This window comes from Rhyacophila brunnea, unplaced genomic scaffold, assembly GCF_057557595.1.
Source record: "Rhyacophila brunnea isolate RB1 unplaced genomic scaffold, BYU_Rbru_1.0 scaffold_18, whole genome shotgun sequence".
NCBI classification, from domain to species: domain Eukaryota; kingdom Metazoa; phylum Arthropoda; class Insecta; order Trichoptera; family Rhyacophilidae; genus Rhyacophila; species Rhyacophila brunnea.
The window spans coordinates 4,411,507-5,564,939 of record NW_028232837.1 but is presented as its reverse complement, the minus strand read 5'-3'; the positions used below and the strand labels follow the sequence as shown (position 1 = coordinate 5,564,939).

Sequence of the window (1,153,433 nt, the reverse complement as noted above, 5' to 3'; positions counted from 1 at the left end):
AAATCTCACCCCGCTACATCGTAGACTTCGTCATTATCATCATCCTCTACCTACACATCGAACACCACACACACGAGTGACCCCAACAAATGTTGCTCAAGCCATTCTCATTTGGATAGCGGGCACTCGTTTCAAAATTTCATTCCACGTAATATGCACCCCTAGGTACTTGAAGCTGTTGTTTTATATGTGGTAGCGCTTTTAGCAGTGGACTGTAATTTTAAGGTGATGATGGATAGTGGATTACGGATCTAGAGAGGGGGGGGTTACACAGGATGCCAGACACTGACCTTTTTGTTGAGAGGGCTGGCGCGCGCTGGGACCAGTTCGGCGTTCACGCATTCACGCACTCGTAAACGGACGGTACACTTTCGATGGATGACATAATATTATTAGGTTGATGAATGATGATGATAGGTGCAGGATGGATGATATAGACGCGACATTCACTCAAACCGTAACAGAGTTAGTGCAACGAAGGTCAAACAGATTTATTTTGTATGAATCACTCTGTAGTTAACACGGCCTTGTTCGTATCGTATCAGATATAGCTCGATAGATTTAGCAAGCCTACGCGTTTGGCTGTCTTGGAGTAACTCATCTTAACTTTCATTACGGTCAATCATGACCCGTGACTGGTGGTCTTGTGGCGATAATAAATAAGGATTCGAGGGAGGTGGGATGAAAGGAATGAGGGCCACTAAAATCGGCCCAACCAATATTAATAAACATGAAACTGAAGGACACAAGATTGACTTTATTTGTACGGCGAAGGGTTTTTATATGATATTTTTTTTGATAAAATTATAATTTAAAAATCAATATTATACAAATACTGGAAATCAATAAACACATTACAAGCAATTACCAACATGAATAATAACCAACATTTAAATACCTAATTGCTAACGCCAATTTTATTATACCATAGATACCGTTCCTACAACGAATTACCTCCATTTCTACCCCTAATCAGAAAGTATTAACAAGAATAAAATTATAACAATACACAAACTCTTATTTTAAAAACCTCAACAAGTAAGCGAAACACCTGTTATAGAAACAATATATATTTATGTGGGAGCCATGGATGGTGGAGATGAGGTGGTTGCTCCGATGGATGGTGCGAGTTTTATTTTCTCTTTCTCTTCTCTTTGTAACAATCAGCACAAGAGTATGTTGCAGTAGTTATGTTACAATACTTATGATATTGTTCCGAGGTCCGAGCATCGTTAAAATGAGATGTTGTGCAGAGCAATAAGAGACTGAGATACTAACAGACTGGGAACTTATATTCGAGTGACTTGTCCAATGAATTATGATCCGATATTTATTGACGTAGTTACTAACAATCAAAATAATATCTTGAAAAGAATATTTAGGAAATAATTATTATAATTGAGTGGGCTACTATAATGCAGTTTGCGTCATCGGATATAGCTGACTATGTGGAAAAATTGATATCGCGGAAATAATAATAATTTCAGTATGCTATTTACTGAATTTGCCATAATTGGACACTGCGGGAAACGGATGTTAATGAATTTGTAATTGCGGTAATGTATTTAATATCGCCGATCAATATGCTGACACGGATTGAGTTGTTTATCCCCATTTAAATATATATTGTGGTAAATACCAAGTAATAACACTTTTTATAAATATTTTTTTCAAATTCTATCCGCATCAATGAGTTGGGCAATTGGTTAACAACTATTCATCGAAAAAGTACAATGATATTTATCCGTTTTGACAGGAGGTCGCGTCGCATTAGTGTCGAGGCTGTTTGCGCAGAAGAGACTTGCAACATTACGGGGGTTATGATTTATGATAATATTGGTGTTAAGTCAAATTTCAGTATGCATTGCGTATAATGTTTGCATAAACGCCATTTCCATGACAACTGGGATTTCTCGATCCTTTTATATAGCGGAGAGATGTGTCATCGCACTTTATGGAATCTGTATGCGCCTGTTTCACATTCTCATTTTGCATTAAACGTCAATACCATGTATATAAGCTCATTCACTATCCAACATTATAAATATTCGTAATATGCGAGTAGTATTAAGCTTCTACATATTTGATCAGTCGTAAAAAATACAACTAAATAAAGCTCGCATTCTTGAGTTCCACATATTATTATACTGTGATTTTACAAAGCTTTCGAATTTAAAAGCTTTTAGTATAATTTGAACTTTACTTCTGGATTCTGCTGCAATTTAATGTCCTTGAAAAAAGGTTTCCTTGGGTTTATTTCAAATGGAAATGTGGATTTTCAGTGACTTGATTTATTTAATGGACTTTCTAGTTCAGATAATAATTTATCGTTAAAAAACAAAATAACTCACAGACAGTCCTCAATACGAAGGAATTTGCTAACGTTTTAAAGATTTCACATAGTTCTGGCTTCCATTTGATTAAAATACTTTGAAAAGTATATTTTTTCATGTTATCTTGAGTGAAGTATAATATTATATAATCAAAAATAATACTTGAATTTGTATTTCAAACTGTTTTATAATGCCTCTTATATTATAACTCTTCTGTGCCCAGTATTAACGTATGAATCAAAACACTCAACAAACAGAATGAGAGGAGTATGGATATTATCTTTGAGAGGAGAGTTTCGGGAAAAATCTTTTGGGGTTATTGAAGAAGGAAGTTAAGGTATAAGTAGGAGCTGTACACACTTTTGGGAGTGAACAGATCACGTCGCATATGAAAATATATAGAGACTGCACTAGATTAGCTACTCACATAGAATACCGAAAGATATACTAGCAAGGCGGGCTTTGTACGCAACCGCGATAACAATAGAAGACCTGGATGGCTGAAATTAAGATGGCTGGAGTCTTAAGAATGCTCGTTAAAGCAACTGAAGATTGTCGACGCTGGATCGTCCAGGATGGAAAAAGTTTTTTAAGGAAGCCAATACCCGTCAAGGATTGTAGTGACATAAATTATGGCAATGATTATAATGCCGAGAAGAATAATACTTTGGTTATATAATACAATAGTACTTTACTGTATCAACTTGTATATTAAAAACAAAACTTTTATTTAATTCTTTCATACAAAAATAATAAAGACTTCAGTGATACTATTATTAAAAATATTAGTAAAACTACACCATAAAACCATGAAAACATTTAAATAATGACATCATGAGAGAATGACGTAAAGTCAAAACCGCTACCTAAAATCAACAGTGGGATAAGTCAAAAATACTAGTTTCGAGATAATTGAATTTTAATGTTTGTTTCATACAAATCAAATCGTTAACTATATTTTGTTTATTTCGTTTTTACTGCGGTTTATAATTAATATATGATAATGGTACGATTTTTGTATATCATTATTGACAGTGGGTTATTTCACCTATTCCACTGTTACTTTGAAGTTACATGACATTTTTTAATAAGTGCAACATTTGTATTTTTATTTTAAATGGTGTACCTATCCTTTTTTGAAGTCTTAGTGATTTCCAAACTCTATGTTACTACGCCTCCCTTTTAAAAAAATCTAATCTTGGCGCCTCCCCCCCTTTATTTCATTAAATAATAAAGACACTTTTTCAAATTGTCAACAATGTACTTCAATACAAAAATGAAAAAATATATAAAAATAAACAAGTTTATACTATTTATATTATATATTTTTAAATGGATTTGTTTTTCTTGCGAAGAATATGCTTGTTTATTAACACAATCAATTTTAATAGTAGTCAATCCAAATTCATCATCGTTTATTGACAAATGGATTCTATCATGGGCCCCACACCCTGAAGCGGGCCTCCAGACCAAGATCTTACAACCACATATCTTAAATATTCAATAGTTCTGAAACAAAGCAGCGCCGCAGGCGTCTTTTTTTACTATTAATAAAATAATATGAAAAGTGCATTAGCAAACTAACAAAGAACTCAAGAAATAGATTTTGTTTGCTTCAATATATCTGGCGTAGATCATTTAAAAGTGAAGACATGGCGAACTTTTTTTTTGCAATTTTGATTTCCACAGCTTCAATTTTTTATGAATGCCTTCACTTTGTCTTTTTAAATCAGTGAATGCATTAGTGGTCCTTGCATTGATTTATTCAGTTTTTTTTATTTCAACCAAATAGACAAGTTTAACAACAAAATTATCGTTCCTAAACAAATTTGCCTCAAATTTCAACATAATGATTTAACCTTTTTATTTCATTTTTTTCACGAGATAGCCAGCGTACGTTACAATAGTATAGAAGTGAGGTATTTTAAAACAAGTCTCCATATTTTCAGACAGGTATGAAAACAGCCTTTTATAGGACTGTTTTTTGTGTAGTTTATAACTAGCGGCCATTTTATAAACTATGCACTTGCAAACTGCAAACTTGTGGCTACATTAATTGTGTTAAACTTTTTGCGCCTCTCAGTTTGGAAATCGCTGATGTATACGCCCATAATAGTCGCACGGCGTATGCGTCGGACTATAACGTACCAAGTTCGAATCCTGTGTCCGACAAATACACTTAATATTATTTTTCAATTTGAGTCAGAGTATGGTCCTAATAGGTTGAGCAAGTAGCTAACATCAATTTCTTATTAAAAAAAACTGTTAATACAAACGTCCACACTGCCTATATGATTATATTAGGATCTGACATAGTCATGGATTTATTATGTAGGTAATCGATTGGTATAATCTCAAATTCGACTTTTCTTCATTTTATCTCATTGTTGCTTTCAGGTAGCGATAATATTGTCGGAAAAAATTCCCATGGGCAATTTTAATTAACACAAGCGCTGCATACCTTTTAATTAATTTTTAATTACCGCATTTAAATAACATGCTAATTGGATCGATCAGCCGCTTAACGGGGACATGGCAGCCGTGTCATCCGCGTCGAATGAGTTTAAATTAAGTAACTTTAAAGCTCACTTGAGAGCGTAGCGACTTCTGTTTTAAGCCGGATACTCATTGGCAAGCCGTAACTGTGACCGTTGCAGATACTGTAACCAACGTCAATGATTTCCATGTAACCGATGGCAAGTCGTTGTATCCACCGTGTTTATTTTGAGCTGAAAATATCAGAGTAATTTTTGTCTTTTGGATCCCATAGCACTGTATTATTTTTTTTAAACATCAATTAAAAATATTCATGCTCACGTAATGCTCACGTAAAAATATATACAAAAACACTATCAAAGTATTCTCACCGTTTGCGGCGAGCAACGGGTATCACATTCAACGTCCACTAGCGACTGCAAGCCTTCCTTTAATTCGCGGCAAAAACCGACAAACAATCGATCGCTGCAAGCGCGCCTAATTATTTGGCGTCCATACTGGTTACTGTATCTGCAACGGTCACAGTTACGGCTCGCTAATGAGTACCCCGCTTTAGGTATCTGCTCCTGATACATTACTAGGCAAAAACAACTACTGCTGTTTTACATTGAAACGCAGGGCCTCGTTAAGCGTCAATTACATTGAGCTTTTTTATGAGCTGATTATTGGCAAATTTAAAAGCGGGCGGTTCAGCTACTGCGATTTCATGATTACACACAAAATTTTCCATTCGCTGATAAGCCACAAGCCAGCGAGCGATTTTGACGGAACGTAGTTCGTTTTTTTGCCGGGAGGTCGCTACGCTCCATAATAATGTTTCCATTAAACGTCAAAAAGGTAAATTTCAAAATGAGTAGTTCGTTTTTCCACCACCACGCTCTACTGCGCAGACGCGATACGCCCACAAGCCGGCGTGTAGCTTATAAAGTTGACCGGCTTTCAACTTTTCTCGGTGGAGTGTTTACAACCTGCTTATTAGCTTGTTCGATGATTACACTGGGCGAATTTACAGGCAGATTATAAATTTGCCAATAATCAGCTCGTAAAAAAGCTCAATGTAATTGACGCTTTAGGCTCGATTAAAACAGAGTATGGTGCATTGCGGTTTGGTTTGAAGGAGTCAATGTTTGAGCTGTCTATTAAAAGTGATTTTGTGAGTGACTGTTTTAATTAGTGAACTTAATAATTTTATTCATTATATATTTTTATTTATATTAATCATTCAATTTATTGCATAAAATCAAACAAAACCACCGGGCATACTAGTAATAAACCAAAAAGTTTGCCTCTGGTTACCGTCACATTTCGTAACAAAAATCCGCATTTTTTTCCAGCCGGGAGTTTTCCGCCTCCCTCTATAAAATAGAGTTAAGGGGCTTCCAAGGTGGATAGGATTACCATATGTACCAATTTAAATGGGACCTCCCCGAGTTTTCAGCATCTTGGTGCATTATAAAACAAAGTATGGTATTATAAAATATGTCGTAACAAAAGCTGGTAGATTAACTACATATGAAACTCGGCTGGTCTGAACATATGGTACAGTTTTTCAGAGATAATAAAACGCTTAGAGAATTAAAAAAATATTTTTGTTTTATTTAAAGAATGAAAAATTAAAATAGATTCTTAAAAAAGACTTCTGACCCGTCGGATGTCGTATTTTTTCTTTCAAAGATTTTTTCTAGTGGGTATATTATGTAGGGCAGTGGTACCCAATCCCCGGTCCGCGGACCGGTGTCGGTCCGTGAATCAAATGGTACCGGGCCGCTCAAGGAACATTAAATTATTTCCATGGTTTTGAATATCGGTGGAAGATGAATGTCCATCTTTAAGCTGTAAAGCTATAAATTTATTAATGTAAAGCAAAGATGCAACAGCAGGTTTCGCATTAGTTTGTTAAAAAACAACCATTGTTTTTGTTAAATTTTAATTGTATCAGACTGTTACATGTATATTTGTTAGTTATAGTTATTTCCATCTGTCACAATATAATATTTAAAAAAATATTACGTAAAACACCATTTTTATTTCAGTATTAGTGGTCCGCGAAAAATTTTTCATTTTTTTACCGGTCCGCAGATGTAAAAAGGTTGCGAAACACTGATGTAGAGAATGCAATACCGTTATTTTGGTATTTCATATACCGGTAGGTAAATTTTTTTTTCTCGTAGTCATAAACTTTTCGGCTCGACATAACAAATTCCATCATAAACCAAAGTAGAGACCTTTTTATCAAGGTCTTCGCTATTTTAATACCGGTTTTTAAAACCGGTATTTCGATTTGAAGAATACCGGTATTGCAATCCCTAAGTATATGCATGAGATGTTTTCAAATCATTTATGTTTAATATATAGATTGTTATTGGGAATTTTTAGTTGAATGTGGTTTATGGAGATAATCTATTATCAATATTTTCTTATATATATACTATTTTACATGTGCACTCTATTATGTTTTATGTTTTAAGTTAGATGCCTTTTTTCTATCTAAAAAATATTAAAACCATGCCTTAGAGGTAAAGGTTTCGAAGAAAAGAGGCAAACTGAGCAATTTATTGTCGTCAACAAAAAGTCTGAGAATCTTTCTGCACGGACAACTTTCCAAATTGATTTTGTACAAAGGAATGTTGTTTTCCCTTTACAAATCGTGCGTATGATATGCTACATGCTATTTTTCATGTCTTTGCAACAGGGAAAATGATCGTACAATATTGCCGTGTCCCGTGGAAGTGGGGACCGTGACACATCAAGAAAGCACGAGACGATATAGAGAATCTTAAGGCGGACTTATCCGACGAAACCGCAGTATCATCATAATCTCATCCTACAAAAACGCACTATTTAAAAATAAAAATCGGTGCGTCTACTTATTTACGCGCGTTAGAAGTTATACTTCCTTATCATAACAAAACAAAAAGAAAACAAATAATAATTGAAGAAAGATATTAAAACTTTGGACGCTGAAGACGCACATGCGCGTAATGACCAGGCGGCCGATCGATGTAATTAACGTGCATTTTAAAGGTGTTAATTAAAAGCTCATTATATAGTCAGCAGCGAATGAGTTAATACAATTGTAGCTGTCAGTATATTATTGATCATTATATCTATTTTTAATGTATCAAATTATTCGACCGCGATAATAAATTCCCAAGGAACTCATATACCGGTAAACAACTGTTTACTTGCGTCAGCAGATTGATTGGCGATATTAAATACGGTATCACAATGTAAAATTACTCTACTATCCATTCCCATAGTATCATATTATATTATGACTGTAATAATAAATAAAATTCACAGCTACTCGTATTTAAACCGCTGACTCGTTCAATATAATTATATACTAGAATAAAATGTTTAGGTATTACTTTCGACTGTATAAATTACGAATAATAATTTATCAAAATGTCACTCGAATATACATTTCCAGTCTGTTATTATCGCAGTCTCTATATCGCTTTGCCCAACATCTGATTGTACCGAGATGCAGACGTCGGATCCGTACCTATCATAAGTTTAGTATTGTAACATAACTGCTGTAACATACTATTGTACCAACCGTTACGCCTAATATAACTCGCTCCTGCATACATCTTCGACTTCTTCATCATCATCCTCAACACCATAACCTACGACACATCGACGACCCCCAAGTCATAACACACACACATCGAACACTAAACAATGAATAAAGTTTTGATTAAGAAACATAATCAAATTAATTACACAATAATTAAACAGAATAAATAACAAAACAACAAAAAATTAACATCAAATACTTAAAAATACTTTTAAAATTTATTTATTATTTACACAAGTTTTGTCACTGATAAATTTTTCACTACACAATGTGGGAAAAATTAATTAATAATATATACATATAATATGCGTAAGTATATAGATAGTTATTAACAATAATTAATAAAATTTAATACATGAAGTGCTTCACTATGGATTTTAACAATAACCACGTGTTATGCTGAGTAGGTACCTTGCGTTTGAACATGGTTGATCTGACTTATAATAACTGAAATAAAATAAAATACTTACATCGATGACTGCCGATAATTTTTCCAACAGGAATCCACAGTAAACTTTCAATATAATAAATGTAAAATTTTGTCTGGCAAAAGGTGGGAACTATGACCGTTTCTTAATAAAATTACCTTTTATCTATAATTTTTAGATTATGCAGCCTATTAATTAGCATACTGTGTCGAGTGAATCGTGACGATAGTAGTATGTCCCGTGACGGATTCGATTGGTGAGTGAGGATTCATGCATTTTTCTTCAAATTTATACAAATACAGTACACAAGGTATACCTATTGTCGCAATTAACAAATCATAACATACCATATTGATCTAGTTATGATTGAGGAAATGCTGACGATTATTATTGCTCTATTGTTTTGTTTTGACAACAGAACATACATAAAAATGTGTCTCACTCATTTAATACTTAGTAATATATGATTACTACACATGTTTTTGGGACTTACAAATGTTTAGCAGTAACCCGACGATATAATATACAATCGCATCATATATCAGCATACGCGGACAATTTTAACATCATACGCCGTGACGAAAATACTGTCAGAAAAGTATTTCTTGACTTTGGAGAAAACACCAACACTTTACGTCTCATTATTAATGTGAATAAAACCAATTAATAATTATACGGTTGTATAAAAAAGGCCTTTGAGAGAGTCAAGAATTTCATTTACCCATGATCCTCTATTAATAGTGAGAGTAGCCTATAAATCAAAATTAAAAAAATAATTGTGCTAGGTGACAATATCACTTTAGTCTAATGAAGATCCTGCAATCCAAGGCATTGAACCGACACTTGAAATACCTACATCTTGTAATAAACACTATAAGAGTAGTTGTCAAGTTTGGATCAGAGATCTGTTGGATGACTGGGAATTGTAGGGCTCATTTGAGTGGGGCGTGCTGCGTGGTATCTTCGGACTCATCAATGATGCACGGTTGGGTTTGGAGACGAAGATATAATTACCTCATGTATGCTTTGAACAGGTACCCGCATATTATATTATAGTCTGTCAAATTTACCCGCTTTAAATGGCTGTACCATGAATACAGGATAGACGGACATAATAAATAAACTAACTTTTTTGAAGCCGGAAGACAAACTATGAGCTGGTCGACTGTATACAATATAGAGAGATAGTGTCGAGTTTAATTTAAAGAATGGATGAACACCCACATACGATTGTAGTGCTATGAAGAAGTGTTATAGCACGGTTTGCCCAGGCTACTATAATTAGTCCAAAATTAGTAATTAACTATGTGATCTTATTAAAATACTTTTAAAACAATTATATAAACAGGTATTTAACAAACATAAGTTGACAGTATGCGATCTGATACAACAGTACCGTTATATTGGCTAGGTGGTCAGTATATTGGTTGGTAATTCAATAGACATTAATCTGTTGTACTTGCGATATATTCACACGGTCAATGCTTAGGGGAGCGTAACTATCGACCCTATGATATATCTTCATCAAAATTTATTATAACTTCTCCCAACATTGTGGTAGGTATGTACTCTTTTAAATTACACAATAATTCTTACATATCGACTTTGTTTATGAAAAAGGGCGTAACCCTCAATTTTTTGAAAAGTGCTTTTATTAGATATTAAATACTACTAAATACACGTTCTGTAAAAAGAAAGTAAGCCGCAAATGCCAAATTATTATCTAAATTATGGTTTCAATTGAGCTTTAATTAAGTTTTAGTTTAAGGAAAAAAGCATTTACACTCAATTTTAATATATTTTCTGTAATAACTTCTTTAATTATTGTTAGATCAAAAAGATATTACACCAAATCATCAATCATCATGCACCCAATGTATGTGACTATTTTTTTTTAAATATTAAACCAAAATCATTCAAAAAACGTTTTTTGCCCCTCTTGTAAAATTTGTTCTGTGAGGGTTACGCCCTGTTTCCTAAACACGGTCGCTATAATCGGTACTTTCTTTTCCCTCCACCACCCACCACGTCATCCGTTATGCAGGCATAAACAGTGGCATAACGGACGTTAGGCGCTCTTCAAATTGGTGCCGAAAGTGACTCAGGAGCAAATTCCAAAGACCTTGGTTGGCGCGCACTACAGTGTGTGTGTGATCCCTAGTTTGATATTATAATGTATTACGGTCAATTCTCGATGAGAAAAGACCTTCTCGCTCGTCGTAAAATGCCGTAAACTTTTTAAAAACTGAGAAATTTCTCCTCGTAGATACCAAGTCGCAATGGCCGACCGGTCCAACTGAGGGTTGGACCAACTTAAGAAGCTCTTCCCTTTCAACCGACATATGGGGACACTCCCAGAGGATGTGATCGGTATCCTGCAATTCACCACATAAGCAAGTCGGAGATTCTATTAGGCCAAGGTGACAGAACTTGGAGGCAAAACCGCTGTGTCCGATTAAGAACCGAGAAGTCCAATGGTCTGGAGTCAATCTGGTTATTTACATGCGCCACGTTATATTAGGAAAAAACAAATGTTATAAGTATACAATTGTATAATCGGTATTTAATCTAAGAGGTATCTTATATTTCTTAATAGAAATACATCCATTGCAATATAAAATATAACTGTGGGAATTTGGTCAGTAAAGTTATTGACTTACAGTCAATTATATTATTATATAATTATATTGATTCACATCACTTATATTTAATTATATTTTATAATAGAAGAAGAAGAGAATATACGAAAAGTTCCTATCATTAGTCACTCAAAAACGTTGCATTTTTAAATGAAAAATATAAGAAAACTGTAAAATGTGCGGTAATATTTTTGCACACAACGGAAAGAGATAAAAACATTTTCTGATAATATATTTACATAGCATGGAAATACGGAATTGGCATAACGCTATGAAATTCTTGCCAGCGACCTATAAGCCGTAAAAATTGAAAATGTTAAAGGAAGAAACGAGATCGTATACGAAACATATTGCATCTGCGAACAGACGAATAGAATCGCTACACATTTTATGTTTCATATTATTTCAATATTGTGTTTGATATCACGTATGGAAATAAAATTCATTCTTATACTCGAATCATATTAATTACGACTAAAATACTTCTTCATCATTTTGAAAAACACTTAGACTGTAGAAAGGAAAAAGGGTGTAACCCTCAGTTTTTTTCAAAATATGTTTTATTGCATAATAACGTTTTACACAACTAAATACACGTTGAGTCCAAAGGATGTTACCTGCTGTTGGGTCACTACTGTGGTGTTCGATGTGTAGATTGAGGATGATGATAATGAAGTCTACGATGTAGCAGGGTGAGATTTATTAGCAGCGTATCGGTACAATAGTATATTATACATGATAGTTACGAGCTAGGTACTTGGATTCGAGTGACCTCTAGATAAATTATTTTTCGTTATTTATACAATAAAAAGTAACACATTAACATTAAATTCTGGTACATAATCATATTGGACTAATTATAGAATCAGCGTTTTAAATCGAGTAGCCAAATGAAATATTATTTGTTATTACAGTTGTAAGACAAAATGATACTATGAAAAATGATTATTCAGCTAATACACCGTAATGGTATAATGTGCTGTGATATGATGTAATAATACACCGTCTCTAATTTCGCCAATCGACTTGTTTACTGGAAATGGATTCGCTGGGAATATATTACTGCAGAGTAATTTGATATCTTAAACAATAGATATTTGATCGCTATTATTCTGCAGCTACACTGCAAATGCTGATTACTATTATCTTAATTATTTAACAATAAAAAAAAAAAATACGTGGGAAAAACGACTTAGCCATAATTTTTGTTGGGTTTTTTAAATTAATCCAATAATTTATATAAAATTAAGTACCTATATAAAAACCAAATTTATAATTATCATGCACTTCAAGGTAATATTTTTTTTGTAGTTTTGACTATTATTTATATTTTTTGTAAAATTTGAATTGTGTGGATTATGCCCTTTTCCTTTTCACAGTCGACTTGATATTAGGTATATATTTTAGGCCTTGCATCAATTGTACAGCATTGTAGTGGAGATGCTTCTAAATAGTTTTCAAGACTTATTTTATTTAATGCTGTATGGATATTATCCTAGACTTCATTTGGCCGACTTTCTATTAGTTATAGATACTTACTGTAGTCTTAAACTTAGAAGACATCTTTATATATATTTTTTTCGACTTACATGTGTGTGTGAATTCATACCTTAGAAATCGGAAGCATCGGTTGTTTATTCTTCCAAAACTCAGAATTTACCTTGTTTTGATACTGGCAATTCGGTGGGCAATAACTACTGTGTTAAAGGGGTACATTAAAATTAGGAGTATATACGTTACAGACACTTGAGTTCGTGAGTTGACATGGCAGCCCCCTGTGATTGGAAGTAATCACGAAGAAACGTTTCACGTGGTTGGGGCATGTGTTCCGGATGCCAGCTTGTGGCACAAATGTAATGATTCCGTCGCTGTGGCCGGCCTATCTCACCCTACAGCGGTGCTACAAAAAGGATCTACGCGCTACAGGAGGCGCGAAAGCCATATTTTGTTTTTAATAATTAAATAACTACCCCGACGATGGCCGCGAGGCGTAAGCGTCGGCCTTGACGTCGTGGGTCCCAAGTTTGAATCCTGGGTCTGGTAAGTACACATATTGTTTTTCAACTTCTGTATGAGTAATAGTATGGACCTAATAGGTTGAGCAAGCGGCTGACGTCCATTTCTCGTAAAAACAAATCTGGTACTACAAACCTCCACTCTGTGTAGGCCCATATTATGATCTTATTAGTTCGGATATGGTCGGAAAAAAATTACAAACTTAACAAAGAAAATGTTAATTAAAAAGTCATTGAACCATTGAAAAGTACTTTTGAAATAAAAATAACGTGCTTTATTATAGTAGTATGTACTTAAATAACATCGACCTAGTTAACGATCTAAAAATATCTATTTCTATATTATGAAATTATTTCTTTCCCGTAGAGGATTATATGAGAACATTTTTTTCCTATTAGTCTTGAGTGAATTTATTATGTAGGTACCCACCTAATACAATCGCAATACAATAGTTTCGCCTTGTTTCCAAATATAATAATGTATTATTTTATTTTGTGTGTAACTAAAATTAAATCATAATACAATTTATTCTTATAAACGTTAATACGTAAGAATTTATATTATTTATTTTATTATTAGGTAGAAAATATTGTGATGATTATTTATAGCTTTAATTATAATATTCCATAATACAACGTCACAATGGCGAAGTCGTAGGTAGGGTTTTTGCTGCTCTTGGAAAATTGCGCCTTTGATGTTTCTTTCGTGTCCGGAAATTTGGACCTATGCAGTTCGCCATATCACACTTTACCGTGAAATGTCGTATCGGAAATATATGGTCATATATTAAAGGCCGTCTAACCTCTTTAGGTCGTATTAGTACTAGAGATAAAACTCATGTCTAAATAAAACACGGTTCTTGTCGGTTTACAGGAAGCCACGGCAAAAAAAAATTTAAAATAGCCGATATACTAAATTATTTGTTAGGTAAGGTTTGAATTCTTGAATTCATGAATTTTACCAAAATCGGAGATGACCAAATAGTATACGGTCATCTCTTCTGATAAGAAAGCTCACGGCAGACTGTGTTACGGTGAAATTTAATAGGTACAATTTACATGTAACCGTATTTTTAGGTAAGATGCAAATCATAAAAAAGTTATGTATTATAATAACTATTATAAATAAATAAAATGAATAAATGTACAGGGCACATACGATAAAAGTATAGGTCTTTGCTATGAGTGCTTGCATGGCAAATATTTATGATGATTTTCAATACAACATTATAACGTCATATTTTAAATAAATTTTACGTTACCTAACTCAACCTGTTAGATCTATAACCTGATCCAGCGCTAACCGCTAAAAAACATAATAATATGTCAATACAACCTGCCATTAGTGTTGCCAATTGTGATGGCATTCCGTTACATTCCTAGAAGGTTAGATTTATGACTGTGTAGCAGATTAAACGAGCTTAGATGTGAGAGCCGGCTAACAATCACCATATATAATAATTATTATGAAAATGTTTTAAATAGCTACAAATAGATGAAGAATATCGACAAAACGAGTGACCGGCATAATGCTCTCACTCATTAAACGCCCTGAGCATTTGCACGAGTTGCCTATTATATCACGATGGATCTGAGTAAAGGGAATACATTGTGGAGCAAACATCTTTGAAAATTTACATAGATAATCTAACAGATTACTTAGTACGTGACGATGACGGCTTCTATAAAGGTGGTACAGGACAAAATTTAGAAGTAAGGTAGGTAGTCTACAATAACGATGTCGTTTTGAAAACTTATTGAGAGTGACAGTAGGACAATAGCAATTATATTCACCACGAATACCATCTACAGCAATATTTTGTAAACCGGTATATTACAACTTTTTTATACATGCGTACCGCTAACTTAGATATAAATATATTGCAAGATATAAAGAACTTTTTATATACAACGTTTTTAAATTTTTTGTTGAATCATATAAACTTGACTTGACTAGCTTAAACGATCAAAAAAAATTGTACTTGATAGAAATAATACTGAAATGTCATAATGATTTTCATAGTAACGCACGTATATATTAATAATTTAGTAGCTAGGACCCCAGACCCCTAGCAACCAATAATAGTGAATTGGATTACAGATTTCTTCCGAAATAACTTTTCATACAAAACAGAATTAACTGAAAATAAAATTCAATTCTACTTAAAGTTGGCTAAAACTATTAAAAAATGCATTGGCATCGTGTTCTGATATATTCTAAAAGTTTCAATTAATGTCTAGCTAGTTGGTAAGATAGTTAAAAATCGATTGCAAGATTTGTATTGGTTAAACAACTACCAGACAAATTAATAAGAATACGACCTAATAAAATATTATTTTACTATTTTTTCTTTTTTTGTGATTTTACCGAGGCTTTGACTGCGACTCGCTGTCATATCGTCTCTTCTCTTCCAGAAGAGGATCCGTTGGTCAGGTCCTCACTCCTATTCTGTTAAATAACTTTACAATTTTGCCTAGCTCTTCCGTCTTACCCACCGCCAGGACACCCTTCAATTCGTCGACATTCTCATAGATATCCGCAATTCGCAGCTGTACTCTGTGAATTTCATATTTGGGGCATTGCAATGCTATATGTACAATGTCCTCTAAAACATGACATTCATCGCAGAGCTGCAATTCGCTTCTTCCCATGAGGACATCAAATCTTTTGCCCATGGTGTGCCCTGTTCTTAGCCTCGGTATTAACTTAAGCTCATTCCTCGTCAAAGAAGACTCTACAAACCAGGGCACCTCTCGTGGTGATGGTAGAATAGACTTACTCCATTTCCCCTTTTCTAATGATGCCCTATGGTAAAAATCTATCCACATACTATGGCACATTTTCTTTATAGCCTCATTCCAGTCCAGGTTTTCTGGTATCCACTGATATGGTACCCCTGAATGGCCGGCTTCCTTTGCCAGATCATCTGCCCTTTCATTGCCCTCAATGCCCATGTGCGATGGAATCCATTGAAGGCATAGATCTCCTCCTCTATTTTTCTTGGCGTCGATCTGGTCAAGGATGTGGTATGCTATGGTTTTACTGTTATGTGAGCGAGTTGCTGCGGCAAGATGTTGTAAAGTGCTTTTGTAGTCTGTTAAAATGACAGCGGATTGCGCTGAGAAATCATCGCTTAAAGTGTATTTAATTGCTTCGTTTATCGCGATGAGCTCCGCCGTCATTATTGGTATTGCTGGGTTTAGCTTCCTACTTCTGGTATCACAAGAGCTACTCCTGCTCTATTCTCATCTTTGAATTCATCTGTATAAAGGTGGATCCATCCCGCGTACCTCTCTGTCAGCATTTTTTCGACGCGCTCTCTTGCTTTATCGGATACTATGCTCCATTTTGGTTTGTCTATTCCTTTGACTTCTAGTTTGATAACAGAGCTGAGGTCGTAGGTACCAACTGGCCTCCTCAGCGAATATATACCTGGGCATTTTGTATTTAATACCTCCCAACTTTCTGTGGCTTTAAGGATTCCTACCAGTAGTAGGAGCTTTCGTTTCTCATAGTATGTATTGCTTTCCACGAGATCGTATAGGAGTTTCACCTTTGCCAATATGGGGTTATCTATTATAGATTTCCACTTCATCCATGTTTTGGTAGCCAGTGCCTATCTCCTGACATTCAGTGGAGGTACGCTGAGTTCCGCTTGTAGCACGTGAATGGGCGTTGTCCTGATAAATCCTCCACATATTCTTAATGCTTTCGACTGGATGCGGTCTAGCCTCTCCGAATTAGTTTCGGCAGCGGAGTGGTAAAACATGCTCCCGTAATCTAATCGGCTTCTAATGAGTGTCGTGTATAACCATCTCATATGAATGGGGTGTACGCCCCACCCACCTCCCGCCAGTACTTTAAGTATGTTCAGAGGTTGTGTCAGGCTGTTCGCGCAATGACTAATATGATGCTTTGACGTTAGTCTATAGTCCACGTTCATACCTAAAAAATTATAAGTATCTTGTCTTTCTATTATAGTGCCGTCGATTTTTAAATTAAGCTGGTTTTATCTCTTGCCTCTGGCAAAAAATACCACCTTAGTTTTGTTGGGAGCTACTTTGAGGCCTCGAGTTTCCAATAATTATTTCATTTCGTCAAGACTTCTCTGCATTAACCATTGACATTCATCTAATCTTTTTCCCGAACAAAAAAGTGCAAAATCATCTGCATATACTTATTACAATGTTGACCCTTGTTATAACTTTAATATTATGTCAGTTGTAAGAATGTTGAATAGATTATTTTATTATTATACACCACGTTCAATCCTAAAAACATTATGACGTGGATATCCACAATAGTTTTTTTTACGAGAAGTGGATGTTAGCTACTTGCTCAATCTATTAGATCCATACTCTGGGTCCAAATACATATTTAAAAACAGTGTAGTCGCAATGACTGAGGCTCTTGGTGTACTTAATTTAAAATCTTGTATTATTGTACCCACAAAACAGATAATTAATAGAATACCGATAGGCTATATTCAATACGCTGCATCTTGATTAAGGGTTTTGAATGTGTGAGTGTCCTACGCATTATGCACGTGCAATAGTGTGTGTAATACACCAACATTAAATGAGCGTAAATTCATAAACCGAGGGCAGTTTTCAGTATTCGACGTAAAACGTATTCTTGACACGTGTGTAAGTTTAACCCAGATTCTTCCTTACTCGAGTCGGTTACCTGCTATCGTCTTACCCGTTATGTATTTCAGTTTCCATTATTTCTGAGTCCCCTGATTGTACCTATACTCTAAAACAGTTGATAATGCAGATTTAAAGCGGATAAAACCGGTCCTGTGGGTCTATTCTATACTTATCAACTGCTAAAGTGATAAAGATAAAGCAGCAAGAGAGGTGCTGTTAAAATATAGTACTTATTGCACCAATTAAAACCAACTTATTGTAATCGTTACAATAAGTGCTAATATTTTGATACAAACCTACCCTATGTTTGATAATATTTATCACTTTTGAACTTGCAAACAATTTTCATTAAACTATTTCTTTTATTCAACGAATAATTCACAAAATTTGAGAATGTCATATTCCATAATATATTGAATATACATAACTAAAAACGCCTACTAGAAAAAATCACATTAAAAAAAACACAAAAACCGATAGTCGATAATAGTAAGTTATGTATGTTCAATATATATTTATGTAATGCTACATTCTCAAATCTTGATATACATAAATTATCATGTGGGAAATTATTTTTCAAGATAATATTATTTGGTCAATACTTATATTATAATAAAATTGTTTAATTGTATTGTAAGAAAACTATTCTTGATTTAACGGCCCACATGCTCAGCGTACGTCAAAATGGAGCTTTTATGCTATTTTCAAAGCATGATCCTGGACATTCCTTAAACGTTGTAGATAATCTATTTACACAATTTTGAATCCTTATTATCCTTTATATCTATTTTAAACATTTGATGACTGCATAAACTATTTTTATTACATAAAATAGTATGCTTTTAAACCTCTCGCTTTAATGTTTTAGAATGTAGTCATATTTCAGTACGTCCATGTGAACTGGTGTTAAGATTTTTTATATTTATTATTTTTTAAAAGCATTTATAAAACCATTAGTAAAATTCATGTCGAAATTATCATAGTGAAATATTTACAATAAAAAAATATATTTTATAATCTCTGTGATCCCAAATTTGACAAGAATTAGGCATTTTATTATTCAAAGAATGGGCAAAATTTACACATTTAAAGATAATTTTAAAGATACTGATTATAAGCTATGTCTTTGAACATTCAAATGTGATAAACATTCTATGAATAATGTTTGCTTTATAATAATTATTGACCTAAGAATAAGGTTGTATTTTTTTTAAATACGCCATTTCTATTGGCATTTCCCAGTGGCTAAGCTACAACATTCGGCCGTAGCCAAAAATAACCAACGACAAATGAAGTAGGGAGTAAGATCACGTTAACGCGCGTGTTTAAGAGACATAATAAAATAAGATATTATGATTTTTACCAGATACAAGAATCAAAGCTGCATGCACATTTTAAGATACAGACAAATATGAATTAGTAACAATAGTATTAATAGGTAGGTATAATGCATTATTTTATTTCTAAAACGTCTTATATCTCAGATAATATTCACACTACAACTACTACTAATTCTACAAACGTCCAAAATACAAGCTGTAAATAAATTAGTACAAAAAACATACATTTCAAGTCAAGCAAGGCCTATCAAGATTCCGTATTAATCAGGAAATAGATAGGTAGGTACATAGATTAAAGGCACGTTCAAACAAAACATACTATTTTATCTATCAACACTGGGGAGAGATGCGTGTTTTCTAATTTTGTACAAATTGCCCGATTGTGAGTTGAAAAGTCGAATAAATAATAATATATTTGGCCATTTTTCAGAAAATATTTGACAATATTGTATTGTATTAATTAATAGTACTATACGGAGTCGAGTCGTGGACCCTGAAGGCAAGAGAACGGAAGGCAATTGATGCCTTTGAGATGTGGTGTTGGCACCGAATGTTTCGCATTTCTTAGACGGAGCACAGGACGAACCAGTCAATCATCCAGAGACTGAAGATAAAGAAACGGCTCTCGACGATATGTCTGAGAAGAATTCAGCAGTTTTTTGAACATATTGTCAGGTGCGGACCGGACAACCTGGAGAGACTGGTAGTTTTGGGTAGCCTCCAGGGAAGGCGTAGCAGAGGAACAGCGTCTGTGCGATAGAGCGACCAAGTGAAAGAACTGACTGGGGGCACCATCTATTCTGCCCTGAGAAAAGCGGAAGATCGATAAGGATGGAAAGTCTTGCTCGCTCAAAGGATGGCGAAATTTAATTGTGGTCACGATCCAGCCATGAGTGCACGACCAAGAATAGAGAAATTAATAGTAGAAATAATTTAGTTATTGGAGACGACCAATATTTTTTTTATTGGTTTGCGATGCTACTGTGGTATCTTACCTTATAAATCAGTTTAATCGTCAGGTTCGGCAGCTCTTTTGACTGAGTCTAACAAAACTGTCTGCTTTGAAAGCGGTGGCTAAGATCGGTCGTCATATGACTGATAAAACAGGTAAGTGCCGTTCAACTGAGTACATTAGACAGCAAATAAGCATATAAATCCAAAACGGTAATGCAGTCGCTGTTTTAGGTACTCTTGAGGTATCCACGGGACTAGAGAACTGATTTCTCCTGTGTTCTGTAAATGAAATACGAAGCATTCTGCGCCAACACCACATCAGCTCAAAGGCATCAATTCCCTTCCGCTCCCTTGCCTTCAGGGTCCATGACTTGACTCCGTATAAAAATATAGAGAACAATAATGTTTGCATATTTTGCACATCATTTTTGTGGCAATCGAAATTCCCCGATCCTTCCATATTATATGGTGGTTAGACGTGTCATCGCATTTTTGGCAATCTGTGTGTGACTTCTCTGTATAATTCAGCAAAAAAATAGTCATAAAATCGAATAACCCTTTCTGAGATTAATCATTAATTCAGTTATATATTAAAATTTCTGGGTTAATTCCTTAATAAACTGTAAAATTTCATTGTGCATTGCTAGATTTTATTAAACTAATTATAAAAAACATATATTTTCCTCAAAATCAAGGACTTTTCTGAAAAAAAATCAAACGCCATTCTCTTGAAACAAGAGTTTTTCAGTTGTTTCTCTACTGTAATATGGTATCGATATATTACTAGATAATTTCATTTCATCGTAACTTATTAGATAAGACTCACGTGGCTCAATTTGTAAAGCACGTTGGCGTGAATCCAGTTAATGCGGAAACGTGTCGTATTTCTTTCACACAAAAGAAAAAAAATATCTGCGCATCTATTCTATACACAAGACTACTTTCGGCCGCTACAACAGGTATCTAGGGTAGGAAAGTATCGAATTAGTATTAGCACTTATTGTAATAATTACAATACGTTAGCTGTAATAATTGTTTCAATAAGTTAGTGTTTTAATAGCACCTCTCTTGGCTATGATTCATTTCAGAGCGAGATAGTCAGTTTTGACTATTTAGACGGTTAACTTAGTGTAAAAGCAGTCTTGTGTATAGAAAACATGCGCTGAGGTGCTTTCAAATTATTATTGTAAAATATATCTCTGTGTGTTGTGCAACATATTTGCTCATTTCGCACTCCTCTTACGGTATAGTTGCCTGGTGAAATAAACCCCGTTCCCAGGACCCTGGCGACGACCTGCCTAATTATTCATTCGGCTTGGCACTTCCATTTGGTCTCGCTTAGCGCTTACTGTTGCCGATATATATTTGCGTTGACTCACCAATTAACCCCCTGGAGCAGATTTTGGAACGCTCCGCGGGTGGGTACCTTCGATTTGCGATTCCCAACTTGTCGGGGGCTAGTCATGCAAAACATTTTGTATATTAAATTACTATTCACTGACAATGTTATTCTATATTTGAATATTACTAGTATTTGAATCTTAAATAGATTTTTTTATCTAACTGTATAAATTCTAATTCGGATACGGATATGTCAGTGCTGTGATAGGTGAACATTTAATAATTTACGGTCAAGGACGATCGTAATAATTTTTTGGATTTGACCCCGCCGTCCCATATTATTTTTAAACACATTTAATAAAAAAATATTCTACATAATTATCTACAAGAAAAAATCTCTAAAAAAACACGATGCCTGACAGGACCAGTAACCAATGGATTCGCGCCACTGTGCATAACTCAACTAGTGCGTTGCCCATAAGGTGGACATTAGATATAATTAGAATGTTATTTAAATGTCGTAAGTAAATATTAATTAAAAGGTCCGAAGCGAATGGGGCTCCGGGCGTTATATCTAATTACGACGAAATTTACTACTACTTTTTACTTAAAATGCGTATCAAATAGCGTTAATTTTTGCTCTCGGTTTTATGCTTTAAGTATCTATTAATAACCCACGCCTGGATCACTCAAAATTTTAGTTATACGTATTTGCACGCGATAATATTTTAATATTATTATATTATTATTGATTTTTGGCGGCTCTTGTGCTGCAGTGCGTAAGTCGCTGGCCTTCTATCCTGGAGTTTTGGATTTGATTTCCGCTGAGGTCAAAATATATTTACATAATCTAATATGTGAATCCCTCAAGCCTGGGAGTTTTATCACTATTATTGGGCTTCACGGCCTGTTGTAGTGTTTAATAAAGAAACAATAATAAAATTTAAAAAAAATGTTTCTTTTATTCAAGATTTGAAAATATAACGTTCTTTGTAATATTGAACATACATAATTTGAAAACTACTCAAATATATACCATCTTTTTGGTATTAGGTATGTTTAAAGTATATCATAAAGTTGTTTTAATTTAATAAAAAGCAATACTTGAAAATGTCCCTCTGAGGCGGACGAAACCGGTCCTTATTTATTGATTAAACGTGGAATAAGTACTACAAAAAATTGCTTTTTATTAAATTAAAACAACAATACAATGCAGTTCTACCATGAATTGACAGTTAACAAAATAAAAGAAATTATATCATAAAGACTTGTATTTCGCTATTTTACCACGATTTCAAAAGATAACAGTATGTATACAATATATTAAATAATTTAAAACAATCGACCAGAGCTACTATAATAAGACGTGATAATTACAGCGTGCATACACGCTCATGACCGGTCTTGCGCGCACGGAATTCTAGAGCGCATAAACGCGCTCGTAATATGGAGGTTTCGGGACGTGATGAATAACACACGGAGATGGTATTTTCATGGTTTTATATTATGGTAATAAATTTATTATAAGCTCGGCACAAAGTAAATAATGACTGTCACATTTATATTGGTTGATTTAAGTAGATTTAATTTTGAATTTCAAAGGATACGCGGACGAGCGGGGCGTATCGACCACATCGTATCTAAACCGGAAGACAACTACTGTTTGATTATCATTGCGTTGTTATGTATTTTCTATCAATGACCACAGACAACAATATGACAGTTTGTAGAGTTATACGAAACTTTTACAGAGAGTCTCCTTCCATTAGGAAAAAAAATGATAGACGATTTTTGTGAGCGGAAAGTTTTACCTTATTTTGATTATCGTTGCGTAGTTATCTGTAGTCTATCAATGACCACAGACAACAACATGATGACAGATTGTAGAGTTATACGAAACCTCTACAGGTCCAAGTTCGTCGGGTGTCGTATTTTACCACGTTTTTCTTAGCTCGTATTCTTGTTTGTCCGGTGGTTGTTTATCCAGTAAAAATCTTGCGATCGATTTTTAACTAACTTCCCGACTAGCTAAACATTTGAAACTCTTAGAATATACTATCAGAACACGACGAAAATGCATTCTTTTAATACTTTTGGCCATCTTTATGAAGAATTGAATTCATTTTCAGTTATTCTGTTTTGTATGTTTCGGAAAAAATTCATTAAAAGTAATATTTACTACTCACTATTATTGGTTGCTAAGTGGGTCCTAGCAACTAAATTATTAATATATACGTGCGTTACTATGGAAATCAATATGATATGTAAAAATGACATTGTATTCTATAATATTTATTCAGTATTTCTATCAAGTACTAATACATAGAATTGTCAAGTTTATATGATTTAACAGAAAATTTATAAACGTGGTACATAAAAAGTTCTTTTTATCTCGTAAATATTTATATTTTTTTTTCTACAAAAAGTTTTTTTCTAGTGTATATTATGCATAAGATGTTTTCAACTTATATATGCTAGATATTCCATACCTATTCGAATCGCTGGAAATTGAATGACACAAGTTTGCTTAACACTACTACCCAACAAAGGTTTTTAATTTCCTCATAAATTCCACATTCGCTGTACTATCTAAAAGATCTACGGCAGTGCGAGCATTTACGCCAGCAGGAAATTGGATAGTCCCATCCGCCGAATTGCATCGCTGGTAATTGTTGTGTGCGCGAGGAGCCACTGCACCACACTTTCCCCTTGAAATACGCCCCGATTGTTTGACTAGTGGATTTAGCGGAAACTACCCGCGAACGAAACACATTCTTGGCTACTTTGGCTTACAAAGATCTGTCGAACTTTTTATATCGGAAACTTTAATTAATTTAATATAAACTACATTAATAATTGCAACCAAATATTTTGAATTCTTTATACTTAAGAGTCTTACACACATTTTGTATTAATATTTTTGAAGGCCATTCGATTTTCAAATAATTTTTTTTGAAGTTATACTTTTTTAGGCGCGTTTGTAAAATCAGATCAGATTGTATTTTTGGTGTGTGACATGTAACCCATAATTTATTTTATCACAAAAAACGCACTCTTTGAACCACCGATTGTTCGGTTATCAGCCGAACGCATTACCTTTACGCGACAATATGATACTACAATCGTGATGATTATACAGTATCATAATATTATAGCTTAGAATTGTTCCGTTACCTAGGCAGCAAGTTTATTATTGTCGGCCATTTATAATTCCTTACGTAAAAAAACTATTAAACGTCAGAGTGACATTTGGTACTTTAAAAATAAAAACAGCGAGAAACCATTATATAATTTAGTAACATAAGTTAAAGTGTATAGAAATAAACCAACGGCGCTTCAATAAGCGGCCCGTTTTCTTACGTGTGTAATTTAACAAGATAATTAAGAGCTAGTCGAAGAGTCTAGGCTATCACAAATTTTGTTTTTGTTTTGCTACGCCAAAGAAGTATAACTTCTAATGCGCGTACATAAGTACACACACCAATTTTTTTATTATACATGAGGTTGTATTGATACCAACAGCTGCAAAGGGTGGATATAGGCAATTAAGATCCTACAAAAATAATGCACGATAAGCTTTGTCGTATAAATAATAAATATATTTTGTTTTCACCGAACTAAGACTACAATAATATAAATATAGTTTTTGTTATTTTTTAAAATATAATTAAACCTTGCTACTGCAAACCATAATAGATAGTAATCAATACATATTTGTTTACCTATAACATAAAAATTATGTCATTAAACCATACATCATTTAAGATATTTTATAGATAGAAGAATTTTTTTATTGACTATGGGTTGGTTAGGGAGTAGGGAATCCAATCCCGAGCCAAAATTCTGATCCCGGGATTTCGGGATTACAATTTGACAATCCCGGGATCCCGGGACTGGTCCCGGGATTGGGATTTTTTTCCATTGTTAATATAAAATTTTTATATTTACAAATAACATTGATAAAATCGGTCAAAAATAAATCTAGTATAATTTATACTATTTAAGACATTTATTGTTAATATTGTATACGTTAAATCATGGAAATACACAAGTTTAATGGAGTAAATAATATTGTAATATAAATAATAATGTGAATTTAATATGAGATTGCTATTTCTGATAGTAAAGACATAATGAATAGATCAGCGAGATTTAAAATAGTAAAGCAAATAATCATGGCGTACTTATGGCCTTTCCGCTTCATAAATCTAATTAGTCAGCCAAATATGAAACTGCCGTAAAACGTATGATATCATGGTGGAATTACTTTGTTAAAAGTGCGAAGCACTGTTTTTTTACCAATCTTTCTCATTTTTAATAATCTATGTGAAAAAATAAAATGAATCGGCAACCTACACATCAAACTTCATTCAAACTCAGTTTATTTCTAATGTAGTTATTTTGTATTAAAAGTATTTTTTCTGTTATATTTTCCATAAAAATTGATAAAAAAATCAATCCCGAAATCCCGGAATTATGTTTATCAATCTCGGGATTCATAGGTATCAAAAATAGCTCGGGATCCCGGGATTGGATTCCCTATTAGGGAGGATAATTAAAAAAAAACTAGGCAACACCATCTGTAATAATAATGTTATGTATTTTTTCTTAATTCAACGAACATAAATAGGAATAACTAAAAAAGTGTGCACTATTTTTGTCGGATCGCCCATATCATACCAAAACTGTTATGGTTTATGTTTAAGCAGGGTTTAATTTAATTTCAAATTTGCAAAAAACCATTTGCAAATTGTATTCTCAGATCAATGAAAACAAATAAGTATGACGGACAAAGTTTAGTATGCACTATGTATGTCGAATCTTAACAGTCTACATTCACAACAAGTAACAAGTTCATTATTTTATTCGGTACTGTCAATATAAGAATAAAAGGTATAGTTCGGTTATGAGGAATACAGCGGAAAACGTATTTTGAAAATAGCCGATATACTGAATTATTTGTTAGGTTAATCTAACCAAAGCTTACCTAACCTAACCTTACCCAACCTAACCTAACCTAAACTAACCCAAACTAACAAATAATCCAGTATATCAGGTATTTTCAAAATGTGTTTTCCGCTGTATTTCTCATAACCGAACTATACCTTTTATTCTTATATTAGCAGTACCTAAAAACAAAATAGCACATAATTTGTTTAATTACATAGGTAGCCTAGGTATTTGTTGATTTTTTTGGTAATTATTAATTATATATAAAACAATGCTTAATGTATTAATTTTACCTGCCTATTTAAAATCGACGAATTGAATCTTTCCATGTGTATTTATGGATCAATTTTGTCTACTTTGTATGGCAATATTGTATGCGATATCATATGGAACTATAATTTAACTGTATACTATCCATCCTATAAATTTAATTGTCCTATCGTAATAAAATCATATGGGCCTCCACGGAGGGAAGGTTTGTGTTCAAGGATTTTTGTTTTCACGATAAAAGGATGTTAGCCACTTGCTCAGCCTATTAGGTTCATCCTCTGCCTCAAAAACAAATCAAAAAATATGTGTATTATTTTTCTGACCCAGGATTTGTACCTAGGACCCATGACATTATATATCGGTCATCAATTTAATTTTGTTTTAAGTGAATTTAGTCTTATTTGTCCAATATCCGCACATAGAGTCTTATGTTATCTTATTGGGAAAATTTAAAATTATATCATAAAGTCATGGCCCCCACAAGGGGGGGGGCTGACAGGGCTCTAGCCTGGGGGCCGGACTCAGGAGGAGCCCGGCGTGGCGACTCGACCAGATAATTGAGATAAACACACATCACAAATTTGCTCTCATAGTAAAGAAAGTCACCTGCGGCGCTATTTTATTTCAATAATGTTATCATTTAAAATTATGTGCTTGTACGATACAAATTTCAATTGTGTATCGATACTCGGCAACTCCACTGAACTCAATTCAAATGAATGTATTAAAAGATCAAAACAACACTAAATATATACATTAATTCTACCGCGTACACCATTTGGAAAACGCTACTGTAGAGCATCACAGTGCCTTTATTCTTAGCGATAGGTAGGGGGGCCCACCTAATATCCTTACCTGGGGGCCCGCTTCATGATGTGGGGGGCATGCATAAAGTCACTTGCAGTTAACTTAATCAGTAGACCATAATATGTCTTTTTTGCTTCAATTTAGGCTCCATTTCTATAGTATGGAAGAAGGTTTAAACATTTTTGATTGAAACTTTGTTTAGAATGTAATGAGTATATTCATAAAATAAGCCAAAGTATGTGGATAGATTCCCGCCGTAGCTTATCATTTAAGACTAGGAATAATGTAGTAATTGTATATTATCTTCTCAATGCTCGGTACCTTGGTTTGTCTATTCGCGACTGAGAAGAAAATGATCTGCTAGGTGGTGATGTTCTCACGTTGAGAAGGGATTTGCAGCTCTACGATAAATATGATGCTCACGTGGATATTTCACACGTACTGGTACAATGCTTTAAATTTAACGCCACACAGTAAAGTTGCAACTTACAGATTTCTTTGAAAACTTTTAATATGTTCTGGCATTGAGACAGATGGAAAAGCTTGATATAATTATTGTAAAGTGAATTGAAGATAGTGCCGGAACTATCACCATTTTATCGTCTCAAACAAGAGTTGGGTGATGCATAAGATATTGTGTCAATGATGGAAGAATCAGACTTCATAATATGCTATACTTCAATAAACCGGAAGCGAAATGGATGTGGGGGGGGAGGTTTAGGGATGATGATCACGTCAGAGTCACTACTGAAGGGATAAATGAGGTGTGGAGAGAGAAGGTAGTGGTTGCTTGGGGGTTTGGAGGAGAGCATTGATTTATCGATGCAATACCATTAAATTCAATGATAAAGATGATAAAGTAACGTTATAATTGCGGGTACGAATGTACTGATGATATTGACTATTATATTGAATTGATTGGCAATGTACCAAGGTGTAAATATAACCGAAAGACTAGACTCGAGTGGAATGACGGTTGACTGTGTTGAGTGACCGGACTCGAGATAAGTAGTGAGCCGAGTGATCGACTAAAGGTAAGTGGCGAGTTATGGATCATCCTTACTATTTATACAAATGCAGTCCAAGAGACATTGTCGCAATTAAACAATTTGTAATATACGCTGGTTGAGCTCTTCGCAAGTGGACTGTATCATTGGAAGGATGATAAAGATGTCCGGATCTAGGGGTGGGGGCGATTGAACAGAATGCCAGACACTGACCTTTATGATGGCTCCGTGGTCTGGTTTCACCGTCACTCGCGCGGTATTGTTTGTTTTGGGTCACCCTGTTCGCGGCACTTGGTACACAGTTTATGAATGATAATGATAAATGATAATGACTGCCGGCTTTCGTGGTGCAGTGGGTAAGGCGCTGGCCTTCCACCCGAGAGTTCTGGGTTCGATTCCCGGTCATGACAAAAACATTTATGTGTTTTTCTCAAAGCCTGAGTGTTGGTGATTGCTCAAACTTACTAACAACCACCTTGTACGAAAAAGCAAGGACATGGTTATTAATAATTCTATATATAAAAAAAATGATAATGATTTGTATGTACGAATGTCTTGAGTAATGATTGACGCGCCATGGCTGACTTGAAGTTACTCCTGGCTTTGTCTGTATTTTCAATTGAATTACCAGCGACGGCAGCTATCAGAATCCCGCTCATGTCCACTATGTAGATGTAACTAAATGTTCTTTGCAACACGGTCTCTCATGACCCGTAATTGCTTATCGTTTGTTCTTGTAACAATACCAAGGAATTAGGAGGTGGGTGGGGAAATAAGGATGACAATCGCTCACAATCGGCGCAACCATACACTATTGATCTAGATTATGATCGAGGAAATGCTGACTATCGCTTCCGTCACTTTGTTTTGTTTTGACAACCAAACATACATATTAAAGTGTGTTATTCATATAATGCTGAGTGGTATGATTGCTACAGGTGTAAAGGCTTTGGTGGTTAGATTTTATAGTAAGAAAAACAACATCGCCGTTTATAAGGCAGTGAAGAAAGAGACATTTTTTTTAAACGGTCAATACACGCATAAAGTCATAATTAGGGATTGCAATACCGAATGAAAATATCAATACCGGTTTTTCGGTATTCGGTATTTCTTATTGAATACCGGTATTCTTTAAAAAAAAAAAAAAAAAAAAACAACAACAGAAGTAAATACTATAAAATCTATAATATATGTAAGCAACATATTAAAATCTCTTTAAAACATTATTTTACAGAAAAACCTACCTACCTACCTCATTTATTATATTGACATTTAAAAATATGTAGTGATCGTAATATTGTAGAACTGGTAATTTTTACAAATAATTTGAATATAGGTATTGATAATTTTATCTAAAGCCCCCAAAAAGGCTAGTCCATTGAGTGCAAATATGTGCGACTGCAGGAAAAGCTTCTTCAAAATTTAACGTTTAATTTTATTGTCACGGATGTTTTCTGTTTCAAAATAATATTATGTTAATTTATCGCGACAATTTTGTAAATATGTACATTTGATGCAGTTTGTTTTATTATTAGGTATTTCACTTCTGTTGAATTGAGTCAATATATTTGCACTTTAGCACCACATAACTTATACACTCAATTTAATAGGCGATACAGTACAAAGTAATGAAAATATAACATTAAATTCATCTTAAAAAAACGTTAACGAGTGTGATTTCTTAATACCGAAAATTCCAGTATTTTGGATTTTTAAAACCGGTATTTTGGTATTGATAAATACTGGAATACCAGTTTCGAAATACCGGTATTGCAATCCCTATTTATAGTGTCAATATAAAAGTTAACAAAAATGGTTTACTATTTAGAACTTTAACAAGAAAATGTAAGTTAACTCAACACATAGTACAAATACTGCAAAAAATATTATTAAGAAATAAAATCAAAATCTAATTTATATTCCATAGATTTTTTATCGAAATTTTAAATGACTACTAAATAAATTGTAGAAAATACAAAAAAAAAACCCGCAATAAAAAAAACAAACAATTTTTAAATATTTCCCCATTGACCATAAGTCACGTGAAGAGGGAGGTAATATTTACGGAAGGAAAGGGGAAATTGGGAAAAAATTATACAATTTCCTGCTTCTCCTTTAGCATCTTGTTGATTCAATATACGAGTATATAGGTATAGAAGTATTTGCGAATTTTTCTACGTTTACAATTTATTTTTATTTTTACAAACGTTTCTTAAGGAAATTTCTGTTACTTATCTGTCACGATAAATAAACACCCAATATGTCGTTATAGCGATACATATATATTTTTTATATAATATTTTATTTTATTCAACGGGACATTTAATTTTATTTTCAACAGAATTTTATTTTATTATTCCAATATAAAAAGAAAAGAATTTCCCATTTTCTTACAACCCTATGATGAGTAGTTGGAGCCTGTAGCAAAAGGTGGAGGTAGGCTGTTAAGATCCGCCATAAACTTTGCATATTAAACTTTGCTGGTTATACGTATTAATTGTGTTTATTCAATTAAGATTACAATTTACAGATGGTGTTGGTTAATTTTTAAAATCCAATTAAACCTTGCCTAAGCCAAACCATAATAGTTTTCGTATATTTTGGGCAATACGACAAAATTGTGCACACTTTTTCATTCATTATTATTTTTTTTATATTGTCAACTGTCAATTCATGGTGGAACTACATTGTATTGTTGTTTAATTTGATAAAACGCATTTTTTTTGTAGTACTTAATCCACTTTTAATCAATAAATTAGGACCGGTTTCGTCCGCCTCAGAGGGACATTTTCAACTGAATACATTTTTTTATAATACAAGGCGGACGAAACCGGTTCTAATTTATTGATTAAAAGTGGAATAAATACTACAAAAAATGCGTTTTATTAAATAAAACAACAATCATAATTATTTGTTTTCGTTGGATTAAGACACTCATATTGTTAGTTAATTTTTTTAAATTCATAAGCGCTGTCTAAATCAAACTAAAATAGATAACAAATATTATTATTCATCTATAAAATATAAAAAGTTATGTAAGATTTAATTGCATAATTTAAAATATTTTATAGATAAAGGAGTATTTTTTAAGATTATTTATTACGGTTTGATTTTCGTAGTGTTTAATTGAATAATTGTAGTCTTATTTCAATGAAAATAAATACATAATATGACTGAAAAGGTTTAATGTGCACTATTTATGTCGGATCTTAACAGTCTTCCTCCACCCTTCACCAGTCATGTAGCCATAGATGTCGGTTCAAAGATCGTTGGGTAAATTTTATATTACATTTTTTTTTATATTTACAAAATCTAATAAATATGTATGATACAATATAAAATTATTCTTTTACTTTGGTTAAGTATCTGTGAGAAAATAATATTTCCAAAATAATCAAAAAGTTTTTGACAAAAACAAGTTTTCTAGGATTTTATCTTTATAAGTATTGAGGCATCATGTAGACAAAAAAACTTTTCATAAGTTTTCCACGTAACTCAGAAGTTTTTTTTTGTAATATTATCACGAAAACATCACATAAACATTATGTACCAGAGTCACGTAGAATTTCCTATATTTCTAACAATCAAAGTAGATATGACAAGAATTTTAAAAATAGAAATCAAAATAATATTTCTTTTTTTTTAATTAGTTATTATGATGTAATAAATAATAATATGAGGTATGTATTTGATCGTAATTTCGTTTTTAAGTTAGGTACAGCTTCTAATTTAAAATTTTATATATTATGTACACATATTTTATTAAAATCTAATAAAACCTTTATTGTTTTACTGGTGGTGATCGACTGCATTATAATTTATATAATTTGACATATAGGTACTCATATATTGTACAAATTTCAATAATTATTAACACACATATTATATATGTTGAACATACGTATTTTTGAAAAACACTTCTGAGAAAATATATTATAACCAATAAAAAAAATCTTTTTGAAAAAAGTAGTAGGTACTGTTTTCAAAAAGATTTTTTCTATAAATATATTTTCTCAGAAGTATTTTTCAAAAATACGTATGTTCAATAATTAGATTGGTACATTCTTAAATCTTGTGAATTATTCGTTGAATAAGAGAAACAGTTAATTAAAAATATTACATATACATTTTATAAAAATGTTAATTATTCAATACCTATTATGTTATTATTTTTCTCATGTAATTTTTTTTATATGTTATGTTATTTTTACTTGACTTCTGACTCGTAAGGCTTTTCTATATCATAATTTATATGTTATATAAACTTTGCTGGTCGAAAATTCTTTTCTCTAATCATTTTTTCTATATATCTACTTGTAATTAATGAAATCGTTGATTTTCCCTAATAAACAAAACTTGTCACAGCATGACTTCCAAAAGAGACCCACAAATGCTAATTGACTGGATGTTGCAAGCATTATGTAGACGGATTAGGATTTAACCATATATTAAATCCGTAATTTTTACTCGCAATAACACAGCCTCAGTTTAGTCTTATTAGCTTTGACACGTTTGATCATACATGTCTTCTATTTTAAAGCACTAAGCACCTCACATTATCGAGATTCGTTTCTAGTGTTAAGTATGGTTGTCTAGTTATCAAATGCGATACCTACCTGAACTGAACCAATTCTTTGGCAAGTTCATTTGGTTATTGGTTCGAGCAAGCAATCTTATCTTGGTAATCCATTTTCGTGTACTGTTTGAAGTATTCTCTCTTATTGTTGATTAATCTTTGAAAAGTGTTTCTATTTTATTAATAAACTTTCTTATAAAATAAAATAAAATAAATACCACATCTACATTATTATATAACAAATATATAATTCAAGTCAATTGTAATAATATGTTAATAATCGTAGTTTTTTTTTAATATTGCATATTATTTAATGTGATAATCCATATATAGATACTTATAATATAAGTAATAATGATCGTTTGAACTAAAGCAAAATGTTTTAATAAAGTGATTTAAAATGTTTTAAAATGCCATTAAAGCCCAATTTAAAAATGCCTACACTAAACCAACCCAATTCCGATCAAAATTGATTGTTCCAATTTATATCCGGAATAGAAATAAGAAATTCCGCGAAAGTTTAAGCTAAAAGAGTTGGAGATCGATTGAGGAAAAAAAATAATGCTTTACCGAAGACTCGCTTTTAAAAGAAACTTAAAAGTTTCATGGTCACACGTAACATTTTAAGTTTACCCATTTTTCTCATTCTTTAGAAGTGGTTACGTAATACTTATTCTGAGCCGAAAAGTGTAATAGAAAAATACTCAATGATTTACGATCATATATTTTAAATGGATGTATGATAATATTCATAATAAATTATTGTCATTTATTTTTAAGATAAGATATAAGATTCTACAGCCTCAAAATATCTACGTTATTATATTATAATATTTGTATTAATATTCTATCGGTCTGTCTGTAACGCATTCTACCATACACATAGATAGAGTTGGGTATTTCCCGAGAAAATCTCAATTTCGAGTTTCAGGATTTTCCGAAATGACGAAATTTTGAATTCTCTAGATTTGGGATTTCCAGAAAATATTTCTCGAGATATCGAGAAAATTTAAAATCCTAAAATCTGTGTAAAAACAAAGTCCAAAAAAATATTTTTTTTTATTTAGGTAAGTAGACAAACAAATAGAAGTAGGAAAACAAAAATAATGCAAAACATTGCTTATTAAAATAGAATTTCAAAAAACACATACTGTCAATGGCTGCGTCTGACAATCGCGTACACTTTTAAGGAATTGCGCTCATTTTGTGTCAACGTTGGCCTAAGGCTATACTTTAGTTGGGGCACGGTCTAAAACGATCGTGACTACGCGACGCGAAGATTATGCAAACGACGCCTGTAGAACAAAACATGATTTGTCATAAAAATTCAACATGCGTCCATTTACTGTTCTGTTTATTGGTCTATTAGTAACAATAATAATATATTCATAATTAACTATTTCTTTTATTCAACGAATAATTCACAAGATTTAAGAATATTTCATTCTGATTATTGAACATATATTATTTTGAAAAAAAACACTTTCTGATAGAGTATAACCAATAGAAAAAATCTTTTTTTTGAAAAAAGTAAGTCACCCCAATCGGGAATCAAACCCTGTATCTCCCGAGTATACGCCTCATCCGTCGCATTAAGCCATTATGCTACGGCGTGACATACTAATAGCGAACAAATTTTAACTATTGGTCAATTTCTATACCTACCCATCAGCGTTCCTTCCAAATCAGCTACTTTGGCAATCGATTTCAAAGTAGCTGATTTGGAAGGAACGCTGATGGGTAGGTATAGAAATTGACCAATAGTTAAAATTTGTTCGCTATTAGTATGTCACGCCGTAGCATAATGGCTTAATGCGACGGATGAGGCGTATACTCGGGAGATACAGGGTTCGATTCCCCGTCGGGGTGACTTACTTTTTTCAAAAAAAAGATTTTTCCTATTGGTTATTATATACTCTATCAGAAAGTGTTTTTTTCAAAATAATATATTATGTTCAATAATATATTCATTGACATGTTTTCTTTTTCAAGTAAATGGTAACGTTTTTTAGTCATCTTTACACGGTTTGAGAATTAATACCTCCGTCGCCATCACGAAACAAATTGACATGTTCACAGCTCGACTTTCGCTCTCCGATTGCCAGCGAGTCCAAAATTTCTTCGCACCTATGGTTGAAAATTATTTGCCGTTTCACTGAAGTATGATCTTAATAATAATATTGTGTTAAATGCCCCGATCAGTCTTTGAATGTTTTGCGTTTTCTGTCCACTTTTTTCATATACATTTAGTAAAATGTGTCGTTGTTGCCGAGTAAGAAAAATCGTAATCGTATATTTATTGAAAGAACTAAAATCACACGATCGCACACTCGTACACACTCAAACTCATTTTTTTTTAAATTTATTTCAATTTAAACAAAATCGTTTTTTCAATTCATATTTGATATTAAAGAAATCCCAAATCTAGAGAAAATATTCTCGAGATTCGGGATGGAAAATCTCGAAAATTTCTCGAAAATTCCCGTCGGGAAATTCGAAACCCAACTCTACATATAGACACAGAAATATACATTATTATTTGTACTAGAGCAGTCGCATTGCATTGCATAGTAATAATGATGGCGTAACCGGGCCCACATGCTATTTCTCTCATGCGGACCACAGCTGCTTGTTGCAATTTTACCGTCTCACCTCCCGATAATAAGCTTTCTTATATAACATAAATACTCTATCGACACCATAAGGTTCCGTGGGAAAGAGAGAGAAAAGGGTAATTAGTTATGAAACTGTACGGGAGACAGCAAGAGATAGGAAACGTAGACGTATTGAGAAAATTTGTTGACAGGTGGCACTAGCATTTGGTAATTTGTTTGTATTATAATAGTAAAAATGTGTCAAAAAGGGCAATACCGGCATTTACCGATTTTAAGTGAAACTTTTTCCGACGGTATGCCGCGAAAAATATTTAATTTAAAATCAAACAGGACGCGTTCTGGACAAATTATTTTAATCATAATAACACATTTATTTACAAGCTTAACTGAAATGATGTAGAATTATGATGATAGAATGGTGTCAGATTCTTTTGAAAGTGTACGCAAGTCATTTAGGTGTTGGTATCGTTATTTTAAAATGACACTAACACCGTTGCAAAATGATTTTGTAGTGGCCGCAGTACCAAAAGAATATATCCTTTCCCTACATATTATAGTAACATACATAGCTATAGTGAGAAAATAAAACCAACTGTTTCAGTCGATAATAAAAGTCACTAAAACAGTTGATATAAGCCGACATAGCCCATTCGCAAGGATGAAAAACTAACAAAATTCATTTTGGTTTGGCCAATCCCTCCTACCTATAATCCAAATTATTGTCGCTAGTCCAGATAGCAACCGTGTGACCGTTATTAACCGATATTTTAATTTGAGTCTCATTAAGAACTCAGTCATTTAGATCATCTATCAAGCCGTGTTACCGTCACAGGGTGTATTATAAAAACTTGTCAACATCATTCATATTTTGATATTTGATATTTGAGTGATAACCATAACCATTCTTCTACTAGTGCGAGAGTGCATGATCCGGGCTCTGCTTCAACACATCAATCCGAACAACATCAAGGTCAAACGCCCTCCCCCAGCATTCACATCCACAATCAACCCATATTACAGTCCTCTTAAAAACCGCCGCTACATTTCATTATACATATATTATATTATAAAATTAAATACCTTCCTAATCTAAGAAAGAACATAAAAATAAAATAACAAAACTTGTGATAAACTAGATTCTTTGACTAGCTCTTAATTATCTTGTTAAATTACAAACTCAAGAAAAAGGACCGCTTATTAGAACGCCGTTGGTTTATTTCTATATACTTTAACTTATATATTACTAAATTATGCAATGGTTTTTCGTTGTTTTTATTTTTAAAGTACCAACTGTCACTCTGACGTTTAATCGTTTGTTTACGTAAGGAATTGCAAATGGCCGACAATAATAAATTCGCTGCCTAGGCAACGGAACGATTCTAAACTATTATTTACACTGTATAATCGTCACGATTGCAGTATCATACTGTGGCGTAAAGGTAGTGCGTTCGGCAGATAACCAAACAATCGGTGGTTTGAATCCGATCGAGTGCGTTTTTTTCGTGTGAAAAAATAAATTCTGTGTTACATGTCACACGCCAAAAATTCACTCTGATCTGATTTCCCAAACGCGCCAAAAAAGTACAATTTCAATAAAGATTAGAGAGAAAAGATATACATTTATTCGAATAGTGTCAATTATACAATATTTTGGAGGCCAATTAGTAATGGAGTTTCATTTAAAATTAGAGTCACTACGACTGATATGGTAGAAAGCTTGGTTTCGCGTACCTAGATATTAATGAGAAATAGAAACTCACCATTTGGAGTAAGTTTAGCAAGTCAACAAAACCATTGATAATTTTGAAAAGAAAATACAGGTCAGATAGAGAACGTCGAATTTCTAAAGATGGTACCTACTATGAAAGATGCAATGGTCGAAATAGAATTTGCTTTGCTGTTTCTGTTATTATATAAATCATAATAGTAAGTTATAAAATTATAATGCTTTAGAAATCTATTTTGTCGACTTCGAGACAGTTTATGTATGTAACGTACTGTGGATTCCACACGACAGAAACGAACTCAATTATTCACCGAATATATGAAAAATAAAGTTCGTTTAAAACACCATAGATTTTTAATACCATTAAAATTGTCTATTATTTGATGATATTCTTTCAATTTTTTAAGACAATATCGAATAAACCCCTCGACCTAAAATCTCTGAATAGGTAAAAAACATCTGATATTGTGTTATTCATTTTAGTTTTTTTTAATTCAATAAAATTCTACCCAGATAAAACTATAATAGTAGAGGTAAGCTGTTATAGAGAACCGAAAAAAGTAATACACACTTTGTCAGTCTTATTAAACTAATATAAAAATAGAAAACAAATTTTGTTTTCATTGAACTGATAATACAAATTGTAGATGGCATTGGCTAGTTTTTAAAATTCAATTTAATCCTGTTTAACAGCTAATCAATGATATTATGCAATTTGTATTCTTAAATCAACGAACACAAATAATATTAATACTATCGACTAAAGGTACTTGATGGAATTTGAATTTAAATTATAATGAATTGTCAACTGACTGTCAGTGTGTATTTACATTTGGTGAGTGTATACGGCGCCTGAAGATGCCGAAAGGCGAAACCCGGGTCGCAAAAAAACGACTTAAATGAAATAGTACAGAGCTTGCATCCATTAGAACACAAATAAATAGTACTGAAAAGTTTAGTGTGCACTATTTATGTCGAATCTTCATAGTCTACCCCCCCCCCCACTATTCGTCACTGCTATGCATAGGTCTCTTAATCTTTTTGTAAATACTTACTGACAGTAATTTTATTTGAGGGGCTGGTTTTAATAAATGATTATGATTAATGAAAACATTATTAATTTATGGTAAAAATAATCGTTTTACAAATTTCCATATTTGAATATAAAGCTTGTTAATTACTACAATACGTTTAAATAAATATTCTTCACTTAAGTAAAATGAAATTAACTCGAACTTAAAGGCGCGACATAAAATACGATTCATATTCATTAGAGGGAGACGGCGAAATAGTCGAAATAATTCAAACGTAATCATTTAATCGTTTATGTGGCCCATTATGGATGCAAAACATTCGTGAAAAACCCCACACCAGCCCGACGATACGACTCAAATCTCAATTTGAATATTCCGAGTCGGGTCCCAGTGGAAAGTGAGCTTAGTCTAAATTATTACCAATGGGAGATGCCAAGACACCCCCATCTGGTAACAGAAAACCCAAACTGGTACTGGGCGAAGTTTTCATCTAGTTGCGCTACGGTTTATGACATACGCGCAAATAGCGTAACCAGTTTGGTAAGAGTTAAACTTTGGTATACAAAGTAGAATAGTATGTATGTTTTTAATAACTGAATAATATCAATAGTTCGTTATGGAGAATATTTAACCTGTATTGCTTGAAAGTCAACATCCTCGCCTTTTGTATAAAATAAAAATATACACGACGCCTGATTGATACAATTTTGGCTAATTATATCGTGGGTCTCATCCCTGATCGGGCGAATTCACATATTGTTTTTCAATATATGCTTTGACCTAAAGTTATTCGTATCCGGAAATTTGTACGTAAATAGTTCACCGCAGGACACTTATTCGTGCGCCGCAGTACGTGAAACATGAGTTCGTTCTTCATTGAACATTTCACCGTGGAATATATTTGTACGTATGCTACATGTGGCGAATTTTATGAGATGTCTTTACTAGGTTAGGTTAGGTTAGGGTTAATCTAATTGGAACAGTACTATTTGCAAACTATCGCCGCATTTTGTAAGATACGTACAAATGTATTCCACTGTGAAATGTTCAACGAAGAACTCGTCATTTGATAAAAAGTTATACGAACTCATTTTTCACGTACTGCGGCGCATGAATAAGTGTCCCACAATGAACTGCATACGTACAACTTACATGTAACCAAAGTTATTGACTTAAAAGTGTTGATTCAGTGGCTAATATATATTTCACAAGATCCTCTCAGGAGATAACTAACTTAACTTAAATAATAAATAATTGTCACAAACATTGTTTATAATTTAATGACTTAATCTTATCCAAATTTGGCATGTTGTAGTCTACAACAGTTGGCAACATTGTGTTCAACACGCATCTCTCTATAACGAATTATTGATATTATGCAGTTATTAAAAACATACATAGTATTCTACTTTGTACACCAAAGTTTAACTCTTACCAAACTGGTTACGCTATTTGCGCGTATGTCATAAACCGTAGTGCAACTAGACGAAAACTTCGCCCAGTACCAGTTCGGGTTTTCTGTTACCAGATGGGGATGTTTTGGCATCTCCCATTGGTAATAATTTAGACTAAGCTCACTTTCCACTGGCACCCGACTCGGAATATTTAAAAACATACTTATAAAGATTTTTACGTTATTTAATATACTGCAACCGATAGCCAACATTATAACGCAATTCGATTAGCATTTCATGTAACAACTAATACTAGTTTCAATCGTCGTAATTTAGTAAGATGCCCGTAGCTTATTGGAAAATAAAACTGGCGCAAATCCAGCAGATACAGGTTCAAGTCCCGTCGGGTGTCGTATTTTTTATACAGAATATTTTTTCTAGTGTGTATATGCACGAGATGTTTGCAAATTATGTATGTTCAATTATTTTGGTGTTACATTTTTAAATCTTGTGTCTTATTCGTTGAATAAAAGAAATAGTTATAACGCTATAAATATGTCTACTCAAAATGTTACCCAAGAGATATTTTTTTTTAGAATTATTAATAGCCATGTCCTTGCTTTTTCGCACAAGGTGGTTGTTAGTAATTTTGAACAATCACCCAGGCTTTGAGAAAAGCACATAAATATTGTGTGTTCTGAATCGAGCCCAGGAACTCTCGGGTGGAAGCGCCTTACGCACTGCACCACGAGAGCAGCACCCAAGAGATATTATGGATCTATAATATGTATTTATATTTTTTTTTTAATAATGCAATATGTAGTTAAGACTTGTTTATGAGACGTCCAAGTCAAGCGTAATGCCAAATTGATCAGTTCGCGATTGTTACATATTGTGATTAAAAGTGATATGGGATAAAAAAAAAATAATTGTTTTTCATCTGGAAAATTTACAATGACAGGTCAATGGTGAGTTAACTTATGATTTATTAAAGATTGATATAAGATATTTTCAATATATATATATATATAATATTTTAATCGAGAAACAACTCAAAAAACCTTGTTCCAAGATAATGGCGTTTTTTTGCAGAAATTCTCATTTTAATTGTAATGCCTTGATTTTGAAGAAAGTGTGTTTTTTATTTAGTTTAGTGGAATTCACCAATGCACAATGAAATTTATATTTTAATAAGGAATTTACTCAGAACTATCAGTACATAATTGAATTAATGATTAATGTAAATAAAGGTTAAGTATTCGATTTTATAATACATTGAAGACATTTTTGACTCTTTTTTTGTTGAATTAAAAAGAAAAAAATTTCTACATCGAATGGCATTATTAACTAATAATTTAAAAATTTTGTATTGTTTCTTTATAGAAATAATATGGTTTCGATATATTATTATAACAATAGTAAGCATTCGTGGTCCGGTGAGTAAGGCACTGGACTTTTACCTGGAGTCTCCGGGCTTCATTTTCGGTAAAATTGCTATATATGTATGATGTTTTATCAAACCATGTATGTTTATGTGATCTATTAGATACTACAACACTGCTGTAACTGTTTCATTACACTGCTGTAATTAGGTTTCATTGCCTGTTATAGTGTTAAAAATAAAACCCTTTATCCATGTAAAATATTTTTGTATTATTAGGAACTTTATGAAATGTGCGCATTGAACAAATAGTATAGAGCAAGTGGGTAGTTGTACTTAGCGGGAGGGTTTTCCCGCAAGACTTTAGTTTGGTGCCAATTTATTTCATTCGATTCGTTTGTACGACTGTGAATAAAAGACTCTGTAAGTATTATCAGTTTGACATTGAATCAATGATAAGTGTAAGAAGAATTTATATATTTTTAAATAAATAAAAAAAACACTGTTTTAAGATAAATCTACTGAGCCACTAATCGAAATTTACGACGATAAATCCATGTTGTCACTAAGACGCTTTTAGTTTAAAAGATAAACTTTTAACTTTATATTTAGGATTGATAAGTTAGGTACTCTAAATCGAATTATCCATATCTAAAAATAATATCTTCGATCTTCGGTTAAAGCTACATACTTAAGTTGATTTTTGTCACAAATTTGCTTCACAATAAGTTGATTTAGTAACAGTTTTATATATTTTTTAGTTGCCTTATCATTAAATCACCTGAAAAGAAATAATCTGAAACCAAAATTTGGAACAAAATATATCACCTTGTTATTATGACTAATAATATTTTAATTGATTAATAATGTCAAGAAATAACCAAAGCACTCAAACATTGTACTTTCAATAAATTTTGATATCCATTAAAAATCCACTTAGGATTTTCAAAGACTGATATTACACAGTCATAATAATGTTGGAACGAATAAGAAAATGTATTCTGCCTCTATCTATACATATAATATTTAAGCAAAGGCAAACGGCCTATCTGAATAGTCTTGATAATGGTGTCACAACCGAAATAACTATCGACAAAACCATTTAAAAAAAAAACCTGTAGAATTTAATATTATTTATATTTTCATTTCTTGTAAAATATAATTCTACCAAGTAAATGCTTACTCAATTAATAATGTGAGAAGGTGTGCAATAATATGAGATAAAATAACTCTAAACATAAAAACAGTGATTTTAAATAGGTGTTATTAAATATTTAAATCATGTTCAACGTATGAATTAAAATACACGACATGATCATAGTATGGGTCGTGTATAAATATACAAAATATATTATATTATTAAGTGTGAAAAAAAGACAATTATTTTTCTAGTCCTAAAATACAAAATATTTTTTAATGATGTTCTATAAGTTATGTCTTGGTATATTTGACTAAAATGTTTTTTTAAGAAATAATATTTATTTATTTATTTAAAATAATAAAACAATGTGGACATAATAAGTCAAAAATCCGGACGTTCACAACATGAGATCTACATTATAACAATTAATATTAGTCTCACAAGAAAAAAGAAGAAGATAAAAATAATAATATTATGACAATACATATTTTATTGCCTAGGTGACGTCATCTTCGTGGTTATAACACATTGTATAATTATTCTTTTGTTAATAATTTTTATTTTTTGCTAAATGATAATTCATAATAATAAATATACCTCGTCAATTATATTCGATGAACTTTCCATCAGAGTTTGCAATTGGCTAGTAATTTTTGAAAATTTGTAACATTTCACGTTGAAATTATTTTCTTTGACCATATTGGATCCTAATAATATCATATGGGCCTTCACATGGTGGATTTTTGTATTAACATATTTTTGTTTTTACGAGAAATGGATGTTAGCCATTTGCTCAATCTATTATAAGGTCAATACCAAAATATACCAAATAATATTTGAACCTGAGATCAACGATATTATGCTGACGCGTAAGCCGATCGGCCACCGTGGGTAAAATGAACATTTTACGTTGAAATTAATTGTATTATATTATAGGTACTTTTATAAAGGTTTAAAATAGTATTATTCTCATTAAATAAATGCTAAATTATATTAAAAAAACAGAAAAAATCGTTGAAAAATGTTTTTATGTACGCGCGTTCTTTGGCGTAACAAAACAATTAATTATTGTATTGGACCAAAACTCATCTTTGCCATACAGCGGTTATAATCGATTCAGAAGTGCCCATGATGAATTAATAAAAAATCTAATTTTATTGGCGTGTTATTATGATTATATTCATTTTGGTCTCAAGGGTATTTTATCGATATAGGTACCGTCAGCAATAATATTATATAATTATGCGAATAAAAAATATTATTGTAGAACACCTACTTTGGAATAAAAAAGTCTCAAAACCTGTGTTTGAAAAATTTAGCAAACCGCTATTTCGACCATCTTTGCTTAAACATAATATGACTGTAAAACTATTTTCGTTAGGTAATAATAATAATTTATTACACATCAAAAGTAAAACAAAGCTAATTTAATGGTTTAACTGAAACGTGATATTGGCTTTTGTGATGAAACATAATAATTATTATTGTCTTCAATTATTATAAACCGCTAATAAATAAATTGACATGGGTAAAAATATGTACTTTTGTGTATGAAGTATCTAAATATTGTAAATTCACAACATACCATTGTTCGAATTATTTACCAACTCAACATTCACAAAATTTATTTATTTATTGATATATAATTTTACTCATAAATAATACTTATATAAATATAGCCTCAAATCTTGATACACAATATTTACTATGAAAAATAAATATACACTACAATATAAATAAAGTTTTATGAATATAAATAAACAGTGTAGAATGTTATAACAGTAATAATAATGAATAATCATAATAATAAATTGTGTTGCAATTTTCGTCACTCGCCAAATGCGTTACATCGGTGTCACACGCCGAATGCGTTACATCGGCGCGCGCAACTTTATCACACGCCAAAAATACACTCTGATCTGATTTCCCAAACGCGCCAAAAGAAGTATAACTTCAAAAACTTAGAACATTAATGAAATTACATAATATATCATTTATGTGATAAAACAGTTATCTGTCACTTTAAAATACTCCAGCCAGCCTGAATTCTGCAAGCAAGGAGTCGCCCACCTCAAACTTTCAAAGTAGTGCCTCCCATTTATAAACTTGCTTCATTACTCCATCATGGAAAGCTGTGCTGACGAAACCCGGAGTTGAATTCAGTCTTGACTCGGAGACCACTTGACGTGTATACCAACTCTTGTAGTCTCAGCCTGAAATGATACAGTAATGGTTATTTGTATTTTGACGAAAATATAATATTACTATTAAAGACGTAGCACATAAAGTTCAAAAAAGATGAATTTACTTTTGCTGAAATAATACGAAGGTTTTCAATAAAAAGATATATATGTCAATAATTATAATACTCTATCTTTTCTCATCGTATAAACTATCACGTACCAACAATATATATATTATTATTGATAATGAATACAATATAATATGCTGCTATCTAGGTACATAAAATGTCCATCGTTATAAATACCTTTTTTCCACATTACGTGTATTATATACACACACATATATTGTGATTCGATCGTTATTAGTACACCATTTCTTTTATTCAACGAATATGACACAAGATTTGAGAATATAACATTCTATATACTGAATAGGTATACATAATTTTAAAATATTTCATTCATATACACATTAGAAAAAATCATTTTTAAGAATTACACTCGACGGGAGTTGAACCTGTATCTGCTGGATTCACGCCAGTATGCTTTAATAATTTAATATTACTTAATATACATTTAATAATAATTAATTAATATTAAAATGTTATTAAACGTATGATAAAGGGGTAACGTACCTATTGCGCAAAGTTATTTAAAGTAAATATTGTAAAAAAAAAAACAATATTATTTATTATGTTGTGAATTCAATATTAAATTCTATTATCGATATGCTGTAAATTAAATATAAACCCAGCTCAGAAGCTTCCCTGGATTTAGGCATCGTAAGGTATTTCAATTAGTTCAGGTGGTTAATAAACAAACTTTTGGAAGTTTCGGGTACACTGCACTTTCAATGAAATTATTAATAATACTCAATGACGCATCCCTAATTACAATTTAATAAAGCTCTCGATGAGCTTTAATTTATCATTCGACTTTGGTTTAACTCTACTTAAACTCTACTCAATGCTAGTAGGTATTACAAATAGCTAGGAAATCATACTGATTATTAGTTAATTAAGTTCGCATTTACTTTGTAGAATTCCATTGTCAAAATTCAGTGACGTCCCGTGGGGTTAGGCAGATTGAGCGTCGCTTGGGGGCGGCAGTTATTCAAAGGGCGGCAAATCGAGGAGAATCATTATATATATACCTAAGTAGGAATAGGTACCTACACTTAGTAATAAATAAAAAGATCAGCTCACTGGTTGTAAACAAATTGTATTAATTAACATAAAAAGTTTAACAGGACTATATTTTTTGTCGGATTCACGATGTCTAGCTTACTTCCGTTGTCCTTGGACGTCACGTCCTTGATAACCAGCAATGACACGTGCAGATTTGCGAATTATATTTGAATTATAGGTAGGTACATACTTACCTAATTAATTTATCCAAATATTTTTGCCAGTGATTCTTGAATTTTGAAAGTTATCAGGTGTATTTTTAAATGTGTCACAATATTGTCTATTGACGTAGAGATGGCATTCAAATTAGATTTTGTGGTATATATTTTGTTAGTAATGTATCCATACAACACATTTCTTAGATATTGGAGTCATGAAATGATGATAAAAAATACTGTATAAAAAATAGGATGGCGTTTTGGCGCTGCCTAGGGGCGGGATTTTGTATAGGGACGTCGCTGAGAAAATTATAATATTAATTGTTTTATTCAATTATATTGTATTTAAAATTTGATTAGACATGCAAGATTATCTTTATTAATAATAAACTGCGGTTATTTTTTACTAATGAAGTTGGTGTTTTGCGTTATAATAGAGACACGTGGATATAGTCCAGGCACTAACCATGGTGGTCGAACTGCTGGGTGTCTGGAGTGCTATAGCTGGTCCACGGGTCACTCACTTGCACATTTGGTTTTATTTTTGGAATAATTGTTAATTACTTTACTATTTTAGCTATCGTGAGTATAACAAAAAAATACAAGTATTAGGAAAAAGACTAAGAAAAATTGATCATAGTAGGATTAGAACTAACATTTGTTTGAGTGTGTGCTCTTTTCCATTTAGCGAGTGATTCATATCTGATTCTTTAGAATAATAATTCTAAATAGTTTCACTAGCTAAAGTAAAAAGTAACTGAAATAGAACTAACCATCTTAGTCGATATTAAACCTTTCAATCAAGCGGTTCACAAATAATATCTCGGTTAAAGAATCGCTCCTCGCATACTGTGTTTGTCCGCAGTAGACATAAAACTACCAAAATAATTGTGTTAATTGGTCCAATATATATCCACAGAAAAATAACTAAAATTAGTAGTTGGAGCTAACAGCAAATTAAAATATAATTGAAATATCGAACATAGATGTTTTAAATTCCACTGAGAAAGTGGTCATAGAATCATTAAATTCCACCAAGGAGAAAAAACCTTTCCTGAATATTGACAATATTGAACATTCAAATAACTTTCAATGGTGTAATATTAGTTATAGTGTGTATAAAGTAGAACAATGTCAAACTGGAGGGTATAAAATACCCTTTCCGATACTAATTATAATATAAATTTACCTCGGCGACCTGCCTTCTCATAATATTACGAAATTAATACTACCCAAAAACCGCTGCCAAATTACTGAAACCATAAGTAACATCTTCGCTATTATAATAAATAATTGAATCAATTATAAAAATATTGTAGCTTCGTCGAAAACGATATCAAACAACAAACAACTCTTTGGTTACCTACTGATAATATTTTTTAAATATCATATGAGTATTAATTAGCTATATTATGTTATACATTATTATTGATTAATTTAATAAAACGCATTTTTTTGTACTTATTCCACTTTTTTATTTAATTAATTTGTACCGGTTTCGTCCGCCTCAAACGGACATTTTTAACTGAGCAATAAAACAGATATTTACCAAAACAAAATCATAAAAGCGTCATTAATAATCTACTTATACATAGCATTATCCATCCAATAGTATTTTGTCACTAACAATGAAATTAAAAATAATGAGATTGGATATTATTATTCTAATAATTCAGCTGTTTTGTGTTAAACGCGACATCTCCAAAATGTTGTATAATGGACATTGATCGAAATTTAAATGTTATGTTGTTTGTCCTTTCTTATTATTACTTTTTTTCTGTTCTATCTTAGATCACCCATATTACGTGTAAATTTCAATAATTATTCTTAACACACACATAATACAGATAGCATCATCATCATCATCAGCCTGAATCTATCCCATGCTGGATGAAGGCCTCTTCAAGTTGCTTCCACTTCTCTCGGTCCTGTGCATTGCGTTGCCACGTACTTCCGCAGAACTTTATCATTTCATCGATCCAGCGGCCTCCAGGTCTACCTTGTGGACGTTTTGTACTTCTTGGATACCACTGGATGACTAGATTTGTCCAACGATTGTCTCTTCTTCGAGCTATGTATACAGCCCATCTCTATTTAAGGATTTTAATAAACTCTATTACACCGCAAACCCTTGTCTGCTTCCTTATCCACTCATTCCTCTTTTTGTCCTTTCGCGTTATGCCCAGCATGCACCTCTCCATACCACGTTGTGCTACTCTGAGTTTCTGGATCTCTCTTTTACTTAGGGTCCATGTTTCACACGCATATGTCATCACGGGAAGCACACACTGGTTGAACACTTTGCGCTTTAGGCACAGTGGAAGGTCACTTTTGAAGATATTATTCAGGCGGCCAAAAGCACTCCAGCCTAGCTTTACTCTGCGAACAATTTCATAAAATATATATCCATCTATAGACACGTCTTGTTGTCCCAGATAGATGTAGCTTTTCACCTGTTCGAGCTGAGTGCCATTGATGAGGATCTCTTTTTGGCCTGCAAAGCAGTTGAACATGACTTTCGTCTTTGTCACATTTATTTTCAAACCTACTTTGTTGCTTACTTCAGCGAGTTCCTGCATTCACAGATATATATATATATATATATATAAGTACTTATATATTTTTAAACAAATGGTACTTTTGTCTATAATTATTCATTTTTCTTCCTCATTTTTCTTATGTAATTTATTTATATTTATATACTTCTTACTTTCTATATTGTTAGGCTTAACTATATTATAATTTATATATGGAAACTTTGCTGCTTGCAATAACTTTTCACTATTCTATTTTTAAACATATTTTTGTAATCAAAATGTAACTATACAATAAAAAAAAAGCATTTCTCATGGTGAGGGAGGGTTGGCAGTGGTGACAGAATCATTGCTGCTGTATGGTGATGACTTGTCACACTCTTTAGCGTCATTCAGAACACGTCATGTCCGAGCCAGGTAAAGCGTGTCTTCGTGATTAGATTATATCAGTCACTAAGAACAGACGTCTTACATTACTAACTCGAGTGATTTTAATACGGTCGTGATAGCGTACTCTTAAAAATTGGCGGAAACATCGATTTTAAAAGCTCAAAAGTTGAGATAGTTGGCTATTGATAAGATGGGATTCTTTTCCACTAAAGAAAATGTTTGATATATTTGTCTAAAAACATTATAAAATAAACTCTACTTGAACTATCATTGTGACATTTATTTTGATACACAGATTCTTTTTTACAACTTTATTCTAAACTTTAACTAGCTTCGTAAAACAGTAACTGATTTAAATTATTTATAAACCGTTTACGCCTACACATAAAAAGCTTTAATAAACACAGTGCCTTTAAAAGCAAAAAATGCCTATACTTAGAATTTATAAATAAATTAGAATCAACTGAGTTCTTCCAAACTTAATTAGTTTGGATGTTCCATAATGTAATAGGTACTATCAGGATTCTTAACTGTGACAGGAATTAAACTCCACCCCTCAAAGTCACCTAAAGAGTAGAATAAAATATTTCCGGGGGTGGAGTAAAAAATAATATTATTTAAATTGGTAGGTATAGTATAATATATTTCTATGCGGTTATGTTAAGTAAGGTTATAAAATATATAAAATCTATAGTCATTAATTATTGCCCTAATTACTAACTGACGCCCGGATCTCTCCAAAAAGAATTTATCTAGTATCTTTTCAAATTATATTTAGTATACAGAATGTTATATTCTCAAATCTTGTGAATTGGTTTTGGTGGCGCTTTTCGCAGTGGACTGTATAATTTGAAGGATGATGAGGAGTCCGGATCTACGGGTGGGGGAGATTTAACTGAATCCCAGACACTGATCTCTTTGTTGAAATGATGGCTTAAATTCTTTGATCTGGCACACGTAAGGGTTATGGTAAGTGGCCGCGCATCGACGTGGTTGCATATACATAACGGGTGCAGAGGTAAATTTTGGATAATCATTGTCAACTCCACTTGCGTTTATAGGTATAGTTATGACTTATTTAAAAAATATCTGTAGTATCCAATCTATAATACGTATACGTATTCTTGAAAATGGCGTTGAAAGGATGGACTTCATCCATAACGCAAACTGAATCGTCCGGCTTCACCAAGGAATATCCGCCTTTAACAACGCCAGCATCTCTGACTTATTGTTGAGATTTTACATATCCAATGTAACCTTATTTTACTCCGTAAGTATAGGTCACTTGTAAATTGTAAAATATTTCACCGTGGGATCGGAAAGAGATGACCGTATACCTTACGGTCTCCAATTTTATTAGATTTAATATGAACATTAATTCAATTTTCATAGCTGATTTTGGCAAAATTCATGAATTCAAGAATGAAAATTGAACCTAACCTAAAATAATTACAAGATAAAAAGAACTTTTTATGCACAACGTTTTTATTTTTTTGGTTGAATCATATAAACTTAACTTGACTAGCTTAAACGATCAAAAAAATTTGTACTCGATAGAAATAATACTGAAATGTCATTTTGACATTCATATTGATTTTCATAGTAACGCACGTATATATTAATAATTAAGTTGCTAGGACCCCAGATCCCTAGCAACCAACAATAGTGGATTGGATTACGGATTGCTTCCGAAATAACTTTTCATACAAAACAAAATTAACTGAAAATGAATTCAATTTTACTTAAAGATGGCTAAAAGTATTAAAAAATGTATTGGCATCGTGTTCTGATATATTTTAAAAGTTTCAAATATCTAGCTAGTCGGGAAAATAGTTGAAAATCGATTGCAATATTTGTACCGGATAAACAACCACCGGAGAAATAAGAATACGACCTAATAAAAACGTTGTAAAATAGTCTAGTATATCGGCTATTTTCAAAATTTGTTTGCTGCTGGCATCATGTAAAGTGTAAACCGACAAGAACCGTGTTTTATGTAGACATGAATTTTATGTCAGCACTATACGACCCAAAGAGGTTGGACGGTCTTTAATATACGGCCATATATTTCCGATACAAACATTTCACGGTGAAGTATGATACGGCGAACTGCATACATACAAGTTTCTGGACACGGTAACTATATGCATACTTTTGATGAGGTAGAATATCTTCCAAAAAACCTTCCTTTCAATAATTTTCATGCCTGAAACATCAAAATATATAAGTACCTAATAATATATACGTATAAGTTAACTAATATGAAGATAATTATTCTTCACTGGATATAGTTGATATTATAAACTGATAATAAACATAAATTTGAATGCCTCAAAAATACATAATATTTTTGAAAAAATATCCGATCCTGCGTTCAATAGATTCCGGAAAACATGCTTTGCCAATTAAGCCATTAATTGCATACCTGAGTACGAGGTAATAAACAAATAGAAATTATGAAACCGAAGCATTATGGGTTCATCACTTCGAGCCAATACTTTTTCAAAAATATTTGTTTCTGATGTAGTATTATTAGTAGAAAGTTCCTATTGCATAACAATGAATAACATTTCACCTGCTACGTCAACTATTTTATATTCCATTCGATATTTAACCGGATGAATGCGCTTTGTATTAATTATAGTGGACTGTAATTGATTGTGATGGTAGATGTGGATGCTGGGGGGGAGCGATTACACGGGAGTTAGTCCAGGCTTTAACCTTATTGATGTTCAATAGTCTGGCTGAAATTGGTCTCTGGTGCATACCCACACGTAGGCACTCGCACGGTACACTTTTGATGAATGATAAATGGATAAATGAGAAGACCATCTACCGGTACAAAGAGCAAAGGTGGTTTTATTAACGGAGTTTGCATGAAGATTCGGACGGAATTATGGTTGCCACGACGGTTACACTTGTTACGCTTGTGGTCTGCACTTAACTTTTGAATCAGTCTGTATGTGCTTTGAATTACTCGCGACTAGGGAATCCAATCCCGAGCCAAAATTCTGATCCCGGGATTTCGGGATTACAATTTGACAATCCCGGGATCCCGGGACTGGTCCCGGGATTGGGATTTTTTTCCATTGTTAATATAAAATTTTTATATTTACAAATAACATTGATGAAATCGGTCAAAAATAGATCTAGTTTAATTTATACTATTTAAGACATTTATTGTTAATATTGTATACGTTAAATCTTGGAAATACACAAGTTTAATGGAGTAAATAATATTTTAATATAAATAATAATGTGAATTTAATATGAGATTGCTATTTCTGATAGTAAAGACATAATGAATAGATCAGCGAGATTTAAAATAGTAAAGCAAATAATCATGGCGTACTTATGGCTTTTCCGCTTCATAAATGTAATTAGTCAGCCAAATATGAAACTGCCGTAAAACGTGTGATATCATGGTGGAATTACTTTGTTAAAAGTGCGAAGCATTGTTTTTTTACCAATCTTTCTCATTTTTAATAATCTATGTGAAAAAATAAAATGAATCGGCAACCTACACATCAAACCTCATTCAAACTCAGTTTATTTCTAATGTAGTTATTTTGTATTAAAAGTATTTTTTCTGTTACATTTTCCATAAAACTTGATAAAAAAATCAATCCCGAAATCCCGGGATTATGTTTATCAATCCCGGGATTCATAGGTATCGAAAATAGCTCGGGATCCCGGGATTGGATTCCCTACTCGCGACGGTCTATCTGTAACAAACCTAGGCACGGCTGTTAGTTGTCTTGAGGTAATTTGAGGTAACTAAATGTTATTCAATCAAGGTTGACTGATAACACGTAACTGCTGGTCACCTGTGCTTGCGACAATAACTGGGAATTTAAGGTAGGATTATGATCCAAACACCGGAATATGTACTAGATTAGAGCATTTTTATGGAAACATAATTGGTAGCGCTTTTCGCAGTGGACGTTATAATTTGACGGATGATGAGGGTTCCGGATCTAAGGGTAGAGGCGATTTTACAAAATGCCAGACACTGACCTTTATGCTGATTTTGACGTGGTCTGGTAACACTTGTCACTCGTGCGGTACACGGTATGGATGAAATTATATGGGGATGATGAATGAGGATGATTGGTGATTGATTTTATGAGTCACGAGAGCCGGTATTACGGCTAGGCAGGTATTCATAAGTATCCGACGGTCCCACTAGATCAAGCTTACGAACTACTTCTGAATCAGTCTGTATTAATGAGTCAATCACTAAGCGACGAAAAGCTATTAGAAACCCGCACGCGTCCGCTGTGTCGATCTTACTCAATGTCTCTTGCCTTTAGCCGGCTCGCACATCATAACTCGCCTTGTGTGCCTGACGGCCATAAATCAAAACTTCCGAGACCGCCAGCGAATGTTGCATGTTACAACTTCGCACATCTGCCTAGCGACATCGACATTAGCGCGTAATCTCCCGAAACGACAAAATATACTCTAGCTAGACGACGCCATTGCGCAAATATGTCACCAGACGCGGAAACAGCGATTATTATGTATTGATACCGGATACATTTAAGGAGAAGTCTCTCGTCTGCCATTTTTATTGTGTTGATTGTCTGAACAAACGTCAAACGCGGTGACCAGCGATGAGCGAGCAATGACAGTGTAGACAGAAACAGAAATGGCCGATTGTGCGGCTGTGCGCATGCGCGGAGTCGACATTTGTCAATATCGACATACAGGCTCTAGCGAACGCAATTTGTCGCATGCAGGAGCATCGCAGCGTCGCAGTTGCATCGGCCAATCTCCGAAACTCCATTTGATAACGTTTGTTTCTTGGTTTACGATGACGTCACATCGACGAATTCGTCGTAAGACGCATGCGGCGAGTTCTGATGTGCGAGCCCTCTTACGCTCGAATTATTATGACCGTAACTCCGCACTTACCTCGTCTTGTGACAATACCAAGGGATTTGGTGGTGAGTGAGGAAATAAGGAATAAATGCAAATAAGAATGGCTCAACCAATAATATAATATATTTTTACGATAATATTCTATGATATTTTAGTTATATCGAATATATTTAAAAAAATATATTTATGATAAAATAATAATATTAATAGGTATGTAGATTATGTAGTGTGAATGAAACATCTTTCCTCATGAGTCCCTTTAAAAGGTTTGAGAAACACCTCGCAAATACTAATATGTTTATCTCAAACAAGGGTGATCACAAGAGAGTGGAGTGTGAAGGAGATATCAGAGAGCATTGTGGTTTAATTTGACACCCCTGCGTGTCTCGACGTCGCGATCTATTTAATCATTTTACTGAAGATTTACCTGGAAAACAAAGGTTGGCTCTAACTCGCAGGTATTTATAAATTATATTTATACTTAGATAAGGATAATAATTGTTGTCGCTTTTTTGACAAAACGTGTCGACATAATGACTCATTGTTTACATGGGAAAGTTTCCAAACGTACCATATAAATTAATATTATTAGACATTATTCAGTCCGTGGATTATTTATTTATTTATTTTAAAAAGATACACCGAGCACATAACAAATTATTAGTTCAAAACGTTCACAACATGACATTTAAAATAAAAAAGTACAGGGAAATCAAATAAGTAAAGAAAAAAAACCAAACAATTATTAAGATAAATACAAATTAAGCAATAAAATAGAATTTTAAAAATAAAATACATAGCATATTACTAAATATGTCTAGGGAGTGCATTGACCAGCCGCAAAGCCCTAGCTATTAGTGCGTGGTGAGCCTGACATTTTATTATGACCACGTAAGAGCAGGAAAAAATGCTTTAATTGACCTGCGAGCAAGAGAATGAAAGATGAGCATGCTGTGAAGAAAGTTAGTCGGAAAATACTCGTTTAAGTCAAACTGTCAAAAGGAAAATATTTATGTAATACATTAAAATAAAGCCATGGAAGAAATTTATTCTGAACACGTTCTAAAACAAGCTTAAAGGAAACCTCATATTATGAAGGACTCCAGATAATGGACCCATATTCAAGAATACTCCGTAATAACGACACATTGAGTGTACCTATCTAGAACATTTGAATTCTTCAATAGCTTGAATTGTCTCATGACGAATCGTAGAAGCTTACTCGCACGCAATAATTATGGTAACCACGGATTTTTATGGTTAAGTTGTGTCTATATTTTTTCGAAAACGGCATTAAATACTAATTTAATAAAATTATAATAACAACATACATATCGACGACATCTAATAAAAACGTTATATTATATGTCTGAAAATTTGTTTTTTACCTTTTTATTTTTTTTTGTACATATCTTGTAAAACGTTTGTATTTGTAACAGTATAATTGACTTAGCTCTTTTTTGATAATGATGCAGTAATTTACTACCAGATTCGTGTACAGAAAAATATTAGAAAAATAGATTGAAATTAGATTAAAATAAAGTAACGCATAATCTACGGTCTACTATGCAAACCTTATAATATGTCTTTTTTATGTAAATTGTGATATTATTATATAAAAAGGGTGAATTTTAAAATAATACCTATTCTAGAAAAAAAAAAAATTATGTTTAAAAGAAATGTATTAAATAATACGTTTTAACTCTCTGCTGAACATTTACATAAAACAGACTAATGGTTCAAATAGACTATATGACGATCGGGCACATATATTCTACGAGCGTTTTAGTGTCTATGATCAAATCTATGCCATTGTGACATTTATACATACATATTGTATGACAGCTATGACTTCGTATTTACACTCTATGACACTCTGTGACACAGGACGCCAACATAAGAAACGGGTTTTTCGACATATATATGACCGATCGTCATAGAGTGTATTTGAAGCATTAGAAGGTTTGCAACTGACGTAGTGTACTATTTAGACAAAATGTTTTAAATTTATGTATCACCATACTAAAACAAAATTGTGTATATTTAAAAAATGTGGATAATTCAGTGCGTTTCAGAATATATATATGTAAAGTAATAGTATGTAAACTGTCTAAAAGTATCATAGTTCACTATTTACAAGTATTTTGACATTTTCTTCAACATATTGTATTTATAAGCTTGATTCAAAGATACATAATTATTGAATCATCAATATATGGTACAAAAGATCAAAACTTTAAAAATCTGCGTGCGTATATTATTTTTAAATTTTCAAATAATTATTAACTGTGTATAAAATAATAATACCTACTAGACTACGAGACGCCACTGAGTGAAGTATGATCTAACCAAATTATATCTCGAATAACGTTATGGGTAGTGTCATTGAAACATTGAAAATGTCTTAGAAAACAATGTTCAGACGTCTTTTCTATTATAATAATGTATTATTCTATTTCGTTTTTCTTATTTGATAATTTCTAAGAATAAAAAATGAAATTTCACGTAATATAGCTCCAAAGCTCTCAGAATTAATTCACGTAAGTATGTAAATTACAAAAAATATAACTGACTGCGACAACTGTAATAATATATTATGCTCTTGTTACAATTGATTCTGTAAAGCTTTTTTTTTCATGTTTTGATCAAAAATTTAGTTACGTAATTTGGTGTAATAAATTATAGTGAAATTTCCATAATAAAACACTTCTCAAGAGTATTTTAGTAATCTTATAAATTAGTTATTTAAAATTTTCAGGTGTATTTTAACAAAACTAAAAATAACTTTCCAATTCTCAAGATACGACACTCCGTGATATTTTGATAATAATATTAAAATTTGGAATGCCACTGGATTTTTGCTCTATAATAATACATAATCCATTTGCAAAACTCATATTCAAGATATAATATAATTTATAATTGCATGGTGATACAATATAAATACAACAGTGGAAAAAGATTAACATGAGATAACTGTTTTCGGCATTTAAATATCTAAAAATGAATATTTGTTATTATGAAACATTTTTGTCACCACCATCGACCAGAGTCCATTGACTGCTGAATGATGACCTCATCTAGCTTCATCCAATCCTATCTAGACTTAAGTTTTAGGGTGACTCTGAAGCGGATTTGTTTGTCTTGGTAACAACTATTTTACAACGTTTTTCTTAGCTCGTATTCTTATTTTTCCAGTGGTTCTTTGTCCGGTACAAATCTTGCATTCGATTTTTAACTAATTTCCCGACTAGCTGGACATTTGAAACCAATATACCAGAACACGATGCCAATGCATTCTTTTAATACTTTTAGCCATCTTTAAGTAGAATTGAATTCATTTTCAGTTAATTCTGTTTTGTATGAAAAGTTATTTCGGAAGAAATCCGTAATCCAATCCACTATTATTGGTTGCTAGGGGTCTGGGGTCCTAGCAACTAAATTATTAATATATACGTGCATTACTATGGAAATTGATATGACTGTCAAAATGACATTTCAGTATTATTTCTATCAAATACAATTTTTTTTGATCGTTTAAGCTAGTCAAGTCAAGGTTATATGATTCAACAGAAAATTTAAAAACGTTGTATTTAAAAAGTTCTTTTTATCTTGTAATTATTTTATCTAATGACCTTTTGACCTAACCAAACTCTAACACATTGCCATTTCATTAGTTTATCAGCATCTATCAAATTGCGTATCCCCGTCTGTCTTTTCCGCTACGTAATTATAACATAAATAATGAAGATTATATTACTAAAACATATCTTTTTCGGGAGTGTATTTCCATTCACCCAACCCTTGGAGTTCTTACACTGAATGAGAGATCGAACCCACACCCACAAACTTCAAATACGGGCGCTTTACGAACTATCTACCAGTATCATATTTCAATATTTTTTTTCAAATTTTTAGAAGAATAAAAGAAAATCATAATTTATAAAAACTTACACAATCCCTCGAGGCCGTTAAATTTTAAGTAAGAAATTTTTCTTATTGTGCTAGCTGGAATTCTAAAATTTTCTTTATTTTCTTAGCCTATTCAGTGATTTTCAGCCTTTAAGACATTTAAAAAAAATATGTAGAACCCGTAATTGACTGTCCAGGTTACCAAATGGTCGTAGCAGTAGTGCTATATGTACCTAAACAGAGTGTCGACCATAAGCAAACTATAAATGCCATCCTTACATTATATTTAAGTCTCAAAATATACTAAATACAATAGGCACTACAATGTATGTTGTTATCTTAAATAGATACGGGGCCGTCCACATATCGTTGCTATATGATTGGTTTGTCGAATATCCGATTTTGTCGGAATCGAACGTTTAATACAGAATATTTTTTTTTATCTAAATGGACCATAACCATCCTTTTCTTTAAATTATTTTATAATGAATACAGCATTCATATACCTACTGTAAAAACAACAATTTAAATAATTCCATGTATTTAAATATAGGATAATGAAATTTATTTTGCGTCTCCTGAATATTTGCATTTGGTCTATTCGACACACCAATCCTACAACGACTATAATAACGTTACACGATTTTGGCTATTTTTAACCCTTTGATTTTCATTAGGTACTGACAATTAACCCATAGCTTACGGGCCGCACAAAATTTTGTTTTTGCTAATTACTTTTCAAATGCAAATTAACACGTTAATTACAAAATTAATTAAAAGGGCCCGTAAGCATTGTATTAATAGGGGTTGGTTGGGCCAATATTCGCATTCATCCATTCTTTCCACCAACCTCAAATCCCCAATTATTATTACAAAACCACCAGTCATGGATCATGATCGACCGTGATCAAAAATAAGTTTAGTTACTCCAAGACAGCCGACGCGCCTATGCTTGCTAAAGCTATCGTGTTCTATCTGATACGATACGAACGAGGACGCGTTAACTACAGAGTGATTCATCCAAAACGTATAAATGTTTGACCTTCGTTGCACTAAATCTGTTACGGTTTGAGTGAACGTAACCCACTAACTAGCATCACTCTTAAATTACAATCTACTGCTAAAAGCACCACGAGGTGTTATACATTAAGAATTATCGTTAATAATTGATGAATAAAAGATAGACAAAGGCATGGCTTGATTCTATTAGTACTTAAATCTTGCTTTACCATGTTAGGTTACATCATTGAAGCATAGGACAACCACAAGATTGCGACACTACTCTTGGTGCATTGCTACGTATTGCATCTCCTTATATGTGAGTTAAGCACTGCGTATATTTCTTTTATAGCAAGATAAAGAAGTATTACCTCGAGGAGTCACAAGTCAAATGAAGTCCGTTCAGAAGCTCGTGTGTTTGTAAAGCGTTCGTACAATGTAACATTTAAATTGATATTGCTTCGCAAAGCTCACAAGTCGAGTTGAGCTTATCAGTACATCTGACATTAAATTCTGTTACGTATACGAGTTCGAATTTACTTGATTTATTGCCTAAGTTTTCGATTTCAATTTCATGTGTATTATTATCATTATTATATGACTTAATCGAAAATACCAGAGATGTAAGTAGAAGCTTTTATTCCGAAGTGACATCGCGTGACTAAGGAAAATGAATCATCAAATTTATGACAAATTTATGAAAATTTACTATTTGCTAGTACTGTCGCGATGTGGGTTTTCCAAAACATTCATGTTACACTGGCATAGTTTTTATAGGCACTATTCAGTTGTCTATATTACATAGCATGCTCTGTATCGCACAAATCAAGCGCATACGAGACATGTGGACGTTGCGATCAACTGAATCTAGCGTAACGTGCCCGGAGCTTACCTCTGTTAAGCTTGTATTCTTTCAAGGATTTCCCACTTTCTATAACATTCCCTTTACAATGCTAATAATTTCCGTCCGTTCCGGTGATGTCACCTTGGGTTACTAATATACTCGTTATTAAGACTGTCAAAGAGAGGGATCCGGAATACGAAAACAGACCTTAAACATAATGGCGATAGTAGTACCTTTGACCAACTCACCTGAAGATAGCCAAATTATAATTGTCCGCATAGAAAGAAAACTAGTATAGCTTTTGGGTGTCTTTAAAACCAAAAGAATTTCTACAGCATGGAAAAATATAAATAAACTGAAGTCTATGAAAAGATGCAACCGTAATCATGTGGTTAAATGAGGGTTCTCTAACGACCAAGCCTGCAAGTGCGGTCAAAAGCAAATCATGTGTTTAATGCAAGCCTTATATAATTAAATGCAATTTCAGCGAGAACTTATAATTTGTAAAATATGGTTTTAACTTCTGAATAGACTAACTTAATAAACTTAAGTCTTAATGTCACCGGATATATTGCGCAATATGCAATATTGCTAGCCAACTAACATTGACAGTCCAAGAAAGTGGGTGGTGGACAAAAACACGGTCGGACAGTTTAACACAGTATTTATTTGACTGCAATAAAGTACATAAAATACATATAAGTCACAGGCAACCCATGAGAATAGTCAAGGCAAAAAGTCAAAAAAAAAATGATAGCCACACAAACTGTATGAGAATACCTCTCCCTGACACTGAAGTTATACTAACGGTAACTGACCGTGTTATAAAGAGAAGCACTGATTCTAACTGGCAAGAAAATGGTCAACGGCAATGGTTTCTTGCTTGCTACGCTGGTTACCCTCAAGGGGGAGTCAACCAGACTTCCTAGGCGAGTGCTACTTGCCAAGCCGGACACCTTCGTAAGGTGATAACCGTGGCAAGACTGACTATTTGATGTGGACTACTAGCGTAGGCTGATCTGCACTCTTCTTTGATCTCTAAAGTAGACTCATCTGCACTCTAGAATGGGCTGAACTGCACTCACATCTGATCTCTAAAGTTAAGTTTGTTGCAAAGACTATGCAATTGACTGGAGTTCTAACCGAACAAACGTTCAATGACAAAATGACCTAACTTAATAGGATTTCCTGCAAATTGCATTAAAATTAAATTTATATTAGCAGTAGTCCGATCCTAATAAGATCATAATATGGGCTTTCACATAGTGGAGGTTTTTTTTAACAGAATTTGTTTTTACGAGTAATGTATGTCAGCCACTTGCTCAACCTATTAGGTCTATACTCTGACTCATACAAGAATTAAAAAACAATATGTGTACTTGCCAGATCCAGGATTCGAATCTGGGACCCACAACGCTATATGTCGCAGTAGCGAAGGGTGGAGGTAGGCTGTCCATAAATAATGCACATTAAACTTTGTTAGTCATATGTATTTGATTTTATTGAACTAAGACTACAATTTACAGATGGTGTTGGTTAGTTTTTAAAAATCAATTAAACCCTGCCTAAAGCAAACCATAATAGTTTTAGTATACTTTGGATGATAGGACAAAGTTTTGCACACTTCTTCATTCATGCTTATTTGTTTTCGTTAGATTAAAAACACATATTACACATGTTGTTGGTTCATATTTTTAAATTCATTAAGTCCTGCCTAAACCAAACTATAATAATATATAAGAAATATTATTCTATCTATAAAATATCCAAAGTTATGTATGATTTAATTGCAATATTTTAGATATTTTATAAATAGTCGAGCATTTTTTTTGACATATATTTTTATTATGGCTTGGTTTTCGCAGGGTTTAATTGAATTTTAAAAATTAACCAACACTATCTGTAAATTTCAGTCTTATTTCAATGAGAACAAATATGACATGACTGACAAAGTTTGGTGTGCACTATTTATGGTAGATCTTAACAGCCTACCTCCACCCTTCGCCACTGATATGCCGTGAGTGTAATAATAATATATTATTTTGTAATAATATATTAAAAAATTTGGTACTGTTCGGTTATCAGGAATACAGAGGAAAACACATTTTGAAAATACCCGATAAACTGGATTATTTGTTAGTTTGGGTTAGTTTAGGTTGGGTTAGGTTAAGTTAGGTTAGGTTCGGTTAGGTTAACCTAACAAATAATCCAGTTTATCGGCTATTTTCAAACTGTGTTTTCCGCTGTATGCCTGATAACCGTACAGTAGCAAAAATTTATTGCCTAAGAACTGGATTTGGGTTGGCCCGTTTAATACACCCGGAATACACACAAAGTGGATTATGAAGTATTTTTGACTCAACCGTGATAAAAAAATTATACGGTTATTAATTATTAAGTATTTGATAGGTGACGTGCTATAATTAGGTATTAGCAGAAGCGATTTTCATTTCATCTAATATATGGAAAGCTCGTAAATATTTTTTGGCCCACCGTTTGTAATATAAATGGGTTAGTGAAATTTATTACCAATCTGCTCTACTTTACTCTGTGTATTATTTTCATATTATATTTCGCAGAAAATGAGTAAAATATAAGTGTTAATAAATCTATCAAAATATATCACGATTTTCATGGCTCGGTTTAAAAGTGCATAATAACACCGAGAGATGCAAGAGGAATGGCGTGAGTAGACATTTTTCATTCATCGGAAATCTTGTCCGTCGCGCACCGTCTTTTGCAACTTATCTAGTTAGAACGTTTTGTTTTTTTTTTTTTTAATCAAAAAGTAGATACGGATGCTTCATTAAAAAATCACATGCTTAACTATTGTTTTATTGTAATACATAGTATTATAATGGCGGTTTATAGCAAAATTTTCATAAGGGTACCTCCATAAAGACCTCCACTTACCAAAAACTACCACTGTTATGGGTAGATTTCTTGAAAATGCTCCAATAATCAAGAAATGGTGTAAATGTAAATTTAAAGATTTTTTGCGTATTGGTCTGTTGAAGGTGGCTGAAAATAAATAATATTATGTAAGTGGATACCAATGACATTATCAATGGACAATGCACTCAATACAGTAGCTAGCAAGTAAATTCGCGCATAGCGACATTCGCACATGGATAGGTAGACGTCACGCAATTTCCATTACGCGACATCACGCATCGTGAATTTATAGCAATATGACCTTTATTGTCATGGCGTTATAACAGTGTTTCTTGTATCAATGTTCATTTGAGCGAACCCGTTCGAAACGAACCATTCGGCAGACTCGACAAAAAGCATCGGGAATTTATAGCAATATCACATTTATTATAACGGCGTTAGAACAAATTATGCCATTCGGCATACCCGACAAAAAAGTGAGTGTCATTTTTTTTCCAGATGCTTCGTCCCAGCGCTCGAAATGGAAAAGTTTACGAACCGGAGTGCTCGACATTTTTCTGAAGATATTTACATATTTATCAAATTTTATATGTATTTCATAAAAATAAGTGTGTTTGATTTTCTAATTATATGGATTATCTAGTTCAGACGGTCAAATTATTTTGTCCACGAGACGGAGCGATAGTCTTACCGATTTCACGAACAGGAACGGCGCTCCGGTGCGCTCTGGTCCATTTCGAGCCCTGCTTCGTCCATATTAATGTCATTATAATTGGTGGATACCGATCGGATTTGCAGACAATCTGAAACTAAAAATAAATGGAGATGATATTCTAAGTCTGCTTAAAGACGTCACTGCTTCTATATTATATAAATAGAGCATATATAAGTAAAGTAAAGATGAAAAAGAGGTAACTCAAAATGGTCAGTATACCTATTATTAGCCGTAATAATGTGTAATTGCAGTTACATTTTTGTCCAATATGCACAGTGTTATGGCCGGTATCTGTCATTCACCACAAGAACATAATTTTAGATTTTTGTTATTTATTTAATAATAAATCTTCCTAAAAAAAATATTTAGGTACCTACCTTTCAGAATATGAAGGCACTTAATATCCAACCTAATATAATATTATTCGAAGATAAAAAATATATTTAAGTACTTATATAGTTTTGGTGTTACTAAAATAGTATCTTCATTCGAAACTGTGTTTAGAATTTTTCAATAATTTATTGATAATTTGTAGAATCAAAACAAGCAATCTACAGTAAGATTGATGATGAATTTTCAGTTTTTGATTTTATCAGAATCAATTGAAACTGTCCTTTTGATGCCTTTGTTGAGTGCTGCAACTTTACTACCGCAATATCGTATAATATGTATTTTTATCGTGAATTGAGCGCTGCATAAAAATGATTAATTATTATTTGGTGGTTAGCCTAGTTTGTAGAGCGACCATCTTTTATATCGTGGGTCGCGGGATCAAACTTTCAAAAAAATCATGTTGATTTTTTTGAATGTATACCTATTTTGATTTAGTGCATGACCCAATATTTTCAGATAAAAAATAAAGACTTTTCCCCACAAACATCCTATTATTATAACTTCCACCCTGTGGAGGCCCATATTCTTCAATTAGATCGAGCATAATAATATTATGTTCTTGTTGAATATATTATATTCAAGGTAAATATACAAGGGAGCGGAAGGCAATCGATGACTTCGAAATGTGAAAAACTTCGTATTTCTTGGACTGAATACAGGACGAACCAGTCAATTATCCAGATACATCAGATAAAGGAACGGCTCTCAATAATATGTTTGAGACGCATTCTGCAATTTTTGGCACAGACCTGATAACCTGGAGAGACTGGTTTTAGGTAGCTTCCAAGAACAACCAACTGATGGAGCTGACTGGGGGCATCATTCACTCTGCTCTGAAAGAAGCAGAAGATTGAGAGGGGTGGAAAGCCTTGGTCACTCAAAAGATGACATAATTTTAAGGTGGTCATGATCCTCAGCCATAAGCAGCCATGAGGGAAGGACTGAGATGAAAAAAATGAATAAAGGAAATACAATAATTGTCAATTTATTTATAACTACTATATCAGAATATTATTTGACAATGACTATTTCGTTTTATTATTGATCAATTATTGCATAATTCTGGGTCTATTTTATATTGGGAATAAATTTGCGTATATTTTTCCCATTTACAACGATTCTTTTCACGCAGATGATTGCAATAAATTGTTATAATAGAAAATTTACATAAACATGACTAGATTATAGTCTAAGCTGACATTAAAAAAAAGGATTCCAATGAATGTTATCTATCCTAAAATGAAAATATTTAATAAAGATCGATTTAAGAAATCATTTACCAAGGAAGAATTACTATGACTTCACCACTATTGCACCCATTTAAGGAGATTCAAATAAGTATTACGTTATTTTTTTAATTACTTATGACGATTTCTATTTTTTTGTCATTATTATTACTCTATCGTGTAAAATTACCATTATGTTCAAAAAATATAATATCTTAAGTTATATCGCATATTTTTATGTGCCATTGTGTCAAATTTTATTCTTCCACGCATAATACATCTTATCAATTAAAAAAATATTGATAGTTATATCTATGGCACCCACAGTAGCGCTCAATATTTGGAGAATAACTTTTTTCGAGACAAAAGTAAAATTCTTTCTCGCTTCTGAAGGATTTTACGAGTTTGCAATAAAAGCCACTGACAAAACAAGCAATAAATATGAATAAAGTATCTGAAAACTGTTTTTTAAGCATACTTTAGTGTGGCTGGTGTAAAAATCTAGATTTTACTGCCAGTTTTGTAGAAAAAGTTTATGTTTTATGTGTATCTTCGTGTATTTTTACACTCAAAATCGTGCCATCAAAACAACCATACTTCATAAAAAATCTTGATGTCTAAATACAGAATAAAATTCCACTGATTTAGAAGTACATAAGTTCCTACGTTACATATATCAGAATAAAAGTTAGGGAACATTATTTAATGATAGTGTTTGTAAACTTATAAATTATTTAAACAAAATAGGTAAATTATAATTGTATATACCTGATTTTTTTTTTGGATCACCAGTGTTATATAATAAATATTTTTCTTTCTAGCTTTCGTGCTCTTTTCTATTGAAATTTTCCAGTCCTCCACATATCCTGATGCAGCCCCCCTATTTATCACGGAGGTTAATAGCAGTGTGTGCTCTACAGCAGCGTATCCTAAATGATAGTCTGTGGAACTCAATTAATAGTTTCGAGATGTATAATTAAGGGTATTCTGTGTATTTATGTGTTATCGGGGGTTATCGAAGATGCTGATGTAGCCCCGATGTTAAAATTATCTTAATAATAAGGTTGCGTTGATTGTGCGTGATATGGTAATATTCGGGTAGTGAGGAATAATAAACAGTGGTGGTATTTTCTTGGGTTTATATTGTAGATAATAATGTTGGATAAACACGGCACTTATACAGGGCAGAGGGTTATACATTACCTAGTTTTTATGTTGAGTTTGAAGGTTTATATTATTATGATTTGAATTTCGGTTGAACGTTACGCGAAGCTGCGTGCGTAAATTGACTACACCGATGAAAAGCCGAAATGCAACTGGTTTTATCGACTGACATTTAATGTTCGTATTATTGTCTATGCTTTATAAATGACCATAGACAATAAAACCTTCGTTATAGAGTTGAGTAAACCTCTACAGTGTAGTAGTTTTTTTTTATATTTAAATAAATCCACTTGAATTATTGAGTTGTTGGCATTCGGCATTATATGAAGCACTGATTGCGACCTCCTTTTGTAGTAACCTATTAACCCGTTTTCATATCGAATAAAAATAGTCATTTTTATTAGTCAGGTAACACACTACAAATACGAGTAATTATAAAATGAAGTATATCAATCATCATAATATTACATCAAATTACATCGTACAACCACATATTTTAAATTTGTTTAACTCACTTAGCTGGTTGAACCGCCATGTCACCTCAACCGTTCGCCTACCAAGCGATTAGCACAATCCGCCGTTCACATAGCTGACAATATTGAGAGTTCCGTACCATCCTTCATTTGATTTAACCATATTGTAGCGACCTTCTTTCTCGTTGACCCTCAATGAGCATTCCCAACAAACTCATGAAGGCTGTCGTCAATCAACTCCTTCATTCAGTCGCTTCGTCTTTTCTGGAGGCTACCCAAAACCACCAGTTTTTCCAGGTTATACAAGACGAACCGAATAATATGTCCAAAAAACTGCAGAATGCATCTTAAACATATATATTAGGGAAAAATAGAATAAATGTCACTGCATATTTCTCTAGCAGGTCTTCTACAAATGTTAGTAGGCACTCGAAAATGGGAATACATTGAGACTAGAGATTCCAATCCCGGGCTATTTTTGATACCTATGAATCCCGGGATTGATAAGCATAATCCCGAAATATCCGGATTGATTTTTTTATCAATTTTTATGGAAAATAAAATAAAAACGAAAATATAACAGAAAAAATACTTTTAATAACAAATAACTACATTAGAAATAAATTGAATTTGAATGAAGTTTGATTTATACCCATGTGTAAGTTGCCGATTCATTTTATTTTTTCACATAAATTAATAAAAATGAGAAAGATTGGAAAAAAACAATTCTTCGCACTATTAGCAAAGTAATTCCACCATGATCTCACACGTTTCACGGCAGTTTCATATTGACTGACTAATTAGATTTATGAAACGGAAAGGCCATAAGTACACCATGATTTGCTTTACTATTTTAAATCTCGCTAACGCATTCATTAAGTCTTTACTATCAGAAACAGCAATCTCATATTAAATTCACATTATTATTTATATTACAATATTATTAAATTTACTCCATTAAACTTATGTATTTCTAAGATTGAACGTATACAATATTAACAATAAATGTCTTAAATAGTATAAATTATACTAGATTTATTTTTGACCAATTTTATCAATGTTATTTGTTAATATGAACATTTTATATTAACAATAGAAAAAGATGCCGATCCCGGGATTGTCAAATTGTAATCCCGAAATCCAGTGATCAGAATTTTGGTTCGGGAGTGGATTCCCTAATTGAGACCGATGGTGACCAACTGGTGAAAGAGAGAGAAAGCTTTGTTTAGATATCCTGGAGGATAGTCAGCCATGTAGCTGAATGGTATGTACAGCCAGCTTAAGTATGTAAGTAAACTAAGGAACATAAGAATGTGCACTTACATAGTTACAGACGACAGTTATTATTATGAAACAATTGATAATAGACACATGTAAAAATAAAACTTAATAATAATGTTAATATTACCATAGGGAAGTTTAAAATTGAAATACTGGAGTCTTGATGTCATTACTAAACACGTGACAAACTTTAAACTAAAAATGAGCATAATACTTTTACCGAGTCGCTTTTCCTTAGACGTCTTGCAAGCTTTTTCGTCTAGAATGAAAACGTTCCGCGAGCTTTCTAAGCTTTCTTTGTAGCGGAAGAAATACTACTCACACAGGTGTACAATGTCTCGAAGCTTTTGTACCTGCCCAACAGGGCGGGATTTGTGAGTATAGATGAGATATTTGCAAGCATTGAGGATCTGAGTTATAAAAATAATTTAAATTCTAATAGATTTCATTTTTGTACTAATTTGCGAAACGGGTTTCGTCTTTCGGCATCTTCAGGTAAATACACACTGACAACGAATACATTTAATTTTAACTTTTTATAATAAATTCATACAATAAAGTAGACAATAATTTTATCGCCTACCTATTATGTCAAGGATCACAATAAAAATATAACAAATCAATCAAGTGTCTGTAAAAAACCTTATCACTAATAATAGAATCAATAGGCGTATACATCGTCAAAACCCTAATAATAGATCATTTGATAATAATCAAATCCACTACATTCAAGAGGTGTGAAATCGTCAATACTGGAAACAAACAATGGAAACATATTATTGGGAATTTAATGCAGTTAATTAATAAGATATATCAATAATATCAGTCTATCAAAAGTCATATTAGATAAACAATTATATTTTTACATGCTACTTAAAAAAATATTATTTTTAATAATATTATAAGTCAACAAACATACCCACATTATTATTAATAATTTATAATAATATTATAAAATAATAAGTAATTAATGGTTTATGGTGGTTAGATTCCTTTTTACTTACCTACCAAAAATCCCAGTTATTGTCGCAAAACCAGGCGATAAGCAGTCATGAGTCATGAGATATACTTTTTATTTTATTTTTCATTTTTGAATAATGCAGCAACTATACAGTAAACATACAAATAGTACAAAAAAAAATCTTTGTGTGTACTTATGTAGGCGCGTTAGAAGTTATATTTCTTTGGGGTAACAAAACAAAAACAAAACTTGTGATAACCTAGATTCTTCGACTATCTGTTAATTATCTTGTTAAATTACACACTCAAGAAAAAGGGCCGCTTATTGGAGCATCATTGGTTTATTTCTATATACTTTAACTTATATTACTAAATTATATAATGGTTTCTAGTTGTTTTTATTTTTAAAGTTAACGGAACAATTATTTATTATTCTACTATCAAACTTGCGTTTGTATACAGCTGACTGATTTGCAGCTAACGTCATAATGTCGCGCACTTTTATAACGGTGTTCGCGCGCAGCTCTCAATTTCACTCTCTACCAAATGCCTCAAAAGAAGTATAACTTAAAAAACAGAAATAATTGATAATATTCGTCTACGGTTAATAATTACTGTCAAAAGAGGTACATTTTCCATGAACCCCATAATTAGTTATGTACCTGTTTTCTGGGTCTATCCGACTCTGCTGGGCAAGTTCACGCAAACAAATAGCGAAGCATGTACTTGAGCATACAATGAGAACACAAGACATATCGTTTCCAGGCGACGCCATCTGCCTAGCTATGTGTCTAACCCTTTGACTCTAAACTTTTATATCCATTTTGTGCAAAGTGAATGGCCGCATGTAAGCGCTGCCTGGCCTTAATTGGACAGCTCTCTTGAATAGGATATTTGCGAGCGATTTGTGAATAATGTCACTCAGGGATACATTGTTATTTGTTACTTGTTTAGTATTAAACTACTTCAGAAGAAATGTTAGACGCAAGTCGTCTGGTATACACCCATTTACAGAAAGATACTATTTTATGTTCGTGATAAAGATGAGTGTATAGCCGAAAATTTTTCTCAATATAGTAATTATTACAAATATCGTAGGATTAACCAAAAAAATGTTTTTTAAACTACTGTAATTTATTATTCATTCATTCATTCGACCTTATCCTCTCCTAATAGGATCATGGAGTGGAGGTATGTGTAAACAGATTTTGTTTTTACGAGAAATGGATGTCAGCCATTTGCCCAACCTATTAGGTCCATACTCTGACTCAAACAAAAATTGAAAAACAATTACGCTATAGCCCGATGCCTAACCCGCGCGGCCATCGTGTATGTCACGTTATGTTATATAATTTTTATGCCCACGATGGTCGAGCAGGTAACGCGTCAGCTTATGATGTCATGGATCCCGGTCTCAATTCCTGAACCTGGAAAACATGCACACGATGTTCATACATTATGATACATTTATATAACATATTCTTAAGGCGAATTCTTCACTGAGCCTTTTTTAAAGAGGCACCTAGCGGAAAAATACGAAGCTTGCAATTTGAGACATTTTTTTGATAATTTACAATTTCAACTGTATTAATGAATAAATATGTATCTGAAAACATTAAAAATAAAAATATTTTTTATTTTAAGTCAAAGACAAACTTACAATTGTAAAAAATCTAATAAAATGTGAATTTGTTCTATCGGTCCGCACCCTATTATTACATATATTTTATGGTCATATTTATTATTAAAATTTAGTTCATTAAGTTTTCTAAGCATCACCTAAGCGATTTTTGACTAATTCATAGTTTTAATATTTTTAATATCTATTTTAAAAAACATCGATTTTTATAAAAAATATAAATGTGTATAAAAAAAATGTAAATTATCAAAAAAATGTCTCAAATTGCAAGCTTCGTATTTTTCCGCTAGGTGCCTCTTTAAAAAAGGCTCAGTGAAGAATTCGCCTTAAGGCTATACCTCAGCTGGGGCACGGTCTAAAACGATCGTGACTGCGCGACGCGAAGATTGTACAAACGACGCGTGCAAAACAAAACATAATCTGTCATAAAAATTCAACATGCGTCCATTTAATGTTATGTTTATTGTTCTATTTGTAATAATAACAATATATTCATTGACATGTTTTATTTTTCAAGTAAATGGGTAACGTTTTTTAGTCATCTTTACACGATTTAAGAATTTATTCCCCCGACGCCATCACAAAACAAATTGATGTTTTCGCTCGACTTTCGCTCTCCGATTGGCAGCCAGTCCGAAATTTCGTCGCACCTATAGTTGAAAATTATTTGCCGTTTCACTGAAGTATGCTCTTAACACTACAAAAGGCCGTGGGGCCTAATGACAGAAGTGATGTAAAACAGTAGTGCAATAATTAGTAATAGAAGAGAAAGAATCACAAACACCCAGGCTTTGAGAATATCATATAAATATATTATTGTGACCTCACTGAGAATCGAACCCAAAGCTCTGTATGAAAGGTCAACGCCTTACGCACTGTTCTACGAAGGCCGTAAATGTGTGTTTGGTGTGAGAGAATGCAACCTATAAACATACCACATAAACGTGAAATTTGATGGTTTTAACATATAATGTGACGTACCCGACTCGCACACCAAAATTCGTCCCGTCTGCAAAGTATCGAATACGTCAATGTGACGTCATCGTTATTCACAAAACACACGTTGCCAAATGGAGCCCCGTACATTGGACGAATGCGACTTTTTAGTTAGGAAAAATATCTAGTCCTGCTAGCAACAAATCGCATGTGTCTCGGGCTACGAGTCGAAAACGCCAGAACGCATACGCACATCTATGAATCGGTCATTCCTATACCGGACATACATGCTTCGAGAGGTTACGTGCGACTAGGTAGATGTGCGTGGTCTTCATATTATGCAACATCGAAGCAACGCTTGATTTATGGCTGTGCGGTAGACGGGCGAGTTTAGATGTGAGAGCCGGCGTAGTTAGACCAACGTTGAGCGAGAGAAAATTATGCAATAAGCTTCACATAAGAGCAGTTGGATATAATAATGTTAACAATACCTAATTAAATTACCTAAATGCAATTGATGCGCAGTAGAAGAAAATTAGCAATCTGCGCAATTTCAAGGTTCAGCTGTTCCACTATAACATCCGTTTCTTATAAAAATGAAAATCTGTTAATACAACCTTTACTCTGTGGAGGTCTCAGTAGCGAAGGGTGAAGGTAGGTTGTTAAGATCCGACGTAAACACAGTGCACATTAAACTTTGTCAGTCTAACGTATTTGTGATCATTGAATTAAGAATAATGTAGATATAGTTTGTAAATTTTTAAAATTCAATTAAACCATACCTAATCGAAGCCATATTAGATAATAGCAAAAAAATATTCGTTTATCTATAAAATATCTAAAATTATGCTCTTAAACTATACATCATTTAAGATATTTTTTCTCGATTATGGTTTGGTTTATGCAGGGCTTAATGAAATAATAAAACTAACCAACACCATTTGTAACGATATTTATGAATTCCTAACTGGACGAAAACAGATAAGTATGACTAAAAGGTAAGCACTTTTTTTTGTCGGATCGCTCATATCATACTTAAACTATTATGGTTTGGATTAGGCAGGGTTTAATTGATTTTTAAAAACTGACCAATACCATCTGAAAATTGTAGTTTTGGTTCAATAAAAACAAATACATATGGTTGAAAAAGTTAAATGTGCACTATTTATGTCGGATCTTAACAGCCTACCTCCACCCTCCACCTGGGAGGTCCATATGATCTTCTTAGGATAGAACATGGTTCAAACAATGCGCAAAATAACAATATAATTATATAACACTCAAGTGTAGAATCATAATATTATTTTACAAAGCTTTTTTTATAGTTAACTATTTTCAACTAAAAATATTAATAATATTATAAACAAAACAATCTCAAAATAAATTCAATTTAAATTTTACCTAAAGCTTTACCTAAGCAATATTAACTCAAAAATGAGGCCGAAAAGATAATTCTCAGCCCGGCTCGATTTATAAAAACATTTATTCAAATACCGAGTCAGAGACGGCGAACATCTGGACCGAGGGCGACAAAAGTTAAATTATGTTAATCGTTCGGGAAGACTTCGGCATCTGAGCCGGGCATTTATCTTGCATCCTGTGGCGGATCCCACCTCATCTGCATAATCACCAGTGGAACCGTGCACCCCATTTTTATTTTCTCCGCAAGGTGTTGAGGGTTGAACGCCCCTGCACGCGGTTAGCCTATTAGTGAAGTTAGATCTTCAAGGGGTGTATTAAGAGGTTTAAGCTATTTTATTTTAAGTGAAGTTATCTTTTTCGATACTTTGACAAAACCCATAATATTATGGAGTTCTTCTCTTTCGTTTCCAAACGTTCTGGCAGAGATCATTCTGAAAAAAACATTGAAAAAAAACACAACGATGTGACACAACCCAAATGACTTTAAAAAAAATTATAGGAAGCTAAAAAACTGAATATTTTTATTAATATAATATTTCTTCTTTGCTTATTATTTTAATGAATACTTTAAAATGTTTAAATAATTCGTTTTATTGAACATTCATAATTTTTTGAAAAAAGTAAGACACCCAGCAGGAATCGAACCTGCATCTCTCGGGTTTCGCGCCCATGCACATATACCACTATGCTATAGGCATCATACTTAATTGCGATAAATTTTAACTAATGGATCTTAATACTGTCAGTGCATTTATTCTATACACAAGACTGCTTTCGGTAGCTATCTAGGGTAGATTTGTATCGAAGTATTAGTACTTATTGTAACAATTATAATTAGTTGTACATACGTAAAGTTTTTTAGTCATCTTTACACGATTTAAGAATATTTTCATCCGACACCATGGCAAAACGAATCGACGTGCAGACGCCTTGACTATCGCTCTCCGAATGACAACGCGGCCGTAATTTCGTTCTACATATAGTTGAAAATTATTTGCCGTTTCACTTATGTGCGCTCTTAAGCCCGGTTTTACATTGAAAATCGTCTCGGCTGTGCTATAAATAGTCATAAATAAAAACTGGCCGCAGCGCTGTAATTTTTTCCCGTGCGCTTAGCCAATACCACGCATGGACAGTGACAGTCGTCCGGCTAGCCGAAACGAAAGAATAAGCCGCTAATGCAACATTTTAAATATATATTGCGACCCATGTTAAGTGAAATTTGTTGCTTGCAACACCAGCTGTTTTTTTTTTAACTAAAATTTCGTATTCGAGTTTAGTGCGGAGATACAAACATTAAATAGCATATTGTTTTTTGTGAATACAAACAACGACACATTTTAACACAAATTACAGTTGAGACAAGTTAAAATATACGCCGGCTCGCACATCACAACTCGCCTCGTGTGCCTGACCGCCATAAATCAAAACTTCCGAGAACGAGCAGCCGGTGTTCCATGATACAACCTCGCACGTCTGATTAGCGATATCGACATTCGTCACATCGCGGCTGCTCCGAACGCGGCGACAGTCTGGAGAGAAATGGCCAATTGTGCGGCTGTGCGCATGCGCGGAGTCGATATTAGCCGATGTCAACATGCAGGCTCTGGCCAACGCAACTCGACGCATGAGGCAGCTTCGCAGTTGCATCGGCCAATCTGCGAAGTTCCATTTGATAACGTTTGTTTCTTGGTTTACGATGACATCACATCGACGAATTCGTCGTAAGACGCATGCGGCGAGTTCTGATGTGCGAGCCCTCTACAACTCGTCTAAGAGTGGTAGTTTCTTTAAGTAGGAAAGGAGTGTGATATATTTCACAGTGTGATTATTATGTCATAAGGGTACAGTTGTTAAAAATACTATAAAATAGATATTGTTACCTCTATATGATAGTTTTCAAAGCTGTCGGATGGATGTAAATGGAATCTGATACAACTGTTTTTAAAACATGCAAATTTACTTTCTTCGCAGTATTTCTTCATGTTTTACCAACTACAGAGTGTGCGAGAATAATAGAATTCAAAGAATATTAAGTATATTTAAAAAATATTATATCAATAATTGTACCTATTATTTTTGGTACCGTCAAATTTTATGATTTTTCTACCAGGCAGTCTTTATCATAGTTTGACTTCACCCTTCTCAGCCTTTAATAAACAAAAAGATTTTTCAAAACTCAAATCCATAGAAAGATACACCCACCCTCAAACCTTGTAACTAGACTACTACAAATTAATGTCAATTGGACTGCACCAAAAATTATCAATTATATATAATCAGGTAAAACCGAAATAAATTGGACCTGATCCGACCACATGAATGTAATTTTTCAATTATGTAGTTATTATTATTTATAAAAGTGTTTAACTGCTGATTTTACAATATATGGCCAGGGAAAGGTTTGTAATTACACTTAACAATATCTTTAGGTTTAAGTGTTGAATATTTAATGGATATCTGTACAGCAAAAGGTTTGTAAGACCGGTTACGGTATTTTTATAATATATTATTATGATACTTGGTGTAAAAATATAGCATTCTAATTCAAAGATGGTCTACCAATTTTTTTTAAATAGTGTTTCATGTAATGAATGCTCTTTTTTCATCTCTGGATGACATAAATTACCAGTTTCGTTATTGTGGATAAATTAAAGCATTTTAAGATGGTAGATTTCACTTTTCATGAATAACTGAAATAACTATACGTACAGATAACGTGGCTACAAAAATAATACACCATCTTCAGATCCTGATTTTGAAAAACGTAAACTAACTATTTGTAACTCAAATGATTACTAGTATTGCGTTAAGTAAGATTATTTCCTTCATATAACGTTATATACTTGGTTATTGAATTACTGAGTTTTTTAATACTAATTTTTATACGCGTAATAAAAAATACTATTTCATTTGGCTCACCCTGCATGGACATGGACTCAATTTGCATACCGCTGAGATTTTCACTAGCAAAGGGATATCTCGATCCAATAAATATCTCAAGTTCTTAATCTTCGCATTGACTATACGAACAAAATGTATTGATTCATTTCTTTAAAATATTCGTAAGCTTTTCCCAAGTAATCCTCACCAGATTATCTCCCATTCTTGCCAGACATCTTTATCTTTGCTAGAGGAAACGCAAAGAAAACAAGACCTTAAAAATAAATATAGCTACTAACCAAAGAATTTACAATAGTGCCTAAGGAATTCGTTGTTAACGATTCCTTTCATATGTCTAAAATGAAACTAGTAGAAGCAAGTATAACAAAGTCCATGACTATTGAAACTAAGTTTTCGACTATTTTAGATAGTTTTTTGTTATTTTATTAGTTTTATGGTAAACCTTTTTTTTTTTTTTTTTTTTTTTTTTTCGACCATGTCCGATCCTAATAGGATCATATGGGCCTCCACAGAGTAGAGGTTTTGTATTAACAGATTTTTTTTACGAGAAATGGATGTCAGCCACTTGCTCAACCTATTAGGTCCATACCCTGACTCACACACATATTGAAAAACAATATGTGTACTTGCCAGACCCAGGATTCGAACCTGGGACCCACGGCATGATAGTCCAACGCTTATGCCGCGCGGCCACCGTGGGTGTGACCTTATTACTGCCAGCCAATTTTATTGTTACTAGGTGGACACTTGTATGGCAGCTATTTTAGGAAGAAAATACATGCCTTAAAATATGAAATATGAACAGAATGATAAATATTTGTGAAAACTTACCCAATCAACATATTTTTCAAGTTGACCGTGAATATTTTCACACTAAAATGATAAATATTGTTTAGAAAATAGACACAAACAGTTTATTCAGAAATTATGACATTTACAAGAACGCACGAGTTAACTCGTCCATGGCCTGACATGACATACACGTTACCTAAAGTTACGGTAGATTATAGCACCATATTCCTATTAATAACACACTAATTTACTCAATACTCGTATCACTTAATATGCTATTACCGCGCTGTTAGCATCTGTCAAACTATTTTGAGGATATCGTTTGTTTTCTTTCACGACCCGATTAAAATAAACGATTTCTTTGATTTTTCAAATTTGTAATATACGTAAGTATATAAATGTATAAAATTTCTTCTCCCTGTCTCACTCTTTCTTCCATATTATCATGTTTTTTTCTCATACGTTACAGATAATCGAAAACAAAATAGATCATACTCGTATCTATGGTAATTCATATTTTAAAAGAAAAATATAATTTTCAACTAAAAAAATAGACATAATTTATCAACAGAAAAAGTTTCAGCGACTTGTTAGCATACCAACTAATTTATCGATTCTAGTTTGATAATTGAATAAAAAATGGGTAACATAACACAATATTAACATTATGTTGAGGGCTCTCGTGGTGCAGTGGGTAAGGCGCTGGCCTTCCACCCGAGAGTTCTGGGTTCGATTCCCGGTCATGACAAAACATTTATGTGTTTTTCTCAAAGCCTGGGTGTTTGTGATTGTTCAAAATTACTAACAACCACCTTGTACGAAAAAGCAAGGACATGGTTATTAATAATTATATAAAAAAAAAACATTATGTTGAGAGATCACGGATCCGCATAAAATGCCTGCCGAAACATAGTTATCGAGACATATTTTCCCCATCCTTCACTCCGACCTTAATGATCTGACCAACTTAGACCCGGTGTTTACCGTTAGATGTACCGTCTCCATGTTAATTTTTTATAAGTTATAAGAAATTTTAAGTACATTTTCTACGTCAAAATAAAGATTAAGAAATGAGATTAAGAAAATAAAAAAGAGAACGTTTTATTGTACTTGATAGAAATACTGAATAAATATAGAATAATGACATGTCATTTTGACATTTCATATTGATTTCCATAGTAACGCATGTACATATTATTAATAATTTAGTTGCTAGGACCCCCTTAGCAACAACTTTCAACTTTCCATACAAAACAGAATTAACTGAAAATGCATAATTCAATTCTGCTTAAAAATGGCTAAACGTATTAAAAGAATGCATTGTCGTTGTGTTCTGATATATTCTAAAAGTTTCAAATGTTTAGGTAGTCGGGAAGTTAGTTAAAAATCTTCAATCGTCCAATATAAATCTTGTACAAACAAGAAAAAATATGTACTGGACACACAAGAAAAAATTAGTACTGGACAAACAGGAATACGAGCTAATAAAAACGTGGTAATAAATAATTAGAATACTTGTAGATAATTTTAATGAGTGAATTTAATTTAAAGTTAGTAGGTACTAAATAAATAAGTACATATATCATTTGATTTCATTTAAACCTGATTAAAACGTTACATATACCAGATGCGATGACATGACGTGCATTATATGAGTATCTTTTACAAACAAACAACAAATAATTTTCATTGTGACTAGGTTATATTATAAATTATACAAAGCTTATAAGAAGCATCAATGTCACAATAAATAATATCTCATGATATTTTTATAAAGATTTTCCAAATTTATTTTTATTTAAAAAAAATATACTTACGAGCCCACATGCTCAGCGTAGGTCAAAATGGAGCTTTTATGGTATTTTCAGAGCATAATCCTGGACATTCTTTAAACGTTGTAGATAATCTATTTATATAATTTTGAAGCCTTATTATCCTATATATTTATTTTAAACATTTGATGACTGCATAAAGTATTTTTATTACATAAAATAGTATTCTTTTAAACCTCTCGCTCTAATGTTTTAGAAAATAGTCATATTTCGGTACATTGCATGTGGTGTTAAAATTTTTTACATTTATTAATTTTTAAATGCATTTATAAAACTATTAGTATAATTTATGATGAGATAATTTTAGTAAAATATTTCCGATAAAAAATTATATTGATAATCTCTGTGATCCCAAATTTGACAAGAATTAGGCATTTTATTATTAAAAAAATGGGCAAGATTAACACATTTGAAGATAATTCTAAAGATACTCATTATAAGCTAAGTCTTTGACCATTCAAGTGTGATAAACATCCTTTGAATAATGATTATTTTATAATAATTATTGAACTAAGAATAAGGTGGTGTTTTTTTGAAATACGCCATTTCTTTTGGCATTCCCCAGTGGTTAAGCTACAACATACGGCCGTAGCCATAAATTGACACAAACTAAAATTGAAGTAGGGAGTAAGATCATGCTAACGTGCGTGTTTGAACATGTACCTAACCGAAAAAAAATCTTTTATTTTTAAACGGTACATGTTCAAACCCGCGCGTTAACATCATTTAAATTAAACCCGTATAGCCACTGGTATCGCGCCGAATGTGCATTAACCAATTATGCTATGAGCCTCGTATCTAATTACGATAATATAAACTAGCAGGTCATAATGTACATGAAATGCTTATCGAATTGCGTTATTATTGACTATCGGTTTTTGTGTATTAAATCTAGGAATATTAATTACCTTAGTTTTATTAACTAACCGGTGCCCGGCTCTCGCCAATTTTTTAGTTATAACGTGTACTTGAATTTGCTAACAATTTTCAAATATTTTTTTCTAGAGGGTTATATGTGTTTTCAAGTTGTGTATGTTCAATATATAGAATGTTACATTTTCAAAATCTTGTGAATTATTCGTTGAATAAAAGAAATGGTATATTACAAATATATAGTTTGGACTTTTGTTGTTAGGTATCCATAATGTTAATTATTTAATATATTATCTTGTTTATGTCATAATAAAGTAACTAACACTTTTAACTTGTGTTATTTTTTAAGCTGTTTATTATGATATTTGTTAGCCTTAAAAAAAAACATTAGGTATATTGAAAAATGCAGCATTTGTTTTTTTATTAAAATTACATATATTCTTGAAAAAATTGCCAAAATATAAGTACTTATTACGAATATTCGAAATGTGACAATGCTGTTTTACGGTAGTGAATCTTTACGAAGTCTCGTGGAAACTCTATATTGAAGTTTGATATTAGATGTGCTGTAACGAGGAGATGAAAAACGGAACTTCAGCCTCTCATATCGTAGAGAATATGAAAGTAACTGGACCTCGCTCATACCACTATTTATTTCATTATATCTCAAGAGAACTAAATTACGGCATCATAGAGGGCTGCTAAACGCCATCTAAAGGAAGAGTGTATACATCGAAGCAACGAGAAGCTACCGTAACATGCAAAAAGGCGAGCAAAATGAATGCTTGGAAGCGCCGTGTGGTGTTCATATTATGCTCTATATGAGGAGCGAATATGATAAAAAAAGAAGAAGATAAAGATTCAAACACAGTAACATAGTAGTTAAATAATGCAAAGTCAATTCATTTTCGATTACCATAAAATGTGTTTTTCTAATTGATAAATAATTACTGAAGACATTATTTCAAAATTATTTCTTCACTACTATAATATATTAATAATACGGCCCACGGTGGCCGCGCGGCTTTAGCGTTAGACTATCACGCCGTGGGTCCCAGGTTCGAATTCTGGGTCTGGCAAGTACAAATATTATTTTTCAATTTGTGTTTGAGTCAGGGTATGGACCTAATAGGTTGAGCAAGCGGCTGACATGCATTTATCGTAAAAACAAAATCTGTTAATACAAACCTTTACTCTGTGGAGGCCTTTACGATCCTATTAGGATCGGACATGGTCGGGAAAAAAAATAATAATAATAATATTATTATCAAAATAGTCCTGACTTTGTTTATATTTCTCATCAGCCCCTCACATACCTTTGTATATCTCCGGCAGTTAGAAAGTTGAGATGGTATATTCCAGACTTGAGATTCTGCCACGGCATTATTGTGACTTCGGCCGGGGAACAAAATAGAAGTTTCCTGCTTTTATAGCTATTATGATAATAAAAACAAGGTGTGTTTGTTAAATTATTCTAAGCGTGAAGACTTCTCGCCGGCTTCGAGTGAAATTAAACAAAAAATATTTAAACTTTCTTCGAAACAAAGCAACAATGGCGGATGGAAATAAACGTGAATCGCAACTGAATTAAAAATCAGGTTATTTATTAATATTAGACGTTGCTTAGAAATAAAGAATTATAAATTATTTTCACGTATTTAAAGTTAGACAATTTAAAACTGACAACTATTTTTCTGATAATTTAACTTTACATGCCATAAATAATTTAAATTATCTCTAAGATCTCATGGTTTAACTAATGATTCAAGATTCCTGGTAACAATTTGTTTAAAACTAATGGTATACTTACTTTCCAACCTATTGTTAGGAAATTGGCAAGGACAAGGTCACGCCACTTGCCTCGGTCCACGGTCTTGCAGCGCGTAGGTCGTTTTTGTAGCATTGTTTCAGATTGAAGGATGGTTGGTTTCGTCAACGGAACCCTTGAGGTTGTGCCACAAGCGTACGGAGTGTCACACTATCTGACAGTATGCGAAACATATCGACTGCCTCATGGAATAGTACACTAACTCAAAAATGTCAACTATGCAGGAGAGCAAAAAAAAACATTCGAAAAATTGTGTAGCAAAAACCGTTTATATTAAATGATATTTTAATTATAGGTTACTTCTTTAAATTACAAATCAAATAAGAAGGTATATACTCATGTTTATCGTAATATTAATAATTTAGAAAATAATAAACAAAATGTGTTTTTCACGTTATATTTGAGTACTAAAATAAAACGTCTAGATTTGGTATGATTTTTTCTGTTTTTATTTTTTCATAATTATTATGGTATAAGTGTCTATAATTAGTGTGTTGTTCCACGTAAGTATAGTTTTTCAATGAAAAAGTACTATATAACATGACATTCTATTTCACAGTAATTTGAAAATAACAAGTAATAATAATTGATGAAGATAATAAAATATCCAGATTGATTACGAGGGATAGTAATTTTTCAATGCAGATAAGTTTGATGTTGAAAAATTCCATTGTAAAATTTCAATTAACGGCCCACATACTCAGCGTTCGTCGAAATAGAGCTTTTATGCTATTTTCAAAGCATGATCCTGGACATTCCTTAAATGTTGTAGTTAATCTATTTACACAATTTTGAAGCCTTATTATCTTTTATATTTATTTTAAACATTTGACGACTGCATAAAGTATTTTTATTGCATAAAATAGTATTCTTTTAAATCTCTCGCTCTAATGTTTTAGAATATAATCATATATTATTTCAGTTCATCCATGTGAAGTGTTGTTAAGATTTTTTATATTTATTAATTATTTTTAAAAGCATTTATAAAACCATTAGTAAAATTTATGTCGACATTATTAAAGTGAAATATTTACAATTAAAAATTATATTGATAATCTCTGTGATCTCAAATTTGACAAGAATTAGCCATTTTATTATTCAAAAAATGGGCAATATTTACACATTTAAAGATAATTCTAAAGATATTAATTATAAGCTATGTCTTTGACCATTCAAATGTGATAAACATTCTACGAATAATGTTTGCTTTATAATAATTATTGACCTAAGAATAAAGTAGTATTTTTTGAAATACGCCATTTCAATTTGCATGCCCCAGTGGTTAAGTTACAAAATACGGCCGTAGCCATAAATTGACAAACGATAAATGAAGTAGGGACTAAGATCATGGTAGCGCGCATGTTTGAAAATAGCATAAAATCTCCATTTTGACGTACGCTGAGCATGTCCCCCCTTGAAACAATACACTTAAATAATTTGTGTACGGAGTATGTATATCTTTTACATTTACACCGACTCGACATAATTTGAAAATTCAGAAGTATCGCATAAAAATATAATCTGACACTAACTAGACATGAGTTTGCATTCCATGCAATTTATCATATTACATTAGAACGTAATATAATCATAACTCTACTTATAGTACTAATTAAAAGGGTATTTCGCGTATTATTTTATAAAATAATAGGTCAAAAAGTAGGTAACACATTATTTTTTACAATAATATTTAAAGGCAGTCGACATGTCCGTACCGCGTGAAGCATTTCTTCGTGATTATTTCAATCACTGGGGGGGGGGGGCTGTCGGGTCCGCTCGCGAGCTCGAGTGTTCGTAACGCGGTCATACCAATGTATCCTAAAATTCTGCAGAGACATCGACTCTCAAAGCTCAAAAGTCAAGACCTTTGAGAAACTTGGTAAGATGCCATGCCTCACAGCCATACAAGAGCATAAGTAGCACGCACGCGTTGAACAAATCATATTTTATTCACATAGAATACAGCCTTAACCTCCATGCGACTCCAAGATTACTGAATGCAGATCCTGTCACACCCATGAGGATACCAATTTAACTGGAAAGACTACGATTGTCGGCAACTGTGGTACTTAAGTATTTGTACCCGGTATTTGTTAAGGCTATACCTCAGTTGAGGCATGGTATAAAAAGATCGTGGGTAGGCGATACGCGGATTGCGGGTCGCGGGTGCAAATGATGCATGCCGACCGAAATATAATTTGTCATATAAATCCAACATGCGTCCATTTAATAGTATGTTTATGACGCGCACTCGTGACTTCTGCTGATCTCGCTTACCAAAGCCTACCGCACAACTTCTACTGACGCGCTTGCCGTACTCGCGGGGGTGCTACCCCTCGATCTGCATGTCCAAGTCAGAGGATCGATCACCCTCCTCTTGAGGGGGATCAGCACTATACTCGCCGGTGTCCATCTGACACCACCGCAGAGATCCAAAGACGTTCCTTACAGGAAGACTGTAAGTGACATTGTGTACAAGACCGCATTTGCGGCATGGCAGGCGAGGTGGACCGCCTCCCCCAAAGGCGGCACACTTACCGTTTTTTTTCCAGACGTATTCTGCAGGCACCAAACTAGAAGACTCCAACCTTCGCACTGGATTAGCCAGTTCCTCACCGGCCATGGCAACTTCGCCGCCAGACTCCACGAGTTTGGCTTGATAGTAGATGGGCCGGGTTGTACCTACGGGCATGACCACCAAGATGTTGAACACATCCTCTGGGATTGCCCGCTTATGGAATTCGAACAAGCGGAGCTGTTTGCCAGGGTCCGTCCTCACACAGGCCCAATTGGTCATGGAGATCTGGTAGCAACCGAGGCCAACTTTGCGGCATTTGAGAAATTTGCTACGTCGTATGGGGAGCGGGATAGTCTCGACTCTTCTGTAAACTCATCCATTTCAATTCGTGACACTCAGTATGCGGGTACACAAAGCGCTTAACGTCAGCGGACAGCAGAGCCAGTTCAAAAACAAACATTTTCTTTCTTAACTTTCTTCTTTAAGCACTACGGTGCATGGTTACAGCATCAGTCCCATGCGGCTCCGTCTCGGGACGGAATGAGCACTTAAAATCACTTCTTACAGACACTTTTAAAGCGTCATAGAAAGCGGCCGGTTGTGCATATATGACGGGTGGTGGTGGGCACTTTAACGTATGTTCTATTAGTAACAATAATAATATATTAATTGACATGTTTTCTTCGTAAATGGGTAACGTTTTTAATCATCTTTACACGATTTAAGAATTATTACTCCCGTCGCGATCACGAAACAAATTGACGTATTCACACCTCGACGTTCGCTCTCAGACTGCCAACGAGTCCAAAATTTTGTGGCGCCTATAGTTGAAAATTATTTGTCGTTTCACTGAAGTATCGCCTTAACCTAGTTTTGAATCATTCTAAATTGGACATAGTTATGCAGAAAGAAGCCAGTCCACAAAAAATAAAAAAATGAGATATGATATAGATCAGTGGGTCTATTCTATGCTTATCGACCGCTAAAGTGATAAAGTGAAAAATATTATCAAACTTAGGGTAGGTTTGTATCAAAATATTAGCACTTATTGTAACAATTACACGAAGCCGGTTTTTATTGTTGCAATAAGTGCTATATTTTAACAGCACCTATCTTGCTGCTGTTAAAATATCGCACTTATTGCAACAATAAAAACCGGCTTCGTGTAATTGTTACAATAAGTGCTAATTTGATACAAACCTACCCTAAGTTTGATACTATTTATCAATTTAGTGTTCGATAAGTATAGAATAGACCCACTGATGCGAGAAGGTTCTCTACATTATGCTAAAAATAGCCAAGCCGTAAAAAAATATTCTTAAAATAAAATACTATTTATAATTTTACATTTTTAATAATCATGTTGTTACATTACATTATTGTGGACTGGCTACATTCTGCATAACTACGTTCAATTTATATAAATAAATAAATATTATATGACTGCTATTAATTATCGTACCTAATTATTTTTTTTCTGTATTTTTAAGTATTTTATCTCACGGTCAACTGCATATTATGTACAATTTTCCGGACATGCTATTTTTGAATTCATTCTATTTTTCCCGCCCAAAAGTCAATCTTATTTTTGGAGAAAGATCATTACTATATTGCTAGAGACCCGAGCGTGGTTAGACTCGTGAGTCAAAAAGCCACAATTCCGGAATAGTTACCGTTGTACTTGAATAACGGTGCAAATGTACTTCTACCCTTCGATCTAATCAAACAAAGTAAACTCCCCAACCCTGTCTTTTGTGTTATCCCCTTTATTAGTAGTCTTCAACATTTTTGAAACAAAAAAAGACATACATGCAACACAATAATATTGAGAGAAAATAATCGAATCAGATGTACCCGTTTGTTTACACATGCATGGATTTACTGGTTTTAGCACGTATTGACATGAACATAATAATAAAATGAAAATGTAAAAACATATTATAGTGCAAATTGCAATACCGCATGCATGGATCAAAAAAGTTCAGCGAAGTCTGAATTTCCACGCAATATTTGCACCTTGAAGGTCATATGCGCATGTGCATATAATATGCAGAGCATTTTGAAGTTTAACAATTTTATTTTTGAAACCTGTCAAATATAGCAGCACACAATGAAAAAAAACGCGTTCGCGCTTGAATAATGAAATTGGCGAGACAGTCAGCACTTTCGTATGTAAACAGTAAAGTCAGTGTCGCGATAGATAAATTTACACGCTATTGTTGCCAATAAATCCATCCACGTACACAATTAGTGCTATTATAATATCAGTACATCACTAGTGAAGTGTTTTCGTATGAATACATCGTAGGTAGCTAAAAATATTTCATTTTTCAATTCAAATAATATGAACTTCAACACAAAAAAAAATGTTATTATGTAATATACTTTCGTTGCACGAGTTTATTGCATTATTCTATAAATAGATCGGAAACAATTAAATCATACATATAACATTTTTTTTAAATGCGACACCCGATGGGACTTTAACCAGCATTCACTGGATTCCTGTAAATTTGCTTTACCAATTAATTACCATGAGATTATTGTAAAGTTTCATTAATTTTTGGTTATCGACTTTGATGTTTGAGATCAAGGTATCAATTAATTAATCGAATTACTAACTGACACCCGGATTACTCCAAATTTTAGTTACAGCGTACTTGCACTTGCCTATAAATAATTTAATACACTATTAATTATGTTATCCAACGAATAATAAATACACGTGATGTGTGTATTGAACATAAATTTTACTTGATAAGTATTTCAATATATAACAATTACTATTTATCCTGTCATAATTAGATATGACGCATTTGGCTTAGTTGTTGAAGCACATTTTCCCAAATCCAGTAGATAAGGATGCAATTCGCGTCGAGGGTCGTATTTTTATTAAAGATTTTTTTTTGTTTTTAAAAGTGTTTTCAAATTATGTATGCTTTAATTTTTTTTCAAATTAAACACACCTACAAGATCAAAAGTTCTTTCACTCCTGCTAAACATAATCCAATCGAGCATGACCTTCGGGATCTTTTTACGATTGACCTTTTGGGATTTTATGCTCCTATTATATAGAGAGCAAATATTTCGTGCCACCCTGTGCTGTATTATAGATTTCTATGCGAGCCAAGACAATGTGCCGAGAATACAAACTACCCCATGATCACCACCGCTGTGTTTGATTCCATATTGTACTTAGACGAAATCCGAAAACTTAGTAATTCCCTTCAAAATAACGGACTTTTGTCCAACATAACATCCAAATACATTTAAATGAGAAACCAAATTTTATTTCGATGTAAAATCGAAGTGGATTTTAATAATGGAGGTTGAGGAGTGTAATAAGTATAGGGTTATCAAACAAGATATATATTATATTATACTGAACTATTTTCTCAAAATTGTGTCATGATCTGTATGGCATGTTGCACCACCTTGTTGAAACTACATGTCGGCCAGATCATAATCATCTAATAAGTTATGCTAGAAAAAATCAGTAATCATGTTTCTGTAGCGTTCTCCATTGACAATAACCTTGACTGTTCATTTTTGTAGGTGTAAAAGAGTTTCAAGAATAGCATCTGGATTTTTATTAGGTACTCCAAATGCGAGAATTATGCTTATGTACGAACTTATTTAACCAAAAATGATTTACTTATATTTCAAGTTGCTGTCAAGCCTATTCAGTAAAATTCCGACGCACAAAATTGTCATTTTTTGGTTTAAGTTCTTGTAATAACTGTATTTTAAATGTAAATCTTTTTAAAGAATATTCCTTGTAGCGTAGAAGTTTTTGGACATTATGTGTAATTGATTGTTCTGGATTTGCATTCATACTTTGATTCACAACATCGATATTTTCAGCAGTACGTTAACGTTTTTGACGAGTTCAATTTTTTATATCACAAACATTACCATTTTACTCGAATTTTCCAATTAAATTACGAAGCTTTATAGGTCTATTATTTTGACTACAATTTTAACGTAGTGTCCAAAACGTAGCTCTAATAGATTCATTATTGTTGTAATAAATTTAATTTTTTTTTAAAAGCTATAAGTAATAATTTTACAACTCTATTATTAGAGGTGGATAATTCAGAATATAATACAAATGTGTTACCCTTTATTATAATATTGTAATATAATATAGTATTCAACATCACATATCGATACCATATTTCAATAGAGAAACAACTCAAAAAACCTTATTCCAAGATAATAATTTAACTTGATTTTGAAGAAAATGGATTTTTTTATATTTTATTCTATGGAATTCAGCAATGTACAAGAAAATTAACCCAGAAATTCCAGTATATAACTGAATTAATGACTAATCTCAGAAAGGGATTGAAGAAATTGTTGACTCTTTTTTTTGCTTAATTTTAAAGAGAAGACCTTTCTACATCGAATGGCTTTATTAACTGAAAACCTTAAAATTTTGAGTTGTTTCCTTATTGAAATGTGGTATCAATATACATATCGTCACTGTTCTGACAGAAGCCATTAATTCGAAAAATGACATATTGAGTTAGTTATACCAAATTGTTCCTTATTTCAAACTTTACCGTCTGGAAACCTTCTAAATAAACAGTCTTTATTTTAAAGTCATCCTTTTTACGATTATTAATAAACTCACATGATAGAGCATTTCAAACATTTTAACAACTTCAAAGTCAAATTACTCAAAACAGTATTCTCCAGTTAGTGTGTTCTGCCAGAGCAGAGACGATATATGATTTTATAATACAAATGATTAATATTATGTAATATATTACCTATATTTTTTTCAAACAACGTCAATATAATAATTTATAGCTGCATGTAATTTGCAATAGCATTTATTTACTTATAATGATCACCCTTGTTTTTTTTCGTACAAGGGTTCTGCTGTCACATACAGATTTTGGAAGAAGGTATTTGAAATATATTTTGTATATCATGTAAATACCTAATTTAATAAATAAAAATTTAATAGATACAGAATGTCTTACATTCTGACAATCCTATTTGATTTGCAACAATATCTTAATTCATTTTTAATTCACTGTTGTACATAAATATTATTTCTATAGAAAGCCAATTCTAAACTGCATAGAAAAACTTCATTTTAATACGTTATTTTGTTGCTGGTGTTTGCGTAGATAATCGAAACTCAATAAATTTGGATTTTGTAATAATAAATTATTAACATACGTCTTTAGTTTGACAGCTGTCACTTCAATTTTCAAATTTTGAAGTCAGCTATATAACGTCACTTATTTACATATTAAGTATGACTAAAAATTAGGGGTGAAGCCATTTAATTTATTATAATCAACATACCGCATATAACCAAAAAAAAATACAAAAAACACATTAACGCATGCTTCCAAGTTCAACAATCACCCGCACTCTTTGGGATGATAAATGATAGTGCGGCCATGATTAATATTTCAAATTGACGGTACACGACTCGCACGAATTTAGAGCGGGAAACTGAAAAACTGCGTGGTCACCGTGATTCTTTATTCCCGCCTTCAGAACCGGGTGGATTTTTTTCGCGCCAATTAACTGGCGGAAAAAATCAAATTAATCATACTTTTCAGGCGGCAGAGAAGCTTTTTAGACAGAATTTGTATTCACAGCAAATAAGGATTGATAATGACTCTCGGTTTATTGCATGGATGCGCTTATATCTAAACTTGTCTTCTAATTATAGACTACAATAATTATATTATATTCCTGATAAACTACTCAATTAAACGTCAAAATATTCTATCTTTTTTTTAAAACTCTTTTATTCCACCAGTTTTATAAAATTGTACCTACTTGCAATAATATAAGCATTTTTAAACATACATCATTTTGGAAACACTTATGAGAAAATATATTATAACCAACAGAAAAAATCTTGTCTGAAAAAAGTAAGACTCCCCGCAGGAATCGAACCTGCATCTCTCGGGTTTTACACCCATGCACATAGACTACTATGCTAAAGGCGCCATACTTAATTGCGACAAATTTTGACTAATGGCTCTTAATACCCTCTGCGGGTCTATTCTTTGCTTATTGACCGCTAAAGTGATAAATTGATAAATATTATCAAACTTAGGGTAGGTTTGTATCGAAGTATTAGTATTACAACCAACTTATTGTAATTGTTACAATAAGTGCTTATACTTTCATAAAACCTACCCTAGTTGGCCGTCGTATTTATCACTTTAGCGGTCGATGAGTATAGATTAGTATATAGTAGGTATAACTTTAATTACTAACCGACGTCACAAATCTCTCCAAGATTTTTTGTCGTAACTTACTTGAACTTGTTAGTAATTTTTAATTAACTATTTTTTTTATTCAACGAATAATTCACAAGACTTAGGAATGTAACATTATCATTATGTTCAATAATTTTTATTTTACTATTTTTGTTTACCAGTTCGCGAGTGCGTAAACAAAGAATCGGTACCAGCGCACGCCAGCCCTCTCAACATAAAGATCAGTGTCTGGCATCCTATGTAACCCCCCCCCCCCCCCCGCCCTAGATCCGTAATCCGCCAATCCGACATTACCTAAACCTAACAAATTACAGTCCAATGCTAAAAGCGCCACCAATGGTCTTTAAAATCAATTTTATAGATACATATTTTTGAAATAAATATATTATATTATGTTTTTAACGAATAAAAAGATCATTTTTTTAATTAAATAAGAAAAAAAAATTCTTAAGTCAACATAAAACTTTAAACCGTATTATTTCAGTTTTGTGAAAACGTAGCTTTATCTATAATCGTATAACGCCGGTCATAATATGAGAATTTTACGAAGCAAAGCCACACGGAAGATTTACCATCTAAAGTAAGTTCCATCGATAGAATTTTCCCCATAAAAATAACGATTTCTACATTTTGCCCCTGTACTTAAATTCTTAAAATTCACCTATTACAATATATTAGAACATAATATTTCTGGAGTCTATAAATTCTCGAGCGATTGGAGGCAATTTCGCTAAATCGATTTTCATTTTAAAAATTTCACCCTCGTCTCACTCAAGTTGCACCCCCATCCAAACAAACGACCCAATAAGTTCGCTTCTACTACTATTCATAAATCGGTAATATTTTCAAATTATATAAAGGAGGCTTTTAATTAATGAGGCCATTTTCCTGCCCATTGCCCTCAGACAATCGAAAAATGCAAAAATTTTCCACGAAGACAATGAATATGAAATCGCTTCGAGTGTAGCGAAATGAGGTTTGACTAATTTATACGTTTTCAAAAGAATTTTTCAAGAGACCATTTGGTTTTAAATTTAAAATGCAGTTTTTTACTAACATTCAGACGTATCTGCAATTTAATACCCACGTAAAATAATCGCTTTTTCAAAAAGATTTTTTTAAATACTTAGGTTGAATTATCCGGGGGATGAACGTAGTCTTGTTCTTACCCCTGATGTTATGTTTAATCGACGAAGGTTGCTTGATGTGTGTGTGACATGGTAATTTTGGGCAGTGATGAATAATACACGGAGTTAGTATTTTCTTGGTTTTATATTGTAGTAATACAGTTCGAATAAGCACGGCACAAAGAAATGACTATCACATTGATTTTAGTTTGAGTTGAAAAGTTTACAATAATTTAGAATTTACATACGATGCGAGACACAAAACAGTGGGCGTGTCGAATACATTGTAGGAAGGCTGAAAGACAACTTACTATTACATATCCGTTTGCGTTCTTGTCTATGGTCTATAAATGACCACCTCTCTGGTCTGATCTCTAGACAACTGTCATTTCCGACTCGCTATTGTCTATACTCTAAACATGGGCATAGACAATAACGTGTCAGCTGTAGAGTTAGGTAAAACCTATACACTTATGTAAGGACGACTCATCATAAAAACACATAACATGACAATTATTACCGATGGAAACTCAGATTAATGCTATATAACAGCGCTGTCCAACTGGCGGCCCGCGAAGCTGTACAGCAAATTTTTCATCAAACATTGAGGAGAGAATTACTCATCATACATGAAAATATGAAAACATTTCATTATAATACTAATTGTTAAAAATACATAATCTCAAAATATAGAATCAGCTTGAAGAACTCTACGCTTGAAAATATAATTAGACTTGCCACAACAAATGTTGATATTGACATAAAAGAAATTGTTGCTTGACAACTAAGGCCATAATGCTCCCATTAAATAACTTATAAGTACGTATAATTAGTATAATCTTTGTTTTGTAAACGTAATTAATTTATGATGAATAAAATTTTTACAAAAAAAAAACTTAATATTATTGTTTTTATTATTTCTAGTTACCTACTTATGTTATTTTTTATTTATTTTTTTGTATAAAAAAATAACTTTTGAATTAATATTAACTGACTTTTCATTTACCATCCTCTTTGGCCCCGAAATGTTTGCTTAAAAAAATGGCCCGCGGCCTAAAATAAGTTGGACAGCGCTGCTATAAAATATTATGTGTTATGAATATTCGACCACTTCAAACATTTAGACCCAATATTGAAAGTGTGATGAAGCCTGACGAACATTATCCCAATTTAAAATTTATTTCATTTACAATTCGTGCCACAGATGGTACGCTTGCCATAGATTGGACACCACTTCTTAGACCTTACCTAAAAGTTACTTAGTGAAAAGCGCCTACTTAATGTATCTTGTAAAAAATTTCTCTTGCTAGAATGGAAATATGTCTTCAGAAGTTTAATAATATAATATTTCATTTAAAAATTCTCGTATTATAGTATAAATCGTAAAAAAATAATTGCTTGGCAATCCTGTATGCATGACGAAAATTTGTAATGGAACATTTTTGGTTCAATGGCTTTAATTCAAACAGCATCTTTTTTTACAGTATATGATGAACACAGAAAAATGAAATTTCGAATACGTTTTTTTTAAGCCGCATAGGCAATTTTTACCGTTAGCTAAAGAATACAATTTTTTACTTCATATTTTCTTTGAAGGCAACACAAACCCAACGCACGTATAAATTAAAGTACACGCATGCTTGAGGAAAATTCTATAAGAGAATATTTTTCTTTGTACAATTTAAACTAATTGAATTTTCCTTCGGCACTCTCACAGATTGCGACTTTTGCCCCGGGCTTTTCAGATTTCGGAATTACTCTTAAATGCAAATTTTCCCATCGGAAAATTACAAACATGTTTTCGTATGCTTTGATTCTCATACGTTGATATTTCACAAAGAAGAAATTAATGGAAACTGATATATTTTACTTAGATGTTATTATTATTTTAATAGCTTTATGTTATCTAGACATGTAATATTAAAGAAAATATTGAAGTAATTAAAATTTAAATTGCAAAATTAATTTCAAAGTATTACTTTATAATATCATTACTTTTGTCAAAATTAATTATTTTTTGTTCTTGTCACACATACATAGGTACAGTAAAAACAAAACAATGATTCGGTTCGTGGATTGTATCCGTATGAATACGTACAAATGCGTGCTCTTCGGCTGCCAGGTATTTAGTACGGCTCCCCATCCGCACGCACACCATCGACCAATCAAATCATTGTCTTATTTTTACAGTACTAATATTGTTAATAATAAAGTCAACTTATTTATTTTTTATTCTTCTAAACCTCTTTCTCAATCAATCTAGTATAATATGGAATTCTATGAATAGAATATATATTTGTGGCGGTCAACAACCCCGGGCCATGTCAGCGCAATTGCGACAATGCGCTGATCAGCGAGTTCCACAAATGTGGTACTTCACCTCAGTTACGGTTGGCACATTCTGCAAGGAACTATTAAACGTCCAATTACATATAATGCTGCAAAGTAAATAAAAACAATACATCTCGCACTGTAGTATAACGTAACTTGCTCCGCTAGTCGACGGCTGCGATATCGATGTCAGACGTGATGAATTTCGACTTCCATGCGCGACTTTCAGCTGGTCCATGTACACTCAGTTTTGTTCAGCTTCACATTTAATCTTTTCTGAATTCTTATATACTCAACTACCTCTTTTAGCGCATTTTGCTGACTGCGTAAGTATTTTGCTCCGATTTTTCTAATGCAGGTACATATTTGAAATTTTAACAGGTTTTCGTAAATTTGGTAGGTAATTTATACTCATAGTATTACTACAAAACGAGACATTTTTCTGTATTATCCTACCCTGTACTGCCCCATACCGTAGCGCTGCTCCAATGTCACTTAGATAGCCAGTTCTGCTGTGTTTCCCTTCAAAGGAATTTAGATGTTGTGATGAAGGACAATAATATGTAATTAACTATTTCTTTTATTCAACGAATAATTGACAAGATTTTAAGAATGTATCATTCTAATTATTGGAAATACATTATTTTGAAAAACACTCTCTGAGAGAGTATAATATAACCAATAGAAAAAATCTTTTTTTGAAAAAAGTAAGCCACCCTGACGGGAAATCGAACCATGTATCTCTTAGGTTTATTGCCACAGTAGCATCGGGATTGCCAAAGTAGATTGATTTGGAAGATCGCTGATGAGTAGGTATTAAAATTGACCAATAGTTAAAATTTGTCGCAATTAGTATGTCACTCCGTAGCATATTGGTAAATGATTCCCTGTCGGGGTGGCTTACTTTTTTCAAAAAAATATTTTTTCTATTGGTTATAATATACTCTCTCAGAAAGTGTTTTTCAAAATTATGTATTTTCGACAAAAATATCCTCTAAGTATTTTAGGAAGCGAGTCATGACACCTTATTGAACCATAACACTGAACTTTGAAAATCAAAGCTTGCGGCAGATATTGGGTATGCAAGACGTAAGATCAAAAAGAGTGAACCATGTAGCCATACCTGATACTGAGAGTGAAAAAACGAAGTTGGATGACTATATACTCGAGCCAATTGTATTCTGGGATCCCGGAAGGCTTTTAAATAACATTCCAGCAAAACTACTAACATAACCTGGAATAATGTCAAATAAATTGAGAGCGACAGGGATTCTTAAAGGTACAAGGAATAGAAAAAGAAGAAACGTTTCAAATTCAACACCTTTTGGGACATCCAAAATTCCGTTCATATCCCCTCATTCAGTCTTGGCAAAGGACTTAGTTAATAAAAATTTAATTAAAGCAACTTTTAAATTGTTTAATTAAAAGCTCAATAGTGGTATTTCTTTCATTGGCTTTTTCATAAAGTTATCCTTTTTTGTATGTGCGAGCCAATATAAGGCCGTTTCTTATTAGGTCCGTCCAGTGACAGTGGAATTAACTCTGAAAGAAATAAACGTCAAACTGGCAAAAGGTACATTACGACCTAATAAAGAGGTTTAACCTTTTTGATCCCAATATTGCCCCGGCGGTACTCTTTGCCCTTGCGGAGGGATGCAAAACTTTGGGACAACATGGGTTTATTGCAAAGGGGAGAGATTTGAAGGTTTAATCATTTTTCTATATACTAAGTAAAGTTCAGTGTATTTTATATCTACAAGAAATTATATTTAATGAAATATTTTCTTTAATATATGTATATATATTATATAATATATTATATTAAAACAAAGTTAACAAACCCCAAAATGACATAATCATAATATTTGGCACTATTAATTAAATAGGCATTTACCTGGTTGACCTATATTATAAAAGTCATTGGTTAATTCTAAATAAGGCTATCTATATACCATTTGAGGAAACACCTAATTTTTGAACGACAGTAAGTAAAATAGTTAGGTACCTATCTATTTTTTATTCAACGAATACGTAATTGAATTTATTGAACATCAGTAAGTACATAATTTTGAAAACACTTCTGAGAAAATATAATATATAACGAATAGAAAAAATCTTTTTTTTTTTTTAAATACGACACCAAGAAGGAATCGAACCTGCATCTCTCGGGATTTGCGCCCACGCACATCGACCACAATGATATAGGTATTCTATCTAATTGCGATAATTTTGAACTTTTGTATTTTAAATTGAGGCTTTTGTATTTTAAATTAAAGTAGGTATTAATTACTTGAATTACTAACCGACGTGACGGATTGCGAATCACGTAAAACGCAAGTTCGATCCTGCTGGGTGTCGTATTTTTTCAAAATTATGTACCTATGTTACGCAATACAATAATTTTCAAAAACGAAAACGGAGCACGACAGAAAGAGCAAGCGCAATGTGTCTCTCTTTTTTTTTCGCAGTTTCATTAATTTATTATGTTTTGTATTTTATTATTATTTATTTCGCTATTAAGATTTATTTGTACGGACAAACATCTTTAGCTAACGGTTACCTAGATAATGTTTTTTGTTCCGCATTCCAGTGATGATACTTTTTATTGCTTTGGCAGAGAATATTGTCAAATCTATAAGTCTTCTCTTGTCCTCAGGAAATGCGTAGTAAACCCACCTGCTGGTAGTTTCTCCGGTTCTGTACGTGGCTGAATTGAAGTATTCCTAATCCCTTTCTTTTCGGTTATTTTATTTTAAGTACAATGTAGTTTGGCCAAATTCTAAATTTTATATTATTTAAAATACTGCCAAAAGTTAGTAAATCTCGAAATCATGCTATGGAGTAATTGGAATTTGAAAGTTTGACATGCCTTATAAAATCAGACATATTGCTAATTTCTTTGTGATTTATGTGCATGTGCCATGTTCTATATTATCAGATGGTCTTTTTTCCTAGCATACATATTTATATAAGTATAGACATATTATGATCCGTTGATAACTCTAAATACCTAAATCATAGAATTTTATACTACTTAATGATTTTTTTGTTAACTTTACCAGTTAACCACTAACTTTATTAAATTTAATTAAACAAACTTAAAATATTATCTACTTATTAATTGTTTTACCAGATTTCAACAACGTGGAATTAATTTATAAATAACTATATTTTTATTCAACGAATAATTAATTCACAAGATTTGAGAATGTAACATTCTGATTATTGAACATACATAATTTTGAAAACACTTCTAAGAAAATATTATATTACAACCAATAGAAAAGAGTAAGACAGGAATCGAACCTGCATCTCTCGGTTATCGCGCCCATGCACATAGACCACTATGCTAAAGGCGTCATACTTAATTGCGACAAATTTTAACTAATGGTTTTTAATACTCTCTGCGGGTCTCTTCTATACACAAGGCCGCGAAAGTGATAAAGTGATCTATTACATACATTATGTATTGAGGTATTTATAATTGTTACAATAAGTAAGCCGTCTCATCAGTCAAAACTGTCTCTTTCTCGCTCTTGCTCTAAATTTTATTATAATCGAGACACGCATTGTTAAAATATAGCACTTATTGCAACAATACCAACCAACTTATTGTAATTGTTACAATAAGTGCTAATAACTCCATACAAACCTGCCCTAGTTAGCCCTAAATACTATCATTTTATCACTTTAGCAGCCTTGCGTATTGAATAGAGCCGCTAAAGCGCTTTCCAAATTAAGATTTTCCAGATGCAGGCTCGATTTCTGCGGGGTCTTACTTTTTTCAAAAAGATTTTTGCTTTTGATTATAATATATTTTCTCAGAAGTGTTTTCAAAAGTATGTATAGAATTAATTTGTCAAAAATGTCACTAATTTTACAACGTTTTTATTAGGTCGTATTCTTATTTTTCCGGTGGTTGTTTATCCAGTACAAATCTTCCAATCGATTTTTAACTAACTTCCCGACTAGCTAGACATTTGAAACTTTTAGAATATATCAGAACACGATGCCAATGCATTTTTTTAATAATTTTAGCCATCTTTAAGTGGAATTGAATTCATTTTCAGTTAATTCTGTATTGTATGAAAAGTTATTTCGGAAGAAATCCGTAATCCAATCCACTATTATTGGTTGCTAGGGTTCTGTCATCATAGCAACTAAATTATTAATATATACGTGCGTTACTATGGAAATCAATATTAACACAATGCTTACGGGCCCTTTTAAATAATTTTGTAATTAACGTGTTAATTTGCATTTGAAAAGTAATTAGCAAATCACAATTTTGTGCGGCCCGTGAGCTATGGGTTAGTGTGAAAATAACATTTCAGTATTATTTCTATCAAGTACAAATTTTTTTGATCGTTTAAGCCAATGACATTGTTTAAGCTAGTCAAGTCAAGTTTATATGATTCAACAGAAAATTTAAAAACGTTGTATATAAAAAGTTTTTTTTTATCTTGTAATTATTCTAAATTTACATACGACGCCATAAAAAAATAATTCACTTTATTTAATTGAAAAATACATGTAGCATATAAATTTCCTAAAGTAAACCGGAACCGTAAAAAACCGTCGAATCGCCTCGAAAATAAATTTTAAACTCAAAAACTGTATAATGACAGATTTATCTAAGGAGAAACTTTTATACTTCAATTCGAGTTAATATTATTATCTAATAGAATTTCACGCCCAGAGTAACTTTTCGCGCACTGCGAGAGGCGCTTTTCCCGGCGAAGGCTTTGAGGGGACTTTATTAGAGGCTGCGAGGGGAAAATTACTTTCCATTAGAGTAATTCATCATTCGAAGAGCGGCGTTTCATGACCGACCCGTCGCCTCGGTTTTGATCTTTGATACAGCGTCTACTACAGGCTGTTTGTGTCAATTACTTTTTCAACATTATTAAATTTCATTCACTGTCAACGGAAAAGCAATAATCAAAATAACTTATACTTATTATTATTAAACTATTTTTAATTTTAAAAAAATTACAGTTTAATTTATTATCAAGTACAAGTATATATTTTTAATATACTTAATAATATAAAAAAAAAATTCGGAAACCATCTATAAATAAAGTTAATACTTATTCTAATGGATTAAGGTTTTATACTATTCCATTTAAGTAATTTTTTGCGACCCGGGTTTCGCCTTTCGGCATCTTCAGGCGCCGTGTACACTAACCAAAGGCAAACACACCCTGACAACGAACACTCTTAACTCTATCTTATATAATAAAGCAATACAATAAAGTAGGTAAAAACTTCATTACCTACCTATCAAGTCAAAGGTCAGAAAAAATTCGGTCGATAGTATTAAGACTGTGCTTCAGTGAAACGGTAAATAATTTTAACTATAGGTGCGACGAAATTTCTGACTGGCTGGCAATCGGAGAGCGAAAGTCGAGCTGTGAACACGTCAATTTATTAAATTCTTACATCGTGTAATGATGACTAAAAACGTTACCCATTTAGTTGAAAAAGAAAACATGTCAATGAATATATTATTATTATTAGTAATAGAACAATAAACATAACATTAAATGGACGCATGTTGACTTTTTATGACAAATTATGTTTTGTTCTGCACGCGTCATTTGTATAATCTTCGCGTCGCGTAGTCACGATCGTTTTAGACTGTGCCCCAGCTGAAATAGAGCCTTTATATTATTAATACTTATTATTAACCTTCCAATTACGATCCTAATAACATCTGCTTATTCCGGGGATGTAACCTTGGATTACCGTATAAATAAAAAGGAAATGAAATTTTGGTAACAGAACGTCTTATAAAGTACCATCATCATTAGGTATCTGCTATTTGCTTTATCCATAAAATGATCAAACACGCATAAAAACTTAATTATAAGAGATAATTTCTATACATTCTTAAAGCCGACAAGTTATAATACTATCCTGATCTCACCCATTACTTTCACATAATATCTTTCTCACAATAATTAAGTATGTTTCCCTCTGTCGCATATACTTTTAGACTTTTTTTCTTTTAATTGTAATATAATGCGACACATTTTACCACGTTTTTCTCAGCTTGTATTCTTATTTGTCCGGTGGTTGTTTATCAATTTATTGGTTAGTTGTCCATTTTAGAAACTTTTAGAATATATCAGAACACGATGCCAATGCATTCTTTTAATACTTTTAGCCATCTTTAAGTAGAATTGAATTCATTTTCAGTTAATTCTGTTTTGTATGAAAAGTTATTTCGGAAGAAGTCCGTAATCCGATCAACTATTATTGGTTGCTAAGGGGGTGGTCCTAGCGACTAAATTATTAATATATACCTGCGTTACTATGGAAATCAAAATGTCAAAAAAATCAAAATTAAATTTAAAAACGTGGTATATAAAAAGTTCTTTTTATCTTGTAAGTATTTAAGTTATGACAGGTAAAAGAAATCAGACTGATTTATAATAAATTATATGTATTTTTACTGGATAATGCTATTGCAACGATTATAATAGGTACTTCAATATATAAATATGATAAACTACCCTCGATAACCACCGATAGCAGTCGTGTGTATAGAATAGATGCACTGATACATTCCCAGGCGTAAAACTAGTGATACGTCCCAACCAAACGCAGGCCCTCGTGATCGCTCAACTAAGACCGAGTGCGGTGCGGGACGAGCTAGTTTGGAAAGATGTATTATGTTTGTGGTGGCTTTCTTAAGTCTATGCTTCAGCTGGGGCACGGTCTAAAAGTGACTATGCGACGCGAAGATTGTGCAAATGCGTGCAGAACAAAACATAATTTGTCATAAAAATTCAGCATGCGTCCATTTAATGTTATGTTTATTATTCTATTAGCAATAATAATAATATATTTATTGACATATTTTCTCTTGCAAGTAAATGGGAAACGTTTTTTAGTCATCTTTACACGATTTGAGAATTAATTCCCCCGACGCCATCACAAAACAAATTGACGTGTTCACAGCTCGACTATCGCTCTCCGATTGGCAGTGAGTCCGAAATTTCGTCGCACCTATAGTTGAAAATTTATTCTTTGCCGTTTCACTGAAGTATGCTCTTGCTATTTCACCCAGAGTTAGTTAACTCTTCCACTGAAGTATTTTTATTCTGAGTTATGGAATTAACTATTTAAGTAAATCTTAAATTAAAATTAAAATCTTGCAGTTTCAGAAAAAAGAGAAGTTTAGAAGAAACTGATTCGCAAAAATAAATAAATTAAAAAAGATCATCATTCAACTTTTATAAATTAAATTTAGTCTATGTCTAGCAAAGAAGATTTTTTAATTAATTCCAAACACCCTGTGATGTTAAATAAAGTTCACTGCCTTAACGCAATAATCGTTTTATTATAAACCGACTATAATAGTAAGTGATATCATTTTAGTGACTTTCCATAAATAAATCCCAGGTCTCTTGAACCTTTATCTGTCCCCTCTCCCTCACCACATATTTCACGATTGGTAAGGGACAATGGTAAAACTAGCTTGATTTATGTATGCCTGTCTGGGAATGCGCATTTTTTGCCAACATAAAAGACCAAACACTTTATTATTTTTAAATAAATCATTGTTATCTTATCAGACTCTATAAAAAAAACATAGTTTACATCAATTTTACATTTGCTTGAAAAATTTCGTGCCCAGCAGATATGCTACACATTACAGACATTTTTAAAAATCACAGATATATTAAATTCTAGAAAAATCCCAATTGTAACATTCAGTTATGGGAAATAATGACAAAATATTGGTAATTTAATGGAGTTAATTAATGTGAAATATCATCATTACGTCGCTATATATTGGTTTGTCGAATATCCGTTTTTATCGAAATCGACCTGTTAATGCAGAATGATTTTTTGTATCTAAATGGACCAAAATCATCCATTTCTTTAAATTGCTTTATAATCAATACAACATTCATATTATGCTGTAAAAACACCAATTTAAATACCTCTATGTATTTAAAAATGGGATAATGAAATTTGTTTTTCGTCTCCTGAACATTAATTGACATTTGGTCTATTCTATAAACCAATCCTACAACGACGATTACCTATCAGTTTTTAAAAGTTATATTAGTTAAAAAAATATATCCTAACATGCTACTTTTTATTAACAAATAAGCACAAATACATGTATGTGTACAACAGTATTGACGATTTTACACCTCTTGAATATAGTATTTATTGATTATTATTTTTTAATGATAATTATATTATTAGGGTTTGACGATGTATACGGCTATTGATTGTATGATAAGTATTAAAATATAGCAAATCTCACACCACATGACATTATTTCGCTTGCATAATGAGTTGTTCCGGGCAGCTGGTATGGATTTATTTTATTGAGTTAGCTTTCCGTTTGACGTGACATAATAAAGCTTTCAATTTTAAATAATGAATAAATTATTAAGCTACGCTGCCCCACGTAAGAAAAAGAAGAAATGAGAATAATATATATTATACTTTGGGGTCATAATAATATATTTATATATTTATGTAAGTAGGTAGGTACATATACCTAATATATGTCATAAAAAGAAGAAAAATAGATCACACTAATTATAAGTGCTGGTAAGGTCTATAATTAAATATAAACATTTAAAATGTATGAACCTATAATAGATGCAATTTTCAGTTTGGCAAAAACTTCATTTGTTTGCAGAAGCATAAAGCTAAATTAATGACCACCGCGATGAACCAGTGGTAAAGTGTCTGCTTGACGTAGTTGTTTTGAGATTCGTCTACCTTGGATGATAATATACAATTGTTTTAAAACATGGTTATTTTTGATAATTTCACTTAACAATATAAATAACCTTATTTCAAAACCATTATAATGAATGGTACACCACACGTACATGCCAATTCAATTAATTAATTATCTAAATGTTTATATAAGAACTTTTAAATCGAATGATTGCACTGTTTACCTAATTTTCTTCAATTCCTAAGTACTTTCTCATTAAAAAAAAACCGTACATCATTTTACTTCACGATGTTTCTTATTATATTAGGTAATTAGTAAACCAGTCCTATGCTTTTGGCGAGTTTTCTCGCACTGTGAGGCCGTGACCGACAGGCCGCACATACAAATTTCGCGAGTTATCTCGTCCGACTTTAAACTCAAATTACTAGCCACTGTCGATTGATTTACATAATCCAAAAAATTAAACACACAGTGATATCTTTTTGAATAATTATGTAATATTAAGCCACAAATTACAGGTATTACAGCGATTTTAGTCATAGCTTTGCTCTACATTCGACGTCTGTCGTTAAAAATCTGCGGCTTGTCAGATACTGCCATAGTAATATCGTGAGGTATAGAAAAGATTGATACGTGATAACCTATTTAATGCTACCGATAAATTGCCAGGAAACATGCATTTTCTTAAAACCAATCTGCCTGAATTGCCTGTGCTGAACTTTGTAGTGTTTTAGTCACATATTATGCAAAAAGGACTACGATCTGGAAAAATATGTAGTATTTGATCAGGCTAAGGTCTAATAGGATAAAAAGACTCATGTTGATGGATCTCAAATCAAGACTCCATCGTCCTAGCGTTCTCTAGGTATTATAGGCCGCTGGATCGATGAAATTGTTAATTTCTTCGGAAGTACGTGGCAACGCAACGCACAGAACCAATAAACATAGAATTAGCTTGAAAAGGCTTTCATCTAGCAGTAGGTAGTCTCAGGCTGATGATGATAAACTTGAAGTACCACAAAAATAATATGTATGAAAAGACGACGGAAATTTAAATGTATATCATAAATAGAAAGCTTATAAAAGCTTCAATTTAAGAGAGAATTATTGCCTTTCAATCATCGTTTAGTGACAGTTATATTTTGTTCCTTTAGATACATTTTCAGTAATATATCATGCAGCGAAAAATCATGATATTATTACTATACAATGCTCGTGTAATAAATCGTAACATTATGAAACTAAATGTCATGTCTCGTGTCTTGGCCAAGCCAGGCTGCGAGGCCTAACAAAAACTGAGAAAACATTAATCAAGCCAAACAATAAAGAGATCGGATGACAGTGAAAACGTTGCTATTATATTGTTTGAAGTATACAATATCACGTATCACGTTTATTAAAATTTTCCTCTACGATATTTTCCTTGAATTGTTTTTGATATTTTTTTTCTTCGAAGTTAATAAACTCTAGCAAAAATTATTCAATTCGATTTTGGTTTCATTTAATATTATAAGCTCTAATGTCTTATTACAACCATCGTATCTATTGATGATAACTATTTACTTACAACTTATTTTATAATAACGCCTACGGTGTCCGCGCGGCTTGAGCATTGGACTAGCACGCCGTGGGTCCCAGGTTTGAATCCTGGATCTGGCAAGTACACATATTGTTTTTCAATTTGTGTGTGAGTCAGGGTATGGACCTAATAGTGGCTGACATCCATTTCTCGTATAAAACAAAATCTGTTAATACAAACCTCTACTCTGTGGAGAACCATAATGATCCTATTAGGATCGGACATTGTCTTCTCTCTATTTTATAATGTCTTATTTTATTGATTCTTAAATAAATTATGAAATCTCCATGCAAAAGAAAATGTAAAGTATATCAGTGATAAAAAGCAAAATGAGATATAAAATTTCATAAAATAGTAAATGTCACACCAAATTTATAACAATTCACAAAATAGCATGTGTTTACATTATCGTAGCAAAATTTAAATTTAATTATAAACGTATGTAACCATGAGATGGGTTTCTTTAATGGACTCAAATGTTATCATGTATTTGTCTTTTTAGTGGTTTTAATTATTGGTTTTAATATGGTTTAATTAATTTCTGAGCATTCGTTATTATAATATAAATACTATAATTAATAATTACTAGCCTTAATTACTATCCGACGTGACGCAGAACTACGTATTTTTCTTTTATTCAACGAATGAGACAAGAGAATGTAACATTCTATATAACGACTGAATATATTCCATAATTATCTCTAAATTCATTATAAAAACCAAATAATGGAGTGATGCGCAACATCAGTTAGTAATAAAGGAATTAATTGATACCTACCATAATTTAATATACTGAAACCTATAGCCCACATTATAATGCAATTCGATAAGCATTTCATCTAACTACTACTAATTTTAAATCATCGTAGTTCAATTTAGATACCCGTAGCTTAATTGAAAATTCATACTGGCGCGAATCTAGCAGATACAGGTTAGAGTCCTGTCAGATGTCTTTGGCGGGGTTTTCTACAAAATGATTTTTTCTAGTGGGTATATAATAATAATATAGCACCCACGGTGACCGCGCGGCTTAAGCGTTGGACTATCACGTCGTGGGTCTCAGGTTCGAATCCTGGGTCTGGCAAGTACACATATTGTTTTTCAATTTGTGCGTGAGTCAGGGAATGGACCTAATAGGTTGAGCAAGTGGCTGACATCCATTTCTCGTAAAAAAAAAACAAAAATCTATCAGTACAAACCTCTACTCTGTGGAGGCCCATATGATCATATTAGGATCGGAATCGAAAGAATATAATATTATGCATGCGATGTTTTCAAATTATGGATATTCAGTATATTGAATGTTACATTTTCAAATCTTGTGTCTTATTCGTTGCATAAAAGAAATAGTTTATTAAACACTAGGTGTTTAGAATTTCCATCAGTTATATTTTTTTTTTCGACCATGTCCGATCCTGATAGGATCATATGGGCCTCCACAGAGTGGAGGTTTGTTTTGACAGATTTTTGTTTTTTTACGAGAAATGGATGTCAGCCACTTGCTCAACCTATTAGGTCTATACCCTGACACACACAAATTGAAAAACAATATGTGTACTTGCCAGACCCAGGATTCGTACCTGGGACCCACGGCTTTATAGTCCATCGCTTATGCCGCGCGGCTACGCCACGGTTATAATTAGGGCCCAGATTTATATGCTAGTGCATGTTTTGTTAGGGTGTATGCACAGCTATGAGAATTGCACGTAAATCCATTATGAAAGACACAGAATCCAAAAATAAAATTTTATTTTGCATATAAATGCATATTTGAGACATTAGAGCATATTTGAGACATTATTGGATATTTCATAAATAAATGCATATTTTAGAGCTTTTGAATTTATAATTTTAGTTTTTTTTTTATTATTTTATTGAGTTAACTAAGTTAGGATGCTAGATAGTTTAGATGCAATTGCATTTTTAATGCCATCTCTGAGCTGTGGATTTATCAGAAAAAGTCAACTCAGGCATTTTTATATAAAGTTTGCCCAATCACGTCTGTGGACGTTGAGAAGTCGTTTTCTGCATATAAACAAAATACTGACAAATACATATGCGGAAAAATTTAATGCCAGAGTAATATTGAAAAAAATATTGTAATTTTTTTTAGGCAAAAAACAGAAAATAGTACTTATCTACCTATTTAGGAATAGTTAAGAGTGTCGTTTTTGTTTTTTTAAGTTATGTTTGGTTTACATTGCATTTATTATACAATTATTTGTACTTGTAAAAAAACTATTTTTAAAATTGTAATTGATTCATTGTTTGTGTTTTTTTGTTCTACTATCGTACTATATGTTAAAAAAATATTAAATAGTTATTCGATTTTTTTATCAGTTGGGTAAAGTGGGTATTTCCAATTTTTTCACACAAAAAATGGAAATTTTTAACTACATATTTCTTCGGTTTTAGTGCATATTTTTTTTGATTTTAAGTGCATACGTGCATGCATATAGGTAATCATGTTTTTTGTTGCATTTAAATCCGTTCCCTAGTTATAAATAATTGACCAGTGTAGTGGCTTTCTTCCCGTCTCTCTACTTTATCTTAATTTTTTCTGCCTACTTTCCTGCAAGAATGGAAAAGTATCTTGGTTATATTTCGTTTTGTGACATATTTTTTGTTAATATTGAATTGATAAAAAAATATAATAAAATAATATTGTCTTATAAAGACACTTAGTAAATGTGTCCACTATCCAAATAACACATTTAGTGCCATTGTACTCCCTGAAACGGGTTTGTCGAACAAACGTAAAAGTTTACAGCATTATTCCACTGAAACGGGGATGGCGATCGGCTTAAGTAAATTCGGCGAATTTATTTTTATCGAGGGTTCAATTTAACAGTGGTCCGGTACTAATCTTACGATAGGCTTCTATGATGTCTATACCCCTAGCCTTAGGCATAGTCCAATCGAGTAGTCCTGTCATATCATAATTTTTACCTTCACCTTACCGGCAATAATCTTCTTAATTTGAAAAAATCTCATGCATTTATATACACTAGAAAAAATCGTTTTGTAGAAAAATCATTACAAGATAAAAAGAACTTTTTATATACAACGTTTTTAAATTTTCTGTTGAATTATTACGCTCAACATGCTCAAAGTTGTACTTGATATGAAGTAAATAAAAAACTAACAAAATATAGAATGCTGAAATGTCATTTTGACATTTCATTTTGATTTCCATAGTAACGCACGTATATATTAATAATTTAATTGCCAGGACCACCTTCTTAGCAAGCAATAATAGTCTTTTACTTTTTACGGATTTTTCTAAAATGACTTTCTATAAAAAAACAGAATTAACTGAAAATAAATTCAATTCTGCTTAAAGATGGCTAAAAGTATTAAAAGAATGCATTTGCATCGTGTTCTAATATATTCTAATAGTTTAAAATATCTAACTGGTCGGGAAGTTAGTTAAAAATCGATTGCAAGATTTGTACTGGACAAACAAGAATACGAGCTAATAAAAATGATGTGATGTAAAAATACGACACCCGACGGGACTTGAAACCGTATCTGCTGTATTTACGTCAGTATGATTTACCAATTAAACTACGGGCGTCTTAGATAATTATGACGATTTTAACTGGTAGTTGTTACCTAAAATGCTTATCGAATGTTACATTATGAAATCCTGTGTCTTATTCGTTGAATAGAAGAAATAGTTTATTAAAATAATCTTCTTCTTTTGAGTCTAATGCTATGGAACATAATATCCAATAACTTTCGTGGATATTCGTAGATACAATTTAAAAGTAAGGTTACCAACGATCATAGAATTCCTTTTTAATGTAGAAGTCCTTTTTCATGATTCCGGTTGAATTCAACAAATGTGAACAAATATCACACTAATCCTAAAAAGTTTTATTTTCCTTCACATTCAACTCTTTATATTCCTTCTACTTAAGTGTTCGTCTATATGCAGCTTAAATTATTGTTTTCCTTTATGGTGTTGACGCCCACGATGATCGAGCGACAGGTGCAAATCCTGGGTCCGGCAAATAAATGCACAAATTGTTTTTCAATTTGTGTTTGGAGTCAGAGTATGGACCTAATAGGTTGAACAAGTGGCTAAAAACCATTTCTCGTGAAAATAAAAATTTGTTAATACAAACATCTACCTTGTGGAGGTCCATATGATCCTGTCAAGATCGGACATGGTCAAAAGAAGAAAAAATGGTGTTGATTGTAAATTTTTGGTGAAAATACTTTTTCTTGGTCGTGCACTCATGGCTGAGGATCGTGACCACATTTAAATTTCGCCATCCTTTGAGCGACCAAGACTTTCCATCCTTCTCGATCTTCCGCTTCTCTCAGGGTAGAATGGATGGTGCCCCCAGTCAGCTCTTTCACTTGGTCGCTCTATCGCGCAGACGCTTTTCCTCTGCTTCAAATACATTTTATTAATAAAATAAAACACAACATGCAGTTAGTACTGGTTTTACTTAGTTTATTCTTAGCCAAGACTTGCTTTTTCCGCCTCAAAAGGTCATTGTCAATTGTTTGACAATAATTACCCCTTTGAATCAGACTAAACTGATCATGACCAATATTAAAATACATAGAATTAGTACTAATATCTACATTAAAGTTTTCATTTGACACCGTATTTCAGTTTTAAAGACGTTGCAATATTATTTTACTTTCAATGTTTTTGTTAGTTCTGTCACAAGTCAAATAGCTTGCGTATTCTAAAGAATTGCCAGTTTAATATACCAAAAGCGGCTATAAATAATAATTCACAGTACTATAGTGTGACAATGATCATATTATTATCATGTTTCTATTGATGCAAATTCAACCTTACCAAATTCATTGTAGAATTAGCATCAAGAGACGTAATGTTAAATGTTATATGACTGTATTTACTAGTATATCAAAATATTAAAAAAAAAAAAGCTACACGTATAATTAAAATTTAAAAATAACTCGTGCCTAAGTGTTTTAGATATACTATACTTCTATTTGTGTCGTGGAATTCTCTGTAAAGTCTATAATATTAACTAAAACTGTTGACCCTCCAAGTAATTGTGTTACAAAATATACTAGAGCTCTTCATTGGGATTATATCAAGTTACTGAAATTACTTGGAGTCATTCAAATGTAAGGTTACCAAATTGAATTAAATATGAAATCATTAATAATAACATCTGAAGTGTTTTGTTTTCGATATAACATTTATTTGGTCTCACATTATTCCCTTCTTTATATTATAAAGTTTAATTCATATCTACTATGGAATACAATACTGAATGAAAACATTAAAACCGGTATTTTGGTAAGTATATCTTATTAAATACCAGTATTTAATTGAGGCCTCCCCCTAAATAATGATCTATGTTACATAATCAACTAAAACAATTTTGTTGAGAAGAAATTATTTATAATTAAAAAAAATATTTATGATAAAATTCGTTAAATCACGTTTAAATCGCCAATTTAATATTTAATAGGTATTTCTTTAGGCCAATTATAATGGTCGCCCTCATTGAAATATTTACCTCCTACCCACAATCCTAGTAATAATTGTCACAAGTCCAGGCGCTCAACGCAATCACGGGTCATCAGTCCGCCGTGATTGATAAAGTTGGTTATTCGCAGACCACGACCGTGTCAACTAGCTACCGTGTGACAGTCGTCCAAGATATAATTTATACAAATCTCGCTATGAACTCAATCAATTAGATAACTTATCCAGCCGTGTTACCGGCACAGGTGTCTCCTACAAACGTGTCATCATCATCTACATTCCTTAGTTTAACCGTGATACCGGTTATTATAAATTAACAACCGTAAACGCATACAGGTTGACTCATTAAACGAGTATCCTCTTGATTATCAGCATTAACCTCAAAACCACAGTGTAGAGTAGGTATATTATGTTTTATAACTTTGCACTTTTTTTGCACTTTTTACTACACTGATTCGCCTCTTTGCCTAATTACCATACATAAAATTAGATCAAATAATATTCACTTTTATTAATAAATGAAGCAATAAGAAAATAAATAGATATTTTTTTTAAAAAAATATTTTTAGTATTAGGTATATTACATCATTTTCATCCTAGATTCAGGAGTGCAAAGTTATGAAAAAGCAACTCGTAAAGTAGAGTTGTAAACATAACCATTTTCATACTATTTCGAGGGTGCATGACCCAAGACCTGTTCCAACCAGATATCCGAGCAACATCAAGGTTAGTGCCTGGATCAACTCCCGTTTAAACCACCCTCCCCCAGTATCTATATCCACAATCATCCCAAATTACAGTCTACAAAAGCGCAAACAGTATTTTATTATTTATAAGAATTCAAAAAAAAAATTACAGTAGGTACTCGCCATGGTAATAATGCCATTCACCCCATGTTTAAAAGACTGAAAGAAAAACTGAGATACTTAAATATAGGTATTTTAAAAAAATAATAATTTATTTTATTTAATTTACTTGTGAAACTAAAAAAGAAACAGAAGAGAAATAATAATATGACGACAGACGAAACATGAAATAAGAGGGAAAATTTTAATTATAAAAACGTGTTTTCAGTAGAATTAAAATTTCCACTGAAATTTTCTCAGTGGGTTACTCACTTTTCATTTTTTATTCGTACTATTTTCCGGGTGCAATATGACCATTATTAATTTACAAGTGCTTGAAACAATATGACGTATAATATTTACATATATTTTTAATAAGTATATGAGATTTAAAATAAATCATTACATCATCTCAGTTACTAACTCTCGATCCACTTCTAGATTTGGTTAGATCTATAATTACTATCTCCATTCTTCTTGGTCTTTACCATGCACCTACTTGCTGCTAAACTTGAATATTAATTGCATCAATAAAGTGGACTCAAAGCTGCTCTCATGGTGCAGTGCGTAAAGCGCTGGCCTTACAACTGTGAAGGCACAATATTTACAAGATTTTCTCAAAGCCTGGGTATTTGCAGTGGCGAAGGGTGACTTTTGGAAAGAGGTAGGCTGTGGAGTAACCACGCTTGTTATATATATCTACGGGAAATAAGAAGATAACCCAATATTACTACTGATGAATAGGTACACTAAATCGATGGAATTTCAGAAGCTCAATAAGTTTGATAGAATTAGTTTATAAAAATAAGGAATTGGTTTGAATTATGTATTTTCCTAAACATTTATAAACGTAACATACGCTCAAAATATATTACCTATCATCTTTGAAAATATCCGTTGTTGTTTATAATATTATGTTCTATGACAATTTATCATTTAACGCGTAAAACTAGACATTTTAAAGTACTTCTATATTTAAAACATAGACTTAGGTATAAATAACTGTAAATAAAAATAGCGAGATAAATTATTTTATATTTTTAACAACAATCAATATGTGATTGAATCCCATAGAAATTATTTTTTTAAATTATCTTTTTTTTAATAATTATTTTGAATAAATGTGCTCTAGCGGATGTAATCGGTAACTAAACAGCTTATGATTTCGGAATAAAAAGCCAGACAGTGATCGGCGCCACGAGACTGAAGTCATACAAAATAGATCTGGAAAAGGGATCAAAATAATTCATAATATAGTTGAATTCAGACGGCGCTAGTTATGGTTATTGGTAAATAACATTACTAAATAAAATAAAACTTCTAAATTCTGACGATAGATGACTCTCAATTGGCTTGGGTTTTTGGTGTATTTTTTTATTTTAAATTAAATTATTAACTTGAAGATCTATTTTTCTAAGAAGGTAGGCTTTAAATAATCGCCTACTATGGAGCCTTACCTCAAAATTACTAAAACAACCACATTGTACGAAAAAGCAAGGACATGGTTATTAATAATTCTAAAACAAAAACAATGGATAATAAAATTTATCTGTTTTTTAAACAATGTGACATTCCCATCTCATCAAGACATTCTCATAATATTATAAAGCGTAGAACACGAGTCGATTATTGCGACCCGGGTTTTGCCTTTCGGCATCTTCAGGCACTCTATGCACTCACCTATTAGTTTGCTATATAAAAGAGAATTAACTGTATTCGTTGTCAGTGTACATTTGCCATGGGTGAATACGCATAGTGCATGAAGATGCCAATAAACAAAACTTGGTGATTAACTATTTCTTTTATTCAACGAATAATTCACAAGATTTAAGAATATATCATTCTGATTATTGAGCATATATAATTTTGAAAAACACTTTCTGAGAGAATATATTATTATAAACAATAGTAAATATATCTTGATTTGGAAGAGCACTAATGAGTAGGTATTAAAATTGACCAATAGTTAAAATTTGTCGCAATTAGTATTTCACCTCGTAGCATAGTGGTAATGCACGGATCAGGGCGTAAACCTGGAAGATACGGGGTTCTATTCCCCGTCGGGTTAGCTTACTTTTTTTCAAAAAAGATTTTTTTTATTGGTTATAATATATTCTCTCAAAAAGTGTTTTTCAAAATTTATATAATATGTTCAAAACTTGGTGAGTTTTTAGTTTAGTTTAGTGTCATTGGTCGTTTTATGCCCTCTCGATATCACCGTAAGACTGCATCTGTTTATCTTCGTAGCGACTCTTATCACATTGCGTACCTGTATCTGCAAGAGCCATGTCCATGCAAGGGCTAGGCACTTAGATATAGGGTAGGAATATTCTCAAAAAAATTATGACGATAGGGAAGGGGTCTTGCATGTCTTGTTATGAAAAAACTTGTTTTCGTATTACAATTTACCGGACATTTAAATAAGATAATAAGATAATATTTTTCATGCATTGTTATCGGAAAATTAGTCATAATAATATAGCAAATAAACAGTTATCTTGCATCTAAAATTCAAATCTATCTTTCATAATAATTACGAGTAACATGACATGAGTATACAAATTCTATGCGTTCTCAACATGACATAAAAAAGAAAAAAAAATGTTTTTTTCTGCAAAATATTTTAATTTTCTAATTTCTATTGAAATTTTGCAATCATATTTCATCATTGAATTTATATTCCACTAACTACTCTTTAAAAATGATTGTAGGTGTGTCATAAAATATTTAACTCTTAGCCGGCTCGCACATCAAAACTCGTCTCGTCTGCATCGTGTCAAATACGTTGATGAGACGTAATCGTTATTCACAAAATACACGTTATCACATGGACCTCCGCACACTGCTGGAATAAAACATTTGAATAAATTACTTTTTTATTCAACAAATAATTGACAAAATTTTAAGAATGTAACATTTTAATTATTGAAAATATATATAGTTTTCAAAACACTTCTGAGAGTATTATAAGAGCCATAAGGCATGTACTTAAATTTTGTCGTAATTATGTGTGGTATAGTGGTCTATGTGCGTGGGCGCGAAACCCGAGAGATGCAGGTTCGATTCCTGCGGGGTATCTTACTTTTTTCAAAAAAGATTTTTTCTCTTGGTTATAACATCCACGGTGGCCGCGCGGCTTAAGCGTTGGACTATAACGCCGTGGGTCCTAGGTTCGAATCCTAGGTCTGGCAAGTAAACATATTGTTTTTCAATTTGTGTCTGTCAGGGAATGGACCTAATAGGTTGAGCAAGTGGCTGACATCCATTTCTCGTAAAAAACAAAAAATCTTTTAATACAAACTTCTACTACCTATGTGGAAGCCCATATATTATGATCCTATTAGGATCGGACATGGTCGAAAGAAGAAAGAATAATAAAGTGTTTTAAAAATATTATTGTTTAAAAAAAAACATCTGGAGTAGCATGCAAACCCGACATGCAGCGCAGGTAAAATCCCGAAATTTGCACATCGTCATTCATTTTGGGTTGCTATGTGACGTCACTGTCCTCGCATGGCCTTGCCTATAGACACCGATAAGAACTTTACATGTTGCGCTAGTTTTGATTTATGACTATTATCCCAGTCGAGACGATTTTCAATGTGTGACTAGGCTTACTGACACACTTTTGTGACACTGAAGACGACATTTTAAATAATAATCTATCCCAATAAATAACAAAAAATTACCACAACCCTTTTTTGGCTTCACACCCTCATTATAAAACATTTTTTCTCGTTATTACTCAAATTATACCTATAGTATTTTTGAAATTATTAAAACATACATAATTGATCGCTCCATTGTCTTATTATATTGATTAAAATATTAACATTCAGGTAAACTGTAAACGTGAATTCCTCATTTTATAGTTCACACCGAAAGCTTTTCAGACATAACCTCTACAAAAGCCTTCGTTTATAGAGGTAATAGAAAACAAAAACCTTTTTTTATACGCAGCGACAAAAGTTGCGTGCCAGGTTTCAAGAAAAACTTTCATTTGATGCCAAACGTGACACGAGTTTCTAAAGACTACTAATCTGACCACAACATTTCAGTTTTTTTTTCTTTGTCACATTTATGTACTTGCTTATTTCGGTGAAAAAACTTTCAGTTTTGTTGGAACTTTGATCTAGGCCTTAAAGCTTTAGATAATACTTTGCGAGTTGAGCTTGTTTTACTTTTGCACATAATAGCAATAATACTGCTATTCGGCTTAGAACGATTATACTTAATATAACACTGTGGTATGTGCTATCAGATCGAGTTTACTAAAACAAGAGGGTATAACATATATTTTGGCATAATTCTAGTTATTCATATAGATTTATTAAAACAGTAATTCACAAAAGCTTGCGAATTTTTCAAAAGAGAATTTATTTTTATAACTAGAAGGAATGAAGGATAAAACATTGAAGATTTGAGTTGTATCAAGGGTACGGAGTAGATTTATTTGTCTATCTTTTATTATTGTATTGATAAATCATGGGTAGCGTATTTAGTATTTTAATTCGTTATGATATGATTCAACTGCTAAGTTTAATTTTATATGGATACATAATTGATTAAGAAATACAGAACTGTTTTAATGGTTGTTTATTGTATGCCCTTGTACACTGTATTACATTTTGATGATGTATACATTTAGATAATATTTATTTAATATTTAACAATTTTACTCCATTCTCTTATAGTAAACACAGTAGGTGACAAACGATTATTCAATTAAGAGAATAATAATTATCAGCCGCTTGATTGAAAGGTTTGATATCGACTAATCATTATATCTAATGTAATAATATGATAAATTCGAGTGAAAAATGCTTAATTATCGTTTGATATAGTTAGTTCTATTTTATGTTGATATATTATGTTACTATAGAGCACAGAATAATTTGAACTGCGAATTTTAACATGTAGATACCCAGTTCAATCGACTAGTTTGTTTAATTTTTATAAGGAGACTGAATACAGCGTATCCGTTTTCAGAGATTAATCAATGTTAATGTGCTGAACTAGGCGAGCTAGATAATATACTGAGCCGAACTCAATGATAATTGAAGGTCAAATAGTACTTTAGCTGAGTTATTCTCTGCCTCCTGCTTGATGACATTACTGTGCTTAGTGAATGTCACCTGGGCGATGTTGTATGGACATTGTGACTTGTGTTTGAAAAAACATTTGAATGCCCATGTGCTGATTTATAGTTGTCAATAATGAGCGTCGTAGCCTACTACGCACTGTTCCTTTTTATGAGTAAATGTGCACGTAAACATTATAGTTGAGCACAGTATCAATTTATTGTTAATCTATGTATCGTTCAAATTGTTTTATTATTTCACCTGTTAGCGACAAAGAAAAGAAGATAAACAAATAAAAAAGCGTTTAGGAATAGATTAATTAGTAGAGATTGTTCATTTGCAGTTCTGGTAACTGTGATCAAGTACGTACCTATATTACAAGCTTTCTATTATGGATCTATTAAAGATAACAATGCAGTATGTGCATTTATATCAAAATTCTGATAAATATAATATATCGTCTTTATTCTGGCAGAACACACTAACTGGAGAATACTAGTTTTGAGTAATTTGACTTTGAAGTTGTTAAAATGTTTGAAATGGTCTATCATGTGAGTTTATTGAGTAGGTATCATAAAAAGGATGACTTTAAAATAAAGACTGTTTATTTATTAAGAAGGTTTCTAGACGGTAAAGTTTGAAATAAGGAACATTTTGGTATAACTAACTCAATGTCATTTTTTCGAATTAGTGTTTTCTGCCAGAACAGTGACGAATTATAAAACTACGAATTCTCTGAGATTTAATGAAATTCTCCAGGGTTCTTCTAAATAAATAAGGGTTGAAATCACTGGGTAAGAACGTAAGAACATTATCTTCGTTACCAAAAAGTGTGTCAGCAAATTTTATCACAAATATTCTTCAGTAGAAAAATATACTATGATAACTGTTTTTTTATATGTAACTGTCAGTATATTAGCGATCAAATATATATATTTTTTAATGTATCAAATTATTCGATCGTAATAATTATTTCTCAGCAACAAATTTAGTGTTTAGCTGGATCAGCAGATTGATTGACGATATGAAATACGGTATCGCAATGGAAAATTAGTCGAATAATCCTTTACCATAGTATCATATTATATTATGACTGTAATAATAAATAAAATTCACAAGCTACTCGATTTAAACCGCTGACTCGTTCAATATAATTATGTACTAGAATATAATGTTTATGTATTACTTCTGACTGTATAAATTACGAATACTGATTTATCGAAATGTCACTCGAATCTAAGTACCTGGCTCGTAACTATCTCAGTAGATACTGTCATTGTATTTATACTATTGTACCGATCGTTACGCTGCAAATAAAACTCGCTCCTGCATACATCTTCAACTTCTTCATTATCATCCTCAACACCATAACCCACACATCGAACACCACAGTGGTGACACCAACAGTAGAGACCCAACAAATAATTTTATTGTTCTCATATAAAAAAAACAAAAGTATTACTTACTCCCTTTTGGTATATCAGTTCGATTTTATCAAAATGCTTTCTTGAAAAGCTAAGTCGCAAACTAAAATAAATACATTCTAGATACTTAGAAATTTTAATAATCTTTTTAATTTCCTGACGGCCCGCGTGAAAAACCGGTCTAAAACATTTTAACAAAGTATCATGCTAGAAAAATCCTATGAACCTTTCATGCTTTCACATAATATTATTCAAATAAATTACCTTAATTTAAATTATAAAATTAGTCATTATATCTCAGTTATTTGAAATATCTCAAATAAAGTTATCATTGGCAATTTTATTAAAAGGAAATAATACAATTATGTTGGTACTACAACGTTTTGTTAGGAGATGAAATAGGGAACCGGAGGGTAGGTTTGTTTGACTCCAATAATAAGAAGATTGATGCGTGAATAAAATGAACCCTGGTTTTATTATCTCCTTCCAAATAAATATCAATTTAATTATTACAGATAAGTTTACCGATTATAATTTAGTAGAATGAAAACAGTTTATGCGTTATGAGAAATTGCTAAGTCGATCGGGCAGAATTGAACGATAACCTTACGGTTAGATCTTTGATAACTGACTGACCATTTGATGTCATGTAATTGAGTGTTTTATACAGATTCGATACAATAGAAAATGCTGATCATTATTTGGATATTTTAATAATCATGCTTTGTTGTGCAATGCATAGCTTGTTTGTAAATTATAAATAATTGATTTTAATTTTTAGGCAATTAAGCAGTTTTAATTATTAGGCACGATTGATTTTCATATAAACAATTTTATGCATATAATGTTGTTTTGTAATTTATAAATAATTGATTAATATAATTATTTTGCTAAATTAGCTTTCTGTTAAAAACTGATTGATTCACATAAATCGCTTGTTCCACTATTTCAACATTGCTATGTTGCAAGGTACATTGTAATTATAAATTAACTCATGCAGATGGTAGGGTAATGACCCCTACAAACGTAACAATAGAATAATTATAGTTATGTGTCAGCACATCTATTATAATATACACAACGCTGCTATCGGCGCCTGTCGAGGGTAGTTTATCATATTTATGTGATGAGTAGGGAATCCAATCCCGGGATCCCGAATCCCGGGATCCCGGGATCCCGAGCTATTTTCGATACCTATGAATCCCGGGATTGATAAACATAATCCCGGGATTTCGGGATTGATTTTTTTTATCAATTTTTATGGAAAATATAACAGAAAAAATACTTTTAATACAAAATAACTACATTATAAATAAACTGAGTTTGAATGAAGTTTGATGTGTAGGTTGCCGATTCATTTTATTTTTTCACATAGATTATTAAAAATGAGAAAGATTGGTAAAAAAACAATGCTTCGCCCTTTTAACAAAGTAATTCCACCATGATATCATACGTTTTACGGCAGTTTCATATTTGGCTGACTAATTAGATTTATGAAGCGGAAAAGCCATAAGTACGCCATGATTATTTGCTTTACTATTTTAAATCTCGCTGATCTATTCATTATGTCTTTACTATCAGAAATAGCAATCTCATATTAAATTCACATTATTATTTATATTATAATATTATTTACTCCATTAAACTTGTGTATTTCCAAGATTTAACGTATACAATATTAACAATAAATGTCTTAAATAGTATAAATTATACTAGATTTATTTTTGACCGATTTTATCAATGTTATTTGTAAATATAAAAATTTTATATTAACAATGGAAAAAAATCCCAATCCCGGGACTAGTCCCGGGATCCCGGGATTGTCAAATTGTAATCCCAAAATCCCGGGATCAGAATTTTGGCTCGGGATTGGATTCCCTAGTGATGAGGTATTATGATTGTTACAATAAATTATTATAATTATTGCCTGGTGTATCGGTTTCACAAATTGAAAAGTGTACATTTAAGTACTAACTTATACCTACAGCTTATGCAAGAAATAATTACAAGATAAAAAGAACTTTTTATATACAACGTTATTAAATTCTGTTGAACCATATAAACTTGACTTGAGTTGCGTAAACGATCAAAAAATATTGTACTTGACATGTCATATTGATTTCCATAGTAACGCACGTATATATTAATATTTTAGTTGCTAGGACTCTAGACCCATAGCAACCAATAATGGTGTCGAAATAACTTTTAATACAAAACAGAATTAACTGAAAATGATTTCAATTCTACTTAAAGATGGCTAAAAGTAATAAAAAATGCATTGGCATCGTGTTCTGATATATTATTAAAGTTTCAAATGTCTAGCTAGTCGGAAAGTTAGTTAAAAATCGATTGCAAGATTTGTACCGGACAAAGAACCACCGGACAAAAAACCACCGGAAAAATAAGAATACTAGCTAAGAAAAACATTGTTAAATACACGTATCGAATTTAAGGTGACCATAGTTCAATATTATATAAGTATGGACAAAAGGCGAAGGGTGTGCATCAAGCTTTAATCTGTCTGAAACCATCGTTATTATAAATGTGCATAATACTATAAAAGTTGTACAAGCCCTAAAACCATGTGCAAGAATTTATAGAATTTAAATTCACCACTTGAGTATATTCGTAAAATTAAACTGAAATTACGAGTACTAATATATAAACGAAAATCAAGCGGCTGAAAAAATGTTAATTTTCATTTTTCTTAAAGTGTTTTTTTAACAATGATACACTACTTCAGTGGTCGGCAACCCAAATTCATTGGCGTGCAACAAAACAGGTAATTCAAAGTTCTAGACAGTCAGCGTGCATCTAAAATAAAACTAGTAAATCTATTGTAAGACAATTTCATTTGACCATAATAACACAGGCTCCATAAGATTACAATATTTAAACATTAATGACTCCCTTGAGGTTCAATTTTGGAAGCAAACACCTCAATATTTAGTTCATAGTTTGAAGTTTATAATTTTATGCACATTTCCGAATTTTCTTCAGTTAAACGATTTCGATACGGGTTTATAATATTTTTCATAACTGAAAATGTTTGCTCACAGTAAAATATGTTGTACTAAAAACACTTAAAATAGCAAATGCTACTTTTTTCATGTAATTAAATTTATCTGAGAGTTCATTCCATGCTTTGGTTATCATGTCAAGAAAATTGTCTTCATTTTTCATAATTTCATCTCTTTGAAATTTCAGAATTGTTTAATTCGATTATCTATAAATCAATATACTCAATGTTCAAAAGTGTATCATCACATAATATTACGGTACAGTTTTTAAAGTACCGAAAATTTTAATAAATCGTCATTTTCGAGGCGTGCCACCAAAAATCCTTTCGCGTGTCACCTAGTAGCGCGCGCGGCATAGGTTGCCGGGCGCTGCACTACTTGATCTTCGCCGGAGTTGTGCATAATATTATGAATATTCTTCCATTATATTATCATATAGCATCTATGAATTATGTCAGTTTAATTTTGGCATTTGAAATATATGAAAACCGGTACTCATAGAGCTGCTACACCCGGTAGAAGAAAAGAGTCGAAAATACGGCATCCTTATTAATAGAAATAAGACCAGGTTAATGGTTGTCGATCAGGCAAAAATTCTACCGGCAGCAAGTTGCTCCAAAATCTAGAAACAGTGGATGAGTATATTGGTCATTAGTGGAAAACGCATATGAAATAAAGATAAGATGGCGCAAACAGATTTCGAAAAATGTGATGACACGTCTTACCAATATGTGGAAGAATCGAGGTATTTCAATTGGAATGAAAATTAAGCTTGTACAAATATTAGTGTTCTCCATATTTTTATACGGTGTCGAGTCATGGACTCTAAGGATGATATGGTGTTGGCGCCGAATGTTTCGTATTTCTTGGACAGAGCACAGTACAGAACCAGTTTGATCACCCAGAAACTACAAATGAAGGAACGGCTGTCGACATGATTTGAGTTGCCCCATATTCACCCACCATGTATTCGCAGCCACGGTTTGTGCACGGCCCTCTTCCATGACGCTATAAACGTGTCAGAATAAAAAGATTTTAGTGCCACACTTCCTTGTTTCCAAGCGATGCTGCACAGGATTGATGTAGCAACTATGCACCTTAGTTCTTAAAGAAAGCGTTTTTGAAAATAAAAAGAATCTTGACTTGCTCTGCCGCTATTTATCTTTAATGATAATATGAAGTGTTATATGTGCCCGTGTACAGAAATTTTACCGAAACAGAGGAGTCAGGAGTTGAAAGTAATGAATCTAAGAAGGGATTGTAATTATTCCGTACTCCATATGTCGCATATGTTTGAGACGCATTCTGCAGTATATTCTACAGACATATTGTTTGACGACGACTGGATAATCTGGAGAAACTGGTGGTTTTGAGTAGCCTCCAAGGAAGGAAAAGCAGAGAAAGAGTTGACTGGGGGTAACCTTCACTATGCCTTGAGAGCATCAGAGGATCTAGAGGGGTAAAAAGTCTTGTTCACTTAATAGAATCATGATAAAGTTTTAAGATGGTTACGATCCTTAGCTACAAAGGAACGACCAAGAAGAAAAAGTCTGTAACTACTGTTGTATTTGATTACTGTGGGAGTGATGGTGTGATAGATGAGAAGTGGTCGTCAGAAGGTGAGATGTGAAGTCGAAATTTAGTGGTTGCTACGATGGATGGAGGAGCGAGTTTTATTTGCAGTGTAAACAGTCGGTACAAGAATGTATTACAGTAGTTATGTTACAATACTTATGATATGGTTCCGAGGTCCGAATCTCGGTAGAATGAGATGTTGTGTGGAGCGATACAGAGACTGAGATCCTAACACACCGGGAGCTTATATTCGAGTGATATGTCCGATGAATTATTATTCGCTATTTATACAATCAAAATAATATCTACCCATTATAATTTAGGAAATAACTATATTAATCGAGTCAGCTACTTACTGCCATTTGCGTCAATGGAAATACGAGTAGCTGACTATTGTATAAAATATAGATATCGCGGAAATAACCTTTGCCGTAAGCTATTTACTTATTGTAATGTAATTTGATACTACGGAAATGCATATTAAAGAATTTGTAATTGCGTTACAGTATTTAATATCGGTTTTCAATCTGCTGACACAGGTAATGAATTGTTTATCGCCATATACTTTCTTCCTTTAGGCAGTCACTGCCTAGTCACCCTAGAATTATATAAATATTAGAATACGGCAATATAAAAACGCGCCAGCGATAAGTCACAATCTCGCACATAACTTCCATGTCATAAAACAAAAGTTTATACTATAATAGAAAATCACTGGTTCGACTTTGTCACGTCTGATTTTTATTCAATCCTCGACGCGAAGGCGTACTTTGCAACATGTGCTGGCGACTATATTTTCCGCTCGGTTAACGAATGGTAGTCATGTATTGTCTCTTCTTTTCCTCAGTTTTTGAACTAGTGTCAAATGCACTTGTTCGCAGCTTTCGTGATGCTTTGGGGACGTGTCTCAATTTTGAAAGCTCTGGGGAGAGGAGGTCGGGCGCGCGAAAGCTTTCGGATACACGTGTACATAGAAAATAACTTTGCAAGTTTGTATGTGATAAATTTCTACGATGTATACTGTATAGCAATACTATGGAGTTTTCTTGTGAGATAACCAGCTCAAAAGTACCTGTAAATATCTGATGTATAAAAATATTCAATATTATTTTTAAAATAACTTTACAATATTATTAAATGTATTATACATTGGTTAAGATCCCAAGTTTATCATTTAATTCTAATTTACATAATATATTAACCACGTGCATAAATATACTTGCACCAATAGTGTGTATTTTAAAATATCGCGATAATAACTGTTTACACGTAAAAGTGCTGACTCTCATTCTTCAAGTGTAAGCGGGACATGATGTTGTCATGTTATGGTACTATTTGAGAATCGCGAAAATCGGTTAATCTCAAAATGAGTCTCTGCATGGTGTAGTTCGTTTTTTTTCTGGCAGGCTCGCCATTATCGTTCTACTACGCAGGCGCATATATCGAACAAATCTGTCATATGAAAATTCATAAGCTTTTTTGATTTATGCATGCAATTTTGCAACTTGCGGGATACCTAGTACCTAGTAGTTATGACCACGATAATTTTACGTTTTGTCAGCAGTAAATTCATGCATGTGTGAACGGGTATTAAACATAGATTTAATGGTTATAATGATTATAATTAATATATAAGTTGTTACATATTATGATTTTGAAAAAAATATATAATAGGTACAAAGCAGTAGCGTGCGGAGCATAAATGCTCTGGATGCAGCGTTTGCATTAATAAATACAAGATATTCATTTGACAATACCAATAAGTAAGTGTCCATACAACCAATAATCACATTTAATGGGATGATAATTACCCGGTACTACACCCTATGGGAGAAAATGTGTTCTGGGGTAGAACTTTGCTATTTAGTTATCCTTTATTATACATTATTTTAAGACGGCATCTTGAAAGTATAGTTTATTAGGAACTCTCAGTACATAGTATCACTACATTCATTCATTTTGAAAATCCGTCATCGAGTGTTTAGTAAAAATACTGTATTATAAAATTGGATTATCCGTATTGTCAAAAAACATCAGATTTTTTTTTTATAATAAACTTTTGAAAAGCGTGCCCGATCTCAAAAGACACCGCACAATGCAAAATGGTTTTTATTAAAAATAAACACTATGTATCTTATGTTTATTAATATTTTTAGTGTTTAACATTTGTACACCATAATCATGTGACATAATCCAAAGATACAAATAAAATTCTGTTTCACACATAAATAGGTATGTGATATTGTTAAAACTGCTTCCAAAGTTGTGATCAAAATTGAGATGCATGTCACGTCACCGTCACGCTGTCACGGAAACAAATTATATGGTTTCGTCATTTTGTAGAATATTTTGAACGATCACCACTTCTACAAATTCAATTATAGAGAGTGCCAACTCTAGTGTATTGGTATTTTGCATCATTATAATTAATTATTCATGCAAATTTCAATTAATTTCAACAGTTTCTACGTATACGTACGTTAAAATTAGTTGCAATATTATATACATAGATAATATTTTTAACAGAACCCAACCTACAGACCATAGATAATATACAATATTCTTATAGAAAATACATAGAGCCAACCATTAAAAACAAAAAACGTGATTTTGACATGATTCAAAAAAAGTGTAGACATCTAGAAAACGATAAATACGTTCAAAACGCCGTGCAAGTGTCGATGCAATCCGGTTCAACGTGAGGTGACCTCATTGTTGTTTTAGTGATTAACTAACAATGTTCGTTTATAGGTTCAAAATGTGCTATGCTATGTGATACGCACCATATTATATTCACGCTTAAAACGCCAAATATATTATGACGCACATAATTTACTATCACGTGACGTCAAAGTAAGCTGCCTCTACGGGAGAAAAGTGTGTAATATCATTTTTCTTGGTGTTTAAAATGTTATCAGACGAATGCTCCCATCCTGTAGGACATTTAAACGTAAATTGTCAGTTAGTAAAATCTGCCAAAATCACCAAAACAAGAATGAGGTCACCTCATGCGTACCGCACTGCATCGACACCCGCATGACTAAATGAACGTTTATTTATCAGTTTCTACATGCGTATACATTTTTGAGTCATGTCAAAATCATGTGTTTTTTGTTTTTAGCGGTTGGCACTATGTATGTTCTATAAGATGTTGTTTTTTATCGATGGTCTGCTGGTTGGGTTCTGTTCAAAATATTATCTATGGATGTAATTAAGCAAGTAATTTTAACCTACGCACACGTAGAAACTGTTAAAATCAATAGAAATTAGCATAAATAATGACTAATAATTCAAAATACTAATACATTAGAGTTGGCACTCTCTATAATTGAATTTATAGAGATGGTGATTGTTTCAAATATTCTGTAAAATAATGACGAAACCATAGATTAAATTTGTCGCCGTGACAGTACGTGACGTACATCTCAATATAATCACAACTTAAATAGGTTATTTTAAAATTATTTCTTAGTTGTACTAGTTTAATCAAAAGTACCTCGTATTGTTTCCAGAATTTTTTATTCGTATTGTCTGTAGTTACATCCAATTAAAACAATAGTTATACATAATAATATTGTAATAATTATATTTATGTGTAAAACGTATCTCTTTAAATTGAAAAAATAGCGCATAACGATATATTTTTTTATCATGGTGACTGAAGCGTTTAAGTAAACACGATTCGATATTCAAAAAACAACGTAAACTTAAAAATACTATAAAACAATGTATAAACTTTTCCGTATTTTGAGAGGGTAGATTCGGTTAAAGTACAAAACTACTCCCATGAGAATCGAGCACAATGCGTTTATTGAAACGTAGAAATACTAAAATGATCCCATTACACCCGAGGTGCCCACAATAAGGGTCGGGAATCTATACAATCTCTACACTGAAAATGAAAGTGCAAACAAAAAGAGTATGTAGATGTTTCTGCACATATATACATGTGTACGGTTGCGTACATATACGACAGTCACTATATTTCCTATACCTTACGTATAGATTGATCCAATATTGGTAGAACATAGCTTGAAGGTTATCTCGAGTTCTTGTGAAAGTTAGTTATCAATAAAACATAATAATATAATATATTGATTTCCATCAAATATAAGGGGGGACATGCTCGTCGTAGGTCAAAATTGAGTTTTTATTGTATTTTCAAACCATGATCCTGGACACTCCTTAAACGTTGTAGATAATCTATTTATATAATTTTAAAGCCTTATTAACTTTTATGTTTATTTTAAATATTTGATGACAGCATAAAGTATTTTTGTTACATAAAATAGTATTCTTTTAAACCTCTCGCTCTAATGTTTTAGAATATAGTCATATTTCGGTACATGAATGTGCAGTGGTGTTAAGATTTTTTACATTTATTAATTTTTAAACGCATTTATTAAACCATTAATATAATTTATGACGAGATAATTTAAGTAAAAAATTCACGATAAAAAATTATATTGATAATCTCTGTGGTCCCAAATTTGACAAGAATTAGGCATTTTATTATTCAAAAAATCGGCAAGATTAACACATTTGAAGATAATTCTAAAGATATTTATTATAAGTTATGTTTTTGACCATTTAATTCTGATAAACATCTTACGAATAATGATTGCTTTATAATAATTATTGACCTAGGAATAAGGAAGTGTTTTTTTGAAATACGCCATTTCTTTTGGCATTCCCCAGTGGTTAAGCTACAACATACGGCCGTAGCCATAAATTGACAAACTATAATTATAGTAGGGAGTAAAATTATGTTAACGTGCGTGTGTGAACATGTATCTAACCGAATTTTTTTTAAATTTTTTTTTTAAACGGTAAATGTTCAAACACGCGCGTCAATATCATTTTACTCCCTACTTCAATTATGGTTTGTCAATTTATGGCTACGGCCGTATGTTGTAGCTTTACTACTGGGGAATGCCAAAAGAAATGGCGTATTTCAAAAAAACACTACCTTATTCCTAGGTCAATAATTATTATAAAGCAATCATTATTCGTAGGATGTTTATCAGAATTAAATGGTCAAAGACATGGCTTATAATAAGTATCTTTAGAATTATCTTCAAATGTTTTAATCTTGCCGATTTTTTGAATAATAAAATGCCTAATTCTTGTCAAATTTGGGACCACAGAGATTATCAATATATCTTTTTATCGTGAATTTTTCTACTGGGGAACTACTGGGGAATGTCAAAAGAAATGGCGTATTTCAAAAAAACACTACCTTATTCTTAGGTCAATAAATATTATAAAGCAATCATTATTCATAAGCTGTTTATCACACTTGAATGGTCAACGACATAGCTTATAATATGTATCTTTAGAATCATTTTCAAATGTGTTAATCTTGCCGATTTTTCGAATAAAAAAATGCCTAATTCTTGTCAAATTTGGTATCACAGAGATTATCAATATAATCTTTTATCGTGAATATTTTACTAAAATTATCTCATCATTAATTATACTTATGGTTTTATAAATTCGTTTAAAAATTAATAAATGTAAAAAATATTAAAACCACTGCACATTCATGTACCGAAATATGACTATATTCTAAAACATTAGAGCGAGAGGTTTAAAAGAATACTATTTTATGTAACAAAAATACTTTATGCAGTCATCAAATGTTTAAAATAAACATCAAAGATAATAAGGCTTCAAAATTATATAAATAGATTATCTACAACGTTTAAGGAGTGTCCAGGATCATGGTTTGAAAATACAATAAAAACTCAATTTTGACCTACGACGAGCATGTGGGCCGTTAACCAATGCATTTTTTTTCAATTCATAAACAAACTTGGAGCTTAGCCATAGTTTTTATATACTAAATAATTTTGAGTTGGAATCAAACGATTGGACGTGTGATTTTTGTATTGGTAAGAATATGTTTATTATTTTTATTTTTACCACGTTTTTCTTATCTCGTATTCTTGTTTGTCCGGTGGTTGTTTATCCAGTACAAATCTTGCAATCGATTTTAACTAACTTCCTGACTAGTTAGACTTTTGAAACTTTTAGAATATATCAAAACACGATGCCAACGCATTCTTTTAATACTTTTAGCCATCTTGAAGTAGAATCGAATTCATTTCCAGTTAATTCTGTTTTGTATGAAAAGTTAGTATGGAATAAATTCGTAATCCAACCCACTATTATTGGTTGCTAAGGGGGTGGTCCTAGCAACAAAATTATTAATATATACGTGCGTTACTATGGAAATCAAAAAGACATTTCAGTATTCTATATTTGTTTGTTGCAAAATAGCAAAAAAAATATTTGTTGACAATTGCCTTATTTGTCTTTAATTATTAATACATAGAATTGTTAAGTTTATATGATTCAACAGAAAATTTAAAAACGTGGTGTATAAAAAGTCCTTGTAAGTATTTATTATTGCATAAGCAGTTCCAAAAATAAAATATCATCTCGCGTTCTGGTTTAAAGTATTTTGCTTTGTTTACATAACATACTCGTACGTACGCATTTCTTTGTGTTTAACGTGATTATTCATGTTTTTAATAATGACCAATATTTATTACCTTTACCTGTCTATATTTTATTTTTATTTATTTATTTAAGAATACAAAACATTGTGGACATAACAAATGCTAAATTAAAAACATTGCTAAGATAGTAATGCCCGAGGAAAGTTTAGGAGCAAACTTTATCTCAAAATATCTTCTTTGATACAGTAATAACATGTGAAATTTGTCAAATTTAAGTAGAATACATTTATACACTATCCAGTTCTTTGAATTTAAGTAACAATTAAAGGTTGATTTTGACAATATATATATACAGCATATTATACAATATTATGTAGATAATAATATGTAACTAACTATTTGGTGAATCTAAAATTATAGTGGAATATCACAGTAAAAGTGTGGAGTTATTTTATAATAAACCTGCAAATTCTAATGGATTTAAGTTTTGTACTATTCCATTTGAGTCGTTTTTTGCGATCCGAATTTTGCCTTTCGGCATCTTCAGGTACTATGTGCACTCACCAAAACCCGGGTCGCCAAAAACCAATCAACTGGAATAGTACAAAACTTAAATCCATTAGAATTTAAATTCAAATTACATCAAGTACCTTCAGTCGATAGTATTAATATTATAAACCAGCAATGCAAATACAACGTATAGCTAACTAAATCAGTTGAGATAATTATTGTTATGCATAAATTTCATACATTTAGACAATATCTTTATAGAACTAGATTTTTTGCCGCCAACACGCGCATTAACATGATCATACTCCCTACTTCATTTATCGTTTGTCAATGTATAGCTACAGCCGTATGTTGTAGCTTAGCCACTGGGAAATGCCAATAGAAATGGCGTATTTCAAAAAAATACTACCTTATTCTTAGGTCAATAATTATTATAAAGCAAATATAATTCATAAAATGTGATTTGAATGGTCAAAAGCATAGCTTATAATCAGTATCTTTAAATGTGTAAATCTTGCCCATTTTTTGAATAATAAAATGCCCAATTCTTGTCAAATTTGGGATCACAGAGATTATCAATATAATTTGTTATTGTAAATATTTCACTATAATAATGTCAATATAAATTTTACTAATGATTTCATAAATTCTTTTAAAAATGAATAAATATAAAAAATCTTAACACCACTTCACATGGACGTACTGAAATATGACTATATTCTAAAACATTAGAGCGAGAGGTTTAAAAGAATACTGTTTTATGTGATAAAAATACTTTTTGCAGTCATTAAATGTTTAAAATAAATATAAAAGATAATAAGGCTTCAAAATTTTGTAAATAGATTAACTGCAATGTTTCAGGAATGTCCAGAATCATGCTTTGAAAATAGCATAAAAGCTCTATTTTGATGTACGCTGAGCATGTGGGCCGTTAATGGTTACTGGTTTCCAGAAAATACTGATATATTAACGAAAAACAATATTAATTTCCATTTGATATAATCAGTATGTATAATACATAATAATTTAGGGATTAGAAGATATCGTCGGTGTTTTGTAAAAAGGGCGAATCAACCATTTTGGCGAAATCGAGATTATAATGAAAATACAATATGTACCCCACTAGTTTTGTTGTGTAAAAACGGCGAATTTTTATCTCCACAGGAAAGTACTTAAAAACGATAATCGACTAAAATTAAATTAATTAAAATTACGAAATAAAAAGCAAATGTGACATATTAGGCCTTTTAAAATATTATATAATAATACCTATTATAATGACAGTATTCTTTCTAAGCTTTATTATCATCATCATCATCATCAGCCTGAATCTATCCACTGCTGGATGAAGGCCTCTTTAAGTTGCTTCCACTTCTCTCGGTCCTGTGCATTGCGTTGCCACGTACTTCCGCAGAACTTTATCATTTCATCGATCCAGCGGCCTCTAGGTCTACCTTGTGGACGTTTTGTACTTCTTGGATATCACTGGATGACTAGATTTGTCCAACGATTGTCTCTTCTTCGAGCTACGAGTATATTTATAATCATCTACAGGTAAAAAACAAATAAATGTCAAAAGTTGAAAACCCTCCTCCTGTAAAGTAGCATTTTGGTTAATTCACCCTTTTTACAAAACACCGACGATATACAAAATTTTCTTTTAAATTCTTTTGAACAACAGCATTGCGGATTAGCCATGGAATCGTCAATTTCACCAGTATCGACACCTAAAACAATTTCATAGTTCATTTTAAATTATAAAAAGCTAAAACTGGAAGTAGTTAGTTTTAACTTAGTCTGCTGAGTTTTTAAAGCACTCACTTGAATGTTGAACTTGTTATATTAATATGTTTTTTATTTCTTTTTACATAATGGCCATTAAATATACATAGCTGCATTTTGCGACCATCCCGATTTATTTAGACACACGTTATTCCTGCGTGTCGCTCTGTTGAGTATAATCTGTAAAAAAAAATCATATAAGTACTTCTGTAAATATGTACTTTCAGTAAAAAGGTAACTTTTATTAACAAGTAGGTACATTTCGTAAACAAATTTATTATGTAAACGTAGATAAATACATTCTCCAAACAAATAAATTATGTTAATAATTACATTCTATAAAAAATACATTGTGTTAACAAGTATGTACCTACATTCTGTAAATAAGTGCGTTGCATTTTTAAACATTGTCGAGTGTGCATAGGCAAACCCGGGTCGCAAAAAATGCCTCAAATGGAATTGTACAGATATTAAATCAATGAAAATTTAATTGAGTACATTCTTTTAATAAGTACATTTCTTAAACAAATACCATTAGTGAACAAGCAATGGTCGGTAGAAAAAAACCATTGGGATTATTGTTTCTCAAACACAAATAAACCACACACCGTATTTTTCTATAGAACTGGTACTGTTATTATTTAATACTAAAATGAATAAAAATATTATATGATTTCTAATACGATTTTTTTCCGTTGGATTTGTAAATATCGTAAAATACTTTTCTCTCAGCAGAATTAATTAATTACTTACTTACCTACTTCACCCTGTTACGCCTCAATGTTTCGGCATAGGCCAAGCACAAGTCTATCACCAAATCTCTAGTCTCACACCATGAGAGATACACATCACGTAGATCGCTTTTGTAACACCGCTTCAGGGCGAGGGAGGGCCGACCACGGCGACAAATCTTGGTTGCGCCACAATGGTATGGAGCTTCGCACTCCCTGGTGACATTCCAGCTACGTGAAGCGTCTCTTTATGATTACTTCAATCACCGAGGGCTACCGTGTCTTCTCATAAGCTCTAGTGTTTACGCGGTCGTATCAATATACCCTAAAGATTCGGTGCAAACATCAATTCTCAAAGCTCAAAAAGCTCAAAATACAATATTAACTATTGAAATATATATTACAAAGTGTTATTATCTGACATCGGTAACTTACTTATTAAGTTGGTTATTTTATTTTGATTGTATGTTATTTTTATCTTTATTTAATAAAAATAATTATAGTCTACACGAGCTACAGATTTAGTGTCGCCTCTGTGCCTCTTCTTAAAATCTATCATAGTTTTAATTAAATTAAAATTTCAAAAATATCATAATCCACCTCTATTAATCCACGTCATTCGCTTGCCAGGTGAAAGCTTTACAAAATAAACTTACAGGCTGGAGTCAGTTTATCGGCTTTTTTACGCTTTATAATAATATATAAAACTTAAATTTTAATAGCCACCACCCCTTTCAATTTAAGTCAAAATGAAAAACTCGTTTTAACCAATTTTATATAATAGGTATGTGTAATCTATCTCCCCGCGTAAACGACGTCAGTGGCTCGTAACACGAATCTCTACTCAGTCACCTGAATAAAACATACCAGGGTAGCAAAAGCGCATATATATGTGAGCCAGCTAGATGCACTTCACACGAGAGCACCTCTACAAAACGTGAGCTTTTTGCGATATTAGATTTCAAGTTCTGCCACCCTGGTAATCAGGATATTTTAATTATAACACTTCTCACTGGAAAACATACAACAAAGTTACACCAGTAGTTTCCGGTTATTTTTGAAGAGGCTAGATTGGATATGGAGATGATAATTGAAAGATGTCAGGCTCGGTCTACTTGTGTAATGTTTTGCTTATGTTTTAAATTATATGTTAAGTAAAAAGTGCAATTACGTTAAAACTAAAAGTCATATAGAATATTTCTAAAAGTACAGGCTATACTTTTGAAATTTGGTGCTGAAGGCGGATGTATGCTAAAAATCGCGTGGATGACTAAGTGCTTCTATAATTAGCAAACTCCAGATTTTGATTATGATAATCTGGAAAAACTCGTGGTATATGAGCAGATTTAAGATTGAAAAAGATGAGCTCCATATTATTATAGAGTGCTCCTAAATACCAAATGGGATGGAGTTAAATCCAAAAAATGGGATGGAGCTAAATCCAAAAAAATGGAGAAAAAATTAACGGAATTTGAGATAGCACCTTGGATATTGGTGGCGCTTTTAGCAGTAGACTGTAATTTGAAGACGCTGGTTGGTAGATTACGGATCTAGAAGGGGGTTTATACAGGATTCCAGACACTGGCCTTTTTATGTTGAGAGGGCTGTCACCCGCTGGAGCCGGTTTGATATTCACGCACTGGTAAACAAACGGTTCGGAATGTCACTCTCATGATTTCACTTGATCAGATAGAGCGCGATAGCTTTAACAAGCCTACGCGCGTCGGCTGTCTTGAAGTAACCCGAACTAACTAAATTTGATTCGCAATCACGGTCTACCCGTAACTGCTGATCACTCTGGTCTTCCACAATAATAAATAAGGATGTGAGGTAGGTGAAGAAATAAGGAATGACGTCCACCGTACTTGGCCCAACCAGGCATATTATACGCTAGTTAATTTTGACATTGATTGGTATTTTACAGGTTACATCAGGGGGGGGGAAAACTGCGGCCCGCGGGCCGCATGTGGCCCGCCGGGTATTTTTTTGCGGCCCGCCATCATTAATTGTACTTCTGATTACGAATAACTTTTTTATATATATATTTTTTTTAAATATTGACAATAGATTAAAGTTTGAAGAATTTGTTGTTTCGTAAATGTATTATCTCAGTAGGTATGTCTTCCTTGCGTCTCGTCTCACACTATGTAACCTATATTTTCTACGTTGAACATCGTGATACATTTAAATACTTTTAACTCCGCGTTGCAAGGGAAAAAAAATATGCAAATGGTATGGTAAAAAGTTTGAATGGATTACAATTAAAACTCAAGTTTTTCCTTCGACAAATATCAAATAACAACGTGGACCACTTTCCAACGTTAAAGTTGCTGAATATAAATTTGAAGAATACGGTAAAATTATTAAAGCTCTGAATGACGATTTTTCACAAAGATTTTGTGACTTCCGAAAAATTGAGATAAGTTTAGCAATAGTACGCGATCCATTTTCAATAGATATTGATAGTGTACCGACAGAGCTACAACTTGAAATTATTGATCTGCAGTGTGACACTGATTTAAGAGAATTGCATCGTCGTGAAGAAATCTCCAAATTTTACAATGTCCTTAATTCAGACAAATTCGACCAACTTAAAGATTATGAAAGAAAAATGTTCATTATTTTTGGATCAATCTATATATGTGAACAAACATTTTCGATCATGAACCTCAATAAAAATTCTTTACGATCAAATATCTCCGATGCCCATTTAGAAGTAGTTTTGAGAATATCAACTACAAAATTAACACCTGGATTTTAAAAAAATGTACAACAGTTTCTTTCTTATCATTAATTTTTTTGTAATGTTTAGTTTTCGTGATAATTAATAGTGTATATCTAAAAATGGTATTTGACTTGCGGCCCGCCGCTCATTTTGAATTTTTGAATTTGGCCCTCCTTTCAAAAAGTTTGCCCCCCTCTGGGTTACATAATGGATAAATCATATTTATGAGACACCTATTCCAAATTATGTATGTTCAATAAATGATTTAGCTATATTCCACAGATGTATTACGAATTAACATAAATAAGTTTTTCAGAATGTTTAAAAAGTCGAAGCTTAAAAATAACATGTCTAATTGAATTAACAGATACAATTATTAAGATGTTAAAATAAGTAAAGATTATAGTGGCATGACTTCGTAAAGAGACCCATAGATTGCGCGGCTCATTGACTAGACGCCGCATGCACTGTGTAGACAGATTAGGATTTAACTCTATGTTTAACAGCGTGACTTTGAAAAGAGACCCATAGATTGCGCTGCCCATTGACTGGACGCCGCAAACACTATGAAGGCGGATGATGATTTAACTCTATGTTGACTCCGTAATTTATATCTCTCACAGTTCTCTCACAGTCTTACAGCCAGTCGGTTTAGTCTGATTAAATCTAAGCCTGTTGATCATACAGGTCCTTTTTTTTGAGACTAAGCACCTTACACTATAAAAATTTATTTCTAGTGATAAGTGTGGTTTCTAGTTATCAAATGTGATACCTACCTGAACTGAATTAACCCTTTCGCAAGTTCGTCTGGTTATTTAGTCAAGCGAGTCATCTTATTTAGTTAATCTGTTTTCGTGTACCGTTTAAAGTGTTTTTTTATTATTATTGATTAAATCTCTGTGAACTTTGAATAAATACTAAAACCGGAAGTGTTTCTATTTTATAAATACTGTTATTATAATATACTATAACTGGCGACCGACGTGGGTCTAAAGTGTTTCTATGTTATAAAGAAATAAAACCATCCTACATGATATATTTTTAAAGGATTAATTATTCAAAACACATTACATTATATTATGTATAAATAATGACGATAATATTCTTTGTCTCGATCTACCTCAATAGGTCATTCTTGACTGATGGGAGTGTCGTTTCGAAATATAATACTAATGGTTAAATTTTACACAACATGAATATTATTGATTTGGCCGTTGTACCTATATACTTACTGTGAAGTATCCGTACGATAGAACAAGATAAAAGGTATATTCATTTATTCAATTATTCATGAAATAAAATCAATAACCCATTCATACATACTTAACCTCGTATCCTCTGCGATCCAGTTAACGCCTGCGGGCTGTTAGGAGAGATCAGGGCGCCAGAACCAGGTGGGAAGGAAGCATTTTCTTTGATCGTATTGCATTCCGTGAAAGTTTTTAGCCAGGTACGTACAACTTTCAACAAATCTGTGATCCTGGGATTCAAAGTGAAAGAGATTTTCAAATTGGTTTTGGATTGTCGTACATTTGTGACTGGGGAAATTCGTTTTCTTTTTTTTCTGCTTGGATATTATAATATAAATCTAGTTTTTGTTTTTCTGCACAAGTGATGCGTCCATGCTATGAATGAGAGTATTTTATTATTATTTGATTATTATCCAAATCAATGATTTCAAAACGAATCTTACCTTTTACAAAGTAATCCTCTTCAGATTATCTCCCATTCTTTCCAGACATCTTTATCTTTGGTAGAGGAAACGCAAAGAAAACAAGATCTTAAAAATAAAACTAAATATAGCTACTAATCAATAGTTACCAAGCACAATAGTACCTAAGGAATTCATTAATAACGATTTCTTTCATACATCATCTAAAATGAAACTAGTAGAAGCAAATACAACAAAGTCCATGATTATTGAAACTAAGTTTTCGAATGTTTTAGATATTTCTTTGTCTTTTTCATTATTACTGCCAGCCAATTTCTACTAGGTGGACACTTATTATAGGCCAGCTATTTTTGAAATAAAATAAATCACTATAAAAAGATGAAATAGGAACAGAATGATAAATATTTGTGAAAACTTACCAAATCAACATGTTTCTCGATATTATCATAAATATTTTCACACTGAAATAACGATAAATATTGTTTATAAAATATACACAACTAGTTTATTCAGAAATTATGACGTTAACAAGAACGCACGAGTTAACTCGTTCATGGCTTGACGCGACATGCATGCTTTGGTGAGTTAACACGACTCAGGCAGTAATCAGGTTAAATGGACTTTGCAAAAAAAAGTAAAATATTAGTACAAATTGTAAATATAATATTTTTTTAATTTAATTATGTTTTATTGTCAATAATTGATTTAAGAATATAGAATTATTTTTAATAAATAATATGGATAATTTTTAAAAGCCTTAGAAGATTGTATTACGTATTGGAAAAAATATTTAGGCCGAATGTGAATCAAACATTTATAATATACTAGCTGAAGTACCCAGCTTCGCACAGGGTCGCTTCGTGGTTATGTTTATCTTAGATATTTAAAAAATAATAAGAGGTAATTATTTTTTTATATTAAAATATCTGTGTAATACAATATGACAATATGAAAATAATTCTAATATGAGCGTGCGCACAACAACTGGTTAAAATTTCATCGCAATCGGATGAATGGTATAAGAACGCATTCAAATAGAAGAAGATAGAATAGAAGAAAAAGATGAAGAAAATAGTTCTATCAATTCTGAAACCTTTGCGGATATTACCACAACAACTGACGAAGGTTTCATCGTAATCGGATGAATGGTATAGGAACTATACGAATAAAAAAAATAGAACGAAGATGAAGAAGATGATGATTTTTCTAATTCAGAAGCCTTCGCGGGTATGCATACAACCACTTACCAAAATTTCATCGCAATCGGATGAATGGTATAGGAACGCATACGGGACAGACAGACATACAGACATTCATTTTTATATATAAGATATAGCCTATACTCTTCGCGTAAGTACAAACAATAACTTTACAAAGTTTTATCGCAATCGGATGAACAGTATGGCAGCGCATATAATACGAACAAACAAACAAATATTTTTTTTATATATTAGATGTTACATTTTACGTGTGAATGCTCTAAACTAATTAGGCCATCGAGTAAATTGTCCTACTTTTGAATATAAATAAATTATAATATTACATAGAATCATAATAATATGGCAATAGCAAGATATTATAACACTTAAACATGGAAAAAATATACACCATTACACAAAGAACTAGTTTCATAAAAAAATAGATAAAAATCGTATCTTTCAACCAAAAAATAACGATAAACACTATAATAACATGTTATTTGGTCAAGATATGTCAAAATAATAAGTTATAATAGTTATTTGTTTGTTTCTCAATGCCTTCGCCTTGGTTCCCATATTATTGTGCAGTATTTACTCTTACTTATGTGCATATAACTTATACCGTACTTGTAGCACTGGTGCTCTAAAAAACCTGCCTAGTAGTATCAAAAAGTAAAAATTATATTTATACTATCAAACTGTTCTTAAAAAATTGGTTTTAAACTGAAATGCCACAAAAATACTTCTTTTACAAACCCATGTAATTAATTCCCATGAGATTAGTTCCAATTTTAGAAGAAAAAATAACTTCAAATAATTTAAAAATGACATTTCTAAAACAAAAATACGTAAAGTCATCATCGAAATCAATTTAATGTAACACGTTTTTAACAAATGCTTTTTAAAATTTGTCGAATGAGTCGACTACGTGTCATTTGTCCAATAATTGTTAATGCATATTATGTTCATCGTCGTATTGCTGAGAATCGAGTTATACCTTCATCTTCTAAGCAACAAAGACTTGTAGCCCCTCCCGGTCATCTGCTTCTTCACTTGGTTCCTCCAGTTTGCCGGCGCTCTTCCTCGGCTTTTTCTTTCCTGAAGGCTATCCAAAACCAACCAGTCTCTCCAGACTGTCCAGTCTAGTGCAGGACGAATGTTTTTTTAGTTGGATCATTAACTGCAATGACTGTTTTGTCCTCTCGTCTATCTATAAAATATGAAGCATTCGGTGCCAAATAATACATTTCAATTACCTTCCACTCCCTTGCCTTAGTAGTCAATGTCTCGACACCGATCAAAAATATTGAGACCACTAATGTTCGCTCAAGCACAATTTTCATAGCAATTGAAATTCTCTGATTCTTACATCCTTCCTGTGTGCGCCTACTTATTTCTGCTACACATCCGCCTTGTCCACTAATGGTCAATCCCAGATATACAAAACTTATCCACAGTTTCTAGGTTTTGGAGTATAATTATCTACCTACTACTGGTAAATAACATTAGCTATGTCGATAACCATAAACTTGGTATTATTTCTATTAATACGAAGGACGTATTTGCGACTCTCTTCCTCTACCGGCTACCCGGTGTAGCAGCTCTGTGAATTCTTTTTCATTAACAGCAAAATTATATTGAAAATACATAACTTTAAAACACTTCAGATATATACCCACTAGAAAAAAAATATTTAGAAAAAATACGAAACTCGACGTGATTTGAACCCATATAACCATTGGTGTCGCGCGAATCTGTGCATTAACCAATTATTATGCTACGAGCCTCCTATCTAATTACGACAATTTAAACTAGTAGGTCATAGATGAAATGCTTATAAAATTGCGTAATTATTGACCATCGGTTTTTGTGTATTAAATCAAGGAATATTAATTACCTCAATTACTAACCGACACCCGGCTCTCGCCAAATACTTTTAGTTATTACGTCTACTTGAACTTCCAAACAATTTTTAATAAACGATTTCTTTAATTCAAATGAATAATTCACAAGATTCTGAGAATGTAACATTCCATATATTGAACATACATGACTTGAAAACACCTCAGATATATTTATATCAAGTAGATTAAAGTAGGATTATCCTACTAGGATTAAATCCCGTCGAGTTTCGTATTTTTTTCAAATATAATTTTTTCATATATCTGAAGTGTTTTCAAGTTATGTATATTCAAATATTCAATATATTATGGAATGGTACATTCTCAAATTCTTGTGAATTATTCATTTGAATAAAAAAAATGGTTTAGCAAAATTATATATTATACAGACCCAATATTTTTCAGGGTGTCGAAATATATATATTTTTGACCGTATATTTTTAAAATGGATCAAATTTAGAAAATGAGCCATTATTAAAAAAAATGTTGTATCGAAACGCCGTATAATGAGGTAAAATTGTACTAAATAAAATATTTTTTATTTATTTATTGTATTCTTGATTATTTATAGTATAAGCCCATCCTTATAAATAAAGCGATACCGCTCCAAGGTACCAACTGCTAAGACTAAAACAGTTATATAGGTGTTCGGGAAATCTCTTTTAAAAAATATAGAATTATTCCGGAAAAAAGTTTTCCAATTCCTGTATCCCTAAAGCTTACGTAGGTACCACCAAAAGCCTATTTTATGATTCTGTCATATCCGAAACGGGTCCTTTGCGAGTGGACATTTTTTTAAATTTCCCCAGTGATCGGCCTGTGTTTACCCTAGGCCAAAAGATATCGAAAATGGATAAAACATGTTTGCATAGTGGAAAAATTAATGAATTCTGTTAGGACGTCTGCCATTTTTCTATGATTTCTGAGAATTCAGCGATTGAGTAAACATTTTTTCTGAGACATCCAATTACTTTTTAATACTTAAATATTGTTATATTTTTAATCAATATAAATGTATACTGTGGGATAACAGTTTATTTCTGACCATAAGCTACCCATTATACCAAACACAATATCATGTACATACGTAAAGAAAGACAGGTTAATTGAAAACAAAAAACCGTAAATCATATTTTTATATTATACGTAATAAATCTTCTTTGTTGAGAATCATGACTTTATTCAAGAGGTTTCAAATGAGATCGAATACTTATAATATTTCCCGGTTTTGGCAGTAAAAACAGTAACATTAAGTATTATTTTAATAAACAAATACGAGACTCACACTCTAGGCTGAGCTGTTCTGAATTTGTGTGACAATATTTCTGATTCTTTTGTCGTTTACAAATTGTCCTCATTTGAATATATTTTAATATAATATTTATGTATACAGATATATGAATATTGGCGTCATTCTACGTACCACAATCGAGTTACGGGTTCGTTACGAGTTACGGTTTGACCAACGCCGCGTCAATAAACCGTAATTCATAAACAATCATTAACTCATTACCCACCTATCTTCCATAAGTACAGTGTCACCGTGAGAGTAATAGTAGCAGTTGTATTAGTACGTGAATACGAAATCAACTCCAACGCCCCAGCTATCTCAACATCAAAAGTTAGTGCCTGAACTGAATTCCTGTGTAACCGCCTTCTCCCTGCATCCAAACCCCCTTCATATAAGTCCACTAAAAACCGTCACCAGTATAGGTACCTACATACACAGAAAAGATTAATAAATAGAATTCTGATAGAGTATATCCCAATACACTACATTTTGACGCAGGGTTTTGAATGTAAGAGTATCCTACGAAAATGAACCACACATAATAGACGTACGTCTTCCAACCAATATTGATTGCATCATTTGTCAGAAAGAAATACAAGCGTATTCTTCGCATGTGTATGAGTTTGTCCCATATTCTTCCACATTCGAGACCGGTTGCATGTTTCTACATACCCGTTAGGTATTTCAGTAACCATGATTTCTGAGTTCCCTGGGTATATATTTTAATAATAGATATACATAGTATATTATTGCTTATATATACATAATATATATTCAAAAGCCTCCCCCTAATCTCCGGAAATCTCTGTATTTAGTCATCCACATGACTGTCGGTTTCAAGATGATCAGAAATAGAGAATAGAAAAATTCGCCAAGTAATTATAAGAATAAAATAATATATAACAACACTTCATCATACACTATAAATAATTTACATAAAATTATATCAACATTATGTCTTACGCTATCAAATAACTCAACCACGTGATTAAGAGCATCATTAAATACTATGTATTTTCTTGGAGACTGTATAGTGACAAAAGACGTGGGCGGAAATGAAAAGCGTTTTAATTTACTAATTTTAGAATTTTAATTGAATCCAAACAAAATTTATCTTATAAATAAATATACACTTAATGTGTTGGAACAATTAGCATAAAAATAATAAGTTTACCTAAGTATAATTGGTGATAGAGGTTTTTTCGTCGGCCTACTATGTAAACCTCCTATGTCTGTTTTATTTAAATGTTCTGGAGAGAGTTAAAACGTATTATTTGATACATTTATATATATAAAAGTTTTTTTTAGTTAACTCTTTTTTTTATTTTTCATTAATTTAAAACTTTTTTATTTATAAAAATAAAATACGTTTTAACCAAGGCCTGAACAAAAACGATGCATAAGTGCGAGTGAGAAAGTATTCGGCACCCTTATAATCTCTGCGACACGTGCTAGAGTAAGATAAAAGGTTTACAGATGTGTGAGATGTTTTGCAATGGTGTCGCCGCCAAATCTTAGTGTGTTGCTTAAACTAACCGTCGATAACCTGCGAGCGCGTGTTGCTAAAATTGATATTTTTGTGTAAACATAAAGTCAGTGGTAAATATTTTTAGATAATTAACTAGAAAAGGTTATATGTGTTGTATTAAAATGCGGTAGCCATACTGATAAGCAAGAAGATAGTATTACGTTTCATAGGTAAGTTGATACATGTTCGTGATAATTTATTTATATGTTATTATATATTTTAATATCAAGTGACCTAGTGTTTCTTTAAAATAACTTAAATTGTGGATATTTTTACCTAATGATTGCATTTTGACCGCTTAAAAATACTATATAATGTAAAAAATAGAAAATTATATTTTAATTCTGAGCGTCTAGTGCGAGCACTAGCGAAATGGTCTATGGTCTCAAAAATTTGTATACGAATGCGTTCGCTCGCCCACAAACCAAACACACGGCAGAAAACTTCATTTAGCAATGCAATGGGTGGCGTATAGATGTATCTATAGTCTAAGGTTTTAACTCTCTCCTGAACATTCACATAAAACAGACATAGAATGTTTGCATAGTAGGCCGACGATTTTGGTTAATGGATGGAATCTCTATCTCAAGCTTGCTCTATCCAATCAGTCACAATCAGCTATCTTGCATCCTTCTTGATCTGTCCACAAATTACTTCCAGATTTTGAGTAGGGGCCGAGAGTATTCCTTCATAAACCATATTTATGGTTAATTTCAGATAAATTGCACTTGGCATTCCCATTTACTTTCAATAATAAAATAAATAATGTATCAACTAAAAATAATATTATCTACCTATCCTGGACCAGTGCATTATGAGCATTATGACTAGTAAATTGTACTTCTCAATGCAAAAAATATGACCAAAGTATGTATAAGTCTTTATGAGTTGCCTAGAGTCATAACTCACATATTCCGAAAATCAAGTTTAGAGATAATGGAAAAAAAACCATGAGAGCACTGTTTTTTGTAATTAGAAGAAAACATTTGAATTCCCTTGAATATTGTGAGTGAGTAGCTCACATTATTCATTTAAAAATGTGAGTTATGATACCAATGATTTTCACATGGTTTAAAGTGACTTTTGATAGCCAACTATTTTTCGTTATATATAAGTATTAATGATTTTAGGATCACTTGGTATATCTAACTCAAAAATGACAAAATTACATGTGGGTTATGACTCTAGACAACTCTTATACTGCCCTTCTAAGGAAGAATGCAGTAACTGACTCTCACACACTTTCGAGTTAAATGACATAATGTGTTTTTTTCTCTAACTTTAGTACTGTCAATTAATAAAAAAAACGATGGTAATTTTTATTTGTAGGATGTTAAAATAAAACCAAAGTAATAATAAACAAGCAGTAACTGCAGTGAATAGGTGCAATTTACTGCCTTTTTGCAAAAAAAATGTATTATTTTAGATGTCTATTTTTTCACTAAGGATTTTAACGGTATATTAGTGATAATACTGATTTTAAAGTGAACAGAATATATAGTTTTCAAAATGACCTAACGGATTGTATTCATAACTCAATTTCACAAATTTTGCGAGTTACTCCCTTCTTCCTTAGAAGGGCAGTATATGTCTTGTCTTAAAATCTTCTTATTGGTAATGTGGTCAGCCCAGGATATCTTCATGGTGTGTCGATACTGCCACATCTAGAAAGCCTCCAGTCTTTTTACTGTCCGTTCCTTTAATTTCCAATTAATTTACCAAATCCAAATTAATATAAGTCACTTTAGATGAAATTCAGTGAATTTTCACTCGATAATATTGTTAGTAACGCAATTTATTTGAGTGCAAAGTTGCGGGGGCAGAAGCCGGAAAAGTTTATATTTTATTAAGGTCCACCACGTTTTAGGGTTACGTTAAATAGAAAATAAGTAAAGTCACCGAAACGTGACGTCTCTGCAGCCTCGCGTTTCTTTTGATGTCATAAAAGATTTCCCGGCGAATAGAAAATTACTGGAAAACAAGGTCAAAGAGCAATTTGTACCTCATTCAAATGTATGACAAAAGCGGTTAACGACATTTTCTTTACCTTTAAAGAAGGAAATATTTAATCAATATTTAATTTTATATTAATTACCTTGGAAGATTAATTGAAATTTACAGTCTATTTTAGAATATATTTGTTTATCATAAACAGTGGGGTTTTATTTTAATAATTAATTTACTTATTTCTTCCTCCACTGTCTCACGCGTAAAAATTCCAGCATAGACCAAGTACATTTCCCAGTATCCATCACCACGTTTCATGCAGTTTGGCATGTCTATACTTAGATTGCTCTTGGAAAAACTCTACTTCATGAATAATAGTTACTCATGACATGCATGATACCCTAACTACATAATATGTGTATAAATTTTCTTTAACAAAACGCACTACTAAAGAACGTCACATAATTGTGATGCAGTTACTCTAAGGAATGTGACAACTGGACACCAGGATAATTAGGCGCCGTACTATTGAATGAAATTTTATACAGAAAGTAGACGAAGAATTTTAATCGGTTTCTATCTACTACTTAATAGTTTTAATTCATTTTGCTATTAACACAACGGTTTTTATTGCGGATTGAGAGTTATCATGCTTGAGGCTTTATATAAAAATAAAATAACTCTCCTCTCATTGGAACTTAAACATAATGCACAATTAAATCATTATTTACGTCTGCGTATTTAAACTCTCTCCAAGAATTAAATATTGATATAATAATTATTCAAATATAAATAAAAATAATAATAATAAATATATATTTAAAAAGCACCTAAGCGTTGGACTATCACGCCGTGGGTCTCAGGTTCGAATCCTGGGTCTGGCAAGTACACATATTGTTTTTCATTTGTGTCTGTCAGGGTATGGACCTAATAGGTTGAGCACGTGGCTGACATCCATTTCTCGTAAAAAAACAAAATCTGTTAATACAAACCTCTACTCTGTGGAGGCCCATATGATACTATTAGGATCGGACATGGTCGAAAAAAAATCTCTATTTTAGACTATTTATTTTCGAATTTCATTCGATTACTTAGTGCTCAGTTGTCCTGGCGCCGAATTGCCCTAGACCTGTAAAAAATAATAATTATTCAATTCTTAATGACATAAAATTTAATTATAAATTAAAAGTTTCCCTAATAGTGTCCTTGAACATGTTGTATAACATACTAATTTCTTACCTTAATGTTAATTTATTAATTTTTTAACATATTTACACATTGCCGAAATATTTTCAAATTAAACTAAGCAAATTTTTTAGCAGTTTGATACTTTCAGAGATACCAAATGTTAAAAATCGTGACTCGTATGTTTCCGCCGACCTGTCATAAATTCGTTGAAATATCGTTTCATTGGCGTACAACAAATTTTAATCTTTAAAAAGTGCATAATAAATTGCACTTATTGATATATCATCATCAGCCGGGGTCAATCCACTGCTAGATGAAGGCCTCCCCAATCTTCTTCCAACTCTCTTGGTACTGTGTCGTTCGCTGCCACGTATTTCCGCCGAACTTTACCAGTTCGTCAATCCAGCGGCTTTTAGGGCTACCCTGTGGCCGTTTCGTGCCCCCTGGGTACACTGGATGACGGCATTTGTCCAGCGGCCGTCCTTTCGGCGAGCAATGTGCCCCGCCCATCTCTATTTCAGCTGTTTGGCAACGTCTATCACATCGCGTACTTCTATCTGCTTCCTAACCCATTCGTTTCTCTTACGGTCCTTTCGCGTGATGCCCAACATACACCTTTCCATGCCTCGCTGTGCGACTCTTAGCCTTTGGACATCTCTCGTGTTGAGGGTCCACGTCTCGCAGCCATACGTGAGCTCGGGTAGCACACATTGGTCGAACACCCTACGCTTAAGACACAATGATAGGTTACTCTTGAAGATACTATTCAGACGACTGAAAGCACTCCATCCCAGCTTTGTTCTTTGAGCAATTTCATCGTGCATGCTTCCGTCTATGGACAGTCCTGTCCATAGGACTGTCCGAGATAGACGTAGCTGCTGACTTGCTCAAGTTGGGTGCCATTAATACGGATAATCGCAGGGTCCGAAAAACAGTTCCTCATCACTTTTGTCTTTGAGACGTTTATCTTTAGGCCGACCCGTTGACTGACATCCGCGAGTTCTTGCATTCTACCTTGGAGGTCTTTCGGTTAGTGTATGTATGTTCGGTATTGATATATATTTGTGATAATTCATTTTACCATACTGTAATTATCTGTCAGATTATAATGTCAGATTAATATATCAGTCCAATTATTTTCTGACAAGGTTAGCAGAACACTAGTTCACTGCGTTGCGATTTTCAGTGCGTATCATTATAACTAAGTAGATTTATTTCATAATTTTTATTTTTAAATCCACCACTATTAGGTTATGACACCAAGCTGGATACAATCTAGCGAGACAGCTGGCCCATACCAGCTAGATCTACTAGTATTTATTAATAATCTTATGTTACAATTTATATCGAAAATGCATGTATTATGAGTTCTCCATTTATCATAGCAGTAGGTACTTTTTGTTAATATTCTATATTTTATTATTATTGAATACAAGGAGACTACGACTAAAATTATATTATACATACCTACTGTCAAATTTGATTACTGCAATGGTTTTCAAACTATCTGGTCTCACGGCGCCCTGAAAGGGTAGCTTCTCAATAGCAAATTTTAAAAAATCTTCAAATTCGGAAGCTTTTTTTTAACTTTTATGAGTTACCATTTAAAAAAATTTTCTTCAAAATCAATAATTTAACAAAAATAACGTATATATCGACTATTTAATCTGCAAATCGGCTAACTCCATTTTAGCAAATTGTTCAGGAAGGATAAAAAAAATTATAATAATTTAACTATCGAGCGGAATTTAACAATTCAAAAAACGCACTTGGAATTGTTTTTACAAATAAGCTGCACTATAAAATTAATACACTATTTTACCTTCCCTTTTATATTATATAAAGAGCAAAGTTGTTCCATTGACGATATTGGATATTTGGCACCTGCAGTTTACTGTTCTGTGTGAAGAACGAGCAAGCTTTATAAGAAAATGCAATGAAAATCTTTTTTGATCAAAAGTGCAGTTAGCTAACTTTCAACGCTTCCAGATTAAGCAACATATTATATTAAATTTATAAACAACTAAAAACTTCAATCATAGAGTTTTGAATAAAAAAAACGACAATGGAGCTTTATTACACATGACGTTATAGCTTCAAGAAAACAGCTAGCTACTAAATCATACAAAATCCATCAGCAAATTGAATTCAGCTTTGTAAATATTATTTTTTTTGAAAAGTCTGCGTCACTCTTTGAACACCACTGGATTATTGGATTGAGCTTATTTATATAACTAAAAATATTTGACAGTTATATTAAATGAAATATTATGCTTTTCAATGGAATTGTACGAGGGTGGGTCAATAAGTCCTTAGAAAAGCCGACAGGTGGCGCGACTAGTACTGTAAGCGGTTTGTTTTCATGCAGCGGCACTACCGATTCAGTATGCTGCGAAGTTTCAATCAGATTGGTCGGGTTGTTGTTTTTTATTTTCGTACATTTAAAAAAAAATTTGCTTGTTTACAAAAATGGAGAAAATTGAGTTTAGAGCTGTTATTAAACATTTTAATATAAAAGGGTTAACAGCAAAGGAAATAAAAAAATGAGTTGGATTTAGTTCACGGCATATCTGCTCCTTCACTTGCAACTATTTATAACTGGTTAAATGAATTTAAACGTGGTCGTACATCAACAAAGGATGAACCACGCTCAGAACGTCCTGTAGAGGTGACTACACCAGAAATGATCAATAAAATCCACGATATGGTGTTAAGTGACCAAAGATTAAAGTTGAGTGAGATAATTGAGGTTACAGGGATCTCAAAAGGTAGCGTCATTTCTATTTTACATGACAAATTGGGCATGAAAAAAGTTTCTGCAAGATGGGTGCCGCGTTTGCTCACAGTCGACAATAAACGAAATTGGGTGGTGGCCTCTAAAGCCCTGTTGTCGCTCATGCAACGCAATCCGGATGAATTTTTTCGTCGCTTTGTGACTGTAGATGAAACATGGATACACAACTATACTCCCGAGACGAAAGAACAGTCAAAGCAGTGGATTGCGAAAGGCGAACCATGTCCAAAGAAGGCGAAAACCATAAAATCAGCTGGTAAGGTTATGGCTACTGTATTTTGGGATGCACGTGGAATTATTTTCGTTGACTATTTGGAAAAAGGAAAAACAATAACAGGGGATTATTATGCATTTTTATTGGACCAGCTAAAAAACGAAATTGAAGAAAAACGGCCTCATTTAAACAGGAAAAAAATCCTCTTTCATCAGGACAATGCCCGTGTTCACACATGTTTACGATCAATGGCTAAAATTGAAGAATTGAAGTTCGAATTGGTCGACCACCCACCGTATTCGCCAGATTTAGCCCCCAGTGACTTTTTCCTTTTCCCAAACTTAAAAAAATGGCTAAGTGGACAACGTTTTTTTTCAAATGAAGAAGTCATCGATCGGACAAATGCTTATTTTGAGGACCTTCCGAAAACTTATTTTTCTGACGGTTTAAAAAAAATGAGAAACGTCTAACCAAGTGTATTGAGCTCCAAGGAGATTATGTTGAGAAATAAAAAAAAAATACAAAAATAAAAACTGTTTTAATGCTTTTTTCTAAGGAATTATTGACCCACCCTCGTAATAATGTTTGGCTTACTTTGAAAATACAATCCATTAATCTTACAAGATTGGCGCCAAAATAGTGCAATATCCCGCCAGACTTAAAATACGCGCTTGAAATCTCGTTGATAGATGGACACCACGCAAAGAATCCAACCCTCGTCTTATTACATCTGTCCGGTAAAATCGCATCGCACATCGCACGTGTCAGCACATGTTCCCACGTGCGACTGGTCACCTCTCCTGTCGCCTGTCACTGATGCCACGTGTAACACTGCATGGTCAGAGGGTGACGAAACGATTTCCTAGCGCCTCATTTTAGGCATTTTCCACTCTGCTAAACTTAACGTGTATTTTACAACGTTTTTATTAGCTCGTATTCTTGTTTATCCGGTGGTTGTTGTCCAGTACAAATCTTGCAATCGATTTTTAACTAACTTCCCGACTAGCTAGACATTCGAAACTTTTAGAATATATCAGAACACAGTGCCAATGCATTCTTTTAATACTTTTAGCCATCTTTAAACAGAATTGAATTCATTTTCAGTTAATTCTGTTTTGTATGGAAAGTTATTTTAGAAAAATCCGTAAAAAGTAAAAGACTATTATTGGTTGCTATGGGGATGGTCATAGCAACTAAATTATTAATATATACATGCGTTACTATGGAAATCAAAATGAATTTTCAGTATTCTATATGTTTTTGTTTTTATTTACTTCATATCAAGTACAAGTTTGAGCATATTGAGCATAATAAATCAACAGAAAATTTAAAAACGCATATAAAAAATTCTTTTTATCTTGTAATTATTACTAACTTAACTAAGTAGAAATAAAACCTCTTTAGCATAAAATCGACTGAATGAAAGAAACGTGACATCAATTTTCATCACAAAATATCATAAAGTATCTTTATGAGGAGATCGTTATCATCAGCCGGGTTTGGTCCACTGCTGGATGAAGACCTCCATTCACTCATCTCAGTCCTTAGTTCATCGCTGCCACGTAGGTACATCCAACGATTTTTCTGAGATCGTCTATCCAGCAGGTTTTAAGGCGTCCCTGTGGGCGTTTAGTATTCGTGTGGTTCCAATGTATGTAGGTATTTGTAAAGAGAAAATATTAGTCATAAAAATTCTATTTACATTAAATGGGTAAGTTTAAAAATATTTTTTTCATACATTTTACTACTCGTCACTGCCATGTAAATCATTTTTCTACTACATTAGTCACTATTCCAGAAAATTTTAAATAATCTGTAATTCGTTTATTTAATTATTAGGCAGTGTTGTTTTATTTATTTAATTTGTGAAAATAAAATGCACTGTTTAATAGGTAGATACTTATCTCACATAGTTTAATAATATAGAACTACTTACGTTTGCATTAATAGAAAGAACATTGTCATATAAAATATTATACAATCTTACATTACTATTTATCGTAATACTAATTATTTTAAATGAACATTATGTTATTGCCTGTATGAAAAATAATATTTTTGATTCAAAAAATAATAGTATAATATTGTATCATTCGACAATGTATCACTGAAGCGAGTGAATTAATAAGCTCAAAATAGAGCTTTTATAATATTTTCAAAGCATTAGCCTGAACATTCCTTAAACGTTGTAGATAATATATTTATATAATTTTGAAGCCTTATTATCCTCTATATTTATTTTAAACATTTTATGACTGTATAAAAAAGTTTTATTTCATAAAATATTATTCTTTTAAACCTCTCGATCTAATCTCCATGAGTTGATTTTTTAGATTTTTTAATTTTTAAACGCATTTATAAAACCACTAGTAAAATTTATGTTGCAATTTTATAGTGAAATTTTTACGATAAAAAATTATATTTATAATCTCTGTGATCCCAAATTTGACAAGAATTAGGCATTTTAATATTCAAAAAATGGGCAAGATTACCACATTTGAAAATAATTCTAAAGATACTGATTATAAGTTATGTATTTTACCATTCAAATGTGATAAAACATCATACGAATAATGATTGACCTAAGAATAAGGTAGTATTTTTTTGAAATACGCCATTTCTATTGGCATTTCCCAGTGGTTAGGCTACAATAGGGACATACATTAAATTTAATATTAGGTATATTACAATATTATAGTAATTATAAAGCAATGACCAAAAAAAACAATAAATTTATTTTCGAAAAACATAAACGTGTATACTTTCTTAATACCGGTATATTGGATTTTTGAAACCGGTATTTCGGTATCGATAAATAATTGAATGCCGGTTTTGAAATACCGTATTGCAATACCTAGCCAATAGCTATACGTATTTGTTTTCATTGAAATAATACTACTATTTACGATGGTGTTGGTTAGTTTTTAAAACTCAATTAAATCCTGTGAAAACCTAGCCAAAACAATATAGGTATAAACTTGTAACTCAATTACGATTAAATTAATATAAATACATTTAAATAATATACTACTTATATTATATTGTATGTTTATTCTTGCAGCTGAATTGTGTATCAACAGTTTTGTCGTAGTCTAGTTTACACGGAAAAATAGGTAAAGTCACATTTAAATGTTAATAGGAATTTATCACATCAGAGTTTTAGATGATGTCACAGAGAGATAAGGCTTTTGAAATGTGGAATTCCTTGGACTGAATGGGTGGCATTTGAAACTGCAAAGCAGAGGTAATGTTCGCGCATACGTAGATGTAGCTTTTGGCATTTGAACGTCCATACGAATAATTATTTACTGCTATTAGAATATGAATAAATAGAGTCCCAACCTAAATATATTTATTTTTATTTCTATTTTGTTTAAGTATTTAAAATAAATCTCAATAAACCTTGGATAGTTGTAATTATTTTCATTGTTAGAAAGTAATTCTGTAAATAAGCATATCGTATAATATATGTAATGTATAAGTCTATATAATATATCAATGGCGAAGGGTCGTTATTAAGGTCCAACATAAATAGTGCACACTAAACTTTATCAGTCAAACGTATTTTTTTTTCATTGAACTAATTCTACAGTGTGTGGATAGTGTTTGTTAGTTTTTTAATTTCTATTAAACCCTGCCTAATTCAAGCCTTTCTGATAACAAGATGCAACCGGGTGACAAAGTGTTGATATTCTCAATCGAATTCAAAAGGACCGATAAAATCTGCGTAGTATCAGAATCAGAAAACTACAGTACTTCGGCCACATTATGACGGAACAAAAGTATATCATTTACCAATTTGACATTTGGAAGGATGATCGGTTAGCGTTTCAGAAGACGACGCCGCATTTCGTGTGATACTGACATGACCTGGAATAACACAAGAAGATCGGCGTGCGACACGAATTCCTGGAGAACCCGTGTGATGACCATAAAATTATTATGCCCCAAGGAGCGGATATGGTTAAAAAAGAAGAATAATTAGATTATATCAATGGCGTAGCTCTTAACAAGTCATATTTTAAATATATATGATACAAACGAATGCAAACGAACCCAACCAGGTGGAAAAAATACAAATTATGTGGGTAAACAGTCAGGATCTCATGACTGAGGATCGTGACCCGGGTGATTTTACTATAGAATAGCCCTCTTAGTATTCTAAGATACGCAAGGCTTATTATGGCCACTGGAAGACCAATATTTACTTTAATATTTTGATGCAGCATGTCTAAAAGAATAGATAAGACGCAAACGAACACTAACGATCCTAATAATTACTATGACCGTTAAGTCGCGCGCATTTGATAACCACTTGCGAATCCGACAGCTCGCAATAACTCGCGAGTAAACACAAAGTGCGGAGTGCTTAAATATGAAGAATGTATTCGGAAAAGTACGCTATTCCGCGGTTTGTCTGGTGAAGCTATAAGTAGTTGATAGTGTAAATGTGAAAGTTAGTGGTAGGTACATGCTATATTTTGTTATCCACGCCCCTTCCCACCGCCTTATTATTCGTATCCGGAAATTTGTACGTAAACAGTTCACCGCATGACACTTATTCGTGCGCCGCAGTATGTGAAACATGAGTTCGTGTAACATTTAATCAAATAAATGACGAGTTCTTCATTGAATATTTCACCGTGGAGTATATTTGTACGTATGGTACAACATGTGGAGATGTCTTTACTAGGTTAGGTTAGGTAAGTTTAAATTAGGTTAGGGTAAATCTAATTGGAATAGTACTATTTGCAAACTATCGCCGCATTTTGTAAGATACGTACAAATGTATTCCACGGTGAAATGTTCAACGAAGAACTCGTCATTTGATAAAATGTTATACGAACTCATGTTTCACGTACTGCGGCGCACGAATAAGTGTCCCACGATTAACTGCATAAGTACAACTTACATGTAACCCTTATTAGTATTATGAATATTTTTTTCAAAATGCACTTCCCCCCCCCCCCCCCAAACTATTTGAAACTTGAAACCAGCTAATGGCAATTAAACTTTTCACTTACAACAGTTACGCTCACGTCGAGATAATATGTGACTTAGGCCTTATTCCCACCAGCCACATCGTTTATTGCTTTCTATACTAAAACGTCGACCGTTTTGATTAATTCCTTAAAAGCTATTATTTTTATCCGTCTCGGCATGTGTGCATTTGACATGCGGCGATAAGGTCCATTGTGGCGTGACCGCTTTAAACCGGCGCACTGCATTGGTGGTACGCCTCAATCGACTGAGAACACTAACGATTATGAACTTTAATGACGTAACGTAAAGCTTTTGCACCACCGTATTGCGAAACTTTTTCAATCCGGTTTGTTAGTAATAACAAAACGGTCTAGTACTAAATTTACTTATAATAATTACAAGATAAAAAGAACTTTTTATATACCACGTTTTTAAATTTTCTGTTGGATCATATAAACTTGACAATTCTATGTTTTAATAAAAACGTTGTATTGTACTTGATAGAAATACCTACTGAATAAATATTATAGAATACAGAAATGTCATTTTGACATTATATATTGATTTCCATAGTAACGCACGTATATCCTATTAATAATTTAGTTGCTAGGACCCACTTAGCAACCAATAATAGTGAGTAGTAAATATTAATTTTAACGAATTTTTTCCGAAACATACAAAAAAGAATTAACTGAAAATGAATTTTATTCAATTCTGCTTAAAGTTGGCCAAAAGTATTAAAAGAATGCATTGTCGCCGTGTTCTGATATATTCTAAAAGTTTCAAATGTCTAGCTAGTCGGAAAGTTAGTTAAAAATCGATTGCAAAATTTGTACTGGATAAACAACCACCGGACAAACAAGAATGCGAGCTAATAAAAACGTTGTAAAATACACGTTAAGTTTAGCGGAGTGGAAAATGCCTAAAATGAGGCGCTAGGAAATCGTTGTCAAACAAGAAAAAATTTGCACTGCACTAGAAAAAATCTGTACCGGACAAACAAGAATACGAGCTAATAAAAACGTGGTAAAAATGAAAGGCAGCAGTCAAAATCGATGTATAGATATTTCGATTTTTTAGCGCGCACGCCGACGATTACGACATTCCGCCCATCGAGTGAGTGACATTTTTTATATATTATGTAGGTTCTAGTTATGTTATAAAAAGTAGAAAGATAAATTATTGTAGACGCAAAATAATAAACTATAAATTTATAAAAGTAGGTATCTTTTTATGTTATTATTTATAGAAGGCAGTATAAAATTTTTAGTTAGATAAATACATTATAATAATTACATTGCATCGGTTTATTGAAAAATAGAATAATATAGAAGACAATTAGGCATTTTATTTCTAAGTAAAATACCAATTTTAAAATTTAAAATTTCAAAAAAATATATCCAATTTACTTTGGGTAGTATTTATTTTATAATCGACATTTCCGAGAATGGTGAGAAACAATATCACTTATGACGGTTTTGCTTGTGACAGACTTATAGTTTTTTTTTTGTGTTTTTATTATTTTTAATAAAATATTCTTGTGTATGTGAATCTTGCATATTCGCTTCATGTATATGTATATAATTTAATTGAAATTCAGAACTTAGTATACTTACTGTCATGGAGTCATATTCGTTAGCAGACTGTTACAAAGTAGGTAGTTATTGATTAAAATAAATTTTAATAGTTCCCAAAGTCATTTGCCGAATACATAACGAGCGCTTCCCAAATTATAGCATCGCACTCTGTTAGAATCTTGAGACAAATTGATTTGGGTAAATTTAATAGGCCGACAGCCTTCAGACACGACTGCGACTGAACTAAACTTGGCAAAAGCTCTCAAAAGTAGGCTTGCATTTGGCACCCGGCCGAGACTGAAGCCCACTCTGCACTGTGTTATATTCAATTCGCCACTCAGCCGACCCTGTAAATTGTCTGTTTGCGCAGGTTGCAATGCATACAGTAATATTACTTTAAAAACATGTTGAGTGTCAAACGATAATACTATATTACGACCACATTACAAAACAACATTGTAGAAGACAACTAAGTTCAAAATAACTTTAATAATTACCTAAATCTTTTTTTTCAATTTAAACTATTAGGTATTCATCCCATAAAACGAAAATTATTCGAGACCAAAACTTGTCACGAAATAGCATAAAGTATCAAGGAGTCATAACTAGCAAGGAGGTATTCGAATTCGAATCGGTGTTTCGACGGTTTCGATGGGAGCTTGTCACAAAAAATACTCTTTCATTTGAGGCAGTTGAGATGTATTTCCTTCAATTTTCTGGTAAAATGCAGCTAAATTTTTTATCAGTTTGATCAATAAAGACCTACCTTCCGAAGCTAGATTTTTTTGTAACTATCAAAATAAATAGCATCGAAATATATCAAAATACTGTACCAGAAAATATATAATATCAATTTTCTGACCACATTAATAGTTCTCCCTGTCGAGCATCAGTCAAGGTTAGCAGTTGTTATTCGATATAGCTTATCATGGGATTTGAATATTACAATTATACATAAATTTTACCTTAAAAGACATAAGCCTAATAATTTGTACACCAAATTTTAATCAGAACTGAAAGACGGTTATAAATTCAATAAGCAGGTGAAAATACATTTATGATCAAAGATGAATAAAAATAATTAGCACATTTTTCGTCCACAACGGGTTTTTTTTATTTTTTCGTTATTCAAATTTGAAATTTTTTATACTTATTCTTAACGGTTTTCACTTTAGCACGTTTCCGTTATTTTCATTGGTCCACACAAGAAAGGCATTCTATATACATAACAGTTATCGATGGTTATCTCCAATTCATAATACGGCGAAAATTTAGGTTAGCAGACATATGACCGAGCACAAAAATTTTGTATTGACACGTCAGATCTACAATTTTATTATTCTTGTCATTGCGATTTCAAAATATCTAATATAATATATTATGTAAAATTGAAGTACTCTGTCTCGTTCTTAAAGTTAACATGGGCAAGAGAGGGGCTGTTAAAAGATAGCACATTTTAACACTTCAAACAGTTAACTTATTTACATAATTAACTGTCAGAATACGTAAAGTGATAAATGTGATATATTTATCACAATTAGCTCTTTTTGGATGGTAAATGATATGTTAGAATAGTCCTGTATGACGTATCAATCCATTATATGATTTCTTTTTTTGATTTTTATATCACTTTTTATTGATTTATTTTGTGGACTGTAATTTTAGTTTGAAGGTTGTTTTGGGATTTTTGTGCTTGGTGACGATTTACACGAGAATACCAGGCACTGACTTTTGATGTTGAGAGGACTGGCGCGCACTGGAACTCGTCCCGGGTCATGCACTCACGCACTAGTAGGTAAATAGTTGTGGAATGTCACTATCACTGTTGAACTTGGGTTAATATGGATGATGATGACGTTTATATGAATGATCAGACACCGTGTGCCGGTAAAACGACTTGTATAGATGTTCTGATTTACTGAGCTCGTACGGAGTCTCGTATTGAGTTCTTGCTTAAACGACGGCCACACCGTAGCAAGTTGACTCTTTTGCTGTCTACTCAAAATTGACTGTCATTAAATCACTGTCAAACTGATGACCCGTGATTTTTAAGTGCCTGGATGACAATAATAATAAGGATAGTAGGTATGCAATGACATTAATATGGTCGAAGCATCTGGAAAAAAATTGACACTCACTTTTTTGTCGGGTTTGCCGAATGGCATAATCTGTTCTAACGCCATTTACAATAAAGGTGATATTGCTATAAATTCCCGATGCTTTTTGTCGGGTCTGCCAAATGGCTCGGTACGAATGGGTTCGCTCAAATGAACATTGACACTAGAAACACTGTTCTAACGCCATTACAATAAAGGTGATATTGCTATACTTTCCCGATGCGTGATATTGCATAATGGAAATTGCGTGACGTCTACCTATACATGCGTGAATGTCGCTATGCGCGAATTTACTTGCTAGCTACTGTACTGAGTGCGTTGTCCATTAATAATGTCATTGTAGGTGTGACATATTTTTGCGGGTTTAGGGATGCGATTGGGATTATAATCGGCCCAACTAAGAATATTTTTCAAATTTTAGTTCTTCTTCCACGGCGCTACATCCCGGGGTGGGATTTGGCCTCCTCCACAACCGCTCTCCACTCACTCCGGTCTTTCGCCACACTTCTCCAGTTACCGGGTCTTCCTATATGAAGCCAGTCCACTTCTACGGCGTCAGCCCATCTCCTTCTTGGACGGCCTCTGGGTCTCTTCCGTTGGGGTAGCCACTTCGTCATGATCCTTGGCTCTCTAACTTCAGGCATTCTCTCCACATGTCCCGCCCATCGTAGTCTTTGGGACTTACAGTATCTTATGATTGTTTGCTGTTCAATTAGCTCTTCCAACTCGTGGTTATTTTTTTTTCTGTAGTTCAAATTAGTAAAATAGTTTCAAATTTTAGTATTTATACTTTTTACGTGAAAATATAATTTAAACTTATATTCCGTAATTTTCCCTACGTTTACCGAATTTCTCCCCGTGTCAAAAAAGACGAAAATAGATAGATACTATTACCTAAAATGAAGATTAATTTTATTCTTTGTGGCTTAGGTCGGCATTTTTAATGCATCTCCGTTATTATTATAAATATGGCGGGCTATGGCTGGATTAAGACATTCTTTTGATGGTAACGTTTTAAAAGGCTCGCTTTCTTGGAAAAACTCTTGCAATGAAGCCTTTTAACGACATGTCTTTAAAATTACTGCCTTTGATGTAAATATTCCGTAACCTCGTCTGGCGCGTAATATTCCCTCGCAAAAATGTTCTCGTGAGCTTTTATTATAGAAAACATACTTTGGGACTCTTAGCCGCAGATTATTAACGTTTATTATGTCTGAGATTTTAAAACAATATGTTATTGATTTCATATTCTATCATAAATTTAGTATTTTAAACGATTTTTTTATCAATAAAAACAGTTTTATTGTTTTCAAAATATTCTCCACGATAATTTATACACTTTTCCATGCGTTTGAACCAATCTGAAAAGCATGTTTGCCACTTTACAGAAGGTAACTCAAAACATGGTTTTTAAATGCATCAACCACCTCTTCTGGTGTAGAAAATCGTTGACCACGCAATCTATCTTTGACTGTCGGGAATAAAAAGAAATTATTTGGTGCCAAGTCGAAGCTGTACGGCGGATGACCTATAAATTTGATGTTTTGAGTACTCAAATAGGTGCTTGTTTGAGTCGATGTGTGAGAGTTCGTATTGTCTTGATGAAGGATGATTTGACGCCGTCGGTTGCTTTTCCTTATTTCACCAAAAACTTCTGGCAAACAAATAGTTCTGTACCATTCAGAATTGACTGTTCTACGATTTTCTTAAGGCATAGTTGCGGCATGGTCCGTTTTTCCGAAAACAACAGGCGACCATTTGCTTCGAAGTGCTTGAGGGCGAGCAACTTTTGTTGGTTTAAGCTCATTTTGGAAGACCCATACGGTCGACTGCTGTTTACTTTCGGTCTCATACGTATAGACCCAAGATTCGTCACCTGTAACAATCTTATAAACGTTTTTTGAAGCACCTCGATCGTATTTTTTTGATCATTTCATTGCATTAATCGACACGCGCCTTTTTTGTGCGATTGTCAAATCATGCGGGATCGATCGCGAACATAGCTTCTTCACGCCTAAATGTTCATGCAAGATCGTATACACGCTGGTGTTATTAATGCCCAGAGATGCCTCAATCTCACAGTATGTCACATGACGATCTTGCATTGTCAGTTCACGCACAGCATTGATGTTTTCTGGAGAAACAACCGATTTTGGATGACCTTCACGCGGTTCGTCTGTGAGCAAACGACGACCACGATAAAATTTGCTGAACCAGTGATATACCGTAGTTTTTGATGGTGCTTCGTCACCATATAAACCACTAGGTTCAGTAATGCACTGTTTCCATGATAATCCACGTCGAAAGTTGTGAAAAATAATCGCACGAAAATTTTTACGTGTTAATTCCATTTTTGGCCGAGATAAATTTTTCAAATGACTTTAAAAAAAATAAAAGGCGTCTGTTTGTTAAAACGTTCTAAGTACTTTTGCCGTTAAAAATGTCATACTTCAAAATACAGAAGTCAAATTGCACCTAGCAACACCAGTGTTGCCAATTCCCGAAATATAAACGGCAACCTATGTATTAACAGTAGTCGCGTCCACTTATGAAGCCGTGGGATTTATATTCGGCTCATGAATATATTATCAAATTCACAATATTGCTTTAAAATGGTAAGATTCTAATAATTATGACTAAGGAACTAATTCCATATTGAATATCTCTCATGTGCAATTTCATTTCATAGAATATATTGACGTATGTGCAAAAAATATGGAAAATTATTTTTTTCTACTTACTTATAATCATAAGTATTAATAAAAGTTATATCATTAGTAAAATCATAAATAAATCTATCAAATTAAAATATACAGTTTGAAAATTGCTACCTATTTCGTTATTTTTTTTTTTTTGATTATCTCGGAAAGTATTTATCAGATAGGACCAATGACATTATTAATAGACAATGCACTCAATATAGTAGCTAGCAAGTAAATTCACGCATAGCGACATTCTCACATGTATAGGTAGACGTCACGCAATTTCCATTATGCGATATCACGCATCGGGATTTTATAACAATATGACCTTTATTGTAATGGCGTTAGAGCAGTGTTTCTAATGTCAATGTTCATTTGAGCAAACCCGTTCGAACCCAACCATTTGGCAGACCCGACAAAAAGCATCGGGAATTTATAGCAATATCACCTTTACTGTAATGGCGTTAGAACAGATTATGCCATTCAGCAGACCCGATAAAAAAGTGAGTGTCATTTTTTTCCCAGATGCTACGTCCATATTAATGTCATTGGATGGGACATATTATTAAATGTGCAACGACGATATGTCGTTTTTCTCAATTACAAGAAAAGACGTATAATATTACCAAATTTGCCGTCTGTGGCTTGGATGGCATCTATTGGTAATTTTTAACCTTGTTCTATGAGGGAGGGGTTATTTTTAGAATTAAACACGATATGACCTACTCGACAATTAAATTCATTTGTTTTATGGTAGTTCTTCGTGTTTTTCTCTCACATGGCATTTTTTATTAAGACGATACTTCAGTGAAACGGCAAATAATTTTCAACTATTTATAGGCGCGACGAAATTTTGGACTCGCTGGGAATCGGAGAGCGAACGTCGAGGTGTGAATACGTCAATTTGTTTCGTGATGGCGACGGGCGTATTAACTCTTAAATCGTGTAAAGATGACTAAAAACGTTACCCATTTACTTGAAAAAGAAAACATGTCGATGAATATATTTTTATTGTTACTAATAGAACAAAAAAAGTGCCCACCACCACCCGTCATATATGCACTTTCTATGATGCGTTAAACGTGTCTGAAAGAAGTGATTTTAAGTGCTCATTCCGTCCCGAGACGGAGCCGCACGGGACTGACGCTGCAACCATGCACCGTAGTGCTTAAAGAAGAAAGTCAAGAAAGATTTTTTTTGTTTTTTGGACTGGCTCTGCTGTCCGCTGACGTTAAGCGCTTTGTGTACCCGCATATTGAGTGTCACGAATTGAAATGGATGAGTCTACAAAAGAGTCGGGACTATCCTGCTCCCCATACGACGCTGAAAATTTCTCGAATGCCACAAAGTTGGCCTCGGTTGCTACTAGATCTCCATGACCAATTGGGCCCGTGTGAGAACAGACCCTGGCAATTAGCTCCGCTCGTTCGAGTTCCATAAGCGGGCAATCCCAGAGGATGTGTTCAACATCTTGGTGGTCATGCCCGCAGATACAACCCGGCCCATCTACTATCAAGCCAAACTCGTGGAGTCTGGCGGCGAAGTTGCCATGGCCGGTGAGGAACTGGCTAATCCAGTGCGAAGGTTGGAGTCTTCTAGTTTGGTGCCTGCAGAATACGTCTGGAAAAAAACGGTAAGTGTGCCGCCCCTTGGGGGAGGCGGTCCACCTCGCCTGCCATGCCGCAAATGCGGTCTTGCACACAATGTAACTTACAGTCTTCCTGTAAGGAACGTCCTCGGATCTCTGCGGTGGTGTCAGATGGACACCGGCGAGTGTTGTGCTGATCCCCTTCAAAAGGAGGGTGATCGATCCTCTGACTTGGACGTACAGATCGAGGGCTAGCACCCCCGCGAGTACGGCAAACGCGTCAGTAGAAGTTGTGCGGTAGGCTTTGGTGAGCGAGATCAGCGCAAGTCGCTGCCCGCTTAATAGTGCGCGTCACACGAGAGTTAAAGAGTTTACTCGGGAATGCCAAATACTGGAGGGGTAACCGGCAATTCCCATGAAAATTGTGCCGTATGCAACCTTAAGGGCTCTAGGCTTAAGTCCCCAATTGTTGCCTGCCATTCGGGCCATTCTCTGATAGAGATCCTTAGAGACGGCCGTCTTGGCGTGGTTAACGAAAGACAGCTTGTCATCAAGAATTACTCCCAAATACGTAACCCTTTCGGAGAAACGCACTGAGGTCTGGCCAAAATGAACCGTGGGCGGCCATCGAGTTATGTTGACCCGAGAACTACCCCTGAGGAGGACAGTTTCCGTCTTGCTCTGGGCAAAGGTCAGCTTGTTCAGCAACCCCCAATTAAGGATTCTGCCCAAGGCGTCCGTGGCTGCACGCTCAAGTGCCGGTTGGCTCGTCGCCCTAACAAGCAGGAGCAAGTCTTCGGCATACGCAACGAGCGTGCAGCCCGGAGGCAGTGGCAGGGACAGAACGTCGTCAAACAGTATGTTCCACAAAAGGGGTCCCAAGACGGAGCCCTGGGGACACCCCATGGTGGTCCTCCTGTGAATCAGGCTGGGGCCGGAGTCGTAGGTTATCTCCCTATTGCTGAAGTAGCTTTGAACAAAGGCAAAGAGGTCCCCGGGATCGGTCTCAGCCGAAGCTTTGCCAGAACCAAGGGCCACCACGCAGTATCAAACTCACCCGCGATGTCGAGAAAAATCCCGGCAATGAGGTCCTTGCCAGAGCTCTCCACAGAATCGATCACAAGCCGAATCGCATCCTCGGTGGACTTTCCGGGTCTAAACCCAAATTGTCTTTGCGAGATTGGACAGTTTTCTGACAGATGGGACTCAATCCTGCTGTTTATTCATCAAACAGAACATTAAATGGACGCATGTTGGATTTATATGACAAATTATATTTCATTCGGCATGCGTCATTTGCACCCGTGACCCGCAATCCGCGCATCGCCTAGCCACGATCTTTTTAGACCTTGCCTCAACTGAGGTATAGCCTTAATTGGATCTGTAAACTCAGTTAAAGCTCACTTGAAAGCGTGGTGATCTCAGCTTTTGGATATCTGCAGCTGAGACATGCTTTGTAAAAAGCTGCTGATGCTTCAAATCAAATGTAGAACCTCGTGATATGCTCATTTAAGACCGTGTGTAGTGCGGGGTGGGTGGTTTGGAAGGGTCATTATTTAGACTCGACATTTTATAATATAAGGCTATAAAAACGACAGTTTACCAAATTAGTGGATCATACTTGCAGTTTTTTTTATTATTAAAAAGATACATCTAAGATGAAAAGAGACCCATAGATGACGCTGCCCATTGACTGGACGCCGCAAGCGCTATGTAGACGGATGACAGAAACATAATATTACTCTGACGGATTGGTTTCATTATTTCTGATATGCAAAACCCTTTTTAAGCTTGTACTTCTGACACTTAAATCGAGGATTTTGAGACTATACTTTTTGCAATTTAACATCATGCTGGTTCTAAATCATTTTAGTGTGTAATAATTTGTAGCAATAAAACAATAACCGTAGTGGCGTGACTTCGAAAAGAGACCCATAGATGGCGCTGCCCATTGACTGGACGCTGCAAGCGCTATGTAGACGGATGAGGATTTAACTCCGTAATTTTCAGTCACAGTATTCCAGCCAGTCAGCTTAGTCTGATTAGCTCTGACCCTTTTGATCAAACAGGTCCTCTATTTTGAAACTAAGTACCTTATACTATCGAAATTCTTTTCTAGTGGTAAGTGTGGTTTCTAGTTGTCAAATGTGATTCCTACCTGAACTGAACTAATTCTTTGTTAAGTTCATGTGAATATTTGGTCGAACGAGTCATCTTGTCTTGTTAATCTATTTTCGTGTACCGTTTGAAGTATTTTCTGTTATTATTGATTTATTCTCTGAATAAATACTAAACCCAAAGTGTTTCTATGTTATACATAAATTAATAAAACCATCTTATAGTTTAAATTAAATCGTCGACTTTACTCTAAGTTTGTGTTATATGTAAAACGGTGGAAAGTTTTACTATCCATCAAATTAATATTAACAATATTTTGTGAATTTAATCCTAGTTAAAGTTTGGCTTCAGGCCCTAAATCATCTCACGTTGCAAGTTTTCTCTTTAATATAACTATTACCATAGTTACAACAGTATGGGATGCACTTACGTGGGGTGAAAGACTTGTAGACATTTGCGGAGTGCTAAGTACTCAATATTATTAATGATAGGTAGGTGAATCAAATAATGACGATAGTGATGGTTTAGATTCAGAAAATATATTATATTTTAACTTAAATTAATTTAATGGTATAGAACCCATTTTACCGAAAGCCAAAACTCTGGAAGTTAAAATCCCGAATGACCAATATCCTGAATGATTAACAAAAAAATCGGTACAGTTCGGTTATACGGAATACAGCGGCAAACACATTTTAAAAATACCCGATATACTGGATTATTTGTTAGGTTAACCTAACCAAACCTAACCTAACCCAAACTAACAAATAATCCAATATACTCGTATCGAGTATTTTCAAAATGTGTTGGCTGCTGTATTCCGTATAACCGAACAGTCCCAAAAAATCGTTTGTATATTTATATAGTAAAAATTTTTTTTTATTTTGAATCAACAAAACGCTGTATAAACAAATACAGTCATGAGTAGGGAATCCAATATCGAGCCAAAATTTTGATCTGGGGTTGGCGTTTTTTTCGATAGTTATTATTATATATTTTTTATTTATACAAATAGCATTGATAATCGGTCAAAAATGTCTAGTATAATAATTTATGCTATTAAAGATACTTAATGTTATTATTGTGTTCGTTCAATCTTGGAAATACATGGGTTAATGTAGTAAATAATATTGTAAATACTGTGAAAGTACTTTTTCTTATTTAATACTTTGGACGCTGAAGACGCACCTAGCGCGTACTGGCCAGCGGCCGATCGATGTAATTAACGTGCATTTTAAACGTGGTAATTATCTAGTCAGCAGCGAATGAGTTAGAAAAGATAACATTTATTAAATTCGGCGTAGAAACAAGTGCCTGCCTGCACCTCCGTGGCACTGGCGTATAGACGCCGTTCACGTGCCAGAACGTCATTGGCGTCTAGCTGGTTAAATGAGCCAATTTATTATTTCTCTGATGTTCTTACGATTGCGTATGACAACAAAAAATGGTTATTTTTTATCCGTGAGCATCCGACGAATACCCCTATGATATGTGCAGGTACATACACTTCACTAACATATTTTTTTACGCATACTAATTGATTGTGATTCATAAAAAAATCAATCCCGAAGGTTTCGGGATTATGTTTACTAATCCCGGGATTCATAGCTATCGAAAATTGTCCGGGACCCCGGATTGGATTCCTTAGTCATGAGTAGGCTTAGGATTCTTAGGTATTTAAATATTTTTTTTGAGTGACCCCACAACAAAATATCAAAACTATCTATCTGTTTCAGACAATTTTGAAACATTTAAGCCCTATTTGTTAGCACCTATTTTTAAATATTTTTGGATAATTACATATTTTAGGTTTAAGTACATATTTTCACATAAAAACAAAATTAATTAACACAATAACACTAGTAACCACAATTGAAATGTTAGAATCATCTACAAAGTCACTAAGTAGTGGAGCAAATTATTATTTTAAACAATACTGCTGCTAAAATAAGAAAATATTCCTGGACCAATTAGAATTAAAAATAAGTACAAAATTAAATAGTGTTTTAAATAAAAAATTTGGACTTCAAACGCTGCAGAATATTAAAGCTGTTTTGGAAAATCCATCAGATGCCTCAGATGTTTAACAACTTTTTCTACTTCAGATATAGTTTTATTTATATGTGCAATAATAACATCTGTAGAACCAAGTGGTGGAAAGAAGTTTTTCCGTATATAAAAATTTGCTAGGATCGAAACGTCAAAGATTCACTTTCGAAAATTTTAAGTATTATTTAATAATTTATTGTAATAAAGCGTTTTCTATTTGTGAATAAATAATAAATTAAACTGTTGAAATATATATGATTTATTGTAATACTTGCTTAAATTTTTAGCACATAATTATGAAATTTTAATAACATATTTTCCAATTATATCTACATATTTTAGGTACCTATTATTCATTTTTTAGCACCTAAAAATCCCAAACCTAGTCATGAGCAATACATTCCTTAACAAAACGACAAGGCTTAATTTAATTTGTAGTTAGTTGGAGTTATTTATTTTAAAAGAGTAGTGTATTTAATGTTACTTTCTAAATAGTAATTTTGTAATAAAATATTGCAAGAGAAACATTTTCAATAAGTTTAGCGATTATACTCGTATGGAATTAATTCTGTTTGCAGCAAACTTTCGAAAATTGCAAGCTTTTATTGGAAACTATTTTATAACCAAGATGCAACAGTAATAGCCAACGTCTCGCCACAAAAAAAGAAAAAAGAAAACTCATCGATTTTCTATTTCACACTTGCTTGGCGTAGTTGGCAGAAGGAGAGGATAAATCTTGCAGGTGAGGATGTGGCACTGATTAATTAGTCTTACCTGCATGTTTCTGTTCGGTGTGCTATCCTGTCTGGCAGGGTGGATGAGCTGTAATTTTGTACATTTGCTCTACTATCAATGAAGCAAAATCTGAAAAATGCCACTACGTTTTTTAAGTTATACTTCTTTTGGGGCGTTTGGTAGAGAGTGAAATAATTGAGAGCTGCGCGTGCACACCGTTAGGCTTCGGCCACATAGGCAGGTGCCTTGCTTGGTGGCTACGTGCTAGGTGACATAATATCCTAGTGAACAAACGCACACTATTCTATCGTAATGGCCACACTGCGCGCTTCGCGCCTCGCTGCATGATTATGAGTCACCCAGCGAACAAACGTGTTGGTTATTTTTTATTGTGTCACCTAGTGATTTTGCCATTTTCTATGGATTTTGCAAGGTGGTGTATGTTTCTTCAGTATGACGAAGGTCAAACATATTTTGAGGCTATGATTAATGACGCATGTGATGAATAATTGACAGTACGCACGCAACAAGTTCGAATTTGAGACTTTCAAAATTTTAAGCTTGAATTCTCTGTGAGAAGTAGCTTTCTGGTTAGTTTTGAGAGTGACATATCGTTGTTGACTTGAGCGCTCCCAAAGTCAAGTGAATTTATACTTAAGCACGTAGCGTGCAATGTGGCAGTAGTGTTTTTAGTAGACAAGCATAACTTCTAGCTCAGGACTAGCGAAGCACCTGCCTATGTGGCCGAAGCCTTACGAAAGTGCGCGACAATATGAAGTTAGCTGCAAATCAGTCAGCTGTATACAAACGCAAGTTTGATAGTATAATTGTTCTGTTGCCTAGGCAACGAACATATTATTGTCGGCCATTTCCATTGTCTTACGTAAACAAACGATTAAACGTCAGAGTGACAGTTGTTACTTTAAAAATAAAAACAAAGAAAAATAATTATTTTATAATTTAGCTATATAAGTTAAAGTGTTTAGAAATAAACCACCAGCGCTCCAATAAGCGGCCCTTTTTCTTGAGTGTGTAATTTAACAAGATAATTAAGAGCTAGTTGACGGACTATCTAGGTTATCACAAGTGTTGTTTGTTTTGTTACGCCAAAGAAGTAAAACTTCTAACGCGCGTACATAAGTACACACACCGATTTTTTATATTCAGCTATCAATAACAAATTAAATTGTTTTTTATAATTGGCAGACGTGCACTTTTATACAAACTATAATATTATATTCAATATAAAAATATCGTGTCCAGTAAATTGTACGTAGAGTTGGGTTTCGGGAATTCTCGAGAAATTTTGGAGATTTTCAATCCCGAATCTCGAGAATTGAAATTTTTAACATTTCAGGAAATCCCGGATCTCGAGATTGAGATTTTCTCGGGAAATACCCAACTCTAATTGTACGTATAACACCGTAAACTTTTGTACCAGTAACACATGGCAATAAAGAATTGAAACTGAATAGTTATTTTCGAATGAGGGCTTATTTTTTTGAGACCAAGTAATATTAAAATTAATTAGGCTTAAGAACCTCCGTGATTGGTACGAGTGCAGCTCCACTGAACTGTTCGGGGTAGCAGACGACAAAGATAAGATCGCCTTGATGGTGGCCGACCTCCGCTAGGGGATGGCACAATAAGAAGAAGAAGAATATTAAAATTTACTTGAAATTAAATAATTTGATATTAATTAATAACAAATGTTTTATACTAATTATGGAAGGTAATAACGAGTATCTACTTACTTTTTTTTCTTCGGGTACTTACATTTTAATTTATATATTTTGTGGGGTTGCTGCGAAATGTTGGTGAGTCGATAATTTAGGTATTTAGAGTTAACAGCAGATTTTATGTTTAAATATAAATATTTATACTAGAAAACAAATTCAAGGTTATCCGATACATAGAACATGCACATAAAGTGCAAAAAAATAGCATTACGCCTGATTTAGAGGGCATGTCAAACTTTTTCAATTACTCCATAGCATGATTTGAGATTTGAGATTTGGCAGTATCCCACGATCTATTACGATTTTGTGGTATTCCTTAGGTACATGCACATCTACATTAATTCTGTCTTATAAGTCGTAACTACTTAACTTAACGTAACTACTTACTGTAGGATAGGATGCAAAAATTTGCAAATGAAAGCCGTTAGGTAGGTTGTAATAATTACAAAATAAAAAGAACTTTTATATACCATATTTTTAAATTTTCTGTTGAATCATATAAACTTGACAATCCTATGTATTAATAAATACTTTTTTTTGTACTTGATAGAAATAGGTACTGAATAAATATTATAGAATACTGAAATGTCATTTTGACATTTCATATTGATTTCCATAGTAATGCACGTATATATTAATAATTTAGTGGCTAGGACCATCCGTTTAGCAACCAATAATAGTATTTTACTTTTTACGGATTTCTTCCGAAATAAATTTTCATACAATATATAATTAACTGAAAATGAATTCAATTCTACTGAAAGATGGCTAAAAGAATGCATTGGCATCGTGTTCTGATATATTCTAAAAGTTTCAAATGTCTAGCTAGTCGGGAAGTTAGTTAAAAATCGATTGCAAGATTTGTACTGGATAAACAATCACCGGACAAACAAGAATACGAGCTAAGAAAAACGTGGTAAAATACACGTATTGAAGACAATAGTAATGATAAACTGCTTTACTATCCCTAAAGCTATTTTAATCAATGAAATTCAACAAAAGAGGGTCAACAACTACATACCTATATCTGAGACAACAAATGGCTAGTACAGATAATTATAAAACTAAAATTTCGAGAAATCGTCTGGAGATTGCGACTTTTAACTTTTCACCAGTGATTTTACATTATAAATATAAATTTAACACACCGACAATATAATGTCGACAGACTATGTTAAGTTCAAAGAGGTTTTTAAAATATTTAATTATTAGTAATTCGACTAATCCGTTGCACAATTTATCTGACTCAAACGCAGTTTCAACCGGCATTTACGGATTTTATACAGGGATATTTATACAGCGCTTTGCCGATGACATAGTAATTTTCTCGCAAGATTCAGATGACCTCCAAAGCAGAATGCAGGAACTCGCTGAAGTAAGCAACAAAGTAGGTTTGAAAATAAATGTAACAAAGACGAAAGTCATGTTCAACTGCGTTGCGTGCCAAAAAGAGATCCTCACCAATGGCACTCAGCTCGAACAGGTGAAAAGCTACATCTGTCTGGGACAACAATTGTTTTCAGAGTAAAGTTAAACTGGAGTGCTTTTGGTCGCCTGAATAATGTCTTCAAAAGTGACCTTCCACTGTGCTTAAAGCGCAAAGTGTTCAACCAATGTGTGCTTCCCGTGATCATATATGCGTATGAAACATGGACCCTAAGTAAAAGAGAGATCCAGAAACTTAGAGTAGCACAACGTGGTATGGAGAGGTGCATGCTGGGTATAACGCCAAACGACAAAAAGAGGAATGAGTGGATAAGGAAGCAGGCAAGGGTTTGCGATGTAATAGATTTCATTAAAAGCCATAAATGGAGATGGGTTGTACACATAGCTCTAAGAAGAGACAATCGTTGGACAAATCTAGTCATCCAGTGGTATCTAAGAAGTAAAAAACGTCCGCAAGGTAGACCTAGAGGCCGCTGGATTGATGAAATGATAAAGTTCTGCGGAAGTACGTGACAATGCAATGGACAGTACCGAGAGAAGTGGAAGCTGCTTGAAGAGGCCTTCATTCAGCAGTGGATAGTTTCAGGCTGATGATGATGATACAGGGTACTTTGGCACTACAGCATCGTGAGGCATAAATAATTTCTCCTTAATGCGTACTCACTTCTTAGGAGAATATTTGTATACATAGACCTTAGATTATAGAAAAATATAGATAGAGCTATTGCAAGTGTTTGTCTCTCAAAACATGATGAGCTTTTTCACGCACTTGCCTCGCCCCCCTTCACGCTTCCTCTGCGACCCTTTCCTGGGTTATTCGAAAATATGTGTTACTGTGTGCGTGTCGTAGTGTTGCCAGATATCGAATATAAAATCAGCTCATGCGGAGGGCTTGATATAGACATTACTATCTTCAAGCACCCTTACCACATAATCGATCCTGATCTAACGTTAGATTTGTGACGAGATTTTGCATGGTCCACTTTCGTATTTTATTGCTACTTTTAATGAACCGAATATCTGTCGCAGTACGCTTCTTAATAAGTACAAATATAAATATAATTTTAAATTCATCATTTTTGAAACTAAATAGGTTATGTCAAATTTAATATATTAATAATTGCCCCTTCGAACGTGTACAGCAATAAATTACTTCACGAATCTCGACCAAAACCGCTTAATGACCAAAAATACAGAAACAACCCATTATCAATAATTAAAAATCATACGGGGCATGATTCGTACTAACCCACATCGGCCGAACAATAATTTAAAATGCAAATACGACCAGCCCACACTCACGATTTTATTCAGGCAGTGTTTGCTCGACACTTTTTTTGTAATTACAAACGACAACATCCGGCGCGCCGGGTACATTCCGGAGAGCTTTAATTATGGAAAAAAAAGCTCGTGGCTCGAAGCTTTGACAAACATAATGCAGAGTGTTTCACTGTTGTCTTCACTTAAACAAGCGCTTTCACACGTGATAGAGTAATTAAAGGGTGCCTCGTTCGAATGGTTTGGAATATGTTTGACGGATCGATACGTTATTTTTTTTGTTTTACTCTGTGTCAATTAACTAACATTTTTGCATAAATATTTACTTAGAAACATAACGTTAAATTGTTATTTCTGGCCCTCCAGGAACGTTAATTGTGTCAATGTTTACTTTGATAATTACGAGTGGTTGTATGATCGTTTCAATTCTTATTTACCTTTATAGATTATAATTAGAAAAGCAAGTGGTATTTTGTAATAAAAGGTAAAGTTGGCATCACAAATATTAGTTGACTTTTAAATGAAATGAAGCATATAATAATATAATGTAGTAATCAATAAAAATATACTGTAATTATTTATAGACCTTAAGAAAAACTCCATTAAATTACTGCCTACTCAGTTTTAATGTGGAAAAAGTAAATAAATACCTTTGGAGGAGAAAGAAGGTCGTTATTGCGTGGATGTTTGGAGGAGAGTTGCAAGAATACACTGAATAGAGTGATCACGTGAGATTATAATCTTGGGTAATAATGTACTGGTGAGATCGATTTGATCAAAAGATTTATTATATTAGAACTGTAGCTGCAGAATAATAAGCGATCAAATATATATTGTTAAAGATATCAAATTACTCTGCAGTAATATATTCCCAGCGAATCCATTTCCAGTAAACAACTTAGCTAGACCAGCAAGTCGATTGGCGAAATTAGAGACGGTGTATTATTACATCATATCACAGCACATTATACCATTACGGTGTATTAGCCGAATAATCATTTTTCATAGTATTATATTTTCTTACGACTATAATAACAAATAATATTTCACAAACTACTCGATTTAAAACGCTGACTCTATAATTAGTTTAATATGATTATGTACCAGAATTTAATGTTAATGTGTTACTTTTTATTGTATAAATAACGAAGAATAATTTATCTCAATGTCACTCAAATCCAATTACCTAGCTCGTAACTATCATGTATAATATACTATTGTACCGATACGCTGCTAATAAATCTCACCCTGCTACATCGAAGACTTCATTATCATCATCCTCTACCTACACATCGAACACCACACTAGTGACCCAACAGAACTAAGAGACTTAATTCGAGTGACGAGTGAAGAATTCGTGATAGTAATGCGTCTCATGATGGACTCGATGAGTCGAGTGAGGATTCATGCAATATCTTTCTAATTTATACAATTTCCGTACATAATAATATATTACAAGAGATATTTTTGCAATTAACAAATCAAAACAGACCCAACTGATCTATTTATGATTGAGGAAATGCCGACAATATTATCGCTCTATTGATCTGTTTTGACAAAAAACATATATATTTAAGTGTGTCGCTCAATTAATGCTGGGTGGTATGATTGTTACATACCTATATAAGGCTATTAATTAGTTTGAAAGTCTGAAACCCCTATTTTTATTTTTTTGATATTATTCTGATTCTATAAGTAGGTTATTTTCCATCGTATTTATAAAATATAAAATTAAGCTGTTTTCTCAGTTAAATAAAATTAAACCTGAGGTAAATTACAAAGTCGTTTATATTCATCAGTCACCATTTACTTTATTTAACGATTTATTTATTAGTTTTAATAACGTTAGGACATTTTATTTTGCTATTCTAAAAGTAAACTATTCTCTTTCCAGTCCTAAATTTAATATGCTTGGTGTTTTTTACGATTATCTCAAAATGGCGAAATATGACATTAAAAGTGCTAAGTACATGCCAATACATTTAATCACAGATTGAAATTCATTTATTTATTAACACTAATATAGCCCACTATAGCTCAAATAACTAGTGCATATTGAGAGTAGTTTTACATTTTTTGTATCGAAGTATTACCACTTATTGTAACAGTTACAATAAGTTAGTTGTAATAATTGTTACAATAAGTGCTATGTATTAACAGCACCTCTCTTGGCTGTGTTAAATTTTAGAGCGAGATAGACAGTTTTTACTGTTTATATGGCTGGCTAACTTGTTACAATAAGTGCTAATACAAAAAATTAAAAAAAACTACCCTCGATAGCGGCCTATAGTAGTTTTGTATATAGAATAGATGCGCAGTCACTGTGAAAGAATGCTACAGAGCAAGGCGCGGCTAGAGAGTGCGCTGGTCCGAGGCACAACAATAGAGTATATTTCGATGACTACGGCTCTGTTCCACCAACCACGACTCGCTATTATTGATGTAGATCACAATTGAATAATATACTGACCGTCGCATAACTGCAACTTTGTGGCGTTTAGATGACAATACCTGGGATTGTCAACCGTCACCAAAGTATGTCACACCTAAGTAATCCACAATGTACTGATAGTAGGTAAGGTGATACTTGTGTAAGTTGCTGATTACCGTGTTGTTGCAATCACGGGAACAAAACCCGGGGCTGTCGACCGACACAAACTTGAATGGAGGTGTAGTTGTTTATTACTTTAAGGGGTTACTATTTTTAGTTGTTCAACTACTAAGCTTAATTTTTGGATAAGTATATAATTGATTGACAAACAGAATTGTCTATAATGGTTGTTTATTTTATGCACTTGTACACTGTATTAGATTTTGATGATGAATATACTAACATAATATTGATTTAGTTATACTTACATGTCAATTTAGTTTTAAATAGTTTTATGTCATATTAACACAATGTATGCGTGGCACAACTATTTAATTGAGAGATTAATTTTGAACTGCTTACTTGAAAGGTTTGATATCGGATGATTAATATGATGCTCGATTTATGATTGAGACAAGTAAAGCTCCACCTAACGGTGCTGGGTAGCAGATGACAAAGTAAAAATCACTCTGGTAGTGATCGACTTCTGATAGAGAATAGCATTAAAAGAAGAAGACTTATATTTGCTACCATAATATAAAATACAAATTAATAATCGTTTATATATGGTCGAATAAAATGAAAGAATAAACATGACGTGATAGTTCCTAAACTATTTTGCAATTTCGTGCGTAAAATTATTATCAATAATATTATATTTTTTTATGAAATGGATTCCACGAAAATAAAAAAAAAATCTGTTACGTTTTATAAACAAAAAAAATACGCGGTCAAATAAAATTCCAATTTTTTTGTTATTTATTTTCATGTAGGTCTCGTTTAAAAATTTAAGAGAATTATTGAACATTGGAAAAATGTTAAGCTTTTAATAATAGTTGAAAAATTTCAATTTCACAAATATTTATTGAAATATTTTGTTTCACGGGACGTGTTACTTATAAATAAATCCTGCTTTTTTTGCCGATTTTCAAAAAGTTTAGTGTTAGGTATAAAGTTTTTAAACTAGTTAACATTGTTGGTTTTAATCTGATGTAACGCAATAATAATTATATGTAGGTACATTGATTATAAAAACCTTGTAAGAAGGTATTTTTTACCACGTTTTTATTAGCTCGTATTCTTTTTTGTCCGGTACAGATTTTATCTTGTGAGTAAAATTTTTTTCTTGTTTGTCCAAGATTTTTAACTAACTTTCCGACTTGCTAGACATTTAAAACTTTTAGAATATATCATAACACGACGACAGTGGATTCATTTAATACTTTTGGCCATCTTTAAGCAGAATTGAATTCATTTTTAGTTAATTCCGTTTTGTATGTTTCGGAAAAAATCGTTAAAAGTAATATTTACTACTCACTATTATTGGTTGCTAAGTGAGTCCTAGCAACTAAATTATTACGTGTGTTACTATGGAAATTAATATGAAATGTCAAAATGACATTTCTGTATTCTATAATTCAGTATTTCTATCAAGTTCAATAAAAAGTATTTATTAATACATAGAATTGTCAAGTTCATATGATTCAACAGAAAATTTAAAAACGTGGTATATAAAAAGTTCTTTTAGTTATATAGGATATTTAAAATTTGAAATACAAATTATTATTAGAATCATACATTTATTATATATTAAAAAATATACCTACATGAGAATTGATACGTTTACTTTTTTTCTTTGGATAAGTAGGAAAATTCTATACTTTTGCCCTGTCGTAATGTGACCGAGGTACTGTAGTATTCTGGTTTTGATACTGCGCATAACTTCTTGGTCATTTCCCATTCGTCCCATTACAAAATAATTTTGACGAAGTTTGACATCTCCTGGTTTAGAGTACATACACCCATGCCATATAAATTGATTGGAAATACATAACAGCCAATCATACGCATTACCTATTGGTTGCGTTTTTCATAGTGGACGGTAATTTTGTGACGGTGGATGTTATGTTAGGATGCCAGGCACTAACCTTATTGCTGCTGCACTAGCACTTGCGCGTAGAGTTGGGTATTTCCCGAGAATTAAAAAAAAAACTGTAAAAATCCTAAAATCAGTGTAAAAACAGACAAACTCCAAACAATATGATTTTTTTTTATTTATGTAAGACAAACAAAATTGAAATAGGAAAACAAAAATAATTCAAAACTTTGAGAATTTGCTAGTTAATTTGCTAGCTAATTTGAGAAAAAAACTTTTGAAAAAGAATTTCAAAAAATACAGACTTTCAATTACTGCGTCCGACAATCACGTACGTTTTTAAGACACAAAATTCCCTGATGTTGGAAAAAATGCGCTCATTTTGATCTAAATGCCCTGATCAGTCTTTGAACGTTTTGTGTTTCCTGTTCACTTTTTTCGTATAGAAAATCGTTTTTTCAATAATTAATATTTGATAATAAAGAAATCCAGAATCCCGATATATTGATTCTCGAGATCCGGGATTTCCCGAATTGTTAGAAATTTCAATTCTCGAGATTCGAGATGGAAAATCTCGAAAATTTCTCGAAAATTCCCGTTGGGAAATTCCCGAAACCCAACTCTACTCGCGCGGTATTATTTGTTCGTCACCCGTTGCGCGGAACTTGACGGTACACTTTTGATGATTGAGGTTGAAGAATGACAAGCGCTGGTATCACAGCTACCCAGGTATGCAAAAGTATCAATTGGACGACAGTCACACTGTATCAAGCTGACTCGGCTGTAAAAAAAACCTACACGCACACGTTGTATCGAGGTTACTCAAGCTAACTGAATGTTATTTAATCACGGTCGACACGTGACTGCTAGTGACAATAACTGAGATTTGAAAAAGGTGGGAAAAAAGGAGTGAGGGCCACCATAATTGGCCCAACCATCTGTTTTGAGTAAGGTCTCAATTGCTATGGAGGTTTCTCATTTTATGAAGGCACCAGTAAAGTTGCTATCTCAATTCTTATTTTTTTTTCTGAGACTGAACAAATTCTACATTGACGCAACCCAGTTCAAGAAAATTAAACCTAAACTACTCGCGTAGATGAAATAAGAATGTTACATTCAGAATCTTGTTAATTATTTGCCTATTAAATTATTAGCAAACGCGAGCACATTAAGATTAAAATAATTTAGAAAGAAGACATATTAATTATTATGGTCGATAGTAACGGCGTTCGGTGTTTTTTTTTTAAATCGGACATGCTCTTCTAAAGCATATACCTATAAAGGAGTATTTCCCGATAAACATAACATTGCTTTTAAGCCGGACATTCCTATTTTGAAATACATCGTTTCCATTGAGTAGTCTACGATAGTGTAGTCTACGAAAAAAAATAATGCAGTATTTTTATAATTAGTTTGAATTGTATTCTTACTTAAATAATTATGATGAACGGTGGAAATGGGTAATTATACAATATGTTACTCAATGTATTCATTGGTTTTATGAATACTTATACTGTAATATCAGAAGAATAAATAAAGCATGTGCCGCATTCACATTATCTATGAACCATACGCCACTGGTAGGTTGGTAGTTTTTTTTTACATTCAATATTTTTCTGTATTCGGAATTTTATTGAGAAGAGTTTAAGACTATGCGCATCTATCGTACGAATATGACAGAGCTTTTTACACTTATATTGCTAGTTGAGATCGATAGAGAATTTTCCCTTGTTGAGTTGGGTTGTCACTGAAAAAAAAATGTGCGCGTGTGCGTGCGCACACCTCCCAAAATGTTTCCGCACACATGTTTTCATCCCCTCACAGTCCTCACACAAAAATATTTGATTTGCCAGATTTTAGTTTTGCTTAAATGCACGAAACAATCACATGCACAATTCTTCGACCCATTTTTGGAAGGCGAAGGTCAAGTATGTCTAACGCGAGCATGCAAGTAAAACTATATCCATAAAATGTAAAGTCATATTTTTGTCGAGACAAACATGTTGTACCTATTTGAAATTATCTAAAAAAATGGTTGACTGGCTGGACTCCGGCGCAATTGGGTAATAATATTATCTATACATATAAAAATCTCGTGTCACGGTGTTTGTGGTCGCACTCCTCCGAAACGGCTCGACCGATTTTTATGATTTTTTTTATGTATATTTTTTAGGTATGAGAATAGGTCGTAAAGTATATTTTATATCGCTAGGTGATTAGGGTGTCCCTATCCAGAAAAAAATTCTATTTTTTTGACAATTTTGTTGGTTGTCGAACGAATAAAGCAACACACATACAAAATAGAAGGGCAGAAAAAACAGACGAAGAAATCCAACAAAATAACTAAAATTTCCGTGTGAGCATGTCACAATTGCATGCATCTCAATCACAAGAGGCACGAGCTGAACGAAAACAGCAACGACAATTGTAACGGAGATAAGCCTGCCAGTTCAAAGTTAACACACGCAGAGCAAACGACCGACAACGCCAACAAGTATATCGAGCATTTACATCCGCTTCGTTCCTACGTCTCGCATTCGAGTGCGAGCCAGATATTTAATATTCCGCTCATCCGAAAATGCTGATTGGTGCTATGGACAAAGAATATTCCCATTGTCATGAGCTCAAATTCAAACATGAGTCAGCCGGGATGTGTTGCGCATCAGGAAAAGTGCAACCACCAGAACCATTGAACGGCTTGCTCACGGCACGGATCCAGATTCAAACCTGTTCCTGAAGTCCATTCGCACATTCAATTCATGCTTCTAAATGACTTCGTTCGAAGCAATAGAAAAAGTTCACAATACTGCGGCAAATGGTCAACAATTTTAAAAGATCAAACAAAATGTCCGTTACTTTAATGAAACATATTGAATTGAGAAAATGAATGGTTGGTGTTTTTTTTTGTTTTTATTGGCGGTCATTGTCTACAGCGCTTCATTCATCTTTCTGTCATAGATCCCATCCCCACACACTTACAATGCATTCGTTATTTTTTTATTTAACAACCAAAATATTCACTAGAAATAGTTTATATGGCAGAACAACGTCAGCTAGTTAAGTATATAATCTTCATAAAATTAATTACTTTCTAGTGTTTTCACTTTGCTTGGTGCGTTGAATCACCAAGGACTGATCCTGAGTATATTATTATATTGTATAAAAAAGGAGGTAAGTAATAATATATAGATGTAATATAAATATTAAAAAAACGTTCTGCAAGTTTAGTATTTAATATATTTTATTAACGAATACTTTATTTTCTATTTTTTTTTTAGTTAATTCAAAAATTATCGTTGTTAGTATTATTATTATATAAAATCACTGAAATTAATAAATAAGTTATGGTGTTTGTGTGCTTGTGGGGTAGGGGTGTAAATTTACCACTCCGGATGAAACCAACCCTAGTTACGCCACTGCTCAGATGCGTTGATGATCCGCACACACAATAGAAAAATTAGAGGGATAGTTGGCGGTGAGTCTAAAAAGGTTTAGGAAACTTTGGTTTAAATTATTAATTACTTACCCTAACGTCTAGGCTGATAGCATATCTCAGTTAAAATAATATAATATTCGACAACGCTTCGTTCCCTCCCTAATTTGAACGGTTTCCATATCAAACTGGTAAACCGTAAAACATTGCCTGAAATGATAACCGATGCCATTAAGCTAATGAAGATCATGTTTCACCAAGCACCTTTAGCCAGGGCTATCAAATTTACATACCACAGCATTATGTCGAACATAATTCAGCCTAACACCCTTAATCCACCCATCAATTACTCAAACAAGCTATTGATTTTTCATCAATACGTCGTCTGAATTCCAAGCAATATATTAATCATGACCCTCTCGTATTAATGCTAAACTTCTGTCGGATCTATACGCGTACGTATCTCCAGCGAAATGGCAAATTTACAAGCACAGTGCCTTTAGATAAATGTAATTTATTATAAATACATAATGTAGTACCTACAGCCTTCGAAACAAACATAATATATTAAAAAATCTTAAATCAAGGTTTTATTGGTATTAAAAAATATTTTTTTATACAATATTTGGAACAACTTAAAAACATACCTACCCATTATAATTAATTTAAAAACAACAAAATAATGGGAATCCAGATAAACCCAGGAGATACAGGGTTCGATTCCCTGCCGGGGTGGGGTGTCTTACTTTTTCCAAAAAGATTTTTTCTTTTGGTTATAATATATCGTCTCTGTTCTAGCAGAACACACTAACTGGAGAATACTAGTTTTGAGTAATTTGACTTTGAAGTTGTTAGAATGTTTGAAATGGTCTATCATGTGAGTTTATTAAGTAATCGTAAAAAGGATGACTTTAAAATAAAGACTATTTATTTATTAAGAAGGTTTCCAGACGGTAAAGTTTGAAAAAAGGAACATTTTGGTATAACTAACTCAATATGTAATTTTTTCGAATTCGTGTCTTCTGCCAGAACAGTAACTATATTTTCTCAGAAGTGTCAAAAATTATGTATGTTCAATAATTAGAATGCTACATTCTTAAATCTTGTGAATTATTCGTTGAATAAAAGAAATAGTTAATAATTATAAAAGATTTTGACATTGATATTACTATACAAGTATTCGTTATCTATTGAATAAGTGAATCCTTTTATACATATCAAAGCCTTTGTAAAAAAGTTCAAAATATAAGAAAAGATAAAGAGATTGATAGCTTAAAGATATTGAACTACTTTACTTGATCGATTTTGAATAGATGTTTGAAAATGTGTATATCAATTTTTCATAGTTTCTTAATCAAAATTGACTAGAATAAATAATAAGACAGCTTTCTTGCATGGATTACAAATTATACGTCTAGCAAACAAAGGGACTTATAGAGAGTATTGGAACTTGAAAATTACTAAGACTTCAGAGAATTACGAAACTACAAGTTGCAAAGTAGGTACACAGTTATTAAGTCGTGCTTCGAAATTGGCTAAGTAAATTATTCCTTTTCAGTATGTAAGTAAGTACCTACTTAAATCGGAATTTATTTTTGCATTGTCATTTTAATAAAACAAGCTTTTAAAATGCCTTTCAGAAGCATTGCACTAACTAACTCAATACTCGGAGGTCATCGACTTACAATTATTAAATTAAAGTGTATTAAAAATAAAAGTTACCTTCTAAAGCATAAAGCTCATAAAGCAAAACGTTACTTTGATATATTGTAAAGTGGTTTTAACAGTTTGTCATTTTGTATATTAATTTAATTATTTAGATTGTGTCTAGAATTTTCCTTTGATAATACATATATTTTGAAAAACATCCTAACCATACAAATTAGAAAAATCAAAGTAAAAGTCCATAGTCTGGATGGAATTCGAATACACATATTATTTGCCAGATAAAAGCTTTAAGCACAAAGCCACTGACATAAATTCCAACCTTGCATAGCGGGTGTATAACTCAGGAGTATTTTTAATTTATATATACATAATTTTACTAAGATACATAAAATCTCGCATATCGTAGATCAGGGGCCGGCAACCTTTTTGACACGAAGAGCGCAGTACAAATTTAAAACCAGGTGCGCATAATATATACATAATTATATACTTTTCTTTAAAGCTGATAACTATTAAAAATCTTAATAGAACTTAAAATCTTAGTTTAATCCCGAAAATCACATAAATGTGCATTACTTATTTATAATATGGAGTTCTAAAAATCAGACACCATATTAATCAGTCAATATGTATGAGAACATACATACATATCGACATAAATAAACATAAAAAATATACTTAGCTAATATTTTAAGCTTTAAAATAAAAAATACCAATACATACTAAAAAGGGTAAACAATAAACTCGGATTCAAATTTTCAACATTATTATAAATTTAAATTGTTAATATGTATTTTAAAATGGGTGTTCTTATATTTAAATATACATACATATATTTATATACTAATATAATATGCTATGCAAAAAAATCAATGCGACACACTTGGTACTGTAAATTTTCAGCTAACTTATTATAATCAGGTACATAATTTGAATTACTTGTACATATATAATTTAGAAAAACACTTTCTGAGAGAGTATATTATAACAAATAGAAAAAATCTTTTTTAAAAAAGTAAGCCACCCCGGCCGGGAATCGAACCCTGCATCTCCACGGGTTTACGCCCCATTCCTTCGCATTTAACCTATATGCTACGGCGTGACATACTAATTGCGACAAATTTAAACTATTGGTCACTTTTAATACCTACTCATCAGCGCTCTTCCAAATCAAGCTACTTTGGCAATCGATTTTTGTTTCTTAAATCAAAGTAGGTAACTATTTACTATTACTTTGATTACTAACCGACGTCGTGGAATTTCTCCAATATTTTTTTAGATGTAACTACTTGCACTTGTTAATAATTTATAATTAACAATTTTTTTTTTATTCAATGAATAATTCACAAGATTTAAGAATATATCATTCTTATTAAAGTGACCAATAGTTAAAATTTGTCGCAATTAGTATGTCACGCCGTAGCATATAGGTTAAATGCGACGGAATGGGGCATAAACCCGTGGAGATACAGGTTTCGATTCCCGACCAGGGTGGCTTACTTTGTTCAAAAAGGTTTTTTCTATTTGTTATAATATACTCTCTCAGAAAGTTTTTTTCTAAATTATTATGTTCAATAATAATAATGATATATTCTAAAATCTTGTGAATTATTCATTGAATAAAAGAAATAGTTAATTAGAATTACTTGTCCTTAAGCAATTTTTCTTAAGTGAGGGTCTGTAAGCCTTGATCGATATTTTTATTTTAAGTATTTCATGAGAGATTCATTTCATTTCAAAACAGAGACTCGTAAGAATATGTCGTAGCACAGTATCAAGATATGTTTAATCCCCCCCCCCCCCCCCCGACCATGTCCGATCCTAATAGGATCATATGGACCTCCACAGAGTAGAGGTTTGTATTAACAGATTTTGTTTTTTACGAGAAATGGATGTCAGCCACTTGCTCAACCTATTAGGTCCATACCCTGACTCACACACAAATCACGACCCGAGAACTACATGGTTCTAAGTGAACAACTGCAGCAAAAAAGTTATGGGCTGTTGAAGATTTGAACGCTTGTATTTTGTTAATTGTGAATGTTTTCAATTATTTTTTTGATTGAATATATCAATGATGGTACTGCTATATTGTAACTATCAATAAAACTACGTTAAAACTAGTTTTTAATGGTTAATTTTATATATCATAAATTCAGTTAGAACTTTGTCCACCTGAAACTCAAACATATCGCCTTTACTACAAGGTTCTAACTGAAATTTGTATGGAAATCCTGGTGATCCAAGACACATAGTTTCACTTTTCATGTTAAAGTAAATAAAATTCTTGAATGTTGTCTAATATAATATTTTTTTCCGGAGAAAATGTATGGAAATTGTTGTGAAAATGGGAAATTCGGAAAAACCTAAATATTTTTTTGTAATTTTTGTTTAATACCATTTTAAAATGAAAATTATGTTGAAAATAGAATTTAATAAAAATACAAAACTATTGTTGATGCAACAAGCCCAATGTTTATTGTTCAATTTCAGCTGTCTTATTGACTTCATATACATCAGATACATTTACTATAAGTGTGTATACAAGATTGTTGTTACTAATGGCTGAGGGAATGTTGTGTAAAAATTCTTCTATTAAATTATTTGCCTCAGTTTTGGAATAAACTTCAAGCCAGCAAGAGGCATATCTTTCGGATCCATCATAACATCATAATGATATTGTATAATTAATATACTAAATCTCTATAGTGTGGGAGTTCTCAGGAATAGGGGTTTTAGAATACAACATAACCATTTTTTCACCTCATCTACTGAGATTTGAAACATCTCAAACATTTATATTACTTCCAGGAAGACTTTTAAACCTAAAACACTAAATCAATGAATGAAATAGCCTTAAAATACTCTCAATATTTAGACATATTATTGACAAAAGGTTAAAGAATAAAGTGTACAATGTTCGTTCGACATTCACATTATTAAAATAATCAATTATGTGGGTATTGAAATTAACGGTTCGTGAATATGTAACTGTAACGTCGTTTGTAACAAAATTTTAAAAAATAACGATATTATAATTAAACCTTATTTACGTTTCATAATATTATAATTCATCTATTAGTGAGTTCACAATTTACTGTTGATATCAAATATCACGAAACATTTTTTTGAGGTTATGTATCTCGAATTTATAGTAGTTTATGTAAATACTCGTGGTCTCTAGTTAAGTAAACTGCATGAAGTTCTAATAATAAATTTAAAATACAAGACAACAGGATTTTACTCCTCATATTGCAATTAAAACCATTGTAACAACTTTAAATGTATTCATAACCACGAAATGTCAAAGCACATAGAACTTTGTAGAACTACGGATTTTTTTAGATTATGGTAGAACTCTGTAGTACCACAGATATTCTGTAAAATGCACATAGAACTCGGTAGTATTGGGGTTTAATGAAAAAATATAAGAAATATCGACCTCATATTGATATAGTATGTAGATAATGTAACTTGGAAGACTGCCTCATTATTACTTTAGTTTGGCCAAAAATCGACACTTAGAACCTTGTAGTTCTCGGGTCGCGAAATTGAAAAACAATATGTGTACTTGCCAGACCCAGGATTCGAACCTGAGACCCACGGCGTGATAGTCTAACGCTCAAGCCGCGCGGCCACGGTTTTCACGGTGTTTAATCCACATTGTCCTAAATTAGGATAACTATTCTCTTCGACTAAATTCTTAGACATTGTATCATTATAATGTGCTTTTAATAATCTTTCATTATTATTATCCTACAGCTTTGCCCGTTTTTGCGAGCGATTGTGTGCCTTATTCGTCACGTCCGATGGGTTAAAACGCCAAACACACTTATGGAATGTTCGAAATTCAAATAGGTCATATAGAGTATGAAAGGAAGGGTTTTCCGAATTTAAGCTATCTTGCGATATAATATTGATGTTTCTCTAAAGCTTTCCGGCACATACGTCACATTATTGACAATATGGGAATTTATTTTTTCACAATGTTTGCAACACTCGAACCGACTAAACAAAGATGGCCGCTTTAAATTTAAAATGCGTTTTAACCGATATATACAATCAATTTTCACAAACTAATCATAATAAGATTGATCGATAAACATATTAGAACTGATTTATTTAAATTTTTATGAATTAAGTTCTCTGTTTAAGTTAAGTTTCTACACCTCTAACGGAAATCAAGTCTTTTGACACTATAAATTTATTACGCTATGTATACTAACATACGGTATTTCAATTGACTGACCACATATTTACTTATGAGATGCATTCGAGTGACTGTAAGTTGAAGTGAGCACAATTTTATATAACTTAACACAGTCACAAAAAAATCACTTTTAAAAACAAGGTAACATCTGTCATTATTTGTTGTTTATGTAAAAAACGACAGGTGATATTATTTACGTCTCCTAATGATTTAAAAATGCACAGCACTATATAATAACTCACATTTATAACAAGCACCCATAGATAACTATAAATATTCAAATAAACAATAACATTTATACGAATTCCGATTAAAACTGATCATTTCATTGAAACGCGGGCGTACGACATATCGGCGTTTTACGATACCAAGGAAAATTTAAAAATATGATGTCACTTTTTTTTTTTTTTTGTAAGGCTGTTGAATCAATTTTTATTTTGAACCAATGAAACTTATATACATTTAATTAGCTCATTAAAACCCAAAATTTTTTAAAAGGTATCAACCAGTGTTGCCAACTATCATTTTCAAAGTTCAGTGGATTTTTTGATTTTTTCTTCAAAATACCATTGATTGACAAAAATGTATGAAATTCAACGATTGTGTTTGGTGAAAGCGTGCATATTGACATAATCTCACAAGTGTCTTTTAAAAAATCATGTAAAAAGTGACTTTTGTTCATCACAAATATCATAATTTCTTCTTTTCCTGACAAAAATTTCAGTAGATCTAATGAAATTCCAGTAGACATGGCAACACTGACTATGCGATCAACCCAGTGTTGCCAAGTCAAAATTTAAAAATTCAGTAGATAGACATGGCAACACTGACTATGCGATCAACCCAGCAGTGTTGCCATGTCTACTGAAATTTGCCAATATACTGAATTTTTGATTTTTTTTCGAAATTCAAGAAATCTACTGATATTTGTGTTTCTCCATAATTGTAAATTAACTGATGATTCTTTCAATAATAAACTTGAAATGATTTACGCATGACCTTTATTGATGTTATACACTTCTAAATTGACATAAAAAGCATTGTAACTCTACCCAAGAGCGCCATTTTACCCATTAATATCATCATTGTTTACAGTAAATTAATATTATTAGTTATTGTTATTCTTATTAGTTTATATCATATCTAATAAACCACATTTTTCAAAATCTTCTGAAATTTTAAATTTTGACTTGGCAACACTGGGTTGCAGTGTTGCCAAGTCAAAATTTAAAAATTCAGTAGATAGACATGGCAACACTGACTAATGCGATCAACCCAGTGTTGCCAAGTCAAAATTTAAAAAAAAAAATCAGTAGATAGACATGGCAACACTGACTATGCGATCAACCCAGTGTTGCCAAGCCAAAATTTAATAAAATCAGTAGATAGACATGGCGACACTGACTATGCGATCAACCCAGTGTTGCCAAGTCAAAATTTAAAATTTCAGTAGATTTTGACAAAAAATTCAGTAGATTTCATAAAATATCAGTAGATTTTGAAAAATGTGGTTTATTAGATATGATTTAAAACTAATAAGAATAACAATAACTAATAATGTTAATTTACTGTAAACAATGATGATATTAATGGGTAAAATGGCGCTCTTGGGTAGAGTTACAATGCTTTTTAAGTAAATTTAGAAGTGTATAACATCAAAAAAGGTCATGCGTAAATCATTTCAAGTTTATTATTGAAAGAATCATCAGTTAATTTACAATTGTGGAGAAAGATTTCTTGAATTTCGAAAAAAAATCAAAAATTCAGTATATTGGCAAAATATATCAGTTGATCTACTGAAATTTCAGTAGACATGGCAATACTGGATCAACCATAGAATATTATTTCAAAATTTAATAAAGTAACATTTTTTTATGGCTGTTAAATGATAATTTTTTTAAACCAATGAAACTTATATACATTCAATTGGCTCATATAACCCAAAAATATTTAAAAGGTATTCAACAATAATTGGTGTTATACATATTATTTAAATCATTATCAACCAGGATCAATCCACTGCTATAGCAGGCCTAGCAGCCTGAAGTGGTGTCAGGTGATATTGTGAAGGCCTGACTCCAGAATAGACTACGCATATGACTCCAAATTTGTATTGGCAGTGACGAGATGCAAATTGTAAAACTGACAAATCAGCGAAATGTCAAAATGTCTGACGTAAATGAAAATCCATCCCAAAGGGAAAACTATGGCGCCGTTTATGCATACTTCACAATTATATTAATATACAATACCGCCAAGCCGTCTGCAAGACCTAGCGAGACAGACTGGCGAGAGCCAGCTGGCTCAGCTAGTATAATATCATTTTGTAATGTATTTTCAAAATATCTTCAAATCATACTGGGTATATCATTTTCAGTAATATTAAATGGATTTATAAAAAATCTCATTACTGGTTCTAATAACACGAATTCCTCAACTCTAGAAGAAAATTCTTCTATAAGAGTGTCGATAATCTTTATATATAATGTACAAATAGAGTTTTTTTCACCCAAATTCTCAATAATATGTTTAAGATTTGGGAAATGAATTTTTTTATAGATGATCTTGAGGGCGCATCAATTATTTATTTTCGTTGAAGAAGCTGTCATTAGATAATTTACTGTATGGTACATAAAGTCGAACGCCGCTCTAAGTGTACGAAGAAAGTTATATTTAGTTAAAGTTCCGGAAGCCTTGGCGCTTTTAACTCATTTATATATATATATATATATATATTAAGTGTTATTTAAATATGGTAATTAAAAGGTTAGCAGTGATTGTGTTAACGTACCCCATTGTCCTACTTGATATTGTCAGGTTTGCTATTGATATTAAAAGCCTACTTTAATAACCATGAAAAATGTCCCATTTCCGACTCAATAGCTTCGTCTTAAAATCAAATGTATGCCCACATTCCATATTGAAAATATTAATATAGATAAATTTCCTTTCGTTAAATATAAAAATAAGTATAAAAAAATTAGGTCAGATTTGGTCTACAGTGCCACCAAAAGATCAAAAATCGATATAATATACTTAAATAAATACAGAAAACTAATTTAATATTCTGTATAAGAATAAAATTTTGTAAGTATTTTAAAAGCTTTCTATCTTTAGCACAGAACATAAAAAATAATGTCTCGATAGTCAAGCATAATAAAGCTCCACTCTGACATTCTGAAAAGGCCTCGGGCGAAAGCTCTCACTCGTTCTCATATTATAATATGCTGCAATCATATCTCAGAGTCAACATAGATATTGACTCTAGCGGCGTTGCATTTCTAACATGTGGCCGTAGCCAGTGGCGTAACCAAGGAATGTAAAAGTGAGTTACAAATCTCAGTTATCGGAAAATTCAAATTAATACTATGTAGAATAGTAGTACCTGGTCCCACCATGGTCCCACGATTTGATGTAATCTACTTTTGGGAGATGGGTTGTGTAATCATACAAGCGATAACATCTAGTTGAAGTCATTTTGATTCGTTTCGTGGCTGCAGCTTTCAACGTCAATCACCTTGGTGATGCAATGTTATTGTTAGCGCGATAAACTACCTTTCTGTTCCTGTCTATAAAGTTAAAATTTAATGTTCTGTAGCAGTGAGTGGCACTTTTTTACATTCCAAAGAGTTTATTCTTTATTGTTTCTGAACGTGATTGTATTCATGTCACATGTAGGCCGACATTGTCAAAAAATTCCAGCTTCAGCCATCAGCCAACTATAATATAGATTTAAATACATTTTTAAGTTTCATACACGTACGTGTTAGTTAGACATTGTCAAGACTCATTACTTGTTTTACTACGTGATATTATGCTATATTACATAGCAGTGGCGAAGACTCCATACTAGGCGATTATTTAAAGCCTACCTTCTTAAGAAAAATATTTTTTAATTGTATATTGACATATTTATATACTTAATCACTTCATTATTTTATGTTATATAAAAATAATTTATTTTGCCAACGAGAGATGTCGTATATGTAGGAATGTATTACAGTATTATAAAGTTTACAAAACAACTGCAAATGTATTAAAAAATATACCACAGCGCGCCGTAAATAAATAATTAACGCCGCGACGTCTCGACGTAAATAAATCTCCGATTATGTGTGAAATAATTCAGTAGCTTAAATCAAACACTTGTACTGAATATGACTAATATTTTTCTCATTTTACGTGAAAGTTTTTATATTTTGCGCTATCTATCAGCATAATATGACCCATGCGTATTTATTCTAATAACGACTTTACAACGTATTTTAAACTTTCCCACGGTAAAACACCAGATTTTGATGAAATCAAGGTAAATAACAATAATTACAAATAAATTTAATAATTATCAATTAAATTATTATCCTTTTTATATTATAATTTTATTACTAGCAATTTAAGACACTTGAAGAAGGGAATAATTTGAATTCTAATGGATTTAAGTTTTGTACTACTCCATTTGAGTCATTTTTTACGACCCGTGTTTTACCTTTCGACATCTTCAGGCACTATGTATACTCACCAAAAGGCAACTAAACACTGACAACGAATAAAATTAGCTCTTACTTATATAGCAAATTAATTAAATAAAGTAAGTAAAGACTTTATCACCTACCTGTTAAGTCAAGGATCAAAATACAAAATATAACAAACAAATCATGAATAGTTGAAGTGTTTTTAAAAAACCCCTACCTTATCACTAATAATACACTCGATAAGCGTATAAATTGTATACTATTATTATGTAGTACGTAACAAAATCGTCCATTCTGGGAACAATGGTAACGTATTGGGAATTTAATGGAGTTAACTAATGAGATAGATCTATGATATCACTATTTAAAAAGTTATTAGTTAAACAATTAATTAATATTCAGAATATACTTACATGATACCTATTTTTTTATTTTTTCCTTTAGAACCTTAAAAGCATGTCTACTAGACGTTCTTGTGATTACTCTTATTCACAGAGCGTTAAGAGCGAGTATCAACAAAATAGCATCACAAAGAAATATTCACTGGAACTACACACACCTATCAAGTATGTATGGATATCAAATAGCTAGATACGCCTATGCAACGAGCTTTCATACGCGAGTATTTGTGCAAAAGCTCGCCCCATTGATTTATTCAAATATTCATCTTTCTCGCATGGTGGCGCTGGCTACTATCGCGTTTATGACTGGTTCATTTCTCCACTAAAATCAATGACGAGAGATTTGAATATTGAGTTAAAATTCTCGGAAATATCCAAGATGTTATGAATAATATTTTAGTATCGCATATGTAGTTGGTTATAGTGCTTTCGGAATGCAATAAATACGTTTTCAGATAGTATATACTCGTAAAAGCAAGGCCTGAACAAAAACGATGCATGAGTGCGAGTGAGAAAGTATTCGGCACCCTTATAATCTCTGCGACACGCGCTAGAGTAAGATAAAAGGTCTACATATGTTTTCGTTAGTTTCCAAATATATCGCCGACAAATCGTGGTGAATCGCTTCAGGTAGCATCGTAGCTCGTGTTGCTAAATTGCTATTTTTTTGTGTTAAACATAAAGTCAGTGGTAAATATTTTTAGTTAATTAAGTAGGAAAGATGGTTCTGTGTGTTGTATTAAAATATGGTAGCCGTACTGATAAGCAAGAAGATGGTATTACGTTTCATAGGTAAGTTGATACATGTTCGTGATAATTTATTTGTATATTATTATATATTTTAATATCAGTGACCTAGTGTTTCTTTAAAATAACTTAAAGTATGGATATCTTTACCTAATGGTTGCATTTTGACCGCTTGAAAATACTATATAACGTAAAAAAATAGAAAATTATATTTCAATTCTGAGCGTCTAGTGCGAGCACTTTGGGCGAGCACTACCAAAATGTTCTATGGTCTCGAACATTTGTAGACGAATGCGTTCGCTCGCTCACAAACCAAACGCATGGCACGCAGCTTCATTTAGCAATGCAAGGGGTGGCGTCTAGATGTATCTATAGTCTATGCGTAAAAGCTTTTAATAGAAGTCACCTAAAATATGTAGCATATTTATTTTAATATAATATTACCTGTGATATCATCATGATGAATTTGTGATATCATTCTCATCAGCCGAGGTCAATCCACTGCTAGATGAAGGCATCCACTAGCCCCTTCCCTTCTGCTCTGTCCCGTAGTTCTTCACTACAACGTACCTCCACCGTACTTTATGAATTTGTTTATCCACCGGGTTTTCGAGCGTTCCTGTGGGCGTTTAGTGCACAGAACAGATAATAAATAGAATTCCGATAGGCTTTATACCAATACAGTAAAGTTTGATGCAGGCTTTCGAATGTGTGAGTGTCATACGAAATTAAACACGCATTATAGACGTGCAATAGTGTGTGTAATACACCAATATTAATTGAGCGGCAATGCATAAGCCGAGAGCAGTGATCAATATCCAACGTATGAGGTATTCTTGACACGTGTTTAAATTTATCCCGTATTCTTTCTTACTCGAGATCGGTAGCCTGCTTCTCATTACCCGTTAGGTATTTCAGTTCCCATTATTTCTGAATTCCCTGGGTACCAGTGCATGACGGCATGTGTCCAGCGGAAGTCTACTAGCCGAGTGATATGTCCAGTCTATTAGCATTTCGTCTGCTTAACGACTTCTATCACATTGCGTACTTTTTTCTGCTTCATTATCCATTGGTTTATATTGTGATCTTTATGCGTTATGCCCAAGATGAACCTTTCCATGCCACGTTGCGCTAGCTATCATTTTTAGATTTATCTTACAATAAAAGTCCATGTTTCACGTGCATTCGTAAGCGTTGATACGTATACCTTCTATATACTTAGTATTTATTTAGTGTATCTTATAAACCACGTATATCCACTGCTTTTCATTAACTATATTACATCAAAATAGTATCACTAGACGAACCTATCGATCGCAACAGAAAAAAGGCGTCGAACGTAATTTCCTAATCCAAGCCAAACGATCTAAAAAAACTGGTGAGAATTCTTGATTTCCAGAATCACGATAATTCTTGAAAAGTTAAAAAACCGTTTTCGAATTCTCGGGAAAACAAATAATTTTGATTTCGAGAAATCTCGAATCCCTGATAAATAAAAAATCTCTAGACTATGAATAGGTATTAAAATCATCAAATTAATATAATATTTTATAGGCATTTAACCCATTTCACTATCTTTATATTACAACGTTTCTCTTAGCTCATATTTTTATTTGTCCGGTACAAATCTTGTAAGCGATTTTTAAATAACTTCCCGACTAGCTAGACATTTGAAACTTTTATAATATACCAGAACACGATGCCAATGCATTTTTTTAATACATTTAGCCATCTTCAAGTAGAATTGAATTCATTTTCAGTTAATTCTTTTTTGTATGAAAAGTTATTTCGACAACATTATTGGTTCCTAGTCTGGGGTCTTAGCAACTAAATTAATAATATATACGTGCGTTACTATGGAAATCAATATGACATTAGAGATGACACAAGAGAGATTCAGTATTATTTCTATCAATTACATTTTTTTTTGATCGTTTAAGCTAGTCAAGTCAAGTTTATATGATTCAACAGAAAATTTAAAAAAACGTTGTATATATATCTTCTAAATCTTCTAATTATTTCAACTTAATATTACGAGTATATAAATTTCTATCCGAAATTAGATTTTAATGAAACAATTTTTATTAATAACCGTTTTCACCACTACGAAAATACGCGGATATCTTTGGGCTGTGAAGGGTCGATCAACTATATAAATGAAACTCCTCTCATTGTTAATATGAAAATCGTTTTTGATGGAACAAAAATTACTATTTTATCAAGTCAGTGAGGCAAAAATTGAACGGCGAACAAACAATTGTATTTCCGCAAAGCGGTTTATTTCATCTAGATAGGAATTTTGGCGCAGGGCCGAACACAACACACATTATCAGCCTGTTTACGGGCGTGTACGCAATATAAATAGGGCTGTACCATTATCACCATTTTTTGTAAATTAATAAAAAAAAAAATATGATGCCAATTACGTGTTTAATATGCAACTATTTTTTCTTTGTTTACCCCTACCTTATCAATTATAATACACTCGATAAGCGTATAATAAATCGTCAAAACCTAATAATAGAACATTAGTAATTATTATGGGTTTTTTTTACAAACACTTCAACTACTTATTCATATTTTTTTTGATATATATTTTATTTATCCTTGACTTAATAAGTAGGTGATAAAGTTTTACTACTTTATTGTATTGATTTGTTATATAAGTTCGAGTTAATAGTATTCGTTGTCAGTGTATATTTGCCTTTTGGTTAGTGTACACAAAGCCTGAAGATGCCTAAAGGCGAAACCCGGGTCACAAAAAACGACTCAAATGGAGTAGGTAGTACAAAAATTAAATAAATTCGAATTAAAATTTAAATTCCATCACATGCCTTCGGTGGGTAGTATTAATACTATATTTTAATTTGATAGTATGCCCATCTACTTAGATTAGTTTATTTTTATATGGAGACATATTGACACATTGATTAATGGACAAAAAACTGTTTTTATTGTTTCATGTCTATTTTAATATTACATTATAGTATGGCTATATTAATTTGATAGTTTAATGTATATCGCAAACACAGTATGCGAGGAACGATTATTCAGTTGTTAACTGCTCGATAGATCCTTATAGCTCATTCTCCATAATAATCTATACAATATTAAAAGTTTGGTTAACGTCAATTTATGTCAACTGTTTTTGTGATGAGTACTTTATTATCGACTGAGATCGTCAATACTATTTTATATTGATATATATATTACTATTATCTTCAAGCCAACCGGTTTTAGAACCAATCAAGCTTTAAGCAGTCAAGTTCACCCCAATATAATATCGCTAAATACCAACCACAGAGTGTAATACGGTGAAGTAACGAGATTCTAACATGACCTGGGAATATGCAAGAACACTGTCTAGTGAGAAAGATTCTTGGAGGCTTCCATATTTTTCTCCAGCTAAGGAGCGTAGACCCTAAGTAAAAGAGAGATCCAGAAACTTAGAGTAGCACAACATGGTATGGAGAGGTGCATGCTGGACATAACACAAAAGGACAAAAACAGTAATGAGTGGATGAGGGAACACACAAGGGTTTGCGAAGTAATAAAGTTTGCTAAAAAACCTCAAATAGAAATGGGCTGGACACATAACCCAAAAAAAGCAATCTTTGGGCAAGTTTAGTTATCCAGTGGTATCCAACAGGTACAAAATGTCTGCAATGTAGACCTAGAGACCGCTGGATCGATGAAATGATGTTTTTTTTCGGAAGTGCGTGGCAACGCAACACACAGGACCGAGAGAAGTGGAATCAGTTTGGAGAGACCTTCATCCAGCAGTGGATAAATTCAGGCTGATGATGATGATGATGATGAAGGAGCGGATATGGTCGAAAAAACTTACCTTGATTCCTAGCCAGACTCGGGATCACACTGAATTTTAGTCTTAACATACAGAATTTCACTTGCTAATGATTTTATAATTTCTTGTTAATGCTGTACTTACTAAATAGTTATCTAGATTAACTATTATTTTAATTGTTAGCTAAAAATTAGTAATTACATTATTCAAATTACTTTATCTGCCATCCCTGCGCGTGACGCAGTGACTCGTTCACCAGACAAGCGCCACGCGTTGCGGCGCTGCTAGCCCGCTCGTAGCGTAGCGTAGCACCTAGCGAGCGTTGTAGCATCGCGCTTCGCCGAGCATTCGCGCTTTATTGAAAGCCAATGTTGCCTGGCTTTATCGTGCGGAAACGCATTGCGGCCAGCGCGCGTATGGATGAACCTTTACCTGCCTTTACAATAGGTACTACATTACCTACATCCACTGATGTGTTATAGCTTTATATTTAATTTATTTCTAACAGGAAGGTCTGTGCATAGAGAAAGATAAAATAATAGATTAGAAGTTTTGGGTCTTTATATTACAATGAAATAAAACTAAGTTTTATTAGGCAGACGAAAACAGCGACCCTTTCTACGTTGATTTATTTTTTTAAAACCAACGTCTCCGTTTACTCTTAGATACTAAGGATTCATTATTTTTTAAATAGCTCTTCTTTAAATAATTCCGTTCAGGCACTCAACTATCACATTTGTTTCTGTCTACCTACTAACTCTTAATTATACTTATTGATATGCTGCTTTTATATAATTGCACTCTTTTATTATTTCAAATTTAACGATCATGCTGTTGTTGTATAAACCATACCTCATTGTATTATTATAATATTATCTGTTTTGCCGTTGTATTTTATATATTATTTTCTTTCATATGAACAAGCGCCATTTATAAATAAATATAATATAATATTATGGTTGGGCCAAATAATTTTGTAAGCCGTCATCCTGTCTTCCCCTATATATTCCTTATTTATTATTGTCACAAAACCACCAGTCACGGATCATGATTGACCTTAGTGAAAGTTAAGTAGAGTTAGCTCAAGACAACGAACGGGTGCATGTTGCCGTACCGCGTTGACTACTGAGTGACTCAAAACGTATTTGTCCGTCCTTCATTTCACTAAGGTTGTTACGGCTTAAGTGAACGTCGCGTCCATCATTTATACAATCTATCATCATCATTCATCAACCTCATATAATATCATCCATCAAAAGTGAACCGTCCGTTTACTAGTGCGTGAACGCCGAACCGGCCCCATCGCGCGCCAGCCCGCTCAACATAAAAGCCAGTCTCTGGCATCCTCTATAACCCCCCCCCCCCCTGGATCAGTATCCAACAGTCCACTACTAAAAGCGCGACCATATTATATTATATAATATACGGCCGAGTTGAAGTATGGCCTTATGGTAGAGAGGGTTCAGAAGAAATTCTTGAGACTCGTTTATTTGAGGTTGTACGGATACTATCCGTGGCTTTATCCGACTGACTTTCTCTTAGGCATGCTTACATACTGCAGTTTGCAATTTAGAAGAAATCTTTATTTGGCTACGTATTTTTTTCGACTTATACGAGGTATAAATGAGAACTCTGCAATTCTGGGTAGTGTTGACCTGTGTGTCCCTGATAACTATCTTAGAAATAGAGAACATCAGTTGTTTATTCTCCGAAGGTGCAGAACCAACCTGCCACTGGTGATGCCAATTGGGAGGGCGATAACTATGTTCATCGAAATTGCTTCGGGTGTTGATATATTCCACCTACATGAGGATGAGTATAGGTGGACGTTGTTTTATAAATTCTTAAAATAAGGTCTGCTTAACTCATCCAGTGTACTTCCTTGTAGGTACCTATCTAATTAATATTTTTGTATGTACATATTTCTACGGTTTAAAAACATACGTAACACTTACTGTTTTAAGTATACTTCTTTGTTTCTATATATCATGTTGTGAACGTCTTAAACTTATAATTTGTAATGTCCACAATATGCTAAAAAAAATAAATTGAAAACTTTTAAGAATAGCTATATATAAAACCTTACAAAGACTCCAAGAAACCATATATGCTGAGCTTCAATATGGGCTGGGTCAGTTGTGACTATTCCAACGATAGATATTATACAATCTATTTCTTTTATTCAACGAATAATTTACAAGATTTTTAAATTTAACATTCTTTACATTGAATACACATATATTGAAAACACCTCATATACCTATACATATTATCCCCACTAGAAATAATCTTTTTTTGAAAACATACTACTCCCGACGGGACTTGAACCTGTAACCAGTGGACTCACTCCAATATGCTTTACCAATCAAGGGATGATATTTTAATTATGACGAAAATAACTAGTAGTTATCAAGAAATGCTTTATTAGGCGGAAAAATATTTAGAATTTATTTAGTATAATTATTCAATCTTCAAATTGTAATAATTTTAAATACATAATTTTACATAGCCTCAACAATTTACCTATTAGAGAAATCTTTTAAAAATCTTAAACTGAGTGGGATTTGAGTCCACGAATATCGCATGTCAGGTGAGTATTTTATCAATTAACTTGTTCCAGTACCTACCTTAATACATCATGAGGAATGTTAGTATTTTTATGATAATATCTAGCGCACCCATATAGTTATATAAATTTGTTTCATTTGACCTAATAAGGCTTAGTTGACCTAAATTTAATATTATAAAAGCTGCACCTAAAAATTATTTCATCTGACTTGAATGTGTGTATCTATATCATTTTTATACAAAGAGACGAAACTTAGTTTAAATTGCGCCAAATTATATCCCTTTCATCCATTCAATAGCAATCTGCATCGGAATGAAAGAAATACATTCAACAATAGACCCACTACTCTACAGACTAAGTTCTCGATTACCCAATTTGTCTCCATTTCGACTGCTGCAAAAGTTTCTTCGAGATACGTCATACAAATGAAGCAGTGACGTACCTTAATAATATGAACTAATGCACTGCCTAAAAGGGGTGCAATTTATGGTAAATAAAATTACGGAAGGATGCACACAGTCAAAAGCAGTCGCGAGGGGTGGCGCTGTTAAGAGACAACATAAATAGTGCACACTAACTGGCGTATGCATATAACAGCAAACTGCATTCAAGCTATTTAATGCAAATTTGCATGCATAAACCTAAATAGAGTCCGATGAATAGTGACGTCACGTCGCTAATACGCGTCATGCCGTGACTAATGTTACCAACTTTTAAATTTTGATTCCCCGATAATAAATTTAAAATTTTGAAATTGTAAATAGGTGTAAAAATGTGCAAACGGTAAGTACCATATAAATGTAATAATTATAAATGAATAATTATCATGAACTTTAAATAATTTATTTGTTATAATATCATATTTATTTTATACTTATTAATGCACAAAAGGATAAAGTATACCCAGTAAACATTTCCATAATATGGTAATACAGCTTCGCGGGCTCATTGACAATATTGACATTTCCATCGATTTTCGATATCTGTATACATTTTTACAATTTTAGCATTTTTACCATCATGAATCCATCTATAGCCCAACGACGACGGGCAGTTAACTTCAATCAAGACGAACTAAACCTACTAAATGCTTGTTGTGATGAACTCATTTTAGACGTATATTAAAGTGACACTGACAGATCGCGCAGAGCGTCGCCATTTTAAGTTTGGTGCGTATTCTTGTACGCATTTTTTTATACTTTTCTTATTCGGCCGATAAACCACTGCGTTGAGTGCAGTTCGAGACTGTATGAATACGGCTGTAAGCCGGCTTTCACATAAAAAACTTGTCTCGTGTGCCGAACAAACCTTTCGAGAACTGAGATCCAGTATTGCTTGTGAATACCGCGTCTCCCTAGCGACAGTCGACCGTAGCCTTTGAAACGTATAGATATTTGAATGCGGTAATCGGTGAGCTGGTATAGGAATGACCAATTCGTAGGTGCTTGCATGTGACTTCAGCCCTTCAACTCGGAGCCCGAGAAGGATGTAACTTGTCGATTGCAACAGCCAGATTTTTTTCAAACGAAACAGTCGCATTCAACCAACGTGTGTTTTGTTATTTGTGTTGAATAATGATGACGTCACATCGACGTATTCGACACGTTTTATGGCAAGACGAGTTTTGATGTGAGAGCCGGCTAAACTTTCTCAATCATACCTATTTGTTGTCATTGAACTAATAATACAATAAATTTGCAGGTGGTGCTGGTAAGTTATTAAAATTCAATTTATTAAACCCTGCCTACCCAAACCATAATAGTTTAGTTATGCAATGTGGGCGATCAGACAAAAATAATGCATAGTGTAGGTTATTTTTTTTAATTCATTAAGCTCTTCCAAAACCAAACCATAATCGATTATATTTTTTCTGTTATGTATAAAATAGTATCTTAAGTTATTTATGATTTAATGGCATAATTTTAGATATTTTATAGATAAACGATTATTATTATTATTATCTACTATGGCTTGGATTTGACAGTGTTTAATTGAATTTAAAAAACAAACAAATACTATCAACACATCGAAAATTATCATTGTGCCTTATCGAACATGTCAAACATTCTAATCGCAATTACTCCGGAACATGATTTCGAGACTTGCCAACTTTTGGCAGTAACCAACGTTATATTCAAACATACTATTATCATAATCTTAGTAAGTTATTATTAATAAATATATTATATTGTTATCCGATGGTTTCATATTTGGCCGATAGTATCTACCGCACAGTTTCTGTAAAGTATCTAGAAGAGTTTGCACTATTTTTTCTGGACGCCACTGCAAAAAGGGAAGTGACTAATCAAAACTTCCACCGTATGACGTCACAATGAGGCTTTACAATCACCATTCAAAAAAGTTTCTGCAAAAAAGATGATGTGCATTTTGAGTAAATGAATAGTCATTGTTGATAGCAACAATTCAATGGAGGATAATAATAACTTATAAATCATATCACTGGCAATATGACGATTAAAGCTTATTTAATATTATAACAAGTTATAAAATAGATTTTTTTTTACAAATTGGTTAGGCCAATAATTATGGTTGCTTTCATCTATACATTCCCCACCTACCTCAAATCCCCAGTTATTGTCACAAGTCCAGGTACAAGTCAGTTACAAGTCATCAGTCGCCCGTTATTGAATAACAGGCAGTTACCTCAAGACAGCTGGCGCGCCTAGGCTTGTTAAAGCTAAGCCGTTGTCTAACAAGTAATTTTATTATACAGACATTCAGAAAGTTAAGTGCATACCACGACCGTCCGAGTCTCCGTACAAACTCCGTTAATCAAACTACCAGTGTCCATGCTACCGGCAAAGGGTGTCTCTTCATTTATTAATCAATAGTGTACCGTACGAGTGCCTACTAGAACGTGAGGGCATAACCCAGGGACCAGCTTCGGCCAGACCACAGAGCATCATAAAAGGTAAGTGCCTGGTATCATACGTGTAAACTCCCACCCCTCCCCCCAGCATCCACATCCACCTTTACAATCATTCAACCAAACAATTACAATCCGCTATGAAAAGCGCAACCACAAATAAATATTATTTTATATTGTTTCTGAAAGTCCAAAGCTTTCTAAAATAAGATAAATATTTTAATCATTGAGTTAACTGTTAACTGATTCGATTGTGATTTTAGAGTACCAATTAGAATTTTAAACACCTCGAATAATTGCAATAAGCAACAATTCGCATGAATCATACGCAAGTCTATGGGTCTAACCTATCAAAACCTTTTCATATAATTGAGTGGGTTGCGAAACATTTTCAACAATAACATTTTTTTAAGATAATAAATAGGTAGCTTACAATCCACGTAATCGTTTAGACGAAAAAATGACAGGACGAGCTTAAAAAGAGCTTTTGACTTTGATTCTGGACGGAATTTTTCAATTTAGGTGGAAAAACGTTTTGATTTATCATTTTTTATATTTTTAAAAAATTGTTTTATTACTACTTCTCAGTATATTATAGTACTTATGTGTGTACAAGTGTGTGTAAAAAACACATATATTTTTTTCTTAGTTAATTTTCCACTCCTAACTTGGACCATAATATGGACCATGTCGCCATGTTGCTCACCAGTCTTTTCTTATCTTCCCAGATTATCCAAGCATCCCGTATTACACATAGTGAATGCCATCTAGCCGGAGTTCAGGGATGCTGGAATTAGTGACGTCTCATGGGGGTAGGCAGGTCATGCATTGCTTACGGTCGACAAATTATAAAGGGCGTTAAATGAAAGAACGAATATGAGCATTGCAACTTTTAAAAGCAGTTGTAAACATGCTCTATAACTAAGTATCCTCCGCAATCACCTGTTTTCCAACTTCACTAAACGGTCCTAAATAAAGTGTCATGACTCACTGCCGTAAATCACCATAATTCTAATATAATTGGTGCCATTAACAGGTGTAAATTCCGGATGAATCATCGCATCAAATAGCATTTTCATATTATGTTCCCGTATAACAGGGTTGGCGAATCTTTTTACGTACAAAAATTACGCCAAAATGTCCCAAATATTATTTTTTGACTGTCTGACGTGCCAAGCAGTTTTTCGAAAAGTTCGAAAGGGAAAAAATTAAAAATTAAACACAAGAATTCTATTAAAAAAAGTTATAAGTAATTGAATTCTTTAGTATTACTATAATACCTACTTAGTTTGGTTATTTACGCACAAATTGACGCCAAAATTTCTCGGACCAGATGAGGCATCCTCTCCGCGATGTAACTTCCCCCGCTCCTGATAACGTCAGTGCTATAATATCATTATACCTATATTATGTGTGACGCATGAAACTAAACGACCGATCTATGCAATTTAAATTAATGATAATGGTTATTCTTGAAGAGTATCTGCCTGTTATTTTTATACCATGCGATCTGTCCTTTTATGCATGAATTTCGTCGTTTCCGTTTGCGCATCGATTGATAATTAATACCTATTATTGATAAAAATATTATTCAAAACTGAAGAAAATACGCATTTTTAATATTATATAATATAAGTGTTTCCTAAACTCTTTTGTAGTATTTTTTTAAATATCTATTTTTTCTCTCCAATATAAAACCGCGTCAACATTATCATTTAAATAATAGTTTTAAAATACCAAACTGGAACGATCAGAGGCTTCAAACACTGCGGCTGCACCGTGCTCCATTAACAGAATCAAAAAGCCCAGTTGCTTGTTCCACACCTCGCGACGTCCGTTGCGGCCGAAAATTCTATCAGCGACATCTGTCAAATCGCGTACGCTCCATCGACGTGACCATAGATAATCGTCGGGGTTGCCAACGGTATGAAAGTTAGTTATATTCATTTTGAACATAACAACGTACACAACATGAGACTTACATTATAAATCAAATATTACCCACACAAGAGAGAAGAAGAGAATATAGTAAAAAAAATGCATAATAACAATACTTATAGTAATAATAACAAAAAAAAAAAAAATCAAAACATACATAAGTACAATTTAATACAGAAAAATACAGTTTCAAAAACAAAATGCAAAGTACATCATTGAAAATTTCTATGTCTTTAGGGAGCGCATGCATTAATCTTGTACCCCTCGCTAATGGTGCCCGATAGGTTTGACACGAGGAAACGGTTCCGATCCAGAATAAATCATGGCTACGACCACGTAGGTAATTGACAGGTGCATGTAAATTCAAATTCATTAGGACACCAGGTTTGGAAACCATCCCTCCTGATAATGTATTTTACTACACTACTTACAGACTATCCCCCGTTTTAAACGGGACACCGGTGTCGCGCTAGTATATAATAAGGAGGCCTTTGTATTCGAATAAAGGGGCCTTTGTATAATGTTTATGAACGCCCAGAGCTAAGTCGTTTTTTTGCGACCCGGGTTTCGCCTTTCGGCATCTTCGGACTCTATATGCACTCATAAAAAGGCAAATACACACTGACAACGAATACAGTTAACACTAACTTAAACACTGTCGTAAACACAGTACGGAAGTATGATCTAAAATATTTACTCATCAAAAATTGCAACGATTAGACTTTAACATACCTACATTTACACGTAGTCTGTTCAAAACAGTATTCGGCGTCCGCAGTGTGGGCAGAACCTCAGCCGCAGGTGTGTAGACGGACCAATGAGCAATTTGATATCGTTAGGGAGTCCCAAGCTATGTATTAAATTACAGCTCGCGGATACAGCAGAGACTGAAGTTTAGAGGAATTGAGTGGGCAAGACATGTTGGTCTAGTTAAAGCAAGAAATTTGTATTTATGTAAACATATTATTTATAGTTATCATCAATCTTTAATATCGTCACTGTTCTGGCAGAAGACACTAATTCGAAAAAATTACATATTGAATTAGTTATACCAAAATTTTCGTTATTTCAAACTTTACCGTCTGGAAACCTTCTTAATAAATAAACAGTCTTTATTTTAAAGTCATCCTTTTTACGATTACTTAACAAACTCACGTGATAGACCATTTCAAACATTTTAACAACTTAAAAGTCAAATTACTCAAAACTAGCATTCTCCAGTTAGTGTGTTCTACCAGAACAGAGACGATATTATAATACAATACCCAACTGTTTTACTTACACTCTAAGTTCCGTTATTACGGAGTATTCTTGAGTATGCGTACATTATCTGGAGTCCTTATGAGATTTCCTATAAGTCTTCCTATATCTTCGATATCTTTATTTTAAAGTTTATAATTATTTTCCTTTTGACAGCTTCTCAAACAAGTATTTTCCGACTAACTTTCTTCAAGGCATGCTCGCTTTTCATTCTCTTGAAGCTCGTAGGTCAGTTCTGCTCTTAAAGCAATCTTCCCTGCTCTCACGTGGTACAGTTTCCAATCCCGAATTTTATGCACCCGTCAAATCACATGCGTGGTCGCAGCCATGACCTATTCTGGGTGAAAGCTGTTTCCTCACGTCAGGCTCACCAGGCACCAATAACGAGGGCTATGCGGATGGTCAATGCACTCCCTAGAGATGTAGACATTTTTAGCGATGCATTATGCATTCTATTTTTTAAATTCTATTTTATTGTTTAATTTGTATTTATTTTTTTGAATTATTGTTCTTTTATTTTACTTATTTCTTTTCTATAAATTTTTTTTTTGCTTTGTTTTTTTTTCTCTTCCTTGTTTTTTATCTAATTTATTTACTTGTACTTTTATTCTAAATGTTATGCTGTGAACATCCTGAATTGATAATTTGTAATGCACTCAACGTGTATTTAAAAAAAAATATATATATTATAAAATATAGAACAAACCTGTCTTCAACAATAACTATTGCAAAAACTGTAATAATTATATGTGAAAACATTTTGTGCGTAATTATTTTTTTTAATAATACATTAAATTTAATTTATTATCAAGGTGTTAATTACATTTTTATTATGTTATACATTGGTACTGAAAATATACTGTTACGATTAAATATCGATTTTGGTTTTAATTTTATTTGAACAGTCAATAATCCTGCACAGAAACATTTTCAATTTAAAATTTTATTCTTGTCCTAAAACAATAAGATTTTAAACCCTTCACATTAAATGTCAATAGGTAGGTAATCAACATACACTGGAGGATTAATATTTGAAAATAACATTTACCAAGTAAATAAAGGTCATAACCCACAGTAGAATAGTGGCACAGTGATCGTTTTTGAAATATAGCATTTCTATTGCAAAAAATACTCAAAGAACAAACTACGAGTACATACCTAACGGTGTTATATTGTTCTCCTTTTTATTTTTTATACGTATTGTTTAATTAATACTTTGATTCAAAAATACAAAAGCCGACTGCCAAAAAAAGAATCGCAATTTATAAATCGCTTCAGCGCATCTATTTTATGCACAAGACTGCTATAGGCCGCTATCGGCAGCTATCGAGGCTAGTTTTTCATTTTTTGTATCGAAGTATTAGCATTTATTGTAACAATTACAATAAGTTAGCCGTCTAAACAGTCAAAACTGTCTATCTCGCTCTTAAATTTATCACAGCCAAGAGAGGTGCTGTTAAAACAATTACAACTAAATTAATATAATTTTTACAATAAGTGCTAGAACTTCGAGACAAAAAATCAAAACTACCCTCGATAGCTGCCGATTGCGGCCTATAACAATCTTGTGTATAGAATAGATGCGCAGAGAGTACTGTTAAAATTACTATTACTACTAATAATACTACTAATAATATTCGCAATTAGATAGGACGCATATGGATATGTTGGTAGAACAAATATAATGGACGTGAATTCCAGGGATGCAGGTTTGAATCTTACTGGACGTCATATTTTTTCAAAAAGATCTTTTCTGGATGTTATATATTTTTCTGAGGTATTCAAATTATACATGTTCAATAAGGTAACGTTCTTAAATTTTGTGAATTATTCGTTGAATAATAAAAAAAAGTTTAGTATATACCAGTGGCGAAGGGTGGAGGTAAGAAGACTAAGAAGTTTAAGACCCGACATATAAATAGTGCATATTAATCTTTGTCGGTCAAACGTATTTGTTTTCATTGAATTAAGACTATAATATGCAGATAGTCTTCGTTTTTAAATTCAATTAAACCCTGCCATTAAATGATTAAACCATCATACATCATTTTAGATATTTTATGGATAAAAAATATTTTTTATTAACTAGTTTAGTTTAGTTTGTTTTTTTTTTTTAAATAAGCCACAACTGATAAAAGACCTTCAACATACACACACTTCCCTCTAAGTTACGCAATACAAAAACTAAATGAAGACACAATAGAGATATGGAACCGCAGATACACAACATCCGACACAGGATCAATAATGCAGAAATTTATTCCAAACATTAACTCTGCCATCACTCTTGCCAGGAACATAAAAATATCACACGAACTCACACAGATACTAACAGGCCACGGAGCGGTGCGACGTTATCTAAATATATTTAAATTTAGGGATAATGACTGTTCTCCATGTAACGGCAACACATCTCAAATTGTGTGACATGTCATCAACGACTGCCCTATACTAGACAGGGAGCAATGGACTCTAAGAACTCGATTTAGGCAGCATAATCATGAAATTGACCTCCAAAAGCCTCACGAAGTACTAAGCAATAGAACAACACAAGAACACTACACAAAATATTTAATCCTGGCCATAAAGAAAATTAAAGATATAAATGGAGGAACCTTATTAGCCCCACATCAATGCAACTAACCCACCCAATCACCTTGTACGAAAAAGCAAGGGCATGGTTATTAATATTTAAAAAAATATATATATATGGTTTAGTTAGGCAGGGTTTAATGAGTTTTAAAAAACTAATTAATACCATATGTAATATATATTCTTTACTTAACTAAAACAAATAAGTATGACTAAAAAAGTGTGTACTATTTTTTTCGAATTACCCATAACTATTATGGTTTGGTTTAATTGAATTTAAAACTTAATCAGCACTATCTGCAAATTGTATTCGAAATTCAATGAGAAGTAATTAATAAAGGTGAAATAGTTTAGTTTTGCACTATTTATGTCAAATCTTAACAGCCTACCTCCACCGCTCGCCACTAGTATATACCTACATTAATTGTATTTCCATAATATTGCTTCAATAGACAATAGTTAAATTGAGTTAAAAAAATGTCTTACGTTTCGCTTTTGATTAATATTATTTAGAAAATTTATGATACAATAGTTATTTTCGAATGTCTGTATTTGAATCGATATACAAACCTCTTAAAAATCCACCAGTTTGTTGTGAAGGTATTGAGGTCAACCCTTGGGAAGGCTCTGAGGGCTGCTTATACTTGGGGGTATAACATGTAGGCAGCTACTTGTGGCTTATGAGAGAAAAAGGTCCAAGCGCGGGAGTGTAATTTATGCCTCAAAATGACTGTTACTTGGCAGTGCCTACTTACGTTTTTTATAACCGAATGAATATCCGCATTCAAAATGTACCACAAGGAATATAGGGATAGATTTTTAATAGTGTGCGATGATATAAAATTACCCAATTGGCTTGGGTCTGTTTAATTCCATAGAAAAATTAAATAAGTTTAATTCAGATATTTGCCAAATTAATTCTCTCCTATCTTTCCATCTTTTGGCAGGTCTCCTGGGAGGACGACGCAAATTTTCCATGCATTACGATATGTAGGTTTCTTGTTTGTTTTTTCGACCATGTCCTATCCTAATAAGATCATAATTTTCCTCCACAGAACGGAGGTTTGTAACAGATTTTGTTTTTACGAGAAATAGATGTCAGCTACTTGCTCAACCTATAAAGTCCATACTCTGACTCATACACAAATTGAAAAACAATATGTGTACTTGCCAGACCCAGAATTCGAACCTGCGATCCACGACTCCATAGGCCGACGCTTAAGCCGCGCTGCCATCGTTGTTTGGCCATCCTAAATATTTATTCTTTGCCTAGCCATTTTTGATGACAGATGGAACGATTCGGCACTGCTTATTGGACGCTGGGAGTGCTGGGACAAGATATTTGATTGAAATCATCATTGAAATTATAGTATAATATATCATAATATATAACATATACAAAAAAATCACAAAAATTCCTTGCCAGACAGTCTCAACTTTTGCAACCTTCCCAGAGCTATGGAAATGTATTCACCATTTCACTACGTTCCCAGAAATTATCTTTATATTATCCTTATTTATTGAATTTAATCATTTTTTATAATGTGACTATTTTCCTGTATCCCTCTAGAGTTCCAACCTCATGAATTTCCACCCTCAGAGGTATCGCCAGTTATTTTTAAATTTTGAGGAAAGGTAACATTTTCCTACACTTTTTCTGCAAAATATCATAGAATTTTATTTCATTATAATACATAGTTTTGACACAAATTATTTATTTCTACTTTAATTGAGTCATTTACGATAGCACTTGTTTTGGAAACAGTCAACTATTTTCCGAAGATGAGTTTATAGCCCAAAACAGCTGTCAACGTCAACTCAATAAAAGTAGAATTAACAAAAATAACTACTACGTAAACGCCATTTCAATTAATAATAATTCTTGCTTAGTATATTCTTTGTTTTATCTTTTCGTATTTTGAGGTTTGTTTAATATTAATATTGAAACAACACTATCAATGTAATTTTTTTCAATATTGTAGAAATAACAAAAACTGCAACTGTAAGTGTTTGTGGATTGCGTTTTTGTTCTTAAAATAGATTAATGATTTTATTTGATGAAATCAACTGCGATCAGAAGTTATTGTCTTCTTCGGCCATATCCGCCCATTAGTTGAAGCATATGGACATCACGAGACGCCTCCAAGAATCGTTGTCGCTTGCCAGTCTTCTTGCAACGTTCCAGGCCATAGCTCAGCCGTATATACTTTATAGATAGTATATAGCGACCTTCTACGATGCCGCAATTTGGCTGGCTTGAAGAACAGGCAAGCCAGGTTGAGGTTCTCTTCTGGCATCTGCAGCACGTGGCCGAGCCAGGTTCAACGTCACCTCTTCACTCGCAGCGTGATGAGAGGCTGCTTGGTGCGTTCTCTTCTCTCATCCTTGCTCCTAGTCATACCACCGCAAACCCACTATCCATCGCAAACATCTGTTCTGGAAACTCAGAACCTGAGCTTTGACGTTTTTTTTTTTAGAATTATTAGAACCATGTCCTTTCTTTTTCGGAGAAGGTTTGGTTGTTACTAATTTTGAACAATCACAAGCACCCAAGCTTTAAGAAAAACGTATAAATATTGTATTCTGACCGGGAATCGAACCCAGAACTCTCGGGTAGAAGGTAAACGCCTTACGCACTGCACCACGAGAGCCGCCGAGAGCTTTGACGCTATTATACATTACTATATAAATAAAAAAAATATTTCTGTGTGAGCGATCGACAAAATGTTTCTACCATTTACAGTATTCCGCAGGTTTAAAAAGGTTGTCAGTTAGCAACATCTGCTGAAATCATCAGAACAACAATTAGGTCACCTCACGCGTACCTCACTGCATCGACACCCGTATGACTCAATTAACGTTTTTTATCATTTTCTACATGCCTACTCATTTTTGACTCGTCAAAATTGCGTGTTTTTTTTTGTTTTTAGGGGTTGGCACTGTGTATTTTACATAAGAATGTTGTCTATTATCTATGGTCTGCAGGTCGGGTTTTGTTCAAAATAATATCTATGGATGTCATGTTGCAAGTAATTTTAACGTACACGCACGTATAAACTGTTAAAATTAATTGATTAGCTTGAATCATTCATAATACTAATACATTATAGTTGGCATTCTCCATCATTAAATTTACAGAAATGCTGATCGTTTAAAATATTCTGCAAAACGACGAAACCGTAGAACCGTAAACTAAATAGACTCTGGAGTCTTATCTGTCTCCCCAAAAGTTTATTATTGACCGTAAGCTATGTTAAAAAGTTAAAAAGTTAACTATACAATCAAATATGATCAGTAGAAAATTAGGAAGTTTTCTCTATTTCAGTAACGTGTTCATATTAAATTTCTAGCTATCATCATTTCTTCTATAATATGAATGCCTTTATTATCTCTTTTTTGTAGTCTTTCCCTTCAAACGCCTTGGCATTATTGTTGTTAAAAACATGCCACATCAATCTATTAAGTGTGTACCGTGGACAATGATTGGTTATGCGTGAACAGTTCAAAGCTGGACCCTTTTAGCATACAGACTTCGACAACAATGGCACAATGCTAGGTCCCAGCAGCAAGGAACTAACAATAGGGAAGGCATTGGCTGGCATTTGTCCCCTCCTCTGGGGATCTTACTTGTTGGCTACAAAAACCTCGTAGCACTGCTTCACAATTCTGTCAAAGAAAAATATTTACATGAGACCTGAGAATTTCAATTCAATGGACTGAAAGTAGTGACGTACACAATAAGAGGGTATAAAAAATATCAAATTATTCTCCTTTAATGTTTAAAATTTGAATTTGGAAAAAAGTCTATTTATTTATTCAAAAAAAGACACGTTGAGCACGTAACAAATTATTAATTCAAGACGTTCACAACCTGTCATTTAGAATGAAAAGTTCTAGAGAAAAAAAAACAAAGCTAAAAAATAATAATATAGAAAAGAAATAAAAAAACAACAATAATTTAAAAAAAATACAAATGAAACAATAAAATAGAATTTTAAAAACAGAATGCATAATGCATCGCTAAAAATATCTACATCTCTAGAGAGTGTATTGGCCGCACAGCACTCGCTATTGGTGCTTGGTGAGCCTGACATGATGAAACAGCTTTCACCCATAGCCGATTTTGGCAAAATTCATAAATACAAGAATGATAACCTAACCAAACTTAATCCAGTAAAGCGGCTATTTTCAAAATTTGTTTACCGCTGGATTCCACTAAACAGACAAGAACCTTAAATTCTTATTTATAAATTGATCTAGTTACCTAATATTTATATGATATGATTTTTTTAAAGGATATGTAATAATAAATTAGGTAATACATTTGCTTTACTTCGATAATATTTTTAATCTTCAAACCATTAGAGTTATTATGGCGATGTTCTTTGACGCAGATAATGCAATCAATTCTTCAAACAAATAAAAAGGGGCCTTGAAACAGTGAAAACCAGTCATTCAATTACTAAATTATAATGTTTTTCGAATATGTAATAAAATTACTAACAATCCTAAGCGAGATTTTTATTTTTTGTCTATTTTGAGCATTCTAGCGCCTTCTTCACTTGAGACTCTTAGCATTCCCAATAGTCTATTGCATAATGCATTGGATTCTTATTTGGGGGCTCCGGGTTCAATTTCCGGTGAAGTTACTGTACATTTATATGTTTTTCTCAAATCTTAGTTATTTGTTATAGTTTCATTTCATGTCCTGTGATAGTGTTAACAATAATAGGTGTATAATTTGTATGTACGTATTAAATATTTATAATAAATGTAAAAAATATAAGGCCTACTATAGAAATTACTAATCTAGTAATAATAATTAAAACCAATAATAAACATATGAGCAGGGCTATTCTAACATCGTCTATCTCTTAAATTAATAAAAAGGTGATAAATCATTATAATATATCCTATTCTGGCAGTTAATTATCCGGGGAAGTTATAATTGATATTTTTAACACGGCCGCCCATGACTGCGTTAACTACGTCTGTCAGATGTCGTTTAGTAACATAGTTAGCACGCATTTCCTTAGAATCTTAAATTGGAAGCATTTGAGATACATTTGATACGTGTTAAATATGATAAATTATTATTTTACTTTAATATCTACATAAGCACAATATACTTTATTTTTGTTATATTGGTTGTTAATTGTAATTAAGTCATTTTTATAATGTGTATGTATTATGGCGCATTGGCCAATCGCTGTAGTGCCATAATACTCTTTTCTAAATAAATGAAATAAAAATAAATAAATTTGCTGCGCTAACAATTATTTTAGATAACTACCCCCTCCCCTTATTTATGGAATTGATTCGACTCATATCCGTGATATTTTTGAGCAACGTGTTACCGTATTAACCAATACGAAAAACCCTGCAGGGGACGAACTATTATTATAAGACTGATATATTCAAATTACACCAAATTAATCAACTTTCTGTAGTCATGTTTTTCCCCTCTCACGGAAATTCCAAAGTGAGTCACTCGTGCCAGACCTCTGAAAATGAACGGGGCCTCAGTGAATGGAGCTTTCAGTTTTCGCTCAGAATACATTGCATTGCTTAGTTGTATTGAATGAGCGGCCTGAAAGCCTTTTGAGGCGCAAAAAATAAACAAAATGCTTTTTACACACTTTGTTTGGGGGTATTTTTTACGATTTTTTTTCGTTTTTTGACGAAAACCCCTTTATACGTGATGTATCAGTAAGTTTGAATTTCTCATCTGGGAAAAGCGCATAAACGAACGCCTCCGTCCGGTTTTATTTGCTTGCATTCATTTTGTATAAGCTCTCCGAAAACCCCCGGAAACCTTAAAAGTTTAAATAAGTTCATGAAAAATTTCACTTTCTAAGAGAGAATTAAATTTATCATCACAACATTGAATTAAAAAAAAATAACAAAATCAAGTGATAGACTTAACCGGTTTTAAATATTTATAGAATATATGTAGAAAAAAAACAAAATTAATGATAAACTGATTTTCTGAACCAAAAACAATCATCATCAATTGCACTAAAATCGAACGGTCAACAACTACGTTTATCTTAGCAACAAAGTAAAAATTTTACTTGGGGCCGTATTGTATAAGATTACCAAATTCTTTATAAGCTATTTAACCGATGTTCCACCATATAGCGTATAGCACTGTTTGTGACGTAAGCAATCTGACGTCACACGTCATTCAAAATGGCTGCTTCTGTCACTTTCAAATGTCATTTTAATAATGCATTCATTACAACAAAACTTTGCTTGAGGCCCTCGTTCATGTTTTAGACTCTGTAAAACATTTGCGAACTTTAAAAACAGTTCCTAGTCGTGCTGTTTACAAAATACGTATAATTTCGATCCATAGTCTCATAGACTTATATACTTTTCATAGTCTATAATCTAGATAGTAGGTAACTGATACAATGCCTCCTATTTCACTTAAAAAATGCAATATTATTACACTGGTAACATAAATAGTGTCATACGGCGATTGGTATAAATGATAATATTATAGAGAAATCATTACATATTATTATCTACATCCATTTGCATTTCTGTCATTTATTCTTATTTCATTTTGACATCTCTTAATAGAAGTGATTGAAGTGAAGTTAGTCATAATATGTATGTATTGCCACCAAATGGAAATGTTTACTGGTAATACTCTATCCTTTCATACAGTAGAATTATAAAATAAATCTGATAAAATAACTGATAAATTATTTAAAGTTTTAATAATTATTCATGTATAATTATTAAATTTATATGGTGCCGTTCGCACACTTTCAGACACATTTACAATTTCAAAATTTTTATTTAATGATCGGGGAATGAAATTTTATAAGTTTGCCATTATTCGGACGCTATGACACATTATGACGTTACATCGTGACGTCGCTAAACAACGAATTACATTTGCACTCATGCATACAAATGAACAGTATATAGCCTAAAAAGTATTTGTGAATCTCATGCATACGACCCTTAGCTTAGATTGGATACTGATTTTTCATTTTTGATAAAAATAGTTTTGCTTTAATAAAATAATATATATATTATGCTCGTTCCAATTTTTTTCGTCTCTATTAAATAAAAGCTAATCATGTGGGACGCGATGAAATTAGATAGTAAATTGAGCACAAAGGTGCGGTATGGGATCAAATACTGATGACTTCTTAAGCAATTTGGGAGACACAGTAACCTACCCCCGCACAAAAACACCTCATTAATACGCCAGACGTGAATATTATTTTTCTGCCAACAAAGTGGCATTTTTTTATAACTCTTAGTCAGTATTAAATTCGAGCTCACGCTTATACAATGGTTTTCAATCATTTTAGTGGAGAATAATATTTATTTTTTATTATTTAATTATTCTGTTTTATTATCACATATTCATTTTACCTCTGCTTTGGAGCATAGAACACACATAAATTCGCCCCATTTTCTTTAGCCCAATGCTGCTAAGTAGACATTGAGAAAACTAGATAGAAATTATAACAAATGAATCTCATAACAACTGTTATTATTGCATTGTTTAGAGAAGCGTCATCAATAATATTTACATAGAATTTAAAATTAAAAATCGCAATGTATAAAACACTGGTTGGGCCAATTATGGTGGCCCTCATTCTTTTCTTCCCACTTACCTCAAATCTCCAATTATTGTCGCAAGACCAGGCGACTAGCCTCTCAACATCAAAGATTAGTGCCTGTTTAAACTGTAATACTGTTTAAACTCACCCCCCTTCTAGAGCCGTAATCCGTTAACATATTCTTCTCAATAATTATTGTCTACTGCAAAAAGTGGAACCAAACACTAAACATAAAATAACTAAATTAAAAAATATTAACTTATTCAATTAAAATACTCAATAATTATTGTATTCCGTATATCTTTTAAATTAATCCAATAAGGGACGTATTTCTTTATCCCTATAAACCACTCAAACCGATATATCAATGAAAAATTGAAACAACTACGACAATTATTCTAGAATAATACCTCCCCTCCAACTATTTTTAATATAGTCTGATTAGTGTATCTACGAGTATTTACTCCATATTAGACATACCTCCTCCTACTTACCTACTGTATAAAACTCTTCACCTTCATAAAACTCCATAGGCTGAACTGGGCAGGCCATGTCCAGCGCAAGCTTGAGTCACGGATACCAAAGAAGATCCTTGAAGGAAATCCAGGGGGGAAAGGCCAGTGGGAAAGTCACGCACACGATGGGGTGACAACATTACAAAAGATGCCAACCAGCTGCTAAAAATCATGAAATGGAAAAAACGTGCGGAGGACCGTTCCGGCTGGGGACGGTGGTGGAGGAGGCCAGGACTCGACTTGAGCTGTAGCGCCATCAAAGAAGAAGATTAGACTTACCTACCTTCGTATTTACTGGAGTCTACTTAATTTGTAACATACCTACATGCACTTATTCTTAGATGTCCTTCGTCCAGATTTCTCACGGTCCAGTTATTCTGGCGCCCAGTTGGTATCATTCAATTGTCGACGTAAAATCATCGTAGACCTTACCGCGCTTTTCTCCATGTAAAGTTTGCTGTGCTATGATAGCTTTTCTAGCATTATCGGAGATATAATATAATTATGATAGTCACTTCAATGTTACGAAAAGATACGATGAAGTGTAGCGTATACGTCACAACAATGGAGTCTATGAGGAATTTAAAGAACTCAAACCATCAAAGCTTCTGAACTAAAATCACTTATAGTTATCGCGCTGACTGCTTGTATGACACAAGTACTTACCTGTTTTTTTAATGGCTTTGAAGACACTAGTATTATTTTGTGTTTTGACTGATGGTAGAACACTGATTTTAGCCCTGCACTGTTAAGCCGCATTTATACTAAGCGAGCGAATGTTTTTTCTTCCCCCACTCCAGCGAAATTCTCTTGACGCAAACGCGTTTTGTTGAGCAAGCATTAGAATTTCATTGGAGTGGAGGAAGAACAAACATTGGCTCGCTTGGTCTAAATACAGCTTTAGATGTCACTTCTCAGTGTTATTCTTGTATGGCCGGAAAAAAAGTTTGGCCTTGGGAATTAGCAAAAGGTAATAATATTTTAAAACATAATTACCTACTTATTATATTTCGCAAATAAAATTTTACTCTAGCCAGTATAATATTGTATATTATTTATATTCTGAGTGTTTACATCTTTACAACATTGGTAAATGATTCATTTCACTAAAGCAACTGTGCGTGTGTTTTTTATTTGATAGACTTTCCTTACGATTTTAATTATATGTCATTTTTACGGACACATCTTTAGCAGGATTCTAATTAAAGTAAAGATAACATTTATTCAGGGACTTCAGACATAACTATGAAAAACTCCTTCAGAATGCAAAACATGCAAGCGCTTTTATCAACAGTTTGGGGAGCTTTTATCTAGGACGTGACGTCGCGGCGTCTTTAATCTTCCAGACGTCTCCAGTCAGGACCTTTGAACGACGCTAATTGTCACAAATAGAATGAGTTTCAGCTGAAAGGTACTCACAAAAGATGATGAAAGGGACGTAACCACTTCAAGATCTTGGCTTTCTTGATTATTATTATCATTTACTTGCCATTACTAAAATAAAAGTAATAATATTATAATGAAGACTGTTGATGGAAGTTAGATAAAAATTCTAATTTATAAGTATGTCATACTACAGTCACAGAGTTAACTCGGATTACTACCAAGGATCTGTATGGAAATTTGAAAACTCATATAAATTATTAAACAATCCGGAAGGTTTTGTAATTCTTTGGCTGATTATTTAGAAGGGAAAATATAATCTTCCCTAAACTATGGTCCGACCAAGTGAAGTGCGGTACGGTTCTATATGACTGGATCCCATCTTTAAACCTGCACAAATACATCATACTTACTATCCTCATGTATTGTTGTCATCCAGGCGCTTAACTATTTAATGATTCATCAGTCGCCCATGATGGATACAAAGGCAGTTATTTGTAGACCACGACCATGTCAACTTGCTATAGTGTGACCGTCGTCCAGGCAATAATTCAATTCGAGTCTCATTACGAATTCCTTAAACCAAACACCTGGCTAGCCGTGATTTCGGCTCTTGTGATTTAATAACAATCATAAACGCATACAGAGTGACTTGTCAACCAAGTATCTTTTCGAGTGTCATCATTAACCACACAACCCTAGTGTACCGTGCGAGTGATATAAATAACTATTTGCATACTAGTGCGTGAGTGCATTACCTGGGACATGCTCTAACCATAAAATCGAACAACACCAAGGTTACTGCTTGGATTAACTCTCATTTAAGCCACCCTCTCCCATCATCCATATCCACAATCATTCTTAATTACAGTCCACAAACGTGCAGCCATTTTCACTAAAATGATTATCGTCGAACAAGATGGGTCTGTTACTAGATGAATACCTATTAAATCTAGTTCTAGTGCCCTTATTTATTATATTTCAAGGTCCATTTAAAAGACTGGGTCAAAACTATACACATATAAATATTGTTGGCTATCGGTTTTAGTATATTAAATTACGTTAGATATCAATTAATTCCATAATTACTAACCGACGTCGTCGATCACTCCATTATTTATTTTTCATAACGCAGACTTATAAACCCAATTATAATGCAATTCTATAAACATTTCATGTAACCATTACTAGTTAAAATCGTCGTATTTAAGTAGGATGCCCGTAGATTAAATAGAAAAGTGCACTGGCACGAATCCATCAGATTTTCTACATTTTTTTTCTAGTGTATATACGCATGAGATGTTTTCAAAATATGTATGTCAAATTTAGTATGTACCTAATAATATTTGATTAGCTGTAGAATGATAACAAACCTTTACCCAATGTTCGGCCAGTGAGCCATTCTAAAAAGGTCGTACCGCATTAGTAACTGACGGCTTTAGGTTTATTTTAACAACCATAACTTGAAAACACCTTCGATGTATATCCACTAGAAAAAATCATATTTGAAAAAACGAGCCTCCTATCTAATAACGACAATTTAAACTACTAGTTCATACAAGAAATGCTTATCAAATTGCGTTATTATTGACTATTGGTTTTTGTGTATTAAATCTTAATTCGTATTTTCGTATAATTCGTATATTGTCGTAATTAGGTAGAGGGATCGTAGCATAATTGGACAATGCACAGATTGGCGCGACATCAATGGTTATATGCGTTCAAATCCCGTCGCGTTTAGTATTTTTTTTTAAATATGATCTAGTGGGTATATTATAATATCTGAGGTATTTCCAAGTTATGTACGTTCGATATATGGAATGTTACATTCTCAAAATCTTGTGAATTATTCATTGAATAAAAGAAATGTTTTATTAAATATTATATTTTAACATATTCTTGTCACTTACCGTTTACCTAGGCAAATATTTATCCTCATCAAATGCTTGTTTATTAGATCACTACCCCATCCATAACAATGTATACATAGTAAAATAGTACTGTTAACAAACGATCGAATTTAAAATAACGTATCATCAATGTCCAATTATTTCCTCGGAAAATCTCATTTTTCTAAATAAACCGTCCATATCTCATCGCTTGAACCATCAATTATATTGAACATGGCCGTAATGAGAGCTTATATATATATATATATATATATATATATATATATAACTATGTGCAGGAAAGCTTCCAGCTTATCAATTAATTTCACGTTGCAGTAAAGCGCTTTTGTATTTTTTTATTGTTTGTACTGAAAATGACAATGTACAAGCACTCTATTTTGGTTTTTGATATATTATTTTAGTAGTTGTAAAATATTTTATATTGCTATCCAGTTGTATTGCGAAACTCTGTTACATTGTAAATATATAGTGCTTTTATTAATTTATAATAGTAATTTTATGTGTAAGGATTAATTGCATTTTAATCCGACAATTCAATGAATATTAACAAATTCCTTTTTAATTTTAACAAAAAAGTGAATTACTTCAGTTTGATTCAACGAATAATTGAGGAGTCTAATTCCAAAAATCGATAAGTCCACATTTGGTCAAAATCGAGAAAAAAATTATTACAAAAAGCGCCAAGTCCGTGTTTCATATTATTTAAAGCTTGGTTGATTTCGCGCGTGTTTAAGTCAAACATTCAATATTGAAAAGAGCGTCTCCCATGCTGTAGCATCTAGTTAACTCATGACAGTGCCATGGAAATATGTGCATAAATTAAAAAGTGAGGTACAAGCAGCGCTACGCCCAATTTTATTTTGCCTTATTTATTACATTTAAGAGTTTATCGGCTGAAATAAATTGCTATTTAGTTCTAATTTCGACATAGAATACAACGGAAAAAATAATCTCACATTAAAAATTGAAGCTTGAAACATAAAAACGTTGTTTCCCAAAAATATTGAATTGTGGACTTGTCGCTTTTTGTAATTAGACGCCTCAATTTACAGGTACCTATATAGTCTTCAAAACACCTCAAAAATATGCCTAGTAGGAAAAATCTTTAAAAAAAAAATAAAACGCTTGACGACATCGTCCATTAACCAATTTGGTTTCGGTACCAATTGAGAGCTACCTGCGTCATACGTAATTACGACAAAATTAACTAGTAGTCATACAACAGAATCGATTTTCAAATTACGTTAAGATTGATGAGGTAGTTTTCGCCAGATTTTAGTCGTAACGTACTTGCACTTACTAAATGATATTTTTTATATAGGGGCGACTGAGATGGGTTGACACAAAGGTGAGTTGACATAACGACGATATCTCATAATGTATTACCGTTATGAATATAGCAATATTGCAGTTTAAACTCTTTTAAAACAAGTGCAACGACCTGTTGGTACATGTCAAGGCTGTGTGACAAGCGGTTATGATGATATAACCTGATGTGCTGCAAAATCAACTTACAGTAAATTTTCGGCCACTTTTTTGATGAACTTTATTTATTATTCTATAAAGTATTTATATTTTTGTAGCATAATTATTTCAGTTTTATAATTAAACTTCATTTAATCATCACAAATAACAATATTTTTAAGGATATAATTTGATTTGAATTATGTTATTTTTTATAACCAAGGTGAGTTGAAATACTTTGTTTCACTAATAAATAATTATGTGCTACTAACTGTACTGCTTTTAAATGCCAGTAAAGAATGCGCGGCTTAAGCATTGAACTATAATGCCGTGGGTCCCAGGTTCGAATACTGGGTCTGGCAAGTACACATATTGTTTTTCAATTTGCGTCTGTCAGGGTATGGACCTAATAGGTTGAGCAAGTGGCTGACATCCATTTCTCGTAAAAAATAAAAATCTGTTAATACAAACCTCTACTCTGTGGAAAAGGATGAAATAATATGCTATCCATAAAGTACATTTTCATAGCTTAGTAAAACTGAGCGTATTTAGAAAAATGTAAAAATTGTGTCAACCCACCTCGGTCTCCCCTACTATTTTTTTATTCAAGGAATATTTCACTAATATACATATTATTAAGCACATTAGCGGGAATCAGATGGATGCGAGTTGGAGTCCCGTCCAACATAGTATTTTTTAAAACATTATTCTAGTAGGCATGTTTTTGAGGTATTTTGAAATGAGTTATATATTTTTAAAATGAAGATACTAAAAACGTATTATATTTAATGTCGTACACTAATTAACATTGTGATGTTTCTAGTAATAATTATTTGTGTATTAAATCAAAAGTAAAAATCCTTTTTTATCATCACTTTCGTGCTGGTATTACACTACGTATTGCAGTGGTGGTGAACCTATGACACGCGAGATGATTTTGCATGACACGCGAATGTTTTATTTTCAAGAGATAAAATATACTTATAATAATAATAAATGACAGATCGAATTGTATAGAAAATAGCAGGCAAATAATCTTCAAGAATAAGCATTACGTTTAATGTAAATATATAATTGCATACTTAGATCGGTCCTTATGGTTTATGCGTCATAAATAATATTATCGCACTAACCTCATCAAGAGGCGGGGGAAGCCACGCCGCGAACCTCTGATTTTGATCGATTTACAAAGCTTGAGACCACTGTAGTGAGAGAATACCTCATCAGTATTAGTCGACAGTTTCAAAATTGGTGGACCATAATGTATGACGTAATTGAAAAAAGTGATCAAGCTATAATATGTATGCTATGTTTTGCGAGTAGTATCTAGACTAGAACATGCTCATTTTTAATAGAATTCCATAAAAACTATTTTCTCCGTGAAAAACTGCTCGGCACGTCAGATAGTCGAAAAATGATAAATTTAGGAAATTTTAGCACGCGTAGGCCAACCCTGACGTATTGTATTAATTTATTTTTTGAGTTCAAGCACAGATTTTTTAGTATGTTTCGTAGGCTGATAATAAGTACTATGAACACTGTAGTTACTTACGATAGAATTAATCATTTACTGAAATTAGCATATTGCTCAACGGTTAACTCTAAAACTTTACCCTTTGAATATACAGAGTGCATCCCTGACATACCGTCTCGTTATAATGTTTGAATATTCTTACTAAATCAAACATAACTTATGGAGGTGCATTCGATTCATTTACATATTATGGCGGCTGTGCATACAAGTAGTCGTTCTTAGAAATTTATAAGTATCATATTATTATAGTCGATATAATAATATAATAGTTATAAATTTCTAAGAACGACTACTTGTATGCACTGAATAATGTCTTCAAAAGTGACCTTCCACTGTGCATAAAGTGCAAAGTGTTCAACCAGTGTGTGCTTCCCGTGATCACATATGCGTGTGAAACATGAACTCTAAGTAAAAGAGAGATCCAAAAACTTAGAGTAGCACAACGTGGTATGGAGAGGTGCATGCTGGGCATAACGCGAAAGGACAAAAAGAGGAATGAGTGGATAAGGAAGCAGACAAGGGTTTGCGATGTAATAGAGTTTATTAAAAGCCTTAAATGGAGATGGGTTGGACACATAGCTCGAAGAAGAGACAATTGTTGGACAAATCTAGTCATCCAGTGGTATCCAAGAAGGACAAAACGTCCGCAAGGTAGACCTAGACGCCGCTGGATCGATGAAATGATAAAGTTCTGCGGAAATACGTGGCAACGCAATGCACAGGACCGAGAGAAGTGGAAGCAGCTTGAAGAGGCCTTCATCCATCGGTGGATAGATTCAGGCTGGTGATGATAATATTATTATAATTTGAATTTAACTTGATACTATTAACTTACCTATATTTCTAATAAATGGAAAGATACATTTCTTTTATTCAACGATTACTTATTCACAATGATTTATAATGCACCTAACATTATTTATTGAACATACATTAATATTAATGTTAATACTCTCGACCGAGGATACTTGATCGAATTTGAATTTAAATTCTAATGGATTAAGGTTTTGTACTATTCTATTTGATTCGTTTTTTGTGACCCGGTTTCGCCTTTCGGCATCTTCAGGTACTGTGTGCATTAAACAAGAGTGTAATCTCTATATATATAAAAATCTCGTGTCACGGTGTTTGTGGGCGCACTCCTCCGAAATTGCTCGACCGATTTTTATGATTTTTTTAATATATATTTTTTAGGTATGAGAATAGGTCAACAAGTATATTTCATACCGCTTTATTATGGTATCTCTGTCCAGAAAAATTGTTCTTTTATTTTTTTGACAATTTTTTTTTGTATTTTTTTTATTATTTGGCATCAAAAAATTCCTATAACCCAAAATTTCAACCTCCTACCCTCACCCTCCTACCCTCACCCTCCCATTTTTTATCGCGATTTTATTATTTTTGTATGAACAAATTTAACCGTCGTTCGTATTTCAAACAGAACGAAATTATTTATGTTGTTGAATGACAGATGGCGCTACGTCCGAGAAGAATTCAAGAGAATCGTCGCTCATTTTCACATTTTGACAATTCATCACAACGCAGTGCGTGCAAAATTTTGTACGATTTATTTTAATTTATCTATTTTTGTGTGCGTATATTACAATGCACAATGCCAGCAAGATGCAAGGAGGGCCATTTGGGCCGTCAAACGAATAAAGCAACAAACATGCGAAATAGTAGAGCAGAAAGAACAGACGAACAAATCCAACAAAATAACAAAAACGTGCATGTGAGCATGTCGCAATTGCGTGCATCACAATCACAAGAGGCACGAGCTGAACGAAATCAACAACGACAATTGGAACGAAGCCAAGCGCGCTAGTTCGTAGTTAACACACGCATAGCAAATGACCGACAACGCCAACAAGTACATCGAGCATTTACACCTGCTTCGTTCCTTCGCCTCGCATTCGAGTACGAGCCAGATATTGACTATTCCGCTCATTTAACAATCAAAATATTCACTAGAAATAATTTATATGGCAGAACAACGTTTGCCGGGTCAGCTAGTAATATTATATAAGTTAGCATAATTAACTGTATTCATTGTCAGTAGGGAATCCAACACCAAGCCAAAATTCTGATCTCGGGATTACAATTTGACAATCCCGGGATTGGCATTTTTTTTGCATTGTTAATATAATTTTTTTATATTTACAAATAACATTGATAAAATCGGTATAATATAAGACATTTATTGTTAATAATGTATACGTTCCATCTTGGACATACATAAGTTTAATGGAGTAAATAATATTATAATATAAATAATAATGTGAATTTAATATGAGATTTCTGTTTCTGATAGTAAAGACTTAATGAATGGGTTAGCGAGATTCAAAATAGTAAAGCAAATCATGGTGGTGTACTTATGGCCTTTCCGCTTCATAAATCAAATTAGTCAGCCAAATATGAAACTTCCGTAAAACGTATGAGATCATGGTGGAATTACTCTGTTAATAGTGCTAAGCATTGTTTCTTTCCAATCTTTCTCTTTTTATTAATTTATGTGAAAAAATAAAATGAATCGGCAACTTACACATTGGTATAAATCAAACTTCATTAAAACTCAGTTTATTTCTAATGTAGTTATTTGTTATTACAAGTATTTTTTCTGTAATATTTTCGTTTTTATTTGATTTTCCATAAAAATTGATAAAAAAATCAATCCCGAAAAATTCGGGATTATGTTTATCAATCCCGGGATTCATAGGTATCGAAAATAGCTCAGGATCCCTAATTGACAGTGTGTATTTAGCCACGGGCTTGTATATATCATAATTACGACAGAATTAAATAGTAGTTTTTACATATTGAAATTTGTATCAAATTGTGTTAATTGTTCGCTTTCGCCTTTTGTGCTTTATAATATTAAGGTATCGATTGAATGTCCTAATTACTAACGATAGGTTTCTCAGGTGTTTTAAAGTTATGTATGTTGTTACTTAAGGTGATGTCTCTGGGTAAATCTGTTATCGAAAAATAGCTACAAAAGTTTATAAATCGATAAATCCATATTTAAAAAAATGGGAGAAAAAAAAGTTATACTTAACGCATTTGCTGCTGAGTAGATAATGATTTTTTAATAAGCACATTTAAAATGCACGTTAATTACATCGATCGGCTGCCTGGTCATTACGCGCATGTGCGTCTTCAGCGTCCAAAGTATTAATGGAGTTCAGAATTCCAAAAATACTAGTAAAATTCGGTACATTTTGTGCATCCCCACAAATGAATGACGCAAGTTTTATTATCTAAATTACGATAAAAATGTACCTAAATCTATAAACTATCAATGTTTTTCGCCCAAATTGGAATTAATTATATACTTATATATTTTTTTTCAAATTTAAGAAACATCGATTTACAAGCTACAAAGTATCTAAGTAAAATCGAAAAAAACTCGGTTTGTACGTAATAAATATTAAAAAAGCCATATACATCGAGCAGAAATATATTTTATTATTTTTTAGGATAGTTATATGAATTTTATCTTATATTTGTGTTGAATGGGAACTGCATGAAAGTAAAAATGATAATTATTCAAATAGAGTCTGGTAGGTGCTGCCCGCGTGGAATTTATTTGAACTACCAACACGGACGGCTTTTGAACGGCTCAAATTTTAATCTGTAAATTTCACTATACTATGTAATAAAATAATTTAAAAAAACGCAGTACCAACTAAACGCAGTAGAGTGAAACGGTACACTATGTCCACTAGTTGATGTATATTAGCTAATGAAAAGACATTTATCAGAAGTGTGACATACTGGCAATATTGATACTCATAGGAAAATGATATATTATCAAACAAAATAGAATTTTCCGATCGAGTGCTTCAGATTTCAAAAGCCACCTCGAAAACACATTAATTTCGTTGTTTCTTTGAACAATTACATTAGTACGTAAGCTCACCTCCTTGCCTAAAACAATATAAATCATCAGCAAAAGTCAAAAAAGGATTGCCATCTACAAAGACATTATGAATTATTAATGTTTTTAATACATTTTAAGCAGCGGTCTCATTGATATGCAAAGCTCCTTTACTAATAATATCGAGCGACTTTGTTACGACGATCAAAATGTTTTGCGAGCTTTTCAGTGTTCGGAATGGAAACTTTTTGAAAGTTGACTCAGAAAATTAACTAAATTAAAATCACTAAAGTGATGAATATTAAACAAGTGACAACAATTGGAAAAATGAGAGAAGCAACTTGCACATCACCTCATACATAATGTCATCGTCATCATCAGCATGAATCTATCTACTGCTGTATGAAGGCCTCTCCAATCTGAATCCACTTCTATAGATCTACCTTGCGGACGTTTTGTACCTCTTGGGTGCCACTGAATTACTAGATTTATCCAACGATTTTCCTTCCTTTGAGCTATGTGTCCAGCTAATTTCCATTTCTTTTTTCTTAGCAAACTATATTACAACGCAAACCCTTGTCTGTTTTTTTATCCACTATTTTTTTTTTTACTTATACCTATATTATATGAGATATGAATCAGCATTCAAGAATAAAATTGAACTACTTTGTATGAAAAATATAACCACTCTATACCCTATAGAGTATTTATCCCATGGATATGATGTAAAAAATGTCAGTATTATTTCCATAGTAACCGTATAGAATTTTAATGTCTTGTCTTGACTAATATTGTAATCAGTCAAACGCTAAAAACATTAATTTATAGACTTTAAACATATCAATATCACGGAATAACAATAAAGAATAGTTTGAGAACGATAACTCATTTACAGAAAATAGTTATCTATGATTTACAATCGCATATTTTTCTTTGAAGTAAATTTACCCAACATGGCCATTCGTGCACTCGCTTTAATCTTCAGTAGATACCTTCATTATTATATAAATCTATTCAATTTTGGTTTATTGTTAATTTTTTCGTTGAGTATTTTTTTATGGAAAATAGTCGTACCCATTTGCTCAATGCATTCGGCCAATCCTATAGATTCAGACACACATTGGAAAAATAGTCTGTGAATTTTTCAAATACTTGATTCTAACCAACAACTCTTGGATTCAGAACAGGACAACTTACTTCTCTATTATGGTTGGTGCCGGCTAGACAACATGTTGACTTAAACCCAATACCATGACATACATATTATTGACAAGCATTATCACCAATACAACACTGCAGCCTTATCATATTAGAAAATATTATTACCTCAGTGAAATTTCATTGTACAAAATTGACAGGTTGGAAAATTATCTTCTTTTGGGATAATATTTCGGTGTAATCTAGACTTTTACAAACCTATGGTGTTAATAAGAAGTACCTAGGTTAGGTCCAGGATAAATACATATTATTGACTTTTCCAATGCGTATTTAAATTAGTTATTTTTGACATTTTCACTTAAGAAATAATTATAAATATTGAACTAGGTCTAAATCTAAGATAAACCCAATTTTTATTATTATCATAAATAGCTAAAAACTAATATATTTATAAAAAAAATGGGCAAAAAACTATTTTTAATGGGTAGTACAGCCCGGAATAGATCCTCAATGTTTCTGTGATTTGCCTCCACTATTTTCGCTGCATCTCTCTGAAACAAAATTTGGACACACCGATAGTCTAGATGTCTTTTTTTTACTCCAGCTAGCAACTGAAGTCGTTATTTCCAACTAAAATGAATAGTATAACTAAATATTAGTAACGCACTCATTCTGGAATAAAATATAATTTTACAAACCTGTTCAATTCCATTCCGGTGGACCCACCTACAACCCGAGCTCTGTCGCTTTCTCACCGAAGACTATCTTTGTTAAAACATTATAATGGTGAACTCTGTTGTATTTTATACTTAACAAAAAGAAATATTTGGGAATAAGCTTTTCTTATAAAATATTCATTTAAAATTATATTAACATTATCGTTAAAGTACATAAGCTGTATGGTATTTTATGTGAAGACTATATTAATATTCCGGCTCATTGTTATATTGTGGCTAGTACTGGATTCTAGTGACATAAAACCTTGGGTTTGAATCTGTGATGGTTGATTTTTAACTAAATTATTTTTTAACTGACACCATCAACATCTTGACCACTCTCAATTTAAGGCTCAAATTCACTCATAATTTTCTCGGTTGTCACTTTTATATTACTACATACTTTTGTAAGAATTGTTTAATGCATGGATTCAGAGGTTTCTTCAACTGCATTTCGTGATCACTAGTGGCAAATAATTAGATCTTATATCACGGGGGCCTTTGAATGCTTGAATCGCTTAGAGTCATAACTCACATATTCGCAATAAACTACAAGAGCACTATTTTTTGTTATTGGAAGAAATCTATTGAACTCCATTGAATATTAATGAGTGAGTGAGTCGATTTACATTATTTTAAAAAAATTATGTATAATACTCCTAACGCTGCAGACATACATCATACTATGAGAAATAGAGCTCCCTGATTGGTTAGAAAAGCCTTGGTGACAAAACTCACATTATTTTTTGAAATATGTGAGTTATTACACCAATAGTGAACATTGTCAACGATTTTCACATGGTTTAAAGTAACTTTTGATACCCAACGATTTTCCTGTACTTATATAAATAAATGCATTTAGTATCACTTGGCACATTATTTAACTCAAAAACGACAATATTGCAGAATGTGAGCTATGACTCCAAGCGACTCACTTTCTCTTTTACTCATTCGGACGTCGCATATAGCAACGCTCGAGAGCCCCCACTATCGCGCGCTCCCACCACAGCGCGCAGCAAACGTTATCACATAGATGGTAGAGAAGGGATCGCTTATTTAACTATATAAGGCGATACTTGACCTTCAGTTATCAGGCACTAATAATACTTGAACCCCTACAGTCAAATACCTAGATCAAACTTTAGACGAACATCTAACATAGAATAAACATTTGGACATCAAAAAGCGCCAAGCTCATGTCACGAACGTCAGAATATGCCCTGTGGTAGGTAGAAAAAGCAAGCTCGCCCTTAGAAGCAAACTTCTTTTCTATACTGCCACATCACTTGTCCCATTATGACATATGCTGCCCCCGTATGGGACTATGCTAATCCTACAAAACATTTTAAAATGCTACAGACTATCCAAAACAAATCTCTTAACAATCACAGATACCCCATGGTTTGTACGCAATACCACTCTTCATAAATACTTGAACGTAGAAACCATTTACGACCACGTCTTGAAACTTTCTAAAAAAAATAACAGTTCCATGACAGCAGGCTTCCCAAACCAGTCGATCAAAGATCTAAACAATTACGATCCAGCCATCCCCACCAAATTTTTGAGACCACGAGAAATACTGCTCTTAAAGTATCCTTAGTTTATATTTTTTTCCCTACAATACGAGACAAAAAACAGGCCATTTAGTAGCTTCCTCATCTACATAGATATAAAAAAAATACTCCGCAGCGCTAACTCAGTCAATTTGAAGGAGAAACCACTGTATACCCCCTATTTTTCCAGCTCTTTTTCTTTTTACCACGTTTTTCTTAGCTCGTCTTCTTGTTTGTCCGGTGGTTGTTTATCCAGTACAAATCTTGCAATCAATTTTTAACTAACTTCCTAACGAGCTAAACATTTGAAACTTTTAGAATATATCAGAAAACGATGCCAATGCATTCTTTTAATACTTTTAAGCATCTTTAAGTAGAATTGAATTCATTTTCAGTTTCTCTGTTTTGTATGAAAAGTTATTTCGGAAGAAATCCGTAACCAAATCCACTATTATTGGTTGCTAAGGGGGTGGTCCTAGCAACTAAATTATTCATATATACGTGCGTTACTATGGAAGTCAAAATGACATTTCAGTATTCTATATTTGTTTGTTGCGAAATAGCAAATAAATGATTTGTTGACAATTGCCTTATTTGTCCTAAATTATGCATAGAATTGTCAAGTTTATATGATTCAACAGAAAATTTAAAAACGTGGTATATAAAAAGTTCTTTTCATCTTGTAATTATTCATTTTTTTTCCTTCAGACCCACGACGAAGAGCCATGAGCTCTTCGATAATAGGTAAACAAATCCGAATACTTCAGATAACAAGGATAAAAGGCCGTTTGGCCTTGGTGCCTCATACTATACCTATATATAATATAATTCAGTTATCAATTAGAAATGAGTCGAGCTTGGCTTCGTCAAGAGATCTAATTCACTTAGTTCATTACAGTAGTTTTACTTGCACTCTAAAAACAGGCAAATGCGGTTAGCTGTAAGCTCTATCAGAGTCAAGTGAGGTATTCGATTAAACGTATGTGGTCTGACTATACAGTAATTCTACCATTTCAAATTACCCCGCAAACTTATTATAATTGCTTTGTATCAAATTATTGTACTGTTACCGTCTTCTTCTTTGGGTGAGACGGTCAGAGGTATGGTTGTCACCATAAAGCTTCTTCTAGATGTTAGCCTTGTTTTGAATATTTGATACCCATGCATGACGTGTCGCGGGTCCCGCTCTTGGGCTGCCTTTTAAACTCGGGCTGCAGTTTTGCGTCGGATTGGAGGAGGGGTGATTCCTGAAAGCACGCAAACTTTAGTGACAAGCGTGGGTTTCAAGCACCCCGTCACGATCTGGCAGGTTTCGTTAAGCGCAGACTGAGCACCATAGTAGGGCGCACTCTTGACAACATGGTGAAGCAGGGGTTCTTCGATGACCAAACATGTGAGTGCGGTGAAATACAAAGCATGGAGCACATTTTTTCATACAAGGCTGGCTCAGTAAGCTGCAATTTTGACAAGATCCTACAAGCCGAGGAAAATTGTGTTGCCTTCGCCAACTTCTGGAGCGACACATTGTAGCTATTGAAGACCAGACACGACAAAGAATACTGTTATTGTAAAAGATAAAATATACCACATTATGCACTTCGATCAACTCACGACTTATAATAATTTATAAATAAGAGGGAAGGAAGGAAGAGAGAATTCCACCCCTTACAAACTTAAATATTTTTTTCATCTATATTTACGGTGACTTTTTAGTTGTTGGAGTATTTTGGATGCCACAGTATTTCTTAATTATTTTAAATACATTAAAACTTTAAAGAATGGGATACGATTTTTTAAAAAGAAAATGCCTCAATTTATTGAAATAAATCAATTTAAATCCGTACACAAATTTTGCGTGTGCAGTACGTTATTATTAATTCAAAGCTCTCGGGAAACTTTTTTACGAAACAATTAACGAAAAGTTTTTTACATTGTTTCGCTTTTATTGTAACCTGCGTTTTGTTTAACGCTTTTGTAAATCTTGTTTTTTGTACATTTTATGATCATTTTGTGACTGTTTTAAGTGTTCTTACCTGTATAAAAAAAAGTTGTAAAACTGACTGTAGTACTTATAATAAAATTATGACGACAGACGTTTTATTTGAGTTTGGGTAAGAAAATAAAAATAAGTTTACATTTCTTCATTGTTATTTAAATTAAAATTTATATATTTTACAAATTCACAAATTATAAATTCAAGATTTGACATAAAATAGGTATTTTTTCTAAGTATATTGTAAAATAAAAGGTTGGTCCAGGACTGGAAACGGTAGACTTTAGTACTCGTTAGTGTAATATCTGGGTAAGTATAAGTGTATAAGTATATGTGTAGTACAATATGGCAATTTGAAAATAATTCTAATATGAGTAAAGGTCAAACAAAAGAACACTAAATTAAAATTGAATCCAAAATATGCAAACGCATATTAAAAGTATTAATATGTAGTAAAAAAATTCAAAATTAGATGAAACAAACAAATATAATACTAATTTAGAAACCTTTGCGGGTGTGCGCACAACAACTGACAAAAGTTTCATCGCAATCGGATTAATGGTATAGGAACGCATACGAATAGAAGAACAAGATGGTTTTTTCTAATTCAGGAACCTTTGCGGGCGTGCGCACAACAACTCACCAAAGTTTCATTGCAATCGGATGAATTTTAAAGGAACGCAAGCGAATAGAAGAAGAAGAAGAATAAGATGGTTGTACTAATTCAGAAACCTTCGCGGGTATTGGCACAACAACTGACGAAAGTTTAATTGCAATCGGATGAATGGAATAGGAACCTTACGAATAAAAGAATATAGAAGAATGTAGAAGAAGATGGTTGTTCTAATTCATAAACCTTTGCGGGTGTGCAAACAACAACTCACCAAAGTTTCATTGTAATCGGATGAATGTAATAGGAACGCATACGGGATAGACAGATATTCATTTTTATATATAATATAGCCTATAACCTTCACGCAAGTGCAAGCAATAAGTTGACAAAGTTTTAACGCAATCGGATGAACGGTATGGCAGCGCATAAAATACGAACAAACAAAAAACAAATATTGATTTTTATATATTAGATTTACCGGTTAAAATTAGGATCAACCAAGAAAATTGAAACAAATTTGTGATTTAATTCATCAGATTTGAAGTTTCCAAAACATTATCATTTACTGAAGATACAATGGAATTAAATATATTATGAATTGATTAATTTTTATATAGGTACCTAGATAATACATTTTTTATTTTTTTAATAATCGATGAACTTGGTAACGGTACAAATTTTTAGAATTTTATATTTTCCAAAATTTTGAAGCTTGAGATGCACTCAAAAAACATTCTTTCCAAGACAAATACTGACATGAAAAATGTAAAAAACAAACGAAAATAGCGTCGCTGTCATTATTATTATACACTGAAAAATATTTAGTAACTAAATTATAGGTTCTCAGGTACTAATTTAAATGGCCCTCACCTGTTTCATCAGTGAAGCGACGACCGATCTCAGCGCAGATGTTTCCCAGAGTACAAATGTTTCGAAACCCAAGAGACAGACGATATAATGTATTAAATCCTAATATACTAAATCATATGAATATTTTTATTCGTTTTAACACATTAAGCCCAGTGATAAAATACGCTAAGTCCTTCATTAATCATACATAAGTGTTTTAGCACAATTGGTCAATTTGAAATACATACGCGGATATACCCGAAAGTACGACCTCAGTAAGAACAGGTAGGCCGTACATTGTAGGGGATGCTCCAAGAAAAGGGTTGATTTATAGCGAAGGCCGTATTTTCCAACCCCGGCGGTTAGATTGCTTTATTCCAGGGGATGCTAACTAATTGTGTAACAAATTTAAATTATGAATCATCACAATACTAAATAATATAATAATAACACTAATATAAATATAAGCGTATTTTCATCTGTGAACATCATAGCCAGCTGCAAATGTCGTATTGTAGTCATCTCAGAAAAGTGTGATGTCGGGTTATCGCGTGGAGACGTCATTCAAATGCTCGAGTAAAAGCGCCTTTTCACGCTGTCACTAAAAATATTATGTTGGCGCTATCTTTACTTTACTCACCATATTACTTATGAATATCCACTAAATTGACCCCTTATCAAAAATTAGGTCGAAACTGGCTTCCGACAATCTTATAACAAGGAGGGTTGTGAGTAGGACAAATATCTATATCCCTTTACTGCATAGTGTCGCAAATTTGCGACATTTCAAACTATTTCGATATAGCCAATGCCATCTGTGTAAATTATCAAATAATATCCTTTTTCGATGCCTAGAAAACTGTTTTACCATAAACATCCTACTTTACCGATTTTGTCTCGACATTTCAAGAAATAAAGCATTTCTGCATTATAGTCTCTGCATTTCTGCTTTGACAGTTGACGAATTCGTATGTACGCGAAAATCCGCATTTGTAAATAAATAAAAAAAAATATACAGAAGATTGAAATTGGTTGAATAAAAATATCTACACATCAAATAAGGTGTGTACATTAGTTTTTTATAATTGTTTTTATTTGGTTTTGTATTTTGACAAACTGAAATGTAAGATTCCCAAATGTCGTAAATCTGCGACACCACGCAGTAACATACAAAATTTAATGAAATTTTCGAAAAATATTTTTTTTATTATTTTTCCTTCATTTACAAGGCATTTTGACACCAAGAAAAAATAAAAATTTTCAAAAAAAAAAAATCATGCAGTAAAGGGATATTATATTTATTATCATTTAAATATTTTTTTATAAATGTGCAAAATTAGACATAAGATTGTATCGAACCTTATACCTGAATGCTCTGTTAATGAGCCATTCCAAAGAAGTTCGCACCAGCGCTTGGTACTCGGAGGGAACGACGATTCGATTGTATCGTCACCTGCTGTTATCTAAGAATATAACAGGTAATGGCAATTGGGAGCTTGCCTTTTGCATTGCTGTATTCTCAACTAAAAGAATTATATTATAATAACTCATCATCGTCAGGGGCGCGACAATCCGGTGTGGGTCTTGGTCTCCTCCAACAGCTACCTCCACCTGTCCCTATCCAGTGTGGCCGCTTTCCAATTCGGTACCCCCAGAATACGGCAGTCACTGGCAGCTCCGTCCAACCAGTGAATCTTTGGCCTGCATTTTTTTCTACGCCCTATTGGATTGCTGGACATCACTATCTTTACCAGTTCATTGTCATTCATACGATGCACATGACCTAGCCATCGCAGTCTCCCAATCTTAATTGATTGAACTGCGTTTCAATCTTCGTACAGCCCGTAGAGCTCAGCATTATATCTTCTCCTCCAATTGGTGCCGTCCCTGATCGGTCCATATATACGGCGGAGAATTTATTTTTCCAAAATGTTCAGGGATCGTTCATTTCGCAGAGTTGATGTCCAGGTTTTCGATGCGTAAGTGAGCACTGGCTTTACAAGTGGCTTATAAAGAGTGCTTTTAGTTCAATATTTCAAGTTAATACAATAATAGCTATAATGTAGTTATTTAATTTTTTAAATAAAAAATAGCCAATATATATCAACTACTATATAAAGTCTCTACGTCACAGTGCTATATCCACTGACACTGTTGTGTCACGTGGTTTTTGGGCACAGATACTATTACGTTATGTCATAGCAGACATTTTATCTCTGACTATATTGAGAGAAATTTAACCCTTATTCTCTTTGTCATAATACTTCTACATTCTGAATAATGTTTTTCATCTGCTTCCGCAAAAGCTCGGGCATTAAGGCGATATCATACTGAAGTATAATATTATGAATGTAGAGTCTATCTTCTATAAGCTGGCGTTCACGTCACGTTTTTCACGGACGGAGAGCATTGTGCCATCGCGTTTGACTGTTGCAAGTTTTCAATGGGAGGGAACGAGAAGGAATGCAATGCTGAATGCTGAAGTGAGGGGAGGGGAAACCACACGCCAACTTATAAAAGACAGACTCTAGTAGCAGGCAAGTAAATACGGGAGAAGGATTTTAGTTCCACAAACAACCGTCGTGACGTAGAACACTTAATATAGAAATCGCACAGTAGTTACATCAAAGAGAACGAGAAACTAGAAGAAATAAAAGCCCGAATAACTGCTGCAAATAAATCGTACTTCTCATTGCTGCCCATATTCAAATCCAGAAATGTCCACAGAAAAACTTAGACCTGGCTCTATAAAACCATCATACGCACAGTCGTTGCATACGGGTGCGAGTCATGGACGCTAAATATGAAAGCAGCTGAAATGGTGGACTGCTTTGAGAGAAAGATCCTGAGGCGGATATACGGACCCATGAATGATGGTGGGGAGTGGAGAATTAGGTACAACACGGAACTATACCGCTTATACCAAGATTCAAAACTCTCTACCTTCATAACACTCCAGAGGCTAAACTGGGCAGGCCATGTCCAGCGCATGCTTGAGTCACGGATACCGAAGAAGATCCTCGAAGGAAACCCAAGGGGGAAAAGACTAGTGGAAAAGCCACGCACATGATGGGGTGATAACATTATAAAAGATGCCAACCAGCTGCTGAAAATCAGGAACTGGAAAAGACTGGTGTTCCAGCTGGAGGACGGCGGTGGAGGAGGCCAGGGCTCGACTTGAGCTGTAGCACCATCGAAGAAGAAGAAGTAACATCATTACTTTATTAAAAATATTTTGGGTACTGTTCGGTTATTCGGAATACAGCGGAAAACGCATTTTTAAAATAGCCGATAAACTGGATTATTTGTTAGGTTAACCTAACCAAACCAAACCTAACCTAACCTAACCTGACCTAACCCAACCTAACCTAACCTAAACTAACCCAAACTAACAAATAATTCAGTTTATCGGCTATTTTCAAAATGCGTTTTCCGCTGTATTCCGTATAACCGAACAGTACCATATTTTGTTATATTTCTAATGTGTTTGAAATTATATTATATATCATGTTCAAAAAAAATTTGAATTGGAATACTCGAAGTTGAGTTCAGAACTCCTGATTTATTTTATTGAGATGATAAGGTCGCAGTGTTTCGCAGTAGGATTGTTCAAATTATAACGGTCCACTACCTTTCTCCATAACGTTAGCACTCACGTTATGCCAGAAACTGTGCGTTCCTATACATATACATATAGAGGAATTTTGCCTAGAAATTACGTAACCAATACCTACCAACATACCTATCAATTCGTGTATGTTCAATATACCGAGAAAGCTTACATTTTGTTTGGTCGGCTGTAATGTTTGTAATTATGTAGATAGCCACTAAGTAACTTAGATTCAAAATAATATTTTCTGTGAAATGCAGAATGGGTTAATTTTATATATTGTATATAATCGTAATTAATTAGAAATGGATTTTCTCAATATGTATATTTCAATCGGGTTTAATTAGGAAACGTCTACAATGGCCGAGCGGTTATACGTCAGGCCTATAATATCGAGAGTCCCGTGCTCGAATCAAAGGTCTGGAAAATTCACATATTATTTTTCAATGTGTATTTCGACCCATATTATGGACGTAATAGATTTAACAAGTGACTTACATCCATTTCTCGGGAATGGGACAACTGGACGCTAGGACAATTGGACGCCGCACGGTCGTAGACATGTAAACAAAATGTAGACGAGAAATTTTAATCAGTTTCTATCTACTACTTAGTAGTTTTAATTCATTTTACTATTAACATAATGTTTTTTATTGCGGATTGAGAATAACCATTCCTAAGGCTTTATATAAAAATAAAAAACTCTTTTTTCGTTGGAACTTAAACATATCCACGATTAAATCATTATTTACGCGTGCATATTTAAATTCTCACCAACTATTAAATCATAATATAATAATTTAAATATAAATAATCATATAAAATATTTTTTTTAAAGTACCTATAAGTACCCAACGTCTATTTATTTTAGAATTGCGTGGCGTCCAGTTTCCCCAGCGCCAAATCGTTCTACACTCCCATATTATTATCTTATTAGGATCAGACATGGATAAAAAGCATTATAGAACACAAAATTAATGGGAACTCTCTTATCTTAGTCAGTGTAGTATTTCTTATAACAATTCTTGTCTATTGTATAGAGCTATCGACGCTAATCCAATATATGTCAAGGGTAGTTAAGGCTTTTGATATTTCGCAGTATAGACGCACCCTCAAAATTTCCTGGACTGACCGAATGACAAATGTTTAAATTCTCAATCGAATAGGTAAGGACCAAAAACTTATGCGTAGTATCAAAACCAGAAAACTACACTACCTCGGCCGCATTATGAGAGGACAAAAGTACCACAGCATTCGCCAACTTGTCATCCAAGGAAAGATCAGCGGTCAACGCAGCAGAGGACGACACCGCATTTAGCGAATTAAGAACATCTGTGATTGGTACAAGTGCAGCTCCATTAAACTGTTCCAGGTAGCATATGATAAGACAAAGATCGTATATAATATAAGGTATATGAAAGAGGGTATGGTATAACTGGGTGCAGATCTCGCGTGTGGAAAAATATGGCATAAACTTAAACACGTGTTAAATAATATGTTATTATTATTATTTCATAATAATATACATTAAAATTAAGAGTCGGCATGCTTTGAGTGCTTTTTTTTATGGCCTAAAATTATCAAGCGAGCTTTTTTCCAAAGCTGCTAATAAATATGCCCGGTAGAGTGAGCCAATTCCCATTAATTTTGTGTTCCCTGGTTTTAATATTATGTTCATAATCAGAAATAGTTAGAAGTGCTACGAAATTCTAGCATAATCAAAGAAGACACCAGGACACTGGCGAGCGATTGGGCGCGCTACGTAGTACCCACAATATACTCCAACTGAGAAGAAGGCATGGAAGGAAGTAAAATAGAAGAACAAGTCATGGGGTGAAATCCTCAAGTCTCTGGGCATCCAATTTAACAGAAATAAAATAAAATAAGCGTTTAAAATGAAGAAAAAAATTCTTAAAGTTGTAAAATATGGTAGGTAAAATATTGTAGGTAAAATATTGTAGGTAAAATATCATATAAAAGGTTTTTGGTGTCAAAGCAACTTTTGGTGCTATTTTTAGGGTTCATTTAAATGGGCATGATTTTTAGTTTTATAAGTTTTTAGTGTAGGCGTGAAATAAATTTGGGGTTTAGAAAAAAGCAATGTTATATTTTAAAATTCTAAATGTACAATTTTATAAAGCTTTGCAGATTTTTACATCTAAAAATATGAAAGACCTATCTTGTTCTTATATTATATACGTTGGTACTATTATTGGTTGGTGTATAACTTATGTCCATTATAAAATATGATAGTTTGACAGCTAAAAAATGGCGACAAATTTAAAATTGCTGTTCTCTTTAAGCCACATATAATTAAACTCGAGGTTATCTAATACTCGAACCTTTAAGTACTGCAAATGGACAGCATATAGGTACGATAATAGAATTACAAATCTTACAAGCTGAGGAAAATGGTATTGCCTTTTCTGATTTCTCGAGTGACACCCTGCATCCATTTAACGATGAATTGATCACATTGAATTTTAATTTCTAAGCATTTTTTTTCAACCATTTTCGATCGTAATAGGATCACAATATGATCGTAATATGGGCCTCCACAGAGTAGAGGTTTGTATTTATAGATTTTGTTTTTTTTTACGAGAAATGGATGTCAGCCACTTCCTCAATCTATTAGATTCATACCCTGACAGACACAAATTGAAAACAATATGTATACTTGCCAGACCCAGGATTCGAACCTAGGACCCACGGCGTTATAGTCCAACACTTAAGCCGCGAGGCCACCGTGGGCGCCTAAGCGTTTATAGTTGCATTAAATGGTTCTTTTTTCTTTCAATTTTGTACTTACTTTCAGCTCAATCCCATGGATTCCCATATAGTCACGATCTTTTCCTTGCATTACTATTAACTTAAAAGAAAAGTCTGCCCACTGCAACATTACCATGGTAAATGTTGCTCGATGTAGCTCTGGATGTATCCACAATTCAGCGCAACCAGCTGTCGGATCCATTGGGCCATCAAACCTAGTCGGAGCTGATTTTAACTTTAATTTACATAATATCTTTATTTTTGTTAATTTTCAGTGCACATGAGTGTGCAGTAACCTCAGTCTTGAGTAACTGCTTTTGAAACATACCAAAGCGTCAAAAAACTGCTGATGACTTAGGTACATCAAACGTAGGACCTCGATAACTATACTCGATTAAGTCAAATGTGGTTTGGAGAGGATTGGTTTAGAGGCCCCATATTTGTGTTGGGCTTCAGTGAATAGGGCTGCTTCATGTCTCGTAGTCCAGTGAGTAACGCGCTGTTCTTCCATCTGAGCTCCCGGTTTGATTCCCAGTGAGGTAACAATAAATATTTAAGTGCTTTTTTAAATTATTAGATGTTTGTGATTGTTTCATTTATATTCCTATACTAGCAACTCTCGTTAATGTAGTGCTAAAATATATATGGTGTGGTAAGGCCAAGTAAATTAATTTTATTCGGAAAACCATTGATATAATATTATTATATAGCATCTTAGTTTATGTGTTGTTTTATAGTAGGTATAAAAATTTTGAGTACTATCTATTGAATTGATGAGTTAATCTTAATCGTAAATATACAATGCGTACTGTTTGTGATATCTTATATATGTGTAAATAATTCTCTATAGCTTGAATTTTAAATTTTCTCATGACGCTTGATTTATAGTGTTTAATCATTCTATTAATATTTAAACCAAATTATGCATGTGAACTTAACGTATAATAGCATACAGTGGCAAGGGTTGGAGATAGGCTGTTACGATCCGAGATAAATAGTGAACACTAAACTTTGTCAGTCAAAGGTATTTGTTTTTATTTAACTAACACTAGAATGTGTAGATAGTATTAATTGATAGTTTTTAAAATTCAATTAAACTCTACCTAATCCAAGCCAGAGTGGAAAAATTGTAAAAAAATATTTATTTATCTATAAAATATTTAAAATTATGTCTTTAAATCATACATAAGTTTAGATATTTTATAGATAGAAGAATATTTTTTTATAATGGTTCGGTAAACTAACCAACACCACCTGTAATAATATTATTATGTATTCTTAATTCAACAAAAACCAAATAAGTATGACTGAAAAGTGAGCACTATTTTTATCGGGTCACCCATAATAGCATACCTTAACTATTATGGTTTGGTTTAAGCAGGATTTAATTGCATTTTAAAAACTAACTATCACCATCTGCAAATTGTATTATTAGTTCAATGAAAACAAATAAGTATGACTAACAAAGATTAGTGTGCACTCGTGTCGAATAACAGCCTATCCCCAACCCTCGCTACTGATAGCATATATATATTATAAATATATGTGTGTTTTAGAATAATGAATTTACTATAAATTGGAATACCTACGATAAATCCAAGTGTAGAGTTACTTCATTTTCATGAGTGCTATAAAATCGATGATTAGAGGCAATCACTTTATATTATGAATTAATTTTATTGACATTTGATTCAATTTGAGGGGTTTAATAAAACAACCAATGTTATGGTAAACCTTTTTTTATTAATCAATTTCTTTGTCGAGCACACATTGCCAGATTACAATAGTTGGCATCCAAAGTTACTATTAGTTATTTTAACTATTGGCAATATAAAAGCATCTAGATTTTCTCTTTTATAATTATTATATTATACTTATAATAATAGTTTAGCAGTCTTCAAAACTTCAAACTCTGGGTTGATCTCCCATATTATTTAACACAGTTTGCCAATATATTTAATATTTACAATCTTATTATAAATAAATAAATTTACACCTTAACAGCATAATAAATCATAACAAATTTAGGAGGATAAGAGCACATTGGGAATAATTATAATCATAATTGACGGGTTGAAAGTCTATAGGGTCAAAGTGCCAAAAATCTGAAATTGAGATATAACAAAAAAAAAGAATAAAACTATAAATATATGAAAACTTACATTTTTATTTTTACAAAGTTACAGAACATCATTATAATATGATAAGTTTAAATAATTCTTAAGATAAAATAAATAAAGGCAGAATAAAATATTTAAACATGGACATTATTGAAAGGTGCTATGTAGAGGGCTATGTAGGGGCACATAGTCCCCGCCGATATTACAATGTATTTTTGTGACAAAAATGGTAGAATTAGGAACTTAGACCCTTCAGAATATCATTAGGCTTGGCATATAGATTGTATGGAAGTAAAAAACTCGTTATAGAATTTTTTGGCATTTAGACCCTATAGACTTTTAACCCTTCAATTATTATGGGGAAACAAATATAATCCGACCTGTCATATAGTATGTACCTAATCTTTTTTTTTAATTATGACTTCACTACACATTAAAATTACTTTACGACACGTTTCGACCTTTATCAAGAAGCTATTTTCATTTTTTATTAAGGTACAAAGTCTCAACTGAGGCTTATTTAGCTGTACATTTAGCAAGGCTTGAAATGTACCCGAGCGCACCGGAATGCCGTTACGGTTCGTGAAATCGGTAAAATTATCGCTCCGTCTCGTAGAAAAAATAATTTGACCGTTTGAGCTAGATAGGTCATATCACAAAAAAATCTAACACACTTATTTTTATAATATACACATGAAATTCTATAGGTAAGTGTGTTAATATCTTCAGAAAATTGTCGAGCGCTCCGGTTCGTTATCTTTTCCATTTCGAGCGCTGATATTTATACACTTTTATTACATTATTATTACTTGTATTACATGTGATTAACGATTATAAAAACAAACACAAAACATATTAATAACGAGTGGGTACATTTAATGGTGAAATGGCGATGTGCTGGACATGTCGCTCGGCGAGTGGACAACCCCTGGATAAATGCCGTCATACAGTGGTAGCCAAAAGGCACTAAACGCCCGAAGATCCGCAAGATACAAGAAATCAGAAAAATCGGTGAATATACTACCTCCAACCACTAGTGACCGAGAAGACTGGAGGGAGCTATGGGAAAGCCTTAATCTAGAAGCAAATCGACCCTAGCTGATAATGATAGTGATATAATAATATTACATTTAAGATTCAACCGTGTGATATTATAGTTTATACTTGCAGGTTACATTTTCTCAAAAACGTTTGGATACACAAAAACGCTTTGATGTTTGGCTGACCTATAAACAGCGCTCAAAATGGATAAGTTTACGAACCGGAGCACTCGACAATTTTTCTGAAGATATTTACATAGTTATCAAATCTTATGTGTATTTTATAAAAATAAGTGTGTCAGATTTTCTATTCTATGGCCTATCTAGCTCAGACGGTCAACATATTTTTTCCACGAGACGGAGCGATAATTTTACAAATATCACGAGCCGGAAAGACGCTCCGGTGTGTTCCGTTCCATTTCGAGCCCTGCCTATAAACACTTCAAGATTAAGTGGTTTTTGATCATTTTGACTTCTTAAATTTTGAAGGAACTTTCGTCTTTGCCCACCATAAAGCGGACATTGCACTACAACGTGATCAAGTATAAGTACCGATATTTACGTTTGAGTTTATGTAATCTTATGATTATTATCGGCATATGTAATAGAAAAAATGTTCTCAAATAGCACGACATAATTGACTTTTTAATAACAGTGGTAATAATTTTGAATCGTCATAAAATATTTATATGCCTAGGTATATTTAGGAAAAAGAAAACGAGCCTTCAATAATAAAGTGAGATGTCATATTATATGCATATAAGTGATAATTTTCCAAAACCACCAAAACTAATCAAAGATTTTGAATTGTGTACCATATCCTTGATTTTTATATTATTATTTTTGATAAATGGTAATTAATTGATAAAAAAATATTTACAGAAATAACAAATTTATGTACAGAATTTCAAACTTCAATATGCAAAATACGTGTCGTAAAGCAATCCCGATAATATTTAATGAATACAAAGTATTTCAATTTAATATTATATTTGCAATATAAATATAATGCTCTCATTCCTTGAACTACTATTATTTTAAATACACAAACTGTTTTAATATAATTTAATTAATTTTAAAGCAATTAAAAAAGAAATTAAACATATTGAGGCCGTGTGCGCAGTATAATACTTAACACCATTTTTACTTAAATGGTAGAATACTTAATATAAATAAAATCACTATGGTAATCTCATATAAAATAACAAAAAATTATTTTACATTTCAACATAAGCGTTACACAATTATTATTATATAATTTAAAATATAATATCACGAAGACACATATTAATTTACAGGTTAATGATTTTTACATTATATATATATATTATGTTTCATAATAATATTGGGTATATTGTTATAATTAGTTTTTTTGTTATATTGATTATATTAATATGTATTGATATTTGTTTATATTAGAAGTTTTTTTTTTACAAAACTGATTTTGTAATCTATGTATTTCTAATATTGATGCAAAATTAAGCTATAATATTAAAAATATATTAACAATAAATTAAATTAAATTTTTTATTATTTAAGGTTTTTTTCAATTATAAATAAAGTTGTAATGTTTTAGATTTTTCGTAACATGAATTATTGTGGGCAATAATTTTGTTCTTGGAAATGACCTGTAATCAATTGTTCTGGATTTTCATCTACACTTTGATTCACAACATCGATATTTTCAGCAGTACGTTTAAATTTTTGACGAATTGGATTCTTAATATCATAAACATTACAATTTGACTCGAATTGTACAATTAAATTACGAATAGTAAGCTCTGTAAGATCAATTATTTTGAGCATAAATTTCACGTCATGCCCGAAGGGTAGCTCAAATAGACTCATTATTATTGTAATTCATTTTAACAATTTGCATACATTTGTTGCGTTTGATGTGGGTCACCAATGTGAAGTTCGATTTGAGTTACCACTGTGGAAGTCATCGACTTGTCGTAGGTCATGGTGTTGAAGATGATGATGAAGAAGTCGAAGATGAATGCAGGAGCAATTTTTATTTGTGGCGTAACAGTCGGTACAATAGTATGTTACAGTTACAGTAGTTATGTTACAATACTTATCATAATGTTCTGAGGTCCGAATCTCGGTACAATGATATGTTGTGCGGAACGATATGGAGATTGAGATAGTAACAGGCCGGAAACGTATATTCGAGTGACATTTTTGATGAATTATTATTCGCTATTTATACAATCAAAATAATATCTAAACAATATAATTTAGTAAATAATTATATTGATAGAGTCGGTGACTAAATGGCATTTGCGTCAATGGACATATGAGTAGCTAGGAATTTATTATTGCGGTCATAAAATTTGATACTACGGAAATGGATATTAAAATAATTTGTAATTGCGGTGCAATATTAAATAACGCCGATCAATTTGCTGATACAGGTAATGAGTTGTTTATCGCCATACATTGTACAACTGTGTATCTCGCCATGATAATTTACCAAACAATACTCAACAAAAATGTAAAATTTGATGGGAAAAATGGCTGCTCTGACGTTTTAAAAATCTATACTACTAATTTGATATCAAAGATAGTAAACACACTTTGTTAAAATTATAGTGAAGTTATTTTGTACCGAATCACAGTTTCATGCAAAATTTCATTCGGTGGTTTATTACAATGTTATCAATGGAGTCATAAACGTGAAAGCATATTCATGTTCCGGTCAAATCATGTGTTATTTATCCTACGTATAACTTTCATCAACTTTTTAGGTCGGCCGTTCCAACTAAACTTCTTTCAGCTATTATTTACAACACATCAAAAAGGGTATTCTAGTTAAATGAATCGCCGATTTTAACTGTGGAACCGTATTATTTTAGTTTAGTGGGTAATCTCGGATAACAAACATCAACAATTAACATAATGTACGAGATTGTTCACAGAACCACACTGGTATGGAGCATATTTTGGGCACCTGAATAGTATCTTCCAAAGTGACCTCCTATTTTGTCTTAAGTGTAAAGTATTCAATCAATATGTGGTGTCAATTATTATTCTCACGTATTCGTGTCAAACATGTACTCTTAATGTAAAATATATTAAAAAATAATGACATTTTGGGTAGGTATAACGCAGAAAGACTACAAAAAAAACCAATGGATAAGGAAGCAGACAAGGATACATACGTGATATGAGCGTGTTCAGAAAATATATCTTCGACATCTTGATTTTAATGTACGTATGTAATTATTTTCGTTTCTTAAACGAGAATTTTCCGACTAACTTTCTTCAAGGCATGCTCGCCTTTCATTCTCTTGAAGCTCGTAAGTCACTGCTGTTATTAAAGCAGATTTCCCTGCTCTCACGTGATATAGTTTCCAATCCCGATATTCTGGAAAATTTGAATTTGTATGCACCCGTCAATTACAGGCGTGGTCGCAGCGCAGTCATGATCTATTTTGGGTGAAAGCTGTTTCCTCATTTCAGGCTCACCAGGCACTAATAGCGTGGGCTGTGCGGCTGGTCAGTGCACTCTCTAGAGATTTAGACATTTTTAGCCATGCATTATGTATTCGGTTTTTAAAATTTTATTTAATTGTTTAATTTGCATTTTTTATTTTATTTCTTTTCTTTAAAATTATTATATCATGTTATGAACGTCTTGAATTAATAATTTGTTATGTGCTCATTGTGTCTTTTTTAAATAAATATGTCATATGGGTCAATATGTCAACAGGTCACCAAGCAGATAAAATATCAATTGATTAGACATGTCGCTCGGTAAGTGGACAACTGCTGGACAAATTCTGTCATACACTGTAGTTACTGTAGTATATAAGGGATAGACGAACTCATAAATTTTCGGTGGATGTACGTAGCAGCGAAGAACTAGCGATATATGGCGGGACTTAGGGGGGGCCTTCATTCAGCAGTGGATTGATCCCAGCTGATGGTTTTGACTATGAGTGTCTGTTAGAGCAAGGTAAGTAATATGTAACCAAAAATAACAGTGCACACTTCCTCTTGTTATGTCATGTCCATTCGAGTGATGCTCTTAAATTACATCTTACGTATGCCTGTCAATAACCTACGCGGTCACAGCCTTGATCTATTCTGGGTCGAAACCATTTCCTCGTATCACGCCTATCAGGTACCATTAGCAATGGATGCAAGACTAGTCAATGCGCTATTCGAAATATATTTTTTCTGTATAAAATTGTATTTTTTTTGTATAGCTATATTTTCTTCTTATTTTTTATGAGGGTAATATTTATTATAATGTAAATCTCATGTTGTGAACGTCTTGAATTTAGATATGTTATATCCACATCTCTTTTATTTTGTTAACTGTCAATTCATGGTGGAACTGCATTGTATTGTTGTTGTTGTCGTGAGGCGGACGAAACCGGTCCTTATATATTAATTAAAGTGGAATAAGTACTATAAAAAAAATGCGTTTTATTAAATAAAAACAACAATATCCACATCTCTTAAATAAATAAATAAATTCTTTCCAACTATGCCATGCCTACCATAGTGGCAATGTCATTTTAAACATACCATCTATGGTGCAGCTGGACTATCACGAGTTACGCAGTTTTTTGCCACCAAGTGTTTTAATATTTAACAACAATTTGCTTTATAGAGTCAGGCTGTTTCGATAATAAGGTCCTCATTTCTAATAATATTTACAACCATCAATAAGACGTGGAATATCATTGAATTTATTTTATTAAATTTTATTATCGATTCAGCATTATATAGCCGAGTTATAAAAACTCCATCTGGCCCGAATGATTTTCTGTTATTAATTAATCGGTCAGATGCTTTCGGCAAAATTTCATTCGCACAAATGTTTTCGTGCAAATGACGTCATACTGTAACAATTTAAATCATAAATTTCTTCATCATGCATCCCGATTGTTTTAGCTTCGTTTGTGAGATGGCTTAATAACAGCGAAATATTACTTAATTTATATACAGAATAACAGTCTGACCATACTATCCATTCTTCTCGGGTCTCGGCTGATCCTCTTTTGCGTTTGTAATAAATAATTTTATGCCCCACCTGTGTGCGCACAAATTTAATAAACCTTGTTATGGCAATCAGGAAAGCTTTGTTAATTAATGCATAGCGGCAACAGAGAAAAGTTTATATGAAACAACTGTGTTTATATCGTCGGGCATTCGTAAGCCTTTTGTCAGAAATATGTTTCTACAAAAACACATTCGAGATAGAACATATATAATATTATACTAGAAAAATTATTTAATTTTAAATATTTATTGTTTCACAAAATTTTAATGCCATGGTCATCGTCTTCTTATAAATTGTGCCATCCCTTAGCGGAGGTCGGCCACCATCAAGGCGATCTTCGTTTTTCAAACCATGCAGTGGAGCTGCACTCGTACCATTCACAGAGCTTCTTAAGCCACAAAATACGACGCCATCCTCTGCTATACTTAATTGAATGACCAAGTTGGGGAATGCTGTATTTTTGTCCTTTCATAATGTGGCCGAGGTACTGTAGTTTCCTGGTTTTGATACTACGCAAAACTTTTCGGTCCTTTCCCATTCGATTGAGAATAGCATTTGTCACCTTTGTCCAAGGAATTTTGAGGATGCGTCTATACAGTAATATCTCGAAAGCTTCAAGTCTTCGTGACATCTGTTGCTTTAGCGTCCATACTTCCATACCATAGAGAAGAATAATTGAGAGAACATAACAACGCACCATACGTAGTTTCAGACATAACTTAAGGTCTCGATTCCTAAGGAGGCATTTCATTTCATCCAGATGCCTAGATATCAATGGTCATCATCAGCCTATTTTAACTCACAGTTAGATGAATGCCTCCCCAAACTGTCTCCATACCTCATGGTTTCTTCTTATCTGTTTTTACGTAATTTTGTCTATTTTTACTATAATTGGGATGACCTTTTAGTTATCTTATTTCCCTAGGGTATTTATTATATTATATTGGTGGAAACTGGAAAGACATGATATTAAAACACTACAAAATAATTTTGTAGTGTTTTTATTTTAAAAAATGTACCATTTCCACATTTTTTTTCAAGCGTTATTCATATGTATAGTTTATTATTATTTAGTGTGCCCTGTTTTAATGTTGTATTATATAATGTTCTTTCATATTATGTGCGTGCCCCGTTTATAATTAAATAGATAAATAAACTATTGAATTGCATCTTTCGTCACGTGGTTCTGTCAAAAAAAAAATCCAGGATTTTTTTTAAATCGGTAAGTTTTTCAAATTTATATATTGCCAATAATAAAGAATTTAACATTTTAAAATCTTTCGTATATTAAGTAGTGAATAAATAAAATATTAAATAATTCAAATATGTAGTATTATGTTATATTCTAATTGAAATTTGACAAGTAAGTAATCAATATTACATAGACTGAACTAAATAAACAGGAAGAATACATAAATAAATAATTTAAAAAAATAAGTACGTTAAATTTAATATAATCCATCATGTTTTGATTTCCAATATGTATTTAAGCCATAATAGTTTTATGATTAAACCTTATTCCAATATTTTCACGAGTAAAGTTTTTCTCCTCAAAATAATATTACGATGAAAAATATTTTCCGAGAAAAGCTATTACTTATGCGAATTTATGATATCGAAGTTTAGCCCACTATCAATTATTATCGATATATATATACAATTTCATTTTTGTTATATTATGCTTAGAATATTTTTAGGCCTAATTGATTTAATGATTATATAATTACATAATACATATATATTAATAATATAAGTCATTCGTACAATATCAAACAAAACAAAAAAGTGGCCAAAGATATTTTTCTGTGGGAAAGGAAAAAGGTGATAAGTCTAAAATCACTTGTTTCCACCAATATTATGGATCAATTATATGACTTCTTTATGTGTGAAATTTAGTTGCTCGAAATGCATAATTATTTTACTCATTTTACATTTTTTTCAGACCTATCTCCTTTTTCCTTTCGCAAACACTTTTTTATATAAGAGTTTCTTTTCTCATTAATAAACGCATTTTATTTTCCATTGTTCTTAAAAAAGGACATAAAAACTTAGCTTGTTGGTACATATTGTAAATACTAATTTATTTATTGGGGGTATTAGTTGCAAAACCGATCACATACCTTCACTAATTTATATAAACATATTTTTTATAATTATGTAATTTAAGCATATGAGACCTCCCCTGCAACAACACGATATATCGATTTTGGGTAGTTCTGAATTATGACGCTCAAAAGACTTTGAATGATATACAGTGTTTTTGCAGGGAAGGCAACCTAGAAATTGTTTTCAATTCTTGTATATGACTGTTCAATACACCATTCGATGCCCAAGGAGATGTACAACATTGGGACATTTATAACTAAACTTTCTTTTTCTTGTTGGAAAGTCATATTAAGTTAATTATGTAACTAGCTACTAAATCCAACTCATTCCCCGTAAAACTGGTTTAAAATCATAAATCAGTAACAAAATCTATAATGCCCATCGGGAGATATGGACATATAACAAAATATGACTGTTATATGATTAAGATATGTTCCAAATAATCTATTGTGTTTTTACTTGTTCATTTTTATTTTGAATATTTGATGTGCAAATACTGTTTAAAGATAGTTGAGTTTGCAACTAGTACCCACAATCATCTGTCGCAGAAGTAGTTAGATGTTTTTTTCTGATGAACCAAGATATATGTTTTATAAATTTTTAAGGCTAGACAGTTCGGTTTTTTTGTATTTATATTCAATAGATTTGATAATATTATGACAGTATTCACGCACTGTTTATTATATTACAATGTAATTTTGTATACGCAATTAAAACATTAATTGCATATTCAAATGTTTTATCTCTTGGAACTTCTGGTTGCATTTATTACAAATTTTGATATGAAATATTGTTATAATTATTATTCATTCGCTCGCCCTACTGTGAGTTTGTTTCGTTTTGTAAACTTCTTGAATTTATAATTTACAATATACATTATATGTTAAACATAAGTAAATTATTAATAAATACATCCACCAACTTCTACCATTGGAGAAGTAATATGGCTAGAACACTGAAAGAGGCGCTGGACCGAAAAAAGTGGAGCTCGTTGTACTTGTCTTTTGGTCTGAAGCTAAATTATACTCCATTTACACATGCATGGGTTTACTACTGACAGTACGTATTATCGCGACCATAATGCACGTGTAAACATGCATTTCAAGATTGCGTGCATGAATCAGAAAAATATGGAAGCTTCTGAATTTTCACGGGACAGTTGGATTTGTTCGATATCTGCGACTGCGCAGTAGAACGATAGTGGCGAACTTGCCGGAAATAAAACAAACCACACCACGCAGAGATTAATTTTGAGGTTAACCGAATTTTACGACTGTCAAATAATAGTAAGTAGGCACTTACCATAAACTGATAACATCACGTTTCGTTTAATCTTGAAGAAAGGGGTTGGCGAAACAGTCAACACTTTTAAGTGTAAACAGTTAATATTGAGATAGTTTGAAATACACACTATTGGTGCAAGTAAATCCATGCACGTGTACAGGCATTATTTAAATTATTTCATTGTCGTAATTAATATAATTGCAACTAAATAAGTGAAGTTTACAAATATATGAGGGTAGTGGTTGCAAATCCTACTTCTACATAATATATTGATAAACTTAATTTTATTCCAAGATATTCACAAAAAACCCCTGTCTGTAAATATAATATATGTTTTGACTAAATGATAGTGTTCTCAGGCTTAAACATGTCGTTATACAATAGTATAAAATACTTGTGATTGGTAAGACACAATGACCTACAATACACTCTGATTATTATAAAACAATATTTACTATTGACAGCCTTCAGACACTGATTGAAGCTAGTACCATAAGTAAGACATACAAACTGCTAAAATCAGTTGTATGGTCGTCAGTAAATGAAAAGTCGAAGATCTCCACGTGTAAATAGAGAACAGGCCAGTAAAAAGGGTGGAGCATTTAAATTCCATCGGTTTCCGTGTAGCGACACAAAGACAGAACTCTAAACCATGAGATGGCAGCTAAAGCTTCTCTTCAATCGAAACATAGGTCTAATCACTCGATGGTGGGCGATAAGATACTAAATTATACATGTACTGGTTCGCAGAGCCAAAACCGGATGTTAAAGTAACGGATTATAAAAAGACTTTTTCTTTTAGATCTGGACTGGATAGCTGGACTAATCACGTTACCAATGAGAAGATTTTATTACGAGTCAATAAGCCAAAAGAACTTAAAGCTATCATAAAGCTCAGAAAAGCTGTATACTTCAGTCATATTTTCTGTGATGTGAAGTATGATTTACTTGAACTCATAATGCAGAAAAGATTAGAGGACAGCATAAAGCTTAAATAGAAAGAGATTTTCTTGACTATGCAATCTCTGTAAGAAACTCAATAATCAAAACGTTGGGAATCTCATATGAAGATGATGGTGACAAAATAAAGTCACCCACATTTACTTTGTCGTATTCTTTGGTTTAGGCGGAGGATACGTATTGCAGATGGAAGACGGTAGTAGTTGTTCGTGATGATCTAAGAGGCGAGAATTTATTTACTGTTTCAAATAACTACAAGGGTACAATCGATGCAATATAATAAATATAACGGTGATGTGTCTTTAACGGAAACTTGTAATCGAGTGAGATGTCCAATCGATTCTGACCCTCTATTTATACATATTTACACTATGAAATAATATGTTGAAATTAATATGAAATAAGTAACATTAAATCTTAATATTGAAATTGCAGATCCGCTATCTCATAACATTACGAAATCATATTATTATATATAGGTACTGTTTGATTGTACGTGAAAAATTAATATTAATTTAATAAATAACATTATAATTATTTAGATCTGGGTTACAGAAATCCGATGACAGCCACAACTTAAATATTATAATATGATGTACCAAACGAATTTGCAATAAATACCCTCATAATAAAATTGCATGTTGTTTTGTTTTTTATATTATTGATAAGCTAATTAAATTTTATGTGATAAGTTCAATATTTTGATACAGAATATAATACACAATATTTTTTCAAGCATAGTTGTATGTTATATAAAAAGATAATTCTTACATTGGCAAATATGATAACATTCGATTTCAGACCTGATCCGCAACGCTTTTCTGGATATTTTGTTCACGATTCGATATAGATAATATATTATAAATACTATTATATAAATTTATATAGGATGATTAAATCTCTCGGTTTTAGATGGATATACAATTATTTATTATACCACACAGTGTAAACAAAAACACGACAAAAAGACATCAAGGTAGGTGTGATTTTTTTGTGTGCTTCGTGTCATGAATTTTTCGTGGCATTACCAAACTGGCGCCATATGAATGAATCAACAATATAATATTATTCATAAATTTAATACTGAATTATATTTTGTTAATAAATGTAATAGTAATATTTTATATTGTCTGGTATTTCTTTTAAAAACATATAAAGATAAATTTAAAAAATATTAAATCATATTAAACACTTCCAGTAAAATTAATGGTTGTCAACAAACCCCTCTATAGTCAGACCATGTCATAAAATAGTGATCGTAGTTAAGTATTTCGCGCAATTTTTTGACGTTTGGATTATTTTTTCTCAAATTTTAAATATTGTAGACTGTAGTAATATTATGTTATACAAATCTACTTTTGCTAACATAATCTTATAAAACTTCACTAAATATATAAAATAATAACATCAATAGCTACCTTGGTTTGTTTATCTGTCTGTCTGTAACGCATAAAATAAATCATATGTAAATGTATAGGAGAAAAGGTGACAGGTAGAATACGTATTAAAAAGAGTATGGTGAGAGAAAACGAATACGTAGATGCTAACTCTGAATTTGAAAAATTAGCTGACACAAATAAAAGGAACGTACATTTTAATAGGATTATGAAATAACATTCTCATAATAGTATGGCAGCATAGTATATTGAAGAAAGAATTAAACGATATTACTGTTATTGACCATATATAATTTTGAAAACACTTTCTGAGAGAGTATATTATAACCAATAGAAAAAATCTTTTTTAGTAAGTCACCCCGACGGGGAATCGAACCCTGTATCTCCCGAGTTAACGCCTCATCCGTCGCATTTATCCATTATGCTACGGCGTGACATACTAATAGCGACAAATTCTAACTGTTGGTCAATTTTAATACCTACTCATCAGCGTTCTTCCAAATAAAGCTACTCTGGCAATCGATTTTTGTTTCTTAAATCAAAGTAGGTATATTACTATTACTTTGATTACGAACCGACGTCGTGGAATTTCTCCAATATTTTTTAGATGTAACTATTTGCACTTGCTAATAATTTATAATTAACTATTTCTTTTATTCAACGAATAATTCACAAGATTTAAGAATATATCATTCATTACAGTTATTAATTTATGATAGTTTGACGGAAAGATATAAAAAAGTTCCTATAGTGTCGGATAGGAAACACGATTTTTAAGATGATGTATTTCTGAAAATGTTAATCTCTATAAGAATAGTGGATAAATCGAAGTAAAAGTGTTAAAAAATCAACAAAGTGGCTATTATATAAGAAATTAGTATGCTATCCAATACACATTCAAAAATAGATATATTATGGACGAGGTAGAACTATCAACGACGATCGGACATGGATAAAAACAAAAGCTTTCATGGTATGGTATTAAATAGTATTCATGGATTTATCACCGATATAAAGCCGATCTATAATATCTTGCAGTCAGAATCTTTAATAAAATTATTGTATTAGTTTATGTTGATGTATTACTGAGATTTTTCTCGTACCATGGCCTGACTATATAGAGATTTGTATTGTTAATTAAGTAACAGTAAAAAATAATATTTGTTAATTATTTTAGAGCATAATAATACTGTACAGTGATTTATAATCCTCAACTCAATCGTACTGCTAATATTAATTGTAATTCTATTAAAACAAAACACATTGCTATAAGTATAAGGTAACTAGGTGCTACAAAGCTATGTCCAGATGATCCAAAACCCCAGAATATTGTCCCTGCAGAACTCAGGGTGTATTCACTCTCTGTTAATATTTAATACCATTAGGACTTTGCATAATATTTTTGTGTGTGTAGGGTATAAGGGTATTCGCAAATTACGATGGCTAGACGCAACGATAAATTTGAGGAAGTAATATTGAAATGAATGACCTAACCTAACCACAGTTACTCCGCACCATGTTAGATCGTAATCAGGTGTATCACAGAATCTTACGTTTATTGTAAAGCATTAGTATTTTTTATGACTGGAAATGTCTCAAGAGCAGTTTCCCAAGTCGCCATGCACTCAAATGTGCTTTAACCGATTATATGCCTTCAGCAAGTATTCTCGCTGTATGATACCGTGATTGACATGCCGCACATACAAATTTCGCGAGTTATCTCGTCGACTCTAAACTCAAATTACTAGCCACTATCGATTAATTTGCATAATATAAAAAATTAAACACAAAGTGACATCTGTTTGAATAATTATGAAATACTAAGCCACTAATAGTAGTAAATAGTAATAACTTCGTTTTATATTCAACGTGTGTCGTTAAAAATCTGCGGCTTATTGATAACTGCTATAGTAATATCGTGATAAACTGAATTTACATGACTTTAAGTTAAAAATACTCATCGGAAAGAGAAGCACATATAACCAGTGGCGGCTCGTCCATATGCACTGCGGAACTGCAGCACCCCCAAGCAAATTGAGAAAAATGTAATATTATAATATTCATAAATTTATGTATATTATATGAAAATATCAATATTATTTAAGCGTGTTAAGCTTGCCCACGCACCGATACATCCAATAATTATTATCGTAATCGCGATGAAAGTGATGCATCGCGTGATTTCATGCAGTACCATTTTTTCGATAGATATGCTCGAATTGGTTACGGGGGAGCGCGGGGAGCGGGGCTCGCCACTCAGAGCTTAGTCTGGTACTGTTGCTTATACAGTACTAATACAAAAATACTATTTTCGTGTTGCAAACGTTGTCGGGACAAAAACTCTAAGCTAATAGCGACGCGCGCCGCGCGTCGCGGCAGATGTCGAGACCAACTAAAAGGTGATTGACCTTCTTTCAAGGAAAAAAAGACATAAGAATCAATTTCATAATTAAATAAAAATACTTGTAATATTTAATTTTAATAATTTTGACGTTAATAGTAATATATAATCATTTATTTTTATATTTAATCAATCGCAGCACCCCCAGATATAATATCCACGAGCAGCCACTGCATATAATCAAAATTACAAATTATAGTAAATAACAAAGGCTAATACAAAATTGCCAAATACCCTAAGTGAAGAAAGTTGATAGTAATAATTAGCAGGAAGTAGCAAACTAAATGTACATTTCATGAGACAGTTAAGACGTCCTCGTACGCCTATATTATCTCGTGTCTAGTGACAGTCCTTTTGATCGTGCTGCAGATTCATTAGCGTGCGACACCTCTACACACCTGCATAATATCACCATGTTTCAACCGTCCGCAAAATGTACACTTAAGAGGAATTATATAGACTGAAACCGGTCTCAAACCATGTGCAATACTCAGCCTATGTTTTTTGTTCATGGAAATATAATGTTTACTAAGTATATAAGCGTTTTAAGAGCGAACCAAATTGAGGTGCATGTCACGGACTATCACGTGACGTCACAGTAAGCTACCGCTATGGGGAAAGTGTATAATGTCGTTTTTCTTGGTGTTTAAAATGTTATCAGACTGATGCTCCCATCCCGTAGCACATTTTGAACATTTAAACTAACATTGTCAGTAGGCAAAATCTTCCGAAATCACCAGAACAACAATGAGATCACCTCACGTTGAACTGCACTGCATCGACACCTTCATGAATCAATGAACGTTTTTACCATCTTCTACATGCCTACACTTTCCGAATATCATGTCAAAATCATGTTTATGTTTTTAGTGGTTAGCACTTTGTATTTTCTATAAGAATGTTGTCTATTATCTATGGTCTGCAGGTTGGGTTGTGTTCAAAATATTATCTATGATGTCATTTCAAAAACAATTTTAACGCACGCACACGTAAAAACTGTTAAAATTAATTGAAATTAGCATGAATAATTAATAATAATTCAAATTACTAATACATTATAGTTAGCACTCTTCATTAGTGTCATTTTTCAGTGAATTTACAGAGATTGTGCTCATTCAAAATATTTTGCAAAATAACGAAACCATAGACTAAATTTGTCGCCGCGATGGCGTGACAATTGGCAACATGCACCTCAATTTAGTTCGCGCTTTATCGTATCCGTTTATAAACGTTATAAATGTACGCTCATATACTTAGTGGAAATATAACTCCATTAACAAAAATCATAAGTTTAAAATGGCACACGACTTAAAACCACATGCGGTGTCAGTCTATGGATAGCCTCCGAGACTGCTACCTCCTGAAAATTGTGTTTGCGCCTAACCATCGTAATGTGCGACGAGTATATTAGTAATAATTGTATTTCTGCTAAAACTAAAAAAAAATGATATTTTTTTAATGCAATTCTGAAACGTATTTTACTTCACAACATAACGAGGGCTTAGTGTCAAACAACACTATCTACAAAAGTGCAACTTTACAGGAGAGCCAAAAATCGTTATTTTAGATTCTTGTTACTCAACAAGGGAAATGTTTATTTAAAACCTAATGTTAATATTTAATAATTTATTGTGTATTGTACATTTATCTTGCTTATGAAAATGTTAAAATTTATAGGGATAGTTTAAAAAAAATATGAAAACAAGGGTTACTTATGTAGTTAGCGTTAAACTTTACTGACGATTTAATAAGAAATTAGAAAAAAATGACATAACGTTGTTTGACTATCATGTAGCCGTAAATGTAAAATAACGTTATCTTAAAAAAAAAAAAAAACACTTTTTGTAGATAACGTTGTCTGACTTTAAGCACTCGATAAGACAGTGATAAATCGTTGTTTTTTTTTTCTTGACCATGTCCGATCCTAATAGGATCATATGGGCCTCCACAGGGTAGAAGTTTGTATTAACAGATTTTGTTTTTTTACGAGAAATGGATGTCAGCCACTTGCTCAACCTATTAAGTGCATACCCTGACTCACACACAAATTGAAAAACAATATGTGTACTTGCCAGACCCAGGATTCGAACCTGAGACCCACGGCGTGATAGTCCAACGCTTAAGTCACGCGGCCACCGTGGGTGTCATCGTTAATGTTATTAATTTTGTTTAAATAAATTTAATAACATTAAAAACAGCAATTGAAGCTTACCCCTCAATAATGATATCAATGTTACATTTTGGCAATTTGAGATAATCAAATAAAACTATTTTGTTTGAGAAAAAAATATTTGTTAGAGGCTTGAATTTTTTAATCCCTTATTTTTATTACTCTTCCAATTTTCTCTGTGAAGTGTTTTTGCATCCGCAGGGTTAACAAAAACTTTCGTGTCATCCTCCATTTTGACAGATGCATAGATCATTATTGTAGGGAGGCCAACATAACGGATCAAAAACAAGTAACTTAATGTTGCTAGATGAAAAAAAAATATGCCAAAACAAAGGCAATGTGACGTAGATATAGATCATTGTTGCATATTTAGTTTAAAAATGTAACATAGATCATTATTGAGAGGAGGCTTCAATTAATAACAACAAAGCTTTCTGTCGACAATTTAATATAATATTTTGAATAATGAAACCTTTAGTAAGTTTGTGTGTAATTAAATATTTGTATGTAATAATTTGATTTTGAAACTATAAGAAGTAAAAAAATAAATACATTGTATAACACATATCAGTGGTGAAGGGTGGAGGTAGGCTGTTAATATATAAATAGTGCACACTTAACTTTGTCAGTCATACGTATTTGTTTTCATTGTAATAATTATTTGCAATTACATTGCTATTAAATCATACATAGCTTTGGATATTTTATAGATAGAACATTATTATTGTAACTATTATAGTTTGGTTTGGGCAGGGCTTAATGAATAAAAAAAAATAACCAACAATATGTGTAATATGTATTCTTAATCCAACGAAAACAAATAAGTATGAATGAAAAAGTGTGCACAATGTTGTCGTATCGCTCAAAATATACCAAAACTATTATTAGGCAAGGCCATAGAGGTGTTAAATAAAAAGAAGGGCAAAGAATCGGCTTTCTCATACAACTGAATGAAGCAGGCCAACAATAGCTGATAACCTACGAGAAATAGCGACGCGAAAAAAAAATTAAGGGCATCACGGACGATTGACTTTGGTCATTATAACGTACCCATATAATATAATGTTAACATGGAAATATTGCCGCAAATTTATTACCAGCCTGCCTCACCATACTTGCCTGCTTCACAATACTTTCATATAACCTGCCGCCCCTAGGGCAGGGCTTTAAAAACTAACCAACACCATCTTTAAATTGTAGACTTAGTTCAATGAAAACAAATACGCATGGCTGACAAAGTTTGTTGTGGACTATTTTTGTCGCCCACCCTTCGCCACTGACACATATTCAGTATTGCTTATTCTATCGTCAAAGTTTACACAGTATTTTTTTATGTTTGATTTAATATTGCACATTTCGACACAAAGCTCAAATTAAATTCAATAATTGAAAATAGTAATACAATTTAACTTTATTCAATTACTCATAAATTAAGTTTGAAACTGTGAAATAAGTCATGACACGAAACTTCAGTTCAATTCAAATAAGTTCTACATAAAAAATGGCATGACCAAAATAATACTTTTGAAACAAACGATCACTCACCTGAGTTTTTCCATTCCTTTGTTTCGTAGTCACTCACAACTTTGTTTTCCACTGACATTTGCTTCCAGTTCTTATTACGGTGGTGTTCTATAAAAAAACCAAAAGTATTTATAGATAACATATTAGCCAAATATTTACCTGTTTAATAAAATTGTGCTCATATGTTATAACTGTTGTAAATGTTATGTTAATAATATATAAAACAATTGATATAAAAATATACATTCTCGATTCCTCTACCGCGCACCCAAATATTATACTTTTTAAACATACATAACTTGAAAACATCTCAGATATATTATACCCACTAGAAAAAATCATATTTGAAAAGCATACAATGCTCGACGAGATTTGAACCCGAATAACCACTAGAGGTGGGAAAACTGGTCGATTTTGAAGACTAAGTATACTTACTACCAGTATAAAAAAATACTTAGTATCGAAACTTGTTTCAAAATACTTACTAGTATTTAAAATACTATATAGAGCGTTTGGCATGCGTATGCGACAAAAGTCTCATACTCAACTGGAACTAAAACCAACTCCATATTAGTATTTTTGAAATACGTATCGGCTCAGGGAACTCAGACTGTGTATCGGCTTCAATAGGATCGCTAAAAATACGCAGAGCTCCGCTTTTCGAAATGTCCTATTTATTATAAAATTTTAAACACATTTTAAATTTATGAGTTGTTTTTTTTGTTAACAAAAATGAATAACAGTCATTTTTTTATTTTAAACATGTTTTGAAAGGTCATAATTATAACAAGCCAAAGCCTGTGCGTCATCTCACCACTGCGCTGCGATACATAATTTATGGCCTATTGTTTATACATTCGAATGCAATAAATTAAAATATATCTATATTCAAGTGGTATATCGTTCGCGCGGATTTAATGTCATTTGTGTTGAAAGTCTACCAACTGGCGAGCGCACAGAACAGCGACTAGCGATGATATCATTACAAGTTTTTTGGAATAAGTTTATTGGGCCACACATACTGAGTATGGGTAGTTTCATCCAAGACTTGAGTACACAAACTTGTGACAGTATTTCCAACACACCTCTAATAACCACTGGTATCGCGCCAACTGTGCATTAACGAATTATGTTTCGAGCCTCCTATCTAATTGCGACAATTTAAACTAATAGGTCATACATAATATGCTCATTTAATTGCGTTATTATTGACTATCAGTTTTTGTGCACAAAGCGCGATACCCAAGAGACACAGGTTCGATCCTGCCGGGTGTTTTACTTTTATCAAAAAAGATTTTTTCTATTGGCTATATTTTCTCATGAGTGTTTTCAAAATTATGTATGTTCAATAATTAGAATGGTACATTCTTAAAATCTTGTGAATTATTCGTTGAATAAAAGAAATATTTAATTAAGATAATGATATTAATACTTAATGATATTTTGATCTTACAAAAAAAATCTTATAGGTTTACTACGGCGATTTTTTTATATAAAAGTTTTAAAAAACTTCTGTAACGTAACATGACATCACTGAACATGCAAGGTTAAAAAATAAATACAGTAATGATTGGAGATAATTTGCTTTCAAAGTGTGTACCAATTCAAAATTATTCTACCTGCATTTCACATTTCTACTAGATTCTATTGATAATAATATATTGAATTTATAACATTCGAGTGATTCGTTATAACACGGGTATACTTGGGTATAATTGATTCAAATTGATACCCACTCACTCTGGATTCTCTTTTGTCGATAATACATTACCGTGAATATCCCAAGCAGTATACAATACATACAATCTGTATACAACAAGTCCCATTTTCTATACAACGCTTGTAGCATAAAATACACGCTATAGATGTTCGAAGTGGGGATATTTATTGCCGCCTTTATTGAGATGATAGAATTATTCAAATGAACTGACCTTTTTTCTTGGCCGCTATGGGATGCTCCAGTGGCGTCGTAGAGGGGGGAGTAGTTGTTGACGGCGCTGGTATTTCTAAATATAAAAAAAGAATGCACATAATTTTATTTTAAACCACAAAATTCACGAAACCCCATTTCATTTGACTTGCGATTGTAACATAATTATTTCTGCCCATGAACTATCTCAGGGTTTCCCAAACTATGTTCCGCGTAACACTAGTGTTTCGCCGAACCTGAATAGGTGTTCCGCGACAATTTGGAAAGAATATTTCAGTATATAAATGTACAGTGGTGTAAAGATTTTTAATATTTATTAATTTTTAAACGCATTTATAACACAATCAGTATAATTTATATCGACATTATTATAGTGAAATATTTACGATAAAAAATTATATTGATAATCTCTGTGATCCCAAATTTGACAAGAATTAGGCATTTTATTATTCAAAAAATGGGCAAGATTAACACATTTGAAGATAATTCTAAAGATACTTATTATAAGCTATGTTATTGACCATTGAAGTGTGATAAACACCCTACAAATAATGATTGCTTTATAATAATTATTGACGTAAGAATAAGGTAGTGTTTTTTTGAAGTACGCCATTTCTTTTGGCATTCCCCAGTGGTTAAGCTAACTGATTAACCTAACCGATTTTTTTGTAAACGGTACATGTTCAAACACGCGCGTTAACATCATTTTACTCCCTACTTCAATTATAGTTTGTCAATTTATGGCTACGGCCGTATGTTGTAGCTTAACCACTAGGGAATGCCAAAAGAAATGGCGTATTTCAAAAAAACACTACCTTATTCTTAGGTCAATAATTATTATAAAGCAATCACTATTCATAAGATGTTTATCACACTTGAATGGTCAAAAACATAGCTTATAATAAGTATCTTTAGAATCATCTTCAAATGTGTTAATCTTGCCCATTTTTGAATATTAAAATGCCTAATTCTTGTCAAATTTGGGATCACAGAAATTATCAATATAATTTTTTATCGTAAATATTTCACTATAATAATGTCAATATAAATTATACTGATGGTTTTTTAAATGCGTTTAAAAATTAATACATGTAAAAAATCTTAACACCACTGCACATTTAATTACTGAAATATGACTTTATTCTAAAACATTAGAGCGAGAGGTTTAAAAGAATACTATTTTATGTAATAAAAATACTTTATGCAGTCATCAAATGTTTAAAATAAATATAAAAGATAATACGGCTTCAAAATTATATAAGTAGATTATCTACAACGTTTCAGGTATGTCCAGGATCTTGCTTTGAAAATAGAAAAAAGCCTAATTTTGACCCATGTTGAGCACGTCCGCCCTTTGAATTTACAAAATTAAAATTAATAATCCATTTAAAACAATAAATGAATACATCAAATATAGAGTGATTCTACACCATTATTTAGATGTCAGTTCCATTGGACGACTGCCAACTCAACGTCAGTGTAGGTTTTCAAAATGCTTCATTGTTTGAAAAAAAAATCTTATAATACCACCCCCTATCGAAAGTCGGTCACCCGGAATAATTCGATGGATCTGCACTCGTACCAAAATCATGAAAGCCCTTAAATCATGAAATTCAACGTCGTTGGCGTTGTTTGATAATTGTACAATATTTTTGTTCTATTACCGAAATGGTTCAAAGTTTACTTTTTTTGCTAGTTTTTGCGAATTTTCTTTGACATCCTGATATAGGGTGTAGAGCCCCAGCATCCCTCGTAACCCCAATTCGGAATCACTGTTCTAGCTAGTTGATCAACATTTTTTTTAAATGGCGACTAAAAGGTTGGTATGACTTCAGTGGGGTATGCCTTGATGCCAGATCAGGTGTGCTTCCATTTGAAATGCTGAGTATGTCGACTATCCATGATAGCTCTGCCAACAAATCCTACCTCTAACCTCTCCGTGGGGGTCCCTAGGCAATGCAGCATGCTGTAGCAGATAGAGGAGGGTGCAAGGCGAATCACCAGCGCCTAAAAACTGGTACATTCTGGCTACGGGAAGGAAAACCCCTACAGAAAACCAGGGCATGTTCACGGGCCCTAAGGTGGCAGCCCCACCAGTGAACTCGGGTGCTGTGGGATGATCACCTGCACACCCTAAAACAACAGATTAATCCAAGCACAGGGAAGCCTCGGACCCCCGTTTCCATCTTGACGACCTCGCCTGAATTCGGTAAACGATTTTATTTTGGAACCTACAATATCCGTACTCTAAATGTCCCTGGAAAGGCCGAGCATCTAACAGAAATACTTTCTCAATACAAGTTAGATGTTCTCGGGATCAGTGAGTGTCGACTCACTGGCATTGGCGAGAAGTTTATTCGTGGGTTTCGTCTATTGTACTCCGGACACGCCACATTGCGACGTAGTGGAGTCGGATTGCTGATGTCCAAGGAAGCTTGCAAGTGCCTCACCAGCTGGGAACCTATCTCCGAACGTCTACTCCGCGCTACTTTCAAGACCAAGTCGGGCTCCATCACTTTTCTGCAGTGCTATGCTCCCACAGAGGCTGCTAGCGATGCAGATAAGGATACATTCTACGAAAGTTTGGCGGAAGCCGCTGGAAATATCCCCAGCTGTGATCATGCAGTTATCCTTGGTGATCTTAATGCCAAAGTAGGATCTGACCCCTCGCGTGGACCCTTTGTGCTGGGAAAACATGGCCTTGGCCAAATGAACGATAATGGTTCCCGTCTGGTAGATTTTGCCTCAATGAATGGTCTTGTGATTGGTGGTAGTCTTTTCCCTCATAAGACCATCCACAAATATACATGGACATCGCCAGACGGTAATACAAGAAACCAGATCGACCACATTTTGGTCAAAGCGAAATACCGGCATGAACTGCTAGACGTGCGGACATATAGAGGTGCAGACATCCACAGTGACCACGAACTCTTGGTCGGGAAATCCCGTATAGACCTCAAACGAGTCCCAAAACCCAAAAGGACGGTCAGACTCGATGTGGAAAAACTGAAAAGTACCCGTGTGCGTGCAACCTATGAGCTGGAGCTGCAGAAGCGCTTATATGATGCTAGAACTCTCACGTCTTCCATCGACTCGGATCCCTTGGAAGGAAAATGGATATTATTCCGGGATGCTATAATGAGCTCCGCAACTACTGCATTAGGAGAGCGGCATACGCACAGGCCGGACTGGATGTCACCCCATACATGGGAGATGATTGAGAAGAGGAAGCTCCTGAAAGAATTGCGAGACAATGGTACATACGACCCACAGCGCAGCGCGGAATACCAGACAATGGACCGCGTGGTAAAGCGTTCTGCCCGCCGCGATAAGCGCCGACGCCTGGATGACCTCATTCGGGATGCGGAATCTGCTGCCTGCAAGAATAATCCAAGTGCTCTCTTCCGCATCACCAGAGCAATTTGCGGTAAAAAACGTCCAGTGGTCACTGCATTACGCAACTCTGACGGAGTGACAGTCACCGAACCTGCAAAGGTCCAGGAGCTATGGCGCCAACATTTCAGTGATGTCCTGAATCGCCCACCTCCATTGCATCCCTTCGATATTCCGTCGGAGATCACCGCCCTCAGAATCACTACTGCATCGGGATTCTGCGAAGATCCTCCGACAACTGCTGAAGTTAAAGAGGCTGTCAAAAGATTGAAGCGCAGGAAAGCTCCTGGAGATGATGGCATCCATGCAGAATTTCTGCTCTGCGGACTGAGCGCTGTATTGCCGTCCTTGTGTGACCTTCTGCACGAGGTGTGGGAAAGGGAGCAGTGCCCTAAAGCCTGGAGGGATGGTACCGTTGTTACTCTGCACAAAAAGGGTAACCCACAAGACTGTAATAATTACAGAGGAATCACTCTCCTCAGCGTTCCCGGGAAGGTGTTGGCGCAGATTCTCCTGTACAGGATTAGAAGTCCCATGCTGGACGTTTTGCGTGCGCAGCAGAGTGGATTTGTCCCGGGGAAGTCCTGCTCAGAGCATATTTCAACTCTCCGAAGCCTTCTGCAACAGTACCAAGAGATGAATATACCTGTCGCCTGCTGCTTCGTGGACTATGAAAAGGCATTTGACAGTCCTCATCGTGAATCTCTGTGGCAAATTCTGCTAGGATATGGTGTCCCACGGAAACTGGTCGCCGTGATAAGTGCTCTCTACACCAATACAGAGTGTCGCGTGAGAGCAGCCGGAACATCCTCTGACCTCTTTGAAATCACGTCAGGAGTCAAGCAAGGATGTGTACTTGCGCCCTTTCTTTTTATCATCATGATGGATTTCATAATGCGTAAGACGGTTTGCCCCGACAGTGGGATACGCCTACATCATGATGACACAAGCGATCTATGCGAAGAAAGACTGTGCGACTTGGAGTATGCAGACGACGCAGTCGTGTTTGACTCGACGATCGAGAGGTTGGAGGTGACCGTGAACAGGCTAGCCGCGAACTCGATGCGTGTGGGTCTTCATCTGAATGCCGCTAAGACCAAATCCATGTGCAGTGCTGCTTGCATCGACGCCGACACTCCTCTGCGGGTTTCTGGTCTGCCCGTCGAGCTGGTGTCCAGATTCAAGTACTTGGGTGCCACGGTTGCCGATGATGGTGGTATTTCTAGTGAGCTTGGAATCCGCATGGGTGTGGCGGGCTCTGCGTTCAACCAACTTGGAGTCGCATGGAGGTCAAGGCTGTATTCTGTGAGGACCAAATGTCGTTTGTTTAACGCGTGCGTGCTACCTGTGCTCCTGTATGGCTGTGAGACATGGCATCTTACTAAGCTTCAAGAGTCTCGGCTTTTGAGCTTTGAGAATCGATGTCTCCGCAGAATCTTAGGGGTACATTGGTACGACCGCGTTACAAATATCCGAGTTCGTGAGCAGACACAACAGCCTTCGGTGATTGAAGTTATCACGAAGAGACGATTCACGTGGCTGGGACATGTATTCCGGATGCCGCCAAATAGTGCAGCACTTCGTACCCTTGTGGCACAGCCTCAAGGGTTCCGTCGCCGTGGCCGGCCCTCCCTCACCCTGCAGCGATGCTACAAAAGCGACCTACGTGCTGCAGGTCTGACATGGCGGGAGGCACAGGAGTTAGCGATGGACCGAGGGAAGTGGCGCCAACTTGTGCTTGCCCTATGCCCCAATGTTGGGACGTGACAGGGTGAAAGAAGAAGAAGAAATACAAATGTTTTCTTTAGTTACATAAAAAATACTCGAACAAAATCAAGTATGTAGTAAATAAACGTTTACTTAAAATAGGGTGAATTTGTATGTAAAATGGATACATTTATAAATATTCCACAAAATCCAAAGAAAACATCTATTTACGTCATAATACTGTTAGATTCAATGGAAATTCAATAACGCACGCAATGAATGGCCATTCGTTATCAATAGAAACCAAATTTTGAACCATTGCCAATGTTTAAGCCGGTATCAGTTACTAACACGGTAAATAATGGTTTAACGTCATTTATGCTATGAATAATGGAATTAATACTGTATACTAAAATGTAGTTTATTCATAAGTAATTCAGGTATTTATTTTTAAATAAGAAAACAATATCTTTTTATATCTGTGTAGCAATCATAATAACTCAGCATTTAATAAGTGACACACTTTAATGTATATTTTATTGTCAAAACAATATAATTGAACGATAATGATTATCAGCATCTCCTCAATCATTACTAGATCAGTAAGGAATAATATGATTTGTTAATTGTGACAACATCTCTTGTAATATATGTACTGCATTTGTATAAATTTTAAGGACAATCCTTGAATCCTTACTCACTCATCGAGTCCGTCACGCGACGCACTACTATCGTCTTCACTCGACATAGCTAACCGTCGTTCCATTAGAATCAAGTCTCTCAGTTTATTAATATAATCGATCTCATGATCACGTCGATTCACCAGTACATCATTACCCGGGATTAGTATTATTATTCTTTTTATCGATCAATATACTCTTCTCATAACAACCAAGTAACCCCGACCTTCTCTTTTATCCACATCATCATTACGCCAAATGTATATCTACTTAGGCACTAGTAAGTGTACTCTTTACTTTGAATACTTTTAATATTAGAATATAGGTATTGATTCAATACACTGTTTTACTTTTACGACGTTTATTGTGGTATTATCTTATACGATGTCAATGGTGGAATAAAAGATGCTATGTCTTTTGAGTCCTACAAATTTTAACTAAAATGCTGAGTCGAGAGGGCCAGATCTGCTTTTACTTGACTAAGGGGATTAAAACTGTGTATCCACTACCTAAACTTGGGACTCAGAATAAGAATTGTAAGTTAATGTCTTGTGGTTCTACTATAAATACGAAATAAAGGTGTAGATACTCACAAAAATAGAGCTCAAAAAACTTAAAGCTTTTAAAATTTTGGTGTACAGATGCATACGATGATGAAAAAAACTGAAGAAATAATCAGATAATTAAAAATCTGAAAGTTGGTATCTTTAGCCACGTCATGCGGCATCCCATCTTATAATTCAATTGAATATCTCCTGTGCTCAAGAACATCAGAATCTGGTTTGAGTTTACCACTCCACTCGTATTTAGAGTATGAATAGACACGGAAAAATAGCCGAAATTATCGCTTACGTCCTATTGAGGATATGACACAATAAGAAACATAATCGTGTACCATGTTGATTATAAAATGACATGCACTGGTTAAATGTGATATATTTTCATTTACCTACAGCCGAAGATATGACCACTTAAAACACACAATATGACACATACCTAATTTAAATGCGTCATATTGTGTTCTTTAACATGCATAAAACCTCATGACTTCAAATGACAAATGACAATGCTATTATTTATTCAGATTCAAAACGTAAGACATCGATTTGTATTACATACATATATATATTCCTTTTAAGTAGTAAGTGATCAATGCTGCCCCCTTATCTTTCAAGGTCACCCGTGAGTCTTCTAGCATCCCCAAGGGGGCAGTTTGGGATTTATTGGTCTTGATCGTTATTAAATTATGTTGATTAAGTATATACTTAGGGGAACAAACAAGGGTATGCGATGTTATGTGGGCTGGACACAGCTCAAAATATGGACAATCATTTGATAATTAATATAGTTTTCTAGAGGTACCTAAGAGACAGAACATAATATGCTAATAATTGTAAACTTTGAGGCCGCTTGATCGCTGAAATAGTTTCTGAAGAAATGTATCCCTACATGACAACGCAATGCATAAAATCAACAGAAGTCGAATAATCTCAGAGAGGTGTTCATTCAGCAGTGGATGAAGATAATGCTAATGAAGTAGAGTATATGCTTAATAACTTTGCACTCCGGCTCTAGGATGAAAATAATGTAATATATTTTTTTACATTTCGTCACCTTACTATTAAGACCTCGTAAGTCCGATATTATGGAAAAATGAAGTTTGTTCGACAAAGTTTAAACAAAAAAACATTTTGAATCATATCAAAACCTGTCTCTAGACTAGTATGCTGTCCATCTGTCGAAAAATTTTAAAAACTCGTATGTCACATGGTTTCAAATATGGAATTAAAACCTCGTATTTCACAACCAGTGTTAGCAGATGCATCGGTTAGAGAGGTGTTTAAAATATCGTTTTTATTACGTTTTTTCATTCCCCACAACATTATTCTCAAAGAGACTTGCGAGGTTTTAATAGTAAGGTGACAATATAATATTTTCTATTTATTTAATTATTACTACATAAATATTAATACAAGTGAATATCGTGTGATCTAATTTTATGCGAGGTAATTAGGCAAAGAGGCGTATCAGTGTAGTAAAAAGTGGATAGTTATAAAACGTATACTCTGGTTATTATATTGTTTTGCATTATTTTTTTAGATTGATAATAATGTTTTTACCAACTCTTTATAGTTAAAAAAGTATTTATTATCTCACCATCTAATCTGATGACTCCATCAGTTTCTCCAAGGGAGTTCTTGGCGACGCATTTGTATGAACCGAAGTCTCTTTCAGAGACGCTCCGTATCTTCAGCATCATGTAGCGATTATATGCATTGTCCATCGACACCGTTTCATACTTATCACCTGAAAATTCTGATACATTATTCACAATTATTGGTATTTGGTATGTAAGATTTTCATAAATTTAATGATTTATAATCATACATAATATAAGAGTTTAATATAAGTACACATATATATATATCGTCACCTCAATACTACAACTAGATAACTTTGATTTGGTCATTGTTGGGAAAATGAAATTTAAACTTTACTTGGTTAACATAAATCTAGGCTATAATTATTATTAAAAAGAAATGGAAAACTGTGCTTGTCTAATTGGGAACAATTTAATAATAATGAATAAATGAATTAAATAAAAAATAATGTAGATATATTATTTTATTTATTTAATGCAATTATGGTTTTTTAATTATCTAATATTTTCAAACACAAAATTAATACAGTTCCAATTAACTTCTGACTCACCTAGTTTTACCATTTTGTAGAAAAGGAAAATGTAGAATCATATTATTCAATAGCTATACCTATATCTCAACAGTGAAAATCAAGTTATCTAGTTATAATATGTGTTGAGGTGATGATATAATATATTATATTTACATATAGTTATGTTATTTTAAAGTATACATAGCGGTATCATTGTACAAACGAATATGTTCTTCTTTCAATTATTTTAGTGGTGGACAAACAAGTTATTAATAAATACTTCATATTAATTTCCTTTTATTATTGCCTCAATTTATTTACTCTCTTTAGATATACATTTTCATAATTTAGATTACTCTAAGATGTATTTAGGAGTATTTATAGTAAAGAAAAAAGGTAGATATTGTATATGAAAAATAATATGATATGCAGAAGGCCGAAATCCCGAATTTTGAAATCTCAACTGCCAAAATCCCAAAAAAAATATAGTATCTAAGGGTAAGTACACCTATTTACGTTCGAGATTTCTACCCAAACTCATAAAATATCTCGCAGTTATATAAATAAACATGGTGATCGTACTCGGGGTCACAGCCATTGAGGTTTGTCATAGACGTCTGCTAAGAATCGGGGTGTATGGCTGGAGTAGTGAATGGTAATTATTACAATAATATCGAAATTGAATATGAATGCTTTATTTCGAAAACATTACATGTCACATTTTAAAAAGAGTGACATAAGTTGAATAATCTTCATATTATCTAAATATACAAAATGTAAGGCAACTTTTTTTTGAGTTTTTTGAAGACAACAGTTCACTTACTATAAAATAATATATTTTACATACAACTATTTTATTTTTATATGGTAAGAGATCGTTTTCATTGTTTTAACTAAAACACAATTATTGTGACTTGTAACGTTTTCGAAATACAGCATTTATTTATTTTCATCCGTTTTGTATATCGATGGCCATAGTAATGTAATGTCGTTGTTAGCGCGAGCTGCCTCCTTTTTTTCTATAAAATCTAAAACTTTTTGCAGCGGTAGGTATAATAGTTTTACATTTTGCTTATTCCAGTCTCACTATTTTCTGTAACTTTCAAACATTTTTGTTATATTATGTACGTTCAGATAGAACATGTCATGACAAATCGTTTGAAACATCACTTGTTTTTCTGCGATACGCGGTGATTGTTGGGCGACTGACGACATTTACGTTCTCTACATTTGTCATATAAGTATTATAATTAAGCCATTCATTTGGTAAAAAGGTATGCTACAAATAAATAAAAGAATAATGAGGGAAAAAATCAAACTTACACATCTCAAGTAATCGTTCACTTCTGATAACAACACCGCGAATTCTTACAGCAAGTGAAGGTATTATAAGATATAAAATTTTATCAAAAATAACCTTTAAATGTGTTTAATTAATTTATTTAATTAAAACACAATTAAATTTTAAAATATTATTTTTAATTCAAATATACACTTGCAATTTAAAAATAAATGTAAAACAATTTATTACGGCTCATTGAACTGTCGCGTTGTTCGGTTATTATTGTATTTTTTCGTTTTTTTTAATTATTTTTAATCTTCTTAACGTAATTTAATAATGAAAGTGTATTTTTAATCATGATAATATTTTTTTTTAAATTTAAAAACCGTCTTTTCAAGGAATATTTTTTTAATTTAAATTCATTTATATATATATATAATTATCTAATCAAACTGTTCTATTTCAATTTCTATTTATCTATTTCCATTTCTATTTATCTAACTGACAATATATTTTTTTTATATTAATAAATCATAAATAGAAAAGTATGTGCTATTAACAAAAGTTCTAACTGATAAACAGCTATTCTAATAATTATAAATGTATGAAATAACTAATAAATTACCATCTACCGGCGATACTCGAAGTTCCAGGCACGTTTCAGAAGCTATACTTAAAATATAATCTATAATGTATTGCAGAATACTGTTATAATATGTATGAATGCAAACGCCACTCTAGGTGTGCCGATAATAACCTTTATTTTCCAAAGAAAGTTATAGTGTTTCCCTTTGGTTATATCAGTGGCGAAGACTCCATACTAAGCGAATATTTAAAACCTAAATTCCTAAGAAAAATATTTTCTAAATGAATATTAGCGTATTTATATAATCACTAGATTATTTTATATTCTATAAAAATAATTTTATTTGCCAACTACATACCTATGTCGTATAGTAGGAATGTATTACACAGTTTATAAAACAATCTGCAAAAGTTTAAAAAATATAATATATACCACAGCGCGCCATAATAATATGTCTTAACGGAAATAAATGTCGGATTATTCGTCAAGGAATGGTGATATTTTTTCGTATGGATTTTACGTCACGTGACCTCAGTCAGTCTATCGCATTTTATTTAATATGGTAGGCTCCTATTGTCAAGACTAAAACCTTTACGCATATTGTTGTCAATACTGCACTTTATCCATAACAAATAATAATTAGATAATTTAAAAAAATAATTTCTAATGCATTGTTTACTCACATAAGTATAAATAAATAATGATTGTTTATGATTTTTGATGTGTATAAATATTTAGAAAAATACGCAAATTAAACTCATCGCTCAATTTCATGACGTCGGTGAGTTTTTGAAATTTTATCGATTTTGTGTGTCGTTGTGTGTACCTATTCATTAATAGTAATATCGTATTAAGTATCTTCTTATTTCCCGTACGTATTCCTGACAAATGTGGTCTTTATCTTAGATCTCTACAGCCTACCTCTTTCCGAAAGTCACCTTCGCCACTGAACATGACAACAATAGTATGCGCAAAGGTTGTAGGCTCTGAGACAGGAGCCTACCATATTTAATACAATTCGATGGACTGGCCGAAGTTACGTGATGTATGTCCATACGAAAAAAATATCACAATTCCTTGATAAATAATCCGACATTTATTTACGTCAAACATATGGCGCGGTTTTTTTAAACCTTTGCAGATTGTTTTGTAATCTGCATAATACATTCCAACATAGTATACGATATACGACATCTGTCGTTGGTAAATTATTTAATTTGTATTTATATAAAATAATCAAGTGATCATACAAATATGTCAATATGCAATTAAAAATATGTTTCTTAAGGTGATTCATCAGTGAAACGGCAAATAATTTTCAACCATAGGCGCGACAAAATTTTGCACTCGCTCCCATTCGGAGAGAGAATGTAGAGCTGAAAACACGTCATTTAGCTTCGTGATGGCGACGGCCGTAATAATTCTTAAATCGTGTTAAGATGACTTAAAACGTTACCCATTTACTTTAAAAAGAAAACATGTCAATGAATATATTTTACTGATAAAACAATAAACAGAACATTAAATGGACACATGTTGGATTTATAAGACAAATTATATTTGGTTTGACATGTCTCATTTGCACCCGCGACCCGCGATCCGCGCATCGCCTAGCGACGATCTTTTTAGACCGTGTCTCAACTAAGGTATGGCCTTAAGAAGGCAGGCTTTAAATAATCGCCTAGTATAGAGTCGTCGCCACTGATATAACCTATCACCTTAACAACACAACTAATTTCACTCAAATCAATGATAACAAACACATTATTGTAATTAGTTTTACCTGAAATAATCATGTCTCCTCGTTCGGTCGTCCAGTAATTGATTGAAGCCGGATAGGCTTCAGTATGACATTCTAGTGCTACGTCTTGACCCATGTATGCCCCCTCCAGTTGATTTGGTATTGAGAGCATGGGAGGAACTAAAATGAGACATAATATTGTACGAAATCGATACTCTTGACTGGGAAGGCCTGGAATAAATATTCAAAAATATCTTCCGATAGGCATTATATACATAATATTATCTTTTATCCACGTTTTTTAAATATAAGACGTCACAGTTCACAGTAAATTAACCGCAGTGGACAATTTTGACCGCAAAACAATCATCGGGTTCATTATATTACATTTTAATTTCAGATTTTAACATGTATTCGTTTACCTTATTGTTTCTGCAGTACGTATACATGAATTTCTGACCATGTCCGATCCTATTAGGATCATATGGGCCTCCACAGTGTAGAGATTTGTATTAACAGATGTTGTTTTTTACGAGAAATGGATGTCAGCCACTTGCTCAATCTATTAGGTCCATATCCTGACTCACACACAAATTAGAAAACAATATGTGTACTTGCCAGATCCGGGATTCGAACCTGGGACCCACGGCGTCATAGTCCAACGCTTAAGCCGCGCTGCCACCATGGGTGTTTAATGAATAAATGAATTGATATCGATAATTCGTTAAATGATTGTTTTCCGAATGATTTTCTACAAGGCATGCTTACTTTTCACTCTCTTGAATCTCGTAGGTATCTTCTGCATTTGAAACACTTTTGCCTGTTATCGCGATTGATGGTTTCCCTCGGAGGGGTGCAAGACTAGTCAATGCGCTCCCCAAAAACGTAGACATTTTCGGTGACGTGATATGTATTTTGTATTCGAAATTTTATTTTTCTGTTTAAAATTGCATGTTTTCTGTTTTCGAAAGTTTATTTCTCTGTATAAAATTGTAGTAAGTATGTTTTTATTTTTATTTATTATTATTATTATTTTATATGTTCTCTTATTCTCTCTTGTGAGGCTAATATTTGTTATGTACGTCTTATGTTGTGTACGTCTTGAATTTAGTTTTGTTATGTCCAAAATGTTTTGTTTTCTTAAATAAATTATGAGGCTATTAATAAATTGTAAAGACAATAATCTCTATTTTAACATTTTTACATTTTTTTTTTTGCTCTGATTCTAGTATTTTTCCATAGTATTTATGTTTTTTCATAAAATTGTAGATACAGTTCTGTTTGATAGTTAAATAAAATAAAACTGGAAAAGGCGTTTATATTCATTTATACCATTTTCCCATATTTTACGAGTAACATTAAACTTGATTTTTTATTAATTTTAATGACATGGACATTTTTCTTCTTACTTTTTTAATTGTTTAATAATCTATTTTCAAAACTAAAATATTAAATTTTCAGTCCTACAAAATATGCTTAACGGTTACAAAATACAAATCTGGCATAAGGTGGTAAATTTACCACTTATTGAAGCTTATTATTACGCTCGTTTTAATTGACAGATGCATAAATGAATTAAATTTGTATACGAAAATAATAATCTATAAAATAATAAAATAATAATCTATAAAACTTTTGCTATCACAAAAATAAGTTGCATTTAGTCACTTAAAAACCCGTAATAAACATAGTTACTATTCGATAATGAACTGGCAATTACATGTTTCATATTATAACATTATTATAAGGTAATTAACATACATTGGACCATTAGCATGACTCGTTTGCTGATGGATGGTGGAACGCCATTGGATGCGATGCAAAGATAGGCTCCCATGTGCAGACGAGAAACTTTCGTGATTGATAACACCTCTCCATCCACAACGTTCACTAAAATTGTGATTAATCATTTAGTAGTAGTAGTAATGTAACATTATATTTATTAAATAAAAATAGTTGCATGTATTTTGCACGAATATAATTATTGTACGAAGGAAAATTATCCGACACACCAAACCGAATCACAAAAGGGGGACAACCATTTAAACCGAATCGAACTATTTTTATCAATCAGCTATTTGCGGAATTTATTTAACTTAGAATAAATTAAAATTCTAATGGATTCAAGCTCTGTATTATTCAATTTAAGTCGTTTTTTGCGACCCGGGTTTCACCTTTCGGCATCCTTATGCGCCGTGTACACTCACCAAAGGTAAACACACACTGACAACGAACACTCATAACTCTAGCTTATATAATAAATCAATACAATAAAGTAGGTAAAAACTTCATTACCTACATATCAAGTCAAAGGTCATAAAAAATACAATAAACAAATTTCAACTATTCATAAAGGCGAAACCCGGGTCGCCAAAAACGACTTAAATGGAATAGTACAGAGCTTGAATCCATTAGAGTTTAAATTCAAATTCCATCAAGTACCTTCAGTCGATAGTATTAATATTAGAATAAATTAGTTAATAATTATGATTTTTAATACTAAACAAATATATAATAATAATTGTACATACTGTATACTTTATTAACATTTTCAAAATAAGGTTGCATTTTTTGACGGCTGGACGAAAACCTTTCAAAACTGACTCCACCCCTCTTGGTTCTATATTTGCCGCGTAAGTACATCTGCAGAACGTAACTATTTTGTCGATACATTCACCTGTAAGTCTATAATTTAAACCTACAGGTCTACCTCCTGAGTCCAACTGGATGACTTTATTAACCCTTTACTGCATAGTGTCGCAAATTTGCGACATTTCAAACTATTTCGATATAGCCAATGCCATCTGTGTAAATTATCAAATACTATCCTTTTTCGATGCCTAGAAAACTGTTTTACCATAAACATCCTACTTTACCGATTTTGTTTGGACATTTCAAGAAATAAAGCATTTCTGCATTATAGTCCCTGCATTTCTGGTTTGACAGTTGACGAATTAGTATGTACGCAAAAATCCGTATTTGTAAATAAATAAAAAAAAATATACAGAAGATTGAAATTGGTTGAATAAAAATATCTACACATCAAATAAGGTGTGTACATTAGTTTTTTATAATTGTTTTCATTTGGTTTTGTATTTTGTCATACTAAAATGTAAGATTTCCAAATGTCGTAAATCTGCGACACCACGCAGTAACATACAAAATTTAATGAAATTTTCGAAAAATATTTTTTTCATTATTTTTCCTTCATTCACAAGGCATTTTAACACCAATAAAAAATAAAATTTTTCAAAAAAAAAAAAATGCAGTAAAGGGTTAATTATCAATTATTTTTGCTTCGAGCTGTATTTCCAGCCCATTAACATTTGAGGTTTTTAGTAAACTGTATTACGGCGCATACCCTTGCATGTTCCCTTATCTTTACCTTATGTGTTATGGCCAACATATAACCAGCAAGTTTCCTGTTCTCTCATTTACTGTGGGTCTATATTTTGCACCCATATGTGATTACGAAACGTGTACAATGGTTTAACACTCAGTTTTTAGGTGGTCACTTTTGATTACATTATTCAGGCAGCACAGTTTTGTTTTTTCGTAGTTTCAGGTAGTTGTAGTTTTACAACCATTCAATTTTCTGAGTAAATTGAATAATGAAAATCAAACGCTTTTTTTTAAATAACTGTGAAATTTTAATGATCTAAGCTTAAAATAAAGCAGCAGTTTGTAAATAATACAGTTTTTAAATAAATAAGACGTATTTTTAAAACTCTAACAGATTACTGTACTGGCAAAAAAATTTAAATTCGATTCGGTTTAAATTTATTACTCGCTTTACTGCATTTAGGAATTTGGCCTAACGGTTTTGACTATATTTCCTTCGAACAAACGTCTATTATTTAGTTGTAATTATTGATAATACCATAACTAAATTAATTTCTTAAAATTGTAGTTGTGTCATTCTTGTACTTAATAATACTTATTCATTTTAATCCACCGTATCAAAAGTAAGTATGTAAAACAAAGTATAAAAATTAGTAATATTTCAAGTATAAGTACGATAGAATATAAATTTCATCTATTTATAACTTACCATTATCTCCATTATAATTAATATCCTCTCCGTCTTCTCTCCTCCACATTACATAAGGTTCTGGGTACCCTGATGCTTTGCATACCAAAGTAACATTACTCGACTCTCGAACCACTAGGTCCGTAGACGTTTTATTATCGATTATCGCAGGGGGAACTGTAAAAAATATTTATTTCAAAGTCTCAATACATAATATAATACAATTGTTTAATTTGTTTCTTTGTTAAATCACTTCATTTATTACAACAATATGTAAGTAGGTATGTAAGTAGTCAATAATTTTGTAGCAAAATCAAATTGTGACGTAAATATGATTTCAACATTCGACATGGGCGGCACGTGGATTGATGTTTGTAGATGTAGATGTTTTTATTATTTATTTTGCAAAGTGAGTAAATCATATTAGTCTCATGGTGATTGATACTGACCTATATTTATTAGAATTTATATTAACAATAACAATATGAAATACATTTCTTAACTCTTGTCTACTTTTCAATTAGTTCGTACTTGTACATATTACCTACATTATAATATAATATTTGTTTTAATTTAATCTGCCTGTAACGCAGCGCACACAACACACACATACACACTCTATCTTTCTGTTAAATGTATGTACAGCTAAAAATGAGCTAACTCTCTCTCTCTCTGGCGCATTTAATTAATTTATATTCGAAAGAGTTTGCGTTTTTCTTGCGCGATACCTACGTTGCATTCCTCCCATGCGCGCTGCACCTAATTGCTTAAAACCCATTCGCTGCATCCAACCCAACTGCGTTACCCATCAGGTGGCCATTAGATATAATTAGCATGTTATTTAAATGTGGTAATTAAATATTAATTAAAAGGTCAGCAATGAATGGTTTAATGATATAAAATAATTGGAATTATTGTTAGTTAAAATGTATTATTGACGGCATCGCCAAGAATGTTGACGGGTGAGATTGCTACCCAGTAATTATTTCTGGTTAATTTTATACTCAGTGAATTATGTAAGTAAATAAATTGGTTGCATTGGTATGTCCTGACTCAATAATAAAAACACTGCTTCCGTACCAGTATAGGTGAATATATCGATCAAACTGTTTTTTTCAATCAATGTTTTGATCAAATTTAAAATAATCATAATATGAATAAAAGAATAAGTAGCTCAGTACAAATTTGTAAGACGCTTTTGTGTAGCTTTTTGTTATCAAAAATAATAGTTATAAACTGAAAAATTATATACAATAAAATGTAATTAAAATAACTGATAATACTGACTATTTATATCGGCCAATGTGTAGCCATATAAAGCAAATTCTATCGGATAACAAATATTATGTTGGTGTTATTGACCGTCTTAAATATTAAATTCACCTCTACTACTCGTATAACCATACATGTTAGTTTATGTATTTTTTTAATAATATTTCCACGCTATTGTAGAAACCATAATATAATAATGTACAAGTGATAACCAATTTTATAAATTATCATGAATTTCCACCAAGTACGTAATGCTGAAACTTTTCAAGGATAATTATGCCTAATTAAAAATTACGTAGATACTACAATACTTCCGAGTTATTACCATTTTAAAATATTTGGTTATTGTGACGTATTGAGTGATACTCAACAACTCCATAATTCGATGTGTTAAAAAATCGCTAAATTACACTAAATTTTATTTGACCTCGAACACCATTTCCATCATCCAACACTGGAAAGCGTCAGACTGCCTATAACCATAGCGATAGGTAGGGGGGCCCGCCCAAGATCCTGACCTGGGGGCCCGCTTCAAGATGTGGGGGCCATGACATACAAAGTATCTACTGAGGAATACAGCATATTTACAAAACCGACTCTCAAACAGCGGTTGTTTTAGATACGTGGAAGTCTAAGGCTCTGACATTTTTGGAGGCCCCCTAGTATTTTTTTAATGCGATGGCATCATCTGCTTCGTGTAAAACCACCACTGCTTTCAAAAGTTGTAATAATCGTATTCGTTTCTTCACTTGCTGCCCCTAAGCAACGCACAACCTGTCTACCTCCACAGAAAGTCATTAATTTTTACTTTATAGCTGGATCAACTTTTAACGATATTTTGAAAATCCACTTCTTACCTACAACTTGCAAGAAGCCCTGCCTCGATCTCATAGGATCCGTGTTCACTTGGCACATGTACCACCCTCTGTCATTTTCTTGTACACTCTTGATGTGGAGATACCAGGAGCGGTGGTCATTGTAGGATAGGCTGATGCGAGGGTTCTGGGAGATGATGTTGTGGTGTATGCTGAGGATTGTCTGCGTGTCCACCTTCACCCACGCCACCTGGTAAAAACTCGCCCTCTGTTTATGGGATATATGAATGGGGAAGATACAAAGATAAAGATTTCTTTCTATATACATTTTCGTATCACCATAACTGTCATCTTGTATCTCGTATTATAATTTTCGAAAGTATTGTAAAATCTATTTTCAAATAATTATAATAAATTATAAGACACCAATAATTGCGAGTTTAATAAGTTATTTATAATTTTTTTGACATGAAACTATGCCACATTTTAACAATAATATTCTTACAAAACATATATTATTCTCACTCATGTTATAACTCTATTCTAACATAACACTTATCTCAAAAATTAATAAAAATGCTATAACACATTTCAAGAGCTAACTAACTCGAGGTATGAACTGTAAAAATAACGTCTTTAGCGGTAGCTGCGCTAATTAGTTAGAGAGAGGTAGAAAATAAAAATTGATAAGTTGAGTTGCGACGTTTTGAAAAATTTATACACACAATGTGATACTAATTATAATTTTCGTCTGATACGTACACAAGAAAAATGAATATCATTGATTATGTACTTTTGTATAAACGTATAACATAGTAATATGTGCGAAGAAAACCTGACATTATATTATAAACGAGATGTTAAAATACAGCAATCATTATTTACCGAAATATTGTGTACATAATTATCAATAATTCCAATTCGACAACATCTCTTTTGGTTAACCAAACGTCAAAGTGATAAAATAAGAAATTTTATGTAGTGTATTAATTAAATAACCGCCTTGTATAGAGAATTGATGCAGAAGGTATCGGAGTTATCTCGCATTAGATAAATAATTAACGAAAAGATGTTATGGAGTTAACTAATTGGAATAGAGCTACTTTTCTAGAGTTATAAACATGTAATTAAATGCTATTTACCGTAATATTATTTTCTATTATGTTTAATTACTGAATTCATATTATTTTTGGTGTCATCTAAGGAATAATTATTAATATTCATGTTTTGGCGAAACTGTGTTAAGAGTTGATTATATTGTTTCTTAAAGTTATTTACATTTTTCAATTATTGTTTTTAATTACACGCGTCCTAAGTATATCACTTGACATAATATATTAACAGCTATTCTATTTCGTCACCATATACAGTATCAGTACATATTATTATAATTTCACGAAACAATTTTACAAAGATAATAAAATAGATTTTGATCTTACCTTAAAACTCCTCAAGTTGTCAACGACACACGCCAGTAAAGCATCTCTCCCCACAGATACCGTCACGTTTGGTATCGCCTCGGCAAAACGGGGAAAGAGCGATTCTGCAAAAAAAAAAAAATATTATAAGAAATTTTCGAATAAAAAAATCCACAAAATTTATCGCTGAAATGGCTTAGTTTTGGTGACCCTGCTCATATTAGTTTCGCTTGAATTTTTATTCATATTATTACATTTCGCAGTGTTAAGGTAGCAAAAGTACTAGACCTTTTTTAAATCCCGAGTATAATACTTCTCATGAACTATCCATCCAATTGCAAAAAATACTACTTATGAAAAATAAAACGCAACTAAAACATATTTTGATAATATATTATGTCTTATTACAACGTTTTTATTAGCTCGTATTCTTATTTGTCCGGTAGTTGTTTATCCAGTACAAATCTTGCAATCGATTTTTAACTAACTTCCCGACTAGCTGGACATCTGAAACTTTTATAATAAATCAGAACACGATTCCAATGCATTCTTTTAATACTTTTAGCCATTTCTAAGTAGAATTGAATTCGTTTTCAGTTAATTCTGTTTTGTATGAAAAGTTATTTCGGAAGAAATCCGTAATCCAATCCACTATTATTGGTTGCTAATGGATGGTCCTAGCAACTAAATTATTAATATATACGTGCGTTACTATGGAAATCAAAATTTTATTATTTTCAGTATTCTATATTTGATTGTTTGTTTGTTTTTTATTTACTTCATATAAAGTACAAGTTTGAGCATATTGAGCATAATAATTCAACAGAAAATTTTAAAACGTTGTGTATAAAAAAATCTTTTTATCTTGTAATTATTGTTCTGTTGTCAAAAAGGATAATAAAATTAACCTCTAGGGTAAAGATATTGTTACCGTGTGCGTCAATATGTCAATTTTACAGAAGACGAAAAACAAAAGTGTGTAACTGAATGAGACTTCCTATGAACACAAAGTGTGGAATCGGGATTCAGAATTGAGATAAAAGTAAATTATTAAAAATGTAAGTACTAAAGTTAGCTAATTAAACCATGTTTACAATACAAGAAGAAGATTCAATTCCTCTTTAGCGATTTTATCAATGTAGGTCCATTTATTTTTAAGTTGTAACCGAATAAACCAGTGATTATTAAAGTGGACGGTATCGCCTCCCTGGGGGGTTCTGAAGTGATTCAGAGTGGCTGCAATAGCCTCAGATGCAATTGGGGGTCGGTGGAAGCAAAAATACAGCAGATTTTTTTTTTAAACTATTCGTACATGTTTCATGTGTTGTGTAAATTACAGTTAGGTAATTCGTAGGGATTTCTATATTTTCCAAATAAATACACAAAATCATAACTGGTTAAGCCAATTATTATGAATGCATTTATCCCTATATTTCTCTCCTACCTCAAATCCCCAGTTATCGTAGTATGTCCAGGCGTACTCAGTTACAGGTCATCAGTCGACCGTGATTGAAAAACATTTAGTTACTCGTTGACCACGGTCGGGTCAACTTGATATTGTGTGACCGTCATCCAAGCGATAATTTTGAATACCTGATAAGTCGTAATACCGGCTCTTGTGCGCTCATGAACACTTACAACCCAAACTATTTCTGACCGTCAAGTGCCGCGCACCGGGTAACCCAACAAACAATACCGCGTGAGTGATAGTGCAACCAGACCACAGAACCAACCTCAACGGCATAAAAATTCAGTGCCTGGCATCCTAACATAACCCCCTCCCCCAGCAACCACCATCACAATCATTTCATCAAAATCAATTACAGTCCACTATAAAAAGCGCAACCAATAACATTGATAATAATAATATGTTTCATTGAATGACAGATTGTTCGGAAAACTGTGTATTGATAATGGTGAAGAATTCAATTGCTTGCTACTTCACACAGAAGTTTGTTGGTTATCAAAAATTTTTTATTTTGCCGGCCATGTGCGATCCTAATAGGATCATATGGCATCCACAGAGTAAAGGTTTGTTAGCAGATTAGCAGATTTTGTTTTATACGATAAATGGATGTCAGCCACTGGCTCAACCCATTAGGTCCATACCCTGACAGACACAAATTGAAAAACAGTATGTGTACTTGCCAGACCCAGGATTCGAACCTGAGACCCACAGCGTTATAGTCCAACGCTTAAACCACCGTGGGTGTTTATCTGGATCGGTTTTATAAACTCTTTTACTCGGTGCTCAAGTTCTTAGAAAACAATGACGATGTTTTACGGTTTAACTTGATTGGTTCCAAAAAATATAACATTATGTTTTTGGTGGACTTGTTTTGCAAATATAATAAATCAAATATTAAATATACAATTCCATGGTGATCAGCTAAATTCAATTAAAAGAAAAACCATAATTTCTGCAATTATTACAAAATTTGATGCTGATGACAAAAATAGAGGCGAACATATAAATTGTTGGCAGTACACCATGAAAATAAATATATTTCAATATAGGTATCATCTCATTTATTATTAGGGATTCCAATCCCGGGATCCCGAATCCCGGGATCCCGAGTTATTTTCGATACCTATGAATCCCGGGATTGATAAACATAATCCCGGGATTTCGGGATTGATTTTTTTATCCATTTTTATGGAAAATAAAATAAAAGCGAAAATATAACAAAAAAAATACTTTTAATAAAAAATAACTACACTAGAAATAAACTGAGTTTGAATGAAGTTTGATTTATACCCATCCCATGTGTAGGTTGCCGATTCATTTTATTTATTCACATAAATTATTAAAAATTGAAAGATTGAAAAAAAAAACAATGCTTCGCACTATTAACAAAGTTATTCCACTATGATATCATACGTTTTACGGCAGTTTCAGATTTGGATGACTAATTAGATTTATGAAGCGGAAAGGCCATAAGTACGCCATGATTATTTGCTATACTATTTTAAATCTCGCTAATCCATTCATTACGTCTTTACTATCAGAAACAGCAATCTCCTATTAAATTCACATTATTATTTATATTACAATATTATTTACTCCGTTAAACTTGTGTATTTCCAAGATTGAACGTATACAATATTAACAATAAATGTCTTAAATAGTATAAATTATACTAGATTTATTTTTGACCGATTTTATCAATGTTATTTGTAAATATAAAAATTTTCTATAAACAATGGAAAAAATGCCAATCCCGGGACCAGTCCCGGGATCCCGGGATTGTCAAATTGTAATCCCGAAATCCCGGGATCAGAATTTTGGCTCGGGATTGGATTCCCTATTTATTATCACCATCTTCTTTTACTTATATGCATATTCCGTAGGTAAAATATATATATTTATGTACTTATACAAAGGAGCACAAATTTGCTGCAGCATCTTTCTGTTTTTTTTTTTTTTAATTAAAGAGGATAGATTTCCATGTGGGCGTTGAGTTTTTTTTCTGAAAAGGGGGCAGTAGGTTAAATAAGTTTGGGAATCTATAAAATGAATGGTTGAAGGTTGTGTTAGGCATAAAAAGCTTTTCATATTACCAAGTTGAAATTGATGTAATGACCAACGAAACAATGCTTAACTATTGCAAATATCGTGAGGCATCTGTCCGATAAATTTATCATTTTGTTAACCTATAAAATTTACCCTTATGACCTTAATCGTTATTTAATTATGACATGATATGTCGTTAAAACAAACAACACACGATTATTAGTCTTTGTTTATATTTTAACATAACTTGTTGACGTGTTATTTTTACATTCAACCATTGCAAATAGATGCTCCATTTTCTTTTGAAATGTGTATTAATTATTTTTATTACGAGGTGGGTCAATAAGTCCTTAGAAAAGCCGACAGGTGGCACGACTAGTACTGTAAGCGGTTTGTTTTCATGCAGCGGCACTACCGATTCAGTATGCTGCGAAGTTTCAATCAGATTGGTCGGGTTGTTGTGTGTTTCTCGTACATTTAAAAAAAAATTGCTTGTTTACAAAAATGGAGAAAATTGAGTTTAGAGCTGTTATTAAACATTTTAATATAAAAGGGTTTACAGCAAAAGAAATAAAAAATGAGTTGGATTTAGTTCACGGCATATCTGCTCCTTCACTTGCAACTATTTATAACTGGTTAAATGAATTTAAACGTGGTCGTACATCAACAAAGGATGAACCACGCTCAGGACGTCCTGTAGAGGTGACTACACCAGAAATGATCAATAAAATCCACGATATGGTGTTAAGTGACCAAAGATTAAAGTTGAGTGAGATAATTGAGGTTACAGGGATCTCAAAAGGTAGCGTCATTTCTATTTTACATGACAAATTGGGCATGAAAAAAATTTCTGCAAGATGGGTGCCGCGTTTGCTCACAGTCGACAATAAACGCAATAGGGTGGTGGCCTCTAAAGCCCTGTTGTCGCTCATGCAACGCGATCCGGATGAATTTTTTCGTCGCTTTGTGACTGTAGATAAAACATGGATACACCACTATACTCCCGAGACGAAAGAACAGTCAAAGCAGTGGATTGCGAAAGGCGAACCATGTCCAAAGAAGGCGAAAACCGTAAAATCAGCTGGTAAGGTTATGGCTACTGTATTTTGGGATGCACGTGGAATTATTTTCGTTGACTATTTGGAAAAAGGAAAAACAATAACAAGGGATTATTATGCATCTTTATTGGACCAGCTAAAAAACAAAATTGAAGAAAAACGGCCTCATTTAAACAGGAAAAAAATCCTCTTTCATCAGGACAATGCCCGTGTTCACACATGTTTACGATCAATGGCTAAAATTGAAGAATTGAAGTTCGAATTGGTCGACCACCCACCGTATTCGCCAGATTTAGCCCCCAGTGACTTTTTCCTTTTCCCAAACTTAAAAAAATGGCTAAGTGGACAACGTTTTTTTTCAAATGAAGAAGTCATCGATCGGACAAATGCTTATTTTGAGGACCTTCCGAAAACTTATTTTTCTGACGGCTTAAAAAAAATTGAGAAACGTCTAACCAAGTGTATTGAGCTCCAAGAAGATTATGTTGAGAAATAAAAAAAAATACAAAGATAAAAACTGTTTTAATGCTTTTTTCTAAGGAATTATTGACCCACCCTCTATATTGAAAACATTGTCACAATAAATTCGAATAATATCATGTTATTGAGTTTAAAGTTGATTGAACAGGTCACCAAGATAATAATTTCAATATTATAATATAGTAACTGTTATGTATCCATAACTCCTATCTTTATGATATCTCCCCTATGACAATAAACTGTCTTTTACTTAATTCATCGACACCCTAAGTTAACAATTATGTACCATTGCTAAAAATATTAGATTTTTGCGATTTCGACTATTTCAATGTATCTACTCAATATTATAATATTGATCATCCCCAATTTATCCACCCTACCTAGCTATGTTACTACACATATAATATATGTCATATATAAACCTTTGTACATAAACTAGGCGTCACTAAATTAGTGATTAGTAATATTAAATATTAATTACATACTATTTCATATTTATACTACTGTAAATGTTTCTAATATCATTCAACTCGGACTATTCAACTTGTTCAAACTTAACTCAGGTCTAACCTTTGAGTTGTTTCACTTCGGATGGGTAACTGTACTTTGAGACCATGACAAAGAAAGATAACTCAATAATTACATGCACTGTGTCTTATTACACGTTCAACTGGACCACGTGAAAGATTGGGGCTCATTGGTATGGATTTCCTTTGCCGAAAATATAACATAACTAGCATATATTATTATCACTAGATAGCCCACTCTCTCATACGTGTATGTGTATATTCTGTCTCGCTGTCCTTATTCTGGTACTTCATAGTCAATTATTTGTTTGTGAGCGGCTACACTTTGTAGTCCCCTAGTTTTGTCAAGCACGCCATCACTGAACTCGTTCATTTGTCAAACGGTTATAGTTAGCTGGTAAATTTTCCTCATCCATAATATTTATATATACAGCAGATTACATTAGATTACAACACTCTATCCCTATATTAATTACCGTCAAATCTCTTGCACAACACACTAATTTCTTATTTAAACACGTTTGCTTCGATTTATTCACCTTCAAATATCTTCAATTTTAATCGAGTATTCTTATATAAATTAGCAAGATGTTATATCAGTTTCAAAATAATGTTTCCTATCCAACTTGTTTATAATTTTACGTCAATCTGGCACAAATTAATTGTTATACTGATCAATACTTTATAATTTATATATACTCAATAAACTAGTACTGCACTGTAAGCATCTATTAAATTAATAATATATCAGTGCAATTTGTTTTTTTTCACGACCCGATTAAAATAATCAATTTTTTTATTCCAATATTTTTCAAAATTTTAATTTGCGCTTACGTATGTGTTAAACACGTCTTCCTGTCTCGCTTCTTTTTACACATCGACTGCGTTTATGAAAAAGGGCGTAACCCTCGATTTTTCAAAAAGTGCTTTTATTAAATATTAACAATGTATACGACTAAATACACATTCTGTAAAAAGGAAGTAAGCCTCAAATGCCAAATTATTATCTAAATTCAGATTTTAATTGAGCTTCAATTAAGTTTTAATTTAAAGAAAAAAGCATTTACCCTCAATTTTAATGATTTTTTCTGTAATTACTTCTTTAATTATGGTTAGATCGAAAACATATTACACCAAATTATCAATCATCATGCACCTAATGTATGTGCTTATTTTTTTTTTAAATATTGACCCAACATCATTAAAAAAACGTTTTTTGCCTCTCCTGTAAAATTTGCTCTGTGAGGGTTACGCCCTTTTTCCTAAACACAGTCGACATGTTTATATGTTTATATGTTTTCTCTTATGCGGTATAGATAATTAAAGACAAATACATATATATTATAAAGTAACGATTATTTAAATGATTTTTAGTCTATTCACAAGTTGGTTTACTGTTAGAGTAACGGTAAAAAAGTTGGATGAGATTTGACCCCCGGGAATACGGTCCTTGGAGTTTTGACTGAATATGAATCTTATATATATATACATATATATTAGACATTGTTGAATTGAACTGCGTAAATATTTTATAACCTTCAAAATTACATCAAATTGATTTACATTTTGTTCAATTAGTGCTGTAACAATATTACGTTCTCAGATCTAGATTAACACATTGACTGCTGACTAGATAATTACTTTTTATTAATTACCACATTTAAATAGCATGCTAATTATATCGAATGGTTGCCTTATCGTTACGCACTGGGCGCGTCTTTAGCGTCCACTTGCTAAGAAGGCGTCTCGATTGCTAAGAAGGCGTCTCATTTTGACAAAGGCACTCCTTGGTTTTTCAACTTTTGTTTATATTTCCTGAGACTGTTCCCATTTTTCATTGACTGGGCTAAATGCTAAAAATATCATGACTACCATTAATTATTATTTATGATAAGCTCGTTAAAAATATGTAAGTATGTTATTTAAGTGTATTTCACTATAATATAACTTTTTTTCTGCTATTATGTTTAATAATGTTTATAAAATTACACGGAAAGTAGGGGCGTCAATTTAACAACAAATTGTATGTATACTGCCAGTGTATTCATTTAATAACAAATAATAATGGTTGTCATCAAAAGGAAATCTGAAATTGCCTTCTTTTCTTAAGGGGCCTCGTGAATGAAAGCCTTCGTGCCGCGGCTCGCGTGGCTCGCGTGCTTAGGGCAATTTATCTCCCCGTAGTATCGTGCCGTTGCGACTACACTGCGGCTTAATAGTTCGCTATACACAACAGGTTCTGGTAACGGTGTGCGGGATTTCCCGGATTAAGAACCTACGTGATTGCTATAGTAACATAATATACAATGTAGAGAATCGTTTAAAACAACGATGCCAACAAAATGAATAATATAATATAAAATAATTGGCTTTAATTAAACATAAAAAAATATTTAATATGGCACAAGTTTAATTCGCATAATAAGGTTTATTTTCATTAAAGCTATACTTTAGTTGAGGCATGGTCTAAAAAGATCGTGGCTAGGCGATGCGCGGATTGTGCAAATGACGCGTGCCGAACGAAATATAATTTGTCATAAACAACAACTCGTATATCTACTTGTACTCTATATAATGTAATTGTTATTGGTAAGTCACACAATAATACGTCAATTGGTTATGCAACTTACGCTGGCTGGACTTACAAGCCTGTATTATTATGTACCTATAATCTATTATGTTTATATCAACTCATATTTCATCAATTATTTTGTTCATTTGAGTTTTACTCATTATGATACCCTTTTCCATCGTATTATTATATAAGAATACGAATATGAATATATAATATAAATAATAAAGTACTATGTTTCGGATCATTTTGATTCTATATTGTACGAAAAATATATAAGATTGTGTCGATAGTTAGTATTTTAAAACACTATAAGTTAACATGTTTTATAGGTTTATGCATTGATAGAGCAACATGCGTCCATTTAATGTTATGTTTATTGTTATATTACTAATAATAATAATAGTATATTCATTGACATGTTTTCTTTTTCAAGTACATACGCAAAGTTTTTTAGTCATCTTTACACGATTTAAGAATATTTTCATCCGATGCCATGACAAAACAAATCGACGTGTGGACACCTCGACGGTCAGTCTCCGATTGGCGACTAGTGAGAAATTTCATCGTACCTACTGCTGAAAATTATTTGCCGTTTCACTGAAGTAGGTACGCTCTTAAAATTCAAATTTATTTATTTTACAATATACCTAATATACTAAACATGATAAATTACAAATTCAAAATGTTCACAACACAGCTTATCTAAATAAAAATTAAGGTAATATGTTAAAAAAAGTTATATAAATATATATATAAAAAAGTTACTCCGACGCAAGTATTTTAAATCCAACTAGACACTATCCTTCAATCTTGTACGAGGGCGACCAGGTCATTGTTTACCTTTCAGCATCCCGAATGTCATTATTTGTCATGCGCGACTCTTTTATCATGTGTACATAGCCTGATTATCTAAGACGGCCCAATTGCATGGACTGTACGATGTAATCGAGCGTATCATGAAGCCTTACGTTTGGCTGTGAAGCATTAGCTGTTTTTACGCCTGGAAATGTCTGAAGAGCAAATACCCAAGACCAAAGTCGCCACGTACTTAAGTGTGTTTGAGTTTAAAGACTTTCTATAAAAGTGCCCATGGGAGAGAGGAGCATAATGAACTAACAAATACAAATTATTTTAATTTATAAATATAGTAAAAAAAAAAACAAAAACCAAGCTAAAATAATACGGATAATATACAAAACTGTGGGAATAAATATTCACGTCCGCAATAAGACGTCGCATTTTTCAAGCACAATAAAACTGGTGGACCAAGTCAGACAACCTGATGGACATAACAGCTCGTTGGACCGGCCTGAGCATCTATCTCTTCCCTTTCGAAGCACAAAGCATACAGCTCGTAATAATTGTATCTTTATCTCTACCCTAACCGTATGTTGCTATTGAAGGATCTAAAGATACTACTTTGCTTGCTTAGGATAATGGCTTAAAATTATGGGGCGCCAGGTAGTCATACTTATCCCCGTTATATGAAGTAAGTGTCTGTAGGATAGCCTTTTAGGGTTTTTTATTCTCCTCTTTTTTTGTTTATTGGGCCTTGGTGGCTTCGCGACTGACCCGAGGCCCAATTTACGATCTGGATTGGTGTATCTCTGGGTTAAAAAAGCTTAGAACATTCTCATTCCGTCCGTCGATTCCGGTCTACCTCCGCTTCTGCAGTCAGTGGCAGCCTTCAAACATCTTCCGCCCTCTTATCCATGTGTTCGTCTGGTAGATTCAGGAGATGCTTGGTGAGGTTGATTCCGTCATTTTTCTGAGATTGTCGTACTCTGTTCTTCTGATCGTCGTACTCCGCTGTGTGCAGAACATGAGTTCGTTCATGAGATTGTATGATTGATGCAGTTCCCTCGAGTAGCAATTTATCTTTTTTGCTTTGCCCTTGGTCTTTGGATACTACGCAGCACGCACCGCTTAAATGAGCCCAACACCCTTTCCAAACTTTTAGTCATGCACCGGGTCTCCGAGCCATACGTCACGAGAACTAGTATTTTGTTATGATGCATTACAACTTAGTGTAGGTTCACCATTCATCAGTTATAATTTATTAACTATAGTAGCCAATTCTTTTTGACTCCCATCGTATACTCTCTTCCAACAACTACTCTTCACCATTGGGAGACGTAGTGAATAATATTATTAGCAAGTTCAAGTAAGTTGCAACAGAAAATATTGGAGTGATTCGTGACGTGGGTTAATAATTAAAGTATTAAATACTTTAATTTAGAACACAGCAACCGATCGCCTACCGTAACTTAATTTGGAGAGCGCTTGTGAGCAGATATTAAAAAAGCCAATTGAAGCGCATAGTTTCAAAAGCCCCTAAAACGGTTTTTGAAAATTTTTGAGTTAGATATGTAGTTAGATGGATATTTTTGTGACCTATATGATGGCCAAAGATTGAACTTTAAAAACGCTAAAATTCGTCAATACGTATGATGAAAAATTAGGGTAAATTTCAAAACTCGCTAAAATGGTTGGGTGTTCTTTTCAAATACCGCTAAAATGGAAAGCTAAAATACTCTTTAGAATGTCGCAAATTAAAAAATAAATACATAAAGCTCACAGATTTAATAGATATGATTTTTTCGCATTTTTCTCAAAACTACCTAAAATCGTTTTTCTCATTTTTCTCAGAACTATCTTAAATCGTTTTAGGGACTTTTGAAACTAGGCGCTTCAATTGTTTAAATTTGTCGCAATTAAGCATGGCACTCATAGCATAGTGGTAATGCACAGGGCACGAAACCCAAAGAGATGCAGGTTCGATTCCTGCCGGGTGTCTTACTTAAAAAAAAGATTTTTTCTGTAATTCTGTATTGTAATATATTTTCTCAGAAGTGTTTTCAAAATTATGTATGTTCAATAAAAAGAATGTTGAATTTGGCAGGAAATGGGATATTCTCAAACCTCCAGTTTATGGCAGATTAATGATCGGTTTGCTAATTTTAAGAGGGTATGTAACTTCGGCTTCGCTCTCTCTAATTGGTTGATTGTAGCTGGTGGCGGAAATAGAGAATTTGTTAACACTGTGGCAAAAAAATACTTACCTATTAAGATTTACGTTACGATTTTGCGTTTTCTTTTCATTCGCTCTAATGACGTAACCTAGATCTAATTTTTAATTTTACTTAATTAAGACTTTATAGCAGGGATTAACAACCTTTTTAGATTTATATGCCACATTCACGTTTTAGTTTGAGAATATAGTGATATATCAACTAATGTAATAAAAGTCCCCCATCAATAATCTTGTAATTGAGAGAATTTAGAATAAAAGCATTATATTATCTAACCCATATGTTGTTAATAGCAGACGGTTATAACTGCAGTTTTTTAGGGTTTCTTCCAAAATATTGTACAATCTTTAATGTGTCAAAATATTAGAGCTGCAACTTTATTGGTCACAAAATAATATTAAAATATATCTGAGTTGCCTAGAGTCATAACAATTCCAAAAATATAGTTTTGAGATAATCGTAAAAAACCACCAGAGCTCTGTTTTTTATAATTAGAAGAAAATTATTGAACTCCCTTGAATATATCATTATTTTTTAAATATTTATAATACGCTCATAAGGTTACAGACACACAGCACACTGGTCTGCGCACTCGCCAGTCGTAGACTTTCAACGCTATTGACATTAAATGCGCCCGAACGAGAACGAGACGAGCACTTGCATATAGGTATATTTTAATTTATTATTCCATTGCGTTCGAATTTATGAATAATATATCATAAATTTTGTGTCGGAGCATAGTGGTGTGATGACGCAAAGGCTTAGGCTTGTTATATGACCGCTCAAAACATGTTTAAAATTAAAAAAAATCACTCTTATTCATTTTTGTTAAAAATAATATTGTAACTTAACAGAAAAACAACTCATAAATTTAAAATGTGTTTAAAATTTTATAATAAATGGGATTTTTCGACAAGCGGAGCTCAGCATATTTTTAGCGATTCTAATAAAGCAGATACACAGTCTGAGTTCCTGAGCCGATACGTATTTCAAAAACTAATCTGGAGTTGGTTTTAGTTTCAGTTGAGTATGAAACTTTTTCAATACTGCAACGTTGAAACGCCAAACGCTCTATATAGTATTGCAAATACTAGTAAGTATTTTGGAACAAGTTTACATACCAAATATTTTTTTTATACTGGTAGTAAGTATACTTAGTCTTCAAAATCGGCCAGTTTTCCCATTTCTAGTAGGTAGTCGTAAACCAGTACTTAACCGTCGCTCTGATGCGTCCAAATAAAAAAAAACGCCACCTTTTTTGCGCCAAATATTGATAATAATTGTTACTTCAATCAATATCTATGTCTGGTATCTTGTGTGTAAATCAAAATATACTTAATATTTAATTTCCATGAATTAACAGTTTAATTAAAGTGGAAACGAACCGTTTTACATAACCCCATTCATATTAATAAAATGCGTAAAAATAATTTGTTATTAGATATTTTATTCTTTTCCATTTCCAGAGTTCCAAATTAGAATTCAATCTTGCAGATATTTATCAGTCAGTCAAGAATAAAATATATATTTTCTAAAACTCATTGTAGAAAACACTTTTTGCAAACTGTATGTGCTTCCACAAGTGACTATCACCTTCTTCGCAAAACTGATTTATCTTACATTTTTTTTTGTTAACATCGATAAAATATTTTCCAACCATAGTAAATATGCCTTGGTTGTCTCATAATGGTATTTTTATCTAACCAGCACTTTTATTCACTATTAAATTCTTGTTTAGAACTAATAATTAGTTCAAAACAAATTTGTGAAGATATCTACTTGAAATAACTATCTGCCATATAAAATACGAGTTAGTATGGGTAAAAAGGAAGTACGTATTTCACGTATTAGAAGTAGTGTTGAAGTACTTATGTCATCTCTATAAAATTTAACAAGAAACTTTGCAGCTGTGCGATATAAGTTTAGATTAAATTCATAAAAATATAATTAGGTTTTCAACTCGTTAAGTAACTTGGAATGTACGAAGTTGTCTTGTAAATAAGTTCAAAAGTTAATATCACCTGCATGATATTTTAATTTTAATGTTTTGACATGTCATGTCACGTTATTTGTGAGAGGCTTTTTCTTCACACAAACATAATATATAAAAAAACAGACTTTGTATTATAACTGGATGGATTCCTTTGAACTTTTTATATTACTCATTTATTCATTATGTGGTGGCAGGGTGTATGTTACAATATAGTACAGGGTGGATGTAGGTCAGCGATTTCCAAACTGTGGGGCGCGCCTCCCTTAACTTCGAACGCGTGGACATAAGTACACATATCGATTTTTTTTTATAATATATTATATACTGTTCAAATACCATGTCTTTATTTTTAAATACCATGTCGTGAACATTTAAAATCAATGGAACGTGTAGCAGAGGACGGCGCCGCATTTTGTGGCTTAAGAACCTCCGTGATTGGTACGAGTGCAGCTCCACTGAACTGTTCCGGGTAGCAGACGACAAATCTAAGATCGCCTTGATGGTGGCCGACCTCCGCTAGGTGATGGCAAAATAATAAGGAGAAAGTTCACCATGTAATAATTACAAGATAAAAAGAATTTTTTATATACAACGTATTTAAATTTTCTGTTGAATCATATAAACTCGACTAGCTTAAACGATCAAAAAAAATTGTACTTGATAGAAATACTGAATAATAAAATGTCATTTCATATTGATTTCCATAGTAACGCACGTATATATTAATAATTTAGTTGCTAAGACCCCCTAGCAAACAATAATGGTATCAAAATAACTTTTCATACAAAACAAAATTAACTGAAAATGAATTAAATTCTACTTAAAGATGGCTAAAAGTAACTTGACTTGACTAGCTTAAACGATCAAAATATTTTGTATTTGATAGAAATAATACTGAAATGTCATTTTGACACTCATGTTGATTTCCATAGTAATGCACGTATATATTAATGATTTAGTTGTTAGGATCCTAGCAACCAATAATAGTGGATTGGACGACGGATTTCTTCCGAAATAACTTTTCATACAAAACATAATTAACTGAAAATTAATTCAATTCTGCTTAAAACTGGCTAAAAGTATTAAAAAATGCATTGGCATCGATGACATTCACAATTCATTTGTAACAAATTGACGAAAAGGTATAAAAGATCATGGTGTTGGATAGGAAACACAATTTTAAATAATTACAAGATAAAAAGAACTTTTTATATACAACGTTTTTAAATTTTCTGTTGAATCATATAAACTTGACTTGCTAGCTTAAACAATCAAAAAAAATTGTACTTGATAGAAATAATACTGAAATGTCATTTTGATTTCCATAGTAACGTACGTATATATTAATAATTTAGTTGCTAGGACCCCAGACCTTTAGCAACCAACAATAGTGGATTGGATTACAGATTTCTTCCGAAATAACTTTTCATACAAAACAGAATTAACTAAAAATGAATTCAATTCTGCTTAAAAATTGTTAAAAGTATTAAAAGAATGCATTGGCATCGTGTTCTGATATATTCTAAAAGTTTAAAATGTCTAGTTAGTCAGGAAGTGAGCTAAAAATCGATTTCAAGATTTGTACCAGACAAATAAGAATACGAGCTAAGAAAAACGTTGTAAAATAAATAAAACTTTAAAAAAAAAATACGCCAATGTTTCTAGCTACGCCACTGCCTCAGGGTTGGCAAAACAATAAGTTTTTAGGATGCAACCCTCACCCGGGAAATATTCTTTTTCATTGCCTTGTGCTGTTACCAGTTTACTCGCATGAATGTTTGGATTATTCACGAATGATTAATCGATGTTGTTGAACGCGCGCCATCTCCACTTTCGAGGCATTATTTATTCAGAGACCACAAAAACTGTTTTTCCCGCCATCGTGGAGCAAGTGATAAAAAAGACGCCATGTTATTCCGCCCGAAGCCCGAAGACCAACTAAAAAGATGCTCTGAATATGTTATTAGAAATATAAAACAATGTCTGGCTATTATGTCAAAGTATGACGGGGCACGGTGCAATGTTGTGCGGAATTAAGTGGAGTCGTTTTGAAAATAATTTAAGTAGGCTGTAACAAAAATACGCTCTTCTCTTTGCGTATATGGCGAATACAATATACTTTACTCCAGTGTCAGTACTGTGCAACCTTTTCTGATACACGGCACACCCAAAGTCACAAAGTTAATGTGAACTGGTTTACTCTATCAGGTGTATTATAACATGGTACAGATCAGATGAAATTGCTCGAAGAACAAAGCTGAGATGGAGTGCTTTCGGACGTCTGAACAGTATCTTCAAGAGTGACCTACCATTGTGTCTTAAGCGTAGGGTGTTCGACCAATGTGTTCTACCCGTGCTCACGTATGGCTGCGAGATGTGGACCCTCAACACGAGAGATGACCAAAGGCTAAGAGTCGCACAGCGAGGCATGGTGAGGTGTATGTTGGGCATCACGCGAAATGACCGTAAGAGAAACGAATGGGTTAGAAAGCCGACAGGAGTACGCGATATAATAGACATTGCCAAACAGCTGAAATGGAGATGGGCGGGGCACATTACTCGCCGAAAGGATGGCCGCTGGATAAATGCCGTCATCCAGTGGTACCCAAGGGGCACAAAATAGCCACAGGGTCACCCTAAAAGCCTCTGGATTGACGAACTGGTAAAGTTCGGCAGAAATACGTGGCAACAAACGACACAGAGTTGGAAGAAGCTTGGAGAGGCTTTCATCCAGCAGTGGATTGACCCCGGCTGATGATGATGACAGATCTCAAATTTGTAAAAATATGGGATACATTAAACACGTGTTAAAGAATATTTATTTATTTAAGAAAACAATACATTGTGGACATAAAAATCTAAAATTAAGATAACAAAATATTTCTCTCACAAGAGAGAGGAATAAAATATAATATATAAAAAAATAACGTAAACATAACGCGATTTAATATTTTCGGTCCATCTGTTTGCTTTATGTCCCTTTCTTTTATAATATTAAAGTAATAAAATGGGCCCTGCTTCAAAATTGCTACCACATTCAGTAGGTAAGGAAAGCAAGTTTGCATTAATGTTATGTTTACCGGTCTTTACAGAATGCTGGGGTAGACTGCAAGTATTTTTTTAATGAAAACAAAAAATGCATTTCTCCTAATTGAACATACCTACATAATTTTGAAACACTTTCTGAGCAAATATATTATAACCAAAAGAAAAAATCCTTTTTGAAAAAAGTAAGCCACCCCGGCAGGGAATCGTACCCTGCATCTCCCGGTTTTACGCCCTGTCCGTCGCATTTACCAATATGCTACGCAGTGACATACTAATTGCGATAAATTTTAACTATATGCTTTTTCAATACCCACTCATCAGCGTTCTTACCAGGGTTCGATTCCCTGCCGGGGCGGCTTATTTTTTTCAAAAAGGATTTTTTCTATTGGTTATAATATATTTTCTCAGAAAGTGTTTTTCAAAATTATGTATGTTCAATTAGAAGAATGGTACATTCTTGAATCTTGTGAATTATTCGTTGAATAGACGGAATAGTTAATTATAAATTATTAGCAAGTTCAAGTAAGTTACATCATAAAAAATATTGGAGAAATCCGCGACGTCGGTTAGTAATTAAAGTAATAGGTATCTACTTTGATTAATAAAAACAAAAACCGATTGCCAAAGTAGCTTGATTTGGAAGAACGCTGATGAGTGGGTATTGAAAAGGCCAATAGTTAAAATTTATCGCAAATACTAATTGCGAAAAATACAGAGTGGGGTGTTTCTGATTGTTTGAATAATGTCTTAAAAAGTGAACTCCCACTATGCTTAACACGTAAAGTCTCGAAAAGTATTTAACTACTATGTACTTGTGAAACGTATGACGCTTCATTAAAAGGTCGGTTAGCACAACGTGGTATCGCGAGATATATAACAACGAGTAAGGGAAAAACACTTCAGAACTCGGATCAAACGGGTCAGAGCAACTTGTATACTGAGAGTGAAGTTAAAGGTACACCATTAAACTATACACCTCGTACAGTGATCCCCATATCATCTCATGTCAAGCGTAGCGACTACGTTAGGCAGGCCATGTCTCAAGGATGGAAAAAACTTTTCTTTTATATACTAAAAAGGTTATGTAGAATACGTAGAAAAAAATATAAAAGCCCGCAGTGAAGTGAGCTTGCAACCGACAGAAAGGAATGGAGACGTCTCCTGTAGTGTCAATGATTAGAATTGCTTGTAAAATTTCAATTCTATTACTACGTAAAAATAGAATGAAAAGAGACAGTTATTAAGCAATTGTGGTGATCCCTAGACGCACAATATCTCATTGAACAGACACGTATTTATATTTTTCATTTCTTGGACGCATTGTGTGAAGGCACACCGAGCGTAATATTATTTCACACTGGTTGTGAACCACTGTTATATTTAAGAGGATACTGCCATTCACTTACAAAAACAACCCGTCTCCTATTTCAGCCAGACAAAATGTCGTTATTTTCAAAGCATGCTACGAGTATCAAATTCTTATATTGTATAAAACATTTTAAAATGACTTAAGAAGTGGTTAATAAATTTTTATTCAAACCTAATCTATCGACATGCTCGATTCAGCATTCGAACTTGTGTATAGTAACTATTTATACCTAGCAATTTTCCATTCATTTACTTTAATATTATGCACGATACTGCATACTATTAAATTATTGAAGAAATACATTATTATACTGAGAAAATTAGTTTTTGTCGCTTAATATTCTGTTTGATGTGTACTAACTTAAACTTCAAATGCTCAAAACGAATTACCTTTGGGTGACGTTCTCTCCATAGCGACTAGAGATGTTAGTATGATCTGACCACTACCCGGTCTATACGTGTTTTGTTAAGGGCAGACCAGAGGCATCTAGCGGGCAATACGAAGCGTTAGATTAAATTTGAAACAATTATTTATAATACATTTATATAATATTTAAAGTCAAAAATAAATTTACAACTATAAAAAAAACGTTATAAAACATATTTTTCTAAGTCTTCTAATAGATTTAAGTTTTGCACTATTCCATTTGAGTCGTTTTTTTCGTCCCAGGTTTCGCCTTTCGGCATCTTCAGGCACTGTGTACACTCGCCAAATGGCAAATAAACAGTTTCGCAAAAAACGACTCAAATGGAATAGTACAAAGCTTAAATCCATTAGAATTTTATTTAAAATTCCATTAAGTACCTTCGGTTGATAGTACCTATCAATATTATATATTTTTTTAAATTAGGTATGCTTTAAAACGTAACGAAATTATTTTCGAATAAGTTATAGTTTTAATATATTTAATATTAATTTTCAAAAACTTAAAAAAGTGTAGATATATCATAAAATCCATTTTTTAAAACCATGCCTAATTTTAAAAAAGGTCATATGGGCCTCCACAGTGAGGAGGTTTGTATAAACATGTTTTTGTTTTTACGAAAAATGGATGTTATCCACATGCTCATCCTATTAGGTCCATACTCTGACTACAAACACACATTGAAAAACAATATATATATTTCCAGACCCAGGATTTTAACTTGGGAATCACGATATTATAAGCCGACGCGTAAGCCATTCAAACGTAGTGGGCTTTTTTATTGCTTTCAATTAATTATTATTTACGGCGCAGGTGTCTAACTTTATAAAGCACATTGGCTAGAATCCGAAAGAGTAAGCTATGAATCCCGCCAGGCACCACCATAATATACGCTGTTATGAAATTGATTTTTTTACATATTTTGGCATTAAACATTAAAATTGGCAATTAATTTTGAAAAAAATGTATATTCGCATTTGCATGAGTGGCGGCCAACTAGTATTACCATCTTTTTTATTACAGCAAAAACGTATAAAATTATACTTAATATTAAAATTTTTCTTCTTGAATTCTTCAAAATTATAGTATTTTCTACTAATCTTTTTCAATATATCCCAAACAATGTGAGAAAATACGATGTCATTTGTTTTTACCACAATGAGCGCGGGTCTTGGTAAAAACGCGGCAATTTCAAATAAAACCAAACCGGCTCTGGTTTGATCAATCGATAACAACTATAATAAAACATCGATTCACGCGTATCATTGATCTATTATTACGACGCTAACAACAGTTATTTTAAAGGTTAATTAAATTGGATATCTCTCACTTCTTCATAAATCTACTAAATTTTATTGTACACTATCAGAAAAATTTTAATCTCCGTAGATAAATGAACTGAATAATCTTTTCAAATTACTATATTTATACGGTACACTGACGTAAAATTATAGTACAATTCGACTGTGTAAGCGTAACCCTCGATTTTTCGAAAAGTGCTTTTATTAGATATTAACAATGTATACAACTAAATACACGTTCTGAAAAAAGCAAGTAAGCCGCAAATGCCGATTTATTATCTAAATTCAGATTTTTGTTGAGCTTTAATTAAGTTATAATTTAAGGAAAAAAGCATTTACCCTCAATTTTAAGGTTTTTTTTTCTGTAATAACATCGTTAATTATGAGTAGATCAAAAAGATATTACATCAAATCATCAATCATCAAGCACCCAATTTATGTGCCTTTTTTTATTGATATTGAACCAAAATCATTCAAAAAAGGTTTTTTGCCTCTCCTGTAAAATGTGTACTGTGTGGGTTACGCCCTTTTTCCTAAACACGGTCGATTTATTATTATAAGGTCACATACAATATACGTAGGTAACGAAAATTATTATTTTATCTGTTTGTTTCATTCCAATCTCTGCAAACAGAGCGAAAAAAGCTCTCAATCGAATTTGGAACAAAAAAAGCTTGTTTAAAGTATGTACCTATATTATATGTATTTTAAAAATAAAAGAAGAGTGGTTTACTGTATCAAATTAATGTTATGTTAATATTTGTGGTATGTATTTGTATTTACAATATACATGTTTGACAACGATATTAATAGAATATTTAATAAACATTTTTTATAGAAATGATATAAACTTAGGCACTATATTTAATTAAAATTTTACAAATCAAACTCCGATAGACTATTCCTTTAACCAAAGTCTGCTTTCTGAAAATAGATGACCTTAACGCTGTTTGAGGTGATTAGAAGATAAATATCTCTAAAGTTTTTGGCGTAAATTGTAGTCCAGTTCATAAAGCGCTGGCCTTGCATCCGTGGACTTCGGATGGATTGAATTTCTCATCTAATATTATTTGATAATTCACTTTCTTTTTCTTCTTCCTTCTCCGCCCGTTAGTTGGAGTATATGAACACCATGCGGCGCCTCTAAGAATCCCTGTCGCTTGCCAGCCTTCTTGCTTCGTTTTAGGTCAAACCAGCATCCCGTAGCTCCGCCATATACACTCTATAGATACTATTTAGCGGACTTCCCGTACGCTGGAATCCGGTCGACTTGAAGAACGGGCAAGCTAGGTTTAGGTTATCTTCTGGCATCGGCAGCACGTGGCCGAGCCAGGTCCAACGTCGCCTTTTCACTCTCAGTCTGACGAGAGGCTGCATGGTGCGTTCTCTTATCTTCTCGTTGCTCATAAAGTCTGCATCCGGAAATCTGTACGTAAACAGTTCACCGCAGGGCACTTATTCGTGCGCTGCAGTACGTGAAACATGAGTTCGTGTAACATTTAATCAAATGATGAGTTCTTCGTTGAACATTTCACCGTGGAGTATATTTGTACGTATGCTACAACATGTGGAGATGTCTTTACTAGGTTAGGTTAGGTTAGGTTAGGGTTAATCTAATTGGAACACTACTATTTGCAAACTATCGCCGCATTTTGTAAGATACAACGAAGAACTCGTCATTTGATAAAATGTTATACGAACTCATGTTTCACGTACTGCGGCGTACGAATAAGTGTCCTACGATGAATTGTACACGTACAAGTTACATGAAACCTTGGTTTTAACCGAGTGGAATCGTGAGTCCCAGACATTCCGTATCGAGTTGAATGTTGCTCCAGTCATTCCCATTCGGATAGCGAGCTCTTTCTGTGATGTGTGCCCCCAGGTACTTGAAGCTGACGACGCTCTCGACGTTTTGTCCGTCGCTAATCAGAGGGAAATCTGGATCAGGACAGGTGCTATTATACAAAACGTTGGTTTTCTTCGCGTTAATGGGGGACATGCTCAGCGTAGGTCAAAATAGAGCTTTTGTTCTATTTTCAAAGCATGATCCTGGACATACTTTTAACGTTGTGGATAATCTATTTATATAATTTTGAAGCCTTATTTTCTTTTATATTTATTTTAAATATTTTATGACTCCATAAAGTATTTTTATTACATAAAATAGTATTATTTTAAACCTCTCGCTCTATTGTTTAGAATATAGTCATATTTCAGTACATAAATGTGCAGTGGTGTTAAGATTTTTTACATTTATTAATTTTTAAACGCATTTATAAAACCATCAGTATAATTTATATCGACATTATAATAGTGAAATATTTACGATAAAAAATTATATTGATAATCTCTGTGATCCCAAATTTGACAAGAATTGGGCATTTTATTATTCCAAAAATGGGTAAGATTAACACATTTGAAGATAATTCTAAAGATACTCATTATAAGTTATGTCTTTGACCATTCAAGTGTAATAAACATCCTACGAATAATGATTGCTTTATAATAATTATTGACCTAAGAGTAAGGTAGTGTTTTTTTTAAATACGCCATTTCTTTTGGCATTCCCCAGTGGTTAAGCTACAACATACGGCCGTAGCCATAAATTGACAAACTATAATTGAAGTAGGGAGTAAAATGATGTTAACGCGCGTGTTTGAACATGTACCTAACCGATTTTTTTTAACGGTACATGGTCATTCACTTTATTAAATATTTATATTAAAATAAAATATTTATCAATTAAATAACTGCTCGATGTATAATATTTAATAGTCAAAGCATAAATAATCATTATCAGTTAATAATAGTCCCTTCTTAACGAAACAAGTCATGATCTTAATAAATAAAATATTCTAAGAGTATACCAGGTTTTAATTTAATTAAAAAAAATGTAACGGTGTTCCCCCGCGACGCGATTATATGAAAACATTAATTACACGAAATTTTAAATGCGAAGGATTATTTATCTTTCAATGACGACCGTTAAATACCAAAAGGGAGAGATCAGTACTTGGCAAGCTGTACTTATTAGGCCTGCAAAAATTAAGTTTATAAAATAATTGGGAACAAACTTTCTGTCTCAAGTTTGACTTAAATGTCTGAAAGTCTAGACAAGAATCGCAGAATACTTAGTCAGTTCTCATCACCCATCCGTTTCTCAGTAAGATTAGTCACCCTTTCTATGTATTGTTATGTTAACACCGCATCTACATAATATCACTGGACTATTTTAATCTGATGACTGTTGTTTGTTCTTTAATCTGTTCCGAAAATTAAATAAATTATCTTTATTATTCAACGAATTTTTACCACGTTTTTTTTCGCTCGTTTTCTTGTTTGTCCGGTGGTTGTTTATTCAGTACAAATTTTGCAATTGGTTTTTAACTAACTTCCCGACTAGCTAGACATTTGAAACTTTTAGAATATATCAGAATACGATCCCAATCCATTCTTTTAATACTTTTAGCCATCTTTAAGTAGAATTGAATTCATTTTCAGTTAATTCTGTTTTGTATGAAAAGTTATTTCGGAAGAAACCCGTAATCCAATCCACTATTATTGTTTGCTAAACGAGTGGTCCTAGCAACTAAAATATTAATATATACGTGCGTTACTATGGAAATCAAAATTACATTTCAGTATTCTATATTTGTTTGTTGCAAAATAGCAAAAAAAATATTTGTTGACAATTGCCTTATTTGTCCTAAATTATTAATAGGTACATAGAATTGTCAAGTTTATATGATTCAACAGAAAATTTAAAAGACGTGGTATATAAAAAGTTCTTTTTATCTTGTATTTTTTATTATTACTTTTTTATTGAACATTCATAATTAAATCATAATTAAAAATAAATGTGTATAACTTAAAATCCTTTTTATTTATAGCAAATCGAGCTTCAAAACTGGGACCATACCTAAATAAGATTTCATATAAATAAAAAAGACTTTTAGTTCAAAAGATTCCCGGTGAGGTCTAAGTACACCTAAGCAGTGATGCCAACCGTACTATAATTATAGTACAATACTATAATTTTAATTCTGCGAAAAATGTAAAATACTATAGTTTTACGCCAAATATACCAAAATACTATAATTTTAAAGGATTCAAGGCAAAAAATATCCCTGTACTATATATTTTTCAGAAATACTATAATTTTTATGCTTTTGTACTATAATCAGCATAGAAAAAGATGGCAACACTGCACCTAAGTAATAATTGTTGTGTATCTGTGATTATTTTACTGGTACTACCATATACTAATATTTCATTATTACTATTCTACTGTGGTTGGACCTCGTGGCGTATTAAAAAATAATATAATATTTCAAAACGTCTTTTTGTAAACTAACAATTATTATTTAAAATTCTTAGGTCATTATCATGCAATTAATTATACCAACATCAAATTACAATGTAATACTTATTACTTTATTAAATATTATCAAAGCCGCGTAATTAGCTTAATTTTGTCTCCACTTTTATATTATTGAAATACCTGACTCTATATATAATTTAAATTGAGAAATATACAGGTAAAATTAATTAAGTAGTCACAGGTCACAGGTGAAACTGGATAATTACGACGGTGCGCCGTCCCGAACTAAAGTATTACTTTGCCGGAATGGTCAATAGATAGTTTTAATAATGGCTGGCTCTACATTATGAGAATGCATAATTTCTCAATTATTAATAATTATCAAAAGGTAATATTAATCTGTTGGAAAATTTCTCAATTAATTTATAAGTACCTGAGTACTTAATATTTTGAAATAGGTGTTTCTTTAGTCAGTTATACATAGTATTAATTTTCTTTATTGTTGACAAGATAAATAAAAGAAATATTCAAATAATTATGTTTATAAATGATAGAACTTAATTATATTTGTTTTAAGAGCATACATAAGTGAAACGGCAAATAATTTTCAACAGTAGGTCGAACGAAATTTCGCAGTCATCGCCAGTCGGAGAACAATAGTCGACCTGTTTGCACGTCAATTTGTTTAGTGACGGCGTCGGAGGAATATATTCTTAAATCGTGTAAAGATGACTAAAAAACATTCCGCATGTACTTGAAAAAGAAAACATGTCAATAAATATACTATTATTATTACGGTTATAATAATAAACATATCATTAAAAGGACGCATGTTGAATTTTTATGACAAATTATATTTTGTTCAGCTCGCGTCATTTGCACAATCCGAGCATCGCCTAGTCATGATCTTTTTAGACCATGCCTCAGCTGAAGCCTTAAACCAAAGTTTTTTTTTGTAAATTCTACGATATTTAATATAATATTTGTGTTGACTATTGTTTTAGACTATGAACCCATATTTATAACGGCACTTAGCAATGATACAAAAATATAGTTAGCTTAGTATCATTCTGAAGACGGTGACTAGCCCGAAACAGCTGCCAACATAAATAATACAATTATTATCGAAGAATAAAAAAAACTTTTTTTAAACAATAATTATCTTATCTATATTGATTAAATACTATGGCCGATTTCTTTTTGCCATATTATCGAATACCAATACAAAAATTCATACATAAACAAAACGGTTGGGCCATATATTATTATATTCTTCACTAAATACAATGGCGGAAATGATGTGTCGTTTAGTATGAAAAAAACTGATGAGTGTCGTTTGGTTGAGTATCACAAGCAGCATATTAGTGTAGAAAATACCAATGTAAAAAAAATGATAAAGCAGCTCTTTTGGGTGATATAAATGATGCAAAGGGGTTGGAGGAGGGGTATTCTACTTATTGGACTGGAATGAATTGGCATGGTGGTACCCGACGTGCCACGAATTTATATGAATATATAAAACCAAATAAATACATTTTTTTGATATTGTCATAAAAACTTGTATTTCGGTTCTATGATTCCAAGAAATGGCAGTGTGTGTACAAAACATTAAATTAATTAAAACAATCAACCGGGGTAGTAGAACGAGTGTAAATTACAGCGTGTATACACGCTCATTTTCTATGGCCGGCCTTATACGCATAGAATTATATAGCTTGTAAATGCGCTTGTGGCATATACGCAATTAATAAAAATATTATAACAATACAATACAAGTATATGAAAAATATTGTTATTTGCTTGGTGAAATTTTATATTTAAATTAAGAATTATGTTTTTAAATATTTATTAATACTAAATATTATATTCATAATTATATAATACACGTGTTTCACTACAAGTTTTTAATTTATTTATATTTGCACAGAGTGAGAACTTTACTAATTATATAATATGTATTATGATACGAAATAAATTATGGAAAAAATCATGGTATTAACAATGGGTACGTACGTATACAAAAATAGAGTAATAATTATTAGAATAGTAAACAGAAACATATAAAAAGTACATGGATATACATCGAATGATCATACATATTTTAGATACATACTATATTTTTTAAATTTATAAAACAACGCCCACTTAAACCCATTCTCACGCAAGTGGAAGATATCAATAATACAACACACATTAAACAACTTACTATTTCATTGTGTTATCATTACAGTAATCAACAGTAATTTAATAATTTATTTTTACACCAACTACGTAGATTCTTAAACCAAAAAATGACCAGTTATCCTCTGCTACATAAACCGTTGACATATCATTGGATGATAAATAATTGGTTAATGATGTATTTTGTCCTCTCCTAGTGTGGCGAATGTACTCTAGCTTTGTAGTTTTAATACTACTTTTGAGGACGTCAATATTTGGTAATTAATTATTAGTCACTCTGTCAATTCGACAGTTTGTGAATATACATTTATTAATATTTAATTAACTTAGTTTGTAAACAACATATACAGTTTTATAATAAAATCACGTATGCCACTAACGATGAAAACAAAATGTATTGCAGTACGCTTCTGTTTCCTGGATTGTAGGTTAAAATCCTGTAATAGTATTCGTGAATTTATAGATCTAACTTTGTGATATGTATATTTCGCTACCTGAAAGCAATAGTGATATAAGTCACAAATAGTAGTTTTGAGATAATTGAAGTTTAATGTTTATGTCATCAAATTGTTAACTACATGTTTATTTTGGTTTTTTTTTTCTGCGGTATATAATAGACAATAATGTTAGGGTGTGTAAACTGTTATTAACAGTGGGTTATTTCAGTTATTTCATTGTTGCTTTGAAGTTCCAGGACAATTTTAATAAATGCAACAGTGGTATTTTTTCTTTAAAATGAGGTAGGTATTGTATTTTTTTTTAAATTTCAGTGATTCATTATGTAGATGTTGCTTTCAGGTAGATATTTGTTATACCTACCATATAAACGTAAAAAAAACGTGTTTCAAAATGTGACATAACTGAGCATTAAATGAGGAAATAAAAATATAAAAAAAAACAACTAAAACAACATTCTCGGTAGCAAAATTAAATTAACCGTGGAGCGGTATTTAAATCCCATGTCTGATAAAAAATACAAGTGTACTGTTTAATAATAGGCTTGATACATAGCAAGGAGATAATCAATGAATTGAATGGACGTCTAATAATTAAAGTATGACAAGAGTGTATACACATACGTACGTTTATAATTAAAAATAGTAAATTACTTTACATTTTTAAATCATTATTTCTGCAGTAAAATTAAACATGTAAATGCCCCATTGTTAAAATGTTTCTTATAATATTATAATATCCAAACCGTACCAACAACTAGTCATTATATGTACACGTTGAGGCCAAACGCTGTTTATAAACAAACAGATTGATTGAAAAAAAAATGTGGAGTTCAACCCCACTACTCACAATAAGTTATAATTTATGTATGACAATTAATGGTTCAAGATTCTACACCGTCCATTGCACTGATACTAAGCCCACTAATTAAACACATTAATATTGACTGAATTAGAATAAATATATATATATATTATAAACAATCATCTGTATAATATGTTTTAACTTACCGTCTGCATTGGATATGACAACAAGTCCCATGAACAAGACGAACCACCTCGTAGCCCATGGCTCCCAAACAGTCATCACCATCTTGAAGATCAGCGACACACTTTAAGAAACACTTCTCGTGTCATCACGCCTAATACCGTTCTCAAGTTCTGTCTTTTTCATACTTAATAAGGCTATCGTCCAAACAATTATACCTTACTAGATAAAAGTGTATTCAAATTATATGAATATGTGTACTTAATTTAAATACAAAACGGTTTAACTGATTTTAAGTATCGGTAATATAGATAACTGCATTATGACGTTCATAATAAATGCATACTTTGTATTTTAACTACATGCATTGTAGAATTCATAAATATATTTGTACATACTAAATAGATTGTATTTTATCTAGATGTCTTAATAATAATATGCACGTATGAATAAATAATTAATTGCGTATTTTACTGCAAAGAATATTCCTTATTTAAATAATTAGTAAAATAATTGGTTTATTTCACTTCACTGTAACAATATTATTAAATGAATGTATTTATTTTACTGTGGTAACTTTAGTGCATATTACGGTTACTTTATGTATGTGTTTTCTGATTGTCTTTAGCTGCGAGGGCATATAAACACAGTTTGATATTTACGAGAGCACAATTTTCCCGAAGCGAAGAAAAACCGCGTGCATTTTCACGAAAAGCAGGCTTCAGACTGGAAAGCTGTCACTCGTTTGGGAGTATTTTGAAAATGAGCTTTTGCGCATGCCTTTCGAAGCGAAAGCTCCGCCTATAGCATCCATTTCATGTGCAATGGTGCAAATAAAACAGGTAATTAAAATTTATTATCATCATCTGATCATTGGAAAACAATCATCATTACACATGTCATTATTTTTTTATTAATCTTAATATTATGCACATCATTTTACTTCCATAATGCCATCATGCAATTATGGATTATTTATTTTAATAGCTCGGGTAACTAATGTAAAAACAACGATATCAATAACGTCACAATGACACTACCGTACCTGCCAATACCATTAAATATCAGCTTTCGAACAAAGCTCAGGTAGTGTACACAGCGATTTTAAGAGCTTAAAAGATATCGATGTTAAGGCACCATCAACTTTTTAAATTGAATAAAAATAATTGCATCACATTATGCTATTCCTATCCCCCGTAAAGCTCAGTTCAGATTATGCTATTATTTTAGTCTAGTGGCGAGTAATTTATAAACTACGTGTGTGAACAAACGAGTTATTTAGTAAAGTCATTAAAATATTGACTAAATCCATTTTCTTGCGCCTCCCTTCCCATAATTTCTCACTAAATGCCAAATAATCAGCCACAAGGCAAGTCTGCACATCTATTATATACACAAGACTACTATCGACGGTTATCGGAAGTAGTTTATCATATTTATGTATTGAGGGGGTTAATTATTACAATAAGTTAACCGTCTGAACTAATACACCCTCTACCACTCGCCGTATCTGTACAGCCGTGGATTATGCACGGCCGCCTTCCACAGCGCTGTATTGCCACATAATGAATATTTATTTGCTCACATTTCGTCCCGAACGGAGCCGCACGGGACCGATTATTTGCAACCATGCACCTCGGTGCTTAAGACTGACTCTGGAAGAAAGTGAGGTCCAGCTCTGCTGGCCACCGGCGTGATGCCCCATGTGTACCCGCGTACTGATGCACAAGATTTAATCTGATTCTACGGAGGAGTCAAGGTTATCCCGCTCCCCATACGACGCTGCAAATTTTTCAAATGCTGCAAAATTGGCCTCTGTTGCAATCAGGTCTGCGTGGCCAATTAGGCCCGTGTGAGGACTGACCCTGGCAAACAGCTCCGCTCGTTCGGATTCCATAAACGGGTAATCCCAGAGTACTTATTCAGCGTCTTGTTGGTCATGCCCGTAGGTACAACCCGGCCCATCTTCGATTAAGCGAAATCCATGAAGCTTGGCGGTGAAATTGCCATGGCCGGTGAGGAACTGGATAGTCCAGTGCGACGGTTGAAGTCTCCGCGTTTGGTGCCTGCAGAATACGTCTGGAAAAAAACGATAAGTGTGCCGCCCCTTGGGGGTAGCCGTCCACCTCGCTGCCATGTCGCAAATGCGGTCTTGTAGACTAACTCGCTTACAGTTTCGCCTGAACTGTCAAAAATGTCAATATTTTAGCAGCACCCCTCTTGGCTGTGTTAACTTTTAGAGCGAGATAGACAGTTTTCACAGTTTAAACGGCTGTTTTATTGTAACAATTATAATAAATCAATATATAAATATGATAAATTACCCTTGAAAGCCGCCGATAGCAGCCTTGTGTATAAAATAGATTCGCTGAACACGTCATCGTTAGGTGCATTAGTGTTGTTTAGTTGTAGCGAAGATACAACGTTTAAATGTATGTCTGAATATTTAATTTTAAATCATGAGTCCCTTTGGATGTTTACATCTCCACTTCATAAAAATAAAGAAGCTCCTAGTGCATACGTTTTAAATTTAATTTTTATATTAATTTGTTGTTAAATAACTGTGGCGGATTATATATAGGTACGAACATTTACATAATATACAACAAACATAAATGTACCGCTGCACACTGCATGATGAACATTTTAGTTTTTTTTTTTTTTAAAACTGGTATCGCATGCAACAAATTTCACGCGACATGTGTCGCAGGTATAATCGCAAAATGTCGCTCTTCGTCATTCATTTTGGCTAACTGCATGACGTTAGTGTCCCGACATGGTCACGCCTATGTGCATACATAATATATTTGGGGATCTCGTTTTAAGGAGACGAGACCGCTTTGGGAGTGACCGGAGTTGAGATGAAAGTCAGATTGGAGTTTTCTCCGATGAATGGATTGGTGACAGAATGGTAGAAGTGTTATGTTACTGGTCCGAGTCTCGATGGAAGATATGCTCTGCGGAGTGATACTGAGACAGATCTGAGTGACACGAAGATTACTGATCGGACTGACCTTAATATTGATACTATGAATAATCCATCAACTATGACTAGCTATTTATATATTATACATGAATATTCGTTAAATTGCAAATCATTGTTGATGTAGTTTGCAATTGGGAAATCTGCTGGCATTATTACGACTTCGATCATTCGATGACCAAACCCAAGGTAGTCGAACCACATCGAAGAATGTCACACATGTAGAATATGCTGACTGTAGATGGGACGATTATGCGATAGTTAAATGACTCGCAGCCTATAACACGCGTATCAGAAAATGACGACAAAGATTCTGATACATAACCTCAATCGACTGTATAACAACACTGCCTTGCTAAGTAAAAAGACAGTGTTTATGATTTTAGTGAAATGATATAATAATATGTACAATTAATGGGTTTTTTTCACATAATCTCTTAATAAGATATATACAATTTAGAGATTATGTCAAAACAATCCAATATTTTTTTTATAATGTAAAAGGTAGCTTATAACTTAGGTTCTCATTTCACTAAAACAAAATCTCTTTTTACTTAGCAGGGCAGACTACTGTTATATTATGGGGAAAAAACTTTACAATATACGTTATTATGAGTAGTATATAACAGTCTTCTTTAAATGAGATTGAAAAAATACATTAGTATTTTTAAATATTCCTGTGGGTCTATTCTATACTTATCGACCGCTAAAGTGATAAAGTGATAAATATTATCAAACTTAGGGTAGGTTTGTATCAAAATATTAGCACTTATTGTAACAATTACACGAAGCTGGTTTTTATTGTTGCAATTAGTGCTATATTTTAACAGCACCTATCTTGCTGCTGTTAAAATATCGCACTTATTGCAACAATAAAAACCGGCTTCGTGTAATTGTTACAATAAGTGCTAATATTTTGATACAAACCTACCCTAAGTTTGATACTATTTATCAATTTAGTGTTCGATAAGTATAGAATAGACCCACTGGTCTGAATGATAACTTGATTAATTATTAAGATTTGATGAAAAGATGCCTTTTTATAAATTGAAAAGTTTTCCGACTCTGCCAATTATCGTCAGTTTCTTATCATCTCCCTAACTTAACTCGTTCGTAAATAAATAAATAAGCAAGCAAGGTTCGCTTTATATTTTCAACGGCATGCTAAATTATGAAAAGTTTTCTCGGAAACAATTTATTTCCCCCCTCTCTTCACAACTCGAAAATGTTTGACTGTAAATAATCTTTATGAATTCTTTAAGTCATAAGCCGAATGGGAATTGAATACCTACTGCCATGAACTCGAAATTACTACGAGAAATTTTCATAAGGAAAAATAATTTTCCCATCGACACAGTTTTTTTTTACTTTGGTTTTAACGGAGGAAATACTACTTTTTTCGATTTAAATCTTTTATTACTTAACAAATATTAACCTATATAAATTTACTAATAAAAATCCTTTTTATATTAAATACATTTTATTAATACCATCGTGCAGGCCCGGTGCCATAGTTACTGAGCGATTGGGGCGTAAAAATAAAAACAATAAAAATTACCAGTAAATTAGGTAAATTTGATATTTTTGTATATTTTGAGTAGGTACCTATTGAAACCAAATCTACTCTACCCTATAGAATATTTTAATTCACCATAAAAATATATTATATCAAAATATATATTTGTGAATGTAAACATAAATGACTAGCAGCCGTGGAGCATGAGCATGAGTGGATAAGGAAACAGACAAGGGTTTGCGATGTAATAGAGTTCGATAAAAACATAAAATGGAAATGGGATGGACACATTGCTCGAAGAAGCTATTTGCTAGACAAATCTAGTCATCCACTTGTACCCAGTAAGTACAAAACGTCCGCAAGGTAGACCTGGAGGCCGCTGGAATGAAATGGTTCTGCAGAATAACGTGGCAACGCAACGCAGAGGACCGAGAGAAGTGAAATCAACTTGAAGAGGCCTTCGTCCAGCAGTGGATAAATTAAGGCTGATGATGGTGATGAAACGTAAATAGCCTAGCAGCTTCAGTCAGATACCTGAGCCGTTCACCCCCGAGTGTCTGTAGAGCGTTGACAAACGAGCCTTGTAATGCGGCGAGCAAAATCGTAACGGTAACTGATATGAAACTATAAAAAATGTTATGAAGAAAATTTTATAAAATATTTTATAGAGTAAATGCTGATATTTTATAAAATATCTCTAAGTATTTTCAAGCAAATCATGTAGATTCACTCAAATTCTTGTTGGTAAACTTGGTAAATTTTTACAACGTTTTTATTATGTCGTATTCTTATTTGTCCGGTGGTTGTTTATCCAGTACAAATCTTGCAATCGATTTTTAATTAACTTCTCGACTAGCTAGACATTTGACACTTTTAAAATATATCAGAACACGATGCCAATGCATACTTTTAATACTTTTAGCCATCTTTAAGTAGAATTGAATTCATTTTCAGTTAATTCTGTTTTGTATGAAAAGTTATTTCGACATCATTATTGGTTGCTAGGGGTCTGGGGTCCTAGCAACTAAATTATTAATATATACGTGCGTTACTATGGAAATCAATATGACATGTCAGGTACAAATTTTTTGATCGTTTAAGCTAGTCAAGTCAAGTTTATATGGTTCAACAGAATTTAAAAACGTTGTATTTAAAAAGTTCTTTTTATCTTGTAATTATTTAACATTACCTAACACAAAATACTTTAAGCTGTGTTACAATGCCCTCTTTTGTTCTGCTCTAAAAATATGATAAAATATCCTCAATGCCGGAATAACGGTTAAAACAAAATAGTTATTTCAAGTAAACTATTCACATTGATACGCAACCCCGTCCCCACAACCGTTTTTAGGGGAAATAATATACTTTTCATGCACATTTTCTAATCGGGCCTTGCTTTTACTAGAAACGGCTCTGTTATTGTGTATATATGATGGAGATTTTGTACTGTTCAATAGGAATCATTTTAGCTACTTGGATTCCGCATTCGAAATTCAAATTTATTTATTTTTACACGAAAGAAACAAACAAAAATATTATTATGAATCGTAGTTTAAAACAGAGAAGGGAACCTGTAGCCTTGTGAGTCATAAAGTAGGGACTGTTTAATTTATCCACATTTTGCATTTTTTTAAGTTAATACGTATATAGTTATATTTTTAAAATACATTTTACATACCAGCGTACACAAAATTTATAATGTTTGTCTCAATGAAGTCGTCTATATTTTTTTTAATTTCATCGATATTGGAAAAACCAGTAGTTCCTTATATTCATAATCGAACAACGAGCAGACAGGCAGACACTCCGATTTTGTTATTTTAGTAAAAATCATTTTTCATAACACTATGCAGTAGTGAAGCGTGCCTATAGGAGGGAGATAAATGATGGGCAACCGAAAATAATAGTGCACATTTTGACAGTCATAGTTACTGGTCATAAATAGATAATAATACATTATTAGTATTAATATACTGAAGATATAAAATTGAGTAATGGATTTATTGTGTATCTTTTAAAAACTAAGTAATTAATTTTAATTTAAATATAGAACAGGATATGTCCTTGCTTGACAAGTAATTCATAGTTGCTGCAAATCAATTTTGTGTTATTTTAAATTTCTATTAAGGGCCAAAGTGCTGAGTGAAGGCCGAAATGAAGAATTAATAATCATACTTTCAAAAGACGAAATCATATCAAACACGTAATGTTAATGTGGCAATTTCTCCGAAATTACGAATCAATTGAAAACTCCATTGATGGTTGAAAATTGATAGTATAGTATAGTATAGTATAGTAAAGTATAGTATAGTATAGTATAGTATAGTATAGTATAGTATAGTATAGTATAGTATAGTATAGTATAGTATAGTATAGTATAGTATAGTATAGTATAGTATAGTATAGTATAGTATAGTATAGTATAGTATAGTATAGTATAGTATAGTATAATATAGTATAGTATAGTATAGTGTAGTATAGTGTAGTGTAGTGTAGTGTAGTGTAGTGTAGTGTAGTGTAGTGTAGTGTAGTGTAGTGTAGTGTAGTGTAGTGTAGTGTAGTGTAGTGTAGTGTAGTGTAGTGTAGTGTAGTGTAGTGTAGTGTAGTGTAGTGTAGTGTAGTGTAGTGTAGTGTAGTGTAGTGTAGTGTAGTGTAGTGTAGTGTAGTGTAGTGTAGTGTAGTGTAGTGTAGTGTAGTGTAGTGTAGTGTAGTGTAGTGTAGTGTAGTGTAGTGTAGTGTAGTGTAGTGTAGTGTAGTGTAGTGTAGTGTAGTGTAGTGTAGTGTAGTGTAGTGTAGTGTAGTGTAGTGTAGTGTAGTGTAGTGTAGTATAGTGTAGTATAGTATAGTATAGTATAGTATAGTATAGTATAGTATAGTATAGTATAGTATAGTATAGTATAGTATAGTATAGTATAGTATAGTATAGTATAGTATAGTATAGTATAGTATAGTATAGTATAGTATAGTATAGTATAGTATAGTATAGTATAGTATAGTATAGTATAGTATAGTATAGTATAGTATAGTATAGTATAGTATAGTATAGTATAGTATAGTATAGTATAGTATAGTATAGTATAGTATAGTATAGTATAGTATATAACACAACACAACACAACACAACACAACACAACACAACACAACACAACACAACACAACACAATATAAGATAATATAATATAATATAATATAATATAATATAATATAATATAATATAATATAATATAATATAATATAATATAATATAATATAATATAATATAATATAATATAATATAATATAATATAATATAATATAATATAATATAATATAATATAATATAATATAATATAATATAATATAATATAATATAATATAATATAATATAATATAATATAATATAATATAATATAATATAATATAATATAATATAATATAATATAATATAATATAATATAATATAATATAATATAATATAATATAATATAATATAATATAATATAATATAATATAATATAATATAATATAATATAATATAATATAATATAATATAATATTAGATTTATATAATGTAATATATACATATATATTGTATTCTGAGACTCTTAAAAAAATACTAATTTGAACCGTACATCTAATATACTAAATATTGCTTTGTTCTCAATGCGCCCTATCTGATACGATACGAATGAGGCCGCGTTAACTACAGAGTGATTCATACAAAATGCACCTGTTTGATCTTCGTTGCGCTAAATCTGATACGGTTTGAGCGAACGTCGCGTCTATTATCCATCCTGAACTTATAATCATCATTCATCAACCTCATATATCATCCATCAACCTCATATAGCCCCAGTACGCACATGTCCACTCAACATAAAGGTCAGTATCTGTCATTCTGTCTAACTCCCTCCCCCCCTAGATCCGTAATCCGGAAACCAGCATCACCTTCAAATTACAGTTAACTGCAAAAGCGCCACCAGTGCATATGCTTTGTCTTAACGTAGAGTAACTTAAAATAAGCGAGTGTCCTGAAATATATCCAAATGGTTTAAACTAAATCACCTTTAAATATTATTTGTTTAGATACCTAAATAGAAAAATAAAAAGAAAAACCGAAATACATGAAGGCTTTTGTCAACACGGCAGACGAAACCGTATTGAGATGCCGTGGAATCTTTTAAGGCTAATATTTACCTTTTCGGTTTGAACCGGGACTTACCGCAATTCGGAAAATGCCTTGCGGATTCCTCGGATTTTTAGCGTAGCTCTATGGGAAATTCTGCGTCGGGTAAGACGGCGATTGGGGACACTGCAATGCATTTCGCCATGAGTAATTTGATATCATAGCATATTAAAACAACCCATATCATCATCGTAAATAGGGTTGATTCACTGGTGGATGAAAGCCTTCAATACCTCCTTCAAGTCTTAGCCTAAGCACGCATGGACGATTAATTAAATGGACGATCGTACTCAGCCGAGAGTACCTAGGTTCCCACCACCACACGTCATGTATGTATAGCCGTGGATATGCTTAACGCTATCAACGTGTTTAAAAGAAGTGATTTTAAGTGCTCATTCCGTCCCAAGAGGGAGCCTCATGGGACTGATGCTGCATCCATGCACCGTAGTGCTTAAAGAAGGAAGTTAAGAAGGAAAGAAAAAATTTGGACTGGCTCTGATAATTAAAACGATTAAAATGATACGGATATTTGCGGTGAAACGGCAAATAATTTTCAACTATAGGTGCGATGAAATTTCGGACTGGCTACCAATCGGACAGCGAAAGTCGAACTGTGAACACGTTAATTTGTTTTGTGATGGCGTCGGGGGAATTAATTCTTAAATCGTGTGAAGATGATTAAAAACCGTTACCCATTTACTTGAAAAAGAAAACATGTGAATGAATGTATTATTATTATTACTAATAGAACAATAAACATAACATTAAATGGACGCATGTTGAATTTTTACGACAAATTATGTTTTGTTCTGCACGCGTCGTTCACACAATCTTCGCGTCGCGTAGTCACGATCGTTTTAGACCGTGCCCCAGCTGAAGTATAGCCTTAAACATACCACACAAGCTCGAAGTTCGATTGTTTTGACAGAAAATATGACATAGTTGGGGAGAGAGAAAACAATTCAATAGGCTTCATGTAAGAGTAGTCGGAAAGAATAACAGTAGCAATAATTAAATCCCCCATTTGTAATTCTAACGCACTAGAATAAATTGCAATCTGCACAAGTCCAAGGTTTAATTATTGTTTCATTATAAAACATCATTTTTTTCATGACTGCCAATACACATACTTACCTACTAGTTTTTTAAATACATCAACCTGATGTTCAAACACGCGCGTCAATATCATTTTACTCCCTACTTCAATTATAGTTTGTCAATTTATGACTACGGCCGTATGTTGTAGCTTAACCACTGGGGAATGACAAAAGAAATGGCATATTTCAAAAAAACACTACCTTATTCTTAGGTCAATAATTATTACAAAGCAATCATTATTCGTAATATGTTTATCACACTTGAATGGTCAAAGACATAGCTTATAATAAGTATCTTTAGAATCATCTTCAAATGTGTTAATCTTGCCGATTTTTTGAATAATAAAATGTCTAATTCTTGTCAAATTTGGGATCACAGAGATTATCAATATAATTTTTTATCGTGAATATTTTACTAAAATTATCTCGTCACAAATTATACTAATGGTTTTATAAATGCGTTTAAAAATTAATAAATGTAAAAAATTTCAACACCACTGCACATTCATGTACCGAAATATGACTATATTCTAAAACATTAGAGCGAGAGGTTTAAAAGAATACTATTTTATGTAACAAAAATACTTTATGCAGTCATTAAATGTTTAAAATAAATATAAAGAATAATAAGGCTTCAAAATTATATAAATAGATTATCTACAACGTTTAAGGAGTGTCCAGGATCATGGTTTGAAAATACAATAAAAACTCAATTTTGACCTACGCTGAGTATGTGGGCCGTTAAGTACATCATTTTCATCCTAGAGCCGGAGTGTAAAGTTATGAAGCATATTATAATCTACTGTAGTAGAGACATGCTTTTCCCTCCACCACCGATATGCAGGCGTATATCGTGGCGTAACAAACGTTAGTTCGTTAGTTCAAATTAGTGCCGAAAGTGTCCCAGGACCCACTTCCCAAGATATTGGTTGGCGTGCACTAGAGTGTGCGTGATATTCTTTACTACTACACTACTGCCATTACACCTCATTGTCTATCATAGTATTGAAAAATTTGTATCGTCTTCTTTTTAGTGGTACCTTCAAGGCTGAGCATCGTCACCAACTTAAAATTCAGTAAACTTCTGAGCGACAAAGACTCTCGACTCCTCTTAATCTTCTGCCTCTTTTAGGACAAAGTGAAGGCTGCCTTCAGTAAGCTCCTTCAATAATTGTCGCTCGGCTCTTCTTCTGTTTCGCCTTTATATTTTCGTTTATGTCTGATGTGTTTGTCACTAAGTAAACAAGAGGATGAGAATGATTTCTCCACATATATATAGAATGCTATTTACTTTCTCGTATCTCAAAAATATTTTATTTCCTGACTGTTTAGACCCAAGTTTTTTTTTTGAATAACCGATATTGAACATATTTCGAAATTCGAAAGCTTTCTTCTAAGTAGTAACCATCGCACAGCGCCGCTAAAGCAAGGCACTGTTTATGTCTGGGGGTAGTTCACCTCGCTCCAGATAAGGCCAAGGGAGGGAGGAGGGTAAAAAAAGATTGCGCCCGGAGACAAAGGAAGGAAAATGGTTTATAGGCAGTCACGGGCTTGCGCGAGGGGTCATTACGTCAACCCAAGAGAAAATATTATCGCGTCGTCTGCTAGCGGGACCCGTAATGTGCCAAACGATAGAGATGCTGTACTAAACATCAAAATAACGGGGTATGAGAATATTTTTTTTATCTTATGTGACACATGTGAGATAAAAAAAATCTTTTCGTGTTTTTTATATAATCTACAGCCGTGTTTTCTCCCCAGGTGGAGCATATAGACACCACGTGGCATTTCGAATAATCTTTATCGCTTGCCAATTTTTCCAGGTCAGATCACTTTTTCTCATTGTGTTTGCATTTATTTTATGGATTGCTGTTATATTCTGTTGTGTTTTTAATATTATATTTTACGTTTTTTTGAAATTCACACATTTTTACTTGTGTTACAGAATAAATTCAGTTGTAGAATCAATAATTGACTTCTTTGGCGTAACAAAACAAAAAAAATCTTCTTTATAATATTATCTATATCATATTTATTAGAAGTTTTATTAATAATTATAACTTTATTTTATAAATTGTAATTTTATTTACGATGAAGGTTTTATTTATCTTGCGTGTTCCAGTGCCGCTGGTTAAAAATTATCTTGTTGCTTCATTCCGTATTTATTAATATTATTTATTATTACTATTTTAATTATCTTGTTAAATTACACACTCAAGAAAAAGGGCCGCTTATTGGAGTGCCGCTGGTTTATTTCTATACACTTAATATATTAATAAATTATATATGTAACTATTTCTATTTGTTTTTATTGTTAAAGAAACAACTGTCACTCTGACGTTTAATCCTTTGTTTACGTAAGGAATTGCAAATGGTCGACAAAAGTAAATTCGTTCCCTAGGCAACGGAACAATAATTCTACTATCAATGTGAAGTTTGCGACGCAGTCGGCCGCTGTGACAGCTGACTGATTCCCACATGCACGTTGGGTGTACCCTTACACTTCCGTAACAGTGTGCGCGCGCAGCTCTCAATTTTACTCTCTACCAAACGCGTCAAAAGAAGTATAACTTCAAAAATAATCCAGAAATTAAAAAAAAAACGCTCATGGTAGGGCACGGTTAGTTTCAAGCCTTCAACCTTCCTGTTAATAGCCCAGTGCGTTACCAATAATTGCTTCGTCCATGGTAAATGTAAAAAAAATAGGAACACGTAACTACTTTTCAATATGAATAAAGGTGTACGAGGTGAATTATTTTGATTTCTAGTCAGCCGGCTAACCGCGTAAATTGCTCATTACTCACGCAGCTATAGAAATGTCGATAATGACCAAGTATAAATCTACGATTGATACCTACTTAAATTTAGTGCAAATTGAAGTGAAATCGAAGCATCAATGATGAGCTGCCTACTATAATCTTTAATATCAGGTGTAGCATCTTACCTTAGGAAAGGATTCATAATCCACTCGTACATTAATATGATAATCAAGTTATGTAAGATAGTTAGATGCGGCACACCTGGAAACTCTCGCGGCACACAGTTTCGCAGTCACTGCTTTAGATGCAAGGAGATTGTTGGCAACACCTATGATTTTTCAGTTATGACCATCCTCATTACAAAGAAAGTATCTGAAGAATTCCTCCCAATTCTTATATACTTTCTTAACCACCAATATAAAATCACTGTTTTTTCTCTGATATATACTGAGTAACGACATTTATCTGGCTTTAATATTTCAATGACACTGTGAATTTAAGCCGCATCCGTATTGATGGAAGTAAATTTAACTTTTTTGGCATTAAAATTCTGAGTATGTAGGTGTAAAATTTAATATCAATGTGCATTTCGCCTAATATATTATTTATATTGCAACGATCCGCTCTCTTTTATTCATCAATCTGATATAATGCATCCAAATTAATATATAATTACAAGATAAAAAGAACTTTTTATATACAACGTTTTTAAATTTTCGGTTCAATTATTATGCACAATATGCTCAAACTTGTACTTGATATGAAGTAAATAAAAAACAAACAAATATAGAATACTGAAATGTCATTTTGATTTTCATAGTAACGCTTCTTCTTCTTTGGCCATATCCGCCCCTTAACTGGAGCATATGGACACCACGCAGCGCCTCCAAGAATCCCTGTCGCTCGCCAGTCTTCTCGCTCCATTCCAGGTCAAACCAGCATCCCGTAGCTTCGCCATATACACTCTGTAGATTGTATTTAGCGGCCTTCCAGGACGCGGGAATCCGGTTGGCTTGAAGAACAGGCAAGCCAGGTTGAAGTTCTCTTCTGGCATCCGCAGCACGTGGCCGAGCCAGGTCCAACATCGCCTCTTCAGTTTCAGCGTGATGAGAGGCTGCTTGGTGCGTTCTCTTATATCATCGTTGCTCCTAAAGTCATACCACTGCACACCCAGTATTCGTCGCAAACATCTGTTTTCGAAGCTCAGTATACGGTTGCTCTGAGACTTCGTAAGGTGCCATGATTCGCTACTGTAAAGCAGCACCGTCAGAATGCAAGCGTCGAATAGGTGACATAGTAACGCACGTATATAATAATAATTTAGTTGCTAGGACTACCCACTTAGCAACCAATAATAGTGGATTGGATTACGGACTTCTTCCGAAATAACTTTTCATACAAAACAGAATTAACTGAAAATGAATTCAATTCTACTTACAGATGGCTAACAGTATAAAAAAAATGCATTGGCATCTTGTTCTGATATATTCTAAAAGTTTCAAATGTCTAGCTAGTCGGGAAGCTAGTTAAAAATCGATCGCAAGATTTGTACCGGATAAACAACCACCGGATAAATAGGTATACGACCTAATAAAAACGTTGTAAAAAGAGCCAACTTTTTACCATATTTATTATTTCTTATGTTACATACACAAAAGTTGCCTTATTTTAAAACAAATAAAATATTTTAAAACACTACCCGTTCTTTGTGTTTTTACTGTCTGTTATTTTTGTTTTACTCATACGTAATTTGAATAAATTTTAATGATGCAAAATTGTATTCATATTTGATTTCTAGAAAATATTTTCGCAAGATGCTTATTTTTCCATATTTCATTATACTTTTTAGCTTAAAGCAATGTGTACTGGATATTTTTAAATCAGCAAAAAGGCGAATATTGCTAACATTGACTAATGAAAATTTCCAGGAAATCCGTATAAAGATAAAATTTTGTTACATTGTTTATATTTTAACAGAAGCGTATATTGTTTATAATACATCAAAGTGCATGACAGGTATAGAGAATCTTAATATTTATTAGCAGAAATTCATTACTAAAGTATAAATAAAGATTTTATAGGTATAGAGATTACAGAGATACCGACAATATTATACAATGTATGATAGCTCTAGGCAGAGTGACAGATACATTAGCATGTTACTTAAATGTGGTAATTAAATATTAATTAAAAGGTAAATTTCTCAAAGCATCTCGATACTTTTGAATCATATTATGTATTTATTTTATTCCACCTTACTCGTAAGGTTCAAAATTGGATCTACAAAAATATCAACTATAGTATGGTAATAATATGGTTAGCACTAGCGAATCCAATCCCGAGCCAAAATCTTGATCCCGGGATTGGCATTTTTTTCAATAGTTAATATAAAATTTCTATATATATATACAAATAACGTTGATAAAATCGGTCGAAAATAATTTTAGTATAGTTTATACCAGGGTTAGCGAATTTTTTTGCATACGCGTGCCAACATGTACTTGATATGAAGTACTTACTTAAATATTTTTTGACTGTCTGACGTACCTAAGAGTCGACTCGTTTTTTTAGGAAAATATTATTTTCGCCGCGGGCCGCAGGTTGCACAATTTTCTCAAATGTCCTCATTATTTTTTTATATGTAGGTAAGTTTAATATTCATTTGTATACCTTTTTGAAATTTTTATATTGGTTTTCGTTCGCGTGCCGTGCAAATTCATCTTCATCTTCTCAGGTTTATCCGCCATAGGTTCGCCACCCCTGGTTTATACTATTTAAGACATTTATTGTTAATTGTGTGTACGTTTAATCTTTGGAAATACATAGTTTTAATGGATTAAATAATATTGTAATATGTATAAATAATAATGTGGAAGTAATATAGTTTTATTTATTTATGAAAAGATAACAAATACAAGTTCAATTAAAATTAAAATAAATGACGAATGCATTAAAAAACATGATGGAATCACTTTTTTAAAAGTGCGAATCATTGTTTTTTCCAATCTTTCTCATTTTTATTAATGTATGTGAAAAAATAAAATGAATTGGCAACACATGGGTAATAAATCAAACTTCATTCAAACTCAATTTATTTCTAATGTATTCTTATGTTATTAAAAGTATTTTTTCTGTTATATTTTCGTTTTTATTTTATTTTTCATAAAAATTGATAAAAAAACTCAATTCCGAAAGTTTCGGGATTATGTTTACCAATCCCGGGATTCATAGGTATCGAAAATAGTTCGGTATCCCGGGATTGGAATCCCTAGTTAGCACCATTTACGGTAAAACCACTTAAATATATAAATTTGAGAAAATACAAGATATGCAACGGAATATAAAATGCATTTATTTAATGGCCATCTGGAAATAATTTGTATCCGCAAACTATAATTAATTGTAACTATACAATTATCTTTTTTTATTCTATATTCAACGGAAAATCTCATAAGGATTATAATATTATCCATCCCTATTTATATGGGAATATCTAATTCAAGCGTATTCAAGAATATTCTGAAAAAGGCTACCGTTGCCCAAATAAATAAATATTATTAATATGATATTGATAGATAGATTACAATACAATTTTTTCAAACAGCTAAATTTGTGTTTTTTTATGTCTACATAATTTTTAAACTCATTATTTCGTTTTACCTAGTCACCAAATCATTTTGAACATATTAGATTGATTAAGACGAGATATACCTAAGCTTGCCGGCAAAGTTCCATTTGTTTGAGGCTTTTCAGCGATTAGGAATGCAGACATTATTTAATTTGATTTTTTACGGCGTATTGAAAATCTGTGCTATTTAAAATCTATCAACATAATAGACACGACAATTTCAATATTAAATGTTATATTTTTCCTGAAAGGTTCTATTTATCGCTGTTCTGTTTTATCGTGGAACCGAAACAGACAAGCTTGGATTTGATTGTTATTAAATTATCTAGAATAACTATTATAGATTTGTTTTACTTTAATTATTAAACGTGTAATCTCAGTTGAATCCTTTCTTTAATTCGTACCTGTTATCTTATCGACAAATATCTGATCTATGAAAACTCTATTCTATTTAAATGCTTTTACGCTATTTGTAAATGAGACTACAATATGGTTTCGACCAAATTTCCTTCGTATAAATACTTTCGTGTAAATTATATTCGAACCACGTTGTTGTGACCCTTAGTGGGCCACAAAAACTCTTGACTGTATCCTCAGTAATAATCTCCCGCGAGAACGTGTTAAAATCGGTTCAAATAAAACAATACAAAATGTTTCATTTGAATTTAATTTCATAGAATTTTAAAGTCTTTTGTTTATTAACGTAAGTAGTAAAAATACTTTATTACTAAAAAGTTAGGTGTCAAAGTCGGAACACAACAGTTTCCACAATTGAAGTCTTTACTACTTGCATAATCAAAGGGTGTTTTAATATTGTTTCCAAATTCCAAAGTTTTGTGTGTTTTTAATGTCTACGTTTATCAAACACTTACATAAACACATTAGCAAGCTAATTAATTCACTCATAGAAATGAAACGCAATGATAATACCTATATCATGATTGACTAGCGATCGCTCACGGCTTATTGCGCGTAAAATATTGAAACAAAATACGGAAAAATACTGATTCGTATTATAAATTATTCAATTTCTGCCCTCACTATATTATTTTTCAAGTGCGTTAATTTCCTTAAGTTTCTTTTTTTTTTTTTTTTTTTTTTTTTTTTTTCCGACCATGTCCGATCCTGATAGGATCATATGGGCCTCCACAGAGTGGAGGTTTGTATTGACAGATTTTGTTTTTTACGAGAAATGGATGTCAGCCACTTGCTCAACCTATTAGGTCCATACCCTGACACACACAAATTGAAAAACAATTTTTGTACTTGCCAGACCCAGGATTCGAACCTGGGACCCACGGCTTTGTAGTCCAACGCTTATGCCGCGCGGCCACCGTGGGCGATATCGAAAATCGTGTAAGGGGAAAAAGCAGTGGTCATATTGTTTTCTATTGTATACGTTTGGGTTGGTTTCAATAAATAGCCCTAGGTGCCATCGCGAAGTGAGATTGAAGATATTAATCACGTTGTTTGGCAATGTCCTCTGTATGATACCCAGAGACAGACGCTTCTTGAAGAATTAAGCAAACAAAAGTACCAATTGCCACTGATTCTTGCAATATTTTTGGCTCGGCCGAATATCAAGGCAAGAATACCAGTATCATCACCAGAACATCGAAGCGATTCCTGCGCGTGCCAGCCTTCTCAACATAAAGGTCAGTGTCTGGCATCCTGTTTAAGCCAACCCCCACTAGATCCGTAATCCACAAGCATCTCTCCACCGATATATTTATTAATCTGTTCTTGTAGTAGAGGACCATAATATGATCCTCTTAGGATCGAACATTGTGATGTAATTATTATCATATTATTTAACACTGACGTGAGTAGCGATACGATATTATCGTAACATAATTAAGCTTAAACAAATAAAGTTCTCTATTTCTTTTGTTTATATTAATTAACTCGAATATCCTAAAACAGTTTGAGTGGCACATGAGTGGCGTTTTGATGTAGCGTTGATGATTTAAACGAAATTTTGCTATTTTAATCAAAATTCTAAACAAAACCTTCAGTGCTATATACTCCTTAATAAATTTAATTATTATTTCATGTAGTTATATTACAATAAGTAGATATTATAATACCTATATTATATTATGAAATAAGTTTATGCTGCGGAATTGCGGTAATATATTATTATAGTAAAATATATACCTACTTTATAATTAATATGTAATTGTATAACGTATAAACTAAATAGTTTAGGTTTAGACTATACTAAAGACGCCCACGATGGCTGAGCGACTTAAGGCGTAAAACCCACTAAACGGAGCGAGTGGGGCTTTCGCGCAAAATTTCACAAGTGGCGTGTAAATCATCGAAAATACAACGTAATCGAATACGCCAGCGCACACTGGTTTTGATGACACATTGTGCCCGCCTGCCCCATGAGTCACCATTGTGTGGCTTTTCAGCCGGACGAATTAACGAAAATACAACGTAGTCCACTCATTAAACACGGCGAGCAAAATCACGCTCTGGAAACGTCGTCGATAGATGGGCGAGAAGCCATTATTTAATAACAGTGAACTCTTTGTTTAGTTATTGCGTAATTATAAGCCCCGAGAAATAATATAATATTTTTATTGCTTTGTTATGAGAGACGCTGATAATAATAATTATTTTGTGCTTCTTGGGCCCCTTATTACATATGTGAAGGGAATGCGCGGGTGGGAGGGGGGCTACTCAGTAGTGAGCGCACCGAACGCTTTTTTGGTGGGCTTTCTGCCTAAACGTCGGCCTATAACGTCGTGGGTCCCAAGTTAGAATCCTGGATCTGGCAAGTACACAATATATTGTTTTTAAATTTGTATTTGAGTCAGAGTGTGGACCTAATAGGTTGAGCAAGTGGCTAACATCCATTTCTCATAAAAAAAACAATATCTGTTAATACAATCTCCACCCTGTGGAGGACCATATTATGATCCTCTTAGGATCGAACAAATGTGTCTTCACCATTCAAAATATTCACCACTTTTACGTAGATAAATGAACCCATTAATTAATTGAGTCATTTTTTATAATAAGTATAATTTCATTTTACAAAATGATAATTTAAATTATATTAAATTTTATATGATGTTTGTGAATTGATAGCTATTTCGGTTGCAACTCCATTGTCAAGACTACAAAAATTAAAAAAAAACTTGTCTACGCCTAAGTTTAAAATTCATAAAATGAGACGAGATATCTCTTTCTCATTCTGGGACTCAATTCGTCAATTTATTATGCTTTAAAGAGAAGTATGTATCTAACAAGGAAGTATAGAATATTGTACGGCAAAAATGCTATACCTAATGTAATGGGAAAAAAACTACGATTATATGTATTAAAATACTATATTTTTTAGTAAATATTATTTAAATTACGTTAATGGTTACACTGTTTTTTTCTCCCATTTTTACTTTTAACAGAATAAAAACCATAAATTTCATAAAATCAACTCCGTTACGAGATTTCCATTACTGACAACTTTGTGGGGAAAATATAGCCCCTACTGTTGTAGTTGCATACAAAGGTTCGTTAGTTATCGAATTTGATTTCGTTGCGCTATTGCACTTTTTTACAGTATTATATCATTAATATTGTGAGTGATAAACAATTCGGAAAAGAAATAGCTGGTGCTAAGTGCGATATCTTTTTAACTGTGAGCTATATTTAAAAAAAACATTGTTTATTAAATGGTCAGTAAAGGGCTAAAAAGTTTAATCTCACAATACGTAGTTCATAAAATAATGTCTATTTTTTATGTTTTCGCAGCACAGAAAAATATTAAATTCCAAGGGGGGCCACAGATCAAAAATGTTGAGAAACACCGGTATAGAAGATGATGAGTGTAGTTGTTTGTAGTTTTATGTCTCAGTCACTTTACTTTGTAAGTTACTACACACAAATACTAACTTTAATTTTAGATGGGCATATATTTTTATTAAAACAGGGAACATATCTTTTTATATCGATTTTATTGTTTACTTGCTGTTGTAGACGAAATTACCATATATATATGTTGAAGTGTAATTTTATAAAAATTAAATAAAATTAATTTTGTTAGTTTTATATGTTTGCGGTTGGACAACGTCTGCGTGTATCAACTGAACGAGTGACTTTTATTATCGATATAAACTTTTAGTTTCAATAGATAGAATCAATTCAATTCAATTCTAATTTTTTTTTTTTTTTTTTTTTACATATAGTGAACATTACAAATTATGAATTTAAGACGTTCACAACATGACATTTAGAAACAAAGAAATATTATTAAAAGAGTATTAATTATCTGTAAGTTATTAAACAGTAAAAAAGTGTAAATACAAATATATATATAAATTAGATACAAGAAAGTACACAGAATGAGCTATGCAGGCCCTATTTTAATAATATATAAAACAATGCCCACCTATACTCAGTCTCACGCAAGTGGAATATATTAGTATCCGAAGTGATTTAGTTGAATAGACTTATTGCCCTCCCAATTGGCATTACCAATGTCAGGTTAGTTCTGCATCTTGGAAGGGCAAACAACTGATGCTTCCAATTTCTAAGATCGCTATCAGGGACATACAGGTCAATACTACCAAGACTGCAAAAATCTCATTTTCACCAAGTGAAAGTGGGAAAAAAATCCTAACCAAGTACTGTTATCTTCTAGTATTTAAACTACAGTATGTAAGCATACCTAATAGAAAGCCAGTTGAATAAAGCTACGGATAGTATCCATATAACCTCAAATAGAGAAGTCTCAAAAAAATCTTTTGAACTCGCTCCACCATAAGGTCATATTTCAACTGATGCGGGGCCTAAACAATCGACCCACTCTCAAGCCAGCTTCTAACTAATTATAAAGGATTTTTAATACAGAAAAAAAATACGTGGCCAAATATAAATAACGTCTAGTGTTTAAGCTATAGTATGTAAGATGTTACTAATAGTATAGAAGTTTTGCACTTTTCAGTATGTATATCTCTCTCTTCAAGGTTGTACACTCATGGCCAGTAGCAAAGGGTGGGGGTAGGCTATTAATATCTGCCATGGATAGTGCACATTAAACTTTGTTAATCATATGTATTTGTTTTTATTGCACTAATACTACAATTTATAGATGGTATTGGTTAGTTTTAAAAAAATAAATTGAACCCTGCATAAACCAAACCATAATAGTTGTGGTATATTTGGGGCGATACAAAAATTTTTTTCACACTTTTTCATTCATACTTATTTGTTTTCGTTAGATTAAGAATACATATTACACATATTGTTGGCTAATTTTTTTCAAATTCAAAACCCTGCCTAACCAACCTATAATAGATACAAAATAATATTCTATCTATAAAATATTCAAAGTTCTATATGATTTAAATGCATAATATTAAAGATATTTTATAGATAGATGAGTATTTTTGACTATATTATCTATTATGGCTTGATTTTCGCAGGGTTTAATTGAATTTTAAAAACTAATCAACACCATCAGTAAATTATAGTCTTATTTCAATGAAAACAAATACGTATGACTGACAAAGTTTAGTATGCACTATTTATGGTGGATCTTAACAGCCTACCTCCACCCTTCGCCACTGCTCATGGCTGAGGATCGCGACCACTTTTTAATTTTGCCATCCTTTGAGCGACCAAGACTTTCCATCCTACATAAACCATTTTCATAAGTCAAAATTGACTATTATAATAAAATTCTTCATGTATTGTCAGTTTTAAATCAAAATATTTTGGGGACACTGCCAACACACAGAAATAATGAAGGGGGCAGAATTTATTTCGCCCCACCGAGCGTGTAATAAAAGTTTGTTTTCTTCTCCAGTTACTCTCAACATTCGCGAAATAATTACGGTGGCTGGGAAAAGTTACAGTTTATGATGATTTTATTGCCCCGCTTGATAATTCAGTGCTGAGCGCGTTGACTGCTTTCGTTGCTTAACGATCCCGCAGTGTGTTGTTTACAAAGCTACGGGGCCCATCAAGTTAAATCTCAACATGAATATATATGTACTGTACTTAAGATGCATATATGTACATATATTATATGTGAAATATAATGTTGTCGCATATTAGGCTACGCAATTTGTCTAGGTTTAATCGTCCAAGTTTCAGCTGTAACCTTATGCATCCTACAAAATATGCATAGATAGATGTTCGTGCTTGACATACTTTGTCGGCATAGTGATAACTTGACAGATTTTTAAAAGTAGGTATATGTTTTGCATTCACCTACTTATTAGAGCAGTAACTGTGTTCAGTCACTTAGTAGTAAGTGATCTTTGGTAAAGTCAATGGAAACAGGTTTTGAAGAAGTGTACCTTCCGTAAAGGACAACATCATCAAGAATGCGACTGAATTATAACTGAAAAAACAAAATCAGCGGTGAATCGCTCTAGATAGAAGAATATTTTTGGCAACGCCTGTAATTTCAATGATTATTATCCTAAGTAATGAGCCAAATGCTTTGAAGATAAAACTGTTTTCAACCAAATCACTTCGTATACTGATATATTCCACTAGCGTGAGAATGATTTTAGCTAGATATTGTTTTAAAAATCTTCAACAAAGGTCTAATTAGCTCATTCGGTCCATTTCAGTGTACTTTTAATGGTATTTTTCTTGGTTTTTTTTTGGTACAGTTCGGTTATGAGGAATACAGCGGAAAACACATTTTGAAAATACCCTATATACTGGATTATTTGTTAGTTTGGGTTAGTTTAGGTTAGGTTAGGTTGGGTTAGGTTTGGTTAGGTTAACCTAATAAATAATCCAGTATATCGGCTATTTTCAAAATGTGTTTGCCACTGTATTCTTCATAACCGAACTCTACCGTTTTTTCTCATTTCATGTTGAACGTCTAAAATTTATAATTTATAAAAATAAATTAAATCAAATATGAATTCGGTAAAAAAGCAGTTAGTAGCTTAAGTAGATAGCCAATCATTCTGGAATGATTTCAAAAAAGGTATTACACTTGAATCGCTAATAATTTTTAAACAAATAAACATAGCGAAACAAAAATTATACCAATATGTCGACTTTCTAATGCTAGTGAACCAGTGATTTTTTTACAATGCTCAGATTTTATTTTCTCTTCCTGAATCCAGATCCGGGATTGAAATATGTAAGTATACAATTTTCAACCTCACACTATAACTAAATGCGTGAATAAATGTCGTATCAAAAACACATCTACGTCATATCAGGTATTTATTAATTGATTATTGTTGTTTTTGCGATCAAGTTTGGTAGTTTCTTGATTTTGAAGTAATTTCTTTTTATCTTCTTCTTCGTTGAGACTTTATGACTGAGGATCGTGACCCAAATAATTTGACCACCTAGCAGCTTTTTTCAAAGCTTTACTATTCATTTAGCAATAGGCAGAACCATTGTCAATGTGAAAACTGTGGCACTCTTGATTTGATCTGTTCATCTAGAAGGAGCTTTTCCTCACTCCTTCCCACCTTCAACCGTTTAACCCTATCCATCACGTATCTATCGGATTCTGATCTATGTTCTTTACTTATAAAGCTACATAATAATTACAAAATTAACTAACTAATAGTCATACAATTGAAGAGTTCAACAAATTTTGCTGATATTGACAGCTGGGTTTTGTGGTTTTGAAGGTACAAATAATAGATAATTAGCGTCAGGAATTTCTCAAAATTTTAGTTTTAACGTACTTGTACATGCTTATAATTTCATAAAATTTTCACGAATAATTCACAAACACAAATATTAAAGGGTAGACTTAAAATATTTAGAAATCTCTGATCTACGGTACCGTGAAGTATGGAACCAGTCGTTTGGACAAAAAATGACAGTCAACCAATCATCTTTTTTTAAATCTGTTAATACGATTATAATATCCTCCACCTTGTAGAGATTTATATACTCCACTTAAGAACAAAGATGGTGATTCACTTATCTAATATAATAATGTATAATATTGGTAAAAGTGGTAAGTATTATAAACAGTTCTGTAGAATAAATTTCAATTGTATTTTACAAGTAAGTTTTTTTTTAAATTTATTTCACAGCTGTTTCCACCAGACTATTGGAAATCGTTAAGTAAAATTATTATTTTCAACTATTAAGTATTGCTTTTTGTGGAAGTTTTATATATTATTAGGCTTTATAATATAACGTAATTATTGCTGGCACTTTTCAATTATTATTAAAGAAATAAATCAGTAAAAATTCACATATATTATTATCGTCACCTCAATACTACAACTAGATAACTCTGATTTGGTAATTATTGGAAAAATAAAATTTAAATTTCATTTTTTCAAAATCCAAATTAAAATTATCTTCAAATGTGTTAATCTTGCCCATTTTTTGAATAATAAAATGCCTAATTCGTGTCAAATGTGGGATCACAGAAATTATCAATATAATTTTTTATCGTAAATATTTCACTATAATAATGTCGACATAAATTATACTGATGGTTTTATAAATGCGTTTAAAAATTAATAAATGTAAAAAATCCTAACACCACTGCACATTTATGTACTGAAATATGACTATATTCTAAAACATTAGAGCGAGAGGTTTAAAAGAATACTATTTTATGTAATAAAAATACTTAATGCAGTCATCAAATGTTTAAAATAAATATAAATGATAATAAGGCTTCAAAATTATATAAATAGATTATCTACAACGTTTAAGGAATGTCCAGGATCATGCTTTGAAAATAGAATAAAAGCTCCATTTTGACCCACGCTGAGCACGTCCGCCCTTAACAATAATTAAACTTATTTATCAACGATATTATAATACTTAAAAACATATATTATGAAAACTAGCAAATATTACCTGGTGGCAGTACCTTCTGTCAACATTCTAATTTTGAGTGTTTACAGGTTACATAATACTGTTTGATGAATACTCCCTATCTCACTCTCTCTTGCATATTTTCATATTTTTCTCTCGTGTCAATATAAATATATATAATATTATAAGGTACCTAATATTATTTCCAAAAATATATTATTATACGTATAGTTGAAAAGGGCAATGTCCATGAATTTACTAAGGGACGTTTGTAGGTACCTATCTCAATATGTTTATAAATAATATCCAATACATAACACTATCAGGGCGAAGAAAATCTGGAAATTCTTGACAAAAAACATCTGCAATCTTGTTACACGGAGTATTCATAGAAAACGAATTTTCTAACAAATTTATCAAATTTTCCGGCAATACCTTTTCTGGTTTGCGCCCCCGCCTCCGGGATTAGGCGGGCGATCCCCGCGTGCGCACCCACCGTCACTTGAAGGGGGGCCAAATAAAGGACCAGCCTTTAGCATCAAACTAATCCTTTCAGAAGGACTCTAATAAATGGCGAAAGTAATAATATCTGTTATAGAGGTAGAACATCGGAGTGTCCAGTACTTACTTAAACAAATATTATGTAAATTCCAATGGATTTAAGTTTTGTACTATTCCATTTAAGTCGTTTTTTGCGACCCGGGTTTCGCCTTTCGACACGGTGCCTGAAGATGCCGAAAGGCGAAACCCGGCTCGCAAAAAACGACTTAAATGGAATAGTACTAAACTTAAATCCATTAGAATTTCAATTCAAATTTCATCAAGTACCTTCAGTCGATAGTATTAATATTATAAATATTATGTAGTAACTGTTTATATAAAATGAGAGTAAAGCCATCGCCATAGACCAAGGTTTTGAAGCAGGGTACTTTATGATGGCCAATCCATAAAACCTAAGTAAAATGTAAGATAGCGCGTCACAGTGGACTGTAAATTGTGACTGAATATTTTGGATGCTGGGGGAAGGGTTATGTTAAGGATGCCAGGCACTGACCTTTTATGCTGTTGACGTTAACGTTCGTATTTTACCCGTGGTATTGTTTATTGGGTCACCCGTTACGCGTCACTTGACAGTAAAAAATGGTTTATAAACGCACGGTTGATGAGTAATCACCATGTCAGATGCTCATGATTGTATCAGGGCCGCTCTAATTGGCCTAACCAACTATTACAGACATAACCATTGAAAATAACATATTGTTATTCATTTCGTGTGCAACACGTGTAAAATTGTATACTATATTTTTCCATACTCGAGATCCGTAGCATATAGATCACACCAAGTAGGGTAAGCCAGTTCCAATTCATTCTTTGTTCCTTGGTGGAAACCCACCCTTATATATCATTAACTTGCACATAATAATATTATCTTTTAAATTAATAAATTGTGTATAAAAGACTACTTAAAACAATATTACAAAGTCACATCACACAATAGTAGATATACAATATTTTGTCTAATTGACTTATGTATGGCACTATATTGTGGTTCATAGAGAGTTTGGCAAATAAGATAATATTTTTCTCTAAAATTGGACATAAATAATAAACATATCGGACCACAACAAAAAGATTGCAGATCATATTATAATGTCAAATATTTAATCTCTTTCAGTCGATATGATTAAATAAATCCAAAGCATGTTCTCTTAATTTTAATTAATAACAATATAGAAAGGATTTAAGGTGTTATGGATTTAATTTAACTTTAAAAACACTTGTGACAAATGGTTGTTTCCAGTGATTAAGATATAATAGATGGTAATACAGTGAATTTCAATGTTTGCAAAAAATAAGTTATCAAGTTGTTCCTATACGTCTTGTTGGATATAAACCAACACCCTAAAACCACTTGTCCCACGCGAAAATCGGATGGAACGGACACAAACTATGACAGGATCGGTTTTACCTGTACGATAAAAAAAACATATATAATACTTATATGTATATTTTATATACACAATAACGTATATATTCTTTTACTCTTTACTGTACTTTTAATATATTCAAAAAAAAAATCGCCACAACATAATCAACATTATTAACATCTATCTATATATATTGACACCCACGGTGGCCGAGCGGCTTAAGCGTTGGACTATCACGTCGTGGGTCTCAGGTTCGAATTTTGAGTCTGGCAAGTACACACATTGTTTTTCAATTTTTGTGTGAGTCAGGGTACGGACCTGATAGGTTGAGCAAGTGGCTGACATTCATTTCTCGTAAAAAACAAAATCTGTTAATACAAACCTCTACCCTGCGGAGGCCCATATGATCCTGTTAGGATCGGACATGGTCGAACATGGTTCACATTCTTTTCTATTACTGGCCACTGTATTCTGCCCAATTAGTACTGTAGTAATTGTGAAACAGCTGTATTTATTATAGTTGTAGCAACACCAACACAGACCCCTCCAAACCAAGCGCTCCGCACTACATTCGGTCTTAATCTAGCGTATTACGAGACCGTTTATTTGGGTGTGAAGCATCGCCAATTGTATGGGAATGTGTCAGGTGCAGTTATCTAATACTGTGATTGCCATAAGTGTGCTTTTATTGAGTTCATATAAGTGGGTATTGCTTCATCATTTTTAGATAAAGTAATAAACCGAACATGATTCCCAACCATAGCAGGAGCTACATCAGTCCCTACCGATACTAGTTTATAAATAGGAAATCGATTACGATTAATATACAATTTAAATGCATTCAATATATCTCCTCCTCTGGTTCGTTCCTTCGGTGGTAAAACTATTAATAATTCTGAAGCAGTCATATCTTCAAAAACCAATCGAATAAAAACGCATAGTTGTGCAATATCCGTGTAATCTACAGACTCGTCCAGTTGCGAAGATAGAAATTTACATTTATTAGTTTTCCAGTAGAATTTCTTGGAAGTTTAAGCTCATCACTTGTGTTATTCGCATGACTGTATTTCTTTATAATGATATGTCATTGACTGAAGACATTATTTCAGTTTAGTTTAATAGTACAATATATTATAATTATTATCTCCGCAATCTACCAAAAATACCTTCCCGATCGACGCACTCGTCATCCCTGGACTATAAATGAACTGGACGCCGCAATTTAGAATCTTAAGAAAAGCTTTCTATGATCACTTCGAAGATCTGGGAGCCGCCGGCAGTGGAAGTAATAATAAAGTGGAACCCAATGGGTTTGGTAATTTGACTAACAAGCATTCTTTGTAAAAAATCTTTTCATCCATTATGCAGAGAATAATATGCTCTACCTACACAGTAACTAAAATAGTACTTTTGCTTTTATTTACTTACATAGGTAATACTATTATTATGTCATTCTTAGTACGAAAGAATCTTCTTCTTATTGTGCCATCCGCTAGCGGAGGTCGGTCACTATCAAGGCGATCTTGGATTTGTCGTCTGCTACCCGGAACAGTTCAGTGGAGCTGCACTCGTACCAAACACGGAGGTTCTTAATACATTGGACGCTAAAGACGCGCTCAGTGCGTAACGATTAGATAACCATTCGATATAATTAGCATGCTATTTAAATGGTGTAATTAAAAAGTAATTATCTAGTCAGCAGTCAATGTGTTAAGCGACGTAATGCGGCGCCGTTCTCTGCTACGTTTACCATTGATTTTTCCTTGAAAGCTTCAAGTGACCGTGACATCTCTTACGAAAGAATATATAATTAAAATTTGCTAACGATGGTCGAGTGGCTTACACGTCGGCTTATAATGTCGTGTGTCCCAGGTATGAATCCTGAATCTGGCAATTACACAATAAATATTGTTTTTCAAGTTGCGTTTGGAGTCAGAGTATTTACTTAATAGGTTGAGCTAGTGGCTGATATCCATTTTCCGTAAAAACAAAAAATCTGTTGATACAAACCTCCACTCTGTGAAGACCCATCTGACCGTATTAGAATCGGACATGGTCAAAAGAAAAAAGAAATAATTTTAATATAATAATGATGTCTATCATACGATTAACGTTTTTAATTGTATAGTACCGTAGAGATTAAAGTATTTTTTTCTAATAATTTAATAACATAATATTCTGATTCAACACTGTGTAACAGGAGAAGAAAATCACCAAATATCGCAGGGGTGGATATATCACCAGGTTTAGTTGTTGTCTCACACTGTTAAGATCACGGGGGTCAACATTCATACACTACTTTTAGTTAGGTTTCTTTTCTGTATTATCAAAGATATTATTACGAACTAATAAAATTCTCAGATAATGTACCGTAATCTATGGATTTTTTTATATAATTAAAAAAAAACCTTAGAAATATACATATTATTAGAAAAAAATCCTAGATTTTTTTTCGTGTAAGTGATTTTATCAATGAAACTACCAATCCATATATAATCATCATCAGCCGGGGTAGATTCACTGATGGATGAAGGCATCTCTTAGCTCCCTCCACTTTTCGCGGTACTTAGATCTTCATTGCTACGTACATCCACCGAATTTTATGAGTTCATCCATCTAGCAGAATTAAAAGAGTCCCTCTGATCGTTTAGTGTCCCTTAGGTACTACTATATGACGGAATTTATCCAGCGGCTGTCCACTCGCCGAGCAACATGTCATGCCTCTTGCCATTTCATCTGCTATCCGTACCTATATGATTCTTTTTTTCATTTTTATTTTATTTATTTAAAAAAAGACGTTGACCACATAACAAATTATTAATTCAGGAAGTTCAAAAACATGACATTTAGAATAAAAAGTACAAGTAAATCAATTAGAGAAAAAATAAGGTAGAGAAAAAAACAAAGCAAAAAGTAATTTTATAGAAAAGAAATAAAATAAAAATACAATAATAATTCAAAAACAAAATACAAATTAAACTCTAATTAATTCTATCAAATACATTCGCCGTGGTGTTTTTAAATTCCGCTAAAGAAAGACTAATCGACTGTAAATTAATCAAGTTAATGATATTACTATAGCCAATAGTAGAACAATTGAACAATTTAACCTTGAATCTGCGCAGATTCAATTTCTTTTGGTGCGCATGAATTACGTGGGCTGAATTTTATTATTGTTACAATTTACATTCTAGACTTCACCTACGTCTAGACTCTAGTCGATTGTAGCGCTTTCACTCGCTTGGCCAATGACTCATTTTCTATCAAAACTACATAACTTCACGCTAATGTGGTATGTTTATAACAAACTTATACTGCCCTTCCAAGGAAAAGGGCAGTAACTCGCAAAATTTGTGAATTTGAGTTATGAATTCTAATGCTATTTATTCATATATATATTAGAAAGCTACATATTCTGTTCACTTTAAAATCAGTATTATCACTAAAATACCGTTAAAATCCTTAGTGAAAAAATAGACATCTCCTAATAATACATTTTTTGCAGTTTGCAGTTACTGCTTGTTTATTGTTACTTTGTTTGTATTTTAACATCCTACTAATAAAAATTACCACCGTTTTTTTTATTAATTCACAGTACTAAAGTTTGAGAAAAAACACATTTTGTCATATAACTCGAAAGTGTGTGAGAGTCAGTTACTGCCTTCTTCCTTAGAAGGGCAGTATATGTTGCAACCGCTGTTAGCCAAGTTTATTAACGACGTCAATTAATTATTAAATTATTATTTTTAATTAATAATGAACTAGTAAACAATATTTTAAAATGTTAAATTCGTCTTAACGAAAATCAGTATAATAAAAAAAGTTCGGACTGATTTTTTTCTATACTATTAATGAATATAAAAATAATTGTTCTATAGAAATAATCTTGGTAAATACCATTAACCCACTAGTAAATGCCGAATATCAGTGGCGAGAGTGGAGGTAGGCTGTTAAGATCCGAAATAAATAGTGCACACTAAACTATATCAGTCATACCTTTTTATTTTTATGAAATTAAGACTCCTATAATTTATTTAAAGATAGTGTTTCACTTTCAAAAAATCAATTTAATCCTGCCTAAACCAAACGATAATAGTTTTGGTATGCTATTATGGGCGATCCGACAAAATAGTGCATACTTTTTCATTCATACTTATTTCTGTTCATTGAATTAAGAATACATAATATTACATAATTATATTATATTATAATGTTGGTTGGTTTTTTTTTTAATTAATTAAGCCCTGCCCCAACCAAACCCAAATAGATAAAATATATTATGTTACCTATAACATATCCTATGTTATGTATGATTTAATTGCAAAATTTTAGGTATTTTATAGATAGATAGAGTATTTTTGACTATTGTTAAGTATTGGTTTTCGGAGGGTTTAATTGAATTTTAACAACTAACCAACACCATCTTGTAAATTACAGTCTTCGTTTAGCGTGCAGTATTTATACAGCCTACCTCCACTCTTCGTCACTGCCTAATATACATATTTATTTTCATGTGTGATTGGTATGAGTGCAGCTCCGCCGAACTGTACTGAGTAATTAATTAATGATAGATTTATCTGATAGTGGCTGATCTCCGAAGAAGATGGTTAGTATAGCAAAAATATTTAATTACTTATCATAAAACGAAAATATTGATAAGAAACTGTGATTAGTTTTGATTTAGTTTAAAAAATCATTTCGGATATCTGAGTAGCTTGGTATCAAAGTGGGACATAAATCACTTAAAAAAATTACAGGAGACTCACAAACATGGGTGTAAAGTGCCCGTTTTTCATATAACATACCAACTTTAAACTCAATAATATGTGGCTAGATTTCAAAATCAGCCAAGTCCACCTTTAGGTATTTTTGACTCTTTTGTGAATTACTGAAGAACTACTGCTTTCTAACATTTCTGCATTATCGAAATGTGGAACTTATTAATTTGAAATATTCTATAATCGAAATAATATAATCTTTCAACCCAGTGAGTGTGTACTTGAGAAAACAAAAAAGCTGTTTTTCTCCTATTCATCCATCTAGCGACATTAATTCCATAATCAATAATTAAAACAAGAATTTAGTGGAAGGTGGCGTTTGTCCCACTTTGATACCAAACTACTCATTTGTATTTATGCGGTGGAGAGCTGCATATTTTGCCAGTATCGGACAGAGAAGAAGTATATCGCCAACATCTGATTTATGGACAAGACGCCAAAAGAAGAAGAATAAGCCAGTGACCCGAATTGAGGTGAGATGTCGATAAATCAATAACATATTACTCCGCGCTTCCACCATAAATAATAGGCGCATGTTCTATTTCGATATTAATTCAAAAGTTGGATCGCCTTACGCCGCGCATAAATAATATCGAATGCCTTATTCCCGATATGAGAGTGGAAGAAAAAAGGAATCGACGCCATCTTTTATCGCGCGGGAACAATTTGCATGGGCCATAAATCTGTCAGTCGCATCAGCCCGCAAAGGCGAACGTGCGAAATGCTTTAAAATGCGGAAACAAAGGGAAGCTATCTTATTAGATTTTTTGCTTGTATGCTCGGCGCACAGGTGTCGCGTGAAATATTGTTTCGATGAATACAAGTGTCGTCAGGTATTGTAAAATATACGCGGCGAGGGTAGTTGTTAGTTTTAAAAAGCTATTATTGACTGCTTTAAAGATATCTTCAAAACTAGCCAAATGCTAGCACTCATCCTTTCTTCCCACCTACTTCCAAATCTCTTATTTATTATTGTCGCCAGATCAGGGCGACCGGCAATTACGGGTAATGAGTAGACCGTGATTGCAATTTACATTCAGTTACCTCAAGATAACTAGTGCGTGTAGGCCTGTTACCGCTAAACCACAGTTTATTGATTAATTCAATTAAACGGACTGCTTCAAAAGTTAGCTTGAGTGACATCAAGAAAGCGGTCGCGTTGCGGGCATGTGATGGCTTAGCCGTCGTTAACAACCAAGTGACTCAAAACGCATATGTTTGACCTTCGTTGCGCTAAATCGGATACGGTTTCAGTGAAAGTCGCGTCTATCATCCATCCTGAACTTATCATCATCATTCATCAACCTCATATATTATCATCCATCAATATTACATTGAGTTACTTCAAGACAGCCGTCGAGGGCAGTTAGCTCAAGACAACGACCGGGTGCGTATTGCCTCACCACGTTAACTACCAAGTGCTTCAAAACATATGTGTTTGACCTTCGTTTCACTAAGTTTATTACGGTTTGAGTGAACGTCGCGTTCATCATTCATACAACTTACCACCATCATTCATCAACCTCATAATATATTATCTATCCAAAGTATACCGTTCTTTTACCAGTGCATGAGTGCGTGAACACCGAACCGGCCCCAGTGCGCACCGGCCCTCTCAACATCTGGTTAAACCACTTCCCCTCCTAGATTCATAATCCACTAGCATCCATGTTGTATGTTCAATAATTAGAATCTAACATTCTTAAATCTTGTGAATTATTAATTGAATAAAAAAAGTAATTAAAGGAATGTAATATATATGCTATATATATTTAACTTATATATCTTTAACTATCTTTAACTTATCTATCAATATTTGAAAAATAGATAATAAAAAAATAATAAGTAAGTCAATAAATTCAAATTTATATGTATTCCTGTCCAATGGTAAACTTACTATTCAACGTATACTACTCTCCCCCAATCTGACTAATCAAAAATATATTTCCACCACAATACAGATATACCTATAGCATTAAACCAAAACCGATCGGTCACCGTGACCTCACAGACCGTTAAGCTCAAAGAAAAAGAGATAAAAATAATTCCACGAACATTTTCCCTCTAATACCGAATACACCATCGATCTTGGAATCCCCTGAATAAATGCAACTTTGCCCTGAGTTATTCGGAGAGAGGTTTTATTGCATACCGGTTTGATCTACGGCGTAGAGGGTGTACGTAAAGGGACTTGGGAAGGCCTTTACTATTACAGTATGATTAGAGGATTTTTCCAAGTGCCTTGAAATAAATGGTCGTTGGGTGTAATTCTGAATCTTTGTAAGATTTTCGTTATCGACAGCGGTATTTATTTAACTCTACAAAGCTCCTTTTTTTCTTTAACACTCCCATTACTGTAATATCATGTTAGATTACGCAGCAAAATAAACTACAAATATTTCAATTAATATATAATTCGCCATCTTCATATTTCGGCTATTCCTAGAATCATCAATATTATATATAATTAAAATGTTATTGAACATACATAATTTTGGAAACACTTCTGAGAAAATATATTATAACCAATAGAAAAAACCTTTTTGAAAAAAGTAAGACACCCCACATGAATCGACCCTGCATCTCTCGGGTATCACGCCCACGCACATATACGACTATGCTAAAGGAGTCAGCTTAATTGCGAAACAATTTAACTGATAGCTTTTAATACTCACTGAAGCGCTTTCCAAATTGAGCTACTATTGGCGATCGGCTTCTGTATTTTAAATCAAAGTAGGTAAGTATTACTTTAATTACTAACCAACGTCATGGATTACTCCAAGATATTTTGTTGTAACTTACTTGAACTTGCTAATAATTTTTCATTAAATATGTTTTTTATTTAGCGAATAATTCACAAGATTTAAAAATGTAACATTCTATTTATTGAACATACATAATTTTGCGCTAAAAGCGCTTCAGTGAGTATTAATGCGTTTAGAATGAGTGATTTTAGAATGTTACATTCTTAAATCTAGTGAATTATCTGTTGAATAAAAAAAATAGTTAATCAAAATGTTATTATTTTCAAAATCAATCGCATTATCCGGTAAATACGTTTTTTTCAACCATGTCCGATCCTAATAAGATCATAATATGGCCCTCTACAAAGTGGAGGTTTGTATTAACAGATTTTTGTTTTATGAGAAATGGATGTCAGCCACTTTCTCAACCTATTAGGTCCATACTCCGACTCATACACACATTTAAAAACAATATGTCTATTTGCCAGATCCAGAATTCAAACCAGGGACCCACGACATTATAGGAATACGCTTAAGCTGCGCGGTTATCGTGATTCGTGGGTGTATATAGATAATTGATAGATATTCGTCAGATTTTATTAACCTGTCATAAATAATTATAAATACACATTCCAAACAGAACGACGCATTCCATTACGAACATATGAGATAGATCAAAAAGTGTAAGTGACTGGTTGGGCCATTTATAGTCATATTCCACTCCTTATCTCTTCACCCACCTCCTAATCCTCAGTGTTATTGTTACAAGACATTCAATAAGCAATTAGGGGTCATGAGAGACGGTGTTATAAAGAACATTCAGTTGCATCTCGACAGCGGACGCGTGCGGGCTTCTAATAGCTTTCCGTCACTTAAGTGATTGACTTAATAGATACAGTCTCATTCATAAAATATCATCATCATTCATACACCCTCACATATAATCCATAAAACTGTGTCACAAAATGCGGGAGTGTACAAACCGGGTGACTCAAAACAACGATACAAGTGACAGTAATGAAACCAGACCACGGAGCCATCAAACGTCATCACAAAGGTCAGTGTCTGCAACTCTGCTCCATCGCCCCCACCACTAGATCCGACTTCCTTATCTTCCCTAAAAATAACTACAGTCCACTTAAAAAGCTCAATCAGTGACAAAAAGAGACATATTCAATTGTTAGAAAGAGATATGAAAGTAAGGGATTATATCAATGTAGTATTATGTCTTTTGACTGTAAGAATGTAAAGAAATACTTATTTGATTATAATTAAGTTTTCGTCCATGTTTTAAAATATTATGGATGAAACAATTAGCAAATAATGATGATGAAACGTTATTAGACTTATTTATGTTTCTAAAATATGCATTTTTCTTTTACGTACTGTAACATTGTCAATCTCGTATGGTAACTCAAGTTGATATTACCGGCACGGACGGAATTTATTAGTATCTTAAAGGGAAGGTTAATAGTGTTTTCTTTGAATTCTCGGTGGAAATTTTATCAATTAAAATAAACCACAATATCGATGGTCTAACATTGACATTTCATATCTGACATTCAATATTTTTGATAAGCGATAGTTAAAATGGTATAAATACAATAAAAATAAAAATACGCTTAGTGCAAAAATTATTTAGTTCATTTTTAATATAACGGTTTTTTTGTTTTTATTTAATAATATCATTTAACAGTTTTTGTATAACATTTTAACTACCCCCTATAAAAAATATTGAATGTCAGAAATTAGTTGTCAATTTTGGACCATCGATATGTAATATTTATTCCGCATAATTTAATAATAATAATCAGTACTGCTTTCATACGCTTCAATACAACATTGTCAACTGAGATGAAAATTACCCAGGTGATATCCATGAAATAATAACTATAAGTGGTTATTTAATGCAAAACTTTTTGCCCGGAATTTTTATTGTAAAATAATTGAAATTTCTTTTATCAAGAGGACAAAAATGTGAAAGTCTTTTTGTATTTTAAAGAAAACAAAAATGTATAAATTTTCACAACTGGAAGAAAAGCACACGTTGTTTTCTAATTTGCTCTTTGCTCCAGAGCATGAATCAAATGGGTCCGTTGAGTAGATAAAAACTGCTACTCGTATAATAAAAAAAGTAAACAGTCAACATTGGTCAAAAAGTAACTAATATCTGCAAAAGATAGTAGAAGCAATGATTTTCAATTGATTTAAATAAATTATTATCTAAAATAAAATGAAATGAAATGAAATAGGTAATTTACTTTTGGCATAGTAGGTACGATATTTATAAAATGGGGTGGGGCTTCAATAGAATTGATAGTCACCTAAGTAATTGAACATACATACTTCGAAAACATCTCAGATATATACTCACTTGAAAGACTAATAATTTTATCTTCATTAGATAGGATGAAGACGGCTCAATTAGTAAAGTACATCAAGTGGATCTGGAGTCCTGCTCAGCGCCATATTTTTTCTAGTCAGTATATTATATTTGAGGTATCTATGTTCGATAGACTATAGAGAATATAATTACGTTCTCAAATCTTGGGAATTATTCATTGAATAAAAAGAATAGTTTAATAAAGTCATTATTTTCTTTTATTTTGTTAACTGTCAATTCATGGTGGAACTGAATTGTATTGTTGTTTTAATTGAATAAAACGCATTTTTGTAGTACTTATTCCACTTTTAATCAATAAATTAGGACCGGTTGAAAATTTCCCTTTGATGCGGACGAAACCGGTCCTAATTTATTGATTAAAAGTGGAATAAGTACTACAAAAAAATGCGTTTTATTAAATTAAAACAACAATAAAAGTCATTATTGAACAAAATTTCATATAAGTGTATTTAATATCTACTATGAAATAATAACATAAAAACAGTTTTCATTTTTATTCAATTCTGAATCCACCACAACTGGAAAAAATACACAACAATATTCTGGTAGAAAATACAATTATAGCTTTCATATATAGCATAAGGGTTGAAAACATGTCATATACTAGGAAGTTTCTAGTAACTATGTTATATATATGTGAGAGACAATGGGTAATGGTGGGAACAGCAGGGCAGGTGCTCTTGACAGTTGGTTAAAAATCTGGGAAATGAATAGACACGACATGACGCGACGCCTGCAACCGGCGAAGGGGCGTTGGGGTAAATATACACCAAGGGTTATTACAGTATTTTTATTAAATCAATAATTCTTAATAAAATGTGCTTTGCCAATTTAGCGACCAACGCCCTATATAATTACGACGAAATAAACTAATAATTAAAAAAATATTGAAAACGATACTGTGTCGAAGAAACCGCATCTTAAAAATCAAAATGAATAGTAGATAATGATAAAAAAAAATGTGGATTGAATGAGATTTGAACTCACGTCTTTTACTTTCCGGGTGAGTAGGTACGTTCGCATCTAAGATATTGAAACGTCTATGAGTAATGAGAATTATTTTCTATAGTAAAGTTTTAACTGACGTACTTCAAATTTCACCAATCAGTAGCAATCTGCTTTATAATCAATGATGGTAATGATATTATTAATTTAATCATAACAGACGTCTGTGTTTTAGAATAATGTTGTTATTGTATTTACATATTATTATGTTTCTGAGGTTTTTCAAAATGGATTTGTTAATGTCATAATACTCTCTGATCGAAATTCAAATTTAACAATGTTTGTTCTCTTTCCTTAGTAAAGGTAATTTTTTTCTTTTCTCTGTTCTGTATTACATTAATATAATAATACTTATCATTGAGTTAAGTATAGAATGATAAGTAAGGCCTGTGAACATTTTAATGTATCGAAAAGGTTTATCTTTCACTCCTATATGGTGTTGTAAGGTTTTGAAAACTGCTTAATCTAAGAACGACGATAAGCAGAACAAAGATGTTAGTGGTGTGTGGTTATCACCTAATTAAATGAACTCTTCTAACTAAATTAAATATAGACAGAAAAGAGAAAATTCTACGAAGTATATGTTTATGGCGATAAACAACTCATTACCTGTGTCAGCATATTGATCGGCGATATTAATTACAAAATCTTTAATATGCATTTCCATAGTGTCAAATTATAGTAGGTACAATAGGTATTTCCGCGATATCTATATTGTATACAATAGTCAGCTACTCGGATGTCCATTGTCGCAAATGACAGTAAGTAGCTGACTCGATGAATATACCTAGTTATTTCCTAAATTATAATGGGTAGATATTATTTTTATGTATAAAAAGCGAATAATAATTCATCGGAGATGTCACTCGAATATACGTTTTCCAGCCTGTTACTATATCAATCTCCGTATCCTGTCCTGCCAATTGGGAGGACAGTAACCATGTTTAATGAAATCGCTTTGGATATTGATATATTTCACTTACGTGAGGTGAATTTAGGTGGACGTTGTTTTATAAGTTTTTAAGATAGGGTCTATCAAAGTTCACTCTGTGTGCTTCCATCTACTTTTATTTTGTTACTAATTTTATTTATTTTCTTATTTTATTACTTATTCTCTGTATTTTTATTTTTAAAAATTATTAACACTTATTTTATGTCATGTCGTGAACGTTTTGAATTTATAATTTGTTATGTTCATTATTTGTAAAATAAATAAATTTGATTTGATTTGAATATAATATTTTCTCAGAAAGTGTTTTTCAAAATTATGTATGTTATTGATTAAACGTTTTTCTTCATTCCCAAAATTTATTTAAATGTGCCCCCTATCGTTGTTCCGGGGGTGTCTCATATTTTTAATAACAAATACAATATTATTATAAGTTTATGATAAAAACATCATTAATCAATTTATATTTCTATCAAACGAACGATGCTACCATGCCCAGTCTCCTCTCCTTTTTGAGCAACTACCCCGAAAGAGTAAGCGCGGAATAAACGTGTCGAAGAGTTGGGACGTGATTTCGTGGAAAATGGATATTTTATGGTGTCAAATTCACCGGCTACCGGAACATCTAGAACTAGAAGAGAGAGAAAACACTTCGACTATTAATAAACCGGTGCGTGGTAAGAATACATCCAGTAGTTGCATAAGGCGCGAGTAAAAATAATATTACTTAGGTTTGAACACCTAATTCTAGAATAACTCATAATATCGTGTTATTAAACTCTTTTTTTATTCAACATACATAATTTGAAAGGTTTAACCCACCAGAAAAATCTTCTTTTTTTTTGTTTAAGGCGATGTCTTTACCTACCAGTGGGTCTATTCTATACTTATCGACCACTAAAGTGATAAAGTGATAAATATTATCAAACTTAGGGTAGGTTTTTATCAACGTAGTAGCACTTATTGTAACAGTTACAATAAGTCGGTTGTAATAATTGTTGCAATAAGTGCTATATTGTAACAGCAGCAAGAGAGGTGCTATTAAAATATAGCACTTATTGCAACAATTTCAACCAACTTATTGTAGTTGTTACAATAAGTGCTAATACTTTGATATAAACCTACCCTAAGTTTGATAATATTTATCACTTTATTACTTTAGCGGTCGATAAGTATAGAAAGACTCACAGAGGCACATAGCGGAAAAATACGAAGCTTGCAATTTGAGACATTTTTTTGATAATTTACAATTTCAACTCTGTTAATCAATAAATATGTATCTGAAAACATTAAATAGAAAAATATTTTTTATTTTAAATCAAAGATAAACTTACAATTATTGTTAAAAATGTAATGAAATGTGAATTTGATATGATATTACGAATATGACATATATTATTATATTAATACTATCGACCGAAGGTACTTGATGGAATTTGAATTTAAATTCTAATGGAATTAAGTTTTGGACTATTTCATTTGAGTCGTTTTTTGCGACCCGGGTTTCGCCTTTCGCCATCTTCAGTCATCTACACTCACCGAAAGGCAATTACACACTGACAATGAATACTATTAACTCTAACTTATATAACAATTCAAAACAATAAAGTAGGTAAAAACTTTATCACCTACCTATTAAGTCAAGGATCACAATAAAAAAATTATAACAAACAAATTATGAATAGTTGAAGTGTTTGTAAAAAAACCCTACCTTATCAATAATATTGCACTCGATAAGCGTATAATAAATCGTCAAAACCTAATAATAGATCATTAGTAATTATTATAAACAATAAAAATAGTACAATCAATAATTGTAAAATCGTCCGTTCTGGGAACAATGGTAACGTATTGGGAACTAATGGAGTTAACTAATGAAATATATCTATGATATCAGTCGTTATTAGTTAAATAATATGAATAATATACTGTACTGTTACTGATATAATTAAAATAGCTGCATTCGCCGATTAAACAAATCAATTAATTCGGAAAGCATTCAGAATTCAGATATCTTTAAATATACATTCAATGTATTTCTATACGTGTCGATAGTATTATTTTAAGAGTAAAAGGTATGTAGGGGAATTCAGTATAATATCTGACTGTGGATAAGCAAACGCAGTAGACTTCAGGATAATGCTAAGTGTGTAAAGGATTCCGATTTTTTGTATGCGTAACACAAGGAGTCTGTTTAAAATGCTGTGGATGTCAGCAAATATCACTATTTTTTTATCTATCGCATCTGAAAACGCTGGCTATATCAATTTAACCCAATCTAAACGCTCCCGAATGTACCCCCGTTTAATGCCATCACGTATTAGGATATCAGAACGGCGAAGGGAAAATCAAAATGTGTTTGGATCTTTACAGTCGTTGAGGGGAGTGCGTTATATACTTCTTCACGCCTTTTGACAGCCTGATAACTACCCTAAATTTATTAAATACAATTCTATCAAGAAAAAAAATGTTATAGCTGACTTGATTCAATTTATTTCAAATGTAAGCATTAATTTATCTATTCAAATGATTGAACATCACAAATTACAAGTTTAAGGTGAATATACCAACTAACAGGGACACTTATACGTAGCATGCAATAATTTGAAACATTTTACCACGTTTTTATTAGCTCGTATTCTTGTTTGTCCAGTACAATTTTTTTTTTACAATTTGTCCAAGATTTATATTGGACGATTGAAGATTTTTTAACTAACTTCCCGACTAGCTAGACATTTGAAACTTTTAGAATATATCAGAACATGATTATAATGCATTATTTTAATACTTTAGCAATCTTTAAGCAGAATTGAATTCATTTTCAGTTAATTCTGTTTGTATGTATCGGAATAAATTCGTTAAAACTAATATTTACTACTCACTATTATTGGTTGCTAAGTGGGTCCTATCAACTAAATTATTAATATATACGTGCGTTACTATGGAAATCAATATGAAATGTCAAAATGACATTTCAGTATTCTATAATATGTATTCAGTATTTTTGTCAAGTACAATAAAAGTATTTATTAATACAAATAATTGTCAAGTTTATATGATTCAACAGAAAATTTAAAAACATGGTAGGTATATAAAAAGTTCTTTTTATCTTGTAATTATGTATGTTAATTTACGTAATTATTAAATCTTCTTCTTGGTCGCTCCCTTATGGCTGAGGATCGTGTCATGTTTGTCATCCTTTGAGCGACCAAGACTTTCCACCCCTCATGATCCTCAGCTTCTCTCAGGGCAGAGTGAATACTGTCCCCAGTTAGCTCTTTCATTTGGTCGTTCCAGCGCGCTAACGATCTTCCTCTGCTTCGCCCTCCATGGAGGTTACTCAAAACTACCAGTCTCTCCAGGTTATCTGTACCGCGCCTTAAAATATGTCCTAAAAAACTGCAGAATGCGTCTCAAACATTAATTATTGAGTAACATAGTTTGAAGAGGTTGTTGTATTGAAATTGACACTTAAATTTTATGGTACCATCTTTAGAAAGTCAACGTTCTATATCTGATCAATATTTTCTTTTTAAAATTATTAATGGTTTTGTTGACTCGCCAAACCTACTCGAAAGGGTGGGTTTCCATTGTCCATCAAGATTTACGCGAAACCAAACTTTGTACCATATCAGTCGTAGCGGTTCTAATTATGCACAGAAGTCTTTTACTCGGCGCTCTTGTTTAAATTATAATACGTATTTCTCTACCGTTGATCCTTTTAATAATTCACCTGTTTCATTTAAACGCGTTATCTCCAAATTTGTACATAAATAGATATATATTATACTTATATATAAAAAAAAATGTTACTTTTTTGTGTATACATTAATTATTCATTATTCTTCCTCATTTTTCTCATGTAATTTTCTTATGTAATTTCATTATATTTATTTTATTTTTACTCTCTATCTTGTAAGGCTTAACTATATTATAATGTATACATGGAAACTTTGCTGGTTGCAGTAACTTTTCATTATTATATTTTAAATGTTTGTAATCAATATGTAAGTGTTTGTTTCATTAATAAATAAAATTTAAAAAAAAAAAAAACCAAAGGCAAACCATATAGGGTTCTATCTGGAAGAAGAATCAACATTATTGACATTTATATTATAATCAATTCATTGATCTGTCTGAAAAATTCATTTGGTAATGTTACCATCGTAATAATAGATTGATGATACGTGTGAGTCGATGTATTATTGTAGATGTGATCGATTACCCAAAGTAGAACCGGTTTGATTTTATTTGAAATTGTAGCATTTTTATCACGACGCACGCTCATTGTGGCAAAAATTAATAACATAGTCTTCAATTTTCGATATCATTTGAGATATGTGCAAAAAGGTCAGTTGACCGTCACCCTTGCGACTGCGAGTATGCATTCCATTAAAAATGTAACTTTTCTAAGTTTTTTTTTAGGACAAGAGAATGTATTATCTCGAACCCCTTTCAATAAAAAAAAATCGATGTGTGTACTTATGTACGCGCGTTAGAAGTTATACATCTTTGGCGTAACAAAACAAAAATCAAATCTTGTGATAAACTAGATTCTTTGACTAGCTCCTAATTTAATTATCTTGTTAAATTACACACTCAAGAAAAGGGACCGCTTATTGGAACGCCGTGGGCTTATTTCTATGCACTTTAACTTAAATTACTAAATTTTACAATGGTTTCTCGTTGTTTTTATTTTTAAAGTACCAACTGTCACTCGTTGAAACTGACGTTTAATCGTTTGTTTACGTAAGGAATTGCAAATGACCGACAATAATAAATTCGCTGCCTAGGCAACGGAACAATTCCTAACTTTAATATTATACTGTATAATCGTCACGATTGCAGTGTCATACTGTGGCGTAAAGTTAGTGCGTTCGGCTGATAACTGAACAGTCGATGCTTCGAATCTTCGAATGCTTCGAATCGAATCGAGTGCGTTTTTTTTCTATGAAAAATTAATTATGTGTTACACGTCACATGCCAAAAATACACTCTGATAGGATTTTCCAAACGCGCCAAAAGAAGTATAACTTCAAAAATAAAAATAAATAGTTTATCATACAAATATGCTTTGTCAAATAAAGTTTAATTAATTGGTACCGTAATAAATGTGTTTGAAAATAAAGTTCGGTTATCAATTACTTACCCCTCGATTCAAGATTGTGTCCAGTTTCCTGCCATTCTCCCACAAAACAGCGTACACCCAATTATCATAGTAGATACTTACATAATGTTCTATATTTGAAATTTGTCTTTATTTATTTCCGGTTCGTAAACTGCAAACTTGATCACTTCCTCGTATTTTCTGCCAGCCTGATACTTTATGATATTTGGTGACGAATTATAGTCTCAAATTCATTTTCTTCAAGTAATTTTACGCTACCGCACCTAAATAAGTTTTACGTAAACAAAAACAGTGTGAATTTATTTCTACCCCTAAACCACTGTGCAATTTCTAGAACAGTAAAGTATTTTTCAGCCCCATCTTTCGACGTAAAGGTTTCATAGGACCATTACGACACTTCGCGCCGAAAGAACGTAAGCTCACGTGCCAAAAGCTTCCTACGTTCAAAATAACAATGGCGTGTGTTACGAGACGCGGGGCATACGCACTACTATTTGATTAACATATTTTGGAAATATGAAGGCGGAGGAAAAGTATTTCTCTGCACGGGGTCCCAATGCGTATGGGTTAAAAACTGTTCGCTTATAAAAGTCGTCTGTTAAAAACGGAGAGCTTTTTTATACTTACCGCAAAAATATTGTTACGTAGCTTTTAAGTGAAAGTTCAACGAAAATAAATACGAGTTTATTTTGAAATTGACGTTTAATTAGTTAAGTGTTAATATTTTAAACTTATTTATTTTAAACACTTAAGCTCCTTACTGGGTGTTACTCGTATCTTTAGATTTTATTTGATTGGATAATTGGTCAAGTTTTGTTTGCGTGTTAATAATTAATTATCAATACAAGAATATATTATAAAGTTGTATGAGTAAATAAACGTGTTATAAAAATGTAAACTTATTGTTTGTTTGTTATGATGAAACCCAGTGACGTCTCGTGAGGGTATTCAGGTCATGCGTTGCTTAGGGGCGTCATATTATAGAGGGTGGTGAATGAAGGAATGAATACAAATATTACAACTTTTCAGAACAGTTGCGGTTTTCCGCGAAGCGGGAAAGGCGGTCGCTTCAAATAACAGATTATTCCATCGCCATGGACTAAGTTTTTGAAGTAGGGTACTTTATGATGGTTAGGCTGTAAACTTAAATATAATATAGCGTAACGACTACCTTCAGTATTGAATGCACAATACTTTTTACACATTATTGTAATACAGATGTCGTAACTATTGAAAATAATATATTATTTAACACGTGTTTAAGTTTGTACCATATTTTTCCACACTCGATATCTGTACCCTGTTATACCATGCTTGTATATAACATGCGTGTTTAACTTAAAATCCTTTTTATTTCTTATTTAGGTAATAGTATGGTCCTAATATCGAAGCTCGATTTGATATAAATAAAAACGATTTCAAGTTATACACAGTTATCTCTATATATATAAAAATCTCGTGTCACGATGTTTGTGGTCGCACTCCTCCGAAATGGCTCGACCGATTTTTATGATTTTTTTATGTATATTTTTTAGGTATGAGAATAGGTCAACAAGTATATTTCATATCGCTAGGTGATTAGGGTATCTCTATCCAGAATTTTTTTTTTTGTATTTTTATTTATTATTTGGCATCAAAAAATACCTATATCCCCAAATTTTCACCCTCCTACCCCAACCCTCCCATTTTTTAATCGCGATTTTATTATTTTTGTATGAACAAATTTAACCGTCGTTCGTATTTCAAACAGAACGAAATTATTTATGTTGTTGAATGACAGATGGCGCTACGTCCGAGAAGAATTCAAGAGAAGCGTCGCGTCATTTTGACATTTCATTCGGCATATCACAACGAAGTGCGTGCAAAATTTTGTACGATTTATTTTAATTTATCTATTTTTGTGTGCGTGTATTACAGTGCTCAATGCAAGACGCAAGGGGGGCCATTTGGGCCGTCGAACTAATAAAGCAACAAACATGCAAAATAGTAGAGCAGAAATAACAGACGAAAAAATCCAACAAGATAACAAAAATGTGCGTGTGAGCATGTCGCAATTACGTGCATCTCAATCACAAGAGGCACGAGCTGAAGGAAATCAACAAGGACAATTAGAACGTAGCCAAGCGCGCCGGTTCGTAGTTAACACACGCAGAGAAAATGACTGACAACGCCAACAAGTACATCGAGCATTTACAACCGCTTCGTTCCTTCGTCTCGCATTCGAGTACGAGCCAGATATTGAATATTCCGCTCATCCGAAAGTGCTGATTGGTGCTATGGACAAATAATGTCCCCATTCTCATGCGCTCAAATTCAAACATGAGTCAGCCGGGATGTGTTGCGTATCAGGAAAAGTGCAACTACTAGAAATTGAGATACCACCAGAACCATTGAACGGCTTGCTCATCGGCACGGTTCCAGATTCAAACCTGTTCCTGAAGTCCATTCGCACATTCAATTCATGCTTCCAAATGACTTCGTTTGGAGCAACAGAAATAGTTCACAATACTGCGGCAAATGGTCAACAATTCCATTCTACGTTCAAAATCAAAGGCCAAGTATACCACAAAGTAGGCTCATAGCTGCCAATGCCAAACGAACCACATATTTTTTTACAAATCTACTTTATGGGCGGTGAGGACATCAATCGTGCGGATGCACGTTGCGGCTACAATAACCTCAATTCGCCTAATGCCAGGCGCATCGTCGGCGAACTGGACGCCCTATTGAATGAGCACAATGAATTATTGAAATTCTTTAAAGCACACATGCACGAATTGCAAAGTGACAATCACGCTATTGTCATCAATCCTGATAAAACACCAGCTGGAGAGCACGTGCTTCGATTCAATGCGCCTGTTGTTGACGACATTGCTGGAATCATGGTTGGCGACCGCACATCGACGCGAGAAATCGTGATTCGAAGAAGAAACAATAATCTGGAGTTCATCGCTGACACACACCGTTCATACGACGCTCTCAAATATTCGCTAATTTTCTGAAAGGGACAAGACGGATATTGCATAAACATTAAACAACGAGATACTGTCACAGTTAATTCATTCATTATGAACATCATTACTCATTTTGAATTGAGAAAATGAATGGTTGGTGTTTTTTTGTTTTTATCGGCGGTCATCGTCTACAGCGCTCCATTCCTCTTTCTGTCATAGATCCCATCCCCACGCACTTACGATAAATTCGTTATTTTTTATTTAACAACCAAAATATTCACTCTAAATAATTTATATGGCAGAACAACGTTTGCCGGGTCAGCTAGTATTTTTATAAAATTCGATATAAAAAATATTAAAACTATTAGTCAAAAATCTCCTACAACAAAGAAAACTTAATAAACTAAATTTTAATAGTTGATATGACCATAAAATAATCCCTTTAAGAGTTACTTTAATCTTGCTACTTACACTGCGTAATATATTTACCACAAATAATTATGCGTTCAAAGGCTGTAATAAAATAAAAATAATAATAATAAATTATTTTTATATTATATAATATGACGCGCAGATTGTTAAAATATTTTTTTTATTACTAGTCTTCAAGTAAATAATTACAATGCCATTAAATCATAATTATTTTATATATATTTTAAAAATAAAAAAGATTTTTTTATCTTTTTTTTTGTGATTATACCGAGGCTTTGACTGCGACTCGCTGTCATATCGCCTCTTCTCTTCTAGAAGAGGATCCGTCGATCAGGTCCTCACTCCTATTCTGTTAAATAACTTTACAATTTTGCCTAGCTCTTACGTCTTACCCATCGCTAGGACACCCTTCAATTCGTCGACATTCTCATATATAGCCGCAATTCACAGCTGTACTCTGTGAATTTCATATTTGGGGCATTGCAGTGCTATATGTACAATGTCCTCTAAAACATGACAGTCATCGCAGAGCTGCGATTTGCTTCTTCTAATGAGGACATCAAATCTTTTGCCCATGGTGTGCCCTGTTCTTAGCCTCAGTATTAACTTAAGCTCATTCCTCGTCAAAGAAGACTCTACAAACCAGGGCACTTCTCGTGGTGATGGTAGAATAGACTTACTCCATTTCCCCTCTTCTAATGATGCCCTATGGTGAAAATCTATTCACATACTATGGCACATTTTCTTTATAGCCTCATTCCAGTCCAGGTTTTCTGGTATCCACTGATATGGTACCCCTGAATGGCCGGCTTCCTTTGCCAGATCATCTGCCCTTTCATTGCCTTCAATGCCCATGTGCGATGGGATCCATTGAAGGCATAGATCTCCTCCTCTATTTTCCTTGGCGTCGATCTGGTCAAGGATGTGGTATGCTATGGTTTTACTGTTATGTGAGCGAGTTGCTGCGGCAAGATGTTGCAAAGCGCTTTTGGAGTCTGTTAAAATGATAGCGGATTGCGCCGAGAAATCATCGCTTAAAGTGTATTTAATTGCTTCGTTTATCGCGATGAGTTCCGCCGTCATTATTGGTATTGCTGGGTTTAACTTCCAGCTCTTGTTTATACCTACTTCTGGTATCACAAGAGCTACTCCTGCTCTATTCTGATCTTTGGATCCATCTGTATAAAGGTGGCTCCATCCTGCGTACCTCTCTGTCAGCATTTTTTCGACGCGCTCTCTTGCTTTATCGGATACTATGCTCCGTTTTGGTTTGTCTATTCCTTTGACCTCTAGTTTGATAACAAAGCTGAGGTCGTAGGTACCAACTGGCCTCCTCAGCGAATACATACCTAGGCATTTTGTATTTAATACCTCCCAACTTTCTGTGGCTTTACGGATTCCTACCAGTAGTGGGAGCTTTCTTTTCTCATAGTATGTATTGCTTTCCACGAGCTCGTATAGGAGTTCCACCTTTGCCAATATGGGGTTATCTATTATAGATTTCCACTTCATCCATGTCTTGTTAGCCAGTGCCCATCTCCTGACATTCAGTAGAGGTACGCTGAGTTCCGCTTGTAGCACGTGAATGGGCGTTGTCCTGATAAATCCTCCACATATTCTTAATGCTTTGGACTGGATGCGGTCTAGCCTCTCCGAATTAGTTTCGGCAGTGGAGTGGTAAAACTTGCTCCCGTAATCTAATCGGCTTCTAATGAGTGCCGTGTATAACCTTCTCATATGAATGGGGTGTACGCCCCACCCACCTCCCGCCAGTACTTTGAGTATGTTCAGAGGTTGTGTCAGGCTATTCGCGCAATGACTAATATGATGCTTCCACGTTAGTGTATAGTCCAGGTTCATACCTAAAAATTTATTAGTGTCTACTCTTTCTATTATAGTGCCGTCGATTTTTAAATTAAGCTGGTTTTGTCTCTTGCCTCTGGCAAAAAGTACCACCTTAGTTTTGTTGGGAGCTACTTTGAGGCCTCGAGTTTCCAATAATTATTTCATTTCATCAAGACTTCTCTGCATTAACTTTTGACATTCATCTACTCTTTTTCCCGAACAAAAAAGTGCGAAATCATCTGCATATTGTACAATGTTGACTCTTGTTATTAACTTTAATATATCAGTTGTAAGAATGTTGAATAGTAATGGGGATAGGCGGTCTCCTTGCGGAAGGCATCTTGAGCATACCGTACTCTTCTTTTCATTATTAATGCAAATGGTGATTTTTCTTTCATTTAAATACTGCCTAAGATATTTAACGATCTTTTTTTTTATCTATTACAAGAGATTTAATGGCACATTCATCATTTTGTAACATGGAACAGTAGAAATACATCATAGCTAAGGAAAACCCTCTGAATGAAAACCATTTTGACAGAAAATAAGAGAACACACATTTTAATTTAAATAATATTACAAACTTTATCTCAAAACACAACAACACAGTCGGTAAAGTCTCATTTGGCAAGCAAAAGATATCTGATCGAATGCCACTTAGTCTAAATGAGTCAGATCCATTCCACGGTCGATTTCCAGTTATTTATATGATTTGTTCATTGCTACTATTAATTACATTTATTTTTCTCTGCTACTTCCTTACTGCAATAGGGACGCGCAGCCTGTTGTTAAAAATTAGAGAAAAATATTTTATTTTGTAAGATGTTTCCATGTATTATATATGTGTCTGAGGCTGTTCAAGTTGTATATTTCAATAAAATATAACATATTTATTTTTATAAATCAGTTTTGTAAAAAATGCTCCAATCATTTTCCTATAATCAAAGCTTATCATTCCTTGACAATAAATTCCTTTGGGAGGGTCAAAAAATATTGAAATATCAGGCTCGGCCATATAGAGCTATCAAATATAGATCTAATAAGGATGAGGCATTACACCCCCCTATCCCTGCCCCAACCCTTTTGGCGCAAATGAAATATGCCGAAGGAGATTGTACGTTTACTATAAGAAAAATTTGCGAGAGATTCAATATGAAAGAAATATCACTTTCCACCCTTTGGATCAAGTTATTGCCAACCATTAAGAAAAAAAATAAAATGCCACAAATTATTTTTCTAACAAAACTTTATTATTTTTTTTATAAAAAATATATTATTAAATGTATCATTCTGAAGATTTTTTATATTATTAAGTATGTAATTTTACGTAGGTACACGACTTAGAACACCATCAAAAACATATTTTTAACCGAGCGGGTTAGTACTCTTAGAAAATAGTTTCTATTAACTGCTATCTGAGATATTTGAAATTCCGTCAAAAAATGGTTATTACATTACTAACATTAAAAATTATAGAGAGCGTCAGATGTACTCAAAATTTTAATATCGACTTGTTTACACTTACATAATATAGTTGAATTAAAATTATTTTTATAATTTTAAACAAGTGAAGTATAATTTAAATCATTCCTTTATTCTATTATAAGTAATATATATGACACTATTTGCTTAATTGGTCATTCTAATTGCATATTGTGTTTAATAATGCTCGTAATTTTATTAAATGATGTCTTGAAAAATCTAAATAAACTTTAAAATATTATTGTTTAGTATGTATTCACCACTGGGGAACACATACCTGTAGTTGAATACAACTGTCTTGAGGGTTTACTGGTAACAAGTTTAGATCTGCAAAGGCTTCCTTTATATCAATAAGTCACTTGGTGGCAGATGCTTCAGATGTTGATAAAAATCTCAAAAGCATGAGATTTTTTAAAAGTTATACTCCGTTGGTTATGGCCGCGAGAATTGTTTGAAAAAGCCTGGTATTAATCATGGCATGAAATTTATTTCTGTGCGATTTTTTAAATTTCTTCTCGCGAAATGAAAACAAAATAATTTTCAAATAACATTTTGAAAAATGTCAAACTCTAAAAAAACATTTACATTTTTTGTCATTTAAAAAAAAAATATTCCAAACTAGCTGGTTGGGTCAAATATGGTAGCCGTCATTCCTTATTTTCCCACCTACCTCACATCCTTATTTATTATTGTCACAAGATCAATCAAGCAGCAATTACGCGTCATGAGACGACCGTGATTGTAAATAACATTCAGTTAGCTCGAGTGACATCAAGAAATCGGTCGTGTGCGGGCTTGTTATACCTTAGCCGTCGTTAACCACAGTGACTCAAAATGCATATGTTTGACCTTCGTTGCGCAAAACCTGATACGGTTTGAGCGAACGTCGCGTCTATCATCCATCCTGAACTAGTCATCATCATTCATCATCAAAAACCAAGTGAAACCGTGAGAGTGATATTCCGAACCGTCCGTTTACCAGTGTGTGAGTGCGTGAACACCGAACCGGCTTCAGCGCACCCCAGCCCTCTCAACATGAAAGTCAGTGTTTTGGCATCTTGTATAAACTCCCTCCCCCCCCCCCCCCCCCATGATCCGTGATCCACCATCACCTTCAAATTACAGTACACTGGTAAAAGCGTCACCACTAGCATTTTAAAGTTCAAAAAGTACACTTATAATAATTTTAATATTTAAAAAATTGAGATAGTTTGGAAAACTATGAAAGCTATGATCTTAAATCTGTCTATAAAATATTAGTAAACATCTTGGATCAAAAAAATCTAAGTTTTCGCTTCCAAAACGTCTTCGTTTTCCGGATGACCTTAACCAATTTATTGACTAACCTGAGTGTATTTCTTACGAATAGTTACTAATAACTACGCTATCAACGGTGTTTTAAATTATATTTAGAGATTACTAACGTCTGTGTAATTCAAATATAGTTTGGTATCTATTTATATTTGATAAAGCTTGTTGTGTCGTAAAATAATTATTGATGTGTGTACATTTTATAAATTACTGAAAACTATTTACTATGTAAAATAGTTTTTTCGCTTGGTAGCATGCTTCATAAGAGATATATATACATACACCCACGATGGCCGCGCAGCTTAAGCATCGGCCTATAGTGTCGTGAGTCTCAGGTTCGAATCCTGGGTTTGGCAAGTACACATATTGTTTTTCAATTTGTGTACGAGTCGGAGTATGGACCTAATAGGTTGATCAAGTGACTGACATTCATTTCTCGTAAAAACAAAATCTGTTAACACAAACCTCCACTATGTGGAGGATCATATTATGGTCTTATTAGGATTGGACATGGTCTGAAAAAAAAGCATCGTTCATAATTATTATAGCACCATCTACTTACCTCGTATATATAGGTAAATATATTATATGTACGTTTTCTTGTTTAGGTTGTCTACGGTTATTGCCGTAGCTTCCAACGTCATCATCTACCAGAATCTTCGCTGAACGGAAACAAATTGAACGTTTGCGAGCAGAGGACTTGTAATGGTTATTGATTGCTTTTATCAGTGTTTTCCCGCTCAAATTGCGGCAGTTAACGGCGCCATCTGTGGGCAAACCAAGTGAGAAACAGGTCGCGGAAAAACTCAGTTATGGGTACTAACCATGACTACGACTGTTATTTGTTTCGATATGAATCTATGATTTAACACCTGAGATGTTTGAACTTTTTTGTTTGTGGAAGTGTCTTGATTACTTGTAAAAAATATACTACAGTGAAAAAATAAATTAACGCTAAGTTACAATAATTATTATTATAGGTACTATTTTATTATTACAACGTTTTTCTTAGCTCGTATTCTTATTTGTCTGGTGGTTGTTTGTCCGGTACAAATCTTGCAATCGATTTTTAACTAACTTCCCGACTCGCTAGACATTTGAAACTTTTAGAATATATCAGAACACGGTGCCAATGCATTCTTTTAATACTTTTAGCCATCTTTAAGTAGAATTGAATTGATTTTCAGTTAATTCTATTTTGTATGAAAAGTTATTACGGAAGAAATCCGTAAAAAGTAAAACTATTATTGGTTGCTAAGTGGGTCCTAGTAACTAAATTATTAATATTAATATATACGTGCGTTACTATGGAAATCAATATGACATTTCAGTATTATTTCTATCAAGTAAAAAAATTTTTGGTCGTTTAAGCTAGTCAAGTAGAGTTTATATGACTCAACAGAAAATTTAAAAACGTTATACATAAAAAGTTCTTTTTATCTTGTAATTATATATATTGAACTGTGAAAACCTAAGATTTTTACAGAAGAGACGAAAACTGCTCAATACGAAAGAAAAAAGGGCGTAACCCTCAGTTTTTTCAAAATAAGTTTTATTGCATAATAACTTTTTACATGACTAAATACACGTTGTGGTTAAAGGATGTGCGCTGAAAATGACAATTTATTATCTAAATTTAGCTAGCAATTATAAAAAGAAAGAAAGACTTGAAATAGGAAAGACGACTTAACCATTATTTTTGTTGGTTTATTTTCAATTTAGTTAATAGCAGATTATGGATGTAAAAACCAAAATATTAATTATCATGCACTTCGAGGTTATGTGTAGCATACGGTGAATTTTCAAATATTAATGCTCTTTAAAATTTGTCGTTAAAAATAGGTAGGTGTATCAGCCACATATTATATTAAATTTATAAAGAATGCGACTTTTATATGGAAAGTAGATATTTAAAAAACTATGCACATTTTACATTATTGTCAATGCAACAATCGCAACAATATGGGTAATATTTCAGTTTATTTGCCAAAGTTTTTATGTACTGCCAAGCTATAAGCGAAGTGACGTCCCGTGGGGGTAGGCAGATTGAGCGTCGCTTGGGGGCGGCAGTTACTCGAAGGGCGGCAAATCGACGAGAATCATTTGGTATACATAGAAATAGCTACGTAAACTTAGTAATAACGAAAATATCTTTCCATTAGAAGAAAAAAAATCCCCACTTTTGGGGAAAATTATTTATAAATTTAATTTTGTAAGTTTTAGTGGTAGGTTTATAGTTGGTAGTAATGTATCCATACACCACATTTCTTAGATATTGGAAACATGAAAGGATGATAAAAAAATACTGTATAAAAATGGAGCGACATTTTGGCGTTGCCTGGGGGCGGCATTTTGGCTAGGGACGTCACTGCATAAGCGAATAATTAACACGCGAGATCTTTTCGACATTATGTATAACAAGATTAGTAGTAGTAGTTCATGTATATTTTCAAATCAAAATTTATTATTTCAGTGTGAAAATATTGACTAGAAAATAGAGAAACGTGTCAATTTTAATATTTTTCATCGTTCTACGGATATTTCATATATCTCAGGTGATTAATTTTATTCCGAATATATCTGGCCTAGAGGTATAGTTGCCGCTTCTAACTTTACACTCCAGCTCTAAGATGACAATGATGTAATATACTATAAAAATAATTTTATTACATGTATTATCTATGTATTTATTTATTACTACATATTATATTAATATAAGTGAATATCATTTTGTTCTAATAATTGTATGCGAGGTAATCAGGCATATTATATTATGTGTGTCAGTGTAGTAAAAAGTGCAAAAAAGTGCAAAGATATAAAACATATACTCTATCCAATATCCATCTAGTAAAATTTGGTTAGCAGTGAAAAGCCTTTTATGTAATAATAATATTAATATTCCATGACTTTAAATAAAATGATTTATTTATAAATTTATTGGGTATTTGAATTATTATATTGGAATATTTTAGGAGTGCGCTGCATCCACAGCATCTATATACCGTACGCCACTGCTTAGGGTCTATGCTGCGAACGACCAAAATCCATCCAACGAATGAAGCATTCGACATGCCTGTTGTATAGCATACTTGAGATTGTAACGTTTTGCTGTTGAACAATTTCGGGATATTTTTATATACGAGAATGGTAATCAGAAGGATTCTTTTGCTCTCTGAAGACCATCAGTTGTATTTATGTAGGTTTCGGAATATGTGCCAAGCGTTCGGGCAATAAAACTAAATTTATTCGAAATATTTTTGATAACGCTGCAACATTGCAAAATTTCATTTGGAATAATACTTTTGCCAGGTAATGCTATAACAATATATTAAAGATGTTATTTTTTACTATTATTACTTCAATAAATTGTAGATTATTAGAAATAACACACATGTCTTCTTTTTCGTCGGCTTTTGTAGACTGTATGAAGGAGGGGTGGTAAGTCGACCAGATTTTTTGCTCCAATAGTAAAATAAATGTCGCTTATTTTAAAATATGTGACTGTGGAATACAATTTTTGATTATTGCGTGTCAATATTACACAACTCCATAAATGGATTGTATTCAAAAATACAAAAAATCGCTAAAATGACACTGAACCTCGAACACTATTTGGAAAACGCTACTGTAGAGCATCGCACTGTTTTTAACCTTAGCGATAGATAGGGGGGCCGCCAAAGATCTTGGCCCAGTGGGCCACTTCAGAATATGGGGCCATGGGTGAGGGACAACGGAAGCAGGGGTGTGTTCAAGCACTGTCCTTTGATGTTATTCTGTCCCGGACTGCTGTCTCTTGGAGTGCTTTTCTGACTCCCGGGTCCTGTAAGCACACAATTATTGCTGATCGTTATGTATAACACTCTTACTTTCACATGAATCAACCGGAGATTTCTTTATATGGATGATTACACTTAATGGGTAATGAATTTATGATTGGGTACTTGACGCAGCGGTCGAATCTTGACTCGTGACTGAATGATTGCTGTGGTGACGCGTGGCGGTCTTTATGCAACACGGTTGAACCGTCACTTATGAATTGCCCTGTATGGAGTTCGTAATGAGACTCGTGAATTGAATTACGGCGCGCACGACGGTCAAACTGTATCGAGTCTTGACGAAATCGTGGTCTTGATGTAAGTAACTGTTTATCAATCACGGTTGACTGATGACACCGGCCTGGACGGTGACAATAATAAATGGATTATAGGTAGGAGAGAAATACTGGAATGAGGGCCACCATAATTGAACCAACCAGTGAGATATATTTTTTTCTTAAAAATACATAATTTTTAAATGCCTACGTCAGAAAATATACAAATTAGAAAAAATCTATTATAATATTATAAGTAGTGCATTTTAGTATGGAAATGTACATACATCACAAAATTACTAAGTATAAGGAAGCAGGCATGGGTAAGCGACATGATAGAGCTCACTAAGTAGATGAAATGGTAATGGACTGGACATGTCGTTCGGCGAGTGGACAATCACTGAACAAATACCGTCATACATTGGTACCCAAGAGACACTAAGCATCCACTGGAATGCCTTAAAACCCACTAGATAGGCTTACTCATAATGTTCGGTGGATGTACGAGGCAGTGAATAACTAAGGATTGAGAAGAGTAGAGGGAGCTAGAGGAGGCTTTCATCCAACAGTGGATCGACTCCGGCTGACAATATAGATCACACGAGATAGCAGACAATAAAATAATAATTAAAGCAGTATGTAGGTTATATACTGAAAAGAAATTTACATTAGGGAAGCTGGAAGGCAAACAAAGACCTGGTCGACCTCGTACAAGATAGAGCGATAGCCTCGAGTTAGATTAAAGACCTTGGGCGTCTTGAACGGAAGGAAACAGACCTGGATAGAGGCAGATGCTGGAGGTGCCAAGACCCACATAGGTTTGCAGCGCCAGGAAGACGAATATAGCTCTGACGTATTTCCAAATTTTATGTTCTAAGTTTCGTCAATATCGATGATAATATTTTGTGTGTAATTATATATTACACACGCTTTCGGACGTCTGAATAGTATCTTCAAGAATGACCTACCATTATGTCTTAAGCCTAAGGTGTTCAACCAATGTGTGCTACCTGTGCTCTTGTATGGCTGCGAGACGTGGACCCTCAACACGAAAGATCTCCAAAAGCTAAGAGGCATGGAGAGATGTATGTTGGGCATCACGCGAAAGGACCGTAAGATAAATGAATGGGTTAGGAAGCAGACAGGAGTACGCGATGTAATAGACGTTGCCAAACAGCTGAAATGGAGATGGGCGGGGCATATTGCTCGTCGAAAGGACGGCCGCTGGACAAATGTCATTCAGTGGTACCCAAGGGACGCCACAGGGTCGCCTTAAAAGCCGCTGGATTGATGAACTGGTAAAGTTCGGCGGAAATATGTGGCAGCGAACGACACAGGACCGAGAGAGTTGAAAGAAGCTTGGGGAGGCCTTCACCCAGCAGTGGATTGATGATGATATATTATGCATATAATATATTCAAAAAAGAATGCTACATTCTTAAATTTTGTGTTTTATTACTTATTATATTTTTTTTTTACAGAGTCAATACATTTTTCAGCACCCTAAAAATTGCCTCATGTGCCATGAATTGCGACCCGGTAATTTCAGATATTAATTAATATGTATATCAATAATAAATAGTCAAACTATTTTTTTAATAATAACGTATTTTCTAAAAGAATTAACTGTTTTTAACCCCATCGAAGTGAAACTAAACACAATTGATATCACCAACTTTCGCTTATGCCTTGAGAAAGCCCCCACACCCAAGCATACGGGCAACATTACCCTGATGTATCTATTATCATACATTTTGCACGAAAAATACATTAATCCGTGATATATATAAGCCGGAGCACTGCTTCCGGCCGGGCTATCAATACCGTTTATTTAAATTCGGCGAACAATCTCCTCAGGTTCAAGTAATAAATCATAATGCCAGATGTTAACATGGAGAAAGCTTAGCGCCTTCATATTTTCCCGTAGAAATAATAATATTGAAATTTCACAAAGTATTTTTGCTAGACCCGTGAGAGAGAGAGGGTGGAAAATGGGGGGGGGTGCTAGTGGGTAGTATGATTTTTCTTTTTATTTTTCTATCTAATATTGTCGGAGATGGTTGATAGCTTACTTTGTGAAAGCGATTTCTTAAAACTGTTTGCTCGAGCGTTTGTTTTTCATACTTGTAAGTATAAAATACTTTGCAAATATTTAAGATTTTCATCGTAAAATTACAATATGTAAAATAAATATTGTTTTCGTCTGTACATATTTAGTTTATCGAAAACGACAGCGCTATCATAATTAGGGTGTGCAATCCTAAAATTCCGACATTTAAAATCCTGCAATTCCGAGGTTAGTTTTATTTTTTTACAAACATTTCTTATTTTGTATAATGTGACAGTTCTAGAAAAAAATGTGCATAACCTCCATGAACATTTGAATTAAAAGGTAACAATGAATTCTAATTGATTTAAAATTTGTACTATTCCATTTGAGTCGTTTTTGGCGAGATGGGTTTCGCCTTTCGGCATCTTCGGGCATTGTGTACACTTACCAAACGGTAAATAAACACTGACCACTCTAACTTATATAACCAATCAATACAATAAAGTAGGTAATAACTCCATTACCTACCTATCAAGTCAAGGGTCACAATAAAAAATAATAAACGAATGATGAATAGTTGAAGTGTTAGTAACCCCCTATCTTATTTTATTATTAATAATACACTCGATAAGCATATTATAATAAATCGTCAAAACCTAATAATAGATCATTAGTACTTACTTATAAACAACAAAAATACTACACTCAAAAGGCGTAAAATCGTCCATTCCAGGAACAATGGTAACGTATTGGAAATTAATGGAGTTAACTAATTAGATTATCTATGATATCAGTCTTTAAAAGTTATTAGTTTTAACAATTAATATTCAATAATATTCTTACATGATATACTTTTTTATTTTTTATGTTGTTTTTTAAATATAACAAATCCACAAATAAACCTACCTAATATATATTTATATACACACGTATACATACCTACATAAACAAATTGAAAAACAACATTTGGTGTACTTTCCAGACCCAGGATTCGAACTTGAGACCCACGGCGATATTTATAGGCCGATGCTTATTAAAATATTAAACGACATTACATATTATTGATATATTATGACAGATTGACGGAGAGGTATAAACAAGTACAGTAGGTACTAGGTAGTACATAGATCATATGATACGTTATAAGACTGCAGAACTAAGCCACATTCAAGATTGTTGATAAATAAATGGCACTGCTGCAAAATAATGTTGACTTTATTATACTTTTAATACAAAATTGGTTTAGATAAAGGGGACTTGATTTTTTTGCGGGATGGCTCATAATTTTAAATTCTGCTACTGGTGCATACGAATATCCGGTAAAAACCGTTTTTGGATAAACGTGTTTCTATTAAACCGATTAAACCATATTAATCCCGGTATCCTGGCTTTTACTTGACATTGGCTTTTAACTTTTTAACTTTTTATTGACGTATTGGCATAAGGGATTGTAATAACGGTATTTCAGGATTTATCGATACCAAAATACCGGTTTTAAATATCAAAAATACTGGTAGGTATATTCGTTAATAAGAATCATGTTTACTTTTTGGAAAACGAATTTAATGTTTACAATCATCATCAGGGGCGCGACAACCCGGTGTGGGTCCTGGCCTCCTCCAACAGCTCCCTCCACCTGTGCCTATCCAGTGTGGCCGCTTTCCAATTTGGTACCCCCAGAATACGACAGTCACTGGCAGTTAATGTTTGCAATGCATTAGTAAAAATCAACAGTTCCATAACTTATTATAGGTAAATCATTCTACAGTGGCACCATAGGCAATTCGCGCGTGTATTGAATTGCTTGCGACAATGCCTGTTTCAATGCTAGCAAACAATACCACTACAACTGCAAGCCGCATTTGCCGTACCCATGGTGCCACTGTAAAACGATTTACCTATACCTTTACTTACATATTTTTAAACCTCAATAGAATTTTATGACGGTACTCAGATACATTTTCCATAAAAATATTATCTAATATCAATATTTTAAAACAAATGTATAGCTGTATTTAATTTATTGATAGATACTTCCATTTTTCTATGTTTTAAAAAATACCGGTATTCACTAAGAAATACCGAAATACCGGTATTGATATTTTCATTCAGTATTGCAATCCCTAATTGGAATCCCTAATCTTAATATTATATAAATTCCAAGCAATTTGTAAACTGATATTCAGCATATTATGTATATATATTTTCATAAACCCAACGTGGCAGACATGTAACACTTCATAAACTACACATTGTTATAGAATATTTTTTAAAATAATTGACTAGAAAGGGTGGGTTTTTTTATTGTGAAAACAGTGAGAAGTAAAGTGTAATTTATGATTAGAGCTTAAAGCTTAAAATGTTAAATGTATGACGACATTGCTCGCAGTATCTAGCATCTAGCGCTTTTAAGCATCTAAATATTATCTTCAAAAGAGACCTCTCATTGTGTCATAAGCGTGAAGTCTTCAACCAATGTGTGCTACCAGTGCTCACGTATGCATGTGAAACACGGACCTTTAATGTCAGAGAATTCCAAATATGTGGTATAGAAAGGCGTGTCCAAAATGTGTACTCATGCAGCTGACCGTATAACATTTCATCGTGATCGGTGGCCAAACGGCCATTGAAAATAGATGGCCGTATAGTATTGACATAAAATTAATTTCTGAATAAAACACTTCAAAATACGTAAGAAAACCCACCAAGTAAATTAAATATACATACATATCGTATATAATTACAAAAAATCTGGTAGGTACTCGTAAGCATCAAGTCGTGCCTATCGAACTATATTGTTCTTATTGAATCTAATAAAATTTGAACTTTATTAACAATTATTGTCTGCAATGCTCCATGAATAATGCTATATTTTACCACGTTTTTCTTAGCTCGTATTCTTGTTTGTCCGGTGGTTGTTTATCCAGTACAAATCTTGCAGTTGATTTTTAACTAACTTCCCGACTAGCTAGACATTTGAAACTTTTAGAATATATCATAACACGATGCCAGTGCATTCTTTTAATACTTTTAGCCATTTTTAAGTAGAATTTAATTAATTTTCAGTTAATTCTGTTTTAAATGAAAAGCTATTTCGGAAGAAATCCGTAAAAAGTAAAATACTATTATTGGTTGCTAAGGGGGTGGTTCTAGCAACTAAATTATTAATATATACGTGCGTTACAATAGAAATCAATATGAAATGTCAAAATGACATTTCAGTATTCTATAATATTTATTCAGTACCTATTTCTATCAAGTACAAAAAAAGTATTTATTAATACATAGAATTGTCAAGTTTATACGATTCAACAGAAAATTTAAAAACTTGGTTTATAAAATGTTCTTTTTATCTTGTAATTATTTTTAAATCTCGATGCTATACAATAATCTCTTTCTGGTAATACAGTTCATGGTGAACTATGCTATGGCGAATTGTTATACGTGCAATTTCATGTAGCCATGGAAGGGTGCATGTAGGTCATAACGCGGAAAGACTACAAAAGAAACTAATGGATAAGCAAACACACAAGAGTACGCGATGTGATAGAGGTGACTGAGCAAATGAAATGGCAATGGGCTGAATATGTCCCCGCTTGTTAGACGAATTCATAATTCTCGGTGTATGTACGTGACAACGTTGAATTAGGGACCTACAATAATGAAAGGAGCTAAAGAAGGCCTTCATTCAGTAGTGGATCAACCCCGGCTGACGATGATATATTTAATTAATGTATAATTTTGGTATTTTACATTGCATTACTCTTTTTCAATCCTACCACACAGTATTGACTATTATTATAACTTTAGACAAACTTCATCATAACTTTTTACAGGTACTCATACCTGATAAATCTCACCGTGTAAACAAAGCACGTCTACATTCTATAAATTTAACATTACGGTCAAGAAAATTCAGAATTACAAAATGGTTACATTTAATATTTATATTGTATATGATATTATAAAATTCATTTTTCATTCTTTTGACATTTGACTTTTGACTTTCAACAGAGAAATAAAATATCTAGCATAGTTCCGTTAGACGGGATTTTCAATTTATGACTTGATTATTCTTATATTAATTTGTTAATGCATTCATTGGCAGTATTAAATACAAAAGCAAGCAAATGTTTTTTTTAATATACACAAAATTCGAATATAGATATTTGAAATTGAATTACAGAGAAAATTCATTATCGCTTCATGGACATTTTAACAATTTAATGATAAGTCGATTTTTCAGTAACACTGATTGATTTTTTATCGCTCCAAATATATTCATAAATATATTTGAAAGTGACAGAGTATGGATAATAAAACAACAAAAAATATCGGTGTGTGTACTTATGTACGCGCGTTAGAAGTTATGCTTCTTTGGCGTAACAAAACTAAAACAAAACTTGTGATAAACTAGATTCTTTGACTAGCTCTTAATTATATTGTTTAATTACACACTTAGGAAAAAAGTAATCTTTTGTTTACGTAAGGAATTGCAAATGACCGACAATAATAAATTCGCTGCCTAGGAAACGGAACAATTCTAAACTATAATATTATACTGTATAATCGTCACGATTGCAGGACCATACCGTGGCGTAAAGATAGTGCGTTCGGCTGATAATTGAACAAACGGGGGTTCGAATCCAATCGAGTGCGTTTTTTTTTCATGTGAGAAAATAAATTAAGTGTTACATGTCACACGCCAAAAATACACTCTGATCTGATTTCCCAAACGCGCTAAAAGAAGTATAACTTCAATAAATATACCAATAAAACATTTACAAAAAGACTCAATGAAGAAAAATTTTGTGGGAAAAATGCATTGCGGCTTATATATTTATATTACAAAATATATATATAAATATCACCAAACAATAAATTTGTCATACTAGGCCTCCGCGAGAGAAAAATGGTGACAAATAAATTTAAAATAAATACAAAAAAAAACACAACAATTTGTTCGGAAATAGCAGCACGGAATACCAAACCGATAATGGGTGAAAATTTATCAAATAAAGTATATTTTAAGCCTACTAAATTCGCGAATTTCCGGCTGTTGCCCTATTTAATGGATTGAATATGAAATCAACAAATAATCCATTTGGGAAATTTCCAGCAAAGTATTTTAGCATAATTGCTTTGTGATTTTTTTGCGCGCGGGAACATTTTTTTGGCAAAGCTTAATATGATCAGATAGGTTTTTCATTCCATACATCAATACTGCTTACACTTCATGTTAATAGTTTTATTATGACGTAAAAAATAAACTCTACATATGAATACGTGTATTAATTAAGGCTCTAAGTACCTACCAAAAAGTAGTATTGCCTGTAGTTACAAAATACCGAGTCATTGCAGTAAAATTTCATGAAACAGACCTTTTGAAAAATGTGGTTTTACAGTGTGAAGCAATCACGGCAGCTTCTATAATTTCGCAAGTGTCAACACACCATCGTCAGCCATTTTATATTGAATGAGGTTGACCACTGTAGTGCTATTTACACCATTATTAATAAAAACAGGCCAGCGGACTTACAACGTCGACAGGTTTAAATATTTTGCTGTATTTTTTTGACTTGCTTGAGGCACTTAGACCATAGCTGAAGTTATTGGCGTTAGTATGTAGAACACTTTTCTATAAAAATGTCAGTTTTTTTTGTTTTTAGTACATAGCGCCTTAATTAATACACGTATTCAATGTCAGTGGCGAGGGGTGGAAGTGGGCTGTTAAGATTTGACATAACCTAACCTACAAACCGGCTAACTTTATTTGGGCAAATTGTTCATGAAGGAGAAAAAACCTTAGAATATAGATAATACAAAAGGAAAAAACATAATAATTTAACAATTGAGCGGAATTTAACAATTTCAAAAATACACTTGGATTTTTTTTACGAATAAGCTACACTATTTCAGCTTCCCGTTTATATATAAACAAAAAATATGTAAAGAGCAGAGTTGTTCCATTTACGATATTGGAAATTTGGCACCTGTAGTTGGTTATTTTATGTGAAGAACGATAACACATTTAGTTATAGTTTTATTAGTTTGAAATTTCATGTGAGCATAGAAAATATGTTTTATAATAGAATTCCATCATAATATCTCATTTTTGGTCAAAAGTGCAGTTGGCTGGTTTGCAGATTGCAGTCGATAAATAGCGCACACTAAACTTTGTCAGTCATACCAATTTGTTTTCATTGAACTAATAATACAATCTGCAGATGGTGCTGGTTAGTTTTTAAAATGTAATTAAACCCTACCTAAGGCAAACCATAATAGTTTAGGTAAGCTTTGAGCGATCCGACCAAATAGTGCACACCTTTTCAGTCATACTTATTTGTTTTTCGTTGAATTGGGAATAGGTACCGTAGGTACATATTCCCAATTCATTATTACATATGCAATTCCTCGCATGTCATCTAGTCGAGTCTGCTTTTGTACGAGGGTTATCCAAAAATTAAAGATATTTATTATTTAAAGAATCAGGAAAATTTTATTTTTATTAAAAAAGCATACGAAATGTTGAGTACATATTATTAATTATCCTCACTATTTTTCGAAGTACGTTAAGTAAGTTACAATCGATGTACTTGGTGAGCCGTGGCACTAGGTCTTTGATTCCCTTGTCGTAGAACTCTGTCGCCGCCGTCCTCAAAAGTATTGTTATCACCTCTTCCTCCATATCCTCGTCGGTCTCGAAGCATTTTCCGGCCAAATGATGCTTCAGGTGAAGATAAAGATGGAAATAACTCGGCGCCAGGTCGGGGATATGTGCAGGATGATGGAGGACATCCCATTTGAATGAGTCCAAAAGGTTCAAAAACACCTAAGCGCTTTTCACTTGATTTTGTTTGTGAGCTTCCGTTTGCATTTTGGGCACCCAATGAGCACACCTTTACATACCCCAATTTTTCTATCAAAATCGTTCTTATGGTAGACTTATGGTAGAGCTCACGGACTGTCAGACGGCGATCTTCTCGAACTGTATCATTGATTTTCTTCAACAAAACGTCACTAATTGAGGACTTCCTTCCTCGCCCCTCCTCATCATGAATACTCGTTTTACCACTTGAAAACTCAGTACACCACTTTCTGACATTCCGCTGGTTCATCACATTACCATAATTGGATGTGAGACGACGATGGGTTTTAACAGGGTGGACTCCTTTCTGGTTGAGAAACCGAATGATTGAACGCACCTCGCAGGCGGCGGGATTCGACAGCGGAGCGTCCATCTCAAATGGACGCAAAGGTCACATTGAAGCAGCTACCTAGCCGGCTCACCACTCGTTCTGGAGAGGGAAGTTTACGCTACACGCCAGTGCTGCTTTGTTTGAGAAATAACATCAGCGTCGCCAAAAATGAATAAAGGTCTTTAATTCTTGGACAACCTCGTAATAAGAGCATTTATATACAATGTATATGTTATGTTGAGAGGAAACCTAATCATCCTTGTTGATTTTATGACTTCAAGACTTGTATTTTCTTATTTGAAACCCGTAATCTGTGACCTGATTTTTCCGCCCGGTGACTATTACGTAATAATATATGTGAATCTGAAATCGCTAAGGATTTGGGTTCACAAAGGAAGTTAAACTTTCTGCTCGCGGGCATGTCCTGCAAAACTGTTTGCAAACATTTTGTATGAATATGACTAAATGGCTTTTGTTGTTCTTTCCCTTTGACCTTTGGCTTTGAATACTTTTGTGCCGTGTTTATTGAATGTCTTTGCATCGAAAGAAAAGTCGCTTTGAAGGAGATTTTATCATTTCAAAAGTAATATTACATTCTACATTGTTGAAGTATGAACATATTAATTGAATTTTAATTACGTAGGTACGCTTATTCAATTAAATTAAATAATATCAAAATAAACCGTAACCTTAGGCATTAAATGGAAGAGGGTCATTCGAGATTTTAATGTGGGAGTTTTGTGTATTTAAAAACGGAAGTATCTACCCACGTGATCATAATATTTTTTTATTTAAACAAAAAATTATTTACATTCGAAATTAAATAACTCGAATACGATTTGACATATGGGTGGTTCAAAGTAATTATGGATCAAGTCCATCAAAATGGATCCTGAGATATTTGGACATAAAGATAAAACTCCTTTTGTATAATTCAGGAATGTTTTCACTGTAATAATACTTACCATATTTTGATAGTACATAGATCAATTAAAATAAACAGTCGAAACATAAAGTGAATACGTGTATTAAATAAGGCTCTAAGTACCAAAAAGGAGTATTGCCTGTAGTTACAAAATACCGAGTCATTGCAGTAAAATTTCATGAAGCAGACCTTTTGAAAATTGTAGTTTTACAGTGTGAAGCAATCACGGCAGCTTCTATAATTTTAAGTATTAAGAACTCGCAAGTGTCAACACACCATCGTCAGCTAGTTTATATGGAATGCCGTTGACCACTGCAGTGCTACATACACCATTATAAATAAAACACGCCAACGGACTTACAACGTTGACAGGTTTAATTATTTTGCTGTATTTTTTTGACTTGCTTGAGGCACTTAGACCATAGTTGAAGTTATTGGCGTTGGTATGTAGAACATTTTTCTATAAAAATGTCAGTTTTTATGTTTTTGGTACTTAGCGCCTTAATTAATACACGTATTCAAGTATATTCAGGCTTTATCAATATTAGCAAATTAATGTTGGCAAATACCTCTTTATAGTGCTGAAGGAACTGTCAAAATGGACATGATTCACATTCAATTTGATTTCTTATTAATACTAGTATTGCCATTTATGCGGAAAATTGTAAAGCTACGATTGTGATATTAACACAAAATATAGAAATCTGTTTTATCTAGCCACTGAAACAAAAAAAAAATCGAATTGTATGAAAATTGGACTTAATCCATAATTATTGTGAACCACCCATATATTAGGCATTAGTATTTGGTATAAGACATCAAGACCCCTGTAGAAAAAATAATGTTTTGTCACCTACATTTACTAAACAAAATGTGTATTCTAGTTTTGTTAAGTGGTTGCGTTTTTCATAGTAGACTGTAATTTTGTGATGGAATGATGGTAATGGTGGATGTGGATGCTAGGGGGAGTTATGTTTGGATGCCAGGCACTAACATTATTGCTGTTGAGGCTGGCTCCGTAGTCTGGTTGCCCTATAACTTGCGCGGTATGTTTGTAGGTACACTTTTTATGAATGATAAATGAGGTTGATGAATGATAAGACCCGGTATCACGGCTTGAAAAAATATATTCAGAAGTATCGCTTGGACGGCGGTCACACTATGTCAAGCCGCCCCGGCAATGGTCCATGAGTTACTTCTGAATCAGTCTGTATAATCGAATTATTAATCATTAAATGACTGCTGACCAGATAATTACTAATTAAATACAACATTTAAATAGCATGCTAATTACATCTAATGGTCATCTGATCGTTACGCGCCTAGCGCGTCTTTAGCGCTGAAAGACTTAACAAGCCTATGCGCGTTCGCCGTCTTGAGGTAACTCAAGATAACTAGCCTTATTTTATCTCGGTCGACTGATGACCCGTAACTGCTGGTTGAAAAAAAATTTTGATTAAAAATCATCATAAAATTTGATGATATCCAGTCATAATACATTTTACAAAATGCCTGTAATACAAAATTTGTAAATATTGTTCTAATTTTAAAACACTATTTAAAAATTGACAGTCGTTCCAAAACATTGATCGATCAATTTTTATTTTGTTCATTTGTTTTGAATTCTCTTTTCAATGCAAAATATCCCGGCCTATTCGTTTGAAGCGTTCCACTTGTAATCAGATTAACATGGAACATCGTGTTTTACAGACTTCCAATGAATGAATCAATTTACAAATCGTTTTAAAATATTTCCCGCGTTTTTATAATGAAACCATGTTTAAATACAATATATAAATTACCTAATATTATAATACCGTAAATTTATTGAATTTTGTAGCGTATAAATGAAGATTAATGTAAGAGTAACAGGAATCATTACGTGAATCAGTCTTTACTGGATACGACCAATAGCTAAATCCGACAGTGCATTGGAAAACCGGCTTATGTCCTACAAAACATGCTAAATTCGTCTGGTGTACAGCCCACAACGCACCATACAAAATGTTCTTGTAATAAACATGACTTTACGGGGTGGAATAGTTGGTGGAGCGCCTGTTTTTGAGCCCGTGGCTGCGGGTTTAAGTCCTGCATCTGGAAAAAGTACGTACGTACTGATTTTTGTAGTTATACTTCTTTTGGGGCGTTTGGTAGAGAGTGAAATTGAGAGCTGCGCACACACCGTTACGAAAGTATGCGACAGTATGAAGTTAGCTGCGAATCAGTCAGCTGTATACAAACGCAAGTTTGATAGTAGAATTGTTCTGTTGCCTAGGCAACGAATTTATTATTGTCGGCCATTCGCAATTCCTTACGTAAACAAACGATTAAACGTCAGAGTGACAGTTGTTACTTTAAAAATAAAAACAACGATAAATAATTATATAATTTAGTATATTAGTTAATGTGTATAGAAATAAATTCACGGCACTCCAATAAGCTGCCCTTTTTCTTGAGTGTGTAATTTAAAAAGATAATTAAGACCTAGTCGAAGAATCTAGGTTATCACATCAAGTTTTGTTTTTGTTTTGTTCCGCCAAAGAAGTATATACTTCTAACGCACGTACATAAGTACACACACCGATTTTTTTTTATTATATGGTTGATGTAAAATTCCTAGCACCAACCTTTCCCGGGTACGTTCCTCATACATAGATACTCCAATGTTTGATACCTGAATTGAGGCTGATACCTGAATGACTTTTTTCTCGAGAATTCGACATTGATTCGACTTCTCGAGAAATATCTTTAATCCGGCTCAATTTTTCTGCTGGTTGAATCCATTTTCGTTTGAGTTTCCAAATTCCGGTAAATTCTGGTTGCGGTCGACAGTTTTCTTTTCCCGTTACAACTTTCCTCTGTTATTTTGTTTAGTAACGATTTCTCGAATTTTAATTGATTTTAATTCTTGAAATATCGGTAAATTAATTTCTTGAGATTCGAAATTCAAGATTCCCCTTTTATGATTATTTCTTGAGAGTTCTCGAGGCAATATTTCTCGACCACAATCTTTACTTGGATGCCGCATAAAGGCGCGACCTACAATAATTATTACCCAGGGTTATGATCTTCAGTCGCGAGAATGAATAAAAAGTAACAGTTAAGTAGTAATAATCGATCGATCGAAGGTATGTACTTGATGGAATTTGAATTTAAATTATAATGGATTTAAATTTTGTACCTACTCAAGTGGAACAGTTCAAAACTTAAATCCATTTGAAGATAAGTAGTATTTCGTTCACAAAATAATTGTTATTTATTTCGTTCCTTTGAATGGTCCGGACTTGAGGACTCCTGTGTACGCGCCCGAATGGTTAAAAATGGATTGAAATACATACACGTTTCTCACAAATAAAATAATTGTTGAAACTCATTTTCTATATCAATGTCATAAAAAATAATAAAGCTTTTTATCTAAAATTCAATGGTCAATAATTACTAGTTGTTATTCTGTGATGTATATTCAAATTACCATGCACTTAGCACATAATGTGTTGTTTGAAAACCCAACTGTTTACTAGTCAGTTTTAGGAATGTTCGGTTTTAGTGACTCTTCGCCAGGTAGTAGTAAAACGCGTTACCTGTCGTTCAGTTTAGTTTTGGAGGGAACAAAACAAAACTGGACATGACATGACAGAGTGGGAACAAACAAAGTGTTTCCGCTCCCGCCTTTTTGCCGTTAGTTTCAACACTCGATCATAGATGACGTTGTCATGTTGGTAGAGCGTAATGTTCTTAATTTAATTAAACAATGCATGAAACTAACATTATGTAGGTACATAATTCAATCAACATTAATAATTTGGTGGCTCACAATAACTATGGATCAAGTCCAATTTTCATAAAATTTCATTTCGTCCGGCACCCAGTAACTAAGTAGTTTATCAATCAAACTACTGAAACATTTATACTTAGCAGATAACTTACTTAATATTTTGTTTGTAATTTCATACTATCTTAAAATACGCATTTATGCATAATAATATACATGTTTAAGCTTTATTATAATATTAAGTCGATAAAACGCTGAAATATTATGTAATTTTCATTCTAACATCTAACATTATTTTTAATATTATTTGTTGTAAATATAAATAAGTACCCACGTATAGACAATAAATTAATTGATTATGCACATCCTTAAGTTTTAGCGAGGGAAGAATTATTTTCTTTTAATAAACATCATAAGGCATAATCATTTTTCTCAATCTATATTAAAAATGTGTCAAGCGCGAAATGTATAAGGTACAACTACTGAGAAGATAGAAGCATACCGACTTGCTTATTTACTCCAACAAATCGTAACGTACGTCTATTCCTTTGCGCATTTAATTCAACTGTGCGGCGTCCAATCCTCCCGGAGGCCAATTGGGTCGGCGTCGAATTAGATCGGCGTCCAATTGGGCCGGCGTCCGATTGTACCGGCGGCCAATTACCGGAGGCCAATCGGCGGAGGCCAGTTCGCGGTGCCAAATCGTCCTAGACCCAATATAATGATGTCCCGCATTGACTACACTCACGCAGTGGTCTATAGAATTTAGCGCAGTACACGTCATGATATTTAATATCAACATTCATGACATCCACATCCTGAAGCGGATCCCAGGCTACGATCTTTTCCAAGCACCCCTACCCATCACTAAAAGTTTAATGCATTGTGGTGCCCTACAGCAGCGTTTCCCAAATGATTTTCCACGGAGCTCCAGGGTTCCACGAGGTAAACATTACATTTATAAGTAAATAAACGTACATTATTGAGTTGTTGGCACTCGGCGTTATTATTTATGAAGCACTAATCGCGACACCATTTTGTGGTAGTCAAGTAACATGTGACCCTTCGCCACATTGAATAAATATGTAGCTATTGTTATTAGAGTCCGGAAACACAATAATCATAAATATAAAATGAAATTCTCTCAATTATTATCATATCACATGAAATTATATCACATAACAGCATATTTTTTTATTTTTGATGTAAAATAGCGCCGCAGGCGACTTTATTTATATAACAGAGAAAATATGTAATGTGTGTGTGTATCACTTAGCTGGTCAACCTACCACGCTGTCCCATTAACCCGGCCTCCCCTTAAGCCCAAGTATTAGCCCTTATGAGGCCCATGTCAATATTAATAAAATTATGAATGCGCTGTAACTATGTTAATCACACTCTGCATGTAAGTACTCTAAATTGATGAACATTTTTAAAGTTCAATGCAGACTAAAATATTCAATACGACACGTCATAATGTTGAATTGATTAACGGGCCATAGTTTCGTGTCATCCAATATGCATAGATTTGATGAACAGTACAGTGTAGAACATTTTTATTCGGAGTCTGTCAGATAACGGCCCTAGTGAATCATTCAACTATTTACTATGAATGTACTTGTTGGGTCACTAGTGTGGTGTCGATGTGTAGGTAGAGGATGATGATAATGAAGTCTTCGATGTAGCATGGTGAGATTTATTAGCAGCGTATCGGTACAATAGTATATTATACAATGATAGTTACGAGCTAAGTACTTTGATTCGAGTGACATCTAGATAAATTATTCTTCGTTATTTATACACTAAAAAGTAATACATTAACATTAAATTCTGTTACATAATCATATTAAACTAAATATAGAGTCAGCGTTTTAAATTGAGTAGCGAAATGAAATATTATTTGTTATTACAGTTGTACGAAAATATGATACTATAAAAAATGATAGTTCAGCTAATACACCGTAATGATTTATAATGTGCTGTGATATGTAATAATATACCGTATTTAATGTCGCCAAACAACTTGCTGATTTAGCTAAGATTTTTTGCTGGAAATGGATTCGCTGGGAATATATTACTGCAGAGTAATTTGATATAATAGATATTTGATCGCTTATTATTCTGCAGCTACATACTAATGGCCCCGATTTTTCAATCGATTGATTTTTTTTCAAATTATTTAACCTTCAATCAACAGCGTGAATAGATAAACTGTTGATTTTATTTTTTTCAGTGAATTATACACAACAACATTCGTTATTTAAAATACTTAATTTAAAACAAAATCAGACCTGTTAAAAAATCGCTCACCGCCTATATTGGTAATGTCCCATTCTGTACAAATCTTTTTCCTATTTTTTGTTCTTTGATTCACATAGATAATAATATCACGTTCAATATGTTTGCTAACGACCTTCAAATTAAGGGGCTTAACTCATCCTTAACTATACTAATGTATCACCGCAAACATTTTTTTAAATAAAAATATATCATCAATCTACCATACCAAAACTTTTTAAAAAGGCTTTTATTTCATGCCAATTTCTTACTGCTAAATGTCACAACTGCGATAGTTTTAGAAGCGTCCTGTTACACAACGACATCTTCTTGATTGTTTTCTCTTTTGTAAACAATGTGGATAAGTATGCATTAATTGAGTGGACATTTAAATGGTATTTAATAATTATTCATGTTGACAACAGTTCTAAGCAATGAACCCATGTTCCGAACAACAATAAGATAACATAACTAAGCCAAAGCTATTTTAATATTTTTTACAACGGTTTTCTTAGCTCGTATTCTTATTTTTCCGGTGGTTCTTTGTCCGGTACAAATCTTGCAATCGATTTTTAATTAACTTCCCAACTAGCTAGACATTTGAAACTTTTAGAATATATCAGAACACGATGCCAATGCATTTTTAATACTTTTAGCCATCTTTAAGTAGAATTGAATTCATTTTCAGTTAATTCTATTTTGTATGAAAAGTTATTTCGACACCATTATTGGTTGCTAGGGGTCTGGGGTCCTAGCAACTAAATTATTAATATATACGTGCGTTAGTATGGAAATCAATATGACATGTCAAAGTGACATTTCAGTATTATTTCTATCAAGTACAATTTTTTTTGATCGTTTAAGCTAGTCAAGTCAAGTTTATATGATTCAACAGAAAATTTAAAAACGTTGTATATAAAAAGTTCTTTTTATTTTGTAATCATTTCTCTTACATTGACTACTATAGATCTACCATCATAAATTGGCATTTCAGCGAGGGCGCTAGTATGACATTGAGAATATTACCATAACTAACAAAAAAATGGTAATTTATAATTTTTTATTGGTAGTAGATTTCTGTACAAATATTATGCAATCCATAATTCGAGAAACATGTTGTAAAATTAAATGGCATTTGTAACAAATTTATCCTCGATAGACAATTTTAGTTTCAAATTCGACCGGCTGCCAACTTACGATGGTAGATCTTTAGCGTAGTTGTATTTACTTTAAGTTTGTTGATATTTATTTTACCAAAAATATTTATTTCCTGTAGAATACATTTTTGTTTTTATTATTTTTTAATTAAATATATGCCTATAATAATATATTCTTTTTAGCACTACAATAGGCCATTCGATCCAATGACAGTATTGTAGTGAAACAGTAGTATATTTGTGTCGCTAGATTTCAAAATCAAAATTGAAACAATCATAAATACCCAGGCTTTGATAAAATCTCATAAATAATATTATATTGTGACCTCACTGAGAATCGAACTCGGGGCCACCGGATGAAGCTGACCTACGCATTGGACTACGAGGGCCACTGTAGCCGAACGACGTCAGCAGGTCTATTCTAAATAGTTAACAGGGTATCACGTTTCCGTTATTTGTATTGCTCCAAAATAACACGGATATCACATGAATCAATTCCATAAGCAAGACCGTTATCTTGACAGTCAGTTGTTAGCACAGTTAAGGCCATTGGACCCGTTTTTTCCTGTCTTCTCAGAATCGCGGAAATGATAAGCATGTTTAAAACGAATTGATACACAATAAACTCTTTATTTATTTAAAATCTAATAAATAGTATTCAACTAAAACGTTCTGTGTCATTAAAATTTTTCGAATCGCTTTACTTTTTAAAATAAATGACAAATAGTCAGTCCTGTTTTCGAAATTGGTCAAAACGACTGTCACGCCACAATGAATGTTGAACTTAATAATAGTTTTGCAGGTATATATTGTATGAAAGAAATGGGTAAAACAATACATGTCATTGATTAACCCACGTATTAGATCGATCTTAAGTGGTTTATGTCACAAATAGTAAATTGGTAGAAAATTTGGTACTGTTCGGTTAAAGCGGATACAGCGGAAAACGCATTTTGAAAATAGCCGATAAACTGGATTATTTGTTAGTTTGGGTTAGTTTAGGTTAGGTTAGGTTGGGTTAGGTTGGGTTAGGTTAGGTTAGGTTAGGTTAGGTTAACCTAACAAATAATCCAGTTTATCGGCTATTTTCAAAATGCGTTTTCCGCTGTATCCGCTTTAACCGAACAGTACCGAAAATTTAAAGTAAAATACATTTTCGAATGCTGTCATCGTAATGGCCACTGAAACATCTGTCATAATTTTCCTAATGGTCAAAATAATAATAATAAAAGTCTTTTGAGGCACAAAATCACGTATATGTTTTATAATATATGTATTTTTCAGATGGTTTATGGTAAAATCTTTTTTTTCATACTGCCACAATTCAACTATTCATAATTAATTGTTTGTTATATTTTTCATTGTGATCTTTGACTTAATAGGTAGGTGATAAAGTTTTTACCTTACTTTATTGTATTAATTTATTGTTAAGTGAGAATTAGCTGCTTTCGTTGTCAGTGTGTATTTGATGAGTGCGCATAGTGCCTGACGATGCCGAAAGGCGAAACCAAGATCGCATAAAACGACTCAAATGAAATAGTACAAAACTTAAATCCATTAGAATTTAATATATTTAATGCCGAGTTGAATTGAATGGAATCACCAGGCATTTATTAGTAATAATTAAACTTAAGTAAAAAATACATTGAGGTAAGAACCTAGTTCATTGAATACTAAAAACAATATTGCTCATCACATTACAACTGACAAGATTTATATGAATTGTGTATTGCCTGAACTCGTTGATCCTAGACTAACACGGTCGATGGATATAAGAAACCCTCAATATAATATATTAGATGCTATCAATAGAAAAGAAAATTAAATTATAAAAAAAAAATTTATAATAGTTATTCTAATAAATTACATACCGTCAAGCCTATACACTAATTATTAAGGAACCAATTGTTAATTTTCTATATACTAATGTTCCGAAATCCTCCGCGGCGACCAAAACGTACTGCCGTCAAATGCACGTTATTATAAGAATGGTTTCTTAAATCTTAATTGTTGTTTGTGTGCCTCGACAAATATTCATTGAATTGCTTTCTTTTTTGAGTCATGTTTTTATAACTTAATAAAAACGCAATAAATAACAGAAATCTTTCATGCCATCTTGTGAATGTTTTAAACTTATAATTTGTAATGTTAGCTCATGAAAATTAATAAAATTATATTTGTGTACACTTTCGTATTTTTTGTATTCATACACATCGATATATAATATACAAATTTGGAACACCTCAGAAACATACATAAGTATTGGATTTTTTTTGAAAAATATTTGCACTGAATTTGAACCTGAGGTTCAAGAAAAGGTGTCACTTCACAAATTCAGCATATCAATAATATGAGGTTCTTATTTGGAGGTCTACTATTTTTATTCGTATAATTTATTCTACCTACTACAAAAATGTTTATAAAATTTGTTAGGAAAAAAATATTATTAATTCAACACTTTTAAAACCTCTGATTACGTATAAAACTGCGAGACAGACGCGGGCGGCGAGGCGATGTGATTTTTTACTTTGATATGCGCTTCGCCTATGCTTATTTTTTGTGGCGCTTACGTCAAATTTGATTCTTGCAAATGAATCCATACGCCTTAACACGCATTCCTTAATTCATCCCATTAAAATCTCCTTAGATAAAAAATAGGTATTCTAATTTGATGCATTTGGGATCAAGTAATACGTATTAACTGTGTTACTCAAGGATATTTGGCAGCTCACGGTTAACACGGTCGTGTTAAAAATTATCATGCCGAACCCTTGACTTCCCGGGATAATTAACTGCTTGAATACGACATAACATATTTATCATTTTTATAGATTTTGGAGTTAAGTGATATGTTAGAATAGCTTTGCTAGCCACGTTATTTAAAACATCAGAAGATCAAGTGGGATTTTAAGAGAGGAATGAAGTATTTAAAAACTCAATTTAGCACGAAGTCACAATTTTCTTTTTTATTATTTAAATGTAATATTTGTATTTTAACATTTTAAGGGAGAACTATTAATTAGGTTCACATCTAAATTAATTATGTAATCTTTGGACTTTGTGACTTCTGTTTAATTACTTATCTCAATCATTTTGATGTGGCAATCACGTAGCATCAGGTTGCAATACTATTTTGTCATAATATTATGTAATCGAACAAAATGGTTACAGCTGTAATGTATACGTACAAATTACGTCATGTAACCATTAAAATTATGGCGTTTTAAGAGGTTACCAACATTTTCTGAAACTTCACCTATGAAAGTTATAGATTTATAAAATGTATCTGTCGGGGCTAACTCAATTACTGTCTAGAAAATTAATAATAGTATCCAACCTAAGTAAATTAACCCTCAGTAAAATACTGGACAGTGAACGTGACAATACTATTCTGCCATATTGTTATTTTAATAAATGTTTACGGTTGTAATGTATAACATATAACTATTTTTTTTACATATAATAACCATGCCCTTGCTTTTTCGTACAAGGTGGTTGGGTGGGTTAGTTGCATTGATGTGGGGCTAATTAGGTTCCTCCATTTATATCTTTAATTTTCTTTATGACCAAGATTAAATATTTTGTGTAGTGTTCTTGTGTTGTTCTATTGCTTAGTATTTCGTGCGGCTTTTGGAGGTCAATTTCATGATTATGCTGTCTACATCGACTCCTGAGAGTCCATCGCTGCCTTTCTAGTATAGAACAGTCGTTGATGACATGCCATACAGTTTGAGATGTGTTGCCGTCACATGGACAACAGTCATCATCCCTCAATGTAAATCTTTTTATAGAAGCTCGCACCGCTCCTGAACATTTTCTGAAACTTCACCGGTGAAAATTATATATATTTGGCGGTAGATGAGGTGGAAGAAATAGAATGTCGGTTGTTTGGAGAGAGCTTTTTAATCGTTACAAGAATACACTGAATACTATAATGATGATGATAATGTGAGATTATAATCGCGGGTAATGACGTACTAGTGAGATCTATGTAAATAAGAGATTTATTATATTAATGAATTGAGAGACTTGATTCGAGTAGAGTGATGGTTAACTACGTCGAATGAAGAACTTGTGACAATAGTAGTGCGTCTCGTGACGGACTCGATGAGTTGAGTGAGGATTCATGCACTGTCCTTCCAATTTATTCAAATGCAGTTAAAAAAATAAGTGGTATGATTGCTACATATTTTTTTTAATATATCTGTCAGTAATTCGAAGCTTAAATATATGGGGTAAGAATAAGGACGAGGATAGGTAAGGTTGAAATGAGAAGATTCAGATAGGATGCCCTTAAATATAAATATTATTACAAAAATGAAATTCATTATGAACTACGGCTGCGAATCAAATTACAATAAATAACAGAAATATGACAGTCGTAGTAAATTAAACAGATTCTATTTTACTATGAAAATATGACGATGAGTAACGTTATAGATGTCACGCGATGTTGTTAATACAAATGCTCGTAAGAAAGTGGATGTGAGTCTCTGAGTGTCTATTTGTATATCATATTAAATTTACTGACTGAAAAACTGCATCATGTTATAATTTTGAAATGCATGTTTGATTCTTAATTGCTTGCTCAGATGTGTGTTTTTGTTTCGTAAATTGTAAATAAATAATTAATATCACGTCTTTATTAGCTCGTTTTCTTGTTTGTCCAGTACAAATTTTTTCTTGTTTTTCCAAGATTTCTATTGAACGATTGAAGATTTTTAACTAACTTCCCGACTAGCTAGACATTTGAAACTTTTAGAATATATCAGAACACGACGACAATGCATTCTTTTAGTCATCTTTAAGCAGAATTGAATTCATTTTCAGTTAATTCTATTTTTAATGGAAAGTTATTTCGGAAAAAAATCGTAAAAAGTAAAACACTATTATTGGTTGCTATGGGGGTCCTAGCAACTAAATTATTAATATATACGTGCGTTACTATGGAAATCAATATGAAATGTCAAAATGACATTTCAGTATTCTATAGTTATTCAGTATTTCTATCAAGTACAAAAAAAATGTATTTATTAATACATAGCATTGTCAAGTTTATATACTGACTAAAAAACTGCATCATGTTATAATTTTGAAATGCATGTTTGATTCTTAATTGCTTGCTCAGATGTATGTTTTTGTTTCGTAAATTGTAAATAAATAATTAATATCACGTCTTTATTAGCTCGTTTTCTTGTTTGTCCAGTACAAATTTTTTCTTGTTTTCCAAGATTTGTATTGAACGATTGAAGATTTTTAACTAACTTCCCGACTAGCTAGACATTTAAAACTTTTAGAATATATCAGAACACGACGACGAAGTAATGGTTCTCTGCCAAGTCATGGTAGGTAGGATGTCCAACTTCAACAGATATTATTTTGTTTGTCGATAAATCTCTCATATTAATAAGAAGACTACGTGACGTGTACCATTTATAATTTCATATCTTCCTACAAACTGGCAATGGCTTTATATTAATACAATAACAATCTCCATGACATTTAGAAAGGTAAACTAAGTGAGTCGTTAATTACGTTTTGTGTTTCATATATGGAGATCGCTTCAACTGAACATGGGTACTGCATTAAGCGCAATGTACCTGTACTCTGCATCTATCCAGTATCCAACGATATAGCCATACACGGAGATTTTCACATGAGGCAACATTTGAAGCTACTGCTTTCCGAGGTCCGTTTTCTAGTGTGTCACCAGAGATGGCAACACCGGCGACAGGCGGAAATAAGAGAACAGGAAACATAGCAACCAAAAACAATATAATATTAAATGAAGGAAAAACACCGGCATTCTTCGCCAGATAGTTTACTCATTATTACTATTATTACTATATATAAAACATTAAACTGATATCTATCATTTTAAGCTAGTATTAAACTTAAAGTTCAGCAATCACCCGTCATTTTTACAACGGAGGAGAGATGAGTAGTCGAGATTTGGTGGAGGTTACTCCGATGGACGCAGGAGCAAGTTTTATTTGCACCGTAAACCGTTGGTACAAGAGTATGTTACAAGAGCGTTATGTCACAATACTTATGATACCTATTGTGCCGAGGTCCGAACTCGTGGGACAGGAGCGACTTACACGAAGCTTACTTATCAGACGGAGATTATGATTGATATTAATAAGTTTTTAGACTGAGCCACTAATCAACTATGACCCGCTAATTATATACATGAATATTCGATAAATTGCGAGTCATTGTTGATGAAGTTTGCTATTGAGAAATCTGCTGGCCTCTGCATTATTGCACTTCGATACCATGCGTGTAGAATATGCGACGATTGTGCGATAGTTTAAATCAGTCTTTCTCAAAGTGGGCGATAACGCCCTCTTGTGAGCGCTGGAGTCTTTCGGGGGGCAGTAGAAGGCTAAAAGCAAATTAGGGGGCGTTAAGGGGGGACATGCTCGTCGAAGGTCAAAATTGAGTTTTTATTGTATTTTCAAACCATGATCCTGGACACTCTTTAAACGTTGTAGATAATCTATTTATATAATTTTGAAGCCTTATTATCTTTTATAGTTATTTTAAACATTTGATGACTGCATAAAGTATTTTTGTTATATAAAATAGTATTCTTTTAAACCCCTCGCTCTAATGTTTTAGAAAATAGTCATATTTCGGTACATAACTGTGCAGTAGTGTTAAGATTTTTTACATTTATTATTTTTTAACGCATTTATAAAACCATTAGTATAATTTATTATAAGATAATTTTTGTAAAATATTCACGATAAAAAATTATATTGATAATCTCTGTGATCCCAAATTTGACAAGAATTAGGCATTTTATTATTCAAAAAATCGGCAAGATTAACACATTTGAAGATGATTCTAAAGATACTTATTATAAGCTATGTCTTTGACCATTCAAGTGTGATAAACATCTTATGAATAATGATTGCTTTATAATAATTATTGACCTAAGAATAAGGTAGTGTTTTTTTCAAATACACCATTTCTTTTGTCATTCCCCAGTAGTTAAGCTACAACATACGGCCGTAGCCATAAATTGACAAACTATAATTAAAGTAGGGAGTAAAATGATATTAACGCGCGTGTTCGTCCAATGATTTCTGATAGCATTCCCATCGTCGTATTTGTGTGAACGTGGATTTAGTGCTGTAGTGATGTTGCTAACTGGAAAGAGAAATCGGCTGCAAGTTACTGAACGCGGCTTTTTTTAAGTGAATTCGAGCCTGATATTAACAAACTCGTCAAAATGCATCAGATTCATCCTTCACATTAGATAAGCTTTAATTCAAAGCCTTCTTTTAATGTTAATAAAAATATTTATTTTATTCTATATAATATGAGTTTTATTTTCTCTCATTGAAACATTCTTTGATCTCAGAAATAGGATATGGGTCACACCCTATCTATCCTATCCATATAATAATGCTTGTTGAAAAAATATATTTGCAATTGTTTTTAAGATACGCAACAGATGGTAATGTAAAAAAATGAGTTAAAAATATGGGGGGCACTAGATTTTTTTTAAATCTCAAAGTGGGCGGTGGTCGAAATAAATTTGAGAACCTGTGGTTAAAATTATTTGCTAATCCTAACATTGTCAAAATAATGCTGAAAAGGCACGAAGTCATTGACCACTATAAAACTAATAGATTCATTTGTTTGAGACGTGACGGCTGGTGTAGGGAAATCAAGTAACCCTTGGTTAATTTAACGTAGACACCTCTAATCTGACCCTAATGTAGGCGCTATATTGAAGAGTAAGTCAGATACCATTGTAAAGCGCAATTTGTTGCACCCAACATGCGGAAAGGGTTGCTGACTTCTCCTCTATATTATGCTATCATAATGACCTAGTCTGGTTGCTATGTTGCATTGCTCTGAAACCTTTTATTTAAATTGGTGTTATCTTAAATCGTAACACTTGCCAATGGAGCGGCTGCATAAGACTTTCTATTTTATACTAAAACAGGTCACGAGGCCTAATGATATTAGTGTAATTGGTAATAGAAAAGAAACAAACACCAGGGCTTTAACAGAAACAGAAAACCACATAAATACTGTGACGTCATCGAGAACGAACCCGGAGCTCCCAGATAAAAAAAAACAGCGCTGGACTACCAGGGCCGTATAATATACGTATTTTATTTTTATATTTTCCTCAAAACCATCTTTACTGAACGTCGTAGACTTGACGCAGATGATAATGACATCAGTAGCGGAACATAAACTCAATTTTGATGTAAAATCTTTCATTGTGTGTTCATTCAACCATTGGTTCTATTATTGTATTGTGTTTTGCTACAACCGACAGATAATAGGCACTTAATTCTATTTTATTTGGTGAAATAATGGGTAAGTATAATATATGATCCCAATTCGAGCTGAATTTTATTTATCATCATCATTCGTGACGCAAAAACCGGGGTTGGGCCCTAGCCTCTTCAAATCATCATCTCTAGTCAAGACTATCGTCCACAATCATCCCCCAATCTGAGATTCCAATCGGTCATGCACTAAGAACCACGTCATCCAACCACTACAAGTTGTCTTTTCTGGCTGGTCGTTTTATTTTAGTTGGAAAATTTTGATGTTTTGGATTATGTTGGGTTCCTTCTTGACTCCGCAGTTGTGACGTACGCGCCACACTTAATCTTCATTATTTGCTCCAAATATCGCTCTCAGGATCGTTCGTTCAAATTTTTTTAGAGTTACTGCTGATAACCCAATATTCTGATCCATATGTGAAAACTAGCCTCAGCAGTTTTGTATATTAGTTGTGGATTAGTACAAAAAATAAATTAAGTGATAGAATCTATAGTTTATTTTAAGTATGTATGTACATATGTATCTGGTGGCGCTTTTTAGCAATGGACTGTAATCTGAAGGATGCTAGTGGATAATAAATCTAAGGGGAGTGGTTTAACCAGGATGATAGATACTGACCTTTTGTGTTGAGAAGGCTGGCGTGCGTTGGAGCAGGTTCGGTGTTTACACACTCACGCACTAGTAAACGGACGATTCGAAATGTCACTCTCACGGTTTCACTTGTGTTTTTTATGATAAATGATGATGATAAGTTCAAGATGGATAATAGACGTGATGTTCGCTCAAACTATATCAGATTTAGCTCAACGAAGGTCGAACATATGTTTTGAGCCACTCGGTAGTTAACGACGGCTAAGCTATAACATGCCCTACACGACCACTTTCTTGACGTCACTCGAGCTAACTTTTGAATCAGTCTGTATAAATGAATTAATCAAAAAACGGTGGCTAAGCGGTAACAGACTTATACGCACCCGTTGGATTGAGCTATCTCCATGTTATTTGCAATCACGGTCATCTCATGGCCCGTAATTGCTGGTTGCCTGATCTTGTGACAATTATAAATAAGAATATGAGATAGGTGGGGGAAAATAAGGAATGATGGCTACCATATTTGGCCCAAACAGCATCATAATAATTAACGTAGAATACGTAATTTGGCAACGGAGAGGTTGTTTGGACGTGTTCCGTCCACTTTTGGCTAGATGAAGTTGACTCGTGACCTCTTATTCGTCGACGACCCTATGTACCTAATAAAATGTAATCAATAGACATAGACGTTTAACTTTTTTATGCTTCATACTTGTTATGCAAATCAATCGACAGTGGCTAGTAATTTGAGTTTAAAGTCGGACAAAATAACTCGTAAAATTTGTATGTGCGGCCTGTCGATCACGGCTTCGTAAAGCGAAAAAACTCGTTGAAGGTTTTGAACCTGTTAATATCGGTATTATATTTATATATTATTTATTAATATTCTTTAGCACGTGTTTAAGTGTATTCAATATTTCTCTATATTCAAGAATCGTACTGTCTCTAAAATATAGGCACCCACTAAACCTTTTTCCACAAAACAAAAATACACTTTTAACCATCGCTTGGCTTTGTTTTTTTGACACAATAGTAATATAAAGTAATCCTGTAGAATCATTTCTAGGGAATTTTCTCATAACCTCTTCACGCCTGTCGCACCTTTACATCCCCCACCCAGCAAGTTAATCCAACTGTAAAGTGAAAAAAATAACTGTGCGTCAAAGTGTCAAAAGGGGTGGTCGACTTAACAAAGCTTTCAGGGGGGAGGCTTCCTTAAAAACAGCTTCATATTTTTTCTTGTCAACCCTTGTACAACTTCAGCTTAAAAAAAGTATTCAACATTGCTTAGTATAATATATTACTAAGAAAAATGTTTATTTATGTCATTCATATTTGAAAACACCACAGATATTATAATATATACCCACTCGAAAAAGTCTTACGAAAGTCGAAAAAATAATACGACGCCTGGTAGGATCCGAACGCGCATCAATTATATTGACACCATGTCCCCCACATCCGGAAGCGGGCCCCCAGACCAGTATGTTTGGTGCCCCCCCCCCCCCCCCCCCCTTTCGTGTATTTTCAGTGATTTTTGTATTTTTGAATAAGCCCAGTTGATTTATTGAGTTGTCGACATTCAGCATCATATTAATATGAAGTACTTATCGCGACCCTCTTAGTGGTGGCCATGATTGACACTGTTGTGTTTTACCAATTGAGCTAAGTGCGTCCTATCCAATTACAACGAAATTAACTTATAGTATTTCCATCTTGAAGCGCTTAATAAATGAAGCGCTAGTTTCAAAAGCCCCTAAAACGACTTTATGTAGTTCTGATAAAAATGAGAAAAACGATTTTAGGTAGTTTTGAGAAAAATAAGAAAAAATCATTTCTATTAAATTTGTAAATTTTATGTATTTATTTTAAACATTTATTTGTTACATTCTAAAGAGTATTTTGGCTATCCATTTTAGGGGTATTTGAAAAGCACACCTAACCATTTTAGCGGGTTTTGAAAAGAACCCTAATTTTTGATTATACGTATTGACGGTTTTGGCGTTTTTCAAGCTCAATGTTTAGCCATCATATAGGTAATAAAAATATCCATTTAATTACATATCCAACACAAAAATTTTCAAAAACCGTTTTAGGGGTTTTTGAAACTAGGCGCTTCAAATTGCGTTTATTTTTTCAATCGGTTATTTTGGCTTAAATCAAAGTATCAATTTCCTTAATTACTAGCCGACGTCAGGATCTCTGTTGATTATAACGCACTTCACTCACTAATAATAAAAAATTATAAAGTACACATTTTAATATGTATTTAAATAACTTATGATTAATTAATCCAATAACATAAGATTAATTCACCGAACATAACAATCACTTAATATTCTGTTTTCTGCCTAACATGACATACCTATACAGATTCCCCCATCATTTTTGTGTACGTCTTCCCATCATCATGTTTTCTCTACAAACCTTGGCGGATCTTGAAACCCTTCAGAAATGTTATCCATTGCAGATAACCTGTGATTGTTCACCACTTTTCGTCTGTATCACCATTTGTAGTTTTTTTGGTATGTCTAATTTTATATGTATACATATTTGATTAATAAATACAGAACTGTTTTATGATTGTTTTAAATGCCTTTCAAACCTGTCAGGTCTGGTCTCCACGTATCTAGTTAAATCTTCCACTGCAGTAACTGCAGAACATTCTTCATGAAAAAAACTTGATTTCATAATCTGAGTAGGTACGGAAGTGGATACTTTTGGCCATTTCGGGGTTAATTTCTCGTCAGCAACCGTGACGTCTCAGTGATAAATGGCCCTAAACAGATTCGCCGACATATTTCACCGCATAAATGAAAATATACCTTTCGCCTCGGCTCGTTTGCCCAAGTATGAGATGTTCTTGAAGGATTTATCTAAATGTGACAAAAGGATTTTTTTTTCTTTTCCTGACTTGGGAATTTCATCCTTTCATTTAATAAAGGTAGCGTAATCTTACTGAGTGAGCACGTAACAACGTCAAAATAGACTATGTGACTATTTTCGATAAATAACTCTATGAACATTCATTATAAGAAAAGGGTACACTTTAAAATATATACTTATTAGTTAATTAATTATTTTTTATTTGTTATATTTTAAAAAGGTTTATTGAACATACATAATTTTGAAAACACTTAAAAATAATACCTAATAACCAATAGAAAAAATTGTTTTTTAAAAAAAGTAGACACTCAGCAGGAATCAAACCTGCATCTCTTGGGTTTCGCGCCCATGCACATCTATTAAAGTTTCATTTGATTGATTTAAATGATGGGGTCAAGTTTACCCGGTGTTACTATCACACACCCAAGAATGATCCACTTCACCTTGTTCATCCACTTGACCCACTTCACCCACTTGGTCCTCTTCACATGCTTCACACACTTCACACACTTCACCCACTACATCCACTTAACCCACTTCCTCCACTTAATTGAATTGGCTCACTTTATTCACTTAATCCATTTCACTCACTTCATCTACTTAATGTACTTGACCCACTTCATCCACTCAGGCCACTTCATTCACTTAAACCACTTCACCCACTTCACGTACTTCACCCACTTCATCTACTTCATATACTAGATTCATTTGACCGATTTCACCCACTTCGTCCACTTGATCCACTTGACCCACTTCATATACCCCATCCACATAATCCTCTTCCCCCATGGGTGAAGTGGGTAAGCAATCAATATCGAACATTGTTTAACTCTATCTCAGCGGTCGATACTAACGCTTGAAGATTGTTACCATCATGTCGTCGTCTTTATCTGAAAACTCCTGAAGGATCCACTGTAAACCCGTATTCACCTACGATTATACCTACAGCACTCTACAAACATAATCTCCTCATCATGGATAAATATTGGAGATTGTCCAGGTTTAGTCACACGATTAGCTTTTTTATGGTACTTCGCGGTATAATATACATTTCAGCCGCTTTTCTCTGTCAATTCACCATTTTAATTACTTTTATACATTACTGAAGCCTTTTGTTCGTGTACTCTGCATACGTACGTTCTCCCTCGGATTGAATATAATTTTAAGAGATTTCAACTTCAAAATTGAAGGATACATGGCAATTATTATTAGGAGTAATCAATATTATATTTATCAGTTAAGTATTATACTTGAGAAATGCCTATTTTCAGATAATGTGACGGCTGTTCAGAAAATTAAAACATTTTAGACCCGAATCAGGATACTTTAGGCTGAGCAAAAGTTGGGTCAAAAAATCCTCATTTTTTCAAAGAACATACTCTATTGCAGTGCTGGTGAACCTATGGCATGGCACGCGATTGAAGAAAAAAAATACCTGTAATAATAAATAACTGATCGCATTGCATAAAAAAAAGCAAATACTCTTCAAGAATAAGCATTACGTTTAATGTAAATATATAATTGCATAGGTCAATCGGTCCCTACGCTTTATACGTCATATATAATACTATCGCATTAACCTGATAAGGCGGCAAGGGATGCCGCGCCGCGAAACTCTGATTTCGATCGATTTACAATACTTGAGACGACTGTAGCAAGAGAATGCCTCGTCTGATCGAAACAATTCTGGTGTCAATATATGCGTAAAGAACTACACTAATTAATACAATAATAAACAATTTCATTTCTATCCACAACAATGGCTACACCAAATAAGAAATAAAAACTTGGTGGAGCTATAGATCTGCCATCATAAATTGGCATTTCAGCGAGGGCGCTAGTATGACATTGAGAATATTACCATAACTAACAAAAAAATGGTAATTTATATTTTTTTATTGGTAGTAAATTTCTGTACAAATATTATGCAATCCATAATTCGAGAAACATGTTGTAAAATTAAATGGCATTTGTAACAAATTTATCCTCGATAGACAATTTTAGTTTCAAATTCGACCGGCTGCCAACTTACGATGGTAGATTTTAGTAGTAGTAATTCTGGCAGACAGTTTCAAAATTGTGTGGACCGAAATGTATGGCGTTATTGAAAAAAAAGATTAAGCTATATGTGTGGTATGTTCTGTGAATGGTGGTCTGGAATATCATCATTTTTAATAGGATTCTTAAAACAGATCGAGACACCTCGTGGTTTGGTTATGACGTACATTTATCGATGTCCGATTATTATACACGATTATAAGATAATTGCATGTGATATACACAGAATAAAATGTTAAACGATGACTAAACAGTATTTGCGTATTACGTGAACAGGCTCGCCGCGAACTCGAAACGTGTGGGTCTTGATCTGAATGCGGCTAAGACCAAATCCATGTGCAGTGCTGCATGCATCGACCCCGACACTCCTCTGCGGGTTTCCGGTCTGCCCGTCAAGCTGGTGTCCAGGTTCAAATACTTGGGTCCCACGGTTGCCGATGATGGTGGTATTTCTAGTAAGCTTGGAATCCGCATTGGTACATTGGTACAACCGCGTTACAAGCACCCGAGTTCATAAGCAGACACAACAGCCTTCGGTGATTGAAGTTATCACGAAGAGACGCTTTACGTGGCTGGTACACGTATTCCGGATGCCGCACAAGGAGTGCGGCACTTCGTACCCTTGTGGCACAGTCTCAAGGGTTCCGTCGCCGTGGCCGGTCCTCCCTCACCCTGCAGCGGTGCTACAAGAGCGACCTACGTGCTGCAGGTCTGACATGGCGGGCAAGAGTTGGCGATGGACCGAGGGAAATGGCGCCAACTTGTGCTTGCCCTATGCCCCAATGTTGGGACGTGACAGGGTGCAAGAAGAAGAAACAGTATTTAAAAACATACTTTACCTTTTGAAGCAATCAATTAGCTTTTTAGCCTTAAAATTCAAACTTCTAAACGGAACACTGAGTGGACTGAATGGGAACGGGCGTAATTTTTTACCATGGTAAGGAAAAGGTTAAAAACTTTTTTCCCCACACAAAATAATATTTGGGAAATTTTGGCACGCGTACGTAAAAAGGTTCGCCAACCCTGCTCCATTGTGTTTAAAGTAATCGTAAAATTGTATGTGTCACTTTTTAACAAAAATATTTCATGATATCATATCTTGTATATATTCTAGGAGTAGAAACGTTTAACGTACCTACCTGTTTATTACTTGAGACTTTTTATCAATATGTATACGTACCAAACTTGATGTGACAGTATGAATCAGCCGTGGAAGCCATGGAATCCGATGATGATGGCATATTTTAAATCAATAATGCAATGTTTTATCTACAATAATTATCTCGTGTTTTTCTGTGTATCCAGTCACCCTATCATTGCTTCGCTAACTCTGGTCAAACAGTGTTCTGTTTTACCTTTATTTGGCTGTAATGGAGCCATGAATTTCGCCAAGAAACAAGTGTTATAAATTTTAAAGTCGGAACTCCGAAACAACAAGACATTTTGCCGCTTCCAAACGAAAGTTTTCATCCGAATTGTTCATTATTGTTTATTAATCTCCTTCGCTGTAAGATAGTCCCTATTTTAATGCAAACAAGTATTTAATTTAGTTTTAATATAAAATAATACAAAAAGATAAAACTCTGTATTGATAATAAACATAAAACTTTTTAATCTCAATTTCTATATACATAATAATAATAATATATACAATCAGGGACTTTTAGAGAAAATACGATGCCTGGGGCAACTAGTGTCGAGGCCATCTTTAAAATTATTATAACTATGGGAAGATAATATTGAAAAAAATATGGTAGCTAGCGATGTCTTTACCTACCAGAGACACGTAGCGGAAAAATACGAAGCTTGCAATTTGAGACATTTTTTTGATAATTTACAAACTAATAAATTTAATATGTAACTGAAAACATTAAAAAGAAAAATATTTTTTCCAATTATTGTAAAAAAATGTTATAAAATGTGAATTTGTCACAGGACCCCATCTTATTATTACATACATTTTATGGTCATTTTTATTATTATAATTTAGTTTATTAAGTATTTTTTATATTTATTTTAAAAAACATCGATTTCTATAAAAATATAAATGTGTATAACTTGAAATCCTTCTTATTTATATCTTATTCAGTCGGTTGTTTTTATTCCCACCCAGCGGTCAAAATGGAAAAGTTTACAAACAGCAGCGCTCGACAATTTTCTGAAGATATTTACATAGTTAACAAATTGTATCTGTATTTTATAAAAATAAGTATGTTAGATTTTCTATTATATGGCCTATCTAGCTCAGACGGTTAAAATATTTTTCCACGAGACGGAGCGATAATTGTACCGATTTCACGAACCGGAACGGCGCTCCAGCCCATTTCGAGCCCTGTTCCCATCACCAAATTTATTTTTCTCCTTATAGTCTTATGCTATACAAATTATCACATGGTTATATTCGATTACGTTATGAATAATGTAACTCCAGCTATGTAGCTATCCATTAAGATGGAGTTGTTTATTCATTTAAGGGACTATGATGCTTGTAATTCTTCAACTACTAAATTTAATTGTTGATAAGTGGAGACATAACTGTTTTAATTGATGTTTATTGTATGTACCTGTGCAATGTACATATTACATTTTGAGGATGTATATATTTTATTTAAATACTATTAATTTAGTTATCTATATGAATTTAGTATTAATGTAATAGTTTTACGTCATTCTCGGACAAACAGAGTATGCGTGGAACGACTATTGTATTTGATTGAGAGATTATTTATTGTGAACTGCTTGATTGAAAGGTTTGATATCGACTGAATATTATAATCAAATAATTAATATTATATTATGATCATACATGTTACTATAAAGCATTTTTTCTTAAAACGCCATTGTTATAGCAGATTGGATTTTCATGACACGTTGATATTTGAATAAATTTATTGCCATTTTAGAGACAAATAAAATATTAAATTCATTTTGGGTATCTATATTGCCACACTAATAATTAGTTGACTTAACAGTAGAATGTTTTGAACCAGTTTGGTTTCAAATGCTAGAACAAACCTAAACTGTCTTAATATCATAAAATAATTTCAGCTTATGATATAGGGGAAATCGTATTTTTCTTCTCAGGGGTAGAATTCAAAGCCCTACCAATTGAGGGCTAGTATAAAATTAAAAACACTGTTTGATTCTACACGCACCACACACGTGTCGACGAATTTCAAGAATTGCCAAATATCATAGTTCTATTTCTATACGTTCGTATAAATAATGTGTTTTGTTATTATCAGTGTTTTTACTCGTTGAATGAATTCAAATAATGAAATCGCACCAATGTCAATCTATTCTGCCAGCCAGCTGAAATTCGGCCGGAAAATATATATTATTATCCGGGAAAATTCCTCACGCGTGGATTTTCACAAAGAAAATTCTTCTCTGCGATCTGTTATCTATGTCTATGCCGTATTTTAGAAATACGGTAGCAAAGCGGCGCTTGAAAATATTGACGAGCAGGGGCCGAGATGAAACATACAGGTGGAGAAAAGACAGATTCTTCTGGCTTTGTGGCCACGACGAAATTACATTGAAATGGTGATTGTGTCATTTTAACACAAAAATAAGTCGCCTGCAATAACGAAAGAATTTGACATCATTATACCAAAGCAATAAACAAAAAAATCATTATCCGTAGATATGAATAGCATTCAGAAACCACGTAGCTCACCCAATAATCCGCAATGCTCGTTATACTGCGATTACATTATGACCACGCCACGTGCGGTCACATGCTGGTACGCCGACAAATTTAGTCTACGGTTTCGTCATTTCGCAGAATATTTTCAACGATCAGTATCTCCGTAAATTCATTATGGAAACTGCCAAATCTAATTTATTACCTAGTATTTTGAATTATTATTCATTATGCATCGTAATTTGAATTATTTTTTTCTACATGTGTGTGCGTTAAAATAACTTACGATATTGCACCCATAAATAATATTATAATCCAACCAAAGCAAGATAACACCAGACATAGATAATAATTTAATTGAAAATCCATAGAGAAAAAAATAAAAACAAAGAACGCGCGTTTTGATATGAGTCGAACATGTGTAGGAATGTAAAAAATAATAGAAAACGTTCATTAAGACATGTTGTTGCCGATGTAGCGCGGTAAGCGTGAGGTGACCTCATTGTTGTTCTGGCGATTTTGGCAGATTTTGATAACTTACTGGCACGGCAGTGTTCGTTTAAAGTTTCAAAATGTGCAATGGGATGGGAGCATCAGTCTAATAAGATAATACCGATACATTCGATATTGAAAGTGGAAACAAAATGTATTAATTAACGTAAAAGGAACGTTACGTTAACATGAATGCATTTTTGTCTACTTCCGTTAGTTTGTTTGTTCCGATGTTTGGTTAACAGCGGTTTTGACATGACGATCGAATTTTAATATATTATTATCTAGTTCAACGCCGATATAGGTGCCTTTTTGGATACCTTAATGTTGGTAACTCCCATGCAGACTACATAGATAATAGTAATTATGATGATAATTTGTTATCACAGTACGAAGCCATAAATTTATTCTGAATAATAGCACTCCCCAAAGATAATTCACGGCCTGCCACTGTCGTGTAACCTTTTTCCAAGACACCGGATGTCTTTTTATTCAATACCCCAAGTCTGTTAATTTCGTACAAAGTAAACTACAACATCTCGACGCTTCTTTATTGCCTTTTTCCGAACGAGGGGCACATTGTCTCCATTCAGCCGTTGGTACTGGCCTTTATTTGAAAGAATGAGCTGGTCTTGCGGCAGACAGGCAATCTCTTAATTGGCATTGTTTCTGTGAGACGAACAGTCCATGGCCGCTGTTAGTTGTCTCACGGATGTATAGACAATCGGGATAATAAAAGTTACAACGGAAGCTGTTTTATGTAGCATGTGCCATGTGCCGCACCTGACTGACTAAGGTACCTATTAGGTATCTTATCTACTCAACCCTATATACGGACTCGTATCGGCAATGGGTCAGAGTTATATTAAAATTTAAAAACACATTTTCATTGAAAATATCCCTTTGAGGCGGACGAAACCGGTCCAAGTTTATTAAATAAAAAGTGGAATACTTAAGGGCTCACATGCTCAGCGTAGGTCAAAATGGAGCTTTTATGGTTTTTTCAGAGCATAACGCTGGACATTCCTTAAACGTTGTAGATAATATATTTATATAATTTTGAAGCCTTATTATCCTTTATATTTATTTTAAACATTTAATGACTGCATAAAGTATTTTTATTACATACAATAGTATTCTTTTAAACCTCTCACTCTAATGTTTTAGAATATAGTCATATTTCTGTACATCCATGTGCAGTGGTGTTAAGATTTTTTAGATTTATTAATTTTTAAACGCATTTACAAAACCATTTGTAAAATTTTATTTTATAATCTTTGTGATCCCAAATTTAACAAGAATTAGGCATTTTACTATTCTAAAAATGGGCACGATTAACACATTTCAAGATAATTCTAAAGATACTGATTATAAGCGATGTCTTTGACCAATCAAATGTGATAAATATCCTACGAATAATGATTGCTTTAGAATAATTATTGACCTAAGAATAAGGTAGTATTTTTTTGAAATTCGATATTTCTATTGGCATTTCCCAGTGGTTAAGCTACAACATACGGCCGTAGCCATAAATTGACAAACGATAAATAAAGTAGGGAACATGTACCGTTTTTAAAAAAATATTTTTTTCGGTTAGGTTAGGTTAGGTACTTACAAAAAAAATTGCGTTATCAATAACAATCAATAATACATTGCAGTTCCACCATCTATCTATTGACAGTGAAAGAAATTAGTAGTTATTACATGAAATGCTTATTGAATTGCGTAATAATGCTGGCTGTCGGTTTTAGTACAAGTCCCGTCGGGTGTCGTATGTTTTCTACAAAATATTTTTTTCTAGTGTGTATATGCATGAGATGTTTTCAAATTATGTATATTCAATATATGGAATATTACATTCTCAAAATCTTCTATCTTACTCGTTGAATAAAAAAAACAGTTCTTTAAAAATATCTTCAATATTTACGTCTGTATATGGCGTAAAGTTTGTCACGCAAACGTAACGCTATGCACATTAGCGTCAGTATACTGGCAGAAAACGTTAAGTCAAAATTTAGCTGTTTTGACCTAATAATGCAACTTGATAGATTTTAACACGCTCTATCGTCTGGAAAAACAAGCTCATTCATATTCCATTTATTGTTTTCGTAATTTAAAGATGTCAATACGAATTAAGTTGATTATGTTCGCATTTCTTACTGGAAAATAACTATAAGTACACTTAAAGTTTTATGACTGTAGAGATTTAATATTTCTATAGCTGCACAAAAACGTCAACGTGACTTATATCTTTTTGGCTGTACACATTTATGCGACTACTAGGCTATTTGTACTAACTTAACTTAATTGCGTACGTCACCCCCTTATTCTACTCATCGGTTGACAGTTGATTTTATATGCATCAGGCAGTTTTGAGCGCAAATAAGATTTTATTTTGGGAAATATTGACAGCAATGCACCAAAGATACGGAGGCTTCGAATTGCTGAAGGTAGAACGCGTGTCATTCGTAATTATGTATTTCTAAGAAGAAATAAAGATTTGTTGGCCATGTGTCGTAGTACCTAACATTATACCTCCAGAACTACATCCGTGGTGTGAAAATTTGCCTACTTCAACTTCATTGGATAGGACGTCATTACCTGAGCCATCGGAATTTGATTCTGATGTGGAAAAGGAATAACTCTTATGTAATTTATCTTAATGTATGTAAAATTAAATGTGGCTAACATAATTAACTATTACTTATATGTTTTTTTTATAAAATAGATCATAGGTAGGTAGGTACTTAACTCTTGTGTCAATATTTTTGGAAACAAATTAATAAACAAAATACTATGTAATTCCCATTTTTATTTTTATCCTTCCCTAAATACACGTAATTGACATAATTAATTAGGTATTGATTGTATGAAATAAATTATAAAGACTATTTTAATTTGAAATTAAAATACCAATGATACACAAAAAAAGTCATCAAAGTAGATATTTTTTCATAATAATGTCAAACAGAAGTACCTCTATTTCTGTGTAAATTTCTAATTTATATAAAATTGCAAGTAAAAAAATCCATTTCTATAATAATTAGGAGTCTTGTATATTACTAGCCAACTACCTATAACATTTAGCCTATTGCCACTCCATTGACTCCAATAGTGTACTGGTAGAAAACGATAAGTCACCATTTTATTTACAAATTCAAAAAATCAACAATAATTATTACAAAAAATACTTGCTTATACTTGAATTGAATTCTTACATGATTAATGCATTTCATAGAGTGGTTGGTTTAATAAATTCTTGATTTTAGAAAAAGTCGATTTTCTCAAAACAAGGATTTTTGACTTATAGCTTTCTGCCAGTATACCGACGAATATTGGTTATATTATGAGGATATTCTGTAGGCTTTGTATTTATTGGATTTGTGGCTTGCCCCTCATTAAGTCAAAAATCAAAACCGCCGTCAAAGTCTTTGTCTAAGGTGACTGGCTATAGCATTTTTTTTAGTCTGTTCCGTGTGGATACCGTCTTTAAGAATCATTGTCGCTCGGCAGTCATCAGTCTTTTTATATCTTCCCAGATATGAATTGGCTTCAGGAGCTTCGCCATATTATAACTTATCATGTGGATGGAAAGTATTTTGTAACTATCAGCGCTGGATTAACCGTAAAATAAACCCGTGCGTAGGCACTGACGTCCCGTGGGGGTAGGCAGATTGAGCGTCGCTTGGGGGCGGCAGTTACCAGAAGGGCGGCAAGTCGAGGAGAATCGTTATTAATTAGAAATAGCTACCTACCTAGAACTTAGTAATAACGGAAATATACTTTTATTAAAAAAATCAGCTCACTTTTTGGAAACAAACTGTATAAAATTAACACACAAGGTTTAACAGGACTGTATTTTTTTATCGGGTTCGCGATATCTAGTTTACTTCCGTTGTCTTTGGAGGTCACGTCCTTGATTACCAGCAGTGACACGTAAGATTTTCGAATTATAGGTAGGTACATACTTACCTAATAAAATGTATCCAAATATTTTTGCCAGTCACTTGCGAGTTTTGGAAGTTGTGTGTATTTTTAAATTTACCTACCTATCTGAAATCGTAGACTCGCGCAATATTGTCTATTGAAGCAGATATGGTATTTAAATTAGATTTAGTGGTATATATCGTGTTAGTAATGTATCCATACAACACATTTCTTAGATATTTGAGTCATGAAAGGATGATAAAAAGTACTGTAATTATAAAAAAAATGTGACGGCATTTTGGCACTGCCATGGGGCGGCATTTTGTCTAGGGACATCACTGTGCGTAGGGCATAACGAGAAAGAGGGAACCACAGAATTTTTTGAAATTTTTAATTTATATTTTATTTATATTGTACATTTATTTTGCTAAAATATAAAATAAATGTAGGTCCTTATAGTGTTTTTCATTTATAAACCAATAATGTATAAGTAAAAAAAATAAACTTTCTTCCATCTCAATGTAAGTTTTATTTCATTTCGAAAAATATATTTTTTACGCTTTTTTATTAGATGTATGGGGGCACCAAAATTCCAAGTTCTTAGGCTCCTGAGGGTATTAATCCGTCCCTCTGGCCATCCATAGCACGTGTCCAGGCCACGTATGTATTACCAAACCCTACTTATCACACAGCCAGGCAGCTGGGTTGTCGTGGTACACATCGATGTAACTTTTAGCAATTTCAACTGCGTTTACCAGTGGTCGCGAACCTTTTTACTTGCGCGTGCCAAATATATTCTTAAATATTATTATTAAATTTATCGACTGTCTGCCGTGCCGAGCAGTTTTTGCTGGGAAAAAATGAAAAAAAATCGCTGTGTGTACTTATGTACGCGCGTTAGAAGTTATGGGTACTTCTTTGGCGTAACAAAACAAAAACAAAACTTGTGATAAACTAGATTAACTAGATAAGTAAGTAAATGAGTCCGGAAATCACATTATGCATATAAATGAATGTTAGTTGTTGAATTGTGTCAGCTAAATTTTCGTACATATTATTATCACCTCTGGCATGCGCGCCCTAGGTTCGTGAACCCCGCTCTACACCATACAGAGGCATGTGTGCAACAACTCCGCTGCCAGGGTTTGGTTCCATTGTTTTTGTTGCTCCAAAATAACACGGATATCACTCGGACCAATTCCATAAACAAGACGTCATCTACAATTATTGTTAGCACAGTTAACACGTCTTACTGGATTCCAAATATATCTAATGGGATAAATTCGTAATAAAGTAAGACCTGTTAACTGTGTTACTCAACAACATTGTTAATGGACAGCCGTGTTAAAAAAATATCACGTCTGACAGTAAAGTTAACTTACCGGGATAATTATGAAGTGACTGAATAAGTCATAATATCACATGTATCATTTTTTTATTGCTTTTGGAATTAAGTGATATGTTAGAATAGCCAGCCACAATATCTTAACTTAAAAATTAAGGTAGGACATGGCTCCATTAAAAAAAATAGCACATTTTCATCTTGAATAAAAAAACGAGAAATATTCCTTCAAAAATTATTAAGATTTGTACCAACGGACACAAAAAAGCTACATTTAAAACAGAATTAAAATTTATTTTACCTATTCTAAGAATCAAAGTGAGAGATTTTTTCGCGAGCGGAGTATTATTTTATGATAAATATTGAATTTCACTAATTTTTAAATGTACATATCTATTAAAAAAATATGTAAACGCATATCGATCCTGTGTGTGTTTTTTTTCGTATTGATAGGTCGAACGATCTACAAAAACAGAAAATCCTCGAATCTCTAGAATTCTCAAGAATCCAAAGAATACAATATCTGGATTTCTCTAGTTCAAGATATCATGAGAAAATCGAGTTCTCGCATCTCAAGAATAGAAAAAAATCACAACGCATAAAAATGCAACAGTGTAGCGTGATTCGATGAAAATAGTACGTATACATTTTAATGTAAAGTATTGTATTAATTTATTTCTTTTTATATTATTGAACATTGAAACAGAATCCAAACAAAACATTAAAACCAATTTTTTCATTATTCGAAGATTTTATTATCGAACTCTGTGAAATTTTGATTGCACTAACAAGCAAAATGCTGTGCGGTAAAGCAGTTTCCTACTAGTTAATAATTGTACGTTGTAAAAATAGTAAATAAAAATTATGACAATTATTGTATAGATAGCACTACTAGAAGTATTTAAATATCATAGAGATGGGCATCACAGCGTTATAGTATTATTTAGGTAGCATAAATTATAAAAAGTAGGTACTTCCCTCTATAATAATATTATTCGTTATAACTGGTAATAACATTCTATGAACACGTTGCTATCAGTTTATATACATGCATAATTAACCACTTATTAATAAATACTAAGAATGTAAGAGTCATCGGACACGAATAAAAATATTATGGTCGGTAGATAGTTAGGTATTAACTTTATCTCAGGTAAATAATTACATTTATTATAGAATATTAATTACCAACGTAAAATTGATAATAATATTATATCAATAATAATTGTACGAACAATATAATAATATTATATTATGCGAAATCAATTTATGCTCATATAATATTATGCTAAAATATCATAGACGTGCATAAATATTTCATATTTATTTTATTAGTTACAATATTATGTACCTAGTAAAACAAAATAAGAAAACTACCTATGTCATTGTCAAAATTCAAATTTAATACTCGTATATTAGTTACATTTTTGCATAATAATTAATATTAATTATTATAGGTATGTATTGCTATTGCACTACCTACCAACAATTTAATATTGAGTGCTTTCTGATTCATTTTTCTATGCAGTGGCGCACCCAAGGGGGGGGCAAGGGGCGCTGGCATCCCCAAACATGAAAATTATCAGAATGATTTTAAACATTGAAATTGAAAGCCAATAAACTATGCCTTGGGCTTAGACAAATAAAAACACGGCAAAAAATGATTTGTAATTGAAGCGTCTAGTTTCAAAAGCCCCTTAAACGATTTTTGACAGTTCTGAGAAAAATGAGAAAAAGTCATATCTATTGAATGCGTGAACTTTATGTATTTATTATTTGATTTATACACTATAAAGAGTATAATATTTAGTATCCTGTACTCACTGTCTGCATATTTTACTGAGAGAATATATTAAAAATCAAATGATTTTCATTTTAGAGGACTTTGAAACTCAACTACCGTTTTAGGGGCCTTTTGAAATTTACATGTATGATTTTAGGGGTTTATAAAACTTACATTATAGCAATGGTGCATGAGGAAATTGTAAAAGGCGTCCTGTGGTTATATTTCTTGGAGAAAAAATAAATATGTTTTGTACAAATTAAAAAAATATTTATTCGAAGCAGGTAACTAAAATTAACAACATAAATTATGTTAACGATATAGAATTTACTATTCTATACATACATTTATAATATAATTAAAAATATTACAAATAATAATGAAATAGAACAGTAGTCTATACTTATATATAAAAATGGATGTTTGTTTGTCCCACATGCGTTCCTATACCATTTATCCAATTGCGATGAAACTTTCGTCGGTGTTTGTGCGCACACCCGCGAAGGTTTTTTAATTAGAAAATTTATCATCACCTTCTTCTTCTTCATTTCTTCTTCTTCACTTCTTCTTCTTCTAATCGTATGCGTTCTTATACCGTTCATCCGATTGCGATAAAACTTTCGTCAGTTGGTATGCGCACACCCGCGAAGGTTTCTAAATTAGTACAACATCTTCTTCTTCTTATATTCTATCTTTTTGTATGCGTGTGCGTTCCTATACCATTCATCCGATTGCGACGAAATTTTCATCAGTTGCTGTGCGCACACCCGCGAAGGTTTCTGAATTAGTACAACCATCTTCTTCTTCATCTATTCTATCGTTTAGTATGCGTGTGCGTTCATATACCATTCATCCTATTGCGATGAAACTTTCGTCAGTTGCTGTGCGCACACCCACGAAGGTTTCTGAATTAGTACAACTATCTTCTTTTTCTTCTTCTTCTTTTATTCTATCTTCTACTATTTCTATGCGTTCCTATACCATTCATCCGATTTCAGTGAAACTTTGGTGACTTGTTGTGCGGAGCCCGCAAAGGTTTCTGAATTAGTACAACCATCAATCAGAAACCTTTGCGGGTGTGAGCACAGCAACTGACGAAAGTTTCATCGCAATCGGATGAATGGTATAGCAATGCATACGAATAGAAAAAGATAGAATAAAAGAAGAAGAAGATAGTTGTACTAATTCATAAACCTTCGCGGGTGTGAGCACAGCAACTGACGAAAGTTTCATCGCAATCGGAAGAATGGTTTAGCAATGCATACGAATATAAAAAGATGGTATAAAAGAAGAAGAAGAAGATGGTTGTACTAAATCAAAAATCTTTGCGGGTGTGCGCACAACAACTGACGAAAGTTTCATCGCAATCGGATGAAAGGTATAGGAACCATACGAATAAAAGAAAATGAAATGAAGCAGAAGAAGATGCTTTTTCTAATTCAGAAACCTTGGCAGATGTACACAGAATAACTCACCAAAGTTTTATCGTATTCGAAGAATGGTATAGCTATAGTGTACATATAATTAATTATATTCTAGTTAGTGGCTGTCCCTACTTTATATTTTGTTATTATGCATTTATAAATATTTGTATAGAAAATAATAAGTTGGTAAAACCGGTCCTCATAATTAATAAAATATGTGAAAAAAGTATTAAGTCAATAGGTACATATTTAACGTTTTCAATGGTAAACTGATTATTTTAAATCAAGTAATTTTATAATCAACAATAGGGACAGTATGACGAGACACCACTGTATTATTGGACAAATAACACGCAGAAATTGTCAATATTCACTTAACGTTTTTGGCGTTCAATATTGACTTTCCATATTTATTTTCTTTCTAAACGCTTCCTTGACTCATTGGGCTGACGTTTCAACACATTAATCAGTTCAACATTCATTGTAATTATTGAAAAATACTATTTACCTACAGAGCGATCAACACAAAGTCACTTTAATTTTGTTCAGGCAGACATATTGAAATCCGTATCACATGACCATCAGAGTAGCCGCTGATTGGCTTATTCATTTTAGGGGGTTTTGAAATTCACACGACAACTGTTTTAGGGGCTTTTGAAATTAAGCCTAATTTTTGATAATAAATATTGACGGTTTTACACCTTTTTTGAAACTATAACTTTGTCCAACATATAGTGGACAAAACATATCTCTAAATATATATCTAACTCAAAATTTTATGGCATCCGTTTTAGGGGCTTTTGAAACTAGGCGCTTCATTTATTCTCCAGCAGCCTTTTCAGAAAAAAATATTAGATTTTTTTTTTGTGAATTTACCGAGGCTTTGACTGCGACTCGCTGTCATATCGCCTCTTCTCTTCTGGAAAGGGATCCGTCGATCAGGTCCTCACTCCTATTCTGTTAAATAGCTTTATAATTATTTTGCCTAGCTCTTCCGTCTTTCTTTCTTTCTTCTTTAGACGCCTGTGTTTTATGCACCAGAATCGCTCTCCTCCGTATCCATCCCCTATGTATTTTTGATGCATCATGTAGTCATTGAGTTTCAGATAGTCTAATTCAGACCTCAGCCAAGTCTCTGAGATTAATTCTATTGTTATTTTTTGACTTATTGAGTAAAGTTCTATATCATTCTTTTTTTTGCTTCATATTTCTGTCATTTCATTGTAAAATCCTAATTTGTTTTTTACTATCCATTTTGTCGCAGAACCTCCCCTAGAATTTCTCCTAAATGTCCTTCTTTGAAGTTTTTGCATACCCAGTCCACTGCTTTAATTATGAGTTGTTTAATGATCTGCTGCCAGTCTACCCCTTTCAGCAAGACTTTCATAATTTCTCCCATCGCATTAACCTCTGTCTTCGCCTTTGATTTTTCCTTATTTTTTATAGGCTTTACGCTACTACCTGTAGTTGTTATTGTTGAACTTGAAGTTTCTACCACCACTTCTTCTTTTTTTTGTTTTAATAAGTCAGCATAGCTGTTACTTAACATATTTATTTTTGCTTCCTTGAAAGGTATGTTCATTTTTAACATTGCTTCTTTGCAATTCTTTTCTTCTTGCCACTTTGGGCATTTTTGGCTGTTTGCCGCGTGGTAACCTTTGCAATTGATGCACGTAATTTTCTCATTTTTTTCGCAAGTTTTATGGTTTTCACCGCACTTGGGGCACGTTTCTACTTTACTGCCGCAATTGTTCGCAATGTGCCCATATCGCCAGCATTTCTAGCATTGCATTACCCTGAATACATACGGTTCTACAGCAAAAGAGACGCCATATATGTGAATAATTATTCTCGGCAATATTTTCTCCCCAAATTTAATACTGACTGACGAGGTCTTCGTAAGCTCTCCTGTGTCACTTTTTCTTGTCAACCTCTTAAGGTTGGTCACTTTTGCATCACTTTTGATTTCCATTTGCAGTTCTTGGAGGTCCATATCAATGTCGACTCTTTTTATTACTCCATAAGAGTAGGAGTTATTCTCTTTAATCACAAAACCGAGATCTTTGAGTTGTCCTGCTTGTTTCACTTTATCTGCTTCTTTTTTGTCTTCTACTTGGATGTACGTTTTTAAATTGTTGTTGTAAATTTTCTGTACTTTAACTCCTGCCTTATGGAGCATCTGCGCTATTTTCAACTTTAATGGTATTATACTTCCCGTCGCTATCATGACTATGTTTTCGTTTCTCTTTGAAGCGACCCCAGAGTCTCTTCTGGGTTTTTTTCCAGAGGTTACAGTCTGCCATTCTTCTTCTTTTTCTCGAATCACTTCCTCTTCATCATCGTTTCTTTGCTTCTTCGTTTTTTTGGTTTCATTCACATCCACAGTAGTGTTAACCATTTTAATATTTTTGCCTTTCACGCGGACTTTGAAATTGCGTAACAGTGTGAACAAATAACAGTGTGGTCAACCACTCGCATCACCACGTTGGCGCACTATTTGCTCCCGTGCAACAATAATAATTATTATTCACTCTTGCTCTCTATTAATATTAATAATATATTAATTTGTGCAGTATGTACACACTAAATAATACACTGTAAATCTCGGCTGTCTGTTTTCACCTTATATTCTTTCTGTCAGACTTCACTTATTTACATTAAATTCTGGTAACAACAATTTTACTTTCTATTCGACACGGGCGTTCTACTCAAATGCTCAAGTTCAACTGTAGATTTTAATTTCTAACACAATTTGAAAAACAATAATGTAGTGTTTCACACTGCCTTTAATCTTAGCGGTAGGTAGGGGGCCCACGAAACATCCTAGCCTGAGGGCCCGTTTCAGGATGTAGGGGCCATGGTCTAGGTACACCGAGTGCAATAGACAAAAGACAATAAACTAGAAATTAGGCTGTGTTGTGTTGAGTAGGTTTGTGTATAAGTTAAATGCAATAATACTTTTTGTTGTCCATTTTCAATTAATATTTTGGAGACTCAATAAAAAAAACAAAAATCGACGATAATCATTCGGCGACAAGAACGACCACACCCACACACACAGTTGGTGGTGGTGTAAATGAAAAGTACATTTTTTTTCCAGTGGAATTCGGCATAAATATTGTAGCTCTCTAGACCAAGCGGGTAGCACAGCCGATATTATTTGAGTAATGTTTTAGCATACTAGGCGCACATGTCCAGCATGGTCGTTGTTAGTCACTTCCAATCCACCAGTCGCTGATGACACGCTTAACGGTTGCCGCCACTGTGCCTCCAATTTAATAAAAACTAGGAGAAACTGTAAAAATATACCGCCGTGTATTGTGAAAATATATAAAAATAATTATACGAAGAAGTAGAGCCTATGGGACTAATTTATATTCTCCTCCTTGCCCCTCCCCCCCCAATATTAAATCCTGAGTGCGCCACAACTTCTATGTAAGCCTTTTTCACCCTTTTCTATTCGGTTACATTTTTATTTAACAATTTGTTTCATAGGTGCATGCGCAGTTTGTAAAATAAAATAAGCAAATTAATTTGGTGATGTTATAATAAATTCAAAAGAGGGCTCGAAGTTAGCCCAGGCGTGCACAAGTGACTTTTTTGTCACTGTGACAGTTTAGTCGCGGTCACTGCCTTCTAATCGACCGCGCGCACGGGTGACTAAACTTTCACCCGTCACGCTTTCATTCTAGCAATGGATTTCGAAGACGCAGCAGTGATTTGTGCTCTTATAATCAGACATAGAAAAAATTCACGAAAGGGACGTTATTGGGTACATCCCATTAGTAATGAGAGGCTACTCAATGGAATGTTTCACACTTTATACGAGGACCTCCGAGCCTATCCTGTCTTTTTATTAAACAAAACATAAAAGAATGGTGAAACCTACTATCATTTTTTTCATTTATGTATATTAAAGGCGAATTATATTATTAGCAATAAAAAACAACTGTAACAGTAGGTAGGTACCTACTGAGTTCGTACATCGAATGATGACAAATTTTCACTTTGTAACAAATAAACGGTACTTAACGAAGTAAGTAAAAAAAGTTTAACCACAAAGTTAATGCTTTAAATATGAATAAAATGTTCAATTCAATAAAATGCCAGTTACCTACAAAAAAAACAAATAATAATATTATTTATACTTAGAATAAAGTGCAAAACCCAATGACAAAACCAAGGTAAAAAAAGCTGGAAAAAATATTATAAAACACAAAAATCTTGTTGGCAAATATGTAAGTACTGCATAATAGTTATTTTTTATATTATTATTATTACCCATGTCTTTGCTGTTTTACATGACAAGGTGGTTGTTGTAAGTTTGAATAATCATAAACACCCAGGCTTTGAGAAAAACACATAAATACTGTGTCCTCACCGGGAATCGAGCCCAAAACTCTCAGGTAGAAGGCTAGCGCATTATGCACTGCGCCACGAGAATCGCCTACTGCATAATATTATTAAAAACACCTAGTTCAATCAAATGCCAGTTACACAACCAACAGATAAATTTGTATTTCAAAATGAAGAGCAAGACAAAACTAAAAGATTCAGACAAATATATTTTAAAACAAAAATCAATAAGCTAATAGGTAGGTACCTACTGCTATTATTAATTGTGTCGCTGAGTTTCAAAATCCGCTATAACACTTTTTCATTATGTTGATAAAATCAACAAAAACTTTTTGAACTAAAAAGGTTTTTGAATGTTTCAGTAGTGTTATTTATAGAGTATTTGATGGACACATTGATTTTGTTTCATAAATGACAGTTAATCGTAGCGGCTTTTGAAAGAGGCGATAAAATTTTCATGTAGAGATTTTAATAACGAATCCAACGATATAAAATATATATATATTAATTATTTCAAAAAAGTGTTATAGCGGTTATTGAAACTCAGCGACACAATTATGGTATTTTCTAAGTATATTTGACTGTTTTAGGTAATATTATGTTAAAAAGGAAAAGTTGTAGCATTGTACGGTGTTAGGAACTTTAAAGGAGGAGTTGGGATATTATCAGATCATATTATGCATTGGTCTCCGATTCATCAGTGTTACTGATGCTATTTGTATGTCCTCCCGTCGCAGCGTCGCGCGTGTGTTCGTGCACGTCGCTGAGCGACAATTTGTCGCCCGTGCGCGGGCTCCCATATAAAAGTACAGACGCGGTTACAGTTTCGTCACTCAAAACTCGCCGGCTGGAGGAACTAAAAAGTCACCCAACTTTGTGTACATGTAATGCTCGTTTCCCGCTAATTATTGAAGTTATCCAAATTGGTCTGTGTCACAACGTCGCTATAGGATTTGTTTCCCGAATATCCATTTTTGTCGAAATCGACATTTTAATGCAGTTCAATTTCTTTTAACGAACTCTACCGAAATCATTTATAAAAACAATATATTTTTATCTAGGAACAGAGATATTTTTTTAAAAAACCCGAATACGCCATGTTAAGTTACAATTACTCCGTGGTTTTCTCCCGAATGTCCAACTATTCGTACCTGAATATCCAAGTTAATTTCGGTCGAAATATATCTCTGGCTGAGTGTTTATTTCCCGAATATGACTTTAGCCAATCAAACCGCGCTCACGCCGTGCATCTCGCTCCCACATTCATGCTGTCTAGCTCTAAAATAATCACGCCCACTTTCATATTTTTCCGCCGTCTGGAGACTTCTTTCAAATTTCGTCTTATTGATATTGTTTTTAACGTTACTATTGTTTTAATAGTGAATTCATCAAATCATTTATAGCTGATACATCACCAGTTCGCCCTGAACTTACAATAGAGTTGTGGAAGTGAGTATTTCAACCTAAATAACTGCATTTTGTTTTGATAAATGACACAAAATCCCAACGTTTATATGAATTCTACAGTATGACCCGGCAACTACTATGACGTAAAAAATAATTATTATTTCAAATTATTATTAATCAAACATTGTTTGTCTTTATTTTACTTTTAATCTAGGTATTTCTATGAAAATAAAGGCGATGCTATTATTTATTTTTGAATGCGCTGATAATTAATATTTTAATTTAATATGTATGTTAGTAACTATTTATTTGGTGGATATTATATACTTAGGATATTGGTACCTACCTAATATTAGCAGCCAATGGTAATTAATTTATACATGCTATTATTTTGTGTTGTTGTTCCTTACAATAGTAAATATATAATATTTATTTGGTGGTTTGTAATAAGTTTAATTGTCAATTATAGAAATATATATATATATATATATAATAATATACAGATATATATAAATAGATTTTTTTTTTTTGGAAAAAGTATTAATATAAAATTGTTAGCAAGTACGAGTAAGTACCATCATAAAATATTGGAGAAATGACCGTGACGTCGGTTAGTAATTGAAGTAGTAGATAACTTATAATATATTTTCTCAGAAGTGATTTAAAAAAAATATGTAAGTATGTTCAATTATTAGAATGGTACATTCTTAAATCTTGTGAAATATTCGTTCAATAAAAAAATAGTTAATTACTTAAAAACTATTTTATTACTTAATCCGAAAAAAAACCTAAAAAAGCGATTGCCGCGTGTTATTATTACATACGAACTTGGGTAATTACGATCATTAAGTATTTAAATAGAAGAGGTAATTATTAACAATTATCGTGTAAATAAATATAACATTTGAGGCGCGTACTTTTTGACCACTCAGTAATCTGTGGGCCGTGCAGCAATACGCTACGGTCTTAAATCCCGAACGTCCATGTTTTGTCCCGAATATCCATTATTCTGAGAGAGCGCTAAAAATTTCCCGAATATCCACAGTGAGTACTTGTAAATAAAACGCATTTTCTGTTCATTTAATGATTTATACCAGTATATTATTCTTGGAATCTATTCTTAGATAATGTTGCAATCATACAGTATAGAAAGAATGATTGTTACATCTACTGATATTAAAATATACGACAGTGAAATTTGTTGTTCGTCTCCTGTAAAATTGACATTTGGTCTATTCGGGAAACAAATCCTATAGCGACGACAAACCAATAGTAGGCTAGCGAACTGTCACTTTGCTTTGTGCGCGCACCTCCATATACTGCAATCATTGATATACTACTAGATGAGGAGTTCCCATACAAGTGTCATTTTAAAAATGTACCACAAAAGAAGATATTACGAAATCGTCTTATAATATTTCCTTGTAGGTATAATGCGTAAAGACCGTTAACATGGATTCCCGAATTTCACCTGTATTGCCCTGGCTATAAAACTAAATTTGCGTTCTTGGAATAGTGATTCTAAGGGGGCTGCAACCCAAAGCTTGCAAGCTACCAAAAATTCATGTCTGAGCAGACAGAGCAAGTCGTCATGCGCTGACTATTAGTAAGGGTAAGATGCAAGCTAAATCGGGCTTACTCATAATTATTGCCAGGTCGTTTTCGAGATAAATATTAAGTGAGCTTATATTGAGTTAAGTCCGCTGATATTAAAACAGTAAGTTTTAACACTGGCCGAGTCGCTGAAAATTGGGCGTCATTTTAAGAAGCATATGATTCATCCAGTTGTATATCAATGACTGCAATGTATTTTGACACTGCGACGAAACTGTCACCGTGATAAAAGCCACCCGTGCGCGGTAGGGCTAATTAGTGGCTTAAAGTCACCTTGTTTTAAAGTTCAAGTTATTTTCCCTCTGTCAACATTCTATACGAAAAATTTGCCCCATCTCTATTACAAAGTCAGGATATTTTGAGTTTCGCCTTCAATTTTTGTGCCCGTACTACTGTCAAGACGGAATTGTCGTTAAATGTCAAAAAAACATATGTCATTTTATGATATACAAAACAAGGATAACTGAAATAGTTAACACGGTAGCAGTGATCTAATAAAAATAAAACATACGTAAACAATCAATGCGTAAGCATATTGAACAATGACATTTGATAGCTATTCGTATGACAGTGAAAATGTTCAATGTTATTATTGATGTATAATAATAAAGAAACCTTGACGTGAACCAATAACCATGGCAGCCGAAGACGTTGGATGGAGGAAATCTATTCTCAAGCAGTTGAATGATCGGAATAATTTAGAAACACGGTGTTTTCAAGATCTCATCACTCTACGTAAGATTTTCATAACCTAAAAACTTTTGTTTTGATTCTTTACATACGAATATATTAGGCTTTGTTATGCAGATACTGCTTATACAATGATGCAGATTGATGTATAATATTAGTATACGTTTATATAACATAATATTTAACCTTAATGACGAATAATAGCTCAATTTAAGTGTTTTAAAAGTATTATGTAAAACTGTTTTTCTTTGTTTTTATTGCTAGAATTACAATATGGTATCAAAAATATGAAAGTATTATGAAATAATGGATCGCATTTGTGTTTCAGATAATCGTCTTTTTGATAATGCCAATACACTGAGAGGTGAAAATCTTCAACTGTCAATTCAAAATGAGAAATTACGTGTTTCTAATTCAACTGGGAATTATAGCGGTGGTAAGTCTATTGAATAAAAATCTTTCCACCTTTTTGGTTTTCACCATTCTGTGGTTCTTGGCTTCTTCTAGCGTTTGTCTCCATCAACATTTGCACAAAGCCACCTCCCATCAATTAAGTATAAAATTAGAATATTTAGGCCCTACTATAATAACTTTTTAGTAAATAGAAATGTTTTTATATGACTACTAGCAATTTTTATAATACAAGCTTGAAGCTACTATGGTACTATGAGCAATTTCATTACATATACCTCTGTCTATAGACTTATTGTCGCTTGTTGAACCATTAAAATTTAGGTAACGTTAATATGACAATTACTTTTGTCTTTACTTTGCAAAGCAGTATTTCTTCAATAGCCACGATAGTCGGAACAGTAACACATCAGGCTTATAATGTCATGGGTCCCAGGTTCAAAAAACCGGGTCTGGCAAAAATCACATGTTGTTTTTCATGTGTGTTTGGACACAGAGTATGGAACTAATACGTTGAGCAAGTGGCAAATGTCCATTTCTCATAAAAACAAAAAAATTGTTAATACAACCTCCGCCGTGTGGAGTCCCACATTATGATCTTCTTAAGATTAAATATAATAATAAGACAATAATAAAAAATACAATCAGCTGATGAATAACACCAAGTCTCGATGGTGATGTAAAAAAAACTCTTTATTGTATGAAGCTGATATTGCTATAAATTCCCGATGCGTGATATCTCATATTGGAAATTGCGTTACGTCTACCTATACATGTGCGAATGTCACTATGCGCGAATTTAGTTGCTAGCTACTGTATTGAGTGCGTTGTCCATTAATAATGTCATTGGGTCAGGCGCACATATTTGTTTTTTCCTGATGCTCTGCTGACTGGAGATACTAACACTATCTCCCAACCAATCATTATTTATTGGAAATAGTGACATCGCTTGCAAGCTCCGTGAGCTTGGACTTACTACCCAGCCTACATGTCCATATGATGGGGAAGTACAGAATGCAAACCACACCCCCTGGGAATGTTATAAAATGTGTACAGAAAAGAAGTGTTACTTGGGTCGATATCACCAACCAGTTTAAAATATAAAATTTTTAATATTGAAATTAAAACAATTTTACAAAAACAGTTTTAAATTGAATATTAAATAGTTTAAAATATTAAATTGTTTGGCAGTTTTGTATTAATTTTTTATTTTACCTATCTGTGCTTTTCTCTACAGCGGGCACTTGTAGTTGTAATTCAGTTAAGAACACTTTAGTATATGGCAACTTCAGTCTTCTTATAAGATGGCTCACATCAAAACTGACTACATCGTTGTGTTATGTCCGATTAAGACCAGCGCATCTATTCAATACACAATATAGACCGCTATCGGCTATCATGGGTAGTTTTTCATTTTTGTATCGAAGTTTTAGCACTTATTGTAATAATCACAATAAGTTAACCGTCAAAACTGTCTATCTCGCTCTAAAATTTAACACAGCCAAGAGAGGTGCTGTTAAAACATTGCACTTATTGTAATAATTACAACTAACGTGTTGTAATTGTTACAATAAGTGCTAATACTTTGATACAAAAAATAAAGAAATAAGAAATACTACCCTCGATAGCTGCCGATAGCGGCCTATAGCAGTCGTGTGTATATAATAGATGCGCATAGTAGATGTGTATAGATTTGTGGAACCATTCGGTTACGACTCAAAAAAACAGAATCTATTCTAAAAACTGAATATTTAAAATAATAATTTTGAGTCAATATTTCTTATGTATTCAGCTGGCTCGTCTAACGCATCTTCGGAGCGAATCTCACTGCTGGAGCAGAGACTCCTCACTCAGCAAGAAGAATTAACCAATCTTCACCGGAGCCGCGGGGAAAACGGCCAGCAGATCATTGATCTTGGTAAAAGCCTTCGCGAGGCCCAGGCGGCATTGGCCCTGAAGGATGAGAGGCAAGCAACTCTATATATAATTTTTATTTACAATGGAGAGTGTATACGCATAAGAGAGAAAAAGATGTTTTAAAACTATCATAAATGGGCAGCCCATGTCGTCCAATGAGTAAGAGACTGCCATCACATACAGTGGGTTCTGGCTTCGTTCTCAGTGAGGTCACAATATATATATATTACAGTCGAACTTGGTTATTACCATTGCGGAAATAGCGAGATCTCGGATGTAATGAGGAAACATTCGTTGACATTTTAGTTTATGGTTTTCTCCATATATTTATTCACTTTTATCACGAGCTACTTCTCGGGTATACTGAGCAAAACTGTTAATGTGTCGATCGTTTAAAAACAACATTTTCGACCCTAAGCAATAAAAACCGACCGGGAAGTTAACTATACCAATGCCACCAGGATCGGATTACGTTTATGACACTAGTTAAGTTAAGTACCTAATTGCATGTAAAAAATCCAAGCTTTGTGAAGTAAGTAGGTACCTACCAGCGCTGGCCTCTTGTAGTTTATGAATGCCATGCTTGTTTCGGGGATTTTTACGATGGTTTTCAGATTTTTTTGGTTCTATGCTTAAATAGAACGTGGCGCGAAAAATGTTATATAATGATATAACGAGTAATGCTTATAATGAGCAAATTCAGTCAGTCCCATCTTCCTCGTAATAACCAAGTTCGACTGTATATGGTTTTTTAAAGCCTGAGTATTTCTGTAATGTGTTTTATTAGGCAGGTCCTGTAATTAGATGAAATACTTTCATATAACCTTGTCTGTTCATGTCCCTGCATATAACCAGATTGGTCGAACTCTTATATTTTTAAAATATTAGGTTTTAGGCTCAGTTTCAATAAATTAATCTGTTTTATCAAAATGTTATTTGGAATCCAAGTTCTGGGATTCGGTTCCACTTCTTCAAATAAATCTGATCTGATTCGAATCTTGTTTCATCAGAGGAAGATTTGAACAGGGCTTCGAACCGGAACTGAAGCTACAACCGTTATATTTTTTCGTTCCGGTTCAAATAAAAAAATATGGTTTTCGGAACTGAATAATTTGGAAAGACTATAAAATAAACTAATGAATTAGGCGACAGACAAGAGTATGTCATATGATAGTACTAATCATCAAGCTGATAAAATGACAATAGGCTGGATTAGTTGCTTTCTAAGTGAATAACCGGTGGACACATGCAACCATACAAGGGGCATTACACAGCCCTAAGACCCGCTGTGAAGAACTAATGGAAGGAGCTATGGATGGCATTCATCCGGCAATATACTGATGACAACAGATGACGATGATGATTATTTCGTAATGTGGTAAAAAACCTGCATTTACAATACATGCGTATGTAGAAGGATGACTGCAAAATATCACTATAAAATTATTTCAAGGCTAACAACAAATTTTTTTTATTTTCATGCTGTCTTATAAATTTTAAATATTCAAATAATATTATGTAGGTAATAGGTAGGTAATTCTATATAATATATTGAAAATATTGGTACCTGCATATGATATTGAAGGTACACTGTGGAGATCCGACATAAATAGTACACACTAAACTTTGTCAGTAATACTTATGTGTTTGGTTTCATGTGTTAAAATTCAATTAAACCCTGCCTAAATCAAACTATAATAGATAAAATTTCTTCAATCTACAAAATAGATATCTAAAATTAAGCCATTAACATTAAATCATACATAATTTTAAATGTTTTATGGATGGAAGAATATTTTTTATCTATTATGGTTTGGCACAAGTAACCAATACTATTTGCAATTTGTATTCTTACTTCAATGAATATAAATGACTGGCTAAGTTTAGTGTGTATTCTTTATGTTGGATCCCCACAGCCTACCTCCACCCGTGCAACTAGTGGTATCACTGTTAAGGTAATGTGTACAGATACCATTTCTTTCTGTGTGCAAGAAGTAGACAGTGCCAATTTGTATCTAACAGGGTTCCAATCGAAGTGGGCTAGATGTTTTTTGGTGGGTCAACAATCACTCATTCGGCCAACGTATTTTACCAATTTACCCTCTTGTCTCTACTGAGTTTTCAATGAAATTCACTAAATGCCTAATTAGACCAGTCAACTTGCAGACCCAACCAGATTTAGTCAGTAATCGTCAACTTTAATTAGCGATTACACCAAACGATTCAGCGATTTGATTGGTTCATAATATACGCTCAGTTGCTTGTGTAAACCTTTATAAGTAAACCGAAAAGTGAAATTTAGACAAGTAATGAGTTGCTGATTGTATTTACTAGGGTAGATACTGAGATTAATAATATATACAGAGCGCCTATTTTTCGGGAAAATGAAGCCGTGTTTCTTGCGTATGACGCACAGTAGAACTTTAATTTTATTATTATGAAACGTTATTATATATATATATATATGCCTTGTGTTGCTTCTCAGTATGGCTACCAAATTTAAACACAACATAGTTAATCATATGCTCTACCAAAATAACTAAAAATAATTACCACTAACTTTATATAAATTTCTGCAACACATGCTCCCAGTTTTTAAATGAATGTAAGTATCAGTCAAATCCATATATTATTTACTGGTGACGTTTACAAAAATATTTAATTCAGCCGTAGAAATTCTGTCTTACTCTAACGCATATATGCGGAGATATAAGCGTGCCGAATGCTTACTCACTCGCACTTATGGTTCATTTTTGTTCAGGTGTTGGGTAGATATTATTTCTGTTTTGTATTATTATTGTCTTAAAATAATGAAAAAGTCAGGCATCGTTCATTATGTAAACGTCAAATTTATGTTGTTATGTCAAACGTAAGACAGGACACACTCGTGCAGCCACTCATGGAAGCTCCCGGTTAATTCGGATAATGTTCTCGGTAATCTTCACCGTGATTGTAATCAAAAAATAGGAATTGTTTTAATTCGCTTACAACTGCAGGGAACTACTCAAAAGTGACTTCACGATTGGGGGCCAAACGGTTGGACTGAGAATCTGCCAATAAAATTTGAGCTTACTGTCCGATAACAACGAATTGTCTAGAACAGGAAGTTGCTATAGTCGCATGTAGAGGTCTTCTCAGTGTCATGGCGGCAATGCATGCTAGAGGCGTGCTTAAATATGTATGGATTCTCCTTTAGATGCGACTTCTTTTCTTCTTCGTAATAAACCAAAAGTTTACTAATAATCATTCTAACACCACTCTTCATCGTTTTAGACATACTTTTATTATAGAAAGCTTCAAAATACGTAAATTAATAGACTTGTACACCACGGGAGTGTAAAATCAAATAAGAAATTTGGGGGCGTTTCTCATTTGAAAACGGAAGTGCATATAACTGCACTGGAGGGGATAGTTAGTTCATAGTTTTAACACGTAGACAAGAAGTTCTTATTTGACAATAATAATCATTGAGGCTTGACAAATTTCTTTAATATTCGCGACTGGCTTTTATGGTTTGAATCAAGCAGTAGCGAAGGGTGGAGGTAGGCTGTTATGATCTCTTATAAATAGTGCACATTAAACTTTGTTAGTCATACGTATTGGTTTGTATTGAACTAAGACTACAATTTACAGAATATGGTGATGGTTAGTTGTTACAAATCAATTAAACCCTGCCTACGCTTTTTTATCCATCCTTATTTATTTTCTTTGGATTAAGAATACATAATTAGACATATTGTTTGTTCATTTTTTTTTAAATTCATTACGCCCTGCCTAACCAAACTATAATAGATATAAAATATTTTTCTATCTATAAAATATCCAAAGTTATGTATTGCATAATTGTAGATATTTTAAATATAGTCCGAGTATCTTTTGACTATTATTTATTATTGCTTGGTTTCGCAGGGTTAAATTGAATTTTAAAAACTAACCAACACCATCTGTAAATTGTAGTTTTATTTCAACGAAAACAAATACCTATGACTAACAAACTTTCATCATCATCATCAGGGGCGCGACAACCCGGTGTGGGTCCTGCCCTCCTCCAACAGCTCCCTCCACCTGTCCCTATCCAGTGTGGCCGCTTTCCAATTTGGTACCCCCAGAATACGGCAGTCACTGGCAGCTCCATCTAACCAGCGAATCTTTGGCCTCCCTCTTCTTCTACGTCCTATTGGATTGCTGGACATCACTCTCTTTGCCGGTTCATTGTCATTCATACGGTGCACATGACCTAGCCATCGCAGTCTCCCAATCTTAATTGATTGAACTGCGCTGCAATCTTCGTACAGAAACACATTAACAAACTTTAGTGTGCACTATTAATAGCTGATATTAACAGCCTACCTCTACCCTTCGCCGCTTGAATCGAGATATCAAGATAGAAAAGTAAAGATTAATTCTAACAAATATTTTAAGATCATTGTGTTGCCATGTTATGCTGTTAATCTGACAGGATAAACGTAGCCTATAGAGTTTTTTTGTGCACCAAACAAGTTAATGTCGATGATTCAAAATTATAGTTTTAATGGAACAGGATTCTATCATTGATAATGTGGTATCACTTTCATATTTTTAGTATACTAAAATGATAGGGTTTTATAACATAACACACTATGTACAGCTGTGTATCAGTTTACTGATAAGTGACTCAATATTGAATATATAAAATTTAATTCAAAATACTTAATGATTGTAGTGACTAATTCATTAACTACACACATTTTTTATACTACCAATAAATTGAGTTGATTTATTTGATAAAGAAAATCCAACATAATCCATTCATTAAATCAACATTTTTTAAGTCGAGTGTAAAGAAATTTTACTGTTAATTGAAGGCAGAGTACGCCAGGGGCGAGGGGTGGAGGTAGGCTGTTACTAAACTCACATGATAGACCATTTCAAAAATTTTAACAACTTCAAAGTCAAATTACTCAAAACAAGTATTCTCCAGTTAGTGTGTTCTGCCAGAACAGAGACGAAATAGTGCAGAACTGAACTTTATTAGTCATAGTTATTTGTTTTCATTGAACTCTACTTTGCAGATGGTGCTGGTTCGTTTTAAAAATTCAATTAAACCCTGCCTAACCAAACCATATTAGTTTAGGTGTGCTATCGGCGATCTGACAAATATAATGCATACTTTTATAATCATACTTATTTGTTTTCGTTGAATTAAGAATACATAGATTACAGGTGGGTTAGTTAAAATATTCTTCTATTTATAAAATATATAAAATTATGTATGGTTTAATTGCCAACATTTTAGATATTTTATAGATATGTGAATATTTTTGACTATCATCATTCTATCATGGCTTGGTTTACACAGGGTTTAATTGAATGTTAAAAACTGAAAAACACTATCTACACATTGTAGGCTTAGTTCAATGAAAACGAATACATACATATATATGACTGACAAAGTTCAGTGAGCACTATTTATGATGGATCTTAACAGCCTACCTCCATCCTTCGCCACTGGTACATACAGTAATGAGCCCCAAATATTCCGCATCTAGTTAAATGTTTGTCTAGCCTTTTCCATTCCCATTATCATAATATAATAACAATAAATATCTTCTGGCTTTGTAAAACCAAATTAATTGCCTTGATAGATATCTGTGGTAATGCTAATATTTTGACACTCTTTCGGATGTTTTATTTGCACACAATTTTAAAGATAACAACATTTTGAAAGCCCCATGTAATTTTATCTCGAATTGCATTGAGAAAAAGATTACAGGCCTTTTTAATAATTGATAATGGCGACATTTTATATTTATTACAGCCTAATTATAGGCTCAGAACAGTTACATTTTGTTTCTTTTACCTGATTTTACTGCTTTTTTTTGTAAATATTCTGATATTTTCTTATCTGGCAAATATTTACAAGTTGAGGGGGGCCCAGGCAGTGTTTTTTTGTGAATACTACGTAATCGGTTCGTTCTTTATCATAATTAGACAGCTTTATGCATTGGTAGATCAAGTGACATATTATAAAACTTTTAAAATATAGAATTAGGTAGGTACCCAATATATCTTTACGCTTTACGGTCAAGATACAAAATATCGACCATAAACAAAAATATCCCGCCTTTGTTGTTTCCATGGAAACAGATTAATCTCGAGAAGTCTCTTCCATTTTGGCAAGTAAAGTTGTGATTATATTAAGATGCATGTCGTGTACCATCACGGTGACAAATTTAGTCTATGATTTCGTCATTTTGCAGAATATTTTGAACGAACACAATCTATGCAAATTCAATGATGGAGTAACCTAGTAAATTCAATAATATTTTGAACAGAACCCAATAGATAGACCCAGACCATAGATAGTAGACAATATTCTTATAGAAAATACATAGTGCCAACCGCAAAAAACAAAAAACACGCGATTTTGACATGATTCGAAAATGTGTAGGCATGTAGAAAATGATAAAAAACATTCATTGAGTCGTGCAGGTGTTGATGCAGTGCAGTACAATGCACGTTTGCACGCGACAATTGTAGGCAACATTTGCGCCTGCGCAGTAGAACGAAAATAGCTAACCTGTTGGTAAAAAAATGAACTACAACGAGCGGAGACTCATTTTGAAGTTAACTGATTTTCACGACCTGTAAAATAGTACCACACAATGATAACATTGCGTCTCGCTTATTCTTGAAGAATGAGATTGGCGAGACAGTCAGCACTTTTACTTGTAAACAGTTATTATCGCGATTGTTTAAAATACACACTATTGGTGCAAGTAAATTCATGCACGTGTACAGGCGCTATAATGTTATAATCCTAATAATACATCAAGACGTAGATTAAGTAAATACACTGTAAACCATTTAGGTTCTAAGCTGATTGAATTGGTCACTTCAAATTATTCATATTAAAAAAATATTGGATTATTTCGGCTAAGTCCTAAACTACATACTTAAGTACAGTAATTTATTTATGGATTAACTTTACTGATAAAAACATAATCATTGATAATGTTTCTATTTCACCTGTCAAAGATAAATTTTTTAAATTATTTATATATTAAAATAGCACCTTATATAAGTAGCGATTGCAATACCAAATGAAAATACTAATACCGGTATTTCAGCATTTCCTATAGAATACCGGTATTCGTGAAATATATGAAAAAAACAAAAGTATCTACCAATAAATATTAATATAGATATAAATCTATAAAAAGTAATATTTTAAAGCACATACCTTTGCTGGTCTTCAAGGGCGGGGAAGGGCAACAAAAGTTAACCAGACACCGCGTAATCCAACTAAGAATACAATCATATTCAACCTTCTACGTTAATTCGGTCGTTAAAACCAATCGGTTCGTCCATCCTTTGTTAATAATTTATAAGTTGTGGGTTGATCAAAGTATTTATATATCGTTGTGCAATGAGATTTTTGAGTATAGTGTGTCGATACTCAACAACTCTATAATTCAAGTAGATGTGGGTATTAAAACTCAGATGATGGTTACTTAAACCCTGTCGGCTAAAATTATTAAACATGGAAAATGCTTTGCCTACTGATTTTCTGAATGCTGGTTGTCCAAATTCGAAAGAAAATTTATTTGTCAAAGTAACCGAATCCAAAGGATTCAAACAATTTTACTTTTCTGAAAATTATGTAATTACAATAATAAAAGTAAAGAAGTAATAATAACAGACGAACAATACGTCGCACAGAATGTAGGCTGCTGAACGTAAAATGAAAATAATCGGCGCGCATGCTGCGGGCGAACGGGCGTCTATAGTAATTATGTCATGATCATGAGTAAAACATGTTCCATGGTAAAAAACAAACAATTGCTAAAAATACACTGAATACATACCCGAACACCACTTGAAAAAAGCATTACACTGCCTTTAACCTTAGCAGTAGGTATGGCGGCCCGCCAAAGATTCTGGCCTGGGGCTCCGCTTCAGGATGTGGGGTCCATGCAGTCTATGGTATACTGGAATCATTCTACTGTGGCACCGTGGGCGATTCGTGGGTGTATTGGCATTGTTTGCTACAATGCTAAATTCTATACAAAGATCATCTATATTAAGAATTAACTGTAATATAAAACTTTGCATCATTGAATTGTAGTTGTTAACCCCATAGTAAATACTTTGCGATCCATGGCGGGTATTATATATACGGGGAGTATAATATTATTCACCTGGATCTAAAAAATCATGGTTGAAGTGGATGGTAAATCAAGTATGTCTTAAGTTGATTGGCTCAATTGCTGTTCCGATTACCTGTCCTTTAATGATTTTCTAATTGGGGTTTTGATGATTGATTTGGATTATGCATGTCATCCATAATAATTAGTCTCTATTGTGACAAGGTCGTATCATGTCAAGTTATATTTAATTTATATAATAAAATACATTTATATGTAGTATTTTAATTATAGCTTAACTGATAAAAAGAGAATTATTCATAAATCTTGGAATTATGTTACAATGATAAACACCTGACAGATATTTAAATTTTTTATAGTAAATATAAATTTATATTGATGAAATGATATTTCAATTTTTTTCAATGTCACGCTTTAATCTAATATGTCGGTCAAATGTTTTCAACACAATTTTGGATTCATTCAATCGGTCAATTCCGTCAATTATTGGCAAGATAAACCCTGAAGTTTGAATGTATTATGAATGGAATATGAATCAATATTATTTCAATGAATAATCGTGTAAAATATCAGTAACTAATATGTAAGTAAACAGTGAAAAAGGGGCAATACTAAATTTATTTTCTTTCTTTCTTTCGACCATGTCCGATCCTAATAGGATCATATGGGCCTCCACAGAGTAGAGGTTTGTATTAACAGATTTTGTTTTTTACGAGAAATGGATGTCAGCGACTTGCTCAACCTATTAGGTCCATACCCTGACCGACACAAATTGAAAAACAATATGTGTACTTGCCAGACCCAGGATTCGAACCTGGGACCCACGGCCCTATAGTCCAACGCTTAAGCCGCGCGGCCACCGTGGGTGTGAAATTTATTTGCCACGGTTAAATTAAACTGAGATAAAAACGCATTAATCATTTAGGTAACAATGGTAAAACCTTTTTGTCTCCACCTGGGATACTCACCAGGTTTATCGTTCATCATGCATGCAAAAAAAGACAATTGAATACACATTTTCCTACAGTTCGAAAAGCATTCGGAGTCATTCATTGGTTTGCATATTGGTATTAAATGGTGTGCATTGGTGTGCAAATCGACTAATTAGTATGGAGTGGTTTTCAGTTAATGAGATTTTATATTGGTTTTGCCCACACTGATGGTGGGCAATGTACGGTTCTCGTTTGTAAGAATTTCTCCATTAGCGCACCGAAAAATCAAACCTCATTGGTTAAACTGATTGGTAGTACAGTATGACCTCGATATAACGAACTTCGGATATAACGGACAAAATATCCGGTCAAATGTGAAAATTGTCAAAACATCCTGTTAATGTTATACATGTTTAAATCCAAGTATCACCACTTCGCGAGTGGAGAACTACATGGTTCTAAGTGTTTGTCCTTGGAGAAACAAAAGTAACAATGAGGCAGCTTAGAATACTACTTCATTGTTGGGTTTGTTTTTTCAAGGACGAACACTTGGAACCTTGTAGTATTAGGCTCGCGACTTGTAAACAATGTTCTGCGTATGATAATCACGTCATACACGATAATGCCGTCCTGTTCATAGACTGAACGTAGAACTAACGTTTACAACGCTGGCCGCTAATTCACACAGCTGCACAGCAATTGCTTTTTGTTTACTCAGCGTGAATTGATAATTATTACTCCATTCAATAAGTTTACAATGGTTAGAAGTAGATGAGGGTGACTCTGTCTATCACATTATGACTGAAAGCGTAATAGCGGATGATGTTATGATCTTGGAAGATGAGGATGTGAAGATAGCGAGGAAGAAGAAACAGAAACACGCCCGAAAGCAAAGTTATCGGTAATAAGATCGCATCTCGACGATCTAATAACATTTCTTGACTGTTCGTCATATAATAATGAAATTCAACTATATTACACGCAATTCCATAATTTTAGAGAGTTGATTATAAAATAATAACAAGATAAAAAGACCTTTTTATATACAACGTTTTTAAATTTTCTGTTGAATCATATAAACTTTACTTGACTAGCTTAAACGATCAAAAAAATTTGTACTTAATAGAAATAATACTGAAATGTCATACTGATTTCCATAGTAACGCACGTATATATTAATATTAATAATTTAGTTGCTAGGACCCACTTAGCAACCAATAATAGTCTTACTTTTTACGGATTTCTTCCGAAATAACTTTTCATACAAAACAGAATTAACTGAAAAAAGAAATCAATTCTACATATAGATGGCTAAAAGTATTAAAAAAATTCATTAGCATCGTGTTCTGATAAATTCTAAAAGTTTAAAATGTATAGCTAGTCGGGAAGTTAGTTCAAAATCGATTGCAAGATTTGTGCCGGACAAACAACCACCGGACTAGCAGACTTAAAAAGTGCAAACAAAACTGTATTCTTTTTCAGCGCAGTATTACAGAAAGCAAGCGTGTTAACATGAAACATTATCATTACTCCATAACGGGTGTGTCTGGATATATCATCGGAAGACGAATCAATAGAATTTTGTTTGTGTTTTTTTATATAACAGACTTTCGGCTTTAATGGACACGCCGTCACCCGCATTAATCAGTTATATCGAGATTCTACTATACAAAATTAAATTAATTTAATATTATTTATTTTGTCTTGTTGCAAGTTTCTTGCTAAGATATAATATAGAATATTGACCTATGTTAGTGATAGTGAAGTCAAGTGAATACTGTTGTTGTTTTTATTATTATTTAATTATTTGTAAACATTTATATAACTTTTGTACTAAGAGTTATTAGATTGCAATATCTTGCATAATTAATTATTTTTAAATGATTTGATGACATTGACAGTGAATATATAACTAAAGCAGCGGCTCTAAACCTTTACTGAAACCTTGTTCATTGAAAATATATACTATTTCTTTTATTCAACGAATAAGATACAAGATGTAACATTTTATATATTGAACATACATAATTTGAAAATATCTCATGCATAATATAGGTACCCACTAGAAAAAAATACGTTGATTAGTAATTGAGCGTAGTTATGCAGAAAGCAGACAGTCCACACAAACCAAAAACTGAGATATAAGGACTTGTATGTAACATGAGATTATTAAATTTAATTCTACACAATTTGAAAGGACTATTTTTTGTATTTGAATGATACATATAATATATACCTATGATTTTATAGTACTTTCAAGGATATAAAATGAATTATTTAAGAAATATTCGTATTTAAATGGCTGGCTGCTTTCTACAAAATATGAAAATTCAATGATCTTCATTTTGCAGAAAGCAGCCATGTCTCCATGTTTTTATGTAATTATTTAAAAATTGCTTCCTTCATAATAAACAAGTTCAATTATTGATCCCAACCATGTCCGATCCTAGTAAGATCATATGGACCTCCTCAGAATGGAGGTTTGTATTAACAGGTTTTTGTTTTTACGAGAAATGGATGTCAGCCACTTGCTCAATCTATTAGATCGATACTTTGACTCATACACAAATTGAAAAACAATATGTGTACATACTTGCCAGACCCAGGATTCGAATCTGGGACCCACGACGCTTAAGCCGTGCGACAGTATGATACCTACATTAATTTAATATATTAAAATCGAGAGCCAACATTATAATGCAATTTGATAAGCATTTCATGTAATAACTACTAATTAAAATCAACGTAATTAGGTAGGATAGTCGTAGCTTAATTGGAAAAGTACACAGGCGCGAATCCAGCGTTTACGTGTTCAAGTCCTGTCGGGTGTCATATTTTTTTCTAGTGGGTGTATACATAAGATGTTTTCAAATATTGTCTATGAAAATATGTAACTTTAAGCATGCATACCAGGGGGGGAGAGGTTTAATTTCGTGTGATAATTTGGCCATCGAACAGCCTTCTTAACGGGTTGGCCCCTGGGATGATATCGAAGAAAAAAACAAAAAATCAATCGATATTTTATAGGCATAACTAAAAAATTAAGATTCAATTTATATTAACTTTGTGGTGTCATTAAAATTTATTGAAATCATACTACTTGAAAGTTACCATTTTGCAGTTACGACCAGATACGTAGAAGGCAAGGCCTGAATAAAAACGATGCATGAGTGCGAGTGAGAAAGTATTCGGCACCCTTATAATCTCTGCGACACGCGCTAGAGTAAGATAAAAGGTCTACATATGTGTGAGCTAGTTTCCAAAAGTATCGCTAGCAAATCATGGCGAATCGCTTCACGTAGCGTCGATAACCTGCGAGCCCGTGTTGCTAAAATTGCTATTTTTTGTGTTTAACATAAAGTCAGTGGTAAATATTTTTAGTTAATTAAGTAGGAAAGATGGTTCTGTGTGTTGTATTAAAATATGGTAGCCGTACTGATAAGCACGAAGATGGTATTACGTTTCATAGGTAAGTTGATACATGTTCGTGATAATTTATTTGTATGCAACGGGTGGCGTCTAGATGTATCTATAGTCTATGGTAGAAGGTGTCATAATGGTTATTTTATTATCTATCTGACTTTCACCTCGGAAGTCAACTAAAATCATTTGAAATGAAACCATCTGAAATCTGCAGGAATGCGTCGATTGAATGTTTATTTTTGATGTTTCAGCATTTCACAATTGGAAACTGCAATAAGAAGTCTGCAATCAGACACGACCCGTCTCCACACCAGCCTAAAAGAACTTAAGATATTAGAACAGCATCTGAGAGATGAGCACCAGGCTTTGCAGATCACCTGTGCCGCCTTGGAGGAGAAACTTCGGAAAGCGCAAGTAAGAATAAGAAACCATCTTATCATTCTTCTTATAGTTGACTAACAATGACCTGCAATTTCGTCTGCGTGTTCTATGTCAATAAAAAGTGCATAAAAAAAGAGTACACTTAGAATGAAGAAATATGCCACAAATAGACACTTTAATTGTATTATTAGTATAGATAACGTGACTGTTTTGAAAGTTTATTATAACATTAAGACTTAAAAATTGATTTACTCAATTTTCTGACGTTTATTGCGTTATTTTATGACCGAGGAGTGACCGTTTCTGCATGATGGTTTAATAAAATACATTTAATCGGCATGCGTACATGAAACTCAGCAATGGCCGAGTGCCAAGGGGTAAAATTTATGCAATCAGACCACTGAATTTAATTACAGCAACTAGGAAATGATTTATATCGCATTTCTCAGGATAAACCACCCGCAGATTGCAGTCGATGTCCCCATCAACAAATTGCACATGACTTGCACTACAGGTCGCTCTCCGCCAGTGTTGCAGTTACGCTTCGCAAACTGTTATGAATCGGTCACTTAGCGATCTATATAGATCTGTTTAAAATATTAATAACTTATAGCATGTGCCATTCGCAAAAAGCGTTGAAAGGGAACAGAAGTAAACTAGACATCGCGTAACCCGATAAAAAATACACTCGTGTTAAACCAATTATGTCATTAATACATTTTGTTTCCATTTTCAATGTTGAATATATGATTTTTAAAGCCGCTATTTCGGTATTGAAAAATACTGGGATACCGGTTTTGAAATACCGGTATTGCAATCCCTAAGATGAGCGCACCAATATTTAGTTTGTCCAAGAGATTAAAATATAATCAGACATGCATATAATATGAAGACTACTTCAGAGGACTTCTGCGCTTAAAACATAATATGCGCTGTTTCGGCGGCCAGCTAAGCAACATGAATGCGACATTCCTGCAAAGTTTGATTTACGGTGTGTTGCAGACGAGGCGAGTTTAAATGTGCAAGCCGGCTAAGAATCAAAATTTAATGATCACATTAAAATTGTATTAATTTAAATTTACACCTTATACAGTCCAAGGTTTTACTTTAATAGGCACTTAACACTTTGATCATTATTTACCATGAAGAAACTATATAAATCCTTATTTGTGTTTCTATAAATAAATACTGATGATTAAACAGTTACTTAGTCATTTTTTTTTCATTTTGTTTGTTGAATTTATATACCTTTCGGTACTGAGGTATGCATGTCTTCTGGGATACCATGTAGTCTGTTTATTTCCTTTTAATGTATTTCAGTTAACGCGAATCTCTCTCTTCAGAAGTAATCATATTTCCAGTATTCAGTTGAAAAGCAAACATTATATATCCATATTTATATTTAACTTTTTATTAATTTAAATATTATTTAGTGCAATAATACACTACTTATCTATGGTTCATCTTAAAGTGTAGTTACTGTATAACTATGGATTAAATTATCAAATACTAAATTGAAGATTAAACGAATTAAACAATTTTTAAATAATAATATTTTAACAGTTTCTTATACGGAGAATGTCATCAAAATTTATTAAGGTATTTTTTTTGCAAAATATTTAGTGAACATACATAATTTCAAAACCACTTCGAATCTGCACCCCCCTTCATTTTCGCCCATGTGCATTGACTACTATGCTATACGTGTCCTATCTAATTGCAATAAAGTTAACTAATGTTTTTTCAATACTCTGAAGCGTTTTCTAAATTGCGTTACTTATTGGCAATTGGATTTTGTATTTCGAATCAAAGTATTAAATTACCTTATAAATCACTAACCGGTTTCAGAATCATTCCAAATTTTTGTTATAAAAAACTTGCACTTGATAATAATTTAATAAACTATTTTTTTGATGATATATATTCCATAGTTTAGAATGTTTTTGTCTACCTAATTTAGAATTTATTAAATAAGATCGAATGTATCTTGAGATATTAATAATATATTAAACCGCCATTAAAAAATATACACCATGGCAATAATAAGAATGTAACATATTGCAATTTTTTCATCGATATGTATCAGTGGCGAAGGCAGACTGTTAAGATCCAATGTAAATAGTGCACACTAAACTTTATCAGTCATACTTATTTGTTTTCATTGAACTAAGACTACAAATTGCAGTCAGTGTTGGTTAGTTTTTTTAAATTTAATTAAACCCTGCGTAAATCAAGCCATATTAGATAATAGTCAGAAAATATTCATCTATCTATAAAATATCTCAAATTCTGCCATTAAATCATAAATAATTGTAGATATTTTATAGATAAAAGAATATTTGGTACAGTTCGGTTATGAAGAATACAGCGGCAAACACATTTTGAAAATACCCGATATACTGGATTATTTGTTAGTTTAACCTAACCAAACATAACCTAACCTAAACTCACCAAAACTAACAAATAATCCAGTATATCGGGTATTTTCAAAATGTGTTTTCCGCTGTATTTCTCATAACCGAACTGTACTGAATATTTTATAAAACTTATGGATTTTTATAAATAGAAGAATATTTATTTTTAACTAACCAACACCATCTGTAATATGTATTCTTAATTGAACGAAAATAAATAAATATGACTGAAAAAGTGTGCATTTATTTTTGTAGGATTGCCGATAACATACCTAAACTATTATGGTTTTGTTTAGGGTTTAACTGAATTTTAAAAACTAATCAGCACCATCTGCAATTTGTATTATTAGTTCAAGGAAAACAAATAAATATGACTTATAAAATTCAGTGTTCACCATTAATTATGTCGGATCTTAACAGCCTACCTCCACCCTTCACTACTAATAGCTTGAGTAGTAACTTATAAAATTACTTTATGTATCTTGGGATGGAATTATTTTTTTTTTTTTTCCTAGTCCATATCCGATCCTAATAGGATCATATGGGCCTCCACAGAGTAGAGGTTTGTATTAACAGATTTTGTTATTTTACGAGAAATGGATTTCAGCCACTTGCTCAACCTATTAGGTCCATACCCTGACTCGAACACAAATTGAAAACAATATGTGTACTTGCCAGACCCAGGATTCGAACCTGAGACCCACGGCGTGATACTCCAACGCTTAAGCCGTGCGGCCACCGTGGGTGTCATTATTTATTATACTGGTTTAAAAAAAATTTTAATTGTGTTTTTAATATTAAATCTAACAATAGTTTTTATTGTCTTGAAATTAGTGGCCAGTACAAATAAATCAGTTTGGCTTCAATTAAACTTGTGGGATTTCACAATCAATTTACCGTGCCGCCACCAACTTTCAATCATTCTTAATCAATCGTGTTATGGACATTCTGTCTAGTCGTTGTTCTATTCATTAGTGCATCGTTACGTGACTCATGTGAAATTATTATAAGACAATATATGTGACTGATTTAAAATAGGTAATAAATTGAGCATAATTATGTAGAAAGCGGCCAGTTCACACAGAACAGAAACAGAGAAATAGGTACCTTTGTGGAAAAATTAATTATTTTAATTATAAATATCATATACTTACCTACATCTTGAGTGTGAATAACTCTTACGGAAATAAAATGGAATATTTATTGTCCGATATACAGCAATATGTCCATAGTTATTCTTTGGTTCGGCGGAGGATAGATATTGAAGATGAAAGACGTTAGTACTTGTTCGTGATGATGGAGGAGGCAAGAATTTATTTACTGTTTCAAATAACTACAAGGGTACAATCGGTGCAATATAATAAATATAACGGCAATTCGGTGCGATGTGTCTTTAACGGAAACTTGTAATCGAGTGAGATGTCCAATCGATTCTGACCCGCTATTTATTGATCGGTGCACTATGAAATAATATGTTGAAATTATTATGAAATAATATTAATTCGTAATGTTACGAAATTATTGCAGATCCGCTGTCTCATAACATTAAGAAATCATATTATATATAGGTACTGACAGATTGCACGTGAAAAATGAATATTTAATAAATAATATTATAATTGAAATCTGTCTGGGTTACAGGAATCCGATGAAAGCCACATATCGTAACCCACCAATTTGGATAAATTGATGTATTTGTTGATTCGGGCAAGGAATTTTACTATAATACACATCTGTAAAATATCAGAAAGTTTTCTTTAAAATTAAATAAAAACAAAATGTCATATTATTCGATATAAGATCAAAAAATATTTGTAATATGTCATATTATGCCTTCCAAGCGAAATATAGAACATTTTGCTCATTAGATTTTTACTTGGTCTGCGTCGTATGCTTTAAAAATGTACATAATAAACTATTTACAGTTTATTGTATATACAGTTTTTTGTGCCTCCCGTAAAATTTGTGAATTGCGATGACTTATTGCAGTTTGTCGAGCGTTATGTTATTTTGTGTAGTGTGAAGTTTTGGAAATCGAAAGTGGTATATTATTCTGCGATCAGTGAAATTTTCTTTATGGATTTGTAGCACATTTTGTGGTTCGAAGGAAACCTGTATGATTTATGCAGAACGTAGCAAGAACATTTTACATTGTGTTAATTTTTACTCAAATGTGAACTGGCTACCTTCTGCATAATTACAAAGAATTTGGATTATTCCTAGCAGTAGTGAAGACTTCAAAGTAGTTCACATTCTTCTTCTTTTACGGTACACGCCATTGTTGTCAGTAAATCCATGCACGTTGTCATCTCTGAAAGTGAAAGGGTGACTATAGAATTCACTCCGTCTCGTAATCGACCCTGCTCGTATCCGCCCGATAATGCTTCTGGCTTCATAGACTTGGATCCTCTGGGGGTGAACTGCTTTGGGCGGTATCGACATATACAGGCGTTAATACTGATTATGTGCAACAGCAATTATCTATTCATGAAGGACTCTCTAAGCATACTGCCGTACTAAGCACAGAGGCCGTATCTGCATTTTAGGCAAGTGGGAAATCTGAGCTTTCATATTATTTTACTTTTCCTGCTAATACTGGGGAACTTTTTATTTATTTTATTTGCCTATAATAGTTAATTTTGGTTTAAGATTTGTTTACATACCTTGAAAATTTGATTTATGTTATTATTATTATTATTATGTATTGATATTAGCCATATATATGTCAAATACGGCTAATATGCCTTAGTAAATGATAGTTACAACCAAATCGCTTAGTATTTATCGAGTTTATTTCTCAAACTCCGTAGATACGGCTATTAAAACCCTTGATTTCTCCGTAACTATAGCAGTTACGGCTTGGATTTATTCACCGATCTTATACAAAAACTCTGCAGAATCCAAATATCTAAAAACATGAAAATACCTAAATACGTCAGTTACGGCCTCTGTGCTTAGTACTGCAGCATAGTAGTTCATGCATAATGAAATTTTTCTTTTTGACATTTCAGGATGAGAATCGGCAGCTGGTCGAACGATTGATCAAATATAAAGCAAAAGATGCCGACAAAATGAATGAAGAAAATGAAAACTTTCTCAAGTAAGTATTCTTCCATGCCATCTCACTAATGCTTATTTCTTTAAAATTGTTTATTTCGATTTTGTAACCATTTTTATTTTGATTAATTGCGAAACATTTATATTATAATGATTTTGTATTTAATTAGCTGAAGATTTTGCACAGTATTTTTTATTATTTTTATTTTTTTGCAAGCTTCTGTATTAGTTACTTGAGAAATATTTTAAAGATATTAATTATAAGTCACTGTTAAATTAAACTGAAATATGATAATTTTACACTATTCAATGCCTACAATAAAGGCATAAAAATACTTGTGACATTTAAAAGAAATTATCTCCAACTAATAAAAATTATATTACTTCATACAACATATTTTTCATGTTTTAATTACCTATTACTAATTGCAACGTTGCAGAATTCCTTCAGTTAACCGCTGTATTGATTCATCATTATATAAGGCGTAATGTAGGGTTACCATATCGTCTCTGTTCTGGCAGAACACACTAACTGGAGAATACTAGTTTTGAGTAATTTGACTTTGAAGCTTTTAAAATGTTTGAAATGGTCTATCATGTGAGTTTATTAAGTAATTGTAAAAAGGATGACTTTAAAATAAAGACTGTTTACGTATTAAGAAGGTTTCCAGACGGTAAAGTTTGAAATAAGGAACATTTTGGTATAATTAACTCAATATGTCATTTTTTCGAATTAGTGTCTTCTGCCAGAACAGTGACGATATTTTGGTCATTAGAAAAGAGACACCTAACATTCAAATTTTTCAATATATAGTGAACATATAGTGAACATTACAAATTATTAATTCAAGACGTTCACAATATGACATTTAGAAGCAAAGAAATATTAATAAAACAGTATTATTTATACATAAAAAAAGCAATAGATCAGCATTAAACAGTAGAAAAGTTTAAAGACAAAAAATATTAATTAGATACAAGGAAGTACACCGAATGAGCTAAGCAGACCCTATATTAAGAATTTATAAAACAATGCCCACTTATACTCACCCTGATGCAGGTGGAATATGTCAATATCCGAAATGATTTGGTTATTGCCCTCCCAATTGGCATTACCAATGGCAGGTTGGTTCTGCACTTTGGGAGAACAAACAACGGATGCCCTCGATTCCTAAGATAATTATCAGAGACACAAGCCAATACCACCAAGAATGGCGCGAAATTTACGCCACGTATATGTCGGAAGAAATATGTAGATTAATAAACATCCCTTCATGTTCCTGGTTAGGAAATTTTATTGCAAGTAACAAATAGCTTGCTAAGATAAATGAATTAATGGATACTTTTCCAGAAAATCGACTGTACTTATACGTAATATCACCAATTTAGCTCGGTTTACCCTACTTCCAACGTGTGTATTTGAACTACGTAAAGAAAATAATATTAATCTCTGTAGGTATATTTATTTAAAAATTCTTAGTTTACTCTCCTGGTAGTGATGTTTCATGTGGGTAGGCAGGTTATGCGTTGCTTAGGAGTACACATTCTACGGTGGCGGTAAATTAAGGAAGGATTGTAAATAATACAAATTTTGAGACTACATTCTGTGGACAAAATAATTTTATCACCTGAGGTGCTAACGGTCAATATTAAATATTAAAAAGATTAAAATTCTAATATACCTACACATCAACAAAATTTTTTCTTTGCTTCAAAATAAGGACATGCCTGGGAAAAAGATGATATGTGTCTCTAGATTTCAAAATCAGCCAAGTCCATAATAGATGAATAGGAGAAAAACAGCTTTTTGTTTTCTCAGTTACACAGTCACAAGGGTGAACGTTTTTATTATTTCGTGTATAGAATATTTAAAATGAATAAATTCCACATTTTGATAATGCAAAAATATTAGAAAGGAGTAGTTCTTCAGCAATTCACAAAAAAATAAAAAATACCTAAAGGTGGACTTGGCTGATTTTGAAATGTAGCGACACATATATGGCAACCCTACGTAATACCTAGTTTAATAATATATAAAGGTTTTTGTTTTATCTCACACTATTATAATGAAAAAAATTCAGGAAAGCATCAATTATAATATGTTCTGTCTGTCTTTGACATTTTTAATATAATAGTATAGCCAAACAGTGTTTAAATGAAGGAATTTCGTAAAACCCTTTTAAAAATAAGTTTTGATATAATATAATTTAGTAAAATCTCAGAAAAACACCTTTTTTAATTATTATTATTATTATCAACCACATTATGTATGTTAAATAAAGAATGTAGCATTCTTAAATCTTGAACACGAAGTTTTAAGATTAAAATTAATAACTCTGCATGCTTTTAACTTTCTCAAGTCGCAGTGTTTATTTATTTTTTTACTATTGTTTTCGAGCTTTTTAAAAAGATTTGGTATGTGTAGTTTGTTTGTAAACCTGGACACAAACACGTGAACAAATTTGGTTTTTGTGGAATAACAGTTTTTTTTCTATTATTTATGTATTTATTTATTTTATTTTATAGAATATAAATTAATATGCTGAATGAGATACGAGTAATACAAAATAATGGTAGAATGGATATCTTTTATATTAATTAAAACAAAATTAAAACTTATAATTATTATAGAATAGAAAATGACTAATTCTATTGCTTTCTACTTAATCAGTATAAAAAACTACAGCATTCTTTAATTGTTATTAGAGGAAGGGAAAAATAAACAATTTGACTGGCAATACTGAAATCGAATTATGAATTATCAAACATAATTCTTGAATTTCGAATTGACAAATTTATACAGAAATCGAATTATGAATTATCAAACATAATTTATGAATTTCGAAATAACAAATTTATACAGAAATCGAATTATGAACTATCAAACATAATATATGAATTTTAAAATACAGTTAACAAGCATATTTATACAATATATACAAAAAGAAATTATGTTGATTAAAAAAAAATACTTTTTAGAATGCTAATTAAAAATAATACAGAAATCAAACCTTTCAACATGTGTAAATAAGTACAAAATCTTGTGATACACTTATATATACAATAGATACTTATTTTGGTGTTTGTGTAAAATAATATTAAGTTTATTTTGATTGAATTACTGGAAAGGTTGTATTGTGTTCGAGAAATTGTTTATGTTATAAAAGACTTTATTTATAGCGGACACTGATTATGGTATATGTGTTTTGAATCTACATAGACTTTGCACACACACCTGTACATTATGCCTAATGTTTGAAAGTGTTCAAATTAGCTGATATCATATGACATACAACTTCTGGTTTTAACAATTCGAAAATTAATTCTTTTTTTAAATCATATTACATATTCATGTTTTTTTATTTAGCAAAAATATCACAATTACTGAAACTAATTCTGTATTAGTTGTCGTACTAAACCATCTCCCTTTCGAACACCTAACCAGCAATGAAGGCGGAAAGTAGTTTTATAGGTTACTACTCAAGCTATACAACATACCGTCCGTCGGCTCTGGGATAGGGTCGGAACTCCTTCTCTTATTGAGCTTAAGCAATGAATTACACTAGATTTAAGTAATGTTCTATACAGTGAAACGCTGATTTTACATTTTTAAGGGACTGATAAAAAAGCGTAAATTGAGGGTAATTTTTTAATAAAAAATCATACAAATAAGTTTGGAGCATAATATGTCAGTGTGTTCTTATACCTTTTCAAGAATATTATTTTCTTTCGAACTGACAATATTGTTCTTTGTTGAGATATTGTTTCAATTGGCGTAAACAAAAATAATATCACAAAACTTATATTATCCCGATCACCAGTTGAGGCAGGTTCTCTAAGAAGACAACTTCATATTATATAAATACTGTCCAATATGCAGGAGAAGTTAGTCGGGTTCGATTCCCGTTGACTTGTTAAAATTCATACATCATTTTTCTATTGATATTTGGATTTGGAACTGCACCAAAAGGGTTGAATGAACGAAGGGCTAATTTAAAGGTCCTCGTAATAAATTGGTTCTCCACACTCTACAGATCCGTAAACTGTGTCATGGAATCCTGATTTATGGTGCTTGACAACAGATATTATCAATCATTTAAAACTCACTTCAGAACATCGCCTTTTTAATATAACGTCAAGGCAGTGCTAAAAGACATGCCCTAATCCTCTTAAAAATCATTTCATTGACCATAAAAATTCATTCATACAAAATTTAACATTGTCACATGAAAAACCATCATATTTGTGACCTCTTAATATCATGATATTTCATTTCTATTGTCTATGTTAAGAAAAGTCAGATGTTGTATTTCATACGATTATTTGTGGTTTTCTTCTTTTGGTTTTTTTGTGTATTTACTTTCAGCGGGAGTAGCAAGCCAACTGCATTTCTCTTGCAGACCTTCAGTAGGGTCAGCCTCGGGTGAGTTCCTAAGAGACTTTCCAACAGCCAATGGTCATTAGGAACTACTGCGTATCTCTTTACACACCATTTTTCTCTCTTTCGTCATGTTTATTTCTCTTCTTTTTACTATTTGCCTTTCATTTTGGACCGTTGTACGTATTTCTTATCGGAGATGGATAACACTATATCTCAAATAATATAGGTGTATTTAAAAAAATGATTTAAAATTTAACCATAATTTTTTAATGAAGTTTTGTTAATTCTGCAGTGTATAACTTCTGAAGATCCCTTATCTGATAATTGTAGCATTGACAAAAGTTTTTCACCATTTAAGTACCTAATTTACATTGTATTACCAAATTTCGTCAATGTTTTGATGAACTTTTCTGTGGCTTATTGTTTATATAATCAGAGGTTTATTAAACATCAATAAAATATCATTAATTCGAAATTCGTTAAAATAAAATTTCGAATTGTTTGTGTTTTAGAAAAATATACAGATTTTAACCTATGTATAGTATTCTAAAATTAAAGTTTAATTCCAAGAAAACAGTTATTTTAAATCAGCCGCAATAATTTCTAATTACTACTGTTTACCGGAGTCGAAACAATCCAATCAAAAGCTATTTTGATAAACAGTTTCTATTAACCGGTTCTATGCCTTCAGCAAATTATCTCGCTCTATAAAGCCGTGATCGACAGGCCGTTCATGCAAATTTTTGTAAGTTATCTCGCCTGACATTAAACTCGAATTACTAGCCACTGTCGATTGATTTGCATAATCTAAAAAATTAAACACACACTGACATCTATTTGAATAATTATGAAATACTAAGCCACAAATTATCGGTATTACAGTGATTGTAGTAAGAGCTTCGTTCTACATTCAACGTGTGTCGTTAAAAATCTGCGGCCTGTCAGATACTGCCATAGTAATATCGTGAATTTCGAATTATGTTTTATTTCAGTTATTCCATCTCTGATACTTTTAACACAATGCATAGCTTCTCAATGTTCTAGTCCTTATGTCTCATTCATTCCTTTTACAGGAAATTTACTCTATGGTATTATTATTTATTAAAAATAATATACCTCTATGAAATAGTAAATGGATAAATCCTTATTCTGAATTGACTGATTGTTTTATATTTCTTCTGTGATCAACGTCTTATTTTAAATTTGAATTATTTATTATAACTGCCAAAAGCTATCCAACATTTAAATCAAAATCACACAAGGCGATATAAAATTCTTAAACGATTGTACACTATTACACAAGGCATTTAAAACAAGATATTTCATTGGTTATCGTTATCGTAATCTCATAAACACATCAACCAATAACAGTAAAGCTTTCATTATTACCATACAGTAAATACATTTTTTTGATCAAATCTTCTACTCAATGGTTTAGATTTTTTCAGAGCTTTATGTTATCAAATTATTAACACAATAATGTGAATAAAATATTCGTAGGGTATCACAATATATTAATCCAATTAATAAAAATGACATACATTACGATAAAAGAGCGCAATTATCTGAAAACTTGGAGGACCACAGCGTAACTAATTAATTTTAATTGTATTCAGCTTTGAAATAATTTTTTTCTGTACTTATAGTAAACATTTTATTAAGTTTAATTTGCATACGGTACTTAGTGCTTTAAATGCATGATTAATGTCATAAACAATTGTGTTCCTGATTAATTTTGTCGCTTTATTTTCATTTGTAATTCAGCAGGGAGGGGGACAATCGCAAAGATTGACAACCACTGCATTCATTTATAATAAACATGTGCTCCATTTAACATGTCATATTAAAACAATTTTTGGATAGGAATTACATGTATTTCCATAAACATTCTTCATGCATTGGTTTTTCTACATATTATAAAAAACTGTACTTAGACCTATATGGTTTTGAGCTTAAAATTTTGTCCAATACACGTTACAGTATTATAATTTTCATTTGCTAGGATTTATTATACATATATTAGCTATTATTATTCCTAATGACCATTGGTTAGTACCGCATCGACAAAAAATTGCATGATAATGTTACAATTCTTATGTTTATTAATTTTGTCAGGCTAATGGTGGTGATTATGTGTTTGCCCTTTTTTGTTTTGAATTTGGCTTGCTTTTGGTGGTTGTCGTAATAACTATTGCATGAATAAATTATTTTTATGTGGGTCATGGATTTTTTATAATGAATACCTATATTATTTGTTTTATGTAATATATAAATTACCCTGAGATTTTTACATAAAATACAATTTAATTTAAGTTACTATAGCGTCATTACTACGGAAATCGTTTCCACGAAATACCTGACAACAACCAGGAATTTCCGGTTGAAATACCTGTTGATTAAATATTAGTAAGGTAATTATTGTAAAAATTATAGTAATTTATCTCAATGTGGTATATTCCGCGAAATACCCGACAACAACCGTAAATGTCCGGTTGAAATAACTGTTAGTTTAAACCTTTGAAAAAAAATCTCTTTCTTTTCATATTATTATTTATTATGTGTTTATTTATTTCTCAAATAGTCAAATTTTCAATAATGTTATGCTGTCTATGTAAATAATGTATTGATAATTTACCCTTTAAATCCCAGGAGGTATTAATTAGATGGTGGTACCCGGCGGGCCACGAATTTCTATAAAAAAATAAAACCTTGGACACATCATCATTTAGAAATATATTAAAAATAATATCATCAAGACTTCTATATCGGTTCACCATGATCACAAGGAGATGGCAGTATATTGTGTACAATGTATTAATTTATTTAAAACAACCGACCGGAGTGAGTGTAGTGAGTGTAAAGTACAGTGTGTACACATGCTCATTTTCTATTGCCGGCCTTGCATGCACGTATTTGTACAGCGCGTAAACGTGCTTGTGGCATACATCTGGTTAAAATGAGGATTAATTATTCTACTCTTTATTTCATGAAGTGTTGGTATCAAAAAGTGATGGGTTGTACTTCCAAGAAGCGATTGAAATGTCTTAACTCAACTAATGAAAATTGAGTTTGTAAATATTTTTACTTCTTTAGATTGGTAATTGAATTAATCATTATCATATTGCCATCCTGCAAAATATGAAAGAAATCAACAAATAAAGGTATTTGTATAGATCGATTATCAAGCATTTTTCAATTTGATTCAGAATTATTTAAACATACTCTGCGTATGTACGTAGTTGTAGGTAATTTGCGGGTTTGATATCTTTTTGATATTGTCAAATAAAATAATGTACATATACTTGATAAATGACAGATTGGCTCACTCACTCGTATTTCAGTGGAAACAAAATATTGTATTCAGTTATCATGTTTATCATTTTATTTGTTGCCTGTTTATTACCTTGAGTCGGAAACCGGTAGTGGTCTTCGTTCCATAGACGAACGGTAGAGGTTGGCTGTGGAGATTCGACATCAAGAGAGTACACTACACTTTCGTCAGTCATATACTTATTTGTTTTCATTGAACAAGGAATACTAATTACAGATGGAATTGGTTAGTTTTTAAAATTCATCTATACCCTGGACCAAATCATAATAGTAGACAATTAATAGTAATATAAAAGCCAATAGTAACTCTATTTGGAAAGCGCTCCAGAGGGTATTAAGAGCCATTTGTTAAAATTTTTCGGAATTAAGTATGGCGCCTATAGCATAGTGGTCTATGTGCATGGGCGCGTAACCCGAGAGATGCAGGTTCGATCCTGCTGGGTGTCTTACTTTTTTCAAAAAAGATTTTTTCTGTTGGTTATAATGTATTATTTTCTCAGAAGTGTTTTCAAAATTATGTATGTTCATAATAGTAGAGATTGGGTGTGGAGATCCAACTAAAATAATACACACTTTTTATGTCAAGCTTATTTGTTTTCATTAAACTAAGAAAAAAATTTGCAGATGGTTTTTAAAACTCAATTAAACCATGCCTAACCAAACCATAATAGATAAAATATATTCTTCTATCTATCAAATATCTAAAGTCATGTATAATTTAATGGCATAGTTATGGTTTTCATTAGGTGTTAATTAAATTATACTAATCAATATTTATTATTAGTATTTTTAGTTCAATGAAAACAAATAAGTTAGACTGATAATGTTTAGTGTGCAGTATTTATGTTTGATCTCGACAGCCTACCTCACCCTTCGCTACTGCTCCGTTTCTATTTGATGTTAGTCCAAGTATAATGAGTATTTACTGGGGGAAACTATTTCAACTATACTAAATTTCAAATTGATACAATAATCATGAATGCCATAACGTAAGAAGGCACATAGTCATGCAATCCAAGCGATGACTGAATACTCTCATCTACTCAATATTTTTAAAATTGAAGGTTGAAATTTGTGTATGATAATATCACAAAAAATACCTTATCTGTTATCTTACATAGTAAAACGTTTAAAAAATGTATTCTATGTAATCATAAAGCTTATAATAGTACTTCAGGAAAGCTTTTAGATTAGATTATTATCTGTTGTAATATGACTTTGAATATTCCTATAAGGATTCTATAATAATAGTGTATCAGTTTTATTTTATACTTTCAGTATTAGTGAGACTGTGCCATACAGTTGAAGCTTTAAAGCTTATTTCAATGATTATTTAAAGTGATAAATAGTACTTAAAGTCAATATACAATGTTCTAATATTAGTTCAGTGTTGTCTTATATATGATAATAACTATTCCATGTACAGTTCGGTTACATGTAAATTGTACGTAAGACATTTCACCGTGGCACAGTTCGCCGTGAGCTTTCTATCGGAAAGAGATGACCGTAAACTATACGGTCTCCAATTTTATTAAATTCAATATAAACATTAATATAATTTTCATAGCTGATTTGGCAAAATTGATGAATTCAAGAATGAAAACCTAATATAACCTAACCTAACAAATAATCCAGTATATCGGCTATTTTCAAAAATTGTTTTCTACTGGCTTCCTGTGTAAACTGGCAAAAACCGTGTTTTATTTAGACATGATTTTATGTCAGTAGTATACGACCCAAAGAGGTCCGACGGTCTTTTATATACGGCCATATATTTCTGATACAACATTTCATGGTGAAGTGTGATACGGCGAACTGTATAATGTACAAGTTTCCAGGCACGGTACAATTCTGAAACTATGTCGATACCCAAAATCGAAAATTCTGTGTGTATAAAAGTCTCTTCCATTTTCATGAAAATCACAGATATATATTTCATACTACATACATAAATGCATGATATATTATATTATTTAATGTGTTATTATAATTTAGTGCCCTTTACATATTATTATTTTGTTACAGTTAGCAGTTTTTTTTTTCTGATTAGTCAAATTCTAAAAACAACTAACAGAAAATTTTACTTTAAAATCAGACAGACTAGACTTTATTATATCGTAGTGTGTACATGCGATCTCTGTCGAATTGGATATTATGAAGAACATATGTTTTGAATTTGGAACACGTTTTTGCCACAATTTCCATCAATCCATCATCTTCTGCAGTGTCAAGGAAAAGGGAGATAAATCAAATCAAAGTGAAATTGAGTTATACCTACCCCATTTACACGTGCATGGATTTACTGTGATAGTACGTATTATCGCGGCCATAACAAGAAAATGCATAGGTAAACATGTATTATCATGCAAGTTGCAAGATTGCATGCATGAATCAAAAAAGTTCGGAAGCTTTTGAATTGTCACGCGACAGTTGGGATTTGCTCTATATCTGCGCTTGCCGGTAAAAAAATGAATTACACCGTGCAGACTTATTTTGAGGTTTACCGATTTTCACGACCTGTCAAATAAAATAAAAATAAAATGACAACATCCTGTCTCGCTTACTCTTGAATAATGAGATTGGCGAGACGTCAGCTTTTTTACCTGCAAGCAGTTTAAAATACACAATATGGTGCAAGTAAATCTATGCACGTGTACAGGCGCTATAATGTTAGTAAATAATTCGAAAAAGCGAATAGTGAAATAAAATGTCCGCAACGTCTTTAAAATTAGTAAAGATGGTCGAAAAATATAAAACATGGCGGTTAATTTGACTACAAACGACTCCCAGTTTAATACAATTTTACTAATATACAGAGCTGGATTTGATACCTATTTTATGAATATACATAGGATGAAAAACTACTTTGGTAGGTATAGCTACTCTCAGAAGCAAAGAAACGCTGCATACTTTGGTCGTATTTTCTCTAACTCATAATGCAGGGAATGGTAGAAGGCAGCATAAGCGTAGGTAGAAGAAGATTGTCTTAATTATGCAACTTCCGTAAGTGGTGCCGTCCATGTTCAAGGCGTTGTGGATCCAATGTGGTGTACTGGAAGTTGGTCGCCAACCTTCGATAAAAGAAGGTACCGAAAGAAGAAGAAAAAGTACTTAAAGAATCGGAATTAAGAAAAATATCAAATAATGTAAAAAAAGAGGTACCTAACTGATTTTGAAACCAATAACTTCATTTGTCTGCTTTTTCCTTGAGACCGTAAAGTTAGTTGTATATCTAGTGTTATATATCTCACCTTGGAAATAGCTGTTTAGAATATAAGTTCGAATCACCGACATTTTAGTTACATTTCGAAAATCCAAAACAGTCTTCTGTTATATATACTTCTATTTATCATACTTGTATAATAAATATTCACTCACAGTCGCTTGCTAATAGACAATATTAATAAGAGTTAAATGCCATAAACAATTGTTGTCTTTTAGATTACGCGGTGAAAAGATGCGAAGAGAACTGGAGGACGCGGCTAGAGAAGGGCCGAGCGGGGAAGAGCGGTCGTCACCGACTGCGATAGACTTACTCTGTGTCGCCCCCCTGTCTCCGTTCCATACCGGAGAATTGCCTTCAAAAGTTACTCTGAAATTCGTAAGTGACTCATTGAGAATTAACTAAAACGCTAGTGATAGACGATTGGACTGCTTCTGAAATAGTAGATCACGGGCTTAAATTCCGTGTCTATTTTCTCACTCTGTATTTGGATCGAGAGCATGGACCTACTAGGTTGAGCAAATGGCTGACAATTCTTCTTCGACCACATCCGAACCTAATAGAATCATATGGGACTCCACAGAGTAGAGGTTTGTATTAACATTTTGTATTTACGAGTAATGGATATCAGCCACTTGCTCAACCTATTAGGTCCATACTCCGACTCATACACTAATTGAAAAACAATATGTGTACTTGCCAGACATAGGGTTCGAACCTGGGACCCATGACGTTATAGGCCGACGCTTATGCCGCTGACAATTGTTCCTCTAATAAAAGTCTGTTGTAAATTGTAAAATCTTCTCGGGAGGATTGATTGTAGAGGCAATGATAACATAATGAGGATTATACAATATATATTTTACGTATAGTGAACTTTACAAATTATAGGGTTCAAGACATTCACAACATATCAATACCTCCTACGTAATAAGCCGTAACTGCGTTTTTGGCTATTTTGACGTGATTGCCTTTTATTAAATATTTTAAAGATAATACAACAATGATAATCGAAAAAAAAAACAAAATTGGAAGCTCATGAAATAAATACCTACCGAGATAACGATTTTTTTAATCGGCTGTGCAAAGAATCAAAAAAGGATTTCGAATATAATTTGTCATCAAAAGCTGGTAACATCTTTAGGTGAGACGAGTAATCGGCTTAGGTAAGTAAATTAAAATTTTCTTATTATTTTTTTTAGCATATTATGTTTGTATTTTCCTCAGGATGCTCATGATGGAGAGGTGAACGCCGTAAAGTGGTCACCGACTGATAGACTTGTAGCCACGGGAGGTGCAGATAGGAAAATTAAATTGTGGGATGTGTCTAAAGGTAAGAATGCCCAACAATTAATTTTAATTTTAAATTACATAATAGAACGTTCATAATTATAGCATTTTACACCAGAATTGCAGACAGGTACAATTTTTTAAATATTGAATTAGGTATATATATTGATGGATGGCCGAGTGGCTTACGCGTCGACTTATATTGTCGTGGGTCCCAGGTTCGAATCCTGGGTCTGGCAAGTACACATATTGTTTTTCAATTTGTGTGTGTCAGGGTATGGACCTAATAGGTTGAGCAAGTGGCTGACATCCATTTCTCGTAAAAAACAAAATCTGTCAATACAAACCTCCACTCTGTGGAGGCCCATATGATCCTATCAGGATCGGACATGGTCGAAAGAATTATCGGTATTACAGCGATTGTAGTAAGAGCTTCGCTTTATATTCAACGTGTGTCGTTAAAAATCTGCGGCCTGTCAGATGCTGCCATAGTAATATCGTGAGGCATAAAAAAGGTTAATACATACAAACCTCTACTCTGTGGAGGCACATATAGGATATTATTAGGATCGGATATGGTCAAATGAAAAAGAATATTTATTATACTATCTTTAGATGATTCGTACAGGTAGTGAAAACTGCCTGTTGGACAGAGATACATTATTATTGTAATCGAAAATAATAACGATACACACTTTGACTTTAATTGATTTAACCTACTACTTATTCCATTTAAATTAAAATTTAATTGAATATTTAATTTAAAAGTATTTGCAGTTTTTTAATTGTAATTGGTGTTGACAAAAAATGTCATTTTGCGTGAAATTTTATGAAAAAATTTCATTTAAAATTTGTGAATTGAGAGATCTCCGTATTACAATGTTTTTCTTAGCTCGTATTCTTATTTGTCCGGTGGTTCTTTGTCCGGTACAAATCTAGCAATCAATTTTTAACTAATGTCCTGACTAGCTAGACATTTGAAACTTTTAGAATATATCAGAACACGATGCCAATGCATTTTTTTATTACTTTTAGCCATCTTTAAGTAGAATTGAATTCATTTTCAGTTAATTCTGTTTTGTATGAAAGGTAATTTCGACACCATTATTGTTTGCTAGGGGTCTGGGGTCCTAGCAACAAAATTATTAATATATACGTGCGTTACTATGGAAATCAATATGACATGTCAAGTACAAATTTTTTTGATCGTTTAAGCTAGTCAAGTCAAGTTTAAATATTCAACAGAAAATTTAAAAACGTTGTATATAAAAAGTTCCTTTTATCTTGTAATTATTATTTCTATCAGGTGAAATCAAGAACAAAGGTGTGCTAGTGGGATCAAATGCTGGCGTAATGTCAGTGGACTTTGACTCCACCGGAACCCTCATCCTCGGAGCCTCCAATGACTTCGCCAGCCGGGTGTGGACTGTCTCCGACATGAGAGTTAAGGTAAGTCATTTACTGCTTTAAATAATATTGTCTTTTCATGAATCGCATTATTATACAAACACTTATCTACATGAGATCTTTTAGGATGTCACATTGTTGGAAAGTAATTATCTCGTAGTCGTTTTTGTGTGTTAATATTGTGTTAATCGATATTAGTGAAAAAATTGCAAAATTGAAACTGGAGACAGCTGCCCCCGCCATGCGTCTGATATGGCCTGCCTATGCTTATGCTAGTAAGAAGTTACGTATCTAAGTTATCTCATATTTTGCAGACTTTTCAGTGATATTTGCAGTTAACCTTTCTATAATTACTGTACTAATAAATCCCATTACGTTCCGTGCCGTAACGTTGTGTTACTGTACTAATATCAGAGACAGTATTTTAAAATGGAAATATGTTTTGTTTTTAACAATGTTAAATTTATAATTAATATTTCTTATATAATTATTATTTGGTATTTGTTTTATTGATAATCCTAGCAAAAGCTAAAATATCAAGTAGGATGAATGAAGTGTATATTAAGGTGAATCCTTTATAAGTATTTATGACGAAATGTGACTTTTAATGCCATCTATCATAAATACAGAAATTTTCATTAGGTACCAAAAACTTTCGTCAATCTTGACCAGGTGGCAGTAAAAATATAAACAAAATGATTTATTTTATAATTATTGGGTTAGCTGATTGATTATAATCATAGATTCAATCCAATCTTAATGATTATAGTCTACTAATAAAATAGGCGAATTAGTAATCAAGATGTCAAAAAATCAACATTTAAATTTGAACGCTTGATTTTGTGAAAAAGTGATGGAGCAAATTATTAAGTGTGTTGTGTAACGTGACTTGTCATCGCAGAATGAGCAAAGTTAACGCTGCAGAAATATTTAAATTGTTAAGGTCACATTTATGTTATGTGTTAATTACATATTGGAAATAGATAATTATTTAAAATTAACTTAAATAATACTGTGTGAATAAACAAATATTATTATGATTTACATTTACATCTAAATCCTAAATTATACCCATTCAATTGTTTTATTAAAATCACTATGAAGTTATGTAACTACATTGGTTTTTAAATGAGGAGCTGTATTCGACGGTCGGATATAGAAGGGATTGATAAAATAAATCCTTTGTCAGGTAGTGTTTAGAATGTGGCGAAGCCGTAAGCTGGTTATAAATGTAAATTTATCGTGTATTCACAGATGTCGTTGCTTGAATAAAATTTACAATTAATATAATAATAGTTAAATTTTGATCATTTCTATAGAATATATTGGATCAAATATAACAATTAAACACAAGAGTAGAGCTAAGTTATCTTTTTTATTTTTTATTATGATATTTAATTGTGTTTATTGTATATCTTTTCAGTTATGTTTTCGGTGTACTGTCAGTCTAACTCCGTACGTTTTCTGATATCTCGCGTAATGAAAGACAGAAGAAAGAGGTTATTTATAAAAAATATTAAATTGAATTCATTAATGTATATGGATCTATCTATAGTTATATTTCTTTTTGTATTAAATATGATCATTAGCTCACAGCTATATTTTATGGTTGTGTTATCTTAATATATGGCAATATCGATAAAGAATTTTGAAGATATATATTATTAAGTTTATTATTGATAAATTATTATGGAATATTGCTATGAATAGGATATTTAAATTTTATTTTATTTAAATTATTATTTATATAGCATCTTGTAATTTAAATCAAATATCGTGGAGATGCTGCCAAATGTCGATATATTATAAATATTGATGTTAGAAAAAAAAATCAAGGTCATCTAATGTAAAGAACATGCACATTGAAATTAGCATTATGCCTGTTTTTAGAGGGCATGTCAAATTTCTAAGTGTAATTTACTCCATAACATGATTTCGAGACTTACCATCTTTTGGCAGTAACCCATGAAATCCATGAACCCATGAAAACCCATGAAATTGAATACTTCCTTAAATTCACCTTAATACTAAATAAGAATAAGAACTAAACATATGTAATTAATTAAAAGCAAAAAATCAGAAAACTATTAAATAAAAGTATTTATTACTTATGTATTTTAATTAAACGTTGAAAAAAAAATTATAACTAGGGGCAGTCTGGGTGAAGGGAACCTCGTTAAAAATACGCTAATAAAAAATCAGATAGCATTCCAATCAATGAGTCACTAAATTGTATTTGTTCTTATGATTTGTAACAAAATATAACAGTCAAATTTAATCATTAAAACTTAGTTAGTAGCTATTATCGACTCACAAACTTCGTACGAAGGGAATAATACGTGAAGTCAGCACTTGCATTGATTTTAGTCTTCAGAATCAAGTTGTTCTGAAAAACATGTAACCTTCCCATCAAACTGGGCATATCTATCATTTTTGTTTTCCGTCTTTAATTTCTCTGCTTTGCCAAAACCAGCTTTGCTCAAATCATTATTTTTCCCAACCACCATAATTTTGAGCAAACCTGGAAAACAAAATGAATGGGAACTGGATTAACCTCCTGGGTGTGGTATCAGTGTTGAAGCAGAGTTTGCTTTGTTTTTTTTGCCATAAAACCAAGGGACAGAAAGCGAAATGACTATTCTCAAATATAAAATGGGCGTTATATGGATGTGGCAAGTGTTTAAGTTTATCCTGTAATTTTCCACACTTACGATCCATACCATGTTATAACACCTGGTACTATAAGCCAGTTCACATTAACTTTGTCTTCTCTGACAGTGGCGAAGGGTGGAGGTAGGCTGTTAAGATTCGACATAACTAGTGCACACTAAACTTTGTCAGTCATACTTATTTGTTTTCGTTGAATAAAAATACATATTATAGATGGTATTGGTTAGTTTTTTCTAAATTAATTAAGCCCTGCCTAACCAAACCGTAATCGATAAAAAATAATTTACTATTTATAAAATATCTAAAATAACTTATGATTTAATGGCATAATTTTAGATACGAACTAATACTTAGATAGTCTAATATTTTTTGACTATTAACTACTATGGCTTGGATTAGGCAGGGTTTAATTGAATTTTAAAACTAACAAATACTATCTACACATTGTAGTCTTACTTCAATGAAAACTAACACGTTTGACTGACAAAGCTTAGTGTGCACTAGTTATGTTAAATCTTAACAGCCTATCTCCACCCTTCGCCGCTGTTCTCTGGAGCAACGAATTCATCAACTGGGGTAAACAGATGCCCCATTTTACCCAGTCTCTTTTTCTTTAAGTTTTTTTCTAGATCAATTATTAAAATCAAAATATGCCAATCGCCATGGTTCAGTTTGCCCTGACTTCCCCTAGACTTAATAATAAAACAAAGCTATAATTTACATGTTTTATATGCCTCAATGATTATTTCTGTTATCACTCCAGTGCACTTCTTAACAAGACATTTTTTTAAATTAAAATTCTTACAAATTATTTTAATTAATTCATTAAGCCCTATATGCAAATGTATGTAATTATATACTTAATAATGGGATAGTTGACTAATAATTGACCATGCATTATTTTTTTAATTGCTAATAATGAAAGATAGGTGCCAAGAGGATATGTTAATTAATATAATTAAATTTGTATCGTTTTTGTTCAGGCAAAAGTCACCATCTAGAGAAACGGTAGGTATAAGATAAATATCCCGATGGATATATAATCTTTAACGGCCCGCATGCGCCACGTAGGTCAAAATAGAGATTTTATGGTATTTTCAGAGCATGGAATGTCCAGGCTTGTTATTGGCAATAATTATTATAAAACAATCATTATTCGTAGGATGTTTTATCACATTTGAATGGTCAAAAATATAGTTTAAAATCAGTATCTTTATAATTATCTTCAAATGTGTTAATCGTGCCACTTTTTTTGAATAATAAAATCCCTAATTCTTGTCAAATTTGGGATCACAGAGATTATCAATATAATTTTTTATCGTAAATATTTCACTATAATAATGTCAACATAAATTTTACTAATGGTTTTATAAATGCGTTTAAAAATTAATAAATGTAAAAAATCTTAACACCACTGCACATGGATGTACTAAAATATGACTATATTCTAAAATATTAGATCGATAGATAGGTTTAAAAGAATACTATTTTATGTAATAAAAATACTTTATGCAGTCATCAAATGTTTAAAATAAATATAAAGGATAATAAAGCTTCCAAATTATATAAATAGATTAGCTACAACGTTTAAGGAATATCCAGGCTTATGCTCTGAAAATACCATAAAATCTCCATTTTGACCTACGTGGCGCATGTGGGCCCTTAAACAGGCCAAGATCTGTGAATATGGCAAACACTAAACAAATGAAAAAGCAAACTTGGTTAAATTTAAACCTTTGAGTATTATTTAAAAACAATGTTTCTGCAAATAGTGACTTTTACCTGTATATCATCAAATATGAAACTGTTTCTGTGCATCCTTGATAATAATATATTGTGAGTAGTTATATAATAGATTAGATACCAACTGTGTATCAGACCTACACTAAAAAAATATATTCATAAAAAATACATTCTCATATATTTTCATCACTATCATTGTTTCATTTCATAACATTTTTAAAACCTCTATAATGTGAATCAAAACATATAAAAAGTATGGTCAAATAATTCCCGGAATTAAATATTGGAATTCAAATACTTTGGTATGTACCTCGGCTGAAATCATTCTTACTGGTCTGCTCAATTGATTTAGGTACTCTTGAAATAAGAGTTGCATATCAATGTGTAATATAGAAAATTTTGGTAAAAACACACTTTTTAGAAGTGCCCACTTCGGATTTGGTTATTTCTTCATTTGAATGTTCGCGACATCAGATATTATATTGTAAACAGAACTCATGAGCGAAATTAATAGTACGCATGTACGCAAAAAAATACTGTTGACATATTATCATTGACTAAGGAAATATGTTTTTCGTATGTAGTTGAGTAGAATGCATTTTATAGTTTTAGTACCGTGTATATTTTGTACATGCTAGTTACAGCCCACGATAGCCGAGCGGTTACGTATCATGCTTATGATGTCGTGGGTCCCGGGTCTGGCGAAAATTCACTTGTTATTTGTCAAATTATACATTTCTCGTAAAAATCTGTTAAGAAACTTCTTCGTGAGGCGGCCCAGATCCACAAAAGATTGTAGAGTCGATATAGAATAAATACTAACACAAAATAGTACTTTTAATAAAAATCGATAATTTATTGGTTTGCATCACTTGTGGTGCAGTGCGTAAGGCGCACGGCTTTCACCCTGGATCTCCGGCAGTGACGTACCTAGATAAAATGCCATAAAATGACACCCCTAGGCAGCATCAAAATGTCGCCCCATTTGTATACAGTATTTACATTACTAAAACTAAATATATCTACCACTAAATAATCTAATTTAAATGCCATCTCTACGTCAATAGACAATGTTGCGAGTCCACGGTTTCAGATACATTTAAAAATACACCTGACAACTTTCAAAACTCGCTAGTGACTGGCAAAAATATTTGGATAAACTAATTAATTACCTATAATTCAAATACAGTTCGCAAATCTGCACGTGTCATTGCTGGTCATCAAAAATGTGATGTCCAAGAACAACGGAAGTAAACTAGACATTGCGAGCCCGACAAAAAATACAGTCCTATTAAACCTTTTATGTTTATTAATACATTTTATTTCCAACAAGTAAGCTGATTTTTTTAATGGAAAGATATTTTCGTTATTACTAAGTTTAGGTACCTATTTCTATATGTGCCTACCTAATGATTCCCCTCGATTTGCCGCCCTTCGAGTAACTGCCGTTCTCAAGCGACGCTCAATCTGCCTACCTCCACGGGACGTCACTGATCTCCGGGTTCGACTGTGAGGACACAATTATGTGATTTTCTCGAAGCCTGGGTATTTGTGATTGTTTCACTTCTATTAATAATTCATTGGGCCTCTAAACCTGTTGTAGTGATTAAAAATATTTTTTTTTCCTTCTATATGTATAGATCAACATTCAAATCCCCGAAATGGTGGAATTCTGCGCGGCTAACATCAATTTATTGTTAAAAAAATCTCACTCTCACAACAATGTTAAAAAAATACGGTATAGGTACTGGGCTAGTAAAAGAAACCTTTCATTCAATTAATTTTTACAATTAAATTCCGAAAACTTTTTAGCTGGATCATCATTTAAAAAAAAATCTACTATAACTAGTAAAATAAATTGTCAGTTCGTTAGTGTTGAATAATTATTATAATATAGAAATAACCTGCCATGCCAAACATAAAAACATTTAATAGCATCTAAATGAAAACACAATCAAAATAAAATTGATATATTGGATTTATAGCAGCCATAAACAAGGGTTTTCGTGATTAATGGTCTAACACGATGTTGCCCGACCAAGGCTGTGCTTATATTTCTGCACGAGATAAATAATGTTTCAAAACTCGTCAGTTACGGGAGAAAAAATCTCCAGTCACATCAATACGGTAACAATTCCTAAAGTAAAAGTATACCTTCTCACATTCAATTTCAGCCAGATACAATAGTAATTACTAATTAGTTAGTAATACAATAGTTTAATGCAGTGGCGAAGGGTGGAGGTAGGCTGTTAAGATCCGACATAAAAATTGCACACTAAACTTTGTCAGTCATACGTATATTATTATATTTTCATTGTAAGACCAGGGAACTCATAAATAAAGGCTAACTGAAATACACAACGGGTAAGGCGATAGCAGGTAACCGACTCGAGTAAGGAAGAATCCGGGTTAAACTTACACACGTGTTAAGAATACGTTTTACGTCGAATACTAAAAACTGCTCTCGGTTTATGCATTTACGCTCATTTAATGTTGGCGTATTACACACTATTGCACGTGCATAATGCGTGCTTCATTTTCGTAGGACACTCACACATTCAAAAGCCTGCTTCACCATGCGGCGTATTGAATATTGCCTATCGGTATTCTATTTATTATCTGTTCTGTGACTAAGACTATAAAAAATTGTAGGTAGTGTTGGTTAGTTTTTAAAATTCAATTAAACCCTGCGTAAACCAAACCATAATAGATCATAAATAGTCAAAAAATATTCCTCTATTTGTAAAATAGGTATCTAAAATTATGCCACTAAATTACTCTGTCTCGCTCTACAATTTAACACAGCCAAAAGAGAGGCTGTTAAAAGATATCACTTTTTGACAGTTCAGACGGTTAACTTATTTGCATAATTAACCGCCTGAATACGTAAAGTGATAAATGTGATATATTTATCACAATTAGCTGTTTTTGGATGTTAAGTGATATGTTATAATACTGCTGGTCCTTCAAAATTAACTGCCAACGTAATGTGCGTCCGAGGTATTCTCAAATTTTATATTTAGTGATTAGTATTGTATCAAAAGTATACTGATGATGTGATCATAGCATTCTGCAAACACATAATATCCTAGGCTTAGACTATAAACAATTATTTCCTCTGAGTTCCAACACTCTACCACTTTGTTCAGTGCAATCTGTAACATTTTAACTTTTAGCGCTGCGCCACGGCATTATCAATCCAATGGCAGATAATTAGTAACAAATTAGTTGTTCACGTGCAAGGCGTTAATTGCTTGGTATCCAGTAGCAGCTAGGTTCTATATCTGTTGTACGCTGTCGGTCTACACGCAGAGTTTCTCAAACCTTTTCCTTTTACACTTCCTCCTCCCTTTTTAGAGTGTAGGCATATTTCGTGTAACCTAGCTCGAGTTCTTCTTCCGACCACGTCCGATCCTAATAAGATCATATGGGCCTCCTCAGAGTGGAAGTTTGTTTTAACAGATTTGGTTTTTACGAGATATGGATGTCAGCCACTTGCTCAACCTATTAGGTCCATACTCTGACTCGTGCACAAATTAAAAAACAATATGTGTACTTGCAGACCCAGGATTTGAACCCCAGTAGTTCCAGTTAGGTACCTACCCCTTTAAATAATAATAATAATAATAATATAGTTTCATGCATAGATTACTTTATTTATTACAAATATTTTGGTTTGCGTGTGTCCTAGTATGAAGACATATTTTTTGTTGTACCCAAAACTACGCATTTGGTCTAGAGGCAGAGCGCACGATTTCGTCTTGGCAATAATTCTGTGAGCTCATTTTCGACACCCAGAATATAATAGAATAGATATTTAACAAAAATGTGACACTTTCGCGTTACGGTCTTCCGTGATAGTTCCTAACAATAAACGTACCTATTATATTGGTTGATTGTTCATATTTCACAAGAAGAACGTAATATTATTAATACACGTATTTTGACTCTAAGGTACTCGTGGTATTAATTCATATTATATTATCTTCGAGTGGTTTGAATACTTAAAAACAAATAAAATGACACATTCTTGATAAACCCTGATATTTAAATTCGATATTATCGTATACTTATACGTCTTAAACAAATATGTTTATCAGCCCTTGGTGGTTGTGTTCCACCGCTCCTCCCAACACCTCAGCGTGACGTCGTACGCCACTGTGTCAAGCATTGGATTTTTATCAACAACACTATAATTTTCATACATTTCTTAAAATAGAGCATTTATGATGAAAATTTTACGTTTGAGAAGCACTGCGCAAGTGCATTCCTTTTGTTCCTGCAAAATCGACACATTTCCGATTGGAAAAGCATCGCTTTCCCATTTCTTCCCGTACATTCTCATGCGATAGACGTAGATAGCAATACAGGTGTTTCCAGTGTTCTTCAATATTATAGGGCATAAGATTTATAACCGTCACGTACGATTTTTAAATTTTCCTTACTGGAACCTCCCGTGTATTAAGAAATATTAATATTATGGCGGTAGGCTAGACAATTTTAATTGCAGTATTAATTATTAATTTATTTAACAGCGTTGCAAATTAAATAACTGCTTTGGTTAAACACACTGGAAAATAATTACCACTTCCATTTTTCCAATGCATTAACTCATTAAGTTACAATAAAGGTATTCATTTAAACACAGGTCCGGCCTGGAACAACGATATTTTAGCGCCCCTCATCCCTAAAAAAACTACGAATTTATTTAATTTCATATTTGCCGCCGTAAAACGAATAAACTGCTTATATACCCACTTATATATAGTGATACCTCTCTGCCCGGCACTCCTGAGAGAGGACCGAGCAACAGTACCTACCCCCTTGCCGAGAGGCCTGGCTAAGGTACATTTTTTTGGGAGATATATGATTATCAGGGAGTGAAAATTCGGAAGTTAGCTGGGTAGTTCCTATTTTTACAACGTTTTTATTAGGTCGTACCTATTCTTATTTGTCCGGTGGTTGTTTATCCAGTACAAATCTTGCAATCAATTTTTGACTAACTTCCTAGCTAGACATTTGATACTTTTAGAATATATCAGAACACGATGCCAATGCATTCTTTTAGACATCTTTAAGTAGAATTGAATTCATTTTCAGTTAATTCTGTTTTGTATGAAAAGTTATTTCGGAAGAAATCCGTTAAAAGTAAAACACTATTATTAGTTGCTAGGGTCTGGGGTCCTAGCAACTAAATTATTAATATATATACGTGCGTTACTATGGAAATCAATATGACATGTCAAAATAACATTTCAGTATTCTATATTTATTCAGTATTTCTATCAAGTACAAATTTTTTTGATCGTTTAAGCTAGCCAAGTCAAGTTTATATGATTCAACAGAAAATTTAAAATCGTTGTAAGTATATAAAAAGTTATTTTTATCTTGTAATTATTTTGTACATATTGTTATATAAATTGAAACGTTGCAAATATTTTAAATATGTTTTGTTGGTCCGGCCATCTGACTTTATGGCTTTATTAGAATCCCTCAAAAAACCATGTACAAACATTAATATAGTATGTATTAGAACTTTAATAGACAGCGACGTGTGTATATCCCCACATGTGACGATATGAAAGCTTTAAAAAATCAGGTAGCATTTTACGTAAAGCTCGTGAAACTTATGTTATTAGTAACTCTAAACTGGATTAAGTAAACATTTCACAGCGGCTTAACCTTGATTTTTTCATCTGGTGACAGTAGCTATACATACATTTATAGCGATACATAACCTTATACCGGGTCAGCATGAATTTCGACAACGTAAAATCAACCAGTCATTTAACTATCAATTCCTTCATCTAGCATCAGCGTTTTTATTACAGGCAATGACATAGCAATCGGCTATCTCATTCTTGCTCATCAAAATACCTCGTAGTCGTTTGACATTGCAGTCAGCTGATTTCTTAATATTAACCTCGATAATCGGTGGCTCTTGTAAGGTATTAATTGCTTTTATATAAATAGCGAATGACGATCGATAAAAACCACTACACCCGAGTCCGTCACTCGACACAATCAACTCTCACTTCTCACTCAACACCTCGTCGCTGTTGGTTTGGTTTGTCGAATAGGTGATGATGATCACCACCGGATCGCGGCTCGGTCTGAGCACCTAGCTCACTGCGATATTCTGTACCGTTATCTTAAATAAACATCTACGTACAGCACAAAAATAAATTATCACTTCCACCACTGCATCGGAAATAATGAAATATATAAAATGTTGTATTTATATAAGTATAATCTAATACTATATATTTTTAAAATGGGTTGTTATGTATTTAGATTTATTATAACAAAGCACATAATTATTGGTTTTAAATAAACTATATTAAGAGTCCCACGGGGCATAAGAGGTAGCCGTTCTAGCCCCTATTTCACTGTGAACGCAAATAAAACCATATAAACTTCATACTAGTCATCACACATTTGGTGTCGTGTATAAGTGAAACATATGCACAAATAATAATAACCACATAAAGAAATTTATAACGCACGTAAGTTTGACTAGGTGCCATTGCCATTTTCTATAAAAATACAATGTTTTATTTTGTAATATGGAAGGTGAGATAGACTGAATGTGAAGTGATACTCTTTGATACTAAGCCTTCACAAATAAACGATATACGATCGAACGGACATTTGATAATAGCTTTAGTTGCGTACACATGCTCTTTGATAGCTAATAAATTGTATCAGATGAGAATGAGATTTGTAGATTAATTCAAAAGACACGATCGCCTATTATACTATAGACAAAACGACAAGTCTTAAAAAAACTACTGCTTATTTGTACGTAGCTCGTCGGAAATACTTTCCAGACTTATAAACATTCCAAAAATCGAAAATAGACATCAAAGACCGCGGCGGGATCGATCCATAGATCTTTTGATTATCAAGCACACACCCTGCCGATTACGCCATTCTGGGCAATTGGGGAGTGACAATTTTATCAATCTAAATATAGAATAAACCCTATTGTAGAATCAAACCAATAGATTATCAATTTTTATTAAAAGTACTCATGTATAAGTATTAACTGATGGCAATATATATTGGAAACTATGGGCGTAGGTAATTCTGAACTACAAGATATACGTCTAACTTACGATGTCGAAATCGGCGACTTAGTTTGAGTGAGAAGAACATATTTTATTCTTATAAGAACGCTTTAGTGGAAGTAAGAAAGAATATGCGACGTATCTGTTATTTTTTCTACTTGTGCTTTTAAGTATATTTCTGCGTTACGCTCCGCCACTTTATATATTATATTATTACGAATATACGATTTTGACAGTACAAAAAACATGTAAAAATTGATCCCGAATTTGAGATTTTAGGAATCCGGAATTGTAAGCCCCATTAGTAAGGATGAATAGACACGTAGGGATTAGGAATAGTTCAAAGTAAATTATCCCAGCTTTCCAGTAAGGTATATACCTCCACAAATACATATTATTATGTTATGTTTTCGGCAACGGAAATCCTTACCAACGGGCCCCGATCCTTCACGTGGTCCAGTGGAAGGTGTATGTCAGTAATGAGATTCGATAGAGATGTTTATTCGTCAATTCTCAATTTACAATTACATGGTGTGTAAATAAAAGGGAAAGAATGAGAGTTCGATCTGCAGTGAAACAACTTGGTGAGCACAGCTGAATTAAGTTTGAACAAGTTGAATGGTCCGAGTTGAATGATATCAGAATCAATTACAGTAATATAAATATGAAATAGTAAGTAAGTAATTTAGTGACGCTTAGTTCATGTACAAGGGTTTATATGTGTGTAGTAACACAGCTAGATAGGGTGGATATATTGGGGTTGATCAATAATATAATATTGAGTAGGTACATTGCAGTAGTCGAAATCACACCGATCGAATATTCTTAACAACGGTACATGATTAGTAACTTAGGGTATCGTTGAATCAAGCAAAAGACAATTTATTATCATTGGGGATATATCATAGAGAGGGGAGTTACAGATCCATGTAAGACTATTATTTGATGGACCTTCTTCCTCTCGATAGATCTACGGCGTTTGGTTGAGCTACATATATTTCTTGTTTACCCCCTTGTACCCTCGGGGAATTGATACTGGTGCTTGTCGTTCCTTTAATGAAGTGAACGCAAGAAGCCTGTTCTTCTGAGGATCAATAATAACTTCGTTTTTGCCATTGTGTACCACTTCTTTTTGTTATTGTGTATTATTACTTTGAAGCTGGAGGACACTGTCCTAACCGATGTTGCAATGTTATGGCAGTCGCAGGGTGTTTAAATGGAATTTTTATTACTGTATCTGAATTGACGGTTTTTTTTTTTTTTTTTTTTTTTAATAATAATAAGAATTTAAAACTACTTCTTAGAGTTAAACGAAAGTAAATGCTTGTAATAAAATAAAAGAAGAGCAACACACACACAATGTTCAATGTGTTATTTATTATAAGATATACCTACCTATCATACCTGCAGTGCTATTCTAACATATTACTTAACTACAAAATCAATGAAAAAAGTGATAAATGGGTGGTTCAAAATAATTATGGATCAAGTCCATCAAAATGGATCCTGAGATGTTTGGACCGAGAGTTAAAACACTTTTTGTAAAATTCAAGAATGTTTTCACTGTAATATACTTACCATATTTTTATATCCATGGGATCCATGGATCAATTTAAATAAATAGTCGAAACATAAAGTATATTCAGGCTTTATCAATATTATTAAATTAATGTTGGCAAATACCTCATTATACTGCTGAAGCAACTGTCAAAATAGACATGATTCACATTCAATTTGATGTCTTATCAATACTAGTATTGCCATTTATGCGGAAAATTGAAGAGCTAGGATTGTGTTATTAACACGCATATAGAAATCTGTTTTTATCTAGCCACTGAAACAAGAAAATCGAATTTTATGATAATTGGACTTGATCCATAATTATTGTGAACCACCCAAATATGACAGTTAAAATATCTCGTGAAGTTAATTGTCAAGCGTGATATTGACCCATGACCGCGTTAACCGTGAACTGTCAGATATCTTTGAGTAGTTATTGAGACGAATTACTTGATTCCAAATGCATCCCATTAGAATCAAGTAAGACGTTTTAACTGTGCTAACAAGACGTCTTCAGGGCATTTAATATTTAATTATTGAGTACCAAAAATGTTTCCCAAATATTACAAAACAACGTTTTTAATGTAGGTTAGACAATTATTGATTTTATTGAAAAATCACATTTCTATGATAATATTTTATCTGAAAGAATAGGAAAATATAATATTTCATTCAAATTATTCGAACTTGTAAAGTATTTGTGTGTAAGTACTTATTGTTAACGCCCATAATGGCCGAGCGATAACGCGTCAGTCTTATAATGTTGTGGGTCCGGGTTCGAATACCGTGTCTGGGAAATTCACATTCTTTTCAATGTGTGTTTGGTCCTAGAGTATATACCTAATTGAGCAAGAGGCTAACATCCATTTCATGTAACAATAAAAATCTATTTATAAAAAATTCTCCGTGGTGGCCCATATCAACTTCGAACACGGTACAAAAAGTATTGTTCCTTAAAACTCTCTTTCGATGGGTTTTTGTTTAGGTTTTCATCTTTTGGATTCATTATATCGAATTGTTTGCTGTACACTGCGTATACACGTCATAAAAACACTTGTTGAGTGATAACAGTCAATTGTAAAATTTTAATAAATATAGACATGGAAGCTTTATATCGTCATAGATGTACCACGAAACGAATGATTAAAAAAGCTGCATCGAGAGTTTTTTAAGCTGCAGCTAGTAGCCGCGAGAAGCTTTTAATGTCTCTATTACATTATTTGTTGTTGAGACGTGATTTTTCACAGGCGCTCACGATTCAGGATCTCGTTGTTGATTTGACGCAATAAATAACAATGTTGCTTTGTTGTTTTCGAGTTAAATGTTAATAAAAAGGGAAATAAATGAAACAGTGCGGAGTTTAATCTCAATGAGTGATGATGGGAAATACAACGTTTCAAAAGACATGATATTATGGAAGGATAGTTTTGTAATGGAAATCATTGTATAGTAATAAATAAAATAAAACATTTCAGATATATACACACCAGACAAAATCACATTTGAAAAAATATACGATGCTCGTTGGGATTTGAACTTTAACCAATTATTAAGCTGCGAGTCTCCTACCTAATTGCGATAATTTAAACTAATGATTAGCATTTCATGTGGGACCTACTAGTTTAATTTATCGCAATTAGGTAAGAGGCTCGTATCTTAATTGGTTAAAGCATATTGGCGCGTCGAGCATCGTATTTTTTTTTTCAAATGTGATTTTTTAGTGGGTATATATATCTGAGGTGTTTTCAGGTTATGTTATGTAGGTATCGATTCATTTTAATCCGTTTGAAAATTTTGTTACACGTTTAAATACAGTACGGCATCGAAAAACCTCATGCAACGCCTTATTTATATATAATGAAATATTTCGGAAGCTTTTAGTATCGCCGTTAATATTAATTTATGAACCATCTCATTCTTGTGTTTACAACCAAGTACATTTAACAACATTGTTCTATGGAAATATGTACAAATTAACTCGCACGAAGAATATAAATAAATTAAACGATGCAACTTTTGTTGATTACAATCAATAAATCATGCGCGTTTCAAAGCTTTATTGAAATATGAGCTTTAACCTCCACTTAGCAATATGAAATTATTTAACTAATTGCGCACAATCTTAGTGAAGTATTACTGCAAAAAATGGTATGAACCATTTGCTGTATCTAATACACTCCGTTTAATCAGCACACACGCCTTCTTACTGGTTTGATTTATCTCGTCTAAATAGTGGCTGGGTAATGCAGCTTCCTGCATTTCTATACGGCCGGTTAAATACATCTTAAGAGATTCGATACATTCGATTCCAGCTGCGATCAGAGTTATTGACATCGAGTTACTATTTGATTTATTTTACAGGTGCCGAGGGTACTTGGGTCCAAGAACTGTGCTCGCTCGGTTTACGGGGGTTTCGTTGTTAACTGTTTTTATATATAAAAAAAATGTTTTTGGATATTCTGTCCTGGTTAAATGATTTTTTAACATTGCGGCTTCTTCTGACAACAGTTTGGAGATTAATTAGCACAACTAAACGATTGTATAACTCACACTTCATCATGTGTCAATTGTCAATGCTTATAATGCCGTAATGATTCAATGTACCTACTAACATATAAAATATTAATTGTCTGCGGTTAAAAGTTCTTTCCAGGGCTGCGAGAAATGTTTATTTTCTTTAAAGGTTCGGTTCTGAGTTGGGTTCCAATGAATACAACTAAAGATGTTTTAAATGATTTTATTTATCTTTTTCTTTCTTCTTCCGACATGTTCGCCCATTAGTTGGACGATACGTAGCCTCCAAGAATCTCTGTCGCTAGCCAGTCTTCTTGCGTCGTTCCAGTAGTATCCCGTAGCTCCGCCGTATACACTTTATAGATAGTATTTAGCGACCTTTCAGGATGCAGGAATTGTTGGCTTGAAGAACAGTCAAGCCAGGATGTGATTCTCACCTGGCATCTGCAGTTCGTAGCCGAGCCAGATCCAATGTCGCTTTTTCACTCTCTGCTTGATGAGAGGCTCTGAGCCATCGTAAGGTTCCATGATTCGCTACCGTAAAGCCTAGTTGTCGGTGGCCATGTTGCCAGTGTTGCAAATTAGTATTAAATTACAAAATTTCAATTTCAATTTATATTTTAACATATTGTGGACATTACAAATTATAAGTTTAAGACGTTATTATAACATTATGACATGAAACATTATTATAAAGAAAAATAGTAATAAAAACGATAAAAATGAAAATATAAAAAGAGAACATAATATAAACATACAAAAGCAGTGAAAATACAATTATACATCTATAAAAGTTCAAAGAAGTACACCGAGTTTGATACGGAGACCCTATTTTAAGAATTTATAAAATAGCGTCCACCTAAACTCACCCTCACGCAAGTGGAATGTATAAACACCCAAAGCAATTTGGTTGAACATAGTTATCGCCCTCCCAATTGGCATTACAAGTGGCAGGTTGGTTCTGCACCTTGGGAGAATAAACAACTGATGCTTTATATTTCTAAGATAGTTATCGCTGCATTTCAAAGCAGTTAACGCGTTCATAAATTTAAAAAAATCACGCCTGACAGCTCACATCCCGGGATAATTAACTCTCGCAATACATATAGCATATTTGAGGCTACTATTTTCAAACCCGGCTCATTCCAATATTGTCGAAAAATGAACCTTGAATGTCATTTTGTTTAAAAAAAATACATTTTAAAAGAATTTCTATGTAGCAACTTCAAACCCAGCTTCTTTACATACAAAATATCATTCTAAAATGACGTGAAACATTCAAACATGGCTTATTCCACAATCATTTAGTTTCAAAGTCGGATCGTTTCACGTTAGCCAATGGGAACTCAGCTTTGGGGTCACATGGTTAAAAGCATCATGTACGATTTGTATGACAGTCGTGTTGTGACCGCTCCTCATATAATTCAATTTTAAGGTTTTTTTGATTAATGAAAGCAGTTATTTATATAAAATAAATATAATGGACATTACTGTTTCATGTGTGATATCAAAAGTATCAAAATCTAGAAAAGGAGAAAGGGAATCAGAAAAATAGCAAAGAAATGAAGTCAAAAATCTTCTGTGTTTACCTACATATTACAGTTAGTATCATCAAAATTTTAATTTTATTTTGTTGTCTGATTAAAATGAGAGTATTGAATAATTGAAAATTGTCATAATTGCTAGCCTGTAACATTTCAGTGGTACCTATGTCATTTGGTTACATACTTTCATAGGCGGATTAATCCAAATTGTTAATTTCCAAACTCGGATCATTCCAACTGTCACTTTCAAACTCGGCTTGATACAAACTTTAAATGTAAATAGATTCTTTATTAATATATAAATAAATAAGTTTCCCTTTGTTTTCTATTTTAAATGTGCTACTTTACAAATAAATAACATACAAATCACACAACTTAGTCTTATATTTAACTGTATAACAGTTTATTGCATTTTTCCGGAAAATATGTTTTTGGGAATGAGCTAAATTATTAAATTTTATCACATTTAAAAAATTGATTTTGTAGTTAAGTGATATGTTAGAATTAATAGCCCTGCAGCTCCAGTTTGTTGTTTATGTAATATGGTTCCGTCTTCTCGTGTCACTGTCACTTCTATTGTATGCCGTAAACTTCAATCCTATTAACATAACTCGTCCAATAGCCATCGTGCTGCACTCAGTAATAAACAATGCAGCGGAATTGAAATCAATCTAACACGCATTGCAACTTGTTACAATTTCGCCCCGGGGCGAGTGACGTCACTGTATCTTTACTATGATCTTTGTAATCTCGCGCGGACTCGAACCCGCGTCATTCATTACTCAAGTTGAGATACCGGCAAGCTGTAAGTCAGTGGTTATTTGTATTAGTGACTGTACAGTATATTAAGTTATTTATATTAATGGGGGGCGTCTCGTTGACAAAATAAGAATAAAGCACTGTGGTAAAAATACTAAAGCTCACATAGTACATAGAGCAGGGTTGACTAACCTTTTTACGTAGATACGCGTGTCAAAATTTCCCAAATACTATTTTTCAACTGTGACGTGCCGAGCAGTTATGGGGTAAAATAGATTAAAAAAATTCTATTAAAAACTGATGGTGTTCTAGATATCGCTCACAGAACATAGCACACATATAGCTTTATCACTTTTTGCGATTACGCCATTCATTTCAGTCCACCAATTTTAAAACTGACTGCCAGAATTACTACTACTAGCTTCACCAAGTTTTGGTTTCTTATTATTAATTATAATTAATAATAATACCTAATATATACATTTTTTGTTAGTGTATTAATTAGTTTGGTCATTTACGCACAAATTGACACCAGAATTGCTCCGAACAGAAGAGGCATTCTTTCGCTTCAGTGGTCTCAAGTATTGTAAATCGATCAAAATTAGAGGTTCGCGGCGCGGCATTCCCCGCCGCCTGATGAGGTTAGTGCGATAATATTATATGTGGCTAAAATGTAAGGACCGACCTATGCAATTATATATTTAAATTAATCGTAATACTTATTCTTGAAGGGTATTTGCCTACTATTTTTTATACAATGCGATCCGTCATTTATTATTGTTACTATAATAAATGTATATTTTTCTCTTCAAACGCGTGGTATGCAAACTCATATCGGGTGCTATAGGTTCGCCGCCACTGACACAGAGTATCGACGCTACATTTAATATAAATTCAACTATTGATCCTTTTTTGCATTTACACACACTGGTAAAAGTATGAAACTGGACAATATAAATTGAGCACTTATTAATCTAAATAAGTAGTTAATTGAACAAATGGACGCATCATGGATAAAATATACCAACACCATTTTCTCATTCGTATATTTTTTATTGACATGGCAATGAAGTTAATACTTAATTAAGATGGCGTCTGTTTACATAAAAAAAATCAGTGTCGACAGCTCCCCTTCTATAGTGTCACCTCACCGACGGTAAAATGCCCCTTTTTTACACCCTTCATATTAAAACGATGCGCTTCATCGCTACCCCAAGATGTTGTATTATTTAGAATATTTTACAGGTATGATATCGATTATTACAAGGGTTACCTGTTGGTACTCAATTGTATCATTGATCAGCCCTAACGTATCCACCCTATTTCGCAGTATTTTTACATAAATATACAACTCTAGTACACGAAGTAAGCTGCACTGATGTTACTTACTAACTATTTTATATTTATACTATTATAAATCATTGTAATAGCATTCAACTAGATTCAATATAATTCAGTTTTACTATCTGATTTGATTCAGTGCGGATTGAACTCTCCTGAGTTATTTCTGATTTAAAGAATTGTACCATTAGATTTGACAAATGAGTCAACGTAAGATAAACACCCAACGAGTCAGTCTTATTACTGATTATCATCACCTACCGTTGGACCATGTGAATGACTTACGTTGCTGAACATGTAACAATATTAATTAACTGTTATTTTATTCAACGAATAATTCACAAGATTTAATAATGTAACATTCTAATTATTGAACATAAATAATTTTGAAAACACTTCTGAGAAAATATATTATAACCAATAAAAAATCTTTTTTGAAAAAAATACGATACCCAGCAGGAATCGAACCTCCATCTCTCGGGTTTCGCGCCCATGTACAAATTATACCACTATGCTATAGGCATCATACTTAATTGCGACATTTTTTTTGTTGTAACTTACTTGAACTTGCTAATAATTGTATTTAACTATTTTTTTTATTCAATGATGAAAATACAATAATTTCCGAGTACCTGTTAAGAGCCATTATTTAAAATTTGTTGCAATGAAGTAGAATGATGCCTATAGCATTGTGGTCTATGTGCATGGGCGCGAAACCCGACAGATGCAGGCTCAATTCCTGCTGGGTGTTTTCTATTGTTTTAGTTGTTTGTTTAGTTTTTCTATTGGTTATAATTAGGCTTAGGATTTTTAGATGCTAAGGTAGGTACTTATAATATGTATCTAGATATAACTGGAAAATAATATGTTATTAAAATTTCATAATTATGTGCTAAAAACCAAAAACATGTATAACAATATTATAGGCCCGCCCGGTGGGATATACAATAATAACGCTCCAAGTTTCGCATATTTATAATATGATATTAAAATGTTGGATTTGCTGTTTTAATACAGACTCTGTTGATATGTTAAAGAGCAACCTCTGACCTCGTAAATGACGACTTGCCCCCGAGAAATGAATTATTTTAGTAGTAAGGTAACATGGAATAATTACTATCGACCTTCCGCATTGCTTTATTGTCTTATGATGTTGATTTCACTTCGACATAAATTATGTTAAGTGAATTCCAGAGTTTCATAATATTCCCTCACGAACTTAGGACAAAATTGTCTATTTGTAGTAGGATCAATGTTATTTATTATTATTGTTAATCAATATTGAAAAACCTCCACTCTGTGGAGGCCCATATGATCCTATTAGGATCGGAGATGGTAGAAAGAAAGAAACATTTTTTTTTCGACCATGTCCGATCCTGATAGGATCATATGGGCCTCCACAGAGTGGAAGTTTGTATTGACAGATTTTGTTTTTTTTATGAGAAATGGATGTCAGCCACTTGCTCAACCTATTAGGTCCATACCCTGACACACACAAATTGAAAAACAATATGTGTACTTGCCAGACCCAGGATTCGAACCTGGGACCCACGGCTTTATAGTCCAACGCTTATGCCGCGCGGCCACCGTGGGCGTCAATATTGCGTATATTATATAATGTGTAAGAATGTCAGATTCTTTAGTATAGAAAATACGCTGTTTTTAAAAACCTCAGTATAACATACATAATTATTAGAAAAAATCTAGAACGCCGATAATCAAATTTGACTATTGTCAGATGTCTGTTACGAGTTAGTAATGTTATTTACCTTAATTGATCGTAAATCAGATTGCCTCCTGATTGGTGGAGTTTGATTTACCTCAGGCTAATAAAAATAAATCGAATGAATGATGGCATGGAGGTAAATTCACTCACCCAGAAAGTGAAAGACGTGAGCTTGAGTCCCACTTGGTTCAACTTTTTTTCTATTTTTTTTTTGTTTAAGTAGATACCTATATGTTTCCGACATTTTTCAAAATTGTGTTTTTCCATTTTTGGAATTCCGATAGGCTATACTCCAATACACTACATTTTGACGTAGGGTTTTGAATGTGTGAGCTACCTACGAAAATGAAGCATGTACGAGTAACAAATAATTCGATTTGTACAGAAATGATTTATTCTTCTAATGATATGACATGCTTATCTCCACAATCGAGATTTGAAGTGTCTTTTGTTGGTTCTTTCAATAATTTATTTATTTTTCAAAACCATTAGGCATTGCAATACCGAATGAAAATATCAATACCCGTTTATCGGTATTTCTCAGTAAATATAGCTATCTTTTTAAAACATTATTTTATAGCAAAAACATACATACATTTATAATGTTGACATTTAAAAATATATATTGATCATAATATTGTAGAATTGGTAATTTTCACAAGTAATTTCAATATATTGATAATTTTAACTAAAGCCCTCAAAAAAGCTTGTTCAAAGTGCGGATGCAGGAAAAGTTTAGTCAATTCAACGCTTGTGCACTCATTAATAATTACATTATAGAATGATTGAAAATTTGTCACGGATGTCTTCTATTTCGAAATAACATTATGTTAATTTATCTCGACAATTTTATAAATAGGTATATTTCATGGATTTTGTTTTGATATTATTTCACCTCTGTTGGATTCAGTCAATAAATTTTTATTTTAGCAGCACATAACTTATACACTCAATTTAATAGGCAATACAGTACAAAGTAATGACAAAAACTTAAACGAGCGTGGTTTCTTAATACCGAAAATTCCGGTATTTTGGATTTTTAAAACCGATTGATAAATACTGGAATACCGGTTTTCTAATAGCGGTATTACAATCCCTAAAAACCATGCACATTATATTATATAATTTTCAATTCAGAAATCAAAATATTCTGTCGCTACAAACAAGACTGTGTTTCGCCCCATTTTGTAATCCCCATATAATTTGGAACGAAATCATCAAAGCACTAATTGAGCATTTCTGGGATTAAAATCTAATCGTAGAAATGTTCAATCCCCATCTCACAGCATAATTACATCACTCTCCAAATAGGACAGTAATAAACTATACCAAATCAGCAATTCCGTATTACTCTCCTCCGTAATCTAGTTGCTGGGTATGTTGATAACAGTAATGCGTATTATGTAGCACTGCAATTCAGTGCACTTGGGCGGTGCATATTTGGAGTTGGTGATTGTATTATCACCTGATTTGCATCTGGCTTGCGGACGTTGAGAAAGATTATTGTATGATGCATAATCAAATTATGCCTTTGGAAATTATTATTTAAGGCTTTGTTATATTTAGAATTATAGTTATTTAAGTTACTGTTACTGGGTGGGTAAAAATGTATTTGTTCATAATTTGTAAACGGCTCAGAAACGTAGGTAGGTACATATTAGACACATCTTGAACAAAAATATGGTGCCAGGTTGGACTCGAACTCGCATCCATCGGATTTTGGCAAATGGGTTTTAGAAATTTAGCATCTGCACACCAGTGGCGAAGAGTGGATGTAGACTGTATTTTTTTGACCTCATCTTATGAATATGAATAAGAATTTATTCATGTCCGATCATAATAAGATCATATGGGCCACCAGAGTGGAGGTTTTTGTGTTGATAGATTTTGTTTTCACGAGAATGGATGTTAGCCACTTGCTCAACCTATTAGAACCATACTCTGAGTTATACACAAATTGAAAAATAATATGTGTACTTAGACCCAGGATTTGAACCTGCGACCAACGATGTTATAGGCCGACGCTTAAACCGCCCGGCCATCGTGGGCTGGGATGTAGACTGTATAGATCCTTGATTTAATACACAAAAACCGATAGTCAATAATAACACAATTTCATAAGCATTTCTTGTATGACCTACTAGTTTGAATTGTCGTTATTAGATAGAAGTCTCGTAGCACAATTGTTTAATGCACAGATTGGCGCGACACCAATGGTTATACGGGTTCAAATCCCGTCGAGGTTCGTATTTTTTTCAAATATAATTTTTTCTAGTGGGTGTTTTCTGAGGTGTTTTCAAGTTATGTGCGAGTAGGTATGTTCAATATATGAATCGCCTAGTTTCAAAAGCCTCTAAAACGGTTTTTGAAAATTTTTGAGTTATATAATATGTATTTAGATGGATATTTTTGTTACCTATATGATGGCCAAAGATTGAAATTTAAAAAAACGCCAAAAACCGTCAATACGTATGATCAAAGATTTGAGTACCTACCTATATTTCAAAACCCGCTAAAATGGTTGGGTGTGCTTTTCAAATACCCCTAAAATGGAAAGCCAAAATACTTTTTAGAATGTAACGAATTAAAAAATAAATACATAAAGTTCACAGATTTAATAGATGTGATTTTTTTCTAATTTTTCTCAAAACTACCTAAAATCGTTTTTCTCAGATCTACCTAAAATCGTTTTAGGGGCTTTTGAAACTAGGCGCTTGTGAATTGTTCGTTGAATAAAAGAAATGATTTATTAAAGTAGATAATAAATGAAAAAAAATATTTTTAGTATAATGTATTATTAAGTACATTTTCATCCTTGAGCTAGAGTGCAAAGTTATGTAGCATATACCAGGTATTGATCGATGACCATGACGCCAAATCGACGTCAAAACCTGCAATGAACACACGTCGGCAGCCACTCACTTCCCGCATGTAAATTACGCATAATAAGAGATATTACATAATTTCTCCTTTGCGTATTTGGCCACGATGATTGTTGATTAGGTTATCACTAGATCGGGCTTCCGTGCGTGTTTTGCCATTACATAATACACAAAGTCAGTAGCTATTACCGCGTGATTTATTGCTGAGTCGTGTGCGGCCGACGTCATGCATTATTGGATTAATTCCGCGCGACCTCACGGATACGAACCCTAAATATTGCATGTGGAATGAGGCGGTATCATGCGGGGAATTATTGAGATGTTTATAGGGAACGTTCACCAGTGGCGAAGGGTGGAGGTAGGCTGTTAAGATTCGCTATAAATAGTGCACACTAAACTTTTTTAGTCATATGTATTTGTCTTTATTGAACTAAGACTACAATTTACAGATGGTGTTAGTTAGTTTTTAAAAATCAATTAAACCCTGCCTAAACGAAACCATAATAGTTTTGGTCTAATTTGGGCAATGCGACAAAATTGTGCACACTTTTTTATTCATAATTATTTGTTTTCGTTGGATTAAAAATACATATTGCACATATTGTTGGTTATTTTTTTTAATTCATTAAGCCCTGCCTAAACGAAACTATAATAAATTAAAAATATTCGTCTATTTATATAATATTCAAAGCTATGTATGATTTAATTGCATAATTTTAGATATTTTATAGATATACATGCATTTTTTGACTATTATTTATTATGGCTTGGTTTCTCAGGGTTTAATTGAATTTTAAAAACTAACCAACACTATCTGTAAATTGTAGTCTTATTTCAACGAAAACAAATATCTATGTCTGAAAAAGTTTAATGTGCACTGTTTATGGCGGATCTTAACAGCCTACCTCCACCCTTCGCCACTGACGTTCACATAGAGATTCCTATCATTCACACGTACGCGACCATCTGTCGTCTTAGATTAACGAAGAGTAGTCAACCTTTTTATACCTACTGCCCACTTTTGTATCTCTGTCAGTAGTAAAATTTTCTAGCCGCCCACCGGTTCCACAGTATTAGTGATTCATAAAGTAGGGAAGTAACTTTACTTTATAAAATTTATAAAACAGAGTTACAGCAAGTTAAAGCATATAATTATAATTACTTACCAAATAGGTACTGTATGTCAGACTTTTGCTGTTTGTATACTTTGCATACATAGAAGCATAGAGTCTGATACAATTACATTTAATTAATTCAATTATTAATGAGATCTCTGAGGCTGATGCTGCGAAACTAAATAATGGATGTCTGGCTCAATTTTCAATAATCAACGTGTGACCCATTATAAATATTTAGGTACATGGGTCAATGAGAAATGGGACCAGTCTCAGGAAATAAAAACTAGAATTGAGATCGTAAGGAGCTCCTTTCTCAAAATGAGACGCCTCCTTAGCAATCGAGATCTTAACTTAGGTCTGAGACTGCGTATGGTACGTTGTTATGTTCTCTCAATTCTTTTCTATGGTATGGAAGTATGGACGCTAAACCAAGAGATGTCACGGAGGCTTGAAGCTTTCGAGATATGGCTGTATAGGCGCATCCTCAAAATTCCTTGGACTGACCGGGTGACAAATGTTGAAGTTCTCAATCGAATGGGGAAGGACCGAGAAGTTCTACGTAGTATCAAAACCAGGAAACTACAGTACCTCGGTCACATTATGAAATGACAAAAATATAGCATTCCCCAACTTGTCATTCAAGGAAAGATCAATGGGATGCGTAGCAGAGGACGAGGCCGCATTTCGTGGCTTAAGAACCTCCGTGATTGGTACGAGTGCAGCTCCACTGAACTGTTCCGGGTAGCAGACGACAAAAATAAGATCGTCTTGATGGTGGCCGACCTCCGCTAGGGGATGGCACAATAAGAAAGCTCAATTTTTAAATTTTAAAACTCTTACCGCCTACCATGAAAGCTGGATCGCCCACTAGTGGGCGGTAGGGACCAGGTTCACTACCCATGGATTAAACAGTGTCGGTCATTCATAGTGTCCGAAAATGTGGAATGTCAATAATTTCAGAGAATTGGGACCATCGGACCGTCCGACTTGGTCGCCACATAAAACCAGCTTTATTGGTTTTTAAAAAATGCGGCATCTTACTGCAGACGTAAATACCTCTTCACATAGTCTTGTTCGTCAGTATTGATTCAGCTTTGTTTTGTATAAATATATATACTTATTATATATTATTAATTAGAATATTTATTGTTGTTAGTTCACCGTGCTGCTCTCCCTCACAGGCACTTTTTTAGAGTAAGTCTCAATAAACTCAGTCAAACTACACTTGAGTGCGTATGATCTCGGTCTTGGGTACCTGCTCCTGAAAGATTCCCAAGTGTAAAACAACTGATGCTTTACATCCAATCGTAAGACCTCGTGATACGCTCGATTAAAATCGAGTGTGGTGCGGGGCGGTTTGTTTGGACTTTGGAGTGGTCTTTGTATTGTCTGTGGCCCGTGAGTATAGCATATTTTTTAAATTTTATTTTATGAATGCATGCATTATGATTATATCTTCAATTTTAATGTTTAATGACACTAATCAGTGAACTATGTTTAGTAAACTTTCAATTGAAGTTTGTAATTTACTCATAATTTCAGAGAACTTGCAACGATACAAATGTTTGAACCGTCAAGAAAAGTGTATTTACCTATTGTACTTATTGCAAAGCCATATTGTTTCCATTGGTCCAATGCCATATTATCATATCAACCCCGATATATCGTTCAAGTTAAAGGTATACAATATAACGGATGTACTTATAGGGGAAGCTTTTGAACGAAGCGATCTGAGATTGTGACACTCTGCAATGATGCATGTGAAGAAATAGAAGAATCAAACAATTAATTATTATTAATGGTTATCTATAAAAGCTTCGTATAATGTAATGTCTCGTTAATCGAAAGCTCACTATGGTGTTAATGGCTTTTGACCAGTTTGTGTATTGCTGACCAAATCGAGAATAGAACTGGACTTGTCCACTTTTTATGAACTTATTGAATTATACCAGAGCTGTAAAGTATCGTAAGTGCGGACGTTGATTATACTGGTTTTTGTTGTGTTTCATAACAGTATCTTCTGAAAAATATATTTTAGATGTTATACTATTTCCGATTTCGTCCGCATAGAAAAAACAATGTTGACACATCAACTTCATGCAAGTAAAATAGTCAATACGAGGTGCAAATTATATTACTTTTATAATTAACTATTTCTTTTGTTCAACGAATAATTCACAAGATTTAAGAATGTAGCATTCTGATTATTGAACATACATAATTTTGAAAAACACTTTCTGAGAAAATATATTATAACTAATAGAAAAAATCTTTTTTGATAAAAGTAAGCCACCCCGGCAGGGAATCGAACCCTGCATCTCCTGGGTGCATACCTCTATGCTACAATGCGACGTATTAATTGCGACAAATTTCAACTATTGGCCTTTTTAATACCCACTCATCAGCGTTCTTCTAAATCAAGCTACTTTGGCAATCGGTTTTTGTTTTATTAAATCAATGTAGATACCTATTACTTCAATTACTAACCGACGTCGTCGATTTCTCCAATATTTTTTATGATGTAACTTACTTGAACTTGCTAATAATTTATAATTAACTATTTCTTTTATTCAACGGATAATTCACAAGATTTAAGAATGTAACATTCTGTTATTGAACATGCATAATTTTGAAAAACACTTTCTGAGAAAATATATTAGAACCAATATATTAGAAAGTGTTTTTCAAAATTATGTAAGTATGTTATATTACTTTTATCTTGATAGTAATTAAATTTTTGCGATTTTAGTACAAAATAATATTTCGTTGTATTTTATTTATTATAATGGAAATTCTAATTGATTTGAGTATTTTTTTGTGACCCGGGTTTCGCCTATCGGCATTTTTAGTGTATGGTAACCTTCAGTCTTGGGTGAGTTTGGAGGGGTCTATTCTGGGAGTTGAATAAGTGCCATATTATTATAGTAAGTGAGATTTCTTGTGATTATTGTAACGACTTCTATTAAATTACTTATCTGTCTGTAACTCAGCACATGCACACAGTCTATCTGCGCATTGAACGCATTTAGCGCATCGACAATAATATTGACAAGTGGCACTGCCACCTCGTAATTCTTTCCAGTTCTTCATAAGCTAAACGTAATTAATTTGTTATTTTTTTTTTATTTTGACCATTTCCGATGATCATATTATATGGGCCTCCACAGTATGGATATTAACAGATTTTGTTTTTACGAGAAATGGATGTCAGCCACTTGCTCAACCTATTAGGTCCATACTCTGACTAATAAAGAAATTGAATAACAATATGTGTACTTGCCAGACCCAGGATTCGAACGTGGGACCCACGACGCTATAGGTCGACACTTAAGCCGCGCGGCCATCGTCGGTATATAAAGTTCAGATGACGTTTAGAAAACATAAATAATGACAATAATTTCATCGTCATTATCAAACAGGTCAATAATTGTTGTGTCTTTCACCCAGGGAACTCAGAAATAATGGGAACTGAAATACATAACGGGTAAGGCGATAGCAGGTAACCGACTCGAGTAAGGAAGAATCCGGGTTAAACTTACACACGTGTCAAGAATACATTATACGTCGAATACTGAAAACTGCTTTCGGTTAATGCATTTACGCTCATTTAATGTTGGTGTATTACACACACTATTGCACGTGCATAATGCGTGCTTCATTTTCGTAGGACACTCACACATTCAAAACCCGGCATCAACATGCGGCGTATTGAATATAGCCTATCGGTATTCTATTCATTATCTGTTCTGTGCTTTCACCCTATTGTGTTTATTACAATGATCTATTTGCTAAAATAAAACAGTATTCGAACAAAATTTTACCATTTTCTTCTAATTTAAATATACGCATAGTTAATAATATGTTCAATCCCGTTCAGACGAATGAAGAGTGTCTTTTGATGTGATTATCGTATCGATTTCCTCACATGATATACGTTGATATCAAAGAATTCCCGTGAATTCCTCACCGGGCACGTCCGATACGTCGAAACGGTAAACGTGATTTCGCCTTGTTCGTTCGGGGTGATGAAATTTTATGGACCGATTGTGATTGCCGGGAGAATGCATCTCTATGAGTTGTCGCCAGTGACGTCACAGGGATTAACTAGCTATACAATATACCACATAAGCGTGATAAGAGTTTTGATAGAAAATTTGACTTAGTTAGAGCGACGCCGAGCGAGAGAAAGTTATACTATAGGCTTCATGTAAGAGCAGTCGAAAATATTAACGACAACAATAATTAAATGTACCCTATGTAATTCGTGCGCAGTAGAAGAAATCGCAACCTGCGCAATTTCACGGTTAAGTGTTTCCACTATAGAAGAAAACTGTTAATTTATGTCTAATATACTAGGTATATTAATAAGCGATTTGATTCACAACCTCTTATTAACCAGGCAATATTAAATAGTAACTGCCAAATAACATTTAATAGCGGTTTATAGCGTAAGCCAAAAGTGTCTCCAAACCTTTTAGCGCCTCGGGCCTCCACGTATCTAACACAGCGAATGTCGGAAACGTTTCATGTTTTACAAAATTATACTCAACTAATGGTTTGTTGGGGTTCCAATATAGCAGTACCATCTTGGTCTTGCTCGCTCGCTTAGCTATAACATTTTATTTATATACCTATATCGTATATTTTTTGGTTTTAAACATGTCATCGATGGTGCAGCTGGATGCAACGAATAAATGCAACGCGTATAAGAGGTACGCAATGTGAGTGTCCTATTTATACGATCGCGCAACAAAGAAGCAAACTATTTCGTATACAAATTGCGCGTGCGTCAGAGAGTGAACGCTTATGCGTTACAGGCAGATAAATAACGTCAGATATGTTCAATAATAACATAAATAATATAATAATTTTATACCCCCCATTTATTTTGTATTTAGTATACCACTGCCTCTAAAGTAGAGGCTATCCCTAGCGCACACGTCTTGCGGCTTGCATTGTTCCTCTATGCAGATTTAGCCATGCAGTTCACCGTTATCCACTTTTCCGGAGCCATGTAAAAAATCCTGCATCCATATCTATCAGACAATAACATCATGACTCTTTGTTTATTGATGTAAACGTAGCGGCTCGTATGCCTTTTGCACTGCGGTTCACTTGATGTATGATTGCCTGTTAACGATCCATTACTTTTAACATCGTGTTAATATTAATTAATAACATGAATGAATAATATGTCATCTTATTGATGTGAAAATAGACATTGCATCTTCAAAACTGGCTATGTATTTTTGCTAAATAAAAAAATCTATGTGTGTACTTATGTACGCGCGTTAGAAATTATACTTCTTTGGCGTAACAAAACAAAAACAAAACTTGTAATAACCTAGATTCTTCGAATAGCTCTTAATTATCTTGTTAATTTACACACGTAAGAAAACGGGCCGCTTATTGAAGCGCCGTTGGTTTATTTCTATACACTTTAACTAATTGTATTACTAAATTATTATATAATGGTTTCTCGTTGTTTTTATTTTTAAAGTACCAAATGTCACTCTGACGTTTAATAGTTTGTTTACGTAAGGAATTGCAAATGGCCGATAATAATAAATTCGCTGCCTAGACAACGGAACAATTCTAAACTATAATATTATACTGTGTAATCATCATGATTGCAGTACCATACAGTGGCGTAAAGGTAGTGCGTTCAGATGATAACCGAACAATCGGTAGTTCGAATCCAATCGAGTGCGTTTTTTTCGTGTGAAAAAATAAATTGTGTGTTACATGTCACACGCCAAAAATGCACTGATCTGATTTCCCAAACGCGCCAAAAGAAGTATAACTTCAGAAATCGCATATTTAAATCGTAGATACTGATGTCCCATGTCCGGTGGTGGTGTATTCCTCTGGATACTGTCCGGGTGTTGGTGGCTCGTTTCCGGAAGTAGTGGGCATCGTAAAGTATAATTTTGAAAAACGATTCGCGGGTTAAAGGTGTACCTACTTATCGTGGGAAACGTCGGAATTTTGATTTCGGTCACTCCGTTACGTAACAAAACACATCAAATATAATAAAAGAATCTTCTCAGGTCACCACTGTGGCAATGGTGATGAGGCTTTGTTTAGGGGTCACCACTATGGGGATGTGAATGAGGATAGGATAATGACCGGATGGAGAGTTCATTGGGAGAGATTCAAAGGATGTTTGCGATATACTGCAGCTCGTAAACTGACAAAGTTAAGACTCGTAAAGGTTAAAAAGTAAATTGACAAAGACGGCGAAAACGGGGTTTAGGGCACGTCAAAATTCGTATTAAACTTTTAAAAAAAATATATATATAAAGTAAATGAACTTAATTAGGTACATACTTTTTAATAATTCTCGAACCAGAACGCAATATTAATTTTTTTCACGCCTTGCAATCAGTTTACGATTATATCAAGGAAAATCTTAATATCTCCATGTAATAGCTAGCAGATATATTTCTCTCTATGTATATGTATGTACGCCTCAAAAATAGAGCTTACATTAATAAATTAAAATGTTCAACAAAATAAAAAAAAGATACAACCACCCTTAAGCAAAAGCTCATAATAATAACAAAATGAAAACTTTAACTGTTACAACATTATGAGGTCCTCGTTATACTGACCTATGTCAACATAAAATATATTGTCGCTTTCTTTACCCACTGCGTACTCGTTCATACGTAAACTTGACACACAGTCGAGTAAGTAAGTACTAGCTCAGTTACCCTCGATTATTCTGTACACAATGTGTGTGCACGTACCATTTTGGGTGTAGGGTTGGCAGCAACCAAATACGACACTTAACTTAGTCTACATTTTAATATTAATGTAAGTAGTTAAAAGACACTTTTGAGAACATAATATGTTCTTCTATATCTTCAATATATTATATTATAACCAAAAATCTTTTTGATAAAAATGGTACATTCTTAAATCTTGTGAATTATTCCTTGAATAAAAGAAATTGTTAATAAAAATTATTAGTTAATTTTTAGTAAAATTTTAATAAAAGTTAGTTAATTAAAATTATTATCAAAGAAGTTACAACAAAAAATATTGGAGAGATTTGTGACGTCGGCTAGTAATTAAAGTAGTAGGTATCTACTTTGATTTAGAATACAAAAGCCGATTGCCTTAGTAGCTGCATTTGGAAGAGAGCTGATGAGCAAAGTATTAAGTACCAATAGTTAAAGTTTGTCGCAATTAGTATGTCACCTCGTAGCATAGTGGCTATAATAGCCTATAGGCTCAACAGCTGGTTTGCCTGGTCCCTTCAGGATAAGGGCTTGAGTTTTATTTGGTGCAAATGACATTATAATTGATTTCCTCCAAGCTAGAAATGATTCAGTCTAATTTACTCAGTTTCACTACGTAAGTGCATGAATATAATAGTAGGTTAATACTATCGACCGAAGGTAATTGATTGATTTTGAATTTAAATCCATTAGAATATAATAGTAAGTAGTTACTTCCACTATATTGATTCATTGACTTTCGTGGGTTAGGCCGGAACAAACTTCTGCTAACTAGGGGTCAACTTGAATTTAATATGTATTAATATTAAAAATAGTCGTAGGTACTTTATGTTTATATTATACATATTATATGATAACATACCTTTACTATACCATATATGAATGTTTTGCCAGTAAATCATTTCCGAGAAGATCATACAGCACATTAGGGACTGAGGACTTCAAGTGAAGTTAACGCTGCAGGGAGTGAGGATTAGATATTGTCGTCACTTGCCGCTTACCTTAATAGGCCTGTAAACGAGCCACTTTTTAAGGCAATTTGATACGGCAATTGTGTCGCCGTGAGTAATTCCCCAAAACACGACAATAGTAGTCTACGTTGCCGAAACTTTACATCCATTGCCTATGCTCTCTGGCGCCATGGTTGGTCGACATAATGTAATATTGATCGCAATAGAAAATACGGCAATAATTGCTAGATAAATATATTTCATTCTCGCTCTGCTTCATGTATTCGTCTCTGTTTGACGTCACCCCTAGCAACAATAAAAACATTGTATGTAGTGACAGCTGATTCAACAATACATTATTATAATTTTTCCCTGTGTTGTTATATTACTATGGTGTTATTACTAATCGTCAATTCACAGTACGTACAATGAATAAATGAACAAACCACAGGGCATTGAAGCTTATTAACGAGGTTTATTTACGTCTTGAACTATGGAACGTGGAAGCCAAACTATATAATGATCAAAATATGAAAAGGCAAATTATCAAAACTGCACAAATGTCTGGATCTGGAACAATGTGAGCAATCGAAGAGTTTAACACCCTGAATAAATACATTTAACTCCTGTATGAATCTCTAGTTGGCAAAAATCGAAGAGTAACGAGCAGTGTAATAGTAATCAGTGTTGCTTTCTTCATAACTGTATCTACTATCATTTTCTTCGCACTAATTATTGTATTTAACAAATACCTACCAAAAGTCAATTTTTGTTATTCTCGTAAAGTTTTTAAATAAATAATTATCAATAACTAATATCTGGTTTATATTACTTATTGTTTCACGTTTGTTCAAGTAGGACCCGATCCAAATCCTTATTTTATTTTAGATTTGTTTATCTGATTATTTAGGACGAAATATGGTGCAGAAACTTCATTGCCGGCCGTTGTTGTCACGTGTACGCACAAAATACATCACCTTCACTTGCCTGACACTGATGACGGGTCATACATTGCCCAGCAACTGGGCAATAGTTGCATCATTTTTTAACAATTGTATCGGCAATCTGCAATTTTTGATGCTCGTTTACGGGCCCCTATAGAGCTACATGGCAAATATTTAAGATGGACCTTGACCCTGTGCCTAGGTTTCTATAATAATAAAATAATTACACATCACTACGAGTAACGCAAACCTTTTTTAAGGTCAGTTCTGTCATGACATGGTGTATTGTAATTACCAATAAAAAAATAATATCTCCAACTAACGAAAAATGAATAGTATTGTAGACACCTGTGAATAGTATGTAGGGTCAATACCCTACCATCCAGCATGACTTGGCATGAAACCATTAATTTATAACTACAATGTATCTTGCAACATAATATTGTTAAAATTACAAAACAAGCGATTTATGTGAGTCAATCAAATTTCAACAGAAAGCTAATTTAACAAAATAATTTAATAATTCAATTAATCAACAATATCGCAAATTAATAAATAATGCTATTTAAGTTTGCTATGATATGCACAAAAGTTGTTTGTATGAAAATCAATCTTGCGCAAAACTGCATAATTGTTCAAATTAAAATCAATTATTTATAATTTACAAACGAATCATGCATTACACAATAAAGCTTGATTATCAAAATATTCATGTAGTGATAACAGCATTTTTCTATTGTATCGAATCAATATAAAACACTCAGTAGAAGAAATCAACAGGATCATTCAGTTATCAAAGATTCAAACGTAAGGTTATCGCCCGATCGAACATCGCAATTCATCAGAACGCATACTCGTGATTTTACTCCATCAAAATTACTAACGGTAAAAAATTGCTTGCAAATTATATCAATTTTTATTGTTCGGGTATTCTTGCACAATCGTAAATTTGGGCAATTTACGAACTGCAATAGATTGCAATACACTCAAGTCTCTCCCGATCAATCCTCTACGTGGTCATCATCATCATCAATTTGGAGTCAAACCAACCTACCCTGCCTGTTCCTTATTTCATCTCCTTTCTAAAAGAATATTTAAGTGTTTAACTTCCTCAGGTGTCAACCCTATAATATGCGCCATCGACGGGATTTCTCTTTCATCCGAAAAGGTCATCGAACTGAACCCGAAACTTGTTCCCATTATAAACAACATTTCATTTTAAATGGTTATTAAACTGTCGTATACTGAGCCCAAACAGTGATAAAGAAAGGTATTTATTTGATTCCCATTTATTATAAGTAAGGGAGTTGATATATGCATATACTATTATTATAATATCAAATAAACGACTACCGTCCATCTACAGCTACACCTTTGCAATAGTATATTTCGTCAGCGTATATGTCAAGGGAGTCGAGCCACAAATTTGGCGAAAATGAGTTAACTACTTAAAAGCATTTCATTACCAACATACCTTTATTGAATTCCAAAATTAATCAATATGTATCTATTTCGATTTTTTTATAGATGCCTTTATGGATACCTCGTATTTACTATCGAGGTTTCTTTAAGGACTTTGGCACGCAAACTACTCTACTTGATGCTAGTCAAATGAAAATTGTGGCGGCTGAGAGAATATGCCTTATTGAAAACTATTCTTCTAGCCGCATCGGGTATTGCTAATTTGAATTCGGCCACGGCCAATGAAATCGCCTTGTAAAAACTCTGGAAAATTCTTTGTAGCGCATGGCGGTGGTGATTCTGATGCCGAGTTTTTCCCGTGGTTAAAGAAATGTCGCATAGGACTGATATTCTGAGCATATACTTATCCTATCTTATATGACTGCAGTCACTGGATCTGAAAGGCATGAATCGATTTCGATTGTCCTCTTCAGGTTTTGTGGTTTATAGTTTCGTTATGTTGCTGAGATTTCTTCACATTGTGGGATACATGTACTCCGACCGGAAGCCTTAATGGATACCCTACGTTTACTTTCATGGTGTCTTTATTGACTTGATGATTATAAATTGCAGCTATACGACAGATATAATTCAGTGGCGAAGCGTGGAGGTAGGCCGTTAAGATTCGACATAAATAGTGCAAATTAAACTTTGTCAGTCATACGAATTTGTTTTCATTAAACTAAGACTACAATTTACAGGTGGTGTTGGTTAGTTTTTAAAAATCAATTAAACCCAGCCTAAACCAAACCATAACATAGTATGATTTGAGCGATCCGACAAAATTGTGCACAATTTTTCATTCATATTATGTCGTCATTAGTATGTCACTGCGTAGCAGAGAGGTAATGCGCGGATGGGACGTAAACCCGGGAGATACAGGGTTCGATTCCCTGCCGGGGTGGCTTATTTTTTTCAAAAAGATTTTTTCTATTGGTTATAATATATTTTCTCAGAAGTGTTTTCAAAATTATGTATGTTCAATAAATAGAATGTTACATTCTTAAATCTTGTGAATTATTCGTTTTTTAAAAGAAATAGTTAATTATAAATCATAATAGATATAAAATATTATTCTATCTATAAAATATCCAAAATTATGTATGATTTAATGACATTATTTTAGTTATTCTATAGATAGACGAGTATTTTTTTGACTATTGTCTATTATGGTTTGGTTTTTGCAGGGTTTAAGGGAATTTTAAAAACTAAATAACACCATCTGTAAATTGTTGTATTAGTTCAATGAAATCAAATGCGTATGGCTGACAAAATTTAGTGTGCACTACGTATGCCAGATCTTAAAAGAGTACCTCTACATTTCACCACTGAGATATATTATAATATGAGATAAAATATATATAATATGACACAAAAAAACACGTTATTATTTGAAAAAGTTTATTTGATAAATTGTCCGTCCAATATTAAATCGTTACAATTATCTTGTTGACAAAAATACATATACTTAGGTAGTTCATTAGAAGTCGTGTTCAAGGCACCAGTTTGTATACAAACTAACCATTCTTTGACTGAAAACACATATTCAGTTATTTTTAATCAGTTATAGTTATATAAGAAAATACATATTTTATGGACAGAATGTGTTATAAAAAAAATGTTATAATTTAATATAAATATTTCTAAACGCGGACCAACTGACGACTGATGCGATTCGTGAAATTCCGGAAGCTTTCGTTGTTTTTTTCAATTTCACGAAATGCCACGGAATTTTCTCAATTATTTCAAGTGAATGTGCTTGTCTATAATAAAATAAATAAATTTAAAATATCAATTTAAGTAATTGCATTAATTAGGTACTTATAATTTTTAATTATGTCAAAATTATTCAATAAATGACAATAATTACATACTGCCTATTATTTTAATGACAATATAAAAATATACTTCAAATATTGTGGGTGTCGAAAGAAAAACCGTCTAATTATCGATAAATATTTTTTTAATGTTCAAAAAATAGTTACAATGAAATTAATATGACGTGCCAAAAGCTAAGCGTAAGCTTTTAAAGTCAAATAATACTATGTATTTATATCTTGTTTGTTGTAAATAGGGTATTTTTTTTTATCGGTTATCTCTACAATAAGCTGTGTTTCATTTTGATATTTCAGCTAGTCTACTACCCACAAATATAACCCGACGTTTGTATATGTTTTTGGATTCTAATTTAAACTAATAAATTGTACATTAAGAGTTTATAAAAGAGGTTTGAAGATTTGCACAAAATCAATATTTTTTTATGATCGTTATATGTGAAAATACTATCAATATGTGGCGAAGTGCTGTTATGAATAAATTGATTAATTATTACCAAGTGCATTTTAAACCAGAATCACCTCAAGTCGTCATTAACAGTTGGTCCAGGAGGAAGGGATAAGCAAACTTTTAAAGGCTTATTTTATTAATATTATAAGTCGTTCAATACTCCGCACACACTTTGAATAGTTTGCAGCTTCTGCCAGTCAGTCTTTCTTCGTCATTCATCGAAATAAACCTTCAAAATGTCGTGGTCATCCCGACCTCCAATATCAAGATAATAATATAATATATTCTAACTGTATAATTAATTATTAAAAACTACAATTTATTACCCTACGTTAACTGCTAAATGTTACTTAACACTACAATATGCGATTACTACTGGAAAATGTATAAAAAAATATTAAGTACGTCTATTCAAAGTATAGCATTACTTCTGGTACATTGTTACGTATGTAGAAGATATACCTATCGTATTAAATGTACATATTATAAAAAAAAATGAGTATTACACAAAATTTTAAAACTTTGTGCTATAAAATAAATACGATTATTTTAATAATTGTCAATAATATAATATAAATCATAAGGTAAATACACGCAAACTTAGTCCTTTTTAAGGGCGTCCGTAGTGGGAATGGCACAACTGGACGCCATGACAATTGGACGCCGCACTATCGTATACACGTATACAGAACGTAGATGAGGAATTTTAATTAGTTTCTATATACTTCTTAGTAGTTTTAATTCATTTTACTATTAACATAATGTTTTTTTTATTGCGGATTGAGAATTACCATGCCTAAGGCTTTATATAAAATAAAAAAACTCTTTTTTCGTTGGAACTTAATATGCACGATTAAATCATTATTTACGTCTGCCTATTTAAATTCTCAACAACTATGAAATCATAATATAATAATTTAAATATAAATAATAATATTAAATATTGTTTTTAAAAGTACATATAAGTACCTAACGTCTATTTAATTTCGAATTGCGTGGCGTCCAGTTGTTCCGCCGCCAAATCGTCCTAGACCCGTCCGTAGTGCAGTGTTTTGTGAAATTCGCGAGCTGATAATAAATCATATATATTTAATATATATATTTACTTCGATATTAGTATACATATGATATGTTAATATATATATATTTAGTACTGTGTACTTGAATAATCTATGTTAATTGTATTACATACTATTATTGCGATGCGGTGTTTGTACCGCGTAGGCTCATTCAATCCATTTGTGTACAAGATATTTAGTTTGCGTTAAAAATTGCTGTGTATTAATTTTAACATTATATTTTATATATATGTTTAGTCTTTTGTTGACATATGCAAAATTATCGATCGTATAACTAACGTTTCGTTATATTATTATCATCTTTTTTTTAAAAACATATTTGAGTCCAATTTTGCGTTCAAAGTTTTCGTAAAAGATCAAAAAATCAATGATCTAAATTGCACATTTCCATACAAAGATTATACATTACAATATTACCCTATTATTTGCTGAGTTTGTTTTACTGTTAATACGTTTTGTGCTTAAGACATAGATTTAAAATGTCATAACTACACACATTTAAACGAAATCTGCAAAAGAAATTACCTAAGTGTTGTAATATGATTTTAATGCCTACCCAAAGTAATAACGTAATACATAGATTCATATCTATAATCCCGCATAAAGAAACTACTCAATTTCAGTGATATATTATTAAAATATCATTAAAGAGGTCTTCGATTAGTACCAATTGCTTGACGCTAATTTTTAACAATCAATCTAAATGAACATTTTAATGATAGAATATCAAGTCTGTTTTCTAATTCAGCACTTAAGAGTCAAAATTACGTTATTATAAGACTTACGGTTACTCTGTCTATACGTAACTCATGCGAATCTAAATCACAATATGTAAGTGATTATACTTATAAATTCAATAAGCAGTTAGCTTTTCAATAACTGATGTAATTATTATAGTGATTTAGCTTGATATATCGCGTTGTTATTTTGAGTAAGTACAGGTATGGGTGTTATAAGCTTAACGGTCTAGTCTAGTATGTATCGATATGACTTCCGTTTTGCGGCGTTCTCCGGGTCAGTTGGTTACGGTGTGGCTTTGCGCTGACGGGGATCTACCGTTCGATAACAGTTGGTCGCTTTTTGCGGGAATTATTCAAATATTATTATAAATTATAAGTAATAATAGGTAATGAAAGTGTATCTTTGATACATCCGGTACTGTGGCTTTTATGAAAAGTGATTTTTCAATCGCCGAATTCTTCCTAAGTGTCAGACCGACGCTTTTTTATTTGTACGTATTTATTTTTATTGAATACTTTATTGTAATGTTAGATTGAATCAAAATGGAGCAACTGTAAACATCTACGTGAGTTGTTTGTGAGTGTTTTTAGAAAGAAATGTGTCAAATAGTCGTTATTTTCGAAAAAAAGTTTCAATCAAAATAAAATTAAAACTATTTTAGATTGTGTATTTTGTCACAGAATCTGCATCAGAAAAAATGTGTCATGCCGAGTAACGTATTCTAGAATACAAAGCGTGTAATAAACATGACAAAAAACGTACCTACTATATTTTCAATTTCAATTTGACAAGTAATTTATACGATCTATGCAACATAATTTACCACCCATCTTTACTTACAAATACTGTCACTGTCATGATAATTGTTTGACATTAAACATGCTGGAATAAATTTTATAAATTTCAAATGTCCCGCCATTTGCACATACTTTTATACTTCGATACGCTTAATATAAACTAAACCATTTATTTAGTACTTACTGATCGATTATTTATGTCGTCAATACGTAATTTTTGTAATAGTTAACTGATAAATACTATTGCAGAATTGGGTTTTTTTTAACCAATAACGAAGATGCTAAACACCTCATTAACAAGTTTATACTTGCTTTTATCTTGCAAATAAATTCCTAACTTATATAACTAATAATGAATGACCGTGATAATTGGACTCAAATACGCTTTACCTTTACCTCCTTACTACTCCGATAAGTATATATATGAGATACTGATCGATGATAATTAATATCGCAGTTATATTATCGACTTTGCAGTTACGTTTCAACGGGATAAATCATGCCATACGTAATTTGTTATTACAGTGAAATTTTCATATTGGCAAGGTGACTCGTTGATATCGCGATAACTCGAATTATATCACAAATTTAGGTCAACATAGCAAGTCTTGTTACGTTAGCAATTTAAAAAAATGTTTTCGTCAATAACGTTATATCTTTTTTGAGACCTTAAATTAGTATTAATAAAACGTGACAATTCTAATTATAGTTATCGCAATTTATAAAATTTGCAAAACTAATTTAACAACATTATTAATGCAGTCATTGATTGTATGTTTTAAATAAGTCCTTCGAATTATATATTTAAATAAATATCAAATTATATTTTAAAAATGATCAAATAATTATTTTTTTAACAAACGTTCTTTTGTGCTTTTTGTACAAATGCAGAAATAATAACGTAATTTCAACGCGTTAAAAGGCACAATATTTTTTCTATACTTTGTCGAAATCCAAAAATGAATAAAATCTTTTTTTTTTAAATACGAAACGCGTTACACAACTAATTTTGATAATTTAAAATTATCAACGTACTGGATAATATTAGATCTTAAGGATAAACTGATGACAGAAAAATACTTCAGATGGCATAAACATTTTAAGTATAAAACAGTGACAACTGAAATTATATTGGTATTCGATTGTATTGCTAACTATTATATCCATATATTATATTTCCGTATCATGTGTTATCCTTAAAATTCATATTACACCCTGATACACTATGTTTATCTGAGTTGAGAGAAATTTTACATTTATCTCAATAGATAATTTACTTGTAACCAAAAACACTGTTCGTTTAATTTTAGTACCCCCAAAAAACACGTGTAGACCCGGTGTATTTATTATATATATTTTTTTAAATAGTTTTTTTTAATTATTGAAAAGCTCTCAATACTTTTGCAAATATGACCATTGTAATATTCCTGGTAAAGGCCTCCTCGCAGAGTTGTAGAGAAAAGATTTGAAGCAATTTCCCGCCAAAATATCAATCACCAAATTTAAAATTATATTAGAACAGTGTTTTTTGTTGTGAACAGTCTACGAAAATAATATCGATCCCGCGCTTTTTAAAATTAAGCGCCTTATCAACATTCTAAAGGTAAAACTAAAAATGGCGATGGTGCGCCGCTCGTCCGCCGTAACTGCTGGCTTCGTAGATCTTCGCGGACTGTACGGATGGCGGCACTCCCATCGCGAGGTCCGCGGCCTTGGCGGAGGCTCTCGCGCGTCTTCTCGCGACCGCCCACGCTGCCGCTACTGCAGCCTGAGCGAGTAATAAAGCTGCTGCTGCGAGCGCGAGGCCACCTCCTCCCAGGCATGGTCCTCGGAGATCTGACGCTGAGAAGACGGTCTCGCTGGTTGACAGTGTTGTCTGGTTTCCGCTGCGCTGCTTCTCGAATCCGAATTTGTCGGTGATTTGGATCGTTTGTACGAGGAGCATGTCTTCACGCGGTGATGACGCGGATCTATGGAAGAGTAAACAATCATATGATGAGAATTGTTTCAATGAATAAAATTAAAAGTATATATTCTATACACAAGACTGCTTTCGGTCGCTACGGTAGCTATCTAGGGTAGGAGTATCGAATTATTAGTTCTTATTGTATCTGAACATACATTTCAATAATTAGAATGGTACATTCTTAAATCTTGTGAATTATTCGTTGAATAAAAGAAATAGTTAATTAAAAATTATTAGCAAGTTCGAGTAAGTTACAACATAAAATATTGGAGAGATCCGTGACGTCGGTTAGTAATTAAAGTAGTAGGTAGGTACCTACCTACTTTGATTTAATAAATAAAAACCGATTGCCAATAGTAGCTTGATTTCGAAAAGCGCTGATGAGCAGGTATTATAAAGACCAATAGTTAAAATTTATCGTAATTAGTATGTCACCTAGTCGCATAGTGGACAATGCGCACGGGGGCGTAAACCCAAGAAATGCACGTTCTATTCCTGCCGGGTGTCATACTTTTTTCAAAAAGATTTTTTATATTGGTTATATATTTTCTCAGATGTGTTTTTCAAAAAATTATGTATGTTTCATAAAACGGATTTATGTTGTCAATGCGTTCGGTTATCATTTTCCCGCCAAAACGCAGTATGCTGCGGCAGCTTTCGGCAGCTGCATAGTTTACACTTGCGTGTGTTTGCGATGATAGAAAACAGTGAATTGTATTTATGACTGATTAATTATTTTACAATCGTACGTAAAATAGATTAGCCAGAATTATTTAAAAAATAAAATATTTTTCTTACCTCTTCTTACGTCCGTATGAGAGCACTGATCTGAGGTCTCCTGGTCCGCTAGTACGACCGCATTGAACTGGTTCGCAGGTGGGCATGCAAGGTGTTACCAGGGCGCGGAATTGGACAACTTCCGAAGACGGGAACTTGAATGCGTCGAAGTGAGACAGGAGCATCTGTTACGAATGAAAAATGACATTAGTAACATTATCTCTATGGTATACGTGATCCATATTATTAGTTTTCTATATATGTATCTGAGTTATTGAACGTTATTCTATTTAAATTCTAATGGATTCAAGCTCTGTACTATTCCATTTAAGTCGTTTTTTGTGACCCGGGTTTCGCCTTTCGGCATCTTCAGGCGTCGTTTACACTCACCAAAGGTAAACACACACTGACAACGAACACTCTTAACTCTAGCTAATATAATAAATCAATACAATAAAGTAGGTAAAAACTCCATTACCTACCTATCAAGTCAAAGGTCACAAAAAATACAATAAACAAATTATGAATAGTTAAAGTGTCAGTAAAAAACCTAATTAGTAAAAATCCTATCTTATTAATAACAATACAGTCGATAGCATATTATTATAATAAATCGTCAAAACCTAATAATAGATCGTTACTCTTTATAAACAATAAAAATACTACACTCAAGAGGCGTAAATCGTCAATTCTAAGAAAAATAATGAATACTACACTATGCCATGAGACTCAATGCCAGTAGTGCGATAGTAGAAGTGAAACGATCACACAACTACCCGGGCTTTGAAAAAACTTCATTGTGTATCGAACCCGGAGCCCCCGAGTGAGACCCCAGTACCTTATGTACTGTACCACGAAGGTCGCCATTGTTACAATAAATGAGTGAGAAATATACTACGCAACTTCATTTTTTTGCTATCTATTAATTATCAGTAAATACTTACGTTTATTTTGAAGTACTTGAATATTATATAAAAAGGGTAGCTAACCTTTCCGGTGTTGGCAGACTTGAAGAGGGGTCCCATGATGAAGTGGTCTGTTGGGCAACCGTCTGAGTCGATAAGGGTGATTTCGCTGGAGTCGACGCCGTCCATGGCGACCAGTTCGCGGACGAAGATTTCGAATGGTGAGTTGGGGTCGAGGATTTCGAAACGGAGGGCCTGTGTAAATTATATTTGTTATTTTTATCTGCAATTTTATGAAACTTCTACAAAAGAAAACGTGATGATGTGAGTTGTCTCGTTTTTATGTTGTTTTAATTCTAACTCCTTTATTGAAATTTTACTTTGTAAATTCAAAAAAATGTGAGTCATTTATCGAACATATTATAGATTTAATCTATAATTTCAAATGTGCAACGAGTTATCTTAATATATATTTTATGATATACGATTGTGAAATTGTTTTAATGATATATATATTTCTATATTTCATCCTATCATTCATGTAATTTGTGAAAACAGTCTTTCTAAAAAAGTGTAAATGTTCACTGTTATAAATGAAATGCATTTATATCATAACAATATATCGTCATCTTACTATTAAAACCTCGTAAGTCTGTTTGAGAAGAATGTTGAGGGGAAACGAAAAAACGTAATAAAAACAATATTTTAAACACCTCTCTCATCGATGTATCTGGTTGTGAAATACGAGGTTTTAATTCCATGTTTGAAACCACGTGACCTACGAGTTTTTTAAAATTTGTCTTTAAGTGGACAGCATACTAGTCCAGAGAACAGAGGTTTTCGATATGATTTAAAATGTTTTTTAGTTTAAATTTTATCGAATAAACTTAATTTTTCCATAATATCGGACTTACGAGGTCTTAATAGTAAGGTGACGATATGTATATATATGTTTATTATAAATATAGTTAACACCTTGTCTCGACGTGTATTTTAAATTTATTATTCACATATATGATAAGCAAAATAAATAAGATGGTCCACACGGGTGACTATTTGTCAAACGTATGGAAATATTTATATAATAGTTGTAGATCACTCACCAGGGGGTCTCCGACTTCGGCGGTTGGTACAACGTCGTTTCCTTCGCGATCTGTGATCTTCATTGCCACGTTGGGCGAGTCGACGATGACTTCCTCTGACAGTGCAGGTTGGATGTCTCCGTGGATTCCAAGGTCGACTTCGTTCGATACGGTCTTGTTGGTGAGGTCATACTGGCAGGTCACGGCGAGTCCAAGATCTGATGATGTGACGATTGTGTCGTGGTGCTGGATGACTACGTCATTTAAATATCTAGAGAGAGATGTCACAAATTAATTTGCTGCCCAATGGAAATAAAATAAAATTTGAACATACATAACTTGAAAACACCTCAGATATATATATATACCCACTAAAAAAAAATATATTTGAAAAAAATACGAAACTCGACAGGATTTGACCCCGTATAACCACTGGTATCGCGCCAACTATGGATTATCCAATTATGCTACGAGCCTCCTATCTAATTACGACAATTTAAACGAGTAGGTCATACATGAAATGCTTATGAAATTGCGTTATTATTGACTATCGATTTTTGTGCATTAAATCAAGGAACATTAATTACCTTTATTACTAACCGACACCCGGCTCTCTCGCCAAATATTTTTAGTTATAACGTCTACTTGAACTTGCTAACAATTTTTAATAAACCATTTCTTTTATTCAAATGAATAATTCACAAGATTTTGAGAATGTAACATTCCATATATTGAACATACATAACTTGAAAACACCTCAGATATATACCCACCAGAAAAAAATATATTTGTATGTTCAATATATGGAATGTACATTCTCAAAATCTTGTGAATTATTGATTTGAATAAAAGAAATGGTTTATTAAAAAGTTAATTTGTTTAAATGTTGTCATCTCGAGTTATAAATAAATTATCCAAATGTGAGTCTGTTTCAATTTTCTTGGTTAGGTTAGGGTATTTTTTCGATAATCTTTCGATCGTTGTGCGGCTGATTTTGCCCTAAATGTGTTGGTGAAATTAAACAATAAACACAAAACCCTATTTCACACTGGCAAAATATATTTTAACTGGCACACGAATGCGTTATACTCGCGGCAGTAACGTAAATTACACTGCGCATCGGGAATTTTCGACAGTCAATTTTCGAAACTTGTAGGTATGCAGTACGCCGTATCACACTTCACCGTAAAATGTTGTATCCGAAATAAATGGCCTTATATTAAAGAACGTCCAACCTCTTTGGGTCGTATAATACTGACATAAAATCCATGTCTAAATAAAACACGGTTCTTGTCGGTTTACACTTTACAGGAAGCCAGCAGCAGACAAATTACTGGATTAACTAACCTAACCTAACGTAACGTTAGGTTATCATTCTTGAATTCATGAATTTTGCCAAAATCAGCTATGAAAATTGAATTAATGTTCATATTGAATTTAATAAAATTTGAGACCGTATAGTATACCAGCTATAGTCACCTCTTTCCGATAAGAAAGCTTACGGTGAACTGTGCCACGGTGAAATATTTTACGTACAATTTACACGTACTTAACTAAAAAAATCTGTTCAAAAAGAACAAACTAGTTTGGTGTTTGGCGTTTGGTTGTGTTTGAAATACCGATATGCTGGATTATGTCAGTTTTAAAGTGTAATAAGTTTAGTTAGATTCAATTTATTTTTCACCTTCCAAGTCCATTCTGCTTCACATTGCACTCGATATTGTTGTATCCCATGTGCAGTTCGAATTCCAAGCTCTGTGACACGTCCACGACGCACGAGTTGGGGCTTCCCTTTGCGTAGATCTTTCCGTCGAAGAGTTTGGAGGTCTGAATGCGGGCGACCATATCTCCTGATCGGCAGTCGATGGAGACGTTGTAGCAGGATGACAGTTCGTAGGTGGCTGCTTCTGGCACGTCTAAGTAGGGATCCTAAGGAAACAACAACAATCATTAATCTCAAAGTTGTTGAAAAAAACCATATACTTATCATGTATAAACCAACTCCTACAATATAGAGTTTTCTACGCCACATCGCTGTATGTTCTGACACTGTTGCGTCACGTGGTTTATGTGCGCTTATACTATTACGTCACGTGGTCTTTAAGTATGGACTCGTCATAGTAGATACTCTCTGATATTATTGAGATAAATTAAAACCTTCCTTTTCTCTTTCTCTTCCTCGCTAATGGGAGGCATTTTGATGATACTAAAACTCCACGCGATAACAAACACACATTGAATTATGGGCACGGGAATGTAGTAGCGGGGAAAGTAAATGTGGGGGGAAAGTTTTAGTTCCAGAAACGACCGTAGTGACGTAAAGACTTGATATAGAAGTCGAACTGTAGTTGAGCCTATTTAATTTAAAAATCTGTAAATTTGTTATAAAAAGAGTAAATACAATGGATAAAAAAAGTGACATTAATTGAGTTAGGAGATAATGCCAACTTCACGGCATTAATATCTGTGCAGTTTACCAACATAACGATGGTTCATTCATTTGTTAAATCCGTCCAAATGTCATACTCGTTTATAAGACTCCTTCTAAATAGTCAAGATTCTATGATTAATTTCTACTGGTCTTACTGTCATATTAGATATTATATATGAATGGGTAGCAACTGTTATAATATAAAAAAAACTTTGATAGGCTCTCTCTTTTTAAATATGTTCAATATTTCTTAAAAAATGCTTATTTGATTGTCATATAAAAAAGATCATTATTCTATAACAGTACGTATTTTATTACCTGAATATCAGCAAGTGTAGCTCTTGAATGATGAGACAATCTGCAAACATGTTCTCCTGTATCTCCATGATCGTATGAATGACATCTGTTAAACGAAACAAATTTAAATGATTATTTAGTTTTAATCTGTTTATGTTTGTCTCCAAGCTCTGTTATAAGGGAACATCTGATGTCAGTCGAGTCAATCCTGTCATTGTTTGAACCGGTAGGAAATTGTTATTTAATTCATATGAAAGACAATTTCTCAATTATTACTATCGACAAAAATGTGGTGTTTTAAAGCACCTTATCATGACTGTTTGGCTATAGAATATTATTAAATTAGAATTGAAATCATATATTACATTGTTGTTCACACTATTCGAGTGATTTAACGTGTGTTACTTCACACGTCAACATAATGTAATAATAATGTATGTTCGATATTTACCTGAATGGTGAATTGAGGCAAAGTTCCCTGCATTCTTCAACTGTCTGGACATCTTGGTATACGGAGTCAACTGTCTTCAAAATTCTTCCGTTCATTTTCTTGAATTCGCACAGTTTCGTCGGTTCTTCTACGCAGTTGTTCTCCAGGTAGTCAGTATCTGGAATAAACGCATCATATTATTATTGAATATGTAGTAGTACAAACATACATAATTTGAAAACATATCAGAAAAATATATAACGACTAGAAACAATCTTTGGGTTCGAACCCGCGCCCCCTGGGATTCGCGCCTATGTGCTCTAACCGCTAATCTATGCGTGTCCTGTAGTTAACTAGTGATTTTTACAATTATCACTGAAGTGCTTTCTAAATTACTTTATTCAAGGTCAACTACCTTTGTATTTTAAATCAAAGTATTAATAATTACATTAATTACTAACCGGTATCAGGATCTCCAAATTTTTGTTATAACGTACTTGCACTTGCTAATATTATAATTAACTATTTTGTTTTATTCAATGAATAATTTACAAGATTTAAAGAATGTAACACTTTTTATTGAACATACATAATTTGAAAACACTTCGGGAAAATATATTTAAAAAAAGATCTTTTTAGTGGTTACATATTTCTCTGATGTGTTTTAAAATAATGAATGCTAACTAAAGAATGTTACATTCCTAAAATCTTGTGATTTTTTCGTTGAATAAAAAAAATAGTTTATTTCAATATTTTGCTATAGAGGACTCGATCAATAATTCAAGGAATACCACAATACCTTTGACTCTACAAATGTGATTAAAAATATGTTCATTCATTTAACATACCTATTCACATAATATCACCTAGTAATTAAACCATATTTTAATTATTCTATCAAATGTTTTACGGCTTACAATAACGAATAATTATGTCAATATTCATGCATGTATTGAATATGCACAGGATTTAATATTTTTCACTGGAAAATCTACTATATTGTCTAGCTACAAAAATCCCACATAAGATTTGGCTACATGTTTGCTATGTCTGTTCTCTGTATGCGTATTAGTCTCATATATATATTTTTTTAAATTTTGAAATGTCAAATACATGACTGACACGTCTTGGAGCAATTTTCTGCAAAGCCGCACAGAAGCAAATGCGCTTTGTTAAAAGTTGAAAAAAATATTGTAAGTTTAGTGAAGTCCCTTTTGTTACCTTCGTCTTGCTCGAACGACTCCGTCCCGGCCAACGTGATGCGGTCCATGTCAGTCAGGTCGCATTCTCCGGTCTTGTTGTTGTAGTTCGCCGATCTGTTGGAGCAAAATAACCAAAATAAGGTAAAAAAAAATATTCAGACAGTTGTTATTGCGATATTGAACGACTCAATCTCTCGCGTCTGCGGTTAACCGCAATATGACGCTGCAGGTAGATACAGGCTTTATGGAATGTTCATTTAGATGATCACGATATTGATTTCGTACTATCATAACCTTAAGGGTCCACGTGCCATATGAAGGTCGTATTTATTTGTTGGTATCTTCGGAAGCAAAACGTGGATCATATTTCGATGGACGGTGGGAACAATCACATTAGTCAAACATGCATGTTTTTCAGGACGCAGTCTGGTGACATTTTTTCAAAGAAATCTTTCCATAATTTTTAAAAATTATCATTTCAAAATAGGTCATTGATTTATGCAATATTATTTTTTTAGAAATATAAAAATATAATAAGATACAATAAAAAAAATCTTAAAATTCGACATGAGTATGTGATTGTTCCTCCCGGTCATCGATTTAGCCTTTGCAGGAAAGTAGTACCTATATGTTATTGTGATGCCTCGTCTTTTCTTATCTTTAGCATCAATATTTCATAATAATGTGAGCCGCCGAGGTACAAAACCCGTTCTGGCGACATTTTCCACATAACAAAATCTTAATAAACACTTTTTATTCCATATCTACTGCGACAATATATAATGCATAATTTTATTCTCTCGTCATATTAACTGGCATACAACGGTGATGACAAGTAGGTAACCCCAATTGCAATGAAATTTCATGTTGATTATAAAAAAAGGGGTTTTAAAAATATCCTAAGTGGTTTTGCGACTCGATGACTCACAAAAAATATTATAAAGAAAGTAAACGATTCGGTATCGAAAATAACGGTAGGTACCTACTTAAAGTTGAAGTTAGCAACTAATAAAATAGTATTTTAATATTGGATAAGTACACGCTAATTAATAGCTCGGAAAGACCATGATTTTAGATAAATAATTACCAGTGACATAAACCCGAAATCAAGTCGTCGGTGACTTTTAAAAGCAACAAATGTGCTATAGTAAATATGTTTATTATACTGCGAGACGACGCTAATGTTTTTTTTATATGTTGTAAAGTTGTATGTATAATAGGTACAGTATCCACTGTAGCCGTGTTGATAGAACGACCGTCTATGAGCTATATCTTGTTATTCAATGTGTAAGAAGCGAATGGTCATCAATTTTTTTTCTCTTAAAAGTCTGTTAATTTGACTTTTACCCTGTCCAGTACAGTAAGAGGTAAAGTCTAATATCAAAGTAAACAATTTGAAATCACACTGCGTCTTGTCTAATTTGTACACGAATAAATAAATTAAAGAGTAGGTATATTGAATTTTCCTGGTTATATTATGTATATTGGCGTAATCAATAATTTGATTATAACATCAACCGCAATTGGAAATCAGCCTACCTTATTCAATTTTCTCGAAGGCTGTGGTGGTGATACAATTTTCTATGATTGCTTGGAGTTTTTTTTTTATTAATTTTTCCATGTACCTATACAATACTATATCTTTTACTTTAGAACTGGAGATATGGAAAAATGTGCAGTACAGCATTCATCAAATCACTCTTTGATCAAACAAGAAAACCATTGTTTTGGGCGACATATGAATGAATAAATTCTTGCCTACGGCTTACGAGATGGGCACTAGAACAACTTCGAGATCGTAGAACCACAATACCATTTTTACGTGGAAGAAAGGGGTCAGCCAATTGCTTAGCAAGATATATTAAGATTTCGCCCCCCTCCAAAATTATTTGTCTGTTATAAAAATCGGAATTAATTCAATATTCAATTGTTTCACATAATTTAATCGAAGGTTGTTTTATCTACCGGTTATGACAGTGTTTAACGTATACCTGTCGCCATACGAGCTAGTAAATTGACCATTCATGTTGTGTTGAATACGTTTCTACCTGATAATCTATAACGATGTTGAAATATAAATTCACAATGCTTTCAAATCTGCCAATGAACTTCAACTTTACTATTCATTATGTTCTAATCCAGAGATGAGTAACTATTGTTGATTCTAGGGTCAAAATTATTAGTCTCTGACTCAAAGGCCAAACTAAATAGTATTTAGCAGGGATTACATCAATATAATATTTATATTGTTTATGTTTATATGCTTATACAAATTTATATGAGAATGTTGTGCAGCTTCCGTTAATAATTTATACTGAATGTGCTGGCGACAGGCAGCGCCCCCATTGGTGGTTACAATAATTAAACTTGTACTGTAATAATGCATCATGATTTCACAATAATTACACTGTGTATGAATGCTTGCGTGTGTATGTCGACCGGACCAAAAGATTTCGGGGGCCGAAGGTTTCGCATTTGTGTTCTAATCCAAAAGATGTGACAAATAATCTCACAAAACAGTACGTGAGTGATACTAGAATCCAAGAGTTTCTATACGAATGAATTGTTCACTTACAAAACCATCTCAAATTCATTTGAAATCGTTTCATTCGTGATTTTATTAAAACAGAAATAACAAAAAAAAAAATGTCGCCGAATACGCTATCCTAAAGAGCCCGCTCTTTGGTTCAATTACGTTTTTCTGTGAACCTCTTTCACTGGATTTATTCGATTGTGTTTTCGAAAACAGGCCTGACAATCGAAGGCTTTTTTTAATGAATGTAAAAAAAAATGGCAGTGTACCGTTATTGCCAAAAATTCAAATCAAACTAAGCGCTGAATCTTAGTGAATACATGAGAGATTTAGGTTTAAATCATCATTTATGGCAGTACAACCCTTGGCGGGTCTTAGCCTCATTCAAGAACTCTTTTATAATATGGTGAGTGCCTTGTATTTTAGAAACCTTTGTATACCATACCATATATAGTATAGCACTGTTGCCGAGGTTAATCCAGCGATATATTTCGTCGCTTATATTATTTATTATTGTTTGTGATAAGGGACCATGGCCCCCATGAAGGGGGTTGGCAGGGCTCTAGCCTGAGAGCCTGGCGTGGCAGTTCAGTTCGTCCAGATTTTTTTTTTTTTTTTTAATTTGCTCTTATAGTGAAAAAAGTTGCCTGCGTCGCTATTTCACTCGGAGAGTATTAACGTTTTAAAATATGTGATTGTGGAATGCAATTTTTGATTATTGTGTCCATACTAGATAACTCCATATTTCAAGTGGATGTATTCAAAAATACCCGCAATTTTGCCTCTTCACAACATTTGGAAAATGCTACTGTAGAGCATCACACTGACTTTAACCTTAGCGATAGGTAGGGGGCCCGTCAAAGATCCTGGCCTAGGGGCCGCTTCAGGATGTGGAGGTCATGTAAGGGACCCCAGATGAACAAATGAATCCACAGTTTCAAACGCATCGTCGCCAATAATAAGTATGCTATTATTATTTGTTGCACTGTGGAGAACTGGCAGGTTAGGTTTGAAAGTATTGTTTTATTTTAATTTTAAAAGCTAATTTTAAGAGCTTTAAGAAAGAAAATTGAACCTTCATAATATGCGTCTATATAACTGCAAAACATGAATCGAATCATTGCAATAACCAAAATTATTATTATAGATTTCTTATATTATTTAATAAATGTTTTATTTTTTTGTATAAATAGTGCGTGTTGATCCTAGATCGTTAGCGATATAAATCTACTTGGAAGGCATCCGTTGAAAATCATTCGACAACCAAAACCAATTCTGACATAAATTAACGCGGTGAGCAATTTAAAAACACTTTGCCTAGAAAGTGCGTGCCTACTAACTAATACGCACAATTTTTAATACGACAGTTAGAACTTAAGTAACGTTATTTATACTGGACAGACAGGTAGTAGTACATTTAATATGATAAATGGTAATTAACCATTTAGGTTCCGTTATTAATAGTAGGTGCCCACTTTAATTACATGCAAATTTGGTAATCGCAAATCAACGTTGAATTAAACAATGAATCTACTTTGTATTGTATAATAATATATAGAGATTTATGCGATGATTTCATTATTTTCATATAAGAATTCAACTTTGGTGAGAATTTTCTTTATAATATAGACTAAACCAAAATATATGAAAATGAAACTAAAAAGTAGAATAATGAGTTTCCAGTTATATTGCGTTGCATATCTATTCATAGGAATAACACACGGTCTTCGCCAGCATATTCTGTCGAAAACAGCAATATTTCCGATTCACACGATACAGTGAAATAGCCAATTCCATTAATTATTATTAATTGCAGATAGAGTGCCCAGATAACTTCTAAAACTTAATGTTGTTCTAAAGGTGTCGTATTATGTTTGCCCACGATGCAAAGCTACTTTAAGCTAAGCGGGTAACGCGTCGGTTTATGATGTCGCGGGTCCCGGGTTCGAATTCTGCCTCTTGTAAATACACATTATTTTTTAACAAGTGGCATTTTTCACCCATTAAACACCCATTTTATGTAAAATAAAAATCTGTTAATACATCCTCCACCACGTGGAGATGTTTATGATCTTCTTCAGATCGAACATGGCTTAAAAAAAGTAACAATATATTCCTTAATACATACATAGACCATTCAGTATACGAAACATGGTTGGCTTATACCAAGACAAAACTCTTTACAAATGTAAATGTAACTATAACTGCATATGAAAAGGCAGACCGTATCATTTATCATTAACATATACGCAGCAAAATACACTGAACCATCAATATTTCGAATTTTTTATTGACCTGATGAAACATCAAAACAGCTACCTACTGAATGTTGCACGTTTGAATGCGCCGATGGACAAAATATATTTTAATCTGTGATTACCAATTTAATTATATAAAAACTTAGAGGAATCCATATCAATTGTTGTAACACAACAATTTCACAAGACTTCGGTTATAATATATAATTTATAGAAAGAGATAGACAGTTCGAATATAACATTTGTAACAGGCTGCCATAACTATGCACAGGTATTCGGAGAAAAAATGAGTAAAATCAGTGAGTTAGGTTTATCTGAAGATTTATATTCAATCAATAAAAAGTATTAGGCTGTCATAAGAATTTGCCGGTATCAAGAAGTTAGAACATCCCATACAAGTATACAAGGTGGTGAATTAACTATGTAATAATGCAAGCCGGCGAGTCCGGTAATGCATTACCGATTCTCTACGCGCAGTATGCCCCGCAGGGAGAATGAAGAAAATTTAGCTGTATAGAAAAGATGCTTGCCTGATGGATCAGTTCCTATTTTCTATAGACTTTTGGTATTCGTTTGAATTGTAATAATTCACAAGTAGGTATCTTCGATACAATGCACCAAATTTTAACGACACTGAGTCGAGTTGCGACTTGCAAAAGTGTGGAATGAAGAGTCTGGTCGAATTATAAGTTTCTTCATAAGAACATGATTGAATGGAGAATCTAAAAATGGATGATTTTCACGAATGATCGCAGTTAAACGACCTTCGTAGTCAGAATATGGGTAAGGCACTGGGTCTTCCATATAGAAGTTTCCTGTGAGGTAACAATACCTATGTGATGTATGGGTGTTTCTGTGATTGTTTCACTACTACCACTACTGTAAATGAGTCTCGTGGCATGTTATAGTGTTAAAAAATCGGAAATAGTCTGCGTTACGGTTATGGGTTCAAAAATAAAATGACGGTTACATTCAGTGACAGGTTACGTTCGGCAACCTTTTCGGATTCCCCATAATCAGCTCTCTTCATTTTTGGTTTCGCCTTGTTTTGATTGTATATACGTTTCATATAATGGCAACATTGTGTACAATTTTGACATTTTTATAATGTAAAAAAAAACCCAGTGGGTGCGAATTCGAGTCCCGGTGGGTGTCGGATTTTTTAAAAGATTTTTTTCTATTAGTTATTATGTATATAACAATTAATTAATCTCCCCTAAGTATATTAACTTAAATACTTAAACCCTGACGGCTAAAATTATTAAACATGGAACATGCTTTGCCTACTGATTCTCTGAATGCTGGTTGTCCAAATTCGAAAGAAAATAAAATTAATTGCGGGGCGCGGGTTTACACGTCATTCCCGAAGCGTCGTTCGCGGCCGACTGGAGTCTATCGGCTGCGCTGCTTTTGTGACTTTATTTTTCGTTTCTCCTGTGCAATTTTTCGTAACGAATCTGCCCGGGATGTCAAGCCAAAGCATGTATCCATGCAAAAAAATCATAACTGATCTTCACAAGTCTTTTAGATTGATCTCGTTGACACAAAGCTAAAATGCGATTCGGACTTATTTTACTTCTACCCTGCGCGCTTTGTACTTCGAGCTCATGTTGCCCTGGTAAAAACGTTTGACCTTGACGGGATATCGCTTATTGTTACTAACCGGTAATTAGTTACTGTTAAAAGTTGCCAAGTAACAATTTTATAACACCCCAACTCTAACGCATATGAGACCGATATTAAATACGTATTCTACGCCATAGCACCTAAGTGATCTATGTCTATTACTGTTATCAGATAATCCTTATTATGTTTATGTTTGACATCATTTGAACTGGCGACTATAGAATATGAGACTTTATTCCTTCTAGATGAGAGCATCGCTCGGGGCGTAACAGCGCCGGCGTCTAATCATAGACCCCATTAGCGGAAAAATATGTGGAATTGTGTATGCAAATTGCACAAATAAATAGTCCTCCATTAAGCGGTAGCCATCGATTTTAACAGAAGCGGATGTTATAACTTGAAACTAGTTGTCGCTCGGAATCCATCCATTGGAAATATTTAACAATTTATTTCAAATTTGCATTCGATTTCATTAAGAGAACGTTTCGTGGGAAATTTTATTTTGTATATTATTGAACATGGGCGGATTTACTGACCACTATTATAATACGGAAGTATCTGGGAATTTCAATTACTTGAAAAATAATGCTTGTGCAAACATTAGTGTTCTTCATATTTTTGTATGGTGTCGGGTCATAGACCCTGAGGGTGAGGGAATGGAAGGAAATTGGTGCCTTCAAAATTTGGTGTTGGCGCCGAATGCTTTGTATTTCTTGAACATTACACAGGGCTAATCAGTCAATCATTCAGAGACTGCATATAAAGCAGGGTAGTCAACCTGCCCCCTACCGCCCACTAGTGGGCGTTCCAGCTTTTTTCATTATGTTTTCTTAACCCAATGTTTACGGGCTCTTTTAATTATTTTTTTAATTAACGTGTTAATTTCTATTTGAAAAGCAATTAGCAAAAACACAATTTTGTGCGGCCCGTAAGCATTGGGTTAAAATTCCCCATGACAATTAAATGTACAGTATTTAGTTTCGCGACATCAGCCTTTTTGATCTCATTAATAATTTAATTACATAATTAAATGTAATGTATCATCAGACGTCATCACGTATATCAGAGACGATTTACGTGGCTGGGACACGATTCAGAGTGCGGCACTTCGTACCCTTGTGGCACAGCCTCAAGGGTTCCGTCGCCGTGGCCGGCCCTCCCTCACCATGCAGCGGTGCTACAAAAGCGACCTACGTGCTGCAGGTCTGACATGACGGGAGGCGCAGGAGTTGGCGATGGACCGAGGGAAGTGGCGCCAACTTGTGCTGTGCAAAGTATAAATAAAAAGATAGTTTTAACAACAGTAAGTTGTTTTATGAAGATTTATTCAACCAAACATAGCGAAACTCTATACTTTATAAATCACCATTACTGTGGGACCGGTGGGCGGTTAGAAAATTTTACTACTAACAGAGATACAAAAGTGGGCGGTAGGTATTGATTATCCCTGATATAAAGAAACGGCTCTCGACAATTTATGTTTGAGACGTGTTCTGGACATATTGTTAGGCTCGAACTGGATAAGCTGGAGAGACTGGTAGTTTTGGGTAGCCTACAGGGTAGATAAACTAGAGGAAGGGGGCAGCCTTCACTCTTCCCTGAAAGAAGCAGAGGGTTGAGAGGGGTGGAAAGTTTTTGTCGCTCAAAATATAACATAAATTTATGATCCTCGGCTATAATACATTCACTCAAATTATAAACTTTTATAAAAAAAAAATATATATAAACCTGGATTAAAATTATTTATGTTCCTGTATCAATAACATTTTTTCTTTCAAGTTTTACAACATTCATCGTAATTAAACAATGCTCCCAATATAAGAAAAATTAAATTTAACAAGTTGATGATTTATTGATTGTAATTTATAATACATATATAGTTTATTGGTGCTATAAGATTACAGACTCACTTTTTTATGAAGAGATTCTTTGATTTTTTTTCTATCTTCAATAATAAATAATTATTAATTGATACCATGTCTAACTCATTAAGATGTATTTAATGATTGTGATTTGTATTTTTTTATATTAACAATAAAAGCGTGGATGATCTGTTAAAGAAATGTTTTTTTTATTGTAATGCGAACTATGGTTGTATGGATAAATGTTTTTTTTCATATTTAATTTACGTCAGTTCAATACACTCTTAAACATTTACACCATATCTACAAAGTGATTGTGAAAAATGGTTCTGTTTGGTAAAGTATAACAGTTAATAGTAAAATGGATTTTAGAAAATTCAGTTTCAGTTGACACATTCAGTTGTTATTATAATACGATTTCATTGAGATATTGAATGAGCAGCATTTACTATTTATATTATTATTTTATTAGCTAACTTAGGTAGGTGAAAGTCATTTTAATCATGATGAAGCTCGCGTGAATTAGTCGTAACTCACGGCCTGTCGCGGGAGTGAGAGAAAGAGAAGATGCAAATCTTCACGCTTTTTAACTGTGACGTTGTTCTTCTTACCATCACGCAGTAAACTCTATACGGTAGGATAATAATTTTATAATGATTGGCTAAAAGAAGATCAAAAATGGTGAGAAACAAGTGTTGTTTAATTTTTAATAATTGTTAAACAGATGTTTAGGACTTTTCTTAAAACAAGAAAATTGTATGTATTTAATTGTAATTATATGTAGAGGTTGTCATTGAATTTTGAGAATTATAATATGTTCTCGAGAAAACATCATCTCGAGAAATTGTTATTACGATCAGCTGCGGGAAATAAAAAAAAATAATGAAATTTATCAAGAAAATTAGATTTCTCGATAAACTCGACTGAACGGAACTTCTTAAATTTGTCGTTAAAAAATTATTGGCCGGAAGATGGAATTTTTTTTTAATAATTTCGTAATGATAAAATCACACTAGTTATATAATATAGTTATGTTATATTCTTGTTTATACCGATGGTTCAGTCCCAAAGTTCTACAACTAGGAATTAGTAGTTTTGAGTAATGGCTGATCATAGTTTTGACTCACCGTAACTGACTTGTAGAAAAGTGACAAAAGCATCGGCCCTACGAGGACAACTAGTAATTTTTTCGAGTTGTAATTTTGTGGAACCGAAGAGGAGCGATATACGAATATAATGGCTAACATAACATATCTACTATGGAACTGAGCCTTATTATATTATAATACGCAGTGTTGTCTTTCTTCTTATATATATTCTGATTGTCCCGATATCTTTAGTAGAGAGCAAGATCATACGAACCAGTTTTGAAAATGATCGTGCGGCCAACTGGTTTTTCGTAATTTAATTAAGAATGATATAAAATATAGCAATTCATGTAGCCGCCTCATTATACCTGTCATCTATAATTCTACGCGATTACTGACTGACTATAAATGTTAATAAAATCCCCAATTATACTGTGCTAAATTACAGTATTGGTTTGAAACAACTACGTAATCGTTTTGTTACTCTCAATCAATCCGATGTAATTAATTAATTAATTAGTTTTTTAATTAAATTTACACGCTTTTCAACCTGCTCGGTCAAGTGAGTAATTAAGTTTAAAAACGTGCTTGATATAATGGATAACGACAATTTTAACTGTCGTCCAAATAAAGGCACTATATAACTTCAACATGTTCTTTGTACCTGTGTAATAAGAATAAGTAATAAGCCACAGAAGCGATGTGTAGATTAAAACGGTAATGTCCAAGGAACTTAGAAATAATAAATAATTTTAATACAACTCCTGATTGTTTTATATATATTTTTATTATAAAAAGCATCATCGTTAATTGATGGATCCGTTCACCAAGGAAGCGTAAAATGTAATGATAAATTTAGGAGCATCCTCATTTGAAACCGAAGTGCAATTAACTGCAAAGAAGGTGCTTGTTAGTTCACTGTTTTAACACGAGGACAAGAAGTTCTTGTTCGACAATACCTGTAGGTATAGGTATATTATATATTTTTTAAATTGTTGGTAGAGTATACGTTTTATAACATTTTTTGCACTGTTTACTACACTGATACGTCTCTTTGCTTGATTACCTCGCATAAAATTAGATCAAATGATATTCAATTGTATTAATATATCTAGTAATAAATAAATAAATAGCTAATATATATGTAAAAAAATATTTCAGGAAGATATAAAATCATTTTCATCCTGCCGCCGGATTGCAAAGTTATAAACCATATACTCTACTGAATGAAAAAATACTTAATAATGAATAATGAAGGTTTTTTTTTAAACAATATTATGTAGGTACCTAATGGTTGTATTATATGAAAGGGTTAAAAAAAGATTTCCAGTTATATGACGTTTTCGTGGCAAATGACCTCTGCTACATTTAAATATTTGCATTCAAATGCCAGTAACCTGTGTTACATAGTAGACAATTACTAATTCCACTTCAGTTAACGTAATCTACATACGGATTATAGTTTAATAACAATTTGATTGTGCTATGCAGTAGGTATGTTAATTTTTTTTCAGTTAAGTTGGCAACGTGCAATTTTTAAAAGTCATTACCCGGTATATGACACGTCAATCGACATTCCGAGACTTATGAACGAGCGCTGTAGAATTTTACGATTCGTTTAACATCCTAAATTATGGGTGGCCAAACCGTGGCCCGCTGGGTGTCAACTTGTGGTCCGTGGAGCAGTGAGAAAATAAAAATAATATCAAATGCTGCCGCTAGATGTGCTAATTTCGCAAATTGAGATTCGATATTAGCTCAATATTTTAAAAAGCACCATGTGCTTTTTGCTGCATTTGCAAAGCCATTCTCCGTAGACGTGAATTTATTACCGGGAAATTTACAAATGGAACATTGTGAAATATGTTATGATGAACAGTTAAAGGAGAAATTCCATCAGGTTGGTTTGGAAGAGTTTTACAAAACATATTTGGATAAGGGGAAGTTTCCTGCATTTTACAAACATGCTCTAATGATGACTTCGCTTTTTAGTCGGATGAAGCATATCCAATCCTGAGTGAGAACACAAATCACTGATGTGCATTTGGAAAACTGTTTGCGTGCAGAAACAACCTCACTCGATATCGATATTGGTGCACTTAGTTCTGCCACACAAAATCAACTTCTCGCTAAAATTTACTATTTTTATATTATTTTGTTTATTTTTATTATTTTAAAAAAGTCTAATCTAATAAATATTATGTTTGATTCTTATTTTTGTTGTATTTTATTAATATATATATAATATAATATATTTCTTTTTTGTTTTGTATAATAAAAAAAATCGGTTGTGCGGCCCGGTAGGAAATCTCATTTTTAGAATCTGGCCCGGCTGCTGAAAAGGTTGGCCACCCATGTCCTAAATCCTTTGCGAATGTAATTATTGTTGTACTCTAAATGGTGAAACGATTAACAAGAGTATTAAAACGTGTTAATGATCATTCTTTTATTTAAGGTTAGAGACATATTAAGTAGGTACTAACGTGTTTTACAACCAACTCCAACATATTGTATACATTTTCATAATGAATATTAAAATTGCGTTATTACCAACTGAAGGGTTGTAAACTAATAAAAATGATCATAGCGAGAGATTTTATGTACCTACATACTATCAAGGTTTATTTCTTTTCAATGATAAAAGTTTCATTGTTTTTAAACATAGTTTTTAAGAAATCATGGTCGAAATTTCAAATCACCGTGCACGTCCTTTTCCTTTACATTAATAGTCCAAATGAAGTTAATAAAAGATAACTATAAAGAATTGATAAGCAGGTATGGGTGGAGGTAGGCTGTTAATATCTGCCATAAATAGTCCACATTAAACTTGTGTCAGCCATATGTATTTGTTTTTATTGAACTAAGTCTACAGTTTACAGATGGTATTGGTTAGTTTTTAAAAACCAATTAAACCCTGTCTAAACCAAACCAAGTATCGGTACATTTTGAGCGATACCACAAAATGTTTTCATTCATACTTATTGGTTTTTGTTGGATTAAGAATACATACTACACATATTGTTAGTAGCCCTGCCTAAACAAAACATATAATACAGAAAAAATATGATTATATCTATTAAATATTCAAAGTTTTGTACTTAAGCGATTTAATTGTATAATTTTAGATATTTTATATACGAGTTTTCGCTGGGTATTAATGAATGAATTTTAAAAACTAATCAACACCATCTGTAAATAAATTGTAGTATTATTTCAATGAAAACAAATACGTATGACTGGCAAAGTTTAGTGTGCACTATTTATGTCGAATATTAACAGCCTACCTCCACCTTTCGCCACTCTGCTAAAATGCATTTCTCGGAAATCCACATTGGATTGTTGAACTAATTCAAAATGAAGAAAAGGTCTTTCTATATCGACTGGAGTAATGTTATATACTTACTCAATTATATGAAAATGCCTTGTTTCTCTGTAATATAACTAATATATGATTTTTATGTCTGTGTTTAACCTAGTTCCTAAGTTACTTGAAGCAACAGTTAATAATACAAAATGAAGTTATTACTGCAAATCTAGTACCTAATTGCTTTATTCTTTATTTGCAAGCCGAGCGCGGTAAACTTGCTGCTATTATTGCACTAAAGGTCGCGGATTCGAACGCGGGTCAGCCCCGGTCGTGACCGGTGATCCCCGGGCGACGAGAGATGTCATTCGGCGGTGCCAAACGGAAACGCCCATCGGCAGGCCTCGGGACACGTCGGAACCACTCGGTACGCAGACGCGTCATTGCGGTGAAACTGTGCACTTTTGCTCCGGAAACAATCAACAACGATACACATCAGCTGTCTGTATTAATTATTGTATAATATAAAATACAATCAGCGTATGAATTCATATTTTTTTTTTTCGAAAAAAAGTTTATGATTATGCCATCTGATAGTTAGTTGTTGATGACATACCAACGTATATAAAATAAAAACGTGTTTTACTTGAAATCTTTATTGTTTTTATTGAATCGGTGTTCAAAATTGTCACAATATCGAAGAATATTATGACAAGATTTCAGTTAAAGTAATGCCTAGCGATAACATATCGACATATAAAGTCGTGGGGGTGTCCAATCACGGGTCTGCCAAATTAACATGTTTTTTTTTCAACGTGTGTTTGGACCCAGACTTAATAATATGTTGACAAACTCGTATAACTTGGGCAACTAGTGACGTAGGTATACGTCATAAAATACGATTTAGGTAGGTTGGTACTTATGAAAACTTGGCTTCCAATGAAAGCATATTTTTCCTAGGTTAGAAGTTTATTTTATAATTTAAAGTTTTAAGGTACCTACATATTGATTGTAAACTAAACTAAACTAAACTAACTAACTAAACTAAACCAAGAGATGTCACGGAGACTTTGAAGCTTTCGAGATGTGGCTGTATAGACGCATCCTCAAAATTCCTTGGACTGACCGGGTGACAAAAGGACCGAGAAGTTCTACGTAGTATCAAAACCAGGAAACTACAATACCTCGGCCACATTATGAGAGGACAAAAATACAGCATTCCCCAACTTGTCATTCAAGGAAAGAAATGGGAAGCGTAGCAGAGGACGGCGCCGCATTTCGTGGCTTAAGAACCTTCGTGATTGGTACGAGTGCAGCTCCACCGAACTGTTCCGGGTAGCAGACGAAAAAGATAAGATCGCCTTGATGGTGGCCGACCTCCGCTAGGGGATGGCACAATAAGAAGAAGACATATTGATTATTTGGAATGAAAATTATCAATAAAATGTATTTAATTGAAATTATCAAATTCACTCGCAGAGGAATTACTATTAATTTACAATTCTTCAATTTCTATTTTGAAGTTTACATACTTTTTTTTACCTTTGTACTTAATATGATAATTAAAAAAATATTTTAGTAATTACTTATCTGGAAATGAAAATGAATAAAATGGTAAAAATAGTGAACTCGAAACGCGATAATACAACGTCACTAACTAATAGCTTTCTAGTCGTTATTGTAGTTTGTTCTATGAATGTTATATTGACGTTGTTTAGATTTAACCTTCTATGCATCTTCGGCTTAGACAATAAACTTCTTGTTAATTTTACCCTTGTAATAGGTACATATTAATAAAGTATGTAAGTATTCATTCAATATAACGAGTAAAATGTCCCCACAAGTCAATACAGAGTTGTTTATACTGTTTACAGTTGCTGTTACAGTATATTAAAATATATTTTATAATATTGTACAGGCGTTAGTTAGTTAAGTTTCTGACAGGCTGTCTGCAAAATGCGAAAATTATTTTGCCTTACGATGCGAAGTTCTATTGTAATATATACACTTTACGACGTTTCGCTTTTCATATATTTATTTTATAATTCGCCTAGCTATTTCTTGGCGGGGATTGCATTGAAGAAGGCTGATGTCTAAATATATCTATATATATTATATTTTTTAACATAATATTTGCTTCGAACAAAATTAAAAGTATAGATATCATGGTTTTTCTAATTTCAGAGTAACTTGAACGCTATGTTCGGTATACAAACGAGTTCACAAATTTGTTTTCACGTTCATAAAAAGAAAATTCTTATCTACAAAGGTAGCTTATATATTTCAATTTTGAGTTAGGTGTATGTGGGAGGGTGGAGCTAATTGTTAAATTTTATTTTTAGGCCAAATGCTCGAATATATTATGGCGACATGCATCATTATAACTTGTCAACTTGGAACAGTTTTATAAGTAGTTGCGGCAAAGACAATATTTTCGAGCACAAAAAGTAAAATCTCTGTGCGAATTTGAACATTATTTGGTCATATTCTCCTGAAAAATAAAGTCTGCTATTGTGTAGATATTATATTATGGCTCTACATGCTTATATCATTGATTCAATAATTAATAATAATCATGGCCCCCACAAGGGGGGGGGCTGACAGGGCCCTAGCCTGGGGACCCGGCGAGGCAAGTCGACCAGATAAGTTAGCTAAACACACATTACAACTTTTCTACACTAGTAAAAAAGTCGCCTGCGGCGCTATTTTCCTACAATAATGTTATTCTTAAAAATTATGTGGTTGTACGATACAATTTTTAATTGTGTATTCAATACTCGACAACTCCATAATTCAAATGGATGTATTAAACTATACAAAAAAACACAATATATACACATTAATTTTACCGCGTACACCGTTTGAAAGTCGCTACTGTAGAGCATCACACTCCCTTTATCCTAAGCGATAAGCAGGGGGCCCGCCAACGATCCTAGCCTGGGGGCTCGCTTCAAGATGTGGGGGCCATGATAATACTATCACTGTCATCTTATCTACAACCATTTAGGAAACAGTGAAATTTTGACAAAATTGTTACATGGGTGGTTTTAACATCTCTATGACAATATGTAGCATATTATCACATTTAACACTCATTTGTTATAATATCTGTAATGTAATACATTTATTTAGATACGGAATCGACTGTAAGCTTGCAATTTTCCACTATTAAAAGCTCTTGCATTTAGTGGCTGCAACGATTCAACTCTCAACTCTTCGTAGCGGGTTTACATTTCTGGTATGAAGATGTATGAAATATATTCCCCCCAGGCTAGACGAGATATTTCATGTTTATACAATGATTTCTCGGTTTCAAAATGAGAAATTTAAAACGAAAATGGATTTTATGGGGAAATATTAAAATGAATTTTATGTCATGCCGTGGCACGATTTTGAAATGTATACAATGGACTGCGGCCTTTGAATGAGGCGACGGCTTTAGATAGATATTTTAAGGGTCTGTACTTTTCGAAATGCATGCATAAACGTGAATTATTTATTGGTTACGATAGTATTGCAATGAACTAAGGTTAACATTGAATGAAACAATATATATTAAATACACAATCAAATTGTTTATTGAAGTTATACTTCTTTTCAAAAAAAAGAAAATCAGATCAGACTATATTTTTGGCGTGTGACATGTAACACATAATTTATTTTTTTCACACGAAAAAAAACTCACTTGATTGGATTTGAACCACCGATTGTTCGGTTATCAGCCGAACGCACTACACTTACGCCACAGTATGATACTGCAATCGTGACGATTATACAGTATAATATTATAGTTTGAAATTGTTCCGTTGCCTAGGCAGCGTATTTATTATTGTCGGCCATTTGCAATTCCTTACGTAAACAAACTATTAAACGTCATAGTGGCAGTTGTTACTTTAAAAATAAAAACAATGATAAATAATTATATAATTTGAGTAATATAAGTTAAAGTGTATAGAAATAAACCAACGGCGTTCCAAAAAGCGGTCCTCTTTCTTGAGTATGTAATTTAACAAGATTATTAAGAACTAGTCGAAAAATCTATGTTATCACAAGTTTTGTTTTTGTTTTGTTACGCCAAAGAAGTATAACTTCTAACGCGCGTCCATAAGTACACACACCGATTTTTTTAAAATTCCGTTAATAAAAGCTGCCTAAAATACTTGTAATAAGTTAATCAACTATCTAGATTTATAGATCGTATCAAAATTGTTTCAAATTTAGTTTCGATGTCTTTGGGCATGTACATAATAATAAATTATGAAATATACTTTTTATTAATTTTTAAATATACACAAGACTTAAAACTGTAGAATTATTCGTGATATGTAAGACCTAAATTAGAACTTGACCGACTGAGACCTGAACACACGATTTTCTCTCCAAGGATGAAAGCTATAACAACTTAGCTATCGACCCACGTACTAATCTTGCTTATATTCTCTAATCATCTAGCTACATTACCTATTTAATTTGATTTTTCAAATTCCATCAATAATGCTTATTATATTTGTAATTCAAAGCAAGGTATCAAGGACATTACTAACCTAATTCATAGATGGCGTCAGTATTTCTCCAGATTTAGTTAAGACGTCGTTGCAGGTAAATTCTTGTTTATATATTATATACCTACTTTTAAAACTATTAATAATCATCTTAATAAAGGTACTTGATATTTTAGACAGATGTATTCCGTGGTGTAATTAAAACACCTACGTATATTTTTTGAACCGGGTGGTATTCAAACAGTCCATTTTTTGTTCGAATAAGTTTCAACGAATCGTTGCATATCACTTGACGTCTTTGTTTTAGCCTATAAAATATAGTCACTCACTGTCGAAGTGTGCATTATTATATCCGTCGCTTATTAATTCCAACTGGTATAAACCGTAGGTATGCTATTATTTGATATCTATCATAATAACCATCGTCGAGTCAATCCATATTCATTTGGCATTCAAACCAATCGCGCAGCATGCAAATGGTTTCCCGGCAAACAAATGTCTTGATCGTCATCCGCGTCCTTTAACTGACGTATCGTTGACCAGTACAGCCTCCATTCTCGCGGCACTTGCAGATCGTGGGCTTGCGCATGTCCGCTGTTAGTTGACCGCACGTTTTCTTGTTGCATTCATGTCGGAGTATGTTCCCATGTTGGTATATTAGCTCGCCTCTTAAACTGCGAAGTAAACTGCGTGTAAAGTTATATTTACTTTAGACATTCTTTTGAGAATACTAGAAAGATCGTTAATTAAAAGCTAACGAAACCGTTATGTTCTATATTCAAATGTTATATAATATTATATTGCTACGTTATGATTGCTTTAATAATGTTAACTTTCAATATTCTTGGTGGAAGGGCATTGATTGAATTAAACAAAAAATGTCACAATATGTCCATACTTAATCCGTATAATAACAAAAAGGATAAGTTGACAATAATTTTATATGTATTCTACGACGCTAGATAAATAACTTATATTAATTTCCACATGTTGTTTTAGTAGTCGATAGCTATTTCAGTTGTCACATAATTATCAGTAGGCACTCACAGAAAGAGACCAGATTCGTATAAAGACAAATCGTTTATATTTGTTGTCGTGAATCTTAATAGTTGTATGAAAAAACCAATAGGTAGCTATCAACTATAAGTCTATTAACGCTTTCGCTGCTGAATAGATAATGAGATTTTAATTGCCCCCTTTAAAATGCACGTTAATTACATCGATCGGCCGCCTGGTCATTACGCACCTTGTGCGTCTTCCGCGTCCAAAGTATTAAGCAATTGGTAAAGCAAATAATACCTCAATTTAGTTGAATTCGAGAATGTTGTATTAAATTTATTTTCACACCTTTATAGTAGGTATCCCACTCCACTCAGTCATGACTCGATCCATTGTAGGCCTCGGTAGAAGAAACACGCATTACACACTCACGCACATAAGTCAAAATCACATATTTAATTAATCAACTAAAATAAAAGTCAACCGTGTTCACACGTGTTTAAAAGTAATCACTCACCTCCACGAACAAAATCCCGCAATGTTAACCCTGACAACCCAACCCCTTCAATAAATAAATGTATCAGTTGTGATTGTGACGGTACTGATATTAACTAGTTATTTGGAATATATTTTATATAGTTTTACGATTGTGTTCTTGTATCTATTCATAGAGCTGAAAGTTATAATGAAAAATACTTACTAACCTTAGACATTGTTTTGCTTTAAATAGTTCACCGTAGTTACTAATAATCTTTTAAAATGATAATAAAGTCAATTTGTATCTTTGTAAAGTCCATATTATTATATCAGAACAGATAATAAACGAGTAATTAAGATTTTATAAAGCTTTATTTGTCTATGACAACTTGATGTCGTTAATAAATTGAATAACAAAACAATACGGTAATCCGATAGAACAAACTTCACAGTGTCAGCTTGTATTAAAACTTGTACATAAGCCGCAAGTCGTTTCGTATGTTTGCCTGTTTGTAAACGCGCGGAAACACGATATGTCACGGACAGTAGCTTAAAAGCTCTGACGGACAGTTATCACCAACCTTGTGTAGACGAAAAAAATACAATTTGACAAAATCTGTTGTTACTTTAAAATTATTCAAACCTCTAATCTAAACTAACAGGTTCCTTCGAATAGCAGTTGTATAAATATTTCTACGCGGTTGATCGACCCACCAATGTTTTTTTTTTTTTTTAATTTCAACACATGTTTTGATGCGTATGACGCACAGTAGAACTTCGATTTTATTAATTCTTACATATGAAATTAATGATTAAAATAAAACACAATACTAACTTAATAATAAAGTGAAATTATAACTAAGTACTTGTTGCGTTTTATTTTAATTATTAATACAATGCATTTCCGCCATAAATGAAATTACCTACGAATTGTTATAACCATCTTTTCTAATTATTAACTAAACATTTATACAATTGACTTTACAATTCATACAAAAACTATATTATATTTTAGCAACACGTAGGTAATAGCAGTGTTTACCCTAACCGCGTGCTTACGTCAAACCAATATTTACCGGCTTCACTTGCTAAAACCCAACTCTTTCATTTATATGTCTTCTATCTAACCCTAACGCATATTTCGTAGATTATACGCGTGCCGAATGCTTTGTTACTTGCACTTATAGTTAATTTTTGTTCATACATTGATTGAAGTCCGCATTGTTACAAAAAAGTATTAAAAAAAAATTATTATAAAGTCTTGTCAGTTTTGTATTTCTAAGGGTTTGCGATTGCTGAGTGCGGTGAAGCCTTCCTATGCATGATAGCAAAACTTCGCCGCCCACCGCAGGCCATGCAATATGCGCCCAGCAGACGTGAATGATCATTGATGCTCAATCGCGCACCGCCGCAGCCTTCGAAACTACCTCACGAATGATAAAAGCCTATTCTAAATGGACACAGTTGTTTCATTCCTCCTACAAAATAGCTTTGGCACAACATGTCATTTCATTGCTATTTTCATATCTTTGGCGAATTATATACTCTTGTGTGTGCCCTCCCCGTTGATTACTTTTTGTATTATTACGCGTTATGTCCAACGTGCACCTCTTCGATCGCAGGTTGTGTTCTTTAATTCTTGTATTCCCTGTCATGATTTTTTCCAAATCTTATTCGGCGGCCCAATGATCTGGCTTCGTACACCTGAGGCTCTGGGTTCGACCACCAGTGAGGTTACATTAGGTATATATATGTTATATAATGAGATTTTTTGCAGAACCAAACTGACATTTTTAAGTATTTTCAAAACTGTCCTCCCAGTATGTCTAAAGCGTAAAATGTTCAGCGTATGTGCTACCAGTGCTCACGTATGATTATGAAACATCAACTCTTAATGCAAGATAAATCCAAAAATACGAGTAGTACCTACAGCTTGGCATGGAAAGCTGCATGTTGGTCTCGCACGCGGAAAGACAGTAAAAGAAACCGATGGATTAGGAGGGAGACAAGAGTATGCGGTGTCAAATGTAGAAATCGGGGAGTGAGAGAAGGGGGAGGGGTTTTATTGTTCAAGCGAAACCAGCTGATGCTATAAAAACGATGCAAAACAGTTGACAGTAAGTATATCGTAATTATTAAATATTTGCTGCCAATATAAATTGGAAAGTGTTCCAGTTTACTTGGAGCTGTTGAAGGAAGGCATTGTCGCGCTCTTGGTGATGATGATTGTTATTATTCTGCAATATTGCGACCATCTGGCATTGACATTTTATAATTGTAATGGAATATCGCCGAAGTGCATGTGAATATAATACAGCATACCAAAGCTCAACATATTATTACAGAGCTTTCTCCGTGCTTTTATAACATGTATGCGAACAGGCGAGTTTCGTGTATGGCGTATTGAATCTATCTAAATTATTATCTCTTCTGATTGTCATAAAATAAATAATCTCCATACAACTTACTGTCGCCGACAGCTTTGTGATATTGTATGACATTTTACGGAAACGCATTCCAACTGCGAACAGCTCCGGTTTTGATTTTATAACGGGGTAGGTAAATATTTAATATCCGAAGAGAAACACGATCTACCTAAGTACTTAGGTAGGTATATAAAATACTTAATTTTGAAAAACCTCAGAAAAAACACGACTGAGATTTAACCTTTTTACTTGTCGAGAAAGAAACACTGACATGTGTTTTGCATACTTATTACTATATATATTATTATTATATAAAACAGAATGTAGGTAATTAAATTAATAGTGAAATCGGTCCAAGTTTTATTTGTGTACTTAATTTTATTTTATATGAAAATGCTTAGTATATTCTTACTTAAATAAATATATGCCTCAGTCGAAAGTAGACATCAACGGGAGGTAAACACAAAAACCCGAAGCTTGACGATTTTAATGTAAATTATTTAAACCAAAATATCAGTAATTATTATGGTCTCTCAATTTTTCTAAAACATACGTATGTAATAAATTGTAAAATGCTGCATAATTAATTAATATCATATGGAACATTATAATATGTAATAATGTATGCACGATAAATTATTATTCTTGTCATGTTTTGATGTACCGATAATATATTGCATATCCAATACATCGCACAATAAAATACAACTCTTATACGGCTGTCCAATTTGTTCCAACGCATTCATTCAAATACACAATTTATCGGACTATAAATCCATTGATTCAACTAAAAATAAAATAAATACACACAGGTTAACTGTGAGACTTTATGTTATTAAAAAGCATAGTTAAGCGAGTAGGTGAGTGTATCTATTATTCAGTTTAGTTTTTAACTGACAATTGTTACAAAATTATACGTGGCTGTCATTTAGTTAACCGTCAGGCGCCTCGTGAACGAATTAATAATCGACACAAATTCGCAGCGAAGCCCTTTAACGAGGCGAGCTTTCGGACGACTTTTTGCGCGACGGCCTTAAATGGAAGAGTCCTCGTGAGAAATCGATATTTTTCATTCAGTAATTGGACCGGCGGTCAGTGGGTGAGGCTCCACATAAAGAATCGAAGGGATATCGGTTTGATCTTCGAGATTAACAACTTTGATTTTCTAATGTATGACAGCGCGACGAGCTTTAATAAACTTCGTTGATAAATTAAATTCTGTACTGCAAGCCGTAAATAATGTCAGGTAAATTATTGTACCTAACTTTCAATTTATTTATTGTATGAAATAATTCTGACTATAACTTTTACCACTACAATATTTAGTGGAAATTCCCTGTCATTTTTTCTAGTCATGGAAATTAATATTCTCTAATAATGCGTTGAAAAAATGTCAGTAATTTTTCTATACCGAAATACCGGTTTTAAAAATCAGGTTATACCGATATATTCGGTATTGAAAGTGGAAACAAAATGTATTATTTAAAATAAAAGACTTAATACGACTGTATTTTTTGTGGGGTTGCGTGATGTCTGGTTTACTTCGCTATGGCCTTTTGTGACCAGCAATGACATTGAAATAAAATATTACTATGTTAAAGAGTTTTTTAGATATGTTATATTTATTGGTAGGTATTTCCAATTCTTTTACGAATACCGGTATTATTCAATAAGAAATACCGAAATACGGTATTGGTATATTTATTCGGTATTGCAATCCCTAGTTTCGTTATTATTTACGTATTACGAATACGATTTTACAATTGTTTATTTAATTAATTATGATTATGGTAATGTCGCTTGTGAACAAGCGGACTGTCTAAATTATTGCAGATACACATAAACGCAGCCAAATACACCGAATTATAAATATTTGAATTATTTAGATATACAGCCAATATTATCTGCGAAAAATAAACAATATTACCACGTTTTAATGCGCCTAATTACAATATGTATATTACTTTTATGGCTATACTGACTAGTGGTTATCAATTATAATTGACTTAAATTGTTTTAGAAAATCCCACCACGTTATACTAAATGTTCATAAGGCTTCCTCTAACATATTCTAAGCTCTATACTATAGGCTGTTTTATTCGGACAATAAAAAAAATAAACTGCTCTTCCCTTATCGCTACGATGAACACTTGTCTTTTTTTGCCATCTGTACGTAGGTGCCTACTTCTATTGAATAATGAACAATTTAATTATGTGCATATATTGACAGAAAGGAATCCGATACGTATACTTTCATTTGGCTACTAGGAAAAGCTAAAAAAATGTTTTGAATATGGCGCCGTGAAACAAAAAAGTTTGTAAACCACTGATTTACGCAAATAATAAATTCTCCTTTTCATTTAAATATAGTCGCATTCGTCGATATGCAAAAGACGATAGCGCAATTAATATGAGTACGATTTGAATGCAAAAACTTTGTCTTGTCCAATCAAATCAAAATTATTTGCATCGTTAGATAGACTGTGCAATGGGCACATTGGAATGCTGGACCCTCGGAAGGTCTGCAGACATACTGGGCAGGTGTTTGAAGACAGCATTGATTGTAAACATTTTACATTAGTCGTCTAGTTGTATTTGATAATGTTTTATAACAGAAGAATGGACCCAGTAAGCAAGACTTAATAATTAATAATACCGACTGAGGGGGTACTTGATAGGGGTAATGTATTTAATAATAAAACATGTCACAAAGGCAAACATTACAGTAGTCAAACGATCAAAGAAACACCCAAGTGTAATGCGTATGCATTGTGGTGTCACTGGTGTGAATAGGTAGTCAGTATAGAAGGGTGAAGGTAGGCCGTTAAGATCGATTGATTTTCGCAGTTTCATTGAATTTTAAAAATCTACCAAGCCCAAATTGCAGTATTATTTTTACGAAAACAAATACGTATGACTGAAATAGTTTAGAGTGCACTATTCATTCAAGACAACTTTTTGTTTATGTATAGCCGGTGATAAAAACAATGATTCATAAAATATTATTTCTCCCTTATCTACCAATTCAATAACAATACAAACTACTCTGAAATCGCAATCAATTCTTGTATAGTAATCCAATTTCTTTCGTAATAGTTAATAAATAGATATGAGGTTATGAAGTTAACACGTTTATAATATTCTGATCTCTGGTCACAGATTATAATCTTACTGATCGGGTGCAATTATTCACGTAAGTATTTGTTTTTCTATTTATATATTTGTGTTCAGATCCGGGACACGTCTCCGATGAGTTAGTTGGCTAGCTGAACATCAATAATTCAGTTCAGAACAGTTTATAAGGTGTATCCAAAAAATTAACTTCGTTTTGTCCCATTCCATTTGAGTCATTTTGAATTTGGAAGTAGAACAGTTTATAAGGCGTATCTAAAAAATGATTTCGTTTTGTCCTATTCCGTTTGAGTCATTTTGAATTTGGAAGTTTATATGTTTAATTTTACAGCGAAAATGCTCATTTAAAATGCCAGATATGTGTGTATTTTTTTTTCATTAATTATCTAGGTTCCTTCTTACTCGTACCTACATATTTGTATTAATTAGAAGAATATTTAAATTTAAAACATATATAAAAATCTAGCAATAATGGTTGAGCTTTGGAGCTCTATCGAGAGTGTTTTCATAAAAAGAAGTACATATGAAATATATAAAACTTTTACGGCAAAGTGTTAAAATCCTATTAAAATAAATATTGACTTTATCGTTGCATTGAAACTCTTTGAGACGTTGCATATAAAAATAAATAAAACTTTTATGCTCATACATTAAAGCTCTATGATATTTTAAAAGCTCTCTGAATCGTAGGTTATCCATTACTTATAGGCCGTGCGACCGGACGCAGGAATTGAGCAGGGAAGCCGTGTATGATACCGATCAACAGCAAGAACAAGCAGTTATTGATACAGCCTGCAGCCTCCAGTGATTCTCTACCGAGGTTCCGCGACAGTTAGCAAAAGTTTGCGAAAAAAATAAAACTCGTAACCATTTTGGTTACTGAGTAAAAAATAAGCTTTCTGCAAATATAGCTTTATCAGATATACTGTCATAAATTTTATGCAGTAGCGGGAGTTTTACTTTGAATGGCATGTTTTGCGAATAATGAATGAATTCCATTTTGAGTAGCGAATGTCACCGACTAATACGCACTGTTGATACTCGTAATGATACAGTTAATATTTATTCCCAAACTATTTGTTTATGTGTGTTATGTTAGCATGCCTATTATCTTTAACAAGTTCTTATTCGTTTGTTTTTGGGTTACAGTAAATTGTATTTGGTTTGGTTTTAAATCCCAATCAATAATTATGGTGTTTGGGTTAGGTTATGGTTAAGTTGGATTGGGTTGGGTTTGGTTAGGTTAGGTTGGATTAGGGTAACTTATCCTAATACGTACGATGTATTTTTTTTTAAATTAATAAACTACCTATTTGTGAATATATATTTATATATGTCAAAGATTGTATCTATTATAGTAATTAAAATTAAACATTTTTAATAGCTATTACACTTCGTCCAATAATAACAAGGACCGTTAACTCATACAAAACATACAAAATTACAGACGAAATTATTTATTAAAGATATATAGGTACAATAGTCAAATACGTTTTAAAGAAATTCTCTATTCAAAATAAATCAATTAAATTTACCTAGGTTTTTTAAACACGTTAGTATAATCGTATTTGGTTATATACTTTGCAAAAAATGACTTTCTACCAAAAATTGACAGTTTAGTTTAATTTAGTAAAGAATTTTTCTTTGTTATAAATAACCAGGAGAAATATTATAATATATTGTATGATGTTGGTAATTAATTAATTAATTCGGGGCGCCATTTTACTAACAGAATGCATAAAAGGTTTCGCCATCCAAAAGAGGTTGGGAATCACTGCAGTTTAGCGAAAGCTCTATTCAAAGTTTCAATAGTATCAAAAAGCTATAACTATCAAACACTGTAATTTCTTGGGCGATATGCGAGCGGAGACGCTTTTGTGTACATATGATTCGTTTTGTTTTACTATGTAGACAATTTCAATTACACACTGAGCATAAGTATTTTTTATTATGCCAATAAAGGTAAGCGTAGTTCGCAGTTTTGTGATAATTGAATAATTTTAAAATTATAAAGTGTATTAAATACTAACGCCCCCGGTGGTCAAGTGGTATATTGTCAACTTCTGAAATAGTGGATCGCGGATTCAAGTCACACGTCTGGCAAATTCACATGATGCGTAGGTAGTTATTTGACGTAACTCATATGAAAGCTTAATAAACAGAGCACTCTCACTGAAAGCTATCGATGTGAGCTCGGTTCCTACGCTGTTCAACCCTTTTTCCAGGATTGTTTCCAATAGATAAGTTATAAAGTCAATAGATCTGTAAAAGTCAATTTGTGAAATCGTGGATCACGGATTCAAGTCTAGCAAATTCACCTGATGCGTAGTTATTTGAAGTAATTCGCATGAAACAGATCACTCACCATGAAAGCTAACGCTGTAAGCTCGGTTCTTATGCAATCCGACCTTTTTTCTAGGATTAGTTTTATTATAGTATTGATATGTAAATATAGGAATCATTGCTATGCCATGCCAGTATGATTTGTAGTTGGTCAATAACTTGTAAAATTAAATTACCTTACCTATTATTGAGGTTTTGCTCTCCTATATAATACATTAAAAAAACTACGCCAAATTGGCAATAAACAATAAATCAGAAATTTGTATTTCTCAGTATTCACGTATCAATTGAATCCTTTTCAATCATATTATTTTCCCAAGCTATTCAATTCTGAATTGTTTTGATGTGCGACCAAAACCGCAATATAATAATTTCGTCGATCGGTTGCATTAGTTTTATTTATTCAGTTATCCTGCAGCGGCGTATTTTCGTTTATTTATTCGCAATATAAATCACGCACAAATAAGGGTCTCGCCGCAGACGTTGGTTTAAAAAAATCTAATTCGATATATCGGATCAAATTGGTCTGCGAGTTGAGTTGTCGAAAAAAAAATGCTTGATTTATCCTGGGGTTACTTGGTTCTTTAACATTAATGTTACTATAACTCAGATTGAATTATAGGTTATACGTTTTTCCACTCTTATCAATCTTATCATTGATTCCCACTAAAAAATTCATTTCCCACAGTATCGAAAGCCTATTTTATTGAATAACGTAATACCTGTCGACAACATATATTATTTATATCTAAGCTAAATATTATTTCGTTACCTGTTTGGTGAATAATTATTGTCAACTGAAAATTTTTTATTAATTATTATTATTAAAAACTTTATATTCTTACTCACGTTTTAATAATGTTAGATTGAGTGACTCTTACATATCTCTTATATATTCGCCGTATTTAAGGTAAAGCTCATTAAGAGCAATATTTAACTATGTATTGCATATCTATAAGATAATATTTAGGCATTTCCAAGCATTATGCCATTTTTACACTATTTGACACCCACGTTGGCCGCGCGGCTTAAGCGTTGGACTATCACGCCGTGGGTCCCAGGTTCGAATCCTGGGTCTGGCAAGGACACATATTGTTTTTCAATTTGTGTGAGAGTCAGGGTATGGACCTAATAGATTGAGCAAGTGGCTGACATCCATTTCTCGGAAAAAACAAACCTCTACTCTGTGGAGGCCCATATTATGATCCTTTTAGGATCGGACATGGTCGAAAAAACAAGCAATATGTATACAAATTGATCAGTTCAAGTTTCCAACATTAAAAGTTATACCTATTTGACTCTTCGCTTAGTACAAAGGTTTTCGCGTTCTTTTGTCACGGTTTGCATTTAACCAACTTGGAGGCTCATGGGGATCGAGGCTGTAGTCTGTGAGGATCAAATGTCATTTTTTCAACGCGTGCGTGCTGCCTGTGCTCGCGTGGCACGTCATTGAGCCACCAAGTATTAACAATATTTAAAGGAAATTACGTAGGTACTGTACTTTTTAGATTACAAAAATACTTTGTCGGGTCAATTGGTTCAATATTTCGCTGGATAATTGATGGGAAAATGCCAAAAGGCACTGGACGGCTAAAAGCCTGCTGTACATCTCACAGGATTGACGAAATTACTGAATCCTGCGAAAATACATTAATAATAACTATGAACCGAACGTAATGAAAGGACCTAATTGCTGTCTCCATTCAGCAGTGATCCAGGCGGTATGATAAACGATAAAACAATTTATTACTTAAGAATTATCAAAAGTTGGAAAGCAATCTTTTATGACTCAAGAATTTTCATCCGAGTATTTTCTTAAGGCGTTCTTAGGTTTAATATGCACTTTATATTCCCAAAATCAAGATTCACCTCAATTTGTAATGTGTCTCGCCGTATCAAAAAGCTCAGGCGAAGCTCGCCTCTGTAAGGTGCACTTGAGCTATTTGCCGTGGGACGAAATATAGCGGAGGAGCTTTGAGCTTATCGCCCCCTTGCATCCCAGTCGCGCAGTGCAAAGTGCACTTTGGCGCAAAGTGCAATGAATTGCAGAGATGCATTAGAAGTAACGATTACAATAATTAAAGATTTTTTGTTTTTGTTAGCCGCTTGCTCAACCTATTAAGTCCATAATCTGACTCCAAATACGCATTGAAAAACAATATGTGTATTTGCCAGACCCATGATTCGAACCTGGGACCTACGACAAAATGACAATATAAGCCGACTTATTAGACTCTGCTACAACTGCTGTGAAAGAGCGTAGTCATTTTTTTTTTATTCTACTACATACTTTGCTGCGACTATTAAAATTATATAATATGTGTTGTTGTTTTCAATAAATCTATTTTTATTCAAAGTGAGTGTTACATTCTTAAATCCTGTAAATTATGGATTGGAGACTAGCACATTCTCATTCGCTGCTGACTAGATAATGATTTTTTAATTACCACATTTAAAATGCACGTTAATTACATCGATCGGCCGCCTGGTCATTACGCGCCAGGTGCGTCTTCAGCGTCCAAAGTATTAAGACTAAAATTTGGAGAAATCCGGACACAAGATAAGTACTTATCATTGGTACCCAATACTAACGGAATTTGAGAATTACGTCAGCTGCATGTCTATTATTTTATTAATATTAATACTATCGACCGAAGCTACTTGATGGAATTCGATTTTAAATTCTAATGTTTTGTACTATTCCATTTGAGTTGTTTTTTTGCGACCTGGGTTTCGCCTTTCGGCATCTTCAGGCACTGTGTACACTCGCCAAAAGGCAAATAACACTGACAACGAATACTATCAACTCTAACTTATATAACAAATCAATACAATAAAGTAGATAAAAACTCCATTACCTACCTATCAAGTCAAGGGTCACAATAAAATTATAACAAACAAATTATGCATAGTTAAAATGTTTATAAAAAACTCCCTTATTAGTGTATAATAAATCTTCAAACCTAATAATAGATCATTAGTAAGTGTAAATAAAAAATACTAGGTGTAAAATCATCCATTCTGGGAATAATGGCGACGCATTGGGGATTAATGGAGTTAACTAATGAGATATATCTCTGATATTACTAGTCAAATAATTAATATTCAATAATATTCTTACATGTTACCTACTTTTTTTATTATATTATTTTTAAATGTAATAAATCCATAAATAAACCTACCTAATATATATACACCCGTATCAGTGGCGAAGGGTGGAGGTAGGCTGTTAAGGTCCGCCATAAATAGTGCATATTAAACTTTGTCAGTCATACGTATTTGTTTTTATTGAAATAATACTATAATTTACAGATGGTGTTGGATAGCTTTTAAAATTGAATTAAACCTTGCGAAAACCAAGCCATAATAGATAATAGTCAAAATAATTACAAGATAAAAATAACTTTTTATATACCACGTTTTTAAATTTTCTGTTGAATCATGTAAACTTGACAAATTTATGTATTAATAAATACTTTTTTTTGTAGTTGATAGAAATACTGAATACATATAGAATACTGAAATGTCATTTTGACATTTCATATTGATTGCCATAGTAACGCACGTATATATTAATAATTTAGTTGCTAGGACCAATAATACTATAATAATACCTACGAATAATACGATTTTTTTCCGAAAAAATAACTTTCCATACAAAACAGAATTAACTGAAAATGAATTCAATTCTGCTTAAAGTTGCTTAAAAGTATTAAAAAAATGCATTTTGATATAAATTCTAAAAATTTCAAATGTCTAGTTAGTCGGGAAGTTAGTTAAAAATCTTCAATCGTCCAAACAAATCTTGGACAAACAAGAAAAAATTTGTACTGGACAAACAAGAATACGAGCTAATAAAAACGTGGTAAAATACTCGTCTATCTATAAAATATCCAAAATCAAGCAATTAAATCATACATAACTTTGAATGTTTTATAGGTAGAATAATATTTTGTATCTATTATAGTTAGGTTCAGGCATGGCTTAATGAATTTAAAAGAATGAACCAACACTATGTGCAATATTTTTATTCTTAATCCAGCGAAAACAAATAATTATAAATGAAAAAGTCTGCACAATTTTGTCGTATCGCCCAAAATATACCAAAAGTATTATGGATCGGTTTGGGCACGGCTTAATTGATTTTTAAAAACTAACTAACCACATCTGAATGACTGACAAAGTTTAATAAACACTGTTTATGTGCGGATCTTAACAGCCTACCTCCACCCTTCGATACTGACCGGTATACATACCTACATCCGCGTACATACATCCTCATATTAGTTAATTTCATCGTGACTAGGTAGGGTGCAGGCAATGACATTAATATGGACGAAGCATCTAGAAAATAAAATGACACTCACTTTGTGTCGGGTCTGCCGGATGGCGAAATTCATATTTTAATATCGGCATCCTACGCTCAAATAAACATTCTGCTTGCAAGCGGTCTGGCGACACCGCTGGGTCTGCCCATACAAAATTTATGACTGTCAGGTTTCGACTCCACCGTTATTATTATGTTACAAAATGCCAATGTGCCTAGTTAAAAATTGTAAAAAAATCTACTTAACACTCCAAGAAAGATGGGATATCACTTTGCATGTGTTAATATTATTTATTATTTATAAAATGCCATTTTAAGATATTGATGAATGTTTATTCAATGCAATTGAATGACAGGAACCATTGGACAGTCAGTCGCCTGTGATTCGCTGGGCTCACTTGCGTCTAATCTCCGAGAAGTCGTAAGTAACCGAGAATCTATTTCTAACGCAATGAGTCATGACACTAATACGCCATTACAATAAAGGTTATATTACTATAAATTCTCGAAGCTTGTATCGCATAATGGAAACGGATACGTCAATGGTCACGTGACATCTACCTATACATCTGTGAATGACTTTCATGCACAATTTCTCGTGCGCGCCGGGTATGAAGTGAGTCGTCCATTTAATATGTCATTGGGTGCAGGTGGCTATATTCGTTTCGGAGGTGTTTCCAAAGTATGTATGTTTAAAGCCGAATCTAATTCAGAAATAACGTTTATTTAGCGGTATTTCTAAGTTCCTCACTGGTACCTAGTCATACAGTATGGCACGGCCCATTCTTCCCAGTTTTGTCTCTAATTTGTATCTATGTAGGAAGCACCGCTTACAGGCTGCGATCTGCGAACACGATCGCCCGGCGGGTCGTGACTCGCGATCCGCGGCAGCCTTCCCTCCCCGTCCGGTCCACTCAAATCGTCATAAGCCCGAGTTGAGGGGATCGCGGGGACAGATAGCGCCCCTGACGATGACGTCGCGCAATGCGAATGCAAATCCAGGCGTGTGCTATCGACTCTCATCGTTGTGCTTCGACGGTGGAGTTTACTCAGCCTTTCGGCCATGGGAAGCATTAAACTATTAATCCATGGATTAAAAAAAAACTGAGGAAAAAATCTTTTTTTACAGAGTTAGCCTATTGTCTCTTCCCTTTTCGACCTTTATACAGTGTTCCTGCACGCTGGGGAGGTTCTAAAGAATTGGGGTGCTCTTGGCGAAGGGTTGAGGTAGACTGTTATTTTTAAAATTATTAATAACCATGTCCTTCCTTGCTTTTTCGTACACGGTGGTTGATAGTAATTTTGAACAATCACACACCCCCAGGCTTTGGTAAAATCACATAAATATTGTGTCCTCACCGGGAATCGAACCCAGAACTCGTGAGTGGAAGGCCAGCGCCTTACCCACTGCACCACGAGAGCTGTCTTATAGGTAGACTGTTAAGATCAGACATAAATAGTGTACAGTAAACTCAAATTCAGTCATTTAAACGTATTTGTCTTAATTGAACTGAGACTACAATGTGTAGATATTGTTTGGTAGCTTTTAAACACTGCCTAATGCAAGCCATAAAAATACTTAATAGTCAATTCGTTTATCTATAAAATATCTAAAGTTATGCTATTAAACCATACTAACATAATTTTACATATTTTATAGATAGAAGAATATTTTTTTATCGATTTTCGTTTGGGTAGGCATAGCTCAAGTGAATTTTAAAAACTAATGAGCACAATCTGCAAATTGTAGTCTTAGTCCAATGAAAACAAATAAGTATAACTGAAAAAGCTTAGTGTGCAAATATTGTCATATTTTAATAGCCTACCTCCACCCCTCGCCACTGGGGTGCTCTATTAGTGTGCAAGATTTCTAGCTTGACTTATATTGCTACTTAGGCCGAGTCAGTTACGAAGATACCTCTGGCTGTACAAAGTCTGTGAAGTAAAATTAATTCTATATACTTTACTTTACAGTCTGTTATGAAATAATCCACGTGATATCTTCAATGCGAATACGTCCGTGCTAATAAATTTCCACTGCAGAATTATTCAATCTGGCAATACTGACGTAAATATTTTCCCATGTAGTAAATTGAGTGAATCGAGAATTGCCCTTACAATCAACGTATGATGTATACTTAATTCTGACATACTCGAATAGCATTAAACATCCATATAATGGTGAGAAACAGACTATTCTTGATTCTAAAGTTTCGAGTCTGTGATTGTCAGCTGTTTTGTACTATAAACACATAATCGTCTTCAGAAGAGGGGGGGGGGGGGTCTGCGGGTCACTGTTGCAGTAATGCTTACTGTTTATATAATATTAAATTGATACGTAATATATCGCGCACATTAGGTAGGTAACTATTACTTAATTAAGAATTTAAGCAATCATTGAAAATATGACGAAATGCGAAACACACAAAAAACGATTCAAATAGAAAAGTAAAAAAATATATATAAAATACCTACTTATAATTTAAATCCAAATTTAATCAAGAAGTCGGTCGATATTATAAGTTTTTACAAATAACTTTGTAGTGGTACGGTAAATGGAATATTATCTATTGTGGTGATATAAATGTAAATACGTAGTTCTTTGCAATATTTACGGCTTGTTTTAATACTTTTAATAAAACCCAATTATGTGTATTGTTGTTTAATTTAATAAAACCCATTTTTTTCTAGTACATATTCCACTTTTAATCAATAAATTAGGACCGGTTTCGTCCGCCGAGAAATGTCCCTCTGAGGCGGGCGAAACCGTTCCTAATTTATTGATTAAAAGTGGAATAAATACTACAAAAAAATGCGTTTTATTAAATTAGACAACAATAAAATGCAGTTCCACCATGAATTGACAGTTAACAAAATAAAAGTTGTACTGAATCTACTTTTTTATATTAAATAATTGTACCGGTTTCGTCCACCTCAGTGGATTCAGTACAAAAATTATGTTGTATTAAAATTATTAATACAATGCATTTTCACCATCAATTGACATTTAAATTCAATACAATTAAAGAAATTTACGGCTTGTTTAAAAGACAGAAAGCGCGGCGCAGATGATAAAAATGGAAACTAATTGTCCTAATAATTGGGCCACGCGCACAGGATAAATAATTATAATATGTTGCACCGGTTGCACCAAGACGTATGTGTATTCATCGTTAGAGTCAAAGCTTGGAATGTCTCTACTTGGGGATTGTACTTGAGAAAGAGCGACTGTATTTTAAATTAATATATAATCCTTCTCTTCGTAAAAAATGAATTCGTCCAATAAATTATTATATGATATATATCCCTGACGATGTCCGATCCTAATAAGATTATAAATAGGCATCCACAGAGTAGAGGTTTGTATTAACAGGTTTTTGTTTTTACGAGAAATGGATGTCAGCCACTTGCTCAACATATTAGGTCCGTACTCTGACGCATACACAAATTGAAAAACAATATGTGTACTTGCGGGATTCGAACATGAGACCCACGACGTTATAGGCCGACGCTTACGACGCGCTTCCATCATGGGCGTATGATATATATATTATAACTTCTTATTTATTTTTTGTTGATCGCTCCATTCCATTTTCCCACTTGGTGTTGTCTCGTACAAAAGGTTAGCGATTCAACTGCAGTATGACGTACTTATATCTAGGTATTTATTTGCAAATGAATTACATTTTTGGCATACATTTTTTGCAAACGACTTTTTTAACTTTTATAATCTATTTTAAGAATTGCAAGAAATATTTAAAATTCGCGCTGCAATGATTCCATTTCCTTGAACACTTAATTATCAATGACGCTGTGAGTTTTATTATATCAAATAAATAATTTAAAGGTGTGAATAAACTTTCAACAAAACACTGTATGAAAAATCTTTATATTGTTGGTATTAGGGTATGTATTCTATAATATATACATATATTGTGTTTAACGCTACAACATGCCTAGCGACCCAATGACAGTAGTGTATTTAGTAATATAAGTGAATCAATCGCAAACACCCAGGCTTTGAGAAAATCATATAAATATACTGTGTCCTGTGCGGGGTCGAACCCGGAGCTCCCAGATGAAAGGCCAGCGCTTTACGCACAACATCACGAGAACCACCCTGTGCGAGCATCGTGCTATAAGGATATATAACTTTTATTCCCTTCTTTAATTATATGTCACTTGTAACCGTTTAATCTCAGCACCTCTAATTATTCTAAAATTTAACTGAAAGTGAATATAATTAAGCAATTTTTTCTAAGTTTCTTTCGGAAACCGACTTTGAGAAATGTATTGGCTAAGGTTTTAGTTTGATATGAAGCTTCGACCAAATGGGGGCTCTAGAAACAAAAATTACAAATTTTTGAAAGATATTTCTGAAAAAACATAGTAAAATGTTATATGGCATAAATATACGAACAGTATTTAACAATATTTTTTCATAAATTATACCCATAAGAATGAAATAAGATATTTTAATGACTCGTCAACATTTTTCGAACAACAGTCATTTTTTTCTAGAGCCCTCAAATGTACATGCAAGAGGAGATCGTTATCTTTTCGTTTAATGATTTGTCCAGCCTCTTTTCATTTTAGCAGTTTGGTGACATCTTATAGACTCTCGTTTGCCTCTTTATATGTATTTTGTTTATTTTGTGGTCCTCTAGCAGTCTAGCACATCCCTTCTAATGTCACATTGAGCTAATTTCAATCGTTCAAGTTTATTTCTTTCATTCCACACCTGTTTTTATTTTAAAATATACTATTAAGTCTAAGAATAGCTCTAGTTACCAATGCATTCATGGCAAAATCATAAGGTGCCGACCGCACCGTCTAAAAATAGTATTAAAAAAAAATCACTCAAATTGATTCATTTCCGTGTCGCCTCGTGTAGCGCAGATAGCGGTGCCCGGCATCCGACCTCGATCCGTCAGTCCATCCGACGGGCCATTGTAACGTCAATCTCTCGACCTGGCTCACAACGGAAGGTCCGCGGAGCCATGTCTCCATTATTATCAGTCTCGAAAATCACGAGATAAAGCGCACGTAATACATTGCTCGTAGCGGATTCCATATACACGACGGCGACGCCCGGCGAACTCTCAACGCGGCGACCTAATAATTTTGCGGCTTGCCGGAGAGTCGTCGGCTAGTGTGCCGTTGCCTTTACAATGAACAAATAATCTGTCTTTATTTTTTTTAGTCTTTCATTAGAAGTGACAAAGAAATTGTCTTGCAATTTGAATGTCGGCGCACGTGTTTTTCTCATTGCATTTAGAAAGGAATCGTCAAATCTAGTAATGTTGATTAGGTACCATTTTAAATGTAAAGATGAAGGTAGTGATCTGGTTACTCAATTTAGAAACATATTCAGTAATCATAAGTATGGTGAAATATACACAAGGTACCTGCGTCGATAGCGTTGTGGTTAGATCAGTCACTTCCACATTCCCCCAACGGGAAGACGAATTTTCGAATTCCATTCTTTCAAAAGGATTGTCAGTAATATTTCCCAATAGGTATCTATGCTACTGTGATATTTCCATATAATGTATTTCAATGAAAATGTTATAAATTCTAAAAATATTGTGTAGATCTCAATTCAGACTTGATCAAAAAAATTATAAAGAGATCATTTGAAGCACCTAGTTTTAAATCCCCTTGAAACGGTTTTTGAAAAATTTTGAGTTAGATATATGCATTTAGATGGATATTTTAAGCAAAAATTGAACCTTAAAAACGCCAAAAACCGCCAATACGTATTATCAAAAATTAGAGTAAATTTCAAAACCCGCTTAAATGGTTGGGTGTGCTTTTCATATACCCCTAAAATGGGTAAGCCAAAATACACTTTAGAATGTACGAATTAAATAATAAATACATAAGTTTTTAATTACTAGATATGAAGTAATTTAATAAATATGAAATTTTCTCATTTTTATCAACACTACCTAAAATCGTTTTAGGGGGTTTGGAAACAAAACGCTACATTTATGGAATCAATATAATGATACGTTAGTAACGATTTTATACAAAATAATTACAAGATAAAAAGAACTTTTTATATACTTAGAACGTTTTTAAATTTTCTGTTGAATCATATCAACATGATTTGACTAACTTAAACGATCAAAAAAATTGTACTTGATAGAATTAATACTGAAATGTCATTTTGACAATCATATTGATTTCCATAGTAACGGACGTATATATTAATAATTTATTTGTTAGGACCCTAGCAACCAACAATAGTGTATTGGATTACAGATTTCTTCCGAAATAACTTTTCATACATAACAGAATTAACTGAAAATTAATTTAATTCTACTTAAGAATAGCTAAAAGTATTAAAAAATGCATTGGCATCGTGTTCTGATATATTCTAAAACTTTCAAATGTCTAGCTAGTCGGGAAGTTAGTTAAAAATCGGTTGCAAGATTTTTACCGGACAAACAACCACCGAAGCCACCATAGCAAAGTAAAAAAAAACGTTTTCATTTCGCTTCTAAGCGGAGATTATGGTTATCCTCGTATCTAAAGTTATAATAATAACTGTCATTTATAACAAGGTTTGGTGATTTTTTGATTAAAAAAAATATATTGAAAAATATAACACATAATTTTTGCCAGATGCGAAGTTCGGAACCACAACATAAGAGAACGATACCCCAGCTCTAAGTCTGTGGGCATCTTGTTGTAGTACATTTTCAATAAAACAAATTTTCTGATATACGATACATTACGACATGTACAAACAACGTTTTAATAAAATTATAAAGTTTTTGTATGAAAAATATTACGTTGCATAAAAATTGAAGGAAAGTTATTTTTTTTTTAATTCAAAGTGGAAATTTTATTTAATTCAAGATACCCTGGTATAAGATCTGCGAAATCTTTCTCTTCTTTTGGCGCGTTTAGGAAATCAGATCAGAGGTATTTTTGGCGTGTGACATGTAACACATAATTTATTTTTTCACACCAAAAAAAACGCACTCGATTGGATTCGAACCACCGATTGTTCGGTTATCAGCCGAACGCACTACCTTTACGCCACAGTATGATACTATGATACTGCAATCGTGACGATTATACAGTATAATATTATAATTTAGAATTGTTCCTTTGCCTAGGCAGCGAATTTCTTATTGTCGGCCATTTGCAATTCCTTACGTAAACAAACGATTAAACGTCAGTTAGCAATATATTTTAAAGTGTATTGAAAAAACCAACGGCGTTCCAATAAGCGGTCATTTTTCTTGAGTGTGTAATTTAACAAGATAATTAAGACCTAGTCAAAGAATCTACTTTATCACAAGTTTTATTTTTGTTTAGTTACGCCAAAGAAGTATAACTTCTAACGCGCGTACATAAGTATACACCGTTTTTTTTTTTAATTATGTAATCGAACATGTTATTTTTGAGAATTACATTTATTTTTGGACGAATCGTCAGCGACTTGGTTTATTGTACTCCAACTTGCCCACTCTACAAGTCCGTATGACGCGATTTGTCCATCTGTACCTGTCATACTGTCCAATTCCCACGATCTTATTTTCACAAATGTTCGTGATTATATTGTTTGGTTGCAATCGAATTGATTTTTTTTTTGCATTTGTTTTTTTGCAAACGGATTTAATCTATTCTCAAAAATCGCGAGAAACTGCCAAAATTCACGATGCAATGATTCTTGGACATTTGACAATCACGCTATGATTTCTATTATATCAAATAAAGCATTATAATATAACAGTGTGAATAAACTCAATACACAGAAAAAACTGGTTAAAAATATATAAATAATGTTGGTATGAAAATGTGTACCTATTCTATGTAGTAAGTAGCTCGATCCGAACGCTGATCAAACTGTGGCGATTTTAAATACATAAGTGCTGACAGGTTTGGAGACCCTTTGAGAAAAAAATCCTGTAAGATAAACTCGATAAAAAAATAATAATCGGTGTGTGTACTTATGTACGCGCGTTAGAAGTTATACTTCTTTGGCGTAACAAAACTTGTGATAAACTAGATTCTTTTGACTAGCTCTTAATTATATTGTTAAATTGCACACTCAAGTAAAAGGACCGCTTATTGGAACGCCGTTGGCTTATTTCTATACACTTTAACTTATATCACTAAATTATATAATTATGTATCGTTGTTTTTAGTTTTAAAGTAACAACTGTCACTCTGACGTTTAATCGATTGTTTACGTAAGGAATTGCAAATGGCCGAAAAGAATAAATTCGCTGCCTAGGCAACGGAACAGTTTTAAACTATAATATTATACTGTATAATCGTCACGATTGCATTATGTCCGATATTAGTCATAATTAAGTATGACTCCTTTATAGTGGAATATGTGCGGGGTCGCGATACTTGAGAGACTATTTTCTTAGAAGTGTTTTCAAAATTATGTTTGTTAAATAAATATAGAATAGAGCACTCACTCGTTGAGTGAAGTACGTGAGTTCGTGTCCCACTCGGTCCAACATTTTTTCTAATATGTTGTTTTCAAAGTAAGATTTAAGAGCTTTTATACGAAAGTTTCTACGTATGGTAACTTTATCTACACTTAAAATAGCTTTGTTGGTCTTGTCAAATTTTTGCTTCTTCGAAATTCTAAATTATATCTACTATTTCCGACAAAATTCACTACAATATAATAATATGTACTTACTTAATTATTTTTTTTATCATCGAATAAAAAATTGTTTATTAAATTATTAGCAAGTACAAGTAGGTTCATTAACACACCAATTTGGAGAGATTGTGACGCATTCAAAGTAATGAGTTTTTATTCTTGGTGAGTATATATATATATATATATATAGATATGATACAGCGTGTCCAGAAACTTTTACGTATGCAGTTCGCCGTATTACCATAGTGAAATGTGTATTGGAAATATATGGCCGTGTATTAAAGACCGTCCAGCCTCTTTGTGTCGTATAAGTACTGAGATAAAATTCATGTCTAAATAAAACACGGTTCATGTCCAGCTTCAAACAAATGTTGAAAATAGCCGATATACCTACTGGATTATTTGTTAGGTTAGGTTAGGTTTTCATTCTTGAATTCATGAATTTTGCCAAAATCAATTATGAAAATTGAATTAATGTTCATATTGAATCAAATAAAATTGGAGACCGTATATATAGAGTCATGTGCTTCCGATAAGAAAGCTCATGGCGATCTGTGCTACGGTGAAATGTTTTACACACAATTTACAGGTAACCATGACACAGATGACTAAATCGGTAAAGTAAGTTTGGCCGGAATTTAGTTGATGCAGTTTCGGGTCCTGCCTGACACCGAATTTTTTCATGATTATATTTAATAGTGTTTCCGAATTTTGTATTGCAACTTAACTTCCACTCAAAGACGAAACATTCGAATCTCCAACGTTTCAAAGTACACATGTACATTAGTCATCAGTCTTTGTGTTCAATTGAATGGATTCAATTGAAATTAAGTAGGTGAGTGCATTCAAAAGGTCACAATTCTTTTCTATTATTCACGATTTATCGAGCAAGGTTTTCTTCGCCTTCAACGGCATCATTTATGATACAATTTTTTTCTTGTTATTTTTATTAAGACATATTTAGGAATGCTGCTATCACGGTTTATAAATCTATGTCATATGCCTCTATTCAGAAGCTTCATTTAAATTACAAAGCATATTCAACGAAATGTAAAGAAATACTTAGTACACTTTATACTGCACAGCTTCTAACAATAATCCGATAACACAATGCTACACGCACCTTGAAAGCTTTTATACCAGAAATTATTGGCGACAGGTCTGCTGCTATCGACGTTTGGTGCGTGCGTCTCTATTCTTTACTACCTCATTATAACTTAAAAAACGCTTCCAACTGAATATTGAGTTACTATCAAATAGTCAATATTCTTATACATCTTCTCATTGTATTCCTCTCACTCATATATTTGCGTATATATTCTGTCTTACTGTCTTTGTTATGGTGTTTCAGACTCAATTATTTGTCTGTGAGCTGCTGCATCAGCCTTAGTCTTTATAGACTCTCCTAACTTTGCAGAACACATCATTTTTAAACGGCGACGATTAGCTGATAGTTCTTCCTCGTCCATAATCTTTCTACTTTTGGATTGATTGTGTATTGCCTAAGGTTACAGTAGGTTACAGCACCATGTCCTTATTAGAATTACCCTCGAATCTCTTAGATAGCACGCTAATTTCTCAATACTACGAAATAATCTGTCAAACTATTATGAAAGTATCATTTGTTTTCTTTCACGACACGATTAAAATAGACGATTCCTGCGATTTTTCAAATTTATAATTTGCGTCTGTCTAATACGTCTTCTCCCTGTCCCGCTCCCTTACACATCTTGATATGTTTTGTTTTATCTCATGCTTTACAATTTAAAGTAAAGTTAATTAAGCTATTTCGATTTCATAAATACTACCTAAGTATTATGGATATAGTTACAGGAGTGAACGAGAGGGAGAATCCCGTACTTATCTTTGTAGTCTTGATGTGTGTGACATATAAAATAGCTATCTCCTAATAAACCTACCTGCCCAATTAAAACTAATTTAGATTATCAGTTTGTAAAATTGGATAGTTTGTGGAATTGTACGTAAGTGAAAAACGTGTACGTAAGTAAATGAATAAAACATAATTTAATGTCCTACTATTACTGCTAATATGTATCAGCGGCGAAGGGTGGAGGTAGGCTGTTAAGATCCGCCATCAATAGTTTATTTTAATAGCTTATTTGTTTTCATTGACATACGACTACAATTTACAGATGGTGTTGGTTTATTTTGAACGCCATCTGTAAAATTGTAGTCTTAATTAAATATAAACAAATACGTATGACTAACAAAGTTTAATGTGCATTATTTATGGCGGATCTTAACAGCCTACCTCCACCCTTCGCTATTGATTTGTATAGTAAATAATCATGTTAGAGTTAGATCCTAATCGGACAATATGGGCCTCCACAAGGTGGATGTTGTATTTACAATTCGTCAGCTGAATGCAGAACTATTCTAACTTACATTTGAAATTTTTCAAGAGAGAGTTTTTTGAAACAACTTACTGAAATGATTTATTATCTTTATGGATAAATGTACGCATCATATTTTAGTAGGATTATTGATGAAAAAATCGGTGCATACACTTGTCTATATATATAATAAATAACTGAAGTAGTCTGTTTAAAAAAAGTCTTCTGCAAAATATTTCAAATGTGAGTTAGAATAGTTCTGTATTCAGCTGACGAATCGTTTTGCTTGTAGTCCAAAACACTCTGGTTTTATCTTTTTATGAACGTATTTAAGTATGTTATTAAAATAATCCTTTAGCCAGATATGAAAACTAAACCTCTTCGACGCTGAAATAATTGTCCGATTGTTTTCGTAGATAATGAAAACGTTCCTTCTAACAATGCTCTCATATCGCGTCCGGTTCGCCCATAAATACATATTGATTGCTACACCAACATCGCAATACTAAACTATAGACCCGGCTTTCTTTCCAAACAAACTAACTGCGCGCGCTCCTGAATGAATATTATGTACCATTACTTTTCCTCTACTTATCTCGGCCGGCATTTGTTTATTTATATTCGTTTGTTTTTATTTTCCTATGCCATTATTCTCGGCCTATGCGGAATAAATCGAACGCTCCCGCCGTTGCGTGTGCGACAGATAAAGGGTTATTTATTGGAACATCCGTAAAAATGCATACATATATATATATTTCTGAAAGGCTATCTTATTGTTAATCTATTTTAAGAACGTACTATTTAAAACAATGATTATTTCATGAAGCTAGCATAATTTGAATTTATTGTACTTATTTGTTTAAGTAAATATCAAGATATGTAGAACAAACAATGATAACCCTTGCATGTATTGTAAATATTTATTTTTTAAAGCACTATTCAAATAATGAATAACGTCCGAGAGTGAAAAAGACACATGTAACCCATCAGACGACGATCGTTGAGTATAATACTTAGTCGAGCCTGGTTTGGCAACCATAGAAGGTCCTATTTGAATTAGCGCTTACGTGGTCGATCCTAATTATAATGGTAACTAATTACAAGATAAAAATAACTTTTTATATACAACGTTTTTAAATTTTCTGTTGAATCATATAAACTTGACTTGACTAGCTTAAACGATCAAAAAAATTTGTATTTAATAGAAATAATACTGAAATGTCATTTATACATTCATATTGATTTCCATAGTAACGCACGTATATATACATAATTTAGTTGCTAGGACCCCAGACCCCTAGCAACCAATAATGGTGTCGAAATAACTTTTCATACAAAACAGAATTAACTGTCAATTAATTCAATTCTTCTTAAAGATGGCTAAAAGTATTTTTAAAAAAATGCATTGGCATCGTGTTCTGATAAATTCTAAAAATTTTAAATGTCTAGCTAGTCGGGATGTTAGTTAAAAATCGATTGCAAGATTTGTACCGGACAAATAAGAGTACGAGCTAAGAAAAACGTTGTAAAAAATAAGTTTTTTTTATCTTGATTCTACAATATTTTAATAATTATTTATTTCGGGTTATAAACCCACCTTCAAAACGACAGTAAAGTGATTTTAATTAACTTAATCTGAACGTTTGTAACTTATAATTCATTAGAAAGAGTGTGTTATGTTGATCTATTCACTCTCCTTGCACAACAGTGACGTAGGTTCATTTATTTTTTCCTCTATTGTCAACACAAATAACGTAAATATCGCAGGCTAATTCTCTTTCTAATTCTAATTCATCTAATAATTATTATTAATATTTAATGCTTAATGACGAGCTGTTTTAAACATGGAATCAAATATATTTGTCAAATGAGCTTTCACATACCTGCAGACGAATTCATTCTCTCCCAGGCACAGGTCCAGGCACATCTGTCTTGTGCTGACTGAGTGAGTTCTTCGAACTGTTGTTCGCAGCTTATGTCTCTGGACCCTATCGAAGCACCAGGCTCGCTCGCATGGACGTACTCCAAGGCATGACTTCTGGGCATAGATCGTGAAGACAGGGAACTGTGATTTGGTTAGCGCTCCTGAAAAGAAAGAGAAAACATCATATTATTAATTAGTAATTGAACTATTGTTTATGTGGTAGAACATATTATTATAGTGGGTTTGAAACAAAGTTTTGAGTTACTTATGTTGACAGCTGTTTAATACTATCCTCAAAATGGTCTACGACATACAGTCTACGATCTAAAACAATTAGATGGAATACTACTCCACTATTGTAAACGATAAACTCACGGTGTAGCATTAATATCTGAGTATGAATGCATGTTGTCTGAATCTTTACGATTAGTTACCATAAAGTGTAGTTAATTATGAGGATGGGTTTATATCCCGAAATGGCTGTCAACATAAATAACTCAAATATTGTAGAATTAACGAAAAAAATGACGTATTCCTAAAATATTCGCCAATGAAGTATACATTAGAACAGGGGTTCACAAAGTGTGTCCGCGTGACTTTTTGATGTGTCCCTCGAGATTTATGTTAAATCTGTATAATTTTTTATTCTTCATATTATCGAATATTAAAAATTACCAGATAATTTGAGCCTAGATTGCAGGATTTAGTTTCAAACAAACAATTGCATAAATCACATGGTGAAAAAAATTAAATACTTATTATTTTTTTAGTATATTAATAAGAGTAATAATAATGTATATTTAGTTAAAAATATAAGTTTTCACAATGAAATCATTTTTTTGCCTTATAAAATAGAATAGAAAATATTTACAAAAGAAAGGGCGGCCCGCTAAATATTTTTGATTTCAAAATTATTGTCCCTTTGACGAAAAAGCTTGTAATTCCCTGCATTAGAGGCAAGTCCGGAGTATAGATTAATTGAAAAATCGGTGACTTTTACCACGCAATTGGCACGGTCGTAGGATGGTTCGTCTCTTTTGAAAAAATGAAAATATTAGGCGGCACAATGTGTTTAGCATTGTCAATTTTTTGAATTGGGATTAAATTATCTGTTACGTAGTAAAATATTTCAATTAAGAATGCATTATTATTAATATGTACATGTATTTATGTCAATACTCACAATATGAAATAATAGTACCGTATCCGACTAATACTTGCCATTTTATTGTTTTAACCCAGTATGAAATACAGTATTCTGCAACTGCCACCTAAACCTGAGCACTTCATTTCATACTGATTATTAATCCATCCCATTAAAAACAATTAACCCTTTCGCAGACAATGTTGTATATGCGGAGTAATAATCTGGGAGCCAGTCGTGAGTTGCAATTTGCAATTAAACAGTACAGACCGCGTGTCATTAGCCGGGAGTTGCGCTATGATTAGTGAATCAGGAAGAAATATCTTTAGCGGACCGTGTAGGGCTAGTCTTAGCTTAACGGGTGTTCCAACGCTAAAGGGTTTATACCTACTACTAACTGAATACTAATTATGTAACGATAAATAATTGAAGCTTTTTAACTAGTAGGGTAATTGTGAAATCAATATTGCACGGAATTATGAATTAATATTATCTATGGCAGTAGATACGACATAATAAGTTGTTAAGTAGTTCAGATAGAGATACAAATATCTTGTTAAAATACCATTGTGACATCACTGGTGATGGCAATTTGCAAATAGAGCTCGCTATCCGAATGGAAATGGCTTTGAACGGTACGTTGAAAAGAAGTATCACCTATTTGATGCTGCCATTCTGACGGTGCCGCTTTACGGTAGTATACCGATTTTGAGGACATATGCTTTTGGTGGATACTGGGTGTGCTGTGGTGTTTATAACTTTATGGGTAATGAAGAGATAAGAGAGTTAACCACGCAGCCTCTCTTTACATTGGGACTATTAGGAGTGAAGAAGCGTCGTTGGGCCTGGCTAAATACCATTGACAGGATATGTAGTGGAGCTATGGGCGAGAAGACTGGCTAACAATAGGAATTCTCGGAAATGTAGTGTCCATATTATTCTCTTGCTGAGGAGCGAACATGGTCAAAGAAGAAGAGAAGACATAATGTGTTGGAATCGCATTCAAACGTGGTGGAGATAATCCTGTGGATTAAGACTTCGCAGTGGAGATGGGCAGTCACATCTCTCGAAGAACAAATCACATCATTCATTGGTGCTTAACTCATATTACAATGACTAAAGGGCGATAAATACTCCGCTCGATTGATGATTGAATCAATAGTAGATAAAAACGAGAAATTGGGAACCAAGAAGAGTGGAGGATTTCATCCAGCACTGGTCGAAAAGTGGATGAGAGATGAAATAAAAGTATATTCACTCAAGAGGCTTAGTTTCCATGCCTCCTACCTAAATTCGTCATTGTTATAGGGGTCGACAAACTTTTGAAAGTAATCACGATTTTATTGTTTTATTTTAATTAGTGATATGTCAGTCAGACTAGCAATAACTCACTGCCCAGTTTTAATGAAATTCAATTATAATATGTTTCATTATTATCAATGAACTTCACCGTGCGATACTGATACTATGATAGTCGACTAGTAACCAGGCGGAAATAAGCACCCATTTAATTGCAGCTAGTATGTGACAGACAATGTATTTATTTGCTTTCCGCGTGTGCATTTCATTTGCTATGCACCTCAAGCGGAACACTGTTATGCAAGCAGTGACCGATTGCATAAATTGACCGGCTGTTGCATTCTGAGGTGTTTAATTAATGGCGTATAAGCGCACTCATTGCATTAGAAAAGGGGTTCCTTAACCCTAATTAAGTATACTAATCAGCACGAGGTGAGCGACGACTATCTCTGAATGTAATTGTTGCTATTGTAAACCATTTAATGGTTATCTTTTATATGCAGAAAACATTCTTTTTAAAGTGAATGTATGTTCATACTTGCTTGCTAATATCGCTAAGAAATTAAAGTACTTTGGTCAATCCTCACAGTAAAAATTGCATGAGTTAATCAAAACGGCACGCCACGAGATCACTTATCGCTATTTCTGGTGAAAAAGAAATATCTGCTCGTTTGTCGGTGCATTTTCTTTTTATAAAAACTTCGAAATATCTTTAAATGTGATTTATATAAATGTGATTTATATAAATGTTTATAAACATTTTTACACAACTTCAAAACAGTTTTTAAACATTTTTTTATTTGTTTGTGGGTAGATTTATATAACTCTAAAGTTCACTAAATTAATAAATTTCACAAAACGTTGCAATTTCTGTCAATCTTCTGTATACACAATGTTACTTTGGATCTGTTTCGACAATTTGGAGCCACATAAAAATGTTTTCTATTCTAGTCAAATCGAACTCAACAATTTATTGTACAGCGATTTTATCATTAAATAGAAACACATAAGATATTACACAGTTTGAAACATTAGATTATAATACCTATATGCTATGAGTTTCAGGCTAGAGCCTGTTTTTCCTAGCCCTCGAAAACCAATGGCGAGTAGATTGTACGTTGTATAATTATATTCTAATATCGAAATAATTGTCTTAAACGTTTTACGAAATGTTCGTCTGTTTTACTCTCTGGACTGTTTAAAACTCTTTTTTTAAGCACTAAGGTGCATGGTTGCTACATCAGTCCCGCGCAGCATCGTTTCGGGACAAGGAAGTTTGGCACTACAATCTTTTCATTCTGACACGTTTATAGCGTCATGAAAAGCGGCCGTGCACAAACCGCGGCTGCATATACATAGCTGGTGAAGATGGGGTAACTCAAATCGTTTCCATACAGATCGTCGCTATAGGATTGGTTTGTCGAATATCCGTTTTTGTCGAAATCGACCTTTTAATGCAGAATGATTTTTTTGTATCTAAATGGACCAGACCCATCCTTCTCTTCAAATTACATTGTAATGAATACAGCACCCATATGCTGTAAAAACGACAATTTAAATACCCCCATGTATTTAAATATAGGATAATGAAATTTGTTTTTTGTCTCCTGAACATTTGACATTTGGTCTATTCGATAAACCAATCCTACAACGACGAGATGTCATGAACATTTTACTTAAATTATACAAAATTGCGAGAAACATTAATTAAAAAAAAAACAACGGCCATGTTTTGTCAAATTAAATTCTGATTCCACATTCTTTAAAGATGCATTATTGTGTTAGTCATACAATATAGGTAAAAACGTATCAGTTGGATTATTATATATTTTTTTTAAGTAGCTCGTGTAGCTTGAACTGAGCTAAACTTTTGGTGAATTATTCATTAAATTCTCGCTAAGTTGTGTTTATTATGAGCGGTAATTATTATACACCACTATGCTTCCGTAGAGCATTGGCTATGATTTAGTATTTTTATATCACGTGGATTGTATGAAGAAATAGTTTGTAACGTGATAGCAGTCAATTAAAGCATATAAGGAAGGTAAGGTCTTGAATAATTTAATTATTAAATATTAAAATATTGTCTTGCGATTATTTTGTAGGGTTTGAACTGCTTTCGCATTTCAATCTATATGCCTTATGGTGAACATATGTTATACTGAAAATAGCTAAATGAAAACAAAACAATGTTGACGACTTCTTCGAGGACGAGAAGTTTTTTGAGATAAATCAATAAGTAAACCTACCTACTTCCATTTTTTTTTATTTCACTTGACTTCTACGTACCAAAGTTATGTATTATTGAATAATATAACAATCAATGAACCTATGCCAAAATTTAAATTCTGTTGAACCATATAAACTCGACTTGACTAGCTTAAACGATCAAAAAAAAATGTACTTGACATGTCATATTGATTTCCATAGTAACGCACGTATGTATTAATAATTTAGTTGCTAGGACCCCAGACCCCTAGCAACCGATAATGGTGACGAAATAACTTTTTATAAAAAACAGAATTAATTGAAAATGAATTCAATTCTACTAAAAGAAAGATAGTATTAAAAAATGCATTGGCATCGTGTTCTGATATATTCTAAAAGTTTCAAATGTCCAGCTAGTCGGGAAGTTAGTTAAACATCGATTGCAAGATTTGTACCGGACAAAGAACCACCGGACAAATAAGAATACGAGCTAAGAAAAACGTTTTAAAATAGTTAATAATCATAATTTAAAATAATGCTTTCATAATAATTTGATACTTTGTAAAAAGCGACCGCCTATCTTCAGCTTGAAATATTAAATCTACAGATTTTCTTTTATTACATATTCTTTTGAAATAATATTTAAATATTTCAATCATATCAAAGGTCATTCATTGACGCGGAGATTTTTTTCTTTTGATATTGCATCAAAAAATGAAAGGAAAATTGCGTAGGGTATCCACGAGATGTCCGCTAGGCGTGACCTATTATTCTGTCTCGGTCCAGCAGATTTCTGCATTACCCGTTGGAGAGCTAATGGCGCGAAATACCAGCGCGGCTTCCGCCCCCGAATGCCAACAGTTTTTTTGTTTTCCCGCCAAGTCATTACATATGTTAAGTTGTTACATTGTGGGTTCTTTTAACGTATATATTGCATTAAATGATTTATTTGAAAAAATACCAAATGCAGAATAAAAATTTAATAACAAATTTGCGAATGTATCATTATGTTGTGGAATAATTCCACAGTAGTTGTTAATACTGCAGAAATAAAACTTGTTTTCATTTCTAGTAGTAACACATGCAATGACTACTTTACCACTTGGATAATACGTTGCGATTTCTTATCGTTACCACAGATACACGTGTAAGCTTTGTTAGCCGGTTGATTGGTCTCGAAAACTGGGCTCCCGGTTCGTTATGAAGAGCTTTGAAAACTGTCAGTAAAGCGACTCGCACAAAGAAATTACACGCTGTATCATTTAAGAAAGGCAATACAATCGAATGTAAAAAATAAATCAAACTTATACAGTTCTTTATTGATTTAAAAAAGACACATTAAGCACACAACAAATTATTAATTCAAGACGTTTCCAACACGACGACATTTAGAATAAAAAGTACAGGTAAATCAACTTAGAGGGGGAAAAAGCAAAAAAAAAAAATTAAAAAAATAATGCGGGGGATGCCATAGCTAAGTAGATATTTATACAATCTGATACAGATAGCGCGAGGAAATCCTGCACAACCATCGAACTCATCCAAATAATAATAATAAAAAAAGTGTATAAGTAATGGCGAAGCGGTAACGTGTCAGCCTATAAAGTCATGGGTCTTGGGTACGAATCCCGGCTCTACCAAATTGACGTATTTTTTTTTTCAATGTATGTTTGGACCCATAGCATCGTAAAAAAATATTGTTATATAACCTTAACTCTGTAGAGGCCATATGCCCCACTTAGGATCGGTAATTTACTTTTTTTTTTTTTTTAATTTGCCACCTATTATTGAAATCGTTGGTTGTCAAATGAGTTTATTCAAATGTGTAGTGTAATACTCGGTCACATATTATTATAGATGAAAATACATTTACCAATCATACTTTTTCTTAACCTAAACAATTTGTTTAGGTTAATTTACATTGTTTATACCCAAAACAACTGAGGTGCACTGTGTCTGTTTTTCAATTGACACCTATTTAAGTAATCTAAAACTAAATATAACCGTTATGTATATCTATCAATAGTAACACTATCATCAAAGTCCAGTATATTTGTTACATGTGGAAGTCATTATACTAATTATATCTAAATATATTATAATTTCAAATACTGGGTAGCCATTTTTTGTTAGAATTAATATTGCAGTGATAATATTGATGTCGAATCGTCGCAACTTTAGATGTGCGAGACCGCTAAGGCTGGAGTGTCATCGCCCAGCATCTGACATCGTAAATATGCTCCCCTGTTCGCAGCGTTGTTAGGATAATTGCGAAATCACCCTCTGAAGCCAATAAGGCTATCGGAAAGGTGTTCGAGATCTACTTTATGAACACGCGCTATCGTAAAGAATTCTGTATAGAGGTTTAATGTAGGTACTACTGCATCGAGCAGGCTATTATAGTGTATTGTGTTTTTTTTTATAATGTTGCTTCATTCATCGATTGGGAGGATTTTATAGATAAAAATATTGTCTAGGTACCTTTTAAAATATCATTGTTTAATTCAAATGTATGACATTAATGTCTTTAGCGCTTGAGGGCTTTAAATAAATAATTACCAACTAATTTTAAAAATAATTACAAGATAAAAAGAACTTTTTATATATAACGTTAAATAAATAAATTTTCTGTTGAATCATATAAACTTGACTTGACTAGCTTAAACGATCAAAAAAAATTGTACTTGATAGAAATACTGAATAAATATAGAATACTGAAATGTCATTTTGACGTTTCAGCACGCACGTATATATTAATAATTTAGTTGCTAGGACCCCAGACCCCTAGCAACCAATAATAGTGTTTTACTTTTAACGGATTTCTTCCGAAATAACTTTTCATACAAAACAGAATTAGCTGAAAATGAATTCAATTCTACTTAAAGATGGCTAAAAGTATTAAAAGAATGCATTGGCATCGTGTTCTGATATATTCTAAAAGTTTCAAATGTCTAGCTAGTCGGGAAGTTAGTTAAAAATCGATTGCAAGATTTGTACTGGATAAACAACCACCGGACAAATATGAATACGACCTAATAAAAACGTTGTAAAAATAGGAACTACCCAGCTAACTTCCGAATTTTCACTCCCTGTTATTCATATATCTCCCAAAAAAATGTACCTTAGCCAGGCCTCCCGGCAAAGGGGTAGGTACTGTTACTCGGTCCTCTCTCAGGAGTGCCTTCCCACGTTATTTAATATAATTACGAGTCTTAGGGGCGTAGCTTCGTTATCTTTATATTAAATATAGTGAGGGTGGTTGATTTTTTTCAAATTGCAATGAACATTTAATATGGTTATAATTTCTCAAATAAGTTTGTAATATTTCATTTTGTGTGTCGATTAAGGGTATTTAATTTTAATAAAATGCTATAATAATTCCAAATGATTGCAGTTTCTCATCGAATTTCGTATTGTCATTTAAAAACCGTTGTATTTAAAAAGTAAAATTATTCCACTGTTTTTCTGCTTACTGTAATTCTGATTTTCACAAACCAATGAATCGTCAATTATACAATATTCTTTTTATATAGGTACCTTCCAACAATATTGGTTTGTTGGCTTATAGTAAACGGATGCGAACTGTAAATGAAAAGTAAATATATTTTTTATATCGAATTAATTTATTGGGTGAACAATGGTGGTCACCGACCTTGACCAATTGAAGGGGAACCAGAAAAGCAGACTGTAAAATAGTTTCGATAATTATTATATTTTTGAGATATAGAATATCTCATGTCTAGAGATTAGTTGATAGGTACACATTAGTGTCTAATAAATGTCTCAAAGACAAAAGTGATGAGGAACTGTTCTCTATCTGTATTAATGGGACCCTACTCGAGCAAGTCAGCAGCTACGTCTATCTCGGACAGCGGGTGCCCATAGAAGGAAGCATGCACTACTATTTGCAACGTTTTTCTGTCTCGCTCAAAATGTATTTTCGCCTATTTTCCGTACACTCGGAGACTTGTGGTGACTAAAATTTTAGGGGCGGTCCGGGACATCAATCATGGGGTAATATACGACGTTCTTAAAAAAAGTATCTTTATTGTTGACGATTTAAAATATTCAAAAGTAGAATCCTCATGGGCTGTTTCTGAATGCTTTAAAAATGTAAAAAAAATATGGTTGTCGTCGATTTACTTTTCGAGATAATAAAACATAAACATTGCATTTATACTCGTCGCTGTTTTGTGCGTGTCGCGAAGAGTGCGTAGGGGTTCTGCCATGGTGACGAATCTCCCTGATATAGGTGGAGCCCAACTATTATAAGTCATAGTACCTATATTATGACTCTATATTACGAATGTACTTTCAAAACTACATTAATTCCATCACGTGGAATGTATCACTATCTGGTAAAGCGTGATATTGATTCAAATCTGTTTTTAAGTCATTCTTGTAAAATTAATGAATGACATTTAATGAATGTTTTTAATATCTCTAATTTATTCATGCATGGCATTTAATGAATGTTTATAATATCTCTATGTAGGTAGGTAGGTACTACAAATAAAAACTTCATCGAAAAAAGCTACGTAGTAATGGAATATAAAGCTCAAACTAATCATAGTATGTATTGCTCTATGATATTTTGTTGTATCGCGATTACTGTACAATTTTGAGAAGTATACTGTCGTAACTAATCTAAAATTTAAACTGTTGTAACTGATCTTGAAGGTACACTGTCGCAACTGACACTTTTAATCTTTACAATATAATGTAATGGTCATAATATTATTGTACTTACTCACATGTACGTACAATGAAAACGAAATCACAGTCATGCTGCCGTGATGCAATTCTGAGCTCTTTGTTATTCTTGATTAAAGTATAAATTAACTTCGAATTTCGTAAACCGTCTGATGGGATTTTTAATTAAAACAATATAATGAAGTAATCATTTTTGTATTGGACTACAGTTAGGTTGAAATAATTGTTATAAAATAGTTTAAAATATTTCCCAAAGTATGTATGTCCTAATTATTATAATGGCTATATAGAAGCTTTCAAATATTTCAAGAAATGAAAATATAATTAATATTAAATTCTACAGGTTTTCGAAAAGGTTTTGTCGATAGCTATTTCGGTTGTAGCACCATTATCAAGACTATCCGAAATAGCTATCGACAAAACCTTTTCAAAAACCTGTAGAATTTAGTGTTAATTATATTTTCATTTCTTGTAAAATGGAATTCTACCAGGTAAATGCTAACTCAATTAATTTCAAATATTTCTTAGGCAATGTTTAGTAACATCCACTGTAGTGATTCCTCTTCAAGGATTATGAAAAATAAAGCACTATACTGCCTTGCTAAGTAAAAAGACAGTATTTTGGTTTTAGTGCCTGAGAAACCAGAGAACCTCAATGAAAGCGTGCAACATAGGCTCTTTCGCATTTGTACACTTTGGAAGGAATCAGTCGTCCTTCCACTGACCTTGCGAGCATCCGATTCAATATAACTTCCCTATGCGTGTTGTAATCTCGAGCCCCTTTCAAAAAGTTAAAAATCAATTCCATAACCGTGTATAATTGTCATATAAATGTGCTTTGTCAAATGTATAAATGAGTATCGAAATAAATTTATTTGGTCGGATCTGACAGAAAATGATGTACCTATTATCAATTACCTAACTAACACTCCAGCCCTTGAATCGAAATCATGTTGTATTTTCTTCAATTCACCATAAGTTCTAGCGTGACAGCACGTATGCTAATTTTTGTATTACAGATTTAATAATCAACCTCAAGTTGATAAAGGAATTTATTAGAATGAAAGTTTTTATTTATTTGTCATTTTTCATTAATGTTAACTAATGAACTCTTTCGTTTGTACACGGAAGCTATTTACCGTGTCTATTGCTATTAAATGATTTGTCAAAGTATTTCTTTGGTGTTTAGCAAATCTAATTTAATATATTAAAAAAATGTGAAACTCTGTTTACAGTGCTACTCAGGAAACATGACTATTGACTCGGTACTATTTTATAAACCATATATTTTCATAATTAATTTAAAATACGCGATAGTGTTAATAAAAAAAACGTATTTAATCGTATAGGCAGTTAATTTTTATTGTATTTAAGCGGACAGTCAGCGTATAAAACCATATATAGCTTTGAAAAGCTTCAGAATCATACCCAATTAGAAAAATCGTAAATCGAAAAGTATAGCATAAAATTAGTCGTTGTACAATTAGTTCACTCACATCTTGCCGCAGGCGTGAAAGAAAACAAAAATGTGGACCGCGGCGCGGGGGTTTCACCTTACAATCGCGCAGTAGGCGCTTTGTACAATATGAAAATAGTTTGACAATGGGTGAAATGAGTGCATAAAAAGACCAAAACTTATCATTTTCATGGCGAATGGGAAATTGGGTGTTTCTTTATGACGTGAAAAACAGGTATTTAATTTGTAACGCCGCAGTGGACCTACTTAGTCAAATATTATGTTTGTTTCTTTTACGGTGTTAACTGTCAATTCTTGGAGGATATACCTACATTGTATTAATTAATATATAACTCACTCCATTTAGTTTGACAATGATTAGGACCGGTTACATTATTGTATCTTCATTATTGTATCATTATTGTATCTTCTGTACCAGTTGACAGTGTCCCTTTAAAGCTGACGAAACCGGTTCTAACTATTATTAAACTAAGTGGAATCAACCTCTAATATTTATTGTGTTTTATTATAATTTAACTTATCTACGTTTTTTTATGTTGAAAAATGACAATGATAGAGTATGGTAGATCACTGATATTATTGATATTAAACAGTAGATCATGGGTTAATTGAACTTGGAGATTATATCATGGTTGTGAACTTCTTAATTGCGATTCGCCGAGCTATAAACACCAATACATATCACATATTACGTATCTTTAGATTACATACATCCCTATCTGATCGCAGTCGCGACCTGTTGATTGGAAAATAACAACCGATGGTCATCTCTCATCTTCGTTGGTGTAAACTACAGTATCGACGAGTTTTCCACTGCGGCGAGTGGCTCGGATTAAGATTTAATTGGATTTGACGCGAAGCATTTAAAAAAGTCTTCTGCATGGGTGGTAAAGCGGATAATCTGCTAAGCGAAATTACTTCTAAAAATCCGTTCCATTCTATAATATCAGTTCTATCCGCGTGTCTATTCTGTAGTTAGTTATCTATTTCCATACTTTCCAATATTATCTTTTGTTTTTAATGAATTGACACTTTTCGCTGGGTAGGTAGTTAATAATGCAGAACTATCTTAAGTGCAATTTAACCCAGGTGACACACAATTAATGGGAACTGGCTTACACTACTGGTTTGGGGGTATAACAGGTTATTGGATCGTGAGTGTAGAAAAACATAAGAAATATATACTTACTATAAAGTATAATAAAAATACGTATGTCTCATAACATGCATTAAAGTTTGTCACGTTAATATTTTGAACTGATGGCGAGCTTTGCGTCCCTTGGTTTTATTGTCTAAAGTAATAAAGCAAAAACTGCTACCACACCTGGTAGAGAAAACCAATTTCCATTAATTGTGTGGCCCCTGAATTTACCCGATAATTGGTCCAATACGAGAAAACCATGAACGTATCAGTCACGTCACTGAAAAAAAACTTATCTTTAATAAATCGTTTTCGTACATATACCTATAGATTAAATATCCAAAGTAGATTCCTATTTAAGTGAATGTTTCTTCAAGTAACAAACTTCATACAAATAATTACAGGATTAAAAGAACTTTTTATATACAACATTTTTTAATTTTTCGTTGAATCATAAATAAACTTGACTTGACTTGACTAGCTTAAACGATCAAAAAAATGTGTACTAGATAGAAATAATACTGTAATGTCATATTGATTTCCATAGTAACGCACGTATATATTAATATTAATAATTTAGTTGCTAGGACCCACTTAGCAACCAATAATAGTTTTACTTTTTACGGATTTCTTCCGAAATAACTTTTCATACAAAACAGAATTAACTGAAAATTAAATCAATTCTACTTACAGATGACTAAAAGTATTAAAAAAATGCATTAGCATCGTATTCTGATATATTCTAAAAGTTTCAAATGTCTAGCTAGTCGGGAAGTTAGTTAAAAATAGATTGCAAGATTTGTACCGGACAAACAACCATCGGACAAATAAGAATACGAGCTAAGAAAAACGTTGTAATATAGGTATTACTAGCATAATATGGGGTATTTTCAAATGTAACAATCTTCTTATGTACCTAAAGTTTTTTATTGTCACATCGGATATTCTAATTTTGAAATAACTACAAGTTTTTTTTAAAACAAATGAATTTAGAATTTACCGTCATTCGCATTACGCACTATCGTCGAGATGGAAATTTATTTTTTTATTGACCCATAATCTATACCTATTATAATATGTACTAATTTTATCTTTTACTACCAAACATGAAGTCCTTCACACCATTTGCTCCAATAAGGAGCAGTATTCAGCAGTTATGTCATTAAACATATTTAGAAATAATATTATCTATAACCATAGTCAATATAATATGATGTAATTAAGTACCCAGATGCAAAACGTGCACATACTTTTGTAGTAATCATTGATATTAATACATGCAAGGTTTACATAGTAACGAAAATCGTAATAAAAGAATACGTTCAGGTAGGTTTCTAATAATGCATATATCTTTATTTAATCTGAAATATATTTCTTCACCTGTGGGAATAATATCCTCATTTTTCACCCAGGAAGTAGCATATTATCTTCGCACCTGACGGCCCTCATGTTTGTAGATATAGATACCCACTACGTATATATATAGAAAAGGGCAATATAGTACATACAGGCCTTTGTACTTCATACTAAACACCCCCTGTCTGCGCGAATTATCTTCACGGTCCACTGCGCGTTCGCACCGAAGGTTGCATTACGTTCTTTGACTTAGAAATTACTGCTTTCATTCCACCTGCATTGATGCCTTAGCAAAGCTTTAAGTTTACTATCAAGCTTTTAGTTAATAATACTGGTATATTTTTATTGTTTTTTTTAACAAATATATAGTAGGTTCAGTGCTTATTATATTGCTTGAGCCTTTCATTGTTTGCTATTATTGTATTCGATTTAAGGGATGTCACCATGTATTCTTCGCCGTAGTTGCGACTAATGAATGTTCTTAATGAAGTTAGCTTAGCTTAACTCAATTTTACAAAATTGTCATATACATTATATTAAATTCTACAGATCATCTGTGGCTATTTCGGTTGTCACACCATTATCAAGCCTACAAGTATTAATTCTTCGTATCTGCATAAAAATACTACACTCACACAAATAGATATAATCTTATTTATTTTATTCTTTTCAACACTACAGCAGGCAATGAGGCTCAATGACAGTAGAGCAGTGAAACAGTAGTGTAGTTAGTAATATAAATGAAACAATCACAAACACGTAGACTAAGAAAATCATATAAAAATATAATGTGACCTTATCGGGAATAGAACCCGGAGCCCCCCATGCATTGGACTACAGTGGCCGACATCTCCATTGACTGCAGCAATTATTAAATAATACATAGTTAACTTTCATAATTCGAAACATCTTAAATACCTACAGACTGTTACTTCTCAGCCTCAGCTGAAAAGGTCGAAATAGTTTAAGTAATAATTAACTTAACTTTAAAACAGGTTATAATAATTGATTTTTTTTTTAATTTGAGATAGTCCATTCAACGAATTCCAAATAGCTATATACGAATAAACCTATTTGTAAAATATAATTTATATATTATACTATTAGAATCCATACAAACACTTTAATATACTTAGAAGACACAATGATTAAACGATATGATATTTTCCAGAGTTTTGCATGTATAGAATAACCCGTCGTTAATTTTTCGGCGCGGTTTCATATACGTATCAGCTGTTCCCACGCGCCTATCGAGTTTCGACCTTTAAAGCTCTCGTAATAATATAACCCCGTGGACGCGTCTCGAATCGACCCTCACCCTTTTCCGGTTCATCGCACGGTCAATTTAGAGATCAGCGGTCAATTCGGTTGACTGGTCACATTCGGGGTTTGCTTACACTGTGTCTTGTAGCACATTTCAGCGTTTGAGACATTGGTTTGAAAGAAAGAATGTTATGATGTCTACGGGGAATAAACAACTCAATCCGTGTCAGCATATTGATTGGCGATATTAAATATCCATTTCCCGTAGTGTCCAATTATGGCAAACTCAGTAAATAGCTTACTGCAATGCTAATTTCCGCATATCTTTTTTTCACATTGTCAACTACCTATATATATAATTGAAAAATATTATATTTGAATATTTAGACAATATATTAATCATATGAAGGAAAAATAACAACTACGTGTGTCGACTCTGCTCATACAAATGTGACGTGAGAAAGTTGCTCGGATAGCTTTATTAAGTGTTTAGTTAATTTAGTATTGAATAAAGGATAATAATTATATAATGGTTACATGTAAATTGTACGTATGCAGTTTTCTGAATCACAGTTCACTGTGAGCTATTCTATCGGATAGAGATGGTTGTATAGCATTGAGATAAAAAATAACGCGTTGTTCGTAGAGCAATTCAGTGAAGTAAGTTATACATATGTTACAAAACCATTTAGATGCGAGACTTGTTTGCAGGCAGTAAATTTCAAATTTTATTAGTTTCACTAATGACGTTTATTTGATATTGATTAGTATCAAATATATGATAAAAACGCTGTCATTTTCATCATTATATTAAATATTTGATAGTTACAACTTGATACTTAGATGCACCTACATGCTGACCTATTTTTGAAACATTCGAAATTCTTTATACATTCATGTAAGTATGTATATTGTATACGATATGATTGTATTTGTAATTTACTTACCTACCTATTTTCTCCTATATTTCCCTCGTATTCAGTTATTTTTTAACTGTTTTATTTAGACATAAATTCGATCGTTATAATATACGACGATCCGTTACCGATATAGCAGCTCACGTTGAACTGTGATTCGGCGTACTGCATTTGTAGAATTTTCTGGACATGTTCTATTTCATGAACATAAACTATTTTTTCATTGACTGAACAAAAAAAATATATTACATAAGTATTAGATTTTTTAGAAAAATATTTGTACCAAATTTACCAATTAACATACCATAGCTTATCACGCCAAGCATATCTGATAACATGCATCTAAAGTGTTCAAATGAGTCGTCATATTAACACAATAATAATATTATGTAGATACAAACTTTGGTTCATCGTCGGCGTGAATAACTCTCAAAACTATCCAAAAAATCATTTTGTAAAAGCACACCGCTCTGATTGCGATGGATGTGGGTTAAAGTCCTATCGGTAAAAGTACACAGAAGTTCAAAATTGTTGTGTTCAAAAAAATTAAATTACATCCACGTGAAAGTAAAATGTATTATTTCACTTTCTCACACTTTCTTACAGATTCACTTTTAATATTAATAATATCATCATCTTGCTCGTAAACGTGGCACTGCATCACGCCGGTAGCCAGCCACCGACTCGAATCGAGGCGAGTGACTTGCGCCAGCTCATTAAACCTTAAAGGCTAATAAGGAAACCGATTCTTAGGGCTTAATAATGGACGCCTTCTTGGCCTGCCGTCGATCAAGCAGTGCGTGAGATTGATCGATGACTGGATGCTGGACTCGCCGACGGCAGGGGTTTGTCGGGAGGGGTTCGTGGTCGTAATTGGGACCTCGTAACATTTAAATATTTTTGAACTTCTAATTCTGTGTAGGCTACTTTGCAAAAAAATTAAAAAGCCTTCGTAAATGACACTGCTCGTAGATATTTGTATCTCTTGCGACGGATTTAATTCTTCCATAAACATAATATACAATTAATATCAATACTATCGACTGAGTGTACCTACCTACATACTTGTTAGAATATTAATTTAAATTCTAATTATTGATTTATCCTTCTTCTTCGACCATGTCCGATCTTATTATGATCATAATGGGCCTCTGTGGAGGTTTGTATTGACAGATTTTTGTTATTACTAAAAATGGATGTCAGCCATACCTATTAGGTCCATACTCTGAATCATACACAAATTAAAAAAAACCAATTTGTGTACTTGTCAGACCCAGGATTTAAACCTGGCCAAACAGCCAACGTGGGTGTCATTATTGATTTATATTTTGAATTATTATAGTTTTAACTTTCGGCATCTTCATGCAAATGCAACATAGGCACCGAAAAGTGAAACCAGATCGCAAAAATTATAGATACTCAAATGGAATAGTACAAAGCTCTAATCTGCATCGCAATAAAGATCGTTATTGCAAATCTATGTTCGTGTCTTTCCAGCATTGTCGTCCTATCCTGCTAACGCTTCTGCAAGCGTTTGCATAATGTGTTATACAATACACGTAGTTTTAAAAATGTACGTTAATATCTTTGACCTATTCTGCATAGTATTCTCGTGTATGTCAATGGTGCGAAAGGCAAAACGAGATATGTGTAAAAAATTGAAAAAATAGTTAAAAAGCCAAATCGACCATAAGTATATTATATAATAATATATACTTACACACACAAAAATATAGGAGTGATATAAATTCATTAAAGTTGTCTAAAAATTGTCATTTTTTTGATTCTACTTAAAATATTGATTCAAAACTATTTTCCCCTTTTTCACAGACAGTAAGTATTGTTAACGAAAATTCTTAATATGTTTTCAAAAATAAAGGGTTTCTAACCGAGAAAAATCGTTACCCATTAATTCTAGCATAGAAATAATAAATTGAGGTCGGCTTTCTATGGAAAGTGTAAAACACCTTCATCAATTCATACTACGTTTTTCCATTGTTTACCTTTTTTATGTGCCGTGCTCATGCATGCTATCAAGTAGTTGTTTGTAAAAAATGTACGTTAATTCCAACGATACATACAATATAACCTTTTAAAAGATTGTTAAGTATAATAATTAATAATTAACTATTCTTTGCGTTAAACGATTGGAAATATATGACGCAACGGATGCGAAATGTGGTAGCTCACGGCGTCCATTCTCGCGATATAAACACTTGAAAAAATATATTATATCGCTAGATTTTATTGGCCTATTATTCAACGTAATTGATGCCAGCCGACGACTCGAAGAGTTTGGTTCACCAGCTCTATTCAAATCATTGGGATTGATGGCTTCCAAGAATGGATTAAGTGGTTAAAGTCGTGATGGACTGATGAGTTTGTCCTTGCAATATATAAATACTCCCGAGGGTTATTTATTTATTGGCTTTGTTCATGTGATTTATTCGCACTGGAATAAATTATCGACAGGTGAACTAAAATACTGACTAGTGGTTAGGTAAATACTTGTTGAACTTTGAATTAATTGCTCAACATGGCCAGTGTCTAAGCATTAATTTTTTCACTATTTTCTCTGTAGACTGTAAACGTATCTATTTGGTATCACGATGGCTTAATTGCTGGAACGTCCATATCTGGAGCCATGGGTGTCGATCCCGCGTCTGGTATACATTATGTATTTGTATTATAATATATATATAATGGTATCGAAAAACTGTTAATAGAGTTAATGGTCATATTATTATGTTATTTTTATAAACTTTATTTTATTGCATTTTTATTACAAATGTGTTTTTTTGGAGATTAGGTGGATAAAACATAGTTAATTTAGATACCTTGCCTAGTGAAGAAAGCAATAAGATGGACGCGATATAAACACTGTCGGCGATAACGACCATATATGTACATTTTATAGAAATCTAAGAAAATGATAAGGCTTCACTCTTGATCAAGAGGTTAGAGTAGGAGAGGTAGCAGATGATGGTATTTATTTGATGATCAAGACAATTGCTCCGCGAAGATTGAAAGAATCAAGATGTCTAGCAGTTATAGATAGGGTAAACGTAGAAGACCGAGTAAGGACTAGGTATCGATATATTAATAAGAAAGCATGACGGTTTTATATTATTGAATAGCGGTATATCTAATCATAGTTGTCTCTGTTCGCCTTCTCGTAATTGGGCAGCCACGCTTTATGTGGGTAGTTACGAGTCTTAAAACTAGTTTGCAAACAAAGAATAAACATATTGTTGACTCCATTTATTTTGTCGCCAAATTCTCGTTCATGCTTGTTTTCGGAGGACGCTTAAAATTTCGATATCAAAGACATAAAAGAAAACTTTCTAATACCTAGTGGGAAAACTTATTATATGCGTTTTAAAAATGTCTATGATTATCTCATTTCAGTTATTGTCTATCATTTGTTTAATGTGTACTGCGGTGTCAGTTTCGTACAAAGTGACGTTGTTATTAGACGTCGTCATAAAAAAAGATATCGTCTCTAAAATATGACGAAAACAATCAACTGGCAGTAGCCAGTGGACACTTGGGCGAAAATACCGTTGCAAAATTTGTTGTTTTTTGTCTGCATTAGAGTTGTATTATTATTACTATTATGACACTGTTGCAAAGCAGAAAAACTCTCCGAGCGGATGTCGACGTTTTTTGACGCGGAGTGTTCAACACACTTCACATGATTAGATCTGTCTGTAATTGCAAGGCATTCTGGGAATTGGCTCCGTTTCGGCGACTGCCGTAATGGAAAATTAATGACACGCTTCTGGTGTTGGCTCCACGTTCCAGGAATCTGTGCAGTGAAATGAGGCTGCTTTTGGTCAAGGGAAATTGTTACGCTTATTATTAATAATACTATATAGATTGGTTAATGCACAAATCGTCAGCTGAATGCAAGACTATTCTAACTCACATTTTAAATATTTTACAGAAGTGTTCTATGAAACATCCTATTTAAGTTAGTTATTATTTATTTAAAAACATTTAGCAATATTGAAAAATAGTGGTTCTACGCAACTCAAGTGATTTTATCTTTAATAAGAAAACACATTCGAAGACATCCGTTTGACATAATGGATATATACTCACTAAACATGGTTTATGGTCGTAATTTTATAGCGATTTGTAAGGTTTTACTAGCAATTTTCCATTAATCTGTTCCCGGCTATACGCCAGCATTTGAAATGCATTAATCAAATTGATTTATGACAGCGCAGTGTAAAGAAAATTCAATTACGATGTCATGCATAACCGGTAAATTCGTTTTTACTTCAACTCGAAAGGTACAATAACACCACACCATTGATACATAAATCTCCCTTCCCGTGTCAGTATTTTGTATTGTATGCTCGAAAACCACCCATTTCTTATGAGTTTAAGAAATTATTGACTAGAGGAAAGTTTTTTTTATTCATTTAAATTGAATCATGTTGAATAGTCACTGTGCAGGTGCGCAAGTAGAGAAATGGTATAGGGGGGGTATATTTCTAAAAAAAATATTTTAAGCGGCTGTAGGTGCCGAGCTAGCAGGTGGCGCTGACTTGGTACTAGTTATATTTTTTCGTTGCTTCAACCGCAGATCTCCGCACTTTTCAGGATACATTCCACATACCCAGACACTCCGCACTTTGAATATAGCAATCAATGCGTGCTAACATTATTATTATTTATTCGACCATGTCCGATCCTAATAAGAGCATATGGGCCTCTACAGAGTGGAGGTTTGTATGAACAGATTTTGTTTTTACGAGAAATGGATGTCAGCCACTTGCTCAACCTATTAGGTCCATACCCTGAGTCATACATAAATTTAAAAACAATATGTGTACTTGCCAAACCCAGGATTCGAACCTGGGACCTACGACGCTTAAGCCGCATGGCCATCGTGGGTGTTACTTACGTACGTGGGCGTGCTTTTGCATGCGGCAAACATAATCGCATCTAAAAGTGGTTATCGATCGCGCGTGGCATATCAGTTATAGGTAATTATTAGAAACGTTAATGTCCGTTTGTTTCGTCCACGCTGTCTTCTCTTTTAGACATGCCGCGTCAGAATATTAAAGCAAATTAATGGATGACTCAGTTGATTGAACTTTTTTTTTTTAAGAATGATTTATAACCATGTCCCTGCTTTTTCGTACAAGGTGGTTGTTAGTAATTTTGAACAATCACAAACACCCAGGCTTTGAGAAAATCACCTAAATATTGTGTCCTCACCGGGATCGAACCCAGAACTCTCGGGTGGAAGGCCAGCGCCTTACGCACTGCACCACGAGAGCCGCCTTGCCGAACCAATTCATGAGTGTATTTAATCATTAGATTGATTTTACTAGAACTAGAACATCACTTCCTCTATTAAAATATGTAAATTGCGGTCTAGTCAAAACGTACATAGTTGTCTTAAGAATAATTAAGTAAATAAGTCTAATGTTTTTAGGATACTGCCACATTTCAATCGGTTTAAAGGCTTGCCTCCATTCGTTTCCATGCGACCGCGCGGTGATTTAGTAGTTCTAAATTCAATTTCCCCCGAGCTGCGCGCGCCGACGGAAGGAGACAGGTGAATCGCGAAACGGCGGACGTGTGACCCGCGCGCGGGAAATAAATTTACGCGGGAAACGATTCGAGCGGGGACCGTTATGAGCGTGCGCGCGTGCTCTCGGCCAATCAATCAAAATGTCGGGACGATGGGCGACGGATTTGTGCATCGCGAACCTTACGATTGAATCCAGAGACAATAATTAATGGATTGCATAGGAAGTATATGGATATATAAGGAAGCATAGGTACTATGAACTTTTGAAATACTTGACAATGATTCCAGAATATTCTTAGTAGAGATAGTGGAATTAGTATTTATATATTTTTATGCTCTGTCGGTATTAATTATTGCATTATTTGAAATTCGGTTATTTATTATCGTTCTGATCTTTTCCATGCTGTGATTGTTCAAAAATGAAGTTTCATTAGACATTTATAAGTACCGAATGGAAAACATTTTTAATCTTTTTGCAAGTAAGTCAAGGAGCACAAGTATGAACCTTTTTATAAACAAATCTGTAATACGAAATGACTTGCGTATATATTTTATTCATTAGCCATGGTAGTTTTTTTTTCAACAATAAATATAAGCTGCATTCGCAGAGATTAAGGTTTCTTTAACACCTTTGATAAATTAATACTTTTCATGATGGTGTACAGGTGTACATTGTCAGAATTTATGAAGCAGGTTGGGTTATAGTAAAAAAAAATCTTTCAACCTTCAGCAACAACTTTCAACAAAAATCTAGCAACCAATAATAGTGGATTCGATTACAGATATCTTCCGAAATAACTTTTCATACAAAACAGAATTAACTGAAAATAAATTTAATTCTACTTAAAAATGGCTAACAGTATTAAAAAAATGCATTGCAAAAAATGCATTGTTCTGATATTTCCAAAAGTTTCAAATGTCTATCTAGTCGGGAAGTTAGTTAAAAAGCGATTGCAAGATTTGTAGTCGACAAACAACCACCGGACAAATAAGAGTACGACCTAATAAAAACGTTGTAAAATAAAAGTACATGAAAGCACACATAGTGAACTAGATTGATGGACACAATCTTTAAAATTGATAAAACAACATCCACCTAAACTCATCCTCACGTAGGTGAAATATATCAATATCCGAAGCGATTTGATTGGACATGTTTATTGTAATCCCAATTGGCATTACTGATGATTTTATAGGTAGATAGGTACTTGTTTCTCAAACGTGAAACGGGGATGGTACCTACACCTACACATAAAAAAATCTACAATTTCAATAATATTCAATATTTTTTTTGATATACCTATCCATATGATTGGTCAATCATTGATGCTAGGAATCGTGCCCCTAAAATGAATTTAAAAAACTATGTCATAGTTTCCTACCCGGGATAATATTCTCACAATTCGAATTTCAAAACCGCATCACACGCATTTCTCTATTGTTTTCAGACATGCGACATCATAACTACACTCAAGTAATTGCTGAGGAAAATCGATTAATCGTGTAGCGATGTCGTGATTTTTCATTTGTGTGCATCAGGCTGCAATGTTAACTAATCGACAATCCATTACGCTAACATTCACAATGGACAATCAGCCGTAAACGTTGCCCTTACGGCTTTGTTGACAAGCTTTACGGGGACATTTACATGAGGTTTATTCCTCAGCTTGTAATTTATACCGTATTTAGCCAGGCCATTACTTATCAATTCAATTACTTGTAACAGTTAACGTGTATGATTTACAATGTCATACTTATGACCTGAAGACAGCTTTAAATTTACCGCCTACACATTTAATTTATTTACGTCTATTAATTTCTATATTATTTTACCTTACGAGAAATATTTTCCATTAAAAACCCTTTGTCGTGTTTTTATTACTAGTAGTAAATATTTTCACATGATATTTTTTATTTCCTTTTCACATTTATTGAATTGATATTCTATTTCGCATTGTTCGTTTTTAAATTGCCAATGAAATATTCTCGTAAAATGTTGTATTTAAATTTATTTCAATAGCATGATACAATCGATTGAGAGTACTTTAGAAGGTTAAAAGCAAAAGGGCTTCTCTCATTCTTTGAAATGTGAAAATTCGACTAAATAATAACGTTATTTCAAATTTAAATAATAGTCAATATAGCGCAGTAAATATTATTATGATATAACCTTAAAATGTACATATAAACTTTCAGAACTATGTCATTATATTATGCGCCTATCTCAATGTGTAAGTGATATGAAGAAGCTTTTAACCTACACACTTTCTTGATAGTATTTATTTAGTGAGTCACAATTATTGAAATATTCGAAAAAGCTTTCTTATAAAATATTTCAAATTTAAGTTAGAATAGTTCTGTATTCATCTGACGAAATGTGAAACCTATAACCGACAGTTAATGATTAGTTATATATTATTGACATGGTTACTCCCTAAATTAACTCATTAAAAATCGTGTAAATATATATTTCTAAGTTAACAAATTACTAATGAAATCGTGCTGCCTAATGATAATAATGGCAGTTCCGATACTTACAATTAATGTTATTTTTACGACATATTTAAAAATGTATTTTAATGTAGGTACTTACACAATTTCAAAGTAGATATCAAATCAAAGTCAAGCTATAGGTTGTAAAACAACTTAGGACGAGATGCATACAATGTCAATAATCACTTAACACTAATTAGTCATTTCCCTATTGATTAGCAATCTGTGGTTAGAGTATGCGAATGAAACATGTGTACAATGATATTATGGGCATACCATTTTAACTAGTTAAGGTAAGCAAACAAAATATATATTGAATATTGTACTTATAGGTATACTTATACGTAAACATATGCTATCTTAATAATATATATACGAATTCCTCGCCATGTCAATAAAAAATATACGAATACAAATGCCACTGTAGGAATACTAGATCCAATGCGTACATTTGATCAATCAATAAAGCAACTATTATATTCTTTAAGGTTTATATTAAGTATTTAAATTAATAAGTACTCAGTTTATTTTGTTCTGTGTTCATACTCTTACCATTGTATGTCAATTAGAAAATATTCTAACAACTATCGGGGTATTTTAAACAATGGCAACAATTTTGATTGAGTAACGCGATGTTGTCTCGCTAATTCATATTTTCGCAACTGTCTGTTTCTTTTCATAATATATTCATGGCTTTTGACGTTACCGGAAACCTTATACATCTCGCGTTGTATTACTTCAGAGTTGACTTGACTTAATTTTAAATAATCGATCGATTTTGTTTGTATGCATCACTCATTAAATCGTTAAATAATAAATCATTCTTTCATAACATCATTCACTATTTCATGGCCAGTTGCACTGATAATTTGGAATATTACACAACAGGAAACCAATCCTAAAACTGACTAGAAGTACGATTAACCTGACGGACAAACGGAGTTATAGCATTTCTAGTCTTCAGTCACAGTCCAATTATTTAGCAGGGCTTCGAATCGATACTTTGTATTGAAAGTGATGTAATAATTCAAGTAGTTATACACTCTGCTTAATAGTGCAATGATTAGTGATATTAAAGATGCATAAAAAATCCGCTCCGGGCTTTATTTTTATCATCGACAAGTTGTTTTAATGGTTGCATTCTGACCGACCAAGTAATTGTCGTTACGAACACTTACGATTCGATAAAAAGTAAATCGATCTTATGTTTGCTTCCTATCGATTCGGCGCAGTGGCGTTACATTGATAATGGCTAAATTAAATACAGACATCGAATCGACTCTAAATTAACTTTAACATAATAATTTGGGCTATTCTAACATATCACTTAATTTCAAAATAAATAAAAAGTGATTTATATGCTGTATTATATGCATACAGTTAATTATCCCGGAATGTGAACTGTCCTTTAGACCTTAGGCCTTTAGGCCTGGCTAAACCTACTGTGTGTGGTATAACATATTAGGGATCTCGAGTGTGCAAAAATATGGATTAAACTTAAACACGTCTTAAAATAATGACCGAGCGGCTATGGTGTTATCTAATAATGTCGAGGGACCCGGGTTCGAGTCCTGGGTCTGGCAAATACACATATAAATAAAAAGGATTTCAAGTTATACACATTTATATTTTTATAAAAATCGATGTTTTTTAAAATGAATATAAAAAATATTAAAACGAAAAATCCAATAAAACTAATGCACTATGCTTGTTTAAAAATACGATAAATAATAAGTGAAATAAATACATCAACTTTACTGTGTGATTAATTGGTTAAAATTTAAATAATGATACCTATATTATTGTAAGGTCATCCTTTTCTTCTTTGTCCATACCCTGATTAAGGGTAGTATTAAATACCACGCATAAATAATATAATGTCATTGGCCTGTTAAAATCTCTGATCTGACAATTTAATCAAAACACCTATTCTATTGCCGACAAAAAATGGATGGAAATATTATGTACGGTTAATGTTGTATTTTACAATAATAATTGACACGTCATAACCCCCAAATTGATTTATAAGCTATACGTCACTGGTACCTAGAACACGTGTGAATGAGTTACGACTGTTAAATTAACCTGTTCGCTTTCCCATCATGTCGACATAATGAAGATGATAATCACAAATAAATAAATGAAAAAAAAAACCGTTGCTCAATCGGCATGGATCGTTTTTATTTGGCTTCAAAATAAATTCAACGGATGTATTCTTTGATGTTACTTATTACTACTTAGCATCGGATATAATCAGTTGATATTTTGGTCTCTTAATTACCGTACATATGTATTGATACCGCCGGTCGTATTGTCTTTACTAGCGGATGACAGTGTGAGAAGTGTCGACTAATCATTCCCATACGGATTTGGACGAACTGTCTGCAGTGGACGTTTGTCAGTTTGGAATATTGTATGGAAAACATTTAAAATTGCTACCAGAAATATTTATTATAAATTCTTATATGCTATCATTAACGTACAAATCCAATAAAAACAATAATGCAAGGCTTTAAGACGGTGTATATACGTTACACCACACATCTAGTTCTCGTTGCATATATGTATTTATTAGTAACACCTACATTCAAATTACAACTACCCTCACTCGATAGTATTATTTTTGTAATACGTGGATACCATTGGCGAAGGGTAAAGGTCGACTGTGGAGATGCGACATAAATATAGTCAGTTATACCTACTAATTATTTGTTTTAATTTCACTAAAAAACACATTTCAGATTGTATTGGTTAGTTTTTTTTTTAAATTTTAATTAAGCCCTGCCATGACTAAACCATACTAGTAGAGGTAGACTATGGAGATCACACTTTGTGAGTCATACTTATTTGTTTTCATTGAAATAAAATTACAAATTGTAGATTTTTTTTAAATATTTGATTACCCCCAGCCTAAACCAAACCATAAGAGATACAAATTTTCCTCTATCTTTAAAATATCTAAACTTAGGTATGTATGATTTAATGCCTTAATTTTAAGATAAGAATCAAGCCCTCCGCATGAGCCGATTTTAGTGAGTAATGTTTTACCAAGTGCATAGCCAACACGCCAGTGTTGCCACAATCTAATTTATAAAAACATCGATTGTAAAATTATAACATTGGAATAAATATTCGATATCTGGCAACACTATGACACGCACACAGTAACACATATTTTCGAATAACCCTGGAAAGGGTCGCGGAGGAAGCGTGAAGGGGGCGAGGCATGTGCGTGAAAAGGTTCGTCATGTTTTGAGGGACAAACACTTGCAATAGCTCTATCTATATTTTTCTATAATCTAAGATAAGAATATTTTTTATCTAATACGTATCTATCATGGTTTACTTCAGGCAGGGTTTAATTGATTTAAAAAAAAAACTAACTAATACCATCTGCAATTTGTATTTTAAGTTCAACCAAAACAAATAAGTATAACTGAAAAGTTTAGTGTGCACTATTTATGTCGGATTTCCTCATCCTAACTCCGCTTAAATACTTATTGTTTTATTTTAAGTAGGTAATGCTATTGTAGTAAAATTAATCTAAGCCCTTTACTCCATATACACGACGTAATGCCACGATATCACAGAGAAAAGGAGGTTCGATTATGTAATTATTAGTCCGTATGATTATTGAGGTCCAAGAATCTTGCCCGCATCGATAATGCCAGTAATCAGTTAGATTATTTTACTGTACTATTGCCATATGATACGTATTCACAATGAAGTCAACTCAATTCAGGCGGAAACGAACCGGTTCATGCAATAACAACAACCTGTTCTATGCCTTCTGTTTTTCCTCTTTGTAATACTTGCCCCCTCAATAATTATAATACGCAATGAATCGCTATCTGGTTTGAAAGAAATGCGCCATTGCGAACGACCGGGACACACGACTGCGCTTTGAAGCTGTGCACTATATAACCGGCTTTACTTTTGATGTCAATATAGCTTATTAAATTATATCATTGTAATCACAGAACAGAAAATAAATATAATTCCGATAGGTTATATATCAATAGAGTAAATTTTGACGCAGGGTTTTGAACGTGCGAATGAACTACGCATTATAGACATGCAATAGTGTGTATAATACACCAATATTAAATGAGCGTCAATGCATAAACCGTGAGCGGTTGTCAGTATTCGACGTATGACGTATTCTTAACACGTGTTTAAATTTATCCCGTATTTAAATTCTAATGGATTTAAGTTTTACACTATTAAATTTGAGTCGTTTTTTGCGATCCGGGTTTCGCCTTTCGGCATCTTCAGGGACTGTGTACACTCCACCAAAAGGCAAATAGGTAAACACTGACAACGAATACTATTAACTCTAAGTAATATAACAAATCATTACAATAAAGCGGGTAAAAACTCCTATACCTACCTACCAAGTCAAGGGCCACAATAAAAAAATATAACAAACAAATTATGAATATTGAAGTGTTTTTAAAAAAAACCCTTATATTATCAATAATAATACACTCGATAAGTGTATAATAAATCGTCAAACCCTAATAATAGATCATTAGTAATTATAAACAATAAAAATACTACACTCAAGATGTGTAAAATCGTCCATTCCGGGAACAAAGAATTATCCCGTAAAATTATCCACTATTCTTCCTTACTCAAGATCGGTTGCCTGCTTTTCCTTACCCGTTAGGTATTTCAGTTCCCATTATTTCTCCCCTTCCCTGTTCGAGTTCCCTGGTCGTAATATTGTTTTAGATAGGTATTTTTACTTGACTGTGGCATTTGAGTTCTATTTTTAAAAATCGATAGATCCACATTTTAATATTAATAGTAGGTAAATCACGTTTTTGTTCGTCAATAGTAATTAGTTGGTTTTAACGAGTGAACCAAAAATAAGGGAAATGAACTCCCTTCTGGGAAGCTAGAAAGTTGAATTCTTGAATGTGGAAAAATATGGCATAAATGTGTTTTGTATTATGCACTAAAATATACAATAAAATTTGTCAAGAAACCTAAACTTTCATTTCGTAATATTTCAGATTTTGAGGACACCTGGCACGTTTTTTTGTATTACTTGCTTGTCATAGGCGGACAGTCGTAAAGTAATAAACCGAACCTGACTTCAAAATCTTGATCACTCGCGATTGGATTTCACATTTCTAAATTGTTTGAATTTTTTAAAAAAAAATGTCGTTTTTCTGCGGTGGACTTGTGACTACCAAATAATAAAAGTACAGTTTTTATTCACAGATGCCACTGCTAATTTAATAATAATATAAAACATTAAATATTATCGATTCTCCACTATACATTTAAGGTTTTGGTATACTTTTTATATCAATTATTTTTGATATGTGAACTATCGAGAAATGCAGGTAAGTTTTGGAGAGGTTTTCAAAGAACCTTATTTAATTGGCAGTACCTAATAATGTTGTATACGATCATAAAACATTATGCAGATTTGTTGGTTAGGTGTATTTAACATCTTCTAGTAGGTATAGTATAGCAGCCAAAGTATTAGCATAATGTTATAGGTATTATATTATAATATTATTATTCTAAGAGTGTATCAGATAATTGCACTGGGTACTTATAATATTTATACGTATAATATATAAATACGCCTTGACAAAAAATGCAGAAAAAACTGAAAAGGATCGCCATTAAAAGCAAATGCTGAAGAAAAAAGTATTTTTATTTTATTTCTTAAGTATCTGCCTACTTTGTAAAATGTTAAGCTCTCGTTTACTTTGGCGTATCAGCGATAGTCAATAATTAGTACCCGAGTTATTTTGTTAATGGTGATCTATAATTACACCGTGAGTTACCAAAATGTGCGCCACTAGTGTCACCGTGGAGTATTAAATTTTTGTATTAATTATGTAAGTTATTGATTTGGCACACAGAATATTTTTCGTTCTGATTTTAAAAGAACTTTTCCATTTAATTTCGCTTTTCGCCTTTTCGAATTGTTGATTTATAAGTTTGAAAAAAGAAAACATTATATCAGTAATCCTAAAGTGCTTGGCGTTTTTTTTGCGATTTTCTTGAAATAGTGGAATATGGATGTTACCGAATTTGAAACTAACAGCCTCGCTTTATAGTGTTCCCCGGTAGTGAGTTATCTGGTTGTTAAATTTTTTGAAAGAAGTACTGTGCACTGTGTTTTATTATTTTCAGGCCAGACGGTTACAGGTCGAATGATGAATCACCTATTTAGGTATTTGATTATGGTGCCAGTACACTGCTCAATGGTAAGGGGAGAATGAAAGAGTTGTTCGTAGAGGCTAGGATCTGCCCTAGATTGTTAAGACACCATGGAGAATAAAATTATGATGGTGTTTTATGTTAATAGTAATACCAGTGAAGTATGATTTTTTTCTGCTCTTGTCATGGAGACGACGCACCATATGAAATTCATAACATAGTATGTAGGTATAAACATATAAAATGTTATTGTTAAAAAAAACCACTCTGTACTAATCAGTCGACAACGCAGTGGCTGCATACCGTTTAATACACCGACAAATGAATGGCCCAGAATGCATTAAAAACTGTCAGAAATAGTGTACACATCAAATCTATTTTAAATTAGTTAAAGCCTTATCCTATATTATGATTAATCAATTATTACATAACACAAGACATTTGAATGAATCAATTATTGATAAATTTGCTACCGCTTAAAATGTTACGCCCTTCGTTAGGATGTGTCCTATTGTAAAGGTTGACAGGCGCTGATTTATGTCTTACATCATCTCACAACCGATCAGACTTCTTCAACGTGTAATAATTGAAATCACATAATTGCGCATAGAGATGTATTTTTATTCGTCAAGGCGTTTCACTCTCGCTTGTTGGTTTTTACGTCTGGTTGTCTCCTGACGTTCATATGGTAATCCATGCTGACGACCAAGACCAGAATCACGCCCATTAATTACGCCTTGGCTACTGGGCGGCACTTTTTCTGGCCATCATCACAATCTTCAAGGGTTTTTGCCTCGTTTCATTACATAACGACCTGATGGTTATTATTACCGACGTCTTTTTACAGCTGAAGACTTTTTACTACATACTTAGCTGAACTTTAAATACTCACTCTCTTATAATTCATACTACAAAAAAACTGTGTATTTTATGAACCATCTTATTGGTTATAAATTATTGTAATAGTACCCGCCATATTTAAATATACATATCCACATTGGATGTATAAAATATAAATTACTGCATTGCTATATCAAATATTTTTTTACGATAAGCTAAGGAATTAGGTATATACCTACTGACAGCGTGGAAAGTCGGAGTAGAATGTTTTGCGTATGTACCAACAAGTATTTTTTTCCACAATTAATAATTAATAAAGTCATCCAAATATCCAGAATGTCTCATAAAACATTCAAAAAAATCTTTTTCATGATTTGCAAAATTTTCCCTATTATTAACTATTTTTTCAGTGCCTAATGTAAATGACAGTAACACGATTTTTTTTTACATTTGTTTTTATCATCTGTCATTAATATAATATAATGCATGAATTAAGAAATTAGATGTTGTTGGTTTGCTTTTTTTTTAAATTTTATTAAACTCTACACAAAAAACGATGAACGAAAAAAGTTCAATTTTATTTTTTTAAATTTTCTAAATATATTTAAGGATATATTATCATGATTTCACGTTGTAATTTTTTTTTTGTTGAAATCTTTGTTTTACTTATTATTTATATTCTTGAAAGATGATAATAAAACGACTTCAACTCTAGTACGATTAGCCGACTTGTTACGATTTTACAATACAAACAAGACAAGACAAATTTACGTACGGATTATTACAGCCTTTGAAAGCATGAGTATTAGTGGTAAATATTTAACTAAATGCATTATATTACGTATATACCCCCATTAGTTCAACGCGTAAGGCGCTGGGCTTTTGGCTCGGGACTTCAGTCCCGGTGAAGTCACAATATATTTACATAATATTATATTATGTGAATTCTTCAAGCCTGGGAGTTTTGCCACTCTAATTGGACTTCACACAAATTGCCTGTTACTGATATAAGTAATGCATGTAATATCAGTTTTATTTTTTATTAAAGTAGGCTCTAAATAATCGCTTTGTAAGACAGTATATAGTGAGGGAAGATTTTAAGCTGAGTCACGATACTACGCAATAAGAAATTTATGACAAAAAGAGTTTTGTGAGCTTAACAAAAATTTGTTTACATTCCTTGCAATTAAATCGACAATCTATGAAGTATAATAACATTCCGTAAAATTACGGTTTTATTTAATATATTTCTTGAAATTAAATAATTCTTTCAACAAATATATTATTTGCATATCTATAAATCAAAATACCTTCTATACAATTCCAGGAAGTCAAACCATCATTTCAATTCTTTGATTTATGTCATCCCGTAGTAGGTTCTATGTAAGCCCGTCCCCCTCGCTACTACACGAAGAAAGATGTTCTTTAAGCGCTCTTATGTCAGACCTTTTGAAATATTGGACGAGTTTTATAGTGCGGCGTGACGTATTGCGGTCCATTAATTGCATGATCACCTCCGATAATTATGTTTGACTTTGCATACTGGCTAATCGGCGGCTCTGTTGGGCTATGCCGGCCGTTATTAATTGCACGCAATTGCGTTTTGTTTTATGTTTATGAATAGAAGGTTAACATATTCCGTAGACTGAAAAATATATTTTTAACATCTCGGGGCCCGATGCAGAGATGTCGCCGTTAAATTAACTTAACTAAGGGTCACATACTCAGTCATAATTATTATTGTTAACGTACAAGAGAGCTGTCCACATAATTCAAGTACCAAGGCCGTGGCACTGAATTACTAAATACAATGGTAGTGTTAGTTATTATTTTTGTTCGAATGCAATACGGTAACATGTTCGTAATAAATAAAGATTCTCGATTGTATATTGCGTTCAAATTATTGCAATTTATTGAAATATGCTACAATCATCATTTTCTACGAATAGTATACCATATGGCACTCAAATTATGATCAATAACTGGCACTACGGCTTAAGTTTACAGTTTAGTGTCATGGCCTGACTATAGTGGGGCTTATTCAAGCACATAATATTACAGTATTGTAATTAGTTTATTCGTACACAAGATAAACTACTGAAACTAAATTTCAATTAAAATTCAAATGAAATACGATATTATTTTTGTATAATTAAACGTCATAATATGATATATTATATTATACAGTATTTAGCAGAGAGTTTGGTGGTTTTTAAATGGATATTGTATAATTAACAATTAATTATATTTATATTAATATGTAATTAACTAAGTGTAGTCCATTCAAAAACATCTACATCTTTTACCGGATACAGTACTTTACTATTGCCAAGACCCGCTAAGGGTTGTAGAACCAATAACGATGGAGACAGTAGAAACACGCGCCTACGTTCAATATTATATATGTCACTTGAAGGAAATTCAATCGTATCTTACCTGGTTGGTCATCAGCATTAGAGCTGAAGAGAACACAAAGGCCAGTCTCGTAGTTGACGGCGTGGCAGGTGTCATTCGATTGACAGATCTCCAAGCAGTCGGTCAGCATCAGGGTTCCGGGAATGTCGTCCAGGATGTGGGATGGCGCGGAGAAAACATATCTGGAAAATGGTGTAATTTTTCATTATTAACAGGTAGCTGGTGCTTGCTAACATCAGTAATAACAGGAAACCTAATAAAATATTAAGATTTTTTTTAAATATACAACCGTTCTACAGTGATACCCTTGTCATTTCATATGTAAAAGTGAGGTAACTCCCTTGGACAGATAATGCCTTAGAAATAGAATTCACCCAACTATCAAAAAGTTTCTTATCAATACAATACACTGAAAAAGGAATGGACGGTCAGAAGATTTACAATGTGGTGGCTCGAACTGTATGGAAAGATACAATAGGGGAGATTGCGGCGGCCAGAGGGCAATGGAGACGATTCCTATAATAAGAAACCATGAGTAGGGATTCCAATCCCGAGATCCTGGGATCCCGAGCTATTGGGAATGATAAACATAATCCCGGGATTTCGGGATTGATTTTTTTATCAATTTTTATGGAAAATAAAATAAAAGCGAAAATATAACAGAAAAAATACTTTTAATAAAAAATAACTACATTAGAAATAAACTGAGTTTGAATGAAGTTTGATTTATACCCATGTGTAGGTTGCCGATTCATTTTATTTTTTCACGTAAATTATTAAAAATGGAAAGATTGGAAAAAAACAATGCTTCGCACTTTTAACAAAGTAATTCCACCATGATATCATACGTTTTACGGCAGTTTCAACTTTGTCTGACTAATTAGATTTATGAAGTGAAAGGCCATAAGTACGCCATGATTATTTCCTTTAATATTTTAAATCTCGCTAATCCATTCATCAAGTCTTTACTATCAGAAACAGCAATCTCCTATTAAATTCACATTATTATTTAAATTACAATATTATTTACTCCGTTAAACTTGTGTATTTCCAAGATTCAACGTATAAAATATTTACAATAAATGTCTTAAATTGTATAGTTGACCGATTTTATCAATGTTATTTGTAAATATAAAAATTTTATATTAACAATGGAAAAAATGCCAATCCCGGGACCAGTCCCGGGATCCCGGGATTGTCAAATTGTAATCCCGAAATCCCGGGATCAGAATTTTGGCTCGGTATTGGATTCCCTAGCCATGAGGGTTGTGTGTCGATAATTTGATATAATGGCCACAGTGAGATACGTCGTAAAATTAGGTAAAGGATTGTTATTTTGATGGAGTGGTGTTTTATGCATTCATTTAATTGTATTATTCTCTTATATAATAATATATTCACTCAATTGTTATATAATTTTACGTGGCAACGTGAAAGTCATATCTATTTCACAAAACTAGGACATTGTCCGTCCTGTGCGACAAATCATTGAAATGGGTGCAAACGATACTGTTTGTTTTAGCCTTCGATGTTTGTTTTAAAAAAACTGTCGTGCGGTGTTGATCCAACGGAGTATTATTGTTCCAGACTGTCACGTACGTACGGAGTGACTGCTAACGTGTCAGTCTATTATTTGGTCAAGCGCCTAAAACCACAAAGTAATATTTAAGACTTTCCACTTGAAGTAAGTTTAGTTAACCCACAAAAGATAACCAATAAATTAAGGCTGTGCTAGTATCATTATCATCAGCCGGTTTCGATTCACTGATGGATGAATGCCTCTCCTAGTTTCTTCTTTCACTATTATCGGTGAGTGGTTTGATCAATCGCCTAGCGAAATCTCTGGCCCCAATACCATTTCATCAACTAAGCAACCTCTATCTTCTGCTTCCTCTATATAAACACTGCTAATACGCACTGGTTAAATACTTTACGCTTTTATATGTAGGTATTGTTAAGATTCGGGGGCAGCGAATTCAATAATTGACAATTTGGGAGGAGAACGGTTTAAGCATCTCTACGATCAAGAGAGAAAGCGTATGGTATATTTTAAAAAATTTAAATTATCAATGTTAATTTCCGAGTTTTCAAATCAAGCGATTTGCCTGTTGAAGAACGAGGTCCAACTGCTTTCATTTACTATTCCTGGCGCACGGCGTTACCCGAGTCTTAAATTAATCGAAATATGGGGCCAGGTAAACTGTTTGTTTCATACCTTGTAGTTAATTTTGGACATTTATATCACTATTTAAATAAAACGCAGTGTTTATATTTGTTTGGAGTGTTCAACTCCACGTTATAAAACCGTCAGAAGCCAGTGTCGGCCTAATCCCTGAAGGGGTTTCAATTGTATGGATTTAAGTATGTATACATTATGATAACTTAGGTCGATCGTACTGACGAGCATAGCGAATGCAGCTTTTGCCAAAATCACATACAAATAGTATGAGAAAAGCATTCCGCAGCCACAAGTGGTTGTGTCTGTACTAGAGGCCTTGCTATTCACATTTCTGCCATATGTATAAGTACCTACAAATTGGATTGATCAGAGTATCTGCCAATATTAATTTGATTAATTTTTAACGTTTTGTATATTTAAATCTAAGTGTGGCAAGTCGGGACGAAGTCATTTCTAAGCTGACAACGCTAAAATGACAGCGGAAGCACTGTTTTGTGCGGCAGATTGAGAGTTCCTTATCTACTCTGAACCTAGGGGTCGTGGTTATCTCAGTGGCGAAGGGTGGAGGTAGGCTGTTAAGATCCGCCATAAATAGTGTACAGTAAACTTTGTGAGTCATACGCATGGGCCCCACATCGTGAAGCGGGCCCCCAGGCTAGGATCTTTGGCGGGCCCCCCTAACTATCGTTAAGGATAAAGACAGTGTGACGCTTTACAGTAGCGTTTTCCAAATGGTGTACGCAGTAAAATTAATGTGTAGGTATATTTAATTTTATTGTATATTTTAATACATCCATTTGAATTATGGAATTAAACACAATTAAAAATTGTGTATCAATACTATTTTTACTATTAAAACAAATTTGTGTTGTGTGTTTATCTCACATCGTCGACTATGTTTATCTCACGTCATAGGTCGACTCGCCTCGCAGGGCCCCCAGGCTAGAGCCCTATCAGCCCCCCTTGTGGGGGCTATGGTCATACGTATTTGTTTTCATTGGACTAAGACTACAATTTACAAATGGTATTGGTTAGTTTTTAAGATTCAATTGTAGTCTTAGTTCAATAAAAACAAATACGAATGACTAACAAAGTTTAACGTTCACTATTTATGTCGGATGTTAACAGCGTACCTCCACCCTTATCTGGATTTATAATATATTTTCTAGTTTATTAAATTTAACTAAGTATCTAAATGATGTAGGAAAACTGGTAGAAGAAACTGTTGTAAAAATAAATCAATGTTTAACTCAATATTCTCCCCTTTACTGACAAACTATCTAATTATATAAAGTCGAAATTATCGTAGGCACAGTGCGCGTGAAACCATTCTAAATCAAATAACGCAATCTTACCGAAATCCAAGTGACATTGGCCGTTTACAAAGAGTTAATATCTCACGGTCGGTCATTTACTGTTTGCTCGATAAAAAAGACAAGTATTTCCGTACTAAAAAAAAGAATAAATCGACGTTTATCCGTCTGTGGTTGCGTGCGCGTCGCATCGTTCGTCCGCAATTGGTCAGAGCGTCTGTCTTTTTGTTGGCATCAATGACAATCGTGAATTCAATCAATCCCAGCTTACGTCGACGACATGAATTTTATTTCGTCAATGTGCAACTTTGTCAATAATTGAATGCTCGTGGAATTTGTCATATCAATAGAACATTCGTTTTTTTTAAGTTTGCCCGTACCCATTTAGTCGCTGATCGATTCCAAATTGATTTTTTTTATTTAAGTATATAGTTTACCAAGCATAGTAGCAGATTTTCGTATTCTGATTTTTATAATACTACCTACTTTGATCTTATTTGTTATGTGCATATATCGTGGGGTATGTCTCGAAATCATGTTATGGTGTAAAATTGCAATTTTAATGTTTGACCTTTTACTCTCTAAAATCAGTCATAATGTTAATTTATTTGTTCTTTATATGCCTGTTATATATATCGGATGACCTTGAATTTTTATTCTAGCATACATATTTATATATATATATACACATAATCTGTTGTTAACTATAAATACCTAAAGTATCGACTTACTTATCAATTTTTGACATCAACCTCACAATATATTCTTTTTTTAATACTATAACAAGCCATGCGGCGAAATGACAGTACTGTAATGAGACAGTAGTGAAGTAGTTAATATAAACGAAACAATCGGAAACATACAGACTTTGAGAAAATCATATAAACATATTGTGACCTCACCGGGTTTAACCCGTAGTCCCTGGATGAATGGTCATCGCCTTACGTAATTTTTGACTGCGAGGCAAATATTATGAATAAGAAATAAACGCCTTTCGCAATTTTTTTATAAATTTAAAATAATGTCTTATACGCAATAAAAGAGGTCCCGAGGCGCTAAATTGCATTGTGGACTTATATGTAAGTATTGGGAATTAAATACATTTCCACCCTGTGTCATGTGTCCTGTATGTTGTCCCTGAAGAACATTCAGTCATGGACCAAGCTGATATAGATCGTTGATCGCTAGATCGCCGATCCATGGCTCTATCGGGACTATCATCGTCTAAGGGGAAATATTCACTATATTAGTTCGAGATTTTATATCTACATACCCAGTAACAAGTTCAAATCCAATCATCTCAGGATCGCATTCATCAATTGAATTAGCTGGCGCTGACGGAGCTGATAACCCTGAAGGAGCCGACGGTCCTGAGGGCCCGGATGGAGCTACAGATGATGGTGGTGATGAGGGGTTCTTGTATGCTTGTGCGACTGCTGCTGTGGCCGTCGCTGTGTTATCTGTTGGGGGAGCTTCGGCGGGTGACTTGATGCCTCCCACACTGGGCGCCACTAATGGTGCTGCGTCATTCGCTCTCTGGGCTGCTGATTCTGCGCTTGTCACCATTATGGCGAATGCTATAGCCAAAGTGGCTAGGCGCCACATTTGGTGTGTTAATCTCATTGTGTTTGGATAGTTTTGCGGATTTGTGGACGAAACCTGTGGACAAAGAAAGAGAACATTAACGCTTTCGCTGCTGAATAGATAATGAGATTTTAATTGCCCCCTTTAAAATGCACGTTAATTACATCGATCGGCCGCCTGGTCATTACGCACCGTGTGCGTCTTCCGCGTCCAAAGTATTAATTAATATATAACGATTTAAACCCACATCTTTTTCCAGGCTGTCCTATATTATATAATATATAATACGACTGTCCTTGCGAATAATTGCTAAAAACGTTGTTTCTGAGGTGTCTCAAATGGCAACTTAGTAATTAAAAAAAAAAAAATTTGATTTGAGTTTTTTACTATTCTATTTGAGTCTTTTTTTACGTTTCGGGTTTCGCCTTTAGGCATGTTCAGGCACTATGCACACTAAAAATGGCAAATACACAATGTAAACGAATACAGTTAATTTTTTGTTTATATAGCAATTAATTTAAATCAATGCAATGACAATGTGCTTCAAATGATTCATCGGTAGCGTCAGGAGTAATAATTTTTTAAGTTGAGTTTCTGACGTTTAAAATTATGTTTTTTTTTTTTTAATTTTAATTATTGGCAACACTCTACAATATTAATTGTTATCATAAGGAGACACTGTTAAGACTAATTGGAACAATAAATTCGCGCTGCTGACACAAAATTATTTTAAAGTTTAATTTAAAAAATCTTCAAAATACACCCAAACCTGGTTTTAATTTAAATGGTAATTTGCCACTATTGAGACTCACTGTTGAATCATAATGTAAATATTCCGGAACCCGTGCAGCTATTAATCTTACCGAAAACAAAAAGATTCCATGCAAAAAACTTAAAGTTATCGCCATTTTTCCGTGTATTATTTTCTCAGTTTTTTTACATTCCTCACAAGTAGATATCTTGATCAAACCACGATAGGTTATTTTGAAACCATGATAAAATATTACACAAATTTAAAAAATGTCACATAATCCTAAATTTATCACCCGTGAAGTTTCTTGCACACTGTAGCAGGAAAATGCATGATTAGTGGTACCATCTTTGAAAAGTCGACGTTCTATATCTGATCAATATTTTCTTTTTAAAATTATCAATGGTTTTGTTGACTCGCTAAACCTACTCGAAAGGGTGGGTTTCCATTGTCCATCAAGATTTACGCGAAACCAAACTTTGTACCATGTCAGTCGTAGCTATTCTAATTATGCAAAAAACTCTTTTATTCGGCGTTCTTGTTTAAATTATAATATGTATTTCTCCACCGTTGATCCTTTTAATAATTCACTTATTTCATTTAAACGCGCTATCTCCAAATGTTACTTTTTTTTGTATACAATTTAATTATTCATTATTCTTCCTCATTTTTCTCATGTAATTTTCTTATGTAATTTCTTCATATTTATGTTATTCTTACTCTCTATCTTGTTAGGCTTAAGTATATTATACATTACATGGAAACTTTGCTGGTTGCAATAACTTTTCATTATTATATTTTAAATTTTTGTAATCAATATGTAACTGTTTGTTTCCTTAATAAATAAAAAAAAATATTGTACCTCCTACATTTTCTCGTGCTCGGAAACTTGTACCTATGCAGTTCGCCGTATTAAACTTCACCGTGAAATGTTGTATCCGAAATATATGTCCGTATATTAAAGACCGTCCAGCCTCCTTGGGTCGTATAGTACTGACATAAAATTCATGTCTAAATGAAATACGGTTCTTGTCAGTTTATACTTTACAGGAAGCCAGCAGCAAAAAAAAATAGCCGATATACTGGATTATTATTAGGTTAGGTACGGTTAGGGTAGTTAAGGTTTTCATTCTTGAATTCATGAATTTTGCCTAAATCAGCTATGAAAATTGTATTAATATTCATATCGAATCTAATAAAATTTGAGACCGTGTAGTATACGGTCATCTCTTTCCGTTAGAAAGCTCACGGCGAACTGTGCCACGGTGAAATGTTTTACGTACAATTTACATGTAACCACATTTTCTATGTGGAGAAAGACTCCCAAAATAGTGGAAGTATGATATTTCATAATAGCGTGTCGCGGTTTTTGTTGTGGTCAGTCACCGTAATAAATATCTACCATCGAATTGTACGGTTCGCAACACCGATGAATGTCAAAATTTTTTCGATTCAGGTACCTTCCGATAAATGAAAAAAGATTTATATTCTCTGACGCATAAACATGTGATTTATTTACCACAATCTGTAGAATTGTAAGATATCGGTAGATTGCATGAATGTTTATGATCAAATGCTTGTAAATCATCGAATATAACAGCACATCATAACGTTAGGGATTTCTATAGAGTTTTTAATGTGAGTCGTGACATAAAGCCTTTGTTATCAACAACGAAACTCTCAACACGTTATTTATGATAATAGCTAGTTGAATAAAGTTATAATACTTTTTGCATGTAGTGTTACTACCTTTCTCAGGCATTCTTTAAAGGACTGAGTAACATTACCTCTTTGCTGGGACTATCGGAACATGTGAAAGACATTGAGAAAAGTGTAGTGTGAAGAAAATTTTTAATTGTAATGCAATACCCATTTATTCGGACATGTTAAGGGCGATGCTTATACCAGCAAAATACTAACACCTAGCGGAAAAATATGAAGCTCGCAATTTGAGAGATTTTTTGATAATTTACAATTTTGACTGTATTAATTATTAAATATGTATCTGTAAACATTAAAAAGATTTTTTTTTTAAGTCAAAGATAAACATAAAATTGTAAAAAAAATGTGATTTTTTACATATTTATGTCACGAATAACGTTATTATTACATTATATTTATGGTCATATTTATTATTAAAATTTAGCTTAAGTTTAAAAAATTTTATCGTGTAGATTTTGGACTAATTCATCGTTTTAATATTTAAAAAAAAAACACCGATTTTTATATAAATATAAATGTGTACGTGTAAGAAGATTTAGGCACAAACCATTTGTTTTTTAAATTCATTAAGCCCTGCCTACTCCAAACTATAATAGATTAAAAATATTATTCTATCTATTAAATATCCTAAATTATGTATGATTTAACTGCATAATTTTAGGCGAGTATTTTATGACTATTATCTATTATGGCATAGTTTTCGCAGGGTTTAATTTAATTTTAAAAACTAACCAACACCATCTGTAAATTATTATAGTCTTATTTCAATGAAAACAAATACGTATGACTGACAAAGTTTAATGTCCACTATTTATGGCGAATCTTAACAGCCTAACTCCACCCTTCGCCACTGGTCAATAGTATTGATGTTTGTTAATATAAAAAAAGTGAGATATTAGGAGGAACCGAGGATATTGAAACTTTGAGAAATATTTACCATAATCTAACGTCTAACCAAAAGTTTGGAGTCTAAACGCCAGGCCCAGGTTCGTCGACCGATGGCCAAATGGCACAACATAGAAGAGGCAATGTCTTTGTTTACAGTAGGGAAACAGATCCGACCTTGCCGCAGCACTCGGACGTTCATTAATCCGGAGTATAATAATAATTCTGTTTCATCCGACTGGTTATGCTTGTTATGTGATATGGCGGCGCGGTTTGCGATCTTGATAATTATGAGTAAATTGACATTTATATCTTAAATCTTAACAACTATATTAAGTTTATTTATGACGCGGTTTTTTTACATCGTGTGAAATAAGTTTTGGCCATAGGAACATCCAAAGTTAAGTAATTATTCAAAAGGATCACTGACCCATCGTAAAAGCTAGGCAAAGTGTTTGAATGTTTGTTTACCTTTAGGTATATCGTTGTAATGAATGCTATAGCTATGCTATACAAATATAAAACCTATGTTAGGACGTATATTTTATTTATCTTTTTTTCTTCATAATTTTTAATATAACAGAAGATCGGTTTCATCCTAACAAACATTTTCAATTTGTAAACAACGTTTTGACGACCTAATATTTATAAAATTTCTATTGTTTTGCACAACCTCACATTCTGACATTGTACAAAATATTATATTCTTTATGTTCTATTCTTTATCTACAACAGACCTAGACGCCCAATGACAGTAGTCTGTTTAGTAATAGAAGTGAAATAATTACAAACACCCAGACATTTAGAAAATTACATAATATATCGTGATTTCACCGGGCTCGAATCAAATATTGTACATATTGTACAAATATTTTATTACAAAAATAATACTACACAGGCACAATTAAAAAAATAATTTTAGTATCAATATAAGTAAATACTTACATTAATATTTTAGATATATCGCTGCGTGTGAAATGGGGGTTATGGGTGCAAGACATAGGTAGATAATACTGACGCATTCAATAAAAATCACGTTTTTTACCAACATTAGATTTACGAGTTTTACAAGATATACCGACTATATACTTGCACGGAATGCATTCGGGCGCCTGAATATTATCTTCAAAAGTGACCCCCCCATTGTGTATTAAGCGCAAAGTGTTCAACCATTGTGTGCTACCAGTATTTACATTTGAAACGTGGACCAAAATGTAAATGAAATCAAAAATGAAGAGTAACACAACAAGTACATGTTGGACGTAACGCGAAATGATAACAGCATAAATCAATGGGTAATGAAGCAGGCAATTGCGTGATGTGGTATGGGTCGCGATACAGTGGTACCCAAGGGGCACTAAACGACCATAGAAACGCCTAAAACCCGCTAGATAGACGTAGGTACTCGGTAAAGTTCGGTAGATAGACGTGGCTGCGAAGAACTACGGACTGAAAAGAGTGGAGGGAACTACAGGGGACTTTCATCCAGTAGTGAATTGACGTCGGCTGATGATTTATTTATTTAGAAAAAGAGTATTACGGCATTACAGCGATTGGCTAATGCGCCATAATACATAATAAATACAAAATTATATAAATACCTTAATTACAAATAACAACTAATATAACAAGAAAGAAGAAAAGACAGCATGTGTAGGTATATGTAAAGAAACATGATAATATATACAATTATAAATTTAACTTATTTAACACGTCCACAGACATTATATAGTTAATAAAAAATAAATCAACCTTTATGGTGCCATCAGATAAGTTAATTGCACGATACACAGCATCATGGAACATAACATCTGTCCTGCGACGAGGTATCTTGAAGACCGTAGAGCTACGAGTGATATTGGTGGGAACATTAAAATTAATATTTGCCAGTATATACGGATTGTAAATGAACCCACGAAGAAGTAAAAAGAAATGCTTTAAAAGAAGAATCAGTCTTCGGGTAGACAGGGATTGCATTGATAGTATACCCAGGCCTACGTATTATCATGACGATAATGATAATACGTAGAAGTACATTAAAATAAATACATTGTAAAAAAAATATTTTGCATACGGTTTGTTCGAACCATTCAATGAAACGATATTGCATTCAATATTGCTAATAAGTGATTTTCTCTCCGCGAACCGATTCGATCAATCAAATTGCCGCGATTGTACATAGATATCTGACCGTTTTCAGCTAAGCCCGGCGGATTGGTTCGGCCCTATTTGTTTTCTTTGCATAAAATTGGCAGCCAATTCTATAATTTAATTCATGCAGTCGATCAATTTCGCGATCAATCGATCGAATCATTATAGCTGTACATGGCATAATGCAGTCGTAAAATCGACAACCGTACTGTAACAATTGCATTTTGTTTTGAGTTATTACTGTATTGAAATCAGCATTTATGCCACTCACAGAGTCAACCACTGTACAGAGTTACTACTTCACGCTAAACAATGTGAATTTATTTGTATCACGCATCGCAGGTTCTTTGGTCGCAGATCTTTCGCCTAAATATTTTTTTGAGTATTGATCTGTTTTACCTGTGTAAAACGCGTCTCATTTTTAAATGGCTTTCTTGAGTAGTTGCCATTCCTAAGATTTTTAGATAATCAAACTTTCTGCGTGTTTATGGACAAACATAGATAGCTTTTTAATTGACTTTGATCGTAAGTGTCATTTTATGTATGTATGTTTCAGTGGTATAAAAACAAACATACCATTTAAATGAGTTTTCACAGCGTGTCATCAAACCTTTTTGATTGTCATGACCAGAAGACTTGGAGAACAGGATGCAGGAGCTTCCAAATGAAAGCTGCAAAGTGAAGCTGACTCAAAATCCTCATCGATGGCATTAAAATCAAGCCGGTCAGTAACTACGTCTATCTCAAACAACACATCCATTGACGGAAGAATGTATGATGAGATTGCTCGCAGAACACAACTGGCATTGAGTGCATTTGGGTTCCTAAATAGTATCTTCAAAGGTGACCCCCCATTTTTTAAGTGTATAGTGTTCAACCAATGTGTGCGCGTGAAACATGTTGGACATAACAAAGAAAGATCACAAAATAAACCAATTGATAAGGAGACAGACAAGAGTACGCAATTTGATTGAGGTTACTACTCAAGTGAAATGGTAATGGGTTGGACATGTCGCTCAGCGAGTGGACAACCGCTGTACAAATGCCGTCATACAGTGGTACCCAAGGGAAACTAAACGTCAGAAGAGACAACCTAAAACCCGCTGGATAGACAAACTCAGAAAGTTTGATCGATGTACGTGGCAGCGAAGAACTAACGAAGAGTGGATGGAACTAGAGTAGACCAGACTTTAATCCAGCAGTGGATCAAAAACCGGCTGATAATGATGATGTCTTTCTTCACCAGTTATATATATTTACTTATATGTATTTTTAGGTGGACAAAATTTTTACTTGTAAATAAGCAAACATCGCGTTTGAAAGGGCTTTCGCCAGTAGTCCAGTATAATAAATTGTATTCATTTTTTCACGGTAAAATAATATATGGTCACCGATAGGTACAGATATAATACCAGTTACCTAAATAGTTTGCTATTATAGGATGGTTACTCTATATGCGGCACGTATAACGTGCATATACACTCAGTGATATTATAAGTAAATTAACAATATTTTAAACTGCATAACAATGCATAACTACATTTAAAAAAAATGAAACACCGTTATTAACATGTATAATTAGGCACGATACAATATATTGTCGTGACATGAATACACTCCATAAATAGTTAGCGTGCACACACACGGTCCGCCTGCAATAGTTTAGTTCAAGGCGCCATGCTTCACATATCAACCTGTCGAATTGCTGTCTATCAGTTCGGCAATAAACAAGACGAAACAACCGTTTTACTATAACACGTTTGTGTTGCCCAAGCGTATTTCTAATTGATCGAAATTTGATATTTTAATGACGGCCGAGACAGGCGTGTCTGCGCTATTAAAATTCGTTCATACCAAAGCTGTTCATAGCTCATACTTAAAGCTCGAATCTAGATACTCTTCCGCGAGCTTTTTCAAACTCGGTAACAAACATGTTTTATTATACATAGGTAACCGGAAAACCACGAAAACATAGGTATATATATATTTTTTTTAATCTAGAACGACACTTGAATCGATTAGGAACCGAACACACGTCTTTCACTTGCCAGGTCCATCTTGCGGATGTGTACCTAATTCATTATACCGAATCAAGGAAATGAGTATTTTGGGGATATTTTCAAATTCCGTCAAGATATAGCTACCATTTTTTTTTAAAATATCGATTAAAGCAAGGCTTATAGAAACGTGCGTTACAGCGTACCTACTGGAGGAATACATGTGGTTTAAAAGGCGTTGTAAAAAATACAATATTTGAATGGGGAAAATATTTTGATAAACATACATTAAAACCGTTAACTTAAGTTTAGGACGCCGCGGAATAATCCTCGGACGCCATGAACCGTAAAGTTTGGCAACCCCTAAATTAAATGTAGGCTTTTTCTTTCTCAATTGGACAGTGAAGAAAGTGAATTCGAATCCGACTCTGTCCATTTTTTTTCTATGATGTTTCCTGTAGATAGGTATGTTGAATTTAAAAAAATGTACATTTTCGTTGGGTACCTAATATTTTTTATTATTATCACAATATATCAAACTTCAATCATTACTTGGGAATGTCTTATTAAAGTGGACGAAACCGAACATAATTATGTGTAACACTTATGTATAATGTGGTTTATTTTTATTAATACACACTTATTAGTCAATTAGTATAATAATTACTATATATTTTAAGGTATTAACTAGCAATTCATGGTAGAAATGCATTGTATTATTAATTTAAATAGTAGTATTATCATAGTGGGTACTAATATTATTTCACCTTTATTGGTATTAACTTTCGTCTGTCTCAGAGGAACATTTTCAACTTCATTTCTTCTACTACTCAATTGTATTCATTTAAATTACCTAAATCTGTGAATGTTTTTGTATCTTTTTGAATTGTTCAGTAAACATGTATGTTTGTTATAATATTCTTTACTTATTGAAAATGACCCTCTGAGGCGGACGAAATCGATGCAGTTAATATTAATAAACGTGGAATAATTAGTACAATAAAATTTCGTTTTATTTAAATTAATAATACTATAATATTACTGTTCAAATTACAATTGTGGTCCCGTTAACATAATAAAAATATATCAGCGTGTGTACTTATGTACGCGCGTTAGAAGTTATACTTCTTTGGCGTAACAAAACAAAAACAAAACTTGTGATAAACTAAATTCTTTGAATAGCTCTTAATTATCTCGTTAAATTACACACTCAAGAAAAAGGACCGCTTATTGGAACGTCGTTGGTTTATTTCTATACCTTATATTACTAAATTATATAATGGTTTCTCGCTGTTTTTATTTTTAAAGTACCAACTGTCATTCTGACGTTTAATCGTTTGTTTACGTAAGGAATTGCAAATGGCCGACAATAATGAATTCTTTGCCTAGGCAACGGAACAATTCAAAACTATAATATTATACTGTATAATCGTCACGATTGCAGTACCATACCGTGGCGTAAAGGTAGTGCGTTCGGATGATAACCGAACAATCGTGGTTCGAATCCAATCGAATGCGTTTATTTTCGTGTGAAAAAATAAATTATGTGTTACATGTCACACGCCAAAAATACAATCTGATCTGATCTCCCAAACGCGCCAAAAGAAGTATAACTTCAATGAAATTGTCTTGCCTTTACGATGACCACTGCAATGGATGATGGACATAAATAATTAATAACTGATCTTAAGTGTATCTGATACCTTTAACATTGTATTGTTATACCCAGATTAATCGATATCTTTTACCTTTCATAATAATACGACACCAATGACTTGCCAGTCTTGTCCACTGCTGATGCATCGTTTATCATTCTTCGCGAGACGGCGGACAAAGGTATTTAGGTATCTACCATCTTTCTATTATGATAGCATTACACTGACGTATCCTTTCCCCGATAATAATTGCAAACGCAACGCAGATACTGTACCAATTATACAACCGATGTGTTTCGTCACAAAGAGAATTATTGCCAATTATATATTTTTAAAAAATCGTAAAGATAAAATTATAAAAAGATTAAAAGTAAGCGATAAAGACTGCTGTGATGGCAACACCTCTCAAACACTGTCATTAACAACTGCTTAATTAATAGAAAAGAAATGATGGGCTGTCTGTCGGCGCATACGAAATTTACCTCCTCATAAAACCCACAAGAATAATTCAACAACAAAATAACATAAGTTATTACACAAAATATCTAATTATGACCTTTAAAAAAATAAGAAATAAACGCAGAAACATAACAATGACACTACTTTCCACATACACCAGTTTCGTCCGCTTTTAAGGGAAATTGTCTTCTGGTACATAATATAACTACAATAATAATATATATTACTTAACAATTTTTTTAATCAACGAATAATTCAGAATATTTAAGAATGTAACATTCTTTTTATTCAACATACTTACATAATTTTGAAAACATTTTTGAGAAAATAAATAACCAATAAAACATACGACACGCAGCAGGAATTTGGAAAGCGCCTCAGACAGTATTGTAAGAGCCATTAGTTAAAATTTGTCGAAATTAGATATGATGCCTATAGCATTGTGGTCGATGTGCGTGGGCGCGAATCCCGAGAGATGCAGGTTCGATCCTACTGGGTGTCGTATTTTTTTCAAAAAAGATTTTTTCTATTGTATATATATATTCTCAGAAGTGTTTTCAAAGGTATGTGTGTTCAACAATATAAGTATGTTCTTTTAAATTTAGTATATATATCTGGATTATTGCATATTCTGTACCAGTTGACAATGTCCGTTTGTAGCAGATAAGCCCGGTTCCGATTATTATTAAACTACGTGAATTAGGAACCTACTACATATAGTGTATGTTATAGTTTAATTAATACGTAAAACCACTTTAGATAATTACAAGATAAAAAGAACTTTTTATATACAACGTTTTTAAATTTTCTGTTGAATCATATAAACTTGACTTGACTAGCTTAAACGAACAAAAAAATTTGTACTTTATAGTAATACTGAATAATGAAATATCATTTCATATTGATTTCCATAGTAACTTACGTATATATTATTTAATAATTTAGTTGCTAAGACCCCCTAGCAACCAATAATGGTATCGAAATAGCTTTTCATACAAAACAGAATTAACTAAAAATTAATTTAATTCTACTTAAAGACGGCTAAAAGTATTAAAAAAAATGCATTGGCATCGCGTTCTGATATATTATAAAAGTTTCAAATATCTAGCTAGTCGGGAAGTTAGTGAAAAATCCATTGCAAGATTTGTACTAGACAAACAACCACCGGACAAATAAGAATACGACCTAAGAAAAACATTGTGAAAAATCAATACTGCCAATCTAAATTCGCATCATCCAGTGTAATATAGTCATTCCGACTACAAAATAGCGTCTTATGATGATGATGGTAATTGTTTCTAATTAATCACAGTTGCCAGGGGCGGACTGTCGATGGAGTCGCCCATAACATTGATCGCATGAGTTGTTTGTCGTATCATTCAAAATGCCAGTGGCTGTGTGAAAAGAAAACGTATCGCGTACCAATGTTTTATTGAGTTGTTATTAGCTGTTACTCGAATACATTATAATATTACCTATTCACGTCATCGCCTACGGTAATTACAGGTGTCGTTATTTATTTAAACATATTAATAATTTTATATTAGGCGTATAATATTAATATAATATATAAAAGTCTCATATAGTGACGCGCGACCCAAAAACACACGATAGGAAAATTATATTATTTACGCCTCTCATTGAATAATGGTGACTCTAAAATAGTCTAAAATGAAGCTATTGGTTTCAAAGTCGGTTACTTCCATATTCCACTGTTTTAAAATAATCGCAAAAAAAAACGTCAAGCTCATTTACGATTGCAAAAAGAATATTTTCTCTTTACAAAGATATTGATAAATATAAAAATTGAATCGCTAAATAAAATGAATCAAATCTTTACCTAATATTAATTTAAAAAATCATACTTAAAGTTGATCGAGAAATATAAAAGAAAATGACAGCTGATGAACATCCACCTCCTTGTTTAATACTGTTTTACCTATTAGTTAGTTAGTAATACCAGTTAATCGACTTTAAAACTATAATATCGTCAGATCTTATTTATAACCGTCTATTTGACGGTAAGTATTTTTATGTTTCATTCCAGTGTCCCTACGTATCAGAAACACGTGTTTTTATGATTGTTCTATTCTAAATAATGAAGTGCTGCCTTTTCGCATGTTGATACAAACAACATTTCTATTATAATATGAACGTTATGGTTTTGGTACAAGTCTATCGTGTCACGTAGGCATTCGATATGTCAACATAAACACTAATATCATCATCACCATCAGCCGGAGTCAATCCACTGCTGGATGAAGGCCTCCCTAAGCTTTCTCCAACTCTTTCGGTCCTGTGTCGTTCGCTTCCACGTATTTCCGCTGAACTTTACCAGTTCGTCGTAACCTGATAATACTATCCATTAATAACAAATTCAAGCCCTCGTAGTCCAGTGCGTAAGGTGCTGGGGTTCGATCCCGGTGAGGTCACGATATATTTATGTCATAATTATATATATTTATGATTACATAATTACATATATTTATGTCATCTGGGTGTGTGTGATTATTTTACTTATATTACTAGTTTCACTACTTTTTTTACTACACTACTGTCACTGGGCATCGTGGCCTGTTGTAGTGTTAAAAAGAATAATAATAATCATCTGGTTTTTAAGAACATCCTTACAATCAAAAGTCACAGCACGCAACCATTGTTCACATATGTAAGGAATAATATTGTTTACTACAAACAAATCTTCAACTTTCAACCTATCAGTTTGCAATTTAAACGTTTTTTGTAACCCTTTTCATGTTTCGCTTTCATTATATCGAATAAGGTTTTTTTCAACGTTTTAACTACTTATCACCATCATCATCCTGGATCTATCCAGTCGTGTGTGAAGATCATTTCAAGAGCTTTTTTATGTGTCTAAGCTTTTAAGCTTTAGGTATTATTTTTCTTAATTGATTTGTTTTAAACCGTTCGTATTACGCAGTACTGACATAATAAGCATCTACTTAACTAAAACATCTTGTTAAAATCAAAACTGTTTAATGTATCCTCAGTCAATTACCTGCGCATGTCTAAAATTTATTCAATCCACGAATAGCCTCCTAAGTGGGCACGAGCTTGGAATATTTGACAGTGTTTGCATTTAAGATGGTGGTTGCATAATGTAGGCTTTCCTATAGAGCCTTTCAACCGGCTGTACCGTTTACTGTTCACATACCTATTTCCGATGCATTCCTCTTGCGTCGATTGCTCGCTGATTTCCGTTCAGGGTTACCAATATTAATGCATTTTACATATTTTTTAATTAATGTATTATTTTACTGTGGGCGATATTTGTTACCGTATGCAATTCCCACTAACGGAAATTGATCGCAATATTTCTTCTTTTATAATTGATTGTCTATACTGCATAATTTTGTCAAACCTTCAATATTGTACATATCACCAAAATTAACTATAGCAACTCCGATATAACATGATTGATATGTAGATCTTAGCCGCCTCACGAAGTGGCTTCGTAACAGATTTTTAAATGAGAAATGGATGTTAGCCACTTGCTCACGTGGACAAGTCTTATTTTAATAAGACCGTAATAAACGTAGTCATCATAACAAAGCCAAACATTCGACAATAACGAGTTCCCACTTTCTGCAATTTATATACATTAAGTTATTTTACTTGCATTTTTGTATTGATAAAGTAGGTTTTTTTTATTTCATCTGTAAAAATTATATTGTGTCACATCGGATGTTTTAACAGATTAACGAAGCCATACAAAAAGTTATAATGTGTAATAATCATATTATGTATGATTAATTATTTGGTGTAAAATGAAAGGAAAATAATTCAAAGTAACGTCAAATTAACATAATTTGTCTACCAGCAGTATTAGCTACGTTTTTTTTACTATATCGTGGGCTACTGCCAAAAATTGGTAAGTCTCGAAATCTTGTTATGGAGTAAGTAATTGCATTTTGAAGTTTGACTTTCCCTTTAAAATCAGGCATAAAACTAATTTATTTGTGCTTTATATGCATGTTTTATATATCGGATGACCTTTATTATTTTTACTTCCATAGGTAGGTACATATTAAAATAATAAAATTGAATGGAGTGGGATTTGAGCACTTAAAATACCTTAGTTTAGTACTATGTAGATATCTCTAATATGGGGATAGTAACTCAGTTGTAAAAGGGAAGGTTAATTTAATATTGTGTATGTTTTTGAGGTCGTCCCATGTTATGTAGGTAGCAATAGTGTAATAGTAGGTTGTGTTAATTAGTAACAAAAAAATGATAATACAAAAGGGCTATTGGAATCCCTGTTTCTGAAGGTAATACAGTTAGCCGAGACGTCATACGGACTCATCAGTCAGATAATGAGCACACGAGCTCCGTGATCAAAGGGCTTGAGATTACTTATTACATTTATCGTTCAACATCTTCATTGTGATACGAAACTGACTTCAGCGGGCAGTCCGCGAGACTGCTCCGTAAATTCATCGCATACCATGCGTAATACTGGACAAATGCCACTTTTGATAATGATAAGGGCATACTAAATACATTAGGCTCGAGACACACTGTTCATATTTTGCGGTCGTTTTATTTCAGACAGCATAAGAAAAAACTCTACAAATAAAGCTCAACTAAAATATGATTAGATATAAACGACATTCTTTGAAATGTTAATCATTATTTTTTTTAAATGTAGACAGCCTAAACTTATGTAAAAGTATGTCATCATTGAAATTTTCTCCTTTTGATACTGTCTTCTATCTAAGGTTAGCGATCGAATTGCAATACCTACGGCCTACGCAATGTCATATCATATCATATCATATCATATCATATCCTAAAATCTCAAATATCTCAAAAATCACATATTGATTTTTTAATGTGTCTTTTTGATCCAAAGCAAGGACACAATGGCTATAAACTATTTGTCTAAAATAACTTTTTACCATTCACTGTGTAAAGCACAGGTCCTCTTCGACCACCGCCCACATTGAGATTTAAAAAAAATCTAGTGCCCCCCATATTTTTAACTCAACTTTTTACATTAACATCTGTTGCGTTTCTTGAAAACAGTTATTGCAAATATGTATAATTTTTAAACATGCATATGGATAGGATAGATAGAGTTTGACCCATATCCTATTGCTGAGATCGAATAATGTTTCAGTGAGAGGAAATAAAACTCATACTTAATCATATTTGGAAGTATTTTTATTAACATTAAAAGAAGGCTTTGAATTTAAAACTTATCTAATGTGAAGGATGAATCTGATGCATTTTGACGAGTTTGTTTATGTCAAGCTCGAATTCACTTAAAAACAGCCGTAAGTCGCCGCGTTAGTGACCAAATCAGAGTTATTTTGGTGACGATAGCCATTTATTGCGACACTAAAAATTAGGTTTTTTTGTTAAAAAAATCATTACATAAATTTAATTATCAATTTATATAAAACATTAATATAACTATGCTCAGATCGTTCAGGAGAATTTTGATATCTTCTTGTGCAATAAAATGCGCACGTTTTAATATCTGAATATCAAATTGATGTTAACCATCGGTAGTTATTATACGCCTGACTCAAGATGCGTTGCGTGTATGGCCCTAAGTTTGAAATAATTACTTTGACTTGACCCTTTACTGTAATGCATACAATTTGTCTTCGGCTACGTCTCGTAATGATTTAATTTATTTTTATCAATCGTTTGATGAGATTTCTTAGAAGTGTGGAGATATAAAACAAGAGATTGATTGCATCTAACTGTCGGTAATGAATATTAAAATTTCTACAACTAATTCTTTTACATGGTAATATGTGGAACAAAAATTGTACAGATAACTGTAACAGAGCGACATACCAATACCTATTACATACAATTACGTGTTTGTAACATATAAATCAAGATTTATATTCGTTTGGATAAAAATTGACAATAAAATTATTTTCTTTCTTTTGTTACAGGTAATTACATGTTAAGACGTAATGAATGCCATCTACATTCAGTCTACATGCAATAAAGTATAATTGGTAAGTGTAAAAAAATATTTATTTCATTGAACAATATTCCTTGGCATTTTTTGCCCTTTTTTGCACTTTTTACTAAAAGCCTATTTGCCCAATTACCTCGCAAAAAATTACATCAATTGATAGTCACTTGTATTAATATATGTAGTAATAAACAAATGAATAGATAATATATGTTAAAAATATGTTTTTAGAATATATTACATCATTTTCATCCTAGAGCCGGTATGCAAAGTTATGAAGCATATACTCTACAAAACAATCTGTGTAATGTATTATTATTATATAATAGTAGGCGGAAACCCCATGGTTTATCCGCAGGATCTATCTATTAACTGATTAGATCGCTGGAAACGTGATCTCCACATGCTAAAACGGCCCCCCCTACCTATCGCTAAGGTTAAGGGCAGTGTGATTTTCTACAGTAGTGTGTTCCCCAAGTGGTTTTCACGGAACCCCAGGGTTAAAGGTATTCCGCGTATTTGTAGCGATTTATAAATAAATCTAGCTGATTTATTGAGTTGTCAGCAGTCAACATATTATGAAGCACTGATTGCGGTCTCCTTTTGCGGTAGCCAAGTAACATGCAACCCTTCGCCATATTTGATAAATAGCCGTTTTGTAAGTTTAGGAATATAGGAAATATATAGGAAAATAGCACCACAGGCGACTTTTATACCCTTCGAGCAAATTTTGAGTGTGTTTTTCTCACTTAACTGGTTGACCTGTCACGCCGAGTCTCCAAGCTAGAGCCCTGTCAGCCCTCCGCCCTTGTGAGGGCAATGTCTCAAAATATGTGAAGAGAAAATCCAATGGTGGATGGGAATTAAATAATTTAGGAGACGCTCTCCTCCACTTCGAATCTGGCCGAAGATGATAAAGATGATAGCATGCCCGACTCTATGCCAGCTATGAACAATCTCAACATTACAAGATCGAAATCAGATTACATGATATGTCTGTACAATATCTCGGAACATCGAAAGTATTTCAAATTAACATCGTATAATCAGTGGACGATAAGTCCGTATCGCATCTTCTATACTTTCGGCTTCTGCCGATTACGAGAGATATCGTTCCTTGAGAACGACTTTCGTTCTCAAATTATTATCATTATCCGTTGATCATTGCATCCTATTGTTTCAGATGACTTTCGATATCGAAACAGATATATCGAACAGAGGTGAATTTAAAGTTGGGTGGTTCCAATGACATTATTTGAGTGGTTTACAATAATTATAAATCAAGTCCAATTTTCATAAAATTCGATTTTTTTATTTCAGTGGCTAGATAAAATAGATTTCTATATTGTGTGTTAATATCACAATCATGGCATAGAATTGGGGGGGGCTGACAGAGCCCTAGCCTAGGGGCCCGAGTCGACCAGACAAGTGAGATAAACACACATCACATATTTGCTTCACTAGTAAAAAAAGTCGCGTGCGGTACTATTTTCTTTCGATAATATTATTTTAAACCATGTGGTTGTACGATACAATTTTTAATTGTGTAGGTATCAATACTCGGCAACTCTATAATTCAAATGGATGTATTAAAATATACAAAAAACACTAAATATAGGTACACATTAATTTTACCGCGTTCACCATTTGGAAAAAGCTACTGTAGAGCGTCACCCTTAGCGATAGGTAAGGGGCCCGCCAAAGATCCTAGTCTGGGGGCCCGCTTCAGGATGTGAGGGCCATGGTCACAATCGTAGCTCTACAATTTTCCGCATAAATGGCAATACTAGTATTGATAAGACATCAAATTGAATGTGATCATGTCCATTTTAACATTTCTTTCAGCAGTATAAAGAGGTATTTGTTACCATTAATTTGCTGTTATTAACAAAGCCTAAATATACTTTATGTTTCGACTATTTATTTAAATTGATCCATGTACTATCAAAATATGGTAAGTATATACAGTGAAAACATTTCTGAATTAAAAAAAAAGAGTTTTAACTTTAGTTGCAAATATCTCATGTTCCATTTTGATGGACTTGATCCATAATTATTGTGAACCACCCAGTTATCTAATATTATAACATGTGTTTTTATATAAATATTAACACAGTTTTGTCAAAAACGTACAGTTATGTATTTTTTTATGTATTGTAATTACAAGTTAAAAAGGTTTCAGTTTCTTAATGGCTGAAATCAATACCTTATCGATAAACCATTGAATAAGACTTTGTTATCTTTGGTAAATTAATACTCCAAGGTGGTGTACATTGTCAAAACTTATCAAACATGTAGAGTTGTAGTAAAATAAATAAGTGGTGGTAGGTATACTGAGATCGCTGTATGAAGGATAAGAAGTGTTATGTCCCAAACATACATTGAAAAACAGCATGTGAATTTTTGTTGGCAGACTATTATGTGTCGACATGTTACCTGCTCGGCTATCGTGGATGGGCTTTTAATATTGTTGTAATATTAACCAAGTGATACTAGATACAAGGTAGATTAAAACTAACCAACTAACCACCTACTCATTACTGAACGGCAGTTTACTGAATTCCTGATTCGCTCCTGTCATGTAATAAATGAGAGGTATATCACTGGGCGTCAGATTTTTTATGGGCACTGTCTAATTCGACCGTTGTCCGACTGGTGGTTGGATTTCGAAACAATGCCCGGGTAAAAATGGAAATAAAAGATCACACCGTCTTTAACCTATCCTCGCTTACGACCTGTCCGATCAGCTGTTACCATTTTATTTATTAGTGATACAAAAAATACCGCATCTCCAATCTAGGGGTCGATGTTCTTAAAAAAATTAAAACTTATTATCGAAGCGATGGAGAAAAAGTCAAAAATAATTTTAAAGCCTTTGTTCCCCATTTTGGTTTTTGAAGTTATACTTCTTTAGGCGCGTTTGAAAAATCAGATCAGAGTGTATTTTTGGCGTGTGACATGTAACACATAATTTATTTTATCACTCGAAAAAAAACGCTATCGATTGGATTCGTACCACCGATTGTTCGGTTATCAGCCGAATGCACTACCTTTACGCTACGGTATGGTACTGCAATCGTGACGATTATAGAGTATACTATTATAGTTTAGAATTGTTCCGTTGCCTAGGTAGCGAATTTATTATTGTCGGCCATTTTGGCGCCAAAAGCTACTCAGTTAAAAAGCTATTTTCGATTTCCTTTATTCTAACCCCCTAAAATAAGTGTGTATAAATTCATTCATTGCGCTACTATAGTTATTTTATATATTCAATATTCATAAACATTACACAATTAGTTATAGAAAGTTAACTATGTACCTACTTTATGAGAGAAGCGAATTAAAATAAAGCTCTGTATTATATTGCGAGAGCAAATGAGATAAAAATATAATATATTGATCATCCGAGTCACGAGGTTCCAACATTAGATCCCGACGAAAAAGAAGAAATAATATATTTTAATACAATGGTGAGTTTCGTAGGCAGTTACCGGAAGTAAACTGTTTTTCATACCACTATATAATGCAGTTCGAAGTTCTAAATTCGAACACGTCAATCAATTGCTAGGTCCATGATAAGAATACTTATCGTTTTTCCCTTCTGCTAATACTACGAATTATCAACAATTTAAATCCACGATGTCGTCCCACAAAAACTTGTTACAGACGGTCTCTTAACTTTGCCATATAAAGACATGCATTCGTGGTTGAAAATAAGTTTTTACTGCATCGAAATTGATCAATTTCTATAATCACCACGTGAAAAAGGCCTGTAATGACATGTAGTTGTATGAATCGAATGTACATATTTCCGTTCGGTCTGTCTCTCTGACGGACATTATCGAGTTGTCGACTTGTACAGTGTGACGAAAATCCGTGAAAATAATCGTATTGATTGATTCGGTATTTTTTTTTATCGGATGCGTGTATCGCGGTGGTTGGACGCATTCCGTTAGTGCTATGCTTCTCAAACCGTTCGAAACAGTGCTAACCTTTATAAACAGATTTAAAACTATCTTTAAATAATGAAAAATAAAATAAAAAAAACATGCCACAATACGTATCCACGTAATTTAATAATCACTACGATTTTGTTAAAAAATACTATTCAGTTGTAAAGTCATACTGAGCATTTTTTGTAAACATTAAAATAAATGTATAATTCGTGTGTATATATATATATATATAACGGTGGCCGCGCGGCTTAAACGTTGGACTATAACGCCATGGGTCTCAGGTTCGAATCCTGGGTCTGCGTCTGACAAGTACACGTCATATTGTTTTTCAATTTGTGTGTGAGTCAGGGTATGGACCTAATAGGTTGAGCAAGTGGCTGACATCCATTTCTCGTAATAAACAAAATCTGTTAATACAAACCTCTACTCTGTAGAGGCCCATAATATGATCCTATTAGGAACGGACATGGTTGGAAAAAAAATGTATATATACCCACTAGAAAAAATCATATTTGAAAAAATACGATGCCTGACAGGATTTGAACCCGTATTTCCACTGCTATCGCGCCAATATGCTTTAACCAATTAATTAAGCTACATGCCTCCTACTCAATTACGATAATTTAAATTCGTAGGTCCTACATGAAATGCTTATCAAATTGTGTTATTATTGACTATCGGTTTTTGTATTATAAATTAAAGAATATTAATTGTTTCCTCAATTACTCGCCCAATTACGCCCGGCTCTCTCCAAATATTTAGTTATAACGTCTACTTGAACTGGATAACAATTTTCAATAAACCATTTATTTTATTCAACGAATAATGCACAAGATTTGAGAATGTAACATTCCATATATTGAATATAGGTACATAACTTCAAAATACCTCAAATAAAAATTTACGATACAACGATGTGCCTACACCAACTTTAATTTATTAATTGAGTTAACATTTAGTTGTTAAAACTATAGTTACTTTTGGAAAGTTTACAAATCGTTTTAATGATGATGCTATCTTGCTAAATAACTTCGATTTGTGAAGAATATATAAAAAATATCAGTTTGCCAAAGGTAATTGCATAAATTAATAACTGATCCTCGTGAAAGAACTTCATAATCTCTATACTGACCTCAGACAATACTCGTTACGAAAGAATACCACACACTTGTCTCTTTGTATTTTTCATTATTTCTAAATAAAACCTGAAGTTTAAACTCTGAATTTTGGTTAATTGTAGATTAGTAACCGATCCTCGCAAAAGCGTCGTGAAATCTGTATAATTACTCGCCTAGGACATTATATAAATACAATTGGTTAATGAATAACGTACCTACATAGGTACTGATTTAATTATCATTTTTATTTCTTATCAATCGAAGTGCTTACTCACAGTTCAAGGTAACCTGAAGTTTTAACTAACGAAGTAGCAACGGAGCTAAACAGTTTCTATCTTGTTTTTATTAATGGTCTCTAATCAAATTTGATTGTATGGCTTTTTTACAAGCTGAGGTTGTTATCAGTTTCCGATCGGTTCTTAGAAACGAATGGCTGGACCCGGCAATTACTCACTGCACTTGCGTATCTGAAGAGTGCCCGGTCTTCCTACTTCTTTATTATGCTATGCCCTTTTATGTCAAATGCAGTGATGGCGTACCTAATGACAGATTAGGTTATATTATATTAACAAAATCACTGCTTAAAATTATGGACAATTCATTAGATATTCTTCCTATATTATGTAGCTAACCTAATATGGGTATTTGACTATAGTCGTATTTGATTCATAAAAGTATGGCTTATCATAGCGACTAACTGATTCAATATTAAGGTAAGTAATTAGCAATTCAGTTATTTTACAACGTTTTTCTTAGCTTGTATTCTTATTTGTCCGGTGATTCTTTGTCCGGTACAAATCGTCCAATCGATTTTTAACTAACTTCCCGACTAGCTAGACATTTGAAACTTTTAGAATATATCAGAACACGACGCCAATGCATTTTTTAATACTTTTAGCCATCTTTAAGTAGAATTGAATTCATTTTCAGTTAATTCTGAGAAAATTTAAAAACGTTGTATATAAAAAGTTCCTTTTATCTTGTAATTATTTTATTTATAACTGAATATACACGAGATTTAAGAATGCAGCATTCTAACATGTTTTGTATTTATATGCAGTATATAATAAAAAACTATTACATTGCTAGTGATTAGTAAGTATACTTAAATCAAAAATTCATTTACAGTAATTATGACACCATTATATGAATTAAGTTAGTGATGCTTTTAACTTGATTTAAGTTACAAAGTTAGTAGCTATTATTGACGAAATTTGAAAGAACGCCTAGTAATTAGGTAATATTATAGTAAATCTCGTACTTGAGTCTGTGGTAAGAACTATCACTCTGCGAGCGAAAGTCGTTAGTTTAAATCCCTTTAAGTATAAGATTTTTTGGATATGTTTCTGATGGTTCCCTAGATGTCTAAGTATGTAACTATCGCCATTAAATTTTATTGTAATCGAATTATGTCGATACTTTTCTCAAATTTAAATAATGCTCAGATCAAATTAATATGCTGTTCTTTCACTCAATATCAACGAACTGAGAATTTGGCTAGCAGATAATGAATGAGTGTTTATCTTTCTTACATAAAATTCAGTATATAAGTATTTTGTGATACAATAGCATAGTTAAGTATTTACTTATGTTTTAAAAGAAAACTAAATATTATATTTGTAATCTATTTAAGAAAATCGTTTACCTTTACACACCTTATTTTTACAATACAAATAAAAATAACTCTTTATTAATGTAACGGGTTTTATTGGAGTGTAAACATTAATTATCTTACCTATTTATTATCTAGTAAATTGCGATTTAGTATGATTGTCGAGCAGCGTTAAGATTTTAAAATAAAGAAGGCATTACGTAGAAACCTTAGTGAAGATTTGATATATTATATTGTAATAAATAAATTACATCAGTATTTAGATATTTTTAATCACTGGAGTGTTAGACCAAAAACTTATGCCATGTGGTTCATGTAAAGTCATATTTATAGCGCGTTATCATGCACGGGTATCGTCTGGCCAGAAGTGTTTTGTATTTGAATAGATGATTTATTTTTATACAATTTAATATGCAACCGATATGCAGGCTTACGCGAGCTGAGTCAAATTCATAAACCGGTATTTTTTTCAAATTTATCATTCACAAATAAAAAAGATTGATGGCTATCCGACTAATGTTTACAACTTATTTAAAAAATATGGGTAGGTACGCCTCAATAGAAAATCGTCTGTTTTTCTGTATGAAAATACGATATTATTAATTATCTAGAGTAGTTAAATTAATTCCTATGCATTAATTATCATGTGCTTTTGGCCGCCTGAATAATGTCTTCAAAAGTGACCTTCCACTGTACCTACCTAAAGCGCAAAGTGTTCAACCAGTGTGTGCTTCCTGTGATCACATATGCGTGTGAACATGGACCCTAAGTAAAAAAGAGATCCAGAAACTTAGAGTAGCACAACGTGGTATGGAGAGGTGCATGCTGGGCATAACGCGAAAAGACAAGAAGAGGAATGAGTGGATAAGGAAGCAGACAAGGGTTTGCGATGTAATAGAGTTTATTAAAAGCCATAAATGGAGATGGGCTGGACACATAGCTCGAAGAAGAGACAATCGTTTGACAAATTTTAGTCATCCAGTGGTATCCAAGAAGTACAAAACGTCCGCAAGGTAGACCTAGAGGCCGCTGGATCGATGAAATGATAAAATTCTGCGGAAGTACGTGGCAACGTGAAGTTGAAGAGGCCTTCATCCAGCAGTGGATAGATTCAGGCTGATGATGATCATTATCAAGGATCGATCTGATACTATGGCTAAGATCAAAGATATAGGTATTATGTCAATATTATTAACTATTTTTTTTATTCAACGCGTAATTCACAAGATTTAAGAATGTAACATTATAATTATTGAACATACATAATATTGAAAACACTTATGAGAAAATATATTATAACTAATGTGAGGTCGGTTAGTAATTAAAGTAATTACCTACTTTGATTTAAAATACAAGAGCCGATCGCCAATAGTAGCTCACTTCAGAAAATGCTTCAGAGAATATTAAAAGCCATTAGTTTATATTTGTCGCAATTAAGTATGACGCCTTTAGCATAGTGGTCTATGTGCATGGGCGCGGTGCCCGAGAGGTGCAGGTTCGGTGTCTTACTTTTTTTTTAAAAAGATTTTTTTTATTGGTTATAATATATTTTCTCAGAAGTGTTTTCAAAATTATGTATATCTCAATATGTTCAATTAATATATACACAATATTATATAACATGTTAAAATTTATAAGTGTTACTATAATATATGGATCTATCCTGGATTTTCCATAGCTATTCAATACGTATTGACAGGTGTTTTGGAGTAGGGTCAATCGTAATACTACCTTTATCAATTAATAAATCGGTAAAATTTTAAATAAATTGGGTAACGTTACAATTGAATTACATTACAACTTACAACTATGTTGTTAATATGTTTGTACTCACACACATTACTATCTATTTTTTTCGAAAAATATAAGTTTTAATGTTGAATTCTTCTATAAATGTAATGTATATAGTCTTAACAGTAAATAAACCAACTGTTAAAGATAACGCTTTGCCTTTGATGTTGTGACCATATCAAATCTACATTTCAAGTTATATAGTTATCTACATTTCTATTTTTTAGTTTTTTTTTAAAAATGAAATACAAAATACAGAAAAAACTATAAATTATTCAAAAAGAAATTTTACACCTTAACGAGAGCTTAATAAATACTATGATATAATATATTTTATTGTATATTTTTGACTTTAAAGTTTCATATTTTTCCGCTCGGTGCCTTTATTGGGTGTCCGCAGGCACATTGATGGATAATAATGTAGCATGTTAATTAACAATTCAAAAAGCTCTTTTCAAAAAGTTTCACAAATAAGCTCATATTTTTGCAAATACAATAATAGCGTGATGCACTAATAAAAAGAAACTTTTTATTAATTCGATTAAACCTAAATACCAAATATATTATAAACAATTAATTATATAATAATAATATTCGGTTCGATAGTCGGTTCATTAAGTTTATAATAACATTGTCAACAGCTTCTTCTTTTTTTTTTGAAATCTGTTTAATATTAATAATGTTTTGTTGTTAAGCCGTATTGTAAAAATAACGGGGGTTAATGCTTTTCATTTTATGAGGGCACTGTTATAATTATTATGTTCTGTAATCGATGTAATAACATTTTATTTAGCATACGTAATTATTTAGTTTCAATTCGAAGAAGCTTTTTATCACCCTGCTCACTTCATAATATCGCGATACCCATAAAACCAAGAATGTAATGCGACTGTACGAAGTATTAATTACTGAATTCCTTGTCCCACGAGGAAAACGATGACCATAATGGTCATGTCTTATAATCATTGAATTAATCGTCACTTAACTCCTATTAATAGACATTCTTCTAAATAACTTGTCAAGATGGGGTGAAACGTTCAGAAACAGCGGCCGAAGAAATTCATAGTACTTAATTATTACGTGTAGCAATCTGGTGCAGTTAGAAAACTGGTTGGTTTTTATGTCGAAGATTTACATGTTATCCATATAATAAATTATCCTACTAGTTGCATAAACTTGGATGTATAATACCTTAAGATCCGCCAACTGATGGGAACCGAATGACTAATATTATTTAAACTCAGTTTTTTTCCTGATTTTGTTTATATATTATATTATTATGCTACAGACGTTTTTCCACTTATAAAATATTAATGCAATAATGGTATACTTATACGATCGTGCGACTATAAATTATTTTATATACTCATTACTATAGATCCACCGGTATAAGTTTCCCGTTGAGTGAGAGCGCCATATGCTAACATTTGACATATCATTCAATATTTTTATACTGTGATGAGCTTATTATTATTTAGTAGTATATTAGATACTAACCAAAAATGTAATTGACATGTAGGGAAATGGAAAATTATATTATCTAGCATTGGATGTATTTTTTCTTATAAAAGAAAATTCTTATAAAATAAAACACGCTATAGCTAGGCAGCGTGAAGCTCTACATTAGCGTTTTCCAAATTGTGTTCGAGCTTGATTGTGAGGGATATTTTTTTTCGTTTTTTTTTTATTTACATCCACTTGAATTATGGAGTATTGAAGTATTGGATACACAATACTCAAAAATTGCATCGCACACATTTTAATATTCATGAAGTGAAATTGCACTACAGGTGACTTTTTTTTACTATTAGAACACATTTGGGATGTGTGTTTATCTCACTTATCTGGCGACTCGGGGCTCCAGGCACCAACCGTAGGTGTCGGTATAATGTACAAGTACTTATATAGCAATCATACCACCCAGCATTAAATGAGTGACACACTTTAATATGTATGTTTTGTTGTCGAAACAAAACATTAGAGCAATAACAATCATTAACAATTCCTCAATCATAACTAGATCAGTAGAGTACTTATGTTTTGATTTGTTAATTGAGTCAATATTTCTTGTAATATATGTACTGCATTCGTATAAATTGGAAGGACAATGCATGAATCCTCACTCAACCCATCGAGTCCTTCACTCGACATAGTCAATGTCATTATACTCGAATCAATCTCTTGATCACACCGGTATATCATTACCCACGATTATAATCTCGCGCTGTTAAAGTATTATTCTTGTATTGATCAATAAACTCTCCTCTCACAACAACCAAGCAATAACGACTTTTATCTCCACCTCATCATCCACTTCCAAACTGATTATTGAATGCTTTTTCTCTGCTATTAACTTTAAAATAAAATACCATTGTAATATATTTTTTTAAATTTTATCGTGTTTTTAATCGATACAACATTTTAAACATCGGTTCTCAATATGTCAGTGTAATCTTTTAGCAGTCCAGAAGCGTTTAGATGAGTTGTTTTTGTATCGCTGCCAAACCCCCCGCGGTCATACAAAATTACGTAACATTTTATACTTTAAAATCGGCTTAATACAATTTCTCAACACCGTATTACCGTAGTCGGTACACAACGAGCTGTTAAATTTGATTTTATAACAGTCAAAAATCATATTACTAACGGTCAATGTTTTTTATTATTGATATTTCATACTATTTTTCTTGAAATTATCCACACTAGAGATAATAATCTAAACTGCAACGAAAGGTATAACAATAATTGACAGTTATCGCGTTGCATATTTCTTTTAAAATATGTGAGAAAACCATTGTGTTGTATTATTTTTTAATCACAATAGTTTATTTTTATATTAACACTTATATTTACAGCTCATCGTGTTTCATAAAATTTTCGGTATTTTTTGATATTCTATGTCACTCTTAGTCACAAAATCCTTTACCTACCTATTCAACTACCTACATTTGATAAAAATAAAAATAAAACATGTAAATTAATAATTCAAGTGTAATATTCTAACCCCCTCTATCCCTACTGCATTGCGTCAGTTAAATTATTAAAGCGTAACGTCATATATTATGTTCTTCTTTGGTGCCATCTTCTATCGTATCCTAGACCAGATTCCCAACGCCTTGGACACTGAGCCACTTACGGAGGTTGTATGTCCAAAATAATCTTTTTTCTACCCCGATTATGCTGCTCTCCACCTTCCCCTACTTGGTAAATCATTCTTCTCATTGTGTCAGTAATGGGATCGGTCTCAAGAAATAAAAAAAAACAGGAATTAAGATAGAAAGGGGTACACTTTTCAAAATGAGGTACCTCAAGCCACAACTGCGTATCATTCGCTGTTATGCTTTCCCATTCCTTTTTAATGGTAGAGATGTATGGACGCTCATTCAGGAAATGTCACAAAGAGTTTAGTTTTTTCAGGATCTGGTTGTGTGCAAGAGAAAAGACCATCCAACCACTTTATGTCGTATAGTACTGACATACAATGCATGTCTAAATAAAATACGATTTTTGTCGGTTTACACTTTACAGGAAGCCAGCAGCAAACAAAATAGCGGATTTAATGGATTATTTGTTAGGTTACGTTAGGTTAGGTTTTCTTTCTTGAATTCATGAATTTCGCCAAAATCAGCTATGAAAATTAAATTAATGTTCATATTGAATCTAATAGAATTGGAGACCGTATAGTCTACGGGCATATCTTTCCAATGAGAAAGCTCACACTGTGCCACGGTGAAATGTTTTTTCATACAATTTACATGTAACCCTCCAAACGAATAGAATTTGACCGAGAAATATTACGTAGTACCAAAACAGAAAAAAGCTACAGTATTTCGGCCACATTATGAGAAGACATTCATATATTATTATTACCCAGATTATTATCCAAAGACATGTATACGTATAGTATAACGCGTCTCATTTCGTGGTCATACTGTATCATTGTAAGTATCAGGGCAGCAAGAGATGTTAGTAGGTAATTATTTATTAAACAAACACCTCTTCCATTTTCAAATTGTTGTAATTCATTACAAATAATATTCTTCGTGTAGCATTGTTTAAATCAATAAGCAAATAATACCTGCAAAGCGAAATCTCCCATCGGCAAAAGCTCACATTGAACAAAATGATATTCAATAAAGCACGTCTCGTGGATACGGCATTCGTTCATTGTGAATGATTATTATTATCCGCTTTACCGTTAGTTGGGTCAGTAAAATAATTCTCAATCTCCGTAGGAATCTACCACAAGTGAATAAATCCTTCCTTAAGCTATCTTTAATATGAGTTTGAATTAACATTAATCACGAGACGCTTATGGAAAACATCATGGATTACTAATCGTTTCTTGTTGGATCTGCATATGAAATCTTTGAATAAAGGTGTGTGTACGTACACCACATTATTTGAATTAATTTTATGTTGTAGTGCTTGTATGATAATGTGACAGTAATGTGTAACTGTCGCTCTCCAAAGTGTGGTATCCCAAAAAACAACTTATATAGATAAATATTAACATTCAGTAATTAACGGAAGAGTAAAACATATTAATTTTAACTAACAATATTTTTATTCAACGAATAATTCACAAGATTTAAAAATGTAACATTCTAAATATTGAACATAACATAATTAGAATGTTACATTTTTACTTAATTAAAAATTATTAGCAAGTTCAAGTAAGTTACAATAAAAAATCTTGGAGTGATCCGTGACGTCGGTTAGTAATTAAAGTAATACCTACTTTGATTTCAAATACAAAAGCCGATCGCCAATGTAGTAACTCAATTTAGAAAGCTCTTCAGTGAGTATTAAACAGACCAATAGTTAAAATTTGTCGTAATTAAGTATGACCTCTTTAGAATAGTGGACTATGTGCGTGGGCGCGATACCCGAGAGATGCAGGTTCGATTCCTGCGGGGTGTCTTACTTTTTTCAAAAAGATTTTTTCTATTGGTTATAATATATTATTTATAATATATTACAACATATATATATTGTATCTAAACAAAGGTATAGTTGAATATTAGAACCAAATATATAAATTAATTTAACTTCGAATCGAACCTTCGTCTCACAGTATCAAAGAGCATTATTAAGTTGAAATACATACACTCTACTGAGAATAAGAGCATTTCCACGAAACTTACTCTCAAACAGCGGTAGTTTTAAAAGTACGTGTAGGTTTGTGGTAGATTTGGAGGCACCTTTGTGAAAATTTTGTCGGCAATAAAACGCCATTACAATAGGTATTGATAGGACGATGGCCCCCACATCATGAAGCGGGCCCCCCTACCCATCGCTACGGCTAAAGGCAATGAGACGCTCTACATAAGCATTTTCTAAATGGTATTTTAGGTGAAATTAAGGGCATAAAAGTAAGAGAGTATTTTAGAGATTTTGTTTTTGTATTGTTGAATAAATCCATTAAAATCATGGAGTTGTCGAATATCGACACACAATAATCAAAAATTATATCACACCAACTAGATATTTTAAAATTTTAATACACCGCAGGCGACTTTTTCTCATTAGAGCAAATTTGTGATGTGTGTTTATCTCACTTACCAGGTCGACCCACCACGCCGGGCTCCCCAGACCATGGCAAACCGCCACTGCTCTAAAACGGTTGTGATATTTGTAATCGTTCCTTCTTTCGCCACCCTTTATAATGTGCCACCCTTATGCAACCCATGGCCTGTCTACACCTATGGGAAGTCACTGCCTCCATTAGGTTATTTCTGAGCCCGCAGGGCACAGTTGCACCATTTTGGGAAACCATGACGTAGGTGGAGTTATGAGTATATAAATCTTAATCTTGTTGTTAAGTAATACATCGCAAGTATATTAATACACAATATACGCACGATTTCTTCCTCCACTTCCTTATTGCGTAATAGCATAGAATCGCATGTGGTGCTTTAAAATTAACACCTCGCCTGGCTATTCTATCGGTAGTTTAGTGAAAAGCTAATGCATTTTTAAGCTCTGTCGTTTGATTCAGCGAATTCGCGTACATATCGCGTGCAAATCTATTATCACGCTGACCCTAGGTCATGGCGGTATCGTAAAGCCATAAAGGAAACTTCCATCGCGAATGATTTTCCCATAGTTCACCGTATAATGTTACTGCATGTACACTGTACAGCGTTTATTGAATTTCACTATAATGCAGTCATTGTCAACCGCTGTGTCGCGATACACTGGCGTATCTGTCGTCAGCGCTTGCCGCGTTTATATTTCACGATATATTTCTACTCGAAAATGAGAAATAAAAATAAAATTATGTTATAGATGAGTAATTATTTGTAATGATTTTGTAGTTGTGTTGCAATGATGTATGCGATGTTATTATCTGTATCATGATGGTATTAGTAAAAGGTTGAGAGTCCATGCTTTATTGTAATGCGTTTATTTATCGTTCGTTTGTTCCGAGGCCGAGAAAATTTGCGAAGTCATGTTATGTGTATTGTCTCGTATTGAAATAACTGAATGGATAGCGGTTTAATTGTTCATGCGACCAGCACCCTTATTGTTCTACCCCGGTGCTGCATTGTTCATATTTTTAAACTGGCGTTTCTATGATTCTAAGAAGTCGTTAGCTACTATTTTTGTTTGTTTATCTATATTGTTGATACTGTATATTTAATTGCAAAGAGGTGTTTTTCACATAAGTATCATGAATGAAATCTTGACAAAAATATAGTACAATAATATTATGGCATTTTTACGTGTAGCGTTCTTTCCTTTATAAATCTATATATTTAGATATGTAGAGATTTGTAAACAACACCCTCAATATGATATCGAAAGACCTTGCTTATCTATGGCATTCAATTTGATGTTTTTGTTATGTTTTGATGTAGGTATCGTTATGTTAACTGAAATGTGATTTTAAAATACCAATAAGTAAAGTCAGTACCTATTGATCAATCCCTAGTCTATATTGTAACAATTGTTATGTATATTGTATTAAATAAATCGACCATTTTCCCATATAAGTATAGTATGATTTATCTTATGTTAGTTAGGTACTAGAAAGGGTATTCGAAAGAATTTAGCAATGCTAATATACCTATAGGGGGCATTCGTATAACTCATAATGCAGGGAAACATATTAGGAAGCAGGAGGAGATTTTCTTTTGTTATTGGATTGATCTGGTTGTATTTAAGGATCTCCTGATGAAAGCAAGTGGGTAAGGTACGCCATGCATTGCTTGATATCGACAATGAAAAAACATATGAATACTACAACGATAGGGCTAGTTATTGCGTAAACAATTTTTTTTTTGCCTGCGGCGATAAATATGCATGCAAAGTCTAAACGTTATTAGATACATGCATCAATTTATCTACGATTTTCTTTAAGATTAAGATGAATGAGACGAAATATTGAGTTGTTAATGAATAATTATACATTGTGACATTTTAAGTTCTTTAAGGACGGTTCTCTGCATAGAGGCATCACTGGTCAAACCTTAAGTTATATTTGTCAGTTATTTTCTATAATAACTGTGACCAGGAGAGTGGATTGGACTGGTAGTAATTGGACATACCTTTGATATGTCGGACATTTGTCGAAATTATCAAAGATTGGTAAATCTACTTATTCTGCTAATTGCTCAATAAACTACGATGCTTTAAGTTTAAATACAGAATGAAAACGAATTTTTTTAACCAAGCAAAACTTTCAGTATATTTTTAATCGCTTTTCTTTCATAATAGTTTCATAATATACATAACATAACAAAGAACAAGTAACAATAATAACTAGGTAAGTTTTTATTACAAAATAAATACCAGGTACCTATTTTAATATTATATAAAAAAAAATGATAATACATAGGTACTGTCTCCGGGCGAAACTGGGCTAAGTGCGATCATTAGTTTGAGATGTACGAGATCGTAACGATTTCTGTCTGCCTAATACATTTTTTTTCTGAATCATTTAACGCCGGCGTTTTTTAATACGAGAGTGCAATCAATCTAAGTACAGTAAGCCCTTTACCTCCTAATTCAGTGTTTTGGCATGTGAAAACATGAGGTTAACCAAACTATTACGATAAACTACGAGGCAAACGATCATTTATCTTAACAAACGACCTATTAGTATTGTACTCCGTGGGATCTCATCAAATTCTCCGTATTGTAATTTCAGAACTTAATTGGAAATGATAATAATACTAAGTAGAATCGCATGCAATGACTAGAAACTGTATATTATGCATTCAAGTCATGTACAATTTGAGCAAACAAAGATTGTATTCACACACAAGTTTTCATATGCGTACTTACAATGTTTTACTACCGGACCTCCTGTGATGAAACCCTGATACTTACCTCTTTTCGAACAAATACCTGTAACATTAACGAAGGGTGGCGGTAGGCTGTTAAGATCTGCCATAAATAGTGCACATTATACTATGCTAGTCATACGTATTTGTTTTTATTGAACTAAGACTACAATTTTACAGATGGTGTTAATTAGTTTTAAATAAAAAATCAATTAAGCCCTACCTAAACCAAACCATAATAGTTTTAAGTTGCACTATAAATTAAAACACTATTTTAGTTTCCCTTTTATATATAAAGAAAATTTATACAAAGACCGGAGTTGTTCCATTTACGATATTGGAAATTTGGCACCTGCAATTGGCTGTTTCGTGTGGAAGAACGATAACGCATTTATTTATAGGTTTAGGAGTTTGAAATTTTGTGTGAGCATAGAAAACATGCTTTGTAACAAAATGCATTTTTGGTCAAAAGTGCAGTTAGCTGGTTTGTAGATTAAGCAGTTTACATAAGGTAAGCACCTTATTATAATTTCATTAGGTCATTTAATACTTCAAGCTTCTTCTAAGTTAAATAACGCTAGCAATAAAAGACAGGCGCACGTAGCTAAGTGACTAAGAAATTTTTGCCGGGTTCACAACTCGGAAGTTTGACCTATAGCGGGATGAAATAGACAATAATAGAAGTTCATTTAGAATTTAGCCTCTTGTACTTCGTACAGACGGTACACGATTTGCGCTGATTTTTTTATTCGATCTGTCTTCTTGGACGTTCGACTGGGTGACTTTAATTTTTTGCACCTAGAGTATTTTGTAACGTAAAAAGACTTTATACTAGTCGAACAGATATAAGAAGAATTCAATAAAATTGGTACAATTTCGTGAGGGGTTTCTTGGCCTACTACGTGTTCTAAGGAATACTATTGTTGACGTCTTTTTGTCTATGAGTTTTGATAGCCGTATAATATTTTAGCAGGTCATAGTGAACATTTAATATAAGCAATTTGGACATGCATAACTTGAAAACACCTCAGATAATATATTATATACCTACCAGAAATAATCGCCTTTGAAAATAATAACACGACGCGATTTGTACCTCTATAACCACTGGCTTGCGATTTCCTAACTATCGACTTGTGTGTCACCCGACGACATGACGTAATTGTGACGTAAGCTAATACACGGTCGAGGCAAGCCGCCCAACACACACTGCTCACCATAGATATTATTGTGCTGAAACACCTATTTGTGTATGGGGACAATGAATAACGTCAGTGTTTGACTAGCATTAATTTCTCGAATGCTATTATCACTCCGGTAGTACGTCACAGTGATGTCATATGACGCCATGTCGACCAGGCGACTACAACTCGCAAGTTCTAACATAAGGCCCCTGGTATCGCACCAATGTGCTTTATTCAATGATTGAGCTACGGGCATTCTACTTAATTACGATTATTTTAACCAGTAGTTCTTACATGAAATGCTCATCAAATTGCGTTATAATGTTTGTCTCTCGATTTTTGTATATTCAATTAAAGTAATAGTATATTAAAAAGTGACCTTACATTGTGTCTTAAGCGTAAAGCATTCAACCAATGTGTGCTACCTGTGATCACGTATGGGTATGAATTATATACTCTTAATATAAAAAAGAGCCCAAAATTACAAGTAACGTATAGTGGCATGGAAATGTGCGTGTTGAGCATAACGTCGAGAGACAATGGATACGAAGGAAGACAAGAATTCGTGATGTGATACAGGTTGCCAATAATCTGGAATGGAAATGTGCCAGTCATATTGGTTGGCAAGATAAATGAAATCATACAGTGGTATCCAACTGGTATTAAAAAATTACCACAGGGACGCCGAAGAGCTACGGACAGATAAAACTGGAAGAAGACTAGGGTAGGCGTTCATCCAGCAGTGAACTTACCCCGGCTAATAATAATAATGATGTAGGTACATAAAACGGATAATCAGATAAAATAAATATTCATACATTCCGGTTCAATTGAAAATGAGAACACAAATATTAATCTCTACCTGATTCTGAATCGAGTCTAAACATCAACAACAACATTTCGCAAAACATCTTCGCCTTTCGGTAGATTGGGACAAGTCGAGTCATCCGATATCTTTGTGTAATAGAATGTTGCGAATTCTGTGATAGAAGAGAAATAAATATTCCCTGCAATAAATACAATGGCGTTTGACCCTGAGGTCACTTGGTTTCCTTCCGACTGCTGAATCTGTAACTGGAGATCGCCCCATTTCCAGATGTCAAGCTGCCGTGAATCCAAAAGATAACGAGACTTCAGTGGCGTCCTATTATAGACGAAAGACTTTTCAATAATCTAGTTGTTTAAAGTAAGTTGGTAATTTTCTTTTAAATTAGCTCCTAAACTTTCTTGTGGGCTCATTTACAAATCTGTACATCGTCCAGCAACTATTCTTTTTGATAGGAATTTTTTTCATTTTACTATTAATATTATTTGTATTGAACACTATTGAACATACATACTTTTGAAAACACTTATATATTATAACCAATAGAAAAAATCTTTTTGAAAAAAGTAAGACCCCGCAGGAATCGAACCTGCATCTCTCTGGTATCTCGCCCACGCACATATACCACTATGCTAAAGGAGCCATACTTAATTGCGACAAATATTAACTAATGGCTTTTAATACTGTCTGAAGCGTTTTCCAAACTACTATTACCTACTACTACTAGTATTACTATTACTATACTACTACTATTGGCGATCAGTTTTTGTATTTTAAATGAAAGTAGGTATTACTTTAATTACTAATCGACGTCACGGATCACTCCCAAGATTTTTTGTTGTAACTCTCTTGAACTTGCGAATATTTTTTTAATAAGATTTAAGAATGCAACATTAAATTTATGTTTAATAATAATTAGAATGTTACATTCTTAAATCTTGTGAATTATTCATTGAATAAAAAAATATTTAATCAAAAATCACTATGGTTTGTTGTTAAAGTATCTATGTGTAAAAGGATCTGATAAAAAATGTAGAATCACACGTAGAATTATTTTACATTTATCAAATACATTGTAAAAGCTGTAATTCATAAAAAGACAAGCGTATTTTCAAATGTCATTCTTGTAATCTTGTAATTATTCCTGGCATAAAACCGTCTGAGTCACTGGGCGAGAGGTCAACCTGTGACCAGGTCAATCCGCCAGATAGCAGAGATAGTAAATGGCTGTTATCTGAAGAATGCAACACCGAAGAACCGTCCGTCTCATCCCGAGCGGTGTTTTATGAAACCGGCGTGCCCTGCAGATTAACCCACATTTCTGAATTGATGGTTTTTCAATCCGATTTCGGATCGCGGCTTAATATATCAATCAAATATCTGTGATATATATTATTTTTAATGTCAGGCAACGATTCTCGGTGGGAAGCAATTTTGAATGCATACAAAATGAAATATAGATTTCTGGTGCAGTAAAATGTAACGTTCGTTTAAATTATACTCTGTATTTTATTGCTTTGTGCAAACGAGATGTATTTCAGATGCACTCACTACATTACGATGCTTCTCTTCAATTTACTTTTACTATACAATCATAAAGTTTTCCAATATACGTATTGCTTATATTATGCGTCAGGCGTCAGCCGACTGAAGAACTACTCTAACTCACATTTGACGTATTTTACGGAAGTGTTCTTTGAAACATCTTGTTTATGTTATTTATTATTTATATAAGCACATTTTATGCATCATTACTTTCATCAATAGTCCTACCAAAATATGATTTATACACTTATATATCGACAGTGTTTAGGAAAAATGGTGTATCCGTCACAGAACAAATTTTACAGGAGTGGCAAAAAACGTTTTTTGAATGATTTTGGTTCAATATGTTAAAAAAAATAGGCACAGCCATTGGGTGCATGATGATTGATGATTTGGTGCAATATATTTTCGATCTAATAATAATTAAAAAAGTTATTAAAGAAAAATCATTAAAATTGGGGGTAAATGCTTTTTTCCTTAAATTAAAACTTGATTAAGGGGGGACATGCTCGTCGAAGGTCAAAATTGAGTTTTTATTGTATTTTCAAACCATGATCCTGGACACTCTTAAGCTACAACATACGGCCGTAGCCATAAAATGACAAACTATAATTAAAGTAGGGAGTAAAATTATGTTAACGCGCGTGTTTGAACATGTACCTAACCGAATTTTTTTTTTTTTTTTTTTAAACGGTACATGTTCAAACACGCGCGTCAATATCATTTTACTCTTTACTTCAATTATAGTTTGTCAATTTATGGCTACGGCCGTATGTTGTAGCTTAACCACTGGGGAATGACAAAAGAAATGGCGTATTTCAAAAAAACACTACCTTATTCTTAGGTCAATAATTATTATAAAGCAATCATTATTCATAAGATGTTTATCACACTTGAATGGTCAAAGACATAGCTTATAATAAATATCTTTAGAATCATCTTGAAATGTGTTAATCTTGCCGATTTTTTGAATAATAAAATGCCTAATTCTTGTCAAATTTGGGATCACAGAGATTATCAATATAATTTTTTATCGTGAATATTTATTTTACAAAAATTATCTCGTAATAAATTATGCTAATGGTTTTATAAATGCGTTTAAAAATTAATAAATGTAAAAAATCTTAACACCATTGCACAGTTATGTACCGAAATATGACTATATTCTAAAACATTAGAGCGAGAGGTTTAAAAGAATACTATTTTATGTAACAAAAATACTTCATGCAGTCATCAAATGTTTAAAATAACTATAAAGGATAATAAGGCTTCAAAATTATATAAATAGATTATCTATAACGTTTAAGGAGTGTCCAGGATCATGGTTTGAAAATACAATAAAAACTCAATTTTGACCTTCGACGAGCATGTCCCCCCTTAAAGCTTCATTAAAACCTGAATTTTGATAATAATTTGGCAATTGAGGCTTACTTCTTTTTTACAGAACGTATATTTAGCTGTATACATTGTTAATATCTAATAAAAGCACTTTTCGAAAATTCGAAGGTTACGCCCTTTTTCCTAAACGCAGTAAATATACAAATAATAAATAATTTAAATAGGATGTTTCAAAGAAATCACATTCAAAATATTTCAATTGTTAGTTAGCATAGTTCTGCATTCAGCTTTGATTGTAGATTGTGGACTAATTCAATAGATTGACTAAGAAAAAAATAAATATAATGAAGGAATTGGATAAAACAAGCTTTTACTAAAATTTGAATGTTATTCTATGATAGTCTTTTTATTGTCAAAAGCATCATTTTAATTGCAACATGTGTGCTGTTAAAATGCATGTCTCAAAACTATAGTTTAAACATAACCTTACCCACCTTTAGTCGTGATTTAAATAAAAAAATATTTTGTAGTTTAGTTTTTAAGCTAATATTTGCTATTTATTGAATCAGTTTATTTTCTATGGATCTCATATTAAAATTAAAATAAAAAGTAAGATACGTATTTTATATTCCACGGTGGAGTAGTGCAAAGATGCCAGTCACCCAGTGGCGAAGGGTGGAGGTAGGCTGTTAAGATTCGCTAGAAATAGTGCACACTAAACTTTTTTAGTCATCTGTATTTGTTTTTATTGAACTAAGACTACAATTTACAGATGGTGTTAGTTAGTTTTTAAAAATCAATTAAACCCTGCCTAAACGAAACCATAATAGTTTTGGTCTAATTTGGGCAATACGACAAAATTGTGCACACTTTTTCATTCATAGTTATTTGTTTTCGTTGGATTAAAAATACATATTGCACATATTGTTGGTTAGTTTTTTTTATTTCATTAAGACCTGGCTAAACCAAACTATAATAAATAAAAAATATTATTATATATTTTATGGATAGACGTGTATTTTTTGACTATTATCTATTATGGCTTGGTTTAGGCAGGGTTTAATTGAATTTTAAAAACTGACCAACACTATCTGTAAATTGTAGTCTTATTTCAAAAAACAAACAAATATGTATGTCTGAAAATTTTTAATGTGCACTGTTTATGGCGGATCTTAACAGCCAACCTCCACCCTTCGCCACTGCAGTCACCAATGTTGTATGTAGACGCGTGGTCATATCCTATGCCTGACAAAAATCTCTTATTGTTTCTGTATATATTTTATCCGGAGCAAAGACGAAATTGGTTCGGCGAATTGTTAACAACCATGCACCGTAAACCGTATATTAATACAATCTTCACTGTTTTGAATACCCATATGTTCTATTTAGTCGCGAAAATAGTAATTTACCTAAAATCTTCTGATTTTATCAAAGAAACAATTTGAAATCAAACGAAGTTAATATATTATGATGAGTCTACATAATACATACAATAAGACAATATATCTGTAACATAGATTATCACGTGTTTCACACAGATCGTAAACTTTTTCGACTATGAGTACCGAACTTGACATTTGAATTTATGTAGGGTTATAATTATTGCCAATACTATGGTGAGGATAAAACATTATATTTTTTTGTTGAGAAAGGATAATATGTATAATTCTACATCAATTCAAATGTAAATTTTGGTATAGAGATCTACCATCATAAATTGGCATTTCAGTGAGGGCGCTAGTATGACATTGAGAATTTTACCATAACTAACAAAAAAATGGTAATTTATAATTTTTTATTGGTAGTAGATTTCTGTACAAATATTATGCAATCCATAATTCGAGAAACATGTTGTAAAATTAAATGGCATTTATAACAAATTTATCCTCGATAGACAATTTTAGTTTCAAATTCGACCGGCTGCCAACTTACGATGGTAGATCTTTAGTAGGTAATACTTGAAAAAGCTCACAACAAGAACGAAACACAATATGTATAATTATGTGGTGAATACCAAGTGTTAACCCATTTTAAATTATCATTAATTACCTCAAAGTAAAATCCGCTGAATCTTTTGAAAAAATTATAATATATATCCGCTTTATTTTTTCTTCGAACGTCCAACCAATTTTGATTCAATTAAACAAGTTATTTTTATTCTTCCATTATAATTGCATTTCATTTAAACCTGCTCCATCAATCTTCCAATCACACTAATGAAGAAGTAAATGAAGTAACTTAATATTCCGGACTCATTTTTACGTAATTATTTATTTTGGTGTGTATTTTTCTGTCACTGTTTTATCTAAGTTAATAAAATTTAGTAATAGCCAGTATTGATTGAGCTGAGTTCTGAAAAGCAGTTCACGTGTTGCGTGTATATCTTTAATGAATTTATTTATTTCGAAGTAATGATTTGGCTGTGTAATTCTTATCGTACAGTAATTCTGTCGGACTACCGAATAATGAGCTATCATTCTATATTTATAATACGTTTACGAATTATTGCCAGAAAAAAATATGTGTAATTATCCAATATTGTGTTTAAAATTGAGTCATACTTCTACTAGTCTGTTGATTAAATAGATATAATTAAAAAACAAACGTGTTAATAATAATATATCAATTTTTGTTTCGTCAATTTATTATACATAATTTGAAAACACTTCCGAGAAAATATATAACCAAAAAAATCTTTTTTTGAAAAAAAATACCCAAAAATAGACACCCAGCAGAAATCGAACATGCGTCTCTAGGGATTCACGCTCACGCACATTGACCACAATGCTATAGGCATCTTATCCAATAATTGCGACACATTGTAACTAATGGCTCTTACAATACTCTCTGAAGCGCTTTCTAAATTCCAAAAAAAGATTTTTTCGATTGGTTATATATTTTCTCAGAAGTGTTTTCCAATTATGTATGTTCTTCGAGATAAATGTGTTTTTTTTTCAAATTTTAGTAGGTACTTACTGTGAATTGATAAAATAGCGATGATATTTTTTATTAGTAGGATGTTAAAATACAAACAAAGCAATAATAAACAAGCAAAGCTGCATAATTAGGTGCAATCACTGCTAAGAAATGTGTATTATTTTAGCAGACGTCCATTTTTTCACGGTATTTTAGTGATAATACTGATTTTAAAGCGAATGACATTGATAACCCAATTTCACAAATTTTGCGAGTTTCTGCCTTCTTTCTTGGAAGGGCAGAATAATCGGGGTGTGCATGATTACTTATTTACAACCGTGGATATTTGATCAACTGCATATTTTTTATTTATAATTATTATTATTTGTTTCATTATTAAACACCACAACAGGCCATGAAGCCCAATAATAGTGGTAAAACTCCCAGGCTTGAGGAATTAACATTTTAAATCATGTACTAATACATTTTGACCTTAACCGGGAATCGAACCCAGAACTCCGGGATGGAAGGCCAGCGCCTTACGCACTGCACCACGAGAGCCGCATAATACCGAGCCGTTACACACGGTTATTCTTAATAATAATTATGTTCAATAAAATCAATTTAATTCCTGCCGGGCATCAACGAACGCTGTACAAAACTGGCTTTTCCGAACTCAATCGCCTTCTACCTTTACGGTAACGGAATGAAATCGCTTGCGTCGCTCAGCCGTCGCAGCGAAATGTTGTTATTTCTTTTCATCCTCTCCTTTTTCTACGTCTCCTACGTGACGTTTCACCCATCGATGGCTCCCACACGCCGAGAGCTTACGGTTAAATGATTGTTTATTACTTAACGCCTTCAATGCCCCGCGTACCGTATTCCGATCGTGCGAAATTTCTATTGAAACTGGATACTTGCAAATAGTATCGATCTCTGGAAGCCTATCGTTTAGCAAATTGTATCAATAAATCTGTTTTATAGTCAGTTTCACACGTCACCTTTGCAAACACTTAACCCTTGAATGCATGATTTTTATGTTTTTGTTTATAATACATATTTTGTCCACAATTTGTTTGTCTGTGCTTTTTTTCGACCATGTCCGATCTAAGTGGTTTGTATTTGGATATCAGCCACTTGCTCAACCTATTAGGCTCATACTCGACTCATACATAAATTGAAAAACAATATGTGAACTTGCCAGGCCCAGGATTCGAACCTGGGACCCACAACGCTATAGCTCGACGCTTATGCCGCGCGGCCATCGTGAGTGCTTTGGTCCGCGTGAATATTGTCTTCAAAAATAACCCCCACTGTGCCTAAAGCGCAAAGTGTTCAACCAGCGTGTGCTCCCATAATTACATATGCGTGTGAAATATGGACCCTAAGTAAACGAGAGATCCAGAAACTTCGAGTAGCACAGCGTGTTATGGAGAGGTGCATGCTGGACAAAAAGCGGAATAATTGGATAAGGAAACATACAAGGGTATGCGATGTAATAGAGTTCGCTTAAAACCTCAAATGGAAACGAGCTGGACACGTAGCTTGAAACAGGGACAATCGCTGGACATCCAGTGGTACCCAAAAGGTACAAAACGTCCACAAGGTAGAACTGTGAAATGGTTAAGTTCTGTGAAAGTACGTGTTAACGCAACGCACGACCGAGAGAAGTGGAATCAGCTTGGAGAGGCCTTGATCAAGCAGTTGATAGATTCAGGCTGATGATCATGACATATTTTGTCATTTAAATAGGTATTTTAACAGTAGAAAAATACTTAAAAAAACAAACATTCTAAACATTTTAATTTAAAAAAAAACCAGTCGTTTCATATATGTATGAGACATTGTGCATTAGGTTACAGGTCTTAAAAATATATTTTGTGAAAATATACATTTATAATTATATCCGAAAGATGCCGAAAGGCGAAACACGGTTCGCAAAAAAATGCTCAAATTGAATAGTGCGAAACTTAAATCAATTATTAGAATTTAAAATCAAATTCCATCGAGTCGATAGTTATAATTCAGTCGATAGTATTAATTTAAGTAATTTTAATTTTATTAAATTTTATTTTTTAATTTTATTTTTTAGCGTTTAGTTTAATCAATCCATTTCAGTGGTTTGATTTTTATAATACGTAATAGTTTCAGTTACTGTAATATAATTCCACCAGCCATTTCCTCAATTATTCAATACTCATTTAAATAACCGTATATCGTATATATTATATTAACGTGCACTGGCGTCGTATTATTAATCTAGAGTCAACTCTAAAACGTGCTTTAAAATTGACACTAAAAGTGGACAGTTGTCAGTTTGCTATTCCCTAGACACTCAGCTAATTCCGACGCTCAGGAATTTTCATGTGGTGCCTACATATCAATGTCGCGTGTGCTTGCCATTTTCCATAATCTAAAACTTTTTCAAAAAGATTGTTTCTATTGGTTATAATACATTTTCTCAGAAGTGTTTTCCAAATTATGTATGTTCAATAATTAGAATGTTACATTCGTAAATCTTGTGAATTATTCGTTGAATAAAAAAATAGTTAATTAAAAATTATTAGCAAGTTCAAGTAAGTTACAACAAAAAATCTTGGAGTGATCCGTGACGTCGGTTAGTAATTAAAGTAATATGTACCTACTTTGATTTAAAATACAAAAGCCGATCGCCAACAATAGCTCAATTTGGAAAACACTTCAGTGAGTATTAAAAGCCATTAGTTAAAATTTGTCGCAATTAAGTATGACTCCTTTAGCATAGTGGTATATGTGCATGAGCGCAATACCCGACAGATACAGGAAGGTACGATTCCAGCGGGGTGTCTTACTTTATTCAAAAAGTTTTTTTCTATTGGTTATAAGTAATATATTTTCTCAGAAGTGTTTTCAAAATTATGTGTGATTTATACAGCAATGTTGCAGGACCGCCCCTAAAATTTATGAAAGCTTTTCTCACACATTGTTTGATTTATAATCAAATAATTTTCGGACCGACCCCATGTAATAAACCTAACTGAATCGACATAGTAATTTGTTTGCCAACGGATTCCGGTATCAGGCAATCAGGACAAAACAGTAGGTATAGATTGCAATGATAGCGTACAAACCTTTTCTCATGTAGACAGAATGAGTCACGATTAACCCCGTTCGACACTATGCATTCCTAATACAAAGTCAGTGAACCTTTCATCACTGTGGCCCTAAATTAGATGCCTGGATGCGAAAACGTGTTATTAATTCGTCACGTTTGTATTGTAAGGTTAAATGTAATATTAAAACCAATTAAGTTAGTTAATTTTAGGTTGTTCTAATGTATGTGCAGTATTCTATACAAAGGTCACCTATAGTATACTTATCCGTCTTAATGACATACTGCTTTAGTAAAAACACTAACTTAGATTCTTCATTAATATATTCTATTACTTCTTCCCGGTCGTAATTATTTTCATCCTATTTCTTCTGTATTTCTGACAAAAGCAGTGCATTTTAATTGAAATTTCGCATGATATAGGCACCTACCTTACGGTTAAGACCTCGTAAGTCCGATATTATGGAAAAATAAAGTTTGTTCGAAAAAATTTAAACAAAAAAACATTTAAAATCATATCAAAACCTCGGCTCTCTAGACTAGTATGCCGTCCATCTATCGGCAAATTTAAAAAACTCGTGTCTCCAAATATGGAATTAAAACCTCGTATTTCACAATCACTGTTGGCAGATTCATCGATTAGAGAGGTGTTTAAAATATTGTTTTTATTACGTTTTTTCTTTCCCCTCAACATTCTTCTCAAACAGACACAGTCTTACGAGTTTTTAATAGTAAGGTGACGATATGGTTAAATAATTCATCTTTTCGTGACAAGGAAAATGTCTTACGTATATAAAGGTATCATTACCACAATGATAATAATAATTGATGATTTCATCCAAAATTGCCCAAATGTCTTATAAAACCTACCAATAAATCTGTATTGTGTTTTACAAAATATTTTCCACTATTTTACGTGATCACCAATTCGGGCATATTTTTTTATGGAAAATTATTGTAACTTGTGTTAAAATTGGTAAAGTGGACCGGGAAACTCCGGGCACTAACCTTTAGTCTGCAGTGGGCAGAAGAAATCCCGCACCCTTGGCACCCGACTTACTCGCATTTAAAATACAAAAGCCGATCGCCAATATTAGCTCAATTTGGAAAACGCTTCAGTGAGTATTAAAAGCCATTTGTTAAAATTTGTCGCAATTAAGTATGACCCCTTTAGCATAGTGGTATATGTGCGCAGGCGCGGTACCCGAGAGATGCAGGCTCCATTCCTGGGGGGTGTTTTCAAAATTATGTATGTTCTATTTTATATTACTTCAACGAATCGTTACCAATAATAATGAACACCAGTAGGCATTGAATTTAAAATTTAAACCTGTGTAATCCCAGGTATTTGAATAATTCATACCTTTACACAGGTATTATTGGTGGAGTTCATAGGTTGATCGGATTGATTGTAAGCAAGCCGCTTTAAAATAATCAATGACTTCATAAGACGCGTATCTATGCGGGTACATGCATTGTTCATACAATCTATCCACAGTTCACACGATATAGCTACTCACCTATAACCATATTACAACCGTAGGTAGGGGCCATCATAAAATATTGATAAGTTTCTTCCGATACGATACTTGTTTCATAATTAGAATATTTAAAAATGTTAAATGTGAAAATATTTGCTATACTTTATCTGTTATTTTCAGTGAAATAAAACGTATATATTAATAACGTAGGTAAATAATAGCATCGTTTTTATGGCACTACAAACCTTGAGGGGTTTTAGCATCCTTCAAATCCTGGCACATCTCCTGTGGCGCAATCCAGCCATCTCATTTTCGGCCGTCCAGGTCTACTCTTGCCCTCGGGGGATGAGTACATAGCCCGCCTTGCTGGTAATATAATATCATCCGGCATTCTATTGCCGTGACGTATACTGCCCTGATAAGTAAAAATATAGTATTTTGGTTTTAGTGTAATCAGAGAACCCAAGTTTTAAACTACTTTTTCTCTTATATGTATTATATAAAATTATTGAATTGTTTTGACACAATCTCTTAATAGACACGTCTGTTTAGAGATTACGGTCAAAACAATACAATAATCCAACATAAGAAAAAGTAGTTTAAAACTTGGATTCTCTGACTGAATATTTCTCTCGCCATGTTTGCTAAGTGCACAGCATTCTGACCCATACATTAATTCTGGGAACAGGAGAGTTTTAATATATCAAGCGATATATCGATCTGTAAATACCTACACTATTTTGAATTCAACAATTTGACAGTAGCTGTTAAAAACATTCAACTCCATCTGTAACTTAACTATGTTTTGATGCATAACAAAGTAAATAATATGTACCGTAAAAGGGGGTGAAATTAAACCAATGCTATTCTCAAAACTTTGTGCACGATTATCATGATTATTGTTTTTCAATAGAGTATTGCATTTTTTTATAATGTTAAAATATATCGATACTTTTGTATCGATATGATATAATCAATACTTTTTCTTTCGATATGACAGCCTTAACCGTCTGGTATGGGTAAAGCTCTCAAACAGCTTTTTAATATAGAGAAGTGTGTAAAATTGATTATTAAATAATAAATTATAGTCTCCATAATGTTTCTTATCTTGTCCCAGATTGGCTGCAGTATTATAACCGGACTGTAGATTAATTGTATTTTTTAATAGCTGGTTGTTTATTATGTGTGAACAATTCAAAATCTATCGGAAAGGTACAGCAGATACAATAGAATAAATAATCAGACAGTCATCTTTTAGGGATATAATTTTGTAATAGTCTATCAGAAAAGACATAATTTAAATAAATCACACAGTGAGGTTTTGATCAAGTGTAAGTATCGAATTTAATATTAGAGCTCATGTAATGTCATAATGTAAACGTTAACGAGTATATAATACTGAAACTATTGAAGATATAGCGTACTATTTATTGGAAGAAATATATCAGATTCATTGTAGACGCCTTCATGCAACAGTGAACACGCGAACACTATAAAGATTGTAGCTATTTTTTAACGAGATTTAAAACACTCAAGAAAGCTTTAGGTTCTTAATAGCTTAATTGCTTTTGAGCATGAAGTATGAATACTAAACATTCCAAAAAAGGAGTTGCTATCGTGCCAATCATGAATTTTTTTAAATGTATAGTTTTTTCATAATAATATGAGGTTTTAAAAACTTTTACATTCACCATAAGAATACTAATACTACATAATTAAATATTGTTCCGGTATTTTAATAAGAAATAATTTCATTGTTAAACTGACGTCGAAAATTACCATTTTTTTTTAATTTCTGAAACTCTTCAAAAACTGTCAATTCATGTTGGAACTGCATTGTATTGTTGTTTTTATTTAATAAAACGCAATTTTTTTGTTAGAGGGACATTTTCCCTCTGAGGCGGACGAAACCGGTCCTAATCTATTAAATAAAAGTGGAATAAGTACTACAAAAAAAATTGCGTTTTATTAAATAAATACAACAATTTTTTTTAAACTCACGAATTTCCAAGAGTTTCAATAATTTCTTGTCCTAATTTCCTATGTATGTTTAAAATAAATATTTGGTTCAATTATAAGGCACGTTATTGAATCTTTTTTAATGTTATAAATAATATACAATTTTATGTATCTGTTTGAACTATATTAATCTTATTCTAGACGTACCAAAGTGTTTGCGACCTATAAAAACTGCGTGATATTCGAATATCGTATCAATTAGCATCGATTTTGTATTTACGACGTGATTGACAGCGATCATCGATTAGATGGTAGACGCGATCTTTCCCACCCCCTGGACCGTACATTAAAGCAAATAAAAAAAACTGGTAGTGTATTTTAACGATTCCAGGAGCGATGTCAAATGGACTGTATAATTATATTATAGATACATTGTAGTTGAGAGTGAATTGAAAAAATCTTCGTCTGACTAGTTAAGTAGTTTATAACTGACAGGTCAGTGCTTAGTATAAAATAATAATACTGTAATACTATCCTCAGACACTTATATATTATTTTCTAGTGTGAATTACTGTCCTTTTTTCTGCTACCAACTAAAAAATATAAAGAAAATTCGATTTTCGAAAATACATTTAATATTTTTTTCATTCGCTAAGTGTTTGATACAGAAAAAGAACCCAATGTGTTGAGACAATAATTTTATTATTCTTCCCGAAAAAGTATATTAGAATCAACTATACCTACATTGTGGTTTATAAATGTGGGTAACTTTGTTCGCGTAAAATTGACCGCAGACGAAAACAGATTTTATCACTCTCTCCATAGATAAGTTTCATAAAATTACCGTGAACTTATGTGATTGATCATTAAAGCCTACCATAATAAAATAAATAAATTTTATATTACATTATATTAGTAGCAGGCTGACACATACATCGATACCTAATATAATGTAATATTTGTCGCAATGCAGATGCGCTGCGTCGTATGTGTGTGTGTGTGTGTGTTCGAAGTTAAAAAAATAAATAAAAAAAGTATTTATATTGTTCAACAGAATTTAAAAAACGTGGTATATAAAAAGTTTTTTTTATCTTGTAATTATTTCTAATATACCCATACGTTTATGAGGCTGTTCGAAGATATGTATAAATCGAATCAAATGATATTTAAATAGATTGAAAGTATTCAGCATTCATACAGCAGATATCTTCCGGCGTCCGCTTACGTCACGACGTCTTGACGCTAATGCGACACTGGACGTCCACCGTCCGCGCCGCATGACAAGCGCGATGCGTCAATGTCAGCCGCGTGCGTCCGTCAGTTCGCGCGAGCACTGTGACCGCGGCTTTACACACAATGCGCATTGTAGATTGTTTTGAGACGATTTCGTGGAATAGATTTCGATTTTACATATAATAATTTTACTAGTTTCCACATAACTAGTGCACGGAGGAATGTTTTGAATCTGTTCGGATAGTAGGTAGATGCCGATTGCTGTAGTGTGTGACAGTCTGAACCAAGACCGTATCTAGTTAGGCTGTGGCACTAAATAGCATGTTCTGATGGTAGTGCTAGTTATTGCGTATTTTCGAAAGCAATGTGGTAACCTAGTCGGAGTCCTGAAATATATACGAAAAGGGAAGAGCTCCTCGTCCGACCTGATCGCCAAAAAGGCCTGTTTCTGTTGCGTTTAGAAAATTTGCAGCCTTGCACTGTCAACGTGAAGATCTCTTCACTGAAAATTTTCGGAAATGTTGTATGAGATTTTGTTATTTACTACAATTTTTAATTTTGCGTCCATGTGATTCTCTCTCCCATTGACACCTTTAACCTGAAGTCATGTGAATTTAGTTAAACCGCATTTGAGTGCATAGCGAGATTTGTGTAACTTCTCCTGAGAAGTTATCAGTAATAAAAAAATACTTATGTCTCACATCAAAACTTAGGGCCCCTGATTCTCCCGATTTAGACTGGGTATAGTGGAAGGTGATTGTGGTCTGTTGGGGCCATTGACTTCAATATTCGCAGTAAAGAAAGATTTCCATTGCATTGGTTCATAATATTAATTACATATTACTGTTTTTTCTCAAAATAAATCAATCATCTTCAACAACGAGTTTACCATAGTCTTGCATTTGAAGACTACGTAATACCTAACGAACATTACGATCTAAATTCACATTTTCGTGCCGCCTTTATATAGTAGGCATATACTATCATCACTAGCAGTCATAGCCGATTAAGTACTAGATGAAGGTAAGTTTTTTCATTCTTATCAGTCCATGGTATTAGTTCGTTCCTTTTTATGTCCAATATGGATGTTGCGCCATTGTTTTTTTTTAAATGTATACTTAGTACGTAGGTATTACATTAAAGGTCTATGTTTCACATCCATGAGCACTTGCATACAAGTATCAATTCAACAGAATCCTGTACGAGTTGTAATGTAGCTCACTTTAAGACGATCTATTGAAAATGTTGTTTTAATATTGTATGTAGATATATCACGAAACAACTGTCAAAATATTTTAACATTAAAACGTATAGAACGATCCTTATAAAAGAATTTATCAATTATTGAAAACATAATTTTACACATGCCTGTAATCGTGTGTGGTCTCTCTTATTACTCCATGATGTGTTTGGACTTAGACGATTCTCCGTGGAAATAAATTCTCCACACATTATTAATAAACATATTGTAATAGGTACTGTTAATAAATAAGCAAGTCGCATAGTGTTTTTTTCGTCTGACTTTATTCACAATTCTCGTGACTCGCACATGTGTACTTATGTGTTTCCCAATCAGTGAGTTGTAGCACGCTCTACACATAATTATGTAACATAATTTTTAAGATTATATCAATATGGGTTTGATTATTTATATTTGATGGTTGCTAATATATTGTTATATTACTTAGGGATCTTACTTAAAATTAATTTACGGAAATTTCAAACTGGGAGTGCATTAGAGCACCTGAATAGTATCTTCAAAAGTGACCACCCATTGTATCCACAGCGCGTTCAACCTATGTATACTACCAACGCTCACGTATGCGTGTAAAATATGGACTGTTAATGTAAGAGAAATCTAAAAATTATGAGCAGCGCAACGTGGCGTGGAAAGGTGCATGTTGGGAATAACGCGGAAATTTCACAAAATTAACGAATGGATAAGGAATCAGGCAAGAGTGCGCAATGTGATAGAGTTCGCCAAAGCAGATAAAATAGCAATGTTAATCGGCTGATGATGTACCTAACTGGATATTTTGTTTGAAAACCATCATTTTTCCTGTTAATTGTGGCTTTTCTCACTATAAGTACGGGCTTATGCGAAGCATTTGTGTATCCATTATGTATCCATAAGAATCACTTGTATGAAGCGCCCGCAATAGACGAGTGGTAAAATGTCCGCTTACGAAGTCGTAGATCTTGGTTTAGAATCCCGGGTCTGAAATATTCACATATTGTTTTTCAACGTGCGATTAGACCCTGAGTATGAGCCTAAGATTTTGTTCTAGTGGCTAACATCTATTTCTCGAAAAAATCTGTGAAAAAACCTCTTTGGTGAAACGACCCAGTTTTACATCGCGATTGTTGAGCCAATATAGGATAATTGTTTTTAAATGCATGATAGATGTTTTTATAAACAGCGTATTCCTATTTTTAAAAAAGTTTGAGAGTATGTCTTATCGAATGCCCGTCGCCGACTTCTACCATTTGCGTTGGAGCTTGAGAAATAAATTAATTTACCCGGTGACCGGCGACTATCTCATCTCGCAAAGAATATGCTCCTCCGCCATTTCAGATTGCCTTGTCTTTTTGTTATTTAAATTGCAACGCAATCTGACGCGAAAATTATTAGCAATTTGAAATGGATAGCGCATGTCGTATTTGTGTAGTAACCGGGCGCTGTCGAGCTTTTGCTGTGACAGAGAGACTAAAAAGCTTCGAAAGCTCAGCGACTAAAAAATCACAATATTGCAGTTTATATTATATATTAATACATCATGCTATCTTCTTATTTTTGTGTCGTATCCGTTACGGTGATAGACGGTGATTTTTGCTATCTCCACATTGATAAATGATTTTCGGTTTTTGAAAGAGAATTAAAAAATAATAAAGTATGAAAATACAAAAGTATAAAAAGTATGTCTGTTATGGAGTTTCAATATTAGACCATCTTTATGTTATTATGCGTATATGAACAAGTCTTGTTCGTAACTAATAGTTTATCAATGTCATGAAAATGATATGTTTGATGATATGGGAATTCATAAATTTTGGCAAACAATTATAGTATAATAACACACTCTCAACTAAAGTCGTATTTTTTTCTACAAAATAAGATGTTTCCAAATTATATATATTCAGTATATAGAATGTTACATTCTGAAATCTTGTGTCTTATTCGTTGAATAAAAGAAATACATAGTTTATTATAAATATTACTTACGTTAAACAGGCTTCCAAACCTCTAAATAATTAGTAGAGACCACTACGTTGTACCTCCAGAATGAATTACTGTTTTATATAATTTCTTAAGTACCAACCATACTGGTCTCATTCGGGCGTTATATTTGCACGTGAAGCATCAGTATTTTTTATTACCCTGGGCAGTTAACCAACACTGAGGTCACCATGCACTGAAGTATGCTTTGACTGCAATTAACTTAATTTCAACTTTGAATTAAACACACATTGATACGATTATATCAATATCGTGATTCAGACGCAGGATTCGAACCAGCGAGCCACGAATCATTATGCAGGTGTTCCATCACTACTGCAGTGTGAGTATAGATTATTGTAATAACACAAATATACATATTAAATACTTTATGGTTAGTTTTTATTGTATTTTATACCTGTATTCAGTTTAATTATGTGCAATTACATGAACTAATGAAACAATATAAATTACAGACCACCTGCAGCGTTCACGATCACAGGTGTCTTTTTTAGTAGCAAGATACGTTTGCACAAATCTTAAGTCAATTTCAGAGCGGCTGTAAAAATCCTTCTAAGTAAACACTGCAAGTTACGCATTTTGTAAAAAGTTTAATTATGCGCTTTTAAGCTCTCATTCCGGGCGCTGTCAGTGCCGCGTCGCCCGCGAAGCCACCCGCAAAAGGCTGCACATTACGGGGTGGCATTCTCGGAGATGTGACGCCATTGGCACGCGGAACGCAGTCCTCGCGGAGTCTGGACTGTTGACAGTCTTGCCCGAGGTCGCTTCGCGTATGAAATCGGCGGCGGTTGGCAATTTGAGTTCGGCGGAATAATTGAGATACTGAATTGTTTGTTATAGGAAAGCACATGCTCATCGAGTAGTAAAGTTGACTAGGTATATATATACATTATAATAATTGTTTTCACTAGGCCTAACAGCGTTTCCCGATTTTTTTAGTTTGTCGTTGGGCATGTCTGAAAGTCCCAGGTAGGTATATTTTGTTTGGCTTACCTACTATGTGTATCGTACTTCATAATAAAAATTATTTACCAAAGAAAGACGACTCAGTTTAACGTAATAAGCGTGGATAAATTAAACTAAGGCAACTTGATGAAAAATGAATTAATATTTCTTACTAATAATTAATAAGATTTTCGTACTGTTTATTTTATATTTTGTCAATTTAGTGTTCATCATTATCATTGACTTTACAATCTGATATAGATTTTAGCCGCCAGTAATGAGGTTAACAGAATGTAACTCTCACAGTTTTAACCTATTGGATCCATGCTCTGGTTCCAAATGCAAAAACAGTGCAGAATAATTGTAAAAAGAATATTGATTTAGCTTGCTGTGCTGATATTTGAATGATTCAGTAAGTGATATTTGGTGTCGATAATAAATATGCAGTGGACTCGAGTGGCGTTGGATGGATTCAGTAATCCAGGATGCACAAGCAATCGGCTTCTTTAAAGAGAATGTACCGGAATAGGGACGATAGATAAAGGAGGCCAGAGCTTACTCTGGGAATTGTGCCCCGAATAATGATGATGCTCATATTGCTAAAAGTATGAATTGAGGTCGGGGGAAGGCGTTCATGTTAATGAAGCGTTGTGAGAGTATTGTCAAAATTGGAAGATATTATTCCCCACTTCTTTGATAAAAACAGAAATATCCGACATTTTTTTCACATTTACTTGGGAATACTTTGAATTAGAATGGCAACATTAAAATCTCAAACGATTTGTCCTGTTATCCCCGTGATTCTCTCGCCAAAATTGTTTATGACGTTTTTTTCTGAATGCACACACAGATAAGAAACTTCATGTGGGGAGGAGAACGGATAGGAAAGCGTGAAATGGGATTTTAGTACACCAAGCTGCCCCATACATAAAGTTTTTGCATTCTAATTTCAAAAATAAAAAATATGAATGTCGGTTATAAAGTACTTGAGTCCATCATTGACTTGCATAACAGAGGCTAATGTCACTTTATACACGTGAATAGCTATTTAACATGTCTATGTATTAGAAAACGTGACAAAGTGCCTTTAAACGTTGCCTTACAAAAGAGGTTATTATGCCTAACAAGTCAATAATGATACGCTATTCCGTATGCAACGCATTCGCATGTCGAATCGTTCAAGTTTGCATTAATGTTTAGCCTCTTTTCACTAATAAACGTCGAGGTCTGTTCCGATTTTCACTTTAATTCGATTACATCTAACTGTAGATATAATGATTGTCTTTGAACTCGCACTTCAAGCATACATATAAATGAGGGGTGGTCAAAGATTTTGTCTCTGCGGCCTGCGGTCCTGCTCTGAGATCATCTCTGCATCAAGAAATTAGATTTTTAAGCACATTATAGTTAGTAGTACAGATTACATCTTTTTCTATTTTTATGTATCATAATAATTAGTGCAGTTCTTTTACAAATCGCCGTAGTGGCTAACCGCCATGTGTCTGTCCACTAGGTGGTTTCGGATTCGATATTAGCTATTCAATTGATAATCTAGTAAATTATAATGAAGTAACAGAATAGGAGATTATCTCACTGTTTTAATAATTTAAACAGTTATAGTTATAGGGATGTAAATAATAAAATAGTGACAATACTAGTATGCATTCGTTGTTGTGATTTTATTTGTATATGTATGTTATTTTTTTGTTGAAGACTCTTTGGCAAATTGTTGCTGTATGAATATACGTGTCCGGAAACTTGTACGTATACAGTTCGCCGTATCACACTTCGCCGTGAAATGTTGTATCGGAAATATATGGCCGTATATTAAAAACCGTCCAACCCCTTTGGATCGTATAGTACTGACATACTATTCATGTCTAAATAAAATACGGTTATTATCGGTTTACACTTTACAGGATAGCCAATATACCTACTGGATTATTTGTTAGGTTAGGTTAGGTTTTCATTCTTGAATGCATGAATTTTGCCAAAATCAGCTATGGAAATTGAAATAATGTTCATATTCATGAATCTAATAAAATTGATAAGACAGCTCACGGCGAATTGTGCCACGCTAAAATATTTTACGTACAATTTACATGTAACCATGAATATATTTATTCTCGATTTTTTAATATTATTCTTATGGATATTTCACATTGCCGTCAGTGTAATTGAATTGTCTGAATAGATTTCAATATATCAGTATATATAAGCATCTAGAAATATACACAGAAAACTTCAGGTTAAATAAGTGAAAAGTTTATAAAATAGAGATAGACAAAATGTCCTGAGGATATATTAATAATTAATTTTTGTCGAAACTTTTAAAATCAAGTTCATAGAAAGCGATGAGTGGTTGGGATTTTTTCTCAACTTTGTTGAATAATTTGCTAAAATTCAAATAAAATATCGAAATAAAATTCGCAAAAATAATGTCTGGAGTATCTGCTAAATTTCAACTTTTCGTCCGCGGGCGTCGCATCGGCATCTCCTGCATCAGATATATCCCATTGACCGACTGTCCCGACATTCGTTCAGTATGTCACCACTCTAATAGATTCACTTCGGATCACATTTAATTTATCCGGTGACACGCGATATGTCATGCGAACCTTCTATTGTCGCCGTAAATAATCGCTGGGAACAAACAATACGTGACATTTTTACGACGAGATCGCTCGCTGTTCTGTAATTGGGGAAAAGTATCTTATTAATGAGTGTCATTACTTAATGTCATTCTGTATTTCTTTCATTACATTACGATTGCGTACATGTATACTTATGCATAAAAATACAACATTGTCATGCGAATGTTTCGTATTCATTTGAATGCAAGTATATATATACGTATATGGTTTCCGTAGTAGGTAATTAACAGTTATTATGAACGTACAAATTAATTTATTCTCCATGAATTAAAAAAGCTTTTGAAGAGAGTATAACAATTTAGTATTGAAAAGAAAATTATATAAATCAGCATAGGTAAAGATTCGAAATGGCTTGAAAGGCTTGGGAACTGGATGAGAGGGTTACATGTAAATTGTACGTACAAGATTTCGTGGTCTCGAATTTTATTCGATTCAATATGAGAATTAGTTCAATTTTCATAGCTGTTTCATGAATTTAAGAATGAAAACTGAACCTAACCTAACTTAACCTAACAAATAATTCCGTATATTGGCTATTTTCAAAATTTGTTTGCTGCTGGCTTCCTGTAAAGTGTAAACCGACAAGAACCATGTTGTATTTAGACATGAATGTTATCTCAGTACTTACGACCCAAAAAGGTTGGACGGTCTTTAATATATGGCCATATATTTACGATATAACATTTCACGGTGAATTGTGATACGGCGAACTGCATACGGACAAGCTTCCGGTGAGTGCCATTAGGTAGGATTCAGTGCAGTGCTCTCATGAAAGAAGTATATATCTTCCAAGCATTTGGTAGCTACTCCTGAGATATTATCAAACCAAACTGCAGATACATTGCAATACGTTTTTGTCTCCCTATATTATGTCGCTCATTGAAAGACATGTCGACTTGGATATAGTCTTAAATCAAAACTGGGCGCAATGTTGCTTCTTTTTTCCGTGCGATATGTCGGGACAGTGACGTCTCGCGGCTAGCCGAAATGAATGAATAAGCAGCCCCTGCACGTGTGCTGGTGCGACATTCTGGTATTACTGATGTTCAAACTAAAATGTCGCATTCGAGCTTTGTACGGAGGTGGAGGTACATTAATTTACATGTGTATTGTGAACACCTACAAAATAACATCGGCATATTCGACTTGATGCAGCCGAGATGAGTTTAGATGTGCGTAGCGCATAAGACCGGGTGTCATAGGCGTTGTGATTATTTTAAAAAAATGTATTCAATACTCAATAAATAAAATGTTTAAAAATGTAGCATTCTTGTTATTAATTGTATTATTCTTTGGCAATCACATCGACCTTGTTTAGGAAAAAGGGCGTAACCCTCACAGAACATTTTTTACAGGAGGGGCAAAAAACGTTTTTTGAATGATTTTGGTTTAATGATTGATGATGTGCTGTAATATCTTTTCGATATAACAATAATTAAAGTAACTCTTAGTGTAAATGCTTTTTTCCATAAATTAAAACTTAATTAAAGCTCAATTAAAACCTGAATTTAGATAATAATTTGGCATTTGCGGCTTACTTCCTTTTTACATAACGTGTATTTAGTTGTATACATTGTTAATATCTAATAAAAGCACTTTTCGAAAAATCGAGGGTTACGCCCTTTATCCTAAACACAGTCGCCATTACTTAGAGCAATTACTTCTCAACGTTTTTCGCTCAACTTCCGCATTAAAATATGCTATTTTTTCATTGGTTGTACAATTCGATAGTGGTCGTTAGGTTTATTAATATATTTTTACGAGTAATAGATACTACCCACTCGCTCAGCATGTCCTTGCTCTGGATTCAAACAGACTTTGAATAAAATATGTGTCATGATAATATGTCAAATATGTGTCATTCCATCCCGGCAGCGCAATTTCTACCACTCCTCTATCGCCATTTCACGCTAAAATTATTATTATTAGATACCCGTGCCTCCTACCTACACCATAAAATTCTACTCCGATGTTAATGTATGTTTTGTTACCATCTAATATTACGCGATACAAAATATACATCACTGTACTTATCTAAATATGTATTTTGTCGTAATATTTCACACGTAATAATGTATCTTATTAGTACCCACATACGTGTCATATTTCTGTTACTTTTTCTTTGTGTCCGTGGTGTCACACATTTTTTTCTCGTTATTAGCCAATTAGGCGGAACTTTCGGATGTTTTTAAAACACATAACGATAATTACGTCAGCGGAGTGTTATGACACGCCATTTTCCTTGCACGGCCGCCGCAAGTGGGGCGGTCTGCTGCCGTATGGGAAATTCTCATCGTTTTAACTAACGGCCGACTTTTATTTTTTAATTCGTTACGCTACGCAATATGTAGGTAGCTTTTGATCTACGGTCAGGTTTGGGCGTTTACCACGCGTTGAACTCTATATAGACTTAATCGCCAATAAGTGCCCTTATTCAGGCAATTAAATTAAATTATTTTTGCACTGCTAAAGATTCGCAAATTAAATAAAGATATTAGTGGCAAAGGGTGTCTATTGAAGGAAAGTAGGCTGTGGTATGTAACTGAGAAAAAGTCCTAGGATAATCATGTATTGGACTTAAATTTGACTCATCTTCAGTATTTTACTAATATAATTTACTGAAAATAAAAAATTATATGCACTTATGCATTTCACTTTTTTATAATAGTTATTTCAATAAAAAAAGTATTGCCCAACCGTGCAAATAGCGACGAAGTCGGTCGAGGGTTTTTTTTTTTTAAACAATTATTAATAACCATGTCCTTGCTTTTTCGTACAAGGTGGTTATTAGTAATTTTGAACTATCACAAACACCCAGGCTTCGAGAAAATTGCATAAATATTGTGTCCTCACCGGGTATCGAACCCAGAACTCTCGGGTGGAAGGCCGGTGCCTTACCCGCTGGACCACGGTCGAGAATTCGAATCCGCCGCTCGTCAATAATATGCATATTATTTTCATAATGTGTAGGTATTAGGTATTTGCTCCATTGCAAGGACCTAATGGGTTGGGCAAATGGCTAACGAGTATATATCTTTAAAAAATGTGCACATATATAATCTTAACTCTGCAAGCTGTATAAATTAATCATTAAATGAAATGCAAGTCATAAAGAATTCAATCAATCAACGTAAATTCAAGATTTTAAGAATGTACCATTCTTGAACATACATAATTTTGACAACACTCACGAGAAAATAATTTGGAGAGTGCTTATGAGCCGGTATTAAATAGGCCAATAATTAAAATTTGTCGCAATTAAGCACGGCAGTCGTAGCATAGTGGTAATGCACAGGTCGCGATACCCAAGAGACGCAGACTCTTGCCGGGTGTCTTACTTTTTCAAAAAAGATTTTTTCTATTGGCTATATTAACTCATGAGTGTTTTCAAAAGTATGTATTTTTAACACAATTATATTAAATTGAACACTCGCAGTCATTGGTGATTCACATTTATAAATATTCCTACAGAATTATTCCAATTCTGGCTTCTGACGCCAAAGTCTAAATAAACCCTCCCATTACTTATTTTCCTGGTGTTTTACTCGTCATGATTTCACTTACAGACCTGTTATACTGACGTGCTACGAATTTATTTGTATAGCATCTAACCAATCATAATATACAGCTAGTTACTGCTTCCCTGATAGCTTGACAGCAAAATAAATATTTGTGTTAACTCTGAAATCATTTGTGAGGGCCAATTATTATATTGGCAGGAATTGATTGTTTCTTCGAGTGAGATAAAATCTAAACAGTGTATTTGATGAAATGTCAGTTTAAAATCAATCATTTGAGTGCACTTCTTGCGTAAACTTTCTCGCTGATGGACACGATTGTGCCTGTGGGCTTTAGGCTTATTCTATTAAATTCAAAGAATGTTTATATCCCACAGACTTCTGCTCGCCTGGTAGAATTACCGGACACTACGTCTGGCGGTGCGAACAGTTTTAATAATCATGAAACTGCAATTATTTTCGTATTACGGCCACCAGAGTTCATATTGAGCGGGAACATTATTTGAATTTATCTCGTACGTACCTATGTATTTATAATGTAATGACGTTTTGTTAAACTTCGTTCGTTCTCCCTGCGACTTCTTCACGCCTGATACTTTTCGCATAAAAAGATGAATAATTACCCGAATATTAAATATTTGTTTTAATGGTGTTTTCTATAAAACATTTTTTTCATTTTAACAGATTTAAATTAAGGTTAATAATACCATTTATATGTGTCTATTAAAATAAACTATCTTAGAGTAAGTACTTTTATCACGCAAATAGTATTTTTCCTGTAGACCTATGCATGTTTTAATGTCTCAATCAAAATTTAGTATGTAACTGTATTTTGAATGGATTTATTTTCATAATATTTCACCCACTTATTTCAACGGATAATTTCTCCAAAATTACGAGTCAATTGCAAACCCCAATTGAAAATTTCACCGAATATATTTTACTAAACAATATATAAGTATTGTTCAAAAAATAATTGTAGCTATAATGTGCGTAGTTAAAAATTAAAAAGTGCTATTACTACAGTTGCGCCCACGATGGCCATGCGGCTCAAGCATCGGCTTATAGCGTCGTGGGTCCCAGGTTCGAATCTTGGGTCTGGCAAGTATTCAAATTGTTTTTCAATTTGTATATGAGTCAGAGTATGGACCTATAGTTTAAGCAAGTGGCTGACATCCATTTCGCGTAAAAACAAAATCTGTTAATACAAACCCCCATAATAAAATGATCTTATTAGGATCGGACATAACCACAGATATTTTATGAAATGAAACATGGCTTTACTATCAATTTGAAAACGACGATCTTTAAAATAATACTCTATTATGGTAATATTATCTTCTGTTTGATTACAAAATGTTTATTCCCAAAATGAGAGAGCACAGGACATCATAATGACGCATACTATGTATTTTTTTTATTATTTTAAATGTTTACGGTATGTGGGTAGAGCTTAAGTAATTAGATATTATATATTTTATTTAATAAATAATTACATATTTTAGAGCAGATGTTATTTTACACAGCAGGTGCATGTGAAATTATTTTTGTGCGTTAGTTTCACTAATTTAAATCTATAAAAATGATTTATAAATAACGGTGTGCCCTGTAATTAAGCTAAAGAGTGTATCACGTCAGTTAAAAATTATCAATATACACTCTGATGATTTATTTGTTTGTTTTATTTCGAGCTAAGTCTCTCTACTTAAATATAAAAATCCAGGTTAATCGCCTTGTAAATCCGCCATAAAAATAACTAATTTTAGCAATTAAGTAATATTTACACGGATGTGCATGATTTATTATCGGCATCTAGTCTGTTTTGCCTGTCGTAAATTGTATCGCGGAACTTATTGTAAGTAATAAATTCTTTTAGTACCCAGCTATAGCGATTACAACTTAATACTTAGAAATAATTGGTCAGGGTTAATCAGGAAGCTGCTTCCCACATATTCTTGAAAATTCATTTCATTATGTTCGGAAATATACAGAATTTTACATTTAATTGGATTATTTATTTGTATGTGTGTTCAATAATGAATGCAATATTCTTACATATTTTGCATTATTCATTGAATAAAACAATAGTTTAGTACATATGAGTTGCCTAGAGTCATAACTCACATTTTGCAATTTTGTAATTTTTTAGGTAAATATGCCAAGTGATTCATTCTAAAAGCATTAATCCATATACATAAAGAAAATAGTTGGGTACCAAAAGTAATTTTAAACATATCAGGGAGATCTATTTCTTATAGTGTGCTGTATGTCTGCAGCTTTAGGATTATTATATATATATTTTTTTTAAATAATGGTAATCGACTCAATCATTCATTAATATATTTAAGGCAGCTCAATACCTATCTTCTAACTACAAAAATCAGTGCTCTGGTGGTCTTTTTTAATTATCTCAAAACTCGATTTTTGGAATATATGAGTTATGATTTTAGGCAATTCACACCATGGCCCCCACAAGGAAGGGGACTGATAGGGCTCTAGCCTGACCAGCCAAGTTATATAAACAAACATCGCAAAATTGCAGTAATATTAAAAAATGTCGCCTGCGGCGCTATTTCACTTAAAGCATAATGACAATTAAAATTATGTGGTTGTACGATCAAATTTTTGATTATTTGTCGATATTCGATAATTCTATAATTCAAGTGAGTGTATTAAAAAATACAAAACATCGCTTAAAAATACCATAAATTTTACCTCACACTATTTGGAATACACAACTGTAGATCGTCACACTGTCTTTAACTATAGCGGTAGGTAGGGGGCCGCCAAAGATGCTAGCCTGGGGGCCCGCTTCAAAATGTGGGCCATGATTCACGCTATCTCTTGAATGGCTCCTTCAATTAGCCCTAAACGTCGAGGAAAGAAGGAGGGCGCGTTGAAAACTCGATAATCTATTACGACAACAAACCGTAAAAGTCTGAGACATTATATTTTATAGTAAAAAAATATTTTAATAACAGTGAGATATTCGAAAATTTGAAGATGTTGATATCTCAATAGTTTACTTTTATGAGATCGCTTATTTTTGAAATCAGATACAATCTATTTCTGAGTAAAACAACTTAGCTTATGTTGATATCTTAATAATTTGACAACAATTTTATTGAAGTGTATGTTAAAATGTCATGTTATCTACGCGTATATCTATACTTCCCGATAAACATCGTTGAGGCTGAGTTATTTTTTTCCACGTACATATCAAAGCTATACGAATGCCCGGCTTTTAAAAATACATTTGAAATACAGTTATACACTAATATAAGATATACGAGATATGCTTTATGGCTGACCATTACTCAAAAGTATTCGATTCTGCTTAAAATTTCGATCCGAGTTTGTTCATTCAATACTCGACTGGGTGATATATGATCGGAAAATCTATTATTGCTTTGTTTGCTATCGACCACACGTGAATCTCGTTTATGATATTATTACAGCGTAGGTGGAGGTATATAAAAATAAATTAATAACTCGAGAAATATAATACTTTATAATAGTATACAAACATGTTGCAATGCCTATCAATTGGAAAATCATTAAAATATCCATGTAAATAAATACGGTTGTTATGTCAATTTTTGTATACAATCATTCTATATTAGTCATAATATACATTTATAATAAACCATTTCTTTTATTCAACGAATAATTCACAAGATTTGAGAATGTAACGTGCCATTGAGTTGCCTGGAGTCACAACTCACATACTCCAAAAATCGAGTTTTGAGATAAGCGCAAAAAACAACCAGATCACTGATTTTTGTAATTAGAAGAAAAGTATTGAACTACCTTAAATATTAATGAGTGAGTGAGTCGAATTAGAATATATTTTTTAAAAATACTTATATATATTATAATACCTACACCTAAAGCTGCAGACACACAGCACACTATGAGAAATAGAGCTCCTTGTTGGTTAGGTTGAGTTAGGTTATTATTTATTGGAAAATGTGAGTTATGACATCAATAGTCAACTTTGTCAACGATATTCACATGTAACTTGATAGCCAACTATTTTTTCTTTATATATTATTAATGCCTTTAGAATCACTCGGTACCTATATTTAAGTGAAAAATTTCAAAATTGCAAAATGTGAGTTATGACTTTAGGCGAATCATATATTGAACATACATAACTTGAAAACACCTCAGATACACACTCGTGCTAGAAAAAATCAAATTTGAAAAAAATACAGCGCCTGAAGGGATTTGAATACGTATATCCGCTGGTATCGCGGCAATATACTTTAACCAAGTAAGATACGGGTCTCCTACTTAATTATGATAATTTAAACTAGTAGGTCCTACATGAAATGCTTATCAAGTCGCGTTAATTTTGACTATCGGTTTTTGTGTTTTAAATTAAGGAATCTTAATTGCCTTAAGAACTAACCGACGTTCTCCTTATATATATATAGTCAAGTGTCAAAAGTTTAATCGACAGGTTTAACAGGACGTAAGGATCATCCCCACACCCCTGTCATGTCAAATATACACGTCTGATTAGTCATAATACACATTCTTCATTATATGATTAAAATAACTACTCAATTTATTTTATATATCTATTTTATAGAGATTTTTATTATTTTTATAAAATATAGCTAAAATTATAATGATAATATGCGCCTTGTGTTCTTCTAAGGTTCAGAACCAACCTCCCATTGGTGATGCTAATCGGGAGGGAAATTACTCTGTTTTACCAAATCGCTTCGGATGTTGATATATTCCACCTACGTGGGATGAGTATAGGTGGGCGTTGTTTTATAAATTCATTAGGATTTATTTAGCTCATTCAGTGTACTTCCATGTGTATACTTTATTATTTTCGCATTTATTACTTATGCTGTTTTTCTAATACTCCATAATATATATCTATGTTTTTTTATTGTCATGTTGTGAACGTCTTAAATTTATAATTTGTAAAATTTGAATTAGAAATAAAATCACATTAGAATAAATTATTTCATAATTTTTAGCAACGCCCTGCATATATTTCGAGCCGATTTCACGATATTGTTCATCGATGCACATTTTCGAAATGCTCTGGAATTTCTCTCATTTCCAATACAGATGCATATCGGACATAGGCAGTTTTTTCAATGACTGGTCGTCCGTGATTGGAGGTTAACAATCACTTCACCTTGCATGTTACCCGTTGCCATAGTTACGTAATAACCATAGTTTGTTTTAGGGTCCCATCGATGCGATGTTGTTGCTTCGACTTCGATGAATCGTGAACTCTGAACGTTTACGCAATGCAAAGATCACGTGTATCTTGTTCGTTTGTTTACCTATTTTCTAATATTTGATATAATTCCAAGAAGAAGTGCATAACGTGGGTTTCATCGTAAAATCGCCAGTCTAGTAATCTAGTAAATCCAATTTCAACAAAAATCATGGGACAGTATAAAATAAACCATATATTATGTACTTTTCGTTTTAAATAATACAAATATCGAAGTAAAAAAATATAAACAAAATTACAAGATAAAAGGAGCTTTTTATATACCACGTTTTTAAATTTTCTGTTGAATCATATAAACTTGACAATTCTATGTATTATTAAAAACTTTTTATTGTACTTGATAAAAATACCGAATAAATAATATAGAATACAGAAATGTCATTTTGACATTTAATATTGATTTCCATAGTAACGCACGTATATATTAATAATTTTGTTGCTAGAACCCACTTAGCAACCAATTATAGTGAGTAGTAAATATTACTTTTAACGATTTTTATTCCGAAACATACAAAACAGAATTAACTAAAAATGAATTCAATTCTGATTATAGATGGCCAAAAGTATTAAAAGAATGTATTGTCGTCGTGTTTTACTGAAAACTACTAGAAAAAATTTGTACTGCACAAGAAAAAATCTGTACTGGACAAACATGAATACGAGCCAATAAAAACGTGGTAAAATGAACACATTCATAACCAATGACAATATTATAACAAATAACAATAATTCATAATAAGTATTTGTATTTAATAGATTTGAAAATTTTACTGTTCTATGCACACAAACCACGATCTTTTTCCATGTTATTTTTTTAAATAATTGGACGTATTTTAGGTCCAAGAATTTTATACGGAAGTACAAATTCAATATATATTTTTTGACAAAAATAAAATTTACAAGCCTCTTAAGATAGACCTACGAAATTAGTCCCAGTTCAATTGATATAAAATGCTTTCTTTTTGCTTTGGCACAGAGTCGAGGTTTGAATTAACAGAATTTTTATGTTACGAAAAATGGACGTTAGCCACTTGCTCAATCTATTAGGTACACTATCTGACTTTAAACACAAATTGGAAGATGTATATTTTTCAGACCGATGATGCGAACCTAAGACCCACCATATTATAAGCCGATGCGTCAGCCGCTTGGAAAACCATCGGAAACATACCTTACATTAGAATTCACAATTATTTTAATCAAGTTAAAATTCACTTGGGAATATTCCGTTGTACAAAATGATAATATTTGTAGATACGTTATATTCAATTATACAGGTCGTTTTATTGATAATCTTGATAGTGTGGTGACAACCATAACAGCCATTGACTAATAAACCAAACTGTAGAATTTGATATAATTCATATTATTTTTTTGCAATTATTTTAACTTGACCCTATATCTATTGTGTTTGAATCTCACTTGGTCTAATTTAAAAAAATAATCAATAAAATGTGATGGTACGAGTATTTATATCCCTTTGAAAGACCGTAGAAAAATACCATGCCGTGGGATGGCTTTGTCAGGTAACCATTATGGTACGGATAATGCAGGAATTTACTAATGGATAAAGCTAAAACATGTTCGAATCCCACTCATTCCATGAATTTCCTTTCAATTTCTATTAGATATTCATGCATTTTAAATAGATATGTGAAAAAACATGAAAATCATTCAGCAGTGCTTCACACGGACGTTTAATTTACTACTTTACTGTAGACGTTTTTTCTAAAATAAGTACTTTTTGACTGACTGTTTTTAATGCTGTATCATTTGTAAAATGTACCTACAATAAGGTCAGTAAAATTATTATTCTTTAGGGTGTTATAAGATTTTTTAATTTCTCACGGTATTCAAAGATACATATTTTTCCTGTCCACCCTGTACACTTAATCTATCGTAACATCAGCGAAGGTGGTAACGATCGAAATGCAGGTTACAGTACAAGATGGTTCGTAAATGAAATTTCGTGTCTACTTTTCGAAATTTAGATTTTTGCTCCCATGCGGATTGAAGGGGGGCGTTGTGTGCGTCAGGGCCGGTTGGGAAGTGTCTGCCGAACGCCCGAGAAGCGCAGGGCCGCACTCGTGACCTGTCAGTTATGACGGGCCCGTGATGTTATGACACCTATCGTTACGCTTCTCAAAGCGTGCGTTTAGGTACGTAAATAATAATTGCATCTATCGGTCTTGATATATATATATATATATTTTTTTAAATATATATACATATAGTGTGGATCGTTCAAGTATATGCTGACGTAATGTACCAAACTGAGAGAAATAAAATCAGCTTATAGATGACTTCATCTAGCGGTTGTATAGTGATTACTGACTGATAGTGATAATAATGATATTAATTAATATAAAAAACTTCAATTTTTCATCAAATATGACTTTATACCCATACAATTTCAACAAAACTATTTCTTCTTAATTTTTAATTCACAAAGATTAAAAAAAAACAATATTTTCAATATTCACTCCTAACCGGAGTTAATCGCATTGTGAGTATAAAACTATGTGTAAGTGCAAATAACATGGTTTGAAGATATTTGGGTTTAAAGATTTCAATTAGTCAACAAAACTAGAGTTTCTATATCTATATCTATTTTGCACTTACTGTGGTTTTACACTCAGCATGCGATATTAGGTTGATTATTTATTAAGTGGAGGTTGTATTAACATAAATTGTTACGGGTAAATAGTTATTGGCCATTCGCCCAGTCCATTCCGCCCTTTCTCTGGATCAATTACGTTGTAAAAAAAACATGCACTAATTTAACTAACCGTTGAATTTTAACCGATTTAATTCAAAATAGATACAACGATTAAGTAACTTTATTTTGACTCTGTTATAATATGTCGACCATTTTCAGAAACAAAGTTTAAAAAACCCTGTATCTCGATTATCTTAAAATTAATTTATTAGTTTTATTATAACTTCTCAATCTTCACACGGTGTACAGTTTTGGAACCGTTTCTAGATACAATATTATCTGGCCCTTTAGTTCGTGCCCTGCGCGCGAGATGTTGCGCCGAGTTAAATTTTCCGCGTTTGATTCCTGCCTCGAAAATAATCATACCATATCACGAAGATTAGCTACAAACCCATTATATTATAGTAATAATAATGGTTGAACTACTTAGCGATTGTCTGTTGTGAGCTTACTATTGCAGTAGTGACTCTCGCATTTAAATTTCGAATCATTTCCACTTCCGGTTCGACATATTACTTAGTACCTGTTTCATTTTTATTACGGATATCGATCGACGTCATTACGTAATGTACAATTAAATACATATTTTCTAAATCGTGACAATACCGAAGTTCAGTTTTTAACAAGCAAAGTTCTGAACTTCTCAAAAGTTTCTGAGGTTTTCTGGATTGTGTATTGGTGGATGAATGCTACATAATTTTGCACAACAGAGAAAACTTACCACAGTGGATCGCAATGATAATAATAATTAACTGAACGCTTTTTTAACAGTTTTTTTAATTCAGTCCGGTCCGTTAGGCGCTAACCTTACATCCAGGAGCCCAGGGTTCGATCTCGGTGAGGCCTTAATATATTTTCTAATTTTTTCAAATCCTGAGTGTTTTATTCCTTCTCTTCTATTTGTAATAACACTACTGTTTATATTATACATATATGTAATAGGCATATATTTATTACTTATCTTTTTAACCATTATAAAGAAATCTCTTCCTGTTTTAAAATAATAATTCAATTGATATTTACTTTGATACAACCGTAAACTAACGTTACGTTAAGTGATTTTTATTGGTTTTGAAAAAAAGCTATTTTTATTAATTCTACTTACGTTGATTGCTATTTCGGGCTACAACCCATCTTCAGAACAGTCTATTATAACTGTACAGCTATAAATAAATTTGTTTCTAACCAATTATATTGGTGTTTTACCGCGCAAAAGCCAATTCAATTAATTTATTATTAAGTGAATATTACTGTGATTTTACGTTTGTTTTTGAATGCAATTTTTTCGTTATATTTTATGGCGGTTTTTTAACCACTACACTATTTTGAGCTAAGTTCTATAAAACATTAGTTACCTACATATTTTGGATTTTTGGATAATTAAGTAAATTTCTAAGGTTAGGTACGAGGGTGGGTCAATAATTCCTTAGAAAAAAGCATTAAAACAGGTTTTATTTTTGTATTTTTTTTTTTATTTCTCAACATAATTTCCTTGGAGCTCAATACACTTGGTTAGACGTTTCTCAATTTTTTTTAAACCGTCAGAAAAATAAGTTTTCGGAAGGTCCTCAAAATAAGCATTTGTCCGATCGATGACTTCTTCATTTGAAAAAAAACGTTGTCCACTTAGCCATTTTTTTAAGTTTGGGAAAAGGAAAAAGTCACTGGGGGCTAAATCTGGCGAATACGGTGGGTGGTCGACCAATTCGAACTTCAATTCTTCAATTTTAGCCATTGATCGTAAACATGTGTGAACACGGGCATTGTCCTGATGAAAGAGGATTTTTTTCCTGTTTAAATGAGGCCGTTTTTCTTCAATTTTGTTTTTTAGCTGGTCCAATAAAGATGCATAATAATCCCCTGTTATTGTTTTTCCTTTTTCCAAATAGTCAACGAAAATAATTTCACGTGCATCCCAAAATACAGTAGCCATAACCTTACCAGCTGATTTTACGGTTTTCGCCTTCTTTGGACATGGTTTGCCTTCGCAATCCACTGCTTTGACTGTTCTTTCGTCTCGGGAGTATAGTGGTGTATCCATGTTTCATCTACAGTCACAAAGCGACGAAAAAATTCATCCGGATTGCGTTGCATGAGCAACAACAGGGCTTTAGAGGCCACCACCCTATTGCGTTTATTGTCGACTGTGAGCAAACGCGGCACCCATCTTGCAGAAATTTTTTTCATGCCCAATTTGTCATGTAAAATAGAAATGACGCTACCTTTTGAGATCCCTGTAACCTCAATTATCTCACTCAACTTTAATCTTCGGTCACTTAACACCATATCGTGGATTTTATTGATCATTTCTGGTGTAGTCACCTCTACAGGACGTCCTGAGCGTGGTTCATCCTTTGTTGATGTACGACCACGTTTAAATTCATTTAACCAGTTATAAATAGTTGCAAGTGAAGGAGCAGATATGCCGTGAACTAAATCCAACTCATTTTTTATTTCATTTGCTGTTAACCCTTTTATATTAAAATGTTTAATAACAACTCTAAACTCAATTTTCTCCATTTTCCATTTTTCCATTTTCCACAAGCAAATTTTTTTTTTAAATGTACGAGAAACACACAACAACCCGACCAATCTGATTGAAACTTCGCAGCATACTGAATCGGTAGTGCCGCTGCATGAAAACAAACCGCTTGCAGTACTAGTCGCGCCACCTGTCGGCTTTTCTAAGGACTTATTGACCCACCCTCGTACATACTTTTGTTCTAATAATTGTGAAAAACGATTTTGTATTTAATGTAAAACGTAACTTTAACTTAGGGATAACTATGTTTTGACATAAACTTGACTTTTTAACCTTTCCTTTTTTATATTTGGGTTTCATAATTAATCTCGGCATTACAAAAATAGCATTATATGCAAATAATAATTGCCTTCTTGAAAATAAAGTGCATTTATAATATGTAAGTAATATTTATAATGACTAACAATTATTTGTATTCAATTATTAAATATAATATTATGTATATTAATATTAGCTTATGTGCTTACGGTATATATTATATTATTACAGGTAAGTATATTATACAATCGATTTATTACTCTGTGTTCGGTAGGCTTTGAACTACACACTCATTACCGGTAATATGCTAATTGTTCCTCATTTGTCTTTGAACATTGACTTTGAAGTAATTTATAAGTAAGGATTACTACACAGACATTGCTTGTCGGCTAGTGCTTTAGCCGTTGAGTGTTTGAGTAGTAAAATTATAGTGGATATTGCATTGGTCAAGATTTAATGTGGATATTATTGACTTATGAATCTTATGATTAATGATTGAAAAAAAATATACAGTAAACTAAATGTATATTTGTGTTGGAATCTCTTAACTGGAGAGCGGTTAGGATAAATCAGGCGGAAAGTATTTAATATTACTGACGACATTATTTGGGTTACATGTAAATTGTACGTAAAATATTTCACCGTGGCACAGTTCGCCGTGAGATTTCTTATCGGAAAGAGATGACGTATGTATACTATGCGGTTCCAATTTTATTAGATTCAATATAAACATTAATTCAATTTTCATAGCGGATTTTAGCAAAATTCATGAATTTAAGAATGAAAACCTAACCTAGTATATCGGCTATTTTCAAAATGTGTTTGCTTCTGGCTTCCTGTAAAGTGTAAACCGACAAGAACCGTGTTTTATTTAGACATGAATTTTATGCCAGTACTATACGACCCAAAGAGATTGGGCGGCCTTTAATATATATCCGATACAATATTTTACGGTGAAGTGTTATACGGCGAACTGCATACGTACACAGTTTCCGGACACGCATTTTTTATGGGTACTTAACTGTAAATAGCTTTCCAAAAATAAATTGCAAATATCGAGTGGTAACGTGCTCGCTTATGCCGTCGTTGGTTTTGGGTGCAAATTCCGAGTCTGGCAAATTCACAAGGTGTGTTTGGACTCATTGAGCAAGTGGCTGACATCCATTTCTCGTAAACAATCTGTCGCATTGAATTGTACCTAATTAATTGTCATTTGATAGTAGGTAACTACCTTATTCAATTAGGCAGATAACTTATGTGAATATTGGCGTGGATTTATTTTAACATTTATTTTCAGAATAGATCATCAATAAACGTGTCCGTGCGTCTATATTTTTTAAATTAGACAGGTATTTGGTGGCTGTAAATAAAGATTGAAAGAACTATTTCAGGTAAGTAAAGTTAGAATTTTCGGCATTATTTAGAAGTAATGGAAAGAATGCTTGCTTCTACAACTTACTGTAAGTTGTGGGTTTAAGTCAATATATCCAAGCCTTTTTTAATGCGTGGCTGTATATAATGAGTTAAATAAATCAGCTATAACCGTTCTTCTAAAAAAACTTATGTTAAGATAAACTCCAGTTTTCGAATGCCACAATCATACGATTCGGAACGGAAATGATAATTTACCTACTTCGCCTTAAACTGTGGACATTTGTACCTAGATACTGTATCAAATTAATATGAAATTATGGCGTTGGTTGATCGCCAAATATTATGATAATATACAAACATCTAATTTATAATACTTGCTTAAAATTAGTTTTAACTATAAGACCTGTTATTTGGATATTTTTAACCTATCAATACACGACATTATTTAAAAATGCTATATTTTTTATTGATATAACTTATTGTTATATTATACTATCATATAACGAAATATGACATGTAATATTTCGTCTCTGTTCTGGCAGAGAATACAAGTTTTGAGTAATTTGACTTTGAAGTTGTTAAAATTTTTGAAATGGTCTATCATGTGAGTTTATTAAGTAATCGTAAAAAGGATGACTTTACAATAAAGACTGCTTATTTGTTAAGAAGGTTTCCAGACGGTAAAGTTTGAAATAAGGAACATTTTGGTATAACTAACTCAATATGTCATTTTTTCGAATAAGTGTCGTCTGCCAGAACAGTGACGATTTGTTAAAGTGAAACCGCTTTTATTAGAAAATCACGAAACTGAAATTAGAACTTAGAATATTAGTTTCGGTGTTCCGTAACCCTGTCTGCTAATGCCAACATTGACCGAATCTCAATACATACATTATCTATGCGGAAATCGATACGAATTCGACATTACCACGACTGTCATTCGGGCAGTTAAACACTGCTCAGCTCCGTTCGCTGACAATTATTTGCATATAAATCAGCAGCGATTGGGTTAAGTGTTTGTTTACAGGCGTCTATCGAATGCTTGAGTGGAATGAATACGGTGCAAAACAAACGTCAGGAATTTATCGAGAGCAAGCTTTGCTTAGATTAGAGCTTTTAAAGCTCTGCATAAAATTTATAGTATTGACTATTGTAGGTATATGCAACTACAAGTAGGCTGTAATTTACTATCCAGTATCAAAGATCTAACACACTCTCCCATTATTTACATTGTCATTCTTCCAATTAAACAAACTTATTACCTGTATTAATATGTAGATACTGAAGCATTATAAATTAAACGGCACTTGTTATCCACAGTGACACAGAAATTTTCCAATTGAGTTTTGGTCTTCTTTTGAGAACTCATTTCACTCATCATCCAACTATTCTCGTGTAATGCAAATAGCCAACTACGCGACAGTGAGGAGACTACGCCTCAGTTTAAAACGTGGTAAAAACACATCTTCTTTTTCTTTCACTCCTGTGCCAAGCCGTGTAAATGTTTGAGTAAATAATAATAAGTAGTAGTTAATGCTATCCTTAAAAACAAAATCATGTTTTATTACAACTGAATGTACACTCTTTATAATTTTTATTATTTTAGCCTATGGGCGATCTATCAAAATCCATCCTACATATTTCCTAGTTCTAGTCTTCGAATGTACATAATTCAATATAGAAAAAATACTTTCACATGAGTACGTCGTAGAAAAATAGATTTTTGGCGTGCCGTCGAAAATTTTTAGCGTGCCAAGTTGGGCACGCGTGCCACGTATTTTCCATCGCTGATCTAAGTAGTTGGTACATTTTTTTTTTTAAATTGAATTACAATTTTATTAGCTTGCTGATATCAATCACATCGCGCACTTTTCTCTACCTACGTATTAATTGATCTATTTTGTAATATTTAGGCGTTATGCCCAACGTGCACCTTTCCATGCCACGTGACTTACGTTGTAACGTGTTCCCCTCATATAATATAGACGTGCAAAAATATCTCATGAACCTGCGATTTATCCATCCTCTGCTTCCGTATGAAAAATAAATCGCGTCGTGCAGTGTTTTGTTATAATAACGGCCGACGATTGTTTCAGATTACAGTCATACATAACCGAACCGTGTCATTCGAATTGTTGTGGATTCATATCAGTATTGGTTTGGCCCCTTTCTCACGATCGTTAGAGAAATGTGTTTGGAATAACGTAGTAGCGACTAATCGACATTGTGCCTACTGTATTCGTGCATTATAGCGCCTATACATGTGCATGGATTTACTGGCGGCAATGGTGCTTATTTGATTGAGCAAGTGAAAATCGGTCAACATGAAAATTCGTTTTTTTGCCGGCAGGTTCGCCACTATCGTTCTACTGCGCAGGCGCAGATTGAAAAAATCTTCAAAATCACAAAACAGAAATCGCAGATTTAGTACATTATGCGTTCGAAGCACTACTAGTAATTAATAAAGCCCAATTTGATAGGGGCTCTTGAAACAGCTCAAACCAGTAGTGTAATTATTACATAATGTCCAAAACATACATTGCAACTAATATTAAAAGGTACCATAACATTACCACTCAAACAGATTATTGTTCACAAAAAAATAAACTATTGATATTATTAAATCGTCACCTCAATAATACAACTAGATAACTTGATTTTCACTGTTTTTAGGATAGCTATTGAATATAATTCTACATTCCCTTCTCTACAAAATAATAAAACTTGTTAATGGGATCCGTATTAATTTTGTGTTTGAAAATAGTAGATAACCTTAAAACCATAAATGCATTAAATAAATAGAATACAATATTTACAATATATTTTCATTGAATTAAACATTATTTAATTGTTCTCAATTCGACAAGCACGATTTTCCATTTTATTTTAAATTGTAACCAAGTATTGTTTAAATTTAATTTTCCCAACAATGACCAAATCGGAGTTATCTAGTTGTAGTATTGAGGTGACGATATTATGTCATAACATAATAATAATTATTATTATTTTAAGTTATATAGTTTGACTTTATCAAAGCGTGTTTTTACTAGGTAATCGGTTTGTACTTTATTTTATTGAACTCATATAATATACAATAATTACAAGATAAAAATAACTGTTTATATACCGCGTTTTTAAATTTTCTGTTGAATCATATAAACTTGCCAATTCTATGTATTAATAATTTAGGACAAATAAGGCAATTGTCAACAAATCATGTTTTTGCTATTTTTTTGCAACAAACAAACAAAATATAGAATACTGAAATGTCATTTTGATTTCCATAGTAATGCACGTATACACTGTATAATTTTGTTGCTAGGACCACCCACTTAGCAACCAATAATAGTGGATTGGATTACGGATTTCTTCCGAAATAACTTTTCATACAAAACAGAATTAACTGAAAATGAATTCAATTCTACTCAAAGATGGCTAAAAGTAATAAAAAAATGCCAATCATCGTGTTCTGATACATTCTAAAAGTTTCAAATGTCTAGCTAGTCGGGAAGTTAGTTAAAAATCGATTGCAAGATTTGTAATGGATAAAAAACAACAGGGCAAACAAGAATAAGAGCTAAGAAAAACGTGGTAAAATGGTTTTTATTCCGTGTGTTCCTAAACCCGCCACTGTGCGTACTTAAATTCATATATTATTTTAGACATTTTATTCTCCGTAAAATGTACCCACGTTTTGAAGTATTAGGCATTCGTTCAACATATTAGCCGTAGCAATGAAAAATTTCAATAGGTTCCACTGTTAAATTTCTTCAAATTACGTAATTATTTTTATCTCGATCAGCAGAAGTACGTAGAGTGTATTTCCACACACACACACACCGAGAGTGGATCCGTCAAAGAATAATTTTGACATGTGCATTACGTTTATCTCGACCATCGATACGAAGGTTTTTTTCCGGACTCTCTCGTCAAAAAAATAATAGGTACATTCCTGCAACACTAGTTACTCATTAATCATTCGTAGATAACTGTGAACCGAAATGAAATGTCATTATTCTTTATTACTGTGTACTTTTTCGAAGCCGTTGTTATTGGGCTTTTCTCTGCGCCTACTTGTTTCAAGTGCCTACTACATTGTCAGTCACTCATCTTCTGTTGTCGTTTGGCTCACATTTTTTTTTTTGCAATCTTATTCAAAATTAAAACTGTAAAAAGCTTACCGTTTAATGCGAAGGTGTTCGCCAGGTAGGCCTACTGTATGGGCAGGTTCTGAAACGACAACAAAATGAGATTAGCTTATTATTGAGTTTAGCCGAGAAGATCTCCATTATACATTATAAATAAATACTTAGATAACATATGCAGGTATTTAAAACACACGCTTCATAGCTAAATGTTTTTTTTAAGTTAAATTAAAATAGTTATTTTATTACTTAATTTCCATACCTCTTGCTTAAAATATATCTAACTATATGTAGTAGTAGCGAAGGGTGGAGGTAGGCTGTTAAGATCCACCATAAATAGTGCACATTAAACTTTGTTAGCCATACGTATTTGTTTTTATTGAATTAAGACCATAATTTACAGATGGTATTGGTTAGTTTTTAGAAATCAATTTGACACACTTTTTCATTCATACTTATTTGTTTTCCTTGGATTAAGGCGAAGTCTTCACTGAGCCTTTTTTAAAGAGGCACCTAGCGGAAAAATACGAAGCTTGCAATTTGAGATTTTTTTTTGATAATTTACAATTTCAACTGTATTAATGAATAAATATGTATCTGAAAACATTAAAAATAAAAATATTTTTAATTTTAAGTTAAAGACAAACTTACAATTGTAAAAAATGTAATAAAATGTGAATTTGTTCTATCGGACCACACCCTATTATTACATATCTTTTATGGTCATATTTATTATTAAAATTTAGTTTATTAAGTTTTCTAAGCATCACTTAAGCGATTTTTGACTAATTCATAGTTTTAATATTTTTCATATCTATTTTAAAAAACATTGATTTTTATAAAAAATATAAATGTGTATAACTTGGAATCCTTTTTATTTATATTAATATAAATATTTTATTTATATTTATAAAAATAATTGATTTGATATAAATAAAAAGGATTTCAAGTTATACACATTTATATTTTTTATAAAAATCGATGTTTTTTAAAATAGATATAAAAAAATATTAAAACTATGAATTAGTCAAAAATCGCTTAGGTGATGCTTAGAAAACTTAATAAACTAAATTTTAATAATAAATATGACCATACATATATATGTAATAATAGAGTGCGGTCCGATAGAACAAATTCACATTTTATTACATTTTTTATAATTGTAAGTTTGTCTTTGACTTAAAATAAAAAATATTTTTATTTTTAATGTTTTCAGATACATATTTATTCATTAATACAGTTGAAATTGTAAATTATCAAAAAAATGTCTCAAATTGCAAGCTTCGTATTTTTCCGCTAGGTGCCTCTTTAAAAAAGGCTCAGTGAAGACTTCGCCTTAAGAATACATATTACACATGTTATTGGTTCATTTTTTTTTTGCCATGCCTAAACCAAACTATAATACATAAAAAAATATTATTATATCTATAAAATATTCAAAGTTATGTATGATTTAATTGCGTAATTTAAATATGTACATTGTAGATAGACGAGTAATCTTTGATTATTATCTGTTATGGCTTGGCTTTCGCAGGGTTTTTAATTGAATTTTAAAAACTAACCAACACGATCTGTAAATTGTATTAACGTTTCAATGAAAACAAATACGTATGACTGACAAAGTTTAGTGTGCACTATTTATGGCGGATCTTAACAACCTACCTCCACTTTTCGCCACCGATATGTATAACTATATATACGAAAAATAAAGACAGATATACACATTTTATTATAGTTTTTATATTGTAAAATTATCGATTGATTAAAAATGATTTTGATGTATAAGTTTATTTGTACTTATTCCACAGTTTATGAATACACATAAATGCAATACAGGTTTTCTGTATTCGCGTACATTATAATATACATACAAATAATAGACTTATAACTGAATATTTTTTTTACAAGTTATTTGTTGTTTCCAATAAAAGACCGTGAAATTAATTTATAATTATTATGGTATTATTTTTAAATACATATATTGGTATTGATTACTTAAAACACCGTCAAAGATGTATTGTATTAAATTGCATAATACTTCATAATTCAATCACTTAATTTAATGTCACTAGTAAATTAGTATGTAAGCTACAAAGCGGATCGTATGGGCCTCCATAGAGTAAAGTTTATGTTTACAGACTTTATCACGACAACAAGTTAAGCTATATGCATAACCCATCGGACTATTGCAATGAGAATGGTACAATTGGACGCCAGGACAATTGGACGTCGCACTGTCGTAGACACGTAAACAGAACGTAGCCGAGGAATTTTAATCAGTTTCTATCTAATAATTAGTAGTTTTAATTCACTTTACTCTTAACATAATGTTTTTTTACTGCGGATTGAGAATTACCATGCCTAAGGCTTTATATAAAAATAAAAACTCTTTTTTCGTCATAACTTAAACATATTATGCACGATTAAATCATTATTTACGCGTGCATATTTAAATTCTCACCAACTATTAAATCATAATATACTTAATAATTTAAATATAAATAATATCTAATATTAAATATATTTTTTTTAAGTACCTATAAGTACCTAACGTCTATTTATTTTCGGATTGCGTGGCGTCCAGTTGTCCCGGCGCCAAATCGTCCTAGATCCATGCGATGGATTAAATACACAACAATGAAAAAACAATATATATATTTTCACTATGAATTTAAATGAAAATGACTACTCTGCCAACTAGACTAATATTATCCACATTAAAACATCATTATATAAGTTTCGTTGATTGTTTGTCCCTATTAAAGGGATTTTAAAGGAATAATTACTTCAGCTTTCAAAGCTTTTTCATTAATATTATTCCTACAAAATCACGACAAAGTTTATTTGTATATTTCCTGAATTCTCAACTATGCACAGAATTATGTGACTCTTTCTTTAGATTATATATTTATATGAATTAATTAATCGTCAATTGACGGTATGTCCGGCAAATAAACTAAACTGACATCTTCCGAATACCATCACGAATGTATGTTGTGAATGTGTTTTGTACTCCAATGAGGAACAGCGCCAGTCGCAGAGGTCCTGTCAGCTCATTTTTTTCAGTGGCTTACGTTATTTTTACACCAATGCTTTTGTAATTAACATAATTATCAGATTTAATTTTATTGATATTAGGTTTTAATATTTCAAAGATAACTAACAAACGATTTAGGTAGGTAGGTACTGAAATTTCTTTTAGAGAATTTCGTCGATATTTTGTTTTAATGAAAAAGATTAACTTGGAAACGGAACTTGGGTTCCGAATGCGAATTCCGAGTCTGACAAATTCACATGTTGTTTGCACAGAATAGGTTTAGCAAATGTTACATCCATTTGTCGTAAAAAAAGAAAAAAAATGTTTAGAAAACCTCCACCCTGCGGACGCCCATATGATCATCTTAGGAACGAACATGGTGATGTGAATTTAATGTGTAATATAGTATAAAACTTTACATAGATTTTATGTCCTCAAATTTTAATAAAATGACAAAAACGCGTGTCATATTTACCGATTTCAATAATTGGATATTACAATAATAGTGTGTTTTCTCCTTGTATATAATTTAGTAGACACATGATACTTCTCATCGTAATAAACGACATTGTATTTTGTAGATTATTTAAAGATTTAAGGACAATTCTTTCATATACTTATACGTATCTATTTTCTCGGGATTCTCCCCACCATAACAAAAAAAAAGTATTTTTAAACAAAAAAATATTTGTTTTCTTCAAATCCAGGAATCGTCGAATTCAATAAAATATACTAACCTCAAGATTTAAAATTCTGTCTCGGATTGCGATCTTTACAGGAATGAATTTTTATAACTTTGTATATTTTGTCATTGTTGATAATATCAAAAACTTAATTAATAAAACACACAGGTATTGCTGATATTCCTCGCCTACTTCCCTGCTGCTGAGGACCAGGTCCCAAAGCATGCAGCACCATCACATACCATCTCAGGTCACGAGTACTGCACTCATTAGCATATTTAACGGGCTGGCAACGTGCCAAAACTGCCTGAACACTTGCGCCGTATCTGTTGCATTACTTTGTACCCGGCTCGGGACACCGAGATTTGTGCCCGGGGCCACCACGCTGCCTAATGGCTTTTAGGGGCATAACGGTGCGCTTAGCTCAGTCGTGTGAAGTGTTGGCATTCTGTTTAATTTTTGTTTTAATGTAGCGACACGTGCGAAAATTGAATGTTGCCAGGTATTAACGATGTGTGAGGTCTGGCTGACATGTGAAAATTGTGAATGTAATGGTAGGCGTATTTTCACCATCTAAACATTCTTAACTTGTTTAAATGCTGATGGAGCTTTTATCAATGAAGGGTGAAGTGCAGTTTAGGATACTACGCGTTCTGTATGTAAGTATATATTTATAGGAAGCTTTACACGCGTACTGTTAACATTATGTTCCAGAGGAGCACTGAGATATAAATATGAATTAGTGTTTCATGCCTAAGATAAGTTTTCTTTAATAATGGTTTAGAATAAATACCGCAAATGGCAGTTGTAAATAAGTGACCAAAGTATGACGTCAGTATCACTCTGTATTTAGTATTTTTTTACAAACGGTTCCTGTAAATTACTTGATATGCATTTCATAAAAATATAGTAAATAATGTTTGTATTATGATTATGTAGATAATGTCAAGTTATTTTACTGCTCGCTTAATCAAGAATTGGGGATGATGAAATTATGAATGATTTTCACAACACTTGTAGTAGCTAATAACCTCGTATGCACTCAATCATATAGCAAAAAATTAAGTAAATACTCCGTCAACATGTTGACAGCATGAAAAGGCGTATTTACTCGAGACGTAGACTATTCGGAATTTTGTAACTGTTTCCACGCGATCATTCCACGGATAAATTCATATATCCCCCCCTTTCCCAACTCGTTTTCCATACCAAAGATTTTTAGATATAAAATTAATATAACTCGATGTACCTACCAATAGTATAAGTAAGGGCATATTATTACTATCTACTGATTATATGTTTTTTTTTTTTGAGTTTAGTTCCAAATTCAAACAGCGGAAGATTTATGTTTGCATAATATGTATTGTTATAAAGACCATTATCTTCTAAAATTAGTTTTATTACAATTATTATTGGGTATACTTCTAATGCAAAATACTCAATTACTCAATTCCACTAATTCTAATAAATTAATCAAATGTATTTGAATTATCTCGATGTCTATCTTGAATGTGCAATTACTGACGTGCCAACACAATCTAAGTTATTGATAAACCTATCGAAATGTACTGCTTTTTTATATTTGCAGCTAACTAATACTACTAATACTACAGTATTTCCTGTCACCCTGGTATTTCCATTTCTAATTAACCACGTTTTAATTAACATACGATTTGCACCCTACAAGAACGTGTACGGTGGTTTGCCGTGTCCCATCTGACAGGTGGATTGGTCATACAAGACTTAGAATAAACCTAAGCAATATAAGTATGTACATACTTAATGTAATTCCAAGAGACTGCTACTCAGTAGAGGATAATACTATGTAGGAAGTGTTAGTTCCGTAATGCTATGCATAACGTGTCGATTGAGCACTGCTAACTTGTTGCAAAAAGTTAGTTACGACTCCAGGCACGTATGGTCGTGTGGCGCGAGTGTTGCTTTTTTGTTTTTTTTTTTTTAGTAAGGCTAATGAATATTGATTGATGGCCAGTGCCTGGTCTTGTTTTGATTAATTGTATTTCTTTTTGTCTATGGTTTTGTGCCGGTGGTGTTTTGAGTTATTGCTTTGATAGAACTTGGCGCGCGATTGTTTTAACATTACTATTGTATCGGATTTGTTTTGATTATTTTTATCAGTCAATGCAAATACACAATAATATGTATTCGTTTTTTTTATGTCGTACAGTTTATCTTGTTATCAACATAATCATTCGCTTCGTGATACTAACGTGACGTGTTGTTATTCGTTTACAGTTTGAATTAAATGGCAGTTTTCGCGACCATTTTCCAAGATGGCGGCCGTAATAGTTAGACATAACTGCCTCATATTAAATATCGAATTGCGCTTTTGTTGTTTTTTTAATAATATCCACCACTTTCTTATAAGTAGGTAGGTATATATTGTATTTTCACCAAAGTTAAATCTCTCTTGTGAGCTTTTTATATTATAATGCTCGATGTAAATAAAATTACACGACGTTTTCTTCTTCTTCTTCTTCGACCATGTCCGATCCTAGTAGGATCATATGGGCCTCCACGGAGTGGAGGTTTGTATTGACAGATTTTATTTTTACGAGAAATGGATGTCAGCCACTTGCTCAACCTATTAGGTCCATATTCTGACTCAAACACAAATTGAAAAACAACTTTTTTAGAGTGGTTAAATTAATAATTTTCCAATTGAACGATGTCGACATATTTTGACATTTTGTTTTAGTGGTATTAAAACTTCTTCTATATGGTGCCTAAATGTATAAAGTCGAAGGAAAAAAAACTATCACTAATCTACTGAATAATTTAGTTAAATGTGCCTTCTCATCGCAGGTTCATTAATTTGAGGAGAACTTCACACTTCTACTATGACATTCCACAATAATTTCTGATTCACCCAAACATTTAAAAATTGCATACATGCTTATATGTACATATAGTGAATAATTAAATACACACATATTGTCGTATCAACCCAAAGATTTAAATAGAAAAATAGCTATAAATACACGCATAAATATACTAATTCGTCCAAATTATGTAGGCAGCTAAAATATAGCTATATACCTACTGACCATTATTTTTAAGATGAATACTCACGTAAAACAACGAGAATTGTGTACGTGGATTACAAATTCTGAGTTCCCTGATTACAAAGCAACGTGCTTTAAACCAGATCGCAAGCCGCCATTTAAATTTTGGGGTTGCCAATAAAAGAATATAATAATGAATTTGTTACCAATACAACGATTCGAAAATCGAAATACCTTCAAAATTCCTAATTTGAAAAGTTTAAAATACGCCTGCTATCTAGTTAAAATTATAGTTATCTAAATAAAAATGATTGTTACTTAGTGGAGGTACCTATGTGATGAAATAACATTCTTATTTTAAACTGTAGTATTGAAAGTTTTCTATCTATATGCTTGGCTATTATAAAATGTCATTGTATTTTCGGTGTTAGGTATAATATTGCAATTTATCTTCGGCTTTATTATTTAATTAAACTCAGGATGCATTAAAAGTAACAAAATGGTCGTTTTCTGACAACTCTGCCGTTTATATAAACTGTAAAACTTTTTCATGCGGCAGGAAATATGAATAATATGAAACATCGCAAAAACCTGGTAATTTTTAGCAGAAAATTAAAATGAATTTGTTACTGACACCGTCAAATTACTCAGAATATCGTCGTAATAAATGTTATGCCATATTTATTAATACATTTGCTGATTTCATAGTCGTTTTTTTATTTGAATATTGCTGATTTTAATGGGTCCTTAAATAATATTTTAAAATTGACCTCCCACTGCGATATGAGCATACGTATGGATGCAAAATATAGTGAATTCTTATACATTTAAGTTTTTTTTTACTTTTTTTTGCGATCAAGGTTTCGCCTTTGGGCATCTTCGGGCACTATACATTTTTTACAGCGTGGAGGTTTGTATTAATAGATTTTTGTTTTTACGAAAAATGGGCGTTGAAATTATGAGGTCCATGCTCTGACTCCAAACACATATTGAAAAACAATGTATCTTTGCCATATTATAAGCCGACGCATAAGGTGCTCAGCCATATATACATTATAGGTTTTATACTGCTATGCTAAGTAAAAAGACAGTGTATTTGGTTTAGTGAAATGAGAATCCAAGTTTTAAACTACCCATTCTCTTATATTAACTAAAATTATTGAATTATCTTTAGATATATATATATATATATAGACAGCGTATATTTACTTAGTATTCAAAACAATCCAATAATTCTACGTTATATAATATAAAGGGTAGTTTAATAAAACTTGGGTTCTTATTTCACCAAAACCAAAATTTTTTGAGTGTCTTTTTACTTAGCAGGGCAGTATGTGCACGCTCAAAACATACCGTTTATATAGGTTCAAAATTAACTTACATACTAGGTACCTACTATATTTTCAAAACATATTAATATGAATATATCATTTTCGTTCCTAAGCGAAACTCATTTTTCTGTGCGTTGTGAAAAACCTATAAGTCGTACAGAGCGACTTTCATGTTTGACTCATCTGCACCTTTTTAGTATATTACCGATAGTGATATCTCACTGACTGCATACTAAATAATGTGTTAACAAATGAACGATACTGTTTGATTTATGAAACGTCAAAAACTACGCACACGTTAAAACCGTCAAAATTGTTGTACTATTGGATTTTTACATAGTGGAAGTGCTTGACAAATTATTGATTTCCTCGTAATTATATACAAAGAACGTGCTCCATATTACGTATGTTCGACAACATAATCTTTGACAACTACGACAACTATTCATTGAATTTAAAGAAAATAGTCAATTGAATTATTTTAAACTGAGTTCCTAGAAATTTGATTAAATTTTTCTTCTTGTCAAGATTGTCGGTTCATTTCGAGTAGGTACCTACATTAGAATTGACTAATAAACACTTTACTATTATTTGTTGATTTATTTAGACTTTATAAAGGTGATTTGATTTATATCTCTGAGTAAATAAAAATTCTTTTCAATACCCGATGCCTCCACCACGCATGAAATTCTCGTAAGCCCTATAATTTATTTATCTACATCTGTTCCGGAAACACCTTTATTTACAAAGCTCGGCTTAATAGAAATAGATAAGTAACTAAGCTAATTTTTTCCACCGCACAGCTGGATAGGAAATCGTGTTTTTAATGCGTATTTTAAAATTTATCGCTGACAGTATCTGCAGGGAAAATCTACTCGAAATTGATATCGCCGAACGAATACTACTGACTGAGGTAAAACTGCAATCAGAATATTCCATCGTAATCATTGAAGTGCTTTACACTTGAATTAACATGCCAAAACGGAAAGGCTTATTCATTCAAAGTAAGTAATGTATGAAAATGCTTTAATTTCATAATATTGTGAATCAACTCTTCAATGGGAATTCATTATTAATTTGTGTTGAAGAGGAATTTCAATTCAGTGCTAACTGACGTATTGTAATAACGAATAGGTAAGACACAAGATTTGAGGATGTAACATTCTACATATTGAACATACATAATTTGAAAATATCTCAAAATATTTATCACATATTATAACACTAGAAAAAATCATTTTGTAGAAAAAATACGGAAATTTGACATCCAGCAGGATTCGAACCTGCGTCTCTCGGGATTCGCGCCCACGTGCTTTTACCACTTGCGAATTATGAGTTTGAATAAAAAAAATAGTTAATTAAATTTAATTAATTAAATTATTAGCAAGTTCAAGTTAGTTACAGCAAAAAATCTTAGAGTGATCCGTAACGTCGTTTATTAATTAATGTAATTTAATACCTACTTTAATTTAAAATATAAAAGCCGATTACCAATAGTAACACAATTTAGAAAGCTCTTCTAAAAATTGTAAGAATACAATTAAATTCGTCGCAATTAGATAAGATTCCTATAGCATAGCTGTCAATGCACGTGGCGCGAACCTGCTGGGTGTCATATTTTTTTCAAAAATATTTTTTCTACTGGTTATATATTTCTCAGAAGTGTTTTCAAATAATGTAACGTTCATAAATCTTGTGAATTATTTGTCAAAAAATAGTTCAATTCAAGACTGAATTCACAATCAAACGCTGTACTTGTAGATATTGTATATTAAATACCTACTCTAGCATATTATTTAACTGTTTTATAGTGGCAATTTTAGTTAATTGAAGTCTTTCTGAACGATTTCAATATCCCCCTCATGCTCAGCTGGTTCCCACTAATTACCCCCTGTTAAGCATTTTTCCACGTTCACGCAATTCTCACGTACGGCCCACGATTTATCGACCCGCGTAATAAGGCAGTATCGACCTTCCATTATAATGTACCCATACCGTATTTTCTTTATCATCCTAACAGCGTGCTATTCTCCTCACATATTCCCGTTTAAATATTAGAGTTATAGGCCAATCTAATACGTAGTCAATGCGACCTTACTACGGATCAATTTGTACTTGAACTTGCAAGTGTCACTTGCATGATTTTTCGCGTAACTGCATTTTTATCAGTTCAAATTAAGGTTGATCATAAAATAAGTAGCAAACTGCAACTGCCATCGCATACTCGACGCAATTGATGCATTAAAAACATAATCATTTTCGTTATATGTTTTATTCTGACTCTTGACTTGATAGGTAGGTAATGGAGTTCTTACTTTATTTCGTCTCTGTTCTGGCAGAACACACTAACTGGAGAATACTAGTTTTGAGTAATTTGACTTTGAAGTTGTTGAAATGTTTGAAATAATGGTCTATCATGTGAGTTTATTAAGTAATCGTAAAAAGGATGACTTTAAAATAAAGACTGTTTATTTATTAAGAAGGTTTCCAAACGATAAAGTTTGAAATAAGGAACATTTTGGTATAACTAACTCAATTTGTCATTTTTTCCAATTAGTGTATTCTGCCAGAACAGTGACGATTTGTTATCTATTATGGTTTGGTTTAGGCAGTAAGTACTGCATTTTGTATACTAATGCATTTTAAAAAACTAGCCAAAAACCATCTGTAATATGTATTCTTAATTATTTTAGGGTGTCCCTGTAGTCGTTTAATGCATCGTATGCACTATATCAATGCCACTATAGTCAAGATGCATCAAGATACTGTCTACTTCGATGGGGTGCTAGTTGATATTCGAATGAAATGCTGTAATAAATGAAGAATTTCGATAACATGTTTCATTAAAATTATTAACATTTATTTTAATTTGCAACAATCAACATTATTTTCTACAGTTTACCATATTGCATTAAATTTGTGTACCTACAATAACTGGTACTACCATCGAAGCTTACAATTTCTTGACACAGTCTAAGTGTACGTCCTGAGTGGCAGCGTTCGGTGCAGCGTTGAGCGTTTTGCGCAACTCAAACGTATAACCGAAAATGTTCGTAGACAATGTCTTTTTTTGGTTATACATTTATACGGTTATACGTTTGAGTTGCGCAGAACGCTCAACGCTGCGCCGAACGCTGGCACTGAGACCTCACACTAATAATAGTGGGCCTTGATACAGTGCACAACAGGCACTAAACAACCACAATGATACGCTAAAAACACGCTGTATAAACAAACTCATTCTTATAAAGTTCGGTGGAGGTATCTACGTGGCAGTGAAAAAATAAGGACTGAGAGGATTGGGTGGAGCTAGGTGAGGTCTTTATCTACCAGCGGATTAATCCCGGCTGATCATGGTTACGAAAAACAATTTATAAAAACGTTACAAGGCTAGTTAGCTTGATAGACGTCATTAGTTTCTTGTATACACCCCCTTTTTCAATAATGCATCGTCGGTACAATTTTCGCGCAAAAAAATATATCAGCTCTCACAAAGAATGCGAAACCTTTGCAGAGTGCACTTTTCCCGCCATAATCCTCTCTTCACACGTACACATTGCGGACCCATTATGCACTGTAATTATCTACTCTGCAACGCAACATGTTATTCTGTTATTACACCTCCTTATCGATCGAGCGGGCATTCAATCTTCAATTACAAATGTACTACGGTGCCTAATAATGGCCACACTAGTTTCAGGGCCGCTGCCAGGGCCACAGCCGCTCTTATGACAAAGTTTGTACGTATGCTACAACATGTGGCGAATTTTATGAGATGTCTTTACTAGGTTAGTGTGACAACCCCGTATGGTCCCCATTTGGGGATGTCTTTGTGTATCTTGAGAGGCCCGAATCGGTATCAAACCCAACAAATAATAAAGCGCTGATTACGAAAATAAATAATGTTGAATATCTGCTGGCAACAATGCCATAATTTTGACCGTTGGAGATGTTGCAACGTCGCCTTCTTTCGCCAACGGCTCTCGTTGAAAAGCGAACATACAAGATGGCGCGCAGATCGCTACAAACAGCTAAATCGTGAACACGCCGATTTCGTCCTCTAAAAAATTAAATTATAAAAATGTAACGATTATAATATTAACGTAAATAAACTCGCCGCTTCTATTCACAATTCCGGTGCCTTAATTATCCACCTTCCATCCCGAATCCAGACGAAAAAACCATAACAAAACACAAAGTGACAGTTGAAATTCACATGCAAAATGGAGGGAAGTGATATTAGGTTAGGTTAGGGTTAATCTAATTGGAACAGTACTATTTGCAAACTATCGCCGTATTTTGTAAGATACGTACAAATGTATTCCACGGTGAAATGTTCAACGAAGAACTCGTCATTTGATAAAATGTTATACGAACTCATGTTTCACGTACTGCGGCGCACGAATAAGTGTCCCACGATGAACTGCATACGTACAACTTACATCTAACCGTTGATATATACCTACCTATGGTAAGGCTAAATTAGGGTAGCAAAGATGACGATAATGTCTTGAATAAAGCTCAAAATTACATTCATATGGTATATCTGATTGAAAAACGTAATTTGTCTCTTTTAAGTTGATAGGAACGGGGTGAAGATTTGGTAAACGGTGCAGGTAAACAACTTGTAGGCTTTTAGGCCGGATACACAGCTTACCTTGTATACAAACAGGTAGAGTTGGGTTTCAGGAATTTCCCGACGGTAATTCTCGGGAAATTTTCGAGATTTTCGATCCCGAATCTCGAGAATCTTTTCTCGGGATTCGGGATTTCTTTATTATAAAAAAACGGTTTTTCTAAATGAAAAAAGTGGACAGAAAATACAAAACGTTCAAAGACTGATAGGGGTATTTAACACAATTAAGTCAACGTCGACTCAAAGTGAGCGCAATTTTTCAACATCAGGGAATTTTGTGTCTGTGTTTTTTGAAATTCTATTTTAATGTAAAGTAATGTTTTGAATTATTTTTGTTTTCATACTTCTATTTGTTTGTCTTCTTACTTACATAAATGAAATATTTTTTTTGGAATTTGTCTGTTTTTACACTGATTTTAGGATTTTTTACAGGTTTTTTTTAATTTCCCGACATCTGGAGAATTCTTGAGAACTCTTTTCTGGAAATCCCGAATCTCGAGATTGAGATTTTCTCGGGAAATACCCAACTCTACACTCAGGCGCCCCTGAATAGTACGCTCATACTCGCATTTAGATTTCAGCGATGCCTTATCGCTCTTCATTATTATTGTGTTTCACTTCTTCATGAACGACTCGGGTTTAGTTAATGCCCCATCGTTGATATCAATCTGGCGTCAAATTATTTTAAACGTCAAGAGAAGATTGTTGTGATTTTTAACATGAAAATACACCCACTAACCCTCGAGTGTTTTCCTCCGATTTATTACATGCTACAAGCACCTGTGTCGAGTTAAATCATGTTAGAATTTTACTGGGGCTTATATTATATACATTTTATATGATCATCACTATTATAATATGCAACCGCCTAAGTCGATTTTTATGCTTCGATAATGGTCTATGTAACAAGCTATATAAATTGATTGCAATATGTTACCTCTACTATAGTTAATTATATATTATTTTATATCCTAGAAGTAAACTATAGCGTACCCATATTAGTGATATTTTATACTTTAAGTTCAAATTTGTTATTCACACATAATAAGTACATATTTTTTGATCTAGTGTCAAAAGCTCTTAAGCTTTAAAGCTCAAAATAGAATTTAATATCGTTATTTATATCACATACATTATGGCACTTATTTACATAGTAATATTTACAAAATTACATAGTAATAACTGAAATTCACCTAATTTGAACTTTGGTAGATAGGTACTATGGTTTTACCACTCGCATATGGATAATATAAAAATTACACGAATCTTGTCAATAAGAATAATAATTATAAAAGCATACCTACATATTTAAAAAAAAAACTAGAAAAAAGTTTGAATGACTAAGTAGATCTCGTATCATTTAAAAAGTCGATTCGTCTATGATTTATGATAAATAATGCTAATAACTGTGCTATCCGAAGCATTTCAAAAACTGCTATGATTTTTACCAGGCACCTACTTACTCAACTTACTCACAACATGATTTCCTACTAATATTATCTTGATAAAATTATGTGTTCTTTAATACTGAATATAAGATTATAGGATTATCTTTATTGGAAATACCTACTTACATAATTTTGAATAGTCTTAGAAATATACATACTTATTATTTACATAATAATACGTTAACAACCGCGGAATTTTAGGCACCACAGATAACGTAATTATTAGCATGAATTATACATAATTTACGTATATACAGTGATCAGTCTGTTATAATATAACACGTAGATATATAGCATTTTTTAATAAATTGTATTTGTTCAGTTTATTTTAACGTAATTGAACCTTCCTTATTTCTCCAAACGAACATAGAGTAGTGGATAATATAAAATATAATTACAATAAATAAAAATAAAAATAAACAGCAAATAATTCCATGGTAGGTATTTAGATGTTTGACTAGTTTCTCACGTTGTCCCTAATTGCATTACTCGCGGATGCAATGATACGTCAATTCGCGCTGTTCGGTGCAATTGCCATGTCTATTCTAGTACATACCTATCTAGTTTCTAGTAAAAATAAACTTCAAATATTCGCTGTATAAATTCATTGCCACTAGCAATACTTTGATGACATAAAACTCTTTGTACGACATTAGAAATAAACGACAGTTAGATCCAGCCACGAATGTTTACAACACGAATCTGCAACAAGCCTTCAGGTTTGCCATTACTCATTATAAATGTAATGTTGCATGTCTACAAACAAAATCCCAATCAATCTGCGATCTTCGGAGTGAGCATGCATACGTCCTGCGCCTTAATGAGCTTTGGCCGTATCTCATGCAATATCAAAAGCCATGTTTGCGCTGAGCTTTTGAGATCCACTTTGGAAAGCTCGCTCCACTTGTATTGGCCGAGACAAGTGCATTCTGATTGGAGATTAACGGGAGCTTTTAGAAGGAACTGAGTAGGTATATACACGGTTTGATTCGAGAGTTGTACGTAATTTTTAAATGCTACATAATATTATATACCTTTTATTTTTCTATGCCACGGCAGGATGAATGGTAGGAATTCCCCTAAAAAAAAGCCTCCTCCTCAATAATGATATATGTTACCTACATTAGGGCATTTTGAGATACTTAAATAAAACTATTATGTTGAGAAGAATTATTTATCATTAAAAGACCTCTTCTGAATTCCTTAATCATTTATTTGTATTCCTCTTTCAATTTTCCGTGTGGATTTTTCTCTGTCTAGTCTTTTTGCATTCGCAGGGTTAACAAAAACTATGTTGTCATCCTCCATTTTAACAGATGTATATAATCATTATTTTAGGGAGGCCAACATAACGGATCAAACACAAGTAATTTAATGTTGCTAGATCCAAAAAAAATAAATATGCCAAAACGGAGGCAATGTGATGTAGATCATTGTTCAAAACTGTCAAAATGTAACATTGAGGAGGGGCTTCACTTGTTAAATAGCAGATATATCGCTTGCCATTGGCTTGGTAACGAAAAGAATAGTGCTCTTATAATTAACGAGCCAATTTCTCACTGGTCATTGAAAATTTTCTGCCAAGTTATATAAATTTAGGTACCACGGAAAATTAATTATTCGTCAGTCCTTCGTTATTAATATACTAGGTATATGTAAGATGATTTTCATTTTAAAAAAAGTCTCTTTTATAATATTCAAGGAGTCTGGATTCAAAAACATATAAATTACTACGTTTAAGCGTCAATTACGCTGAGCTTCTTTACGAGCTGTTTGTTGGCGAATTTATAATCTGCCTGTAAAGTCGCCCAGTGTAATCATCGAACAAGCTATCAAGCAGGTTGTAAACACTCTACCGAGAAAAGTTGAAAGCCGGTCAACTTTACACGCTACACGCCGGCGTGTGGGCCTACTGCGTCTGCGCAGTAGAGCGCAGTAGCAACCTCCTGGTAAAAAAACGAACTACGTTCTGTCAAAATAGTCGCTGGCTTGTGGCTTCTCAGCAAATGGAAAGTTTTGTGTATAATCATCAAATCGCAGTAGCTGAATCGCCCGCTTTTAAATTCGCCAACAAACAGCTCGTAAAGAAGCTCAATGTAATTGACGCTTTACTGCTTTAAATTATTCTGAATACAGCCCCAAACTCGTATTTTTATGATTTAGCTCGATAGATCAATTATTGTAAATGGTTTTAACAAGTTAAAGATTTAGGTACATATTTATCGTTCATCAAATTGGAATAATATTGTAGGATTTTTCAAGCATTTACTAATGGGCTATCACGTGATATTCATTACTTGTAGATATTGTTTCTACGACTACTTTATAAAATATCAAAATAGGTAAACGCCGTTATTATAATATGTAGTGCCCATCACGGGAAATGATACTTCGCAAAGAGACATCCCTATCCGAATTGAAATATTATATTACTTAAGTAACATTTAACTCAACACGAATTTGTGGATTTCATACTTATGATTGGTAAAAACATGCCGCCTGTTCAACAAACTACCAAAATTCTGTACAAATGCTTGTAGCAGATAATAGTTTGACCATGCAGTCTTAGGTGAAGATCCAATATTACATCTGGATCGACCATGTGCGTCTAAACCTTTAATAGAGTCTGAATCTAGCCTGTCCTTTCTTCAAGCTAACTGAAACCCAGCGTCATGGAAGTCACGGGATGCGGGTATGATCTGTGGAGATATAAGAGGAATTCTTCAAAACATCACGTCGTATCCATACATTACACCCAAGGAACCCACATGCATGGAGAATACGTATTTTCCAGTTTGTTAAAGTTACTGTCTCAGTTATCGTCTCCATTCGTTCTGAATGATAAATTACCGTTTTTTCTAACGACATCGAAATCGTAATACTATATAATTTTTCTGTTATGTCATTCCGCATTTGAAAAATGAATTACAATAAATTACTTACGTAAGTGAGTGAGTCCGCAGCATAAGTTTCCGCGGACACGTCCCAGCGATTTCGTTGGGAATCGACGCGAAACACTCACGTAGTTCTGACCACCTCCGCAACGGTTAACGCAATTTTCCTAGTCACATATATTATATGATTTTTATATAAATTAATGGCCCGGAAAAACTGATGACTAAATTAAAAATGAGCGGGAAATTGCACTTATAATGCAATAGATATTGAATATTCGGAAGAAGAGCATTGCGAAGAACGTAAACACCTCTCTATCCAATTCAATGCCTACCTAAAACATACAGAGTTTATCGGTAGTGCCATCTAATAAAATTAGCGAATCTTTAGCCGACCAATTTACCTGCAGCACCATATTACTCCATTTCGGTTACTTACTCGCTTACTTCCGGTTTACTGACGGTCATATGGTATAATCTGGCTAGTGCAGTATCCCAATATTAATTAGTTGACTTAAGCTTACGAATTACTCACAATAAAAAATACAGTTCTGTTAAGCCATTCATGTTAATTAATAGATTTTGTTTCCACTGTCAATACCGAATATTATCGGCATTGTCTGATTTTTAAAACCGGTATTTCGGTATGGAAAAATACTGCGATACCGGTTTTTAAATACCGGTATTGCAATCCCTAGTAAATATATGTAATGAATTTGTTATTATATTTTTTTCTTTTACCTCAAGACAAAAATATCATAATACAAGTACCTACTAAATGATCAGTAATTAAGTGTCGATGCTATATGACATAATTAGCTTATTCATTAGTCATCAAGTGTATTGTCAGTGGAATGACAAAAAACAACGGTTAGTAACAAAAATGTATTCAATTAATAATTTATCTATCTACTAGGGTTAACATTTAAATTGCAGTAACGTAACTTTTTATTTAGATAACCTACATCTAAGTAAATGGTATATAATTAATGGCACTGGTATTCATCCACCTGTGAAACAAGGAAGAATGAGGTGTATACAACTGGCGATAGAAGAACCTTGACTATAAACGGGAAAGCCCTAAGCACCGTTCACGTAGACTCTTGATATCACATGTGTACGGTCGTTTGGTAGGCGTTGTTGGTTAGATCGTGTTTACTCAATGTTTGGACTGCGAGCCAAAGAGTCTTAGAAAAATACGTTTAAAAATCGTAGAAAACTGATAGGATTCGACCACACGTCTATTCGCTTGCCCAGTTGGGACTTTCATTACTAAGTTATCAAACCAATTACTGACCTTGCCGATATTATCAACCTTAATTACTATGCTATCCGAGTTGATTCCTAAATCCGTACATTATAAATTTTGTTATTGCTCATCATAATTTTATTTATTTCTTCAAACAACAAAAAGCTTTCGTTTATATAGGGTATCTGCGTGTATACTACATGTTTATTAATAATTTAAAAATAAATATTGGAAATATCTATGTTATTTTAGCACTTTTGAGGACAAATCGATTCGTTAGATGTATGATTTACAATTCATTGACAATAGAAGACAAGTTTAAAACTCAATTGCTTCTCACTCATTACAATTTCCCCATTGAAAATTCCCACCCTTTCGACTCAATAATTGTAACTTTGCATTTTATATCGGCTGTCCCTTTTTCTCATTAAATAACTCCGTTTCCTCACCCTTGGCCATACCATTGGCAATAAATTTACTTTTATATAAATGGAAAGATACCTTTATTTAAAATAACACAAAATGGTCGCCGATATTAATGGAATTAGGATGTGTTCAAATCGCTTAACCAGCACATCTTACCGCCAAAGCTGCGATGGATGTGGAATCAAAATCCATTCGGTATTTTTTCTACATTCTTAATTATGTGTATTCAATAAACTCAAACGTTCGATTTTGTTACTTAATGTACTCGTGTAAATATTTTTTTAATGTATTATATTATAGTAAATACTAAGTGATGAATTTATCAAACGGCTTCTAGATACTTTGTTTGAAAATGTTTACTATTCCTGATCCAGTAGGCGAGTCGTCCGGACAGGTTGTTCCGTTTTAATAATCACATTATGACATAATTTTGCGGGATAGATGCTTGCGGTCTCCGTTACACACGGATGGTTGGCCTTCACTGCGCACTTCCGTAACGCAATAATACAAAGTTGTCGAGTTAATTAATATCGCCCAGCAAACGGTTCTGGGTATGCGTCAACTGTCGATGGAAAAGGCTTTGACGAAAATATGGTGCATTGAAAACTGGTTAGTATAAAATATAAATGAAATTACTAAGTTTTTTAGTCTGATCGTATAAAGAAAGTTAGTCCTGCGGGTTGACGAAGAAAAATCGTAAATAATAATCATTGTATTATATTATTTTCATCCTGTTAAATTACGAGTATATCAATAACTAACTAAATTTATTTAGGAAAGTGGGTTTGTTGTATTCAAAAACTTGCATTTAGCACGTGTAGATAATTGTAGGTATTCTTTAAAACAAGTGACATCTGGGTATAATATGACATACGGTTACAAATACTATTTGATTACATTTTGTACACGAGTTTACGTTGTGGGTTGGTAATAAAAATGGTGAGGCGATTCTTGTGGTGAAGTGCATAAAGAGCTTGCCTTCCACCCGAGAGTTCTGGGTTCGATCCCGGTGAGGACACAATATGTATGTATTTTTCTCAAAGCCTGGGTGTTTGTGATTTTTCAAAATTACTAACAACCACCTTGTACGAAAATGCATGGACATGGATAATTATTAATAATTCTAAAAAAAAAATGGTGCACTCGTGCCCGGTCCTTTCTCGACAGCCCTTTTTACTAAGTCCTTACTGCAGGTACTCTATCTATAACAATCTAGCAACAGGGCGGCTAACGCGTATATTGGTATATTTTGAAATTATGTCCCGAAAGGGGGTGAATTTTGAATAAATAACCTTAAATTTGATATGTTTAATTTAGGTCAACCAATTATTTAGTTATGCCGTACTATCACTATGGTAACAATTGAAGATTTTTAAATATTTACATTCTACTATAATTTGAACTACTACTAAATAATGTAGTAATACAATTGTCTTAATATTAGACAATGTTCACTTTTCCAGTTTGCAAGTGATCGTGTGTAAGTTGAATATTTGCAGTTAATTCTATCACCTGTTGCAATCCGAGAAACAGTCCAATAAATTGAATATCAAATGGATATCGTGCCATTTACACCGTTGCAAGTCCCGCCTTTTTTCAAACCGATACAGTTCCGTTTTTGAATTGCAAAGTATCCAAAAGCGTCTTCCGGTTGGGAGTGAACTTTCAGTAAACTATACCGGGGCCGGCCCTCGTGAGTACCACTTTGCAGTTTCGTGTAATTTGAATTCGCTGCTCCGGTTTTGGTATCACGTTCTAACGGTTTTGGGCGCGAACCAAAGGGATTACGTTAACATACCGTATTGTTAATAAATTCCAAGAAAGTCTCATAGGAACACATGGCCATTGCATCAATGCAGTACCTATTTCTTATACTACCTCACAACATATAACATTTAATTATACACACCAGCATTGTTCATTAATTTTATTGATAAATACTGCGAAATTTGTCTTAATTCATATAACTAGCAAATATTACCAGTTGCCAGTACCACTTGTCAACATTATCATATGTCTTTTACCTGTCTCCCCTTCTCTCATATGACTTGTATGTTCTGTCTTGTTGTGTTATTATTTATTAAATTATTTGTCGGTGGGCTGCTGTATCAGGCTGGTAGATCGATATATCTACCTTATGTTAGAGTTAAATAATTACAAGATAAAAAGAACTTTTTATATACTTACAACTTTTTTAAATTTTCTGTTGAATCATATAAACTTGACTTGACTAGCTTAAACGATCAAAAAAAATTGTACTTGATAGAAATAATACTGAAATGTCATTTTGATTTCCATAGTAACGCAACGTATATATTAATAATTTAGTTGCTAGGACCATCCGCTTAGCAACCAATAATAGTGTCGAAATAACTTTTCCTACAAAACGGAATTAACTGAAAATGAATTCAATTCTACTTAAAGATGGCTAAAAGTATTTAAAAATACTATTTTATGTGATAAAAATACTTTATGCAGTCATCAAATGTTTAAAATAAATATAAAGGATAATAGGGCTTCAAAATTATATAAATAGATGATCTACAGCGTTTAAGGAATGTTCAGACTAATTGCTTTGAAAATACCATAAAATCTCCAATTTGACCTACGTGGCACATGCGGCCCTTAAGACGTATGTACCTAAGTATATAATTGAAAGCATTCAAATCTGTTTTGATCGGTAAATTTTTAATGGTTAGAGCCAGATAACGGTATGTTGAGTGTAAAAGTAATAATGAACGTTTCGAAGAGCGGCAATTAATATTAACACTATTAGTGATGGTTTATTGAGGAAGCGTTCCACTTCGCAGAAATTGTGCAAGCCTAAAATGTAAAGGTGGAAATCATTGTTTAAGTTTTACGATAAAGGTTCAATAACTATTAAAGCTTTCATTGTGGTTTCGAGCATTGTTTAGGCGTAAAATTAAAAGGAAAATTAAGAACTACGTACCTACTCAATAAGTTTCCGATCAAGGGCCAGCTGGCCAAGTTGGTCAAATCTACATTAAAGTTAAATACGCGATTGTAAATTTCACATAACTGTTTTTAACATTCTATAAATCGACTCGAATAATATACTATTTCTTTTATTCAATGAATATTTCACATGATTTGAAAATGTAACATTCTTTATATTGGACATTCATAATTTGTAGCAAACGCAAGTACGTTATAACGAAAATTTGGAGTGATCTAATCGTCGGTTCCGTTATTCAAAACACAAAAACCGATTGCTACAAATGAACGCAATTTGATAAACATTTCATGTAGAAGCAACTGGTAAATTTCGTCATAATTATGTAGGACACCCGTAGCTTAATTGTTAAAGATCATGGGCGCGTATTTAGTGAATACAGGTTCCAGTCCCGTCGGGCATCGTATTTTTTCAAAAAATATATTTTTTTATTACGATCTCTGAGGTGTTTTCAAATTATTTATTTTCAATATAACGAACATTCTCAAATCTTGTGAATTATTCGTTGAATAAAAAAATAGCTTATTAAATTAAATAAATGTTGGTACGTTATAACTAAAATGTGGAGTGATCCAGGCGTCGGTTAGTAATTAAGGCACTTAATTGATACCTTGATATAAAATCGTTAGCAAAAAATTAACGCAACTTGTGACGCAAAGCATTTCATACTAATTAGATAGGACACCCGTATCTTCATTGGTAAAACACATTAGCGCGAATAAAGTGAACACAGGCTCAATACCAGTCGGGCGCCGTATTTTTTTTGTTCATATATAATATCTGAGGTGTTATTAAATTATGTATTCTAAAATAATATATTTTCAGTATATATCGACTGTGTTTAGGAAAAAGGGCGTACCCCTCAATTTTTCTAAAAGTGCTTTATTAGGTATTAACAATGTATACAACTAAATACACGTTCTTTAAAAAGGAAGTAAGCCACAAATGCCGATTTATTATTTAAATTCAGGTTTTAATTGAGCTTTAATTATGTTTTAATTTAAGGAAAAAAACTTTTACCGTCAATTTTAATGATTTTTCTGTAATGACTTCTTTAATAATTATTAGTAGATCGAAAAGATATTACACCAAATCATCAATCATCATGCACCTAATGTCTGTGCCTTTTTTTATTAATATTGAACCGAAATCATTCAAAAAACGTTTTTTGCTTCTGTAAAATTTGATCTGTGTGGGTTACGCCCTTTTTCCTAAAAACGGTTGATATGTATACATAGAGTCCATTTGTGGTTGTGGTCAGGTTAATAAAATAGGTTCTTAATAGCTCGGTAAAATCCTCTGCAGACTTCATAATTTCACAATTAGTTGAAGCGCTTTAAATGAGATACAGCCTTGTGTTATTATAAAATAGTTCTCGAGCATTTAATATTAGATCATTCATTCGCTACTCATTGCCACGTGAAGTATCTGGCGTTACGAATTATAACAACACCTGTCTCTCTACACTGGGGAGTTGGGAAACTCGGTAGTTAGTCGCTATTGCCACTAGTGTGGAGTGTATCTGCAATCTGACGGTTTTTACTATCAGTTTTATGCTTCCGTAACGCAAACGGTGTCGCTTTCCGAAAGTGGAGAGATGACTAGGAAACGTTTTTTTTTAATTAACATGTCAGTAGTGATTGTGCAGCATTGTCAGCACATTGAAATGTACGTATAAAAATAATAACGCAGTTTTGAGGCGTTTTTAGGTATTTGCATTGTAGATTGTATTATATTATATTGAGAAGGTACGCTAACGATGGCCGAGCGGCTACGCGTCAGTGTTTATAATTTCGTGGTTCCCCGTTTCGAATCCCGGGTCAGGCAAAAATTTACATTTTATTTTTCAATGTCTGTTTAGAGCCAGATTATGGATATAACAGGTTGTGCAGGTAACATCCATTTCTTGTATCAACAAAAAAAAATCTGTTTAGAAATTTGTTGGTGGGGCGGTCTAGGTTGAAACAGGATTTTGAAGGCAATTAAATATATATGTATATAGTTATTAATATAGTGTACTGGATACTGTGGCCATTGTTTAAAATGAAAATAATAAATTTTATTTCGTCTAATTTGTACATTTAAAGGAATGGCTATTGTGCATTTCAAAAATGAATAGATACCCTTCCTTTATATTTCACGAATGTTGCCGGATAAGAACATATTTGTATAACTACCATCATTGAAAATAGTTGTCATTTTCACTAGACACAATCTTAGATAATTTTTATATCTACCACTTCAACTCTAAACATGCAGACATCATTATGAGTAGCGGTTCTTAGGAATTCGCCAAACAAAAAGAATCTCTGCTCTGGATTAAATACACATTGAAAAAATAACTTAATAAATTTATATTTGGCTAACGCACTATTTGAAGTTTTGAACCCACTCCACCGACGTTAGAGAACTAGTTACTTATATTATGCGGGCACCGTCTTTTTGCAATTTACCTATCGATGCAATCATTAATCCGTATTCTAAATTATATATGATGATTCTGAATGCGGTGTGCATTAAATAAAAAAAATGTTTAAGTAATTAAAAATTAAAATGAACATAACTCTTCTTTTGGACGCATTGTCATATCATTTCGAACGATACTAATTGTTCGAATTTCATATTTATGCAGACCTAACTCAGACAGATCAATGAACTTGTATAGTTAATTTTTTTACCTATGTACCATAATAATATTAAGTACCTACATTTGTTAATGTTGTTAACAGTTAATTACCATTCCGGCTTTCGCAGCCTTATTAAGAATGTGGTATTCTTGATAATTGGTCTGGTATTGATAATGGTCAATATAACTATCGACAAAACAATTAATAAAACAACTTTGTAGAATTTTATATCAGTGTAGGTTACACTCGTAATGCCATTATTCGACGTGAAGATATTTCGTATTTAAATCGAAATGTATCACAGAGCTTAAATGCGTTTTGATTATTATAATTTAGATAATATTTGATATGCAACGGAAAACTTGATATTTTAAAACATGCACTCCTTTGTATCATATAGGTCAGTGGCTAAGGGTGGTATTATTAGCCCTGCGTAAACTTTTAATTACCCGTTGTAGTATGTTAACAAGACACCGCAAAAATCATATGCGTGCTGATTCAATTGTCAAATACATATTTTTGATGGCCCCTTCGATTTTTGTATCGTTTGAATAAATCGAAGCTCCAATTTAAACCTCGTCTGCCCGCTCTTTGGCATTATAGTGGAAGGTGTCCAAAGGGATGGTGTTGTTTTTAGAATTCAATTAAACCTGCGAAAACTAAGTCATAATAGATAATAATCAAATACTCGTATATAAATACAATAGGTAATTAAAAGCTTACTCAAGGGTGATGATAATATCATTTTCTTACCCCCAAAAACATATTGAAATAAATTTGTTAATATATATTATATTACACTTAATTAAACAGTGGGGTGATTTTCCCTGGGGAAAAATGATGATAAATAAGACATTGTATATTTGAGTTGCCTAGAGTCAGAACTCACATAAAGCAAAAATCGAGTTTTGAGATAATCGCGAAAAACCACCAGAGCACTGTTTTTGTAATTAGACGAAAATTATTGAACTCCCTTGAATATTAGTGAGTGAGTGAGTCAATTTACATTATCTTTTAAATATATATAATTCTTCTAAGGCTGCAGATACAGCACACTATGGGAAATAGAGCTCCCTGGTTGATTAGAAAGGGCTTTATGACAGAACTCACATTACTCATTAAAATTGTGAGTTATGACACCAACCGTCAATTTTTTTAACAATTTTCAAATGGTTCAAAGTAACCTTTTATAGCCTACTATGTTTCTTTATATAGATTAATGCCTTTAGAATCACTTGGTATATTTAACTAAAAAATGACAAAATTCTAAAATATGAATTATGACTGTAAGTGCTCATTTATTTACCCACAAAAGTCACGGATACTGTGTATTTTCTCTGTGTGTTAATTTATGTATTTGGGATGTATTTCCATAAAAACTAAATTTCTCACCCTAATAATGCATTAGTTTTCATATTTTACTAGTGCTTGATAATATGGGTAACAGTACCTACTACCTGCCTGGCATGTCTTAATTTAATCTTTAAACCAATATCTTATTAGCTGTAATCAGAAGGACGATGTTTAATTGTACAAGTTTAAGAAAGTAGATAATTACAGTAAGCGATAAAATAACTAATAACATTTCACATAACTTAATCAGGAGGCAACGTTCATTATCCTGGAATGTCAATGTATATTATGATTAATAACTGAACAACGTTTCCCATGTTAATGAGTTATGTCTGAGAGGGAGCTAGGAAATCGTTTATTTTAATTTTCGCGCGGATGATTTAGAGGCCGGCCGTAAAAGTGGCGAACTTCAATAATTATTACTAACCACAGTATCGTCATTCGCAGCCAGCCGCCATTGTTTTTAGCAAATCACCTTCTTCCGGTGTCTTCGGGATGCAATTTCATTATTCCTCATGCATGCAGCAGAAGAATATGTACCTACTACCATTTTAATGCTGTACCCACCCATTAGCGCATGTGCTTCATATAACGTTTATAATCGTTCCCACCTATTAGTTTTTATGGTGCCCTAATACTTTTTTCCGCATTCTTCTTAGGCTCACATGCCTTGAATCTAATAAGCATTTAGCTAATTTATCTCCACACGCTTGCTCTTACATTAGGATAATCATTACATTCATATACGTGTTACTATAATATTTTTTAATAATTCATTTTTGAAAATAAAAGTACTGACATTCATTAATGTTACCTCATATAATTTAAAATAAAATATATGGCATGGATCCATCACATCTATTCAGTTTTATGATAGCCTAATACCTTTTCCGTATCTTACTATATATTTAAATTGATTTAATTATAAATAAGTTGATTAAATAATAACTAATCTAATTATCTGGTTTACGCAAACGTCTAGTGACAGAGAGCTTTTAAAATTGAATGCGACAATATCTTGTTTTAATATAAGTATTGTCTTTTTCATTTTAAGATGTATGTAGGTATGTAATAAAGATGTTTAACAAACCCTTCTTCTAGTAAAATGAAAATGGAGCATAGAATCTAATAACTAAACTAGCTGCAAGTCATTTCGAGTTGCGGATTAATTTGTTTTCAAATATCACAATAGTAGGTACCTACTGCGAGAGACATTCGTCTACAGATAAAAAGAGATAAAATCACCTTGCATAAATAAACCCAAAATTAGTTAATACGTATTATCTATATTTTAATTAACAATTCCGTAAAATTCCAAGTAATAGTAAAATGTCAACAGCAGATAGCTTTTTTAAATAGTTATGGATGTAGATAATATTAACTTTAGTGGGTATAATATGTTACCAAATTTAATTAAACAAAAATCATTTTGCGGATTGGTGTCAAATGTCCAGTGTACAATCCTCGTTCTGTAGATCAAACTCATTGGAATGTGAATATTTTTTTTATATAGGTGGGCTTTGCACTTTTTTGCACTTTTTACTACACTGATATGCCTCTTTGCCTAAAATTAGATCAAATGATATTCACTTGTATTAATATTATATTATGTAGTAATAAGAAAATGAATACTGATAATATATTTAAAACAATATTTTTAGAATATATTACACCATTTTCATTCTAGAGCCGGAGTGCAAAGTTATGATATGGCAACTGTACCTACACAATATAGCTATAGTACTAATTCCACTTCTTTTAATGTTTGTCAGGACCGGTTTCGTCCGCTTGAAAGGGACATTGTCATTGTGAGTGACTATTAAAAGAAGTGGAACAAGTAGCTACTACATACTATTATCGTCAGCTGAATGCAGAACTATTCTAACTCACGTTTGAAATAATTTACAGAGATGTTCTTTGAATCATCCTATTTAAGTGTATTGTCACAATGTGTTTTATTTTAATTAATACAATGCATTTCCACCAATAATTATTGACAGTTAACACCATAAAAGAAAGGAAATTTATAGTAATATATGTAATTATCAGCAATCAAAATATACTTCGAATAGATGGCGTTTGGGTAAGATATTATGATATTATTATAATTTAAAACACATTTTTGAGAAGTAGTTAAAGCTCATTGTGTTATGATGAAGAGAATTGATGTATTTTTAATATAAGAGAACGTTCAACAACTAAAATACATATTAGATTACATTACTTCAATTACCGGTAGGAATTTCGTAAATTTGACTAGACCACAGGCCGTAAACAACTACGTAAAGTAATTGTGAATGAAAAAAAAATATAGATTGCATCAAAACGATACAATTCTCGAGGAATGTATCATGCGCGAACCGTCCGCTGTGCTCAAAATTACGGGCCGTTGCTCCTCATCTTTGCCACCATGGTGAGATTCCCACACTAAAAACAATTACGAATGATAATTACGGCCGCTGGGTATATTTCTTAAAAGAAGTCTGCAGCCAAAAAGAGTGTCGAAAAGCATCTCGTAATCTAAATACCCACTATTTCGACACCTACACTAATCGCTGAAATTGTCCATTTTTTTTTTTTACGAAATTATGCGTATTTTCGTAGGTCATACGCCGTGAAATTTTACTTAGTGAAGGGCACTGATTTAATCAAAGTTTCTCTTAGTTTGAGATTGATCAATGCGCACTCTATAAATAATTTTAAATTGTCTATATTATTACATTAATACTATCGACCGAAGTTACTTGATGGAATTTGAATTTAAATTCTAATGGATTTAAGTTTTGTACTATTCCGTTTGACTTGGAATATGGAATAGTACAAAACTTAAATCCATTAGAATGTCTATAATATTTTTCAATAATATTTATTTAGTGGTTAACCTCTATGTTCATATATTAAAATAATATTTTTTTTCGTTTGACACTGAAAACGTACAACAATATCAATATAAGTTAAATATTCGTATACCGTCTGAATATTTAATTCCCACATAATATTATGAATAAAAATACATTTTGGCTTTATAACGCTTAGTTGTGACAGTGGTAATTCACCATTTTTTTTTTAAACTTAAATAAGAATACTTTCAAGATTTATGGTTCTTAAGCTCCGGACCGCCCCCAACTTTTGATACTTATACATAATTAAAATACCCCCAGATTACCGAAATCATTATCTCTACATACTTGCATATTATCTCTACAATGGTAAGTAGCTATATAGGTAGGTACTTTGATATATATTAAATTCCACATTTTAGGGATGCTAAATTGACATGTGAATAGATTCATCTCTTTAAATATGACCGTCTTACTATATTTTATTAAAGACATATTATATAAATACCAGATTAAATCTTTATTGTTGTATATCACAATCTATTCACAAGAAAATTAGATTTTTAATTAATAATTTATAATGTACCTACATATAATAAATCCGTGTATGACAAGCTTTACTCATGCCAATATCTCAGAGCACAGTGCACCCTTCTCATTTATTATTACAACATTTTTCTTAGCTCGTATTCTTATTTGACCAGTGGTTGTTTGTCCAGTACAAATCTTGCAATCGATTTTTAACTAACTTCTCGACTAGCTAGACACTTGAAACTTTTAGAATGTATCAGAACACGATGCCAATGCATTTTTTTAATACTTTTAGCCATCTTTAAGTAGAATTGAATTCATTTTCAGTCAATTCTGTTTTGTATGAAAAGTTATTTCGACACCATTATTGGTTGCTATTGGGTCTGGGGTCCTAGCAACTAAATTATTAATAATATACTTTACGTGCTACGTCTAATCAATATGACATGTCAAGTAGGTACAATTTTTTTTGATCGTTTAAGCTAGTCAAGTCAAGTTTATATGGTTCAACAGAAAATTTAAAAACGTTGTACATAAAAAGTTCTTTTTATCTTGTAATTATATTTAATATAATCTATTTTAATCTTACGCTGCGTTAGTCTTGGTTATTTTGGATAAAATAACTTAATAAATCCCGGCGCACACACTGCGTTCGGAAAACAGTATATTTATTAATTCAAGATTAGTATCCACGGATTTAGTGAGGCGTCTAACAACATAATTTGCACGGCCTTTTTACACGCTAAGGTTTAATTATTATCCGCGCGGTGCTCGAGTTCTGCCTCTAGGCCTCGACAGTGGTTATCCAATGGTATAATCGGACAATGTTACTCGCCATTGGATTATGCATTACACGCATGCTTAAATATCGCAATATATTTATAATTTTCTACTGTTTATCTGCGCTATTTTATTCTCGTTTTTGATTTAGCTGTTAAATATATTTCAGTCTTATTATAGTAATTATAGGTAATATGATACAACTATGTAGTTTTTCTGTTTTTAATACTACAACAGGCCATATTTTTATATATTAACGATTTTCAGTAACTCTCCAATTATATTCATTAGAACTGTACATAATATTTGATCTAATTTAATTTCATTTATTATGCTGACCATCACATTTTATTTTTTTTCTATATTATATTCATATTTTTATCCTCTGTGATTGATCCTGGTGGTTGACCTATTAATTTTAAAAAAATATTAAAACAATGTAAGATCAAATGACCAAAAGGCCAAATAGAGCACCGGGAGCCGATCTATAAAGATTTAAATTGAAGGACGATGACTGTTGTCCATGTGATGGCTACACATTTTAAACTGTGTGTCATATCATCAACGACTGCCCAATACTAGAAAAAGAACGATGGACTCTTGAAATTCTCATTTAGAACGCATAATTATAAAATTGACCTCCAAACACCTCACGAAAACGATTTTCAGAAAATTACATAAGTATTGTGACCTCACCGGGAATTGATCCCGGAGCCTCCGGATGAAAAGTGTTGCCATACGCGGAGCTCTACTTTAAGGGCCGTTTATAGACATTGTATTACAGTAGAAGAGAGAATAATATGTCATAGGATTTTTAGTAAGTATTTAATTTATTTCGATTCCCGGTGAGGATTATTACTAACTACACCACTGTTTAACTACACTATTGTAATTAGGCCTCACGGCTTGTTGTAGTGAAAAAGAATATATTATAAAATATTAAAATAAAAAAAATACAATAAACATGGATTTGTAAATCCTACAAATCCATTAACTTAAGGCGAGGCGCCTGAAAAATCTTAAATTACGTTTTCCCAAATGTTTTTTTTTCGGACTTTCGGCTCTCGGGTGTATATATTATTACTCGTCTGATAATCTACTTAGAACAAATTATACATAACAAGTTATGTATAAAAAAGCCCAATAAAGCCTAGTTAACACTAATAACCATTTTTTTAAATACATTTTCCCCTAATGAATTAGGGTATAAAAAGTTTTAATACGGATGATTATATCGTAATTTCAAGTAAATTAAGTCAATTTACGGCTTAAGTGGATTACGCCCGAAGTAAATATAAATAGTAAAATAATAAAAAAAAGATGGTTAATCCAAATAAGGATATTAGCATCGCGTGGAATGTCTTTAATATGTGCCTACTACAGAAAAGATAATACGTAGGTCTATGCAGTGAGTATAATTTGTTTCATCTCTGTTGCATGTCATTTATTTTTGTTAGTGTATAGAAAAATACTTTTACGCTCGCAAATCACGTTGCGCGATAGAAAAAATGCAACCACACAGTCGAATATGTTAAGCCAAAAGCCAGTAAGTGACGCAGTTTTATTTTGTCAAAAATTAGTTAATTATATATTAATAATCGAACATTATTTACAGCGTCTCAAAAAGTGTCAGCTAGAGTTCTGCCGTAACGTAGTTACAAGTATTTTTTGTTAGGGTAATAATTAATCAATAAAATATGACATCAATACAATACACTTTATTCAGTGTTCCCCTCTAAAGCGGCAAATTTTCACATATACCATTTACGTTAGCTATCTTGATATTATAATGTGTTAAAAAAATTGATTACATTCATATCGAAAACAACATTGACTGTTTATCATTTAAGAATGCAGCATTCATTATTGCAAAAACTTCAGGAACATACTGTGGAAAATTTCTAATAATTCTAACACTATCTATGAATCAATTTCAGTAATGTTATAAACCATGAGTTATATTACAAAAGATTATGGATTTCACACACGTATTCAGCAACGTAGGTTTTACTAAGTATATGCAAGATTAATTATTAGATCGGTTAATAGTTAGAGCACTTTCCTGGCAAGCGATATAATTAACGCGTTAGGATCTCTGTTTCAATCTATATTTTATGCAATTATAGTAAATACGTTTTACAAAATATGACTAAAAATTATACATTTTCCTCAAAAATCATAGTATTTATCATCAAATATAGTTTACTGTTTTATATTTTACTTGGAACCAAAATTACAATACTTAGTAGACAGTAATTAGCATCTCTCTGGCAAATGTTTTTTTTATGAATTATTCTTTAATTGGTTTATTTCTGAGGCAATTTTTTTATTTGCTTATTATAATCTATCTATATGTGTTATGATAGTATATGCCACAGAACAGTTTAATAAATAAATTCCGATAGGCTATACACCAATACACTACATTTTGACGCCGGAATTTGAATGTGTGAGTGAGCTGTTGAATCAGCGTCAGTGCATAAACGGAGAGCAGTTGTCAGAAATAAGGAATGATGTATTCTTGACACGTGTTTAAGTGTAGGCATCTCATATTTTTCTACACTCGAGATCGGTTGCCCGTTACTTCACATCTGTTTGCTCCCTGATTGTTCCCTGGTAGGTATATGCTTTACGGAATGCATGCTGACGTCTAGTTTCGCTACATAGCATTGAGAATATAGTTATAATTAATTGGTTGAAAAAAATACACTAATCGGCACACTTAAATGTAATAAAATAAATATCAAATCACGACATGTCATTATAATGACGGCGAATCGTATACATAATTTAATAGTACCCTGGGGTAAAACGAGGCGTTGAAAAAAACATATTCATATATCACTAAAATAATAAAACAGACCGTATAACACATAATAAATAAAAACGAATACCTCACAATGATGGATTTCATTCCGACCAATAGCGTTATGGCGTGACGGCAGACTCGTATACCGCACCCAATAGCGTGTGCAGATCCGCGCTTTTTACACAACCCGCACTTTCTATGCACACAATATTATTATAATCTAACTACCACATAAGATTCGTAATCATGCATCCCTGCTTTGACCCAAGGCGAATTTATTCTGTTTATAGAATCTTTGAGTTAATATCTTCAATGTTGCCTGGAATACATCAAGTTATATCGACAGTGTGTTCCTAAAATAAATTATACATATATTAAAAAAAAAGTTTGTATTATTACTTTTATTAGGTACCCGGTATCGCCTTAATTCAACATAGGCATAATGTGTTATTAAAATATATTTTTACTTGGAATATAACAATCTTTAAAATCTAATGGATTTAAGTTCTGTACTATTCCGTTTGTGTCGGTTTTTTGCGACCTCGGTTTCGCCTTTCGGCATCGTCAGACACTATACGCACTCAGCAATGGTAAATGCACACTGATAACGAATACAGTTAATTCTTACTTATATAATAAATGTATACAATAAAGTAGGTGAAAACTTTATCGCCTACCTATTAAGTCAAGGATCACAAATAAAAAATACGACAAACAAATTATGAATAGTTTTAGTTTTTGTAAAAAAAAACCCTATCTTATCACTACTAATAATACACTCGATCGATAAGCGTATAAATCGTCAAAACCTAATAATAGATCATTAGTAATTTATAATTATAAACAATAAAAATACTACACTCAAGTGTTTAAGTGCAACCTTTATTGAAATCCCGTGAATAAAATTACGTATTGCTTGAAGCAATTATATTATTATAAGCGTTCGCTACAAATAGGCTGTAAGTATAGATTCCAGAATTGCCTTCTTTTTAATAAATACCAAAAACTATACCTGTTAGTTATTAGTGTTATTACACCCCTATTCCCCTACACGGGCACATTTCCCCGAATTATATTCAAACCGTCTCTTCACTGACCACCAAATCTGCGACTTCCTGTTGTTTATGAGAGCCTTAAACCCGTTCGATGCCGTGATCTGTAATAGCCGCCATCTACAATTAAAATGTATATTTTTTTAATGTCTTCACTATGAGAAGAATGACAATACCTACTAAGTGCTCGTTCACATTCATTAGAATTTATTCAGACCATATATTAGTCGCGCGTCGTTGGTTTCAACATCTCATTATTGTCTAGTTCAGCGATTCCCATACATTAACTAAACCAGCTTCTTGAATATTTTAACATCTATAAAGCTTCTGATCTATCATTTTTTTTACAATATTGCCGTATCAGTAAGTAGCAAAGCTTGCAGACTTAATACTACTGGCTCGAAGTTATTAAATTTGAAAACAATATATTTAGATTTTACCTACATGACGAAATCCATTTGTCGGATCGCTATTCAACTTTATCATTACTATTATATCGTTATTGACAATATAATATTATCTGCTCTGGAAAGGCACACAATATTTTCACTCGAGGCAAAATAAACGAAATTTTATCAATAATTGTTTTCGTTCGCGATTCGTTTATTTGAATATTTAATATTGGCGCGTATTTCTATTTATTTAAATTTGTAGTTCCCTAAAAGTGCAATTTTACATTCTTATAAAATTGGAAAAAACGTTCAAATAATGTATCGTATGGATATTTTTAATACTTTATTCATTGTGCTATAATGCTATGTAGTTGACATACATAAGTTCCAATTAGAAAAAAATTATATCGGGCGAGAATCTAACTCACATCTTTCAGTTTCCGGGTGTGCAATCTATCCTTTTAAACTAATTAAAATGCTTGAATTTATTTTTTGTATTTACTACACATTATGTCTATATGTGCAAGACTCTTTAATTAATCAAATAAGTTATAATTATAAATACATGTTTAATGTTTAAAAAAAACCATTACAGGATTCTTCTGTGAAAATAGATCATGTTGCACGTCTTTCCTGCTGCAACATTCCGTGAATAAAAGTCTGCATTGCTTGAAGCAATAATTATATTATTGTTAGCGTTCGCTATATGTACAAAATCCCGGATTCCAGAATAATAGCTTTTTTAATAAATACCAAAAACTATACCCACACGTCCTTCTCTGGCAGGCTGATAGGCGTGCATTTAATACATTATCTTGCACTTGTAGGAAATCACTTTTAAGCTATCGATCGACATATACTCAGTATACGAATCATATTGAATAAAGATATACAATACTTGTATCTTATCACATGGAAAATATCATATTGAATTCTACTGAAAGATTTTGTGTTTAGGGTAAAAGCCTATTATATGGGTACGTTATAATGACCAAAGTAAATCCCTGCATTTTTTTTATCGCGTCGCCATTTCTCGTGAGTTATCGGCTGTTGTCGGCATGCTTCATTCAGTTGTATGAGGAAGCCAAATCGTTGCCTATCTTTACTTTTAATACATCTATGGTAAAAGCTATCGATAATTCTTATTCGTATCATATTGTGTAGGTGCCGGTATGATATGAGTAATAATTAAAAGTATCAATCCCAAGCACCCCTTTTGTCAACATACACTTTGTAGAATAGTCACTATAAATAAAGTATGAGAACCATTGTTTGCTTAAAAGCCAAGCCATGTTTTTAGTAACCCATCAACGAGTGGAGAACACAATGGGCACCTAAAAGATCATGGGAACAGAATTCGCTAATTTTATCTTACATACGTTTTTACGCTTACGAATGTGAACTTAGAATTAACTCGCATCTCGCTATCTTTATTTATTACATATATTTACTTGTTATATATATTTTGTCGCTTAATTATTTGAGTATGTATTCCTACCTACTTAAGCGCATTGAACAGTATTGTGTCATTTGGGTTACGTATTTTGGTATATGCGCATCTGCAATAATTCGTATATAAGTGATGTTATATTATATTATTCAATTATACTTAATTTAGTTAACACTTCCACTAAATATTGTGGACTTTTGAGGACATAGTACATCGCAATATTAAAATTGACACTTATAATAATATTATTTAAAAGACAGAAAGAAGAACATGCAATAAATACCCTTAAGGCTATACTTCAGTTGAGGCATGGTCTAAAAAGATCGTGGTCAGGCGATGCGCGGATTGCGGGTCGCGGGTGCAAATTATGCATGCCGAACGAAATAATTTGTCATATAAATCCAGCATGCGTCCATTTAATGTTCTGTCTATTGTTCTATTAGTAACAATGATAATATATTCATTGACATGTTTTCTTTTTCAAGTAAATGGGTAACGTTTTTAGTCATCTTTACACGATTTAAGAATTAATACCCCCGTCGCCATCACGAAAAAAATTGACGTATTCACACCTCGACGTTCGCTCTCCGAATGCCAGCGAGTCCTAAATTTCGTCGCGCCTATAGTTGAAAATAAATAATTATTTGCCGTTTCACTAATGTATCGCCTTAACGCAACATATGTCAAGTTAATTTTCCAAGACTTATTTGAAATTATCTCTATGATTAACATGTATGTTGTGTACATTTTTCAACAACATTGTCTGTAGAAATCTGTTTACGAAAACATAGCATGAAAATATACGCATATGTTAGATTACGATGGTTTCTTTTCTGTTCTTCAAATACTTACAGTTGTTCATCACTTTCCGTCGGAGTCATCTTTAATTAATAATTGTTCGGTATTTTAATTTGGTATGATGTACAATTACTAAGTTTAATTTTATATGGATACATAACCGATTAAGAAACACAAAACTGTTTTCATGGCTGTTTTATTGTATGGCTAATTTACTTATCTATGTGAATTTAGTATTTAAAAGTTTTACCTTATTTTCAGACAAACGCAGGAACGATTATTCAAATTAGATATTATTTATGAACTGCTTGATTTAAAGGTTTGATATCGACTAATCATAATGTGATAAGTTCGAGTGACGAGTACTTAATTATCGTCTGAGATCGTTAGCTCTATTTTATATTGATAGATGTTACTATAATGCCGCATATACTATTAGTAAGCCAGTATGTATGGTAGAAATAATATGTAATTAACATGTACTAAATGCACATATGGCCATATAACATAGAATCTATCAACTATATACTTACAGTTACGAATATATTACAATAAAAGATGTCATCTAATCGAATAAAAATCCGTTATATGTGTATATTGTTGCAAAACGCTTCCTAAAAAGTATACCTGTATTAATTTAAACTTTTATTAAAACAATACCATAACTAGTTTTTGCGCTGTGACAATCGCCGAACCGTATGCTACATAAATCTATAAGTCAACACGATCACACATAGATAAAACATAACTGTACATCTTTCCTTATCAAAACTCACGATAGACATTCTCACTCACGGTATAAAGCCTCTTTGATCTTACGATAGGTACAGAAGTAAGGATTATTGAGACACAGAACGTATTTCTTGATCTGGGCGACTCAGATATCAATATCGTAATATCTTCTGACAGGTATGCCACCGTGGTCGCTCGAAGTCGCTTATGGTCGGTTCGTGTCGCCATTAATCAAATTTCAGACGCTTTGCAGATTGGTTGCCTCCCGTGCGCCATGCATTGCGGATGGATGGACGGGGCATCGCATTGGTGCAGAACATTTTTCCTATTCAGGTCTTCATGGGTCATATAGAGTAACGCCAACTATTTGAACAACATATTACAACACTACCTATATCAACACTAATTTTTATATCGGTCATCATCATCATCAGCCTGAATCTATCCACTGCTGGATGAAGGCCTCTTCAAGCTACTTCCACTTCTCTCGGTCCTGTGCGTTGCGCTGCCACGTACTTCCGCAGAACTTTATCATTTCATCGATCTAGCGGCCTCTAGGTCTACCTTGTGGACGTTTTGTACCTCTTGGATACCACTGGATGACTAAATTTGTCCAACGGTATATCGGTAATTATGCCTAAACCAGTTACTAACTATACTGTATGTAGTTGTGGTTGGTGGAGGTAGGAGGAGAGGCCCATTCGCTGCGGACCTGCGGAACATGATAATTATATCTAATGGCCGCCTGGTGGGCAACGGGAAACTATGTCAGTCATACTTATTTGTTTTCATTGAACTAAGAATACAATTTGCAGATGATGCTGGCTAGTTTTTACAATTCAGTTAAACCCTGACTAACCAAACTAGGTATAAGAGTTCACGTATGCTATGGGTGATTCGACAAAAATAGTGCTCACTTTTTTAATCATAATTATTTGTTTTCATTTATGGGTACGGTACATATTATAGACGGTGTTGGTTAGTTTTTTTTAAATTCATGAAGCTCTCCCTCACCATTATGTCGGATCTTAACAGCCTACCTCCACTCTTCGCCATTGTTATAAATATATTATTGTTATAAATAAATATACCGGCGGCAAGTTTGGCTCGCACGTCTACCGTTGTCGAGATCTGAATTACATCACGATTAGCGTGTGGGCCTAGTGGTCTAGCTAATCTCTCCATCACGACTTTCGAAGTGTGTAAGGCAAAGTTTACGCTTCTTCATCTAAATTTGCACGCCGAGAACCTTTGTATTTTTGCCCACAGCAGCCGAAGATTACTGGGCACCAGTTGTACAATTTAATTTTCAAAACCAATCAATTTAGCTTAAGAGTGATGTCTATATGATGGTACACGGTATTGAAGCTACTGCTCCCATGACGTATTTAAATATAAGTAATTATTTTTTTATTCAACGGATACTTAAGAATGTATTTTTTTATTACACTTACATAATTCGGAAACGCTTCAAAAACATGTATATTATGTAGGAGATAGGAGATAGGCTTTTACGATCTGACATAAATAGTACACACTAAACTTTGTCAATCATGCGTATAGGATAATATTTTTTATTTATTATGGTTTTGTTTAGGCAGAGGGTAATATGGATTTTAAAAAATTAACCGGCACAACCTGCAAGTTATATTCTCAGTTCACTAAAAACAAATAGCAATTGCTGACAAAGTTTTGTGTGCTCTATTTATGTCGGATTTTCGACAGACTACTTCTATCTTTCGTCACTGATGTGTGTATAAAAATATGGTGCTGTGCGGGACTCGAATCGGAATTCATCGGATTCTAGCCAATGAGCTTTACTTAATTTAGGCACCAGCACCCAACCGAATCACAACAGATCGTTGGCAGCATTGGCAAAAAGTTATCAATTGAGACAGCATTTACTTGGTAATATTCCATTTTACCAGGGCAAGGGAGAGAGTAAGTTGTTCACAACTAATTGTATTAGTATAAATATCTATATTACTTTTTATTTTTACTAATTGACAATGTCCCATTTGAAGAGAACGAAACCGGTCCTGATTAATATTAAACTAAGTGGAATTAGTACTAAATATTGTATTTTTATTTTAATTAAGCGTATAGTCTTATTAAAATGAGTTATGTTACCTCAGAGGTATATATATACTTAATTAAGTTTTAATTTTAGCGGTCTATCGAATATTTCGAATTTTACTAGATATATGATGTACCTACCGTTTAAATCTATCCACCATTTAACTTTCCAATAAAATTATATGGGTACACTTGCTAGCCTTTGAAGCCTTCTTATAGTCATTGTGTACCTATAGTAAATTAGGTGGTTCATAAAAAAAACTCAGGTATTCCTATTCCTTGTCCATGTTTCGTTTTTGATTGACAGAACAAACCATTTACAGTTGATTTCAGACTAATAACTCGAAGCAAAAAGTGGTTGTTTTAAGTTTGCTGCCAAACGACATAGCTGACCTTTTTGTCTGTGCGACCACAGTGTTCGTATATCACTATGCAATGTTATATAATGATATGATTGTCTTGATATTACTATATCTTTCTACGGTACCCATCTATCTATAGATATTTTACATAATATACTTACACATATATATATATATATATATATAATACTCCGTTGTATAAACAGCTGAGCTCAACACTGGTTTCAATAACTTACCTATAATCTACATATTGTTTTTTTAATTATACCATCAACTGAGGATACTATATTGAATTCGAATTTAAATTGTAATTGATGTAAATTCTGTACTTTTCCATTTGAGTCATTTTCGGCATCTTCAGACTTTATAATATAGTACCTACACATTCATCATTCACACACTCACGAAATACAGTTAATTCTCGTTTCTGTATAACAAACGTTTATGAATAATTCTGCATAACAAATTAATCCTGTTTGAGTTTGGGACACTATATTTTATAAAAGACTAGTCTATGGTATAGAGATTATTGAATTTTCATAATTTAATAGATTGACAAAAATGTGTAAAAAATTATCATAATATGTGGCCTCCTAAACATGCGATTGTTATAATCTCACAAGTGTCTTAAATGTGACCATTTTTAATAATATCAATAGATCCACATAATATTCAATACAAAAGATAGGGTTGGGTCATTGTTTGACAGCTAGTTTAAAAATGGAAGACTCCGAGAATTTATCCAATAAAGTATGTATTGTGAATATTGTAGATTACAAAAAATAGACATAAAAGGCTGGAAACATTTAAACATTCAAGCCACAGAACAGATTAATAAATATAAATCCGATAGGCTATACCTCAATACACGTACATTTTGACGCAGGGCTTTGAATGCGTGAGTGTTCTACGAAAACGAACCACACGTAGTGTGTATTGCAACCTTCAAATACACCAATATTGAATGAGCGTCAGTGCATAAACCACGAGCAGTTGTCAGAACGAAGTACAAGAGTATACTTCCACACTCGAGATCGGTTGCCTGTTATAGATCGCGCAACCAGAGTTGGTGCGACACGGAAAGATTTTGTGTGTATTGGTGAATTTCTGAAGAATACAGTATTCTTTTACAAGCTGTTCCATTTTTGAATGCGTATGTGTGAGTATTCGGCCGCCTCAACTCTGGTTGCGCGATCTATACTCCACACCCGTTAGGTATTTTAGTTCCTATTATTTCTGAGTTCCCTGGTTCAAGCCAACATACATTCGTTGTCCATTTTTTAAACGTAACTTTTATAAAATATTATGTAATGTATCTTTTATAAAATAATGGTCTTAAAAGATTTTTGTCAAATATATCTAACGCCGGCCTTGGCAACAGTCATTGCTCAAAAAAATGATAAAGTGTTTATTTATTATTATAAATATCTTAACTTGTCACCACTCTGTCAACGTTTTGATTCTATAACGAGTGACATAATGAGGACGAAATAAACAATAATGCAAAAAACTAGTCGAAAAGCCATACGGATTGAAAAAAATTGTTAAATGTCGTTGACACCACATAATATAGCTAACGGCGACTAATCTCCTACCGGTCATCATGCATTTTTTTTAATCAGAATTTAAATCTGGCATGTAGTAAAATGCAAACGATTTTTTTATATAATTACTCGTGCAAGTAAAGTCAGAAAAATTAATTTATTATCAATTTGAAATTGTGTTCGGCCATTAGGCAAAGCGTTTTAGTGTATCAATAAAAATGATTTACAAAGCAATAAATTATATAACTGTAAAACTATAATCCATATACTGCAACTGCGCTACTGATAATATTATTTCATAATTTGAAACACCTTCGTTTAATCCATCATACAAATCCATCGCAACCTCGAAGTGTGCTTTATCAATATGCAATTGCTAACAATGCAGAAAATGTATAACAACTTTACTATAGATTGCAAGTGACATTTCAAATAACTTTAATAATTGTGACGTCATGTGGTAGGTTTAAAAAGTCAAAGCCTCAGCTGAATGCAGAACCCTTCTAACTCACATTCAAAATATTTTAAAGAGGTGTTCATTGAAACATCATATTTAATTTATTTATTATTTATATATCATTATTTTCATCATTTGTTCTACTAAAATGATGTACTTATACATGTATATATACAAATTTAATAATAAATACTAATTTAAGTAAGCTATTTCAAAGAATATTCTTCTAAAATATTTAAAATTTGAGTTGGAATAGTTCTGCATTCACCTGACTAGCTTAAATTATTTTTTATAGAAAAATAAATATATACTTATATAAATACAAACTTTGAGAAACCTCAAAAACACACTTATTATAAAATATCTTTGCTAAAAACACTCGCTAATAATTATTATTATTAATACATTTCTTTTCGTTACTACGTTATAGGTATAAGATTTTAAAATGTAAGATGCTTTTTATTTAAAAATCAATAATTATGTCGAAAACCCTCAGTAACATATTATTAATTAGAAATAATTCTGGATAAAAAGTTGGATGGAAGTCGTGTCTGTAAATTTGTGCGTATGCAGTTGTGCCGTAGCACAGTTAAGAAATATATAGCCATGTACTATTGAGATTCTCATTTGCTGCTGACTAGATAATGATTTTTTAATTACCACCTTTAAAATGCACGTTAATTATATCGATCGGCCGCCTGGTCATTACGCGCCAGGTGCGTCTTCAGCGTCCAAAGTATTAAATCGATATCTTAATATTAAAAAAAACCTAATATAAACCAACAAAATACATGGGAAAGACAGAGTTAAATATGTACCTAAGTAAAAATATAATCATACCGTACAAATCTATATAAAATTATGGTTTGTGATCGTAAGTTCATAAGCATCAAGTAGTGCGTACTGCGTACCTATCAAATTAATGTTTTGTTAATTATTATACTGTTGCAATGCTCCACGAGCAATGCTTATTTTTTTATCTCAATGCTTTACGACCATCTCTTTCCAGTAAGACAGTTCAAGGAGAACTGGGCTACGGCGAAATGTAATAAGTACTTACAATTTACATGGCACAAGACCGTATCCATTAAGATATAATATAATGGTAAGAGGATAAGGGAGGAATAGATAATAGCACTCATCCTACGATATTAGCAGTTATAAACATACCACATACCGCCGAACTAAAAGCACTCTTTACAAGATACTTGTAAAGCCAGTGCTCACCTACGCATCGGAAACCTGGACATTAACTCTGCGAAATGAACGAGCCCTGAACATTTTAGAAAGAAAAATTCTCCGCCGTATATATGGACCGATCAGGGACGGCACCAATTTGAGAAGAAGATCTACAGGCTGTACGAAGATTGCAGCGCAGTTCAATCAATCAAGATTGGGAGACTGCGATGGCTAGGTCATGTGCACCGTATGAAGAACAATTGACCGGCAAAGAGAGTGATTTCCAGCAATCCAATAGGGCGTAGAAGAAGAGTCAGGCCAAATATTCGCTGGTTGGATGGAGCTGCCAGTGACTGCCGTATTCTGGGGGTACCGAATTGGAAAGCGGCCACACTAGATAGGAACAGGTGGAGGGAGCTGTTCGAGGAGGCCAAGACCCACACCGGGTTGTCGCGCCCCTGATGATGATGAAACATACCACATAAGCGTGAAGTTCGGTTATAGTTTTGAAAGAAAACATGGCGCAATGGATGCAATAGGCTTCATGTAAGAGAATTTGGAAATACTAATGGAAAATATATTAATTAAATTTACCCTATATAATTCGTGCGCGGTAGACGAAATCACAATCTGCGCAATTTCAAGGTTAAGCTGTTCCATTATAGTAACCAAATTGTATCAATTGTTATGATAAGACTATTTATAATGCTTGAATGAAATAGTAGTAATAATAATAATACCACAAAAGCATTTCTTATTTATAGTTTAGTAGTAAATCTGATAATAACGGGAGTTGTTATAAGTTATAAATAACTGGAGTTATAAATTAATTGATTTAATACTAAAAATAGTTCATAATAAAATAATAATTGTACGTGTTATGAATTTACCGCTGATGGTATGATACTTCATTTTTTATCGATGATTTGGCAAATAATTAATGATTATTATCACTATCAATCTTAGGAGAGTACCGTAAACTTTCGTTTTAAAAATACCCAACTGTCGCCACTTCACCCAACAGTCAAGGAAATAATAAATTGAATTATCTATCTGTATTCAATTGGCCTGATAATCAATCATTTTTCACATCGTTTGGCAGAAGGTTCGTGTCTTGGAATCGAAAATCATTAGCAAAATAATAATATTTGCAAATAGTAGATACACAATATTATATTATGAAATATGCCTTCGTTCGGTGGTATTCCGTATAGCAATTTCTTGCGATGACTGTTATATTCACCATACAGAGAAGCAAAAGTGTTGCCATCGAATTAATTCAATATTTATTTGTCTTTTCTTTAAATTAATAATTAACAATTAATAATACAATTAACCTAGCGGAAAAATACGAAGCTTGCAATTTGAGTTTTTTTTTGATAATTTTCAATTTCAACTGTATTAATTAATAAATATGTATCTGAACACATTTAAAAGATTTTTTTTTTAATTCAAAGATAAACTTACAATTTATTTATTGTAAAAAATTAAATAAAATGTGAATTCGTTGCAGGGTCATATCTTATTATTACATTATATTTTATGGTCATATTTATTATTAACATTTAGTTTATTAAGTTTTCAATTTTTCGTCGTGTAGATTTTTGACTAATTTTATTATTAGTTGTTATTATAAAATAATATCATAGAGTAAACTCAACACTGTGATTCAAAGTAACTATTGTTTCTTCTGCTTGAATTATAATCTCGAATATTTTTTCTCAATACAGAACTGGACATAAATGTACAATATGTGCGATAACCAGCGCCATCTTTAGACTAATAAAGCCTGAGCATATCTTTTTGCACAAGCAACGAGTGGTCCACTGTTCTGCTGTCAAAATCAGATCCCATATTGCTTGACATGTTGATTCGCCCTTTCGCGTTTCAAATTGAATTATAAAAAATCTCAAATAAATATATAATAATATATAAATATATTAATAAATTATAAATATTAAATAATATACATTCCTGTTATTCATCAGCTGTCATAGTCAGACTAGTCCTTCACACAAAAACCGGTGGTAATATTTCCAAAAAATATGTAGCATTGATCTATGCATTACATTTGTAGAAGGTGTGTTAATGCTAGTGTATCATTTATCATGTAACTTATCTATTCAAATCAAACCATTCTCTGTGTGAACACGACAGACGCGTCAGTATGGGCACTCTATAGAACAGTGACAGGAAATGACAGGTCATCCATAGACAACAACGGGAGGGGCGGAAAAAGTAGGACCAGTCGTTGTGAATGTATCGGCTTTCTACTTGAGTCGGCAATGGCAATAACCCATCGATATATGTATTCTCTTTTACCCCATACTTAAGTCCCACGTCTTTATAAAACCACTGTTTTATAACGATGCATTGGTAAGGGAGTCATTTTATGTTTATTACATATTATATGCGTTTATTTAAACGTCTACCTGTCTTCCCGTGTGTCCGCGGGGCATTCATTTACCCCACAAGCGTATGTTCCGATCTAATCTTGCGCGATCCGACTGGTCGATCGTATCAAACGGTTCGCCACCTGCAATTATCGCGAACACCTTCTATGCCATTGTGTTCCCCTGATACTCGGAATTGAGTTCTCTCTCGAAGATCTGCGTACAGACAATTCAGACAAGGCAGACTAACGATATGTTTCGCGAATGAAGATTATTTTGCATTTTGAATTTTGCATACTTCTTACGTAGATATTATCTATACTTACGTTACTTAGCTACGAGTTAATACCTACTCAGGATTGTTATTCTGAAATAATTTCAATCAATGGTAGGTACTTGATAATGAAATAATAATATGCATTTATATCTTATAATAAACAACATCCGACGAATTTCAAAATAGATTGCGTATTCATTGTTGATAAATTTTATTTAGATAGTATGTATTTATGTATATTTTCTATTTCCATAATCCTGTAAAAGTTATGAGGTTCAATGTTATTACGAAAGCTGAATGTGTTCTTATAATTGCACTTTTTGACTTAACAAAATCATGCCTTTTTACCAAAATCGTATTTGTACCTCAGACCCGGTGTACCTATTCCATGTACGATTTTGCGGATAATGTGCTTGGTAGAGATTTGTACCTAAATTATCATGTGTTTGTGAGTTATGTGAGTGTATTCATATTATAAACCCAAAATGATTTAAACTATAAAGCCATAAGTACATATACATTGATATTTAGGGTATGAAACATTTAAAATTCGGCACTTTTTTTGGATTTAAAATATACTAATTTTCAGGTACAGATATAAATACTAGCTGTCCAATTATTATAAATATGTAATTATAGTTCTTTATATTTGACAACAGCTGTCTTTTCTGCTACATCGTTAATTTCCCATTATAATTTTTGAATGTTTTAGTTTCGGTACACGTCAACCATAATATTATGTGTGCGAAATGGTATGTAACAATTATACTAATAACAAAGTAAAGCTTCACGGTTTATTCTGACAATATCTCTACATTTAATATTGTATGGAATTTACTGTTTGTTTGAATCTATTAACTTGCGGTTTTCGACAAATGCTGGTGATAAAAGTGTAATTTTTTTACAAATTTAATTTATCACTCATTCCTCTTATTAGAGATGGGAAAAATGGTCGATTTTGAAGACTAAGTATACTTACTACCAGTATAAAAAAATACTTAGTATATAAACGTGTTCCAAAATACTTAGTAGTTTTGGAATACTATATACTTAGATCGTTTGGCGTGTGTATGCGACAAAAGTTTCATACTCAACTGAAACTAAAACCAACTCCTTATTATTAGTATTTTAAAATACGTATCGGCTCAGGAAACTCTAACTGTGTATCGGCTTCAATATAATCGCTAAAAATACGCTGAGCTCCGCTTGTCAAAAAGTCCCATTTTTTATAAAATTTTAAATTTATGAGTTGTTTTCCTGTTAGGTTACAATATTATTGTTAACAGAAATGAATAAGTGATTTTTTATTAATTTTTTAATTGTTTTGAGCTGTATATAACAAGCCTAAGCCTGTGCGTCATCTCACCACTGTGCTGCAACACAAAATTTATGACCTATATTCAAGTGCTATTTCGTTCGTGCGCATTTAATGCCAATAGTGTTGAAAGTCTACCAACTGGCGAGTGCACAGAACAGCGACTCGCGATGATATCATCACAAGTTTTTTGGAATAAGTTTATTGTGCCACAAATACTAAGTATGGGTGGTTTCATCCGAAACTTGAGTACACAAACTGGTGACAGTATTTCCAACTGACCTCTACCTCTTATTAACATATTTTTAATATTTCATATATTTAGGCTTCGTCTTTATAGATAGAGAAGGTTTTATTTAACGTTAACAGTAGATAACTTATTTGAATACATTAATTTGCAAATCAGCTGACATACTTTTTATTTGATTCGCCCACCCCCGTATCATAATTCATTTTCAACGCATGGTATCTTTGAATTTATGACACTCACTGTCTGGTACCATAAACGTTGATAAATTATGCTAACGAAATAATTGGCAGTATCTTTATTGAACCAAGAGATTAGCGTATAGCTTGAATATAGCTGTAAAATTTTAGCGAAATAATAATATCATTACAAAATATTATGTATGTATGAAGTCATCAAATTCTGTTACTTGTTATTTCATTACATTTTGACCTATGATATTATATTCGCGTGTACGTTTATTGTGGATTTAATAAATCATAGTTATTTGTAACGTGTTTTGAATGGAAGATAAATGACCATCCTCGGAGTATAATTTTTCCGAGATATTTTTGCGTGTCAGCGTTCGGCTAATTATTTATGGTTGTCATCTAGACGCGAAATTATCCATAATCCACCAACGTCGCAAATACATGTACGAATGTGACAATATACACAATAATAATATGGATTTCTTAGTCATGCCTGACTTATATAATAAAACCAAACTAATCGTAGTATTTTATCGTTATTTTAATGTTGGCATAAACGCTTATTGTAATGCATTCTTTTTTGAGTGCACGTTTTGTATTTACTTTGAATAGTTGCACTATTCGTATTTTTTCCTTAATTAGAAAAAAATACCAGGTAAAAGTGGCACTTATCAACATTCTTGGATGTGGCTCAGTTCTGCTTCTGTTAAATTATTATGGGGGTATCCTATTATTTGTTTTCCTTCACGATCCGATTAACAGGGTGGGTTACTTTATTTTATCATTATTATTTAGATTTTTCATTCACCTTACCTCATTTAATGCGTCCTCTCCCTGTCTTGCTATTTATTTAAGTAGGCACATACCTATATTTTATTTTATGCGTTACAGAAAATTTAAGAAATTCATTATTATATGTAAGGTAATTTGCGGACTCCTTATAATGCCCCTCAAACGTTTTGACGAATCACTGGTAGGTATATGAATAATAATTTTCTATCAGGGAATGAATAATCATATTACATAATTGGTACATTACATGGTGTATTAAAATATTGAAATTAAACTGTGTGTAAATACATAGATGGGAAATGGATTTTTATGGGTTGACATTATCTTTCAACGCGACCGAAACCGGTGGTTGTCATTATTGAATTAATTGAATTCAATACTATATAAATGTCTTTTAATCTGAATAATCAATATCTTTAACCAAATTAAGATTTAAGGCCTAAAATATTGATATTATGTTAAACGATTGTTTTACCACGTTGTCCAGAGTAGGTTTTGAATATTTCGCGTCTGCTAAATATTATTTATTACTTATCGCTCTCTCTATCATCTGATACGATTGGCAAAGAGTTATTGTGACCACTTGCTGTATTTGCCCATACAAGTAGGTGGGTATCATAACGGGATACGTCCCCCATATATGGGACGGGATCCACTTATTTATATACGCGAGGCATCTTTTGATCTTTTTGTTTGTGGCTCTTTCTCAATACATTATCCATGGAGACTCCGCGAAGCTAACTGCATTAATATGGTCCAGGCTTGTCCAACGCGTCGACACCGGATTGGACTTTGTTCCATCCCTCAAACCCATAGGAATTGATTTGTGAAAATGTAATAATCGTGTTCATTTATTTGTAAAATCGATTGAAGAGGGAGCATTAAACAGAGCGCTGAAGCGGAGCTCGGAGCAGGAACAGAGAATAGTGGAGCAATCGAGTTTTACCTGAAGCAGGAGCAAAGCCGAAGCTCTGAAAATTTTCAGTGATCCACTGCTCCGGATGTTTTTTTTATTATTAATTTTTTGTCCTAAAATCCAATAAAAATATTTTGCAACGCTGGAATAATTTTAAATACGGCAACACTGCTGAATGATAAATAACTTCACTTTTAATAATGAAAATGACGAATAATTAACCTTGTTTTAAAACTACTTATTTTTATTTTTTAACATTTGTATACATATGATACCTGAAACGGAGCAGACCTTGGAGAAGAGCTGGAGCAAGTACCTACCTATTAGGTCCCGGTGCGGAGCAACTCAAAAAAGGGTCCGCTCCAACCCTCCGGCATTAAACATTCCTGTTTTTATTTCTGTAATCGCCTTACGTAAATCTCGTTTTTAAATCAACCATGAATATGCCTCATTACATAACATCCTCAGAAGTTGAAGAAAAATGTCAACTGATGCATAGTTTTCGCTTTCCGTCTCGCAGTATGCTCTTTGCACAGTAGAAGAATAGTTTTACGATGAGTGCCCAAAACATATAATTTTCACGACGAATGGGAAAGTGTTTGTAAAGCCTCATTTTCTTATAATATAATATACCTACTACTAATGTTTGTTTAAGTTTAAAAAAGGTAATGGTAGAGTATTATGGATCAGTCCGTTTTGATACTAGTTAAATAATCATAGCCTTCTTGAAGTTGGGCAAGCCTGATATAATTTTGTAATGGTCCTGTATTAGATAAAATATTTATTTTTGATTTATATGACACCCTTTCAAAGTCATTCGCCGCCATCAAAGAGTGAATCCGAGCAACGCATTATTAACTAGGTACAAATCCTTTAATATACGCCGTGGGTAGTCCTAAATCCGGGAGCAAATTGATTATAGGATCACCATAACGACCATGGCTTCTAATGATCCTTAACAATATTTTGATTAAAAAAAAATTGCAGCCATTTTTACTCTACAAAAAATTAATTAGCAAAATTATTAATAGGCTACGCTTTTATTAAAAAATGATTGAAGTTGAACCATTTATTGCTTGCTTTATATATTTAAGGTGCAATCATATCTAAAGATACTCATCTTGCCAGACACGACATTATCGGTAAACGGCACCGACAGACATTGATCGTAACCTGTACGCTCTACTTACGGAAAAAAATTATCTATTCTGATATATTATGGTTGTTTTTATATGTAATTTAATATCTACGAAAATTCATAAGAAAATATCCCATAAGCATCGTTTATAAGCTGTTTATATAATTCCCAGTATTATCATTCTCATTTTGAGCATATATACAATATTATAATATATTATAATGCACAGTAAAATGCTTTATTTATTATTGGTTCTTTCCAGTATTCCTTATATACCTATAGTACGTAATAATACAATCACGAATATGTCTTTATAAATCTTCATTATTTGGGGTCAATCGCCTCCCTCCTTCCACTCTTATCGATCCCTAGTTATTCTTATTTTTTTAATAGGCTCTACAACCCGGTGTTGTTCCAGGTCACCTCACGAACAAATTGTTGTCTTACAAGAAGGACTTAATGAGTTTTTCGATTCAGCGAGTTGTATTACCATTTAATCAGCTATTACCAAATACGTTTAAAAAAAATGTTCGAACCATTCTAAGGTGATATTGTGGTTGATCAGTGTCTTGTGTACTACGTTATCTATTCTAATATAAATATTATATCTATTCGAAAATGTCGTGTCTGCTGCGTTACGTGTCTGAAACTATGTGTGTTTGTAAATATAACTATATCTTTATAGATATATATATAATATAATGGTAATAATAATAACGTACGAATAGTTACTAAATTTAGTCATTAATGAAAAAATACTTTGTCCATCTTTCAGATTGCAGAATATATTATTAACTCGACCGAAAATTAGTTGGAAATTCAGTCAATGAACGCATTGAAACGCCTGATATTACATGATTTTACGCTCCAAAGCGTCAGTATACTTTTTTATGTTTGACTAATTGATATTAGAATATTGGCAGCTATTCTATTGCCGTCTACAGAAGGGTCATTATTGTCTATTATCATCATAGTTCCCTTTCAATCAAATTCAATAAAGGGACAAGCAGTAGTCTATTGACTCATCGAAAGTATTTATCTCTTCTCGGTAATGGTACAGTTGAGTACACAATGTCTATAGTGAAGTCTTGAATACTTTCACTTGAATAATAATATACATGTAGTGCTTATTTCAATGGCAATCGACTGACATTGTCTGTAATAATATTTATAGTAATGTCTTTCAAGCAATGTATTGTGAAATAAACAAGATAAAAAGAAACTATTTTTTTTACTTTTTATAAGCTGATGAAATTATGTATATGCCGGCCTGTAAATATATATTTTTAAATATGTTACAAATAGCTGAACAAAATATTAAGTATGTAACCACCTACTGACTGCTGTACTACTGACTACAATGCATTTTGGTATGCCAGCATCCTGTATGTTTAACCAAAACAGAACTGTCGATATATATGTAAATTCATGCGAAACTTTTTTATACTGACACCATCCCGTGTAATTAAAAAAAATACTATGTGATTAAGGGGGGACATGCTCGTCGAAGGTCAAAATTGAGTTTTTATTGTATTTTCAAACCATGATCCTGGACACTCCTTAAACGTTGTAGATAATCTATTTATATAATTTTAAAGCCTTATTATCCTTTATATGTTCCATGTTCAAACACGCGCGTCAATATCATTTTACTCCCTACTTCAATTATAGTTTGTTAATTTATGGCTACGGCCGTATGTTGTAGCTTAACCACTGGGGAATGACAAAAGAAATGGCGTATTTCAAAAAAACACTACCTTATTCTTAGGTCAATAATTATTATAAAGCAATCATTATTCATAAGATGTTTATCACACTTGAATGGTCAAAGACATAGCTTATAATAATTATCTTTAGAATCATCTTGAAATGTGTTAATATTGCCGATTTTTTGAATAATAAAATGCCTAATTCTTGTCAAATTTGGGATCACAGAGATTATCAATATAATTTTTTATCGTGAATATTTTACAAAAATTATCTCGTAATAAATTATGCTAATGGTTTTATAAATACGTTTAAAAATTAATACATGTAAAAAATCTTAACACCACTGCACAGTTATGTACCGAAATATGACTATATTCTAAAACATTAGAGCGAGAGGTTTTAAAGAATACTATTTTATGTAGCAAAAATACTTCATGCAGTCATCAAATGTTTAAAATAACTATAAAGGATAATAAGGCTTCAAAATTATATAAATAGATCATCTACAACGTTTAAGGAGTGTCCAGGATCATGGTTTGAATATACAATAAAAACTCAATTTTGACCTTCGACGAGCATGTCCCCCCTTAAGTTAAATTACTTCTCAACAGTTATTACGTGTTTAATATAAATAAATGACACAACGAATAAAACGTAGTCATCATAAACTTATTAAAATAATGGTAACATAGTCCCATTATCAGAAGCTAAGTATTTAACATATATGTTATCCTTTATTTTAAAATTAAGTAGGTACCTACAGGTAACTAAAAAAAGCATAACACTAATTCAAGTATATTTTGATATATTTTCTTTACAATACATGCAAGTTGTAACTGTACCTTTTTACAGATACCTTTTTAATCATTATATTTGATATAATTAATCAATCCATTTGTATATACTATCCTGTGATATATGAGGCACGTTTTGGACTATCGCATCATGTCGTGTGTATTACGGACCTTTTAAGTAAAGCTTCTAAACGACATTGATTTAGTTAATAGTAGGTATGTACGTATTACAGCTGCTAGCCTTTTTTTAGACAATTTTAATACATGCTTTAAGCTCATGCGTTTTATCAATTCGTCGTAAATTAAAAATGCGCTGAGCTTTTAAAAGCTCGCTTCGTTGAATCAATAAAAAACCGCATTCCTTCCCTTTTATTATATGCACACCCGAATCGTACTTTTTGCACATAGCAGTTAAAAACCGGCCCTCTCCCCTTTACTGACCACTAACGGGTTATTTTTTGTGTAGCGCATAACATTAAATAACGAATCCACTCTCGTATATATACTAACAACTGGTTTTTCAAAGTTGCATAATATATGCATTCTTATATATAATGCCGACAGTTTGAATTGAAAGCTGCATTTTTACGGTGCCGTTTAAAATTTGGACATCTTTCGAGATGCCACTTTTGATTGGAGAGCTCAGCATGGCTTTTGAAAGGAATTTAATGACATTTATTTTTGCAGTAAAATAGTAATTTATTTCTGCTTTAAAAATGTACTATGTAGGTACTAAAATTATATAAGTTTATGAAGGTAAATGCATTAATAACTTTCCAAGTTTCGATATTGTTGTATTACTGGAACTCGTTTCGAGTTAAACTCATGTTAAAATGGTTTTAAGTTTAATAGATTCTCAACATTTAATTAATCATGTAATATAACCAGAACTTACGAAATCTTAACTACACATTCGAGAGAAACCGTATATAAATGATAAAAAAACATCAACGAACCATTATTTTATCAAATGTTTTTTTAAAATTTCAAGTATAGACACCTTCCTGTATTTTTCTGAATTTATTATTTTGAATAATTAAAAAGATGCTTTATAATTAGGTAACTACCACACGGTATTATTAATGAGCTAAATACCAATATTAAACGCTTGCAAGTATTTTATCAATATTAATACGCCATGAATATTATTATCTACTAGCTTTCGCGTAGCAATATTTAAAAAAATCCTTAATTCTACTCTAGTCAAATAATTATAATATATATTTTCCCTATGGCATACCTACAATTTTACAGTATAACTACGTCATTTAGGTACCATGTTAATTCACCAAAAACGGTATATCTCAATACATACCGTGCCTCCGGCAAATTAAATGATTACTTACATTTAACTGTCATTGCCAAAAATGCGCGACCGGTTTTAACGGGTTGCCGCACTGTCTCAGTCCTGTGGTTATTTTTTAACGCCTTGCGTAGGACGTTTGCTCTGGAAAACGCCAACGGTTTGATACCCGAATAAGATTTTTATTATAATAATAGAATTCCTGTTTCAAAGTATACTAACCACTTTCATCTGGTGATAATCGTATATATATTAAAAAGATTCAATAGGTAGGTATATTGAGTTTTTTAATCGCAAGTATTCTCTTTCGAATAGTTCGTTTATCGACATGCTTAATACTTTCGTTCAGGCGCTCAAGAACCGCAATTAATGAAGTTTTTGTTGTTGTCTCTCAACTCAACTTGTCTTTTGTAGTTACCGGAAATTTGTACGTAAACAGTTCATCGCAGGACACTTATTCGTGCGCCGCAGTACGTGAAACAAGAGTTCGTGTAACATTTAATCAAATGACGAGTCCTTCGTTGAACATTTCACCGTGGAGTATATTTGTACGTATGCTACAACATGTGGAGATGTCTTTAGTAGGTTAGGTTAGGTTAGGGTTAATCTAATTGGAACAGTACTATTTGCAAACTATCGCCGCATTTTGTAAGATACGTACAAATGTATTCCACGGTGAAATGTTCAACGAAGAACTCGTCATTTGATAAAATGTTATACGAACTCATGTTTCACGTACTGCGGCGCACGAATAAGTGTCCCACGATGAAATGCATACGTACAACTTACATGTAACCCATATATATATATAGTATGTACTGTTTTGTAATGTTTTGTTGTACAATTTTACAGGAGAGCAATATAAAAAAAGAATTTTATTGGTATGCATATAATATTCACTTATTAGCCTGCCAATATATAATATAAATATATACTCACATTTTTGGTACGTTGAAGATAACATTCTAAATAATGTAACCTCATAACTATAAAACTAATTTTCACCGAAACATCACATATTTAACGCCCTTTTGGATTAGCAACCTATCATAATAATATATTATGATATCATGTCACCATACCGCATACCGCTTTGGCCTGAAGCTATTTTTTTTTTATATAAATACCTATTCGTACTTAAACTTTTAAAATTAATGATAACATTAAACTCAAAAGAAAAACAATAACTTACCTCGGCAGAAACTGTTGAAAGTGTCTCAGCTTTGTTGTACCCAGAAGATATCTGCAAGAAAGAGAATATAATATTTAGATATTGGATTATATATTTTTTTCAATTGCGTCTATATTTATTATGGATTGAAAAGATCCAAGTACTTAGGTATTGTGTCACAAAATTTTGTAAATCGAATTCAAGGAACCGATTGCAATTTATTTTTAATAACTTTATTTCTTATTGTGCGCTAATCACATTCGCACCGTGAGTGTAAAACCAAGGCATCTGCAAAAGACATATGTTGGATATATTAGGGTTTGAAGTCTTCGTTTTGTTAGGAGAAATATAGTTTCTAAAAAAAACCATATTATTTGGTTTATATCTACATTATATCGTCGGTGTTTTGTAAAAAGGGCGAATTAACCAAAATGCTATTTAAAGGAAGATTTTTAACTTTTGACATTTATTTGTTTATTACCCGTGGGATTATAAATATCTAACAAGTTTATAATAAAGCTTAGAAAAAATACTGTAATTATAATAGGCATTATAATATAATATTTTAAAAGGCCTAATATGTCACATTCGCTTTTTATTCGTAATTTTAATTGATTTTATTTTAGTCGACTATCGTTTTTAAGTACATTCCTGTGGAGATACAAATTCGCCGTTTTTACACAACAAAACTAGTGGGGTACATTTTGTATTTTCATTAAAATCTCGATTTCGCCAAAATGGTTGATTCGCCCTTTTTACAAAACACCGACGATGTTGTGTGTTCTTTCAGTTACTTCACTTTTACATTATCAAGTTCACGACTTTTGCAGTTATTTTACATTTAATCTCGAAATTGAAAAATTTGCAGATACCTTGGTTTTACACTCACGGTGCGAATGTTCATAAAAATATTAGTTACGATTAAAGACCCAATAATTTCACAGTATTTAAAAGTCTTGATATTTTTTTCTCATGTTGCGCCCACTAAAACGGCCAGACCTTGATACTGAAGACTCAGATATCCTCGTTAGAAGTCAGAATGTCTTGACTTTTGTAGTAGGCACAGGTTCTAATAATGAATCACTTGATTTATTATGTATTATTTTTACATTTTCTTATATTTAAAGTATTTTTACGGATTTAGGCAAACGTTAAATAATCGTATAGTATCGAGTCTTTGGTTTGGTACACAATTATTTGACATAAACGGTGAAACCGGATTGAAATTGAGGTTCCTACAGGTGTTTTAAAATTATTTGAATACTTATAACATGCACACGAAAAATGTCTTCGTGTTAATGTATTGTTAAAAGCGACACACAAGTACTGCCAGAAGACGTGGAATGGGCAATTTTAATTTCTCATTTCCGACGCAAATCTCGAAAATGTGAACCGTTACGGCTTGTTATGAGTTGTTACAGCTCCAATTAACATTATTAACATCTGTGAACTGACCAAAAAAAACTGTATTAAAGTTTTTGTTTATCTTGGAGTGAGTTAGCAATTTTAATTTTAGGTTTCTGTGAATCCAATATAACAAAACCAATGCATGTCATGCTAACGATATAAACTTGACTAAATCTTCTATAGTTTTAATATACAATATTTTTAATATATCATTATATATGTCAGTTATATAAGAAAATAATATTTACAAGTTTTAAGTTAATGATGCATGTATATAAAAAGATTTTCTTTTTATTATTCAATTAGATAAAAAGGCCACTCAGAGTCAGGAATGGGACAAAACAATCTATAGGTGCTGCTTATAAAATGGGAATGACTGTCTGGACTTGCAAAGCTTATAGAATTAAATCAAAATTACATTTATATAATTTTATGGGTTTCCAATTGAACCATATCAAGTTTAACGTTGTATTAGTATTCAACTTTATAAAATATATGTATAACTAAATCTAAAATCGATCAAACCAGACGACAATTATACAACATTGTCATTTTGTCTAAACCATCTTGGTATTTATCGGCTTCCAATCAGAAAATATGTTTTACCTCGAATTAGTATTCAGTACCATAAAATATACCTACGTCTCAACTGAGAATTAATCAAATCAGACGATAATTATAAGACAATTGAAATTTTGACCGTCATCTTGTTTTATCTTTCATCGAGTTGTAATTTAAAACTGGATGTACCTACACATAAAACTTGTTAAAATTTTTGACCAAGATAAAAAAAAAACAAGGTAAAGTTTTCAAAGTGCATTCGTCAAGAATAAATCATTTAAAATAATTATATTAACGGCAAAAATGTTTTCAGAACCAATTCGTTAAGTATGTTTGTAATTTTCTGTCCACATATATTATTCCCACACACGTTGACAATATACATTTTGCTTTTAACCGGAATCTCATGTTTTTCTTTCTCTGAATTGTTACAGGTAAGTGGATTCGAGGATGAGCAAGTCTCTCAAACGGGACAGAGGCAATTTGGAGAGCACCTGCGTCATCAGTGTCCACCCATAACAGCCGTTGGATACAGTTAAGTTCAAGTGATGCAGAGGACGCCCATTCATACGAGATCTCGGACTATTGAGTATTATTCGCCTACGCTTACACTTGGCATTCCTTTCCAGGAGAATTCGCGTAACTTTTTTGCTTGCTTGGCTTGCTTGCTCGCTTAATTAGCGTCAAACGATTGATCTATGTATAATTAGGGTAGTAAATTTCGTAGCAACAACGGTAAAGGATTAAAATCTGAGGAACTGAGTGTTCAGTTACGAGCGTCGCTTATTTGTTGTTTTGTTTCTATAAATGAGGATAGATGAGAGGATTTGGTGAGTGCACATAGTCATGCCCCCCACAAGGGAAGGACTGGCAGGGTTCTAGCCAGGGGGCCCGGCGTGTCGCGTCTACCTTATTTTCTTGAATGGTGAAGAAATCGCCCGTGGTGCTCTTTTACTCGAAAAGTATTACAATTTTAAAATATGTGGTTATGTCATGCAATTTTCGGCAACTCCATAATTCTGATGAATGCATTCTAGAATATAAAAAAATGCTAAAAATCCAATAAATTCCCTTAATTTTACCTGGATAACGCTTCTCACTGCCTTTACCGCTGCGATAGGTTGGGGTCCCGCCAAAGATCCTAGTCTGGGGGCCCGCTTCCGGATGTGAAGGCCATGCAGCAGTGCCTGAAGATGCCGAAAGGCGAAACCCGGGACGCAAAAAACGACTCAAATGGAATAGTACAAAACTTAAATCCGTTTTTATTTAAATTCAAATAAGTATCCTCGGCCGAAAGTATTAATATTATAATATTGTTTTTAATTTAGATAACCTGTATACACTCGAATCCACCCCCGCGTTGATCGAATGACACACATTTCCTCGCCTTAATAATTTAAATATACTAATTAAACCAATACAACAAATTTGCCAATCCTCTTCCATGCGGTCATCTCAAAGTATAGTATCTTGCTGTGTTTTAACGTGGGAGGACATTCAATTGACGTTACTGTTTAGGAATATCACAAGACAATTTATTTAGTCAGGTTAATCAATTTTTTTTGTTATTTTTGCAGACATAACTGTACATAAATGAAAAAAAAGTTTATAGTTAGGTACAATATATTTTTTTAAATATTTAGGTTAGATAAACCCACGGTGGCCGAGCGGCTTACATATTTTTTTGAAAAAACCTCAGATTCACTAGACAAAATCTTTGAAAAAATACGACGTCCGACTGGACACGAACAAGTATCCAATGGATTCGCGCCAATGTGCTTTATCAATCATTGATTCAAGTGCCTCCTTTCTAATTACGACCAAATTACTTAGTAGTTACAGCTGAAACACAACAAATTCCGTTAATTTTTGGCAATTGGCTTTTATGGTTTGAATCAATGTACGAATGTCTTTCATTTAACGTAGGTGTTTGAACTAATAATTTAATAAACTATTTCTTGTATTCAAGAAATATTTAAGAATGTAACATTCTTTAATGAACATTCGTAATGTGATAACACCTCAGAACTCTCGTCGGATATCGTATTATTGTCAAAGTTTTTTTTCTAGTAGGTATATACTGCCCTTACAATGAAAAGGCAGTACTTAACTGACTCTCAGGAACTTTCGAGATAAATGACATACTTACTGTGTTTTTTGTTTGTTTGTGCTGTGATTAATAAAAACGCGTTTTTTTTATTAGTGCGATGTTAAAATAAAACAAAGTAATAATAAACAAGCAGTAACTGCAATAAATATGTGCAATGACTGCCTTTTTGCTAAGAAATGTGTGTCATTTTAGCAGATGTCCATTTTTTCGTCAAGGATTTGAACGGTATTTTAGTGATAATACTGATTTTAAAGTAAGCATAATATATAGCTTTCAAAATTACCTAACGGATGACATTCATGACTCAAATTTCACAAATTTTGCGAGTTACTGGCTTCTTCCTTGGAAGGGCAATATATCTGAGGTGTTTTCAAATTATCTATGTTCAATAAATAATGTTACATTCTAAAACATTGTAAATGATTATTCGTTGAATAAAAGAAATGTCTCTTTTTCCGTTAATTAGAAATTGTTGTTTTTTGGTTAACGAATAACGTTTTCAATAACGACGTAATGACCCTAAGTGCGTAACGCCTCTAACGAGACCACGTGCGCCCATTCTGCTTACTTCTGCGACTTTTGGCTACTTAGAAAATGCTCTGTTTTTGTTGTTTTCATTTCGGACCAGTTGCATGCATAATTAATTAATTAAAACCGTCCGCTAACAGACGCGAAGTGTATCCGTCGAATAATGTGTTTCCTCACAGAGCGACTTCATCGGAGGTCATTTAACCTGACTCGAGATTTCCGACACGCCGGATTTTGTTTTTGAATCACCTCATAATGGACTCGGGAGTTAATGGGTTTTGACATTTCTACGAACCGACTAATTTTGCATTGTTTTATCTCTAGGTTATTTTTTTTTTAAATAACTTGAATTTTAAACTTAATTTCTCCAATGTGTGTCACTTAATTTTTCATGCTACCATCAAAATACAATTGTGAAGGAAGTTAATTAAATTCTCTTTAAACTTTGTAATGTCATTAATTATTATTATATTATTAATAAATTAAATTGTAATGTTATTGCCTTGATCAGGAGATAATTAGTCATATTCCGGTGGAAGTTTAAATGTGATGATTTTTAGGGCAACATTTTTACCGTAATAAACACCAATCAAGTATAACCGGATTCATTGATTCACTCGTATGGCGAAAGGATATATGATACATCGTAGAAATACACACATACAGAAGACGTGTGATGATGTTGACAGGTGGTAATGCCACCTGGTAATATTTGCCAGTTATACACAATTCGTAATGACACTTTAGAAGAAATCTTGAAAAGGGATAGGTACTGAGCGGGGCTCGAACCCGCACCCATCAGTCTCCGGCCAATGTGGTTGACAAACTTGGCCACATGCACCGTACCTAATTACGTTTACTATGTAATTAGCGTAATTACTCATTAGCTCTGCGGCGTTCATAAACATAATACAAATGCCCCTTTATTCGAATACAAAGGCCTCCTATATTATATCGAGTGCGACACCAGTGTCCCGTCCGAAACGGGCCTAAATGCCTACTACAAAAATCCACACGTAATATGCAAATTCACGACGCTAATAATAATAACATACAATTATGAGATAACGAAACTCTCGCGGATTTTTTCAGTTATTGCTACTACTTAAAAAGATAACCAAAACCCAGATAAGTACAGGTTAAATAATTATATAAAAATATTTGTCGAATAACCGTATGTAAGCATACACAGTTATTATCACTACGATCTTAATTCGCCGTATTAAGTAACCAGTGAGTATTTTTTAAGCTTTGATACAAAATGTGATAATACGTATTTGCATTTTCCCAGAAACTTGAATGTGCATATCTTAAGGCGGCTCTTAACAGAAGCGGATTTCAATGCCGTCTATACTTACAAATGTTATTTGTAAATTAGTTTTTTAAGTATTATATTTATTATACTTATTAGTCTTTTTAATTTCACTGAATTCTCAACGAAAATGTTTGATATTAATATTAATTAGTTAAATAAACTGTGTGTGACGACATCTGTCCCTACTAATAATACAATTTAAGCTTCCGCCTGTGATTTTAAATATTTCTATAATATACATACCTACGTATAAGCACAAAATATTATTTTTTTTATCTATTTATTTAATATCTGTCTTTTTGTTTCGTTATAACTCAAAAACTACTGGATTAATATTTATGAAACTTGCACAGCTTATAGATTACATTATCAGTATTAATTAAGTTTTAAAATGTTCCGAAATTACAATAACGTGTACCTACTATACTTATAACTATATTGCTGCGCATTCTATATACAAGACTGCTATCGGCAACTATCCTGGCTAGTTTTTCATATGTTTGTATCGTAGTATTATAATTGTTACAATAAGTTTGACGTCTAAACAATCAAAACTGTCTATCGCGCTCTAAAATTTAGCACACACGAGAGAGCTTATCTTAAAACATAGCACTTATTGTAACAATTACAACTAACGTATTGTATATTGTATTGTTACAATAAATGCTAATACGTCCGTTAGCAGTATTGTGTATAAAATAGATGCGCTGGTACCAATGTATTAGAGATTTATCTGTATGTCAAACTGCATGCCAGTGTTATCTTTAGAATACAGTGTTGTATTTTTAAAATGTAGATGGGTTATATTTTAGAAGAAAAAATGAGTTATGGGATTTAAGGGGGGACATGCTCGTCGAAGGTCAAAATTGAGTTTTTATTGTATATTCAAACCATGATCCTGGACACTCCTTAAACGTTGTAGATGATCTATTTATATAATTTTGAAGCCTTATTATCCTTTATAGTTATTTTAAACATTTGATGACTGCATGAAGTATTTTTGTTACATAAAATAGTATTCTTTTAAACGTCTCGCTCTAATGTTTTAGAATATAGTCATATTTCGGTACAGAACTGTGCAGTGGTGTTAAGATTTTTTACATTTATTAATTTTTAAACGCATTTATAAAACCATTAGTATAATTTATTACGAGATAATTTTTGTAAATTATTCACGATAAAAAAATATTTTGATAATCTCTGTGATCCCAAATTTGACAAGAATTAGGCATTTTATTATTCAAAAAATCGGCAAGATTAACACATTTGAAGATGAATCTAAAGATACTTATTATAAGCTATATCTTTGACCATTCAAGTGTGATAAAAATCTTATGAATAATGATTGCTTTATAATAATTATTGACCTAAGAATAAGGTAGTGTTTTTTTGAAATACGCCATTTCTTTTGTCATTCCCTAGTGGTTAAGCTACAACATACGGCCGTAGCCATAAAATGACAAACTATAATTAAAGTAGGGAGTAAAATTATGTTAACGCGCGTGTTTGAACATGTACCTAACCGAATTTTTTTTTATTTTTTTTTAAACGGTACATGTTCAAACACGCGCGTCAATATCATTTTACTCCCTACTTCAATTATAGTTTGTCAATTTATGACTACGGCCGTATGTTGTAGCTTAACCACTAGGGAATGACAAAAGAAATGGCTTATTTCAAAAAAACACTACCTTATTCTTAGGTCAATAATTATTATAAAGCAATCATTATTCATAAGATGTTTATCACACTTGAATGGTCAAAGACATAGCTTATAATAAATATCTTTAGAATTGTCTTGAAATGTGTTAATCTTGCCGATTTTTTGAATAATAAAATGCCTAATTCTTGTCAAATTTGGGATCACAGAGATTATCAATATAATTTTTTATCGTGAATAATTTACAAAAATTATCTCGTAATAAATTATGCTAATGGTTTTATAAATGCGTTTAAAAATTAATAAATGTAAAAAATCTTAACACCACTGCACAGTTATGTACCGAAATATGACTATATTCTAAAACATTAGAGCGAGACGTTTAAAAGAATACTATTTTATGTAACAAAAATACTTCATGCAGTCATCAAATGTTTAAAATAACTATAAAGGATAATAAGGCTTCAAAATTATATAAATAGATCATCTACAACGTTTAAGGAGTGTCCAGGATCATGGTTTGAATATACAATAAAAACTCAATTTTGACCTTCGACGAGCATGTCCCCCCTTAATACGCAGGGATTGGGGATAGGGAGTATTAGTTAGAAATAGGTACAATGTTATGCTGGGAAATTCTATTACTGCTCTCTTTACAGACTGATAACGTTTCAACCTTTAATAACGACAGTGATTCGAATAAAATGACGACCGGATCATTTAATAGGAACTGAAATGACAAGGGATATGAGAGTGTGTATAGAATCATGAGAACGGCTAGCTAGCCAGAGGAAAGCAGGGGACTTTCATGACGTGAATCATATGTTTCGATACAACACTCCTTCCGCGGCCGAGTACCCTGTGGTATTCTAAAAGAGATCTAATGTGTCTAAAACAGACGTAGGCAAATGCGGCTCCTAATATCTCTTGATAAAAATATATGTATTTTCTTTCTTCACTTGCAATTTCGCGAGTTTTCCTTTCTAACTGTAACAATGGTGTGGCTCTTTATATAATATATGAAAATCCAGAATGTGGCTCTCGTTGACGTCATGTATGGCCATCCTTGGTCCCAAAGAAAAAAAAATACGTATATTTGCACTTCTGAGACCGTATAAGCATGGCCCCCACATCCTGAAGCGGCCCCCCAGGCTAGGAACCTATCGCTAAAGATAAAGGCAGTGTGCCGCTCTACAGTAGCGTCTTCCAAATCGTGTAGGTACGTGATAAAGTTAACGTGTATATTAAGTGTTTTTTTTGTATATTTTACTAAATCTATTTGAATTATGGAGTTGTCGAGTAACGATACACAATTAAAAATTGTATTGTAGAACCACGTAATTTTAAATAATAACATTATTGAAGAAAAATAGCCCCGCAGGTGACTTTTTTTTACTATTTGTTTATATCATTTATCTGGTCGACTCGCCACGCCGGGCCCTTCCTGAGCCCGGGCCCCAGGCTAGAGCCCTGTCAGCCCCCCCTTTGTGGGGGCCATGCGTATAAGAGTCACTTGCAATAATTTATCACGACTCACGAGTGGGTAAAGTGGCAGACATTTAGAGGGGGAAAAAAACAATATTATTAGCGTAAGTATCATGGAAATAGTGAAAACGCTGATCTAATAGTAAATATTTCAAAATCACATACATTATGTGAGTATACTAACCCGTTTATTATCTACTGTTTAGTACTAATATACATTTAATCTCAATTATACCCTATTACGCTTCTGTAGGCGAAGACTAGATGTCGTGCCAACTTAACTTCACACGGTTAATAATAAAAAAGATTCATCTTTATTGTTTCTTCAGCTTTGTTTAATAATAATAATCGCCTATTAATGCTTTTGTCTTCGTACATTCTAGACTCATATTACATAATCTCATTATGTAGAAATTCTACTAGATGAATGATTTCTTTTTAATACATTGTAATCTTTTATTATATAACATTATGATACCATACTTGGCGGGAGCATTAGATTATCTTTAGATGTACTGTATATTTAATGATTTAGTTTATTATTTATACATAAATATAACTCACAAGAATTATATTACGCATTATTGCAAATAAACCAACGTATTGTTTCTGTAAGCATATGCAATAAAAAAATTATTGTCTGGTGAAAGCAGTGGTGAAGGGTGGAGGTGGGCTCTTAAGATCCGACATACATAGTGCACACAAAACTTTGTCAGTGATACTTATTTGTTTTCGTTGCATTAATAATACATTTTGCAGAGGGTGCTGGTTAGTTTTCAAAATTCAATTAAACCCTGACGAAACTAAATCATAATATAAGTACATAATTTTGAAAACACTTCTGAGAAAATATAATATTATAAATTATAACCAATAGAAAAAATGCTGGAATCGAACCTGCATCTCTCGAGTTTCGCGCCCACGCACATAGACCACTATGCTAAAGGTACTATACTTAATTACGACAAATTTTAACTAATGGCTCTTATAATACTCTCTGAAGCGCATTCTAAATTGAGCTACTATTGGCAATCGGATAGTTTGCCTCAGAGAGGCCTTTTCAACCCCACAACCCGAACATGTTGTCCCTCTGGGGCGGACGAAACCGGTCCAGGTTTTAATTAATAAAAGTTGAATAAGTACGATAAAAAATTGCGTTTTATTAAATTAAATTAATAATACAGTGCATTTCCATAATGAATTGACAGTTAACACAATAAAAGAAATTACGATGACGTTATTAAATGTGGAAATAATACTTTATGAAAAAGACTTTTGGCTATATTTTTCTGTTATTTTAAGTGATGCACGTTTTTTAATTATATATGTCATCAAAAGCTCTTAATAATTACCTATTTCTATATAATAGTACTTACAATTTTCTCTAAACTAAACTGAAGAAAAGTATCAGGCTTGTATAAATTGTATAGTCGTTTGTAGATATATGTATTTATTATGTGTAGGAAGAACGGTAGTAGGAACCTACTATTCTGTAGGTATAATACAACTATTACATTAGAGACTTATGCCGCCGACATGCTTTCCATATTGCAGATTTGAAACATTTACAGGTACGAAATAACTGAAACCGCTATAGTTAGGTTTCTACTACACCGACTGCATAACTGTGCTGCCCTGATACTGCTGTATTCTGCAAAATATTATATTATTTACGGTTAATGAATTTATCTATATAATTTAGTTGTTTATATTGAAATTGCTTTACGATTAATCGGGGACGTGGAGGCTGTAGAGCTCTGGGTTATGTCGTATATAATATTATTATTGGTCGCATCAACGTGTTCTACATTTGAATTGTTGAATTCGAACGAGGAAACAGGATAGTACACCACTTTAGTTTATTTTGTAGACCAAAACACCACCCGTCTGTAGCGATGACTCTCCGTTTTATATCTTCCACCAGGTACACAAGAGTTGGAAGGCGATTTGGAGATTTGGGAGATCATGTGCTCGGTTGATTAAACTGGCCATATACTTATTTTTTTGTTTTATTGATCTTCGGGCCCACGTTTTTGCAGATGCTTCCAGAAGAGTAAACTGGAACGATTTTTTTGACGCAGATAACTCGACCGTTTTGTGTTTTTGATATAAGGAATCTCGTAACAGGTCAGACCAGTCATGCAATTTTGAAATAATATCAAAATATTATAATCTGTATAAAATATTACCTAAAGTATAACAAAATATCTGCAGCTAACATAAAAAGGAACTATAACGTTAACTACTCGAAACAGATAGAGTATACGTTTTTAACTTTTGCACTTTTTACTATACTGACATGCCTCTTTGCCTGATTACCTCGCATAAAATTAAATCAAATGATATAGATCAAATCAAATAGAGCACACCTGCATCTGGCAATGATGCATATGTCATATGCATAGGCTAGAATCTGCACTGATTTATTCACTATTTTCCCCAAACCTTCTTTACGGAGATGTTACATAATATGTATGCTAGGGCTTCACTCCTTGAGTAGGGCATCACCTTGCTGAAGACAATTTATTGTTTGTAATGCTACGGATAGATCAGGGTATACTTTCACTCGGAATTCTACCATTCAAATGAATTATTATTTATTATTTGAAATCTAAAATATCCATAAAGCATAGAAAATCCATCGAGCGAATCAAAATGTCAATAAAATCGGCATTATCAATAATTCAAACGAAGATTCATTGAATATTATCTACAATAAAATATCCTTTCCAGTCTAGGCAACAATTGATTTTATGATTATTGAAAGCCTTTGTACAAGTTTATGAGTAGGTACACTATTAAACTTTTTTTTAACACAACCAAAATTGATTTTTCAGATAGAATAATTTGCGTCCGGATATACGTAGTTAACTATTTATTGTATCAAAAATGTCAAACATAATCCTGAGTAAGCATAGTAGATTTTTAAGGAAAAGTGTATTTATCTGTATCAAGAAATCAACATTAACGGACCACGTGCTCCGCGTAGGTCAAAATGGATCTTTTACGGTATTTTCGAAGCATGATCCTAGACATTCCTTAAACGTTGTAGATAATCTATTTATATAATTTTGAAGCCTTATTATCCTTTATATTTATTTTAAACATTTGATGACTGCATAACGTATGTTTATTACATAAAATAGTATTCTTTTAAACCTCTCGATCTAATGTTTTAGAATATAGACATATTTCAGTACATCCATGAGCAGTGGTGTAAAGATTTTTTACGTTTATTAATTTTTAAACGCATTTATAAAACCATTAGTAAAATGTATGTCGACATTATTATAGTGAAATATTTACGATAACAAATTATATTGATAATCTCTGTGATCCGTGATCCCAAATTTGACAAGAATTAGGCATTTTTTTATTCAAAAAATGGGCAAGATCAACACATTTGAAGATAATTCTAAAAATAATGATATAAACTATGTCTTTGACCATTCAAGTGTGATAAACATCCGACGAATAATGATTTATAATAATTATTAAACTAAGAATAAGGTAGTATTTTTTTGAAATACGCAATTTCTTTTGGCATTTCCCAGTGGTTAAGCTACAACTTACGGCCGTAGCCATAAATTAACAAACTATAACTGAAGTAGAGAGTAAAATCATGTTAACGCGCGTATTTGAACATGTACCTAAACGAAAAAAAAAATCTTTTTTTTTAAACGGTATCTACATGTTCAAACACGCTCGTTAACATGATCTTACTCCCTACTTCAGATATGCTGTCTTATCCTGTCTTCTAGAATTTAAACTACAGTATGTAAGCATACTTAAGAGAAAGTCAGATCGTCTGTATCGTGGCATACCTTTTGGGAAGCTCTTGTCCGAATTTTAGATTACTATGTTTCAAAATAGTCGACTGAACGTTTTGATCGAATCGTTGGCACTATGTTGAAAATTCTTGATTACGGCGTGAGAAATATCCAATTGTTTCGTAAAAAAAAAACGTAATCAATTTGCTGAGAGAATTGGCTCGAAACCGCATAGCAGTAGTGAGCCATAAGAAAGACCTGCGACCAACTAGTATTGAAAAATAATCGGTCTCCCGCTATATGGAAACGTGTTATACCGTTAACAGTAAGTTAATGCGAGTAGGTACAAGTGGTTGGTTCTCTTATAGTAAAGTTAACTCACCTACGGTTACCTGCCCGTTTCGCTGAACAGGTATCGATTCGAAGGCATCGGTGCAAGTGCATCGCATGCACTGCGTACGAGTACCTACCCACTGCACAATTGGCATGCATCTATAAATATTATTAATTTTAATCAATTTACCTTATTATTTAAGTTTTGTACTATTCCATTTGAGTCGTTTTTGGCGACCCGGGTTTCGCCTTTCGGCTTTCGGCTTTATATTTATTTATATATTCAAATACGCTATGTTCAAACACGCGCGTTACTATGATCTTACTCCCTACTTCATTTATCGTTTGTCAATTTATGGCTACGGCCGTATATTGTAGCTTAGCCACTAGGAAACTCCAATAGAAATGGCGTATTTCAAAAAAATACTACCTTATTCTTAGATCAATAATTATTATAAAGCAATCATTATTCGTAGGATGTTTATCACACTTGAATGGTTGAAGACATAGCTTATAATCAGTATCTTTAGAATTATCTTCAAATGTGTTAATCTTGCCCAGTTTTTGAATAATAAAATGCCTAATTCTTGTCAAATTTGGGATCACGGGATCACAGAGATTATCAATATAATTTTTTATCGTAAATATTTCACTATAATAATGTCTACATAAATTATACTGATGGTATTATAAATGCGTTTAAAAACTAATAAATGTAAAAAATCTTAACACCACTGCACATTTATGTACTGAAATATGACTAAATTCTAAAACATTAGAGCGAGAGGTTTAAAAGAATATTATGTTATGTAATAAAAAATACTTTATGCAGTCATCAAATGTTTAAAATAAATATAAAGGATAATAAGGCTTCAAAATTATATAAATAGATTTTCTACAACTTTTAAGGAATGTCCAGGATCATGCTTTGAAAAAAGAATAAAAGCTCCATTTTGACCCACGCTAAGCATGTCCCCCCTTAAAGAATGTGTTATTCTCAATAGTTACGTTCTTATGATAACCTGAATTAAAGTTTGTCACGTAAACGAACCATTTGATATTGGTGATGTGTGACAACATTCAAGTAGCCTTTGTATCCCCTTCGTTTTATAACCTGTATCGTAAATAGATATTAGTTTCAAAGTCTTAGTCCATTGTGACTGGCTTTATCATTTCTATCTTATTAATCTGTTCTGTGTCGCCCAAATTTGGGGTAGTATACTTATTATAATTACGTGTACAATATTCTTCTGAACATGACATTTAAATCACAGCTAGGAATCTCTTGTTTTCATCAGAATATAAAATCGTTTACCTATAATATGATTTATAACCAAACACTGTAATACTCTACTCTGTAGATACCTACCAAAGCGGAAATGGTGAAAATTTTTGTATGTCCGTATCAGCGACTTTCTTTATAAATACGTACATATAATAAAATAGCGTCGAATAAAAAAATTGTCAAAATTTATTATACACGCCCGCATGTGGCGCGAATGTCCATTATGTTCTTTTCACAAAATGTCGGTATCTTAAAAGAATTTCTGTAACAGTACTATTTATCATTGGCATTCGAGTAGACGAATCAATAAAATGACAATATATTTTGACGGAGATGCCCAATCAACAATTTATTATTCAGGCCACCGATGCAAGACAATGATGAATTGAATTCCTTTTTGGGACTGTTAACATATTTGAAATTGTTCTCACCAAAATCAGACGAAATCTTTCGTTGGCCCCATTCTTGAATTGACGGATGACAGACTTAAAAATAGAAAGGAAATATTTAAAATAATCTTCTTTATTTTGTCTACTACGAAACCATAATATGCCATCTGCTAAGGTGTGTTTTTATTGCAAATATTTTAATACAATGTGCGAATTTATTAAAATAATTTATATCATTATAAACATACGTCTATTTTAACTGTTTTTCCCGTATTTTAAAAAGAGTTAACCATGACTTATTGAATAGATTCATCATAATATGAGATAATGTATAGCTTGTAGGTATATATAAAAATTAAATTACCTACCTGACGTGAAAATTATACGACAGTTAGTTTATGATTGATATGTATGTTAGATTCACTATGTACTTATTATGTTTCAATTTCTGCAAAAAACATATATTTTGTAGAGGAATGCGTTACTTATGACGCAATTTACAGTTACCCTATAATATATTGAAGTAATACTTAGATACACACCTACCAGGATATCAGAAAAATAACTGTAGATACCTAAGGATGTTTTTGTAGCGTGTAACACTTTTAGAAATACAAATTTTCTTAGAATTTTCAGAATGCGAGCAAAAGTAGGTAATTATATAATATAAGTGATATAATTTAACAATAAAAATGTATACCTGTGGCCTTATCGCGCAGTAGAAGTAAAACTTAGTCCAAATTAACCATTTTTAAACGTTTTCAATTATTAAAGTTACAAATTAATGGAGAAATTTTTACTTTTAATGTACAAAGATAACAAATTATAAATTTCTTTCATTAATCTGACAGGAAAATTTGTTTCGTTTGTTTCGAATGTTCCATATTTAAATTATTTTGTTTGGCTTCATATTTTAATTAGTTAGCTTTGAACAACCCTTTGCGTATCATGTTGACCTGATACTTTTCGTGACGAATGTTGATCTTATATTAATTCTTTCATTACTTGGTGTCCTTTTGTCAAGAATATGTTTTAAAATAATGTGTTAATTCGCCTGGGTTTTTGTTAGACGAGGTATCAGGCTGACAGAAACGGATACAGTTAGAAATAAATTCAAAACTTTATAGGTACGTTGCAGAAAATTCTTATAATATGAGAAAATTTCTGAAATTATCAGGGTTGTAGAATTGCCTAGCTTCAATTGTCACGTTTCCTTTGACCTTTGCGTTGGAAGCTCGTCATCCGTGCTGAACTCCGTGTCATTTGAAAAGTGTTCGCTCGTGTCACAGTCGGCGAAATGCACCACATTGTATGCTACGTATGACTCCATTACCGCGACATTCCTATTCCCGGTCCATTCAAACTGGCAGGCTCTATTTGACCGAGCTCATTGGCATTTGAATAGATTTTTATACCTTCTCATGTGCATGTGACCCGGGGAGTGGTGTTGCCATGCGGATTTTAAACGACAGGTTCTATTCAAATCTGTACAATTAACTGAAGGTATTTTGTGGTATTTGTACAACAAACGCTGCTCGAATTAGCAATTTTAATAGTTGTCTGTTTTTTATCGTCTTGAGAAAAACCGTTATTTTTAAATATGTAAATGACCATAGTTTTGCAATGAAACGCAGTGTAAAACTATACAGCTATATATTTTATTATGTTATTAGTTTCAATTATTAGTAGTGTTTGAACATCGTACAATTATTTTTTACGTTTGATATAAAACAACATATAATTATTAATATCGCTGTTGTTACTCTGTTAACAAGTGAGAATTATAATAATATTCAAAGTTATACAATAATTGTATTCTGATTATATTCCTACTGCGGTTTTCTCTCCAATTGACGACAGAGAGCTATTAGCTCTGATTTCATTTCAAGAGATATACGTAGTGATATAAGATGATTTATATAGATCCGGTCGAAGTCGGAAAAGGACCGAGAAGTTCTGCGTAGTATCAAAACCAGGAAACAACAGTACTCGCCCACATTATGAGAGGAAAAAGCTACAGCATTCCCCGACTTGTCATTCAAGGAAAGATCAATGGTATGTGTAGCAGAGGACGACGCCGCATTTCGTGGCTTAAGAACCTCCGTGATTGGTACGAGTGCAGCTCCACTGGACTGTTCCGGGTAGCAGATGACAAATGTAAGATTGCCCCGCTGGGGGGTGGTACAATAAGAAGAAGAAGTCGGACTAAGTGTATAATTGAACGTCGTCTTGGCTTCCAAACAAAAAATGTGTGGTTTATGTAGGATGGTTTAAACCTCTGCGATCGGGGATTCGTCTGTTGATTTTTGGTCGTTCCTTGCTTGTGACAAAACCGCACTAAATATAAAATTAAAACCGAAAAATCTACTTTAAAGGGACGACTATGAAATAAAAGTATGTATTTATGTTCAGTATTCACGTCCACACACCGTTGTTTCAGGATGCAATGACCAAACACATAAAAATGATACTTCGTTAACAACGGTACATAAGAAAGCATTGATGATTGCTGATTCACCTGCATTTTAAATGGTTAATTTCTATCTCCAGCGATGGATGAAGGAATTTCAATTCGCCACGCCCCCTAGCCTTGCTATATAAATCATTTTTATGTCTCTATATATTTGATAGATGCATTACATCCGCTTTGCGATTTTCGATATCCGCCCACCGCCAGACGACAAAATTCAATTACACACTGCTTTAGCTTCGCATCGCGTTTTTCTATTGCACCGAAATTTCAGCGAGTACCAGGCGACCATGAGGTGCGAGCAGGTTACTATTGCGAAATCGCGAACGTCTGAAACGTGCCATAATCTTGTACGATACGCTTCATTAGCTGAAAATTCATTTCTACTACACATCCATTGTACACTAATACAGCTAAAAAAATCATAGACAGATTGATAAAATCGATAGTTGCTAGTTTTAGAAAACATTTCGTTCTATCTTCTCTTCTGTGATTACCGCCTGATACCTTTTTTGATATCTATAAATATTTCCATAAAGAGCTTCGATATTTATATCTTTTCAACAATTTATGTTACTCAAAACAACTGTAACAATTCAAATTCGCGTAGAACTACGTATTCGGCAAGCTAGGTAATATCAACCGCTAGTGTCAAAAGAGTTTAACATTAGAATGGACATAAAAGACAGGAGTCGCCGGACTTAATTTAAACTGGTCGGCGAAACGGGTTGCGAAAAACATTCCTCAATAACTTCGTTCCGACAGCCATTTTATGCACATAATTTCACAAGACCTCAACTGATGTTTACTCTATTTTATAAAGCATTCATTTGTAGCAATAAACAAAGCAACATATTAGTTAAGTTTGCCCAGAACCCCCTTTACTGGTATACGTAGTTCTACGCCACCAAGCTCACTTAACTATTATTTGAAGTCGTACACAGTATGAACCCAATGTGTTAGGCGTATATTAGTTTGTTTTGAGCTCTTAGCTAACAACTTTCCCTCATTAAAATGACTATTAAATAGTTGTACATATACCAGTGGTGAATGGTGGAGGTAGGCTGTTAACCCATTCGCTGCAGACCTTTTAATTAATATTTAATTACCACATTTAAATAACATGCTAATTATATCGAATGGCCACCTGATGGGCAACGCACCGCCAGCAAAGTTTAATGTGCACTATTTGTGGCGGATTCTCACAGCTTACCTCCACCCTTCGCTACTGATATATACTAAGGTTCTTCCTATGTATATATTTATTAAATTAGTAGTTATAATAATTGTCCTCTTATATCAATTCTAGGTATAATATTGTTACTTTGGCGATATTATATTATCTTGTTCTTTACTGACTTCCTTATCCACTAAGCACCATGTTCAGAGCCATAAAACAGACCAGGCAATCAGAAAACTACAAGAGACGGTAAGGTTTTCTTATCTTACAACGTGTATAATTATTATTATAACGCAAGTGTACAACTACCAGGTGATTCTTTAGCGCAAACCCATATGTGTTATTGCATTTTAATTTCGCGCATTCATTTCTTTTAATTGTTATTGCAAAAACTTGATTCACTTCGTATGGATGATTATATTGCCCGTACACTGAAGAATGACAATTCTATACAATCTTCTGATATCTGTTGTATGATTCACTGCATATTTGACCGGAGGCTAGTACATATTATATTATTGTGTCTGAATACGCTGGAGTCCAACAAGTATTTTAATGTTTTGCGTAGGACTTTCAAGTAAGGCTAGACTCAGTATAACAGGTGCTTTGTAACGATTGTGATAGGACTGCAATTATGTGGCACTTTATAATATTCTTTTGCATTTTATGATACCCTGATACTTTTTGTTAAAATTATCTGTCTTACGTTTTAATTTAGGTGCTTTATTTAAATAATAGTCATATTTAAGTATTTTACTCCACCTTTTCTGTAACATTTTATGGCTCCCTGATACATGTTGGATTTTATTGCTATGGTTTTTCACCTATTTAACATATTATTATGAACGCCTGATATCTGCTGCATGATTATCTATTAATAATTATTGATTTTACACACTGTGATATTAAAAGCTCCCGTCTTTAATCTGTGGGTACTGGTTCGATTCCTCTTTGACAAAAATACTTCAATATATTTTGACAATCACTTTTATATGTTTGACAATTAACCTCGTTGCTTAAGACAGCATCTACATATCTATACTATGCTGCATTTCCAAGGAAGAAGGCAGTAACTGACTCTCACACACTTTCAAGATAAATTACATACCTAATGTGTTTTTTTTCTTTAAATTTTAGTACTGTGAATTATTAAAAAACGGTGATATTTTTTATTAGTCGGATATTAAAATATAAACAAAGTAATAATACATAAACAGTAACTGCAATAAATAGATGCAATGACTGCCTTTTTTGCTAATAAATGAGTATCATTTTAGCAGATGTCCATTTTTTCACTAAGGTTTTTAACGGTATTTTAGTGATAATACTGATTTTAAAGTCAACAGAATATATAGTTTTCAAAATTACTTAACGGGTGGTATTCATAACTCAAGTTCACGAATTTTGCGAGTTACCGCCTCTTGGAAGGGCAGTATGGTTTCTATCCCTTTTCTGATAAATTTGATAAACAAACCGAAGATGGGAATAATTTTTTTCAATGTCAAATCAGTTAATGCCATCAAGGTAGGTGGCTTTTATCGCCAGGATTATGCAAGGAAACCACTGCACTCTTTTTCCGAAAGCGATGTGAACCAAGATCTTCAACCACGAGTAGGGTAGTCATATCTATATAAAAAAGTATCAATAGTTGATATCGAAATAAGAGTGTTAATTCTTGCAAATACCGAAATCTCCACTTTTTTAATATAAAAAATCTGCATTTTTTATACAGTCATCGTGATATAAAACAAAATTTATAAAATCATGCGGGACGGTAATTTAACAACATTTGAGACTTAAAACATTAATTAAGAAGAAAAAGTTTTGAAAATAGCATTGGTCTAATCTCACCCCGTTTCACGGTACATATTTATTTGGTTAGGTAAATACTAATAATCAAAATAGTTTTTGAGACATCTACATAAAATAATTGTTAAGTTTTCAACTGTAAAACGCTGTTATTATTGATGGATATATTATTTATAACATATACTATTGTCGAACGATAGGTATATTTAAAAAAAATTAAACCCCATTTCGACTTCATATTTTTTTTCTCCATCTGGAGTAAAATTACTTGAAAATAATGCCCAAAATATTGTGAAATATTCAATCACCTAACATCAGTTAAAATGCAAATTATGGAAAAAATGAATTGATCCGATATTGACAAAAAAGCATTAAGATGAATAAGAAAACAACTTCCGTTCAATAATATTTATCTCAAAAACGAAATATCTTTTATGCATGGCTCTAGCCTGGGGGCCCTACGTGGCAAGTCGACCATATAAGTGAGATAAACACACATCACAAATTTGCTCTGCTAGTAAAAAAAAAAAAGGTCACATGCGGCGCTATTTACCTTCAATAATAATATTATTAAAATTATGTGCTTGTACGATACAATTTTTCAATTCAAATGGATGGAAGTATCAAAGTATACAAGAAAAACACTAAATATGTATAGACATTAATTTTATCGCGTACACAATTTGGAAAGTAGAGCATCACAGTAACTTTATCCTTATCGATAGGTAGGGGGGGCAAGGATCCTATCCTGGGGGCCCGCTTCAGGATGTGGGGGCCATGCTTGTAAGTATATTTGTAGTTTTAGGTAATGGCATATTTACGTAATCTAATTACTGATTGCTAATTATTTATAATTAAAAAATCAACATTACCTCGCTCATAGATAATCTTAACTAAGCCGTACTCATAAAAATCACTGTCAGGTTTATTTGCGATAAGTATATAATGTTTACATCCCCGGATTGACTTAAGTATTGTAAAATAACAGAATATCCATTTATCCTAACTGATTTCATTTTAAAATCACACATTGGATGCCCGTAATGAATGATAATAATGCCAATCTTTTGATATCGCCCACCCTACCCATAAAAATAGGGTAGAATTAAATAACCAATTAATGAATATATTGATGAGGGGATTCACTTTATTTTAAAGCATCTTTATTATACCCCCATGAACGCTACAATTACTTGGTTATTAATACTTAATTGCCTATATATCAACTATTCTCTGTTCAATCTTGAATAGTACTGCAATTAAGTTCATTTAGATCAAGTCTACAAGATGTAATTACACATGCTTTATTATGGCGTATCTGTAAAGCCCACGTGTCATATATTAAAATCAATAATAATCAAAGGGTTGTAACTGATGTTCCCTATGATAATAATATTAATAATAATAAAATCATGGTAAACCAAAAATCTGGTATCACACATTACTAGATTTTCACTGTTTTTTAGATAGCCATTGAATATGATTCTACATTTCCTTCTCTACAAAATTATGAAACTAGGTATGTCAGAAGTTAGTGGGAACTGTATTAATCTTGTGTGTGAAAATATTAAATAACTTTAAAACCAAGAAATGAAAATATAATTAATATTAAAATCTACAGGTTTTAAAAGGTTTGTCGATAGCTATTTCGGTTGTAACACCATTATCAAGACTATTCAGATAGGCCGTTTGCCTTTGCTTAAATACTATACGTGTATAGATAGAGACAGAATACATTTTCTTATTCGTTCCAGTAATATTATGAATTTGTACACTTATTATTAATTGTAATATTATTAATACTAGGGTTTTCAAAGTATTAATAATATTACAATTAATAATAAGTGTAAAAATTCATAATAATGCTGGAACGAATAAGAAAATGTATTCTGTCTCTATCTATACACGTATAGTATTTAAGCAAAGGCAAACGGCCTATCTGAATAGTCTTGATAATGTTGTTACAACCGAAATAGCTATCGACAAACCTTTTAAAACCTGTATAATTTAATATTAATTATATTTTCATTTCTTGTAAAATGGAATTCTACCAAGTAAATGCTAACTCAATTAATAACTTTAAAACCATAAATGCATTAAATAAATAAAATAGTATATCTACAATATTTTTCATATAATTGAACATTATTTAATTGTTCCCAGTTAGACAAGCACAATTTACCATTTTTATTTTAAATAATAGTTATAGCCTAGATTTATGTTAATTAAGTAAAGTTTAAATTTAATTTTCTCAACAATGACCAAATCAGAGTTATCTAGTTGTAGTATTGAGGTGACGATATGAACATTTTTATTGCAAATACTTGATAACAATTTTAAAAAGTATTTAATCAATATTGATTGTAAACATGTTTGTTACCTGTTTTATTGTATGGTTATAATGTAGGTACATATCACATAATGTTGTTTGTGATTTTTCGTTTGTTAAATTGGGAGTTTTTTACTGTTACAGCGGTTTTAGAACTTGTTCATTCTAAATCATTATCACTAAAGATCATTTCAAAATGACGGCTACATTCATTGTCTCTAATGGTCAAAATGTAAACATAATAATTATAATGATACATCTTAATTGAATTGATTTGAATTATTGAAAAAGAATATAATATACATGTATAGAAAATATATGTAAGTATATAATATCATCTTTTCTTTTTAACATTACAATAGACCATGAGACCCAATAACAGTATTGTAGTGAAACAGTAGTGTATTTAGTAACAGAAGAGAAAGTGAACAATCTCCAACACCCAGGCTTCGATAAAACCACATAAATATATTGTGACCTCACTGAGAATCGAAGTCGGGCCCCCCTAATGAAATGCCAGTGCCTTTCGTACTAGACTATGAATCGTGGGTAATTGATAGCGTGTAACAAACAAAATTTACGATTTTTCATAACCATATTATTAATGTATTTACGGGTTTATAGTTTTAAAAAAATCAGGTTTCTGTTATTTATAGATACTCAAATGGCGAAATTGGCTTGAAATATGTGACAATTCATATTGAAAATCTGTACTTTGCTCATTTTTGGCACAATCAGACTTGTGACATATTATTTCTGAAATACAGGTATAATAATATAATATGTATATAACAATGGCACAATGTTGAAATGCGTTTCTTTCAAACTTACGTCCCTCTCCTGTTCAGATCCTCAGTTGTAATAATGTAGCTCATTGTGACGTTCATAAAATCGCTATTGTGTTTATTTCACTAAAATCGTTAATATTTTACGCAAATTCCCAAAGGAAAAAATCTGAAAAATATACCTACGCATTCAAGCGTTTCCAATTAACGACAATAACTTCAAACAATTATTAAAATATAATGGTATAAACATAAACATTCCAGCATCGCTTTATTTATAACCCTTGAAAGGACTTCAAAGTACAAACACGTCTTGAATGTTTTAGAATTACACACCAATTAGTGTAATACGTACTTCTTTTGTGAAATTTTCATCGCTACACAGTTCAATGGCTGAAAACAATAAACGAATTCGAACTATGAATCATTTTTTTTATATTACATTGCAATATGACAAAAAATATCGTGATGTAATAATATTACTTTAAATATTTGTATTTAAATGTTTCTTTTTTTGCAAAGTCATTCGGGCTTCTGCTTTGAATAAATAGATACTGTGGAATATTTGGATCCGTGAATAAATCTAATAATGAACGGTAGCTTTTTATAAAACAAATTGTTTCTCAATACCAAATAAATTTATTTGTTTTTCTGACTACCTGGTGTCGAATAATAATTTGTAATACCTAGTAATGACTGCTATAAATTTCAAATACCTCTACTATGTCTTCATTTTATTCATTCAACTGTACGGTGGCAAATCGTCAATGATATTGGTACCTACGTACAAACACAATAGTCAAAATTACACAGGAAATACTATATAATATATAGTTTTAATTTGACTATATTTCTCAAACCATGCGAAAGCTTTTAGATAAGTTTGTAGATAAGTTTTTAGATAAGCTTTTAGATAAGTTTATGTCTCAGCACTATTATCAGTACTGTGGATTTATCTGCACTATCGTTGCCCACATAGCGTTTTACTTCAGATCTATTGATCTAGATATATTCGTCTAGCATGAAGAAGTCACATATGGCATAATATAGCGTAAAACCATTTACCAGATATGTGTTTTCGAATACATTTGAAACATGGGAGGTTTTTTATCGTTATTCTTATAAAAAATAGCTCTAGAGCGATAGGAACTTTTAACCATTCATTTTTTCTTGAAAGTTGATTTTTTCCCCAAGATATTTGCTTAAGTATTACATTATCATTTTTTTTTCTAAATACGAGAACTTCTTTCTTTTTGCTGCAAGATTTTTTTCTTGCCATTATAATTTCAGAAAATTTTTCATTTTTCCTGCCAAAATACATAACTATCGTATTCCGTCTGGCATATATATGTCGACGAGATTTCGCAACACTGATCCATACCACATAAGAATCATCGATTCGCTATTTTATGTATACGATCTAACTGGCTAATAAATTATAGGTACCTACTACATTTCAGAAATACATTTCGTGTTAAGACCTGCCAAAGAAATCTAAAACTTTCTTAAAATATTCAATTTCAATTTTCATCTTTTTTTTTTTTTTTTTAAACATATTGTGGACATTACAAATTATAAGTTTAAGACGTTCACAACATGACGTACGTTCACAATATACTCACCTATGGATCGGAATTCTAGACGTTTTGGTAATGGTAATAAGACGGTTAATATCTTTGAAAGGAAGATAGGTACGAAATGATTACAGCGACTCCATTTGGAGGATTTGGAATAGGGAGGATTGGAAGGCCTATAGTGAGATGATTGAGTGATGCAGAATGACGCCAAGGCAGTGGATGGAGCTTGTGGTAAGCAGACGAGAATGGAGAAGTTTCCTCGAGATGGTTCCATATAAGTTGTAATTGCAAAATGGTTAGATGTTTCCACATGTAAACATTACCTCTCTAACAATATTTTACGTGGAATGAATTTACTAACCCAGTGTTGTGAGGTTGTGGAAAGTACGGGGACTTAATTCTTTCTTTATATGGCTAAGATAACAACCACCATCGGATTGTACGTATTACATTTCACCGCAGCACAGTACGCCGTGAGCTTTCGTATCGGAAAGAGATGACCGTATACTATTATCTCTATAGCACCGATATGAAAAAAATACTCGTTGTTCGTGGAGCATTGCAGACAATAATGTTCCTACAAGAATGAAAACCTAACAAATTTAATAATCCAGTATATCGGCTATTTTCCCAATTTGTTTGCCGCTGGCTTCCTGTAAACCGACAAGAACCGTATTTTATTTAGACATGGATTTTATCTCAGAACTATACGACCCAAAGACGTTGGACTGCCTTTAATATACGACCATATATTTCCGATACAACATTTCACGGTTAAGTGTGATACGGCGAACTACATACGTACAAGTTTCCATACCCGCGTAATATTTGTCACCCTAGTCCACACAATTTTGCAGAATTGTCTACACAGCCAGATATTGGAGAACTATACTCTCTGTGACACTTCCTGGATTAGCGTCCATACATCTCTACCATAAAAAAGGATTAGGGGAACACAACAGCAAATCATACGCGGTAGGTATAGCTTGAAGTAAGTAACTCATTCTCAAAACTGCACACCATACTATCTTAATTCCTTAATGCAGCGAACTGCATACGTATAAATTTCCGGACACGATAATTCACACGGAGAATATGACCATTTCTAAAAAAATATGACACCTGTTATTAAACGTAGTAACGACCGACGAATTCGCTTAGTTTTTTTTTCACCTTATTTTTATTAAGAGGTCAACTGTATTTCATTTGTTACCTAATTGTAATTAAATCGAATCTTTTGTCCGGGCACTTAGTGAAGGTACCCGAACCCCAGTGACGTAACGGATGTTTTTCTCGAAAACTCCGTCTTTTACCGCTGCGCCATTTTTTGTTTTATTCCAATGCCATTGTCGCGGAGTGTTTCTCACTTTTGTTACCCGGTCTTCGCGCTACGGAGCCACCCATTACAATGACAAAATATACGTGACTTATATTGGCTTATTTATAAAAAAATCCGGAGCGTAATTGGAAATGTAGTCGCTATTCGTTTGGAGGACAATACTTTTAGCGAGCACCGTAATTTTCACAATGGACTAAAGTAGTTCCACTATAATACACCAAAAGATGCTCTTAAAAGTGTTTATTAAAGGTATTATTGTATCGTATTATCTATAAAATTATACACATTATAGTGCTGTAGATTTTCATGGTTGGTAGTTTTTGTATTAGTATGTTGGCTGTCATTGTAGTTTTTTTGTTTTAAATATAAGTTCGAAATTCAAAAAATTAAAACAAACCACGATTCCTATTATTTACGAGGTTTAATATTTTTTTCCGTTATGTACACACGATTAATCAATTAAATGAAACACAATAAATTCTTCAACTATGAAGTCCCGAAAGTGTGCAATTTTTTTTTTACGAGAAATGGATTTCAGCCACTTGCTCAACCTATTAGGTCAATACTCTGACTCATACACAAATTAAAAAAACAATATACCTATGTACGTGCAGACACAGGATTCGAACCTGGGTCCCACGACGCTATAGGCCGACGCTTAAGCCGCGCGGTTGGATGCCATCGTGGGTGCCAATGGAAATACGGGTTAAAATCCCGTACTTCAAATATGATTTTTTCTAGTGCGTGTACGTATATCAGATGTGTTTTCAAGTTATGCATGTTCAATATATATAATGTTACATTCTCAAAGCATGTGAATTATTCGTTGAATAAAATAAATGGTCATTAAAAACTATTAAATAATTTAATAATAACTGTGTAAATGCATGTCTAATTAGATAAGTACCTAATACTTTTTGTGTTCATTGATACAATCAGATCGATTATTTTATATTCACTTTAATTGCTAGTTGATATCTCTTCTATTAGTTTGCCTTTATAAAATGAACAATTTGAAGCATATATTTTCATATATGTAAGGAAACGTTTGAAAATACATTCGAACGCTATGTTTTATAAACACTTACATAGACTTTGAAAACTCGGCACGTGCCAAGAACACTAGCAACCGCTGTGACATACCAGATTATATCCATGTTGGTAATAACGAACTAGAAGAAAGTTGAGTTTTTTTTGCACAGAAACGTTGTTCATGTCGGAAAAGGTACACTATGACAGCTCTTGACGTTAAAGTTGTCACATAAAAAAGCTAACATCGATATACTGACAGCAACAAAGATGCTTAGCAATGATACTGAAAATATATTATTTCTCTTATTTACAGCAGTACTTACTAACATTATGTAGGTATATTTTATACATCATACACCGTACCTACTTTATTGAAGCTATTTAATATTATAAACAGTTAGTGAAGGTATGTTCTAATTTGTGTGCACACAAAAAAATGGATGTGCAATCTGAAGTTATTATACGGTAATAGACAGACATGAATATAGTCTCAATCGAGATTGCATAAAGTTGCCAGAGGCAAAAAATATCATGCATCAAACTGTTTTTCAATTTATATAATAGTGTTTTGGTTAATATATTATGTGTGTCATGTGGACTCCTTTAAAAGCTTGTGTACGCAAGCGCAATGGTATAAATTAATAAGAGCAGTGATAGCTGTTGATATTATGTAGTAGGTACTAGTTATAGCCCGCGGCTTCGTCCGCGTGAGATACGGAAATAAAAGGTTGTAATAATCAGTTGGATGCATGTGCGGCCCGTCTACCTGCACCTCATCTAACATTCCACCACTGTTATGTAACCAGTTCACCTACCCGCGATAAAAGGTTGCGAGAGCGCTATTTTCGAGACATTTTCTATCGCATTCGGAATCAAGTTAATCAAACTCTACTAAATTTGTGCTAACAGTGTATATTTATTTATTTAAAAAGACACATTGAACACATAACAAATTATAAATTCAAGACGTTCACAACATGACATTTAGAATAAAAAGTACAGGTAAATCAAATTAGTAGACAGAAAAACAAACCTAAAAATAATAAAAATAAAAAAAATTAACAATAATTCAAAACAAATAGGTATAAATTCTAATGGTTTTAAATTTTGTAGATACTATTCCATGTAAGTACTACTTTGCACTATTTCCATTCTACTTAAATGGAATAGTACTAAACTTAAATCCATTAGTATTTAAATTCAAATTCCATCAAGTGCCTTCGAAGATATCAATTTTATCATTTATATTATTTATTTACATTTTATTTCAATTATATTTCGTTAGTGTTATGTAATAAAGTGAGGGAATATCACTGGACGAACCCATCAATCCAATGATGCTAAAATGTCGAAAATACGGCTTGACGAGGTCGAAACGAATGACTTAAATTTAGAAAATCCTCTATCCGGAAGATAGGAAGAAAGAATAATATTTAAACAAAAAACTCTAAATGACTCTCATTGCTTTCTTAGCAATATTACAAAGCTTTCTGCACTAATTATATAGCTTTAAAGCTCCGTCAAATATTAGCAACGACGTTGAGTGTAGTATAATTATGCCGTCATAATTCATGACACCATAATGTGTTCTGATTGTCGCTAAACGTTACAACCACCATCTGATTTTAATCGACTCGACACCGATTATATCTCATACAAATCATTCCAAACACGCCTACCTCTTTTGATTCATGATACACTGGTAATTTAATCATTCATTCAGTACATCGATAATACATTTCTATATGAAAAACCCTAACATATATTTTTTAAATATATGCTCACTCGGATATAAAATATAACATTGAAATTTGAATAGGTACCTACTTTTCACGAGTTTCTCACATCTCCATCTCTTATATATATATATCAATCTCGCCCACTATCATTGATTTTCATTTTGTTGTCGAGTAAATAATGATGGTACCTATTTCATTACACCCCTGCGTGACTCACTCAACCGACGAAATCCCTGTATTACGCATTAAAAAGTTTAACCTAAAAATCATAATCATCAACTGGATTTGAACCACTGCTGGATGAAGGCCCTCTAGCTCCCTTTACTCTTGTCGGTCCTTAGGTCTTCGCTGCCGAGCTCTTCTATCCAGCTGGTTTCAGGGCACATCTGTGGTCGTTTAGTGCCCCTTGGGTATCACTGTATAACTTTAGCATTTTTTCGGCGGTTGTTCACTCGCCAAGTGATAAATCAGCTCATTGCCATTTCATCTTCTTTGCGTCAGTTTTCTTATCCTTCGGTTTATTTTGTGGTCTTGTCGCGTTATACCAATTTTACCACACTTTTCTAAGCTCATATTCTTGTTTGTCCGGTGGTTGTTTATCCAGTACAAATCTTGCAATCGATTTTTAATTAACTTCCCGACTAGCTAGACATTTGAAACTTTTAGAATATATCAGAACACGATGCCAATGCATTCTTTTAATACTTTTAGCCATCTTTAAGTAGAATTGAATTCATTTTCAGTTAATTCTGTTTTGTATGAAAAGTTATTTCCGAAGAAATCCGTAAAAAGTCAAATACTATTATTGATTGCTAAGGGGATGGTCCTAGCAACTAAATTATTAATATATACGTGCGTTACTATGGAAATCAAAATGACATTTCAGCATTCTATATTTGTTTGTTGCAAAATAGCAAAAAATGATTTGTTGACAATTGCTTTATTTGTCCTAAATTATTAATACATAGAATTGTCAAGTTTATATGATTCAACAGAAAATTTAAAAACGTGATATATAAAAAGTTCTTTTTATCTTGTAATTATTTCGTATTTTTCTTACAGAGTCCATGTTTCGCATGCATACGTGAGTATAGTACTGGTAGGACACATTTGTTGAATTTCACGATAATTATCATAATTTATTACCATACATTATTTTAATAGAAATTTAATGAGGTTGTCAGCACCCTGTTGCCAATGTGGACACCACTTAAGACACAATGGTAGGTCATTTTTGAAGATACTATCTCCTTCTCATGCAAGTTAGTTCTGTAAGTAATCTCATCATACATACCACCGTCGATAATTGTCGTTTATAGTCCAAGATAGAAGTAGTTTTGGATTCGCTCGATTTTAGTGCACTTAAAAATATAACTGTGTAGTAAATATTATGTTCTCATTTATTTATTAATATTATTAACTTCCTAAATCTCAATGCGAATTATTGGTAAAATCTCGTCATGATTTTCGTCCATATCATATCATTAATATCTTGCATGAATCATAACCTCCTGATAGACTGATATATAATTTATTTAAATTCGGACACTGTATGTGTATCTATACCTACTTATTCAGAAACTTGTTTAAAATAACACCATCAAGCGAAGTTTGAATAAATTATCTAGTACCGCTAGCATCCGAGAAAAAATCGCACATCAATCCATTGTGTTTATTATTAAATTAATATGAACACTCGAAATGACGACGGGTTCAAGTGTTAATGAATAAAAATTAAACGATCACCTTGAATCATCATCTCCCGTGTTGACTCGGCATAATGCGTTCTCCACACACATTTACAGCTACACTTGGCATTTATCTCATTATGCTAATTCGTAAATTATGTAAACATACGCGAGACAAAAAAAAAAAAAACTTACGCCATTCGTTGACCTGCCCGTATAATAAAAATGACGTCACTCGCCCACGTGACTTAACTCTTACCCGTTTGTGGTCAAGGCACTCGCATAATAAGTTATATGAAGCCGTTTATATCGGACTGGTATTTAGTAAAATTCTAAATACCGTACGAATGAAGTAATAAATCAGATTTTTGAGAAGTTTAAGCCGTTTCGTATGCTTCTTATTCGGGCAATGTAATCATGTTATTTATGTTACGCCGTATTAAATATGTACCAGTATGTATCACGCGATTCGTTTAGTAGTTTGGTGTCCTTCAAGGTTACAAACTTGGTCCGTAAATTGGAATATATAACAGCGTTATACTTTTATATATATTAAACCTGGTATCTATAATAATAAGATCGTTTTGTTCGGTATTTGATGATTTAGTACGCTAGGTCCGTGAATTGGAATTGTATATTAAAAAAAAGGAGAACTGTCAGCAATGACGTGTAAATTAAACTATCGCGACAATAACTGTGTGCACACAAAAATAATAATTTTCGCGCAAATTACAATTTTCAAGTATCTGCAAGACCGTTTGTTGTTGTTGTATGCATGCGTATGTTAAGAAGCAAGTAAATGAACTGCATAATAATATATACGTGACTTAAGCCGCGTTGACACAGTCCAAGTACGATCCAAGTACACTTGGACCGAGTGCCATCCAAGTGCACTCGTATGAGACATCTTCATACTAATTATTCCTATCCAAGCTACTTGGACCGCGTCCTACTCATCCAAGTTAACTTGGATAGGAATAAATAGTATGAAGCTGTCATTTGGATGGCACTCGATCCAAGTGTACTTGGATCGTACTTGGACCGTGTAAGCTCGGCTTAAGTGAATGCAGCGCGCAAGAGAGGGGTGCAATGTAGAAGCTCTATATCGCGCAACACAGACGGAAAATCAGGGAACTCAGAAATAATGGGAACTGAAATACCTAACGGGTGTGGAGTACAAGACAACCAATCTCAAATGTCTAAGAATATGGGATAAACTTAAACACGAGTTAAGAATACGCTTGTCCTTCGTTCTGACAACTGCTCTCGGTTTATGCACTGACGCTCATTCAATATTGGTGAATTTGAATGTTGCAACACACACTTTTGTACGTCTATAATGTGTGGTTAATTTTCGTAGGACACTCACGCATTCAAAACCCTACGTCAATCGGAATTATATTTATTAATCTGTTCTGTGTGGGAAATCTTTGCATCAGGGAGAGACAGCTAATGCGTTACAGATAGATACATCAAGGCAAATTTCAAAAATTCAGAAATACACAAATTCAGTAATTTAATATAATTGACTTCTTATTTAACTTTTTTATCTCAGTGTTCCTCTTATTTCGTACTTATAATTCCTCACACCATAGAATTAATACTAAACACATAACGATAAATTCGTTGATTATAATATACCTAACTATTGGGGTGTTGGGACAATAGCTCTAATCTAGATTGTTTACCTAAGTTTGCATTACCACCTCTGTATTTGCTATGTTATTAGTGTATGCAGACGTCAGTTTGTTTTTAGTTTTACTTTATTATTTTGAGACCCATATCTTTCATTGAATCCATCAACTACAGCAATATTATTTTCGGTGATTTTCGCATTATTTTATTAAGAACAATACGGAATTAATTATATATGTTACACCGAATGTGTGCAATTGCGTATTACACGAAATCGGCAATATTTTGCATAATTCATGAATAAGACAACGGGCTTGCATTATTCATGAATTAGGCAATTTATCTGCCGAGTGCGTGAATTTGGCAGGGTATGGAATTCTTAAACTGTCAACATGACAGTAGAAAAAGTAAATTTAATACGGATGATTTTATTAGTTATAATTGGACATAACATAATATTATTATTAGATTATGTTAGGTTAGGTTATGTTTTTTAATTCTGAATTCGACTGAATGTCCATTTTGAGGCTAGCTAACAAAATTGTCAACAAACTATCAAATCGTACTATCACAAACAAACAATCGACCATTGCCTGAGACCCAAGAACGAATCAAATCGCGAAAATACCTTTTAATAAAATTCTTCCGTTATCATATTATTACAGTTCTAGATTTTTTTTGGGCATAGTAAATGGATATGAACGTCATTGTAGTTATTGATTGGTATATTTTTATATAATCAATGACGTTTGACACATTTGGTTAGTTTGATTGGTTGCAAAAAAACACCACCGGAGCGTGACCATCTATTTTGACCAATGCATGAGCATTTGATAGATTTGGTTTAGTTGCAAAAAAACACCACCGTAGCGCTAATATCTAATTTGCCCAATGCATGAACTACGCAAAAAAAAACTGCCGAATTCACGCACTCGGCAGATATTTTGCCTAATTCAAGAATAAAGCAACGGGCTTGCATTTTTCGTGAAATAGGCAAAATTTTGCCTTTTTTTATGTAATAGGTACGCAATTTCACACATTCGGCGTAACATATACTAAAATAATATGTGTCGCTGATACAAAGAGTCGTGTTGCATACTGTATTTATTTAATTCGCAAATTAATCATTTTCTAGATGACCACTACATCTTCAAAGCATGTGTAATTTACCATTGATAATGATCTGTACACACTTGATCTTGTAAGTGTGCCAACTTGATTTATGGAATTATTAACAAAGTTCGCGCATAGTATTCCACCTATTGTAGGTATATTAGATGTGAACTAAGTAGGTAGTTTGTTTTTTTTAACTGGAAATTGTTTAGTTAGTTTTTTTTATTATCTACTGATGGCGCTTAAGGCCGAAACGTGACATTCGGAGGCTTTGATGTGTAGATTGATTACTATACTTTGAAAAGTAATAGAATATCAATTCGTTCACGAACTTTGGCATCGAATAATGAATGATATGTAAACCGGCCTTTAATAATAATAATGTTTACTGTTACTCATCGATGGAAGGTCATTATATAACAATTAACAGATTTTTTGTAAGTTTTATGAATTTAACATTCTAAAATATTAAATATTTATATGTAATTTTGCATTGGTAGTTTAAATGGTACAGCACAGCACCCGGGCGAGTTAAAAATCTGGTCGGTGTAATTATTTTTCTATTAAATATATATTCATGTTGGTCTATTCTATACTTATCGACCGCTTTACCTTAGGGTAGGTTTGTATCAAAGTATTAGCACTTATTGTAACAATTCCAATAAGTCGGTTGTAATTGTTGCAATAATTGTGACAATTATAATACATCAATACAAATATGTAATAAATACTATCACTTTATCACTTTAGCGGTCGATAGTCGCCTTCTGTATAGAGTAGACCCGCAGATGTGTCACAAAAAATATGTATTTTCAATAATGCTACATTCTTATATCTTTTTATAAAAAAAAAATGTTGAAAACCATCTTATACACCCTGCAGAGATGGAGACTAAACATATGAAAGTAAAAGACAAAAAGGACCTCTGGCCTACTTATGTTAATTTAAAATGTTGCATAATATGGAAATGGCGCTTATGGCAAACTGGTGGTTCAGAGGTTTTGATAAGGAGACCACATAACGCTCCGACTGGTAGAATAAGGGTTTCTTCAACATTTTCGCGTATTATCCATTTAATTAAAAAATAGCTAAATTTAATCAATTATCCCAAAGTAGATTACGTATTACATTACACTTTACTTTTTTCTACCTACTTGACTTCAGAGGCATACCTAGTATAAAGGTATTTTTGAAAAAAAAATATTACAACGGAGCGGGACTCGAACATGCATACATTGCTTTAAAATCTACCGGTTTCCAGTACGATGAAACCGGTCCTGATGTTAATTGGTAATTTATAAGTATACATGTTTTGTGATATTTTAATCAATTTATAGGCCGCCAAGTACACCGAACAATCATTATGAGTTATGATATTTAGATTAACAATCACGTATCACAGTCTGTTAATGTATAGACCAGACGTGGGCAAATGCGGCTCTTCGTTGAGTTAAGTGCAGCTCCCAATATCTCTTGATAAAATATAATTAGGTATTTTGTTTCCCTATTTTACTTTTATTTTTGCGAGTTTTACTTTCTAAATGTGACTGTCGTGTGGCTCTTTATATATATGAAAATCCAGAATGTGGCTCTCGTTGATTGCATATGTTCCCATCCCTGGAGAGACTATTAATTTGTCCGTGTCTACCAATTCAATTGCACCAAAATGTCGAGAAATTGTTTAACAACCATTGTAACACATTGTAAATCCCTCTAGTTTTAGGTCTCTAACTATGTTAAGGTTGAACGTTATCATATGTATAACAAATTCGCGAATTGTTACCATTTATTGATAATCTGCGGTTTGCTATTGTCGAACCGTTTCAATCGATGTTATTTATTATTGTGGCAACATTTATCAATGTTTTTTTATCGCCGAACAAACGAGTCGTGACCACCAGAGCGGCTTTTGTCGACGGACAAGATAGGCAGAATCCAAGCGCCTTTTGTGCGCGTAGTCTTCGCATTTTCTAGGGCGGAGTAATTCGGTACGACAGTACCCAAAACCGCCGTTAATCCGTACATATTTCGGGTACATCACGGTAATGTCTTTTTATCATTTTCGATTTTCAATTACCCGACTAAGGCGGACTTTTCACACACTACCGGCTAACTGTTAATCGCAGGCTCATTGAGTATTTAGCTACGAGTCATTTAGATCACGCACAATCACGCACTATGGCAGACCATAATAATAGACGCTGACAAGTTCACGATAGTAATCGGTTTTAAAACATTGAAAAAACTATTTACAATTCATGACAATTATGATATACTTATTTTTTTACCATGTCCGATCCTAAGAATATCATATTATAAATCTCCACAGAATGGAGATTTATTATATTAACAGAGTTTAGTTTTACGAGAAATGGATGATGGTCACTTGCTCAACCTAGTAGGACTCCAAACACATACTCAAAATCAATATCTGTATTTGCCAGACCAAGGATTCGAACCCGGTACCAACAATATTATAAACCGACGCGTTACGTGCTCGGCCATCGTGGGCGCATATATATTATGTAACAAAAAATACGTCATCTTCCACTTCAGAACACCGCTTCCTGACATTCAGCTAGTTCATCATATTACCATAATTGGATGTGAGACGTCGATGGTTTTCAACACGGTGGATTCCCTCCTGGTTGATAAACCGTATGTTTGAATGCACCTCGCATGTGGCGGGATTCGACCACGGAGCGTCCACCTCAAACGGACGCAAAGGTCATACTAAAGCAGCTACCGAACCGGCTCACCACTCGTTCTGGAAAGGGAAGTCTACGCCATAAGCCAGTGCATCTTTTGAGAAATATCATCCGCGTCGCCAAAAATGAATAAAAGTCTTTAATTCTAGAACAACCTCTATAGTCTGTATATAATATACAAATCCCTAATAATAATTGTCAATTTCATATTTTTTATAGATGTTTTAATTTATATTTACTCAAAGCATAATAACCTTTATATTTCAATATAATAAATAAAATTTTGAAAAAAAAAATGACAAATATAATCATATTTTGATGTCCGAATTTTACTGTTATTATGAGATTTTTTTAAAAATAAATATTCCCAGAATGCCGTTTATTTTCAATACATTTCTTCGACTCTTCACTGACGTTTCCGATTAATACACCATATAACTGTCGAATGTTTTTGTTGTGGTAATATTGCAACTCACTGATCACAAAAAGAACTCAATTTACGAGATCACAATGAAAACTGTGCTGAGTGTTGGGTATCGTTTCATTTTGGTATATCGAATTTCAAAATCCCATAATGCTTTTACCGAAATTAATGTGGAAACAAATGGATTCACGCTGTGACTATTTTTGTTCGATAAAACATACTGTGTTTTCCAATGCTTTGACCCATATTTCGCTATATCGATTTTGCGACCAATTTAATATTTTTGTAATAAATGACGAACGTGCAATATTGTAATGCCAGTTTTTACATTATTTTTTTTTAATTTTTAAGTATGTCAGAGTGTCGGTTCCAAAGTTTATTATACTATTATGATTTCGTTTCTATTATTGGTGGCTAAATAATGTAATCGCAATGTGACTTGGAAAATTGGATATAATGCATTTATTTTGAGCATCTCGCGGGAACATCACAAAAAGAATTTTAGAAAGCGCTTCAGAGAGTATTAATAAGAACCATTAGCTAAGATTTGTCGCAATTAGAAAAGATGGATATAGCATTGTGGTCGATGCGCGGGGGCGATTCCTGCTGGGTGTCGTGTTTTTTTCAAAAAAGATTTTTTCTATTGGTTATATATTTCACAGAAGTGTTTTAAAATTATGTAAGTATCTTCAATAAAAGGAATGTTACATTCACAGAACAGATAATTAATAGAATTCCGATAGGTAATATTCAATACACTACATTTTGATGCAGGGTTTGGAATGTGTGAGTGTCCTACGAAATATGAAACACATATTATGCACGTGCAATAGTGTGTGTAATACACCAATATTAAATGAGCGTCAATGCATAAACCGAGAGCAGTAATTGTCAGTATTCGACATATGGCTTATTCTTAAGGGCGTGTAATTGGCGTATCTTTGAATTAAAAAACAAAAAAAATCTTTTTAATGTTTTCAGATACATATTTATAAATTAATACAGTTGAAATTGTAAATTATCAAAAAAAAATCTCAAATTGCAAGCTTCGTATTTTTCCGCTAGGTTCTCTGTTGGCATATATGATCCCCCTTAACACGTGTTTAAGTTTATCCCGGTTTATTCCTTACTCGAGATCGGTTACCTGCTACTCCTTACCCGTTAGATATTTCAGTTTCCATTATTTCTGAGTTCCCTGGTTACATTCTTAAATCTTGTGTATAATTTGTTGAATAAAAAATAGGTAAGTAGTTAAAAGGAACCAGTGAAAATGGAGGCAGAAAAAAGTATGTCATATTATGACGAACTTATACCTATATATTAAATTCTTCATAAATTTAATAAAAATCAATTATTTTTTTATTCGGGATTGACAAAATTCATCTATAATTTTCTCACGGGTTTCAACGTTCCAAACGGTGTTTGGCGCATGCACAGCTCTAGCCTTGGTAAATTCCCGCGCATAACCGCCCTTTGTTTGTTCATCGGGTTCTTCGCCTTCCTGCATTGCTAGCCGTTTGCTGTAAGAGGATGCACTTTTTAAAAGGTCGCATTGATCCGTTCCCCTTAACGATTATTTGCGCATGTGCAGAGAGCATGCTTACAACCATGGCAAATAACAATGAATACTTAACATTCAATGAACGGTACGAACCTGCGTTGAGGCTAATTTTTTGGTTTTACCAAACCAATATGTAGTATACTGTAGTACATAGTACATAATATTGTGTTCCTTGTTCATATAAGTATGTCTACAAAAATACCCCGTGAATATTGAATAAGTTGATAATGGTAAAAAACGTTGGTAACGCGTGAAATATGGACTCTAATGTAAGAGAAATCCAAAAATTATGAGTAACGCAACGTGGCATAGAAAGGTGCACGTTGGCAATAACACGTAAATATCACAAAATAAATCAATGTATAAGAAAGCAGACAAAAGTACTCGATGTGATAAAGGTCGCTTAGCAGATGAAATAGCAATGAGCTCGGCGAGTGGACAACGCTGGATACAGTGGTTAATGGACACAGGGACGTCATACAACCCGGTGGATAGACGTGCTCATACATCTCTATGTATCTTACGTCGCAGCGAAAAACTAGTGACCTAGAGGAGTGGAAAGAGTTAGGGGGGGGGGGTCTTCATCCATTAGTGGATCTACTCCTGATGATACTACTGATGGTGATCATATTTAAGTTTTACTTTTAAATATTTATGTTTATGATTGAAATTAGATGTTTATGTTTTGGAAAGTTTACTCTGGTTTCATACATACACTTATATAATTACTTTTAAATACATAATATTCAATTATGAGGTTTAGAGAGACCTTTATCGTGCAGTATTTTAATACCAGTGTCTTTTAATTTGTGAGATATTTTTTTTATTTTAATAAAAACAATATATTTCAATTATTTTATAAATATTTATTTTTATACAAGTATCAGGAGCACAGAAAATGTTCGGTAGATAAATAGAATACAACAAGCATTTGCTTATCTTTTCACCTGTTTAACACACCGTAATTCCTACATTGTCAGTGTATACCTAACTATATGCGATATTCTGTTAATGTTTGTGTACCTGTCCGGTTGATTCATAATGCTATAATCATACTACCGATGCGTTGCGCGATCTTCCAAGAGACTTTGCAAATAAACACCGTAGTCACAAAGGATATACCTTACTATTTATGTTAATAGTTTTTCTTAGAAAATGTAACGTAATATGCAGTGACTTGAACTCACGTAAAAATGATGATCTATTCAGATACCATTTAATTTGACACAGTTGACGTAATGGTTTCGTTAGAAAAATTTAAATGAGGCCTTGAAACAATTCCAACAATCATACTGTTATGGAACAGCGGGATCAAATTCATATAAACACCTTTTATATTTAAACTGGCTTTATTAAAAGGTAATATAATATATATTATTGTTGTTTTTTTAAATTTTATTTCTTTTGTATAAAACTATTTTTTGTCGTAGTATATTCTTGGGTTTTCACCGTGTCTCCTTCTTCCTTCTTTACTCGACGTTTCGGTCTCGTTACAGAGGCCATTATCAAGAGATATGTTTTATGATTAAATGTAGTGTAGGTGTGTGAATGTAAACGTTGCTCTAAGAATGTCAAAAGGAATCCGATTATCTAAGTCGAAATAAAGGATATTTTGCACGATTGGTAAAGGAGGCCATTGAAATCCACAGAAACCCTGAAAATATTAATAGGGATGATGGATTACGGTTAAAAACGTCATGGCTTCCGGCACTATCAGCAAAATCTAATATTCGAGCTGGTATCCCCGGTCTTAATGATTGACAGATTACTCTGAGCAACGTTTGCTCTTAGATAATCGGATTCCTTGTACTGAACGTGTCTTTTTTTAAATAAATAAATATAAGAAATTACATTTTAGACAATAACTTGTTCGCAGTCTGATTTGATGCAGTTATTGAATGCAATCGATGTGTCCTTCTTCAAGGTTGAATTAAAACTGAACTGAAAACCTATTTTGATACTTTATAAAACAAACTTCAATAATATTACGCATGGCATTCCAGACTTACGATCCAGACCAGGAGATATGTGTACTTGCCAGACCCAGGAATCGAACCTGGCACCAACGAACCTATAGTCCAGCGCTTAAGCCGCGCGGCCATCGGCCATACTACCTTAATTGTAACAGACGTCTGATGCCAATCAACTTTTATGAGATTTTTCAAAACTGTGTTTTTTCCAATCCAAAAAATCCAATATTCTTAAAGACTTAATAATTAATAAAAAATATATCTGTATATAGTAGATTGTCTTTCTACACATGCTGTTAATTTCTACTTTCGCACATCGAAAAGGCTCCCACTATCTCTCGGATGCATCTCCTCGCCTCCACGAGGTGTCCAGTTTCAAAATACCACCTCATTCTGATTAAACCTCGGTTATAATTTAACAGTTATGTTTTGTGAAATATAAACGAAGATTCTCGTAATAATGGTGCGTTAGTTATAATCGCTTTAGGATGCATTCGGATTGGATATTAAAGCTAATTCACCGTAGGAATGCAGTATAAATGATATGGTATTATTATCAGAACTTATATGCCGATGCATATACGCATCGTTAACTTGCGAAGTTATCACGTTTCATCGACGGGTTAGTGCACAAATATTGTAAGTCAAGTTTTTACCTAAACATGTAACGTGTCCAAATATTGTATATCCAAAGAGAGTACGTAGGTAATTGAAAAGATAATAATATGTAATACGTCAATTTCTTACGATATCGTCTGTATACGTCGATTATCGTATTTCTCAAAACGTGCAAAACAGGGTATCAAAATATATAATAAAATAAATAGATTCATTGATAACCAACGTTCAAATAATGGTAACATGTTAATTGTACCTATTACATTTTACTGTATCACAGTTCACAGTGAGCTGTCGTACCAGAAATAGATGGCCGTATAGCATTGATATATAAAAATAGCGTATTGTTTATGGAGCATTACGGAGAAATAATTACAAGATAAAAAGAACTTTTTATAATATACAACGTTTTAAAATTTTCTGTTGAACCATTTATAAACTTGACTTGACTAGCTTAAACGATCAAAAACATTTGTACTTGACATGTCATATTGATTTCCATAGTGACGCACGTATACATTAATAATTTAGTTGCTAGGACCCCAGACCCCTAGCAACCAATAATGGTGTCGAAATAACTTTGCATACAAAACAGAATTAACTGACAATGAATTCAATTCTACTTAAAGATGGCTAAAAGTATTTAAAAAAATGCATTGGCATCGTGTTCTGATATATTCTAAAAGTTTCAAATGTCTAGCTAGTCGGGAAGTTAGTAAAAATCGATTGTAAGATTTGTACCGGACAAAGAACCACCGGACAAATAAGAATACGAGCTAAGAAAAACGTTGTAAAATATTCCAATTTTATTAGATTCAACAATAAATATATATTGATTGGTATCAAATATCATTATTATCAGATATTTTGTAGGTACGACTTGATGCTAATGAGCGCCTGCTTGCTAAAATACTTATGAATCATTTAGAATTTTATATTACTTCTGTCCAGTTTGATTCATTGAAGCACTGGCCAGGTAAGGGAATTACGTAGGTATGTTTTAATCTTAATGAAACGAATAGGGTTTTCTATGTTATCTTTTAATTTAAAGTTATCTTTTAATGTTAAAGTTAACCAGTAATTAAACAGGTCCATCGTATCGTCATAGATGAGATCATTCATTTGGACAGTGCCTAGCTATTACCTAATCATAATATGGATTTTGGCATTTTTTCTTATTCAGAATTTTAAATTTTCAATGAAGAAATCTGGAATACTGTGTATATTCCATCTCGAATTAAAAAAATAATTCTATACTTATGTATAGAACACTTTTGAATACCTAATTCATATTGATTTTCCTCAGTATATTTTAATAGGTAACAAATACAGATAAGTTTAGTTAACAAACAGGCTGAAATTTCTCACACTTAACTGACATTTTGTGTATTATTGCACTAGTAACTACACCTAGTATTTTATTACAGAGTAGGTATTTATTGAATGCAGCTTTTAAAAATCATCTGCAAATATCGGCAATCTATGAGTACCTCACGACTATCGCATCACCTAGCCAGAGAATGCAAAACCCACTTCGCGCAAGCTTTATCGGAGCTTTTGATTAATGTAATCTCCGCAATACCGTTGCGGAGTTGTGACTCGCAATGAAAGCCTCCGAAGAGCGGTCAGTGTGTCGCCGCACGCCTTTGGACAGACCTTCACAGATGGTACTTGAGAATGGAACCCACAATCGCCCGGGGCGGAATCGTATCGAGATGTTTATTGCGAGCTTTGAGCTACGGAGACAGAATATCTGCGAATCGGCGAAGCTTTGTGCGCAGCTTTTGCGGATGTGAATTGTTTTGTCTGTTTTTTGTGTTCAAATGGTATACCGGCATACCGTTAATGCTTTACATATGTCATATATATATACTTGTTATTTAATTTGTTTAATATTTTGAATTATTTTTTAATTTTTTGCATTCAAAGTTTCGACGTTATTTTGTGAATGATTGTATCGCTTTATTTAATATGCCTTTCTGATAAGTTTGATTTTACCGATCAATTGAACTACGTAGAATAAATAACCTATCATAGTATATGGTAACTCAACCCTCCCGGATATAAACCCTTCATATCCAGCCACGGTAGTCAAAATGTATCTAGTTTATATTATTATTTTCGATTTGTGTTCAATCCATGTACACACCTAACAGATCGGACAAATGAATTAAAACCATTATTCTTAAATCTCTTAATGGTATATTCTGTATACCTATATGCCCCACTTACCAGCGAAAATGATAATTTACATACCCATCTATAAAGAAGCATTTATTTTGTTATTAATAATTTATTAGTAATGAGACTTGTTTATTAAAAGTTTTAATCATTTCCAAAAGATTCACCTTTTACTTGTAAATGATTCATGATAAGTTTATAAAATTCACTACACGTTAAAAGTATTTTTTTATAAACGAAACAATTAGCATCATAATAAATAACCAAGTAATAAAATAATTTATACATTTTCACATTGTGTACCTACATCTCTGATGAATTCATATTTCAACTGTAAAATTAATTGCGGTAAAAATATTTATTTCAAATTAGCGTTGATGTTCGAACACATTCAAGATTGACAGGATTAGATTTGTACTTGGATATTTATCATTCAATCTTTTGTAATATTATGGCGTGGTAAATGATACAAGACCGAACATTTCAGTATATCAAATATAAATAACGTAAAATAGCTTTATTGTTGTCGTATTAAACAAAACTGTATCAAGGAGACATGCATATAGTCAGTATTATACTAAATAACGGATGATTATCGCGACGAATCTAAAACTAACGTTTACATAACCGTCCGACCGTAGATGGACTGTATGAAAACGACACATAACACTATCTTTTTACGTCACGAATTTTCTAAGTTTATTTTCCGTTTGTTTTTTCTATGAATATAATAGCGGTCAATTTGGTTTTATCGGTTTGATATTTGCACTGATAATTTCACACCACCCGCAGAGATGACAGTATTGTTAAATAAATCGTACCCAAATATTAGCCTTTTTACTGTTTCTATTGTCATATTATCAAACTGTACGATGTCGTTTTGTTTACGTCTATTTTCGTTTCGTCTATCGTCAGTAAGTCTACCTACATATTGTAATATCTACAAGGTTATTTCTTGCAAATTACATTGTCATCGGAACTTACCGTATCATAATCTAAGCGATGTCTCGATATAAATCACTGTGAAGTGCTCAAAAACGATTGTATCCAATTCCTTGTCCGCGATTTTCTAGAATCTATGCAGTTTTATTGACGGCGTTTGGTTGCATTGTTCGAGGTTCTTTCGACACAACAACTTCAGTATATCCCTAGGCTGTTTTATCATCAGTATTATGCATAAAGTATCTTTAAAAAATATATATTTACACTTATGTAACCATACAGAATCTCACTACAAGGTATTTCAGTAATAAATCATAAAGCGACATTTTTTACACGCGGTCTTTAATCTCGCTAATCACATTTATTTATACACTGACTTAAAAATACACATACACAAAATGATAATATTATTAAAATAGTTGCAGATCACGAGGGGCTAGTTGATCGTTAAATATCTCCCATGGCCGTATGACGTAGTTACACTTTTAAAATATTTTTGTTTCGCTACCCTTAATAATTTTTAATCACGTCAAACGTCTGCCCTCGTGTAGATAGCCAAGTGATCAAGAGTGCTTGTGTTGCTAAATTTATGATTATAGATTTTGTTTATTGTCGAGTCAGGCAGCGCGACGGGCGCGATATTTAAAATTTATAAAAAAATATCCGGCCGTTTTAAGTCAAAATATTCCAATCACAATAATGCATCGGTTTACAAGCCTCATTCATCGATGCTATTCACAAAATAATACCTAATATTTACGCGATTTCGAATTACTGCGTAGGTATATAATTTCCATATGTAGGTAGGTACTAATTTATACCAATAGCCCTAATGCTACCCTCGCGGTGGATAGAATAAACCAAACACACCGAATAAAACCTGTTCTAGCATAAAAATAACTATATATAACAAATAAACATGAAACAATTAAAACAAAACATTTCCTCGCAGATTCTCATTATCTCAATAAACGCGATCATTTCAAATCAATTTTAGATTCACCCACACAGGTTAATTCTACAAATTATCAAATGTACCGACAGATATTAATTGCCAAGATAAACTCTGAAATTTGACGTTATTATTTGTGGGTGGTTTTATTAATTAGATGGGTACTGCATATTTTCGAACAAGAAACATGGTCGATTTATACCGACCCCAGATATTCAGTAGCCATATAAAAATCATGTTAATTACAGCCAAAAATGTCAATACATTTGCATAATATAATATAATATATTAGATACCAGTGGGTCTATTCTATGCTTATCGACCGCTAAAGTGATAAAGTGAAAAATATTATCAAACTTAGGGTAGGTTTGTATCAAAATATTAGCACTTATTGTAACAATTACACGAAGCCGGTTTTTATTGTTGCAATGAGTGCTATATTTTAACAGCACCTCTCTTGCTGCTGTTAAAATATCGCACTTATTGCAACAATAAAAACCGGCTTCGTGTAATTGTTACAATAAGTGCTAATATTTTGATACAAACCTACCCTAAGTTTGATACTATTTATCAATTTAGTGTTCGATAAGTATAGAATAGATCCACTGGAGGACAGAACCTGGAAGAGGTATAAAGTTAACCTGACCCACATAGTATAATATCCGGATGATTTTTCTGCATTATTTCATTTAATATACTAGGAATACAGAACTTGGAGGAGGTATAAACTAACAACGAACATAACCCACTCAATATGCATAATATATACCGTCCGTCCGTTTCAATAATAATATCATACTGAAACGCCCATCGTTGAAAGTGGGTGTATCAAGGCATCATAACTGCTATCCAAGCTTTTATGTTACTGTGTCAGCAGACCATCACCTGTTCTTTCTTTATTCGCACTTTGACCACAGACCACGCTGAAGTATTCACATAAGAAACTTACTTGTGAATACATAATATAATATGTAAGTACTTAGGTACTTGATAAGTAAGTATGCCTTCATACAACTGACTTTTATAATATAATATTTTATATTAATAATATACGTAACGATTTCTAGCAGTTATAGTAATTAATGTTTAACTGTGTTGATAGGTAGAGATAGCCCGCACGAAATGAGGAAATAAAAGTAATACCTACTGATAAACAGAATGAAAAAATATATAAGTACTGATCCAAATTTCAAGCTTCTAATCAATGAGATACACTGCGTTATTTTATCTTAGCTTCGGAAACTTTTTTCATATCAATATAAACTTTTTGAAGGCCAAACAATGTAGGATATGACGTGTACAAGTGTTATCACTATTATTCGTATAATTATTCAGAATAATAAGAATTTAAACAGGAGAAAGAGGAACAGACAAAAATAAATCTATTTTGTGTTATGTATTTTGGAAATAGTTAAAACACTGATCAAAAGACAAATATTATATCAATATCACAAGCAGACACTGCAATGTTATTATATGTAGTACTTATTGGTAGTTTATGTGACATTTAGACTATCTATAGACGTTTCAATATTAGATATGTAGGTACTATAAATTTTAAAAAAAAAGTGTATTGATGTGACAGAGTTTCCGTCGCCAATAGCGTTGTTTACTTATTCTTATTATATCATGGTTGGCTAAATTCATTCAGTAGCTTAGATGCGGTTTAACGGTTTATGCGAATGGCTCACGACCATTTCTTAAAAATGTGTTAAAATAACATAAATACGCTCTGAGGTCTATAAATAATCTATACGAACGAAACTTGTAATATTCATTTGTTTAATAATAACTTACCCCCGTATTCCTAAGTGTTAGACTCGGATATGCAATAGATGACTTACCTGAAAGAAAGAAAAGTTTTATTAGTATGTGACGAGTAGATATACAAAAATGAAAGTTTGACATTAATGAATAATATTGGATTATCTTAAAATTAAAATTGATATTAGTCATTTCAAATATGGTGAGCAAATGATTTTTTAGCGTCGTGTTGTAGTCGTTTAATACGAAATACAACTATTTGATTTTTTATAATAATAATTATTATTCGTAATGTGCTTGCAATAAAAAAACAGTAAGTTGGTATTCAAAAACTGACTTAATTTACCAAAAGATTCTTAGATAATGCCCATCGACTCGATGTAGGTATACAATTATTATCACAGAATGAAGACAATCAATACCAATATATATTTTAAATGTAAAGAAATAATAAACACATCGTTAATAGGTCATCGTCATAGATGAGGACTTCTTTCTTATTGCGAAAATTCTAATATGTGTATTGTCCCAAGATTAGTACAGGTGTATCAAATTTTAACTGTCTTTTAATACGGAAAATAGATTATATTATAAGTTATACAGGTAAATATTTTACATTTTACATTGTTTATAATAATAGGTACTAAATATTGTGTTTTATATTAGTTAGTAGGTACAATGTCTTTCCATTATGAATAAAATTGACAGTTACCACACATTAAATTAAAGAAGGTAAATTTTAATGGATTTAAGTTTTGTACTATTCCATTTGAGTCGTTTTTTGCGACCCAGGTTTCGCCTTTCGGCATCTTCAGGCACTATGTACACTCACCAAAAGGCAAATATACACTAACAAATCAATACAATAAATTAGGTAAAAACTTTATCGTACATATTAAGTCAATAAAAAATATATAACAAACAACTTATGAATAGTTGAAGTGTTTGTAAAAAAACCCCTACCTAATGACTCAAATGGAATAGTACAAAACTTAAATCCATTAGAATTTAAGTTCAAATTCCATCAAGTACCTTCGGTCGATAGTTTTAATATTAAAGAAGGTAATAATATTATTAAGTTTGTAAATAGTTTTATGTTTTTTCATGTTAGTAACACTTTTATTTATCATACAGCTGACTTCTACCTTTATACACAAAACCATGTCATTTAGTTTGAATTTACTGAAATGCTGAGTCACTTAATCTGACCGTGCGTGCAGCCGTCAATTACCTCATTAATATTCCAAACGATTATTGACATTACGTTTGTTTACTATGAAGATCTAGTTTCCATGACGACACTTGATACATTTCAATGCGGTTCGCATACTTACACACATTTCCTTGGTGCCGCAGTGCCAAATAACGGTCCGAATCGCATTCATTGGTAGTATCGCTTTCCACCGGCGCGAGGCATAGGTTTATGTTTTCCTATGACTTACGATTGTAACCGAGATACGGATCTAGAAAAATCTCCACCAGACGGCGGACCCGTTACATATTATGAATTGAACCTGCGACGTAGGTATTGACACGATATTTTGTAACGGCGAATTTAAGTAGGTATCAACGTGTTTTACGTAGCAGAAAATTTGCATTTATTTTAACTGGGGATGGGCCCTTAAGGGCGATTGCCAGGGAGTAAAATGATGTTAACGCGCGTGTTTGAACATGTAACTAACTGATTTTTTTTTGAACGGTTCATGTTCAAACACGCGCGTTAACATCATTTTACTCCCTACTTCAATTATAGTTTGTCAATTTATGGCTACGGCCGTATGTTGCAGCTTAACCACTGGGGAATGCCAAAAGAAATGGCGTATTTCAAAAAAACACTACCTTATTCCTAGGTCAATAATTATTATAAAGCAATCATTATTCGTAGGATGTTTATCACACTTGAATGGTCAAAGACATAGCTTATAATCAGTATCTTTAGAATTATCTTCAAATGTGTTAATCTTGCCCATTTTTTGAATAATAAAATGCCTAATTCTTGTCAAATTTGGGATCACAGAGATTATCAATATATTTTTTTATCGTAAATATTTCACTATAATGATGTCGATATAAATTATACTGATGGTTTTATAAATGCGTTTAAAAATTAGTAAATGTAAAAAATCTTAACACCACTGCACATTTATGTACTGAAATATGACTATATTCTAAAACATTAGAGCGAGAGGTTTAAAAGAATACTATTTTATGTAATAAAAATACTTTATGCAGTCATCAAACGTTTAAAATAAATATAAAGGATAATAAGGCTTCAAAATTATATAAATATATTATCTACAACGTTTAAGGTATGTCCAGGATCATGCTTTTAAAATAGAACAAAAGCTCCATTTTGACCTACGCTGAGCATGTTCCCCTTAATGACAGTACAATTTGTCTTCGAAGTTTTTCTGCCATCTGTTAATCGGCCTAATCGTATTTGTACAAATAACTGTATACGTATTATTGGTTACATGTATATTTTACGTACTTAATACATTTCACCGTGGCACAGTTCGCCTTGACCTTTGTTATAGGAAAGAGATGAGCATGTACTATACGGTCTCCAATTTTATTTGATTCAATATGAACATTAATTCAATTTTCATAGCTGATTTTGGCAAAATTCATGAATTCAAGAATGAAAAACTAACCTAAGCTAATAATAATAAATAATCCAGTATATCGGCTATTTTCAAAATTTGTTTGCTGCTGGCTTCCTGTGCAGTGTTGTAAACCGACAAGAACCGTGTTTTATTTATACATGAATTTTATGTCAGGATCCAAAGAGGTTGGACGGTCATATAGAGATGTGCTGGACACATAGCTCGAAGAAGAGACAATCGTTGGACAAATTTAGTCATCCACTGGTATCCAAGAAGTACAAAATGTCTGCAAGGTAGACCTAGAGGCCGCTGGATCGATGAAATGATAAAGTTCTGCAGAAGTACGTGGCAACGCAACGCACAGGACGGAGAGAAGTGGAAGCAGCTTGAAAAAGCCTTCATCAAGCAGTGGATAGATTCAGGCTGATGATGATGATGATATTTCCGACACAACATTTCACGGTGAACTGTGATACGGCGAAATGCATACGTAAAAGTTTCCGGACACGATACGTATTAAGGCGATGTAATAAACGCTGGCATTATTAAGAACCATACTTCAGTGAAACGGAAAATAATTTTCAGCAATAGGTGGCACGTAATTTCGCACGCGTTGGCAATCGCAGAGCTATAGTCGACCTGTGAGCACGTCAATTTGTTTTATGATGGCGTCGGATGAATCAATTCTTAAATCGTGTAAAGATGACTAAAAAACGTTACGTATTTAAAAAAAACATGTCAATGAATACATTATTATTATTAGTTAAATAACAATAAACATAACATTAAATAGACGCATGTTGAATTTTTATAACAAATTATGTTTTGTTCGTCACGCGTCGTTTGCACAGTCTTCGCGTCGCGATCTTTTTAGACCATGCCTCAGCTGGCCTTAAAATGAAATAGTCTCAGAATATTTCTCGTTTTTGTGCGAACTCGTTTAGAAATATTGTAACCTAGGAAAGACTTTAACCTTTCGTCGCATCCTCAGTCGTGACATGTCGTATAGAGTGAGACCAATATCTATCATTGTAAACAGCTGTACCATATCGGAACTACACGCACATCGAATACTTTAAAATCGGTTCTCGCGATACATCAAAAGCGTTGGCGATTTTCACATGTTTGCTCTTGCACTACGGTATGATTTATTCGATCGAGTTATTAGCTAACATGAGCATGCATGCCGGGACCGTGCCTCTCACGACCTGGTCGCGTCGTGGAAATCTCAACGGGAAAATTGTAGCGTATAATACACTGTCGTATATTATTTGATACCTAGTCGATGGACTCCCACGCCATACCAGATAACAGGCACCCGCATATTGGCCTATTTCGGACGAGTTTTGATTGTAAATTTTTAATTATTTGAGGTCGCGGGTTCAAACTATACGCCGTTTTCCAATTAATTATTACTTAGTGTGGTAGCAGGTACTAGGTACCTTTATCGGATGGCAATGTCTACAAAATAAACGTATTCTCCAAACATATCCAGAATCACGAAAGTTGAGAACTTTTTTATGCCGGTTAGTGTCTCATGAACAGTCACCAAAAACGAAGGTCGACAAGCACTAAATTAAATTATTAGTGCTACAGGACATCAGACAAAATTTGATAACAATACATTTTTCACTATGTTCCATCCTGAGAAGTTAATAATATGGGCTCCCACAGAGTGTATTAACAGATTTAGAAATGGATTTTAGCCACTTGCTCAACATATTAGGTCCATACTCTGCACCCAAACAGACTTTGAAAAACAACCAATATGTTAATATTATTGTCGTCAGACATTATAAGCCTTACGCCTGACCTAACAAAATCGAATACAAAACTATCAGACATTGTAATGTGGTATTTATGCTCGTGGTATGACACCACACTTTATTTTCGCCGAAAATTGATCTTTGTGGCGACCAGGTCAGACGGCTTGATGGTCACAACATCTGGTAAATTCTTCCCTTTTGGTACACTTTTTAGGTCGAGGTTGACGTTTAGGATGTGGTTTGCATCCTGTGATTTCCAGCCAAATGGATATGAAGACTTCCGGCTACAAGTCTCTTGCAGACTTTGCCAGTGAAGCTATCATGTTCAATTTAAAAAAAAGGAGTCCGGGCGGTTATCTGCATTCGCCACGAAATAATATAGCAAGGCAGTACATACATTTGTCAAATCTCACAGATTTTCAACAACTGGGCATGCGTGTCGCTTTGTTCTTCATATATTTGACGCTGCCGGGATGGTCTTTCAAATCGTCTATGGTACGAAAATGCAAATGACTGGCGATTGTAATACTATTTTTTTCGTACATGAGGTAAGAAGTTGGTATACCTGCATATCTTTTTAATTGATGCCTATATGCCTATTAAATTCTGCCAATACAAAATCACGCTATGATAAAAATATTAATAATTGCAGTTGAGCTTTATCATATTTTGGGTTTTTAGTTTTATCCACGTCTGTATGTGCGATGAGTTGGTTTCTTATCGAATTTGTCTGTGCTGGGCGACTAAAATAATATTAAAAACACATTTAAAACTTCAACTGCTTCATTGTAACATGATCTCTTCGCTCGTAGATCAGCTTTATTAAGTATAATATTAATTATCGTCAATTTATAATTAAAGTAAATTTATTAGATACTTAAAGTAGTAATCAAATTAACACAAAGATACTTAACACTCAATTTAATTTTATAAATTTAAACTGGCATTTATTTGCTGACAGATTTCATTAAAACATTGCGATGGTAGTGATAACACTTATACAAATTGTAAAACCAATTCGATCATAGCATGATATGCAGCGTTTAACTTCAACATGGCTTCTTAATACAATTAAGGCGGATAAACTTAGAATTCAATTAATTGCTATCCCTTTGCAGGAGTAAACCAATCTACTATAACAGTATCGTTTTGTAAACAGGTATAGCGTCTTAGCACAGTAGCCGTGTTGAGAATTGCACTACAGTTTCTATCTAAATAATAATTACGATATTTTACAACTTGCGGAACTAATGTCAAGTACATAATATTATATTCGAGCGTGTTTATTTTAATTATGTTTTGAAATTCGCACATAGTTTAAGCTTTATTTCTGTATGTTACGTGCTTTTTGACTTATTGCCTACATAACGTTATTATTGTACTGTTAGGTATAACAATATTGCTGAAAGCTTTACTGGGACTATTTTTTTTATTTAAAAGTAGCAATCGCTCATGTCTTCGTTCATGTGAAACACGTAAAGAAAAATCAGATAGATATCCACAATGAAGAAATATTTTCGGCCATATCCGCCTTTAGCTGGAGCATATGGACACTTCATTTTGCTCCAACCATTCCGATTCGAATAACGAACTCTCTTTGAAAAATGCCATCTCCATCGAAGTGTACTTCCAGGTATTTGAAGCTGTCGATACTCTCAATGTTTATCCCGTCGCTTATCAGGAGGAATTCTGGAGCAAGACAGTTGCTATTGCTATTAAAAACAACACTAGACGAATTGTCATGATGATGATGCAGCCTGTTGATTGTTTCTTGAATGTCCTCGATTGAGTTGCCGAAGATGATAACATCATTGGCGTATTCCAGGTAACACAGCTTCACCGTGAGGGTGGCAGGTATGCATCGGTCTGGTGGTACTGACGTTTATATTATGAAGTCAAAGAGAATTAGTATTATTAATTTATCGATTTCTAGACGAGTGCTTTTCAACTAACGCCCCTCCAATGTAGTCTATAAGCTACAGGTAAGTAAGTTTTTTCAGTATTGGTACAGTAATTTTCATTAACTGAACAGACAGACCTCCTAACTAAACCTGTATAATGCGAGAAATATATTATTATATATTATTATATCCACTTTTTATTTTACGATGAATATCGATTTGTATCATTTATATTGACATCGTCTGTAAGAATGTTAATGTATCCGGCGTATAGAAAGATCAAGCAGGTAATGAACTTGGAAAACTTGGACGTCTTTTAACTAAAACATTCGAAACAAAATACATTTTTCATTAATGCTGCTAAACTCTAAACTCGTTGCATTTGATTGGAATCTAAAACGTCCTTTTATATCGGGATTTACCTACCGCGTGGAAATAAAATTTACCTTTAGAAATCTAAGGGATATTAATATAAACAAATTAATTCACTACAGAGTATCTTCCAATATTCTGACTGCCTTGTTAACTATGTATGTTATTTATGTATTGGCATTTATTCATTCTTACAATGATTAAACAGTTAAAATTAATTACGCACTGCCTAAATTGCATGCCTAAAAATATACACGTCGAGACTACGTATACAATCTCATCGAAATTTTTTCAAATTAAGTTCTTATCGTATTATTGACTTAAACCGTTTTAAATAATTACACCTTCCCATGTTTAATCACAAAGGTAAATAATTGATTATTGATGAGATATCGGGATTCGAACCCGGCGCTTTTCTATCTGTACGCCGGTCACGTAATCAAATTAACCACGCCCAAACTAATAGACACTACCTATATTGGGTTCTTTGTTAATTATAAGGCAGTGCTTTTTAATTTATGCATATATTTTAATTGCTCCGTTTCGACACGAGTTATTGCATCTATAAACAAATCGATTGGCAAATATGGATACCTTCATACTATTAAAACCACGTAAAAATCTAGGAATATTTTTTGTTCATCGCAATATTTTATTATTGAAATTTCACAATGTTTTTAGTATCACTTTGCATCAGAACAATAATTTGTAAATATAATGAATAGAATCTTAATGTGGTACTGTGATAACTTTTAATATACCCAGAGACTGATAGTGCCTGTACACGTGCATGGAGTTACTTGCAGCAATAGTGTGTATTTTAAACTATCGCGAAAATAATTCTTTACACGTCAAAGTACTGACTATCTCGCTAATCTCATTCTTCAAGAGTACGCGAGACACGATGTTGTCACTTTGTAGTACTATTCGACAAGTTGTGAAAAATTAACCTCAAAATGAGTCGTGTAAAACGCGGTGTAGTTCGTTTTTTTACCGGCAGGTTTGCCACTATCGTTCTACTGCGCTGGCGTAGTTCTTTTAAGCGTAACTTTTTTTATTCATGCATGCAATCTTGCAGTTTGCATGATAGTACATGTTTAGACGTGCATTTTCTTGTTACGGCCCCGATAACACGTAGGTACTGTCAGCAGTAATTCCATGCACGTGTAAACGGGATATACGTCTAAAAATATCACCTACTCCGTATGATACATAGAAACTATTGACAGTTCTATCATTTGGCAGATGATATTAGCTTGTAAATATTATTATTGCTGACATCACAGAGTGTTATGTTATGAGTATGACATACGAAGAAGAATCTATATGTCAAATTTATGTTGAAAAACATTTCATTTTTCTTATTATTTGACTCTAAGTATTAGGCGAACATGTCCAGTATAGGAGATAAATTTAAATTAAGATTTGTGGTTATTCATAGCTACGTTAGTATTGGCGGTTTTCCAAATTTGAATTTTGAATCCATTGAACAACGCATATTTATTTAGTGAATTAGATGAATACTCAATAAATACATTTTTAAAAATAAAGTTGCCAATACTAAATATCGTGATAATTATTATGTTATGAATGTATTAACGTCATTATTTAAATTATTATACAATATATACCATGCTACAATAGATGGAAGGTCTATTCCTCATTAAATAAATCTACTTGGCTCGTTTATTTAAATAGAGATTCGAAATAGAAACAAATTAAGTATCAGGTGAACATGACGGCAAAAGAGTTATTAGCCTCAATAGCAATCCTCGTGAAAATCTGCTTGTTTCGCAAAGTAATTCGTTCTGGGAAATGGTATCTCGAGATCAAACAAGTAGTGCCCCGTATCACATTTCACTATCGGTGTTCTGCAATTGCCTTACACCAGAGAGACGTAACAAATAACCTACGGGTGTGATAGAAAACACCACCTCAACACTATGCGATCCTGATAACCGGGTGGAAACATTTAATTGGGAGGTATTTCTACCAAATGGTTTCTGTGTTGACACTGTAAATAAATTGTAATATCAATTAATTAAATTTATAATTATTTAATTCACAATTACAATAAATTATAATTATATTCAGGAATAAATCAGTAAGTATGTAGTCGTTATCAAGAAATTCATATCCAATTAACACTTGCCTATTTTAAATTACGATGTATCTCCTCGTTACTATGTTATCCTGATACAAGAGTAGTGGCTTATAAAAACTGCATTGTTTTTTCTTAGAAAAATCTTGTGTTGTATCAAAATGTCTCCTCAACTAATTGAATGTTGCAATGTAATATAAATTATTTTCAAGTATACCAATGTAAAACAAATTCAATCTGTGAAATCGAAAATTACCACGTTCCACCATAAGCAAAGGGTGGAGGTTGTATTGACATGTTAGCCACTTGCTCAACTTATAGGTTCATACATACATTGAAAAAACAGTATACCAATTTGTCAGACTTTGCCGCTCGGCCATCGCAGGCACACAACGAATACAACAATTCCAATGATTTTTCGGTACAATTTAATAATTATAATTAAATAAATAGCAGTGGTGAAGGGTGGAGGTAGACTGTTGAGATTCGCTATAAATAGTGCACATTAAACTTTGTTAGTCATACGTATTTGCTTTTATTAAACTAATACTACAATTTACAGACGGTATTGGTTTGTTTTTAAAAACCTATTAAACCCTACTTAAACCAAACCAAGTGTTGGTACATTTTGGGCGATAGCATAAAATTGTGCACACTTTTTCATTAATTTTTATTAATTTTAGTTGAAATACTTAAAAATATTGTATATATAAAATAAATTATATTTCTGTCTATAAAAGACAGGCGAGTATTTTTTGACTATTATAATTATTATGTCTTGGTTATCGCAGGGTTTAATTGAATTTTAAAAACTAACCAACACCATCTGTAAATTGTCGTTTTATTTCGATGAAAACAAATACGTATGATTGACAAAGTTTAGTGTGAACTATTTCTGATGGATCTTAACAGCCTACCTCCACCCTTCGCCACTGATAAATAGATGAGTACATAATATAATAATTGTATTATTACAATTTAAAAATACGAACATAACTAGTACCCAGTGTTTTATAGATAGAGGGTGTTAGGTAATGTGATCATCTCTAGCAGTCGAATAGTAAATAAATCCCACAGGATTTGTGACCTAACACACCCGCCCCGTTAAGCTGTACTGCAACCGGACAGGATGCAGGCGGAAAATGCATCCCGCGACTGGCAAATTGCATGCGATCGTCGCACTTCGATTTATGCTAATTGCCATCCGCCTATCTTTTCCGCCCTATCCATGCCATATAACTAGTAGGCTGACCATGCGTAGGTATATTATGTATATTTTACGCAATTCGAAACGTACAAGTGTATTATAATAATTAAATTACTCTACTTTTATTCTTTGGTGGAAGATAAAAGTAATAAGTCATATTATTACAATGTTCAATTACATATATATGGTATTTCCAACGCGTCAATCGCACCTCATCATAATATGGAAGCATTAATCATTCCTGTTTTTGTTTCCCTAACCAGCTTGAGCAAAAGTCGTTTTCAAATGGACTATAGGGAAACCCTTGATATCACTTGATTCATAATAGATCACTTATGGCCTGTCGCAGAAGTGAGAGAAAGAGGGGATTTGAATTCCAAAACTTTAAACTGAGACGTAATTTCTCTGCACCGTCGCGCAGTAGGCTCTTTGCACGACAACACATGTTTTTGTTTAATTTGTTTTCAGCCAAATATAATACATGTGTTCGAGTAGAAGAAAGACAATAGGTATAAAAGAGTTAAAAGAAGTGAAAGAAGTTAACATAAATCGTCTTTACTTTTTTCGAATGATAAAAAGCTACATTCATGTGACTGCGTACACCTATATCCAATAAGGCACGTATTTATTTCGACAGATATATCTGGGTTGAATTTAAATTCGAATTTATCAGTACTTTTCCGTAAATAATAAAAAAATGACTTATATAGATACTATTTAAAAGTAATATTCTAATCGTTCACTCAATACTGTCAAAATGGTCTCAATAATAAAAATCCTCCAATTATTCGTGACTATTTTCCTGTAAATATAATTTATTAATTAAATCCTACCTATATAAAATACACTGTCATTTAAATTACGATCTGTAAATATATATTCACAATATATTGGCTATGTTAACTTTTAGAGTGCGATAGTCAGTTTTGACAGTTTAAACGGCTTACTTATTGTAACAATAAATACCTTAACACATAAATATGGTAAACTACCCGCGATAGGCGCTAATTGCGACCGATAGCTGCCTTGTGTATGGAACTGTAGATAAGTGTTTCTGATTTAATTAAAATCTATTGATAGAAAAATTGTGTGGTTTTGTCTAATATTATTATAATCTAAAATTAACTCATATTGAGGTGGTGTTTATCCAGCTGAATTTCTCTAAATTTAGGTCACTAATTCACAGCATATAAAAAAATATCTTCTCTAAATTAGAAAATAGTTGTCTATTAATTTTTGACATTAACATTTTTGATTGACCGTTATGTACAATCATGCTATTAATTAAAACCTCTTTTGGAAAATTAGTTTTAAAATAATTGTAAGTATTGTCAATTTTCATTTCGCTGATAGGTACATATAAATAAGGCGAAAAAAATTTTCGCTGAGTCACGTATCGGTGACTATTGCGAAATTCACACTCCATTCCAAGAGTTTCCTATTAATTGAATCTATCCATTAATCACGTTGCATTATAACAGCATCACTATCCAAGAGAACAACTAATTCCTTCCAGTCCAAATTTCGTGTCATTCTGTCATCTTTTTGAAATTGTCAGTTATTTTCCGAAAAAATGCCTACGCTGTTGTTAAAAAAAACCATGCGGCGAATTGCCGTTTCTTTAAATCCGCTCAATTTTAGTCAATGGCCTCACAGTCGTAGCTAATTTTCGGCAAGGCGAAATCAGTCACGGCCGAACTGCTGTCAATGTGGCCAGTTATTTATATTTTTCAATCATTTTTTCCTACCGAAGGCATTTCATATTAATAATGACAGCGCTCCGTTCGCGCGTTTTAACCGTTTCACATGTTACTTACTGAAATCGAACAATTTTATACCTCCTCGTATTTTCTGCCAGCCTGGTCACGCCGGTTCGGTCTACGACTGCACTAAACAACTGTATCTTTTGACACCGTGATCTCTTAAAGATGTGACCTATGACATTATGGAGACCTCTATTCTTCGCATTACCCCATTCTCGATTTAATCGTACAATATCTGCTCCCCGTGGGTTGTAATGCCGTCGCATTTAACTCCGTAATAACTTTACTTACATCTTTATCTTTATTACATGTTTTACAACATTCTCTTTCGATATTCTGAATGCCTAATACCTAAATATTATTTTCATTCGCATTGTTTTTTTTTAAATAGTCCATAGGGTTATGTCAAGCATGTCCAACTTCTTGCTTTGTCAAAACTGACAGTGACCACACTCATTGTCACAAATAAATTTAATTGATGACACAGGCGCTATAGATTAATACTTTGGACGCTGAAGACGCACCTGGTGCGTTATGACCAGGCGGCCGATCGATGTAATTAACGTGCATTTAAAGGTGGTAATTAAAAAAAATCATTATCTAGTCAGCTGCGAATGATAATGGGCTTTCAAAGAAATACTCAATTTACCATTCGTCTTGAAAATTATCAGTTTTGATCTTCTTTTGGGTACTCATTATCATTATATTATTATACTGTGCAAAGAGCCTACTGCGCGACGGAAAAGAGAAATGATGTTCGTTACGTATCCGGTTCTACCCCCAGAAACTAAAGAATCAAGGAATATTACTTTTATTCGTCCTAGAAATTCATGACTGAGGATCGTGACTGATATGACTGTCGGAACAGTCTTCTCAAAGGGTAGGCCCTCTCCTTTCGACGTTCCATTCTACAGTAGAACTCATGAATTGGTGCAACCACCTGTGGCATCTAACGTTTGCTTTAATATTATGACGCGGCACGTCTAAAAGATAAGACAGCGAAAACGACTCAAATGGACACTAACGATCCTTAATTTTATGAGTGCACCAGTAGTTATAGCAGCAAGCCATGTGTTTATCGCTAGGCTCAAAGTATGGAGTGTCTGGTTATAGCGAATGTATGTACCCGAAAAAATGCGGGCGTCCATGGTTAATTTCCTTTCTTCTTCTTTTGACCATGACCGATCTTAATAGGACCATAATATAGGCCTCCATAGTGTGGAAGTTTAAAAGGTTTTTGTTTTTCGAGAAATGGATCTTAGCCACTTGCTCAACGTATTAGGTCCATACTCTGACTCCAAACAATAATTGAAAATCAATATGCGTGTTTTTCAAACCCTTGGGACCCGCGATATTATAAGCCGATGCGTAAGCCACTCGGCCATCGTGGGGTTAGTAGGAGGCGGGATAAATACTGTTGTCAATGGCACCAGCTAATCAATAATATATTTTTTCTATTTCTCTTCGAAATGGACCCTACAACAATTATTCTTTATGCGCGCCTGACTGGTTAATAAATACAAAATGATTTTTTGTTTGTGTGATAATGGTAAATGAATAATTTTATTGCACACAATCAGGCGAACAAAAACGTTGTCTGCAAGTGCATAAACATCTACGAGATGTCAGCATTATTATTGTTTTAATGATTCCTTATCCACCGTTAAATAAGATACCGCACGTAGTGGTCGATTGACCCCAAGTCACTTACTGTTCTTACATCGGTGGTAAATTGTGTTAAGTCCATTTATTACCTCGTCTTTATGGTTAGGTCAGATTGCGTATTAGAAAACCATGACTTATTACCCAATGTATAATACAGATTTAATATGGCAGTTATTCTTTTAAACGACAAAGATAAATACATATCGTCACCTCAATACTACAACGAGATAACTCTGACTTGGTCATTGTTGGGAAAATGAAATTTAAACTTTACTTGATTAACATAAATCTAAATGAAATTTTAAATAAAAATGGAAAATTGTGCTTTGTCTAATTGGGAACAGTTAAATAATGTTCAATTGCATGCAAAAATATTGTAGATATTTTATTTTATTTATGTAAGTAATGCATTTGTGGTTTTAAAGTTATCTAATATTTTCAAACACAAAATTAATGCAGTTCCCGTTAACTTCTGACTTACCTAGTTTTATCATTTTGTAGAGGAGGAAATATATAATCATATTCAATAGCTATCTCAAAAACAGTGAAAATCAAGTTATCTAGTTGTAGTATTCAGGTGACGATTTTATTATATGTTCTAATATAAAAAGGAAATAAGGCAAGTAGGTACTCACTAACTGCCCAATACGATAGATTTAGAGACCTGGAGGCCCAAGTCACTGACTGATTTTGAGGCTCCACACAAGTATGTACCTATCTCTTCACTATCCAATTAATATTGAAAATTACATATAATGGTTTACTTTTTTGTGTGTACAAGTGTGGTTAATTGTATTAATTTTTTTATACTTTTGGTATGTAATGTTATACTCAATTTTTGTTTTTAAGATGTAATTATTATACGACTGGTTTAAATTGTTTCGAGGCCGCCTTTTATACATTTAAACAAATCAATTGCGTCATCTGCATTAAAGAAAATCGCCACTGCATTATGATCATTTTAATTTCTTAATAGACCATGAATCTTAGATTGGGAAAATCTGCCAGCAAGGCGTTACAATTCCAGGATATGTTCATTCGAACAGTGTGTTCAAAACGAGTAGCTATCGATAATAAAAACAAATTTGTTTAATTGGTACTGTTCGGTTATGATGAATACAGCGGAAAACACATTTTTAAAATACCCGATATACTGGATTATTTGTTAGTTTGGGTTAGTTTAGGTTAGGTTAGGTTTGGTTATGTTAACCAAACAAATAATCCAGTATATCGGGTATTTTAAAAATGTCTTTTCCGCTGTATTCCTCATAACCGAACAGTACCGTTTAATTTTATATTATTATAATAGGGGTGTGCAGTTTGGGAAACACTGTGTAACAGTATGGCGTGCGTAAAAAATGTCACCCTTTCTCCGGTGGATTTATGACTCCTTGACCATGTGCCATGGTGATTCACGGGTCAAGCGAGTTCTCCAACCTCTTTCTTTTGTCGATTACACAACACACTTCTCGAGTAGGTGGCCATTTGCATAAATCAGTCTTCGAGAACATAATATTGTGATGTACAAATGTGTATTTTTGGCATGGTAATAATGAGTGATGCCGACCTCGGTGTAAGGTTACATTCTGTTTGGGAAATTTACAAATTTTTAGGTGTACAAGTTACAAAATATGTGGGCAAACGCTCATGTTAAGCCTAATATATTTGTAACGGTTTTCAACAACGATTGTTATTAGTAAAACGGACATCGTATCAACTCAGTTAAAAAAACGTTTAAATTTTGAATTTCAATATGTCTTTTAATATGTAGGCGTGATAAAAACAATTGTTGCATATATACATAACCTGTTAATTTATATCATAGAAATTATATTGAGAATCGATGTCCCGGCTGAAGCCTAGAGGTACATTGGTACGACCCCGTTACAAATACTTGAATTCGTGAGCGGACACGGCAGCTCTCGGTGATTGATGTAATCATGAACAGATGCTTCACGTGGCTGGGATATGTGTTCCGGGTGACGCCAGAAAGTGCGACGCTTCGTACTCTTTTGCAGTGCTTGCAGTGATGTTACAAAAGCAATATACGCGCTGCAGGATTGGAATGGCGGGAGGCGCGAGATTTGGTGATGGACAGAGGGAAGTTGCGCGAAGTTGTGCTGCCCCTATGCCCCAATGCTAGGGCGAGAAATCGGTTACAAGTGAATTTCAACGTCTTTAACACATCGCAAAGCAATCAGGATTATTCATTTCCCGGCCTTTTAATCGGCTTACAGCCTCACCCAGATGGTAATGCACTTCCCATTTCTTATATGTCCTCTGGGATACGTAGACAAATAAGCAAAAATAAATTTGTTTAATATAACATTGACATCAATATTGACATCAAGTCAATATTGTTAGATTAGATATGAGGTTTACATGGGGTATAAAATAAACCCTGTTTTTATAGGAATTACTACTATGCGGAATTCATTTGATGCCAGATTCGAAGTGCTTACGGGGTGATAAAATTATATCTGCACCCAAAGCTAGTTTTTTTTAAAGAAATGAGTTAAGTAGGTACAGATTTTTTTTACCTCTATTTATATTAGAAATCTGAAATTTTTATGACTAAAAAGTCGAAAGTTAATCAACTGTCTCTGAGTTACATATTATAGGTACAATACCATGAATTTTTACAGCCGTACATTTCTGTGACTGAACGGTTACGGATTATTCCCTGATTAGTTAGTATGCAGTCTTAAGAATTCTAATTTACATGTATTTTACGTAACAGGATGTTGAAACATACAAAACTACCAATGGTTTTTGTTATTTTTTATCAGAACGTTAAAACTTGATGCGCTGCTGTGCTTACGTATGCAAATTGCTGGAATTTTAAATGATATGCGTAAAACGCAAGTTTTATTGCATATACCTGATTCTAATAGCTTTACCTTGCATTCTAGAGCTCTAGAGCAGAAGAAAATGCATGCAATTAAATCCACAGTCCAATCGTTTAGATACTATTGATTCAAACCTAACTCGTTTGTTGAAATGGTCCCGACCTGACTTATTCTGCTACTCTAGTGCTTCACACGTACTAAAACAAATTATACTACCTAATAATGAACATCGGTTCGTTCTCACATACAACCATTTGGCTATTCAGATTTGTTTTCAATTGTATGATGTTTAACGTAATAGATTTGTGGGTTATCACGGCTTGTTCGAGAGTTAATTTCATGTAAAATAAATAGACGTAATTAAGTAGGATGCCCGTAGCTTAATTGGAAAAGCACAATGTAACGAATCCAGTGGCTACAAGTTCAACTATTGTCGGTTGTCGTATTTTTTAGCGGGTATATTCATGATTCAAATTTTGTATGCGAATTATTTATTTATTGATTTATAATATCATTTTAGAAAGCTGCCCCACATTCGATAAGGGTGGCTTTGATTTTGAATTAATAAGTAGCTACTCTAATGGAAATTTTAGTACAGTATGGGCGATGTTTAATCGAAATTTAGAGACGTTTTGCGTCGATTCCTGGCTGTTGACCACAATTTGATCAACCCCTATACTCCAGGGTGAAAATAATTGACTAGGACTAGTGAAAGTTCACCGAAGAAGGTGAATATTGGTCGACTGAGAAGGTAATGGTCAGAGCTTTTTTGGAATTATTAAGATTGATTACTTGGAAATAGGAAAGCGAATGAGACGTTTCACCCATTACAACTCTCAGCCAGTTGAACTCGACGCAACCACACGCAGTCCATAATAGATAGTGTAGTTTTTGGTTATGCAGGAAGATGAAGCGGGGTAAGGCGAGAGTACCGCTGCGGAAGTAATAAGGCTCGGTAAGGTATGCACTGAAGTTAGAGAGGATCACTGTACGTCGAAAACGACTGGTGGTTAGTCCACCGACAGGCCGTTGCGACGAGTTGCATCAACATACACACACACAAATACATACCGTCGTAATTGGCACAGGCTTTTAACCGGCTCTCACATCTAAACTCGTCTCGCCCGCAACGTGTCGAATACGTCGATATGACGTCATCTTATGAACCTTTGCACACTGCTGGAATAAAACATTTTAGTTTGGAAAAAAACATCTGGAGGCACATACAACTATTTTCACCCGACATGCAGCGCAGGTATAATCCCGAAATGTCGCACTTTGTCATTCATTTTGGCTTGCCGAGTGACGTCATTGTCCTCGCACGGCCTTGTTATACGCACATAAGAAAGTTGCGCTCAGTTTTGATTTCTGACTATTATCCCAGTCGAGATGATTTTCAATGTGCGACTGGGCTTATAGTGGCCTAATACGCGACACGGCCAGCATTGAATGTACACAAAACATTCTTCCGCTAGGACATTGTGCCATCCCAACTCCCAAGTAGCGAAGTAGAAGTTGACTGATTGGTTCATACATAAATACATTTGTTTGAACTTTGCATGTTACGCGAGTGTTGACAAACATACATGCCACTTAGTATAATCGTCAGTATTTTACATAGGTATTCGACATATCTCTTTTTTTACTATGCGTGAGAAACGAAATATTTCTCTTGCGAAATCGTTATTTTCTTTAAAAAATAAGTGTCCACTCAAAATATTCCACAAGCGCTGTACCTACATGCTAATTATTTTGTGTCCATATTTAAGTTTATATATATATGTACCTACTTATTAAGGCGAAAAGAGAAAAAAACAAATGATTTTGTATAATTAGTTTTTATTTTTTAAATAAATAAAGGTGTTTTCCTAACTATCCTTAAGTCAATTAAGTTGATATCTAGGTATAATTAACCGGTATAATAATGGTGAATGTATTTTTAAACTATGATAGAAAAATTCTTGCGCAGATGTGAATTCTTCTAGTAGGTACGCAGCAATTAGACAGGGAGAATGTGATTATTGTTACGGATGCTTTTCTCGACTAACTCTTACATCAAGCCTATAACATCGCTTTTTCTCGTTCGCCGTTGCTCGAAGTATGTCTTGTTTTCTGTCAAAACTATCAAACCTCACTATATGTGGTATGCTTATTGTACATATCCCTTTGTTCAACTATCGAAAATGTCTATTTGTTTTTTTTTAATTATCCATAACCATGTCCTTGGTTTTTCGTACAAGGTGGTTGTTAGTAATTTTGAACAATCACAAACACCCAGGCTTTGAGAAAAACGCATAAATATTGTGTCCTCACCGGGAATCGAACCCAGAACTATCGGGTGGAATGCCAGTGCCTTACGCTTTATACCACGAGAGCCGCCCAGTCTCTTTCTTTGTCAATGTTTTTAAAGAAGTAGGCCAACACTACTATATATATAGTAGTGTTAACTACTTAAGACTAGACTTTTAACCAAGATTTTTATAACACCTAATCCTATAAAATTGTGTGCTACAAAGTAATAAAATTAAAACACAAAACTGTAGCATCTAATAACGTTTGTTGTTTTTATCTTTCATTGATAAAATAATACGAGCTCTATTCATTGACTATACTAATTGTAGCTATTATTTTTTTGCAATATAAGAATATGATGGAGGTTCTACAAATGTCGCAGTCCTCTTTCCTCCTGAGTGCACCTTTGATATTGAAGTAAGTAAGAAACTGAAAGCTTGAAAAAAAATTTAACTTGTCATTTTAGCGAACAGGAAGGAGCGCCCTAGTAACTCAGTCTAGCCGAAGAGAGTTATACGCGAACTGTCAGATTCGGGCGTATCCGTCTCTACCATTGTCTATGCTCCAGACATGAGCATAAACAATAGTATGACAGTTGTTGAGTTTGATAAAACCTCTACAGTCCCTACTATTGTATTCGGTTAATTTCCTCTTGGAGTAAATTGCGTGAAGTACTGAACGCACACTGCAACAGCAATTGTCTTAACAGCTTTTGGATATCGTCAATTTGATCTGCGACGCCGTGAATTTTTTTCAAAGTGCCTGATCTCTCAATGAAGTCGAACCATCCGCTCAGTTCGTGAGAACGATGCTTCGATTTCTGACATGATTGCCTACTAACGACCACGTCAAGTGTTTCTTTCGGCAATGTTTACTTACCTTTCAGTACACTCTGCGATCCGGATACAATTAATATTGTTTTAAACACTATTATTTAACGTGGGTAGGTTCTTATTATATATTTTTGTTAAGTAACGTATATTTTATATGCCTTACCATAAATTGGTATAGATTTTATTTCAGTAATGTTAAAAATTACTATTATCATATCGGTATCTTTCTGTAGTTGGTGTACCTACAGATGTTATACCTACATAACGTACGTTTTGAGAACACCGTATTCGAAAAAATTGAATCGAGTGAAAGTCGAAACTGAAATAAACAATGTTTTAATTGTTTAATTGAATGACTCAAATACCCTAATTGGATGTTACATTATTTTTTTACAGAATAATTATATATCACAGACGGGCATTTTGTGAAAATTACGGACTGAATATCTGTTAACCCATTAAATCCCATACCGCATTTACTTTTAGATCTATCTCTTTCGGGCGTAATCGAATACGACGCTCTGTATGCAATGTGCATTTACAATAATGTATGATAGGTAAATGAAATATGACGGATATCTATCAATTATATGTATTTTAAAGCTATACCTCAGTTGAAGGATGGTCTAAAAAGATCGTGGCTAGGTGATGCGCGGATTGCGGGTCGCGTCTTATAAATCCAACATGCGTCCATTTAATGTTCTGTTTATTGTTATATTAGTAACAATAATAATATATTCATTGACATGTTTTCTTTTTCAAGTAAATGGATAACGTTTTTAGTCATCTTTACACGATTTAAGAATTAATACCCCCGTCGCCATCACGAAACATATTGACGTGTTCACACCTTGACGTTCGCTCTCCGGTTGCCAACAAGTCCAAAATTTCGCCGCACCTAGAGTTGAAAATTATTTGCCCTTTCGCTGAAGTATCGTCTTAATGGATAATTATATCAATTTTTAATATAATAACATTTTAATTAGATGTAATATTGATAGTTCTAAGAATAACCGAAATATTTTGCTGACGAAGTGTATATTAACTAAAATATTTACAGTTTATTGGGCTGTGTAACCTAATGTGACATTACAGTAACGAGAGTGTTAATAGGGTTTGGGATGATTTGGAACAATCGACTCAACGACATTATATGGACGATTGCTAACCCGGCACCAGTAAATAATAATGAAATATTTAGGTAGGTACTATATCCGTGACGATTTGAAACCGTAAGTAGTAAAAAAATATTTAAAAAAATGATGTATTAACTCACGGGTAGATGAACGATGTAGGTACCTAGGTAGACAATAAATCAAAGCAGATAGAATCAGTTCTTACCTGTAAAAAAAGAAATACAATGGTTAATATTGGTATAATATTTAATATACATCCTTCATGAGCAACTGCATATGTATAGGTATTAACTAAATTATACAAATAGTGGCAATAATCCACATTGTAGGAATTTGATACCATTCAATGTAATAAAGTCAAGTTTTGAAAATGACTGTATAACTTTTACTATCGTTATATCCTATGACGATCATAATATGGGCCTCCGCCCTCCACAGGGTGAAGATTGTGTTAACATATTTTTTTACGAGATATTTATATATTACAAACACACATTAAAAAACAATATGTCTAATTTTCCAGAGCCGGTATCCATGCCAATTTAAGCTCGGCCTTTGTAGACGTTAGATATTAAATAACGTGTTAAAAGTTTTAATTTTAATCACGTTAAACAGTACTGGAAGGTTGTACTGAAACCGCTGAGCTTTGCGATTTTTTTTATACAAAACTATTGTCATTTGTCTACCTAGGTTCCCACCACCAACCGTCATGTATGTACAGCCGTGGATATGCACGGCCGCTTTCCATGACGCTATAAACGTGTCTGAAAGAAGTGATTTTAAAAGCTCATTCTGTCCCGAAACGGAGCCACATGGGACTGATGCTACAACTTAAGAAGGAAGTAAAGAAAGGAAAAAAAATCTTTTTGGACTGGCTTTGCTGTCCGCTGATGTGAAGCGCCTTATGTATCCGCATACTGAGTGTCACGTATTTAAATTGATGAGTCTACAGAGGAGTCGGGACAATCCCGTTCCCCATACGACGCTGCAAATTTCGCAAATGCCGCAAAATTGGCCTCGGTTGCTATCAAATCTGCGTGGCCAATTGGGCCCATGTGAGGAAGGACCCTGGAAAACAGCTTCGCTCGTTCAGGATCCATAAGCGGGCAATCCCAGAATTCAACGTCTTGGTAGTCATGCCCGCAAGAACAACCCGACCCATTTACTTTCAAGTCAAATTCGTCTAGTTTGGCGGCAAAGTTGCCATGGCCGGTGAGGAACTGGCTAATCCAGTGCGAAGGTTGCAGAATACGTCTGGAAAGAGTGTGCCGCCCCTTGGGGGACGCCGTCCACCTTTGTCTGTATGATATAGGTACGATTATGTATTGTTTTCATAATTTTTCATCTACACAGTAATCCGTCGGTTTGTATATTTATAGGAAAACGACCATACCGCCACATAAAAGCCAGTAACTGTGGAATCTCCTTTTGTGATTATTAACTTCATGAGACATGCCACCAACGGGTCAAAACTTACACATCGCTCCGATATCCAGACATTACGTAATGTACGCTAATGATTATCGAGTTACCAATAGTCTTGGCGTCCGTCGAAGATCACGAGCGATATTACCACTCCCGACCTTGACTCTCGGCTAGAGGTCACGGGATGAGCTCGTTAAATTAATTTCGGACACGAAACGCTAACTCGTTTATTGGTTTTTTTCACACGAAATTGGACTGGCTGGTTTCTTAACCGGAAAATGATTACGGCCCGTAGAAATTACAATATATTCATTAGTGAATTCGTATTGCACGGATACTTACGCCCATACGACCATCTATCTTTTGATATCGTGATTACTGAGCCAAAAAGTCGTAAGTATTTAATTTGCACATTTATAGTAGGTAGTGCAATTTGAAATTATATTGTTTTGCTTGCATCCAAAGATGTTGCATGTAGAAAATAGAGCGTTCTGTGATTTTCCTTTCATACCTAATTGCTAAAACAAATTTCAATGCCAATAACTCTGTTTATTTTTCCATGTGATTTATTAGTGACTTAGAATTAACATTTTGATTAATGTCATACTACGAAAACATGGTATGCAATAGATGTAGGTATGAATATAAAAGAATGGGAATTATTGACTAATAATGAGGTGTTATGTATTACCGATATAAATAGAAAAGTTTGAAATTATATTATAAAAGGGCGTAACCCTCATTTTTTTTCAAAATAGGTTTTATTGCATAATAACGTTGTACACGACTAATACACGTTGTGTCCAAAAGTTGTGAGCTGCAAATGCCGATTTATTATCTAAATTTAGCAAGCAGTTTGAAGTGGGAAAAACGTCAACATTTTTTTAATTAACTCAATAATTAATATCAGTTTAGGAATATAACAACCAAATTATCAATTTTCATGCACTTCAAGGTTATGTCTATTTTTTATTTTAACTTTGACCGAAAACCATAACAAAAACGTTTTTATGCCTCCTGTAAAATTTGATTTGTGTGGATTACGTCCTTTTTCCTTTCCACGGTCGATATGTATGCATGTATGTGTGCATATGCTTTCTTTTAACCGTGTCGACATTTGAGTAATACAGTTAATTGAAAAGAAAATACTGTAATTTAAATAAGTTGACACAAATTTATTGCAAGTCAAAATATATGTACGTTCTACCCTGTAATAAATAGTTGATTTTGGCATTAGTCAACAGCACTTATCGCTGACACAATCTAATATTACGTGGCATGATTATCTCATAACCCATTGACATCTCGTAATGGTTCTCAGCTTAATTTATGCATGCTCACAGCATTTAGCGTAGGCACGGTGACATAAATATTACAAATGGCATCTCCTGCCTTCTTCGCACTCCATAAATAAAATCCTACATTGTCACTGCGAGCGATCTACTAGCGCACTTAAAGTAGGTGTATCACGATTAACATGGCTTGGCGCTTTGTTGGTATTTATAAGAGATGTATATTGCTCTCAAAACGTGTATACTATGTTACATTGTACCTATTCAATTGGTACTTATATGGTTTAATTTCAATATATATATAATTATATATGTGTGTGAAAGCTTATGTTATCAGTGAAATCCAGTTAAAAAATACAACTAAATATCAAGACTAAATTACGTAATTAATTTATAGGGAAACCGTCCACTGACTTAAGCTCTACTGTAGTGCTATTAGGGACATTTTACGAAGGAATTACAAAAAAATTAAACATCATTCTATAAAAAAAAACTTTGCATACTTATGTAAAAGCATTAGTATAAAGAAGGTTATATAATATAGGAGAAAATGTAGATATTAATCAACATACAAGGTTTAACAGGACTGTATTTTTTTCTGGTCTGCGATGTCTAGTTTACTTCCTACCGTAATTAATAGCTCCATAATTTAGTAATACCGAATATAGTTTAGGTTGGTGTCTATTGCCGTGTCTGAAAACTTGTACGTATGCAGTTTTCCGTATTCCAATTCACCCTGAAATGTTGTATCGTAAATATATAGCCGCCTGACCTCTTTTGGTCGTATAATACTGACATAAAATTCATATCTAAATAAAACACGGTTCTTGTCGGTTTACACTTTGCAGGAAGCCAGCACATTTTTTTTTTTTTTTTTTTGAAAAATAGCCGATATACTGAATTATTTGTTGGGTTTGGTTAGGTTTTCATTCTTGAAATTTGCCAAAATCAGCTATGAAAATTGAATTAATGTTCATATTTAATCTGATATAATTGAAGACCGTATATAGGTACAGTCGTCTCTTTCCGATAAGAAAGCTCACGGCGAACTGTGCCACGGTAAAATTTTTTACGTACAAGTAACGATCTATTGCATGTACAGTATTAAATCAATTAATGTGAAGTGCACGTGTTGCCATGATAATAATTTAAAAACGTGGTCTAATGGCGTTTACCTATCTTATGAAACGAACTGTAGCTTTTTTAAGAAGAAGTTCTATTATATAATTATTATAAAACCATAAGTCTGTAAAAAAGATATTAATATTCACAGAATTGCTTTCATAGTATTTTATTTTACCTGCAAATTGAGTACTTTCTACGCGGAGTTGCTACTTCACAAATTTGCACTCCGGCTTTAGGATGACAATGTTTGTAATATATTCTAAAAATGTTTATTCTAAAAATGTAAATGTAATATTATAATAGGTAGGTACAACTGAATATTATTTGATCTAATTTTATGCGAGGTAATCAGGCATAAAGGCGTATCAGTGTAGTAAAAAGTGCCAAGTTATTAAGCGTATACTCTACTACAGTTTATAATATTGATAATTTATTATGTTTTCTTATTATTTACAGGTAAGCAATCACCTGGGCACCCTATGGAACAATTTCTACTCATTAGACCAAAGGATAATCTGCATACTTCAGGTAAGTAAGTCTTCGTGTAGCTGTCAAATTACAATCTACATTTTCATCAGCTATCTAGTACATACCATTAAATTTAGCTTGAAAAGTAATTCTCTAATGAAATCGAAACTCCGTGATAAAATTACATCACGACATATAATCTACTATGATATTCCGCGCTCAAAGATAAGACATTGCAACAAAGAAGCTGAAAAGTCTGATCATCTTAAGATCGCGTCTCCCATAAAATATTTCTTCATAAGAAGTCTTTATGGAAAATTCCTACTGTAGCTATGCTGATTAAATCACCATGAAATTAAAAAGTATGTAGGATTTCTACTTTTAATGTTTTCATTTCACATGGGTATATAAATTGATCCTCAAATTTAAATATGTTGTTTTTTGTTATTTCGTTCGTTTCCTAGTTATAATAATTACAATGTAAAAAGAACTTTACTCAACATGATTGATGCAATACTTTCATAGCTTATAGTCTAGATACATACATTGCGGGTACTTACCTGCCAATTTAGTAGATTTTCTTTTCGATATATTATGTACATTAAAAGGTTCCGACAGAAATTAACACACTCTCTAGTTCTAGTAGGCAAAGTTCTCAAATTACAGCAGTGAAATGGTACTTAGGTACTACTTTTTTACAGCTCTACTCTGAACCTAGTCACTAAAACAATCGTTTTGCGATGTAATGCATAGTTTAATAACTTTTTACTTAAGTGTAAACGATCTAAAATAGTGACTACCAGTTTACTCAGTTAATTAATTGACGCTGAATCAGTGTCAACTTTCTTCGAATTAATCTCCTAAGAGAGAAAATATACTTCATAAAATGTCACGGCCAACGGAGTTCAAATGCAGTCAGGTGAGATAGTTAGGTGACATTGCAGAATTCGCAACAATGTTCGTTAATGTTCGTACCTGACCGCACGGTATTTATTGCATTTTCCAGTGGTTTTTACAGACTATTAAATTAACAAGACTATGTCATAAAAAATAATGGTTACTACTAATATATTCCACTTGCGTGAAAATGAGTTTCGTTGGATGTTATTTTATGTATATTTTTAACGTGTCTAGATACTTATCTCATTCGGTACTTAGGTATAAGTGTTCTTGTTATACTATTTTTTTTTATATAAGTATAAATATTGTTAATACTATTACTTCATCTCATATTATGAAAGTCTTGTATTTATAATTTGTAAAGTTAATTTAATCTAATATTATATTAATTGTACTTGGGTACTGTTTGTATTGTCATCCGCATATAATGCATCGTCAAGATATGTGAGACAATGTACTTTTACTACTTTTTATGGTTTGGGGTAATTTGACCTAAATATGTCCGATTGGTTTTTATAAATTTCATATTTGCTAACAATATGCTAACGATATACCAACCCCTTTGGTAGCTGACTAAAACAGCCGGTTGACAGCGATCATATTATAAAACCTGTAGATAGGTATCTGGAAAATCTAGCATTTTAAATGTTAACCCGCTATTTTGGTTAGTTTTGTTGGGTATAAGGAAGTGCATGTTTAATGCAAAAAAAACTTAGTTCTCAAGATCTCAGTATACCTACATGTATGATTCATTATAATTTACCATTTATTTCTTGAAATCAAACCTCATTGCATTGCTCTATGTCGTCTATTGGAACGTAACCGGAAGTCGAGAGGTTTAAGTAGGCATAAATATTAATGTTCAAGCATTGTTGCTTTTTTTACCTATTTCCAGTGTACCGAAGACTTAAAATTCGGTACACAGGCGCTACGTACCTACTTAATTTAATTCAGAATGTATCAAAAACTCTCGACCTCGTACTGTAGATAATAGATATTCAGTGAACACTGTTGAAACGAGCAAAAAAACGTATGTTATCTATAACGATGACGTATTATCGATGGGTATAGGTACATTTAAATGCGGACAGGTATCTTTATTAGTAAGTAATCATAATTTTTAAGAAATTAATGTGACATCGTAATTTGTCACGAAATATTTAGAGTATCAGGGGTGCATGATGTGTGAGAAGGTATTTAATTCGATTCACATGAAACGAGTCTGACGTAGCAGGCATGTCGATGCAATCGGTTCTAACGTCCGTGCTTTTTTGGGTTAGTTTCAAAGAAATGCCTTTGTACAAAATATACTTAGGTGTAGTAAGTACCGATGGTCGATTATTGTATTCATTAATAGATAATGTACCTATTTCAGTGTGTACCTATTTCTGTGTGTACCTGTACATTATAATTGATTCATCAGTGATAAATATTAGATCGCTCTTGTATGAGTGTAAATGTGCATATTTTTTTTTAAATTCAAATTGACAAGATCTGCCAACCTGTCCGTGTCTAACCATGTCTCACACGGCATGCATTCCCATCGCAAGTGACAGTATCGTGTAACGTGACACTTGATTCACGGTGCGTGACCACGCCGAGGCACCATCAGCTCAGCCAACTTATCATCACACGCTGACTGCATTAAGCGACTATCCTCGCGATCTCTGTGTTACCAGAACATCGTTGTTCATCGAGTACCTACTTTCGGTTTTCATACTGCCTGTGCGTTGAAATCATCTGCGCGAGGTTTGCGCTGTCACCGTGCGTTGAAATTACTTGCGATGTACTAAAGGGAAAATAAATATTATTATTGTAAACACATTCTAGTGAAGCAAGTATCTTTACTGCTTTAAATTAATGAATGACTAAACGATAATACATCGAGAAGTAATATGGTAGATGTCTACAATGACTAATAAATACAATAATTGAAGTAGGTATGTCTGTGATTTAGAATTCCTATTTACCTTTTATTCAGCGTTGTAACTACATAATATGTCAATGATACCAAACCACCAAATATAGTTTTGAAGTTATACTTCTTTAGGTGCGTTTGGGAAAACAGATCAGAGTGTATTTTTTCGTGTGACAAAGTTGCGCGCGCAAATGTAACGCATTCATTTGGCATAGGATGGAAGTTTTTCCCGCCGATGCGACATAATTTATTTGCGCGGCGATGTTCGGGTGTTCTAAATGCTTGAGGTTTGCTATTTGTAATTAAGGTTTTGAGATTTTTTTTTCCAAAGTAGGTACATTCTGCAATAGTATTTTGTTTTGTTACGCCAAAGAAGTATAACTTCACCGATTTTTTTTATAACTGTTGTGTGTCTGTCGATTCTTTTGATTATATTATAGGTACCTACTTCAAAAACTACTGAAACAATTTTGATGAAACTTGCACAGCTACATTAGTAGATACCAACGTTTAATATTAATACTGTCGACCGAAGGTAGTTGATGGAATTTGAATTTAAATTATTATTTCATTTATCATGCCCAGTGACCCACATATGTGTTCACATATACTAGATAATACATAGGTCCCTACACGCTTTATCAGAATTACTGTCCAAAGAATATACCCTTACATCGATCGCCTCTGGCGGCTATAGGGATAGTTTAAATATTTGAATACAATTATAACTAATAGTAGGCTTTAACGTCTCTGCCATAAATAATCCGTTTTCTCGCTAAGCTCCTATCCCAAAACAAATCTTTATTTGAATTAGGTACATACTTTGGATACGATTTAAATCATTATTTACTTCGGTCTTCCTTACATCGAGATATACTGCGACGATTTTATTAATTTATGTTTATAAACATTTCTGCTAAGTTAATGTGAGCTTTTCTCTACTGCGAAGTGGTTTATTATACAATTAATATAGAAAACCATAATTTCATATTTAGGTATGATTACTATTGTGTGCTTTATACCTACACTATAATTAAACTTCACCTCCTCCCCACATTAAACACGCTTTCAGAAAAGTAATGGCCAGAATGAAGCGAACACGTCTATCTTGAATGCCAAAGTATTTTTGAAAAAATTTCATTTGATATAAGTACATTGATATGTTTTTAAAAATCACACTGCGTGATTGATCGATGATATAAAATATATGAGAATAAAGAGGGTGGCCTGCATCTAACTGTATATAACAGCGACTGATGATAAATATAGCTGTAACATTCGCTAGTTTATAGTCAAGCTTTGCTTTTATTTACGTACATTGTATGAATAATTTCATACCACTTAATAAACTCTTGATATCACACCTTCAATCTGCTCATTTTACAGGTTTTTCTGGTTAATAATCTCTAGCCCAGAGCTTTACGATGTCAAGTGTTAATTTTAATGATATACTACACTTAGATATACAACTACAGTATTTGATTTACAAAGATCCTACTAAAAGCTTTCTACTAGTATAAACGTATTGTGAAAGACCCCATAAATCATGCTACATAATATGTACTGACTTAATTCCCTAAGTTTTTAACTCCTTTCTTGCTATTCCAATATTGCGGTACTCCTGAATTAGTGGGTATCTCAGATTTAAAAATATATTATTATATTTTCCTAGTTTAGAAAATCATGTATATATTTGAGTTATTTATGTTGACAACTGTTTCGCCACATTTACAATGACGATGAGAAGAACGAACTCTCTATACTAAAACTAAACGTTTGCAATTTCGACGTCATGACAGAATGAGGGAATGTATTGTGTTAATCTATCTTTTTATGTACTTACTATATTTATTTTAGAGTTAACTTATAAAACCAAAACGTGTTGTGTAATATGAAGTTCATAAACAATCAATTCAAAAATACACAGGTGCAACAATTAATCACTCAATTCTACATCGTTAATGAGCTTTTACCGTTTCATCAATTTATTATATTTCTTATGTGTAGGTTATGTTAGCTTAACTTATTTACGACTTATATGCTTCATATCGATAGTAACAACATATTATTATTAATATCGTCATAAGTCTCCCTAATATAACACAATTCTATATACCTAATACTTATTCCACAGTATTTAATCACTGTTAGGAACGGAGTTTATCAGTTTCAATAGGAATTCTCAACTTGTATTTCCACCACGAATTGACAGTCAACATCATTCAAATGATCTCATAAAAAATAGAGTTGCCACTTCATAACTTTTGCACTCCGGCTCTAGAAGAAAATTTTTTACGTACCTATATTACTTATAAGTATATATTTTTTTTATTACTACATAATATCGATGACCCAGTATTGAACGGTAACAAGTCAAAAATTCGACATTTCGCGATATTGGTATCAAAATACTCGTAAAAATGAACTCTTGTCGGTTTTGTACAGAAACTATTCTAGAAAAATAATTTTGATACCTTGAGAGCCAAAAAACCCATATAAAATTTTACAAACTTTCAAACAAAACCAGTTTTTTAACCATTTAGAATTGCTTCCATTTAAAACTGGCGATTGACCATACGTTTCAATTTAGAATAGATAAATTCTGACATGTAGGTATCCTTTTAAAACTTGTCAAATCTTGTGTATTGTAAAATATTCAAAATATTAAATCATGATTATTTCAAAAACTACGTTTTTGAGTTGTTACTGTTTAATACTGGGTCATCAATAAGTATATGAATAGTACAAATGAATATCATTTGATCTAATTTTATGCAAGGTAATCAGGCAAAGAGTGTCAGTGATCAGTGTAGTAAAAAGTGCAAAGTTATAAAGCGTATACTCAATGACTCTCTATTTTTTTTGGTTATCCATCATTTATTTCCGTCCTATAGCCACTTTTCGCCACTCACCATTATAAAATGTTTTTAATACTTATACTTTTAACATTTTATTAAACTCAAAAATTTAACTATAAACTTCTAGATTTAAATTTTATTCGCTCAGTTTAAGTCACTACATTATCGTTATTACTTTGAAAGTTTCTATCTATTTTTGAGATCAGTGGCTCTCATGCTATGGGAAATATTTACTATTACGATGCATAGTTTATTTAAATAAGGAACTCGTCGGTTAGTCGGCTGACGAAGCTTTATCAAATATACATGAACGGAATATTAAATGACGTTACCTACCAATTAAAAATAACGAGGTAAACATATTATATTTTAATTTCTTTTTTAATAAGGAAATACCTAAGTAGGCATAATCAACCATATTATACTTAAGGGCGGACGTGCTCAGCGTGGGTCAAAATGGAGCTTGTATTCTATTTTCATAGCATGATCCTGGACATTCCTTAAACGTTGTAGATAATCTATTTATATAATTTTGAAGCCTTATTATCCTTTATATTTATTTTAAACATTTGATGACTGCATAAAGTATTTGTATTACATAAAATAGTATTCTTTTAAACCTCTCGCTCTAATGTTTTAGAATATAGTCATATTTCAGTACATAAATTTGCAGTGGTGTTAAGATTTTTTAGATTTATTAATTTTTAAACGCATTTATAAAACCATCATTATAATTTATGTCGACATTATTATAGTGAAATATTTACGATAAAAATTATATTGATAATCTTTGTGATCCCAAATTTGACAAGAATTAGGCATTTTATTATTCAAAAAATGGGCAAGATTAACACATTTCAAGATAATTCTAAAGATAATGTAAGATTATCTACAACGTTTAAGGAATGTCCAGGATCATGCTTTGAAAATAGCATAAAAGCTCCATTTTGACGTACACTGAGCATATCCCCCTTAAGTAAATTTTACACAGTCTTATTCTTCGTTACAAATACATATTTGAACATACGTAATTTTGAAAACATTTATATTATATACAATAAAAAAAATCTTTTTGAAAAAGTAAGACACCCCGCAGGATCGAATCTTCTCAGGTATCCCGCCCAAGCACATAGACCGCTATGCTAATGGAGTCATACTTAATTACGACAAATTTTAACTGAAGACTTTTAATACTCCCTGAAACGCTTTCTAAATTAACCTACTATTGGGAGATCGGTTTTTGGATTTTAAATCAAAGTAGTTATTACTTTAATTACTAACCGACGTCACTTATCACTCCAAGATTTTTTGTTGTAACTTAATTGAACTTGCTAATAATTTTTAATTAGCTATTTTTTTTTATTCAACGAATAATTCACACAACATTTAAGAATGTAACATTCTAATTATTGAACATACATAATTTTGAAAACAGTGACTGAGTATTAAAAGCCATTAGTTAAAATTTGTCGCAATTAAGTATGGCTCCTTTAGCATAGTGGTCTATGTGCGTGGGCGTGATACCTGAGAGATACCCACAGGTTCGATCCTGCGGCGTTTTTGTTTTTTCAAAAAGATTTTTTCTATTGTTTATAATATATTTTCTCAGAAGTGTTTTCAAAATGATGTATGTTTAATAATTAGAATGTTACATTCTTAAATCTTGTGAATTATACGTTTAATAAAAAAAATATTTAATTAAAAAATAGGTACCTACATATTTATTTTAAATCAAAAATCTTCTTCTTGTCTGTCTTCAATAAGCATCATAATTTTTTTTACAACGTTTTTCTTAACTCGTATACTTATTTGTCCGGTGGTTGTTTGTCCGGTACAAATCTTGCAATCGATTTTTAACTAACTTCCCGACTAGCTAGACATTTGAAACTTTTAGAATATATCAAACACGATGCCAATGCATTTTTTTAATACGTTTAGCCTTCTTTAAGTAGAATTTATTTAATTTTCAGTTAATTCTGTTTTGTATGAAAAGATATTTCGGAAGAAATCCGTAAAAAGTAAAACTATTATTGGTTGCTAAGTGGGTCCTAGTAACTAAATTATTAATATTAATATATACGTGCGTTACTATGGAAATCAATATGAAGTGTCAAAATGACATTTCAGTATATTTATTCAGTATTTCTATCAAGTACAAATTTTTTTGATCGTTTAAGCTAGTCAAGTCAAGTTTATATGATTCAACAGAAAATTTAGAAACGTTGTATATAAAAAAGTTCTTTTTATCTTGTAATTATTATTATAATTAAAGTTTGTGGGATAAGTTATGTAAAATTGCATAAAAATAAATTTTCCAAGATTTTCATTTCGCCACACTTTTAAACTTGGTCACCAGAGAATACCCCCATGTCACCATATTGTTTACTGCAGTGACATTGTTTTATAAGTAAATTCTCGTATCGATGGTATCCGTTAATGGCGGTCATTTATCATTGATTGTCGCTAAAACATCGAATACAGTCACGTGGAAACAATATCATTCGGTTGCCATACAAAAAAATCACTGAGCAGAATGCCTATTGTGTTTATTGTTACAGCGAAACGGTCCTTCAATGCAAAAACAAGTGTTGAACTGTGGAATGCCACGAGATCAACTTCATGTGAACCTTGATAGTATTTATAGTATTTACAATAATAATACACTCTTCACATTTTTTCTTGTTTTCACTTGTCGTAGGTACAGTGAATATACGACCAAGAAATTAATTTAATTGATTTGAGTTTTGTACTATTCCATTTCAGCCACGTTTCGACCTCGTTTTAGGCACTATGCGCACACACCAATGGCAAATACACACTAACAACGAATAAAGTTTATACCGTTTATAATAGCAATTTAATGCAACAAAACAAGTTACAAAACCTTATTACCTAAGTAAAGGCTCAATTTTAAAAATATTTTTTTAATATCTTGAATATTGAAAGTGTTTGTAAAAACCCGTAGTACCTAAATAGGCTTACATACTGAATGTATTTATAGTATAAAGTATTTTTATCGTGCTAAGTGTCAATTCTTGGTGGAAGTAGGTACAATGTATTAATTAAAATAAAACACAATATCTAGTATATAATTATTCCTTTTAGTTTAATAATGATCAGGACCGGTTTCGCCAAACTTAAAGTGACGTCGGCAACTGGTAGGTACGTACAAAATATGCAATCAGACAGATATCTATACTAATACACTTTAGGCGAAATAATTTGTTGAAAATTGTATGGACTATAATTAAATAAAATTCTAATATTCTCTGTTCAAAAATACATAACATTCAATTTATCTGACTTAATAATCTTATTTATATTTATAAATAAGCGGAATTGTGTATTTTTCCAGTTGGTGATGTCTCTTTGAAGCGGATGAGGCCGGTTCTGATTATTATTAAACTTAGTGGAATACGTACTACCTACATATTATGTTTTATTTTAAATAATCTCACGAGTTCTTTCCGCCTTATAATGAATATATTTTGAAATTCGACAAATAATAAAATAACTGAAGAATTAACGTCACCGGATATTGGACTACATGGTTAAAATCATTTTATTAATATCATGCATTTTTTTACAATATGCGTATTAATCAATAACGTAATGCAAGTGTTTAAATAAAGACGTGACAGTATAAAGTAAAAATCTATCCAAACTGACGCAAGTAAAGCGTACCGATTATAAGTCGCCGAGTTGGTAAGCAAATCAAATTGTACGCGTACATACTTGAATGATTGAAATGTGAAGACTCTGATAGTTTTTCGAATCGGCTTTAAACAGTTACGTGATGCCTTCGCGGTATCGAGAACATTTTAACGGTTGTGAGGCGGACAAAAGTTACTATTGATCAGCGATCGGCAACGTATAACGCATGGGAAACACATAAAAATATATTTATAAATATATATATATTTTTTTAAATTCTGCCTATTAACAAGCCCTCCTCTGGCTCCGGGAAAATACGAAGGGTGACCGTGAGAGAGAAGGGGTGATTTTTTTTACCGGGGTAGGGTTCGTAGAAGTTACAAAGTTGACAGTATAGCATCAAATTTTATGGCAGAAAGCGGGGGACAGTTTGACAAGCTTAGACCCAAGCCCTCCGCATGAGCCGATTTTAATGAGTAATGTTTTACCAAGTGCATAGCCAACACGCCAGTGTTGCCATAATCTAATGTATAAAAACATCGCTTGTAAAATTATAACATTGAAATAAATATTCGATGTCTGGCAACACTACGACACGCACACAGTAACACATATTTTCGAATAACCCAGGAAAGGGTCGCGGAGGAAGCGTGAAGGGGGCGAGGCAAGTGCGTGAAAAAGTTCGTTATTTTTTGAAGGACAAACACTTGCAATAGCTATATCTATATTTTTCTATAATCTAAGATAAGACCATTATTTGTGCAACATCACAACTAGTTGGTGTTTTTTTTTAATTTTGTTTTAATTTATCAATAACTATGTCCTTGCTTTTTCGTACAAGGTGGTTGTTAGTAATTTTTGAACAATTGCACACACCCAAGCTTTGAGGAAATCACAAAAATATGTTTTCCTCACTGGGAATCGAACCCAGAACTCTCGGGTGGAAGGCCAATGCCTTACGCACTTCACCACTAGAGCCGCCTACTAGTTGGTGTTACTACATAAGTACTATAAAAATATTATAATGTTAATAATTGTCATTATTTATTTCCCACTTATGTGTTTATGCTATGCTAGTACTCTAAGAAATTAGAGCAATTAAAATGAATCACATTAATATTTAATTACTTAGGATATATTCAACATTTGAAATTAAAGGAAGTCGTATTATAAAAGTAGCAAAGCTAGTATGAAATTGTTTAAAAGTCCATTGTTTTATTTCCTTCCTAATTAGTCCATACAATATTAATATTTTTATGGACTTATAGATATTAATAATGACCACAATTTATATTAATTGAATATTGACTTCCACGCATAGAAACCTCCATTGATAGTTTTAAATCTACTAAATTGTTTATGATCTGTTGATGACAGATACTTTTGTATATAAATCCACATTCAAAAATGTATTTTCATGCAATTGTTAATAATAACTAAAAATGCAATTGACACCTTGTTTCAATACTAATAAGTAATAATTTTAAATGATAAACAATGACATTTCACCTAGTCGGTAATCAAATACTGGGCCATTTGTTTTTTCAATAATTATAGGCAAATAAACGATATTTTGTGAATTTTAATAAACATTCATTCACTGATCAGTGTTGCAGTTAAATTTTCGACAATACAATAATGCTTTAAAGACAAAATTTCAGAATATCTACTATTTGTTAAAACAAAAACTTAAGTACAAACATAATTATGAAAAACACTTTCTGAGAAAATATATTATAACCAATAGAAAAAATCTTTTTGAAAAAAGTAACCCACCCCGGCAGGGAATCGTATCGTATCCCCGTCCGTCGCATTTACCTCTATGCTACGCAGTGACATACTAATTGCGACAAATTTTAACTATTGGTCTTTTAATCCAATTAATTGGTAAACCCAGGAGATGCACGGTTCGATTCCCTGCCGGGGTGGCTCACTTTTTTTCAAAAAGATTTTTTCTATTGGTTATAATATATTTTCTCAGAAAGTGTTTTTCAAAATTATGTATGTTCAATAATCAGAACGGTACATTCTGAAATCTTGTGAATTATTCGTCGAATAAAAGAAATAGTTAATTAAAAACTTATCTGCCACATGGTTAAGCGCAACTGTCGTGGAGCACAGATAAAAATCTCGCAGACGCATACCCGCGGGATCTTTAAACATTGAACTTTGAAAAAAAAACACGATCATATGTTTAATCTATCGACTCGTGAACACTGAACGGTGAAGAATTCATTCTTTGTATTGACAGGCTCGTACTTATTAATCGTCGGGCCGGGCTCGAATCCCACTGATATTTTTTCGCTTCGCTAAATATTTGGCAGTCGGAATAATTCGCGTCTGCTTTGTTTTAATAACAAAAAATGCATTGTCTAAATAAGACTCATGACGTGAGTGTGCTAGCCGCTTACGGTTGTGTATGTATGCAAGAGGCTTTATTTTTAACAAGTCATTACACCGATATGTATTTAAACAAACTAAGTATCATTATTAGATCATAAAAAACCCGATCTAGATAAATGTATTGTTACAGATGAATTGAATCGATTAATATCTTATTATTTAGTACTGTTAATTGAGCCATTATAATATTACTTTGTTCATGATCACTTTTTTTAAACATACAATACATTTATTACCGTGGCATAACGATTACCAGTCGCGTACACTATCAATACGCTATTGCTGCACATCGCGTTACTTTTTTTTTTAAATCGCGATATATAGTAAGCATTTACAAGTAATATTGTGTATTTTATTATTTTCAATGATAAATAATGCCGAAATGCAGCATCCACTCTTTACTTAAGAGGTATTTCATTTAGATGTATTTTATTCTGAAAAGCTGTCGATTTTGAGTGTGGTTTTTTGTAGACATAAAAGCTGATTGTACTGAAGATAATTTTTTGTTGGTTGGAAGAGCTAAAAAAAGCTTCTGATCCTGGATTGTGAAAGACAAATAATATTTTGCTCTGACAATGAAGGCAAAATAGTATTTTTAAAATAATTATTTTCACTTAATGTAGGGCAACAAAATGTTGAACATCTATGCTTTAAACATAACTCTTTTGCGGTGTATATGTTCTTTACTTTTTTTTAAGTTGACCTCACATATAAATAAGACTTGATCATATATTATTTTTTGACCCCTATAAAAAATAAAGTAATGACTTTAGTAGGTAGCACGTCAGTAACTTTTTTTATGGTCATAACGGGAAGCCGACAACAAAATTATTCTGATTTATTGACTTTATTTGCAAACAGAAATCGTGTTTTAAACCTTCGGGTTAATCAAATCATATATTATATTACCTACATACTAATTGCATACTGTGATTCACAAATGCTCCTGGTTTAATTGTTAATTTACAAGTAAATGTAAATATTTAATTTTAATGTACTTTAAGTCTCTACAATGAATATCATATTCCATATCTTAAGTGTAGAAGCTCCATAAATACAAATGGGATATCATCAAATAGTAATTAATCGATTTTTTTGCTGTTATGATGCGTGTCTCTTCTTAGTATCACAGCAATCATTTTACAATCAGGTACTAAAGTACTCGCAGAATACCATCTTTATTTTATTTCTGCCGACAATGACTTAGTTTGCGCGAGAGAATGCGCCATTCGTGGAGTCAGCGAGCGATAAATTAAATATATCGAGGCCTGTATTGAGCGTCTGATTCTGCTTAAAACAATGCTATTCTGTAAACATTCCAACTGACTTAGCACGGGTTAAGTTTTCGAAACAATGCCTACAAAGTGTATAGAAGAAATCATTAAACAATTGTTATTCCTTCTTATGTATGTTTAATTAACCGTTTAATATCCAATGGCCCATTGCAGGCTCTATAAGCTTTGGCATTATTACCTGTTCAACATGTCCATGTCGCGGAGTAATACAAGATTCAAAACACACCCTCTGTGAATATCCTAAAATATTTATTATATTATTTATTTATTTTTGACCATGTGCGATCCTAATAAGATCATTATGGGTCTCCACAGAGTGGAGGTTTGTATTAACAGATTCTTGTTTTTACGAGAAATGGACGTTAGCCACTTGCCCAACCTATAAGGTCCATATTCTGACTCAAACACAAATTGAAAAACAATATGTGTATTTGCCAGACCCAGAGTTCGAAACTGGGACCCACGTCGCAGGTTAAGAGGCCCAATGACTGTAAGGTATTTAGTAATAAAGTAAAACAATTACAAATGTCCACTCATTGAGATTATCCCATAAATATATTGTGATCTAATCAGGAATCGAACCCGAAACTCCCGGATGAAAGGCTAGCGTCTTACGCACTGTATCACGAAGAGAAGAGCTGGTCAAATTGGTTCAACCAACCGTTGGGCCCATTTGTGGGTCTATTCTATACTTATCGACCGCTAAAGTGATAGATATTATCAAACTTAGGGTAGGTTTGTATAAAAGTATTAGTACTTATCGCAACAATCACAACCAACGTATTGTAATTGTTGCAATAAGTGCTGTATTTTAACAGCAGCAAGAGAGGTGCTGTTAAAATGTAGCGCTTATTGCAACAATTACAATCAACGTATTGTAATTGTTACAATAAGTGCTAATTCTATGATACAAACCTACCCTAAGTTTGATAATATTTATCACTTTATCACTTAAGCTTAGCGGTCGATAAATACAGAATAGACCCATTGGTCGCGAATTGTGTGGTGTCGTATTTTTTTCGGTTGCATATTTCTCACAAGTGTTTTAAATTATGTACGAGTACCTATATTCAATAGAATTGACTATTATTTCAATTATAGGTATTAATTTTATTTAAAGTAACGCCCTTTATCGTTTAGTGTTTCAACATATTATAAAATGCTCGAATTGTTTTCTATTTTCTCACAATTCTCACGATTGCGTATATAACCTGGCATGGGAAACAGGAGCACAGAATGTTGTAATGGTATTGAAAAATACATTTTCCTTTCGTTAATCGACTGTATCACTGTTTCAATTATCTCCCGACATAGACGCATCAGATATAAATAAGCCACTGCAACCACTGTCAAGTAACTAATTCAGTTTACTCCACTCTACCTTATTTTATTTTTATTTTTTTCATGAAAAGTGTAGGTTATCTAAAATCGTCACGCAGATAAAAACTTCAATTCAAATGCAATCAATAAATCTCTTAGCTGTTTGTCTACGGCCCTGATACCGCGTCGGTCCTTTGTATTATAACTCAATTTGTCATCGGACCTATTTTTAAGTCTTCATCGGTACTCGAACGCGCTACGATATTATTCCGAGAGTGTCCGATACTTTGATTTAGATTGTATTGATACCAGGCTAACATAGGATTTGCAGCGTCTTCCCTTTTCGCTTTCCACCGCCGATGTATTTATAGCCGCGTTTATAGCACTTTATTGTTTTAGCGATCGATGCGCTCTTCTGTGTTCCTAGCATTCTGTGCTCAAGAACACTATGATAATTTTATATTTTCCACATCTTATAACGTAGGATTATCTGTTTATTCTGCGCAGAGCGTTGGTATGCCTAGTTTTTTTGCTTTAGCAAATATGATTTATGACTTCATTGATTCAACGTGTTTTTGCGTGTTATTTTTAGCTCTCAATAGACATATCACGATCGTTTAATATTTATACAGCGCTTTATAAACTTGACTATAAAATAGTATTTTGAAATTTTCCACAGTAAACGAATTAAATTCCCGATTTTATTTCTATCACGACCAAATCAAATTAGAAGTTTATTGGCATTTTTTGTTTTATATATTCCCATGGTAATATAATACCTTACAGTTCACTCGATAATATTATGATGGTAGAAAGGATCTACTACTATACCTTATACAGTTAATAACAAAGACAATAGGTACATGGTAGGTTAATAAAAATCACGACCGATATTCATTCACTCAATTGGGCAATGTTTTCATTGACAATTTGAGTAGACGATAGCAATCCTGATCAAGTAATATTTATAGTATTGTCTTATATGTCAATAAATTCGCACGGATATGACAATTAATTACAATGATGATTTATGAAATGTATGATTGTTAATTCCGTTTCAGATAGGAACTTGCATGAAATGCACGTAGACACCTATTCCTACACGTGACAAGACAAACGAATATTTTTTACTATTATCTAGTTTGGTTTGAATTAGGCAGTGTTTAATTGAATTTTAAAAACTAATTAACACCATATATCTATACGTTGTAGCATTAGTTCAATGAAAACAAATACGTTTGACTGACAAAGTTCAGTATGCACTATTTATGTCAAATCTTAATAGCCTACCTCCACCCTTCGCCACTGGTCAGTTGTATCAATCATGCTATAGTTTTATCATTTTACAGTGGTACCAAGGGAGATTTTCGGATACATCGGAAATGTTTGCTTCAATTTCTGTTTAAATACTTGCAAACAAAACCACTCCAAACTGCAAGCCGCTATACTGTGCCCATAGTGCCATTGTGTAATTGTAACAATACAATTGCAAAATTATAACTGACATATTCTATGCATACAATCGAAAAAATTATATTCCGATGAATATTTGCCTCAGCACGATATTAGTTTGGATGTACTGGACGAAAATCATTTCTCGACTAATTGACAGCCATAAACGCTGTATGCAGACCTGCCTTTAATAAGTGTATATAACCTAATAATATTATTGCGTAGATTGGTAATAAAAAATTAACCAATTAATCTATCTAAAATGCCAGTAGGTATAAGTTTTATTTATTTCATTAAAATTATTTCGATAAATTCATTCTGTAGTTTTTTTGTAGATGGTTATGTATACAAAACCAATAATTATTAACTTATTCCAATGTACAAGCTGGATTATGGCCATGCCCTATAATTTTATTGGTCGCCGTATGCCATATACAGCGAAAGATAAGTAGGCAGTTATATATTTAATTTATGTTCATTGTAAAAAATATTATTTTCTGTAATTACAGTTCCAAATCCTTCGTTTCATGTTTAACAAACACAAATACTTACCGTCTAGTTATATTAGATAATATTAACACAAACGGCTTTATATTAAATTAAAATATGAATTTAAAAAAAAATGTTATTTCCGATATTAGCCAATTTTCACCTAAATAGTAGGTAATATTTTATAGAATCGTTTCATTGTACTACCTAATGAAAGATGTTTTTTAGTATAATTAGTGTGAAGCGTGCTATAAATCAATTAATCTGCTATACGAAATGACATAATATTGTATGTAGCTTATTTAACTACACCCAATATAGTACTTAACACTGCTGTGGTTAGATTGCTGTAGTAAAAGACACAGGATCCTTGGGTCTCAGACAGTAAAAGAAGCTTGCTACCAGGAACTCAGAAATAATGGAAACTGAAATACCTAACGGGCGTGAAGTAACAGGCAACCAATTTCGAGTGTGAAAGAACATGTGATAAACTTAATCACGTGATAACTGCTTTCGGTTTATGGAGTGAAACTCATTCAATATTGGTGTATTTTAAGGTTCCAACACCTTATTGGACGTCTATAATCTGCTGTTAATTTTTGTAGGATACTCTGACATTCAAAACTCTGCGTAAAAATCTAGTGTATTGGGGGTATAGCCTATCGGAATTATATTTATTATTCTGCTCTGTGGCATATACAATTACTATAACACATATAGGTTATACTAATCGAATATAGAAAATGTTATGTTCTTCAGAAATACACACATTAGAAAATAATTCAGGAAAAAACATCTTTAAGCCAGAGGGATACTACTCACTGTCGCCAAGTTTAGTTAATATGTTTAAAGTAAGTATTGTAATGTTGGTTCTGAGTAATATATAAAACGGTAAACTATGCTATAATTTCACGATAAATACTGTAATGTGTATTTGGGTATAGCATATCAGAATTATATTTATTATTCTGTTCTGTGGCATATACTATTACTATAACACATATTATATTATGTTATAATAATCGAATATACAAAATTGTATGTGCCTCACAAATAAATCCATTAGAAAATCGTTCATAAAAACATCTTTAAGCCAAAGGGATACGTACTAATCACTTTCGCCAAGTGTACCTTCTATGTTTAAAATATTGTAGTTTTGGTTCTGAGTAAAATAGAAAACGATAAACTATGCTATAATTTCACGATAAATACTATGATGTGTATTAGGGTAATGGCTATCGGAATTGTATGTATTAAACTGTTTTGTGCTTGCTACAAATGGAAATGAAGACATTTTCTAAATATGGCTAATCCTATAAGCCCTACATTGGCTTATACTACTAATAATGATGATGAATATCCTCGTTTAGTATCAGGCGCTCATAAATACGAATCGTTATTCTAGTTACAGCCTCGATAATGATACTTCTCGGTTTGATTCCCCTTAATTCAATCTAGATTCATACCGATATTGAATTATTGTGATACAATTTTCTTTGTTTTCTGCTCGCTCTAATTGTGCTCGTGATTATTCGTATACCAATTCCTTTTCTTATATACTTATTTATTAAATTAGTATCGAAAAACAAAACCATAGATAATAATATCGAATCGAAGGATTTTACTGCCTGTATATATGTCGTTAGATACTGAAAGGATCTGAATGGCCAGTTAAATACGGATCAATCTTTTCAGTACATAATATATAATAGAGTAATCAACTTTCAAGGTGGTCTACTTTATAAATTTATCAGTCTATTATTCTAATCTATAAAATTTACATACAAGGGTACACTTATGTGTATTTGGAACTAATGATTAATATACATATATCTAATATTAGCATACATAATGTTTTATTTATTTTACAGATAACTCTAGCAATTGGGTTTTCACTTTGTATAATAATATTCAACATTTATCAACGTTATGGTCCTGAAACGTTGATAAAGGATGAAATGGTACTAAAGGACAGTTAGTTATACTGCCCTTCAAAGGAAGAAGGCAGTAGTTGACTCTCACACACTTTCGAGATAAATGACATGTACTTACTGTGTATTAATAAAAAATGTGATATTTTTTATTAGTAGGGTGTTAAAGTACAAACGAAGTAATAATAAACAAGCAGTACCTACATGCAATATATAGCTGCAATTACTGCCTTTTTGCTAAAAAATGTGTATCATTCTAGCAGATGTCCATTTGTTCACTAAGGATTTTAACGGTATTTTAGTGATACCGAATACTGATTTTTAAAGTGAACAGAATATAATTATAGCTTTCAAAATTACCTAACGGATGGCATACATAACTCAATTTCAGAAATTTTGTGAGTTACTGCCTTCTTCCTTGGAAGAGCAGTATACAATATCTATATTACAGTAATATCTCGACTTACTCGGAGTTACGCCGTTCTTTATATACGATACTTCAGACCCATTTCCACCAGAAAATCACATGACAATTAATTGCAAGCTTGACAGAAGGTCTCTGCTCAATTGAAAAGGGCTTAAAATTTTTAGAAAACAGACTAAAACGAAGAACGCGTTGCAAGGAATAAAAAAGTATTAGCTTGCTACGGTGAAATTCTGCGTGAAAAAAAGTAGGCATTGCTTTGTCAGACGAATTTGTTAGATTTTATGAAGCCATCGACATCGTAATAATGTTTTTACGTAACTCATTTTTTTTTAATATTCTGTACACATTAATAAGTATGTAAATGTTTTATTAAATATTCTTCTTGTAAACTAGTGATTTTGTTAGTTCCCGGTCTCAATTAAACAATATTTATTTGTTTATTTATATGCAGAGTTGTACCCCGATTTTCGTTAGACCCACCTATCGCGTTACTTCGGGGAATTACTTTATAATTTATATGTATCCAATACTTCAAGATATTTCAAGCAATTGAGTTGTCACCTTATGTAAAATCGTTTTCCTTTCCGCGCGTTTGGTATTAGTGCCGAAACATTGAGAAATGATAAAACTGTACTGGTTGGGCCATTTATTGTCCCATTCCACTCCTTATCTCTTCACCCACCTCCTAATCCCCAATGTTATTGTTAAAAGACATTCAATAAGCAATTAAGGGTCATGAGAGACGGTGTTACAAAGAACATGTAGTTGCATCTCGACAGCGGACGCGTGGGGGCTTATAATAGCTTTCCGTCGCTTAAGTGATTGACTCAATAGATTCAGACTCACTCATAATCTATCATCATCATTCATACACCCTCACATATAATCCATAAAACTGTGTCACAAAATGCGTGAGTGTACGAACCGAAAAACAACGATACCGCCTGAGTGACAGTTGAAACCAGACCACGAAGCCATCAAACATCATCACAAAGGTCAGTGTCTGGCATTCTGTTCCATCGCCCTCCACCTCTAGATCCGACCTCCTCATCTTCCCTAAAAATATTTACAGTCCACTCAAAAAGCTCAACCACTGTACTAAAAAACAGACATTATAATATTTATTTTAATCATAATAAATAAACCTCAACTTTTTCAATTCAATTTCCTATGGCAGTCTATAGTCCCTTCCCCCGCGGTTCGGTTCGGATATATGTGTGTGCCCGCAGGGATAATTATTAATTCATCGCAATCAATTCTGTGTAGCTCAATATTTTTTGTATTATAATAGATGACGACGCCGCCAAATATCCCGTTTTAATTGTATAAAAACCTGTGTTTTAAAAATATTTGCTAACTACCTTGGCAATATGGCACGACCATTTTTCAATCTACCGTCCTATTTAGGAGTGCCATGCTGAGAGTAGGAATTCCAATCCTGAGACAAAATTCTGATCCCGGGATTGGCATTTTTTTCACTTCTTAATATAAAATACAAATACAAATAATATTGATAAAATCGGTCAAAAATAAATCTAGTATAATTTATACTTTTTATGAAATTTATTGTTAATATTGTATACGTTCAATCTTGGAAATACATAAGTTTAATGGAGTAAATAATATTGTAATGTAAATAATAATGTGAATTTAATATGAGATTGCTGTTTCTGATAGTAAAGATTTAATGAATGGGTTAGCGAGATTTAAAATAGTAAAGCAAATCATGGTGTACTTATGGCGTTTCCGTTTCATAAATCTAATTAGTCAGCCAAATATGAAACTGCCGTAAAACGTATGAGATCATAGTGGAATTACTTTGTTAATAGTGCGAAGCATTGTTTTTTCCAATCTTTCTCATTTTTATTAGTTTATGTGAAAAAATAAAATGAATCGGCAACTTACACATAGGTATAAATCAAACTTCATTCATACTCAGTTTATTTCTAATGTAGTTATTTGTTATTAAAAGTATTTTTTCTGTTATATTTTCGTTTTTATTTTATTTTCCATAAAAATTGATAAAAAAAATCAATTTGAAAGTTTCGGGATTATGTTTATCAATCCCAGGATTCATAGGTATCGAAAATAGCTCGGGATCCCGGGATTGGAATCCTTAGCTGAGAGGTATCACTATATACTTTTTCAAATAGGTAGGTAATGTTTTACCTATATATCGTTATTAATAACATTAGTAGCATTAGTCAAATTATTTAAAATGTATAAAGGCATTACTTACATATTATTTCTGATGGTGTTACATTTATATAATTAGATCGTAGTTAGTAGTAGATAGAAGTGTGTTGATTCTTACCTGAAACAAAATGGATAAAATATTCATTAGCATATCATTGTGAATTAAAAATATTTTAGTTTTTCGAGACAGTTATTAGATTAGGTACTCTGTTGTTTCGCTACATAAGTAGGTATTACGAAGTTTTATGGCGCATACCAGGCAAATAAAATTTGTGTAAATACATACAAATGAAGTATAAGATTGTAATTTCGAAAAAAATGCGTTTTGATTAACGTTTGGATTATTTCAATAATAACCCAGTACAAAGTATAGTTTTTTTTTAATCTGTCTCTCTGATATTGTTCTGCTATAACTAAAAAAATACATACTGAACCAATATTGCTAGGCCTATCAAAACTGACTCTCGATATTTCGAGTTCCTTGGTTAACATACAATTTCTTGAAAATAGCGCAAATGAAACAATTCATCATGATTAGATATCAGTGGCAGAGTGGTGAGGTGAGGTGCGGGTAGACGCGCGCACATATACACCCAACCATTGTCGATCGTGCAGATTCACTCGTGCTCTCCATCGTGTTTTGTATTGACTTGCGTATCTAAATGCACTGACTGTATATTCATACAATTGGAACAGTTATGCGCGTGCCTACATCCAACCGTTATATATCTCATTTATTAAACAAAATCTAATATAATCAGCCCGTTCAAATATTCAGCACTTATATCAGTTTAGTTTTTTTTACATATTTAATATGTACATACTAACATACTAAAAATAGTCATTGCGCGGCTAACGCACTGTGGACTGATCTTCAGCAACCATAAATTAGTGTGCTTGGTTGCCGCAACCACGTTACGTGAACGCTGATTTTCTTTATGCCTCGTGGTTGCTATCAATTTGGTTAATTTAAAAATAGTGTATAAGACGGCTTAAACTATATACTTAGGAAAAAGTCAAAATCACTACCTTTACTATAATAGGGTAATGCTTTATTTATATATTGGAATAGTTGTTTGCTGTAAAGCCTAGTTCATTGCTTGCAAACTTTGTATAGGCATACCACTACACCTGAAGTCGTTTTTGCCAGATCCATGATGCCACCGCATAAAGATTTACCTATACACGAACTCATCACACTGTGTTCTTATTTTCAATACGTAGTTAAATGCTGCTTATTATCTGAATACCTGCTGCATACCACTTGCTTTAAAATTACACCTGTACAAGAGGCTAAATGACATCGCAACATTTAATACGGGTGACAGCATTCCAGTCAGGTATAGCTAGGCGTTTGTTTCAGTATCAGACGTATGGGTGTGTAAAACATGGTCCGTGTAAGACTGTAAGCAGATGAAATTTGTTCTGATCATAAAACTTTTCATTTTTGTTCATGTCCTCACAAAGCTTCTCTATGAATATCTGTTGCTTGCCATTATTCTTCTTCCCAAGTGATTCCAGCATCCCGAAAAGCTTCTATACCTATACACTATTTGGTTGGTATTGGCTTTACGGGACATTGCAAGTCGACTGACTGAGGAAGTGAAAGCCAAGCTGATACTCTCTTGAGGCATGTTTACTATGAAAGCTTCAAAAGAGTCTCGACCGGTACTGCTCTTTCTCCAAGCCAACTGGTTTCCGGAAGGCTGCTAAGGATTGTAGGTATATGACGCTGGCATGATCTAGTAAAGTATAAGAATTCATGCAGCTCTAACTACAAAGAATTTTTAATGATTGCATAGCATATCCTTCCATAAATATTTACACTAAACAAACCCCTAATTTTGTTGCTTGCCTGGACTGAAAAAATGCTTGAATGAAAAACGACCCTGTTTAACCAATGGATTTGAATCAGTTGCAAAATAGTTTCTTTATCAAGATTAAAAGTAACCTCACACTGTGCGTCATAGTTACGTATCTGCTTTTAAATTTATTTATACGTGCGTTTCGTCTCGTACTTGTCTCTCAAACCGCAAGATTCCAAAACCTGCAACTCGAGTTTTTTTCTCATTTCTAAGCTAGAATGGTCGCGTTGTCAAACCGCTTTTTTCAATTACAGACCCCTTGTACTTATTCTTCAGTACAGTGAGTAAAGCATTTGCAGTAGTGGGTATCTCGTACTTGAAGTTAGTTACAATTATCTAAAAATATATCAAAGTTGTTTATATGTTTGAGTTATCGAATCGGAAATTATATATATATATATATTATTTTATCGCCAAATTAACAAAAATGTTATGTAATATTATATTGTTATTATTATTGATTGGTTATATATTATGACTATACCTAAATACCACGTTATAATCAGTATAATAGTCTTAATTAAATACATCCAAAAAATATCTCATTCACTCGTATAACGGCAGGGTGTAGGCTACAGCATAAATGTATTCAAATAAAACTACAGTCACAAACACAAACCTACATTGCCAAGACACTACGCCATTTAATCAGCTTGGTAGAAGATTCTAAAGGACGCAAGTCCCAACAACATCCTCAGTGGTTTGGATTTCTCAGCACTCGCATAAGAGAGAGGCATTTTATCTCTCATATATTACGTATGCATGTTGTTTTATGCACATCGAGTATGTTGTTTATACCGACGATGTATTTTTGGGTGAGTTAGGTTTCTGCGACCGCCATCATTGATTATAATTGATTAACAAAAAATAAATTCAACATAACTACAATGATTAGCAATTTACTCTAATTTCTAAGGTTTTGGCGTATTTCAAAGCAATTACTTAGCTATTTTTTTTTATTTAAACAAACAGTATTTTGGCCAATAATCAACCTATAAATTTACATTAAAAATATGTTATTACTAAACAGGTATTAATTACATACCTGTATTTATCTCAAATTGCTACCTGAAGTAAACTACTAACACGTTTCACCTACTTAACCATACAGCATTTAAATAAAATAATATTAATATACCTAATTCTTCCACGTGTCTCATTTGTGTCATGATAAACAATATTATCTAGTTTCTACCCCTGGTAATAAAAAAATATTGAAATTGAAAAAATAACCTTTTATTCTCCCATACTTAGATTTTTGACAGACATTATGCATGGTTAATTAAAATAATAACATTGGCTTGATAAAATATGACAGTGATGAATTTGGGTAACCGTGCCCCATCTGTTTTTTGCTCTAATATAGATACTACTGTGATTCATTTTTGGCAAGTTTATCTCTTATTTCATTGTATCGATGTTAATCAGGGCCGCACTAATTCCCCGGCGGCCCGGACCGCACTGCGCGCACCCAGAAAAGGGCGCTATCTGCGATCTGTTCTCGCGTGTCGCGCATTCTTATCAGATGCGAATAAATCGCACGACCGAACATGCGCCGGGCTCGTCCTGCGCTATCGGCAGTCTCGCATTCCCGGAAAGGTCCTTATTTTAAGGATCACCACAAACAAAATAAAATAATGATTTGATCATTTCTATCTTTTCTCTAATTGATATTAACACTAGACTGTTTGCTAGTATTTTTTTTTTCGATATCATCATCTGATTTGGGAAACAGTGTATTTAAGTACTGCCTTACTACCTTTGCAACTACCTTTGCAACTAACATAAAACCTTCAGGAATGAATGAGAAAAAAATACACGATGACAATATACCTACATACTTTCGCTTCTTCGTTATATTTGTTTTCTATCCGTAATACTGGCGAAGGGTGGAGGTAGACTGTTAAAATCCTCCATAAATAGTGCGCACTAAACTTTGTCAGTCATACTTCTTAGTTTTCATTGAAAACAATTTACAGATGGTGTTGGTTAGTTTTTAAAATTCAAATAAACCCTGCGAAAACCAAGCTATAATCGATAATAGTCAAAAAATACGCATCTATCTATAAAATATCTAAAATTATGCATTTAAATCATCTATAACTTTGGATATTTTGTAGATAGAATAATATCTGTATCTGATGTGGTTTGGTTTAGGCACGACTTAATGAATTTTAAAAATCTAACCAACATATCTGATAATTATTCTTAATTCAACGAAAGTAAATAAGTATGAATGAAAAAGTATGCACTATTTTATAGAATCGCCCATAACATAGCTATTATGGCTTGTTTTAGGCAAGGTTTAATGGATTTTTAAAAACTAACCAACGCGATCTGTAAATTGTAGTCTTAGTTCAATGAAAGCCAATATCAATGACTGACAATGTGTAATGTGCAATATTTATGTCGGATATTAACAGCCTACCTACACCCTTCGCCACTGCCACATGGTTTCGCTTCTTCGTTATATTTGTTTTCTATCCGTATCGTATCTGGTCTTATCGACTGCAAAAATATATAAAAGTCTGTCGTGGCCAAGTTTGTTGTAATATTAATTAATATAGAACCGCTTTCTTCTAATCCGTAGTAAATGTAATTATTGTTAATACCCAGTTATCCGTGTATCTAGTAATCAAGTCCGGTTTTTCGGACATCACTATCAATATTAATAATACGAATTAAGTGCATTATATTATGTATTTTTCTTCAACCCTTTAATAAATCTATTGCGGATATAATCTCTAGTAAAGTTGCAATCGGAATCGCCCATATTGCACGCGGCAATATGCGATTCTATCTTCTACTATCGGAATGCATAAGGATTACAGTAATGCAAGGAAGATTGCTTTTAACGTTTATTTAATTCAATATTTTACTCTATAGACTTAAAGGCTGTATACGTAGGGAGTGAGTAATATATTAATTTGAGTTATATTTTAATATATTATGCTATAATATAATATGTGATAAGTTCGCACTCACAGTATTTACAACACCCCGTAATAGTGACAGAAAATCCGTTGCTTAATCCGTACCTACGTGCTCAAATCCAGTGTTTAGAAAAACGCGTATGTTCTTTTTTAACGTGTGTTTGTAATACCGCCCTCCAAAAGCTTAGTATTGGATTAGCTGAGTATTATATTATTACATTATTGAGCTTATTAATCATTGGGAATTTTTAAAATATGTAGTTAAACGCCCCGCGTTTCGTCTTTTTCAAAAGTTATCAATCCCACTACGAATTCATACCGGATGTATAGCATTGAGATCAAATTCACGTCTAAACAAAACACCTAAAATACATAATAAAACCACCGGAATACGAGAGAAAGCCAGAAGAAAATCGGTACGTAAGTAAATTAGAAATACGATCATAATATAGTATACATTTATGTAGAATTGTAAGTATCAAGTCAAATTAATCTTCTTACAAGATCTAATAAATTGTAAATAATACTGTCTGCAAACAGGCATCGCATCTAAATAGTTTTGTAACATACTTACTTACAAATTACTTAACTGTGAAATGCTCTACAAACAACGCGTTTTTTTTTTATCTCAATGCTATACAGCCATCTCTTTCTGATACAACAGCTCACGGTGAAATGTGCTACGGTGAACTGCATTCGTAAATTTAAATGTAACCTATACATTACATATTTAATTATTATTTTTCAAAGTTAATGTTACTATGGATTGTATTCATAATGCTTTGCGTGTATTCAAATTACTATTCTACTATAATTGTTACTTCTTTACTAATGTAATAGTATGCAGTGCATTTGTGCAATATTTACTGACAACTTCAATACAGACTTGTTCAAAAAATGCATAATAACTAATATCAAACAACATCCTCTTATGGCCCCTATTAATAGAACAAACACATTCCTATTGAATCGTTAGGAATAGAGCCCGTAGCTAACTGCGTAACAAACAGAAGCTATTCTATCAATTGACGTGATAATGTTTGCTTTAAATACTTACCTGGTAACGCGTGAACGTTTTTCGTTGTTTGAACGAAGGTAAAATGAACGTGTCAGTCATACTTGATTGAACCCGTGACGTCGGTTTGGTAAATGGGATCAATTGCATGTTTACTTATTGTTTGACTTTCTGATTTAGTTATGCATTTAAACAGCGAAGAACCGAAAACTAAAAAATACCCGTCACGATTTATGTTGCCCCAATCGATTCTTAAGTGGTGATTTTGAAATGTTTTTGTTTTCATTGATAATTTTTTCACAAACTAACTATCCAGTGATCGCAATAGTATTACAATCAAAGGCTTTAAAGAAGTCTAAATATTAAAGTGACTATAAACATACCACATAAGCGTGAAGTTCGAAAATTTTGACAGAAAATATGACGTATTTAGAGCGACGCCGAGTGAGATACAACGATGCAATAGCTTTCATGTAAACTCAATCGGAAATAATAATGTTAAATTAATTAAACGTGCGCGGTAGAAGAAATCGCAGTCTGCGCAATTTCAAAAAATAAGTTAAATTGTTCCACTATATGGTTCGTGATAAAATTAGCAAATTAAGTCATTTTGCATTACATTATTGGCAATTTTACGCTGTTGTGTCCTGAGATGTATTGGCAGGACTGCACTAAGATAAGGCGGATTTGAATTGATGCTACAAGAGTAAAACATTGTTTTTTTTAATTTCCGATACAGCATCTCACTATGAACTCGTCACTATAATACTACAACTAGATATCTAGATATCTAGATTTTCACTGTTTTTGAGATGGCTATTGAATTAGAGATTGAATCGGTTGTATAACCATAAGAAGCTCTCTCTACCTGTGAATCTACTAGTCTGTACCTTTCCTAGCATGATGTGTCGGAATGCCAATGACGCATTATGACGGTGTTATTCTAGGGTGGTGAGCCAAGGCTGTCATCAATCAGAACAATGGTATGCAAAACATCGGACCTAAAGGTTCAAATAGACTATGTGACGATTGGGCACATATGTGACAAGAGCGTTTTAGTGTCTATGATCATATCTATGCCATTCCGTTTACACATAAGCAGATATATGTCAAAAAAATCTATGACAGAGGCATGGGCATAGATTCTATGACACCCGTATGTGCCAATCCGTTTACACACGATGCCGTAAAATCTATTGTGTCACATATTTGCCACTGATAAATACTACCAACATGAAGTTTGACAAACTTTATGGTTTGTACGCCTTCGTAAACGTCAAACAGATAATAGAATAAAATTAAATAAATCAGTAGGCTTGGCTTGTTAATGAGATTTTAAATTTGTTTATCTATTTATTTAACTATTTGGTTCCTGTCCATATCATATTATAATGCCGGTGGATGGAGCTACTGCCGTGGCATATTTATTGTTGGTAGACAATATTTCGTACCTATGCTTGTCGCTGGAAGATTTCGATGCATTGTTGTTAAAGGTTGAGCCGATTATAAAAAAAAAACACCCATATGCGAAAAATCGTCTATTCCGGGTGTGTGCCTCCGAATCCCTCGGCTAGCTCTGAGGGTGGGAGTGGAGGTTCATCGATGTAGGAGAGCAGGCAGTGGTCTCTTGGATTGGAGTATTCATGAAGGGGCTTCAAATGAAACTCGTCGAAAATTAATTAAGTCCTTATATTGTCCACATTCACACTTGATTAAAAAGTTTTAGTTTAATTATAGTCAAAGGGTTGTTTATTGACACAGAATCAATTATTATTTAGTTCACAATTTATCAAAGTTCACATAATTCAAACAAAGCTGTCACCGATATTATACAATTATTATTACAAAGCGCACGGAGCCGTCACGAAGAAGCTTTGGAAACCGATGGCCAATAAAATAAAAGTTCGAATAAAAAAATTTAGGGCCTCCGTTGAAGAGCCGCTGTTCAAAACTAAAACTTTCGCGTCTCCAAATGATTAAGTACTGAAGAGGTATTCCCATTTCGGTATTTATAATTATTCCAGTTAGGTACTTAACCTCATGGGGTGACTTTGGGGTGGTAAATCTACTACGCACGGAGCCACTAGACTTGAAGATTATGATTTTGTATGGAAAATTTTTGAAATCAAAGACAGAAAAAACACTTCCCGCGCGATCTATGACACATAAACAATAATATATGACAACATGTTTGGCATAGATGTCACAGACATGGAACTAGTGTCACACAAAATTCCGAGGTGTTTACACTGAGCCGAAAATCTATGACATAGAAGGCCGTCATAGATCGTTTGACATATATGTGACAGTCTATGACATCGTATTTACACTCTGTGACACAGGACGCCAACATAAGAAACGGGTTTTTCGACATATATGTGACCGATCGTCATATAGTGTATTTGAAGCATAACTCGGCAGGATTCTATCAAAATCTAACCTGAGTTTTATTCAAAGAAAGACGATTCCAACTTTCCGGATAGGGATATGATATATTCAGTGAAGCTACATGATGAAGGCATTAACTGGGAGGTTAGAGGTGCTATGTGATAACTATATGAGTCGCTTAGAATCATAACTCACATATTGCAATTTTGTCGTTTTTTAGTTAAATATGCCAAGTGATTCTAAATGAATTAATCTATATACCGAAAAATAGTTGAGTATTAAAAGTCAATTTAAACCATGTGAAAATCGTTGACAAAGTTCATTGTTGGTGTAATATGTCGTATATTTCAAAGAATAGAGTTTTGTCACCAACGCCTTCCTAACCAATCGGGGAGCTCTATTTCTCATAGTATGCTGTATGTCTGCAACGTTAGGAGTATTAGGTATATATATTTAAAAAAAAAAAAAAAAAAAAAGTTATTCGACTCTCTCACTCATTAATATTCTAGGGAGTTCAATACTGTTCTTCTAATTACAAAAAATAGTGCTCTGTTGGTTTTTAGCGATTATCTCAAAACTTGATTTTTGGAATATGTGAGTTATGATTCTAAGCGACTCATATATCTATATGCTCCAACCAAGGAGGGAATATATACAGATACTCAAATCAGATATCAGTATACGTTCGGAATTAGCATGACTTAAAAAAAGCTTATCTACTGTTTATATTGGAGGCAGTTTAATGAAATAACTTCGTAATATTATTACTCAGCAAATGCCTCGAAGCAGAACACAGGCGCTAAAGCACAATATTGAAGCTTTGAAATCGTCTCGTTAAGCTCTATTTATATGTACGTAGCTTCTAACAAAAGCGAAGTGGTATTACAATGTAAACACAATAATCAGGCTTCGACGGACGATAGGTATAAATAATGCCTATTCCCGGGCAACGAGTTAAGCGTGAAGTTAACAATGCGCTCGATTAGGGGTCGATTAAGGCACAATAGGGGCACGGAAGACGCGCTCGCCTGACGGCCGACGGCGGCATGATGGCCTGTCAAATTGGACGAGGAAGGGAATCTCGATTTGACCAATTGTTTTTATGAGTATCTAAAGTCTACACTGTAATAAATAATTTGATTGTGTAAGAATATTATATTGATAGGATTTCAGAAGAATGCACGATGTCAGTAAATAGAGGAAAGATATTAAGTTTTGCCTAATAATCCAATTAAAATAATTTAGTCGTAGTTGCTGTGAAGAATTAAATAATTACCCAGTGTTGACAAAATTACTAAGGCATAATATACATTGTGACTTCATCGGGAATCCAGTCCAGAATCCTCATTTAAAGAAGGTTCTATATTATCCATTGGATTTATAACGAAACATTGTACGTATGCAATTTGGCAATTTATACAGTTCGCCACCTCAATACTACAACTAGATAACTCTGATTTTGTCATTGTTGGGAAAATGAAATTTAAACTTTATTTGATTAACATAATAGCTATAATTATTATTCAATATGAAAACGTTGTGCTTGTCTAATTGGGAACAATTAAATAATGTTCAATTGTATGAAAAAATATTGTAGACATATTATTTTATTTCTTCAATGCATTTGTGGTTTTAAAGTTATCTGATATTTTCAACCACAAAATTAATACAGTTCCCATTAACTTCAGACTTACCTAGTTTTATCATTGTGTATAGAAGGAAATGTAGAATCATATTCAATAGCTATCTCAAGAACAGTGAAAATCTAGATATCTAGTTGTAGTATTATAGTGACGAGTTCGAGTCGACTGGTCACCAAGACAGCATCAAGAGAAGAAGAATAAATTATATTTATAAGTTGTTAAAGCATCACCAAATACTAATGCTTATTACTAATTCGGTCTGTTTATAAGTGGAGGTATTAGTGCGAGCAGTGAGTAGGTACTGATGATTGGCACTAAGTCTAATTTAAAGTGATAGTAAACGGGAGCTTTTTTGGATTTAAAATATCCGAGTATCTTGAGTCATTGATGCATTAATAATTAATGGAATAATATTTTTATTGTACAAAATATTCGCTTATATACCAGTACACTAATCATGATTTATGTTTATAAAAAAATAACGTTTCGTTAATGTTCTTAATCTTGTATTAAACGAGAATTCATTTGATTAACGAGTGTTGTATGATTTTAATAATATATTCTGGTATCAATTTAATTGGCCGCTTTAGAACCAACTCATATATTATTATTATACATCGTGAGCCTTACCTGTAAAATTAGCGATTAATTTAGTCAATTTATCATACTGTGAGAGATTGTGAATGTGAATTGTTTATTTTGTGGGAAAGCTGTGAAATATTGCTATTTATTTTTAAATAAGTGGTCATTACCTACTATTAAAATGCATTCCTTGTTGTTATAACTGACGTTTTGAATCGAAGTATACTACATAATAAATAATAACATTGATAACTCAATATAACTCAGGCTGCTAATCGACATTTAATTAAGATATCATCCGTCTTATCCGATCCTTTATTTTGTTTGTTCATGTTTATAACTTCAGTTCCCTGATTCTTCGAGGCTCGTTTTTCTCTTATTTTCGCCTTCTCGGAGTAATTTTATTCTTTGCAATTACCTGTACATCGTAACTAATCAAAGCTCTCGTCTTCCTAGGAAAAGAAGGTAACAAGAAAACTGGCCATTAAACCATCAATCATCATCATCAGATACTCCTCACAAAGTTTACTTTGTATATTGATAAGAATTCAGTAAAATTATAGCAAACCTTATTAAGCACCTACCCACTGTAAGGTTTTAATAAATTGCTATGCTTTCCTACTTTGAATACAACTTCGCACCTTTTTTATTTTACAATTAAGCTGACATTGATATATTATTTATGTGTCCATTTTCAACCCCTTTTTCATATCATGCAAATATCTATTTACAGATAATAAAAGGTAGGCATAGTAGGCAGTCGTTTTATTAGCCAAGTTGTTTAATTTACATAATTTGAAAACACCTCGGATATTTGAGTCATCAAGTTACAGAGCCCAATGTGGAAGCTTTTTTAACTTCAGAAAAAATCACAAATAACTGTTTTTACTTCATACCTAATACGTGAATACTGACATAAAACAGTGATTATAAATAAATACCCTAATTTGCAAGGATATGCTAAGTAATTTATAATAAAGAGAACTTGAAACGTGTTCAGTGTTCAGCGCAGGTTTTGCAAAATGTCCAAAGTGGGTTTTGCAACTTTACGACTGTTTTACCTTGTAGAAAACAAATTGAAAACATTTACGCCTGACGAGACTTGAACCCGTATTCATAGTATTCGCGTCACTATGCTGTAGGTACAAATTAAGGCAATTACGTCCTTTCTAATTACGATTAAATGAATAGTATTTTTACATCTTTAATCACAAAATTCGTTCATTTTTGGCAATCGGATTTTGTGTTTTAAATCAAGGTATCAATTATTACCTAAATTATAACCAGCGTCAGGATCTTTTCAAATTTTAGTTATAACATTCTTGCTTTAATAAACTATTTTTTATTCTATAACGAGTTAATTTCGTCGTGATTATATAGAACGTACGTGGCAGTTTAACTCTATCAAACGTCAACATTGTTTGTATTAGGCTAGCAGAATTACGATAAGGTATTCGTTTGTACCGCTTGATCTAAAAAGACAATACGTATGGTACATTATTTTTGCCATCTGTATCAGAGAATCAGCAGATTCTCCGACGGGGATGGTTTGCTATCAGGGTGACATAGGTTTTAATCGCTTCGCATTCCACGTGTGCGTACCTATGGGTGCTGGCGTGTACTTGGGCTGTTTGTTACCTTGCGGAAATTGAGCGGCATTGTCGATGGTATCAGGGTGGCAGCGGGTGTACCGCTCGATACTGCATAGCGATAGATACCGAATGTTACTCTGTACGCGGGTCGACGGGGTTATGAGAATCGTTAGCTGCGAGACAGTGACTCTTAACATTTGGAGACTACAAAAATACTCCGTGTTTACCCGCACGAGTTTATGTGAGCCTGATACATTTTTGCGATTGAACGAATTCTACCTCAATTATATTCATCAATCCATGTATTTTGTATGCATCCCTGATACTCGTTCTCATTCCCTTAACGTTATTTCTCTACCTTTTTTGTTAATTCTACTTAATATTATGTTTTTAATTAACATTTTTTTTCTAATGGATTATGCTTTGTACTATTATATTTGAGTCGTTTTTGGCGACCCGGGTTTCGCCTTTCGGCATCTTCAGGCACTGTATCCACTCACCAAAAGGCAAATAAACACTGATCACAAATACTATTAACTATAGCTTCTATAACCAATTATTACAATAAAGTAGGTAAAAACTCCATTACCTACCTATCAAGTCAAGGGTCACAATAAAAATAACAAACAAATTATGAATATTTAGTTGAAGTGTTAGTAAAAAACCCCCAATCTTATTAATAATAATACACTCGATATGCATATTATAATAATCGTCAAAACCTAATAATAGATCATTAGTATTTATAGACAATAAAAATTCTACACTTAAGAGGTGTAAAATCGTTTATTCTTGGAACAATGGTAACGTATTGGAATTTATTGGAGTTAATTACCATCAAGTACCATCGGTCAATAGTATTAATTTTATAATAAAACTATTTTTACTATTTTCTATATCTTTCTATTTCTATCAACGAATAATTCACAAGATTTATGAATGTAGGTAACACTCTAATTATTTAACATACATAATTTTGAAACGTCGTCTGTGACGTCAGTTAGTAATTAAAATAATACTTACCTACTTTGATTTAAAATACAAAAGCCGTTCGCCAATAGTTGCTCAATTTGGAAAACGCTACAGAGAGTATTAAAATTAAAATTTGTCTCAATTAAGTCTGACTCCTTTGGCATACCCAAAAGACGTTGGTTCCATTCCTGCCGGGTGTCTTACTTTTAAAAAAAAAATCTATTGACTATATGTTCTCATGAGTGTTTTTAGAATTATGTATGTTCAATAATTAGAATGGAACATTCTTAAAATATTGTGAATTATTCGTTGAATAAAAGAAGTAGTTAACCCGCATTTTAGTTATTGTCAGACCCTGATACATTTAAAAAAATATATTGATTTGCAATTTTTGACGTGACATTAATAATTCTAACTTGACTTTTATAATCAAGTAACCATAATTCACTCATACCTTTATTATTTGCTATACAACAACTATAAGTGATATCATAGCAGGTATTAATTACTTCTTGAGTTTTATGAATGTATAATATAACTTATGTACCTATAACCTTATTTCGCGTCGTTCAGGATAGGACTCCGGGGTTGGTTTTCCGCGCAAGCCAGAGTCTCGAATCGTCTTCCGTGAGAGCCAATTTCGCTGAATCTGCATCGGATTTCTGTTCGTCGATTTGTTCAGCCAATCAAATAAAATATTCGAGTTGTGATTGACCAATGGCAATCAAAGGGTGAATTCGATGTTATTTTCATTTCCGGGATTCCAACCTCGGCATCATAATGACCCGCAACGAATCATCGCCGCTATAACTCTTGTTTATCGACGGTTTTTATTTATTTGTTGTTTTGTCTTGAGCCTCTTTTATGAGCAATCCTAGAATTTCAGAGAAATAATACTAGTTCTTCGTTTTTTTTCATTTAAGGGGGAGAACAATGTTACCAGCGATGTTTATCGACATAATCAATACAAAGCATATAATTTAGTTCACCTATTTTGTGTTTTAATTAATCAATACGTAAAACATTAAAACAAAAATAAACATTTTTCTTATTCAAAGATAAAATTTCGAACACTAATTTTTACTTAGTACCAAATAATATTTTATTACACAAGAAATGTGTATATAACATACATAATTTTGAAAAACACTTTCTGAAAAAATATATTATAACCAATAGAAAAAATCTTTTTGAAAAAAGTAAGCCACCCCGGCAGGGAATCGAACCCTGCATCTCCTGGGTTTACGCCCCGTCCGTCGCATTTACATCTATGCTACGCAATGACATACTAATTGCGACAAATCTTTAACTATTGGCCTTTTTAATACCTACTCATCAGTGTTCTTCTAAATCAAATCATTTGGAAACCCAGGAGATGCAGGGTTCGATCCTAGCCGGGGTGGCTTACTTTTCTCAGAAAGTCTTTTAAAAATTACGTATGTTCAATAATCAGAATGGTACATTCTTAAATCTTGTGAATTATTCGTTGAATAAAAGAAATAGTTAAATATAAATATATATATACACGATGCCCGAGTGTATAAAGTGTCTGCCTATAATATCGTTGGCCCCCGGTTTGAATCGTGGGTCTGGCGAAAAACTTCACATATTGTATTGCAATGTGTGTACCCAGTGTATGGACCTAAAAACAAAAAATCTGTTACTTTAATACTACAACAGGACATGAGGCCCAATTGGCAGTAGTGTCGTGAAACAGTAGTGTAGTAATAGAGATGAAACAATAACAAACATCCGGGTTTTGAGGAAATCACATAGATACTTAAATATATTGTGACCTCACCCGGAGGTTAATTTTTTATATACACGGTAATTTGATGTATTATGTGTCAATGTACATTTACCATCTGTAGATGCCGAAAAGCAATACCTGGGTCGCAAAGATTACTTAAATTGATAAGTACAAAACGTTAATCAATTAGAAGTTTAATTCAATTTCCATCAAGTACCCTTAGTCGATAATATTAAGTGGGTTAATTAATTTTGTTCAAAGCTCGCATAAAGCTTTTTAAATAATTCAAGTTTTAATGTACCTATGTTCTTTTTAATTTAAAAATAAACGTGTGTAACGTCTTTCAGTATGATTAAATTACTGAAGATCGATTCGATTCTTGGAAGTTATGAAAGGGTTGTCTATGATTACAGTATCGGAAAATACATATTCTTATTGTCATTTGTATATTGTAGTAAGTATGTATTGTGTTTACTATCCTAATAATGCACATATATTTTGAAAATTTGATAAAGTCTTTGCTACTAACTATATGTTATTATTTATGCAAGTAAAACACTTATTTTATTCAATTGATATCGTAGATATCCGGCGGTAATCGACCATATCGTCCTAACCACCATATTATAATCGACTGCACATACGGAATGCTGTCACGGTGTGTGCGCAAAACCCTCCAGCGGGCCAACTCGCAATATTTACCACTCGCATCCAAATATAAGAAGCGGTACTGTCCCCGGGCAGAGGCACTCGGCCGAGCAGGATTGTACCGTTCCACTAAACTTGCATCCGCCCGATGCACTTGCTTGCATTATTATTAGTCGTATTATTAGCATACTATCCGGGGGACAGAACCGTTAATCGGTATTACGGCCCCGACGACATAGATTTATAATAAATACCCGTATTGACTTCTGGTCGCCTGGTAGTGTCGATTGTAATTAGTGATATTATTCGCGTTTTGATCTCGAGTCGTATTGACGTGGCATCTAGATTGGAAGATGCATCGTTAGGCCTGTCCGTGAGAAAGGAAACCGTACCAGATCATACCATGCGGACAACACAGTACAGTCAATAATTTCATTAACTAACTATATACCAGTGGCGAAGAGAGAAGGTAGGTTGTTAAGATCCGACATACATAATGCACACTATACTTTATCAGTCATACGTATTTGTTTTCATTGAAGTAAGACTATTAATTGCTTATACCTAGTGTTAGTAGTTTTTAGAATTCAATTAAACCCTGCATTAACTAAGCCATTAGAGATAATAATAAATCAATCTATAAAATATTTAAAATTATGCCATTAAATCATACATATTTTTTTATTTATTATGGTTTAGTTCAGGCAAGGCTTAATGAATTTAAAAAAACTAGCCAACATCTTCTGTAATATTATGTACCTATTCTTAATTCAACGAAACCAAACAAGTATGATTGAAAAAGTTTGCACAACGTTTGTGGAATCGCTCACAGCATGCCTTAACTAATATGGCTTGGTTAGGCAGGGTTTAATTAAATTTTAAAAACTAACCAGCACCATCTGCAATTTGTATTATTAGTAGATAATGAAAATAAATAAGTATGAGTGACAGAGTTTTTAATATCGGATCTTAACAGCCTACCTCCACACTTCGCCACTGCTATATAACTACATCATTTGTAACAATCTTAGAAAACAAAATGAAAAAATAATAGACCCCCCACATTCATCGCAATCCCGACGGTGGGTTTAACAGTTTAACTTAACAAATTAAGTTAATTGCTACTGTCTATTTGAGGTGTTATTACAAATTCCAATAATATTGACGAATATTTTGTGTCTTTGAATTAATGTATACGATAATATTATGTACTCGTTTTGATTTATAAATGGTATCAGGATCTCTTGAAAATGTAGTTTTAACGTACTTGCACGTGCTAAAAAAGTTAATTCTGTATTCAATTAGTAATACACAAATTGAGTTTAGGTAGTTTCAAATAATGTGTGCTAAATTAATTTAATATCAACTAACAAAGGGTTGAACTAGTAGGTACTGGCAGTCCTAGTAAAATTAATATTCCCCGCATTCAGGAATGCGATAGTTAATATTTGTTTACAGCCCCCGACTTGTTGTGATTGTTTATTTAATTATTCTAAATAATGATGGCTCGGAGAATTTAGTTGCATATTAAATTTCTGTACCTACAATAATTGACAAGATCTATCCTTTCACTTAGTTTATTCGATAGTATGCGATAACGACTCACAACAAGAATACCACAGAACAGTGGCGCACCCAGGGGGGGAGCCAAGGGGCCCTGGCACCCCCCAAAAATGAAAATTATCAGAATGATTTTAAACATTGAAATTGAAAGCCAATAAACTATACCTTTGGGCTTAGACAAATAAAAACACGGCAAAAAAATGATTTGTAATAATTCTCCAGCATCCTTTTTAGAAAAATTTCTTAGATTTTAATTTCTAACACAAAAATTTCGAAACACTAATGTCAGGTTTTTTTAGAAACCCAATCCCTAATTGAACTGTCAAAATATTCTCGGTGTCCACCCGAATACCGGAGTGGTGTAGGTCATGGCTGGGGAGGGCTGACAGGGCTCTAGCCTGGGGGCCCGGGCTGTGGGGGGCCCGGCGTGTCGGGTTGACCAGATAAGTGAGATAAACACACATCATAAATTAGCTTTAATAGTGAAAAAAGTCGCCTGCGGCGCTATTATACTTCGTGGCCGTGAACATTTTCAATTACTTATATAACTGTTCAATATATTTTTTTATTATTATGTGTCGATACTCGACAGCTCCATTATTAAAGTAAATGTAGTAAAAATCGCCAATAATTCACTGTATAAGTACCTAACCTTAATTTGAACTAAAACACAATTTGAAAAACGTTAATGTAGTGTTTCACACTGCCTTTAATCTTAGCGGTAGGTAGGGGGCCGCCAAATATCCTAGCCTGAGGGCCCGTTTCAGAATGTGGGGACCATGGTGTAGTTACACCGAGTGCAATAGACAAAAGACCGATAAACGAGAAATTAGGCTGTGAAGAAGAAAAAGATCCTATAGCACCAATTTACGTTCTCTTCCTTGGGCCCCCCCAATATTAAATCCTGGGTGCGCCACTACCACAGAATAACACGGGTTTCCACAACGCGTGTCACTGAATACAAATTATGGATGAAGAAAACGGCATGGTGGTCAAATCATACGTATTCTCACTCACATCGTTCCGACAAAGAATAAGTATTTTTACAAGTAATAACTACAATTGTATTATTAGAATGTAAATACTTTGGTTCCGGTACAAATTAATCATGATACGAAATTATCAACGTACCTATGTAGTCAATAAGTTGAACCTCACCACTCATAACAGTAATTCAAGTTTCACGGTATATCTCCGCAATTTCTGTATATTGTATAATATTGTATTAATGATTATAAAATCATATACATTTTAACCTCACCGGTAATCGAATACGAAACCCCCGTCATGTAAAACCATTGCCTTACGCATTGGACTACGAATATCGCTTTTGGCCTATGTCTTTATAGACATGATTTTTCAACATTAACCTGCTAATAAGTTCACCATAGTTCCTTGTATAATGGCAACACTCAGGACTATATAATATACAATTTATCGTGTGAACGCCACACGGGTCAAGTTTACTTTTTAAGTATCAATAAAAAAAACCTGTATTTTTTAACGCGTCTCGTTTTCGTTCATATTTCCGGAGCGTTGACTTTAAACAGTATTTAATTCAATACTTTTCACATATTATAATAATGCGGTGTTGATAACGTATAATACTGACTACAGCAGTGTTTCTCAATTGTTTTTTTTTTTAATCAGGAATATGTTTATTATCAAAAAGGGAGTGGTAATAAACACTAAAAACTCCCATAATTTTATTTAAATAAAGCAATGTTTAATTATTTAAATAAATGTTAATATTTTATATTATAGTATAATTATTAGTCTTAACATTTCTATCCTTCACCTTTCACCCCTACCCACATTTCGAAATAGATGCAAAAAGGCAACGCACACCATTGCGATATTTATGTTTCATTATTTTGAAAAATAAATCGATGACGCCCTAGGTTTTTATTAACATCTTCGCAAACCGTCCACGAGGAATCTATTAGCGAAGGTTTCATATAGATAGTTTCATTAATAAAAAAAAATCTTCAACGCTGTTATTAAAGTAAAATATTGCAAAGTTTAAGCTTTATTATATAAAAATGAAGAACGACGTCACCCATAGCTTTTACATTTCTATTTGGGAAGGTTTCAGAGTGATGATCATTAACAACAAAGTTATTTTTAAAAATTGTACAAATTTAATGGTAAATAAGTACCTAGTGATAATTGTTATTGATAAGTTCCTGTAATTATATTATAATGTAAAATTTGCAAGTCAGGATGATAAACTTAATGAATACCAATAGACAATACAAACTGTAATTAATATCGAGCTTATTTTTTCACTACTAATATGATTCAATTTGTTGATAGAGATTTTAAAATTGTTTTAATAGGTATTTCCGGCCAGAAACTGGCTAAGATTGAAGCTATGTACATATAACTTAATAAAATATAACTATTGAGACTATTAGCTTTAAAGTCGATTATTCCATGAATATATAAATTGAAATAATCGCCAAAAATCAACAAGCACATTATTTCACATAATATACTAAGTAATAAATAATGCAAATGGTGAGATAAAATTACATTAAACATGCTAAAATTAATAAAAAGTAGTGCCCAGTCAGGCCGTGACATGAAACTGTAAATGTCTATTGTAGTGCACGTTAACGATTATGTCATATTGAAATAAATAGTAAGTAATACGTTAATTGATTTTAACAAAATATACTATCGAATATGGTGTATAACTAACACGACTATGGTAACTTGCAATTCAGTGCTCCGGCCTCTCTATAGTCGGCCACGTAAAAAAATCATGTTTAATCTTTAAAATTGGTCGAAAAAAATAACACTGGCCAATGAATATAAGCTTTTAGATTTTTAGCTTTTTTTTCCCTGTAAATATTTGATGGTTAATGATTTCATAAACTATTTAGAGACAATTAAATGAGAAAATGTAAAAACTAGAGATTATCGATTTAACAACCAATTGTCTTAATTATTGCCGAACTACTAACATACTAACTACTTGGATGGTTTGAATGTTTGAATTTTGAAGTTATGGCAACTTTTCTATACTTACAAATATCTGAGATATCACTAAGTTAGAATAGTAATGAGCTTTTATAAAAGCTTGCATTCGGTAATTATATCATATTGAAAGTGCGTTTAAATTATTGTATCGCTTTGATTCCAAACGGTATGTTACTTATTTTCAAAATGAGCTTATTTTATATGTATTTATACCACTTGTTTATTTTCATCCATCAATATATTATAATATTATATATACCAGTAGACCATATTATTATGTATAATTGAATTTCAGTTAAAGGATGCCACTAATCTCTGACTGCTACTAATATAAATTATGATTAAAATCTATGCTGTTTTTATTTGAATATAAATCGCAAAAAAATAAGCGTTGTTTGTTTATCATGCTGTTATCATAATGTTAATAAAATTACAATCATACTTGTAAACAAACCCGTATTTTTTATACTCGATAATCTTTTATTTTTTAATATTATCGGTGTATGAATAACCAAAGCACGTTCGGCCCATTATGTGTCTATCATAAATTATTATTCTGTACTGTAAAGTAAAAAAAGATTCATATGAAATTTGTAAGGTGTTGCTTGGAATACTACACTTAACTTGTTACATAATTTGCTGTTTAACCATGTCATTCAATTTAATAGAATTAAGTCACTCATTTTTTTTAAATATATTACTATGCTTTAGTTCTGCGTCAAAAAGGCTCTTCGAACCCTTAAATATTGCCATCTTTAGAAGCACGACAAACGCTGACATTTTTTGAACCCCGAACGGTTACATTACTTTTTTGTTAAGTGTGTATGCACCTCATCTAAATATATTTAAACACTGCATGTCGCTTCTAAAAGCAGTTTGTAAGGACTACAGAATAAAAAGACATGCTTATTTGATTGACTGTCTTATGGAAATAATGCTGTTTTAATATATTCAATATTTCATTTGCTTATTATAATTATATTATTGTATTTACTGCTTTTAAAATAACTATTTATATGTGCAGTGATTATCTTTCTCCTTTCAGTAAATACTTGAGCAGTAACAAACCGTTTGTAAGTACAGTATTTATAATGGTAATAAAAGCTCTTCATGTAAGTAGCTTTCCTCTCCTATTTAGCATAAATTATAACTAATGTCTAAAAACAAAAAGCTTGTTTATCGGTTATAAAATAGATCTTTGCCTAGTAAACATCACTCAATCGACACGTCATAAAAATGCCGTGTTGAGTTAAACACTAAAAGATATTTTTACTTATATTGAATAACATACAATAATTAAGCATGCAATTTTATGGCAGAAAAAACTCAAAATAAATAACCACGGTTTTTTTTTTCAATGTGAAACGTTAACTTCAGTAATAAAAAAATGGCGGGTTATTTTACTATCGAACATACATAATTTTGAAAACACTTCTGAGAAAATATTATATTATAACCAATAGAAAAAAATATTTTTTGAAAAAGTAAGACCCCGCAGGAATCGAACATGCATTTCTCGGGATTCGCGCCCATGCACATATATCACTATGCTAAAGGCGCTATAATTAATTGCGACAAATTTTAACTAATTAAATGTCTCGAAGCGCTTTCCAAATTGAGCTACTACTATAGGCGATCGGCTTTTGTATTTTAAATCAAAGTAGATATTAGGTACTTTAATTACTAACCGATGCCACGGAACTTACTTGAACTTGCTAATAATTTTTATTAACCATTTTTTTTATTCAACGAATAATTCACAAGATTAATGTATGTAACATTCTACTTATTGAACATACATAATTTTGAAAACACTTCTGAGAAAATATATTATAACCAATAGAATAAATCTTTATTGAAAAAGTAAGACTCACCGCAGGAATCGAACCTGCATCTCTCGGGTTTCGCTCCCTCAATATAATACCTCACTTCTATAGGGAAACAACTAAAAATACCTTCTTCTAAAAAGACTTCTGAAAGAAGTTCTGAAAAACTTCCACAAATCGTCATTTCAAGCCTTGATTTTTGAGTAATAATTGTTTTTAATATTTATTTAGTTTAAATGAACTGAGCAATGCACAATTAAAGTTTACAGTTTTACAAATAATCAACTCAGACATTATCGTTTATTATTATTGAATTATGGATTAATCCTAGAAATCGTAAAATGATTTAAGTACTTAATGTTGAAGATATTTTAATTTTTTATTTTACAACGTTTTTCTTAGCTCTATTCTTATTTGTCCGGTGGTTGCTTGTCCGGTACAAATCTTGCAATCGATTTTTAACTAACTTCCCGACTAGCTAGACACATGAAACTTTTAGAATATATCAGAACACGATGCCAATGCATTTTTTAATACTTTTAGCCATATTTAAGTAGAATTGATTTCATTTTCAGTTAATTCTGTTTTGTATGAAAAGTTATTTCGGAAGAAATCCGTAACAAGTAAAACTATTATTGGTTCCTATGTGGGTCCTAGCAACTAAATTATTAATATTAATATATACGTGCGTTACTATGGAAATCAATATGAAGTGTCAAAATGACATTTCAGTATATTTATTCAGTATTTCTATCAAGTACATTTTTTTTTGATCGTTTAAGCTAGTCAAGTCAAGTTTATATGATTCAACAGAAAATTTAAAAACGTTGTATATAAAAAGTTCTTTTTATTTTGTAATTATTTAGTTTGAATTATAAAGAAATTAAAATTCTACATCGAATGGCATGTATTATTAACTCAAAACCTTTTTTCCATATAGAACTGGGGTATTGATATTCTATTTCCATTATAATATTATTTATTTAATAATACGAAGGGTTCGCTCAATAGCGAACGAGATTCCATAGAAAGGTAAAAGTGTCTACAACATTTCTGCCATTGCAACGTCCGTGAGTTCCATGCAGTTATTGGTATTTGGATCGCGCGCATTTTACAATCCCTAATAACCCTAAATGGTTCCCTAATGAAATGTTGTTACACTTACTTAATTACGCCGTAAACGTCCAAGTGGGTTTTATTCACTTATTAGTGAGGCCGTTTCGGACGTCGATAAATAAAGCTGGTGCGCGTCCGAGGGCGGCAAAGTCCTCACAAACAGCCCATAAATACTGGTTGTTTATTCACCGGGTGACTGTATTCTGGTGTCATACGAAATCGGATGCCGAGCCGTTCGCGGCGCAAGTGCATGAGCTCTGATTGCACTTGCCGTGGTAAACGTCAGGGATGCAATCCAGCGCATCTATTTTATAAAAAGACCGCTATCGAGGGTGGTTTTTCATATTTTTTTATTAAGGTATTATAATTTTTACAATAGCTTGTTCTAATTATTGTTACAACAAGTGCTATGTTTTAACAGCACCTCTCTTAGCTGTGCTTACTTTTAGAGCGAGATGGACAGTTTTAGTAGCTTATCAATCCCAGAATTGGATAAATCAAACGAGAAAAATCCTTTTTTTTAATTTCGTCACGTCAATGGTGAAACCTTTAATTATTATAAAAAATCGTATTCAGTTAATGAAATCGAAATCATATTCTGAAGCTAAAACATCTACATAAGTGAATATATATTTTTCTATAAATATACCAGTGGCGAATGGTAGAATTAGGCTGTTAGATAGTGCACACTAAATTTTGTCAGTCATCCTACAGCCTACCTCCACCCTTCGCCACTGCATATACTTATCTAGTGATTTTAAGTTTTCTTTAAGTCTATAAATACATTAGGAAAAAATATTTTTAAATAACCACGTTCGCAATGCGGAAATGCTGATAATTAACTCTTGGATTAAAATTTAAGCTAATTTTTCAAACTCGATTCACTGGAAACTATAATATTGCTATGAACTGCAAGTTATTAATAACAATTTATATAAGGTTGTGCCGATCCCATACTCTTAAGAAAATATAATTCCTACAATTCATATTCATATGTACTGTTGAGTGGGTAGTAAGTACTGATGGAAATTAATTTTAAATTATAAATTAACGAAAGCTTTTCGTATTATTTTATAATAAACTTAATTAAAAAGCTTAATATTTTGAACTAAGCTTTAATGTTTAATTTTTGCAATATGTACTTAAGATAACAATATGTTATCATTGGCAAAACAGATAATATAATATGTAGTAACAAGAAATCGAGTGGCATTGGAAACCCTAGTGGATATCTCCGCGCGGAGGCGGCCGGCGACAGTAATAGGAGAGCATAATGCAAAGTGTATCGAGATCGCCGCCTGGTGAAAATCGTAAAAGCTGTGAAGCTTCTATGCTGCCCTGATACATTGAAATAAATTGTCACATGTTGGTTTTATGGATATTTCTCTTGAAATACATTTTATTTACAATTACTTTAGATTGTAAAATGGAATTATAATCGAAAATGCTTTAAAAACTGAACAGAAGCTTTTTATCTTGCTCTGATACGTTTTTTTATTTGAAATATATTATTGTATTCTATACAAATTTTATATGTGTCCAATGGTTAACATTTTTATGATTGACCTTCCTCTTCATTAATATGCAATTAAGATAAAACTAGACGTCTTGTTAAACTTTTTAATTTACTTAGTAGAGCTATTTTCAGCATACGATCCATGGTTAAACTTTCATTTTCGTTGATTAAGAATCTTCTTAATTCCGTGTTACCCTGATAATACTAGATAAAAGCTTTTGATGCAAAAGGCATCTTATGAGCTTTCGTGTAACACTGATAAATTTAAATTAGATTATCACAGAAAAAAACTGCACTCTTATAAATATTTTTTAATGCTTTCACGTATTCCGTATTGATAATATTAATAATGGTGGTTGATATTATTATGTAGTGTCTATAATTCGTGCCAACTGACGTTTTTGTCTTTCAAGTGCAATTAAGTGGTTGGTTTGAACAATAGTTTTTCACATTGTTTTTTATATAAATTAGGATAACGTCTGATATTTTTTATTAACCAATAATAAGATTATTTCAATAAAAATAAATATTATAAATCGGCACATTTTTTTCGTATAATTTAGATTTTAATCATATAATTTTTAAATATACCCATCGGTATGTATATATATATATATTCTGTAAAAGCTTATTATAACGTGTTTTCTTCACATCGCTAATCATTGTGATAGTATATTTGTATTTATTTTAGTCGTATATAATCCTATTACTTAGATATATTTTTTTTGTATTATTAATATGTCTATATAATAATGTTTCGATAGCTCGTATTCATAAAACTGTTAAACCTACAGTGAGTGTCCTTCCATAAATGGATAAGAAAAATCGATTAACTTCTTAAATGCATTAGTTACTTATTTCTTCGAAGAGCTTAAAAAATATCGTGAAAACTTTTAAAATAACGCAATTTCATTTTTTCTCACACAAAACTGTGCACGATTTTTTGTACTTGCATTTACTTAATTGATTAAAGATGAGGGTCATTTTCACTTTTTTTTTTTCATTTAAAATTTACATACAAAAAGCAACGCGTTTTACATGCATATGCATATTGGTTAGATGAGATCTTCACTAACGTAATGCCGCAATATTTTCATTTTGTAACAATTATTACTTTCTGTTGAATAAATTTACTGCCGAATAAACATTGCAATATTACAAAACACTGACACCTTTTCAATGACGCATTTATCACAGTTTATAAAAAAAGATATTACTAGATATAGTTAAAAATTTATATTAACCTGTAAGTAAAATACTGACAGGAGTTTTGAAATAAATTCAAAAATGATATCAATAAATTTCTGGCACTCTTCAAACTAAAATTTGTTAAAATATTCTCATCTTCTCTGGAAAGAATGCTACTTTTTAAGCAATTGTCTTTTTTTACGAATATTAGACCAAAGTTCCACTTGAATGTTGTTTGGTTTCTTATAAAGATATAGGTACGTTTGCAAGAAAATAAAGTACGCGATTGTTTAACATTAAATTTATAAAACATTAATACTCATTCTTTGAATACCTTTAAATCACAGAGATTTTTTTTGTTGCAATTATTTTAAGTTCCTAAAGAATATAGCAAGTTCTTTTTTTTCTTAATAGTAATAAGAAATTATAATATAATTTACTTAGTAATAAATTCACCTAACTGAAGAACCAACGACAAATTTTTGAATGCAAAGAGATGCTATATGCATTACAGTAATTTAATTTAATTAATTTAATCTGCCGGCAAGAATTAAACATCACTATTATGTTTTTTTTTTTCATATTAGAAATGATATATACATGAGTTATGCCAAAACAATGCGATATAGAGTGATCTATGCTAACTATCTATCTTAAACATTTATTAATCGAAAATAAAGGGGAATATCTGAATTACTAGTATTTTCTTATTTCGTTACATTTCTAGAGTTAAAAAAACCGACCTATTTCCATATTTTTATGTCTTGTAATAACAAAATTACAAAAGATAACTTGTAGCATGCAGTTTGTTAATTCATTTAATACCAGTTTACCCTCACTGACTTACATAGGTAAGAGAATGCGAAATATTGATTTAGCGCTGTTAAATTTAGAGAAAATATCTTTATTCATATTTTTTAATATACCATATATATAAAACTATATGAAACAATTTTTGTATTATTTATTCTAGTAGTAATGATTTTCATTGCAATATATATTAATGCATAGTTCTAACAAATTCAGCGTTTTCACTAAAAGAGAAATTATATTATTTGACACGTCGGAATAAAACCCTAGAATAAAGACCATAGAATTTATATTGATAATTTATTTATAACTGAATTCATTAAGTATATTTATAGTAAAACTATGTTATTTTTTTCATTAGAAATTTTTATATCTTTAATTTCTCCTATTAAACTAAGAAAAAGAATTGCTATGCTACATTTTAAAGATTTTAACTATCAGACACATTCATTATTTTAATAATTGAGATTGCCTGAAAATAAAAAAGCTTAAATCACCCTTGAACTATCAAATTACTTTTTTTGCAATAATCATGTTAATTATTCTTGAATTATAAGTATACTACTCAAATAGCACCGTAGTTCATTGAATATAACTACCTATAATGGATTTTTTTCAGCTTGTCTTAAAATTCATCTTATTGCATTCAAAACGTAAAAATATCTCGAGTCATTATCCTCAAGAACACATTAGAACCGACGACACAATAATATATTCTCATAAAATCCTTTCATATATATTTATTTATTTCTCTCGTAGCTCTAGCGAATATCATTGTATGCATTTTTTTTATTTTCTTTTGCAGAAATAATTTCATAAAGGCGCCAGTGAATAATTCTCTTACCCTGTCACCGGCTTTTAAAATAATAATGTATATTCTGCCGCAGTGGCGGACAGTGACTATATAATTATTTTATTATTTTGCAAACATAAGTATATTTTATTAAAGATGATAAAATTACCAACGATAAACCAGAAAGATGCTATTATTTTATCATTTTATATTTTCACTTTTGTGTTCTTTTATGACAAAGAATCTACGATTGCAAATTTATGTTTTAACATAATTATTATTGTCTTTAATATTCACAATCCACGCGAATATTATGAAATGATATTAAAAGTTTATCAAATTATCTAATCTGCTTTCTTGAAATGCGTTAAGTATATTTTTTTATAAATAGAATTAAATTTTCCAGAAATTGTTTTCTACAGTTTTAGAAAATACAATAAATCGTTTTTTCTATTCGCTATTCAATGTCCTGAGCGGTCGAAACGGGTATTGATCACTAGTATTTTCTTTATTAACGTCAACCAGTAGAAATAAAAATATTAATTGTAAAATGGAATTCTACCAAGTAAATGCTAACTCAGTTAATTAGTCAACCAGTAGGACCAAGCACATAAGTATACAATATAATGAATATAATATATAAAATAAACAACTATTTTTAATATTTGCGTTTTAATTTATTTGCGTAAATATGAAGATTTTCACGTCTAAAACTTTGAAACTATATATCTCCTAATCATGTAATATGGATATAATGTTGGTTTTTTATTTTAATTGGTTATATAACTCTATTATATTCTTAATTTTATGTAGTATATTTTAATATACGTAATATTCCCCACATTTATAGCAACGTCCCTGCAATATATTATTCTTTCGCGTTATAAACTTTGACATAAAATTGATTGAATTATCTCGTGTGTAAAATTAATTTCACTAATATGTCGATTATCTTTTTTAGATATTTTTTAATGGTTTATATCCTGATAGTTAAAATACATACAAATAATTTCGTATTTAATTGCCTAATATTACATTACGAATTTTTCAACGATATATCATTGAACGATTTTTAATAAAAAAAACCTTCTTTAATCGTCTAAGAGTCATGGTCAGGTACGAGTATATCTACTTATAAATTTGCACTTTACGTCTTGCCTATACATATATATATATTTATATACTTATATCCAGCACAGTTTTTACTTTTAAAATTTACTTAGTAAAATTATTTTTCATAATTAGCCACAAAGTTTTATGTAGGTAAGTATAAATAAATATCATATTCGTATAAAATACATACCGTTAACTCAGCACAGGCACATATAAAAAAAACACTCGGCTCTCACAAATTTTCGCGAAAAACCATAAAACGTCTTCAAAAAAAATTATATTGTCCTTCAGAGAAAAAAAAAATTTTTCACCGCGAACGAACGGAGCCAATAATGCGAGCACTTGAAAATTGTAAGTCGATGTGACGGAAGAAGCGGGCTAGCCTTGAAATGGATGCGAAGACGACCCACACCTAGCGCAACCGGCACGACACTGAACTTGAGGACTGGCCGCTTGCCGGTTATAACATCGAATGCAACCTTAACCTTGCTAGAGGAGGACGTAACATTGCTGAGGAAACGGCGGCTGCGCGGTGAAGATTTTTACTCTCGATCCGCTTTTCCGGTTGAGAGTGGGGGGATTTCGCACGCCACTGTGCAGTTTTCCTTACATGTAGTTTTCACTATATTCTTTTTATTATTATTATTAATGCAATTACATGTGTTATATTTATTATCACTTGTAATATACATAATATGTTAAATTAGCCTCCTAATCAATTGAATTAATTATTTTTTTATTTATTAATTATTGTGATTATATAAACAAATATACCTACTTGTTACTGTACCAGTGAATATAAAAAGAGGTACTGTTCGGTTATCAGGAATACAGCGGAAAACACATTTTGAAAATACCCGATATACTAGATTATTTGTTAGTTTAGGTTAGATTAGGTTGGGTTAGCTTAGGTTAGGTTAAGTTTGGTTAGGTTAACCTAACAAATAATCCAGTTTATCGGGTATTTTCAAAATGTGTTTTCCGCTGTATTCCTGATTACCGAACAGTACCAAAGATTGTAGTTACCTATTCTCTTATTTTCTTTTATTTGTTAACGTGTCAACCTATATCTAAAGTCGTGGGTCTGGCAAAATATAGAATTAATAGGTTGAGCAAGTGGCTAACATTAATGTCTCGTAAAACCAAAAATCTGTTAATACAACCCAGTCGCGAAGAATGGAGGTAGGCTGTTAAGATCCGCCATAAATATTGCACACTAAACTTTGACAGTCGTACGTATGTGTTTTCATTGAAATAAGACTACACTTTACAGATGGTGTTGGCTAGTTTTTTTTAAATTCGATTAAACCCTTCGAAAACCAAGCCATAATAAATAATAGTAAAAAAAATACTCGTCTATCTATAAAATATTTAAAATTATGCAATTAAATCATACATTACTTTGGATATTTTATAGATAGAATAATATTTTTTATCTGTTCTAGTTTGATTTAGGCAGGGCTGTTATGCTCTTAAAGCAGAGTTACCAAAATATAGTAAGATTACTGGTGTTATATATATATATATATATATATTTTTTTTTTTTACTTATTAACCCTTGTCAACTTCGACATCACAAAAGTGTTATGTTATGTATCTAATATAATGATTTCTCACCAAGACTTGATCTATCTTTCTTGGTAGAACCTGATGAATATAATAATAATTTTCAATACATATGTCTTTAAAAAAATAATTTAAACCAATTAATACGTCTCGGGATATCGCAATTAAGTATGCTAGCTTTACCATCTCACGTATTTATACTTTTGAAAGATTTATTTAATCGTATTAAATTATATTGGTCATTCATTACCGCATGTCGGACAATAATAATTGTTAATCTCACAGTGCATTCTTACAACTTTATCCTTCAATCTATATATACGTAGTCATTTATATTAGACATTTTAATATTTACTGTTTTTTATGCATACGTCATAATATAATATGACGCTAACTGATGTAGATATCCGAATTCGCTCGGGTCGCTTCGTTGATTGATAAATTAAATGTATCTATGCATACACTATTATATCAAAATTAAAATAACTCTTAGAGCCCTATGCACAATCGTCTGTCATAATTACAACAAAATTACAACAAAACACTATCCAGAAAGCCTTTCATAGTTATGATCGAGTTGTCCATGGTCCACCAAATCTGCAATAGCTTCGTTCTGTATTTCTATTGAAAATATTACCATATATAAAAATTCTCTTTTTCATAATTTAGGTAAATTATTTTGTAATTGTTAAACGATGACAAAATATGAAAAATATATAAAATAAATTCAATAACTATAAATACACAATTAATATTTAATAAAAATGATTAAATGTCTCCGCAATTAGTGAATAATATAAGTTATTTTTTTAACATGTTTTTCCCGATACGGTAACACTTGCCGTTGAAATGTCAGATTTTGTCATTTACAATTATTACAAATATATGCCATGATGTGAATAATTATATAGAGTGATTAAAACTAATATTACCATGTTGGTGTGTAGGTAACTAAGTACTTATATATTTCAACTACCTATCTATTGGTTTAATATTACATAAATATCTAAATCTGAATAAGAAAAGTTAATTCATAATTCATTGACACTGACATTTCAATTCGATAATCGGTTTTACTAAATTAAGACATGTACAGAATCAAGAAAGTAAAGGAAAATATGTCGTATTAAATGTCACGGATATTTAATAGTTGTTCAATACCCATATTGAGATCAATTGTTAAATGAATTTGAGTGTATTGGCCGTTTTAAAGACACGTCAATTTATTTTGACAGCAGCTGTCAGTGGTAAATGGCAATACGGAAGGAGGGCAAGGGGACGAGTGCATAACAAAAGTAGTCTATGGTTAAGGATTCCTTATCTCTATAATCTATAGTTAACAGATGGATTTCGGCTACTTACAATTTTTACTGTTATTTTATGGTAAGTACGAATTGAGCATCGCGCTCTTAGTTATAAGATAGTATAAGGTGAACAAAAGAACACCGAATTTAAATCGAGTCCAAAATATGAAAATATTATCTTAATCTGTAGTAGTAATTCAAAATTGGAAAGAATAACAAACTTGGTATTAACTGGACGTATTTCTGCAAACAAGATCCAACCCACAGGTGTACCATGTTGAGAAATTTCAATAGTTACTGTTAAATGAAAACTGTACAATTTTATTTTATTATTTTCTATGTCTTCAATACATAATTTGGTCATTAAAGTTTGTTGGTACATGTACCTACATACTATTTTGGATTTTGTGTCAGTTACCAATGCCTCATTTAAGCAAACGAAACCGGTTCAAATTATTAATAAACTACACTATAGCATATCTGTTGTATTTTTATTAATTAGAATATTCTGCTTTTCCTTTAAATTGTTGATGTTCTTCAGAATTCTATTCATCAAAATTTAATGTATGATAGACTAGGTACATAATATAAAAATATATTTTCAAATTATATATTTAAACAATTATCTAATAAACGTCCATATAATATAAGCAAAGGTAAAGCCCGAAGCACAGATTGATTAAAATCTCAGTTAATTTTAGAATGCCATTGGCATGGTCGTATGACGGTTTGTCTCTTGAAAAAAAAATGTTAGCACAATATGTTCATATGATTCTTAGAATTGGCGGTGGCCTTCCACCCGAGAGTTCTGGGTTTGATTCCAAGTGAGGACACAACATTTATGTGTTTTTCTCAAAGCCTGTGTGTTTGTGATTGATCAAAATTACTAACAACCACCTTGTACGAAAAAGCAAGGACAAGGTTTTTAATAATTCTAAAATAATATATATACATATAAATTCTTGAGTGTGGAGAAATATGGGATATACTTGCTCAGCAGGCTTTGTATTTTTGTCGTTTTATGAACATCATTAAATAATAAACTGCTTTCAACCCATTTGCCCATTACGACTGGTTTTCGTAGCTCTATATTAATCAGTTATATTTGATTTATTGTTAGTTTTTCTATCTTTTGACAGGTCAACGACAGTAATAGTTTTCACTTGAATTACAAGAAAAAACGCTGAATAACAATAAAAACCTTCTATCGTTAGACTCCGATTCCGAAGGACGCCCGAACCGTCCCGAGCGAAACGCCAATAGATAAAACGCCTATACGCAAACGGGAGAGCAGAAATCGCCGATCTCTCAGACGCGCGTTCAGATTAAGGTGAGTAAACTGAGCTCTCAGTCGATCTCGGGGATCGTCCGCGGCGAGAGGTGGGAGTCGCAGGTACGGAGATAATCATTACCGTACGAAGCGTTGAACTTTGATCGTTTGAACGTTGATCGAGAGCCAGCCGGACTAATTTACTATTGATATGATCGTCGATGCTTGATGGAATTTTGATTAGTGTTCTATTTCATATGCGTTTATTTATTTTTATCAAGTAATTAACGCGGGTTTATACACTGTGAGATATTAATAGGCTCATTTTCGGAGAATATTTAAGATTATATCTGTGATATTTAACTGCTAATAATGATGTTGGCTACAATATATCGTCACTGTTCTGACAGAAGACACTAATTCGAAAAAATGACATATTGAGTTAGTTATACCAAAATGTTCCTTATTTCAAACTTTACCGTCTGGAAACCTTCTTAATAAATAAACAGTCTTTATTTTAAAGTCATCCTTTTTACGATTACTTAATAAACTCACATGATAGACCATTTCAAACATTTTAACAACTTCAAGGTCAAATTACTCAAAACTAGTATTCTCCAGTTAGTGTGTTCTGCCAGAACAGAGACGATATCTTCTGAGTACTACATTTATATATCAGCGACGAAGGGTGGAGGTAGGCTGCTAAGATCCGCCATAAATAGTGTACATTAACCTTTTTCAGTCAAATTTATATGTTTTTAATGAAATAAGACTACAATTTACAGATGGTATTGGGTTTTAAAAATAAATCAAACCATGTCTTAAGCAAACCATAATAGTATTGGTATATTTTAGGCGATATGGCAAAATTGTGTAGATTTTTTCATTCATACTTATTTGTTTTCGTTAGATTAAGAATACGTATTACACATATTGTTAGTTAATTTTTTTAATTCATCAAGCTATGCCTAAACCAAACTATAATAGATAAAAATTATTATTATATCTATAAAATATGTATGATTTAATTGCATAATTTTAGATATTTTATAGATATACGAGTATTTTTTGACTGTTTTCTATTATGGCTTGGTTTTCGCAGGGTTTAATTGAATTTTAAAAACTAACCAACACCATCTGTAAAATGTACTCTTATTTCAATGAAAACAAGTATGTATGGCTGACAAAGTTTACTGTGCAATTTTTATGACGGATCTTAACAGCCTACCTCCACCCTTCGCCACTGTTATATATATTTCATATATATACATATATGTATGTATCATCATCATCATCAGCCTGAATCTAACACGTCCTCTGGGACTGCCCGTTGATGGGATCCAAACGAGCGGAGCTGTTTGCCAGGGTCCGTCCTTACACGTGCCCAATTGGACACGCAGGTCTGATAGCAACCGAGGCCAACTTTACGGCATTCGAGAAGTTTGCAGCGTCATATAGGGAGCGGGATAGTCCCAACTCCTCTGTAGACTCGTCCATTTCAACTTGTGACACTCAGTATGCGGATACACAGGGCGCTTAAGGGCGATGTCATCAAAAATTGTGATTTCATAGAGACATCTATTACACGATTTGCAAAGCATATACGAAAAATCATATTGGAATATCATTCCAATTCAAAGAACCTTCGAGTCATCTTAACTAGATGTCTCCGTATTAAAAATCGATGAAAAAATCGAAAAACCGGTGTTATAATTACAGTTGTTATTTAAACAATGGTTTTATACATCTATATAACATATTGCATTTTATTTCAATCGAACTGGCTTCATATTTTTATAAAAATACTGAAAATCGACCTAGTAATAATAATTATATGAATGTAACTGAATAGTCCAGATTCTGGATTTTATAGTCATTCTAATGAATATATTATTGTACAATGTCCTAAAATTATATGATATTATGGAATAATATTTAAATTTAATATTTGATTGCCTATCAAGTTGGTGATAATAATATTTTTTATGTATATTGTCTATGGTATTTGCATGACATTTGGTATATCATAATACTCTATACATAACCTAAAATATTTCGTGTTTCACTCAATTTCAAAGTTTGACTTAATATTGTTCTACAGTATCATAATTATTATCCATGTTGTACATATTTAAAATATTTGCGTGGCAAAAAATTATCAGAAATATTAAAACCAACAAAATCTTGAATTTATTTTCAGGTAAGATTAATTCATACTAATAATATTGTTATGTATCAAATATCAAAATTTTACGTTTGTTTGTGAGTTACCAAAATACGTTTTATTTTTATAAGGTAGGTAGCATGTTAATCGTGTATTAATATTTCCAGGCAACGAGCAGCTAATTGAGTTATGCCCATTTGAATGGAATAATGAAATTGAAATCGATGAACCCTTTATTGATTCAAATTTATCATCAAACTCTTAGAGTCACCGATGAAACATTAGATATGGTATCATAAGATCAGATACCTCCTACTTCAGGTATGTTCAGAATCGTTGAATTTATTTATATATTGCATAGTAAATCACTATTAAGCTCACAATGGCCGAGCGGCTTATAATATTGTGGGTCCCAGGTGCAAATTCTGGGTCTGGCCATGCGTATTGTTTTTAATTATTGGAGTCAGAATATGGACCTATTAGATTGAGCAAGTGGTTAACTTCCATTTTCTCGTGAAAACATTATTTATTTGGTATTATGTATGAGATAAATTAATTGACAATGAAGCTTTGTTACAAATATATTACTCATAGGTACATATACTTAATTACAATAATACCTATATTTTATGATTATTTATTACAATTTATAATTATGTATCATTTATAGGTGGATACCGTTCATGATGCTGCTGAATACAAAGCCATTCAGGACAAAGGGAAAAAGAAAAAGGGGTGTTTTTGCAGTTGCCGGAATCGAACCGTACCACGATTTTAGATAGGAATTCAACAGTAATCCACAGTGGAGACTATAAGTACCTGTTTACCATGACTGATAATGATAGGAAGGCTTGAAAGAAAAAGAATCTTGGTGTACAATGTTTTTTATTTATTATAAAACAATTTATATCAGGACATAATTTAATGTTACATTCGTCATTGCTAATATTTTAATAGACAACCATTCTTTATATAATATATACATTCATAATGAAATATATAGATAAATTCGCTTCATTACAATTTACATAATTTGTCTTTATTTCTGACTATTGCACTGTGTACCTAATATTTTTGTCTACAATTATTTATGTCTGTATTATGCCAATATGTTCGATAATTATCAACCTATTCAGTTCTTCACAGTAACTGTTCACACTTATGGGTAACTTTCTTGAGATTTCATCACTGTTGTCGAAGAATAGCTGAATGTTAAGAGTCAGAGGTAAGTTGTTGCCAGTGCTGTGTCAGTATTCATGAATCTTTGAAAGAAGCGGTTGGCAATTTTGGCGACTATGGAATCTGCTACCTTGAGTAGCCCCCCTCCCTCTGGATTGGGGAGACGAAGATGATGATAACTGGCATGGTGGCAATTTGCAGAACAGATTCTTTACCAGAAAAAGTGCAGTTCACAATGTGATCCATGTCCAATTGATGTTAGGTGTCGTTTGCCTATAATGTTCATAGAGACTATTTTTACTTATGTATAACAGTCTTGTACATAGTCTGCTCTATCAGGGTGATGGTGTATTATGCAATTGATGATTTTGCACCCATCATCAGTGTTTGCCATATTCTCCACAATGAGATGTATGATTTACTCCGAGGGATGGGCAGCAGAAGCCATAGGTAGAATGACATTTTGTTGGCTACGCAACCTCTATCAGTCTCACTGTCCAAAGCGTCAGGGATCTGATATGACGAACTTAGGATAGGCAGCCGGAGGTGTATTGCAAATCGCTCGCCAACCTTTAATACTAGTCTTATGAAAAATCAGTCTTTGCATAGTCTTTTCACATAGATTGACTAGATGAAATAACAACTCAATGTGTATTCTTGGAGCTCTTCAAGTCTTGCAGATTTTTTTTCTCATGTTACATTAGGCAATGTTCATACAGAATATAATAACATAATTTCTTACTATAATAGTGATGCGACAGTGCTATAAAAACAATATTTTGGTAATTTCGCTTACGCGATGACTGCAAATAAGTCGGTACAGGCAATTTGAATGTACATACACATTCAATTCGGTTTGATAAGATCCGATGATCGCATAAGTAAAATTACACCATTATATCTTTATAAATTTAAAATACACACAAACGACAAAAAAAAAATAATAGTAATACATGAAGTAATAAAAAAAATACACAAATACACAACAATGCCCACCTATACTATCATCAAATCAAGAAGGTGAAATATATCGTTATTATGCTTCTTTACATATTATATTTACCAACAACCATTTACTGTTGTTATGGAGATACATAAAAATTAACATTCAACATAAAAAATGAGTTTAATAATTATTAAAGGGCTCTTATTTTTTATTTTATATTCAGTGTTTGATTGAAAATTTTACATTACGGTCACACGGCGCTAATTAGCCCACAAGGCATAGGTAAGGCTCCAATTCTGTTTGATTTATACATTTTGCTTATTATATCAATTATTTCATGATACGTGTAAACTTCATATATAAAGAATTTTCCTCGGGTACACAAAGAGGCGAGCATCAATGTGAATTATGAAATTATATGTAAGTATTATAATTTTGTTCAGACTGGAATCGATGATAATAAAATTTATGAGTATTTCACATTCACAAAGCTGTGGACAGACAGGGACGACAATGAATATACTACAATTTCATTGAAACAATAGTCAGGTGCTGTATAACATTATGGGTATAATTCAACGTTAGAATGCATCAAAATATTTCTTGTGGGAATATATTATATAATATCGGCAAATATGAATATGTTTCGGTACTACATGCCCACCATCATTTATGGCACTACAACGGGTCTTGACCTCCTTCAAAAACTTCTTTCATCCTGAACAAACGAGTGCAGTCTCTCCATTTTCATATGCCACATGATCTTTTCGCCTCTATAAAAACCACATATCCATAGCTTCTGTTTATATTATCCATGTTATGGATCTGTCCGCACATGAATCTTTCATGCGACAGTATCTTCCGCTGACTGCTCTAGCCCGTTATCAAATAAAATTTTTGAATAGCATGATATGCTTGATTTTTTCATCTCATATTTCAGTGAAACTTTTAGTATTCCTTTTCTAGGACTAGGTGGCCACTGTAATGTGCCAATCAGTAAATTCTGTGTGTCCTTAGCCAAGATGTACTGATTGGAATGTCATATCTTCACTTATATAATAATTTTTTTCTTCTTCTGATGTCATAATCAGGTTGACTTGGAACAGACTAATCAGATTGAAATTCTCATGAGGCATCTGCAGTATGTGGCCTGTTACTCAAAGCTCAGTATACAGTTACTCTGATCCTTCATAAAGTGCTATAACGGGCTACCAGCACCGTCAGAATGAAAGCGTCGAATAGGCAGTATTTGGTTCTTTAAGACGTTCACAATATAACACAACGTTCAGTACATATTTTTTGCGGTTTTCCTAGGTAGATAGGCAGGGCTTTTATTACAAGAGAATCTGTAAACTCCATAGTTAAAACCCCTGCCTATCTACCTAGAAAAACCGCAAAAAATATGAACTGAATTCACGTTACAACACTTGTATTAGACACTGTTACAGCCGCTATCTACCCAAAAATCTAACTATTCCACCAAGCAATATCAAACCAACACTAACTAACTAACATTAGGTATCTATCGACACAACTTCCGTACCTAACTTTCGAAAGCAATGGAAAACTGTAAACAATAAAAATCAATGTCAAAAAAAGTGCGATGTTGCCAGTTAGCAACGTTGCCACATCTGCATAGATAATAAAATATTCTGTGAATGCCTACTAACCGCCACGTATCTACATACGAGGTAGGTACCTATTATTCATGCGAACTAGAATCTAATACAGATGACAGTTATTTCGGTATCGCACGTTATTGCCGCTAGAGGCAGCACGTCCTTGACGACTGTATTTAATTGGAAATTAGTAAATAACATAATAAATATAAATTAAAATATTACGTTAAATATACCTAAAAAGTAAGAAAAATATATTGAACAGGCTCACGTATTCGCTTGATGCAATTAATGAAAATTGAACATTTTTATTTTTCGTAAAAATCGATTGATTTTAGATTGAAAAAAAAACATTAAAACTATAATTAATTGACAAAAGAGATTCGCCAGTTCCAAGAAAACTTATTAAACAATGTTAAATCGATAATTTTGTTTCAAGAAATTACTTGGAACAATAAATATTTATTTTAGTAAAACCCTTATTTTTAGCCGTTTTTTCAAATTTGTCGCTTTCTCTTTGAAATAAAAAAATATATTTTATTTTTCCCATTGTATTTAGATAGGTATCGATCGATTAAAATATGTTTAAAGCTTTAATTTGATAATGAATTTCTATGCCTCTCCCCCTTAACGTCAGCGGACAGCAGAGCTTCCTTCTTTAAGCCCTACGGTGATGGGTTGCAGCATCAGTCCCATGCGGCTCCGTCTCGGGACGGAATGAGCACTTAAAATCACTTCTTTCAGAGACGTTTATAGCGTCATGGAAGACGGCCGTGTATATCCACGTACATACATGACGAGTGGGGGTGGGAACGTAGAACCTAAGACGAGTGCATATCATTGTCGAAGGATAGGGGTAGGCTGTCAAGATCCGCCATAAATGGTGTACACTAAACTTTGTCAGTAATTCGTATTTGTTTTCATTGACATAAGACTACAATTTACAGATGGTGTTGGTTAGTTTATACAATTCAATCAAACCCTGCAAAACCATGCCATAATAGATAATACTTAAAAAAATACTCGTCTATCTATAAAATATCTAAAATTATGCAATTAAATCATACATAACTTTGAATATTTTATAGATAGAATATTTTTTTGTCTATTATAGTTTCGCACACTGAGGTCTATAGAGTCATAACTGCAAATAACATGATATTGAGTAATTTGAGTTTGAATGTTAAATAATTAACTACAATTTAATTAATTGCAGTAGACTGCTGAAAAAACGGCGGTCTAGCATAATAATAATATTGTACCAAAGATGAAGTATTTTTTAGGCAAAAGGGCCTCATGTAAGATTATGCCTCTATATAGCTCTAAATTAAAATTTTAAATATAAAATGACCATGGACACAATTGTGTAGGAGGCCACTGCTTCCAAGTAGCAGTTAATGCCATATAGCATTAAAAAATAGATTTTTTTCTCTATCGAACTGCATTCATAATTAATCATTTTTTGCAGTTATGACCCTATATATCTCAGTGTGTGATTTGGTTTAAGCAGAGCTTACGTAACGAATTTAAGAAAATTGACCAACAAATAAATGTATTCTTAATCCAAGAAAACAAATAAGTATGAATGAAAAAGTTTGTACAATTTTTTCGTATCGCCAAAAATGTACCAACACTATTATGGTTTGGTTAGGCAGGGTTTAATTGTTTTTTTAAAAACTAACCAACGCCTCCTGTAAATTGTAGTCTTAGTCCAATAAAAACAAATATGTACCTCTAACGAACAAAGTTTCATGTGCAGTATTTATGGCGGATCTAAACAGCCTACCTCTACCCTTCGCTACTGGTACATAATATAGACATTACATACATAAATACTATATATAATATGTGTATATAGTATATATGTATATATCAGGGAACTCAGAAATATATTATATATTATTTGCGATATTAATTTTTCACCTAAATAGTAAAATTTTATAGAATCGTTTCATTGTACTATCTAATGAAAGACGTTTTTTTTATCTCTGTAGTGAGATTTTGGCAAGTTATCTATGAGTATAATTAGTGTTAACGGTGTGTACCTACCTACTATAAATAAATTAATCTTCTATAAAAGATGACATGTATCTCATTGTACTTATATGTAGCTTATTTAACTACACCCAAAATGATACATAATACTGCTGTGGTTGGACTGTTGTAAAAAATCCCGCAGCACCTCTGGGTCTTAGACAGTAAAAGAAGCTTGCTACTAGGAAACTTATAAATAATGGGAACTGAAATACCTAACGGGTGTGGAGAAACAGGCAACAGATCTGTGGAGTGTGGAAGATTATGGGATGTGCACGCGGGCGCGATTCCCGAAAGACGCAGCTTCGAATGCTGCTGGGTGTCGTATTTGTTTCAAATTATGTATCTTAAAAAATAACGATTTATACAGATTATTGAAAACTGTTATCTATATATAATTTACAATCGTATCTTTAACTTTCAAGTCGAATTATTCATTCACGCATTAATTCGTTCAATTCTCAGCACTTAGAAATAATATAAAATTTATTCTCGGTGCCTACACATAATTGAGAAAGCTCCCTATTTGAATTAATCGCGTATTGTAAATTTTCTATGTACCTAGTCAATACCAAATGATAAGCACATCATATAAACTAGTAAGTGTAGTATTACTGAATGAGTTTAGCTTTCCAAATAACTTAGCTTTCCAAATAACTTAGCTTTCCAAATAACTTAGCTTTCCAAATAACTTAGCTTTCCAAATAACTTAGCTTTCCAAATAACCCATTGCTATAAGCCTATTTGACCTATTTGATGGTTTACATGCGCGACTATAAATGGTGTAATGGTATTGATATAAAACATTTAAGTATAAGTATGTATGTGTGTGGTAGGTAGGTTTGTGGATTTGTTAAATTAAAAAATAATATTATATAAAAATAAAAAAAATAATGTAGGTATCATGTAGGAATATTGTGGAATATTAATTGTTTAAATAATTTAAAGACTGATGTTATCATACCTGGATATAATATACCATTAGTTATATTCCCAATACATTACCATTGTTCCCAGAATTAAGGTAGGGGTTTTTTACAAACATTTGAAATATTAATAATTTGTTTGTTATATTTTGTATTGTGATCCTTGACTTAATAGGTAGTTGATAAAGTTTTTACCTACTTATTGTAATAATTTGTTATATAAGTTAGAGTTAACTATATTCGTTGTCAGTGTGTATTTGCCTTTTGGCGAGTGCACATAATTGCCTGAATATGCGGAAAGGCGAAACCCGGGTCTCCAAAAAATACTCAAATGGAATAGTCTTCTTCTTCTTTTGCCATATCCGCCCCTTAACTGGAGCATATGGACACCACGCGGCGCCTCCAAGAATCCCTGTCCCTCGCCAGTCTTCTTGCTTCATTCCAGGTCAAACCAGCATCCCGTAGCTCCGCCGTATACACTCTGTAGATTGTATTTAGCAGCCTTCCAGGACGCCGGAATCCGGTCGGCTTAAAGAACAGGCAAGCCAGGTTAAAGTTCTCTTCTGGCATCCGCAGCACGTGGCCGAGCCAGGTCCAACGTCGCCTCTTCACTTTCAGCGTGATTAGAGGCTGCTTGGTGCGTTCTCTTATCTCCTCGTTTCTCCTAAAGTCATACCACCGCACACCCAGTATTCGTCGTAAACATCTGTTTTCGAAGGTCAGTATACGGTTGCTCTGTGCCTTCGTAAGGTGCCATGATTCGCTACCGTAAAGCAGCACCGTCAGAATGCAAGCGTCGAATAGGCGGCATTTAGTTTTGACCGAGTACAGTTGTGAGTCCCAGACATTCCGCATCGAGTTGAATGTTGCTCCAGCCATTCCCATTCGGATAGCGAGCTCTTTCTGCAAAATGCCATCTCCCGTGATGTGTACCCCAGGTACTTGAAGCTGTCGACGCTCTCGATGTTTTGTCCGCCGCTAATCAGATGGAAATCTGGATCAGGACGGGTGCTATTACACAAGACGTTGGTTTTCTTCCCGTTGATTTTCAAACCAACGCTAGAGGAGTTGTTTATGTTAAATGGAATAGTACAAAACTTAAATCCATTCGAATTCAAATTCATATTCCATCTTGTAACTTCGGTCGATAGTATTTATTAATATTATATTTTTTATTGTAAGTACCTACCTATCTAATCATTAAACCTCCATTTGGTATTTTAGAGTGGGAGCACAAACAACACACTATTTTAAAATCCTTAATCACCTACGCTTAATGCCAAGCGCTTCTAGTAGTAATTATAATTAAGGGCTTTTATGATCAATACATTTAAATTTAAGGAAGTTATAAAACTGACTCTTCTCTAGCATTCACATGAATAATAGCAACATCGATCATAGCTTTACTACGCACCCAGCCGGCTTTAACATAGAAGCTTTTTTTGACCTCTCAAAGTTCATTTTTTACTGACTCCTTGCTTATTATAAGCTACCACCAATAATCATCTAATGATTGTCTTTTTTATATATACTAAAAGCGTTTTTAGTAGAGTTTTTGCGAGGTGATGACCTTGCCCAAGGACGCCATTAAAAACACTATTCGCCCGGGGTATTTTGACCCCCATTAATTATTGGCCAAATATGCGAATAGCTTTTGAAAAATATCATTTTAATAGCTCCACCGGCTCATCTATTTGGATAGGTAGAATTCAAAATATTTTGCGATTAAGTCAGGTTTATCGTGGTAGGTATTACGTTATCACATTGATTTACTACTTTAATATGTTTTATGTTTTAAATTATCCCGAAGAATTCTTCAAAGAATTTCTTTTAATTAACGACTACATATTTCTTTTCAACCTGAGCAGTATTGGAATACTATCTCTGAACTAAAAGTTTCATTTAACCGCAAAAAACAACAAAACTTTTAAACATAACAAACGTTATATGTGGATTTCAATATAATACTTATTTGATGGTTTTATTTATAAACATAGATATATCTTGGGCCGACGTTGGTCGCCAGATATAGTATGTTTTATTTATAAAATAGAAACACTTCCGGTTTTAGTATTTATTCCGAGTTCACAGAGATTTAATCAATAATAACAGAGAATACGTCAAACGGTACACGACAATTAGGGATTCCAATCCCGGGATCCCGAGCTATTTTCGATACCTATGAATCCCGGAATTGATAAACATAATCCCGGGATTTCGGGATTGATTTTTTTTATCAATTTGTATGGAAAATAAAATAAAAGCGAAAATATAACGGAAATAATACTTTTAATAAAAAATAACTACATTAGAAATAAACTGAGTTTGAATGAAGTTTGATTTATACCCATGTGTAGGTAGCCGATTCATTTTATTTTTTCACATAAATTATTAAAAATGAGAAAGATTGGAAAAAAAACAATGCTTCGCACTTTTAACAAAGTAATTCCACCATGATATCATACGTATTACGGCAATTTCATATTTGGCTGACTAATTAGATTTATGAAGCGGAAAGGCCATAAGTACGCCATGATTATTTGCTTTACTATTTTAAATCTCGCTAATCCATTCATTATGTCTTTACTATCAGAAACAGCAATCTCATATTAAATTCACATTATTATTTATATTAGATTATTATTTACTCCATTAAACTTGTGTATTTCCAAGATTGAACGTATACAATATTAACAATAAATTTCTTAAATAGAATGAATTATACTAGATTTATTTTTGGTCGATTTTATCAGTGTTATTTGTAAATATAAAAATTTTATATAAACAATGGAAAAAAATGCCAATCCCGGGACCAGTCCCGGGATCCCAGGATTGTCAAATTGTAATCCTGAAATCCCGGGATCATAATTTTGGCTCGGGATTGGATTCCCTAACGACAATAGATTAACAAGATAAGATGACTTGCTCGACCAAATAACCAGATGAACTTGCCAATGGATTGGTTCAGTTCAGGTATCACATTTGACAACTAGTAACCACACTTCTCACTTGAAACGAATCTCGGTAGTGTAAGGTGCTTAGTTTCAAAATAGAGGATCTGTATGATCAAACGGGTCAGGGCTTATCAGATTAAGCTGACTAGCTGTAAAACTGTGAGAGATATCTATTCAGTAGTTAACATATAGTTAAATCCTAATCAGTCTACATAGCGCTTGCGGCGTCCAGTCAATGGGTAGCGCCATCTATGGGTCTCTTTTCGAAGTCACGCCGCTACATATTGTGATTATTTAGAATAATTTAATCGACCGTGTATATGTACGTTCTTAATTTAACACAATCAATTCAACGTTTATGCATACTCCTGCTGGGGTGGGGTATTCTAAATAGTTGCAGCGTTTTTATTGCTTCAAAATAACACGAATATCACTTCCATAAACATGTCAATTATCTACAATAATTGTTTACACGTCACGGCACTGCGTCTTACTTGATTCCTAATGCATCCGATTAGAATCAAGTAACACGTTTTAACTGTGCTACTTAACGACATTCAATAAATAGTTCGCGGTCATGAACGGCCGTGTTAAACAATATCATGCCTGACAGTTAACTTGCCGGAATAATTAACTGCCTGACTACGACATATCATCTTTTTATTGATTTGGAGTTAAAATGTTAGAGTATCCATCTAGTGCGTGACGAGCCGCATGTGAAGGGTGTGTGTATGTCAAATAATGTTACCGTAATTACACATCGAAATATTTTATATTATTCGTGTATATAGAAACCTATAGAACGTCTGCATTAGCGTTGAAATAAAAATCAAAAAGTCGCCTTGCACCCTCTTCTATCTGTATTGCTGGAAACCCCCGTGGAGAGTTAGGGGTAGGTTTTGTTGACATTTTAAATGAAAGCATACATTACCTGATCTAGCATTAGGCATACCCCACTGAAGTCGTACCAACCTTTGACCACAACCTTTTCAGGTCTCACATAGCTGGAGGCGCAGCACGTGGCGATGGATAGAAGAAAGTGGCGCGTCCTTGTGCTTGACCTATGCCTCAACTGAGGCTCGGCAGGGTTATGTACATTAGTAGCCTTTCTCTTAAAAAAAATCCAAATTTTGATCGCGGAAAGCGATGTTCCCATGTTATTGTTTCTTTTCGTAAAAAAATATCGTAACACGTCATAACTTTCACATTATGTGCATTAGGCCCTAAGAGGTAGGTAGATCCCTATGTTTTCGAGGCTTTTGCAAGATAGGTAGGTATTTGAAATTAATTAATTAAAAAAAAAAAAAAACAAGCATTCAGTCATAATAATATGTACCTACTTGTCTCGATGGAGGTGTATTATTTTCACTGCCAATTTATTATCTTTATTACTTTAAGTGCAAATGTACATACTACCATTTTAATTATCTGAACTGCTTTATTGGCGCGCGAAAGTTATATGGCTAAAACAGTGGTTTTCAACATTTACTGATTGGCAAGACTCCTGAAACATTTTGTATAATCTCAGGTAACACCAACCTGGCTGGCCCATCATTGTTATTATTAGACCAAACACATTTATTTTGATACTTATTTACATCAAACAAAGCACATTTATATGGTTATTATATACGATTATGGAAATGATTTTAAAATTATTGGCGGAGCTCGAGATTACAACACGCTCTATCGGCCCGAAAAAAATTAGCTTTTAAATGGACTCTTATAGCAATAGCGAAGGATATCCTCACTTGCATCTCTTCTTAGGCGTACTAATTCATAAAGCCTATGCTATTCACTTTCGCGATGGCAGCGCCTCTTGTTAAAATGGCGTGAATTTTAAACAAAAATCAGTCTAGCTCTGCTTTGGTCAATAATTTATCATAATTACAATAATACAAAGGTTTACATGTCTTACCGATGTATTATTACGACGGTAACAGTAGTTCCACGTTTAAACATATTAACAGCCCGTTATAAATAGCCAAAGCAGAAAAAAATATCTTCGTGAAATATTAGTTATATAGTAATCATACCGCTCAGTATCACGAGTGTGACACTCTTCAATATTTTTATTTTGTTGTCAAAACAAAACCAAAGTGACGGAAGCGATCGTCAGCATTTCCTCAATCATAACCAAGATCAATAGTGTATATTATGATTTATTTAATTGCGACAATGTCTCTTGTAAGGTATGGACTGCGTTTTTATACATAGCAAGGACGATTCATAACTCGTCACTCATCACGAGTCCGGTCACTCGACACAGTCAACCGTCATTACACTCGAGTCCAGTCTCGCGATCCGTCTAATCTCCCAATACCATCAATCTCATTAGTACATCCGTACCCGCGATTATAACATTTCTCTGTCATCATCATTATATTCATTTATTCTTTTATCGATAAATAAACTCTCTCCTCGAAACTTCCAAGCAACTAGGTACTCATTTATCTCCGTACACCTCATCATCCCTTTAGTTATATTATTCAAATTACTTCCTTTGTCGGTCACCCCCTTATAATGTCGATGCCAATAGATTTGATAAAATAATATTGCTTACCTTTTACTATTGAAAAAAAAACTTATTAAACTGTAGGTATTAAAGGGTTTTCTTTGCATTCCGGATACCCGTCTTCGAATACTAACTACAACTTTTTGCAAGGTTTCGTAAAAATTCTCGGGAAACCCTGGTTGGCCATCAGTGACCCAATAGCCACTCCACGCAATGTAAATTGAATGTTTGAACGTAACGTAGGTATCTCAATTGCATATCATTGAGAATTTTATGTTATTAGTAACAAATCAGCTTCTAGATGGATTAAGCTGGTCTTGATAAATTTACGATAAATGAGTATTGTCTGTTGATTTTTTATGAAGGCAGACTATAACAACAATAGTCATTAAAAATACTTAACTATTTTGAAAAATCCTCAGAAACGTACATAATATAATGTCTCGTTGGACTATCGAGAATACGCGTGAGTGAGTGGCAAGGCATTTATTTATGCTCAAACAACCGACATTCATAATCTTTTGAAAATCTTGTATTGTGTATAAAAATAGTATTTATAGGATGGTTTATTTATATAATAGAAACACTTACAGTTTTAGTATTTATTCAGAGTTCACAGAAATTAATCAACAATAACAGAGAATACTTCAAACAGTACACGAAAATAAATTAACAATATTGTGACTTGCTCGACTAAACAACCATATGAACTTGCCAAAGAATTATTTATTAGAATAGTTAGTAAGTATCACATTTGACAACTAGATAACCACACTTAACACTGGAAACCAATCTCGATAGTGTTAAGTGCTTAGTTTCAAAATAGCGACCCTGTATGATTAAAAGGGTCAGAGCTAATCAGACTAAGCTGACTGGCTGTAAGATTTGTGAGTAAAAATTGGGTTAAATCCTAATCCGTCTACGTAACGCTTACAATGTCCAGTCAATAAGCAACGCCATCTGCGGGTCTCTATTTGAATTATTTTACAAGTAAATAATTAAATTATGTAGTAGGTATAAGTATAATAGATTTTGTTTGCGTAAACGTTCATGTATTAATATTATCTTCGACAATGTGTGCAAATTCAAAACCTAAGTTTATTATATTCCAGTGATTTATTCCTATTCAATTTAGTTATATTAAGTCAGTCAAAAGACCACCGGTAATTTCTAAAATTTAAATTATTTTAATTTCAAAAAAAGTTTCTACAATGATAATTATACGTCCAAATTTTTCAAACACGATCAATCCAGAGTTCAATTTTTGCCGCAAACGGCGCGTTTCTGTTACACGCATAACTTCTATAGTGGTTTATTTTCCCATTATAATATTGTATTTTCAACTTGGAATTTTAATTAGCCAATGAAAATTGATAGCAATAAAATTTAACGTATTGGTATTTCTTTGAATTATTTTAATTAGATAATCGTTTTCTGTAAATCATTATGTTTTTAGACATTTTTTTAAAGATATCGATCATTACATAGCGTGTGAAATTACACATACAATTATGTGTAAGTATTTTTGTTTAATTTTGACGATACTCACTCGTAATATAATTTGGACTTGGTTTTTGAAATTAGGCGCCACAATTATCATTTCTATTCTAATCAAGTAGAATTAACAGAAAAGCGTCAATCACAAATCAAAGATCTTGGCATATTGTTTGACTCACGTTTATCATTTAGCTCACACGTCACATCTACGGCATTCCAAGATTCGTCATGAGACAAGTCATGCCATTCAAGAATCCAACTGTTTTACGTATACTTTATGTGTCGTTAGTACGGAGTATTCTTGAGTATGGGTCCATTATCTGGAGTCCTTATGAGGTTCCTATAAGCCTGTTTTAGAGCGTGTTCAGAAGAAAAATGTCTTCGACATCTTTATTTTAATGTATATAATTATTTTCCTTTTGAACGCTTTCCTAACGAGTATTTTCTGACTAACTTTCTTCAAGGCATGCTCGCCTTTCATTCTCTTGAAGCTCGTAAGTCACTTCTGCTCTTAAAACATTTTTCCCTGCTCTCACATGGTATAGTTTCCAATCCCGATATTTTGGAAACTTTGAATTTTTATGCACCCGTCAATTGCATGCGTGGTCGCTATTACCTACCTATCAGGTCAAGGGTCAACAATAAAAAATACAACAAACAAATTATGAACAGTTGAAGTTAGTAAAAACCTCATTAGTAAAAACACCCCATGACCTATTTTGGGTAAAAGCTTTTTCCTCATGTCAGGCTCACCAGGTACCAATAGCGAGGGCTTTGCGGCTGGTCAATGCAACTCTCTAGAGATCTAGACATTTTTAGCGATGCATTATGTATTCTCCGCAAAATCTTTGGACCCACATTCAAAAATGGGAACTACAGAATAAAAATGAACCACGAGTTGGAAGAGCTGATTGAACAGCAAACAATCATAAGATACCCAAAGACTACGATGGGTGGGACATGTGGAGAGAATGCCTGAAGTTAGAGCGCCAAGGATCATCATACCCCAACGGAAGAGACCCAGAGGCCGTCCAAGAAGGAGATGGGCTGACGCCGTAGAAGTGGACTGGCTTCATATAGGAAGACCCGGTAACTGGAGAAGTGTGGCGAGAGACCGGAGTGAGTGGAGAGCGGTTGTGGAGGAGGCCAAATCCCACCCCGGGATGTAGCGCCGTGGAAGAAGATTATGTATTCTGTTTTATTTCTATTTTATTGTTTAATTTGTATTTTTTTTAATTATTGTTGTTTTTTTATTTTATTTTCTAAAAAAATATTTTTTCCTATATTTTTTCTCTACCTTGTTTTTTATATAGTTGGTTTACTTGTACTTTATTCTAAATGCCATGTTGTGAACGTCTTGAATTATTAATTTGTTTTGTCCTCAACTTGTCTTTTGTTTAAATAAATAAACTTACTCTTCATAACAATGTCTTCGCCGGCACTTTGACCTATTGATATACAAGTCTTGTTGGGCGGACGTCAAGTAAGTGAGTTATTTTTTTTCCATCATCGGTCTACCTTCAGCGACGACTTCTGGCGTCTCCGGTCTGGCAGGAAGGATCTCCGGTCCCTGACTTCGTTCCATTGCCTCATATTACCTGTAATAATACATTAACTACATGTAAATCTGACTTTAACCAGTCTCACTAAGTTATATCGTTTAAAGACATCTACTTATTCTGTTGAACTTATCATATCCTGTTTTTATCGGCATATTTTTTTTATATCCCTGGCAATTATTTTTTACTATTCTTTTTGCTTAATTTATTGGCATTTGCATCGTAGGTATAGGGTGTATCAATAAGAGCTGCGAGTTCTAAATTTTCCGCGTCATTCTGCACTGGTGTTACTTTTAATTTTGAGATTCAAGTCCAGAGTTATGAGAAATTAATCATGAAAATTATACAGTTCAACGACGGTTAATACAAATTGTAAAAAAATATTATCAAAATGATGGTCTAACTACCATTGTGTTGCGAAAATTTGAATAATATTTTTGTAATATTTTCGGATGAAATCAATTAGTAAAACTGCCGCAATTAAGAATTCGAAATTCCTCAAGTGGTTTATGAAAAACTAATATAATATTATCCTGAAAATTTTACCGTTTGGTATGGTTTCTGGGCAGGAGGTCTTTGAACTTTAATGAATATAGAGATACATACTCATTGGAGGATATCATATATAGTCGTTTATTCCATGGTCATTCTCAATAGATAATGTGATGAAGTAGGTTATGGTCATGTCGAGGATGAAAAAGACCAAAGAAATCATTCTATCATTCAACGGAAGATCTCCTGTCGGCGACGCCTTGGTTGAAGAAAAATGTTCTGATTCAATTATCTCAGAGACTAGTTTGAACTTAGCATGTCAATCATATTTTAATCAGAGCAGTGACAGGCAAGGGTAAAATGGCCGTCCTCATCATCATATATCGTTATGGCACAAAAAGGAAAAGAGTGATTGCCGACCTCCGCATGGATTCTAGCCTCACATTTGATATCGAGATCAAGATATTTTTCCAGAACTAATGATATTATTAAGGAACTCAAAAATTAATGGTAACTCGCTTACCCTACCGGATGTGGTAGGTATAACAGGAAACGGATTTCGAGTGTGGAAAATTTTGGGATAAACTTTAAATACGTATTAAAGAATATGTTATTTTCAATAGTAAAGTTATGTATGTATCATATTAAACATTAAAGTTTGTCAGGTATGCATAACGCGTAATCAGGGAACTCAGAAATAATATCTGTTCTTTGCGCGTAATCAATATTTGATAACAGGCAGTACGCTTTGCGCCCCTTCGTTTTATTGCCTAAACCCTAAAGTAATAAAGCGTATTCTGCTTCAAAATGTGCTACCACATGTGACTGAAATACACTAGAACATTGACGATGTTAACTGAAACCACAAGCTTCTAGTTTAATTTATAGTTTTTTTTGGATAAGGGTTAATTCAGTTCCATATTCATCTGACAGATTAGTTAGTCTTTAGTCCTATTCTATACCGAACTAACCACATCGGCCGACATGCGTAAATACGCATTCATTAAAAAATCTTAATGCATTCAGAAGATGCGCGTCCGATATACAGCATAACATAACTAATGGTTTGCGTAATAAGCTAGGATTCCGGTTATGAAAATTATTAATACCGGCTCATTCTCCCTATCCGAGACAATGAGGTTCGCTCTTACTAATATGTATGAACGCGTGTGCATCTTTAGAATATTAAACATCTTAGTACTCGTATCTGATATGTGTTTTGCTTGTGATGTGCTATGTCCATTTATTATATTATCTACATGTTAGTAAGTAGTTTTAATACTGGGGTGTGGGAAATACAATTAACAACAACTTCAGTAGAAAACGGTGCTTATTTTACCACGTTTTTATTAGCTCGTATTCTTGTTTTTCCAAATCTTCCAATCAATTTTTAACTAACTTGCCGACTAGCTAGACATTTGAAACTTTTAACATATATCAGAACACGATGCCAATGCATTCTTTTAATACTTTTAGCCATCTTTAAGTAGAATTTAATTCATTTTCAGTTAATTCTGTTTTGTTTATTTTGGAAGAAATCCGTAATTCAATCCACTATTATTGGTTGCTAAGGGGGTGGTCCTAGCAACTAAATTATTAATATATACGTGCGTTACTATGTAAATCAAAATGACATTTCAGTATTCTATATTTGTTTGTTTGTTGCAAAATAGCAAAAAAATGATTTGTTGACAATTTCCTTATTTGTCCTAAATTATTAATACATAGAATTGTCAAGTATATATAATTCAACAGAAAATTTTAAAACGTGGTATATGAAAAATTCTTTTTATCTTGTAATTATTTAATATAAAGACAGCCAGTGTACATAAAGCAACTCGATATTTTTTTTCAACAATTGATATTTTCAAAGATATAACATTTTCAAAATCTTTTTTCCTATACGACACCATAATTTTTTATACCTTTTCATCTATCTGTCAGAAATACATTGTAACGTCGTTAAATACTTTATAATATAATAGTACTTACTCGATATGCGAGTACTGCACTGTGGGCATAATATGTCAATTATTATCATATTATGTCAAACTGTTCATTATAATAGTTTTATATGACTTGTTTAAACGATTCCTTAATTGCTTGCCAGTTTTTCAAATTTATAATTTGCGTTTGTGTGTGTGTTCTCTTACCTTATCCTTTTTATACATTTTCCTTCTGTTTCGCTCCCCCCTACATATTAAAATATTTAATGCGTAGTCTCATGCGTTACAGACAGACAGACAGATAAATAGATATTGTAATTCAAAAATTTAAATGAAGTGACTCGCATTACCTACAATAATTATTTGGTAATTGCAAGCGACGATGACATCTAATCGTCGTCCTCTCCCGGTGTCAAACGCCGGTATAACTTTTTCGGAAATGACTCACTGGCAGAAAATTTAAGCACAATGTTGGTTACCACATTATGTCTAGTTTCAGTAGAATCACTTGACAACTTAAATGAAAACCTGTAGGTAAGTTACGATGACCGCTCTTATATGAATCATATAGTATGTTCGAAAGACTAAAATATTGGAAAGTTATATCGAATTCTTACTAATTGAAGAGATGTGTCTGCCACCATTGTTCTTCGATGATTGGCTGGAGAATCCTATACTTTTATCATCTCATAAAAATGTGGCCGATATTCTGTAGTTTTAATACTACACTTTCGATTCTTTCTCATTCCTTTGAAGTCATCATCTTTTTAGTCAGTTTAAATGATTTTCAATATAGAGTTACAACTTTTCAAAATTCCTCATTAAAATCAAGAGATAATGTTATTTTATTAAATGTTTACCAAAATCATGATACAGATAGTAATTCCTAATAAATTGATAAACGCAGACATAAAAGTTAAAACGTTTTTAAAATGCAATATTGACGGCAGAACATTCGGATTGTAAGGTGTACTTTTTCATTTAAATAAAAGCGAACATGCAAAGTCCTAGGTCAGTGATGAACAACCCAGATAAGATGAGGCCTGCCTAATTAATGTAATGATCCTTATTCACACTATTTTATTTAAGTATGTTTTAATTTTACTTAAATTACTATTTACGAAGTGTGTACGTTAACTGAAGACTAACAATTGTATTAATTTCGTATATTTGTATAATAATCTTGGGTTTAATGACACATGAATCACATGTAACAATTTTCGAGTTATTTTTACATCAACTAATATGTACCTACGTATTACAACCTTTCGACTGCAGATTACCTTCCAATGGACGGCAGATAGCTATAAATTGTGATTCTATACAAAGGTGGAGTAGAAAATCATAACTAATTTATACCTGGCTGAGATCTTATCATCAAGATTTTTTCATTTAAAAAAATCCAAGAAAAGACGTATAATTCAGATAGTTTGTTCTCAAACACTATATATCACACTATATATCATATAACATGCCTTGAGGATGCATTATTGTCAGTAAATATCATATATTCTTAAAATAATGCTAATGAACCAGCCTTATATTGGGATAAAGAATTTTGAAAATCTAAAGTTTCTAACCTAAGATAAATCTTCGTGTATAATAATATTTTTGCTTCTGTGTACTTTTGGATTATTTGACATTACTTTTACTGCCAGTATTTTATAATCGCACATGACTTTGCTAGCGCAGTCTCTCAATCTTAATCGATTAAACTCCACTGCAATATTCGTAAATACCGTAAAGCATCATGGCCCCCACAAGGGGTGGGGGCTGACAGGGCTCTAGCCTGGGGGCCCGGCATAGAGGATCGACCAGACAAGTGAGATAAACACACAACAAAAAATTGCATTATTAGTAATTATTATTTCACTTCAAATACACAAACATTAAAAAATATGTATTGTTTGTCGATATTCGACAACTTCATAATTCAAGAGAAATTGAATACAAAAAATAGCTATGAAATACCTTAAATTTTACCTCGAACACTATTTCAAATACACAACTGTAGATCTTTACACTGCCTTTAACCTGAGCGATAGGTAGGGGGGCCCGCCGAAGATTGTAGTTTGGGGACCTGCTTAAAGATGTGGGGGCCATCCTCAGCATTGTACCCATCTTTGAATGGTCTTATACCGACTGCACAATTTTTATCTAGTCATATTCTTGCTATTTTTCGAAATAAAATGTTAACGACAACCTTAACAATTCAACAATCAATATAGTCAGATCTGAGGACGTATCCATCTCGCCGCCCGGCCGTAGACAAATGACGTGGCGCGGAGCTGTGAATGGTGATTGATAGACTGCTTGTATGGACTGCCGCCCGGGTTCGTCGCTTGCCCGCGCATTGATAGCTCATATTGAAAACGGTGGACTTGTAAAAAACCGCTAGCATTTTTATATGTGGGGTCACCTTGCACCCTGCTATATTGCTTGTAATTAAGTTTAAAATAATAACTAACTGTTATTGATTGATTCCATATGGTGTTTTCGACACTTTAATAAATGCATTTGAAAATATGACAGTTAACGTCAAACAAAAGCATAGTGTAAGAATACGTGTTTTGAAAACTAGTGAAATATAAGTATCCCAAACCCGCGGTCACTGGAGTGTAAAGAGCCTTAATAGTGAGCTTATTTCTTAATTTGGTTATAAATATGGTGAAAATAGAGAATTATTAGTGTATTTAAGGTTTTAGTATTTTTTAAACACTTGTAAAATTTATCATAATTCATATTTTGTATTATAAGATTCGCGTGGTTGTTTCGCGCCTTTTCTAATTATTCCTTTTTGACAAATCGCGCATTATATGTTGAATTCAAGTTCCAGTAATATGCGGTATATAATAACAAAAATCGATCCGCCGATGATATTTCACACGATATGTGATGATCTATAACTTCTAAAGAGCAACAAAATCATATTAAAAAATGTTTAAAAAGCTTGTTAAAAAAGTTTACAAATATGTAATGTAATAATAGTTTATATACCTATCCAATTTTATTTTTCATTTATTAATATTGCAAAAATTGTTTTATCAGCTAATAATAGAAATGGACATATTGAAAATAAAATACAATTGAAATAATTACAAGATAAAAATAACTTTTTATACCACGTTTGTTGAATAATATAAACTTGACAATTCTATGTATTAATAAATATAGAATACAGAAATGTCATTTTGACATTTCATATTGATTTCCATACCAACGCACGTATATATTAATGATTTAGTTGCTAGAACCCACTTAGCAACGTACCGATAATAGTGAGTAGTAAATATTGCTTTTAAAGATTTTTTTTCCGAAACATACAAAACAGAATTAACTGAAAATTAATTCAATTCTGCTTAAAGATGGCCAAAAGTATTAAAAAAATGCATTCCCGTCGTGTTCTGATATATTCTAAAAGTTTCAAATGTCTAGCTAGTCGGGAAGTTAGTTAAAAATCTTGGACAAAGAAGAAAAAATCTGTACGGGACAAACAAGAATACGAGCTTATAAAAACATGGTAAAAATATACTTACTAACATTAAAACCAACATTTTATACTTGACGTACAAAAACTTATCAATAATGTTGAATTGTAGGCTTAGGTTCTTATCGGGTTTTGTAATTCGATGCTCATATATTATATACTTAGTTTAAATAAAGAACACTTATTCCACATAGAGCCTTCTGTTATTTGTCATAAGTGCGATTTGTCCAAGGGAAAATATGAATGTTTGATTATTTTGTATTTGAATTTGAATAGTAGTAGTTTAGTATTTGAATGAAAATTAATTCTCCTTCTTCACTTTAATACTAATTCGCTCCATCTCTATAGAAGAAAAATGTCTTTCAAGTATTTTTGAAATATATACTATATCCATACTCAACGATTATTGAGTAGTTTGTAATCTCAAAAAAGGTATGTTCTTCACCATTCAATAAAATAATTAATTCGGGATAATCAATTTTAAAACAATGATTTTATAATGACACTATCCGCTATAAAAAAACATTATATTGAGAGCAAAATGAATTAAAACTAGTAGTAGATATAAACTTATTTAACTTCTTCGTCTACTTTATGTATCAAATCGTAACGAACGTCTACTTATTTTATTAATGAACGGAATTTCATAGGACAGTGCGGCGGCCACTTGTCCTGACGTTCAGTTGTCCCAGTGCCGCTAATTGAAGGTCAGTTGTCTCTAAGAGTAATATGGACGACATCTGGGTGTTTTTTTCTGTACTAAACTTTAGCATCTTTCAATGTCAATGCTAGGGATTCCAATCCCGAACTATTTTCGATACCTATGAATCCTGGAATTGGTAAACATAATCCCGAAACTTTCGGGATTGATTTTTTTTATCAATTTTTACGGAAAATAAAATAAAAACGAAAATATAACAGAAAAAATATTTTTAATAACATATAACTACAATAAAAATAAACTGAGTTTGAATGAAGTTTGATTTATTACCCATGTATTGCCAATTCATTTTTTTTTTCACTACAATAATAAAAATGAGAAAGATTGAAAAAAATCAATGCTTCGCACTTTTAACAAAGTAATTCCACCATGATCTCATACGTTTTACGACAGTTTCATATTTGGCTGACTAATTAGATTTATGAAGCGGAAAGGCCATAAACCATGATTTACTTTACTTTTGTAAATCTCGCTAACCCATTCATGGTTTTTACTATTAGAAACAGCAATCTCATATAATAAATGTAAACACGTGATTCTACGAAATTTTATAAATGAAAATCGTTTAGATTTGTAAATACTCGTAGTTTAACATAAATTTAAAATTCCACATAATAAGTACGATTCTTGTAACATCCGTGATATTAAATTGAGAAATATAATAAATAAATCAAGAAACATTATTTACTCCAGTAAACCTATGTATTTCTAAGATTGAACGTACATAATCTAATATATAAAAATTAATATTTGTGTGTTTGTGTATTTGTGTGTTTGTTTGTTCGTATTTAATGCGCAGCCATACCGTTCATCCGATTGCGATAAAACTTTGTAAACTTATTGCTTGCACTTGCGGGAAGAGTATAGGCTATACTAATATATAAAAATGAATGTCTGTCTGTCTGTATGTCTGTCTGTCTGTGTGTCTGTCCCGTATGCGTTCCTATACCATTCATCCGAATGCAATGAAATTTTGGTAAGTGGTTGTACGCACACTCATGAAGGTTTCTGAATTAGAAAAATCCTCACCTTCTTCTTCTTCTTCATTCTATTTTTTTTTATTCGTATGGTTCCTATACCATTCATCCGATTACAATGAAATTTTGGTAAGTGGTTGTATGCACATCCATAAAGGTTTTTGAATTAGAAAAATTATCATCTTCTTCTTCTTCTTCATTCTATCTTCTTTTATTCGTATGGTTCCTATACCATTCATTCGATTGCGATGAAACCTTCGTCAGTTGTTGTGTTAACACCCGCAAAGATTTTTAAAATAGTACAACTATCTTCTTCTTCTTCTTCTTCATTTTATCTTCTTTTATTCGTATGGTCCCTATACCATTCATCCGATTGCAATAAAACATTCGTCAGTTGTTGTGTTAACACCCGCAATGGTTTTTGAATTAGTACAACCATCTTCTTCTTCTTCTTCTATTCTATATTCTTCTATTCGTAAGCGTTCCTATTCCATTCATCCGATTGCAATAAAATTTTCGTCAAGAATTGTGCCAACACCCGCAAAGGTTTCTGAATTAGTACAACCATCTTCTTCTTCATTCTATCTTCTTTTATTCGTATGGTCCCTATACCATTCATCCGATTGCAATAAAACCTTCGTCAGTTGTTGTGTTAACACCCGCAATGGTTTTTGAATTAGTACAACCATCTTCTTCTTCTTCTTCTATTCTATATTCTTCTATTCGTAAGCGTTCCTATTCCATTCATCCGATTGCAATAAAATTTTCGTCAAGAATTGTGCCAACACCCGCAAAGGTTTCTGAATTAGTACAACCATCTTCTTCTTCATTCTATCTTCTTTTATTCGTATGGTCCCTATACCATTCATCCAATTGCAATGAAACCTTCGTCAGTTATTGTGGTAACACCCGCAATGGTTTTTGAATTAGTACAACTATCTTCTTCTTCTTCCTTGGTTCCTATACCATTCATCCGATTGCAATGAAATTTTGGTAAGTGGTTGTTTGCACATCCATGAGGTTTTTGAATTAGAAAAATCATCATCTTCTTCCTCTTCTTCATTCTATCTTCTTCTATTCGTATGCGTTCTTATACCATTCATCCAATTGCGATGAAAATTTGACCAGTTGTTGTGCGCAAGCCCGCGAAGGTTTCTGAATTAGTACAACCATCTTCTTCTATTCGTATGCATTCCTATACCATTCATCCGCTTGCAATGAAACTTTGGTGAGTTGTCGTGCGCACGCCTGCAAAGGTTTCTGAATTAGTAAAACCATCATCTTCTTCTTCTATTCGAATGCGTACCTACACCATTCATCCGATTGCAATGAAACTTTGGTGAGTTGTCGTGCGCATGCCCACGAAGATTTCTGAATTAGAAAATCATCTTCTACTTCTATTCTTATGCGTTCCTATACCATTCATCCGATTGCAATGACATTTTGATCAAGTGTTGTGCCCTTGCCCGCAAAGGTTTCTGAATTAGTACAATCATCTTTTCTTCTTCTATTTGTATGCGTTCTTATGCCATTCATCCGATTGTGATGAAATTTTGACCAGTTGTTGTGCGCACGCCCGCGAAGGTTTTTGAATTAGTACAACCATCTTCTTCTATTCGTATGCGTTCTTATACCATTAATCCGATTGCAATGAAACTTTGGTGAGTTGTCATGCGCATGCCCACGAAGATTTCTGATTTAGAAAATCATCTTCTTCTAATATTCGTATGCGTTCCTATACCATTCATCCGATTGCGATGAAACTTTTGTCAGTTGTTGTGCGCACACTTGCGAAGGTTTCTAAATTATTATTATATAAAATACAAAGTTTGTTGTTTGTTTGTTCCATCCAATTTTGATTTTTTTTACTATATATTAATAACATTAATAACGTTTTCATATTTTGGATTCGATTTTAATTTAGTGTTCTTATGTTTGACCTTTACTCCTATTAGAATTATTTTCATATTGCCATATTGTATTACACAGATATTTTAATATTAAAAAAATAATTAACTCTTATTATTTTTCAAATATCTAAGATAAATATAACCACGAAGTGACCCTGTGCGAAGCCGGGTACTTCAGCTAGTATTAACAATAAAATATCATAATATAAATATAATTATACTAGATTTATTTTTGACCGATTTTATCAATGTTTTTTGTATATATAAAAATTTTATATTAACTATCGAAAAAATGCCAATCCCTGGATCGTCAAATTGTAATCCCTAAATCCCGGGATCAAAAATTTGGCTCGGGATTGGATTCCCTAGTCAATGCAACGTTTTCTCATCAAACGTAATATATTTTGAAACTTATATCCGGATACACAGGAACGAGAAGAAAGAACCTTTACACGATCTAACATAATTCTAACTCATCATCTTATAAGATGAATTTATCTTCCTAATTATTATTTCCTTACAAATCAAAGTTCCAATACTGACAATTTATTATTCTGTACAAATTAGTGCTATTTTTAGAATACACAGAATAGGTATGCTATGGGTACTTTCTCGTCACTAATTTCCCACTAGTGCGACGCTAAAGACAAACGCATGATAGTTATTAATTGCAAATGTCAACAAAGATGTTCCCATAAAGCCGACGTCAAGAATCGGCATTGTCTCTTGGTAAATGACTGCATGTAAGATAACTTAAAAAAATAGATATAAGTGTTATGTCGATCTTACCAAGATAATATGTCGTGTAATATATTTAATTATGTTCAACGTCTGGCAAATTATACAAGTACACATTTCAATGCATAGGATCTAGGTACCTACCTACTCTCTAATTTACAAAAGTGGTTAAAATCTACATAGTTTAGGTTTTTATGTCAAATTTTTACGATCAATGTTCACGTACTTTCAAATTCAGTACACAGGCGCTAATGCGGCGACAATGCAATATAATAATAATTACAAGATAAAAAGAACGTTTTCAATTTTTCTGTTGAATCATATGAACTTGACTTGACTAGCTTAAACGATCAAAAAAATGTATTTGATAGAAATAATAATGTCATTTTGACACTGAAATTGATTTCCATAGTAACGCACGTATATATTAATAATTTCCTAGCAACTTATAATAGTGGATTGGATTACGGATTTCTTCCGAAATAACTTTTCATACAAAACAGAATTAACTGAAAATGAATTTAATTCTACTTAAAGACGGCTAAAAGTAAAAAAAATGCATTGGTATCGTGTTCTGATATATTCTAAAAGTTTCAAATGTCTAGCTAGCCGGGAAGTTAATTAAAAATCTATTGCAAGATTTGTACCGGACAAATAAGAATACGAGCTAAGAAAAACGTTGTAATAATTTAGGTTTTTATGTCACATTTTTACGATCAATTTCCACGTACTAATGTGGCGACAATGCACTATAATAAAAATATGTATTTTTATGAAAAATAATATATAAGTATATATATTTAAAACTCATCCATTGCCCTGATTATTATTATTTTTTATAACATTAAGAAAAATGCTTTTATTCATTAGTTAAGCGGGTTACATATTTTACATAAGTATTTTTAGCATTCATTTTCCTAAAACTACTACGAAATTATAAAATACTTTTGCTGTACGCAATTTTTGGCTTAACCTGTATGCAATTATTACCGGTATTTGTTTATATATTAAGGAAACAAACAGTTACATATTGATTACAAAAATTTAAAATATAATAATGAAAAGTTATTGCAACCAGCAAAGTTTCCATGTATACATTATAATTTAGTTAAGCCTAACAAGATAGAGAGTAAGAATAACATGAATATAAAGAAATTACATGAGGAAAAATAATGAATAATTAAATCAAGTAACATAAAAAATATATATATATATATCTATTTATACAACATTTTGGAGCGCGTTTAAATGAAACAGGTGAATTATTAAAAGGATCAACGGTGGAGAAATACATATTATAATTTAAATATGTAAGAGCGCCGAATAAAAGAGTTTTGTGCATAATTAGAACCGCTACGACTGATATGGTACAAAGTTTGGTGTCGCGTAAATCTTGATGGACAATGGAAACCCACCCTTTCGAGTAGGTTTGGCGAGTCAACAAAACCATTGATAATTTAAAAAAGAAAATATTGATCAGATATAGAACGTCGACTTTCCAAAGTTGGTACCATAAAAGTTGCAGTGGTCGAAATAGAATTAGATAAATCATAACAGTAAGCTTTAAAAGTAATGTGCTTACGAAATCGCTTTTGTGCCAATTAACATTTGGATCAGAATGCTGGGCACTCAGCAAACAGGATGAGAGAAGTATGGATATTTTTGAGAGGAGAATTTTGAGAAAAATCTTTGGGGCTGTTCAAAAAGGTGGCATTTGGAGGTCAAGGTATATTGAGGAGCAATATACACTTTATGGGGGCGAAAAGATCACGTGGCATATGAAAATGCAGATACTGCCACGTGCATAAAATGCCGGAGGATATACCGGCCAGGCGGGCTATGTACGCAACCCCCGATGGCAAGATAAGACCTGGACGGCCGAAATTTAAATGGCTGGACTGTGCCACGGGAGATTTAAAAATACTCGGTCAAAACAATTGAAGAGTGTCGGCGCTAAATCGTCCAGGATGGAGGAAGTTTTTGAAGGAGGCCAAAACCCACCAAGAGTTGTAGTGCCATAAATAATGATGACTAATAATTTAAGTTTGTATTTATAATATATTACAGTACCAGTCTTTGAACAGATAATTCCAGTTTTATATACTTCATAATTTATCTACAATGGAATCTTTTCTGGTTATTTTTATCACGACAACGTATACACGAATCAGCCTCATCCATTACATTACTATCATACGCCAATAATAACTCGATTACTGCAAAAACGGTAGTGTAAAACCCAAAAGTGAGTTACCTTTATCATTTTTCTTATAATGTAATAATGTACGGCTTGTTTCTCTTTAATATTCGATACATTATTTACGGCAGAAGCTTTTCAATGTTTGATTACTTACCGTTAAATCAGTATCGCGCATATATGTATTACATTTGTTACCGATTCGCGATATCTTTCAAACTATATGAGATCAATGCATATTATTTCGCATGATTAGATATAATATAAAATCAGCAGTTAATATGATTAAAATTTAGGTTAGGTACTTACTACATATAACATTGCTTGAAATATTAGTTCGGATTACGATTTTTTGACTGGTATAATCTACAAATATTTTCAAATATTAGATATTGATTGCAATTTTTTTTGAAGGGAGTAAATTAACTGTATTTACCCAGTGGCGAAAAGTAGAGGTAGGCTGTTTACATCCGACATATTTAACTTTTCATTGAAATATAACTAAGTTAGTTTTTAAAATTCAATTAAACCCTGCGTAATATAAGCCATAATATATTGAATTATTATTAATTAGTCATTAAATCATACATCATTTTGGATATTTCATAGATAGAACAACATGTTTATTATTTGTCTTATTTGTCCGGTACAAATCTTGCAATCGATTTTTAACTAACTTCCCGACTAGCTAGACATATGAAACTTAAAATATATCAGAACACGATGCCAATGCATTTTTTAATACTTATAGCCATCTTTAAGTAGAATTGAATTCATTTTCAGTTAATTCTGTTTTGTATGATAAGTTATTTCAACACCCTTACTGGTTGCTAGGGGTCTCGGGTCCTAGCAACTAAATTATCTATATATACGTGCGTTACTATGGAAATCAATATGACATGTTAAAATGACATTTCAGTATTATTTCTATCATGTACAATTTTTTTGATCGTTTAAGCTAGTCAAGTCAAGTTTATATGATTCAACAGAAAAATTAAAAACGTTGTACATAAAAAGTTCTTTTTATCTTGTAATTATTTTTATTTATTATGGTTTGTTATAGGCAGGTAATAATGAATTTAAATAAACTTACCAACATCATCTGTAATATGTATTCTCAATTCAACGAAAACAAATAAGTATGACTCAAAAAATGTGCACAATTTATTTCGGATCGCTCATAGCATTCCTAAACTATTGTTTTTGGCAGAGTTTAATTGATTGTTAAAAACTAACCAACACTATCTGCAATTTGTATAAAACAAAACATATACGTATGACTAACACAGTTTAGTGTGCGCTATGTTTGTCGCATATTAACAGCCTTCCTCCACCCTTCAACGCTGATATTAGCGGATGGGTTAACTGTAACCACGTTGGAAATTAATGCGGGTGATTTTGGATTATTGGATTAGAGTAAATTATCGATCAAGATCCGATATGTTGTGCATTTGCACTTATAATAATATAACTTATATTACACAACAGTTGTATTAACTATTTACCATGCAATTCAAGTGTGGTTTGAGTGAGTTAAGTGGCTGAATTAACTGTAGTGTTAATTACGTTTTTGTTGTATATAGGGTAAGGGTGAAGAAGATAGTTGGTGCAAGAACAGCTCAAACAGGATAATCAGTAATTTTATGCAAAAAGACTCTCATGGCGGCTAAAAAGCTTTGTGTAGAAAGAATGACCAAATGTCGCACGATATGGTAATAAAGCTTGCATCTTGGTTCTGACGATAATGATCCTCATTCCTACTATAGTAACTAGAATAAAGGATGCTGTGAAAAATGAAGATTATTTCGATAATCCCATCCACTGCGATAGAGGTGCTGGGGAAATCGCGGCTGTCAGCTTTAGTAGTGGACAAAGTACATTTAAATTCTAATGGGTTTAAGTTTTGTGCTATTTATTCCATTTGAGTCGTTTCTTGCGACCCGGGTTTCGCCTTACAGCATCTTCAGGCACTGTGTGCACTCGCCAAAAGGCAAATACACACTGATAACGAATACAGTTAACTCTAATTTATAAATCAAATTAATACAATAAAGTAGGTAAATACTTTATCACCTACCTATTAAGCCAAGGATCACAATACAAAATATAACAAACAAATTATGCATAGTTGAGTGACACCTCTTGAGTGTAGTATTTTTATTGTTTATGATTACTAATGATCTATTAGTTTTTGACGATTTATACGATTATCGAGTGTATTATTAGTGATAATGTAGGGGTTTTTTTACAAACACTTCAATGGAAAAGTACTTTTTGTTACAATATTAATTTACTAAATATGCTTATTATTTCCTATAACGTAGTCTTATGAATGATATGAAATGAATAGTAGTTTTTAATAAATTTTTTTTAATTTATACACTTATTTAGTTGACACAAATTCTTAAAAAGGTAATCCATAAATCCCAGTATTACAACATTTTCAATCACGATAAAATCGAGCGGGGGATCCCAGGAATGCAAACCCTAATTAAAACATAATAATGAGATGTCATCAGCGTTTATTGTTAATTGGATTTATATAATATTGCCATCTTGTAATTCAATGATATTTCCTGACAGCATTGGCAAAATTGTCGCGTTATTAACCCAATTTCTCATAAAATTTTAAGAAAAAAGTGACTAACAAATGTCATTTATTATTTTTCCGCTTTATCTGGTCATAACAGTAGTCTGTCTTTTTCGTAATACGTATTTCTAGAATACTCTCCCATTATATTATACCCGATTCGGCAAATATTTGAGAATCAACGGCTTATTGCAATCTCGAATTCGGCCAGTCGTAGAGCAGAGTAATGGCAAAAATTATATTTCGCGTTCTGAAATAACCGTTAACAATCAATTTTGTGTCAGCGGTGACTTTTTGAAATTCGAAAACGGAAGATTTTGCCAACTTTTATTTAAACACCGAACCAAATTGGCAATCATGACGATTGTCCTATACAGGGTGACTGTATCTTGAATCTTGATAGTACAGTCTTGTTCATAAATAAGGAAATTGATTGACTTCTTAAACCTAGATGCATAGAAGATCGACGCTACGTATGGAATGTCAAGCATATATAAAAATAGACTGACAGATGTTTAAATCGTAATTAACAAGGCAACGGTTCTTTTTGCGATCAAAATTGTTGCCATTTTTTTAAAACTCCCATTGGTCAATAATTTTTTTTTTTTTACATATATTATTATACCACATAATATGTTAAATTTATGAAAACTGCACAATATAAATTAAATAAGTACATATTAAAGTTAACTTAGGATTCCCCATATAATTATCTATGTAATATACGGTTTCATTAATAAAATATTGTCATAATCATAAAAACAGTTTAATGGTTGCTGCATTATTATCGTTAATATATTTACTGTGTTTTCATCATTTGTATATATTTATTGACAGATATTAAGATAGTGTCTGTTCATATACTTTATGTCAATAATATAATAAAACGTATTATTTAATACTGCTAGTCTTTCGTATTTTCGTAGATAATCAATACACCAAATAATTTTGCGTTGTTTGACATAACAAACTGTATTTATTTGATTTCTGATTAAAATACGTAACTACGAGGGTGGGTCAATAAGTCCTTAGAAAAGCCGACAGGTGGCGCGACTAGTACTGTAAGCGGTTTGTTTTCATGCAGCGGCACTACCGATTCAGTATGCTGCGAAGTTTCAATCAGATTGGTCGGGTTGTTGTGTGTTTCTCGTACATTTAAAAAAAAAATTTGCTTGTGGAAAATGGAAAAATGGAAAATGGAGAAAATTGAGTTTAGAGTTGTTATTAAACATTTTAATATAAAAGGGTTAACAGCAAAGGAAATAAAAAATGAGTTGGATTTAGTTCACGGCATATCTGCTCCTTCACTTGCAACTATTTATAACTGGTTAAATGAATTTAAACGTGGTCGTACATCAACAAACGATGAACCACGCTCAGGACGTCCTGTAGAGGTGACTACACCAGAAATGATCAATAAAATCCACGATATGGTGTTAAGTGACCGAAGATTAAAGTTGAGTGAGATAATTGAGGTTACAGGGATCTCAAAAGGTAGCGTCATTTCTAGTTTACATGACAAATTGGGCATGAAAAAAGTTTCTGCAAGATGGGTGCCGCGTTTGCTCACAGTCGACAATAAACGCAATAGGGTGGTGGCCTCTAAAGCCCTGTTGTCGCTCATGCAACGCAATCCGGATGAATTTTTTCGTCGCTTTGTGACTGTAGATGAAACATGGATACACCACTATACTCCCGAGACGAAAGAACAGTCAAAGCAGTGGATTGCGAAAGGCGAACCATGTCCAAAGAAGGCGAAAACCGTAAAATCAGCTGGTAAGGTTATGGCTACTGTATTTTGGGATGCACGTGGAATTATTTTCGTTGACTATTTGGAAAAAGGAAAAACAACAACAGGGGATTATTATGCATCTTTATTGGACCAGCTAAAAAACAAAATTGAAGAAAAACGGCCTCATTTAAACAGGAAAAAAATCCTCTTTCATCAGGACAATGCCCGTGTTCACACATGTTTACGATCAATGGCTAAAATTGAAGAATTGAAGTTCGAATTGGTCGACCACCCACCGTATTCGCCAGATTTAGCCCCCAGTGACTTTTTCCTTTTCCCAAACTTAAAAAAATGGCCAAGTGGTGAACGTTTTTTTTCAAATGAAGAAGTCATCGATCGGACAAATGCTTATTTTGAGGACCTTCCGAAAATTTATTTTTCTGACGGTTTAAAAAAAATTGAGAAACGTCTAACCAAGTGTATTGAGCTCCAAGGAGATTATGTTGAGAAATAAAAAAAAATACAAAAATAAAAACTTTTAATGCTTTTTTCAAAGGAATTATTGACCCACCCTCGTATTATGACAGCTGTTAGACACACCCGTCTATGAAACACTAAACACTATATTATATCTGAATAACGGCTGATTAGTGACACTTTGATCGTAGTTCGTAACGATAATTCTACCAAAAAATAGTTGTAACTTAATTACTCTGTAACACTGTGTGATGACTGACACTAATGATGAAATTCTAATTTATTTTTTATCATTCAGTCTAGCCCACAGATTTGACGCGTACACAATTTCTGACAGTTCGTACCTAAAGTATTCGGGGGCGTTCATATTTCTGCGCATTGGTATTAAACGGCAGACTCCAGAATTATGGAACAGTTTTCATCCAATGAGATTTTAGATCGCTGTGATTCATGTGAACCCAAACTGAATTTAGGCATTGTACGATGTTCGCATGTAAAAGCATCTCCATGAGTACAGCGAAAAAATCAAGCCTCAGTAATGAAAACACATATTATTATGTATCTCAATTTTGACAAATTTAGTATTCCATTAGCAATTTTGATATATTATAAAACACATCTGGCCATTAGTTACTTTAAAATGCATTAAAGAAATATCCTTTTCGGTAGCGTATTTTGTATATACAAAATTCGACCTTATGACTTACCATCGTCGAATATGATTTGTCTTAATATTCGAAATCGTGACTTGGGATTTTTTTATACTAAAAGAATATCAGTAGTGTGCTCTTCTTGACTTACGCTTTTTTATATGATATGCGTTGTGAATAATAAAAAAAAATATTTCGAATGAAACATAATTATACCGCGAATTAGGCATTCGTTGCTCAGCAACCTGTCGTTTTGTATTGTTGAATATATTTAGTCGAACATTTTGCTAGTACTCAATATATTATTAGTTGTGATTTTTTTAGCATGCCATTATACACGTTTTCTGGTGCGATACAATAGTAGTACAATAATTTCGAATTTAATTCGCTAGAGTGAAGTGCGTAACCCAAAAAATACGAACTCGCGCTCGAATCCCAACTGCTAAGTGGAAACAGATTCTCTTTCAACTTACGATGGTTCGCGACTTCGTACATCGTCCATGTTTTGTAAAATTAATAAATTAACCAAAACGCTATTTTACAGCAGGAGAATTTTTAAGTTTCGACATTTATTTATTATTTACCTGGGATGATTATAAATGTCTAACAAGTTTATAATAAAGCTTAGAAAGAATACTGTCCTTATAAAAGGCATTATAATATAATATTGTAAAAGGACTAATATGTCACAATCAATGTTCCCTCTAAGGTGTGTGCGTGTGCGCGCGCACACCTACCAAAATGTGTCCGCACACATGTTTTCATCCCCGCACAATCGTCACACAAAAATATTATAAAAGAATGTTTCATTTTCCAGATTTTAGTAATAATTACAAGTGTGTTCAGTGTACGTAACAAACAATTCAAGTGAACAATACGATTGCTTGCACAGTTACATATATAGAACAATTATACTTATTAATTTTAGAAAACTTATCTCCTAAAAATGTCAAAAAGATTTATTTCAAATTCGATCAATAAGAAGAAATCCTGTAATAAATTTAAATTAGAATGGCTCTCTGAAATCGTCGAAACAATGCATTTGCAAAAAGTAACAATTGGTGATATATTTATTTATTCGGAAACAGATGATTGTGTCCAATGCATCATTTATGCTCCGCAGCAAATATGCAAAGGAGAATTCACGTCTCGAAAGAAGTGGATTGAATGGAGGTTATTTAAAAAAGAATTTGAGTAAAAAGTACACCGGGATGGCTGTTACGAAATTCAAAATTTTTAAAAGAGGTGGACTTTTGAAAAAAATGACGGAACCACCCGAAGAACGAAAGAATAGGATTGAGATCGCTGAGCGCAAAAAATCTGTTTGCGATCTAGTCAAAGTGTTAATTGATAATGGACTACCGGTTATAAAAATAAATGCGTCTATGCTTTATGTACAAGATATTCATAATCATGTTAACGAACACAGATATTCCCGAAAGCTGGCGATTTGACGAATTACGGAAGTCTCGGTTTCATACATTAATTGTTGATGAAAATACTGATACTGATATATCTGTGAAATAACGCTAATTTTGTACGTTAATTACGAAATTAATAAATACCTTAAAAATATAAGTGTTAATGGAAAATCGTATGTGTGTGTTTGTGGGGGGGGGGGGGGGGTATAAATTTACTGCACCGGGTGGCGAGTGACACTGCTCAGATGCGTTGATGATCCACACACACAATAGAAAAATTAGAGGGAACGTTGGTCACATTCGCTTTTTATTCGTAATACTAAGTGTATATTCGCCCTTACGATTATCGTTTTTAAGTACTTTCATGTGGAGATACAAATTCGTCATTTATACACAACAATGCTAGTGACGTAGGTACATATTGTTTTTTTCATTTAAATCAAGTAGGTAGCGAACTTCTTGTTATAAAAAGAATCTCTTAAGAATCCGATTTCAGATTGTAAAGTCAACCAAAAATGGCCCTACATATGTCCGCATAACTATAAAGTTTTCAATGAAATTAACGAGTTCTTCTTCGTCGTGTCGGGTCATCAATAGCTACACTCCAGAAGTTGGCGAAGGCAATGCTATTTACCTCGGCTTGTAGGATCTCGTCAAAATTGCAGCTTACTGGGCAAGCCTTGCATGAAAAAAGGTGCTCCATGCTTTGCATTTCATCGCACTCACAGATATGGTCATCGGAGAACCCTCACTTCACCATGTAGTCTGTTCTCAGTCTGTTTAGGGCTTTCCATATACTGTACCCGAGACTGGCTCCGGGTGGTAGATGCTCTGCTGGCTTTACCCAATCTTCAACAACCCTCAGAGGCTAGGTTCGCCTCCCATGCGGATAGTTATTCAGAATAAAATTTTGTAATTTCACTATAAGTATCAAAAACAATCTGCGAAGAATATAATATTAGGTTGACTCATCCTTTGATAAATTAACCGATTTAGATCGTTTTAATATAACACGGAAACTTCTATTTTTACCATGTTTTTATTAGCTCGTATTCTTCTTTGTCCGGTACAGATTTTTAACTAACTTCCCGACTAGCTAGACATTTGAAACTTTTAGAATATATCAGAACAGGACGACAATGCATTCTTTTAATACTTTTGGCCATATTTTAGCAGAATTGAATTCATTTTCAGTTAATTCTGTTTTATATGTTTCGGTAAAAAAAAATGTTGAAAGAAATATTTACTACTCACTATTATTGGTTGCTAAGTGGGTTCTAGCAACTAAATTATTAATATATACCTACGTGCGTTATTATGGAAATCCATATGAAATGTCAAAATGACATTTCTGTACTCTATAATATTTATTCAGTATTTCTATCAAGTACAATAAAAAGTTTTTATTAATACATAGAATTGTCAAGTTTATATGATTCAACAGAAAATTTAAAAACCTGGCATATAAAAAGTTCTTTTTAATTATTTTTGATTAATATATATCATCTCAAAGAGATAAAACATAATATATTAACGTTTCACTGTGATTCAGTATCTAGACAGTAATAAACAGCTCAAATTTTTGCTCGGAAATTTTGTGATACGAAAAATCTTTTAGAGTATAATATCCGAATCGAATCGCCAATTGTGAACACAATTAAATTAAAATATAACAGTCTGATTTATATTTTCATGTCTTATCTGACGCTATTATTTATTTCAGATGTTCCGATCACCCGGCCCGCGGTCTGAAATTTACAATATTAATTTTTGAAGCCAAGGATATTTATTAATTAATAATATATAATATCTTATGGATTTAAGTTTTGTACTATTCCATTTGAGTTGGTTTTTTGCGATCCGGGTTTCGCCTTTCGGCATCTTCAGGCACTATGTGCACTCACCAAAAGGCAAATACACACTGACAACGAATACAGTTAACTCTAACTTATATAACTAAGTATTACAATAAGTAGGTAAAAAAAATATCACCTACCTTTTAAGTCAAGGATCACAATAAAAAATATAACACACAAATCATGAAGTGTTGTAAAAAAAACCCCTACCTTATCACTAATAAAACACTCGATAAGCATAAAAACCGTCAAAACCTTAAAACCATTAGAATTTAAATTCAACTTCCATCAAGTATCTTCGGTCGACAGTATGGATATTATATATATTATCTATAATTGTAACTCGAATAGTTTTTAATTCATCTCGTGGTTGAAGATCGTGACAACCTTTGAATTTTGCCATCCTTTGACCAACCAAGACCTCTCGATCGTCCGCTTCTCTCAGGGCAGAATGAATGGTGCCCCCAGTCAGCTCTTTCACTCGGTCGCTCCAGCGCGCCGACGCTCTTCCTCTGCTTGGCCACTCAAAACCTCTCTAGGTTGTCCGGTTCGTCCCGGACAATATGTCAAAAAAAACTGCAGAATGCGTCTAAAACATTTTATCCGTTCTTTTATCTGCAGTCTCTGGATGATTGACTGGTTCATTCTGTGCTCTGTCCAAGAAATACAAAGCATTCGGCGCCAACACCACATCTCGAAGGCAACAATTGCCTTCCGCTCCCTTGCCTTCAGGGTCCATGACTCGACATCGTATAAAAATATGGAGAACACTAATGTTTAATGTTTAATTCATATTAGATTTAAATTTTTTTAACATTAATAAGGCATGCCTACCTGCAATAATTTATATATTATTAATCTTTTTTCACTGGTGATTCTTCATAGAAAGACATCCGGGTTCGATTACTGATGAAGTCACACTTTACATAGTTGTGTTTGTTTTACTTCTACCATAGCACAAATTAATAAATAGAATTCCGATAGGCTATATTCGGTACACTACATTTGACGCAAGGTTTTGAATGTGTGAGTGTCCTACGAAAATGAACCACGCATTATGGACGTGTAATGGTGTGTGTAATACACCAATATTAAATGAACGTCAATGCTTAAACCGAGAGCAGTTTTCAGTATTCAAGATCGGTTGGTTGCTACTCCTTACCCGTTAGGTATTTCAGTTCCCATTATTTCTGAATTCCCTATTCACTACCCTATTGTCATTGGTCCGCATGGTCTATTGTATAAAATATATATAGTGCATAATGTCGAACAAGAACTTCTTGTCTACGTGTTAAAATTGTGAACTTACAAACCCCTCCTATGCAGTTAATCGTACTTCTGTTTCAAATGAGGAACGCCTCTAAATTTATCATTTCATCTTACGCTTTCGTGGTGTACGGATCTATCAATTTAAGTAATTTGATGATTCTTATCATAAAAATAGACTTATATAAAACGATATGGGGTGATATTAAAATAACTATTAGTAAACTTTTGGTTTATTGCGAAGAAGAAAAGGAGTCGCATCTAAAATGAGCGCCGATACATTATTTAAACACGCGTTGCCGCCATGACAAGTACGTCACTGAGAAGTCTTCCATATGCGACTACTGCGATTTCCGGTTATCGACGAGATCTTGTTGTCGGACAGTAATATTGTAGTGTTCAACAGAAAACATAAATTAATAAAAAATAATGTCCTCGGCCCATTTTATATGAATTGGATTCCTCTGTTGCGATACAGACTGTTACCAAAATAGTAAACGAACAAACGGTTCTTTTCACATAATGGCAATGCGATATTATTACGTTTTACCGCGATGCAACCTACTCCAATGGTGAATGAAAGAAATTGAACTGCTTTGTATCGAATTTCTCATAACCGTGAGAAATTTCGTTCAGTGTAACACTAACGGACCACCTTGTACATTGCTATATGCGACGTGTCTCCAATGATGTTTTATAAATACTTAGTTAGAAACTGTATTAAGAATCACTACTACTAATTACACTCAAGTCTAAATTTTGCCGATACGTTTAACGCATGTTATCTGCGCACGCGTATAACGCATCTGCATTAAATCCACTTACATAAACATGGCATCACATCTCTCATTATAGCATATGTATAATATATTTAAATAACTGCAGATTTGTCGACAGTTTTATTATAAGTTAGTATTCACAAGACCGCAGTACCGAAGAGTGGAGGTGGGCTGTTAAGATCCGCCATAAATTGTGCACATTATTAAACTTCGTTAGTCATACGTATTTGTTTTTAATGAACAAAGACTACAATTTACAGCTGGTGTTGGTTTGTTTTTAAAAATAAATTAAACCCTGCATGAACCATACCATCATAGAAAATAGTCAGGCCGTGACACTAATAAATTTCGGCTGTAGTGCTAGTTATTGCTCATATTTCGAGTACAATATGGTTAAATTGTTGGTACAAAATTATGATTGTTTGATATTGGTACCTGTACATTTTTTTATTCAATACTAAATGTATACGAATGTTAAATTCTTTATTATAATAAAATAAATATTTTTTTAAAACCTCAGCCACGTTCATATTTTTAAAAATCCTTAAATAAAAGTTGAATCTTATGGGACTCACACCTTTTACTTTCCGGGTGAGTTCTCTCGCATTTGCACGACGTCTTGATTTGAAATCATCTCATGATTGGCAGAATTTGAAGTTACTCAATTAAAAAACCTTGTTATAAAGTCGTATGAATCGTAGACGGATCGATAGCTCAAAAGCGGGAGCATTCGCTTGGAAAGTGAAATAATATGTGAGTTCAAGTATCATTTTTTTCTTTTCTAATATGTATGTTTTTAAGTTCTTCAAAATCGTGTTGTTTTAAGATAAGTACCTATACAAAATACAATCACAATATTTCGTAAGTTTTAACGTGTCGATGTTTTAACATTGAAACCTCGTATCTGATATTCAATATTTTCGGCAGAGGAAAATAAAATGTTATAAAAAATCAGGTAATCAAATTATATTAAAACAAAAATACAGGTGCCCTAAAAAATAAACTAAATTACTTTTGTACCAGCTGTATTTTACAACGTTTTTCTTAGCTCGTATTCTTATTTGTCCGGTGGTTCTTTGTCCGGTACAAATCTTGCAATCGATTTTTATTTTACCGACTAGCTAGACATTTGAAACTTTTAGAATATATCAGAACACGATTCCAATGCATTTTTTTAATTCTTTTAGCCATCTTTAAGTAGAATTAAGCTCATTTTCACCTAATTCTGTTTTGTATGAAAAGTTATTTCTACACCATTATTGGGCCCTAGCAACTAAATCATGTATAAGTGCGTTACTATGGAAATCAAAATGACATTTCAGTATTATTTCTATCAGTGCAAATTTTTTTGATCGTTTAAGCTAGTCAAGTCAAGTTTATATGATTCAACAGAAAATTTAAAAACGTTGTATATAAAAAGTTCTTTTTATCTTGTAATTATTTTTTTACTTAATTTGATCTGTTGTAATTATTGTAATTATTTTATTTTATTTTATTAAATAGTTTTTTATAACATTTTAACTCCCCTCTCTCAAGTGTCCAAGTTTTACATGCATACGTGAGCACTGGTAATACACATTGGTAAAACACTATACGCATAAGCCACAATGGGAGGTTGACTTTGAAAATACTATTCAGACGCCTAAATGCGCTCCATGCCAGTTTGGTTATGCTAGAAATCTCACCATAAATACCACCGTCAATTGACATTTGTTGTCGGAGATAGACGTAGTTGTTGAGCCGCTCGATTTGAGTGCCATTCAAATTACTTTATCATTACTTTTGTCGTCGAGACATTTCATCATAAAATAGATGATATCATCCGATTATTGAACTCTTGCGATTTGCAGAATCCAAACAACGATGGATTATTAGGTTTATCTGCCGAATAACGGTCAATAATACGAACAGTGTCACTAAAACTATATTATATACAGTATACACCAATAGTAACGTATTTATTGTCATCTCTGAAGCCAACAAATTGACTTGATTTGGTCTGAGCGCCACAATAAACGGATGTGTATTAAATTTAAACGCTTCGTTATAACTTGGCCTTTGTAAAAATGCTACGCGATAATTTTACACAACTATGCAACGGAATGAACGTTTTTTTTTATTTTGCCTGCGAATTTCTTTGTAGCAGAGATTTATTGTCATACTAAAGCATCAAATGTATTGGGCAGTACTTGTGACTATTTATTACCTATACTAACGTCCAGTTTTTTACCACGTTTTTCTTAGCTCGTATTCTTGTTTGTCCGATGGTTGTTTATCCAGTACAAATCTTGCAATCGATTTGTAACTGACTTCCCGACTAGCTAGACATTTGAAACTTTTAGAATATATCAGAACACGATTCCAATTCATTCTTTTAATACTTTTAGCCATCTTTAAGGTGATTCATCACTGAAACGGAAAATAATTTTCAACCATAGGCGCGACGAAATTTCGCACTCGCTCCCATTCAGAGAGAGAATGTAGAGCTGGAACCACGTCATTTTGCTTCGTGATGGCGACGGCCGTAATAATTCTTAAATCGTGTAAAGATGACTTAAAACGTTACCCATTTACTTTAAAAAGAAAACATGTCAATGAATATATTATTATTGTTACTGATAAAACAATAAACAAAACATTAAATGGGCACATGTTGGATTTATAAGACAAATTATATTTGGTTTGACATGCCTCATTTGCACCCGCGACCCGCAATCCGCGCATCGCCTAGCGACGATCTTTTTAGACCGTGTTTTAACTGAGGTATGGCTTTAAGTAGAATTGAATTCATTTTCAGTTAATTCTGTTTTGTATAAAAAGTGCACCCACGGTGGCCGCGCGGCTTAAGCGTTGGACTATCACGCCGTGGGTGTCGGGTTCGAATCCTGGGTCTGGCAAGTACACATATTGTTTTTAAATTTGTGTGTGAGTCAGGGTATGGACCTAATAGGTTGAGCAAGTGGCTGACATCCATTTCTCGTAAAAAACAAAATCTGTTAATACAAACCTCTGCTCTGTGGAGGCCGATATGATCATATTAGGATCGGATATGGGCGGGAAAAAAGAAGCTATTTCGGAAGAAATCCGTAATCCAATCCACTATTATCGGTTGCTAAGGGGGTGGTCCTAGCAACTCAATTATTAATATATGCGTGCGTTACTTTGGAAATCAAAATGACATTTCAGTATTATATATTTGTTTGTTTGTTGCAAAATAGCAAAAAAATGGTTTGTTAACAATTGCCTTATTTGTCCTAAATTATTAATACATAGAATTGTCAAGTTTATATGATTCAACAGAAAATTTAAAACGTGTTTATTTTTTTGACAATAGAAAACAGAAATGCCTATAAAATAAGTTATCAAAAACAAATCTTCTTCTGCCACAGCGGCCAAGCGTAGGTATTAGCAACCTCGAGAATCAACTTTTAAAAATTCTTGTCCCGGGCAGAATGTTTATAAGCTAGGAAATAAATCTATGTGATAATTGACTTTTTTTCAATATTTAAATGTAAAAGAATGATACAGCATAATTATGTCATCGTCGGTTCCATGACAAAATAGAACAGTGACAAACAAAACAACGATAAATATAACTATGACCTTTCAGGAAAAATATAAATTTAATATTGAAATTGTCCGTGCTTATACAGGTCGCCTTGAAGTTATAAAGAAATAGTATGAGACCCTTAGTAATCAAGTGGTAATAATCGTGCATGATTATCAAAATCAAACAGATAAATTGAGATTTTTACGCCAAATGGCCAACATGCAGTGATTACTTTATACAATTTCAAAAAAATTCATTATTTTCCTAATTACTTTTTTTGTAAAAAAAAAAATTAAAGTATATATTATACCTACCTTGATTTTCACTTAAAAATTGATTTTTATAAATATTAAATATTTATATAAGTATAAGTAGGTATATGTATTTCGTTTAAAATTTAATTAATAAGTAGATTCCACAAAAATTAATGTTTCATTTTTCCCCTGGCTGTTCTGTTTTGTCATTTTCTGTTTTGTCATTTTCTTTTTTGTCATGTTCTGTTTTGTCCGGTTACCGTCATCGTCATATATGAAAGCTTTTATTTATCGAATAAACATTAGATATTTACCTATCTAGGTATGTAAAGGCGGTACGTTTATATTATTCCATCATCGAAATAAAATTACCTGCATATTTGAAAATATTTTAATACATGTATACAATTTTTGTCGGATCGCCCATAGCAAATCTAAACTATTATGGCTTGGATTAAGCAGGGCTTAATTGAATTTTTAAACTTAACCAGCACCATCTGCAAATTGTATTCTTTCTTGAATGAAAACAAATGTGTATGACCAACAAAGTTTAGTATGCGTTATATATGTCGAATCTTAACAGCCTACCTCCACCCTTCGCCACTGATGCATTCAAATTCAAGTCAGTAAAAGATTGACGTATTTGGACATGTGTTGATTCTCGGCTCAAATGCCATAACAGAATCCGAAGAGGCAAGTTGACAAGTCTTTCTTTCTGTCTGTACAAAACTTTATACTTCTAGATTTTCAATATGCAGCACTGGTATAGAATGGCCTGTCTATTTCCATAACAGACATATTCTCCGAATCGATTACCAAGAATCCCTTTATCTTTGTAATAATAATTATCTCTTCTCGTATGCTTACTATTCATGGTTTACAGTGTTAACATAAAAACCAATTACACTCTTGACACCTATTTAGATCATCGGCCAACAATCGGCCGCTTTGGCGGGGCAGTCATTTTAACACTCTTGTATCTGGCGTCGCCATCGAAGACCATTCGGCATTAAATGCCGTGCATGAAAATTAAACGACCTCCATCATGCCTCAACGCCTGTCCATATTATTTTATTAACTACTGAAGTGTTTATTTCCATTTTTCGTTCAGACATCTGACTTTAGGTATAAAGCATTTATTAGATACTTACATAAAATTATTGTCATCATCATCGTAAGTGGATCGCATTGTATAAAGTCGTGAAGAATAACCATTACGTTTAATGTAAATATTTAATTGAATAGGTCGGTCCTTAGACTTTATGTGTCACAAATAATATTATCGCACTACCTCATCAGGCGGCGGGGGAAGCCGCGCTGCGGGCCTCTGATTTTGATCGATTTACAATACTTGATACCACCGTAGCGAGAGAATGCCTGATCTGTTCTGAGCAATTTGTGCGTAAATAATCAAAATAAGTACATAATACATTAACAAAAAAATCATGTATACTCACATTCGGTACAGTCACAAGTCGGGTCCTTGCCTCCTCCAAGATCTTTCTCTGTCTTCCATTATCCTGGAACAGTGTCATCCAGATGTCGCTCTAGCATCTCCGTTGATACCAAGGCCTGAACAAAAACGAACCAAAAGTGCGAGTGAGAAAGCATTCGGTTCGCTTATATCTCCGCAATACGCGTTAGATTAAGATAAAATTTCTACGGCTGAATTAAATATTTTCTGTCAACGTTGTCGGTAAATATTGATTTGAATGACTACATTCATTTAAAAACCGCGAGCAAGTTTTGTATGAAATATAAAGTTAGCGGTAATTATTTTTAGTTAATTAAGTAGACCATATGGTTAGTTAGCTATGTTTTGTTTAAATTTGGTAGCCGTATTGAAAAGCGACATGATGGTATATCGTTTCATAGTTATGTTAATAATAATAAAATTCAGGTTCCACTGTGCATTATACGCAAGAAACATGGCTTCATTTTGCCGAACAATAGGCACTCTCTTTATAATATTTAATTCAATTAAATACTTAAAATTAATTTTAAATACGATTAAAATTAATTACCCGACAGGATAGGTCGTTATTTAAGAAGTTGTAACTAAACTCAATTATTTTCTCATGTCATTACTTTATTACAAGTCCAAGACGTTCAGTATTTTTAAAAAATAATGAAATAATACGATTAAAAAAGTAAATAAAAAAAATTGAAATACCTACCTACATGGACGTACGTCGAATGTGTTAAATAAACCTATTTTAAGAATCTATAAAACAACGCCCACCTGAACTCAACTTACAAAAGTGGAGTATATCATTATCCAAAGCGATTTCTTTGTAGCGACATTAGATGTTTTTTTTTCAAAATAATAAGTCGCATTCCACCAATATGCGGAGCTCCATTTAGCATCCTGTGCTTTGTGAATATCGATGACATCACATCGACGTATTCGAGATGTTGTAGACGGGACAAGTTTAGATATGTGAGCCCGCTATATATTACACATTATAGCCACATGAAAAGTCTTCCGTTAATTACATTTTTTAACCCCTCACATCGTTATACTTTGTGGAAAAATATTTTACGCCCTTGTCCAAATTTGTAAACGTTAAAAATTGGTATATCTGTGGAGGTATGCGAAACATATGAAAACCCTGCTGGTAGTTAAAAGCGGATATTGTATTTGAGTAGGTATTAAATTTTAGATAAGGCTGGGAACAAATTGAAGTTTTAGAAAAAAAGACTCCTCATACCTCGTTTGTTGACTGTTAAAGTAAACATGGCTACCTTATGTTATATAGTACATTGATAATAATTGTTAACTTTATTGTTTCCTTTCTATCTTACAATCCTTGAATTATTTTATAGTTTCTCGTTAAATTTCCTACGTGATTATATTTTCTTCCCCATTGTTACTTAGCTCTTTACTTACTCTTTGTATTATTATACTACTATAGTGATATTGGTCATAAAGTGCTGTATATGGTAATGCATTTTAAAACTTTTATTCTCTCGTTTCCTCCATCCTCACCCAATAGTCGTCCCTCACATATTTTATCTATACCTTACTTCTTGATTTAATACTTAAAAGTACCTACAATCTTTATTAAGGCTCTGGTCACACTGTACAAATACGGCCGTAAAAAGAGCGTTTTTTAAAACAAGTTGACGATTATATATATTCCACGTTCAAAATCGACATCTAAACTCGCCTCGTCTGCCGCACAGCCATAAACCAAACCTTCCAAGAACGTCGATCCAGTGTTGCATATGAATACCGTGCACATCTACCTAGCGACACTTAACCTTCGAAACGTATAGATATCTGGATGCGACGATCGGAGAATGACCAATTCGTATGTGTTCGCGTGCGTCCTAGCGTTTTCGACTCGCAGCCCGAAAGCATGCAATTTGTCGATTGCAACAGTAGATGTTTTTTTTTCAAACTAAAAATGTTTTTTTTTTCAAACTAAAAAGTCGCATTCGATCAATCTGTTGAGATTCATTTGACAGCGAGTGTTTTGTGAATAACGATGACGTTACATCGACATATTTGACACGTTGCAGGCGAGATGAGTTTTTTTTCTTTTATTTTGTTAACTGTAATTCATGGTGGAACTGCATTGTATTGTTGTTTTAATTTAATAAAACGCAATTCCTTTTGTAGTACTTATTCCACTTTTAATCAGTAGATTAGGATGTGATAGCCGGTTTACGTCGCGACATGACAATTTTTCACAGTTATCGATATATCGCGTAAAAAAGATCGTTGAATCTCAATATATGCGACAATACCAGCGGGTCTATTCTATACACAAGGCGACTATCGACCGCTAAAGTGATAAACTGATAGTATTTATTATATATTTGTATTTAGGTATTATAATTGTTACAATAAGCCGTCTAAACAGTCAAAACTGTTTATCTCACTCTAAATTTTATCACAGCCAAGCGAAGTGCTCTTAAAATATAGCACTTATTGCAACAATTACAACCAACTTATTGTAAGTGTTACAGTGTGCTAATACTTTGATACAAACCTACCCTTAGTTTGCTAATATTTATCATTTTAGCGGTCGATAAGTATAGAATAGACCCACAGGTACCTAATACATGAGGCTGTTGGTTGCGGCGGTAAGGCTGCAATTATTCCATTTCCGCAACTTTACCGTGTGGTCGAGAACTTCTTGGCTTTTATGACAAATAAAATATCGCTATTTATAAATAAAAGTGGTTTAATGTGTACATTAATTTTATTTGTCCGAAGTCATAATTATGACAATTTCAGACCCATTCGTTACGGATTTTCATCTCGGAGTAATAATTAATTGTGCAACAACATGTTATTTTAATACAATTAAGCGTAATAATTTAAACACATTAAATATCGAAATAATAATTTAATTTTAAAGCAGAACTGCCTATTTTCATCGCATCTGGTATAATTATTATACACTAGCTGAACCAACCGGCAATCGTCGATTGTTCAATATGGCAACGTAATTTATATGACCGAGAGGAATGGAATCAGTTTCGAGAGGTCATCATCCGGCAGTGGAATGATTCAGACTAATGAAAAAATGATATCACTAGTTATATCTTATGGTAAAATAAATTTAGATTATTTTTACAAATTAAATTAAAAATTGTTTCAATTATTGGTCAACAGCCATAAGAAAAATAATTACATGATAAAAAAGAACTTTTTTATATAAGTATAACCTTTTTTAAATTCTTTTGAACCATATAAACTTGACTTGGCTAGCTTAAACGATCAAAAAATTTGTACTTGACATGTCATATTGATTTCCATAGTAACGCACGTTATATATTAATAATTTAGTTGCTGGGACCTTAGACCCCTAGCAACCAATAATGGTGTCGAAATAACTTTTCATACAAAACAGAATTAACTGAAAATGAATTCAATTCTACTTAAAGATGGCTAGAAGTATTAAAAAAATACATTGGCATCGTGTTCTGAAATATTCTAAAAGTTTCAAATGTCTAGCTAGTCGGGAAGTTAGTTAAAAATCGATTGCAAAATTTGTACCGGATAAATATCCACCGAACAAATAAGAATACGAGCTAAGAAAAACATAATAAAATATAATGTAACATAGTGATATCATTTAGGTTTGAATATTGTCCTAATATTTATTTATTTATCCAGTGTCGGCGGTTTTACCATAGTGAATTATTCGCAGATTCTAGTTTTTTCATGGGCAAAAAGTTATTGTGCACCGCCTATGTGCCCGTGTTAATTTTGAATATTATTGCGGAAAAATATATTGATATTTTTCCTATAAAACGAATACATTTCTGAAAAAGACAAAACATACGTATTACTAATCTGTGTAATATTCAATATTTACGTTTGTATCATCGTACCAGAAGTAAGCTATTGTAACTCCAAAAATCGTGAAATGGAGTTATTGTTATATAGTTACTTCATTACTTATCCTGCATACGTGGTAAACAGCTGTAACTCATATTACTCTAAGATAACTCTGTAACTAATATTACTACTATAAAAGTTAAAAATTAAAAATGTCATTGTAACTCCATAACTATTAGAGGTAAACAACATTAAGAAAACATACAATTCTTTTGATAAAACTTATAATCGAACTACAGCGGTAAACAAACAAAAAGGTTTTGATAAATAGATAAATTTTATCTTTTTCCTTTCACGAATGCCACAAGTTGAAAGTTCCAAAAATCACAAATTCGTTTCTCTTGTGAAGTTGTCATTTTGGATTTACCGTAGTTTACCTCTGGTATACAGATAATATACATTAAATCTTGTTAAGTAAACGAAACGCGCGTTCAATATTGGTAATATTTGAGGACTTTCGGCGTATTTGTGTTTATTTTGATTTAAGCCCATACCGTCATAGAGTTATAAACTGATCTCGGCTTCAAAACCTCGGTGCAAGGCGACGGGCTTTTACGGTTATTGGTATCTTATAAATTTATGATATGTAGCAACATCCAATCATTAAAAAAATATTTCCCGGTAACATGATTGCCAAGAAATTCTGTTACTACTCCACAAAATAACGAAAAACCTCAGCCATAAAATAAAAATATTCCCTAAATCTGCACAATAAATCATACACAGTATGGTCTCTGGTGTTTGCGTTTCACTCTCTATACCCCGCGCAGGTATACCGCGATGACTGACTACTATATTTCCTACGGCGGAAGGGTTGACAGGCGAGCGGGGGGTCAACTACTGCGTTCGATGATTGTTCATTAGACTGTTCAATCTGCAAACCGACTCCATTTAGGAAAATTGTTCAAGGAGAAAAAACTTAATAATTTAACATCGAGCGGAATTTAACAATTCCAAAAATACACTCGGCCATACATTTTTTATTACAAATAAGTTGCACTATGAATTAATACACTATTTTAACTTCCCTTTTATATACTTATAAAGAAACTTTATATAAAGAGCGGAGTTGTTCCATTTACGATATTGGAAATTTGGCACCTGCAGTTGGCTGTTTCGAGTGAAGAACGATAACGCATTTATTTATAGGTTTATGAGTTTGAAATTTTGTGTGAACATAGAAAACATGCTTTATAACAAAATTCCATCAAAATCTCATTTTTGATCATAACTGCAGTTAGCTGGTTTGTAGAGTAAGCAGTCGAATTGACAGTACTAGCTTCTCATTCAATATATTTATTATCATCATCATAAAAGCTCTCCAAAGCCATATCTAACTATTACAGTAATCTAACTAAAGTGGTATACTGACTGAAACTTTCCATTACATAACTTCTCATTGTCTAACAGAGCTGCGCAGTGCCTAAGGCAGTTTATTTTAATCAGGAAAATTCCCTATTGTTAAAATCTGCGTTTTTCCTGCATAGATACTATTTTGTTCTAGCGAGGACATCGTTAAGGAATATATACGAATGTTATGTCATGATCATACGAGTCCATAAGGTTTGACTCCGGTATTCGTACTTTTCTATACTCCATAGCTACCTACCAATGGCGAAGGGTGACTTTTGGAACGAGGTAGGCTGTGAAGATCAAAGAAAAATAACACACTTGTCAGGTATTCTTACGGAAGATAAGATAATAAGCTATTACTACAGATGAATCTTCTTCTTCTTTCTTTCGACCGTGTCCGATCCTAATAGGATCATATGGGCCTCCACAGAGTAGAGGTTTGTATTAACAGATTTTGTTTTTTACAAGAAATGGATGTCAGCCACTTGCTCAACCTATTAGGTCCATATCCTGACAGACACAAATTGAAAAACAATGTGTACTTGCCAGACCCAGGATTTGAACCTGGGACCCACGGCGATATAGTCCAACGCTTAAGCCGCGCGGCCACCGTGGGTGTCACACGTGGATGAATAGGTACACACTAATGATTTCGACACACTAATTCGATGAATTTTCATTATCTCACTGACATCATAAAATTGAGCGATGCGTTAAAATTATGTAGCACATCAAAAATCATTAGATATTTTTTTTATATTTTTTAAAACAATCTTTGTACTTATATTTATTTATATGTGATTGAATCCCATATAAATATTTTTTTAAGTCATCTAATTATTAATTATTGTAAATAATATAGTATACGCAAATATTTAGGCTTACGCATTAGCGCCTATCGTTTTGTGTGCAATTCTCCAGACATCCTGAGGTCACGTGACATAATGTCCATATGGAAAAAGACATCACTTTTCCCGGCAAATAATTAGACAAATTTGTTAAAGACAGATGTCGCGCCTTGAGTCTTGACATATTGTTTTAAACTTTTAACTGACCTGCTGTAATCGTACTTACTTATGATCACCGCCATCTTTAGATTAATAAAGCCTGAGCATAACTTTTTGCACAAGCAACGAGTGGACCACTTTTCAGCTGTCAAAATCAGATCCCAGATTGCTTGACATATTGATTCGCCCTTTCTCGTTTGAAATTGAATTATAAAAAATTCTCAAATCAAATATATTAACTATCAGTGTTATTAATAAATACTATACATTCCTGTTATTCATCAGCTGTCAAAGTCAGACTAGTCCTTCACACAAAAACCGGTGGTAATATCGATTTCCAAAAAATATGTAGCATTGATCTATGCATTACATTTGTAGAAGGTGTGTTAATGCTAGTTTATTATTTATCATGTAACTTATCTATTCAAATCAAACCATTCCCTGTGTGAACACGAAAGACGCGCCAGTATGAGCACTATATAGAACAATGACAGGCAATGATAGTTCATACATAGACAACAACGGGAGGGGCGGAAAAAGTAGGACCAGTCGTTGTGAATGTATCGGCTTTCTTCTTGAGTCGGCAATGTTTATAATACATTCCTACTTTCTTACGTATACGACAGATGTCGTTGGCAAATTATATTAGTTTTATTTAATAAAGTGTTCGTCATATTCAATTAAAATTATTTTTATTAAGAAGGTAGGCTTTAAATATTCACCTAGTATGGAGTCTTCGCCACTGCTGCCTACTTAACTTACTTAAAGTGTTTGTAATCGATTTCCTCTATCCCAATCTATGCTATGGTTTTAATGTTATTCCAAACCCAAATTCACCATCTAAGATCCCATAATGATGATAATGGAGTAGTCTGTAGTACCTAAGAAAAACAGCAATAATTTTAGATTGTCACAGGAATATTAAAAACTAATTCTTAAATAATAATATTATCTGCTTTTGTGGCAAACTGTTTGGATATATCCATCCTGTATCCATAAATGTTTATAACCCAGCCTTTACGCGTTCTCATCCCTTTGATGACGGCCTCAAAGGAAAGCATAAAACATGTTCGACAGTCTTAAGGTTTTATCTTCCAACAGAAGCTAACACCACGCCTATTCTAAACGCTAGTTAGTGCGATATTTTCAGTACTTATGTAATGCAATTGAGAGCCTTAGTTTATTATCTACCTACTTGCTAGTATTTTATAATAATAATTGGTGATTAGAATGGCAATCCACGACCGGACCAACATTCAACTCGATGCTGACTCTATTCTGTTATAACCATAGAGGTATTAAATAAAAAGAGGGGCAAGAAATCGGCTTTCTCATACAACTAAATGAAGCAGGCCAACAATAACCGACAACTTCGAGAAATAGCGACGCTATAAAAAAAAATGCAGGGCATCACGAAGGATTTACTTTGGTCATTATAATGTACCCATACAATTAATAATTTTTACGTTTATGTTGACGCAAATTGATTACCAGCCTGCTTCACCATACTTTCATATAACCTGCCGCCCCTAGCTATAACTTATAACTAATCGATGCTTGCATTTTGTTGGTGTTGCTTTACGGTAGCGAATCATAGGGTTGCATGTAAATTTTAAGTAACACATTTCACCGTGGCATAGTTCGCCGTGAGCTTTCTTATCGGAAAGAGATGACCGTATACTATACGGTCTCCAATTTCGTTAGATTCAATATGAACATTTATTCAATTTTCATAGCTGATCGTGGCAAAATTTATGAGTTTAATAATGAAAATCTAACATAACCTCACAAATAATCCAGTATATCGGCTATTTTAAAAAAAAATTGCTGCTGATTTCCTGTGAAGTGTAAATCGACAAGAACCGTTTTACCGAATAATTTTATCATAGATTTATGTTAATCAAGTAAAGTTTAAATTTCATTTTCCCAACAATGACCGAATCAGAGTTATCTAGTTGTAGTATTGAGGTGACGATATGCAAAGAAAACAGATGATGACTTTGAATTTATCCATTGGAGAATTATATCCATGTAAGGGATTTTTTTGACCTAATATGACTGGGGTAATAAGTTATGCTATCAATATTCTCATGATGATAAAAAATACTTGTTCTTACTACATAATATCTAATGTGATATTTAATTCATTTCTCTATGTTATGTATTAGAGTATTAGGTACATCTATTCACCTTAAAATAACAACCAGTTCTATATAGCAACTCAACCTTAACCTTAATGTATATGGTTTGATTTATACGGGCGGGTTCGCAAGCTCTAAATTATTATTTCTAATAGTCGTTAAAATTACAAACGATATCGTAATGTGCGCAAAGTGCACGCTCTTTATCATTGCTAATTGCCCATTGAAAGTAAAATGCCACTAGAGGGCAGTGCAAGAGCTTCAGATGGAATGATATTTATGAATGAGCATGCCCGTCGAAGATTCATGTTTAGTGTGAGCTTAATGAAAGCTCTTTATAACACTTAAAGCTCTTAATTTATTTGTATAGTTTCTATGTGTTTATATTATATTTATCAGTCATAATCAAAATAAATATTTGTCTTTATAAATAAATATTTTATAAACCGATATTTGGCGTCAAGTAATTTGAATAACCTAACGTAATTCAAATAATAAAAAAACGTATTGTATTCCAACTGACAGGGTGAAAAGCAGGATTACATATACCTATGGAGATAAACAACTCAATCGGTGTCGGCGTATTCATCGGCGATATTAAATATATTACCGCAATTACAAGTTCTCTAATTAATATTCATTTCCCGTAGTGTCCAATTATTGTAAACTCAGTAAATAGCTTACTGCAGTTATTATATCCGCGACATCCATTTTTTCATATAGTCAGCTATATCCGATGACGCAAACTCCATATAGTAGCTCTCTCAATTATATTAATTATTTCCTAAATATTCTTTTCAAGATTGTGAGTACGTCAATAAATAGCGGATCATAATTCATTGGACATGCCACTTGAATATACCCAAGTTCCCGGTCTGTTAGTATCTCAGTCTCTGAATCGCTCCGCACAACACGTCATTCTACCGAGATCGGACCTCGGATCAGTATCAGTAGTACTTATTAAGTATTGTAACATTACTCTTGTAACATACTCTTCTACCAACTGTTTACTCCATCCATCGGAGCAATTACCAAATTTCGACTTCTTCATCCACAACACCGTGACTTTTCCATTTATTAAATAGCGAATTAAAATGACAACTTTGACTCCGGACCTTACACCAGTTCATTCTTGAATGGACATGGTGCTTTCGTGGCAGGCTCTAACCATATGAACTTGGCCTGTCGCCTTCAGTAATGTCCTGAAATGTGTATTGAATGTAGTCATACTCACTTAGATTATTCGGCAGCTTTCTATTGATTTATAATTTTGGTTCTACATGATCCTTTATGAACACTCTTATCTTAAAGTCATGTAAACTCCGTAAAAGCACACTTGAATACTTGGCGATCTCAGTCTTGGATAACTGCTCCAAAGACTACGCAGCATATCGGCCGAAATTTCATGAATCTGAGTACGAACACCCATGTTTTTTCTAATACGTATGTTTCTGAGGTATTTCATATTTTTCAAACTATTTTTATTGCGGATACTGGGATGAAATTATTCTATTTTCATATAAAGGCTTGGAATTGGGTCCCGTTTGCCTACAGTCCACCACCTTACTCATGGTGGTGTAGTAGAATGGTTCCAATAATCAAAAGGTGGACTTAGTGGAGAACTATATGTATAGGCCGGAGCAGCGTTGAAATTGGAGTATTATTGATTTTGTATTTCATTCCGGTATATAACATCACAGATGTTTCCTTCATTTCATCAGCTAAATTTGGCAAACGATAACCCTATTATTTCAGTTTATATAATAATGTAATGTAACAGTATTTTATTTTCACAGCAAGAAAAGGTTACTTAAATAACACTGTAAACCATAGGTGGCCAACCTTTTCAGCAGCCGGGCCAGATTATAAAAATGAGATTTCCTACCGGGCCGCACAACTGATTTTTTTTATTATACAAAACAAAAAAGAAATATATATATATTAAGTAGGTAGGTATATATATTAATAAAATAAAACAAACAATCAAACAAATTTATTAGATTTAAACATTTTTTAAATAATAAAAAATAAACAAAATAATAAATTTTAGTGAGAAGTTTGATTTTGTGTGGCAGAACTAAGTGCTATATCGATATCGAGTGAGGTTGTTCCAACACGCAGTTTTCCAAATGCACATCAGTGATTCGTGTTCTCACTAGGCATTTGATATGCTTCATCTGACTAAAAAGAGTTATTAGAGCATGTTTGTAAAATGCAGGATATTTCTCCTTGCCCAAATATGTTTTGTAAAACTCTTCCAAACCAACCTGATGGAATTTATCCTTTAACTGTTCATCGCAACATATTTCACAATATTCCATTTGTAAATTTCCCGGTAATAAATTCACGTCTACGGAGAATGGCGTTGCAAATGCAGCAAAAAGCACACGGTGCTTTTTAAAATCTTGAGCCAATATCGAATCTCAATTTGCGAAATTAGCACAACTAGCGGCAGCATCTGATATTTTTTTTATTTTCTCACTGCTCCACGGGCCACAAGTTGAAACCTAGTGGGCCGCGGGTTGGCCACCCATGCTGTAAACATAGCACATACATAGTGAAGTTAGATAATTTTGATTGATTGAAAACTAGACGAAACAAAGTTACCATTGGCACGGCCCTGCTAACAACTATAACAATTGTCACATTTGCAATATTCAAGTTTTATGTGCAGTATAATTAGATCGATTATATGACTCATCCCTGATTATAATCGTATATAGTAGATACAGTCATGTTTTTATTTTAGAAAGACATCAATTTGACATGTGATTAATGCGATATTCCTTATTAAATATATAATTTACTAAATATGGAATATGAGATATTATGACGTTGATGTATTGCCATTTTTTTTATTGATCGATAGATTCACTCCATTTGCGATATTACCGATGCGAATCTCGAAGGTTGCGTGAGCGCCTGTCACCTGCGCGTCACTTCGGGACTCCTACGGGTTCAATGCCAAGGCCGTATCGGAGGAGGCTTTTATGCTCTGCGCCACTTAGCATCAGCGCCAGCGACCTGCATGCGTTGCGTCACTCTCGACGCAGCCTCCGACAGGGTGACTGAAATATTTTGATATACACTGCGTATATGTTCAGCATTACTTTTGGTAGTGATCGTTAATGTCCGTCATGTATTTCTCACTATAAAACCACAAGTATATTATCATCATACTATAATTCAGGTCTAGTACGATTCGGCACCGGAACAAATGGGCACCACGCAATTGAATGAAATTCGAAAATAAATAGACGATCTTGAATTATAGGTAGGTAAAAATAAATATTTCACATTATTATTAAAATTATTATATTAATATGTAATACTCGGTGAGAATATAAATATGCACACGTAAACAATGATTCAATTGTGCATATATTTAAGTTCCAACGAGAAGAGAGTATTTTTATTACAACGTTTTTCTTAGCACGTATTGTTATTTGTCCGGTGGTTGTTTGTCCGGTACAAATCTTGCAGTCGATTTTTAACTAACTTCCCGACTAGATAGACATTTGAAACTTTTAGAATATATCAGAACACAATGCCAATGCATTTTTTTATACTTTTAGCCATCTTTGAGTAGAATTGATTTCATTTTCAGTTAATTCTGTTTTGTATGAGAAGTTATTTCCGAAGAAATCCGTAAACAGTAAAACTATTATTGGTTGCTAAGTGGGTCCTAGCAACAAAATTATTAATATTAAATATACGTGCGTTACTATGCAAATCAATATGACATTTCAGTATTATTTCTATCAAGTAAAATTTTTTTATAACTATTATTAGTACACTATTATTGGTTACTAAGGGGGTGGTCCTAGCAATTAAATTATTAATATATACGTGCGTTACTATGGAAATCAAAATGACATTTCAGTATTCTATATTTGTTTGTTTGTTGCAAAATAGCAAAAAAATGATTTGTTAACAATTGACTTATTTGTCCTAAATTATTAATACATAGAATTGTCAAGTTTATATGATTCAACAAAAAATTTAAAAGCGTTATATATAAAATGTTCTTTTTATCTTGTAATTATTTTTATATAAAGCCTCAGGCATTGTAATTCTCAATTCGCAACAAAAACATGTAGTTAAGAGCAGAATAAATTGAAACTACCAAGTAGTTAATGGTAAAGTCTTCACCAGCATTATTTAAATAAATCTCGCCATTTTCAAAATCATCATCCGAAGTTTTTATTTTGTTTCTTGTTGTTTGTGCACGCCAAGTCCCCAAGCAACAGACGACGCCCTCAGCCAGCTTACTGAGCGAGAAGGAGAACACATCTCCTCTCTCGCGCATTTGACAGGAGGTGACAGTACCCCGTCGTCAACTATTTTCTCAATCCGCTAGTGAGACATGCAGTTAGTTTTCCAAAAATATTATAAATTACTTGGGATCTCTTGAACCATGCTGTGCGTAAATTCACTATGCATTTCGAGAAGTCCGTCAAAGCCTGCGGGGACCATTACGTGCACGATTCTGTAACAATGTTGATGTTCTTGTGATTAAACGTTTTTACTTTTTAAAGGTTTATTGATTTATGGATGCAATGACAGCGTTTCGACACATTGTTTCACTCTACGCACACATGGCTTGGTAATAATTATCGTCATTATCGTTCTGTACCATCGAACGCCTGAAGTAATATTTAATTTTAAAAATAAATTTCGTTTCGTACGCCACTGCAATATGAAAAAGCATAACGAACATAAAAAGTGAAACCTTCTTCCACCTATTTCCTTCCACGCTTTCAACTTGAGGTCGTGTGATTCAATTAACTATTACACCTGAATTGATAACACCAACGTTGTATAACGACAATTTTTTTATATTAATAAAAATTTCAACAAAATACCTTGTTTTGACAATTAAGTTAATTTAACCCTGCGTGGCGGGTCGTTCAGATATTTAAGGTAAACACGCAATCACAAATTCGCTCTAATTGTAGGTTTAAAAAATGTCACACCTGCGCAGCTATTTCACGAGAGGGATATAAACATTTAATAAAAATGAGGTTATTAGATGCAATTTAATTGTTTTGTATTCATTTCCAGTAGGTACCTAGATGTATTCAATCACACATCCCATTAAACTTAACGATAGGTAGGGGGGCCCGTTTTAGGATGTGTGGGCCATCGTACCTACTCTTACGAACGTCAATGTGATAAAAATGTATTAATGTTTTATTTAAATATTTATAATGGCAACACTTTGTTTGTTATATTGCTGAAACTTCAGTTCAAAAAGTCGTTAATAAAAGTACGTCCTCTTTAAATTACGAACTTGCATCCTGAAGAGCTTTTATAAAAAAAAATTAAACCTATATTAAAGTATTTCACTCTGTAATTTGTTTTACAGTTTTCTCCATTTCCGATATCAAAGTCGGTACAATATATTTTATTAAAACGTAGATAATTCTTATGAATCAGGTTTTGCACCGTTTAAAAAGAGCCTGGCTCGTATAAACCTGTCGCTAAACGTCGTTTTACGGTATAATAAGCGTACACCCGTAACTATCACATATAATATATTTAATAATAGTCTTCAAAATATATATTTTAAACATGTAAGTAGTTAGGTATATACCGAAGAATTTAGACTATACAATGAAAATTGATACGAACTTAATGTTTTTAGAACGAGTTGAGTGTGAAAATACAAAAGTTTTGTAAACTTCAGAAGTATATTATATCATCATAATCATCAGCCGAGGTCGATCCGCTGCTGGATGAAGGCCTCCCATAGCTCTCTGCACTCTTCTCGGGCCCTAGTTATTTGCTGTCACGTACATCCACCGAACTTAATGAGCTTCACCATTCACTGCTGCAACCACCAATATCCTGAAAATATTAAATGTAATGTATTTGCATTATTCTTTAGAGTTTCGCCAAAATTATTCATAGTTCACACATAATATTATGAGTTGTGTTCAATTATTCTTAAATGCATTTTAAACGTTGCAAAATCACATAAAGTTAGCTTCTGATTTTTATCTCTGTCGCTCCAGTTCAGCCTGAGCGTAATTTCAATTCACACTTTATGGTCTGTGGGAATCGAAGAGACAATAGAAATTTGGATGCTTTTGTTGGAAATATTACATATTAAATTTCCAATTGTGAGAGCGATCTTTATCGCTTTTCACTTGCTTGCATTAATTGTTAAAATCTGGTGAGTTGATTTAATCAAATTACCTGTGTGTTTTTTTTTTCGTTGATACTGTTATGTGATCTCGTTACTTTTATAACACTTTTCGTTTAGTAATGTACGAAAATATCGTATATATTTTTTAATTATTTTAAACTATATGGATAAATTAATATAATTCAGAGTGGAAGTTTATAATTCATAATATTATGTAAGTTATAGGTATTTAAGCAAAGTGATTTTCTTCTTGGAATCTTTATTTTAAACTAGTGCTTGTCAAACTTTTCTCATCACGGCACACTATTTTATTTATATAGTTAATGACACTGTGAATAATGATCGTTTTGACCTTTTTTTTTCAATTTCGATGCCAAACTGTTCAATATCTACGCGGCAAATAATCATTTTATTCACTTTCTTAACCGGTCTAAATACAGAGATATTCGAATATAGAGAAGTCCAAAATTGTCAAATTTCGCATATGGATCATTTATTCAAACAACCAATGACATCGAAAATATCCATTGTATTATGTTTTTTTTTTAAATTTGGCTATATTATAAAGAAACTTAATTGTATGCAGGATACTACACCTTTTGTTTAACAACCTAAATTCATATGATTCACTCTCAAATCTTAACTAAATCCACAATGTTTAGTTTCAAAACCTAACTAAGCTCATTTTTTAATTAAGTTTTTTTCCGATAGGAATGGTAGTATGATTGATATCTTAACTTATTAATTTTAACTTGTCTTATATTTTATTTTAATTTAGCCTACATCATTTTTTTTCCTATTTGTCAATAACTCAGTTCGTAAGTAGGTATAAGTATACAATATGACAGCAGCATTCACACAAGCAAAAGTCACCACACTCTAATAATTGGTTACCATAGTTATGATATGCTTAAATCAGTGTACCTACTAGTATAGTCACTGGTTGAAAGCTATAAAAACAAATATAAAAAAAAATGTTTTACCGACTTTTTTAATTTACCTATATGGATTTCAGACTACTTTTAATTTTGATCGATACGTTTTATATTAAATCATTTTTCTTTTTGTTCCAGGTAAGGAATTCAATCCACACTTCGTATCACTATCTGCGTAGTAGAGACTGGTGGTAAGTGTATTTTTAACTGAAATATAACATGTAAAATCGGTAATAAAACAGATTATTAAATTAACCGTTTATTAGAGACAATATTCTGATTTTTTTTTAAATATTTTATAAACTTTTAGCATATTGACCAGTACCCGTAGCAAAGGGGGGAGGTACCCTGTTCAAACCCACCATAAATAGTGCACACTATACTTTGTCGGTGATAGATACTTACACAATTTACATATGTTATTGGTTAGTATTTAAAAATCAATTAAACCCTGCCTAACTAACATAATAGTTTTGTTATACTTTTAGCGATGCAACAAAATTGTGCACACTTTTTCATTCATACTTATTTGTTTTAGTTGGATTATGAATACATAACATACATTGTTAGATCATTTTTTAAACTCATTAAACCCTGTCTAAACCAAACTATAATAGATAAAAAATATTGTTCTATCTATGAAATTTCCAAAGTTATCTATGATTTAATTTCATAATTTTAGATATTTTATGGATAGACGAGTATTTTTGACTACTATCTATTATGGTATGGTTTTCGCAGGGTTTAATTGAATTTTAAAAATTAACCAACACCTTCTGTAAATTGTTGTCTCATTTCAATGAAAACAAAACTTCTGAAAAAGTTTACTGTGCACATTTATGGCGGATCTTAACAGCCTACCTCCACCTTTCACCACTGGTACCTACCTACCATTACAAGCACGATTTATTCGTAACAATTCTTCAGCTTCTACAAAGATTTTCATAATGTTCTACCTAAATATTTTCAAAAACTAATTCTATAAGTATATTATAATATCATAATATGAACTGAAAACTAGGTCTTATCTAAGAGTGATAAAATTGATCTCAGAAAAGGTTTAGTTGATATTTTACGTACATAGATGTGTCAGATTACTAAAAAAACAATCATTAATATATAGTAAATACTAATTCCTCATTTATCTACATGCGGACTTTTATTTTGCTTACGTTAATAGAACACAGTGTAAATAAATCAATGACATCATGCGCTCGAGATGTCAAGCACGGCTTCAGAATAACTAAGCTTGCACAGGTTTACCTACATTTTTTTTTGTTTTCTAGGCTATCTATATAAAACTTAGTCATTAAATTACCTAAAATAAACTGTTTCTGTCGCACCTTATCTGTCTGTGATTTATACTCAGTTATAAATAAAATGTAAAATATACTTTTTTAGAGTATTTACGATTTTTTGATCTGATCTGAGATTTCTGTTTTTCATATTAAAGTTTTAATATGTAATTGTAAGACATTTGAACCCATTAGAGGGGCTGATTTTTTACGATTCAAAGTCTATCCCTATCATTTAGATGTAGCGAAACGATTTAAATATATATATAGAATTCAACGCAAACTCATTTAATATCTGTATATCAGTTATTAAATCCTAGTAAGTATTTTATACTGATTATTTATTTTGATAATGGTGTGACAACCCAAATAACTATCGATTAATATGTGCAGATTTAAATATAATTATGTACCTACCTACTTATAATATTATCTTGTGACGTCACTAATTAAGATTTTAGTTTTAATTTTTCATTGATTTTTTTTGTATGATATATTGACATTAGAGCAAATACCGGGCGGCAGTGTCACCTGTCATTATTGCATGTGGCGATATGCTAGTATTGCACTCTTAGTATCTGACAAACCATTATGAGAGTATTCTATCATTTGTTTTCTTTTACGACGGGCCTTATGTTATAACTTGTGACATGAAGACACCCGACAACATGACGTAATTGTGACGTAACCCCAATACACGCATCGAGGCGAGCCACCCAAGCACACGGCTCACCATAGATATTATTATGCTGAAACACCTATTTGTGTATGGGGACAATGAATAACGCCAGTATTTGAGTAGCGTTAATTTCTCGAATGCTATTATCACTCCGATAGTACGTCACAATGATGTCATATGACGTCATGTCGACCGGGCGACTTCAACTCGCAAGTTACAACATAAGGCCTTAGATTAAAATTAATGATTTCTTTAGGCATATTAGTGTCAGTTTATTTTTCAAATTAAAAAAATATTTTTACGCGTATTTATTCCTGCCTCGCTCTCTACTAGTCTACTAGGTACACTCCCTTGCTAAGTAAAAATACAGTATTTTGCTTTTAGTGATGTCGGAGAACTCAAGTTTGAAACTACTTTTTCTCTTATATTATGTAAAAGTATGTTAAAACAATCCAATAATTTTACATAATAGGTATAATAGAAAAAATAGTTTAAAACTTGGGTTCTTAACTTCACTAAAACCAAAATACTGTCTTTTTACTTAGGAGGGCAGTATGCATGCACATTATGTATTCTCCCATGGGTTACTGATACATGAAGACAAATATATATATAAAAAATAACTCTAAAAAGAACAAATTAATTTCAATTAGAATTTATAAGTATATGATTTTAGTTTTGCATTCGTTACTCAAATATACTTACGTGTATGTGAAATCCGAAACCTAATAAGGTGACCCACCTTATTAGTCATTTAAATATTAAAAATGTTGCAAACGTAAAATTCTAACTGTTAAAATATAAATAAAAAACATATTACCATAACTGTAAGTTGCAGTGGCGAACTGTAAAAAATATATTTGCAAAATTGTATCAAGTACGATTCAACGAAATTCACACGAAGGAATTCGAATGACAGCATTAAATTAAACACGCGACCCACTGATCCAGCTAACTGATACGAATATTAAAAAGTTTGCGGCCCGAATGTGTTACCTACTGTTTAGTTAGCTTAAAAAGAAACAAATTCGCGAATCAAATTTGCATGCATAGCGCGTACTAAACACGGATAACTGACAATGAAGGACATGCGTTTATTTATTTTTTAACAGGTGGGTCAATACAGCTGTGAGTCAGTTAATATTATGTATATCGTAAGTTTGTATTATTATTTATTACGTATGCTGCAGAAAATTGTGTTTAATTAATTTTCATTTTTATTTACAACGTTTTTTTATTACAACGTTTTTCTTAGGTCGTATTCTTATTTGTCCGGTACAAATCTTGCAATCAATTTTTAACTAACTTCCCGACTAACTAGACATTTGAAACTTTTAGAATATATCAGAACACGATGCCAATGCATTTTTTTAATACTTTTAGCCATCTTTAAGTAGAATTGAATTCATTTTTAGTTAATTCTGTTTTGTATCAAAAGTTATTTCGATACCATCATTGATTGCTAGGGGGTCCTAGCAACTAAATTATTAAATAATATATACGTGCGTTACTATGGAAATCAATATGAAATGACATTTCATTATTCAGTATTTCTATCAAGTAATATTAAAGCAAAAAAAAATCTATTTACTATGAGTTCTCGGTTAGTTTGATAATGCACTTTTCACATTCTTATTTCATTAATAGTAAAAAAAAGTCGCCTGCGGAGCTGCTTTGTTTCAGCAAAGTAGTAAAACCTTGTTTATTACAACGTTTTTCTTAGCTCGTATTCTTATTTGTCCGGTACAAATCTTGCAATCGATTTTTAACTAACTTCCCGACTAGCTAGACATTTGAAACTTTTAGAATATATCAGAACACGGTGCCAATGCATTTTTAATACTTTTAGTCATCTTTAAGTAGAATTGAATTCATTTTCAGTTAATTCTGTTTTGTATGAAAAGTTATTTCGATACCATTATTGATTGCTAGGAGGTCCTAGCAACTAAATTATTAAATAATATATACGTGCGTTACTATGGAAATCAATATGAAATGACATTTCATTATTCAGTATTTCTATCAAGTAATATTAAAGCAAAAAAAATCTATTTACTATGAGTTCTTGGTTAGTTTGATAATGCACTTTTCACATTCTTATTTCATTAATAGTAAAAAAAAGTCGCCTGCGGGGCTGCTTTGTTTCAGCAAAGTAGTAAAACCTTGTTTATTACAACGTTTTTCTTAGCTCGTATTCTTATTTGTCCGGTACAAATCTTGCAATCGATTTTTAACTAACTTCCCGACTAGCTAGACATTTGAAACTTTTAGAATATATTATCAGAACACGATGCCAATGCATTTTTAATACTTTTTGTCATCTTTAAGTAGAATTGAATTCATTTTCAGTTAATTCTGTTTTGTACGAAAAATTATTTCGACACAATTATTGGTTAGTAGGGGTCGGGGTCACAGCATCTAAATTATTAATATATACGTGCGTTACTATGGAAATCAATATTACATGTCAAAATGACATTTTAGTATTATTTCTATCAAGTACAATTTTTTTTTGATCGTTTAAGCTAGTCAAGTTTATATGATTCAACAGAAAATTTAAAAACGTTGTATATAAAAAGTTCTTTTTATCTTGTAATTATTTATTATATTTACTCGTGTCAGTGGCGAAGACAGTTTGTTTGAGCGAGTAAGCTGCAATAGGGAACCGAAAAAGTGTTAAGAGCATACATAAGTGAAACGGCAAATAATTTTCAACAGTAGGTGGAACGAAATTTCGCCATTGTCGCCAATCGGAGACTTACAGTCGAAGTGTGAGCACGTCAATTTGTTTTGTGATGGCGTCGGAGGAATATATTCTTAAATCGTGTAAAGATTACTACAAAACGTTCCGCATGTACTTGAAAAAGAAAACATGTCAATGAATATACTATTATTATTACGAATATAATAATAAACATTACATTAAAAAAACGCATGTTGAATTTTTATGACAAATTATATTTCGTTCGGCTCGCGTCATTTGCACAATCCGCGCATCGCCCAGTCACGATCTCAGCTGAAGTATAGCCCTAAGGGATTCGACGTAGAAATTCGGTTCATTAAATGTAAGTATACTTACAATTTTAGATATTTTATAAATTAAGACACTGTTCATACAACAAAACTGCATACATCTGTAAGCCACACGGCATACGGAACGTATGATTTCTGTTCATCGAGATTTTGTACATAAGCATCTGGCCGTGGCCGAACACCGAAAGCTTCTCTACCATAAATTGAACACACCGATTGCCAAATTTGACAGATTGCAAATGACAGCCCGTTTTACTACTTTTTAGATTTTTACATACTTGTTTTCTTCCGTGATTCATTATAATTGTGTGTATAAATTTAATTATTGTTTAATGGTATTATCTATTTTACAATTGATCCTATAATTGGTACCTCATTTTATTCAATTATGACTGCTTTATTTATACTAAACTTTGCTTTCGTAGATGAAACTAGTAGGTATACAATGCCGAAAATTTCGTAAACGCGAATACTTTATTTGTCCATAGAACTGAAAATTTTAATTCGAATACCAGATTATTTATTCCAAGTTATTCAAAATATTTAGGCTCAAGCTCGTTCAAATCCATCTCATAGGCTCTTAGGCATGCTTACATACTGCAGTCTGCAAAATAAAAGAAATCTTTATTTAGCTACCTATTTTTTTCGACTTATGCAAGGTATAGATGAGAACTCTGCCATCATGGGCAGTGTTGACCTGTGTGTCCTTGATAACTATCTTAGAAATAGAGAGCATCAGTTGCTTATTCTCCCATGGTGCAGAACCAACCTGCCACTGGTAATGCCAATTGTGAGGGCGATAACTATGTTCAACGAAATTGCTTCGGGTGTTGATATATTCCACCTACGTGAGGATGAGTGTAGGTGGACGTTGTTTTATAAATTCTTAACATAGGGTCTGCTTAAATCATCCGGTGTACTTCCTTGTACCTATCAAATTTATATTTTTTGTATTTACACATTTCTACTGTTTAATAACTTACTATCTATCTCTATACTGATCTATCTCTTTTTTTATGTAATACTGTTTTATATTTCTTTGTTTCTAAATGTCATTTTGTGTACGTCTTAAACTTATAATTTGTAATGTCCACAATATGTAAAAAAAAAAAAAAAAAAAAAAAAAAAAAAAAAAAAAAAAAAAAAAAACGTTTTTAAATCCTCAAATCTCGCGTCAAATTCCGTTTTTATAGCGCCGATATAGTTCACAACTATATTCATATCTACATCTTCAATTGATGAAAAATTGACTTCATATACTTACTTACAATTAATAAATGATAAAAAAAACCATTAATATTTATTCATTTTTAACTTTTTTTAATTATTGGTATTTTCAATAAATAAATATTTTTTTACTTAAAAATAATACTTAATTTGAAAAATTACCATATTTTCTTGGCGGGTAACTCAAAATGTTGTAGTGGGTAATTCTATTACCCGCGGGTAGTAGGTTGCCGACCACTGATCTAGTGGCTAGTTTAATTAATTAGATAGTGTCAATATTAAATTTGTCACCGTATTAGTCCAAGTATTTTTGAGGCTAAGTCGATACATAGTGCAGGATCCCATAGACTTCTCGTATACATAATATGCGGAACGCATTCTGACAATTGGAATAGGTTCTAGGGGTCACCAAGATATATAATGTCGATGTTGCCAGGCGATATTAGTGGTCAATTTTTTTTTATTGACGTTTTAATTTTTTTTCTTATAACCCACCAAAAATTGTTCCGAATTATTCAATAAAACCAAGACCGAATCAGGGATTGATTGAAAATGCAATAATGGTACCATGCCATCGGCATGGTCGTAGAACGGTTCGTCCCATTTGAAAAAATAAAAATAGCGTGTAGTGCAATGTGTTCAAAATTATCGATTCTTAGGATCCTCCTTGGCTTAAATTATTTTATTTAGTAGCATGTTTGTATAGAATCACCCAGATTGGTTTCTTTACTATATCTATGCATATGACATTAGTTTTAGTATTATGGTTAATCCAGAAATAGTGTAGGTTGCATATAGAGGTAGGTGAATAAATGAAATAACGATAACCACTAACCACACTAAGTACACATTTATTTAAAAAAAGAAACAGCAAGTCAAGTGTTCAAACTGCTTTATGTAAAGTATCATGATCACAGTTTTTACAAACACTACTTACTCATTTGCACAATGATATACATGTCAAAGCCGATCTCTTATAACTACATGATAATGTACGGCAGTTAGAATTATATTTGCATGGTTATATAAATAATTAAATAAATAATTTGTTAGAGGTTCATTCGTGATTAATTGTCTTGGATACAAATTATTTTCTCGTAACTCATAGCCAAGTCTTAGAAATCAATAGGCTCAAATAGTGGATCAGGTGAGCTTTTCCATAAATAAACTTGTGCTGAAGCCTTTAAACATTGTAAATACAATGAATCATATTATGTGCATATCACTCTTGACAAATTTAAACTAAATCCAATATTTTGGGAAATAAATTTATATCGAAGTTCATTCGCTGTTGTTTTTTGTTTATAAATAAGTAAGTGCAAACTTTTTCCAGGTCTTGAAACTGCTGTGGTCTCCAACAATCCATTTCATAAAGCTGAAAGTGCATCTTGAAGAAAACTCATTAACGAGCTGGTTACAGCTTGTTTTTCTGTACATATTCCACTAGTGGTGTCGCAGCCGGTTAAAGAATGTAATGCTGGCAAAATATTACAAATATTTTCGCCAAGAGATTCAGCTGCCAAATGGCATCCTAAAATACGGGATTTCTTCTGAGATCCCTGAAACCATAATCCACGGCAACCAATCGTTGCAAGTTTATTCCAGAAATAAATGCCTAAGATTAAAACATCTGTATCGGGACTGTAATAATCTCCAAATTTTGCATTCTTACAGCATGAAATATATTACAGAACATTCTAGAGTCTGCTTCTAAATGATTTTGATTTTAAATCAATGGCGTCAGTGGAAATTGATCCCTTCAATTTAAGCCATAGTGTGTGGTCGTCAAATCCACCATAAATGTACAGCTCACTTTCTTCGTTGATTTTTACGAGAAAATAATTTGTATCCAAGAAAAATGACGAATGAACCTCTACCAAATTATTTAGTTAAACCATGCATATGTAATTCTAACTGCCGTACATTATCATGGAGTTATAAGAAATTGGCTTTGACATGTGTATCATTGTGCAAATGTGTAAGTAGTGTTTGTAAAAACTGTGATCATGATACTTTACATAAAGCAGTTTGAACACTCGACTTGTTGTTTCTTTTTTTTTTATAAAAATGTGTACTTAGTGTGGTTAGTGGTTATCGTTATTTAATTTATTCACCTACCTATATATGCAACCTACACTGTTTCTGGATTAACCATAATACTAAAACTAATGTCATATGCATAGATATAGTAAAGAAACCAATCTGGGTGATTTTATACAAAAATGCTACTAAATAAAATAATTTAAGCCAAGGAGGATCCAAAGAATCGATAATTTTGGACACAATGCACTACCCGCTATTTTTATTTTTTCAAATGGGACGAACTGTTCTACGACCATGCCGATGGCATGGTACAATTATTGCATTTTCAATCAATCCCTGATTCGGTCTTGGTTTTATTGAAGAATTCGGAACAATTTTTGGTGGGTTATAAGAAAAAAAATTAAAACGTCAATAAAAAAAAATTGACCACTAATATCGCCTGGCAACATCGACATTATATATCTTGGTGACCCCTTAAACCTATTCCAATTGTCAGAATGCGTTCCGCATATTATGTATACGAGAAGTCTATGGGATCCTGCACGCCATATCTCAAAGGCCTCGACTAATATATTATATTTTATATAATTCAAAAGCCATGTTAATTAAAACAACTTAGCGAAATTCTCATGCATACACGCATTAACCGGAAGAATACCTTTTGATATCTCACTCAAACGTAAAGAACTCAGATACCTAACTCATTAGTGTCATATTTTAATATCATATTAATGTACACCCTTCATACGTTTCCATACGTAGCATTACAGTGCTGAATAGAATATGACATTACTTATGAAATGACCTGATGCTTCTATCCGTTTCTGTACTTCACTTTTGCTTTGATATCGGCGATGGTATCAATGTAATGTCGATTATTGTACTCTACTGATGGGTTGAGTTATTACCATATTATTTTGATTTCCAAATATCGCCACCTGAAAGCAACGGTAGGAAATCTTTGGTAGGTATCCAATGGGGGTCCAAGTAGCATTTGATGATGTTTGTTTCGATCTCGGAGGTTACCGGTTAGCAATATTCCGCCATTTTTAGATAATCGCAATAAACCACCAGCACATTTAGGATAGCGAATAGAATATTTTTTCTCAAATATATTAGTAAATAAACAAAAAAGTGAATGGCAAAATAAATGTCCTAACGCCATTTAAATGACTTTGCAATCAATCGAATAACAAAATAGAATTAAAAAAAACAGAATACATAATTCATCGCTTAAAATGTCTACATCTCTAGGGTAGTGCATTTACTATCCGCACAGCCCTCGCTATTGGTGCCTGGTGAGCCTGACATGAGGAAACAGCTTTCACCCAAAATAGGTCATAGCTGCGACCACGCATGTAATTTACGGGTGCATTAAAATTCAAATTTACCAGAATATCGGGATTGGAAACTATACCACGTGAGAGCAGGGAAAAATGCTTTAAGAGCAGAAGTGACCTACGAACTTCAAGAGAATGAAAAGCGAGCATGCCTTGAAGAAAGTTAGTCGGAAAATACTCGTTAGAGAAGCTGTCAAGAGGAAAATAATTATATACATTAAAATAAAGATGTCGAAGAATTTTTTTTCTAAACACGCTCTAAAACAAGCTTATAGGAAACCTCATAAGGACTCCAAATAATGGACCCATACTCAAGAATACTAACGACACATAGGGCGTACGTAAAACAGTTGGAGTATATAGTCTGTTTTATTGGTATTTTTATGCGATCTTAAATTATCTCTCATCTTATTGAAATTGGGCAATCTAAAAAGCCTGCCACGCACTAAACATTAGCCGCTCAAAGCGTATTTCATACTCACGTGTACCAACTGGAGATGCGTTATTTCTTTGCTTTTGATACACATACCAACGCACGCTACCATATAACATAACCCATGCAGAAATGCAGTCGCCCTGCACTTGCTCAACCGGGGGCTGGGGGTACAAACCTGGTTCTATAGTGGGTGGGCTTTACGTCGTCATGAGGCAGCTAGTATACTGCTGAAAAACTACAAGAACGATTTCCTTTTTAGATATAAATGCATGTACATAATATACGATGGGGCTCCAAATATTGTTAAAAATGGTTTTTCTCAGATCCTCATAGCTTACATACTTACAAAATCAACTCACCGCTCTAATAATATGATATTAATGATTTCAGTGAAGCCTAGGGTTCCAAGGTCGGTAAAGTGTATCTCTAACCTAACCGACAAAAGCACACTGCGAGTAGCCGTCAGCCGTGCGATGCGCGAGCGTATATGCACAGCGTAGTGCGCAAAGTAAGTACTGTTTAGGCATCGCACGACTTCTTGCAATGTGCTCCGCCATTAAGGGCGATCGTAATGGCACAGTGAGCAAATTTTAAAACTAAAATTTAATAGATTTTACTGATCATTTTCATTTGAAATACAATTGGACAGATAGGTACTTAGTTATATAAAATGTCAAAGTTCAAAGTCAGATTTTTATTAATAAGTACATTAACTACATTTTCATTATCATTAAAATGTACAAGAAATGAAAATATATATAATAGATATTAAATTCTACAGGTTTTTAAAAAGGTTTTGTCGATAGCTATTTCAGTTGTAATTGATAATAGTCTTACAACCGAAATAGCTATCGACAAAACTTTTTCAAAAATTTGTAGAATTTAATATTAATTATATTTTCATTTCTTGTAAAATGGAATTCTACCAAGTAAATACTAACTCAATTAATACATCAAAATGTAGTTAAGCGACTTATTTAGAAGGAGGTGATTGTAAATTATTTTCGATAATTTTTAATGTAATTTGTTCTAATTTTCTAGACAACGATTTGTCTAGGAAATAATAATGAATATTACTTGAAATCCTTTCTATTTATATCAATTTTACCTTTGGTATTGTGACCGTATTAAACCTCGATTAGTTATAAATAAATAATAAAGTTGTTCACGTTTTTATTTTTTTATGAAAATCAATATTTTTTGATTTAAAATAATCATTAAAACTTTCGGCGGCTCTCGTGGTGCAGTGGGTAAAGCGCTGGCCTTCCACCCGAGAGTTCTGAATTCGATTCCAGGTCATGACAAAAACATTTATGTGTTTTTCTCAAAGCCTGTGTGTTTGTGATTGTTCAAAATTACTAACAACCACCTTGTACGAAAAAGCAAGGACATGGTTATTAATAATTCTAAAAAAAAAACATTAAAACTTCTTTTTTAAATCGTTTTGTCACCATCAAAAAAAATATCTTACATGCATAGTTACTGATTATTTAAAATGATAATTATCAGTAGAATGTGCTGCTTTTAGATAGAGATACCTATATCAATGATTTTACTGAAGCTTAAGGGCCTCGCGATCATAAAGTTTGAGTGTTTCCGCCTCACCTGCCGCGGCCTTGCGCCTTCGGCCTTGCTGTTCGCGGCCAAACACCCCGCATAACTGCATCTCACTCCCTCCGTATAGCTGCGTCTCTCACCCACCATAAGACGAACGTCCGGTGACGATGTACATAATATAATATACATATTTTCATAATAATAATATATAAAAAAAAATATATTTTAATCGCCATACATATGTAATAAGATACATTTCCAAAGCCTATCGCCATAGACGAAGATTCTGAAGCCGAATTTTGCTTATAAAATGCAGGAAGCCTCCGAAATGTCCTCAAATATTACCAATCTTGAATGCGGGTTTCGGTTAGGTAACAACCTTTAATGCATACCTACATACAGACGTAATTATTGAAATTATTTACCACGTGTTTAAGTGTATCACATATTCGAGAATTAAACTTTGTTACTATCACACCAAGTAGGTAGCACACATTGTAAAACCTCAGAAGAAACCTGAGCCATACCCCCCCCCCCCCTATTTTGTGAACGCCTGTTTTATGGTGTCTTTATGCTTCACCTGGAGCAAGAAACAAAGAGGAAGAATAATCGTGGTGTTGCAACCAAAAGTTGGTAAGTCGATAATTTAGGTTTTTAGACTTGAAGGGCTTATAAACATGACGTATGCTAGTAAAAAAATCATGGTCATCCGATATATAGAACATGCACATAAATCACAAAGAAATTAGCATTATGCCTGTTTTTAGAGGGAATGTCAAACTTCAAATTGATAATTACTTCATAACATGATTTTGAGATTTAACAACTTTTGGCAGTAACCCTACGAATATTATTCGTAGATTGCTTCTGACGTTCTAACTAGCGCTGACACCTTCGAGATTATGTTGTAAGCATTTATTAGTACTCTATGTTTAAATTCAAAGCAACATTTTGATCTATAACATTGTTGCACAATCGTTTCTCAATAATATTGATTATCGTCAATGGTAGCATCTAAAATCTAAATCGTTGCAAGATACTCCAAAAACTGTTTCAAGGTACTATCGTACATTTTTGAAATATACAATATAAGATTAAGCGTATTCGTACAATAACACTGCTATAGCTCAAGTAATATGTTATAAGTTATCAGCGTTATCACACTCTTTGTGAATTAAAAATACAATATTCCAAATGGTTTCATTATACTGCCCTTAGGAAGAAGGCAGTAACTGACTCTCACATACTTTCGAGATAAATGACACAATCTGTTTTTTCTCAAACTTTAGTACTGTGAATTAATAAAAAACGGTGGTAATTTTTATTAGTAAGATGTTGAAATACAAAGTAATAATAAACAAGCAGTAACTGCAATGAATAGGACGTGCAATTACTGCATTTTTGCTAAAAAAAAATGTATTATTTTAGAAGATGTCTATTTTTTCACTAAGGATTTTAACGGTATTTTAGTAATAATACTGATTTTAAAGTGAACAGAATATATAGCTTTCAAAATTACCTAACGGATGGCATTCATAACTCAATTTCACAATTTTTGCGAGTTACTGCCTTCTTCCTTAGAAGGGCAGTATATCCGCGCTTCGGCACTTCTCTGGGCAGTTTTCATCAATAGATACAACTCAGATTTGCCATAGTTAAGAAGGGAGTTTTTTGAAACAACCTACTTCAGTTATTTATTCTTTGTATAGATAAATGCATACCTGCATCATAATTTAATACGGCTATTATTGAAAATAATGATGCATAAATGTGTCTATATAAATAATACATAATTTAAATAGGATGTTTCAAAAAACTCTCTTCTAAAATATTTCAAATGTGTGTTAGAATAGTTCTGCATTCAGCTGACTAGTTGTTCATCGCGACCGGGGAACTGAAATACCTAACGGGTAAGGAGAAGCAGGCAAGCGATCTTGAAAAAGGAAGAATACGGGATAAATTTAAATACGTGTCAAGAATACGTAATACGTCAAATACTGATAACTGCTCTCGGTTTGTGCAGTTACGCTCATTTAATATTGGTATATTATACACACTATTGCACGTCTATAATGCGTGGTTCATTTTCCACTGACACATTCCACCCCTGCGTCAAAATTTACTGTATTGGTATAATATTGCCTCTCGGAATTATATTTATTATCTGGTCTGTGATCGCGACCCTGGCCAGTGCGAATTTATCAAGATCGATTTTTAAAATATATATTAATTTTGTTCCGCACTTATTTTGACATGTGCCACGTGCCAGGAATTTTATTGTTACAATGAGTGGAATCTCGCGCGTACGATTAGTATTTGACAAAGTAGTGTATTGCAAAGTTATATTAATTTTGTTTAGTTTAGTTTAGTAGCGTTTTCATATTCTAAACTGTTAATTACTGTTAACTGTTAACCCCATTAATCGTGAAATTTCGCTTATCGCGTTATGAAATGTGCTAAACCGTATCACCTGCGATAATTACCTGTACGCAATAGTTTTGAGTCGCATGAATAAGAAAATTGCCGCTGTTATTCTTAACTTAAAAACTTAGTGTGAGGGAAGTGATTAGTCAGTTCAATTTCTTAGTGATTATGGGTAAATGTATTGATCTTTATCATTCCGTCGTTTCGATCTTTTGTCCATCGATAATCTTTGTTATCACTGTTACGAAATTTTTGGTTAGTACTTAACTATTTTTCGAATTGTTAAAACATTTGCTTTGTTAAAGTAGTCAATGGAAGAGGGCTGGAGGGGGTGGGATTTCGATGTTTAAAAACTGCTAATTGAATTAATTGATGCGATTATCATGGTGTAATATGTATCATCATCATCATCAGCCTGAATCTATCCACTTCTGGATGAAGGACTCTTCAAGCTGCTTCCACTTCTCTCGGTCCTGTGCATTGCGTTGCCACGTACTTCCGCAGAACTTTATCATTTCATCGATCCAGCGACCTCTAGGTCTACCTTGCGGACGTTTTGTACTTCTTGGATACGACTGGATGACCAGATTTGTCCAACGATTGTCTCTTCTTCGAGCTATGTGTCCATCTCCATTTAAGGCTTTTAATAAACTCTATTACATCTCAAACCCTTGTCTGCTTCCTTATCCACTCATTCCTCTTTTTGTCCTTTCGCATTATGCCCAGCATGCACCTCTCCATATCACGTTGTGCTACTCTTAAGTTTCTGGATCTCTCTTTTACCTAGGGTCCATGTTTCACACGCATATGTGATCACGGGAAACACACACATATTAAATAATAAATTTACCCATTGCAGCAGTCTCGACCTGGTAATATTATGAACTTAATTCTTATATAAATATTAAATATAAATAAAATCGAGTAAGCAGTCAATTGATTGCGCATGAAATTCTGACTGCATATATGTACATGACGGTGGAAACAAGGTAATTCAAACCAGCCTAAAATCCGATGTGGATCTTGGCTACCTGGCGAAGATGTATTTTCACAGTTTTTTTCACAAGAAATTAATGTTGGCCACACTTACTGAACATATAAAGTCCAGGGCAAGGCCTGAACAAAAACAATGCATAAGTACGAGTGAGAAAGTATTCGGCACCCTTATAATCTCTGCGACACGCGCTAGAGTAAGATAAAAGGTTTACAGATGTGGGAGATGGTTTGATACGGTGTAACCGTCAAATCTTACCTTATTGCTTAACTAAGCATCGATAACCGTGTTGCTAAAATTGCTATTTTTTGTGTTAAACATAAAGTCAGTGGTAAATATTTTTAGTTAATTAAGTAGAAAAGATGGTTCTGTGTGTTGTATTAAAATGTGGTAGCCTTACTGATTAGCAAGAATATAGTAAGTATTACGTTTCATAGGTAAGTTGATACATGTTCGTGATAATTTATTTGTATAATATTATATAGGTATTTTAATATCAAGTGACCGTGTTTTTTTAAAATAACTTAAATTATGGATATTTTTACCTAACTTTGCATTTTGACCGCTTAAAAATACTATATAACGTAAAAAAATATATTTTAATTCTGAGCGTCTAGTGCGAGCACTTTGGGAGACCACTGGCGAAATGGTCTATGGTCTCGAACATTTGAATACGAATGCGTTCGCTCGCCCACAAACCAAACGCACGGCACGCAGCTTCATTTAGCAATGGCGGCGTCTAGATGTATCTATAGTCTAAGATCCAGGGTCTGGTTTCAAACAGTCATTAAAAAATAACATATGAATCACGACGATTATTTTATAGACTACTAATGGATAGATAGTTTGGTGGCCACCACTAATTTCTAAATGTCAAATTTTGACATGTAGCAGTATTGGCGTTGGAGTGCGATCTAAAACTTTTTCGGCGTTCTTCATTGAAGATAATGATACAATATTGTATGTACGTGAAAGATGCAGTTACATCTATTATATAACGAGCTCACAAAATCATTAGGCGACCTGTTAAAGTTGTACCTACTAATCAAATTATAGGCCTCGTAATCGAATTTGGTAGACGCGGCTTTCCGTATCAACACCGCGTCATGTTTAATAATCAGATAAAGCGGCTAATTTCCCCGTTGATGATATCTTCAATGTCATGCTCAAGCTTAGATAACATAAAATATTGACTTGCCACCAAATTATTTGAACCCAGTTAAATTGAACATACTAAAAAATCTAAAATCCTAATAGATAAAATGTCATGAATCGCTATATCTTATTTACGCGTGCATTGACTACATGGCCGCCACAAGGGGGGAGCTGACAGGGCTCTAACCTGGGGGCCCGGGCTCAGGAGGGGCCCGGCGAGGCGAGTCGACCAGATAAGTGAGATAAACACGCATCACAAATTTTATTTAATAGTAAAAAAGGCGCTATTTTCCTTCAACAATAATATTATTTAAAATTATGTGGTTGTACGAAATAATTTTTAATTGTGTATCAATACTCGACTTCTCCATAATTCAAATAGATCTATTAAAATATACAATAAAGCACTAAATATACACATTATTTTTTCCGCGTACACCATTTAGAAAACGCTACTGTAAAGCGTCACACTGCCTTTATCCTTAGCGATTGATAAGGGGGGGGGCGACAAAGCTCCTAGCCTGGGGGCCCGCTTTACGATGTGGGGCCCATGATTGACTGTTTAACTCATTCGCTGCTGACCAGTTAATTACCACAACTCGGTCAGTGCTAAAGACACGCCTGGCGAGTAGCAATTAGCATGATAATTAAATATGGTAATTATCTGTCAGCAGTAAAATTAGGTATATGTATCTAATGGCCACACGGCGTGTTTTGAGCACTGACTGTGTTAATGAATGGCGTAAAAATACAAGCAAACCATTTGTGCACTAAATGCTTCGCATTATCCGGCTGCAATCTAAACTCGTCTCGTCTTGCAACGTGTCGAATACGTCGATGTGACGTCATCGTTATTTACAAAACACACGTTGCCAAATGGAGATCCGCACATTGGCTTTAAAGCGACTTTTTAGTTTGAAAAAAAAACGTCTAGTGCTGCTAGCAACAAATCGCATGCGTCTCGGACTGCGAGTCGAAACCGTCAATAGAGTATATTATGCTTCATAACTTTGCACTCCGGCTATATTATCTATTTATTTATTACTAGATATATTAATACATGTGAATAAAATTTGATCTAATTTTATGCGAGGTAATTAAGTAAAGAGGCGTATCAGTGTAGTAAAAAGTGGAAAAATTAGTTCCATTAGTTAAAATTCGTCGTAATTAGTTAAGATTCCTATAGCATAGTGGTCAATGCACGTGGGCGCAAATCTTGAGAGACGTAGGTTTGCATCCTAGGGGCGGCAGGTTATATGAAAGTATGGTGAACCAGGCTAGTATGGTGAAAAAGTATGGTGAGGCGGGCTGGTAATCAATTTGTGGCAAAATTTCCACGTTAACATTATAGTATATGGGTACGTTATAATGAGCAAAGTAAATCCCCCGTGATGGCCTGAATTTTTTTTTATCGCATCGCTATTTCTCGTAAGTTATCGGCTATTGTTGGTCTTCTTCATTCAGTTGTATGAGAAAGCCGATTATTTGCCCCTCTTTATATTTAATACCTCTATGTTCGCATCCTACTAGGTGTCGTATTTTATTTTTTAAAGATTGTTTCTATTGGTTATAATATATTTCTCAGAAGTGTTTGCAAAGTACGTATAAGTATATTATGATGATTTAGTATACTTAGTGTTATCTCACCGGCCATTTTCTTACCATTCAATAGTCATTTAACACATAGTCTTCGATGTGACAAAATTGATATTTTATCTACATATTAGGTAACGAAAAAACTTTTTTATAAACACAAAAATTATGGTTATTGAGGGCTCTTATTCTTAAAGTAAAAGGCTGAGGAACCTCAGTAATAAACAACTGTTGGAAAAAACATGTTAAATTTTCAAAATGCAATCTATATGCTGAAATCATCTAGTACTAAAAACCTGCACAAATTTTAATTGTATGAAATATGCAGTATCCCAACTGAAAGTGAATCATTTATATTCCCCTTGATTGTGTAGGTACTCTCAATTTTAATACCATTAGACAATCTGTTCGCAACTAATTGGCATTATCTTCTGCCTTACATCCAATTTAAAACGCATCTTCGTGGCAGCAAAAAGTCAAATAATAGCTACATTTTTATAGCTACCATAAGATAAAGCATCTCTGGATTTATATCCGTTCTTAGAATGCCTCATTTTATAGCACAATCCAAAAGGAAAGTGTTGATTTTTTTCTTCTTCTTCGTGGCTTCTGCATTAAGTGGGTTGATTTTCCTTTCATACTAACTGCTAGGTAAATTATCACTTATTTTAACGCGGCGACTAGTTAAAGGTCCGATTGGTTTGAAACATTGTTACAATACGTTTTTTGTTTCCCTCACTGTTAAGGATCATACTAAATTTATATGTATTAATTGAACCAGCATTACATTATAATGGTTTTGAAACAAAGCTATTTTCGTTAATTCTACTTTAATTAAGTAATTTTCTTTGACATCTGTCTCGAGCTGTAAACCCATCTTCGGACCGAAGTTATAGTCGACCGTTCAGTAACAGCTGTCAACGACTCACTTAACTCACCCACAATACTATTAAATTGCAACTTTTATCTTTTTCTAATGATTTAAGACTTTTAGGGGTAGTAATCGATGACAAACTAAATGAGTCGAGCCTCACAGACAGCATTTTCAAAACTATTACGAATGACCAAACACATATGGAGCGTATCTACTGAAGTTCTTCGAATTATATACCCTTGTACTATAAAGCCTATGATCACATATGCGGCCAGCATAATATGGTCCATGCACATGGCAAACGAGGCCGGGAGAGATGTGCTTTTTAATTTCTCCATTGATGTAATAAAAAGAATCATTCAATAATAAACGGTGACAAATAACAATGTTGCATGCTTTTACAATTCAGTGATTGCAGTCATATAAGTTAGGATAAGTATATTAGCCTTAATTTTACAGCATTATATGCTGATAATTTCAGTCCCATGTGAAATTGCTTTTTTCCACGGAAAAACTGCGGCTCTTTAATCGCAGTTCTCATTTCTCAATGAATACGACAAAATATTTATCGGAATTGTCACCCAAAGGAATTTCCCTTCGCTTGTCCCCCCAGATTAGCAATACCCGAATTGTTTAAAATAAGGCATTTTTCGCAGCCTTCACAAACTCTATTTGACTTAGCATCAAGTAGAGTAGTTGGCATGCCAAAGTCTTTATAAAATAAAAAAAATAAAAAAGCTTTTTATTTCTTACAAACAAAAAAGTAAATAACAGTGAATTGACTAAATCTAATGTATATATTATAACCTATGATTATCTCTATCCTATATATATATATCTATCTATGATTGTATTTTCTTCCTTTTCTTTCTTTTTCTATCTAGTTTATATAATATTAATTATTATTAATTTTATATTTTTGTATAATATATATATATATATATATTAAGATTTTTATTTTGTATATAATATTATTAAATAATGTTTATATAATTAAACAGTGGTATGTAACGTTTATATTAGCATATATTATGTATTTGTTACCTTAATAATAATTTTAATGCTAATATACTAGTTAGTTTGGTTTGCAAGAACCCCTCTTTGGGTGAAGGCCTCCTCCAAAGAGTCCCATTTGGCTATTTGTAGCCAGTTCGATTCCGCTGTCTTTGTGATGTCGTCTTGCCATCTCGCATGTGGTCTACCTCTGTAAAAGCCAAAAGCTCTGCCGAAGTCTTTAAAGAAACTTTAATAGTAAATGCTAAGTATCCACAAAGGTATCTAAGAAAAAAACCAATATATGTATATGTCCTAGTAAAATCTCTACTGCTATCCCTGCATTCCGCCGACCGCATGGCTGAATGTGTTATTTTGGTGTTTTAACGTTAATGTTTTTTTATAAATCGATCATATTTATTGCAAAAAATCATATTAGTAACATCCCTAAATAACAGAACACTTATCCAGGACAGTATGATACTCTAGTACCCTCAGATTACCCTTAAACTATACAAGCCACCCTCTACAAACTAGATGCATTTTATTCTCGATAATGCCTTTATTTTATGAAGAGATTGTTACATAAGGTCTCGGCTTATTATTTTTAATGAAACCCTGTAGGCACTACAACCGTCCAGCAATCGACCGGCTGCCGTAAAACTTTTAGAAACATCGTTAAAGAGTTACTGATAGTACCTAGTTAACGACAATCTTGTGTTGATTGAAATATTCGTAATTTATTTATATCATTTTTTTCTAAATTGGACGGTCTCAAAGTATTTGAAAATATTTACTCACAATAATTTTAATTTTAATTAGGGAATATATTAAATAGTAAGTAGGAACATGTGGATACATGACGCCGAAATAAGGATTATTTTTTGGACTATATAGAACAGGGGTAGTCAACCTTTTTAAACCTACCGCCCACTTTTGTATCTCTATTAGTAGTAAAATTTATTTATGGACTTTGCATACATAGAAGTGTGAAGTCTGATGATTCTGATTCAAAGGGCTTGTCCTTATCTTTGGATGCTGAAAATATTATTAAAACCCCTACCGCCCACTAGTAATTCACTACCCCTGTTATAGATACACAAACCGCGGCGTGGGGGCCGTTTGTTGCAGCCCAAAATAACAAGTACATCATCAACAATTTTTTCATTGAATATGACAAAATTCTTATTATACTTAGAACTATCGTGCAAATACACAATATGTAGGTACGTAATGCAGAGTTGAGAGTGATTGGAATTGCTGATAATAATATGTAACTATTAAAATTAAAATAATAATATGTATGTCTCGTCTAGTATAATAATATATCATTATTTTTCACAACTTTTACCGACTGCAGCATGCGAATATTTAGAAAATGGATAAATTGCCCCTTCTTTTAAATAAGTTGTTCACCACTGTTATGGAGTATAATATTATATAATAATGTGTGAAATAACCATATTTTTTTCTTTGCCATATCATGTGGACTTGTCTGTTATTAGGAAATGTGCGTCTCATGTACTATTCTACAATATGCATTTAATTATTAATTTTGTAATAATTACCATACCTATCGTAATGACAGGCACGTATTAAGACATTAGGTGAACCACAGGGTATCAGCGGCAATTTTTTCTCACGGATCGCCCTCCTATGGAGGCTGAAATAAAAAACACCACCTCCATTATTATTTATACATCCAATATGATATACACTCTCTTAATATCCTAGTTTAGTGATTATTAGAAGTCGATTAATTGCAATCAGCAAGGGCGCTTACATGTAGGCAGTCTTCCATTTTTAGTAATTTTAATTAACTTGTACTCATAAAACTACATTTTTATTGTGTTTCGTCTTTCGCTGGCGGATGTTTGCATGTAAATAACTTTTATTGCACATGCAGCAATCGATGTCTTATTTAGTTACTAGTAACTTTCAGTGGCGTAGAGTACCTGTTACGGATAAGTAACCGAAAAAAAATTGCCCGAACAATCATACTTATTAATGTAATTTACTAAAATATTATATTTAAAAAAATCGGTGTGTGTTCTTATGTACGCGCGTTAGAAGTTATACTTCTTTGGCGTAACAAAAACAAAACTTGTGATAAACTAGATTCTTTTAGTAGCTCTTAATTATCTTGTTAAATTACACACTCAAAAAAAAGGACCGCCGTTGGTTTATTTCTTTACACTTTAACTTATATTACTAAATTATGCAATGGTTTCTCGTTGTTACCAAATGTCAATCTGAGGCGTAAAACCCACCTAACGCAGCAAGTGGGCTCTCGAGCAAAATTTCACAAGTGGTGCGTAAATCATCGAAAATACAACGTAATCAAATACGCCAGCGCACACTGGATTTGACGACGCACTGTGTCCGCCTGCCCCGTGAGTCATCGTTTTTTGGCTTCTCGGCGATACGATATAACGAAAATACAACGTAGTCCATTCATTGACCACGGCAAGCAAAATCACGCTCCTCGAAGCGTCGTCAATAAGACGGGCGAGAAGCCATTATTTAAGAACAGTGAACTCTTTGTTTAGTTATTGCGTGTCCGATATTAATTACAAGCCCCGAGAAATTTAATAATATTTTTATTGCTTTGTTATGAGAGACGCTGATAATAATAATTATTTTGTGCTCCTTGAGCCCCTTATTACATAGGTGAAGGGTAATGCGCGGGTGGGAGGGGGCCTACTCAGTAGTGAGCGCACCAAACGCTTTTTTGGTGGGCTTTATGCCTGACGTTTAATCGTTTGTCTACGTAAGGAATTGCAAATGGCTGACAGTAATAAATTCGCTGCCTAGGCAACGGAACAATTCTAAACTATAATATTTTACTGTATAATCGTCACGATTGCAGTATCATACTATGGCGTAAAGGTAGTGCGTTCGGCTGATAACCGAAGATCGGTGGTTCGAATCCAATCGAGTGCGTTTTTTTTCGTGTGAAAAAATAAATTATGTGTTACATGTCACACGCCAAAAATACACTCTGATCTGATTTCCCAAACGCGCCAAAAGAAGTATAACTTCAAAAATGCCTGGACAATCATGCTAACGTTGCTTCAAGTTGAATTTTGTTATTAATGCAATTTACTAAAATATTATTTTAAAAAATAGATATTTTGTTAAATAAAACAAGCACTCTTAGCCGGCTCTCACATCAAAACTTGTCCGTATGCCGCACAGCCTCAGCGCAAACCTTCCGAGAACTGAGATCCAGTGTTGCTTGTGAAGCACATCTACCTATCGACAGTCGCGCGTAGCCTTCGAAATGTATAAATATTTGAATGCGGTGATCGGCGAGTCGGTATAGGAATGATCAATCCGTAGGTGTTTGTATGTGACTTCGACCCCTCGACTCGCAGCCCCAGAAGGATGCAATTTGTCGATTTGCAACAGCAGATGTTTTTTTCAAACGAAACAGTCGTATTCGACTAATCTACGGAGCTCCATTTAGCAACGTATGTTTTGGGAATAACGATGACGTCACATCGACGTATTCGACACGTTTTAGGCGAGACGAGTTTTGATGTGAAAGCCGGCTTATATTATGACCAGCCGCGGAATCGAACATGAATATCCACGGCTGCATTGTCGGCCGCTCTACCAACTCGAGCATGTCTGGCTCATAAAAATAAATTTGAATTTTTCTTTTATTGTGTGAACTGTCAATTTATGGTGGGAATTAATGTCATTGGTGGGAATGCATTGTATTATTAATTTTATTTAATAAAACGTAAATTTTTTATCGTACTTATTCCACTTTTATTTAATATCGTCCGCTTCAAAGGGACATTTTCAACTAAAAAATATTTAACACAATAATAATAAATTCACAAAGTGACAAAAACAATCAACCAATACATTGACGTATTCTATCAAATTATGTTATGTCAAGATCACTAAGTAATTGAAATGTATAAAATTGCTTATTAATATTTCATAATACGAGAGTGGGTCAATAAGTCCTTAGAAAAGCCGACAGGTGGCGCGACTAGTACTGTAAGCGGTTTGTTTTCATGCAGCGGCACTACCGATTCAGTATGCTGCGAAGTTTCAATCAGATTGGTCGGGTTGTTGTGTGTTTCTCGTACATTTAAAAAAAAAATTGCTTGTGGAAAATGGAAAAATGGAAAATAGAGAAAATTGAGTTTAGAGCTGTTATTAAACATTTTAATGTAAAATGGTTAACAGCAAAGGAAATAAAAAATGAGTTGGATTTAGTTCACGGCATATCTGCTCCTTCACTTGCAACTATTTATAACTGGTTAAATGAATTTAAACGTGGTCGTACATCAACAAAGGATGAACCACGCTCAGGACGTCCTGTAGAGGTGACTACACCAGAAATGATCAATAAAATCCACGATATGGTGTTAAGTGACCGAAGATTAAAGTTGAGTGAGATAATTGAGGTTACAGGGATCTCAAAAGGTAGCGTCATTTCTATTTTACATGACAAATTGGGCATGAAAAAAATTTCTGCAAGATGGGTGCCGCGTTTGCTCACAGTCGACAATAAACGCAATAGGGTGGTGGCCTCTAAAGCCCTGTTGTCGCTCATGCAACGCAATCCGGATGAATTTTTTCGTCGCTTTGTGACTGTAGATGAAACATGGAGACACCACTATACTCCCGAGACGAAAGAACAGTCAAAGCAGTGGATTTCGAAAGGCGAACCATGTCCAAAGAAGGCGAAAACCGTAAAATCAGCTGGTAAGGTTATGGCTACTGTATTTTGGGATGCACGTGGAATTATTTTCGTTGACTATTTGGAAAAAGGAAAAACAATAACAGGGGATTATTATGCATCTTTATTGGACCAGCTAAAAAACAAAATTGAAGAAAAACGGCCTCATTTAAACAGGAAAAAAATCCTCTTTCATCAGGACAATGCCCGTGTTCACACATGTTTACGATCAATGGCTAAAATTGAAGAATTGAAGTTCGAATTGGTCGACCACCCACCGTATTCGCCAGATTTAGCCCCCAGTGACTTTTTCCTTTTCCCAAACTTAAAAAAATGGCTAAGTGGACAACGTTTTTTTTCAAATGAAGAAGTCATCGATCGGACAAATGCTTATTTTGAGGACCTTCCGAAAACTTATTTTTCTGACGGTTTAAAAAAAATTGAGAAACGTCTAACCAAGTGTATTGAGCTCCAAGGAGATTATGTTGAGAAATAATACAAAAATAAAAACTGTTTTAATGCTTTTTTCTAAGGAATTATTGACCCACCCTCGTACCTCCTTAAAAGGATACTAAAACGAAAACATTCTTAATTATCAACATAAAACAAAAATAGAAAGCAATAAACACTTACAATAACACATTTGATACATTGTTTATTTTTCCAGCGACGTTAAACCTGGATATTAGAATTAGAAGTAGCTAAGTGGGAAAATTGTGGAATATTAATTGTCATGGTTACAGAGCCAATATTTCACTTATACCACCCATATTTTTGAGAAGATCGTTTACAAACCGATAATTATGACTATGTACTTATTTTTGGTTATTTAAAACCTGCCTCGGGTGATAACGTTTATTTAACGCCGAAGAGCAAACATTAGGTATCTGTGAAACGGAATGAAGTAATTATGTTTCTAATCTTTCACAATATTGAAATATATCATTCTAAAAGTACAAAATGTTAAATATAATATATCCATCTAACTATGTTATTAATATCACTGAGCATTGTGTCGTGGTTCATTAAATTTTTTGAATATAGGACGTCAGTATATTTTAACACTTTAAAGGCGACGTTTTTATAAACCATTGATCCTCAATGTGGTGGTAATTGCGACCCTGGGGTGCTTAGGAGACCCAAGTTGTTCATAAGGGCCAATTAGCATGATACCTTCTTCGCAAGTTGTCTCTGAAAATTCGATTTTACATTAGAGATGTCTAAAGTTAAACTATTTGTTTACGTTTTTATGATTTTTTAGAGTTATTATAATATTCGAAATATCCAACTCTGAAATATATTTTATCTAGGACACTAATAAACATAAATTTGATTTGAGATAAAAATAATCATTGTTTTTAAATTGTTATTTGTAGTAATGCGTTTTAAGCGTCTGCTATTGTCAAGTGGTAAAATCGCCATGATTAAGAACATATTGTGTGGAGGGACCTAATTTGAGATTCGAGAATTCTTGAAATCAAAAATATGTATTTTCTCGAGAATTCGGGATTACTTTTTTGATTTTTCGAGAATTCCCGACATTATTACAAAATTATCTCATCTCATCGATTTTTTTTCATTTCTTATATCTTCCGGTCAAAATGTTTTTACCGACAAATTTAAAAGATTCCGTGCACAGTGAAAATCGAGGCCTTTTGTAACGAATTTTCTTGAGAAATTCCATTATGATTTTCTAATTCCGGTTGGGGTCGGCAGTTAGCTTAGTGAAAATATCTGGAGAATCTTTCGAGAAATGAGAATTCTCAAAATTTCGAAAATTTAATTTCCCCAGATTCAAGATTGCCTTTTTCTGATTATTACAACCTCTACTTACATTCATTTCTCATAAAACTCTATTAAAAATGACAAATGGCTACAAATGAGCATAGATTGATGATAAAAATGTAATTAAAAAACAAGACAATAGTGTGTTTTCTCCAGTGTATATCATTTTTATGTAGCCAATCCTTACATTTTTAGTTAAACTAACGCATTTAATTAATTGAATTTACGATTTGCTCGTATAGGTGTAGGTAACTGCGTATCATATTATTATAAGTCACATACAAAATCTCCCCCCGCTTTTTCACATGCATATATCTTTCCCGGTCTCTACATACAGCGCTATGACGTGTCTGCCACAATATGGAAGTTTTTTTTTTCTAAAACACTAACTTGGTTGCTTATTTTATAACAGCCGTTCGTGTTCATCAGGTTAAACAGACAGATTCATATTATTTCGACATGGATCCATGTGGATTCTCTGACGCAATGTCTCTCTTACAGCGTTTGGATTTGCATCTGTGCGTTTTGAAGAATATGACATCGACATCATGCATTGTCATGTCTTACGGCGACTGAAATGGATCAAATCGACCACCACTGGGATAGTGCATGAAGTGCATTCTGTAATAGCTATTATCATTTTTATTATGTAGGTATTTAAAGTTTTTTTATTGTTCGTTTCCCCGTCTCTGCTTCTTAATTGACAAGTGAACCAGTGAAGAAAGATACATGTTGAAGGAAGGTAGGCGCTGTGGTAGGTAACTGAGAAGTCCTAGTAAAGCCATATTTACGGGACTTGAATTTGAATTTTGGTACTGAACAGGTGCGATTGGACATGCGAGTTGCTGTGCTGTATGAACTCTCTCTTGAATGCCTCTATTAGTGGTGGAGGAGGAGTGATTACATACGTATTATCAAAAGACGTAACATCTAATAAATAGTATTAATTTAATCATATTATGTTAAACTTAAAAGCTCTCACGTACACACATAATCAAATTAGTTATCGTAGCTTTTTAAAGTAATAATACGGGTTTTTTCATTGCAGGTAAATACGAGGAACACTCATCAAATCTGTTGTCATCAAGATCACCTGTTGATTGAATCTTCTATGTAAGTGTTTTTATGCTTGAAATAGTATTCAACTGTTTTAAATAATTATAATAAACTGATTTATTTATCTCGGATCTAGGATAACTGATGAATGGAGATGCAATACTGATACCGAAAGGAAAAACCATTTTTATGAGCAAAACTATTACCACAGCTATTATAACTGTATGTATAGTAACATCTATCGACATAAAGTAGAACTAACGGTTTCAGTCGATAATTAAGTACTCGTCAAAAAAATAGTTGACATAAACTGACGTTAATCGAACTTATCATATTATATATAATGAGTGGTCGATATCAAACCTTTCATTCAAGCAGTTCACAAATAATCTCGCAATCGAATAATCGTCCTTCGCTTATTGTGTTTGTCCGCAATATGCATAAAACTACCAAAATAACATAGCCTTACTATCATGTAATATTAAAATTGTCATGGAACCATCATAAAAACAGTTCTGTGTTTATTAATCAAATATGTATCCATATTAAAAAAATAAAAAAAAATTATACTTAGTAGGTAGTTGGAAGTAATCTTCTTCTTCTTTCTTTCACCCTTTCACGTCCCAACATTGGGGCATAGGGCAAGCACAAGTTGGCGCCACTTCCCTCGGTCCATCGCCAACTCCTGCGCCTCCCGCCATGTCAGACCTGCAGCACGTAGGTCGCTTTTGTAGCATCGCTGTAGGGTGAGGGAGGGCCGGCGACGAAACCCTTGAGGCTGTGCCACAAAGGTACGAAGTGCCGCACTCTTTGGCGGCATCCGGAATACATGTCCCAGCCACGTAAAGTGGAAAGTTGGAAGTAATACCAATTTAAAATATAATTGGAATAATAGACTTCGATGTAGGATTTCTATATTATTCTTGCCATGTAGCCCACAGATCGTAACCTGGAGAAGCTCTCCGTATTTGGTTAACTAAAAAGATAGAGATGACGAGGAAAAATAAATAACCAAAGCTTCTTCTTTCTTTCCCACATTCCCCCATACCTACTGGAGTTAAGCTCTCCAAAATTGTATCAACTATGAATAATATATTGTTAACAATAATTAACTGTATTCGTTGTCGGTGCCTGAAGATGCCGAAAGGCGAAACTGAGATCGCAAAAAAATACTCAAATGGAATAGTACCTAAATCTCAAATGATATCTTCTTCTTATTGTGTCATCCCCTATCGGACGTCGGCCACCATCAAGGCGATCTTAGATTTGTCTACTACCCGGAATAGTTCAGTGGAGCTGCACTCGTACCAATCACGGAGTGTCTTAACTTACGAAATCCGGCGCCGTCCTCTGCCACGCTTCAAGCTTCTGGTTTTGATACTACGCAGACTTCTCGGTCCTTCCCCATTAGATTGAGAACTTCAACATTTGTCACCCGGTCAGTCCAATGAATTTTGAGGGTACGTCTATACAGCCACATTTCGAAAGGTTTAAATCTCCGTGACATCTCTTGGTTTAGCGTCCATACTTCCATACCATAGAAACGAATTGAGAAAACATTAAAACGTACCAGACGCAGTCTCAAATCATATAGAAATAATTAACTATTAATGGATACTCTACGCGCTTTCGTGATGTGTTTTAGTAAATTAATTTAATAAAATATATTATATTATTTCCGTTAGCAAATGAAGCACTGTCGAATTGGACCGGCCGGCTGCCGAATAGAATCGATGATCGTTTTATTATTTCGTGTGGTACCGAACAAACATGGTATCTCGCGACGGGTACACGCCATACCCGCTGTACCCATCGAAGCCTGACTAAACAGTCCATTTGTCCATAATGGCGCACTTACTCTACATTAATTTGGTGTAATGAAATATCTCTCACAGTAGACTATTTTGTGTGCGTCCATTACCTACTGCACAGAACTGCGTTCCGAAATGATGTTGTAACCATGCTTTGTTTGCTTAGGCATTATGTCGATGGATCCTCTCCTAATGATCAGTATTCTATCATCACGCGGTACCTACCTGTTTTTTTTAGTTAAGTATTTTGGTGCATTCCCGTATTCAAATGTCATGACGTGATAGAGGAAAGTCGGCCATATAAATCTGGCTCTAGGACAAAACCACCCGGAAAATACCCCCTGTATAATTAAACGTCCCGGGCATTAACCCCGTGGATAAAGTAAAAGCTCTTTAATAAAATATTTCTTTTATTCAATGAATAAATTACAAGATTTTAAGAATGTAACATTCTTTTATTTAACATACACAATTGGAAAACACTTCTGCGAAATATCTAACGACTTCTTCTTATTGTCCAATTCCCTAGCGGAGTTCGGCCACCAACAAGGCGATCTTAGATTTGTCGTCTGCTACCTGGAACAGTTCAGTGGAGCTGCACTCGTACCAATCACCGAGGTTATTAAGCCATTAAATTCCGCGCCGTCCTTACCATTGATCTTTTCTTGAATGACAAGTTGGGGGATGCTGTAATTTTGTCCTATGTGGCCGAGGCACTAACGTATAGAAAATATATTTTTGAAAAAATACGACACCCAGCAGGTTCAAGCCTGTGTCCTCTGGGAATTATTCGTAGAATAAAAAAATCGTTATTGAATTATTAGCAAGTGCAAGTGCGTCACTACAAAAAAGTTGGAGCTATCCCGACACCGGTTAGTAATTAAAGTAATCTAATATACAATAGGCGATCGTCAATAATTAGTAACGCAATTTAGAAAGAGCTTCAGGTAGTATTAATTGCAACAACCATTAATCAAATTCGTCACAATTAGATAAGATACCTATAGTATAGTGGTCAGTGCACATGGGCGCGTTTCTCAGAGGACACAGGTTCGAATCCTGCTGGGTGTCGTATTCTTTTCAAAGAGATTTTTTGATTTTATCGTGGGGGGAGGGGGGGGAAACGTCAGTCAGTGCTTCGGGTTCGTAAACCAGCCACTGAGTATAAATCCCTTATTATCTAAATATTTGTTTTTTTTTTTAATTTCTTGAGCGCTTAGACTGCTTTGAGAGTATTAAGGCCATTAGCTAAAATCTTTCACAATTGAATATGGCGCCTATAGCATAGTGCTCTATGTGCATGGACGCGAAACCCGAAAGATGCAGGTTCAATTCCTGCTGGGTGTCTTAATTTTTTCCATTGGTTATAATAATATATTTTCTCAGAAGTGTTTTCAAAAATACTGGTATAATAGTTAGTTTTCCGTGGTCGGAATTATATGCATCAGGCGTACATATTTTTTTTATTTTACCACGTTTTTATTAGCTCGTATTCTTGTTTGCCCGGTACAGATTTTTTCTTGTGCAGTACAAATTTTTTCTTGTTTGTCCAAGATTTTTACATTTGAAACTTTAAGAATATAACAGAACACGACGACAATCCATACTTTTAATACTTTTGGCCATCTTTAAGCAGAATTGAATTCATTTTCAGTTAATTCTGTTTCTTATGTTTCGGAAAAAAATCGTTAAAAGTAATGTTTACTAGCAACTAAGTTATTACAGTAATTACTAAGTACAATAACAAGTTTTTATTAATACATAGAATTGTCAAGTTTATATGATTCAACAGAAAATTTAAAATCGTGGTATATAAAAAGTTCTTTCTATCTTGTCATTACTTAACTATTTCTTTTATTCAAACGTATAATTCACAAGATTTAAGAATATATCATTCTGATTATTGAACATTAACATATTAAAAAATATTGGAGAAATTCCTAGACGTCGGTTAGTAATCGTTGTAATAGTAAAATAACTACCTACTTTGATTTAATAAACAAAAATCGATTGCCGAAGTAACATGCTTTCGAAGAGCGCTGAGTGGTAGGTATTTAATAGCCAATAGCTTAAATATTGTCGTCATTAGTATGTCTTCCGTAGCATAATGGCTGAATGCGACGAGTTTGGGGCGTTTACCCGTTGGAGATGCCGGTTCGATTCCCGACCGGTTGGCTTACTTTTTTAAAAAAAAAAGTTTTTTCTATTGGTTGTGATATACTCTCTCAGTTAGTGTTTTTCTAAATTATATAATCTTGTCATTACTTATTAATATGATATCTAAACATAACAATCGTTCTGTTTTTACGTTAATATTGATTAAACGCAGCGTCATACATAATGTCTGTACTGAGAAAACATTCTAGTTAGTAAATTAACTTTATAGCATAACTTGCAAAGCTTAAACGTAAGCCCTTCAACATCGCCTTATAATCAAAAGTTCAATCTCATAGTAATAATAATAATAAAATTAACAATGTTTATCCTCCCACGTAATTTCCGTGCCAATCAAGCATCCTTGTTTGCATATCAAAGTGTATAAAAAAATCGAAATCGATTTTCTGCTCCCGGCTGCCAAAGTGGCAACATTGATTGCTGCTCGCAGATCTAGACGCCTTTTTGTGTGCGTCCGTGCAGTCCACACACACACCGCATGACAGACATAATGAAATTGGATTATGTACATACACTTGAAGGGTCTCGTACGGAATTGATCATCATTTTTGAGTTTCTCACTTTCATCTGGAGGTCGGAAAGTCAGACTTTCAGATGTAGCTAACAAACGTGTCAAAAATCTGTGACATAGTCTAATACCAGCGTTTCATAATATATAATTTCGTCACCGTTCAGGCAAAAGTCACCAACCCTGAAAATGGCAGTTTTGGGTTGAGTATGTCACCCGAAGCGTAAAATTATGTTCTTTAAGATACAAAACTCACCACGGTACATTAGTTAGTAAAATTTTGCTTGAATCCGAATTATTTGTTTTTCACTAAATGACTTTCGATAAAATCTTAACAAGCAAAAGTCATTATAGGTGAATAGACATTATTTACTATACAAAAAAAATAAATCCTTCGTTATAGATATACAAGCAAAAGTCACTATACTATGGATGGTGAGTTTTACTGATCCTTCTGTTGGCTAACATTGTTCAGATTATTAACAAGCAAAAGTTACCAAACCATAATTGAGCTACCTTGCCTCCTTCAAAATCTTCCAGATGTTTTAATTAGCATCAAAAAGTAAAATTACCTTAAAGAAATTATTAAGAAGACATGAGAAAATAATTTAATGTAGATAAAACCTTAAAAACATTAAAATCTGATTTTCCCTGCATTTTCAACAGTGACAAAACAGAACAGCTAGTACTGTGAACCCCCCCCCCTCCCTAGAGATCCGTAATCCACTATCACCTTCGTAAGTACAGTCCACTGCTAAAAGCGCCAATTAATGAACGGATTATTTTAAAACAATAAAACACATCTGTGCGTGTATGGCATGGTTTGCTAATAATAAAATGACTAGTCGCTTTCCTCTAATTAAAAATCATATGCCGAGTCACCTCTTCTTAGTGAAAAATCTTCACATGTCATATTACATAGCAAGAGTGAATCGTTGATTAATAACTCATGAGTAACTAACATTCCATTTAAATTAATTACAATTGGATACAAAATACATATTGATAAATAGGCGACGGCCCTTCCAACTTGGCGTCTGCTACTGATGTATCGAGAGCTTTATTTTGCTTTATTGGATCATCATGTTGAGGGATATTTCAGCTGATATTGAGCATATCTAATGACTAGGGCCCGGATTTATAATGCTAGTGCATGTTTTGTTAGGGTGTATGCACAGCTCTGGGAGTTGCACAGAAATCCGTTTCGAAAGACGCAGAATCCAAAAATTTAATTTTATTGTGCATATAAATGCATATTTGAGACGTTAGAGTATATTTGAGACATTATTGCATATTTCATTAATAAATGAATATTTTAGGGCTTTTGAATTTATTATTTTATCGAAACATAGCTAAATCGGGTAGATGCACTTGCATTTTTAATGGCATCCCCGTGCATTTCATTAATTTATCAGAAAAATTGAAGTCAACTCGCGCACCTTTATTTAAATTTTGCGCTATCACCTCTGTGGACGTTGAGAGATCATTTTCCGCATATAAACGAAATACTGACAGACATGCGAAATATTAATGCCAGATAATATTGAAAAAAATATTGTAATTTATTTATTCGGACAAAAAAAACAGCAAATAGTATTTAGGAATAGTTAAGTGTTTTCGTTTTTGTTTTTTTTAAGTTGTGTTTAGTTTCGATAGCTTACATTTACATTTTGCATTCCTTTTCAATTATTTGTACCTACTTGTAAACAAACTATTTTGAAAATTGTAATTGATTAACTTTATATTGATTATTTGTGTTTTTTTGTTATTATATTGTATTGCTTAAGATTATTAATTTGTTATTGGGTATTGATAATATTGGGTGAAGTGGGTATTTACAATATTTTTCCATAAAAATATCAATTTTTAACTGGATATTTCTTTAGTTTTAGTGCATATGTGCATGCATATAAGCATGTTTTTGTTACATGTAAATCCGCTCCCTACTAATGACTTTATCACCACTGCCTAACTTTCTGGAGACGCAATTTGAAGTGTAGGACCTAATTCCTCCAGTTGATTATTTTTTGCTATCTACGGTAACCTCATTTTACATTTCGAAGGCATCATTCTAATACCTTCGTTTGTTTAAAACGGTAAATAAGTTTTAATATTCTAAATTAAATAATAAAATTACAATAATATGTAAAACTTACAGCGCCCGAAATCGACATTTTTACGAATCGAAGCACTTTTTTTTCGAATTCGTAATTATTTCATCGTAACATAAGTATATATACCTGCCAAGCTAAGACGGTTATATAGAATAGCAGTTGTTAAACTTGTGGCATTATTATATTAGTACATAATATTGTCATCGCCACAGACGGACATCCAGGTTTAATTCACGTAATAATTTTTTACTATGATTCTGATGAGATTCGTATAATTTAAAATATATATATTATACTCGTACATATTACATAAAGGAAATTTATTTTATTATTTTTTATAATCCATGAACCGGAAAGCCATATTTATTTTTTTCCACGAACAGGAGCTGCGCTCCGGTGCGTTCCGGTCCGTTTCGAGGGTTGTAAACCTAGCGACATGTTTAAATACTGACAAATTATTGGGATTTCACAGGTTATTGGCATCGCGTTTCGGGAAATATGGGAGATGCTTAGATTATAGAAAAATAGGGTGATGATAATTTTCAATTGTCTTCATTCGTTCTACAAGCCTGTGAGAATTTTGGCCGCATCCGGGATATTTCTCCATGAATGTATAGGTATGCGCTGCTGTCATAATCCAGCGTGAATAACACAGTGTTATGGCGTCTCGATGGATTTTTTCTTGGCTCTAAATTTATAAAATTAAAATTCACTATGTAGCATTTTCGGTGGCATTCTTTTCTTATGAACTCGTTAACGTAAGCGCCCCTCTTTAACAAGGCCGGAGTCCGACAAGGTTGTGTCCTTGCTCCGTTTCTCTTCATCATCCTCTTTGACGTCATACTAAGACGAGAGTCAATACCACCTAACCGAGGCATACCTAGAATACGCCGATGACGGTGTCAACAATAATACATTTTCGGGCAGAGTATGATAAATGACAAAATACCGCGGGTTACTAACTATATAATGCAGTTATATTAGAACACATGTATCACCGTATCACGTGTTATGATTTTGGTTTGTTCTAATCCGTTTACCTATTTCATTCAAGCAGTATTTGCCACTGCGATTCGGTGAATTTATAAGTACATAAATTAACAAAATACCTAATACCAACAAACTTATGTCTTGGGACCATCACTATGTAATACGTTCCTTCTGTACCTAGCTAGTATTTATTCGTATTAAGGCAGAATTGGCGTCCACTAACAAATGATAGGCATTCGTTTACTCGATTCGATTATGTATTTGAAAAAAAACTTAATATTGTAAATTAATACTGTCTACATAAACGTAAGTACTTTCCACCTACGTTTATGGAATTTGATGAAATCGGGCTTCAATATTGAGACCATACCTAAATAAAATTTGATATAAATAAAAAGGATTTCAAGTTATACACATTTATATTTTTATAAAAATCGATGTTTTTTAAAATAGATATAAAAAATATTAAAACTATGAATTTGTCAAAAATCTCTTAGGCGATGCTTAGAAAACTTAATAAACTAAATTTGAATAATAAATATGACCATAAAATATATGTACTTAATAATAAGATGCGGTCCGATTCAACAAATTCACATTTTTTACAATTGTAAGTTTATATTTGACTTAAAATAAAAATTATTTTTCTTTTTCATGTTTTCAGATACATATTTCTTAATTAATATAGTTGAAATTGTAAATTATCCAAAATAATGTCTCAAATTGCAAGCTTCGTATTTTTCCGCTAGGTGCCTCTTTTAGAAAGGCTGAGTAAAGGCTTCACCTTAACTATTTGAATCGTTGTAGTTCTTCGTGATCGACCCAGGTTTTGTCTTTCGCCAAATGGAAAACGTACCTACACCAACGGCAAATAATATAGTTATTCACCATCTTGGTCAGGTTAAAAGCAAATGGCTTCTCTCTGTCACTTACATATTGAGATTTTATGCGCAATAAAAATAATGTCAATTTTGAAGGGGTTTTAGGTACCTACATTATAAGTTTTAATATAGTATCTTAATAAATAGTATACGAACTGCAGTAGCGAGGGGTGGAGGTAGAAGATGAAGAGTGCTGGTTAGTTTTTAAAATTCAATTAAACCCTGCTGAAATCAAACCATAATAATTTAGGTATGCTATTTTCGATCCGACAAAGGTAGTTCACACATTTTCAGTCATACTAAACTAACCTTTTTTTGTTGTATTAAAATACATATTACAGATGGTGTTATTGTGTGATAGTGGGACATATTCAACATGTTGCAGTCGGATGAGTTTAGATGTGCGAGCCGGCTTAGTGTTTGTTGTGTTGCATTGACACAATGAGCATTTTAATGTTCAAAATTTCCAAAAGTTAGTCTACTAATACTATGGTTCGCGCCCGTACAGTCCCAAGATAAGTCTATGAATTTTTCTATATCTTCTTCAATAAACACTTCACATGAGAGGTTTTTAACCTTTAACGACGATTTAAATATGTTTTATTTCACAAAGCACTGAAATCGGGGAATGGGACAACTGGACGCCAGGACAATTGGGCGCCGCACTGTCGAATTAAATAAATAGACGTTCGTTACGATTTTACACAGTAAATTGACGAGGAATTTTAATCAGTTTCTATCTGCTACTTAGTAGTTTTAATTCATTTTGTTCTTGACATATTTTTTTTATTGCGTTTTGAGAATTATCATGGCTGAGGCTTTATAGAAAAATAAAACAGCTCTCTTCTCACTGGAACTTAAACATATGCATAATTAAATCATCATTTACGTGTGCATATTAAATACGATGACCACGATGGCCGCGCGGCTTTAGCGTCGGACTATAGCGTCGTGGGACCCAGGTTGGAATCCTGGGTCTGGCAAGTACACATGTTGTTTTTCAATTTGTGTATGAGTCAGAGTATGGACCTAATAGGTTGAGCAAGTGACTGACATCCATTTCTCGTAAAAACAAAATCTGTTTATACAAACTCTGTGGAGCCCTATAATTTGATCTTATTAGGATCGGGCATGGTTTAAAAATAAATAATAATAGAATAATTAAATATTAATTTATTAAAGTACTTACCTATAATTCACGAACGTCTATTTATTTTGGAATTTGATTGCGTGGCGCCAAGTTGTCCCGGCGCCGAATCGTCCTAGACCCTTTAATGACGATTTAAATATATTTTCTTTGACAAAGCACCAAAATCGTGCCGTATCATGTGCAATACTAGTTAATTTAAAAACCAAAATACACTTACAGGAATTCAAGACGTCCGAATCGGTGATTTTTAATTATTCCACGAAACACTATTTTTTCATTTGGAGTTAAGTGTAATCATTCCAGGTGTATAGGTGTGTTTATCACGTTGTTGCGTGGTGACTCTCAGATTTGGGATTCGCACAATAATGTGTGAATTGGATCGATTCCTGATCAAAGTTTTTTTTTTTGGGTCACGATCGGTGATCTTGCGAGTCCCCGCGCAGTCTCGTTAAGAAAATCTATTGATCCATTGGGTATCGATTCTCGTAACGAAATTGATTGCATTCTGGTCAACTATTCTTTGTCGGCCATTCGTATTGAATATGCTGATGTATTTCTAATGTCACTAAATCGACTGGGCCGAGCTATCATTTTTTTCAATGTTTTAATATTCATAAGGATTGTAATACCGAACGAATATATCAATACCGGTATCTCGGTATTTCTTATTGAATACCGGTATTAATACCAGTATTCATCAAAACATATTATAGTAAGAAAAATAAGTACTTATCAATAAATATAGCTATTAAATCTATCGAAAACACTATTTTATTATTATTTAAATTTTGTTGGTTTCAGTCAATATATTTGTGGTTTGGCAGCATTAATATTTACACTAAATTTAATATAAGTACAGTATTATTAGTAGTAAGTAATAAAAAAGTAAAAAAAAAAAACTTAATTTAATAAAAAACATTAATGTGTATGCTTTCTTAATACCGAAAATACCGGTATTTTGGATTTTTGAAACCGGTATTTCGATATCGATAAATAATTGAATACCGGTTTTGAAATACCGGTATTGCAATCCCTAAATATTCATAGTGCTTAGTGCCCGTGGTACCAATTTTCATTTCTGTATATTAATTCTTAAATCGTTTCATGACACCAGATAGCTATAGCCCGCCCAGTAAAGATACCAAACAAGTAACCTAACCTAATGTTTGAAATGAATTAATAAACATTTTGTTGTTATTTATAATTATTATCTGCGATACACGGATTCGTTTAATTTTACAACGTTTTTCTTAGCTCGTATCTTATTTGTCCGGTACAAATCTTTCAATCGATTTTTAACTAACTTCCCGACTAGCTAGACATTTGAAACTTTTCGAATATATCAGAACGCTATGCCAATGCATTTTTTTTGCATTTAGCCATCTTTAAGTAGAATTTAATTCATTATTAGTTAATTCTGTTTTGTATGAAAAGTTATTTCGATACCATTATTGGTTGCTAGGGGGTCCTAGCAAATAAATTATTAATATATACGTGCGTTACTATGGAAATCAATATGAAATGACATTTCATTATTCAGTATATCTATGAAATACATTTTTTTATCATTTAAGTTTATATGGTTCAACAGAAAATTTAATAACGTTGTATATAAAAAGTTATTTTTATCTTGTAATTATTTATAACTGTTTCTAATAACTTCATAATGAAAAATAATTTTAAACACCTACGAGTAGCTATGTATTTTAAAGATAGCTATTCCACGGCTAAATAATATTATATTTACCCATCTCATATTATTACCCCCGGATAGATTGCCAGTGACACCGTGCAGTTTACTTCGTGCAGGAAGTTTAATTTTTTTTAATGCTATCTATCATTCATTGTCTGACCATATCCGATCCTAATTCGATCATATGGGCCTCCACAGAGTAGAGGATTGTATTAACAGATTTTTGTTTTTACGAGAAATGGATGTTAGCCACTTGCTCAACCTATTAGGTCCATATTCTGGACTCCAAACACAATTTGAAAAACATTATGTGTATTCGCCAGACCCGGGATTCGAACTTGGGACGCACTACGCTATAAGCTGACGCGTAAGGCACTCGGACATCGTGGGCGTATTTGTCAATAGTATAGGCACTTATTAAATATTTTTCATTAAGTATAATAAATATTGGGTACATAATTTTTTGATGGTATGCTGGGTATAACGTGGAAACACTACAAAAAAATCTAAATATTCCAACTATCTAGTCTCGAGATGCTAATTGTACGCATGGATTCTATTAGTAGCTCTATTCACCACGTTCGTAGTCTTTAAATTTGCTTTTATTTATTTATTTATTTACATACTATAATAGAATACCAGGTGGCAGTACCACCTGTGAACATTATGCAACATAAATGTCTGTTACTGTAATGTCTATATGTACATAATCTCGTATTATACTAACTAGGAAAAAATCTTTTTTTTTTTTTTAAATACGGTGCCCAACGGGACTTGAATCTGTATCCACTGAATTTGCGCACACGTACTGTACCAATTAGGCTACGTACGTCCTACTTAATTTCGACGAAGTTAAGTAGTCAATTTCATGTAAGAATTAATAGTACCTGGTTCTTACTTACATGAAATGCTTATCAAATTGCGTCAATGTTGGCATCAGTTTTGGTGTTTTAAATTAAAGTAGGTCTTCTTCTTGGTCGTGCCTTCATGGCTGAGGATCGTGACCACATTTAAATTTCGCCATCCTTTGAGCGACCAAGACTTTCCATCCTTCTCGATCTTCCGCTTCTCTCAGGGCAGAATAGATGGTGCCCCCAGTCAGCTCTTTCACTTGGTCGCTCCATCGCGCAGACGCTCTTCCTCTGCTTCGCCTACCCTGGAGGCTACCCAAAACTACCAGTCTCTCCAGGTTGTCCGGTCCGCGCCTGACAATATGTCCAAACAACTGCAGAATTCTTCTCAGACATATCGTCGAGAGCCGTTCCTTTACCTTCAGTCTCTGGATGATTGACTGGTTCGTCCTGTGCTCCGACCAAGAAATGCGAAGCATTCGGCGCCAACACTACATCTCAAAGGCATCATTTGCCTTCCGTTCTCTTGCCTTCAGGGTCCACGACTCGACTCCGTATAGAAATATCGAGAACACTAATGTTTGCACAAGCATCATTTTTGTGGCAATCGAAATTCCCCGATCCTTTCATATAGTTGTAAGGCGTGTCATCGCATTTTTTGCAATCTGTGTGCGCCTTCTTATTTCCGTTTCGCATCCGCTCTTTCCACTGATGGTCGATCCAAGATATACAAACTCGTCGACTGTTTCGAGGTTTTGGAGTGTACTTGGTGTTGGTAGAAGGTTGGCCCGATCAACAACCATTAACTTGGTCTTATTCCTATTAATAAGGAGGCCGTATTTGCGACTCTCTTCCTCTACCCGGTGTAGCAGCTCTGTGAGTTCTTTTTCACCAGCAGCGATTAATGTGGTATCATCTGCGAATCTAAAGTTGTAGTTAAGTATCTTGAATAAAAAAAATAAGTAGTTTATTTTATTTTAATGTCATATGTTATGTGTAATATATTTTTTATATATAGGTACTCGACATGCTACTACCGTATTGTAAGCATATGTCAAACTAATATTAGAGTAGGTAAGTATCCTGTCATTTGTTTTCTTCCACGACCCGATTTTTTTATTTTTGTGTCAGTTGAATTTTCAATTTTTTTTTTCTTTCACCTTAGCCCATTAAATACATTTTCTCTGTCTCACTCTCTCCTACAACATCTACATAATATCATGTTTACCTCTCTTGCGCTATACCTACAGATGAATCAAGACAAATATATGTATATATAATGTAATTAAATCACTTTATTTTATTTTGGGTATGTACTTAATCTACAATCGTGGCGTGTACGGTACGGAAACTTGTACTTATGCAGTTCGCCGTATCACGCTTCACCGTTAAATTTTGTATCGGAAATATATGGCGTATATTAAAGACCGTCAAATCTCTTTGGGTCGTATAGTACTGACATAAAATTCATGTCTAAGTAAAACACAGTTCTTGTCCGTATACACTTTACAGAAAGCCAGCATCAAACAACCTACTAGATTATTTCGTCTCTGTTCTGGCAGAACACACTAACTGGAGAATACTAGTTTTGAGTAATTTGACTTTGAAGTTGTTAAAGTGTTTGAAATAATGGTCTATCATGTGAGTTTATTAAGTAATCGTAAAAAGGGTGACTTTAAAATAAAGACTGTTTATTTATTAAGAAGGTTTCCAGACGGTAAAGTTTGAAATAAGGAACATTTTGGTACTAACTCAATATGTAATTTTTTCGAATTAGTGTTTTCTGCCAGAACAGTGACGATTTGTTAGGTTAGGCTTACATTCTTGAGTCATGATTTTTGCCAAAATCAGCTATGAAAATTGAATTAATGTTCATATTGAATCTAATAAAATTGAAGACCGTTATAGTATACGGTCATCTCTTTACGATAAGAAAGCTCACGGTGAACTGTGCCACGGTGAAATGTTTCACGTAATCGTGGTGTGAAAGCTAATAAAAAAAATGTTATTTTCAATAATAATTCCACAAAATGACATGAAAATATTTTCCTTTACACCACCTTCGTGCAGTATCCTTCGTAGCTCTTCGGCCCGTTTAAACAAGATTAAACGTTGACTGAAATTGATCCCAGTGGGTGGGCCGTCTCAACCAACAATTTATCTACCAATTACAGAGTGTTTAGGGCACAGTATTTAGGCCATCGCCTATACGCCTTTATTTATGGCCTCTTCCCGTTCCACGATGCATACTCCACGTAGTGTATACAGGAAGTAACTTAACCTTGTAATAATGTCTAATTCAATCAAAGCTTAACTTAACTCCACGACGATTGTATTTCCTGTAAATATTTTCTATATTCCTAATTATCCAGGGCCGATGACGTCATCAAAGAAAATGTTTTAAGACGTCTGATCAATCCATGAGAGCTTATAGTTATCGTCAAATACTACTGAAAATCAGTATTTCTATTTCGTTAAGAGGGGACGTGCGCCGCGTAGGTCAAAACGGAGCTTTTATGGTATTTTCAAAGCCTTAAATGACATTCCTTAAATGTTGTATATAATCTATTTATATAATTTTGAAGCCTTATTATACTTTATATTTATTTTAAACATTTGATTACTGCATAAAGTATTTTTATTACATAAAATAGTATTCTTTTAAACCTCTCGATGTAATGTTTTAGAATATAGTCATATCTCAGTACATCCATGTGCAGTGGTGTTAAAATTTTTTACATTTATTAATTTTTAAACGCATTTATAAAACCATTAGTAAAATTTATGTTGACATTATTATAATGAAATATTTACGATAAAAAATTATATTGATAATCTCTGTGAACCCAAATTTGACAAGAATTAGGCATTCTATTGTTCCAAAAATCGGCAAGATTAACACATTTCAAGATAATTCTAAAGGCACTGATTATAAGCTATGTCTTTGACCATTCAAGTGTGATAAACATCCGACGAAGAATGATTGTTTTATATTAATTATTAAAGTAAGAATAAGGTAGTATTTTTTTGAAATACGCCATTTCTTTTGGAATTTCCCAGTGGTTAAGCTTCAACATACGGGCGTAGCCATAAATTGCCAACCTATAACTGAAGTAGGGAGTAAGATCATGTTAACGCGCTTGTTTGAACATGTACCGTTTAAAAAAAAATCGGTTAAGTAGCAATGATGTGACTATTTCAATTATTTATATTATAAAAATATAAATAAACAAATGCGTAGTTTATTTGGGAATACCGTGTAGGTATAGATTTTGCCCGTTAGCCCTCATAGCAGTAAGTCAGCACAGTGAGTTTTATACCGCTCATATTTTTCAGGGCTTCGACTTTTGATAGGTTTGTGACTATTTTTTATCCCTGAGGCTGTCTAATTTTACAATAATAAATACTCAAACGTGGTCCATTTCTCACAGTATGAATAAATTAATAATAAATCGGCCCCCTTTCATTGATTTAATAATTCATTTTATAATGTAACTTATGTATGCGTACAAGCGCGCACACAACAAAATTGTATGAGGGGATCCATTTCGAAAAACTGTCATTAAAATTTTAATTAATATTAATTGGAATAATAATAATACTATATCTTTAAGACGGCGTTAGAGCGCGGAGACAACAAATGTATTTACTCCGCCTACTATTTATAGTGTCTCGTTGTTTCTTTTCCTAGACATTCCCCATACCCATATACTCCGTACGAGTCAATTTTGGAACACCTAGGCTGCAGCTATAACTGCGCGTGATCATCTACGAATTACTACGACCTATCGCATTCACAAGTGGTTATCGAATGCGTGTGGACTAGCTGTTATAATTATTTGGATCATGAGTGTCCGTTTGTGTCGTCCGCACTGTTTTGCTTTTTGGATATGCCACATCAGAATATTAAAGCTAATGTTAGATTCCCAGATGCCATGAGTGCCGTAGGTCCGTTTCCTGACAGGCCTTGCGTGTCGTATATCACTGAGATGAGTGAGCCAATCCGTTAAAAAGGCTATTCGCTAGCTAAATCATTCGGATCACGATCCTCAGTCATGAGGTCGTGATGATGAAGAACAAGAAGTAATATTCTATTCAGCTTAATAATTTGTACTTTTTTTTCTTCCGGGCTCGATTGCATCATCTGCGTCAAAGAAAATCGCCGCTGCTGAAATATATAACACCATGGACCATATGGGATTCGTACAATTAAATCAATTAATAAATACTGTTAAAAGCAATGATTATTAGCTGAAAATTGCGTAAAAACATTACTGTTTGTTCCCTGGTGAAAACCAAACAACCGTGGTGTTGCTGCCAAAAGTTGGTAAGTCGATTATTTAAGTATTTAGATTTAACAACGGATTATGTATATATATATATATATATACACATAAATATAAGATGTGTATGCTAGAAAAAAATCATGATCGTCCAATAAATAGAACTAGCATTATGCCTGATTTTATTGGATATATCAAACTTCAAATTGCTATTACTCCATAACATGATTTAGAAACTTATCAACTTTTGGCAGTAACCCCACGCAATAATAAAGAAATCTCCCTTAATCACATCACAATAGTGATTGTATAATATCTCGAAGGAGATAATTATTTAGATACTCGTATTATTATAATGATTACAAAGAGTAATAGTTACTTATATTTTTATTGATCCTCCTAAATTGGGACAGATAATAATTTTTGGCGGAGCCCTTACCGATGGCGTCCTGTCGGCCCGGGACCTCGCTGTGTCAAAGTTCAAAGCGATGGAGTACCTATACTCAAATTGAGGTCCGATCAACTGATAAGGGCCGCCAAGGGCATAACGGGAACTCGGAATTAGCGACAGATCGTGTTCAATTACAATCTGTGATGCATTTCTACGTAACTATTTTATATTGTATTAATTTTGTTGGATCGCTCGTAAATCGGAGAGACTTAACATGTTTTGGTCAATTCTGAATATTAATTATTTTGAACATTATCAAATTTATTGACGATCTTAAATCATCATTATTATCTTCTTAGAATAATGCGTCGGAACGTCATAATATAATTTGATATATTCTGTGCTGTTCAGGTACACGTAGTTATAAGGTAAGTGTTTAAATTCACTGAGTATTCTAAGAACCATTAGTTAAAATTCGTCGCAATTAGATAGGATTCCTATAGCATAATAGTCAATGCATGTGGGCGCGATTCCCGAGAGTCACAGGTTTTTTTTAAGAATCATTAATAACCATGTCCTTGCTTTTCGTGCAAGGTGGTTGTTAGTAATTTTGAACAATCACAAACACCCAGGCTTTGAGAAAAACACATAATTATTGTGTCCTCCTCCGGGAATCCAATTAAAACTTTCAAACTGCGCGTTCGGTTTTATCTTAGTAGCTAACCCACTATGGCCGAGCGACTTAAGCGTCGGCCTATAACGTCGTGGGTCCCAGGTTCGGATCCTGTGTCTGGCAAATACACATATGGTTTTTCAATTTGTGTTTGAGTCATAGTATATACCTAATAGGTTGAGCAAGTCTAGCTAACATCAACTTCGCGTAAAAACAAAAATCTATTAATGCAAACCTACATTCTGTGGAGGCCCATATGATCTTATTAAGGTCGGACATGGTAAAAAAATGGACCGACTTTTTTTACCATGGCCTATTCTAACAAGATCATATGGCCCTCTACGGAGTGGAGGTTGTATTAAAAAAAATTGTATTTACGAGAAATCGATTTTAGCCACTTGCTCAACCTAATAGATCCATAGGTATTCTGGTCAAAACAACATGTATTTTTTTCCAATGGTAGTGGCTTACCTTCTGGTTCATAAATTAAGAATTTATCTACCTATATAATACTCAAGTGTAGAGAAATATGGCATAAACTTGGACACGTGTTAAGGGCGGACGTGCTCAACGTGGGTCAAAATGGAGCTTTTATTCTATTTTCAAAGCATGATCCTGGACATTCCTTAAATGTTGTAGATAATCTATTTACCTAATTTTGAAGCCTTATTATCCTTTATATTTATTTTAAACATTTTATGACTGCATAAAGTATTTTTATTACATAAAATAGTATTCTTTTAAACCTCTTGCTCTAATGTTTTAGAATATAGTCATATTTCAGTACATTAATATGCAGTGGTGTTAAGATTTTTTACATTTATTAATTTTTAAGCGCATTTATAAAACCATCAGTATAATTTATGTCGACATTATTATAGTGAAATATTTACGATAAAAAATTATATTGATAATCTCTGTGATCCCAAATTTGACAAGAATTAGGCATTTTATTATTCAAAAAATGGGCAAGATTTAACACATTTGAAGATAATTCTAAAGATACTCATTATAAGCTATGTCTTTGACCATTCAAGTGTGATAAACATCCTACGAATAATGATTGCTTTATAATAATTATTGACCTAAGAATAAGGTAGTGTTTTTTTGAAATACGCCATTTCTTTTGGCATTCCCCAGTGGTTAAGCTACAACATACGGCCGTAGCTCCATTTTGACCTACGCTGAGCATGTCCCCCCTTAAAGAATATGCTTCAATAGTTACATCTTTATCATAATGTGCATTAAGGTTTGTCTCATAAACGAAACGCGCATTCAATATTGGTAACATTGGAGGACATTTAGCGGGCTTTTTTATTTTTTATGCTGTATGGCCTGACTCTGATTAAGCAATAAATCAAAGCTAACTTTAAATCTCTAGTCTATGGCGACTGGCTTTCACCTGTCTCATTAATATGTTGTGGGCCCAACACTCCAATCCACAAGTCAATGTGGATTCAGATACGGATTTATCGAGCATTGTTTTGGTTTTCAATGAGAGGAGTTTTAATGTGAAGTATCTTTTTAAACCGTAATTGGATTTATTTGCAAGTATTATAATAAATTTTTACATTAATTTCTTGGCTAATCTCGTTTAAAAAAGTAGAATTCGTTTATATTATTTAAATTTTATAAATAAGGGAAAACACATTGAATCTCCAATAAAATAATCTAAATATTTTCTCTTACTTAATATTTGCAAGTTATTCAATAAACCGTTTTACTTTCCGACGGTTGACTATGAAATAATATAGGTACACTTAGGCAATATAATTCCCATCTAATATTGCCGTGTTCAATATATTACCTCTCGGTATTCAAATGGCAACACTAACTGGCAAATATACGTCATGGCAAGTTCACGAATCGCGGAATCACATTGTGATCTCTGATCGATTCAATACGCAAATAATTTACAATCCAAGCTGTTTTACCGCCTAACATACAATGTTGCTACTATTTTGCCATACATATTCAGACTATGCAATGTATTTAGTTTCTATCTTTATAGCTTTCTGTTGACCTGATACTTTACACTACTATTAAGAGGTATTTGAGTGAAAATTTTCAAGTTTTAGATGTCGTGTTTCATAGAGCATTTTGTTCACAGATAAGTTACATTTTTTGTTTAACCGTTGTTTAAATTTTTAAATTCTAATGGATTTAAGTTGTCTACTATTGAGTCGTTTTTAGCGACCCGGGTTTCGCCTTTTGGCATCTTCAGGCGCTAAACCCAGGTCGCAAACTACTAGTTAAAATCGGTTAACCTCAAAATTCGTTCGTAGTCCTTTTTTTTGCCGGCAGGTTCGCCACTATCGTTCTACTGCGCAAGAGCAGATCGAAAATATCCATGCAAACATCCATCCTGTCGCATGAAAATTCAAACGCTTCCGAACTTTTTTGATTCATGCATGCAATCTTGCAACTGCAGGATAATGCATGTTTACACGTACATTTTCTTATTTCTTATCAGCATTAAATCCATGCACATGTAAACGAGCTATTACACTTCGAAAGGTAAATATTTATGTATTAGGTAAGTACATACAATACTCGATAGCGGTTACAGAACGTCAGTTAATTTAAATATGTATCTTAAGTTAATAATATTATATATGTTGACAGCACTGGGTTTTTTTTCCGACCATGTCCGATCTTAATAGGATCATATGGGCATCCACAGAGGTTCGTATGAACAGATTTTATTTTTTTACGAGAAATGGATGGCAGCCACTTGCTCAACATATTAGGTCCATATCCTTACTCACACACAAATTGAAAAACAATATATGTACTTGCCAGACCCAGGATTCGAACCTGGGACCCACGGCGTTATATTCCAACGCTTAAGCCGCGTGGCCACCGTGGGCATGCACTGAGTGCTTGTTTTAAAATAGCAATTAAATGTTAGCTAAAAACATGAAATAGTCTTCCGTATGAAGCCTTAAATACCTGTTTTCAGCTTCACTTTCATACTAATATAAAAGCTCTACATATAAATTGATACATCCAAAATTTTCTACCTGTTCATACGTATGATCTTCTAATAATTTTCAATCTTATGTGTCGTGTAAATCTAACGATCTTTTCCGTTTTCTGCCCGCCTGATACTTTCAATTTTGTATTTCGTACAATTTACCCGTAATAAACCGCAGAAGAATCAGTTACCGGCTGCAGTTTTTATTTCGTGCAAGTTCCTTCCACGTAGAGCAATTTAAACGCAAAACAAACTCCCTTCGCATTGTCTGAACTCCTGGGAGAGTAAAATTGTAAAATTTCGATCGCAAATTGATAAAGGCCGGGCGAAGCGACGCGACGCCCGAACAAGGAAGTTGACTGGCGAAACAATATTTTGATATCGACAATAAATCCACCTCTCGCAGAATCATGCCCTCCGGATAATTTGAAAGCAAATTATTATTTTAATACCGCGATGCAACGAAGTCATTTCCTTTATGGGGGTACAATATTGATTTTGCGATACCTTTGCAAATAGCCATTGCAAATAGTTCTAAATTCGCTGTTAGATGGAGGTGTTCCCATGCTTATAAAGCTGTGATTATATTGAGATGCACGTCGCGTACTGTCACCGCGACAAATAAAGTATATAGATTCGTCATTTTGCAGAATATTTTGGACGATCACCACCTCTGTAAATTCAATGATGGTGAGTGCCAACTCTATTTTTTTAGTAGGTATTTTGAATTATTATTCATTATCCATGCTAATTTCAATTAATTTGATCAGTTTCTATGTGTGCGTAAGTTAAAAATATTTGCGATATTATATCCATAGATTATATTTTGAACAGAACCCAATCTGCAAACTATAGATAATATACAACATTCTTATAGAAAATACATAGTGCCAACTGCTAAAAACAAACAATACGCAATTTTCACATGAATTGAAAATGTGTAGGCGTGTAGAAAATAATAAAAAAACCTTCAAAACATCATGCAGGTGTCGATGCAGTGCGGTACAACGCGATGTGACCTCATTGTTTCGGCAGATTTTGCCATTCAAATATAATTACTCGTAGACAAAAGAACAGCTAGGTAACTTGTTAATTATTTTAATAAAATTAGCTAATGAGAAATTCCACCAAATGCACCTTACCCACGAAGTAAAATAAAAACAATTCTAAGGTAATTTCCATATTTGCTATCTGAAAACATCACCCGTATCACCATAATTCCAGGTGTAAATAACGTAGGTATATCAAACATACATAATTTGAAGACACCTCATGCATATACACACTGTAAAAAAAAATACGACATCCGACGGGACTTGAACATGTATCCGCTGGATTCGCGCCAGTGTGCTTTTCTAATTAAGGTACGGGCATCCTACTTAATTACGACGATTGTAGGTATATCAGTTAAACATACGCACTTTCAGACAAGGATTTTTTTGTTAAGGTTAAGTCCAGCTTAACTATTCAAATTATATTTATACGGTTGGTCTGAAAATAACAACGACATTTTATATACCACTTTTTGTAATGAAAATTAAAGATTTCTAATGAAAAATATCAATCACCAAAAACAATATATTTGTTTAAGGGGGGACATGCTCGTCGAAGGTCAAAATTGAGTTTTTATTGTATTTTCAAACCATGATCCTGGACACTCCTTAAACGTTGTAGATAATCTATTTATATAATTTTGAAGCCTTATTATCCTTTATAGTTATTTTAAACATTTGATGACTGCATGAAGTATTTTTGTTACATAAAATAGTATTCTTTTAAACCTCTCGCTCTAATGTTTTAGAATATAGTCATATTTCGGTACAGAACTGTGCAGTGGTGTTAAGATTTTTTACATTTATTAATTTTTAAACGCATTTATAAAACCATTAGTATAATTTATTACGAGATAATTTTTGTAAAATATTCACGATAAAAAATTATTTTGATAATCTCTGTGATCCCAAATTTGACAAGAATTAGGCATTTTATTATTCAAAAAATCGGCAAGATTAACACATTTGAAGATGATTCTAAAGACATTTATTATAAGCTATGTTTTTGACCATTTAAGTGTGATAAAAACCTTATGAATAATGATTGCTTTATAATAATTATTGACCTAAGAATAAGGTAGTGTTTTTTTGAAATACGCCATTTCTTTTGTCATTCCCTAGTGGTTAAGCTACAACATACGGCCGTAGCCATAAAATGACAAACTATAATTAAAGTAGGGAGTAAAATTATGTTAACGCGCGTGTTTGAACATGTACCTAACCGATTTTATTTTTATTTTTTTTTAAACGGTACATGTTCAAACACGCGCGTCAATATCATTTTACTCTTTACTTCAATTATAGTTTGTCAATTTATGGCTACGGCCGTATGTTGTAGCTTAACCACTGGGGAATGACAAAAGAAATGGCGTATTTCAAAAAAACACTACCTTATTCTTAGGTCAATAATTATTATAAAGCAATCATTATTCATAAGATGTTTATCACACTTGAATGGTCAAAGACATAGCTTATAATAAATATCTTTAGAATCATCTTGAAATGTGATAATCTTGTCGATTTTTGAATAATAAAATGCCTAATTCTTGTCAAATTTGGGATCACAGAGATTATCAATATAATTTTTTATCGTGAATATTTTACATAAATTATCTCGTAATAAATTATGCTAATGGTTTTATAAATGCGTTTAAAAATTAATAAATGTAAAAAATCTTAACACCACTGCACAGTTATGTACCGAAATATGACTATATTCTAAAACATTAGAGCGAGAGGCTTAAAAGAATACTATTTTATGTAACAAAAATACTTCATGCAGTCATCAAATGTTTAAAATAACTATAAAGGATAATAAGGCTTTAAAAGTATATAAATAGATCATCTACAACGTTTAAGGAGTGTCCAGGATCATGGATTGAATATACAATAAAAACTCAATTTTGACCTTCGACGAGCATGTCCCCCCTTAAAGTATCATTATTTAGTTAGACTTGAGTTACTTTTCGTTAGACGTGCAATATGTAGAATAAAAACTAGACTAACCGGACCATAGCACAATATATGTAGGTAATTATTGTAGAAGTAATATACTACAGCTAATATGGCATAATATACTTGAAATCGCAAATCAGCATTAGTAGTATATATTCTGTTCAAACAATAAAGTATCATTAGGACTCCCTTCTATTCTGTTTCAATTAAAGAAAAGAGTTTCCTGCATTACCGTCAGTGTTACCTGGGGCTGGCTTTATTTTATATGCGCGGAGTGGACCTCAGAATGGCGCCCTTGTGTCTGAGAACGGAATCAGGCACTTTTGGTGAACGAGCCATAACATGGATGCCTATAATGGAATATGGATTCATAAAATATCAACCTTCATTTTTAGTTAACATCGCTCTGTTATTTCGAACCAGTGTGCAACTTTCTAAAATTTGCTACCAAACTATGTTACGTGTCCAAACTATATCTTTATTTTAGAATAATTATCGCATCACATTATTATTATAAATGTTTTGGGGGGCAAAAGGGTCGTCTTGAAAATCATTTGAAGTTGAAGCATAGTACAAGGATCGCACTAATTCCCTTCCGAGTTGTACATGTAACGTAATATACATATTTACTTACGATAGTTAAATTAAATAATTACAAGATAAAAAGAACTTTTTATGTACAACGTTTTTAAATTCTGTTGAACCATACAAACTTGACTTGACTAGCTTAAACGATCAAAAAAAAAATTTACTTGACATGTCATATTGATTTCCATAGTAACGCACGTAATAATTTTGTTGCTAGGACCCCAGAACCAATAATGGTGTCGAAATAACTTTTCATACAAAACAGAATTAACTGAAAATGAATTCAATTCTTCTTAAATATGGCTAAAAGTATTAAAAATGCATTGGAATCGTGTTCTGATATATTCTAAAAGTTTCAAATGTCTAGCTAGTCGGGAAGTTAGTTAAAAATCGATTGCAAGATTTGTACCGGACAAATGACGAATGACAAAGAACCACCAAACAAATAAGAATACGAGCTAAGAAAAACGTTGTAAAATAGTATTGCCTGTGTGCATTTTTTATTTGAATAGATCATTTTTATTCAGAATTACTTATTAAGGTACTCGTAACTATAAAATTTTGAGGGGGGCATGGAGATTTTTGAAGCGTTGAAGTGGGGTTTGGCAGAAATAAGGTTGGTGTTCACAGTATGATAACACAATTATTGTCCTCCCAACTTATATTATCAATGACAGTGGCTTAACAGTGGCTTACCAGTGGCTTACCTAACTAATTCTGAAAAAAAATGAATTGTTTCAAATAAAAAATTCACACTGGCAATACTATTTTTAATTTAATCTTCGTAAGTAAATATCTATATTACGTTACGCGGAAGAAAATTCGTGTGATCCTAGTGCTATGCTTCGTCTTCAAATGATTTTCAAGATGACCTTTCTGCCTCCCAAAAAATTCAAATTTCCCCCCGATGGGACGTACGCCTCACGTTGAGAATCACTGCTCTAACCGTACTTATAGCAAAGAAGCAACGTTAAACCTGGTTTGGCCATGTGTTACCTGACCAATCTGTTATTTTAGCCAAGTGGGTTGGAAGGTCGCTAAATACTATCTTTTGGGTGTATGCAGCGGAGATATGGAGTGCTGGCATGGTCTGGACAGACGAAAGAACAACGAAATCACACGTAATTGCCATATACACGGAGGCGCGGAGGTGGACCAAAAAGAAAATAGCTATTTCGAATGAACATCATTTTTATAAAACATCTTGTAAGTAGGGGATTTATTTATGTATAGCAACTGTTAAAAAGTTTGTGGATCGCTTTATCTGTGTGTCCGCGGTTGTCTATTCCCGCGGTTCATAATAATAATTACCACACATAATATAAACAATGGCCGGTTATAGGCGCCGCCCTCCCAACCCGGTCCACGGCAAAGCTCAATAAAGTTTCCGCCTATGTAAATTCCGCCTAAACGATTTTAAGAGGTGCAAACAGGAATTGCGCGCAGTGACCTGCGACCTCCGATTGTCTCTTCGCCTCAATAAAGAAAAGTTTTTCTTTCAAACACTTGCAATACTTGGTCTTGGCACTTGTGTCGCAATAATTGAGCTTTTGTTAGCTTTAAAGAAAAAGCTTCCTTACTGAATTTGCGCATTTAATAAACATACTATGTGCTGTTCCTTACTGTTTTGTACTACTTTAAAATATATACATTTTGAATTCTAATGGGTTTAAGTTTTATACTATTCCATTTCAGTCGTTTTTTGCGACCCGGGTTTCGCCTTTCGGCATCTTCAGGCACTATATACAGTAGGTACACTTACTAAAAGGGAAATATACACTAACAACCAATACAACTAACTCTAACTTACATAACCAATCAATACAATAAAATAGGTAAAAACTCTATTACCTACCTATCAAGTCAAGGGTTACAATAAAAAATATATTAAACAAATTATGAATAGTTTAAGTGTTTGTAAAAAACCCCCTATCTTATTAATAGTATTACACTCGATAAGCGTAGGTATAATAAATCGTCAAAACATAATAATAGATCATTAGTAATTATAAAAAATAAAAATACTACACTCAAGACGTGTAAAATCGTCCATTCTAGGAACAATGGTAACGTATTGGGAATTAATGGACTTAACTAATGAGATATATCTATATCAGTCTTTAAAAGTTATTAGTTAAACAATTAATATTCATAATATTAATAATATCGACTGAAAGTATTTAATGGAATTTTAATTTAAATCCATTAGAATTAATATTTCATAATATTCTTACATGGTACCTATTTTTTATATAATATTATTTTTTAAATATAATTAATCCACATCCATACATATATATATATAAATGTTGTAGGTATATCAATAACATTTACCATATAGTCTCGAATGTAAACCATCATATAGGATACAGCAATAGGCTATTAGGAAAGCTAAGTTGATCATTCAAGATAGGTAGGCTCTGCAACTATGCTCTATTCAGTTCCCACAAATTTGGTTTAGACCTTTATACGGCACGTAGGCTACTAGACTATATTCACGGATGCATCTCTATAGCTTTATTTTTTTGTTTGCTACAAGCATTTCTACCCACAGAGCGTAATGACAGTAATCTTACCCAAGTATAAATAGTTTACAAAACAAATGACACCTCACCGTCGTAAATAGAGTAATAACCATAGAAACCCCATTATTTCCCAAACACTTTCTTTACATTAATGACACGAAAGGGCATTTGATCATTGAATCTCCGTTTACAGAACACGCTATTTGATAATCAAGAGACATAGAAACTTTCTTGACCACCGGGTTCTAAAAATGCAGGCGATTTTTTATAGATACAATATTGAGTATATCCACGTCATGCAAGGTGAGAATAGCATTTAAAAAACGTAGAGATAATACACATTTTTTGGGTTTAGACTAAATAGATTATAAATACGTAGATTCCGTAACGATATATGAGCCCGTGATGGAGTAACCATCAGTGGCGAAGAGTGGAGGTAGGGTGTGGAAATCCGACATAAATAGTGCACACTTTATAAGTTATACTGATTTGTGTTCATTGAACTAAGAATATAAACTGCAGGTGGTGTTAGCTAGGTCTTAAAATTCAATGTAGCTAATATCTATAAGTAACAATTTATTATTGTTTTTATTGGCCCACATATGGCCGAAAGGCTATCGCGTCAGCTTATAATATTGTGGGTCCAACGTTCGACTCGTGGGTGTAACAAATACACATTGTTTTTCAATTTGTGTTTGGAGTCAGAGTATGGCCCTAATAGGTTATGTTAGCACGTTTCCGTTATATTTCTTAATCAAAAATAACACCGATATCACTTGTGGCAATTCCGTGTACAATAATCTACAATATCGGTAACACATGGCACTGCGTCTTACTTGATTCCAAATGCATCCGATTTGGATTTTTTTTTTCTCCAATTATAATAAAATTATAATCGGATGCATTTGGAATAATGGTAAATGAATGATATGTTAAAAATATGTTGCAGTACCATTCGACTACATTTGACAGCTCATGTCAATTAACTTCATGGGAAAATTAACTCTCTGAATACGTCATTTCATATTTATCACTTTTTAAAATGATTTTGGAGTTATGATATTTTAGAATATCCCTGCTGGGCGGAACTAATCAGTTTTTTTTTAAGTCCATCTAACGTATATTTATAATTTGAAAACATCTCATGCATATACACACTAGAAAAAATCATTTTGCAGAATCCGTCGGGTGTCGTATTTTTTTCTACAAAATGATTTTTTCTAGTGTGTATATGCATGAGATGTTTTCATTTTATGTATATTCAGTAAATATAATGTTACATTCTCAAATCTTGTGTCTTATTCGTTGAATAAAAGAAATAGTTTATTAACGTAATATATTTCTCCTAACTCCCAGCATGTAGAGTTGGGTATTTCCCGAGAAAATCTCAATCTCGAGATTCGGGATTTCCAGAAAAGAGTTCTCGGGAATTCTCGAGATATTGCGAAATTTAAAAAAACCTGTAAAAATAATAAAAAAATAAAAATCCTAAAATCCAGTGTAAAAGCAGACAAATTCCAAAAAAATATGATTTTTTTATTTATGTAAAAAGACAAACAAAATAGAAGTAGGAAAACAAAAATAATTAAAAACATTACTTATTAAAATCGAATTTCAAAAAACACAGACTGTCAATCGCTGCGTCTGACAATCGCGTACGCTTTTGAGACACAAAATTCCCTGATGTTGCAAAAATTGCGCTCATTTTGAGTCGACGTTGGCTTAATAATTGTGTTTAATGTCTCGATCAGTCTTTGAACGTATTGTGTTTTCTGTCCACATTTTTCATATGGAAAAACTTTTTTTTTTTCAATTAATATTTGATAATAAAGAAATCCCGAATCCCGAGAAAAGATTCTCGAGATTCGGGTTGTAAAATCTCGAAAAAATCTCGAGAATTCCCGTCGGGAAATTCCCGAAACCCAACTCTACCAGCAAGCACATTTTTGTAATCGTCAGCTGGTAACATTAATTTGGTTACGAGTGGATTAGATATTTATTATTTTTTACATTAATAATTTAACAGATTTATACCCATCCGGAGTGAAATGGATATTATACGCAATGGAACGGTACACTATGCATCCTGAGGATATAGGCCGCACAACGCGATAGTTTGCAGATCTATATCGGAGATGGTGTACCTATTCAGTATTATAATGACCGTGAAATGTTACACGATATCTAACACATAAATTATTACTTATCATAATAATATTACTGTGCATGCCACACGATGTGAGTACTTTGCATATTGCGTTCACGCGCAGGCGATTCGCAAACTATTTGTTATTTATCCCTTTTCTATTATTTGACTCATTACTGGGGATGGTGATTACTAATATTACAACCTTATCCGTAAATCAATTCTATACAATATGTATACTGCCTTTCTAGGGAAGAAGGCAGTAACTGACTCTCACACACTTTCGAGTTAAATGACATAATGTGGTCTTTTTTCCAACTTTAGTACTGTGAATTAATAAAAAACGGTGATAATTTTTATTTGTAGGATGTTAAAATACAAATTAAGTAATAATAAATAAGCTGTAACTGCAATAAATTAATTCAATTACTGGCTTTTTGCTAAGAAATTTGTATTATTTTAGCAGATGTCCATTTTTCACTAAAAGGATTTGAACGATATTTTAGTGATAATTCTGATTTTAAGTAATCACAATATATATAACTTTCAAAATTACCTAACGGATGGCATTCATAACTCAATTTCACAAATTTTGCGAGTTACTGCCTTCTACCTTGGAAGGGCAGTATAAATAAGGTATGGTTGAAGACCAAAGATAGCATCTTGTGTATGGAGACGAGGGACGTTCTTTGATAAAAAAGTGTGATTTTGAAGAAAACTTATGAATGAAACATTAAATTATTTTGTATTTATTACGTTCTTATTTTGCATTTAAACAATTTGAAAACACCTCAGAAACGTACATATTATTAAAATAACCTTTATCCTGTATCCATCGAATTCCGGCCAATGTGATTTATTTATATAAGTATTTAAATTATATATTATTTTTAACAGGCATTGAGGCCTGATGACGGTAGTGTAGTGAAACAGTAGTGTATTTAGTAATAAAAGAGGAACAATCACAAAAACCCGGGTTTTGAGAAAATCACATACATATATTGTGACCTCACCGAGTATCGAACTTGGGGGCCCCATGAACTTGACTATTTAATAATAAACTTTAAACATTAATACATAATTCTGAAAACACTCATGTGAAAATATAGCCAATAATTATGTATGTTCAATTAGAATCGTACATTCTTAAATCTTGTGAATGATTCGTTGAATAAAAGAAATAGTCAATTAAAAATAAACTTTAAGATTTAAAAAATTAACCAAAGAGTTTTAAAAATCGCATTGGTCTAATCTCACCCCATTTCGCGGTAGGTACACGTTTATATCGTTATGCATCAAATACTAGTTCGTGTCACTGATCACACTGAAAGGGCTCCGTAATAGTTCCCTCTACACCAATCCCCACGCACCACACTCGGTCTTAATCTAGCGTATCACGAGGTAATACATTTGGATGTGATGCATCGGCAGTTGTTTACTCCTGGAAATGTCTCAGGAGCTGATTCCCAAGACTGAGGTCGTCACGCACTCACCTGTGTTTTGACTGAGTTTACATAGAAGTTCTAAAAACTGGAGGGGCTCGATATTTTTGACACATCGACTCAAAACAACTGCCAAAGTATCAAATTTAATATATTTAATAACGAACAAAGACTACGAGGCCCACCGATTTATCGCTCTTTACCAATTTAGCCTCCCCCGCTCTAACTGGTAACGATGAAATTAACTAATATTCATGAAACTGAATCGGTTTACAAATGCCGGTAATATTGGTGACTGTGGTTTGAATCAAGATACCAATCAGTCGTCAATCGTCAGGGTCTATCATTTTTTGCCTGAACGTACTTGTACTCACTGCTTCCCGGAAATGTGGTGTGGTTTGAAATTTGCTATTTGCTAATAGAAAATAAAATCAGTACAGCGGATATTTCAAAATTTTGTTTTAACATTATATTAAAGTGGAATAATAATATATCTATACGTATTTTTTATTCAGCGAAGATTTCACATGATTTGAGAATATAACGTCCATAATTTGGAAAGACATTAGAAACTTTATTTATTAAAAAATTAAAAAAATCATTGTGGACATAATAAATCAGAACTCAGAACGATCATAACATGAGATTTAAATTGAAAAAAGCTGCTTCTAATCAAACAAGTTAAATAAAAATACATAATTACCTGTCTAATATATAGCAAATATTAACCTCACAAGAGAGAAGAAGAAAAACATAAACAATATTATACAATAAAATAAAATTTTGAAAGCAAAACACATTTTCATTGATGTCTTATGCCTTTGGGGAACGCATTGACTAGTTTTGCACCCCTCGCTAATGTTGCTTGATAAGCTTTACACGAGTAAACGGTTCTGACCCATAATAGGTCATGGCTGCGACCCACGTACTTATATGTATGTGTTACGCCGAATGTGCGAAATTGAATATTACATGAAATGGGCAAAATTTTGCCTAAATCATGAAAAATGCAAGCCCGTTGCCTTATTCATGAATTAGACAAAATATCTGAAGAGTGCGTGAATTCGGCAGTAATTTTTCTGCCTAGTTCATGTAATGGACAAATTAGATAGTAGCGCTACGGTGGTATTTTTTGCAACTAAACTAAATGTATCAAATGCTCATGCATTGGTCAAAATGTACATATTATATTATCTATGGTCAAAATAGATGATCGCGCTCCGGTGGTGTTTTTTGCAACTAAACAAATGTGTCAAATGTCATTGATTATAATATAAAAATATACCAATCATACAATGACGTTCATATACATTTACTATGCGCAAAAAATATCTAGAACTATAATATGACAACGGAAGAATTTTTTTGAAAAGTATTTTCGCGATTTGATTCGTGCTTGGGTTTCAAACGTGCAATGGTCGATTGAATGTTTGTGATAGTTTATTGACACTTGATAGCTAACCTCAAAATGGACATTCAGTTGAATAATTTAATTCAGAATTACAAAACCTAACCTAACCTAACCTAATAATAATAATATTATATTATGTCCAATTATAACTAATAAAACCATCCGTATAAATTTACTTTTTCTTCTGTCATGTTGACAGTTCAAGAATTCCATACCCTGGCGAATTCATGTACTCAGCAGAAAATTTACCTAATTCATGAATAAGGCAACAGGCTTGACTATTGCATGAATTAGCCAAAATTTTGCCCATTTCATGTAATAGTTAATTTCGCACATTCGGTGTAACATATGCACAAATTAAACGTAGTACAAAGAACCCGAACGTGTACGCGCCTGAATGTCACATTTATGTAACGAAACCGCTCTCGAGCACTATCAAATTATGTAAGTAGATTAATTAGGTAGAAACTTACTATTTATTTAGTTTTTTACGTTAACCAAAACCTCCACTATTAGTTTAACATAATGGTTGATTGTACATTGCACCTAATTAATGTGTTGAAAGTTAGTGGGTGCATATTTCATTAGTAATTAGTAAATCCACACTAATTTGCATTACTTTACATGTTTAACCCGCGAGAATTACAATACAATTACAAGTATCATCACAAATTATACTTAGTTCTTTCAAACAGGCCTCTTCTGTAATGGCTTTCCGCGGCGTGTCGTGCGTCGGGCGCATCTATTACGTTACCCATTGTTCAAATGTGTCGTTCTTATTACCTCCCAGAATTATGTGACCCTGGTAGGTCAGACTCATGTGTTTCGTGATCTTCGTCGAGTTAAACAACTGTTAGAAGTTTAACTGGATCTTTCATTGCCATTTATTATCGGCTGCTAATTATTTTCTTCTAAATCTATAGTATTTTCAGTTAAACAGTTTTTTCTTTACGCCACAAGTTAGTCTTGCGAAGATTTCATGGTGATAGGTTATCGGTAGCATACCGATACTTGTATCGTCTCTAATGTATAGGTATCGCGGCGGAGATGTGGTAACCTTACAACAGTGGTTTCCACACTTTATGTAATCTTGGCTTTTTTTTAAATGTAATCTTGGCGCTTTCCTCCCCATTTATTTCATTAAATAATACAGACACCAGTTTAAATAGTCAACAATGTAGGTGCTAATACAAAAACGAAAAAAATAATTATAAAAATAATTACTAGATAAAAAGAACTTTTTATATACTTACAACGTTTTTAAATTTTCTGTTGAATCATATAAACTTGACTTGACTAGCTTAATCGATCAAAAAAATTTGTACTTGATAGAAATAATACTGAAATGTCATTTTGACATGTCATATTGATTTCCATAGTAACGCACGTATATATGTATTAATAATTTATTTGCTAGGACGCCAGATCCCTAGCAACCAATAATGGTGTCGAAATAACTTTTCATACAAAACAGAATTAACTGAAAATGAATTCAATTCTACTTAAAGATGGCTAAAAGTATTAAAAAAATGCATTGGCATCGTGTTCTGATATTTTCCAAAAGTTTCAAATGTCTAGCTAGTCGGCAAGTTAGTTTAAAATTGATTGCAAGATTTGTACCGGACAAAGAACTTCCATACAAATAAGAATACGAGCTAAGAAAAACGTTGTAATAAACAAGGTTTTACTACTTTGCTGAAACAAAGCAGCCTCCGCAGGGACTTTTTTTTATGTAGTTTATAACTAGCGGCCGTTTTATAAACTATTCATTTTGAAAACTGTAAACCTGTGGCTATATTAATTGTGTTAAACTTTTCGCGCCTCCCTTTGCAACCTTCCGCGCCTCCCAGTTTGGATATCGCTGCCTTACAATCCATTTGATTTATCCAATGAAATCATAAACAAATTTGGATAACTCCCAAATTATAAAATAAAGATCTCCGCGATGGTAGCTGATTTCCGATAGAGGAAGTTGCACACAATCTTAAAATATTTAATTTCTGTATTGATGTAATAAAAAGAATCAAAATAATGAACGGTGATGTGTGATACCCATAGCCCTCACACCCTGAAGCGGGCCCCCACCCCAAGATCTTTGGTACCCCCCCTACCTATCACTAAGATTAAAGGCAGTATGGCGCTATTACAGTAACGTTTTCCAAATAGTGGTCGAGGTAAAATTAAGAATTATTAGGTAGTATATTTTTTAGCGATTTTTATTATCCACTTGAATTATTGAATTGTCGAGTGTCGATACACATCAAAAATTGCATCGCATAACTACATGTTTTAAAACCATAATCAACATATATTTTTTAAATGAAATTAGCACCGCAGGCGACTTTTTTTTACTATTGGGGTCAATTTGTGATGTGTGTTTATCTCACTTATCTGGTAGACCCGCCACGCCGGATCCCCAGGCTAGAGCCCTGTTTGCTCCCCCCCTTGTGGGGGCCATGTTCATGCCTATCAGGTCCAGTGATTGCAATCATATAATGTAGTACCTATACCTAAGTATATGCTAAGAATGTCAGTCTTATGCAACATTTCTTTTTCGGGAAATACTCGGCTATATATCGCAGTTATCAGTTTCCAACGAATATGACGAAATATTCATCAGAATCACCATCGCCTTGCGCTATAAAGAGTTTTCCAAGGTTTTTGTAAGGTGGTTTCATAGGCCCTAGCCGAATTCAAATTGGACTTGGACTTGGACTCATAAGGCGTTTTTCTCAGCCGGCACAAATTTCTTTTGACTTAACATCAAGCAGAGTAGTATGCATGCCAACGTCCTTAAAGAAACCTTGATGGTAAATTCGAGGTATCCATAAAGACATCTAGAAAAAAAAATATGCCCCATTAAGTTATGTTTTACTTAGGTAAGTATATATTTAATTCAGGATTATCACGCGGTCTATCCACTGTACTCTAGTACCTATGTATATAATAATAATATAATATATTCGCAATGTTTCTAAAGGCGTACGCAACATCTAATCGGTTACAGTTAATTTGAATAAATAACAATCCAAATACAATATAATAATTGTGATATATGTTATTACGATTTTGTTGCGTGATAATGCGTCGCTATGCTGAAAAATTATTTATTAATATGTATATTGCTGGGGCCGTTTAACATCTGCCAAGATTACTTCACAAATCTTGCTAATAATGCCGAGCTGAAATGAGGTGGTTTACTTGTACAAGTTGCCTGATCAATAATATATATCTAGATTCTTATAGTCTAACAAGACTAACGTAAACTATCAAATTTACGCGATTGTGTAGTATTATATTGTAAAGTTAGAGGATTACATAAATAATGTTCTTACACGTGGGTGTTTTTAGGAGCGTCACAAACGCCCCAAAAAAAGCCGGCATTCGCGTTATTCGCGAAAAGTGGCGCCACTTTTTTGTCAAGTATGTATTCGTCACATCTGAATGTGTGTAAATATAAAGTCAACATTTGTGGCGTTTTAAAAGAGCCAATGTGTAAAGCCTCATAGAGATTGAGCTTTGGAGTATGCGGCAAGAGCGAGGGAGTCCTTCATCCGTACCATAAATTTTACATATTATCAACCTCGAGAAATGGAATTCTCAGGAAATAAAAACTAGAATTGAGATAGCAAGGAGCGCCGTTCTCAAAATGAGACGCCTCAGCAATCGAGACCTTAACCTAGGTCTGAGACTGCGTATGGTACGTTGTTATGTTCTCTCAATTCTTTTCTATGTTATGGATGTATGGACGCTAAACCAAGAGATGTCACGGAGACTTGAAGCTTTCAAGATGTGGGTATATAGACGCATCCTTAAAATTCCTTGGACTGACCGGGTGACAAATGTTGAAGTTCTCGAATGGGGAAGGACCGAGAAGTTCTACGCAAGTATCAAAACGAGGAAATTACATTCCTCGGCCACATTATGAGAGGACAAAAGTACAGCATTCCCCAACTTGTCATGCAAGGCAACGGTAAGCGTAGCAGAGGACGGCGCCGCATTTTGTGGCTTAAGAACCTCCGTGATTGGTACGAGTGCAGCTCCACTGAACTGTTTCGGGTAGCAGACGACAAAGATAAGATCGCCTGACGATCGTCGACCTCCGCTAGGGGTTGGCACAATAAGAAGATGAACCTCGCGGCGTACAGTTCGAAATAATAAACTCATTATGTCGTCCATAAATAATTTGTTAAAAATTTTGTTATTTTAACCCCTCATCGTCCTAAATCTTTTACCATCCTGTCTAAATTAATATATCATAATTATAATTAATCCCCCTTCATTCGTTCAATGATATCAATTTCAGTAGAATGTTTAACGAATTGTTAAGTTGTCAAGCAAACGATTTCTTTTTGTGTAGGTCTGTTGGTTTTGTAACGTCACATTTTTTACGAAGACAAAAAATAAGGCTTTTTTACTACCCCCTAATTTCTTATAAGCAATATGTTATATCACACACCCTCTTGTCTCTTAGAATGTAACGTAATATTAAATGAACGACCCCTTTACTGCCTTTACACTGCGCAAGATTACATTTTTGTTAAATTAACTATCTCGCATTGATATATGCATGCTCGCGATATGCAACATGACTAAAAAAATATCTATAAATATTGCGCTTAGGATGTTTTACATAATAGTATAGTATTATCTAATTGAGTTACCTAGAGTCACAACTCACATATTCCAAAAATCGAGTTTTGAGATAATCGCAAAAAACCACCAGAGCTCTGTATTTTTTATAATTAGAAGAAAGTATTGAACTCCCTTGAATATTAATGAGTGAGTGAGTCGATTTACATTATTTTTTTTAATACATATATAATACTCTTAAGGCACACAGCTTACTATGAGAAATAGAGCTCTCTGTTTGGTTGGGTTAGGTTATGTTATTATTCATTTAAAAATGAGAGCTATGACACCAACAGTCAACTTTGTCAACGATTTTCACATGGTTTAAAGTGACTTGATAGCCAACTATTTTTCTTTATTTTGATTAATGCCTTTAGAATCACTTTAACTCAAAAATGACAAAATGTGAGTTATGACTCTAGGCGCCTTAATTGGCCTGTGTTCGGCACTGCTACGAATTTTATACATACGGGCATGGGGGTCAGTGGCAGAGACTATATTAGGTGAATTTTTAGAGCCTACCCACCTTCAACAACCACCCTTCACCGCTGATAGGAGTGATATTTTTCATTTTTTTTTTTAAGTTTTAGGTATTTTATCTGATGAAGCCCAATTCCTGGCAATTATATTGCTATAGTAAAATATATTCTAACAAACTCTCATACTGATGTTATTTTAACGTCAAGTAATGGGATACGTCTTCACCTCTCAATAGCTATATATGGAAGTGAAATTATCGCTTTTCAAGAATTCGGATAAGATATTTAAAATCTGTATCTTTCTACAAGGTAATTGACCGGTGTAAAGGTAAACTAAAGGCGCGAATACACTTTACTGATAATATTAAACTGTCACTGCGGTTTGCAGCGGCCTTATTTAAGGAGCTGCTATAATAATTATAATTGTCTCATAAATAGTTTCTCGTTGCTAGTGTTCTCGGACTACACTTAATAATGTTGCATACTTGCAGCGATTTTATCGATCCGTTGGAAACTATTTTATACCGTCTAATCAAATAATTTTACCCCTTACGAGACTACCTTAAAACATTTGATAACTCGCGAATTATACTATTTTTAACAAAATAAAACGTTGGGGAATATTGAACATTCAATATAAAAACTGCATCTTATCCTTAGATTATAGAAAAATATAGATAGAGCTATTGCAAGTGTTTGTCCTTCAAAACATGACGAACTTTTTCACGCACTTGCCTCGCCTCCTTCACGCTTCCTCCGCGACCCTTTCCTGGGTTATTCGAAAATATGTATGACAGTGTGCATGTCGTAGTGTTGCCAGATATCGAATATTTATTCCAATGTTATAATTTTACAAGCGATGTTTTTATAAATTATATTATGGTAACACTGGCGTGTTCATTACTAGCAAAACATTACTCATTAAAATCGGCTCATGCGGAGGGCTTGATCTTATCATTCAAGATATGATTTACAAAAAGGGAGGCCGCCTCATAACACATAACTACCCTAAAACAAAGCTTAGGTTGTAAATCTTGACCCCTACATCCCGAAGCGGGCACGCAGGCTAGGATACTTGGCCCCCTTACATATCGCTAAGGTTAAAGCAGTGCGACGATCTACAGTTGCATATTATTCCAAATGGTGTTCGACGTACAATGAATAGTATTTTTAAGGATTTTTTTTGCATTTTTAATACACCCACTTTTATGTTGTTATGCACAATTATAAACTTGTCGAATATCGAATTATCAAAAATTGCATCGCACAAACAAATATTAATAAATGTTAGCACCTATGTTTAAAGTGAAACAGCGCCGCAGGCGACATTTTTTACTAATGTTGCAATTTTGTGATGTGTGTTTATCTCACTTGGCAAGTCGATCTGCCACGCCGGGCTCCCAGGCTAGAGGCCTGTCAGACCCCCCCCTTATGGGGGCCATGTTGTAAATAATAAATAAATAATGTAAGTCGAAAAATAAAAAAAAGATAATTAACTATTTCTTTTATTCAACAAATAATTCACAAGATTTAAAAATGTATCATTCTAATTATTGAACATACATAATTTTGAAAAACACTTTCTGAGAGAGTATATTTATATTATAACCAATAGATAAAATCTTTTTTGAAAAAAGTAAGCCACCCCGACGGGAAATTGAACCCTGTATCTCCCGGGTTTACGCCCCATCCGTCGCATTTACCAATATGCTACGCAGTGACATACTAATTGCGACAAATTTTAACTATTGATCAATTTTAATACCTACTCATCAGCGCTCTTCCAAATATTGGTGAAATCCACGACGTCGGTTAGTAATCGATGTAATAGGTACTTATCTACTTTGATTTAAGAAACAAAAATCGATTGCCAAAGTAGCTTGATTTGGAAAAGCGCTGATGAGTAGGTATTAAAATTGACCAATAGTTAAAATTTGTCGCAATTAGTATGTCACTGCGTAGCATATTGGTAAATGCGACGGATGGGGCGTAAACCCAGGAGATACAGGGTTCGATTTCCCGTCGGGGTGGCTTACTTTTTTCAAAAAAGATTTTATTTATTGGTTATAATATACTCTCTCAGAAAGTGTTTTTCAAAATTATGTATGTTAAAAAATAAAGAATCTCAGAGACACATTATGATCTCGACACTGCATCCTTGTTTAGAGCATCAATAGATGTGGAACAAATGACAAAAGATCATCACCAATTTCCGATAACAAATATGGCACAGATATTAGAAATTGCATTCAATATGAAATTACATTACTAACATTTAATCTTTCTACGTGATTGATTGATAAAAATAATTATTCCTTTCTGATTATATTACTGTCCATATAAAAGATACGCTTTGGCTTCTAATAGTCAAGCCACGAATTTATTCTTCAGAGTAATTACCCTTGTTATTTCTTATAACTAGATCTCGACGTCATTTCGAAATATGATTTACGATCAATCGCATTTTTCCGGAAGCCCTTCCAAGTAACATTCGGTTAATTTATGTTTCTGGTCATTTATTTTTATTACTGGACATGCCTGAAATCAAATATAAATTTATCGATGTCCAACTCATGACCGTAGTTTTATTCGCTCTGTAGGTTTATTAATGTACATTAGAGCCCCCTATAGGGCTTAGGACGATTCGGCGCCGAGACAACTGGGCGCCACGCAATCGAATGAAATTCGAAAATAAATGAACGTTCGTCAATTATAGAAATATATATGTATTATTATTGTTTATATTTAAATTATTATATTATTATTAATACTATTCCATTTGAGCCGTTTTTTGCGACCCGGGTTTCGCCTTTCGGCATCCTGAACATCACAGCGCCTGAAGATGCCGAAAGGCGAAACCCGGGTCGCAAATAACGACGTAAATGGAATAGTACAAAACTTAAATCCTTTAGAATTATATTATTATTTCTGTATCCTATATTCCTAATTCTATTTCTATATCCTATAATCCTATATTATATTATTATTTAATACTTGTGCACTGTGCCATGTTGTTCCACTTTCGCAATGACTTTTTTTTCTTTTTGAACAACATTTTTTTACCATCGTCATATCATTATATTTATTTTAATGTCGTCAATCCTGGGTGTGCGTATGACTTTAGGAGGAACGAGGTGATAAGAGAACGCACCAAGCAGCCTCTCATCACGCTGAAAGTGAAGAGGCGACGTTGGACCTGGCTCGGCCACGTGCTGCGGATGCCAGGAGAGAACTTCAACCTGGCTTGCCTGTTCTTCAAGCCGACCGGATTCCGGCGCTCTGGAAGGCCTCTAAATACACTCTACAGAGTGTATACGGCGGAGCTACGGGATGCTGGTTTGACCTGGAACGAAGCAAGAAGACTGGCGAGCGACAGGGATTCTTGGAGGCGCTGCGTGGTGTCCATATGCTCCAGTTAAGGGGCGGATATGGCAAAAGAAGAAAGAAGAAGAATCCTGGGTCTGGAAAAAATCATATATTGTTTTTAAATATCGACTGCTTAATACTGCAAACCAGTCAACTACACCTTTGACCAAAAATGAGATTTTAATACATTTTTTTATAAAGCATGTTTTATATGCTCACACAAAATTTAAAACTCCTAAACTTATAAATAAATGCGTTATCGTTCTTCACACGCAATACACAACTGCAGGTACCAAATTTCCAATATCATAAATGGAATAACTTCGCTCTTTATATAAATTTTCTTTAGATATATAAAAGGGAAGCTAAAATAGTATATTAATTCATAGTGCAGCTTATTTGTAAAAAAAAATCCAAGTGTATTTTGGAATTGTTAAATTCCGCTCGATAGTTCAATTATTAAGTTTTTTCTCCTTCCTGAACAATTTGCCCAAATGGAGTTAGCCGGTTTGCAGATTAAGCTGTCGATATGTCTTTGGACACAGATTATTGACCTAATAGGTTGAGCAAATGACTGACATCCATTTCTCGTAAAAACATAAATCTATTAAGGAACCTCTTCGTGAAGCAGCCCAAATCCACTTTGAATTGTAGAGCCAATTAAAAAAAATGATTATATTACATACTTAGACTAGAGATCTATTGTACATACATTCTTCTATGATGTCCTGTTTTTTTGTCAGGGCTCAGAATGCTAATCTCATTTTCTGGTAGAATTCACGCCGTTCGCTTTAATAAATCACATAACTTATTTAAATTTCGTATTATAATATGTATTATTTTTTTTATGATTCGTAATCAGTAAAGTTTTATTCGTTTTATTATGGTATGTGAATGTCCAGACGGCGTGATTAGCCTATGAACAAATGTGTTTTTTTTTTTACTAAATATATTATATTTTTTGTTGTTGGACGCATTGTCTCAAGTCTTAGGCCCGATTTAAGAGATAGTCATTATGAAACTGCACGCACTTTGTAACTTCAGGTATTTCCAACTCTTAATAGGGTTCGCAGCTTATACCCCGTAATAATATTTCTTATATCCACTTATATCAAAAGCGCAATTATTGACTTACTGAAATGTTATATCTACACCGAATGCTTCGTATTCCTTTTACACTGAACGGACCAATCATAAAATAGAAAGATAAAAAGAACTTTTTTATGTACAACGTTTTCAAATTTTCTGTTGAATTATTATGCTCAATATGCTCAAACTTGTACTTGATATGAAGTAAATAAAAACAAACAAATATAGAATACTGAAATGTCATTTTGATTTCCATAGTAACGCACGTAGTTGCTAGGACCACCCACTTAGCAACCAATAATAGTGGATTGAATTACGGATTTCTTCCGAAATAATTTTTCATACAAAACAGAATTAACTGGAAATGAATTCATTTCTACTTAAAGATGGCTAAAAGTATTAAAATAGTGCATTTAAGTATTAAAGAATTCATATCGATAATAATATCGCCATCATCAGCCGGAGTGGATCCACTTATGGATGAAGGATTTCCCTAGCTTCTTCCACTCTCCTCGGTCTTTAGTTATTCTTTGACTCATACTAATAAAGAATCTTTAATCGAATGGTTTGGGAAGTCTGCTGCCTTGGTGCTGTAATTTTTTTAGACAATATCAAGACTAGGGATTGCAATACCGAATGATAATGTCAATACCGGTTTTTCGGTATTTCTTATTGAATACGGGTACTCGTTAAAACATTACAAAACACAAGTATTTATCAGTGAATATAGCTGTTAAAATCTCTTAAAAACATTATTTTAGCAAAAACCCACGTAGGTATGTACCAACATTTATGATGTTGACATTTAAAAATATGTATTTATCATAATATTTGTAGAACTAGTGATTTTTACAGATAATTTGATTATGTTGATAATTTAAACTAAAGTCCTCAAAAAGACGTCTAGAGTCATCTGGCGTACACGTCACACGGAAAACATTATGCCATCGCTTTCAACTGTTGCAAGTTTTCAATGGGAGGGAACGAGATGGATGCTGAAGCGGGGGGAAAACCAGCACGCCAGCTTATAGGTGCAAATAAGTCCGGCTGCTGGAAAAGCTTCTGAAATTCAACGCCTGTACAGTTATCAATAATTATAGAATAATTGAACATTTGTCACGAAAGTTTTCTATTTCGAAATAATGTTACCCAAAATGGTCGCGCGGCTTAAGCGTCGGCATATGCCCTATATTTTCGTGGGTCCCAGGATCGAATCCTGGGTCTGGCAAGTACACATATTGTTTTTTTTGTGTTATTATTATTTCACTTCTGTTGGATTCAATCAATATTTTAATTTTAGCAGCACACAACTTATAATTCATTTTCAAAAACGTAACGAGTGTGCTTTCTTAACACCGAAAATTTCGTTTTTGATAAATACTGGAATACCGGTTTTGACATACCGGTATTGCAATCCCTAATCAAGACGTGTTCGTAAATTGTTTCTACGTTCATGATTTATTTTGTATGATCTGAAGCTTTTTAATAAGTTTTGTAAGATTATCATAGCCAGACAGCGACAGCATATTTCATAGGGATTGCAATACCCAATGAAAATATCAATACCGGTTTTTTCGGTATTTTTTATTGAATGCCAGTAGTAGTAATACTGGTAAATGTAAGTATTGTAATTCATCTTAAATGTCAGTCCGCGTGTCTTGTATTCTTTTTTTAAATTGATTACTGATTTATTTTGACCTCTCAAGTTCTTAAATAAAAATTGTACAGTATTGTCTGCACTTTTTGCGGTACACTCAATTTTTATAATCAATAAAGTAGAAAATAATGAAGAAATAAAATAAAATTCATTTTCGAAAAAGTCTTGTTTTTTGTTACCGAAAATAACGGTAGGTATGTTGTTTATGTCAAACCAGTTTTCGGTATCGATAAATACTAGAATCCCGATTTTTAAATACCGGTATTGCAATCCTTAAATAATGGGATGGGTAATCATATTACAGAGAAGTGCGCTTATAAGGGCGAGCTTGCTTTTTCTACCTATCATAGGGTCTATTCTGACGTTCGTGACTTGAACTTGGCGCCTTTTGATTCGCGAATGTTTATTAAATTTAAACGTAGTTAAAATGCATAAAGAGTTCCGGCCCATGCACTTAAATGCACCTGCCTGCAATTTTTTACCACCAGCGTGGTATGACGGGTATAATTGAATTAAATTTAATTCTGATGATGCGTACTAATGAGCGCCCACTGCGCACCTCGCTCTGCGCATTCACGTAACAAAACATTTATATTCCCCACTTGCACAATCTCCAAACATATCTTTAGTTTTTTTTATTGCGCCTGAGAGAAAAATTCCGTGGAGACATATTATGTTTACCGTAGAGTCTTTTATTTGTAGCGATTCACTTGGCAAACAAATCTGCAATGTAGATAGATAGATACTTAAAAATATTATGTTTTCATTTTTACATTTGTATCGGCGAAGGACTACGCATATTTTCGAAATAATATAGCATACTTACACAATAAATTGTAATCTAACTATGCATTAATTTTATACAATTGGCATAAACAACTCCTGCAATAAGCGACATTTTATATTAGCATTCAGTCAACTTGGAGTCGCATGGAGATCAAGGCTGTATTGTGTGAGGACCAAATGTAATTTATTTAACGCGTGCGTGCTACCTCTGCTCATGTATGGCTGTGAGACGTGACATCTCATAAAAAAATGCAGTGTCATATATTATGAAGAATGGAATAATTCCGATACCTCCTTAGATTCATCACTTTCAACTCTTGACTTCAACGAATAATTCACAAGATTTTGAGAATACTTTTTTTTAATAATTTTTTTCTAGTGGGTATTTATCTGAAATGTTTTCAAGTTATGTATGTGTATGGTTTGTTTTAGGCAGGTTTTAATTGATTTTTAAAAACCAACCAACACCATCTGTAAATTGTAGTCTTACAGCCGTATTCATACAGTTTCGAACTGCGCTCAACGCAGTTAGTGGCTTATCGGCCGAATAAGAAAACTATAAAAAATGCATACGTCACGAAGATGCGTACAGGACTTCGCACCAAACTTAAAATGGCGGCGATCTGCGCGATCTGTCAGTGTCACTTTAATATGTGTCTAAAATGAGTTCTTCACAACAAGCGTTTAGCAGGTTTAGTTCGTCTTGATTGAAGATAACTGCCCGTCGTCGTTTGGGCTAGAGATGGATTCATGATAGTAAACATGCTAAAATTATAAAAATGTATACAGATAACGAGGATCGATGGAAATGTCAATATTGTCAATGAGCCCGCGAAGCTGTATTGCCATATTATGGTAATGTTTACTGGGTATACTTTATCCTGTTGTGCATTGAAGTATAAAATAAATATGATATTATAACAAATAAATTATTTAAAGTTTATGATAATTATTCATTTATAATTATTAAATTTATATGGTACAGTTTGCCCATTTTTACACCTATTCATTTAAAAGTTGGTAACGTTAGTCACGGCATGACGCGTATTACGTCAGCAACGTGACGTCACTATTCAACGGTCTCTATTTAGGTTTATGCATGCAAATTTGCATTAAATACAGTTTGCTGTTATATGCATACGCCAGTTAGTTCAATAAAAATAAATACGTATGACTAACAAAGTTTAATGGGTACTATTTATGGCGGATCTTAAAAGCCTACCTCCACCCTTCGCTACTGGTATTGATAAAGTAGAATACTTTGAAATGTACATTCTCACTACTTATGTGTTATTAATTTCCATGAGTTCTATCCATTCGCTAGATGTATATAGTAACTCTGCAGTGGTACTGTAGTTTATCTTAATAGCAAGTCTTCGTCAGTGGTATCTATCTATCCTAATGATTAATATTCATATACATAGGTAGGTATATATTGTCAATTTGTTGATTTTTTTTAACCTCATCATATTATTTAATTTGATTGTGTAATAACATCTTCACTAGAGATGGGTCGTCATATCAAAAGTAAGAAATAGTATTTTTGCAGAAATATCGATACTTTTTTTTTAAATGTTACATACATGTCATATTTTTGTAAGTTATGTATACATACTGGATGACTATTTATCAAAACTTTAAACATTAATTTGGTACAAAAGTTTCGAAAATATCATTGTTCTAATTTCATCCCATTCATTGGTAAATTATTTATTTTACGATAAGATTATATGCGATATATATTTATATATTATTTTTTTAACCATGTCCGATCCTAATAGGATCATAATATGGGCCTCCACAGATTTGGGGTGTTTGTATTAACATATTTTTGTTTTTACGTGAAATGGATCTTGCTCAACCTATTAGGTCCACACTCTGATTCCAATCACAAATTGAAAAACAATATATATTTTTGGCAGACCCAGGATTCGATCCTGGGACCTACGATATTATAGGCCGACGCATCGCGAACAACGAATAAAGTATATTAAAATTAAAATAAAACACCTGCTCTAAATCTATACGCAAATATGTGGGTATATTATCTAATTAATACATAAATATGATAAACTACCGTCGATAGCCGCCTTGCGTATAGAATATACCAACTGGAGTAAAATCACGCAGAAAGAATCGCGCAATTATTTATTTATTTATTTAAGAAAACAAAACAGTGTGGACACAACAATAATAACAATAATTAAAAACATAAACAATTTTATACAATAAAATAAAGTTTCAAAAACAAATTGCATCATTGAAAATGTCTATATCTTTAGGGAGCGCATTTACTCGTCTTGCACCCCTCGCTAATGGTGCCTGATAGGCTTGACTCAAGGAAACAGATCTGACCCAGAATAAGTCATGGCTACGACCACGTAGGTAATTGACAGGCGCATATAAATGTAAATTCTTTAGGACGCCAGAATTAGAAACCATCCCTCGTAATAGCAGACAAAATGTTTCAAAAGCAGAAATGACCTACGAGATTCAAGAGAGCATGCCTTGTAAAAAGGCAGTCGGAAAATGATCGTTTGACGAATTATTGAAAGGAAAATAAGTCTTAAAATAAAGACATCAAAGAAATTTCTTCAGGACGCGCTCTATGGGAAATTTCATAAGTATCGAATGATCCGATGTGATAAAAAAAAGTATTGATTCTAGTATTGTATTGGAAGAAAAATATGGATACTTATTTACGCCCCGACCCTACTTAAGAGTACCTACGCCTATTAACGATAATACTATTTTACAGTTGGATTCATAATATCAGTATGGCATGGCAAAAAAAAACCTCATTTGATAATGCATTAGCATGCCTATGATGCAATGCATATCAAATTAATTTTACGGTTACCATGAGATTAAATATAATTTCCTCAAAGCGCCAGAAATGATCTGACTTCTCGCCGTGACCTTGAAGAAGAGTCGTATCAGTAATGCGTTTTTAAATTAGGTTTGGTGTACATACAGCTGTATAGTATAACATCTTTCGTTGACGCATCGTTAATTGTACGCCTTGTGAATTATTCTTAGATCGAGCAAAGTTGCGCGCTCTACCTACGGCCAATTGCGAGCGAAATTTGTTGCATGCAATAAGCAAATTTTTTTTTCCCTACCAAATGGTTGCACCGTCGCTATGTGTGGCAGTACATTAGGAGACATATGTTTTGTGAATGACAACACAATCACATTGACAAAATCTTCACGTTATTGTAAGTCGGCTCGTACATCGGAACTCATCTCGCCTAAAAACGTGTCGAATACGTCGATGTGACGTTCTCTCGTTATTTAACGAAATAACATAACACGCGTTGCCAAATGGAGCTTCGCAGATTGATCGAATGCATTATGCAACTGTTTCGTCTGAAAAAACATCTGGCTGTTCGACCCTCCGAGTCGGAGGGTCGAAGTCACAAAGAAACACCTACGAATTAGTCATTCCTATACCGGCTCGCTGATTACCGCATTGAAATACCAATACGTTTCGAAGGCTACGCGCGACTGTCGCTAGATAGATGTGCGAGTTTGCGTCATGCAACACTGGCCAGCCGGTCTCGGAAGTTTTGATTTATGGCTGTCAGGCACACGAGGCGAATTGTGATTTGCGAGCCTGCTAACTGTGAGTTTGTATGTGCGATTGGAGTTTGTTTGGTAATGTTTTTTTTACATACCTACATAATTTGGAAAACACCTCAGAACCACTTTTCAAAAAATACGACGCCCGACAGGACTTGAATCTGTAACCACTGAATTTGTGTCAATGTGCTTTACAAATTAAGCTGCGTACGTCCTATATAATTACTACGAAATTAACTAGTAGTGTTTACATGAAATTCTTATCAAATTGCGTTATATTTGGCTATCGGTTTTCGTGTTTTGAATGAAAGAAAGTGCTCTAATTACTGACCGATGCCCGGATCACTCTAAATTTTAGTTATAACGTACTTGCATTTGCTAATTATTTAATAATCTACTTATTTCTTTTATTCAATTCGTTTTTTTTTAGTTTTTCATGGTATGTTAAATGCTGAGTCGTGTCCAAAATTTATATATATATTGTATCGGAAATACATGAATGTATAGAGTATTGAAATCAAATTCATGTCTAAATAAAATACTTAAAAACCAATAGAATACGGGGGAAAGACAAAAGTAAATATATAGGCGAGTAAATTAGAAATACAATCATATCGTATATAATTATGTACCTAGTAGGTATATACGATTCTGAATGATTTCAACGCAGGCTAGAAACTAAGGTGCATGTAAAAACAAGTCTTACGTAAGAAATGTCTAATAATAATGATAATATTGTTATCAGATATTTGATACCAATCAATGTAAAATTAACGTTCTTATTGAAACCAATGAAATAAGAACATTACTGTCTACAATGCTCTACAAACAATTCATCTCAATGTAATACGGTATCTCTTTTCGGCAAGACATCTCATGGTGAACTGTACTACGGTGAAATTTAATACGTACAATTTACATGTTGTGTAAGTAGATACATATGCGAGTACATATCTTACATAATTTCATTAATTTTACAACGTTTTTCTTAGCTCGTATTCTTATTTGTCCGGTGGTTCTTTGTCCGGTACAAATCTTGCAATCCATTTTTAACTAACTTCCCGACTAGCTAGACATTTTAATCTTTTAGAATATATCAGAACACGATGCCAATGCATTTTTTTAAATACTTTTAGCCATCTTTAAGTAGAATTGAATTCATTTTCAGTTTATTCTGTTCTGTATGAAAAGTTATTTCGACACCATTATGGGGTCCTAGCAACTAAATTATTAATATATACGTGCGTTACTAAAATCAATATGTCAAGTACAATTTTTTTTGATCGTTTAAGCTAGTCAAGTCAAGTTTATATGGTTCAACAGAAAATTTAAAAACGTTGTATATAAAAAGTTCTTTTTATCTTGTATTTATTTCATCTCAATGTAGTGTATACGTTTTATAACTTTGCACTTTTTACTACACTGATACGCATCTTTGCCTGATTACCTCGCATAAAATTAGATCAAATTTAATGATATTCACTTGTATTAATATAGTATGTAGTAATAAGAAAATAAATAGATAATATTATACCTATGTAATTAAAATATTTTTAGAATATATTACATCACTTTCATCCTAGAGCCAGGGTGCAAAGTTATGAAGTACCAATTCTAATAAGGTATCTCTTTCGGCAAGACAGCTGGTGAACTGCGCTACGGCGAAATGTAATACCAACAATTCACATGTTGTGTAAGTAGGTATATACATAATATCACTAATTTTAATAAATAAATTTGCTGTTGAACTTTTGTGTTTTAATACATTTTTGTCACTCTTAAATGAGGCCAGTTAACGAATTTTTAAAGTTCACACATTATCTCGTATGACAGATCTACGAACATTTACCCACATTAATTCTTATATGCAAAAGTGTATTCATCTCCCATTCTCTATTGTATTATCTAATTTGACTTTAATCTACTTTCAGATGCGCTTTTCGCGTTAATTATTTTTAATTTTGTTTGTTTTAAAGTGTTAGCTGTGTTTATTTTAAACTTTTTATTTAATTCATGAATCGTCTTGTCTTTTTAAAATTGCATAAGTATAATGAGGGAAAGCCGTCGAAATGTGTAGTCTAAGCTGCTGATTTATGCAGCACCTTCTTAAGTAATAATTATATTACTATCTGCTATCTTGTATAGGTATATCTTACAGACGTAAAGGCAAATAAATACTTTTTTTTTACACAGAGAGAAAAATCTATTCACTAATTAATTTATCATCAGTCGAGATCAATTCACTGCTAGATGAAAGCCTCCCTAGCTACATCCATTTTTATCAGTCTCTAATTCTGTGCTGGCAAGTAGGTACATCCACTGAAGTTTGTCGATCCAGCGAGATTTATGGAACCCCTGCATATCACTTAACTCTATAATCAATAAAAAGTGATAAATATGCTATATCGTATTCCGAAAGTTAATTAACCCGGGATATGAACTGTCGGGCGTGACGTTTTTTAACGTGGGTCCCGATTGCCGTGCACTTATAATAATTAGTTACAATAAATGCTAATATTTCGATACAAAAAATTATAAATTACCCTCGATAGCGGCCTATAGCGGTCTTGTGCCGCAAAAAAGTTATCAAAAAATTGTTTTAAAATATGCGAGACCTCATTTTTTTAATTGTGTACATTCATTCTTGTGTTTAAATATATTTTTATGTACTTTTACGATAGACAAAGATTTGAATTCTACTTAATCGAATTCTATATTTTATTCTGACCAATCATTATTGATAGAATCACTTAGCTGATAATATATTGACCTGTAAATATATATTTTTAATGATTCTAACTATATTTTATATAACAGGGTGGCGACATCTGACTAGGTTATGTGGCGACTTCCTACGTTTCGTATCATATATTATACTGCGTTTTGAATTTATATTTTGCATCGTTATTTCCTAACACCGATGTTTATTTACTATGAATATCCTGTTGCAGCAATCAAATTTCTAATTAGAATGTTGCATTGATTTTATCGACGATGAATTAATATTGCAATGAACATTCCGAAATAATAATTATAAATCAAGAATTTTGTATCATTATTCAAGGAAAAGTTATTTTTTTAATACGTAGGTAGGTAGAGTATATATATCAGGGGTGGCGAAACTATGGCACGCGAGATGGTTTTGCATGGCATGCGTTTGAAGAGAAAAATATACCTATAATAATAATAAATGACAGATCGCATCGTATAAAAATAACAGGCAAATACTCTTCAAGAATAAGCATTTCATTTAATGCAAATATATAATTACATAGGCCAATCCTTATACTTTATGCGTCACATATAATATTCGCACTAGCCTCATAAGGCGGCAAGGAATGCCGAGCCGCGAACCTCTTCTTTGATCGATTTACAATGCTAATAGGAGAAATTCTGTTGTTAATTTATTGTAAAGAACCAGTCTAATTACCACATTGATAAAAATTTCATTTCTACCCACAAAAAATGGCTGCAACAAATAAGAAACAAAAATTTGGTCGAGCTAGTAGTAGTAATTCTGGTAGGCAGTTTCAAAATTGGTGGACCGAAATGTATGGTGTAATTGAAAAAAGTGATAAAGCTATAAAATATTTGTTATATTCTGTGAGTGGTATCTAGAACATCATTGTTTTATTATTATTTTTATATACTATTTTCCCCGGCACCTCAGAGAGTTGAAAAATAATATTTGGGAAATTTTGGCACGCGTACGCAAAAAGGTTCGCCATCGCTGGTATATATGCTTCATAACTTTGCATTCCGGCTCTAGGACGAAAATGATGTAATATAATCTTAAAAAATCGGTGTGTACTTATGTACGCGCGTTAGAAGTTATACTTATTTGGCGTAAGAAAACAAAAACAAAACTTGTGATAACCTAAGACTGTGTCCACAATGTTTTGTTTTCCTAAATAATTAAATAAATACACGAATACAAGTAAATACCATTTGATCTAATTTTATTCGAGGTAATCAGGAAAAGAGGCGTATCAGTAGGTATAGTAAAGAGTGCAAATAAGTACAATGTTATAAAACTTATACTCTAGGTATAGGTACCATAAAATCATTAATGGTTCAGTCATGTAGTTTCCCGCTTTTTTGCCCACTTACGTTTTCCATATTCCCTTTGCGAAAATATCAAAAATTGATTATTTTCCTGTACATTAGAATTTTTGTTCGAAACACGTCTCGTATTTTATATAATATGGTGAATACTTACTTACTTCACCCTGTCACGCTTCAGTGTTGGGGGATATGGCAAGGGCAAAGTCGCGCGACTGCAGTGCGTAGTTCGCTTTTGTAGCACCGATGCAACGCGAGGGAGGGTCGGCCACGGAATCCTTGAGGTTGTGCCACAAGGTATTTCTGGTGACAAAACTAAGTGTTAAATTTTGTGTTTATTTTAAGTTAATTTTTTATTTTAATTTTGCCTTTACGTGCTCCTCTCTCCCATGGGTACTCTTTACTTAAATTCAAGTAAATTCAGTCAAAGCACATTTAAGTGCATGTGTAACTCGACCTCAGACTTGTGTAACTGTTCCTGAGACATTCCTATAAGACCGGGTATAGTTTGGTGGTGCCATTATCTTACTATTTCAGGTAAATCTGACCCCGGGTTTTATTTTATCCGTCACAATGAAAATATAACCGTGCACCCTTTAACTGCAATTTTGACGGACATGCCGGATTTACTTGATTTTATACCTAATCATGGTATAATTCCGTGTCTGATTTATATTACACAATAATAACATATGATCCGAGTCATGCTCTGATCGTGCGATTAGTTTATTAAATTAACCGGTGGTAAAGTGTTGCCATTCGTATATCCATCTTCTTCTTCCCCTATTTTATGTAATATATAGGTAACTAAAATAATTACCAACGTGATAGCGTTGCATCTACAATGACAGCACCTTCCTGAAATATTCATTGTGTTTTTTTTTATTTATTGCCTGGCACCTTAGACTATAGATACATCTAGACGCCACCCATTGCATTGCTAAATGAAGCTGCGTGCCGTGCGTTTGGTTTGTGGGCGATCGAACGCATTCGTACACAAATGTTCGAGACCATAGACCATTTCGCTAGTGCTCGCCCAAAGCGCTCGCACTAGACGCTCAGAATTAAAATATAATTTTCTATTTTTTTCCGTTATATAGTATTTTTAAGCGGTCAAAATGCAACCATTAGGTAAAGATATCCATAATTTAAGGTATTTTAAAGAAATACTAGGTCACTGATATTAAAGTATATAATAATATACAAATAAATTATCACGAACATGTATCAACTTGCCTATGAAACGTAATACCATCTGCTTGCTTATCAGTACGGCTACCACATTTTAATACAACACACAGAACCATCTTTTCTACTTAATTAACTAAAAATATTTACCACTGACTATGTTTAAAACAAAAAAAATATCAATTTTAGCAAACACGCACTCACAGGTTATCGACGCTTAGTTAAGCAACAAACTAAGATTTGGCGGCGACACCACAGCAAAACATCTCACACATCTGTAAACCTTTAATCTTACTCTAGCGCGTGTCTACGAGATTATAAGGGTGCCGAATACTTTCTCACTCGCACTTATGCATCGTTTTTATTCAGGCCTTACCTGGCACTATGATGTCATAAAGACAAGACAATATTATATTTTTCCGTCACTAAAAGATCATCAAATGGAATGGATTGATTGCACAAGGTATTAACATAAAATAATACATGACGTATATAATATATCATTTGCGTAACTTCCTATATTAGGCGAAACCTATATTATTCTATTTTTATTCTATTATTATTCATTCACGAAGATAAAATTAACCAAAATTTGATTGAATATCAATTGACTACTAGGTATAGGGGAAGGGTGTACAAAATGACATAAGGTTTTGTTTATTGAGAAAAAGAATATCAAAACATGTAATTTATTATATAAATAGAGCATGACTGTAGAGTAACACTATTTTTTAATATATTGGCATATTTATATTAACAAAATGTTACATAAATGATAGTAAAAAAAAAAGAAATGATAAGGTATAGCTAAAAACCATTTTACCCCTTCTGGTGTACAAAATGGCATACAACATAAATATTTATCAAAAATAGAAAATAAGTATAATTTCAAATAAAAATGACATGTTTACGGAGACAAACTTCGCAGAAAAATATTTTTACTTTTTTATCTAAACCAGCACAATCAGCATGTGACCATTTTCCACATTTCATGCATCTTAGCCAAGTTTCTCCAGGTTTAGATCTTGTGTACATCTCATTACAATAAATACAGGCACAATCATCTTCTTCTGACAGTAGAATGTCTTCAGTATCCGAATCGATCACAAATCTTTTTGTGACACTTCGTTTATGTTTTTCAGAAATATTTTTCTGTGAATGACACACTATGCCGATTTACCCTACCATAGTGTATGGAATTTTACCCTTAATCAGCGGATTTTAGAAATTCATTAAAAAGGGCACTTTACATTTCAGTAATTGTAATAAATTCATATCAAAAATGAACACTAACAACCGCTACGTTAGCTACTTGTTTATTATTATTATTATATTAGCTAATTGTTAAAATATTAGTATGGCACAAAAATCTTTCTATTGCATGATCTCCTTGTATGACTGTTTTGAGTGAACTAAATATAGCTGAATATTTGAAGGACGTGTCATGGATTGTTTCTGCGCAAGTTTAATCACGTTCGACTGCACCATTTCGGCAGTGCAGCCATAGTTCGTTTTTCCCCACTATGCCATTTTGTACACCTTTCCCCTAGTACAATATTTACTTGAATTGTGTGTACGATACATTTGGTTATTTTCAAAACAACATGTTTCTTAATTCTACCAATATTTAGTGGTATCGCTAACATTAAGTGGCATTTATGCATGACTAAGCACCTGGTCCAATTATTGCCCGTTGCCCTATGCTTGTGAATTCCCCTAGAAGTCGGGAATTTTCCCCGATGTAGCAACAATGTTATTAGCGTCTTTGGGCCCACGAGACCGTTTTCCCACGTTGGACTGCTGCGGTGTGTGGAGCGGATGGGGGGCTGCATAACAATGCGCCGATCCGTTGTTACTTCCTTGCATTGTGCGCCTGCGCCCGCCGCCATCTCGGGATGGTACAATTCAATCCGTTCGAGATGGGCAGGAATCCACAATCTAGTTCCATTTCTTTTAATTTAAGGGTTCAAGACAACAACAACTTACAGTTTCGACGAAATGCTGATCGACGAAAATTTCATTCGGCTTGTAACCTTAAACTTTTGAATCTGCCGTTTTTTATTTCGTTGATACAATGCGAAAAGACGCTCATGATACATATTATATGTTCGAGAATTCTCCAATCAGGTTTCTGGGCAAATTATCAACGAAACAAGGTTGTAGACTTTTTTTTCAGATTATAATTGATTGCTGAAAAATTCTTGAAGGAAAGTTTGTAATTGAGTTATATTTCTATCTTATATTTCGCAGGTATTACCAAAAAAATCCATCATTATCAAGTATCAAATATTCCTTAATAATTATCGAATCACCATAATCAACAAATGTCCTGAGTAATTGACAAGATTTAAGAATGTAACATTCTAATTTTTGAACATATATAATTTTTAAAACACTTCTGAGAAAATATATTATTACCAATAGAAAAAATCTTTTTCAAAAAAAGTAAGACACCCCGCAGGAATGCAGGTTCGATTCCTCTCGAGATCTCTCGGGTATCGCGCCCACGCACATTGATCGCAATGCTAAAGGAGTCATACTTAATTACGTCAAATTTTAACTAATGGCTTTTAATACTCACTGAAGCGCTTTTTAAATTGAGCTACATTGGCGATCGGCTTTTTCATTTAAAATCAAAGTAGGTGTTACTTTAATTACTAACCGACGTCACTGGTCACTCCAAGATTATTTTTTCTGTAACTTACTTGAACTTGCTAATAATTTTTAAATACTTAACTATTTTTTTTTATTGAACGAATAATTCACAAGATTTAAGCATGTAACATCATAATTTTGAAAACACTTCTGAGAAAATATACTATAACCAATAGAAAAAATCTTTTTGAATGTATGTATAATATAATAAAATAAAATTTATTAATTTATAATATTTATAGCGAACAGTTTATCAAGCCTGACGCTGTTTCCACGTGAGTGTGAATAACTGCTACAATTGCCTCACAAGTAACTAATTGTTATCGCGCATCGACTTGGTTTTGCATTTTCAATTTTTCAAAAACTACTCCGCCTCACTTCATCACTAATCCCCCCAAAGCGCATATTTTAATTGCATGAGTATTAACTAAACCAATGTACCTATATAAACTATGTATAATGGAATAGCTACCTTTCATTGTTTACTATGCTCCTGATACTTTTTTTAAAAAATGGAACTTCCCACTCTAAAATTTTAAAACTACCCATCTGCTATCATGCTGCCCTAATATTTTGGTGATGATTTAAAATAATTAGTACATTTTTATTATAATGTGTTTATTTTTAATCTAGAATTTTAAGGCTAGTCACCAAAGCAACAATTCAGTGAACACAATATTAACGTCACATTTTTTTATGTTTTGTATTATCAGATAACTGAATCAATTGTATACCTTTTATCGTTTATGTGAGCCTAATACATTTTAAATCTACATAGTACCTACTCGTCTTACACTGATGATTTAGAAATATAGCTCCTTTACACGTGCATGGATTTACTTGCAACAATAGTGTGTATTTTAATCTATCGCGATAATAACTGTCTCGCCAATCTCATTCTTCAAGAGTAAACTAGACACGATGTGGTCATTTTATGGTACTATTTGACAGTCGTGAAAAATGGTTAACCTCAAAATGAGTCTGCACGGTGTAGTTCGTTTTTTTACCGGCAGATTCGCCACTATCGTTCTACTGCGCAGGCGCAGAGATCAAATCCCAACTGTCCCGTGAAAATTCAGAAGCTTCCGGACTTTTTTGATTCATACATGCAATTTTGCAACTTGCACGATAATACATGTTTACACGACGTAATTTTTTTTGTTAATGGCCGCGATAATACATATTGTCAGCAGAAAATCCATGCGCGTGTTAACAGTGTATTAATCTATTTCCTGTCAGTGATCACTGTATTTCTCACTGAAATCATCTTCAAAATATTTTTTTACAAAACGTGAACTAAAACAGTCAATATACTAATTATTGTTAATACGTAAAAACTGTTTAATACAAAAAACCTATTTACATCTTCATATGCGCCTAATACTGTCGAACAAGAACTTCTTGTCCACCTATTAAAACTGTGAATTTACAATCCCATCCAGTGCAGCTAATCGCGCTTCCGTTTTCAAATGAGCAACGCCCCCAAAATTATCAATTAATTTTACGCTCCCGTTGTGTACGGAGCTTTCAATTCACGTAATTCCAAGCTTTTTATTGTAAAAAATGTCGAAAACGATCAGGAGTGATGTTAGAATTATTAATAATTCACTTTTGGTTTAATGCGAAGAAGAAAGGGTGTAACGTCTAAAAAGAGGACCATAAATTATTTAAACACGCCTATATCACGAATTGCCGCCATGACAGGTACGTCACTAGAAGTCTATAACATGCGACTACAGCGACTTTTGACCTGTTATCACCGGTTTCTTTTTGTCGGACAATAGATTATCATAGATTAAACACATCGATATAATGATTAATTTTATAAAACTAATACTGTTTTCATTTATTTATCCCCAATGACTTAATAGTATTGAATTTGTATTTCTGTGAAGAGAGTTTCAGCAATATGTCATAAAGCGTCTTGACCAGTGGCTCACTGCGTATCTAATTCGAGTCCGTACTATTAACTGTAAAGTTATAACTCCATTAGATATATAATAAATATTTTTATTCATTTCACAATAAAAAAGATTATTTGACAGACCAACACAGTTATAATATAACTGAAGACATCAGCATAATACATCCCAAATATGTACATATAAATTTCTTTCCGCATGAATTTTTTGATTCGAATTTTACGATAATTCATCAAATGCTTTACGGATTATTTTGATATCTTTTAGTGGGTAAATACCTATTTTGGTGAGCACTAAACCTAAATATATATTTTATGGCTCTGTATGTTTAAGATGTAAAATGCACAATGCAATATTTTCACTAACTGTGGTCATAATTTTATTTAACTGTTAGTTTTTAACACATTTTTCACCTTGACTCACAACTATATTGGATAGGTAAATCCATTTAATAGACATTGTAAAAATATTTATAACATTTTTTACAGTTGGATTTTTCAGTGGCGTCCGCTATTTTTATTATGTCTTTACATTATTTTACAACGTTTAATTAATCTTACTTTAATAAAGGTAAATTTTAATTTAAAAAAAAAACGCTACTGTGTTGTTACTGCTTACATTACTCAAGAACTAGTAAGATTGTATAAGAAAATTTATGTTTATGATTATTAAATTAAAAATTAGATGGCCACATAATATATTTCGCATTATTGGTATGTATGTGAATAAATGAAAAAAACTGTGTTTTAATATTCTAAATAAAGATTTTAAGTGTATTATTTGGAAATAATTTTCAAGATTGACCAAAGGTTCGGTAGCTTGATTTACCTAACTATTTCAGAGCTCACCTGACCGGTAAAATGTGCGCGTTTGAATCCCAATCGGTCGATTTTTTTTTCTTTAAGGGGGGACATGCTCAGCGTAGGTCAAAATGGAGCTTTTATTCTATTTTCAAAGCATGATCCTGGACATTCATTAAACGTTGTATATATTCTAATTATATAATTTTGAAGCCTTATTATCCTTTATATTTATTTTAAACATTTGATGACTGCATAAAGTATTTTTATTACGTAAAATAGTATTATTGTAAACCTCTCGCTCTAATGTTTTAGAATATAATCATATTTTAGTACATAAATGTGCAGTGGTGTTAAGATTTTTTACATTTACTAATTTTTAAACGCATTTATCAAACCATCAGTATAATTTATGTCGACATTATTATAGTGAAATATTTACGATAAAAAAATATATTGATAATCTCTGTGATCCCAAATTTGACAAGAATTAGGCATTTTATTATTCAAAAAATGGGCAAGATTTTTTTAAATAATAAAATGCCTTTGTTAAAAAATTTTTGACCCACGCTGAGCACGTCCGCCCTTAAGTAAGTTTTTTCAAATTGATTTATTGAAAAATCGCACCGGGGAATAATAGTGGCACAAGTCCAAATTTGTCATTTTTGAGTTAATTATGCAGAAATGTTCGTAAATATCATTTCTGTCCGCACAAATAGCGGCATAATTCTTAAAAAGATAATGGTGGCCTTAAAAGCATTTTCGTCATTATCACATTATAACATTTTACTTATTGTGCCATTGTTTTTGCGGATAACAGTCAAGAGATGACTCAAGTGTGCCAACTTCACGCTATTATAAAGCAAATTTTTAAAAAAAAACTATTTAACACACCAAAATAAAATATTCAAACTGCTCTCCTGCAAAAACAAGTTTTTCGAGTTATGCCACTATTATTCCCCGAGTGCGAATTGTACATTCTTAAATCTTATATATTATATTTATATTCGCTATTGAATTAAAAGATATGTAATTAAATAATTAATTAAAATTGCATCTCAATTGAATTAATCAGTTCAATCGTCAGGTTCAGCAGCTATTTTAACTGAGTCTAACAATTTCAAAAGTATGACTATCGGTCACCTAATTATATGGTATGTCCCTGAGGTTTCGCGACATTTGGAACTTGGGGACCCTCTGCTTTGAAGACAGTATCTGATAAAATAAATGAATGCAAAGGCCTGGACAAAAATGAACCATGAGTGCGAGTGAGAAAGCACACGCTTATATTCTCCGCAATATGCGTTAGAGTACGATAGAATGTCTACGGCTGAATTAAATATTTTTAGTAAACGTCGCCGTTAAATATTGATTTTTAGGACTCCATTCATTCAAAAACTGCGAGCACGTATTACTGAATTGTATTGTTTTTCTGTTAAATATAGAGTTCATGATTTTTGGTTAATTTAGTAGAAAATATGGTTAAATTTGGTAGCCGTACTGAGAAGCAACATGATTGTGTTACGTTTTATAGATCAGTTAATAATAATAAAATTGAGGTTCTGCTATGCTTTATAGACAAGAAATACGGCTTCATATTATAGCTGAACAGTACACACTCTCTTTATATTATTACTCTGAGGTGAATGCCGTTCAACCGAGTACCTGAGACAACGAATAAGCATAAAAATCCATAGAGGTAATGCAGTCGCTATTTTACAACGTTTTTCGTAGGTCGTATTCTTATTTGTCCGGTACAAATTTTGCAATCGGTTTTTAACTAACTTCCCGACTAGCTAGACATTTGAAACTTTTACAATATATCAGAACACGGTGCCAATGCATTTTTTTAATACTTTTAGCCATCTTTAAGTAGAATTGAATTCATTTTCAGTTAATTCTGTTTTGTATGAAAAGTTATTTCGATACCATTATTGGTTGCTAGGGAGTCCTAACAACTAAATTATTAAATAATATTTACGTGCGTTACCATGGAAATCAATATGAACTGACATTTCATTATTCAGTGTTTCTATCAAGTACAATTTTTTTTATCGTTTAAGCTAGTCAAGACAAGCTTATATGACTCAACAGAAATTTTAAAAACGTTGTATATAAAAAGTTCTTTTTATCTTGTAATTATTATGTACCTACTCTTGAGGTATCCTGGGGACTACTTGGGGAAACCTAGTAAATTAATAGTTTTATAATTATTAGTTTATTTGTTTATATAATATATTATATGTACTTTTGGAGGTATGATGATCGTTTCACGTTAGTAAAATAATGAAATAAATGCTATGGTAAGGATGATGACGTGAGATTATAATCGCGAGGTAATGATGTATTGATGAGATCGATATGATCAAGAGGTTAATTATTATACGAATGTACTTTGAGGCTTGATTCGAGTGGAATAACGAATGTCGAGTTTGCCATGTCGAGTGATGAACTTCTGACAATAGCAGCACGTCTCGTGACGGACTCAATGAGTGTAGTGTAGATTTATAGATTGCTCTTCTTATTTATATTAATGCATTACCTACATATATTATTATAGATATTGTCGTAATTCTCAATCAAAATAAACACTACTGGTGCAGTTATGATTGATGTAACTCAGATAATTATCGTTGCTATGTTTTGTTTTAATAACAAAACCTTTATATTAAAGTGTGTCATTCATTTATTGCTGAGCCTTTTCTCACTTATTTTGTTTTACTCCCTTATCGTTATTATGGTTTACCTATTTATTAATTCTCAACTGGTTGTTTTCAATTTCACTGGTAATAAACGAATATATATTCAATATTTAATAATACAATTCAAATTTAATTTCTTAATAAATTACTATTGCAGTTGCAATAGTATTAATTATTCTGCTTCACTGATGTGTCTTTGTAGCTACAACTTGCAAGCCTAAGTATTGATCAGAGTTCGTATTATAAATTTTACAGTGTACATAAATCTGCGGTCGATACATTACTCTACGGGGCCTCAGGCGTTACTTGTAGCTAGATATTTATATCAAGCGCGTATTACGTCAAACATTTCACATCTTTCGTTTATAGTCTATCTGTACGAATATGGACTACCCAGAATCTATTATTGAACAGCTTTACCATGTATACTGTATAGTCAAAAGTCTTGGACATTATCTTAACCCAAAATTCATATAGGGCTTCTTTTTCCCGTGCTGTAGTTTGGCAATTATATTGTCTGATCGCTATCTAAAACTGTGTCCCGTAAGTACTTATATACATAATGCAATACTTTTCAAACTTCATAAATTTCCAGCGACCTCAATCTATAAAGATGTTTCATAATTAAAATATTAAAATAAAAGTTAGGTAGTGATTTATGTAAGCCTATAATAAATACGTGACTAGAGCCCTAGACGTCTTTTATCACTATTAACACAATCACTGCTAACCTTTTAATTACCACAATTAAATAACACGTTAATTATATCTAACGGCCAAGTACTCCAAACGCGCTAGTCGCGGTATTAGCACTAAATGAGTTTAGTTAGTAATACCTAATGATTAATGAAATTTGAAGTACCTACCTCAGTTTAAAAACGTAAATATAAGAAATAATTCGTATGAATCATATACGGATCAATAGATTAGAGGCCAAAGTACTCACCCGGAAAGTAAAAGACGTGAGATCTAGCCCCACATGTGCAACTTTTTTTCTAATATATACCTATGATTCTGAGGTTTTTTTTTAAATTCTTTTATTCTATAATAAAGAATCAAACATTATTTAAACTCTGTGTATATTGAATTTTATTGAACCGATTATTTTCAATTTGTATAAATACACACCAGAAAATCACTTCCTTAGCAGTTTTTTTGGCTTAGGTTTATGGTGAAGTGACACTCCCCTGTAAAGCTTTTCTGCTTTGATTTCATCTTGCCTTTGTGAAATGAGCTTGTATTAATTAAAACAAAACTACAATATAATATTAACTATTTTTTTTATTCAACGAATAATTCACAAGTATGTAACATTATTATTATTGAACATACATAATTTTGAAAACACTTCTGAGAAAATATATTATAACCAATAGAAAAAATCTTTTTTTTTTAAGTAAGATACCCAGCAGGATTTAAAATACACGGCCGATCGCTAATAGCAACTCAATTTGATAAGCGCGAGAGATGCAGGTTCAATTCCTTCAAAAAAGATTTTTTCTATTGGCTATTATATTATATTTTGTCAGAAGTGTTTTCAAAAATATGTATGTTCAATTATAATATTACTTTTTTTCCATATTAGCATGTATTATAGTATTATACTGTATAAAACGTTAGTTGTTTTGACTTACGATGTACCTATACCTTTATGCACCATGCTGTGACCATGGTACCAGTTGTAACGTAACCCCAGGAAAAATACATTCTTGATGGAGGATGAGTGGACTAGCTGATAGCCAATGATTAACCACAAATTAGCGAATCTAATGTAGTAATATAATATTTCCCATGGTTGTTTATTAAAGAATATACCTCAGTCACATTGCACACATTAATCACACATGTGTTTAATAATAATATATCTTCTTGTTTATGCCTTTATGGCTGAAGATAACGTATAAACATTTGTGATATCAAGATTGTAGCGAAAATAAGATTTCAATTTAGTGTATCAAACAAAATATTTGAATGATATAATAGTGAAAAAAAACATAACACACATAACATGTACCGTTTAAAAAAAATAAAAAAAAATTCGGTTAGGTACATGTTCAAACACGCGCGTCAATATCATTTTACCCCCTACTTCAATTATAGTTTGTCAATTTATGGCTACGGCCGTATGTTGTAGCTTAACCACTGTGGAATGACAAAAGAAATGGCGTATTTCAAAAAAACACTACCTTATTCTTAGGTCAATAATTATTATAAAGCAATCATTATTCATAAGATGTTTATCACACTTGAATGGTCAAAGACATAGCTTATAATAAGTATCTTTAGAATCATCTTCAAATGTGTTAATCTTGCCGATTTTTTGAATAATAAAATGCCTAATTCTTGTCAAATTTGGGATCACAGAGATTATCAATATAATTTTTTATCGTGAATATTTTACAAAAATTATCTCGTAATAAATTATACTAATGGTTTTATAAATGCGTTTAAAAATTAATAAATGCAAAAAAATCTTAACACCACTGCACAGTTATGTACCGAAATATGACTATATTCTAAAACATTAGAGCGAGAGGTTTAAAAGAATACTATTTTATGTAACAAAAATACTTTATGCAGTCATCAAATGTTTAAAATAACTATAAAGGATAATAAGGCTTCAAAATTATATAAATAGATTATCTACAACGTTTAAGGAGTGTCCAGGATCATGGTTTGAAAATACGATAAAAACTCAATTTTGACCTACGACGAGCACGTGGGCCGTTAACTAGGTATTCATAATTTGTTTGTACGACTTAATAGGTAGGTGATAGAGTTTTTACCTACTTTATTGTATTGATTTGTTATATAAGTTGGGGTTAATAGTATTTGCCTTTAGGTGAATGTACACAGTGCCTGATGATGCCGTAAGGCGGAACCCGGGTCGCAAAAAACGACTCAAATGGAATAGTACAAAACTTTAATCCATTTGAATTGACTTAATTAATGACTCCAGCTTTCCATGTGCACGGTTCTTATACGTTTAAATGAGATATATTATATTATTACTAGGATATATCGCCTCGAGGAATTTTCATATGAGCACCAAGCTACCAGGCTCGCAGAAGTATCAACGGGTAAAGACACCGCAGTGATCGACCGCTATTGTCACACGGCAACCGTTCCACGGTTCATTGTTACGGGCAGCTACCAGCGCCGCGGCACGAGTCTCTTTGTTGGTGATTTCGCTGGTCGCTGTGGTGTGTTTCAATTATTGCGGGTGCATTATTCACGCGGGCGGCAGCAAAGGAGGGAGGAGGTACCGTGACACCACGTCTGTGTGTACAATATGCTAACGCGGCACATTGAAATCTTTATAATGTACCTTGGATGCCTTCTGCTTTCCTGGTACTCGGAAAAAGACGAAACGCTGAATCCTGGTGCAGCGATGGTCAAATCATCTTAATAAAAAAAAACTTATTTATTTTTACATATAGTGAACATTACAAATTATTAATGTAAGACCTTTACAACATGACATTTAGAAAAAAAGAAATATTATTATATACAGTAGATATTATATTATAAATAATTACATGATAAAAAGAACTTTTTATATACCACGTTTTTAAATTTTCTGTTGAATCATAAACTTGATAATTCTATGTCTTAATAAAAACTTTTTATTGTACTTGATAGAAATACTGAATAAATATTAAATAATACAGAAATGTCATTTTGACATTTCATATTGATTTCCATAGTAACGCACGTATATATTAATAATTTAGTTGCTAGGACCCACTTAGCAACCAATAATAGTGAGTAGTAAATATTACTTTTAACGATTTTTTTCCGAAACATACAAAACAGAATTAACTGAAAATGAATTCAATTCTCCTTCAAGATGGCCAAAAGTATCAAAAAAATGCATTGTCGTCGTGTTCTGATATATTCTAAAAGTTTCAAATGTCTAGCTAGTCGGGAAGTTAGTTAAAAATCTTGAACAAACAAGAAAAAATTGGTACTGCACAAGAATAAATCTGTACCGGACAAACAAGAATACGAGCTAATTAAAACGTGTTGAAAAAGAAATAGATCAGTATTAAGTTATTTAACAGTAGAAAAGTGTAAATACAATTTTTTTTTAATTAGATAGGTACAAGGAAGAAGGTACACCGAACAAGCTAAGCAGATCCTTTTTTAATACCTAATTTATAAAACAACGTCCACCTATCTATAATCATCGTCACGTAGGTGGAATATATTAACATCAGAAGCGATTTGTTGCCCTCCAATTGGCATCACCAATGGCATCTGCTCCTTGGGAAAACAAACAACTGATGCTCCCTTATCAGGCACACACAAATCAATACTACCAAGAATGGCAGAGTTCTCATTTACACCACGTATAAGTCGAAAAAAATACGTGGTCAAATATTGATATATTATAGCATTTAAACTACAGTATGTAAGTATACCTACCTAAGAGAAAGCCAGTTGGATAGTATCAATATAACCTCAAATAAAGGAGTCTCAAAAAATTTGAATTTCAAATTTGCTCCGCCATAAGGTCATATTTCAACTGATGCGGGGCCCAAACAATCGACCCACTCTCAAGCTGGCTTCTAACTAAGGAATCATCATCCACCATCCTGTGTCCGGTTTCTACATCGGCGATTTTACGCAGATGATGCAATTGATTTGTCAGACTTAAAAGGGTCCTCGAAACAGTTCAAACCAGGGTTTCGAACCGTTATTTTTTTTGTTTCGGTTTTATTTGCGGTTCAAGTAAAAACATATAGGTATATCGGTTCGGTTCCGGTTTTCAGCTCAACTCCGATTGTATATATTTTTTTTTTGTAACAAATATTTTGTACCATAATTTAGAACATTTTATGGTATTTGTATGTTAGCCCGGTGCCACGCTCCGAATCCAATGGTTATGTTGCACCGCAAGGCCGTAGCCATGAATTTTTAAAACAATTATTATAAATAATTATGACAATCGTGTCGAGATGCATGTCCACACACATTTGTCGTAATTAAGTATGACTGCTTTACAATAGTGGACTATGTGCGTGGGCGCGATACCCGAGAGACGCAGGTTTGATCCTGCGGTTTCAAAAAGATTTTTTCTATTGGTAAAAATATATTTTCTCAGAAGTGTTTTCAATATTATGTATGTTCAATAATTAGAATGTTACATTCCTAAATCTTGTGAATTATTCGTTTAATAAAAAAAAGTTAATTATAATTTGTTATTTGTATCTTAAGTTTATTTTTAATTCTACATCACCCGTTTGTGCCATATAGTGGTACGCATGTCACTGATTCTACGTCGCTTTCGCCGAGCTTTTTTGCTTTGCGTATTCTCGAAATTTGATAGTCATTTTTAGCGTGTGTTCGAACTAAAAAAGCTCATTGCGTGACGAATGGATGAAATAATATTTAATTGAAGCACGTATGTCGGAATAAAAGCTATCATCGCTGATGGTGCGAAATAGAAAAAAATACGTCTGTATTCTTAAAACATTTTAAATGCCGTGAGGGCTTTTCCAGGATGTCTCATAATTTACACATAGCTATATATTATGTCTCATGATAGTGTAAATGTGCACGCATTTGAATCATTTCGGCACCTCCAACCAACGCAAAGAAATTTTACCAAAACAATCAATAACATGGCAACGAAAAGTTATGAAATATAAATATAGTTAATATAAACTTATTTTGGTTAACGACGTGTTAGTACCACTTCTTTCTCTATATTACAGCGATTTCGATATCGCATTCTTTGTCTAAAATGTAATATTATAATTATTATAAACTTCCAATTTTAATCTGCTTTGGAGTTACATCAAACTCTGACAGTAGGTAGATATCCACTGTCTCTTTATATGCAAATATAGGCATTGTTCATTGTTATACCTTGTTGCCAGTGATTATTCCAGTTAAAAATGAATGACAGTAAAATAATTAAAGTTTATTATCTGATAATCATACTGCTGTATTCAACAATTAAGTTTCTCAAAGCAATTAGGTTACTTACCCATTCTTTCTCTTATTTTTTACGATTCCAACAATTCGCCATGGTTTTTATATCCCTTTCAATTGTCATGTCGCCCTAATACTTTATGTTTTCGTATTTTGCACCGCTATTTCAAATGGTGCTTAATTTGTTACGCACTTTTTCTGTAAAGAATATTATCATCAAAAATCCAATGCTGGATGACAGATACTTCTATTCTTCTCGTACTCCCACAAAACTTAGGCATGCCTTTAAAAAGATTTCTACCAAACTAAATTTTTACACATTGTACCTAACCTGCATAAATTATTATATTTTTTTCGAAATAGACCCCCAATACAATTTTTTTGTGCGGGGTCAATATAATATAAACGAATTATAATATATTTTAATTGTTAGACGCCTTAATATGCATTTTTAATATGTATTATCTGTAATTTAATAAGTTTCTTAGAACTGTTTGATTTGAATGATGGAAAATGAAAACAAGCACTTACATAGTTGCATTATCGTCTATAACAGGTGGTTGTAAAACCTGGAAGGAATATATTGCTTGTTTTCTTTTAGCGTAATAAAATACCAAGTCGAAAGCTCGTTGCGAACACAGGCCTCTCGATAGAGGGGTGCTTTCAGCTTTAAATCATAAAATTACATTGCGTAGTATAAAATATAAAACACTGAATAAAATATGTCTGACTGATAGCATCTTATGAAAACCCTATAAAGTTATTTTTATGTGTGCCTAAGATAGTATTGGTCTGTATCAAAAAAAGCATACATCACAACATAAAAGCTTTCTATGGAAATAGCTTTTATTGTCTGCTATTTATAGATATTTCATTCGTTTTATATATCCCTGTTTTACTACTGTAAAATATAGTAGGTATAATTACTTATGCATACCATGTTGAAAGCTCTATGAAATAAACTTTTTCCATTTCTCCGGAATACGGAATTAACTTATACAGGTACCTATAAGATTTTTCTTTTTAAATAATATGCATAATTCTTCGTATCATACCATACGCATGGTTATTAGGAAAAAATCGCAAATGGGGTTTTGAACCCACAACCATCGCATCTAAACTTTGTGCTTTTACGGAATAAACTACCGATGCACTCGCGTATCATGACGATTTTTTTTACCATATTATGTCATTAATTTAAATTTAGTTTAAAACTCTTGTCCACCACTTAAGATTGTTCACACTATATTATACAGCACATGGGCCACTATTCAAATTTGTTAGCGAGCATTACATATTGTAAGTTTAAGACGTTGGCATGTCATGAAAGATATTAAAAAAATAATTAACACTATTCAAACAGCGCAACAAACTGTATTAAAAACGCAAAAAAGGCGAAAAGTATTTTCTATTGTATTACAGTACCTACTAAAACCGAACCACGTCAATAAAATTCTTGGGAAAACAATTAATCGTTGCAGAGCTAATCACTACAATCTTGCAGCATCCCTAGATTACTTAAGTATAACTAGAGCATCCAAACCAGTTAACCAGGTAACCGCGCATATCTATATCAACCGAAAACCGGGTAATTTTACGCGGTTAACCGACAAGAAATTTTAGTAAATTGTAATACAAAAAATATTATTATATAAAAAGACACATCAACAAATATCGTCTAGTATTTATTTTTATCCGTATTTATTATTGCTGGAAACTAGTCGGCTAATAAAAACTTTTTTAAATGCAAAAGGAATCTTACTAAAATCCAACTACTTAACTAGGTTCACAATCTATGAGCAGTTGATTATTTAAAAGAACTAGCCCAATTACTTAACTTCTGATAAAGTATGTACATATGGATAGCCAGGTAGGTATTATTTTAACTGTTATACTTACTATAGATCGAAATAAAATTGAAAGTAATAAGTAGTAAGTACATACATTTTTTTTATTTTACGGTTTAAACCGGTTAACCGGTTAGTCAATCATAAAAAACCGCTAACCGAATTAATTGGATGCCCTATGACAATTATGATATTCATCGCGCTATTTTCCGATGTCCGCTTCTTTTTGATAATTTAAGAAGTCAAAATTATCAATTACTTAATCAAATCTAACAATCATTAATATATAGGAGGCCGAAGGCGCTTAATCCAATATTAGCAAAGGGCGGATTTAACAAGTATTTAACCCTACTCGCAGCACCATTTGGGGTTTGTATAAACAAAATTTAACAAAGACACCTAAATATAGAAAATGATACGAAAAATGGATTTCACTATTATTATTTTTTAATTGGTACATATTATTCTTAAGTAGGTACTTATAAAATAGTGTAAGTTAAAAGGTTAATACGTATTCCTGTTTAATTTAATTTAACTTCATCTGAAAATTAAATAATATGGTTTCTTTTTTAACTTTTAGTCTCCCTTGTCAAAACGGTGCCCTGTTGATGCACGTACTCGAAGGTAGGTACTATGTATCTAAGGCAGGGGTTCTTAACCTTTTTGCGGTAGCGGGCGCATTTGAGATTTGGGATAATTGGGCGCACATCGGATTTCTAAAATAACAAAATTTAAGTAGGTAGGTATTATGTTTTCAGTAGGTACATTTATTACATTATTATACATTTATTTACATTTAAACGCCTGTGAGAGAATATTCAAAAGAAGCATAATACACCCATACCTACAGTTTTTTCTTCTTTTCTTTCGACCATGTCCGATCTTAATAGGATCATATGGGCATCCACAGAGGTTCGTATGAACAGATTTTATTTTTTTACGAGAAATGGATGGCAGCCACTTGCTCAACATATTAGGTCCATATCCTTACTCACACACAAATTGAAAAACAATATATGTACTTGCCAGACCCAGAATTCGAACCTGGGACCCAAGGCGTTATAGTCCAACGCTTAAGCCGCGCGGAGGCCGTAGAAAATAAAAAGAGATGAAATATAATAAAGAGTAAAAAAAATTATTCGAAATACCACAGGCTATTATTGCGATCTTTGACATTCCATTAAGTAATGACTTTTCAAGAAGTCAGGAGTAAAAGTCAGGTGTGTATGATGATAATCTCAATCGTAAACAATTATCAAGGTTGTTATTAGTAAATCAAGATCTTGTTTTTGATTGTATTATGTTCATGATGGAAAACAAAGATTCGCACAAATACGTGGAACCAAAACAGGATTTAATTTTGTAAGCTCCTTTTTTCAAAAGAGAGTACTTTTTATGGTCAGATTAATACTTTGCCGGGGGCGCACGAAAATGGCTCCGCGGGCACGCGGATAAAAACCCATGGCCTAAGGTAGGTACTGAAAAATCGTCCCGTGAATATTATAAATATTTGTAAGTATATCTTTATGACCTATTAATTTTGTCTTTCAAACTTATTCCTCCAATCAAAAGAATTCACTGCTTGAATTCATTACTTGAAGCCAAGCCACGGTTGTCACTTACCATAATGAATATCGTCAGGATCACCGTTTAGCTTTATAGACAGTAAGGAATTTCTTTGTCGGTTTTTGCAATTACGAATTCAAACATTTTCACGGATATGTTCAATCAATCTTCTCTCTGCATAGCTGATGGCGTGTCTCGTGCATGGAGCTTTCAAAACAGGGTTGTTTCGCCGGAGGACTTTTATTGCATTAACAACTCGCGATCTGTATTTTCTGTTTATGGTACTAACTATAGCTATACAATAATAAAGCTTTTACCATTTTAAGTAAAATTTTTGTACGCGCGATACTGTAATTTTGCCATCACTGTGTCCGGTATCCGGTTAATGTGTGACAAACCGTCATAGCTTATTGCATAGATTTGAATACCAATCCGTGTAAGCGAAATGCAAATACGTGACTAAGTGATTAAGTGCATGAGACAGATGCAACGTGGTTGTTATATTTTTGCGATCGTGCAACAAAGACGCTTGCGTGCGTCAGAGTAATACAGCTTATGCGTTACAGGCAGAATGATACACATATAGATATACTTCGGATATAATATGAAATGAAATATGACGTATTTCCCAATTTTTAATATCTCTATTCTAATATCTAATTTAGTTATCTCTACATGAAAGCATTAGTAATATAAAGTGAAAAAAGTCGATTTTGCGATAAGTATGCCAATCGATTGCTGAAAAATATACATACATAATGAATTACTGATTTTTTTTAAATACTAATACCCTATGTAAAAGAAGAATGACTGTTTCGTTAACTGAATTTGTCCTGTAGCTTTAAAGCGTCAGTTAGATAACTGAAATAACCCACTGTTAATAACGGTATACCTACACAAAATCCTACCGTTAACATATATTATAAACCGCAGAAAAATCGAAATAATCATAATATGGTTAACTATTTAATTTGTATGACACAAACATTATAATATGTGCAGTTCAAGTATCTCGAAACAAGTATTTTTTCTTAAACCACTGTTGCTTTCAGGTAGCAATATTTAAACTCTTTTATCACAGAACAGATAATAAATAGAATTCCGATAGGGTATGATATATACCAACACAGTGAATTTTGATGCAGGATTTTGAATATGTGAGTGTCCTACAAAAATTAAACACGCATTATGCACGTGCAATAGTGTGTGTAATACACCAACATTAAATGAGCGTCAATGTATAAACCGAGAACAGTTGTCAGTTTTCGACTTATAACGTATTCTTAACACGTGTTTAAGTTTATCCCGGATTCTTCATTACTGGAGATCGGTTACCTGCTACTCCTTATTAAGTATTTCAGTTCCCATTATTTCTGAGTTCCTTGTCTTTTATAGTAGAAAAATATCTTGATTTAATATTTAATCCTTTATTTTTTCCTTTTTTTCGAGCGTGTTCGATCCTAATAAGATCATATGGGCCTCCACGGAGTGCAGGTTTGTATTAACAGATTTTTGTTTACGAGAAATGGATGTCAGCCACTTGCTCAACCTATTAGGCTCATAACCTGACTCAAACACAAATTAAAAAACAATATGTGAACTTGACAGACCAAGGATTGGAACCTGGGAACCTGACGCTTAAGCCGTGCGGCCATCGTGGGACTATTCCTTCCTTTCTTTGTAACAATGTCACAAATACCTTTCCTACAAAGTTTACCGATTACTCAAGCATATATTGTAATAATTAACCATGAAAATGCATTAATTTGTGAGCTCATTTCTGAGTCCCTGAGTCTCTTGCATTATTATATTGGCAAAGGTTACCCGTTCATCTGCCTTCGCTCAGAGAAACAGTCAGCCTGCAGGCCACACTTACCAGCTAGAAGAGGAGGCATTTGCATAAACTCGCTTCCTGAAGAAGCTGACTTCAATTTCTCCCATAAAGTATCAGGCATGCATAAAATATTATGGATATCTGTCTAATCATTATATTGTCCCGATCGTATAATTTGCATGGTGTCTACTCTGACACTTCAAGTGACATTATTATGATCGTAAAATTTCAGTAGTCTTTTCATCAGCGTTTCACTTTGCCCCCGTCATCACTCAGGAGTTGAGAACCTGCGATTTCAATGCCTCAAAACGATTAAGTGCGAACTTTTGAATGAAGTTATACTTCTTTAGACGCGTTTGGAAAATCAGATCAGAGTGTATTTTTGGCGTGTGACATGTAACACATAATTTATTTTTTCACAGAAAAAATGCACTCGATTGGATTCGAACCACCGATTGTTCGGTTATCAGCCGAACGCACTACCTTTACGCCACAGTATAATACTGCAATCGTGACGATTTTACAGTATAATATTATAGTTTAGAATTGTTCCGTTGCCTAGGCAGCGAATTTATTATACATAAATATAATAATGAACCAGTATAAGTACAGTATATACCAGTATAAAACCAGTATAGAAATAAACCAACGGCGCTTCAATAAGCGGCCCGTTTTCTTACGTGTGTAATTTAACAAGATAATTAAGAGGTAGTCGTAGAATCTAGGTTATCACAAGTTTTGTTTTTGTTTTGTTACGCCAAAGAAGTATAACTTCTAACGCGCGTACATAAGTAGGTATAGGTAAATCGTTTTACAGTGGCACCATGGGTACGGCAAATGCGGCTTGCAGTTGTAGTGGTATTGTTTGCTAGCGTTGAAACAGGCATTGTCGCAAGCAATTCAATACACGCGTGAATCGCATATGGTGCGACTGTAGAATGATTTACCTATACACACACCGATTTTTATTTTTTGTTATGTTAGTGGTTATGTTGTGAAATATAGTACCTACGCCATAATATCCTACATTTTAATTGAATTTAATCAAATCATCTAATTGAATTTTCTTGAACGCAGACCATATTAGATTACAGCTAAATTAAATTATTAATTATTTCTTTTATTCAAAGCCTAAATAATACCAGTGGCAAAGACTCGATAGAAAATAGTTATTTAGTATTTTCAATTTATTTATTTTTTAACATACTGTGGACATTACAAATTATAAGTTAAAGACGTTCACAACATGACATTTAGAAACAAAGATATATAAATATAACAGTATCACATAAAAAAAGAGATATATGAGTAGATAAATTAGATAGGTACACGGAAGTACACCGGATGAGTTAAGCAGACCCTATTTTAAGAATTTATAAAACAACGTCCACCTAAACTCATTCTCACGTAGGTGGAATATATCAACACCCGAAGCAATTTCATTGAACATAGTTATCGCCCTCCCAATTGGCATTACCAGTGGCAGATTGGTTCTGCACCTTCGACGTTTGAACGTTTAAATTCTAAATTATTTAAGTTTTTCATTTAATTAAGACGTTCCCGGTTAACAATTGCACCAATAAAGCTAAAATTGAATGTACATGATTTGAAAACATCGCATGCATATACACACCAGAAAAAATCATTTTGTAAAAAAAAAAAAAAAAATACTACACCCGACGGGACTTGAACCTGTAACTGCTGGATTCGCGCCAGTATGTTTTTCCAATTAAGCTACGGGCATCTTATTAAATTTTGACGATTTAAATTAGTAGTTGTTACATGAAATGCTTATCGATAAGCATTTTATGAAGACCGATGTCCTAATTTATTTTAAGTAATATAATAATTTATGTATGGTACGATAAAGGACGATGATAAAAAATTATAAAGAAGGAATATGTCATGGCCCCCACAAGGGGGGGGCTGACAGGGCTCTAGCCTGGGGGCCCGGGCCTAGGGGGGCCCGGCGTGTCGAGTTGACCGGATAAGTGAGATAAACACATCATAAATTAGCTTTAATAGTAAAATAACACGCCTGCGGCGCTATTATCCCTAAAGACCAATAATATTTTTAATTATATGATTGTGCGATGTAATTTTTCATTATTGTGTTTCGATACTCGACAATTCCATAATTAAAGTAGATGTATTAAAAATCGCTAATAATACACTGTATAAGTACCCTCAATCTGACCTAAAACACAATTTGAAAAACGTTAATGTAGTGCGTCACTGCTTTTATCCTTAGCGATAGGTAGGGGGCCGCCAAAGATCCAAGCCTGAGGGCCCGCTTCAGGATGTGGGGGCCATGGCATATTTATAAGTAGCTCACCAGATAATTTCAATATCTGAAACTAACTCACATCCTTATTGAGTTTTTTAGACCACTGGTATAGTTATATCTGAGGTGTTTTCAAGTAATATAGGTTTTTAATGTTATTACTTATCAATTACAATAAACATTCTTTGTTATATTGATAACATAGTAGGTAGCCATAGGGTTATCTTGTTTTTCTGGAAACTATGAAAAGGAAAGTTAGCATATTTTCAAAATATTATATGCCTCGTGTATTTAACTATTATTAATATGACGCCGTACTTACCAACGCTAACTCTTCGTTTGACATTTTTATTATTATCGTAAACTTTAATATTTAATCCTTTCTTGGTAGGGTACTAAGTTAGGCTCGTGCCATATTAATTCTGTTTTATATAAGCTTTTTAAGATAAATCTTTTTTAACAACTTTTCTTCTAACTATTAACCGAAAGCATTGGCGTAGTAAATGGATGAAGCTATGTCGAGAATAAATTGATTGGATGTTATATGTTATATGTTATATTTATTCTTTTTAACACTACACAGGCGATGAAAGTGATGTAGTGAAAATAAACCAATCACAAATACCCAGGCTTTGTAAAAATCACTTAAGGGGGGACATGCTCGTCGAAGGTCAAAATTGAGTTTTTATTGTATATTCAAACCATGATCCTGGACACTCCTTAAACGTTGTAGATGATCTATTTATATAATTTTGAAGCCTTATTATCCTTTATAGTTATTTTAAACATTTGATAACTGCATGAAGTATTTTTGTTACATAAAATAGTATTCTTTTAAACCTCTCGCTCTAATGTTTTAGAATATAGTCATATTTCGGTACATAACTGTGCAGTGGTGTTAAGATTTTTTACATTTATTAATTTTTAAACGCATTTATAAAACCATTAGCATAATTTATTACGAGATAATTTTTGTAAAATATTCACGATAAAAAATTATATTGATAATCTCTGTGATCCCAAATTTGACAAGAATTAGGCATTTTATTATTCAAAAAATCGGCAAGATTAACACATTTCAAGATGATTCTAAAGATATTTATTATAAGCTATGTCTTTGACCATTCAAGTGTGATAAACATCTTATGAATAATGATTGCTTTATAATAATTATTGACCTAAGAATAAGGTAGTGTTTTTTTGAAATACGCCATTTCTTTTGTCATTCCCTAGTGGTTTAGCTACAACATACGGCCGTAGCCATAAATTGACAAACTATAATTGAAGTAGGGAGTAAAATGATATTGACGCGCGTGTTTGAACATGTACCGTTTAAAAAAAAATAAAAAAAAATTCGGTTAGGTACATGTTCAAACACGCGCGTTAACATAATTTTACTCCCTACTTTAATTATAGTTTGTCATTTTATGGCTACGGCCGTATGTTGTAGCTTAACCACTAGGGAATGACAAAAGAAATGGCGTATTTCAAAAAAACACTACCTTATTCTTAGGTCAATAATTATTATAAAGCAATCATTATTCATAAGATGTTTATCACACTTGAATGGTCAAAGACATAGCTTATAATAAATATCTTTAGAATTATCTTGAAATGTGTTAATCTTGCCGATTTTTTGAATAATAAAATGCCTAATTCTTGTCAAATTTGGGATCACAGAGATTATCAAAATAATTTTTTATCGTGAATATTTTACAAAAATTATCTCGTAATAAATTATACTAATGGTTTTATAAATGCGTTTAAAAATTAATAAATGTAAAAAATCTTAACACCACTGCACAGTTCTGTACCGAAATATGACTATATTCTAAAACATTAGAGCGAGAGGTTTAAAATAATACTATTTTATGTAACAAAAATACTTCATGCAGTCATCAAATGTTTAAAATAACTATAAAGAATAATAAGGCTTCAAAATTATATAAATAGATTATCTACAACGTTTAAGGAGTGTCCAGGATCATGGTTTGAAAATACAATAAAAACTCAATTTTGACCTTCGACGAGCATGTCCCCCCTTAAGACGGTACTTCAGTGAAACGGCAAATAATTTTCAACTATACGAAATTTTAGACTCGCTGGCAATCGGAGAGAGAACGTCGAGCTGTGTACACGACAATTTGTTTCGTGATGGCGACGGGGCTATTAATTCTTAAATCGTGTAAAGATGACTAAAAAACGTTACCCATTTACTTGAAAAAGAAAACATGTCAATGAATATATTATTATTGTTACTAATTGAACAATAAACAGAACAATAAATGGACGCATGGTGGATTTTTATGACAAATTATATATCGTTTGACACGCGTAATTTGCACAATCCGCGCATCGCCTAGCCACGGTCTTTTTAGACCATTCCTCAACTGAGATATAGATGACAATACTTTATAGTTATGCATTTTATTATGTTAACTGTCAATTCATGGTGAAAATCCATTGTATTATTGATTTAATTTAATAAAACACAATTTTTTAAATACTTATTCCACTTTAAAAATTAAACCTGGACCGGTTTCGTCCGCCTCACAGGGACATTTTGAACTGAATATTCTTTATAAAACAGGTATTAATGGAAAAAGTTCTAAAAAATTTGCGTTTTATTAAAAATTATATCAATAATTAGAGTTATGCCTTAACGTCAACTCTTTTAAATCTGCCAGTATCCTCTCGTAGGTTTAGTTTATTCACTAAAATATAAATATAGACGAAAATGAACTTTGCTTGTACTAATTGTAATGAAAGTAAATTTGCGTTAATTTGCATGTGTGCATTTGCATTTTGTTATGTTTCTCCCCAACTCGTCTATACTGCCCCCCCCCTTAAGCAAAAAAACAGTTATTTTACAAAATCAAGTTTTGAGATTAACTTAGAGATTAATTAAGAGACATTACGTTTTTTCTACTTTTATTAAAAAAAAACTTTTGATTTATGGTATAAGTAAAAACCAGTATATTTTCAATCGATGCTGCGTTTTTACTTATGAATCTCGTTTACTGTCTTCTTGTTTAGAATTACTATTGTTTTCGTCAAAAAAAGCGAAAAACAATATATTGATTTTTATACGGAAATAAATTTTATACTGCTTTATAATAATATTGCAAATATAATTTAAGCACATGATTAAGGCCCGTTTCAGACGGGACACCAGTGTCGCGCTCGATATAATATAGGAGACCTTTGTATTCGAATAAAGGGGCCTTTGTATTATGTTTATGAACGCCGCAGAGCTATTGATTCAACGCGTGTCCGGTACACTTTTCCGTCGGCCACCACATTCTCAAGCCGCCGATACACTTGTTTTTATTACCGCAGACAGTTTTATGTTCTAATTTATAACGCGAAATTATGCGCTGACTCATTAGCTCTGGGGCGTCCATAAACATAATACAAAGCCCCCTTTATTTGAATACAATGGCCTCCTATATGTTATCGAGCGCGACACCGGTGTCCCGTCTGAAACGGGCCTAACACAATTATACTAATAATATTTTAATTGATTAATAATGTCAAGAAATAACCAAATCACTCGAACATTGTACTTTCGATAAATTTTGTAATTTTTATATCCATTAAAAACCCACTTAGGGTTTTCAAATTATTAATAATATTACAATTAATAATAAGTATACAAAGTCATAATATTGTTGGAACGTATAAGAAAATGTATTCTATCTCTATCTATACGTACCTATAGTATTTAAGCAACGGCAAACGGCCTATCTGAATAGTCTTGATAATGGCGTTACAACCGAAATAGCTATCGACAAAACCTTTTAAAAACCTGTAGAATTTAATATTAATTATATTTTCATTCCTTGTGAAATGGAATTCTACCAAGTAAATGCTAACTCAATTAATTTATGTCAAATGATTCAGAATTTCACTTAGAGTATTAGGTATCTGTACACTAACTCAATTTGTGTTTTTTGTCGAAAAGCTGCCTTTTTCCTCATATGGGCACAATAGCCGAACGCTTCTCTTGAAAATACGTATTGTATGTACCTAAAACTGAACTCTACCTACATTGCAATAAGGGCGATTCCTACAGGTTTATGTCAAATGTTTATAACCTTTTCTAGAAAAGGTGCTCATTTTTGTGTTCAGATATTGCATGGAATAGTGTGCCCTATGCTGTAAGTGTACAAACGTCGATGTATTTTTGTTTTCCAATGCAGATGGATCTGTCAAGTTAAGGTACCCATTCGTCGTAAAAATGATAACTATTTGTCTCCTTCTGACACACACTCAATTCACGCACCGTCAAACTATTATCCTACTGCACGACAGTAAGGCCCGTTTCAGACGGGACACCGGTGTCGCGCTCGATATAATATAGGAGGCCTTTGTATTGTGTTTATGAACGCCCCAGATCTAATGAGTTAACGCGTGTCCGGTACACTTTTCCGTCGGCCGCTACATTCTCAAGCCTCCGAGACACTTGTTTTTATTACCGCAGCCAGTTTTATGTTCTAATTTATAACGCGAAATTATGCGTTGACTCATTAGCTCTGGGGCGTTCATAAACATAATACAAAGTCCCCTTTATTCGAATACAAAGGCCTCCTACATTATATCGAGCGCGACACCAGTGTCCCGTCTGAAACGGGCCTTATTCCCGTTTCAGACGGAACACTGGTGTCGCATAATTTCGCGTTATAAATTAGAACTTATTAGGCTGCGGTAATAAAAACAAGTGTATCGGCGGCTTGAAAATGTAGCCGCCGACGGAAAAGTGTACCGGACACGCGTTGACTCATTAGCTCTGGGGCGTTCATAAACATTATACCAAGGGCCCTTTATTCGAATAAGGGCTTCCTATATTATATCGAGCGCGACACCGGTGTCCCGTCTGAAACGGGCCCAAGGGGAGCTACGCCTCAGTTTGAGGCACGGGGATCCACATAATAATATTCCCTTTTATCACTTTTGCGGCAGACCGTGATACGACGTAATTACGCGAGATTACCCTTCATTTAATTTGACAACGACTGTAAAGTAAGCCGGTGAAGGAATTAAAAATATAATTATTTCATTCTTCCTCTTGAAAATCACAATGAAATCATAATATATTTATATTACAATTAAATGTAATTGATTTTTTACATCTTCATGACTTAATTCGTATGGGCCTAGGGTGCGATCAAATCCCGCAATCGACGCACTAGACATGCCCATCTTAGGTGAAACAAGGTATTAGGTTTGCATAAAATGGTATAGGTGTGCAATAAAGTATGCACCGCGTGTATATTATTACCTATGTGCTCTTCACCTCATGGGCAAGTGTCATTTTTATCTTCGTCGTAAACTTTCAATAATGTGAATCGTAAAATGGGTAGTAAATGATGATTCGTGGCTGCCGTGCTGATGTCACATTATTACTTTCATTTTGCGGTTAATATGTCGCTTACTCGAATGAACTCATTTTACATGATTTTATAATAACATCTAACTATGAACATTGTTTTTTTCTTCTCATACAAGGGTGTAATAAGGATATTAGGGCATGCGTTAACGGTTTTCGGTAATCTAGTTAACCGATAAATTCGTTTATAATTACTGGTAATTAAAAACATTGTTGTTCTTACTTTTTAAGGAGGGACCTAACCGAAAAAAACATCTTTTTTTTAAACGGTACATGTTCAAATACGCGCGTTCACAATATGATCTTACTCCCTACTTCAATTATAGTTTGTCAATTTATGGCTAATGCCGTATGTTGTAGCTTAACCACTGGGAAATGCCAAAATAAATGGCGTATTTCAAAAAAATACTACCTTATTCTTAGGTCAATAATTATTATAAAGCAATCATTATTCGTAAGATATTTCTCACACTTGAATGGTAAAAAACATATTTTATAATTAGTATCTTTAGAATACTCTTCAAATGTGTTAATCTTGCCCATTTTTTGAATAATAAAATGCCTAATTCTTGTCAAATTTGGGATCACAGAGATTATCAATATAATTTTTTTATCGTAAATATTTCACTATAATAATGTCGACATAAATGAAATATGACTATATTCTAAAATATGTACTGAAATATGACCATATTCTAAAATATTAGAGCGAAAAGTTTAAAAGAATACTATTTTATGTTATAAAAATGCTTTATGCAGTCATCAAATGTTTAAAATAAATATAAAGGATAATAAGGCTTCAAAATTATATAAGTAGATTATCTACAACGTTTAAGGAATGTCCAGGATTATGCTTTGAAAATGTAATAAAAGTTCCATTTTAACCTACGTTGAGCATGTCCCCCCTTAAGGATATGAGTAGATTCGTTAACGGTTTTCGGTAATCTGGTTAACTAATAAATTAATTTTTAATTACCGGTTAATTAACAACATTTTTCTTCTTACTTTTTACAATTTATTTTAGTAGCTTCAACAAGTTCGAAAAATGTATGTTTTTTTTTCGTGTACTGGAACGTAATCCGCTAACGTATGATACAAAACTATATTTTAATATGTAACCAATTATCGATATAATATAATAATATACAATGCCAAGAACTGAAGGGGGTATTTCTCGGCCCTCACAAGGGGGGGGGGGGGTGACAGGACTCTAGCCTGGGGACCCGACCTGTTAGACCAGATAAATGAGATAAACATAGGATGACAAATTTGATCTCAATCATTTTTTTTAATAATTACGTGATGGTGTTACATATCTTTTTTAGATTATGCATTAAATTTAGAGCGTTACACTACCTTTAACCATAGCGATAGGTAGAGAGGCCCGCTAAAGAATATAGCCTGAGGGCTCACTTCAGTATATGGGGGCCATGTGGTATTTTATTTACTTGGAAAAACCTAGTACATACTCGTACATCAACAGTTTCATAATTATTATTTTATAAATATTGGTATGTAGGTACCTACTTATATCGTGTAATTTTATACTTTTGTCACTTATTTTATTTTATAACCGTTAAACTGGTTTAGACTTTATATTTTTATCCAGTCATCGGTAATATGTTATACCAATAATTTGACATGCGTAGATATGTTAAGGCGAAGTCTTCACTGAGCCTTTTTTAAAGAGGCACCTAGCGGAAAAATACGAAGCTTACAATTTGAGACATTTTTTTGATAATTTACAATTTCAACTGTATTAATGAATAAATATGAATCTGAAAACATTAAAAATAAAAATATTTTTTATTTTAAGTCAAAGACAAACTTACAATTGTAAAAAATGTAATAAAATGTGAATTTGTTCTATCGGTCCGCACCCTATTATTACATATATTTTATAGTCATATTTATTATTAAAATTTAGTTTATTAAGTTTTCTAAGCATCACCTAAGCGATTTTTGACTAATTCATAGTTTTAATATTTTTTATATCTATTTTAAAAAACATCGATTTTTATAAAATATATAAATGTGTATAACTTGAAATCCTTTTCATTTATATCAAATCTATTATTTTTATAAATATAAATAAAATATTTATATTAATATAAATAAAAAGGATTTCAAGTTATACACATTTATATTTTTTATAAAAATCGATGTTTTTTAAATTGGATATAAAAAATATTAAAACTATGAATTAGTCAAAAATCGCTTAGGTGATGCTTAGAAAACTTAATAAACTAAATTTTAATAATAAATATGACTATAAAATATATGTAATAATAGGGTGCGGACCGATAGAACAAATTCACATTTTATTACATTTTTTACAATTGTAAGTTTGTCTTTGACTTAAAATAAAAAATATTTTTATTTTTAATGTTTTCAGATACATATTTATTCATTATTACAGTTGAAATTGTAAATTATCAAAAAAATGTCTCAAATTGCAAGCTTCGTATTTTTCCGCTAGGTGCCTCTTTAAAAAAGGCTCAGTGAAGACTTCGCCTTAAGTGTAATCAATGGCAAAATTAATCTTCATTGCGATAGCAAATAAAATTAATATCGTATATTTAATAGCGTTGTATTTCATTAGCATTTTTGTGAACTTGGAATTTCTCATTATTCTAAATGAAAAAATATTTTAAGATTAGCGGAAACACCTGCTTCCGTAAATTGTATGAGAATGTCGAAACTCCAAATACATATACACTAAAAAAATGTTTTATATTTGTTTTGATATCTGTCACCTGTCAGTTCGAAAGAATTTAAAATATGAAATACCTACTCTCAATAAAACAAAATAAGGCGCGTTAAGATTGTATGAAGTTATGATTGATGAGTACAAAGTCGCGAAGACATACCAAATTGAATAAACATATCGATTAAAAAAAGATAGCTCCTAAAAACAGCTCCCGTTGATTTGAATATAGTGTGGTAAAATCGTGAAAGTAACAACAATTATTAATGTGGTATTTACGCGTAATACGTTCATGAATTAATGTATCTAATTCTAGCGGATTTTAGTTTTGTTACTCAAATGGAATAGTGCAAAACTTAAATCTATTAGAATTTTAATTCAAATTCCATCTAGTACCATCGGTCGATAGTATAAAATAGTATTCTTTTAAACCTCTCGATCTATGTTCTAAAATATAGTCATATTTCAGTACATCCGTGTGCAGTGGTGTTAAGATTATCAATATAATTTTTTATCGTAAATATTTCACTATAATAATGTCGACATAAATTTTAATGGTTTTATAAATGCTTTAAAAATTAATAAATATAAAAAAAAATCTTAACACCACTACACATGGATGTACTGAAATATGACTATATTCTAAAACATTAGAGCGAGAGGTTTAAAAAAATACTATTTTACGTAATAAGAATACTTCATACAGTCATCAAATGTTTAAAATAAATATAAAGGATAATAAGGCTTCAAAATTATATAAATAGATTATCTACAACGTTTAAGGAATGTCCAGGGTTATGCTCTGAAAATAGCATAAAGTCTCTTATTCAACTTTTATCTAAACTTACATTCTTAGATAATAATTCTATTATGCTGTTTTTATTTAAGTTGGGTATTTAAAAAAACTTACATTTGTGTATAATTTTAATCATACTGGGCGTATTTTCTAAAATGTCAAACACCTGTTCACCATTCGATTATTTTTTCACCTGCAATAATAATTTGATAAAATGTATTAAATCTCCTGAAATATATATATGTTTTTCCTCCTGGGTATATCTTTTTTGTGCTTTATTATAACTATTATAAATCCTTATATACATGTATAATGTTTTTCTCAATTAACTGAAAAGTAGTGTACCTAATTGTACCTGTACCTTTCACAAAAGACGTCCGCGATTTACTTAAGAATACCTGTGAAATGCTACGGTCGAATTACATGACGTTTTTTCACACGATATCCCATCCACACGTGGACCTGCGCTTCCTGTCAGATCCATTACCTACGTGTATCTATCCACTCCACCTGAGTTATTCCGCAGACAATAGCTTTTGGTATGCCAAGCGCCTTGCTTTTGCAATCACTGCACAGCGATCTGTGGAACTTTTCTCATGGCAAGAGTAACGTTCTCTTTACTGCCATTGGCTTCATTCACCCTGGTCATAATAATTTAAAAAAAAAACAACCAGTTTGCCATTTTATTATCTAATAATAAAATTTACATTCTTTAAAATGTGCTGCTTTGATCGCATCGATGTCTCAGTTCCATAGTGCTACAACTAGGAATTAGTATACATAATTTGAAAACATCTCATGCATAATATACACTAGAAAAAATCATTTTGTAGAAAAAAATACGACACCCGACGGTATATGAACCTCTATGTGCTGGATTCGTGCCAGTATGTTTTTCCAATTAAGCTACGGGCATCTTAGTTAATGACAACGATTTTAACTAGTGGCTGTTACATGCAATGCTAATGCTATTCTATTATTTATAGAATGTTACATTGTTAACAATGTTAATATTTGTAGAAAATTAGTAGTATTGAGTAATAGCTCATCAAAGTTTTTACTCACCTACACTGTCTTGTAGAAAAGTGACAAAAACATCGACCCTACGAGGACAACTAATAATTTTGTGGAATTGAAAAGAGCGATATTCGAATATAATGGCTAACATATTTCAAAACTTGAAATTTTTGACTACTATGGAAGAGAGCCATTGATGAAGTGTTATGGCTAGGGAGGAATCAAAATAATCAAACATGCTTCTGGCGGATAACGATTTTTATTTTGTAATGTATAGTACAGTAGTTACATGTCAATTATAGGTATTAAATTTCATCATATCACAGTTCACTGTTAGCTGTCATACCGGAAAGAGATATGCAGTGTAGCAATGAGATTTTTAAAAATACACGTTCGTGGAGCATTGCACACAGTATTGTTCACATTTTATTTGATTCAATAAGAACAATAATTTTATATTGATCACTATCAAATATATGATGTATGAGGTGTAGGTTGTCAAATGTATGAGGTGTATGTTGGGCATCACGCGAAAGGACCGTAAGAGAAACGAATGGGTTAGGAAGCAGACAGGAGTACGCGATGTAATCGACAGTATTGTTCACATTTTATTTGATTCAATAAGAACAATAATTTTATATTGATCACTATCAAATATATGATGTTTGAGGTGTAGGTTGTCAAATGTATGAGGTGTATGTTGGGCATCACGCGAAAGGACCGTAAGAGAAACGAATGGGTTAGGAAGCAGACAGGAGTACGCGATGTAATCGACAGTATTGTTCACATTTTATTTGATTCAATAAGAACAATAATTTTATATTGATCACTATCAAATATATGATGTATGAGGTGTAGGTTGTCAAATGTATGAGGTGTATGTTGGGCATCACGCGAAAGGACCGTAAGAGAAACGAATGGGTTAGGAAGCAGACAGGAGTACGCGATGTAATCGACGTTGCCAAACAGCTGAAATGGAGATGATCGGGGCACATTGCTCGCCGAAAGGACGGTCGCTGGACAAATGCCGTCATCCAGTGGCACCCAAGGAGCACGAAACGGCCACAGGATCGCCCTAAGAGCCGCTGGATTGACGAACTGGTAAATAAAACTGTTAAATAAAACTAATAAATAAAACTGGTTAAAAAAAAAACGTGGCAGCGAATGACACAGGACCGAGAGAGTTGGAAGAAGTTTGGGGAGGCCTTCATCCAGCAGTGGATTGACCCCGGCTGAAGATGATGATATGATAATAACGCCGTCATTATTATCATAATATTATATTTGGTACGTACGACTTGATATTTACTTTTTAACCAACACTATCTGCAATGTGTACCTTGTCTTAGTTCACTGAAAAAATACGTATGACTGATAAAGTTTAGTATGCACTATTTATGTCAAATCTTAACAGCCTACCTCCACCCTTCGCTACTGGTATTTTTGAATTATGACTATTTTCATATATATATATAATAATATAACGCAACAGAGCTATCTAATTAGACACAGAACAGGTATACTAAGCAAATGGGTAGCATCCGTCTATGTTGAAGTGCCTATATGAATAATCAAAATATCTGCTAATTAATGTAATACAATATCATTAACCTTTTCGTATCATACTATTATATTATAAACCATGGATGGCGAACATTTATATACGTACTTACAAGTGTTTCAAAGTATATGCAGATTTCTCATTGCCGCGTATTATATATTATATGAAATGAGAACAAAATGGAAATATTTTTAAGCAATCGTTTATTGTAGATATACCAAAAACTATTAGCTGGCTCGCACATCACAACTCGCCTCGTGTGCCTGACCGCCATAAATCAAAACTTCCGAGAACGGGCGGCCAGTGTTGCATAACACAACTCGCACATCTATGTAGCGGCAGTCGCGCATAGCCTTCGAAACGTATTGATATTTCAATGTGGTGATCGGCGAGCCGGTATAGGAATGACCAATTCGTAGGTGTTTCTTTGTGATTTCGACCCTCCGACATGGAGCCCGAAAAGGATGCAACCATAGACTATAGATACATCATATAGAAGGATGCAATATGTCGAATGCAACAGTCAGATGTTTTTTTTTCAGACGAAACAGTTGCATTCGATCAATCTGCAAAGCTCCATTTGGCAACGCGTGTTTTGTTATTTCGTTAAACAACGATGACGTCACATCGACGTATTCGACACGTTTTTAGGCGAGACGAGTTCCGATGTGCGAGCCGACTTATATATTGACATAATAAGTACCTTTTTAGGAATATTTTATAATAAATGTACTTAAATATTTTTATAATTTAATGCTTTTACTACTACATAGCAGTGGCAAAGGGTGGAGGTAGGCTGTTAAGATTCGACATAAATAGTGCACACTAAATTTTGTCAGTCAAACGTATTCGTTTTCATTGTACTGATTCTACAATGTGAAAATCGTGTTTGTTAGTTTTGAAAATTCAATTAAACCCTGCCTAGTAGATAATAGTCTAAAAATATTTATTTACTTATATATAAAATAAGTATCTCAAATTATGCCATTAAATCACAAATAATTTTAGATATTTTATAGATAGAAGAATATTTTTATCGATTATAGTTTGGTATAGACGTTGCTTAATGGATTTTAAAAAAACTAACTAACACCATCTGTAATATTATGTATTCTTAATTCAACGAAAACTAATAAATATGACAAGACAAGTGTGTAAGTACTGTTTTTGTCGGATCGCCCATAGCATACTTAAACAATAATTATTATTTGGTTTAGGCAGGGTTTAGTTAACTTTTAAATCTAACCAGCAACATCTCTAAATTGTTTTCTTAGTTCAATGAAAACAAATAAAAGTTTAGCGTGCACTATTTATGTCGAATCAACAGCCTACCTCTACAGCTACATAGTATCTAAACAACTAAAGGACAAGTCAATTTTTAACTTTACATTTCATGTAATTAATACACCTAAATAGTTCTAAGATCATATTATATTGACGAAAATATTGTCAAAATAGTCGTGTTGTCAAATTTTTACGTCAAAACAGTTCTATTCATATTTATTTTTTATTTTTAATACATCAATTCAATTAGGCATACACAATCCGAACTTTACCCGCGTGGCTCACAACAATGCTCGGCTTGTCACTTGTTGACACGCGTGCCATAGGTTCACCATCCCTGTTATATACCACTAATTAAAAAGATCCCTGTGGTTTTACTGGGGTCATTTACTTTGTGTTAGAGTCAACTCTGAAAAGTCTCAAATAAAATTATTTAAAATTCATTGTGTTTATCGACTTTTAATGAGTGGCATAATATAACATGTAGTATTACATAGTACTCGTATTATCATTACAATATAGCATATATTTGTCTAGATTCATTTATATGACAGTCAGTAACGCATTAGGGAAAATATATTTAAATGTAAAAGAGTGAACGATACAGAGAGCAAAGGTACTATTAAAATGTTATGGGGGGACATGCTCAGCGTACGTCAAAATGGAGCTTTTATGCTATTTTCAAAGCATGATCCTGGACATTCCTTAAACGTTGTAGATAATCTATTTACATAATTTTGAAGCCTTATTATCCTTTATATTTATTTTAAACATTTGATGACTGCATAAAGTATTTTTATTACATAAAATAGTATTCTTTTAAACCTCTCGCTCAAACGTTTTAGAATATAGTCATATTTCAGTACATCCATGTGCAGTGGTGTTAAGATTTTTTATGTTTATTAATTTTTAAACGCATTTACAAAACCAGTAATAAAATTAATGTTAACATTATATAGTGATTTACGATATTTTTTTAGATTTATTAATTTTTATTATATTACTTTAATTAAAAACTAACCATAAGTGTGAGTGACAAAGCATTCGGCACGCTTATATCTCAGCAATATGCGTTAGAGTAAGATGGAATTTCTACGGCTGAATTAAATATTTTTCGTACAAGTCGCCGATAAATATTGTATGGAATTACTACTGTTATTTAAAAACTGCAAGCACGTGTTGCGGAAAATTTTTTGTTTTTGTATTTAATATAAAGTTAGTTGTAATTATTTTTAGTTAATTTAAGTAATAGAAAATATTGTTAACTATGTTATGTTTAAATTAAATTTAGTACCCGTACTGAGGTGCAACATGATGGTATAAATTTAATAGCATTCCATAGCTAAGTTAATAATAATAACATCGAGGCTATAATGTGCGTTATACGCAAGAAACACGGCTTCATTTTGCCGAACAATACCGACTCTCTTTATATTATTATTATAAGGACCACGCCCGATACTGTTGACAGGTGGCACTGCCGCCTGGTATTCTTATCTTTCTTTTCGAAATATTACTTTATTATTTTTTATTTTCGGAAAATCTATCTTTTTTTACTGCCATTCAGCTTAGTTTCTTACCCAATTTTTGTAAATCACACTTCGTAACACCATATTCAATTTCTTTGTTCATTTTTCTATATTTTTATTTACTACGTCATCATTAATTGTCCATACGTCCATATTCATTAGTTAGTTGTAGTACCTATAAAAATTTTAATTGCTGACAGGCATTAAGTTGTCATTGCCTGATACTCGACAGATGTTGAATTCGAAATGTATCAGCATGAAGTCTTTGTGATACGTTTCTTTCGTAACTTTTTATAATAAATGCAATGTGAATGACTTTGGTGTATTCATTATCATTTTGTTAACAACTACTTAGGTACTTTGATATACAATAGAATTAATAATCCTGTGTTAGTGTTAATCTCATCTCGGTTATAGTTTATGCTGCCCTGATACATTTTTATATATTTACTTCGATCTACATATGCCTATATAATTTGGAACTTACCAGGAAAATATATTTGATACCGAGCTGGATACGAACCCGTTAGAGACAGCTTCTAAAAAAATTAGACATATAGTCACATGGTATAAAAGGAGAGGTCTGGACAGGTCGATCCACAGTGTAACAACTCGGATAGTAGAGCTATGTTAAGTTTGAAGGAGTTGAAGGATATTAGAATCATTAACAATGTTATAAAAATATGAAATAGTAAGCAATGTTGTTCATGCACAAGAGTTTATTTTTTTAATATAGCTGGATAGGGTGAATAAGTTGGGGTTGATAAATAATTCAATATTGAGTACCTACATTGTAATAATCAAAACCATACCTATCGAATATTTTAATAATATAATGTACCTATATAGTTATACGAGTATGTCATTTTTATTGAGGGAATCAAACAAATGAGAATTTACTCTGTCATTGAGAAGATATCGATAGGGGAGGTGTGTATGCATAATAGCGTTTTGAAAACCTCGCCACAACGCAGTGGCGAAGAGTGGAGGTAGGCTGTGAAGATCCGACATAAATAATGCACGGTAAGCTTTGTCAGTCATACATATTTGTTTTCATTGAACTAAGACTACAATGTATAAATACTGTTTGTTAGTTTTTTTTTTAATTCCTCTGCCTAATCCAAGCCATAGTAGATAATACCTACTAAAAATATTCTGTAAGTTTTAATGGCATAATTTTAGAAATTTCATCTATTGATGAATATTTTTTCTCGATTATGGTTAGGAGTAGTCAGGGCTTAATGAATTTAAAAAAAAAACTAACCAGCAACACATGTCCTGTACTATTTATTCTTAATTCAACAAAAACAAATAAAAATGACTGAAAAAGTGTGTATATAGTGAAGTAACTATATTTATCATATATATATATATCTATAGCATACCTAAATTAGTATGGTTCTGTTAAAGCATGGTTTAACTAATTTTTAAAAACAAACCAGCACTATTTGCAAATTGAATTCTCAATTCAATGGAAACAAATAAAAATGACTGACAAAGTGTAATGTGCACTATGTATGCCGAATCTTAACAGCCTACCACATACTAAAAAAATACTACACAACTGATTTTGGCATCGCATGCACCATACGATATTGTATATATGAAGAAATTATCTTTAATTATATCTGAAATTCAAAAATCTGCAAATAAGATAACTCCAAAGTACCAGGCTGGCATAACAGTTAGTCCGGTTTATATAATAATAATTGGATTACAGTTACGCGAAATTAGCGTGAAAAAATGTATTACTTAGCTGCTTTGTACAATATATTTTATTATCATTTAACATTTGTATCGGTAAAATAACCTTTCTTTATTAAGTGTGCATAGAATTTGTCACCTTGTCGTGTTCGGAAGTCATTATTTGCGACATTGACCTTTATTGTTAACCAGACTCGGAGCAATTTTGTAACTGCTGTTGAAAAACCTTGAGACAGGTAATCGTGTGAGTGAAGACTTTTCTTGCAGATAATCCATATTTTCTATTAAGTTAATTGCTGTTGTATATAATGACAATAATATGGTTGAATGTGTGAAAATTTTTACCTGTAATTTACAACATATACGTAAGTTTTTATAGTTTTATCAAAGTAAATCGCCAGAAATCACAGTATGTATGTACGTAGTACTTCTAGCTCGTCTTCAGTAAAGTAAATGTCTTCTAAACCAAACCATAATAATTTCTTGTATTGTGTTAACTGTCAATTCAAGATGGAAATACTCGTACATTGTATTAATAATTTAATTTAATAAAACGCAAATTTTTGTACTTACTACTTATATTGTGTTAAAGATTATTTAGTTGAAAATGATCCTCTGAGGCGGATGAAGGCGGTCCAGGTATAATTATTAAAAGTGGAATAAGGACTATACAAATTTATTAAATTAAATTAATAATACGAATCATATTAGCTGTTTAGGTACGAGGGTGGGTCAATAAGTCCTTAGAAAAGCCGACAGGTGGCGCGACTAGTACTGCAAGCGGTTTGTTTTCATGCAGCGGCACTACCGATTCAGTATGCTGCGAAGTTTCAATCAGATTGGTCGGGTTGTTGTGTGTTTCTCGTACATTTAAAAAAAAAATTGCTTGTGAAAAATGGAAAAATGGAAAATGGAGAAAATTGAGTTTAGAATTTTTATTAAACATTTTAATATAAAAGGGTTAACAGCAAAGGAAATAAAAAATGAATTGGATTTAGTTCACGGCATATCTGCTCCTTCACTTGCAACTATTTATAACTGGTTAAATGAATTTAAACGTGGTCGTACATCAACAAAGGATGAACCACGCTCAGGACGTCCTGTAGAGGTGACTACACCAGAAATGATCAATAAAATTCACGATATGGTGTTAAGTGACCGAAGATTAAAGTTGAGTGAGATAATTGAGGTTACAGGGATCTCAAAAGGTAGCGTCATTTCTATTTTACATGACAAATTGGGCATGAAAAATATTTCTGCAAGATGGGTGCCGCGTTTGCTCACAGTCGACAATAAACGCAGTAGGGTGGTGGCCTCTAAAGCCCTGTTGTCGCTCATGCAACGCAATCCGGATGAATTTTTTCGTCGCTTTGTGACTGTAGATAAAACATGGATACACCACTATACTCCCGAGACGAAAGAATAGTCAAAGCAGTGGATTGCGAAGGCAAACCATGTCCAAAGAAGGCGAAAACCGTAAAATCAGCTGGTAAGGTTATGGCTACTGTATTTTGGGATGCACGTGAAATTATTTTCGTTGACTATTTGGAAAAAGGAAAAACAATAATAGGGGATTATTATGCATCTTTATTGGACCAGCTAAAAAACAAAATTGAAGAAAAACGGCCTCATTTAAACAGGAAAAAAAATCTTCTTTCATCAGGACAATGCCCGTGTTCACACATGTTTACGATCAATGGCTAAAATTGAAGAATTGAAGTTCGAATTGGTCGACCACCCACCGTATTCGCCAGATTTAGCCCCCAGTGACTTTTTCCTTTTCCCAAACTTAAAAAAATGGCTAAGTGGACAACGTTTTTTTTCAAATGAAGAAGTCATCGATCGGACAAATGCTTATTTTGAGGACCTTCCGAAAACTTATTTTTCTGACGGTTTAAAAAAAATTGAGAAACGTCTAACCAAGTGTATTGAGCTCCAAGGAAATTATGTTGAGAAATAAAAAAAAATACAAAAATAAAACCTGTTTTAATGCTTTTTTCTAAGGAATTATTGACCCACCCTCGTATGCTACGGGCGACCCGACAAAAGTAGTGCACACTTTTTCAGTCATACTTATTTGTTTTCGTTGAATCAAGAATACCTCTTACAAGTGGTGTTGACTAGTTTTTTAAAAGTCGTTAAACCTAAACCATAGTCGTAAAAAAAATATTTAAAATTATGAATGGTTTAATGGCATAATTTTAGATATTTTGTAGATAAATGAATAGTTTTTTACTATAATTATCTACTATGTCATGAATTAGACAGGGTTTAATTGAATTCCAAAAACTATCAATCACTATCTACGCATTGTAGTCTTATTTCAATGAAAACAAATACATTTGACTAAGAAAGTTTAGTGTGCACTATTTATTGGGATCTTAACAACCTACCTCCACCCTTGCTACTGGGAGAATGTAGGTAGGTACCTACTTGAAACAACTGCGGTATTGATTGAAATGACGAGAAGCTATAAGTAGTAGACGGGGTAAATATGGGGAAGTCAGTGGCATCTGCTAGATTTTTAAAATCCCGTTCTTCCCTCCCCGCCGCCTTAAAAATCAATAAAAATATTTTGGATATTTTTTTCAAAATGGACCTCAGTCAAAATAATTTGTGTGAGCGCCTGATAAGCTGGCATTCTGTTACTCATTAATCGTGAAAATTCTAATCAATACACCACATGGTAATCATCAAATTAGTAGACTTATTTTATATAATTTGACAATATTATTATTGATATTTAAATAATAATTATCGATACAATCTAAATATTCTAAATCCAAATGGATGGCCATTGTGAACATTCAAAATGAGATTTGCTTTTTCATTTTGTCGCTTTCGATTGTTACTTTTTCTCATACATTAATTCAAACTTGATCGGCCACTTAGAGACTTTTTTTATATCGAGGGACGCGCTATATTTTCCATACCATTATTCTGTTTATATACGATAATTTGGCCTTTATTTAAACTTACAATAAATTTTTAAACTTACAAGACTTTTATATTACATATCGTAATTGCGATTCCATGCCGTTTTAGTATGTTTGAATTTAGTGTCCAGTAGTTTCTACGAATGGTATTAAGATAAAATTAGTGTCAAAATAAAACACTTATACATAATAAAAATCACTAGAATACAAGGAAATACATTAAAAAAAATAGGTAGAAAAGTAAATTTATCCTCGTAAGTATCACGTCGTGCCTATTAAATCTATTCATTTCACAATTCAATATCAAATTATTACTATCTGCAATGCTGCACGAACAATAAGTATTTTTTTTATATCAATGCTATACAGTCATCTCTTTCCAGTAAGATAGCCTACGGTGAACTGTGCTAATGTACAATGTACAATACAGCTGTCTTGTCGAAAGAAATTCCCGTATACCATTGATATAAAAAAAAACCCCGTTGTTCGTGGAACATTACAGACAGTACTTTTCCAGTTTTAATTCCATAAGAACATTAATTTTATATTTGATTGGCATCAAATCTTTGATTATGACGATGTCATTATAATCAGATATTTGTAGTGTACGACTTGATGCGAGAACCTTCTTTCGACCATGTCCGATCCTAATAGGATCATATGGGCCCCCACAGAGTGGAGGTTTGTATTAACAGATTTTCTTTTTACGAGAAATGGATGTCAGCCACTTAGGTCCATACTCTGACCTATTAGGTCCATACTCTGACTCATACACAAATTGAAAAACAATATGTGTTCTTGCCAGACCCAGGATTCGAACCTGGGACCATCGACACTATAGACCGGCGCTTAAGCCACGCGGCTATCGTGGGTGTTAGTAGGCGAGAACCCACCAGAAGTTTATATAAATTATGCGATATTATGATTGCTTTTCTAATTTACTTACCTTCCTATTTTTTCTGTCTTTCCCTTGTATGCCGGTGGTTTTTATATCGGATTTTTACGTGGTTTATTTAGTCAAGGAATTGATTTCAATATTTTATACGATCAACTATCTCCGATAGAAAATCTCACGATGAACTGCGTTACGGCAAACTGCATTCGTACAAATTTCCGGACACGGTAAAATATTGAGTTACCTCACCGATCAAATATACCTATACATGTCGTCGTGTAAGATTTCCTGTTTTTTTCATGCAATGTATTTTAAATCATCTATTTTTATAGCTTTTCAATTCGTTCACTGACCCTTTCATTTGCCGAAGTACCTATCTCTATCATCGCGTTTTCAACGATATCCTTTTTTAATTAATTTAAATGTTGCATCATAAAAAATACGTAATTTATTAAACTATCTGCAGATATTGAAAAAATCGCGTTTAATTAAACGTACATTTATGTTAACTATATAATAAAATCGATACAAAAGCACCAAATTAGTAACATTTAATTACTGATTTATTGTATTTAAATGTATTTTTAATATTTTTTCACTTCATTAATTTATACTTCAGTTGTATTTTTAATATAGTGGGTAATGGGCGGTTTCGTTTTTGTATTAAAGTATTTTATAGCCGTGCAATTATAATTAAAATTATTACTCTTGGGTATAGTATTTTATTTTTCCCAATACAATTATTTTATTCTGAACCTAAAGCTTTCAGAATATCTCCCCAGCGGGTCTATTCTATACACAAGCCTGCTTTCGGTCCGCTACGGCAGCTAAATAGGGTAGGAAAGTATAGAATTATTAACACTTACAATAAGTTAACCGTCTGAACTGCCAAAACTGTCTACCTCGGTCTAAAATTTATCGCAGAGAAGAGAGGTGCTGTTAAAGCATAGCACTTATTGTAACAGTTATAACTAAATTATTGTAATGGTTACAATACGTGTTAAAAATTCTATAATTTTCTACCCTATTTAGCTGTCGTAGCGGACCGAAACCAGCCTTGTGTATAGAATAGACCCACAGAGAGTTTAATTGCTTACAAAAGTATTATTCCTCAATTGGTAGGTAGGTTACTTACTCACCTTACTCACCAATCCGAATAACGCAGGCGGATTTAAGGGGTGGGTCCGTGGGCATTGGCTACATTAGTTGAATGTAGTTTTGGTACCTTATTGAAACTTGTTGAATTCAGTCCAATGAATGTAGGTACGTGCCAACAATAAAAAGGAACATAGAAGAGTAGGGTGGAGTTATCGTAGATCTTTTTTATCATTATTTTTACGACAACAAATAAGTACTTTGACACGGCCATAAAAAATTCGACTACTAACTACACTATAAATTTCCATAAAAATGAATCCATTTAATGTTTCCGTGTAAATTTAACGGATAATGTGACGTGAAATCTGACCGGCGAATAACGGCCACCTGTACAGGACACACAGATTGTATCAGGCTCACATGAGACCGCGCAGATAAAAACCTTTATGACGAGTAAGTGGTCGCATTCCGCGGTGGGAGTTGATTGGCGACGGCGCATGCGCGGGTACCCCGTTTCAGGATCACTCAAACTGTTCGATGTGCACTCTACCGTTTTTGAGAAATTCGTAAATACCTACCATCATTGTAGTCTATAGAATATAATATTCACGTCTGAATATTTCTGTTGTCTTATAATAAATTACCTAAACCGCCAGTACACGTGCATGGATATCGCGATAATAACTGTTCATACAAAGTGCTGATAGTTTCGAAACTATCATTCTTCAAACGTAAGCGAAACGCGTTGTTATCATTATAATGTGCTATTTGATAGGTTATGAAAATTGTTGGACGTCAAAATGCGTGTAGTTCGTATTTTTTTCGCGGCGGGTTTGCCACTATCGTTCTAGTGCGCAGGCGCAGAATCGGGGGTTATCTCGAAGAGGCTGATGTAGCCCCGATGTTAAGATTATCTTGTTTAGAAGGTTGCGTTGCGTGTGCGTGATATGGTAATTCGGGTAGTGAGGAATGATACACAGTGGTTGCATTTTATTGTTTTTATATTGTATAAATAATGTTTGGATACACACGGCACTAATACAGGACTAGCACATTAGTCTTTATGTTGAGTTTGAAGGTTTACATTATGATTTGAATTTAGGTTGACCGTTACGCGGAGTTGCGCGCGTTAATTGACTACACTGTTGAAAGGCCGAAATGCATCTGATTCATTGACTGTCATTTCCTGTTCGTATTATTGTCTATGCTATATAAATAAGCATAGACTATAATGCGTCAGTTGTAGGGTTAAGTAAACCTACGTAAAGTACTGGGAAAAACAATGGCAACGTATTGGTAATTTAATGGAGTTAACTAATGAGATATACCTATCAATTATGTCGAAAGGTGAAACCCGGGTCGCATAAAACGACTCGAAAGGAATAGTATAAAATTGAAATCCATTAGAATTTAAATTCAAATTCCATCAAGTACCCTCGGTCGATTGTATTAATATAATAACAGTATTATTATGCAGGAAATAAAATCTTGTGAAGGTGCATTTTCAAAACTATTTGAGATGCCCTCCGCTCTGCACCGTTGTAGAGCACTTGCATACAAACTCACACTACGGCTTGCGGTTTACCTCTTACATCCTTATGTCTTCCGGATTGTCCGACACTCGTGAAATGTCTATCACCGGGATTACTTTTGTGATATCTGATCAATCACATAAACAATGCAGAACCCATAAAGGTTTCCTATTATAGTTTTCCACATAATTCGCGTCTTTTTTCAACCGTTGAATCTAGACTTCTAAAGTGTCGGTGTAACTGGGTGATTCACAAAAATAATTATGGATCAAGTCCAATTTTCATAAAATTCGATTTTTTTGTTTGGCCAGATAAAACAGATTTCTATATTGTGTGTTAATATCACAATCGTAGCTCCACAATTGTCTGCATAAATGGCAATACTAGTATTGATAAGACATCAAATTGGATGTGAATCGCGTCCATTTTGACAGTTCCTTCAGCAGTATAAAGAAGTATTTGCTAACATTAATTTGCAAATACTAATAAAGCCTGAATATACTTTATGTTTCGACTATTTATGTCTTCTTCTTATCGTGCCACCCCCTAGCGGAAGTCGGCCACCATCAAGGCGATCTTATCTTTGTCGTCTGCTACCCGGAACAGTTCAGTGGAGCTGCACTCGTACCAATCACGGAGGTTCTTAAGCCACGAAATGCGGCGCCGTCCTCTGCTACGCTTCCCATTGATCTTTTCTTGAATGAAAAGTTGGGGAATGCTGTATTTTTGTAGTCTCATAATGTGGCCGAGGTACTGTAGTTTCCTGATTTTTATACTACGTAGAACTTCTCGGTCCTTCCCCATTCCTTTTCTACGATATGGAAGTATGGACTATTTATGTAGGTACTATCAAAATATGGTACTAATATATTACACTGAAAACATTCGACTGAATTTTACAAAAGGAGTTTTAACTTTAGTTCCAAATATCTCAGGATCCATTTCGATGGACTTGATCCATAATTATTGTAAACCACCCAACTGTCTATCTTTTTCCTTATATTGGAGTGTTGTCATTGCTATCCTCGTGCTGTGTTTACAAAATCTTCTCTAACGTACTGCGAGACCTGTGTAGGTTAATTTGACTGCATTTTGTGCATTGACCATTTTGATTCATTACAACTTTTTTGAGACATTCAGGAGAATAGCTAAAACTGAAACAGATTAACATTACCATAATTATACCGTGGTATACTAATAAACTGCTCAAAAGGGAAAAAAATGTATCAATTATTATCAATTGCTGTAGAGCGGATCATTATAATCTTGCAGCATCCCTAGCTCGCTTGGGTATAAAAAAAATGACCCTATGTGGAAGTGAGATTGAAGACATTAATATTGTTTGGCAATGTCCTCTGTTTGATACCCAGAGACAGAGCCTTCTTGATAGTACCAATTGCCACTAGACCTTGCGATATTTTTGGTTCGGCCAAATATCAAGGCGTTCCAGTATGTAAGTGTTTCTGAGGGAGTGTGGCCTTCAAGTGTAAATTGCATTTTGTTTTGTAAATTTAAATTCTAATACTTAGGTACTACATGATTAATTGTAATAATAATATTGTAATAACAGTGTATAGAATATAATTACGTAAACGTAAAGCTAAATAAGTCTCATGTGAGACTTCGTAGCTTAATACAATGGGCGCTAAAGACGCGCCCAGCGCGTAACGATTAAGGTGGGCATTCGATATAATTAGCATGCTATTTAAATGTGGTAATTTAAAACTAATTATCTAGTCAGCGGTCAATGTGTTTAGACGATAAATAATTTTCAACTATAGGTGCGACGAAATTTTGGACTGGCAATCGAATAGCGTAAAGATGACTAAAAACGTTACCCATTTACTTGAAAAAGAAAACATGTCAATGATTATATTATTATTGGTACTAATAGAACAATAAACAGAACATTAAATGGACGCATGTTGGATTTATATGACAAATTATATTTCGTTCGGCACGCGTCATTTGCACAATCCGCGCATCGCCTAGCCACGATCTTTTAGACCATGCTTCAACTGAGGTATAGCCTTAATAAAATAATCATTTAATATCAAGTGCAATATAGATTGGAGTGTTGGCTTTATAATTTTATATTATTCATGTATACAATAAATTAAAAATGATAGGTACCTACTAACAATACTACTCTGGAATGTTTTTAGTAAAGAGGGATAAGTTCAGGACTACCTAATAGTTCCCTCCAAACCAAACAACCCCGCACCGCACTCGGTCTTAATCGAGCATAATATATTATCACGAGGCCTTACGTTTGGATTGATCAGCAGTTGTTTATGCCTGGGAATATCTCAGGAGTAGATGCCCAAGACTGAGGTCACCACGCACTCAAGTGTACTTTGAGTTAAATGAATGAAATAAGTTTACAACAAAGTTAAAACAATACTGCTCTCAATGAGACGCCGCAAATTTGTTTCAGGACTAAAATTGTTGTAGTAAAACTGATTTATTGACAGAAATGCGTTTTATTGTTTCTACTGGGAGATCGGTATGTACTATTTAAAGTTCTCGATATCGCTCTTCGGGGCAATGTATTAAATAATATTATTTCTCTCCTTAAGGCTATACTTCAGCTGGGGCACGGTCTTAAACGATCGTAACTACGCGACGTGAAGTTTGTGCAAACGACGCGTGCAGAACAAAACATAATTTGTCATAAAAATTCAACATCCATCCATTTATTATGTTTATTGTTCTATAAGTAATAATAATAATATATTTTTTGACATGTTTTCTTTTTCAAGAAAATGGGTAACGTTTTTTAGTCATCTTTACACGATTTAAGAATTAATTCACACAAAAATCACAAAACAAATTGACGTGTTCACAGCTCGACTTTCGCTCTCCGATTGACAGCGAATCCGAAATTTCGTCGCACCTATAGTTGAAAATTATTTGCCGTTTCACTGAAGTACCGTTCTAAGCGATTTTTACAAAGCCTGGGTATTTGTGATTGGTTTATTTTGACTACATCACTTTCATCGCCTGTTATAGTGTTAAAAAGAATAAATATTACATATAAAATTCAATTAATTTATTCTCGACATAGCTTCATCTATTTACTACGTCAATGCTTTCGGTTAATAGTTAGAAGAAATGTTGTTAAAAAAGATTTATTTTAAAAATCTTATATAAAACAGAATCAACATGGCACGAGCCTAACTTAGTACCTTACCAAGAAAGGATTAAATATTGAAGTTTACGATATTAATAAAAATGTCACACGAAGAGTTAGTGTTGGTAAGTACGGCGTCATATTAATATTAGTTAATACACGAGGCATATATTTTGAAAATATGCTAACTTTCCTTTTCACAGTTTCGAGAAAAAACGAGAAAACCTATGTCTACTATGTTATCAATATAACGAAGAATTTTTATTGTAATAGATAAGTCATAACATTAAAAACCTACATAACTTGAAAACACCTCAGATATACTTATAGGTACCCACTAGAAAAAAAACGATACCAGTGGATGCGGTAAATGTGATTTTTTCTAGTGGGTATATATATCTGAGGTGTTTTCAAGCTATGTATGTTCAATACCTATATGGAATGTTACATTCTCAAATCTTGTGAATTATTCGTTGAATAAAAGAAATGGTTTATTAAAATTGTTAGCACCTATAGTTGAAAATTATTTGCCGTTTCACTGAAGTATGCTCTTAAAGAACGCGTGTGGGATTAATAAACCGTCTTAATCTCGCGACATAAAGACAAATGCAAAAACTGAAAACACTGTTTAAATAGGGGATGGTAGCTCTATGCATCTGGGAGCCATTGTATCCCCGATATTTTTGGCGAATCTTTTTTACTAGAGACCAGTATAATTGGCAACTGTGACAAAAACATGCCAGACTGGGTATGAAAACAAGCTATTTGGCATAAAAAAATGCTAGATTTTGTGAAAATAAAATTGCAAGTAAATTTACTTATTCTACCAAGAACGAGGTCACCTTTGCTTTCGCGTATCGGAAAAAAAGTTCAAAAATTGAGAAATGTCTATACGTGTAAAAACCACACATGTTAACAGAAATATATTTCAAAATTAACAACAAATACCTAGGTAGGTACCTACTACTATTGTGTCAACGACACTATCAATTTCATGTCATGTTTGAAGACGAGAGAGCTTCTTTCTTGTAGGATACACATAGAGAACTAAAGATAAAAACATTTAATGCCTTTTAGATGAATAATTGTTAAATTATTATTTCATATACGCGGAAATTCGGATTAATATACAAAAACATCAAATTGTGCATGGAATTGTTTCATCGTATTTTATTTCCCACTAAAATAGCTACCGACCTACCTACATTAAGTATCTGATAGTTAGAAATTTGATGCGGACGAAAATAAATAAACTAAATACGAGTATCTAGCGTTTTTTCAACATATTTAAAGCTGTTGGAGGCATCAAAAAACGCTAGTAAAAACGCCACAAGCCAGATGCGTTTTTTGCAAGCTAGATGCCTATCGAGAAATGCTAGTAGATCTGGCAAGAAAAACGTTAAATTGGCAATGCTACTAGCGACAGCAGGGCTTGGAATACGTTCTCACTGGTATCGTCATAAAAAATGGTGGTAGTAATATTATGTACCTACGCTATTTCTTTAGTTCTATTCATGAGTTAAATGAAATCAAATAAATTAAATCCAGGAATTAAAATGTATCGCATGTGATCAATTTTCCTCGCGGTCACCTTTCAGTAAATCATGTTTAATACTACTGCATTATTTTAAATAGATTCTGAATGCATGCACATCAGATGCATAAATATCAGATGCATAAATCTATTAATGCAATTGTGCGTACATCTTATTTCCTAGAATTCCGACCACTTGTTGCATTTTTGTTACTTATATAATAAATTATAACATCATTATGACATTCGACGTAAACATGGCACATAGTCTAGACGAGCTGGCGTGTGGTTTTTAGCCGTTAGCGAATATTATTGATATCGCCTTATGGAGTTAAGGGGGATCATATATGCCAACAGAGAACCTAGTGGAAAAATAGCAAATAAAAAGGTTTTCAAGTTATACACATTTATATTTTTTATAATCTTATTATTTTAATTCTTTGCCTTGATTTGTCCCCCGTGTATGGTATGCGCGGTTGGAGGAATCTGGGCATTGATGGCGCCCTCTTACTATTCATTATAATTACCTAACATTCTTAAAGGGAGTACTGGAAGCTTGAAGACATTTTGAACATATGCAACGGTCGCCACGACCAAGTAAATAAGTAGGTTTGCTTCTTACAGGGATTTGGGGTCATAGGCTTTACCGCTGCATTTGTTTCTGAGCTAGTCGGATGTTTAACATTATAGGTACACACACACATGTATTTTTTAATATTGCTAAGTAGGTTGTTTTTTATAGCGTTACAGTGGCTGTAAATGTTTTTTAAAATAGATATAAAAAAAATATTAAAACTATTAATTAATCAAAAATCTAAACGGTAAAATATTGAAAACCTAATAAACTAAATTTAATAATAAATATGTACCAAATATGAGACAAATTCATTTTTTTAGAATTGTAAGTTTATCTTTGACTTAAAAAAAAATTGTTTAATGTTTTCAGATACATATTATTTATTAATTAATACAGTTGTACCTAATTGTAAATTATCAAGAAGAATTCTCAAATTGCAAGCTTCGTATTTTTCCGCTACGTTCTCTGTTGGCATATAGGATCCCCCTTAATATTACACATTTTGCCGGCAATATTATCGACTCACGTCTAGGGATGGTAATAAGAGCGAGTATCGATACTGATTTTTTAACAACCATGAGACACAATGACAGTAGTTGTAGTTGTGAAATGGTCACTGAAACTTCCAGTTTTTGAGAACTTCACAAATGTATTTACATTGGATATTGTATTTGAAAACATAAGGCATTTGCAAGTATGTATGAACTACTTCGGCATAGACCAATAATTTTCTGAATGTATGCAATATATTGCTGTTAGCTTCCGTCTTTAGGAGAACAACACATCTAGAGATGGTCCGTACATACTACATAAATATACCTTATGCTAATGCTTCATATTATGTTGTAATTAATAAACAATATGAATATTGATTGATATATTGGTAAAAAAACTGGTACCTCTCTAGAAAGGCATTGGTTGGGGCAATTAAAGTCGCCCTCATCCCTATAGTTCCCTCCTACCTACAATCCAAATCATTGTTGCAAGTCCAGCGCTCAACGCAATCATGGGTCATCAGTTGACCGTGATTGATAAAGTTACTTTTTCGTAGACTACGACCCTGTCAACTTGCCGCAGTGTTACCGTCGTCTAAGAAATAATTAAATTTCGAACAACATCAAGATTGGTGCTTGGATCGATTCCCGTTTACACCGCCCTCCCCCAGCATCCACATCTACAATCATCCCAAATTGTCCACTATAAAAATCGAAAATGTCGTACTAAAAATACGTGTCAATATTTTATCTACGTCCCTACTGACATCCTGGTAACAGGTGCCTGGTAAAAGGCATTGGTTGGGGCAATTAAGGTCGCCCTCACCCCTATAGTTCCCTCCTACCTACAATCCAAATTATTGTTGCAAGTCCAGCGCTCAACGCAATCATGGATCATCAGTTGACTGTGATTGATAAAGTTACTTATTCGTAGACTACTTAACTACCCTGTCAACTTGCCGCAGTGTTACCGTCGTCCAAGAAATAATTAAATTTCGAACAACATCAAGATTGGTGCTTGGATCGATTCCCGTTTACACCGCAGCATCCACATCTGCAATCATCCCAAATTGTCCACTATAAAAATCGAAAATGTCGTACTAAAAATACGTGTCAATATTTTATCTACGTCCCTACTGACATCCCATAAAAGTAAAAACATCTTTTCAAGGGTAACGATCTCTTCCTTGTCCATTATAACGCCATAACGTTGTAATTTCCCCCTATAGAGGCATGATTACTGAGGTTGGTAATCCATATCAAACCATAATCATATTTTTTCATTCATATAGAAAGTGCTACCTTGTTCGTGTAATGCTATCGATAAAAGTAATTTTCTTTACTGACAAGGGTGTAACAGAATAAGGAACTGGAAGGTCCATGTCCTCTTATTCAATCAATATTAATTAAACACAGTGGCGGCTCGTGGATAAGATATTTGGGGGTGCTGCGGTTGATTAAAAATAAAAATAAATTTTTATTTGGATTATATTTTACTATTAACATCGAAATGAAACATAAATAATTAATTATATTAATAATTAAAATAAAGAACTTAGCGTAAATTACTTGCAGAAATAAATTTTAACAATGTTAATAAATCATTATAGCTACAGTCAACTCGGTTTTTACGATCACGGATATAGCGAGATCTCGGATGTTACGAGGAAACATTAGTTGGCATTTAAGTTTATGATTTTCTCCATACATTTATTCACTTTTATAACGAGCTACTTATCAAGGTATACCGAGCTAAAGTATCGTCAATAATTTGTATGTTTAATTTAAACATACATCTCAGAAATAATATTTTTGAGACACATTCTTCAGTTTTTGGACATTTCGTTTGTATTTTCATTAGGTACTTTGTATAACAGTTTTCATACAATTAACTTAAACCTCTCTAAAAACGAGCATTACTGTTTTTAATTAACCATTCCTTTCATTCAACAAATAATTCACAAGATTTGAGAATGTAACATTCTATAATATTGAACATACATAACTTGAAATCACCTCAGATATACCCACTAGAAAATGTCACATTTGAAAAAAAAAGTACGATGCTCGACGGGATGTATATTCGGTGACCGGACAAAACAAAACAGTGACAAAACAGAACAGCCAGGGGAAAAATGAAACTGAAATTTATTTTTGTGGAATCTATTAATTAAATTTTAAACGAAATACATATACTTTTTTCCGACCATGTCCGATCCTTATAGGATCATATGGGCCTCCACAGAGTAGAGGTTTGTATTAACAGATTTTGTTTTTTACGAGAAATGGATGTCAGCCACTTGCTCAACCTATTAGGTCCATACCCTGACTCACACACAAATTGAAAAACAATATGTGTACTTGCCAGACCCAGGATTCGAACCTGAGACCCACGGCGTGATAGTCCAACGCTCAAGCCGCGCGACCACCGTGGGGACCCGGGACCACTTATATATACTTAAATATTTAATATTTTAGAAAAATCAATTTTTAAGTAAAATCATCAAGGTATATATACTTTCATTTTTTCTTACAATACCGTTATTTTGAAAATAATGCATTTTTTTATATAAGTATAGAATATATAAAATTGTATAATGTAATCACTGCATATTGGCGGCCATTCGGCGTAAATACCTCAATTTATTAAACTGATTATTTCGTTGTACCTTGTCAGTAGTCACCCAATCATTTTGAACATATTATATTGATTAATATGAGATATCCTAAGCTTGCCGGCAACACCGAGTTTGAGGCTTTCTAGAGATTAGTAATGCGGAAATTAGGTATATAATTTGATTTATTATGGCGTATTGAAAATCTGTCATGTTGAAAGTCATATTCTGTTTTGTCATGTTCTGTCTTGCCATGTTCTGTTTTGTCGGGTTCTGTTTTGTCACTGTTCTGTTTTTTCATGGAACCGTATATTCAATATATTATGGAATGTTACATGGTCAAATCTTGTCAATTGTTCGTTGAGTAAATGAAATGGTTTATTATAATATATTAAATAAGTTAAGATTATTAATAGAAATACTAGTCGTAGAATAAACTCAGTAATGATCAACTTACATAACTTGAAAACACCTCAGATAGGTACACCCACTAGAAAAATACGACGCCCAATTATTTAAATATGAGTTTCTCAAAAAATGTCTAAAAATGTTGGTAAAAACGCGGCAATTTTAAATTAAATCAAACCGGATCTACTTTGGCCGATCGTTCACCACTAGGGATTCCAATCCCGGGATCCCGAGCTATTTTCGATACCTATGAATCCCGGGATTGATAAACATAATCCCGGGATTTCGGGATAGACTTTTTTATCAATTTTTATGGAAAATAAAATAAAAGCGAAAATATAACAGAAAAAATACTTTTAATAAAATTAATAATAATATTTTTAATAATAACTACATTAGAAATAAACTGAGTTTGAATGGAGATTGATTTATACCCATGTGTAAGTTGCCGATTCATTTTATTTTTTCACATAAATTATTAAAAATGGAAAGATTGGAAAAAACAATGCTTCGCACTTTTAACAAAGTAATTCCATCATGATATCATACGTTTTACGGCAGTTTCATATTTGGCTGACTAATTAGATTTATGAAGCGGAAAGGCCATAAGTACGCCATGATTATTTACTTTACCATATTATATGTCGCTAATCCATTCATTATGTCTTTACTATCAGAAACAGCAATCTCCTATTAAATTCACATTATTATTTATATTACAATATTATTTACTCCGTTAAACTTGTGTATTTCCAAGATTGAACGTATACAATATTAACAATAAATGTCTTAAATAGTATAAATTATACTAGATTTATTTTTGACCGATTTTATCAATTGTATTTGTAAATATGAAAATTTTGTATTAACAATGGAAAAAATGCCAACCCCGAAACCAGTCCCGGGATCCCGGGATTGTCAAATTGTAATCCCGAAATCCCGGGATCAGAATTTTGGCTCGGGATTGGATTCCCTATTCACAACTACAATAGTACATCGATTCACATATATCATCAATCTGTAATAATAGGCAACTGGATTATAAAATTAAACGTAAGTACCTACCTCATTTCTGACATGACTTTACTACATTGACCCTTATAGAGTCTAGACAACACGTCATGTACGAGTACCTATCAATATGATGTTTATATTAATAAAAAGATAATCACCTCAAGACATAGTAATAAAATATTTATTATCTCACCTGATTTTTTTTTCATGTGGTTACATAAATATTTCCATATGCGAATCTTTATATCCTGTTTTCATCGCATTTGCGAAAATCTATAAATACGTTCGTATTAAATACTTAACTATAAGAATCGTAAACTCTCAAATACTACTTAGACCTATTATAAATCGAAACCAATTAATTATATGAAATAAGTATATCTCCGTTTTGTGAAATTAATTAATTGCTTCAGTCTTGTTATAATGGAAACCTCGTAAGTCGTTTTTTTTCCTTATTAAATTTACTGTGCAATATATTAAATTTCTGCCATTAATTATGGAATTTGATGTAGGTACTAAAATTATATTATATAAAGCCTCTTAATGAAAACTGACGTATAATAAATGAGTAGGTAAGAAGGAAAAGAGTTTCTATCTTTTTTTTTAATATAACAAGTGAAAAATACAATAAGAAACAAGGCCTTAAAAAAAGTACCATAAGTGCAAGTGAGTAAACATTCGGCACGCTGATATCTCCGCACTGTGCGTTAGAGAAGATAGAATTTCTACGCAGAATTAAATATTTTTTAATATTAATATTATCGACCGAAGGTACTTGATGGAATTTGAATTTAAATTCTAATGGATTTAAGTTTTGTACTATTCTAATTGAGTCGTTTTTTGAGACCTGGGTTTCGCCTTTCGGCATCTTCACGCACTATGTACACTCACCAAAATATATCAATACAATAAAATAGGTAAAACCTTTATAACCTACCTATTAAGTCAATAAAAAAATATATAACAAACAAATTATGAATAGTTGAAGTGTTTGTAACATAGGTACATAAATCGGCAAAACCTAATAATAGATCATTAGTAGGTAATTATAAACAATAAAAATACTACACTCAAGAGGTGTAAAATCGTCCATTCTGGGAACAATTGTAACGTATTGGGAATTAATGGATCTAAAACTAATGAGATATATCTATGACTTTTAAACACTGGAGAAAATGATTCTACTATCTGTGCGATTTTCGCCAAACACTCCACTTCCAAGATCGACCGCTGCTGATGAAATAAATGCTTGCCTCAAATCATCGACTCTGTGGTACTATGTGAAGACACTTCAGCTGACGACAAACATGCGAGTTGCATTGCTAAACGATCCATCTGCCGAAGACTTCTCCAAGCAATTGCTGACTATCGGTAACGGCCGTGTTCCTGTCGATGAATCGAGCGGATTGATTTCGTTTCCGCTGAATTTTCCAATTTCTTCTCAACTAAGGACGAACTCATCAACAAAGTGTTACCGAACATCATTGCTAATCACAAACATGACAATTGGTTGAGTGAACGAGCATTCTTGCGGTAAAGAACAAAGATGTGGATCACTTAAACTTCACAATTCAAAATCAAATCGTTGGTCCACTGCATTCCTTCAAATCTATCGACTGTGTAACAAACGAAGACGAAGCAACCAACTATCCAACTGAATTTTTAAACTTATTGGATCTGCTTGGCTTGCCACCGCACAATTTACGACTGAAGGTTGGCTCGGCAGTCATCATTGAATTGAAATTGAATTACAATATGTGAACTTACCAGACCCAGGATTCGAACATGGGACCCTCGACACTATAGACCGGCGCTTAATCCACGAGGTCATCGTGTATGTACAGTGTGTACAGTTCAATATAATTAAAATACATTTTGATTTGATTTTTGCACATTTATTGAACTTATTCATTTTGAGTATTCATTTTAACTTAATAAAAAACTGAATTTAATTCAGCTAATAAGTTAACACAAGATTATTGATTCTGAGGCGGTACGAAGTTTGCCGGGTCAGCTAGTAGAATATATAAATAGTTTAGCGTATTTTATTGGAGTGGTACCATTTTATGACTTGACTCGCACGCTGTCTTCTAGGACGATTCGGCGCCGGAATAACTGGGCGCCATGCAATCGAATGAAATTCGAAAATAAAAAGACGATTATGAATTATAGGTAGGTACTTTTAAAATATATATTTAATATTATTGTTTTTATTTTTATTATTACTACCTATATTATTATGTAATACTTGGTGAGAATTTAATAATGCACACGTAAATAATGATTTAATTGTGTTATGAGCAAAATTAATTAGAACTACTAAGTAGTAGATAGAAACTGATTACAATTCCTCGTCTACTTTCTGTATAAAATCGTAACAAACGTATATTTATTTCATTCCACAGTGCGGCGCCACATTGTCCTGGCGCTCAGTTGTCCCATTCCCCTTCTATGAACTTTGTTCGTAACATCTGAAATGACTGTAGAAGTGAATACCAGATGCGATCCAATAACTTATATAATATTACCGTTTCATCTATTGTAAATCTAATATACTTAATATACTTTTACGTAATACTAGCAATATAATCATTAAATATTTACAATGAGTATAAGTATGTAATAATTTTGCAGTGGTGTCGGTCTGAACCGCATCGTAAAGTTATCATTAAACAGTGAACGTGAGAACATACAAATTGTTTCTCGCACAATCATTTTTATTATATTCTGAAGACACAATAAATCTTTTGTTTTGTCTCTCGTCGCGAATGTCAATTTCACACATGTCCTTTCTGCAAAGAATGCTTTCTTCAGTATTAATATTTATCATATATACTGTGCTTGGAGTTATAAGCTTTTAATGCGACTTTACCAGAGATGTACTTACACTAGGAAATGCGACAAAATGTCAAAAGCACAACTTTTTCGAACACAATACTTCATTATATGAGGTTGCTGCCAAAAGTTTGTAAGTCGATAATTTTTCTATTTAGAGTTAACAATGGATTATGTGTTTATATAATATAAATAATACTATGAATGCTAGAAAAAAAAGTCAGGGTCATCCGAGATATAGAACATGCACATAAAACACAGATAAATTAGAATTATGCCTGCCTTTATAGGTTATGTCAAACTGTAATAATTACTCCATAACATGATTTCGTGACTTACCAACGTTTGGCAGTAACCCCACGACTCGTAGGGTTGCTGCCAAATGTTGATAAGTTGATAATTTAGGAATTTAGAGTTAACAACGTATTATCTGTATATAATACCTAAATATCTAAGTAGGCTATAAAAAATTCAAGGTCATCCTATTTAATATAGAACATGCACGTAAGGCACAAAGAAATTAGCATTATGTCTGATTTTAGAGGGTATGTCAAACTTTAAATTGCAATTACTCCATAACATGAATTCGAGAGTTACCAAGTTTTGGCAGTACCCCACGATATATTGAAAATATTCACAATAAGTAACAAATAAAGACATCATTGTATTGTCATTGTAATCAGTTCGAGTGCAGTCCTTATATTTAAAAATCGGAGACGGAGTTAACAATGCTTTAAAACCACTATTTTTATTAAAATAATATTTTTTTCTAATTTAGACAATTTCCTTACAAACTTACAATCTGTTATTGTTAACTTAAATCAAGTCAAAGGTGGAGGTTATATTTTTTTGGAAACTATTGAATGATAAATAAAAATATTACTACATCCAACATTCCATGAGGCCAAATGACATTAGTGTAGTAAGACAGTAATTTAGTTTGTAATATAAGCAGTGAGCACCCGTAGTGAAAGTCCAGGTGTTAATCGCAAAAACCTGCGGAGTGTCTGGGTATGGGTAATGTATCAGGGGAAGTGCGGGAGTCCGCCTTTGTAACGATAAGAAGCTATAAGTTAGCTATAAGTAAATGTTGGTGAAATTTGGCCCGCCTTAAAAATCAATTATGAATTATTGTGGATATTTTTTCGATTTTTGCTCCAGGTACTATTTGTATTTTGGTGTCAAGGATTTAAATATATAAAACATAATATATCAGTTATATATTTGAAATATTTGACAGTTTTAAGTGTTCTTTGAAACATCCTATTTAAGTTTATATAGCCACATTTATGCATCATTATTCATTATGTTCATTAATAATCCTGATATAATATGATGTATATATTTATCTGTACAAATAATAAATAAATTAAGTTGGTTGTTTCAAAGAACTCCCTTCTAAAATATTTCAAATGTCAGTTATATTCTGCATTCAGCTAAAGAGTTATTTATTAAAAAATATTTAACATTGTACCGGCCCTGTTCAGTGTTCGTGTGTTTATTATGTTATCCTGATAGTTAAGCCATTCCAATTGACAAAGGCTTGCGCATGATTGTTCAAGTGAATAATATTTCTAAATCTCTCACCTTCTCGGTTTTCTGTAGTCCTCCTGACATAAGCGTCGCGATCAATGACTGCGTGGGAAATCGCAAACTAAACACGTCACAAATGAATAAAACATTGTCAGTCATGTCACTCATGTCAATTGACCGATACCAGAAATTGAACTGTTAAAACATGGAGAATAATAGTACTTTTTGACTATTAAAAATATGCTAGAACTTTCATGAAGGTGCTTTGACAAATATGCTAGAATGTTTTCAATATCGTTGAATTGATAACTGTAAAAATTATATGTAGATTGAATGTCTTGCTTAGGTTACTTACTTACATACTGTTGTAGCACGGTTTGACCAGACTGCAATAATTAGTCAAAAATTAGTAATTAAAGATTTTATCTTATTAAATTACTTTATTGGATTCATTTATTAGACATTTATTGTATTAAAAGGTATTGTCTGAAACAAGAGACTGCTCTATATTGGCTGCATATGCAATGTATAGTTTGTATACTGGATAGAGATTTATCGTACTTGCGATATTCCCACAGACAAGGGTCAAGGGAAGAATATTTAGGTGCCCTAAACAACAAATTTTCCATAAAAAAACATCATAACTATCGACCCCATGATGCAAACATCACAATTTATATTATTACACATTCCACAACATTGTGGAAACATAGCTAATTCTTAAAAGTATACAATAAATCTAGTCTATAATCAGTACTTAATCTTATTTATTTATTTCAAACATCCCCCTGCTATAATATTTTAGGTACAATATAACAATAGTGTAGTAACTCGGTCAGTCTTATATCTAATAATATTTTATAACAGTACGGTCATTTGCGATATATGTTATTGTTTTTATCTATATACATATTTTAGGCTTGTAATTACAATTAAATGCGTTTTTTTTATATCAGTGTGGCCCTCGCAAATCAATCTCAGAGCACAAACTTTCCTACAAATGAATCTGCTACTCGAAAGACTTAGAGTTTATTTAATCATTGACCTTTGTAACATTTTCTCTGTTCCACTTACATCTATACTAATACTAAAATTCTTTGTTTAATAAGAATAAATCTATACCTATATCCTTTTGCTTGGTTATAATAACTTTTTAAAAATAATACTGGAGTGTTTCTAATTTGTTTTGATTTATATTGTTGAAATTTACACATTTTGTAGATTACAATACATTGTTGTACTTAATCGATTTAGTATGTATACTATTAATACTTTCGACCGAAGGTACTTGATGGAATTTGAATTTAAATTCTAATGGATTCAACGTTGATTTACCTCAAAAGAATTATGTCGAAAATATCTTAAGTGCAATCATTTGAGGTGAGGCGCGGGTTGAGAATTTGTATATATCTGTCATTTTTTCCGTATTTCACGCGGACTAAATCGTGGGCGAAAGTCGTATATTATGTCACATTTATTTTTAGGTGGGCAGCATTCAATCAGTGGATTGATTCGAATATAAAAATAAAAATACATAATTTGAAAACACCTTAGATAAATACATAAAGAAAAAAATCGTTTTGAAAAAAATACGACCTAAAAATGCGTCCACTGGACTCGCGCCAATTCGGTATATACCTACATAGACTCAGAGATTGGCTTTCTACCAACTACCTACTCCATCGTGGGGTTACATTACATATATATATAATTAGTAGCGAAGGTTCGAGGTAGGCTGTTAAGATTCGACGTAAATAGTGCACACCAAACTTTGTCAGTCAAACGTATTTGTTTTGTTTTAAATAAGAATACAATATGTCGATGGTGTGCATTAGTTTTTAAAATTCAATGAAACCCTGCCTAATCCAAGCCATAGTAGATAATAGTCACAAAATATCCGTTTATTTATAAAAAATATCTAAAATTATACCATTAAATCATACATACTTAATTTTAGATATTTTATAGATAGAAAAATATTTTTAACGATTATGGTTTGGTTAGGGCAGGGCTTAATGATTCAAAAAAAAAAAACCAACACCATCAGTAATATTATGACGTATTATTAATTTAACGAAAATAAATAAATATGGCTGAAGTGCACACTATTTTTGTCGGATCGCCCATGGAATTCTTAAACTATTATGGATCGATTTAGTCAGTTTTCAAAACTAAACTATCCGCAAATTGTATTATTAGTACAAAGAAAAGAAATTAGTATGGCTGACAACGTTTAGTGTGCACCATTTATGTCGATTTTTGACAGCCTACCTCCACCCCTAACCTCTGGTATATTTTAAAACCATTTATAAAACAATCCTACCGATAATCAAATAGGTACATTCCTAACCCAATCAGATTCGTTGTAATTTCTAGATCATTAATTTTACAATCTTTAGCTAAACCGGTTCGTTACTTTGTAGTTACAGGACTTTTGATTTATGTGAGTCATAATTCATAAAATAGGTTGTTTGTCATACGGTATAAGACGATACTAAACTTTTAAACAACAGTTATACCTATCCAGAAATGTAAAATAACTTAATTCCTGATAGCAATCTAAAATAATCTATCCAGTGGCAAATCTGCCAAAGTGCCATTTGCAGATTCAGAACTGAAGAAGTCCCGCAATATTTAATGTCATTGTAACAAAACCAGTTTTGTTTGTTTGTTACAAAAATAAATTATATAATATTATTTTCTAACGTGCGAATAGTGCCTAATTCGTTTGATTGTATTTATTATATTATTTTTTTTTTCAGATATCATTGACAGTCGAAAAAGCAAAGCAGACAAATTCAAATCGTGATTGCTGTTCACGTTTTTGATCTGATACAGATCTGTCGTTTTAATTGTTTGAATCAAATTAGATTTTGGCTACACGTAAAATAAATAAATACGTGTAGGCACTATATATTTCAATTCCATCCAAAATTCAAACCACTATATATGTATTGATTTGACGTCTTTAAGTAGAATCGTATTAAGTGTTCCACCAAAATGTACAGGAGGGAGGTTTGGAATGTTTTTAGTGAGAGAGTGTGGTGAAAACCAAGCTATACTAGATAATAGTAAAAAAATAATTATACTATTTATAAAATACCGAAAATTATACAATTAAATCATACATAACTTTAGATATTTTTTAGATAATATAATATTTTTTTATCTATTATAGTTTGGTTTAGGCTGTGCTTAATGAATTTAAAAAATGAACCAACAATATGTGTAATATATTATATTCTTAATCTAACGAAAATAAATAAGTATGAATGAACAAGTGTGCATTCTTTTGTCGTATCGCCCAAAATATACCAAAACTATTATGCTTTGGTTTAGGCAGGGTTTAATTATTTTTTTAAAACTATCTATCACCAAATGTAAATTGTAGTCTTAGTTCAATAAAAACAAATACGTACGTATTATTGACAAAGTTTAATGTGCACTATTTATGGCGGATCTTAACAGCCTACCTCCACCCTTCGCTACCGGCGGGAAGAGATACTTAGTTTTCGTATTTAGAACGCGTCCGACCCTCACGTAAGGTAAAAACTGAATACGAAGAAACACTTTGCTCATTATGCGAATTAACTATGTGCATGGGGAGTGCTTCGTAAACCAAATGCGATTCGAATGGAGCTCATAAAATTCTGAGGAAGTACCTATATGGCAACTAAGAACCACAAACTGCTTCAATCCTGACTGATGATTACCCCATAGCATAAAGATGATGCAAAATATTATAAGTGGGTTTTCAGTAATACTTTTAGTTTTCTGTTCTGGTATTTTTTTGTTTTTATTAATTAATGTTCAATTACATGTTCAAACACGCGCGTTAACATCATTTTACTCCCTACTTCAATTATAGTTTGTCAATTTATGGCTACGGCCGTATGTTGTAGCTTAACCACTGGGAAATGCCAAAAGAAATGGTGTATTTCAAAAAAACACTACCTTAGTCTTAGGTCAATAATTATTATAAAGCAATCATTATTCGTAGGCTGTTTATCACACTTGAATGGACAAAGACATAGCTTATAATGAGTATCTTTAAAATTATCTTAAAATGTGTTAACCTTGCCCATTTTTTGAATAATAAAATGCCTAATTCTTGTCAAATTTGGGATCACAGAGATTATCAATATAATTTTTAATCGTAAATATTTCACTATAATAATGTCGATATAAATTATACTGATGGATAAATGCGTTTAAAAATTAATAAATGTAAAAAAATCTTAACACCACTGCACATTTATGTACTTACTGAAATATGACTATATTCTAAAAAATTAGAGCGAGAAGTTTAAAAGAATACTATTTTATGTAATAAAAATACTTTATGCAGTCATCAAATGTTTAAAATAAATATAAAGGATAATAAGGCTTCAAAATTATATAAATAGATTATCTACAACGTTTAAGGTATGTACAGGATCATGCTTTGAAAATGCAATAAAAGCTCAATTTTGACCTACGCTGAGCATGTCCCCCCTTAAATAAATTCAAATTCAAACATGTTTTTTTTACATTTTGTTCCTGCCGTACATTTCGGTAACAGTTCAGATACTTAATACGACGTGTATTTTTTTAATGTTTTATTCAGTTTTTATTTGAAATATTTTTCGTTATTTTAGCCGTCAATGATAGCCAAAAAACTAAAAATCGTTTCTATAATTGCGACCATAGTACCGCATGTACTTAGTAGTGTTCTTGCTACGCCTACGCAAAATTTCCATAATGGGCTATGTTAACCTAATATCATGTGGCTGGACTCCAAGTAGACTACAATATGCGCACTAGTCCATTATTATATTAACCATATTAGATGACGTATCGTCCATCTGAGCACAGTGACATTTCTGCAATATCGCTATGAATTGTTCTTCAAACTGCTTTTTACCGTTCTGCTACCCGGGTAGAAAAATCCACGTCACGTTTCTACGTGGGTTATCAACCGGCAGTCACAATTCCAACCTTTGACATCTCGGCAATATTCTGCCTCACCAGTGTTGTTATAGTACAGAGCCTCCAAAATTATAGTATTTGGAGATAAAATATAGTACGCGTTGTCATCTGTTGAAAATGAAAATTTTCCCAATTTTTCATAGTCGGCTCGTTTTTATTAGGAAAAATATTTCGCCGCGGGCCGCAGGTTCCAAAATTTTCATGGTCGGCTTGTTTTTTTTAGGAAAAATATTTCTTCGCGGGCCGCAGGTTCCCAAATTTTCATGGTGCAAAAATGCAGAATTATAGTACTTTTATATAAAATTATAGTACGATTTTCAAAATTATAGTATTTTGGGCGTACTATACCTATTTTATATCGTACATAGTACAAATACTATAATTATAGTACGGTTGGCAACACTGTGCCTCACGCAAGTCGATGACAATTCGCGACAAGAGCGAGGGAGAGAGACGGATGGGTCAATCACCAGCCACCGTCGCGTCATAGTTGCGTTGCATTATGTCACCATTGTGATCAGGGCAGCAGCGACGTAGCACGGCGGCAATTCCACGAAATGACCGCCATTTATCACGTCTGAGTGCGGCTTTATTGGTCCATCACGTTGTACGGTAGCGGGGCTGGTGCGCGTGCGCGATCGCAACCCGCGATAGACGCAGTCGGCGCCACGCCTTGTATCTACGGCCGAGGATTGACGCCGGCTGTACGCGTTACAAGTACGGAATTTATACCCGGTAACACCTCTGTGCGCCTAATACCGATTTCGATTTCGTAGACGTCATTCCTGACTCCTGAATCTAATTTAACCAAGAGAACTTTTTTTAATTTCAAATATTATTTTTTCACAATTTTTTATCTACTTTACAATTTTTCTGTCGATAGGTATTTGTGAATTATTTTTCCCCTTTAATATGAAAAACGTATTTAATTTCGATATCTGTCAAAAAAAGTCTGCCACAAAATATAATATTTCTTAGACAATAATATTCAATTCTAAACTATCCTGAACGCCAAACCATAATATGTGCAGGAAAGTGAAATTTATAAATTACGAACCTATACTTAATTCAATGTTAGTTCTGTAATATCGAAATATTAAAAAAAAAAAAAAAAACATTAATTTGTTGTGTTTCAATTACAAATTTATGAAAAATTCAATTGGCAAATAATGTCACTTAAGATCCTTAAGAGGTGGCATGAAAATAATTGTTTCTTAAATTCAATAAATAATCCTATGCATTTGTCAAAGACATTAGAACTATCTTCAAATGTGGTAATTTTGCCCATTTTTCGAATAATAAAATGCCTAATTCTTGTCAAATTTGGAATCACAAAGATTATAAAATATATATTTTTTTTTTCGTATATATGTCACTATATAATGCATAAATTTTTCTAATGGTTTTATAAATGCGTTTAAAAATTAATAAATCTAAAAAAAATTAACACCACTGCACATGGATGTACTGAAATATTATGACTATATTCTAAAACATTAGATCGAGAGGTTTAAAAGAATAGTATTTTATGTAATAAAAATACTTTATGTAGTCATCAAATATTTAAAATAAATATAAAGGATAATAAGGCTTAAAAATTATATAAATAGATTATCTACAACATATAAGGAATTTTCTGGCTAATGCTTTGAAAATACCATAAAAACTCAATTTTAACCTACGTCCACCTACTACCATGGGGGCCTTTAAGGTACGAGTATGTAAAAAAATGTGTTGCCAATGTTATTATCCTTTTATTATGAATATTGTAGTTATAAAACACACATATCATTTTATAAATCAACCTACAATAAATAATGAAATATATCTCTGTAAGTGTTTCTTTCATAGCAGGTTCTTGGTGTAAAACTAATTGAGGAATTTACTTTTAACGCATATCGTAACATATTACTATATAGGCGTTTTCAGTGGCTTTTTTTCCATCGGGTTTGCATTATGATCATCATCTGCTGGATGGATGCCTTCGATAGCTCTCTCCACTCCTCTCGATTCTCAGTTCGTCGCTGCCACGTACTTCCACCGAACTTTATGAGTTCGTTTATAAAGAGGGTGTTAGGGCATCACTGTGGTCATTTAGTGCCACTTGGTTTGTCTACTCCCCGAGCTATATGTCCAGACTACTGCCATTTCACCTGTTTAGCGACCTTTCATACACCTTTCCATGCCACGTTTTACTACTCGAAATTAAGGATTTATTTACACGAGAGTATTTTTCGCATCCATACGTAACTCACGTTTGTTAAACACTTTGTGGTGGTCATACCACCACCATCAGTTGACATTTTCGTTCTGTACGAACTCACGTTGAAATATTCCAGAAGAGAGTTCTTTGAAACAACCTACTTCAATTATTTATTTATATTTACAATAGTTTTATAATAATGTATTATTTTCTCTACCGCATCCCAAATAGGTATTATAAAATGAAAAGTATTCATGCATATTAGATACATCAATTCTCGCAGCGAATATTTTCAATCATATTTCATTGCTTCCGTCGATATTTTGACAGCTGTCAGTGGCGACTAGAGTTGGGTATTTCCCGAGAAAATCTCAATCTCGAGATTCGGGATTTCCCGAAATGATGAAATTTTGAATTCTCGAGATTCGGGATTTCCAGAAAAGAATTCTCGATAAATCAATGTAAAACAGGCAAACCCCAAAAAATTTTTTTTTTTATATTTACGTAAGAAGACAAACAAAATAGAAGTGGGAAAACAAAAATAATTCAAAATATGACTTATTAAAATGGAATTTCAAAAAACACAGACTGTCAATCGCTGTCTCTGACAATCGCGTACGTTTTTGAGACACAAAATTCCCTGATGTTGCAAAAATTGCGCACATTTTGAGTCGACGTTGGCTTAATTGTGTTAAATGCCCCCCGACCAGTCTTTGAATTTTTTGTGTTTTCTGTCCACTTTCCGAAATCCCGAATCCCGAGAAAAGATTCTCGAGATCCGAGATTTCCCTAAATGTTATAAATTTCAATTCTCGAGATTCGGTATTGAAAATGTCGAAAATTTCTCGAGAATTCCCGTCGGGAAATTCCCGAAACCCAACTCTAGTGGCGACGCGGTCATAAGAAAAGTAGTCTATGGTTAAGGTATCCTTTACGCTTACGGTATCTTAAGATAAGGTTCGTAACTATGATTGTGCATTGCGCTCTTAATCATTATCTTATAGCCATGCAAGTGACGGCCTTCTTAAATCGCATTAATATTGGCAACTGGCACTTCTGGTTTGATACAAGTTATCTTCTATGTTTTATAAAGAATGTTATGTTATCAAATCTTGTGAATTATTCGTCAAAGAAAAAAATATATATTTTATTAATGTGATTGTCCTTTTCATCGTTTATTTTTTTTAGTTTATCTATCTAACCCAGACCATTAGGTGTACATGTATAATACTGGAGACAATATACAAGTTCGTTTTGAATTTGCAACACGCACCGTGCGAAGAGGTAAACAAACATAGATCCGATCGACCGCGTAAATCGGATTACCCCGTTCCCGGTAGGCCTATCTACTTCATTAGCGAAACAATTTACCATTATTATAAGTCTAAAGCTAGTAGCGTACCACAATTCGAAGTGGTCGCGTACAATCTGCAGTCGTTTCTCTTTCGATACGGCTGTACCATTAGTAGCCCTTGTCGTCTGGACACTATCTACGCACCATTGTAGTTGTTCAGTGATAATGAACATTATTTTTGCAGCTGCCAGAAAAGTCCGGTACACATATTTATTTTTCCCAACTGCAATTCAAATTCAAATTTATTTATTTTTTACATACCGTGAACTTTACAAATTATAAATTTAAGTCGTTTCTCACATGACATTTAAAAACAAAGAAACAATGTAAAGAATAAATAAATACTATATGCATTATCACAAAAACAGTATGAAAAGTAAAGTAAAAGGTTCAAAAATTATAAAAAATATAAAGCATGGAAGCACACCGAATGAGCTAAGTGGAGCTATTTTAAGAATTTATAAAACAACGTCCACCAATACTCATCCTCGCGTAGGTGGAATATATCAACATCCAAATCGATTTGGTTGAACTGAGTTATTGCCCTCCCAATTGGCATTACCAATGACAGATTAGTTATGCAGCTTAGGAGAACAAATAACTGATGCTCCCGTTTTCTACGATAGTTATCAGGGACATATAACTACTAAGAATGGCAGAGTTGTCATTTACACCACGTATAAGTCGAAAAAAATACGTGGCCAAATATTGATATATTATAGCATTTAAACTACAGTATGTAAGTATACCTAAGAGAAAGCCAGTTGGATAGTATCAATATAACCTCAAATAAAGGAGTCTTAAAAAATTCTTTTGAATTTGCTCCGCCATAAGGTCATATTTCAACTGATGAGGGGCCCAAACAATCGACCCACTCTCAAGCCGGCTTCTAACTAAAGAATTTTTAGTAACATCCGAAATGACGCGGGAAGTGCGTAAGACGAAGCCCAACATTTGTAACGCCTTTTTACAAATGATAGCTATATGACCACAAAATGACAGCTTACTTACCAGCTGTTGGGCCTATCGGGCCGTCAGAATCTATCCGTATTGTTTTGTGCTTTGTTTTAATATATGTACTTAAAACGTATTATCTAGAATAGGGAATCCAATCCCGGGATCCCGGGATCCCGAGCTATTTTTGATACCTATGAATCCCGGGATTGATAAACATAATCCCGGGATTTCGGGATTGATTTTTTTATCAATTTTTATGGAAAATATTTCGATTCATTTTATTTTTTCACATAGATTATTAAAAATGAGAAAGATTGGTAAAAAAACAATGCTTAGCACTTTTAACAAAGTAATTCCACCATGATATCATACGTTTTACGGCAGTTTCATATTTGGCTGACTAATTAGATTTATGAAGCGGAAAGGCCATAAGTACGCCATGATTATTTGCTTTACTATTTTAAATCTCGCTGATCTATTCATTATGTCTTTACTATCAGAAATAGCAATCTCATATTAAATTCACATTATTATTTATATTAAAATATTATTTACTCCATTAAACTTGTGTATTTCCAAGATTTAACGTATACAATATTAACAATAAATGTCTTAAATAGTATAAATTATACTAGATTTATTTTTGACCGATTTTATCAATGTTATTTGTAAATATAAAAATTTTATATTAACAATGGAAAAAAATCCCAATCCCGGGACCAGTCCCGGGATCCCGGGATTGTCAAATTGTAATCCCGAAATCCCGGGATCAGAATTTTGGCTCGGGATTGGATTCCCTAATCTAGAACCATTATTTTTGCTAGTTCATCGTGCTCCCCTCTCCAATGGGCACTGTTATTAGAAAGCATATGTAAAATCAATCAAAACACACTCGAGTGCGTGGCGATCTCAGTCTTCGGTATCTGCTCCTTATACGCTCGATTACAATTGAGTGCGGTGTGGGGCGTGTTGGTTTGGAGGGGTCTATGTTTGTGCTCTTTAAGCGTTAATTACATTGAGCTTCTTTACGAGCTGTTTGTTGGCGAATTTAAAAGCGGGCGATTCAGCTACTGCGATTTGATGATTACACACAAAACTTTCCATTCGCTGAGAAGTCACAAGCCAGCGACTATTTTGACAGAACGCAGTTCGTATTTTTACCGGGAGGTTGCTACTGCGCTCTACTGCGCTCTACTGCGCAGACGCAGTAGGCCCACACGCCGGCGTGTAGCGTGTAAAGTTGACCGGCTTTCAACTTTTCTCGGTAGAGTGTTTACAACCTGCTTGTTAGCTTGTTGATTACACTGTGCGACTTTACAGGAAGATTATAAATTCGCCAACAGCTCGTAAAGAAGCTCAATGTAATTGACGCTTTACGTATGCAGTTGTCCACATCACAGTTCATTGTGAGATGGTGCATCGTACTACGCTCTTTATTTTTTTGACAAATAGCCCGCCGGGAGGATAATAAACCTTTAATAATTTCCATTATCTTGTAAGATCGGAGACGACAAGACGAACTAAATTTTACGGAAGCAAACAATGTGGACTATTCCTGACTGACATCCGTACATAAAAATAAGAATATAATAATATATATCTTACGTCGTTTATCTAATTAAATTTTATAATTAATCTAATTACCAGTATTTCCAACCGTCATTAATTAATAACCATAGTAAATCAATTATCACTTGATTAGATTCACTTCGATCCGTGTCTAATGATTTTAACTTTTGCAAAATAGTTTTAGTTTAGCCTGTAAGTACCTACTACCGTAAGCTCTCTCCAATATTTATTCAAAAGTTCGCGTAAACCAGTGATCTTCAACCGGTTTCCACGAGAATTCGCAACTTAAAAATATATATAGGTCTTAGGATATTGTTTTAGTAACAGTGAAGCTATAAAAACGTTTACCTGGGCTATATTATATTGTTTCATAATAATGAGCGAGCGTTTTACTTTAGACTTTAAAGCATGGGTGGCCAACCCGCGGCCCGCTGGGTGTCAACTTGTGGCCCGTGGAGCAGTGAGAAAATAAAAATAATATGAAATGCTGCCGCTAGATGTGCTTATTTCCCAAATTGAGATTTGATATTAACTCAAGATTTTAAAAAGCACCGTGTGCTTTTTGCTGCATTTGTAACGCCATTCTCCGTAGACGTGAATTTATTACCGGGAAATTTACAATTGGAACATTGTGAAATATGTAGCGATGAACAGTTAAAGGAGAAATTCCATCAGGTTGGTTTGGAAGAGTTTTACAAAACATATTTGGGCAAGGAGAAATATTCTGCATTTTACAAACATGCTCCAATGATGACTTCGCTGTTTGGAAACACTTATACGTGTGAACGGCTTTTTATTCGGACGAAGCATATCAAATCCCGAGTGAGAACACGAATCACTGACGTACATTTGGAAAACTGTATGCGTGTAGGAAACAATCTCACTAAAATTTATTATTTTTATATTAGTTTGTTTATTTTTATTATTAAAAAAAGTCTAATAAATATGTTTGATTCTCATTTTTGTTTTATTTTATTAATATATGTAATATATATTTCTTTTTTGTTTTGTATAATAAAAAAAATCGGTTTTGCGGCCCGGTAGAAATCTCATTTTTAGAATCTGGCCCGGCTGCTGAAAAGGTTTACCACCCATGCTTTAAAGGGAAGTTTTTGTATAACACGAAATACAGATTTAGGTATTTAGTCGTCAATTATTGCTAATTTCGTATGGTTATGTCAGTTATGTGTATTTGTTTGACATGCCTATTAATTTTGGACAATATAGTGTTATTATTAGATAACTGTGTACCTAACTATCAAAAATACATAAGTAAGTTGTTATGGGGTAGGACGTTCGAAGTGGGCAATAAATTAATAAACAAATACATATACTTATATTTCGTAGAGATGATAAAATTTACGCCTGCGGCAATTACTGTGTACTCTCCAACAAAAAGATTTAGGCAAAAGCCGGAAGGTGCTGTTGTCGACTAAATGGGAGGATCTTGTTAGTTTATAATGGAATTGCGGTTAAAAATGGGAGGAGCTTCTTAGTTCACAGTTTTAACACGTAGCCAAGAAAAGTTCGAGTATACATATCAGTGGCGAAGGGTGGAGGTATGCTGTTAAAGTACACACAAAATTTTGTCAGTCATACGTTTTTGTTTTTATTGAACTAAGACTACAATTTACAGATAGTGTTCCTTAGTTTTTCTTAAATCAATTAAATTATGCCTGAACCATACCATAATAGTTTTGATATTAATACTTTCGACCGAATATCCAAAATTATGTATGGGCTAATGGCATAATTTTAGATGTTTTATAAATGGTATTGTTCACTATTATCTATTATGGTTTGGTTTTCGTGGGGTTTAATTGAATTTCAAAAACTAATCAACACCATCTGTAAATTGTAGTCTTAGTTCTATGAAAACAAATACGTATGGCTTATAAAGCTTAGTCTGCAATATTTATGTCGGATCTTAACAGCCTACCTCCACCCTTCGCCACTGATACATGTACAGAGTTGTGTATACTATCTTTATTTTCTTGTATCGATTTTAGATAGCCAAGCTTAACCTAAGTAATTTACAACAAATTTTAATTTTAAGTCTGCATAAAGATGGTAATTTTACTGGGTATAATAATACTGTGCGTCAGCCATGTATGGACTCTGCGAGATTTTTCAAAAAATGCGCACTGCTAAAAATGTTACGAATCACTGATGTAAGCATTAATTTTCATGTTAGTTAGAAGATACCTGTTGTCTTTCGGTGATTTAATATCACTAATTGATTAGCTTATTGATTGAACGTATATTTTACTAGGTAATATAATTTTAATAACTGATGCTATTTTAATGTTGATGAAGAACATAATCAACAATATACAATTTCGAATAAACGGTAATTGCATGTTAAAAAATATTTCTGGATTTTTTCAAATATTGTGCGACATTTTTTTTAACTTTCTATCTGGACTGGTACCTAGATAAAATATTGCAAGTCGTATTGAATATTAATGCCAAACTGAAATAGCTGGTAACGGGACAAGTGTTTCGTTATATTTGATGTAGATATTTATCTATCACAGAACAGATTAAAGAATAGAATTCCGATAGGTTATATTCAATACACTACATTTTGACGCAGGGCTTTGAATGTGTGAGTGGAGAGTCCTACGAAAATGAATCACGCATTATGGACGTGCAATAGTGTGTGTAATACACAAATATCAGATGAGCGTCAATGTATGAACCGTGAGCAGTTTTCAGTATTCGACGTATGACGTACAGTGAGTTTATCATCCCGTTTTATTTCGCACTCAAGATCGGTTGCCTGCTACTCCTTACCCGTTAGGTATTTCAGTTCCCATTATTTCTGAGTACCCTGATATATATCGTTAGGCGTGCCAGGAAACTTGTACATATGCAGTTCGCCGTATCACACTTCACCGTGAAATCTTGTATGGTAAATATATGGCCGTACATATATTAAAGACCGTCCAACCTCTTTGGGTCGTACAGTAGGTACTGCCATAACATTCATGACTAAATAAAACACGGTTCTTGTCGTTTTACACTTTACAGGTAGCCAGCAGCAAACAAATTTTGAAAAAAGCTGATATACTCGATTGTTTGTTAGTTTGGTTAGGTATTCATTCTAGAATTCATGAACTTTGCCAAAATCAGCCATGATATTGAATTAATGTTCATATTGAGTCTAATAAAATTGGAGACCGTATATTAGCTCAAGCTCAAGGCGAACTGTGCCACAGTGAAATGTTTTACGTAGATACTAAATTAATTAATTACATGTAACCATCGTTAGGCCTAAATGTCTACCATTTTACCATTAACACTAATTAATATGACAGTTTTTGGAGAACATATATCATGCTAATATTATTCACGTCGATCTATCAAAAGAATGCTTTCATTTATAAAATTTAACGTTAATGATTGTAGGTTTTCTTAATAAATATTACTAGGAGCACATAACTATAACAGGTACGGCTATAGGTATACTCTGTAGACTGGCGCCCCATGTAACATACGTTAATGGTTCTCGATTCACATAATGTTCTGCTACCGCATTTACCTCCTGTTGTCCTGATAGTTTTCTATACTGCGAGCACTATGTGGCTGATTTAACGGGACGATTTGAAACTATTGTTTGTTGAATTCAAATCCGTTTATTTATTTTGTTTTAAATCAACGGTTTATATCCTTGTAATCTGGCTACTAAACTATCTTGTATTTTCTATCGTGATAATTTAATAAGTATAACATTACTTTTTAAGTAGATATCTACTTATAATGTGTGTTTTTTTAGAGGTATAGAACTTTAAGCTGGCGGCCATTTTGTCAGCTGTTAAGGTGATGTCTCTAGGTAAAGTTGTTATCGAAAAATAGCTAGAAAAGTTTATTAATCGGTAAATATATATTCAAAAGTAATGAGAAAAATAAAATAAAAAATTAAGATGTATCGTGGAGTTCTATATACCAAAAATACGTGTCAAATTCGGTACATTTCTATCGGGTGGTAAGAATGAATGACATAAGATTTATTATCAAAATTACGATAAAAATGTACGTAAATCTATTACCTAGGGAAACGCTAAACGTTAATTGGAATTTATTATATCCTTATATCTTTTTTTTCAAATTTAAAAAACATCGATTTAGAGGTTAGAAAGCATGCAATTAAAATCGAAACATCTCGGTTCAGACTTAATTTATCGCAAAAACCGATTAGCGTTTCTATTAAAAATATTATTTAATAATTTTTAGGCTAGTTATTTAAATTTAATCTTGTATTTTTGTATATTAACGAATCGATTGTAAATAAAATGAATATTTGACAAGACTTTATCGACATATGCTGCTAACGCGGAAATAAATCGAACTATTTTTGAAACAGTACTTGCATAGATTAAAAAATACATACACACACACATACATTGAAAATAAAGGTTCGCCAGGTACGAAGACAAAAACTGTGTTAATTCTGCTGTCAATAATTTTTGTTTGCGATATTGGAGCATATGTCAATGGACTACATATATCAACCTCCACTTTCTGAAATAGTGTTGTGTAATTATTTCAGATATTTATTACTGTTTTGACGTACCTACCTTTTATAAAGCGATTTTAAAATAAATATAGTTTCATAATAATATAAAGAAAGCATACGAGCGAAAATGCCTAAGATACTTCTGACACACATCAAATTTAATCTTTGTCTAGTAACTGTACAATTTATCCATATTTATGTTAAGTGTTTAAAATGTTATAAGTAAAAAAAAAATCGTCTATTCACGTGGTAGTCGCGAAAATTATGAACAATATACAATGTTAAAAATAATAAGAATTGTTAAAATTTCTAGTCACAATATTATTCAAAGACAAATTAACCCGATCAAAACAGCCTCGACAAACTTCCACTTCACTAACTTTTGTTCTATATGTTTATCCTGGATACAGCGGCAAACACATTTTGAAAATAGCCGATATACTGGATTATTTGTTAGTTTGGGTTAGTTTAAGTTAGATTAGGTAATCCTAACAAATAATCCAGTATATAGGCTATTTTCAAAATGTCTTTGCCGCTGTATCCAGGATAACCGACTTGTACCCTAATTTTAATTACATACATACTATTGTACTATATTTGGGCCATCAAACGTTCATTCCTGTCTACGGCCTTAAAATTTTATCTACGTGCCTATATAACTGTATGCCGTCCTGTCAAAAAGTGGAGGTTGATAATTTAGTATGTAGAAAATAGAAGTTATTATTAGTCTCCATAAAATATAGGGTAAACAATTCAGTGAATGAACACATAAGAGGTGAATTTGAAAATAAATTAAATTAAAAACGATTAAATGAACTAAGAAAATTATAACAATAGGTAGGTACAATAAATTGTGTATAACCGTGGTATTACTAATTTTATGCCGTGATGCTTTGATAGTTGAACTTTTCATAATATTTGGATCACTATTTAGTTGCTCATTTATCTGCTACATCATAAAGTCGTAAATATTGTTTTTTTATGAAGCAATCATAAATACAAAAAATTAAGATCTACTTTTCAATCATAGTAGATACCTAGGAATATGGTATAGGTGTTGATAATTTTTAATTATTTATTCGAGATCTTCAGGGAATTACAAAAGTCCACACCTAGAAACCACTGGGCCAATAAGGTTTCTTTTTATATCTCCAAATCCATTTCACTTACACATTTATAGGTAAAATAAATAAAACTATCTTTTATTTTATCTTGCACTGTTCTTTAAAATCGACATTAGATTTTTTCAAAGAAATAACGTTCTGTCTTTTTCTTAGAATATTATGTAATCAGTGGTGCACTTACTTCAAATTCTAATTTTTTTTCTTACGTTTTACAATTTTTTTTTTAATTTGTCACTTATTTTGTCCTTGGGTTTGCTTATCAAGATTTGTTCGCATGTTTATTTACGTTTTTTCTTACCTCCAACTTCTTTTTTATTCAATTCGTTGCGTGTCTTACTTTATTCTTATCTCAGATATAGTTAGTTAGTTAATACAAACCGTCCACTCTGTGGAGGCCCATATGAACCCATTAGGATCGGACATGGTTGAAACGAAATGAATTGGGATGTCTATATAATATCGACATTGTCATAATTATAACTACAGTCGAACTCGGTTATTACAATTTCGGACATAGCGAGATCTCGGATGTAATGAGGAAACAGTCGTTGACATTTGGTATATGATTTTCTCCGTACATTTTTATTCACTGTTATAACGAGATACTTATCGGATATACCGAGCTAAAATACTGGTAATGTGTTGATCGTTTAAAGACATTTCGACCCTAAGCAATAAAATCCGATCGGACAGGATGCCGCCGGGGACAGATTACGTTTATGACACTAGTTAAGTGTCTAATTGTTGTTTTCGCCGACAATAAAAATACCTATTCTCTGATATAACGAGTACCGCTTATAACGAGCACATTCAGCCGGTCCAACCTTCCTAGTAATAACCAAGTACAACTGTATATTCCTTATTTTGTTTAATAATAATTCGAATGGCATTTGTTTTGCTATTCATTTCATATCATTCTTTTATTCCACCTCTAGTAGAAATTCGATGTAATTGTCAATTGTACAAGATTAAACTCAATCTTATAAACATTTGTACTTAAATGTTCATTTACTACTATAAATGAATTTTACTGTAGAAAAATATTTATATTAATTCGTATTGACAACGTAAAAAAATCTGGTTCATTGACTGGACAGGATACCCTTGTATTGCCACTGTAAAAAAAACTACGGTAAACAAAATGTAAAAATCATAAACACTTTAAATCAAATCAAATAGATATGTTAGAATTGTAAATATTTTATGGGGAAAATATTAATTGTAAATATTTTTACATAGGTAAGTAAATATATAATAAATTTAAATGCATTTTTATCAAGCTTATGATTTTTAATATCTGGCGACACACAATATTTTATTTTATATTTTATCGCCATCTGGTTGCGATCGACGAAAGTTTTTAGTAACACATTTTTAGAAATTCATGGTAGATGCCTGTAGATGCCTTTAGATGGCGTTGAAGTCACATTTGATCGTAAATTGAGGCAAAGAATTCGCCTTAAGTGATTTATGTTTAGTTTGGTTTAGCATTTCAACATCAATAGACTGACGCCTGAATAACGCTTCCAAATTGTGAAAATTTATTTTAAAACAAGATTGCCGTTGTTCCCGATTTTCATAAGCGAATTTTGTTTAGCGATGAAGCTCACTTTTGGTCGAATGGATACGTCAATAAACAAAACTGCCGTATTTGGAGTGATGATAATCCTCAAGTGTATGTTGAGACACCGTTACATCCAGAAAAATTGACTGTTTGGTGTGCTTTATGGGCTGGTGGAATAATTGGTCCGTACTTCTTTAAAAACGATGCTGGCCAGAACGTTACAGTCAATGGTGACCGCTATAGAGCAACCATGATTGATGAATATCAATTGAACAACCATGATGTGCAGGAGCTGTGGTTTTAACAAGACGGCGCAACATGTTACACAGCTCGTGCCACAATTGATTTATTGAAGGAAACGTTTGGTAACCGCATAGTTTCACGTTTCGGACCCGTGAATTGGCCTCCAAGATCGTGCGATTTAACGCCGCTTGACTATTTTCTGTGGGGATATGTGAAGTCGCTAGTCTACGCCGATAAGCCCGAAACGATTGACCACTTGGAGGACAACATTCGCCGCGTTATTGCCGATATACGGCCACAAATGTTGGAAAAAGTCATCGAAAATTGGACCTCCAGATTACACTACGTCCGAGCCAGCCGTGACGGTCATATGCCAGAAGTCCTATTTAAATAATAATGCCAGAAGAGCATCTTTCGAATAAAGTAAATTTCATGTCAATATAAAAAGTCATCTTTGTTTTATTCCATTTCAAAGTTCAATAAGTACCTCTAAAAAAAAAAAACCTTTATATTGTATATGGCCATGGTCACCATATCATGACGCGGAGTCAGGCCCAGGATCTCCCCCCCCATCCATTGCTAAGGTCAATCCTAATGTGATTTTCTATATCAGCGTTTTCCAAATTGTATTCCGCGAAGCCCCAGGGTAAAATTAAGAGTACATATACCGTGTATTTTCTGCTTTTAAATAATTCCACTTAAATTATTGAGTTGTCTGCACTCGGCACCATAATTCAATTTATTTATTTTTAACATACTGTTGACATTATAAATTATAAGTTTAAGACGTTTACAACATGACATGAAACATTATTATAATGAAGAAAGAAAAAGAAAAGTAATAAAAGGGATACAAATGAAAATATAAAAAGAGAACATAATATAAACATACAAAAGCAGTGAAAATACAATTATACATATATAGAAGTTCAAAGAAGTACACCGAGTTTGCTAAATTTATAAAATATCGTCCACCTAAACTCACCCTCACGCAAGTGGAATATATCATCACCCGAAGCAGTTTGGTTGAACATAGTTATCGCCCTCCCAATTAGCATTACCAGTGGCAGGTTTGTTTTACACCTTGGGAGAATAAACAATTGTAATAGGTAGCTATATATAGCATTGATCGTGACTTCCACTTCTGGTATCCAAGTAACATGCGACCCCTCGCCATATTGGATAAATAAATTAAAGTCATTTTTTACTGACAACTAGTTTATTACATGGTTCAGAACTGCCGAATTACCATATCTGTTTTTTGTATTTTTTATATAATAAATAATGTTTTTATTGTTTCCTCAACACAGAATAAAACCCCACAACCCGATAAGGAAAATCTTTGATATAATTCTTAGAATAAATTTTGATTTGAACCCCTTTTTATCTCAAGCTTTCGTCATGTCTGATGATATCGTATTAAAATTAAACCATGAATGATTAAATAAGATATTTTTTTACATTACTGTTATGAAATACATCATAATACATCGTACGTGCAGATCATAACGAGAGCACAAGGTCACGACTTCTTCGATATTGTATGTTTCTTTGAATACAATCAGGTACGTTAAAATTATATCACAATCACCGTCAATCACCTACTAAAATTAATTATTAATGGAGTCATCATCAGCAGTCGAGACCGATCCACTGCTGGGTGAAAGTCTCCCCTCCTCTAGCTTATTCTATTGTTCTTGGTCCCTACGATCCAGCAAGATTTAGGGCGTCACTATAGTCGTTTACGTACCACTATTTGACAGTAAAAAGAGCCAGTTCGCTGTGTGAATTTATGTTCTCCCTTTTGCCCAACAGTGGTGTAGTTGCATCTACTATATATAAAAAAGAATTAAATATAATTATGTCACTGTAGACGAAAGACAGAACGTAGATTCACAATGAACGTAGAACATAGATGGCGCACGATGTCTTTCTCGGGGTCAGCGATGACGACGGAGTCCATAAAGCTGGGCTACAAGGGTACGGAGTATCGCACCACTCGCATTCTTAACACAAATCCAAGTCTAAGCCGGCTCTCACATCAAATCTCGTCTCGCATATTACGTGTCGAATACGTCGATGTGACGTCATCGTTATTTACAAAACATGTCGCCAGATAGAGCTCCGCAGATTGGTCGAATGCAACTGTTTAGTTTGAAAAAAACATCTGCTGCTGCAATCGACAAGTTGCATGCTTCTCGGGCTTTAGAAATACATCCACAAATATATGGCATTCCTATACCGGGTCGCCGATCGCCGCATTCAAATATCTATACGTATCGAAGGCTACGCGCGTCTGTCGCTAGGTAGATGTGCGTAGTCTTCACAAGCAACACTAGATCGCCGTTCTCGGAAGGTTTGATTCATGGCTGTGTGGCACACGAGAGCCAACTAAATGAAGCATCTCTAAATAACCACGTTATTCACCGATAGCAGACTTATCCTCTCGAGCGTTTGTAACGCGGTTGTATCATTTTAACTCTAAGATTTAACGGAGACATTAATTCGCAAGGCTCAAAAATCGAGATATTTATCCCCTGGTAAGGATGCCATGTCTCACAAGTAGCTCACACACGTTGAACAAACGACATTACAGCATTGACATCCACCCAATTCTTAAGTTGTCTGAGTACAGACCACGCTATGCCAATATGGATTCCAAGTTCACTGCCATTGCCAGCAACCACGGCGCCTAGGTGTTGAAACTTAAGCGTGAATTATATTATGGTGCATATCGCGCACTATCACGTGACGTCACAGTAAGCTGCCGCTACGGGAAAAGGTTGTGTAATGTCGTTTTTCTTGGGGTTTAAAATGCTCCAGCCTGATGCTCCCATCCCGTAGCACATTTTGAACCTTTAAACTAACATTGTCAGTTGGAAAAATCTGCCGAAATCACCAAAACAACAATGAGGTCACCTCACGTTAACTGCACTGCATAGACACCTGCATGACTCAATGAACGTTTTTAGCAGTTGACGCTATGTATTTTCTATAAGAATGTTGTATATTATCTATAGTCTGCAGCTTGAGTTCTGTTCAAAATATTATCTATGTATGTCATGTCGCAAGTAATTTTAACGCACGCACACGTATAAACTGTTAAAATTAATTGAAATTTGCATGAATAATTAATAATACCTAATTCAAATTACTCATACATTATAGTTGGCACTCTTCATCAGTGCCATTCTTCAGTGAATTTTGCAGAGATGGTGATCGTTCAAAATATTCTGCAAAATGACGAAACCATAGACTATATTTGTCGTCGCGACACGTAGGCGACATGCACCTCAATTTGATCAGATCTTTAGTCACCAGCTCAACATGTACCTATATCGGAAACTCGCGGAGCAGAATCGGCGTCAATACATGCAGCACTACACATGGATATAGTCTTCACCGCAAATATGAGGTTATAAAGACCTACATGGTCCGAGTTTGAGGCCAGCCTATTCACGGTTCATTTACAGTTATTGACATATATCTATATATTATACATATATCTAGTTACTTGGATATATAATATTCTGAATAATGTACCAGCAAAAAGTAATTTCTTAATTATGCATCTTATTACTCAATCAATCACATCGCCTATTGAAGCTCATTTGCCATAAGCTATGCAGATTTTCTATGAAGTATTGGTTCATTTATAAACCAATTTAGTTCCTATTGATACTCACAAAGTATTATTATCACAAGTATTTAAATCATTATGTCTAATGAATGCGATGTCTAATTTGAATGTTTAGAAATGATTTAAGATAAATAATTATATGTGTATTGCTAAAAACGTCCGAGTAATCGTGTCCGGAAACTTGTACGTATACAGTTCGCCATATCACACTTCATCGTGAAACTTTGTTTCGGAAATATATGGCCGTATATTAAAGACAGTCCAACCTCTTTTGGTCGTATAGTACTGACATAAAATTCGTGTCTAAGTAAAACACGGTTTTTGTCGGTTTACAGGAAGCCAGCAGCAAACAAATTTTTAAAATAGCTGATATACTGGATAAATTGTTAGGTTTGGTTAGATTTTAATTCTTGAATTCATGAATTTTGCCAAAATCAGCTATGAAAATTGAATATAGTTCATATTGAATCTAATAAAACTAGAGACCGTATAGTATACCGTCATCTCTTTCCAATAAGATAGCTCACGGCGAACTGTGCTGCGGTGAAATGTTTTACGTTCAATTTACATGACGTAACCCCGAGTCATAGAATCATTTTTTCTTGGTTCAAGCACATCGCATTTTGTATTTATTGCTTTAATTAATGCATTATTTTTAACAGAAAGAAATCAAAACCAATACGTGAATAATCCGACAGTTTTAACCACGATAGAATTTCTTTAACATTTATGCTTTAACGTTTAACGCTTTTAACGTTTATGGAATTATTATAATGGTTTATTAACATTTTTCTTAGAGCATAAACATCGTAAAAAGGACACCCGTTGTTCATGCACTAAAGTGAATTGGACTTCAGTGATTTATTAATTAGCTATATCGGTTAATTTACTACTTATGGACTTCAGTGTTGCATTCATTTGTGTAATGAAATAAAAGAAAATTTTCTGCATATTTAACTCAGAAACGGTAAAAACTGGACTTCCGTGGTTAATCCTCTAACGTACAGAAATTAAAAATTAAAAAGCACAAGTACAAACAATTGAATAATAAATGCAATGTAAACCAAACATAACTTAAGAAACAAAAACGACACACTTTTTTTTTTTTTTTTTTTGTGATTTTACCGAGGCTTTGACTGCGACTCGCTGTCATATCGCCTCTTCTCTTCTAGAAGGGGATCCTTCGATCAGGTCCTCACTCCTATTCTGTTAAATGGCTTTATAATTATTTTGTCTAGCTCTTCCGTCTTTCTTTCTTTCTTCTTTAGACGCCAGTGTTTTATGCACCAGAATCGCTCTCCTCCGTATCCATCCCTTCTGTATTTTCGATACATCGTGTAATCATTGAATTTCAGATAGTCTAATTCAGACCTCAGCCAAGTCTCTGATATTAATGCTATTGAAATTTTTTGTCTTATTAAGTAGAGTTCTATATCATCCTTTTTTTGCTTCATACTTCTGGCATTCCATTGTAAAATCCTAATTTGTTTTTTATTATCCATTTTGCTCCAGAACCTCCCCTAGAATTTCCTTTAAGTGTCCTTCTTTGAATTGTTTGCATACCCAGTCCACTGCTTTAATTATTAGTTGTTTAATGATCTGCTGCCAGTCTCCCCCTTTCAGCAAGACTTTCATAATTTCTCCCATCGCGTTAACCTCTGTCTTCCCCTTTGAATTTTTCTTATTTTTTGTAGGCTTTACGCTACTACCTGTAGATATTATTGTTGAGCCTGAAGCTTCTACCACCGCTTCTTCTTTCTTTTTGTTTTCCTTAGTTTTTTGAATTGTTTCGCTTTCATCTCTTCCTACGATTTTTTTTTGTTTTAATATATCAGCATAGCTATTATTTAACATATTTTTTTTTGCTTCCTTGAAAGGTATGTTCATTTTTTTCATTGCTTCTTTGCAATTCTTTTCCTCTTGCCACTTTGGGCATTTTTGGCTGTTTGCCGCGTGGTTACCTTTGCAATTGATGCACGTAATTTCCTCATTTTTTTCGCAGGTTTTGTGGTTTTCACCACACTTAGGGCACGTTTCTACTGTACGCCCGCAATTGTTCGCGATATGCCCATATCGCCAGCATTTGTAGCATTGCATAACCCTGAATACATACGGTTCTACAGCAAAAGAGACTCCATATATGTAAATTGTTCTCGGCAATATTTTCTCTCCAAATTTAATACTGACTGACGAGGTCTTTGTTAGCTCTCCTGTATCACCTTTTCTTGTCAACCTCTTAAGGTTGATTACTTTTGCATCACTTTTGATTTCCATTTGCAGTTCTTGGAGGTCCATATCAATATCGACTTTTCTTATTACTCCATAAGAGCAGGAGTCATTCTCTTTGGTCACAAAACCGAGATCTTTGAGTTCTCCAGCTTGTTTCACTTTATCTGCTTCTTTTTCGTCTTCTACTTGGATGTACGTCTTTAAATTTTTATTGTAAATTTTCTGTACTTTTACTCCTGCCTTATGCAGCATCTGCGCTATTTTCAATTTTAATGGAATTTTACTTCCCGTCGCTATCATGACGATGTTTTGGTTTCCCTTTGGAGTGACCCCAGAGTCTCTTCTGGGTTTTTTTCCAGAGGCCACCGTCTGCCATTCTTCTTTTTTTTCTCCAACCACTTCCTCTTCATCATCGTTTCTTTTCTTCTTCGTTTTTTTGGTTTCATTCACTTCCATCGTGGTGTTTTCCATTTTATTGCTTTTGCCGTTCACGCGGTCTTGGAATTCGCGCAACAGTGTGAACAAAAAACAGTGTGGACAACCCCTCGCTTCACAGCGTTTGACGCACTCCCCGCACAAAGTGCACTATCCGTGCAACAATAAATATTTTTCACTTTTTCTCAAGCACTGGCACTGATTGTCAAAATCACATGGGACCACACATGTTGAGTTTATTGTCAAATTCATTTACAAACAATATTATTTTTGTTGTATCCCGTATTTATAACCGTTCGCGAGTAACCAGGCGAATAGCGTCCCGAATACGCAAGCGAAGTTGTACAACCTCACTCCACCGCTGTTGGCTTCCGACTGAAAACGACACACTTAACTATTCCTAAATAAGTACTATTTTCTGTTTTTTGCCCGAAAAAAATATTACATTATTTTTTTCAATATTATGCTCTGGCATTAAATTTTTCCGCATATGTATCTGTCAGTATTTTGTGTATACATTATGCGGAAAACGACCTCTCAACGTCCATAAGTGATTGGGCAAACTTTAAATAAAAGTGCCCGAGTTGACTTTCTGATAAATCCACAGCTCGGAGATGGCATTAAAAATGCAAGTGCATCGAAACAATCTACCTTCCTAACTTAGTTATATTTCGATAAAATAATTTAAAAAAAAAACTAAAATTATAAATTCAAAAGCTCTAAAATATGCATTTATTTATGAATAGCTCTCAAATATGCATTAATATGCACAATAAAATTTTATTTTTGGATTCTGTGTCTTTCAAAACAGATTTCTGTGCAACTCTCATAGCTATGCATACACCCTAACAAAACATGCACTAGCATATAAATCCGGGCCTTACTTATCACTAGTGACCACAATTCGGCTGTTTTGAACGTGTTGAAAACTCACCTTTGGCCCGATATTCGATCCGCTTCGAAAATTTCGCAGTCTGCCGGCCTGGTCGCCGCTGAATATCTGGGTAATTGTCCAATTAATGGACCCCATGGGGATACAGTACCATGCGACTTCACGAAGTAATGATGTATTTCTTTTATTCGAATCAAATTAAATTTTTCTTCGGCCGTTGTAATTATCGAACTTCGGTTTAACGAATCTCTAACCTGGGCTTTTGTGTCCGCTTTTCTATGTCTTTTTAGCCTAACAAAATGCGGGGCCGGGTATTGCACTCTCTACTACACATACCGTAGAAAATCTTCGCTGAAACTTATCTATCAGCTCTTAGTAGCGAAGGGTGGAGGAAGGCTGTTTTATATCCGCCATAAATTGTGCACATTAAATTTTGTTAGTTTGTTTTTATTGAATTAAGATTACAATTTACAGATGGTGTTGGTTAGTTTTTTTGTTAAATCAATTATATCCTACCTAAATCAAAACATAATATGTTTGGTATACTTTAGGCAGTAAGTACCTACAACTAAATTAGCACACTTTTCATTCATACTTATTCGTATTCATTGGATTAAGAATACATAATATTACATAATATTGTTGGTTCATTTATTTAATATCATTAAGCCTTACCTAATCCCAACTATAATAGATAAAAAATATTTAAATATTCTATCAATAAAGTATCTAAAGTTATGTATGATTTAATTGCATAATTTTAGCTATAGTTAAAGCTATAAATAAACGATTATTTTTTTACTATTATCTATTATGGCTTGGTTTTTTGGAATTTTAAAAACTAACCATCACCACCTGTAAATTGTAGTGTTATTTAAATGAAAACAAATACGTATGACTGACAAAATTCAATGTGAACTATTTATGGCGGATCTTAACAGCTTACCTCCACCCTTCGCCGATGTACAGTTCTACTATATGAAACTTTTAGTTTCAAAGGCAGTAGGTACCCTCCATTTTTTTAGTCTAATTCTATGAGTGGGATTCCATTTAGTTGGAAATTAATCGCACATCGCGTCAGTCAAAATTCACATCAACAAAAAATGTTCAAACATTTATAAAATAAATTCTAATGGGTTTAAGTGTTGTACTATTCCATTTTGATCGTTTTTTGCGACCCGGGTTTCGCCATTCGGCATCTTCATGCACTGTGTACACTTGCCAAAAAACAAAAAAACACTGACGACGATGAAATTTCGACATTATTCGACAAATTTCGAAACGACGACAAGAGAAATTTTGAAAATAACCGATATACATATACTGGATTATTTGTAATGTTAGATTAGGTTTTCATTCTTGAATTCATGAACTTTGCCAAAATCGGCTATAACAATTGAATTAATGTTCATATTGAATCTAATAAAATTTGAGACCGTATAATTAATACGGCCATCTCTTTCCGATAAGAAAGCTCATGGCGAACTGTGCCACTGTGAAAAGTTTTACGTACAATTTACATGTAACAATTACTTCCACAGATTATTGATATTTACCTCCTAATTAGGGATTCCAATCCCGGGATCCCGAGCTATTTTCAATCCCTATGAATCCCGGGATTGATAAACATAATCCCGAAACTTTCGGGATTGATTTTTTTATCATTTTTTATGGAAAATAAAATACAAATGAAAATATAACAGAAAAAATAATTTTAATAACAAATAACTACATTTGAAATAAACTGAGTTTGAATGAAGTTTGATTTATGATTTTTATTTTTTCTTTCTCTCTTTTCAGCACACACTTACTGGCCATAGCGGGAAAGTCATGGCAGCTAAATTCCTCGGCGAACCATCAAAGGTGATCACGGGGAGTCACGACAGGACCCTCAAGATATGGGACCTTCGCAGTAGAGCCTGTAAGTATTTTACCCTTCTTCTAAAATACCTAATAACATACTTTTTCATCACCTTTCGCCCGGTGTTTCCAACTATCCATTAACAAAAATATGCTAAATTTTCGTTATTTTTCTTATTCTGAAATTACAGATATCATTTGGATCAGTTCTTTATACAATGTAGTTATCTAAATTGTAATACCTTATCACTCCTAGCCAACTTTTACTAGGCGGACACTTGTAGGCCAGTTATTTTTGGAATAAATTAAATCCCTTAAAAATATGAAATAGGAACAGAATGATAAATATTTGTGAAAACTCACCATATCAACATGCCTTTCGGGTTTATCGTGAATATTTTCACACCAAAATGATAAATATTATTTAGAATATATACACAAATAGTTTATTCAGAAGTTATGATGTTTACAAGAGTTAACTCGTCACGCACGAGTTAACTCGTCCATGGCCTTACGCGACATATTACGTGCTTTGACGAGTTAACTCGGCTCTGGCAGTGATCAGGTTCACGCTTACTACTACCACTGACAATATTTTTTAAATATGTCACTTTGACATTTGTTTAACTTTAAAAATTAACTGAAACTATTTATACACTATTATTTCGGTTAGTTTTATATGGCGTTTATAATATACATTACATTGTACAACGGTACATTGCGTTTCAAATTTGTTGAAAATATTTCCCGTAATCAATGACATGTTACAGCTAGCGAGCGTGCAATACATATAATTTGGCTTGGCGATCCTAAACAGTGGCACTGGTAGGCAATGTTAGTATGAATTTTCAAAATCGCCGCATCTCAAAATGTAGTCTCTGTCCTATATCTCGCTATAGGGATCAGGTAAAGCGCCCATATGAACCCGCGTTAAAAAAAATCTCTAAAAATGGGCTCTCGGTCCTAAAGAGTCTTCGCCGCCGTGTCTAAAGATTACTTAGGCTGTTTATTGAATCAACTATAAGTCAGTTTACATATAGATTGATTAGTTACACGGACACATAGACCCACGTTATAAAAATCTCTATAAATCGGCTCTCGGTCCTAAAGAGTCTTCGCCGCTGTGTCTAAAGATTACTTAGTCTGCAAACCAGCTAACTGCATTTTTGACCAAAATTTAAAGCATTTAAAGCATGTTTTCTATGCTCACACAAAATTTCAAACTCCTAAACACACAAAATAAATGCGTTATCGTTCTTCACACAAAACACCCAACTGCAGATGCCAAATTTCCAATATCGTAAATGGAATATAGTTTTTTCTTTATGTAAAAGCGAAGCTAAAATAGTGTATTAATTAAATTTAATTGTTAAATTCCGGTCGATAGCTAAATTTAATTATTAAATTGTTGCTCCTTCCTGAACAACTTCCTCAAATCGAGTTAGCCGGTTTACAGATTAAGCCGTCGATGGGTACTTTTATATTTATTTGTCACTGAGGTAAAACGCTTTAAAACTTTTATTTAAAAAACCTCTTCTAAATAACCAATTGGAAGAGAAATAAAACTCGTCGGCTTACAGGGATTGTTCCCTGTCTCCTTCCACACCAATTCGTACCTGCTTATGAATCTGAATAATAAATTATAAATTGTTTATTACTGACTGAATGTTAAGCAATGATTGTAGCAATAAAGTATTCTGTTAACACGACATGACGTTTGATTTATCGACCGATCAATGCTGATCGCATTTTTCCGTTATTTTTAACGCCGCTGCCATTGTCAATCAGTACCTGTCCAAAAGCTCCGGAGCTTTTTATTCGTGTGACGTGATCTCTTTGGCGAAAGCTTTTGTACGAGTTGATCTCGCGTGCTGTGTACCGTGTACGTATTGGCACTTGGCTTTTAACACACGCGTACATAGGGCGTTCATTATATTATATACCTAAGTGTGAAAGAAAAAAAATGATTTGTTTTATACGTATTCAAGCTTATTGTAACATGTATTCAAATAATGTATGCATGGTTTCAGGTCAGTGCGATTCTGACAATTAATGTAACAACATGGCAAGCCTTTGTGATAACTTACTATGAAATTATTAGTTTTGGAATATTGCATCTATTCTTTACACAAGACTGCTTTCGACCTTTACGGCAGCTAACTAGGGTAGGAAAGTATCGAAATATTAACACTTATTACAACAATTACAATAAGTTAGCCGTCTGAACTGTCTATCTCACTCTAATATTTATCACAGCCAAGAGAGGAGCTGTTAAAACATTGCACTTATTGTAACAATTACAATTAACTTATTGTAATTGTTACAATAAGTACTAATACTTTGATACTTTCCTACCCTAGATAGCGGCCGAAAGCAGTCTTGTGTATAGAATAGATGCGCTGCATTCCCATGAAAGAAAAGAATGCCAAAGGAAATCCATGAATGCATATTAATAGGAATCTTCTCTTTTAAACTACAAAGTAAAAGTTTAGACCATGAATAATAATGAGGATAATGAGTTCATTAAAGGCGACCCGTAAAAACAGCATTCGAAGAGATGTGTTAAAAAGGTTTAATTTTAGCTAACAGGTGACAGAATTTCAAATCCTCAAGTAATGGAAATAACCAATATTAGTGCAAGTACCCCGTGAATGTTGAAACCATCTCAGAAAGGTGGGTAGCTATGTTCACAAGAGGACTTTGAGATGCTTCTTGAGGACTTCCACGTTACAGTTTGGCACCCACATTCAGCTCTTATGTAGAGCGACTGACTTTGTTTAAATACGTGGGTGGGAAATTCGACTGGACAAAAAAAAATATTTGTTTTTTTTTCAATGTGTATTTGATCCAGTACAAGAACCCAATTAAGTTCTTTTAACTCAATTAAGGTCATAATAAGATTATATGGCCCTCCACAGAGTGAAGGTTTGTTTTGTGTTTTACGAGAAATGGATGTTAGTCAGTTGCTACACCCATGAGGTTCATACTCTGACGCCAAATACAAATTGTAAAACAATATGTGTGTTTGTCAGATCCAGGATTCGAACCTGCGACCCACGACATTGAGTAAGCTGTTCGGTCATCGTGACTTATTCCTCGTAAAAAACCTGTTATTAAACCTCCAATATATGGTGCCCCATAATGCTTCGATTAGGATCGAAAGTATTAATTTAGTTTTTTTTTATATCTGATTTTTGCGAACTCTATTACATCGAAATAGAGTTCGCAAAGAAAGAGATTGGACACATAGCTCGAATGGGACAATTGTTGGACAAATTTAGTCATCCAGTGGTATCCAAGAGTTACAAAACGTCCGCAAGGTAGACCTAGAGGCCGCTGGACCGATGAAATGATAGAGTTCTGCGGAAGTACGTGTCAACGCGACGCACAGGACCAAGAGAAGTGGAATCAGCTTGGAGAAACCTACATCCAGCAGTGGATAGATTCAGGCTGATGATGATATCTGATTATTTTCGAGAGAGGGTGTTTTTAGAACGATAAAAAATATGTTATTACAAAAAGCTACTGTCGTTTCAAGAGTAGTTAACTATCAGAGTAAAAAAATAATTATTAATCAATTTTCTTGCTGGTGTAGATAATATTATGAACCCCCCTCGTAAGTACTCTGAGCGTTGTACGCTCGTACGTTGTTCGTGAAATGATTGTTATCGACGATCGTCTTGTGAATAACGCATCCTATCAATTTTATACGCACGTTTCCTTCAAGTCATCAGTCGATTTACCAAATTTTTACTAACTTTATATTAACATCACTTAGGCTCAGGACCGGTCCCAGTAAGTGCGAGGCCCAAAAGAATCATATTGTGCGCGAGGTCCCTACATATTATAGTACGCTAATATTGTATTCCCTTAGTACAGTGAAACCCCGATTCTTCAGTTTTCAAGGGACCTTAAAAAATGATAAATGCAGGATATATAAAACTCGTTTTTCTCCTGGATTTTTTTCGATGTCTTGAATTATTTTCAGTTTTTCAGCTAGAGTTCTAGTTTTCTTCATGCAGGGCATTTTAGTTGCGACTTATAAAAATTCGCCGACCGACCTGTGCAAACAAAGCGACGCGACTGAGAGGTCTGTATGTACGAGGGTGGGTCAATAAGTCCTTAGAAAAGCCGACAGGTGGCGCGACTAGTACTGTAAGCGGTTTGTTTTCATGCAGCGGCACTACCGATTCAGTATGCTGCGAAGTTTCAATCAGATTGGTCGGGTTGTTGTGTGTTTCTCGTACATTTAAAAAAAAAATTGCTTGTGGAAAATGGAAAAATGGAAAATGGAGAAAATTGAGGTTAGAGCTGTTATTAAACATTTTAATATAAAAGGGTTAACAGCAAAGGAAATAAAAAATGAGTTGGATTTAGTTCACGGCATATCTGCTCCTTCACTTGCAACTATTTATAACTGGTTAAATGAATTTAAACGTGGTCGTACATCAACAAAGGATGAACCACGCTCAGGACGTCCTGTAGAGGTGACTACACCAGAAATGATCAATAAAATCCACGATATGGTGTTAAGTGACCGAAGATTAAAGTTGAGTGAGATAATTGAGGTTACAGGGATCTCAAAAGGTAGCGTCATTTCTATTTTACATGACAAATTGGGCATGAAAAAAATTTCTGCAAGATGGGTGCCGCGTTTGCTCACAGTCGACAATAAACGCAATAGGGTGGTGGCCTCTAAAGCTCTGTTGTCGCTCATGCAACGCAATCCGGATGAATTTTTTCGTCGCTTTGTGACTGTAGATGAAACATGGATACACCACTATACTCCCGAGACGAAAGAACAGTCAAAGCAGTGGATTGCGAAGGCAAACCATGTCCAAAGAAGGCGAAAACCGTAAAATCAGCTGGTAAGGTTATGGCTACTGTATTTTGGGATGCACGTGAAATTATTTTCGTTGACTATTTGGAAAAAGGAAAAAAAATAACAGGAGATTATTATGCATCTTTATTGGACCAGCTAAAAAACAAAATTGAAGAAAAACGGCCTCATTTAAACAGGAAAAAAATCCTCTTTCATCAGGACAATGCCCGTGTTTACACATGTTTACGATCAATGGCTAAAATTGAAGAATTGAAGCTCGAATTGGTCGACCACCCACCGTATTCGCCAGATTTAGCCCCCAGTGACTTTTTCCTTTTCCCAAACTTAAAAAAATGGCTAAGTGGACAACGTTTTTTTTCAAATGAAGAAGTCATCGATCGGACAAATGCTTATTTTGAGGACCTTCCGAAAAAATATTTTTCTGACGGTTTAAAAAATATTGAGAAACGTCTAACCAAGTGTATTGAGCTCCAAGGAGATTATGTTGAGAAATAAAAAAAAAATACAAAAATAAAAACTGTTTTAATGCTTTTTTCTAAGGAATTATTGACCCACCCTCGTATCATAAACAATTCTACGAAAGCGAAATGAAAAATATTCAACAAAAACGGTCAATCGGGATAATATTTGTGATGGGACCATAATATTTAGACGATTGATCGAAGAAAACGATTAATCGAGGAACGGTTAATGCGGGATTATTTAACATTGGTCATATGGGTGTTTGGCGGGACTTTCAAAAATAAACGATCCGTGCGGGAAAACGATTTATGCGAGAACATTAATTCGGGGTTCCACTGTATATGTAGATATAATCTTTTTTTACATAAATATTATAGCACCTATATAATATGTAAGTACTTATATAGTAATATAACAAAACTACTTAGCTAATCATATCAAGTTCGATTCCCGGGTCTATTCAATTCACATAGGTATTGTTTTTTTTCTTAACCTGTTTTTTAACAAATAATATGGACTTAATAGTTTGAACAAATGGCTTTCTTTTCTCATAATAACAAAAATCTGCTATTAGAACATTCACTGTACGGAGGAGAGGCCCATGTGATTCTCTTTGAGTCGAACATGGTGATTATTTATTATTATTATATATTATTTTCCTTTTGACAGCTTCTCAAACGAGTATTTTCCGACAAACTTTCTTCAAGGCATGCTCGCCTTTCATTCTTTTGAAGCTCGTAGGTCATTTCTGCTCTTAAATCATTTCTTTCTGCTTTCACGTGGTATAGTTTCCAACTTTCCAATTCCCGATATTCTACAAAATTTGAATTTTTATTCACCCGTCAATTACATTCGTGGTCGCAGCCATGACCTATTTTGAGTGACAGCTGTTTCCTAATGTCAGGCTCACTAGGTACCAATCGCGAGGGCTGTGCGGCTGGTCAATGCACTCCCTATAGATGTAAAAAGTGCAAAAGTGTGGTGTTGCAACCTTCAAATACACATTATGTTGAATGACCGTCAGTGCACAAACCGAGACCAGTTTTAAGAAGGACAACCTTAGAATGACGTGTTCTTGACACGTGTTTGAGTTTATCCCATATCCATGGGTGCAGTACTGCATCTCAATAATATGTAATTGTCATAATTTATCTTGATCTAAAATACTTAACACGGTCATGAGCGACAGTGTTAATAAACATCACCCCAGACAATTCACATCCCGGGATAATTATTATCTCTCTCAATACGATACAGCATATTTATCATTTTTTTTATCGTTATTGGAGTTAAGTGCTATGGAACAACCAGAAAACACATAATAATATCTAACGGGTGTGGAATAACAGGAAACCGATGTCGATTGTAGAAGAATATAGGAGGAACTTAAATACGTTTCAAAAATAAATAGGTACGTCATTCTAAGCTTGTCCTTCATTATGAGAACTGCTTTCGGTTTATGTACTGAATATCGTTTAATATTCGTGTATTTGAAGGTTGCCACACACACTATAATGTGTGTTTTATGTTTGTAGGACAGTCGGTGTTTTGTAAAAAGGGCGAATCAACCATTTTGGCGGGATAGAGATTTTAATGAAAAAACAATATGTAGGTACGTCGCTAGCTTTGTTGTGTAAAAACGGCGAATTTATATCTCCACAGGAAAGTATTTAAAAACGATAATCGTAAGGGCGAATATCCACTTAGTGTTACGGTTAAAAAGCAAATGTGACATAATATGCCTTTAAAATATTATATTATAAAGCCTATTAGGTATAAGGAAAATATTCTTTCTAAGCTTTATTTTAAGCTTTCTTTTATTTTGGTAATTGTCAATTCATGGTGGCACTGCATCGTACTGTTGTTTTAATTTAATAAACCCATTTTTTTGTAGTACCTATTCCACTTTTAATCAATAAATTAGGACCGCCTCAGAAGGACATTTTCAACTGAGTTCAAAATTCAGTTGAAAATGTATTTCTGAGGCGGACGAAACCGGTCCTAATTTATTGATTAAAAGTGGAATAAGTACTACAAAAAAATGCGTTTTATTAAATTAAAACAACAATTATTTTAAGCTTGTTAGACATTTATAATTATCCTCATGTACCTAATTAATAAATAAATGTCAAAAGTTAAAAATCTTCACCCTTTTTACAAAACACTGACGATATGCAGTGTATTGGAGTATAGCATATCTGTATTCTATTTATTAATCCGTTCTGTGGAAACAACCCTGCTGAGTTTATAAACGAAGTTTTTTCTTATAATTCTTTTATTCACATAATTTCGTAGAATTACAAAACAGATTTGATTAAGTTCACGATGTGAATTAAAATAAATTCATCGATCGAATGTTATGTAAAGAAATCAAATAAATAAATATAATAATAATGTGTTCATAATAATGCATCTTCATTGTGCAGACAACGGAATAATGGTTCTCGTATTTACCGTGTTGCCAATCAAAATGCAAAGTATCTCGAATCTTTCGCTACGCATCGATCGATGGTCATTGTTGGTATTAAAACGCTATCCAAAAGAAAGCCCCCACTTGAGCGTACCTACTTGGGTCATGATTTCCCCCGTCAGTGTCTGACGAGTCACGATTGCCGCGTGCATAATCGGACGGGGGTGAACTGGAATCAGCTGCACGTTGGGCATATCGGACGCATCTCTAGTACAGAGGCATATCAGGTATTTTTTTCGCCTTCATGCAATCATTCGCATTTTTAATAATATTATTTTTACCTAATTTGAAAACACCACAGTGAAATACTGCCCTGCTATGTAAAAATACAGTGGTTTTGAGAACCCATGTTTTAAACTACATTTTCTCTTATATTATGTAAAATTTTTGTTTTGAAATAATCTCTAAATATACACCGTCTTTTTACTTAGCAGGGCAGAATATATAATAACCAGTAGGGAAAAAAAAATTAAAAGACACCTAGCGGGATTCATACTCGCGTCCATGTGCACTTACCATTAAGCTATGTGTTTCCTATCTAATTGTCATGAAGTTAAATAGTGGTTTTTTACGATTCTCACTTAATCGCTTTATAAAATTCGTTATTGTGTTGGCTTTTGTGTTTTAAATCAAAGTATTAATAATTATTACCGGTGTCAGCATCTCTCTAAATTTTTGTTATAACATACTTGTGTTTGCTAATAATTTAATAAACTTTAATTTTTTTTTCAACGAATAATTCACAACATTTACAAATATATCATTATTTATTGAACACATTATATGATTTGAAGACACCTTAGCGAAATATATAACCGCTAGGAAAAAATAAAAAAGATTCTTTCTATATTAAATATGAAATTAGAATTACACAATAAAAAGTGGGATGACATTTAGTGTCCCCAGTCTCCGTTACTAGTGCTAGCACCAATATTCATGAATCTTGGACAGCATTTTTGTGACAATAATTATTAGTAGAAAGGAAACTCTCAAAAGAAACTTCTCGATAAAAACCAACTTGCCACAATATGAGATGTGGGTGCGGCAGAGAAGCGCACGCCCTTAAAACTTTCTACTAGATGTGTTTTTGAGTTTTAACTTTTATATTATAAAGAATTATATATGCATATTTTTCATCCCTTAAACCTATTATTTCATTCATGAAATCTTAATCTGAAACAACTGTGATTGCCATGTACTTATTTGGAAATGTTACATTGTGTTATATTGTGGAAAGAATTTTTTATTTTTGATCGAATTTCGTACCCTTAAAAATCGGCCTTATGCAGACCTACCCTTCCGTGTTTAACAAGTGTTTATTTTTAATTTTATATTCAACTAATTCCGATCCTGTTTTCTGTCGGAAACGCTGCGCTGTTTACATCTCAGATTGTGCAAATAATGCAAGAATTCAAACCGCACCAAAGGATTGCGAAAATGATCGATTTTTCGAGTTTATTGAACCCCCTCCGCTCGAAATTGCGAGCATCTTTAAAAGCGGCCTTTCGCGGACCCCAAAAAGTTAAAAGCTCCCATTATTATCGCCGGGAATATTTATTATTATTTTTTTATTTTTCTTTTATTTTATTTTGCCTCGGTTAAACGCGTGTGTTAGTAATTGGATGCGGCGGGTTATTTGTAAAAGCGCAATTTGACTTTGGAATTTTTCGGAGTTTTCCTTCTCGGACCCCGTGCTTTTAATTTGCTTTTGTTTTTTTTCTGCATTATTATCTCATTATATAAATGATTGCCCCGCGGCTGTACGTATGACTTAATGAAAAGAATTTATTTACAATTATACAAGTAATTTAATATTTTTCAAATTGTGGTTGTTCGTCCCAGTATTAAAATTACTTTTATTTATTCTTAATTTTCTGCAACAATATATCGACCGCTACCCGAAAGCAACAGTGAAGTAAATTGAAAATAGTCGATTTTGAGATAAGTACTTATGCCAATCGATTGGTGAAAGCTATACCCACATAAGGAATCAGTGAGATTCTCTAAAAAAGAAACATGTATTGCACCATTAAAATAAAATGCCGCTGCTACATTTGTTAAAATTGTCCTGTATTTTCAAAGGAGCAGTGGAATAACTAAGATATCCCACTGTTAATGATGGTAATACAAAAAATCCTACCACAACCGCAGAAAAAAACAAAATTAACACACGGTTAACTTACATAACTTAAAAACACCTCAAATATATACCCACTAGAAAAAATCATAAATTGAAAAAAAAAAAAAACGATGCTCGACAGGATTTGAACCCGTACAACCACTGGTATCGCGCTAACTGTGCATTAACCAATTATTCTACGAGTCTCCTATCTAATTATGAATATTTAAACTAGTAGGTCATACATGAAATGCTTATTAAAGTGTGCTATTATTGACTATCGGTTTTTGTGTATTAAATCAAGGAAAATTAATGACCTTAATTACTAACCGACGCCCGACTCTCGCCAAATATTTTAGTTATAACGTGTACTTGAACTTGCTAACGATTTTTAATAAACCATTTCTTCTATTCAACGAATAATTCACAATATTTTCAAAATGTAACATTCCATATTATATTGAACATATTTTATTTCACATATGATTTTTTATAGTGGGTATATATATATATCTGAGGTGTTTTCAAGTTATGTATGTTCAATATATGGAATGTTACATTCTCAAAATTTTGTGAATTATTCGTTGAATAAAAAAACCGTTTATCGAAAATATAGTTATCAATAAGTCCTTAGAAAAGCCGACAGGTGGCGCGACTAATACTGTAAGCGGTTTGTTTTCATGCAGCGGCACTACCGATTCAGTATGCTGCGAAGTTTCAATCAGATTGGTCGGGTTGTTGTGTGTTTCTCGTACATTTAAAAAAAAAAATTTGCTTGTTTACAAAAATGGAAAAAATTGAGTTTAGAGCTGTTATTAAACATTTTAATATAAAAGGGTTAACAGCAAAGAAAATAAAAAATGAGTTGGATTTAGTTCACGGCACATCTGCTCCTTCACTTGCAACTATCTATAACTGGTTAAATGAATTTAAACGTGGTCGTACATCAACAAAGGATGAACCACGCTCAGGACGTCCTGTAGAGGTGACTACACCAGAAATGATCAATAAAATCCACGATATGGTGTTAAGTGACCGAAGATTAAAGTTGAGTGAGATAATTGAGGTTACAGGGATCTCAAAAGGTAGCGTCATTTCTATTTTACATGACAAATTGGGCATGAAAAAAATTTCTGCAAGATGGGTGCCGCGTTTGCTCACAGTCGACAATAAACGCAATAGGGTGGTGGCCTCTAAAGCCCTGTTGTCGCTCATGCAACGCAATCCGGATGAATTTTTTCGTCGCTTTGTGACTGTAGATGAAACATGGATACACCACTATACTCCCGAGACGAAAGAACAGTCAAAGCAGTGGATTGCGAAAGGCGAACCATGTCCAAAGAAGGCGAAAACCGTAAAATCAGCTGGTAAGGTTATGGCTACTGTATTTTGGGATGCACGTGGAATTATTTTCGTTGACTATTTGGAAAAAGGAAAAACAATAACAGGGGATTATTATGCATCTTTATTGGACCAGCTAAAAAACAAAATTGAAGAAAAACGGCCTCATTTAAACAGGAAAAAAATCCTCTTTCATCAGGACAATGCCCGGGTTCACACATGTTTACGATCAATGGCTAAAATTGAAGAATTGAAGTTCGAATTGGTCGACCACCCACCGTATTCGCCAGATTTAGCCCCCTGTGACTTTTTCCTTTTCCCAAACTTAAAAAAATAGCTAAGTGGACAACGTTTTTTTTCAAATGAAGAAGTCATCGATCGGACAAATGCTTATTTTGAGGACCTTCCGAAAACTTATTTTTCTGACGGTTTAAAAAAAATTGAGAAACGTCTAACCAAGTGTATTGAGCTCCAAGGAGATTATGTTGAGAAATAAAAAAAAAATACAAAAATAAAAACTGTTTTAATGCTTTTTTCTAAGGAATTATTGACCCACCCTCGTATTTCATTTGTATGACACAAACATTAAAGTTCAATTATCTCGACTCTAATATTTTTGACGTATCCCACTTTGTTTTTAAATCGCGATAGGTATCGATATCGTAAAAATAACATTTTGATAATATGCTGCATAATATGTACCTTCTTGATTCACATAAGACCGCTATACATTCCAAAAGTAGAATAGCTAGGACTAATTTTCGCAAAATCTGAATTTCGTCAAAAACGTAACGGTATTTAACTAAAAGAATGACAGTGAAATGTCTGTAAACGATTTCAAAATATAGTTTTTTTTCTATCAATAGTTTGTTGGTTTTCGTATAACTCATGAACTTATTCATCAATATAGTAAAGTTTCATCTCGATATCTCATTGAATTAACTGAAAATAACGCATTTGCAACAATTCATCACAAGTAGTAGTCATAAGGCAGCGGTGGACCGGTGAGGTTAGGTTCGGACCTACATCCAACCGTTGTCGCAGTTGAGTGTCATACTGACGAACGTATCTAAAAACTAATGGATTTAAGTTTTGTACTGTTCCATTTAAGTCGTTTTTTGCGACCCGGGTTGCGCATTTCGACATCTTCAGGCACTATGTGCAGTGTGTACTCACCAAAAGTTAAAGACATACTGACAACGAATATAGTTAACTTTATCTTATATAACAAATTAAGTATTGTATTAATTTGTTATATCAGTTATGCGTCAATTACATTGAGCTACTTTACGAGCTGCTTGTTGGCGAATTTACAATCTGCCTGTTAAGTCGCCCAGTGTCATCATTGAAAAGCTTACAAGCAGATTGTAAACAATCTACCGAGAAAAGTTGAAAGCCGGTCATTTTTGCACGCTACACGCCGGCGTGTGGGCCTACTGCGTCTGCGCAGTAGAGCGCAATAGCAGTCTCCCGGTAAAAAAAGGAACTACGTTCTGTCAAAATAGTCGCTGGCTTGTGGCTTCTCAGCGAATGGAAAATTTTGTGTGTCATCATCACAATCGCAGTAGCTGAATCGCCCGCTTTTAAATTCGCCAACAAACAGCTCGTAAAGTAGCTCAATGTAATTGACGCATTAGAGTTAGGTAACTGTATTCGAAAACAATTCAAATGGAATAGTTCAAAACTTAAATACATTAGAATTTTAATTCAAATTCCATCAAATACCCTCGGTCGGTAGTATAAAATATTGTATCTAAATGCACTGGATGTTCATTTAAAAATATTACAAATTATATGTAGATTTTTAAGTAAATTTGAAAATCTTATTTTTATTGTACTAAATTCATTCATAGAAAACAATATTATAATCTACATAAAATGTATTTTTTTTTGTACAGCGTCTTTGATAGTTGGTTTATTATATTCACTAAGACAAAACGTATTGATAATGGTCCGTCCATTGGTAATTATAGTGATATGAAATTGATTAAGTGCGACTAGTGTATCGCAGACACTGTGAACCTTTTTTGTAAAACACAAGTAGAGGATATTACAGCACAATATCGTTTTTTACCACCTGTCATACTTTTGACGGCGGCATCCGTTGTATCAATTAATAGTCTCACCTTTTCAGTACCGGTTCCTTATAGAATATACATTTAAATGTGAAACATGAACCAAACAGAAATATCGCCCAGATCACAGCCATCTTGTCCTAACGTTACATAACCTAATTTTACCTGTAATTTTTAAATAATTTTACAACGTTTTTCTTAGCTCGTATTCTTATTTGTCCGGTACAAATCTTGCAATCGATTTTTAACTAACTTCCCGACTAGCTAGACATTTGAAACTTTTAGAATATATCATAACACGATGCCAATGCATTTTTTAATACTTTTAGCCATCTTTAAGTAGAATTGAATTTATTTTCAGTTAATTCTGTTTTGTATGAAAAGCTATTTCGACACCATTATTGGTTGCTAGGGGTCTAGGGTCCTAGCAACTAAATTATTAATATATACGTGCGTTACTATTATAATCAATATGTCAAGTACAATTTTTTTGATCGTTTAAGCTAGTCAAGTCAAGTTTATATATGGTTCAACAGAATTTAAAAACGTTGCATATAAAAAGTTCGTTTTATCTTGTAATTATTCGTTTTAAATTGTACTGGATTTACGTTTTGTACTATTTTATTTGAGTGTTTTTTACGACCCGGGTTTCGCCTTTCGGCATATTCAGGCACTATGCGCACTCACCAATAGAGAAATACGAATACAGTTAATTCTAACTTATATAACAAATTAATACGATAAATCAGCTAAAAACTTTATCACAGTCCTCTTAAACCGTTCATATTAATTAGTACATTTTGTTTCTACTTTCAAAACCGAATATATCGGTATTGTTTGATTTTTTTTAAATACTGAAATACCGGTATTGCAATCCCTAGTACAAACTCATCGACTATTTCTTTGCCTCAATTAGTATCCCGTTCGATAACCATTACTCCTACATACTATAATTCTAGAAACACGTAATGTTTCATTCGCATTCCTAGTGTTAATTTAATATCAGACACTCTACCTCTGACACTCGTCCACATAATCATTCTCCATTCAATCATCTCTCAGCTCCCAGTAGGTGGTCGACACTTTTTTTGCCATGGTAATAATATTACTTAATTTTAATTTATGGCAAAATGCTTCCTCTCTCGAGTTGCGTCAGGTGAAATGTGAACAGCGCTTTAGCCAAGAAGTTTATGCATTTTTTGTAGCTTTATTGATACGATTGTTATAAAATGACTATGTTTTCATATTATTTTATTTTATCTATTTTCACTATTTTTGAAATTATACTTCTTTTGACGCGTTTGTACATGTAACACATAATTTATTTTGTCACACGAAAAAAACACACTCGATTGGATTCGAACCACCGATTGTTCGGTTATCAGCCGAACGCGCTAACTTTTCGCCACGGTATGGTACTGCAATCGTGACGATTATACAGTATAATATTATAGTTTAGAATTGTTCCGTTGCCTAGGCAGCGAATTTATTATTGTCGGCCATTTTCAATTCCTCACGTAAACAACCGATTAAACGTCAGAGTGACAGTTAGTACTTTAAAAATAAAAACAACGATAAGCCATTATATAATTTAGTAATATAAGTTAAACTGTATAGAAATAAACTAACGGCGCTCCAATAAGCGGTCCTTTTTGTTGGGTGTAATTTAACAAGATAATTAAAAGCTAGTCAAAGAATCTAGTTTATCACAAGTTTTGTTTTTGTTTTGTTACGCCAAAGAAGTATAACTTCTAACGCGCGTACATAAGTACACACTCCGATTTTTTTTTTTATTGTATGCAATTTTTAATACCGTCTCAGCAACTACTTGCTGTCTCTACTCTTCTCTATTTTTATAATTGGTTATGCAAGTAACGTGTTTTGGAGGTAACTACACTTTTTGAAGAGATCATTAAACTTTGCATACATCATACATTATGTCTACACCATATATTGTTGACATTATGAACAAAATGGCGGCTACGTCTACCAAATTGACCCCCCCCCCCCCATTAAATTTATATTATTATGGAGTCGAAATTCAAAAAATCTCTATAATATTGTTGGAAGTCCATAGGATGAAATATCCAATACAGCATCCAAAACTGTCGCTGTGAAAAATTTATATTATGATTAGTATCATTCTTTTCATCTAACTAATTTTACAAAGAAATGCTATATATATAATAAGAAGGCTTTTAATGAGGAACCTTCGTAAATGAAATATCGACCAGTTTTAAAGAAACACCACAAAAACACTTTACAAATTACACAGTTAAAATAAATAGTTCCAAACCCAGGTTCTTCCATATCATCTATTATCATATGGGGACTGTTTTCAGCCGTACGGCAAGATATATAATATACACGCTAGTGCCATGGAAAAGTTACTATAACCTAATGCTAGAGGGATGTGGTATAATATATTGTCATATGCTCTCACAGTGTACAACCCTCTTCCCTGGTTGTTTGCAACATATCTGTTGATCTTGAAAAATCTAAATTCGTATTCAGAAAGACACATATATATATTCGTACATATAATATAAGTAATAGGGATAGAAGGTTGTTATTGTCGTATGTGCAGTACTAAATGTGATTCAAATGTTTGGGGTATGTTCTCTACTATGTAATACGATTTTAGCAGCTGTCAGTGTTGATGAAATCTCACTACCCACAAGTTTGGTGAATTTCATCTCTTATGTATAAATAGCATCATTAGTATTAAAACTACAATTCCGTTTAATACTCGTCGCTTCGTGGGATAGTGGAAGGTCATCATTGACTCATTAATTCATCCAAATGCACTTTAACCCAGCCTTGATCTCCGTACAGTTTCATCAGAAATTCCTGCATCTATTTACATTTCCTGTCTAAGATATACGTTATTTACGACTGAGCTGAGTTTCATTTACAAGGATTGCTTTAGAGTCCGCAAGCAGTCAGGTTTTTTTCATATATATATGTCAGTATAATATGACCTCAACAATAAATAATTTAATCTTTAAACGTTTAAAACTGTTGTATTAACATTTCTTCTTTGATGACTCTACAACTCATTCGAGTCTGACATCTTCAACCAGCTTCCTACTTATTTTATATTTAGCAATGCAATAGTTTGGTTTACATACCTACACAGGCGCGCACGTTTGGGGGGGGGGGGGGTGTTCGGGTCCAGATCCCCTAAAAGAATGAAAAAAATACAAATTATTTAGATTAATGGAATATGTTGTATCTGTATTTCGGTTGGATGGGTACAGTGGACTGGAAAACACCGGGCACTAACCTTTTGTTGATGGTGGGCACAGGAAGCTCCTTATTCTTGGCTCCCGAGTCACTCATACACTGTTCACTTCAATGGCTTTAGAGCTAACTGTATTTACATGCGCGCCGTCACCTAGTAGTTCAGTGTTTATTTGTTTATTTTATTTAAAAATGTTTAAATGTTGACCTTGTCGTGGTTGATGTGGTACTAAATTAGGATGTGCCCAGGAGATATATAGATTGAGCTGGTTTGGGTGGAATGAAGTACAGAAATGGCGCATACAACAATTTGCTTGAGTTATATATATTTATTTAACCAAGACACATTGAGCACAATACTAATTATTAATTCATGACGTTCACAACATGACATTTCGAATAAAAAGTACAGGTACCTAAATCAACTTAGTAGAGAGAAAAAAACAAAGCAAAAAATAATTTTATAGCAAAAGAAATGGAATTAAAAAAAAACAACAATAATTAAAAAAAAAATACGAATTAAACATTAAAATAGAATTTAAAATCAAAATACATAATGCATCGCTAAAAATATCTACATCTCTAGGGAGTGAATTGACCAGCCGCACAGCCCTTGCTATTGGTGCCTGGTGAGCCTGACATGAGGAAACGGCCTTCAGCCAAAATAGTTCATGGCTGCGACCACGCATGTATATTGACGGGTGCATAAAAATTCTAATTTTCCAATTATTGGAAACTATACCACGTGAGAGCGAAGAAAAATGTTTTAAGAGCAGAAGTGACTCACGAGCTTCAAGAGAATGAAAGGCAAGCATGCCTTAAAGAAAGTTAGTCCGAATTATATACATTAAAGTAAACATGTCCAAGAAATTTATTCTGAACATGCTTTAAAACACACTTATAGGTAACCTCATGAGGACTCCAGATAATGGACCCATATTCATGTACGGCAATCAATTTATATGTGCTCTCTTTCAACTTTGTACGTGTGCGTACAGTTTAAAGTCTAAAGAGAATTAATGTTACGTATTAGTTAACTAATGTTTATTTTTATTTTTCACTAGGTATCGAGACCAAATTCGCTGGATCCAGCTGCAATGACCTAGTGACGTCGGATGGTGCTGGTTCCACCATAATCTCAGGGCACTTCGACAAGAGTATTAGGTTCTGGGACATCAGATCTGATTCAACTGCTAATCATATTATGCTGCACGGGAAAGTCACTTCATTGGACCTCTCTAGGGGTAAGAAAATAAATTAAAACCTTTTGTATTGTAATTTTTGATGTTACTCTATTGTCCTGGCGATATCTGTATATCATGTTACTACTTTAAAATTAATTTTGAAACAATTTAGATATATTGTAAGATTTTCTTTCTCGTCTTTGAGTAGTCATTCCGAAATACTGTATACTTCTGGAATAGCGTTCTCTATTTTTCCGTATCCTCAGCTTACCTAGTGCTGGATATTAAGGGTGTTCCAATAGACTCTCTCACCTGTGGATCAATTCTATAGACAAGGCGGCTATCGACGGTAGTGTATCATATTTATGTATTGATACAGTTAATTGTTACAATGAGTTAACCTGTCAAAAACTGTTGAAAAGTGTGCTGTATACACAACGTAACTTTTAAGCTTTTCTCTTCCTGGCACTTAATGCACTAAAATACTTGCAAAAACTTGCATTAAAAAAATCATTAAACTCAGTCAGAGCTCACTTTGAGCATAGCAAAGTCTTGGGCATCTTCTCCCAGAACACTCCCAGTCCAATTGTTTCATATGCTTCACACCAGGGTCCCGCGATACGCTCGATTAAGACCGAGTGTGGTGCGGGGAGGATTTCGGTGGTGGGCGCTTAATTTCAATGTCGAAAAGTGCTATGTTTAAACAGCCCGTCTCTAGGTGACTGTGTTAACTTTTAGACCGAGATAAACAGTTTTGACAGTTTAGAGTGTTTAGACAGCTTACTTATTCTAACAACTATAACACCTTAATACATAAATATGTTAAACTACCGTTGATAGCCGCTGATAACCACCTTGTGTATAGAATAGACCCACTGGGCACTCCAACTCATCAGCGCTTTCCCTCTGCTCCTTTTCTCATTTTTCTAAACAATTTTGTTTGCCAAAGGAAACGGACAATATCTCCAAAAATTCACAAAAAATATTTAATATCCCAAATTAACCATTATGTAATTATGACTAGTCACATAGAAACAGAATTCATCTTTTGTGTCTCCTGAAAAGTACTAAGCACACATCGTACACTAAATCCTTGTTCGAAAATTTATATGTATGCATTTGGCCGTATCACATTTGACCGCAAGCTGTTGTATCGAAAATAGATGACCGTATAGTAAGTACTGAAATAAAATTCATGTGTAAATCAAATACGTAATACAAGGGAAAGGCAGAACCAGGTAGGTACCGTATATTTATATGAAATTCTGAATGTTTCTGAAGTACTTTAGCAAGTAGGTGCTCCTATGTGTTAAGTCGTATTTATCAAATAATATCAAATTAAGGCGATACATCAGTTAAACGGCAAATAATTTTCAACTATAGGCGCGACGAAATTTTGGACTCGCTGGCATTCGGAGAGAGAACGTCGAGTTGGGAACACGTCAATTTGTTTCGTGAAGGCGACGGGGGTATTAATTCTTAAATCGTGTAAAGATGACTAAAAACGTTACCCATTTACTTTAAAAAGAAAACGTGTCAATTAATATATTATTATTGTTACTAATAGAACATGGTGTGTAAAATTCCCACTCCGCTCCCGTTATGTATATGCAGCCACGTCATACGCGGCCGGCTAACATAACCCTTACGTGTGCCAGATCAAAGAATTTAAGCCCTCATTTTGTCCCGAGCAGAGCCGCACGGGACTGGTGATGCAACCTTGCATCGAAGTGCGAATGCATGATGTTAATTTATATGGCAACTATCAGAGTGACTTTAGTTTGAAGAGTCGCAAGGGGAGTCGAGAGTGTCCCGCCCCCCGTACGCTCTGGCGAATTTAGTAAAGGCCGCAAAATTGGCCTCGGTTGCCACCATGTCCGCGTGTCCTATTGGGCCTGAATGGGGTCGGACCCGGGCAAACAACTCCGCTCGTTCGGGGCCCATAAGTAGACAGTCCCACAGGACGTGCTCTGCGTCCTGCTGGTCGTGTCCACATGAGCAACCCGACCCATGTCCTGCCAAACCAAACCCCTGCAGTTTGGCCGCAAAGTTTCCATGGCCAGTCATGAATTGACTAGTCCAGTGGGTAGGCACCAGTCTCCTCGTCATGTGTCTCACCGAGACATCTGGAAAGTATAGAAAAGTCTGGCGGCCCTTAGAGGAGGCCACCCATCTCGCCTGCCATGCCGCATATGCGGTCTTGTAGACCAGCTCAGATACAGTTTTTCTGTAGCTCACGCCCTCCACTCTCGATGGCGGTGTCAGAGGGACACCGGCGAGAGTTGTATTGATCCTCCTCATAAGGAGAGTGATCGATCCTCTAATTTGAACGTGCAAGTCGAGGGGAAAGACCCCCGCAAGGACCGCCAGGGCATCCGAAGATGTGGTCCTATAGGCCTTAGTAAGGCCAATCAGAGCAGCCCTCTGTCCGCTAAGCAGAGCCCTCTTCACAATTGTCAGCGAGGCTTTGGTGTGCCACACGCTGGAGGCATAGCCAGCGATGCCCATGAATATAGCCTCGTAGGCGATTCTCAGGGCCCGAGGCTTTAGGCCCCAATTGTTGCCCGCCAGGCAAGCAACCTTCTGATAGGCTGAGTTGGCCTTAGCCACAATTACTTTAGCATGCTTCAAAAAGGTCTGCTTCTCGTCCAGAACGACCCCTAAGTAGGTCACCTCTCGAGAAAACTTTATAGCAGAGTCGCCGAAGCGCACTGCGGGTGATCGCTTATTTATGTTTATCCTTGAGCTTCCCTTTAGGAGGATAGCTTCCGTTTTGCCAGGTGCAAATGCAAGCCTATTAAGCTTACCCCAGTTAAGGATTCTCGATAATGCGTCCTTAGCTACGCGCTCGAGTGTCGGACGGCTCGACGAGCCAACTAGTAAAAGAAGGTCATCAGCGTACGCGACGAGCGCGCAGCCCGGTGGCAGAGGTTACGTCAAAACATCGTCAAAAAGTATATTCCATAGCAAGGGGCCAAGCACGGAACCCTGCGGACACCCCATGGTGGTCTCCCTGTAAATCAATTCAGTGCTAGAGTCGTATATAACTTCCCTTTTATTAAAATAGCTTTGCACTAGGGCAAAGAGGTCCCCCGGGATCTGTCGGAGCCGAAGCTTAGATAGAATTAATGGCCACCATGCGGTGTCGAAGGCACCGGCTATGTCCAAAAAGAAGCCTGCCACAATAACTCCTTCTGAGTCCTCAACAAATTTCTGTGCAAATCTGATAGCGTCCTCAGTAGACTTGCCGGGTCTGAAGCCAAATTGCCTCTCCGAGATAGGGTAGATTCTCTCAAGGTGGTCCTCCAGTCTTCTGCTGATTAACCGCTCCAATATCTTACCCAGCACTGGCAGAAGAGTGATTGGACGGTACGCTTTTGGGTCATGCGGTGGTCGTGTGCTCATCTTAGGTATAATCCTAAGGAGACCCTTCTTCCAACAGTCCGGGAAGATGCCCCTGCTCATGCAGTCAGCATACAGCCCGACTATCTCATGAGGTGCTCGAAGCCACGCCCTTCTGGCAATCACATTGCTGATCCCATCAGGTCCGGGGGCTTTGCCCGCCCTGAGGCCATCAAAAATTAATCCCACCTCCGACTGGGTAAGCTCAGGAGAATGGTGAGTTTCCAACGGCAAGATTGCAGATAGTCTTAGTTGACAGGTTCTGTCATCTTCATGTGCCGTAGGTATGTCCTGTGGAATTAGAGCTTCCAGCAGTATGGATGCAGACTCTGCGCTGTCCATCGCAAAGGTGCCATCGGAGCGCCGCATAGCCGCCATGACTTTGCCAGGCCTTGAGCCCAGCTTTATCACGCGGAAAGGCGGTCCCCACGGATCATAGCCCCCCATTTCAGAGACAAAATCCCGCCAGTGCTTTTTCTTGGCTTTATTTAACTCTTTTTTGAATTTTGCCCTTGCGGATTTATAAGCAATCTCCGTAGGTTCGTCATTTCTGGGTAAGTCGTTCTGAGATCTTCTAGCTCTTTGCAATTTTCTTTGGGCAAGTCTCATGGTCCTTCTCAAAGACGTCAATTTTGGTATCCACCATGGCGCAAGGTTGGGTGGCCTCAGAGAGGTTCTACCCAGCGTGGACTCCGCAGTTTGAGTAATGAACGCAGTCAAGTCATTGGCTCTTTGGTGGAGATCGTCAGCCGACATGGCAGAGGCCAGTTCACCAAAGTTCAGTCAAAAGCATCCCAATTGACACCGCTCGTCCGAAAGCGCCTGGGAAGTAGTAGGCTCTTGGTTTGGCTCAATGGGGCCGCATGTCCCGCAACTCTGAACGAAAATGTGATCAGACGGTGATCGCTAGCCACCGCGTCCGTGTGGACCTGCCAGTCCACGGCGCGTCTGGCAACGCAACTGGATGTCAGAGTGACATCAATATGTGACTCACCATTTCTGGTGGAGAAAGTGGCCGGCCCGTTAGGGTCATTTAGCACCGTCAAATCAAAGGCGGCCAAGAGCTCCTCGAGTGGCTCAGGTTTGTCCTTGTTACGTCTGGGCCCAGAGGGGGCCCAGAGCAAGGACTGGACGTTAACGTCCGCCCCAACAATTATCTGCTTACCTCTGCAAGCATATAAGATTTTCTCCAGTTGTTTTGTGCAATACAGGGTAGAAGAACTGTACTGAAAATACGCAGATATAACTACAATGGAAAGCCCCCTGTTATTAGCAATCTCCGCCACCGCGAAGAGCTCATTGGATAGATGCGAGAGATGCAACACAGTCAGTGCGGTGTCAATTACAAATATGCAAGCTAGAGATTTCAACTAATAGAACAATAAACAGAACATTAAATGGACGCATGTTAGATTTACATGACAAATTATATTTCGTTCGGCATGCGTCATTTACACCCGCGACCCGCAATCCGCGCATCGCCTAGCCACGATCTTTTTAGACCGTGCCTCAACTGAGGTATAGCCTTAATGTGTTTATTGAATCTAATACAATTAGAACATTGCTGTCTTGTCTGTCTGTTTTACGAACAACTCTTTTTTTTTATCTCAATTCAATACGGCTATCTATTTCCGGTAAGACAGCTCACGGTTATCTGTGATTCGTAACCCACTAAATTATCGTTTCTATTTCTCTGGGCCTTTTAGAGTTTTTCTGATAAATCGTATAAGTAATAAATAAATCGTTTATCAAATCTTGTGTGAACTCTCTCTTCAATAAAAAATATATCGGTGTGTGTACTTATGTACGCGCGTTAGAAGTTATACTTCTTTGGCGTAACAAAACAAAAACAAAACTTGTGATAAACTAGATTCTTTGAATCTTGTTAAATTACACACTCAAGAAAAAGTACCGCTTATTGGAATGCCGTTGGTTTATTTCTTTACACTTTAACTTATATTTCTTAATTATATAATGGTTTCCCGTTGTTTTTATTTGTAAAGTACCAACTGTCACTCTGACGTTTAATAGTTTGTTTACGTAAGGAATTGCAAATGGCTGACAATAATAAATTCGCTGCCTAGGCAACGGAACAATTCTAAACTATAATATTATACTGTATAATCGTCACGATTGCAGTATCATACTGTGGCGTAAAGGTAGTGCGTTAGGCTGATAACCGAGCAATCGGTGGTTCAAATCCAATCGAGTGCGTTTTTTTTACGTGTGAAAAAATAAATTATGTGTTACATGTCACACGCCAAAAATACACTCTGATCTGATTTCCCAAACGCGCCAATAACTTCAAAAATCTGTTATACATTTTACAGTAATACACCCACTTTTTTGTTGGCATTCAATAATATATAAAGGTAGTGTAGTATCTTGGAATATTGTTAACGGCATCATTAGAGTAATAGTCGCTTTTGAAGTTCTTGGTATATCCTGTTAAAGTTAACTTCCGAACAACGAACTTTGCACAGTTACAATGTTTTTTTTAGTATGATATTGTACGGGGGTCATTAATTTGTTTAGTGACTAATTTTTGCGAAGTGATTTTCAAGTTTGCATTCAATTAGCAAAGAAATGTTGTACGCTTTGATTGAATTACATACTCGTTTCGTAATACATTAAATCCATTAGATAATTTTGATAATAAAAACTATTAATGTTTGACTGTAGTTTGATATGTATAAATTTACATTACGCCTATATTAATTTTAAAGCTAGACATTTAATACTAACAAAATTCGTCCTCATTTATGACTATGACATAATGTGTACTATGAGTTTTCTTGACAATTTATTAATACCAAGATTTAAGGAGCGTAATTAATTTGCACTCCTCTGCGGGTTTCCGGTCTGCCCGTCGAGCTGGTGTCTAGGTTCAAATACTTGGGTGCCACGGTTGCTGATGATGGTGGTATTTCTAGTGAGCTTGGAGTCCGCATGGGTGTGGCGGGTTCTGCGTTCAACCAACTTGGAGTCGCGTGGAGGTCAAGGCTGTATTCTGTGAGGACCAAATGTCGTTTGTTTAACGCGTGCGTGTTACCTGTGCTCCTGTATGGCTGTGAGACATGGCATCTTACTCTTACTATCTTAGGGGTACATTGGTACGACCGCGTTACAAACACCCGAGTTCGTGAGCAGACACAACAGCTTACGGTGATTGAAGTTATCACGAAGAGACGGTTTACGTGGCTGGGATACGTATTCCGGATGCCGCCAAGGAGTGCGGCACTTCTTACCTTTGTGGCACAGCCTCAGGGGTTCCGTCGCCATGGCCGGCCCTCCCTCACCCTGCAGCGGTGCTACAAGAGCGACCTACGTGCTGCAGGTCTGACATGGACCGAGGGAAGTGGCGCCAACTTGTGCTTGCCCTATGCCCCAATGTTGGGACGTGACAGGGTGGAAGAAGAAGAAGAAGAATTAATTTGCTCTTATTAAACGTTTGTTTTCCTTTATTGATTCACAGATTGCAATTATCTACTGGCGTGCGTGAGAGATGATACCATTAAACTTCTCGACCTTCGTATGAACACTATTATTAGGTCTTTTAGGTGAGTTATCACATTTATATAGGTATATGTATATATGACACTTATGTTTATTGTATGAATATATTATTATATAGGTATCATTTATACATATACTATATTATGCTATACATTGTATATTATATAATTTCACATTTTCCAAATTTTTAAGCATGAAATTCGTGAAAATAATGAGTATGGACAAAAAAAATACGGTTCTTGTCTATTTAAGTGGAAGTCAGCTGCAAACAAATTTTGAAAATAGCCGATATACTAGATTATTTGTTAGATTTGGTTAGGTTATTATTCTTCAATTCTAGCAATGAAAATTGCCGCTGTTCACGCCTGGCTTCCAGTAAACAGACTTGTATACCAAAAATACAATTCCTTTACTTAAGAATGGTGTATTTTAACATTCATTTAATATGGACACTGGAAGAAACTTAAATCTTTAACTGGTGTATAGTAATATTTATAGGTAGACATATTGTACGTATAGCCTGATGACGCTAAAAACGAAACCTAGTTCGGTAAAACTGCTGAAATAGAACTAAACGTCATCAGGCGGGCCTCGTAATCCAGTGTGTAGGGTGCTGGCCTTTCATTCGGGTTCGATCCCGGTGAGATCACAATATATTGATTTTCTCAAAGCCTGGGTGTTTGTGATGTTTCACTTCGTCAGCTCAATGCCTATTCTTACTCATATTTGAAATAATTTACGAAAGTGTTCCTTGAAACATCCAATTTAATTTATTTAATATTTATATAGACACATTTATGCTTTAGTATTTTCATCAATAGTCTTACTAAAATGTGATGTATAGGTACGTGTATTCTGTACAAATAATAAATAACTTAAGTAGATTTTTTCAAAGTACTCCCTTCTAAAAAAATCAAATGCGAGTTAGAATAGTTCTACATTCAGATGACGACTTGTATTACTACACTACTGTTTCACTACACTATTTTCATTGGGCCCTTAAAAAAATTTTGGGCCTTTTTTTGGGATTTAAACTTAAAAAGAAACAAAATTAATGAAAATTCTGATTATTTAATCTATACCAAACCAAAGATTTTTAGTGCACGACCTGAAAATGCTTTTTTTATAGCAATATCTTAAATCTGTTAAGGTATCTCTTTATTCTATTGTTTCTTGGAGATGTTGGATATACATTATTAGTTCCTGAATAATTGCTTTATATTAATTAATTTGAATTGTTATTTCTTTTTCAGTAACGAAAACTTCAAAGTAGGCTGCGACTGGGCACGCGCGTCCTTCAGCCCTGACGGATGCCACGTGGCGGTGGGCGGAGCAGATGGGGGAGTCTTTATCTGGGGAGTGGTTAATGGAAAACTGGAAACGGTGCTCAAGGATCATACGTGAGTATTGTATTATAATAATATGCACTCCTCTTAATGAAACGATAAGTTTTCTTCTCATCTAGGCAAAGGCTAGAAGAGTAGTAACCATATACCCAAGACGAAATTGATGGTAAACGAATATATCCGTATATCTCGGGTCGATTTGAAAAAGGTGGTTGCGAGCCTTATATCAAAAGGAGAATTAATAGCAACGAGAAAAAATGAAAAACTGATTTGGAAAATCACCGAAATACGTATAAGTAGTAAAAAGATCTCTTGTCTTAGAAGGCAGATGATACTGGCTTTTGAAATGTGGTGCTGGAGACGGATATTGAGAATTTTGTGGATGGGTGAACTTACCATCGACTCGATCGATAATCAGTGAACTCCATATTCGAAACAGACTCTCATCGGTTTTCTTTCAGTCATATGACCACAGAGAAAATGACTACCTGAAAAACTCATGATATAGGGTCAGGATGATATTCTAAGAGGTCGAGTAAAATCTTCCTTCAGATGGACAGACCAAATCAAGATTTCTACAGATTATACGTAGATAATGGCCCTGCATGTCGCTGAATGTCGAGAGGGTTGGAGTAAAACCCGGAGAAGGTTGTCAGAAGGCCAAACTTTCTGGATCACGATCCTCAGTCATCAGTAAGACTAATCATATCCACTCTATTCCACACCAACTATGGTCATGTAAACTTACTCCTTCGAATCCCGAAAAAAGGTACATTCGCCGGGGAATATTTACTGCGAAATTAGGCGGTTGGCCTTTTCACAGTTCACAGTGGGATGTTATATTGGAAACCGATAGCCTTAAATTATTGAGATCAAATTTGTTTTTAAATAAATATTTAAAAATCCGTTATAAAAACCACCAAAATGCACAGGAAAACTGAAAAAATTTAAATTTGTTAGGTAAATCATAAATTCAATCATATTATATTTATATAGAATTCCGAATGATTCAAAAGTAGGTTAGCATGTACCTAGGTCATTCTAAGTATCAAGTTGTCTATTAATGACAAGGTTATTATAATATATTTGATACTAATCAATTACATTGAAGTTAATCCCTCCAAACCAAAACCCGCCACGCACCACACCCGGTCTTAATCGAGCGTATCACGTGACCCTACATTGGCGATGTGAAGCATCTAGTTCAGTTTTAGGCCGAGAATACCCTAGGAGAAGATACCCAGGACTAAGGTTGCTACGCTCAGAGTGAGCTCTGACTGTGTTTAAAGTTACTTTCTAATGCAAAGTGCCGGGGAGAGAAGAGCACAGGAAAATTATAAAAATAAAAATGATTCTAGTGTATATATAACAAAAATAATGAAGCTAATCATACGGACAGGAAAAATTACTAAAATACTAATCAATTGTTCATTTTGACACGTCACCCACTAATGTACTGTTTTTAGACACTTTTCGGTTACTAAATCATGTAGTGGTAACTAAATCATTTAGTGGTAACTAAATCACTCGCCACTCGACTAATCCGAACCGGCCTTTATACAAATTTTCATTAGTTTATAGACATGTGTATCTTTGTATACTAGGCATTATGTTAAATATATTTTACTGTCAACACTGTTGTCTTCTTAATAATACTATGACACCATTTTTTTCTGTACCTACTTATACTTGTCCACGTCGTATTGTACCATAGACAGTATTTAAATGCATTTCCTGTTTGTTTTAAATGCTTCTGTATTATTTTACGTCTCTTATCAGTTCGTTTTGGACAGTTATCATAATTATTATATGTAATGGCTTAATATAAAGTTACTTACCAAATGTGACTTCCATTTTTATATTTAACATCTCGTAATATTTCCTTAACCCATCTTTTAAAAAGATAACATTTTAATGACTCCCAAACGCATACGGTCAAGTATCTAGTGTTGTTAAATTTCGTCGAATTAACGCCCTCTTATCTTTAACACATTCAGGACTTAACTTGTTTTACTTAACATGAGTCGCTCATACAGTTTTTAAATATATTTATAATATTAACGGCCCACATGCCCAACGAAGGTCAAAATGGAGATTTTGTGGTATTTTCAAAGCATTACCCTGAAATTTTTTTAAACGTTGTAGATAATCTATTTATATAATTTTGAAGCCTTATTATCCTTTATATTTATTTTAAACATTTGATGACTTCATAAAGTATTTTTATTACATAAAATAGTATTCTTTTAAACCTCTCGATCTAATGTTTTCGAATATAGTCATGTTTCAGTACATCCATGTGCAGCGGTGTTAAGATTTTTTAGATGTATTAACTTTTAAACGCATTTATAAAACCATTAGTAAAATTTATGTTGACATATTATGATTATAGTGAAATATGTACGATAAAAAATCATATTTATAATCTCCGTGATCCCAAATTTTACAAGAATTAGGCATTTTATTATTCAAAAAAAACAAGATTACCACAGTTCAAGATAATTCTAAAGATACTGATTATAAGCTATCTTACTGAACAGTCCATGAAATACCATAAAAACTCCATTTTGCCCTTCGTTGGGCATGTGGGCCCTTAAGAAAAAAATATAATTTGACATTCGTATAAGAACGCCACAATAAATATGTTAAGCAGCTTGGTGCCATTCAAATAGTTAATACGGAAATTAGAAACACCTTAAAATCATATGTACTCGATGAAATCCGTATGTAAGGAGTCTATAGCTAAGTAATTAGAGCACTCGCCCGGCAATCGAAATATGCGTTTCATTCAATGTATTATATTTTCTAGGAATTTTCTAATAGATTTCTTTCTGATACTTTTTCAGACGGCTACCCAATCTTACAAGATGATTTTTTTTCACCATGCCCGATCCTAATAAGATCATATGGGCCTTTACAGAGTGGAGGTTTGTATTAACAGAATTGTTTTTACGAGAAATGGATGTTAGCCATTTGCCCAACCTATTAGGTCTATACTCTGACTCAAACACAAATTGAAAAACAATGTGTGTATTTAGCAGATTCGAACCTGGGACCCACGACGTTATAGGCCGACACTTAAGCCGCTTTGCCATCGTGGCAAACCGTGGTTAGAAACTACAAAATAATTTTAAATAATTTATTGGGATCTGTCTTTCTAATCATGTCAATTTTACTATTATTTTTAGTTCAAATACTTCGATTTTTTTATATTTATTATTAGGTAATTTTATCATCCATATTATGTGTAGATATACTGAGTATTGAGTGATATATTGAGTCTATTTGGTAGCATGCTTGATTAGTCTGCCAGGTATAGACTAGAAGCCTGAGTAACTCAGACATTGACACGTTTACAAGAGAGGTCCGAGACTCGGTTTGATTTATATTGCCTGCCTTCTCGGAACTAGCCAGTGACAATTCATATAGGCACGATTGATAAAATATTAAAACGTTATTGTAGTTAATTGCCACCAACTGAACTGTATATTCAGGCCGTTAAACACTAGTTTTGTCTTGTTTTACGAGGCTCCCAAAAATGTTTTTACCAGTACTTCAAATGTTAAAAAATTGCCAATAATTTGTATAATTTCTTAGTATAAATTACGAATGTACATTTTAATATTGAATTGTCAGGTCAAACGAAACATGCCGACATAAAAAAATTATCAGATAATTTTAAATCGATAATATTCTTAATAAAAAATAATTATTTCATTGACGTTTCATTATCGTGCACTTAATGTGTTTTGCCAGCCCTTTCTTATCTTAAACCACTTTATCTCGTCAAAACTGTCACAAACCGTTACCAACTTACACCGAATAATAATTATAATTGTTATACTCTTTTCCTTGTTGTAATTACTTCACTGCCAAGTGCATGACACTTATTTGGACATGTAAAAACGCATTTAATTATTTTTAATTGTTAAAAAAAATGTTTATAAGCCCCGATACTATCTCTTGGAGATTTTTTTGTGTTGAACATGTACGATGCAAAAAGGCTGTAATATCCGTGTGATATTTAATTAATTTGTTGCTGTAAATAAGTACCTACTCTTGCATAATAAGTATATTGTTTTATTTACATAAGATTTTTAAGCATACTAATCGAAAAGGTTTTCGTAAAATTATCTAATAATTTCTACGTGGGCTTGAATCAATTCTAAATTGATCTCAGTGCACCTGGCATCTGTCAAAGCTTGATGAAAGCTTCGTAGAAGCTTTCCGCATATTTTGTAAGGTTTTGTTATAATAAGTGTTAGTAAACAACAGTATGTTTACATTATTTATTATTTTTTTACTTTCCCATTGGTTTCTTATTACGTTTTTTTATATATTATATAATATATAACTATTGTATATTTATTTCTGTAATTTTACCCATTTCTCATTGGTAAAATCTACGTTGGCCGATCGGCTTTCGCATACGCTAATAATGTTGTGGGTCCCAGGTTCGTATCCTTGGTCTGGCAAATACACATAATATTGTTTTTCAATTTGTATTTAGAGTCAAGAGTATGGACCTAATAAGTTGAGCAAGTGGCTAACATTCATTTCTCACAAACCTTCACTCTGTAGAGACTCATATGATCCTATTAGGATCGGACATGGTCAAAATAAATAAATAAAGAAAGTTACAAAATTCCAACATATTTTTCTGTTTCGGTTTACACACCATCGTCAAATCTGTAAAAATAAACGATTTTTCTTTGCTTACGTTTATAATATTATACTCGTACTTGAAATATTTTTCGTAATATTCTGTCTGGTAACTATTTATAACATATTACCAGTTCTCCGAAAACCTTATTAATGAAAATAACTTTTTTTTATAATATTGCACAATGGGTTGGTTTCCGTTCCCTCGGGTGTTTTGTGCCATTAGTAAAATTATTCAAATAAAAACTACATTAGGTTTAGTCTCAAAATTACATAACTGTACTGTACCGATTATAATTAGATAATACCTAGTACTTGAGTGATACAATGCGAATTCCTTAAATTTTTAGTATATATTTTTTTCCACTGTAATAAATAGTTCATGCAAAGATATGGTACTATAAAAAATGTGAAAATTATATATTTTTATTCAGTTATACCTTTTTTTTCGGGGTAAAAGTGCTTAAGTCAGTTTGGTTGCAACTGACGTAGCCGATTTTCAAACAAATCGCAGTTTTCAAAATACGCACAGAAGTTAATTGTTTTTTTTTTTTATTTCTTCAATTTCTTTTACATTATTTTTGTATAATTAAGCTTTTGATAGTGTGTAGCAATAAGTAATTTTACTTAGAGTTAAAAATGATTTTCTCAATTTTAGCTATTTCTATACATATTTATTATTTTGCTTACATTTATCAACATTTAAGATAACATTAAAATCTTAATTTCGTAAAAACACGACTTAAGAACTTTTACCCTGCGACCACAGAATTCTTAAATTTATTAAACGTAATGATTGTTTTATTAGATTTAAACAGTTTTAACTGTCCATCTTTACCATTTGATTTAACCTTCGAAATATAAGCACAATTTATCACAATTTTCAAGTATACATAAATAGTAGTTATATAATAATAAATGTAAGTTCGAGTAACTATTAAATTACATCCTTACAAACTAATACATCTACTAAGTGACGTTTCATCTTCGGAAATGTTTATTTAGCATCCAAATCATTCTGTAATATTAAAATCGTTGTCATCCTTTTCACTTCGTTTGTGTACTTTTCAGGAAACCACCCGTCCATACTGTCAGTATCTACCATCATTTTCATTTAAATTATATTATGGTATTCTTTCTTTCAGGGCTGCCGTGGCTGCTGTAGCATGGCACCCGCATGGAAGCTGTCTGGTCAGTGTTGATAGAGCCAAGAAAGCTGTCCTCTGGGGAGACATGTAATGAGGTACTTTCATAGTAAGTATTTTATTTTTACGTAAATACCAAACAGCATCATTTGTTTTATATATAATTTCAATTTAAGCCATTTTTTGCTATCTGAGTTTTTCGCCTTTAGACGTCTTCAAGTACTATGCATACTCACTAATGGCAAATGCTCACTGACACGATATATTAGGTCATGGTTTCCCAAACTATGGGTCGCGACCCACCAGTGGGTCGCGAGCGAATATTTAGTGGGCCCTCGCCACTGTATACATGAATTTAAAAAAATAGGAAGTAATAATAGTAAATAGAAGAAATACTTTGACGACTATTTTGGGGAAGAGATGAAAAAGTTTGATTCGTTGCGTTGGATTTGTAACCCATTTCAAGACGACTTACCAACTAATATGTCAACAAAAGCAAGTGAAGAACTCATTGATTTATCAGAAGATACGTCACTGAAAAATAGTTTCAATCGTAAACAGTTAACGAAATTCTGGCACTCAGTTGCAAATAATTATTCTTGCCTGTTCGATGAAGCTATGAAAGTCCTCCTCCTGTTTACTACCTCATATCTATGTGAGGTCGGGTTTTCGGCTATGGTTAACATTAAAACTAAATACCGAAATAAATTTGATATATCAAACTCACTGCGATAAAAAGTAACTAAAGTTGAAGTTGATACTAAAACTGTAATGAAGAAAAATAAGAAACAATAATACATCATTCCCATTGAAATAACTTTGTAAAAAAAACCTTACAGGTGTAGGTATTTAAGTAATAATTTTTTTTATTTAAGTTGTGTTTCTTATTTCAATAGTCTTTCATTCATATTGGTAACACTTATAAAAAATATTTTTTTTTATTTCAATTAGAACAGATAAGACAGCATTAAGTAGTTCCACGACTCGCCACTAGGGAATCTGAGCATTACCAATATTTATACCCTCTTTTCTCTAAGACAGCTAAGAGGTGGGTCCCAAGATTGGAAATTTTTGTTAGGTGGGTCGGAGCCCAGTCAACTTTGGGAACCACTGTATTAGGTAGTTAATTCTTATTTACATTTTTTTTGACCATGTCCGATCCTAAGAAGATCACTCTACGGAAAGGAGGTTTTGTATCAACATATTTTTGTTTTTTCATAAAATTGATGTTACCCACTTGCTCAACCTATTGCGTCCATTCTCTATTTCCAAACAGACGTGAAAAAACAGTATACCATCTTAAATTCTATTGGATTTAAGTTTTGTACTATTCCATTTGAGTAGTTTTTTGCGACCCTGGTTTCGCCTTTCGGCATCTTCATGCACTATGTGCACTCACCAAAAGGTAAATACACACTGATAACGAATACAATTAATTCAATCTTGTATAACAAATTAATACAATACATTAAGAAGGTAAAACTATATCACTTACCTATTAATTAAGTCAAGGATCACAATAAAAATTGAACCAACAACCTATGAATAGTTGAAATGATTGTAAAAAAACCCTTATCACTAATAATACAATCAATAGGTGTATACTTCGTCAAGACCCTAATAATAGATCATTAAATAATAATCAATAAATACCACGTTCAAGAGGTATAAAATCGTCAACACTAGTAATTTAATGAAATTGACTGATGAGGCATATCAATAATACCTATCAGTCTTTATAGAGTTTTTTTAGTTACGGTCTATTTTGGGTAAGTATATCATATAGTATATCATATAGTATATCATATTTTATCACGTTTTTCTTTGCTCGTATTCTTGTTTGTTCGGTGGTTGTTTAACCAGTACAAATCTTGCAATCGATTTTTAACCAACTTCCCGACTACCTCTAGATATTTGAAATTTTTAGAATATATCAGAACACGATGCCAATGCATTCTTTTAATATTTTTAGCCATCTTTAAGTAGAACTGAATTCATTTTCTGTTAATTCTGTCTTGTATGAAAAGTTAATTCGGAAGAAATCCGTAATTCAATCCACTATTATTAATTGCTAGGGGGGTGGTCCTAGCAACTAAATTATTAATATATACGTGTGTTACTATGGAAATCAATATGAATGTCAAAATGACATTTCAGTATTATTTCTATCAAGTAGAAATTTTTTTGATCGTTTTAGCTAGTCAAGTCAAGTTTATATGATTCCACAGAAAATTTAAAAACGTTGTATATAAAAAGTTCTTTTATCTTAATATAATAATAGTAATTATTTATGCATTAAGAGCTACTATTTGGAATATGGAACAAGTACTGTTTTGTTGATAATATTTTAAACCATTTATTTCCTAATATTTACCAATTTTCAATTAGGTTAACAATATTTTTCAATCATTTTCATTTAGCATAGAGTATACTACACTAAATTGATTTATTGTATTTAAAAAAAAAACACGTATTAAATAACTGTTGCAACATTACGTAACGAACGACAAATTTGTGAACATCAACCGACCTATACCAAATCACAATTTTTCACTGGCTTTCTCCGAGTATAAACGATTTTTTGCATCGTTTCCTTTGCGGAATTGTATTACCAGTGACTCTTTCAAGTAAATTGCACCTACCTTATATTAGTCTTATGCTTGTTTTCTCTCATTTTAAAATAAAATATTTACTAATCGTATTTTGCATTTCACTCTAATATTAACTATCCTCAGTAACTTTAATTCACAAAGTAAAATTAGTAACAGACAATAATATTAATAAGTGTGCTTGTACCATGCGATTTTTTCACTGCTCGCTGAAGCCCATAAAGCCTTGGATATTGAAGTTAATGGCCCCACCAAACCGCACCCGGTCTTAATCGGGCGCGTATGATGAGATCTTACATTTGAGTGTGAAGCTGAAGTTTAATGTCTAGAAACATCTCAAGAAGGTCGCAACACACTCAAATATGCTCTAACTGAGTTTTAAAATACTTTGAACTTAATGTGCCTATGAGGAAGAGTTGCACGGTAAACTAACAGTTTGTAATAGAAAAGCTAATATTAAACTGCCAAATATAATGTTGACCATGTCCGATCCTAATAAGATCATATGGGCCTACACAGAGTGGAGGTTTGTATTAATAGATTTTGTTTTTACGAGAAATGGATGTCAGCCACTTGCTCAACCTATTAGGTCAATACTCTGACTCATACACAAATTGAAAAACAATATGTGTACTTGCCAGACCAGGATTCGAATCTGAGACCCACGACGCTATAGGCCGACGCTTAAGCCGCGCGGCCATATCTTATCTATAAAATATCTAAAAGTAGGTATACTAATTAAATGCCATAATTTTAGATAGTTTTAGAGATGAATATTTGTTATCTATTTTCTAATATGATTTGCTTTGTGACAAAGTTTACTGTGTACTATTTATCCACTTAGGATCCACTTTTAGCCACTGGTGTATACTTTATTCAATGGCGAAGGGTCGAGATAGGCTGTTACGATCCGATATAAATAGTGCATACTAAACTTTGTCAATTATACGTATTTGTTTTCACTGAACTAATACTACAGTTCACAGATGGTGTTGGTTAGGATTTAAAATTCAATTATACCCTGCGAAAATCAAACCAATAATAGAAAATAGCAAAAAAATACTCGTCTACCTATAAAATACTTATAATTATGACATTAAATCATACATAATTTTGGATATTTTATAGATAGACGAGTATTTTTTTACTATTATCTATTATTGGCTTAAAACTGACCAACAATATGTGTAATATATATTCCTAATTCCACGAAAACAAATAAGCATAAATTAAAAAAATTGCACCATTTTGTCGGATCGCCCAAAGCCTACCAAAACTATTATGGTTTCGTTTAGGCAGGGTTTAAATGTTTTTTTTTTTAATTTTCCAACTCCATCTGTACATAGTTGTCTTAGTTCAATAAAAACAAATACGTATGATTGACAAAATAATCTTAACAGCGTACCTCCACCCTTCGCCACTGACAAGTTGTAGCCCTGAATTATCTCTACCGTTGTTCTTCCTGTCTGGCCCAAGTAAATTTCCTGCATCAAAAACAATTTTTCCAAGATTTCAACAAATACGGTACGGCACTTAATTTCCTCGTAACGGGCGTGCAGGCAGGCAGCCGGCGCATCGTCAGAATCGATCGCCAAATTTGATAATGAATAATATTATAACCGGAGTGGACCGAAACGATTCGTACCCGGCTGCCGAGACTCTGACCGGACCGGCACGAATCGGAACGCCTGCCCGCAGTCGCGTCACAGTGACCCCGAAAATTCGTCACCGTCTTCCAAATGCCTCGTGATCTTCACCAATTTTTGTTATTACTTATTATATTATTATATCCGGTATTGTATATTTTTTTTCTCCTCGTTTCGTAGATGTTAGTTTACTATTCTTATTGTTATTGGCTATTGACAATACTCGTGCCTGTATGGTTTAATTTTTAATATCGATCGCTAAATAATAAGCCTATACAACAATTTCCTAATATAATCAAAATTGTATTGAAATTTATACCTGCCTATCATGGTCTGATCTACGTATTTTCTACTTTCGGAGAATTTTTTACACAGAAATGTGTACATTGAAGCTAATGGGCCCACCAAACCACACAGTCTTAATCATCACGGGACCCTACGTTTAAATGTGAAGTGTCTTTTTTTATAACTGGGAATTTCTCAGAAGCAGTTACCAAAGACCGAGGTTGCTATGCTGCACTCAAATGTGCTTTGACTGAATTTACATGACTTTAAGTTAAGAGTACCCATGGGAGAGATTGTAATAAATAAGTAACAAAAACCAATAGTTGGCAAAATGACGCCGCAAATGTTCTAAATGCAACAAAATTGGCTCTTTTGGCGACCAGGTCCGATGATCCCAACAACTGGTCAACCAACTTGAGCAGCTCTTCCTTTTCCGGACACATTTTTGGACATTCTCAGTGGACGAGGTATGCAGTCTATATTTCTCTGCCACATGGACATGTTTAACGGGTAATAAAACCAAGCTCAAAGAGCCTGCCAGCGAAGCCACCATGTCCAGTCAAGAATTGACTGGGGTAATGATCTTTAGTCAAAGCGGTTATCTCCATTTGTCATTTAATATTTGGAATAAAACATATGTGTGGCTGCCTTTGGTGAAAGTATCCTATCTTCTCTGCCAGATCTTTAACTCCGCATAATAGAAATGCACACAGAATCCTAACCACGTTTGCCGAGACTGGCAGACTGTCAATAGTTCTACTTCTACAGTTTCCGATAAACCTCAATCCACGCCAGTGAAGTTTTATCAGCTTCTTGTAAGATGACGGAAAGTTCTAGAAACGGGTCTCACCGATGTCTCAAGAGGTCTCAGCCTGAAGTATCAGGTTGTAGCGCACTATGTTTTTAGTATTAGTTAGTCGGTTGTAGGTGGTGATCTACTCCCCTGGATCACAACTGCTATTGCCCACACTCTCCCATTAGTATTATCTATGCAAAGAACCCACTGCGTGACGGTGAGAAGAAAGAACTCTTGAGTTAAAAACGTGTCGTGTCGTACCAGTGTAACCCTAATATTCAGCGAGAAAAAAAGAAAAGCTTGTGGTGTTTCCTTCTTCTTCTTTCCTATAAATTTATGTGCAATGCAAAATGACGTGCAGACATTTTAATTTAATTATTTATTTAGACATTTAGTTTTAATAACTTTCTTTAGTTTTCACTTCACGAATGGCCAAATGCAGAGATGTCGACATTATGTTAGCCTCAACTAATACGTTTTATTAATATAACGTCGTTTGTTTTTCTTACTTCCACTAATTCACCGATTTCTACTTAACGGCCCACATGCTCAGCGTACGTCGAAATAGAGCTTTTATGCTATTTTCAAAGCATGATCCTGGACATTCCTTAAACGTTGTAGAAAGTCTATTTACATAATTTGAAGCCTTATTATCCTTTATATTGATTTTTAATATTTGATGACTGCATAAAGTATTTTTATTACATAAAATAGTATTCTTTTAAATCCCTCTTTAAATAAATATAAAAAATCTTAACACCACTTCACATGGACGTACTGAAATACGACTATATTCTAAAACATTACAGCGATTATTTTTTTTTTAATAACATTCTCGTAGATATCCACAATTCGCAGCTGTACTCTATGAAGTTCATATTTAGGGCATTGTAGTGCTATATGTACAATGTCCTCTAAAACATCACATTCATCGCAGCGCTGCAATTCGCTTCTTCCCATAACGACATCAAATCTTTTGCCCATCGTGTGCCCTGTTCTTAGCCTCAGTATTAACTTAAGCTCGTTCCTCGTCAAGGAAGACTCTACAAACCAGGGCACCTCTCGTGGTGATGGTAGAATAGACTTACTCCATTTCCCCTTTTCTAATGATGCCCTATGGTGAAAATCTATCCACATACTTTGGCACATTTTCTTTATAGCCTCATTCCAGTCCAGGTTTTCTGGTATCCAAAGACCGTCCAATCTCTTTTGATCGTATAGTCCTGAGATGTCATGTTCAACACGGTTCTTGTCGGTTTACACTTTACAAAAGCCAGCGGCGAAAATTTAAAAAAATAGCCGATATACTGGATTATTTGTTAGGTTAGGTTTTCATTCTTGAATTCATGAATTTTATCAAAATCGGCGATGAAAATAGAGGTGACCGTATACTATACGGTCGTCTCTTTCCGATAAGAAAGCTCACAGCGAACTGTGCTACGGTGAAATGTAATACGTACAATTTACATATAACCGAGAAGAAGTGTGTAAAAAGGTTTAGTGGAGAAATATGCGATACATTTAAACACGTATTGAAGTATAATTATTACGAATATGTCGATAATATGCATTATAGTTTGTCATCTAAACGAAACCCGCATTCAATATTTGTAATATTTGAGTGCATTCGGGCAGGCTTTGGTATATCTCCCATTTTATGGCCTGACTGTTTAATGTAAATTATTGTTGCATGGCAACTGGTTTCCAAATTTCTATCTTATTAATCGTGTCTGTGTTCATATACGTACAGTACACGGATACACCGGACACTTCATGTCATTAAAGATAAACGATGGCAGAGCAAACCAAGATTCTTTTTCTTTTCTAAAACTCTTTCTTTATGCACTAAGGTGCATGGTTGCTACATCAGATCCGTGCAGCATCGCTTCGGGACAAGGAAGTGTGGCACTAAAATCTTTTCATTCTGACACGTTTATAGCGCCATGGAAGACGGCCGTGCACAAACCGCGCCTGTATATACATGGCGGGTGGAGATGGGGAAACTCAAATCATTGCTGTTCGGAATATTTTTCTCCATCCGTACGTATTCAAATTTTGGTAGTGAAAAAGCAAAAGCAAGCAAGTCACTTTTTAGCATGTCCCACTATTGTTACCCAGTAGTTATGCAATAATACACACTCGCGTCGTCTTATTTCAAGGCGCATTACGCGCCATAATGCATTACGTTGATATCAATTGGACACCCTTCGTAATGTAATTTATCGTCTCAATGGAGTGTACCGTTTTACCGTCGGCCATTTTTACCACTCGCTGCCCGCTTTTTTTCTTTCAATTTACTGTCGCACAGCGGCCATGTTGGAGTGGATTCCAAACTTTATTTCATTCCACACAAAGGTGTTTAAAAAAACCTTTTCTATCTTCTATATTTAGTATATTATGAAAGTGAATCTGAAGAAAGGTTTCGAGCTGAAAAAATATTAGAAAGTCTTTTTTTATATTCATATACTTACCTACCTATGTTAAACATAACATTTGATCTGCATGTCAACTAAATTTTAAAATGTGGCACCTATTTTTTTTCAGGTCACACTATAGATCTACCATCGTAAGTTGGCGGCCGGTTGAATTTGAAACTAAAATTGTCTATCGAGGATAAATTTGTTACAAATGCCATTTAATTTTACAACATGTTTGGATTGCATAATATTTGTACAGAAATCTACTACCAATAAAAAATTATAAATTACCATTTTTTTGTTAGTTATGGTAATATTCTCAATGTCATACTAGCGCCCTCCCTGAAACGCCAATTTATGATGGTAGATCTATAGTATCAAAAGTATCGAGGGGTTATCGAAGATGCTGATGTAGCCCCGATGTTAAGATTATCTTATTTAGAAAGTTGCGTTGAGTGTGCGTGATAATTTCGGGTAGTGAGGAATAATACACAGTGGTGGTATTTTCTTGGTTTTATATCGTAGATAATATACAGTTTGGATAAACACGGCACTAATAAAGGACTATCACATTGGTTTTATGTTGAATTGGAAGGTTTACATTATAATTTGAATTTAGGTTGAATGTTACGTGGAGTTGCGCGCGTATATTGACTACATCACTACACTGTTGAAAGGCCAAAATGCAACTGTTTTATGGACTGTCATTTCCTGTTCGTATTATTGTCTATGCTATATAAATGAGCATAGACAATAATATGTCAGTTGTAGAGTTGAGTGGATAGTGGAATATATCAACACCCGAAGCAGTTTGGTTGAACATAGTTATCGCCCTCCCAACTGGTATTACCTGTAGCAGGTTGGTTCTGCACCTCGGGAGAAAAAACAACTGATGCTCTCTATTTCTAAGATAGTTATCAGGGCAATGGCAACGTATTGGCAATTTAATGGAGTTAACAATTGAGATATATCAATCATATCAGTCTTTTAAAAGTTATATTAGTTAAACAAATATTCTGACATGCTACTTTTTATTATTCTTTTTAATAATACAATACTTAAATCCGTTAGAATTTACATTCAAATTCCATCAAGTATCCTCGGTCGATAGTTTTAATATGGTACCTACTGTTACACTCCCAAATGGTCCCCATTTGGGGAGGTCTCTGTGGATCTGGAGAGCCCGAATCGGTATCAAGCCGACAAATAGTAAGGGTTGGTTGCAAAAATAAATAAATAATAAAACTGACAATGCTGTAATATGTAATTTAACAAGAATGGCAACACAGCATTTTGCGCATTGCTTTCTGCGCCGGATCTTGGCGCGCATGCGCAGAAGAGGGAAGAAGGATTTTGACAGTAAAATTATAAACACCTCTATTTCGATCTCCGCAAAAGATTGATATTATATAAAATGTAGCCCTAAATGTTCACGTAATAAACCTCACCGTTTCTGACCACAATTCCGGCGTGTTATTTGTTCACCTCCAAGTCCCGAATCCAGACGAAAAACCTTGAAAAAAGTAAAAGTGACAGAATCTTTTCACTTTCGTAAATGGAGGGGGACGACACTACTTATATTAATAAAGCATTTCTTATATTCAAATGAATAATTCACAAGATTTTGAGAATGTAACATTCTGTATATTGAATATACATAACTTGAAAACACCTCTGATATATACCCACTAGAAAAATTGTATTTTAAAAAAATACGCCAATCCGTGCATTAACCGATTATGCTACGAGCCTCCTATCTAATGACGACAATTTAAACTAGTAGGTCATACATGAAATGCTTATCAAATTACCTTATTGATATATTCAGATTCTATCATTTTTCTAGTGGGTATATATCTGAGTAGTATGAAAGTACTTCTTATATGTTTTTAACATTTTTTTAACAAATAAATTTTAAGCATCACTGCTTTTCTCGGCGATACCATAACGCAAACGAAAGACGTTTTGTATTGCACGAACCTTTTCTTTCGTTTTTTTCTTAATTCTCTTCATTTCGTGATAGCTGTTTATATTTTTGTATAAACGCTCCTAAGTGGCCCGTAATTTTATTTTATTATTTGCGTAACGAATATGCAAAATTGCTCCGGCGAAAAATAATTCCGGTACCACTTATTATAATGTTATTAATGTAACTTCACGGTGGATTTTTGCATTTAAATTTTAACGCTCGCGGTCCACTTGGAAGACATCTTTAAATATTTCAATTAAAATATCGTTTCATGAATGTCTAAAATATGATGCGTGTATTTGATTTCGCACAGAATAAGACACAACGGTGCATGTATTTTTGTTTTCAAATTAATATACCTATAATATTATGGGTCAAGTCCATCAAAATGGATCCTGAGATATTTGGACGTAAAGTTAAAACTCTTTTTGTAAAAATCAAGAATGTTTTCACTGTAATATACTTACCATATATTGATAGTACATAAATAGTCGAAACATAAAGTATATTCAGGCTTTATGAATATTAGCAAATACCTCTGTATACTGCTGAAGGAACTGTCAAAATGGACATGATTCACGTTCAATTTGATGTTTTATCAATACTAGTATTGCCATTTCTGCGAAAAATTGTAGAGCTACGATTGTGATATTAACACACAATATATAAATCTGTTTTATCTACCAATTGATACAAAATATCGAATTTTATGAAAATTGGACTTGAAGAGAATCCAATCCCGAGCCAACATTCTGATCCCGGGATTTCGGGATTACAATTTGACAATCCCGGGATCCCGGGATTGGCATTTTTTTCCATTGTTAATATAAAAATTTTATATTTACAAATAACATTGATAAAATCGGTTAAAAATAAATCTAGTATAATTTATACTATTTAAGACATTTATTGTTAATATTGTATACGTTCAATCTTGGAAATACACAAGTTTAATGGAGTAAATAATATTGTAATATAAATAATAATGTGAATTTAATATGAGATTGCTGTTTCTGATAGTAAAGACATAATGAATGGATTAGCGAGATTTAAAATAGTAAAGCAAATAATCATGGCGTACTTATGGCCTTTCCGCTTCATAAATCTAATTAGTCAGCCAAATATGAAACTGCCGTAAAACGTATGATATCATGGTGGAATTACTTTGTGAAAAGTGCGAAGTATTGTTTTTTTCCAATCTTTCTCATTTTAATAATTTATGTGAAAAAATAAAATGAATCGGCAACCTACACATGGCTACACATAAATCAAACTTCATTCAAACTCAGTTTATTTCTAATGTAGTTATTTTTAATAAAAGTATTTTTTCTGTTATATTTTCGCTTTTATTTTATTTTCCATGAAAATTGATAAAAAAATCAATCCCGAAATCCCGGGATTATGTTTATCAATCCCGGGATTCATAGGTAACGAAAATAGCTCGGGATCCTGGAATCCCGGGATTCGGTATCCCGGGATTGGAATCCCTAATCATGACATAATTATTGTGAATTGTTATGGGGACCGTAAATTTCGTAAAATATCCGTAACATGATAATTTATTGCAAGTGCAAGTACGTTATAACTAAAATTTTGAGAGATCCCGACAACGGTTATTAATTTAAGGGAATACTATAATTTAAAATACAAAAGTCGACTCCCAAAATTAACGCAATTTGTTAAGCGCTTCAAAATAAATGTAAACATCATTAGTTAATTTCACTGTAGTTAGATAGAACGCACGCAGCTTAATTAGTAGATCACATTGGCGCGAACCCAGTAAACATATTAGTTAAAAAAAAAAAACTAGTAGTTATATAATTATCTGATGTGTTTTTAAATTGTCCATGATTATTAATGATGAACTATTAATGATTTTTTTATGGGGTAGGGGTATACACCCACCGTTGCCTAACGGTAACTTTTATAATGTCGTGGGTCCCGGATTCGAATCTCTGCTCTGTCAAATATACATTGTTTTTTATTACGTCTATTGGGACCCAGAGTGTTGAGCTAGTAGGTTGAGTAAATGGCTAATTAAAAACAAAATGTTTTCCCCGTATGATCATTTTACAATCGAACCTGGTTAAGTAGTGAGTAATTCAAAACTAGTCGGTACCATTAGCTTCTGCTTCTCACCCCTCTTATTACTTACAGCGCCACGTCGCTTCAACCACGGATATCTAAATATTCTCGGAATTTTTTTCATTTACCAGGCACTCCCAATGACATATTAAATGGACGACTCACTTCATACCCGGCGCGCACGAGAAATTTTCCATGAAAGTCATTCACAGATGTATAGGTAGATGTCACGTGACCATTGACGTATCCGTTTCCATTATGCGATACAAGCTTCGAGAATTTATAGTAATATAACCTTTATTGTAATGGCGTATTAGTGTCATGACTCATTGCGTTAGAAACAGATTCTCGGTTACTTACGACTTCTCGGAGATTAGACGCAAGCGAGCCCAGCGAATCACAGGCGACTGACTGTCCAATGGTTCCTGTCATTCAATTGAATTGAATAAACATTCATCAATATCTTAAAATGGCATTTTATAAATAATAAATAATACTAACACATGCAAAGTGATATCCCATCTTTCTTGGAGTGTTTAGTAGATTTTTTTACAATTTTTAACTAGGCACATTGGCATTTTGTAACATAATAATAACAGTGGAGTCGAAACCTGACAGTCAGAAATTTTGTATGGGCAGACCCAGCGGTGTCGCCAGACCGCTTGCAAGCAGAATGTTCATTTGAGCGTAGGATACCGATATTAAAATATGAATTTCGCCATCGTGTCGTGTCGTGTCGTGTCGTGTCGTGTCGGCACAAAGTGGGTGTCATTTTATTTTTTAGATGCTTCGTCCATATTAATGTCATTGGGCACTCCATACTTCGATTCTAGTGTAAATGTCTGGCCATCAGTTATTATCACTTCCGGGATGCTCACCTAAGAGTTGTCATCGAGCACACGTGGCTTAATGATCCTTATTATTAGGACACACAGTGTCCATGTGTACCACCTGCATCTTGTATTTTAGAAAAACTGCAGGGAAATTTCACCACGGTGCGACGAAACTATATATAAATAATTATTAGATAAAAAGAACTTTTTATATACAACGTTTTTAAATTTTCTGTTGAATTATTATGCTCAATATGCTTGTACTTGATATGAAGTAAATAAAAAACAAACAAACAAACAAACAAACAAATATAGAATACTGAAATGTCATTTTGACATTTCATTTTGATTTCTATAGTAACGCACGTATATATTAATAATTTAGTTGCTAGAACCACCCTCTTAGCAACCAATAATAGTTTCCTTTACTTTTTACGGAATTTTCTGAAATAACTTTCCATACAAAACAGAATTAACTGAAAATGAATTCAATTCTGCTTAAAGATGGCTAAAAGTATTAAAATAATGCATTGGCATCGTGTTCTGATATATTCTAAAAGTTTCAAATGCCTAGCTAGTCGGGAAGTTAGTTAAAAATCGATTGCAAGAATTTGTACTGGACAAACAAGAATACGAACTAAGAAAAACGTGGTAAAATGAGGCAAGAATTACCTCTAATTAATATACAAACGTTTTCCAGATAAATGTAGACCTATTTACTGTATTTAAATATTTATATTATATTTTTTAATAATTATTTTATCAATTATCAATCAACTATAATTAAAAAGCTCTACAATCATTATCAATTGTTTTCCATTATTTTGTATAGTTTTTCAATATCTTTTGATAGACAATGATAAAAATAAAAACAAGCTATGTTAAACTATTTTATAGAAATAGTCGTAAAGTCTAATGCCGTTTGATGTTAACTTAATAACATTATAAATATTTCAATTTGACATTTTTTTCTAAGAATGAACGGCTTTTCGATCATCGGTTTCATTAAAGGTTACATTTCGTTTATTTTTGCCCATTCCATTTTTTTTTCATCACTTTCAGCAATCAAAATAATTTACTACGTATAGTTTTTGTTTTATTTCTTCATATCATATTATATTTTACAATTATTCAATTATTTTGGACCACCGTGGGTTCGGTGCATAGGTATATTGAAAAACTAGCAATAAAAATGTATTTTATTGTTTTAGCATTGGTTGTTTTTCGAGCGGTATAAACGATTCGTTTAACACGTTTTGCCAGATTTTCTAGAAATATGTCGGATTCAATTAATGAAATAATTGCAATTTCATAAAAAGACATCTTTAATTCCGTTAGTATTAAATTGTCTCACGACTTTGTTAAAAGATAAATTAATTTATCTCAATGTCACTGATCACAGAAGCTGTCTATATCTCATTATATGTATATACTTTTGCACATTTTATGTGCAAAAAATAAGGATAACTCGTAAACTAACGTTTTATATGCAACTCGACTTATAATACAAATTGGTCGTATGTAGAGATATACTTCAATAATGCTGTTCGTTGTTATTTTTGAAATTATACTTCTTTTGGCGCGTTTGGAAAATCAAATCAGAGTGTATTTTTGGCGTGTGACATGTAACACAATTTATTTTTTTCACACGAAAAAAAATGCACTCGATTGGATTCGAACCACTGATTGGTCGGTTATCAGCCGAACGCACTACCTTTACGCCACAGTATGGTACTGCAATCGTGACGATTATTCAGTGTAATATTATAGCTTAAAATTGTTCCGTTGCCTAGGCAGCGAATATATTATCGTCGGCCATTTGCAATTCCTTAAACGTAAACAAACGATTAAACGTCAGAGTGACAGTTGGTACTTTAAAAATAAAAACAACGAGAAACCATTATATAATTTAGTAATATAAGTTAAAGTGTATAGAAATAAACCATCGGCGTTCCAATAAGCGGTCCTTTTTCTTGAGTGTGTAATTTAACAAGATAATTAAGAGCTAGTCAAAGAATCTAGTTTATCACAAGTTCTGTTTTCGTTTTGTTACGCCAAAGAAGTATAACTTCTAACGCGCGTACATAAGTACACACACCGATTTTTTTATCATGTCCAGTATACACCAACGATGGCCGCGCGTCTTAAGCGTCGGCCTATAGCGTCGTGGGTCCCAGGTTCGAATCCTGGTTCTGACAAGTACAAATATTGTTTTCCAATTTGTGCATGAGTCAGAGTATGGACCTAATAGGTTGAGCAAGTGGCTGACATATATTTTTCGTTTGACAAACCTCCACTCTGTGGAGACCCATAATTATCTTATTAGGATCGGACATGGTCGGATCCAATATTTTGTTCCCTTGAAAATTTGTTTAACAGACTTTTCATTTTTCAGATTCATCGTCTCCGCAGTGCAGGATCCCAGGGTTGGTCGACCAGCGTCTCTTGGCGTGACGTCGAAAATAACATCACACAATGAACAAGTCATATTTTTAATACAAATAACAAAGTCACATTCGTTCGTAAGGATTGAACTGATATATTGAAGCGATTTTTATGTAGATGATTGATGAACAAATTATTACTCTAAATGTTTACTATCCTCTCGCCTATATGTACTGAATGTGTGCTATATTTTTATACTCAAATTATTTAATATTTTTTAGTATAATTCAAATATTGTAATATTATTCATGTGATAAAATAAATATGCGTAGTTAAGCTGAAGATAATTTTCTTTTCCTTTAAGTAGTTCGTACATCAAATCTGTACTGCATTATCATAATCAAAATATAAGGGACAAAATATAGAAAGAAGTTAATTAAAATAATATATATACATACAGTTATTTCTGAAAGCTGGTCTCGCATAGTCATAAAAGATAACTACACGATTTTTACATAACTGTGTGCGACCTAATTTATAATTATTCACATTAGGTCAGCCGCCCATTACAACGGCTTGACGAAATCATAAATCGCAGGAAGTATCAGTCTAACTGAATATTTCTGCGACGGGTCGAACATGGGAAATATTTGCGAAGCTATACAAAGTCGTCCAGTAATATCTCCATGTCCGAACAGATAGGTTACAATTGATTGTATATATATATTTTAATTCACATATATATATATACATTACCTGTAACCGGAGATTAATTAAATCTTCCGCTTCCATTATTTATACTTTCGATTTCTCTATATCTCACAGGATTATGGAAAATATTAGAATTCTTAAGTTAATACTGGTTAGACGTATATGCTATCTACTAAACGTCGCGCTGAAGACTTTTAGCAATTACTTAACATGTATTATATAGGTATCAGTGGCGAAGGGTGGGGGTAGGCTGCTAAGATTCGGCATAAACAGTGCCCACTAAACTTTGACAGTCATACTTATTTGTTTTATTTGAACAAATAATCCAATTTGCATATGGTGATGGTTAGTTTTTTTTTTTAATTTAACTAAGCCCTGCCTAAACCAAATCATAATAGCTTAGGTATGCTATGGGTGATCCTATAAACCTGTGCACACTTTTTATGTCATACTTATTTGTTTTCGTTAAATTAAGAATACATATTACAGATAATGTTGGTTAGTTTTTTTTAAATTCACTAAGTAAGCCCTGTCTAAAACAAACCATAATCGAGAAAAAGTATTCTTATATTTATAAAATATCTAAAATGTGTACTTATAGTTTAATATTTCGATATTTTGAGAATACACAAATATTGTTTTACTATTATCTACCAGGGCTTGGATTAGGCAGTGTTTAATTGAATTTTAATAACTAACAAACATTATCTACACATTGTACTATTACTTAAATGAAAAAAATACGTTTTACTGGCATAGTTTAGTGTGCACTAGTTATGTCGGATATTAACAGCCTACTTCCACCCTTCGCCACTGATATGTATGTAATGTTAAACTCATCGAGCATAACTATTTCTTGAGTACGTCGATATAGTCTATTTACATTATAATATAGAACAGATCCTTTATTTGTTAGTTTCATAATATACTAATAATTATACCGTTCCACCAATCTGAACTAAATTTTTCACAGTTACCATTAGGACACTTAGAATATAACTAGTTAGGTTACATGACATTTCGATATCCACCTTTGTCCTCAGATTTTATTCCATTGACACACTAAACAGTTATCTAAAATCGACGAAATATCTAAAGTTGTCATATAAGGATCGGATAAAGCTCATTTGAACCTCTCTACTATAGAGATATAATACGACAAACCCATTGGACCACAACTTTTTACCGATTTTGAATTCTGAAACGCGCCATTAACCAATAAGTCTCACAGTGAAATAATTCACTAAAGTACAATCAAATTAATTAACTTCCATATTATATTATGATATCTGCAAAAAGCTGGGTATTTCTACACTATTTTTTTGTGTTTTGTCCCTTATACTTTCATTATAATATAATTACTATGTCATATATACCAGTGAAGCGAACTATAATTATATGTGTATGGATATTCGGTGTTTGAACTATACTAGGGCCTCGAGTTGCGTCGTATATGCGTTCCTCGAGAAGGCGACTCATCTAGAAACGACCCGACTCGTATTTCCACTTTGGATACATTGAAATATTAATGAAAAAATAAGTTCTTTGCTGATTAGGAATCATAAAATAATGTTTATTGCAATAATAATTAAGTAAAAAAAATATCAACTTAAATATGTAACCCCCGAAAAAAATGGATTAAATTTTCAATATATCGAGGGAAATCCCCGAAAATTTTAAGTTAAACCATTTTTAGTTGCGTCGTAAAACGGCGCAATTCGAGTGCAAACTATTTTAGCGACCCAATTCGAAAACGACGTAAGTTGAAACGACGCAACTCGAGGCCATAGTGTATTATGAAATTGTTAATATTTTTTCCTAGGATAGGAAAAATTATGTTTATTTCAATAATATAATAATATGTAATTCGACAAAATGTTTATTAATAGGTTTTATGTGGTGCGGAATCAATAGAAATAGTTATTACGTTATTTTTGTACAGGTTTTAAATCTAAGTCGTAGTTATATCAGTTTCTTTCAAAAAATACTCTAACTCTTTTAAGCATTAGACTTAAACCCTACCCTATCATATTGTATCTCTGTGTCTACACTTTGTTATAATGGAAGAATCAATATGCACTAATAAAGTCGTAATTATAACCACCCTGTGCAATTTTAATTGGGTTTAATTATTGATTGAAAACGTCACAATCGATACTATGTACCAGTGGCGAAGTGTGGAGTTAGGCTGTTAAGATCCGCCATAAATAGTGCACATTAAACTTTGTTAGTCATACGTATTTGTTTTTCTTGAACTACGACTAAAATTTTATTTTCAGATGATATTGGTTAGTTTTTAAAATTCAATTAAACCCTTCGAAAATCAAACCTTAATAGATAATAGTCAAAAATACTCGTCTATCTATAAAATATCTAAAATGATGCCATTAAATCATACATAATTTTGGATATTTTATAGATAGAATAATATTTTTTATCTGTTATAAGTTAAGCTTAGGCATGGCTTATTATTGATTATGAAAAACTAATCAACACCATCTGTAAATTGTAGTCTTAGTTCAATAAAAATAAATACGTTTGACTGTCACAGTTTTATGTGCACTATTTATAGCGGATCTTAACAGCATACCTCCCTCCACCCTTCGCCACTGGCACCTATAAAGTCATAAATATAACCACACTTCGCAATTTTAATTGGGTTTAATTGATTGAAAACATCACAATTGATGATATGTACATTTTGTAATAAAAACAATTTAATGTATTTTATCCAGCCATCTATATGTATAAAAACAATGCTTTATTTTATTAATTTCTAGAAAGATAAATTAATAGTTCTGTGTAATTGAAAATATGCCAAATTATTACTCGATGATGTTTTAACTTTTACTTACTAATATAAATGTTTGATAATCATATAGCTATAAAAGAAACGATGAATATTTTTGTCTTTTTGAAAACCTTAAAATGGTTTTGTATTTTTAACATATATGTCGTCTACTCAACAAATTATAAAATACATTTTATGTGTCTACATTACTGTTAACTTTGGGCCAGTATTACGGCGTGCCATGTTCATATTTCTTATGTTATAATTTTATTTTTATGTAGAGGATAGTTTCACTAACTTTTTTGGCTTACCCTCCCTCTGCTCATTTCCAAATATATTTTTTTCAGCACCCTTCCTCGGGAATATTCCATATATATGATAACACTGATAAAAAAATGTTTGTAGAACACGCAAGGTAAACAGTGAAACATTCGAATCCGATCGATTTTTTTTGTACAGGTATTTCATTTAGTCATTGATAATTCACTTGATGTGGTATGTCTCTAAAACCACCTTTTGAGAGTCCCACCCTAGGTGCCCAGGAATAGGTAACATACCCAAAGTAGTATTAGTAAGCGTCGCAAGACATGGCGATGTGCACCCCGAAAAAACCGCCCGGACATTGCCGCTAAACCAAATGCGCCCGTACCAATGCTCGTCAATACCGCCAGGACAAATCCACTTAGACAAAACCGTCCGCAAAAAATACAAAAATTTATAAAACAAGGGCTTTTTTGGTTTTTCGAATTGCGTATCGATAGAAATTGACATACCTACTTATCAGTGTAATTTGAGATTTAATCTGTTGCAGCTGTTAGTAGAGTCAGCATTTCAACACTTAGTTAATGTCTTTGTATGGTAGTATTTTCTAATTTAAATTATGTAAGAAGATTAGCACACAATATTGAAATTTAATTAAAAATAATTTATATTTTTTTATATTTTTATTCGAATTTTTTTTTATTCGTGTGGGTATCTAAAATATATTTTTTTGTAAAATTAAAAATTGTCTCAATTATAAATTGTTTTGTCGGGACCCCATGGCGATGGTGCAGCAAAGATATATAGTAAAATAGTGTATCAATCGCATACTGATAAACGTACTAATACATGTCATAAAGTTTATGCTCAGTCGGTGCTTCCTAAACTCATGGGTCGTGGTCCCCTGAGGGATTTATTACGTAAAAACATCCCTCTTATTAAATTGTTGTTATAGATTTCACTAGCAGTTTTTACTTCCCAATTGACCGTTTACCTTATTTTTACTGGGATATCGAACTATTTAATTACTATAATGAAATACCTATACTATTTGGTTGCGATGTTTATTGGATCTAAATTTATTATATTCGATTTCTTATTTATTCGAATTATCTTTTTTCAATATTTTTGTCTGAATTCTCAATATGAAAATTTCATGTTATGTAGGTAATATTCGTTTAAGGTGCCTTGTTGCGAAAGAATGTTTGCTAAATTATTCATAGTAATTATAAATTTTTGATATAATTTTGTACATATTTAAAATATTTACGTCTATATACCTAAAAGTTATTTTAATCGTGCAAATGCAATGAAACTGGTTTTAAAAACTTCTCTATGTATATTACAATTTTAATACTGCCATGAATTTATCAATTTATTTCTCATACTATTTAATTTATAATTATATATTATATATTCTTGCCAATTTTTTCCAGTGATTATACATTGAATTACAAATAATAATATAATATATAGATGATAGATGCTCGTCCAATTTTGTAATAGAAAAATATTGTGGTTTTTATTGTCTCTATAATCATATTGGAGATTGTACCTACCAATACTTGCTGTTGTAAATTATTATAATACATAATGAATAATTACTCGATTTCGCTTTTGCGTTTAACGCATTCCACCGACGCATGCGTTATACATGGTGTGGGGTTTCGCGTGTGCGCACTGCGCAGGTCGTATGGTTGAATGCTAGTCTCATATACAGACTCATATTATGCAATCTTATATACAAACATAGAGTGAGCTAGACACGTGCCGTTAGCACACATAATGAACAATATTTAATACATTATCCTACAAGCCCACTTGTATCCAAGTCAATTTAACGTGTTTTGCGAATAATGGACTTGAACCAGGGCTCGATACGGCCGAAAGTACACTGGAACCCAGCTCCGGTTCGTTAAATCCCTGAGATTATCAATCTGTCTTATGGAAAATTTATTTGTCACCATCTCAGCTAGCTAGGTCAATTTGTATAAAATATTCATAAAATTAGATAGGTACTTATAATTTAATATATTAATGAGGCTGGGATAATTTACGTCAGTTGATTTGCTACCCAAACAACTCTTGTTGTTACTTAGGAGCTCATTATATCCGATCCCCAGTAGAGTTTCAAATGTTGGATTTTGTAAACAAACATGTTTTAAAAACAATATGTCATCATTCAAACGTTTTTTGAGTTTCGTTCACAATTTTTCTTTTTGAGTATACAATGCTACGTCTATCTTCGGGTTTTTTTCTAGTTTCTTAGATCTCGTAAAAATCCAATTACGGACAAATACTCAACTTAATGTTAATGGTTTAACATCACTTACAAAACAAATGGCTTACTGACAATGTCGTGCTTGCCATGCTATGTTCCTGCCAGTGTGAATCGGTATTATCATTACGTTACGCTTCTGGTACATTGGACGTCTGTTTATACACTTTTAAACTTGCATCGATTGCGCACGTTAAACGCACTAGCGAAACTTTGACTTTTAACGTTGAATATGTTGTCCATGTCTTATTTATATTATTACTGCGTGTTATTCTATACATTTTAAAGTGATTTATTTAATAATATAATATGTATGATACAATCTGATCTAATAACACTGTGTCTTTTTTGACCTAATTAATTATGTTATTTGTTTACTGTTTGTTTTATTTTTATTTTTATGGACCTATGTTTTTCGTGCCATCCTGTTTTATCTCTCATCTTGAAGTGCTATATTTTCAAAAGAGTATTTTTGTTCATCAATTTGTATATTTTAATATGAAACTAAATTGTACCATAACATTAAATGTATTTGAATTATTGGTCATTTTGGACATTTTGTACACAGATATTGTATTCAAGTAATATAACTATTATAAGCAATCATAATATCGTGGTTTCATTTTCTTTAAAACCCTGAGATATCACAAACCTTTTGAATAAAGAAAAGATTCACAAAATGTAAATACGTTATTATTATTTTTTTAGTTCTAAAGATCTTGAATGAATCTGATACTAGAGACATCTAGTGTCGGAATAACGACACGTGCAAGTAAATATAATTTGCTTGAAAATGGTAAGTACACAACATTTTTCTATCCATGTCCGATCCTAACTAGATCATAGGACCATTGGCCTCCACAGAGTTGAGGTTTGTATTAACAGATTTTATTTTTACGAGAAATGGATGTCAGCCACTTGCTTAATCTATTAGGTCCATACTGACACATACAAAAATTGAAAAACAATAGGTGTACCTACTTGCCAGACTCAGGATTCGAACCTGAGAGCCAAGATGCTATAAGCCGACGCTTAAGCCGCGCGGCCATCATGCAACAATATTATGATACCTATATGAAATACAAGATCCTATTAATTCAACAACAACAAAAAGTAATTTACCACTTTGATTCTAAACGGAACGGAGTGGAGGTGCAAAAACACACATTGGAAAACAACATGTACATTTACAAGACCTGGGATTCGAACCCGAGATCCACTACTACTATAAGCCGACACGTTACCGCTCGACTATCGCGCGCACCACTTTCTACAAAGTTAATATGAACTTATCAACCATTTTCAATACAGGCATATTTTTTTTATATAGAGGATAGCCTAATATAGTGATTAGATTCGGTGAATATAGATCTCTCCATATGGTGTATGTAGGCACTCAGCACTCAGTATCCTCCGGTGGAAACTCACGGAGATGCTGCGTATAACCGATTTGAGAGGGAGAGAGCTTGGGATATAGATTCTGGATAACGATGGATGTACAGTCGCCCATTGAATTTATGTAAGTACCGTTTACGCAACCCTTACAGAAAGAAAAATATTCACGAGACACTTTTTGAAAAAAATAAAACAATGTGAAAAATTACAATATAAATAAACTGCCCATGATGGCTATGCGGCTAACGGTTACATATAAATTGTACGTAAAACATATCACCGTGGCATAGTTGGCCGTGAGCTTCATTATCGGAAAGAGATGACTGTATACTATTATTAGATTCAATATGAACATTAATTGAATTTTCATAGCTGATTTTGGCAAAATTCAAGAATGTAAACCTAACCTTACCTAACAAATAATCCATTATATCAGCTATTTTCAAAAATTGTTTACTGCTGGCTTCCTGTAAAGTGTAAGCCGATATTATTAAGACATGAATTTTATGTCAGTACTATACGACCTAAAGAAGTTGGACGGTCTTTAATATACGAGCATAATATATTTTCGATACAACATTTCACGGTGAAGTGTGATACGGCGAACTGCATACGTTTCCGGACACGGCGGCTAACGTGTCTCCCTACAATGCCAAGGGTCCCGGGTCTGGAAAAAAAAAATCACATGTTGTTTTTCAATGTGTGTTTGAACCCAGAGTATTGATCCATTAGATTACATATGCAAGTGGATACAATTCTGGTGAATAATAAGATCTGTACAAACAACGTCCACTCTGTGGAGTACATAATATCATATTATGATCTTAGGTTCATAAATGGTCACAAAAAAAAACATTTTCTTCGGTAATGTACACCCGTTAGCTGGAAGATATTATGGAGACAGTACCTGCAAGAATCGAATCTCTGTCGCTCGCCAGTCTTCAAATTAATAGTCAATGAAAACATCACATTTATCAAAAATATTTTTACAATGTATCCGGTGAAGAATTGTCGCCGAAAAGATTTGTACATAAATAATTGTGGGCGAAGAATATTCCGGACACCGTGAAAATGATCTCACAATGTCGTGCCAGTATAATTATGTCCCATCTCCATGTTGGACAAAAATGTCATCAAACACTTTGTTTTTTAGGCGAATCATAATCACAATCGGTCACAGTTAAAATCTGGTTATTGATATTGTACCGATATCAATCAAGTTCGTGCCATTTTGTGACAAACGATAATCTGTAGAAATTTGTCAGTTATTAGCATCTGTCGTGATTTATTTCTTTAGTAAATATTTTACGGTTTTTTACAGGGTCTCATCCAGTTGTATATTTTTTTTTACAACATACGTACCTCTTAGTAATAGGTTCCTAATAGTTCTTATAGTAATAGTAATAGTATTAATAGGTTCCTAATAGTTTCAAGATGAATTGTATTACAATTTAATGGAACTCGTGGAAGAACGCTTGCTTTCTAAAAAATACTCGTAAATGAATTGTCAAAATAAGCAAAAGCTAGCACATAATAATAATATATTCAAAAGACAATTTAGTTACATCAATAAATTTTAAATACCTACCAGTCATAATATTTGAGAATTTATTAATATTATATAAAACAAATCATTTTCAATGAAAACTTTCATCAATATTATTTAAACATCTCTCTCCGTTCCCCCACACGGAAAAAAAGAAGTTACTTAATTTTTTAATTCTATTTAACAAGTATTGATTCTGTTAACTGTTTTCCAGCTATGGATACCACCTATTGTTTGTTTTAAAATTTAAACAATATAAATTATCAGTTAATATGTTCAATTTTATGTGTCGTATTCTTTAGCCAGACATATCTAGTATAACTACAGTAATACCTATCTTATTTTATTATCATGTTAAACATATTTTTTTAAAATGTTTTCGGACCAGTTATCCAAAACTGAGGTCACCATGCACCCAAGCGTGCGTCAACTGAATTTACATGACTTTAACTTAATAGTGCCCATGGGAAAGAGGAACACAATAAGCAAAATTAAAATTTTAGTAAATAACAAAATTTAATACAAAACTGTTCAACGATATAAGTTAAAAGATCGTCACGTTGATTAGGTATATAACGCCGCAAATGTTTTAAATGCAATAAAATTGTCCTTTTTGGTGACTTGGTCAGCCCCAATACCTGATTGAACCGAGTTAATCATGCCGGTTACATGTAAATTGTGCGTAAAACATTTCACCGTTGCACAGTTCGCCGTGAGCTTTTTTATCGGAAAGAGATGACTGTATACTATACGGTCTTTAATTTTATTAGATTCAATATGTACATTAATTCAATTTTTATAGCTGATTTTGGAAAAATTCAAGAATGAAAACCTAACCTAACCCAACAAATAATGCAGTATATTATCCGCTATTTTCAAAATTTGTTTGCTGCTGGCTTCCTGTAAAGTGGAAACCAACAAGAACCGTGTTTTATTTAGACATGAATTTTATGTCAGTACTATACGACCCAGATAGTTTGAACGGTCTTTAATATACGGCCATATATTTCCGATACAACATTTCACGGTTTAGTGTGATACGGCGAACTGTATTCGTACAAGTTTCCGAACACGAATCATGGCATGATCTATAAAAATGCACATCGCGTTCTATAAGTATAGTGCAGTATCCTTACGTAAGTTATATCGTTTATATCGTTGAGTCATTCTCTAAATCTACCAGCCAAAATATAAATTATAAAAACAAATATACATCTAACAATAGAACTGATATCTACTTATCTTTTTCAGATAACTAATGCGTCTCTGTTTAACGTCTTAATCATCCTTTCTCTGATGCCGCGGTTTCTGACATCATCATTGTGATTTATTGCAAAAACTGATAGCTCACTTAACATCTCTAGTGTTGGGTCAACGATTTCCCACACTATTTGCGTATATTATAAATTGTAATAAAACAAATATTCTTTTTTTGTTCAAAGAAAACAAAGAAACAATAACATTACTTATTATTGGCAGTGACCGGTGAATTGCGCGAGGAGACTTGATCGAGTGTAAACTGGCCGAAAGCATTATAGTACAAAAGTATTTAAAACGGATCGTTTATCGCGTAGGGGTGCTTTAAGCCCGGACGGCGGATTTAAAAGGGCGGCATAAGTACGAAAAAACCATTTGAAACGAATAAACTTATTAAATCACCTGCGGCCCAATTTTATTATGTCATTCAAATTGGAAATATCCTTTTAAGTGGGCAGCGTAGTGCGTTGTTATCTATCACAAAGGCCTACTTGAGGGGGATCAGCACAACACTCGCCGGTGTCCATCTGACACCACCGCAGAGATCCGAGGACGTTCCTTACAGGAAGACTGTAAGTGACATTGTGTACAAGACCGCATTTGTGGCATGGCAGGCGAGGTGGACCGCCTCCCCCAAGGGGCGGCACACTTACCGTTTTTTTCCAGACGTATTCTGCAGGCACCAAACTAGAAGACTCCAACCTTCGCACTGGATTAGCCAGTTCCTCACCGGCCATGGCAACTTCGCCGCCAGACTCCACGAGTTTGGCTTGATAGTAGATGGGCCGGGTTGTACCTGCGGGCATGACCACCAAGATGTTGAACACATCCTCTGGGATTGCCCGCTTATGGAATTCGAACGAGCGGAGCTGTTTGCCAGGGTCCGTCCTCACACGGGCCCAATTGGTCATGGAGATCTGGTAGCAACCGAGGCCAACTTTGCGGCATTTGAGAAATTTGCAGCGTCGTATGGGGAGCGGGATAGTCCCGACTCTTCTGTAGACTCATCCATTTCAATTCGTGACACTCAGTATGCGGGTACACAAAGCGCTTAACGTCAGCGGACATGCATGGTTGCAGCATCAGTCCCGTGCGGCTCCGTCTCGGGACGGAATGAGCACTTAAAATCACTTCTTTCAGACACGTTTAAAGCGTCATAGAAAGCGGCCGTGCATATCCACGGTTGTGCATATATGACGGGTGGTGGTGGGCACTTTAACGCACAATTTCCTCTCTGTCCTGGCCGGAATCCTTCCTCTAGACCTGCACATACAGGTGCATACACATACAACACTCCTCAAAGGTCAGAAAGCCGTTGTTGGTGACTTTCACCTTGCCCGCCTCCAAACCCTGATGCTGAAAAGGTTTCCTTGAGGAAGCGGACAATACGTTATATGATGCTGGATGCGCCGTCGAAGACCTGGCAGCGAATGTGGGATGTTTCTACCATGGGCAAGCATACATATTTGTTCTTTCCGAATATACAATGGCGATTGGAGATAACCAAATTGACTCCTGACCACTACACCTGTCAGTTTTTGACAGGCCATGGTTGATTCGCTGCTAAGTTCCACGAGCTACGGTTTGTTACCCGGCCAACATGTCCATGTGGCGGAGAACTACAGTATGCAATCCACATCCTCTGGGAATGTCCAAGAATGTGCTCCGAGAGGGAATAGATGCGTAAGTCGGTCCAACCACCAATTGGGCCCATGGGGCCATCCGACCTGGTTGCCACAAAGACCAATTATTTTGCATTTAAAAAAGGCGTAAAGATCTCTTCACATTATTTTGTTTGTCCGTATTGTTTTAGCTTTCTTTTTGAATCTTATATATCATTAAATTCATTTATTTCTGTTTAGCCTCCGTGCCTTTCTCTCCCGTGGCACTTTTTATTAAATTACGTCTTTCAATAAACTCAGTCAAAGCTCACTTGAGAGCGTGGCAACCTCAGTCTTGGGTATATGCTCCTGAGACATTCGCATGCGTAAAAAAACTGCTGATGCTTCGCATCCAAGCGTAGAGCCTAGTGATACGCTCGATTAAGACCGAGTGTAGTAGTGGCGTTTTTGGTTTGGAGGGCGTATTTGTGTTGTCATTCAATCCACTACACCAGTCAATTTTTCACAGGCCATGGTGGATTCGCTACCATGCTCTACGAGTTTGGACTTGTTACCCGGCCAACAAATGATGCGAATGCATTAGCGTTAGTATAGGAGAGCGAATTAAATAACCCCTAGATGAGTAAAACGCTCGCTGTATGTCATTGTTCAAAACTGATATTGGTAAGGCTATAATAATAATTATTATTAATAAAGTTCATTATTTTAAGCACGCTTTTTAGATGTGATTAAGCAACGACTCAGATAATTATATTATTTATTCTGAAAAATTACTCATTAATAAAATCATATTATTATAAGTTGCTTGATACATAATGTATGTTTAAACAATGGTGGATTTAAATGTCACTACTTGTGGACGGTGGTGACTTTGCATGTAAACCCAATTTATAAATTTATTTTTCTTGGTTTTCTGGGGATATTGCATTTCATTTGATAAGTTGTACAGTTGTACACACACACACGCAAGAAAATTGAGAATATTTGAACATTCGTTTCGAAATTTTGTGGACAATGGAGTTTTTGCTTTTATACAACTCATATGAGAAATTAGTTAAGTATGTGTATTTAATAATTAATGGCTAAACCCCACCACCTAAATAGTCGTCAAGTCGCCACTGCTTAGGTATCTACCGAAGCTTTTAAACCGGTGACATAAAATAATCCAAATGCTTTTACGTACCATTTATTATAATAAAATGTACGTTTGTAAATTACCAATAAGTTCGTAAGACGCAAACATACAGCAACATGACACGCGAAAGACAGAAATGTTTGCAAATATCATTCGTTTCCCATTGAGATGCCAATAATGGTCGGTTGAGGTCGAAACCACACAAAATAGAATCGAAATGGAATTGCATTGGGAATGATTGAATGACCACATTGCTACTTCCGCGTGTTACCGACCGCCTAATAATACTTTGTATGCGATCTATTCGTGTTATATTAAGTTCACTTCACTGTTTTTAATTCGGTGGCAATGCATTGTATTATAATTTTAGGTCAATGCGGTACTCCAAATATGGGTATCGATCGTTTCGTCCATCTTCTTTTCGAGATAATTGTAATTAAACTATCGCTGGTGATTTTTATGGAAGGAAGATAGTTGGGAAGTGGGGTAACCGAAGGCTGCCAGGGGTTGAAACCCCACCAGCACCCAGTCTGGACTAAAGTATGATCAGATCTAGTGACGTCCCTAAGCAACGTGCCGCCTTTAGGCAGACTTAGAATACCATCCCCTTTCATGTTTAATCTCAAATTGTAGGCAAATTTGTGGGGTAGGTACCAAACTATTTCATTAGTTATCATCTACTGAGGATACACATTCACAATCAGCGGTCTTTTTAGGAACGTGGAAGTTTTAAGCGCTGTCAAGGTTTGGAGGCCCCTCGTGACTTTTTTCCTATGCAAATAAACTGCCATTGGGTATTACGATACAAAATAAGAATATCAGGATTTTAAGTGTTTCCAATATTTTATTATTTTTTACAACGTTCTTCTTAGCTCGTATTCTTATATGTCCGGTGGTTCTTTGTCCGGTACAAATCTTGCAATCGATTTTTAACTAACTTCCCGACTAGCTAGATATTTGAAACTTTTAGAGTATATCAGAACACGATGCCAATTTGATGCATTTTTTAATACGTTTAGCCATCTTTAGGTAGAATTGAATTCATTTTCAGTTAATTCTGTTTTGTATGAAAAGTTATTTTGGAAAAAATCCGTAATCCAATCCACTATTATGGGTTGCCAGGGGTCTGGAGTCCTAGCAACTAAATTATTAATATATACGTGTGTTACTATGGAAATGAATATGAATGTCAAAATGACATTTCAGTATTATTTTCTATCAAGCACAATTTTTTTTTGATCGTTTAAGCTAGTCAAGTCAAGTTTATATGATTCAACAGAAAATTTAAAAACGTCGTATATAAAAAGTTCTCTTTATCTTGTAATTATTCTGAAATAAGAAACCGACACTTTTTAATGAATCGCATGCATTGTATTCATGAAAAACCACGACTGCTCGTAAAAGTTGTAATATTCGTGTCAATTCGTTCATTTGCCGCCAATATAAATGTGCCGACCCTAAGCAACGCCTTTTTATGTATTCATGAAAAACCACGCTGCTCGTAAAAGTTGTAATATTCGTGTCAATTCGTTCATTTGCCGCCATTATAAATGTGCCGACCCTAAGCAACGCCTTTTTATGTATTCATGAAAAACCACGCTGCTCGTAAAAGTTGTAATATTCGTGTCAATTCGTTCATTTGCCGCCATTATAAATGTGCCGACCCTAAGCAACGCCTTTTTAAACCGCGAACAATGATAATATATATATACTTAAATAGGTATATATTATATTCTTTATAACACTACAATAGGCCATGAGGTCCAATGGCAGTACCTACCTAGTGTAGTGAAACAGATTTAGTAATTGAAGTGAAACAATCACAAACACCCAGGCTTTGAGAAAATCATATAAACATATCGTGTCCTTACCGGGATCTATCCCGGAACTCCCGAATTACGCACTGCACCACGGGGCACGACCTGCCTTCCCCCACAGGACGTCATTGATCAGACCCAGAACACAAATCTAATAGGTTTATTAAGGCTATACTTCAGTCGAGGCATGGTCTAAAAATATAGTGGCTAGGCGATGCGCAGATTGTGCAAATGACGCGTGCCGAACGAAATATAATTTGTCATAAAAATTCAACATGCGTCCATTTAATTTTATGTTTATTGTTCTATTAGTAACAATAATAATATATTCATTGACAAGTTTTCTTTTTCAAGTAAATGGGTAACGTTTTTTAGTCACACGATTTAAAAATTAATACTCCCGTCGCCATCACGAAACAAATTGACGTGTTCACAGGTCGACTTTCGCTCTCCGATTGCCAGCGAGTCCAAAATTTCGTCGCACCTATAGTTGAAAATTATTTGCCGTTTCACTGAAAATATAATGTGTCATAAAAATTCAACATGCGTCCATGTAATGTTATGTTTATTGTTATATTACTAATAATAATAGTATATTCATTGACATGTTATCCTTTTCAAGTACATAAGTATAGTTTTTTAGTCATCTTTACACGATTTAAGAATATATTCATCCGACGCCATGACAAAACAAATCGACGTGCGCACACCTCGACTATCGGTCTCCGATTGGCGACGAGTGCCAAATTTCGTCCCACCTACTGTTGAAAATTATTTGCCGTTTCACTGAAGTTACGCACGTAACGCTTTTTGCAAATGAAAATTTCTTTTAACCGAAATTCTTGCTTATTTTAAACTGATCTGTTTGGGAATATCTAAAAGAAATTAGAATTTCAATCGGTCACAATAAATTGGCTAATTCTTTTTATCACGTCCACATACAATCGTCGCATTTGTTTTGAATGGCTCCAACTGCAAATAGTAAAAAGCAATATGCAATTGTATAATAGTCGTAATGTATCTGACGCATCGAGCGAGCTGCCCCCAGATGCCTTCGGATGCGTCCGGAATCTTAAAAGCTCCAACGAGTAAATGTAATTGATAATATTAATATGCGAATTCCTACGCACGAGAGGAAAACCAGGGCCTCACATTAATATCCCTATTTTATATTCCTGTTTTATCTATATGTCATACAATGTAATATTATTATAGATTAAATTTAAAATTTTAATTAAATCAGTAAAGAATTTTATATGGTAATAAAAATTGTACATTATATTCATTAAAAATTATTATCAATAAAAAAGTCTGTAGTAAAAATCCCAGATGGGATACTCCTTGTTTATTTTTTATGAACACATTAATTTTCCAATGTATTTCCAGTTTTAATTAATTATTTCTTTTATTCAACGAATAATTCACAAGATTTTAAGAATGTACCATTCTAATTATTGAACATACATAATTCTGAAAACACTCATGAGAAAATATAGGCAATACAAAAAATCTTTTTCGAAAAAAGTAAGACACCCGGCAGGAATCGAACCTGCGTCTCATGGGTATCGTGCCCTGTGCATTATCACTATGCTACGACTGCCATGCTTAATTGCGACAAATTTTAACTATTGGCCTTTTTAATATCTGCTCATAAGCGCCCTCCAAATTAAGTTACGCTATATTTTCTCATGAGTGTTTTTAGAATTAGGAATTTCAATTACTGAGGTTTTAATAAACTTGTTTTTTATTAAACGAATAAGACACAAAATTAGAGAATGTAACATTCTCTATATTGAATATACCTACATAATTTGAAAATATCTCATGCATTTACACACTAGATCATTTTGTCGAATGAAAAAAAAATACGACATCCGACGGGAATTGAACCTGTACCTGTGCTTTTCTTATTAAACTACGGCCATCTTACTAAATCACGACGATTTAAATTAGTAGTAAACTAGTACATATCATTTGCCTCATTACTGAGAACGGAGATCATTGAAATTGCCAACAGTCGCGATTTCCACCTTCAATACCACGAGAGATCACTCTTCTCTCCATGATGCAATATTGACGTCATTTTGATTTGATAATATAGGCCGAAACAGCTGTCAACATGAATTACTGATATTATGTTTATCGTAGAATTAACAAAATCTTTATTTTAAGACCAATACAATTAATATGAACTATCACATCTGTTTATACTATGTATAATTGAATTACACAGTCAAACAATCAAAAATATGCTTCATTAGTTAGAAAATAGTAATCGCCGTCAACTATATTGAGCAATTGGCATTTTTGTATCAGGAGATCATATATGTTTAACCGATGAATTTTCAAAACCCTTTCACTGCCACACGTAGTAAAGTAATGCAGCATCTCATCTTATCACGCGTTTGGTTAAAAATTCCAGTCGCGTTCTTCGAGAGAGTACAAAACCCTTTCCAGCACTTTGCTGCATACAAATTTTCCGGATTGAATTTCTATGTTTGGACGGGTAATATCTTTTGTAGTTACTTTTCCTAGATCGTGTTTACTTTATAGAGAACATACTATTTAAATCGATGACTAATTTAATCCAATATACACCATTTAGGTATATGTAATTTAATGTATATTAATTTAGGCACTAAAGGTAAGTATATGACTTTAGGAGCAACGAGGAGATAAGAAAACGCACCAAGCAGCCTCTCATCATGCTGAGAGTGAAGAGGCGACGTTGGTCCTGGCTCGGCCACGTGCTGCGGATGCCAGTAGAAATTTTCAACCTGGCTTGCCTGTTCTTTAAGCCAAGCGAATTCTGACGTCCTGGATGGATATCTATAGAGTGTATACGGCGGAAGTACAGGATGCTGGTTTGACATGGAACGATGCAAGAAGACTGGCGAGCAACATGGATTGGAGGCGCCTCGTGGTGTCCATATGCTCCGACTAAGGAGTAGATATGGCCGAAAAGATATACATGATTATAAATGTTAAATAACCATTTTCAAAAATCTATAAATAGGGTCTTGTTCTTAATGATCCATTGGTACTATACGTAAAAAATAAAGATGTTTATGTGTATTATTTGGTACATATCACATTCAAATTATATTTCTATTTTCTGTCTCGTTTTTTTAATTATAAACGGCGCATATACCTAAGAAAAAAATTAAATTAAATATAACAGTTAAACAGAGAATAATTTTAGTATAATATTGCAGTCACGTAAAATATACATTAATATATTGTGGATTAAGTCAATATTTTAGGTATCTGGAGATACAAGCTACAAACAAAATCCATTTCAGAACATGAAAATAAAACAAAAAGAAATTAGCATTATGTCTGATTTTAGAGGGCATGTCAAACTGCATAATGCAATTACTTCATAACATGATTTCGAGACTTATCAACTTTTAGCATTGACCCCACGAATAACAAAATAAAAATTATCGTTAAACTATAAATAAAAAAGGAAGGGTACAATAAAATAAAACCAGCTTATAATATTATAAAAAATCAAATCAAAATTATTTATTTTACAAATAATGAGCATAACAAATTATAAATTCAAAGCATTCATGACATGACATAAAATAAGTGTTTTTAAAAATAAAAATACAGAGAAGTGTGATGCCCTCGATTCCTAAGGTAATTATCAGAGACACATAAGTCAACACCAACAAGAATGGCAGAGTTCACATTTACGCCGCGTATAAGTCTTAAAAATATGTTTCTAAATAAAGATCCCTTCTAAATTTTAAGCTACAGTATGTAAGCAAAATGAAAATGAATTGATTAGGTACTCAACATTAAAAAAACTAACGTAATAAAGTATGATCACCCGAGGCATTGAACATGTCAATAAAAGAACCATTCGAATGAGAGTGAATCATTTTTATTGAAGAATGAATTACGATATTGGTTTTTAAAGCAATGTGAAAGGGGTCACAATTTTTCGTCTGTCTAGTAGAAACACGGAACTGGATCGTGCTCAATGGTTCGGGCAATCTAAGATTAAATGAATAGATTTTACATAACTAAAAGGTCATGATCAGCAATTAAATTAAATTTGTTTAATACTAATTAGTTGAATTATCTTTATTTTTTTCTGCGCAAATAAGATGTAAGAATTATTATAACAAAGATTACCTACTGAGAGCTAGTTGGTCAAATTCTAGAACATTTTGTCTCAGCAGGTAGAGTATACGTTTTATAGCTTCGCACTTTTTTTCACTTTTTACTACACTAAATGTACGCCTCTTTGAATGATTACCTCGCATACAATTAGAGCAAATTTATTCACTTGTATGTATATTTTATGTAGTACATAGTAAGAAAATAAATAGATAATACATATAAAAACACATATGCGTGTGAAACATGGACCCTAAGTAAAAGAGAGATCCAGAAACTTAGAGTAGCACAACGTGGTATGGAGAGGTGCATGCTGGGCATAACGCAAAAGGACAAAAAGAGGAATGAGTGGATAAGGAAGCAGACAAGGGTTTGCGATGTAATAGAGTTTATTAAAAGCCTTAAATGGAGATGGGCTGGACACATAGCTCGAAGAAGAGACAATCGTTGGACAAATCTAGTCATCCAGTGGTATCCAAGAAGTACAAAACGTCCGCAAGGGAGACCTAGAGGACGCTGGATCGATGAAATGATATAGTTCTGCGGAAGTACGTGGTGACGCAATGCACAGGACCGAGAGAAGTGGAAGCAGCTTGAAGAGGCCTTCATCCAGCAGTGGATAGATTCAGCCTGATGATGATGATGATGATGATGATAATGATGATTTTCTTCCAAGAGCCGGACTGTAAAGTTATAAAATGTGAAACTTTAGTCTGTTACATTAAACAATTCTTTTAACTCTTATCAAAAACGTATATAAACATAAGCTATAAAATAATATTATTCTTTACTGAATTGCAACAACTTGTTACAATACCATCAAAAGGCAATTCTGGCTTAAGGTGACGCATCAGTGAAACGCCAAACAATGTTCAACTGTACGCGCGACGAAAATTTGTACTTGCTTCGCATTCATTGAGAAAACGTGGAGTCGGACGCACGTCACTTTGCTGCGTGATGGCGACGGGCCAATTAATTCTAAAATCGTGTAAAGATGACTAAAAACTTTACCCATTTACTTTAAAAAGCAAACATGTCAATGAATATATTATTATTGATACTAATAGAATAATAAATAGAACATAAAATGGACGTATGTTGGATTTATATGAGAAATAATATTTAGTTTGACAGGCGTCATTTTCACCCGCGACCCGCAATCCGCACATCGCCTAGCAACGATCTTTTTAGACCGTGCCTCAACTAATGCATGGCCTTAATTCTTGAAGGTTGTTTATTTATATGTTATTAGATATCTTATCTCTTCTTTGAATAAATTGGCTTAATTAGTACCTAAGCAGTTAAGTTTAATTCATAGCATTGCCTTGAGTTTGTATTTAGGTTGCGTGGATGAATTTAGTTTCATTGGTTGTTGAATGTGAATCGATATTGCCATATCGGTTTCGTTTGAGGCAATATCTTTTGAATTGAATGCAACAGCATTCCTGCAAGCTTTACCTCCCGGTCAACACCAATGGCTGATTTCTTTAATAAATAAACTAACTCCATACTACACTAAACTTACTATCATTTCTGTCTTTTAATTAATTATATTTTATGTGTGATATAAACCAAACCGGAACAGGCACACAAGTGGGAGGGACATGCTCCCGGAAACGGAAACATTTTTTATGATTATTGTAAACAGGATCGTGACGCAGATTATTTAGCTATCAAGCAGCCTTCTCAAAAGGTTGACCACTCTCCTCTCGGTATTCTACGACATGCTAGACCTGTGTCAGTTATCAATTGGTACAATAATCTGGGGTATCAAACGATTCCTTTAATATTCTCACACGCAATGTCTAAAAAACATGACGTCATAGATGACATAAACAATCCTAATAATTTTGACCGTAGTGCCGGCGCTCCATTGGCACGCATGTCAGTCTTCGGACTTTTTTTTCACGTGGAGCACCCCAGATCTGCGGACTTTTTAATTCGCAGACCAGGCTCTTTAGATTTCAAACATGTTTGATATTAAATTGTACTCTCCGAGTCGCCAGACTTCGTCCGTCGATCACTATACAAATTCGATCTGACATTAATACGCAATCATTTGGACCGAAAAAAAATCTGTAATTGTTTTAAATATTTTTATTGATTGATTTGTTAATTTACACATTAGAAAATGAGATATCTATCATATATTATATATTTTATTTGTATTTATGAAATTCATAAAAGAAAACGTAAAACTTGTGTTGTTTTCATTGGTCTATTAGTTTATGCAAGTCTACATATAAATAACAAAAAATTGTAGGATTATCGGAAGACATTACGATAATCGCATCTTTTGACTTTTGACAGCTCGACTTTTTATTCGTTTGGTGATCAGTAGCAGAGCATAGACAAATTGGACGATTTATTGTCGTCGGACTTTTGGCTCCCCAGTGGAGCGCTGGCATTAGGTCATCCGTATTCGATAACCACTTTTGAATTCGTCAGGTCGCACTAATTCATAAGTGAGCAGCCGAAGTTATAGCTGCAGGCCAGGTTTTTATCGTCAGACTGAAAGTACGGAGTGGCTGGGTAAGTGCGGGAGTTACGTCCATCTACTATATTTTGTCAACCCCATCCCTTCCTGTCACCCTAAAATATCAATAATAGATTATTATTGATATTTTTTTGAAAAGAGCCACTGGTAAAATATCAAAATATTGCATCGGTGCAAGTACAGATGATGCGTTTTCGTTCGTTTCTAGTAGCCGCGTGACGTCACTGCATCAGCATGGTGCGCCGAAGAGAGTTGCAACATTGTCGACATTCTTAATGTATAACCATTTTCCTGTCGAGTTGTCTGTGCGACCGGGGTAATTGTTGGATTTTTGTCGATTTGAGTTAATGTTAACCCGCAGCCCGCCGATTTAGACTCGAGCATGCTCGTCTACGAGCGTGAAGCATAGCACAAATAATTACCATAACACATTGAAATCAATATACAATCCAAAGTTTACTGTCTTCTGAGTCACATGCACTTTCCATCGAAAAAGCTTGTATTCACTCCTTGCCGAAAGACCTTACGAGTTGCGCAGGTTGTAAAGACTTCACGTGGGCTACGTGCGTGACACGTGTTAAGGACATTCCCGACATGCGGTAGGTATACCTTCAGTTTACCTGTATACGCATTGACAATATATATACGTGTCGTAGTAACTCGTCTCCGCAAGAAATTAGTCAGTTTAAAAGTACCTAAATAATTAACCTTATCAAGCTCTAGTATCAGAGCATAGATCAACTACATGGTCGTACCGTTTCCTTTGTTGGAACGTCGCGTCCAAGCCCTCCGCATGAGCCGATTTTAGTGAGTAATGTTTTACCAAGTGCATAGCCAACACGCCAGTGTTGCCATAATATAATTTATAAAAACATCGCTTGTAAAATTATAACATTGGAATAAATATTTGATATCTGGCAACACTACGACACGCACACTGTCACACATATTTTCGATTAACCCAGGAAAGGGTCGCGGAGGAAGCGTGAAGTGAGCGACGCAAGTGCGTGAAAAAGTTCATCATGTTTTGAAGGACAAACACTTGCAATAGCTCTATCTATATTTTTCTATAATCTAAGGTCACGTCTTATGGTTCTGGCATTTCATTTTAGCATTGTTTTTGGATGAGGGAGGGTCAGCTAGGGCGACTAAATTTTCTTGGCCACACGCGCACGTCCCAGGTACAGGCCTTCAAACTTATTTTTAGAATGGCTAAAAATGAATCTACGAACTACCATAGGACGCTTTTTTTAGAATATCATTCGAATGTCAGATTTTGTCCAATTACGAGTCTTGATTGGGTAGTTTTCGACAGTGGCTCCCCCATCCCATTCTTCTGATAAGTTTGTTGCGTGGTAATTTCAGTCACCGTTGTAATCCTAAAATTTGGCATCGACATCGATACTCAAATATGGTATTTATAATCGATAAACAAAAAAATCCCCAGAGCGAGACATTTATTTACACTTGGTTGGATTTGACAACGTCCGCACATAACAAATTGTATTTCAATCACTTCACTAGGTAGATGAACAAGCTCAATTGAGGCGTCTAATTCCAAAAAGCGATAAGTCCACATTTGGTCAAAATCGAGAAAAAAATACGCAAGTATTGTTTGTATAATTTTACACAATATTATGTATTGATCTATAAATTCCAAAACGCGACATAATCCTACGAAAAAAAATATTTTAAGTTTCGATTTATTACAAAAAGCGCCAAGTCCGTGTTTCATATTATTTAAAGCTTGGTTAATTTCGCGCGTGTTTAAGTCAACCAATAAGGGAACGTTCAATATTGAAAAGGGCGTCACCCATGCCGTAGCATCTGGTAAACTCGTGACAGTGCTACGGAAATATGTGCCTTTAATTTTATTTTGCCTATATTTATTACATTTAAGAGTTTATCGGCTGAAACAAATTGGCATTTGGTTCTAATATCGACATAGAATACAACGGAAAAAATAATCTCACGTTAAAGCAAATAATTGAAGCTTGAAACATAAAAACGTTGTTTCCCGAAAATATTGAATTGTGGACTTGTCGCTTTTTGTAATTAGACGCCTCAATTATTGGACTCTTAATAAAAGAGTAGGTATATGATTTATATTACATTTTAATATTATATATGTCTTGATGTATCTGTCTGTCTGTAACGCAGCGCAACACAGCACAGCACACACACTCATACTATCTCTTTGTCTGCCAAAGTATGTATAGCTATGAATAATCTGCCTCTTTCTAAGAATTTGTGTCTTATTTGCGCAATCGCATAAATAATACACATTTCACCCCTTCAATGCGTACTGAACTTTTTTTTTAAATGAAAAAATGAAACTTTTGTAAACAATACCCGTGAAACTTACGTGATATACACCGGTTTTATCGAAATAAATACCTACCAATCTATATTAATTGTATTCAAATCGACGCGCTCTCTAGTTGACTATTAATAAGTATTGTTACCCTACATTGCTTTGCCTCTGATATAAAAATTATATTATTGTTAGTTAAATAGTATTATTGATTGCACTGACAAGAATTTTTACAGGTGGCACTGCCCCTGGTAATTTATTCTAGTTATATAATAAAAAAAAAATTTAAAAAAACATGTGTATCACTCTGCCCAGGCAGTATGCATAATTACCTACTAATCAATATTTATACATAAAATAAACATTATTTATGTAGAGTGAAAGTAAATTTAATGTTGGTTTATTAATTACTTTAAGAAAACAAATATTTTGTGGTTGAACATTCATGGGATCATTTTTATTCGCTATCAAGAATGAACATAATGGAACGCATTGACACCAGCTATGCCGAATTGTCTGCTAGCTTTTACATTACCACCTGACAACTCGTCGACGTGCTGGACAGTCTGCTATTGAATTTACAGCAAATTTTGGAAAAATCCTCCACTTAACAACTTTTCAGCACTTAGTTAGTTTTATTTCACTATAGTTTTCAATTTCACAATATCACAGTATGCTGAATTTCATCCTTTAGGTATATTGGTAAAAATAAAATCATTTCAAATGTTCACACTTAGGTAAGCAGACCGTAAAAAGAAAATATAAATATTTTATATATTTCAAATGTTAGCGTCATATTATATACGTGTAAAAATAACAATTTTCAGCATCCTTTTGTAATTTAATTGGCCTATATAAATGGCTTGTTTCACCATTTTCACAATTTTCATCGTTTTCGCGATTTTTAACAATATGATGATGCGATATACGTTATAGTTATAAAGTAATGGTTTTCTGTCAAGCCATACTGGATGGTAGGATGTCCAATTCCGACATATTATATACGTTTATAAACTTATTCTTAAACCCATACGAAGATTATAATGTAATTATACTATTTCCAAAATTACTAAAATTAAAGTAATTTTTTACTTAAGTTTACCCAATTTATAAAATTATATATATATTTTTATATGTTATAATATTTCGTTGTAAATTATTTTGATGTCTTTTTGAATTTGATGTATTAGCAATCCTTTTAGTTCTAAGTACTTATTATCAACGGCTTACCGTAGTATTATGTACATTCAAGATTGAATTTAAAACAACTCTATGATTATTAAATCACTTCAATATTAACTGATACTGCGATTGAACGAGGATTAAACAGAGGTGAGTAATATATATTGTAACTGTAGTTATTTTACAACATAGTATTCTAAACATATTACCATTATTTAATAATTCGTAACTTCAGGAAGATATATATGTCTTCTTCTTCTTCGGCCATATCCGCCCCTTAGTTGGAGCAAATGAACACCACGCGGCATCATCTCCAGATACCTAAAATATCGACTTAATCCACAATATAATAATGTATATTTTACGTGACTGCAATATTATACTAAAATTATTCTCTGTTTTACTGTTATATTTTATTTTATCTTATTTCTTTCTTAGGTATATGCGCCGTTTATAAATAAAAAAAATGTCAGAAAATGGACATATAATTTTCATGTACCAAATAATACACATAAATATATTTATTTTTTGACGTACAGTACCGATTGATCGTTAAAAACAAGACCCTATTTATAGATTATTGAAAATGATTATATAGCATTTATAAACATGTATACCTTTTTTCGGCCATATTCGCCCCTTAGTTGAAGCAAATGAACACCACGAGGCGCCTCCAAGAATCCCTGTCATTCGCCAGTCTTCTTGCTTCGTTCCATGTCAAACCAGCATCCCGTAGCTCCGCTATATACACTATAGATAGTATTTAGCGACCTTCCAGGACGCCGGAATCCGATTGGCTTGAAAAACAAGCAAGCCAGGTTGAAATTCTTTACTGGCATCCGTAGCTCGTGGCCGAGCCAGGTCCAAGGTCGCTTCTTCACTCTCAGCGTGATGAGAGGCTGCTTGGTGCGCTCTCTTATCTCTTCGTTGCTCCTAAAGTCATCCAATATCCGTCACAAATATCTGTTTTCGAAGCTGAGTATACGGTTTCTCTGAGCCTTCGTGAGGTGCCATGATTCAGTACCGTAAAGCAGCACCGTCATAATACAAGCGTCAAATATGCAGCATTTGGTTTTGACCGAGTACAATCGTGTAATATATTTAAGTTCAATATTATGAAAATATTACGATGAAATTAACCAATATTGCGCCTCGTTACTTCGAGCGTGGAACCACACATTTTTCAAAATACATTATTCATACCAAAAACACACAGTGCTTTCATTCTAGCGGTGAGCACCGGTCATAAAGCTGGTGGGATGGTCATTTATGATCAGTCACTGAGGTCGGTTGCACATACAACTGGTTATTGTGTGTTTGTGGTCTTACCATACCTGTCAGTATTCGTATTTTATTTTCTTATAATTAACCCTTACCCTTTATTCTTTTTCCGTTATTTTTGACGAGATGTTGAGGAAATTAATGTTTCGCAAACAAACCTAAAAAGCATAACCACGTATCGCTAATTTATAGTATGTATTTATTAACATCTCCAAAATTGTCCTCCTTTTGGGGACTTGGCCGAAGACGTCTTTTGATATTCCCATAACCAGGGAATCCAATTCGGAGCCAAAATTCTGATCCCAGGATTTCGGGATTACAATTTGACAATCCCGGATCCCGGGACTGGTCCCGGGATTGTCATTTTTTTTTCCATTGTTGATATAAAATTTTAATATTTACAAATAACATTGATAAAATCGGTCAAAAATAAATCTAGTATAATTTATACTATTTAAGACATTTATTGTTAATATTGTATACGTTCAATCTCGGAAATACATAAGTTTAATGGAGTAAATAATATTGTAATATAAATAATAATGTGAGTTTAATATGAGATTTCTGTTTCTGATAGTAAATACTTAATGAATGAATTAGCGAGATTTAAAATAGTAAAGCAAATAATCATGGTGTACTTATGGCCTTTCCGCTTCGTAAATCTAATTTAGATAAGAATATTAAACTGCCGTAAAACGTATGGGATCATGGTGGAACTACTCTGTTAAAAGTGCGAAGCATTTTTTTCCAATCTTTCTCATTTTTATTAATTTATGTGAAAACATAAAATGAATCGGCAACCTACACATGGGTATAAATCAAACTTCATTCAAACTCAGTTTATTTCTTATGTAGTTAGTTGTTATTAAAAGTATTTTTTCTGTTATATTTACGTTTTTATTTTATTTTCCATAAAAATTGATAAAAAAATCAATCCCGAAATTTTCGGGATTATGTTTATCAATCCCGGTATTCATAGTTATCGAAAATAGCTCGGGATCCCGGGATTGGAATCCCTACCCATAACCAAAAGTTGTCTGCTACAAAATATTAAGTTATACTGTCCGACAACAAGAAATCGGTGATGATGAATCGATAAGTGTATAGAACAGACCCACTGGACTCGTCAGCAGTTTTTACAATAATCGTTTATTTTATATTTGAAGACATCACGGTTCAGAAATCACTCACAACTTGTCACAAATACAGGCTGACCATTAAGTATCTGGTATGTACAGCGTCTGATCTTTTGGCCCGCACACTACACAGGGTAATGGCGCATTATGTGCACGTCAATTGCTCATTACTGTCGCCCCAATACCGGGATCGATTAGCAGTATGGCCGAACGGTACAGGGTGGTCCTCGTAATAACTCACTAACGACAAAATGTCAAAGGTCGGCGCTCATCCGTATTGTATTTTTGTGCAATTTGTTCCTTTGGCACACGAAAAATACGTTGGCTTTCTCGGATCAATAATTTAAATTTATCGAACATTAAGTACTGGTCCCACCACATTTTATAATATTGAAAATTTTTAGGATTTTTTCAATCTAATATACCTAGTCAATCGGGAGAATCCAACGAATTGTGCACTTTTGTAGAAAACCATGAACTTTGGCATAATAGAAGGAATATTTTAATATATTGTGAGCCCTAATTTCCAAGATGGCGGCAATTTTTTTATAGTTACTCTCTGATTAGATTGATTTTTAGTTAAGACATTTATTTTATGGTGCATAATATAGATGGCGATGAAAATTTTTATTTTGTATCAGTTAATTGATTTTCAGTTTGGACATTTAGGTGTAATTTATGGTGTTCGATGCTGATTCTAAATTAAATTTGACCTTTTTTTTTAATTTGAAGGGTATAATACTAAAATGATTTCTGACTGATTTTTTAAATCTTATATAATATCGTCACACTGTTCTGGCAGAAGACACTAATTCGAAAAAATGACATATTGAGTTAGTTATACTAAAATGTTCCTTATTTCAAACTTTACCGTCTGGAAACCTTCTTAATAAATAAACAGTCTTTATTTTAAAGTCATCCTTTCTACGATTACTTAATAAACTCACATGATAAACCATTTCAAACATTTTAACAACTTCATAGTCAAATTACTCAAAACTAGTATTCTCCAGTTAGTGTGTTCTGCCAGAACAGAGACGATATTAAGTGTATACTTTCAAGTACCTACTTACTTTTATTGAACAATTTTACAAAAAAATATCATTTTTTTTAAATGAGTTTATTTAATTGTGAATGTCAGCAATTCTCAATATTGAAAAAAAAACTAACCTTATACGAAAAAGCACGAAAGAGCAAGGGCATGGTTCGTAACTAATTAAAATAAACAACACTTCATTAACATATAATCTTTGAAGTAGTTGACTACTGAAGTTCATGGTTTTATACAAAAATGCACAATTATTTTGCTATGCTATAAAACTTTCATTTACGTATCTATTGGTCCTGTGCAATAGATACGTAAATGAAAGTTTTATACATTAAGATCTTTCAATGAGTGGTGTGCATGCTTTGACTGCGACCTGCTACAATGTTATCAGTTAAATCTTGTGTATTATTCTGTCATGTATAAACAATAAATTATTATTATTAAGGGTAGGTACAAATCAGGGCTTCGGACCGGAATTGAATTAAAAACCGAAAACTAGAACCAAACCGGAAAAAAAAATCGATGTGTGTACTTATGTACGCGCGTTAGAAGTTATACTTCTTTGGCGTAACAAAACACAAACAAAACTTGTGATAACCTAGATTCTTCGACTAGCTCTTAATTATCCTGTTAAATTACACACGTAAGAAAACGGGCCGCTTATTGAAGCGCCGTTGATTTATTTCTATACACTTTAACTTATATTACGAGTACTAAATTATATAATGGCTTCTCGTTGTTTTTATTTTTAAAGTACCAAATGTCACTTTGACGTTTAATAGTTTGCTTACGTAAGGATTTTTTTTTTTTTGAATTATTAATAACCATGTTCTTGCTTTTTCGTATAAGTTTAGTAATTTTGAACAATCACAAACACCCAGGCTTTGAGAAAAACACATAAATGTTTTTTTGTCATGACCGGGAATCGAACCCAGAACTCTCGGGTGGAAGGCCAGTGCCTTACCCACTGCACCGCGGGAGCCGAGAGCAGAGAGTACCAACTTTAATGTCACTCTGATGTTTAATAGGTTGTTTACGTAAGGAATTGCAAATGGTCGACAATAATAAATTCGCTGCCTAGGCAACGGCACAAATCTAAACTATAATATTATACTGAATAATCATCGCGATTGCAGTATCATACTATGGCGTATAGGTAGTGCGTTCGGCTTATAACCGAACAATCGGTGGTTCGAATCCAATCGAGTGCGTTTTTTTCTATGAAAAAATAATTTATGTGTTACATGTCACACGCCAAAAATACTCTCTGATCTGATTTTCAAAACGCGCCTATAGAACTATAACTTCAAAAATATCGGTTTTTCGGTTCGGTACGTGTTCAAACACGCACGCATGATCTTATTCTCCATTTCAGTTGGCGCAACACGTCTTACTTCTTGGGTCTTGTAAATATTTAAAAAAGAATCACTCTTCACAATAATTATTCTTTTTCCTGTTTCCTTTTATAAGAGAAATCCAAAAATTACGAGTAGCGTAACGTGAAATGGAAATATGCATGTTGAGCATAACGCGGAAAAACTACAAAATTAACCAATAAATAAGGAGGTAGACGATAGTACGCGATGTGACAGAGGTCACTAAACAGATAAAATTGCAATGAGCTTACGATGTCGCTCGGCAGTGGACAACCACTAATAAGATATAGTACAAAGCAGCGAACTACAAGAGACCGATATAAAAATGAAGGGAGCTATGGGAGGCCTTTGTGCAGCAATATATCGACCCCCACTCATGACAATGACCTTGTTTAATAATGTGGAGGTCCAAGAGTTCTATTTTGAAGCTAAAAGATGATTTTTCTTTTGTATTATAGAAATAGTGATTAATGAATATGTTCAAATCTCGAATCGCAGCGTAAATTTTTCACTCATTTTTTTTTCTAACAATGGCAACATTACAAATATTTTTCAATTTGGAATTTCTTTGTTGTGTTTTTTTATAATTCTTGAAAAAAGTCTTGATTTATTGCGTATGCCTTGATATAATAGCAAAACGCATGGCCATCTTATCAGATGCGAAGAGTGATTGCTTCTCCGCGAAGAACTAGACGAAGAACAACAGTGTAAAAAGGTAACAGTATGCCACATTAATTATCCAGACACCTGTTTCCCAAAGGTAATGTCCCGCAAAACGAGCGGCCTCGACTGGGGTGACCATATCACTTCGTGACATATTTAATTTAATTAACTAGGTATATTTTTTATTCAACGAATAATTCACATGATTTAAGAATGTAACATTCTTTTTATTGGACATACATAATTTTAAAACACTTCTGAGAATATTGCCAATAGAAACATCTCTTTTGAAAAAAATACGACACCCAGCAGGATCGAACCTGCGTCTCTCGGGATTCGCTCCCACGCACATTGACCACAATGCTACAGATATCTTATCTAATTGCGACAAATTTTAACGAATGGTCCTTAAAATAACCTCTCTGAAACGCTTTCTAAATTGAGTTACTATTGGCAATCGACTTTTGTATTTTAAATCAAAGTAGGTATTAATTAACTTAATTACTAACTGACGTCACGGATCACTCCAAGATTTTCTGTTATAACTTACTTAAACTTGCTAATAATTTAATTAACGATTTTTTTTCAACGCATAATTCACAAAATTTAAGAATGTATTAAATAAATTAGAAATGTAGAAACATTTCTGAGAAAATATTATATAACCAATAGAAAATATCTCTTTTGAAAAAATACGACACCGAGAGACGCAGGTTCGATTTGACACAATAATTATTAACTGGTCATAAGACTTCAATACATTTTATCCCCATAGTCTTATTCCCCATTATTGATGATTGTGACTCCTATAGAATGTTCCTATTTATCCACAAGTTTCCGTTGACGTTGAAGTTAATGGCTTCACCAAACCACACCCGGTCTTAATCCGACGTATTACGAGGTCCTACGTTTGAATGTGAAGCATCTTTTTTTTTATTGAGAAACGTTTCAGGAGCAGTTACCCAAGACTAAGGTCACCAGTACAATATGTATACGCATGTTAAAGGGGAACAGCTAAGAGAAAAAATTTAAAATTATAATAAGTATGTAACGAAAACTAATACAAAACTGTCAAATAAATGACGCCAGATATTTTCTAATTGCAACGATCGCGAATCACATAATATATCACTTATCACGTATGCTATGGGCATCTTTTAAGTTTTTTTGCGTTCTGTTAAACAGCCGATGCACGAGTAAATAGTCATGAAGCAATTCGTGACATCCCATAAATTAGACTCCAAGTGGAAAGCAAACTGTGCGAGCTGAGTTGACATTGAGCTCTGGGCGTAGCAACCTTAGTCCTGGGTATCTCCTCCTAGGACATTCCCGGCCTAAAACTTAACTAGATGCTTCACATCGCCAATGTGGGGCCACGTGATACGCCCGATTAAGACCGGGTGTGGTGCGTTGCGGGTTTTGGTTTGGAGGGATTAACTTCAATGACATTGAAGAAGCCTTTTCTTTCCGGGTCGAGATCATGCTGGGTACCAAGCATTTGGGTTGGTAGCTTAGTTGGTTTATAGCACTATTCGAAAAAGTAAAAGATGTGTGTTTTAATCTCACTTTATTTTCCCCCCACCATTCACCACGTCTCGACACCCGTTATGCAGGCATATTCCGTGGCGTAACGAACGTTACGCGCTCTTCAAATTTATGCAGAAAGTGTCCCTGCAGCTTTCCGTGACCGTGGTTGGCGGTGTGCGTGATTCCTACTTCGATATAATGAATTACGATCAATTCTCGATGAGGAAATTTTCCCTCGTAGATACCAAGTCGCAATGCCGACCGATCGAACCATGGCCCCCACATCCTGAAGCGGGCCCCCCGGCTAGGATCTTTGGCGGGCCTCTCTACCTATCTCTAAGGATAAAGGCAGTGCGACGCTTTACAGTAGCGTTTTCCAAATGATGAACGCGGTAAAATTAATGTGTATATTTAGTATTTTTTTTGTATACTTGAATTATGGAGTTGTCGAATTAAAAATTATATCGTATAACCACATAGTTTTAAATAAAAATATTATTGAAGGAAAATTGTGCCGCAGGCAATTTTTTTTTACTATTTAAGCAAATTTGTGCTTGACAAATTTATGCTGGCCGGGCCCCTCCTGAGCCCGGTGCCCAGGCTAGAGCCCTGTCAGCCTCCCCACCCTTGTGGGGGCCATGGATCCAACTGAGAGTCGGACCTTTAATCGATCGGTGTTTTAATCTCACTTCATAATATAAATGCACGTTTTTTCAGTTTACAAAATTGTATATTTTGACAGAACAATAACTAAAACTAATGGCCAGGCCATACGACTACAAACAATCATATATATAGTGAACCCAGGATGCAGTTCGCATACTCAACGACAGGCAACCGCGTTTCGATGGTTTCCTTCGGTCTGTGTATGCTAGCTTTATCGATTAGATATCATGTTAGTGTTATCTGGAGGAACTAATTATCGTGGTCACCTTAGAAATGTGTCCCGCAGTTTTAAGTTATTTTGCGCTTCGCAATAGTTCCCACAGTCGGTTTTTGGGATCCCATGAATAATTAAACGCACACAATGCAAAGAAAAGGTGGACGCGCGCAACGGGTTAGCGGCGCTCGACAGGTTAACCCATCTTGATCTCTTTCTTTTATTATAGGGTTGCCTCTTATATTATCACTATGTAATAATTTAAAATATATATATAAGAAAATGCACATGGATTCCCAGTGTTTTATTATTAATTTATCACCATTTATTTAAACTTTATTAATGTAAACTGTCAATTCCTTTTGGAAAGACATCGTTTTAATTAAAATAAAATAAAGTACACATTCCACATAATCTAATAACGTTTAGAACTACTTTTGTTCACTTCAGTGGAATATTCTCAGCTGAATAAAAGCTCAGCAAAATTAACAATGTTGTCGATTGACAATATTCCATTCAAGTAAACAAAACATTATTAAATTATTTAGAATAAGTACGGAATAATGTTTTTTAATATTATTTTATGTTATCTATATTGGTATCCTGATCATCACTATATTGTTTTCTCTCTTCTCATCCCTTCCTCGATACTTCGGGGTCGTAAAACCCATTCTCAATATATGATGTGCCTTATAGAAAGGAGAAATTAGCATACGAGGCCCACCAGAGATTACAAATAATCGTCACAAGCAATATAAGCAGTTTTTTTATTCTTCTTCATATGCATCCATCAGTAATGAGAACCCATTACTGATGTCGCATCGGGCAGCCTTCTCCGTGGTTTCTCTTCACTCCTCTCAATATTCATCTGCACGCTGCACCAATATCAATGAAAAACTCAGAGCATTCCTTGCTAATTTAGTCTGTCAATCTGTAGATAGCTTATTCTTTCCAAATTTTGACGTGACAAAATACCGTTAGCTTTTTTTTAGCTTGTCAACCTGCCTATTTACAATGTGGGGGGGAAAATGTGATCATAGAAAAACATGGAGATTCTGACTAGTATTTGGTATATTTTTTACAAAACTAATGGTTTGAGTCTACGCTGGTATGAATTTTACTATTCGACAAATACGTCAGTGGTCTGACATAGTGCACGATTTTAGTACGGCAAGTTTATCATACTATATTTTCGTTTGTGAAACTAGTTGTTTACAAAATACATGATACTGTGGTGTGATTGTTCCGCGATAAAAATGCATAGTTTTTTTTTTTTTGGCAACCCTACACTAATGAGTAAAAGACTAAGTTAGTATTTTCATCAAAAATTCAAACAATGGGCGCGCAAGTCGTCCGTGTTTGGAGTATCGCTGCAATAATTTGCCGTATAATTTAACTAGATACCATCTCCTCATACCTGCGAGACATATTCTCATAAGCGATTTCCGCACAACGCGACCAACCAACGTACCGCCATGCTTTGCTTAATTAACTGTTGTGTTGTGATGTTAGCCAACCTTGTTCCGGATTATTTTTAACTGTTCCAATGCAGTGGTTAATTATTATCATTGCGATTGTCTTATCACTATCAATTGTTACTGGACTTGACTGCTTCTTGCACTGATATACATATAACTGTATTTAACACGCATGTATTTTAACTGTTTTGAGCACAGTTTTCTTGCCATTACACATTTAGTATGTAATAGTATATAAATATTATGTCGAAAAGCTTTCTGAGGTTTTCCAACTAAAAACGCTGATGGGAATTTCTGTTTGTTATATAGGTACATGGTGTGTAAATTCCCACCTCCGCTCCCGTTATGTATATGCAGCCACGTCATACGCGGCCGGCTAACATAACCCTTACGTGTGCCAGATCAAAGAATTTAAGCCCTCATTTTGTCCCGAGCAGAGCCGCACGGGACTGGTGATGCAACCTTGCACCGAAGTGCGAATGCATGATGTTAATTTATATGGCAACTATCAGAGTGACTTTAATTTGAAGAGTCGCAAGGGGAGTCGAGAGTGTCCCGCCCCCCGTACGCTCTGGCGAATTTAGTAAAAGCCGCAAAATTGGCCTCGGTTGCCACCATGTCCGCGTGTCCTATTGGGCCCGAATGGGGTCGGACCCGGGCAAACAACTCCGCTCGTTCGGGGCCCATAAGTGGACAGTCCCACAGGACGTGCTCTGCGTCCTGCTGGTCGTGTCCACATGAGCAACCCAACCCATGTCCTGCCAAACCAAACCCCTGTAGTTTGGCCGCAAAGTTTCCGTGGCCAGTCATGAATTGACTAGTCCAGTGGGTCGGCACCAGTCTCCTCGCCTTGAAAATGACGTTACGGAATTTCATCCACATGTTGATTCACAACATCGATATTTTCAACGTAAACGTACAAGTGTTTGATAGATTGGAATAGTTGGATTTACAACATCACAAACATTACCATTTGAACATATATAATTTAGAAAAACACTTTCTGAGAGAGTATATTATAACCAATAGAAAAAATCTTTTTTGAAAAAAGTAAGTCACCCCGGCCGGGATCGAACCCTGCATCTCCCGGGTATACGCCCCATCCGTCGCATTTAACCAATAGCCGGCTCGCACATCACAACTCGCCTCGTGTGCCTTACCGCCATAAATCAAATTTTCCGAGAACAGGCGGCCAGTGTTACATGATACAACCTCGCAGATCTATCTAGCGACAGTCGCGCGTAGCCTTCGAAACGTATTGATATTTCAATGCGGCGATCGGCAAGCCGGTATAGGAATGACCAAATCGTATGTGTTTCTTTGTGACTTCGACCCTCCGACTCGGAGCCCGAGAAGGATGCAACATGTCGAATGCAACAGCCAGATGTTTTTTTCAGACGAAACAGTTGCATTCGGTCGATCTGCGAAGCTCCATTTGGCAACACGTGTTATGTTGTTTCGTTAAATAACGATGACGTCACATCGACGTATTCGACACGTTTTTAGACGAGACGAGTTCCAATGTGCGAGCCGACATATGTTACGGCGTGACATACTAATTGCGACAAATTTTAACTATTGGTCAATTTTAATACCTACTCATCAGCGCTCTTCCGAATCAAGCTACTTTGGCAATCGATTTTTGTTTCTTAAATCAAAGTAGGTAACTATTTACTATTACTTTATATTACTAACCGACATCGTGGAATTTCTCCAATATTTTTTAGATGTAGCTACCTACTTGCACTTGCTAATAATTTATAATTAACTGTTTCTTTTATTCAACGAAACCAAAGTAGCTTGATTTGGAAGAGCGCTGATGAGTAGGTATTAAAATTGACCAATTGTTAATATTTGTGGCAATTAGTATGTCACGCCGTAGCATATTGGTTAAATGCGACGAATGGGGCGTAGTTATACCCGGGAGATGCAGGGTTCGATTCCCGGCCGGGGAGGCTTACTTTTTTCAAAAAGATTCTTTCTATTGGTTATAATATACTCTCTTAGAAAGTGTTTTTCTAAATTATATATATTCAAATGGTAATGTTTGTGATGTTGTAAATCCAACTATTCCAATCTATCAAACACTTGTACGTTTACGTTGAAAATATCGATGTTGTGAATCAACATGTGGATGAAATTCCGTAACGTCATTTTCAAGATCTTGGACTTTCTGATGGCACCCCATGAAATATTCTTTAAAATTATTATAAATTAATATAGTTAACAGATTAACTTACACCGAATGACCATTTTGTGCGTCGAAATTTCGCTAATTTTGGGCTTTAGAGTAAATTAAAACAGACCTAATATTTCATGAAAAAATCATATTTAGCGATGAAGCTCATTTTTGGTTAAATGGTTTCTTAACTAAGCACAATTGTCGCATTTGGAGTAATGAAAACTCACGTCATGCTATTCTTGAAACACTTTTACATCCTCAAGAAAAATTAACAGTTTGTTCTGGTTTATAGTCTGGAGCGTAATGGACCGTATATTTTTTTTAAACGAAAATGGCAAAGCAGTTACTGTCAATGGAGAACACTACGGAAACATAATTAGTGATTTTTTTCTAGCATGAATTAGATGATTTTGATCTGGACGACTTATGGTTCCAACAAGGTAGTGCTGTGCGGCATCAGCTCGTGATACAATTAACTTATTGAGAGAAAAGTTTGGTATCTAGGTATATCTTGTATTTGATAACACTATAGCAGTGGCGAAGGGTTAAGGTAGGCTGTTAAGATCTGCCATAAATAGAGCATACTAAGCTTTGTTAGTCATACGTATTTGTTTTCATTTAAATAATACCAAAAAATATTACAGATGGTGTTAGTTAGTTTTTAAAATTCAATAATTAAGCTCTGCGAAAACCAAGCCATAATAGATAATAGCCAAAAACTAGTCGTATATTTATAAACGACATTAAATCATACATGACATTGGATATTTTATGGATAAAATAATATTTTTTATCTATTATAATTTGGATTAGGCAGGTCTTAATGAATTTAATAAATGAACAATGATTTGACTCCACCCGCCATGTATATGCAGCCGCGGTTTACGCACGGCCGCCTTCCATGACGCTATAAACGTGTCAGAATGAAAAGATTTTAGTGCCACACTTCCTTGTCCCGAAGCGATGCTGCACGGGACTGATGTAGTAACCACGCACCTTAGTGCTTAAAGAAAGAGTTTTAGAAAATAAAAAGAATCTTGACTTGCTCTGCTGTCATTTATCTTTAAAGACATGAAGTGTCCTCTGTACCCGTGTACTGAAATTCTGCCAAAATGAGGAGTCAGGAGTTAACTATGTATTATAATATATTCTTAAACCACCGAAAACAAACACGTTAGTGTGAATGAAAAAGTGTGCACAATTTTGTCGTATCGCCCAAAGTATATCAAAACTATTATTGCTTTTTAAAAACTAACCAAAAACATTTATAAATTGTAGTCTTAGTTCAATAAAAACAAATACATATCCCTCACAAAGTTTAATGTGCACTATTTATGGCGGATCTTAACAGCCTTCTTCCACCCTTCGCTATTGCCCCAACAAAACAGATGACTAACAAGAATGTGTTTTACGTCATTTGTTATGGAATTATACAGATATCTATCTTTTTTTATTCACAAAATTCCATACAGTTATTATAATACGTTCATTATTCAAAACAATACAAGTTAACCCCGAATTAAAGTTCATCGAAATAATATATTACCAAAACAGGACTCCCGGAGCACGTGTGAACATTTTTCATTATCAGAAGGCATTTACGAAAATAATCTCTTGTTATATTGTTCCGTTTGACGTTACACAACATGCATCACGCCGTACTTCAATGCATATGTAAAAAGTTAACTGTTTTTAGTTGAATATTTTCTCACTATCATTTCATCAAATCCTATGATCGCGGCTTTATAACATATCTACATAATATATACATAATATTAATTAAAATAAAACACAATATGTAACAGGTATGTGCTCATTGCAGTTAGATTAATAATAATTATATTTAATAATAATTATTTCGTGGTTGATTCGTTGATCCGTTGATTCATAGAAAATATAGAATATCACAGATAGTTATACTAAAAAATTTTAAAGGTATAATCGTTTATTGAACATATGGCTAATCATTAGGTATACAGGCGGCGCTCGTGGTGCAGTGGGTAAGGCTCTGGCCTTCCGCCCGAGCGTTATGGGTTCGATTCCCGATGAGGACACAATATGTATGTGTTTTTCTCAATGCCTGGGTGTTTGTGATTGTCCAAAGTTACTAACAACCACCTTGTGCGAAAAAGCAAGGACATGGTTATAAATAATTCTAAAAACAAATCATTAGGTTTAAGTAAAATTCTATGAAACTATCTATTGCGTGGCCCCCACATCCTGAAGCGGGCCCCCAGGCCACATTGTTTGACGGGCCCTCAACCTATCGCTAAGATTAAGGAAAGATGTAATGTTCTACAGAAGTGTTCCCCAAATGATATTCCGCGGAATTCCAGGGTTTCTTCTAAAATTAGTATTCCGTATGTTTTTAGCGATTTTAGGTATTTTTTAATTAACACACCGGCGCCATAAATTATGAAACACTGACCGTGACCCTCTTTTGCGATAGCGAAGTTACATATTGGATAAATGGTCATTTTCAGTAGTTAGAAAACACACTATAAATAATCATAAATCTATGAATATCTAATATCTATAAATAATAATCATTGGAATGCCCTCTACCTATCACTAAAATTTAAAGCAGTATGGCGCTCTACACTCTTTTGACACCCACGGTAGCCGCGCGGCTTAAGCATTGGACTATAACTCCGTGGGTCCCAGGTTCGAATCCTGGGTCTGGCAAGTACACATATTGTTTTTCAATTTGTGTCTGTCAGGGTATGGACCTAATAGGTTGAGCAAGTGGCTGACATCCATTTCTCGTAAAAAACAAAATCTGTCAACACAAACCTCTACTCTGTGGAGCCCCATATGATCCTATTAGGATCGGATATGGTAACATGTATATTTTTAGCGATTTTTAGTTTTATTAATACATCCACTTGAATTACCGAATTGTCATGTATCGACACACATAAAAAAATGCATCGCATAACTACATGTTTTAAAACCATAATCTACATCAATATTCAGACTTTTTTACTATTAGGGTCGAACTGTGATGCGTGTTTATCTCACTTATCTGGTTGACCCACCACGCCGAGCCCCTCCTGAGCTCGTGCCCCCAGGCTAAAGCCCTGTCAGTCCTCCCCCCTTTGTGTGGGCCATGTACCTAAATACTTATACGATATGAATGCATTTCTAATTTACTTATGCGTCAATTACATTGAGCTACTTTACGAGCTGCTTGTTGGCGAATTTACAATCTGCCTCTAAATTCGCCCAGTGTCATCATCGAACAAGCTAACAAGCAGATTGTAAACAATCTACCGAGAAAAGTTCAAAGCCGGTCAACTTTACACGCTACATGCCGGCGTGTGGGCCTACTGCGTCTGCGCAGTAGAGCGTAGTAGCAACCTCCCGGTAAAAAAACGATGGTTGTGGCTTCTCAGCGAATGGAAAGTTTAGTGAGTCATCATCACAATCGCAGTAACTGAATCGCCCGCTTTTAAATTCGCCAATAAACAGCTCTTAAAGTAACTCAATGTAATTGACGCTTTACTTACAAAATTTATTTTATTTTATCTGGTGGGTTTTCTTAGGTATTACTTAAGTATTTTATTCAAACATGTATTTGATCTCAGACTATACGGCCATCGATTTCCGATACAAAATCTCACGATAAACTGTGATACGGTCAACTGCATATGTACAGCTTTCCGGACATGACCAAATGTAACGGTATTAATACAATAACGTACTGATTTCTTTATGAAGGCCAATTTGATAAAACATAATCGTGTTTCGGCATTTCTCATGTCACCAGGTGGGAGAAAATATGTCTGAAATTAAAAATTAGCCAACTTGTTTCGTAATTAGATTTCGAATTTCCGTTTCAATTATTCGCGCTATGCATGAGTCTGTTTTGGTAATTACTCGCGCCGAAAAACAAAGAAGATTTTCGGTGTCTTGTCAAAAACCGTGTCAGAAATTTTTCATTAATTTTGTTTATTCTCCCAAACAAGAGTGTAATTTTCTCACGGCTCTGTTTGCGTGTTGATAGATGTGCGGCTTAATTTTATTTGTTTTACAAAGTTCTAGTTTATTCAATTAACCTTGCACGTTTTGTGATGTCATACTATGTTACGTGGGCTTTCAATATTTTCTATTTCAAAAATTAATACTATCAAATAAGGGTACCTCATGGAACTTTAATTTAAATACTAGCTTTTATTTTTAACTGTCAATTCATGGACTGCATTGTATTGTTGTTTAATTTAATAAAACGCATTTTTTTGTAGTACTTATTCCACTTTTAATCAATAAATTAGGACCGGTTTCGTCCGCCTCAGAGGGACATTTTCAACTGAATACATTTTTTTTTAAAACAATATTTATCAAACAAAATCCAAGGCGACAGTAATAATATAACAATAGGTACATAAATTATCCGTCCAATAATACCTTCCTAATAACAAATTAATTCAAAATTAATTAGGTTGGACATTAATAATTCATACCACATCAGGGACACTAAACAAATTATTTTAAAATATTAACAAAACACAAAATATGAAACAATCAACACTTACAATAACATTAATATAGAACCACTAATTTAATTTTAAAATACTGTCATATAACGAGATAAGTACAGTCACATAATTTGACGGCATAAAATGGAAATGAATTTATTGTCACAGTAAAAGAAATGTTAACGACTGTCCACTAACTCTGGAGATGATGCGTACCTAATTTCTCACCCACGAATATTTACGAAATTATATGGTGTATTAAATAATATTGATTTGTCCTAAACTAAACTAATCACATTTTTTATCGTTATTTTGTGTTGGGGGAAGTATTAATCGAAATGCTGTCTTTTGCAATTATTAAGTTTTTATTCTTGTTTTTTGTAATTATACTGTGTATTAAACGTATGAAAGTGAATAAAATAAACGTTACTATTGTATCGTATATAGTTTAATATTACTACAATATAAATAAATTATATTTTTTTAAATTAAAGAAACTACAAAGTAATATACAATTGCCGATTTTATTTCTTCGACGAAAACTTGTCGAGCACAGACATGTACATATTAGAAAAAGTATAGATATGTACCAGCGGTGATGGGCATAGGTAGGCTGTTAAGATCCGCCATAAATAGAACCTACACATTAAACTTTTGTCAGTCATACGTATTTCTTTTCATTGATGTATTACTTCAATTTACTGATGGTGTGAGTGAGTTTTTAAAATTCAGTGAAACCATGCGAAAACCAAACCATGATAGATAATAGTCAAAAAATACTCGTCTATATATTAAATATCTAAAATTATGCCATTAAATCATACATAATTTTGAACATTTTATAGATAGAATAATATGTTTTATCTATTATAGTTTGGTTAGGCGGGGCTTAATGAAATTAAAAAAAAATACAAGATAAAAAGAACTTTTTATATACCCACAACATTTTTAAATTTTCTCTTGAATTATTATGCTCAATATGCTCAAACTTGTACTTGATATGAAGTAAATTAAAAAACAAACAAACAAACAAATATAGAATACTGAAATGTCATTTTGATTTCCATAGTACCTAACGCACGTATATATTAATAATTTAGTTGCTAGGACCACCCTTTTAGCAACCAATAATAGTCGATTGGATTACGGATTTCTTCCGAAATAACTTTTCATACAAAACATAATTAACTAAAAATGAATTCAATTCTACTTAAAGATGGCTAAAAGTATTAAAAGAATGCATTAGCATCGTGTTCTGCTATATTCTAAAAGTTTCAAAAGTCTAGCTAGTCGGGAAGTTAGTTAAAAATCAATTGCAAGATTTGTACTGAATAAACAACCACCAGACAAATAAGAGCCAATAAAAACGTTGTAAAAAATAACCAACAACATGTGTAATATGTATTTCTACAAAAATGAATGAAAAAGTGTGGACAATTTTGTCGGATCGCCCAAAATATACCAAAACTATTGTGGTTTGGTTTAGGCAGGGCTTATTGATTTTGAAAAATTAACCAAAACCATCTATAAATTGTAGTCTTAGTTCAATAAAAACAAATACGTATGACTAACAAAGTTTAATGTGCACTATTTATGTCGAAACATAACAGCCTACCTCCACCATTCGTCACTGATATGTACCATGTATGCAACCTGTATCCGTCGGGTTCCAGCAGAATCTTTATCAACCCGGATATTCCATCTATACATATTATTTATACCTACGGAAAATATACTACACGTATTATCACTATAAAATAATGGTTGATATTCTATAATTAGAGCAAGGACTAAGGACAATGCCTTGCAATCCATGCCACTATTATCTTGTGTATAAAATTAAGGAATGTGGTAATAGGGGATGTTCCGAAACATCTAGTGTCGATACTTCCTTATAGTCAATACTTTTATAACGATATTACTACCAAGTACGAATGATATTGTTTTTGAAACTATCTTAACTTTTTATGATGCGTTTTTCAATTATTTGATCACTTGTTGAGAGATATGACCAGCATCGAGAGAAGAATGAACTATGTTGTCGTAGAAGGCATAGCGTTGCGAGGACATGCATCTTACTGATGGAGCGATTCCATCAAAACTGTGACTGAATCAACAAGAATTGAAGTAGCATGATCGCTCTAGATCAGGAGTAGTCAACCTTTTTATACCTACCGCCCACTTTTGTATCTCTGTTAGTAATAAAATTATCTAACAGCTCAACGGTTCCACAGTTACGATGATTTATAAAGTAGGAAAGTAACTTTACTTTATAAAATTTATAATGCAGAGTTACAGCAAGTTAAAGCATATAATAATAATTACCAAATACTTCCTGTCAGACTTTCGCTAAGTTTGGCAGAATAAATCTTACTTAGAAGCACGAAGTCTGACAGCGCTCGAAATGTAAAAGTTTACGAACCGGAGCGCTCGACAGCTTTCTGAAGATATTTACATAGTTATCAAATTGTATGTGTATTTCATAAAAATAAGATGTTAATGTGTTAGATTTTCTATTATATGGCCAAACTAGCTCAGACCGTCAAATTATTTTTTCCACGAGACGGAGCGATAATTTTACCGATTTCACGAACAGGAACGGCGCTCCGGTGCGCTCCGGTCTATTTCGCGCCCTGAAGTCTGATGAAATTACATTTAATTAATTAAATTAGAGAGGCTGATGCTGCGAAACTAAATATTGGATATCTGGCTCAATTTTTGTGTGGAAAAAACGAAGGTTCTTAAAACCCCTACCGCCCACCATGAAAGCTGGAACGCCCACTAGTGGGCGGTAGGGACCAAGTTGACTACCCCTGCTCTAGATGGCAAAGATTGTTGGTAACGCCTATAATTTCAGTGACCATCGTCGTCATTAATGGGGAGTATAAAGACTTGTATGAATTAAACCATTTCTTTTGTTCAACGAAACACAAGAATATCGCAATTTGATAAGCATTTCATGTAGGACCTACTCTAGCATGGCCCCCATAAAGGGTGAGCTGACACTCTTTATGGGGGCCCGGGCTTAGTGGGGCCCCGGTGTGGCGGGTCGACCAGTTAAGTGAAAAAAATAACCATATTTTTTCTCTAATAAAAAAAAAGTCGCCTGCAGCGCTATTTTCCTTAATGACAAAATTAACATTTTAAAATATGTGACTGTGTGCTATAATTTGATAAGTGTATTTCCTGGCTTACAGAAAGCTGAGTGCCGCCAGCTTAATAAAACAACTGGGTTTATTTAAAAATCGCTAACAATAAACGAAATACCCTTAACCCTAGGGTTCCGTGAAAACCACTTGGGGAATACTAACGTAGAAAATCACACTGTTTTTAACCTTAGCGATAGGTAGGGGGGCGCCATAGATCCTGACTTGGGGACCCACTTAGGATGTGGGGCCATGCCTACTAGTTTAAATTATCGTTATGTATTAAGTAGAAGACATGTACCTTAATTGGTTAAAGCATATTGACGCGATACTAGTGGATATACGTGTTTTTTCTAATGGGATTTTTTCTTGTAGGTGTAATGGTGTTTTCGAGTTATGTACTCGTATGTTCACTTAACCAATAGTTAAAATTCTTCTTCTCAAAATGCCACCACTTCATTATTTTCGGTGTCCGACCAGTTCAGCATGCCATACAGTTTTAAAGCATCATATTCACTCGATGAATTTAAGCGTTTTTTCCGTGACACTTTTATGGTCGGTAAACCGGCTCTCACATCAAAACTCGTCTCGCCTAAAACGTGTCGAATACGTCAATGTAACGTCATTGTTAATCAACACAAACAAAAAAACACACGTTGGCAAATGGAGCTCCGCAGATTGGTCGAATGCGACTGTTTCGTTTGAAAAAAAAAATCTGTCTGTTGCAATCGACAAATTGCATCCTTCTAGGGCTCCGAGTTGAAGAGTCGAAGTCAAATACAACCACCTACGAATTGTAGGTTTGGCCACGCGGCCTAAGCGTTGAACTATCACGCCGTGGGTCTCAGGTTTGAATCTTGGGTCTGGCAAGTACACATATTGTTTTTCAATTTGTGTGTGAGTCAGGGTATGGACCTATTAGGTTGAGCAAGTGGATGACATCAATTTCTCGTTAAAAACAAAATCTGTTAATACAAACCTCTACCCTGTGGAGGCCCATATGATCATATTAGGATCGGACATGGTCGGATACCGGTTCACCGATCACCGCATTCAAATATCTATACGTTTCGAAGGCTACGCGCGACTGTCGCTAGGTAGATGTGCGCGGTATTCACAAGCAATACTGATCACAGTTCTCAGAAGGTTTGTTTGGTACACGAGACGAGATTATTTTCGACACCCTTGTATTTTACATATTATATTGAACATGGCCTGCCCACTCGAACTGTAACTGTTGTGTATCTACTGTGCAACTTTGCATAGTATCTTCTTCAGTTTATTCTTCCAATTTGAATACAAAAGTCTTCTTCAGAAGATACTTTCCTTTCCAATGAATTCTACGCATTACATTTCTGTCATTACAGATTTTTTCTTTTGTTTTTCATGGTCTTTGTGTATATCAATTTATTTTTTTAATCACGGTTTCCAACCTAGGCAGTGAATTATAATGATAGCAACAGTACTTTTTAATTTATAAAATTTAATTTATTTTACTCAAGTAACTATTACAAGTATCAACAATACTCGAATATTTGTTATCTCATCCCTAGCGAAGAAGTCGTTAGAAGCTTTCTTTAGTAGAGCCTTAAGAATCCATAATGATAATGCTAATTACTCAATAAATCACTTACGTATCCTGAACCTGGCGGCACCTACTGAAAACGCAAGCTTTATTATAATACAGCCTTTAATCATAGTGTACTTACGTAACTAAAGAGCAGGCTTTCATGGAAAATAATGATATAGGAAGTAGATCAGGTATTTAGCAGTACCTACATTATAATATTATTATTATGGATTATTTATGTAAGTACTTTAGAGACAAAAATCTAACTACAGACATAATTTACTCAGTAAACTTTCTGTAGAATGAATCTTTGTTATTTACAAATAATATAACAATATGCAAGAAATAGCATATATTTTTATAATGTTCTATTTTATATATAGAGAAAACAACAGGATCAATCACAGAGGACAAATATAATATAGAAAAAAAATAATATATGATGGTCCCAATAACAGGCGACACAAAAAGCATAATAAATCAAATTTAATTAGATCACATAGTATGTACAGCTGTAATGAATATAATTATAGAGTTATTAAAAATTGAGAGAAATAGAGAGAGAGAAAACAGAAAACCATAAAAAAGTAGATATACATATATAAGACAGGCAATATAAGAGAATAAAAATACAATAAAAATAATCAGGCGTCCAGATACAGTTAGTCGAGAATTTTGGAGCAACTTAATTTGAAAGAGGCAAGAACAATTAAAAACACCTCAAATGGAAATGGGCTGGACACATAGCTCATCTCTAGGACAAATTTAGTCATCCAGTGGTATCCAAGAGGTACAAAAGGTCCGCAAGGTAGACTTAGAGGCCGCTGGATGAAATGATAAAGTTCTGCGGAAGTACGTGGTAACGCAACGCACAGGACCGAGAGAAGTGGAATCAGATTGGAGAGGCCTTCATCCAGCAGTGGATAAATTCAGGTTGATGATGACGACGTCAATATGCAATTAAAAATATTTTTCTTAAGAAGGCAATCTTATAATTATCGCCTAGTATGGTGTCTTCGCCACTGGAAGTTATTATTTATACAGGTTGTGTGTATATGTACACATTTTCTTTTACAAGGGGCACATTTTTGTATTTATTGACGCGGACGCTTAAACACCTAAATACGCTCCTGCTATCAAGTACACAAATTATAGTTACTTCGTCATTTTTGCACCAACCATTTGTACACAAGAGACCGTCCATTTTAATATTGACCCTGCCACTAGACTCATTTCCTAACAACTCTAAACAACCGTTCCACAAAAACAGTAAACCATGACATGATAAACATACCTGCATTAATAACCTTTCGAAAAGTCTAACAAGAAGTGTTGCCTTTCCCATTATTTAAGATATTATTCATAATTCATAATTTCCTCAGCCAACTGAACTGCCAATACTGAAAAATCTATAGTCAAAGGTCACCGTGATCTTCGACTTTACTCTAGAAAGTATACCCCATCTATAATAACGTCATAGTGTTTAATAAATGATCAAACAACGGTTTCAGAAGAAGGTATACGTTATAGTAACACATTTATGATGATTGGTTATTGTGTACCTGTTGTTTCCGTCAAAGTTAATTTTGAACTATATTTTTTTGGATTCATTACCTACACTAGATTTAGGAATATAGCATTCTTTATTGAATACACAAAATTTTGAACACCTCACGTTTTGAATTGCTGATACAGCCCAGTCTGCATTTTCCAATGGCGAAGGGTGGAGGTAGGCTATTAAGATCCACCATAAATAGTACACACTAAACTTTGTCAGTCATACGTATTTGTTTTCATTAAAATGGGACTAAAATTTACAGATGCTGTTAAATTCAATTAAACCCTGCGACAACCATGCCATAATAGACAATAGTCAAAAAATACTCGTCTAGATATTAAATACATAAAATTATACATAACTTTGGATGTTTTATATATGAAAGAAAATTTTTAATCTATTAATGTTTGGTTTAGGCAGGGCTTAATGAATTTAAAAAAAATTAACCAACAATATGTGTTATAATAATAGAATATGTATTCTTAATCCAACGAAAACAAATGAGTATGAATTGTGTGCACAATTTTGTCGTATCTCCCAAAGTATACCAAAACGATTATGGGTTGGTTTAGGCAGGGCTTAATTGATTTTTAAAAACTAACTAACACCATTTGTAAATTGTAGTCTTAGTTCAATAAATGCAAATACTTATGACTAACAACGTTAAATGTGCACTATTTATAGCAGATCTTAACAGCCTACCTCAACCCTTCGCTACTGACATTTTTAAATGACACGTGATAATTCTCCTGCCCCAAGTATGTAAATATTACTAAGGGAATTATACTATAACTGTCAAATTTTGAAAAAACTTGGTTTTGGTTATGTGGTAAAACTCGATTATAATAGTTTTGAAGCAAATATTAGGAATATCAACCACCAACCAACCACTTTTTACTTTGTTATGAATCCACAAAATGTAAAAATGATCAGGAACCTTTTCGTTTGTTTTGATGGACAGTATCAATTAACGGTGCTCATCTACGTAGATAAACCAGTCATGGTCATTAATTATTTATACAGTGTGTTTTTATTTAAAATTATGTAAATTTTTAACTCTTCCACTGGTCTCAGTTATATTAACCCGATTTTTCAGTAATACTAATAATTTCAGT

General features: G+C 33.1%; 4 protein-coding genes and 1 long non-coding RNA gene across 6 annotated transcripts; 3 read left to right on the top strand and 2 right to left on the bottom strand.

Moving 5' to 3' along the window:
* Window positions 1–250,458: 250,458 nt before the first annotated feature.
* On the bottom strand, window positions 250,459–294,880 carry LOC147073143 (lachesin-like). The gene is made up of 12 exons (XM_085945579.1): window positions 294,859–294,880; window positions 286,721–286,935; window positions 281,079–281,181; window positions 276,895–276,998; window positions 275,498–275,705; window positions 273,390–273,545; window positions 271,100–271,228; window positions 269,381–269,518; window positions 265,214–265,363; window positions 257,275–257,349; window positions 255,365–255,451; window positions 250,459–250,610 (listed from the first exon to the last, which is right to left on the bottom strand). Exons 1-12 carry the CDS (start codon window positions 294,878–294,880, stop codon window positions 250,459–250,461), a joined length of 1,539 nt encoding a protein of 512 aa, XP_085801705.1.
* A 116,846-nt stretch (window positions 294,881–411,726) lies between these two features.
* Window positions 411,727–921,232, top strand: LOC147073140 (autophagy-related protein 16-1-like). Of its 2 annotated transcripts, XM_085945249.1 has the most exons (10): window positions 411,727–412,081; window positions 412,365–412,472; window positions 414,240–414,414; window positions 427,118–427,280; window positions 432,673–432,761; window positions 437,085–437,141; window positions 443,871–444,030; window positions 444,880–444,985; window positions 446,249–446,391; window positions 920,062–920,616. In XM_085945249.1, exons 1-10 carry the CDS (start codon window positions 411,982–411,984, stop codon window positions 920,128–920,130), a joined length of 1,170 nt encoding a protein of 389 aa, XP_085801375.1. In that variant the 5' UTR covers window positions 411,727–411,981; the 3' UTR covers window positions 920,131–920,616. The 2 variants fall into 2 exon arrangements, with proteins under 2 accessions (XP_085801375.1, XP_085801376.1); XM_085945250.1 differs by lacking the exon at window positions 437,085–437,141 and having other exon boundaries at window positions 920,062–921,232.
* On the bottom strand, window positions 487,657–827,680 carry neo (ZP and PAN domain-containing protein neyo). Its single transcript, XM_085945235.1, has 14 exons — window positions 827,555–827,680; window positions 706,785–706,835; window positions 651,867–651,915; window positions 576,935–577,320; window positions 572,191–572,351; window positions 539,126–539,327; window positions 495,390–495,484; window positions 494,190–494,346; window positions 493,760–493,844; window positions 492,695–492,939; window positions 491,032–491,281; window positions 490,013–490,183; window positions 489,045–489,208; window positions 487,657–488,250 (listed from the first exon to the last, which is right to left on the bottom strand). Exons 4-14 carry the CDS (start codon window positions 577,282–577,284, stop codon window positions 487,890–487,892), a joined length of 2,241 nt encoding a protein of 746 aa, XP_085801361.1. The 5' UTR covers window positions 577,285–577,320; window positions 651,867–651,915; window positions 706,785–706,835; window positions 827,555–827,680; the 3' UTR covers window positions 487,657–487,889.
* LOC147073141 (uncharacterized) lies at window positions 833,541–834,700 on the top strand. Its single transcript, XR_015070458.1, has 3 exons — window positions 833,541–833,704; window positions 833,836–833,989; window positions 834,339–834,700. It is a non-coding gene; the product is annotated as an uncharacterized LOC147073141 (long non-coding RNA).
* A 136,934-nt stretch (window positions 921,233–1,058,166) lies between the features above and the next one.
* Window positions 1,058,167–1,105,170, top strand: LOC147073139 (autophagy-related protein 16-1-like). Its single transcript, XM_085945258.1, has 6 exons — window positions 1,058,167–1,058,286; window positions 1,075,843–1,076,022; window positions 1,082,840–1,082,924; window positions 1,084,134–1,084,280; window positions 1,090,034–1,090,142; window positions 1,105,069–1,105,170. The coding sequence occupies exons 1-5, from the start codon at window positions 1,058,196–1,058,198 to the stop codon at window positions 1,090,125–1,090,127; spliced, it is 597 nt and encodes a 198-aa protein (XP_085801384.1). The 5' UTR covers window positions 1,058,167–1,058,195; the 3' UTR covers window positions 1,090,128–1,090,142; window positions 1,105,069–1,105,170.
* Window positions 1,105,171–1,153,433: the final 48,263 nt, after the last annotated feature.

Excerpts from the sequence above, each read along its gene's own strand:
- LOC147073143 (XM_085945579.1), bottom strand. The coding sequence starts at position 294,880 with ATGGAGAGAACGTCACCCAAAG. Across the intron at positions 286,936-294,858 it reads GGAGAGAACGTCACCCAAAG|TATCCAAAGACCAAGGGCAA; the intron begins GTAATTCGTTTT and ends CGTGCTGCGTAG. Across the intron at positions 265,364-269,380 it reads AGGAGACATGATTATTTCAG|GTGATAAGTATGAAACGGTG; the intron begins GTAAAACTAATT and ends CAGAATTTTCAG.
- LOC147073140 (XM_085945249.1), top strand. The coding sequence starts at position 411,982 with ATGGCAGCCGAAGACGTTGGATGGAGGAAATCTATTCTCAAGCAGTTG. Across the intron at positions 427,281-432,672 it reads AGAAACTTCGGAAAGCGCAA|GATGAGAATCGGCAGCTGGT; the intron begins GTAAGAATAAGA and ends TTGACATTTCAG. Across the intron at positions 446,392-920,061 it reads TCTCCGACATGAGAGTTAAG|GTAAATACGAGGAACACTCA; the intron begins GTAAGTCATTTA and ends TTTTCATTGCAG.
- neo (XM_085945235.1), bottom strand. The coding sequence starts at position 577,284 with ATGAGATTAACACACCAAATGTGGCGCCTAGCCACTTTGGCTATAGCA. Across the intron at positions 572,352-576,934 it reads GGATTTGAACTTGTTACTGG|ATATGTTTTCTCCGCGCCAT; the intron begins GTATGTAGATAT and ends ACCATTTTCCAG. Across the intron at positions 492,940-493,759 it reads CTACACTTGCTGATATTCAG|GATCCCTACTTAGACGTGCC; the intron begins GTAATAAAATAC and ends TTGTTTCCTTAG.
- LOC147073139 (XM_085945258.1), top strand. The coding sequence starts at position 1,058,196 with ATGGCAGCTAAATTCCTCGGCGAACCATCAAAGGTGATCACGGGGAGT. Across the intron at positions 1,058,287-1,075,842 it reads GGACCTTCGCAGTAGAGCCT|GTATCGAGACCAAATTCGCT; the intron begins GTAAGTATTTTA and ends ATTTTTCACTAG. Across the intron at positions 1,084,281-1,090,033 it reads ACGGTGCTCAAGGATCATAC|GGCTGCCGTGGCTGCTGTAG; the intron begins GTGAGTATTGTA and ends TCTTTCTTTCAG.